This window comes from Microcebus murinus, chromosome 1 (genome assembly GCF_040939455.1).
Source record: "Microcebus murinus isolate Inina chromosome 1, M.murinus_Inina_mat1.0, whole genome shotgun sequence".
Lineage (NCBI taxonomy): Eukaryota > Metazoa > Chordata > Mammalia > Primates > Cheirogaleidae > Microcebus > Microcebus murinus.
Window position 1 is genome coordinate 44,723,882 of NC_134104.1, and position 1,153,433 is coordinate 45,877,314.

A 1,153,433-nucleotide genomic window follows, 5' to 3' on the forward strand; every position below is an offset into this window, starting at 1 on the left:
TGGAAAAATAATCTCTATACAAATTGATTCCTTAAATAGGAGGAAAAGCTGCCAATTTATTTTATGAGGCTAGGAAAACTTCAGTAATAAAACCCAAATGAAATAGCACAAGAAAAGAAAATTATGGAATAATCTCATTTTAACATAGCAATAGAGAAACTATTATTATATTCAATGCAACAGTTTACTAAAACCTGCATTATGACTAAAGAATGCCTTAAGAATGCCTTTAAAAGGCTCATCAGTCAACTTGACACAACTCAGGAAAGAATGAGTGATCTTGAAGGAAGATTAATAAAATTTACCTAAACTAAAGCACATATTATTCCTATTCACATGGAGCAGCTCTAATACAAAAGAAAAAATTATAAAAAGAAAAAAAGCACAAATTAAAAAGAAAGCTTTTTTTAAAAAAAAGGATTGAGGATGGGGAAAGCATCCCAGCATTGTGGTACAAATGAAAATATCTAAATAATTGTAACTGAAATCCCAGAAGGAGAAGAAAGAGAGAAACAAAATAAAAAAGAAATATTTAAAGATATTGTGCTAAAATCTGTCCAAAATTATTTGTAGCCTTCAAACTATATCCAAGAAGCTTGGAGAATACCAAAAAAAAATTGTTATAAAGAAATTGACATCATATAATCATGGCTGAAAATCAAACCCAAAGAAAACCCTTGAGGAAGTCAGAGAATAAAAGATATTACATAGAAGAGAATGGCAGCCAAAATTACAGCTGATATCTCAAAAAAAACTATGCAAGTCAGAAACAATGGAGTGATATCTTCAAAATGCAAGAGAAAAAAAACTGCCAACAAAGAATTTCATATCCAGGGAAAATATAAGCAAAATTTCAAAGTTCTCCTCAAAAGACACAGTGAACAGAATGAAACAGCTATATGCAAACTGGGAGACGTAATTATATGTAATATGTAACATTACATATGTAATTGTAATTTGCAAATTACATATCTGCCAAAGAATTTGTATCTAGATTATACAAAGAACTCTCAAAACTGAATATTAAGAAAATAAATAAGCTAATAAAAAATAAACAAAGCATACACAAGCAAAGGAAGATCATTTTGGCAAACAAGCACATGAAACTGTTTCCATAATCATTTGAGAAATGTAAACCACAATGAAATACCACTACATGTCTCCTAGAATAGCTAAATTTATTTTTAAAATCTGACAATATCAAGTGCTTATCAAGGGATTGAAGGCAACTAGAAAGCTCATATATTGTTAGTAGGAAGGCAAAATAGTTCATTCACTTTGAAAAACAGTTTGGAAGTTTGACATAAAGTTAAATATACAATTATCATATGACACAGAAATCTCTTCCTTATGTTCACCCAAAAACCTATATGTAAATAATTTTGTTAATAATCACCAATAATTTAAAACAACCCAATGTCCCCTATGATATATGTTCCCCAGTTTTCCTTTGATCTCTTTAGAACTTCTTTTCAGTCTTCTTGCAAGATCCTCTTTCTCTATAAAACCTTTGCATATTGACTTTCTTGAGAGATCAGTCCTAAGCCCATTTCTTCCACATCTACCCTCTCTAACTTGGGTGCTGATACTCATTCCTATTATTATTTTTTTAAATGAGGTCTCACTCTATCACCCTGGCTGGTGTACAGTGTCATAGCTCACTGCAGCCTTGAACTCCTGGGCTCAAGCAATCCTCCCACTGTGGCCTCCTAAAGCTGAGATTATAGGCATGAGCCACCATGCCCAGCCCAGTCTTTTGATTTTAAATGCTACCTATGTGCTAATGAGTCTTAAATTTATATCTCCATACCAGAAGTTTCCTCTGATCATATACTTGTGTGATTCAGTTATGTGATCCAACTTCATATTTGACATCATTTGAATATCTTAAAGGCATATAAACTCAACACCTCTGTCACCACTTGGGTTACCCTGGAAGCAGACACTGAAATGAAGTTTAGTATTCAGGATATTTATTAAAGTTTGCCCTTGGGACTAACACCTGTAAAAGAGAGGTAGGAAGCAGAAATGGATAGAAGAAGAAGTCAAACTGTGGTGTAAGGCCAACAATAGACCAATGATGCCTATGGGAAACTCTAGAGCTAGAAGACTCATCAGAGTTGTCCCCTGTGGGAAAGACCTTTGTATTCCCACATCTGTCAATCTTTGGATGTGGATCACTCTAGGAAATGATGTGATCTTCAATAAGGCATTCCCAGAAGATGAGTTCCTCACTATATGGGATGAAAGCTGAAGGATATTGGCTAAACAGCACTGTCAGAATCTGGGGCAAGAAGAAATTCTCTGAAGGAAGATCTGTGTCATCAGATCTAGTCCACCACATCAACTAGTGGACATCAACTGGTGGACATCAACTAGTCCACCACACTCTACCATTTACCTCTCAAATCTACTTGTTCTTATATGTTCTTGAAGCAGATTTTCCAGGATTTCAGCAGAGGTCTCTTTCTGGGGAAAACTTAGAAGAGGAGGGTTACTTAGATAAGTGACAGCCTCTACTACCACTACTGGGCTCATGATTGCAAACAATACTCATCATTTTCATCCTTTACAATCAATTCCAGATTCCCCTTCCCTTCAGCTAGTACTTCACCTGTTCTTGATGGCTTACCTCACAACATGATTCAGACTTCAGCCCTAAGATATCTGAGGCCATGGTTCCCATGTCTTTCTCAGACAAGGGTGCTGCGTTTATTCATTTACCACACCAACAGGTTATCGAATGGGTCACCTATGTCAAACATACCAACCATGATCTGTCTTTACTCACTAAACAACACTTCTGACACAAAATGAGTGGGGGCTTTCCTCACACCAACAACCAGTTCTCTGGACACTATCTGGGTGTCCTACAATTTAATTCATTCTGACACCAACTTCCTGGAGTTAGCATCATATCTCACAAGGTAAAGACTCGGTATCATAAGGCTATCCCCACTTCAAATGTCAGTGGTTTGGGACTTGTGACTGACTGGATATAAATCTAGGGAGCTCCCACATTTCCTTCTTCATGTTCAATAATGTTCCAGAATGCCTCACAGAGCTCAGCAAAACAGTTTAATTGCTATTCAAGTTTATCATAAAGGATACAACCTAGGAATAGCAAGTAGAGCATAGAGCATAGTATATGGGAAGGGATGCTGAGCTTCCATGCCTTCTCTGGGTGTGCCATGCTTGCAGCACTTTCATGTGTTCACCAACTTGGAAACTCTCCAAATCTGGTATTTTGGGGGAGTTTTGTGGAGATTTTATTACATAAAAGGCATGATTGAATCATTGGTATTGGCGATCAATTCAATCTCCAGCCCTCTCGTATCACTAGAGGTCAGGAGTGGGGCCAAAAGTTCCAATCTTCTTATCATGCTTTGGTTTTTTTGGTGACTAGCCCTTATCCTAAAGCTATTTAGAAACCCCCAACCACTAGTCACATCATTAGCATACAGAAAGACACTTATCACTCTGAAGATCCCAAGGGCCTTAGAAGCTCTCGTGTCAGAAACCAAGGACTAAGACCAAATATTACAGCAAAAGATGCCAAGTTCTCAATTTTTCTCTACCCTACCCCCACAGGTTAGAAGCTCCTTGTATGACTCCAAGAAGCTCTTTAACTCACTCTTAGTTTTTTGTTATCTGTATTCAGAGCATCAATTGAGTTTAGCAACAGCCACACACTTCTTTTGTTATTTTAATTTCTACTTTGCCCATATTTCTTAAATTCCTGACCTTGGAATCAACTAATAGATTCCATTACATTGCTATACCATCCCAACACAGCACCCATAAAACTTTTGACAATAGGATAACTGTGCCAGGGCTCTCAGTGCTTTACCTACCACCAGCGATGGGGTCCTCATTGTCAGCCAGGTAGCAAGTGATCTGGCTCCAAAACTCCATCTTAGCACCCATTTTCTTAAACCACTCCTAGTATCAAGTATAAAGGTTCTGTTTCTTGGAAAACATATTCTAAGACAGAGTTCAGTGTCAGGATGTTTACTAAAGAGTGAGTTTGAAATCAGTACTTCTGGAAAGCAGAAGTGAAAAGAGGGAGAACAACAATGTTGGCCAAGCCACGAGGAGCTCTCTAATGAGACACACCTTTAAGATTGTCCCCTGATGGAACAAGATGGCCAGGCCCTTATCCATTGTTGTGTCCACTCCCCACACCCGGAGGGAGCATGACCTTGTGTAAGGTTGGCTTTCTGAGGGCATCCCTGAAAGGGCTGATGCAGAGGCTTGTCTGCTGGCAAACTCCCATACCTGAAGTAACCAGCTCTTCATTTCTGATATCTTCCTTGGGGAGGCAGGATTCATAATGTGAGTATTACCCACATTTTTGTTATTTGGGTAATACTCACAGATCTGTGTGGGGAATCTCAGTACCTACTACAATGTTCCAAACCAAATTCTTGAAATCATCCAACATGATTTCTCCAAATAGGATCCTTTCCCAGTCTTCTCCATTTCAGAAATCCATCCACCAGTTTTGAAATTAGAAACCTTGAAGTCCTTCTTAATATCTCTTTTTTTTTTCCACCAGCTATTCACAATATAGACTAATATTAAATTCAGGCATTTTATCTCCAAATCATATGTCATATTTTGTCTCTATAGCTTGCCATCATCCTATCTAATTTCCAATCATATCTCATCTGGACAACACCATAGTCTTTTTGCTGGTCTCCATGTTTCCTTTCTTGCCCTTTTCCAATCTATTCTCCACACATGAGCCAGTATGAACCTTGTGAAGTATTAATTGGATTTCCTCAAATCCCTTGGCTTCAAACCCTTAAGGGCTTCCTACTATATTTAGAATTAAATACAAACTCCTTCTCATCTCCCACAAGGTTTTGAGTGATTGGTGCCCTCTCCAATCTCATCACAGACCCTTTTCTCTATCATTCACCACCCTGTAGCCATGGTGGAATTCTTTCAGTTCCTAGAAGCTACTAAGCATTTTCCTGACATGAGTAAAACATTCTCCATTTTCTTCTAATGACTGCTTTTTGCATGGTGAGGTCTTTATCATCTTTCAGATGTCAACCTTACGTCTTCTCAGAGAGCTATTTTTGTGACGTGCGGTGACCTTGGTTTTTTTCCTTTATGGAGGTTTAGCATCTATTTAATATTCTTTTATATTATAAAAGAATGTCATTAATACCCACATTATTAATCCTGCCTCCCCAAGGTAGATACCAGAACTCAACTTTCCAGTTTCAATGCAGCTGGAGTGCAAGTCTGTGATCCAGGGTCTATGGGTCAGCTGCACCCAAGTCAGCCTTCCACTGAGAAGGGACTAACTGGAAGAGCTAGTCTCACCAGTACTTACCGTTCATAAAGCAGGTGATGGGGGTGATGAGCTATTTTGGGCAGTAATGATGGAGATTCTGACAGCCCATCCAGAGCATCATTGGTGGAGTGGAGATTTGGGAAAGCTGTTGTTTTCGAGCCAAGTGGTGGTGGCTACACAGCTTTTGCTGGACCAGACCCTGGGGTGTGGTTGGCCATTGTTCCTGGCTCCCCAGTTTTCCCATAGACCCTGTGAGTCACCTTTCATATATTGATAAATTCATTTTCTTCTAGTGACAACCACAGTGGATTCCATTGTTTGTAATTGAAACCTAACATTTATAATCTCCCATCAAAGGCACATTCATTCATTATTCTCTATCTTAAAACTCTCTTTGTTTCTGTCACTGCATTAGCACAACTTATAATTATGGGGTGTGGGGCAGGGAGGGTTGTGTGTGTGCGCATGTGTGTGTTTTCTGTCTCTCTACTAGATTATACACTCCTTGGGGGCAGGGTCTCTGTATTTTACATTCAGCACTGCATATCAGTCCTCTAGTCCATTCATTTAGTAAACTTTATGGGACCCTTTCTATGTGGTAGACACTGACAGAGGTACTAAGAATAATATGGGATTCCTCCTCTCAAAGTGCTCATATCTTAGTTGGAGGGACAGACAGAAATTAATCATTAAACTCTCATACTGTAAATATGCTGATAAAAATTGCCAAGGGTTCTTATAAGCTTACTGAGGAGGCTCATCCAATGTAATCTGTGGGGAAAGAGAGGAGGTGAGCCTAAGAAGAGGCAGAAAACCAGGAAGGGGAGGAGTAGAAAACGTTCTAGGAAGAATTTTAGGAAATTATGCCAGCAGCAGCTTACCAGTGTGAGTAGGAGTCTGACAAGCTAAAGCAGGGGAAGTAGGGGATGAAAAAGACAATTTCAGGTAAAGAAGGAAGGTCCCACAGCAATGAGTAGCCTGGTGGAGGGAGGTGGAATTCCGTGAGAGGGAGGCAGGTGAGAAAGAGCAAGGTTCGGGGAGGCTGAGAAGGCAGGCAAACAGTGGATTGTGAATGAAGATTTCTAAAATTATGCCTGTATATGGAAAAGGCTTAGAAGAGAATATGAAAAAAAAAAGAAAGAGAATATGATAAAATGAAGAGATTAGTTTGAGTGGTTTTAATTTATTTTTTATTTCCTTCATAGATATTCACACATTCCTTGTACCATTATTTCATCAATTAACAAAAGTTTTAAAAATTCTTTTCCAATGATATCTTCACCACATACTCGCCATGCTTCTATTGTGTATTTCTCAAAATTGCTATATCATTATGTGATATTATTATTTTTCCATATTTATTTCTCCCTATAGACTATATTTCTCAAGTAGACATTGTGCAGTCTATCACTTCAAATCCCCATGATTTTTTAACTCCTTGGTAAGCATAGCACTAGCATTTTATAAATGGCTGTGGAAGGAATATGCAAGATCATACTTAGAAAACTTTAATGTAAAAGGAGACTTTTCTTTTTCTATGATTGATAATGTGTAATATTCACACAAGAAGTTTAAAATGTTTCACTGCAATCTATGCTATTTCATGGCCTATGGCTGCAAAGAATTGTTTTAAATAAGTTGTTTAGCTAGGTAATAATACACATCGACTCATATCTAGCTTTTGTAAATAATGAAGCAGAACTCAAACACTGATTAAAACATCAAGTTATGATTCATAATCCCACCAAGATTCACATACATTTTCTATATAGGATGCAGAACAATCACTTTTCTAAGTAACCTTTCAACCTGTTAATTCTCAATGAAAATGTCTCCAGAGTGTTGACTGAAGGGCCTCTGCTTCATACTCCAGGTAGAAGGAGACTTCTCACAAAATTGTTATCACAGGCATGCAAATAAAGAATGAAATGGGATACCACCCCCTATTCATTCTTTACTTTATATAGACTCTGGTCTAAAATGCTAAAATATAGACTAGTGAACAAGCTTTTGTAAATGTATCAGCAACAATGCCATCAGAGGCTGCATCTCTCTAACTCCTCTCTATCTTGTTTCTCAGGGCCACGTGGGCCTATTCTGCTTTCAATGGGTTAATTACCAAGGAAGCATTTTTCCTCTGTGGTCTAGACATAGAAATATCCAGATATTGTTTCCCTTGAAAGGCAGCCATCCTGCTGAATGTACTTGATCACAAATTCTTATGTTTTTCTTAGGCCAGATGGGGCTAAACACAATTTCTGAAGTCTTTTTTCCTTTTTTTTTTTTAAACCGATTAACAGCTTGTTTGTTTTCTATTGAGGATGCTGCCAGGCTAACAGAGGGAAGGAGAAGAAAATTCCTTAATTGTTAAGGTGGAGAAACTAAAGAACCATGGATTTGCTTTTGCCAAGAGGAAACAATCCTTGGACCTAACAAATAAGCATAGAAAAAAAGATTACTCAATATTATATAATTTTAGTAGTCAGTACATAATGGAGATTTTGAAAATTATATAATTGTCTTAACTGAAACTTGAAGGTGTATATGTGTGTATAATTACAGATAAGTAGAAAGTGAGAGAAAAACAGAAATTTCAACCTTTGGGAAAAAAACCTTAATCCTGACATTGCTAACTATCTCCATATCCTTGGATAAGTCACTTAACTTGTCTGAGGCTTTGTTTGTTCATATGTAAAATTTTATATCTAAAATTTTTTGACCTCCTATGATTCTCTGCCAAGAATATTCTACGTGGATGCAGCACTATTTCTCCTCTGTTGTCTGCCCCCCTCTCTGCTCCCTGTGTTTAGAGACACTATCTGCTTGCTTCTGAGGGAGTTACATAATAAGTGAGAAGTGAAGACAGCTGAGCCTGATGTAAAAACATGATAAATAGCCCAATGTCCCGAACGCACCTTCCCTGTGGAGGCTGAGGAGCTCCATACTCCATGCAGACGTGGGAAGGATTAACTGGTACTCCCGCCGAGCACGGACTGGCACAGGGGCCAGGCACATGCAGGCCACATGAGGTTACTCCAAGGCATCTTCTTTCCGAGAGGACTTGGACTTGCCCTCTCCCATCACAGTCTCAGATTCCTGAGTCCCAGAGGCCCCCAGTGCAGCCACAACGATCGGCCTTGCCAGGAACAGTGGTAAGTAGCAAGAGCGCAACCCTGACCGTAGCAGGACTCCCTCCAACTCCTAATGACTCGGGCAACTTGCTTGGCCACCACACTGTTTTCTCCCAACTTTGCTAAAATAGCCAAGTCTGCAATGGCTGATGTCCAGTAGTGACATTTCCATTTCAGGCCAGGAAACTAAAAAAAAAAATGTTTAAAAAATATAAAAGAGTTAATATGATTAATGTTCTTGAAAACTGAAAACTTTTTTTTAGTCTCAAAAACATCACTGAAGTGGCTGGAGGAACTGATCACTTTGGGTTGCTCTGTGACTAAAGGGACACATTACCCAAGTCCCCAGTGGATAGGAGGCCAAAATCTGTTCAGATACTGGTGAACCACGTGGCAATAATGAAGGCCAAATTGGAAAATGATAGGAACTTTGCCTCTCACAGGCCAAGTCCCTCAGTAGAGGCTCACGGCGCCCTCCGTGGCGTTACTGAGACTGGGCCTCTCATTTCTTCCTGAAATGCCTGTTCCAACAATATTAGACACACTCTGGAAGCAACTACACATTTCTGAATGATGAGTTCCGAGGTGAAGACTTGTCAGTAGTATGGTAATGTGGATGAAGGCAAAATATTTTATTTGGTGGTAGAATGGTCTGGCTCTTAAAACGACACTGCAAAATTTAGTTTGCAGATGAAGTTGCTCATCAAAGTTTTGTGTCAAATTCATTGTTGCAAAAGAAAACTAACCCTCCCTCACTATTTTTTCTTCTCATCGCATGTTAGGTGTCACATTAAAGCATACCAAAATGGCAAATTCAACCTGAGGGCTAGATTTTTAATGCAAAACTCCACACCAGATTGTTTTCTTTAGACATCTGTGGGTACATTTTCCAGCCCTATCTCCCCATCTCAAAAAAAAAAGAGGAAGAAGAAGACAACTTTCAAAATCTAAATATAGTTTAATTCTAATTCTATCCCGTTGTCTAAACACCACTAAAGTGGTTGAAGGCACTGATCGCTTTTAGTCACTCTGTAGCTGTGCATCCCAAGGGATGCATTAGCTGACACGAGGCCGACTGCTCAGACACTGGTGAGCCAGCCCCGTAGGAATAACGAAGGCTGACTCAGCAAGTGATAGGAACATTGCCTTTCACTGGCCAATCCCCTTACCAGAGGCACACAGAGCCCTTCATGGAGTCACCCCCACTGGGCCTTTTGTTTCTTTCTGAAGTGTGTGTTCCAACACACTTTAGAAACACTCTGGAAAGAGCAACACATTTCTCAACAGTGTGTTCTGAAGAGAAGATTTGTCCACAATGTGGTGCTATGCAGTATTCCATTTGTGACAACGCAACCATTTATTAATCCATTCTACTCTTAACAGGCACTTCCATAGTTTTCAGGTTTGTTTGGTTTTTTTTTTTTTTTTTTTTTTTTTTTGCTTTTATGAATAGTGCCACTAAGATCATGTCTTTTGATAAAGCAATGTACACATTTCTGTTGGTTATTTACCTAAGCATCATATTGCTTAGGAGACGTTGCCAGACTGTTTTCCAATGTGGTTGTACCAATGTAGACTACTACCAGCAGTACCTCACAGCCAATTCCTGTTGCTTCACATCCTCATTAGCACCCAATATTCTCTGTCCTTTCTGGTTTAACCATTCTTGTGGATGTGTAGTACTGTCATGTGGTGGCTTTTCGCTGCACTTTCCTGAAAACTGAGATTGAATATTCTTCATAAGTTTATCAGCCACCATTTGAGTATCTTCTTTTATAAACTCTCTACTCAAGTATTTATCTTTCTATTGGGTAATCTGCCCTTTAAAAAAAAACATGCAAGAAAGACTTTATCGAGGGCTACTATGATACATTAGAAGAGAGAACACCCAGTCAGAACTCAGTTTGAGCTCGGTTTAGCTGAGACAAAAGGCTGGAGATGTTTTAAGGGCCAGGGTGGAGTTTGGAAGATCCTAGGGCCATCAGTGTTTGCTAATTGGTGCCCATTAAAGTTAGGCTCCTATTCTTCACAAATGCTGGGAGATAGAGATGCTGTCCTTCTTGATGATTACATTTCAAAGAGATTGCTCCTAGGGACTTAACAAGTTAGTCCTGAGTTTTAAAGCAGGAGGGAATCTTCCCCCCGCCCCCCCCCCTGGCATATTATGGGGGTATGGGAGGGAATCTTTTAGAAATATTTACATCTCAAAGGAACAAAGGAAGAATTTACAATTTTGAGTTTTCTATAGTAAATGCTCTAAGAAAAGGGAGCCCTGGGGCATAGAGTCAGGAAGGAACCTGTCTAAATTTACTAAAGCTGAGAGGAACATTAAGGTTTTCTTGGTTAGTGGGAATGACCACAGATGATGGAAGCACACATTCTATTTTGCTCATTGTCTTAGTATACTTGCTTATATAGAGTGTAATTAGCTGTAGAGAGAATTAGAGCATCTGGATTCTAACCGGAAACCATGGGTGGCTCTGAAAAGCTGTCTCTAGTTCCTTCTCCATGGAACAAGATTGTGCTTTAGTCTCCTTTTGCTTAGCTGTACCCAAAAGATTGTAAGGCTCTGGATTAAGGAAGAATTCTTATCGTTAATATCTAAATAATTTTAACACTTCCTCTGTTTAATGTAATTCCTTTTATGTTTTTAATTCAGGATATTATGTGGGTAAAAATATTTTGGTTACATGAAATGCGTTTGCCTTGACCAAGCAAGGGCTATGAGCGTGTCCATCCCTCTTACAGTGTGCCCTGCTTCCATTAGCTGTGGGTTTCACCCACCACTCCCTCCACCCCCTACCCTCCCATACCTGACCGGCTCCCAGGGAGTATTGCTACCATGTGAGCACCTTAGTGTTGATCAATTAGTACCAATTTGATGGCAAGTATATGTGGTACATGTTTTTCCATCCTTGTGATACCTCACTTTGAAGGATGGGCTCAATCTCTATCCAGAATAATACAGGAGGTGCTAGATCACCATTGTTTTTTGTAGTTGAGTAGTATTCCGTGGTATATGTATACCACATTTTATTAATACACTTATGGAAATTGATGGGTACTTGGGTTGTTTCCACATCTTTGCAATAGTGAATTGTGCTGCCATAAACATTCTAGTGCAGATGTCTTTATTATAGAATATCTTTTTTTTCCTTTGGAAAGATTCCTAGTAGTGCTATTGCTGGATCAAATGGTATTTCTTATTGTGTCCTTTCCTGTCAGGGTCTGGCTTCATATAATGAGTTAGGAAGGATTCTCTCCCTGATGTTAAAGTACAGTTTTAGTAGGATAGGTGCCAGTTCTTCTTTGTTGATCTGATAGAATTTGGCTGTGAATCCATTTGGTCTGGGGATTTTTCTTATTGGAAGGTTTTTTATTACTATTTCAATCTTGCTATTCATTATTGATCTGGCCAGGATTTCTATTTCTTCCTGATTCATGCTTGGGAGGTTCTGGGTTTCCAAAAATTTATCCATTTCCTCTAGATTTTTTATTTAATAGTTTGTTTGCATAGTGCTTTTCATAGTAGGCTCTGATGATATTTTGTATTTCTGGGATATCAGTTGTAATGTCTCCTTCTCCTTTTTCCTTTCTGTTTGAGCTTATTTGAGTTCTTTCTCTTCTATTTCTGGTTAATATAGCTAGGCTTTTTTCCCATTTCTTTTAGCCTTATTTATTTATTTCTACTAGATTTGGGTTTAGTTTGTTCTTTTTCTAGTTCCTTGAAGTGTGACATTGGGTTGTTGTGATCCTTCTATCTTTTTGATTTAAGGCTACGAACTCCCCCCTTAGCACTGCTTTAACTATACTTCACAGATTTGGAAACTTGTGTCCTCTTTGTTGTTCAATTTAAAAAACCTTTTGACTTCCACCTTAGTTTTGTCATTGACCAAAGGATCATTCAGCGGCAGGTTGTTTAATTTCCATGACTTTGTATAGATTTGAGAGTTTCTCTTGGAATTGATTTCTAGTTTAATCTATTGTTGTCTGAAAAGATATGTGGTATGATTTCAATTTTTCTGAATTTGCTGAGACTTGTTTTGTGGCCTAACATAGTATCTTTCTTGGAAAATGTCCCATGTGCTCATGAGAAGAATGTATAGCCTATAATTTGGGGGTATAATGTTCTGTAAATATCTGTTAGGTCCATCTGTTCTTGAGTTCCATTTAAGTCCAGTATTTCTTTCTTAATTTGGAGTGTCAAAGTCCCAGGCCATTATAATCCTACTGTTTGTTTCTTTGCTTAGATCTAGTAGAATTTGTTTCATGAATCTGAGAGCTCCTGCTTTAGGTGCATATATAGCTAGAATTGTTATATTTTCTTCCTCCTATTATCATTAAATAATAATTATCTTTGTATTCTTTTTATGATTATTGATTTAAAGTCTAATTTACCTGATATGAGAATAGCTACACAGGCTCACTTTTGATTTCCATTTCAGTGGAATATTTTTTCCACCCTTTTAGCTTGAGTGTATGAAAATCCTTGTGAGTTAGATGGGTTTCTTAAAGATATTATATACTTGGGTTGTGTTTTTCATCCATTCAGTCAATCTGAATCTTTTAAGTGGAACATTAAGATTCTTTATGTTCAATGTTAGTATTGATATGTGAGATATTGTTCTGTTCATAATGTTGAATGATACCTAGTTTCTTTTTTTGCCCCTTGTGTTACTGTTTTATAATAGCTATGAACTTTAACTTTTGGACATTTTTATGCTGATGGGTATTGATTGTACTGTTCCATGTATAGAGCACTTTTAAGCACTTCCTGTAGGGCAAATTTAGCGGTGACAAATTCCCTTAGTGTTTGCTTGGCTGGGAAAGACTTCATTTCTCCTTCATTTGTGAAACTTGGTTTTGAAGTATACAAATTCTTGGCTGGCAGTTATTCTGTTTAAGAAGACTAAAAATAGGGCTTCAATCCCTTCTATCTTACAAGGTCTCTGCTGAGAAGTCTGCAGTTAGTCTGATGAGTTTTCCTTTATAAGTTAGTTGTTGCTTTCATCTCACTGCTTGTAGGATTTTCTCCTTCACTTTGACTGTGCCAGACTGATGACTCTTTGCCTTTGTGATGTCCTATTTGCTATGAATCTTCCTGTGCTTATGATTATCCACATATCTGGATATCTAAATATCTAGTGATACCAGGGAAGTTTTCCTCCATTACTTCCTTGAATAGGTTTTCCTTGGTTTTTGCTCTTTCCTCTTCTCCTTCAGGAATACCTATGATTCTATATTAGCTCACTTTACATAGTCCCATATTTCTCAGAATGATTGTTCATTTTTCTTTATTCTTATTTCTTCATCTTTTACTGATTGGGTTAATTTGAAAGGTTTGTCTTCAAGCTCGGAAATTCTTTCTTCTGATTGGTCTAATGTGTTGTTAAAATTTTCTGCTGTATTTTGAAATTCCCTAACTGACTCTTTATTTTTTTAAGTTATGTTATATATTTTCTTACATTATCTATCTCTTTAGTGGATTTTTCATTCATGTTCTTAATTATTTTTTTCATTTCTTTGAGTTGGTTTTCAATTTTCTCATCAATCCCATTAATCTTCCTTGACATCTGTATTCCAAATTCCTTGTCTGTCATTTCAACAATTAATTTCCTTTTGGTTGGAGTCTATTACTAGAGAACTACTATAATCCTTTAGGGTTATCAAAACAGCTGGTTGTTTTTTTTTTCACTATGGCCAAAGTTCTTACACCGGTTCCTTCTCATCTGAAACCTCTTCTCTCAGATCAAGACAGGTTTAAGGAGCATCTGTTCTCCTCTGCTTGGAACTCTCCAACTCAGTGGAGAGAGAGAGAGAGAGAGGTTCCTGGATTGCACACTTTAGTCCTACTCTGAAAAACTGAACTGACAAGAGAGGGGTAGATACACTGTGAGCATTTAACTCTGGTGCTCTGCTGCATCTCGCATCTTACTATTCTATTCTTATCAGAGGTGGTCCATGCACTCCAGAGTGATCAGCCCACCTAGTTCCATCAGCAGTGGCAATTGCACCCATGGCAGTGTGAGTGCTGCCCTACCCATGTTCACAGGTGGTGGTGAATTCAACCTGCATCAGCTTTAGTGCTGTCCCACTCAAGTCTATGGGCAGAGACACTTGTCAGCCTGTGGCAACCTGAGCATTCACTCCACCCAAGTCCTCCAGCAGTGGTGGCAGCATGCAGCTCCTGCCCAAGGGACCCATGAGAGCACCCAGCCTACCTGTTCCCTCTCTGGCCTGGGAGGAGAGATGGGAAGGCAGTAGGATGGATCTGACTCTTGATAGATGCAGTGCTCTGGGTCTTGAATCTCAAAACAGTGTTGGCTGAAGTACCCAGGGTTCACAAGCCAGTGGGTCTCCACTGTACTTTCTCTCTAGAGCGATACTGCTGCACAGTCTCCAATCTATTCCCTATGTCAGTCCTGTGGCGTGCTATGGTAGAGGATCCCTCCCCCATTTCAGATAGTAATGACCATGGGGGAAATGTGGAACCCTGGAATTCTTTCCTGTGTCCATTCCTCACATGCATTGCCTTCCCCAGATACCACTGATCCCACAGAGCAGTTGCCTCTCTTCCCTCTTTTTCACTTTGGGAACCTCCTATCACCTCTCTGTTGATTCCCAATGTTCTCTCTTAGATGATTGATCTGAATATGAATACCCACTTGCCACTTTCAGTCCTCTCCATAAGAGTGGCCTGTGCACTTCTAGTCTGCCATCTTGACCCCCCTCCCCTCTTGTTATAACTTTATCAATTTTATCAATCTTATCAAAGTATCAACCCTTAATTTTGTGGATTTTTCTCTTTTTTAATTTTATTTTTTATTTCTATTCTTTTTATTTATTTCCTTATGTTTTCCTTAGTTTTAATATGCTTTTTGTTCTCTAGTTTCTTGGATTGTTTTAATAATTGATTTTCAGTCTTTCTTCTTTCTAATATATGTACATATTCTCTGACCTCAATGGAATTAAAGTATAAATTAAAAATTTTTTGAACTGAATTAAAATAAAAACATAACATTTTAAAATTGTAGTATTGCAATTTCTCTCTAATCATTGCATTAGCTACAATTTTTGATATTTTCCATTATAATTCAGTTGTTTTTCATATATAATATATATTATATATAAGTATATGACATTACAATTCATATTTTATACATATAGTCAATAGTTATTTTTATTTATCCATATATTTACTCCCCTAGAGTTCAAAACTCCCTCCTATATTTCCATGTTTCATTTGGAATCCTTTTTCTACCTGAAGGAAGTCCGTTTAATTTTATAAAGATGAACCTCTTAGTGCCAAATTCTCTTATTTTTTCTTTAATTAAAACTATATTTATCTTCATTTTGAAGAATATAATAATTTTGTGTATAAAATATAGGTCTTTCAACATTTTAAAGATATCATTTCATTATCTGCTAGTTTCTATCATTTCTTTTGAGAATTTAGATTTTATTTTTAAGTGTTTTTAAAGTACCAAGTTTTTCTCTTTGTATTTGATTTTTGGAAGATGCTGTGATATACATTTTGTTTGTTTATCTTCATGTTGGGTTCCCAGAGCTTCTTGAATCCCTCAGTTAAGATCTTTCATAAGTTTAGAAAACAGAGTGATTCTACCTATTTTCTTTCCTTTTCCTTCTGTGACTCTTATTATTTGTATACTAGACTGTTGGATCAACCCATATATCTCTATTCATATTTTCATCTAATTTTTTCTATATTCTTAATTTTATGTGTTTTATTGAGTTGTTTTTCAACTCACTTGCCCTGTGTACTTCTCTTTCTAATCTACTCTTAAATCCATCTATTGAGTTCTTAATTTTAGAGATTGTATTTTTCAATTCTAGATTGTTTATTTCTTTTTATTTCACAGAATACAATTTTCTGAAGAATTTTTCCATACCTTCATTTATTCTTTCAATCTTTTTCTCTAATTTACTTAATATATTAATCATTGTTATTTCAAAGGCCTTGGTTGATAACTCTGCTATCTGAATCGTTTATTAGTCTTCTACTATTTTCCATCTTTTTTCTCTTGATCATTAAAAGTATTTCCTGTATTTTTGAATGTATAGTAATATTTTGTTGTGTGTCAGACATTAAGTATAAAAGAAATAAAGAGGATCTAAATGATGTTTATCTTCAACTAGAGAGGGTTTTCCCTTTCCTGTGTTATGTAGGTCAGGTAAGAGGCTGGTCATTTTATACAGTAAGAAATTGACCCAGGTTAGAGCTCAGCTGTAGATTGCTGGTCTCACTATACATCTGTTTGTGTTCTTCTTGGGAATAACCATCCAAAGCTTTTGACTGAGAGCCTGATTGGTCTCCTTCTCCACCGCTCTGAAAAACTTCAGAACTTCCAGCTCTGTCGTTCATACATTTCCAGCACAGCTCTTCAACCTGGCATTACAGGCACCCGAACAGTCTAACAAATGTCTTGATTTAGAGACTAATGGAGTGCCCTAAGGCAGGCCCACCCCCCTTGGTATGTTTTAGATTTCACTTTGCCTTTTTGAAGCTTTTAGACTACCTTTCCAATCTTCAGTGCTGCTACAGATGTCTAGAATTGTGCCAATGTCACATGTGGTAAATTAGCAATGTATTTGAGAATCCCCTAAAGTTTCCAATTTGCCTCACCAGCCTCCTACAATGGCTAAAACAAATAAACAAACAAACAAAGTTTTTGCTAATTTCTCTTTCTCCCTGGAAGTGGCTCAATGCATAAACCAAGCCCAATCTGTAGACCATGCCTTCACTTGGTTAAATTTTCCAAAAGGCAAAATTTCCAGGATTCAGCAAATGTCCCCATGGGAAAAACTCAACTCACCTCAGAAGTGCTCTCTCCTCACCTTAGAGTCTTTACCTGTTTTTCCCATGTCTGGGATTAGGGGGGTGGGGATGTGATGATTGAACTGACTAGCAAAGTTATTTTTCTAATCTATATGTCAACCAGAATTCAAGCCTTTTGAGTTTTAAATGCTAAGAATTAACCTCTTTACATTTCAGCTGTGGCCAGTAGAGACCAAAGTTTAATATGGACAGGGTAAAGGTGAAATAAACAAAAACCTTATAGAAATAAGAGAAAATTAGATTAATCCTTATGTTATCATCATGCAGCAGTATGATCTGGCTCTGGCCTGTATTCAACTAAAACTTCACTTTCAAGTGTTCCCTCTCTACTCACTAAATCAAGTTTTGCTTTTTATTTTATTTTATTTATTTTTTTTTTTTGAGACAGAGTCTCACTTTGTTGTCCAGGCTAGAGTGAGTGCTGTGGCGTCAGCCTAGCTCACAGCAACCTCAAACTCCTGGGCTCAAGCGATCCTCCTGCCTCAGCCTCCCGAGTAGCTGGGGCTACAGGCATGCGCCACCATGCCCGGCTAATTTTTTATATATATATCAGTTGGCCAATTAATTTCTTTCTATTTATAGTAGAGACGGGGTCTCGCTCTTGCTCAGGCTGGTTTTGAACTCCTGACCTTGAGCAATCCGCCCGCCTCGGCCTCCCAAGAGCTAGGATTACAGGCGTGAGCCACAGCGCCCGGCCAAGCTTTGCTTTTTATTTACCCTTCCATGGAACCTGGTGTAATATCCCAGAGACATTAGAATCCAAGGACGGTCATCAGATATTTCACTTAGAAGGCACTACCCATCTTAGTGGTCTTATTCATTTTTAATGAAAATAATAGAGTACATATTAAAAGTCTTAATCATATAGTCAATCAAGATTATGGTGCATGCCCAAATAAAATACCCAATACTATAGTTTATATTAAATTTAAATCTACCAGAAGCATATTCTAGTCTATAAAGCTGGCATAAATTTGTAAATCTTATGCTTACAGACAAGATTACATGTATTACTGAGTTTTATTTTAAAGCATCCAGCTACTATGAATAAAATGTTTCCAGCTTGCTAATACATCTGGATCATGATCATTAGTTTATGCTTACTTTTTCCCAAAGGTCTTTATTATCATAACTTGCAACAAAGTTGAACTGATTCTGAAAAGTTAAGGCCACAGAACCTTTGACTTTTTGACTATTAAAAATTAACTTGTTCAGCACTTAGGGCTATTGGCAAAACTTAGATTATATGGGAAAGAGAAAACAAATTTCAGCTTAATTCATTTTGAAAGCTTTTAGCACTGAGTTACACAATGGAAAAATCTCAAAGACATTCCCTGTGTTGATGTTTGTGGTGATTACATGAAAGTCAAGCATAATTCCAACAAATGAATTGCGCTCAAATGCTTTGGAGTTAAAATACTGTGTGCATAGACTAGGTTCCCTGAATATGACCAATATTGTTTATGAAGTTACTTGAAGATCAAGACAGGAGATTTTCTACTTTGTGAAGATAATCTGGATCATGTGGTTGAGCCAAAGTGAGGAGTTAATTTTAGATACCAACTCACAGATTAATATAGTAATTCACAAATTTGTGAACTTGAGAGGGAAAGTGTTTTTTCTATTTGCAGGTAATGTGGGCATTTAGTAAACAACACTATTAGCATCAGCCTATTTAAAGACCACTTGAGATATCCCACAAATTTGTTAGCCTACAAAGAACAACATGGTCAGATTTTGCCTATCTTTGTAATCTCTACTTGCCACAAATATCCTGTATTTTAACTACTTTAAATCACTTAATGTCCCAGATGCATAAGGCTCATCTTTGTGCTTTAGTACAAGCTGTTTTCTCTGTCTAGACATCCTCTTCCCGCCTTTTATGTGATCTAAACTAAAATGCCACCTTCTCTGTGAATCTTTTCCTAACTTCCCTAAGCAAAGTTACTTTCTTTTTCTTGCTCCTATAGATTTTTTTTTTTTTTTTTTTTTTGAGACAGAGACTCACTCAGCTGCCTGGGCTAGAGTGCCGTGGCATCAGCCTAGTTCACAGCAACCTCAATCTCCTGGGCTCAAGTGATCCTCCTGCCTCAGCCTCCTGCTCCTATAGCATTTTATTTATACTTGTATTACAGCCTCCACCTCATTACAATCTTTAGCTTCTGCATTGTTCTAGGGCAGGGAAAATATTCTAAGTACATTGATATTCCTAATATCAATACTCTACACAACACAGAGCAGCTGTACTTAATAAATGTAGAAAGAATAAAGAGGGTGAGGGAGAGAAAGAAGAAAGGAAAGGAAAACTTTCAGCTTTATAAATTATAAACATTTTCCAAAACCTAAATTTATAGTTACTAAGCTCATAATAATATTTTTTATGAGCTTTTAAGAACCCCTAAATATTCAAAATGTGTGATATAAGAAACAGAGGTTGCACATAGTGTATAGGCTTATAGTGTTATAACATCAGGTGTAAAGATACAGAAACTTACATATTGCTCTCACTTTTTTTGTCCTTTGCCTTCTTCGAAGGAGGCTTCATTTTCTATGTGTTTGTTTCTTATTCAGGATTTGTCTTGTGCTCCGTTATTTTATTATTCACCCAGTTTCTTTGGATCTTTTTATCTTTCAATGATGGCAGTTGATATGGGCTTTGGGTGTTATGGCGTGAAATAATTCTGGAAAGCATTATAAAATATCATTTTTATTAGTATTACATTTTATAGATTTAAAATTAGAGTTGCTGACTTATATAAAAATGATATGGTTTGGTACTATGCCAAATAGTAATTCCATTTTCTGAGACAGAACCAGGGATTCATTAAAATCTGGACAGAGCTCAGACATGCCCAGGGTTGAGAATAATATATTCTTGTTTTGTATGATAGTCATGTAGTGCTTATGAGACACAAAGTACTTTGTATATAAAATCCATTTGATTGTTTATCTTCCAGGTAGGAAAACTAAAGCTTCTAGAGAATCAACAATGTATACATTATTATTCATCCAGTTAATTTCAAAGTTAGAGATTAAAACTGGTCTGACTTCAACTCCTGTCTTCTTTTTTACTATCCTAGAGTGCTTTCTTATACTAGCTTTATTCCTTGGCCTCTTCTCAATATGCACCCTAAGGAGTGATACTCCATCTGGCTGGCTACTCATGTGCCCCTTTAAACTTTGCTGCTACATCTAAACTTATTTTCATGCCTATGAAGGGACCAATTTACCAGGAGTACAAGTCCAAGTCTAGATGTCTCTGTGAGACACAAGGACTTGACACATAAATTCTTAATTAAAATATACTTCAGCAACTATTGGGATTAGCATTAATTAAAGTTCAGTATAATGGTCATTAATGTTGTTCACCAAATATTTTTAGTTTTTCTTCTTGGACGTTGATAAGGTTACATTTCACTACCCCTTAAAGTTAGGCATAGCCATATAAGTATCTCTGGCCAATGAAATGAGAGCAGAAGTGATGTGTGTCACTTCTAAGAGAAAGCTTTAAGAATCACTCACTGTGTGATCACTGTGTGATCTTCCTTGTTCCTTTGATCCTTGTATTGTTTCTTCCCACCCACCTTTTTTCTTTTTTCATTTTGACTTGACATTCTGGTTGTGTGGACATGTAGCCAACCCTATCCTGGTTTTGGACAGAAGACAACATAGAATACATCCTCCTTTCCCACCCACCCACCCTACAAGCCAACCCACAACGGACATAGAATGGGAGCAAGAGTTTTAAACCTTTAAAATTTTAGAATTGTTTGTTACCAAGCACAACTTATCCTGTATTAACTGGCATACTTACTTTAAAATGTTATTCCAATCCAGTAGTAATGCTCAATGGAATAAGTCAATGGAAAATTTTTCAAATCTATAAAATTTTAGTGTGGAGTGCTCTTAAGAATTTTCCTTAAGGATATTGATGGCATTCAGGACATGCTACCCCAAAAGATGGCACCTCAGTATTTTAGAAAACAGCATAAGCAGAAAGGTCTCCCTGACAGTCTCTTGCCGTTCTCCTCTGAAGTAGGCCATAAAAGAATTCTCTGACCTTCCTCTAAAATAGGTAACAAGATCTTTGTATGAAAGGTGATCCCCCTATTCTTGGAGGAAAGGAATATCCTAAAGACACAGAAACATATAAAAAATCTGAACAAACAGGCCTTGCTAAGTCCCCTCCCCCAGTGTGTTACCATTAGATTCTACCACCTTTGTCCAATCATACTTCTGCATGACTGTCCACTCTTCATCAAACCTAACCATAAAAATACACAGGTTTCCCTGTTTCTCCAGGTCTTTATTTCTGAAGGTTCCATGTCACATAACACTTATTAATTGATAAATTTGTATACTTTTGTTAACCTGTGTTTTATTATAGGTACCTCACCCATAAACCTTGTGATGAAAGAGGAAAAGACATTACTTTTATTCCCCTGCACTATTTTTTAAACATTCAAAGACTAATTGGCAGCACACTGCTAATAAGTTTTTCAAACAAATATATCAATCTATGATGCTGAAAAATAAAACAGTGGAAGAAACAATCTCATGGATGGGCATCTATGTAAGGGAATCTAATAGGAGGAATAGGAATGGCTATATTCATGAGAACTTTCTAATTTTCTTTTCCTCCCTTAGCCTCAATTGCCTCCAAAGGTCACAGTTTCAAAACCAATTCTTCTACTGAGACAAACTAGACAGTCCTTCCTTCAGAGCCTTCAGACAAGTACTAATCTTGGCTAACTCTGAGAGGAACAGAGGTTGAGATATCTTCTATTATTGTACTTGATGCCTATCCAGCTTAAGTTGGGTGCTTCTCCTTAAGCTTAAAATCATTTCACAGATTCCAGAGTCCCTTTGGGCTTTCTTAGTCTCAACTGGCAGCTCCAAGCAAAAAGATACCTACACTGAGATATTTGAGAATTCATAATGAACTAAGCAATTTCCAGTTCTGTGTGTGATAGCAACTTAGATCCAGCTACCTCAGGCCAAATCTTGTCCAGCCATGTCCCTGCAAGCTTTCCTATCAAGACCATGAGAGCTGTTTGAACTCAGCTGAAAAGGGGTGTCTTGGTACATTTTGCATTGCTATAAAGAAATACCTGAGGCTCAGTAATTTATAAAGAAAAGAGCTTTATTTGGCACATGCTTCTCCAGGCTGTACAAAAAGCGTGGTGCCAGCATCTGCTTCTGGTGAGGGCTTCAGAAAGCTTACAATTATGACAGAAGGCAAAGAGGGAGTAGGTGTGTCATATGGTGAGAAGGGAGCAAGAGAGAGCGTGGAGAAGTGCCAAGCTTTTTAAACAATGGACTATCACATGAACTAATAGAGTGAGAACTCACTCATTAGCGCAAGGAGTGTGACAGGCCATTTATGAGGGATCAGCCTCATGACCCAAACACCTCCTACCCGGCCCTACCTCTAACATTGGAGAGCCAATTCCAACATGAGATTTGGAAGGGACAAAAATCCAAATTATATCAATAGAGTGCCCCAAATCTGTGTTTTAACTCAATATCTGTATTATAATTTTCTCCTGGATTTGACCCTAAAGAGTCAGAGTTGAATATCTACACATGAGATTTGAGTAAGTGAAGACTTGACACAGAAATGTACATTTGTATTTTCCAATTCATCATAAAGCAAGTGGTGAGCTTTTAGTAATAATAGAGAGGAAAGAACCCTACCACAGTAGTTGTGCTCAATATCACAATCGATATTGATTTATCGTATCTAATGGAAAATTAGATTCAATTGGAGTTTAGAATGTTACCTTTTCTTCGACTTCTAGTTATATTTTCTTCACTCAGATTAGAAATGTGAAGTTAGGATTTTGTACTAGAAATTAAGAAATGTAATTTAGTTAACAGGAGGCAGAAAAACCTTTAAAACTTATTAAATAGAGTAAGTTCAAATGAAATGAAGCTGACCAAATATTTCCATCTCTTGGATTAATAAGAATCACAAAGTTGAAGGTTATTTAAATAGGTTCTATTGACTTTCTGTCTATATTTGACTAGTGTAATGACATCAATACTTCTTAACAGCCAATGGCTTAGATATGGTGGCACACTCTAGCACTTCTTATCATTATCCCTGTTGTACAGTTAAAAAAAAGAAAGTAATAAAGGGTCAGAACTATCCTGGGAAGGTATGTTTTGATAATATATTGTAAAGACTCCATTTTTAGATTTGGACATATTTTTAAATGCTAATGTATTTTAGTTAATTAGTGTACAACATTTAACTATTACATTTTACAGTGTTTTTGAAATGTGGTAATAGGTTTCTAAATAAATGCTATGGAAAACTATATTAATCTATGATTATACCCAGTCAAATAAAAACCAAAATCATGTGTATATGGAGATTGTGACACAAATTCTGAAAGCCTCAGGGCTGGAGTATACTTGAGGAAAATGTGGCATGAAGATAGATGGCACACAAGCCCACAGAAACAATTTAAAGTACCTTTCAGGCACATTTCCTTTCTAAGTCATTTGAGATATCCTATTTTAATGCTCAGGGGGTGGGAGGAGACCAAACCACATTCATTATCCCTTGCCAGGAAATAGCTCTGCAGAGTCTCTGTGGCTGCATTGATTCTGCTGTAGCCTGGTGTGTGTGTGTGTGTGGGCGGCACACATCAGGTCTGCTAGTTTCCAGAGAGCATCACAGACCTCCTGAAGTGGTTATAATGCCTTATGCCTCTGTGGGGGGTCTGGGCTCCTGTGGATGCCACTTCCTCTCTTTTCACTGCTCTGTTCAGAGAGTTGGAGCCTTAGAATAAGGTTGGAGTGGGCTGGTGTGAAATGGGGGAAGTACCTGAGAACAAAAACCTGGAATCTGTAGAGACCACCAGAGTGCAAACCACTTATGTGGCAATACTAATTCTGAAGAGAAAGGAGTAGTTATTTCTTCCTTTTGGTTCCAACTGCTGAAACCCTCCACACATCTGCTATTCTGGATTTGGGAAAGAGAAAAAACAAGAGAAGTGGGAAACTCTGTAGTGGTTTGGCTGCTTAGAAGTGGGCAAAGTGCAAGGAAAGCCACCAAGAGAAGAGCAAAATTCTTACCTCCATGTATCTCTACTGTTCAGCATAGGCTGGATTATGCTGCTGTACTACACCACTCAATACCACAAAGATTTACTTCCTACACAAAAATCCTCTGCAGTTCAGGATACTCTCCATGGCAACTGTCCCCACCTGTGATGACTCTGCAATCCAGGCTTTCAGAGGCTCTTATCTCTCCTCCCCTCTACTCCTCACCCACTGTTACATGATCTGAAGCACATGGCCCCTTTAGAAGGCTTGGCAGTGAGAGAGAGCAGGAGATCCCACACCAATGACAGGAACTGTAAGAGACATGTGTCGCTCCTGCTCACATTTCATTAGCCATCTCTAGTCACATCTAGGCAATGCCTGACCTCGAGGAACAGGGGATCACAGTCCCTGTGTATCTGGAACTGGAGGGGAACTAGATATTGATGAACATTAACCCTTTGCACTCGGATGTCAAGTGTGACTCGACACGGTTAGCAAAAATTATAGAGATTAAAATTACTCTTTGAATGTATCGATAATTTGAAATGTAAAAAAATCCAAATAAATAAGTTCATATGAAAAGAAACTCCAGTTTTTTATTTTACTGCCACGCTTTGTAAAATCTGGGGTATTTAAAAAATTAAATCCCAAGTAGAATAAAGGAATTGAGAAAAAAGCAAGCGAGTGCAAAGGATTAAAGCCATGTGCACTTACCATCTGAAGCCCTAAAATGAAGTTCTAGGGCTATGTAGCTGCAGATTTCCAAGAGGGTGTGCCTTCCCATTCTGTGATGTCCTGTTGTCTCTGTTTTTGTCTCTGGATTCTAGGCTCCTTTCCAAAGGAAAGATAATGTTATCAAAAGCTCAGCACTTGTCCCCGAGACCATATTAGAAGAATGAGGACAAGTGGTTGAGGAAAAGGAAAAATTAGTTTATTAATTTGCTGGCAAATGCGGAGAATGGAGACTCCTATCTTAAAATGTCATTTTCCTAATCATAAGCAGAAACACAGAACTTTTAAAGGGAGGGTTTTCAGCTTTAGGGTATTTGTTGTTTAACTATAGTTAATGGTTTTGATCGATCTCATCTTGGCGAAGACAATCTCTCATGACCTCCACCTGCCCGGACCTCCTGTACCTCATCCTGGGCAATTCTGTTAAGTCGTCTCCTATGGTACAAAAAACAAATGATAGTCCTAATATGGAACAGAGGGAATGGCCTAGAAAAGGATAAAGATGTATTCTGCCTTTTTAAAACATCCCCCACTCTTTTTGAGAATTAAAGCCTACATCTCTGTCGCAGGCCAGTGGTCAGGAGGGTCAAGGGAGTGTTTTTGTTCTATGTACTGCAGGAAATGGCTCGATGGAATTGTACAAGTAGAGGTCACAAGAGATTTTCTTTGCCAAAGACAGGTTGGATCAGAACCGTCATCTATAGTTAAACAGAAATAGCCTGAAGCTGAAAACACTCCCTTTAAAAACTCTGTGTTTGTGCCTATAGTTAGGAAAATTGGTACTTTAAGGCATGAATCTGCCATTTTCCTCATTTGCTGGCAAATTAATAAACTCCTCTTTCATTTTCTTCAACAATTTGTCCTTGTTCTTCTGATACAGTCTTGGGGCAAGTGGTGAGTTTTCAGTAATAATAGAGAGGAAAGAAATATAACTATTTACCTTTAAATTCTGCAAGCAGAGTTGGTTCCCTAAACATCTGTAAAGGCAAAGGTAACCAAATGCATCACAGGCTAGCTATTTGAAGCAGCTCTGCCTCCACCCCACCCTAAATGTTAGTAATGCTTAAAAGGAAGTAGTGACATGTCCTTCTCTGAGCTCTGCCTTTCTGCTTTTTATTTTGTGACCTACTTTTCTTGTTTGCTTTTGGTTCCTAGGTAAAGATTCTAGTGCTTTACTAAATAAAAGAAAAAAAGTGATGTCAGCAAGATGGCAGAATAGGGCTTTCCAATGCTCATTCTCTCACAAAAACATCAATTTAAATAATTACTCATGCATGAAAATACCTTCACGTGAACTAAGGAAAACAGATCAGAGATTACAGCAGCTGAATGTAGCACAGAAATAAGGAAAGCATTAAACAGAGCAGGAAAGGACAGGTTCACCTTACCTGCATCACTCCTCCCTCAAGCCCATGCAGCACAGCACAAAGAGAGATACTCTCTGAATGGGGGAAGAGTGAAGAGCATGGGACAATGACTCAGACTCCAGCACTGGGCCCACCTTAGTAAAACCGAGCACCAGACAAGACTGGTGATGTTGGTCAAAGGATACAAAGTTTTAGTAAGGTTGAATAAGTTCCAGAGCATGGTGATTATAGTTGATAGCATATTGTTGGCTTGAAAATTGCTAAGAGAGTAGATCCTGAATGTTCTCACATTAAAAAATGCTAAGTATGTGAGGTTATGGATATATTAATAAGCTCAATTTAGTCATTTCACAATACACATATCAAAACATGCTGTATACTATAAACATATAATTTTTATTTGTCAACTATATCTTAATAAAAAATAAAAATAAGAAAAGAATGAAAAGAAAATTAAACTTGTGAGAAATAATACAGATTATAAAGTTCTTCTGAGGATATCGATTCATGTCAGTTTCAAAACAATCCTATGAGAAAAACTTATATATTTATCCCCCAGTTACCAGTGAAGAAACAGACTCAGTAAGATACACAAAGTTTAAGGCAGAGGCAGTAATGAGTGTCTGAGACAGTTTCCACTTATTTCAGGGCCTTTGTAAACCCAAAGACATGACCGCATTTTAACATATACCTAGTCTGTTCTGAATATCAGCTGTTACTTGTCTTTTATCCAAATGGTTATTTTCTTTATTGACATCTGCATGAGCCTCTTCTAAGCAATTTGCTTACAGTTCCTGGTCTCCTCACCTGCCTGGAATCCACCACAACTAAACCTGGGAACTCAAACTGTGCTTGTCCTTATTTTGGAACATAAACACAGCATCTTCATGGTTGCACTAAGGTTTCTTCTCCAGTCCTCAATGCCAACCTACACTCCATGGGCACCTAACTGAGCCTCCTCATCTCCCCACGAATGGGCCTCTAGTTTAAAGCAGCTCACTCTGTGGCTGTTTGTTTTGCATGCTGTGCCACACCTCATCGATTACAGGTAGACATGAGAGGAAGATGTGGAAGGGCTCCCTGAGGTCTGCGGGTTCCTAGGCACAAAGCTGAATGTTCTCTTCATCCAGCAATTAAAAGCCAGGCTCAGAACAGAGAAGCAAAGTCTCCTGTGTGCCAAGCTACTTAGAAGAGGAATGTAAATGCCAGCAGCCCCGGCAGCCAGCCCGACTGCTGGAAGGTATGGGGACTTGCAGAGCGAGGCTGCAGCGTCATGATCTCCTGGAGACAGGGCCAAGGCAGGCCAGGAACTGTGCAAGAGGGCGGGAGGGAGCAGGACTGTGTCTCCCAACAGCATGTTTGAGAACAAGCAGTTATTTTTCCCCAAAGCCATCTGTGAGATTCTCAACTTGTGCCCAAAAAAGAAAAGGGTGAGACAGGGAGAGAGAAGTGAATTACTGGAAAAAGCAGGTATCTCTTTGGGAGTTTGCGAGGGCAGCAAAAAGACTGTCTACCAGTCTGTTAGTCTTGGCAGCCACATATCTGTGAATCTGGCCATGGTCAGGGTTTCCAAGGCCCTGCTTCTGGAAAACACAGCACGGGTTTAACCTAAAATGTGGACTCTGTATGGCTCTGGCGTGATCTAAGTCAGAGGGAACCGTGAGTTCCTGACCGAGGTCCCTGAGCACACGAGGTCACTCGGGTGACGTTGTGACTGATTGTGTGGAACACTGTATGGGAATATGTCTCCAATTAAACTAAAATTTCTCAGGAGACAGGCTCATCCAAGTTTTGTTTTTCCCCTCTGGATTGTACCCTGAGTGTTCCAAACTGTAGGTGATGGATGAGAAATTCATTGCTGAATGGCTTTTTTTTTTTTTTTTTTTTTTTTATCTTTTTTTTTTTTATTTTTTTTTTTATTTTGGTATATTATGGGGGTACAGATTTTAAGGTTTCAATAAATGCCCATTTCCCCCCCTCCCCCCAAAAGTCTGAGTCTCCATCATGACCATCCCCCAGATGGTGCACATCTCACTCACTATGTATGCTGAATGGCTTTTTGCCCAACACTCTTCCCATCCACGAGAGGGCGGATTTTCTGGTTGTAGGGACTGCTTCCTCCCAGCTGCTTAGTATTATGGGAACAATATGACCCCTCTTCCTCCTGCCTATAGACATTTAGGAATCTCTTTGGTTGCAAGTAGCAGAAAACTTGCCTTATAGTAGCTCAAACAAATAAAGGTGTATTTTTCTCACATAACATGATTTTGGAGCTAGGAGCAGGTGGCATTGGTTCAGTAGCTCAGGGCATGAGAGCTAGCATCTCTGGAATTCTCTTACATTCTCCCTCATGCTCATCTCTCTCTTGATCACAAAATGGCTGCTGCATCCTTGAGCATTACACTCAGGTTCCAGACAGGGAAAACGCAGAAGGGCAGTGTCCCCTGGGATAATCCCCATTTATCAGGGCTACAACACTATTGGAATCCCCATCAGATCTCTGTGTGTGTGCCCTATTGGTCAGATCTCAGTCACACAGCCACACCTAGCATGAAGGGACCCTAGAGAGGGGAGAATTTAGCTGGACAACCTGCCAGACTAAACAAAGTCAGGGTTGGGTCAACTATAAAGAAGAGAAAACTATTATTAGGAAGACAATCAGCACTGCCTACCACCTGTACATAGCACTGATCAAATTGCATTGAAATATTCTGTTTCTGTCTCTGACCTTCCACTAGAATTAACAACACTTGGTAGACAGAGGCACCCAGTCATCCTTCTATTCCCAGCACTTAGCACACTGCCTGGCACAAAATACACTTAATAAACATATCTAGAGTTCAAAAATTATTGGCTAAACTGAATTCCAAATAGGGAAAAAATTGAATTTAGATTCATTTTTGCATTCATAACTCTCTAAAGATAATAGGAGCTATTACTGTAAAGAAAACATCAGTTTTCCAAAAGATAGGCACTCACAGGAATGAGTTTCTAACACACACAATAAGAGGTTTAATAATAATAGCTACTGTTGATTAAGTACCTATGAAAAATCTGATGCTCTGTGTATACTACCTTTTATCCCAAATATCTTTACAAGATCAGTATTATTTGCCTAATTTTAGAAATACTGGAAATGTGGCCCAAGGTATAAGAGTGGCAAATGGTAGAACCAGAATGTGAACCCAGGTGAGTCTGTCTTTCTCCACTCTCCATCCTGCCTCCTGCATGAGGGTGTCCAGCATTCTCATTTTACTGAAAGAAACTCCAGTGCTGGGAGTTTGCATACTGACTCCAACTAGGGATTAGGTTTCTTATATCCAAAGACACCCTTCCCTCTTTATAACAACTTACTAAGCACAGAGACAGCGTGCTGTGTTATTGGAGACACATGGTGTTGCCGAGTACAAGGAAAGACTTATTGACAACTGTCTTTCTTTCCTGATCCACTAAAAACTATAGAAACTTCTCAAAAGAAGACAGAATAATGGCTAACAAACATATGAAAAAATGCTCAACATCTCTAATCATCAGGGAAATGCAAATCAAAACCACAATGAGATATCACTTAACTCCAGTGAGAATGGCCTTTATAAAAAAGTCCCCAAACAATAAATATTGGTGTGGATGTGGAGAGATAGGAAGACTTGCTGGTGGGACTGCAAACTAGTTCAACCTCTGTGGAAAGCAATATGGAGATACCTCAAAATGATACAAGTAGATCTACCATTTGATCCAGCAATTCCACTACTTAGCATCTACCCAAAAGATCAAAAGTCACTTTAAGAAAAAGACACCTACACTCGAATGTTTATAGCAGCACAATTCACAATTGCAAAGTTGTGGAAACAACCCCAGTGTCCATCAATTCATGAGTGGATTAATAAAATGTGGTATATGTATACCATGGAGTACTATTCAGCTTTAAGAAACAATGGTGATATAGCACCTCTTGTATATTCCTGGATAGAGCTGGAACCCATTCTACTAAGTGAAGTATCTCAAGAATGGAAAAACAAGCACCACAGGTACTCACCAGCAAATTGGTATTAATAGAGAAACACCTCATTAGACATATAAGAATAATATTTATCGGGTGTCGGGCAGGTGGGAGCGGGGAGGAGGGGATGGGTATATACAAACACAATGAGTGAGATGTACAACATTTGGGGGATGGTCACGCCTGAGGCTCTGACTCGAGGTGGGAGGGAGGACATGGGCAATATATGTAACCTTAACACTTGTACCCCCATAATACGCTAAAATAAAAAAAATTTTAAAAAGAGATAAAAAAAACTATAGAGAATAAGAAGGAGTCAGAACAGTGCAGTCCCTCCTTTCTCTGAAGTCCATCTCATATAGCGGAATGTCCCAAATCTAGAGCCACTTGAAGAAACAGAAATTTGTTCTATTGACTCACCTTTCAAGCAGCTTTCTGATGTAATTAGGCAGAATATGAAGAATAGTTGAAGCAAGTGAATCTTATGAAGCATCTTATGAATTTCCCATAAACATGAAATTGTGAACAAGTGGCTGCATTTTGGCTGATGGCTTCAGGTTGCCCCACAATAGTCCACAAGTAATTGCAGTCCCCTAGACACCACCTCTCTCTCTAATTCACAAAACTGTGTGCCAAAAGCTTGGAATCGGGTATTCTTCAGTAGAGAAATGTGACATTTCAATCCTAATTTACCTAAGGCCAATATCACACAGCATATAGTCTGTGGTTGTGTTCAAAAAGTATCAGTTGCATTTCTTATTGCAAATACAATACAGATGAGGTTCTTCATCAAGAAATCAGAACCTAATTCAATAAAGCCTGCTCATATGATTAAAAAACAGACTTCTCTGAAGATTTCAGGATATCCATGGCCTGAAAGATAAACCTATCCAAGTAGTGTTCATGGCATTTGCACTCTCCTAAAACATTCAGTTCTGAGAATATAGTAGTGGAGTTGGATGTATTAAAAAACCTCACATAAGTTGCAACAAACAAAAACTGGCTTTTAAGTATCTTGAGCTCAGCAGCAAGATACACACTGAGGTCTTATAATCCTTTGGATGGAATAAGAGAATTCTCCTTTATACCAAAAAAAAAAAAAAAAAATTATTCTGAGCTATTCAGGCACAAACAGAGACTGTACATTTTGGCAGGGAACACTAATCTGGAATTTAAAGCCAGAATTATAAGCTCAAAATGAGAGAAAAGAAAACCAGGGTTGTCAGAAATAGAATAATTTTCTTCATATTTTCGTCAAAATAACAATTATACATTTTAACAGTGGGTTCTTTTTTGTACCGAATGGATTACTCAGAACTTCTCATTTTGGTTTACTGAGAACAAGTATGACAATTGTTCAAATTAGACTACAGACTTTACAATTAAGTAAATGCTGGGAAGGAATCAAACAGAAACCTATTTTTCAAAGAGCTGGGAATCTCTCGGGTTCTGAGTCCTGGTGTCACATGCAGACCAGCTCTAAATCAGGGGTAAATCCTGAGCTGGACCACCAGGGAAATGAAATGATTACCCCCAAATTCACTAGTCAGAATCTCTTCAATCTGGAGCTCTTGGCTGTGGCCAGAAAAGAGCAAGGCAGATGGGAGGATGGAAAGCTCTCCCATGAGCTCTGCCACTGGCTGCAAGCTATAGAATCAACATCACATAGAAGCCAAGTTATGGTTTCAGCATATACTCTTGCAGGGGCTACTAAAACCACCTTTATTGTGCCAAAAAACATGATTGGTTGTGGGAATAGAGCATGGATACTAGCCCAGCAATGCCTACAAGTGGGGAACTTCTAACCTGTCCCTTGGGAGATAATCTCAGTTCTGATGAAAGTGCTATAAGTGCAATGACAGAAGGTGTTGTGTTCATTGCAGGAACCACACAGAATTTATGGGGGAAAAAAAAAACCAAACCACTTCTTTTGGACTTTTTAATAGAAAAGCATTTGCTATTGCAATAATTAAGCACAAGCATCAGGAGTAGTATCTAAAGTTTTATATCAACACATGTAATAAAGGAACATTCTTGTCTATAGTAAGCTTGTTTTTTCCTTGTGCATTCATGTTCAAATTTAGGGCTAAATTCTCCTCTCCCTAAACATGAGGGGGGGGGGAAACTGAAACTAATTATTGAAACTAATTACAATAAAGTATATATCTTTAATACTTTTATATAATTTCATATACTAAAACCTGTTATAAATTAAAGGAGAAAGGCATATTAAATATTATTTTTAAAAGTATAACCTACTGCCTTTATATGACACACTCCACAGCTAACCTGGGTGCACTAAGCATCCCAGTCCTACATCCTTTGCTCTGAGAACTCTACTCTCTGACCTGATACCATCAGTGGCTAGGTGTCAACAGAGGAACTAAAGTGTTAGAAATGGAAATAGAAACTCCCAAGCAGTTGAAAGCTGAGAAAGGGAAACCACGATATGTACTTTACAGGCCAGACTTCTCTTCCCTAACTCAAAATTACAGCATAGGGAATGAAATTTGAGTAATCATCACTCACATTTCTATGGCTTCCATAGTGTACAAAGAGCCTTTTACATGTGTGATCTCATTGAAATAACAAAACATTCCACCCTCTGAACAATTTCTAGTACGGAAAAGTATATGTAAAACAGAAGATAGCTTGTTCTTAAATAAGGCTCTTCTTTATTGATAGGAGATCAACAAAAGCATACCTGGGTCTCTTGGGCTCGGGGCTCCTGAGGCAGACTCTGAGAGGAGGCTTCGCTCCCAAGCAGGGAGTTGGGAGAGGGAAGGAAAAGTAGACAAGCCAAGGTGGGATTTCAGGCAAAGCCCTAGCTTCAGCCCAAACCCCAAAGACAGCTCTGAAACACAAACCACATTTTGGAGTTTGTCTCAACCAGCAGTATGTAGGCTGAGCTTTCATATTCCTTGCCAGATAGTCGGGGGCTAAGAGCTGGGGGACTGGAGTGGACAGGAAACATAAAACCCCAGACCCTGCTGCCCGACTGCACCACGAGACTCCAGAAGAATCACAAGTGAGAACTGTTACAAGACAATCAAATGAACAGAAGAGGAGAAGCTCACAGACATAAATGAAAGGGATTTGAGGGAATCTGGACTAACAGCACACTGTGGGTTTAGCTTCTCAAACAATAGACCTTGAAAAACACGATATTAAAGCGAGCATTTCAAAGCCCAATACCAAAACGATTGAAATGTATCCAAAAAGCATGTCATGGTGTGAGTGTGGAAAGTATTTGAAGGAGAAGGACCAAATGGAGTCTTACTCTATGATTGTTTAAAGGTGGCTAAAAATATAAAATTCTATTGAGCAAATCCCAGGGCTCTGGTGAGGCCAACACTAAATTAATTCTCACTGTGACTGATTAGCCATAAGACCTTAGACAAGGCATTTCACATTGTTGAGTCCCAAATTATTGTTTTAAATGGAAGGATGGGAGCTGAGGTTATAATAATAATTAACATTTATTTGTACATACTGTGCCAGGTGCTAAGTGGCCTGCATGATCTAATCACACGTTAGGTGTTATAAATTCCTGCTTTCACAGGTCATACAGCTAGTAAGAGGTAGAGCGATGGTCCAAACCCAAGCATGTTGGTTTCAAAAGTTAAGCATTCAACTGTTCCACTACTGCTTCTCAGACGGATTCTAAGTCACTTACAGCTCTGGAATTCTGTTGTTTAACTTTATGCCCTATGAGTTCACATGATGGCAGATGCAAGGAAAGAGGGACCCAGAGTAAACGGAGACATTCATAGGGTACTGTCTGCACACCACACAACTCTTGGGAACACTGGTTACTACCTGCAACCCTCATCCAGAGTTTTACATTGCCAAGCTAATCCACAAGGCTCTGATGAAGAAAGGTACGATGACTCCTCCCATCTCAATTCTTGATGATGTGGTTGGCCCATATGTTGGAAGCTTAGTTGTATAGTTAAAGGAAGCAAAGAAGATTTGCTTAAAAGAAGATAATTGGAGAAGTCAAGGCCTAATGACCTTGTTAAGTGCTATCCCTTTGCTTTAAAAAAAAGATCTGCCTTTCTTTTCTTCTGCATATTACTGGGAAGTTGCTGGCTGACTTAATATCTTTAGAGCCCACAGTTTTCCCTAAGTTAGTATGTTACCTCTCTTCAGTAACAAAAGGCTTCAGACCAACCTAAACACAAATGTCACCTTAAAATCTTGTGCCATTTATGATGGCAGGAGTGGGGAGGTTTTCACCTCACATACTACATCCTGAAGGGAACTCTTCTGTTTTAAGCACAACCTCTAACTTTGGTCTAGAATTAGGGTCTGAAGAATAGCACAAAATTTGAGTTCCACTGGAGTACTTATCAGGTAGAATTGACATTGTCACAGAAGCTCAAAATACTGACATGAAGATTCATTCCCACATTGCTAGTATATATCTCCATTATAGAAATTATGAAGTCCTCGTTATCTGTTTATATGAATTTGTGAATCTCCCCTCTTAAAGGTAAGTTCTGTGAGGACAAAAGCCATGACTTGGGTATATTTCTTTCCCTGGGTCTCGTACATGGCAGCTACTCACTATGAAGGAATTAATAAGTGTGTGTGTGTGTGTGTGTGTGTGTGCGCGCGCGCGCATGTGCACATGTGACTACGAAGCCCTGAGCATGTGCTCTCATTTCCTTAAGTGGTAGAAGCAAGGGTCATGTGTGAAAAATCAAGGCACACTGTTTCCTGGGGACTCACCAAGACCACTCCATCCTGTGAAAAAAGATGACTTAACAGAACTGTTAAAAATAAAATGTCAAGGCACATGTATTAAATTGGGTTGGACCAGAAATGTGTATTTTGTGGAGCCCAGGCTATTCTTATTCAAACATGAGATGGAAATGTATCTACCTGCTAAGGTTTTCAGATTCTATGTGCCCTCCTATAAATTATCCCCCACTCACTTACCTCAAGAGCCATTCTCAGAGTTTTATTTCTTTAGAACAGAGTTTAGGGTAAAATGTAAATCCCTTTGGAATAGGAAATACTTTAAGTTTTTATCAATCATTTACACTTTAGTGTGAATAAATATTCCAGAACAAAATTGTTATTAAAAATCACTGGGTTTCTTTCCCATGTATGGTTCAGTGTAAAAAAAAGAAAACAAACAAAAAAAAAATCACTGGGGATATGAAGGGGTAGCTATACTTACTTACATCACAAGTTAAAAAAAAAGAGCACAGAGATTTTCTGAAGGCCCATTGCATCTCTTCCTTGACTTGCCTTGGGCTGGCTTTGACTGCAACCAGGTGGTCATTCACCTGGGGGCAGCAGAACCAACCCTCACTGCAGATGCAGAAACTTAAACACACTGCAGTCCTCTATGGCTCCTTCTGTGGGCCCAACACATGGGCTGCTGTTGCCTCCTCCTCAGTTTGGGGAATCAGCCAAAGACCATTAGATTCAGGAGAATGAGTTAGCAAACAACTCCGTAAGTGTGCAGTTGTGAGTCATGGTCAGAATACTTTACAAACCCCAGCAAGTTATGTAACAATCTGGAGCCTGAGAATTGTGAGATTGGGGGTGTACCACCCATTAGCTGTGTAACTTTAAGGCTTTGGTTTCCTTAAGTGTTTATTTTTAAAAAAAGAGGAGCAAGAGATACTGCGTAATCAAATAAAAGTGGGAAATGCTGTTTTCAAACGAAGCTGGTGGGTTTTTTTTTTTTGGTATTTTTTTTTTTCATTTTTGGACTTCTCAGAACCTATAATATGTTAATACAAACTGTGAATCTCCAGGAGGAGAAATAGTGTTCCATGCTTTCCAAACCTATTTGATTTTGGAGCCCTATTTTCAAATATCACTTCTTAGAACTAGCATCCTATTTGACACAGTTTGGGAAATGCTAGACTAATGGACTCCTAAAGCCCTTCCAAACAGTAACATTCTAAAATTTTACTCTATGATTCTTTCTTTATCCCCCTCTAATCCTAGTAAGACCCTCACTTGAGATTCTGCGTAGGCAAACCCCTTGCAAACTTCAAACTACTAAATAATTGTTAGCTATTAATAATACAGGGGCAGGTCCAAGGAGGTGAAGGGAAGCATATCCCCATGTCGACACACTTTCAAGAAACCCTGAGAACACAGGTAACAGTCTCTACTAGAAAATCCCTGACCTGCAAACTTGTTTTAAAAAAGAAAATGCTTAATAATATACTTAGAAAATAAATTCTAGGATTCCAGCACAATTTTTAAGAAAATAATAAAATCCTTTGTTTTGCATAAACAGTGTTGTAACTAATTAGGGGGAAATTAGCTGCCAGGTTACCTGAAAAGACAGGACCTGATTCCATGACATCTTTGCATTCACGAGAAGCAAGCTGATGGTCTGCTGCCTGTGTGGTGTTCAGCTCAGCCTCACCGACTGGGACTCATTAGCCAAGGGTTACAAAAATGTAACCAATGCTTTTTCCAGATATTCCACCGCAAACCAAGTACGGCGGTCTCCGTCCCCTGCCTTGAAGGCCTCGGTCTGAGCCACTCCCGATGTTCCCTCCAGCTCAGCCTGCAGCATGGGATTTATTAGATAGAGTTCCTTGTATCCAAGTGAGTCCTGCTGGGGTATAAATATCACTCCTTACTTTTTGGAGAGGTGGAGTGGGAGATGAACACGTTAATAAACAGCTTCTCTTTAACTTTTCAATAATTTTAATGTTTATTAATATACAACTTCTTGTTCTAGCTTTGTTTTTCCTAAAGATAAATCAACATATATTCCAAATAGCTTTGGGAATTGGCTAAATACTGCAAAAGCTTGTTTCCTTAATGGAAGTTCATCCCATTTTGTGACTTGAGAGGCTTATTCACAAGTAGCATTCACCAGAAGAGCCCCAGAACTGCTGATGCCATGGGAGGCCTGGGATAATGGGATGTGAGGTATAGACAGCAGAGGCCTGAGTGAACACGAAAACCATACGCAGCCCGACGGCAAGTTTAAGTTTCGCTGCTCTGCAACTGGCAATAGGCAGCCCCAAAGCCAGGCTCCCACCACGTGGGACGCCCTCCCCAGCTCTCCCTATTTTTGTCTTTGGAGACACTTCATTAGATTAGACAGCAATAGCAGAATCTCTGTCTCTAGACATCTGCTGTTGAAATCTATAAGAGTTCCTTACCTACACTCACTGTCCCTTTGGAAAGACTGAGAAAATGAGACCACATCTAAGGAACATCATCGTGGGGTGTGCGTTGGGACCTGACAGGACATGAGTGGCAGAGAATGGCAGGGACCAGACACCAGGGTGCTGCACAGGGCAATCCCATTTCATGGGGCCTTAGGCAATCAGAGCAGGAGTGAAGGAGTTACAGGAGTGTGTCAAAGAAAAATTGCAAAAGGGAGCTCTGAACAGGAAGGGGGCTAGCTTCACAGACTGCTGATAAAAAATATTCCTCCAGGAAGCCCTGCTCAGCCCCCATACAGGCTCCGATGAGCGTTTTCCTAGTCCAAACAGAAGTATATCCACACTGTTAAAATAAGGAGCAAGGGGAAAAAAAATAAAACAGTGAACCTCAATCACTTTAATAATTAAGCTCTTCCATGTACCCTTGGAGGCAAGAAGGGCAAGATTTCAGAAGGAATGACACAAAAAAATCACCTTTTCTCAACAACTAGGTCCCATACACCTGAACTTCTGCCAATTCAATTCAAATAGATATTCATGCCCCAGGGATAGTAACTTTGCTGGTCCCCAAAAGAGAGAGGGAGGGCAGCATGAACAGGATGAAGTCTTGCAATGGACTCTGTTAAGGGAGAGATGCAAATTAAATGCGACACTTTCATGTGTGGGAGATGTCATTGCAAGGATATTAATCAACAGGACAAATAAACTGAGGACCCAGAAGCTTCTTCCAGTAAAGTTGTTGAGAGAAAGGGAAATAAACAAATGAGCTGGGTAGCCTTGTTTTCCTCCAGCTGAGACTATCTTCTCAAATATCATCCACCCATCCTTAGTAGTGAGAACTCCAAACCTTAGAGGTTTTGTACTTTTGCCACAAACTTTATTCTTGAGAAGCCAAGACCAGCAGAAAACTTAATTTCACGTTTTACTTTTTGAGAGAGCCTTGAACTTCCTTCACAGAAATTTTCTAAGGATAAACAAGGTAAAGTAGCCTTGAAGGTAGGTGTTTTGTTTTGTTGTTTTTTTTAAAATCAGACTTCCCAGCATCCAGAGTAGTCAGCCTGAACTGCAGTTAAATGTCAATAAATAAATACATGAAATAAAATAGATCATCCAAAGTCCTTACTACTAGACCACCAGAAACCCTGGAGGAACCCAAATGTCTGACCTTAGGGGAAAACCCAAGGACTGCTTAAATAAGCTTCATGTTACTAAACCACAGCATAGCTGATTGCTGATGCACCCTCAGAAATGCATATTTATACTCCTGTCTGCTAATAGAATAGGTGGCTGGGCTTTTGTTTTGTTTTGCTTTATCCAAGTGGAATGCATTTCTCTAGGAGCACAGCGTATCTTGGACCTGGGTCTGGATGGAGCCCAAGGAATGCAAGATCAGAGAGTGCCTGAAGTTACCAGATAATGGCCAACAGGCAATGAAGCTTTTGATTCTGTAAAATGGAGAATTGGACCAGATGAACTCTTAGAGTCTTCCAGTTTGAACATTCTGTGACTCTATGATTCCACCCCACATTCCATATTCACCAACAAACAAGTAAAATATGATCTGAACTGGTGGTTTTTAAAACCTCACAATTCTATAAAGTACCAGGAAAATATGGTCATACCAGACATATTTAATATGTGTGTGTTTCATCACTGCTGAGCCCTTCCCAAATGTTAAACTGGGGCTAGGGTTCAAGGGCATTTGGAAATAAAAATCATAGAAAGATTCTGGCCATCAGGTTTGTGCTCTCTTAATCTATGGGGAAAACAGTAAAGACACTGAGTCATTCTTAATAGGGGACTGTGATCCCAAGTGCTACAATCAGATGTACACTGGCGAGGACTATGAGGAAAGAAAAGGCCTTTAGTGAAGAACTTGGAAAGGCGGATCAGATCAGTCAGGCTGAACAATGGGCTGAGTGTTTATGTCCCCCTAAAATTCATATGATGAAATCTTAATGCTCAAGATAATGACATTAGATGGCATTAGGAGGTGGGGCCTCTGGGAAGTGATTAGATCCTAAAGACAGAGACCTTATGAATAAGATTAGTCCTCTTATAAAACAGACCATGGAGAGATCCCTCACTTCTTCTATCATGTGAAGTTACAATGAGAAAATGGCTATATATGAAGAAGTAGACTCTCACCAGATACTGAATCTGCTGGTACCTTGATCTTAGACTTCACAGCCTCAAGAACTGTGAGAAATAAATTTCTGTTGTTTATAAGCCACCAATTCTATGAATATTTTGTTAGAGCATCCCAAACAGACTAAGACAGTCTGGAAGTTTTGTATAGCTATTACGGGAGATCTTTTTGGCTGAGGCTCACCGTATGTTAGGAAAATTAAAATGACTTTGTTTTCAATAAAAAAATATATTTGGATAACAAGAACAAAGAAGCTACTACATTCGTTTTTTTAAATTAAGATTTAACTTATATCCAGTAAAATTCGCCCTTCTTGGTGTTGATGAATGCATATGATCATGTGTAATTACCACCACAATCGAGACATAGAAAAGTTCCATCCAAAAATATCCTCCATACCCTTTTGTAGCCAATTGCTATCCCCCTACCCAGCCCCTGGCAGCCACCTACCTATTCTGTGCTCCTATAGTTATGCCTTGAAAGAATGTCATATACATGGGATAGTATTCAGCTTCTTAAGCCTGGATTCTTCCATAAGAATAATACATCTGATATTTATTGATGTTGTTGCATGTATCAATAGTTTGTTCTTTATTATTGTTGTATATTTTTCTATTGTGGGGCTATGGCACAATTGAGAGACATTGGGCTGTTTCTGGTTATTGACAATTGCAAATAAAGCCACTATGAACATATACATATGTAGGGTTTTGTGTGAATCTTAAGTTTTCATTTCTCTAGGATAAATACTTAGGGAGTGAGATTGCTAGGTTTGTATGTTAAGTATATGTGTAACTTCATAAAAAACTGTAAAACTGTTTTCCAGTGTAACCAAATCATTTGGCATTTCCACAAGCAATATTTAAGAATTCAAGTTCCTCTCCATCCTTGCCCACATGTGGTATGATCAATTTTTTTCTTTAAGCATTTCTTCTAAGTGTGGGCTGATATCTTGATTAGCTTTAATTTGCCTTTTCTTGCTGACTAATGACATTGAGCATCATTTCATATGCTTATTTGCCATCTATATATTCCTCTGGTGAAGTGTCTGTTCAGATCTTTTGCCTATTTTTATTGGGTTATTTATTTTCTTATTGCCTTCTCAGTGTTCTGTTGTATTTTATATATAAGTCCTTTATCAGATATGTGATTTGAAAATATTGTCTCCCAGCTTGTCTTTTCATTCTCCTGTGAATGTTGAAGAGTGAATGTTGGCAGTGAATGTTGAAGAGTTATAGATCACTTCTGAGCCCACTTTTGCCAGTTCATAGAAAATGGAGAGATGATGAAAACTCACATCTCTCATTTCATCCCCATCTTCTCTGTAGACAATGTTCTTCAGAATGAATATTTTGGCAAAAAACACAGCATGAGTGGATTAAATTTATTAAATGTATTAAAATTTGTATAAATGAACATCTATCTTCTCTAAGCAAGCTCTATAATTCTGTCAAGGGTAATTGTATCACCTGTGGCTAAGAGAAATGCAAATGTGATGTGTGCCAGTGAGGAAATGAGAAAACTAGTAAAGGAGCAGGGAGATTGCAGACTGACTAAGTGTCTTCCTTATTCTAAAACAAACAAGGAGAGGGAAATAGCACACACCAAAGGACAGCGAGCTGTACAGCAATGTTGAGAAGACTCCAAAAGAGGGAAACATTGTGAGGACACAGTTAACAGTTCCTATAAGGAGTTATCATGAGTTCATTAATAGGTCACATCAGATTGTGTTTCCTACTTTGGTAGGCCATGAAAATGTAGTAGATAAGGAACATGGGGCATCTGCATTTTACATAATCTCTCTAAATAGCTTAGTCAATAAGTCTCTCTTAGTCTCTCTAATCTCTAAATAGCTTAGTCAATACTACAGAGAAATGGAGTGATATGATGATTTGATTCATTGCATTTGTAATTTTTGAAGAACTATATAATATGCAATCGATATTTATCTGTGGCAACCTAAAGAGAAGTTGCCTTCTCTCAGACCACATAATTTTATCAATAATTCATATAAAAATATAGATGACAGCTATGCCAAATGTATAGATAGTAGAAAGCTGGACATGATTATGAATGATTTAGGGCACCCCCCCCCAAGGACAGAAAAACACCTTTCCAAGCCAAGCTATATACAATAAAATAAGATTTAAAGGAAATAAATTTAAAGTCCTGCACCGAAGTCCAAAAAACAGTTTGAGTTCTGGGTAGTAAAAGATACAGGGCCCAGCACGAAGAGGAGAAAACATGACTTATGGTTTAAACCAACAGTAAGTCTGAGATAAGTCAACAATGAAATATGATGTCCAAAGTGCTTAATATGCAATCATGGGATGTGTTGATTGAGGTTTATCATTTTAGAATGGGGAAGGATGACAGTTCTGTTTGGCCACACCTGGAGGTTTGTGTCCAGTTTGAGGCACTACACTCCAGGAAGGCTACAAACTGAGCATGTTCTGAGAACAATAGTCAGACATAAAATGTAAGCAGTGATCAAGGAAACAGGAAATGATGGACCTGTGAGGAAAGAGAAAAAGACTTGGGAGCCCATAGTTGTTGACATAAAACAATGAAAGGTTTGCATGTTGTTGAAGAATCAGATTTCTTCAAGATAACTCCAAAAATGTTATAACTCCAAGAAAACTCCAGAACTAAGACTGCAAGGAGAATGGTCCTGGGAAGAGAAAACTTCTGACATCGTTGTTCAAATATGATATATATTGTTTTGAAAGTTAATAATTCTTCTCTCTTAGGAGGAGCTCAAGAATAAGCCAGATTATCTCTATGAGGGGATGTATATATAAAGGAGATTTGAAACTGCAATAAGTGGATGAATAAAATAACCATGAAGGTCTTATCCAACCTAATGAGTATGTGATTCCATGATCATATGGTACTTGTTTGAACTCTCATTTTTCAAAAACTTGGAGGTGGAAAAGAAAATTAACAAATATATAGAGGAAAATGAGACACACAACTACAAAAGAATATTTGGAATCAATTCGGAAACGTTTCCAAGAAGTTATATTTTGGACAGTTTGAGTTGTTTTCGAATTTTCTGTCAAGCTGAAAATTAGATTTTTTATAATTTTATGAGTTGCAGAGATATTAAATTTTTCATATTATTTCTTCCACTTAACATTCATAAGAAATAATAAGCAACTGAAATAAAAGTAATAAACAAATACGGTGGTAAATAAGGCAAGAATTTTTCCTTAGATATAGTGGGAGCTATCTAGAATTTTGGTGAAATTTAAAAAGAGAAAATAAATTAACATGTAAAAGGGGGGAAAAGAGTGCACTGGATAGTTGGGCTCAATATTAATCAACATAGTAATAATTCTTCAGAATAATCAGTGAAGAATTAAGATGGACAAGAAATGTCTTAAATAGTGTAACAGGCTGCATATCATAAAAGATACTAAACTGAAATAACAAAGAAACATTTATAGAGTTTCTTAAAAACCATAGAACTGAGCAACAAAAACATGTTCAGAACTACATGGTAAAGAAACTAAAAACCATCAAAATCTTGCCAATAACTATTAATTGCATGCCTTCCCTAAAAAGGATCAGCAGTAAGTCTGCCAGGAAATCATCCCACAAGCAGATTGTTTTGGGCTCATAGAGCCTAACTGGTTAAATGGCTGAGAATAAACAAACAATCATTTCAGAAGCTAAAAAGTTCACATGCCCTGAGGGTAGAAAATGTCAGTGCCAGACACAAAGAGAATTGAATTAAAATTTTCCAGACTTTCTCTATGATTCTCGGATTCTCGGTGCCACAATCAACACCACTTAGAGCAATAACATGCTGTGTGACATGGCATACACACATATACATACATAAATACATACACACACACATATATGTATATGTAAACATATGTGCATACTTTTTCTGTCACTTTCTTTTTCTTTACCATCATCACCCAAATCTACGCCAGTTATAAAAATTTGAATTTGCACATATATAAGTCTCAAGTAATGGAATTCATTCCTGAGTTTGTAAAGTATAAATAATACCATGACTTCATTAGGATTTTGTAAGTCCCATGGGCTCCGTCCATCTTTACAGCTTAACTAAATCTCCTAAAACTCCTTCAGGGGAATATTTGCTCAGGGGCTGTAATCAGCACTAGCCAGCCAGGCAAAGAAGGTGGCATTTCTTTGAGCAATTTGGAAGGCCTCTTGGTAAAAACATATATTTTTACCATCCAAGTGTCTTCATATCAGAAATTTCATCATCATTTCTGGTTAAGCATTGTCTTCCTCCTATAATTTTTTTTTAAAAAATCAGAGTTCCCAGAGAAGTGGTAAGCCATTAAGTTCTAAAAGTTGAATGCCATTAAGTTCTAAAAGTTGAAAGCCATTAAGTTCTCAAAGTTGAATGCCTAAAAGTAAAAATGCCAATGAGATTATCAATTTCTTCCCTACCCAGCAAGGAGACAAAGGACAGGTGAACCCCAGATATAGACCATAGTGATCAAGGGAAAGAGAAGCGGCCAAGAACTGAAGGGCACAAGAAGGTGAAGGAGTTAGAAAACATCCCTGCCAAACTTCCCTTTCCTTTTCTCCTTTGCTTCAGTAGCCCCTGGCCTTCGTAATCATTAGTTCCTAGGTCATCAAGCACAATGCAACTTGGTAGAGCTGATTTTACCTCAGGAAAAACCAAAATAAATCAAATAAGCTATTAATAAATGGCTTGATCTCCTCATTTCAGGTTGTTTTAAGGACCATACTAAAGAAACTTGCTCCTGTTCATCAATTCACTTGGTTTTTAAGAACAACCCAAAAATGACCTATTTATCAACGCATCTTTTATGTTATATAGTGGATTCCATGTGGCTTTGTAGAAGAAATTTTCACAAATATCACCTCCTCCATGAAACCTTCTCTGATTCCCCAAATCCAGATCTCCAATCATCATTCTTCATGCTACTTTAGGGCCCAGTTAGCCATCCTCGTAGCACTTCCTTCACTGTATTGAATCATTGAAATTTATAACCCCAGTTAGATAACAAACTCTGACAGCCCCAGCGTCTAGCCCAGTACTGGGCTCAAGGATACTGTTTGTGATACATGAATGGCCTAATATCAAAATGCTCATTACATTATAAGTGCATGTTCCTTGACTGTCTCCTTAGACTATGAGGTCCTTGGCATATACCTTTAATTATAGGACGAGGCTGTTCAACAGAGATGCTTCCCCCAAAGCATCTCTGTTGGGTCATGTGGAATTATTTTCCCCTCATAACTAAAAATTTAAAGCCTATTCCCTAATCTTTGATAAATAATAGGTGGTGGTCCTGCACCACCAGAAAGATAGATTAGATGACCTATTTGGAATTTTCCTTTTTCACAGAACTATTTCAGAAGCATTAACAAGTAAATATTACACTACCTGGCAATTCAGGTGGCAGTTATAATGTCTTCTTTGTCGTCACTGCCTTCATTTCATTCCTGTGAAAATATCACTGTGTCTGGGGAGGTCCCAGGGAAATGAATCAAGCCTATTTAGTCAGAACAACTCAATCCTCCTTTCTTTTGAGTCTACATCCGCTTAGTCTGCAGACCAGCGTAGAAATCATTTCCCTCCTGCAAAGGACTATGCTTTTGCCAAAGCAAACAGCAGGCACAAAAGCAAATGGAGTGGGTGCCCTGGCTCTGCCTCCAGGCCCTACCTTGATTGGCAATAGGCGTTTTCTACCTCCTTCCTGCTAGTTCCACAGGATGCTCACTGACCTCGAGTGGAGCTTCCACGTTCTTTGACGAGTGCTCATGGAGGCCAGTTGGATTTCTCTGGAAGGTTTTATATTTCTTCACCCTACCACCTAGTCATGGAGAAATTCAGAAGTTATGAAATTCCTGGAATCAATGGCTCTCTCTCTCTCTCTCTCTCTCTCTCTCATTCTCTCTCTCCATATATATATATGAATAACTTACTATGCAACCTCTGACCAAAATAACACATATTTAAGTGCCAATAATTGTCAGTGTTCACTTTGAGATGCGACTAGATATTTTAAGTACTTGGAGTAGGGTTCAAATGTATTCACAACAACCCAGATAGATCCTACACTTTTTGCCATCATCCATAACTTATCTCATCTTTCTCTAGAAGCCCTATCAAGGCAGGAGAAAAAAAAAAAAGCTTTCTCTTCCAAATTAACATTTTTACTTTGGGTTAATTCAGTCAGTCAACTACAAGTTTCTTGCTTGTTTAGGAGTTTCTCCCTCCTGCTCCACCTTCCAAAAATGACATGTAGGGAATGAGGAGACTTGCACATCCTCCATTGCTGTTTCCGTCCCTCTCTACCACAGAGCAGTTGATCTGGCCTTGCCCTTAGGAATCCTTCCGTGGTGTCTGTTGAAATTAAACTGGTCTCTGGCATGGACAAGTTTAACAACTTCTGCTGCTTTCTTGTCCTGATTTAGTGCTTAGATGTCTAATTCCCAAGGCATACAGAAATATTTAGAGCCCCTAAAGGCAACACTTAGCCTATAGGTTACCAGTACATTAGCTCTAGCCTGTCTGCCTTAACGTGGAGCTACGGCATAGTACTCACCTGGTTGGCAACATATTGCTCCAACACAGGCAAAAAAAGGCAAATTCTGTAAGGGGTTGGCTTCAATACTTCCTGTTTGAAAAGTGAGAAGCATGTTCCCTTCACTGAGGATTTCTCAAAATTATCTGGGTGTTTCTGCCTCTCACTGCCACTTCTTGGGGTTTTGGCCAAGAGAGAAAAATCAGGACAATTACCTGCAAGTACTTATTCCCACTTCACCTGCAAGTACTTATTCCCTCTTCCTCCTACCTTTCTCTTTTTATGGGAAAACAAAACAAACCCTAACAATATCTGTACCCCCATAATATAATGAAATAATATAAAAAGTAAAATAAAAAAATCTAAGTACCCTGATGAGAAATTTCCTTAAAACAGACTCCAGTATTTCTATACAATGACTTCTAATAAAACTCTGTGAAAGAAGTCTGCCAGGCTTAGTTTTTAATATATAGAGAGGGAAGAATTAGAAATTTAATAAATCTTTTTCTTTCTCAAAATTAAGAAAAAAAACTAGATGTCATAACCGTTCTATTACTATGGGTGCAAAAGGTCATCTTTGAGACTAATTCTTAAGGCAAACTTCCATGGCTTATTCTTAGTGACAGGAAGGCGGAAGGAAAACATGATTTAAGAGAGAATGAAAAATACAATTGTTAAGTATTTTTAAAATAGATAAGTTTTTAGATTTCTTCCTTATAATATAAAAAATAGAAGTTTTGTATCAAAACACACTTTCATTCTCTATCATGTAGCCTACTCTAGAGAGTTAAGAAATAAAAATGAGATGGAGAAAGGCTAGACAAACTACAAAAAATAGAAATAATTTCCCTAAAAGTATTTGGATGTGATATTTTAAGGTAAAACTTGCTGTTAGAAACAAATGAAGTCCACCAAGATGTGTTGGGCCTGCCATAGGCTAGGCACTAGGGATAAAGAAATGAATAAATATCACAGTCATAATCATAATTCTTTTTCACACTTGTTCCTGATTATATTAATACTATTCTATTGTTATCTTTTATCCATCTGACAAACACACATACCTATACATAGATATATATCTACATCTATATCTTATATGAACAGAAGGTCAATCACATACCTTTCTCTTTTTTAAATTCTTATGACAAACACTGTGACAAGAAGAAAAAGAATTTATAATCTAATATATAGATAAAAAAATTGAGATTTAACAAGTTTAGTTGATTTTCCCAAGGTCACCCAAGTCATAACTACTAAGTCAAGACTTGAACACACCTCACTCTACAGTCTACTGCTTCTTCCACTGCACCATTCTTCATCTCCTTGTAACCAGAACCTCTCTGTGAAATAGTCTAATTTTCCCCCAAGAAGCAAGCGAACATGTGGTCGGAACCCTGTGTATGAAAGTGAGTTCTAGGAGAGTTATGAGATATAAAGGCACAAAGCCAGATGCCCTATCTAGTGTATTCTGCACACTGCTGCTTGCCAGGTTAATTATTAATATGTTTGACACTCGTTCCCCAGTGTTCTTTCTTATACTAATAGAATCCCTGTATTTTAGCTCAGCATCTGCCCTCTCTATGCTGCTTTTCTGTCACAATCATGTGAAAGTGGAGGCAAGCTGTCATGAGCCATGTGGACAAGAACAAGCCCTAGGAATGGTGAAGCAATAAGACAGAAATATCTTGAAGCCCCGACTCTGCAGAGCCAAGCTATTAGGTCATTAAATATGAAATGTCCAATTTTGAATCAAAGTGTAGTTTATTATATCTCAAACAAGAAGCAGTACAATTAATCAAAGTATGTGTCTAAACTATCCACACAGTTTTGCCATCTTAATGTACCTTGTTTATGCCAGCAGCGAAGAAGTCTGGAGAGCAAGTGGCAGTGAAATCACAAAAGGCATTTTCCACAGCTTGTTGAGAATTGAATATTTTTCCTTCCAAGAAGTGGTTCAAAGCCTGGAAGAAGTAGTAGTCAGCTTGTGCAAGGGCTGGTGAATATGGTAGATGACAGAGAGTTTCCAAGTCCAGCCTCTGTAGTTTGAGCAGTGTTGTTTGTGCAACATGTGGTTGAGCATTGTCTTGCAAGAGTATTGGCCTATCTCTATTGACCAGTCTCGGTTGCTTAGTCACAAGCATCCTCATAATTTCCTTCAACTGGTTGCAGTAGGCACCCACTGTAACTGACTGACCAGGTTTCATGAAGCTGTAGTGGATAATACCAGCTCTGGGTCACTAAACAGACACCATTAGTTTTTTTAATGAAGGTTCGGTTTTGGACTGTGTTTTGGCACTTCATCATTATCCAACCATTGTGCTGAACACTTGTGATTGTCAAAAAGAATCCATTTTTCATCACACATAATAATATGGTATAGAAATGGTTCACCCTTATGTCATGACAGTAAAGAAAGGCAAGCTTTGAGACAATTTGTGTGCTGACATTCTTTTAATTCATTCTTTTAATTCACATTCGTTTAATTCATCTATCCAGCTTCTTTACTTTGCTGATTTCTTTCAAATGGTCCAATATTGTTGGAATAATAACGTCAAAGCTTGCTGCTAATTCACACTAGGTTGAGATGGACTTGCTTCCACTACAGCTTTCAGCTCATCATTATCCACCTTGGTCTCAGGTCACCCACTTGGCTCATTTTCAAGATTAAAATCAATAGAACCGAACTTCTAAAACCAGCAGTGTATGGTGCATACATTAGCTACATCCTTCCCAAACACTTTGTTGATATTTCAAGCTGTATACACAGCATTGGTTCCACGATGTAACTCATATTTGGAAATAACTCCAATTTTTGACTTATCCACAGTTCCACAAAAGTTGCTCTAAAAAAGTTTGACAGATAATCACAAGCCAAACTGTGCATTTGAAAGAATGAAGATGTACCTTCACAATAAAAATAAAGCAAGAAGTGTCAAAGTGAAATGTCAGAGATATCAACTGTCAAACTTAATACTTGAGGAAATTGGACATTTCATGTTTAATAACCTAAATACCAGTCTAGACTGCTTAAGTCTAGACTGTTAATAAATTGCGAAATAAACTTTAATCTTATTTAAGGACTTCATTGTTGATTTCTGTTGGACCAGCTGAACCTACACTTTAATTAGTATGTTTATCTTCCCAAATCACTCTTTAGCATATGTTGGCATTTAGAAACCATTGACAGTTCTCCATTGCCTACAAAATGAAATCCAAATTCAGCATTCATGGGCTTTCAAAATCTGGCCAACGTTTACCTTCCTCTTGTTATTTCCACTACTTCTCTTCATTCTAGCTAGACTAATGTATTCATTGTTTCTTAAGCATTCCTCCACTATCCATCCTACCCAAAGACTCTCCACAATGAACTCTAATTTCTAAAAAACCCACTTTATTCTGTCAATGAAATGTTTACAGCCCAGCTTTGAACCCACAATATCTGATGCCCAGAAAATGCTTAACAAAGGTTCTTTTGTTGAAAAAGGAAGGCAGAGGAGGAGAGCAGAAAAAGGGAAAAGAAAGGAAAGAGGGGTAAAGGGGGATATAAGAAGAAAGAGTATGAGAATGAGAAAACAATTGGGAATGGGTGACTATTGTGTTTTGCTGATGTTGATAATGACAGAGCAATATATAGATGGGTTCAAAAATAAAACATAAAGCTATGAAAGCATAGGAGGAAGCCCTGTGGCCAGAAGAATGTTTTGTGTCTTCTATGAACTTTATATTTGAGTGTTTTTCATTTATTCTTTGGGAAAGCAATTAGGCAAATGAGAAACATTAAGAAATTGGTTTCCACTCATTTACTGAGCTATTTTCTCCTCATGTAGAGTAATTTGAATAAACTACAAATTAATTTTCTATAGATGGTGCCAAAATGTCGTTTAGCAATTTAAAATTCTCAGAGTGGCTATTCGAAACTGTATTTACTTTTCAGAGTAATCTTACTGAAAATAAAAATCCCAGCATATTGGCATATTTGGAAGGAGCTCCATTCTGTTTTCATTTAGGAATTTCTGTGTTGTTTTCCCCAACATGAAACAACAGCTGTGTCTAGGCAGCATACTAAATTATCTTCTTTCTCAGGAAAAGTTTTTTGGAATATTAAAAAAGGTAAGGTAGGGAGAATGAACAAAAGAATCCCATGAAAAATTGTACATTCATATAAAGGAAAATTTCACGAAGTGGTGGTTAACTAAATGTTATTAACTGCAACCTCTATGTAAATAAGACTGAACCACTGGAATTTTTCTTCTGACTTGAAGTTTCCATGGCTTTATCCCAAATCTATATTCCCAAGTATTCCCAATATTCTTGAAGAGTATAACCTTATGAGTGAGAAGATTTCTCCAGCCTCCCCAAATAGCAAAGGAAACAGGTGTTCCTCACGGTAGCTAACAGAGGTAAGTGTATCTGCCTCTACATACAAAGAATGGAGCAGCCCTTGTCAATCACTGGACCCAAGACAACTGCATGTACAGTCTCATTGGTACCAGATTTAGCCCGAGGATGAAGACAATATGAGCCAGCCTCAGGGATGGTCAGGGTGATTCTCTTGTTCTCTACAATTAGGAAAAGAGCAAGCCCTCTGGAGAGAAAGACTCAACCTGTATGTCTTATTGTGTAGATATTATGGTATGTTACAATATCTTAAACTGAGATGTTTGCATTCCACCCAAATGTAGCATCATTAAAAGCAGAACTCAAGTCTGCTTTGGATTTGTGTTTTCCAGGCCCACTACACTGAACCATGATTTACTGAGATATAAATCAAAGATACAAATACCTGACACTTGCTTTACAAGATTAAAATTATGATTTAATGCCAACAACTCTTGCTATGTTAACTCAAACTACTTTTACAATAACAACATCTTACATTTGTATTGCATTTTGTAGTTTCAAATTCATTATCTCATAATTGCATGTGTTGTTTCTGTGTGGTTATCTTGTTAAAATTTTGGGAAATGTGTCACTTCGTATTGCCAATATTTTTACTTAATACACATTTAATTCAACAAGCACTAATATTAATAGAGCACCTACTACCTTCCAAGCACATGTCACATTACATGGTAAATATGTCATTATATTCTCAAAGCTAACAAAAATGTTTTTCCATTGCAACCTTAGACAAATGAAACATTATATCATAAATTTTATGTCTATCATGTTAATAAACTATACTCCTCCATGTGTTATTTCCAGTAAAAGAAAGGAGGCTAAAAATATATTCAAATCAATTAAGATTTGGACAACTATCAAAGATGTTCCTTGGATATGGTTCTATAAACTAGGTTATGCTTACAAGCTTTTTCTGCTTAAACAGCTGCCCATTTCCAAGCACCAAATATGTCATAGGAAAGTTCTGATGTCATGTTGGAAAGAGATTAGATTAGCAAAACTGTACAGTAACAAGGGATAAGCAACATTGTCTTCTTTTACACAAGGGAATATTCTCCCGACACTTTGGGTTTGCATTAATCTTCTGACGGCTCCCACAGCCGGATGGTATCCTCATGTGCCCCCAGCTTTTGTAAGTTCTTGCTGCCCACTCTTCTTGTTCTATGGGCACGCCTTAAGGTCTTTTAGCCAACATTTACTTTTGTCTCTCAGTTGACCCTTCCCTGGAATACACCCTTGTCTCACATTTTCTCCCAGACAATCTGCTCTTCTCCATAGACAGTATGTCCAAACAACTCCAATTTGTATTCCATGACCTTTCCAACAACCCACACACCCTCCTAAATGGATGTTTTACTCATATAATCATTATGTTTTTCTTGTTTCCCTAGAATTCCCCATATTAGAGAGTTCAGAGAGCAGTGCCCGGGTTTTTTAATCATAGATTTAAGAGCTAAGATTTATTGGATGCTTGCAATATGCCAGGTGCCATGATAGAAATCTCTCACTTATGCTCCATTATAATTTTTGGAGGTCAGTATTAAACCTACTATATGAATGAGAAAACAATCTTGGACAGTTTAAATGATTTGCCTGAATGCCTTGCTCATGACGGGGCAAACACAGATCTTAACTTGGATCCATCCAACTCTGTATCATTCATGGTACAGCCAGGAACACAAAGCCTATAACTGGTAATTCAACAGAGCGAGTTTACCATGGGTATTAGTCACAAAGGCGTTAAAAGAGCTCAAAGAGCAAACATTGGAACGGGAGATAACCAGGAATTTCCACCTGAAGGAGGCTCCTACCATCCTCAGAGCTGGAGGGACACAGGGAGCAGGTGATGTCATCAGAGCTCAAGAGCTAGTCACAGTAGAAGCTGGAACCAAGCAGGCTCAGACAGTGGGAGTTGGAACCATTGGAAGAACAAGCTGTCTGGCAGGATTTGGAGATTCACAAGAGACACAGTCACTTATTAAAGTTATCCCAGAAACAAAAAAGAGGGAGGGGAAGCCCCCAGGATTATCTCTTCCTCCCACCCTCCTCCTATATCCTAATTGGCCAGGAAGTCTTGGAAATAATTCACAAGAGCAAGTTCTCTGCAATACAAAGAGGGGAGCAAGGGAAGGACAGGGAAGGGCTTGAGAATAAACAGGCAAGGCCCCACTTGACTCCAAAGCCCATGCTAACTTCACTAGTCCATGACTCCATTCTCCATCATTCACATTCAGCACTAATAAATGAGTGTAGTCTGTGTCTGTGACAGAGACTGGCTATCCACTTGCCAATTTAAAAATGCCTGTTTTCCCTCCTAAGTATTTTCAAGTACCTAACACAGCAACTAGAAGACAGTGGGTACTCAGGGAGTATTAGTCTGCTTTTTTTCCTCTCAGATGGTGACTAAGACAATCAAATCATCTATAACTAGGGTAATCATAAACATAAAGAATGAATTTCAGGTAACTAAAAACCAAGAGGAGGGATTATTCTTTTCTATGATACAAAAACGATATGAGAACAGCATACATTTTTTCCAATTGTGACCTTTATATGATGTCGTTTTCTGAATTTATTGCTAAATCGGTTCCATAGCTCAGATGACCAGGAGATTACCATGCAAGCCAAAATGCTGCTTAGGTAGCCTGAGAGGCATTTAGATAGCTAACCGTTACTTACTACCTAGCCGTCACTTCTCTCCTTCTGAAAAGAAGAAAATGCTGATACCACTTTAATGCTGTTGAAAAGTCACTTGCTTGGCCTTTTTGTTACAACAATTGATATTATTGTTGGAATTCATTACTTCTCAAGTGTCCTCTATTTAATCTATTTCACATTCATAAGGAGTATGAAATCCAAAACCAGCACAGACTCAATTATCCTGATCACTTGATCTTAAACGTAATCCCCTCGCATATGGAAGAGGGGACATCTTGGGAAAATGTCAATGGGTCTGAAGCATCAGGGTGACAAAGTTCCCAATGTTGGATACTCTTCCAAACATATTTAATCCCCTTCATTACAAAAATTACATGAGAAATTTCATAAGAACCATCTTACTAGCAGAATTCTAGGAATTTCCTGTTCCCAAGGGCAGAGAAATACTGCAAAATCAACATTTTTTTAATGACATTTCAGTACTGTCTCTCTTGGCTAAAAACAGAAAAAGCAACAGAAACATAAAAATGAAAAAGAAAAAAAAAGGTTAATTATACATTTTGAACCTTTAGAATAGTTGATTTTTATGGTAAACCTTTAATCCAATTTGTATTTTATCCAAACAAATTTGCCCATCCCTGGTGACAACATCATGAATAAATGTAAATAAACACATCTGCTTCCTCTAAATTTAATTATTTCATGATTACTATAATAGAAATGAGTATTACCGTTTCAGTGTAAAAATTGAGCACCACTTGATTCAAGTGTTTGGCTGTTTTCTACATTTTAGGATAAAATTCTATCTGCTACTACTTATTTGGAATACAGTCTTAGATAAGCTCATTTAAACTTGTGGCAGATTCTAATGTTTATTAAAGTCTGTGAAATGAATTTACATTGAATATGATCCCTTGGTCTGAAAGTTGAATATTAAGCCAGCATAAACTTTAACTCTTTTAGCAGTAAAATTGAGAATTTCTCTCAATTTCACACTCCTATCCCCCCAACCACTACCCATCACACACACACACATACACACACACACACACACACACACACACACACACACACACACACTTTTCCACCATCATGTTACCCAGAAGGCTACTGTGAAGAGCACTGGGCTGCTCCTTGGGGTGTTGGCTCTCAAATTTATTCCCCTCCAGCCCCCTAGTCTGCTCCGTAACAAGGAGGTACTGACCCCTGCAGGCTGCATTTCCCAAGTTCCCAGCAGACTTCTGGCTTTAGAGGAAATTTGTGGGAAGTTTGGAGACCAAGAGGAAAAGAAAATCTGGGTATTTCTACCTCTCTTTCTGCCTCAGGCTGTGTCTCCAGCATGGCTTCATGGCAGGAAAGGCCAGCTGCAGTTCCAAATTCCACTGGAAGACCCCCAACTCCTGGGATCACATAAAAGTGCCCCTCCCTTTGTCTTTCTTGGTATGGCTTCCTTTGTTGCTAATCTCTAGGTTGCCTCTCTGTCTCCTGTTTGGTTACTCAGATCTTCCATGATGTATATTACCAAGTCTTTCTATTAAGCCCCCACTATTTTAAATACTTTGAGTGGTTTCTGTGTTCCTGGTTGGATACTGACTAATACAAATAGTTTCAATCCAGAGCTGACAAGGATTATAACCCACTGTTTTCTATTGCCCTTCACATTGGCTTCAGAACAACCAAAACTATGAGAGAAAGTAAGAATTAAAAAGAAGAGAGGAAGAGAGAGGAGGGGAAGAGAGGACAGAGGAGGGAAAAGGTGAGAGGGGTAAGCATCTCTCTTCCCATGTGCCACCGAAGGGTTCATTGTTGCTCTCCATGGTGATACTATGTGTGATTTTTTTTTGTTTCTTCCCCATTTACTCCAAAATGGAATAGTTCTGACTAATATGGGCCATCAGCCCCACCCCCTACCCCCATGGCAGAGTCTCTCTGCTCTTCCTGTAATCAGGACAATCTAGCCCCCAACACAGTCCCTTCCAGAATGCCACTTCTCACAGCAAAGACGGGAATAGTCCGTGGCTGGTGTATCCATCCGGGGTTCTGTGTCAGCAGCTATTCTGCTCTGCCCGTCCTCATGGAGAAGTAAGAGCCTGGAGTGGCCGAGGACTTCACAGGAACTTCACAAAGAAGTTGCCTGTAGCTGCAGCATAATATACTGGGAAGCACATCATCAGGCCTAAGAAGCCTCACTTGTGGCACTGCTGGCCCTGAGAACTCGAATGTGTCTGCCAAGGGAGCTGCCTGCAGGAGCTCCCCAAACCCCTAGTCTGCAGGGCACAGAGCATTCCTCCTCAACACTGCACTTCACTTTCTACCTGGGCACCAAGGAACCTCTGTCAGCCAGGATCTCCATAACTCTCTTAAATGGCCAGTTGTTTGGTACTCACTTCTCTGACAATAGAAATAGAAAACAGTCCACTGAACCAAATTAGAGTGACCATCCTCAGTTCCCTGCTTCTCCCTTCCCTTGCTCAACCCTACGTCTTCTTCTCCTCACCCCAAAACAAAACGAAAGATGACAGGGAATATAGAGATATGTAAAAAGTTCCTTAGCAATAATGAGTAAAGTAACTGGAGAGAAAGGAGCCCTTGTGGGAAGTAATATAAGATTCTCCCTCAGACCTCCATACATTCCCACATTCTAGGAGAGATGAGTGTGTACATACAAGTGATATATGCAGATATAGCTCTGTGTACAAAGTGCCATGGGACAATAACAGGCGAGGTAGGAAGGACAGGCCTCTATTCACATTCATGCCCCAGCCAACAGGCCATGAACACAAAGGTTCAGAAGATATCAGCATGTCTGATATTCACTTTAAAAATCACATTTACTTTACCCATAGTACCTTAGTCGGTTTAGATTGCTATAACAAAGTGCCATACACCAGGTGGCTTATAAACAGCAAAATTACATTTCTCACATTTATGAAGACTGGAAGTCTGAGATCAAGGTGCCAGCATGGTCAGCTCCAGTAGGGCCCCTTTTCTGGGTTACAGACTGCCAATTTCTCCTTGTATTCTCACATGGCAGAGTGAGGACTAGGAACCCTCTCTGGGGTTCCTTTTAGAAGGTTACTAATCCTATCCATGAGGGCTCCACCTTCATGACCTAATCAATTCCCAAAGGCCACGCATCCTACTATCATTGCACTGGAGGTTAGGATTTCAACATGTCAATTTTGAGGAGGACACAAACATTCAGCCCATTGCACACAGGAATTAAAAGAATTCGATTACTCTTCTATTTTTCTCAATTTCACTTTGGGTTTTTACTGTCATTGTTACTTCTGTTCATTTTTCATAAAAATATGAGTTCTGTGAAAAAATTCTAAGTACATGTACTGTGAATAAATGCTCTTATTACCAAAAATTTTTCCTGTGAGTAGTACTACAAAGTAGAAGATGGATCTGGGAAAGGAGAAGTCAATTGAGTTTGTGGGCCTACTAATTGTTTTTATATTTTGCAAAGTTTTCATGAAATACTGATTTCATTTCTCCTAGTGGATTCTTCTGCTACTTTTTATTTTTAACTTTTATTTTTTGTTTGGAGCCAGAGTCTCTCTCTGTTGCCCAGGCTAGAGTGCCATGGTGGCAGCCTAGCTCACAGCAACCTCAAACTCCTGGGCTTAAGTAATCCTTCTGCCTCAGCCTACTGAGTAGCTAGGACTATAGGCATGTGTCACCATGCCCGGCTAATTTTTTCTATATATTTTTGGTTGTCCAGCTAATTTCTTTCTATTTTTAGTAGAGACGGGGTCTTGTTCCTGCTCAGGCTGGTCTCGAACTCCTGACCTCAAGCAATCCTTCCACCTCGGCCTCCCAGATTGCTAGGATTATAGGCGTGAGCCACTGCTCCCGGCCTCTGCTACTTTTTAAATGAAGGCATCAATATTTATAACTTACTCCTGGCTGTGTTGATTAAATAGAGGGGCATGAACATCTAGGCATTCAGGCCTTGTTACAGCAAGTCCTAGTTTTTGACTGGTCAGTTAATCTTAAGACTTAGGACTAACAGACTAGTATCTGTACTTTGATTCAATAATGTCTTTGGTTTGGTTGGGTTTGGGTTTTTTTGTTTGTTGTTGTTGTGTTGTGGTATTTTTCCCTCTCTCTTATTGATGTTATAAAATTCCAGTGCAGGTCTAATTTTTAACAAATACATAGCTAGAATGCTTTATTTCTTAGTTGCATGTACATTTAGCTTATGAGAAAGAATGATACTCATAGTAATGTGAAGAACTTCCGGAGGGGTCTCTAAGAGCCAAGATTTCCATATTAGTCCTTTTTTGGGGGGAAAAACAAGTCTAGGTTGCATACTTGAAATGTTTTCAATCGGCAGCTTCACATGCCAGGCTAAATCCGCTTTCTACTTCCCTGGTCAAATCTCCGAGATTTGTAAGGACAGTGGGCTGTTTCAACTGGTCAGCTCCTTTGTGGAGTCAGATGTTCCTATCCTAAGCTCTAAGTAAGTTCATTTGCACAAAATTAGCCACCCAAACTGTGGGCAGCTTTCTGTCAACGGGGTTTATATGGACCCAATCTGCAGCTTTCAGCTTAGATTGAGGAGTTTGAAAAATCACACCACGGCCACTTTGAAACTTGGAGTAAGCCCATTTGTCATTCACTTTAGTCCTTGGAAATTAATAAGTCACTCTGTTACACGAGCCCTCTGGTCTTAAACCATAGCACTGTATTAGAAATGCAAAAGAGAGCAATATCTGTTGCTACTTTTCCCATGTAATATTAATAAAAAATAAAGCTAAGCAGTATCATAGAATGGTATAGGGCAGATACTATGGCTTTTGGATTCAGACAAACTTAATTTTGAATCCTGGTACCATCAGATACTAACTGGAAGATCTTGTCTCTAAACCTTAGTTTCTCATCTGTGAAATGGAGATTTTAAGACCTATACTACTAACATTTTTATGAAAATTAGAAATGATAAATAAGTAAAGCAGTTGCTAATGTTATGAGTAGTATTGTGTTTTGAGTGAGAAAAAGAAAAAGAATTTTATTACATAATGGCACAACTGAGAAAAGAAAATATGCAGGTAGGAATGTAAAGCAGACAGAATCTCACTGCCCCAGGGCTTCACCCAGCACCAGCACAAATTCTAGGGCCACATAGCAGGAAGCCTACAGCCACCACTCCCTCCCCCGAAATGCAAAGAGCACACTGGGAAATGACATCCCAGGAAGGTTCTACAGTTAAGGAAATGTGACCATCACATAACTGTATGTCTTTAGCCTTCAGTTTGATCAAATGAGTCCAACGGCAGCCTTTCACTAAATAAGAGAGAAAAGGGTCTTTCCCGTGTGAGTGACAGAGGCTGTGATGGCCAGTGTGGAGTAATGTCACCGGGCAGCACTCATATTGCAGGCTGCATCCAAGACTGTGGGGTCAGGCCCCAAAGAACAACAGTATTCTAGAAGGCCTGACAGTTGTCATCTTGCTATTTAGCCAACTTCTTTTTTTATTTGTTCTGGCTGATTTTTAAAGCAACCCTCTTACTTGATCCCTGATTATTTTTCTTCTTGATCTCAATGAGCACTTCTGTAAATCATTTACAGCTATCTGCATAGTTGTGGCCTGGGTATATTAGACAGGATTGTAAAGGGGAAAACGTGTGAAGGACTTGAAAATGCTATGGTGTCCTTGATCTTTTGGCTCTTTTGACAACTCTGCATATCTTCAAATATTTTTCCCAGGCACATGGCCCTGAACTCAATATAAACTCAATATAAACTCAATAAATGTTTCTGGAATCTCTGCTGAAATTAAAGACTCATTCTGCCCTCCTCTAACTGACAGCATTACATTTTTTTGGAAAGGCGATTATAATACTTTCCAGTCATCAAAGCTTCCCATTATTACAAATTGGCATTTCTGGTGTAGATTAACAAATGCCAGAATTACCCTTCAGCTCCCAGCATAGATTCAGATTTGAACTCTGTATGTACAGCAGCTTTCAATGTACAGGCAGCAGAAATTACGCCATTGAAAAAAGTGGACATGCACCACAAACAAAAGATTAAATTTAATTAATTAATTAAATTTTCCCAGATGCAGCTTCTGAATTTTCAAGTTTTAAGTAAATCATTCACTCAATTAAAGTCTATTACAGCTGCAGAGGTTTCATCTATTAGTAAACAATCAAAAAATTCGTTACCTCTATCAAATTCTAGTTTTCTCCAGATGAACCTGAATCAAGTGTGTTTGAGCTTTCTGCTGCATGAAACATGGTATTTACTGGGTCAATCTCTGCCCTAAGTTGGAGAAGAGAGGAAAATTGAGATAGAGATGAGAAAGCTGTCAAATTGTTAAACCTAAAAATATACTGGTCAGAGTAAAAAGTATTCAGGTGGAATATTTTTAGCTATGTGGTAAAGCTCAGTTCAGTCTATTGGAGATCTACTAAGTAGTTCAAAGCTAAAAACTACGGATAGAAGTTAGGGGCTAATATCAAAAGGGAAGGGTAGAAGATGAGAAAAAATATTTTTTAAAGAAGTACCTGTTTAATTATACTGTCAACACAGAAAACCAGACATTGAGTTGTATCTTTTTGTCTTTTATAAATAATTCTGCATTAAGGAAAACAAAACTACGTTTAGAAAACTTGAGGCCAACTGGAAAAAGAGCTTAGTCTTGAGTAAATTGGTTATTTTAGGGAAAAAGGCGAACAAAACTGTTCCTACTGAGTCAATAGCCATAAACATTTTCACTGAACTGTTAGATAGTTTTTACATAGCAATATCACAAAACATTTTACAGTTTCTCTTTTTACATGAAGAATTAAGCAAAATTCCAACTGATGTTTATAACCTGGGGTCCAAATCTATATCCTAATAAGTCAGTGCAGAGTTGATGCTACTATTATATAAATAGCCTAGAGCTGGGGTTCTGGAAATGTGGTCTATAGTCAAGCAGCATCGGCATTACCTGGGAACTTGTAGATGTGCAAATTCTAGAGTCCTCCCCCAGATGCACTGAATCAGAAACTCTTGGGGGTGAGCCCAGCAGTCTATGCTACACGTCTGACAACCACCCGGCCTTCAGACTTGCAGTTAGAGCTTGCAAAGTAAAGGTGCTTCTACCTCTATTCTCTTCTCCGCAACTGGCTGGAAAGAACAATAAGGAACAAAAACAAGGAAATTCCATTTTAAATGATATTAGCCACTACAATACCAAACCAAAAACTATGAAGAATACAGTGAGATTTGGATTCAATTGAGCATAATAGATGCATACCTTAACAGACCTCAGGCAGAGCATGGAATTCTACAAAGGAAAGAGACACAGCCCTAAGGCGCCTGACCAGTGATTTCTTATTTGAAACAGCAAGTTGTAGAGTGACAGGCAATGTGGGGCCAAATGAGGAATGAGCCAGACACACCATCTTTCAAACTAGTAGGCTGGCAATATGGCCAGGAGAGATGGTGAGTAGCAATCAATTGTTGTTTTATGGTTGCTGCTCAGAATTGCTAAAGTAAAATTAATAAACATGAATTCCCAACACATAGCTCTATGGCAAAATAAGCAAACTGAAAGGGCAGAGAAGTGAACAAAACTCTGTCCCCTGGCAGAAACTTTACAAAGAGAACTGAAGCAGCATAACCATAATAAAGCCATCTGCTGTCCCAGCTTACTTCCTCAGTCCTTTCTCAGACTTTTGTTCAGCAAACAGCTAGCCCTGAAAGAATGGCCCTATTTAAAGATGAGAAAAATATTGGAAAAAAACTGGCATAAAACCAACATATAGAGACAGTACAAGAAAAAAATGGAAAAGTAACATAAAAGAGGCACACAAAAATCACCTGTAACAATTAGACAAGAAATATGTTTTCTTCAAATACTTTTCAGTGATATTGAAAAAAAATTAAAGAAAATAGAGCCTTTTTGAAAAAAAGTATTTAGAACAAGAGAGAATGGCTCAAAGAAGAAAAGACAAGCTAATAGGAGGATATTAAAAATGAGCTGGCAGAACTTAGCAAGGAAGTAGAAGAAATAAATATGACTCATTCAGAAATAAAATTCACTTTAGAAGCAGAAAATTTTTAATGAACACCACCAAAAATACAGGCTTAATTATGGAAGTTAGACTTGAGAACATCAAGTAAAATGAACAGAACAAGAATAAAGAATTAGAAATCATTAGAAAGAATAATTAAAGATAAACGTAAATGGACATAGAAGACAAACATAAGATTCAACATGTATATCCATGAAGAGAAGAAAATGAATTAGAAAAAAATCAAAGTTATGCTAAAGGAAAAATATTCCAGGTCATGTTAATAATTTCAAATCTAAGGCAAAAAGTACTAAGTTAATCAAAGAAGGGGATTTGATCATGATGAAGTGTATAGTCTGTAGTGAAGATCTAACTATCCTGAATCTCTATGTACCAAATAATATATTATCAAAATACATAAAGCAAAAACTGGAAAAAACAGACATAAATACATGAATGGTAACAGAAAACATATATATAGTCCTTGGCAAATGATAAAGATTAAAAATAAGTACCAACACAGAAAAAAATTAAGTAACATAATTAATAATGTGGACATATACATACACACACACACACACAATCAAATGAAGCGACTTTTAAAAGCACATGAAAAATGTGTTATAGTTGTTAGTGTAATAGTCCTGAAAGAAAATCTCAACAAATTTCCAAATGTGAAATAGCATAGATGATGTTTTGTAACCACAATACCATGACAGTAGAAATTCACAATAAAAATTGAGGCCAACACACCAAGAAGTGAAACATTCTCAAACAACTCTTGTGTCAAACAGGAAATCAAAACTGAATTAGCCAAATTAGGAGACTGAAGCCTTGAGGGTTCTTGGTTCCTATTTCCAGCCAAAGTCATCAGATCAGGTTAAGGCTTTAGATATAGCTTCAAAAAGAAGATAAGGAACTACATAATGTTACAAATAATAAAATTCACATATAAAATTAATTGCTGTCCTATATACAAATAATAACTTTTTCGAAAAAAAGTAAGAAAAGGAAAGATCTCGTTTTCAACAGCAACTGTATCATTTACGGCCTTGCCAACAAAACAGAACCCTGACATATAATTAAATATATAGAATTTAACATAGGAACTAGTTATGAAGGTGTTAGAATAGCTGAAAGAGCAAATATGGAAAGGTATTCCCCAAGAATTAGTAACAGCAGAAAGCTGCTAATATCCCTAGTCTGGAAGGATAAAAGGGGGGCGGGTATTCCTAGAGTCTAGAAGCTGAGCCCATCAAGATTGCTGGCACTCTGACAGGTCTGCCTGTCGGAAGCTGAAACTTTGGGGGGAGCTAGAGTTGTAGAGGTGACTCAACCATAGTGGCTAATGGGAGCAGAGGCCTGGGAGAACTACCCTAGCTTCCTTCCTGCCCCTTCCCTCCATCATCTCTCCAGTGCTTCCCATTGTCAAATTTAAACAGAAGCCAACTGACTAAAGAACTAGGGGATGCAGCTTACATGGTGTCTGTCCTACCTTATAAACTGCAGGAGAGAGGAGAGAAATGGATCTGAAAGCAAATAGACAAAAGATCATGAGCATAGCAGCAAAAAGAAAAAAATACAATTAAAAGAAAGAGAGGGAAAATTAACTCCACTTCCCATACTTCACTTAAAGACCTTCCCTTAATAGGAAATGTGTTATAGGCAATGAAGATGTTTATTGAATTATTTTAAAATATGGGAATGGGTCCCAGAGATACTGTATACAAATTATAGACAATAAGCAATGAATTCTCCCTCACACCATCCCCTCAGTCCCTCTCCACAGAGGTGACCACTGTTATTGACCACACTCAATTATTTTGAGTGTGTTTCTGGAAATTTTTCCTACATATACATGAATATTTTTGAATGCCCACAAACATAATATCCATATTATTCTATCTTTAGGGTTTTTTTCCACTTATGTATATATGCTGGAGAGCTTGTCATAATGTATTTTTAAAAGTCTCCAATTTCATGAATAAATAGGCCACCTCAAAGTTTTTGCTGCTATAGAGAATACATTACAAAAGTGAGGGAGTACTGATAACATTGCTTGGCTATTATTATCTTTACATGCCTGGTATTTCACGCAATTCAGTTAGCATATGTTAGGCCAAGGGCAATACAGCTAAAAGTAGAACCTAAGTAGGATATAGGGTTTAGAAGTAAGTTACTGAAACGTGGAGCTCATTTTATATATATATCTCACAATCATTGTTACTTACGATTCATACCCATATGTATGGGAATATTTAGAAGGACGTGCAGATGTAACCAATATGTGCATCTTTACCCTCAAGGCAATTGTACATACCAATGTTCTTATGCTCCCCAAACTAAATAAAACTTGATTCCCTCTGATTTAGCCAGGCCAATTCACTCGCCTCTGAAATTTTTCAAGTTTTGGAGATAGATTAACCGTATGGTTTTGGAAAGGCCTTAACCTTGTCCAAACTGTGGACTCAGTTTTCTCATTAAAATGAAGATGTCAGTTTAATCTATGCTGGTCTTAAAAACTCAGCAATTCTACTCTTCTCAGCTCTTGCTGTTATAGGAGCAGAGGCCTAGGGAGAACTACCCTAGCTTCCTCCTACTTTCCATCACCTTTCCAGTGTCTTCCAAGAGCAAAGCCAACTCTCCCCACCCCCGCCTTTTTTATATTCTTGTTGTTTGATGAGTTAAGTTTCAGAGTTCAGGGGAGGATATCTTGAAACTCATTCCTGAATACTTTAGAATTTTCATATTGATTTTTCTCTGTAATTCCTGTATTTTCCCCTTGATTCTTGTGAAGCATTAGAGGTTCACCAGTTTCCTCCCAGGAAGAAAATTAAAAGAATAAAATATTGGGGAGAGAGCATGAGGATGAAAGTATTGAACATTACCATAAAATTAGACTACGGTTGCCTTTTGCTGCCTTCAAAAAGAATAAATTATGATGCAGCCTTAAAATGAAAGTTCCATATGCAGTCAAAAGCTGTCACAAGACAGGCCATGCAATTAAGGCAATAAAAGTTTCCAAATTTGAGGAAAGATCATAGAATTTTTAAAGTTAAAAGAGTTTAGTGATAATATGGAGGTCCTGACAGACTATCAGGCAAACTCTGAACATTTGGCCATTTAAAACTTTCAGGAAGTACCTTAATTTTCAATGACATGTAACTCAGTTAAGGAAAAAATGAAACTAAAAGTTTAATCAAATAGGAAATGAACATGAAACCCTGGTATTTTTGAACACATATCAAGATTATTCTATTAATTCTAAAGATGAAACTATCTAAATTGCCAGCATGGATTGTGAAAAACAATGAGTCCTCACGTCCTCAAACATTACTGCCAAAGGCCAAAGGTAATCTTCAAGAATCTTTAAACAAGCAATGTGAAAAATTCACAGACTCAACTTTGGAATGTTGAAAAAAGTGGTAAGTAGATTTTGCATGCCACCACACCCAGCTAATTTTTCTATTTTTAGTTGAGGCAAGGTCTTGCTCTTGCTCAGGCTGGTCTCAAATTCCTGAGTTCAAGGGATCCTCCTGCCTCGGCCTCCCAGAGTGCTGGAATTACAGGTTTTAGCGACCACACCCAGTCAGATTTACTTTTAATAATAAGCTAGTCTTGATTTTAAAATTATTCATACATTAAATATATTATTTTGGAAAGATGACACTAAATAATGATTTACATTGAGAAAATATGACAATTAGCTGAGATATGTCCCAGTGGCATATTACTGAATTAGAAAAGCTAAAATACACTGTAAGCATATAGAATTGGCAATCCTAAAAAAGTGATTCATTAATTCAGCCCCAGAGAGTCAGGAAAGGTTCCATCCAAGAAGCAAAATTTTAAATAAATGGATGAGATGTAGATCCCAAGTCATAGAACAGGGGAAGGGCATTCCAGGAGGAGAGAATAGCAAGTACAAAGGCACCGAGGCAAGTTTGGAGAGAAAAGTTTAGTATGATTTCCGGAACAGTGTGTATATACACAGTGAGAGGAGATTGAGCAGGAATGTAGCTGGGGCCAGAATGTGCTGTCGAGTTTGAGGCATGCTCAAACACCCTGACTTCTTTAACAACAAGAAACTATGCTAAACTATACAGCCACACGTTCTATCACAGCACATTAATGATCACATATTAACAGAGGGGAAACTGGAAAATGATTCCCAGCTATGGTAATAACTCAAACATTTTCTGTTTCAGTTTTCAGAGCACCAGCATGCAAGATAACACTTGAGAGTATGCTTTCTTTAACTCACATTAAAATAAGCAGCAGAACAGCTATTATAGCATTTTAAAAATACTAGATCTTGGATGAACACTAATGAAATAAAAGTGGTGGAGATAAATTCACATCATGGAGAGTTTTACATCTTGATAATGCCAGTGCATCCGTGAAATATGTAGGTAACATGCTAGAGAGTGCTAGAGAATACAGAGCTCTCAAGGTTCCAGTGCTTGGGAGCTTCTGAAACCAAAAAGCAGATTTGGCTTCTTGAGAACCTGTGCAGAAAGTAACTGTCTTTTCCCCAGCTGTATCTCCTTCTTTGTCCACAGTGCTGGCGTATTTACTCTTACACATGGATGTCTTAACTTTTGCCATGGTCAGTGCTCATGCTATTTTCAACACCCTGTTTATTAAATGTGCCCATTCAAATTCCACCCACCCCTTTTCCTCCCAGTTTGAGCATCACTAGGCATGTATATGAAGCAAGGAATATGTTTGTGACATATAGTGGTGGTGAAACGAGGAATGGAGTAAATATATACTAAACACCTAGAACATATTGATCATTAGGGTTTAGTTTTAAATAATTAACTTGATGTAATCTTGTGTTAAGAACTATCTGTGTCCTAGAGTTGAGACCTAAATGCCCATCACTTTCCTCTCCACTGATTGCAGTCTCATGCAACCCGGGTCCCTGCCTCCCCTGTCCCTTCTACCATGCTTTTACGGATTTATTAAAAGCCATATGTTTCCTCATTTCCTTTATAATGATCCTTTCTTCAAATACTCCTTAACCCTCACTAACACCAAGGTTTCTTTCCTGATCATCTCAAAGTCCTAAAAAGTATATTTAAAATTAAATTTTTTAAAAAGCATATCATTGCCACCGTTATAAAAACCTCTTCTGGTTCAGCTTTCTTACCTATCAAAAGGAGAACTTTTCAGGATAATTTATCCAGTTCTCTCAAGATATTCAATAATAATAATTTCCCTAATGTTCAGTTATTAATACATTGCAGTCCTGATTTCTTAGAAGCGACAGTTCACTCATTTATCAATATATTCTGAAAGAGAACATTAGGTACCCAAGAGGTGAGAACACCCAAATCATGATAGTATACTCTCAAAAACAAGACAATTATTAGCTCAAATATTTCAGTCTCCAAGCCTTTTCCCTGCTGGGTAAGCTGACAAGCCACACAGATTCATTCAAATGATAAATGGGACCCCAAAGTATTAAAACTAACATCAAAGATCAGGGGCTAGGGTCAAGGGCCATTGAATACAAATTTCTGCATTTTGGAGCATAAAACTGGGTTGTTTTTAACTTTAAAAATGTGGTGAGTTATATCTATAGAGCATAAGTGTTTGTCAGATAAAATATGTTTCAAGGACTTGATTACAAAATCCTGACAGGACCTGGAATCTGGTCCCAGGGGAATTGTTAAATTCTGTTTATGCTAGTCACACAAAAGCACATTTAAGTGGAAAGAATTAATGTTAGTTAAATCAGATAACAAATGGTTCTTTGAAGACTCCTGGTGCGATTCTCACTGAGTCTTCAGTGTTTTTGCAAAGCATTCGCTGGTAGAGACACCCTGCCTCATTTTGGTCACTGTCATCATGTGCTCTCCACTTTCTGTCTTCCTTGAGACTGAAAGATAGATTTGAGAGATCTTCCATGCCAAAACCCCCAAAAGTGAAATTAGAAGTTTGACTGAATTTTGTCTCAAGTTTGAGCGTTGTCGGGCAGCACAAAAGGCAAAGCCGATAAAAAGCAAGCATTGGAATGGAAGCAAAAATGAAAAGCAAAGACACAGCCACGCTCTCCACAGTCTCAAGAAACGAAAGCAGCTGAAATGGGAACAACTCCCCTTGCTTACCCTTCAGAGACAAAGCGGCAGGAAATTGTGAGATTCCTCCCAGAGCCCCACTTGCGAGGAAGCCCATTTAGTAAATGGTATGAGTTGTGGGATCTGTTGTTATTGGTTTTCTTCCCTGGGAACACAGCACACTGGGGATTCAGCCGTACCACAAAACGGTCTTCTAAACCCTCAGACATGTCAAGTGCAGACTGAGAACTGCTCCTTCTGGGTTTGCAAAGAGCCATAACTCTCCTTCTTGGCCCACTTACTCTTGGCACTCTTGAATTGCTAGGGGAAAGTTTTTGAACCCATCAGTTAAGGAGCTCGGTGCTACGGGCTGCCATTAGCTCAGCTTCATAACATCTGTTCTGTGTTTTTGTTGCGTAGGTAACCTGAAGCTCACAGGACAAAAGTGACAGAACCAGAACCAAGCCATGGAGAGTCTTCAAGGAGAGAAGCCCCTAAAACACAGGGTCCTTCTTGCTATGTATCAAAATTGGGTCCTATTTATCATCCCTGATAAAGGTTCCACTCAACACCAAAAGGAAAAAGAAAACTCCAAAATAATTTACTCCAACAGAAATATAATGCAAATTATTCCCAAATTCATATATCTTAGGTGGGATTTTTTATTTATGCATAATAATATCTAGCATTTTTTGAGTGCCTACTATATGCCAAACACTACTATAAGTATTTTACATGTATGAATCCATGCAATCCTCACAATAAGCCACAATGTATCAGTCAGGTAATATCAGAACCATCTCTATCTTACAGGTGAGAGAAATGAGGTACATCACATCTGTAAGGTCCCAGAACTGGAAAATAGCAGAGCTAGGACTTGAACCCATGGAAGCTCATTCCAGTACTTAGATTCTTAGTCGTTAGGTCATACTGCCTTTCATGCTTACCAAAGCACAGAAAGTCAAACAGATAAATGAAAATCAAATTTGGAGGCTGAAAAATCTCTTGAATTTTAAGTACTAGCAATTACTCTCACAGGAATCTATAAATATCCAATTTCTCTCTCTGGGCTATATGGGTGGGTGCACAAGCCTCCATAAAAGGTACAAAAGTCATCTTTGGGTTTCTTCTCTTTCACAGACGGGGCCCTGCTCTGCTGCACCAGGCTGCAATCGCGCTTGCTGTGCTTCCTACGCTTGTGTGGATGAGAAGAAGCCAACGTGCAGCTACAGCAGCCATTTTCCTGTCAAAAATAAGCTATGTGAGTTAGGAAATGTGTCTCTTCGGTTCACTGCTGTACCTCCAGTGTCTAAAACAGAGCCTGACTATAGCAGACATTCCGTTGCTATTTGGTAAGGGAGTGAATTCTTTTGTGTGTCAGAGTGTCATATATGATCACTGTAACTGTATCATGCATATGTGCCCTTATTTATTATGGAGAGGATTTTCAAATAACTGTGAATTCCCAGAAAACAAACTTTATACTTGGTGAAACACCTAAATGAGTGCAGACAAGACTTTGAACATTACATTTTTAAAAGAAGAAGAAATTTCTGCTTCAATCTTACTGAAATTAGCCTGACAGAGACTGTAGATTTAATATAAAATGGTTGAATAAAATATAGATGATATCTCTTTAAAGCATTTTTAAGAAATTAAGGACTCAAAATAAATTAGAGGGTTTATTATATATAATTTATATCTGCCAACTATTTATTAGAAAGATTTACTTTGGTGGATATAATTTTTATGGTACCATCTTTTTACTGCCAACACAGTTTTGAAAAGTATAGTCTATTAAATAGGATAATGAGTCCTATTGAAGACTGCACCAAAATAGTAAAAAATATATCAGTTGTATTTCATCCAGAACAAAAAGAGATTAAATTTACCTCATCCCTGGATATGGTATTTGGCTTAAATTGCATTTTTGCAGCAGGGTGGAGTTTGAGATCAAAAACACCAGAAAAATTATGCATTTAATGAAAGCCAACCTTCTGGCAACTAGGCTAAGCACTGTTTTGTCCTATTTCTGTGGAATTTTGGTCATATCCCAGATATCAAAGAATATGCTTTATTCCTACAAAACAATAGCCTCAAGAAAAATGGACACTCTCTCTGTAATAGTGCTTAATTTAAATGTCAATTGTGTTTATTAATTCACTGAAATAAAAGTATATATGCATAAACCAATAGTAAATATTATACATTTAAACCTTCACGTTAAAAATGAACAACAAAGAAAAGAAGGAAGGTAATGTTCTCCTGTCAAAGCTAGCAGATCATTAACATTTTTAGAGCTAAAAGGAAACCTTGGAATTAATCTAGTCCTATCTACTGGTTTCACAAGCAAATAAATTGGGGTAGTAAAAAGTGCAATGATTTATCTATGATCTCATAGCCACTGAAGGAGAAAGCTAAGACTAAGATCCAGATATACCACGTGTAGTCCAGACATTTCATTGCCCCAACTGTCTAGCTGCAATGCTGCCTTGTGCCACCCACAGGAGATCGTGTTCAGTAGTTTGCTATACCCAGGCTCTGGTGATTGTTTTGAAACTGGCTTTAACTTGAAGATGCATTGCAGCCCCCTGAGAACCTGGCACCAGGTACCCTAGGGTCTGTTTACAGTTGTTAGTGGGACTACCTCCTGGATCTCGATGTGTGTGTGGGAACTTGGTTTCCTAACAACTGTGTCATTCACTCGTGGCAGCCTGGGTCAGACACATGTCATGACCATGTTTATTTTGTGCTGTTATATAATCAAAAAAGGTCTCTAACAAACTTACCCAAGAGCCACATTTTAATCATTTGTGTTATTTTTTTGTGAGTAGCCAAATGTACTATATTTTCCTATTGTCTGAAAAGAAATCTCCCATCCTTATCCTTTCTCTTCATCCTCCTTTCTTAAAAATAATGTCTCATCTAATTTTTCATGGAGCTTATCAATTCCATGATAGAGCAGCACCTCTGAGAGTCAGACAGACAAAACTCTAGTGTAACAAGAAAACCGTAAAGGTTGATTTCTATAGTGTACTCAATCCTGTGATCCAACTGAGCCATCAATCCCCCAACCCAGGAGAGTCAATCCTGTTGATGTCAGGCCACCAAGAAAAGCTTTCTTTATGCTGCTGTTCCAGTCGATTCAGCTGAAGTTTTACCCCAACCAGCAGATCCCTGGTTGTTCTCAGTGATGGCCTGATACCAGGCATGTCCATGTTCATGTGTATCACCCCACTGACACTCCCATTTAGAAAACAAATTCCTCCTAGAATAAATTATTTTGTACAATATACTTTATGTCCCTGATTCTGCAATAACCTGGAGATTAACAGACATTAAACTATGGACAACAGCATATGTCATCATAATGAGGAAGGACCTCCAAGAGTTACAAGTGATCCCAACACCGTTTTATAATTGTTCATTTTCATAGAGTTGATAGATGCACCATGTAGAAATGCAAGAAGCAAGGCAGTTGAGACAATCATAAACCGAATTGCCTTGGCTTTGTTTGAGCCCCAAAGATCCAAGTTTGGGAATTTAGGGATATAGATTACTATGCCAGTCTGGTTTCTTGCATACTTTCACTCCACAAGCCCCTCACAGTCACATGCATTTGATATTCACCAAGAGGACATAACATCTGCTTCCTCTCAAAAGTTCCATGTAAGTTGTGGAGATCAATGGGAAAAAGTCTCTGAAACATGTAGCCATCAAGATTATTATGGCAAATTTCTAGTTCTACCTATTGCATTTTGATAGAAATTCCAGTTTCATAAAATGGAAATTATTGGTAAGAGAGACTGGGGTGACATTTATAAGTCCTTTATGTAACATTTTACAGCTTTGCACATTATAATTTAGTGATAAGAGGAAAAGGAAAAAACATTGTATATTTGCTCTCAAAATTATTAAGTAGCATATTTTTTAACAGAATTTTTAAGAGAAACTACCAATTTCCATTTTTATGGAATGACCTGAGTCATGTCCATTCTATAAAGGTATTATTTAATTATATTATCATTTTAATATTATTATTATTATTGACAATAATGACAATAGTTCTCCAAAATATTCTAGCAGAAAACTATGGAAATTCCTTCTCTTTTTTCATACATTCAGATCATCATTCATTTATTATTGCTCTCATAACTTACAATCCAGAATAACCATTGTGATTCTGGTTGATTCTGTACTTTGCCTCAATCAAGATCTCATATAGCAACAGTTCCCAAATCTTTGAATTTTCAAATTTCTGAACTATTTATAAGAGGTAATCCATACAAGGTGAACAGATGAGGTACAGCAATGTCTTAGAAGGACCTGTAGCTAACTCAGCCCAACTCAATAGAAGCCCCAGAGTACCTATAGCTGGTGTGAACCCCAACCTGAGTTTGAGGTTGAAAAGCTAGCATCATACTGACACTGACTGGGGTGGAGGAATGGGGTTTTTCTTTATTATTAATAATCTGAAATTTGTTTTATTAAATACAATCGCAACCATTCATATAATGTGCCAAATCTTACACTAAGTCCTTTACATGGAATTTCCTCACTTAATTTTCACAATTGTTCTACGATGCTATCCCCATTTCACAGATCATGTGCTTGAAGCTCTAAGGGATAGATCAGACATAAGTAGTAGAGCTAAGAGTTGAACACAGGCTTTCTGAATCCAACGTCAAGATGTTAACCTCTCTGGGTAGACAAATAGGTAATATTTTAAAATAATTTTAAAATTATTAACTTTTTATTTTAATTTATTTAAATTTTTTTTAATTTTTAAAAGAAAAAAAGCACCATATTCTGTTGTTTGATAAAACCTAATAACCAGGACCTAACTGTTATATGAGAAACTAAATGGTCAATTTCAAATACGTAATTTCAAAAGAAATACCAATGACCCTGAAGATGAGAAAAGATGTTGAATCTCTACTCATCAGGAAAATACAAATTGAAATAGCAATGTTTCTGTTTTATCATCCATTACATTTGGATGCAAGAGTTAAAAGCACTAACAATCTCTGGTTTGGCCATTAGTCTGTCTTCTTTTGAAAAGTTTTTGTACATGTCCTTTGCTCACTTTTTAATGGGGTTGTTTGAGTTTTTCTTGCTGATTTTCCTGAGTTCTATGTAGATTCCAGTTATCAGCCCTTTATCGGATGTATAGCATGCAAATATTTTCTCCCATTGTCTATTTGCTCTCATGATAGTTTCCTTGGCTGTGAAGAAGGTTTTTAATTTGATCAGGTCCCAGTTATTTATTTTTGTTGTGGTTGTGATTGCCTTTAGGGTCTTCTTGGCTTGGGTGAAGATGCTGACCCTCCTGTTTTCTGTTATTTTCAGGAGATTTGGGAGAGATGCCTGCTACCCTTTGTCTTGGCAATCTGGGATGCTGTTATCACATTCCCCTCACCCTGCCAACACAGAGAATTCTGTGGCCAGCCCCTCCATGTGTGATCTAAGCCGAAGAAAGATACTCAATCTGAGTTCCTCTTCTACTGAATCAGGAGCCTCTAGCAATATCCACTCCTCTCTTATGGCAAAGCAGGGGCGGGATTTCAGGCTTCTGACTTACATGGCATCTATACAAGTCCTAGGACCACCCACATGCACCAGGGAGGAGCTCAGCTACCATCACAGCAGGCACCTGTGCTACCACCCTGCCTCTGAGGTCACCTCTTTTACACCTTCCCTCCTCTGGATTTTGCAAAGCCCATTCCTAGCTGCCTAATCTCACTTCCTCTGACTTTACCCATTTCCTGGCTAGTACCTGCTTGCTCCTCCCTTCCTCTGGCACCTGATGCCTTTGTCTGCCTTATTTATAGTGTCTGCAAGATCTTCCTTCTGGCTCAGGCTATCCTAGCCAGCTCTGTCCCCAAGGACCAGAACAGCCTGGGTTCGTGACTTTGGGAATTCAACAACCAGTATATATATTTTTGTAATGTAGAATTTTCAGAAAACTACCAAGTGCCAATTTTGGCAAGTTGAGCCATCAAAAACAAGAAATGTCATGTACCAACACCATGATTTTATGAAACAAAAGCATTTTAACACTAAAAATGGGGCAGTCATAATCTTGGAAAACAAAAGTGTTTCTCAAAGAATACCAATTAGGCAGCTTTGGGTTGGGGAAAATCTAATGTGGGGGAAGGACTCATGACTAGAAGTAGCTGACATAGTAGAAAACAGCCAAGCCTGTCTGTCGATCACAAGGGATCCTCTTGGAAGTGAGAGCTAAACCACTTTTCGCACCTCATGCCCTACCTTTCCTGCCACCTCAAGGTCACTTGAGTGAGTTCCTCATCTCCTTAAGCTAAGGGGTCACATTAGCTGCTTTTCTCTTTCTGAAAACTCTATCCATCAACAGCTGCCTGCAGGCCACCCTGGAAAGGCCTGCAAAATGAACCTCACCTATGTCTGGAGTTTACTGCCCCCATCCAAAGGCACTGCATGGACCCCTCCTTATGTTCTACAGCCTGGGCTACTTTAAGCTGCCCCCAAAGAGTATAGAGTTCTTGACATGCAGAGAGGCTGTGAAAATGTGGAGAAAAGCTCCAGCAGAAGTACTGGAGTCGAAATAGACAGTCATATTCTTATAAGTGCTCATTTTATTGTGGACATGTACCTGTCCATGGAAAGGTCTTTAGGGCAATCATGGACATGTATATCAGTGTAAGACCCTAAGTTCAAAATGTACTTATTATGGATGATTATTTTAGGTGAACATAGTTTTTGAAATGTACTTCTTTTCTTATATTCAATAAAGTCCATTTTATAATTCACCTTGATTACTATCACAAATTTGCTCCATAGTCAAAAGCCTAGGTACCTAAGAAACAAATGGCTTTTTTTAACTACATGCCTAGGTTCCAAAGTTACAACTATAGTCCAACCTCGGTATTGGTGAAGGATTGGTTCCAGGACCTCCCACAGATACCAAAATCTGTGGACACTCAAGTCCATGATATAAAATGGCATGATATTTGCATATAACCTATGCACATCCTCTCATATACTTTAAATTATCTCTAGATTACTTATAACACTGAATACAATGTAAATACTACATAAATAGTTGTTACAGTGTATTGTTTAGGAAATGATGACAAGAAAAAATCTGTACATATTCAGTACATATGCAACTTTCTCTCCAAATATTTTCAATCAGGAATTGGTTGGATCCATGGAAGTGGAACCCACTGATATGGAAGGCTAACTGTATTTTGACCTAGCTGTGCCAGCAGTATTTTGACCTAGATGTGCTAGCAGTAGAAATATCCTAACCCTCTGACTCTGGGCATCATATCACATACTTCTTATCAGGAAGCAGTGAAAGGAAATGGAAGAAACAGAGCTAGGCCCAGGGCCAAAGGGGCCTGAATCATGAGAGGAAATTGGTCAATTTTGGTCTACACAAGGGCATCTGGGAAGGACAAACTGTATAGATGCCCCCTATCCCTATGTGCCCAAAATGAATTAATGGTTAATTTCTACAGTGGTATGGTTTATTTGCTCCATTCATATTTCGTAGCAGAGGCAGTGTCTTGCCCCAGGCTTAATGCTAAATGAGACAGAAGCTAGAAGGAAATGTAAGAAGAAAGCTGGGAATGTGAAACATGTGGTGAGGTCAGGACACACACATCCACATGCCCACACAACACATGACTCTGTGGTTTCTTCTCTCACTGAGAACACAACTGCCATTTCTATCACCATCATTAATTAGAATAAAAATTCTTAAAACTTGCTGCACCATTCATCTGTAGAGCTAAGTAGGATTATTCTGGGCTTTCAGCCCAAGTTTTTGAAAAGCCTAGCTGATTAAAAGGCATTAACATTTGTGTTTTGCCAACACTGATTATACTGATTGCTGGCAAGTGTTTATGTGATAACCAAGACCCAACAAGAGAAATGAAGAAAAGCACAGCGGGAATAACACTTGTGTAGAAGGGATACCCACGAGCAACTGAAGGATCTGTTTCCTCCTTGGCAAAGGAAAGAAGTTAACTCGTGGTAGCTCTACCTTCTAGACCTAACATTTTATGACTTTAATTAGCAGACAATTTTTCAGAAGGCATGTGCTGAATACAGTGAGGTGGAAAATCCTTCAAAGGCTCATTATCAATTCTAAGCACTCCATATTCTATTTTTACCTCTATCCCTCCTGTTTCTTCTTTCTCATTAATACTGCTAGTCAAAGAGGAAAGAAAGAGAAGTTGTATTAAGTCAAATTTGATGGGATAGAAAGCTGAATCTCAAGATTATCCAGAGAATTTTCCCACATATTTGAATTCTCTGAAATATCTCTTTCTTCAGTGGCATCAAACCTCAGCAAACCTAAAGATTCATTGTGAAAGCACCTTTGAAGGAAAATGTTGGCAAATATAATGAACTTCTCCTATTAGGGACCCCAACACAGCTGGGAATCTGGAAATTTGTGCTGTTTGTGATAAGAGTTAAAGTAACCGAAAGTCTTTTGTTTTTTGAAAATAAAACAAAGCAAAACAAAACAAAAAGCAGTGACTTGCAAGTTTATAGGAAGCTTATCTCTTTCAGTTCAGGAGTATTTGTTTGCCGACTAAGTGTTACTTTTCACAAATATAAAGTTAAATCAACAACTTTCTTGGCATTCATGACACTATAGGTAAAAGAGCATGTGAAATGTGGAGTGAACATTTCAGGTTTTGAAATTAATACACCAAGGTTAGGAAAATAAACCATTTGATGAGTGCTTTACGGGCTCATTTCAACTCCATTCCCAATCATAACTCTTGATAGCCAAAGCAAGGAAACAAAGAAAAAGAAAACATAGTGTGTTCAGAACAGATCTGAGTGCTCTTTGAATTAAGAGTTAAATCCACATACAACATTAATGTTTACCACTACTTACGACTTCCATCATTACCATTATTAATGTACCTTAGAATTAAGTAGTTTGTAAAGTGCTTTCACATATTTTTCTCATTTTTACATAACCTCCCAATCCTGTGATTGAGATAGAATAGCAAGTATTCAGATATATTAAATAATTTAGCATCTACTACTGCTATCATCATCATTGTCATCACTACCACCATCATCATAATTTAATGAACACTTGTTATTTGTCAGACCTTGCACAAAATGTTTTCTGTGGATCATCTCATTTAATCTTCACAACTTTATGCAATTGGCATTATTATTATCTCTGTTTCACAGATCAGAAAACATGGTTGATTGGAAACTGGAATCTGGAGCTTATGAGTCCAATTTCTGTGTTCTTTCACATTGTTTTAATAACAGAGTTAAAAAAGAACAAAAAGAATGCTAAAGTTTCCAGTTCATTTCATATCAGTTTTCTTTAGACAGAAATAAGACAAGAAAGGCACCATGAAAAGAAAGTTAAATTTGCAGCCTCTTCCCAAAATAAATACTTACAAAAATGCAATAGGCAAAAATATTTGCCAAATCTTTTGGAGTTTTGTAAATTGCAATAAGATTGCAATTCCACTATACTTGCTGCTAAATGCAAAATTCTACTTGGAAACCAGCTACTGACCAAACAAACAAACAAAGCCATTTAAAAAAACAAAAAGAAAAACATTGTCAAAAGGCCTGACAGTTGTTGTGTAGTCTACCATGAATGATAAAACTCCTGAGATTCAAATCACCCTGGCTGCAGCTTGGTTGGTCTTTGACTACATTAGATTCAATTTCCACTCCGCAAGTCTTTAATGAGTGTCCACTGCATAACGGGTTCAGAGGATGTGGAGGTGAACAGAACAACTATTGTTCCTGCCCTTCTGAAGCTTATTTATGAGGCCAAGACAGACATAAGAGATTAATTATAATGTGGTAAGTTTTACAACAGAGGATTTATCCTGGTTTTGGGAATTAGAGGAGGCTTCCCTGAAAAAAAAATGTCATTTAGATGAAACCCAAAGGAATGCCGTTAGTTAGTCTTATGCAGAGATGGCATGAGGACTTAGGGGACATTCACAAACTTGGGTGAAATCTACATCCCATGAGATGAAAGTTTCTATGACCAACTGTAAGGTGGAAGTTTTGGAGGAGAGGATGTTATTATACAGAAAGCCTACCTTTAAAATATTTCTCTTACTCAACCAAGAATCCCCACACAATTAAGAAACTAATAACTCCTCACTTTGGAAGAAGTGTGAAAGAAACACACTGATACTATCTCAGCGAATTATAATAGTGGTTTCATCTGCATCAAGAATAAAAAAAGAGGGGCAATGGGGCAATATTCATTTAAAAGGAAGAGAAAGTAGGGATTGAAAAAGAAAGATGATTTGGGAAAGGATGAATTAATACCCTTTGCAACAATCTGCATGGAACTGGAGACCATTCTCCTAAGTGAAGTGTCTCAAGAATAGGAAGACAAACACCACATGTACTCGCTATAAATTGGACATCAAATCAATTAGCAGACATGTGCATAGAGGGAAGTAAAACTCAGTGGAAATCAACCAGGGGAGTGGTTAAAACATAACTAACAGGTACTATAAACACTATCTAGGTGATGGGCACACCTTTAGCCAGCCAGGACTCAAGCATCACAAAAATGATCCATGTAACTTAAAACATTTGTATCCCCTTATTATTTTGAAATTAAAAAAAAAAAAACCAGAAAAGAGAGGAATAGTCTAAGTGAAATAGAACCACAGTAACAAAAATAAAAATTTTTACTATGAAGAGCTCTCAATTACTAGTATCTGGCCTGAAGAATACACAGCATATTCATTTATACTGCACTTGGAACCACAAAGGAAAACCATATTAGTTCAGCAGATTTACTTTCCTATGTACTGCATAGGTTTGTTAAGCCCATGGATGAGAAACAAATACACTAGAATCCTTGAATTCCTTCCATTTTCTTTTTCTGTTAGTTCCTAATTTACTTTAACAATTACACAAGCATTAGTTTTGGATTGCTAAGAATACCAACTGACAGGATAAGAAAACAGCCCAAAGGGTAGTAGGAAAGGAGGAAACTGATAGTTTTCCAGAAGTAATCCATGTGCTGGCTATTCTCTATTGTCCATCCAGATACACACATCGACTTTTTCCACCTGCTCTATGCTGTGGAGGTTGACCTGCACCAAGGAGCTCCTTTAGCTTTCAACTGAGTGTGGTCAATGGGAAACACCATACATGATCAGAGGATGGGAGATCCTTGAGGCTGAAGAGTTGCTATACTAACCCTCCCCACGACCTTGAAAATAGCCCTTCACTTCTCTCTCTTTAATGACCTAAGTTGAATGTGCCATCTCTTTCCTCACCCTCCAAAATGGAAAATGACTGTCTAATCAAACAGAAGTGCAATGCAAGGTCAGGGCAAGCATGATAGACAAAAAAAAAAAAAAAAAAAAAGGTGTATTTATGAGATAATATGCTAGATTAAGAACCCCATTTGAAAACATCTTTGGGATATGTCCATTGATTTTCCTCTCATACCAAAAAGGCAGAGAATACCATATTGGGAGGAGGTAAGAAAAGAGACAGCCAGACCATTTTGGACAGTGACTCATAGTAAACACTGAGGATGGGGCATCTGGAGGAACTACGTAGGAGGAGTTAATGATAAGCACATTGGGCTTTTCTGCAGCCTACGAAAACAATAGAGCCTTCTCAGTACTCACCTATGCAAATCTCCAGTGCCCTCTTCCCTCTTGGCCCAGACCTACCATAATAAGCCAGTCAGGATAACTTCAGTGGCCTTATTTTAACCCTTCTTTCCAAAAGTGAATATTTTATAAGAATACCCACCAATATGGTAACAATTTCATTAAGTTACAGACCTCAGTCTGTTGATGGCATAGTGAGGAAAGAACGAATTCCTGTCTCTTTACAACTAGTGGGATACACTTCTATTGGCTTCCTCTCAGTTATATGCATTAAAGGAATACAAATTTAGCTAGATGGTAAGTACTAACCAACAAGTGAATATCTCTCTAATATGTATAAATCAATCATCCAATGTTTATTAACTATCTCTGCTTCATAGAGGAAAAAAAACTATATTATACTGCTTGAAGTAAAGTTGCTCATTTTCATTTCTGCCATCTTCCTGTGTTGCTCCTAAAGTAACAATGACAGCTAAATTATTTTTTCTCAGCCCAAGAGTAATGTGTTGGGCTTCCTTTTTAGTGACAACACTCTTTTTGTTGCCAAATGCTTCACGTCTTAAATAATGGCTTGAATCTTGGCTGCAATTACAAGATAAGCTTTTTCTCATAACCTTTTCACAATGGATTTTTCATCAGCTCCTTTATAAAGGAAATTAAAATTTGCATTTAACTTTAAGCTCATGTATCTGAAATTGGACACACCATTGGCACATTTTGATGTGGTATTTACAAAGGAATAAAATTTGTTTTAGAGGGTTTTTTAAAAATATATTTTATCTCTAAAGGAAAAGAGAAGGAAAAATCTCATTGAAATTAATAAAGAATCAACAGAGGTTGAATGGCAGAGTGGCAGGGTGGCAGAATGACTTGAAAGTAAAGACAACAAATATATTTCTTTAAGTGTAGTGTGCTAACTTCCCAATATGCCCAAAAGGAAATCCATTTACCTTCCAACATTTTTCAGTAACATCTGAGATCCAGATAATATGGCTATTCACGAATTTGATGTATAACATAATGTAAAATTGTATCCAGACAATAAAGGCCATAATATGTATGGATTCTATACAGTGAGTGACATCTTCATTGCTCAGGATAGACCACACAATAGCTATGGTCTAATAAAAGCAAGATGTACCCAGAAATTAGCAAGAAACTCCTTTCAGCCAAAGTTGTCAGCTTGGTTTTTCCAGAATTCAAGCTGGGACTTTGTATAACCTGAGAGTAAACATCCCTGAAGCCAGGACTTGAGAAATATCAAACTCCAAACTTATAAAGAAGTGTCTATCCCCGACCCTTGTATTCAGCTCCCTGGCTTTCTCCAAATGTCTCCTTCCTTCAATGTTGGGCAAGTACTGCCAGGTTTGATTGCAGGTGAGATTTGTCCATATTATGGTCTCAAATTGGAGAAAACAAAACTAAATGAGGCAATGGCTAATTCAAAGGCAACATCTGTGGGAAATATGATTGCAAACTAGGAAAGCGAGTTGTCTATCAGGAGACAAGTGATTCATAAATGTTTCTGGCAGAGGCTCACACAGATGGAGTCGTACACACATGCTGTTTTTTCCCACTAGGGTTTCTGCCTAACACAGAGTAAGTGATTGCAGACCTGAGCGAATATGCATTGTGATCTGAAGCAAATGTAATGAACTTTCTGATCAAAGCGCTATTGAATCTCTCCAAAAGTGGAATTCCACCTCCCACCCCCCCCCACCCCCGGCTTCTTCCTTCAGTAGGCAACTTGGGGAGATTCTCAACTGAAATGTTTGTGCAGATGCAAATGCTGTGACTTCCCTCCTGGCAGGGATCTCAACCCTGACAGGATACAGAGAAAAGAAAAGTCTTGTGTCTAGTTTCCAGCATCTCTAGAAAAAAAATGCCATCAGTCCTGTTTGGGCCAAACAAGGCACAGAGTTGGTCTCTAGTGTGAAGACACCACACACATAGAATTTGAGCATGGTGGGAGGGGGGTGGAGGGGATGGGTATATTCACACCTAATGGGTACAGTGTGCACTGTCTGGGGGATGGACACTCTTGATGCTCTGACTCGAGTGGGGCAAAGGCAATATATCTAACCTAAACATTTGTACCATTGTAATATGCTGAAATAAAAAAAATTAAAAGCATTTGAGCATGGTAGCATCGGGATCATAAAGCTCACATTCCAAACTCCTCATTGTACAGAAACTGAGACCCATCATGGTCAGAATGACTGACAAATGATTCATAACTAGTCAATTGTAGAACCAGAATTAGAACCCAGTTCTCTTGATGCCAAGGTTAGTGAGCTTTTTCCCAATTATGATATTTAAATTTCTTTCATTCCTTAATTCATTGTCCAAAATCTGGGTCCTGGGAAGAGAACAAGGAACAAAACAAACAAAATTTCTTACCTCTATAAGCTTATGTTCCAGTAGAAGAGATGAACAAAATTCAGATAAACAAATACATAGATAATATCATGTCAGGTAGGTAAACATGACAAAATAAATGAAGGTCAAGGGATAAAGAGTCATAAGGGCCAGCTATTTACCAGAGGTTGATCAAAAAAAAACTCTCTCTGGGTGATATTTAAGCAGAGTCTGAATAAAGTGAGGATACAAGCCACACAAACAGTGTGGAAATAACTTTCTAGGCTGAAAGAACAGTATGTACAAAGTCCAGGAAGCTGGAATGAGCTTAGTGTGTATGTGCTGGCAAAGAATAAATGAATGGGAGCAGTGAGGAGGAGGTCAGAGAGGCCACTAGAGGGCTTTCGGCAGAGAACAGCTTGACCTCACTTAGGTTTTTTAAAGATCATTCTGGCTGTTATATGGAGAATGAACTGGAGGGAGGGGAATGAATAAGAGAAGATCCGAGAGGCCAATAGGGAGGCATCTCGCTAAAGCAGAATTTAAGTTCCTTGAAGGCAGACGTTTTCGTTTGACTTGTTCATTGCTGCAAAATCATCACCAAGAATGGTGCCTGGCACACCGGCACCTTGTGGGTGTTTGCTGAATGAATGGATGGCTGAGAGGTGGGGCTAAGGAGAAAGTTGATAGTGCCTTGGAATAGGATATTAGCAGTTAAAATGGTGAGAAATGTTTGGATTGAGTGGCAGGGGGTGTTTTAAAAGCAGAAGTGACAAGAACAGGTTCAAGACTGAATGCGAATATTTTGTAAGGAAGAACTCAAGAATGACTCCTAGTTTTGTGGTCTAAGCCCCTCAGGTGACTTAGGGAGAAACATTCAGTGGAGGAAATCAAGAATTCTGTCTTGATCATGTTACATTTGAGCTACATATTCATATTTCAAATATAAATATTGAGCAAGCAGTTGAATAAAAGTGTCTAGAGCTCAGGGGAAAGATTAAAGTTGGAGATATAAATGGATAATGTTCCAATTCATTGAACACAATAAAATCACCCAAAACATAAGTATTATTCAGGTTCTAAGAGCCCTTTGGCATTCCTATATTTATAGGTCAGTAGTGGAATAAGAACCAGCAAGGGGTTTTTTTGGTTTTTTTTGTTTTTTTTTTTTAATTTCAGCATATTACAGGGGTACAAATGTTTAGGTTACATACATTTCCATTGCTCCACCCGAGTCAGAGCTTCAAGCATGTCCATCCCCCAAACAGTGCACACCGCACCCATTAGGTATGTGTATACCCATCTCTTCCTCCCCTTTCCCACCTGCCCAACACCCCAAGAATGTTACTACTATATGAGCACATAAATGTTGATCAGTTAATACCAATTTGATGGTGAGTACAAGTGGCGCTTGTTTTTCCATTCTTGTGATACTTCACTTAGTAAAATGGGCTCCAGCTCTATGCAGGATAATACAGGAGGTGCTAGATCACCATTGTTTTTTGTGGCTGAGTATACCTCCATGGTATACATATACCACATTTTATTAATCCACTCATGTATTGGTCAGCACTTGGGCTGTTTCTACATCTTTTCAATTGTAAATTGTGCTGCTATAAACATTCGAATGCAGATATCTTTATTATAAAATGTCTTTTTTTCCTTTGGGTAGATGCCTTGTACTGGGATTACTGGACCAAATGGTATTTCTATTTTTAGCTCTTTGAGGTATCTCCATACTACTTTCCACAGAGTTTGTGCTAGTTTGCAGTCCCACCTGCATGAGTGTTCCTTTCTCTCCACATCAATACCAACATTTATTGTTTGGGGACTTTTTGATAAAAGCCATTCTCACTAGAGTTAAGTGATATCTCTTTGCGGTTTTGATTTGCTTTTCTCTAATGATTAGAGATGCTGGGCATTTTTTCATATGTTTGTTGGCCATTAGCCTGTCTTCTTTTGAAAAGTTTATGTTCAGGTCTTTTGCCAACTCTTTTTTTTTTTTTTTTTTTTTTTTGAGACAGAGTCTCGCTTTGTTGTCCAGGCTAGAGTGAGTGCCGTGGCGTCAGCCTAGCTCACAGCAACCTCAAACTCCTGGGCTCGAGTGATCCTTCTGCCTCAGCCTCCCGAGTAGCTGGGACTACAGGCATGCGCCACCATGCCCGGCTAATTTTTTATATATATATCAGTTGGCCAATTGATTTCTTTCTATTTATAGTAGAGACGGGGTCTCGCTCTTGCTCAGGCTGGTTTTGAACTCCTGACCTTGAGCAATCCGCCCGCCTCGGCCTCCCAAGAGCTAGGATTACAGGCGTGAGCCACAGCGCCCGGCCCTTTTGCCAACTCTTTAATGGGGTTGTTTAACTTTTTTCTTGCTGATTTTCCTTTGTTCCATATAGATTCTAGTTATCAGCCCTTTATCAGATGTGTAGCATGTGAATATGTTCTCCCATTCTGTAGGTTGTCTGTTTGCCCCTGTGATAGTTTTCTTGGCTGTGCAGAAGCTTTTTAATATGGTCAGGTCCCATTTATTTATTTTTGTTGTTGCTATATTGCCTTTGGGGTCTTCTTCATAAATTCTTTCCCTATGCCAATGTCTACAAGAGTTTTTCCAACATTGTCTTCTAGAATTATTACAGTTTCATGTCTGTTACCCACCATGAGTTGATTTTTGTGACAGGTGAGAAGTACGGATCCTGTTTCAGTCTTCTACATGTGGCTATCCAGTTTTTCCAGCACCATTTATTGAATAAGTATTATTTTCCTCCAGTGTTTATGTTTTTGTCTGCTTTGTCAAAGACATAGCCAGCAAATGCTTTTTGCTTAACACAAAGTAATACAGGCAAAGAACCCTGAGGAAAGGAACACCAGAAATCATGTCCTAGAAGCCAAATGATAAAACTAGATTTCAAAAGGAAGGGGTGATGAACAGTTGTCATTGCTCCTGAAAGGTCAAGATGAAAACTAAGAATTGACCACAAAATTTGGGAATACCAAGGTCATTGGTGACACTAACAAGAGCAGTTTTAGTGGCATGATGAGGATAAAATGCTCACTGGAGTGAGTTCAAGAGGAAATTTTTTAAAAAGGGAAGAGACAGTAAGAATAGACAATCTTTCCAAGAAATTTACTTCCTATAAATGGAGTAAAGAAATGTGGAAATAGCTGAAAAAAGACAAAAGGATCAAAGGAGTGTTTTGTGTGTGATTTTTAATTCAAGTGAGAGATACACAGCATGTTTATATGCTGATAAGAAGATCCAGTAGAACTGGAGGAATTCACATTAGAGAGAAATGGGCAAGAGAAAAGTCTGTATTAGACAAGAGAAAATGGGACCCAATGCACAAATGGAAGGCTTAGCTTTAGAAAAGAGTAGGTAGAGTTAATCTGGAAGGGAGGAAAGGCAGAATATACTGGTGCAGATATAGTTTGATAGTAGAAAAGAGAAGTTCTCTTCTGATTGCTTCTTTTTCTCCAATGACAGGAGACTTCAAAAGGTTCATGTAAAATGAGATTGAAAGATAAAAATAAAAAATATAAGATTTATTTATCAACATAACTTCCATCAAATTCAAGACATTTTTGTAAGCAATAATACCAGCCATTTAGTCCATCCCTAAAGAACTGAGGGTCCTGGAAATTTAACCATATTAATGCATTCTTTTTGCATTATTCACTGAAGAATAATGAGTGCCCTTTACAGACTTTTTAAGATTAGGAAACAAAAAGAAGTTAGAAGGAGCCAAACCAGGACTGTAAAGTGCATGCCTAATGATTTCCCATTGAAACTCTCACAAAATTGCCCTTGTTTGATGAGAGAAATGAGAAGAAGCATTGTCATGGTGGAAAAGGGCTCTGTCCAAGTTTTCCTGGGAGTTTTTCTGCGAAAGCTTTGATTGACTCTCTCAAAACACTCTCATAATAAGTAGATGTTATTGTTCTTTGGCCCTCCAGAAAGTCAACAAGCAAAATGCCTTCAGCATCCCAAAAAACTGTTGCCATGACCTTTGCTCTTGGCCAGTCCACTTTTGCTTTGACTGCACCACTTCCACCCTTTGGTAACCATTGCTTTGAATGTGCTTTGTCTTCAGGATCATACTGGTAAAGACATGTTTCATCTTCTATTAAAGTTCTTTGAAGAAATGACTCTGTATCTTTATCCTACTTGTTCAAAATTTCTATTGAAAGCTCTGCTCTTGTCTGCAGCTGATTTGGATGCAATGGTTTTGGCACCCATTGAATGAAAAGTTTGGAAATTTTCTCAACTTAAAATTTTCAGTCAGAATTCTAAGAGTTGAACCAGTTGAGATGCCTATAGTGTTGGCTATTGTTTGTGCTTGGAATCATTGGTTGTCTTCAATTAGGGCATGAACAAGATTAATTTTTTCCTCACAAATTGATGTGGATGATCTGTTGATGAAGGTTTCATCTTCAACATAATCTGTTCCTTCTTAAAATAAGTAATCCATTTGCAAATTGATGATTTCTTTGGGGCATTATCACCATAAACTTTTTGTAAAGCATTAAGGATTTCACCATTTTCCCACCCAAGCTTCACCATAAATTTGATGTTTGTTCTTGCTTCAATTTTAGCAGAATTCATGTTGTCTGATAGGGGCTCTTTTCAAACAGATGCCTTATCCTTCTTAGTGCCTCACACTAGATCCTGTTAAAACATGTTATAAAAAATTAGTATGAGTTTATTTCAGTGTGAGAAATTTTGAAATTCATACATAGTTTTTTTCATAAAACCCATTTTTCATAAACTTTGGAAGAACCCTCATATAATAGGTGAGAACAACAGGAAGGAAGGAGTGTCTGAGATTTAAAGAGAGGGGAAAAGCTTGGGAAGTAGATATAGGAGATTGATTCCTGGCATGATGTTCTATGTAGCAGCAGTATAGAATCAAATAGCATCAGAAAACATCAAACACAGTCACCAGGTCACCAAAATAGGAGGGACACTCTGTGGAGTCAGGTGTGGGCAGTTAAGAGGAAGCGGTGGTTCCAAATAAGAAAAAAGTACAGAAAGAGGAGTCAGGCATTGTTTTAGACAATGTCCACCTACCTCAAAAATTCAAAAGAGAACATTAAGATGGAATAAATCAATGTTGCTCTTCACGAAGATGTAAATATTAAAAAGTAATAAAATATTTTTCTGAATAAAGGAAGAAAACATTTGTCACTTAAAATTATTGGTTCTTTCCTTTGAATAATTTAAAATGAAAATAAAATGAGTCTCGCTTTTAACTAGTAACCATGAAATGTAGGATCTGTAAATATATTATGACATTTAATCTTATTAAATTACAGAATGTAACACATCCTATATAGGACAGAAGATTAATAACTTGTTAAGTTAACGCAATTACCTAACAATAATAATAGTAACAATGAGTGCTTGAGAGTGCAGGAACCAGGAAGACTTACTCATTTAATCTGAAGAGTTCCATTATTTTTTGCCTATGGTATTTTTTTATTTTTAGCTGCTTGCTTCTTTTTTTAATGGACGGTTTTAATTAATTCCTTTTACTGTTTTGTAAATCTTTCCCTTGACTACAGTTTTAGATAACAGTGATGTTCAAATCTTTGAGTAGTTTAAGAGTTTCCTCTTTCCTTTAACACTTTTAAAGCACATAAGTTCCAACATGAGAGATCCAAAAAAAGCAATATAAAGAAATAGCTTCAGCAAGCTTGAAACTTCTTTGGGTTAAAGGAACCGTAACATTGCAATTTTCAAACTAATTTCTTGTTTTGTGGGGAAAGAGGTTATATAAAAGATGCACACACCACCACAAACACACACATACACAATCTTGTACCTTTTTTTCAAATTCAAATGGATTTAGGGCAAGTCTTTTTGGCCTTTAGATTTAATTGCAATGAAGTGTCCTCAAAATTAATTTTCTTTTGTTTTTATTCTGAATTTAAAATGAACTTTCTATTTGCAACATCTTACATTTTCTTAACTTGTGTCTTAACAAGATGTTTTCTAAGTGACTCAATATATTCTACTAAGTTACAACTCTTTTCTGAATTTCAAAAGAAAATATCTCCTTTATTTCCCCCATAAGTTCCTCTTACTTTTTTTCCAAGCCACATTCACATTGTATTTCTGGAAGAACATCATTGTGATCACAAAATAAACACCTGCATACACCCATTTTGGATTTGAATTTCTTTAGGGAAGGTAGAATCCTTCTTGCCCCACACAGTCAAGACCAGAGCTAGGTTAATACTTTTCTAAATGAGCTAAACTTGGTAGAAGAGAAAGATAAAAGGGTTATTGTTCTCCATTGTTCATTCTTGTTGTGGTCAATGCCTTTCATCTAGGCTGCTATACCTACCCAAGTAAATTGCATAATCTGAGGGCTGACCAGGAATCAGAGAGGCCCAGGGCTAGGTGCAATGAAAGCTTGGGAGCCCACCAAGTTGCAAAAAAGGGTCTGGTTTGGGACAATTAACTAATCCAAAGTTATATAATATAATGTTAAGAGTTGAATCTTTGATGTCAGGCCAACATTCAGGTCCTAGTGACACAATTTAGTGGATGTTTAATCTTCAAAAAGTTACTTAATTTCTCTGACCTGAACTATGAAATTGAGATAACAATGGCCCTATCTCAAAGATTGTAAGGATCAAAAGAGGTATAAACTGCTATGGTTGGAATGTTTTTGTTCCCTCCAAAACTCATGTTGAAATTTAATTGCCACTGTAATAGTATTAAGAGGTGGGACTTTTAGGAGATGATTAAGCCATGTGAGTTCCACCCTCATGGAGAGGATTGGTATCATTAGAAAAGGGCAAGTATAGCCCTCTCATGTCCTCACTTGCCCTTCCGCCTTCCACCATGGGATGATGCAGCAAGAAGGCTCTCACCTGATGCCAGTCTCTCTACCTTGGACTTGCCAGCCTCCAGAACCATGAGGGAACAATTTTTGTGTTGTTGTTCATTATAGACTAACAAGACTGTGGTATTTTGTTATAGCAGCACAAAACAGAATAAGACATAAGGCAACTTGCATATAAGTCATGAGTTATTCTTTCATTGGTCCAGTCATGGAGAATGGAATGGATCTTAGTTAATACTCAAAACAGTCCTGTGAGATGGGCTCTATTATAACCCTCTCTGTTTTATAGACAAAGAAATTGAAGTACCAAGAGTTTGAGTAACTTGCTTAAGGATACAGCTAGTAAGGGCCAGTGATAAAATCTGAACCCAGGGAATCTGGCCCTGGAATCTGTCTTGCTAACTACCACACAACACTGCCTTTTATCATTCTTTGTTCTTAAGGCTCTGTTAAAATGAGAGTTCAGATTGTGATTGAAATAAGTCAGAGGATGAAAAAGTTGAAGACATAGCAACAATGATGCCAGGCAGAAGTTAACACCAAGACTTAAACGAGCGGTATGTGCTGTTATGTTTGATGTGTCCACACAAAGATAGATATCAGGCCAAGAACATCAGGCATTAGGACAAATCTGGGGGTGACCAGTCTCTGTCTGGTGTCCACTGCTCATATAATGATGCTACAAAGCAGAATATAGAGATGCAAAGAGTGCTTTAACTACAGGATATGAGAGATCAGGTCTCCCTTTTATCACCCTAAATCCTAAGCCTGATTAGTGAGGAAACTGATTAAGTACACATAAGACAGCAACAGACTTTAAAGAATGAAAAATCAGTGCAAGGACTACCACCATCTATTCCAGGGCACCTTCCATAGAATGGCAGGATTTGTTAAGACCTTCTACATTGTCAGCAGAGGATTTTATACTTTTTTCCCACTGATGAACACTTGATGATGGTTACAGACTTAGGATATTCATCTGGATATACTTCGCTGATTTTCTTAACAGAAGCCTCACTCATGACTTCAGATGGAACAAAAAAGATTATGCCAGTCTGAGGCTTCTTTTATCTAGATTTCTGAATGGTCACACCATTTTGCATAACCTTGTACCCCCTCTCCTTAAACTGGACAGTAGCTCGAAGTTGTGGATTTGTAATTAAACTTGTTTTTATTATGGTTCTGACTTCTCAAAAATTTATTTCCTTCAATGAGTTATTGGATACATAGCAAAACAACCCAAAGATCAGGTTGTATCTGGCTTCTCTCATCTTGTCTCTAGAAGAGACTCAGCAAGATCACACTTCTTCCTCTTCCCTGTAGGACAAACAAGCTGTGGACAGTCAGCACCAAAACTGGGGACAGCTCCTTTCCCTGGGGCTTCCCAGCTGGGTTCCCAGTTATGGTTTTATTGCAGGGCTAACATAGGAGGTTCTCCAATCTTCTACCCTCACTATAGCTTTTCATACCAGAGTCTGGCTGAACTATTAAGTTTATCTAATATAATATTTTCTGAGCCCTCAAAGTCTAGTGGTAGATACATGAATACAGTACAGACTCACAGGAAGCATATTTAACCATAGTTCAGTCTTAAGTCAGCATTCACAAATCAAAGACTCTTCAAAGTCACCTGTTTAAGTCTCAGAAGAGTGCTTGGGCACGCTTGGAATCACAGATGGGGTGAGTAAGGAATGATAATCTCTGCATCAGCATTTCAGGGTCCATGCTGGACTGAGTTGAACTTGCTAGGCTGGGCTCCTGGAATACCTCCCTGCCTCTAAGGTCTCAGCAAGTTCTATCGATACTTCCACAAACTTTCAAGAGGACAGACTGTTTCAGCACTGTTCAGACAGATCTTATCAGCTCAAACTGGCAATTCTGGTATTATTTTATCACAGGTCATGACACAGTCCATGTTCTCTGGGATATTTTAGACAGTCTCTAAGAGTCCCATCCAAGGTTCATATGTTCTCATAGGCAGCCACAGAGGACTGAACTGGAATGTGGTTCAGGGGGAGCCAGTGTGCCTTGGGGAAAGCTAAGGAGCCAACTAAGTCTCTTCAGGTAGTTCTAAAAGGTACTCTGGTTTGGGAATGCTTGTTCCTGCAGACCTAACACAGAGTATTGAGTTATTGCAGAGCAGTCACTAGATTCTCCAACCTACCTGTTCTAACTTGCAGAGAAATGTATAGCCTATCTTAGTGGAATTTCAAGCATATAGTTTTTGCATGTGTTATCAGTAATAAAACATGTGAGGATTCTTTTCAGATTTCTCATGTTAGGGTCTAGCACCTCTTTACATATAATTTTAGGGAGAAATAAGCAAGAACACTGTTGATATGGGCTTCCCAGGCTAAGGAAACTTTTCACAAATAGCATTATCAGGTTCAGTGTACTCAGGTGAGACTATGTCAAAAAGTCCTAAGTAGGCATGTTGACATTCTGTTAAATGAATATGTTTAGAGGAATTCAGAAAATGAGAAGCCAAGTTCATCAACTTGAGAGAGTTAAGTGAGTTTGTGTTTATAGGCTTGACTCAGGGCTAGTAGTGGTTTGAGTCCAGGTGTAAGAGTGGACCTTGTCTGGCCATCTTCAGGTTGAGGTAGGAGACACAAACTCTAGAACTCTAAGGAACTACAGACCTGGATTCTCCTGATCCACATAAATGTGATTTTAGAAAGACCTACTGCGGCTGGTGGGTCAAGGCATTTTGCAAGACTCCTTGAGGGGAGCCCTTGTTTCATTTGTTCACTATCGAATCACTAAATCCTAGAACATGCTTGGTACATTACAAATGCTCATGAATATTTATTGGCTGATTGGTGTGGTAGTTTAGAACACAATTCAAAGGCCTCTTGAGCTTGACAGATATGACTGAAGGAGGCTTAAGGGGTCAGGAGAGCCGGATATGGCCTGTTACTCAGGATATTTTCTGAGCATTCAGATCATTCAGAAGCTTGTTAAAATGAATATTATAGGGCCTCTGCTTAAATATTTTTTTTTTTTTTTTTTTTATTTTGGCATATTATGGGGGTACAGATTTTAAGGTTTCAATAAATGCCCATTCCCCCCCTCCCCCCAAAAGTCTGAGTCTCCATCATGACCATCCCCCAGATGGTGCACATCTCACTCACTATGTATGTATATACCCGCCCCCCTCCCCCCTCCCACCTGCCCAATACCCTATTACTGTAGCACCTATGTGTCTACTTAGGTGCTACTCAGTTAATACCAGTTTGCTGGAGAATATATCTGGTGCTTGTTTTTCCATTCTTGGGATACTTCACTTAGTAGTATGGGTTCCAGCTCTAACCAGGAAAATATAAGGTGTGCTATATCACCATTGTTTCTTAGAGCTGAATAGTACTCCATGGTGGACATATACCACATTTTATTAATCCATTCTTTGATTGATGGGCACTTGGGCTGTTTCCACAGCCTTGCAATTATGAATTGTGCTGCTATAAACATTCGAGTGCAGGTGTCTTTTTTGTAGAGTGTCACTGGATCATTTGGGTAGATGCCCAGCAATGGGATTGCTGGATCAAATGGTAGATTCACTTGTATCGCTTTAAGGTATCTCCATATTGCTTTCCACAGAGGTTGAACTAGTTTGCAGTCCCACCAGCAGTGTAGGAGTGTTCCTCTCTCTCCGCAACCACGCCAGCATTTATTGTTTGGAGATTTTTTGATAAAGGCCATTCTCACTGGAGTTAAGTGATATCTCATTGTGGTTTTGATTTGCATTTCCCTGATGATTAGAGATGTTGAGCATTTCTTCATATGTTTGTTGGCCATTCTTCTGTCTTCTTTAGAAAAATTTCTGTTCAAGTCCTTTGCCCACTTTTTAATGGGGTTATTTGATTTTTTCTTCCTAATTTTCGTGAGTTCTAAGTATATTCTAGTTATCAGTCCCTTATCGGATGCATAGGATGCAAAAATTTTCTCCCATTCTGTAGGCTGTCTGTTTACTTTCATGACTATTTCTTTGGCTGTGCAGAAGCTTTGTAGTTTGATCATGTCCCATTTATTTATTTTTGTTGCTGCTGTGATTGCCTTTGGGGACTTCTTCATAAACTCTTTGCCCAGGCCGATGTCTAGGAGAGTGTTTCCAACTTTTTCTTCTAGAGTTCTAATAGTTTCATATCTTAGGTTTAAGTCTGTTATCCAGCGTGAGTTGGTTTTTGTGAGAGGTGAAAGGTGTGGGTCCTGTTTCAGCCTTCTACAGGTGGCTATCCAGTTTTCCCAGCACCATTTATTGAAGAGGGATTCTTTTCCCCAGCGTATGTTTTTGTCTGCTTTGTCAAAGATGAGATGGCTATATGAGGATGGTTTTATATCAGGATTCTCACATCTGTTCCACTGGTCAATATTCCTGTTCTTGTGCCAATACCATATTGTTTTAATTACTACAGCTTTGTAGTATAGTTTGATATCTGGCATATTAATGCCTCCCATTTTGTTTTTGTTGCCTAGAATTGCTCTTGATATTCGGGGTCTTCTTTGGTTCCATACGAAGCGTAAAATTATTTTTTCTATATCTGTGAAGAATGCTGATGGGATTTTAATAGGTATTGCATTGAATCTGTAGATCAGTTTGGGTAGTATAGACATTTTGATGATATTGAGTCTGCCGATCCACGAGCATGGTATGGATTTCCATCTGTTTACATCCTCTGCTATTTCCTTCCTCAGTGTTTCATAGTTCTCCCTGTAGAGGTCTTTTACCTCTTTGGTTAAATATATTCCTAGGTACTTTAATTTCTTTGTTGCTATTGTGAAGGGAATTGAGTCTTTGATTTGGTTCTCAATTAGATAGTTGTTGGCGTATATGAATGCCTCTGATTTCTGTGTATTAATTTTGTATCCTGAGACTTTACTAAATTCATTGATCAGTTCCAGGAGTTTCTTGGTTGAATCCTTGGGGTTTTCTAGATACAATATCATATCATCAGCAAACAGTGAAAGTTTGATCTCTTCTGCCCCTATTTGGATACCTTTGATTCCATTTTCTTGTCTGATTGCTGTAGCCAAGACTTCCAGCACTATGTTGAACAGAAGTGGAGATAGTGGGCAGCCTTGTCTGGTTCCAGTTCTAAGTGGGAATGATTTCAATCTTTCCCCATTCAGTATGATGTTGGCTATGGGTCTGTCATATATGGCTTGTATCATTTTTAGGTATGTCCCTTCTATGCCTATTTTCTTAAGTGTTCGTATCATGAAAGGGTGTTGAATTTTGTCAAAAGCTTTTTCTGCATCTATTGAAAGGATCATGTGATCTTTGTTTTTGCTTCTGTTTATGTGGTGAATTGCATTTATAGATTTACGTATGTTGAACCATCCCTGCATCCCTGGGATGAAGCCCACTTGGTCGTGGTGGATTATTTTTTTGATAAGTGTCTGTATTCGGTTAGCTAAGATTTTGTTGAAAATTTTTGCATCTATATTCATTAGGGATATTGGTCTGTAGTTTTCTTTTTTTGTTGCATCCTTTCCTGGTTTTGGTATCAGGGTAATATTCGCTTCATAAAAGGTGTCGGGGAGGTTTCCGTTCTTCTCGATGTTGTGGAATAGTTTCTGCAAGATAGGTACTAGTTCTTCTTTGTAAGTATGGTAAAATTCAGGTGTGAAGCCATCTGGACCGGGACTTTTCTTTTTAGGGAGATTTTTAATTGCTGTTTCTATTTCAGCTGTTGAGATTGGTCTGTTCAGGGAATCTATTTCTTCCTGGTTGAGCCTAGGGAGGCTGTGTGTTTCTAGAAATTTGTCCATTTCCTCCACATTTTCCAGTTTGTGTGCATAAAGATTTTTGTAGTATTCATAAATTGTATCTTGTATCTCTTTGGGATCAGTTGTGATATCTCCTTTTTTATTCCTGATGGAGCTTATTAGAGATTTCTCTTTTCTGCTTTTCGTTAGCTTAGCCAACGGCGTGTCAATCTTGTTTATTTTTTCAAAGAACCAACTTTTTGTTTTATTAATCTCCTGAATAGCTTTCCTGTTTTCAATTTCGTTTAGTTCTGATTTGATCTTGTTGATTTCACTTCTTCTGCTGGGTTTGGGGTTGGTCTGTTCTTCTTTTTCCAGCTCTTTGAGTCGTTTCATTAGATTGTCTATTTGTGATCTTCTTGCCTTTTGGTTATAGGCATTTATGGAGATAAACTTTCCTCTCAGCACTGCTTTAGCTGTGTCCCAGAGGAGTTGATAACTTGTCTCTCCATTGTCGTTTTCTTCATAGAAGTTTTTTATTTCCGTCTTGATTTCTTCATTTACGAAGTAATCATTTAGTAGGAGGTTGTTTAATTTCCACGTTTTTGTGTAGAAATGTGATTTTCTGTTAGGGTTGATTTCTAGTTTTATTCCACTGTGATCTGAGAAGGTACATGGTATGATTTCTATTTTTTTAAATTTCTTGAGATTTTCTTTGTGTCCTAGGATATGGTCAATCTTAGAGAATGTCCCGTGAGCTGATGAGAAGAACGTATATTCAGTGGATTTTGGGTAGAATGTTCTGTAGATGTCTGTCAGACCCAATTGTTCTAGAGTTTTGTTTAAGTCCATTATTTCTTTATTAATTTTCTGTTTGGAGGATCTGTCTCGTGCCGTCAGTGGGGTGTTGAAATCCCCGGCGATTATGGAGTTGCTATTAATCCATTTGCTTAGCTCCAGTAAGGTTTGCTTTATGAATCTGGGTGCACCTAAGTTGGGTGCATATATATTTAAAATTGTTATCTCTTCTTGTTGGACTGTGCCCTTCACCATTATATAATGACCCTTTTTGTCTTTTACTACTTTTGTTGGTTTAAAAACTAAATCGTCTGAAATTAGAACTGCCACACCAGCCTTCTTTTGGCTTCTGTTTGCTTGGAATATTGATCTCCACCCTTTTATTTTTAGTCTATGTGCATCCTTGCAGGTTAAATGTGTTTCCTGAAGACAGCATATACTTGGCCTGTATTTTCTTATCCATTCAGCCAGCCTATGTCTCTTGAGTGGAGAGTTTAAGCCATTCACATTTATTGAGAGAACTGATAGGTAAGGTAGATTACTGATCATTCTGTTGGGTTGGATGTTGTTGCTATGATTTGTGTCTTGAGCCATTGTAATATCTGGCCTTTAATATCTTCGGGTTTTGGTTGTTTTTATATCCGTGGATTATTATTATGATGTTCCGTGCATAACGCTGTTTTAAGTACTTCTTGTAGGGCTGGTCTTGTCTTGGTGAATTCTCTGAGCCTTTGCTTGTCTGAGAATGTTTTTATTTCTCCTTCATATATGAAGCTTAGTTTTGCAGGGAATAATATTCTAGGCTGGGCATTGTTTTGTTTCAAAAGAGTGAGAATGGGGCCCCAGTCTCTCCTTGCTTGTAAAGTCTCATTAGAGAAGTCTGATGTTATTCGAATTGGCTTTCCCTTGTATGTCACTTGCTTCTTTTGTCTTACAGCTCTTAGAAGGGCCTCTTTAGTTGATACTTTGGTCAGTCTGATGACTGCATGACGTGACGTCTTCCTGTTTGCATTGAATCTCCCAGGGGTCCTCTGGGCTTCTTGAACTTGTATATCGAGATTTTGAGCAAGACCTGGGAAATTTTCCTCTATTATATCTTCAAAAAGCTTGTCCAGCCCTTGAGTGCTGTCTTCCTCCCCTTCGGCTAAACCTATGACCCTCACGTTAGGTTTTTTCACATAATCCCACAGCTCTTGTAGACTTTGATCTTTTCTCTTGTTTCTCTGCTGTATTTCTGTGACTGATTTATTTAATTGGAAGGTGTTATCTTCAAGCTCTGAGATTCTTTCTTCTGCTTGATCCACCCTGTTCTTGAGACTTTCCACAGTATTTTGTAGTTCTCTGATTTGATTCTTCATCTCCAGGACTTCGGTTAAAGTTTTCTTCACTGTGTCAATCTCTTTGTTGAACCTTTGTTCCATTTCTTGGAGGTTTTTTGTGTTTTCTTGGTGTTGGTTATTGAGTTGTTGTTGCAGCTGGGTGAGTGTTCTTATGATCCACATACGAAATTCCTTGTCTGTCATATTGGTTGCCTGATTTTGGTCGGTGTCCGTTTCTAGGGGGCTGGTGCTCCTCCTTGGGGGTGTGTTTTCCGTTTGGTTCTTCATATTTCCTGAGTTCTTTCGCTGATTTCTTCCCATGTCGATCAGTTGTTGTTTCTTTCCTTAGGTTATTGTTTGGGTATTCACACACCTTGTTTAGTTTCTGAGGTGTTAGGTGGTGCCTGTGGGTGAAATTGGACCACTCCCTGTATATTGAGTCAGTGGGTGCCGTGGAAAGGCTGTGCAAGATGCCGTCCCTGTCAGTAGGTGGCGTTTGCTTGGAGGAACAGGCTATGGTGTTGATTTTGAGTCCTGTTATCAGCTCTCGTTCTGGGCGGAGCTGGGTTGGGTAAGCCTGCCCTCAGGCCGTTAGCAGGGGTCAAAGTTCTGTTCTCTGCTGTCAGGGCGGGGCTGGGATGGTCCCGCTCAGCCAGAAAGTCTGGGTGTGGGGGTGGGGCTGTCTGAGACCCACAGTCTGCAGCAGGCCTCGCTTCTTTCCACCCTCCCCAACTCCGCAGCTACTCCTGAGCCTCTGCCAGCAGGCCAGACCACAAGCCACCAGGCCTCCCCGGACTGTGATGCCGGCGGGGAGGTTCCCTGCACAGGAACGCCACCTGGGTTGGGCGCACGGCCTCCTCCTGGGACGTTCTGCCCGATCCGCCCCTGGAGGCACACAGACCTCTAGGACGCCGATCCGCCCCTGGAGGCACACAGACCTCAGTAGGCTGTTCACGTATAATCCTTCTGTGCCCCGGGCAATGCTAGCCCTCGGTGCAGGGGATCTGGTCTGCAGGTCCGACCTCTGGGTCCCAGAGTTCAAACTGTATTCCCACCAGGGAGAGGGTTTCCGGTCCTAATTCACCCACAGGGAGCCCAAGCTGGGTCTATGTCTCTCAGCCTCTGAGTCGGCACCGTTTTCCTGGGAACAAGGTGCCAGCAGCACCTGGGAGGGCGGGCGGGGTCCCAAACGGGAAGGTCCCGTTCCCTGGAGGTGCCTCCGGCTGGTGGCTGTATTGTCTCTCTGGGCAGCCGCGGGTAGGGTCGGCGGAGGGGGGGAGGAGGCAATATGGCGCCTGCCGCGCGGCTCTCCGTGCACACGGAGGTGCCCGGAGGAAGTTGGGAACCTGGTGCCACGTCTGTTACAGGCTCACCGTTGGCAGGCGGCGGCAGTCTCTGGGCTGATGTCCGCAGGTCTCTCCACCCGCTGGGGAGCCCACCAGCAGTCCCGAATGCAGGGGAGGGGAAATAGCAAATCCACCTACCCTTGCCGCTGGTCTCCGGGCTGCTCCGGTGGTCTCAGCCTCCAGTTCTCCTCCGCAGCCTCCTCCCGTGGAGTCTCCCGGGGTCTCAGGTACCCCTCCTTCCGGCCCTTGTCCGCTGTATGCTCGTCTTCTTGCTTCTTTTCTCTAGTTTCTGCTAGAATCGGTCTTTTCTGCAGAGACCCTCTGTCTGGCCGTGTTATTCGTCCGCCATCTTGCCTCTGCTTAAATATTTTAATTCAATATATCTCCTACAGTGAGGCTTTAAAAGTTATTTTTATTCAGCACCCTTTGAGGTGAATCTAAAGTGGTTTATAATTTTAGAATTATCGAATGAATCCCCCCAGAAACATGACTGAGCTGATTTCTAGAAGTAGGGGCATGATTGCATTGGTCTCCATAGGAAATGAGTACAGGGCACCGGCTTAGCTTTCTTTTAGCCATCTCTAGGATAACCTCTTCCCCTAGGAACTCCTAGATGACTGTGTGATTTCAAAAAAATACCTTAGAGAACCTCTGTTGAAGACAGTGCTTCAAATAGAGGTAGGAAATGTGAGTTTTTTTGAACATGTCAGTCTCAAAACAGTCATCTAGAATATGGAAGAGCTGGTGTCCTATTTCATCCTGAGTCTCAGAAACAAAAAGAATGTCCAGGTATCTGTAATGCTAAAACTATGCTAGTTTCATATCTATACATTATCTTGATTACGAGAGCTTGGTCTGGACTTCATTGTATCAAATCAAATTAATTGATACATAGATGTTGCACAAGTATTCAAGAGGTGCCATTGTAACAGTAATGCGCCATAGGACACATCCAACTCTACCACTAAACACACCCACTGCTTGGTGGGAGAGCAGAGGTGAAACATGTTCTGAAAAATGTCAGGAGCAGCCCATCATCTACAGAGGTCCCAGTAGATGAAGAAGAGCCTCTCTTTCTAGACACTTTCACTGAAGCATTATATCTTCTGTTGAACAAACTATGACATATTCACATATGTATTTCTCCTGTGAGAAATCATTAACTTATTATAAAGTAGGGACCATACAACCCAGTGATTGTGATCTTAGATTTTTACTTAAGATATCCCTAAATTATTTGGGGGAAAAAACACCTATGAAAATTAGTTTCTCTTGCAGGAATCTTACTAAGCATTTTAACATTTTCCACGTATGCATTGATAACTCCTATATATGTCAAACTTACTTGAGGAAATGGTGCCTTTGAATGCTTCTATAACTGAGCTGGGTTCCAGCATGATATCTCCTATAACCTCAGGTATGGTGAGGAAGAAAAAGAACTAGTGGAGGTATGATTTTTGTCACTCAACTAGCCAAAGAGAGGGTCTCGGAACAAGCAGCTGAACATATATATATATTTTTTTTGATGTGTGGTGTGTAGAGGTCAAATGATACTCTGCCATACTTGACCTCTGTTGGACTTTCTGGTGAACCCCAGAAAGAGTAAGTACATGGATCTAAAGCTCAAGAATAAAGCTGGAGCTCCAATTTAATTTCTTATGTAATCCACAAGACAAAGATCAGCTTTTAAAATCTGGCAAGGCCAAGAAATTTCCCGAAAATCACACATGTATTTGGAGGGTCTGTGCATCAACTATGGCTACAATAATGCTCCATAACAAACATCAGTGGCATATGACAGTAAGCATTTATTTAGCTCATGCAATGCAGATCTACTGCAGTTAGATAATCTGGCCTGGACTTGCCTGGGTGGTTCTCTTCCTCATGTCTCTCAACTGTCTCCTGAGTTTAGCAGACAAGCCTGGGAATGTTATTCTAATGGGTAGCAGAAACACAACAGAGCAAGCAGATACACACAAAGTCTCTAGGGCCTAGGTTTAGAACCGGCACCTGGATGTGAGTCTAATTCTGTTAGCCAAAATAAGCCTTGTGACCAAGCCCAAAGTCAGAGGTGGGGAGATGAACTCAATGGTCATATGGCACAGAAGATGAATACGGGGAAGAGAATTGTGATCTGCCATAGAAGTGGTCAACAAGCAGACCAAATGACAAGCAGACCACTTCTGCATAGATATGAAGATGACCAGCAGACTTGCTATGCTAGGCCAAAGCTGCTTCCACAAAGTATGTTCCCTTCATATGATACCTGGCCTCTGTTACAATTGACTCGGAGCAAGAAGAATGGATATTGAATCAAACCTCCTCTGGTCAATGCATACCTTCTGAAATAGCTCTACAAGACTAAAACTAATGCATGTCCTTCCCTTGAAAAATTATTCTTTAAATTCATTAGCATAACACTAATACCTGTGAATAAGTAAAACTATTCAAAACTTGTCACAAATTCTGTATTATTTGTACACAGAGTGAGATTCACTAGTTATTATACAATAAATACATGGGAAAGGAATAACAATCCTCTCAGTCTTTGCCAAGCTTTAATGATCTGACCATCTGGGTGTGGATAGCATGAACTTTGAAATTTCTCTTCAGACATTTCCAAATGCACTAAATTCTCAGTAGGTTTGGCAGTAATTGTAGAAATGATTGTGTTATGACTACCAAGTAAGAAAGCTAGGTCTATCAGTCAGCTACTTAAGAATTACTATAAAAATTAAAAAAAAAAAACCTCTATAGGGTCTTGGCAACTTATCTATGTCCTTGCATTTTGAACAGGGTATGAATCCATTCAAATTATCTTTTCCTAGTAACAGTAAATATATTTTTAGAATTAGAGGGATTAAGACAGCAGTTGCCATTTCTTTGATTTTTGGATCATACTTTTAAGATTGTCATGTGCCTTCACAATCTTGTTTTTCCTTTTCAAGCATCTTGCCAGAGTATTTTATCTCAGAATATCTAACCAAGTGCAAAGTAGCAGCTGTTCTTAGTTAATATCTTCAGGTTAAATCAGTACATACACTGCAAACTAAAACCTGCTCTGGGTGCTTGTTTTTAAAGTTAGCAAGTACATACACAGCTTTGAGACTTGTATTTCACCACCCTACCACCCCCAGCAGTCTCCAAATCAAGATGTTTCAAAGAGAGCAAATCAGTCATTGCACTTGGAAAAGTGAGCATATTTCTCAGAATATAAACACCATTAAGGAAAAATAAGGTGCCTATTTTGTTAGTTGCCTGGATTAGCAATGACTATTATTAGAAAATGTATCTTCCTATACAACCATAGTCTTACGAAGGCATATAAATAAATAAACACATCTACACATCATTAACTAAAACTTTGTTCACTCACTAATCTCCTTTATTTTTCTAAATAAGGTATGCCATCTAGCTTCCAGGGAAAGAAGTAATACTTCAAAAGACTTCGTCTAACATGGCTGCTAAACAAATGTAAGCTGGCCCTGTTTAGGAAAATCAAGTGAGGGCTCTTCAGATATTTTATTATTTGTTGATGTAAAGAGATAGACCAACAAAAGTTTCCACAGATAGATATTGTGACTGCCCAACCAGAATTCACAGTTATAACATAAATGTATCATCTGCATGTAGCCATTGCCCAGACCAGTGACTTTCAAACATTTTTGAACATGACACACAGTTAAAATATATATTTAACATAACAACTGAGTGTGCACATACTTGTACCATCAAACATATACACATAAGTGAAATAACAGTTTTAGGAAATGGTGCTTATCCCCACTCTTATATATAAGATGCACTCTGATATTTTGCTTCTGTTCTATTTTATTATGTCTTCAAATGCTGATGGCAATGCACTAAAGATGATTGCATAGACTAACAAGTTGTGACACACTGTTCGAATTTTGGAGAAGCTGAAACTTAGCAGGTGTCAAAGTCCAGGTTCCCTGGAAATCAGCCCCCAAGGCCAAGTGTTAGTGCTTTGGGGGCTTTTATCCCAGGAAAGCAAGTGTGGGAGGAAAAGGAGTGAGTGAGAAAAAAAGGGACGAACATGTACAAAATGTACAAAATGAGCTGGCCACAGCCTCACAAGAAAACACAGCTGGTTGTTCAGTCACAATGGAGGGACATCTCCAGAGTGGCCACACAGGGCCATTACATCTCAGAAGAGTCCTTTGTAGAGGATGGAGGAGGAAAGCAAGTTCCTTCACAGTCTCTCGTTGGTCAAAATTTGCCTCATTTCAATGCCCCTGCCCCATTTCTGGACTATATCATCCAGTTTTCCTCTGGGCAGAGCCTCCTCCAGTAAGGTCAGACTTATGCTGAGGCTGTTAGGACACGTGTCCATGGAAAAGATGCCAATGCCCAGATTTCACCCCCACAGGAGCCTGTGGCAACCTCAGATGAGGGGATGGTCATGAAGCTAGTACTCAAGACCATCGAAATGACAAAAGTTGTCACCATCCTCTAGTCAGGAAGTGGGACAAGCAGCCAAGGCCCGGGAGTCATGTAAGGTTGAGCACATCTGGGCAGGCCCCCAAATCAAGGCCACACTATCAGAAAAAACAAAGATCGTCGGATTGAACAGGCCTAGCTTCACATGCTTACATCTCTACTTCTAGCTATGATATCTATGTAAGCTGCTTTACCTCTCTGGTGGAGACATTAATATCCTTGCAAAGCTATTGTAAAAACAGGAGGTACCATATGGTTTCCTTCAGAAAGGTCTTTCACATATTTTACTAGACTTACTCCTAGTTTATCAAAGTTTATAATTTTGATGCTAGCATAAATGGTACGTTTTAAAAAACTTTTTCCTTTTGGATAATTAATTCAATTAAATGGGAACATTTTATTACAAATATTGAAAGTTTTTAGCATTTCACCATTAGGTATGATTTCTCCAATAGGTTTTTGTTAGCTGCTCTTTATCAAGTTAATGAATTATTTTTCATTCCTAGTATGCTAAGAGTTTTTATCCTGAATGGATGTTGAGTTTTATAAAATGACTTTTCAGCATCTATTGACACAATATTATTTCTTCCTTTGATCTATTAATGAGAAAAATAACAATTGATTTTTCCGATGTTTCTTAAAAACTGCAGTCCTATAATAAATGCGACTTAGGTGTGATATATTATTCTTTTTATATATTGCTGAATTAGCTTTCATAATGTTTTATTTAGGATCACCTTATCCATGTTCAAGAATGATATTTGCTTGCAATTTTCCTTTTCTGTATTGTCCACATCAGGTTTTTGGTATCAAGGTTACACTAGCCTCATAAAATGAATTCTTTTTTACTCTAAAATATTTCCTCTTTTACTCTTTTTTGTATAGTTTCTACAAAGTTGGAATCATTTGTTCTTTGAATGTTTAGTTGGCCTGCATGGTAAAATCATCTAGGCCTGGAGTTTTCTCTGTGGGAAGATCTTTAACTACCTGTTACGTTTCTTTAATGATTATGATTGTTCATATTTTCATTATTTCTTTTTGAATCACTTTTAGTAAGTAACATTTTTCTAGGAATTTGTGTATTCCATGTAAATTTTCAAAGTAAATGGCATGAAATTATTCATACTGTCTTTTTATTATATCCTTAATACTGGCAGTTGTATCTTCTTTTTTATTCCTCATATAGTTTACTTGGAATGATTCTTTTTTTCTTGAACAAAGATTTGTCAGTTTTATTAGTCTTTCCAAACAACCAAGTTTTGTTTTGGTTTATCCTTTCTATTCTATGCTTACTTTCTATTATATTAACTTCTACCCATATCTTTATTATTTCCTTTCTTCACAATTCTTTGGGATTATTTCATTGTTCTTTTCCTGTCCTCTTAAGATGGATGTATTACTCATTAATTTACAATGTTGGTTTTTATTTTAATAAAATCATTAAAAGCTAGACATCCTAATTGCTGCTTTATCTGCATCTTATAAACATTTTTTCTTTATTTATTTCAAAATATTAAGGTGTTACAAATGTTTTGATTACATGGATAGTTTTTATAATGCTTTAGTAAGAGCTATAAGTGTGCTTATCACATAAATAGTGATCATTGTACCTGTTAGGTAGATTTTTACCCCTTCTCGCTCCCTTCCCTTCTTGCATTTTAGAAATTGTAGTGGAAGTATTTGTACTGTCATTCTATTGTAATGTTTTCTAATTTCACTATGATTCTTTGACTTCTGGTTTACTTAGAAATGTATTTCCCAATTTCACTATCTGTGGAGATTCATTGGTTATCTGTAGGTAATTGATTGCTAGCTTAAGTGCACTGTGTTTAAAGAATGCCAGGGGACTTTCAAAATTATTGAGACTTGCTATATGGTCAATTTTTGCAAATATCCCTTGTATGCTTGAACAAAATTTATATTCTTCATTGTGGAAGTACATTGTTACACGTCTGTAGAACATAGTTGGTAAATCACATTGTTTAATTCTTCATTTTCCTTACTAATTTCTTATCTGCTCTATCACGCCACTTCTGAGAAGTATATTAAAACCCTTCTTTATAATTGTGGATGTATTTATTTCTCTTTAATTTCTGTCCACTTTTGTTTTATTAATTTTGAGATATGCTACTACTAGTTCTATTTATCCAGGCTTTTCCTGATTCCTTTGTCCTCTCATATCTTGCCTTTTCAAAATTGGTTATTTTTTTCTCACTCACGTTATTATTCCTCAACACGTTTCAAAGGTGTGTACACTATTTTTATTTTTAGTGGTCTTCCTAGAAATTATAAAATGCATACCATAAAAATATCTTTACTTCCTTCTCAAACAACATAATTTTTAACTTTATTCACTCTCTTCCCAATTTAAATTCTATGGTTTTCCAGTATTTTAATATTGCCTTTTCTTCTAGTATTTTAGTTTTGACCTATTCCATATTCTCATCTTTATTTAAATTTATCATTACCTTTGCTCATAATTTCTTTTTTGTTGTTATTTGTTTTTAATTTCAGAATATTAAGGTGGTGAGGTGATGCAAATGTTTTGGTTAAATGGATTGATTGCTTTGGTATTGCTTGAGTCAAAGTTATGTGTGCCCATCACACATAACTTTGTGATAATACATCACACATAACTTTGTGATAATATGTTATGTGTGATAACCCAGATAATATACACTGTACCCATTAGGTATGATTTCACCAATCCTCTTCTCCCTCTTCCCACTTGCATATCTATTGAGTTTTACTTCCATCTGTGCACATGAGTGATGATCAGTTAGTTGCAATTTAATAGTCAGTACATGTGGTGTTTGTTTTTCTATTCTTGCTGTACTTCACTTAGGAGGATGGTCTCCAGTTCCATCCAGATTGTTGCAAAGGTATTAATTCATTTTTATAGCTGAGTAGTACTCCATGGTATACATATATCACATTTTATTAATTCACTTATAACTTGATGGGCACTTGGATTGATTGCCACATCTTTGTGATTGTGAATTGTGCTGCTATAAACATTCTGGTGCAAGTATCTTTTTGATAAAATGACTTTTTTCCCTTTGGGTAAATATCCAGTAGTGGGATTACTGGATCAAATGGTAGATCTACTTTTAGTTCTTTGAGAAATATCCCTACTATTTTCCATAGGGGTTGCACTAGTTTGGAGTCCCACCAACAGTGTATACGTGTTCCTTTCTCACTGCATGCACGCTAGCATCTATTGTTTTGGGACTTTATGGTAAAAGCCATTTTCACTGGGGTTAGGTGATATCTCATTGTGGTTTTGATTTGTATTTCTCTGATGATTAGTGATAGTGAGCATTCTGTATATGTTTATTGGGCGTTACTTTATCTTCTTTTGAAAAGCTTCTGTTCATGTCTTTTGCCTACTTTTTAATGGAGTTGTTTGGGGTTTTTTCTTGCTGATTTGGTTTAGTTCTTTGTAGATTCTGGTTATCAGTCCTTTATTGGATGTTAGCCTTAATTACATGCAAATATTTTCTTCCATTCTGTAGGTTGTCTATTTGTTCTGTTAATTGTTTCCTTTTATATGTAGAAGTTTTTAATTTAATCAAGTCCAATTTATTTATTTTTGTTGTTGTTGTTGTGTGATTGCTCTTGGGGTGTTCTTCATAAATTCTTTTCCTAGACTGATATCTAGGAGAGTTTTTCCAACATTTTCTTTCAGCATTATTATGGTTTCATGTCTTAGATTAAAGGCTGTTATTCATCTTGAATTAATTTTTGTGAGTGGTGGGAGATATGGGTCCTGTTTCAATCTTTTACATATGGTTATCCAATTTTCCCAGTACCATTTATTAAATAGAGATTTTTTCCCCCAGTATATATTGCTGTCTACTTTGTCAAAGATCAGATGTCAATAGGTGGATAGTTTAATATTTGTGTTCTGTGTTCTGTTCCCTTGTTCTATGTCTCTATTATTGTGCTAGTACCATGATATTTTAGTTACTATAGCCTTGTAGTACAGCTTGAAGTCTGGTAAAGTGATGCGTCCATATTTGTTCCTTTGTTCAAGATTGCCTTGGTTATTTGGACTCTTTTTTGGTTCCAAAAAAAGTGTAGATTTATTTTTTTCTAGATTTGTGAAAAATGACATTGGTATTTTGATGGGCATTGCATTGAATCTGTAAATCACTTTGGGTAGTATAGACATTTTAACAATGTTTATTCTGCCAACCCATGAGCATGATATGTTTTCCCATTTGTTTACATCATCTATAATTTCCTTCCTCATGGATTCATAGTTCCCTTAATAGAGATCTTTCACCTCCTTGGTTAAATATATTCCTAGGTATTTTATTTTCTTTGTAGCTATTATGTAAGGCATTGAGACTTTGATTTGATTCTCAGCTTGACTGTTATTGGTGTATAGGAATGCTACTGATTTGTGTGCATTGATTTTGTAGCCTGAAACTTTGGTGAATTTATTTATCAATTCCAGGAGTCCCTTGGCAGAATCTTTGGGGTTTTCTAGATATAACATCATCTGCAAAGAGTGACTGTTTGGTCTCCTCTTTCCCCATATAGATAACCTTGATTTCCTTCTCTTGCCTAATTGCTCTGGTTATAACTTCCAGCACTTGCCAAATACAAGTGGTGACAGTGGGCATCCCTGTCTTGTTCTGAGTGGGAATGCTTTTAACTTTTCCCTGTTCATTATGATATCATAATGGCTTTTATAAGTTTGAGATAGGTTCCATCTATGCCTATTTTGTTAAGAGTTTTTATCATAAAATGGTGCTGAATTTTGTGTAATGCTTTTTCTGCATATGTTGAGATTACCGAGATGATCATACGATCTTTGTCTTTGCTTCTGTTTATGTTGTGAATCACATTTATGGTTTTACATATGTTGAACCATCCTTGCATTCCTAGTATGAAGCCAGACTACTAATCATTTCTTATTGCATCTAAGATTTCCCATCTAGGATCATTTTCATCGTTTCTGAAATATATCCTTTAGAAATATATTCTTTAGAAAGTACTTTATTGATGATCTGTTGGTGATAATTAATAACTGATACTCAGTTTCAGTTTAGGGTTGCCTGAAAGTGTTGTATTTTGCCTTTGATTTTATAAGATAGTTTTACTGGGTTAAGAATTTCCAATTGGTAATTATTTCCCCTTAGCATACAGATGATATCATTTCACTGATTCTGGCTTCCATCATTACTACAAGGAATTAGCTGTTAACCATTCCTTTGCAGGTGGTCAGTTTATTCCTTCTGACTGCTTTAAAAATACATTCTTTGTCTTTGGTGTTTTGTAGTTTCAAGCTAATGTATTTTGGTAAGGATTTCTTTTTTAATATCTGCTCTAAACTCACCAGAACTTATATACCTGAGGATTTATGTCTTCTAATAATTCTGGAAAACTCACAGCCATTATCTCGTTGGATATTACTTTTTCCCATTCTCTTTATTATCTCTTTATGAAACTCAAATTATACTTATGTTAGATATCTCACCCTCTTCTTTGTGTCTCTTAATCTCATTCATATCTCCCATCTATTCGTTTCTCTGAGAGGGGGGTATGGCATGTATAGTTCATCTTTATGCTGAAAGCAGAGTGCTTTTGTCTCAGCATCTTGTGGGTTTTGTTTCCTGTCTCATATCACTATGAAAAGACTGAATCTCAAAGTTACTAGATACAGCAAATGTCCTCTGGAGCAAAGTACAATTTGGAGGTACTTTAGCTTTCTGGATTTGCATTATCTACCTAGATTTTAGCCTGATGATTTCTTACTTTATTTCCTGCTTATGAATGCTTTTAAGAACCATTATATAGCACTTTTGGTAGTTTTCAGTTTTGTCTGAGTACCTGGCCCACTATATTATCAGAATTAGAAGGTGATGTTGTTTATATAAATTATCAGGCACAGACTAGGCATTCAATAAGCAGTAGTTATTAATATTATTATCACTTATTTTCCTATCCTAACAAATTTCTTTCCCTCATGAAAATATCATGTGTGGAAAAAAGTGATGATGAAGTCTTTAAATCAATAAGGAAATAATTCTTCATTTTTCTATTAATAGAATGCCAACGCTAAGTTCTGAATTCTAGTAATTTGAACCAGAAAAGTGAACCATGATCAATACATGTGTTCCAAGATTCTCTAATAATAAAACAGGAAAACAGAAACAGCTCCCTTTACTTTAGTTTTGAAAACAATAACTTTGATCATATAAAACACAGGGAAGAGTTGAAAAAACAAAAACACACACAGATCAAATTATACAGCTAACTTTGCCAGAAAAAGAAAATGAAATACCCATTTTCTGCATAAATCATAAATATCATTTAGTTAATATAAAATAAAATGAGATCATAGCTACACAGCTGTCTGTGATCTGATCAAAACTACAGTGTCTGATCAGTGTTGCTGCTTCTGTCTACAAGAATGGGAAAGAGGTATAACACTTGTAATTTCAAAACTTACAAACCAGACAGGGTTGCTGTAAGGATATCACCTATGAAAATTGTCATAATCCTAAATCATAAAAGTAATATGAACATGTTTAAATGCCAAAATCTGTTTACTATCATCTCTTGCCAATTTTGTATTGACAGAACTAATTAAAGGGAAAGTGACATTCACCACATTCATCTCATTGGTAAATTATCAACTACATGACTAGCTTTTGAACTGTCAAGATACTGGCAACATTTAATACTTCTCAAGGGAAGATGTCAAATATAGACCCAAATTGTTACCTAATGCTGTGAAGATGTGATTCTAAGGACAGCAACAAAGGCTTCGAGAACAACACATCTGTAGAACAGAGGAGATCATGATGGAATAGTCATTTTATTTGTTTGTTTGGTTTTGCCTGGATATTTTATATGGATCGAAGTTACCAAAACCCTAAACTCTCACAGCTCTGAGGTGCACAGTAGTCTTTAGCCATCCTATGGAAGGATATCAAAATGTAAGAGTATTTGAATATTTCCTTTCAAGTACAGGAATCATAAGGAAAGTGAACCTGGGGTCCCTTAAGGGGCAGCTCCACTCCCGACCCAGAGATAGGCAGTGAAAGAAGGGGAAGTAAGCTGGTCAGGAGGCAGGTTGGAGTGGAAATTACAGAGAACCAGTTGTTTGCAAGTCCCCAGAACAGGCATTGGGAGAGGAACTAATAACTAGGACTGGCAGAGATCAAAGAAGTAAGGGGAAGGGGGCAGATTTCAGACAACTGGCTGACAGGTAGAGAAGAACCAGGACACCCTGTGCAATCTGGAACAGTTCTAGGAGGACAAATAATGGTAACTAGATTGGACACTGATGCTAGCCATCAAGGGAAAAACATTAATTAAGCATAACCACATTAAATTTTTGAGAAGCAGATATAATTACTGAATTTGCTGCTGAATCTGCTCCAGGCGTTAAGCCTGAAATATGCTGATGGTTGTAGTGTTTAAACCATAAGCCATAAAGACTCACAATTAATCTTAGTAACAAATCAAAATAGAAATATCTGTGGAGAATAAGCATATCTATATTTTAGAGGGTAAGAAAACAGCCTAAGCACTTAAAGGATACATTTTCTTCCTCACATATCATATAAATTGAAGGCCAGAGCAAGACACCAGAAAGCATTCTCTAAAGCAGCAGACTCCAGCCTTTTCAGCACCAGGAACCATTCATGGAAGGCAATTTTTCCATGGACCAGTAGGGAAGATGATTTGGGGATGATTCAAGCATGTTACATTTATTGTGCAGTCAACCCTCTCTGCGAATGATAATCTGTATTGCAGCCGCTCCCCAGTGCTAGCATCACCGCCTCAGCTCCACCTCGGATCACTGGTCATTAGATTCTCATAAGGAGTGCACAACCTAGATCACTTGCATGCAGTTTACAGCAGGGTTTCCGCTTCTGTGAAAATCTAATGCCAGGGCTGATCTGACCGAGGTGGAGCTTATGTGGTGATGTGAGCAGTAGGGAGTAGCTATAAACACAGATGAAGCTTTGTTTGCTCACCCACCGCTCACTCCTGCTGTGCAGTCTGGTTCCTAACAGGCCACAGACCAGTCCTGGTCTGCGGCCCACAGGTTGAGGACTACAGCTCTAAAGCATAACACCCAACCCACACTAAAGTCTTTGTCTGTTTACTCCCTTAAGCCAACTATAGTGTGAAGCCATTTGATTTAGTGGGACAAATCAGAGTTGAGTGTCTATCATGTGCCAGAAGACAGAGAGATGAATAAGACATTGTTCTTGCCACTATACCAAACATCCTTTACCATCAGGATGAGGCCATAAGACCTCTAAGGGTAGCAGGACATGAGGCAGGGGCTCCATAAATCTTATTAGATGAAAAAGTACCACTTATTTGGCTCATGTATTAGTTTTCTATTGCTGCCATAACAAATAAACACAAACTTAGCAGCTTAAAACAACACCAATTTATTATCTCATAGTTCTGTGGCTCAGAAGTCCAGGCCCTCTACTTGGGGATCACAAAGCAGATATCAAGATGTCGGCTGGGATGAGCTCTTCTCTGGAGGCTTTGGATTCTGATTACAAGTAGAATTCAGTTCCTTGTAGTTATAGGAATAATACCTCTATTTCCTGGACACATGGTCCCTTCATCTGCAAGCCAATGACAGTACTTCAAATCCCTGTCTTCCCTTTCTGTTACTAGTCAGAGAAAAATCTCTGTTTTTCAGGGCTTCTGTGATTAGATTAGGCCTGCCCAGATAATCTGGGTTAATCTATTTATTTTAAGGTCAGCTGATTAATAACCTTAATTACACCTGCAAAGTCCCTTGTGCCATGTTACATAGCATATTCCCAGGAGTAACGTCAGGGAGACAAATTTCTGCCTATCACAGCCAATTTGATTGCAAGTGATAAAAAACTACCCTAAGTAATTTAATCAAAAAGGGTATCAAAAAGAAATTTATTGGGTAAACAGGAAGTAAAGGAGTCATGGCCCTTTAACATGGATGAAATCATGCCTAAAGAGATCATCATATCTCAGTCTCTATCTCTCTCTCTTTAGTACCTCAGCTCTGCTCCCCTATCTGTGTGGCTTCATTCTCTACTACTGCAGACCAGTTTCCTTCAATTCCAATTTTGTATATTCTCAGATTAGTAAGTCACACACACACAAAATAGATTTTCTATTCCAATGTCCAATCAGAGCTTCTCTGTCTAGCCTTTGAACTTAAGTAGAGTGTTCCAATAATGAGAAAATGGCTGGTGCTCACTCATTCCAGTACCATAATAACTCATTCTTGATACTGATACCCACGATATGCCCCAGAGGACTCTGAGTCTTGACCTTTCTGAACCTCACTTTCTTGCCTTTCTTCAGTAGACGCTGCTGTGATACCCCCCCCATATTCCCGTTACCAGCCAGTGCAATATTACCCAGCCACTGAGTGTACTGCACCTAGCAGTTCAAACTTGCAGCTCTCTCCAGAGCATTGCCCTTGGCTAACTGAGGACACCTCCCTAAGAGATATCTGGGAGGTTTCACTGTCCCCCAACCTGAGGTGGCCAATGTTGAACTGATAACAAGGTACAAGAATCTGCCCCCTTACCTTAAGAGAGTGCTCCCCAAGCTTTTTGGCACCAGGGACCAGTTTCATGGAAGATAGTTTTTCCACAGATGCGGCAGGGAGTAGGGGAAGGCAGAGCTCAGGCCACCATGCAAGCATGAGCGGCATGAGGGGAAGGCAAAGCTCAGGCCATCATGCAAGCATGAGCGGCATGAGGGGAAGGCAAAGCTCAGGCCATCATGCAAGCATAAGTGGCTTAAACACAGATGAAGCTTCACTCAGTCTCCTCTGCTTACCTCCTGCTGTGCGCCCCTCCCACAGACACACTTCCTAAGTTTCACGGAAGAGAATTTTTCCATGGGCAGAGGTGGTGGAGCTCTGCAGCCTGGTCCCTAATTTGTGATTGGGGACCACATACCTCCAAACCAAGGGCAGACTTTAACTGAGACCACATCCTTGCTTAGCTCTTTCCACTTACCTATACTGCTTCTCGCACTTCCACACAAGTTTTCCTAAAGAGTAAACTCTTAATAAACCATGGGCACCTCAGTCTCTGTCTCTCTGTCTCAGGCTATGCTTTTGGGGACCTACCTAAAACACTTCCTGTTAGCTCTGCTAGTTGTTTAATGTCCCATCCAAATTCCTGTTTTGGCTCAACTCAGCCAGAGTCCATTTCTGTTGCTTACAACCAAAGAACTCCAACTACCATTGTGAGACCCAGAAAAAGGAAGGAAAGGAAAGAGTGCTCTATGGTTACAACCTCACTAGGGCCACATGGAGTGGAGAAGGTTGTGTTGGGAAAGGCAGGAAAAACATAACAATGTCAGTCTATATCACTAGTAGTTATTTTTGAGAGTCTTAAATTTCTGACTAGTTTGTAGGATCTAAGAGAGTCAGGACCATGTGCTAGTCACCTTTATATCTTCCACAGCCTAGAACAAGGCCTTGCACAAAGCAGATGCTGAATAAATATGAATGGATCAATCGCACAGAGGTAAAATCCCCAAAGTGATTACTATCAAAAGACAACATGAAAACAAACTGAAAAAGCATTGAAGTGTTTTTATTATATGGGTCATGTTAATTGCAACTAATCTTCACACAGTATGTAAACCACAAAGTTTACAAAACATGTCTATATACATCATTTCATTTATGCAATGTAGTAATGATATAAGGTGAGTTTTAACAATAGCCTCATTTTACAGAGGCGCCTCAGAGAGGTAGAGACTTGGACAAAATAGCAAAGTTAGTAAGCATTGAAAAAGAATATCTGATCCATATCTTCTATTTCTTCTGCTAAATATGATCTCACTGACAAAGAGAGTTGCTCGCCACCCATGCCCACCCCCAACCTGGCCTTGTTGTCATCCAGAAGGGACCTTGTGCTCAACGTTCTTGGCACCTGAGATTAAAGAGAGTGGCTAGACTGTGATGACAAGGAAGTGTGGTCTGTGGCCTGCCAGTTTGTTCAAAAGGCAGATTGATAGTGGCATGACATAAAACCAGACAGGGTGCTCAACTGACCTGTAGAAGACAGGAGGCCAGGGGTATATGAAGAAACGAGGAAGACCCTGCTCTATTCAGAGCTGTCAGAGTTATTGTTACTCTCCTCTAATTTCTGGCATCTATTGTTTCAGTTGATGAGCGCTTTCAATTTTTTCCCCAAAAAGAAAGCAAAGCCAATGCAATTTCTCTTCAATAATCTAGTTTTACTCATATCCTTTAAAACATCATTAATTAGGATGGTGTGAGGCAACTCCCGAACCAGGAGCCAAAACTTTTCCTTTAACCATTAAGAAAACATCTTCCACCCAAAGACAGATTCCTCCTTGCTTACTCTCAATGCCGCAAAGCAGAGAGAGTGAGAACAGGTCATCTGTATCGAATCTTGTAGGTATCACATGGGCCTCACGTCTGGTCTTGGAAGTCAAAAAAACCACAGATTCCCATCTAAGTAGCTCTTGAAAAATCCTCCGCAAATCTGTTTGAAATTGTCTGCTGGCTAGAGCTTTCACATTCACACCGATGGTGTCTGATTTTCCATTCTTTCCTTTATTAACGTTTTTTCTACCTGGGGCCATCAATTTCAAGCTGTTTTACTTCAGGGAATTCACACCAGTCAGAAAAGCAGGAAACCCTCCCTGGACAACAGGTTTCCCTGCCTGCTCACCACCCTCGAAGGGCTCAGCGGGAGTCGCTGTGATCTTTCCTGTCACTGTCCTCAATTTTAGACAGGAGATTCTTCCAAGTAGAGCCCAACACACAGCAATGACAAAATCATCTGCCCTGATACATTTGTCCTTTGTCCAAGAATTTCAAAGCACCTTTCCAAGAACCAAAAAATGAACTATCCCTCCATAAACAATGTTTTTTGGGCCAGTATTGTTACAGCCAAAATGATCTCAGTCACACAATTGCCCACATTCTGATTTAAGGGTCAGAGAGGTTAGGGGACACACCCCAAATCACCCAGGGGTTCGGCAGTTAGTTAGGGTTGGAGTTTCTTGCCCACTCTTCTCCTTAGGTCTCAGTATGGCTATTTTCAAATACCATTTTCTTTGAAAGAGATTGGAAGTTTCTCTTAACTCAAACAAATTTTCTTGATGTTAGGTTTCAGATACAGGACTACTTCACTACCCCTTTTGTCTTTCTTGTTCCCTATTTTAAAGATCATTATTTCTAACATCTAATGGGCATTAATTTCATGGAGGGGGAGTGTAGGTTTGAAGAGAGGGAATCCAAATAGGAAAGTGAGGACATACTCAAAGCAGGACAATTCAGAGGGACCTATTCACAAATATGTGGGTTCAGGGAAACCACAAAGGCTAGTGCAATAATCTAGAGAGAATGACAGCTGTTTTTACCCCTAGTAAGCTGAAAGAGACAGAAGAAGCAATTATCAGAATCCAGAATGAAAGAGAGTTGGGTGGAGTCTGCTGTCTTGTGAAGAACAGTGACTTTTGGTAGAGGGACATAGGCAGTATCCCAAGGAAAGGACCAAGGGAATAATACATCCTTGATCTTACTGTCTTCCTCTCCCTTAGATTCCTGTAAGGTCTTCTCTTTGGCCAAACTCAAAACAAAGCCTGAGAACTTGGAAAGCCCAGTTTTATAGTGCATACAAGTCAGCCTTTCAGGATCAATAATTTTAGCATGTTCTTGCAATCCTTAGAAATGATAATAACGAGAGCCACGTATGGCATTTATGGTATGTACTAGACACTAATACCTTATTCCTTTAATCTCTCTGCCTCTCTGTATGAGGGGTATTTTCTTTCTGTCTTACAAAGGGGAAAACTGAGGTTCAGAGACTTTCGACAACTTGCCCAATTTGGTCACATTCCTAGTAGATGCCACATCTTGCTTTAAAATTGCATTCTGTCTGCCACGAAAGCCAGTAAGTTCCTAGTATGTTCCATTGCCTGTAAAGTGCCCATCACCATTCCTAATACATAATGAGGTTCAGTAAATGATAGCTAGGCAGGTGATATCATTAATGATGATAAGAAGGTGCCTTTTACTATGTAATCAGTGTGTGTTATGTGTTGTGCTAAGCCCTTAGTATATATTATCCCAGTTAATCTTTACAGCCTCCAGTAGATGTTTCCAAGAAGGAAAACTTCCCTTGTTGCTGAACAGAGGCACAAACTTTAACCTAGGACTGTGTAGCAGCCACAAGAATGCGCCTCTTGGATCTCCCTGTTCAGAGAGTGTCACCTACCAGCCCCAGTGGCAGTAGTCTCAAATCTCATCAATTCTCCTCAGTCACACTTTCCACCAGTTACTACCAGGCAGTGACTAAATGCAGCACGGATGCTAAGTCAGACCTTTTCCTGATAAAGAGTATATTCCTTTGATAAGCAACTTTGGCCAGCAGACTTCCCAGTGGCGTGGCTAAACTTTTCTTAGACCAGCAGTTCAGTCTAAGATGTTTCCACCACGCTTGCTTCCTTCCTTCTCTCTTTCATTTGCTGTCAGACCTGCATTTCAGTTTGATATCTCTCCCAGACTTTCCCAGCTCCCTCCCCATTTTTGCTCACAAGAAATTAAAAATTTCTGCTAAAAACTTCTTGCAAGCTTAAGCCTGTCTTGGTGCCTGCTTCTTGGCACACCTGCTTCTTGGGAGACCCAACTAACGCAGATTATAGCAGTCTCACTGACACTGCAAACTTAAATATAGTACTATTGACAATTATTATCTATTATTTACTAAGTTGCTACCAAAGATAAGATAAAAAGAAATTAATTAGGCAGCTATCCTCAAGTCACTTACAATCTAGCAACACATTTTATATGTACAAAGACATGCAGTTAGCTGATTACCTGATGTTCCAGAAAGAGAGACTGCACTGGGAGGTCAAACTCTATCCTTTTGTGTTTTATGCTATTATCAGTGGGAATTCCACGCATGTTCCCTGGCAATGTGTTTCTTTGAAATTTTGGTTCTAAATCCAATATCAAACTGTGGTGTTTTTTTTTTTAATCCTAAGTGGAAATGGCTTGGCAGGAAGGAAAAAATGAACCAGCTGTCTTTGTCCAACTGTTTAAAATATGTATTTTCCAAGCATCCCATTCTTTCCACTGTTTTTTTCTCAACAAAGACCTCACTTCTTCCCACAAAATATGTTTGCACTCAGGAAGTCCTCCTCTCCTCTGAGGCAGATGAAGTTAGCAACAAAGCCATTGGTCTAAAGAATCTTTTTTATTAATGTAACTGACCATTGTAGTACATCTCCCCAACCCACACACAACCCGCAAAAAGAAGAAATGTTTCCTGAAATTTTCTCATGTAGATATTTGACCAATTTTCCTTTCTTTCCTCATAATGGATTTTGGGATGTATGTGAGATACACAAAGAAACAGAGACACAAAGAGAGACAGAGAGATAATTCTCATTGCCTATATTATCGGGTATGAAACATATCTTGCCAAGTTAAAGAGTTAAGAAAAGAAAGCCAATTCCAATTTTCTTACTTAAAGGCAGTTATGGACTTTTATAAAAAACCATAAAGTCCTAAAAAATAAGAACCATTTTTTCAACATGCATGGCGCCTATAACAACTAATTAATCACTCAGGAGAGACGGCGAAAAATATAGAGATAGATAATTTTAGTAGCTTCCAGTTATGCTAAGTTAGCTTACTGAGTGACTCAAGCAATTTCTCACCTTTGGTGTGTCATTGAAAAACAAAGAAAACTTGACAAACTATTACCTGAAGGGAGCAAAGAGCCTCCAAAGCTTTAAGATGTCTTCCCTACTGATAGTGCACCCCTGCTTATACTAAAAACAGCCTTAAACATTTAAGCAAGAAGTTAATGGAGAAAGTCTCTGCTTCTCTAGGTGTCTCTAAATTATGTGGCCAGATGTCTTTAGCTATTATACTTGTAGCACCTAGCTAATTCTGATAATCCCAGCATGGATTCTGATAAGAACTCAATAAAATATCAGTTCTAAATCCTAGCTTCTCTACTGCAGGCACAGGTGGTAGCTCACCAAGCTTAACTTGTCAGAGGCCTCCATCAGCTAGTGCCTGGCAGAAACTCCCACTGGAAATCATTCAGGACACCAATTCCTCCAAGAGGCAGAATACTCTCTACCTTACATTTCAGATACCTCAAATAATTACTTTTATTTGAAAATAATTCTTGACAGAAAATAGAAGGTAAATAAGAGGGTGTCCAAGACTCCATAAAATGAGTAAAACAGGCATCTCTGGTCAATTTTATAAACTTTATTAAGGCTCAAATAGTGTATCTTTTTTAGAGAGCCCTTTGCCCCTTCCCTGTAGCCTTTAAAATTTCATAATCTTAGTGTGTAATTTAGCCCCAATTTGTTTTAAATGTGTTATTCTTGTCTTCCTTTAATGTAGTTCCTTGAAGGGGTGAATCAGTGCATTTCCTTCCTGTCCCTAAACCAACCCCACCCAGCACAATGCACACTGGTTTGCACTTAGTAGACTGACCAATAGATAATGAAAATTACATGTCCCAGAAAAATAAATCAATTACTTTATTTTACACTTTTTAGGTGTATTTTAACTTTCTAGACAACTGATTGATGATCAAATTATTAAGAGAAAGATTTCAAGAATCCATAAAGATATTTTCTATTAAAAATTATACACAGACATGTAAAGTGAACAATATTTGCCATTAAATTTGTGAGACCAAAAGTATCCATGTGACCACAGAATTGTTAACTGGTGACTAAATAGCTCTAAAGCTATTTAGAGCCATTTTTTTATTTCCTTCTTTTTGTGGCTCATTTTCCTTCCTTAAGTCTTCCTGGAAAATTTCCCTTTCCGATTGGATCAAGGGCTGTGAATTCTCTGGTTTCTGTGAGACGGATGACTGGAGGAAAACCCTAATTGACCGGAAAGGTAGAGATGAGATTCTTCTGAGGAATAGTTGGGCTTCCAGAGGCATGCCCCAAGATTATGTGAAATGGCATTTCAAGGTGATCAAGTCAAAATTGTCATTGGGAGAATTCAAGGTTATAGTCAGAAGATTAAATCATTTAAAAGCTGAAGTCATCTGGGAAGAAATTCTTACTCCACATGCAGCATTTGCCAGTCTACCTGTTTTGTTTCACACCCAGAGTACTTGGAGAGGAATGATAGGAGGAGAGTCAGGGCAAGAAGAGAGAAGGTGCTTGAAGAACTCTTTCCATGCCAACTGCTTTTCTCTTCCTTACATGTTCCCTTGATTAGGCAACAAACCATAATCCTTATTAAAGATTAATACAACCAGGGCTATTTTCACCTGAGAATCACACTCAATAACTTGAAGTTCTCATATGCTTTTCTTGGAACTTTTGATGTTATTAATGGCCTGGAAGATTGAAGGATTTTTCAGTCCCTCAGACAAAAACACAAGTGGCCACATCAGTAATCAGCACTAAAGAGAATTTTTAGTGTCTGGGTGTTTCAGTAATTAAGATGGCCAGAGCACTTCAGTCTGTTATTAAGCACAGACCATCAAAGAAGTAGTTTCCACAATTTGTAGATTCACTCCCTGCCTCATCTTACTTGAAGCCTGCAGAGGCTGAGCACTGGACTTCGAGTCCCAAGAACTGTATTTGAACATCAGCTACCATTAAGTTTCCTAGTCTCTCCAAACCTGAATTCTTCCACCTGTAAAATTGGATTATTTTATGTATCTTACTTAGACAAAAGGGTTTTTGTTGTGAGGCTCAAAAGGGGAAAAAGACATGAAATAATTTTGTAAATCATAAAGCACTGTGCAAGAGGTATTGAATGGATGAGCTGTCTGTGGAGGTCCTTTGATGATTTTTGCCTGAGTTCCACTAACCACACAACAGTTGGGTGGTCCTGACCTGACCATAATCCAGTTCTCAGGCAGAACTTTCATTGCTTGAATCCAGCATTGGATGGAGTGTGAATGAATCGAAACCAAATCAAATCTGTGACCACATTGTTCCTGACAGATGTCCTAGTAATTAGCATTCAGAACTGTTTTCAAAGATTAAAATTAGGAGATAAATCATAATTGCATTGGTTTAGGTCCTTAAGCTACAGGGAATTATCTGTTTCATATATTCTATTAAATTATTTTTGGAGAGACCACCTTAAATGATGTAACAGAGGTTTGTGTATTTCATAAGAATGTACATAAATATTAATGTTCTTTGCTCAAGTTCTAGAAAACTGTTGTGAAAGTATTCTTTTGCTCCTTGGATTTCAGTAAAGATATTTTATTCTTCCTGCTAAATCATTTCAAATTATGTTCCATGCCAGGGGTGCACATTATATATCCTGCCAGTCAATAGCTAGACTGCAATGGCATCCATCCACATTCTCATTTTTACATAAATGGTTTTAAAACACATTCTCTATATTACACCCTAATTTTATCCTGGCCCAGCAAAATATATATGCTTCAATATAATGCAAATAATATCATGATGAGAAAAAACTACTAAGGAGTCAAAATGGTGTCATAAAGACTTACTATAAAATCCATATGCTCACTCTGAAAATATTCCAAATAAGCACTAGAAACTGACAGTTTAATGTGGTACTGAGAAGGTCAGATCAAGAAGCAAGAAGGCTCATGAAACCAAAGCATAAGCATATGCAAAAGAAATAGCCAAAAGACTGTCATGACTCCTGCAAAGAATTCTATATAAGAAGAGGCCCAAATTTCCAGCCCTAAACTTCTGCTTATAACAGAGACAAAAATCTCCATATCAGAACCATCAGAAAAGTGAACTCATATAGGTATTGTGTTTGCACTTATCCAAATCAATGGAAATTTTAGCCGCAAAATGCTTTCCTTAGAATTAAAAAATGTGAATATTTAGATTTTACATTTGCCCACACACCAAGATGTTATATCCTCCATTTAATTCATCTAGTTCGATAATTGTCCATGTACATGATATTTGAACATGTCTTCTGTACAGTTTGCTGCTGACTTTTTAAGAATAATATTTCAGGCATGAATGTTGATTTATATATTCCCAGAGTACTTTTTCAGGGTGAAGTTCCTAAATAATTTTTGGTTAATTAAGTGTAGCTTCAAATGTGTATCTTTTTAAAAGGACATTGAAGAATTTGCCAAGGCCTTGTAATTATTTAAATGTATGGCCTAATATCACATTGTCCCTACATTGTACCGCATTTCCATATTTCAGAGGGAGAAATTGAGGCAGAAATTAGGGAAGGTTGATTCAAAATATTCAGTGATTGAGTCAAGCAATAGAACTCATATTTCTAAATTCGTTTCCCTATAGTACTCTTCTGGAGCTACCTTGAAAAACCTTGTTCTCGGCATGATTAGAATTCTGACAGCAACTAATCTCTTTTTAAGACAAGAAATTGACTGCTGGAACTCCCTCTAATTGGCATGAGTGAAATCAAAAGCCAATGGAACTAAATAACCTTGGCTCAGGCTGCATGACAATTCTGACAGTAAAACTCTGCATGCAAACATTCAACCATTCAGCAGGAAAAAATTAAAAGTTTCAATATGTCTCTTAAACCAACATAAATCAAAATAAACAATAATAGAGTCATGAGATGCTTGCAATCTGGCCTGAACAAAGCAAATATCTAAGCTATAGTATAAAATAATTGAGAAGCTCTATTTTTGAGATTGGGCAAGAAACCCTAGGTAACGTGTCCTTCCCTCTTCTAATTTTCCCACCAGGAGTGCAGCTACCTGACTCAGTCTGAAACAGGGGTTGCTATCTAGTGTACAGAGTCCTGTGGGAAGTGGTAGCCAACCCTCAACCTCCCTTCTTCTTTTTTTTTTTTTCCCGGAGAATCAGCCTTTATTCTGCCAGCGGGCTCAGAGGGGCATGCCACCAAATTCTGAGCACCACTTCCTTGTTCTCCTCCAGTTGTTTTTTTTTTAATGATTTTTTTTTATTTCAGCGTATTATGGGAGTACAAATGTTAAGGTTACATATATTGCCCTTGCCCTCCCCCCGCCCCCTTCGAGTCAGAGCTTCAAGCATGACCATCCTCTAAACGTTGCACATCTCACTCATTGCATCTGTATATACCCATCTCCTCCCCTCCCCTTTCACCTGCCCAACACCCGATAAATGTTATTCCTACATGTCCATAAGAATAAGAGTTAACAAAGTATTTAATCAGACATTTTCTATGTTGAGAAAAAGCACAACAAAACTGAAAAGGACCACAGAAATCATAAGCAGAAGGTAGGCTATCCAAATATTCCTCTACCCCAGAATGAGAAATTGGAACAAAAACAAGAAAATATTGAATTTTGAGGATTCTTTGGTTATGGCTACTGCCAAACATCCCTATATTTTGATTCAAAAGTTATCTATTAATTCTTTTAGCAACATTGGTCACAATATACACTCAGGAATTGAAAAATTTTTTAATTCCAAACTTGAGAGATTGTTTCTGTCTCAAAAATTATCCCATAAAGTGAGAATTAGAAAAAGATAAAAATAACCATCAGTTTTAAGTCAGCAAAAATAATAGCAATAGAAATAAAAATCCCAACCAGCCAGGCCAGAGACACTGACACTATGCCCTTCCCTTTCAACAATATTTGTTACCAGAAAAGTTTTTGCTGCTTTTTTGTTGAAAAAAAATTTTTTTTGAGACAGTAACTCACTTTGTCACCCAGGCTATATTGTTCAGTGGTGCAACCATAGCTCACTACATCCTCAAACTCTTGGGCTCAAGCAATCCTCCCACCTGCGCCTCTTGAGTAGCTGGGACTACAGGTGCATGCCACTATGCCCTACTAATTGTTTCATTTTTTGTGGAGACAATTTCACTATGTTGCCCAGGCTTATCTCCAGCGAACTCCTGCCCTCAAGTAATCCTCCTGCCTCAGCCTTCCAAATTGCTGGGATTATAAGTGTGAGCCACTGTACTCAGCCTGAAAACGTTTTGAATGTCTTTTGAATCATTTGTGAATTCATAGCAAATTAAATTATATAAAAACAAATTTTATACAGCTCTAAGATTTAAATCTAAATTGATAAATTCAGAAAATTTGTTTATGTATATACTAGTATTCTTTCTATTACAAGTGCATGATTTTTTGAAAGCAAACTGTCCATAATGATCACAGAATCATAAACCTGATAAGCTACAGGGCTTTAGGGATCATCTCTTACAATCCCTTGTAAGGGATATATGAGACTGGGTCAATGAGCCACATCCTAAACTTCAACATGACAGTTTCAAATAGAAAATAAATCTATTAACAAGTTGCTAAGACTTTTTAAAAATATAGTGCAGGATATTGCTCTTCTATTAAAGGCATGTTCCAATCCTTTCTCTAAATTCTTCCAATCCTTAACTCTAAAAGAAAAAAGAAATTAGATTTGACATCCTGTATATCATGTGTATACAGTAACGTCTTTATAATTATGATTTTTATACTTTTTTCTCTTTTCTTATACCTTGAGATATGTTTTTCAAATTTGTGTGTGGGAAATGTGTGTGTACGTATATATGTGTATATATATTTTTTCTCTTTTTTAAAAAAACTACCACAAGGCACAGAGGAAATAAGAGTAGATGCCTTCATGGCATTTGAAGAGAACAAGAATTAGTATTTGTGGCTACATGTAAAGAATTTTCACTGTTGAAATCATTGTGACATTTCAAGGAAAAAAAAAGTCCTAAAATTTCTGAGTGGTTAAATAATTCCAATTGGTTGGGTTTTTTTTTTCTTCTTGCGAAGAGAGTATACAGAATTCATGAATATTAGCCAATACGCTAGAACATGCCAACTCATGGATCTTTCCTTACCCAAAGAAGAGATTTCACTTAATAACTATTTCTTTATGCCAAATAAATACAATTATGAAAGCCCATAGTTTGGTAAAGTTGAAGGGTGAATATAAAATAGCATGATTCCCACAAATCTTTGGAAACAATATGGAGGCTTATCTGTCAAGGAACTGTAAAACCATAAAACTCAGGATCATGTCATTCAACATTCTCATTTCAAAGTGAGAAACTTCAGGCCTAGAGAGGTGAAGTGGCTTGCTCAATCCACAGATAGTGAAGTTCATAACTAGAACTCTGAAGGCCAGTCTCCTGGAGTGCTCTAGTGATTCTTCGGACTGATTAACTAATTCAAGGAGTAGACATAAGTGAAATGTATTATTACGGTCTTTCCTGAAATCAGAATGTGGCTTAGATGTTCACTCAAAATTCCTTTTTCACCTGTGATTCTTGGTTGCTACACAACTACCACATTCAGTTGGTATTCACATGTATATAAAATAAACCTAAATTCCAACCCCTCTAGACTATTACTATTTTAAATATATATTTTGTTCCCCTAAACTTTATATCCCTGCTTTTAAAACTTTGACATAAAAGTTTCATCTATAATTTAAAGCATATATTAAATGTCATCTCTCCATGATGATTTCCTGTAGGCTTCAGCCAAAAAGGAAGCCTTCCAAGGCCTACAGTATCTACTTTATACCTCTTATTCTGCATTTATTTGTTGCATATTTCCTTGCATTGATGTTTTTCATATATACATTTTACCTGTCTCACCATGTCTGAAACACCTAGAGTTTAAATCAGAACAGTGCCTCTTCGTGGGCTACACTTCTGAAATGCAACATTTGTCTTTTTAGAAAGCCTATCAGCACTTTGAGTTGACAGTCTGATTCATTATTTATGGATCTGAATCCTGCAACAAATTAGGATCATATTTGTTTGTTTATTTTTAAAAACTCCTATTGCACTCATTTATATTTGTATTCCCAAATATAATGTTTAGGGAAATTACACACTAAAAAAGCTTACTTCTCCATCAGCAGTTTCTATTAAAAAAAAAAAAAAAAAAAGCTTACCATCATGTTTGGCATATAGTCAGTGCTCAAAAAATATACAGCTACACCACATCATGGAAATCTCTCCAAGGTGTTATTATAACACTAATCCATTCTTCTTAAAACCTGTGCACTATTCAATGACATGAATTAGCTCACTTTATTTAATCATGTACATATTAAGGGCATTTACTTTGTTTCTGGTTTTTGGCCACTACAAACAAAGCAGCAACAAATAGTCTTATATACTCAGTTATGCTATAAGACAATATATGCCTCTCTAAAAGTCACTGTGCTATGCACAATTGTGCAATGAAAATCACAGAGCTTCTGGGAAAAAATGGAGCTGGGAGTATAACATTCAAAATCTTCTTCTTAAAAAAAAAAACAACATGCAAAAAAAAAATAGAAACCTAAAAAAACCCCACAGTTTTACATAAGATAAATATTAACATGTAAAACTGCACGATATGTAATACATATGTTAAATATATAGTAATAAATAAATAAATACTATAATAAATACGGCAGTCACCTTTAAAGAAGATCTGAAATTTGTGTGAAGGAGTGGGTATCTTATTTGTAAGTTATTGTGAAGCAGTGGAAGGAGGGCTTATCTGAAATCATATGGAACCTCCTAACACCAGATGTGGATGGGTGTGGCTCATGACACACATAGTGAACTTAAGTAACTGGAGACATTTGAGGTGTCTGTGTTTTGTGTTTTGCCAGGCAGTTTGGTTCAGCTGGATGCAGTTTCTTCCATTCCCTAGTATTTCTCACATAGGAAATTGTGGATAAGAGAAAGCAAAATTCGTTCTATGCTCAAAGTATTCCCTAATATATCAATTTCATTGGAACAAATGCACATTTTCGAAGTCAAGTGTTACGGCAGTATTGACTATATATGTACCTTTATATGCCAGTGTTTTCATTCCTATGGGTTAAATTTCCAGGATACCAATTGATGGATTGAAAGAGGTGTGCCTTTTCTTTTTTTTAAGATACTGTCAGATTACATCCCAAAAAGCTTTAACAATTTTCAGATATTTTCTATTTTCACAACCTTAAGAAAGGTAATTCAGTCCCACACCCTGCACCTAATTTTTTAACAAGTTTGAGACAACAATTTGTGAGACTCGGTGAGACTTCCAAGAAGGGCCACTGACCCTGCTTCACATTGGCCAAAGCGGCCAGATGGCTCTTTTCCAGGGACAAGCAGGGAAGGGAGGCTCCCCACTTTTCTGCCCTTCACCTCTATCTCTGTGCAGCTCAAGGCCAGAAAGACAAGATTCCTTGGATCACAAGGTACCTTTTAAAATAAAATTTTGCCAAATTATAAAATTCAAAATTCTCCCTTGGGAAATGGTCAAAATGTATTTATAAAAAGAGGGAAAATAATATATTAACTTATGACTTCACCAGGTGGAGATAGCCATTTTTAATACATGGGCAAAGTCTCTTTGTCTTTTGACCTCATATGATATTTAGTTTTATCTTGACTATTTTTATATCATAATTATCATTATGTTCTTCCTATTAACACTATAAACCTGCATAATCTATTTTTCAATATATTGTAATTTATCTAGACATTTTCTACTGTTAAAAATTAGATTGTTTTCAAATTTATTCTATTATAAATATCTCCTCCATTGACATTATATATATATGTATATATATATATATATATATACACACACATGTGTATATGTGTGTGTGTTGTAATTTCTTCAGAATAGTTTCTAAGAAGGAGAATTTATGGATCAACATAAGAATATGTTTAAAGTTACTGATTTATTTTCTATAATACCCTTTCAAAAAAAGTGACACCAACTTACAACTTCACAAATTCACCCTCAACCAAGTTTTAATACTACCTTTTATAAACCTCTGCTAATTTACTGTTTGAAATCCTGTAGCCTAGCAATTTCCTGGCTGGGTTATGTTGTAAATTAATTGATTATGTCTGGTGTTAAGGAATGGAGGTAAGAAAAGTTCCTGAAAGGAGTGTGTGTCATCTTCAAACAGGATTTAAAGTGTGGAATGGGCTACTGCTGTAGGCCCAGTGGATGCAAGGAAATCTGATTCAAGATTGTTGAGTACATTAACCCAGATGACCCCATTTCAAGTCTTGGATCCTCCTGCTTTTTACCTAGGACCCTGATCTTGCACAGTAGATTTGCCAAGGTTGAAAAGTTAACCTTCTCTGCAGTTCCAATGAAGTCCTGGAATTGAACCTCGATTTTTTTCTTCTTTCTAGTTATGGAAGATAAAATTCATTTTATATGCTGCCAGGAAATCCCTCTGGCTTTCATAGTTCACCTTAAAGTGCTGATTAATCATGCTTAGCCTTTCCTTGTCTTTCTCTAGTGCATTGCTAGCACCTAGTAAAAGCAATCTGATTTCCTCAGCGGGTAATTACTACTTCCCTAGAACCTCTCAAATGCCAGAGATATTGCCCCTGCCAGTGCAGTCCCTTCCACTTGTGTCAGACTCCAGTTCGCCACTCGTGAAAGCTCTAACAATGGTGGTGCCATGGCATGTCAGGGGCTGTCAGTTCCCCCACCCACACCAGGCATGGAGCTCTCATTGCCCTGCAGCCTGCAGGTAATGTAGCTTCAAATTTCCATTTTAGAAGCTGCTTCCTCAGACCACTCTCACTGGTATGTAAGTTGGGTTCCCTGGGAAACAGATTCTAAAATGGAGCAACAGCCATAAAGGAGTGGACTGGGCAGTGTGCAGTTGTAACAGGGGCTTTAGCCGGTCCTTCAAGAGGCCCTCAAGCAGCAATGGTCCTTCAGGGTTTTTTAGAATTAACACAAGCAGGCCATGTTTTTGTACACCCACATAGACCAGTTATTTGATGTGTGCTGGCTCCAGGGAGAAGGTATAACCTTGAGCAGAATGGCTCTCTTCATTCTAAAGCAATCTCCAGAGAAATCCTCAACTATGAGGTGTCTGCAGCCAGTACACCTTGCAGGTGTGTGAATGACACCTCAGACATGAAAGAACAATCTGGACGACACACCACAGCAGCCACCACGCAATTCAACAGCAACAAAAATACTTTGAAGATTACTTAGCTGAATAGCTGGAAAAGATGTTCATAAAAGTCAGTATAGTGATAAGGCAGGAGAACAATTGATGTTTTAAATGGGGAAATCGATAGTCTTGAGCAAAAATGCAGTTTGAACGTTAAAGCTAGGAAAGTTGGTCATAAACATCAACATAATGCACATATAAGACAATAAAATGTTGTAATATAAATGGAGAAATTATTATCACATAGCCACTAATAAATAAAAATAGGGAAGGAGCAAACTCTTTGGCTAAGGCATAAGCTTTCTTATAGCACAAGATGCGTTCGGTCAGCTGCACAACCTCGCTAGTCCTGCATTTGTCTCCACTTTTCAGTCAGTATGCTATCTATAAAACTTTTGTCCATACAAATTTTAACTGCCTGACTTCCATGCTACCACTCACTGTACCCAGTACTCATAGGCAGGGTACAGCAGTAATGGTGAGAGGTCATGGTTCTCAAAAGGGTTATCATTTTATGCAATCCCACCAACTACTGCTCAGTCAGCTCTGCTTTAACTAAAAAAGGAAAGAGGTTGAAATTATTTGAATTCTCCTCCATTCAATCTGAGGATCATTAATCAGCATAGTTATTACAGGAAGCATGAATTTCAAAATTCTGTGGTCTAGGTAATTCTGACCAGTTATCTGAATTAGTCTTCCTCATTCACTTTGGTTATAAACTATCCTGGTCAGAGACCCTTGAGACCCACCAGTTTGCCACACCAAAGAAAATTCTTAACCTCATTAATAGAAGGAATGGCACCATTTCAAATAAAGAGAGCCAAATGAAGTGTTTTCTGAACTTTATTAAAGTCATACATAAATTATCACACTATAAAAGTACAGAAATTATTCTATTATAAAAATAAATATTCTACTAACTAACCCAAGGCCAACTATCAGCTCTAACGAGAACTGGCAATACAGTCTACCATGATCTTTGGATTTCAATAAGCCCAAGTTCAAGTCCTGGCTCTGCTACCTGGTAACTTTGTTTTCACAGGAAAATTATTTAACTTTTCTAAGCCTTAGTTGCCTCTTACATAAAATAAATATATTAATGCTACCTATTTCACAGAGTTATAATAAAAACTATTTTGCAATAACATGAGCAAATAGCATTAATACTTGGCACTGAGAAAGTTCTACACTAATTACTATTATTTTTACGTAATCATAATAATTACTTGTATTAATGTCTTTCCCTGTGTAACCTATCTTTATCAGTGTTCTTAGGTTGTAAGAACACATCCTAACAGAAGCAAAACTTGGTTTTTTAGTGTTTTAAATTGTGGCACTCTGGAGGACCAGCAACCCAACTGTGCTTGTTTAACGTGGTCTGCTCTGCACCACATGTGTGTGGGCTTTTAATAAATGCTATTTGATGATGATGATGCGTTCCTGGAGACAGAGCTGTGTTCAGCAGAGTCACTACATTATGCTTGGCCTAGCTTTCTACTACTCGACTCCAGGAATGCTCTTGCGAGCAGTACAGAAACTTCTGAAATTTCCATTTGCGGCAAAGTACTGCTGCCAGCAAGCCTCATGAAGGGAGTCGTTAACCCTCACCCTTTTTCTTGTGGCTTCTTCCAAACTGACCCTCAGAAGGGGTTTCTCAGCAGGCTGCCCTGCAGTTCTCAGCAGCATGTTCCACAGCAGTGCTATCTGCCGTCCTTGCTGAGAAAGCAAGAGGAGAACAGCGCTGAGCTCAGTGGCCGACTCCTGAAGTACAAACTATAGGGAACAATTTATTGCAAGAGGAAAAACAAAAGCAAGGACTCAAAGTCCACAGTACCTAATCGATACAAAATGAGCTCACAACTTCAGGGACTCAAATGAGGTTTAAACTTTTTAGAAATGTTTGCATTAAAAGCAATGATATATTAAAGAACCACACCTGAAAACTAAGATCAAAAGCAAAGACTTGCTGTCCCTAAAACATACGTTAAAGGACATTCCATCCACTGGGGTTCAGGCTTTTCAAACGAGCCCAAGCTCTTTGTCATAGATATAGTTCACTTTCCAATCCAAGATGGCTCTTTCAGCTGAGTTTTGTCTTGGTGCATTTTCCCCACTGCTATAAAACAAAGCCAATTGTCTTTGAATTAAAAGTCTCTTTTGTTTCAAATGTGCTCCCCTATGTTTAGAAAATAAAATATTTCTTCTTGGGTGAAATGTTAACTTTCTTATCAACAAAACTTCCACCCTCCTGTCGAAGAATTGTTATTGGAAAGGGTCTAAAGACCCCTGGTACAATCTTTCCAAGGAAGACACTTTAAATGAACAGTGGAGAAAGTACTATAAATGAACAATGCTTCCCTTTAGGCAACCTGGGTTCTCCAAACACAGAGATAGCTGTGATGCTTTGCCAGGTCAAGATAGAGTCCCTTGTTTAACAGCAATGACCTGGATTTTCAGCAATGTTGTGAGCTTTGCAGACAGTCTGTCTATACAGGCTTAGACTTGGTTTCCAAGGTTTGTTGAGACTATTACCTTCAATAGCAAAGAAGAGTGAATAGAGATTCAAAAGAGCAGAAGGACATCAAATCACATTTGGGGCCAGAGGGGACACAGGGAAAGGCCTAAGGAAATTGTGCCTCTACCTGGAAAACAACAAGACTACAAGTTTAATATTGTAAAAATCACCTAAATGGGAAATCTTGCCTTATATTACTAAACTTATGTGTTTACTATTACACTCTAAGCTATTCTTTGCTCTTTGATCTATTTAATCATATTTTATAGCCATTTGATCAATCATTTCATCAAGTTTTAAATTCATCCATGGAGACTTTGCAACTATATTCCAAGGATTTTTTCTTTTTTTTGCATTGTGGACAAGTCTGTTGTTCCTGGCAAAGTGTGTAGGAACTAGTCCTGGTGACCTCTCTGTGAACCCACCAAAAAGTCAAAATTTGCAATTTCTTGTTCAGTGTAAAACTGAGCTTTGACCTTGAGGACTTTGTTGTGGTGGTTTTCCCCAGGAAATCAAAGAGACTGGTCATTTCCCAAGTCCCCAGAAGCAGTTCTGTTGTGAAAATCACTCAGGAGCCTTTGAGTAAGAATCTTTCAACTTAATTGTTCAAGTACAAGTTTTTATCAGACTGTAATCTCAATCGCAAGTCTCTTAAGAAGTGACAGGAAGACAAAAGGAAGAGGAAGAAGAGGAAGTTATTGAGAAAGAAAAGAAAAGATAATATAAAAAGTAATAGGAAGGAGTCGGAGCTGCATGATCGTATCTGACTTTCCATCTTTGTAAAATGTCTCATTTGCCAGGTCTCTTCCATTGTTCTTGCTGGCTCTTCTCATGTATAGAGCAAATATTATCTCTGCCAACTACAGTGGATTCTTTTACACCTCAGCTGAGAACATTCTGTAGGTTGGACCTTATTCCAATTTACTTGGATGTCCTTCCTGTTGCCTTAATTTCCTTGTGTCTCAGTTATAAGCCTTCCCTAAGAAGTTAGGTAGTGCTATTCTACACATCTCTCAGATGTTGACATAACTTTTGTTACCAGCAGTTCTATTTGTCAAAAGCAACTGTGTGTGCCATCACAGAGCCCAGCAGATCTTCTTTAGGACACAGTTCAGTGAGACACTCAGTTTGTAGGTTTATTCACCCATATCTTTCTCTTCTTGTTTGCCCAACCCATGAGACCACTCCGCTTTCTTAGAACCACATATCTTTGTGAGGGCCAAGGTCAGTAAGTATTTTTTGAATGAATCCTCATTATGTGCCAAAACTGTGTGTGAGACACAAAACAAAAACCATGAACAGAGCTGAAAAGGATCCTAAAGCTTTAGTCTAAAATTTTCATGTCTCAGACAATGAAATTGAGATCCACAGAGGCAAAATAATTTTTTCAAGTCATCCTACAATTCTGTGGTGGGACTAGAACAAGAAAACAGTTCTTATCACAACTCCTGAAACTTCACATGTTTATAAGTGTTCAAATTTAGTTGCAATGATAATTTAAATTCCACAATATCATAACCCCAAAACATTTCCATATACACTTACATATATACTTATTTGGTCACCTCTAGTTAGAAAATTTTATCTTGTTTGAAAATGCATATTGATGTCTCATCTTCCTAAGGTTTTGCACAAAAACTCTAAAGACAAAACTAATGGGCTCTTTCTGTTCTTTCCATTGTTCAAATTCTCACTGACCTCATAGGTCATGGAAAATATTCTTTATCAACAGTCCTGTAAGAGTTATAAAGTAACACACAAGTCAGCAGAGGCCTCAGTGAATACAGAACTGCATATACCAGGAAGCCTGTGAGAAGAATCATATGTAAGAATTAAAATGTGATAACTCTTATTCTGACCAGTAACAATTCTGATAAATTAGGCTAAGCAAAGTATATAACTTTGTCCAAATCTTTTATCTAAGCTAATCCATTAACTACTAAAGATGTCTCTCAAATGTGGACCAGAGTCCCTCCAAAGTCCAAAGTCCCTTCCAAAGTGCATATGTGCGCACCCACACACACATTTCATGTATACAACTTTCACTTAGTGAGAATTTGTGGAATAGCTACACTGTGTAGAACAAAGGAACTTAGAGAAGAAATGAGAGGCATAGAGGCTATATTATCAGCATCTTGCTGAGTTCACAAACCTGCCTTCATCCAGGTGTTCCAGCTTTTAACTTCGAATGGAACCCAGGTGTTGGGAAGGACACACATGAAGTTCAGCCCCTAGTTAAAATTTCTTCTTTCAGTACTTATTCTGTGCTGAGGTTCATTCTTGCTTCTGGTATGTAGTGCCACTTTTTAGATCTTTTGAGTCAGATTCTTAACCTCTTGTACAGACTCTGGGCTTGGACTACTGATGCTGAATTGTCTGATGCTGTCTGGACCCTTGAGTCCTTAAAGGTTTCTCAGATCACTGGCCTGAGTCCCCTGACCCTGCAGTCCACATTTCTTCCTGGCTTTAGCCCAAGACATCTACTTGCTCTCCCCTTGTCCTCTCTGACTTGACTTATGTTGCCCTCGATACAGTAATTGCTAGCACCTTTCTGACTTTCCAGTCAAATATTCTATTCCTGGTGTTTGAGAAAGAGGTTGATTCATCCTGACAAACAGAAGACGTGGGTGAAGCCAGAGAATATCTGACTGTGGATAAAACCCTCTGGGACACCACATGATCAAAAATCATTCATTAATATTTAGAACAACTCTTAAATTAGCAGAACCTACTTATCTCTGCCTTTGAAATAATACAAATTTTGTTAACATGTTCAATTTTTTGTTAGAAAAATTAAAAGGCATTAAAACAAAGTTACATAAGGAATTTGATCTAAAAAATATCTTCTTCTAAGCTTATCCTGGGGTCAGTACACATGCAATGCAATCTCTTGCATTCTACATATTTAATTCCAGATTAAATATGATCCTAGATGATGGATAGCTTTTATTCAATGATTAAAAATTAAAATAGCCCCATAGCCTCATGGAGGTTAATGTAGGAATAGACATTGATGTATGTTAGAATAATTTTCAGTACTAAGAGATTTATCCCTTAACTTAGCAGCAAAAACTAATTAACTAGAAAATACTAACTTCTAATATTCCAGTTAACTGAGATTTTAAAATATTGAATACAATAAAAATCCATTATAACCTGATTTGTTAAATGACTTTTGTATGTCTAAAAACTGAACATTGGTTCCCTAAAATATGTCTGCCTGAGATGACATCACTAATCCTACATTCACCAGTAACTATATTTAACCAAGTAATTTAAACTCTTTAAATCTCAGCTCTCTTATGTACAAAATACGGGCTGCTAGTGTTCAACTAAGTGATTTTTTAAAGTCCCTCCCAACTGTGAAAAGTTATTTGATTATGTGAATTCTATGACACTATTTGTTTATCACCCAAATATTAATCCTGTCCTCTGGCAATAAAAGAAAAAAATAAGCACAAAATAAAGTTTTATACAACCTTTCTAGTGTGCCTGTAATTCTCATTGACTCTAGAAGCAGTTCAACAGATGTGAGAGGAAGAACATAAATAGTGTGTGTCTCTGCGAAGTGAAACTGAACGACTGTGAATCAGCCAGCTGCACAACAGTGACTTCACTGGAGCTGTGAGTTGGTACCTGGTACTCAAACCAGCTGTGCCACAATCCCTGATCCAATTTTATTTGCAACAAGAATGTGTATGGAGATCCATGAGAGAATACTTATTTGCCTGCAAGAAATTAAAGACAGAGATACCACAATTAATTTGCAAGTCATTGTTGACTATAGGAAATTTCTCAAAATATTTGCTAGGTGTTCTGGTTTGGTTTGGTTTTGCTTTTATTTTAAAACAATACCCAATTGAGCATCTACAATGTACCAGAACATGTAATAAATGCTGTGGGGAAAGAAGACAAAGTGTAGCTCTTTACTTCCATTCTGTAGAGGAACTAAGACATACACAGATAGATACAGCACAATGCAGTATGGATTGACCCATAAATAACATATACAATATTGCTATTTGGATACTGTGTGGATGCAATATTTCTACTTAACTCCAAGTAGGTTTTCAGCTAGTCACCGTCAGGTCACTGTGACATATATCACATCAATATTAATGATATGCATACACACACACACACACACACACACACACACACCTGTTGCAAGCCAAGAAATGTGATCATTGCAATTAAATATTTTAAGAAAACAAAAATGATTTGGACAAACTTGGTGAAGCGTTAGTGAGGTATATAATTATAACTCTAGTGAATTAGTTTTACCTCATTAATGAAAGTGTTTGCATTCAGTGTTCTAACAGAGATTAGTAAATCTGATCAAAGTAGAAAGACATTTCGTATGTGTCACTCTATTAAATGAAATATTTTTTTGAAAATGCTAAACTAAAAGCACTGAACAGTGCTGGAATTTCTGAAAATCTTGTTTAATACTTTCAAATTTTCATTGCCTTTTCATCTAAATAGTTGTTAGTGGAATCCTTAGTATCTTTAGTGGAAATGGCGTATTTAGTAGAAAATACAGAATAAACCTGTATTTCTATATATAGACAGTTTAAGCTTCCTTACAAGATTAACCATAGGCATATAACTCTTCTCTCTCCAAAAAATGTACTACAATGTCAATAAAGGAATAAAATTGTATAGATTCTAAAAAACAAAAATAATGAGAAAGAAAACAGAGTATGAGATATTTCAGCAACTTTTTGGAAAACTGATGGAGCAATGGTAACTAACTTATCTTGTGAAGGAAGACAATCTCAAGTGCCTGAAGAGATCTTAGCTCAGGTACCTTAGAAGTAGACCCTGAAATGGAGATTCCTGCATAAATTACATATTGATGGAGTGCCCTCAGGAGAACCTTGTTGGAAAATGAGTGGTGTGGGCTAGAGTAGAAGAAAAGGCTGGGCAAAAATGTGATTTCAGATTTATCTGATCCCACAGAGAGAGCTGGAAGATAAATTGCACCAAAAGTTATCTCTTCCAGACAGAAGGAAGTTGGGCTGTTATACCCCTGCATCAGTTACCCAAGGGTCTGTCCCAGACAAAGAGAGAGAAGTGTAATCCCTCATGTATCTCTTGGGCAGGAGGCTCCTCTCAGCCAAAAATGAGCTTTCAAAGAAGTGTACAGGTGGGAGCCATTAGCACAGACAGTATCTCCAACAGCTGGAGGCTGGGTGTACACCCCAAGTAAAAGGGATCTGAGCAGGTTACCAATAGCATCTTCATTGTTTAGGATCTACACCATTTTGTTCCTCTACTGACATTGTAGCACATTTTTGTAGAGAGAAGAGTTATATGCCTATGGTCAATTTTGTAAGGAAGCTTAAACTGTATATATAAATATATATATAGGTTTATTCTGTATTTTCTACTAAATATGCCATTTCCACTAAATATACTATTCCATTAACAACTATTTAGATGAAAAGTCAATGAAAATTTGAAAGTATTAAACAAGATTTTCAGAAATGCCAAGCACTGTTCCATGCTTTCAATTTAGTGCTTTCAAAAAAAATCATTTAATAGAATGACATATATGAAATGTCTTTCTCCTTTCCTCGAATTTACTAATCTTGGTCCATCCCTTACACAGCTCATATTGCTGTGTCTACTTGGTTCTCATATTAAATTTACTTAATCTGGCCACTGCTTCTTCAGGACTCTGGTTGGTCACAATTTCCAGTAAAATTTCTAAGAGGAGAGTTAAGGTATAAGCCATTGCACCACTGCTGGAGTATGTCCCAAGGTTCCTTAACTGATATATAACATCTCCTTCTTCTGTCCTTTCTAGATTTCCTTCACCTTCTACTAGCACTTCTGATGATCTAGGTGACTCATTTAGTGGGATGACTCAGGTTTTCATCCTTGAGTAGTCAAAGTTCCTGGTTAGCAAGCCTTTGTTGCTCCACTTGCCAGTTAAAATTAAAATGGGCATGGGAATATCACAAAATGTTTCAGTGGATCATTTGATGCCAAACATATTTTTCCCTGCCCTAATTTATAGCAGCAACTTTACCATCTCAATGATGAACCTAGTCACAGGTACCCCTGTCAATATGGCAATTCCTTTCTTGGCATGCTGATGTGCTAGAATGGAGACCCCAGAATTCCAAGTGGCAGCTGTAGTTTTAAATTAGGTTAAACTCTTATTATTGTGTTGCCAGGTGAAATGATTTCCCTTCTGGGAACCAAGATCTCTAGACCCACAGAGCCTAGAGCTGTGCAGTGACAGTTAATTGGATCATCCTTACTTATATTCCTTAGTTCCCAGATCCATGTAGTCTACCTACTGAGGACAAAACAACATATAACAGTCACTGGTTGAGGGCAAATACAGTACAAGGCCCAACATTTAAGTGTCAATGGTTCCCTCAATTGCACCATCATTCCTATGCTCTATCAGACAAACTGTATCCAAAGAAGTGTGCAGGTATAAGCTATTAGTTAGTAATATTCCTAGAAGCCAGAGAATGTGTGCACCAATCTAGTAAAGGAAATTTGGCAGGGCACCAATAGCATCTGCTGCGGGAAGATCAACAAGAATTGAAATTTGAGCTGATTCATATTTCAGAACCCTCTAAAAGCTGAGGACTCCAAGGAACAGAGGTAATACAGGGCACAAAAAATCATCAAAAAGTTTAAATTTTCAAAAACATGAAAGACATAGTGTTAAACTAGAAACTGTACTTTTAAAAAGAAATAATCCAAAAATAATAAAGAACTATTAGAAAGTAGAAATGTGATAGACAAGGGAAAAATTCAGTGGAGGAATTAGAAGACAAATAAAGGATATTTCTCAAAGATAGAATAAAAAGATTGAAAAGTTGAAAAATAGAAGAGGTAGGATGATAAATTTAGGGTATTCCAACATTTGACAAGAGTTCCAGAAACAGAACAGAAGAAATTGGGGGAAGAAAATCATTAGTGAAATTATTCAAGAAAATTTCCCCAATCAGAACGTGCATGGCTCACTAGATTGAGAGAATCCACTAAATGCTTACACAATGAAAAGACCTATCAAGCACACATCATCATAAATATCCACAAGCACTCAGATACAGAGTGTAAAAGTTTCCAGAAAGGGAAAATTCACATACAAAGGAATTAGAATTGTATTAGAATTCTCAAGGACAACATCAGATGCCAAAAGATAGTGGAAAATGACTTCAAAGTTTTGACGGAAGATTATTTTCAACCTAGAATTCCATATGTAGCTAAACTATTAATCAAGTATTAGGTAAAAGTAAATTTTGCCTTCTTTTCATTCTTTATTGGGAAGCTGCTAAAATATGTGCTCAGTCAAAGAGGAAAAGACAAGATCTAGGACATGGAACATTTAACATTTAGTAGAAATACAACTATGAAAGATCTCTACAAGAAAAACTACAAAATACTGATGGAAGAAATTGTAGATAACATAAACAAATGGAAAATATCCCATGCTCATGGATTACAAGAAATAATATCATTAAAATGCCCAAACTACACAAAGCAATCTACAGATTCAATGTAATCCCCATCAAAATACCAAAGTCATTTTTCATAGAATTAAAAAAAAAATCCTAAAATTCATATGGCACCAAAAATGAGCCCAAATAGCCAAAGCAATCCTAAGGAAAAAGAAAAAAGCTAGAGGCATCACATTAGCTGACTTCAAATTATACCACAAAGCTATAGTAACCAAAATAGTATGGTACTGGCATAAAAACAGACATATAGATCAATGGAACAGAATAGAGAACCCTAAAATAAAGCCACATATTTACAGCCAAATTATCTTTGAAAAAGTTTACAAGAACATACACTGGGGAAAGAATACCCTTTTCAGTAAAGGGTTCTGGGAAAATTAGATTGCCATACACAGAAAAATACAGATAGGTGGATCCCTATTTCTCACCATATGCAAAAATCAACTAAAAGTGGATTAAAGACTTAAATGTAAGATCTTAAATTATAAAAATACTAGAAGAAAACCTAGAGAAAACGCTTCTGGACATTGGTCTAGGCAGAGTATTCTTAACTAAATGCTCCAAAGCTCAGGCAACAAAAACAGAAATAAACTAATGGTGCTTAATTAGTCTAAAAGGCTTCTGCACAGCAATAGAAATAATCAACAGAGTGAACAGACAACTTGCAGAATGGGAAAAAATATTTTCAAGCTATGTATCCAACAGGGGACTAATATCCAGAATTTACAATGAACTCAAACAACAAAAAATAATAATCCCATTACAAACTGGGCAAAGGACATGAATAGACATTTTTCAAAAGAAGAGATACAAATGCACAGCAAACATGTGAAAAAATGTCCAACATCACTAATTATCAGAGAAATGCAAATTAAAACCACAATGAGGTATCATCTTACACCAGACAGAATGGCTATTATTAAAAAGATAAGAAATAATAGACATTGGTGAAGATGCGAAGAAAGAGAACTCATACACTTTGGTGGGAATGTAAATTAGTACAATCTCTATGGAAGACAGAATGGAGATTTCTCAAAGAAGTGAAAATAGAACCACCATTTGATCTGGCAATCCCATAACTGTGTATCTAACCAAAGGAAAAGAAATCATTATATCAAAAAGATACCTCCTCTCATATGTTTACCACAACACTATCCACATGGCAAAGATATAGAATAAACCTAAGGATCCATCAATGTATGATTATATAAAGAAAATGTGGTATATATATATATTCACAGTGAAATACTATTTAGCCATTTAACAAAATGAAATCATGTCTTTTATAGTAACTTCGATGGAACTGAAGGCCATTATCTTAAGTGAAACACACAAAAAACAGGAAATTTTTAAAATAAATATAGGCAATGATTATCTCATATTATTCAGATATAGTTATTAATTCATTCAGTCAAAAACTACTGCATGGTTCTTATGTGCTAAGAATCATAATAGATGCTGAGAGCAGAAATATTTCTACATTATAACATACCTTCCCATGGACTTCACAGATTTGTGAAATAATAGACACACTACCATTTGGTAAGGTAAACTATGATATTTGTTTCCAAGATCGTGTTATTCCTTATATTTCTTTTATATCAAAATATTAATGAGGTATCACCTAACCCCAGTGAGATTGGGCTATATCAAGAAATCCCAAAACAACAAATGCTGGTGAGGATGTGGAGAGACAGGAACACTCTTACACTGCTGGTGGTACTGCAAATTACTGCAACCTTTGTGGAAAAAAATTTGGAGATACCTCAAAGAGCTAAAAATTCAACCATTCAACCCAGCAATAGCATTATTAGGCATCTACCCCAAAGAACATAAGACATTCTATTGTAAAGACATCCGCACCCAAATGTTTATGGCAGCACTATTTACTATTTCAGGGACGTGGAAACAACCCAAGTGCCCATCAATTCATGAATGGATTATTAAAATTTGGTATATGTTTACAATGGAATATTACTCAATTCTAAGAAATGACAGCAAGCTAGCACCATTATATTATCCTTAATTAAGCTTAAGCCCATTATCCAAAGTGAGGTGACACAAGTTCAGAAAAATGGGCTTCACATGTACTCGCCATCAAATTGGTACTGACTGATTAACACTATGGTGCTCAAATGGTGGCAGTGTTCACCAGGGATTCAGGGGTTGGGGGGGTAGACCCACATCTGAGGGATGTGGAGAGCATTGTGGAAGGGAAGAGTATACCTCTAACCCTTGTTAAGGAGAGGCAAAGATATAAAATGTAACCAAAATGTTCATACTTTCATATTTTCTTGAAATAAAAAAATATTAAATAAATATAATAAATGATGTTAGCAATCCTTGTTCATACAAATCCCTCTTTCATGAGTGGTTGTTTTTCTCATGTTCTTACTTTGTTAACCATATACTCTTCGGGTGGCAGTAATATCTTCCCTTTTCAATGCTAGTGTATTAATACTACAAAACCATCATTACTCATTAACAATCATTAATAATGTAGTCAACTCTTACTTTTGATAGTGGATTTTCCAGAAACCTTGGGTCCTTATACCCTCTGGCTACTTGTATTTGGGGGCATGTCATTGCCTGTTAGCCTCTCCCTTAAGGTTGTTCAGTAGGAAAAAGGAGGCAAAAATCAAATCCTTCTAATATTCTGTGAGAATTATAAAATCTTAAAATTGGAAGTAATCTCCAAGGTTATCTATTTCAACTCCCACTCAGTGCTGGAATCTCCTCTATCCTATCTCCAACAGATATTTACCCAAGCCAGATTCTGTTTGAACACTTATAGTAATAACAGATCCAATGCCTAGTAAATTTTACAGTCTTTTCCATGTTCATAGTTCAAATAGAAGCTCAGTTATAGCACACACACACACACACTATTTCTCTGGCAAAAAAAAAAAAAAAAAAGAAATTATTCCAAAATATTATGTTCTAAATCTTGCCCCCAATATTTGCTATAAGTCAGGCAGGAAAGATGGGAGGGAGGGAAGAAAGGGAAAAGGAAAATGTTAATCTGAAGAATGAATCCATTCGTGCACTTACCACCCTCTCTGCCCCACCACCATGCGAAGATGCAGCAAGAAGATAGCCATCTGCAAGCCAGGAGCAGGGCCCTTACCACAACCAGATCATACTGGAACCCTGATCTCGGACTATTAACCTCCAGACTATGAGAAAATAAATTTCTGTTGTTTGAGCCACCTAGTCTATGGTATTGTTTTTTATGACAGCTCTAGCTGACTACTACAACCAATCTGAGAGAGACTTTTTGAAGTATATCAAGGAATTTAACACAGCTCAAAACACTTTCTTGCCAAATCAACTTAATGCTCACAATTTAAATGCCCACAGATTCATTTTTGTTCAGACCACTTATTTAACCTGATTGATTTTTTTAAGAGAGCAAACAAAATACGGAAGAGGAAGAAAACCTGTTATGAGGATAACTGAATGCCTGCATTCTGGACTTGAATGGACTTGATCATTTCACATAACCGATGCTCAGTTCCTCTTCTATAAAATGAAGGGTTCGAATTTTAAGTGATCCCAAATTTCCCCTCCATAAATAGAATTCTCCAAATCTTTAAATCTAAAAGGACCTTCTAATTTTAAAGGAAAAGAAATGGATGTATAATCAATTCGGTTGAATGTGTAAAGAAATTTGGAACCAGGTAAAAGGGAGTGATAACTACCTCTTAATCAAGAACATTACAGAATTCTCATTGAGGAAGCTGAATTTTTCCCATTAATTATTAAATTGTCTGAAGAGTGGATATTCTTATTGGGGCTTAATTATGAAAGTGAAAATCATAGTTGAGGCCTCCAAAATGTAGTCTGTAATTTCCTCTTTTGTCTAAAAGCATTCATTCCTCCAACATACATTAGGACTGAGACACAAAGACCATAAAGCCTGGTCCCGATCCTTAGGGTCAAGAACTAGGGAGCATACGATTAGTCAGAGTTTTTCTAATTATCTCAATGAGCATATATAACTGTAGAGCTTTACATATTAATGAGCAATATAATCTCTCCATTTAATACAACAAAATGTGCATACTAAAAAGGCAGTGTATCATAGATTCAGGAAATTTTCATGTGAAAAGGCACTTCAAAAGCTGCTTCAGATGGCTTTGGGGACAGCAAGCTGCTCCCTTTTGGGAGCTCCCATCTTATTTAATTCTCTTCCCTGTGACTGTATCTTGTTATATTGTAATATAAATTTAAATGTGTCTCAATATCAAGAGGAATAAGGCAGAGGAATTAAGCCTTATTCATTTATGTTTCCCAGGACCTTGCACCACATCTGATCAATACTATGGTGCTCAATACTATGTTTCATAGACTAAAGATAATTTTAACTGAACTGGGTGAACTTGATGAGGAGACTGGGGTTTGTAGCTACTTGTCCAAAGTATCACAGGCAGACAGGTAAGGCTAACCCCCAGATCTCAGGCTCACAGTTCAGTGTTCTAACCTTCAATAACTTGCAATTAAAGAAGGTACCTCCGAGAATGGAAGAATAAGTTCTACATGTACTCACCATCAAATTGGCACTAACTGATCAACACTAACGTGCTCACACAGTAGTAATATTCTTTAGGGATTGGGGGCTTGGGAGTGGGTAAACTCACAATTAATGGATGCGGTGAGCATTGTAGAGGGGAAAGGGCATGCCTCAAATCATGGCTTGGGTGTGGCAAAGTCATAATATGTAACCAGAATGTTTGTACCCCTATAATATCCTGAAATAAATAAATAATAAAAATAAATAAATAGTTAAAAATACAATTAAAGAACTGGTCTTCACTCAAACCTCAATTATGTGTTCCCTTGGGAGTAATTCAAAAGCAGTATAAATAAAAAAAAAATTTAAAATAAGAGATGATGTAAAAGAAAAAAAAAAGGAAGCCAATTTGAAGACATTTATTCAAAGGGAAAAAAAAATATGTAGAAGGCCAACAGGCATAAGAAAAGATGTTCAACATCATTCATTAATCATGAGGGAAATATACATCAAAGCCACAATGAGATACCACTTCACACCCATAAGGATAGCTGTAATCAGAAAGATAGATAATATGGCTATAATCAAAATTATAGGCAATAACCAGTGTGGATAAGGATTTGGATAAATACAACTCTCATAAATTGCTGGTAGAAATGTAAAATGGTACAGCCACTTTAGGAAATACTGTGTCGGTTCCTCAAATAATTAATATGCAGTTACCATATGACCCAGAAACTCCACTCCTAGAATATACACATGAAAAATGAGAAATAGCCACACAAAACTTATGCATGAATGTTCAAACAAGCATTATTCATAATAGCCCAAAAGTGAAAAAACTCAAATGTCCATCAGCTGATGAATGGATAAATAAAATGGTGCTATATTAATGCATAGAAATATTATTCATCAATAAAAATGTATGAAGTGCTAATACATGCGACAACACAGGTGACCCTTGAGAACATTATGCTAAATGAAAGAATACAGAAACAAAATGCCACATATTGTTTGATTTCATTTGTATAAAATGTCCAGAATAGGCAAAACCATAGAAAGAAAGTAGATCAGAGGTTGGCAGGGACTGGGGATAGGAGGGAATGAGGAATGACTGCTAATGGGTAGGAGGTTTTTTGAGAGTATGAATAAATGTTATGAAGAAAGCTGATGGCACAACTTTGTTAATATCCTATAAATCACTAAATTGTGTGCATTAAAAGCATGAATTTTATGGCATATGAATTGTAACTCAATAAAAAATACTAAAAAAGAAAGAAAGATATAAAAAAAAGTCATGCTTTTACAAAATAAATGTCTTTATAGGATAATTTTTTAAATGGTGCTATGTAGAACCTGGTACAAAGTAAAATAAAATATCAGTATCTATTGTGTCCCAAAGGAAATCGAAAGAAACCAGGGTTTTGTAGAGCCTAGTGCAGGTTCCAGGATAAGAGCATTTTTTATACTTTCTCATTAATCTTTATGAATCTGTTATTCATTTTATAAATGAAGAAACCAAGTATCAGAGAGGTTAAGTAATTTTTCCTAGATCACACAGTAATGTAGGACAGATCTGGGAATTCAGTTCAGATGTGCCTAATTCCAAAGCATGTGTTCTTTTGAATCTAGCACTACATTTCTTTGGATAGTTTTAAAATTTCCTAAAATTTGATTTTTTGAAAGTGCCTCCAGGAATTGTGGAGTAAACTTGACAAACATATCTTCAAAAGCCTATGCAAATGCTGGATAAAATTGATAAGCCCAACACACTCTCTTATTCATCCCACCTGCATTCCTGACCACCTCCTTCATAACTGACAAATTGAGGACAGCAACTTTCCCGAAGCCCTGCCTACACCTAGTGGACACTATATCCCTGCAGCATGTCTGATTCATCATCATAGTTCCTAAAGCATTGGACTCTACTTTGCATTCAATAGGAGATCACTTTATGATTGTAGTGATTGAATGAAAAACATATTCTTTCCTTTAAAATGCTCATCATCCATTGGAAAAGAAAGATAAAGACACAGTAAAAATAACCATGTTACCATTTCATGATCAGGTGTACCCCAAAAAACATCTTTTGCAGGAGAGTATAGTTAGTACACCTATAGACAGACTTGGTAGATGTGAAGCTATTCACCCCCAATGCTTCTTATAGAAAGTCATATAGACTGATGGCAATAGCTGTCTTCCACATAATGATAGACTTATATGCCACAGTCCCCTTTGGTGGGGCCGTGTGGCTTGTTTTGAATAACGAGTGAGAACCAAAGGGACAGATGTTACTTCTGGGCCGAGTATAATTGCTGGTCTCATGCACGTCTCTCTTTTCTGCTGCATAGTGACCGGCAACTGCTGAGATAGTAGCTGCTCCATCAGGCACATGAGCCCTCAATTGAACCACATAGATACATTGTTTTTATTTCTACACCATAACCTAGGCTTTCCTGGCTGATTCAAGTCTCTAAAGTATAAGTTGTATGTGAAAATGGTGAGCAGTGCAATTTAACTGGAGCACGCTTGGCCAAGAGCAGCTAGAGGAGATAAGATCAGAAAGATAATTTGAGGTCAGATAATACAAATCCTTGAAATCCAACCTAGTCTGGAAGATACATTGAAGGACGAAAGTACTACAGGTGAAAAAAATAGTTAGGTCGTTAAGCCCAGAGAAATTGTGGCAGAAAAGAAACTAAAAGCAGGTGGTGAATGCTCAGTCAGTATCAGATATCAAGGCATGGTTAATGTCTTCATTTTGAGATCCAAGGGACAGAGTTGAAGGTAGACAAATGAGATAAAAATACAGCGTGTCCCAAAAGTCCCCATACAAAGGAAAAATGTTGTAATGAATATTTTATAAATATACATACACTTAGCTACCATTTTCAATTTTCCATATGTATGGTGACTTTGGGGACACCCTGTAGAGAGGCCACTAGGCAGGAGATGCCAAAAGGCGATCAGAGAGCTGCCAAAAGTCATGGCTGGGAGGGAAGTTGTATTAGTTTTCTATTGCTGCTGTCAAATTACCACAAACTTAGTGGCTTAGAATGGCATAAATTTATTATCTTTCAGAACTGTAAATTAGCAGTCTCACTGGCTAAAATAAAGGCATCAACAGGGCCATATTCTTTTCTGGAGGCTCTAGGGAGTAATCCATTTCCTTACCTTTTACAGTTTCTACAGGTTGCCTGAATTACTCAGCTCTTGGAGCCCTTTCTCCATCTTTATTTTTTTTCTTCCTGGTTCAATATAGTTAGGATTTATTTTCTTTCATTATATAATCGTCATTGTTTTTTTCTTTTAAGTATTTTTTTCATGCTCAAAGCTCTTTTTACTTTTAATTATTATGTGTACATAATAGTTGTATATCTTTATAGGGTACACATGATGTTTTGATACAGGCATACAATGTGAATTAATCAAATCAGGGTAATTAGGGTATCGATCACCTCAAGAATTTATCATTTCTTTGTGTTAGGAATATTCCAATTCCATTCTTTTATTTATTTTAAAGTATACCCTGACTTATTGCTATTAGTCACTTTGTTGTGCTATCACCTATTGTTCATTCTATCTAACTAACTATATTTTTGTACCTATTAACCATCCCCCACTTTATCCACCCCTTACCACTACCCTTCCCAGCCTCTGGTAACCATCATTCTACTGTCTCCATGAGATCAATTGTTTTTAATATTTAGCTCCCACATATGAGTGAGAACATGTGAGATTTGTCTTTCTAGGCTTAGTTTATTTCATTTAACATAATATTCTCCAGCTCCACCTATGTTGTTGCAAATAGCAGGATTTCATTCTTTTGTGGCTATATAAGATTCCACTGTGTATATGTATCACAATATCTTTATCCATTCATGTGTTGATGGACACTTAGGTTGATTCCAAATCTTACCTATTGTGAATAGTGCTGTGATAAACATAGGAATTCGGATATCTTTTCAATATACTGATTTCTTCTCCTTTGGATATTATACTTAGCAGTGGGGTTGCTGGGTCATACTGTAGTTCTATTTTCAGTTTTTTGAGGAACCACCATACTGTTCTCCATAGTAGTTGCACTAATGTACATTGCCATCAACAGTGTATGAGGGTTTCCCCCTTCTCCACATCCTCACCAGCATTCATAATTTCCTGCCTTTTTGATAAAAGCCATTTTAACTGGATAAGATGAAATTTTGTATTTGCATTTCTCCAATGACTAATGATGTTGAGCATTTTTTACATACCTGTTGGCCATTTGTAAGTCTTCTTTTGAGAAATGTTTATTCAGATCCTTTGCCCATTTTTTAATCAGATTATTTTATTTTTTCCTACTGAGTTATCGGAGCTCTTTATATACTCTAGCTATTGATCCCTTGCCAGACAGGTAGTTTGCAAATATTTTCTCCCATTCTGGGGGTTGTCTCTTCACTGTGTTTATTGTTTCCTTTGCTGTGCAGAAGTTTTTTAGCTTGATGTAATTCCATTTGCCCAGTTTTGCTTTGGTTGCTTGTGCTTTGAGGGTATTAGTCAAGAAGTCCTTGCCTAGACCAATGTCCTGAAGTATTTACCCAATGTTTTCTTTTAGTATTTTTATAGTTTGGGATCTGAGATTTAAGTTTTAAGTCCATTTTGATTTGATTTTTGTATATGGCAAGAGATAAGGGTCTAGTTTCATTCTTCTGCATATGGATATTCAGTTTTCACAGCACCATTTATTGAAGAGACTGTCCTTTCCCCATTGTATGTTCTTGGCAACTGTGTTAAAGATAAGTTCACTATAGATGTATAAATATATTTTTGGGATTCTCTATTCTGTTCCATCTTTTAAAGTCAGCAAGGTGATATCTCCCTGACCCTTGTTCATTTGTAACATCTTCTCTGACCACAGCTAGGAAAGGCTCTGCACTTTTAGGGAATCATGGTGATAAGATTGTGCCCATCTGGGTAATTTAGAATAATCTCCAACTTTAAGATCCGTAACTCAATCACATCTACAAAGTCCCTTCTGCCATACAAGGTAACATATTTATATTCACAGGATCTGAAGATTAGAATGTAGCCATCCTTGGGAGGCCACTATTCTGCCTATCACCACAGCCAAATATTAAGAATGAGGAAGACAGACAAAGTATCAAGAACAAAAGTGTGGTACTGAGTAGGAGAATGGATCCATTCTAATGTATTCAGAACTATAGCAGGCCAGTCCTAAAGCCTCTAAAGGACAAGTTCAGTGTTCTAAATGAGAATCATTTAGGCCTGAACTTTGCCAGTGAAGGAGAGTGGAGTAGCACACACAGAAATGCCATTATGCCCTGAGATTATTCCTTTGCATCAGTAAATGCAGACTGAATGAATGGATTGATGAGTGGATTGATGACAACCAAATAAACAGGACTTGACAGCAGTCTGGAAACAGAAGACTTTTAAAAAAGAGAAAAGAATTAAGACATTCAACAGCCAATGAAGCAGCTAGAAGAAGTACAAGGCTAGACACTGAAAAAAACATGGAAGAGAGAAGGATAGAATTTCTTTCTAACTGTGCTCTGAAAATCTCATTGTTTTTCAGAATTTAATTTCTTTTACAAAAATAGAGTGCATATACTGCCAACTAGATGTAAGCTATAGAGAAATGTAAAAAATATACTGATCGTGTATTTATTAATAGATAAGGTTTATTGGCCAGATGCTTTGCAGGAAACCAAAAACTAGACACAAAAAAGGATTGGAGGAACTTTTAATTGGGAGAACAGGATTGTTTTTAAATTAGTTTTTATCTGTAAAGAAATCTAAATATATAGGATCATGTTTTAATTATGAAACAATATTTTTGAAAGCATGTGCCTTAGATCTCTGCAGTGGAGGTATGCTGCCTCTGGGTCAATTGACTCAGTAAGACATAGTGAAAACTGAAAACTATAATAAATCTCAACTGCTATGAGCAACACCCGATTAAATTTCTTTCTGGCTTTTGCACAATGGTGGCAATGGCTGTAATCCAGAACATAAACAAAAACTCATATGGAAGCAACAAACACATTTTTTAAAAAAACTTATGTTATTTCTCAGTCCAAAGAACTTTTTGTAGAACTTTGTGACTTATTTATATTACTGAGTACCTCCACCCAGTGAACACCAAGCACAGATGAGCACAAAAGGCAGCATTTACATAGTCTAATGATTCCCATACACGGACGATAGATGTGCATGCCAAGAAGTCTGGCAATTCGTTTTTGGAAATGGACTTAATGAGATGGTGACAAGTGAAGTGTGTGCATGGTCAGTCCCATGATAACTCAGACATATTCTCATCTCTGGAAAATCAAGCCACTCATTCTCCATTACCAATATGCTTTTAACCAACAACATGTAAATAATGGGCAAACTGCCACAAGTTGGATTTTCAAAAAACAGTCCCATGGCACAAATAGAAGCCAGAGGTTTAACCACTACTAATGCAATGTGAAAGTTGATGAGAACGACACATCTTAAACCTCTTGCTTTCTTAAAGCTTACTCTAGGGACCTGACAAACAATGATAAACAAGGACCAGAAAGAATCAATTCAGCCTGCCACTTGAATTATGGGTTCTTCTGGATCTCTGCATTGATTATCTTACTACTGTAGATTGTCTCTGGTTAAACATAAAACTTAGCTGGCTTTCTCTGCCACTGGATACACCCTTGTTTATTGCATATCTGTGTATGAGTGTGCTGCTTACCTGGCTTATCCAGATGGGAGATGAAACCAGATTTGAAATCCCAATTGTGTCTTCCTACTTCTTTTCAAATATCTAGAGGAGTTTGCATCATGTGGATTTTAAAAAGACTAGACAAAAAGAACCAGTTCCATACTATGAAAAGTTAACAAGAATATGCCATTATACAACACATATAACATACAAGCTTGAGGGTATACATCAAAGTTTGCCACCAATCCGTCTATCCTAAGGTTAACTAGAGTAGTACTCTGCACACTCTTGGCTTTCTTCTGTTTCTGTTTCCAAACACTATGTCATTTTTCACCCACACACATCTGGTACAATAAGGTTTTATCTCTTCATCCTGATGCCCTCTCTGACTCTTAGCACCAAACTCTAATTTCCATCCTACCTGCCCCCATCAGACTTGGTGCCCCTGTCACCGTTATTCTCCCACCATCTTTTTCCATAAATATTTACTGAATACAACTTTGTGTTCCAGGTACCACAGCAGGCACTAAGGATGTATTGGAGAAAAGAGGCAGATGTTTGACTTGCAACTTTTCCTAACAGATCAAGTCTCAGTCTAATTTCTCCACTTATGCCCCCTGGGTCTTCCATAGTTCAGTGCTCCAAGAGGACCTCTGGGCCTACTCTGTGGCATTGATCATTAGGCAAATATCTCAGCAAAAATGACCCTGAACCTCCAGTGGGAGGACAGAGGAGATGTGTGCAATGTCAGAGCCTTTGTCCTAGTGTGGCCCTTCAGCACCCCCACCCTGCTGTCTCTTCTTGTGGTCAGGGAAAATGCTACAATGCACCTATAGCCTCTCAGCCTCCAATTACTTAAAGACCGATGACTAGATAATGGTTGACTATCTCTATTTATCTTACTTATTTTTTTACTTTGGGTTTTTTTTATTTCTGCACTTAATGACTTTATATAAATCTGTGTCACTCAAGGACATCAAGAAATAAATCTCTTTTGTGCCACTCACTCTGTCTCCATAAAAAACTGAGAACGGAGGGAAGTTTTCAAACCATCCTCAGTGAGTTGTCTATATGCAGAATTTCTAACATCTATACAAAATTCTTGGCTATAAATGAGATGCTTTGGCTGGATTTCAATAAAAACTTTTTTCTCCCAATTCCATTATGATCTAACATTGAGTTGAACTGCTTTACACAGGAAAATGTATTTGGCACATTGACTGTGAGTCCAAAACGCATCTCTATCCACGTGGGACATATCTGAAATCATGTGGATATCACCACACACATTAGCTAGAAAAGTTTCCTTTGGGGCAAAGTGCTGAAAGAGAGAGACATATTTGCAAAATAAAAAACAGAGAAAAACCCTACTCTTTATAATTACAAGGATTCTTCAGCCATGGATCTGTGGAACTCAGTAATTTTCCGAGTTTTCCCTATGGAATTCAGTACTTTTCCAACATACTAAGGCAGCAACTATCGATATAATGAGTCTCTTCTCTCATCGGCCAAGTTTAAAAATACTACTTGCCCTACACCAATCATAGTTAATGAAAATGAAATGAGATAACATACATATGGAAATGCTTTGAAAAGCCTCAAGTGCTACCTGTATTTAAGAGGGAGTAGTGATACCAGTATCGGTGGTAGTCCTAGTGGTGGAGGTGTGTAGCAAGTTTTCCCAGAGGGTCTCCCAATTTAGGGCCCACAGAGGACTAGTTCTGTGAGAAGTCCCTTGGAGACAAGACAGAGTGTGGAGTTGGTTTTGTAGTTAAATACCCTTAGAATGCACTACATATAATATATAACTATTCAAGGATCAGAATAACCCTACACTAAAGAAATCTGTTTTATTTTAATAACACAGAATCTTTGGAACATAAATAGATTTGAAATGTTTTTTCTACATAACAACTATTAATACTCCTAGGCACTGGAGTCCCATGGGGCATCATTATTATTCAGAGGGAACATAAAATTAAATGGTCACCTGAATCAAATGCTTATCATAACAGGCCAACTCATTTCCCTCATGAGACCTCAAACTCTTTCCTGTACTAGAAACATGATAAGTGGGATTCTTAATTCATGAATAAAACTACTGATACCAATATCTCCTTCAAAAAATTAAGACCCAGATTTGGGACCTAAAAAGAATGTCATAAACACCTTTCATTTACTATTTTTTATACCCATACCTATAATACTTTCATCATGAAAAATAATCAGAGGAAAATATAGCCATGTATTTTAAAGAGTGTAGCCCTCATAGTCTCAAAATGAAAATAAATAAACAAATGTTTATTAGTGTGATTAGCCCTATGCTAGCACTTTGAGCAACACAGACTTTCCTGCTTTCAAGGAGCTTACCATATTATTGACTTCTCAATTTGAGACACTTATGTTCTAGAAGGCAGAAGTAAGGATAAGATATCACAAATTAAACTAATAATATTCATTTGTTCAGATATGAACATGAGTTGCCTTAAGATATGTCACCACCTGTGAGAAACCCTTCTGGCAGTCACAGAGAGAGTGGGGTATAAAGAAGCCCATCTGATAATTTTTCTTTTTTAATTTTTTTATTTCAGCATATTACAGGGTACAAATGTTTAGGTTATATTGTCTTTGCCCCACCTGAGTCAGAGTTTCAAGCATGTGCATCCCCCAGACACTGTGCACCACACCCATTAGTGTGAATATACCCATCCCTTCCTCCTCCCTCCCACCACCCGACACCTGATGAATGCTACTACTACATGCACATATAAGTGTTGATCAGTTAATACCAATTTGATGGTAAGTACACGTGTTGCTTGTTTTTCCATTCTTGTGATACTTCACTTAGTAGAATGGGCTCCAGCTCTATCCAGGATAATATAAGAGGTGCTAGATCACCATTGTTTTTTGTGGCTGAGTAGAACTCCATGGTATACCTATACAACATTTTATTAATACACTCACGTATTGATGGGCACTTGGCAGACTTAAACCTAAGGCATGAAACTATAAGAATTCTAGAAGAAAATGTTGGAAAAACTCTTATATACATTGGCCTAGACAATGAATTTATGAAGAAGACCCCAAAGGCAATCACAGCAACAACAAAAATAAATAAATGGTACCTGATCAAATTAAAAAGCTTCTACACAGCCAAGGAAACTATCACGAGAGCAAACAGACAACCTACAGTATGGGAGAAAATATTCTCATGCTACACATTTGATAAAGGGCTGATAACTAGCCCCTCTGATCTGGAACAGTGCTCTTCATTTGCCACTAGGCCATATGAGATCCCAGTACCCATCAGCAACTCTATGATAATAAATCCAACATAGAAAGTCTAATAAAAAGGAAGTTTCCAGGCCAAGCATGGTGTTTTATGCCTGTAATCCTAGCACTCTGGGAGGTAGAGGTGAGAGGATCACTTGAGGTGGGGAGTTTAACACCAGCCTGAGCAAGAGCAAGATGCCATCACTACCAAAAATAGAAAAAATTAGCCAAGTATTATGGCATGCCCCTATAGTTCTAGCTAGTTGGAGGCTGAGGCAGAAGGATCATTTGAGCCCAGGAGTTTGAGGTTGCAGTGAGGTACGATGATGCCACTGCACTCTAGCCTGGGCAACAGAATGAGTCCCTATTAAAAAAAAAAAAAAAATTCAATTGGACCAAAACTAGGAGTTACAACTTACAGAGTTTCATGGGATCTGACCACTTTTTTGCACAAGAATTAAAGTCTCACTTCTTAACAGGCCATTTATCTTCCCATTCCCTTATCTAGTGATCTAAAGTCCATTTATTTTATTTTATTTTTTGTGGAGGGGTTAGAAACTGACATTTATTCTGTTAAGTAGACTGAATTATATAAAGCAAGTATAATCGCTAGGCCATGTTGCTTTTAGATAACAAACGAGCTAAGAGCAATATTCCAGTCAACTCTCTCACTTGACAGATCTCTATTAAAAGAAAGCCTTCCAGCTTCCTTTCAACAGAAGTGGCCAAAAACATTTCCGTACAGTAGTCTCCTCTTAGCCCCAGAAGATATCTTCCAAGACTCCCAGTGGATGTTTGAAACTTCAGACAGTACTGAACCTTATATATACTATGTTTTTTCCTATACATACATACTTTGATAAAGTTTAATTTATAAATTAGGCACAGTAAGAAATTAACAACAATAACTGATAATGAAATAAAATACGTATAACAATATGCCAGCATCCCTACTCTTGCACTTTGGGGCCATTATTAAATAAAATAAAAGTTCCTTGAACACAAGCATTAAATCCATTTAATCATACACAAGAGCTGTGATGTTTTTAAGATTACCTGGCAAAGAGACCTATTTCCTTATGCATAGAATGAAACTCTAAGAGTATGACTTTCCTCCTAGGAAAACAAGTAGGATGCCAGAAATGAAGAGACCTGGGATTGGCACACTGAGTGTATGCACAAAACCACATGGTGGTTCTCAGCAGAAATGACAAGGGCCAATCGTTATATTTCCACATTTAGGAAATAAATTCATAAATAATATAGAGGTCAAGGCAAGTGGGGCTTTACATTTTCCCCCTTGATGTCATGAAGACTCTCTAAGGATATCTTAGATATTTTCTCTTTAAAGGAAATAGATGGTAACCAGTACCATGAGATGGTGTCAAGTCATCACAGAAGGTCCAAAAACAAGTGGCTCCAGTTCTTGAGTGCATTCACCTTAGGTTAAACTTATTGTTCAGTCAGTCAATCAAAATTCTTAGTGTGTGATGCTGCACATACACAGGAGAGCAAATTCTGGCCCTTTTTTATTTCATTGCAGTGTTGAAACACATCTGCTCAAATATCTCACCAGGCAGAACGAGTTAGTTTGCAGGCCAACGTGCAGACTGAACCTCCTAATCCCCAATCAAAATATACAAAGCATACCATTGTCTTTTCATCCCGACAATTCCAGAGAAGCACTATGCTCTTTCTTTTGTGCATGTGTGTGTTTCTGGATGGTGTCCTCTGGCTTATACCTGGCATTCTGAGTACCCACCTCCAGCTCCCCCGGTGACCAAGTACCATTATAGCTCCTGTACAGCTTAGTTCTTCCCTGGCCCATAGAATTTACCTCACTGAATGAAAATTATCTGTCTATCTTTCTCTCTCCCTTAAAAGACTCTTTTAATTTCTCAAAAATGAGAACCAAGCCAGATTGGTCTTTGGAATCTCAGTTTCTATGACTATTCCAGAAATACATCAGAAAGCTCTAAATGTTTGCTTTTGTTTTGATTCAGTTTGGTTTTTTCAAGCTTAATGGGGTAAAAGGCATTGCGAATAGAGAAAGATAGAAGAGCATTTAGTGATTTATTTAAAAAAAAAAACAACTCTACTATCCACAAATATATTTGTGATTGACCACATACTCTATGATAGGCCTAGTGTCAGGAAAAGGAGTTAGGCCTTCAAGGAAAAAGGTGAACATATGTATGAGACAAGCTAGACTATAAATAATATCCTAAAAGAAGTATTAATTTCCTTGGGAAGTTCAGAAAAAGAATCAGAAAACATTTTCTGAAGAAGGTGGTATTGAAGTAATAAAGGATTTGAGCATGTATTTACAGGTGGACTGACAGCAAGAGCTCCACCAGTCAGCACGCAGAAGATGAAAAGTTCAGGGAATGTGAAAAGCAGATTCAGACGCGTAAGATATGTAAATGAGACTGGAAAAAATGACAGGGCCAGAACCTCGAAAAGCATTGAATGTCAGAATGAAAATTCAAGTTTTTCTATAAATAGTGTGGTGCCGTCAAAGGTGTCTGAACAAGGGCCTGACATAATCGTTGCTGAGTTTAGAGTGATTGTGCTGGGGGTGACATGCAAGGTGATTTGGGGATAGGACATGTGAGTCTAAGGCCAGGGAACCTGTTAGATAATCATTTTTGCCTTTCAAATCAGAGTTTTCAATTCATGAAAATCTTAGGTTGTATAAGATATAACTCTGAGCAGGAAATATTGGATTTATTAAAATTAAACATGAGATAAACATTAATAAAAACATGAGAAACTAAATCATGAGTAGAAGGAATGGAGGATAGAAGATAAAACAGAGGTAAAGAATGCTCCATCCAGGGAAGTCTAGGATTAAGACAATTCCCATATTGTAGCTAGAGTCTAAGACAGCACATATTAGGGGCAAACTATATTTCTCTACTACCCTGGAAGGCTTTCACTTTTCCACTCCTGGGTGAGGAAAAAAATCTCTGGGCTACATTATTCTCCCTCCATTCCACTGCCCCATGAGAGAATTTCTATCATAAAGTTTCTTAAGAAATAGGAAAAAGGTAGAAGTGACTTTAGGTGACATTGGTTATAGGTAGGGTAAAAGCTGGAAAACTATTCAGAGACCTGACTAGCAGCGGCTATGATAATGTGGCCCATAGCACAAAGGGCAACCAAGTTTTCCTAATTAAATAAATAAAGGCAAAAAGCATTGAGGAGAGAGAGAGTTTACAGTGGGAGACCTCCTTAAGAGATCAAACCAATGTATCTGTAGCAAGTAAATGTGGCACAACAGTGAGGATTTTCAGAAACCAGGAATCAGTGTGGTGTGGTTACATTTCCACCAGTCAAGAGGACAATTACTACTCAATTCAGAGCAAAAGAGTTTAAAGGCTGATGGCTGAATCTAGTAGATTTCTACCAAGTCCTGAAACTTAGAGAGACAATGGTTACAGTTAAGAGCTAGTGAAGTGGCCATGGTACACCCCACTTTTGGATATTCTGTACCTAGAATACAGGCAAGATTTGATGGTAGGGTGTAATCTCTTCATAACAAACAGTAGACTAACATATGATAAGCTATTATTCCCATGCCTAAAATTGAGCACGTGTATCATGGAATGTTGGATTGAACCTCGTGGGGATGTGAAGCAGTAAGTAGAGCAGCCACCAACTGGCACAGACCAGGCATCTGAAAGGTGGAAGGAACTTTAGAGAGTGTCTGCTTAAACCTTCTTATTTTACAAATACAGACGCTGAGTCCAAAAAGGATAAAACACCTGCCGCAAGTTTTCATGGGCAGTTAGTGGCAGAGCTGGGACTAAATTCCAGATTTCCTGAGTCTCTGTCCAGTGCCCCTTACAAAGCCAGTGGGAGCTGTGAGGCAGGCATCTGTGGGATCACCCACGTCAGTCAGCCGTACCATCTGGGCTAACAGGGAAACAATGACTCACAAAATCCAACCGTCCTTTGGAATGCATGAGAGGTGTGCCTTTCTTCTGTACTGTAAAGCATTTTCAGTTTCTGTAAATAAAACCCTATTTAAAGTGCCCTAGGAGAGTTGGCAATTTTAAGTGCCTTGTGGATCAGGATCATATTTGGTGATGCTTAGCTTAGCCTGACAAATTGGTCATTTGACAGATGGAAAGCAAATTTCTTTATACCAGACTTCAAATCATCAGATTTGCTCCAAGTGACCACACCTGTCTGTGATTTTTGCATTTTGAACCTCATAGGAATGACAGGAAGAATCAAATTTGAGACAGAACCACAACTAATATCATACCAAATGGGGAAAAACTGAAAAGCCTTTCCTCTAAGATCTGGACCAAGACAAAGATGCCCACTCTCACCACTGTTATGCAACATAGTACTGGAAGTTCTAGCTAGAGCAATCAGACAAGAGAAAGAAATAAAGAGCATCCAAATTGGAAAGGAAGAAGTCAAATTATCCTTGTTTGCAGACAATATGATCTTATATCTATAAAAACCTAAAGACTCCACAAAAACTATCAGAACTGATAAACAAATTCAATAAAGTTGTAGAATACAAAATCAACATACACAAACCAGTAGCATTTCTTATATGCTAACAGTAAACAATGTGAGAAAGAAACCAAGAAAGTAATTCCATTTACAACAGCTAAGAATAAAATACCTAGGAATGAACTTAACCAAAGAAGTGAAAAATCTATAATGAAAACTATAAAAGATTGATGAAATAAACTGAAGAGGACACATTAAAATGGAAAGATATTCCATGCTCATGGATTAGAAGAATCAATATTGTTAAAATGTCCATACTACTCAAAGCAATCTACAAATTCAATGCAATCCCCATCAAAATAGCAATGACAATCTTCACAGCAATAGAAAAAAACAATCCTAAAATGTACATGGAACCACAAAGACCCAGAATAGCCAAAGCTATCCAGAGCAAAAAGGACAACATTGAATCACATTAACTGATTTCAAATTGTACCAGAAAGTTATAGTAACCAAAACAGCATGGGACTGGCATAAAGACAGATATAATAGACCAATGGAACAGAACAGAGAATTCAGAAATAAATCCACACATCTATAGTGAATTTATCCTCAACAAAGGTGCCAAGAACATACAGTGAGGAAAGGACAGTCTCTTCGATAAATGGTGCTGGAAAAACTGAATATCCACATGCAGAAGAATGAAACTAGACCCTTAGCTCTTGCCATATACAAAAATCAAATCAAAATGGATCAAGGACTCAAATCTAAGACCTAAAATTGTGAAAGTACTAAAAAAAATTGGGTAAATGCTTCAGGACATTGGTCTAAGCAAAGAATTCTTGACTAATACCTCCAAAGCACAGGCAACCAAAGCAAAATTGAACAAATGGAATTATATCAAGCTAAAAAGCTTCTGCACAGCAAAGGAAACAATAAACACAGTGAAGAGACAACGCCCAGAATGGCAGAAAATATTTGCAAACTGCCCATCTGAAAAGGCATTAATAACTAGAATACATAAGGGGCTCCAACAACTCAATAGGAAAAAGTCAAATAATTTGATTAAAAAATGGGCAAAGGATCTATCTGAATAGACATTTCTCAAAAGAAGACATACAGATGGCCAACAGGTACATGAAAAAAATTCTCAACATCACTAGCCATCAGAGAAATGCAAATCAAAACTACATCTCACCCATTTAAAATGGCTTTTATCAAAAAGACAGGCAATAATGAATGCTGGTGAGGATGTGAGAAAAGGGAACCCTCATATACTGTTGGTAGGAATGTAAAAGCTGAAAATAGAACTACAGTATGATCCAACAATCCCATTGCTAGGTATATATCCAAAAGAAGGGAAATCAGTATATTGAAAAGATATCTGCATTCCCATGTTTATTGAAGCACTATTCACAATAGCCAAGATTTGAAATCAATCTACACATTCATCAATGGATGAATAGATAAAGTTTTGGTACACAAAAAATATTGTGGTACATATATACAATGGAATATTATATGGCCATAAAAAGAAAACCCTGCCATTTGCAATAATGTAGATGGAACTGAAGAATAATAAGTCAAGCACAGAAAAACAAATCTCGCATGTTCTCACTCATACGTTGGAGCTAAATATTAAAAACAATTGATCTGAGGGAGACAGAGAACAGAATAATGGTTACCAGAGTCTGGGAAGGGTATCAGGGAGCAGAGGGATAAACTGAGGATGATTAATGGGTGCAAAAATATAGTTAGTTAAATAGTTAGCTAGAATGAACAATATTTAATAACACAACAAAAGTGACTATAAGCAACAATAAATTAGGGTATACTTGAAAATAACTAAAAGAATAGAACTGAAAGGTTCCTAACACAAAGAAATGATAAATGCCTGAGGTGATGAATACCCCAGTTATGCTGATTTGATTAATTCACATCATATGCCTGTATTAAAACATCACATCTACCTTATAAATACATACAACTATTATATACCCATAATAATTAAAAATTAAAATTAAAAAAATCAAATTTGGAATTTGGCAATGGAAACATATACAAATAATTGTGAGTTAGCTGTTGGAGAATGTCGATGTGAATACACAGCTTTTAAAGCCAGGTCCCATTGTTTTCCAATCTAACAACCCTTGAAAACTCAAGGATCTTATGCATCAGGCATACTATCCAGGGATAACCTTAAAGTTACAACAGGTGAAGAAGAGACTGAGCACCTCTGACACACACAGCAGATACCACTGTTTGTGTGAATCCCATCTGTCATCCTGGCCACAGCCTCAGAGAGTCCTGCCTTCCTATCTATCTCCTTCTCACAACCACACAGGGCATTGTAGGGAAACCAGGCTAGAACCACCACTGTTTCTGACACCTTGCTCAAGGCTCCAAGTCTGCAGGACACAGACATTTTGCTTTCTCTAAGTATGCTAATGACCCAGGACATACCATTAAATGCAAGCATTTATCTCCAAAGCTACAAGAAAGACGCTATATTCAAAGACAAGTGCAATCTTGAAAATATGCCACTTCTATCATATCATTCTACTGCTCAAAAGTCTTCAATGATTCCTTACTGCCTATGGAATACAGTTCAGACTACTGAAGTGACATTTAAGGCCTTCCACAGGCTGACCTCACTTCTCCTTAATTATTCCTCTACCTCATTGTTCTACTACATGAACCCTTTTCTTCAGTCATGTTGGCCAATTCACCACCTACTGAACATTCTTATATCTTCCCCAGCTGCACACATTCCCTCCCTTGCTTGAAGTGCACTACTGTCTATCACTGGGCTATCCAAGTGCTACTTTCCATGGCTCCTTGCTGAAGTCTCTTTACTATTCAACTAATAAGATTTCATGCTTTTCTTTCTCCATGAGAATATATCTACATTACTTTCTTCCACCCCCACACAGTCAGGTATTCATTCTTAAGAAATATTTGTTAATTGATTAATTCTAAATAAGCCCCCCAAAAGGTTTACATTTGCAAAACTCTTGAAAGTAAGGTAAACGATCTGTAGCTGTTATTACAGCCACACAATCAATGGAAACTTCAGAGCATCTAGTATGTTGTCATTGGAATCCTTTCTTTCCACAGAAGACCAAAGTAGGTCATTTCAAACCTCAGTCACCTTCTTAGAGATTCTAGGAAGGGCATGCTAAGAGTCAGCAAAGAGATCACATTCCTGGATTCCTGACTTATTGTCCAGATCTGCTGCTGAACCAGATTCAGGCAAGTGTGAACTGGAGAAATGAACTAATCATTAGCACCATCCAAACAAAATGAAGGCAGCGCTTTTGTTATGTTAGCTGGATCTTCAGGTTAGAAAGCAGGGAGTGAAGGAGGAAAAAAGGAGAAGAAAAAGACAGCCTACAGCTATTAATTGCCATCTTTTCAAACGTGCTTTTCTTGACTTTTCAGGTTCTTTTTTGTGGGGTCCCATTTTATTTGCCCAGCACACATTTCTTTTGCTAAATCAAAAAGTTCCAAGGTGTTATCATGCCTATAAATTTGCATCTGATTTCAGGGTTAGGTCCCAGAATAGATAATGCAATCCTCTTTCTAGGTCCAGTATCAAGAGTTATTCATTTCATAGGCTTCACTTAATGGATTTAGCCATATCCTCAATAGACATACTATTTGGGAAGAGGAAACCTGAGTTATGGATGGTAAAAAGAGAGTAAAACAAAATAGTAAATGGGCAGAAAAGTTGATGTGTAAGTTTTAGCTTTCTAAGCCTTCACCAATTCATTTTTTCATTCATTAAAAGAACAAATACTGACCATTTGATAGTGTCATTTATTTAATTAGTCAGACTACATACATTTGCTGGATGTTTATTTTCTGCTAGCTAGTAAACAACTAGTTATAAATCCTTGCAGCCAGAAAGTTACCGAACATAATTTGAATAAGGAACATAGAGATTAAAAAATTACTAATATTAAGACAAATAATGTCATAAAACATCATTAGTAAATTTGAATAACTATTCAAATGTCAGATTTGTGTTTATGATAGACATATTAATTTTTTATTTCATATATCATTAATCTTTCTTCATATCCCAGGCACATGGGAGGCTACTTTGTTGACTCCTAGATATATCTAATTGAGAATGAACTTAGCTACAAAGGAAGTAATTGAGGCTTTAGGTTCTTGAGGCAAACAGATGGGAATATGTACGTAAAAAGCTAAGTCCAGTGTCAACTTAGCACATATGGAGGTATTATTATTATCCAAATGGCACTATTGGGTATTTTCTTAATAGATTCTTTTAAAGTCCTTTTTTATAGTTGTGGACCTTTTCTAGACCAATAGTTCTTAAGGAGAGGAGGGGACTTTGCCCCTCAGGGGCATTTGGCTAAATATAGAGACATTTTTTATTTTCACAGCTGGAGTGAGGGGTGAGAGTGGGTAGTTCTCCCAGCATCTGGTGGGTAGAGGCCAGCGATGCTACTCAACATTCTACACTGCTCAGGAGAGGTCCCCACAGTGAAGAATTATCCTCCCTGAAATGTCAGTAAATATCAAATTTGAGAAACCTTTCTCTTGACCATGACTTTTTCCTTCTCTTGGAGCCTGGTATTGCCCAAAGAAATTAGAATCTAACCTGAGACCCAGCTAGGTGTTCTATAGGGCAGCCTGGTGTGCTGAAGAGCACAGGAGGTCTGCAAGCTCACTAGCTGTGGTTCCCCCTCTTGTCAGCTTGAGCTAGTTGATTAACCCCATTGAGATTCCTTTAAAAAAATCTGCACAATATGGATCATACCTACCTCATAACGGTATGGTGAACACTGACTCACGTGTATATATATACACACACAAATATTCAGTAAAAGTCCCTTTATTCTTTTCAGCCTACCCATCTGTCCCCCTCCCCACGCTCCCAGCTCTCAGTACTTTATCCCCACCCCCAAGTCTCAGGTTCTCTCTTTTAAAATGCTTTCATTCCTTTGGTGGCAAAAACCAAGCTTGGGCCGGGAAGTGAGTCACCACTCAGCAGCGAAAGGAGCTTGTTTTTCTTTCTCTGAACGCATTTCTTAATAATTTCAGACTGATCCTTTAGCCGCGCTTGTTGGTTGAATCCTCTCTTAATATTTAAGACACACTGAGAGCTGTGGCACCAAGACATTTTCCAAATGTTAGGAATGAGAGTGCTTTAAATACCGAAAATAACCAGAGGGCAGAGAGCCCTGAAATCCTATGTTACATAAGCAGATGTTGGACGGCCGGCCGAGGCTGGTGCTGAGGCTCCTTTCTCCGCAAGCCAATCTCCGCTGATCCTCCCCGACCTTTGCTGGATTTACCTTAATGCAGCAGAAGTCTCCAGAGGGGCCTCTGGATGCTGCACACTACCGGCAGCACAGGGAGGACTTTCTTGTCACATAAGCCTTGCCTGGGCTGACGAGGGACGGGGCTGGGTCTACCAGCAGGCTGTGGGACCCGGGCTGCTGTGTCCGTCCCCTCGGGCTCCGGGTCGGGGTCCGGGACCCAGCGCTTGGGCTTTGCCCCTCGGACGCCCAGCTTCCTCTCCTCTGTCTGGCTTATGAACCCTTCCCTTCTCCTGAACCGTTATTCAGCTTTTCAAATTCACAGGAAACACCTTTAATAATAAGTCACCCATAACTCTCACCTTCCTCCCTCCCCCCAAAAATCAAGTCATGCAAAACCAGAAAACAATCCAACTCTCCTTTCCTCCTATGTCTTGCGCCTCTCTATGTCTCTCTCCCTCCCCTATTCATTACCCTCAACCTTTCCCCATCTGCAGTCTAGATCTCTTTCTCTATTTCTCTTGTTCTCTCTTTTTTCTCTCTTTCTCCCTCCCTCTCCCGTTTCCACTCCTTCCTCCGCTGTTACCCCCCTCCCTTGCCCCGTCTCTCCTCCCTCTAGCGGGCTCCCGGCTCTGCCCCCTCCGCCCCTCCCCAGAGAAGAGCGTCCAGCTCCTCCCGGGGCTGCCCGCCCGCCGCTCCTTCCCTGCCCACCTACTATGAGGAGCAGCTCCTCCCACCTGCCCATAAAAGCCAAGTGCATGTTACCAGCAGCGGATCAGAGCACTTCCCCGGTCCTCTCCGTGGGAGCCCGCGAGCCTGTCCCTCATCTTGCGCGCACAAGGTAAGATAACACTTCTGCAGGCAGCTGACCAGCTAGGGGTAGCTGCGGGGCAGTGAGTTGTGTCTGGTCAGCGCGCTTACTGTTTGGTTAGAACCGGTTCCTATGGATGCCCGATCAGCTGCTCATTTAACTAGCAACTGGTTTGAAAACAAACTTCTGTTTGAACGGTAAAATAAAAGCTCCTTTGAGACAGAAACAGCAGCATAAATATTGCGAAAACCTTTTCTCTTTTGAAATCACTCCCCCCCCCCATCCGTTTGCTGACTGTTGCTGAGGTTAAAACGTATCTGTTTGGGGCGTTTTACTGACCTTTTTCATTGCAAATATTTCGCATATCAGTGGGGGCAAGGAAAACTTTGTCCCATTGTCAAAAATGTACTTTAAAAGAACACAATTACCTTCCTAAAAATAGCACAGTCAAAAGGTCTGCTAACAATTTTGTGATGTTTTCCAAACCCCCCAGACAGCTTCTGTGAGTCCTTTAAAAAGTATCTTTCCAGGTTTAAGGGCTTGGAAAAAATGATGTGAACGGGTGCCCTTTGCACTGGGACGCTAATCAGGTGGCTGGGAGATAGGAAAGAACAGATCCAAATTTACAAGCTAGGGCAGAATACGCTCTCACAGAATATCTTTTCATGATACCCTAAAATGAGAATTGTTTCGGAACTAAGAAAGTGTATAAAAGAACTTCATGAATTTCTATACACACATCTAAACATAAAGCGTTTCAATATGTTTCACAGTAAGAAAAATACAGGCCAGATTACACTTCTGTGTACACCAGATGGTTATAAGGGAAGATCAGCTAGAAGGGCTTTGGGAGTTTTAATCCTACTTGCCACCCTCTTTTTGCTCATGTAGGAAATTAAAACCTATATGATTGGCACCCAACTCTCACAGAGATATCCAGTGTTTAAGCTACCCTCTTTAAAATATGTGTGTGTGTGTGTGTGTGTGTGTGTGTGTCTTCTTATTCCTGAGGTAGAATGAGTGCCGTGCACCTGTGAAAGGAAAAACATACTCCACAGACACTTCTCTAAAACCAGACACTTGGTCCATGAAGTTTGCCATGGCAGTCTGTGGGCTGTGTGGAATGAAACTCTCTCATGTGGGAGAAAAACCCTCTTCAAATGTTTCCTCTGGGGAATTGCACAAGACCACTTAGAAAAGGCAAACCAAAGCTGCCAATCAGTTAACCAAACCACCGTGTTAGCCCCTACGGTTCTCAAAGTAAAAGGAGAAATGTTTCACTTTTTCTTTCTTTCTTTCTTACCTTTTTTTAGTTTTTTAATATTGTTTCATGTTAAAAGGAAAAACTCATCGAAGCTATAAAAAAATTCTCCTCTATTAAAGAAATGACAATCATTAGAAATGTAACTTAGGTCTTCCAAACCATTTCTCCTCATCTTTTGCATATCAAAAGAAATAAAAATATTTCAAAGTTCTATTTGGGATGGAGGAGATTCAATGATATTATTATTCAAATGCAAGAGTTATATGTAAAGTTTTCTGTCAGGTTAATGTTTTTTTCCACTGGAAAAAATTATTGCAAGGAGTGTGGTTTCCTTTAAGCAAATGATATAAAGTTACTATTGGCCAAGATAATAGGTGACCTGAGCATATTTAAAACGCTAGAGTGTAGACTGGTTGTCTCATATCTGATGTGAGCAGGTAATCAACCATGACAAGAGCACAGGTATGGGACAAGGCCAAACCAAGTGTGTGGTACATCCAATTTCATTTTTCTTTTATGGTAGTTCCTGACTCACGCCCATCATCACAAGGATGAAAATACACTGCTTTATTCACCAAATCCCCTTCAGGGCAGTTATCTTTTCAGGGGGAAAAAATGCTCCCAGTTTAAAAGAGGTCTCTGTTATTCCTAAGTTTGGGGATGAAAAGTGTTCTCTAGGGGTTTACTTCTGCTTTTTCTGGCAATTAACCCACTGGACCAGCTATGAACAATTTAACAGTAACTGCCTCCCCTATGTGCCATCAATTCAACCCCCTAAATAACTGAGTGAGATCATCTGAGATTGCTCATGACCTAACTCCCCCACAATTTTTTCTCCAAAGGGTATATCAGGCAAGATAACACCACCTTTCTTAAGATTTCAGGAAAACCAGCATTGAGGTTTTATGTAGTTATCCCAGTGTCTCTCCTTCTGCTAGGATGTGCATACCCAAGACGAGTCTCCTCTTTTTGCCATTATATAGCTGCCCTTGGATCAGGTTCACGGCTATCCCTATCCAACACCATTGCTGAAGGCTTTGAAGGACTCCTTAATGTTTCCCAAAAAAGATAAGGTGAGAGGCTGCCCCTTTCACTAGAGACGCAAGGAAGGTGCTCTGCTATGTGAGGGCCTGCTATACCTAGGGAAACACGCACTTTAGATTTTCTACTATTATCAAAATTACAAAATAATATCCTTTCAACAGTCAGAAAGAATATGCCATTTTATTTCCATTTGTGTAATAAAAATCAAGGAAAAGAAGATGGATGAATAGAAAATTGAGAGGGAAGCTGATGGAATCACAAAAGTGCACTAGAAGAGAAAGATTAGGATCTCTGTTACGAAACACAGCTTCTCCTTACCCTCATTTATGTGGAATACGAAGGAATGGGAAAGAGCAAAAGTCTATGTCTGCTCTTGGGTTTTTTGTTTGCTTGCTGTTTTTTAATCAATAAGAATATTTCTACTAATAAGTTAAGATCCATCTCTACCATGCCCTTCTCCTTAATCCTCCTTCTCTAACAGAACAGAACAGCTCAGTTGTAAAGACCAAAATGATTTCAGGTTTGCCCCACATTAAAACCCACAGGAATTTGCCAGTTATAATTTTAAAAGCTGTATTATGAGTATAAAAACCTCAAAACATATTCTTAACTAATGGGGGGGGGGCACATCCACAAAACCAACCCTAAGTCTCTGGAAGGGTATAATGTTTAGTGCTCATTTGCAACAGCAGTTTACTCCTTCTTACCCAGGAAACTTACAGAGTGATTGACACAACCACATTTACCAACCTCTGGTCCTCCAAGTAATCTTCTGAGAACCAGGTCTTTCTGCTTCAACTTCATTCTCTTCACCCAGTCTCCCATAAACATACATGTGCATAATTTAAAGAAGGTACAGATCTTGAGATTTGAGCACAATCTTGTGAGAGGTGCACTATTCTAACTATTGAGTGAAAAAATCTAAAGGAGAGGAGAGAAGGAGGTTGAGGGGGAGAATGAATGCCCTTTGGAATTTAGAGAATCTTTCTCTTTAGCTTTGTGTGAAAAGGATCTCCCAATACCTAAAGCATCTAGGAATATACACTTTTTAAAAAGGATCTGCTCACAAAATGCTAAGGATAATGAAAAAGATCTTGCAGTGACCTGACAGTCATTAACAGCAGTTTACACTCCATAGTACTAAATTATAGCTCTGCTAGACTTCCTCTTGCTACAGAGATAAGGAGTGGGGAGTGAGAGAGAGTTAACACATTTCAGCACCAACAGAGACTAATCAGAGATTCCACTATTGCTTTAGGAATTGTGTTTGCTGTTTGAGGGAAGAAGGTCTTTACACCTTTCCTCAAGCAAATAGATTTGCAGGAAGGAGGTTAAAGGGAGTCACACAAGGTAAGAATGTCTATAATCTGGAGGCCCCGTGTATTCAAATTCACAAAGCCATTGAAATTGTATTGGATCAAGCGGAAGTGAATAAAACAAAAAATGTTCCCCAAAACTGATCACAGCGTAATCAACTAAAATCATAATAATGAATTCTAACTCCTCAAGGCAGGAGAAGAGCAAAAGCAACAACTGTAGCTGATTATGTAAAATATGAAAACACACCTGATGATTCACCCTCAGGATCTTTCTTTATTCTGGGCTCACTTCCATTATCCTTCCTGGAAAACAAAAACTGGTCCTTCTCTCCTTCAGCACAACCTTTTCAGGATTTGCACATGCAGCCATAGTCCCTCTGTGCCACCTCCTTCCTTCTTTCACTGAAAGAAATCTCTTTTCAATTCTTATGGATCACATTTCTGGAGTACCATTCATACTTGTGGCTTTTCTCGTTATCCAAAATCTCCTCATACTTCTCCTAAATGGGATATAAATTTTAACCCCATCAAATTAAAAGTTTCACATTTTTCTAAACCTTAATTTATATACTAAAAGAAAGGTAACTTAAAATTGCTACTTGCCTCCAATAGAATCTCTGAGATGAGGTTTCTAAGCTATTTTATTTATCCAGTACCTATTCTAACTTCTTGGGAATTAAAAAACCTATTTAGAGAATTACAAAGTATAAATGCTAGAAGAGACCTTAGAGCCAATTTTCTGAGAAAGTTCAGAAAGGTGAGTGTCTTTCCCAAGGCCACTCAGATGGGCATAGCACAACCAAGGCTGAAATTCGTGTGGCCAAAGTCCAGTCAGTGCTTGATCTTGAATAACTACACTGTGTCTCCCCATGGAATGTGAATCCAAGGTGTCTCTACCATGCTGAGCATTCTGTAAGAACCCAACATATAGGGTCTCAGTAACCATAGCTTGGTAGAGGTTTGGACTAGAGCTCTAGCTCTATTTCCAAATGGCTAGGAAACACTGATATAAACCTTTTTGAAGAGTGAAGTCTCTGGTCATCACCATCACAGGGATCTTGTATGTTTTTGTCCATTCCAGGACCTGGTACATAGTAGCTACTTGGTAACAGTGTTGAGTGAGTGAGTGAATCGGAGGGATAAAGCTGAGTAAAAAAATATCCATTTTTCTACACTCCTCTCATAAAAGGCCCTATAAGGAATCTATAGGGACTTTTAGGGACTCAGTTCTCAAATGTGTCCAGCAGGGGTGGGGGACCTGCAGCTTGGAGCCACATGTGGCCTTCTGGATCCTTGAGTGTGGCCTTTTGACTGAATCCAAATTTTACAAAACAAATTCCTTTATCAAAAGGACTTGTTCCATGAAGTTTGGATTTGGTCAAGGGGCTACCTTTGGGGATCTGGAAGGCCATATGTGGCCTTGAGACTGTAGGTTCCCAGCCCCTGCATGGAAGCAGGGATGTTTACCTGAGTTCTAGCAATTTTATTATTTTTTTACAGCAGGCTTAAGATCTAGTTCCAATATTCATGTGACAGAAAAAATGTATTAATGTATCACGTGACAATTTACAGCATAACCTTCCTCTTCTCCAACCCAAATGACAAGATATTGCCAATTTAACCACCTTGTACCTTCTCAGCGGGTACAAGGAAGGGACTCAAAAGGAGTCACACAAGGTGAGAATGTCTGTGATCGGGAGGTCCTGTGTATTCAAGCCCACACCAGGCATCCTCAAACTACAGCCCCAGGGCCTCATGCGGGTGTTTCTGCCTGTTTGTTTTTTATTTCAAAATAAGATATGTGCAGTGTGCATAGGAATTTGTTCATAGTTTTTTTAAAACTATAGTCCGGCCCTCCAACAGTCTGAAGGACAGTGAACTGGCCCCCTGTTTAAAAAGTTTGAGGACCCCTGCCACATGCCATTGAAATTGTATTGGAGCAAATGGAAGTGAATAAAATAAAAAATGATCCCAAAAACTTTAACCCCCTTAGATGAGAAAAAGGGCAAAATATGCATAATGGACAATCAGAGAATACCTTGAGGCATGAGATGTATTTGACAGGCTGGGGGTTGGGGGGACGGGGAGGATCAGGGGCCAAGAGTGTGTAGGCAGGGTGGGGCACCTAAGAGAGTTCATTCCTCTGAAACACAAGAGGGAGAGTCTTCAGAGAGTTTTGAGGTATTAGAAGATATTTTAGTATTGTCATCTGAACCCAGATCTTCTCAAATGTTTGACAGATAAATTCCTGTTTGAGTCAGGCTTCTTTTAAGTACAACACCATTTGAAGACTAGATCATACAGGTGAAAGCCTTATAAGCATTACATCTATTTAAACTCTTTTTACCCCTTGACTGGACTTTTACGGGGGAAAGAGCCTCATTTGACCTCCTTTTGGACTTGACTCTGACCCAGGATATGAACTCCGTGGATGTCAAGTCATTAAAATGTTCTCTGCTAAGATAACAACACAATAATTGGTTGGTAATACATAAAGTTATTCTAGCAGGGAAACTGATGAAGGTGGAAAAGAACATTCGCTTGTATCATTTCTGGAAACAATTTACCCTGAATAAGTGGACAGATGTTATTCCAGATGCTTCTTCACTTTCCTCTAAAGCATGCCTGACAATTGTTTGCATATCTTTGAAATAGTAATTGTGTTTCTAAAATTGATTTATTATAAGTTAAAATTAACATAGTCTATGGCTAAGCATCATTGTTAAAACATTCTTTTAAGTAAGTCTTTCTTGAAGACTGCTTCTCTTAAGCTTTCCATTGATGTGTTTACATCATAGGATATTTGGGCATTGGATCATTTCATGTGCTGAGACGAAAGACAATTAATCACTTCAAGTGCTACTTTTCCAACTCTAACTGAATAGGCCTGGGTGTGGGTGTCAGCTGTCAGCTTCTCAAGGAAATAGCATGTATCCAGCCTGCTAGGGAGCAGTCCCCTCAACTTCCATAAAACAGCTGTTTTTCTGGAAGTTTGAGCCAATGACCTCCGTAATCGAGGTTTGCTTGGTGTCCTAAGGCAACTATGGCTGATTTATGCAGGACTTTCACTGCTCGGCAGCAGAGGTGTTAAGCAGGCAGTTACATTCAGTTCAGTAGAAAGACTTGGAATCTTAAGGGTTGGCTCTAGAGCATTGTTTGTGATGAGGCAGGTGGAGCACATTTTCCAGCCATCATCCCTCCAACTATCATGCCATGTACACTCTGTGATAAACCTAAACTTGGTTCGTAAATTCAAAATGATAGCTATACATTATTCTATCTCTTTCACTATCTCTACTTAACGAATGCCCAGACTTAAAGTCCAAGAGTCACAGTGCTCATCAATGCTATCAATCCAAATAAGTGGCCTCTTGTTAAAAGGCAGACATAAGATAAGGCCAAGGGCACGAAGGGAGGCACTAGGTAAGGGCTAAGAATTTTTGAGTTAGGTGGCCAAGATTGTTGAGGTTGGAAGAATGAGGGAAGAAAGTGGATGTGCAGGGAAAACACACTATTGAACCCACAATTCTGGTTTAAGGCATGTCTAGTAGTTCTTCCAGCCCCCAGTTTATTCCAATCACCTGCTGCCTAAATGTGTGGGGAGGGAGTGCATTCACCAGTAGAGGGAGCCAGGGAGCTAAGTGTCTCTGTAGGAAATTGATCTTTTCCTAGAGGGGGCCTGCATATGTGCATTTTTCTCATTAAAAGCAGAGCAAAGTGTCCTTTGCAACCACCAGTGGCTGCTGAACTGTACCATTGTAGTACATCACATTGTTAGTTTTCCTTTTAAAAATATCCTAATTTAAACCTTTAAGAATAAATCACCCACATTTTAGCACTGCCAGAAATGTCCAGGCTTGTAGAAGTTTATTTGAAAGAAAACCAAAGCAATCGTAGAAAATGTTCTTTCCAGGGCCACCACCAGCCAAAACCAAAATCTAAATGCTCAATTCAGTAACAAACAAATCCTGGCAGATGAGGGTCAGCAAGAGACAAGTGCAAAGACTGAGGATGATCTGCTGCCACCAGACCCACCCTGTCAGCAGGAGAGGGAAAAGGGAGCTGGGAGAGAGAAAACAGAAATGGGCCAAACAGGCGTCTCCAACCCAAATGGCCCAAAACCTGCTCCCCTGTGTCTCTCCAGGGAGCGGCCAGGACCTTGTCTGGACCTAAGTGAATACCTTTCCATCGAACGTTTCCATTGCACAGCTGTGTGGGGATGGCTTGTTAAGACTTGAGATACTTGCATAATTCAGAACTCTTTGGGGGAGAGAGATCAATTAGGACCATAAAAAAAAAATCCTTGGCACACCAGAGAAGGGCTGCTTGCTTTGCAAAACTTAAAACATTCACAGCAAAACAGAACAATCCTTTCTCTAAGACTATTTCTTACGTCAATAGAGATGAAGCTATGGAGTTGGCATGCATATAACTCAGGAATCCACCAGAAAATCTTCAGTTTTTTAATCTGAAAAACACCTTGACTCTCTCTGGAGTGAGGGAGAAGGAGAACAATTCTCAATTAACCACTCTCTTTACCATTTAGAGACATAGGAGGTCCTGCCAAGCATTTTACAGAATGATACTACTTAAGCATGCATTGTTATGGTTAGTATGGTAAATGCATTATACTTACAACACCTGGCAATGGCTCATGGTATTTATACAGAACCAGTCAAAGTGGGCTAAAATTTCAAATAGGCACATAACCTTCCAAGATGTAGCAAGAGCATTCTTCTTTCTGAGAATGTAGGTCAATCCCACATGTCTCAAAAGGCCAGACAAGGTCAAGGGTAAGTGAAAAGGGAAAAAGAAACAATAATTAAATCATGGCTTAAAGAGTCTCAAAAGGCCTATATGCTTACCAATCCATATTTTGACACCAGCCAAAGGGGAATTTCTCACACACTAAAAATGGTTTGTAATCTAAAATTCTGTTTTAACTAGAAAAAGATGACTTTTAAATAATGACTATTGTGTAAAATCTCTTCATTCCCCTTTTTCAACATTTTCCAAAGTGCATTTTGAAACACTACTCCCTGGAATTAGTAGGTGTTTATACAGGAAAAGATTCTGTGGTCAAATAAGTTTTAGAAACACTCAATAAAACAATATTAAACAATTTTATTCACTGCAAGACTTCACAGAGACCTTAATAGGCTCTGTACATTTTCATTCTTCAAAGATGTCAAAATAAAGTTCCCTGAACCTATGTGGTGACAGATCTCTCCTACTTGGGATCATCTTTCAAGATTGGTATTCTATGGAACAGTTTGGGAACACTTTCTATTTCATTTTTTCAAGATTTCTTGGTATTTTCAGTGTTGCTAGTTATGTAATATGCACTGTCACTATAGAATATGTGCTGTGTCAAACCATAAAATAAGCCATTGTGGCATATTTCTAAATCCAGGTGAAAAAGAAACAAAAGAAACAGATAAACATGCCTTGTATCTATGGCTTGGCTCTCTCTAATAATAATAATAATAGTAGGAATGTCAGAATTATTATTTCTCTCACTCTCCCACTCTCACCTTCATTTCTCCCAAAAAGATCTTTAGAACATTGGACAGACTGAAATTATCTCTCTCTTCCCTCTTCCTCCCCATTCTCTGGATATTGTGTTATAAACAGAGAAGTGACCAATAACAAGCAATGAATTTAATAAACAAAGAGCCTAGATAATTCTGTGAACTAGCTCATCAATCTCTTAGCTGATAATTCTGCTTTATCTTTACCATAATTAACTAACAAAGATCATTGGCCAAGTGTCTTTGAGCATTTGCTTTCTCAACATCACCAGGGAGATGTTTTCTATAATAGGAACACACTCATCTTCCGGTATGACTTACTATATCAGATACATAGAATAGCTCATAGTCACGCAAGGGAGAAGTAAGAAACTCAAACACATCATTAGTAGTTATGATAATAGATAATATTTATTAAGTGTCTAACAGGAGCAGATACTGTGTGGGTCCCAATATCTCTATTCCTCATATCGATTCCTCATACTACAAGGAGGGTATTATCATTACAATTTAATGATAATAAAAACTGAGACTCCATTCATTCAAGCAACTTGCCTAGAGCCACACAGCTAGGAAGCAGCAGAGCCAGTATTTCCATACAGGTCAAACTCCAAAGTCCATCGTCTTCTGCTCCTCCGTGCTGCCTCTCGTGACATCTTGTCCTATCATAAAAGGAAGAAAAAACATCAGTTCCCTATGACAACGCCTCTGACTCATAAAGAAAGTGAGAGAATTCCAGTGGCTCTGTTCCTAGACACTGCTGACTGGCTCTGTTTCTTGTTTAATACTATGATTTTAATTTCTTTTGCTTTTTTGTATTTCTTTGTATTTCTTTTCTTTTTAGCTGTAATTTCAGAGCCAAAAAAGTAAGGCCTGTGTAATTAGAAAAGCAAAAAAAAAAAAAAAAAAAAAAAAAAAAAAAAAAAAAAGCCATCATTTATTTTCTCCCTGGAGTAATTTTTAAGGGCTAAGGTTTGTCCATAAACTCTCCCCAAGTGATGATCACAAGCTGCTTGGTGCCAATCTGGTAACACGAATGACAGCCAGCATGTCATTCTTAAAGCAGTAGAAATTCCCATGATTACAGGAGAAACAGGCTAGAACAAAGGCACTTTGGTACATTAAACAAACTTGCATCTGGCTCACCAGATCATTCTCTTTGGCTTTACTGTTGCTGTAATACATAGCCAGATGCTGAGAGTCAAGACAACTTAAACAATTCCTCCAAACCATGTGAGTCACCTACGCAGATGTCTATGTAGTCTACACCTGCTGCTTAGCCTGCAGTGAGTGTGTACATAGTGTACTTCAAGCCTTTTCTTTGTGATATGCCAAAGACAAAAGAGGAAAGAAGCAAAGTCTAGCTCTTTCCCCATGCTCACATTCTGCTATACTTTTTTGGTTTTGTGCTTGATCTTCCCACTCTGCATGTAGTATTTCCCACATAATCTCCTGGATTAATTTATACTCTTCTAAGATTCAGATCAAGTATTCAAGATTCAGATCCCATCTTCTCCTCTGGGAAGACACTCCGCAGCCAGTCTGCCCCAGGCTGCCTGCCCCACGCACCTCCTCTGGGCTCTCTCGTGCTCTGCGCACGGCCCTGTTGTGGTTGTCTCCACTCTGTAATGGTCTTGGCTCGATTCCTGTATCTATCTCCATACACGTCTCCATATAAGTCTGTGAGCTCCTGGCAGAAGATGTTTATCTCTGTATCCTCAACATTTGGCATATAATAGGAATTTAATAAATGTGAAAAGGAAGAAATAAAGAATAGGAATGGGGGAATAAAATGGGTTATGGTGAATAAGAAGGCTCCAAATACACTTTTATCTATCCCATACGTTGCTCTAAGAAGATGCAATTTGCCCTAAATTTATTCTTGAAGCCTTCATATAGTAAGGGCATTTCTAGACATGGTGGAATCTCCTTTCCATCCTGAAATGCTTCTTGATTAAAATAAACATTTTAGAAAGAAGAAAAGTTTGAATAAAATTTAGAATACCCTGATTTCTCTAGGGCTTCATGAAATGATCAACAACTGATCGCAATCTTCCCTATGGTTTTCTGAAAGGACCAAGAACTGAGCTTCTATATCTCCCCTCTTTCTCCCATAGCATAAATATAAATGCTCATGTTCTCTCTGTCTCTCTCTCTCACACATATGAACAGTGTTACTGGGCTTTGACTCAACTCTGGAGCTAACCATGGGGCACAAGATGAACTACCATTGGTGCGTTAATATCATTATAAATATTGACCTTCTATTACCAAATTGTACAAAGAAAAGTTATTTGTTGGGTGGCCATTGTTCTAGAAGTTTAGTACCCTGCTCAAAACTATTCAATGACATGAAATATAGAACAAACACCTGAACTTGACAGTCAACTTTCAATCAGTCTCACCCCAACCCTTTTTATCTTCAACTCCAACAGGAATTTCCCCAATGGGCTATTATTCCCCCAAGCATTTCTTTTTATTTCCCCAACTCTCCTTTTCACTTGCTCAAATAACCATAATTTTAAGGTTCTAGTAAAACCTTCCTAAATATTGCAACCTGCATTGATCTTTCCTTATTCTCAACTGACAAGCAGTTACTATGAATGTCAGTAACGAGTTGCCTATACACTGTGCTAAGTCAGGACTGTGCAATGGAACTTTCTGCAATGATGGAAATCTTCTACATCTGAGCTATTTAATATTAACATGATAGCCACCAACCACATATGGCTACTAAGCACTTTAAATGTGGCTAGTGCAACTGAGGTACTGAATTTTTTTAATTTTATTTTGATCTCTTTAAATTTAAGATTAAATAGTTACATGTGGCTAGCCAGTACTGTATTGGACCACACAGAATATTTAATTTGCTGTGCACCATGGCTTGTATGTCTTGGTGAGAAAATAAACTACTGAAAAATTGAATAAGATATGCTTTTTTATAACTCCAGCAAATTCTATGACCATAGTAATGTTCATTAAATGTTGTGATCAATGTATTCCTTGACTACTGGGTCTTCCTTTAAACTGTTAAATTAAATAGGTCCTCTCCCCTGTATCTATAATTTTAATATTTTACAAATGATATCTGCCTTATTTTTTTCTTTATTTTAATGGCTTAAAATCCCTCATAATAGTACCATATCACTAACTGAATTCTTTATCACCATATAAACAAAATGACATGAAGAATGATTTGAACTGAACCTCTGAAAGAGAAAGTTTCATTATTCATTACCATCTCATTTCTTTTCCCTTTGGGGGAAAAGCATGGTTTAAATACCTGGTGAGACATAGAGTTGCTTCAATCTTCATTATGACCATTTCTACAGAGAAAGACTATCCCTAGGTATCTGATACAAGTTCAGCACCCAGAGTTTTGCTTTTCTTTCCCCCTGAAACCTCACCACCTTCTGAAGGAAAGTAGTTCTTAATCATAGATTTTCCCAGAGCGTTTTTGTCTCTATTTCTGTGTTTTCTGTGTTCTCCGGTGAGCAACCCGAAGCACTGTGAAGAAGACTAAACCCTCTGCCAGCAGGTCAGGGGAGGTAGCATGTCTTTGGAATTTGGCAATGATGTGCCCCTGGCCCTTCCTGGCTTACTGACGGTCCTTCAGGAATCATCATGCCAACAGGCCAACCATACAAGAAAACCCTGTGCCTGGCAAAGCCAGGAGTAAAGTGATCAAACATTCTGGCTACACATTAGATTCTGACTTATTAGTAAGCCTTCAGAAAATAAACCAGAGTGAATCTCTAACAGCAACAGTTTACAGAGATGTTTAATGATTTCAGAGGTTGGCCACCCTACATGCCTTCCTTCTGACTCAGCGAAGAGCAGGACAAGGGCAGAAGAGCCACTCAAGGAGCCAGGGCAATCAGCTGTATCTTTTCCATTCACAGCTAAATTTATTTGGAGTGACTGGAAAAACCTTCAATGAAAACTTTTTCTAAAATAATAAAATAAAAGAATTTATTCTGCTGTCATGAGCCAGACAACATCGAGAAATAATTATGGGTGCGTCTTTTCCCCTGCCTTGTAAAATGTTTACAAATTGCAACATAAGCAAGCTCTAGAGTGAATGGTAAAGATAGCAATAACATTTTAACTTGTAAATTTTTTATATTTAGCCATAAAAGAATCACCATGTGTTGAAATCCTATTTGAATACATATAAATAAAATTCTCCTCTGCAGACATGAGCCAGTGACTAAAGAGAGAATTCATGACTCCTTTTCAACAGAGCAAGTACACTGGAGATATGCTTGGTGTCTTACATTTATGAAATAGAATTTATTGTCACCACATCAGCAAAAGAGTGTTAGTAAGGATCTTAACTTGAGAACTTTTAAACATGAAGATAATCTATAAATAGTGATGATAATAATTAACCTTTGTAAAGAAACTTACAGTTCACTACATTTATTTTATGTACATTTCTTCATTTGGACTAGTCTGGGAAGGATTTTTATCTACGTTTTACACATGAGGCAGTGGAGGCTTAGAGAGATTAAGTAGACTGCTTAACATCATTAAGTTAGTAAGCATTGGAGCTGGAATATAAACCTGGATCATCTCATCCCTGAAGTCCTCTTCTTTCTACTAATGCAGGCTGAGCCTTAACACCATCACATCCAGTAAAGGTTCTGAGCATCCTGGTAGCATAAAAGAGAAAGTGCAGCAGAGGAAAGCAGAACAATCTACAATGGGTAATTAGGGAACCAGATTTAGTGATTGAGAATGTGCCTTTCAAGAATAATAGAACCCAAACTCTCCTCAGTATTGTGGCAGATATCATGCATGGAAAGGTTAGCCAGCAGGAATGGTTTTATAGGTTGTCTTCTATATAATTTATGATTTTAAAGGACACCCAATTCATTTTAAACCTCTCTGTAATTTTTCAAAGAATATTTTTAAATCCCTCTCTTATTTGATGCCCAAATGCATGTCATTTATGGGGAGAAAATAAAATACCTTAAATTATCTATGGGAAGCTACTATAGTGTCATGAATAAAAAAGCACTGAATTTAGTACAAGAAGTCCTGGGATCAAGTCTCACTTCTACCACCTAACAATGCAGCCACCGTGTGCAAGACAGTGAGTCTTGACAACTCTTTCTTTCCTTTGCTCTAAAATAAGTCTATTTCCTAAGGATTGTTGTGAAGGGTTTAGTTTATTATCTTATTATCTCATTTATAAAATAACATATGAGAAATTATGCAGTACTCAGAAGGTGCTCAGTAAAGGTTATTTAATCCTAAAGAAAACCAATTATTGGATGCTTACTTAAGTGCCAGCATAGTGGGCATTTAGGAGAGTAGGAGCTTCAAGTGTTGCCTTCTCCATATTGCACATAAGGGCACTAAGGATCCCTTTGCCTTGTAGCTTATTTAATGAACTCTGGACTACGACTCCAGAGTCCTGCTATGAGCTGGTCATGATGGTTGTGTGAGTTATTTATGGGCTGATTTATGTTTCTCATCTTTTTTTGGTTTGGTTTTGGTTTGGAGTACACTGTTTTTTGTTTTGTTCTTTGTTTGCATGGCATATGTGCACTAAATAGCATACACACAATATATATATACATACATGTATGTATATATATGTGTGTATATATATATATATATATATATATATGCAGCTGTGGCATCATCAGGAAAAAGATGGCTGTTCTGGGTGTCTCATCTAAGATTTTAGCTCATCCCATGGGCTGCTGGAGTTTTATGCTGCTTTCCTCTACAGCACTCACATTGAGGCTGCTGACATTCCAAATGCATCCTGGTCCCTGCATTTTGATGCAGCAATATACCTTCTTAGGCCATGTGTATATTCCCTACAATGTTAACACATCAGAATTCAACCTTACATGAATTGAATTCCATTTTTCTGTCAAAAAGGTCCTAACCTTTTTATCCCTGTGTGTTATCAAGAAATCTTTCAACCCAGGTTCCCTTAAAAAAATGGCTCTAAAAAGCCCAATGTAGAAGAAGGAAAATTGTAAGTTATAGTAGAAGGCATTTTAGTTCATAAAGATAAAGGAAGAAGGACTATAGAATTTTAAAAGACATTTGCCCTCAAGTTCTAGTACCCCCATTTTGTTAGGTTAGGACTACAGTCTCAACCTCACTTATTCATTCACTCAACAAATAGTTATTTGGACCTACTATGTGCTGAGCTCTGTGCTAGACACCATCAGGGACTGTTTCTACTGCACCCATGGTTTGCAATTGAAAGGCATAGGAACCAGTTTTAAAAAATCACTTGGAGCACAAATGCACAAGTAATGTGAGAATCCCTTTTCTCCTTTTTCTTGAAAGGAAGGCCACTTTTTGTGCATTTCTCATGCTAGTCAAGTATAACGGAAGAGAAAAAGAAGCTATAAAAAAATAAGACTCTTAAAAGCAAAATGGCATTCATTGTGGAGACAAATTCAGCTTTAGGTAGTTCCTCAAGGAATCAGTGAATCACAGCTAAGTGTAAATTTATTCACATATTTAGTAGCTTCTTTTAAGAATTAAAGATATTATATATTTTAAACATATATCAAAACAAGCATATTTTGATCCTTAAATATGTAAAATGTCAGCTACTCAGAAATTTTTAATTGCCCAAAATGTGTGTCTATGCATGCACACATGTACATATGCATATAAATTCCATGAAATAGAATTTCTGTTAATCTAGAAAACCTCATCTCTCTAACATGCAGTATAACAGATTATTAACTTTTTGGTTGTCAACTTGACATGATCAAAGTGGTTACGTGGAATCCCAAACCTTAGATTCATGCTTTCTTTTCATCTTATGCAACTGAGACCAGGGAAATTACTTCACTGGTCAGTGACTCAATTTATCTATCTGTATAATGAGAAAAACAAAATTTGCCTCACAAGGGTCTGGTGGACTTTGTTCCTATTTCATAACTTGGACATGCTTAATACAAATCCCAATAATAGCCTGGTTTGCAGTTATTATTTTTTAAGCAAACACCCCTCAAGGAAAAGATGCAAAGGAAATCAGTCTTTCCCTGCTTTTCTTTCTTTATAATCTTTCTTTTCCAAAGAACACAATAAAGAAACAAAGAGCCAAACACACTGACTCACGTCTTTTCTTAATAGTGTTGTGGTCAATTTGCTCCTGCATAAAAAAGTAGTAGTGAAGCTTTGAACTCTGGGTTTTGGAAGACCAAGAGTGGAAAAACGTCTTTAGCAGAAAGAACAGCGCATTCCAAATCTGTCCAAATCTGTCCAGTGTTATGCATTTGTGAGAAAAGTCTACTTGGGCATGCCGTCCCCACTGAGGCCCTTTTCTGTTGTCAGAGCCTTCTGAAAAAGAAGTGGCTGAACTTTTTGCCTTCCAATGAAATATTGTTTTTTTCTGTATTTTTTTTTCATAACTTACTCATTCAAGCCTTAAAATGATTTCTCAGCTTGAACTTGCTTTTAGGACAAATAGGAAAATGGTATCCTAGAAAACTGGCTTTATTCTTCTTTGGAAGGAAAAACGTATGTGCTTCAGAAAGATGAAGTTGCACTAAGAGTCCCTTCTAAGAAATTTCTGATACTAAAATTGATTATTACATCCCAAGGTTGATCAGATGTCATGCCATTTGTTTTCTTAGATGTTGCTTTATATAAAGTCTGTCCCAATCTAACATAGTCATATGACTCTACAGTGTACAAAGGGCTTTCATGTACATTAGTTAATTCATCTGTTAGACCTAGTATGCCCTTGATTTCTTAATGTTTTATAGTTGTTTCTTGGGGTTTGTTTTAATTTTTAAAGACACTGACAGTCTGAAAAATAGTAGTGTTGGTACATTTCTAAATGGCTAGTGTCATTGTTTGGCTAATAAGACTGAGCAGCTGGCCTATCCTGCAGATCACTCAATTGAAGAATTTATCTCAGTACTAAAATCTCCTTACTTAAAATGCTCTACAGGACATTTCAAAAGTGACTTCATTCTTTTCTCCCTGGGAGGAAGAAACACTCTCAACTTACTGTTACCAAACACACATCTTACATGCAGAACCATTCTGTCTCTTGCTCCTTTCCTCCTGACACGGTGGAAGAGATACTTCTCTTCCTGGCTCCTCCCTCACCTCTTTTCTGAATGCTGCACATCCCACCCCTTCCACCTTCTGGAGACTTCACTTTGAATTATTTGCACCATCTACCACACATAGTGTTCTTTCTCAGCACACACTCAATAGTGACTCACCCCTGTTTAAAACCTCTCAGAGATATGTCACCATGCTCAAGTATAGTCCAAGTTCCATCTCAAGATTGACAAGGCCTTCATCATCTGGACCTGTCTACCTTCCCAGCCCTATTCCTTGCCATGCCACACTACAGTCACAACTCTCTTTGAAATTGCCAGACCTCTTGTCTTTTAGGGCTTTTATTCATGCTGTCCAGTTCATTCTGCCCAGAACATTGCCTTCTCATCAGCTCCCAACTCCCCAAGCATTCCCAGAAGCTTTCTTTGACCTTCTGGACCAAATTAAATGACCCTGCTATGTGCTCTCACATTGCTAACATCCCTCCATGGTATCTAATACTCTCACAGTTCCTTTTTAACTGCCTCCCCTGCTGGCCTGTAAACCCCATTCTGGCCTGCATTGAGTCTTTCTTATCAAGCGTAGACTCCACACACAGAGCATGAAGCCAAGTTCAGGTACTCCGTATTGGGTGGGTAAAAGAATGAAGGAAGGGTAACTAATGATAATCAAAGAAGCACAGGTGTCAGAGACAAAGTAGCAGATACAAAGGTTAACGAGGGGTCTAGGAAAAGTGAGTGGCCAAGAGTCTGGTCAGAGAAATCAAGAAATCATTAGCAACAAACAGCACAAGGCAGGAGGAAAAGGTCTAAGAGAGGCCCTTAGCAATAATGGTAATTATAACACTCAGCCACTGTCTCTCATTCTCATCCTGGGCAAAGTTTCCCAGAATGTTGTAAAATGTGGTCCACGGACTACCTGCATCATGATTCCACATCGCCAACTAACCCTACTGAATCAGAATCTCCTGGGTTGGGGCCAGAAATCTGAGTTTTTAAACCAGCGTTCCAGGTGATTCTTATCATCTTAAGGTCCTAAGGCTAAAACGTGAAAGCTGGTTGAGTAGGTAAAGCAAGAGCAGGAAGCAAACACCTGATGGTGGTTAGCTCAGCATCACAAGTTCTCAGTTGCTACACATGTAATATATGACTCATGAATAAGGAACCATGCCCTGGTTCCTCTGTGGTGAAGTATGCATAGCTAGCTCACCATTGGCCCTTAGAAGTTTCAACAAGGGTCATGTGGAAGTGGGGGAGGGGTATTTTCATGGCACTGTAGTTGCAACCCCCACTTAAATTCTCACCGCTGCCTCCGTTTTCCTGTCTGGGCCATGGCCCAGTAGAATCCATCTGTGCATTCTGTCTGGGCAGATGGATATTTAACCAGCGTTCAATAAAACAATATTCCCTTATCCAGGGCCTAATAATATTATTAGCACCTATAAATGCTATTATTAATAACAGATATTAATTCATGGCAAGCAATTACTCCTCTGGGGAAAACAAAATGTTTAGTCCCACTGAGTCTATGCTTTTAAAACCTTTTCCAATTTTGCATTATTGTCAAAGAAAAATAATTAGATGTAGCTGACTGACAAAAGCATCTAGAAAGTTCTAGGTGAGAAAAAAAGGTTTGCCTCAAACCAACATTTTCTGTTTTGATCTTGTGTTCCAAACAGTCTCATTTTTTCCTCTGGGTTTTACATATATTTTTGTCGTTTATGGTCATGCCCATAATCTGTCATGCTCACAATGAGTCCAGAATAAACACTCAATTTCTGTTGCTCTTCTATTATTTATGGCTTAAGATTATCCTTCACTTTCCTCCCAAGACTTTGTTCTATCATTGGCCCTTTGACGTCAGTGTGCTGCACCTTAAGTTCCCGATAAACTGGAACGTATATGACGTGGGCAAGGAAAACAATACATCTTGACATTCCCAAAGTAGTTTGAATCAAATGTTTTAAGCGTAATTGAAAACATATTTTTACAAGCAAACAGAGCCAACAAACTAGAAAAGCCATATGGAAGCACCAGGTCCAAATTCTCTGGTTTTTAATAAACTGCAATAGGAGAACTTAAGAACAGTAAGACATTTGTGTGCCAACCAGAATCACTTAGGACAAGTGATCATGGCGCATCACAAGCACTCTGTACAGAAAGTTCTAGAGGGAAAGAAGAGGAAATACCTCAGTTCTCTAAGTCAGTGTGGAGACTGCACATGCCCTTTCACAGGTGATGTGATTGAAGGGGGAAAGCATGTCATTTTCTCTTTCTGGTACCAAAATCTAAAAGCATAATTATCTTTCTATAATTATTTTTAAAAATATAACCATAAAGGAAATATCCTCCTAGGTCAGGTTCTTTTCTCAATTGCAGTGATATAACTTCCACCAAATCAATGGGATATCATCTCCCACCATTACTGTGACATCCATTCAGTCAGCCTAACTTCCAGCCCCTGAAGCTGGCAGTCTGTGGTGGCACAGTGGGGCTGTGAGGCTGAATCCTTGGCATACACTGAATCGTTCTGGCACACTGGCTTCTCCTACGATTTCTCTAGCTATGTATTGGAGTGGATTTATTTACTCAATTTATAAAGTGGCACCATTCATTAAAGTAAATCGCTTGAGGTAAAAAAAAAAAAAAACTAATTAGAGAGCTTTTAGGAAAAATAAAGTTAAAGCTTTTATTCTAGGGCTAGAAGCAGAACCCATTTCTGAGTTATAACTTTTTACTTTATTTACATGTTAAGTTCCAGGGAATATGATTTGACCCAAATTTGTTTAATAGCTAACTATGATGTAACAGGCTTTTACTGTTTGTAGAACAGAGTGGCGTGTGTAAAATTACTTTTTAAATGTCTATGTCAATTTTTAAAGTACATCTGTTATGCAGTACTGGCAAGGAAATGAAGAAGAAGGAAAAGGCATACACTATTGGTAAGACTCTAAATTGGTATGACTTTTGGAGAGCAAACTAGTAACTCCACCTTAAGAATCTATCCTACTCATATGTAGGATAGATTTGTAAATATTTACATGCATGTATGTCTTAGGATACAAGAATAATGATGGTCATTGAAGGACACAATCAACAGAATGAAAAGGCAAGAGTGGGAGGAAATTCTTACAAATAATATATTAGATAAGGAGTTAATATCCAGACAATTTAACAACAACAACAAAATAAGCAACCCAATTCAAAAATGGACAAAGGATTTAAATAGACATTTCCCCAAAGAAGATACACAATGGCCAACAAGCGTATGAAAAGATACTCAACATCACTGATCAGTAGGGAAATGTAAATCAAAACCACAATAGATACCACCTCACACACATTAGGATGGCTAATATAAAAGAAAATCCCAGGAAATAACAAGTGTTAGCACAATATGGAGAAACTGGACCCCTCTGCACTATTGGTGGGAATGACAAGTGTGAGCCACCATGCCCAGCCAGGAATCTAAAACAGTACAGCTGCTATGAAAAACAGTATGGCAGTTCCTAAAAAAATTAAAAATAAAATTACCATATGACTCAGCAATGGCAATTCCATTTCTGGTAGTAAATTCAAAGGAATTAAAATCAGGGTCTTAACAAGATATTTGTACACCCATGCTCATGGCAGGGTTATTCACAATAGCCAAAAGGTAGAAGCAACCCAAGTATCCATTGAAGAATGAGTAGATAAACAACATGTGGTGTTTATACATACAGTTAAATGTTATTCAGCCTTAAAAAGGAAGGAAATTCTGACATATGCTACAACATGGATGAACCTTGCAGACATTATGCTAAGTGAAATAAGACAGTCACAAAAAGATAAATACTGTAGGATTCCACTTGTATAAGATACCTAGAGTAGTCAAATTCATAGAGACAGAAAGTAGAATGGTAGTTGCCAGGCTTTGAGGGAGGAGGAAGAGAGAATGGGGAGTTATTGTTAAATGGGTATAGAGGTTTAGTTTTACAAGATGAAGAGTTCTGAAGCTTGGTTGCACAACCACGTGAATGTATTTATCACTACTCAATTGCACATTTTAACATGGTTAAGGTGGTAAGATTTTTTTTAGATTTATATATTTTATTTATTAGGCAATATAGATTTTTCATTCATTCTTTTCCATTTAATAGAATGTATTTTTAGAGCAATCCTAAGTTCACAACAAAATTGAGAGGAAGATACAGAGCCCCCAGTCCCCACACTTGCACAGCCTCTCCCATTTTCAACATCCCCCACCGAGTGGTACATCTGTTACAATTGGTAAACCTACACTGGCACATCATTATCACTCAGCGTTCCTAATTTACATTAGTGTTCACTCCTGGTAAGTTTTATGTTATATGTATTTTACCACTTTTTCTAAAAAAAAAAAGAAGAATGGTGTTAATGACAATAATAGTGAAAGGATGAGGAAACACACAAGTCCTTCAAATGAGAAATAGCTGTTGTATAGAATCCCATGCAACCATTGAAAAGATGCTGTGTATACACATGTATTAATTTAGAAGGATGTACTTAATCTATATTTTGACTTGAAAAGTAATTTTCAGAACAACATGCTAATAAAGACTATATGCCTTCGCTAGGGCTGATGTAACAAAATACCACAAACTAGATGGCTTAGAACACTTCTGGAGGCTAGAATCCAAGACCAAAGCATCAGAAGAGTTCATTTCTTTGGAGAGCTAAAGGAACTATCTGCTCCATGCTTCTCTATTAGCTTCTGACGGTTTGCTGGCTATCTTTGCTTGGCTTGTGGACAATGCATTACCCCAATCTCTGCCTTCCTCTTCGCATGATGTGTTTCTGTCCCCAGATTTCCCCTTTTTATAAGGACACCGGAGTTAGGGCCCATCCTACTCCCATATGACCTCATCTTAACTAATTACATCTACAACAACCTTATTTCCACATAGGGTCACATGCTAAGTTACAGGGTTAGGACTTCAACATATAAGTTTGGGAGGATGAAATTCAACCCATAACAATGATCTAATTTTTTATTATTAGAAAAGCAAATACATATGTATATACATATGTGTATATAAGTGAATGTGTACATGTATGAATATATAAAGAACACCAAACTGCTAATTGTGGTTACCCCCTGGAAAATGGTGGGAAGTGAGGAGGCTTTTGATCTCCTCACTTTTGATTTTTAAATGTCCAACAAACATGTATAATTATTACAAATTTAAGCAAGCAATTTAGAAGCTTTTAGTGCACATTCTAGGTATCCATCAAGGTAGATATAGGACTGCCTTGGAGAGAAGTGGAGACTACAAAAATTAAGTGATTTAAAATTATTGGAATACTTTACAGATATCAGTGTGCTAACTAGTAATATTTTACATGTTCCCCCCACTATACACACACACGAAGGGCTTTTGAGTCAGTGGCAGAGTGAAAATAGCACTGTACTTGAAGTCCAGAGAGCCAAATGGAGTTCCATTTTTTACATTAGCTGGTCATGTGACCTTAGATGCTTAACCACACTGGCATTTGCATTTTTATCTTTAAATATTTCTATAAATTTCAGAAATGTACTCTCTTCCTCTATGCTTAAATCTGACTCCTACATGTATGTTGCGCCTCACAAAAAAAATTGACTGAGCCTAAAAATAGCCAACCATTACTTCTAAACAAAGACCATGACCCAGAGGCCATCAGTCTGAGAGGAGTGTATCTGTGACCAGCACATCAATGTGATATGATCAGGCAGCCTGGTTCTTCCACTCTGGCTCTGCAAGGTGTTCACAGCACTCTCCACAATCTCTGTGGGAAGGACAACTCTCCCCCATAGACCCATACCCCAAAACAGAGTTGAACCCCACAAACTTGTGCAACTGCTCCAGAACTTCTCTTTACTCCTTCATTCAATCAGCAGATAATTATTAAGTGCCCACCATGAGCCAAAAGGCTACCAGGCCCTGAGGATTCATTTATCAGCAAGATAAACAAGGTTCCTTATTCAGTTCAAGGAGGTTAATCTCTTGAGTCAGACAGACAAGAAAAAAAGTAATTACAAGACAGCACAAAATGTTCTGGTAAAAGGATTTCAGGGTGCTTGGGGAGCCCAGCTCTCTGTGTTAGGAGTCCTTAACTCAGACTTGGAGGTTTTCTGAAGGCTTCTCTTCACAGAATTGTGTCAACTTAGCTTTGAAAGTCACAAGCTGGATAATTTGCCTGCTACCTGCTGGCTTTCTAAGAAGTCTTTTTTTCAGTTGTGTCTGTGGCTTGTGGGAAGGAGCATGGCTCAGGCAAGGATAACCAAGCTCATGTGGGTCAGTAGCTCAAAGACGAGAAACAACTCAGGTGCATTTCAACATTCTGCATGGTGCCATGTTTCCGTTCTAGGTAGGTCAGTCCACTCTGCCAAATCCAGATGTAAAAGAGTTTCAGATATTGGATCACAAGTCCTAAGAATAATAAGGAATTCTTATACGGAACAAATAAGCATTCGTCATCAGAGTTAACATCTATTGCGGAGCCCACTCCTCACTTTTGCCAACCATGTACATCAAACACGTTCCCTCTCAAGGTCCCCCAAGTGCATATTTGTTAGTTTCTTTGGGCACAGCATTTGCCAGGGTGACGGGGCTCACCACCCTTTGCTGTTTGCTCTAGATCCCCTCAGAATCCTTGTTTCCTGCTCATTTGGTCTGTAAAGTTCAAGCAAATATCAGTTTAGGGAGTTATTTTTTTTTTAAAGGAATTCTGGTCAAAGTAGTAGTGGCAGTGTTTTGTTTTGACTTTTTGATTCAATAAGTTCTATAAATTTACCAAATCCCAATGTAAGTTGATGTCTGACTCTTTGACCTTTAAATCTTATATCCCAACCATGCTCAATATAATTTTTCCCCTTTATTTATTTCTGAAATCATGGGAAATCTAGATGAAACAATAGTGGAAACAAATGTGGTAAGAAAGTGATGAAGAGGGTGAAATTTTTTTCTCCCACAGAGAGAGATCTAGATCCCTTATTAAAGTCAGGTTTTGTTTTTAAGGTAGAATTTTTTTAATCCATAATTTTTTAAAAATTTCCCCATGCAGCTAAGAAAAATGATTAGTGTAAGTTGTCTTCTAATCCATGCCATTCTTGCTTAACTAAGCTATGAGTTCCATCAAATTATGTCCTGCCTGGATTTTATAAACTCCTCTACTACAATTTGCTGCACACAGTGGAAGCTCCATCACTATTCATTGTCCTGACTCCAGTTCTGACACCTCTCTTTCCACTTCCCTCTGTGGAGACCTCGCTCCTCAAGTGTTTAGAGTTATGAGGGGGAAGAAGAAATGGGATAGAATTAATTTTACTTAACATGCTATAGTTGAAGTGATTTTTCCATTGACTGAAGCAACTTGATTGGGTGATACCAACTGGCTGTCAAATTTTCATGCATGGGCCATCCAGCCCTGGTGCTGTCTTTCTCATGGGACGTATGTGTGAGTTCTTTGGATGATGCTGGGGGAAGCAAGAAGAGGAATGCACCTCTCCACTGCACTCTTCCTTGAAGCAAAAACTTAATGTTCACCCTCCCTCAGACACCAGGATCTGCCTGCAGCTTCTTTATCTCTCCTGGGATTTTCAGCCCAGCTACCTTCTCTAAAGTCTACCTGACTCCCAAGAAACCCACACATCCTCAACAACTCCAAAAGTAGAGATGCAAGCTGCCCCATGCTCCTTTATTCTCCCCAGCATTGCATTTCTCAGACTAGGAGGCCAGGGAGCAGGTGCCAGTCCCTCCTTCTTGTAAGCATTTTCAACTTTCATGAGAGAGTTTCTTAGAGTCCCCCCACCTCTCTGCCTCTAGCTTTTCACTTGGCTTTGTGGAGTGGAGAGCATTCACCATCTCCCTCCCTTCAGAGAAAGCTTCTCACTGTGATCAATGACTTCTCTACAGGCAGATGTTCTCAGTCTCCAACTTTCCCCCATCTTTTTGTCCTCTCTCAGATAAAGGGAAGGGAAAGCATTATGTTTGGTTGCCACAGGGCTGGTTCTTCTGGGGCCTCTTAGTAAGTCTGTGTTGGGGTGTAAGGAGTGAAGCAATTGGTGAATTTTTTAGACTTACCACCTTTCTGTTTTCAACTGAGACCCTACACACCAATTTCAGTAAAACAGGAAAAGTCCCACCAACACCCTGTCATTTATGCTATATAAAATATTTTTATATTTTATATTTTCACTGGGCACAGTGGTACATGCCTCTAATTCCAACTACTCAGGGGGCTGAGGCATGAGGATTGCTTGAGCAACCAGGAGTTCAGGACCGGCCTGGGCAACATAGCAAGACTCTGTCTCAAAAAGAATTTTACCTTTTATCTTCACATCTCTCTCAGGGGCTACCATAGTGCCTTGTTCCGTAAGCAGTGATGCAGATACTTAGTAAATACTTGTTGAATTAACTCTTGATACAGGAATAGGTATTTTAGATGTTGATCAGAAAGTCTAGATTTCAAACTAAAATCTGCTGGAAGAAACTTGTGGGTATCATGTCCTGAATCTTAATGAAATTACAGAGACTTCAGACCGCTGTGGGAATTTCTAAACTCCTCCCTGAACCTTCAAGAGGTTCGGGGCTGGATGGTTCCCCAAATGCTCCAATAATCAGAAAATCTCCCTTGTGAGGGAACAATGGGGAAAATATTTTAAATATTAAATCTATGCTTGGGGGAAATTAAAAATCAAAACATTTATTAATGAGAGTCTTTCATCTCTGCTTGCTGCAAGCTCCTCGAGCTTCAAAATGTCTCATTAGCTCCTGGAATCTAATGCCATCAGAATCTCAAAATGGAAACATTTTGCCACAATTCACAAATGTTTAATAATCCTCCTTCTTGAGATTTCACTCATATCGTGGGCCATGTCACTGGATTGTCTTTCTGCCACACTCAGATAAAGTGGGATGGTCTGTGCTATTTCACTTTCACATTAGCAGTTTCACCAACTTTTCTGGATCCTCTTTGAACACAGTAGATACAGATCTCTCTGCAATATACACTCAGGGAACAGAAGTTTAGATTAGCGTGGAAATCTAATGGTGGGGGATGGGGGATTACTCTAATTTTGTTGTTTCAAACTTCCATTGAAATCTGTCTCACATCCTTACACAAACAAATTTCCTCTCTGTCCTTTCTTTGCTCCCTGAATAATAACGGACAACATCTACTTTTCTTAAACAAATGCTATAGGAATTAAATAGAAGAATATTTGTATAACAAAGTTTTAAGTTGATGGAAGAAATTCCCTTTGCTCCATCACTAATTCTCTAATTAAACACATGCCCTTGGCAAGCCCCAACCTATCGTGTCTTCATTTTCCTTATCTGTCAATACAGGACCAGCCTAATTTATTGTCCATTTACTAATTATTCTGCAGCAGATTCTGTGGAGAACATTTATCATAAGTTGTTTTATATTCATGATATTGGTATATGAGAGGAATACAATCTCCATTTTGTAGATGAAGAAACAAATTCGGGAATGTTAAGTAATTTGGACAGCATGTGCCTTGACTACTCAATAATGGAACTTGAATTCAAGCCCTCATAAATTAATATTTAGTTCCAAAGCCCTAATTCTTAACTGCTACGATTTGCTATCACCCTACATGAGCTCTGAGCTTCCAAAACTATTCCTTGGGGTTCTGTGTTCTGAGCAATGGAACTATTTTATTTTATTGCAAGAGGCATGCATGGGAAAGTATTATTCATGGTTTTATGCATAATAAAAAACAGTATACCTTAATTTTTTTGTAGCTACATTTGTGTTGTGAATAATGAAAATAAGAAATATCGGGGAGATTCATCTTCTCTGAAGTTTTCATTTAAAACTACTCTACCAAAACAAATGTTTTTTTTTTTTCTTTTAAAAATTCCCCAGGATACACATTACTCAGCCTTCCTCAGAAGACCATCTATTGCTTACTGTTTTGAGGAAGAATTTTTCTGTCTGACATGGTTCCCTTCTATTCTTAATTATTGTCCATATTTTAGAGTGAATTTGATCATTGTTTCCTATCCCTTTTTTATGATGGGAAATAATAGGACAGGACACGCTTAAGGGGAGATACAAAAATATTATATTGAGGCACCACAAGGAATGTTAATTCCTTTTTACAATTAGTGTTTCAGGGGTTGTCTGTTTGCACAGATTAAAAATAGAAGAAATGAAATGTCCATAGAGGGACAGATGAGGAGCTCAATTCTTACATAAAAAAAAACATGGTGTACTTCATCATCTACTCTTCTTTTAAATAATAAACAGTATTATCTATGCCTGGGTTGTTTTCTCTTAGAGAAATAACATACAAGGAAGAGGGTGGAGAGGAAGGAAAGGTAGCTCCAACTGGTAGATACAGTGATTTCATCAAGAATTATCTAATATGCTTATTAAGAATTATCTTCTCCATATGTGCTGGCCCAGAATGTGAAAAATGTCTTCACAATCAGTCTTTGTGGTAGTTAATCACGATTTTCCTATCAGCTAAACACTTGGTGAAAGGGGAAGAAACATTTGAAAAGATAATACAGCAAATTAAAATATAGAAATGAATGAGAATTTGTAGACCTCCTTTTTTTATTCTTTACTTTGGCAAAGCTATTATAAATAGCATTTTAAAAATCTGTCTGGCTAAAACAAAACAAATGTTTCCTGTCAGTATGGAAAAAGAAATTCCTATCTAAAATTGTGTTATCTGGTTTTTTAGTCTAGTTAATTAAGAAAGCTGTTAAATGTCATGCTACATGTCATCAAATGCCCTGTTTAAGACTGATTTCAATTTTTCATAAGTTTATTCCAACTTTTGTGTTCTCACTATTTAATCCTTTAGGGATTTCTTTTAAGTGAGTCATCATTTTTAAAAGTCAAAAATATACTATTCTTGCTATAACAACTTTTTGTACAACAGACTTAAAAAGATACCAAATTTAAAAAGAATATCAAAATATATTAAAGATCAAGTCATCTACTAAAAAATAACACAGTCTCACATATATCATTAATACTTACTTTTAAGGAGAAAACCTGAGATATGGAAACTGCTTGAGCTGAGTTGAACTATATTAAGTCCAACCCTCTAATTTTTCACATTAAAAAAAACCTGAGACTCAGAACTTGAATGAAATGAAGGTCATAAAGTTGGTGATAGCTGATTTCCATTCTACAAATCCAGTGAATTTGTTTTACTACCATACTGTTCAAAAAACATTTGTTAAGCAGCTACTATATATGTCAGTCACAGTGTTAGCTTCTGGTGATACAACGGTGAATCAGACAGGGTATCAGGTCTGAAGAAGTTATAATTCAAGGGAGAGTAAAAGAAACAAATTTCTGTGTAACAAATGAGTTACAAACTTGACAGATTAACACCAATACACATTTACCATCTAACAGCTTTAGCAAGTCAGGAATTGGGTGTGACTTAGCTGGGTCCCCTGCTTCAGGGTCTCTCACAAGGCTGTATCAGCCAAGGCTGAGGTCTCATCTGAAAGTTCAACTGGAGAAGGATTCACTTTCAAGCACACATGGTTGTTGGCAGGATTAAGTTCCTTGTGGCCTGTGAGACTGTGGTTCTCATTCTTTGCTGGCTGTTGTCTGCAGGCCACCCTGAATTCCTTCCCACATGGCCTTTCTAGCATGGCCACTTTCTGAATCAAAGTGTGCAAGTCAAAAATGCAACAGAGAGAATCTCCTAACAAAATGGATCAGGGATAATTAGTGGCTATTTTAGAGTTTATCTGCCACAGAATTTTATAGTAAAACATGGTGAATACTGTGAAAGAGAAAAACACAGGGGCAGTGGGAGCACAGGATAGAGGCTTTAAACCAGACTAAGGAAGGTGGGCTGTCATTTGAATTGAATTTTAAAGGATGGAAACTTATCAGATCAATGAAGAAGGAAAGGTCATTCCAGACAGAAGCAGGGTCTGTAAGTGCATAAAAGCCTTAAAAAGCCAGTATTAGTTAAGTTAGAATGATACAATATTAGATAATTGAGAAGAATGGTGTTTTCTTAGAATCAGCAAATTTTAGAGTTGAAGACTCTATATGGAGAAACTAAGGCTCAGAGACAGTAAGCCTAGCTTGTGAGAGAATAAATGATGAATGAACTAATGAAATGCCTTTGTAGCACTAGAAATGAAATTCCAGTCCCATATCCCATACAACAACCATATAAGTAAACCTCTATCTTTTTAAGAAAGAAAGGAGATCTTCGCCATCAAATTGATACTGACTGATTAAAACTATCGTGCTCAAATGGTGGTAGTACTCACCAGGTATTTGGGGTTGGGGGGAGACCCACATCCTAGGGATGTGGTGAGCATTGTTGGGGGGAAGGGAATGCCTCTAACCCTTCTTAGGGAGAGGCAAAGATATACAAGGTAATCACAATGCTAAAAAAAAGAAAAAACACTTTTATCGGGTGGTGGGCAGGCGGGGGGGGGGAGAAGGGGAAGGGTGTATACTTACATAATGAGTGTGGTACGCACCACCTAGGGGTTGGACATGCTTGAAGCTCTGGCATGGTGGGGGGGGAGGGATAGCAGGGGCAATATATGTAACCCTAACAATAACTGTACCCCCATAATATAATGAAATAAAAGAAAGAAAGGAGAGATAAAATTACAAGCATTAAGAGATAGAGGGAAGATATGTTTTATAGTGAAAAGAATTCTAAAGACAGCCTGCACCTGATGGAAAAGAAAGAGGAAGTTTAGATTTTAATTGCAATATCTATGGTGGATCCCTGCTCTTTAGGAGGAAAAATGCTTTACAGACATATAGTGTAATGATGAAATGTTTACAACTAGTTCTCTTACTTCATTCCAAGAAAAAAAAAAGTTTTCTAGAGGCACTTGTTTGTTTGGTTTGGTTTGGTTTGGTTTGGTTTGGTTTATTTATTTATTTGTTCATTCATTCATTCATTTTAGAGCCATGTTCTATCTCTGTTGCCCACACTGGTATTGAACTCCTGAGCTCAAGTGATCCTCCCACCTCAGCTTCCCCAAGTTACAGGAGTGAACCACCAGAGCCACCTTCTTGAGCTCACTAAAATCCTGCACAATCTATGACTCAGAAATATATGCATCTATTAAGAGGATCATATGGTTTTGGTTTTTGTTTCTATTTATGCAGTGAATTATATTTATAGATTTGTGTACATTCAACCATCCTTACATCTCTGGGATGAAGCCCACTTGGTCGTGAAGTGTTATTTTTTGATAAGCAACTGAATTCGGTTTGCTAGGATTTTGTTTAGAATTTTTGCATCTATATTCATAAGGGATATTAATCTGTAGTTTTCTTTTTTTGTTGCATCCTCCCTTAACATTCATTGGGTGTCGGGCAGATGGGAGGGGGGTGGAGGGGATTGTATATACACACCTAATGGTGTGTTGCGCACTGTATGGGGGATGGACAACTTAGAAGCTCTGACTCAGGTGGGGCAAAGACAATATACTTAACCTAAACATTTGTACCCCCATAATATGCTGAAATATATATATATATATATATATATATATACACACATATATATATAACAAGCCTGAGCAACATAGCGAGACCTCATCCCTACAAAAAAAATAGAAAAATTAGCCAGGTATGGTGGCTTATAGCTGTAGTTCTAGCTACTCTGGAGGCTGAAGCAGCAGGATTGCATGAGTCCAGGAGTTTGAGGTTGCAGTAAGCTATGAACATGCCACTGCACTCTAACCCAGGAAACAGAGCGAGACCCTGTCTCAAAATATATATACATATATATGTGTATATATGTATATATATGTGTATATACACATATATATGTATATATGTGCAATAAATAACTTCTAGAACCCCAGGAAAGAGATGGTTTATATTTCACATACTTAACATTTGACTTAGCATTTTGCCATGGTGTGAAATAGATACATATTCTTATATTTCAACTACAGAGCTTATTTTACAAATGAGGTACAAATGAGGTATATTGCTCTGACACTAGCAGTAATTACCAAAAAGACATATTTTTAAGTAAGAGCCATTATGAGAAATTTCTTGGACCAAAAATGAATTTGGGTGGTAATGACCATATCTCTAAAAATCATAATTGTATCCATTTATGGGGTACAATGTGATTTTTTTTAAGAGACACGGTCTCACTTTGTCACTCAGGCTGAAATGCAGTGGCATGATCATAGATCACTGCAACCTCAAACTCCTGGGCTCAAGCAATCCTCCAGGCTCAGCCTCCCAAGTAGCTAGGGCTACAGATGCATGCCACCGCATCCAGCTAATTTTTTATTTTTTATGGAGGCACGGTCTCATATGTTGCCCAGGCTGGTCTTGAGCTCCTGGCCTCAATTGATCCTTCTGCATTGGCCTCCCAAAGTGCTAGGATTACAGGTATGAGACTCCATGCCCGGCCAAGTGTGATGTTTTGATATATGTATACAATGTGGAATCACTAAATCAAGTTAATTAACATATCTGAACCTCACTTAACTATCATTTTTTATAGCAAGACATTTGAAATTTACTCTTAGTTATTTTGAAATAATCAATACATTATTATTGACTATAATCACCCTGCTGTGCAAACTATCTCAAATCCTATGCTTCCTATCTATCTAATACTTCATAACCTTTGATCAACGAGTCCCCATTCCCTTCTTCCCCATACCCCCAGGCTCTGCTAACCATCATTCTGCTGTCTACTTCTATGAGGTCAACTTTTTAAGATTCTACATATGAGGGAGATAATGCATTATTTGTCTTTCTGTGCCTGGCTTAAAATACCCCCTTTTCGTGCCTCTTGGGTCATTGGATTGTTTGCTGTCTTTCCTTCCCTAGTTTTGGCATCTGGGGTGTATGTGCATATGTGTGTGTGTACGTGTGTGTGAGAGAGAGAGACTGTGTGAAAGGGAAGTTATTTAAAAGTTTGATTCCTTTCTGACAATTCTCTACAAAACTGCAACAGAACCAAAATCCTCAAGGAAAACATTTTTAAAAGCATAAAGAGCATGAACTAGTGAGAAAGAATAGGAAAAGGAATACAATTATAAAAAGAAATATAAAAAAAATGAACTTAATAATTGAGATGCATGTGATTTCAAAACATTCTTAGAGAGGATTGTAGAGGAGACAATTCTTCATACGCTGTAAGCCTCAGAAACATTTTTTAATATCTTTGTTAAGAGTCTGTTCTGGCCGGTCGTGGTGGCTCACACCTGTAATCCTAGCACTCTGGGAGGCCAAGGCGGGCGGATTGCTCAAGGTCAGGAGTTTGAAACCAGCCTGAGCAAGAGCGAGACCCCGTCTCTACTATAGATAGAAAGAAATTAATTGGCCAACTAAAATAAATATATAGAAAAAAATTAGCCGGGCATGGTGGCACATGCCTGTGGTCCCAGCTACTTGGGAGGCTGAGGCAGCAGGATTGCTTGAGCCCAGGAGATTGAGGTTGCTGTGAGGTAGGCTAATGCCACAGCACTCACTCTAGCCTGGGCAACAAAGCGAGACTCTGTCTCAAAAAAAAAAAAAGAGTCTGTTCTAAGGTAGAAAACTTAAAGCCCTTGATATGGAAATCAGTTTTTTAATTGACAAGTAAAGATTGTATATATTTATGGGATACATCATGATGGTTTGATATTGGTTTACATTGTGAAATAACTAAATCAAGCTATTTACCATATGCATTACCCACATACTTACTTTTGTTTTTTGTAATGAGAACACTTAAAATCTACTATCAGCAACCTTCAAGTATTGTTATTAACTGTAGTCACTGTGATGTGTAATAGATCCCTTGTAGTTGCTTCTCCCGAATGACTGAAATGTTGTGGCCTTTGACCTACATCACCCCAATCTACTCACCTCACAGCCTCTGGTAACCACCCTTTTACTCTCTGTGTCTATGAATTCAACTTCTTTACATCCGCGTGGTAATGAGTGTTGGCAAGGACGTGGAGAAAAGGGAACCCTTGTACATTGTTGGTAGGAATGTAAATTAGTACAGCGATTCTGGAAAATAGTAAGGAGGCTCTTTAAAAAATTAAACATAGAACTACCATATGATCCAGTAATCCTACTACTGAGTATATATTCATAGAAAATAAAATCAGTATGTTGAGGAAATATCTGTTACTCCCATGTTCATTATAGCAAAACTCACAATAGCCAAGATATACACATCAAATTTTGAAGGAGGAAGATATTCAATTATCTAGAATATACCCAACCTGCTACAAGGGAAAAAAACAGGAGTTTGAGATCTTTATTCAGTTTGACTGTCTTCTACAGAATGCACTAATTGAATTATGCTGAGTTAACCACTTTAGAGTCTGAGAGCTTTTAAGCGAAAGCAGATACAAGTAATCCAGAACTAGTGAAGCCTGAAGGGCTCCACAGAGGCAAACACAAAATTAATCCGTAGGGGGTCTCCACAGCTCAGAGAAGTAAAAATTAATTAGAGCTATTGAAAAGAGAGGTAGACAACCTATTCTCTATTTTAGTATCTAAATATTGCATGCTACACATCCGATAGAGGGCTAATAACTAGAATCTATGTAGAACTCAGGAAAATCAGCAAGAAAAATATCAAACAACCCCATTAAAAGGTGGGCAAAGGACATGAATAGAAACGTTTTCAAACAAGGTAGACTAATGGCCAACAAACATATGAAAAAATGCTCAACATCTCTAATCATCAGGGAAATGCAAATCAAAACCACAATGAGATATCACTTAACTCTAGTGAGAGTGGCTTTTATCAAAAAGTCCCAAAACAACAAATGTTGGTGTGGATGTGGAGAGATAGGAACACTCATACAGTGCTGGTGGGACTGGAAACTAGTACAAACTCTTTGGAAAGTAATATGGAGATACCTCAAAGAACTGAAAGTAGAACTACCATTTGATTTAGCAATCCCATCACTGAACATCTACTCAAAGGAAAAAAAGACATTCTATAAAAAGTGGATTAATAAAATGTGGTATATGTATACCATGGAGTACTACTCAGCCACAAAAAACAATGGTGAACTAGCACCTCTTATATTATCCTTGATGGAGCTGGAGCCCATTCTACTAAGTGAAGTATCCCAAGAATGAAAAACTAAGCACCACATATACTCACCATCAAATTGATATTAAAGGATCAATACTTATGTGCACATAGAGTAGTGGCATTCATCAGGTGTTGGGCAGGTGGGAGGGGGAAGAAGGAGATGGGTATATTCACACCTAATGGGTGCAGTGCACACTGTCTGGGGGATGGACACACTTGAAGCTCTGATTTGGGAGGGTCAAAAGCAATATATGTAACCTAAACATTTGTACCCCTGTAATATGCTGAAATAAAAAAAATCTAAATTTCTTATATATAGCTGACATCTTTTCTTCTTTTATGGAAAAAATGTACATTACTTTGATTCTTAAGGAAAATTTTTGTACTTCCAATGTCATTGGAAGTACTAATTTTTCTTAAACTTATATTTTCCATCTTGTCAATCTTTGAATTACATTCTGAGTACTTTCCTTATGTCTTCAGCTTATCTAGTCCTTTGTTTATTCCATCTTTTTAGTTTTCCCTTTTAGTAACATTTTCTTTTTTAATGAACATATTTCATAACTAGAATTTATATTTGGTTCTTTTTTTTAAAAATGCCTTTTTTCGGTATGCCCTTTTTTTCTTACCAATGTTATTCATTCCATTATCATTGATCATTCTTAATACATCTATTTTTAAGATTTTTTAAGGTAATTATGCTATCAATAGTTTAATTTATCTAATAGAATTCTTTCATTAGTTGCAATAACTAACACTCTCTTAAGTGTGAGTTTCTGCTTATGCTTTGTAATTTTGGGTCTGTGAGCTCTTGTTCAGAGAAAGTTGCCTCCCATCTATATACTAATTATTCTGTGAGGTGTCAAGATTCCTTTTGGAATGTTTTTCTATTTTCTTTTGCTGGAACTCTATAAGTTTTACTAGTTCTAAACCAGTTTTACCTTAGACTTATGTTTATGTACCGCTTGGGTTATTCAAATTAAGATCCCATAAGCAGCCCAGATTTGGACTTTCAAGTTCCACAAGAGTTTGTCAATTCCTGCCTCAGGTAAGATCATCTGTTTCCATGCCATATCCCCATGCTATATCCCAAGACTCTCTCTGAACCAGCTCTTTTCATAAATTGGACAAAGTTTCCAGTTATATGTATCTATTTTACAAAGAGCTTTAGACATAAGCTTTAGACATGTTGATTCTCCCATTTTTTAACACTAAGAAATTCTTTGTAGGTAAAAATAATAAAAGGTCATAATTCCATCAAAATTACTGTATGTGGTTAGCCAATGGCCAAAGCACAGTTTAGTATCATTTACTTTGACATCAAAATGTGAGGGAAAAGGGTTTGGTTGCCTTCCTTGATTAAGGCTAAATGTTCTTACATTTTCTAGCCAAAAGGGATCTGAGTGACTTTTCAGACTCTGACATTAGGGACATCCTGCTCCCCTTCAGAATCCATTATGAGACTACCACCCATGAATTTGTCTAAATCATTTTATATGTCTTCATATATTAAAACAGTTTCTTGCCTTTGGTGTGAATAATATGTTTATTATTCACTGAGTTAAATAATATTAGTCTTTACCATTTATATGAAAGCAAATTTTGATGAACAATATTTTGAGGAGGAAATCCTTTTCCTTTTTTATTATTATTATTTTATTTTCCTGTCTTTCACTCTGATTCTTAGACAGTTGATGATTTGGAGGTATTTCCATTAAAATATCATATTATGTGCCATTTTTTAAAGAAGAAGCAGAACATAGGCATTAAGATTCACAGTTCAGAAATCTGACTGCCTGGATTTAAATTTAGCCTCCACCACTTACTACCAATTTTGTGACTTGGGCAAGCTTTTTAACCCCTATGTACCTCGGTTTCCACATCTGGGCAATAAGGATGGTGATGCTGATAGTAGCACTTGCCACACAAGGTTGAGATAAGGTCTGAGTTGTTACACGTAAAGCACTTAAAACAGTCCTCAATATATGTTAGGTATTATTATATCTCAATTTTCCATGAGGCTTTTTGCACAGATATCTATCTCTATAACATAGTCTAATGATTTCATGGTTTATGGGGAACTTTCAAGGCATACTAACTATCTTGAGGCATACAGAAAGAAATAATCCTATGCTATCACTTCTTATGATCTCATGCTTTTTCCATGAATGGATACCTTAAAATAAATGAACCCAAATAACCCTTCCTTTTTTCAATCAATACCCTTGTTGAGTCTGTTTATAGGAAATCTCTTAGGAATGAAGGAAGTTGAAGCAAAATAAGAGCCCTTCAGCTGTGAGGCCAGAGAGGGCCCTCACACACCCCTGCTGGACCTGTGGGCCAAGATAAACATGCTTGGCAGGGAATGCCTTGCTCACTCCACCCTGTCAACTAGGTGGTGAAGGTTTTGGACTGTAATATTGCTACTCCACCCAACTTCTGTTCCATTTTTAATATACCTTTGTGATAAAGTGTATTGTATCCATTTTTTAAAAGCCTTGAAGGTGTGGCTGACAAGAAGGAAAGCAATATCCTGCCTCTGCCTCAGACATGAAAAGTCTTTCAGCCCCGGCTCATGACGTGCCTCTCTGTTCTAGCTATACAGTGCAGGGTCTACATTTTAGGTCAGTAAAAGCAACATCCACATACCCTACCACCTGGAAAAATGCCAGAAATTGTCCCTGGCCAACACCCAGGTATGTGATTTAGCTCACAATGGCCAGTCACAGAAAGACTATCAGCACACCTTGCTTTCCTCAACAAATATTCTCTGCATGAAAACCAAATGTTTGCAAGTTGAATCACTTCTTAAATACATTGGGAATTTGCTACTTAATAAATGCCATGGACAATTATTTATTGAATAATAAAACTTCTTCATAAAGTAATAATGCTCCTTGAGCTTATTTGTCTTTCACATTTCGAATTTGGGGATCTGGGTTTCTTAAAGCAAGACACACCTATAGCTTTAGTTCCTCCACTATACACGTCACCTAGTCTTTGGGTGCTCAGTTTCATTTGGGGAATATTAGGGCATGAGACTTAACGACCTCTGCGTTTCCTTTCAGCTTGAAATTCACTATATCTTACTAAGGCAGTTTAGGAATAATTAGAGACATGCCCCTCTGATTTTCTCATTACATCCATAGTCTGATGGACTGTGCGAATCTAGTGTCCATGTGATGCCTCACAATGGGGCTAGCCTGACTGCAGTGGTAGATGTGACAGACAGCAAGAGCCACAATAACCATTTTGAATCCCCCTCAGAGATCTCTTTCTATGGCTATGTTTCCTGCTTGAAAAAAATTTTTGGCTATGAAAAAATTACTATAAAAGTAGTAGGTTATATCTTTTATAAACTATAAAAGATCAGGAATGCCTGTAACAATCAGGTTAGGACCTCTCTCTGGATGTTCCCTAGAGCACAAGGGACTACATACGATATTTGATTTTGTCATGAATGCCAGTAATGCCATACAGGGAAAAGCATATTACCTCTACTTAATATACTGGAAAAGAGTACTACAAGTTAGTTTGGTTACTTGCCAAAGTCAACCAGCAGATTACTGAAGAGGCCAAAGATGCTCAATTTTGTGACAGAATTACTAGGCTACACCACTTGAAGTTGAAATGTCTGACACCAGATATATTTTAGCTCATAACTTCCTTTATCATCTTCATTAAATATCACACTCTTTATCAGGGCATTCATACATTCACCAACTCACTTTTGGAATAATCTCAAGAACAAAAGGCAGCTGAAGGGTAATAATTCAAACACTAGTTAGATACCCAAGCCACAAGCCTCCAAATACAAATGTAAGAAATATTTTGACCCCCTCTGTGGCTGAATAAATATTTTCACATTAGTATAAGCATTTGAAGTCACACAGATTAAAAAAAAGAGTGTGTGACTCACATCAGCATTATTTCATCTCTTTAATTGCATAAATAAGTGTGATACTCTATTTGAAATGTCTTGAAATACTTCAAAGAATGAATAATCATATTTGATATTATTATTGCTTTTGGGAATAGTAGCATTGTAAACTATCTTTTGACATTAAGAAGATCATTTTAATATATTATAAAATACTTTACACCAGTAAATATGACAATTTATATGAAATTATTACCAAACTGATACAGAAAGAAATGGAAAATCAGAATAGTCCTATAGAATTAAAGAAATTGTATCTATTTTTATAAACCTTTCCACAAAGAAAACTCCATAGCCAGAGAGCTTCACCAGTGAATTTCCAGAATTGAAAGAAAAAATAACTTATCATACACAAATATTCCCAGAAAATAGAAAAAAGAGATAAGGGACACTTCACTATTACTTATCAGCCAAGAATAATCTTGATGACAAAACCTGACAAGTGCATTACAAGAAAGGAAAACAGCAGACACATGGATGCAAAAATCATAAGAAAATCAGCATGACTTTTTTTCCAGGAATGCAAGAGTGGCTTATGATTAAAAAATTGATTATTGTACTTTACCACATTAAACAAAAAGAAAATCACATAATAAATTCAACAGATTCAGAAAAAGCATCTGATAAAATTCAATACCTATTTGTAAAAAAAGTGCCTAACAAAAAATTCTGCAGCAAACATTATACTTAGCTGTAACTTTTGAAATAAGACAAAGTTGTCCACTATCACCAATTTTATTTAAATTATACTGGAGGTCCTATTATAGTATGCTTAATAAGGTAAGACATAGAAATAAAAGGCATAAAAATTGGAAAGGAAAAAATATAATTTGTATTATTCATTATTAGAATCAATAACTGTATTTATCAAGCCTACTGGATACAAGGCTGAATACAATATTCAAAAATCAATTCGCTTCACTATACAAACAATGAACAAATAGAAAATGAAGCTTTTTAAAAGATATTAATACCATTTACAATGACATTTAAAATATCAGTTTTACCAGGTATATGCACGGGAATTTAAATAATGAACATCAAGAAATGATTGTTTAAAGAGTTTTAACAATCTAATGGGATAAGTGCTTAAAAATACATCTGAAATCAATATTAATATAATTCATTTTTAATAATCATTTTCTAAAACCAATGTCTAAATCTTTCTTCTTCTTCCTCCTGTTTGTTAGCTGCTATATTTCTAAAAGGCAAGGTATCACAGCCATTTGAAAACTCACCAGTTAATTCCCTAATAACATCAGAAAATAGGTATGGCCTTCAGGAAACATTTTATGGAAGTCTTTGGTTTTTAAATGGTTTTATGTCTTAGAGAAAAAGTATAAAATGAGAATAAATTGATACATGATAGTCAAAAGTCTCTTAAAAGTATAATCTTACATCAAATCAGATAGCTTGTTCATGCATAACATCTTAAAGAATGTTATGTGAAAATCTACAATGTGTTTAGAGAAGCAATTTTGAACTAATAGAGGACTTCTAAATCCTACCTCAGGCAAGGTTGAGAGTACTGAAATATTGTGTGGCTTTATGATGAATTTGCTAGACCCCAGGGCCAACTTGAAATCCTCTTTTTACTCCTCCAGATTTTCCATACAGTTCCTCACTCAGAACAGCTCCAGATGTCTATGGGAAGAAGAGCTAGGACGTGGCCATTTACACACAGACCACAAATGAATTACCCAGAGTATTGCTGGCAGAGGGACTTAAATGTAAGGACATGGGAAAATCTGCACAGGTTGCCAATAGTTTGTGTAAATTGTGAGAAGACAAAAGGGAACTTTCAAAAAAAATGTTACTAGCGTAATTCACATTGGACAATATGAGCACATTCCAGTCAATACACTTCATAGACATGATCTCACTGGTCTCCCCAACATCCCTACAAGGAAATGAGGGGGACAAGCATGACTCCACCCTTTAGGTCAAAAACTTCATTCTTCCCTCCTACTTGTGGCCAGGAGTGGGTGGGACACATTTAAACATGGGAACAAATTACCATCTTCCTTGCTTTCTAAGCCCTCAACATGTGAGTGAGCAGGTTTGCCTTTTCACTGCTTGAGGCAATATAATTCCCAAAACAACTTGTCTGAAATGTTGGGGACTGAGTCATTGGCCAGCGATAATTCTTAAACAACTGCTGGTTTGTTTCTCAATCATTGCTTGGCCATGCTGACTTGGACACAATACAACATACAATGGAAGTGCCTAGGATGATATTTTCCTCACTGGCCTAAAGAAGACTTTTAAAAAGAGAAGACAACAGTGAATGCAGAAATAGGGTGAATGCACAAGGAGGATATGTTGCCAGCACTATAGGTTGAAAATCCGGAAATGGAAGCCCATTGGGCTTCCAGAAGTTCTCCCAGACAGTAAAGTAGATCTCCATTTTTCTGTTGTTTTTTTTTTTTTTCTGCAACTATATCTCAAGACTTGTTTCAGTCCTTCCTTATATGTGCTATACAAAATGTCCATAGCAGAAGTGTTCATAAAAATAGTTTCTCCATAAAAATAGTTACTAGCAATTAGAATGTTAAGGAGAAGTCATTAGAAAAGACAGAAGTATAATGGCAAAAATATATTGGATAGTGCTTTTCACATTAGGAAATACAAGATAATTTATTCAAAGACCAACTCCTTATGACTCATTTAATTATCCTATACTTAAAAATATGTTTAGATTTTTCTTTCTCACACTAGAAATAAAAATGACCCAAATATTGACAGATGAAAAGCACAGATCATTCTCAACATAAATGTTGACACACATATTCTGCCCACATGGCTATCTCTTGTGGATAAAGAACTCAGCAGCTTCTAGCAGACATCCGAGATGAGCACCATATGTGGTATAACAATGCGTTGTTTCACTAAAGCTTTCAAAGCTTGAGAAAAATAGCCTGAAGAATTAGATGGTCCCTTTCTGAGCCAAGGTTGCAATCTTCTGTATCCAAGATGTGCTTGAAAACACTCATTAGGTAATTGTCAAAGTCTAGGAAGATCAGTTGAAGCATGGAAATAATATTACTACTGATTTCCCTTTTCTGTGTTCAATCCAGATGGACACATGGGAAGTGACATGTCTAAAATAGCAAAGAAAAGGAGAATGAGGAAACAAAAATCTTCACATCTATGTTCTTTTTGTAGGATCTTATTATTATTTACTCTGTATAATCCCCAGAAAATGGAAAAATTATATCTGCTCAATAAATTCTGGAAAGTCTCCCTCTGTCTTCCAATAATATAGTTTCTAGTCATTATTGGACAATGATGTTTCATATATCAATATTGAAATCAACAACATGAAAGGCAGTTCTTAATATCAAATAAAGAGTCTTGAAATGCAAGTCAGAGTACTTCACTCTTTCACTGACTTTGTGTATGACCTTGAGCAAGTCACTTAACCTCCCTAAGCTCTACTTGCTTCATCTGTCAAACAAGAGAGATGAGATAAATTATCTCCACAGTTCTTTCTAGACTATTTCACTCTTTTTGCAAATTGGTTTATGTTTGCATAAAAGGCTCAATCTGTTTCTGGCATGGCAATGACCACATCAGAATCTCTATTTGGGATAGTGAGAAAAACAGGCCAACACATTTATAAGATTAATTATTGTGGCAAAAAAATACATAAATATGGATCAGGGTATATTTTATATCCACAAAAATTTCCATTCCTGAGTTACGTTATTAGTAACTGTTACTTCAACCATCCCTGGTGAGATTTTCCAGTAACTCTAGGTCAGCAACTGTGAACCCTATTTATTTTCTAAAAAAAAAAATCTCTTCTATTTTCCATCTGCAAAATTTTCACACCAGTGGCGTAGTTCCTCAGGGTCCAAAGGAGACTTAAAGATTTGAGAGGGGTGGGGGGAAAGATTTATGAAGAAGGTTTAAAGGAGGTAGAAAGAGTTTGAGTGGAGAGTGTATTTAGTCTAGAAACGAAAACCACAAAGTGTGGTTTAATAAAAGTCATCAAGACTGTGAAAGACCAGCTGCCCTCTATTTCCTCAAAGACTAGAATCTAAGGAAACCACCTTCAATTACAGCAGCAGAGAATGCTATGATTTAAACCCAAAGAAGAATTTCAGGGTTGGGTCCCTGAAACAAGTCACTAAGGGAGATTGTCACCACCTCTCAAAGATATCTTAAGACTTGGGACAGATATGAGACTAATATTAGCTCATGTGTAGGAAAGGTTTCTATATTCAGGCTTGTGCTAGGTATATTACAGTTATTATTGCCTTTCATTTCACAACAGCCCTATGAGAGAAGTGTTGTCTTTATTCTTATTTTATAAATGAGAAGACTAACATCCATCACACGGCTAGCAAGCAAAGGAGTGTGATATGAGCCCAGAGAGCTGGACTCCAGAGCAAGCTCATTTACCAGTAGGCTCTACCGCCACTCTGAGATGGATTGATTCTCACATAGTTAGTTGCAATTTAATTTGGAATAAGAAAGGGAAGCTATTGGGTTTGACCTTCAAATGTAGGAAGACCTTCTATATGAAGAAATATAACCTGAAGTTCTCCACCTCCACCAACTCTGCAATAATTAGAAATGGCTTAAGTGGTTTGGAGTTGTAGAAAGATCGTAGAACATATGAGAACTCATCAGCTTTGTGACCTCAGGCATCTCACTTAACCTCTCTGATGTTCGGTTTCCTTTTTAACCTATGCAACACTATTCACAGAACACATACATCAGAAACTCAATGGTGAATAAAATCTGAAAAATGAGAAAAATAACAACTATCACACAATGTTGTATTTAGCACTCAATGAGCATGTGTTCTCTTCTCTCTTCCCCTTCTGCATCAGAGATTTAGGTTGCAGAAGGAAGAACTCCCTGACATTAAGTGTTGTGAAATATGCTCCTAAGAATAGAAAAGAAGAATAGAGAATTGTTATCTCCTGAATGAACTTTCTGAAAGTCCAGAGAGAAAAATCATCAGCACGGTCATTATTTGCTTTCTCCTTTGTACTCTCATAGGCTTTTTTCATACCTCTATTACAGTGCTTATCATATTTTAATTATTTTTTACATGACTTTCTCCCGCATAAGACCCTGGATTCTAGAAAACAAAGTTTGTTCCTTTCTGTATTTACCAAAATTGTACCAAGCCTAAGCTTGGCACATCGTAGAGACTCATAAAATATTTGTTGAGTGAATGAATAAATTAAAAAATAAATGAATGAAACTTCTCAGCTGGAAAAGAAGGAGAAAAAAAATCACAGGAGAGAAAATACAAATTAAAACTTATTTCACTTACTAAGACTCATATGCTATTCATTGAAAATGGAAATAAGTTTTTGCTTCATTTAGATGCAGAAAGAGCTATAATTAGGCACAATATGTGAGTGTCTTTCATTATTGTTTAAAGCTTCCAGAACTCTCTTCTCTGCAGCTCTTGAGGGACAGGATAAATTCTGGCTATTGCAAGGGAGTGGATGGTCTTTCTGGGAAGCAGGTGGTTGAACCACATGATTTCTTCCAGCCGGAGGTTCAGCGACTCAATGATTCTAAACCCTTGGGATTCCTCCCAACCAAATGAGTCTTTCCAGTTACCCTGACTGTGCCATGAACAAGCTCACATTAAAATAAGACCCCAAGTATTCAACGCAGCGGTTGTCATATTGCAAATACTCTGTTTTTACATAAGTACATGATTTTAGCCCAGCCGAAGTATTGTGAATGTGGGCCAGTAGAGACTGGGACTTTGTCTCTATAAGACCAAATCAATAGGCTGGGAAAAAAAATGACCATTTTGTGAAATTAGGTCTGGCAGCCAAGAACTGAAATGAGCTTTTTTTGAAGTGACTTGACTACATAAACTGTTTAGAACAGTCCAATTGGTCCAGGTTCTTGAACACTACCTGGATGTTATCAGGTCTGAAATCTCATGACGTTCTGCCCTCGTTCAGGTTCATCATGTAGCAGGTAATGTAAGACCAATGTGCCACTGGACCACATTTAGGGCTACTAAATGAATTTACAAGAAAGGCTCTCTTCTCAGGTTTAATCACTGTATACTGACCTCCTCCTGCGTGCCGGGGACTGTACTAAATATTTTATATACATTCTTTATAATCCTAAAAACAATCCTGGAAGGCAGGGGTCATTATTCCCATTTCAAATGGATAGAAATGGGGCAAATTTCCCAAGCCTGTCCAACTACCAAGATAAACTCAGGATTCAGACTCCAATGCATCTCTCTGCTTGCCTTCCTGAAGTAGGAGGGTTGGGATACTGTTGGATCATTTAGAGGCATTTGAACCTGAAAGCTGTGAAAAGATAGACCTGTAGACATAAAGCAGTATTAAATGAGCAATTGGTATTCTTTAATAAGAGTTTGTTACTCAGTTCAATCCAGTTGCACATCTTTTTCCTACTAAAATGGAGAGTTGTCAGATCTTTGTAACCCATTTCCCATTGCTATTTGTGAATTGTCAGTATTTATTTTAATGATAGAATCATTTCTTAAGGTAGAGTTGTATGTTTTCTTTATAAAAATGTCTGAATTTGGCTCCTTGTAGAGTAATTTTCTGAACGGGAATTTTGCTTCCATTACCTAATTGCAAAAAGTTGCCAAAATTTAAAAGGCACTGGGAAGAGGAGGCAGTGTAAGAATTCAAGTGGACCTCAAGGTCTTGCTCTTAAAAGAAATGGAAATATTTTTGGACTGGATTATCATCCTATTTGCTGGTGTAGTTGCAGCTGGAAGAGGAGAATGAGAGGCATTGCTTCCCTTCCCACTTTCTCCAGTGATACCTAAAACTGAATTATGCTATTCATAAAGAAAATCTTTCTGACTAGTTCTCAGATTTTACTTTTTTATCTTTTACTTTTTTATCTTTAAAAACTGTTAATATGCCACTTTAATGCCTCACTCTGAGGAATAAATAAATTTATTCTTAATATCATAAAGACTCAGGGAAAAAATGATGTCAAACAACTAAAATGAAAGCTCAGGCAGTAAGAAAACAAGAGCAAATGATGCAAAATGCTGCATTAAAAGCTAATGGAAAGGAAAACTGCTTAATACTGTCTTACAGTCATCAAAAGTATTGAGAGAAGGAGTAAGAATTTGCATGCCTTTGGTGTGCCCAAAATCTAAATATCTTCCAAATGCCATACATATCGGCCTTTTATTTTGAAATTTATACATATATATAACTATGAAATAATATTAGTCACATTCTACTGGATAGTAAAATTAGTATATTATTTCCATCCTTGCTAATCTTCTGTCTTCATCATGATGATCTTAGAAATTTGCCAAATACAAATGTGTCAATGTGAAGTTAAAAAATGAGATTCACCCTTCCCTGCACACCATCCTCTATATTGATATGCACTTTTCTCCCTGTTCTCTGTCTCATGTTATAGAATTGTACAGTCATTTTATTAATTCTCCTACATTTGTTTTCCATTTATAATTCTTCTTCTTATGGCTTTTCACATAGAGTAAATGATTTTTTTCTTAATATAAACATATAGAATTTACCTCTGGATGCTAAAAGCTCATGGCTAAGTCATGTCGATTTTATTTACTTAAGTCTGTAATATGGAAATAAATAAAATAAGCTCTTAATGGAAGTGCTAATTCATCCACCATGGAAGTTTACTGTGATTTAAAAAGTATGGATATAATACCTTACCCATGTGAGGTACACGGCAGAGAATTTGGCAAACTTTTCAACCATATGAGGCTCTTTACTTTTATCTTTTTTGTTTTCAATATTACATAAAAATGTTGGCTCTAATATAACAATATCATTCTTCTTCAAGTAATGGGAAAGAAATCCCCCAAAAGTAGCTACTTTTGAAAAATCCAAATAAAACTAAAATCATTGATTACAGGCATCAACCTCACCTCAAGAAGTAACCATGTAGTCCCAAATAGGTCTTAAAATTTCCCAGACAAGGCAAAACAAATTTAAATATGTTGCATCCTCAAAATAATAATAGAGTCATGGGTTACATTTTTGACCAAAGACCTGAACACAACTTTTAATAGAATTTACCACAATACTATATAATATTAATTATACACATTATTCAATTTAGTATATTTTTACAACGTACGAAAATGAAGAAAAAAGAACAATAAAGTAGCTAGTCATTCATTTCACTTAATGTTGATTTATTTATTTCAGAAAAAGTAAATTCAGAGAAGTATCCACAAAGAATGACTTATAGAATTTATAGAAAACAATTTATAGAAAAAAAATTTATAGAAATTGTTTTAAAGACCTGGGGAGAGGGTTTTACTAAAATCAGAAGTCAAAGAAATACCTTCTTTATCCTATCTCAAGGAGAACAGTGAATTTTCAATAGGAGGTCTCCCAAGGCCCAGAGGCAGGGAAATAGTCTTCAGAGCAGAAGAACAGAACACTGGGAGCGAGTGGACTGGACAACACAGTGGGGCACTCAGGCTGCAGATGTTCAGTGTGATCTCCGCAATGACCCTGGCTGTGCTCTACAACTGTTAATCTCTGAAAGCCCAAAGGCAACGTGGACCCAACTAGCAGCAGGCAGACCAGTGGCTTCCCAGTCAAAGAATTCAAACTTGAGTCCTACTAATTTGGAGTAAAGATTTATCTTGTTATCAGTCATCCTAAAGGTTTTAAGTGGCCCTAAATGTCTCTTCCATATGTTTTAGAAATATGAACAGAAGTACTGGAAGTAATTTTGGAGTTCTCAATGCTTTGAATATCAAAAGAAAAAAATTAGTCCTGCCTCTCTCTACTACTTACTGCCTTTTTGACATTAGACAAGTCACTGAAACTCTTTGAGCCTCTATTTCCTAATTTATAAAATATTGATAATTACAGTGATTGCAGTAAGGTTTGTAAAACAATGGAGGGAAAAAGCACTTTGTGTGCTGTTAGGCACTATGCAAATGCTAGTTATCTTTATTCGTGTGTGTGTGTGTGTGTGTGTATGTGTGTGTGTGTGTGTGTAAAAGATTGAGGACTAAAAGATTCTAAAACTTTTCCACATCACAAATGGAGAGGGGTAGATAAGAGAACTGCATTCCATGTGATGAGCAATCTGGGGCAGGGGGGCTGCAGAGGAACACAGGGAACACACAGGAACACCAGGGAATATATACAGTAGGTGCTTACAGTTACAGAACCCCATGCTGGGCTCATAATGCCATCTGGTTACTTGCATTACACACCTACCTAATATGGACCAGGACAAACCTAGTACCATCTTTATTCAGGGTTCAAACTGAAAATCAGCATTGCAGTGAGTCTTTGGCGAAACTTAATAATAATAATCTTCTAATAACAGCTAACTAAGTGTAGTTGTTGCAAAAATTAATGAAGCAATTTGAGAGCATAACAAATGTTTGTAATTTTGGCAATTTTGCAAATAGTTGTTCAGCCACTGACACAATAGTTCCTGGTACTCTGCATCTTCCAACACACTTGATAAATTTTTTTTTACCTAGAATGTGTCTATAAAAGAAGCCAGCACAAGAAAGTTGGCTTATTTTAGATCCTATCAACCAGCTACTGATACACCCACCAGCACTTCACCAGTATAATCATCAATATTCATGCAAAACCCCAAAGTGCCTCCCAAACACTTAGGAGAATAAAAGTGTTTCAAATAGCTATAGATTCAACTGTATTTTGTGTTTTAATACAGTGAAAATATGAAATCTGTATACATGGATATATATACTCATTCTCAAACTATGTCAAATGATAGTGTATTCGTTTCTTACTGCTGCTGTAACAAACTATCACAAATTTAGTGACATAAAACAACATAAATTTAATATCTTACAGTTATGAGGTCAAAAATCAAAAAAATGCTTACAGAACTAAAATCAAGGTGTTGATGGTGCTGCCTTTATTCTGGAGGTTCCTGGGGAAAATCTGTTAAATTGTCTTTCAAACTTCGAGGGCTGCCTGCATTTCTTGGTTCATGGCCTCATCTTCCATCATCAAATTGCATCATTCAAACCTCTGTTTTTATCATTATGTCCCCTTTTCTGATTCTGACTCTTCTGCCCCTGTCTCATAAGGACCCTTGGTATTAGATTAAGCCCACACAAACAATCCATAGTAATCTCCCCATCTCAAGATCCTTAATCACTCCTGCAAAGTAACTTTTGCCATGGAAAATAACATAGTCGTAAATTCTGGGGATTGGAACACAACTGTTTCGGAGTGTCCACTATTCAGCATAGCAGAGGTAGTTTAATATGTTATCATTACTTCTTCTCAGAAGGAAAATAATGCATTGTGAGCATTAAAAGTTCTGTTTAAATATGCCCACTGATCCCGTGTAATAGAGCTCTGGGATCATTATGTCCAATTCTTCCTGCCTAAGTCAGTCTAACTCAGTTTCTTTCCTTCAGCATTGTTGATATTTGGGGCCAGATATTTCTTTGCTTTAGGGGGCTAACCTGTGCATTGTAGGAGTTTTAGGAACATGCCTAGCAATTCACTAGATGTTTATAGCAAAACCCCACCCCCAGTTGTGACCATCAAAATGTGTCGACACATAGCCAAATGTTCCCTGGATGGGAAAAAAAATTGCCCACAGTAGAAAACCACTGTTCCAAGCAGAAAGCAGCCAAATTACTGTAATGGCCTTTTTAAAGGCAACAACTATTAGAAGGCAAAAGATCCAGTGGTGTTAGTTAATGGCTAATCTTAAAGGGACAAATGTAAGTCCTTTATCTCAGCATTATAGGCTAAATTAACTAGTAATTCTATTTGTGCAAAGGACAAGAAAGTCAGAGTTGACTTTTATTCATTGACAGTAACTCACCATGTGACACGTTCAAGTGTGTGGCTATAGATGAGGCTTTCAATTCTTTGGGTATCAGGCTAAGAGCACAGCCTTAGAGTGCAACATTTCCAAAGGCTGTGAGCCTTTCACGACAGTAATCAAACCTTATTGTCTTTGTTTCCATAGACCATAATCTCCTCAATCTAAAGCCAGCATGATTTCCATTATACTATGATGATTCTCAAACACAGGAATGATATTGTTTCTGAAAGAATACAGGCCAGGCCCCTAAACTCACTTCTTGGTTAATCCCCAAGCTTTAGTCATTTGCACATCTCTTTTCATAATTTTTTGTCATTATTTATTTTGTTTTATTCCTTAAATCAACTTTTAAAAAATATACATACTACTTTATCAATAATATAATGAAATCATGTTTTAGAATGTTGTTGTAATTTTACTAAAGTACATTAAATTAAATATATGACTATAAAATTTTTAATGTTTGTCCATGTGCCATTTAAAAATATCTCACCGTTAGATGCACATATGATACTTTGAAAAATACTGCCCTAGGGACAACTAACATCAGCAAAAGCCTGAATTTTTAACTTTTAATTCTAAAAATGTCTTTCCCATTCATTCAACTTCCTCACAGATGAAGGAACAGCAAAATACAGTGAACCAAATGGCTCACAGAGAGGTGCTGAAAGTTCTTACAACTAGGGAGAAAACCAAAGGCTATTGTTTATACACTTTGCTAAATCTTCCTATTTATTTTTCTTTAAAACATATAATAGTTCAAAAGCATGCCCTTAAAAAATAGCATCACCAGTTTGTACTGATATGTTTAACATAAGACATCAGCCAGATAACCACAGACGAAGCAAACTAAAAAATTAGGGAAAATAATCTAGATCAGTGTTTCCCAAAGTGTATTGCACAAAATATTAGTTCTATAGGATCTTAATAGACATTATATGAAAAAAAGGTGGGAGGGTGGAGAATAAGAGGAAGATCTATGGTCAAACAATTTTGGAAAATGTTATTAAACCAAGCTAAAGAACTTTTTTATTGTAAGTCTTCTCAGATACTCTACTATTCTACTGGGCTTTGTGACACTTGAAGGGAAATATATATTAATCAATGAGCCTTAGATGACGAAAATATTTTGTTCTCTAACAGCATTTCATGGGACTGTTATTCTAAGGAACATATTTTGGGAAATGCTGATGTATCTAGTTTAGAAAAAAATTTTATTTTCCTCAGACGATTGAGAACAATCTCCAAGGTAATGGATATTTTTAAATGCATTTTATCTTATGTTTTAAAAGTACCTAGAGATGCAGTCTATCTCTTTCTGGGTTATCTTTGTTAATCACTGCCTTCTACCCCCAGGGACTCAAAAAAATATTATTGGATGTGGATGATAAATGAATACAAAAGGCAACGTAAAACTTATTTTACTGGCAGTAGCATGGTTTGTACTGGCTACCTCTTTGGTTTGAGAAGTAATTTCTTTTTATTAATATCGCAACTCATAATGCTCCGTGGATGTGCCTCCTTTTAATCTAAAAACAATCTTTGCTGAAGCTGATATCTCCTAAAGAGCATGAATGCACAACTGTTAAAATCCATGGAATCAGCAAACAGGATATTTTCCCTAGAGGATTCTTACTTATGTTCCAAGCATAGTACACAAACCTGCAAGGGGAATTCTAAATGGAGATTAAGTCCATGAATTGAAAACTAATTTGTCAAATTTAATTTTCCTAGTGACTACAGTTGACCTTCAAACAACATGGGTTTGAACTGTGAGGGTGCACTTACTCACAGATTTTTTTCAACCAAACAGAGGTCAAATATTCAGTATTCTCAGGATATGAAACTTGCCTATATGTAGACTGACTTTCATATATGAAGTCTCCATAGGACCAATGTGGGACTTGAGTATGCATGGATTTTGGAATATGTGAGGGCTCCTGGAACCTGGAAACAGTCGTCCATGTATACCAAGGGATGGCCGTACTGCATATGGTTTGAGATGAAATTGTGAAAGTGAATGAGATGGAGCCCAGAGTGCTTCCTAAGATAGATAAAACCACAAAATGTTATCAGAGTTTTAGCATGAGATATGAGAGATATAGCAAGTGGCACTATCATCAATCTGATAGTCATGATACCATTTTACAAGGTATTCTACTCAATGGTTGTAGGAGCTTGGGCAAAGCTTGGGCTTTTCTAAAACTCAGTTTCATCTATTGATGAGAAATTCGAAGGAGGTTCCATCTAGCACCTTGCTACTCAAAGTGTGGTCCATGGACCAGGAGCATCAGCATCACCTGGGATCTTGACAGAAATGTAGAAACTCAGACCTCATCCTGGACCTACTGAATCAGAATCTTCCTTTTTACAAGAGCTCTAGGTAAGGTAGGATACAGGCTTTCTAACTCTGTTCCTAGCACCTCAGACCACTACCCACTGCCACACAACTACCCTCATGGCGCCTCATTCTAAAGGCAAAATTAGCAATGAGGATTAATTTTTTTTTTATTTCAGCATATTATGGGGGCACAAACGTTAAGGTTACATACATTGCCCTTGTGAGGATTAATTTTTTAAAAAGCTCTGGTAATCCAAGCACTCTCTTTCGACAGATAAGGAAACTGAGGCCAAGATAGGTAAAGTATTAATGTATTTTCTGAAACCATATAGCTAATTAAGAACAGAACCCAGATTGTATTAGTAGTTTTCCAGTGCAGTTTATTGCACTGTTACAACAGAATGTTACCAAAGTAATGGGATTAAATTGTCAAGTGTTAATGTTACAACAAATGAATAGCAATGTTTTTTCTTCTTGTGGTAAAGCATTTTTTTTAAGTTTAAAAATGACTGCTTTTTAATCAAATTATGTTATTGCTGGAGGTACTTAGAGAAGAATCAAGTTACAGAGTGTCTCATTCCTCTTCCAAGTGATAGGAAAGCCTCTATACTTGGGCCAAATGAGCACTCTCCTCTCTTCTCCCTCTCTCACCATCAACACACACACCCCATCACACTCACACACACCTTCCTATCACCACCAAGCAAAATTCACTTATGAATAAGAGCAGAAACCACATGAGTCCATGGTGCAGGATTCTCACAAGCCTGGTTTTAGCCGGTAACTTCTTCAGCATGTACTTTGTCCAAACCACTGGAACTTTCTGTAGCTTGAAAACCAAGTATATCTCAAACAGCCACAGAAAAATTAGTGGATAATAGTTGAGAGAATAATATTATGGCCACGTTTACATAAATTTCACCAATGCTTACAATATTGAGTATAGTAAACATTTGTATATTCCCTGAGTGACAAGTGTCTCTTTTCATGTTGGGACAATCTTTTCTTTCTTTTCTATTTTGTTCCCACTTCTTTTTTCACTATTGTCACTGATGGTGGTCAAGAGACAAGAGTAGTTCTACCAAAGTCAGAAGGAGTAATGAAACCATTTGAATGAACAATTGAACATACTGTATTTGGCCTTAGCTAGTCAAATGCATTCTTCAATTTGTCTCAAGACTATTCTGGGTTTTGCCTGGAAAAAAGACTCAGGTACTACACAGTCATGGGACACATAACAACATTTGGGTCAACAGCAGACTGCATACACTACAGTGGCCCCATAAGGTTATGATGGAGCCAAAAAATTCCTATCACTTAGTGACCTCGTGGCCTTGTAACATTGCAGCCCAATGCATTACTCACCTTTTGTGGTGATGCTGATGTAAACAAACCTACTGCACTGCCAGTCACATAAAAGCATAGCACATGCAATGATGTATAGTACCTAATAATAATGATAAATGACTATGTTACTGATTTATGTGTTTACTATGCTATACCTTTAATTGTTATTTTACGGTGTACTCCTCCTACTTATTAAAAAAGTGTTAACTGTAAAACAGCCTCAGGCAGGTCCTTCAGGAGGTATTCCACAGGAGATGACAGCTCCATGCTGTTGTTGCCTCTGAAAACCCTCCACTGAGACAAGATCTGGTGGTAGAAGACAGTGATAGTAAGGATCCTGACCCTATGTAGGCCTAGGCTAATGTGAGTGTTTGTGTCTTAGTGTTTAACAATAAAGTTTAAAAAGTAAAAAAAATAAAATATAAAAATTTTTTAAAACAAGAAAAAGATCATAGAAGGCCAGGTGTGGTGGCTCACACATGTAATCCTGGCACTCTGGGAGGCTAAGGCAGGAGGAGACCTTGAGCTCAGGAGTTTGAGACCAGTCTGAGCAAGAGCAAGACCCCGTCTCTACAAAAAAATATAAAAATTAGCCAGGCACAGCTGAGACAGGGGATCACTTAAGCCCAGGAATATGAGGTTGCAGTTAGCTATGATGATGGCACTGCAGTCGGGGCAATAGAGCAAGACTGTCTCCAATAAATAAATAAATAAATAAATAAAATAAAAGGAAAAGATCATAGAATAAGAATATAAAGAAAAAATATTTTTGTGTAGCTCTATAATGTGTTTGCTTTAAACTGTTATTACAAAAGAGTCAAAAAGTTTTAAAAAATTAAAGTTCATAAAGCAAAAATGTTACAGTAAGCTAAGGTTAACTTATTATTGAAGAAAGAAAAATAGTTTGTATACATTTAGTGTAGCCTAAGTGTACAGTGCTTATCAAGTTTGCAGTAATGCTCAGTAATGTCGTAGGCCTTCACATTCACTCACACCACTCACTGACTCACCCGGAGCAACTTTTAGTCCTGCAAGCTCTATTCATGATAAGTGCCCTTTATGGATGTGCCATTTTTTATCATTTATACAGTATTTTTACTATGCCTTTTCTATGTTTAGATACACAAATACTTACCATTGTATTACAGCTGCATACAGTATTCAGCAGAGTCACATGCTACACAGGTCTGTAGCCAGGAGCTATAAGCTATCCCATATACCCTGGGGTATATTAGGCTATACCATCTAGGTTTGTATAAGTACAATGTATTTGCAGAAGGACAAAAATCACCTAATGATGTATTTCTCAGAGTTCATCCCTATCATTAAATGACATATGATTGTATTGAAAACAAAGAAAAAATAATAATTGCATGGTGCCATGCTTACCCTTTGAAAACGGTCTTTTTTTTCTCTTCTCCCGTGTAGCATTTAACATGATTATTATCAGAGAATTGTAAAGCCAAATGTGGCAAAGCAAAAGCTAATGTCAGTATTTATTTTATGCTTGATAAATCTAAATTATCTTCCTCATTCTTCAATTCTTTGCTACCTGTAAATCTTTGTAATTTTGCAGGATTCATTGTTCTTAATCTCTTCATCTTATACAAAGTTGCAGGGCTTTTTTGATAGATCAGCATTCTTCAGAATAATGAAATTAGGTGATTTACAAAGTTTAGTCAAATAATAAAAATATCTAGCACCTGATAGGAAGCTAAGAACTGAGCAAAATGCATACTTTCTTTGCTCAAGAAATTTTTCACTGCTGGCAGACAGAAAAACTGCTGTAAATCCTTATAAAACACAGCTGTTAAGGAATATAGCTAACATCTTCTCCAACCAAATTATATCTTTTCTTTTTTTTTAGTAATAGTTCTTAAGGATATTCATTTAAACCACAATCCAAATAATAAATATCAAAATAATAAATTAATTTGCATACCAAGATTTTATAGCAGTACTATTCAATAGAAATTTGAGAGCCATACAAATAATCATAAATTTTCTGTTTCATTTAATAGGTAAAATGAAACAAGTAAACTTAATTTTAATAATATATTTTATTTATCCAATAGTTCTGAAATATTATCATTTTTATATGTAATCAAAATAAAAATTATTCATGAGATATTTTAAGTTATCTTTACATTAGTCATAGTAGTCTCCATAAAGCATGTTAATTTTAAAAGATTAGACCAAAATGATTGAAATTTAAAAGGAAAGCATAAATGATTTTTAAACAATTACAAAATTCATTTTTTGATGATAAATCAACATAAGCCTAGATAATTGAATCATCGTGGTTGCTTTCTTTTGTTATCAAAAAAATCTCAAGAGAGAATTGAAGATTTTTTTCATCATCAATTACTATGAGATTCACAGTTAATGGTCAGGTTGTTCCATCAAAAATTAAAAATTAAAATGATCAAAAGTAAGAAAACTGGCTCCTTGCTCATTCACTCTCTCTCTCCCTGTTCCTCCCTCCTCTTTCCCTTTCCTACTTTTATTTGTTTCTATCATATTCATTTATTTGTTGGTTTCCTTCTTTTTTACATGCACCACATGGAATGTAAGTTCTGTAGGGCAGGAACTAAAGATCTTGGTCACTATTATATCCACAGTACCTGCCCCGCTGCCTGGTACATAAGAATCACTGAATATTTGTTAAAACAATTAACAAACAAAATAAGGAGTATCATCTAGGTCAGTGTAAAGATAAAGGTTTTTTAAATTAATAATGCACTCTAGAATTCTAAATATTATTTATCCTAACATCTGATAGAATAGACAGAGAGAATAAACATATAGAAAGTTTCAACTTCTGTAGCACTTCTTCCAAATGTTCTCAAGATTGACAAGATTTAGAATTTGTCCAGGTCCCACCCTCAGAGCTAGAAAGGATCTGCTAGGAGCCCCTACCAGGAGAAGCCTGGACCAAGGAGTACAAGTCTGAGATCTTTTCACTTGGAGCAGCCAACAGCAGATAAGTCAGAAGGACGGCTTGAAACAGTCAAAGAGGAAAACCAAAAATGGAAGAGCAGGTCTGAGGGGACAGGCAGAGGGCACAGCACCAAGGGGCTGGAGGTCTGATTGCATGTGGGCAGTAGCTGGTGGGAGACTAGATCCACCGGCAGTAGCTGGTGGGAGACTAGATCCACGGCTCCTGCATAGAGACCCTGAACAACCTTACATCAGTCCCCAGAGGCACACAGTTAATACGCCATGGTAACAGAAATTAGAAACAGCCATGCTCACTCCAGATTCTGGCTACCAGACCTTAGGTGATAACCAAGATTGCAGAAATAGGGGTATTTGTTTAGAATTCATGTGACAGATTTAGGCATAACTGACTCAGATCTATTTTGTCATAGTTTCGTCATCGCCCTCCTAACCCCACTTTTTTCTTGAGTTTTTACATTTTAAAAAAGTAGTATGTTTGTAATTTAGTCAGTTTGCTATAATCCCCACCTGAAATATACAAATATTTAAAATAATACACAAAAAACCCAAGTGTCTATTTGAGCTATGAAATGTTTCCCATTAACTGTATGAGACACTAGAGTAGCTGCTATAAAGAAACCTTGGGGATGATTAGATCTGCTAATAAACTTTATAGGTTTATGACTCAGAATTAAATTAGATTAGGAAGTTGAAAGGAAAACAACCAAATTGCTTAAAATGCTGGCATTCCCTAAAGAGATCGGGGAAGCTGAGATAAAAGCATGTTTTAGGGAGTTAACTGAAAACGCCTTGGCACTAGAGAGGTAGTTTTGAGAATCTTTCAGCACCCAGAACTGACTCTAGCTTGAAAAGCATACAGTTCTAACAATGAGTGTTATGAATTCTCACTGATAAAAGATAATCAAAGGACTTGAGATATTCAAGGTTAGTGCAGGTGCTTACATTTGGAAGGGCCATTTCTTTGGAAGGATTTGTGAATACATGTCTGAGCATTTCTTCTTTGCTTCCTGACTTATAACCCAGTTCCTACCACATTATATAGTTCTCCTTTACTGATAGCATTAGTGCTACCTGGCCAGCGGAGAATACAAATATTTGGGTAAGGAAAATACCAGAATTGATGTCAGAGAAGGAGCTAGTGTAAGAATTCAAGTTACTTAATGATTTAAAATAAAATTATGAAGGATGCCAAAGTAGCAGAGGCTGGATCTCTGACCTTGAGGAACTTACAATCTAGCTAGAGAGAGAAAACATACACAATTAGACACTAAACCATTCTATTACCAAATCGGTACAGTAGTAGCCCCCAGTCTCTACCACATTACTGTTCTACTTTCTCTATAGTATTTATCACCATCTGAAATTGCTTTGTGAGTTTATGTACTGTATGTATATTTATTGTTTATGATGTGTCTCCCATTAGCATGCATATTCCATGGGAGGAGAGCCTGGGTCTGTTGAACAGTGAACATCAGCACTAATAAGGAGTGAAATAGATCACCTACAGCTGTATGTCATTGAGCACTCAATGAGTGATCAGATTACGTGAGCTCCAAACATTAGGAAGAGGAGTAGAGTGAGGTTTTATAGTCAAGGAGAGCTCCACAGAAGAGGGGAAATCACTGAAGGTAAGTCAGATGTGAAGGAATGAAGAAGGACCATTGCCAAAGTGAAGTAGGATGTGAAAAGCAGAAACAAGTGCCACTGGCTGAATAGTTATAGGCTAGCTCCTGGATTTCTTCATGTGATAAATTCAAAACTAAAACTTCCCCTCACCACACCCCTCTCTTCCTTAAAAATGTCATCTTCTCCATCACATATGTCCAAATTCTACAGTCACCAAAGACTCTCCCTGCCTCCACCATTACTACCCTCTGAACAAGGAGTGTTCAGGTACTAAACACTCTACTTCATCCGTTTCTCTCTTATCTATACACTCTCCTCTACTCATACCACCACCATTTTGACCAAGCCCTCATTTAACAGTTACCTGAACTATTGCAGCAGTCTCTGAACTGATCTTCAGTGCCCCCAATCTACCTTCCAAGTTGTGATTTCTAGTCTCAGCTCTGCCTATAGGTTGTCTGTGTGACACTGGATGGATACATGACAACCTCTCTCTGCCTTCTTCATCTCATCTGTGCAGTGAGGACCTTGTACAGACTGAATCCTGTCCACATTCTCTTCCTACTCTCATATCCTAGTGTCCTAGGATGTTTTGATCCTGTGAAGAACCTAGCACTGTGCTTTGGACAGAAGGATGATCAAAGGTTACTGTATTTTAAATATAATTGAGTAGCACTTTCCAGATAATACTACTAAAAATCTGAGAGCTTCGATTTAAAGACCCTTTATAAATATTTCTTTCTTGGGCTTTATTTTACTTTCTCAAATACATTTGTACTCTAAACACAGGGCTTTATCCATTCTGACCAAAAATGTTGTTAATTTTACATTCTAAGGAAAAAAAACCTAGCCAAAAAAATTTTTTAAATCAAGTTCTTAAAAATCGAGTTAATTCTCCTTTCTGAGCAAATATCTCTGTCCTCTCACTCCCTCTCTCTCTCTCTCTCTGTGTTTCTTACTTTCTCTTTCCTTCTCTCCCACTCACACACACACACACACAGACACACATTTTTTCTCATGCCTTTTAGGTATAGATTAAACCATCTAGTAGTAATCAATACAGAGTCATGCTCATAATGTCTCTATCATGTTAAATTCCTAATTGTTGATGAAATAACCAGGTGAATGAAGAAGCAAATTAGAGCAGTGCCTCTCAAATGTTAATGTGCACACGACTCATTTGGGCATGTCATGACAAGGCAGATTCTGACGCAGTTAGTCTGGAATAAGGCCTGAGACTCTGCATTTCTTACAAACTCTCAAGTGACATATATAGAAACTGCTGCTCTGAGAACGAAAGTGCTTACCACAAGGTACAAGAACACAAGGGAACCTTGGAGATCATAGTGTTAAACTCCTTCATTTTTATAGAGAGAGAACGCTGAGACCCAGACTTGTGGAATAATAACATGTTCCAGCAGCCACAGCTGGTATCACAGAAGAGGGACAGGCACAAACATACAAACCCCCCAGCTCGGAATCACAGACTACTCAATGCCACGCTGCACTGGCACAGTGTAGACCCTCACTCTGTTCTGGCCCCACTTGGTGTGTTCATCTCACTTTTGGAAGAGGGGGAAATTTCCCTTCACCTTCTACTGTGGGAGGAGATAAGTCCTCAAATCTCATCTTCCTCACTTACTTTCTTCAGAAGACTTAACCTCCAACCTGACAAAGAGGAAAAGGGAGGAATCCTCCTAATTCTGCCAAACCAGTTTGACTGCCTTTTTTCCATTTTTACCACAGCTTTACTGAAACCTTGAGAGAAAAAGAGACTGTTTTCTAATTTTATTAAACCCACTGCTTATGAAATCTGAGAGGGCCAGACTTAGAGTCACTGTCACTACCAAAATATTGTGTTTATTTTGTGGAAGTTCCTTGTCTCTAAACATGAGGATTGTCTGACTTGCACTTAGAAAGTTCTAGTAGCTTCCCATGTATAGGCTTCTCACTCTTCCCACCAACAAGAGTTTCTTGATTTTGCATCAGGCTCCTAAGGTCAGAAGGACTTGTTTATAAGAAGAAAGGCAAAACAAGAGGAATATTCAGACAATAGTATGAATTTCTCTTCCTCTGGTAAGGGCCAGAGGTCATTCACAGCTCACTGAGAGAGCATCTAAAACCATAGAAAGGCCCCGACTGAGGGAACTGGGAAACAGAGCACTCTTTTATAGTTTAGTCTATTAAGAAAAATATCAGCCTTGAATTCATTTGGTTTCAATTTACTTTTCACAAAATATACACATATAGTGAAAGATCTTGGGTTGGTATCTTCCTTTCTGCTTGCAAATTTTACCCCATTTAAAACATGAAAAGAGAAACAATAATGGTGCTAACCAGAGCCAAACATAATATGGGTGGACACGGTGCAAACTTTCCCTTAGAAAACTTTACCCCTACACATAATGGGTGAGATTTCTCCTTAACAGAAAAAGAGAGGCATGTCTTTTGGCAATAGAGCATTTTCCTGTCAAGAGGACATGACACACGCCCAAGAGAATCTTCATACTCCTCCACTTTTTAAAACCTGCGATGTTATCCTCCTAACTTTGTCCTCTTGAAAGTGGTAGTTAATGATTTTTTAAAATTGTGGGTTCCTTCCTCAGTCTATTTCTGTATCCCATAGCACTGTAATCTGTGGTATTTAAGAAACTTATACCCACCCTCTCCTCTCCTAGAATAAAAACCTCTCAGCTACCATCTTTCACTCTAGAAATCATTAATTTTAGATCTGGAAGATCATTACAGATCATCCCCTATGTGTGTCTGACTAAGGCCTTTTGCAGGGAAATATTAATATTTCTTAATTTGAGAAAGGACCAGGACATCTAATTTACAATCCCATGTTCTTTTAACTACACCAATTTTACATGAAAGAATGAAAAAGTTAATTGAAAAGCACTTTGATGTTTTGGGGCCCATTATTGTCCTCGGACCTCTCATACTTTCATTGTTCATGAGCCTGTAATGAAGAATGAGATGATCCAAGCCACTAACTATGCATGAACCAAAGAAATAATCTCCCTCATAATATTATTTCAAAGGCAAAGGAAACTGCCCATGTCTGCCTCCCCAGCCCTACTATATATCAACAGCCTCCACCACTAGAGATTCTGAACCTCAGATTAAACATTACCCTCTGTCTAGTGTCCTACCATAAAATCCAAACGTTCTTGAGAAATGATACCTTAAGTCATTAACAGCTGGGACAAACAGGGCCTTTGTCTGAATTTCAGAAAGCCCAGGAAAGGGAGAAAAGTACAGAAAAGAGGGATGAAGTACGCTAAACTTAGTCTGCTTCACAGTTTTGCTTAAGCCAGGCTTTAAACATCATTGCCATGCCATAATATACAAGCAGCAAAATCCATGTAGAGTCTAGTTCTCTCTAGTACCTGTAGCTAAGGAATGACTAGTACCCACAGGAAATATAAATATAGTTACATTGTGATTTCCAATTGAATCAAGACTATTTTTTGGCTACCAATATTCCAGGGGCAATCCAGGGGAGATTTAGATTCATGTGAGTCATAATAAAGGTGATGATGATGATAGTGATGATGACAGCTAGTGTCAGGTGTGGTAGGTACTGTTGTAAGTGCTTTCACTCATTCATTCATTTATTCAAAAAATGCTTCCTATGGGTGAGGCAGTATTCTAGACTCTGGGGGTTCAGTAGTAAAAGGAAAAAAAAAAAAAAAAAAACCTCTTGCCCTCATGAAGCTGGCATTCCAGTGGAGAGGCAGAGATAGCAAGCAAACAAGAAAATGCATAATATGTCAGATGGTGCAAAGTGCTATGGAGAAAAGTAAAGTAAGCTAAAGAAGACAAGTGTTGTCAGGTGTAGGTACTTTTTATAGACATGGTCAAAGAAAGCCTCATTGTGGAGGTCACATTCAAACAAAGACCTAAAGGGAATGGGAAAGTGGACTATGAGGATTTCTGGGGAAGAGAGTTTTAGGCAGAAGGAACAGCCCATGCAAATCTTCCAAACAGGGAGCGCGTGTTTGGTGTGTTTGAAGAGAAGCGAGAGAGCCGGTGGAGGTAGAGCTTAGTAAGAAGGGTAAGAAAAGGTAGGAACTGAAGTCAGAGGGGTGTCAGGGATTTCTCAACATGCAAGACCTCTTAAAGCACCAGTAGAACCTTGGCTTTCACACTAATAGAGATGGGGAGCCCATGGGAAAGTTGAGTAGAAGGGTGATACAACCTGAGCCATGTTTTAAAAGAATAATTCTGGCTGCTCCACTTATATTAAACTTTAAGGAGGCAGGCACAGGTGCTGTAGTAACTCACTTAAGTCTCATGAGTTATGAGATTTGTGCTATTTCCCATTTTACAGATGACAAAACTGAGACAGAGAAGTCAAACAGATGGTAATAGTGGCCCAAGCAGCCGGCTCCAGAGGTTGGGCTTTTAACCTCTACCCTGTACCCCTTCTCAAGAAAGACGTCAAATGCCGAGGCAGGGAAAATTGATGCAAATATTACTAGATGGAGAACACTAGGGGTTGTCCTAATTGGGACAAAAAGCATTATTTTCCCTCATTCTATTTCCATAATTTCTCAGACCAGATTACGTTTTGTAGACAATGAGTCAGAAATGCCTGGCCTCGTCACATTACAAGTCAGAAATATAGCAGTTATTAGCAGAACCTGATAAAGTACCTTGTTTCAGTTACCAGAATGGTCAACTGCAATGCAGGAAGGGGGCCTTGCACACTCTTGCCAGGCCTGCCCAGCACAAAGTTAAGAGAAACGTGGAAAGAACTGAGATTTCCTTTCAGTGATCACTCTATCGATAGTGCTAATTAGTGGTTCCAAACCCTCAGTCCCAGACAACCTGGGTTTCCCCAGTTAATTAAAACTGGTAAAGAAATTCTCCACAGTAAATGTATTTCACTCACTTGGATTCTCCCTTATAATTCTTTTAAAAATTAAATGCCCGGTTGCCAAAAGTTCTAAGAAAAAGTTGTCATTAAAACTTTTCAACACCACCTTTGAACAAAAAGAAACGTAACTAAATTAGCTTCCTCTACAATGTGCCAGAGTTTTAGAACTCTCAATTTAGTGCAATAGTAGTGAAAAGCTATATTTTTACATAAGTAATGAGGTATAGATGTAACTACCCACACATAAATAATTATGTTCTAAAAGTTATACTTCAAGCATTGTTTTTTCTCATTCATTTTTTAGAGATTGTCTAAAAATTGAATGGATCGAATGAATCTGACCAGATGATAACCAAGAACCCAATTCAGCTCAAAGGGATCTACTGAGTGCCTTAACACTTCTAAGGGAAGCAAAACAAGTATTATAATAGGGTTTTCCTACGCTCAAGGGATTTACAACCTTGTCAGAAGGACAAGCTTATATACCTTAGATCCAAAATAAAACTATGCAAAGTGAGTAGTTAATACTAACAGGGCTGAATTACACAGGGCAGCAGGCTTGGGGTCACCTCCTGGCAGCACTGGCCTGGGTTCGTGCTCACTGCTTCCTGCCAGCCAGATTTCTTCTATTCTCCAAGCTCTCTGGACTACGAACAATCTGGGTTATTTTACTTTATATTACTACCCTTCCAAACTACCACTTTGAGTCTTAAAAAGTACATACACACACCCCTAAGAGTGTTGGGGGGCTTTCCTCCTCTCACCCATTCAGAGAGCCCCTACACTGACAAGCAGCAGTTTTCATAGATTTGAGGGAGGAAAGCCTGAGCCAGGTGATTTCGAACATGGATTCCATGAACGGGGTGACAGTCTGAGGAAAGGTAGTACCCAGTAGGCAGCTTGGGACAGCAAGAAGGTGCTAGATGTCTGGAAGTTTGGGAATGGAGATATTGAAAGGTGAAAGAGGAGCTCAGCAAGGAAGGTGGATGCATGCTACATTTCACATGTGACAGGCAGGACTCTGTACCTGAGAAACAGATGACAACTTTCTCTACACCCTTTCCTCCTGGCCTACGTGTTATTCTGCTTCCAGCCTCCATAAAACAAGATGATGGCAGAGTTATTTGCTTTAAAAATTCGGTTTCCCATTAGAATTCCTAGGCAGTTCTGATGCACAGCCAGGCTTGGGAACCACTGTGAGAGTTTATTTATTCATTTAACAAATTTATGGAGGCCTATGAGGACTAGCCTGGAGCCCAACTTCAATCCTAGCTCCTGATTTATGCCATTGGGAACTCTTCCCAGTGGTAAATAGAGAGTTCCTTACATGCTACCTTCTCCTTAATTTAAGGAAAGCATTAGAGTTCAGAAGAAGGGACTGTAGACCACTTGATTTTATTTATTTATCTTTCTTTCATTGTACTTGAATCATTTGCATGCTGAGAAAAATTTGTGCTATAGCATTTTTATAAAGGTCCTGAGGGAGATCTCTATCATAATTCTGCTTGAGAAGACTATAATACAAGACAGATCCTTGATTTACATAACAGTCTGCACAAAAAGAACATGGTTCATGTTCCTAAAATGAGAAGATGTCAAAAGTTCACTTACTTATAAGAAGCTTGTAGACTTTTCTTCTATTCCTATTTTGGGAATGAATAAACTCCTCATAATGAACACTGTAAAAGATGAATAATTATTTTACTTATTCAGTGCACTCAATTTTAACATTTTCTAGCATAGAGCAAATATGGTGATAATAATTAATAATACCTATTTTTAAGTGTCAATATATTTTTTCTTTGCATACCTTGCATTGTTGTATCTCTTTCTATTCTATACTTTCGTAAATATCTTAAATCCAAATCGTATGATCCTTAATTATAACTGCAGTGAACTAAGTGACTAAGTGTATGTCCCTGTATACACACTTTGGAAAGAAAAGGGCAACATAGACTTGCCCTTCCTGCAACCTCACCCTATCCCACCCCACCCTTCAGACAACCCACATAGGTTTGTGTTTGTACTTGCCCTTCTCAGCACTAGAAAAATACTGACAGTGTGAACTTTGGACAATTGGAAAGGATATTAATCTCCAGTTCAGGTCTTCTATTTCCCTAACATAATCTTATTTGAAAAAGCAGGGGAAATTTTCTCAATGAAAACCAGCTTTGTTTCCAGGGTAGTTTTTTTCCTCTTCTTTATTGCTTACTTAGAACCCAGCTAAGAAGAACTGAAAGTTCAGAGTCATGTTCTGAGACAGGAGGTGGTAAACCATATCTGATGTGGTCATTCTCCCAAGGAAAAACAGAGAAAATTTGCCAAACTTTGAATAAAGTTCCAGCATTAGAATTCCAAAACTTTAAACACATTTTCAGCCTGATAGTTTTGTGTTCTTACCAAAGGTCCCTTATGTTTGATCATAATAGACAGTGTGACTCCTTGGCTGGTTAGGACTGGTAGGTCTGCCTTCTCTACAGAGCCTGAATTACATCAGTTCTGTCATCTGTGCATATTTTCATATCATTTCTAAATAAATAATTCAACCTTGACCTTTACACTTCTGCAATAGTAGATTTAGTAACTACTTAAGAAAGGTATATAAACTCTGCTGTTCATGAGTAATATTGGGTTTTCTTGGAATCCCTGCAAAAGGAATATTCTAATATAAAATATGAAAGAAGAGAGCTAAATGTACGTAAAGGAGCTGCGCCAACCATTTTGGTGATCAATGCCTTGGATTGATTTATATATGTGTTTTTTAAATGTTTAACTTCTCTTATTCCAAAAAGATTTAGGTTAGCTTATAATGCTGCAGACAATGTAGTAAGATAAAATAGATTAAAGTAAGTGAAGAGTAAAGTAAATGAAGAAAGTTCAAGGGGAACTAAGGGTAGAAAAGTGAAATGGAGTATGGAGAAAGGAGATGAAGCAAACTCGCATCACAACATGCTGTACGTTTGTGAGATGCACACAGCTAAGGGCCCAGTCTTTCTAGCAGGCTATGTGAAAAGGAAAATATGATCAGTTATCAAAACACACACACACACTAAGGTATACTTCTGCTCAAGACTATTACTGACAATCTAAAAGAAAGAGCTGCTCTGATTGGAGGAGAGGGGTTACAACGCAGGAATTTCTGGGCAGAATAAAAAGGCCCTGGAGCCCTCCCTCCGAAGGCACCAGGTGTTGTTTGATTTCACATCCAACTGAAGAGCACTGTCTCTTTATGTTAGTGGTGACACCAGGGATCTTCAAAACTTCAGTTAGCTGCACATTGTCCTCCTTGCTTCTCCTGTAACTGGCCATCATCCCTCAGGGAGTGCAAGTGTTTAACTATCTCCCTGACAGACCTGGCAGGTGTGTTCAAGAAGAAGTCACTGTGCCGTCCCTTGCTTCCTGCTCATTTTGCTCCCAATTTGGTAGGCGGGGGTCTAGGGAAGTCAGAGGATCTCCATGAGTGGGCCCAGGTCCGCCAGAGAGAAAATTAGAGAAAGTGCTATCAAGTAAGAAAAGCATAAAATAAATAATAAAAACAAGTAATAAGTAAATAATAAAATTAAAAGTCTGCTAGGCTATATCCATGTATATATATTTAATAAAATAATAGTTAACATTAATTGAGCGCTTACTATATGCAGATACTGCTTTAAGAGCTTTACATTTCATACATGTAATCCTCCAAATAACCCTATGAGATAGATAGTATTGTAGAAACTGAGGCAGGGAGAAGTTAGGTGACCACCCCAAAATCACATAACTACTAAGTGGCAAAGTTGGGATTTGAACCCTAAGAGTCACACTCCAGAGCTCCTCACTTAGCAATGAACTCTAACACCTCCTTCACCCTACCCTTTACCCTGCAATGCACCTTCCTGGGACTGCTATGTCTGACTTCTTTTCTTCACCGTTTAGCCTGATTTCCCCTCCATTAAAAAAAAAGAAAAATCCCAGAGTGTTACTTGTGCTGCCTCTATATCCTCCTCAATCCTCTTCTCAAAGACATCGCTGTTTATGTGGTGAGCAGGCATCTGAGGGTGGATGCGCTGAGTGAGTTCTGTCCTAGAACTAGAAAATAAGGAAGATGCCAGATGCCTCAAGACAGTCTGTGGTCAGAGACATAACTCTGGAAGAGTGTCTACCCCTAATGCCTCATTTCTCCTTCATTGCTGGGTCTCCATTCCTCTCTGCCCCACATCAAAAGCTAAGATACTCAATTCTCTAACTTGGTCCATTGGCTTGCCTTGCCAGAAAATCACCAGCTTGAATTATTCTGATGATAAAACCTTCCACCCGAGTCTGGAGCCCACTTCCTCCGCCCCTCTTTGATCTCTGCAGAATTTTTCTTTTTTGGAAAAACCATACTGGCAAGCACACCAAACTCCTTCCACATACTTGAGATTTTACAGTGGCTTTTTTGGAACTCTTGTATTTTACATGTTAGTCGATCTCTGCTGGATAGAGCCCCACAAGGACCTGTTGACACCTCACAGCGGAATTTCACAAAATGTTCTAGGAAGAGATAATTTTCTAATTATAACACCAAATGCTGCTTAAAAAGGCATTTTCCAACCACTCCTGTGTCCAGTACTGAGAATAGTCTGAGGGTGAAATTAGACCTGGGGTGCACAGTTTCTTTTGCTTTCTCCCTGTCTAATTTTTACTTTCCTTTTCTGGTAGTAGGAAGTATTGCCTGGAAAATTAGGCCTTGCTTTCCAAATGCTCACCTGAAAATGCAATCCTAAAGCAATGTTATATTCTTCAGACTAACACTTGGAGCCAATGGCACTAGGGCTCTTCCCAGGGACCAGCGGGACTGAGGGGCCCCAGAAGTGCAGACTACCCCGCTGTCCCTCCTTGGCCCTTTGCTTCTTCTGCCTACCTGGACAGCTCCTCCTCCAAAAACCAGCTAGAAAGGCAACTCCTTCTCCTCCTTAAGACCTTTGTTGAGTTTCACTCTCAAGGCAGCCTTCCCTGACCCACTGTATCAGTGTTCCCAAAGTGTCGCCCATGGGCCACCTGCATCAGAATCACTGGGGCTCAGGGACCTGAACTTAAACAAACTCCCATGAGATTCACATGCAAACAGCATGTGAATGTTTGCTGTATACTGAGGTCAAGCCTGGCTCCAGCCTCCCATACCCCCTCTCCATTCCCTCACCATACTGCTGGCTGAGCTGTTTAAGGTCTGTCTTCCACATCAGATCACAAACAACTTTGGCAGTACAGGCATATGGTTGAGTATTTAGAGCTTGGCACTCAGGCTTGTCATAGGTGCTCAATAAGTATTTATTGACCCAAATTGAAGCAAATCAATTTTTCAGAGCTGTTTTTTTAATGGAAATCCTCAATTTCAGAAATTAATCGAATTATACTATTTTAAAAAGCAATAAAGCAATTATAAAACATTTATAGGAGGAATTTAGTCAAAAAATTAGTACCTACAGAAGGCTCACTTGTCTTTCCATATTGAATCTGACCTCATATTCATTTCATTTGACCTGCGTGATCACCATCAATATTCTAAAGAGCAACAGAGCCATTATTAGTGGTTAAAAATTAATTTTTGCCCAGAAAATAAATATTTCAGTATAATGGTTTTTGAAATATTTTCAAGAACAAAGCTTAAGACACAAAGAATTTTCATATCAAAATTCAGTTAAAGAAAGGCAGTGATGCATAAGGAAATCCCTGTTAATCACAGACCTAACTCCCATCTTCTCAAATGTAAGCAAAGCCTGGCTATGGAGCAGGAGGAGAGGGAGGAAGGGGAATCTCAGGACAGTGCCTGTTATTTATATAGCCAATACAGATTTCTAAAAACTATCCACTCATTAAAATGCCACTTAACTCTGCGTTTTGTCAAGAGTATGCATGTGTGTGTGTGCATGTGCACACACATTTAACTCACTAAAAATATTGTGTTACAGAAACAAAATTCTGGGTTATATATTAAACTAGAAGAAGACGACTAAACATCCCAGAGCAAAGCAGCAACACTCTCATCAGTGGAACTGGGATATTTCCCAGACTTTGGGCTACTCACCAAATATTCCCTCTCCTTACCTCACCCACAACAGAAGTGGAGTCCATGGGGCAGATCAGTTGTGATAGAATGAAGGCCACAGTGCATATAAAATAAACCCACAGCACTAACTCCATCCACTCAAAGCACCAATAGAAGCATTTAATATGGAACAATCATAAAATTCTGTTTATGTTAAGGAATGCCAAATTAAAAAAAAAAGTCATTGTTAAGCTAAGTTTCCAGTGCCCCATAAACAAAGTTCCAAATAATACTGAATGAACTGAAGCTAAGGAAATTTGAACATAAAGGAAAATGTTTTCACTGACCTTCCCTGAGTTTAATCTATTTGGTGAAGCTACAGTCAGGAGGAGTGGCCAGTCTGTTGACTTTTGATAATAATGTTTGTGCCAGGAATAGGTGTTATTATTATTATCAATATTGTCATTATTATTCCTAGTTTATAGGTGAGGCAGCATTAGAGGGTAATTAGCCCACATTCACACAAAGGGTTAAGTGTGGTAAAGTTAGCATTCAAGATCAGCCAATATGAGTCTGGGCCCATGCGCTATTAAGAATCTGGAAACTTCTGTTGTTAAGTCATAATTTCTTGATGAACTAGGCAAATGTGAGGTAGAAAAATAGTTTTATTTTCTTGATGGAATTGCTGGCTCTACTCTAGGGCCTTACCTATAGGAGATGAAATTCACCATTTGGCACTCTTCCTGGGTACCAAAAGGAAAATCTGTCCTCAAACTATAAATGGTGGAGAGAAGTGTCCTGAAAAAGTTTGATCACCATAGTCAATTTTTTGTGATAATTCTAAAACTCTTTTCTAATTTTTTTTTTCCAATTGCAAATCTTTGCGGTGATCAGGCTCTGCTTTTTCACCTCATTGTCTCACATATGAAATCACTTCCTTTTCTGGTTTAGAAGTAAGGAGACAATTTGAAAGGCTCCAACTTGGAGAAAGCACAACAAGAGAAAGCAAAAAGAAAAGATGTGATAGTTATTCAGTAGTTTCGTAAAAGGGAATTGAACTATAGTCTGAAAGTGCAGTGAAGGTAAGTCACTACTAGAAACAAGCGTAATAGTCTCCATATGATTAATTATTTTGTTTTTAGCCTTCTGAAAACCCTTTCTCTTCTCCTCTCAAAACCTGTTCCCCGCTTTCTTTTTTTCAAAACTCCTGGGATTCTTTTACACATCTGCAAAACCAATGTCAGTTCCAGGTTCCTATTCTGGTGTTGAACCAATCTGGCTTCCAGCCTTGGGAAAGGAAACCAGTTCTCACCAGACAAACAAATGGAGGTGACCTAATACCTGGGGGATGTGAGGATCAGGCTCCTGCCTGATAAACAGCAAAGGATTTCAGGCCTGTCTGGTCTTTAGACAACTGACAAACGAACCACATCAGAGCTTAGCAGCAAATTGATGCAATCATAGAAAAACAGGTGAATTTTACTTTCAGAGTAGAGAGAGAGAATGTGGGATAGAGAGAATTATAAGATCAAACTAAGCAATTTGATTCTTTTTTAACACAATTTTTTTAGAAAAATAATCAGCAATTTGGGGCTAATATTTTCTACCCATCTTTCTTCACAATGATAATTTACATCTCCAAACTAAAGCTAGTGGGGGGAAAACAAAGCAGTTTGATGCTATCAATAAATAGAAGTTATGCTCTTGGTTTGTGACTTTCTTTCCACTAATAAAAATACTTGAGACTTTCAGGGTTTTCTTGACCTCTATTAAATTCAGGTAAACTTGGACGTGAACAAAACAGAAAACTTGTGCACTTTGGAAAGGGATAAAGTCCTATTTTGCAACGAGAGATTTTAAAAAGTTAGGAGAGACTGCATTTAGGGCCATTTCGGGCAGAAACCAAAATCAGATATTATTATCCTCACCAAGAACCATGAAAAAAACTTAGCTATTTGTGACTATTCAAGTGGTCCTTTCTTTGAGGAAAAAGATTCCAAATAATTCCTGGAAACTCTACCGCTCTAAGAAGATGGCATTCTTGTGAATTGAGGATAAAGGCATCAACAACATATGGAGTACATTTCCCCTTATAACACTGATTTGTTTAAAATTGAGGGGAAAACCGCTTGGCAAGGTGTACTGGCCAAGCCAATGGCAAAAGTCATTCTAGTTTATCGTGATTCCCTTCCGTGGTCCACCTCCCAGCCCGTCGGACATCCGGCCCATGGTTTACAAGCTCTGAATTGAAAACCAACCAGCTAAGGATGCCTAAAGCATGTGGCTTTCTCTTGGCATATGAAACACAGCAGTTCCTTTTCTGCACCCTATCTGCAGAGATGACATAAGGGGAAAGGTCTAAAGATTTTCCAGAAACAAGATGAATTTCAAAGAGCCTCAGAAGTAGCTGTGTTTTAAAGAAATTCTTAGTCTAAGGAAGAATTCACAGAACTGGAAATCAGAAATGGAATCTTTCCAAAGGTAGATGACTCGTGACTCCTGTTAAACCCAGGTCTCTCCTGGTTTTCTTGCTGAAGTTCCTGCATCCCTGGAAACCCCTCAGTCCCAGGCAATCTGGGATAGTTGGCCACTGTATTAGGAGACTCTGGAGGCCTTTGTGGCTCAAATGTAGAGAAAGAAAGGTCCTCAGCAATACTGAGAACAACTTGTGCAACATGAGCAAGGCAGAAAAACAGTAATAAAAACTCTGATAATAGTAGCTAACATTTATGGAGTCTTTGTTTTGCAGCAAGCTTCTGCTATATGCTTTAATCTCAGTTAATATCACAGCCCTGAGAGTTACTTAGTATTGTCTCCAGTTTACAGATAAGGAGACTGAGGAACAGAGAAATTCAAGGAACTTGCCTGAGTTGATGCAAATAGTAAGGATAGAGCCAGAATAAATATCATGAAGTACATTGAACTTAACCGAGAGCAGCCCCTTCTACCTTCTACCACTTAATGTCTTCTCATAGCCCATAGGCAGCATCTTTAAGTTTTAAGGTGGAATTAGAAAAGGATGTATTTCTTCTTTTTTTTTTTTTGTCTACCCCAGAAACTTGCTAGATGCCAGATGCTCCCTCAAGAAACAGACTAAGAAAAAGAGAAACCAGTAAAGCTAACGCTTGTTAAATGGCACTCGATTTAGCACCTCCTAAAACAGAATCCACGAGCTTCTATGGAATAAAGCTATAAACTCTCAGAGCAAGGTTACTTGAAACCTGCATCAGTGAGACGTTCAGTGCCTTCTTGCTAAAGCATTCTTTCAGCTGTTGATCCTGGGCCCTGGACAACCTCCTGTGAGCTAAGCACCCTGCCAGACAGCTGCAGTGAGCCCTATTTAATCCTCCTCTCAAGGAGAAGTGGTATTGTTTGAATAAAGTTGCCACTGTAATTGCGTGGCTTACCCTTTAAGAGTATTACAGGCTCTGGGAGTGGATTTGTGAAAAAAATACAATTAAAAGAAATTTTAACAGTGTTCTATTGAGTATGTAATTGCACAAGAGGAGACAACTTGCCCCAGACTGGCCACTGGAGGATTTACCTTATGGAAAGAAGCTGTTTCACTTAATCTTATTTCCTATATAAAAACAGAATGCCAGGACCTTGTGGCTCTGAGAAGGTAGGAGGAAAAGGCAGTCTGGATATATCTCCAGGTTAACACTTAAAATGAGGGCAAATGGAAAACGCATCCAACTGTGAGTCTAACCATAGATACACTTGGATGACAAATTCAGACTTCCATGTTTTAAATGAGAGCCCCTTACAGACCTCTCCCTGGGCATGTGTGAAAACACATGTATTTATGATTAGTGACCCAGAGACCACCACCACACAATTGTGGGTGTAATGCAAGTAGCTCTATTTCTTTTTGTATCCAGACCATCTGTTTTCAACTTCATGCTCTACTGGAATTCCTAAAACTTGACCCACCTCAACATCACAACCAGAGTTATTACATGCCATTTCCCACAAAGGTGCCTTCCACAATGAAAGTAAAGCATAAGCATTGGACAAGCTAGTTGGAAAGAAGCAGTTTCTAGAGCCTATCCCATAAAGTTCCCAGATTCTCAAGGAAACAAGTGACTCACAGAGCTCTTGATTCAGGTAGCTAGTGCTTCCCAAGATTTTAACAGAAGTAATGATGAAATGAAATCTATCTGAGGAACTGACCTTTGTTCTGGGGCTGTTACAACTTAAATACCCTCTGCATCCTACTGGCCACCTGTGAGCAGCTCCCTTTCTGTTCATTGGCAAGAATCCCAGGGATCTGTCTCCATCTGTCTATCCATCATTCATCTATCCATCCCATCCTTCATTCATTTAACAAACATTTGGGCCATGATATTAGGCTGTGGGAATATAATAAAGAACAAGATAAGCAAAAGTCTTTCTCTAAAGGAGCTCATACTCTAGTGGACAGGCAGAAGATGAATATGAAAACAAATATTTTTAGATGGCAAGTGCCATAAAGGATAAATAAGGGATTGCCATCAAGAATGGTGTGGGGGAGAAGGAGCCACTTTACAAAGGGAAGACCCCTCTGAGAACATAACATTTTAGCTATTTTGGTTATTTAGGAATAATTTAAAATATAGAAGAATAATATTCCAGACCAGAGGAATTATAAATGCAAATTCCTTAGAGCAGCAACAACTGGTGTGTTTCAAGAACAGCAAGAAGGTTGCTGTGGTTGTAGGAAAATGAGTCCCACATAGTCACGTATAAGATGAGTGGGAGGTTCACATAGGACTTTCTTAGCTAAAGGGAATTTGTGTTTTATTCTAAATGCATCAAAGATCCATTGAAAAATTTTGACATAGAGGGTGATATGATCTGATTTACAATTTTAATGAATTCATATGGCTCCTTCATGGAAAGAATGTAAGATGTCCCATGTGATGGAGGGTACAAGAATGGTCATAAAAAGAACATTTTAAGAAATTGTTGGGTAAACAAATGTGAAATAATGGTGGCTTAGGATATCAGTGGAGACAGTAAGAGGTGAACATATTAGGAATATATTTTAAAGATAGAGCTGACAGGCCTTACAGATGGTTTAGATATGAGAAATGAGGGAATGAGGAGAATCAAGAATGATTTGAAGTACTGAGCTTATGCCGTTGGGAAGGTGGTAGTGCCATTTCCTGAGACAGGCTCCCCACGAATAACCTTAATCCAGGTAGGTAGAATGAGTTAGCTGTTCTCCAGCTCTAGGAGCTGTTTATGCTTCTAAAACTTGCATTTTTAGTGAGTCCCCAGCCTCCCAAATACAACTTTTCTCTGCATGTATCTCAAAATAAGCAAAAAATTGCTGGAGCCAGAGCTACATAAGCTGTCAGTAAAGAGAGAATAATTCTTTCTAGTATCTGAGATAATGAGAAAATAAGTAACGGCATGCCTTTGATGTTCCAGTCCTCCCCTTGAAAGGATCAATTTAATTGCGTTGTCACTAGTAGGTGGGAATGCCAAAAGTGGGGATGGGGTGGAGACCTGAAATGTTTACTCTCTAGACCAGGCGTCCTCAAACTACGGCCCACGGGCCACATGCGGTGTTTGGCCCGTTTATTTCTTTACTTCAAAATAAGATATATGCAGTGTGCGTAGGAATTTGTTTAGAGTTTTTTTTAAAATTATAGTCCAGCTCTCCAATGATCTGAGGGACAGTGAACTGGCCCCCTGTTTAAAAAGTTTGAGGACCCCTGCTCTAGACCAATCTGCAAAAACTAGTGAACTCCTGGAGATTGCATTTCTGAGGATTCTACTGGATTTCCATATTTCATGGAGTCTTTTAATTCTCTTTCACAGAGAATTAAAAGGCCTTACACATTCATTCTGAGGCACTTCTCAGACTGCATTTATTAAAATAATTACAGTTTACACTGGTATAACCCTTTTCATCTAAAAGTTGAAGAATTTGCAATCAGCAAACTACTTGCAATGTGATTTACATTTTAGTCCAAATTAAATTTTGGAGTACCCCATGTCCGTTTACCATACCCTGTTGCATAGGGTGGTAATTATAGGTCCAGAAGTAACCTAGTATAGAGTAGGATAATAGTTCTTTTAGTAGAATCATTAACTTTTACTGATTGGTGCATGAACATATGCAAAAGACTTTCCTGAGCATTCTAAAAACTTGCTGGGGAAGCAACACCCTGTTTATCTGAACTTTTGTAGCCTGTGAAAGTTCATCCATCAGACCAGCCTCTTAAGGACCCAGGGAGTTGTACTGGAAAAAATTACTTCTAAGACAAACATTCCATCAGAATGATTAGAACCAAAATGCAAATTCATTGACTCCCTAAAGATAATACATAGATCTATTTAATAATGGCAATGGAATTTTTGTATGCATGTTCAAAAATGTGCTACAAAAAAATAAATAGCTTATTAAATAATAAGAATTTCAATCAGCGCATTTTGTCAACAATGATGGACAAAATAGAAACCTAGACAGAAAACATCATAGGTGGCCTCCCTGTCATATCAGATAAATCATGACCCCCTCCCCAAAAGACCTATTAGTGGCACAAGCCACAAGTGCAGTCAATCCTCAGCATTTCTTTGCATGACATTTGAACTGAGGGGGAAAAAGCATTTTTCTAACCCCTTGGTGTTGAATGTTTGACCTTAAACTTTCCGTTTGCTCCTTTTTTGTCTCAATCCTCATGACTACAAATGCTATTATTCATCATAAGATTGATCAGTCCCTTTTAAATTCCAGGCATGGTATTTGAATCTCTGGCCTAAACATAATAGGGAGCTCAAAACCCTAATTATTTCCAAGGGGTAAAATTCTTGAGTATTTACTTCAAATTTTCCCAGCTTCATATAGAGCCAAGACCTATATCAAAGGTTAGCAATGTGATGCCCCTGAGTCCTTCACTGAGCAAGGAGGCAACATTTCCTAGTAGAAAGTGCCATGGGTTTGTGTGTGGACATCCCCAAAGTAAATCTCAGTCTTGCCACTGTTAAGCCAACTTAGGAGTCATCAAGCCCCTCTTTTGTACTACAAATAGAAGATGATATTTATATGAAATGTTATTATGTAAAAGATACATATTACATGTAAAAGTTTTGGCACAAAATAAGCATTCAGTAAATAATAAATATTATTCACTATCATCATCATCATCATTCCATTTATGTAAAGATAAGAACTAACTTAGCACTATTTTCCATTTCAGCCTATGCTTAGGCAAGGCTTATTTTAAAAATCAATCTGATGATTTGACTGTTCATGACCCCTCAAAGGCATGACATATGCAACACGCCACTTAGAACAACCCATTTAAGAGAAACTTAGGCTGTTAGTTTAATCTGAAAATCCATTCTAGTTTGTCCACTGTAAAAGATTACGTAGGTTCAAAAGCACCAAGGCAATTATTAAGTCATAAATCCTAGTGCTCAGAGTGCCATTAGAAATCAAATGGTTGAACCCTGTTATTTATAGATATGAAAACTAAGGCTCACCTAAACTAAGAAACTTTCACAAGGTCGTGCAACTTGGTGATGAGCTAACATCAGAAGAAGCTCAAATCCCAATCAGGTTTATAACCTAACACCTCTCTTACTCGAGTGATGGCTCTTACACTTTTTAATTAAAGGTGATCTTTCAGAAAGCTTGATTTGCTCAGTATTACAAACTGGGGCTAGATAAAGTTGGAGCTAGATTGTTTGTTGTCAATGGAATTGCTCAATTCAGATACTGAGGGCTCATCCAGCTCTAAATATTTTATTATTGTTCTACTTATTATTCGAGGATACCTTTTACTACATAAATACATATTGTTAATCAGTCTCCAAAATGTCCTTCTCTTCTAAACAAACCAGTGTCTTTATGATCCCACAAACATTCATTCCATTGCCAAATCTTTCTCCAAATGCCTGATGATCTCCCCTCTCCCCTCTGTTTATGCAACTCCTATTCACTCTGCAAGACCCAGTTTCCCATCTCTTTCATGATTACCTTCCCTCACCTTTCTGGTCTTAATGAAATTCCCTTTCTTTTGAACTCCTACAGTCCCCCAAATTAGAGCACACAACTGAGGATATAGTTATCTACTGTGTGTGCTATTCTTCCTGTTGTTTCTTGTGTATGTCTTATCTTCCCAATTAGTCAATTGGTCCTTGAAGACAAGTACCAGGGCTTAGGCTTACCTAATTGCTGTGGAGCAGAACATTGTGATGAATGAGCTCAGAGTGTGTATTCAATTAATTAATACTCAGTTGATTGGGCAGGCGGGCAGAGAGGAGAACAAACATTTTCTTGTTTCTCCAACTATTCTTCGGAATCCTCAGTGTTAATACAGAAACTGAAAATTGGCCAGTTTGATTGAGGTTTTGAACTAATTAAAACTAATTAGAAAGGGCAGGGAAGGACAACAGATAGGCTGCTTCTAATCCCATCCTACAATCCTTTCTTTGAAATGTAGAGAAAATCCACTTGAAACTGCTCAAGTGACTGATAGTTCTTTCTCAATGAGATTTCTACTTCTGTAGCATTGATTTCTGGCAAAGTCTTGTACCTAAAAATGAACCTTTTTTTTCTGGGGTAAGAACAGCTTTATTAAATCCATGTGGTGAAAAATAAATAATATGGGGCTTTATGGCACAAAAGTGGTAAAAAAAAACTCATTAGCATATTTATTTGTACCCCAATGCCACAGTATCATTATATAAGGAAATGGCACTGGGAACAGCTTAGGGAAAGATTTCTTATTCCGACTTCTTTTTATTTAGCATGTATTTACCGAGTACCCCATGGCAATAATGATGATGGTAATAATGATGATAATAGAATACTGAATATTAAATAAATATAATAAAAGGGATAAAGGCCCATGCTCAGAAACCAAACAGTCTAGGTTTGAAATCTGAGTCCATAACTCTGTAACTGCGGTGGTTGGCAAGTTACTTACCATTTCTCTGCCTCACTTTCGTTGCCTATTAAGTAGCGATAATAAACAGTACAGAGATTTGTTGTAAGGATTAAAATGAGATAATACATGAACAAACATTTAAATAAGTAGCACAGTAAGCACTCAGTAAATATTAGAAATCTATCATTACTATTATTATTATTAAAGACTTATAAAGACTTACCATATGTTAGGCTCCGTGTTAAGCAATTTATACATATATTTTAGGGGATATAAATTTTCTAAAAATTTGTGTAGGTATTCACTAATATATTTTAAACACCAAAGATGTTCAAAGGCCATAGCAGGCTCTGAGGAACTAATTGTTGAATGAATAAGCAGTTTCATTCCCTCCTCACAGCAGCCTCACAATGTGGCAGGCACTCAAAATATAACAGTGAGCAAGACAGAGTCCTAATTTTCACGTCTGGTGTAGGGGCCCACAGTACATGCAAGAGAACAGATAAGTCAATAGGCAATTCCTATCCAGGGTGACTGCTCTGATAAGGTAGGATATTTGGGAGCAGACAGGAGGAATACCTAATCTAAACTCAAGGAAACAGGCAAGACTTTCTGGAGGAAATGACATCCAGGCTGAGATACGGAAGATGAGAAAGTGTTAGCCTAGCAAATCAGAGGACAATGTATGGCAAATCCAGAAGTTAAGAAAGCATGGTGACTTCCTTTAAATGAACATGGTTCCATATAGGTGAAGTAAGAGGTAAAGAGAGGAAAAGGAAGATTTCCATTTCAGCCTATGCTTAGGCAAGGCTTATTTTAAAAATCAATCTGATGATTTGACTGTTCATGACCCCTCAAAGGCATGACTTATCCAAGCTATAGAAGTCAACAGGGCGATAAAAAGGGACCTGGATTTGATCCTAATGGCAATAGGGCCATTTAAATTATTTAAGCAAGTGAGTGATACAGGCTTTGGAATGATCACTCTGGTGGTTTCCTCCATCTCACTGGGTTCCCAGAATTCTAACATTGGCTTTGAACTAGATCAACTTTGGCATCCATTTACATATTTGTGCATTTGTTAGTCTGCATTCCTAGAATTATATTCATTTGTGGTCTTCAGACCCAGGCTTGTCTTTGACCATTTTGTGACAGTGGTCTCTAAGATCAAAACTATCCTGAAATTTAGGAACCCATATCCTGGGGTTAGACAGTTCTCACTGAGAGTAGAGCCAATTAGATATGTTATTTGTGTCATAGAATTTCTTAAGATTTCTCACTTGGCTACCTTTCCAATATCGTATAATAATTGAACCATTAGATCTCTCTCTCTTGGCTAAAGTTACAACAAAGGGGGCAAGTTAACTTTTGGTACGTGGCTAACCCAGCCTCTAAATGAGTATATTTTATATGATTTTCTAATATTGAATGACAGGTGGAGAATTTTCAGGGAAGGAGGTAGGTTGCAAGATGCTGAACCAAAAGGTCCAGATTCCTATAGACCTTCCATTTAACATGTTCTTAATGTGCACATACACTACATTACCATGGGTGACTTCCTATACAGTTAGAATTCTGCTAGCCTGAATTTTTCTTTCTCAGAATTCAAGGTGATGATCTTACTAAAGGATAATGATGATACATAGATCTTCAGCAGGGAATTTTAAGGGAATTATATTTACCAAAAAATAGCCTCTCATATAAATGTATCATGTAAACTGTCATAAATACCTGAGAGAGTCTAAATTAAAATAATCTTTTCTACCACTGTGAGCCCTGTGTGAATTAGTTCATCCTAGTAGAATGAGCTGCACTGTATTGGTTAGTGTGTCGATAAAATGAAAGAATAGGCCATGTGTTCAAAAGCTGGGACCAAGTACTGAACTATGGACAAAGAAAAGACAATCTTCCTTTTTGGAATCAAAAGTAAGGAAGCACATAAGTGGACATATAGGAATAACATTTATCGGATATTGGGCAGGTGGGAGGGGGAGGAGGGGATAGGTATATACAAACATAATGAGTGAGATGTGCAACGTCTGGGGGATGGTCATGCTTGAAGCTCTGACTTAAGGAGGACGGGTGTAAGGGCATTATACGTAACCTTAAAATTTTTACCCCCGTAATATGCTGGGGGAAAAAAGTAGGGAAAAAAATCATGTAAGTCAAAACCTTAGAAGGATGGTGAGGAGTTTCTCTGAGAACCAGGAAAAGGGAGGTGGGGAGACCTTCATAATGGTTCTCTCACCTTCAATTTCCCCTCCCTGCTTTGTTGGTGATTTTGGTGTGGTGTGAGGAATGAGAAGAGAAGCAGGAAGAATGGGCAGAAGAGGACTAGTGAACTGAAGGAAAGAAAGGGGTGAAAGATAAAAGGAGTGACAGAGAGCATTCTTGGAGCCACTCAGAATTTAGGGTGTAACCCTAAAGATCGGGAAGCACAAACATGCCTTCCCCGTTGCTCACCACCCACTCCAGCACCAAGTAGGGCGAGTGCCAGGCAGGCACACCTACCGGTGGAAAAGTGTAAATGTTACTCAGGGAACATGTAACGTGAGGTACATGATGTAAGATGGGACAAAAACCATGAAAAGAAGCATTTAAAATGTCAGCCGATGGCTCAGTAGTCAGGCAGCCGGTGAGTCCAGAACACTTGCTTAGTGCTCAGGAGGCACAGAAGCCACCACCGCGGCCTGGGTGTCGGGCTGGGGACGGGGGCAAGAGGGGAGCCTGGTAATGCCCATCGGGAAGGCAAAGGAAATGGCTGAAAACCCAAGTAGGTGTGTTGTTTGAGGCAGAAAATCAATCGCTGACAACCTTGTAATAGAAGAAGAATGGCTGAAATGTATGACAATTATTCATCCCATTTTGATATCTGGAGTATGATTAACTTCAGTCTTCCCTTGTTTAATTGGCCATTAGGTTTGATGAAGTACATTTTTCAAGTCAGGCAGAAAATGACTTTAAGGAAAGGTGTGTCTGCAAGAGAGGAGGCAAGGGAAGGTCAGGCTGGTGTAGGAAAAGGCGGAAGAACATAAGAGAATATCCACCTTTATTATAAAACCTCTGAGGACACTGCAGCAGGCCCTAGGTTTTTAATGCAGGAGGTGATGTGGCTAACTCTGATGTGCCCTTTGCTGCTTCATTCAAAGTTCAGCAAAAGTTTAAAAGGAAATGAAATGAAAATTGACACTTAATAGATAATCACGGGAGAAAAAAGATCAACCCAAAAATATTGCTGCCATGGACTTTTTTCAATGCCCTACTTTTGAAGATTCTTTCAATAATATACTTTTTTTTGATTCCATAGTACTTAAGTTTTTGAAATAAAGGAATTACCTTCTAAATGGAATTCTGTGTGTCATCATATCTTCAAAAGGCTTATTTCATTAGTATGTGCTTTAGAAGATTCCAGGCTATGAAAGACAGGAAGCACATCCATGTGAATAGAAGAGACTGAGAATTTCAGCCTCCTTTCCAGTGGTCTAAAAGCCGTGTAATAAAAACACTCATATATGATGTCAGTGGCCTTGCCAAAATACTCAGACAATAATAGACTGAAAAATGATTTAGCATATGCAAAAGTTCACCGAGCTGTAACCTTATCTCTTTAACATTAATGTATCATATAAGCAGGAGTAGGTACCTAAGAGGACTTATATTAAAATAGGTAAGATATACCTCAATTTAAAAATCAAAAATGCAATTTAGAGGTTTTTGCTTGAGAGGTCAGTGATAGGACAACACACATTGACCATTGTGGGTAAAATTAATGATACATAAGGAAAAATAGCTGTTCTTTTTTGCCAAAGGAATACTTAGAATATATTCATAGAATTGCTGAGTATTAAAGGTGAATAAAACCTTAAAATTATTTTGTCCCTCTCCTCATTTTATAGTTGCAAAAAACAAGGCATTCCTCCCATCAAGATATCTACAGGTAAATTGGCTTGCCCAAGGTGTTAAAAACTAGGAAGTAGCCATCAATAACTTGAGTCTATCAACCACTTCTCCCATTTCAAGGAGCATAAAGTATAAACCCCAATGTTCTTATAGATTATTATGATCTAAGAAAGTCTGATTGGAACTATAGAAGTGGGACATATTAACATGTCAATATTTGTAGGATAAACCTCATGAAATCAATTATGGACACTTACAATTTTAAAGGATCTTTAGCAGATTATCTTAAGAAAAAAGCTAGAAGCCAAAGTAAAATACATATAAATATATAACTAGATATGTATACATTTATATATATATGTATAAAAATAGATGACTTCTGAAATAGAAGTCATATGTGTCCAGGAAAGAAGCCTGAGGTATGTGTTTAACATTTGTATTTAAAGAAAAGGCTAATGGTGGGTAGTATTCTTTCTAATGAGGAAAGAAAAGGAAATGAATTTAAATTACAACCAAAGGAATTTAAGTTAGTTGGAAAGATCTTATTGGCAGTAAAGGTTTTATAAACCCTGGAAGAGATTCCTGGGGAAGTTTTCAAATTCCCTATCTGGATTTATTTAAAAGAAGAGAGATACCTATCAGCCCAGGGTCTTGAGGTAGAGACTTGCCTAGAATTTGCTTTCAGCTGAATTCTCTGCAAGTCCAAATTAATTCCTGACAATGTTTAGGATGTCAAAGACAGTAAATTCTAGACAATGGTAAGGAATGTTGCTCCTTAAAAAACAAAAAAACAAAAACAAGAGCAAAAAAACCTACCCAAAGTAATCATTTCCTTGGAAAATCAATTGGCATATGCTATTTGGTTATAAGTGGAATGTACAATTATAATACATTCTGGTTTCTATTTTCTTTGTAGCCTGGAAAGAAGGCTATGAAATCTGTCTGGCAGGTTATGCCTTCTTAATAATACATCTTTATTTTCCTTTTCTACATTGGTCAGAAAAATCTAGACCTAAGTAGCAATACATGTACTCAGAATAGATACCTGTAAAGGAAATATTCTCTCCCCTCGCTCTAAAGGAAAATTTCTTTTCCTCCCAAAAGAGCAGGATGATGCCACTACCACCATCACCCCTCTCCTTCCTTACCTCCACACAGAGTCCACACAAGTTCTCTGCAACCTACAGAATTTCCCTTCATTTATACACATGAACAGCACATGCACTTATATCTCATACCAAAATTCTCTGATTTGTTGTATTTCTCAGTTTATACAGCTGTGCATCTGTTCACACCATTGTGATGATCGCTACATTTATTGTCTGGTTTTTCTTGCGAGCTCCTGCAGGTGAGGGATGGAGCCTGTTTAACTAGTTTTGCAGAGCGCTGTGTGTGTACCCGCAAGTGGGCACTGTGAGACTGTGCTTGAAAGTTATGGTTCCTGGACTCTCAAAAAAAAAAAAAAAATCCCGTGGATTAACTGAAGTTGGAGAGAGAGGACTCAGTTTGCAGAGTCTGTGCCATCCCTTGGTTCTCCTATCTCCTAGTCACACCAAAGCATAATTGGTGGCAGGAGTCATCAGGGCAGTGAGCAATGCGCAAAGGGTCCAATCACCAACTGAAAAATCTAAATCAGGTCCTAAAATACACAGAAAACAAGGCTGCATTTATTTGGGAGCTTGCCCTCTACCATGACCCTCCTTTCTCTTATGCATAGGCCCAATCTTGCTGGGCTTCTCAGCTCAGAGCATTGTCTGTCAGCCCCCGTTGCCATAGAAGGTTGTTATATCTCACACACTCCACGGAAGGCTATCAAGTTCACAGGATCTTGGTTTTCTTATTTCTTTATATTTATAGCCTAGAGGAAACAAAAGTCATTTTTACCAGAATTAATATTTCTTCCTTCCCACCAATTCCCACATGACCCCCTTCAACCCTCCCTTACATCAGTCTTCCTCACTGACCCAAAAAGACAGAGATAAGTTAATACACATTTCTTAGTTGGATTAATATTTTCCTATGCCTGTTCATCTCTAAGGGTCTTCAAAGTTAGGTTTTCAAAGGACAAAATGATTGATGGAAACCCTTTCTTCCCTCAGGGAAAACACAAGAAATGACATTTCATTTAATGCAACAAATATTTTCCAGGTAGCACTGTGTGCTGGGAAAAGAGAGGGGAACAAAACACAGACTTTGGCTTCATATATTTGGAAGTGTGTGTGTGTGTGTGTGTGTGTGTGTGTGTGTGTGTGTAATGAGTTAATTTAAAATTTTACTAAATGATCTTAAATATAAGAAGATTGCTTTATTTTAGGATTGTGGTGAGCATTAAATGATATAAAATATATGTGAAGTATACTTAGCACAGAGCCTAGGACATAAGACACTCTCAATAAATAACAGCTGTTACTTTTACTACAGAATCATGGTATAATTTAGAACAATGTTTTTGACAGAGCTCTCTCTGGAAATCAAATTTTACCTTGTTACTAAAGAATTTTCTTGAGTTAAAAAAAATTTACCTTGGATGATGGGCAATATAGTTTGATTATTATGGATTGAAGAGGAACCATCACATTCAAATTTGAAAAAAAAATATTATCAAAAACATCAAAGTCAATGTCTTCCCAACAGAAGTAGATACCAGCCACATGCTGATGATGTCCTGACAGTTTGATTGTCGCCCTGCTCTTCCTACCAATGTCAGGAGTGTTTCAGAATCTAGATCACACCTCAAACACAGACAGCACACATTTTTCTCCTTCCTGCTTCCTCCTACTATGGTCTGGACAATGGTTATTCCACAGGATAAGGTGTACTACCAAAGTACACCTGAGGTTTTACACATTTATTTTTAAGGTACATAAAACAATTATCTCAGAGCATCATTTTAATAAGTTAACTGTTACTGACTCCATATGAACAATTAGTCTTAAACAGAAATAAATTAACTTTTAACCACAGGTAAAACTAAGTCAAATTTTAGTCAGCCAAGGCATTTTTTTAAACTTTATCCCCCCCAAAAATTGCTTCACAGGTCATCTTAGGTGAGGAATAGTATTTAATTAATCAATTATTCAATTAATTAATTGTGTGGTTGAATATATGAATGGATCATAATGTAAACGTCAAGACGATTGAATGCAAGAATGTCGGGCAGATGGGAGGGGGAGGAGGGGATGGGTATATACACACCTAATGGATGCAGTGCTCACTGTCTTGAAGGGATGGACACACTTGAAGCTCTGCCTTGGGTGGGGCAAGGGCAATACACATAACCTGAACATTTGTAACCCCCTAATATGCTGAAATAAAAAATTTAAAATAAATAAATTAGAATTGAAAAAAAAAATGTCATAATCTAGTTAGCCCAAACAAACGAATCCACTTACTTCACACCTTTTGGTTCAATTTAAGATTTCCTCTATAATCTCAAATACCTGGATAACTGAAAGGACACTTCATGCCATATTCTCCTTGAATATTTACTATTATAAATATATAGTGTCTGTCTTTCCTGAACTCTTGTTATTTAGAGGACTTCTCACCATGTCTTGAATCACCATTATATTATCAATATTTTATACTGTCTAAAGGTTCATCCAATTATTTCATTTGTAAAGGGCTAGAATTTCACCTTCCATATTTCCTCAACAAGGTTGAGGAACTTCTGTGGAATATTTTATATATTTCCATCTATTGCAAAAATATCAGAAGAATGCACCTAGAATGAAAATCTCATAGATATTTTCTGTCAAACATTGCCACTTAAATTTTAATATGAAGCCTTAATTTTAGATTCCAACCATGGAAGCTTCTGTTCTCCAGCTCTCCAAATGAAAGTCACTATTTCTCAAATTTATTTGCATACTGAAGTGTCAGTTAATTTCTCACTCCCACATTCCTTATTCCAAACTGATTGAATCCAAAGATTTCATAATATACTTCAGATGTTTAGATCTTTTCAGTCTTTTCTGTTATCAGATCATTTAGACGTGGCTACTTTAAACTTTGTAACCATTAAATATGGTCATAAGACCATTGCATGGGTTTTATAAACAAAGGACAATTAATGTCTCTCTAACTGTAATGTATTTAAAAGAAAGCCAATGATCCAGCAATCCATACCCTTAATGGTGGCATAGGATAACCTTAGGGAAATTATTTCCTCTTTTCTAATTTATCAGGATTTAGTTGTTAGTTCAAAAGTGATCCTGTTTCCATAGAAATGGATTTCATAATCCTAGAGTTTTATCTGAGACTGTACAACCTTAAGTTCTTGTAAAACTCAGCTGAAGTAAGGGAAATGGGCCCTCACTGCCCCTTCCACCAGCTCTCCAAACATTATAAGCAGTAAATGAAACCAAAGGAAATGTATTACTCCATGGGAAGGTAAAAATAGCTTCTAGGAACCATAAGGTGCCTCACCCAATTGTCTTTTTCTAAATCCTGGCATTTCTACACAACATAAATCTACAGTTCTTATGGAAATCTTATGCCCAATTTATCAGCAATGTTCATCAATGAACATTTGTTAAGCTTCAGACAATTGCCATGAATCAATAAAATAAAATATAGTGCCCTTTGAAAAACTTGAAATTAAACTCTGGGATGAACTCAATGGGATAAGAATAGCAGTTCTTTTGTTTTTCTGATTCCTGATTCATCACTCTTCTTCAAAATTGTGCGAAAGAACAAAATGTTTTTTTCATTGCCTTTACTCATTTATTCCACAGCTGTCAAGATTAAATGAGATTGCACAGATAACACTATTAGCAAAGACACTGGCCCAAAGGACATGTTTAACAAATATGTATTTCCTCTTCCTTCAGAAACCATAAGAATGTGGCTAGCCTGCTTTGTGGAGGAAATTCTAAGCTGTTGAAAGACCTATTAAAGTTTATGCCTGATCATCTGAGAGAATGTTATATACTTTTGAAATGTCATAGCATGTTTATAAATAGCAATTCAGATTTTTCTCATGGGTTTTATAGAAATAGATATTGTTACTGTAGTATCTTCTGATCATACCTAGCTAATGAGGTGCAACCACTAAGCTTCCTGCATCTCAGAATGAATGATACCAAGAAAAACAGCTTCAACTCCATCCGCCCAATGGAATAATTAAGACATCTCTTCACTCTAGAGGCTTATAGTAAGCCAGTCTCAAAAAATGAAACACTTTTTTCAACATTTTCAATGCTGAAAGGGAAGTCTTTTTACTAAGATTTATACCTTATCAAGTAAATAAATCATATGTTCAGCATTAAGAAAAATATTGGTGAGAGGTGAACATTCTTCATTTCAAAGCAAGGAGCCTGTTGAGTGGCAATACAGTTTTAAAAGTATTGGTTTGCCAGGGGAGCTCTCATCACACTCCTGAAATAATTTTATGCTGTTGTGATTTTGTTTGTGCATTTTTCTTTTTTTTCAAAATTGAAGCAATATACTTAACTCTAATCAGCTCATCAAAACCTTTTAAAATGTTCATACAGTTTACAATTTCTGTTCTTTTTAAAAATAATGTCAAGTGCTGGGGGTTTTTTGCACTGCTAAGTTCTGTGTTTCAGAAGTCCAAAAAAGTATTTATTTGCAGAGTCCAGCAAATATTTACGGAACACTTACGATGTGCCAGGCCTGGTTCTGGTTGCAAGGGATGTTACAGTAGACAAAGCAAATTCCCTGCTCTCAAGGAGTGTTTGAGGAGAAAGAAAGAGTTGGTGTTGGCTGGACTATAAATGAGCAAAATGTTTAATTACAGAAGACACATATAACTGCTACTACAGAATTAGAATTAGATTAAAAATCTATGAAAATGGTTAAGTTTCAATTGGGTGGTCAAAAAAGACCTTTATGAATAAGTGATATTCAAGTGGAGATTTAAATGAAGAAGGATTCAGCCATGCAGTGTTCTGAAGGAAAACCATTATAGGCAGAGGAACAGCAAAGTTCTAAGAGTGCGGGCTAGCACTATGTTTTTCATAAGAAAGTGGCCAGTGTGGCTGAAGGGGAGAAGACAAGAAGACAGGTGACAAGGTTGGAAGGTAGGCAGAACAGGAATCATATGGAGCATAAAAGCCAGGAAAGAGGCTTAGATTCTTTATAAGTGCAATGGGGAGCGAGGGGTGGGATATATAAGCAGGCGAATGATGTGATATGGCTTACATTTTTCAAAGTTCACCACATCTGTTGCATGGAAAGTACAGCAAGAGTAGATGCATGTTTAATGCAATTGGAAACATTGGAGTGTGTAAGGAAGAACACGGACTCATTTATTTTGGGTTTTGTTCTCAAGATCTCTCTGACTGTGGTGTAGGAACTGCACTATGGTAGGAAAGGACATATAGAGGGAGCCTGAATGGAAGAACTTTTAGTGCATCTGGAAACGCTGTGAATTTAGATACAGAGGTCAGATGGTGTGTTGGGTTGTAAGAAAAGAGATAACACATTGAGAAACTATTATGATTATTATTTATAAATATATCAGTATAAATGTAACACTAGGATGTATTATTATTCATAAATACATAAATTAATTTAATTGTCACTACATTTAATGAAATAGGTACTTAGTCCATTTTCCTTATATGAAAAATCAAAGTCAGAATGGTAAATCAAACTTTCAAACATCCAGCAAAAGTAAACAGCAAATCCAGGGATTCAAAGGTATAAGGTTCCAGATTTTTCTACTCTGCTATGGTGTCCCCAGGTCAGAATTATCAAATAAAATATATTGAAACTTTTATTCTAAATAATAAAACAAAACTGTAATATAAAAATAAAATATAACTGCATTGATATTTAGCTTGGTTCTATACTTGTGCTCCTCTAAATAGAACTGTAATAAACATTTTATATATTATTTTACCTTATTTTCAATTACTTCATTACCCAAATTCCTAGATTTTTAGAAGCATAAAATAATATGGATATTTAAAAAGCTCTGGGCATGGAGTATCAATTTATATGTAAGTGGCCATAAAGTTTGTGCCACTTACAACTCACTTAACCCAAACCAACATTACATATATTTTGATCTTTGCCAATTAGATCGCCAAAATTTTAATTTATTATTTTTTTATTGAGGTAAAAAGAAAACTTTATATCTTTATCATTTGATAACTAAAATTTTAATTCCATAGTTGAATTCACATTTCCTTTAATTAGTAATGAGGTTGAAGGCTTTTCTACATGTTTGTTAGCCTTTTTATTTCTTCTTTCATGAATTATCTGTTCATTTAATTGCCCATTTTCCTATATGGTGTTAGTGTTTTTTTCTTAATGATTTGTAAGGGCTCTTTTTATAAGAAGGACATTAACACTGCCAATTTTTGCAAATAACTTTTCCAGGAGTGTCTTTCACATTCAATTTTTAAATTTTTTATTGTAAAAGTATCATACATACAGGAGGGTATGCTCCAGCTATCTTTGCTACATAAAAAATCACATCAAAACTTAGCAGCTTAAACATTTTATTTGATCTCACAATTATATGGGTCAGGAATTCAGGTAGGTCTGAGAGTTTTTCTGCTCTCATGACTTACTCACCAGGCAAACTGGCTGATCTAAAGAGCCCGAAATGGTTTTACTCACATGTGTAGAACCCTGCAGAGATGGAAGCAAGACTGAGCTCTGCTGGCATTGTCAATGGTAGCACCTACATGTGACTTCTCCTGCATGGTGGTCTTTAGATAGTCAGACTTCTTATCTGGAGTCTTAAGGCTAGAAAAACAGTGTTCCATCAAACGAGGCAGCAGCTTCATGGCCTTTTATGACCCAGCTTCAGAAATTACATAATGCCTCCTCCCGTGCGTTCAATTGGTCAAAGCCATCATAAGCCCTTCCAGATTCAATGGGAGGGAACACAGAGGAGAACCAAAGAATTTGTGGCCATGTTTTAAAACCTCCATAGGATATAATGTTGTTTAAGGAATAAAAATACTCAACTTTAAATTTTGTCCATGAAGTTTTTTATATGCAAATGGTTTTCAAGCATTTATATAAATAAATTCTTTCGTTTTTCTTTAGTGTCTTCCATTGCTTTGTAATTCATTTTTAAAAATTATTTTCAAAGTATCTACAAAATCAAAGATATTATCAATTAATATACCTAGAGAAATAACTTTATGGTCTTCAGATGCTGTAAATACCAGGTACCGTAGTTACATTCATTTACTTTGATTCCTAGTCCTCTTCATCTTTAATTTTCCATCAGTGACACACTTGAAAATTGATCTAATAAATGCAGTTTGGACCATATATTTAATTATGTAGTTGCTATGTAGACAAGGAAAAAATCTGACTAAATAGTTCTTGCTTAGTACTTTGCCACATTTCTGGCTCATTCTTTCAAAATGAATTGAAATCCAATGATTTAACAGATTGCCTGTGTAGTTACTGGTTCCCTTCAGGTCTTGCAACGGTGCTTGCGTATTGAATAATTTGATTCATTTCACAAATGGTGATTATAGCACTCTTTCTTACAGTATTATGAAAGGCAAAGTAGAAAAATGTGGCATCACATTAACAACAACAAAAAAGTCTTTTAATTTTAATTAAAAATTATTTTAAAGGATATTCTTCTGGATCAGAGAGGAAAGAACCCTTTTTAGGTACATGTGGTAAACAATAAATGTTAAATGATGATGCTTATCTCATGGTCTAAAAATGGCAATTGAAATCTCTTCAGTTATTTTCTCTGCCTCCAATATTGCATTTCAACAAGCAGTTTCAACAGCTACCCAGGTGTGAATCCGTGAAACTTGTTCAGACAGCAGTAAATTGAGTAAGATGCATGATTCACACATAGTAGTGATCATCAGCATTTCTATTTATACTGTGTATTTTTCTTCTGTTTTATTTTTACCATAAACAGAAGGAAAAAATAAACTTTGGAAGAAGACATTGGAAAAAATCTTATTGTCTAGTGCAATTAATCACCATATGGGCAGGGATTGTATCTTTTTTTTTCAACATGCTATCTCTAACACTATGCATTGTATCTTGCACATAGTAGGTGCTCAATAAATATTTATTAAAGAATGATAAGAGGGGAGACAAAATGTATTTATAGGCCTATACCTGATATCCAAGCTGAATCTTTACGGTTCTTCATAGAGGCAGCTATATCTGTGGTGTATCTCCTTCACATCCACCTGTATTACCTGCCAGTCTTCTGTAAAGACTCATACAACATGAGAATGGACTGGAATTCCAGTCAAGCTCTTCAGTCCGTTGTTGCTAGAGATAATTTGAGATCGCATGGCTTTCCAGAGACAAAAGGTTCTCAAATCACCTACGGCTAACCCAAAGTTTATTTATGTCTGAATATCCACAAGTTGAGCCAAAGTTCAGGGTATGGCTGTATCTGCCCTTCAGGCCTGAGCACACATTACGTAGCCTCTGTAGCGAAGGCCACATGTCAGAACCTGGGCCTTGTGCTGTGGAGACGCCACTATTTTATAGACATTCAGCAACTGGAATACATGCAAATATTTCTTCTGTGTTCAGTACCAAATACAGAGAAACCCCAGAACTACACTGTCCAATGTGATAGCCACTAGCCACAGGGAGTTTAATTAACTCAAATTAATTAAATTAATTAACTCAAATTAATTTAAATAAAACTAAACATTCAGTTCCTCAATCACACTAGCTACACTTCAAGAGCTCAAGAGCCCCATGTGACTAGTGGCTACTACATTGAACAGTGCAAATATGGAACATTTCCATAATTACAGAAAGTTCTTTAGGATTGTTCTACTCTAGAATTTACCACTTATATCACATTGCAAACATTCTAAACTAGATACACAGTTCTGCACTTATTTCCTGGTTTAAAAATCCAGGCTTTCAAATATTTTTATCTAAATGTCTGAAGTTGTTCCTGTTAAATCTTTTTTGAACAGAAAATATAGATATGTCCTAAACAAGACTCTGTGAAACACACCAAAACAAAATAGAGAGTATCTATTACCCAAAACACAGAGTTCAATTTCCAAAATTCAGTTAAAGGGGAGAGAAGCCCCACATGACTTATAAGAAGTCTAGATTACAGAGAATTTATAAAATATATTCAACTAGTGAAATTTTACAAAAAGTACAAATGAAAGCCTAAAAGTGTTACCACATTAAAGCCCCATCAGACCTGATCTGATAAATAACTAAGAATAATTTCTAACTCCAATACTGTTGTATACAAATTGGATGGGAAATGTGTTTTCAAAAAGTTCACTTTTCCTAAATTAACCTAACTTTTCTTTTTGATGTATTATTTCTTCACAAATTTGCTTTCTCTATAGCATATGCCCAAATTCTTTCTAAATTATCCCAAATCTGTATTAATAAGAATTGAAATAATAGGACTTGGCACATAATATAACTAAGAAAAGCAATAAACATGTACAATACATTATTTGAACACAAACTATATATAGTATGTACATAAAATAAACAAATGCATATTTGACTATATAGAAAGAAACAAAAAACCTCTCCTAGTCAGCATACAAGAATCTCTAATATCTCCTTAAATTTTGGTAAATAATGGCATTTTTTAATTGAAATGTATATTATGTAATTTCTCCTGTGATCCCAAAACAATACACTTTGATAATAATTCTGCTTCTTATTGTCTTTCCAACTGAGTAAAAGTATCCTCTTTTCTTTCCACTTCAGAAGCTGTTCTGGAGGTAGAGCAACACCTGGTGAAGAGGCAGAAACCGGCCCCAGGGGTGCCACAGGAAGGCAGGAGCAAGGGCACTGGTCCTCAATTCCACAGGCCGGTCAAGTGTAAATGTAAGTGTGAGGAGCGACAGAGGGCGGGGAAGTAGAGGGGTGGCCCAGGTGAAGCATGGGTCTCAGGCAGTACAAGGACTGTCAGCAGACACTCCTCCCCTCTGTCTGCACGCGGTCTATCTCCCATCCCATCCCCACTGGGGCGCAAAAGCCTTGAGACCATAGCTACTAATATCAGGTTTTTAAATCCCCTATAGTAAAATACATGTGCAGAGTGTGATCCTCACTGATTTTTAAGTCCAGGCATGTTGAATAGAGTCTTAAAATAATCATTTCCATAGGACCTGACTAGGTATCCAAGTGTTCACCAGATGCTAGCAGCTAGATTCTGCAGAGGAAAATTGCTAACTTAAGCTTCTTTTCATGATTCAGCAGAGGGTTTTAAGTAATAAAAAAATCTGGAGATTTGTAAAATAAATAATTCCAGTGCAAATGGGAAAATTAAAATAATCTTATCATCTCCCAGTCATGCCTATATGTGTTTTTCTACCATTATCATATTTCTCTTAATTGGGCCAATTTTTTATGGCTGATATTTTATAGTCTTAAGTTATGAGCTATAATGAAGAAATGATGCCTTTCAGATGACTGAAGTGATAGGTACTAAATTTTCCTAAACACAATCTAGGATGTATGAAACAGAGCATGGTATAACAAATGTGGTTTTATTCACATGTGAATATATATTTGATATTCACATATCTGTGAATATTTATTCTATATATAGTCACATATATTTTTTACAGTGAAAAATAATAATAACAGCATGTCAGGATCCCTTTTATTCCTTAATTGATCTCTCAGTAGAAGCAATAAAAACATAAAGTACATCATTAACTTTCAAATTTTGATGGGAAAAAAAAACCACAACATACATACCATCCATTTCTGACAAGTAGACATTATCTCATAGTATCCAGAGCCACCCTATGCTTATTACTATTGCCTGGTCTTAAGTGTGACTTTTGGACACACGATTCAATATTTCCTAATACATAATAATACAATGGCTTTTTATAGTTTATTTAATGTTATTTCATAATTGAAAGAATGAATTGTTAAGATTCCTCAGAGTTTCTGCATTCTTAATGGGGGTGCACCTGAACAAAAGGAAAAGCACAGCATCTAGCCCTATAGTTAATGCCACATGACCCCATCCTGTCTAGAATGAATCTATTCACAGTTCCTGGAGAAATGCAAATACATTAATGATTTTACTAAGGTATTACATTTTTAGTATACATACCTCCACTGATTATTTTGGCTGGATTCCATCAAAGCCAGATGTTCTCCAAATGAAATACTTATAATGCAAAACCACTATATAAAAAATACACACTCACTTAAGCAGCAGGTTATAGGACTCAAGCTGATCACAGATTTTAGAGAAGCTGATGAAACAGGCATGAGATGGGTGACATTCATAATGTCAGGGGAAGCCTCTAAACTCAATCCAGAGAAATTTTATGATTATTGCAACCAATGACAGGCTCAGCTTCTGGATTTCTTACAACAAAATCTTGCTGCCAAGGGCATTGATGGGCTTGCCCAGTAAAAAATTACAATAATAATGTTAAACAAAATCATAAAAATGCAGAAGGTGGTTATTACAGGACAGAGGAGAGAACTTGCTTGTAAAGTTATGGTGGAAATATCAAAAATACATTTTTTAGACTTATAAGAAATTAAGCTCTTTTTATTAAACTAGGGTGCAAAAGCAACAAAACAAAGGTTACTCAATAAACTATTTCATTCAATGGTCAACAGCAGTGATTCATCAAGTGAAAATAAAAATTACATTTATTCAACATGATGATCAATTCAGGCAGGCCTGAAGTTTAAATATGATAGTTTTCTGATGAAAATAACCAGCTGAAATGGTTTTTTAAAGGAATTTCTACTGAAAAAAGAAACAGGAACTTTTTGAATATATGTCTTTTTCTCAGTGAAAATGAATATGGCTGTTTAATTTCACATCATGTGAAACTCTAAATATTTATGTAGTTTTTAAGGTCTATAAAGAAATTCATTTGAAACAAATGTAGAAAATGACCCCCTCAAAAATTAAATATGAATATTATGATAGGGAAATGGGACTAGATCATGATAATTAATCCTTTGTGTGCCCTCTCAAAGTGCAGAATGTAACTTTTAAAATTATTTTTGAATAATCTAGAATTTTCTTTCTGATCATCTTTTTACCTTCCAAAAATACAGATCTCTGAATCATTTATTATTGACATTTTGCTTAAAATATTTCCTATTTCCTTCAAATTATATAACATATATCAGTAAGTGACAATTATCATAGAAACAAATTCCTTTTGCTCATTAAAATGCCTACTGTGCCTAACACACAGTAAGCACTAAATAAATATGGGTCATACTGAATTATTCCCACTTTCTGTTCTGACATTAATATGTCTCTTGGATTCACACTAGAGAGGTGGTGTCTCACACATGGGAACTAATGAACTACATCTGTAACCAAAAATATCCATGGAAAACCTGCTGAATTGATCCCTATCTGTTTTATTAATCAAGCCCACTACGGAAGGGCTTTCTTGTGGTTGTACTATATTTTGGAGATAAATAGAGCAGGGAAACCACAGTTCAATTTAGAAGTTGTTTGAAACTTTGAAGAACATGGGGTTTTATATTATATGACAGAAATAAAGTCCAATCCTTGATGGCTATAATTCTGAGTATATAAGAATATAAATATCCTGTATGTATAATTTTACTGCAGAACATTATGACTGTGGCCAAGAAGACCCTAACTGTTCAATATGGAATTTACTTCTTATTGCCACTCTCCTCCTTTCTCAATTTTTTTCAAATAAAAAGGCTTTTTAAATAAAATAAAATAAAAAATTTAAAACTAGCTTGGTATGAACAGCCTTTAGCTGAAGCAGATACCGGGACCTTAGAAGCACCAGATTCTCTTCTTGATTCTCCTACCAACTTGGAATGTGGCCTTGGGCAAGTCATGAGAGTAAATCTATAATAAAAGAGGTAATAATGCCTTACATGTGTGTGGTGCTTTATGATCTAACAGAGCATACACATACAACATATTTCACACAGTATCTTATTTAAATCTTCCCCACAGCTTCCTAGAGGAGTATGGCAGTTATTAACAACCCCCATCATAAAAAGAAGGAATTTGAGACCCAGAGAAACTAAATCGCTTGTTCATAGTAATGTCAATATCAAATGTCAGAGCCAGAACAGACATATTCTAAGATTCTGGGCTGGTCTCTGTCTTTCCTCTACTCCACATTGCCACCCTCTGGCACCTCCAACTGTGGCAAAGCAGAAACGACTACAGCTGCACTGTTCAATATGGTAGCCACTGACCACATACAGTTATTGAGCATTTGAAATGTGGCTAGTCCCAACTGAGATGTGCTGTGAGGGTAAAATACACACCAAATTTCTCAGACTTGGAATGAAAAAAAGAAAGTAGACTATCTCATTAACTTTGTATGTCTGTTGCATATAGAAATAATATTTTTAATATCTTGAGCTAAATAAAAATACTAAATAAAAATAAATGTATTACTAAATATTGCTAAATATACTTCAATAAAATTAATTTCACCTGTTTCTCTTTACTTTTTTAATGTGGCTACTCAAAAATGTAAAGTTACATATGTGACTCACATCATGTTTCTATGGGGAAGTGCCAACAAGAGGATTCCATTGTTCAGAGCCCACACACTGATTTCACAGAAATGGACTTTTTCATGTACTTGTCTTGATGTGGCTGACACAAATTCCCTAAAATGCTGCCAAATGGAGTGCAGCATAGATTAGCAGCAGTGATTTAGGGATCCCCACACATCTTCCACATGCAGGGAAAATGGTAGGCTTCATTACTTGGTGCCTCAAATTGTTCATATGTTACAAGGGCATATTTTATTATTATTTAATAAAAATCCCAAACATTTATTTATATAGTAGCTTTTTTACTGAAGTAAAATATACATATATAATTAACCATCTAAAAGTGTTCATTTTGTGCTTGTTGAATGCTTGAGAGGCTTAGAAGTAAAAATGCCATGGAAAGAACTATAAATTATATTTATGGTTCTATAGCACTCCCTATTTTCAAATATGTTCCCATTAAACATTATGAATGAATAAGGTGTTGGACTGTTAGGTTAATATAGGTAATGTAAAATAATAATTATATATAAATTTGTTATGTAGTAAATTTTATTCCTCCTACCAAGTCTTTAAGATATTTACTACATAATCCCTAAAGAAGTAACTTATTCCTGTTTGAAAAGCTCTAACTGAAAGTCCTTAGAAAAAGTGAGTTCTTATTTATAAGAAGAAAACTATATATTTTTTTAGTCCAAATCACTAAAAGCTAACATCTATTTAGCATTTACTATGTGGGCTAAAGTATCATGCTAAAAGTTAGACCAAGCTTATCTCACTTAATCTTCACAGGGCTTTAAAAATCAGCATCAGGGAACAGAACCAAAGCTCTTAACCATTACTGCTTCTTATTTCAATACTATTTGAAATCATAATGCAACCTACCACAACAGTATTAGAATATTTGGAATTGATTCCCTTTTATTCATTTCAGCTCCACAAGTGTTTATGTATTAATAGCAACTACGATGGATCAGGAACAATTCTAGACAATGAGAGAATATTGAGCAATACGTTTGGAGCTCAACTGTCAAAGAATACACAGGTTGGCAGGCTTTTAAACATGTTTTAGAAAAATACATGCTTACAAACAACAGTAAAGAAAAGAGCAGTTACTATTTACATTCTAAAGGACTTCTTTATGTCACAACAGAAATCTTTATAGTACCCTTCTCTAGTGTGTTAAAACTTACCTATAGTTTATAAAACAAAGGTCTCATGTAAGAAAAAACTATATAGTATGAATTTTAGAGGTTTGCTTTCTTCTGTACATTTTACTCACTGGAATAAAATGGGCTGAAATTACCTTAAATCTCTTCTGGAACAAAGAGATATGAAAATAAAAATAAACAAAAGGGATCTAAATCAAAATGACACTAAAAATCACAAAGCAATGAAAACTAAAGAGTTTAACAACTTTTTATACAATAATAATATGTTACCTTTGAAAGTAGAGATTAAAAATTATGTATACAGACTAATTATATATTAATTTTTAAAGATGATTTCAAAATAGAATGTTTAACTTGTTGCCAATTTCATAATGTTCATGCTTACCTAGAATAAAGTAAAAGGAAAAATATTGACAATAGCCAACTCAGGGTTGTAGAATTTTAAACAGTTCTATGTCCTTATTTACATTTTTCTGTAAACTTTTTAAATAAACGTTTAAAAAATACGTTGTTTTTACAATTAATTGGTAAATAGAAAAATTACTGTAATTGACTCCATAACTGATGACAAATGATAAAGGCAATAATTGTCCGGAGAAAGTAAAATGCAAATTTTGTTCTCAATCACAAAATTTTTTAAAAATATGTTTTATAGGTTCTTCTTTCCAGGTGTCATTGCCCCTTGGTTTAATTCAAGATAAAGCAACCTGTAGGTTAGTCAACTTCTCTAGACAAGAAAGGTAAAAATTGGATTAGGTTTTCTAGTTGTACTTGAAAAAGCAGTTCACCTTCAGCTGTATACATGACTGTAAAGATCAAAATTGCAACATGAAGTCGTAAAGCTGAAAGGTGTTATTACAGCAATCAGAAAAGCAGAGAGAAACTTGCCGTCAATCACTTCTAATGGCTTCTGCTTAAAACTGGCCTTGTTATTGGGCCCTGAGATGTATAAAATGTCATGTGGAAATATACCACTTTATACATCTGCGAGCTATAATACATCTTTGAGCTGAAAAGGGGCTTAGTGATCCTAAAAAGTGAAATATAGAATTATTTTAGGGATCCCATTTAAAATTTCACAGAGAAATATTTGGTCCGATAAACTTCTTTTATGAAAACAATACTAAAATTTTACTACAAAGAAAATTCAGAAATGAGTTCTTCCCTTCATTTAATCATTAAATCACAAATCCATAAACCATTAGGGCTGAAAGGGGCCTTCTAGATTACCTCATGCTATACCAGTATTTTGTAGATGAGAAAACTAAGAGCAAAAAAATTATTTTCTTAGGAAAAAGTGAAATCACTCAAAAATATCCCAAAGAATCCAGAAACATCTAGAATCCTACCTAGGAAAAACAAGGCATTTTGAATCCTGCTAGAACTTTAATTATAATTCAGAGCTTTAGTTTGGTTGTGGGAACTCCTGTGCAATGAAGGAAAGATACTAAAATTGACAGTGAAAAGCAAAGCACATTCACAGTGAACAATAAAAAAGTAAAAACTAAAACTATAGCAAAGTCTATGATTTTAGATCAGGTCATTCACTCTTAACTCAGCTTCCTTTCTTTAGTGAGTCAAACAATTGAAATGAGCTTTTTTTTTGCCACTTTCAGACATAATTCTTCTACTATCATGAGAAATTGGCTACTTCCAAAGCTTCTGATAGATTGAAGAATAATGGGACATTCACTCCTTGATTTAAAAAAAAAAAACAGGATGTCAAAATCCTCCTGATTTTATGCATTTATGAAAAATATGCTTATAATAAAATTATATATTTTGCAAATATATTTCTCATCTCCCACAAATACATCTTTTCTTTGCGTTATAGACATTGTTCCAGAAGAAATAAACATTAAAGCTCTTTTCTAAGTGCAACTTTGGTCTAAGAAATGGACATAGTGACATTTGATTTTAAGGAAAATAGAACAGGGTATGCATGTCCATTGTCATCTGTAAAACAGGGATAAGAGTAGACTCTCAAAAAGTTGTTTAAGAATTAAATAAATTGATAATAGACGTAAAAGGCTTAGTACAGAGCTGGCACATAGGTAACATTCACTAATTGCCAGTAACAGTAGTAAGAGTAATATTATTATTATTTATAACATGGTAACTCCTCCATTACACCCTTCCCCTCAAACAAAGCTCTTGCAATTCCTCACACTGTTCTGTGGCTCCATGTCTTTGTACATGCTGATCCCTCTTTCCAAATGTCCTTTCCCTACTTCTTCATCTGGTGAACTCCTGCCCATCATACAAAGTTCAGCTCTGAAGTTTCTTCCTCTGGCCTGCCTTCCCAGTCCCTAGTTGCACTCACTTATTTCCCAAGGCCCTCTGCATATGTTCCCCTCCCAGCAAATGAGATGACTTTTGTTATTTGATTTCCCATCACTCCCACCACATGAGTGTGCACACACACGCCCCATGTGCGCGCGCGTGCACACACGTGCACACACACCAGACTGCCGGGAATGCATCATACTTAATTTTGTCTCCCCATAGAAATGTCTATTGAAACGAATGAACAAACTCCTGCATAAAAAAGTAATAATTTAAAGCAACCCGTATTTTGAAATATTCAAATATTTAATATTGAATATTAAAATATTCAAACTATTTTGAAATTTTTTAAAACGTGATGTTTTTTTCCTCCATAAGTAAGTGTCAGGCTAGAATGTGTACCTAGTAGCCTCAGTTTAGAAGGGGAAAAGGAGAGAAAGGCCTGGCGCAAAAAGCTGGGACATGCAGCCCTGGAGCCTGGCTCTGTCACAAGCCCACTGCTGTGACCTTCAGTGAGCCATTTAACTTCTCTGAACCTCTGTTTTCTTTCCTAGCAAAATGAGAGGGCTGGGCAAAATGTTCTCTGAGGACTCTTCCAGCACCAACATTTATATGATGCTAAACATTGTTTTATCTCAGTGGTTCTCAAACTGTAGCAGACATCAGAATCATCTGGAAGGCTTATGAAAACACTGATTTCCTGGTCTGCACATCTGATGGGGCCCAATAGTTTGCATTTTTAACAAGTTACCAACTGATGCCAAGGCTACTGGTGGGGGACTAAGAAACACTGATTAATCTTCTTAAATAGGATCCTGACACTGTCCTGTTGTTATCTGGCCAACTGCACTGCTGATGTACAAATTCATGATGTGATATAGACAGGTAAACCTAGGCTTCTGTGAGGCTGCTGTCAGAAGGACTGGGTGTCTGTGAGTGAGCCCCAAGACTGATCACAGAAGGCAAACTTTGCTGACCATAGTTTTGTTAAAAGCTCACCTTGTGGGGAGGGGACAGGCTGAGTTCACAATGCTGCAAGGCCCAGAAAACACTGATGGCAGGGTTTGACCCATCAGTTACAACCTGCTGCAGGTGAAGTCAAGTGGATCACAACTGCCATCTAGTGACGACATTGAATTACTGCAGAGAGAAACTACAAAACAAAATGATACTTTCATTTGGAAACTGCTTCTTTTAAACAAAATTATGCTCAAGATAAGAACCCATAATAATAAACTCCAATGTACTCTGGTCTTATCTACATTTGGATCTCAGTACTGTAAAAATAAATACATATATAGTACTTACCATGTGCTAGGTAGGCACTGTTTTATGCTTTATATATGTTCAATTACTCACAGCAACCCAATGAGATGCATACAATAATTTCTCCCATCTTGAAGACAAGAAATATAAATACAAAGCAATTAAGAGACTTGCCTGAGGTTGCTGAGCAAGTAAAACGGTAGAGCTTGGATTCAATCTAGATAGCACCTGAAGAGATACTAGCGAGCCTCTCTTATACCAGCAGTGTAGAACACAGTTGCTGAAACTATTGGTACCTGTAAATAGTTATCAGTTCAAGACATGGATCTGCAAAATTTTATAAAGTATACACTGAAGCAATGAATTTTTCCTGCTTCTTCCAAATGAAATCGGCTCATGTGCAAAAATTAAAGAAATGTTTGTTATTAAAGCCAAATGCAACAAAAAGAGCACCAACTTGAAATAAGCCCTGGAATCAATCTCCAACTTGCTATGCAAACTTTGACAAGTCACTTAAAACCCTCTGGGCTCCACTTTTTCATCTATAAAATAGAAAGAATAAGTTTACATAGTTCTGTAACTCCCAAAGATGTAGTTTGGGGGTTCCGTGAAGCCAGATTAAATTTTACAGTAACAGCTGCAGTTATCCACTGAAAGTGATCACAAGAGCACACAGGGAGATCATGGGCAGTACCCGTATGGGTTTTTTTTCAAATTGTTCAACACATGTGAAAGGAGCCAGGACAGCAGATTTTGATCTACGAGTCTATTACCCAAAAGTGCTAGCAGTAAATAACAACACTCATGATGTTTGTAGGAGAAGTAAAGAGCTCAATCAGGGAGACCCATGTTTCATTTCTCTTCCTGGATGCTGTACTTGGCCTGTGCCCTAAACTCTGCAGTGCTGCCCATTCACTGCCCCCGAGAATCCTCACCAAAGGACTGTGGCAGAAAAGTCACTTATTTGCCAGTGGATTGAACCTCACTCAGCCTTCTTTTATCAGAGATCTCCTCAGATTTAAAAACCAGGTCCCTGATAATCCTTTTAGCTCCTTCTCTAAGATGCCTCAGTTACCAAACCATTTCTTACCTCAATAGACCAAAGCAAAGTTATCAAACCAAAGCACTGGAAGGTTTTTTTGCACCTGTATATGTATAACATGCTAAGACTTGCTTGCATAAAGATTCATAATAATGAAGGAAAATAAAAATAGGCAGCGTTAGAAGAATAACAGGTAATAATTAAAATATAATCGGGGCCAGGCACGATGGCTCACACCTATAATCCCGGCCCTTTGGGAGGCCAAGACAGGAGGATTTCTTAAAGACAGGAGTTTGAGACCAGCCTAAGAAAGATAGTGAGACCCTGTGTCTACAAAAAATAAAAAAGTTAGCCAGGCATGGTAGCCCATGCCTGTAGTCCCAGCTATTCAGGGGGCTGAGGCTGGAAGATAGCTTGAACCCAGGAGTTCGAGGTTACAGTGAGCAATGATCAGTCCACCACACATCCAGCCTGAGCAACAGAATGAGACCTCATCTCTAAAAATATTTAAAAATACAATAAAATAAAATACAGTAGGGTAAAATATTAGTACCTCACTTTAGTAGATTTCTTTATATCATTTCAAGTATTTGCATGTATTTAATTACCAAAACAACCCCCAAATTAGGCTAGATATGTTTTATTATCAATCTCACTGAGAAACAAAGGAAATTGAAGCACAGAAATTTTAAACAACTTGAAAAATAAGTGAATGGTTGAGGGCCATAATTATTAAGACCATGCTTCCTCCACAATTATAGTTTATTTTAACTATCGAATCCTGATATAAAATGGCTGCCCTCTGATACTTGAGTTTTAAAAAAGTTCTTTATGCAAATATGAAAGTAAAACATTAATTGGACTTTAAGGTTAATAAAATCTCTTCATTAATTCACTCCATGAACATGGCTTGAGAATCTACATGCCTGATACTATTTTAGGTGTAGGGGGTTTAGCAGTGAATGAGGCCAAAAATGGCACCCCATCCTTAGGGCTCACATTTTCCCTAATTGGAGGGAAGATGATAAATGAGAAAATAAATAAATATGTAGCACGATGTCTGATACTGAAGAAAAACTAAGGTGAAGGGATGGAGAAGGACAGGTGAGGGGTGCTGCTAAGTGTCAGGGCAGGCCTCTCTGGGGAGGGGACATGTGATGACAGCTTTGAAGCAGGCAAGGCCATGCCCAGATCTGGAAGGCAGCTCAGGCAAATGCAAGGCCCAGGGCTGGGAGCCTGTTTGCTTGTTCCAGGAAGGCAAGGAGACCACTGGCCTGAGGGTAGTGACTAAAGACATGGTGTGAAAGAAGAGAGCTGGGCCAGATCATGCAGGTCTTGCAGGCTGTGGAGGGGATCTCAGAGCTCACATAAAGGGGAGGGAACTACAAGAGGGTTTTGAACAGAGAGTGACAGGATGTGCTCTCCTCTAAATTATCACTCTGGTTTCCCTGAGGAGACTGGACTCAGCACAAGAGTGGAGACAGGGAATTAAGAGCTACACGGTGATCCAGGCAAAACATGACTGTTGCCCTAGTGATAGTGACTCAGGATAGATACATTTTTATGGGAGAAATCATAAAACTCGCTGATGGATTGAATGAGTGAGAAAAAGAGTTAAGAGCATCTCCTGGACTTTGAGCCTGAGGAACCAGATAAGTGATACCATTTACCAAAAAATAGGGATCTTGAGGTAGAATCATTTTCCAAAACTTATAGCCCTCTAATTGTACCAGTTAACTTGATTTCTGAATGAATTTTTGAAGGTGGAAAGAATTCTTAGTTTCAAGACTCTTTAGAAAATGTCACCACCTTTTTAAGGATAAGCCGTGTACAGCAGCAATGACATTCTGCCACCAAGGAGTATTCCACTACAAAACAGAATGTCGAACCAGACCATGAGCCAGATCTGGTGTAATATTGGTAAGTGTTCTTTCATAAAATAGTTTCAAAGGCTCATGAGTAGAGAATTACAAAATTGTGCCTTTTGTTTAGAACATGTTTATAAACACAAATAGCTCTCAACTCTTTCAAGAAGTACAAAGTAAACGCCCACAGTTCTGTTAAAAGGAATGTTAAATACTGGCCTGAAAGGCATACTCTTGAGAAAGAAATGTTCCAATGGAAATGTGGAAGAAATGCACTTGGCGTGTGAGCCAGTGGCTCAGTGGCTCTTTTACAGGACCAGGGTCCTGAATTTCCAGGCAACTATGCTGCAGTGAAGTTGGCCTCAAAATTTGCAGGCAGTGCCATTGCACCACCTGTGCATGATTGATAAGAACAAGAAAACACTTTAAGGGTACAAAGACTTAGCCAATATCACCATGAAGGCCAGGCGCCGGTGGCTCACACCTGTAATCCTAGCCTAGCACTCTAGGAGGCCGAGGTGGGCGGATCGCTCAAGGTCAGGAGTTCGAAACCAGCCTGAGCAAGAGCGAGACACCGTCTCTACTATAAATAGAAAGAAATTAATTGGCCAACTAATATATATAGAAAAAATTAGCCGGGCATGGTGGCGCATGCCTGTAGTCCCAGCCACTCAGGAGGGTGAGGCAGCAGGATTGCTTAAGCCCAGGAGATTGAGGTTGCTGTGAGCTAGGCTGACGCCATGGCACTCACTCTAGCCTGGGCAACAAAGCGAGACTTTGTCTCAAAAAAAAAAAAAAAAAAAAAAAAAACACCATGAAATCTGGGATAGGACAAAAACTGTAAACAGTAGCTTAAGGATGGGCACAGCAATTATTTGATTCCTTTGCAGAGAAAACTGAAGTGTCAACAAGTTCCAAGAATATGCGTTTCCTTTATTAGTCCCCACTAGAGAATGACACCTTTTTAACAATTTAGCTTCTCTGATGGATATGAATTATCTGATTATCATTTCTATAGATGAAGAAGTGAATTTCTAATGGCGTATAATCTCTATAAAAACAGGAATTTTTCTTTCTTCCTTTTTTGTGTGTCTCCAGCAATTAGAACTATATCTGGCACACACTTAGCACTCAGCAGATTTTTGTTGGATGAATGAATAGCTTGAATACATTGCTAACTCATAAGGGGAAAAGTAGAAAGGAATCTTTTCTTTCTACTTGCTTTTATGCAAAAAGCCATGCTGTCAGGTGAAACCTAAAAAAAGTGTCAGGAGAAACTCTTCTTTCTGAGTGAGCAGCTCTTATCTAATACACTCTTTTTTCTGGTGTCATGATTAAGTTCTTGTTGCTGGACATATTTATAGCATTTATTGGCAATGACTAAGCATTCACAGACTTTTATCTTAGGTTCCACCAGTTTTTATGTGGTCTCCATTTCTCACCCATTCTTCTACTCTTTGTTGGGGTGCACTGTCAACCTGAAGAGTTAAACAAAAGATTAAATAATTAACAGGCTGGCGACCCCCAAAGTTGCTTGTTTCTGGACTATCTGCTCAATTTTATTTAATCTTCTAAGATCCAGGTCTAAGATTCCAACTTCCCTTAAACTTGTATCAGCTCATTCACTCTTATCAGTTCTGACCTCATGGCCAGGGATGGCCTTTCTTCAACACCATCATTGTACCTGGCCATAGTGATTTAGTACCTATGGATAGAAACTAATAAAGAGAGAAAAATGAGAAATGAGAAAGGAATTGAATGAGATACATTTGCTCCCAGACCAACCTGCTTTTAGGAAAGCATTGAATTAGAAAACAGAAGCCTTGCACTTCTACAGCATAGAATCTAGTCTGGATTTTAGAATCTGTTATCACTCAGTCTGATTGGCATGAATCTGTCCTGATATCCAGTGTTCTTTGAAATCCTTGAATCCAAGACCTTTTAAAAATGTGTGTGAAAGTCATACTAAAGAGAGAAAATAAGTAAAATACATTCTAGTAGAAAGTTAAGGCGAGATAATGAAATAAATCTTTCCTATCTCCTCTTTTGGTGACATCACGCTTCAAGAATAGGTATCTGGAGGAATCCAAGGAAAGAATTTCAGTCAGGCCAATCTACTTACAAGTAGAATGTCTTCCAGGATACAAGAGCCTTTGGCAAACATTGGTTGGCACATTCCTTCTAAAAGGTAAAAGCTTTTTTTCCTTTGGCAAGTTTTAAATGATACTTAAGCATGTCAGACAAACCTTCCAAACCATAGCCAAAAGCAGGTTAATCCAACATCCCCAGCCAGCTCAAGAACAATGAAAAAGTTAGGCCTGGAAAACTCGGGATATTAATTGTAAAACATAATTCCACAATATTTATGGCTCCATAAACTGGACGGAGCTGCTGTTGAGTATTGTGAAGTACTCCTTGCAGTGGGGGTTGCTTATACTTGATGCTGTCACAGGTATTATTTGGAAAAGAATCACAGCTTATTCATGATCTACTCATTAAGACTCAATCTTTAGTGGGCATAAGAAGCAACCAGAGCAAGCTTATAGAAAATAGAGATTTTTTAGTCTCTTGCCCAAGCCTTTCTAATCAGCATCCATGAAGGAGGAGATTGGAAATGAGGAAGGCCAGTGAGTAAGATGCAAATGGTCTGTAAACCACACATTCAGAAGCAATGCACTGAAGTCTGGCATGAGCTCCCTGAAGTCAGGACTCTCCGTATGTAACTCTTTCTTTTTTCCTAGGTACCTCTTAATTCCCCATACCTACCACTGACACTGAAATGGGTAGAGATTCAATGAATAGTCGGCAAATGCAGTATAGATGCCAGGCACTGTTCAAAGTACTCTACACATATTAACTCATTTAGATCTCACAATAAAGGACTGTGATTAGCTCTGACCCTTGCTGAGCACTCTGCCTGCACACTGTCCAGAGAGTGACATGGCTGGCTGCTTTTAGCTGCCACCAACTCAGGAAGACCCTTCTTGTCTGCCTATTTAAAGTTGCATCAATCCTACTCTCATCCCATCACAAGATCCTTTTCTTTTTAGCACTTACCTCTAACTAAAATTATCTTGTTTGGTTTAAATACAAGCTGCATGAGAACAGGAGTCTTCCAAATCTTATTTGTTACTGTATGGAGGCACAGTGCCTAACTCACAGTAGACACCAAAGAAATATTCGTTAAATGCATTCATTTAACAAATGCATAACAAATGAAAAGTAAAGAAGTTATATTTCTTAGTTCCCTCAGAGATTCTAATATTTAATATAAGTATAAAAAAATGAAAGAAAACATTTATAACCCCAAAATGTTCTCAAAATGATATCCTAATCTACCTTGTCCCAAGTTACAGCATGGCCATGAGAAAAAGGAAGAATGAAATAAAGGTTAAAATGGAAAGTCTGGGTAGATTTTTCATTCCGTGCTTCAATATTTTGTTTGAAATGAACTCTCCGGACATAAGATACATCTATGTTCAAACATAAGTAAAAACCACATTCCTAGATCAAATGTATATGATTTTTAGATTAACCAATGTTTTTGTTAGCCACACAATGACTCTGCTTTACTAGTTTAAAAAGCTGTATCTACATTACACCAAAAGAGCTAGTGAAATCAGTGAAACTCAAACCAATTACTTCAATAGTAAGAAGAATAAATAGACCAATTCACTCCTATAAATAGTGAATGTGTCAAAATTGATTACTGCTCTGTGTCAGAAAAAAAAATTATAAACAGGAGCTGATGAGCTGTATTTAGGAAAGAAATTTTCAATCTTACATGGATTTTATTTTATTTATTTATTTATTAGAGACTGGTCTTGATATGCCACCAGGTTGGAGTACAGTGGCATAATCATAGCTTGCTGCAACCTTGAACTCCTGGGCTCAACTGATCCTCCCACTTCAACTCCCTAATAGCTAGGACTACAGGCATGCACCACCATGCCTGGTTAATTTTTTTAATTTCTGGTACAGACATGGTCTCACTATGTTGCCCAGGCTGGTCTCAAACTCCCAGCCTTAAGCTATCCTCAGCTCCATAGTGCTGGGTTACAGATGTGAGTCACCACACCCAGCCTTAAATGGACTTTAAATAGGTTTCCTATCCAATATAACTCAAAACCATGGTTCTTTTGAAAGGGGCCACTTGGCTAGCACATCACTGCTAACTAAACCCCTGCAGTATTCCTACCATGGATGACCATATCACTCCCTTCCTTCTCTTCATTTACGGTTGTGGGTCTCAGGCAAAGGAGAATAGGGCCTACAAATTGCTGCTGAATGAAGCAATTTTTACCACTTCTACTAAAATGCCAGACAGTAAACGTTGTCAATGACACTGTTGGATTGAAAATATTCAAAATTAACTAGAAACTTAAAAAAATACCTTGTTTTATTCTGAGAATATCTTTTCACTGTTGTCACACAGGGAGTTGGCCAGACCTAGGTTGGCTTCATTAGTCATCTCAGAGCATGTGCATAGATCATGGAAAAATCTCTGGTCTCTAATCACATTAATTTTAGTCATTGAGGCTTAACATGAAACTTGGAAGTACCAAAATAGATGGGAGGAGAGGCAGAGGAAGGAGCACAAATATTAGTGAGGTTGCTCTAATTAATAGTGCAGGAAGGCAAAGATCTTCATCTAGGAAGAATTTGACTTCCCCTCCCCCATTGAGAAATGTTTAATCAGACTATTTCAAAAGATAGAGAGGCATTTTTTTCATTCTAAAAATTTCCAAGTGCAACAGTAAGTGTCAAGAACAAAGATAATTTCTATGTTCACTACCCAAGCCCTCAAAACCATTTGGGTTAACTCAAAGCCAGGTTTAGCACGTTTTGTTTTTCATTTTGTAAGCAAAACATGATTTGGATTACAAATCTCTCTGATATGCATGCATAGAGCTGAGAGACTCTGTCACTTCCTTATCAGAAACAACAGGAGAAATTCTAAATATGAAGAATCACAGAGATTTATTGCCCCTATTCTCGGCCTGACACTTGGCTCAGCATAGAGGCTAAGAAGCCAAAAAGAAGTCCTCTACTAAGGTATGAAGGGAACTGGCTGCTTGTGAAATCCAGACTTGGGAGTGACACAAACAGGGCTTTTACACAGCCAACAAAACCTCGTCTTTTTGAAGTCAGATCAATTGATTTCTTGAACATTTCAAATAAGCAAAATTCTGCAGGAAATGGGAGCCAGATGAATTTTTAACTCAGGAGTTCCTTGGAAAAGACATAGAAAATATGCAAAGAACATCCTTTAGTTTCATTCTGGCCTTCCCAATAGATTTGCTGTCTAGAACTATACCCATGCAATAGGTATATAGAGGCAATGATTGAATAAACTTGTGGAGGGGTAAAAAAATTTTTTATTCAAATAAAAAAAAAAAACACTATGCATCTGATGTAAATATATACCGATTTCTTTATATATATATAAAAAAAACTACACTGATTTGCAGGGAGATCCAAAATACTTAGGAAGGAGCATCTATTGTGAACTGGGCACTGTGCTGGCAATTTTTAAAAACCCTCTCAAGTAGGTTGTTATTATTTTCATTGTACATCTAAAGAAATTGAGGCTTACTGAGATTCAGTGATTTCACAGAGGCCACACTGCTTGTATAAGTGGAGAGACCGAGATGAGCTCACCAAAAGAGTCCCCAGTTGATCCTCAGGGTTGAAATGCAATGGAAACAATTCGATTTCTAATACTGTTTCTTCTATACTTGCTATTGTTAGTTTGCACCTCCCTGCATGTGGTGCGGGGGGAAAAACTGGCAGCCTGTGTAAAAGCTGTAACTAGCAGGTCAGGGGTAGTTAGCAGTTGTGTGCCTGTCAGGAACACCACCTCACCAAGCAGGAGCAGCCTATGCACAACTTTCCCCAGGAACTCTAAGGGGACAAAGAAGGGGTTCTCCCCTCTCTCCACAGCTCTCTAGCTTCAGGCATTTAAAGAAAATATAAGGAACATGAAAAGAAGAAAACAGACACCCTGCCATACCTAGCTGCTATCTTGTTGACACCTTATTCTTTGTACTTGTGACTTTTGCAGAAGATGAAATATTTCTTTCCTCTTAACTTCACATATGCCGCCCAGAAGCCCCCAGGTTTCCTGGAATTTTTATTAAGAATTCCAGATATTCCAGCAATAATTTTCAGACACCACAGCTTTGGCTGACAGAGAGCAGATACATACCATGTTTGCTACAAACGACCTCTAGGGATTTCCCCTCTGCTTTCTTCTGCTTTTTCTTCCAGTGAAACTGTCCCATTATTGGTTTTGATTTATTAATATGATCATATTTTTCCTTCCCAGAAATCTCATTTGCAAGATAAGGAAATAATAAAGTGATAATAGATAGTCATCCCTGGTATTTTGTTAGTTTTTCTCTGCTCTTGCATTTGAACTGACTGCTCTGTTTCTTGGGCACTTCTGTATCAGCAAAGAAAATCATGGACATTTTAGCATGTTTTTTTTATGTGTATCTATGTTAATCATGCTCACCCCTAACATTTGTGATACTTTGGGCAAAAGTACAAATGTACAGGCCCACATACTATGCATTTAAATATTTAAAAGTTATGAATCAAGCTAAAAAACTGTTCAACAAAACTTAGGTTCTATCCCTCTGCCTTAGAAAATATACCTTCATAACAACCTAAAAGGTTAAGTTCAAATTTAGAATTCTCAGATTCCTTGGAGTTCTGAATGCAGAGGTGCATGGAAATGAGCTTGCACTTCGGTTCTTTTGTTCCCACCCCCAGCTTTGCCATGTACTGCAACAGGTTTTACAGCTATGCATGTGAGTACCCCATTGGCACAAACGCCATTCATAACCTCTAGAGAGCAGCTTCTCCATGGCCCCATGTTGGTCCCAGGGGTGCACGCCCCAGTGTCCATCTCAAGTGGTTAGACCCTCAGAAAAAGTTTGTGCAGGGACTGAAAATGGCTCAAGATCATCTGGACAGATAATTCTAGGGTTCTGTATTTCCAGAGTATTGTCTAGAAAAGTGTGAACTCTAGACAGCACAGTCCTTTGGCTTCTCGCCCTAGGGAAGTCGCAGGAAACATGCCTGGGGGAAAATCAGAGCAGAAGCCCCTCTTGGCCCCACCTGGGTGATACTTGGAATTAATGCCCCCTTTGTTATAATGGGTAAAAGGAAATTAACCTCATTTACTGCACACATTTCATCCATAACTTCTAGGTAGCAGTGGAAGGTATCTCAAAAAAAGATTTAGAACTAGAGACTCAAGAACTATAGCTTCACATTAAGGCAAGGCATCCGTACCTCAATATCACTGAGGATTATGCAACTTGCTCTTTGAGTTGCAAGTGCAGTCATCTGATTTCCTGTCCCAGTTTCCAATGGCCCAAAGCCAATGAATAAGTAGAACCTGTTATGTATTCCAAAGGAGATATAATTAACAATGAATTATTATTTAACACAGAAATAACTCTAATTAAGAGGAGGAAATACAAACACATATTTCATTGTCATAAATATCTTTGGAAGCTAAAACAAGCAGAAGGCAGATAAATGTACTCCATGAGATGAGAGGGAGGGACGGGCTCTTTGGGTTTGTATTTGTTCCAAGTGAGACAGGCTGTGTTTCTCCTCCCTGTCTTAACCTATGGATCTACTCCTGCCTCTATCAGTGATGACAACAATAATAATAACAGCTAATACCCACATCATATTTACTCTATGCTAGACATCATTGTAAGCACATACATTTACTTACTTAATCTGTACAAAAGCCATATGAGGTAGGTATTATCATTAGACTTATCTTTTAGAAGATGAAAGTGAGGCATAAAAAGACTTTTGGGGAAAAAACAACAACAACCCTGTCCTAATGTCTTGTAGATAATAAAGTTCAGAGCTGCAATTTTAACCCAGGCAATGTGGCTCTAGAGTCTGCGCACCCAGCAACATATTCTTCAGCTCCTTGAAGTGCTACCATACCAGGTCGAACCAATTTAGCCAACTGGTCACCCTCTATTCTGCCAAGCCTCCCCAGGTAACCATGCTTTTGGCCCCAGTAGTTGTTCAACCTGAAAGAGTTGTCTCTTCGATGGACCTGAGATTTTTTTGCTTTCTTTGTGATAAGAAGGCCTCCTCCTTCTAAGCCCAATGGCCACCACCCACTAGAACCCTAGAAGACCATAACGACCCCAAATTCTTTCAACACCTAGCTGGACTTTTTAAAGAGAAGCTTTATGCATGAGAATTGTCTTATCCTATTGTCTTTAAGTTTCACAAAACTTTAGGGACTAGGCTGTATTTTTCTTTATTTCCAATTCCTAGTAGCATTCTTTGCATATAAGAAATTTTTAAATAAATGAAGTTCTGCTGTGTTATTCAATAACTCTGAGTTTTAATCTGGCAACTCATTGAATATAAAAAGCAGAACAATATTTGTATGAAAGTTTCAAATTCAATTGTTGTGGGTGGTACAAATATAGAAAGAGTATGTGTGTGTGTCTGTGTGTGCATGTACATATATATGCCACTATCCTATTTTATATTCAAAGTTTTCATCCAAACAGGTGATATGTTGTAGTAGTTAAAAGTGCTTAGAACTTGGAGGTAGCCTCCTTGAGTTCAAACTAATCCTGTTACTTACTGGCTGTGAGACTTTCAACATGTTATTTAAACCCTCTGTGCCTCAGTTTCCTCATAGGTAAGTAGGAATGATTATGACAATAGTTTCCATGTCAGGGGTATTTTTCTAAGGATTAAGTGAGTTAATCAATATAAGTGCTTAAATGAATTAACCAATGTAAAGTGCTTTCAATAGTGTCTGGCAAATCATAAGTTCTACATGAATATTAGCTGTCATGCCAAACTATCCCATAAATTATGTTCAAATATGGTATCTTTCAACACACAAAATAGTTGCATTTCTTAAGGGATTGATGAAGTAGCTAACTATATTTTCTCCATATGGTTATTAAAAGAATAGTTATGAATAATAGTTAACAGAAAAAAAATAATTAACAGAATACAACCAGGAATAACAGAACATAATATGTGCTGCATTAGCCAGCAGGTGTAGGCAATGTAACAAGCTACAGCATGAAAATACAGCTCACAGAGACATGACCTTGGCTGTCTAGTGTCAGCTGATTTCACTATCCTCCCCTCTCCCCTTAGCAGGCTTCATCCTTCTGAGAATAACAGGGAGCAGAGACATCAATCTTAGCTCCAGTCTGCTGTAATTGCTGCAATTGCTCAAACTTATACCAACCAATACCAAGAAAATAAACTCCACAATTCCCAGCCAACATCCCATCCATTCAGCAAAGGGTATCTACTAGAACAAGTAAATCCACAATCATGTATCTTTTGTTTGTTTGCTTACACTCACTACAATGAAGCTGGAGGTAATTACAGGAGGACTGCAGTATCCAAGATGTTTCAAAGCATACACACCAGTTTAAATGCTTTTTGGAGCCCAGATTCCTTCCCTCAATATCTTCCCATTTGCTTTACAAACCCTTCCCAAATTCCTCCCCAGGCCATTCTTCCAGGTAAAGCTTGGAACACTTATTATGCTACATCTAATTACTGTTTACTTCATTGGAATGTGGTATTTTCTCAATATCATTAGCATAAAGCAGGGCTCCCAGTAGGTAAGGTAACCAGAGTGATGTTCAGTTTAGTCCTTCTTAATTCCTTTTGGTCAAATGTATGTTCTTGGTAGCCAGTCTAAGGATGTTAACATTTTATGGCTTCCTTCTACTTCCTTTGTATATTTCCCCATACAGTTTCCTTGGCCTGTTACATGTATTTTTTTCTAAATTAATTAACATCTCATTTTTTTCTAGATATATTTAATATCTTTCTCTTCTGTCCAACAAAACATATTTCTCTTCTGAGGCCTACTCAAAATCATCAAAATTACATTTTAATTTCAGGAAAGTGTCCTAAACACCATTCCATGCAACTTAAAGTGACTATTATCACAGATATTTTCTTTCTGAAGCTAATATGTAGTTTTATATATCAGATGCTAGCTCAACAAACCCAGGAGATACTTCTTTTAAAGATGATTTTGAGGCCGGGCGCGGTGGCTCACGCCTATAATCCTAGCACTCCAGGAGGCCTAGGCGGGTGGATTGCTCAAGGTTAAGAGTTCGAAACCAGCCTGAGCAAGAGCAAGACTCAGTCTCTACTATGAATAGGAAGAAATTAATTGGCCAAATAATATATATATAGAAAAAATTAGCCGGGCATGGTGGTGCATGCCTGTAGTCCCAATTACTTGGGAGGCTGAGGCAGGAGGATTGCTTGAGCCCAGGAGTCTGAGATTGCTGTGAGCTAGGCTGATGCCACGGCACTCACTTTAGCCTGGACAACAAAGCGAGACTCTGTCTCAAAAAAAAAAAAAAAAAAAGAAGCAAACAAACAAAAAAGATGATTTTGTTCATAGATGTGCTTAAGGAAACAGAATTGGTTAGTAAAAAGAACATTAATATCCTACTGGATCCTGGAACCACAGTAATAACAAGACGGTGGAGCTACATGGTCGGTATTAAAATAGCGCCTTTGTTGAGTGTCTACTGTTGCCAGGCAACAACAGACATTTGTTACCAAATGATCCCCTTAAGAATTATTATTCCCATTTTCCAGGCTAAGAAATGGAGGTTCCTAAGCTTACACAGCTGGACTCTGCAGCCATCAGGCTCTTACCACCTTGCAGGCTGCCTCTCAGCACATGGCCCCCAATCACTGCAGCACACTTGAGAAGGAAGAACTGAAACTCAAACAGTTCATCCAATCCATGCATTTAAGGCTGGGAAGCAAATTTTCACTACAATTATCTGGCAAAGGAAAACTAAACTTTTATATTTGTGGTTCATTGTATAATCCTTCGACAATACTTCATTTTCCCCTAGTGTTTTCCGTGAGAAAAAAATACAATAAACCTCGAGGAAAAGTATGGCACTATTAAAATTAATACCTACCATCAAAATTGGTCTTGAACTTTCAGAGGCCAGTGCTACTGGCAGTTAAAAATGATGTTCTCCAGGGAAGGGAGACTCTCTTAAGTTATTGTGTCATAACGTATTGAGTAAAGCATTAACTCCTTTTGGCTCCTTCAAATTTATCTTTGAGTTCTACCTTAACAATAATAAATGTAGTGGAATGATACCTTCAGAGAGATGGTATTCAGGATCCTCCAAGCCTGAAATACTCCATAGTCTGTCTTTTCCCTGTGGGTTTGATCCTACAGCTCAGAAGATGATACTGTTCATAATATGACTCCATTCCGCTAGAGATTTCTTTCTCTGAAGATTTGGGATCTTATCTATTTTGCCACCATTTATTAATCCTAGAACTTCTCAGACACAAGGTTTTCATTTAAATATTTAACTTTGGCACAGAGACATTTTTTAAGTTTCTCCAGCCCAAAGCTTGGAAAAGAGCTAAGGAATTGTAGCCAGGAGAACTCTACAACAATATTTTTTAAACATTCATATGTCCAGATTTTAAAATACATACATTTGTCTTTTCTTCAGGAACAGCAATAACTCTAAGCTGACAAGATTTTTATTAATATTCTTGCTAACAGATGGTGGACCCAACATGTTTTTTTGGGAAAAAAAGAAAGAAAGAAAGAAACCTCAAATATCTCCCATTTACCCGTGATGACCTGGCTCAGTCCTTGAGAGGATTAGGAGTGTTTCTTTCATAAAGTCACATTTCATTAGGATGAATGTTTTGCTCCAACCCAAATATATTACAGCCCATCATCACCGTTTCAGTTGATTATCAAAAAGCAGATCAACATATAATGCATCCTGCCACTGAGCTTCTGAATCACAATGTGCAGGCAAAGTAAGGAGGTGCAAGATATTATAAAAGACAAAATGGATACCTGAAAAGAAAGGAGTGAGAAGTAGAGATAATATTAATGACAATAAAAAGTCATATTTTCATATTTTTCAGAATGAGTTAGCATAAGAAACCAACAATAGAATTACTTCAAATTCCTGGGCCTGGGAAAAGAATGTTGCCCCATTTTCCTTTTGATTGTGATAAAAAGAGATTGTCATAAATTATAAAATACAATGGAAGCTCGTCTACACATAACTAAAATTTGATTGAGATTGGCCCATAACTAATCCCATTTCAAATTCAAAATAAAAGTGTAATTGGTGACATTAAGGCAATTAATAGCAAAGTCATCAGAGCAGAATAAATGTTCCTTTTAGCCAAAAAGATCCTACATGCCTGGATATGGGAGCCCCATAAACGTTCGAAATTTTGAAAGCTTTTGAACTGTTGAAAGCTAAGGAACACCAAAAGACACCATTTTGGGTTTTTGTTGTTGTTGTTGTTGTTGTTGTTGTTTTTGTACAATTGCTCCCACAATCAAGCACCAAATTTTACACATACTAAAATGACCATGTGAGACTCACAGCTTGTAACCAATCCACTGTTGACAGAATGGGACCTATAGGTAGTGTGGGCATTTGCACACTAAGGGTTAACATTTATGCATCACGAGCTACCAGGCACTGTTCAAAGCACTGCATATAGAGAAGTCTCATTTACTCCTCACAGCACCCAACTGGAATAGGTCTTACTAAGTATGACCATTTTGTAGGTGAAGAATGTAAGGTGCAGACCGATAAGTAACTTGCCCAAGGTCACACAGACCATGAGGGACAGAGGTGGCATTAAGGGTCTGGTTTAGATCCCATGCACATAACTGTCCTGCTATGCTGCCTCACACACTTACCATCCTGCCAGTCAGAATTCCCAGTAAACAGCCTTCTGCATACCTGATACAAAATGTTAGTGTAGACCCAGGTTGATGCAGCCCTCAGACTACCACCCTCACTGCTCCCAATCTCTCGCTCTACCCCAGCCCTTCCTCCCCAAGAGCTACACTCTCAGACACTCTCCAACTGCCCAGCCCTTCATTCCAATTGTACCTTCTCACTGAGATCGTGATCTCCATTGGAGAATAGGTAAATGTTAATCTTATCAAAGTTATTTACACATGAGTGTGAATGATTTAATGGGATAACTCTACCAGACGGTACTTGCATTTCAGAAGAGGGTTTTGTTAACCCAAATGAATTATGCAGGAGAGGATTTTGTTCTTATCTGGTTGCTTTTGCAGAGCCTGTGGTATGAAGAGCACTGAGTTTGGAGTCAGATAGAAGCTGAAATCCTAACTCTGTTGATATCAGCTATGTAAAGTTGTGCAAGTAACTCAATATTCTGAGTATCTGGTTCTTCATCTGTTTAAAAAAAAGTTGGCAAATCTTCACTGGAGTGCTGTCACAATTGACTAAGATGGTATCTCTCTGGCACCAAACACATCACCTGGCATATCATGGTCATTTAATGTCAGGGGTTTTTTTTTTAATTTAAAGAGATTTATTCCAAGCCAAATTTGAGGATGATGGCCCAGAGCCACACTCAAGAAGCCTTGCGTAAATGTCAGTTCTTATCCTATTTTCCTAGCATTTCCCAAAAGACAAGCACCATGGGGTTAACCCCTGACATAGACTGCCATCATTTACCAGGGAAACTGGATTGACAAACTTCTACTTGTTAATAAGGCAGACATCTGCTATCTGCCTCCTTGGCAGCCTGCATCTATTCATGTGCTCCTTGAAAAGGGGGAATGAGTCAGCAGGGACTTTGGAAGGCTGGTGAGACCAGCGTCCTGTCACTGCAGCTTCACTAAAACCCACCAGTAATGATGGTGGCATTATGCTGTTATATGCCACAGGGGAGAAAAAGTCAGATCTTTTTCTCACCCATCACAAGGTTCATGGCTGGGACCCCTATCCCAAAAGACAGATTAACAAGAGAAAAACACACAAATTTATAAGCATACAAAGTTATATGGGACATGGAAGCCTTCAGAAATGAAGACCCAAAGACCCAGGAAATATTATACTTTTTATGGACAGTTGTACAAAAGTATGATTGGTGATTGGAGGACAAAGGGGTGTGAATAATGGTAATGAACTGGGGAGGACTTAGCTAGGCCTAAAATTTGTTCAGATTCTGGTCGGACACCTCTGGAATGAGGGTCTTATGGCCTACTTTCAGGAGAGGTAGGTCAATTAATTCTTTTACGGCCCTCTTCAGGGGAGAAAGGCAGAAGGTCATAGAGTGACCTTCCTGCTTCTGAGGTTTTCTCAGTTTCCTTCGGCTTAAAATACTCAACATGCCAAAGTGTTATATTTTGGGCTAACATGTCTTATACCCTGTCAATGCCAAAATGGTATAGCCTATTTTTTAAAAAGATTCATCAGCACTGCCTAAAAACGTATCCATTCACTCAACAACATGAATTCACCAATTATGATGTACCAAATGTTCTACTAAGACCTGGGAAATGCAGAAATAAAAGATGGCCAATGAGCTACCATGTGTTACCTGGTAGCAGAGGTGACAACAAAAGAGAGAACAGAAAAGAGGTGCCCCCCGCCCCCGCCCAGAGGTGCATGCATATATACTTACAGTACATAGAGTTATATTCAGAAAACAAGATTACCATTCATGGTGCCATCCATTGAATCATTTATTTTCCACATTTTTGTTGAGCATCTACTATGTGCCACCCACAAGGAAATAGCATAGAGAATAAGACAGGCCAGGTCTCTTTTCTCACGGAGTTTACAGACATAGCAGGAGAGATGGACAATGAATAAATTAAATAAGCAGGATAATTTCAGCTATTAGAAATGGTATGGATCAGGAAATGTGATAAAGAATAACTGTGTTTGGGCACTGCCTTTGACCAGAGTGGTCAGGGAAGTTTTCTCTGAGGTGATAGCATTTAACTGAGACCTGCATGACATGACAAGGAGCCAGACATGTACAGAGCTGAGAAAATACCATGTGAGTAGAAAGAACAGCATGCCCCAAAGCCCTGGCAGGACCAAATTGGTGATTTCAAAGAACAGAGGGAAGATCAGTACAGCTGGTATTTAGTCAACAGGTGGAGGTAGAATTAGGGACCGGCAAGGACCAGACGAGATAGGATCTGTAAGTCATAGTGGGGAATCTGGATTTTATTCAAAGACATTGGTGGGTTTTCGGCAGAAGAATGCTCTGACCTGATTTCATTTGTTAAATGATAAAGAACATTTACATAATCACACTCTAACAAAGTTAAATGGATAATTATTTTATCACATTATATATACACATACAATGATCAATTTTTAAATACTTATATACTAATTCTAACTAGAAGTATAGTTTCAGCATCACTGGGCTAATGTAATGATTGAGGGATCATTTGGGGATATTTTAGTACCTTGGAGGTCCATAATGACCATAATTACTCAGGTGAGGCAAAAAGGTATCCTTTAACAAATTCTGATGAAGAAGATGGCAGAAAAGTAAGCTCTATTGAAATTAATACTCATCAAGCCCAGTGTGCTTTCTATTAAGATTCCAGCATCTTTGAGCTGGAATCTTTCTAGCTCATCAAACCGGCTTTCCAATTGTTTATTCTGCATAGCTGAGAACAAGCCTGGGTCTTTTCTGTGGTTTTCATTCATGAAAATCCCAGCCTGTTGACTGTGAAGATGACAATGAACCCAAATTGTAGAACTAGGCAGGTGCTCAAGGAATATTGGCTCACTCCTGTGTGGGGATGAGGTGCCCATGTGGCGTCATCCACCTGGGGGTATCAAAAGGCCACCTTCCTTCAAAGATCCTCTGAATGGTCCTCATGCTTCTGGGTTTTCTCATCACAAACTTCTCCTCTGGTGACCAGAACTCTATTAAAAGACAAATGTTTTATCTTGGAGGAGTAACCCAATGATACCATTGTCAGTCATGAATACCTTCCAATGTCGGTTTGGTAAATTACCTGGTTACTACCAGCAGAGCCCATACGCATTTTTTCTTAAGTTCAAGAAGCCCAAATGTGGCTTTAAAAAGATCATGCCCATCAATAAGCTGTAGTACATTCAGACAATGGAATATTCAGTGCTAAAAAGAAGTGAACTATCAAGCCATGAAAAGACATGGAGGAACCTTAAATGCACATTACTAGGTAAAGAAGCCAACCTGAAAAAGCTACATACTATCTGATTGCAGAAAAGGCAAAACTATGAAGACAGTAAAAAGACTAGTGGTTGCCAGGAGTTGGGGGGTGGGGAGGTGACATGCATGGGGAGGGACAAACAGGTGGAGCACAAAGGATTCCTAGGGCAGTGAAACTACCGGGTGTGATACTATAATGGTGGATACATGTCATTATTTATTTGTCAAAATCCATAGAATACGCAGTGCCAAGAATGAACCCTAACGTGAAATGGACTCTGTGATAACAAAGTGTTGGTGTAGGTTCATCCTTTGCAGCAAATGTACCTCTCTGGTGCGGGATGTTGACACGTATCGGTGTAGGGGGAATGTACGGGAACTCTGTGCTTTCTACCCAAGTTTGCTGTAACCTAAAATGGCCCTAAAAAATAAAGTCTATTTTTAAAAACAAAATAATACAAGGCAGGATCAAATGAAATTAGATCGTATAAAGGGAGGGCAGGTTTATGTAGAAAGTCTCAATGAGTCATCCTGGGCAGCCTGATGGGAGTGCAAAGGGGATCCAGGGATTGCAGAACAATGGCCAGGAGAAATCATGTCAGCATGGTCGGTGGCCTCCTCGACATCTCTGTGTGGGGCGGGGCTTGGGGATGTGGAGAGGAGTGTTGCTAGCTTTCTTTGCAATATTTGTACTAAAGGGAACAAACAACCCAAACATAACAATCATTTGGAGGATACTTTTTAACTTGGTTGAACTGCCCTCTTGAGGCACTGATGCTGTGGACTCCTCCAGTGGCTTTAATCCAGAGTAGCCTTGAAGAATGAGGCCTCTGAAGATAGACCAGCAGATCCAAACCCTACCATGCTACCCACTAGCTGTGTGATGACCTTGAGCAAGTGATTTGACCTCTTTGGGCCATCATTTCCTTGCAGGCAAAATGATTATAATGATTGCACCTGCATCCCAGGGTTACTGGGACTATATTAAATGAGATAATTTATGTGAAGCACCTAGCACAGTATCTGGAACTTGGTGAACTTCCATTCAAAGTTTGTGACTCGTAATAGTCATTACTGATAGAGTCTAGCAGTGTTTAAAATATTCTAAGCCCACATAAAATATGTGTTCAATGAATTTTTAATAAATAACAAGACTTCAAGTGACCCCTGGTGGTTCCAGTGCTAATGCCTGGCTTCCATGTCACAGTGAGCAGACTATTCCAGATTTTTAAGGGCAATGGTAGCCAGGTGTGAACCAAACCCTCTTCTAACAAGTTATCGTTGCACGTTAGTATGATGCTTCTCCTCCAATTGTTATCTATACCTATATGTTTCATGAATTGGACAAGACAAAATAAATTAAAAGTCAAGCTATTATGATTTCTATTCATATAGGACCTTTATTTTTAAAAGTAACTGTACCAACTTGAGCTCTTCGAAGGAAAAGCTTCAGGTAAATTATAATACGCAATTACATTTATGTGCTTAATCCAAAAGATACTTTGACAAATGCTGGAAATATCCATTTCTACACCCAGTCAGAATTCAGGACCAAGCAAATAGCTTACCTTTGTGTCCCTGTACCACTGCGCTTACATTGATAACTATGAGTAGACAGGGAGAGAAATGATAGGTTGGAAAATGAATAAGTAAGTTGGTAGATGACAGACATATTTTTTAAAAAGGAATTTTCCTCACAACTTATGATGCTATTTGATTTTGTTCAAAGCTAGAACAAGTAAAGTTCAATAATAAGAATCTAGTTTGGTTCATCTAAAAAAATCCAGAATATTATGATATGCCAAATAATATGTAGGTTTAGTAAGTCTTTGCTTTACTCAGAGTTCTTATGAATAACTCATTTTTTTCCAACATGCTCCCATATAAGGCCAGATACTCACAGAGATAATTCAAAAGCTATTTATGTTTGCTATGCAATGTCTTTTATTTTCATTCTTTGCAAGTCTTGTGCAGACTGATATTAAAATAAGTTTATTTTTTATGGATACGTATCAAGGACTGTAGAGCAGAAGAAGCCTAATCACACACTGGGAGATGGAGGGAAGCCAGCATGAGACTGTAAAAATGTTGGCAATTATCATCCAAGTGAGTTGGTCAGCCCGACACACACGAATAGGAGTCGAATGTTTCCCTGTGACTAATTTCACAGAGATGGAAACTGATGCAGGGAATGAGTCTGAGCATTCGACTCCTTAGCCAGCCAACCCCTCTAGACTGCGAGTCAGTCATTCCAGGACAGGGACCTCATTCTCCATCACTTGGCATCTGCTAAGTACTGAATCAGTTGAATGAATAGATAAATTAATTAATTAATGGGTGGAAGCACATCTTTGCATTCTTCTTATCTTAGAACTTCAATCTCCAAACAGAGTACTAGTGTAGGATCTGGAGGTTGTTGTGCAAACAAAGGCAAATGGCCAAGCAGTGTTTATTAGGGAAAATTTATAGAGAGAGAAACAGTAGTGGGTGTGATGATCCCTGTTATTTTTGGCACATTCTAGGCTGGGGTCATGCACTGAGATCCAGCAGGCCTGCAAGTCAGACTCCAGGAGTGGGCTCCTGCCCCTTGGACTATAAGGCATTTAAACTGTATGATTAGAGAAGCAACAGCCCTTCCACTGCTGTGATCAGAGGCTAAAATAAAATGGCTATGTGACATGGCAGCACCTTGGCTCCAGCCCTCTCCTGGTCATTCATCAACCATGACTGAGGGAAGCACCAGCCTCTCTCTTTTCTGGGAGGTGGGATCCAAGCCTTGCAGCCCTAGCTATATGGCAGGATTTGCCCCATCCATGTGCATGTTGGGAAATACCAGCCTCTCCCCGAGCATGATGTGGGAAAAGAGGGCTGGGATCCAAGCTTTGCAAATTACTAGGATTGTTTGTCTTAAGCACAAACTGTAACCAGTTTCCCCAGAGCTTTGCTGGAGGTCAATACCTTCTCTGGGAGGCCAGTCTGTTAACTCTTGCCTCTTGGTGAAGATGTAGAAGACACAAATTAATCATGCCATTGTGACCATCACTTCTCCCCAGGAGCTGCTAGAGTGGCTTCATGGCAAGGCCAGGCCTCATGCCTCTACCTCATGCATCCGGGCTCCCTAAGGTTTTTGTCACCTTGTACCTCCACGTTACTCTCTACCCACTCACAGCCAGGGCAACCCACCCAGACCCCTAGAGCCTAGGAGGACCTAGACTGCCCCCGGCCCAGTATTTCTAATAGGTCAATCATCTGTCATACAAATCTTGGGACTGTATTAGTTTTCCCAGATTCTGGAATGTTAATAGAAATTTCAGGCACACAGCAGACCTATGGGAGAGGTATTTTGGTTTTTAATGCCACCTTAATCATATCACGCTGGCATTTCCTTCTTGCTTACAAGAAATCCGCCCTTGAATCCAGTAAGGAGGGAAGAGGATCTTGATTCATGAGTCCCTCTGTGGCCTCTGAAGGACATTAGTCTTCATTCTGGCTCAGCTTCAAAGTGGGCTGATGAAATTGTAAACACAAGATGGGAATCAGAAACCTGGGAAAGAGCAAAGGAATCATGGATAGGGATGAAAAAGACCAGTGAAGAGAATTAGCAAGTAGAAGAGAAAAGGGGGAAAACAGAAAGCCTGACAAGGAAAAGAAGCAGGACTGGTTTCTTTATATATATTTTTTCTACATATGTCCATCTTTGCCTTGGATTGCCTTTGAGGCAGAAGCTACATCTTAGTTCTCCATAGTTCCTAGCACGGTGGTTCAGAAGATGCGTGTTGAATGGGACAAACATGAAAACTAATTGGAATGTGGTCATGGGCTCAGAGGGATGGGGCGTGGACGCCACCTCAGCCCTGACTGCATGTCCTCTGGTGAGCTTCACTTTGCAAGCAAACAAAATAAGGAATACAAGGAAATAGTTCATTCTAGTGGTGATTTCTATGACAGTAGCACCTCTCTTTGGGGAATTTTTTCTTCAATACCCAGATTCTATTCCTATTTTAGAGCAGAGAAGCCAGAAGCCTAGAGAAGCTGAGTGACTGACGACCACACAGAGCCCAGGGGCAAGCTCAGGACAGACATACAGACACTTACATTTCCCAGATCTCGGGTTAGTACTGTGAGAAGAGGAAACTGAACCTCATAGGATGGTCTGTCTCAGAGGAGACATATGAAATACAAGATTGAGATGAATTAATAAAATATAAAAGGTGGGGAATGCAAAAATAAATTGCAGACTACACAAAGTTGAAATGGGATCATGACAACGAATCCTTAATCTGTTTGCTATTAGGGTGGAGAACAAGATCACATTCTGCTCTTCTGGAATTCAGACGCATTTTCTGGTATTTAAAGGAATACAAGGGAAGCTCACACAGGCTGAGCTGGGTCTCTTTATAATGTAAATACCTTTCCAATGGGAAAAAATAATACTGAAAGATGGTAAGTTTGTCTTCTGACAATATTTCCCAGACATTTTTTTAGTGTTAACAACGCTCTCTTGGAGTGTAACTAAGTATTTCTGAGGAGTGGTAACTTTAAAGCAAAAGGAAGGAAAATTTCAATAAGAACCAAGCTGCCCCAATTCTCCCTTTATTTTTAAACAGAACTATCAAAGGGCGGCTAACGGAAATATACTTAAGTGGCATTAATTCATCCCTAAGAGGACTCTCCAAGAGTTTTATTGCTACATAAGGGAAAGCTATAAACCAGCAGGAGAGGAAAGCAAAGAAAATAAGTCTGAGGAGTCGCCTTGTGTAAGAAAGTGAGCAGGTGGTCAATAATGTATCCTTGGCTGGTTTCCACAGCAAGAAGACAGAAATTTGTGGCAGGGATGTGGCCCACAAAACAGACAATCACAGGGAAAAGAATTATGGAACCATGCAAAGTGCTGTCAAAGAGTTTGCATGAATATGAAATAATAAACTGTTCATCTTTCCTCCTGTTTCTCAACATCCTTTCAATTTCATGTTAATACTCGACTTCACAACCTATTGCCTCTTTCCAGTCCCTGGCATGATTGGAAGAGAACATAAAAGACTGGGATGGGTAGAGCCTAGGACAGTGAGCTTTGAAACCTGAAAATAACATTAGGGATCACTTGGTCCAACACTCTCGGTTTTACAAATGAGGAAACGGTGTCTCAGAGATTACTTTTGTAGAGAGAGAACTTCAGAGATTTTCACCTGTGATGTGAAGTCCTAAATTGAATATTCAGACTGAGAATTTAGAAAAATGCCTCCACGATCCTGTCATTCACCTCAAGCTCAGTCTAAGACCTTTATTATAGCTATAAAGAGAATCTTATAAGCATCCTGTAAATGAATAAAAATTATCACCTGTATCAAGATTATTTTACCATCAGTAACTCTTCTCTGTTCTTCACAGGGTTCTTAAAATAAAAAACAGCACTCTTTATTAATTTCTAAGAAGAATAGCTGTTATGTAGGATTTTCCATTCTAGCAGGCCAGTGGCAGCCCCCAGGACACAAAATCAGGAGAGCGAGAATGAAAATAGCAGGCAGAGGAGGGAGGAGTAACACTGATCCAGTGTTCGGGACCCTTGATGCTCTCTCAGCATCACACCATCAAGATCTTATTTTAACAGTCAGAAAAGGGGGGCAGAAGAGGATGAAAATGAGGCCATTCATATATTCATTGGACAAGCATTTATCAAGCCTACTTTGTGCACAGTTATGAACTAGGCATAAAGAGAATTTTCAAAGATAAAGGTCTGATTCTATTCCTCCAGACATTTCAGCAAGCTGTTAGATAGAGTGTTCCTCCCCATAACCAGTTCTTAAAATTTATGACTAAGAATTCAGTCTTCTAAATAAAATACATTATAGATTTGCTTCATTTTTGGAGAAATTAACTTTTGTATTTAAACTTACCTTGCAGTGTATTAGTAAGCTCATGAAACAGCGAGACCTTTGTTCCTGCTAAGCCCTCACAATCAACTGCTTTACTACAGAGCTGCCTCTAGATTTTAGATCTTCAGTCTATCTTACAAGTACATATCATGATAAAGAAGTTTCCAGAAAAGACTATACCCTGACCCTCCCTTCTCTAGTTCAGTGTCCTATTCACACTCTAAGTCCTAAGAAATGACATCTGTGATGCATGTTTATCCATGAAATTCCATGTTGTTTCTGTCTTATACCTTGTAATGAGTTTTGCTCGTAACAAGCAAAGTGCCTTTAAACTCCCAGCCGCCTTACCTGATATATCCTCAAGACCCGGCATCTATTACATAATTCTCTGCCCTTTCCTTTCTCCACTTCCATTTTCTCTGAAAAATGTTCAGTGGATTAGCTGTGAAAACCTTACGATTTTTCCTCCCAGACAGCACATCCATCTCTCTATCCCTCAAAATAAATTCCACCCCTTAAGTAAACGGAACTTCCAATACCAAGATAGCTGTGGTTTGGTTGCTCTCCCCGGGCTTTGCCTTTGTTCAAAGGGCAGGATGTTACCAAGCAGGCTAATTATCTAGATGGAGCTGTGGTTGAAAAGTCGTGGGTTTTAGAGACTGCCCTCTCTGTGGCTTACTATTTATCACAATTTAGTATGTTAGGCTTAGCTCCAGCTTTAGAACTAAATTTTTTTTAAATCTAAATTCATTGTTTGGAATAGTCCTTTGGAATGATTTCTGCTACTCTTGAACCATGCAAAAGGGGAAGAACAAATCCACATTTTCACTCACCAAGAAATTGTTGAAATTTTTTTCTTTTAGTTCTTGTATAATTCAGAAATTGCCAGGGCTAAATATTGCAACTTTAGTAAGATTGCTGTTCTGGTTGAAGAGTATCTGTGTGTGTAGTGGTGGGTAGGAAGTAGGAGGAACCAATTTTAGAAGCAATTTATTAATGATTGTTATTTTTCAAGTGCTATTGAATTGATTTAATGTCTTGCCCATGTATGATAGAAACCCTAGGGTTTGACTTTTAATATCAAGTCATTCAGGGTTAAGTGGCTTAAAATAATCTTAGTTAAATAAGACCTCAACACTTGGACTCCCCCAAAACGATGAGCTCAAAAGTGAAAATAATAAAAATAAAAACCAGCAATTAGCTGTCTTATGCCCTCTACCTCCTGCCTCTAAATTCACAAAGATACATATGCACACACCCAGCAATTTAATTAATAAATATGTTAGTATTATGGAGAGATGGATTAGGCTAGGATTTATTCCTTGGTTGAGGGAATTTTTGTTTGTTTCAGTTTTCTATAAAAATACCAAACTGAACAGTATACTGCCATAATAGCCTGCTAATAAAAAGAGAATGCTAGCACAGGAAGTTGGCTTGCTCATCTAATCTTCCGAATATATTGAATAAAATACAAAGTGCCAAACAGTGGGGGAGAGAAAAGAGACCTTCTTGTGCTCTTTAGCCCTTCCTTGCAACCATCCTAAGAAAGCACTGAAAGAAACATCCCTACTGGAAAGGGCCCTCCCTTCTGCTTCCAGGAAGTGCCCATGCTGACCCGGAAATGAGTTCGCTGTACTTTATAGTTCAACTTTCAAAACCTCACCAGAACTTCCAATGGTGGAAAACACCATTGACTCATTTGAGTTTCACCTAATCTCTCAGCCTTCTTGAGTAAGGAGCTGTGCAATAATAAAGCATCTGAAGGCAAACAGATTTACAGAAAAGGAGAATGAAAAGTTGGTGTCTTAAGCCAACTATCTCTTCCTCTCTGTCCCTCCCTCACACAAGTAGAGGCTGTTCCAGGACTCCTAACTCCTCAAAGTTCAGGACCCAGATGAAGGTCATTCAGGAAATAAGTTATCTGCCTAGCGTGATTTAAACTTTCTATGACCTTAGACACTTTCAGAATGAGCCTGTTTATCATTTTACTTTATTCAATTCATCCATGTTGTTCATAAAGGACCACTTTGATCACAAGTTTTAACTATGCATATGACAAGGATGTTGCTCAGTTCTGTTTAGTTGAAATTCACTTGGAATTGTATTGGTCTGAACAAGAGTTCAAGATGAAATAAAAGCACTTGTGGTGAACAAATGTTCTATGAAATTTACACAATACTTCACATAACACATTTTAGTTATTTGCTCTAAATAAATATTTTTCTAATGTCCAGTTTAATGGATCACATTTTTATATGAAATTTCCCCACAAATCTCTCCCTTGCAAAGGCCTGAAAACACCTTTATTTCACATTGTACTGTTTACACAAACTGTACTAGCGCGGAGAAGGTAGAAAGATGCTCACATACACAGCAGAGTGTCCTATAGTCCTCAAGCTACACCAAGAAAGATTTTACCTTGCAGTGTATTAGTAGGCTCATGAAACAGTGAGACCTTGGTACCTGCTAAGCCCTTCACAGTCAACTGCTTTACTATAGAGCTGCCTCTAGATTTTAGATCTTCAGTTTAACTTACAAAATGGAAATTGTTGTAGCTTCTGAAATATGACTATGCCACACCCATTTACTACCCATTTCCTCTTTGCAAGATGCTTTTTTTTTTATTATTCATTTGTCATTCTTACAACAGGAGGCATATGTCAATACTTGCTGGCTGTCTGCAAAAATTTTTTAGTACATTTATGTGTCATTTATGTTCACTTTTTAAAGATTTTTCCACAAGCTTCGCATGTTTATTTAACCTTTGAAAGTGGTCCAAAAAAAAAAAAAAAAGTTGCATATCAGTTTGTTGTTGTTGTTCCTAAACCTTGTTTCTTATTTAGGTTCTTCCTTTGGTTTCTGGTCAAGCATGGCTTATTTTACCAGAGGAATATTTACAGGGGGGTTGTATAAACTCTCCTTGTTCCATCTCCAACTGTTAAGAAGGGAGAGTGAAATATTGAAAAGCAACTGGAAGTATGAGATTGGTCTAACTTCCTGACATACAAGGACTGGAGCACCTAAACTCATAAAATCATTATCTGTGAAATCTGGACATGTTCTTCATGTTCATGGTTACCAGAAAACTTTAGAACACAAAGGGACCTTGAAATCATCTAGTCAATGTCTCCGTTCTGCAAATGAGGGAATTGATGTCCAGTCAGTTTAGGTGACTTACTTAGGTCAGAACTAGAACTTAAGTACTCCATGGTCTCAGAACAGTGTTTTCATATTATAGAAAAAAAAATTCCACTTTAGAATTTTCTTTTAGGGGTTCTCTCAAGTGTTTTATAAACTATTTAGCAGCTGACACTATTCCAGTTAGGGAAACAAAAGAAGTTAATTGCAGACTTCAAATATGTGAGCTATTGTTTTAAGAAAAATATTCTCCAGATGCTTCCCACCTCCTTGGAGAATGGAAAAAAGGGCAATGAGCTTAATGTTCAGCAGAAGAGATTTAGATTAGATACTAGGAAATCTAATTTTGAAATCCTGCAATTGGTTACAAGGGAATGTTGTGAAATCTCTTCCTCTGGAGAACGTTTGGAATGTGGTAGTTGGCCATTCATTTCAGGGGGGTTATGTGTGTGGCCCATATCTAGAGCTGGGGGTACAACCTGATTGACTCTCACATTCTGTAAGTCTGTGAGGTCATGCTCTGCCTATAGCTAGTAGGTGGGATGGTTGGATGCTATTAATTATAGCAGAATTCAGGATTCATTGGTGAAGCATACAATCTAGGCTCAGTTTTTTATTTATATCAGTTCTGATAGGTGCAAATGGGCAGATCAACCAAAAGTAACAAACATTTATTGGATGTTCTTGCCCACAGCCTCCACTGGCTTGATTGACAAGCACTGATAGGCTTATTCACGTGGGCTCTGTCTCAGCATTTACCTCACCAGTGGCTTTCTGACTTTATGAATACTTTAGGCTTGTATCCCCAGTCCAAAAAGCAAAGAGTAAGGAATTTAGTTCAAGATCTTGTCCTATGTAATGGAATAATTATTTCAACCAAAAAGAAGGCTTTGCTATTTGAAGGACAAGATGGAGAAAATTGACAGTAAAATTAGATCTGTACCTTGTAAAACAAAGTAGACCTTGTTAGCTAATATGTTGGATGGTGGCTCCTAAAAGTAATTAAATAAGAATTTCTAATTTCTGACTTGGAATGTAATAGGTATAAGTATATAGTTCTTGAATTTCAGTAAAATAATCATACCATATAAATACAGGATTAGGGATATTATCAATTAAAAAAGTAAATGTCAAGAAGAGAACCTAAAAAACAGAAGGATTAATAATATAATGTATTTGAAGTATAGTCACGCATCACTTAACAATAGGGATACATTCTAAGAAATACATTGTTAGGGGATTTTGTCATTGTGTGAGCATCATAGAGTGTATTTGCGCACACCTAGATGGTGTCACCTGCCACACAGCTAGGATATATGGGATAGCCTATTGCTCGTAGGGTACAAACCTGTACAGTACATTACTGCACTGAATACTGTAGGCAATTGTAACACAATGGTAAGTATTTATCTAAATACAGAAAAGGTAACACGTTGTACCACAGAGACTATGATGGCTAGTATGTCTTCCTCTCTTTCCAAAGACCTGAGACACAAGTACAACGTTCAAGCCATGCCCATCCAAAAGGATGCTGAAATTCAGGTTGTGTGAGGACACTATAGAGGTCAGCACATTGGCAAAGCAGTCCAGATTTACAGGAAGCAGTATGTCATCTACATTGAACGAGTGCAGCAGGAGAAGGCTAATGGCACAATTGTCCATGTGGGCACTCACTCCAGCAAGGTGTTTTATCACCAGGCTAAAACTGGACAAGGACCACAAAAAGACCTTTGAACAGAAACCCAAATCTCACCAAGTAGGAAAGGTAAAGGGCAAATACAAAGAAGAAACAACTGAGAAGATGCAGGAATAAAGTTATCTTATATGTAACTTTAATTAAAAACTACTAATATTTTTTAAAAAGGTAAGTCTTTCCTACAAGTTGTTGGGATAATTAAAAAAGCAACAAAGCTGTACAAGATAATGGGTTGCCTTACGAACGTTCCTATCATTATTAACATGCAAGTAGAAAATATGTGGGCTTAATGTTAACAATTGTCGTAGGCAGAATTCTAAATGGAGTGAGGCTAACAAAAAAAAACAATGGGAAAAAAAATCTTGGTTACAATTTTATTCAACTTTGTGTTAAACTTTTAACAGGACTAGGAAAATGATGACGGTTGAGAAGGTAGGGAAGCCTTCACAGAAGAGGCATAAATTGAGTTTGTCTAGAGGAAGGTAGGTGTTATAGACTGAGCTGTGACCCCCAAAATGCATATGTTGAAGTCCTAACACCCAGTACCTCAGAATAGAACTGTATTTGAAGATAGGGCCTTTAAAGAGGCAATTATGTTAAAATGAGATCACTAGGCTGACCAACGTGACTGGGACATAGTAAGAGGACATTAGGACACAGAGGGGAGACCATGTGAAGACACAGGGAGGTGACAGCCACTTGCAAGCAAAGGAGAGAGGCCTGAGAAGAAAATAACCCTGCTGACACCTTGATCTTGGACTTCTAAATCTTCAGAACTGTGAGAAAATAAATTTCTGTTGTTTGAGCCACTCAGTCTGAGGTACTTTGTTATGGCAGCCCTAGTAAACTAATACAGTAGAGCTGAAATTCAGAGAAGGATAAAAAGATAATAATTACTCCCCAGGAAAAAAGAACATGGTAAATAAATCAAAATGAAGAGGACAGGCATAGATGAGGAACATACTTTTGAAACAGGGTTTTATGTTAGTGAAAAGTATCTACAACTACAATTGTAATAAATAGGACTCTTTTTCCTCCATATGGCATCTTAAGGGAGAGAAAATGAACCTCTCAACCATCACATCTCTACCCAGAATGTTCTTCCTCAGAAATGTCTCCCCCTATCAATCTTTCCAAAACAGTTTCTTCCACTCCCAGTCATTCTTGAGCCCTTTACCCTGCTTCTATACACTGAATGTTTGTTTCTCCCTAAAAATTCATATGTTGAACTCCTAACCCCAAATGCAATGGTATTAGGAGGTGGGGCCTAGAGCAGAGCCCTCATGAATGGTATCAGTACTGTCATAAAAGAGACGCCAGAGAGCTCCCTCCCCCTTTCACTATGTAGGGACACAGCAAAAAGGTGTTGTCTATGAGCCTGGAAGTGGGCCTTCACCAAACACCCTAATCTTGGACTTGCCAGCCTCAAGAACAGTGACAAATAAATTCCTATTGTTTATAAACCACTCAGTTGTGATACCACTCATTATAGCAGCCTTAATAGACTAAGACAATTACTTTTTTCCTTCATAGCACTCCAATCTGAAATTATAAAATTTATTTTTAACTTGTTTATCACCTGTCTCCCCACACTGGAGTGTGAGTTCAATAATATAAGACTTCAGCTCTCTAGTTCACCACAGCATGTCCAGTACCCAGAACATTTCCTAACAATTTGTAGCTGTTCAGTAAGGATCTATATCTAATGAATTGCCCTGAGAAATGCAATCAAAAGAGACTTTTCTTTGAGAGGCATGGAAAAGCTAGGAAGGCAATTCCAGTGAACACTGGAAGAGAGTTCTACCTGACTTTCCCTTGCTTTAGGAGTGGCAAATCTGAGGCTCCAGAGAAAATACAAATCCTGCGCAAAGGACAAGCAGGGGGCACGGAGGACCAGCCCAGGAGCAGACCAGCACACCACACACGACATAGACACATATGCTCACACATACAGACACACAGGCATGCTGTGTTAGCCCTATGTGAAAGGAAAAATTGGATTTGGGGCAAATATTTAAACATTCTTTTGCAGAGCAAGCCAAAATCTCAGGAGGATAAATGTATGAATACAATGCTGAGAAGTGTCTAAAATAATATATAACATATTATTCTGTTATATACATTACAGGTCACATGAGGAAACTGAAACTCTCTGCAGCCCTGCCTAAATATAAGGAACCATTTAGGGGTATTTAAAATGTTAGGGTTGGTGGCTCAGACACCAGAATGAATGACTGCCTTGGTCCAGCTGTTCTTTTTCACCATTTTTAACAAGTACTTTTTAATGGCCATTATTGTATTATTCATGTTAGGTTTATCATTATTGCTGTTAACCTCACATTTACTTTGGCTAGTATCCTTCTCTGAAAGTCTATGACATTTTGTTGGTTTTGGTCACACTCCATTAAAAATACCTGAAATTTGAATAGCGTTTTTCAGCTTACAAAGAATTCATATTATCATTTATACCCTTGAACATCTCTGAGGGATAGGGAGAGATTATCATTTCTATTTTATAGGTGAGGAAACTGAGGCTTAGTGAAGATAAGGGACTTGCCCAAGGTCATAGGTATGGAGAATGGAAAAGCCAAAATTCAAATACAAGTCTTTGACTTCTACAGTGTTTTTCTCATATGACATGACACCCACTACTAAGCCATCCTAGCTGGCAAGGATTCAGTGCCTACACACATTAGGTATGCTTATGTTAATGTACACACACACACACACACACGTCTATTGTCAAACAAACAGAAATCAAAGGCAACACCAAGTAGAACTCACAATATTACTGTGCTCCATATTGTCAGAAAAAGAAGACAGGCAAGAAAATCCACTATCACCATTGCTTCCCAGCAGGAATTTCAAGGCTCTTTCTTCCCCACCAGGTGTTTGTACAATGTTACACAAATTTGATGTTCTTTTGATTGATTTAGGAGAACTACCACACCACTAGGACCACCAAAAATATCCTCAGGTACAAGAGAGAAATTAGTAGAAATACATAAAGCAGTAAATTCTCACCAGGGTCCCTACATAAGTATTCAAGTTAAAATTGAACAAAGTTCATTTAAATAAAGAGCCAAAGAAATGGCAGATGGAAGACTTAAGGAGGTGGTTTTAGGGAGAGAAAGGCCAAGCTGTGAAAGGAAATAATTGTAGTAAAGCAGGATCCCAATGAGTCTTTGGTATTCAACTGGTCTTTTTTCAGGCATTTCATCTCTTTCCAGTTTTCCAGTATTCCCTTAGATTGTCCTGGTTTAAAGATTATTAAGTATAATCCAACATATCCACTGAATTGATGAAAGGGTGAAGGGCCAAGCATGCTAGCTTATTATTAAAGACATCATCACAAGTCTAGGGTTCAATAATTAAATTCATTCATCTCCAAAGGTAGAATTAAGTCCCAGATTATACATTACCAGGTATTACTTCATATCTCTGGTATAGATTAACACTTTCAGCTTTCTAGTGACTGCTTTAGCGATGTTGAATGTTAGAGCTCAATAGGAATTAAGATAACATCCAAGTCTCATTTTTAACAAATGAAGAACTTAAAGGGAATTGCTTAGATATGTATAACTAGGCAACAAGTAAGTATTGATCTTTGGGAAAAAAAACAAGAAGAAATAGAAGTGTGCATAGTATGCTATTGTTTATGTTGTAAAGAAATATATATTACATATTATATGTATACTCTATGTACATATTCATTGAATATCTCAAAAATATGGGAGGAAATGAGATAAGTTGTTGCTTCAAACAGAAGGGGTTTTAGATACTAGAGAACAGAAATAGGAGAAAAATTTACTTTTTGCTGGATGTCCTTGCTACTCATTAATAGTTTATACATCTGTCACATTTACCAACAGAATATAAGTTTCTTGATGGCATGACCAATTTGTCCACATCATATTCATCTTTGTAATCCCTGGGTGGGCCTAGCATTGTTTCCAGTAAGAATTCAATAAATTACTGTTAGTGTTTATGGCAGATGTTCTTTTGCCACCTAAAATAAATTTGCCTATTAATAAGTATAAATCAAAATTAATTTTGTGGCTCTATCTAAATGGTTTATAACAATCATTCATACAGCTATTTCTCCCATTTTATCAATGCATATATTATTAACAGTACATTTGAAATAAACAGTTCTTGAGAGTACTCTGATTTACGAAATGGAGAAAATATTATAATAAATTCGCTGACAAATGTTTCTTCATTTTTTCCCCAAAGATAAAAAAAAAAAAGATTAGTTAGCATATTTAGCAAAATTGTAAAGCAGAGAATTTTGTGGTAGGGATTCATATTAAATATTTTGTTAGGTGCTTTTTATTAACCAATCCTTCTGTAGCCTGTTTACACTCTTGGCATTACTCTTAAATAGGATATTGCAGAGTCAATGCACATTTTCTAAGAAGTGGAAAACTATGATCCAGAATTAAGTAAGGCAGAAGCAAAGAAAACAAACTCCCATGAGGATGGAAATTAAATTATTTATAGACACAGGGTTTTTCAGAGTTTTCCAGAAGATACTTACATTAAAAATTGTGAGAAATAGGCCATTTCTCTCTCTTTCTCTTCAGCATTATGATGACCGATTTAGGATTCAGATTTTCATTAAGTCCTTTGATAAGGTGTGTGAGTACAGTGGGTATCTGCCCAGTGTTAGTACGGGAGGGGGGAAGGGCGCGGACTGAATAGACTTGGGTGTGTACCACACCTGCCCTCTAGTGTGCATTTGCCGACACTGCATTTCCCCGGGCTGTTTGGTCTTTAGGGCGTTTCCAGAGGTCTCTTCAAGCTCGTTTTTATAAACAGAAACACCCCATTTATATTTACTCCATTAAATGCCAATTTCCAAAAAGTGTTATTAAAGGACTTATAAACAGTTTATTCTTGTCAATAATTAAACATCTCCGTCTATCTTATTTATACAACAAATTTGCTTTGTAAAGTCCTTTCTTTCATAAAAGTACAAAGATAGACTTTAATGGACTCCAGGTCCAATTAGCCAAATTCTAAACTAATGACTTCATAGTATTTAAATAGAAGAAATAAATGTGCATAAGGATGATAGTGATTTTCTAAATGACATCTGTCTGATTCAGAAGACTTCTGCAGTTTTTGTTGTTGCCTGCTCTTTACATGCATTTGTGACTAATACATCAAAGCAGCCAAAAGGCATCTGGCAGATAAAAAAATCTCTGTGCCGGCATACAGCCTATAAATTGTTTACTATTTCCTTTTAGAATAGAAATTTTGGCACTTATTAACAAAGCCTAACTTGCCACCAGGTTTGCCTCCTTTTATTGGAATCCATTCTGGTAGGATTTGTTTTCATGCAAATATGGAACAACCAAAATAACAGTGGCTTAAAAACAGAAAACTTTACTTCTCTCTCTTTGATAAGCAATTTCCAAATTTAAGGTTGGGAATGGCACCTCCATTTTTAACCAGGGCTGAGGTCTCTTCTAGCTTGTTGTTCCACCATCCTCAGTGACCAGCTTTCACCTCATGGTCCAAAGTGTCTGCTCCATTTCCAGGCAACATGTCAGCATTCCAGCCAGCAGGAAGGAGGAAGGAGAGGACATGCCAACTCCCTTTCAGGATTCTTCCTGGAAGGCGCACCCATTACATCTATTAATACATACAATTGGCCAGAACTTTGTCACAAGTCCTGCCTGGATGAAATGACTTCATTCTGGGCTGCTCTGTTCCCAGCTGAAAATCAGGAGGTCCAGTACTGTAGAGGAAGGGCAGAATTGATAGAATTGGAGAGGACTAGCAATCTCTCCCATAATGTATATTCCCACCAAGTGCATTTATTTGATGGATCCTATGCTTCTGGTTTTTGTTTGTTAGATTTTTGGTTGGCTGTTGTCTATAGAAAGGTAGCATCTTCCTTTTCCTTTGCCTTCTACCATGAAGTTCTGATGATAAAGACTGTTTCTCTTTTTTTTTTCCTTCTGTCTCTAAATAAAGTCACTTGGCCCACAGGTTTTCACCATGTTGGTGCATCCCTTCCTTCCACAGGTGATGGCTGTGCCGCCTGGCCCTCTGCAGCTGCTGGGAGTGCTGCTTACCATTTCCCTAAGCTCCATCAGGCTCATTCAGGCTGGGGCCTACTATGGAATCAAGCCGCTGCCACCTCAAATTCCTCCTCAGATGCCACCACAAATTCCGCAATACCAGCCCTTGGGTCAGCAAGTACCTCACATGCCTATGGGCAAAGATGGCCTTGCCATGGGCAAGGAGCTGCCTCATTTGCAGTATGGCAAAGAGTATCCACACTTACCCCAATATATGAAGGAAATTCAACCTGTGCCAAGAATGGGCAAGGAAGCAGTACCCAAGAAAGGCAAAGGTAACATCATATTCCCACACTGTTATTATTCCAAACTCCTAAATTATGGGATCTGGGGGAAAAGCTAAATTTTAGAAACTTTTCTTTGTTTTTGACATTTATTAAATGTCTACTGAGTTCGAATCCCCATTCTTGAAAAGTTCAAGTCTTAAAAAAAAAGATAAAATTTCCATTTTGTTTTGTTTTATTATTCTAACAAGCATCAGATGAAACACAACATACTTAACCACAAATAGTCTATCCCCTTATTATTTCTTTATTGAAACATTCAGCAACTATCTAATGTGTGCCTATTTTGTGTCAGGCTCTGGACCAGATACTGGGGAGATAAAGCAGTGAAAAAACAAAAACAAGAGAGAGGTGACAAGTCAGTGTTCTGAACTATGAGAACAATGTCCTAAGAACCTGCTGTGTTAAAAGAAAAGTCACATGAAAACATTTTGTAAACTAGGTATTGCATAAATGCAAGTGTTTTTAATACTGCTCTAATTAAGCTTGACATGTCAATCATTAGAAGGAAACTATGAATGCAGAATGCATTTAGGGATGATAGCTGAAAATCTCTCCCATTACCTTCTAGGCATATTTATTAGTCATTCAGCACCTATAAAATACCCCTCACTGTGATAGACACTTAATTATACATTTAGTTGGTTTATCTGGAGTTCTCAGAAACCTAGCATTTGTAGGAAAAAATCTGCATCAAAATAGTAATTACCTTTGAGGAAGTGGAGGCCATTCCCACTAGGAAGCTCCACCTCTGGAGAACTACCCAATTTGGCATTAAGAGGCCTCGGATGCCTGGATGCCGGAAATGAGAGAGACCTGGTCATTTCACCTCTCTAAGCCTATTTTTCCTTATCTGTAAAATGAGATTGTTGAGAGATTCAATGACATAAAATGTAAGTAAAAAGCTGAGTAAATGCCAAAGCACCATAGGAACTTTGTGTTGCTACAACTGGTTGTTCAAAAAATGCTCAGTAAGGATATAGTATGTTCTAGGCACTGTGCTAGGCACCAGGGATTTCTGACAAATAAGATGTGACACTTCCCCAAACACTCCCTTGATACAGTAACTACACAATTCATTGCTTAGAAATAATATGCCTTAATAGTACCATAATCATATCTATTATGATAAGAGAAACATTCTCCAATTTTCTGTAGGAGCTAGTGTTCTGTTTAGATTATCTCTGCCATTTGTTTTCCTATCTTTCTTGAGTGGCTTGCCTGGCCTTTGGTAGTTCTTATACTTACTCAGGTGGGTACTCATATTTAAAAAGAATATGAATTCTGGCCGGGCGTGGTGGTTCACACCTGTAATCCCAGCACTCTGGGAGGCCCGAAGCAGGTGGATCATTTGAGCTCAGGATTTTGAGACCAGCCTGAGCAAGAGCTCTACTAAAAATAGAAAGAAAGTACTTGGACACTTAAAAATATATAGAGAAAAAAAAATTAGCCGTGCATGGTGGCGCATGCCTGTAGTCCCAGCTACTTGGGAGACTGAGGCAGAAGTATCTCTTGAGCCCAGGAGTTTGAGGTTGCTGTGAGCTAGGCTGATGCCACAACACTCTAGCCTGGGCAACAGAGTGAGACTCTGTCTCAAAAAAATAAAAATAAAAAGAATATGAATTCTCTGTTTCTATTTTGTTCCTTCACAGTAGCTCAGTGAAAAGTACAATGGTACAAAAACTCAGTAATATTACTGATGATTAAAATAAAATATTGGGATCATACATTTCATTTATTCATGTAATCCATTAGTCCCAGCAGCATGAGACAGCCAACGTTGTGTTTATTTGCAAGGCATAGCATAATCATTGTAACCACACGTGCTTCGTATTTCAATAACAATTTAGGAAACCTTTCGCATCTATTCTCTAACCCTGTAGAGAGGCTGTATTCATGCTGTACAGATAGGCAAGCAGATTCTCATAGCTTGAGAGACCAATTCATGACCTCATGCCAAGGCCAGAAAGATAAGCAGAACTTCCTGCTTCTAAATCAAGCTCTCTTCCTTATCCATGCTGCTTATCATTCTAAAATATCATTTTTCACCTCTCGTATTGAAAAACCAGATTTGCCTATCAGAAATAATATGTTAAAGAACGAATACTTGAGGCTTAGGAAATCCTACAGCACATTCAAGAAGAAATTAAGCAAATCTATTGACTCTAAAGGACAAATGTGAAAAGATGTTATTCAACCACATATAAAATACTTCTATTGTTTCCTGAGTCCACATAATAATGACTTTCATCATCCACATCATATCATATTTCAGTACAAAAGATAATATTATTTAGCTATAAATTATTATATTTAAAAAATCAGCTAGGCACCAAAAAACAAATAAAGTATGTTCTCACTAATATGTGGAATCTAAAATAGTCAAACTTATAGGAGCACCGAGGATAATAGTGGTTACCAGAGGTTGGGGTGGGGCGAGAGAGAATGGGGAGATGATGGTCAATGGATACAAAGCCTCAGGGAAAATAAGTTGTTTTTTGGAGATCTATTGCAGAGCATGGTAAATACAGTTGATAATAATGTCCTGTACATTTCAAAACTGCTAAGAGTAAATTTCAAATGTTCTCACCACAAAAAAAATGGTATGTATTTGAGGTGATGGATATGTTTAGCTTGATTTAATTATTCCACATTGTATTTGTAAATCTTAACATTGCTGTGTACCCCATAAATAATATATAACTATAATTTTTCAGTTTACAATAAAAATATTTTTAAATAAAATAAAAACAAATCAAGGTCAGGGAAAAATACAGTATTACTTTATATAGAAAAAAATAGAAAAAATAAAAATGGATGATTCCAACATTGATGTGAAGGATAAACAGTATTAACCAATCTCCCTCTCTCTCTCTCTCTCTCCCTCTTTCTCTCTCCCTTTTTCTCCTCCTCCCTTTCTTTCCCAGTAGAAATACCATTAGCCAGTTTACGAGGGGAACAAGGTCCCCGTGGAGAGCCTGGCCCAAGAGGACCACCTGGGCCCCCTGGTTTGCCAGGGCATGGAATACCTGGAATCAAAGGAAAACCAGGGCCACAGGGATATCCAGGAGTTGGAAAGCCAGGTATGCCTGGAATGCCAGGGAAGCCCGGAGCCATGGGAATGCCTGGGGCAAAAGGTGAAATTGGACCTAAAGGGGAGGTGGGGCCTATGGGGATCCCAGGACCCCAAGGACCTCCAGGGCCTCATGGACTTCCTGGCATTGGGAAGCCAGGTGGGCCAGGGATACCAGGACAACCAGGAGCAAAGGGTGATCGGGGACCCAAAGGACCACCAGGACCTCCAGGCCTTCAGGGTCCTAAAGGAGAGAAGGGCTTTGGGATGCCAGGTTTGCCAGGCCTGAAGGGTCCTCCAGGAATGCACGGCCCTCCTGGCCCTGTTGGACTGCCCGGAGTGGGCAAACCTGGAGTGACAGGCTTCCCTGGCCCCCAGGGCCCCCTGGGGAAGCCAGGGCCTCCAGGAGAACCTGGACCACAAGGTCCTATTGGTATACCAGGGGTTCAAGGACCTCCTGGGATACCTGGAGTTGGAAAGCCAGGTCAGGATGGGATCCCTGGCCAGCCAGGATTTCCAGGTGGCAAAGGAGAGCAAGGACTGCCAGGGCTGCCAGGACCCCCAGGCCTTCCAGGGGTCGGGAAGCCAGGCTTCCCAGGACCTAAAGGTGACCGAGGCGTAGGGGGTATTCCTGGGGCTATTGGACCAAGAGGGGAGAAAGGACCAGCAGGTGCACCTGGAGTTGGGGGTCCCCCAGGAGAGCCAGGCCTGCCTGGAATCCCAGGTCCTATGGGTCCTCCAGGTGCTATTGGTTTTCCTGGACCCAAGGGAGAAGGTGGGGTTGTGGGGCCACAGGGGCCACCAGGTCCCAAAGGTGAGCCAGGGCTTCAAGGCTTCCCAGGAAAGCCAGGTTTCCTTGGTGAAGTAGGGCCTCCTGGCATGAGGGGTTTGCCAGGTCCCATAGGGCCCAAGGGGGAAGGTGGGCTCAAAGGTTTGCCAGGGCTTCCTGGTGTTCCAGGGCTTCTTGGGCCGAAGGGAGAACCAGGAATCCCAGGGGATCAGGGTTTACAGGGCCCTCCAGGTATCCCAGGGATTGCAGGCCCTAGTGGCCCCATTGGACCACCTGGGATTCCAGGCCCCAAAGGAGAACCAGGCCTCCCTGGGCCCCCTGGGTTCCCTGGTGTAGGGAAGCCTGGAGTGGCAGGACTTCATGGCCCACCAGGGAAGCCTGGTGCCCTTGGCCCTCAAGGCCAGCCTGGCCTTCCAGGGCCCCCAGGCCCTCCAGGACCCCCAGGAGCCCCAGCTGTGATGCCCCCTACACCACCACCCCATGGAGAGTATCTGCCAGATATGGGGCCAGGAATTGATGGCGTGAAACCCCCCCATGCCTATGGGGCTAAGAAAGGCAAGAATGGAGGGCCAGCCTACGAGATGCCTGCATTTACCGCCGAGCTCACCGCACCTTTCCCACCGGTGGGGGCCCCGGTGAAGTTTGACAAACTGCTCTATAACGGCAGACAGAACTACAACCCGCAGACGGGCATCTTCACCTGTGAGGTCCCTGGTGTCTACTACTTTGCATACCACGTTCACTGCAAGGGGGGCAACGTGTGGGTTGCTCTGTTCAAGAACAACGAGCCCATGATGTACACATATGACGAGTACAAAAAGGGCTTCCTGGACCAGGCATCTGGGAGTGCGGTGCTGCTGCTCAGGCCCGGGGACCGGGTGTTCCTCCAGATGCCCTCAGAACAGGCTGCGGGACTGTATGCTGGGCAGTACGTGCACTCCTCCTTTTCAGGATATTTATTGTATCCCATGTAAAAAAAAAAAAAAGAAAAAAGAGAGATTTAATAGAAGAAAAGAAAATGATGCACCAAAAAATCCAAATGAAAAACATACTTGCTTCAAAACACTTATATAGTTGGAAAGTTATATTTAAGTGAAAATTTGGACCATCATGTACAAATAAAAACTAAGATGCATGTTTAATACACTGCACAGCAGCTTGTAATTGAAAAATGATGGGATAGATTTATGTATCAAGTACTGACACTTGTGTTGTACCCACTGGACTCATATTAGCTGTTGTATGATATATGCTTCCACAATAACCTGCTTATTCAGATCAGTCAAAATATTTCAGTATGAAAGATCATAGCTAATGAAAGTCACTCATATTGTTTACTTTAAAATATTTATAAATATGCCTTAAAGAAATGTCAATGATAACGATTACATACCATATTTACTTGCATAATTTCCTCTACATTTGTGCAGATACTTTGCCATGGAATGTGGTGGGGAGAGGTCTGCAGAGTCACAGCCCCAGTGGGAGGGGGCCATGGACCATGGTAATACGTTAGTAGAAGGGTTATTTTATTCATGTCAGAGGCTGTGTCTTTTAGCAGCAGGAGTCCTAGTCAGAATTGCGTGTCTGGTGTTTCTAAAAGAACAGGTGAACAAATCAACTATCTTCTATTTATTCAGTGTCTTCTCTGTACCTAGCACCGGGTGAGACACTTGTGGAGTGCTCCACAAGGAGCTAACAAACCAGCTGGGAAACATGAGCAGTAATTAACTCATTTGTTCTTCAAGCATTTCTATTCTGTTTTTTCCTGGGACTTATTTTTCTTTTTTCTTCCCTCTATGCAATTTTTACTATGGTCCATCTAATATACACACCTGGAAGTGACAAGGGAAAAAAAAAAAACCCTTCCTCCAATAAATTTCCAGTTTTGTGGAATATTTTTAATAGCAGTTATCAATTGTGTTTACTTGCATTAAACATTTCCCTCCTTTGCCTACACACACAAACAACCACAGTGAGGTTTCAAAAAGATATCAGTATTTTTCAGTAGCTGTGAATTTTTCAGAAAATTCTCTTTGTCGTATGTACACAAATTGATGTGTCACTTGAGGTTCCAAAGTCAATTTACAAAATCCCAGCTATTCTTTATTGGTGGGGAAGAGGAGGAAGTTTCAGAATTATATAGGAAAACTAATTTTTTTTGCCTTTTTTTAATTTTAGCATATTATAAGGGTACAAATTTTAGGTTAACTATAGGAAAATTAATTTTTATTCAAAAAAATATTTCTGCAATTATTTTTCAGAAAAATAATTTCGAAGTTTGAAATTTAAAAACAGCTATGCTGCTTCCAGGTGTAGGTACTAAAATTGTAGGAAAAGGACTGTTTCTTCAGAAGCAACCTTCACAAGAGCTATCTAAATTGTCCAAAAGCAAAAACAGCCCATGTTCTCAATGTCACAAGTCAAGGACCAATACAAGTTAGAAAAGGAGAAATAAATATTTTTCCAGGTTTTCACTTAGCCACATACTAACTGCTTTAAGCATTCCAATCTGTTTCAAAACACAGAAAAACTATTTCAAGCCTGCCATTAGCCTGCTGCTGACACAATTAGCCACTTGAGGCAATGATGTGGGGTTAGGGTGGTAAAATCTTATATCTTTTTCTCACAATTAAAAGAATGAGGAGTTAAGGGGATAGATATAGATTGAAAAATACATAAATAAATATGGTATAAAAGCACATGGAAATATGTCTTTGTCAAATCTGAATCATTTTACCATCACAAAAAATATCTTCTCCTGGATCAATCTCTCCTTTCCCTATGCAGTCTACAAGCACCATTTTTTCTCAATTTTTAAGATGAGAAATTAGTTCATTACCACAGGGTTTCTTATTCACTGATAATTATATAATGCACTTTTCCCATCAAAAAGAGGTCCAACCTTTGTTTTCAAAGCAGACAGTATTTATGTGGCCAAATATCCTCTGTGTTGGTCTTGAGGATGGTGGTTTTTGGCTGATGACTAGGGGAGCAACGTGGACCCGCTGGGCTCCTTCTGCTAAATAGCTGCATTGAAATGGCTTGCAAGAAAGTCAGATCAGGTGATTTGTAAAATTGTATTTATCTGTACATGTATGGGCTTTTAATTGCCACCAAGCAAGAGAGAAATTATCTCTTTAGTTAAAACCAAATTTCACTTTTCAAGATATCTTCCAACTTATTTATTGGTTGTTACTCAATTGCCTATATATGTGTGTGTGTGTATGTGTATTATCAGGCATAGGCTTCTAACTTTTAGATGGAGGAGGAGCAAAATCTATGCCAAATACTGTGTATTCTACAATGGTGCTAATCTCAGACCTAAATGATACTCCACTTAATTTAAAAAAGAGTTTTAAATAATTATATATGCCTGTGTTTCCCTTTTGAGTGCCACATATTATGTTAACACACTAGTGTAAAAGCAGATGAAACAACCACATGTTCTAAAGTCTTGGGATAGTGTTATGATCCCTATTTACTTCAAAATTAACTAAAACTTTTCCATGTGAAATGGACCAAACTGGCATTATTGTTATTTAAATACAGAGTTCTAATGCAGTATGACATCCCACAGGGGAAAAGAATGTCTGTAGTGGGTAACTGTTCTCAAATATTTTACAGAATACAATGAATGGTGAACAGACTGGTAACTTGTTTGAGTTTCCATGATAAATTTGAGACTTGTCAATAGCAAATCATTTTTGTATTTAAATTTTTGTACTGATTTGAAAAAAAGTCATTAAATATCTTTAAAAGTGTGTTTCTCATCTTGTTCGTATCACTCAGCTGACATGAGATTTTTTTTTTATTCCCCATTGTATTAATTAGCTGCTGAAATAGAGACCTAAAACAAGTATAGCTTAAGCAGGATAATTTATTCCTCTCTGACATAGGAGCTCCCAGCATAAACAGTCAAGGGCTCATGTGATAGCTCCAATCAGGGACCCAGTTTCCTTCCACCTTGTTGCTCTTTTACCCCAAGGGTGTTGCCCTCATCTCCATGGTCCAGAATATCAACCATCAGTCATATTCCATCCAGTGGAAAGGTGAACAAAGCAAGAAGACTAAAGCATGCTTTTCATCCTAAAGGACTCAACCCAGAAGCTGTTTTGATCATTCTCTCCCACATCCCATGGCCTCTAAATTTAGTCATATTACCACAACGAGCTGCAAGGAAGTGTGGGAAAATGAATCTTTATTCTGGTAACCTTATGCCCAGCTAAAAATCAGGGGTTCTATTAATATGAAAGAAGGGAGAATAGATATTAGGGGATAATTAGCTGCTGTATCTGCCACATCCATCATAAAAGCAAAAACCGCCACAGACCTCACTTCTCCCATAGGAAACCAATCTTTATATACTCTTTTCTATTTCACTGTGCCACACTAAAGCCAAATATTTTGAGGGGAGATAGTGGTGAGGGGAGCTACAAGGCACAAGCTGGCCTGTTTGAAGAACCTGAGGGTATTAATAAGCATCACTGATAAAGAAAGAATTCTTTTGTGATGACTTAGCAAGCCCAGAATGATCATAAATATCTATGGGAAGAGCCTTAGAGTTATCATTCTTTTAACAGAGAGTTGCACGGAAGTTTTGATGTTTTCTTTCATTTTCAAAACCAATACTTGTGTCAGGATAAGTTTTGTTCTCAAACAAGTTATACTTTATGTCAAAACAGCTGTTAATGAGCCTTATTATTGGAATAAAATGTTTTTGCTAATTACTGGTGATAAGTGTAATAGAAATTAAATCAAAGAGTCGCACATCATCCCAGTTTAAAAAATTATTCAGAAGCTTCTCTTGTGTGTTACTGAAACAAAGTACCATCTAATCAAATTTTCCTTTGAGGCAACCAGAACTTTCCTGAGACTTTTTTCTTTATTATCTTACTGGAAGTAAAAATAGATTTTTATTAGAATCGAAAACACTTCTAAATTAAAGTTTATAAATCTTGTGGAGATCTATATTTCACATGCCTTGTTAAAACCTCCAAGACTTAAAACTTAATTTTGTAACGAACACATCCAAGTCAGTTCTCATCTGAGGAGTGAGTGGCTGGCAGCAATTTTCACATCTGCTCTTCATTCATTGGATGAGAGACACAATGGGAAAAGTTGATGGAATGTTTACAATTCTCCACTTGCCTACTACTACTAATAGGTGTTGTTCCTCCCCCAAGATGATGCTGTCCTTGTCATTTATTCTGTCAAACAAGAGTCACTGATGTAAAAAAGGTTAGGAGAAGGTTCTGGGTCAAATTGCCAGAGAACAAATCTCAGCTCCTCTATTTACCAGCTGTAACACCTTTAGCCAATTACTTAACCTCACTGAAATTCAGTTTTTGCACCTGTGAAATAGTAAATAATAACAGTAGCTATTTTCTATAGTAGTTAGAAGGGTAAAGCAGTAGGCTGTGGTATGGAGGGGTAACAATTGCTACCATTTACTGAGTGCCAACCATGTACCAGAAACTACTTTAAGTGTCTTTAACTACTTTAACTACTTTAATTGTTAAGATGATAAATTTTATATTTTGTACATTTTAATGCACTTTAAAAAATAGTTTTAAAAATTAACAGAAAAACTAAAGGGAAAACTACTTCATAGGAATAGCCCACAGGAGGTCATTGGAAATGACTTTCAGCAGCTTACCTCCAAGTTCAACCACAGTGTTCACCAAATGGGTGACGAGTCTAAGTAGCACCATATGGTGGTCCAGAAACCACAAGTCCCAACCTCTCCTAGGAAAGTTTCTGCAGAACTCTATGTGGCAGTTTGTTTGATCTTCTTTCCTCATAGAGACTGAACACATTGCCCAGATCAAAATCACATATCAAGTTACCTTCTAGGGACCTTAAGACCTGGCTGCTGGAGTCACTGCTCCACTGTCACCCAGTGACTCCAAAGTACAAACTAAAATGATTGGGTTTCCTTTTTCCTTCAAGCCTAAATATGGAATCTCCATGCCAATTTTCTATTTCCAAAGGTGAAGTTAAAGTTCAGGTTTTTCTTCCTCTAAATGAAGGGATTTTAAAAGGGCCCATACATTCTCAAGAATAGACATAAACAAAAATAAGCTTTAATTCAGCCATCTGACCTCAGGAGGCCCTGTGGGAAGGATGAAAAATTAATTGCCATTCTAGGCAGGGAACAAGGAAGGGATGTGAGCATGGTTTCAACAACTTGCAGGTCCCCAAGGATCAAGGTCTCCCTCTTGTGGCCATCAAACAAATAGTAGTTCAACAAGCAGGTTTTTTTCTTACATGAATTCTGTGGATCAGAAATTCAGAGAGGACATAGTGGGGATGGCTTGCCCCTGTTCCATGATGCCTGGGACCACAGCTTGGGGCCAGTCAACATCTGGTGCCTGGAATCATCTGGAGGCATCCTTATGCACAGGTCTGGCTGTGAATGCTGCCTGTCAGCAGGGTACTCAGCTGGGCTGTGAACCAGAATACCTACATTTTTTCCATGTGATTTCTCTGTGTGGGCTATTTTGGGCTTTCTCACAGAGTTATGCCTGGGTTCCAAGTGAGCACACCAAGGGAGCAAGGCAGAAATGCACAGAATGGTAAAGATCTAGCCTCAGAAGTCATAGAACACCATTTCTACCATGTTCTATTGGTTGAGGTGATAAAGATCTGCCCAGGTTCAAGGAAAGGGAACACAGACCCCACCACTCAATAGGAGGATGGTCAAGGATTCATATTGTAAGAAGAGTATGTAGGATGGGAGATACTGTGGCCATCTTTGGCAAATACAATCTGCCACATTGTGCACTTGGTTATTCTGTGTCTCATCTGTGGTGGATGATACCCTAGTGGGTATACACATAGGACACAAAAGATCCACACACTTTGTGCCCACTCCTGTGGGTCCTTTCCCATGCCTTTTCCCCAGATCTCTTTGATATTGAACTTCAAATATTCTATTTTCTAGACCCTTCACCCACTCAACCATACCATTCATCATTACTCAAGACCCTATATTTTACACTTAGACTACTCTCTCCATTCAACGGAGATGAATAAATGCAAGTATTGAAGCTCTCCCCACTAGCAGGATTCTGTTCACCTCTGTCCTTTAGGACCTCTCCCTGAGTGGGACCATAGTGCAGTAGCAATCCATTTTCAGTTCTAATAACATACTGAGCTTGAACCAGTCTTACGTATTTTACTCCAGTATCATCAGCTGTTCATAGGGAACAACCCATGAGGACATAGGTGTAAGCTGAAGAATACAAAAGACAAGGAGATCTGGGCCACCTGTTAACATAATTTACTTGTGATTTCTGGACTTGGTAGATGTGCTCCCATGTATACCATTTCTATCATTCCGTAGATTGTTGCTGTGAGCACCCAACCTTACAATACCCAGGTCCTTCAGGGCAAGCCTGGTCACATAATCCTTTGATGTTCCATAGTCAACTGTTCTGTTTCTACTAGGGCTCAGTCTCATGCCCATAGCTGCTTTTCAAATGGTTTGGCTGCAGAAGGCAAGGCCTTACTCAAAAACCCTAGGAGCTTGCACTGTGATTCTCTTTTGGATCTGCAATGTCATTATGACATAAGTGGCAGGGCAGCTTGTATCATGGCCTGGACTTGCTGCCAAGCCCTTTTCTTCTCTTGAACCTACTAAAAAAATGGCAGCATTTTGCGTAACCTGATAAATTAGTTAAAGCAGTATTTCCAAGTGTGGAATAGGCTACCTGCAAAATACAAACAAGTGCACCAAATACTGTTTCTCTTTCTTAGTGGAGGATGAAAGTTACAAAAACTTTTTTCCTTTACTTCAAAGATCACCAGAATCCTAAAAATATAATCAACATAGTGGGCCTCTCAAAGTCCTTTTGAACTATATTATAACAGAGAGCAGGAAAATTAACCAGCCCTGAGAATTTTCATAGAAAATTATTCACAGCCTTGAGTTAATATGAACTCAATCTTCCCGAGTGAATGCAAATCGCTTTTGATTATCTTTCCTCATAGAGACTGACTAAACACATTTGCCAGATCAAAATCACATATCAAGTGCTAGGGGCTGTGTTAATTGGTTCAACCAAAGATACAACACCTGGTATAGTGTCTATGATTGGGGCTACCATTTGATTAAGTTTACAGTAGTCCACCATCATTTGCCATGGTCCACCATCATTTACCACTGGCTTTGAATGGACCATACTGGTAAAATGAACTCCTTAGACAACATTAAGTCTTTTAGGTTGGCATTAATCGCCACAATTCCACTGGAATGAAATATTGCTTCTGATTGACTATTTTTGCCAAGGAGTGGATAGAGGGATGCAGTTTCAGGGGCTTTCACTTGGCCCTTCCTACTCTAATTGTTGATACTTCATAGGTCAGAGGACCGATATGATGGTTCTACCAGCTGGTAAGTATATCCATCTCAACTATGCACACAGTAACTGGTGAATGACCACAAGTTTATGGACCCATTAGAGCCACTGTGAAACAGACTAGAGAAAGGACTCTATCAACTGCTCGCTGCATGCTCCATTCTAATGGGGGAGGGGGGAGGGATTATGGTGCTGTTTAGATTCTCTCATATCAGTGTAGTTAACCTGTACCCAAAAGCCCTTGAAAGAGCTGGGTATTCCCCATTTCCATTTCCCCAGTGTATGGTTACTCTGAAAAATGGCCATAGATTCCTTTGGGGAAAGTATGGGTAAATACTGTATATAATTGGGGTGTTACAGGGGACTTCCTCAAAGGGATCCAGATTCTTTTTAATTGATAGGCTCTGGGTTTCTGAACTGGCTCATACCTGGAAATAGATCCAGATATCATGCTTTTCCATCTCAGCAGTTGACATATGCTTTCTGCTCACCAGCTCGAGTTTGTCTTTGTTGTCATTGTATAATTCAATCAATACCCTCATTAGTTTCCTATATATCTTGTCCCTAGGAATATCAGAGTCTGTGAACACCACAGATATCCTGCATTTCAAGGATCTCTGACTGGTAATTACATCCATTTTGCTTCTAATGGTTAAGTGCTGCCAACTGTCTTTGCTATTCTGGGATTCTATTATATGCTAGGTTATCTCCTACTGTCATTTCTAGCCTGCATAGGACAGTCACCATTGAGTCTCTCACCTAAGTGAGAACACAATCACTACTGCATCTTATCACTTTAGTGAAAGGATTGTCCTCTGGCCCTCCCATGGAACACAGCTTATAAGTCCTTTGGTCTTACAAAATAAATCCATTCTAACAAGCCCACTGCTCTGAGTCTCCTGATCCTTTCCTTAAGGATTCTGCCAAGGCAATTCTAATGTCTCCATCTCATACATGTCACAATTGTGCCCAAGCTTCCAGTTATTAATACCATCCCCACAGTGTGTTAGGATTTGCTAGGACATTAAATCATTAACCATTGGAAAATGTCCTCATATCAATAACATCTATTCATCTTTACACACTGCTGCTCCAATACCCTCAAGATCCATTACCTCTCAAAATTCTTGGTTCTTACTGACACATGTTAACCAGAAGCTTATCTTGTGAATGAGTAATTTTCTCCTATAGTAGGTACTATATTTTCCACTCTGTCTATGCTGAGATCTAACCCTAGCTATTGGTGAAGAAGAAATGAAAGCAGATCCTAAGATGACAAAAACATCATCTTTGTGGGGTGCTCAGGGAGGGAAGCCATCAGCACAATAGAAATGGTCTACCACAGCTGCAGGGAAGCTCAGACATGGGTCAAGGGAAAATGGAGTAGGGTATCAACATTATCACTTTAAAGTCATAATGAAAGAAGAGGGCAGTATAACAAAAAGGACATGAGGATTTTTAAAGGCCAAAGTATATATTATATATGTATAAACATATGTATGTAAAATATTTACACACATATGTAAATCTTTATATACACATATAAATCTTTCAAGAAAATTCTACCAAGCAGCCAGAACTAGGAACCATTGTCCTAAATAATTATTGGGTCTCAGAATTCATAAGTCACAAGACAGGAACAGTTTCATCATTCTGCCATCTCAGGAATCTTGTTACAATGAAGTGACCTTGCTCCTACCATATGGCAACTCCTCCACATGGGTATGGATCTCCAGCAGTTTCCTCTCCACAAGAGCCTGACTCCTGTGATTATCCTCTCTTCCTTGACTGTCAGCAATGCACTTTTGTCTAGGGACCCCTCTCTCTTTTGCTTCCATGACATCACATTTGCCTGGCTCTGATATTTCCACTGTAGCTTTTTCTCCTGGACTTTTGAGCCTCTCCTCTTACACCTGACATCTAAATAGTAGAGACCCAGGAACCCTTTTCTCTTTTTTACACTGTTTCCCCAAGTAATCTCAACCAGTCCCACTTCTCTTCATTTCCATTGTTACTATCAGATTCCAAACCACTGCTATCTCAGTTGGATGACTACAATAGCCCGCAACCCAGTCTTCCTGCTTCAACTATTCATACACATCAGCCAGCTTTAAAAATGTAAGCAGATAAGCCTGGTGGAGATGCTTTCTGTGCCCCCTAACCCACTTCAAAATTGGCCTAGCTTTCCTCCCAGAAAGTTCTGGGCAAGCTGCCATCATCTCACCTCAAGCATGCTGAGGTGTGCTGCTCTATTCTTCTGCCTCAGTAGTTTCTCCAAAGATAGCACAGTTGGGGATCTCTGCATATTCATATCAATGGGAACAGCCCCTACCCAGTGGTGGATGGTAGTCAGTGGATAAATGCCCTAGTCTCCTGTCCTTCATGAGGATAATTTTGAGGCACATCCTACATTATTTTTCAGAGTGTCTCCAACAGGATAAAGAACCAGTTATTGCCCAGGTCAATATTCATCCTTCCACTCCTTTCTCATTATCCATGCCTTTATTTCTGCCTCCTGGGATCACCTCCCAAATACATTACTTGCACCCACATCCTTGTTACAGGCTCTGCTTTGAGGAAAACCCCAAAGTAAGACAGTTACTGTACCACTTAGTATCCTAGCAGGAAAAAAATAATGACCCCTTTCAGCTGGATAACTAAAAGTCATTTAGTAAAGGGAGTATTTATGAACATGAGGTAGTTAGGGGAATGAGGGATGGTGTAGAACCCCGGGGACTTTAATGGTGGAGAGCAGTTACCACCTGCAAGTCTGAGTGGGCAAAGGCAATAAGTAGTAGACTCAGAAGAAAGAATTATGAAGAGAGAGTTGCTGAACTGGAGCTGTGGTCTTCAGTAAATGGACCAGGGACAGGAATAGGGTGAGGCAAGCAAGTTTTTTGAATACATTTAAGGAGGCACTCTTAGATTTGTGCCAATGCCAACCTGAGAATGAGTGTCTCCTTAAATGTGGAGCCTCAGGCCTGTGCTTTCCTCACCCTAGTCCCAGCACAGTACCTCATGGAGTAATAACTAGATGAATTAAGATATAAAATTCTTAGAGAGGTACCTAGAACATGCAATTGCTGCTATTGTTACTATTATTATTGTGCACATGATGCAAAAGTTTGAATATATTACCACGGCTCACAGACTCCCTGAAGTACATTTATACACTGGGTTTATGGACTAAGAACCTCTGATTAGGTCCTTTCTGTGGTGAGCATTCACAAAACAGCCTTCAGACTTTTTCCCCTTCCCACTAATTCAGTCCTTGCCAAACTTTTCACATAAAGGCATCCATAGAAAGTGATAATATTTGTACAATACTAGAGTGAAGAAATGAGGCTATAACATGAAGCTCTGCTTACCCCAAAGACTGAGGGGGTCACTATCTTGGCATACCTGTTCCAGGTGGGAAGCTCTGCTTAAATCTATCTATCCTGTAGAGTAACACTAAGTTAGCTTTTCTAAAACAATACTTTCACCATGTCCTTTGCCACTAATTTAAAAAAATCCAGAATTCTTGATCTGATACTCAAGATTAAGGCACAGAGTTGGAAGAGACCCTCAGGGTCATCTAATTTATTCCCTTAACTTACAGAATCACAAAGTGAAGCCCAACAAAGTTAAATGTCTTATCCAAGGCAACATGCCAAACTTTCTGCCAGAGAACTATCATTCACCTCATCCATTTTTGCCCACTGACAAGGTCAAGTTCAAGTGCCACCTTTTTTTTACGAAGGCTTCTCAGTTCACCCTATTAGGAAGTGAATGCTTCTTCTTCTAAACTGTAATAATACTCATTCAGATAATATACAGTGAGAGGAAGCAGAAAAAGACCCACTATTTCAGCCTCAGCTTCCCTGTGTCACATGAGGTGATCAGATACAGCGGTACAGGATTTTACAATAGACTGATTTATAAACCGGGATGCCAATTCACTGATAACAGAACAGTTAAATGGATGCTACAACTCAGGCTAGCTACTCAATATAATCTTGAGTCACTAAACTTTTCTCTGTAAAGGACCAGATAGTAAATATATGAGGACCATATGTAGTCTCTACTGCATATTTTTCTTTTCCTTCTTCTTCCTTTTTTTTTTTTTCCTTTTGATTAGTTTGTTCTATTTTGTTTCTTATGGTGCTTTAAAAATGTAAAAACCATTCATAGTTCACAGTACAAAACAGGCCCAAGGCCTTAGTTTACTGACCTCTGCTGTTGTCAGAGAAAAGCTGCCTTGGGAAACAAAATTGGTCAGGCTCACGCCTGTAACCCTAGCACTTTGGGAGGCCGAGGTGGGTGGATCGCTTGAGGTCAGGAGTTCAAGACTAGCCTGAGCAAGAGTGAGACCCCATCTCTACTAAAAATAGAAAGAAATTAGCCAGAAAAATAAAAATATATAGAAAAAATTAACTGGGCATAGTGGCACATACCTGTAGTCCTAACTACTTGGGAGCCTGAGGTAGAAGGATTGATTGAGCCCAGGAGTTTGAGGTTGCTGTGAGCTAGGCTGATGCCACGGCACTCTAGCCCAGGCAACAGAGTGAGACTCTGTCTCAAAAAAAAAAAAATTAACTATCATAAGGTTGCTTGGTGAATAAAACAATCAAAGAGAGTTTGAATTCAGTCAGGCTGTCAACATGTTTTAGTGTCAACTTTGTGCCAGGTACTGTCCTTGGTCCTGGGGCCACAGTGGTGAATGAGAGATACAATCCCAGTTCCCAAGGAGCGAGTATATGATGAGAGATCATTGAAACATTTTAAACAGGAAGTAACATAATGATTCTGACTGCTATATGGAAGCAAGACTAAAGTAGGATAAGGAGGGAGACTGATTAGAACGCTAACACAGTGGCCCAAGAGAGATGATGGTGTCTCAGATCAAGGCTGTAGTGGTGGAAGTGGCAAGAATGGTTAAATGGTCAGATCTGGGATATATTTGGAGATAGATCCAATCAGTGTTACCAGTGACTCAAATGAGAAAGTAACCAGGTGATAGCGCTGCCATTTTTTAATACTGAAGTGGAGGCAGCTAGGAGGCAAAAGGGGTTGGGACTCAGGGCACAAGAGGAAGACTGATCCTTTGATTATATCTAGGACAATGAGAAAGTAAACTGACATGGGAAGGGTAGTAGGTCTGTCTGGCAGCTTTGAATAGTCTTTGAGATGTAGGGTCATGCACTGGAATTTTTAGTGAGTTCCTGAGACAAACAATACCCAATTTAATTCTCTTTACTGAAAATTTCTTTTGCATAAGTAAATGGATCTTTTCCCTTATCTTTAAATATATACATAAGTAAATATACTACAAAAATTATGTAACATATTGTAAGTAATAAAGCAAAATAATTTAATGCATATCTGTGAACTCTCCACCCTACCCGAGAATTGGATCTTTGTCAATAACTTACATTTGCCTTTGTTCTCCTTCCTAATCTCACCTCCCTGATCACCCTCCTCCCCCACCAACCCAAATCCTAGATGTTGTGCTTATCATTATCTTACCTTAAAATTTAAAAAATTGGCTTTTTGCCTAAACAATTTTTTTTCTATTTGTTCCTATACTTGAGCTTTATAAAAATGGCATCTGGAACTTGGCTTTTTAAAAGTCAGCATTATGTTTCCAGGTTATATCCATGTTATGATGTGTGTTCATTCTTTGCTCTGCTTGTTCATGTGATTATACTACAATGTAGTTATCCATTTTCCTCTAAAAGCACATTTGGGTTGCTTCCAGTTTTTTGCTATCATTAGCAGCATGATATGATATATGCTATCCCCTGGTTGCATTCTCATTTGAGTCATTGGTAACACTGATTGGATCTATCTCCAAAATATATCCCAAATCTGACCATTTAACCATTCTTGCCACTTCCACCACTACAGCCTTGATCTGAGACACCATCATCTCTCTTGGGCCACTGTGTTAGCCTTCTAATCAGTCTCCCTCCTTATCCTACTTTAGTCTTGCTTCCATATAGCAGTCAGAATCATTATGTTACTTCCTGTTTAAAATGTTTCAACGATCTCTCATCATATACCCGCTCCTTGGGAACTGGGATTGTATCTCTCATTCACCACTGTGGCCCCAGGACCAAGGACAGTATCTGGCACAAAGTTGCTATGAATATTCTTGTATAGTTTCCTAGGACACATATACAACAGTTTCCCAAATGTACATATTTAGAAGTAAAATTTCTGGATCATAAGGTATATAAATGTTTACCTTTACAAGATTGTGCCAACTTTATTTTCCAAGTGGTTATACCAATTTATACTCACACCTGTAGTGTGTTAGAATTCCTACTGATACACATACTCTCCATTAATTTGGTATTGCCAGACTTGTGTTTTTAAATTTTTTCCAGCATATTATGGGGGTACAAATGTTAAGGTTACATATATTCCCTTGCCCCCTCCCCACCCCTGCTAGAATTCTTAATTTTGTCATTTATTGCACGAAAAACAGTATCTCATTGTGGTCTTTTTTGGTATTTCTCAGATAAATGAGAAATACAAGAGCATCTTTTCATGTCTATTGGCCACAGCACTTCCTCTTCCACACTGATATTTATCTAACATTCCTTTTCAATAATTTATTACCATCAAAATCTCCTGTCATCTACATTTCCTCACAAAAGACATTACTTTTGATGATTACGAGTTATTTTACATTTGTCACGTTTATACCTAATATCTTCCCTTTTAAGGCATTTAGAATATACTGATAACGTCTAGTCAGTAATACATTCATAAACCACCTATTAATTGGGTGGGCGTTGGGTAATTTTCCACATATGGCTAATCCTATCCCCATCAGATTAAGGTTCCCTGGTCTTGGTGGGCTTTGGGTAATTTTCCACATATGGCTAATCCTATCTTCATCAGATTAAGTTTCTCTGGTCTTGTCATTTCCGAAAATATATCCTATTAAAAATCTAGACTTTTATTCTTACAAATTCTATCTTCCCTCCTCTAGTTGGTAACATCTGGAAGGCAGAATCATACTCTTTTTTTCTTTCCCTAAAATGGCATCTTGCTGTGTCGCCCAGGCTAGAATGCAGTGGCACCACCACAGGTCACTGCAGCATCCAACTCCTGGGCTCGAATGATCCTCCTGAGCACCTGGGACTACAGATGCGCACCACCGTGCCAGGGTCTACTCATCTTTAAAACGTATTCTGTGCACGGAGTCAAGCACACTACGCGCGTTTAATATATTTTGTACGGTTTCTACCTCTGTGTTCGAAGGCCATCCTGAAAAATACCGTCCACAATTACTTTGTAGCTGGCGGAGGGGGGGCTTCCTAGTCCATCCCTGCCACTTTGAGAACAAGACAAGAGGCACCGTAAGTCTCTTACTTATAGTTAGGAGGCAACAGACTCCCTGCTTTCTTCCTTTCATAAATTGGGAAAGTGGGGGCACAACCCAGGGAGGATGGGGAAAGCGACTCTCAAGTCTGGGCCACTTGCGTCTTCCCGAGCCCTTCCAGATCAATCACATTTTCTTTACTCATATTGTATAAAAGGAGTAGACCACACATCTACAACAAAGGCTCGATGAACTCTTGTGCACGTTTTCTAAGAGCAAACTGTACAAACACATAACCGCCCGAGCACTGACACACAAGCCAAAACACACCCACGTGTTCGGGTCTGCTCCCGCGGCGCAAGTTCTTTGAAACTGAAGAGAGAAAAGTTGTCTTCGCATTGTTATCTCGCACTTTCGGCACAACATTATCGGTAGGGGAAAAAACAAATTAAACAAAAATTGTTGAAATAAGTTACGAAGAAAGATGATAATCTCTTTGGCTTATGCTTTTTCTTGTCTTTATGCTTTGAAGGGATTTATTTTGCGTTTCTAGACTGATCCTGCCTGTCGGAGCCTCTGTGGAAACTGCCACAAGTCTGGAAGCCGCTGTCGGAGAGGCGGGGCGGAGGCGTGACGTCATCGCCGCGGGGCGGAGGCGACAGCGACTACCGGAGGCTCAGCGTGCGGCAAAGTGGCAGCGGGCTTCACAGGCGGCGTGATTCCTTGTAGCCATCGGTCTTCCCCAGGTGGTCCGCCCACGTCGAGTCCTGAGTGGAGATGGCAGACGATCTTGGAGACGAGTGGTGGGAGAACCAGCCGGCTGGAGCAGCCAGCAGCCCAGGTACCCTCTCTGCTCGCGCTTCTAAGGGGCCTCTCCCCTAGCCTTTCCGAGCGCCTCAGCCTCGGCCCGCTTCTGGCAGTCACAGTGTTGCACCCCGAGGGGCCGCGCACAGCTGTAGGAGCGCCCCACCTTCGCGGGGGAAGTGGTGTGGGAGACTTTTTAACACGTGAAACAGACAAGTGTGAAATTAACTCAGATCTGCCTGCCAGTCAGGAAGGAGCCTTTTCCAAGCTGATTTTCTTTTCCATATTTCTTAAGAATGAATAAGAAAACTTAACGGTTTTGTTAAGAGAGACGATTTTGCGTAGTGGTTAAGGGTAACCCCTGAACTAGGTTCAGACTGCTTCAATTCAAATCGTGGCTCCAGTATTCTACTCTTTGGTCTCCTTTTCCTTCCTTACCTGTGAAATAAGGATAACAATAATGGCCATTTCGTAAAGTTGTGAGGATTAAATGAAGATAATACAGTGCTGCACTTTAGCACTGTACTTGGCATATAATATATGCACAGTAACTATAAGTTATTGTATTTCTTGTTATCCTCTAGTTTGGAGCTGGAAGGGGACTTCAGTAGAGGCCATCCCTTTGAACTCACTTATTTTACAGATGAGGAACATGGCCTAAACATGTCAGGTAACCTGACTAGTTCACAAAGCTAGCTCTTATCAGAAACAAGACTGAAACTCAATTAATAACACACAATTAGAACACTTTTTACTATGCTGTGCAGTGTTTACCCACTCCTGATGCAGTGGACATTTTATCCCTAAGTAAGTAACGTTAAGTAACTCCCTACCTCAGTCTGACCTTGAGCTTTTCAAGTTCCATCAGGTTTAATATGCAGTTGTTTTGTTTTTGTTTTTTTTAAAAATCATTCTTCAAGGTCTGCTTCTCTTCTCTGCTAGATTGTATGATTTTTGCGGACAGGGGCAAAGTTGGATTCACATTTGTGTCATCCACAGGGCCCCTGCACTTAATAGACACTTGATACATACTTGCTGTAAATAATCTTGAAATACTAGTTGTGAAACATTCATTAAAAATAACAAACTTCGGAAGCGTGTCCCCCGTCAGGGCCTGCCCCTCTCCTCTCGCCACCTCCTCCCAGCCCCGCCACCCCTTTGCCTGCCTCCCGCTCTCTGCCCAGGGTGAAGAAAGCGCCCTCGGTGGTGATGGCGCCAGCAGTGGTGACACTGACTCTCTTGAGAAGAAATGAATGTCTAGCTATTTATTTACACACAGGTGCACACGCACGGCAAGCAAGCGCCCCATAGACACCGCTTATTCTCATTTTGGCCATCTTTCTTCACTGATCTCCACAGAGTCCAGTAGCCCACAAAGTAAATAAGGTCCCCAGAATCACACTCACATCCTCATGGTACTATCCGTTTCTCTCTCTCTCTCTCTCTCTCTCTCTCTCTCTCTCTGTATATATATATATATATAAGAATTTCTTTTTAAATATAATTTCTCTCTTTGAACACCATAGTTTTAGGCAAAAAAAAATTTTCTCTCTCTATATAAATTTCTCTATATGTAATTTCTCTATATATGTAAATATATATATAAATAAAGTCCTCTAAAAAAAAAAATCAAAAAAAAAATAACAAACTTCGGGCCCAGTGAGGTGGCTCACACCTGTAATCTTAGCATTCTGGGAAGCCAAGGCAGGAGGATCTCTGAAGGTCAGGAGTTCGAGACCAGACTGAGCAAGTGCGAAACCTATTTTCTATTAAAAATAGAAAAAAATTAGTGGGGCATGGTGGTAGGTGCCTGTAGTCCCAGCTACTTGGGAAACTGAAGCAGGAGTATCACTTGAGACCAGGAGTTTGGGGTTGCTATGAGTTAGGCTGGTGCTCCGGCCTAAAACAAATCCAAAAAACAAACAAACAACAACAACAAAAAACTTCAGTTGTGTTGTTTCCAGAAGGGCAGCCTTCAGGTGCAAACTAAGTAGATGTAATTTTTAGAAAGGTAGCCAATATAATACTTCCTCGATTAAACTTCTTGACGCCTGTAGTCTTGCTTCTCACAAATGTATTTCTATGCCTGAAGGCACAAATATTAGGTCATTAAATATGAAATGTCTGATTTCAAATCAAAAGTTTAGTTTATTGTATCTGAAACAAGAAATAGTAAAATTAATCAAAGTATATGCCTAAACTATCAATACAGTTTTGCCATCCTAACAGCAGCTTACTTAAGCCAGCAGCAAAGAAGCATGAGAGCAAGTGGCATTGAAATAGCGAAAGTCATTTTTCACAGCTTTTTGAGAATTTAATATTTTCCCTCGCAAGAAGTGGTCCAAAGCCTGGAAGGAATGGTAGTCAGTTGATGCAAGGTCTGGTGAACACAGCTTGTGACAGAGAGTTTCCAAATCCAACTTCTGTGGCATTGTTTTTTGTAACATCTGGTCTTGCAAGAGGATTGGTCTGGCTCTGTTGACCAGTCTCAGCTGCTTTATCGCAAGCATCCTCATCATTTCATTCAATTGGTTGTAGCAGACATCTGCTGTAATGGACTGACCAGGTTTCATGAAGCTGTAGTAGATAATATTAGCACTGGACCACCAAACAGACACCATTACTTTTTCTTGATGATTATTCCATTTTGGACTATGTTTTAGCACTTCATGTTTATCCAACCATTGTACCAAACACTTGTAATTGTCAAAAACAATCCGTTTTTCATCACATGTAATAATACAATGTAGAAATAGTTCACTTTTATGTCATGACAGCAAAGAAAGGCAAGCTTAGGCACAATTTCTCTTCTGATGCTTGTTTAATTCATGTGGCACCCATCTATCCAGCTTCTTTACCTTGCCCATTTGTTTCAAGTGGTCCAATATTGTTGGAATAGTACTGTCAAACCTTGTTGTGAATTCACACACAGGTTGAGATGGATTTGCTTCCATTACAGCTTTCAGTTCATCATTATCCACCTTGGTCTCAGGTTACCCATGTGGCTCATTTTCCAGATTAAAATCACCAGCACAGAACTTTTCAAACCACTGATGTGTTCATTAGTCACATCCATCCTAAACACTTGGTTGATATTTCAAGCTGTCTGTGCTGCATTGGTTCCATGATGGAACTCATATTAAAAAATAACACAAATTTTTTACTTATTCATGGCTTCACAAAAATTGCTTTAAAAAATAATTTGAAAGATAATCACAAGCCACAATGTGCGTTCGAAAGAATGAGGATGTACCTACACACACAAACCAAGACGTGTCAAAGCAAAATGTCAGAGATATCAACTGTTAAACTTGGCATTATTAATGCTTAAGGAAATCAGGCATTCCATTCTTAATAACCTAATATATTTCTTTACAGTTCTATGGTGTTCCACATTTACTTTATTTTATTTTTTATTTCGGCATATTATGGGGGTACAGATTTTAAGGTTTCAATAAATGGCCATTCCCCCCCCCCCCACAAGTCTGAGTCTCCAGCATGACCATACACATTTACTATAATAACTGTCTCCTTAACTCAGATGTTAGAAGCTATATTTTATGGTATGATTCAAGGATAGAGACTATTTAAGAAACTGAATTCTTTTGAGTGATGAAGGGGATCCTAATTCTTTGTTCTAGTCCCATCTCTGTCTCTTACCAGCTATGTTACTCTAAAGTTAGTTGTCCCTTGGAAGAAATGAAATCAACATGTATTGAGTATCTCTTCTGTGCCAGATCTTTCATAAATACAAATTCATTTAATCCTCATAACATTCTTAAATGGTAAGTGTTACTTTTGTTTTTATAGATGAAGAAACTGAGAAAAGTTAAATAATGTTCTTAGAAACACACATTGAAGAAGAGATCTGGGAAGAGTTTTGTCAAGTGTGATTGATTTTCAAAGTCACACATTTCCCACTGTTACTATGTGGCTTCTCTGGGCCTCAGTATTGTGTATTTGGAGGGATCAAAATGAGGGATCCTTAGAGATAATCTTTGTTAGGGTTTTACTAACTGACGGTTTTAAACATTGAATCTAGTAGAACTTTTAATTGCTACAGCCACCTTCAGCCAAGTTGCCAGAATTCCTATCAAGACAGTGTATTGGAGTCCCCAGTATCACCCTATTTCTTACTCCTTCTAGCTGTAAGACTAAGCTTTGAAAATTGCTGACATTAAATTTATCAGAGGCCTTTGCTTTGTTAATTGCTTTTAAGCAAAGTAAGCATAGAAGTTTCTTTGACATCTGCTTGATTGCCTACTGGCAATTTGCCTAACTGCAACATTTATAATATTTCTAATTCAGAAGAAATCATAGCTGAACCAATTCAGATTTCCTGATTCTTCCTATGTTAACAGGGAAAGATCAGCCTAAAATATGTGAATTATGTTTTGTTTTGAAGGTCAAAGTAGAAAAAGCACCTCGAGTCAGAGAAAGGAGAGGTATTAATAGTTGTAATGATGCATTTATTCCTGTTAAGGATTATGCTACTTGCCTGTAAAGATAAACATATTTCCCTGTCACCTGTTCCCAATTCACATTCACGGTAGTAAGGTGATGGAACATTTTAGTCACTTATCCAACAAATATTTATTGATTGTACACAATTTGTAACACTTGTGTAATGTGTCTAGCTATCTGCTTATTGTCTGACCATCTGAGAAACTGTACTGTGTTTTGGCTGTTCTCATATCTTAGGTGTGGTGTGTAACTCAGAGATTTTTTTTTGGCTCTTTAAAACTTATCATTTTTGTACTGAGTCATGCATTGCACTGGAGCTCAACATGGGACCTGGCACTTGGTGTTTGGTAGATGTTAGTGGAATGAATGCATGTATGCTAGCTGCTGCAGAGTCTTGGTGATCATATATGTAGGTAGACATATAATTTCTCATATTACCTAGATATTTTTGAGAGTGGAAGGCCATGCAATTCAAATTTTGTAGGGACTATCTTGGTCCACCTGGGGTGTCCGGTCGCCCTATTAATGACATCATTGATGGTGATTGGAGTCATGGCCCAGGATTAGATAGCTGGGAGTTGCCAGTGCTAAGGAACGTGCAGTCTGCCCCAGGCATAAGAGCCCAAGAATCATCTGATGGCATCAAATATTTCGTTTCACTTATTTCCTTATTCCCTACCTCCCTTCAGAAACTATTTGAAGTGACTTAGAGTAAGCAATACATGCAGTAGAACTGTAATTTCAAAACATTAATGCTAATGTGAGTAGATACAATGCCTGAGACTTTAATATAGTTGACTTTCTCCCAGCACTAGAATTTACATTCTCCATGTGATCAGGGAGTTTATCTTGTTCTTTGCTTTGTCCTTAGGGCCTAGAGTAGTGTCTGAGTATGTAAAAGGCACTCATTTATTATTTGTTGGCTAACTAATTAATTGTTAATATTAATTGTTAGTATATTTTAGCCACAATTTGGAGACCTCAACCTAGGAGTTCTATATTCAAAGAACCTTGATTTGTTGGAAGAACTGTCAAAATCCTGTCCAGGCTTTTGACAGATTTGGCAAATGCTGCTTTTCTTTTTTTAAAATTACATTAGCAAACCTTATATAGCTATGGCTTACTAACATCTTGTTCTAACCATATTTGGAGTTTTTATAAATTATGTTTTTAAAGGGTACAACAGACTCTTGCTGTGTCAATGAGCCTATAATTTTTACAGGTGACAGCTTTTGTTACCTAGAATCAATGTGCTTATTCTTTTTGTTTGAGATTGCTGAAATGAGCAATTTAAGTATTTTTGTTGTTGTAATATCATTTTATTGGTGTCTCCTTCAAATTGTGTTGTTTTGTCTATGCTGAATTCCTTCTGGAAGTGATGAAGTTGGGGAGCACCTTGGATCTTTTCTTTAAACCCAAATAACCAGGTTTGTTTTTTTTTTTGTTTTTTTTTTACTTTTTCACATCAAATTTAGACCTTTACAGTATTAATTTTGTATGTAGGCAGTCATGCACTGTAGATATTGTAAAGCATTGCCTCTGCATATAAAATTCAAACTTGGAATATTTACAGTAGATGTTGATAACACAACAGAGAATCAACTTCAGAGTATGTTTTCAAAATCATTTATTGGCCCTGTAACACTGTTACAGAATTGGAACAAACATAATCAGCTTACATTATAGTATTTATAAATTGATGTCATTCAGTTAAAATGCAACTAATATTAAGACAGATTTTCAAGAGCAAAAACAGGCAGGATGAATTTAAAAAGGCAAGAGGAAAGAAAGAGGGAGAAAGACAGTTACATTATTAGCCATTGTTTTGTGCTTCAAGACTATAACTGATGGACTCTCAGATAACCTTCATGGGCTAATTTTACTGCATATAATTTTTTGATTCTTTCAAATGATTAAATGAATAGTTCTTGACAATAAATAAAGTTTTTAAAGGTACAAATTTACACCTCTTTCTCAAAATCATATGTACAGTAGTTCCTGCTGTAATTCCATTTCTCCTCTCAGATTCAATAATAATACATTACAGTGTTTTGTGGCCCAAATCCTTTGATCTGTTCTTAATCTGACATTCTTTGGTTTAATGCTTTGATTCATTCAGAGAATTATACATTTTACTAAATATATCACAGTTTGAAATATAGTTTCCCGATTTTCATCAGCTTTCATAGAATTCTTAATTGAATTCTTAAATCGCTAGTATTACTTTTAAAAATTAGTTTATTGAGCTCTTAAACACTTATCCTGAGTTCCTTGTAAGTCTAGTTCGTACTAGACCAGGGATCAGCAAACTATCTTTGTAAAGGTCCAGATGGTAAATATTTTAGGCCTTGCATATCCAGTGGTCACAGTTGTAACTACTCAGCTCTGCTGTTGCATTATAAAAGCAGTCATAGAAAATAAATATGTAAACAAATGAAGGTAGTGTTCTAATACAACTTTATTTATTGACAGTGAAATTTGAATTTTATATAATTTTCACATCACAAAATGGTCTTTTGATTTTTTTTCAACACTTAGAAATGTAAAACATATTCTTAGTTTGCAGGCCCTGCAAAAACAGACAGTGGGCTGAATTTGGCCAGTGGACCACAGTTTGCATACCCTGCCCCAGACTCAAAGTTGGACCCTGAGTTGTATGTCACATGTCTCCAGAAGAAGGAATTTGAAACATACCCCAGAGAGAATCATGTTTTACATTAGTTAGTCCATTACTCAGTCCATAATTATCAATCATATATTAGAACAGATGCATTGCTGGTAAAATCAGATACTGAATTCCAAAAACATTACATGGAGATTAGTTCAGAAATCATTGATACCAAATAAATGAAGGGCTGGGAAAAGAATCCTGCATAAAAGTATCAAGTTTTTAAAGTTTTTGCTACAACTTAGATTTGTTTTCATTCAATTGGATTTTTATCAGCTTTTAAAAATTGAATAAACTGAAGTCACTCTAGAATTATTAGGACAGCATTTTTTATTTTCTTTGTTCCTCAGTGGGACCACACTTCTGTAGAAACAGGATTATGCTCAGGAGGCAGAATTCTTTATATTTCAGTTGTGTTATATATAGGTCCAATACCATTTTGTTGAACTCCAAATAGTATACCAAGTTTTTAGTTGCATTTGCATTTTTGTTATGTTACATATTGCTTGAAATAAGTTGTTTGGTTGATAATCCTTTTGTTAAAATAGAACTTTATTTTAAAGACCTTTGTCTTAATGGGATTAGAACTGTATTACCATTTAAATATGAGTTTCTGGTGGTTGCCATAAAAGTGTTGATAGTTTCCTACCCTTTTTTTGTTCTTTATACAATATCTTGCACCTCTTTTCTTGCCTGCTCTCTAACTTATGCCAGGTTGGCATAAAAATACTTTAGGAAATCTGACATCAGAGAAAAGTATTTTGAAATCTCTAATATACACTATATTTTGTACTTCTTCTTAAAGTAAAACTTTCCCCTGGTACTTTGTTTTTCTGGGACTATTGTTGGTGCAAACTGTTTTTCCTATTTTATGCTGCTTTTCAATTTGTTTAGTGTTCACTACAGGAGTTCCAATGGGTTTTTTTCCCCATTAGCATTATTACCAATGTTGAATGTACCTGGGCATAACTGCTTTTCCTAACCCTGTCATATACTGTTGCCATTTCTTAGCATATTTTCTCACTTAAGTCTTTACTGAATGTCCCTTCTCTTCCTTATTCTCTCATCTTCTACTCACTCAAGATTTACCAAATACCTGCTTTATAGCACTAAGCACCCCACACATACCGTGTATTATTTTTGGTGTCAGAGCTTCATCACTTTCTTTTGTAGTCCATTCCCTTCCACTATTCTCTTACCACTTTCCTTTAACTTAGACTTTTCCATTTCCAGCTTTTAATTCACTTGACCTCCTTACTTTCTTTCTCTGCCACTTGCCTACTAGGACTGCTGCACATCATTTCTCTCTCTGCTGCCCAGGCCTCTAGCTCCTTATCTTCCTCCTTGAAATTGGATGGGCCCGGGGGTATTTGTACAGTAGCATCAATGCATTGAAGCAGGCTTAGCTAAGTGAATACAGGGAAAAGCAGTTCCTTTACTCTCACTCTGCTGGCTCCATTACAGGACTGCCAGCTGAAGTAGTCCTTAGCCATGAGGATGTCTTCTAAGATCATGCCTCCAGTTTTTGGTGAAGGATCACAGAAAATATTGGGTCACGCTCTTCATTGATTCCCCCTCTCCCCACCTTGATTGAGGATTTTTGAAATGTAACTATCTTCTATGTCAAAAATCCCTTATTTGTCTTAAAATATCTTGTGTTACACTGTCTACACTGAATTATAGGCATATCTTTCTCTTAATTCAATGAGAGAGTTTTCATTGTGATGAAAAGAATTACTTTAATTATAGTCAGGGGACTGTGTCCAGCCTTATAGATGGCTGTTTGCATTCAGCCTCCTGTAGTTGTGTAGCCTCATAGGTTATCAGAACTGGAAGGGACCTGAAAAACTATTTTGCTTTCCTGTTTTGCATATTGGAAAGTCAAGGCTTAACCTGATGAATGCCAACATCTGTGTCACACTGGTGAAAAGCTAGGATTGGTATTTGAGTCTCCTGATCCCAAGCTTTCATTGAATCAACTGGTTTTTCTATAGTGTTCATTCAGAAAAGAGATGTGAATAAAGAATGTCCTGTGAAGGCCAGGTATGTGGCTCCCACCTGTGATCCCAGTACTTTGGGAGGCGGAGACGGGAGGATTGCTTGAGGCCAGGAGTTCTAGACCAGTTTGGGCAACATAGTGAGAGCCTGTCTTTACAAAAATAAAATAAGAAAAATTAGCCAGGCATGGTGGCTCATGCCTGTAGTCTCATCTACTCATGAGCTGAGGCAGGAGGATTGCTTGAATCCTGGAGTTTGAGGATGTAGTGAGCTATGAACGTGCCACTGTACTCCAGCCTGGGTGACAGAGCCAGACCCCGTCTCTATAAAAAAAAAAAAAAAGAGAGTTCTATGAGATGATAAATTATTGTCTTTTTTTTTAAACACCTGGAACAGTGATTCCTATCTCCTCAGAAGATCTCAGTATTGGCTTTTGATTCACAAATGCCAAGATTGCTATAGAAAGCAGTAATACCAATCTAAAATGGTTTGTCTTACAAACCTAGCAATATCATTCTGAGGCCTGGCATATGCAGGAGGGGCAACCTACCTGAAAAATGGGATAGGAGACTAAGTGCCAGCGGTCAAGTGTGCATACTACACCAGTAATCATCAGGTATGCCACAAAATGGATATATTAAGCTAAATTGCTTACTTTTGTCGTTCCTTTCTTCCTTGTATCTAAGATTACCACTTTTTTTTTCTCACCATAAAGAAATCATAGTTTTAATGATTTTAATTCAAATCACACTTTTAATTGTCCTGCCATTTTGATGAAAATAATCTGACTTTCTTGAAGCAGAGTAGGAATTTTTGCTAGCACAGTTTCTTAGCAAAATATGATTAATCAGTAAAGTTTATAGAAGGAAGGATTACTTCTCTTTTCACCAGAAAACTTTTGAAGTGTCTTAGTAATTCAATCCTATCCCAGGCTAATGACAGATAGTCCATCTTTAGGTTAGATAATAAGTAGAATGAAGAATTGGATGGATTTGGTATGTGGGTCTAGACCTAGGATTGTATGTATATGCATATACACATGTAGAGGTAGAATAATTGTAGATGCAATGCTCTTTCAGGATGATCTTTGCCAGGTCCACCAACCTATAAATGAACCATCTGTCAGTTTGCCGCTTTACCATTTCCTGGAGAAGTGGCCCTTCCTCTTTGGCCTTTAATAGTGGTAATTTTAGCTTTCCAGATATTTTTGTAGATTAATATATCCAGGTGTATGACTTACCTTTTCCCTCCCATGTGGAGGAAAGTGTTGGAGGTGACAGTTTTTGTGATGTGTAGCTTCCCACAGCCATTTTGGTAAACAGGCTTATCCATAAGTCCTGGGGGAGCTTTAGCAGAAATTTTAGTGATGCCTGTAGATTTTGGCTTAGGGATCCGTGTTGGGATTCTCTGCTTGTGTAGCTCCTTGATCTTGAATTAAACAAAAGAACAAAAAGTAGTTAAGGGTACAGTTGGAGAAGCAGACATTGTTCAGGACATGGAGTCAGTTTGGGGGATTTGGCTTTAAAAGCATTAGGTTCTGGGAACACATCCGATTAACGATTGTCAGGTTGAAGAGAAAAACTTGGCAAAGCAGTTCTGCCAACAAGTATTGAACATGTGCTGTGTATAGGCCCTTGATAGTAGATAGTGGTAGATATGAAAATGAATAGGTTATGTTTCTTGCTTTTTGGCAATCACAGTTTAGTGGGAGACAAACAAGTAGTATCTCAAATTAATCTCAACAAGAGCCACGAGATTGCCAGAGAAAGGTTAATTTCAACTGAGATTGTCTAAGAGAGAAAGGGAGAAAGTGCTTAATGAAAAAAGTAGAATTTGGCTTGGGCTTTTCAAGACTTAGGATTTTTAACAGCAAGGATGAGGGAGTACTTTTGGTAACAGGACGAGAGAATGCTTTGGGCAATGGCCCTGAGGTAGGAAAGTATCAGACATTTGAGAAATGGAGTGACTTCAGATTAGGTTGTATTTGTAAGGTAGGATGGAAATGTAGCCTGGAGCCAAATAGGAGAAATTGCACCTGATTCTATGGACAGGGGTGGAGACGGAGAGGTAAAAGCAGGAAAGTGGGGTAGAGGTTGGAGGGAAGTACATTGTAGAGGTAGAATTGTATTAATATTTATTCACTGATCAATATATGCGGGGTGAGAGAAGAGTCACAGGTTGAATGATCAGGACTAGTGAGTTTAGTGGAGTGTAAACAGTGAAGGATTGATTGAATTCATACTTGCTTAGAAAGATATTCTTGTTTTCATTTGCTAAGGAAAAACTCTTGGATAAGAATGTTTGCTGGTAAAGAGATGGGCAGAGGGTCTCAGCTAACTATAGATCCCCCATTATAATAATAATAAATTTCCCTTTGGTTGCATCATTCTTTCTTTGCTATGAGTTCATACATATAAATCTTTTAAAATAAATCTTAAAAATGCATTGTATTAATAGTTTTCATAGATTTCTAATACTGGTTTTATAGGAGGCCATCTTGTTTTTCATTCTATAGAAATTTGTTTCCATATTTTTATTGTAGTGATAAAGTGCAGTGCCTTTACCTTTTCCTGTACACATTCACTTTTTTATGTGTATATAAGATTTTAATTTTATTTCAGTGTCTCAGAAATATAGTCTGATGTTATTGGGTTTCAGTACTGACTTCACTTGAATACAGATTTTTAACTCTTAACCATTGAACATTTAGTCAAAATGTATATTAGATATTTAAAGAAAATGAAATAGAACGCCCTATTCTATTCATTTTAGAATAGACTAGAATGAAAAACATCAGAATGCATTACATGTAGTAAGTAAGGCTAAGTACTGTTTTGTGAATATTGCTTCAGTTGATACATGTGTGTGTAGGCATACACACCCACACGCCAGGTTATATGATACCATATATTTATTATTGAGGGCCATAGGTGATAGCAAAGAGTTTGAAATCCACTGAACTAGAAGAAAGGGAGGTGCTTGGTATGAAGTTAGGTATTTACTGCTGGAATTGCTAACAAGATAATATAAAGTTTCGGAAATGTTCTTTTGTAAGGGACTACAAATATATTCATACTTAATGAAAGATGCAATAGCAATTAGAACTTTGTCACATTCACCTATTTAAAATGCCTCTGAACTTTTATAGCAACTTAAAAATGATTTTCAAATAAACACTACATAAACGTAGCTAAAAATATGGATCTTTCAGTTAAGGCTAAGCTACATATGGAATATGCTTTCTTTTGGTACATTTAGTTAATATTCTCAATGCCTAGGTACTAGAAGAGTGTCTTTGGCTTTAGTATTCTTACTGACTTTTTTTGTGCTTAATCCTAAACATGGCAAATGAGATGTTGATACTCTGATAGCAGTGTCCTCTTTATCTAAATGGTGTTACTACCTTTCAACTTGACCTCATGGTCTCATCTTCAGTACTAAAGTGTTTCTTCAACATTTTGCCTCTCAAATACATAAAGGGTTTGTTTGTTTGTTTGTTTGTTTGTTTGTTTGTTTAAGTAATGAAACTCAGTGCCTCAGTAAGGGTTTGGTAAGATGGACAGCTTTGGTGATGATTATGGGAGCAGTTTGTTAGTGTGTATCAAGAACCTGAAAACACACTCTGACTTAGTTTATTGTTAGGGATCCTTTCTAGGAAATATTCAGAGAGGCAGGCAAGGATATCTGATTTAGCATTATTTATAACAGTGAAAAATAGATAGTCTAAAACTCTAGCAATCAGGGTGCTATAACTGAATTACAGTATAATCATATGAAAATATTATGCTATCTTTAATTAATGATGCTTTTGAAGATAAAGGAAAGTGCTTACTTAGAAGTGTTAAAAGCAGGATTAAAAACTATATACGTGCTTTAAATGTTTATGTGTGAAGAGAAAATACTACATTTTGTATTCTCCACATTTTCTGTGGTAAGTATACAATTAGAAAAAGCAACATTAGATTATATTAAGAGATAGAAAATGAAGGGAACACCTCAGAGATCAGAACATTTCTATGGGCATCAACTATATTATCCAAACCATGAGTGGTAGAAGCTGCAGTTGAAATCAGTGGTGGACTGACTTAATCAAGTCTGCTGATATTGTGACCATTACATTAATAATAGCCTTTACAAGATAGGTTTCTGTGATATCCTGTAACTTCATCAAGATTAAAGTGGTTCTCCAATTTGGTGTACAAAAATCTATGTTGGATGTTGGGATCCTATTTAAATTGTAGATTCCTGGACTTTACCCTGAGACATTGTAATTCATTTGTCTATAGATGTGCCCAGGAATCCACATTTTTAACAAATACTCTCAGGGTGCTTTACTGTGATGCAGGTGGTCGGCCTACTACACTTTGAGAAATGCTGCCATAGTTGAAATTCCTTTAGATATAAGTTTTAAGTTTTCTTTCACCTGGAACTCTGGCCTACCTACCTGGGTATGCATAGTTAAGCACTGTGAAAGGCCAGGGCATTATGGCCTAGTGGTGACCTAAAAGAATGTTCATGAGAATCATCTGTAGGATTTTTAAAACACAACAGATGCCCAGACCCCATCTCAGAACCTGTAGATTGTCTAGGAATGGGTGAGAGGCATGTGAATTTTTAATAAGCATCACAGGTTATTAAGTTTGTCTGATTAACCAATTGGCAGAAACATGGTATTGGTGGAGCTTATTTCTTTTAAGCAACACTGGTATGTTTTGGTGAAGACAATGTGGCTTGGTATGGTGGTCACTGATAGGGCCAGCTGCCAGAAAGTTCTTGGGTTCCTACTGTTTCTATACCATTGGTGTACAAATTTTTCATGTTTTCTTGGTAATTCTGATTTCACTACATAGTTTTTATCTCTAGATGGCAGCAAAGGCTAGTTATTTTAGTAAGACAACCCTAAATGTCATTCCCAAATCTTAAAAGAAAAAATGATGTTTTTTTCTTGCATGAATTTTATACTTGGACATGTTTCAGTAAATGAACTATGGAGCATTAAAATGTGTCATCTCTTGGATCATTTTTATAGAGCATTATGTCAAATAGCCCCAAGAAAGTTTTATCCAAATTTGGAATGCATATTGCAAGAGGAATCCATGCATAAGGCTCTTTTAAGACCACACAGTGAATGTTCTGTTCAGAGTTGGAGGCTCCTGGGTTTCATCAAAAAGCAGATGTCTTGGAGGAGATTAAGTAAGTTGGAAAGCTCATTCATAGAAAAAAAAAAAACAACTTAAACAAATGCTAACTTAATTCAACATGGAGTTTGGGATTTGGAATGAATTACAAATCTAAAGGATGCTGAGCTCAATGAGGCAGAAGCAGTGGTTCTATTAGGGAGCAGTGGAAAGAAGAGGAGTATATTTGTGGAATATATTCATTAAATTCTAAAAGTGTCGGTTTGTTTTGTCCATAAGTTCTAAAAAGAAACCTAGCAGTCTGCAGACTCCCTGGTTATGGTAAGTCATTAGATAGCATTGAGCCATAGTGCTCAAAAGAAGTTTAGAAAGGTGAAATGTTTTCAGTTTTATTCAAAGTGTCTGTTCTATAGCCCAGTTTCTACATGACCCTTGTGTGCTTCACATTATCATGAAAGCAGACATCTAAAAATATACCAGAACAAAATCAGCATTTATGGGGAAGCTGTCAGATCCTAGTTAGACAGCTGGAGTCAGGATGTTTCCTTTTCTCAAAATGAAATTAATTTTGTAAGTGCTTTGAACTTTTTGGAGATGTATTCGCAACATACTGTGTAAGAAAGTAGTGTACCCTCAGGAGTGGTCGTGACTTTAGGGACGGCAGGGCCCGTCATCACACCTTAGCTCTAGAAGTTGAGAAGTTCAAGACTCCCAAAACCTTTGGTCATTTTGATTTGTGGTAATTGATGTGGAGTGGGAGCAGGGGGGTGTGGATTCAGAGCTGCCTAACTCTCCCAGGGACTCAGCTGTGGAATGCTTGGTCAAGGCCATGTATTATCAGAATGACAGTCTTTTTGTTTTTATCTCAGTGTTTAATGGGAAAGTACATAAGTAATGATGATTGATATGGTGATGAAAAGGAGGAAATGGAGAAAAATATCTAAACTGGAGAAAAATATCTTTGAAATATTTTTTTTTTTCTTTTGTCTTTTATATTGTTTGGCAAATCACTACTAATTTGTTGTGGGGGGGGAATGGAAATAATAGATAATGAATATGGCACATAGCCCAAAATTTCATATGCTTTTTCTCTTGATTTTCTCAGAACTTCCCTATTACCAGCTTTGTCACTAAAAGTTTTATAGTTTTATATGGCAATGCGTCCTTCAAAGGGAAACCTGTTTGATCAGCTTGTCCCATTCGCCTCCTGAGAGAACATTTGGTTTTACAGTGTTCCACTGCTGTGACTGACATTAAAGAGTTGTCTGGTTCCTGAGATGTAGGTTAGAGTAAACTGGTGTCTTTATTCTATAATGTAGCATGGTTTGTGGTTGAACCTAGTCACCTCCCAATCTCTGTTTTTGTGGAAATTACACAATAGGCAGTAAGGGCAATCCATGAATAAACATTGAAATACAGTTTGCAAAATCCTCCCTAACCCACTTGTTTCCATTTTGTGCTAGACACATAGCATCCCATGTAGAATTATTATGTTAAAATAAAATACACTAACCTTTAATAGTTATCTTCCTTGTTTATTATATTTCTTTTTATTCATCTGCCAAGTTTTTGTTTCTTTTTCCTTTTTTTGGAGGCAGAGTCTTGCTCTGTTGCCTGGGCTAGAATGCCATGGCGTCAGCCTAGTTCACAGCAACCTCAAACTCCTGGGCTTAAGCAATCCTCTTGCCTCAACCTCCAGGGTAGCTGGGACTACAGGCATGTGCCACCATGCCCAGCTAATTTTTTCTATATATTTTTAGTTGTCTAGCTAATTTCTTTCTATTTTTAGTAGAGACAGGGTATTGCTCTTGCTCAGGCTAGTCTTGAACTCCTGACCTCGAATGATCCTCCTGCCTCAGCCTCCTAGAATGCTAGGATTACAGATATGAGCCACTGTGCCCTCCGCCCAGCCTGTCTAGTTTTTCTTTCACCTAAGTTTTTTTTTTTTTTGACACCTTTTCTCCTCACTGTTCTCCCCACCCCACTCCCCATTTCTTCATTTGCACCTGCCTAATTTTTTACTCTCAGGCTTACATCTTGGGTTAGTAGCTAGAGCACAGGATGTGCAGCTTGTATGGATTATACCTTTTAGTTTTGGCACTAAATAAGCTGTGTATCCTTGAGCAACTATTTAGCCAGTGCAAACCTCAGTGTCCTCATCTATAACTTTCATCTGGGGTTTAAAATACCTACTTGCAAGTGTTCTTTGGGAAGTGCAGATAGTGTGTAGGAAAGTCCATGGCCCATCTAAAGTGTTGGGTGTTAGTTGTTACTATTTTTATCATTATTATCATCTTTGTCCTTATATTTTCCTTAAGAAACCTGTTTCTTGATCATAATACTAAATTCTTTGATTGTTTTACTTTTCTTGTTTTTTTGCTTTAACACTTGTTTTACCATCTCTCCAATTAGTTATTGGAGATGAACTTCCAAGTATAAGAGTTGAGGCATCTGAATAAGCAGTGCTGATTCTGGGCTGTCTCTCTAACCACTTTTGGGCCAGAAAAGGCCCCCCCCTTCACACACCCTTTCCCCCTCCTTATACTACTTGGTCTTGTCATTGAGAATCTTTCGTTTTTAGAGTTCACCTGGTTAGGATAGAGTTATCCTTTCCTATGTTTTCATATCGTTTAATTGTTTGAAAAATGAAGTAGTTCTGCCATATCACCTGTAAAGTCCTTTGGCCCTGACATTCTGGGGTTCTATGAAAAGAACAAATACAAGCCAGCTCTGGCCCCCAGGTGTGTTGTTAACCATGTGAGCCTTTGTTGAACACCTACTATGAACAATATCTAAGTCCTGGGTAGTGTAGGGCAGTGGTTCTTAAGCTTTATATGCTCAGGGAGCTTGTTAAGATGCAGAATCCCTGTATTGGGATTTAAAGGTCTGAGAATGTGAAAGGCTGTAGAGTCAGTCCCAGGTGATTCTGATGACTGCATTTTCAGAAACATTGATATAAGAGTTTCAAAAAGAAATGACAGTGTGGTATATGTATACTATGGAATACTATTCAATTACAAAAAAAAAAATGATGATCTAACACCTCTTGTATTAACCTGGGTAGAGCTTGAGCCCATCCTTCAAAGCAAGATATCACAAAAATGGAAAAATAAGCACCAAATGTATTCACCATCGAATTGGTGCTAACTGATCAACACTAAGGTGCTCACATGGTAGTAATATTCCTTGGGTGTTGGGAGGGTGGGGGTGGGTAAACTCACAACTAATGGATGTGGTGGGCACTGTATGGGGAAGGGCATGCTTGTAGCCCTGGCTTGGGTGAGACAAAGTCATTACTTGTAACCAAAATGTTTGTACCCCCATAATATCCTGAAATAAAAATAAATAAATAAATGACAGTTGATTCTTGCTCTCAAGGTTATAGTATAGGAAGGGTAACAAATAATTGTAACATGAGGCAGAATGAAGTGGTAGCATAGAAGTACAAACAGAAGTGTTTTAGAAACCCAAAGGAAGACCAAAAAATAAGGAAGGCTATCCAAAGGAAGTGACACATGAAGAATGAGTAGGATTTCAATATGAGGAACAAAGGGAGAAGAACATTCTAGCCCAAGAAACAGCATGAGCAAAGGTGAGAAGGCCCAGTGGTATGTGGGAGGGTAATTAATACTGTGTTCTGGTGAGGGTGCAGGGTATGCCCAGAGTTTCAAAGGGAAATGAGGTAAGAGATGAAGGCCATTGTAGAAGTTTTGAACTTTGGGCTCTAAATCATGTTAAGTGCTGTTTTTGGGATGCCAGAGAATAGCCATCATCATAATGGTTTTTAAAGTGAAGGTTGTCTTAGAGCAGTGAGTTAGTTAAATGTAGTCGATTAACTATCTTATGTTACTGTCTATACTAAGGTCTGGACTTGGGGAGTAGTAGCACAAATAAGGACAGAGGACAGAAAAAGAAATAACAGGGCAGAGTGACTGATTGAATCTGGAGGACAAGCAGAGAAGTGAGAAGGGCTCCCAGATGTTAAGTCTGGGTGAGGGAATGGTGATAGACCATGACCAGAAGTGGGACAAAGAACAATTCAAGAGAGAGAGTGTATTGGTTTGTGGGCACATGCTAAGTTTGAAGTGTAGGTGGACCTTCTATGTGGAACTGTTTGGTAGGATTGAAATTGTGGAGATGTTGTTTGAGGATCATCATAGAGAAACTGTTCATACCATTTAAGTGGCTGAGGCAGCCCAGGAAGAAAGTGTAATATTCAGCCTCACCTGCCACTCATTTTCTCTTCCACCGTAAGTACTTCCACATCCCTTTTCCAGAGCCTGAGTGGTGAATTTTGTTGGGCCTTACCATGTACCCACATCTCTGCACAGGGCCACCCGATCTTACTAATAAGTTAGTGTAGCTAGTTCTGAGAACAGCTCTCTAAGGAGGCATTTCTTCCCATTACTTGAACAATGCATAGTGACTGAACCATTGTCCAGACACTGATTGACCTGCTGGGGGAAAGGAAATCCTGCCCCTCTCCTCCAGTGACCTGGCTGGCCCCTCAGCCATTGTGTCTGAACCAAGCAGACAAATTACATAAACTTGCACTCTTGGGGGGGATTTGCTACTTCTTGGCACAGGGGCATGCAGTAAGGACAGGATGGCCTCCCCCAAAGCATATTTCCTTCCTCATTGGCAGTCTGAGAAAAAACTGGAATAGGGCCACAGTTGATAGGTTTGCCTAAAAAAATAATAAAATTTGTCCATTGTTCTCCCTGGTCCTCTTAGAAGGTAAACTCAGTGGCCTCAGGAGCATTTATATTTTTCAAAGTTTCTATAATAAATACATATTATCTATAACCAGAAAAAAGTTTTATATAAAATAAATGGGCTGCTTATGTATGTTACTATGAGAAATGTCCTTCTCAGCATGATCCCTACTCCTGTTGCCCTATAGGAATTATCTGTCTGTTATAGACCCTTTGAGTATCTGTTGCAGTTTTTAGTTAACTCCTTTTTCTGTAAAACTGTGTTTTTTTTTAAGGCTTCAAAAGTGACTGATATCAATGAATTCAGGCAAGAACACCATTAAAAGGGAAAGAACAGAAAAAAATAGCCTTTTTTTTAAAAGAGAAGAAAATTAAAACCCAGCCAAACCCACTACTAGTGAAGGATAGTAGTGCATTCCTGAGGAATTACTTTGAGTTGTTTGAAGAGTGGCTGTATTAAAGCAGGTTTTCATATGCCTTTAATTATTACAAGCAGGAACATAGGGGAACTTTCCTTTGAATTGACAATTTTTACTTAGGATACTTCCCTGGTTTGCAGTTATAATCTTTCTTGTGAGCAGAATTTGGAGACTGATAAGGTTGTACCCTAACACTTCTCCCTCTGAGCTAGGAAAATACATGGTGCTTATTTTAAAAAATTATTGTGGGAGCATCAGTCTTTCCTTATCAGGTTATGACATTGTTTGAGAAATAGAGGTCCAAAATTAGTGTATACCATCCAGGTAAATTTACTAGGCTTTCTCATAGTCAAAAGTCACATCATATGTGACCTGAGTTGGTGGTGCTTGTCCTTATAGTAGCTAGACCTTGATTGCCTTTCTGAAGGTCTTGGGCCATTACCAGGACTATCAAGGCAGCCACCTACTGGTAAGCTTTGATTTGCATGATTGTGATGCTCCTCACGTAGATCACTTTCACTCACTTGTGTTGCTTTTCTCTCCAGTCATCTCTGAGGCCCATCACATACTTCCTGCTTTGCACATACTGATGGCCTGTCCAAGCTCATTCTTTGTGCTTGGCATTTGTGCCCTTCACTTACAGAATCCTGTCTTAAAATAGAGTGGACACTGGCTGCAACTTCAGGGTTCTCTGAGAACAGTCTCCTGATGATAATGCAAGCTTCTCCATGGTCTTGCTTTCTCCCTTCTCCTATCCTCAGCATAATCACCAGGTCAGTCTTCTGCCTGCTCATTTGTGTGGGGCTTGGCCTCTCACATTTATTATCTCTTGTTACCATGACAATGACTTTAGGGAGGCAGGGAGAGTTGGAAGGAGAGGCAAATCACTATTGGCTATGGTGATCATGGAAGGTTTCAGAAGAGGTGAACTTTTTTCAGTGTATCTTATTTCACTTGATGAGAGATGAGAATTCTATCCAGGCAGAGCCATGGGGAGGAAAAAGGGGAAAGCCCTGCGTATGTTTCAGGCATTCCCAGTATTCTGGATGAAGTGGCAGACTTGTGAGGTGGAGCACAAGGAGGTAACATTAGGCAACCTGTCTATCACCATAGGTAGTGGAAAGGATCAAAGGCAATTTATAATGCTTCCCCTTGCACTGAGGTAGCTTCTCAGTATGTTGCCATGGAAAGAGAACAGGACAACAGAGTCAGACCTTTGTTCAAATCTCAGTTTTGTCACGTATTAACAGAATGACCTGGAGCAACTTTCCTTACGTCTCAGAGTTTTAATTTATTTACCTCTGAAATTGTGATAATACCCACTTTATAAGGGTGTTGTAAAATGAAATAATACTGTATAAAGAATTAGTTTTTTCCCCCTCTGTTGTGTTACCTCACTACCCAGAAGCCTTCTGTGAGGAATGACACAGGCTCCCTAGCACTGTATTCATGGTTCTTCACAGTCTGACTAGACTGTGCCCTTCAAGCCGTACCCTGCTCCAACCATCTCAATTCCAGCCGCATTGCACTGCTTATTTTTCCTTGAACCTTGGTTGTCAGCCCTCCTGCCTGCCCCCACACCTCTGCTTGTGGGGACCTTTTTGGAACACCTTTTTGTCTTCTTTCTATTCCAGTCTTCCTTACCCTCCAGGCCCTGCTCAGTTCTCATCTGTTTCTGAAACCTGACCCCAAAGTAACCTGCTCCTCCTCCAAACTCCTATGGTATTTACTTACTGTCTATATACAATTCCTTCTCTGTGTTATGCTCATTGTTACCTTTTAAGGTAGTCCTTAACTCCTGCCTTAGATTTCAAACCTTAACACCTGCATAGCTGCCTATCACAACAATAAGCAATTTCAGGTGCTTCGTAAATATATTCGATAATTCATTTTTGTAGGTGATTCTTTGAAGAATGAAGAAAGTCTGTATCCTAATCGAGTCTAATCATGACTGTGTTGGCTATAAGCTAATACAGAGGAAATTGAAACTTCTTAGAGAGGAGGACTCTTTAGAAAACTCTAAAGTGTAAACAGAAAGTTTTCCCTAAAGTTCTTGGGATTCCTGCTGAAACCCATTTAAACCAAAGTAGTTGGCGGTCCAGGCTCTTTATATCTCCCAAATGCACATGAGAAATGGAAAGCTCTAGTTCATCTGAAAACTCTAGTTTATAATATGGTATCTTAGACACAGGTGCAAGGTACTAATACAAATATAAATGTCCAAATATGTGTATGCTGGGACAATCTGTCCAGGGAGTGGAAACAATCCTTGTGCAACAGAACTCTTCAGAGCAGATTTTATAAGTGGCTTTGGGGCTTACGTTTAGTCAGATTCAAGATTCTGCTCTCTACACATCAGACATAAGAGCTTTCAAATGAGTTGTCAAATTTTTCCTGTAGCAAGTTATGTAAAAGTGGAATCGACTTATAGAGTCAGTTGATCTCTCTCTCTCTAATGCAGTGGTTTTCAATTGGAAGAGGGGTGAGTTTGCATCCAGGGAACCTTTAGCTATATCTGGAAACATTTTTGTCATAGTTTGGGGATGCTCCTAAACGTCCTATAGTGCATAGAACACCTCCACCCTTTCCTTTCCGCCAACAAAGAATTATTGGGTCCAAACTGTCAATAGTCCTGCAGTTCAAAAATTGTTCTAATTGGCGGGGGGGGGCTGGTATGAAAGTTAAAAGAAATTAATTCATAGAATCTTAGAGAAGGTAACATGTTTAGAGACCATCTAGTAGATATGACACCTACAAGTGAGAAAATGAGAAAAAAGTTTAATTTCTAAAGGGAAAGAAACTCATGTAGGTTGTTGGTTTATTTATGTTCCAACTTTATTTCCCCAAAATAATTTTAAATGATTAAAGTAGGATGGAGATACTTAGAATTCAGAAATCATTGGAAGTTAGAACCAGGCTTGATCTTAGAGATCACTAAGTCCAATTCTCTTATTTAACAAAAGTTAAATGATTTGTCCAGGTCCTCACAACTGACTAGAAAAGGAATGAACTAGACCTGGTTTTCTGTTTGCCTGTCCTTAATCACTCCACCTACCTGTATCGTTCTCTATGAAGCCATGTTAATTTAGTGTAATCCTCCTTAATATCCAGTTTATTAGTAGAAATGTACAGTTTCCCACTTGATTAAATGTTGCCTGATACTCTTGTTTCTTGTTTCATTTCCTGGCCAAGGTTAATAAGCTTTTCAAGGGTAGTGAATCTTGGATCTCTGCAGTAACTGCCCCAGTGTTGGGTAGGAGGTAGGCAATTCAGTATGTCACGATCAGTGGATTGATCGATTATGTCCATGTGTTGCTTTGAAGAAAACATTGCATGCCGGGATACTGTGCATGTCACTGAGACACACGAGTTTCATTACATAAGGATTGTTTGCTCACTGAACAGATTGGCCCAGAGCATATGCATATTTGAACATTTATATTTGTATTAGTACATTGTACCTTTATCTCTTTCAAAGATACCACAGTATAAACTACTAGAGTTATTGTTTCTCTCTCTTTTTTTGACCCTTGCCACATCTGTATGAGGTACCACAGTATAAACTAGAGATTTCAGATATGGTCCAGATAAACCATTTTCCATGTGCCTTTGGGAAAAATAAAGGGTCTAGACAATCAACTACCTTTGCCTTGATGGGAGAAAACAATGGTTTCAGTAAGAATTCTAAGAATTTATGAGATAACTCCCTCTACTGTTTAGACCTTTCTAAAGAGTCCTCTCTGAAGAGTCTCAGCTTCCTATTTATTAGCTAATAATCATTACAGGCATGAATGTCCATTAGTAAACCCACCTCTACATATCCAGAGGCCTCAGGAAGGGCTGAGGATGAGGCAGGCTTTGTAGGGTTGTAGGGCCTATATTTTTGTACATTGTTAGTTATCCAAACATGACTAGCCTTTAAAAAGTGAAACAAAACACATGCTGAAAAAAAGAAAGAAAAAGACTATTTTAGGTATAATAACTTCAAAAATATAACAGGACCATTTAGCTATGGGGGGACCTCACTAAAATAAGAAAACTAGTTTTAGGCTTTCAAAAAATTACCTCAAATCAGATCAATTTTATTTCTCTTGACCAATAATTTTGATAATGAAATTTTGAAATGAGTCCATGAGTAAAGAGGATTATCCCTGGGATGTCTGACTGCAATGCCAATAGTTAGCCCAGAGTATATTTTTATAGCAACATTCTAAATGTAAAACCTGGTGTCCTGATGGAATGGTGACAGATTTGTAAGTGCTGCCATGTGAGTGGTGTTAATTTATTATCAAATTATAAAGCACTTAGAGGTGTTCATTTAACTAGCTGGACTCCCTAAGGATTCCTTATTCTGCAGTGCTGCATTTGGGAGATGCCTGCTCTGATGTATTTGACTGCACAAAAGCTTTACCCTTCTTGAAGTAGCTTGAAAAGTGGAAAGGGTCCATCACTTGGAAAGGAAAGGGCTTAGAGTTTAATCTAAATCAAAATGAATTTAAAGGGGGTTTCAGGTTTGGGAACTTCAGCAAACTACTTGTCATCCTTGCTCTTTCTCGAATTTGTTTACTATGCCCTAAGGTGAATGGAGAGCTTTGTTTTGGTTCATCTAACTGCCCTCTTTAATGTATATTCTGGACCATTCCCAAGAAATGCTACAGAGTTAAGTTGAGGGCCTGAGATCTGAGGGGGAAACAGACCTTGTAGGTGTCAGACAGCCTGCTAGAGCTCAGCCAAAGATTCAGGCATCTATGATTTGCTACAGTTATAAAACTGGGAATCTTCCCACCCAATAAAATTGGTAGTTTTTATTGAGCTTTCCTTTTAAATAAAAAGAAAAACCTAGACAGACAATAAGCCTTCTGTTTGTCATGCCAACCACTAGAGGGCAGAATAGTCACATTTCCTGGCACAGGTGTAATTCATTCTAAGAGTGACGCTATAGTCAGAACACATTTGCCAATGCTTATCAATACAGATGTTCCTCAATTTATGATAGGAGTAAATCCAGATAAACCCATTGGAAATTGAAAGTATATTTAATAATACACCTAACCTACAAAAATCATAGCTTTGCCTAGCCTTCCTTAAATGTGCTCAGAACACTTACATTAGTCTACAGTTGGGCAAAATCATCTGCCAGCACAATCCACTGTAGAGCATCAGTTGTTTACCCCCATGATGGTGTGGCTGACTGGGAGCTGCGGTTTGCTGCCTCTGCCCAACATCGTGAGAGAGTATTGGACAGTGTATTGCTAGCCTGAGAAAAGATCAAAATTCAAATACAGTTTCTATGGAATGGGTATCGCTTTTGCACCATCTTAAAGTCGAAAAATCTAAGTCGAACCATATTAAACGGGGACACTTATATGGGAATTTCTAAAACAATGGAATTCCAACATTTTAGGGTGCATACTAATCAGCAGAGGACCTTGCAAAAATGCAGCTTCCTGGGCCCTCCCCCCAGAGATTCTGATTTGATAGCTGTGGGTGGCACTTAATTTTTTTTCTTTTTTTTGAGACAGTCTCACTCTCTTGCCTGAGCTAGAGTGTCGTGGCATCAGCCTAGCTCACAGCAACTTCAAACTCCTGGGCTCAAGCAATCTTCCTGCCTCAGCCTCCCAAGTAGCCGGGACTACATGCGCATGCCACCGTGCCCGGCTAATTTTTTCTATTTTTTTAGTTGTTTGGCTAATTTCTTTCTATTTATAGTAGAGACAGGGTCTCGCTTTTGCTCAGGCTGGTCTCGAACTCCTGAGCTCAAGGGGATCCTCCCGCCTTGGCCTCCCAGAGTGCTAGGATTACAGGCATGAGCTACCGCACCCGGCTGGAACTTGATGTTAATATGAAGAGATTCTCAAACAGGTGTCTTGGATTTTACTTTGAGAAATGTTGCTCTATAAGAGTGTTTGGGGCATGCATTTCTGTCTTTTTAGCTTTTCTCTTGGGATTTCAAAGCAAAATGATTATTTTGGAGGAAAAAACAAAAGAAACTCAAGGTATAGGGAAACTAGAGTGTTGGTTAAAGGTTTTTCCTTGCCTTTGTCTAACATTTTTCAAAGGAAACTCACTTTGTAAATATTCAGAATCAAAGAAGCTACTAAAACATGTTTTTATTTAGAGTTATACTTCAATCAATGAAGATCATAGGTTCCTCAGGCTATAAAATTTGTAATAAAATATCCCTTCTATGAACATCTCACAGTGCCTGTAATTTTATCCTTTGGATATTAGGAAGACATCACGCCAAATGTCTTGGCATTGTTAAGGTATAATTTTGGAGACCTTCTGAGTATATTTTACGTAATCCTGTCATGATCTTGAACAAGTATGGAGATCCTCTTTTATATGCAAAGATTGAACTGTAGCAATGTACAATTTTCTTTTAGTAAGGATGACAATTTTATTTTTGCTAGTGCCCCTAGAGAGCAGCAGGATCCTCTTGGGGAAAGTTTTGCCATTGCTTTTAGGTGGAAAAAGGAATGTGGTAAAATCATTCACTTCTGTGTTAGGTTCCCACAGTTTTCAAAGAGTTAGAGAAATAGTGGGACTGTGAGTCAAATGAAACTGGGTTCTGAAATTGGGACCAATTAGTAAAAGGAAAATATGAGTTTTTCAGCTATACATAAAAATGGTCTATCTTCTATGAGTTTATCATGGACCTCTACCCTCACATATTTCAAGTGAAGATTTTCCAGGGTCTCTTCCTCTCACCTTGGTTTTTAGGGGTGTTTTGTGATTATATGTCAATGAAAAAGGAACTGTAATCTTCTAATCTCTATCTCCCTTCCCCCCACCCCACCTTTTGCACACACAAAGGATATAAGAAATTATTAAAGGCCAAAAATCTAGAATGTGTCATTTTATCTATAATTTTATAGGAAAAAAGATGTTTTGCAGAAATTATGCTGTCTTTATGATGAACTTTAATTAGTGGCACTTTTAGTAATCTATATGTAAATTTTTAATCTGACAGTCTCCTAAAGTTTATTTTGATGCTGATATGAATTTTTTTTTTCTTTTTCTTTTTTTTTTTTTTTGAGGCAGAGTCTCACCTCTTACCTGGGCTAGCGTGCTACGGGGTCAGCCTAGCTCACAGCAGCCTCAAACTCCTGGGCTCAAGGGATCTTCCTGCCTCAGCCTCCCGGGTAGCTGGGACTACAGGCATACGCCACCATGCCCGGCTAATTTTTTCTACTTTTAGTTGTTTGGCTATTTCTTTCTATTTTTATTAGAGACAAGGTCTTGCTCTTGCTCAGGCTGGTCTCGAACTCCTGAGCTCAAGAAATCCTCCTGCCTCGCCTTCCCAGAGTGCTAGGATTACAGGCATGAGCCACCACGCTTGGCCAATGGTGATATGAATTATGCTAAAAGAATCCTCCAAGTAAAGGAACCTCTAAAAGAGAGGTAATCCTTGAAGGTCTGGTAAATTTCCAGTTATGTTAGATTAAGTATTCAGGAAGCCTATTTATAGTTAAAATCTGGAGCAGATGGTGAAATGAGAATTTGTGCATCATAATCATGGAGCACAGGACTTGTAGTGTTTACTCTAGAGAATGGCTGTGGCTAGTATAAGATAAAAAATTGAATCTTTACAAAATGGGTGGGCTGATGAATAGCACGAAGCTACCAAACTCTATTAGTTACAAGTGTGGCAAGAATGGATTTCCCTCCTCCCTCCATCACTTGGGGCAGCTTGGTTGGAACTGGGGTGATGGGAATCCCTTGGCTAGTTATTTATCTGTTTCACCCAGCACCACACAAATATGTTTTCTATTTGTGCCATTATGTGACAAAGTGGGGAAGACTTTGTCCTTTAATTCCAATTTCTGTCGTTTATAATTTTATCATCAGTTGATCAGTGCCTTCCAAAACATTACACAGACCCACTCTTGATTATTAACTAGAAAAAGATCTCAGGCTACAGCAGCAGGAGCAGCAGCATCATTGCCTACTTTGAAAAAGCTAAAATGAGGTATGTTGTGCCTTCCAAAGTTCTAGGCCAAGGTGACTTAAAAATAAAAATAGTTTTGAACAACATTTAGACCATCATGTATTTTGTAATACAGTTGGGTCACAGCCGATTCCCAAGATAAATGTGTTTAAACAGAAGCTTTCTCATTCATCAGTAGCCTCAGCTTTCATCCAGATTTATTTAATGATGATGCAAGCCCACAGTGTTGGTGTTGCAGTTCATCACCATGGAAGTGTTTCTGTCAACAAATCCTGACTTTGCTATCATGAAATTGATTTTGCAGGGAAAAGAAGGATAATTGTGAAAGATTCCTTTTATTCTTAGAGATCTTCATGGTTTGCCTGGATGACTAAATGAATTGTGTTTAAAATCAGTAACTTAGATTTGAAAGAAGTACAATTGACCACACTAAATTAACAGTTATGGGGTTAGAAAAAAGAAAATGGCAGTAAGGTAGTTTGTCCTTTAAAATGTGACTTGGGGACCAGACATAAAATTTAAAATGTTCCTCTGAAAACTTATTCTCTGCTCAGAAGTATAGATTATACTTAGAGTCCCATGAGCCAGGCACCAAACTTTCTAGGATGCTTTCGCTGAATTTTTTTCACCTGCCTTGTAAATTGCATAATAATCACCAAAGAAATTCACAGTGTATTACTTTCTTCAACTATCATACTGTGTGATTTTTTAAAAAATATGCCTTTTCTATAACTTGTGTTCATAACTGTCTTTGGCTTTTATTTGCTTGTTGAGAGGTAAAAAGAACAATTGAAAGTTTCTGAATGCAGTCTCCTTTTAAGCAGGATAGGTAGCACCTACATTAAGTAATCCAAACTGTTTTAAGATCCATATAGGAAAAAGGAATAAGAATGACATTTTTGCTTTGAAGCACTGTGTTCAAGAACTTGTGTCATAGTGGCTGATTCCAGACTTGGTTGTAGACATAAATGTTTTGTGGGGATTTTGGTCTATGGTAGAAATACAGTCAACTCTTGATTGTCATCATAACTTGTATTTCCAAATGTGCTTTCTCTGGCTTCCTATCACATTTCAAAATGTTTTACTTTTACCATCAGCTTATATGTGCTCAAAAAAAGCTAATTATTTAATATCATTTCATTATTATTAGTAAACATTTAGTAAGTTCCTAATATATACTAAGCACTGTGCTGGTCACGAGGGATACTAAGATACATGAAAACATGTGGTTACGTTTGCTCTTGAAAAATCTTACAATTCACTTTGAAATCAAAGAGATGTAAAATTTTTATTTATTTGAACCACTTTCTCCTCTTCTAATATGTGATCAGAAGTTAACTGTAAATGGAGAGTAGGTCCTGTTTGTTTTTGAGGAAGGATTAATAGACATTATAAATAGGAAATAAAATTCTATTGTACATGCAGAACTATAATACAGAATGACCAAAAGAAAATTCAGCAAGCAATGGTAAAAACAACAAATTATTTACTGCTTTATAATGTTAAAGTATTTCACCAAGACAAGTTGCAGTCAAATTAAAGTGAGTTATGGAAAATGAAATACATAAAGATGTATTTTTATAGGTGCAGACTAAATATTTTCCATACTGGTATGTAAATGAAAAGATATACAGTAAGTGCACACTTGATATGACTATGCAGGCAACAGTTAGTTTCAGATCACTCTTGTATAATTCATGCACAAACCTTCCCAAAGTACAAGTTCAGTCAGTCTTTTTGGGGATATGGAGGGATGATTAAAAAAGAATTGGCGTTCCTTGCAAGAATATCAGTATGGACTGGATCAGGGTGAGCGTGGTCAGTTATATATATTACTTACTGTAATTTGTGATTGTCGAGGAAGGGGTGTGGCTGTTGGTGTGATAGTAATACTGCTGGTGACTTTATTGGTTGTTTTGTTTAGTGCCCCGTTAGTTAAGCCTTGAGTTCGGTTATCCTGCAGTGGTGTTGAGGGGCTGGCAGGTCTCACAGGGCTGGCCACAGCTTGCATGTAAGGACTTCCTAAGTGAATGTGGATTTTATTATCCTCAGTAGTTATCACACTTGAACTATTACTGTTTGAACGTTGAAACTGCCATGATGACTGCCGGTCTGGGGAGACTCTGAAAATCGCATGCTTGGCACTAATTTCAATTGGCTCTGGAGAGCGTCCCTGCTCAGGAGAGCTGGCTGAACCAGTCACAGCCAAAACCTGAATAGGTGACATTGTCCTTTCTGGAGTTAAAGAACCACAAGACTCTGGGGTCTGTGCTCTGGCAAAGGTTGCCATAGTAATCGGAGACATGCCTTGCTCTAAATTAATGAGGCCTTCCGTAGAGGGTTTGGATTTCACTGATGTTATGGAGGCATTTTGGAGGATAGTTATCCTTTGCTTTGGGGTGCCACAGTTCGGTATCACTGCAGTGCTCGTGTAAGAGTGAGGGCTCTCTGTGGTCGGACTTGTGATTTCAAGAGTAGCTGTGTTTTGGACATGGTCTGGAGTAACCTTTATATGAAGTGGCTGTCCAGGCGTGTGGCTTAGGACTAGATCTCCAGGTTGCACAAAGTTGCCATTGGGTTTAGTTTGTATTTTTCCATTCTGAGGATGGCTGTCCTTGGATTTCATCCAAGGAATCCATAGCTTCCTGTTAACGGGACAGGGAGTAGATGGGTTGCATTTGAAGGACAGCACAGATTCTTCGTCATTAGGGTCCTCGTCCTGGTCCTCACTCTCCTCATATAACTGACCATTGATGACTGCTCGTTCCAAAGGAATGAGGCTCTTGTAATCAGGTGGTTCATTGTCTGCTGCTTCTGTCTGAACTTCTTTAGAAAATACTTGAGGGTCAGAGATTCTTCTTCCATTGAGATTAGGCCGGAGGCTCTTACTAAAATGTCGGTACCTCTCTAATTCTTTAGTGAGGTTTTCAATCTCTCTTCCTAAATCTCTGTTTCTGTTTTCCTGTTGATTTAGTTTCTTTTGCAGAACTGAGTGATCTCCCTGGAGGTGACATATTAGGTCTTCAGTTGCCATGTATTCATGAATTTTCTCTTTTAATGCATCCACTTCTCTTGAGAGGTGCCCTGACTTAGCTTCTTCTTCTTGAAGCCTCTTGAAAAGCCATTGTTCATGGCTGGACTCTGTCTTTTCTGCTAACTTGTATTTAGCAAGTTCCATTTTTACTTGTTCTAGCTCTTCAGATAAAAATTGTGCTTTGTCTCGTTCATTAGCGTACCTTCGTTCTAGAGTCTCATACTCATCTTCTGTTTTCATGAGGTCATCCTCGATGGCTTTCATATCCTTTAGCTTCAGTTTCAGTCTTTCCACTTCTTGAGAGAGTTCTTTAATCTTATTGTTTTCTTGGTGTAATGCTGTTGTGGATTTACCAGAATCTTGATTTAATTTGTTTTTTAGGAAATCTTTCTCAATTGCTTCTAATGATTGGAGCCTATTTTTCAACATATTAACTTTTGACAGGAGATCATTTCCTTTCTCTTCCTCTGCTTTCAGTTTGTTTTTTAGATCATCTCTCTCCTTGGTTACACTGTACATCTTTTCTTCCACATCAGTTTTAGATTTGAGTGCCCTTTTAGTTTCCTCAATTAACTTCTCAGTAACTGCTGTTACTTTATTTTGCTCCACTTGAAGCTGAGAAGAAGCAGCTTGTAACTTATCTTCAGTTTGCTTTAATTTTTCACTCATTGTTTTCCGCTCATCTACAAGCATTACAGTTAATGTTTTCAGTTTAGTTAAATCCTCTTTTAGGGTGAATTCTGTCTTTTCCAGCCGATTTTCAATAGCTTCAAGCTCTTTGATCCTTACTTTTAAACTCTCCAATTCTTGAGACAACTGCTTTGTGGTCATCCTTTCTTTTTCTAAATTGCATTTCAGAGAATAGCATTCTTGTTTGCTTTTGTTGAAAGCATCTTCTAATTTTTCCAGAGCCATAATTCTTTTACTGAGTTTTTCAACCTCTAGTTTAAAGTCTTTACTTTGTGATGTTTCCTTTTCAAGCCTCTTATTGAGATCTCTGCACTGCTCCTCCATTTTTATAAGCTCTTCATCTTTCCCTTCCATATCTAGTACACGTTTCCTAAGCTCTTCTACTTCCGCCATGATACCAGCATTTCCATATTCTCCCTTGTTGATTTTTTCTTTTATATCTTGCAGCTCCTCTTCTGCTTTTCGTAAAGTCCTGTTTGTCTCTTCCAGCTCATCAATTTGCCGGCTAAGTGCTGCCAGCTTTTGTCGAAGCTGGCGATTTTGACTGTCCTCATTGGTGAGCTTTGCCATAATTGCGTCTTGGTCCTGGTTAAACTTTGTGGTCTGCGTTTGCAGTTCCTTCTCTAGTCTGTTTGCCTTCTGCTCTTCTTCCTGAACTCTGGCTTTAGCAAGGGCTAGTTTGGCATGTGTTTCCTTTGCATTTGTGGTCAGGTCTTGGATTTTCTGTCTTTGAAGGGTGAGCTGTGCCGTCAGTCTTTGTTGTTCATCCACCACCATCAAAGCAAAAGACTTCAACTTGGTCAGCTCCTCTTTCAGGGTGGTGACCCTCTTCTCTTTTTCTTGATCCTTCTTCTCCTGGGACTTGGTTTCTTGATCAATCAGCTTCTTTAATCTGAAAAATACAGGAGTACATTCTAGTTTGCAATTGGTGCTTTAGTAACTTATCAGATTAAACATTTATGTAATTTAGAAAGATCGTATCAGTTTATACAAAATATGCAAAGGAGTTCCTGAATTTGAAGAGGGAGGAGAATCTTGATAAATGGATAACTTACTTTCTTATTTGACTACCATTGATTAGTAATAGTTGCAGGAGCCTTAGAAAAGTAAGGGCAAGAATATTTGGTTTAAATTGCTTGTGCAACATATAATTAGTACATAGTCTAGCCTGAAGGCTGTGAAAATAGGCACAAGCTTGAGATGCAGTTAGACCTGGCTTCAAGACTGACTGGACCTACTCTTACCAGCTAATTAGCCCGAGCAGTTATTTAACATCTGTGAGCCTAAGTTTCCTCATAAGAAAAATGGGACAATAATTATGTTTACCTCAGGGGTTCTTATGAAAACTAAATGAGGTAATTCATCTAAGATTCTCACAGTCCAAGCACACGGTAAGCAACTGATGTTAGTTGTTGCTGTTGTTCTTTTGTTATTCATCTGATTATTATATTTATCAAATGGTTTGCTTGAACCAAAATATGCAGTATATTAATGTTTAATGCTCAACACCCTGATTCTTAATTAAGATAAAATTTTATTCGCGTTGCTTAGAAATTATGTACTTCACTGATGCACCTTTTCTGCAAATTAAAACTTGGTTTGTACTAGCATGACATTATTCTAGAAACCATTCACGTATATCTTATACTAAGTGGATGGCAGTTAAATGAGAGGAATTGAGAAGCAGCATCTGAATGAGTTTGGAGTTTTCACAGCATATGGGAAGAACATGGGATTTTGTAGTGAAGCGCATATTGATGAGAGTCTGATACTAGACACAATGGAGGAGAAATTTTATTATCAGGAGTATAATAATTCCCACTTAAATGGTGAGATTATAACATGCCATTTGTTTCTTTATGTTTTAAATTTGTCAGCATAACAGAAGGGCATTTTACGTGCAGTATAAACTATTTCTTCTACCTCAGTAGTGAGGTCGCAGTTTTAAATTTGTGGAACTCTTAATTATACTGGAATGAGCTGATTATAGAGCATATAATTATAGCCTTGCTGTATTGTTATACAGAAGCTAAAATAGGATGGAATCCCTGAAGAATTGAACTAAAGGACTTGTCATGAATGAAAAGTTATAAATATTTGCTTTCATAATACTTTAATAAATCTTTTCTGTTAGGAATGAATTAATTATCCAATGAATGTCCGTAGTCTTTGTCACATAACTTTCTTTTTGAAAGTTTTTAAGGATTTGAGAGGACATTTGAAAAGGAAACTAATTTGGGACAGTGTTCTTAGAAATAGAGTCCTTTTTGAGATCCTAATCTGTTCTTTTATGTAATTACACTACAGAGGAGGAACATGTTTTATATAATTGTATAATGTAATAATTCCCAAACTTTTTTGTGGGAATCTTTTAGTTTTTTTCTGTTTTGAGAACATAACAGGAGGCTGACTCAAGAGCTGTGGCCTGTGAAATTCAGAAGAGGCAAGATGCTGGGGTGGGGTTGATGATGATCTCATCCATGGCCTTGGCTAGAGGCTTGCCCCGTGGCTTCTGGCTATGCCCCACTCCCTATTTGAGACCCTGGAAGCCTGAGTAGGTAAACATGGCAGCTTCTTTCTAAATGGTCATGAGACTTCTCAACCAAGTGGCAGAGTCCACAGGTAAGCTGCTTTGGTGGTGAAATAGTTAACAGAAACTTTGGTGAAGTACTTTTTCATTGTGCCTTAGCATTAGAATTCAATTTAATGATTTTGACAATGCGTTGAGCATAATTGCAGTGAAATATTTTCCCTTCTCTACACCACAGTTCTTATTACAGTTTTATTAAAGAACAGTTTCACAAAAACTTGTAAGGACTTCTTTTCCACTTATTAAATAATAACATGTGCTATTTCATTTTTATGAGAAGTGGGTGTGTTTTCTTAAGATATAAGGGAGGGAAGATTATTTTGTAGTATAATGAAAGAGCATTAAAGTGGAATGGTGATTAGTGAATATTGGCAGTGCAGTAACTTGCAAAAAGTGTTTTGAAAAAGTTTCAATTGCTTCCATTTTGTTCAATGATTTCAAGCAGCAAACGTGATGCATCTGTTTCACATGATGCAGATGTGATGCATTTTTTTCATGGTTATTGTAAATTGGCTGACACCCGCATCTGCTCCCCAAGCTCCATCTTATAAGGCAGGCACATAAAACTGACTATTTGAATACATTTGCTCGAAGCATTTCTTTACTACTTGTTTCCCAATAACCTGCTACTTCCCTGGGCCACTCCCATGAGGACAGCATAGGACAGTTAGCTGCCTAGTTTGGTAAAGCCTGTCAGGAAGGGAGATAGGAGTTTATATGCAGAAAACCTATACCCCCCACCATCATTTAGAAGCTCAGGACCATGAACTAGGGAGAACTGAGAGCAGGAGGCCTTGATGGAACCTTTTCAGAACCATTTGGGTGCATGTAATGTGTGTGTGTGTGTGTGTGTGTGTGTGTGTGTGTGTGTGTGTGTGTGTGAGAGAGAGAGAGAGAGAGAGAGAGAGAGAGAGAGAGAGAGAGAGAGAGGTGGGTGGGGAGGGAGAGAGATATTGGTTATGCAACTGAATTTGGAGGAACTAGCACTCTGAATGATAGTAATGAATGGGCTTACCCTAAACCACTATTTCTTGCATTATATCCAGGAACATTTGAAGGTTGAAGTGTGAAGTTCGAGGCTGGTGGTTGATGATCTTCAAGAAAGTATAGAGTAAGGAGGGTACAGAGTTGAGGCTCCTAAGCCTGCTTCTTTCTTTAAGTAGGATTGATTGGGTTTTAGACAAAATAATAACTTAATTTGCTTTCTCCATTATTTTTCTTTGCACATTTAACAGGTTTTAGGCGTTGATACTGATGGACTCTATATGCTAATACACACTAGCATGGATTCTAGGTTTGCTAGCTAAAGCAGATTTTGATAGCTTTTAACCAGAATTCTCATTACTTTGAAAGTAGTGTAGACCTTGAGATGCATAACTCTCCATATCTGAAATTCATCCCATCAGAGTTATGTAGTCAAATTATGACTCCTTTTTCCATTAATAATTCCAATTAATGTGCCCTTAGGTGAGGATATTGTATAATCTATGCCAGGGTTTCTCCAACCACAGCACTATTAATATTTTGGGCCAGATAATTTTTTGTTGTGGAGGTCATGTGCAATATAAGATGTTTAGCAGTATCCTCCAGACATTAAAAATGTCTCCAGACATTGTCATATGTCTCCTGGGGGGAAAAATCACCTCCATTTGAGAACCACTGGTCTATGTATGTGTAGGTATGTGTGTGGGTCTTTATGGGCATGTACATATGTTAGTCTATCGTTAGAAGTTAGAGTCCATAGTTCTGCCTTACTCAGCTTTAAGTAGGTGCAACAGAAAGTTGCTACCTGAATGACATGTACACCTGGTGATTGTATCTTCCCTGTTGAAGGTCTTTATCAGTGTTTCTCACAGTTTAATGTGCATTTGAATCACCTGGGAATCTTGTTAAACTGCAAATTCCAATTCAGTAGGTCTGGGGTTAAGCCTCACAGTTAGCATTGTAACAAGCCCCCAGATGATACCAAGTCTGCTGGCCCTTGGACTGATTATGGATAGCAAGGCTTTACTATTTACATGTCAGATGTTTCCTGGAAATGGAATTCTGGCTGAATATTAACTCAGGCAATTGTTGTTCATTATTGATTATATCCCAGTCTGAGGTATATATAGCCTGTATTCCTGACCTATGTGGCCACCTACTTTTTACCTGAGGACATCAGGTAGGAGAAGAGGACTAAATTAACTGAACTATGTCCATATTTCTGGAAAAATATGACTTAAAATGCACACCATAGGTGGTGGGTCAGTAGCTACTCTTTCACATAAAATGGACAGTAAATAATTTTAGTTCCAATTTGTGATTTTCCTCACATAGCCCAAAGACTAAAATATAGGAGATTATATATTAGCTACCATTCTTGATTTAGTACCAATGATGTTGTGTTGCCAAGCACTGAGCTAAGTCTGGGTTCTAATTCTCACGATAAGTTTACAGGGTTTGGGATTATTTCCATTTTATAGCTGTGAAAACTGAGTCTCAGAAAGGTCAGGAGAGAACAAAGCCTGTGCTATTTCCTCACATCACATTGCAGAGAACACAAATCATTGCATGGGATTGTCCACATACAAGAGTCTTTATTAAGAAGACTCTCTGGAGAAACTATCAACTTAATGAAAAATCCTTATTTATCATTGAGTTTGTGTTCTTTTTACTTTATATCTCTTACAGCAGTGGTTTTCAAATGTTTGTTCTTATATTTCCTAAAAGAATTTTTAAAAATTAAGTACCCCTTTATACATTTTAAAACTGGCATCTAGATTTTTTTATTCAAGGTTTAAATAGTTGCAAAAGATATATTTTAATATCTGCCATATAATCTAAAAGTCTTCATTAACAAATCAAACAGCCAAACCAGTCATTCTTTCAGGAAAAGTCTGACTTCATTTTTCAACTTTAGTAAATTTAAATACACATCCCTCTGGCACCCATCTCATTTCTGAAAGTGATAAGGCACAGGGACTTCCCCTAGTTGTCCCCAGATGAAGAAACAAGGCATTGCTCCATGCAGTGGTAGTTCTGAGCCTACTGCTCTGCTATCTTGGAACTGTCAGGAGTAAGGCTTTCTATAGTTGTCCCTTTGGTGATCAGCTTTGAAAAAAGTATATGTATTAATACGAATTATAGATGTAGACATTGATTCCCTTAAAGCTCTTCATGCCTGTACCCCTGGAAAGGTTTTGTGTACCCTCTGGGGTACATGGACCCCAGTTTGAAGACTACTGTCTTAAAGTACTCATATTTGTGTTCAAGTACTGACACCACAGGATTATAGGAACATACACTGAATCCTGTCCAACAAAAACAGGTTGTGGAAGCTGGTTTTATGGACGTAAATGTGAGGTAATTAAATCCAAACTGGCTTAAAGCAATATCTTATTATAGCTTTTCTTTAGAGTTTCTATTATAGCTCAGAATTGTTATAACTTACTATGGTTTATCACTATTATTATGTGCAATACCGGTTTTTTCAAAATATCACATCTGTCATCTTGAGTGTTCCTTAGTACTAACCATAATGCTAGTTCTTCATTACAAATTATATATTCAGAAGGTCTTTTCAGTTTTTATTTACACACACATGTCAGCACACATTTGTGCCTATATTTTATCTCCTGTATGTGAGACACTGAGTGTTATAATATGCATCATATAATATACATATGAAACAGATTATAAATGCTATAATGCCATTCATACCCATAAGAATTTGTATTATAGTTCTTACCACTTTTGATTTTGTCTTATGTACATTACAGTCAACTCAACTAAAATATAAACTTCTTGAGAACAGGAAGAGTATCTGAGTGTCTGATTCATTTATGTCTTCTACAGTGTCTACATAAAGTCCTTACAAGTAGAGGGAGCCAAGTGAATGTTTTTTGAATGAATGAAAGAATGAGCAATTACACCCTCCAGTGGAAAATACTGTATACCATTGTCCTAAGTAGTTTTACTAATATTTTAAGAGGATGCTCTAGTGTTTACCATGTGTATGGTTTGGGGCATTTAAGAAAATAAGATGTCAAAACTCATTGAAGTATATACTTGAAATGGATACATTTTATTATATGTAAATTACATTTCAATAAAGTTGATTTAAAAGTGAGGGGTAAAAAAGAAAATGAAGTTTGAGTGGGCTTCTTATCAGTGTTCCCCAAGAACATTATTGTCTCTATTTTATAGCTTCAGAGCCTCTAGAAAAAAATCAAGACTGTTGGAATAGCTCCAGCTCCTTTTCTTCCTTCTTCCAATCCCTGCATTAGAACTATATGTGCTTGCTTATTTGAGAAGAACAGGGATGGGTGATAAATGTCCATATCCTACGTAGCCTATCATTTTTCTTGGCTATTTCAACTCTGCTAAACAAAGGAGTAAGTCTTTTATTTTTTCCTCAGTGTCCAGAGCTTTACTGGACAATATTTTTTTTCATTACATGAGCAACATTACATCAGCAGCAAATGACATTGGAAAGGAAATATTCATCTATAATCTGACCACCTTAACACGTTATATTTCTACTTTTGCAGATTCTTTTCCAGTTTTTCAGATAGCTGGCCCATATAAACTTAGGCTGATTATTAAGCAATAAAACCAATTCCACAAGCCATTAATGACCCTGTATTGTACCTATTAGCTGCAGAAATCAGCCTGTAAACAGCGAACAACTTCAGTCAGCTTCTCAACTATCATTTTTAGGAGACAAATACTCCACTGTATTCACAATATGGATCTTGAATTTAAAGTTTTTGATGTTTTGAATATGGCAAGACTTTTGTCCATTTAATTTACAAACAACAAATAACTACAGTTAGTACTAGGGTTATACTGAGATGAACAGGAGAGTTTTCAAAGACTTTGTAGGCTGTTAGGGAAGAATGAGAAGATATTTCTAACACAATTCAGTGAAAGCTCCAGAGCAGCAGTTCTCAACCTTTCAGGTCTCAAGACCACTTTACACTCTTGAAAAATTGAGGATCCTAAAGAGGATTTGAGTGTGGGTTATACCTATTAATATGAGAAATTCAAACTAAGATTTTTAAATATATTCATTCATTAAAAATAGTAAACCCACTATATGTTAACATAAATAAGATACTTTTATGACAAATAACTTTTTCAAACAAAAACATTTAGTGAGAAGAGTTGCATTGTTTTACATTTCTGCAAACTCTAATGTCTGGCTTACTCAAAGATAGCTGGATCCTCAGATCTGTTTCACACATTACACTAGCTATCTGAAAATGACATCATCACACCTCATGCAGCCTCTGGAAAACTTGTACCCTTCTGAGAGAATGAGAATGAAAAAGATTGTATTATTGTGAAGATAGCTTTGGCCTTGAAGACCTCTTGGAAGGGGCCACGCTTTGAGAACCATTGCTCAGGATAGACAGTTGAAACGTCTTTCTCTAGAAAAGCCCCCAGCTTGGGCCATTACCCTGGGCTTTTTCAGGCTAATACTGGTCAGCCCTTTACTTCATCTTGATGAAGTCCCCAAATTCACTGACTTATAGTCATTGCTTTGATATTTCCATCATTAATAAAGCCAGTTGTTCACTGTCAACTGTACACAGATGGAAGATACTCTGCCTTCAAATTTTTTTCTCTCCCAGTCCTTAGAAAAATCCTGAATGACTAAACTGTCTCCATAAAACCCTGTGTTTTATTGAAACCACAATTTGAAATATGGGCATGGAAACCACTGAGTTGCCAGGTTTTTAAAATAAGTCCTTCCATAGTCCCATGCAGTTCAGCTGACATTTAATTCATTTCAGAACTTTATGAGACAAGCACAATGAGCACCTACTATGTGCAAGGCACTGTACTTGTTATTTGTCAGTTTACCATTTTTTCTCCCCAAAATCTGCACAGATCAATCTGGTCATAGCTTATAATTGTCTCCCATCAATAACCAAATGTTGTAATTACAGCAAAGCCTATTTGGTCTTTCTTAAGATGTTTAAAATAGTGTAACTCTCATCCTAGTCTTAAGTATGTAACTTCACTTTGATGAAGGCTTAAATTCCTATATTTGTTTTCATTATTCCAGAGCTAGTTTAATACATAATTTTTTCTTCCTGAATTAACATGTTGATTACTAAGCAAAAAGCTACATAAATCACACTGCTTTATTCATTTTTATATCTGTTCCTACATGGCTAGACTTTGATAATCTGGTTATGATTATATACCATTTTATCTTTTTATCTCTTAGCAATTCTTATCTGTCATTTTAATTATTGCATTGCATTGATAGCAGCTGTGTTCATGGTTAAATAGCCATGGAGTTCTAGCAGTTTGCAGAATAATTACATGGAATTTATTGGAAAGCTTCCTTAATTTGAGATAGGTTTTGGTAATCAGGCCTATAATTTATATTTCCTTGCTCTGCTCCCTGCTTTTTCAATGAGACTTTTCACTGTTTAGTCTAATTTTTAGAAGCACTCATAAAAATAGCTATGGCCAGTCTTTTTATTCTGTGTATGCTGCTTCCTTTTATTTCTCTCACAAGTCAAAAGGTTTTTTGTTTTTTTTTTAAATTACAGCTACAGCATACCATAGACATAATGTAATGGTCGATTCATTTCACTTGGTCAGCAAGATCTAGAAGAACAGTAACACTTTTTTCAGCATCTGCTAGCCAAGTATGAGTGTACATTTGTGTCTGCTTTATGTCCTTGTTACTGAAGATCCTATCATCTCATTGAGATCATTTAGAGACACCATAAATGGGTTGAGAGCCAGCAAGCTAGGTTATTACTCTTTTCTTTCATTGTGAAACAAGAATTAGGGCATAAAGTGATGAAGGAGGCTTTAGCTTGATATCAGAGGAATATATGGATTTTTATGGAACACTGTGAGTTAGGAGGCGTCATCACCTGAACAATGTTTGGCTCCCCAGAGGTGAGGAGAAGTGAAATAATAATATGCAAATAGTGAAATGACCTATTAATTATAAAGACCTTTCTCTTAGCAGAGAAACAGGATTCTGAAAAGAGCTTATGAAATTCTCAAATTGAGCAGAGAGACTGGGATTGGGGCAAATCTCTCTCTCTCTCTTGAGATCTGAGAAAAGAGCAAAGTAATTGATTGAAACAAAAAGACTGCTGAAAAGTGAGGTTTCAGGACCAAAAAAAGGCCAGCCTGAGAGTCCACAGGCACAGAGCTTGAGGAGTCAGGCAGCCACAAGGAGAATATTTTCATCTTGAGAACAAACGAGGTTCCCACGGATTCCAGGTTAGGAAAGACACTCTCCACACCCTTATTAAAGGGCCAGTGGAGATGTGAAAAGGTGCTCTGGCTAGGCTTGGGAAAGTAAAATGGGAACTAACAAGGGAGTGATAGTAAGGATAGCATTTGTAAATCTGTACCAGGATAATTATTTAGAGCTTGAATTATATGTTGTTGACTTCTTCAGTGCTGTGTTCTCAGGGAGTTTTCTAGTAAGAACCTTTAGATAATGGATGTTCATGTAATACCACTAATGTGCCTCTCCTATCCCCCATTTTAATTTTTCTTATTTAAAAAAAACTCAGATGAATTTTTCTTTATGCCATTTACTCAGATGATTTTTGCCTTGTTTTGCATATATTATAGTTATCAAGAAGGTACTTTTAAAAAAATCAATTACCATGAATAAAATACTGTGCTAAACAGAGAGCCTACTCATTTCTGTTGTTTTTCTCCCCACCCCCAGAATTGGAGGTCTTAATTTTTTTGGAAAAGATTCCACAGATCAAAGTTTTTTCTTTTCCAGACTTTTCATTTTGATTGCTACTACACAAGGAAAGCCAGCCTGTCTTTTTAACAGATTGAGACTTTATTAGGTCCTTGTCAAACTGAAAGTTTCAGGTAGATGTCTCCCTTATCCTTCAAGGCCTACCTGGGCCTACTACAGTCATGATGCCTTCCCCTGGCTGCCTTGTCCCTCAAGGGAGAAGTATTCAAAAAGCCACTCAGCATGTGATACCTTGGCTTATCACATGTGTACGTATTCCTGTGTTCCTGACAGTGCCTCCAGGTACACGGCATGCAGAGCCAACTTTAAATGTGGTATGGTGATGGTGCTGTTGGGCTTGTCCTCAGGTTCCTAACACTTTCACCGTTTATCATCCTCTCCATGTTTTCCTCCCTCTTTCTGTAGTTGACGTTATACTCTCTGTGATCTGTGTTCCTCCATATTTTATCTAGATGTTTGCCCCAAGGTAGCCTTCTTTAGGATAGGGCTTGTGTCTTCCTTAGTGCCCCAGCAGAAAATGGCAGTAAACAGGTGGCTGAGTGGCAGGGGGCAGTGGGGATGACTGACAGCATGTACACTCACCAGCACCGAAGCCCCAATGGGAACAAGGCAGTGGAATACTGTGGGGGGCAGGGTAGTACAGAGTGAGAAATTCAGACTCTGGAGTTTGAGTTTTGGAGTTGAATCCTAGCTTTTCAACTTCTATCTAAGTGACTTGAACAAGCCATTTAACCTCTGTAAGTCTCATTTTCTTCATTTGTAGAATGGAGATAATACTAGAACTTCCCTTACAATAGGGTTGTTCTGAAAATTAAGTAAAAAACAATCTATACAAAAGCCCTTATCATACTGCCCGTTATAATACATGTCAGTTCTCATTAGAAGTAGGATGGTGAGTACTAAGAGAATAGGTTTTAAATGTTCTCACCACAAAAAAAAATGATATTAGTATGTAAGGTAATGGATATGTTAATTAATTTGATTTAGCCATTTTACTATGTAGAGCTATATCAAGACATCATGTCGTAAACCATAAATATATACAATTTTTATTTTCAATTTAAAAATAAATAAATAATAAAAGTGCTGATTGCTCACCACGTTGAAAACAAAAAGAGAAGCAGGTGGTGAGGCAACACAGAAGAGCACCTTTCCACAATGGGCAGGCCTAAGTAAGGATCATCTGGGAAGAATCCAAATTGGAATGAAAGATATGACTACATAATCTATTTCCTGCAATCAACCTTCAGGCTGTTCATGGATCTCTTCAGCTATGCACATGGTTAGTCATACTGACTGTCATTATAGGTCAGGGTTTCTCAGTCTCAGCACTGTTGACACTTCAGTTCAATAATTCTTTGTTGTGGGGGCTGTTCTGTGCATTGTAGCATGTTTAGCAGCATCTCCGGTGTCTACCTACTAAGTGTTACAAGTAATCCAATACCCCTAACTCAATTGGGACAACCGAAAAATGTCTCCAGACACTGCAGATAAATCAAGTCTGGTTGAGAATTACTATTTTAGGGCATAATTTTGGGGAAGACTTTTAGATCTGGTGTTAGTTATCTGACATTCCTAACTCTTCTTCAGTATCTGGTGCTCAAGCATATTTGGGATCAGCCACTGTTTTCCGTTTCTCTTTTGTTCACAGATCTGCTCCACAGCTCTTCTTCTCTCTTCCTGGAAGTGAATGAGGCTTTGAATGTGCGATAACCAGTGAAATGCCAGCATATCAAAATGGATGCTAAGGGCTGACCTTCCCAAAGCCTTGTTGATGTTCTGCTCATCCTACCCCCGCTCTTCGTTCTTTGAATGTAAACCTGCATTTTCTCTGCCAAGTTCAGATACTCATAGACTTGGTCTACTTGGGGACTCAAAGGCAGTGTGGTTGACTAAGTTGACACAGACCTGAAGGGAATAGTCTTTCTTTATATACCGTTTCTCCTCTTTGTTTCCTTAGTCAAAAATGTTGAGAAGAGTATTGAGGATATTTTATAATTTTTTTGAGTTCTTCAGAAAAAAATACAAAGCAACAGGTTGAAGGATAACCAAATTGAGAAACAGGGCATTGGGATTTCCATATTGTATAATTATTTTGCATACTTTTAACTTTTAAAGGAATCTGAATTTCAGTCTTGGATTTTAAATTAGTATTTCTAAATATATTTCAAAATATGTATGTTAAAAGGTAACTGCAATTACCTTTTAAAAGGTAAAAGGTAATTGTAACTACTGATATTAATTTCTTATATATATTTTTAGAGTCTATGAATAAATAAGCCAATAAAAATAAGGATTCTTATGCTCGCCCTCTTTTACACACAAAAAGTAGCTTACTACACTGTTCAGCACCTTGCTTTTTGTAGTTAAACATTTCTTGGAGATATTTCTATTGGATCAATGTTCTTAAGCAGGGGCAGGAAAAGGGAAGTCAAATCAACATTTTTGATAAATAAATCATTACAGTTTCATGTTAGAAAAATTAAAATGTGTAGGATGTGTTTTTAATGGAATAACGTATAGAGGTATGGGAGTCATAAACTTTTCCTGTTTTGAAATTTTTATTATTAAGATAAATTGTAATAGTAAAAGTATTTGATTTATAACAAACCTTGAGTGTTATATACCTGTCTTTGCAATGCTTGTGTGTAGCATCTGCATTTCTTTTCTTAGTTGAGAAACTGAGGCCCAGGCAGATTAAATAACATGCAAGGCCACAGTTACGGTAGCTCTGGAACAGGAATGGAATGTAGATTCCAATTCCCAGTTGTGAGACTTGGCTTATAGAGAGAAGGAAACAAGCATATGGAGGGTCTACTCTGTGCCACTTGATCTCACTTAATCCTTATAACAACCTTATGAGGTAAGTATTATTATTCTCATTTTGCAGATGGAAGAAAACCAAAAAACTAAAATTTAGAGAGGTTAAATAACTTATCGAGCAGCACAGGTAACCAAACCAGAATAAAAGTTCACTGACTGCAAAGCCTGTGTTATTTCCACCTACTCACGCTACATGCTAGAAAACCCAGAAATAGAATGATCTCAGAAAAGTTTCCTCTTTCTCCCATCTTGTGTTTTTGGTGCTCTTTTGTTCATTCCTGCACTTTCTGCCCCACACACTTGGTTCCTGAACCTGTCTACTGTTCTCCCTTTTGCTCGCTCTGCTCCAGCCACACCAGCCTCACTGCCATTCCACAAATAGAACAGGGCCTGTGTGCTTTTGTACTGGTTGTCTCCCCGGGGAGCTACTGGACTCTCCTCTGGTACCATCTAGCATACTGTATTTTACATATTTATTTGATTACTGGCTATCTCTCCTACTAGAATGTAAACTTCATGCAGGTGGGGTGTGTGCATGTGTTTTATTCCTTGATTGGTTTGTTTTTTTCAATGCTGGATTTCTAGCTCATGAACAGTACCAGGTAATTAATTGATATTCAATAAATATTTGCTAAATATTTAAAAATTCCTGTTCCACTTTTGAACTACGTACCATATTTGGGAGAAAAGGTGTAACCGTAAGCAGCAGAAACATAGTAATCCCTCCTTTCTATAGTCTAGGAATAACCAGAGTTGGTTGAGTGATTTTTATATTCCATGTATCATGTTAACCCTTGAAACATGTTAATAATAATACCTGCAGGTGTTACTGTCTTCATTTTACAAATGAGAACTGATGCTCAGAAAAGTTATTAATAATTTGCCACACGTCCTGCTAGTAATTGACAGAGCCTGAATGCCAATGTAGTTTTTACTCCCAATCCTTTTTCTCACCTCCACGACATACATCTACACCTCCTATCTCATATGTCTCATGCACCATCCTCTACAGTGATTTTGTGTTGTAATCTTCTGCCTGTCAAAGACACAGAAAATTACTACCACTAGCAATCCACTGTCTTGTCACGATATTTTCTGTAGATTCATGGTTACTTTGAGCCTTGATCATAAGACATTAGCAAAAGTCTCTTAATCACTGGAATAATATAGTAAGTTTAGTCATTTGGCATAAATTCATAATTATTTTTGGATGGTTTAAAAAACTGTGACTTTGCCAGTAATAACATCTCACATTCCCCAGAGGAGGTAGGTTTGTCATAAATACCATTTCCGTAGAACATTTCAAGGAACTTAAAGTTCTCGGAAAATATTTTTAACAGGGAGGCTTTTCTCAGACAGACTTCAAAGGCATAATACTATATATACTTAGAAATGTGTGTGTATTATGTGTTTTATTAAGAATATATGTATTTTATTGCTCAAAATGTATCTTCATTTAGATATTCCTTTTATATTTTAGCAGATTGAGGAAGCAGAAATGGATTCTTTAGAAAGGCATTATGATGTAGCTGTTAAATTTTCCTTATTTTATATTCTCCATTAGTCCTTTTTTCTCCTCCCAGATCATAAGTTATTTTCATTCAGATATTACACATGGATATTTTGGAGGATTAGTATAATTCCTGTCTCTCAACACTTATTCTTTGGTGGGTTGCTTTTCTTTCTTTTATTCTCTGCTTTTTAAAAAGGAGATTGCAAAGAGTGTATCCTTTTCCAGCTCTTATTCTGAGCAACAAATTACAATAAAACAAAACTTTTTTTAAACCCCTGGTTTCTGTCCTTTTTTTGAAACTTGCCTCTTTTACTTGGCTTTCCTAATATAATTATTTGGTGTTCAGTTCATCATATTTAACATAAGAGGCCAATGGAGGGACCAGTCATATGCCAGAGTGGATGAGTTCACTGGTTTTCACCTCCTTGTAGTCTGGCTGACTGCACAGAGGCAGTGGCTAAAGTGGTATGCTTGGGAAACCAAACGTTTCCTAACTTGTTAGTAGGAAATTCAAACTTCAGAAATTTAGAAACCACAACAACAGAGGCTTATGTTTTACTGTGACTACTGAAGTCACATGGTTTGCCACAGAAACAGGGTAGATAAGAGCCTGAAGAGTGTAAAATATGACACATTTTGATCCTTAGAGGATTTTTTTTTATTCTCCAATTTTGCCGTAGTAAAGCAGTAAACAAGGGACAAGAGAAATAAGGAAATTTAATAAATTTAATAGTATTTAGAGGTTCTGGAAGTTTACAATAAAGGTTGATGTATGGCTTGGCTTCTGGCTGAGCAGTTAGATCTTGAGCCACAATGAATATCTTCATCTACCCTTACTTACTTTACTTAGTTCCTGAGGATGACTGGTTTATGTCTCTTCCATGATTTTTGGAGAACTAGTTTGGGCCATATGTAAAGTCTAATAACAGGTGGAAAAGTTTTATTCTGGAATCTGTTGGTATATAAATGACCATTTCTCTTGTGGTCTGTGTTTTGCATGTCCTTTTGCATGCTTTGTAAAAATTATTTTGATAATCTGAGCCTTGTTTAATTGTTCTTTGACAGTTCAGAGCATTTAGGTTACATTTTCCTTTTCTGTAATTTCTGAACACTGAGAAGAAAGTTGAAATAAACATAAACACAGAGTTTGATCCTACTTCCTCTTTTCTAAATTGGGTTCTTTTAAGATGAATGATATTCTAAAGCAGCAGTCCCCAACCTTTTTGGCACCAGGGACTGGTTTCATGGAAGACCATTTTTCCACAGACTGGGGGAGGGATGATTTTGGGATGATTCAAGCATGTTACATTTATTGTGCAGTCGAACCTCCCTGCTAATGATAATCTGTATTTGCAGCCGCTCCCCAGTGCTAGCATCACCGCCTCAGCTCCACCTCAGATCATCAGGCATTAGATTCTCATAAGGAGCATGCAATCTAGATCCCTCCTATGTTGCAGTTTATAGTAGGGTTTGCACTCCTACTAGAATCTAATGCCGCTGCTGATCCGACAGGAGGCAGAGCTCAGGTGGTGATGCGACCGTTGGGAAGCAGCCATAAATACAGATGAAGCTTTGCTCACTGGCCTGCTGTGCAGCCCAGTTCCTAAGAGGCCACAGACCAGCACCCTTCCCTGGTCTGGGGGCTGGGGACTGCAGTCATAGAGAATATTAAGCTTGTGTAGCAAGGAGCAACTCCATGAAAATATCATAGTGGTCAGCAACAGATCTGTTAGAGGTGAGAGCAATGAATGACTTTATACCCCACTTCTCTTGGCTCTGAGCCTGCTGCTGATTTTGTCCCTGAGCAGTAGTTTCACCCATTTAGTTATGCTTATCTCTGTGAGAAATGTTCTGTGTGTGGTAAAGTTAAAGAAAAAGCTATAGTGTGCTTCATGTATGTGCTGTTTGAATACTCATCTATTTTTGCTCTGACCATATCTTGCCTTGTGATTTGAATTTTAAGAGAGGGCAAATCATTTCAGGTTTTGGGTAGCTGAAATATGTGTTTTTGAAAAAAGCTCTGACTTCACTGTCACTTTTATAGTTCACCCATTCATAGCTAAAAACAGAAAAAAAAACAAAGCCCAGTTCTTAAACAACTGAAAAGCTACTTTTAGAAAAGCCATGTATCTGATGATGGACAGGAAATACTGAACCAGAATCTGCTACTGACTCACTATTTAACCTTGCTTAATTTGCCTGTCACTTCAGCTATGACATGGGGAAAGCAGTACAGGTTCATCAGTAAGGTTTACAAAGCCTTTGGCAGTCCTCAAATCTCAGTTCCACAAAATAAACCCCCAGTGACCTTTAGAATCCTTTCTTCCCTTCTTTCCTGTATAATACTGTATACAAATTCACATGTTCATAAGATTTTATGGCTCATCAAGTCTTGGTGGTTCACAGGATGGAAAACCTTAATTAGAATTTCATGGGAATCAGATTTATTTTTGATTCCTTATATGGCAAGCATTTGTTATATAGTTCAGGTTTATATGTGTGCTGTAAAATTAAAGAAGAAATCTTTTTAGTGTTCTGACACTTAAAATGTTATACTAAATTGAAAGTACAATTAAACTAAAACAGTAACACCTAGGGAGAAATATTTAGACTCTTAATTTCCAAAAGGGAAACTCTATTGTCTGTGCCTAGGGTCTGATCTAAGCCACTTAGCCCAAGTTATAAGATTTGCCTTAAAAATTTGTTTGTTTGTGTGTGTGTGTGTTTGTGTGCCTCTGAGGCATAGTAGATTTTTCAAGGTAAAACAGGGAGATCCCAGACTGGCTTTTAAGTCTTTTGCAGTCACCTCTTCTCTTTGGTTGTTTAACTTCTAAATAACCTGTTTCTTACTTCAAGTGATTAAGACATCTTTAGGAAAGCTCAGGTGGGTTTCTCATGGGAAGCATTGTCTTCTAGCAGGGGAATTAGGATAAAGAATAACCTCTCTTTTCAGAGTAGCTAAGGTTAGGCACTAGAGACACGGATTTTCTCCAACGAGCCTAATATTTTACTCTACTTTATAGCTGAGTATACAAGAACATGAGCTCTTCATGATTGCATCCTACAAAGCACCTCCTCCTCTTTGGCCCTGAGGCAACCCCCTATACGATAGCTTGGCAGAACCTTACTGTAGCACCAGGTTATACAGGGAGCATCACCCTTGTGGGAAGACAGGCATAAATAGAAGAGTAATAGGTACCATTTACTGAGTATCTGCTATAGGTCATTATTTGCTAAAGGCCAAATAATGGATTTAAAAAGTAGAGTTTGGGTGTTCTGATCCTGGTCCGAGCCTTTTATTTTCTTTTTACCTCAGGTCTCTTTACAGAGTAGACTTCCAAGGAATAAATCTGCCATCCTTTTTGGAATGTTCCATTCCATTGCCCCATTTACCCTTCAGTTCCCATCTTTTCCATGAGTGTTCCTTAACTTGTCTAATTCTGGCTGGTTTTCCTATTCTGAGTTCTCACAGCTCTTACAGTTTTATGACAAATATTCTATATTGTTTTGTAGCACTTTCTAATTTTAGTATATTAGTTTTTTTCTTAAACCAACTATAAGCTCCTGAAAAGATTGATACTTCTATATCACTCATAGGTTTGAGCTCTGTACATACTTGATGACCAAATGATTTAGAGGTAAGAAGAACCATTTCTTAGGGGAGTATAACCCTTTCTTAGGCTGGACAGTGCCTAAAGTTCTCAGAATTACTCTTGTTATTAGGGCAGAGGACAAGCAGAGTTTTGTTTCTCTTATTCCTGTCACTTCAATGAAGGGAAATCATTCAGTGAAGTGAAGAATTCACTTAGAAACTGGCCAGAGAATCTTAACTTTCCCTGTGATTCTTTGCATCTTTGGTCAGCCTAATAAACTTTAGGAAGCTGTAAGAAGAATTTTATGGGGCATAATTTTGGAGGAGATGAATAGGATCCCAAATTCCTTGACAAAGTTGTTCTCACCTTTATTTGAAAGGCCCCTGTATAACCAGTTGTATGAAAGCCTCAAGCATAATGTGCAACCTCAAACAATATATTTCTTTTAATATTATGAGTGTTTATAATAAATGAATTGATATTTTCAAGAGAAGATAATCTTCCCTTTAGCAGCAGTGGATTTGTTTTCACAAAATTCCACAGTGAGATTCACCTCTTCTGTCATTCCTAACAGACTAACAAGTTAAGACTAAGGGACTTCCACAGTATCTCACTGCATGGGCCTTTGTCTTCAAGAAACCAAGAACATTTTTGTGTTCTCCCCAGGCTCCTAGGCTCCTTCCTTTTCTTCAAATTTAACAGCAGCAGACATTTAAGTCTTCTCAGCCCAAATGTGATGAATGTTTTACATTCCTCTTATGATCTCTGCTCAGAGATTTGTTTTTGTTTTGATTCACTTAAAAAAGAATTTTAAAAAGAAAAAGAGAAAACTTAGTTCACCTTTAAACTTTTGTTCCAGGACTAGTGGGCCATGAGACATGATAAATCTGGTATATTTGCTCCTGTCCGAATGTCCCATCTTGGAGGGCTGACCTCATCTTTGAGGCAGTTCTAGATACAGTGATTTGGAATGCTCACAGGCTCAAGGGCTACAGTTATGTTAATCTTTCCTGCACTTACATGTGGACTCTTTTCTTCACATTACTCCCATTTTCTCTACTTGAATTATCTCTGTAAAGATACAATCAGTGGCTTGTATTTTTATATAGTCTCTGCTCTACTTGATCAGAGTTCTCTTGGGTATTATTCCCCACTATTTGATCCTTACTTAGTATTGAGAGAATCTTAGAGTGGATAGCACTGTTCTCTTTTTTGAGGTTTGTGGAAACCAGTGGACAATAGGAGACTAATCCAAAAATGGATGGCAGAAGCCAAGAAGAGTAGAAATCAGATTTATTGACCCATTATTCTTACTCTTTAGCCTCACCATTGAGACAACACTGTTTGTCCTTGTCAGTTCAGTGTCACGAGTAAGCAAGCTTGACAATTGGCTATATTCTGTTGTGGTTTTTAAAAATACTCCCATATTGCTTGTCTTTACTTAATTTTTATGTACAGCTGACCTGTCCTTTCTACATTGCTTTATCAGTCCATTAAAAAAAGAAGTGGGATGGGACCATTATTGAAGCCATTGTGCAAGAGCTGCTGGTGATCTTAGTCCTGGTTAACATGCTGCCAGTCAATGCTAGTGGGTGTAGCTAGGTTGGTTACATGGTATGGAATGTGGTGAACTTAGTTGCTGGGCTTGTCATCCCACCTTGTGCTTAACACCATGTCTGGCAGACACACAGTAAACACTTGCTACTGCTGAGGAGAGTTACAAGCCCTAGGTGGCTTCACAGATTGTCATTGGAATTACCTAACTTTGAAATTAAAGAAAAATCACTCATCTGTAAAACCTGGCAGATACACTGGACTACTGTACAAATTTTGGGAATCAAAGTGTGTGCTTGGGAAGAGGCAATCTGTTGGTTTTTAGTTCCTGTAAGGATAAGCTGTTTGGCCCCATAACTGCATCTTCCAGACTCTCAGCTAAGGCACAGAGATAGGGAAATTCAGATAAATCCACCCTTCATTAATGACTAAACCACTGCACCCTGTGCTCTTCCATATTTTGCTTTGAGTCCATTCCATCCCCCTAGGCGATTCACCTGGTACTCCTTCACCACCATCAATCTCATCATTTTGGAGCAGGATCTAAAATGAGGTAGATAGAGGTAGGCAGAGAGCAGAGAAACATCTGACTTAGTCTGCCTACACAACACACACTATACAGTACAAAGCAGATTTCACTGCCTTGATTAACCGGAGCCTAACTTGTTTTCTGGTTTTTGTTTGCAAGTCACTTCCATGTGGTTACTTTAAGTAGCAGCTGAGATTTGTTTAGCACTCTTGAACAAAATCTAGAAGAACAGTCTCTCCCTAGCTCACTGTTTTTAGAAATACTTTTTCTTACCAAATAAGGAGCTTCTAGGTTGTAATTTATTTGTTTGTACATTTATCTAACACCTTTCTTGTCCCAGTGACTGTAGCTAAGTACTTTCGTAGACACTGGGGATAAAGCTGGTTTCAAAACTGATCCTGAAAGAGTTTATAGTCCAGGAGACAGATAATAAGCCAATAAGTAGTTAATGTGTAATTTAATGTCACAGTATCTAGTGTGAAGGAAAATAAAGCAGAGTAAGTACCTCCAACAGCTTACAGCCTTCATAGGTGACTTCCTCTGTAGTTTTTGGGGAGGTTGTTTTGAAGTCATTAAGTCACTTTGAATTTTAATAGGGACCCTGCTAGCTGGGAAGGTCTGGAATGTACAAAATGCTTAACTAAAAGATATTGAGAGGAGGTCATTTGTCAAGTTAGTGGCTCAGACCTAAATGTCTTTGACCACAGAGCACAAACTCTTTCCAGGCTACCTCCCATCTTCCTAGAAGAGAGTGGGCTTTGCCACCCAAAGGACCTTTAAGTACATTTATTAATTTTCTTTGTCCTCCCTTTATCATCTCCCTTCTATTGTTATAGTCTGATTAAATTGTATTGATTTTCACCTCCCTCCTTTCCCTTTGCCTTCTTAGTTATTAATAAGAACTTTGAACCTTCCCACTTTCTTTTTTTAATAGGTTTTGTATCTAAATTACCAGCTATAGTGCCAAGGCTTTTTTGGGATTCTGTTCTCCTCTCTTCCTTGTGCTAATTAAAGGAAAAACCAATGGCAGGCTGTACCCCAAGAATGCAGGGGACCCTGGCTCTGCCTCTGAGTAGCTCTGTGTCTTTGGGATAAGCCACAGTTTGGACATCAGTTTCTTCTGTAAAGTGAGGCATTTGGATTAAATAACCTCTTTGGCTTCTTTCAGCTGTAAAGTTCTGTGGATATTCTGTGCCAGGGTGGTTTTTTTGGGGGGTGGGGGGGATATACACACTCCCTGGGACCTACCATTGTCCATATAGTAGAACTTACCAAGAAACTTTTCAAACTCATATCTGTGGAGTTGAGTGTTTATTATTCTGATGTAATATATGCTTTCTTTTGCTGATAATAACTGCCCTTTAGGCTAGAATCAGTACTTAGAAACAAGGAATTGAGAGTATGTCTGCACCCCTATCTGTCACAATGATACACTTACCTCCTCCTCTACATATCCTCCCTACCCTCCATACACAAACATATCATTCCCAAGCTTGTTAAAAAATAATAATTGTATATTTTATAGTTAATCATAATTTAGAACCAGCACAGCATAAGACCGTGAGGATGGTCATATTGGAGAAAGAATACTGCTAATATGTTCTTCTCTGTTTGGGGGCTCAGAATTAAAACTGGTGCTGTACTGTCTTTATCTGCTAAGGCATCTGAAAGAACAAGCATGAAGAGGGAGTGTTTCTCTTATATCTGAAAAAGAACCAAGGGACTTTCCTTGGCAAGCCTTCCCTCCTTTTTTGCCCAGCTTTCTCAGTCAGAGACAGTGTTAGTGCAGATGAAGGTCAGGGAGAGAGAATCTCAATTCTGTTTTTAAGAAAAAGGATGTAGAAGGGCTTACAACAGCATTGGTGATGATCTGCCAGGAATTGGTGCACCTAATAAAATGATTCAAGACATGAATGTCCCACCTTACTTTGAAGTAGAAAATGACCAGCCAGAGGAGGTTCTAAAGGTCATTACAGCACACATTAAGCATAAATGACTGGGTTGGTGGCTCAGAAATACTGTGGTGATGGCAGAAGCAGCCATAGAAATATTTCTTTGAAGGTTTGTGATGCAGGGTCTCTTCATCTTTATATCCTTATTTAGCATAATATACAGAAATTAAATCAAAGCTAAATCTATAGTCAAATACAAATTCAGTAACTCCTAAAAATCATTTAAAATTAACGATATTCCCAAGAGATAAGGTAGGATGTGTTAGATTTTTCAAAGGTAATGACTGGCTATGTGAACGACAGATGGGGCATTTCAGTTCCTGAAGCAGGTTGATACCAATATTGCTTTACATCCTCTGATTATTACTCCACAATATCCAGTCTTTTATAAACAGTTCTCTTCCTGCCCTCCTTCCTTTTTCCTTTAAATAGGAGGCTGTATATTTTTTCTATTTACCCTATAAAATGTTCACTTTGCCCTGAAGCACTAGATATGTACAGAACATGACCTAAGAAGAATTATTGGAATTTTATTCTTCCTTCCCCATTTGCACTTTTTTTTTTTAACCTCAAAATGCATTTATTACCGAAGCACTTTTATGGAGAGGAAGGGGCAGCAGAGAATTAATGGGAATTGCAAGAGGACTGGAAAATTAAGACAATCAAGGCTTGATGCATGTTTTCATATTGGCTATTTACTACAGACTCCACCACAGCATTAGGAAAATAGCACAAACATACCAGTGCTTAACAGTTAAGGCTAATCTCCACAAAGGGGCAAATGAACTTACTAAGCATGAAATTATTATATGCTTTATTTGGAAGTGTAAAAATTGACATTGTATCAAAGCCATTTTTCTATCATATAGATTGTCCCAAGGACTAAGAAATGCTCTCCCAGACAGCCCATTGTGAGATAACGTAGTATCCACGATAAATCTTGTTTAACTTTCAGTTTTAAAAGAGGTCTTAATGTGTAATTGAAGTTAATAAATAGGAAAAAGTGTGGAATATTAAAATCTGTCATTTAAAAAATTGTTTTAAATTGATGCTCCCTTTAAATAACAGGCAGACTTTGGGAAACACAGCTGTTAGAGCTTTGATGGAAGTTATGATTTTCAACAGTTGAGCTATAGTTTATGGTACAGATGGTACTTTGGGTATAGCTGAAACAATAATTGATGGTTTCTATTTCTCTCTACCTCTGTTAGATTCAAAAGAGCAGAATGCCTTTTTCCCAGGGCAGGAATTTTTCAGTTTCCAATTACTGCCTATATCAAATAAACAACTCTTCTATTGCATATTCCGTACTTCTCCACAGTGACCTGGGTGTTGGCTTTTCTCATTATGGTAGGCTTCCCTAGGTTTGAAATAATAGTTTTGTGGAAATCCTACTTCTCAGTACTAACCTGCAGTTTATATAGCCTATCTTCAGGCCAAATAACATATAATTTTTCTTTTAAAATATGAAAACCAAAGTCTTGCATTGCTTCAAACAAAATTAGCAAAAACAACAGCAACAAAATGAAAACAAACTCCTAAGAAACAAAAAATGATAGGTACTAATGTCATATACTTTAAAAAACTAAAATACAGGAATTACTAGAAAGACACAGATATAACCCAAATTTTAAGCATAGTTTTAAAATGCTATGTTTCAAATGATAAATCTAGGATCTGATTTTTTCTTCTCACTGATAAAATGTTAAATTTGTAACACACACATACACCTCAGATGGTTATAGTACTCTGCTCCTCTTAAATTTTCACTGTATGTTCAAACAGTTATGGTCATTTCACTGTCAACAATATTAAACATTTTTCAGTCTTTTAGAGTGAATCAATATAAATGGCAGCCTATGAATTCTGAATTTGTATTATGTATACTTATAAAATATAGGGGCTATTTAAAAAGTGAAATAATTTACTCACAAAGTTCTTAAAGTTTTGTTTTACAATATATGTTTAGGCCAGATAAAGTTTGACTGATAAACCATTTTTCCTTCTCCTATTCCAGTGTTCTGAACTTGACATAGCATCTTTTATTTTTAGTTCCTCTGCATTTTCTTATTTTGAAAAGTAAATTAAAATATTATGTAGATATGCAGTATCCCCGAAGTGTTCAGTTATCATACTGTAAGGGTTCACTTAGCAATAACCTGTTCAGGATTTAGATGTAAGTAATTACAGTTAAAAATGACACTGATTAATAAAATTATTGTGTGGGCTTTACCTTTTAAATTAGTATTTTTACGTAATATACTATTATCCAAAATATTACTCTAGAAAGGACAGCTTTAAGTGTGGATTGTCATTTATCCAATGACTGGAATTGAAGTAGAGTTAGAACTCAAAACTGTGATAGTTACTTCCCTGTACAAATTGACATAATGCTTTTAAGACAGAATAGTGTTTCTGAGATTTTTTTTGAAGCTTAAAAAGGTTTTTAGTTTTTAAATTAGATCCATCCTAACACCAAGATGTATTCCTAATAATGTTTTTCTAGTTTTTTTATATTAAGATTTACACAAAGTGGGGGAGAATAAAACACGCTAACAAATCTACTACCATGTGGCAGTGTTTTGCACTCTGCTCCTGTAAGACAAGCGCGTTTAAGAGAGGAGAGATAAAATCAGGAGATAGAGTTGTTACATTACAATATAATTTCCCCACTTTTCCCCAGAGGTTTCTCAATACAGGCAGGATTCAATGTGTAGCTCACTTGGAAAACGTATGTAATACACAGTCCCCAGCTCTCAGCATTTAAAATTAAATCCCAAATCTGTTTTCTCCGCCGGAGAAAACTTTTACTTTCAAGTTTTGTGTGAGTGGTTTAGAACCTAGAATTCATTGGACGCGCTTTGCGAAACCTGTCTGCAGTTTGTGATGCTGAGACAACTTTAAACGCGACCTACAGACATGCTCCCTGGCTCTCTGACAGCAGTGCCCCTTGGCGGAGCAGAGCTGCTCTCCTCGGCTTACCTGAGCCGCCTGCACCGGGGCCGGGCGGGGGCCGGCGGGGCCGCTGTCGCGCCGCGCTGCGAGCGGGCTGTGCGCGCTCCGGGAGTCGCCCGAACAATGCGAGCGGGGCGCCGAGCGCGCCCGGCTATGGGCGTTACGTCACCGCGCTGCCTTATAAGGCGCTCCGCGTGTGCGGCGCGGGCGGCGGGGGCGCCGGGACCGCCAGACCCTCGGCGGCGGCGGCGCGGCGACGCGACCCGGCTCCGGCCGACGTCCCAGCCGTGCGAACCGAGCGTGGGTCCCCGGCCCCCAGCGGAGGGAACGGGCTGTGGGCCGGGGCCTCAGGCGCCCTCCTGCCGGGCTAACCGAGTCATTGAGGGTCACTGTGGATCGCTTGTAACTTTTCTCCCTCTGGGTCTCTAAAGTTTCTGTTATTGCTTCGGAGACTTAAATACACATCCTGTTATTCTTATGTAAACTTTTGTAAATGCATTTTTGTTACATTTGTTTTTTGGTTGCTGTGGGGGGAGGCGGGAGAGGGAAAGGAGAAGTTTTTTTGGAGACATCTGGTGGGGGTGTGATTTAGACTTCAAACCTCTTTCCTCTTTGTAAAGAGTAGGGGGTCCTCAGAGGATAGTATTTTATTTCCTGATGATGTAACTACCAAACAATTCTTCAAGTGATGATGGGAAGGCCAGATGAAATCTTATTTTTTTTTTCAGTGTTTTTCCTGAAAGAACCTCCTCGTTCCCCATTTCTGCATGCCTGTGTTTTAACAAAAGCAGTTAAAACTAATCAGATTATTTGGCAGGGAAAATATTTTTAAAGAAATTAAATGTTTTGTGCTGTACTTTCAAGACAACATATAAAAATAGAATTTTAGAACCAGTTTTAATCTATTCTCTTCTAACAGCAAACGAAATAAAGCAAAAATAAAGACATGAAAAGAAAAAAGAAACTGGCCAAATATGATTGAATTAAGCCTATTATCTTCAAATTTATTTGTATAAGTCCTATTTCTTGTAAATGAGAAATAGCCTTCTAATTATCTTGCACGTCAATAAAAAAGTAATCTCTAAAGTTCTAGCTCAACTCTATGAATCTGCTAAATAAATTAGGGACGTGGCAGCCTTATTTGCAAGCTTCAGATGAGTAGTTTTAGTAGATTGAGTCCATTTAAAACCTCTTTTTAAATTACATTAAAATAGGATTGCTTCCTATTATGATGTACGTATGTCTATAGAATTATTGCTTCCATATGTTTTGTCAAACAGGAATAATGAAAATAGTCTGCTTGCTTCATTTTCTTCATGTGGAGTGGGGAAAGGATGGTTGCAGAGTTGTGTAGTTAGTGGAAGTGGTGTGGAATAAAGCTGCAGGGCACAAAATGAAATGTGTGTCCTCTTTGCTATACTGGGAGCTCACGTTTCCACTTCTAGATCACTTTACTTACCTCCTGAGAAGCCGAAACTAAACTTACTCCTGCTTTTCATATACAGTATACCATTTTAGGAGAAGTGAATGACCACACTCTTAAGCTAAACTTAAAATTTAATATGTGATTTGCAGTTTGATATTAACATTTTAGATGTTTGTTTTGCTACTCTGCCCTATACTTGTGAAACGCATGTAATCTTTTTAGTCCCCTATGCTTGCCTTGTACTTATTAAACATCCTTTTTGAGATGTTTATGCTAGTTTGTTTTTATTACAAATGCGATAAAATACTGTTAAGAAAGTTGCACAAAGCAGAAAAACCGGAATGTCAATCCCAAACTGATAGCATAAAGTACTTTTACCCCAAAGCTAGCATTTTTTGCAGCTTGTTTTGCTTCCTTTTTCCTCTGATGGGCAAAGAAGTTTCTTAACATTTGACACTACCATTTATTCTTTTCTCATGGTTCTGTACTTACGGTTTGCATTTATTTTCACTCTTTTGACTTCCCAGTTCCCATTGAAATATATTAGCATTATTTCCTCCTTTTCTTTATTTCTATTCTGAAGAATGGAGAAGTTGAGGGGATAGAAAACTTGTCTAATGCTCTCGAAGCAAGAGAAAAGAGGATTTGGAATCCTACTTTTCGTATGCCTTGCCTGGTGCATTACTTACCTGGTTACATTACTAGTGTGTTATTCTTCAAACACTGGTCTCTGACCCAGCTCTGACTCAGCTTTCCACCTGAGGTCATGGTATGTGACCACTCTCTCCACGAACCAATAATAACTCTCATTTATTGAGTTTTTAGATTATGCTAGTCACTGTACTTAGTGCTCTATATCCATTCCATCATTTAATCTTCACAACACATTTTGAGGTGGTATTATCTTTTCAGATGAAGAAACGCATTTAGAAGGGTAAAGTTGTCGCGCCCGCCTCGCCAGCAAGGAAGACGCGGCAACTGGAGTTCTTCTGACAGTGCTTTAATGGGGTTCCCTTTAGACTTACATGATGCGGAAGACCCTGAGCACAAGCTCTCACACACTTATATACTCTAAGGAAGGGGGGAAGTGATGGGGATAGGTTAAAAGCGCGCGAGGGTTGTTACTGATAGGCCAAGCTAAGATCCTTCATATGCATACTTGATGAGACAGGAAAAGCCCCTACACCTGTGCGGTTCACCCTGTTTATCAGTCTTGTAGTATGGGCGTGACCAGAAAGCCGGCGCCATCTTGAAATGGCGTTAACACCGCGCCCCACATAAAGTGGCTTGACTAATTAGGTCACACATCTGGTAAAGTAGTGATGCAGGGATTTAAAACAATGTTTACATATATAGTAGTCTTGGCTTCTGATGGTTTGCTAATGTCTTCTTAAATGGTTTGTTCAGAATCTCTCACAGGTGTTGGTAAAGGAGTGTTCTGATTTAATTGAGAAGTTTGTATCTTTACTTTGCATACTGAATACTGAACTAGGAAAGTCAAGACTTGTCCTCTTTGCAGGCCACACACCAGAGTAATCCTGATTGTACACTGAATAATCCTAGGGGGTATCATTAACATTGGGGACCTGATGGATTTGTGTATTTACTGACAATACACTGTGTTTTACTGAAAATACATTCACTGTGTATTTTCTGGAAAGTGGCAACAATGTGTCTTATTCTACTAATATAAAAATATCATAACACTTTTCATAAAGATGAAAGTCGAGGGTTTTGAGGGAGCAGGACCTTTATCTGACACAAGAGCACACTGGCTTGTGTATCACAAACTTCAGCCTCTGTGGACATTGTGCTCTATTAGCCATGTGAGTAGGTGAGTAGACTTTTATTTCCTTCCCTCTTTCTACCAAAATTCTCTTTGAGATGTTATTTTTGTTCTCTTAGTTTCTGACATATATTTATTAGCAAAATACTTTTATGATCCAATTACTACATGACTCTTCATTTTATAATCACGAATTTCCTACAATTAAGCATGCCTACAAATTAAGATTCTTTCTACAATTAGTAATCTGAATTTCTGATCTAAATCAGCATTAGCTTTAAGCTGTGATTTAGATATGATATAAAGGAATTTTTCTACCAAGCTAATTACTTTCTAATGTGGGAAACAGAGTTTGTAGGTGACACGGCTGGAAACCAGGAGTTATTGGCTAGATTTAGCCATATAGAATTACTTCTTTATCTGGTCAAAAACAGCTCAATATCATCAGTTTCCCATGGTTTAAGCGAATGCCAGGTGGTTATTACGATGACCACAGCAACTGGCATTATTAAAGTTAGTCGCTACTGACCATAATAACATCATCATTATTTAACTGTTTTAAAATACCATTAATGTGCTGCTAAGCATGTCAAGTCAGTTCCTCTTTGTGAAGTGCTCTTATTTTCTTTCACATCCTCTCCCACTCCCTTTGTTTCTTCCTGTGACTGGTGAAGTCTTTCAGTCATCCAAATGCAGTGAGTACCAGAGAAGAAGCAGGAATTAACTCAATCTTTCCCGAACCTGCCCACAGCTTTCACTGCTGGTTCTTTCATCAGCTATGGGGAGATGTGATCTGCTCCCTAGAGTGTGCTTTGAGCTATGAGATGGTAAACGCTAACTATGAATGTGACACATTTGCTCCTTTGCCTCTATGAGGTAGTATATATGGAAACACTGTAATGTACAAAGGAAACGAGCAATTCTTATTATGGACCTGCCTGTGTGAGAAGCTGAGCAGAATAGGAATAGAGGCAGGATGGCATGGGAAGAGGCAGAACTCCAGGGTCCTGTGTTGCTTTAGGCTGCAGTTGGCTTGACTAGAATATGAGCCTTTGGTGCTAATATATTCCACTCCAGGGTACCTTCTGACACCTCATCTGCAGCCTTCTTGCAAGGCAGCTTTGCCACTGAGCACTGGGTAACCTTGCCACGGATCCCAGGTTCTGGCCCCTTTTCTGTTGCTATATAACTTAAGATGAAGGCTGAAGGGACTGAGTGCCACACATAGGCAGCTGTAGAACATGAAGCCAAAGGGGACGTCTGAGGGTAAAAGCACCTTCTCTCCATGCCTGGGACAATCATTTTTCTAACCATCCTCTTTTTTCACTCTTTATGTTTCTTGGATTTTACTTGCCTGGCTCTGTACACACATATGCCCACATAAAATAAGCCACGTCCTTGGTCAGTACAGCACTTACCTTGTACTCTGAGAGCCTTTAACTCGCAGTTGACTGGTTAAATCTGGGTATACATATAGAGCGTCTCACGTTTTTTTTTAAATAGATGAATCTTTTTTTAAAATTTCAGAATAATATGGGGGTACAAACCCTTTGATCACATAAATTGCCTTTGCACTGCCCAAAGCTACAAGTGTGCCCATCCCCTAGACAGTGTGAATTGCACCCATTACGTGTGAATTTACTCATCCTTTCCTTCCCCCTCCTACCTGCCCAATCCTCATGATCATTATTTCCATATATGCACATAAGTGTTGGTCAGTTAGTACCAATTTAATGGTGAGTACATGTGGTGTTTGTTTTTCCATTATTGTGATACTTTATCTGCTGCCTAAATCTTTGGTCCTAGGCCTTTATAGTCCTTGAAGGTTCCTGAGCCCTCCACCTATTCCACTGATACTTAAGCTGACTTTGATTTTAGAACAGTGACCTATACACTTGAGAGCTATCTGGGGCTGATTACAGCGACTGTGTCAGTGTGATACTAGGGAATAGGAAGCCTTTGATTAACATTAAAACAAGTAACATCTTGTAATTTTTAAAAATTAATTTTAAAATAGTTCTCTTTTTTTCATTTTAAAAGTAATAGGTACCCATCATAATTTGGAAAATGCAGAAACGTAAAAAATGAAATTTTATATATATAATATATATAAATTTTATATATATACATGAATACTGCCAACTATTAACAATTCAATGTATTGTATTTCCTTTTAGTCTTTTTCTAAGCATTTGTAAAACATGATTGCTTTCATAGTGTAGACCCTGTGTGCCTGTCCGTGTGTGTGGTGTGTATTATGTGTCTTTTACCTTTATTATATATATTTTAATCATGTTGGTAGCTTTTCTGTAGACATTGGGTCATTAAACAGCATATATTTATATATTCTCCCTAGAAATGGCAGTCACAAAGCCAATCATTACCTTTTGGCCTCCTAACATTGCCATGGTTTTGTTCTTTGCTAAATGAAGCAAGGAAGTCTGTATTTAATAAGAAATCTTTTGTTGATCAAAATCCTCCTAGTCTTGGTTTTCATGGGATGCTATGAGTTGGCTATGGACTCTAATGAGCATGCCAGTAGGTGAGCAAAATGACTTAGGGAGAATGAGGAATTGATAATGTGACACCACCATAAGATTATTAAATGGAGGCAGGAAAAGCCTGTTATTTAGGTCCAGTCCGTTTGCTTATTTATTCTTGCAAACATTTTGTGTTTCCTTGGTAACTAATAATAGTTTTGAGAAAATGTTGAACTCACAAGTATTATTGCAGGAGTTAAAAAAAAACCAAAAAACATCAAATCACAGAAATTAGAGATGGAAAAGACCTATTAGGTCATCTTCCCTGTCCCTTGCCAGTACAGATTGTTCTCAGTGCTTTGTCCAGTCCATTTTTTAAAGGGACCCTGTCAAATAGTTTATACCCCATATCTTTTTTATTACATTTTTACAGAAACCACTCTAACAGATTTTTTCATATAGATGAGGAGCTGGATTTTAGGGTAAATATTTGTTGTAAAAGACCTATGGATTCAAAGTACGATTGAGCAGGATTTATTAGTTGGAAGTCATTGGAATGGTTTAGGATATCTTGAGGACAGTTGACCAACTAAGAGTAAAACAGGTGGGTAAATCGAATTTGTATGTTTTCTTTTATCATTGGAAACTCAAATAGAACAATTCATGAACATAAACTTTTAATGATATAAACTCATTGAAATGGGTCTAGAAGGCCTGAGACTATATACATCTAGGAAGTAAAAAAAGTAAGAGTAAAATGATTGCTTCTAACGTTATTGTTATGAAGACATTTTATAATAGCCCTTCCTCTTCCCAATTCTACTTTATCCACTATTTACATAGCCAATTGCTTGATATGAAGGTGGCTTCTAATGGCAAAATCCTTTTCTTTTGTCTGGCATCTTCCAAACTCCCGAAGAACAGAATAAAACTGTCTCATAGAAGCAATCAATGGTGGTGTTAAAACCCTATACTTCCTTCCCTGTGTTATGGCTGGAGATGTCTTCACTAGAAAAATAATGAACAAATTAAGAAGAAATATGCTTAGAGTTGTATTATGAAAAATGATCCTTTCATAAAATCACATTTTAGATTGTAAAAGTTCTTAGAAAACATCTATTCTACTTATTATCATCCCTATTTTCCCTTTTTTAAATAGATGAGATAATTGGAGCTCAGATAGATTAAGGAACTTATTAACCTATGTTTCAATGTCACACAGTAAAGTGGTGATCTAGTCACTATGTTTTTTGGGTCCATATGTTTCTTTTGGAAACACGAAAAATGGCATAATTAAATAATATGATTAAAATTGTCAAAAAGAATATATCTGAAATCTTAGTATTAGAGTAATTTACCTAGTTAATACTAATTACAAAACTAATTTGGAACATTGATGAGCTAGTTATCCACTTCATGGATTAGAAATGCAATCTTTGGTTTCAGTTTTTATAAACTGGAGATCTACAGATTGCTAGTTATCAATTCAGGCCACTAAAATTGGTCATATGTTAGCAATTCTAGTAAAAATTTAATGGAACAGTCTGAACTTTTAGTATAGATTTCTATGTTATTTAACACCATTATCCTGCATGCTTGCCACTGGTCATTCTGTACATAAGAAATTATAATTTATGTTACCAGGTATTCAGTGTGCATCATAAAATACAGGTTTGTAACATATGTCAAAAGACTTGTGTCCTCTTAGATTGAATTCTCTCTATAATGAGAACTTCAGTGTTTTGTCCAAGAATTGGTGCATTCACAGTCCAGTTGTCATTAGTCAGTGCAGAACAGCTCCAGAGAATTTTTAGTTCCCCAAAAAGTCCATTCCATTCCAAACTGAAAACTGGCTTCTTCTAATTTCTACTGATTGTTCCTGGTCTTTCCATAAGCCATGTTTAATAAATGCACTGCTTTAAATTAATGGCCTTTCAAATATTTGAAAACAGTTTGTCCTAAATCTTCAGTTGTTCCTATATTTTATATAACCGTGTATCCAAAAGTTTGGTGCTTAAAATGAACAAATTATATTACAGATTCAGAAGTTGGAAATAAATGAAAATAGCTTAAAACATGGTATGGTAGTATTTTCATTGTTACCAGTTATCCTCTCCTTTTATAGATCATGTGTGCATGTGTGCGTGTGTATGTGTGTGTGTGTGTTTGTGTAAACTTAGATTTTCTTACCACTCTAGACAACCACATCACCCTGTTAAGTCATTGAATTTACTGATCACCAGTCTAGTGAATGATACACCTAAGTATTTTCATCATGTACTGTTTCTATGATAATCTAGGATAATCACTTCTATCTTATACTGGTTTTATTTGTTTTACATCTTTGTTATAATAATAACAAAAATAGATAACACATTTAATGTTTAATGGATGCCAGGCACTACATGCTTTCCATATGATGATAACTTTGATCTACATAATGACTGTGTGATAGATAACTGACAGAGAGGTTACATAACTTGTCCAAGATCACAGAGCTAGTAAATGGTGCCACCAGGGTTTGAATTATAGACTGAATCCAGCGACTTCTGGGAGAAATCACACTTGGTGTGTTATAGTAGGATTTGGACTTAGGGGATAAACAGTGCTAACATGGAGTCATAGAACTTTGTACCTCTCTTATCTGCCACTTGGTTCATTGGGCTTGTACCATGGGATGGTAGAGTGAAAATGGATCTTGGAGATCATCTAGTCTGCTCCCCTCATCTTATGATTCATGGAACTAAGAACCAAGTTGTGCAATAGCCTGTTAGGGGATATGCAGATGGGAAGAGCTCAGGCCAGGATGCAGTGCTTTTTCTACTGCAGCATTCTCAAGTGTTTCTGCTTCATATAATTTCCTGTCTATGTCTTTTCTCCTCCTTTCTCCCTGTCTTCTTTCGCTTTCTAGTTACCTATGGCACTCTCAGTGGTAAAACAACAATTAATAGAAATCACATGAAAAGGATCACTTAAAATCCTACCATACCATGTTTTAAACTATTTTCATTTATTGCCAACTTCTGAATCTGTAAAGTTAACTTTTATCTTTTTAGATGATATAGATTTAAGAATCTAATGAAATTAATGATGAATCTCATCCATTGCATTGATTTAAGTTTCACAGCTCAAATATGCCACTTCTGTTAAGAAGATTTAGAAAGTGGAATGGACGGAGGGAAAGGAATTGTTGTCATTTATTGAGAACCTATTGTATGTCGGTCATTATGCCCACCTCTCTAAAGTCTTAACTCTCCTTCCCACTTTTTTCACTTTATTAGGACCAGCACAATACACTACACAGAGTGGGAATTCCACAAACGTGATAAATGAGGAAATGAACTGAAAAAGGTGCTTTGAATCCAGCAGGAGAAAGTAATGACAATCATATACATATTACTCCCACCCATTGACTATTAGCTTTTGGTTCATTTTTATGCAATTTATTTTACAGCCTTTGAAGCAAATGCATATGTAGGATGGCATGGGATGCTACTTACAGTTAAAGATTTTAGCTCTGTACTTTTGAATCAGCTGAATACTGAGAAGACTTGGATTCAGACACTATTCATTTTTCCATTTAATCAAGTTTCTTTACTTTCCTTGACCACCATTATTATTTGCTATGGAAATTTCCCCTTTGGGGTGGTATTTAACCATGCAAGTGGGGGAAATTGTATCATGATACTGCTCTGACCGCCTGCGAATTTGAGGAATAAAAATTGCAGAAGCAGAGTTTCCTTTCAGCAGTCAGCTGTGGACTCACAGTGACTTCTTGGCAAAACATACTTTAAAATAGTGCTGATTTATTTTTAAACATAATCAATTCTAATGAAAACTGTTCCAACTGAGTTTTGAAACACAGAAGCAACTTTCAGTTACCATTAATGGCTATTGCCCCAGTGATGCCAGAAGAGCCTGTCCCCTCCACCTTAAACTGCACTGGAAGGGCATTTGGTAGGGACCTAGTGTTGACTCTCAGTGACTTCCAGTTTGGACTCTGAGATTTATTTCCCAATGCCAATGTACTCTAAAGATTGACAGAAGAAGTTTAGCATATCATTGCTAATTTGTCTTATTACTAGACTATATCATGCCACTTAGAGTATGCTAAAATTAACTTTTAAATAAATCGTATGAATAACCTAATTATATTTTATTTTCTTCCCTTTTTGGCAAAAAATAAAATTTCTTTGTTACATGCAAAGATTTAAAATTTAACACAAGTTCATAAACTAAAACTTGGGTGTTTCTTCATTTCCCTTTTTCAATACATCTGTAGACTGAAAATATAAAAGTGGCTTAGGTTTCGCTTGACCTGAGAGGGGCTAACTGACTTTTGGTTAAAAACAATCTCTTGCTTTCTGTCTACAATTCAAATATGCCATTTCTGTAAAGAAGATTTCTGTCTGTCTTTATCATGACACAATTTCCTCCACTTGCATGGTTAAATACCACCTCAAAGGGGACATTTCCTTAGCAAATAACAGTTGTGGTCAATTCCAGGAAGGAGAATGGCAGAGGAAAGGGACCCTGGTTAGACTGTAGCCACTGATTGGCCTCATGGAGCAGAGCTGGGCCTCTGCAGGCAGTTGTGCATATGGTGGATATTACAGGCCTAAGAGGTTGGTCCCATAAGGTGGGACCAGACTGTGAATGGGTCTTAAAATTCAGTTAGTGAGTTGAGTTTTAACTTCATTTCGTAGATAGTAGGGTGCCGTCAGCAGCTTTTGAGCAGGTATATAATATATTGAAAACAGTTTTTAAATAATTATGACTTTGTTAGCTCCTTTTTGATTACATGTTAAGTGCAATATAGTCATATGAACTAGAACTAGGAGTACCCTAACCATGTTATATATTAATGCTTCTCTTAGGTAAATCTTTGGACAAGTGGAGGTATAGAGCAGCATCTATTGAAAAACTTTAAAGGTCTGCTCTGAGAATCAAAATAAAATAAGTCTATGATGTAATTAAATAGGAGAATTTCTTATAGACTTATTAAATATTAGAATGACTGCTAAAGAATGGTTCTCTCGAGCCATTTACTTGACAAATAATTATGATTTGCCAACGGTTCTCTCTCCATAAAAAAAGTTGGTAGCTAGGTAAAGATCTCTCAAGGCTGCAAAAAACAACAACAGAAACCACATCTGAATATGATTAAATTGGTTTGTTTGTTTTGCTGAGTTACCTGTTTGATTAATTATTGAAAATAGAGGGAGGCTTTTTATATTTCAAGGTACACTTTCTTAACTAGACCTGTCTGCAATTTTATTTATTGTCTATGGGAGATAAAGTAGAGAAGAGAATCTTCTTAGAATGCCTTTTGTTGAGATATAGACACTTTATCTTCATTTTTCCCTCTTCCAGGGAGAGAAACTATGACTGTCTTCATTTGGTCTATTTTCATATTTTGTAAATTTTGTTGCAAATAAAATAACTCTGCTAAGAATTTTACCTTGTTTCTTTTCCCCCTATAATCTTATTGGACTTTCATCTATTCATTTGGTTCATTAGTTATTTAGAATTGTGAGGCTTAAGTTTTAAACACATATTTTGAGGTAGAGGAAGAGTCTCTTTTTTTGTCCCTGATAGAGGAAGAGTCTCTTTTTTTGTCCCTGATTATGTTATAGTCAAAGAATGTGATCAGTGTGTTATCTATCCTTTGAAATTTGTTTTATGGCCCCACTATGTGTTTACTGTTTGTATAAATCCTCTATCTGCTTACAGAGAATTTATATTATGTAGGAGTTAAGAACAGTGCTCTCTATACAGATAAAGCTTGCTAATTGTATTGTGAAAATCTGCTGTAACCTTACTGATTTTTGTCTGCTTCCATTGTTAATGACTAAGAGAGGTGTGCCGGAATCTTCTACTGTGATGGTGGTTTAGTCTGTTTTTCTGTCTCTGTCAATTCTTGCTTTATATATTTGAGACCATATTTTTAGATGTATGCAAATTCAAACTGTTCCTAGGAAATGGAATCTCTTTACATTGTATAATGACTCTTTATAATTGCTTTTTACCTTGAAGTTCATTTTGTCTGATATTAACATAGCTACATAATCTTTCTCTTGATTAGTAGTTACCTGACATGTCTTTTTTCCCATCTTCTACTTACTGCTTTACTATATCCTTATGTTCTAATGAGTCTCATATAGACAGCTTGTTTTAATTCAGTTTTATAATCTTTATCTTTTAGCAGGATCATTTAGACTATATTTATAGTAATTATTGATATATTTGGATTTGCCATCTTGATAATTCTATTTGTACCACCTTATTGTTGTTTTTATCTCATTTCTTGGCTTCTTGTTTTAATTATTCATTTCCTTTCTACTTTGGAATACACACTGTATTGCTTTTCAGTTAGGGATTAATCACCTGATAAATTCTGTCTCACAAGTTAAATTCTCAAAGCCTAAAGCTGGTCAGTATCTTAAGCCTCCTCCATAAACATTTAAAAACTTCAGAACATTTTAACTCTGAGCATACCGTCCCAGTTTTTACATTGTTATTGTCATATATTTTAGTTCTATCTTTTTTTTAATTCCGTAAGACATTATCATCTATTATTATTGTTTTGGTCACTGTTAGTTTAGATATACCAACATACTTACCACTTTCTTTGCTTCTTATTCCATCATTTATTCCAGACTTCCATCTGGGATCACTTTCCTTCAATCTAAATGCATCCTTTTGAAGTTCCTTTAGTGGAAGTCTGCTCTTTGCACACTATTTATTTGAACATGTCTTTATTTCACCCTTGTTCTTGGGAAGATTTTTCTTGGGCATAGACCTCTAGGTTAATACTTGTTTTCTGCCAGCACATTGAAAATATTCCATGACTTCTGGCTTCCCATGTTACCATTGAAAAGTCATCAGTCTAATTGTCATTCCTTTTTCCTCTGGCTGCTTTTATGATCTTCCCTTTGTCTTTGATATTCTGCAGTTTCATTATTATGTACTTAAGTTCAGATTTCTTTTATTTATTTTATCCTTATTGGGTTAATTGAGATTCCTTAGTTTATGGATTGGTCTTTCTGCGGTTCTAGAAAATTCTTAGTTAATATTAACTTTTCAAATATGGCTTCTGAACAATTTTTCTCTCCTTAATCTTTTATAACTTAGATTAGACGTGTTAGACTTTCTCACTCTTGTCTTCATGTCCCTGAACTCCTCTTTTAGTTATTCCATCTGTTTGGCCTTTGGACTACAATCCATATTATTTCTTCAGATTTCTCTTCCAGTTCACTAATTCTCATTGCTTGATCTGCAATTATTACAGATTTCATTTCTAAAAGTGTCTCTTCTTTTCTAGTTTGGCCATTTTTCCGTAGTCCTTTACTTTTGTAATGAGAAATATCAATCTCCTTGTTTTTCTTTTACATATAAATTTATGTCTTACATGCTGTCTTATCGTTGAAATTTCTGAGGTCTTTGCAGCTCTGATTCTGCTGTCATATATATGACTTTCAATCATTGTATTTTATTTGCTAGTGTGCTTTTGGATTTTTTATATGAACTCATATATCTTAGAATTTTATATCTGGGAATTCTTTTACCTCTGAATTGAAGAAAGCTTTCTTCAGAGAGGATTTACATTTTATACCAGGTGCCAGGGGGTATTTTCAGCCTAGAATTTCTTTAAACTAAATTTTTTGGCTCAGGGATCTTTGGGGGTTTTGTTGTTGTTTTGTTTCCTTTGATTTTTTTGACCACCCAGTTAGTGTGATTCTGGGCTGCAAATTCTCATATGGGCTAACTTGTTATTATAGATTTTCAGTGGAGTTTATTTCTCCCTTACTCCAAATGCCATAGTTCAAGACAAGCAGTTTTCCTTGCAGTCCCCTGGAGTTTGGTTCTGCTTCTAAGTCACCCTTACTTTGACAGTTTAGCTCTTTGCAGTCTCAGCCTTATATGGGGCTAGGATGACCCTGGGCTTTGTCCTCTGTCTATGTGCCCTCTGATGCCATGAAAACTAAAATTTAAGTTTATCAGTTTCAAAAAAATGCTCTCAAAGCAAAAGCCACCATTTTTGGTGCTTTGTTTACCTTGCTAGGTGTTCACTTTTTTTTTTTTTTGAGACAGAGTCTCACTTTGTTGCCCAGGCTAGAGTGAGTGCCATGGCATCAGCCTAGCTCCCAGCAACCTCAAACTCCTGGGCTCAAGCAATCCTACTGCCTCAGCCTCCCGAGTAGCTGGGACTACAGGCATGCACCACCATGCCTGGCTAAGTTTTTCTATATATATTAGTTGGCCAATTAATTTTTTTCTATTTATGGTAGAGTCGGGGGTGTCTCACTCTTGCTCAGGCTGGTTTCGAACTCCTGAACTTGAGCAATCTGCCTGCCTCGGCCTCCCAGAGTGCTAGGATTACAGGCGTGAGCCACCGTGCCTGACCAGGTGTTCACTTTTATTCAGTCTTTGGCCTTGAATATTCCTTAATAACTTGCCATCTCATGAATGTATTTTTTAAAAATATTTTATAGGCCGGGCGCTGTGGCTCACGCCTGTAATCCTAGCTCTTGGGAGGCCGAGGAGGCGGGCGGATTGCTCAAGGTCAGGAGTTCAAAACCAGCCTGAGCAAGAGCGAGACCCTGTCTCTACTATAAATAGAAAGAAATTAATTGGCCAACTGATATATATATAAAAAAAAATTAGCCGGGCATGGTGGCGCATACCTGTAGTCCCAGCTACCCGGGAGGCTGAGGCAGAAGGATCACTCGAGCCCAGGAGTTTGAGGTTGCTGTGAGCTAGGCTGACGCCACGGCACTCACTCTAGCCTGGGCAACAAAGCGAGACTCTGTCTCAAAAAAAAAAAAATATATATATATATATATATATATTTTATATATTTTACTTTGCATATGAATGTTAGGATTTTTTTTCTTTTTGTATTTTGGGTTTTATATTTTAATGAGAATAGCTTAGGGTAGCTAATCCATTTCACCATCATAGACATTAGAAAAATGGACATTAGAATAATATAATCTAATACCGAAAATAGACCTGAAAACTACATGAGAAATATATAAAAGGAAATGTTTCAAATTAATATGTTGGAGCCAATTGTATGGTCCTTTATGCTAAGAAATGGAGTTTTAGCTTAACCTCTTAAGGGTTTACATTTCAGCATTTCCATTCATTGTTCACCCTACTAATAGGCCACTAGTGACTTTCCAGCTGCCTAATCATATAAAAGTGGTCTCAAATATAAGCTCAATTATTAGCAAAACTTCAACTTTTTAAGTTTTAGTCTTTCTTAGGTGCACATATTAACAGGAAATTTAGTATGCTGTCTAGAATAGCTATGATCCACTAACACTGGTTAGTTAAAATCCTATTAAATATTTTTCTGTTTTTTCACAGTTGTTACTTCTTAGTTTAAGCAAGCACACATTAGTGAGAGCCTGGTGTAAAGACAGATAGATGGTCTAAGAGAGGTCAGAAAGCATCCTCTATGCTTTCACTGAATCATTGTATGAAATAGGATATCATTGAACTCTTATTCCAGGTGTTTCAAAGAAAAGCTGTTTTCATGTGAATGTTGCTACTTTGAGGACGGCATCTTGAACTAGATGGTTTTTAATAAAGTATTTTACAAGTCTCTAATTTTGTATAGACTACCATGTAATATTAATATAAGATAGTTTCACATCTTTGAAGAGTTGCCAGGATATGGTGACTTTAACCTGTTTTCCTTCACTGAGAACTGTCCTGAAAATAGTGCCACAGGTCCTCCAAGTGGTCTGGACTATGAATAACCAAAAGAAAATGATACATTGGCTAGGGTATATCCACCTGTAGTCAGCAGAAAATTCCCATTGGCTCAAACACTAGTGAAATCACCTCACAACAAAAATCCAACCTTGGGGCAGGATCCAGACATGCATGTGCCTGGTTCTCTGGTTTTTGTATCTTTGGCCTCTTCCCCTTGATAGCTTCATTGTCACGCTGGTGGCAAGATTTCCTCTGCAGTTCCAGACATCACATCTAAACACGCAACACCCAAAGCTAGAAAAGGGACCATCTCTTCTCTTGAGCCAGGAAACATTTCTTATAATCTCTCTTCCCACTTCCCACCCCCACTCAACTAACCCCAAAGACTTGCCTTTATGGCTTATTTTCTGGAACTTTCAGAGGGAAACAGAATAACATGACTGGCTTATAAATCAATCAGATTTTATTCCTCACCTGGACATAGTCACGCTCATGTGAATTATGTGGGCTCAATGATTGTAAGTCCTCTTTTATGTAAATTCTGAGTATACTATTGTCCTGTAATTCTCTTTAAGAATATGGAAACTCATGTTGATACTGATTGCCACAAAAAGAGCTGCATTAGAAGCCATCGGGTCTGTGACTGTGGACAAGGAGTGGCAATGCCTTGCTTAGGTGAAAGCTGGATGCTCTGTATGTCTGTTTTCTCATGTGTTCCTGGGAGAAAGTCCGGGGACTGTTAGGAGACATCCTTTTCCTTTCAGGGATCTCTATATCTAGTAACAAAACTGACATCTAGGTATTTTTTAACAGTAAGCTAAATATATCACTGCCTATTTTATAGAATGTCAAGTCTTCTCCTCAATCTAAGACTAGATCCTGGCTGCTTTTTTTTTTTTTTTTTTTTTTTTTTTTTTTTTTTTGCATAAACAGATGCTGACAGAGATCCTGTCTTTTTAAGGTGTGAGGTTTTATGGATTTTTTTTTTCTGTCATAGCGGATGTCTAAGAATTATGTTATTAGTTTGATGAAAGTAGATAGTTAATTCCTGTAGTATAAGTTATCAGAGGTGGCTGACTTCATAAAGTACTCTCTAATTGCTTAAATCTCCAGAACCATTTATGCTCTATAGATAATTGATCTTTCTGTGTAGAAGTGGAGTTCTATGCTAATTGAGAATGATTTTTGTTTACTAGCATCTCTTTATCAAATATTAATACATAGATATTTTTAAATATCATTAAGTTTTATCCCCAACCTTACCCAAGGAATTTTGGAGGTAAAAACTCTGGCTCCCTCCTTGCTGAATCTACAAATGTTTCTGTTAGTTGCTTTACAGTTTTCTTGTTATTGAAGCTGGGTGACTAGACATTCAACATTCATTTATTAAGCACCTACTATGTTAAATATGAGACATATTTTTTGGGGGGAAGCCAGTTAACATAGAACCAGCATATAATAGGTGTCAGTAAACTTAGTTCCTCTTTGCTATTATATTCAAAGATTTTTGCATTGTGGTTGAAAGTAAGATAAATCCCCTGCTTTAAGAAATTTATAGCTAGGAGTTGGTTAAATAGGTATTAATAGAAGAGAAGACAGACTGGTTAAAAAGTAAATGGATTACACAAGGTACATAAATAAAGTGCTCTTTTTGTGCAGAGGGAGATGTTCTGTACCTGAGAAGGTATGAGAGAAAGTGGCACTCAGGAATTCAGGTAAAGGTCAAGCCCATTTGTTCATCTGTTGTAGATGCATAAGAGGAGTTAGTCTGGTGCCAGATCTGGTCAAAGGGGGAGTCACTGGCCCGTTAGTTTTGTGTGCTGGTGTGCTAGTCCCTTCTTTGTATTTATAATTATTATCTTTTTTTGTTTGTTTTTTTGATACTTCTAAAGACTATATCTTCATGGTTTCCTTTGCTCATGGAAGAAACATGGGATAATACTGACTTTAGTCTGAATTTAGATCTTAGAAGCAGTTTGCTTTCTTACAAGGAAGAAAGTGAATAATTTAATCTTCAATGTATAGGAAGTTCCCCATCTTGCAAAAATTGTTTCAGAGAGTAATTTGTAAGACTTTTCCCCCATAAAAACAGTGTTATTAAGCAGGGAGTTGATTCCCTGACTAGCACAAGAAGTCTTACTAAACCCATAATAAAATTGAAAACCTCTATTTAGGGTAACTGCAATAGTATGGTGATTTTGTAGCACAGCAATAACATAGCTCACAAGGGTTATACATAGTGTGATTATTACAGCATGGAGTAGAGGACAGTATTCTTGCACATATATAAACTTCAGGTCAGCCAGCTTTTTGTGGACTAACTGGGAACCTGTGTGTTACATAAAGCATGATATTTATTAGCAAATGTATTCCAGGTTCTCACTTTGGATTCCAGGTGAATACCTCCGTCTCATATCCATGGCAGCCTCAGGCCAACTAGCCTGAAGAAAATTAAGTAGCTCTGGAAATACTTTTGCTCTCCAGGTATCATCCTTTTGAGCAGGGTATAGCCTGGCTTTTTATAGAGAGAGAATGTTTGCAAGTCAGGTGTTCATAACCTAGAGAATGCTTATATATATTTTATATGGCCAGGATAGCTAAACTTTATATATATATTTTTTTAGGGGGGGCAACTTCTTTTTTCTTTTTTCCTTTTTTTATTTTTATTTCAGAGTATTACAGGGATGCAAATACTTTGGTTACATAAATTGCCTTTGTACCACCCAAGTCAGCTACAAGCGTGCCCGTCCCCCGGACAGCGCACACCACACCCGTTAAGAGTGTGAACTTACCTATCCCTCCTCTGCCCTCTCACCTGCCCGACACCCTATGAATATTACTTCTTATATGTGCACATAAGTGTTGATCAGTTAGTATCAATTTAATGGTGAGTGCATGTGGTGTTCGGCCTGGATGTGGAGAGATAGGAACACTCATACACTGCTGGTGGGACTGCAAACTAGTACACCTTTATGGAAAGTGATATGGAGATACCTCAAAGAACTAAAAGTAGAACTAACATTTGATCCAGCAATCCTACTACTGGGCATCTACCCAAAGGAAAAATTGACATTCTATAAAAAAGACATCTGCACTCAAATGTTTATAATAGCACAATTCACAATTGCAAAGATGTGGAAACAACCCAAGTGTCCATCAATATGTGAGTGGATTAATAAATTGTATATGTATACCACGGAGTACTACTCCACCATGAAAAAATATGGTGAATTACTTATTGTATTATCCTGGATGGAGCTGGAGCCCATTGTTCTAAGTGAAGCATCACAAGAATGGAAAAACTTAACTATATTTTATTCTTAGCTATCCCAGGTTTACACATGGCAGCATGTTCTTTTAGGCAACTTGCAGTCATCCAGGTTCACTGTTGGAAAAGCTGAAAGCATCCTCCTTTAAAAGATGAAGATTCAACTAACTTTGTAGTTGGTCTCATAGATTTAGTGGACTGTCACTCAGCAGGATTGTTTTTTATTTTTTTACTATATCCCCTAACACATGAATGGTAATATTTGTGGGTCATTCAAGGTACTGTATTTTCTTTCTGCTAATGGGCAAGTGCTTATTTTTTGGCTGGTCTTCTTTTCCAGAAGAGGCCAGGTTCCTGGTAGTATCTGCTGGGTATAGTTTAAGGAACTTAGCTCAATAACATAGCTATTAACCAATGGCAATGTTTCTTGACCTGTACATTGGTTTCAGTAAGCCAAAAGAGGATAATCAATGCAAACTGAAAGAAACATTCATTTCTTGTTACTGTACATAAAACACCAGACTTCCACATTTTAGATCCTTTAAATCCTCTTCATCTATGGTGAAAAAACCCTTCCTCTTATTCAATCTCTATTGTGTTTTCTCCTCTTGGCTCAGGGCAATCCCTTAGGAGCCTGAACTCAAGAAACAGGTGCCTTGCTAAAAGACTATGGTTAAATGGTGGGTAAACTCTAACAGTGATTGCTAGAAAAAAAATAGTGTTAATGTTTGGTGAAGGTAGGACAAAGGAGCCCCCATCAATGTTTGATAAAGCTTTGAGCTCTAAAGATGGTCTCTCTGTAGAGGAGGCATGTAGCTCACTGGAGGAGGGGACATTTGCTTTTGCAGGGAATTGCCATGGTTCCATATTCTAAAGCATGAGTCATGGATGTCTTTGTGATTACATATCCCTCCTAACATATGAAGAATGAACTTTAGAGAAAAGGAAGTTAAGAGAAAACAGAAGTGTGAATAACCACTAATGGTGCTCTCTCTGGCTCCTTTCGGTCTGCCATTTCATCATACGTAAAGGGGGGTAGGTCAGAGATTCCTTTCCTGGCAAATAAGTGGCAACATATGTTTGAAACAGTGAGTGGAAACTATAGGGGGAAAATGACAGGCATATGGCAATAAGAAGGTAAGGGAAATTTTGTTGCCCTAGTGTTAGCCACATAATTGGTACACTCTTCTATAGAGGAGCTGTTTAAATAGTCTGCATGTCCCATTAGTACAGCGTTTGTGTGTGTGGAATGTATATATTTTCTAGGTTTTTGTTTTTGTTTTTTTTTTCATGAGTGACAGACACCTTAAGCATATAGAGTCCTTGATAGAAAGGTTCCCAAAAGACAGGACTTAGGAAATAGGACCCTTAAAGTAGTAAAAACAAAAAGTGAGAAAACACTTAAGAACAATTATTTTGATTGCCTGAGAACAGAGGAATGGGCCCCAAATTACTGTACTCAGGAATGCTCTTCATTTAAATGATAATTCTACAATGACAGTGTTTATGATTTATTTGTTGCCATAGCATCTAAACCCTTGCTCAGTAGAGCTTGAGATCCTACAAGGTTCCTAAGGACTAGGGTTTGATGTTTTTTTGTTCTGCAATCTATTCATTAATCAGTGTTCACCTTCCAACAAATTGAAAGCACAATGATTTACTTTGAAAAAAATTTTTTAACTATAAAGAAAAAAAATCAATGTATGCAAAACCGTGCCGAAGTCCATTTCCAATTATCTGTCATACATGGCTAATAGAAAATATGCTCTAAGTCTCAAAATTTAATTATAGCCTGTTGGAGAAAAGAGCTAGAGAGAAACATAATTTGTTTCTCAGAACAAATTTCTTTTGCTCAGACATGATTGTGATAAAGAATATTGTTTATGTTTATGTTTCTAAAATTAATAAGACTTAGTTTTTGTCTTGGTAAAATTAACTGCTTAATAACACTTGTCAGGTTGTGGGGAAAAACCAGTTGGTATTATTGATTAGGGCCTTGACAATGAATAATATTAGAATGAATGAAGAATTTATTTATATACATGTAAATATTACACACATATCAGTGCTGTGGAACACAAACACTCTGTACCTCCACTGCTCTCTTCTATATCCTACTTTCTTATGATTAGCATAAATGGTGGTTTTTTTGGGGGGAGGGTGTAGATTTAGGTGTACAAGTGCAGTTTTGTTAAATGGATATATTATGTAGTTGTTTAGTCTGGGCTTTTAGTGTAGCCATTACCCAAATTGTATACACTGTACCCATTAAGTAGTTTCTCATCCCTTACCACCCTCCCACTCTTCCAAGTCACCAGTGTCTGCTATTGCACTTCTCTGTGTCCATGAGTAATGGTGTGATTTTTATGTCCAATCTTATGCTTTAGAAATGAATACTTAAGAAGGTAATCTAAGTGATATTTTTTATTTATAGTCACAAATTTCTATATATATTTACCTGTATAATAAGACATAGCAGAAAGAAGGCATCACTAAGTTCTATAGCCAGCCCACTGCCAATTTTTGTGTGGCCCACAAGCTATATATACCTTTTATATTTTTAAATAGTTGGAAAAAAATCAAAAGATTATTTCATAGTATGTGAACATTATATGAAATTCAAATTTTAGTGTCCATAAGTAAAGTTTTATTGGAACAGAGCCACACCCATTTGTTTCCATATTATCTGTGGCTACTTTCCCGCTACAACAGCAAAGTTGTGAAGTTGCAACAAATACCATCTGGCCCACAAAGCCTTAAATATTTATTACAGATCTCTTTACAGAAAAAGTGTGCTGACCTAGCTATAGCTTTGGAAATAAATACAGTTCAGAACAAAACAAAGAAAAACAACTAAAAGTTTGGCTTTATATATCTCAACTAATTTGTGCTCATTTGCCCGACACCAAATTTTTGAATTTTCAGCACTTATTCTTTTTGTAGATCTTGAATAGTCTATGTTCTCAAAGGATTGACATTATTGCCAAGACAATGGGTGGAGTACTAAGCCTTTTGGTGGAGTATTGGGGTGATGTGGTATATTTGTGGGGAAATCTAGAATAATGAAAATAGAAAACCAAAGTTGTGTTTCTGAGATTTGTGGGAAGCAAGAGGTTCTGAACTGGTTACTTCGGTTTCCCATTTTTCTGTCATATCACTGTCTTTTATTTTATCTTGGCTAGAATAGGAGTGTCCAGGATGGATGACGGGCATTATAGAGGGATTCTATAAGAGAGCCCCACTACAGAGAGCCCCCTATAGTGTGTCAAAGCTTTCTGGTAAGCAGGTGTGGCAAAACAACCAATCATGAAAATGCCCAGTGCTCATAGTGAAATGATGTTTTCCTTGTTTCTAATCAACATGAATTATTGGGGGCTGACTGTATTAAGAAAAGATATCTTGCTTCCAATTCTAATTCCTTATACTAATGTTAGGTTTAATATTCTAATATTGGATTTTAATTTCTCAAGTTAGTCATCAAAATGTATTTCTAAGTAGACTTATCTAAGTTATCAAACTCTCAAAAAAGAAGGAAACATTCAAAAGCATGGTTGGCTTACATGTAGCTTATTAGAGGATTTAGATATGATACATTATATTTTGTTGCCTATTTTGACATTTTCAAAAAGTTGTTAGGAAAAAGAAGTGTATTTCTATAGTGTAGGTAGATTATTTTTAGAGGTGTGTTGTGGGTATATGGAATGAAAGACTTCAAACAAATTGTACTGCATGGAATTACACAATGCTCAGGGGCTGTGTTTGCCCTCACTTTATGTCTAATTTCATCCTTTCCAATCTCTTCCTTTATAAATAGAAACCTAGGAAGATTAGCTAAATAAAAATTTTCTTTTGTAGTGACAAATTTCCATCTAGATTTTTGACACACACATATGTATTAAAATGTATATGCATTTTTCACATCATCCTAATAATTTTGCTTTGCTTTGCAAATAATTTTGCTTTGCTTTGTCTTGGACTGTCACACAAGATATTTCATGTAGATGCATATTAATTCATTTCATCTTTACAGCAACCTTATAAGGTAAATACTATTATTATCTCCATTGAACAGATGAAGAAATAGCATCTCTGAGAAGTCATAAATAACTAGGATTCAAACCCAGGAAGTTTGGCTCCAGAATCTGTTTTGAACCCCATGTCATAAATAAGTTATGATTTCTAAGCAGTTATTTAGTCCAGCCTTTTCTTCTCACACTTAATATTCATCAGAACTTTCATAAAGTACCGAGTGGGCTGACCTATCTACCTACCTGCCTAACCTACCTCTTTCTGCTCTCCTACACAAGTCTAAACACTGTTATTCAAACTGGACTGCATATTGAAATTACCTGGTGCACTTTCAGCACAATTGATGCTAACTCTCAGAGACTCTGACCTAATTGGTGTGCCCTGGGCACCAGGAGTTTTTAAAACTCCTCTGGTGATTCTAATATGCAGAAAGTTTTAGAACCACTGGTCTATGGGAAAATGAAATTGGCTTTGGCCCTAGAGCAAGCCTGAGAAGGTGAGGCATGAAAGTAGTGGAATCTGGACTCTGGAGCATCCGGGAGTTGAAACTCAAGCCAGTTTGCTTTGCTTCTTGTTGATAATTGTGAAAGCATGAAGAACACTGGGTGGAAATACTGAGTGACATTGGGTTTGGAATTTACCGAAGGATTAAACTGTGTATGGTATTCAAATTGTGTATAGTCTTTTTGTAGCTTGTTTTAAAAAAAAAATCAAGTAAGTTTTAGCATTGTTTTGCATTGATTGGGCCTTAGATGGTCATTAAAAATGTTCAGGAAAGTGTTATTTGGAAAAACAAAATTTCTGCAAGTTGAATGGGATAACACCTTCCTTTAGGGATACCAACTTCTTGCTTCAATAAGAAGAGTAGCCTGGCTTTACTAAACTGTTTAGGAAAATTGATATTTATTTTAAATGTTTATGGTTTATTGTCTTAGAAGATTAATGCCAAATCCTCAAAAATGTAGTGACGAGCAATGACTCATTTTAGCTCATGTCAAAACAATGCGCTTTTGTAATTTTCCTGTCCCTGGAGAAGCTATTAAACACTAAACAAAATGCCTCAGAATGGAACTGATTGAGTCTTTTAAATTATGTATTTTTGCTTGGCTATTAGCCAGATGTTTGTCGGGAAAGCTCACCATACATCAAGACCCATGATTTACGCTGACAGTGATACTACACAGTTTACGCTGCTTAAATATCAGCAATGTGTATTCTAAGGCTAAATAGTCAAACAAAACTCAATCTCTTTACATAATCAAGTTGTGTAATTCTACTCTCAGCCAAGTGACTTTTCCTTTGTTAAACTCTATCTAGACGGATGTACTTAATGAATAAGGTATTTTTCTCTGCATTTTCTTGTTGATAAATAGCACAGATTCCAACAACCGTGAGAAGTTTTACACACACACATTTTTAAAATGTATACATTTGTTTCTATGTAAGTAGTACTACCTGTCTTATCCTCAGTAGAGCTCAGCATGATGTTTTGCATGTAGTAGATACACAAAATATATGTGTTCCTGGTAATGATGCCAATAAGTGAAACAAAACACAGAGTGGCCTTTTCATTAATTCCCTATGGTCTTTTGGCCAGTACTATTAATATATATGAGGTCTTACAAGAATCATTGTTAATCCAACTACATTTTATTTTTTAGGAGCAAAATATTTAAATGATTGGCTTGCTTTCACTGACCTTCTAAGTATTGGGGATATTTATGATGTTAGATTAAACATTTTTAAAAGACATTTTTATCAGCCTACTTGACTCTTAATAGTATTCGAGACATTCTTAGTACTATCTGGCATTTTTTTAGTAGAAATTTGGGGGCATGATCTTCTGACAACCAAAAGTATGGGATTACTTATGACAGTTTATATGACACCCAGCACCTAGGAGAGAGTAGGTGCTCAATAGATATTTGTTGAATTGAATTGAACAGATGTTCAACTCATACTCATTGCTCATTTCTTATAAGAATCCATTTCTCAGATGTAGTTCCATGAGAGGACATGGAAACAGTAGTGAAAATGAAATACCTTTGAGTGATACTGTAGCATGGTGATAGGAAGTTATCTTGATGCATAAGGATATTTAGCTGTCAGCCCATTCATTGTAAGATAGAAAGTAGTGTAAACAGTAGTAATTCAAGCCATATCTGAATACCATAGTTTTGATCCAAGAAGAAACCTTGGATTATGGTTAGCTGTTACCAAAAGACACGGGACAACCAGACAACCAAGAGGGTTAACTAGTCAATAAAATGCCTGTCAGGAAGAGACTCACAGTAAATCAGTAGCATGATCTTATTTTTTTATTAATGGAGCATTTCTACATGTCATATTTTCTACTATTGTAGTTTTACCTGTCCTGAAAAAAGGTTTAGCAGAGTTTGGAGATTTTACACAAGTCTAAACAGAAGGTAGACTAAAATGTTGGTAGTAAACTGGAAAAATTAAAGTGAAAAAAGGGTATGATTAAAATCTACAAAATCACAAGCAATGTGGCAGGGCAAACATAGTCTTGTTCACCCAAACCTAGAACTATTAGAATTAGAAGTGTGAAGGATTTTACTCAAAAGATCAGTATTGCATGATCTTTATTTATGTTAGGGATATAAATAAATAGTCAGGCTGCTGGTTTCAATTCCTTTCCCTGCCCATTTCTAGTTATGTGTTCCTAGGCACCTTATTTATCGGCTCAAGCCTCAGTTTCTTTCTATGTAAAATACTGCTAATAATAGTACCTATCTCATAAGGTTGTTATGAGGATTAAGGGTTAAGTGAAAAGCACTCAAAACAGTAGCTAGCATATAGTAAGCACTGTGTGTGTTTGTGTATGTATACATATGTATGCACACACAGATGCATGTTTTAAAGAAGTTGCCTTATTGTTTGGGTGAACTAAAAAAGAAGTAGGTTTAGAAGAATGTTATGGATAGACTTATAGATAAATCCAAAATCGGCTATTATGAGTAATTCATCTTTTAAGCTTACGTCTTCACAAGACCCTACACATCATCTTTTGCAATCACCAGGAGAAACATGGACCGTGGACTGATTAGATCAATGACCTGACCCCAAAAAGTATGTTTCTGCTTTTAATAAAATGCTTCACACAGAAAACCACATTGCTCTTTTCTTATTTCCCAGGATGAAGTAATGATAAAGCTATTGTCCCCTGCTGCTTCATTTACTTGTACTAATTTGTCCTAAAATGAGAAACTGTTCATTTACTAATAGAAAAATATGGCTTCAAGTAATAGAAACAAGCCCAAGCTAATTGAGTTAAGCAAGATCTTTGGCCAGAAAAGTAACTATTGAGATATGCATCTTGTTTTTCCAAGCAACTGCTCCTACTTCAGAATCTGAGCCTTAATCTGCTTACCTGCTTTAAGCTGCCCAGTTTTCAGACAAACACTTTACATTTCTGGCAACAGTGAGTGTGATGAATGTTTTTGTTATTATTGCTCTTAATGATAAGTATGTGGTTTTTATTACTATAAACAAAGGTCTGTAAGGGCCATAGACCAGATTGTTTTACCATTAGAATGTGCTTATTTTATTTCTATCATTTGCTAGTATTTTTGTTCCTAATCTTGGAATAGATCTTTCAGTAGGGAGAGAAAAACATTGCTTTCCAATCAAGTATTTTGTAACCACTTTAAGTAGTAGAACCTGCCTGGTGAAAATTTATTTGGTTTCCATCAAGGCAGTCTATTTAGCACTGGCATTTTTGAATGACCAAATTAAAATAGGTCTTTTAAAAAATGTATTTAACATGCTCCTTTAGAACTGGATATTCAATTTAAAAGGAGGTCAAAAAACCTTCCAAACATTAATTCTTGTTAGTTTCACATCTTCTAATTACATACCTAGTAAGTAAGCCTTAAGGTTTTCTCACTTTTCTCTTATAGTTTTCTTTTCTTAATAACTGCTTATTGCTCCACAGTCAAACTTAGATTCAGGCTTATTTTAACTCCTCATCACTGTGGTGACTACCTCCTCCTTAACCTCTCATACCCACTTCTCTGCTCTGGGACTTGGTTCTATTCATCCTCTTTTGTCCCAGCCTCTTCAGTCTCAGTTGGCTTTTTTCCCTCAATTTTACCATTTCTACGACTGACTAGCCTCTCTCTTCCCTTCCAGTCCCTGGCAACCTCTCGAAAGAGTGTTACTACTCTCTACATCTGCATCCTCACCACCCTCTTTGGGTCTTTGAGGTCTTGTTTCAGCACCTGCCGTTCTGATGACATTTTCTCTCTGAGGTCATTGGTGACTTCATAGTCAGATCCAACAGGCTTTACTCTGCCTTCATCCTCTGCTACTTCTCTATGGCAGTTAACCTAGTTGACTGCCTTCCCACTCCTTGAAATTCTCCCTTTGGTTTCCAAGGCACTGGTCTCTCCAAGTTCTCTTTCTGTATCATAATCTGCTTTTCTACCTTCCTTGATACCTTATCCCCCTCTTCTTACTCTCTTAATGTATACTTTTGCCAGGATGGTCCAGCCCTTTGCTTTCTACACGATTCTCTTGGTACTCTTATCTACCACTGTTTCAATTTCACCTACATGCTGAAATCTGAATCCTTATATTTAACCTCGCCTGCCTGAGTTCTATCTAGTCCCACATGTGTACTTAACTCCTAGATGTCTCACCAATTCCTAAAGCAGAACATTCTGAAGCCAAACTTGTCTGTCCTCTCCCAGTCTCCAGTTGCTATTATTAGGACCACTCTGCTTGACACTATGGCTTACAACACTTGCTGAGTCCAGTCATTTTATGTCTTGTATCTTCAGAATACATAACATACTCCATTTTACAGCTTATAACATAATCATCATCTGTCCACTTTTCTTTCATTTGGAGGTATAATTTATATTTAGTAAAGTACACAAATATTAAGTGTACAAATGGATTCATTTTTACATATATATACACACACTTATGTAACCTCTACCCAGATCAAGATATCGAATATTTCCAACTCTGCAGCAGACCTCCTTTGTGCCATCTTCCAGTTGATATCCACTTTTTTACCTAGAAGTAACCACCATTTTGACCTCTATTACTATAGATTAATTTTATCTGTTTTGGACTTTATATAAATAGACTCTCATATTAATAGAAATGCAGCTTAATATAAATGGAGTTTACATTGCCATCAAAAAATGTATGTGAGTTCTAGTTGCTCTACTTCCTCATCAACACTTGATAATTTTAGTTTGCATTTCCCTGATGATTAATAATGTTGAACCCCCTTTCAAATGCTTATTTGGATAACCTCTTTCATGAAGTGCCTCTTCAATTCTGCCTTTTCTATGTTGGGTTGTCTTATTTTTTATTATCATTGCTTTGTTAGAGTTCTTTAGTTATTCTGGATATGAGTCTTTTGTTGGTTTATACATATGCATATATGTTTTCCAGATCTGTAGCTTTCTTTTTTATCCTATTGTATTTTCATTAAGAGAACTTATTAATTTTATAGACAATAGAATTGAAGCTTTCAGTGAAAAAAAATAGAAAATTTAATAATTAAATTAAAAAAAGAGAACTTATTAATTTTAATAAAATTTTGATGTTTCAACCTTTTATGATAGGTGATTTTTGTGTTCCTTTCAAGAAATCTTCACCTTCTTCAAGGTTATGAAGATAAAACTAAGACATAGAAAGGTTAAGTGATTAGCACTAAGATTGTGGCAAACTTGGTTGTCCTCAAAACATCAGTTGTCCCTCTCCTCCTGAGTATATGTTTGCTCAACCAGACATTTCTAGCTTTTCCTGTACTGAGAGTGGCTATATGAGTTTGGATAGGATCAATGAAGTGTGAGTAGAAGAGATGATCATTTCTAACTTGAAAGCAAGATATTTTTTATATATTTTGCCCTTCCTCCCCTGCACTCTCCATGCACTGTAACAGATATGATAGAGTTTTATTTAGTGTTTATCATGTAGATGAAGACAACTCTGAATCATCTCATGGAGCAGAGCTCCTTTAAGTTTATTTAAATAATATTTAAGATTATTTAAGGTTTTGATAATTTAAAACTTATTTAAATAATTAGACTATATTTAAATTTACATAAACATACTTCGGGGACTCTGTTACAGTCATTTAGACTTTACTGTAACAAATATGTAGGCATAGGTAGTTTTATAGCAGAAGCTGCCCTTCAACTCAGATCTTCTAACTTCTTGTGCTTGTATTACTTTGTCATATTATCATTATGCTGCTGAAATATATCTTAGCTACTTATTACCCCTTTAGTTTGACATCCACAACCCTTTGTTGTCTGAACCTAACATTGCAACCATAGCATCTCCTTTTTTTCCACATTACCTATTCTTAAGCCAAAGCATGTTCCTTGCGCTTTCCTGAATTTGCTTGCACTTTTTGTCCTAATCTCCTTTCCTTATGCTATTAAGTCTGCCTATAATTCTTTCTGTTTTCTCATCTCTCTTTCTGCCTGTCTGATCTATGCCTATCTTTCAAATTGCAGCTTAAATGCTATCTTTTCCATGAAGCCATTCCTGACCCCCAATCAGTGATTACCTCTTTTTCTATCACCCGAATTCTTTTTGGCTCCTGAGGGCAGGGGTTATGTGTGTGGTCTAATGCCTTGCACATGGAAAGAACTCAGTTAAGTATTTTGAAATGAATGAATAAATGAACTAGAAAGTAAGTAGATTTTTTAGAAATTAAAACTATATTTTGAATATTAACAAACATTAATCTGATCATACAATAAATGTAGCCAATAATTTTTTTTTTTTTTTTTTTTTTTGAGACAGAGTCTCGCTTTGTTGTCCAGGCTAGAGTGAGTGCCGTGGCGTCAGCCTAGCTCACAGCAACCTCAAACTCCTGGGCTCGAGCGATCCTTCTGCCTCAGCCTCCCAAGTAGCTGGGACTACAGGCATGCGCCACCATGCCCGGCTAATTTTTTATATATATATCAGTTGGCCAATTAATATCTTTCTATTTATAGTAGAGACGGGGTCTCGCTCTTGCTCAGGCTGGTTTTTGAACTCCTGACCTTGAGCAATCCGCCCACCTCGGCCTCCCAAGAGCTAGGATTACAGGCGTGAGCCACCGCGCCCGGCTGTAGCCAATAATTTTTAAACTGTCTACATTGATTCTCTACCAGTGAAGTTCTGACTCAGCAATTCTGAATCAGCAGATTTGCTGTGCTGTATCACTTTCATCTTCCATAACACAACCCATGTAGCTAGGTATCTTGGTACTAATTGCTGACATGGTATGACGATGACCTCATTTGATCTGTTAGCAAACAAGACCTTTCTGACTGCTATACAGTGAGAAGAGGTTTATGTGGAAAAAGGGATGCTATTTTCTATTCAAGGCAGATGATTTGACTCAGACAACTATGTGACAACTGGCTTCACTCCTGTTCTCTTGGCATCTTAAAAGAACATTTGAACCATATTTTGGATGCCATTGTGTCGCTATCTCCAAATGCCACAGTTGAAGATTCTGATTCAGTGTGTTTGGGTTGAGCCCAGAATTCTGTACTTTGAAATATCTCCCCTGGCAACTATGATGATCACTTACTTAGGTTTAGGAACCACTGGCAGAGAAGGGTTAAGAGCTCAGATTTGGGAGTCCCTGAGTCCTAATTCTCCTCTACAGTTACCAGCAGTGTGACTTTGGGAAAGTTAGTTAAGGTCTTTGAGCTTCTTCGGTGATTATCTAAATATTGTGTGGACAATTATAGTACCTACTTTAAAAGATTGTTATGAGGATTAAATAAGAGAATCCATCTCAGATGCTTAGCACAGTGTTTCACAATAAACAGAGTTAGTAAAATATAACTATTGCTATTACTATTATCACGAATTATCAAGTTCTTTATAAGAGACCTTTCTTCATATTGTTTTTATATGGAACATACAAAACAGAATCTGCCATCTCTACAAAAAAGCATTCATGTCCTCTGTGTGTATAAATAAATGTGTGTGGTCTTTCTCTTAATGGGAATCTTAATTAGCTTCGGGGGTTAGTTAAAGTTCTATGTGAGATTACTCTGACCCCAGTTACTTGTCATGAATAACTTACCAATTATCCACTCTATAATTTAAAAAAAATTATTGGAGAACTATTATTGTGCGTGCGTGTGTGTGTGTGTGTGTGTGTGTGTGTGTGTGTGTGTGTGTGTGTGTGGACTATTACAAAGAAAGCCTTACCTGGAAAATTTAGGAATCAAATGTTCTAATGCAGCATTTCTTAAACAAGTAGATGGTTCGAGTGTCATAATTTAGGTGCTAGAAGTTGAGTGGGTGAAAGAAATGGGAAAATCCACCTATTTTAAGTTCTGTTCTCTCCTCATAGAGTTAATTCTCTGTCTGATCCAACACCAAACAGAGAATGGAACAGAGATACTCTGAGCTAGGGTTTGATGGTGCTACCTACAAAATAAATTGAGTTTTGATGTGTGTGTTCACATTCATGTACACAAGCATATGTGTGTTTTATATATCCATGGAGAAGTGAGGTGGAACCCTTGGGGCAGGATAGAAGACTGGAGGGTACAGAGAGTCACCATATCAACAAGTTTTAGAGCCACTCTCTTGTACCTTAGTTATTTGTTATGAATTTACTCCCAAGAGTAACAGTGAATAATGAAAAGTCAAATTTTGGAACAGAAATGCTCATTCATGGCAGGGGCCAGATTTCTTTTAGTTGAAGCAGAAACTCTCTAGGGCATGAGAACGAGTGGATTCACCTGAAAAGTCTTTTTGTTTTTGGGGTTTTTTTTTTGCATAAAGAAGTAATAATATAGCTAATAATACGTGTCAAGAGGAATTTATAATCTTTGGATCCATGTGTCATACTTTTCATCTGTATAGATTAAAAACTCCATCACACTGCAAATTTTGGTTAACTCATAATAACTTCAGTTGCTATCAGTTCTAGTTAATTTAGATAAATTCAATGTATATTTTCCCACATTTTTATTCCATTTGCATTCAACTGCCTATTGAATTCTCAGATTGCCTGCAGAGTAAGTGATGAGAGTTGTGGCCTACAGCTCCCTTCCTATTCTTTCACTTGAGTGAACCCTTCACATTTAGAGTTCATTTATCATTGTCAACAAGAGCTGTCGTCATCCAACCAGAATCTATGAGAAATTCAGTTCTTGGGGCAAGAAGTATATTTAGAGCTGAAATTTTAATTCAGAATAAGGCTGATTAGTTAACATTTAAAGGCTTGAATTTGGGGTCAGCTCACCGTCATTGCTCTTTAAAGTACAGTAATAGATATTAGTTATCCAGAACTCATGAAATCCTTAATAAAATTGGTTTATATATATAATTTCTACTCTTTGACTCATAAGAAGTTAAATCTTGTCTAAAAACCTATATGGATTTCAAAGGCTTAGAGAGGATTAAAAGGCTATAAAAATTTAAATAACTTCATCCAGTGAGTATGTTTACCTAAATGTGTCATCAAACTTCTCAATTTTCTGGTTAGAAAACCGGTTTGGGACAGACTGACTCACACTGTCGACTGATAGAATGCAAACACATTCAGAATTCTCCTGGCAAGACTAATGCAACAAAAACAGGGGTTTGTGAGCTTTAAGAGGTGAAATGTTTCATTTCTCTAATAAATCTTACTATCACTAGGAGCTTTTAAAGTAAACAAACATGTCTTCACAGTTGTCAGGTGCTGGGTAAGGTGGCAGATGTATAGTATTACATTCAGTTCTCTTTGCCACTGTTTAAGGAAATCATGTTTAAAGGTAATCTGGGGAGTATTAGTAGTTGGATTGATAAAGTAATAGCCTGTAATTCTAAACATTATCTCCATATTTAAATAAATATTTTACTGGGTTTATATTTTACCTTTGATCTATAGATCTCAAATTCTTTGCCCAAATAGTTACTTATATTCTTCTCAGCCCTCATGCAAGGAAGAAGATAGCAAGAATCTTTATGCCCATTTTGCAGATGGAAACATCAACACAAAACTTGTGTAATTTTTTTCTCAATGTTGCCTAAAAATCTTGGGGCCAAACTCAAAGGATGGCCAAAGACAGTGATAGTCTCTATGTAAGATTAGCTGAGTAGTTCTTTTCAAGGATGAAGAGATGGAGATTGGAACGTCTTTTTGGCAGAGCTCAGGGTACAGTTAAGATAAATAGACACTCCTGTTCCTTTATTTTTTCCAGTTGGTTATATCTCATTGCCATTTGTTCACATGTTGCTATAACTGGCCAATTTTAGGCCAGGCAATAGGGATTAGGTAACATATTACACATCCATACTTCCCTTTCTGGGATTTAGGATGAAATGAGATTTTTCCATTTGTTTCAGCCAAATAGAAATATATTTCTCCAATCCCATTTTGCTGTAAAGTAAGTCTTTACCAGAAGTTATACAGTAATGGATAATGTGAAATCCATTTCTAAAGAACCTTGTCCTCTTTGGTGTTTTGCTTAAAATAGTTTTCTGGTTGTTGTTGTTGTCATTATTGTTGTTATTATTAAATTCTTTCCGAATTTGACTCTAGATACACCTAACACAATGCCATGTATATACTGTACCTTCTCTGACAAATTACCAGTGGCTGGTTAATATTTTTCTGCATGACAGATGTCTTACGGGCTCAGTATGAAGGAGAAATCCAAGGTCGTGGCATACACATATATCCTCAACAGAGACTTAATTCCACAAACCTGTCTTTTTCATTCCTTCGTACCTGTGGGTTCATTTCTCTGTCTGCTAAGTCTACTCAGCCTTCAAGCTAATTGCTGCCTTTCCCCATGCAGGACTAATCCATCTTTCATTCGGGTCCTCCAGCACTCTTGTACATGTCTCCGTCACAGCTCACAATTAATTACCTTATGCTACTTATGTTTTATCTACCTGGGCCTCAAAGACAAGTCCATGTCTTCATTATTTTTTCCCTAGTGCCTACTTCCATACATAGTGTTAAGTTACATGAATGTGGAATGAATGAATGGATAACAAATCACCAAAATGTTTTTTCTCCTTTTCCCCCCAGCAAATAATCATTTGCCTTTGGTTATTTCCTTTTGGGATATCCCCATTTACCTATTCCCAAGTCCCTATCTTTTGGTTCCTGATGACATTAAAAGTTCTGATTTGTGAAGTTTTAAGAAAATAGCATACCTGCATCTCCTGAGAAATGTACATTATTATTAATAGTTTCATATCTATCATATTGATCACTTAAATCAATCAGGTTTTGTCCATAAGGACCCTTTCAGTTTTATTCAGCTACAAAAAGGAGTGAAGTGCTGATACATGTTGCAACATGGACGAACTTTGAGAACATTATGTTAAATGAAAGAGGCCAGATATAAAAAGCCACATATTGTATGTTTTCTTTTATGTAAAATGTACAGAATAGGCAAATCCATAGAGACAGAAAGGAGATTAATGGTTTCAAGTAGATTACGGTGACCGCTTAATGGGCACAGGGTTTCTTTTTAATTGACGAATAGCATTCCATCACTTGGATGTTCCACAACTTTGTTTATTTATGCATCAGTTCATGGAGATTTGCGTTGTTTCCACTTCTTGACCATTATGAATAATGCTCCTATGAACATTTATGTATAAGGTTTTGTATCGACACATTTTCATTTTTCTTAGGTTTATACATACCTAGGAGTGGAATTGCTGAGTCTTATGGTAACTGCAATGGACTGAATATTTATGTTCCTCAAAATTCTAATGGTGAAATAATAACCTCTAATGTGATGGTATTAGGAAGTGGAGCCTTTGGGAGATAATTAGGTACTGAAGGTAGAGTAATCCATGAATGGAATTAGCGCTCATATAAAAATTTTTTTCTTGGCCAGGAAATTTGGGCGGCCAAGGCAGGAGGATCACTTGAGGCCAGGAGTTCGAGACCAGCCTGGGCAGCATAGTGAGACCCCTGTCTCTACAAAAAAATTTTTTTTTTTAAATTAGGCAGGTATGGTGGCATGCACACATAGTTCTAGCTACTTGGGAGGCCAAGGCAGGAGGTTACCATGAAGTACACCACTGCACTTCAGCCTGGACAACAGAGAAAGACCTCGTTTCTTAAAAGGAAAAAAAAAAACTTTTTCTCCCACTTTGTGCCATGTGAGAATACACAGACAAAGGAGAAAGACAGGAGTCTGCAACTGGGAAGAGGGCAATCACCAGAAACCAACCATGCTAGCACCCTGATCTCAGACTTCTAGTTTCCAGAACTATGAAAAATAAATTTCTTGTTTGTAAGCCACTATGGTATTTTGTTATAGAAGCCTGAATTAACACAGTAACTCTACATCTAACTGTATAAGGAACTGCCGGACTGTTTTCCAATGCACCATTTCCCAGCAGTGTGTGAGAGTTCCAGTTTCTCCACATCCATGTCAACACTTCTTATCATCTGTTGTTTTTATTAAAGTTATCCTAGTGTATGTACAGTGGTATCTCTCTATTACCAATGATTAACCTGTTTCTAATGGAAAGTTGAAATTAAGAGGCATTTGAAGTCATTAAGAGTCAACTCACTGAACAATGTTTAATAGAAAAAAAGGATAAAATCTAAAACTAATAAGGAGGCTGGGTAATGTGGCTCACACCCGTAATCATAGCACTCTGGGAGGCCAAGGTGGGAGGAACACTTGAGGTCAGGAGTTCAAGACCAGCCTGAGCAAAAGCAAGACCCTGTCTCTACTAAAAGTAGAAAAAATTAGCCAAGCGTTATGGAGGCTGAGGTAGGAGGATCACTTGAGCCCAGGAATCTGAGGTTGCCGTGAGCTAGGCTGACACCATGGCATTCTAGCCCATGCAACAGAGAGAGACTTTGTCTCAAAAAAAAAAACCAAAAAACAAAATTAAAAATAAAATAAAACTAATAAGGCGGCCTGGCTAAATGATTTGCATCTATGAAATGGAATAATATGCAATCACTTAAAAAAAGAATAGGAAAAGTATTGTATGTCATGAATTGCTGATTCATGCTAACATTAATTTTTTAGAAAAATATACAAGAAACTATTCATTGTGGGTTACCTTTGGGGAGAAGGAAGTAAGAGGAAGGGTATTTGTAGGACCCTGAAGCCTATATGCCCTGAAGCCTTCTTTTTCACATATGATTCTCTTTTTCCATATTTTTCCTTTACTTAAATATATTCTCATGTTTGTTATGGCATGAAATGCATTGAATATCATATTTATCAGAATAAAAGATATAAGATATAAAGTAGTAAAACTGTGAGTTAGAAATTGCTTATTTTTAAGAAAAGAAGCCAGGCGTAGTGGCTTACACCTATGGTCTCAGCTACCCAGGAGGGAGGTTCACTTGAGGCCAGGAGTTTGAGGCTAGCCTGGGTGACATAACAAGACTCTATCACACACACAAAAAAAAAAAAGAGAAAGAAAAAGAAAAAGTATATTTGGCCTCATAAATCTTACTAATATGTTTCTTCTAAAACATCTTCTGAAGCTATAAGTTACCTATCTGTCAGGCATCTCAGATATTTCAGGCCATTATTGAGAAATTAACAGAAATGAATGGGAAAATACCATGGCTAATATATGTACATGATAAATAGAGAGGAAATGTAAGGAAGTGAGAGTTGATGAGTAGAAATTGATACAGAATTCTCACACACTGTAAACTATTAGAGAGAGAATTTGGCAAAGTTCCTTAGATTACACAATTTTAGACAAATGAGACTTGTCAGGGCCATGTAAGGCAGTACTAGGTGTTGTGAACTATTGCCAGATATGTCTTGTGGTGAGAGAAGTGAGCCAGGATTCTGGATTTGGACTCTCAGGATTGGTGTAGGGTATGAGGAAGGAGGAGGTGTCAGACCTTTCAGAGAAGGAGCTATAAAAGTTGTCCTTGAGAAACCAATGATGCTAGGCCATGAAAACTTGAATTTGATGAAGAAAAGGAAATACATTGAAATTTATATTGACATGGTCAAAATACTCTTTTAAAAAAGTGTTATAATCTTTAAGTGTGTTTTTGATGATATGTTAGATTTTTTTCCCCCTAGAAGTAACACACATCTCTAAAATCAAATTCCAAGTCAGTGGAAAAGTCTGATTCATGTTATTAACATTCACGCTACACTCTTTATAACATTGTGTCATATTTAAAATGAGGTCAGATTCAAAAATAGTCCCAGGTAAAGTTATAAAGTAAAAAACAGGTACTCTCCTTCAATGTGAATAATGGTAAAAATATCTTTTACAGAGAGCAGTTTAACTGTAAGTTTCAAAATCCTTAAATAGGTTAATAACTTTTGATTCAGCAATTCTACATCTAAGAATTCTAAGGCAACAATCAAGAAGGCATAATAGTTAATTGGCATATGAGGCTATTTGTCATAGTGTTCTTTATAATAATAAAAAATTGGGAGGTGTCTAGATGCCCACAATAGGGATTTTTGTTAAATAAATTGTGATACATCTGTATTATATAGTAGTAGTCATCTACTTAAAAATTATGGTTTAGATTATTGGTAGGAATGTAAAATAGTACAACCTCTATGGAAAATGGTATTTGCAAGGAACTGAAAATAGATCTACCATTTGATCGAGCAATCCTACTATTGGGTATCTACCCAAAGGGAAAAAAATCATTATATCAAGAAGATTCCTACAATTGTATGTGTATTGCCGCACAATTCAGAACTGCAAAGATATGGAATCAACCTAAGTGTCCATCAACTGATGAATAGATAAAGAAAATGTGGTATATATACACCATAGAATACTACTTAGCCATAAAAAAGAATGAAATAATGTCTTTTGCAGCAACTTGAATGGAATTAGAGGCCACTATCCTAAGTGAAGTAACTCAGGAATAGAAAAACCAAATACTGCATGTTTTCACTTACAAGTGAGAGCTAAGCTACAGGTACATGTGAACATACAGAGTTGTATAATGGACATTGGAGAGTTAGAAGGTAGAAGGGTGGCAGGGAAATGAGGGAGGAAAAATTACCTATTAGGTACAATGTACACTATTCGGGTGACAGGTACACTAAAAGCCCAGACATCGCTATTATGCAATTCATCCATGTAACCAAAACCCACTTATAACCCTAAATGTATTGAGATAAAAAAAATTATGGTATACAGCAGTGGTCCCCAATCTTTTTGTCACCAGGGACTGGTTTCATGGAAGACAATTTTTCCACGGACTTGGGGTGGGGGGATGGTTTTGGGATCATTCAAGCATATTACATTTATTATGTACTTTATTTCTATTATTAATAATTATATACTATAAGCCTACCACCAGTTACAGCATAATTGTCACTTGCCACTCACCAGTAGAGTTTTGATATGAGTCTGCAAGCAATTGATTTATTATGGTCAAACCTCTGTGCTAGTGATAATCTGTATTTGTAGCTGCTCCCGAACACTAGCATCACTGCCTCAGCTCCACCCCAGATCATCAGGCATTAGATTCTCATAAGGAGCATGCAACCTAGATCCCTCCAATGCACAGTTTATGATAGGGTTCACACTCCTATGAGAATCTAATGCTCCTGCTGCTCTGACAGGAGATGGAGCTCAGGTGGTGATGTGAGCATTGGGGAGTGGCTGTAAATATAGACGAAGTTTCATTCACTAGCCCACTGCTCACCTTGTGCTGTGCATCCTGGTTCCTAACAAACCATGAACTTATACCAGTCTGCAGCCAGGAGTTGGGGACCTTGGGTGTAGAGGAATAGTTGATAATTTAGGAAAATGTTCATGATATTTTTGTTAGTAAAAAAATATAGGATATAAAAATTGTGCATAGTGTGAATTGAGAGAGTTCTTTTTAGTTATTTGGTAGTTAATGTTTCTGATATGTTTACCTTTAAATTTCCCTTTTTCTTTTTTCCAGTGCCATGATAAATAAAGGACCTGCCTTCTCTTCTGCCTTCATTGGGACAGTCCCAAAGCTTTCAAGCTCATTCTGCTTTCTCATCAAAATTGACTTGTCTTATATCCTATTCTCCCATGACCATGCTAACCAATGGAAACTAATCCAGAAGCAAATATATAATGAGAGATTAATTGAAAATAGTAAATTAAAATGTAGCAACTTTTACTACATTTCATTAAGTCATTCAAAAAATACTTATTATACTTCTCCCATGTTCTTGGCCCTGTGGAAGGAGCTATATAATAAAACAAATTGAAAGTAAGCCCACTTACCTAAGAATGGAGATATCTGATTGTTCACAATAACTTTAGTCAAGAAGATGCGATTGGTGTGGGGATCCTGTAACAGTAGCAGGCCAGAGAAACAGTAGAGTATTTTGGTGTACTTTGGTGCCATCACTTTGGTTGAGTGATTGATTTTGCATATATGGTAGGCTATGTTCCTCATACCACTGCACTAACATTTCTGCTTATGTAGGTAGAATGATTTCCAAAAAGGAGAAAATAGGTCTCGATGGTTTAAGAAAAGAGAAAAAAGCTCATTGAGCACTATCATGCCCAGGTCATTATGACATTCATTAATACTCTTACACTGAAGGAAATATGTACTTTGAGAATGATCCAGAATTTGTGCCTCCTCTGCATCCTTTGTTGTAATTGACTATAGCTTCACACTGCACTTATTTGTTTTTGTGTCTATCTCCCCCATACTGAAATATATGCCCCTTGAAAGCTTCTATTGATTGTCACATCCTTAGTACCCAGTATGGGGTCTAATTAAATGCTTTCTTGGCAATGTCTAGTGGTATCACATGGAATACATAAACTACCTTGAAGAAAGACAAATTTGAAAAAAGATGCTTGTAATGGTCAATTTTATATGTCAACTTGACTGGGCCACAGGATGCCCAGATAGCTAGTTAAACATTATTTCTGGGTATATCTATGAGGGTGTTTCTAGAGGAGGTTAGCATTTGAACTAATAGACTGGGTAAAACAGAGGGCCCTCCCCAGTGGGGGACGGGGGGATCATCCATTCTGTGGAAGTCCAGAATGGAACAAAAATGTGGAGGAAGGTAGAATTAACTATGCCTGAGTGATTGAACTAGGACATCAGTCTTCTGCCGATGGCACTCCTTATTTTCAGGCCTTTATATTGAAACTGGAATCTTTACCATCTACTCTCCAGCTCTCTGGCCTTTGAATTACATCACTGGCTTTCTTGAGTGTCCACTTTGTAGAAAGCAGATCACAGGACTGCTCAGCCTCCATAATCATGTGGGCCAACCTTGTAATAACTGTTTTCATATGTGTGTGTGTATGTGTGTATGTAAATAAAATGTTCTGTATCTCTGGAGAGTCCTGATTAATATAGTGCTAATGCTTTCTGAGTGCTTTCTCTATGCCAGACACCATACATAGCACTTTCTATGTATTATATAATTTAGTAATCACAAAAACCTATGAGATTCATATCTTTTTTTGTTGTTCTTAACAGAGTATGAAGCTGAGATTTAAAGAGATTAAGTGCTTTGCTCAAGGTCAGATAGCTAGTGGGATCAGATGAGAGGACAGGACCATGCTGCAAACCTTGTTGTTTCAACTCAAGTCTATATTTTTAATTCTGATACCCTACGTCTTTCCGTAAGACTTTTCTGTGTAGTGCTGTTTATTCATCACTTGTGCCACTCAACATCCTCCTGGCTGGCCAAAGGTATTTAGCCTCATCTTCTCATATGAGGAATTAATATACTTGCCAGGAAAGTTTATCTGTGAATTACAATTTCAGGATACAGTTAATTCTAATATTCTACCTCAATTTCCATTTATGAGGCAAAAATTTCCATTTTGATATGATTTAATGACTCATCTTCCTCTTTATAGTCCAGATGGAAGAGAAGTTTGAGGTTGCCTTTCCACATTCAGTCTTTGGCTTCCTGTTTTACAGGGCTATTAAGCTAGTAGCCTGAGCCAGTTAGTAGATGTATTTATAGAGTATTTACTATATGTCCTATATTTTCACTAGGGCTGTGTCAGCTGTTGGATAATTATAGTCCTGAATCTCCTTTTTGCCTGACCTTCTATAGTATTGCAAAAGTGGTACCTGTGCCACAGAATGAACACCTGAGTTCTTCCTGAATTATCTACACATTATTTTATGAGTGTCTTATCAACTGTACTATAATTATATCTAAAATTTCTTCTTGACCTCCCATAACACCAAGCACAAGGTTTTTGTACCTAGTAATGATTCTAGGGAGAATAGTATCAAATATATAATCAGGAAAGCTAGCTTCTGGTCTGGCTCTGTAACTATTTAACAGCAAGATTTTGGAATATCTTAGCTGGAACTTGGTATACTTCATTTTTCTCAATTCAGATATCAAAGGGTTGGTCTTGATTACTAGGTCTTTCTAGCTTAAATTCTGGGATTCTGAGATTTCTGTAATTTTTTATAGTTGTCTGTTAGATTGATTCGTTGTGGTAGTAATTAATAGGAACAGAAAGGTTGTGAGTCGACCTAGATTTACAAAAATGATATTAGGTTCAGTTTTGAATATGTGACTGTTTAGGAACAGTAGGACATACCAAAACCTAGATGTCCTTTGAGAATGGAAATACCGATTTGGCTTTGAAGTTGGTGGTAGAGGCACTGTCATTCCCATTGACCTCTTTCAATAATGTGGCTTATAATCGTAGCCTTGAAGTAAAAGGTACTTATTCATAACAATCACATAATCATATATTTTTAGATCTGATATAATATACAAATTATATATCCTGCCTTTGTTTTATATACAAGAAAACTAAAGATTTTAGAAGTGGAATTTGCCCAAAGTTATACACTAGCTGCAAATCTAATCTGCAGACCAGAGTCCCTTTATATCTAAGTTCCTGATTCATCCTTCGCTGGGCTTGTTATGTTTTCTTTCAGACTGCTTTTTAACATTTATAGTATTCTTTTGTAAATAGTAAATTCACTAATCATACACATCCAAATACACACCCCAAATTATTTGTAAAATATAACTCTGCTTTCTGGGAAGGAAAAAGCAATCAAATAACATTGTCACTGTATGAATTTTGACCTCTGTAATTAAATGGTGTTGTATGGAAACCACTGAATTCTGCGATTATAATGGTATGGTTTTGTGACATCTGCAGACTGTTAAGTTATGGTGTACAGTCCTAAATGGTTTTTTGGTACCCACGTGAGGAGGTAATTAATCTCTCTGCATCCTTGCAGATACTGTGTTAGTTCTGCGATGTATGAGCACAAGGCTGATCACATTGTAATTCTGTATAGAATTATGATACCAAAATATGTGTTTGTGGTGGGTCTCCATTTTGTTCTGGCAAACAATTGGATATCCATGACAAAGGTTAAATAGAGATCTGGCATCCATTTCCCTCCTTGTAAGACATAGTCTCAAGAATATGTAATACAAATAACTCCTTGCCAGAAAACTGAAAGGAAATGATTCCATTTGAGTACAATCTATTCTACAGCAATAGTTTAGTGTGCATGAAATTTAAAACTGCTGGCTTTCCACATATTTTTTTAAATAGACTTTATTTATTTATTTTTTAAAGCATTATACCCACTGTGTTGCTTTGTCAGATATTCTTAAAAGTTGAGATTTAAAGCCCAAGAAACTGAAAATCCTAATGGCATGATAGTGAATTCTCTAGTAAAGTAGTTTAGCTTAGTGTGCTTATTGATTTCTCCTGAATATTCTGTCTTTCTGAGCATTACATGTTATCATTTTACCATAGCGTTGCCTTTTTTCTACCCATCATGATCTCGTAATGCCTTAGAAGAATCAGTAGCAAGTCTCAAAGTCTGCAGTGGTATCCCTGTTTCACATAGTGAACAAATTAGTCAGGGTTTTATGTAGATGAAGACAATATCTACCTCTTTCACCTAGTATCTAGCACAGGACCTGACTTACAGCAGACATTTAATTAATTGGTTATCTTTTAAAAAAAATTAATGAATGGCAAGCAGCACAAGCTAGCAAACTAGTTAAACTAAAATACTAGATAAATTAACATACTCATTAATTTATGTATTTCAAAGGAGTATCCAAAGCCTCTAGAAAGAAGATTTGATGTTTTTGAGAGAAATCTTTGAAAGAAGCCTACTTAGTTAACAGTGGGATCAAATATGGCTGAAGCAGTGTCTGATGCCAGTCTGGAAAATAGGCCTGTCATAGTAGAGAAGGATCCATGACAGAAATCTCTGCTTATAAAGTTGTTTCAGCCAAAGGGAGAAGTGGAAGTATTTTGTTTTTGTCTAAAATACCTAAAAGGAAGAACTTGCTCAGGGTGTGGTCAAAGCAACAACTCTTGAAGTTAGACCCCAGGTGACATCCCTCCAGAGGTTCCTATGTCCCCTCCACCACTGTTCTTAACTGGTCAAACCTGGACAGGACAGGAACAAGAAACTAATTCTACTTGTGACTCCTTTCTCACTATGTAGCTTTTGAGAAGCTACCATTTGACCTCCTGATTTATAAAATTGGAATATCATGCTAACCTACTTGGCCAAGAGATTATAAAAAGTAATTTAAGGCTTTTAAAAAAATCCATGGTTGAAGCCACATTTTTAGAAAGAGAATTGCTATAACAGTTCTGTTTCCTGCTTTAGTGGTATTTCAAGGCCAAAAATTCAGTAATATGTATGGTTAGTATACATGGTTTGTTTTAGTAGTCTAAAAAGAATGCTTTTTTTGTTTGTTTGTTTTGTTTCACAGCCCTTTTCTCCATTGAAACTGAAAAGGAAAAAAAATATGCAAGGTTTTTGAAAGTCAGACAAAATTGGCATTTCACTTATGGGAAAATTTTGCAAAATTACACTGACTAAAAGTGATTTTTGTTTTGGCTTTCCTGTGAGGCCATCTAGAAAGGCCAAAAATTACTGGCATTGCTTTTGTGTAAAACCTTTCACATAGACTGCACTTGTAATTCAGCCAAGTACATAATTCAGGTCATCGGTGACACATATCCACACTTTGGAGCTGGTCAGTGAACAGAAAGTTGTCATGAGATGTGGATATAATATTGCCATATACAGACCAAACCACACAGGTTATATAGCTAAGGAAACTTTGCATTAACATGCTTGGGAACAGGCTTTCCTGAGCTGATCCCTACCCCCACCCGCACTCAGTGGGAAAGCCAATTGCTTACTGATTACGACAGCGACATCATTTGGCAAACATTTTGGCCTGAACTCAATGCGTGACATCAGTCTCCTTTAGGGTTTTCCACATAAAATGAATGCTCCAAAGAAAACACAGAAATTGTGCCTTAATTTGAAATCCATTATTATATCCTCTAAGGTCTCATTAATTACCTCAATCATGTATTTCTTAATTTTTGTTTTATTTCCAAGTAGATATTAACCAACACTTAAAATATGAGTGCTAAACCTTCACAGTGTTTTTTCAGAGTTTCAGTCAGATAGTCCTTTGTAGCTATCCTCACCCAGCCCCCAGTTTATGGAGGTTATGATATCTTTGTTTCACTGTATTGTACTGAAGGTCACTAATTTGGGAGTGGTTTACATCATTTTGTTTGAGGAAGGAAGTAAACATTGTTTTTTGACCCTTTAGGATTAGTCTTTTGTGAGCTGTGGCTGTGTGCTTGAGAGAAAGTACTCTCACTAAAGATTGAAGGACTCAGTGTGTGTTTTGTTTAAAAATGAGACACATTACTGGTTTTTCACACTCTTGTGTGTAAGCAGCTCTTCTCAGTGTATTTACCTGAAGTCATTAGAGTTTCCCTCACTTCTCGTTTTGTTAGATGCTGTTCATTTACTATTATTTGATGCACTTGACCTGAAAGCAGTTATGCCTCATGAGACCTGTAGTCTCCCAGCAGAAGGCAGGGAAGCAGGAGGGTGAAGGCTAATGTCCTGACAGTACCAAATTGTGTTATGATACAGGCAAAGCAAGGGGAAAATAATCTGTGCCTCATATGAGTTGAGAATAGGTTTAAGATTCTCACACCAAAAAAAAAAAAAAATCTATCTGGAAGCTGTTCTTAGGCAAAAAGCAATAGGTAAATATTCTCCTCGCTTCTGGAATGGCTAAAGAGGGAATGAGAGATACTCTTTAGTCACTTTTTTCTATCTCTTGGTAATACTATGTTCAGTTTAATTATTCTTCAAGACAAAAAGCTTAGTATCCTGTGAAGCTAAAAAAGTATAATCTCTTAAATTCTTCCTCTTAAATTCATTTGATACATGTAGAAATACTATTCTTCATATATCATTTGCAGGGTGTGCAGTGTCCATTTATCCCACTGTTTTTCTTTTTCTCCAGCCCATAGCCTTTATTCCCACTGATCTTTTGTTCCCATTTCAAGTGTTGTTCCTCCTTACTCTCTTGGTTTAAATATTCTTCCCCATCTGCCTCTGAGCATTACAGTGTTACTTCTGGATCACCTTCCCCAGCCTTCCTCCAGAAGATAGTAGAGATACATGGTGAATATTAGAACATCTCATGTTGGGGCCATCCCCCAACAGCCCTTCACATTCCCACCCTAAGTCTGTGTCACCTTGCCTTCTCCATTAATGTGGTAAGCCCCCTAGGCAAGGATAGCCTGTACCTCTTTGTTCTACGGCAAGCAGCACTCCGAACGTGGTCAGTAAATGTTCAGAATAATGAAAGATGAAAGAAACTGTCTGTGTTCAGCAGGTTAGTGCCAAATACGTATGGAGGCCAAATGAGGCCACCACAGGGCCAAACCACAGGGGTTCAAAATAATATTTAATATAACATTGTCTCATTGAATAACACATATTGTATTGTAATGTCTGAGTCAAATCTTTCCTTGGTGCCAGATTTTTTGTGTTCCTTTAATCTGCTCCTGTAGATATTTCAGAGTTCATGAGGGGCAAGTTAACAAGACCTCTCCCCATCCCCCACCCTAGCTCCCACCCCTGCCACCATGTAGTAAAAAATAATCCTCCTAGAAAAAATAGATAGGATGTGAGGGCCATGGATTCACTAGCACCCTGAACAAGTGTCTACCATGAAGTACACTAAAAAGAAAAAAAGTTTGCCATTAGCTAGGGGTAACTTCAGTTAGGTTACCTAGATAAAATATGAATTGGTTCCATCTTAGTGTTCAGGATCTAAAAAATGAAATGAAATGAAAAAATTTAAAATAAGAATTAGAAGTAGTTGAATAAAGCAGTTGAGATTACCAGTATTTGGGAAGGGGGAACTCACAGGTAATTATTTTTTTTTACATTTTTCTGTGATTATTAGAATCTAGCATCATTAGCTCTTTAACTCATAAAAGTACACAGGGAAATAACAAAAGTGAGATAAATACCAGGTAAAAATTTGACATTGCAAACATTGCTTATTTTCTATCTTTTCAGTATCAGCAGAAAGAGTTGATTGTCCTTTCAATTTAACATAGATGTTTATTCTTTCTAAGGTGATTCAGAATAGAGGATCAAAGTGAAACAAAATAACCTATCTTACATATGATTATAAAATATTTACCAAACAAAGTCTCCTATTTTTGCAGCCAAGCTTCTCAAAATACAAGTTCACATTTTAAGCTTTTACACTATTATTTCTTATTTATTCTTCAAAACATTGCAATTTGGCTTTTGCCCTTACTGCTTTCTTAAAATGGCTCATTAAGTTCCCCAGGATCTTCCTCATTGCCAAATCCTGGGACATTTCTCATTCCATTCTTCATTATTTGGTACTGTTTGACTGTTCACTCTTTTTTGAAAATCTTTTTTTATTTCATTTCATTGCCTTCTTTCTCTTTTGGTTCTTCTAACCTTTCACGATCCTTTTTCATCTTCCTTTTTTGACTCCTTTTTCTCTGGAAAACCACCAAGCATTGATGTATTCTAGGGTTCCCTTCTCAGCATTCTCTCTCCTCACCACATCAACACCCATAGCTTTGGCTGTTGCCCTTTGCAAATCCACATCACCAGCCCATCCTTTTCCAGACCTGTATTGCTGATTGTGGGTTGTCTTTATATGTATCATTCTTCTCACTGAATATTGGAATACACCAAGGTACCTCTTACTCAACATGTCTAAAACAAGACTCATCTCCTATCTACCCTCCAGTTGTAAACAATCCTTCCCAATCAAAATTCTACAGCAACAAGAAGTATGCCTCATTCCCATACTCCATATTTTGGTGAATAACCAAGAGTGATTCTCCATAACTTCTTATTTCCCTTGCTCTGTTCTCCAATCTCACCAGTCTCCAATTCATATTAACTACATCGTAAATTGTTCCTGCTTACACCTCCCCTCTCTGACCCCATGGCCACTGGAACACATCCCCTCATCTCTCTCATCTGAGTATTTACCTCCTACATGAGTTTCCTGCCCCCAGTCTAAAGCTCCTCCAGTCTTTTCTCCATATTGCCTCAGTGGTTCTTTAAGAAAGCATAGCTAATCATCTCATTCTCCCTTTCACAATTTTCGTTTTCTCCTCTTGGCAATGGTATAAAGTCCAGCTGCTCATGGCAAGCCTTTCCTTTTCTCATCCTGCAATAACACCCTGTGCTGTAGCCACATTGAAAGCTTGAGTTCCCTCAGCACCCACATTCTTTTCTCACCTCTATACTCTTCTGCTTATTTCTCCCCTTGCCTTGAATGTAGTTTGCATCCTTGCTTGCCTGTGGACTAGACCACTGTTGCCTCTTCTGTGCAGCTCTCACAGGGTTTTGCCCAATGTTTATGTTTCAATAGTCCTTATCACACCCAGTTAGTTATTCTTGCATTGTATTGATAACATCTTTAAACATATCCTTTTCCTCACCTCAAAGACCTTGGGATCTTTGAGAACAGAGGCTGTGTCCTATTCATTCTTGTATCCCTGACACCTGGGACAGTGCCCAGCCCATAGTGAGAGGTTAGTAATAGGTTGCAGAATGGGCCATTGTTTAACACAAAGCAGCCTTACCTTTCACATTCCTGTTCTAGTAAACTTGTGAATTCATCACTCTTCTCCATGTATTCTTTATGTTTTCTCTTTTCTTCCTCCAACTCCAATATGGTTTGCCTATGAGATTTTTCTGCCATTAAAAGCTGTTCCAGAATTCGTCTGTGAGATTCTTTATGTTTTTCTATGACTTTGTCCAACTACAAAAGAAAAAAAAAAAAAGATTATAGTCCAATACCTACAAATTATTTGTAATATTGCCATCTTTCACTCTTTTAGAAATGTCCCTGTTTACCAATTTGATGGTGAGTACGTGTTGTGGTGGGGCAAAGGCAATATATGTAACCTAAACAGTTGTACCCCTGTAATATGCTGAAATTAAAAAAAAAAAAAAAAAAGAAATGTCCCTCTTTTGATGAATTAATTCCACGATGGGTTTTTTTATGTCCTTGTTTAGGATTTATCATTACTCTTGTCAATTGATACTTTTGGGTAGTCTTTTATTGTTATCAAATTTTTCCACAGAGAATAATCTGTGCTCCTGTGGGTATCAGAACAATTTCTACGTATCTCCTTTCTGACACTCTTATTTCTCTCTCCAGAGAAACTGTATTAAAGGAATGATAAGAAGTGAGATCCTTGTACAATGTTTGATTCTGCAGCTGCCCTAGCTGACCTCTTCTGTCTCCTGCCCACCCTGTAATGCTCTCTACCAGCATATGCTTCTTGGGTCCCCTGGTCTGTTTTGTGTTTTATTATACATCAAGTTTTTTCCATTAAAATAGATAGGTAAGTGGGATGATCCTGTAATCTCAGCACCTTGCGGGGTCCAGGCAGGAGGATTGTTTGAGGATAGGAGTTTGAGAGCAGCCTGGGCAATATAGCAAGACTCTGTCCCTACAAGAAATAAGAAAAATTATCCAGGTATGGTGGCACGTGCCTATAATCCTAGTTACTTGGGAGGCTGAAGCGAAAGGATTGCTTAAGCCCAAGAATTCAAGGCTGCCATGAGCTATGATCGTGCCACTTTACTCTGGCCTGGGTAACACAGCAAGACCTTATCTCAGAAAAAGAAAAAATTGATAGATGATAGATAGATAATCAATTCTGTGTTGGTATGTAGAGTGAATGTGACCAAATATAAGCACCAACTCCTTTCTGGTTTTCACAGCACCATTCTTATAGCCTTATTATAAAGTGATCACTCTGTGCCTAATATATGTGTTTGTCTCCCCTTCTAGACTATGAACTCCCTTAGGGCAGGGACTGCCCACATCCTATTTTTCTTAAATTCTTGACGTTTAATGAAGTACCTTACTTATAATAGGTACTCAGTATATTTCCAGATTTGAAAACAAAGCAAGCAAGCAAGAAATCAAGAAAAAAAGGAGGGAGGGAGACCAATTAAAGCAAAAGTGGCTCAAAATCTTTTTGTTTTTTTTTTTTTTTTTTTTTTTAGGTCACATATCTGTCTTTATTGTGAATAGTAGGTGGCATGCTTCCAGTAATAGTAAAATAATTAATTTTCAAAAGTAAGGACCCAGTGAAGCTAACTAATTGTTCCCCTTTGGAGATCACATATAGATGCCCACCACGGGCAGCCGGAAGAGGACTCCAAAGCCCATGAAGAGTGAGGCCACCAAGGAAATGAGGAGCTCTTTGTAGATATCATGAGGGAAACAAGTTAGATGGTCATGCCTCACCTCCTTCCAGTCTGTCCTCATCACTAACAGCATGATCCTTCATCAGTGGGATTACTCCACTTTTCTGCACAGGGCCGAAGGCCCTTCACCAACTCTACCTACAGCCCTCCAGCCCCATGTCCAGTCCCTACCTTCCCCCCTTTCTTACCCAACGTTTAGCCACACTGGACTTCAGGCAGTTCTTAGAACTCACTGTGGTGCTTCCAGACTACTTTTTTTCAGTGTTGAGAAATAGAAACCTTTTCCCGCTTTCACCAAAGCTTTTCCTTTGATCTCTTTCTCTGATCACTTCTGGGAAGAACTATTTGCTTCTTCATATCAGTGAGATGCCTGATTCTCTGAGTTTTCCTTCTGTTACGTTCCAAGACTCTTAAAGGATGATTAAGATTTACTGTGAGCTATTCGGTATAGCCACCAAGGACAGCTCATGTGACAGCTCATGTTTGTCACAATGGTAATTCAAAAGCTGTTGAATAGTAGGTTATGTTGCAGAGGGAATGCTCCCCCCAAAAGACTTACAGATTGTTGATATGTTTTAGCTTATACTTGAAGCTTTTTTGTGTGACTTTGTTTCTATATGCCCAGAATACCTCTTAGAACATATACCAGTTGTTCTCACTTCAGTCTCTTACTAATTCCTGACAGATCAAGTGATGGATCTGGTTCTCCCTGATCTGTCATGTGAGTGTGGCCCAGCAGCTTGACCATTCTATAGTTCAGGTTCTTCATTTATAAATTAAGTGTCTAGACTTGATGATTTCTAAGATCAATTGTAGCACCACAGTTTTCTCAAGGCAATAAGTATTTATTAAGCATAGCCTATTCTGCTATATGTACCTAGCACAATAGTAGTTGCCATGGTGAATACAAGAGAAGTTTGAAGTCCAAGTGCTTATACTCTCTTACTAGGAAGAGAGTATAAACACATGTGCAACACTGAGGAGCAGTGTAAGGTGGTATAGCATTAAGTCCTACGGGATTGTCAGAGAATAACTGCTACTTTTTTTTTTTTTTTTATCAATCCTCACTTTGCAAATTGAAGCCTAGGGAAGAAAACAGGATAACCCATTGGTCATTTCAGGGGGCATCGAGGGCAGAAAGATTGAAAAATAGCTTCCTAATGTCTCCTGTGCAGTGATAAGCTTCCTACTTATCAATTCAACCTCATTGATACCTGCCCTATGCTCATCCCCTAACACAATTCAATGCCTTGCCTAGGATTGAGGAAGCATAGTGTGTCCCATTAGGTTGGATTTTTGGTGATTTTTCCATGGTCAGAGGGAATGAAGAACAAAGAAGTTTTTCATCTTTTTGCTTTTGGTTGCTTAACATTTGTTTAGAAAAGGTTGATCTTTGTTTTAATACACCCCAAGTCAGAGACCACTCTGATTTAGGTTTGATCTTCTTTCTGCACTATGGCTTTGGTTATTCTTTTCCATTGGCATTTTGTAAATTGTCCTTTTCTTTGATTGTCTTTCTTTTGGTTACCCTGAATATACTGGTAGGGATAAATTAATCCAGAGAGCAAAGAAATTGTTTGGCCGTTTTAATAGGTCAAAGGTAACGAAATATGCTATTATAAAGTGTCCCTTATTCCTTGTCTGTACAATAACTTGATTTTCCATGGTAGCACTGGAATCCTGAGATAGAAACTGCTTGTTTTCTCATGGTCTCAGCACCTCAGACTCTGGAAACAGGGGCAAGGTTCTCATTGCTCCTTATTGCCACTGCTGGACCCTTCTGAAAGCCCTTCCTTGTTTGATCCTCACTCTCAGTGGTGATATAGTCTTCTTCCATTCTTAATTTGGTCATCTGCTGAGCTTCAGAGCAATCTTCCAATTGTCTTCATTTCCACATTCATTCTTGGTAGCATTCTGGGTGATTTTCTGATTTTGCTAGACCTTTTTAGCTATGTGATTCTTTTCCTTATTCTTTTCATTCCTACTCAGCATCCCTTCTCTTTCCTCAAGGTACCTGTTTGAAGCTCATGCTATTCTCTTATGTACTAGGCCTGGACACATCCTTACCTTCTTATTCTTGTCTCCTATTGGACTGAGAGGAGTCTGTCAAATGTGAATGCTCTTTTTTCTTCTACTTCTGCTACTTAAATTTTCCTATATCCTTCTATATTCTTAACCTCTTTACTTGTATATACTTTTTTTGCTCCATTCCCCTTTTGTTTCCTTAAAGCCCTTATTCTACCTATGATCCTCTCTTTCTTATGTCTTTGATCCTACCTCTGTCCCTTCAAACTGTGCCTACAAACATTGCCAAGTTTTCCCCTTCTAAGAATGCACACATGTGCTCACACAGAAAGAGAGAGGAGGAGGATTTGCCATGAAGCTAATGAACCTTAAGTTTCACGGTTTTTCACTTACAAAGGCATGTTCCAAAGCCTTGTGAGGACCCCAGCAATGTGTTCACCTCCTCAAAAGATTTATAAAATTTGCAAAAGTGAAATATTTTAATTATAATCAGATTTAACTTTTATCTTTTTTCTATTTTTTCCATTTTGACTTACATTCTTTTCATGTTAGGTAGTTTGGGAAAGGCTATGAACATTTTGGGAGTCCTAGTAAAGTTCAGCGGATCTTTAGAGCAATATATTATGTGGTTCACAGTCACTTCCATGTATAGTTAAGTAACTTCTGGCCATCTTGGTAAAGAAAAGTTTTCTAGTATTACCTTTACTGGCCACTGTGCCATATCACCCAGCCATTGTCAAATAAAGGTGAAAAGTCAGAGGCTATATTGCAAAATGAATATGTCCGTTGGTTCCCAGCACTGGAAATTTGCATTGTAGAGAAAAAACAATCAAAATATATGAAGGCAAAAATTAATTAGTCTATGAAAATTTCTCTTTTAGTTCCTGGTTCCAGGATTTCTCTTTCTTCCATGTAAGCTCATCCATGCATTTGAAGAGTGTTTCTTATATTTCATTTAACATTTTAATGTATTTTTTAGTGATATGATTTTATAATATGTAGTCCACAATATTGCTAAAAATGGAATTCCTTTATGTTCTACCTAACCAATCTGGATCTTGGCTTTCCTGATTTGTCTATCTAAATTTGATCCCTTGGTGTCTGTCACTCTCTTAGACATTAAACACCCTGATGGCAGGAACCACAGCTATTTGTATACATGAGCTCTTTGATAAATATTAATTAACTAAATTGGTAAAATCAAAATTAGCAGTTAAATTATACAATTGCTTAAAATAAGTACTTCAAGAATTGCTCTAAGGTTATGCTAATAAGAAACTGAGATTCTTTTATTATAGTACCTTGATAAATCCAAAATGTTGTTATATTTTCTATATTTTTTGAAAGAATTAAAAATACCTTGTACCAGTTGTCCTCAACCTTTTTGGTACCAGAGACCAGTTTCACAGAAGACAATTTCTGGCTGGGAAGGGGGAAGACAGAGTTCAGGCAGTGAGTGATGTGAGCCATAGGGACCAGTTGTAAATACAGATGGAGATTCCCTCACTGGCCCACCACTCACCTCTTGCTGTGAGGCCCAGTTCCTAACAGGACAAGACCTGGTATTCCATCCATGGCCCAGGGGTTGGGAACTGTAGCCTTAGACCATTAACTCAAGTATGTTTTTTCAGGTAAGTTCTAATTTAGAACCCTAGGTTGGAAAGGACTGGAGGTTGAAACTGGGAGTTCTTGCTTCTTTCCTCCCTCTTGACCACACCTCCAGCCCCAGCCCCAGTCCCAGCCCCAGCCCCAGCCTTTGTTCCAGCTCACAGGCCCTCCACTAGTTTTTCATCTTAATTCAGTGTTCCTACCAAGTCAAGTAACTGAGAGCAGTTTGTTCTAACTTATTTTGCCTTAAGAATTAGATAAATTCCCTCTAGTTTACCCTAGACATGATTGAGATTTTTGAGATTTTTTTCAATTTTTTTCAAAAAAAAATTATGAGGAAAATAAAAGGGAGGAGATGCTGCTAACACTCCAAGATGGGGGAAGGCAAAAGAAGAATAGCTTTTTAGCGTACAGATGCTGATCCTAATGTGATTAGGGTACAGCCAAGGCTGGTCTAAGGGGGAACACTTGACTGCTCTCATTCACTTTTCTGCAGCCTAGTCTAGGGACTCCTAATCAGAATTCCCCTTTACTTTTTATTTTCTGAGTGTCCCCCTCTCATGTATTATTTCCTAGATAGAGGAAAAGGATAGACAACTGAGTTGTGTTGGTAAAGTTTTGTGGCCTTCAAGGAACTGGATAGACAGCTGAGAAGAGAGAAACCTATAAGGGAAAAGTAGAGAGAAAGAGGAAAATTGGCAAATCATGGAGGTAGAAATTTGAGGGGGTGGGAAGGGTTTTAAGGGCATCTGTTGGAGGAGAAATCAAAGAAGGTTAGATTTGTAAAGCAGAGCCAGATTATGGGTAACTTTCAGGGCCACTTTGCAGATTTAGGATTACAAGCATTTGCAAAGAGTCAGGGTATTTCCAAATTTGCATGTGCACAATAGAATCGTTTTATAACTAAAATTTTCCTACTGATTTCAACATAAGTTTGGAATCATTCTGTTTCATTTCCCTCTGAAGTGTTAAGGGGTTATGCCATCTGTGAAGTTTTGTTAGGGGTATGTTCAGTGATCATTAATTTGCATTTGAGCTCACAGGGCCTGGAGAATTTGTGCTTGATGCTGTTTCACAGTTAATATGTTGGAGGCCAGGATATAATTTTAACACTATTAACTTGAATGCAGCTTCGGCTCTTTTTGTTTAAAATTTGGATTAAAGTGCAAGTCAACAGACTTTGGGTGGTCTCATCCTCACCCCTCAGAGAGCAGATCCACATGACCAAACTACTTCACAATTTGGCAAGACAGTAGTCTTCTCTCATGAGGCACCAAAGTCGAGAATAGCAAGGACATTAGAGGTCAGACCTGAGATTGGTTGCCAGAGCTTATGTGGGAGAAATTTGTGTGAAACTTGCTTTCATTCTCCATCCTTAACTCATATTCCTAGTTGTTTCCCTTTTATAAAAATGAAAAACTTATGAAATTTTCCACTGAGGTCTCAGAGGAAAATAGAAGAATAAAATAAGGATGCCAAAGAGTTTCAGAAATGTCAGCAAATAAAACAGCAAGTCGTACCGCATCTTTGTGCAGTGGTGACCATGTTGGGACTGCTCACCTCTGCCATTGTAATTGCCGGGCACACTGAGTGGGGGAAGGTCTTTGCTGTCATTAAACTTGTGAAGGAAAAAGAGGGTATGCACTCATCTAAAATATATGCTTCTTAAAACTCTATTTTTTAAACAGTTCTTCAGATCACTTTCATTCATCCTCAAAATTTCTATGACATAATACCTCAGCATTTTCAAAGAAGTTAACCTCTATGGTAAACTTTATCTGTTTTTTATTATAGCTTGGCTAGTCTTCAAGTCCCCAAAAGTAAAGACCCTTTTGTGTGTGAAGGGGGGATTCTCTTGCATTTGGTTGATTTCAGTCTGATGTCAAGAAATAAACCTAGTGGAAGTACCCTATCTATGATTAATTCTCTTTTTCTTTCCTATAGAACTTGTAGTATTTATCTACTTTGGGTAAGTCTTAAATGCAGTGGAAAGTAAAGAATCAAAAAGGAGTTACAGCTCATGCTCATTTGCCAGGCGTAGTGCTTGGCTGGCTGGTGAGCTTCTTCAGCCTCCCAGGTGCACACGCCTGATGTGGTACATACCTCATTCATTGGTTTCTCATAGATGTCCTCCTGCCAAGGGGCAGATTTCACTTGAAAAGCATCTCTCTGAAGAGCTTCTAACACCTTTTTTGGAGTGACAAACCCATACTGAGCTTCCAGCAAAGCCAAGTCCATTTTTTCAGCCTTTAAAATACCTATGACTTCATCTCGAGCCTGTAGGAACAAAAGGTATCTTAGTAAGCCTGCTTTATCTACCAGCAGTCTCAGCATGTGATTTTTGTGATAGTTGACAGTGTTTTCTCTTCTCTTTCAAATATAAATTAATCATATTTGGTTATAGCACCTCTGGAAAAGGTATTAAAGCTATGTTCCTTCACCCTTCTTACAATCTAATTACACATTAATAGTGTTTTAAAAAGTGATTGCTATACAACTTGGGGGAATACATTTTTTATTGTATTTGACAAGCCAATAACATGATACCCCTCAATGTACTGGCATTTTGGTTTTCAGGGGGTAGGAAATAAGATTCTTCTACATGTGTAGCAGCTGTTTTTAGATTTTTATATAGGTTAATAATATCAGAACAAGTCTAGGAGCCAGTCCACATGAGGTACAAAAGCACCTACTGTTGTTTAAACCAATCCAGAAGTCGTCTGGCATTGATATTACAGACATGTGCCTATGCACTGAAGCTCCTGAGCAGCATGGCAGAGGAAGTGACCTTTCACAACATGCATGCTAGTCGTATGTCATAATGGCAGCCCTTTCAGATGTGATTAATTGAGCTTTGAGTTGGGAGAAGGGAATTCTGTGTACGTATACTGATGCTTTGCTTTCATGTACACACAAGTATGAACCACAGATGCTTATTTCTGTGGCAACAGGCACACCAAATTCACAAACAGCCTTCCCCTTGAAGCATAATGGGAATAACCCCAACCCAACTGACCTGCAGTTCTCCCTCCAGAATGCTGAGAAGAAATAACAGGTCATCTCTTGAGAGGTCTTCTGCTTGGTGGCCGTTACCACCGTGTAGCTTCTCTGACTTGGGACATGGAAGGATTTCATCTGACTTGCTGGTAGGGTATTTGTCTTGCTGTCTGTGCTTCATGTCCTCAGACTCTTGGAAACTGTAGTCTTTCATATGTCTTAGAAATTGCTTTTGGGCTGAGCCCTCGGTTTCACTACTTCTGGAACGCATTCTTTAAGGCCTGGAAGAAGGGAAGACAATTTGTAACTTTTAATGGAAGTGGAGTTTTAATAAGAGTACCTATTACTGCTTTAACAAGTCTACATTCTTGTTGTATTTACCACAGTCCAAAACTCGATCTTTTTTGATGTCTACAGCAGAGAAGGGTATTAGTAGATTCATAAATCACAGTCTTATTTACATTTCTGCTTTTAAAGTCAACATTTTAAAAAATGTGTTCTGCTTTGATTAAGGCCACTTATGTCCACGGGTAAACAGACTGTGTTTGAACTTCATCCACCAAGCATTCCACCTCAGGGACCCAGGTCATACCTCCAGCCAAGACCTAAGTGCTTACTTAAATTAAGACTCACTTAAAGTAATTATAAAATGGCAGATTTGCTAATTGTTCTTTCTTTCTTCACATTCACATTATAGTATTTCTTTTGAAAGTTGTTGGGATTTTTTTTATGGTTGTTTTGTTTTATTTTAATATTTTAGCCTTTGGTGCATTAGGCTAGAAGTGTCAGAATTACTGTTTCAAAGTACTTTGGGTTATTTTGTTTTGAAGGCAAAGTCTAGTATTAAAGGAATGAAGGCTTGGTCCTGGCTGTATTCCTGACATTCTACAAAAACTCTAGATCTATCCTTGGATGAATTAAGGAATTATATTTAGGACCCTCATCTTCAAAGCAGAGACACTATTGCCTAAAGTAGTTGGCCATTATGGAAACAATATACAATAAACTAATATTTTAGGCACACATTAACTCCATATCTTATTGTATAATTATCCAAATTAATTTATAATAAGAAGAAAAATTGTTTGGCTTTTGTGGTTTCTAACTAACAGAGAAAATATCAGTTGAGCTTATAGTTGACTCTAATAACATACAAGCATATTATTAATTTTACTCTCTGTCACTACAAATCATAAACTTTTATCATCACTGGTGCCTTTTAGTTTATATTGGGTCATTAAATATGAAATGTCTGATTTCAAATCAAAAGTGTAGCGGTACAATTAAAGTATGCACCTAAATTGTCAACACAGCTTTGCCATCTTAACGGTAGCTTGTTTATGCCAGCAGCCTGGAGAGTCAGCAGTGATGAAATCTCAAAAGGCATTTTGCACAGCTTGTTGAGAATTGAGTATTTTCCTTGTAAGAAGTGGTCTAAAGCCTGAAAGAAGTGATAGTCAATGGGTGCAAGGTCTGGTACATATGGGAGATGACAGAAAGTTTCCAAGTCCAGCTGCTGTCATTTGAGTAGCATTGTTTGTATGACGTGGTTGAGCATTGTCTTGCAAGAGGATTGGCCTGTCTCTGTTGACCAATTTTGGCCACTTAATCACAAGCATCCTCATTATTTCATTCAATTGGTTGCAGTAGATGTCCACATTAATCGATTGACCAGGTTTCATGAAGCTGTAGTAGATAATACTAGTGTTGAACCACCAAACAGACATATTAGCTTTTTTCTGATAACCCCAGTATTAACTTTCAGCTGAGAATTTTTTTATAGCCTCACCTTTATCAGGCTATAACAGCAGAACTTGAAGATATTTACTGTCTTAGATGTTTATTATTTTTATGTTTTATTTGTCAGTAACAAACTAACTGTCAACTTACACTACTGAGATACCTTGCCTTAAAGATACAGTATCCTTCTGGAAAAATTTAAAACATTTACTTTCAAAATACTAACAAGTCACATAATGTATTTCTTTCTCACTTCTGTCCATCACACATTTATTTACTTCATTAGATATTGGGAAGAAAGGTGGTAGTAGTAGTAACCATGATGACAGCTAATAATTACTGAGTACTTACATCATACCAAGCATTCTTGTAAGTATTTTATATCTATTAACTCATTCAAGTCTCACAATAACCCTGTGAGGTAGGGAATCTTATTATCTCCACTTTACAGAAGAAATGGAAGCGCAGGTAAGTTACTGAAGGTTGCACAGCTAGTAAGTGGCAAAACTGGGATTTGAGTCCATCTAGGTAACCTGGCTCCAGAACCCATATTCTTAAAAACCATACCATAATGCCATTGTGCCATACTGCTTAAGACAAATCCATATACTGGTAAAGACACTGCATCTGAAAAATACTCATAGCTTTGCTGAAGGCTATTTATAAATAAATACAGTACAGATAAATAATGATCTGTGATAGTAGTTCTCACTGGCTCTTCCCTATGTAGCCAGGAAAGTACATTTATCTGAGAAAAGCAAAGACATAGAAGGTACGTTTTTGTGTAGGGATGGGAGGTTGGAGATGTGTGGGAGATAAAATTGGGAAATAGCCCATTATTTTTATATTTATTTATTTATAAAAAAAAGTTCTTATAGACCACATTAATATATTATGTGCCTTATGAAAACATTGAAAAAGAAAAAGAAAAAGATGATAAATAGGATTTCTAATTATCTTCCCCCTGCCCCATTGTATTTTCTTAAATACCCAGGAATACCCTTGCTCTGGGCTATGTAAATAATAGAAAGTTATTACATAAATTAGGTATATTTAAAATAGGTGTTATTTATATGCTGCTTCATTTATTTTCACACATAAGTGACAGGGCCATCCATGTCTTCTAATATTTTTAATCTCCATTCATGTTTTGCATGATGTATCTGAGCTGGTCTTCTATATATAGTGGGTGCTCAATAGGGTGACTGATTTCTTCCTTTTACCTGGTGTGTGGACTGTCTTGGGTATGTATTACTGTTTAACAAACCACCCTAAAACTTAGATGGAGGCTAAACACCAATGGTTCAGAGTTCTGTGGATTACTACACAGCATCAGTCTTCTTATAACCATGCTAAGGTTGGATGTTCTAAGATAGACTCTTTCACATATTTGGCTGTTGGCTAGTTGGGCTGGGAGAGAGCCTCAACTGAGTGATCTGGTCTGCTCTATGTGGATGCCTCTTCTCCAGTAGGTTAGACTGGGCTTCCCCACATGGTAGTCTCAGGACAACATTCCAAGAGTGTGAGATTTGAAACTCGGAGTCTCATTTTATTCGTACAAGAACATCACAAGGCTAACGCAGATTCTAGACTGGAGAAATAGATTCCACCTTGAGATGTTGCAAAGTCACATTACAAAGGAATGGGAAGCCGTCTTTGAAAAAGTCCACCACACCACAGAGTCACATTTCTACGAAAAGCTAATAAAAATCTAGTTAAAAAGGGGTAAAATATATTCATTGCTTAACTTTTTTTAGTATCCTAGATGTATATAATATGTTTTGGTTTTTTAATGGTATCTATGATGCATTCCTATGCTTTCCTCTTACCCACATATTCTTATGTGGAGCAATAGCTTACTGATAAGAAACAACTTGTATTCTGCTGCTAATCAATAAGGATTCCTCTGCCCTCATCAACTTTATCTAAGGTATGCCTTCCAGAATACCAAGATAAAGTTTCTATTTACCAGGGTAGTTTGCTAAGCATTGCTCATAAGTAGTGCCCTGTTAGCTTAGGGCAGCCCTGAGCTACAGCAGAAGACTGATTGAAGCTCACACCCAACTTTCCTCACCTCATTGTTAAATTGGGTTAGGTAAAATCTGAGAGGAGAGCATAGGTCATTTGCCATTTGATGATATTTATAAGTGTACAAAAGGAGTGACTTAAAACATTTTTATACTGTGTTTGTTATTCTTTTTAAAGTGAGACTACCAATTCTCTTTGGGGGCTGGAGGTAGAGTAGCATCAACATTCTTGCTGATTAATGAAGCAGCGTTCACATTGGATTTGTGAACAGGCCAGTCGTGTGCAGACTTCTGGTCTGCTGAAGAGTGTGTGTCTCCACATGTTTACAGTGGTGGAGTTTCCTTGCCCTTCTGCCAACAACCACAAAATGATCAGTAATGAGAAGTAATTAAGTATCGAGAGGAAGAAAACAAAGACATGAATTTCATGATATGCTCATGCTTTGTATTATCAGTGACTTCATTGTTTCTCTTGGCAAATTTTTAATGCATCTGTGCTTGGCCCAGAGGTGCATACTTGGGTAAAGAAAAATTTTTAATAGCAACAGTGGTTTGGGATTTTTAGGTTACAAAAAAAAAAAAAAAAAAGGCATAGAAAGTTGCTTTTGTTTATACCAACCAATGATGCCTTACTGTTTTCATAAAGTGCTGGCATAATACCTGATGGGTTTGCAAGGAGAAAACATGCTTAGTCGTCAGTTTAACACAGCCTAATGCATTGTTGTCTGTGACTGTCAGAGCCATGGAATGATGGCATCCAGGAGTGTACACTGGGAATCAGGAAACCTGACTTCTGATCCCAGCTCTGCCTTTAATTAGCCAGGCACTGGGTTGTCGCTTATAAAATGAGGATGTTGGGCTAGGTTAGCCCCATTAGGTCATTTGGGATGGAACAAGGACCAGTGATTCTTTCCCTTGACCTCTACCCTGTTCTTCACCCCCTAACGGATCCCCTGACAGCAGAGTTGGGGCCAGAAACTAGATGATCTCTGAGGTCCCGGGATTTCCCACTTTAGAATTCTATGATTCTCTGTTGTCTTGTATCTATGGATACAAATACAGTGCAGTTGGCGATGAGAAGTGGATTCTGCTTTGTTTTCCAATGGAGTGATCTCAGTCAGTTTATCTTGGGTTTAAAGCTGGTTAAAACTATGGTAGATCTTGGTAAGGATGTGTTCATGCAAGAGAAGAACTAGAAGATAATTTACAATTATTTGCTTAATTTAGTTACAGGAAATGGACAATTGTAAATAGAGGCCTATTATACTCATCATCACCCCCCAACACACACACCCCTAGCCAATTCCTTATTATAAAAGTTAAATTTTTTAAATCATTTTTATTAATCTTATATATCAAAAATTGCTTATTCTACAAAATTTTGTACTGTTTAAACTAATTTTAGTCTTCATATACCTATTTATTTTTGTATTTTAATTGTGGAAAGGATATGTAACAAGACGATATTTTGTTTGTATTAGGTAATTTGGAAAAGCCTCAATAAAAGAAATAATTTTTCGCCTTGGTCATTTAATGTGATATTGAGGTAGCCAATCAAAATGACTCCAATTTAGAGAAGAAAATAATAGTAATAATGATAGCTAACATTTGTTATTTACTATATATAAATCCGTTCTAAATGCTTTCCTTTGATTAATCATTTAATCCTTACAAAAAATGTTCAATAATTATCTCCCCTTTTGCAGAGGAGGAAACTGAGGCTTGGGGCCTCAGTTAAATAACTTCCCAAAGGTTGTACTAGTAAAAAGTAGAGTCAGGTCCTAACTTGGGCAGTCTGGCTCTAGAGCCCACTAAATCACGATGCTGTATTTATTAATGCTTAGGTCTTTTAAGAAGACATATTATTACATAGTAAAGGAAAAATCCTGGTTTAACATTAATTTGTTCAACAAATGTTTGTGAAGCATCTACTGTGTCAGATATTGTGCAAGACGATTTTGTTTTAACTAGCTTATTTTCTTATTTGGACCAATGTTCCATTTGCTGAATTCTGAGTACCCAGAATTGTACAAAAATCTGAATAACAAAAATTCACAAACCCCTGGCCTTTAGGCAATTGGTCTTTTCAGTAAAGATGTTTTGTTTTCTTATACTACGTATGTAAAGAAACTCTATTTGAATTCCTAGTTATTCTTAAACTTTAATGTGCTTTTCTCAACCATTTTGCTGGCAGCTTGAAGTGGCAGGAGACTTGTCCTAATAGAAAGAGTGTGAGATTACAGAATCAGAAAGCACTGGGCTTAAATCACAATGCCATCATGTTAGATCTGTGGCCTTGGACCTTGCGAGCCTTCAGATGTGAAATGGAGATAGTGGTACTTGCTAATGGGCTTATTGCTCACACTCTGAGCACAGGACCCCTGTTATTCTTGCCTGTATCCCCATGTCCAACAGAGCTGGACCTCAGCAGGGATTTATTAAGTGATTGAATCATGCAGTCCTCAGCAGAGCTGGTTGGCTCTGAATAGAAGCTACCTCATGGTAAAGATGATTCATCTGTGAACCACTGGCTAGAAATTTTTTAAAAAGGTATTGAGAATCTACTGAAGTAACTGTGTATAGACCTCTTACCACATGCCAGACATTGTTTTAAGTGCTTCATGTATATTGTCTTAAAGAGTTTTAGCCTGAAGTAAATGAAAAAACTGTAGGAAAGGGCTTAGTTAAAGATGAATTAAGGGTGGAGATGCTCATAGAGATTTATAAAAAAAAATTAATATCAATTTCAGGGCAGCACTGTGCCTACAAAAAAGTTCAGAGAATGTATGTGTTTGTATGTGGGTGCGTGTGTGCACTCATGTGTGCTGGGTAGGGAAGAGATTTTAGATCCACACAACTTACTAGAAATCTCCGTTTAATTTCACTGAATGTTGAAAACTTTTGATCATATATAACCTGACCTGCTATCCCTCACCCTCAGCCTCTTCCACACACACTCTTATGTGCATAAAATGAGCTGAATTGAATATCCACTACACTCCTATTTTATTTGACAGCACCCATAACCATCTTTAGTCCTGTTTTTAAGCAAGTGAGTTTTTATTAAGGCTGTGTCATTTAAACTTGGTTTGGTGGGAGAGTTTAGGCGTGCATTGTTTGTTTTGAAAGCCAGAAGACTACATAATGCAGAGTGCTTCTGTGCTAACTGTAGGACACTCACTGCCACGAGACAAAGCTGGGAGTGATCCAAGGCTTTAAGTTTTTATATATTTAACATCCCATACTTTGCTGAGTTTAAGGAGTAGGCTGTCTACTAGCTTTACATTTCCATTGCATTTTCCCCTATCTTTACATGGAACCATGTAAGCTAAACTTAGTTCCCTGAAGGGGGAATGGAAAGAGATGTAGTAAGATTATGGGGTTCTCAGCAGAGCTGGTTGGGCCCTTTAATATTAACTGACTTATGGTAAATGTGATTCATCTATGAAAATACTAGCTATAAATAGATGTTAATAGTGCTCAGTTGCAGAACAGCCAGGTTGTGCTTGCATGGCCAGATTAGGGAAAAAAATCCTGTTGGGTATTTAATTTGGTCTCTCAAAAAAAAAAAAGTTTCCTTCTATTGCCCTAGTCACCCACATTTGAGAACACTAAATTCAGCCAGCTGCAGTAAAGCTATCTGATGGCTAAAAAAAGACAAATTGAAAGCCAGATAACCTAATTTAGCAATTCGCCCCCTTTATCTTTTTCTCCCATTTTCAGTAAAATTACTGAAACATTTCCTTAATAGTGTTTTTCCTTGTAGGGCCTAAACATGGCTTAAGAGGAGGGAATGGAAAGTGGAGAATGTGTGATTCAGGTCCATATGTCGAAAGAGTCTGAATCCTAAAAGTCAAAGTCACAGGAAGAAAAGAATCAAATGTGAGCTTTCAAAGGCCACGCCATAGTCATCTCATCCAGCCCCCACAGTACCAGGCACTCAATATTTTCCATCATCACCTGCTCAGTTGTTATACAGCCGAAGTGTCCGAAAGTGCTTCCTTGTTGTGAGCTAAAATCCAGCTCCCGGGAACTTCAGTTCATTTATCGTGTTTCTGCTTCCAGAGCTAAATCACACAAAAGCTATCTTCCTTGCCACAATGTAGTGCTTTAACAGAAAGTACTCTATTCTTCTTTATTCCAATTAAAACATTCGATTTCTTCACTCATTCCTCACGCCACCTAGTTTCAGTCTCCCTCACCCAACGCACAAACTCACACACACACTAGACCCACTCTTCCTTAGGCCAGGATCTGTCTTAAAGAAATGCAAACAGTTGAGCACAATTTCTCAGATGATAAATACAACTAAATCAGTGAATTGTGAGAGTATATACTCTGGGAAGGTCTTAGCAGTTCGTCTGTTGTTGGATCTCAGATGGAATTTTAAGTATAGATTCAGGAATTTGATAGCAAGCATTTAATGAAGGCTTCTTCCAGTTTAGCTTATCAGGTGAATGACTGTAATGATACCTTTTGCTTGATGCATCAGTAGACGGGTAATTATTCCCCTTGTTTTGCAGATGAGGAATTTGAGATTCAGGAAGCTTAAATAACTCTAGCTAATAAACAAACATTGGACTAGAAATGAAAATCTCATTACTCTGACTTCTTTTTCTCCATGTTCATGCTAAACTAATGGACATTCACACTCTCTTTAGTTTGAAAGTGTTCTTTGGTTTTTTGTTCCCTAAGTGCTACAGAGAAGCTGCTGGGCTGTAGATACAGAATAAACAGCCTGCTGATGAAGTCTAATAGAACAGACTTACATCATGGCTTTTCTTAGCTATGTGTTGTAAAGAAAGGACAAAAAGAAATATAAAAATCTCAGAGTATAAATAGTTGATTTATCCAAGTTTTCCATTACAAATCAGTGGCTCTTTAAAGATTCTTTTCTCATTTAAGGTTGAAACAGGACTGAGAATGTTTTCCAGATCTTTGTGGAATAGAGCAAAAAAATAAAATTATTTTCATATAGTCCAAGTTAGTTTTAAATGCATTTTTAAATGCCACACTCCCAGCCCTAGATCAGAGCTCTTGAAAATCATATGACTCTTTTAACAGTTTTCAACTACATCACTTTCCATATTTCTTCCAACTTTACTCTCTGGTTTTTCTTAGATGTACAGTGATATTGAGCCAGTCACTTAACCTTTCTATTCTCTTTGAACTTTTGTTCATTCAGGCTTAGAGCCAGTTTTGTCTAATCCCCTTATACTGTAACCAAGGCCCAGTGAGGTGAACTGATGTGTCTATGGTTGGACCCTGAGCCAGCACCAGAAGGCAGGTCTCTTGCCTACAGCTCTGTTGCTTTTCCATTGCAGCACTCCTTGTTCATAGGTCAACCCCTACTTCTTCCAGCTTTAGAAAGACCTAAGACCTAAAAGATAAAAATGTACTTTTCAGAGTACCCAAAGTGTCCTACATATTTTTATTATCTTTCTCAACCATCTTCTTCACCCTTCAGTAACAACAGGTCACCCTACGTGCCTTTCCAGCCTCCTCTTAGCTAGGCCTACCCAGCATAATAAAGAGCTCACTACCCTAAAGAGAATAACTTGAAAAAAAGAAAAAAGAAAAAAAAAAAAAAAAAAGAGCTCAGAGGTGAACAGGACATTCAGAGGAGGTCAAGAGTTCCTATCTTTAGATTCCAACATGACATCTTTCCTTTTTCATCTTTTATCTAAGGAACTGTGACTAGAATAGACAGATTGTGTGCTACAGAAAAAATGTTGCAGACCATAAAGCCCCTGGGCAACCCTCAACTTCTGAGCCATTTGGCTTCCCCGTTTCTGGTATCTCATATATACTCGGTTTATCTTCCTCTGACTAAGGAAGGTCTAAACTTGCATGGGGGCAAGTTTAATAGCTCCTTGCCCCCCAGGCATATAAGTTTAGTCTGAGACATTCACTCTTTCTCTTTTTTAGGGGACGAGAAGGAAACTAACTTTTTGTAAAGCTTCTGTTATGTGCAAATAATACAATTGATGCTTTCTATTTTTTGTCTTTTTTTTTTAATTTAGACACATAGAGTTGGTGTGATTCTTCCTCATTTTACAGATGAAAAAACTGAGGTGTTGGGAAACTCACAGCTTAGAGTGGATCAAATTAGAGTTTGGGTCAGCTAATACTGTGTTTGATCAAAAGAACCGATTATGACCTTAAAATAATGAGATTGGCTTTTGTGTATGGCCGTGGAAGGAATTTTGAAGACATTTCTAAAATGTGTCAGCCATGACACCTTTCAGAATAAGCTTCATAAAGTAAAACCTTTGACAAAATTATATATTTGAATATATATAGGACCTTTGTTTTTAATATTCCATCTACTTTGGTTACATGTCAAATTTCTGGTGTCCTGGAACTTCAGTCTGTTTTCTAGAATCCAAAGGTAAGCAAAGCAGTAAGAAACGGCATGGTATACAGCAAGGAAAAGAGCACAGGCTCTGGAGCTAGCCTGGCTGAGTTACAGTCCTGCCTCTCTCACTTTGCTGTCCAGTGTGGGTCAAGTTACTTCGTTTCTTCAAGGCTCAGTGTCTTACAGAGTTGTTGGGAGGATTAGAGATCATATGTATGAAGCGCCGTGCCCAGTACCTGGCACATAATAGGAACTCATAGCTCATCTTGGTGGAGATGTCATAATGATATAACTTTATCTCTTAGTTCAGCAGACATACCTTCCCTCTTGGGACATCAAATGAAATAAAAAAAATAACTAATGGATTTTTAGCATCATGAGGAGAGTACATTACTCTGCCTTACCTCATCAAAGGGAATTCTTTTAGTCAGTGCTAAACAAGTATTTTAAGAGTGTGTGTTACTTTGTGCCTGAGATGGTGATTGGCAAACTGAAGAAATTGGGATTCGGCCAAGAACTGGTGCCTGTTGTTTCACAGAGAGGTGATAGGGAACTATGATCCTGCCAGTTTGGAGGGACTTGACATGAAGTGACTTCTTGGTCCAAACTGGCTAGAACTGTTCCAAACAATTGCATTCCAAACGAATGTTGCTGATTCAGAGGGGTATACTCATCCAGGCTCTCACCGGCCTGTCTCTTCCACCAAACAAGACTTTAAAAATCTTTCTGTAACACAACAGCAACACAAAACTTACTATCTGCAGGCACTGTGCTAAGGGACTTCACATGCACTATTTCCTTTGGTACTGAAAACAACTAAGAGACAGATTATCACAATTAATCTGCCCTTTATGAGTTAAAATAACCTAAACCTAAAGAGGTTAAGTCAGTCTGCCTCAAGCCAAAGAGCTGGTAAATGGCAGAGCAGGAATTCCAACAGGCTTCAGAGCCCACCCAGTCTTTGCAAACCTTCTAATGCCCGAATCCCTTCTCATTGGGAGTAATAATCTGTGTACAGTAGGGTGAGACATCTCCTCAGCAGTTATGGCATAGCTTTGGCCACATCAGCCAAGTCGAGGTGGCCAGTGCTATTTCAACCCAAAGACCTAAATCATGAAGTGGTGAAAAGAGACTAGCACACAGAGAGATCACCAGGAAGAAAGAAAAAAATGCCTAGGTTTGGTCAAATCTGAAATTAAGGCACTGTGCAAATTAAATTCAGGCTCCTTCACTGCTCTCCATTATTCAGCCCAGAGGCAGTAGGGAAGAAGTTGTTAAAAAGCAGGTCTGTTATTAAGCAGGTAAGTCAAAAAGCATCAAGGAAACCACACACAGAAGGATGAACTCTTGTCTTAGCCAGTGTGGCTCTAGCTAGATACTGTGAATTTGGGTCAAATCCTGGGTTCTTCAAAATGATACAAGTTTTCTCCTCATGTCTTCCTATCAGAAGGGCTAACCAGGCCTTTTCCAAAGTCCCATTCATCTCTACAAAGGCATACTTTCCCTGTGCTCTTAAAAGAGGGGAGGTGGCTTACCCAGACCACTTCCCAGCTCTGGACCTCAGGTCCATAGATCTGGACCTCAGACACTCGGGAGTCTGTGAACTGAGAATAGACTGAGCATGGGGGTTGTGCCCTCTGTGTGGTTCCATGCAGCCCTTTGTTAGAAAGCACCCAGGGCAGCCAAGAGCTGGTGTTGACCAAGGAGGGTGGCTGCTGCTAGGAGCTATAAGTAAATAAATGGATGTCAGAAGTTTACAATTAAGGGGGGAAACAAAGAATCATTACCCTCCCATAAGCATGTTGCTTTGGATGTTTTGGTAATGATTGTGAAGCCTTTACAGGCAGACTAGACTAAGCTCTTTGTGTTCTTTGCAAGGTAGAGAGCTTGCCAAGTCAATTTCAGCATGCAAAACCCAGACAATTATTCTTTTGGCATTTAGGGGCTGCCACTGTTTTTGCTGGGAGTGGGGGCAGGCAGCTTCTTGACACTGGAAGGCTTTATAAGGAAAGAGAAGGCAACTTTACTCCATATATTTTTTTAAAAGGACACCCCCCCCATTAGGGGGCTCATATCCCTACTTCTTATGCTAACCCTCTTGTCACAGAGCCAACAGGAGAAACCCCTCAGCCCAGAAGTGCCACACACGCTTTGGTGCCCACAATGTGTGACTCATTCGTGGCTGTTTTCATATCCTCTGCCTAGCAGCTTACCATAAAATTGAGTATTTCTTTTGTGTGTGAATGCAGATGGTTCATAAATGTATTTCTAGTGATGACCAATGAAAAGATAAACTTTTTGAGATTATGGTCTTGGCCTCTTACAGAGTATATGCTTTATGATAGTGGTTCTCATCCTGGGAGCCCAGAATCCCTGGGAGCTTTCAGAGTTGTTAAAGGAGCCCTCCGATCCATATACCAAAAGCGTGAGAAATTGAGTATGTGATGTGTCTTCAGAACAGCATTGGGCACTATTGTGATTAGTAACATGCAAGCTATTTGAAAGTTTTCTGAATTTGTTACAGGCTTTTGTGGTTGTCTTCTCTCAACAATGAATAGGAAAAGGTACAACTATCAATGGAGAATTAGGAAAGTTTTTGTTATAGAAAAGGAGTTCTCATCTTAAGAAGGGTGCATAAACAATGTCCAAAGGTCTTTGTAGCAGCCCAACACGAGACTCCTGTTTTTGTATTTTTTATTATTGAACCTTTCAGTAGGATGTTTCCTGATCCAGATGGTCTCATGTCCAGATCAGAATTGCCCTGTTGAAGCAGTTGCACCTAAAGAATGGGCTGAAGGCATTTGGCCTAATAGTCTGTTGATCTAAAAATATAAAGGATGCATTTTTTATTAGTGTTATTAGAGACTTTATGCATCTAACCCACTCTCTTTAGTAATATAGACAGCATAATTAATATCAAGTATAAGAAATTATTATGGTTTAACTTGGTAGTAGCTACATGTTGAGGCCAAGATCCAGAGTATTCTTATTTTTAGCCTTTAGGAGAGGCTGCTGCTTCCAGTGTGTTGGCTATAGTTTTCAAAGTAGAGATCTGCTGGTTTTCTGTAAAACAAAGCACCAATTGCCAAGCATAGGCATTTTCTCCATCAGAAGGGTACAAGCATTCATTGCACAGGTTCTAACATTTTCCTGCCTTCTGCTATGAGTACTTTATTAGTATTGTTATTCTTTTCTTTCCTTCTCCATTTTCTGTCAACATTTCCCTTTTTTAAACAATAAAAATTTTTTCCAAATTTTGTTCAGCATTGAAAACGGGGAAGCAAGCACAAAGAATAAAAAAAACTAAAAAAAAAATTACCTTTAATTCAATCATGCTGAGATTTCTACCTTTGACCTTTTTGCATAGTTTCTTATAGACTTTCTTTTCCCTTTGTATCTGTTATATTGTGCATATTTTGGGGGGGATATTATCCATTGTCATTATTCTTCCATATCATGATTTTTAATGGCTGCATAGTGTTTCATTGCATGGAGGTGCCATTATTTATGGAACCATTCTCCTATTATTGGGTATTTAGTTAGTCGCTCTCTTTTGGGTCCTTCCTGCCTCCCTGCCCCCCTCACCTTAGCAGCCTTCACTATGGAACCAGAAGGGACCCAAAGCTAACAAAGAACCTTGGACACTTGTCTGGACTTTACAAAACTGGCAGGAAGCCATGAGAACTGTCCTTGGCTCAGGAAAAAATATCTATTTATAGTCTTAAAGTCATGATGTGGCCTCTGCATTTTTTAATCACAGCTCACAATTATTCTACCTCCCCTGTAAATTCTTTTCCCTTTACTAAATTAAAAACATAAAATCATAAAATTGTTTTGAACATTTTTAAGAAGGTAAAAAGAAAAATAGAAGGCATTGGAAACTACTGAGGTAGACCACTATACACCACCTTACTAGGCCCTGAAAGTTCAGAATTTAGAAATGAAATAAGAATTAGAATATGTGTCCAAGTAATTAATCTTTAACAGTGGAAGGACAATCATTTGCATGGCTTTTTCCCTTCATGGAAGAGGCTGGTATGATATAGACAGATTACTTCATCATGTAGACTTGAATTCAAAAGATGAGAATCCGACCTGGGGAGTATATTTCAAACACAATGAAAAGCAGAGCTGTGTAGACAATAGTGGTGATAAGATAAGAAATATTTTTCCTTCTAAAGCAATAGCATTTAATTTCTGATCTCTAGAATGAATGTGTGGTCATTTCAATACTTTCTTGTTACTAAAAAAACAGTATTTTATGTGTTAAAAACATGATTACCAAACAGTGTACCAAAAAGTAAAATGGTGCAGGGTTTAGGACATGAAGAGAAGAACGAAATTTGTTTAGAAAAGAGAGTCTTAGAATCACAGAACATTATTAGGGTTGGGAGAGCCTTCAGATGGCTTTGCCCAGCTTCCCAACAGGCAGATAGAGACTAGACACCCTCCTTGTACAGCCTCTCTGACAAGCACACAACCATTCTATGATGGCCCTTTTTTTCATAGGTGTTTAGTCTTTAAAATGTGGCCAGTTCTTTCACGATATGCTCAAAATTCTATAGCCATTTTATTTTCTTAGCACACTGCTGTTAGTTGAATGCCACCTGATATTTTAAGTTTGGTGAGTAAATTTCAAAAAAGTTAGATTTCCTAAATGTGAAAGCTGGGGAGAGTTCCCAAAAAACTTTAAGCAAGTAGCCAGAGTGATTTATGCTTAGGTTGTAACTAAAGAAAAATTTGCCCTTGTAACTTCCTGGTTCTAAAAACGCTGAGGCTAGGCCCACAAAGAATCTTGTTTGCCCAAATTTTATTTTGATATATTTGTATGATTTGGTTTGTTTTTAATAAGCTAAATTTAAATAAAACCCCTCATAGTAGGCAAATAGCTTCTTTCTTAAATGTGTAAATATACTTTAGATTTTTGTTTTTCAGCTCTGTCTAATAGGTCAGCTGTATAGCATGGTTCGATTCTTCACTTGGGGAAGCCAGGTGCCTATGTTTCCACCTCTAGTGCCACCTTCAACAGGAGACTTCAATCTCAGTACCTTTTATCAGTTGAAAGAAGGAAAAACAAACAAACCTTTAGCAACCTTGGGCTCCTTTTCAGAGCACTAACAGTGCTGTATTTCAGAGTACTTTAATGTTTTCCTAAGAGGTACAAAGAAGTGCATGATACGTACCTTATAATTTCCTAATTAAAAAGGTATAACACACTTCAAAGGTAATTAGAGTGGCATAGTAAAACATTTGTAGTGGTTCTTTTATCCATTCTCTGTCTAAAATATAATATTATTCTTTAGTCTTCTAAATTCTGAGATTCAGAATGAGACTTCTCTGTAGAGAGGATTCTTTTCATTGATATTGCTAATCTTTCCCTTAAAATCAGTCACAATGATTACCAGAGACACTCTTAATCAGGTGTGTGTGTGTGTGCGTGTGTGTGTGTATTAGGGAGGTATCAGGCCAAGCTGTTGTATTGCTGCTGTTTTTTAATTTATAAATATTATCAGGTGTCATTAATTATTATCCAGAATAAGCTTTGATTCCATAATCAAAGATACATCTCTACCTTTGATCTTATGTATTTTTGCTACCTGCTTGGGAGTGGGGATAAGTTCATTTTAAGGTGTTAGTGACTTTGAACCATTAGGTTAGAGAACAAAAGTCAATAAAGTTTACAAAGTACCAGGAGCCACCTACTATAACTTCAGATAAGACATTTTCTACATTTACTTCCTTATCTATATCTTCTCTTGACTTTCCCTAGTTTCTCTGTGTCCATGCTTATACATCAGAAATAGACCATATTATTGGAAAAGGAAGAAAATTATATCAAGTCTCCTACAGATCTTAGAATCTTTGATAGCATCTCATTTATTCCTCATAATAACTCTGTGATGGATGCCTAATTATTCTCATTTTTATAGGTAGGGGAAAAAGAACTCAGAAAAGCTAAGTAACTTGCCAAAGTTCACAAAATTAGTAAGTGGCCGGGCCAGGATTCACATGTCCTATTCTTGGGATTTTTTTTCACTTCTCTATATTACCTTCTGTTTTCATTAGTCTCTCCTGATGACTTTCCTTCACTTTTAGCTTCAAAACAGTATTCATCAGATAGTATAATTGAAGTTTTAAAGTGTGCTATTCCCAGCAGGAAGTGGCCCATGGGTGTGTGAATATTCCTCCCCACTCACCATTCCCAATATTCACCTCTCCAGACAGAAAGAGATATGGAGGCAGCCACTTGATTGTTTTTATATATGTTTAATATGTTGAGAAAAAGCTACATGGTAAATTTTTTGTTCATTGAATATGATAATGAAGACTTAGTGACTATTCAAAACAGCTGTGTATTTGGCTCAGGCTAAGAAAGAAAAAAGGAAAGAGGCCAGACGTGGTGGCTCGTGCTTGTAATCCTAGCACTCTGGGAGGCTGAGGCTGGAGGATTGCTTGAGCTCAGGAGTTTGAGACCAGCATGAGCAAGAGAGAGACTCATTCTCTACTAAAAATAGAAAAGAAATTAGCCAAACAACTAAAAATATAAAAAATTAGCCGGGCATGGTGGTACATGCCTGTAGTCCCAGCTACCTGGGAGGTTGAGGCAGGAGGATCACTTGAGCCCAGGAGTTTGAGGTTGCTGTGAGCTAGGCTGACGCCGTGGCACTCTAGCCCAGGCAAGAGAGTGAGACTCTGTCTCAAAAAAAAAAAAGAAAAAAGAAAAAGAAAAAAGCAGAAGAGAGGAGGGGAGGGGAGAGGAGGAGAAAGAAAGCAGAGGGGAGTGGAGGGGAGGGAAAAAAAAAAGAAAGAAAAACCTATCCTGGAGACAGTAGTGGTTGGAAGGGGAAATACTGTCACCCAGGGATTACTGGGTTTAACTATACCCTTAGAATAACTCAAAACTCATTAAGAGGAATCCAAGGCCCTGCTTGGTTTGGCCCACAATTTTACCTTATGCCTCTCCCTTCTACATTCTTTCTGTTCCAAATAGCCTTATATTAATCACTTACACTCACCATCTCCCTCTCCCCCCCTAGGCCTTCTCCTGTGCTGTGCTCTCTGAGTGGGCCTTTTCCCTCTGCTCTTCCCTCAGTGAACCCCTCCCATTCAGCCCATAGCTTTAGTGACACTTCCTTGAGTAGTCCTCCCAGACTTCATAACCGTATTATATACTCTCTCAGCACTGCAAGCTCCTTCTTACACCAGTGATTACAGTAGCAATTTTACTTAGGTCTATATTATTATCTAAAGAATTTCTGCCTCCCCCACTGAACGTCAGATCTGTGAGTGCAGTAGGAAGTCTGTTCACCATTATATCCCTGGTGCCTTGTACATAGTACATACTCTATCAAATGAATGAATTTGTTTTGAATGCCACTAACTGATCAGATTTTGTTTTAGTCTGATCTCCTGGGTAAAATCACATGGACTTGACCTGGCAGAGTTCATGTATTTACAAAGTTGTCAGATAATTAGAGAAAAATGGGAAATAGAGATGAAGCGAGCGCTTGCGTGGCACCATTGCTGTCCAGCCACCTCCCCCAACACACACACACACTGCCCCCACCATACTGAGCGTGGTGGCCACATGACATCTCTTCCCTAATGACAACCTATGACTAATTGGCCCAACAGGTACCATTAGCTAGGGGTCAGCACACATTTTCAGTAAAGGGCCAAACAGTAAATATTTTAGGTTTTGTAGGCCATATATTATAGTTTCTGCTGTAACTACTCAACTCTGTCTTGCCAGAAAGCAGCCATAGAATGATATACACATAAATGGCTATGGCTGTGTTCCAAAAAGACTTTATTTGCAAAATTGCCATATTTTGTTGACCGCTGCCTTAGATGGTGTTATGAAGTAATAGTGAGAAACCTATAAATAACTCAATCTGAAAGAACGTTTGCCCATAGCCCTCTAGGTGAAATCTGTTCATAAAATCACTATTTATTCCAGTGGGATATGTGTAACTCTGCATTTAACCTAGGAGTGACTTTGAAGCTGTTAAATAGAATATATAGATTTGGAACAGGCATCACCAGGGGTTATAAGAGCCCTGATATCACATAGTCCACAGTTGCCAATGGATGTGATTTCTTCATTTATTTAATAAAAGGAATAAGGGTCCATTGCTATTTGAGAGCTGATGTAGTCTCTGGTCACAAAATTTGTGTCCTAAATCAAACTAGGGCAGTTTCAGTGGGCTAATTTTGGCTTTGACTTGATGTCTAAAGTATTTTTATAATGAGCAAATTATGGCATTGCACTGTAGAATTCAAACATTTTCCTCAGCTGTTCTTCAGCAGTCATTTTGTCTATTCATGTTCAGGAAACAAACGAATTTTCTGGCTGATCCTACACCCAGCCCAGAAGTTTCCAACTCTGAGAACCAGTGTAAAGAATTCAGGATCTGTGTAGAGTTCATTCATGATTGGCTTAGTCATTGTGGAATAGAAGCCGCATGGAATGGATCATGTACATTCTCAGTTTATTAAACTTCTGGTGCTAGAAAACACTTCCATTCTTATAGCTGTAGATACATAGTTTTTAAACATGATGAGAGAGAGAGAGAATGCACACTATAGAGGGAGCATTAGTTTCCCCTTCCTACCCCAGATTTCCTTATAATATCTGTGGTTTAGTAGTTTGGCATGAAGAATGGATAAAACAGAAACACTTAGGGTTATTATTAAATTGCCTGTGAATGTTCCTAAGAAGAAACACACAAAAATTTGTCTTATGGATTTTATTTGAATTAGTTAAGGATAATTTTAATCTTTATATTTTAGATTATTTTTCTGCTGCATATTAAAAAACAGAATGTTATAGAAATATATCCCAAAAATGAGCAATAAACAGTTTGGGGAAGAGTCCAGAAGAGCATCTGATTGATTTGGTTTTTATAACTGAACTGAGCAGTCTGAGGAGGTGAATTTTCCAACGACCACTGGTCGCGCTCTGTTAGCTGGCCAGAGTGCAGTAGCGTCATCACAGCTCCCTGTAACCTCAAACTCCTGGGCTCAAATGATCCTCCTGCCTCAGCCTCCCAAGTAGCTGGGACTACAGGTACCCGCCACCACAAATGGCCGATTTTTAAAACTTTTTTGTAGAAATGAGGATCTTGCTATTGCCCACACTGGTCTCAAACTCCTGGCCTCAGCTTCCCAAAGTGCTAGGATTACAGGTGTGAGCCACCATGCCTGGCCTTTTTTTAAATAGCTATTTCAATGAAGATATGTATAAAATAATCCATATTTACCTGTATATTTATATAAATAGCATTTGCAGTATTAAATAATAATATCTTTTTGTATTTTGTTTTCTGCCTCCTCTGTGTCAAGTTATAAACAGTCATTTATTTGCTCCTCTCGCCTGCTTCTACACAGCTTCTACCCAATTTCTAGTTTTTGCTTCTAATCTACCATAGCCTGAGAGATCAGGTAACCAGTGAGGTTCTAAGGAGTGAAGTAGTATTTTCGGTGCAGAGGCTTTGAGAGTGCTAGTTGAGGTGTACACGTGTTTACATCCTTTTGTCTGGATTGGAGTTGTATGAAAATTGTGTTCCAGAAAGGTGGCAGTTGATCTGTCTTAATTTCATGACACAGTAGACCATTATAATTTTGAGTAGGGTCCTAAATCTTTGTATTTTTAAAAAACTAAATCAAATCTAACCACTATTATCTAAGATGACTTTATTGGTATCTTTGTAGGGACTGTCCTCATTATCCTGCTCATAGAAAGATGCTATAAATACCTTTGAAATACTTCTTAATCATCATTTCTACTGGAAGGTGCTTTTTATAGTTATGAAACCACAGTGATGGCCTTTTCTAGGATCTCAGTTTATGCTGATACTGCCTGAAGCAATTCACTAGTTTATTCAGTTGCTGGAAGAGAGGCAACAAGGCATACCTCCCATACTGACCTGCTCTGTGGTTGACCAGTGCCTTCTTCCCCACATAATACTAGGTCCCTTAAACCTCCCCTGCAGTATTCAAGTAGGGTTGCTTATTTTTGTGTACCCTTAAGAGAGTTACCCTTAGATTTACCCTTAAGAGAGTACGTCCCCCAAAGAAGAAAAGGAGATGGCATCTCAGTTTGTAGCAGCCTTAGGCTAAGCAAGCTCTTTATGAAGGCTCATCTCACTTAGTCCTCTCTGTAACTGTGAGGTCCAAGTATTCATCTTCACATTTTAAGGGTAAGGAAATTGAGGCTCAGGAGGCATGTGGCCAACATCACATAGCTGACAAGCAGTAGAGCTGGGCTTTGAGCCCAGGTCATCTAATTCCATAGCCCAGGTTCTCTGCAGTACCCCACACTGTCTCCAGGAGGGAATAACATATTCATGGTAAATACACTTTGGGCCAGTATCTCACATAATAATCCAGCCACCCTGTGACATAGGTATCATAATTGTTCCCAGCTGACACACAGACAAGTGACATAAAGTAACCCAATGATAGTCACCCATCAGTTAATGGCAAAATCAGAACAGGAACTCAACCTCTATTTGGCTCTCAGCTTTTCTAAGCCTCAATTTCCTTGTCATAAAATAAGAATAGTAATGGCAACAATCTCTAGGATTATTGTTAGGACAAAATGAGATAATTCTCATAAAGTGCTTAGCACCGTTCTTGGCATATAATAAGCCCTCAATAAATGTTAGCTATGGTTAGTACATCACAGCAAAGGCAAAATCTCTTTGAATAGAAAAGTCCTTCTATTCCACAGTCATCTATTTGACTCTTACAGAAATTCTGTTATATTAATGGTAAAGGAAAGGGTGTCTTCTCTCACTTAAAACAGAAAGTTAGATCAAGTGCTGGGTAATTTATCCTTCATCACCTAAGTGATTACGCAAGTGATTTTGAGGCCCCTTCCAATTCTGTGACTGTATCATTCTAGCGATGGAGTGCTGTTTTTCCTATTAAGAAATCTTAGATCAGAATGCAAGTCCTTTCTCCAGTAATAAAGTTGTATGCTCACAGGGTGGAAGGGTGGAACAGAGCCCATTAGCAAAGCTAGTCAAGATTGATTTTCAGAGTTGTAAATGGCATGGAGTATAAACAAAGAGGCCTTTAGATTATTTGTTTCTCATGGAAAGATAAGATACCTACAATATTTTTAAAAGATGGAAACAAAGCCCAAATAATTGATTTTTTTTTTTGCAAAGGCATTTAAGAAAATATTTGTTTTGTGCCTGGTGCTGTAGGATAATAAAATACAGGTAATTATTAAACCGAAATTTAGTGACCCAAGTTGAATCAGGAAGCCAGTTCCACAGACTAGTTCCCAACAATGCTTGAGAACTCTAACGTTAAAGATATACAGCCACAGCCAGACACTTTGTTGCTTGTGAAAGACTGACAATTTTTGTTTAAATCGTATTCTGGTGGAGCTGTGTTAGTCTTGCCTAACTCATTGGTGATAATGAAATTACATCATGCGCCATGATGGTCAGGAGCCCTCAGTACCAGTGTGTGGGATTGCTTGCTTTTACATAGAATATGGTTATGTGCCTTCCTTATTAGTGCTTCCTGGAAGGTAGTGAGATGGAGTTTCCATTTTCACAGTTTACAGATAGGCTTTGGCAACTCCCCCTCTAGGAAACTACATCCTACCCCACCCTCAGATTAAATGCATCTTTGTTCTCCCATATATCCTGTGTAGACCTCTAACAAAGTGCTTACCACAGTGTGTTGTGGCATATTTACTTCCCTGACTCCTGACAGGATGCCAGAGTCCTTCTTGGCTGGGCTGTAAGGTACCTGGCACTTCAGAATTGCTAAATAAATGTTCAGTGACTGACTGACTAACTGACTGACTTAAAGAACATATTTTTAAGCTTCCAGCTTCAAATTGGCCCTTTCTATCAATAATGGTTTCATTCATTCCTTATGGCCTCTGTCTCGTTCCTAAACCATGGTTCCACACCTTTTCCACTGTTTTCATGCCCTCTCTTCCACTCATTCCCTAACCGCTCTCACCCTTCACAAGTAACCATTCTTCTTTGTTCCCCGTTCTCTGCCCCCAACACGTCTTCCCTTCTTGACACATCTTCTCCTCTTCCTGTCTTAGCAGAGTGTTCCTCTTGGTTTCCAAGTCTGTCCCATCTAAGCCCTGGATCATAGGCATCTCCCCTGGCATCTTGCCCATCAAATACCCCCTTTCTTTCTGTAGCTGTAGTTTCTTTCCCACTGCTGGTTCTTTTTCCATAACTTCATAATATACCCAGTTGTCCTATTTTCTAATAAAACTTTCACTCTCACTGTTCCCCCTTCCCACCAGTTTCTCTCCCATCCACACATTGCTCAAACTTGTTCTACACATCTCCTCACTTCCCACTCCCTACTTACAGGCCAACTTCTGCCCTTACCAATGGCTCCCTAATTTCCAAATCCAAGAACCTCATCTTAAGAAGTCCTCATACTTCTATCCAGGCCTCTAACTGGATTTATTAATAATAATGCTATCCTTTTCCCAGTTTCCCAGGCTAGAAATCCTGGTGCCATTTTCTACTTCCCCCTCCCCTTTCCCCCTTTAGCATACTCCCCTCTATAGAATAAAAATACTTTTTATATTTGTAAGTTTATTTTTTATTTGGCATACAACAAAAAATATTGTATAAAGCAAAGGAGTGTCTTGAAAACATGCATCAGGGTATTGTGATTTGGCAATGAAACATTGGTAGGAGCAAAGGGCCAAGCCAGTGAAAAAGTATGGAAAGTAGTAAAAGTAGTGAATGAACTACATGCATTGTTTGCATAGCAGCTATTCTTAAGAGTTCTGAATTCTACACATTTAAAACCCTAACAGAAAGTATGTAGTTGAAGAAAGGCCAGCCCGACCAAGACTTGGAGCCAGAATGTTCTGGTTTTTCACAAATAGTTGTAAGATTTTTGGAAATGCTAACATAAAATTTGTGTGTATGTGTCTGTATATATAGAGAGAGACACACACATACACATATGCAAGATCCGCATTATGTTTTTCTGCGTGATAATACCATCAGAAGTCTAAGGAACAAAACAATGCTTTTAATCACTTCTTTAATACTATCTATAATTGAAATTTTCCCCTCTGGGGCCTCCTATGAACCTCTGCAGAGTAATTCAGCCCTCAGAGTGAAGTTAAGCTACCCATAGTCAGTTTGCTTGTTACCCCCCCTCTTTTTTATTTTTTTACAAAACTGCCCCTTGATCTTGTTTGTCCCATGACTCTGAGTTTGGCTTTTTCTTTTTCTCTTTCTTTCTTTCCTTTCTTTCAAAGTAAAATGTAGGTTTGGTTTGAATTTAAGAGAATAGTAACAAAAGGAGGAAAAAACCCTGCACCTGGTATCTATTTTACTGCCACGCTTGGGCAGAGCCATGAAGAGAGTGAACTAGGGCTTGGTGGGCCAACCATGAAGAAGCTGCTGCAGTGGGCAGTGTGTGACCGACACTCAGCAGCAAAGTGCTTACATAGCACTCGGGCTTACCTTTCAGGGAACCTGCAGAGAAGGGAGACGTTTGTGAGCCAACAAGAACTGTAACGTGTTATATGTGCCACAGGAGGGATCCGAGGGAGCAGTGCTCATGGGGGTCTACAGTTCGCAGATTAGATAGCATTTCAGAATATTCTTCAAATGAAGCTTGATATGAATTTGCTCATGCAGAGAAAGAAGAGGCCTGGGGGCAGAGCAGGCAGTGTGAGGTGTGGAAGAAGCATGAGCCAGGGAACTGCAGCAGAGATCATGGAGCTAGACCCTGAAGTTGTAGGGAGGCTTGTGATGTGGTGGAAGAGGAAGAGGAGGAATTGGAGTGGGGAGGGAGCATGTCAGAATGAACTAGAAACAGCCATACTGGGTCTCATGGCTTCTTAAGGAATTTAGATTTTAAGCTGAGGCTGTGGGAAGCCATTAGTTCTTTCTAAGCAAGTTTTCTTACATGTAAAGTGAAGATAATGAGCTCTGTGTTACTGGATTCTTGTGAAAAACAGAGCAAATTGTCTTGCCTTGATAAATATTTGTTCATTTTTTTACTCAGATAAATGATTAAAATAGATTACAAATCTAACAGAATTAGAAAGCATATTAGGATATGATGTAATTTTTTAAAAAATATCATTGTATAAATGTTCAGGTAATTTCCATTTTCCCCAGACCGTCAATATTCTATGATCTATATATATATCAAAAAGATGAAGAGGAATTAAGTCATTTAGTTTGTATCTAGTTTTAATTTATTATATGATTTTCATCTATTTTCTGGACTTTTCTGAGCCTTGGTTTTCTACATGTAAAACTTCTTTTGCAGTCTGACACATTTAATTAAGTAATCTGTAGATTAAAACACTATAGCTCTTTAGAGATAGAAGGAACAAAATTCATTGTAATAAAGACACTTTCTAACAGACTCTGATAGAGCAATGGTGAGTCTCCAATGAATTATCAAATTAGCTCCCAGAGGGTACAGGAAATAGAAAACAAAGGAAAAGATTGTACTAATGTAATTTTTTTTAAGAATTGCCCAACAATAAGATTAGGAGTGTGGTCTTCTGGCTGCAAATGGTAGGAATAAGACTCAGACCATTTCCAGGAGGTACAGTGAGTTTGGCATTGAGAGTGCTCATCTGTCACTTGCAGAAAGAAACGTGGGGGCTATGCCTCATGTTTTCTTTCACCTTTTCTCCTTTTCTGCCTTCCTCCTTTATTCATAAATTAATTATCTACAGTGTGTACAGCATCGTGCCTCTCAGTGTTATTGTGATTGGCTCCACCACAACCTGGTTTAAGATCAAAATTGGAAAAAATAGTTGTAGCTCTACCTACCAAGTACCAGAGAGTGGTTCTTTTCTCTCCAAAATCAACGAAGGTTTCTGTATGTTTTTCTAGCTAGTCACCTTTGCACACCTGCTTTTAGTTATTCCTTTAACAACTCTGTGAGGTAGGTTTTAGGATCCCCATCTTACTGATGAGGAAACGAAGGCTCCGGGAAGTTAAGTGGCAGAACCTGGATGTCAGTCCAAAGACTGTAACTCTCAGCTCAGCCCTCTTTCCACAGCTGCTCCTGAGTCGGTCGGCCCAGGTGTTTGTCCGCTCCCAAAGGGGAAATGTCAAGGATTTCAAACACTTGCAGAAGCAGCATTCCTGTTTAAAGATATAAAAGCCCATAGGGCTTAGCCCTAGGTTACTGTGTGAAGTGAAATCATCTCCCTCCTCTCTACCTCCTGCAGGTCTTGCTCAAATCCTTCTTACCCCTTGTCTACCCCTCCCTCCTGCCATCACTTTGCCTGCCTCCTAATCATTTGCTTGCCTTCTCAAGGTTAGGGAGTCAGCAGTTAGGGTACTGGGATGAGGGAATCACTTTCAGTTTCAGGGCTATTGTTCTTGCTTCCTTTTGGATGATGTAGTATTTTCTGTTACTCGTTTTATGTTTACTTACTGTCTGACTTCATGTCAATTTATCTACCCTTGGCTCTAAACCGCCGTTTATATATTTTCATGTTGTTAATATTTTTAATTGGTGTTTTTAAAGCGAATGTACTCTGTGTGTTTGGCAGACCAACAAAGTGAAATGTAAAACGAGTCAATTTTTAAAAGTAACCATATAAGGTGAAAAGTCCCTTTTTGTGTGGGTGCGTGCGTGTGTGCAGATTACAGGTTTTATCAGGCATGATATTCGTTAATATTTATTGTAACAGTTTATAGTGTGGCCCCCTTGAGTCCCTCTGGATTATGCACAGCCCAAATGACGTAACCTTGGAAAATACAATAAATCTAAAGTTGAAACCACTTCTAATGGGAAGTTTCTTGAAAGTTGTAAAGTTAAATTGCCTCCTCCAGGATGAGGGAGGTGGTGTGGAGAATGCCCGAGGGGAACCAGGCTTGCCTCTTGTGTTGCCTCTTATGGGAGTTGTCCCTGCATTGACATGCTGGGTTTGTGGCTTGGATTATTTTTTGTTTATTTCCTTGACCCAATACTCCTTGAGGTGGCAGGCTCATATATATATATGTATAAAACCTTTTATCTTTTTTATGTATTCAGAATGACTCTTACCCTACGTATGAATACCCAGGTGCCCAGAAGTAGAATTTAATTAGTCACAGAATCTTAACTTTGCAAGGAGACTAGGCATTACCCAGTCCATTTTTGCCAGCCAGTATAGGAACCCATCCAGTGACAGGCAGCTGAATACCAGCCAAAGTATCCCACGCTCTACATTTTAGGAAGTTCTTTGTTGCATTGTTTTGAGAAAAAGACTCCTCAGAACCACACTTTTGGTCCCAGTGCCTCTTTCTGAAGTTACATCGAATAAACGTTCTTCTCCTTCTAAGATATTTGAAGACAATGACGGGAATCTTGCCTTGTCTTCTTTCTAGATGTCAAACATCTCCAGGTCTATCAACCTGTTTTCTTTTGTCATAGTTCATTTGTTCATTTGTAGAGTACAAACATTGTACATGTTAGACACAGCTAGAAACTAGGGAAGCAGTGAAGACAAAGTAGGCTGTCACCCCTGCTGTAGGTGAACTTCTGGTCTGATAACAGTAGAGTGTCAAGAGCTATAGTGGGGACACCAATTTTAGGCTTGGCAGTTGGGGGTGTCAAGGAAATTTTTCTGGAGGATGCATCATCTAAGCAAAATCTTGAAGAGTATTGTGAGTTAACCAAGGGAGCAACATAAATGAGGAAAGGAGAGTATTCCAGGAAGAAGGACCAGCTTGCTGGAAAGGCTGACAGTGAGGGGGTGCATGGTGAGTACAATAATGTGAAGGTGGTGCAATCTGGTTAAGGCACTAAATGAGAGGTGGGAGTGAAGAGAAAGATGCAAAAGTGCCACAGCAGAAAGCAAAGATGCCAGATTGGGAGATGAGGTCAAGCCTAACCCAAGAGTAGAGAATGATGGGCAGTCCTGAGTAGGAAGGAGGTTTATTGTTCTCTTGATTACACAGTAACTATGGGCAACATAAAGTTCTATGTGAGGTCACTTAGGTTTGGAAACATTTTGCATATTCTGTTTTGTTGTTAGAGAAAGAATGTATTCAGTCATTAGGGTTAGACAGATATGGCTCATTCAGTAGCATGACCATTTCCTCAGCAACAACATATTTGGAGAAACAAGAGGAAGAGATAGTACTGTTTTAACATTCTTATGACTGTGAGAAAGTTTTACACGCAAGATGATGATGATGATAACAACAACAACAAACACATACAGCACTGTAGGCTTGGCCCTGATTTACTAAGAAATTTAATTCCCGTGTTAACTCTATGCGGTAGGTGTTATCCGCAGATACAGAGAGTTTAAATAACTTACCAGAGGTTAAAAAGCTAAGTGGAGGAACTAGGATTTGATTCCAGAACCTAAGAACCACTGGGGAAAGATTTAAGTTATATATAAAGGCAATATACACTGAGCCTGCAAAATTCCAAACATCTTGAGATATGGCTATTGCCTGCTGTTTATGGTCACAACCACATACTCACTGGTATTGTCATGACCAGCATAAATAAAGTATTCATCCACACTTCACATCTTACCCGTAGGCACTACTACATGGAGGAGATCACTCTGTTGATGGCTTTCAGGTGTTGGCCTGGATTTTACTAGCAGTTGAGGTTGCCTGCAGCCTCAGTTGCTCTCCTTGCCTCCTGCCACTGTCAAAGAGGGTTTAGCCTGCCCACAGAAGGTAGACTAATTAGGATAACAGTGCACCAGAGAGAGTTTGAAATACTCTTAATTCTAGGGAAACCTTTCCAGACCAGGCCAGTTAATGCTGACAACCATGATTGTATAGTTGCCCCAGAAAAATGTGTGAATTTTTCCCTAGTGTTAACTAACTGATCCTGTGTCAAGTGTGTGCAGGTAAGTGCTTCTTAGGAACAGTAAGAGAATAGTTGAAGTAATGATCCACGGGGCCTGTACTGAATAGAAAAAGAAGTGAAAATAAGAGAGGGCTGATATATAAGGATACTAGCAGAGGAGTAAAAGGATGAGGGTCGCTGTAAATCCAAAAAGAAATAAAGTGGAAGCAACCTCTTGAAAGCATTGGAAGGATAGCAAAGGATGTCCCTCCTTTCCTTGGTGGTGTTATCTGAATATACATTGGTTTGTTAATGACTTAAAGTATGTCAAAATGAAAATGTTCAATAGGCCAGGCCAGAGTTCCTAAGTACAACCAAGGTGAAATTGATTTATTAATTTCACATTGCCTTATAATCTTCAAGCCCATGTTTGAATATTAGAACATAATTATTAGTTACTTAAATGATTAAATAAAAACAGAGGTTGTAGACTAGTTCTGTGATATAAATTTATACTACAGATTTAGTATGAAGTAGGAAGTACCATTGGGGTATTATAAGTAATCATAATTGTTAGTCCTCCAAGCCTATTACAATTCAGTTATATTTCATTTTTACTTATTAATATCTATCTTCGTTAATGATTTTACCTTTAGCTAGCATACTGGTTCCTTGAGAAGAGGGACAGTGTCTGTGTTCCATTTTCCCCACATCCCCTAGCCCAGCACAAGACATATAGTATCAGAGATGTAGGGGTTTCAAGTTGGATAAGCTCTTAAAGGGGAGCAAGGCCAATCCACTTGTTTTGCAGTAAGGCAGTCAAGGTCCTGACAGGTGAAGTGATCCGCTGAGGACTCAGAGGTAGGGAGTGAGAAAGCCTGAATCAGGATCCAAATCTAATTCCTAACTCTGCTTTTTGCACAATATCTTGCTGACATTGAATCAAGTTCTTGTGATCTTTTCTGTGTGTGTTTAGAACCAAAAGAAAGTTTCTTCTCTAAGCTAGTGCTTCCCAACTTGTGTTTCTCAATGTGCCTCACAGAGAAAATGGTGTTATTTGCCTAGGACATTCGGATAAATGCAGGAGGCTTTTGGAGGGCAGCTGAAGTAAGCAATTTCCAGGGACGCTGACTGGCCCAAGTAGTGCCAGGCTGCCCAGGAGAGATCATTTCTTCACATACTTCTCATCTACTGTGTTTCCAACAACTGTCAGAACTCTCTTTCCTAAGTTAATATTAGATCACTTGAATACCAACCCTATAGTACACAAACACAGTAACTTCCCAGGGTTGAAGAGACTTTATATATGAAAATTGTTCTTCAAACAAAAAAGGAACATGATCCTTTCCATTGTATTTATCAAAGTGCCTAATATATTTAGGTACCATTGTATCTGTAAATAAATTATTGTAAATTACAAATTTATAAAGTAAATTTGTAAATAAATGTATTTTCTAGTAATTACCTTGAAAGATTACATTGGTCCGGGAGAGTGTGTTTACTGAAGACATTTTAATCCTACTAGCCAAACAGATCACTTAGTCTCCACTATGAAAGAAAGGACATGAGCTTAATTTGTAAAACAACAAATATGTGAGTCAGGTATTTTTCTTTTGAGTCTAAGCGGTTTATGACCTTCTTTCTTATGTTTTTCAGATATGTGGAGATTTTATAATGTCTTATCAAGGATGAAAGGTGGAGAATACTTCTTATCAGTGCAGGCTGTTGTGTTTATCTCTATTGCCCAGTCAGGTGCCATGGCGTGTGCTGCTTCCTGCATCATGTGTTCTGTGGATATAGCAGCATGTTCTTTCAAGATCATGACTAGGGCTGGGTGCAGTGGCTCACGCCTGTAATCCTAGCACTCTGGGAGGCCGAGGCGGGCGGATTGCTCAAGCTCAGGAGTTCGAAACCAGCCTGAGCAAGAGCAAGACCCTGTCTCTACTAAAAATAGAAAGAAATTAATTGGCCAACTAAAAATATATAGAAAAATAAAAATAAACAAAAAAAGATCATGACTAACTTTCCAGACCCTTAGAATTGAGATAAATATTGAACTTATAGTATTCTCTGAATTTCTTCCAGATACTTCTCTACATTTGTTTGTGTTTTAACAGAGAAATTTATATTTACAAGGGTATCTCTCATAATATCTCTTAGATAAATAAAATGTTCACAACTTCTAGATGAATAAGTTTTTATGGAAATCGTTTTTTAACCTGAGACCACGTGGGGAAGGCCCCTCAGCAGGCTGCATGGGCTGGGCTTGAGAGCTTGAAATGGCTGGAAGTTGGAAAGGTCTACTCTAGGCAGATCTCTTGGGGTGAAGATCCTCCCCCACCAGTGGCCCTTCCTCCCTTCCTTTCTACACCTCCCACCTGCCCAGCCTTAAAATCTGCCGATACTAAGGAAAGTTTAAAACTTGAAAATGGGCAGGGTGTGGTAGCTCACACCTGTAATCCCAGCACTCTGAGAGTCCAAGGTGGGAGGATCACTTGAGGTTAGGAGTTCGAGACTAGCCAGAACAAAAAAGAGACCCTGTCTCCACCAAAAATAAAAAAAATGAGCTGGACGTGGTGGCATATGCCTGTAGTCCTAGCTGCTCAGGAGGCTGAGGCAGGAGGATTGCTTGAGCCCAGGAATTTAAGGTTGCAGTGAGCTATGATGGCACCACTGCACTCTACATTTAAATGTGGCATCTTGAATCAAACTATAGATATAGAGGGGAGGGCCCTGAGTGACAGTAATAATAGTAGCCAAATGTATCTAATGTATCTAAATGTATTAGGTACTTCAATAAATACAATGGAAAGGATCATGATCCTTTTTTTGTTTGAAGAACAATTTGTTGAATGTTTATGAAGTTAATATTAATAGTTAGTGAACAGCAAACCTATTCTGTTGGACTTCAGTACCAAGCTGGGCAGTCTCTCTTCCTGGAGGAGGGCTGGTATGAGTTACTGAGGGTCATTGGAGGCGGAGAAGAGAGCAAAAGGAGGGACACAACTAACCTGGGTTAGTTGTTTCTGATCTTGGCCTGGAGTAGATGAAGAAAAGACAGCAGGATATAAGGAACAGCTTTTTGATAAACTTGGGTCAAGATTTCTACCTGTGGCCCATGGCATTCTTAGGTGTGAGTCCAGTATATATTGGAGCTGGCCTTACTAGCTCATGACTGTTAAATTTTCAGAGACTTTGTGAACTGGTTGTTAAAATTAAATTATTTCAACTTGCAGTTAAATAAACTATTTTTAAAACAAAGATAACAAGTTCTCAAAACTCATCACTTTCCAATTATTTTACTATATTTTGTGTTTATCTGTCCTCTTAAAGTTATTTATGTCTGTACTCTTCCCAGGTCCATGTTCACTTAGGTCATGTTCATGGTTGAAGTCAACCATTATGGAAATATTTGCTCCATGGAAATCAGGAAATGCTATAAATAAGTATTTTTTTTTCCAGAGAGCCAGTTGTTAACCATTTTCCAGCACACTACTGGGTGTTATGACTATGTGTCAACCGGTGGGAAAGAGGGATGTGGTCTTTGTGTCAATGAAATCCAGTGTGTCATCTCTAGGTTATAAATCTTCATTCTAGACTGTGCTGTCTACCTGAACTGAGGTCAAGAAAGGCAAAATAAAGTCCTAACGACTTTTCAAGTTCCTTCTCCATTTCCATTGCATATATACCTACTAACAATTAAAGTGATTACTTCACTGAATTATGATTATTTATATCTCAGTTCATCTTTATATCCCCAGTGCCTGGTACATAATTAGTTCTTAAACAATTGTTGAATAAATGATGTATTGTGCCCCTCCCACGGGACCTAAACATGTCAGTTACCAGCTGTAGCACCTTAACAAACCTTTGCACCTCTCCTTAAATGTAGGAGACAAGTTGCTGGTTTTTTTCCACAAAGATAAGTTTTATTCCTTCCTCTTTTTCCTTTTTCTCTTTCTCTTCTTTTCTTTACTTTCTCATTCCCTTCTCACTTCCCTTTCCTATTGTTTTTCTCAACTTAAAGCCTGAATCATTCTAGATAATTGTAATTTTGCGGGGGGGGGGGGGTTTGTGCTATGTAACGTTTTAGGGCTTGGGACTGGATAATAATGCAGTCTAGCAGATTCTCTTTCTCCATAAATGATTGCTATTGTGCAGGGCCCCTTCAAAATAGTTTTTAGACTTAGTCAGAGCTGTCCTAATAAATGTAATGTTTCAAAGTTGAAAAACTATTTGGAAAGCAGGATCTCTATGAAGTTATATGGGCCACCTGTACTAGATGTAACTGCAGATAATTAATTCAACAGAGCATGCCATACTTGGACAACACAGCGATTTACTTGAACTGAATTAACTCAGGCTGGCAGAGCCCTGAGCTGCCTTGATTGAAAGCCCTGGGTGAAAATCAGTGGAGCATGCCTGACTGAGCCTCTGAGCTGCCCCAGATGCTACACAGGCTGGGGGGCTGCATGGCTACTAAGTGACCATTGCATTCTCTTTTGGGTTCTCTATTGAGAAGAAATGGTAAGAGAAAGAAAGAGAGATGGGGACAAGAACAGTCCAAAAAAGAAAAAGGATAAAGTTCTCAGACTCTCTTCACACTCTAAGAAGGACTTTTTGAAAAGCTTGGATTAGATCTGGCAATGGATATAATAAGCACAAGGCTCTTGGAGTGTGTTCCTGGTTCTTACCACCACCTCTGACTTTGAGCAAATCAGCTGACTTCTCTGCCTGTAAAATAATATTCCCTCTAACATTCATACTTACCTCATGAGGTTATCTAGAGGATAATGTTGGTAATACTGTCTTGTGTTTATACCATCCCTTTCACAGAGAGCTCAATGCACTTCACATACATTGAGAGTGAAGCTTCTTATGAGGAGTGAATGGAAATGTTCACTCTTTGGAAGTGAGTTTAGGCCATAGGAGCCTGAATTTAATGCATTGCAGGAGGAAATGTGGTACACAGTGATCCAGTTCATCAAATGAATTTTTTATTCTGCTAAGAGTCCCATCATGCCTCCTTGTTTTACTAATTAAGGAAATATGGTGAGTCCATATACCTGGATGGGAGATCCCACATATACAATTAGAGTGATCTCTTGTGACACATCCAGAGCTTGAGGAACAGTCAGGACATTTTCTGATAACACTCTTTTGGACATTGGTAATCACTGAAAGACACCTGAGAAATCTTAGCTCTGAACTACAGAACCACACTAAAGAATCCCAGGGACAGAAGATGTAGATATAGGAGTGTTTTGTCTGTTCATTTCAGCTCAGTTCAACCAGTATTTCTAGAGTGCATTTTATGTACATGATTTTGAGGGATATGGAGAGTGAAAGAGACATAGCATGCTCAGGAAAATTAACCTGGTTTTAGCAAGGAGAAGGAGTGGGATTTACAAATAGGTAGGTACAGTAGTGCTTGGGTGAGGCAGAAAAGCACCTCAGTATTTCAGTACATCTAGCTGGGCAATCCTAAACATTTATTACCCATGTACCAAGCAGTATGCTGTTCATTGGATAGATATACTCTGTAACTTGGAGATCCTTGGAGAAGACACATGCAAATAGATAATTTTAGCACATTCTTGTAAATGCAGTAATAAAGGGCACCTAGCCTTGCATGGGAATTTAGGGATGAGACTTCTCCTAAAGTCTTAAGAATTGAAAAGAACATTAGAAGGGAATTCCAGGCTGGGATATTAGCATGTTCAAAGGCCCCCACTGTTTAGCCTTCTTCGAACAGAAAATGGCAAACTAAAGAAAGTTTTTATTATTGTGGCCTAAATTGTAACTGGGAGGAGGAATGAGAAATGGGGCTTGAGATAAAGTGCCTCTCTGGCTATCTTATTTGCTGCTGAATAGCAGTATGAAGTAAGTAAGTCATCAAGATATATTTTTGGTACACATTGATGATTGATAATCACTTTGGGGGGAAAAATATTTTTGGGGAAAAAATGACTGAATGATATGTTTTTTGAGTTTGAGTCCTTGTGGGCTATCCAACTAAATAAACGTGGCAGGGGATGAGAGAGAATCTGGGCTGGAATTACAGATTTGAGAGTCACTCCATATCAGTGGTGTTTAAAATCAAAAGCAAATGAAATTACACAAGGAAGTGTTTAGAAAGATCAAAATATCAAGGGTGAAGACTTGAAGAATACAAACATTTAAAGGCAAACAAAAAAAGAGAAACCCATTAGGGAGACTGGAAAGGAAAATACCAGAGAAATAAGAAAAAACTAGAAGAGAAATTTGGTACATGTCCTTCAGGTAGGGCTTTATGAGTTCATTGGTGATCAGAGAAGTTTTCAGTGCAATGGCCAGGGCAGAAATAAGATTGTGGCTTGTTGTAAAGTAAGTGGGAAAGGTGAGAAAGTCGAAAGAGTGAACACAGACCTCTCTTTCAGGTCACTTAGCTTGGAAAAGAAGGAAAGGGATGGTTTCTAGGGGGTAAACCAGGTTGAAGAAGCAAAAAAATATATATATAATTTGATGAAAGATTTAAATGGGTTTCTAGGTTCAGGGGAAAGAGTTAATAGGCTGTGAGAAGTTGAAGATTTAGGAAATAAAGGAGCAAGGTCCTGGGAGTGCTAGAAGAAGATGAGGACCATGTGTGGGGGCAAGACCTTGAATTGGAAGAAGAAAGTGCCCAAGGATCGTTCCAGAAGCATCTAAGGAGGGGAGGGGAGCAAAGTATGTGTAATTATCTCACTGAAGTAGAAAATGATCTCATCTGCAAAGAAGGGTGTGGCTTTGGTTGGGGTCTTGAGAATGATGATGGTTTGGAAATGTTGCTGAATAAAATAAGAGCAAGCAAAGCAAGAACAAGTAGGAGGTTGAGCAGAGTTGATGGCCTACTTGAGATTGAGGACTGCAGATTTATAGTGGCACTAGTCTGAAAGCTGACTTTTTCCAACTGAGTTCAACACCTGGGTCACAGAATGTATGTTTGAATTGATCCTATAATGGGGGGGCGGTTATTAAACAAGGGAAGCAAAAGGACAGAGGTCCAATATAGTTGAAGATACTGGTGAGGGAATGTTTCAGTGATGAGTCATGCTGTCTCCTCTGAGTAAAGCAATGAGGCCAGGAGAGGGGTCAAGGAGCTGTAGCTTTCCTGGGATTGAAGAGCAGAAGTAGTGAGGGCAAAGGCATGGGAGTACTGGAAGGATCAGAGACTGTGGTCATCTTCAGCTATTGAATGAGAAGCAGCCTCATTGGTGATTGATTTCAGGAAATTACCTTGGGTGTCTGACCATGGATAAAGACAGTGAGGAATTTATGGACTATTGGATGGGTTGTCTTAATGGATACTGAAGTCACCCAGGATGATGAGAAGACAAGGGATATTTTAGAGATTTTCACCAAGTGCCCAGTCACAAATAACTCTTCTAGAGGAACCAGGAGATTAGTAAGGGGGCATCAATGAGAAAAGATACTTGAGTACTATGAAATTTAACAAAAGAGGCTGTTACACAAGAGGCATGAGGGATAATGACTTAGAAGCATCTATGAGAAGGAATAATAATAACTTTTTAAGTGTATGCTGTAAGGTATTGTTTCAAATATTTGGTTGAACTATATGAACTTGCTGGTATTTGAGCATTTTGACCTATAAAAATGATAATTTCATATGATTCAACCTTATACTTTGCATGTATTAAACCTTTCATGCTCACAGCTACATTCTGAATTGGGCTACCATTTGCAGCTGAGGAAGTGGAGGAATGGAAGTAATAAGTAACTTGCCCAAGGTCATCCACTAAGTTATGGAGCCCAATTTCAGACGCAGGCAGTCTGACTCCAGTAGACATTGTACATACAGGATCACAAGGGTTTAAAAAAACAAGAAATAGGCCGGGCGCGGTGGCTCACGCCTGTAATCCTAGCTCTCTGGGAGGCCGAGGCGGGCGGATCCTTTGAGTTCAGGAGTTCGAAACCAACCTGAGCAAGAGCGAGACCCCGTCTCTACTATAAATAGAAACAAATTAATTGGCCAACTAATATATATACAAAAAAATTAGCCTGGCGTGGTGGTGCATGCCTGTAGTCCCAGCTACTCGGGAGGCTGAGGCAGAAGGATCGCTTGAGCCCAGGAGTTTGAGGTTGCTGTGAGCTAGGCTGACGCCACGGCACTCACTCTAGCCTGGACAACAAAGTGAGACTCTGTCTCAAAAAAAAAAAAAAAACAAAAACAAAAACAAAAAAAACAAGAAATACACTTCATTCAGTAAATGACAAGACATTCTGTATATGGGATAGAAACTGGGAAAGAGAAAGGCAGAATAGGTAAGAGAGTAATAGAGGTAAAGTCAGAAGCTGGGGCAGATCTTGAAGGACTTTTTACCATTTTAAAGACCTTAAACATTATCCTGTTTATTACAGCCAGCCATTGAAAGATTTTGAGAAGCAAAATGCCACTAGTGGATCATAGATAAATGTTGGTGAGAATGCAATTAAAGGGGGAAAGACCAGAGGCAGGAAGATGAGTTAGGAAGTGGTTGTAGTCATCTGTATGAAGGAATAGGGCTTGGAAATGTTCCCAGCTGTGTGATTTAAGGGGCGGAAATGTATTCACAGGGTATTTAAAGCAAGAATCGGCAGATTTTAGTGTGAGATGCTGGAACCCATAACTGACACAAAAGGAAAGAAGTCAGTTTGGAAGGAGAGATGAAGAGTGTCCTTTCATATATGTTGAGTGTGAGATGTATGTAGAATTCAGGTGGAAATATAGCTCTGAGGCTCAGGAAAGAAATTTCACAGGTCATGCAGATGAAGACATGTTAGCATCACTTAACCTCTGTGTCTCACTTTCAACTTTGCCATGTCCCTTGTCAATTTCTGTCCCGTAGTTACTCCCTGGTCTAAGTTGGTACCAGAGTATAGGGACAGAGATCTGGGTGAGCTGTGGCTTTGGACCAGGTGCTTTTATTATGGCTTCACCCTGTGGAATCATGGGAAAGTCTGTGGTAGGGTCTGAGATACCCACTGGCCCTCCAACTGCTGAGAGCAGCCCTCTCTCTGCAACATCATTCCCATTAAGGGAGTACAGTAGCTTCCTAGCATGAATGAGTGAATAATCATATTGGAGTCAATAATCGTATTGACCTATCTGGATATAGGTCATCCTAAAAAGGACCTTTTCACTCGTTTGGTGGCCTTGTGCAGGTAGAATTATGTAGATCTAGTTCCTGGCCTAGATATAGGTAGTCTTGGTGGAAACATGAATTGGTCATATAATGAGCACCCTGACAAGGAGTATAGTCAACAAATGGGTAAAATAGTTAAATATTGATAATATGATCTGGCGAAGCAGTAAGTGACTCCGTGCAAATTTTATTGAGAGGAACCCAGTGCTGACAGGAACAGGATAGTGATATTGCAGAGACATAAAAAATATAGACTGATATGCAGGGTATGGGAAAAGATGTCATTCAAATAAGTCTTTTCATGGATTTGATAAGGGAATATAGGAAGACAACCAGTCTTTGCTCTCCCTTAGGTTGAAATAAACTTGACCCAATGGGGTACCTAAGTTTTGTTCATGTGCTGAGTTTACTTAGATGCCAGGGATTTGCACATGGAAAACTAATGCTATAGCATTAATTTACATAGACTGTAAATCCATTAAGGAGTCTGATGATATCATAAGGTGTGAGAAGCCAATGTCCTGCAGCAGCATCAGAAACCTCCCAGTTTGAGTAAGCACTGGTAGTCCATTTTATTTCCCTCCATTAGTTATTATAATAATAACAGATTGGCAACACAGTGCCATTTTCTGCCTCTAGTGCTGTCTACTGCTGGGCACGGCTGCTCCTATCATTCTTTCCAGGGTAAATAGCAGTTCATATTTCCATGGGCTGTCACAAGATCTTTCTGTGCTTATGAAATGAGCCCACGTCACCACCCTGTTGGGAAAGACTGAAGGTATGGGGGAAGCCAAGGAACTGCATGAAAAAGCCAGAGCTTTATGCCTTCCCTAAGATATGTTTTTTTGCTCTTAAGGATATTTAGATTGGGTGTTAATGATGTAAACCTCCATGAGAGTGGGGCAAGAAAATTCCATCACTTGCATCTGTCTGATGCAGGCTTTTTACTTTGGAACTTTTTCTTTCATGTTAGATGTAAATAATGAACTTCTTTGTTGTGAGAGGGTTTGTTACAAGGAAGTAAACACTTCAGCAAAGAGCATCTTTTGATCTTCACGCCTTTGGCAATAAAAGCTGAAAGCAGAAAAAGGCCAGAGAATTTGGGACAGAAACCACTAAAAGCTTCCCTTTTATCTATTTACAAAATTAGGTGCAGAACTATAGGAGTAATGGGTGGAATGACAATTTTTAAGAAAGATGAAGGGCAAAATGAGGCCACCTGAATAATAAAAGCTGAAGTTTGGATTTCAAGATTTGTTTTAGAACTCAATGAATTCTCTGAAAAATTAGGAGCATTTGCATTATGCTATTTCTTTATAAATAGCATAAACAAAATGAATAAAAATATGTTTTTCTTTCTCTCTTCCTATGATCTCTCTAAGGAATTAGTGGATGTTTAAAAATTTGTAAATACTGGTTTGAGGATATTTTTAATAAGAAGTCAACAGATAAACACTGATATTTATGTGTGTGTACAAAATTTCAAAAACTAGTCTGTTTTAATACCTTAATCAATGAATCCCATCTCAATATGATTGTTAATTCATTCTCCTTCTAAATATTAAATTATATATTTATATAAAATAAAAATCTACAATATGTAGTTACAAATATGTATGCAAATTCTTCTCTTTTTTTCTTATTTTGAAAGTTTACATTGTATTGCCGGGTTTTATTGGTAGATATCTAATACCTGTTTTATCATATGAAACTGATCAACATGCCCCCTTCAGATCTTACAGAAGACTGAGGGGACAAAACCACCCAGGTAAGTGGAATAATAAACACACTTCACACTTGATGAAAGATAAGTGGATCTGCACTTTAAACTTCTCTTTCCAGTTTGAGTACCAATAATGAAGGTACCAATTAGGATCTGGGTGTTAGGTCAGATATTAAATACCTCTTTTCCTGGGACTGGGGTTTGTTGGGTGGGCAGGGGGGATGGGAGGGTTGATCTGTATTTGAGCTGTACTTGATCAATACTGTGTAATAGATAAATAACTTTTAAAAGATCTTGCATAGTTTTCTATTTTATTTTATTCCACTGTTTCTTACAGTCTACAGTTCCAAATAGCTGGCTGAATTGCTTTGTGATAAAAGGAAATCTGAGACTATGTACCATATTCCTTCCAAGTTTAAGACCAAGAAGTTTCTCTCTGAATATATTTCAGAGACAGACTTGTGGGACTGTGCTCCATCTTAATGGTCTTTTAATTTGAAAGTTAAACTCAATCCTTCTAATTGCTTGTAGGTATTGGACAATATGAATATTTCCATTGGATAATATGGAGAGTACAATTTATCATTGAAGGACTTGTCATTTTTATCTTAGCTGAATTGCGTGCCAGTATATACAGTTTTTACTTTCAAGCACAGGTTGATTTATTATGGCTTGGACCTGCAGTTTTTAGAAGGGCTTACAAACATAATTTTTGTTTGAAATTTTAGCAGAGCCTATTTTTTACCTGATTAACTTTAAGGCTATCGTTGTTGGGTCAAACAACTTAGAAAGTAAGAATAAAACCCAGATTTAAAGGGAAAAAAAACTATCATTTTATGACATAATTAAAATTCATTTAGTTTTATTCTACTAAAGATAATAATTTAACCCTCAGGAGGCAAAATGAACTAATAATGAGTAGATGAAGTACGCTTCAAGGAGATAGACGATGAACGTTTCAGTTTTCTCTTTCCTGCCATACCTGGGTGGATTCAGCTTCACCACTTCTAACTCTGTAAACATGGGCATGTCATTTGACCTTTTTGAATTTGCAAAACTGGAAAATAATACCGTTTTCATGGGTTTATTAAGAGAAATTCATAAGATACGAATAACAGCTATTAATTACAGGCAATAATGTTGAGTGTCTGCTAATATTCCAAGGACTATGCTGAACATCTTCAGTGATCTAGGTTAAGCCCAGTAAAGTGCCGTTCACATAGCAGGCATTCAACTGCTACCTGCTTTTGCTCCTCCCCATCCCAGCCCCAGTCTACCAGATTCCTCAGATGAAAGGAATGTCTCTTATTTGCTCTTGCATTGCTTTGTCCCTTCTTCGTGCATTTTCTCAACAAATACGTAATGAACTCCTTCTTGTCTCAGGACCTATTTTAAGCTCTGGAGATAGCAGTGACCACGGGAGACAAAGTCCTGACTGTCATACATTCTAATCCAGGAGACTGACAACAGACAGGCAAAGAAATATATAATATGATACTAAATGCGGAAATAAGTGCTATGAAAAAAAAAAAGAAAGAAAGAAACTAGGGTAAGCAATAGAAAGTGACCACAGAACTGGGAGACATGGAGGAAGAGAGGATTCTATTTTATATAGAGCAGTCTAGGAAATCGACCTCTTAGCAGAGTCTTGAGTATATACTAATGTCAGGGTCATTCCAAAAGTGACATTTGGGATTGGGTATGGTGGCTCACATCTGTAATCCTAGCACTTTGGGAGACTGAGGCAGGAGGATCTTTTGAGGTCAGGAGTTCAAGAGTAGCCTAGGCAGCATAACAAGACCTCATCTCTGCAAAAAAATGTTTTTTAAATTATCTGGGCATGGTGGTGCATACCTGTAGTCCAGGTACTTGGAAGGCTGAGGAGGGAAGATTGCTTGACCCCAGGAGTTGGAGGTTGCAGTGAACTATGAGGGCACCACTGCACTCTAGCCTGGGTGACAGAACAAGACCATGTCTCAAAAGACAAAACAAAACAAAAGTAGCATTCTTACTCAAATGTAGAAGTAAAATATACAATGAATTATAGAAAGAAAGCTTAGAAAAATTAACGACATCCATTATTGCTTATTTTCTTTGGTCTAGCAAGCAAACAGTTTAATACAGTGTGTCTTTTACAGGTATAAAGCACTTAGAAAGTGGAACATAGTAAGGCTATGTAAGTGTGCTATTATTAGTCTACCTGAGGAGAGTAAAAAGATATTATGGACTACATCTACTACTCATTCTTGCTTATAACTAAACAACAATGATATAGAAACCATGTGTAAAGAATAGAATTGGATAGTAATATCTATTTTTATTGAATGTTATAGGTAAGTTATTAAACTGTGTCTAAAACATATATATAGATACCATGAACTTAGGAATGGTACCCACAAGGGAAGTGCAAACTACAGTAGGACCCATGCTAGACTTGGTATTTACTCCAATAACTAGCTGTTTAGTCCAATGGGGTTTTTTCAGCACTTTAAAGATGTCACTTTATTATTTTCTGGCTCACATAATTTGCAGCAAGAAGTTTGCTATATCTTACCTTTGTTCCTATGTATATATTGAGTCTTTTTTTTTTTTTCAGGCTGCCTTCAAGATTTCCTCTTTATTTTTAGTTTTCAGTAGTTAGAATATGGTATGATATTATTGTTGTTATTTATTCTACTCAAGGTTCTCTGGATTTCTTGGACCTGTGGTTTGATGTCTTTGATTATTTTTTAGAAAATGTTTGAACCATTATCCCTTCAAATGTTTCTTCTGCCCTGTTCTCTCCTCCTGCTCAACTGTTTTCTCTGGTTTCTCACCCTGCCTCCAGTCTTTTTCAGGAGCACCTGATCTGGGTCCCAGGAGAAGAGTCTGTGAGTGCGTTTGAAGTCCCCTTGTGATTGCAGCTCACAGGATTCCTGTACTCTCATTCTAGCCTGTGATCATGCTATAGCAAGTCCTTAATTATATAGCAGAATCCTTAACTGATGGTAGCACCCTGTATCTTTATGTTGGAATTTGCTGCTGTTTCTTCTGAGTAGAACACCATGGACACTGGCATGCACTGAACACAGTTCCATTTGTAAGGGGTGGAGGGCTGGAGGAACAGGCAGGTAGCAGAGCATGGAAAGAAAACCTGTAACACACTGGAGCCCAGGCTTCATTGCAGAGACAATGGAAGCCAGTATAGAGATTTAGACTAGAAATTAACATTATAAAGGCTTTACATTTTAAAAAGGTCAATCTAGCAGCTGAGTGGAAGACAAATTAGGAGGATATAATGATCTGAAGCAGCATTCAGATTAAGAGTATTACAGTGATTCAGCAAGACATGTATGATGAGGGCCTGTGGACAATAGAAGTGGAGTCAGAGAGTTGGATAGATTGGATATAAGAGATGTTAAGGAAGATAGTAAATATACCTGAATTATTCTTTACATGGGATTTTTGCCTCTAATAGAAATAAAATTCTTCTTTTGGTGTCTCCACAACATAAATTTAACAAAAAAGTTGATTTTAGCATAGAGACTCTAACATGTAATAGAAAAAATAGCATAATGTCTTAACCAAGCTTATTTAATTTCTAATTTTTATCTGAAAAATAAAAGAATGGTATCTTTTAGAAGGGAGCATGACTCTGCTGAGATCAGGACTGTTGGATGGGTTCCTTTATGGACTAGTTAACTTTGTTTAACAGCTACACCTAGCCAGTCATTTACAAATATGTATGGAATAAGAGGAATTACTAGAAAGCCAGTTGAAAGCACATAGTATGCATATATACATCATTAACCTAAAAGAAAAAAACTGCAAGAAAAATAGAAACAGCCCAAAATTTCCATGTGCAAATTATTATGCCAGATGGTCCTCTTTAAGATTAATATTCTGTTTTGAAGTTCCTCATAATTCTACCTAAAGTCATTCTTTGCATAAAACAAGAAATGGACATTTCAAAAGAAAACATTGCTTAAGCCATACCTCTGGAAAATATTATAAATAAATTTTTAATAGTAAAATATTTAGAATTTATAGACTCAGAATAATATATAAAAATAAAATGTCTCTTCAGTAATTCCCTGTGGAAACAAAATTTAAAAAATCTCAAATCCAATCATTTCCAAGAAACCACTTAAGATTTTATTGATTGATTGTAGAGACTGGGCCTTGCTATGTTGTCCAGGCTGGTCTCGAACTTCTGGCCTCAAGCAATCCTACCACCTAGTCTCCCAAAGTGCTGAGATTACAGGCATAAGCCAGGGTGCCTGGCCCCATTTTAGATTTTTAAAAAATGAATCCAGTAATCTTACTACTGGGTGTATATCCAAAGGAAAGAAAATCAGTATGCCAAAGAGATATCTGCATTCCCATGTTTACTGCAGCACTATTCACAAAACCCAGATATGAAATCAACCTAAATGTCCATAGACAGATGAATGGATAAAGAAAATGTGGTATATAAACACAATAGAATATTGTACAAACACATAAAAGAATGAACTCTTGCCATTCATGGCAATATGGATGAGCCTGGAGGATATTTTGTTAAGTGAAATAAGCCTACAGAAAGATAAATACCACATATTTTCACTCATATGTGGGGGCTAAAAAAGTTGATTTCATAGTGGAGTATAGAATCATGATTACTAGAGTTTGGGAAGGGGAGGAAAGATAGAGAAAAGTTGGTTATAGATACAAAATTGCAGCTAGTTAGGAAGAATAAGTTCTATAATAGTTTTCTATAGCATTGTAGGGTGACTATATTTAACAATTTATTGTATATTTTCAAAGAGCTAGAAAAGAGAATGTTCCCAACACAAAGGAATGATAAGGTTTGAGGTGATGGACATGTTTATTACCCTGATTTGATCATTACATGTGGTATACATGTATCAAAATATCACACTGTATCCCATAAATATGTAAAATTATTATATATCAATTAAAATGATAATTTTTTATAAAAGACAGATTTTTAAAAATGAGACTCTACCTAAAATTTCATTATGTTCTCTCTTTATGGCCATCTTTTGGGCAACACTAAAAAGATACGCTTATTTGGATAGATGGCTCAAAGTTAGGAACTGCTAATCAAATTTATCATAGTGTAATGATTCTAAGGATGTTATATCATGTTCACTTTTCTAATGGAGTAATTTCTGTATGGGAACTAAATTTTTAGGGTAACAAGCTAGCGTTGGAGTGTGGTTGTTCGTCAGTGGAAATGGTTTGTTTTTCTTTCCCCATTTTTTTTAAAGACAGTCTCATGAGAAACAGAATAAAATCCCTTCTTTATGAAAATCCTACTTGAAAATGCTTCTTTTTGAGGGTAAAAAAATTAAATCTATTATTGCATGAGTGTTAAACATCACCTCTATATATCAGTATAAAAATTGTTAATTAAAATTTTGTTAGCTTTTTATTTTTGCAACCAACTTTTATGGAACAATGATAACATTCACAGCACAGCTCTCATGTTGTGAAGATATAAAGAGGAATGGGACATGGTCCCTCCTGGCCCTGAAAGATGGCACAAATTTATAATAGTTGAGAGACAAGATGAGTTCACAAATAACTATAATATGAGGTTGAATTTTGTCTAGTGCCCTAAAATAAAGAAATACAAATTGCTATGAAGGATGAGATAGAAGAACTCACTTGTGGTTGAGGAAATCAGGAACACTATTTTGAAGGAAGTAGTATTTAAGATGAGCCTCCAAGGATGGGTAGACATTATTAAAACAACATTGAGGGAAAGGAATTCTGAGCAAACATTACTTAGAAATTGGTAAGTAGAGGGTGTATCTTAGAAGTGATGAGAAGCCTAATTTGGGCAAGTGCAGAAAGTAGAATAAAGTGAGATTCACAGTACCTTAGAGCTGTCTTTGGAGTTTATTGGATACACAGAGCTAGTTTAGCTAAATGGTTAAGAGTCTAGGAGCTAGTGCCAAATTGCCTGGGTTTGAGACTTGTGCCTACTAAATCTTAGTTGTGTGACTTTGAACAAGTTACTTAACCTCTCTCTGTCTCAGTTTGCTCATCCATGATCTATCTCTGAAGTCTTACATTCAGAATTTTTCAGTTTTTGGAAAGATGATATGGTATAGTACATTATATATGCTGAATAACCATCCCACCATGGCAAGCCATATGGGCATTTACAAAAAGTGGAATAAAAATGATACATATCTTTATATGCATTCAGTTCAGGTTTTATTTAAATGAGTTTGCTACAAACTTAAAAAAAAAAAAAAACACTGGCTTTCAGTATTTTTTAGATTTCAGATTCAGATTGTGGATAAGGGATTGAGGACCTATAATAGAACCATTCCTGTAAGAGTATTGTGAAGAATCAAATAGGACAATATATGTGCAGGGCTTACACTCTGCCTGGCACTTGATAAGTGCTCACTATTATTCTTTCTGCATTGTTTTTAGTTACTTGTCTAAAAAGCTAGAGAGAGTGAGTGACATGTCCCAGGTCTCTAGCTATTCCCCAGCAGAACGTCCCAGGACCCTGCTTCTTCCCTGACACTATGCTAGCTTGGTGTCGCGTTTGCTGGACAGTTGGGACCCATTCAACCAAATGAGACATAATGAAGATGTGATTGCTAGGCATCTACCCAAAAGATCCAATGACACTCTACAAAAAAGACACCTGCACTCGAATGTTTATAGCAGTATAATTCATAATTGCAAGGCTGTGGAAACAGCCCAAGTGCCTATCAATCCAAGAATGGATTAATAAAATGTGGTATATGTATACCATGGAGTACTATTCAGCTCTAAGAAACAATGGTGATATAGTGCATCTTATATTTTCCTGGTTAGAGCTGGAACCCATACTACTAAGTGAAGTATCCCAAGAATGGAAAAACAAGCACCACATATATTCACCAGCAAACTGGTATTAACTGAGCAGCACCTGGGCAGGTGGGAGGGGGGAGGGGGGCGGGTATATACATACATAATGAGTGAGATGTGCACCATCTGGGGGATGGTCATGCTGGAAACTCAGACTTGTGGGGGGAGGGGGGAAAGGGCATTTATTGAAACCTTAAAATCTGTACCCCCATAATATGCCGAAATGAAAAAAAAAAAAAAAAAAGATGATGTGAACTTTGGTGGAACAGTGAAAATGAAGAGATAATTTGGCTTGCTAATGCAACATAGGAGTGAGGGAAGAGGTAAAGATGATCCTAAGGCTTTGGGAACAAAGGACCTCTGGCATTTGTATGGAGTTGCATACTCTATACACTGTCAGAGCATATTCCCATGCATTTTGTCACTAAGCCTCATGAGCATCCTATGCTGCAAGGTGATGCATGTAATTCTTTGACACCTGATTCTGGTTCTTTTACACCTTCATGAATTTAACCATGCTGCTTCTGCTGCCCAGGCATAACCTTGTCTCTGGCCTCCTGGCAAACTCCTACTTAATCCTCAGGACTAAGTTCGAATGTCACATCTTTAGTGAAGCCGTCCTAGAATGATTTAGGATGAAGCTGCTGTGGCACCCATATCTGTCATAGGATTCAGGACATTGCTGTAGTTCCTCATCTGCAAGTCCTGTCTCCCAGCCATTCTTATTAGTGTTTCCAGCTCCCACAATGATACTTAATCAACATTTACTACAGATTTAATGGATGTATAAATCCCTATTTTACCAGGAAAAATTGAGAGTTTCAATAACTTGTCCAGCATCATTGTAGAGTTTAGTTGGAATTGGGGTTTAAGCCATATCTGCCTGATTCCATGTTGCATGTTATTTTCTTATCTTCACCCAAAAGAAAGAAATGTGTATAGGTATTTATTCATACATGCACAGGTATAAATATTACTGAAGGTACATGAGAGGACATTACAAAGCCTAGCATGATGATTTTTGTATTTTGTTTTTCTAACAAATACAGTATGCTCTTATAGTTATTTACAAATATGCATAAATAGAAGTTTACACTTTGGTGATAATTCATCTTGTTTCTGTAAATATAATGTGATCATTAGTTTAAAACCTAAAAAACATAGAAATGGAATATATTTTGCATATTTACCTTAGTAAATATTCTTTACTAAATGTTCTTTAATAGTATTACATATAAATATACATTTTTCCATGTTTTTGTACTGTGATATATTTTTTATGCCTGTTGTGCTTATACATTTTGCATCCATCAGTTTAATCTTGGGCTGTATATTTATAAATGAAGTGTACAATTTCATTCAGCTGCTTTTAAAACTATTTTTGAATGACTGAAGTGTTTAATCATGGAAGTAACCAGACCACCATTCATTTGCATGACTGTTAGTATTTCATAGAATGATCCTTCCTCATTTTTCAAAAATGTGCTTATAAAAATTGTGATGACAATTGAACAGCCCAACCCTATGAAATGATAATTTATGCAGCAATAAAAAGTAAATAAATCCATATAATGTGGGCTTGCAGCTGAAGACAGCTGTGTTAAACATGTTTTTTAGTCTCTTACATCAAAGTAATATATACAGTGCTGTATGAGAATGTGTAGGATGGGCATCTTTGAAGTACCCACATATTAGCTGTGCTTTTCAGCCCACTGTATAAATATGAGGGAAGTCATTGTTCTGTGTCCATCAGGAATAATAAATACAATAATGGACTTATAAAAAAGTGCCTTTTTTTCAGTTGACGCAAAGCCTTTTTATAGCCATTATTTCACTTGCCTTCAGCACAATTTGAAAAAAATTTCTCAGGGATGTTTTTCTCTGACTTCTCTGAATTATTGAAGTAGCCAGGAAACATATCTCTAGCATTGACATAGAGGAATTGAAGCACTACATTATTCATCTAGAATCTCCATTCCGAACTATTCAAACCGATATTCCATATGGCTCTACTGTAGTTACCAAGAAAGGTAAAAATGAGAGGATGGAAGCAAGCAGAATGGATCATCTGATGGAATAATATCAGCATGTAGAATGACTTGCCAAGAAAAGTGAGAGCACAGATTTAGTCAGAAAATAGGCTAGAAGAAGACCAAGCAAGGAAAATATATCCTATACTACAAAGTATGTCAGTTCCCTAATAATGATACCGGTGTACCCCACTGCTCATGCCAGCAGAGAGGGTTAGAGGATTCTTGAACTCCATGCAAGAAAGAATTTGAATGTAAGGTCAAATGCGAAACAAAAAAATTATTAAAGACACAGTATGGAAATTTTGTACACTCTGAGAGGAGACTGCTTTAATAAGGAATAGTGCCACCCCAGGGTGAGGGGCTATCGTTTATGCTAATCCCTAATAATATGCTAAGCTGAGGGTGGGATATTCATGAATTTTCTGGGAATGGGTTGGAGAGTTCCTAAAACCAGGAACTCTCTCATTTGACATTATAGTATAACTTCAGGAAGTTGCTATGGCATTTGTAAACTATCATGGTGTTGGTGGGTGTGATTTTTACTATGTTAATGAGGATAGTTCATTTAGGGACACTGTCGCCTCTACTGTGCACATGCCACAATTAAAGGAATTCCCCCTTTATCTTAGATAAAGATGTTATGGCTAAAGTAAAATAACTGTAGGGTCCCTATTGGTTACATTTATCTTAGCTAAGCATATTCACATTCTTGTGACTTTCTTATCTTGTTGTCCTTCTCCTTCTGACCCCTGCCCTAACTGCCTGCAGGCTGTCTGACTCCTGTCTCAATAATAGATTTTTATTGTTTTATTTTGTTGGTTAATCTCAATTTCTGTGATAAGTTAATCAGCATGACAAAAGGATGTGTATGTGTATATGTGTGTGTATGTGTGTGTGCAGGTATAAAGTCCAGGGTAGAAGAATACCAAGTGTTCAGATATGAAATAATGGACCTATAGTTCTGGAAGTAGATCACAAATTGGCTTAAACAGACTTTTTACGTGAAATTGGAATGTGATTGTTTGGGAGCCAAAAATGCATTCTTCGAGTATAATTTTACTGGTAGCAATTCATTTATTTATCATGTAGAGTGTCCTGTCAAACCAAATTAAAGGTTATGTTTTGTCTTCTCCACATGTAATCTAGAGCCAAGAAAGAAAACCACATAATATATTTTTAGGATTAAACCATGTATTACTGATAGATAATGACAGAGCAGAAGCAGGAGGCACCAGTTAGTCTGCATTAGCTCATGAGCCCTGGATAACTTTTTTGTGAACTCTAAAGATTTGTGAAATTCTATCATTTGCATTAACTTTCTGATAAATTTCTGATGTGGTCAGTTGTCCTGTATTCCTGGTCACTGCACGTCATTCTGTACATTGCAAACCGGCTTCTCTCCGTAGACAATCTCTGCCAAGAATTTCCCCCTTCAAGTGCTTTTTAGAAAGAATGAGCACCTTTGCCAAATACACTAAGTGTCCTCCCTGGCCAGCTACTTTAGCAACTATGGGGGAGGGGATCCAGCATCTAAAAAGGAGAGAGTTGTGCAGTGGGAATAGAAAAATTTATTTTTTACTCAGAATTCTGCCTGAGAGGGAAGGTAAGATAAATAAAGATAAAATCAAGGATCAAATTCAGCTAATATTTATTGAGTACATTCTATGTTGCCAAACACCACTATATAGAACAAAAGTTGAAATAGTCCCATAATTCTGTGCACATGAAGAATAATGCATTTTTATCTGAGTGTTATATTTTAAGAGGAATATGAAACACATGATCACAGTGGTAAAGAATTTGAACAACTAGAATTCCAACATTAAGTAAACTGAAGACATTGCTCTTAGAAGAAAAGATTTCATGGAAATAAGATAACTCTTGTTAAATATTTGAAGGGTTGCCATGAGGAAGGTATTAATAAAATGTGTGGGATACAGGGCATATGTAGTTAGAAACTGCATATTCAGTATGTCTTTTTCTTTATAAAACACAGACTACCAAAAGTAAAGTTCCCGAGTTAATTGGAGTAGAGAAAAGATTGAGTGAAAAATCATCCCAGGAGTTCATAGTTTATTAAAAAAAAAAGGTTGAGAAAAATGGAGTTGGTTGTCTAATAAGATAATAAGTCATAAGAAAGTAAACCAGCCGAACCATAACTTGTAAAAATAAAGTCTGACATTGCTCATCAACCTGAATTTATTTTATAATCTCAAGAAAAGCTTTATTTTAAGGATAGTTCTAAAGTCCTATTGAACATATCCACGGAGCACATTGGAGGTTAAAGCCAGTGTGACCACAGGACACATGTGTATCACAATGCTTTGATACTGATAAGACCTTGTGAGATGCAGTTTGCATATGGATCGAAGTCAACAGCAAGAAGTATATTCACAGATGAATTAATGGCTATAACATATTAAAATTCATTTCACCTGTGTTTTTAAGTTTTAAAAGCAGACAGAAGATAGAAAATTTAAATTGTTTTTATTTTAATAAGAACCAGATATCCCAAATGGGTTCAAATGATAAGATGTACAGATAGCTTGCACCAGCAGAGCGGTTGGTAGATGTTGCCCATACATCAATACGTAAACAGAACGGGATGTGTTTCAGAAACAGGTTCTCTCTCATGAAGCTTGCTGCCTTAAATACATTGCCCTCCATTCCATGGCCATAAAGACATATCATTGTAAAATAAGGAGAATAATTTATGTGTGCTTGGTGGGTTTTGTACACTTTTTTTTCCCTGTTTGTTTGTATTTTGCTTTTGTTTTTTTTATTTCATAATATTAAGGGGTATAAATGTTTTTGTTAACATGAATTTCTTTTGTACTGCTTGAGTCACAGCTATAAGTGTGCCCATTACCTGAATAGTGTTCATTGTACCAGTGAGGTAGGTTTTTGCCCCTCCCCCTCCCCCATTCTTGATTTCTAATGAGTTTTACTTCTCTCCATGTACACGTGTGCCATCGGTTAGTTCCAATTTAATAGAGAGTACATGTGGTGTTTTTTTTTTTTCCCATTCTTGAGATGCTTCACTTAGGATAATGGTCTCCAGTTCCATCCAAATTGTTTAAAGGTCATTAATTGGTCCTTTTTATGGCTGAGTAGTACTCCATGGTGTATGTATACCACATTTTGTTAATCCACTCATGAATTGATTTTTTAAAAATAAAGAAAAGGTATATCACTGGCAGATATATATAGATATATAGATATATATCTATATATATATTATTTTTAACAACACAGTTTGAGAAGTGCTAATGAAGGTTAGTCTTTATGAAAGTTCGTAGTAAAAGAAAACAGAAAGGACAGTAGCTGCATGAGCTACATGGCTTACATCAGGGTGGTCAGTTATTATAGTTATAGTTTTTAATGGAGAGAATTAAGATGTTAGTTTGTCAATTAAATTATAGCTTGCAGATGGAAAAGAGAGAGAGAGAGACTTGCTAAAATTAAATGAAGTGGTGATGAGTATGGGTCCAAGAACTCTAGTAGTGGAGGGAGAACAGATCTTCCTCTAGTCCAGTGGTTCTTAGTAGAAGATACTTCCCCCCAACCCTGAAGGACATTTAGCAATGTCCCACAACTAGGGGTGGGAAGTGTTATGGCATCTGGTGAGTAGAAGCCAGGATTGCTGCTAAACATCCTACAATGCACAGGGCAAGCTTCCACAACAAAGAATTATCCAGTCTATAGTGCCAAGGTAGAGAAAGCATGATCTAGTTAGAGGACAAGAAAATATTGGGAAACTATACAAAGAAATGTTTAGATGCAAGAGATTTAAGCTAAGGAGCTTAAATCCTGTGGTCTTAACCTTATTAAAATAGAAAGCCACATGTCTGACAAGACTAACAATTCTGTTATTAACATGACCCAAAAGTCAGAATTAGTTTAACACAGTCCTGAGACCTCAGTTATTTTCTTCACAGGTGCATATAATAAAAGTATTTTGAAATTCCATTTCAAATTGCATGCGTATGTCCAGTGAGCAAGTCAGCAAAAATGCTTTTGTTAACTTAAAAATAACACTCTAGCAGTAAACATTTCATTAACTTGATCTGGCAAACAATAGTGCACATAGTTCTAAAACTGAACTGCCAGTCTCTAATCCTGTTGGATTCTCAAAAGAGGTTGAGGGCTGTGTTCTTCCAGGATATTATTCCATTTCTGAGGAATAGCTATATTTTCCTAATCAAATAAAAGTTAAGAAAAAAAAAGAGCTTGTACACTAGAATGTAAGGATGAGCCATAATTTCATTGCTTGTCAATACATGCTTATTTTTACTGTTCTTCTGTTTCAATGATTTTTTAATTCTATAAAAAACTAAAAGAAATCGTTGTGGGATCTTTTATTTTAATCCAAGCCATACTTTTTTTTTTTTTTTTTTTTTTGAGAGTCTTTTGTAGGAATGGTCTCAGCCAAAAAAAAAAAAAAAAAAAAGAAGAAGAAGAAAGAGAGAGCAAAAGAGGAAAGAACAGTATATTTGAGAGTCTGAAATTTCTCTTCAATTTTCTGCATGTCTCATATACATATAAGAAAAGCTTTGTTTAAAAGACCATTTCTAAAGTCCTATTGTATTTTTAGTTTGATTCTGGCTGGCAGTTCTATGGCATAAACAACAACAAAAATTAACCCTTTCTGTTTGCTTCCTTTAAACATGGAAAAGTGGAGTTGTCTGGATTGCCTCTATAGTGTTAACAGAAACACCAGTTATGATAACACATTAACTCCACCATTGGCCAGCTGTTCTTGGGATCAGTTCTTACATTTTTTAATTTTGGTCTCAAATCTGTCAGGTGCCTTCATTCTGCTGGCTTCTACACTGGTTTCTGTTACAATAAAACTTGTTTCAGAGTTCCAAGTAACTGGGAACTTTCTGTGTTTCCAAATTTCTGAATGGAATTGTTAGAAATGTGGTGTGACTGCTAATACCTTTAGAGCAGGTACTTGTTTTCATGCACTGCAAGGAAAAAAATAGGAGTGATTTTTCTCAACAAATCCCTCTAATACTAAGAGTAAACAATAATAGCATTTTTCTAATGATCCACAGTTCATAGAGCACATACATGTACATTATATTGTTTAACCTAACAACAACTGTATGAAGTAGGCATTATTATTATATTCTTAATTGAAAATAAATTAAGTGTAAATTTAAGTGAAGCTTATGACTCTGAAGCTCACAAAGTGCACCTCTGTTGTGATTCTCGTTTTATGCACTCAGTTCTGAGTTCTGCTCTACCTTCTCAGGGACTAGGCCATGTGTCTAGGACTCTATCTAAGTAATAACATGGTGACGGGGGTAAAGGCAGAGAGGTCAAATAGGGGGAAATCCACCAGACAGGACAACTTCCCATCTGATATCTACTTACCCAGCTAGCATGTCCTCAGCTTTTTCTGGAGCCCTAAAGCTGCAGCACATCTGTATGAGTGGTTTTCCCAGTTGATTCCAGCCCTCATCTCCATTCCTCGGGTGGAGCTCTGACTTTGTTATCTTAGTCTTTCCTCTCCTGCATTTCACTGCTCCCACAATCTACTCTGCCTTTGTTATAAAAGATTTTCAGTGGTGGAAGTGTTACATTCAAAGTAGTTTGTAAAATAATATTCATCAATTTAGTCTCTTCCCTAATAACTTTTTTTACAGAAAAATATCTAAGGGACAAAGAGTAAGGTAACCATATTTTAATATGCTAATATGTTATTGGTATGTTAATATTAAAAGTTAGACATTGATGTGATAGAAAGAAAAGTGGAAATAACAAACGTCTATTTATTCTGACCAGTTTCACAAAAGCTCATTACGGTACGTAGTCAATCTTAAAGTGGATAAAAATACTGGAATAGGTCTTCCCTTATTCTAAAGCACTTTGTACTTGCTTCATAGTGGAAGAGGGATTATACCTACCAAGAGTAATAATGCTAGTGTTTTATTTTTGAATGTAATACTAAGAAGAAGGCTGTCTTAAAATCCTGTAAGTGACTATTTTTTCAACTCTCTATTTGCGTGTATGTGTTTGAGAAAGAGAAATATATTGAGCTCATATTTGCTGAGTAGCAGTTGTATGCTAGATACTGCCTAAGCCCTAGAAATACAATGATGAGCAAAACAGAAAGTGCCAGTTCTAATAGAATTTCTACTGGGTGGTAGAGAGGGCAGTCAAGAAAGGAGAGAAAAGAGAAAGAGAGATCCTGTTTCCATATCAGGACTTGAACCAGAAATCACAGATGGCCAACTGAACCACAGCACCCCATCAGCAGAGAACTTACCATTGATCCAGTTACCCCAATCACAGTCCCACTAGGTTTACACTGAGAGCCTCATACTATCAGGCACTTGCTAAGTGCTGGGACATAACAAAGTGAGCACAGAATGTTCAACTCCCTAAGCCTGATTACACCTCCTCTCAACTTACAATCAAATTAACAAAGATTTATTAAATGAATGTATATTATATGCTGCAATATTTTCAATTCTGGCTGCAATTACTGGAGAGCCTTTAAAAAGTACCAGTGCTTGTGCTCCACTTAAAACCAATTAAATCAGAATCTTGGGGATATCCTGGCATCAGTATTGTTCCAAATCTCCCTGGTATGATTCTGATATGCAGCCAGAGTTGAAAACCCATTTCCCATCAGGTACCCAAGGAGGGAGGTGGGGAGAAAAGGTAAGTAAAACAACAACACGGGCGCGGTAGCTCACGCCTGTAATCCTAGCTCTCTGGGAGGCCGAGACAGGCGGATTGCTCAAGGTCAGGAGTTCGAAACCAGCCTGAGCAAGAGCGAGACCTCGTCTCTACTAAAAATAGAAAGAAATTAATTGGCCAACTAATATATATAGAAAAAATTAGCCGGGCATGGTGGCGCATGCCTGTAGTCCCAGCTACTCGGGAGGCTGAGGCAGGAGGATTGCTTGAGCCCAGGAGTTTGAGGTTGCTGTGAGCTAGGCTGACGCCATGGCACTCACTCTAGCCTGGGCAACAAAGTGAGACTCTGTCTCAAAAAAAAAAAAAAACAACAACAACAACAACAATAAAACACCCACATGTATTTGTAAAAGATAATACCTTTCTAAAGAGAAGAATTTCCCTTCATATTTTTATACAACAAATAAATATTTGTTGACTCCATCTATGTAGAGAGCAAATGCCCTAAGCCAGGCATGGCAGCTCACATTTGTAATCCCAGCACTTTGGGAGGCTGAGGTGGGAGGATCACTTGAGGCCAGGAGTTCAAAACTAGCCTGGGCAACATATCAAGACCCCCATCTCTACAAAAAATTTAAATATTAGCCAGGCATGGTGGCGTGCACCTATAATCCTAGGTACTTGGGAGACAGAGACAGGAGGATCAGCTGAGCCCAGGAGTTCAAAGCTACAATGAGCTATGATTGCACCAGTGCACTCCAGCCTGGGTGACAGAGGCAGACATTGTCCACCCCATCCAAAAAAGAAAAAGTATGTTTTTTCTCTCATGGAGCTTAAACTTTGGGAATAAAAGGCAGTCTTGGGAATTAAATAAAAATGTGAGTGCTCAAGAAACATCCCCAAATGACAAGACACATAATCTGGTCTGTGAGCTCCCGTAAAGACAAACGTCACTGAGAGTCAGGAGCTTTTCCTAATATAAGGCTAAGGAAATTCCTCCCACCTATCCCCAGAACTGAATTAAAAAGTTAATGCTGGCCGGGCGCGGTGGCTCAAGCCTGTAATCCTAGCACTTTGGGAGGCCGAGGCGGGCGGATTGCTCGAGGTCAGGAGTTCGAAACCAGCCTGAGCAAGAGCAAGACCCCGTCTCTACTATAAATAGAAAGAAATTAATTGGCCAACTAATATATATATATATAAATTAGCCGGGCGTGGTGGCACATGCCTGTAGTCCCAGCTACTTGGGAGGCTGAGGCAGCAGGATTGCTTGAGCCCAGGAGTTGGAGGTTGCTGTGAGCGAGGCTGACGCCAAGACACTCACTCTAGCCTGGGCAGGAAAGCGAGACTCTGTCTCAAAAAAAAAAAAAAAAAAAAAAAAAAAAAAAAAAAAAAGTTAATGCTCATTAGTTTTACATCAGAAAATTCTCACTCGCTTTACAAATAAGCAGTCTATGTGTTATTTAAGGAAAAGATGTTCTCATTAGTAATAAATGTGACCATTTCAAATGGCTGATCTGCCTATTTGTAAATTGTACAACCCACTCACAAGGGTACACACCTTTCCAAAGGTTTTAGAATAGTCAGTGAATGTCCCCCGTGATGTTATTTAGAAATAATAATAGCAATTATTCTAAGAAATATTCCTGTTGAAAATATATGAAGTGATTTTATCTGTTATTTTTAACCCTGTTATTGAGAAATATTGAGCATAGTATTGAACAAATGAATTGCATTTCACAATTAAATGACAAATATAGGTTTTGAGCCTAAGTCCTCCAAGTCCATTGTTCTTTCTAATACCCCAGTGGTATTAGAAATCATGGCTACACATTGGAATACTAGCGATTTCTTTCAAAATTGCCAGGACCTAACTAACAATAGATGGAGGGTGGGCAGGGAGGGCAGCAGGGAAACAGTATAAGTTCTTCAAGAAAAAAATAAAAAGAATGTTTCAGTGATCTTTACTGTCACCTACTCTGAAGCAAAAAATAGGTTTGTTAATAGTTTAAAACTTTGTACACAGAGCTATGAAACTGGAGAATATTTATGAAATGATAAAATAAGAATAGCATGAAGTAACAGAGTTTCTATTTCCCCTAAATACCAAGTATCTGGCAATCTAACTTATAAGTCACTCTCTTATGACACAAACCTTATTAAAATATAAATCAAAATATGATGTATCTGAAGATAATCCACTTTAAAAATGTGGGCTCAGGATTTCCACATCAAGAGTCAAGATCCAAGTTGAATAAAATTTGTCGGAAGAATCATCCCAGGCATTCGCTAGACCATAGAGTTAAAACCAGTTAGTTGTCTGTGGACATTTAGAATCATAGTGCACTATTGAAAGAGTACTTAATCTCAGATCTATTGCCATCTGAAAAATTACTTAGTTCCATAAAACAATACATATTTGTAAAGGACAAATCTATCCTAAAATATCTCTATGTTAGATCTGAAAGTGTTTTCTCATGACATTTTCTAACTACAGGGTAACCCATTGAAAACTTCTTTAAATAAGGTGAGCACCGCGCGTGGTGGTTTACACCTGTAATCCCAGCACTACACAAGGCAGAGGCAGGCGGATCACGTAAAGCCTGGAGTTTGAGACCAGCCAGGGCAACATAGAGACCAGACAACTTCATCTCTACAAAAAAACATTTAAAAATTAGCCCAGTATAGTGATGTGTGCCTATAGTTGTAGCTACTTGGGAGGCTGAAGTGGGAGTATCATTTGAGTCCAGGAGTTCAAGGTTACAGTGAGCTATAATTAAACCACTGCACTCCAGCCTGGGCAACAGAGGGAGACCCTGTCTCTTTAAAAAAAATAGGGTCAGTTTTAATCCATTTTCCATGTGTTTAAATGTCTGTGTGCCAAAACATTCTCTGAATAGGGAGAGCTATATTTATGTATGCACTCAAAGAATGTTCATTTTTGAAATTAGACATTTACCAAACACTGTAAGTTACCAAGGGAAGTAGGACTTGTGTGTTGTACCCCTTTTCTAGAAGTGGCCCTTAGTTGTTCTGTAGCTTTTGTAGACCTTTAGTCATCATCTTATTTGTCTTCTTATCTCCTGGCTACCTTTTAATCATAAAACTTTTTGATATTTTTGAGCTAATTAAAGAAAGATTAACCGCAAAACTATCAGTCTTCCTAATAACCACTTGGTATTCCATTTTGAGAGAAAGAACTGTTCCTTCTCCTACCCAGGGTGAATTCACTTCATCTGTAATGTGCATTCTTTCTTAATGCCATGACTGCTGCTTTCTTCTAGGACAGACACCTGCAAATGGGCCCTCGCACCCGTGTATCTTCAGCCTCTTCGTTTCTCTCCACCATCTCCTTCCCCTTAACCTAAAAAATCCTCAGACTTTTTCTTCTTAAAAGAGGGTGGGGGTGAGAGGTGAGCCTCCATCCAATTTCTCTCTAGCCCTTCCCTGAACCTGCCTTTCCATTCCTCCAACAGGCTCTGCCCCCTGTCCACCTCCCATTCATTCCTCGCCAACACTCGGGCTCCCAGCACTCCACTGACACCACAGAGGTCATCGCAGCATGCTCCTAGTCACACCTGTGGATACTTCTCTACCCTCATTTATCTCACTTCACCTTTTAACCACGTATAATACCATGGCCACTTTATCCATCTTGAAATTTTTTTCTTTCCTGGGCTTCTATGACTCCTTTTGCTCCGTATTCTTATGACCGTTTTTCCTCAAGCTCCCTTTCCTGGCTCATATTCTCTCCCCATCTCTTAAATGTCCACACTTCCCAGGGTTTTATTCCCAGCTCTCTTGCTCTTCATTTTGTCCTTTGGCTTCAGCCAGCAGTGTGTTGGAGCCAGCTCCTAAGAACCAGTTGTGTACATCTCTTTTCAACGCTTTATTCAATGGGTAGCTTGAGATTGGCCAAGGTGGGGGTATTTACACCATGGAAATCAGTTGACGCTATAGATCAGGGCTTGCTTTATGTATTTATTCATTTTTTCTGAGAGCTAGTTTAACAGCACACCCATGGCTTCAGCAGTGACATATATATCACCAATTCCTGAAGCTGCGTTTCATGCTTTCTGAGCTCCAGCCATTATTTCCAGCTGATTTCTAGCAGGCTCCTCTTGAATGCCCAAATGGAACTCATTATCTTCTCCCAAAGCAGCCCTCTTCTGTACTTGTCCATGGTTTGGCTAATGGCCCCACCATTCTCCTGTCATCCTTGCAGAAAACCAAAACTTTTCTCTCTCTTTCCCACTGTATCTAATTGACTGGTATGTATATGTCTCCACCTTGTTTCACAAAAGATTTAAGTTAGCACAACACTACATATAATGGGACAGGACAGAATAATTTCTCTCACAGCGATAGTAAAGGAGGGTATCTGAGCAAAGGAGAAACAGCTCAAGAAGAATAGATGAACTCAGAAGTGTTCACAAAACACTTGCTATGAAGTCCAGCCAGCCACATGCTGCCAGTTAATTCAACATCCTGAAGTGCTCTGAATCCATCTTTGCTGGCAACTGCAATATCACAGCCCCCCTGCCCCCAGACTGACTGACTCTTTCCCCACACTCACAATTCATTTTCCACAGTGCTTCCAGAGAGATGATTCTTAAACTCAAGCCTGATTTTTACCCCCAGCTTAGAAACTTTCAGTAGCTTTCCACTACCTTTGGAACAAAGTCCAAGTACACACCCAGAGTAAACCTCTACCACGAGATTTTTCATTCATCCCTTAAGGCTCAGCTTTGATGTTGCCACTCTGTGAAGCCTTCTGTAGCTCCCAGAGGCACTACTTCTGCTGTCTACCTATATTCCTCATATGAGGAATATATATATATATTCCTCATATATATATTCCTATATTCCTATATTCCATATATATATATTCCATATATATTCCTACCTATATTCCATATATATTCCTACCTATATTCCATATATATTCCTACCTATATTCCATATATATATATTTATATATATATATATGGCTGTTACTGATTCAATTTACAGTTGTTCAATGCCAGCTTTATGCCATGAATTATATTTGATATTGAGGATACAGAGAAAAACAGTCCTTGTTTTTTAAGAATCTCTAGTTGGAAAAACATATTTAAGCAAATTATAGAAAGTATGATAAGCTCCACACTATAGAAGAAAGTTCAAGGTATAGAAATAGCAGGGCTAACGAAGAGGGCCAGTGTCTCATAGCACATATCACATTCTATTGTGATTATTACTGTATTTGTCTCCCACTGGAATAGGAGACTTGCATATCCTCTGAACCATAATAGTGAGTATATAGTCAGTATTCAGTAGTATCTGTATGTTGGATGGATGGGTGGATGGGCAAACAAAAGGAAATTGCAACAACTGCCTGAAATTATTTAGAGGATTACTAGCAAATTCCAGTGATCCTTGTCATTTGTTTAATAGTTGGGTGAGGGGGGCATATGAATATGTGAACATGTGTATCCTTACACCATATTGGCTAAATCCTTGCCTTGGAACTTCTTGTCTTCACTGAGTCTTGTTAGCCTTCTGGGAGGAGCTCAGTGCCTAGCCTTTTCAATCAGCCCTTTGCTAAACACATCAAAGAAGTCTGTCACTTGATGGTTCATTTGCTTTACAACTTGCCAGCGGCTCAGGCAAAAGGTCTCAATTAAAAGATCTGTGTTGTTTCTCATGGTCTCTTGCTCAGTGGTAAGGGGAGAATCCTCAAGGCTTTAGCACATCACCAAACAATGCATCAAGTTAATCTGCTAGATGAAAAAAAACACATGCCATGCTAAAACTTTATAGTACAGTTTCACACATAGTTCAATTCCGTTCTGCTCTCTGAAGACCTCTGTTCATGTTGATATAAAGATGTCTCTAGACTCTAGAACAGTGGTTCTCAGTCCTGGCTTAAAAAATGAAAAGAAAAGAAATATCAGACTCCACCTCCAGAGAGTTAATGGCCTGCAACAGGGCTTTTTGAAAGTGCTTCACTGGATTCTAATGTGTAATCAGAATTGAAAACACTGGCCTAGAGTCAAGACCAAAAAACTTTACAGTTAGCTTGGAATTTGCTTCATGCCAATTCCTTCCTACCTCCTTATCCCTCGGGTATCTGCCTAATTATCACCTTCTCAGGTGATATTCTCAGGTGACTTTGCTTTTCACAGGGAAAAAAGTATAGGAGGCCAGCAGGGCCACCCCATCACCCTGTTGCCCAGAGCATTCACCACAATCTGAAAATAACTTGTGTATTTATTTGTTTTCTTGTTTTATCTGTCCCTCCTATTAAGTTAGGAGAGTCATATATTAATGTTTAATGGCACTGTGGTTAAATGATTGTAAGTTATAGATCTAGGAATATGTGTGACTGCTGCTAGGCTGAATCAAGGGAAGGGAGAAGCTGAAGAAAGAGTAAAAGCAAGTAAAATTTTGAAGAAAAGAGAAGCCATGCCTAGAAAAGAATCACAGAATGCCTTCAGTGGATGATTTAAGTCAAGAAATAGTGATAAATTGCAGTGCCAAAGATTGCCTACCCCTACCACTTCTTTACAAAAGAAAAATAAAATTCACAAAATAATATATCCTTATGAAAATTGACATAATATTGCTAAAAGTGATAGTTCTAACCCTTATCCCCCAGAAGTCACCATTAAGTTTGGTGTTTATCATTTGAATTGTTTTATAATGTGTACACAAATAACATACAAGTTGATGAAAAAAGAATTTACTGGGTAACTATTATATATAAATGTGTACTTAAAGCCTGTAGTTGCCCTATGGCAACACACTTGTAAGGGTAGCTCAATGATTTAGTGCAAGCTACATTTTCATAAGATAACCTAGCTAAATCATTGAGTGATAGATTTTTTTGTTGTTGTTCAGTTCCCTTTGAATTACCCCATATTTCTCTCTGATGCACATACACACTCTCATATATTCTTCCTGAAAAGGGGGTCTTATTGTACCTACTATTAATGAAGATTACTTATTTTAGAGGTTAGTTCTCCTCCCCAAAAGTGGAGCTTAGATTTAAATTGTGTTAAGTAGTGGATAAACTTGGTACTACTGGCCATACCCTTTCTCTTTATCCAGTTCAGCTACTTGGGAACATACTGTGGCCAGCAGACCAAATCACAGTCTTCATATCTTTTTATAAATAAAATTTTATTGGAACACAGCTATGCTTATTCATTTGGATATTGTCTATTGCTTCTGTGCTGTAATGGCAGAGTTAAGTAGTTGCAACAAACCATGTAGCACACAAAATCTAAAATACTTACAATCTGGCTCTTTAGGGAAAAAATTGATCCCTGCCTTAGTTGATCAAAATGATTATACCATCAATAATCAGTCAGAACCAACTGAGCCTAGTGTATGAGAATGTGTTGGTGGTTCTGGAATTTTACATCTCTAGGACTGTACCTGTCTTATTGCTTTTTGTAGGAACAAAGTTGGCCAAAACATTGGTAAGTGGTGGGGTGGGGAAGGAGTGGGGAGGCATGTTCCATCTAGTTGGGTCCTGTCTTCCTGTCAGGCAGGTCACGTCTTCTCCCTTTCTATTCTATCCCCTCCCAAAAGGAGCAATGCTAGTTGCAGATGTGGCCAAGGTTTTCAAAATAACTGTAGGTTGGATCCTTTGAATTTAAACCAGTCTGCCCTGTCTTTGCTGCCAAGCTTCATAAATCATTTGGCTGAACAATTAAAGGGCTGGGCGCCTTGTTGATTGCTGCTCCAGGTGTGGTGGGGTGACCTCCCCTCCCCCTAGCCATTCAGCATGCAAGGTAGAGATCCCACACAGTGTTTGCTGTGAGGAGCAAACCATGAGGCACTTAGTTTTCATCTCCAGTGGGTTTGTCTGTTTTCCCCCAATCCTAAATTTTGTTGGAAACATCCCTGTCTGGAGATGCCATTGCAAATCTTCCAGTGATACATGTCTGAATGTTTGCATTGGCCAGCTCTGAAAAGGTGTGGTGCTACTGCAGATGGAAAACATGACAGAAGCTCACAGGGGCTAACCACCTCCTCCTTGCTCTGTACAAGCCTATGTCTCTAATGAGTTCTGCATTGTATGGGGCTTATTGTATTGTATTCAAAACCTGCTATCTTTTGGGTAAATCATGCACAGATTGATCTGGATTTCAGTTTAGAGTTAGGGTTAGAGCATCCCTTTTAAGTTATAAATTATAATGAATTATTTTTTTCATTCCTCACAACTCCTTGTTGTTAAATCATTGCCCCTACAGAGGGTAAGCATTACTACATTATATCCCCTGATGAGCATTTGCTTTTAAGCATCTGTGGTTTAGGTTAGCATATCCCTAGAATGTCAGGTGTGAACATTCACATTTTTTAGAACCACCAGTTCTACCTGCCACATTTTACTTGCTTTCACGAGATTTATACACAGCCTCACACTCTCAGTAATTCAGGGTGGGATGGAGGTAGTCTAAAATGTGAGTGACCTTGATAGCTGAGAAGAAACAAAGCTGATTTTGTACCTTACTTGTACAACTGAACATTTATCTGCCCATCATATGGGCATGACTGACCTGAATTTTTAATGATAAAATTGCACAGTTGAAGGGATCTTGAAGATCATTTAATTGTACAGACATGGAAATGGGGCCCATAGGCCTAGAGTGACTTGTCCAAAATAATGAAGCCTAGTCCTGTAGGCCTTTACACCAGATGGCTTCATCTCTAGTTACACATCCCACCAAAAGACTTCCCGTCTAAAGCATTATTTAAACAAAAGGAAACACCAGAAACTTCACTTTGGGTTCATGTTGCTTTCTCTGATGAGTATGTATGTGTGTGTTCTGAAGCTGTCTGTTGTCTGCAAATCGGACATTCTTGCTGGGTTGCATCAGAGGCCTGGCGACATGATTGATGAAGAAAGGGCAGAGGAGGGTGATGTAATGACTCGTGCAGCGTTTACCTGTGAATTATCTCTATCTGTGTACTGCTCGGTGTTTGTGTGACTCATGTATGAGGTACTGCCATCCCTGCTATTCAGCACTGTAGCCTCACACTTACCTCACCCTGTGTTTCTCTCCTTTTCTTGCCAAATCTGATTAGAAGCACTTTTGTTTTAAGCTCGTGTTTATGAAGCCATAAGTGGACTCTGTACCAATGACCATGTGGCAAAAATAAAAGAATGTTAGAACAGGCAAATTACATATTTACTTGGTCAAGTCAGCTTGATGTCTGCCTCAATTTAGTTCAGTAAATACTTAGCACCTGCTATGTGCTCTGCACTGTCAAAGTTTTCTTCCCTTATATGGCTGCTTTGTCTCTCAGCTTCAGTTTGACAAAGTCATATTGAACAAACCTGTAGCAAGTACCTACCATGTGCCAGTGATTGTGATAGATGCTTTGACATGCATTTTTCCTTCTAAACCTTGAAACAACTCTGTGAAGCAGTTACTCTCTGTAATCATTTTATAGGTGAGGACACTGCTCCTGTTCGCTTAGTGTCAGAATTAGGATTAGAATCCTTTGAATCCCTTGACACCAAGTATAGTATTTTTTCTACTGTATCACAAATGTCTTTGATATATGTACTCAAGGAGTTTTTGCAAGGAAAATGTCCAGTCCTCTTAAGGTGATCTTCATGCTTAATCTGTGATCTTCGTACTTGATCTAGTGTCTGCCTCTGTTGTTTGTTTCTCCTTGGGGTGCTAAAAGTCACGAGCATGTGCATATGTATATTTATTGAATGATAACCACTCAAGTTCCACAGTGAAGTTATGTCATACAAACACTAAATTTGCATGAAATTCAACTGCACATACTCAGCAAATTAATATTAAAAGAGAGAGAATAAAAATTTACATAGTGTAGATAGGTTTTCTCACATTATACTCAATGAGCCTATGCCCGGAAGTGAACCTGAAATGGAAGATGTGTATTGATTTTCGTCGGTCCACATCTGTTCCCACATGCCTTTCTCAAAGTCAGCATCTCACCTTACTCAGTGTGGTGCTGTTTTGTACAACATGCATCCTAAACATAAGGCAGCTATTCCATCTGTATTCAGCCCAAAATATAGCAATCTGCGCAAAAGCTGGAGGCAAAATCCACTTGGCTTGGGCTTACTGAGAAACAGTATATTGGCTTCCTAGAGGCCTTCCTAGGGGATTTGTAAGGTAATTTTGACACAAATTCACAAACTGAGAGGTTTTTTTTTCCCCCTTACATATTCTCCAAAAAATCTAAACTCCAAGTAAAACATAGCTCCTGTAGGATCCTATTGGGTTGCATAATAAAGCAGGGTGAACTGAAACTGTCTTGGGCTTAAGAACATTATATATATTGGTGGCTAAACATATCTTCCATTTTTTGTGTTGTGCCAGGTTGTAAAGATTAATACTCAGCAGATCAAATATTCATTGTGTCTATAAAGGAATTATGTTACCACTGAAACCAAGGGAAGAACCAACAGAAGGAAAAGTGCAGTGGGGTCACCCATCAGAATGATTAAGTAGGGAAAGAAGATTAAGAAAATCACATTAAGTTTGGCTACTACTAACCTTTGAAAGAATAGTTGTGGTCAATTGTAAGGTCAAAGCAAGACATAAGGAATTAAGAGACATCATCTAATATCCGAACAGAGTAGTCAGCAGAATATTTTGAGACCAAAAAAGGGATTACAGGATGAGAGGGCATTAGAAGGTGGGGGTTGAGGACCTAGGACCCAGACTAGGTGGTGATAGTACCTAAAAGACTAGGAGTTAGGGGTTTAAATGCAGAAGTACACAGTGTCATCACAAGGAATTCTGGTTTCTGAGTTTGTCCAAGATTCTTGGTGTTTTGAGTTTCCCCTTATGGTACAGGTGGGGAAGATCTGGCTGCTGAGAGAGTAGAGGCAGGAGAATTATTGGTGTCTATTGGTAAGCAGATTCTCATAGCCATGGGATACTAGATTTCACTTTTACAGCTTTTCTAACTAGTTAGGTTTTAATTTTCTTATAATTTGAGAAATCGAGGCTGGCTCTGCAAGGTTGTCATCAGGCTGGGGGAGGGGGGCCAGATTGCAGCATACAGGACATAACCAGAAAGCCTGTAAAGGTTCAACTCTCATGAATAGGAAAGCCAACTATAATAGCTCATTCATAATACCAGACCTTGTCTTATTCAAGGAAATGGAGTTACAACTAGGGCGCCTCCCTTTCTTTCCTGTATTTGTATAGCACCTTGCATTGTTGAAAGTACAATCTTGGTGAAATCTTTTTCAGACTGCTCGCTTTGTATTTTTGTTTCAGTATTCAGCATGAACTACCGGAAACTGTTAGACTACTGTCACTAGGAAACACATTGTCTTGGAGAAGGTGAAGCTGGGAGGTTAGGGGACTCAGATTACTATAGGGTCTCTGAGTGGGGTCCCTATGCCACTGTATGTTTATAAGAGTCCCCTTGGGTGCTTGTTAAAAATGTGGATTCCAGGACCCCACTGTAGATCTACTAAATATGAATCCATATTAATAGCATCCCTGAGGATTCTTATGAAACCCAAATGTTAAGAACTGCTGATTTAGGAAATGTGAGTGTAGTATGATAAACCAAATTTTAGAAAAGTAATCTTATAACCTAATTCTCATAATTCTAAAGTTAAATTTTGTTTACAAAATATGAGCAAGAATATTTGTTTTAATGAAAATTTATAAAGTTCTTTGGAACTCTTAGGAGAAAAATTTAAATACAATTTACATGCAAAATGTTAGCAGTAGTAATAAACACACTTAAGTATGAAGAAGATTGTTGTGAACTCAGAAAGTTTTTGAGTTTTGCAAGATTTCTGTCATTTCCCAAGAAGTTGAAGGACTGAAAGGAGGGAAGAATGCAGAAGCAACTTTCCTTGGTTTTGAAGATCTTAATCCTTTGTTCTACTTGCTGCAAAATGCAGTTATGTCTTACCCACCATCCCTTTGCCCCAGGCCAGCTGTGTCTGCACCTCCACTACTGCTTTTCCAACCCATGTGTACCAGAATCGGAATGAAGAATGGTAGAAAAGAGAAAAGCAAATAGGAAACAGAATTGAAGTTTTATAAAAAAGAGAAATGCAAGGTCCTGAAAAACCATAAAGAATTAGATTGGATAGCCCTTAGCCATAGATCTCTGGGTAAAATCTGTTGTAGTTATAAGACTGTGTAGGATGTAGGTGCAGTTGGGGGTCAGGACAGGAAGAGAGGTCGACTCCAGTTCTACCGCCCCTATTAAGATAACCTCAGAAACTAACCCAAACTGATGTTTCCCCCAGCCCTCATCTGGTCTTTGGCTCTAGTTTAGATTTTGTGTTTTGTTGTCTTTTAATTATTTCCTTTGTGTGAATCATTTCCCTACATAATCTCTAAATTTCTTCATGAATACCTTTGCCAACACCCTTTTTTCTTCCTTCCCCATAATTATCATAACTACTACCCACAGATGGATAAATTTGAGTCCTATCTTTCACCCCTTTTTATGAGGTGATCGTCTATAATTTTCTGCCCCAAAGTCTCCTTTTAAAAGAAAATATTTCTTCTATATAGTCATGAAACCCATTATTCAAATCCCAGAAGTTTTAGTTTTACCCTTTTTTTATTTTGTGTTATTAAACTCAGCTTTGGAATGATGAGAATCCAGCTTGTTTATCTTATATCTTTTCTTCCCGTAAGAAGATTCCAACTTGGGTTGCACTTGGCCCTTAGCATAGTGACTCCTAGAATTTGCTACTTAAGAAATTAAAGCTAAGGGCAAATGTTCCTGACTCTGTTTTAAATCAGATAATCAAATTAATAATTGCAGCATATCAGCCAAAGTAAACAAGCATTCTTGATGAGTAGAACCATGCATTGTCTTGAGCTGTTTGATTACTAAACCACTGCAACCTTTTTAAATTGAACTTCACTAACGTGCATTGTGATGGGAAAAAATAACTTGTTTTAAAGTATTTGTTGCTTGGTCTTATTTTATGCACTCTTTGTCCAAAACCTGAGTATATGTGTCTTCATAACTCTTTCAATATTTATCAGCTTTCTTGGTGTCTTAACTGGTGATTTCCACATAAAGCCTACACCGTCATGTGTGTCATTTTTTTCTGACTCACTATGTTTCTTGCATCCTTGTCATTCATTAGCCTCATTGGCAGATGTTTAGAATGGGAAGAAAAGAAGAAATCACCTGTCATTTTTCTGCTCTTAAGGCTTTTATTACTTTTCCTATTTTCTCTTTGTGACCATGAGAGTCAATAATTTGAGTCTCTCAGATTTACCCTCTGACTTTTATTCCTTGAGATGAAAATTGCATGCAATTTTTATTTGACTAGAAGACCATTCCATGTAGTGGAAAACCTTAGTGACATGTCCACAAAACTGACTTTTGCCATTGTTGACTGATGCCTTTTGTGTGAAATATTAACTTCTGGAAATCTATGCTTGTCTATCTCCTACCACAAAAAATAAGATGATGTAATAAGAGAAGCCAAATCATGAAAGATGCAAAAGTCCTGTCAGGAGAAACCAATAATAGATTTATTATGTAATGAAGAAGAGAGTTAGGGACAAAATTCACTCTCACTTGGGTGGCTAAGACACAGAGAGGCCCAGGTTTGGCCTGATTTGTTCTAATTGCAATTGAAGGCCAACCTCCAAAGTGCTTTTAAATCAGACAGACAAGTGCTTCACTGTTGGAAGCTAGAGTGTTGTATAGGTAAAATGGGCCTTGTTGCTTTGACTTCCACTGTTAGGAATGTGATATAGTACTGACAGGTATCTTGGGGAGAGATATATTTGTTGTCTAGTGGCAATAGGGAATATTCACTGAGGGAATAGAGACAGGTATCTGTTGGTGTCTGTTGGTGAGCAGATTCTTGTAGCTTCCATGCATTAGGTATCACACTGCATGTAGTTACTAGTTTTCTAAGTAGTTAGGTCTTAATTTTCTTGCAATTTGGGAAACCAAGGCCTCCCTTGGAATTATGGGTTAGGGTTGGTTTCCCTAGCAGATCTTGCCTAGGACCTATACACAGGGTGTTGCCCTCCTCTACTAAGTTGGCATAACATTTTCCACTTTCCTGATGTTTGTACTAACATAATTACAATAAATTGCTGCTGCTCTTGGAGATAATCTCCTTTCTCATATCTGGGTTTAAAGCTTTCAATAAGGCTGTTTAAGCAGTGGGTAGGAAGGAGCTTTTCCATAACATTAAGGTCATTCCTGATAAAGGTAACTACTCCACCCCTTCTTCCCAATTAGATCCCCTGCCAGCAATAGCATAGACTTGAGCCAGTGCCAGATGTTTTAATACCATAAGGACTTGCTTGATAAAGGCTACACATGGCAAAGAAAAAAACAGTCAAAGGTTCCCAAATTAAAATTTTCCAAGATTCTCATACGACATGTAGCCAGGGCACCCTTCATCTAAATGTTACCATGCATTTGCTGTAGTCATTGGTATCCTGCAATTCTCATTCTCCAGCCCTTCTAGAGATTAGAAATTACAGGAAATGCTAGTCATGTCAAGATGAAAATCTGTTCTAGCTGTAGAAAATGTGGTCTTTGACAAAAAGGAGAACAATGGCAGATAGGGAACAACTGTGGGATTAATACTGTGATCTTACCAAATAATTATTTAGTAATTATTCGTTTTACTCAGTACATTCAGTATCGATCTTCATTGTTCCATTTATTAATCTTCATTGTTCCATTAATGTTTTATGTATGGTCACTAGCCTTACTTCCCTTACTATTATAAACTCTCGACTAGAAGGATTATTGTCTAGTGGTCCTCATATTTTGCATGAAAAACTAGCATAGCGTCAATAATAAATAGTTATTTGGTATCTGACTAATTGGAGCAAAGTGATTTCATAGATCACTGGCATAAGAGGGATTAATTTGTAATTAAAAAGTTCCCAGACAGTTCAGAAACTTGGAACACCTATAAATACAGGGAAGAGATGTTTTTCTCTACTTGACAGTGATTTTCAGATTTCATATGTGATAATAGTTTTTACCTCAACATCCACCAAACCTTTACCATAGTTGCTAATGAATAATATAATAAAATTGACTGGTTTGCTATAGAAACAAAAGGAAAAACAAAAGATCTATGGTGTTAAGTATTAGAATGTCCCTGAATAAGAATTTAAATTGAGTGTGGGTGACAGAGTTTAGTAAGGCCTGTTTCAACTTGACCATTCAAAGCTTCGCCTTCTGTTTGAAGAAATTCATGGATTTTAATCTACAATATTACCAAGAGTATAAGATCTGTCTTCAGTTTAATTTATTTTTCTGATGTCCTGAAACAAAATGGCAGGTAATATAAATTTCCCCATAGTTTTACTGAGGGAGTTAGAGCTCACAGAAGTAGTAATAATAATGATAGCATTAGAAGCAGGAACAAGATTGCCCCTGTTAGCAATCTGGAGAGTGAAAGACATTAATGGACCATGAAGACGCGAGGGCTGGGGTGATTGTGGGTCAGAGCTAACGTACATAGGCAGGCACAGTATAGGGGAAACTTTCATCACCTTCACTACACTGAGACTTTTCTCTCAATAGAGCAAGAGCTCTTACTTTCCCCATGCTGTTAATCTGGCACCTTTCATGAACATCAGCGTTCACTTTGGAAAATAAAAAAAGAAATGGCAAAAACATTTAAGTGTTAAGGGGAAAGAAAATCAACAGAGGAAATTACAGTAGCACTTGATACACTGGCACCTTTTTCTTGAGTCATAGGAGGCAAAGATATTTGAAAGTTCACAGCTTTGAAAGTCTCTCTTTAAGACAGTAACCAGAGGTCTTGAGAGAGAAGGTGCCATGTATAAGCTGCCGCAGTTTAGCTGTGGCCTTTATATGCATATGTGTCCACCTTTTCAAAACTGGCCTCTTAAAATATATATGAGCGCCAAGTGATTTGAAAGTAAATACCACTTTCTTTCGCTAGTGCTTTTGCTCCCTGTTTACCATTTCCTTTCTAACATTAGTTGCTGTTTCTAAAGGAATCGGTGTTTCCTGATCTGGTATAGTTTCTGTTTGTTTTGGATTGTCCATCAGTTGTTAAGATATCTACCATATGTTTTAGAAGCCTAGTATATCGAGGGTTGAGTACCATACCAAGTTCTCACTTTTTTCTTTCTGTCTCTCTTATTTTTAGGTAAGTCAACTGGTTGGAGTGACATTTTATTTGATGGAATTTTCCATTTGGTAAAGTATTACTATTTTTATCAAATGATGTAAACTGTCATTTTTGTGATTTCTCAGTCTGTATTTTCCCACAGTGTTGAACTTAGTAGTGTACTAATGTACTATATCTGGAAAACCAAAAAAAAAATAGGGAGAGTGATTCGGAAACAAGAGAAAAAGCATATAACTGAGTATATTTACATGTAAAAAATGCTATTAAAAGAAACCTACCTCTTTATAGCTGTTGTCACCAATTTTGCCTTTTAGAATTTCAGGAAGTAGAAGAGTCATTATATCTAATTGTATTTAGAAAGTACTGGGCTTCCTTCAGAGAATCTAACAAAGTTTAGAGCAGTGACTTCTGATTGTATTTGGTGAAAATCTGGCATTCCTCAACATGTTGCTATCTATGTTGGGTGAAGCAATCTGAGAGGTTTTCTTTTGAATCATAGTTTAATTCTACAAGTATTTGTTCATTTTTAAAATACAATTATTGAATACAGGAAATAGAAAAACACATAATTTCAGAAATACAAACCCAGGATTCTGTGACACAGGATGGCATCAGGGATTGTGGTCCCTAATAATAGAAACTTGAAGGCTCTGACAGTGAACATAATGGTAGGGACAAAGGAGATACTCATGACACCAAATGACTTTTCCCTGATGGTTCTGGATCTTTTCACTAGTAAGAATGATGTCTGTTTTTGGTACACTTTCTACAAAAGTAGGTAGGTTATAATGTTCTAGTGGTTGAAGTAAAGTTCCTTCTTGGACAGAGGGCTGTCTCATCTCTATCCAGAGATAGTCTGCTCCACAGATCCAAGAGCACATAGGCTAGGGACCATCTTTGCTCTGCAAAGCACTGTGCTTTTGGTTGAATTAATGAATAGAATAATGAGTGATTGAATGGATTAATGCATATATATTCACATTAGACTTTTAAAATTAGAGTTTTAATATTGTAATATTAGGTACTTAAAAATGGAGAATTTCCAATTTTAGTCATAGTTACCTTGTGTTTGGCAACATGATATTGTGTGGCTGCTTTCTCAAATTGAGATTCTGATAATTCCCATATCAATTATCATGTACCTAAATTAGATTTATTTTTAAAACCTTAGTAAGGAGCATGGTATGGGGGAAGCAAGGGATGAATGATATCCTTTAACTCAAAGTATTCAAAAAGCAACCCCCAAAATACAAAAGAGACATTGGTTGATACTACATGTTAAGTAGGATTTTTAATATCTTCATCTGTCTTTTATATCCCAAAAGAATAAAATACCTAAAAATTCCTTCTGATTCTTTTATATTTTTACACTAGAAAGGAGATTGGTGTAATTAATATCTTGTCAACCAGAAGGCCTGCCAAATAGAGTTCTATAAAAATAATTTCAATGCTGTTTTCCCATATTCTTTTCTAATTTCTCTAGTTGTCCCACTGTCATTAAAAGCCCCAAACCAAAAGCAAACAAAACATTCTTTGTATTTTCTATGAAATTGATCATCCAGAGAAAACTCCAGCTTTGCAGTACAGTATTTTCTAACTTCCTTTTATTCTTTTTTTTGTTTTTTTGTTTTGTTTTGTTTTGAGACGGAGTCTTACTCTGTAGCCCTGGCTACTATAGTGGCATCATCGTAGTTTACAGAAACCTCAAACTCCTGGACTCAAGGGATCTTCCTGCCTCAGTGCCTCAGCCTCCCAAGTACGTGGGGCTACAGATGAATGCCATGTTACCTGCCTGGCTAATTTTCTATTTTTAGTAGAAACGGAGTCTCACTCTTGCTCAGGCTGGTGTCGAACTCCTGAGCTCAAGCAATCCTCCCACCTCAGCCTCTCAGAGTGCTAGGATTACAGGCATGAGCCACCCTGCCTGGCCAAGTATTTTCTAACTTTGGAGAAAATCACGAGCCTTATAAGGAATACATATCACTTAGTAAAAGATAGAAAAACTTCTGGGAATAAGAATATTCCCTAATATTAGGAAGACTGGGAGAAGTTCCAATGCTTTAGGGGGAATTTGGATTTCCCCTATTCCCAGCCTAAGTATTTCCTTTTTTTTTCTTTTTCTTTTTTTAATTTTTTTAATTTCTTCACTTTTGAAGGGCTAATTATTTCAGTAGTTCAGCTAAACTACCCTTAGGAGACACAAGTGGTGGCCCCACTTATAAAATGAGTTCATATCAAGTTTTCCAGACTAAATCACCAGTGATGGATTAGTTTCTGGATCCACTAAGCATATTGTGACAGCAGCCTATTTCAAGACCAATGAGTTATGTTAGATAAAATATGCAGAGAATGCTTGAAATTATATTTAACAGAAATGGAATGACCATATTCATTTTGTTTGTTTCTAAAGTAAGCTCCTTCTAAGCAGTTGAACAATTTTTTTCCTAGCTCTATCAGGGTATAATTAACAAATTAAAATTGTATGTATTAATTGTGTACAATGTGATGTCTGATATATGCATACTTTGTGAATTATTAAATTAAGCTAATTAACATATCTGTCACTTCACATGTTTATTGTTTTTTTGCAGTGAGAACATTTAAGATCTAGTCTCTTAGTAATTTTCAAGTATATAATACATTATTATTAACTTATAATCATATAACAGATCTCCAGAATTTTGTCTACCCTTTGTACAATCTCTTCTCATATTCTCCCAATGGCATTCCAGCCCCTGGCAACGACCATTCTACTTTCTGCTACTGTGAGTTCAACTTCTTTAGGCTCCACATATGAGATCATGCAGTATTTGTCTTTCTATACCTGGCTTATTTCACTTAGCATAACATTCTCCAGGTTTATCCATGTTGTTGCAAATGACAGGATTTCCTTTTTATTTTAAGGCTGAATAGTATTACATCGTGTGTGTGTGTGTGTGTGTGTGTGTGTGTGTGTGTGTGTGTGTGTGTGTGTTTTCTTTATTCATCTGTCATTGGACACTTAGGTTGATTCCATATCTTTGCTATTATGAATAACACTGCAATGAACTTGGGAATGCATATATCTTTTCAAAGTACTGATTTCATTTCATTTGGATATATATCCAGAAACAGGATTGCTGTAACATGGTAGTTCTATTTTTTATCTTTGTAGTAGTTCCATACTGTTTTCCATAAGGGCTATCCTAATTTACATTCCCACCAACAATATACAAAGAATCTTTCTTGTCCACATCCTCGCCAAAATTCATCTTTTATCTATTTGATGATAACCATCCTAACAGGTATCATTGTGATTTTAAATTCCATTTCCCAGAAGTTTAGTGATGTTGAGCATTTTTTTATATACCTGTTGGCCATTTGGATGTCTTCTTTTGAGAAATGTCTTTTTAGCTCCTTTGTCCATTTTTAACTGGGTTATTGGTTTTCTTGCTATTAAGTTGTTTGAGTTCCCTGTATATTTTAGATATTAACTTTTTCAGATATTTGATTTGCAAATATTTTCTCTCATTCATAGGTTGTCCTTTCATTCTGTTGATTGTTTCCTTTGCCATGTAGTATCTTTTTAGTTTTGATGCAATTCCATTTGTCTAATTTTTTGCATTTGTTAACAATATTTGGGGGATCATATCCATAAAATATCATTGCCATTGTCAAGAAGCTTTTTCCCTAGTTGTTCATCTAGTAGTTTTATAATTTCAGGTCTACAAATTTATGTCTTTACTCCATTTTGAGTTTATTTTTGTATATGGTGTGAGAAAGGGGTTCAATTTCATTCTTTTGCACATGGTTATACGCTTTCCCCACCACCACTTACAAAAGACGTTGTCCTTTCCTTGTTGTGTGTTGAAGATCAATGGACCATAAAAGTGTGGATTAATTTCTGACTTTCTATTCCGTTCCCTTGGTCTATATGTCTCTTTTTATGCCAGCACTATGCTGTTATGATTACCATAGCTTTATAGTATATTTTAAAATTACCTAGTGTGATATTTCTAACTTTGTTCTTTTTGCTCAAGATTGTTTGGGCTATTTGAGGTCTTTTGCGCATATGAATTTTGAGATTATTTTTTCTATTTCTTTGAAAAATGCCATTGAAATTTTGATAGGTATTTCATTCATTCTGTAAACTGTTTTGGGCAGTATGGACATTTTAACAATATTAATTCTTCTAATGCATGAACATGAGATATCTTTCTATTTATTTGTGGAACAATATTTTTAAAACATTCTCATTCTCAAGTTCATTGCTTCTAGAATTCTTATGGCCCTTGAAACTGAATGCTCATATTATTAAAGTAAAAGTTGCTACAGCTATGATTGAGATTATGGAAGAAAAAATTAATCTTAAATTCTGTGTGCCTCAGTATCTTCATCTTTTTTGTTTTATTGAGTGAAAGTTCCCTGAAGTTAGGGACTGTGTCTGCTTTTTTTTTTTTTTTTTTTTTTTTTTTTTTTTTTTTTGAGACAGAGTCTCGCTTTCTTGCCTAGGCTAGAGTGAGTGCCATGGCGTCAGCCTAGCTCACAGCAACCTCAAACTCCTGGGCTCAAGTGATCCTCCTGCCTCAGCCTCCCGAGTAGCTGGGACTACAGGCACGAGCCACCATGCCCGGCTGATTTTTATATTATATATATTAGTTGGCCAATTAATTTCTTTCTATTTTTATGGTAGAGACGGGGTCTCGCTCAGGCTGGTTTTGAACTCCTGACCTTGAGCAATCCACCCGCCTCGGCCTCCCAGAGTGCTAGGATTACAGGCGTGAGCCACCGCGCCCGGCCTGTGTCTGCTTTTGATCATTTTTATACCTGTAGCAGTTGTCACACTGCCTGGTACACAGAAGGCCCTCATTGACTATCTGATAAATGAGGGGAGGGACTATTAAATGTAAATGATCTTGACTACATATGTCAATTGTGAAGAATAATGAGGTGATGTATATGTTTGAAGGACATAAAAATAAGTTCTCAAAAATAGTTTTCTTTAAAAATCTGATTCATGGTAATCAAATTCACAAAAAGCAGACTGCCTTTCAAACCAGGGTGCCCTTATTAATGTACAGTAGATGGATGACATCTTATACCTGGTTTGAGAGCCTGAGTTGCTTGTATCCCTTAGTATTTCCCTGTTATTATTATTAGCTCTAGGTAGGATAAACAATTACAACTAAGAAATTGTTTGATGATATATGATGAGAAAATAAAGGGAATTTTAAAAACAAACTAATGAATTCCCCTTCTTCATTTTAAGGTTTCTATCTAAAATATAGACCATACCACCCTTGGATTGTGTTTGATAAATTGACAGGTTTTATAATCTAGTTTGCTTTCTGTTAATCTCTGAAAGCCCTAATGCCTCATCCCAGTCATTATCTGATTTTTTGAACATATTTTTCTCCAAATATACCACACTTATTACTTTAATTACATTTGGAAGTACAGCCTGTACTCATCTTTTTAATGTATCAACAACCTTCCAACCAGCTTCAGGTTTGATTTGTAGCTTTTTCCTGGTCTTGTTCCCTGCTTTGATCTTGGTGTCCACTTTGCAGTTTCTACCTGTGTGTCTTGTTTTATGGAATCCAGTACATGGGTGATCAGGAATCACCAATATGTGGGCTAATGTGACACTTTTTCAAATAATGTCCATATAAATAAATATATATTAAATGCCTAGACATACATATTTTAACTTATTTAGATGAAAAATGTCTCAAATATTTGAATTTCTTTGCCTTAAAATAACATATACTGCCCATAATTTAAACTTTTTTTGATAGCCTAAGATTATCATTCTGTTGGCTTCATTTCAATAAGCGTAATAATCCTTTCAGGCCTTTTTGGATGTATGTCTGTTTATCACCGTACTAGATAGTTTCTAAATGCTAGGTGTTGGGGGTATTGGGTCAACTTTTTATAGCTTTGTTGATTTCCTGGCTATGAAGACTGGTAGACTTCTGTGAGGGTGCCTTGTAGAACCTCCCTCCCTGATGTGAACGCTTCTAATGCTTCTAATCTTCTGTGAGCTTAAAGCTAAAATAACTAGCCATATGAATATGCATATAAAATAAGAACACACTAGAAAGCTCTTTGACATGTAAAGTCCATGAAATTCATAAATTTTGGCTGCCCATGAGTCCTTTTAAATTTTTCACTTGTGTAGATCTCTGATTTGTTCTAGCATTTCAGATATTGAAATGTTGCTATAAATTTATAGAGCAGGTATTTCCTTTATCTGTTTTCTTAGTAGTATTTCTAAGGACGGATGCAGATTTTATGTGTCTCAGTCTATGTTATCTAATGACTAAGTAAGAATTAGTTGTATCTAAAATACTAATCAGAATATTTTCATCTAAGTATAGTTCACAGCTTCCTTATGAATTATGACGTATTTTCCTGAGATTTGGTTTAATTTTATTGAATGGTAATGGAGACCTTTAAATGGATTTTTATAAGTTTTTTAGGTTCACCAGTTTGTGACATACATATATATAATTCTCAATAAAGACTTTTATAACAGGCTCATTTTGATACCCACCCTTGTCAAAATGATGTCTCCTGAAAATGTCTACTATTAAAAAATGGGTATTTACAAAATATTTAGCAAATTATATGGTTCTATCTGATTATCAATTAAGCTAAATATGAATTGAGTGCTGGAGATAAGTTTGACCCAGTCAGTCCATTATACAGAGTAAAAAAAACTAAAGTGTTACATCAGCAAAGGTTTCTGAGGGCTCCCATGTAGATTGGAGCAGGGAAGCTAGATGAGATTTTTAGCACCTCCCAATGACCATGTTAATCACACCTCTACTGCAGTTACCTCTCCTGTTATTAGTAACAATTAGTTCATCACATTCCTTCAACCCTGTTTTATCCTCTTTAGCCCTCTGTCCTATTTATACACTCAAATATACCTGGCACCAACTTTCAATCAGAGCAAGAAAGAAGCACCATAGTAACCAAAGATTGGAATTCCTCTGTATGTATTTTGTACTGTCAGCAACATGTATCCTGAAATCTTTTTGAAGAGTCAGTTAATGAAAGTTGAGAATCCTTGGATTCTCTGACATTTAAAGTTAAATTTAGCAGATACTTTTTTTCTCCAAAATTATTCCTAGAGTTCTTAAGTATTTCTATTGACTGTCTTTCCATTTAAAAGTCTTCCCTTTTTGAGCATTTTAAATGTAAGCTGATGTATCTTTGTGTAATAGTATGATTGACCTTCTACAGGACTATCATTTGCCTTCCAAGTTGTTATAGCAAAATTAAGGAGTAAGAGAATTTTTCATCATATTGTCATCCAACTTCATGGCTTATTTTTATTAGTAGTATTTTTTTAAATCACTTAGGATTTATGGAAGAGAATTCCAGAAAGCTACAGTGGCTCTTTTTTTTAGTAAGTGGAAATGGCTAGCGTGAGACTGAGGGCAGTGGGGGAGTATGGCACAAGGAAACTGGCTTGAAAGTTCTACATATTATATGCAATTTAATTTTCTAAGCAATATCCCTGATTCAGTAATCACCCTGGGTAGTAGCCATACAAGTTTTCTTATTCCCTGGAAAGCCTGACCATAATCAAGAACTTTGCTAGCATATCATGTACCTTGTAATTTCATTTTCTAAAGTTAAGTGGCATTTAATGTCTTCATTTCCTCATGTAACCTTTTAAAAGCCTGTATCTTCATTTATTTTATTGCCCCCACACCCTCTTTCTTTTTCACATAATTCCTTGCTTTTCACTTCACTGTTCTGCAAATAAATCATTTGCAGATTTTCTAAAAGCTGGATTCTCTCACTTAGGACCTAATATTGTGGTTTCTTAGCAAAAGACAAGTTTATAACTGGAAGCCGTAAGTTCCCTAAATCTGTACAAGTTTACACTAGAAAGCCAAAATATTCCCAGTAATCACTGAACTTTTTAAAAGAAAATAGATGCCATCAGCCTAAAAACAGAATCCATTCATTAGGCTCTGGGCATTTTGAAGGCCTAAGATAAGTAGGGCATGTAAGACTCAGCATTACTTTGGCCATTCTCTTTTGATGACTACCGTTGGGGTAGCATCTTTTGCCAAAACCTAAAAGACATAAAAATGTGAATTAGCAAGAGGATAACCTCTCTCACCTTACTCTTACCTAAAGGAAAAGCAGCAGTTTGAAAATTAAGAATAATTTATGACATTTTTTAAATAGTCTTAAAATTCTTTAAAAGTATTGATTTTTAGTGATTTAATTTAAAAATTGCCAAGCTGGTCTCCATGTTACTATTTATTTACTAAGAGCTATTGTATTAGAAAATAGTGAATAATTTTGTGTGCCAGTATGCTCCACTTTTCCAGGCCTTTCTATTGCCTTGACCTCACATCTCCAGGCAAAATTCCACAGCTTACTCTCACATATAACACAGGACAGACACCCTTGTCCTGATGTCACTGCTTTTCCAGGCAACAAACAAAACTGTTGAAAGTACTTGAATATCTGGTTACACATTATAGAGCTCTCCTTATACATAATAAGCTCATTCTTCTTTGGAGTTGATAAAAAGTGAGGCTCAAGTTTTTTGCTCTTAACTATATTCCCTTCCAAGTTAAGCATCTTTAGCACCTTTACTCCGAAAAATAAGCTCATGATCCACACCATTAGGCAATAGGCTTCTGGAGAGAAGGAGCCCTTCCCAGAATTTCAGAATTGTCTCAGTGGAGAGAAAAATCCCTATAATGTTTTGTTTTACATGGAGAATGTGAGCGTCAGAACAAAGAAGCATGAGCTCTTGGATTTGAAGTAAGATCTGCATTGTGACCCCATTTTAGAAAAGTACTGGCCCTCTATAAGACAGTGCTTTAAACAAATCAGTGAATTTTAAATCAACTATATTGGTTCCTTCTATTTTTAAAATCTCAGAATAGACAGAGAGATCTAAATTCAATATGCCAGGGAAAGCTTTGTTAAGGGAACTTCCTCTGCCTACCTTTCCATGCATTCTAGGAGCATCTGGGAGTTTTAGGGATTCCCTAGATATTTAATGAGGAGATTATAATCAATAGAAATAGTGATTTATAGGTTAAAGGAAAAATATCTGGCACTTTATGAAACTGTTCTTTTTAATGGAAAAGGAAGAATAGCTTGGATTCTAGGTCCTATTTTGTGTATGTTTCTGGGTGTGTGTGTGTGAGAGAGAGAGAGAGAGAGGGAGGGGGGAGAGAGAGAGAGAGAGAGAGAGAGAGAGAGAGAGAGAGAGAGAGAGAGAGAGAGAGGGAGAGAGAGAGAGAGAAGGCACAGAGATCAACATATATAGCTATATTCATTTCCTTTTTCCACAAAGGATTTGCAGTAGCTTATAAACAAAACACAAAATACAAAATAAAATTGACATAGGGATTTTCAAACTTTGAATAAAAATAGAGAAGACCATGGAAAAACAATAGTATTAGAATAACCTTGAGTCTCTCAGGAATCCTACAGATTTTTTGCTTGATCTACACTAGCAATAGCATTAAGAGAGGAGTCAAGACACAGTTCTGTACTGAAGAGGAGCTGATTTTCTTTGGTCCTCTTCTCCATTGCCACCAAAGTTGAGCCAGTGCCAAGTGCACTATCAGCGCTTTGGCTTCACCTGGCTTGTGCATTCATTCTAGTTCCTCTGGCACTGCTCATTATGGCACAGCTCTGGCAGAGTATTTATTCCATTGCTTTAGAAAGACCTGCAGTCTCAACAGTTGCACATCCATTACAGAAACAGCATTGAGTGTGATTTTGGAAAAATTGCACATGCATCTTATATTGAGCCTAAGTATTTAAGAAGGCTTCAAACATAATAATAAACTCTCAGTTTATTCTGTTGGCTTCACAAGTGCTTTCATGGGATGAACTTAAATGAGGGACACCCAGAAACTGGCCAACCACAGGGGAAAAGAAAGTAAGGGAAGATTCCATTCTGCCTGACTCAGCTGAGATAGGTAGAAAACCTAAGGATCTTTTTCTCTAGCAGTCATCATGTGTTTCCATCATTTGTTCCCATGGTTATTTTCCGCTGCCCAGTTTTTATTTGCACTTCTTTAAAAATACATCAGTGAATGAGCCTCAAGAGGCAAAGAGAATTGAGGTGCTATACCAAAGTCTGAGATTATTCAAAGTTTTGGACTGAGGTCCCACCTCTGAGCTCATGCTTTTCTATTACTCTATATTTGGCTGAAGATCTGACACTAGATGCACCATAACTATTGCAAAGGCCGTGCAATCTCTTGCTTTTTAGATTTCCACTGACATTTTTGCCTTTTGTTAGAGTAGCCACACCTTCCCATGAGTTTCAGGTGTTTTAACCATTTAGGAAAAAGAGGAGAGGGAGAAAGAAAGGAATCAGCGGTAAATAAATGGTGCCTGAGAATGGAAAGGTCACAGATGAAAGTGGAGTATGTGCTACCTTCTGGCCCAGGCCAGGTGGTTGGGTGTGGATATCACGTATGTCCCCAGTGCAGTCGCTCTTGCAGTGGTAATTCTCTCAGTTTAGCCACCACGAAGTATTGTTCTTTGTTTTTCTATAGTGCTTGTCAAAATGCTATGACAACTGGTTGGTTTTATGCAAACAGAGCCTGGCTCTCAAGAGACAGTGTGTCTGAAAGTCAAACATGGATGGCAGCCATTGGCACGCAGAAGAGTCAGAAACCACAGATTGTTTTCTCGTTGGATGAACAGCTTAAAGCAACGTAAAGTTAATTGAAGAATTCCTTGAAAGTGAAGTCAGACTAAAAGAAATGCTCTGAGTCTATAATTTACTAAATGTGAAAGATCTGTATGTGGTAGTGAGACTAAGAGTTTAGGGGGGGAAAAAGAACATTTTTGTAAACAGATCTGGCTTGTATTATTGCCTAGGCTGTTTTAATTATTTGCTCTAATAATGTAGATCTGCAGAAGAATCTCTAATTAGGTAAGGCTTGATTTATGGAGTTGGCCTCATATAAACCATGATGTCATGGTGTGCTGCAGAAAATTACAGGCCTGGTCTTGCCATTGAAAACTATTATTTCTACCTAGAACTGCTCACACTCTACATGTCTTACTCTTAGGAAACTAAGGCATTCTGTGTTCTTGTTTGCAATATGCTTTCCTCAGGTAAATTCAACGTATATTATTATTCATCAAGTAATTTTATCAAATGTAAAAAAAAAAAAAAAAAAAAAACTAGGGACAGGAGAGGCAGAGGAAAATCTCTAGAAGTTAAAGAAACCTTTACTTCCTGGGAAGTTAGTAGAGACTAACCTATGATTTGCTACATTCATTGTACCTTCAGCTGATAGACTGGGAAGGATATACCAGACTGTCAAAAGTAGTATCTGTCTGTCAGTCCCTCCCTCCCACAACCCTAACCCCATCGCCCCACTCCCTCCCCAGCTACTTCCTATAAAGCTGCTTTAGTGTCACCAGCACCTATTTCATCTGGTTTGAAATAAGAGCATGGGGCCTCTTTAACATTTCACCATGGTCCTTATTACCTCTCCCATTGTAGTAGAAGCCTTGATGTAGGGCCAAGGCCTTTTCTTTGATTATAGGTCTGCTGATTACAATTTCCTGACATTTTTCTTACATTAATTATACCTTAATGATTGCATTTTCTATGGTTTCCCATTTCAATTTTGTTGAATTTTTGCCTTTGTAGAGCAAGACTGTAGAAGGAACCCTTCTAGATTTTTACAAGTTGTGTTTCTGTCTTTTATAATTATGTAACTTACATCTTCTACCTTGATAGCCATTTTAAGTCATTTGCTTTTATCAGGGCTTCTCAAACTAGTCAATGTACTTTTTCATAGGAACAATTCTTTTCCTTCACTGTTATATTGCATCAGATTACATAATATTTCATCAAATTATGTGATAACAATAACAAACGCAATGGGCATAAGCATATTTGGGCACAAACACAACTCTAAACAGTTGGAAGAAGTGCATGGGGTGGAGTAGAGGGTTGCCTTCTAGCCTCCAGCATTTAATCTGTGTGGGCTCAGTCCTGGCTGAAACACAGGAATAGAATGGGTAGGCAGAGCTCAGTACGAAAGCTTCTGCCTCTGTGCCCTCCACACTCTTCATTATACAGATGGGACCCAGGGTGGTTACATAGCTTGTCCAAGTTCAGAAACTAGTCCATGGTGAAGCTGGGTATCCTGATTCCCTAGCCAGCATTCTCTCAGGGCACCACAGGAGGACCGATAGATATCCTGGCCCTTTATCATGCTTGTCCGACTGCAGGCCAAAGGTGAAAAGTGCAGGTTTATAGAGTATACTTTGATTTATTACTCCAAAATGTGTATCTTGATGCTTACTCTACCCATTGTTTTTGTGTTGCTAATAAACACATATTTTTCTTCGAATTTTTTCTGGTATTAAAACTGATCCTTCTTTATTATAAGGAGGTAATCAAGACTATGAGATTTATCAATTCTGTCTGTAAATGACCATACTCAGATAAGAGAGAGAGAGGCTGCATAGAAGAATTTTCCTGTGCTCTGGTAGGGCTTGTCCTTCTTCCCATCCACAGACCCATTCTGTTTGTGGCTTCTTGTGTCAGTCTAGAGGGAATTTTTAAAGAGCACAGGCCTCTGAGACAAACCTGCTTTGCAGTTGAGTCAGGGCAATAAGGTTCATATTTATTTGATCACTTTCACAAAGCATATTTGTTAACTTTCCTAATACTAACTTGGGAAGGCTTTTTAAAAAAATCACTTTCTTTCCCTCCCTTCCTTCTAGTGCTTCCCCCTTCCCACCCACTTTCAGAAAGGATTTGATGTTGCCTAGAGTCAAAATATACCTTCAGCTGGGCAGTTTAAAATAAAATCAAAACCATTAGGATGAATATGAAGGAAGGAGAAAGATATTGTACTCAAATCCCTGAGGTAATACAGCTTTGCTATTACTTAACAGTGCATTTAGCTCTGAGCTTCCTGGTAGAGAAAGTGAAACAAGACATTTGGGTTCACATTATTTTTATTTGCTGAAAGAAAACATTAATTCTCCCACAGAGACATTGGTACCAGGTACATTATTCTAAGCCAATAATTTTCATGTAAGTGAAGCTAAATAACCATAGAGCAGGGGATTCATATATACATTCGTTTGAGAAGTCCTGCTATAGTCCATCTCCATTTTTTGTAGCTAAAGAACAGAAGCACAGAGAAGATAAATAATTTGCTAGTCACCAGGTTTGTTGGCCTAGAGCCAGTGTCCCTTGGTGCCAACCTGGGCCTCAAAGCTCCTTTGTTTAGAAACGACAAGTATAGTGAAATATGGTGCTGGACATAGTCTGTGTCCCAAGTGTCCAGCACCTTCCCCCACTCCTGGGCACTTGGGACACAGTCTGTAAAATGAGTCTTGGGATTTAGACTTGATGAAGTCAGAATACATAGAGGAGTTTCTTCAAGGAGCTTCTCTTTTAACCATGAGGCTGGACCTCTATACCAGAGTGCTGTCAAATTGCAGTGGAGGAGAAAACTAGAATAATAATGCATAGTAGGTACACCTTTTATGCCATGTTTTTAAATATTTTGTTAAAAATTGCCCTTTGTGGCCGGGCGCTGTGGCTCACGCCTGTAATCCTAGCTCTTGGGAGGCCGAGGCGGGTGGATTGCTCAAGGTCAGGAGTTCAAAACCAGCCTGAGCAAGAGCGAGACCCCGTCTCTACTATAAATAGAAAGAAATTAATTGGCCAACTGATATATATATAAAAAATTAGCCGGGCATGGTGGCGCATGCCTGTAGTCCCAGCTACTCGGGAGGCTGAGGCAGAAGGATCACTCAAGCCCAGGAGTTTGAGGTTGCTGTGAGCTAGGCTGACGCCACGGCACTCACTCTAGCCTGGACAACAAAGCGAGACTCTGTCTCAAAAAAAAAAAAAAATTGCCCTTTGTTTAGTCAAAATTGTAGGCAAATTTTTGTTACATTTTTGCTACAACGGGTATGTGAGAGACTTTAGGCAAGGGTCCTAAACTCAAGCTGCCAGCCAGGTACAAACAGCTGTTTATTATTCAGAAGGCCCAACATAAGACAATGAGGAGCAGGGTCTGTAGTGAACCACAAGGCCAGTGTCCTATCTCAGTGGGGCAACTGCTTCTCAGCTCCAGTGCATTTTTGTCATGTGAAAAATGTATTTATGCGGTTGACCAGATCTTCCAGTACTTTCAGAGAAGCTGGAAGTCTGGATTATTAAGTTAAATCTCCTGATTTTAAATCTTGGCAACTCCTTTCTTCCATTTGCTCAAGCCAGAAACCTTGGAGTTGTCCTTGACTCCGGTCTTCCTTTCAAAACCCACATCTAATCCATCAGGAAATCCTGTTGGCTCTACCCTCAAAATATATTCAGAATCTGATCACCTCTTACGGATCTCAGCTACACAACTGTTGTCCAAACTACCCAATCTCTCTCTAGAATTATTGCAGTGGCCTCTTAACTGGTCTCTATGCTTCCATTCTTTCTTTCCTACAAAGGGATCTTACTGGAGCATAAGTCAGATCATGTTTCCCCTCTGCTCACAATCCTCCAAAGTCTTCCCATTTCATCAGCATGTAAGTCAAAGTCTTCCCAATGACCCTTGAGACTCTCTGACCTCACCTCTGCAGCCACAGTAGCCTCCTGTCTGTTCCTCAAATATACCAGCTCATTTCCCCCTCATGATGTTTGCCCTTGCTGTGGTTCCCTTTTCCCTAGGTATCTCCAGGGCCCATTCATCTCCTTCATCCCTTTGCATAAATGTCATCTTCTCAGTGAGGCCTGCTTGGACACACCATCTAAACTTAGGACCACACATACAAATACACACATCCTTCTTCTCCTCTTCTCTGCTTAGTTTTTCCTTTTAATGCATATCATGATCTAGTATACTACATAATTTTCTTCTCTATTACCTGTCTTCTGTATTAGAAAATAGCTTCCACAAGAATTGGGACTTTGTATGATTTTGTGTATTTGTTCCCTGCTGTATACTTTGCATCTAGAAATGTGCCTCATGCATAGTAGGTGCTCAAAAAGTGCTTGATGAATGAATGAATCTTAAAAGATTTTTTTTTCAACTGTGGGCCAAACAAAACCCTTCAATGGGCCAAACCCAGCCTATACTCCCTTTGGCCTAGTCAAATAGAAGAGTGAGTACTTCCCCAGTGGCACTGAGTAGCTTGTGGACAGACTTTACAAATGCATCATGATGTCTTCCCTGTTCAGGAAATCATAGAAGAGTTCTTCCACTACCGCACGTTGTCTTCCCTACTTCCACCCTGCTCAACTGTAATGCGTGCCTATTGTTTTATGCCTCAACATTGTGTCTCCCAGTGCATTGCTATTTAGAATATGGAGACTGTTGTGTGAATTATTTTAGCCTCCTAAGTGAACTTCCAAATCTCTGAAAATAGGAAACATCTGAACAATTTGATTCTCTTTCTACAGCACAAAGTTTAGAGTTGAGCAAGCAATGAGTGAAAGGAAGAACATTACAGAGGGAAAATTATATGTAAAGACAATCATGTGGGAAAACCTTAACACTTTGGAAGAGAACAAGTGATACTGGAGTGGAAGGTGAGGGGGAAAGTGGTTAGGAAAGATGTTGGAGCATAGCCTTGGACAAATCTTTCAGGCCAGGTTAGGAGTTTGGATGTCACCGTTAAGACCAATGGGAACCTATTAAAAAGTTTTTAAGTACTGGAATGATGGGGTTAGATTTATATTGATTAAATCTCACTCTAGGTTTTCTGAGAATTTAGGAGGCCAATAATAATAACAACAACAAAACAAATTGAGCTAATATTTATTGAACACTAGTGCCAGGGAGTCCGCTAAGTGCTTCATACAGATTATTTTACTTAATTCTCACATCACTTTGAGTTATATACCATTATCCCCATTTTGCAGATGAGGAAACTGAGACACACTAAAGTTAAGTAATTGTGCCTAAAGTCACATAACTAACATGTAGAACACAGGCCATCACTTTTCAGCCTTTGCTTTTAGCCATTAAGCTTTTCTTCTTCCACTTCTCCTCCAATCTTGGATTCAAGATTAGCATTTAGGAGGTTATTGGTAAGTTCCAGGCAAGAGATCCTTCTCTAATCCTAGTTTCATGGTGAGCATTTAGGAGGTTATTGTTATATTCCAGGCAAAGGTGCTTGGGCTTTCTATTAAGATGTTTTTTCTATTGTTCCTTACAATAATATTCATTCTAGTAAAATAGAGTAGGATTTAATTCATGTATGTCTTAGTAATACATTTTAGAAAGCTAAATATATTTTAGTATTAACTATAAAATTTTTCATTGAATGTTAAATGTCTTTTAAAATACTATGCATTTACCTAGGAGACACTCAATAAATAGTTTTCAATTATAAAATATAAAGCTAAAAGATACTATGATGGAATAGGGTTTATTTCCAGTGATAAAGTATTTATGATATTTATCCAATTAGAAAATAATCTCTAGATTATCCTTGTCAATGATAAGAGCACATCTCTGAGAGTCAGTTCTTATATCCTTAAGAAGAATTCACTCTGGTAAGGTATCACACCAACGTGGATTCATTACTGTGGATTCATTACTGTGAATTATTCACAGTGACAATTTTTTTAAAATACATCTCTTTACTAAAATATAACATACACACGCACACAAACACACACATAACATATATCCTGATGATGTTTTACAAACAAGTCAGTCAGTTAATAGCAGTTATTTCAGCACATAGACTTACTCCCTTTTGTTCAAAAAAAATTTTAGATTTATTTGGCTAAGAAAAAATATTTTATATTTTCACATTTATAAGTAAAATATTTAAATCAATTTTTAAATATCTTATAAAAATAAGTGTATTCATTTGTACAGAAAATAAGCTTTTGTTTTAGACACATAACACTATTGATTTTGGTTATGATGATTGTTCAATAAAGTAAGGTCCTCTAGGCACATTTGGTCTTTTTAATTGTATCCACTTTAGTTACATAAATAAAGTGCTAAATGGTCTTTCATTTTACTATTGCATTTGCAGCCCTTGCCAAGTTATTGTCACATTAAATAATAGTTTTGCTTCTAAAAATATAGTCTATGTATACTTAGACTATACCAATATGCATTAATTGGAGTTCATAAAAGATATAGCTTTTCCCTGAGCTCAAGTTTTATTCTGTCCTATGTATTCTAATCATAAAATGGAATCAAATATTGAACAGTTTATTGACATTCCGTAGAAGATAGAACAAAACTTAGCTCAGTGTATGAGAACAGTACACTGTTGTTTGTTTTTAACTTCAAAATTCTGCTAGACAGACTACCACTTAGAGAGAGCTTTTATAACTTAGCCTGTCACTAAGCTATGTAATGACCAAAAGGGAAGATTCTGAGTCATGATAACATTTGAGATATTAACAGTCAAAACAAAGTCAAGCTATAGGTCATCTGGAAAACTGAGATAAAACCAAGTTTAGAAAGTCTCAGAACATTTAGAGGCAGCCCAGGTGTGACATGAGTGAGAACTATAAGAATGAAAACTTAACCACTCTTTGTAGCTTTCTCATAACTGCTTTTCATTTCTGTAGCATGGAATGGAAAGTATAGAAGAAATTTGGAACTGGAAAGGACCCATAGAGACCCCATTATAGAGATAAGGAAAGTGAGGCGCACAGAGGGCCGAAGACTTGCTCGAAGTCACACGGCTACAGTTGATGATAGACTGAAATCGGAATTTGGAACTCCTATTTTCTAGCTCCATATTCTTTTCTCTACTCTTTTGAGCATTTTGACTATATAATTATTAGAGATTGTACCAAAATGAAAAGAGCTGGTATGAGAAAAGGATCTTTCTGCCACTAGAAGTGAGTGATTGGGCCAAAGCTGGACAATGGCAACCTGACATGCATGTTGATTTTCCATGAAGGAAAGTTGAACTCAATGTCTTCTAAGAGCTTTTCCAACTCTAATTTTAATGGATGTTGATAATTTTTATGATATTTGTAATAGGGTAATTATTTGTCCTCCCTACTTAAAAAATTATCGTTCATTCTCACTCATACATGTCTCATTCCACTCTAGATTTTTCTCAGAAACTGTTTTCCTGTTGAGAGCACCTGTTCCAAAGTTGCTTAGTGATGCAGTGTAGCCAAAAGGCAGGCCAACTCCAAGCTCTGTTTGCCATTTGGAATGATGAGTAATCATTGTACCCATAATTAATTTAACCTGCTACATTAGATCAGTATCCAGTAACTGCTATTTTTCCTCTACCATACAAATACAAATCAAGTATATATTAATAGTTAGTAAAAGAGAGATTCATGACAATGAAATCAATAATCTTTCCTTCCCTGCAGCAAGGACTTGGTATGGTAAAAGATTTGGTCAATTATACTCAATGAGGTATAAATGATTTTTAAAGTGAATTGTGGTAAAAATTTCATTACTGTGCAACTACATAGCTATTCTTGTTTAAGGAATAAAAATGTATAGATTTGGATTACAATATAAAGTCCATGAGATATGAAGTTGATTAGAAATATGTTTGCCAATTGATAATGTCTGTGTGAATATAAACATCTCTGTTACTCTCTTCCTAACATAAAATTATCTCTGCCTATCCTGCCTCTACTCCTTTGTTCAGCTCTTAGATCTTATTTTTTTCTGCTATAATTTAGATGGTATTTTCACAGACAACTATATATTTAGACTATGTACTTAACTATCATATTTATACTAGGGAATTTCCAGAAAACAAGTGATTCAATCTCATGCCTACAGTACCCCATTCTCCAGTGGAGACCAAAATGAGTTATCTGTTGTAGTAGTTATATGGTTGCATGGGGCGGGGGAGGAGTTGGTGGTAGGATTTCAGATATCATGGTAATCCCATAAGTGAGTAAAGGACTCCTTTTTTCACACAAAAAGGAAATTGAGAGCCCAATAAGGGAGAAGCCAAGTTACAGGACTAGAAAAGTAATTTGTCCACAGTCAACATAAAAATTCAACATTAAAACAAGACCTGAGACGCCCATGTCTTGGCTCCTATGTTAGTTCTTTTTTTTACTATCCCATTCTGGCTCCAAGGAAAAGTTAAGCTAGTCCATGTTTCCTTGTCAAGTCTGAGTTTCTAGGACAGGAGGGCAAAGACAGGGAGGGCGGAAGTATATCTTACTTGTATTTGCCTCACTTTCTTCCAAGAGAAACGCTGTCCTAGGGCATTGTCAACAAAATTCTTCTATAATAGGTCAAATAGTAGATATTTTAGGCCTTACTGGCTATATGGTTTCTTTAGCAATTCTTAACTCTAGCATTGTAGCACAAGAGCAGCCATCAACAGTATATAAACAAAATAAGCATGGCTGCCTTTATTTATGGCCACTGAAATTTGAATTTTATGTATTTTTCATAAGTCATGAAAAATTATTCTAATTGTTTTCAACTATTTAAAAATGTAAAAATTATTCTTCTTGCAGACTGTACACAAACAGGCTGCAGACCAGATTTGACTCACTGGCCATAGTTAACCCCTTCCCTAGAGGAATAAATAATAAAATATGAGGAATATTATAAGTGTTGGAACATGGAGGGACAAAATATGATACTTGAAGGACAGATGATTTAAATGTGGTAGGGGAAATTAGTGCTGTGTATGCCTGTACAGGGAGCATGAATGGATGCCCTGACCCTTGGTTCTATTTTTAGGTAATCCTGGTAAGTCTAGATTAATTATATCGATTTATTCTCTCAAAATTTATGAAAGACAAGTTTTAGCTGGTCTTAGAGAAGAAAAGCATAAATAAGAAGAGGACTTGTGACTTAGAGCTTGCCATAAGGTATGCAGAGCCAACAGAACATTTTATCAGGAATTGCAGCTGATGGAATTTGTTATCAGTGAATCATTGTGAAGTCTGTCTGTGAGGCAGGGAGAAGGCAGCTAGCCATATTCCTCTTTAGCAAAAACTACTTCATGATGATATAAAGCTCTCACAGAAAATGTCTTCTGCCATATCGAAAGAACCCATAAAAATCTCTATTTTTATGACATAAGGCCTATATTGACAAAATTTAAATTAAAGGAACATGTAAACTCAAAATCATAAAGAAACATTTTTTAAAATTGTGTGAATGATTTATGAGCAGTTGAATACAGCTTTTGTTGCTCTACAGATAACTTACCTATAACAATTACATAAATGGTAGTACAATTGTTTATAACAACAGAGCATTAATTATGACACTAATGACAATGATAATATAATAAATCATTTTTTGATTAGCTACTATCTGCTGCCACGTAACATACATTACTGCAGTTATTCCCTACAACAACCCCGCAAGGTAGGTATTACTCTCCTGTTGAAGATAAAACTGAAGTTGAGTCATACAAATACAAAGTAGCAGGGCCAAATTCGAATTCTTGTCCCCCTGACGTGAAAGTTTATGCTCTTTCCACTGTACCTTTACCAATGATGAGAAACGGTGACCCAAAAAAAAACCAGAATTTGGAAAAACTGTCTTCAACTATATTGCTGGATAGCATTACTTTACAGATATTATTTTTACTCTGTGTTTATTGTACAGTAATAGAATGATTTTAGCCACTTAAAACCTTGAAAAAAAAATCCAAATAGTTGTGCCTTGTAACAATTGGGGTTTGTTTGTCCATTCACTGCTTGTATAACAGTTTCTAGGCAGGCTGCAACCTTGAACTATTCACTGTCTGAACTTGCCCTCAAAGAATTCTTCCTCCTGCCTTACCTCTATCAAGTAGCAGCCAATGAAAAACCCACAGGCTCGGCAGCTGCAGCTCTGGAAAGCTTCCAGCAAAACCCTCATTCCCAGATCCCGTTTGAAAATCACAGTTCCTAGAGTCTGCTGTTATCTTCTTGAAGGTCATGACTAATGTTTGTAACATTGTAAAATTTCCACAGCAAACACTGTCTGCAAGACCAGGATTCCTAACTGGGCTCTGTGTTAACTTGCCTACACCAAGACACTTATCGCCCCTCAACTGCACTATCCTAAATTCTCACCCAGTGGCCTGGAAAGCACAATTTAGGATGGGAGCTTTTTAAATAATCAGTAGGAAATTGGAAAACTTAACGAATTTCAGAAAGTGTCTCTTTGACAGATCAGAGTTGAATTTAAAAGTTAAAAAAAAAAAAACTGGTACATTGAGAATATGAGGTGACTCAGCTCTGTTCTTGTTCCTCTAAATTTTATTCTTTCCATAAATTTTTTTCTAGGATTCTGAGGTTGAGTATCTAGTATACCTGTCTCAGAGGAAACAATTTCATTTTTCCTAAATTTGGAAATGTAGTGCAAAAGTGGCTGTTTTATGTATGACTGAATGGTACCAAAATCTAGTTTTTAGCCAGCCTTTATATATGAATCATGTTATTTAATCCAGATTTCTTTGAAACCACAACCAGACACACAGTATGGATATTTGATTAAAGAAACATGGTTGCTATTATTCATCCCGCCATGCTTTATTTTGCTTACATTTAGTGACCCATTAATACACTTAAGAAAAAAAGTAAATTCTCATCATCATCCATTGAAATTGGCAAGACTGGATGCTGGTGATTAAAGACGTAAGATTCCATCAAGAGAGAATTTCCTGATCTGTATGTATCACAACATTGGTGTTTTAGACTATCCAAAAAGTATATCCAGGAACTCAGAAGAGGGAGGGGGAAAAAAGCTGCAGCCAGGAGACAAATATGTGCTAATGTACCACTTATTGTCTGGAGAAAATGTATACTCATGGCAGCAGTAAGATGTTATTTGGTTTATATTTATTTATAATGTGCAAGCTGTAGAATGTTAGTATTCTGATTATGCCCAGATGTAATAGAAGGAATTCACTACTATTTTCACACTGGCTTTAGTAAGGAATGTACTTTTTGAATGAACATTAGTTAAAAGGTAGCCATTTAGTTCCAATAACCCCAAAAGGTTCTTTTCTATTGCCTAAATAATAGAGGAAATTATTTGGGGTCTCAAATCCCATCTGAATTGTCTGCTTTTGGTCACTTGAGCATGTTTTCTTATCAGTAAAACTGAGCAGACACATATTTTTTAAAATTTGACAGAAAATGTCTACTATTTAGGTAAAACAGTGAGCTCAAATTTATGGTTGGGAAACCCTCATAATTCAAAATAGACTTTCTGAAATAATGTTGATAAAGAATACCAGTGTCAATTTTCCTAATAAGAAGGAGGGACATACTTTAAGCCAAGTCTGTCTGTTAAATGTGCAGCCTCAGAAGAATATCCACTCTTGTCAGTGCATGGTATATACATATAAATAATATATTTGAGGTGGGTTTTTTTGGAGTAGGGTATCTCGATTACTGCAGTTTTCTACTTTTCTGTTTCTATATTTTGACTATTACTTATTTAGGTATCTGAAAACAATTTGGAATATTAAGAAAAAGCCACCTTCTTATTTAGCAAAATGGGGGTGGGGAAGGGGCTTCCAGATAGCTCAAAGTCTTATATTATTTTTTAGAAGTTGATCTGATATCATAAATATATATTCAAAATTCTTATCCAGACTGTTTGTGTTTCAAGTTTGTGCTTTCTGGGATGATAAGACTAGTCATTTGATGGTGAAACCAATGGACATTTTCAAGTTCCTTAGGCCAAATGTATTGAAAAAATTAAATTCATAAATAAATGACCAGATTGTAAGCAATATTTTTCTTAAATTATTTTAAATAAAGAGACATTTACATGAACCTTATACTGCTTTTTGGTTCCTGATAATCCAAATGCCTTGACAGTTTTTCACCCACAAAACTGATAAAGAAATTGAACCATAGAATAGGCAGAAGCTTTTGTCATTTAGGTGAGGGAGTATTTCTTGATTACCTTCAAATTTATTTTATTATTATGGAAAATTTCAAATTTAGAAAAAAAGAGGAAGAAAAAGAACCCCCATGTGCTACAGCAGTCTTCAACTTATGGCCATGTTTGTTATATCTATACTTCTTTCCCCCACACTAGATTCTTTGGAAGGAAATCTCATACAAATACTTTCTATGGATTGTATGTTATGTGATTTGAACTTTGTTGGGTTTTGAGGATAAATAGGTGAATGGGACATGGTCCTTGTTCTTAGGGGTCTCATCAGATCTATTTGGGGAAATAATGTTTAGTAGTCAATGTAATTTTAAGTCCATTATAATATAGAACCAAAACTAAAACCCCTATACCATCTCTACACATAGCATAAACCTAATATAAAAGGAATTCTTTTATAGTATGAGACCTTGAATCCAATTTTATGAGAATGTTTTCAACCATGAAAAATGTCCTAGCTCTGTCCAATAAAAGAGCCTAGAAGCAGTGACACCTGGTAGCACTGAACACACATAACACCTAGATGTTGCTTCTAAATCTCATTTCCCACTGAAAGGAACCAGGGCTTCTTGGAGAAGTAGCTGACTCCAGGGTTGCTAGAGAAAAAATGAGTCTGGAACATCTTTTCATGGCAGGATGTTAGGAAGTCTCAAAAAATGATAGGGATATGTCAATAGGACTCAGGAACCAGCTTGAAAGGGCTCCCACTGGCTGAATCTGAAACAACTTGAGCAGCAAAATGACTAATTATAATAATGGACTATAATTCATTGAATAAAGTAAGAAACCATGAGTGAATTCATAATGATAATTATTATAGATACTACATGTGTATGAAGGAAAAGCTCTTTACAGTTTCAATGGCTACTAATAAATGTAGAAGAAATGACAAATTACAAAAATCACCATTTTATAATACAACCATCATAGTTACATGAGTCAGGCAAGAGATATCAAGGGATGCTAAAATTAATAAGGAAAGTTTTATAAGGAACACAATATTTACATGTCTCAAACAATCTCTCCACAAATTAGTAATAGCCATGGAAAATAGTAGCTTTAGAGTAGAGAAGCCTGGTAGTGACATCTTAACCAAGTGATCAAAGTTACCATCACCAATAATAGAATGAACCAACATCATGTGCTTCTTAATGTTATGCACTGAGAAAGACACGTTACTTCTGTGATATTCCTGTCTCAAAACTGCATAATTAATTTAATATTAAGTAGATATTAGATAAACCCAAACTAAAAGATACTTTTCAAAAATGTCAGTGTCCTGAAATACAAAGAACAGCTCAAGAGCCCTTTCAGATTAAAGGAAACCAAAGAGATGTGAAAACTAAATGTATGTAAGATTCTGGATTGGATCCTGGGCCAGGGGAATAAAGTGCAAAAAGAACATTATTAGAGCAATTGGTCAAATTTGAATAAGGTGTATGTATTAAATAATAATGTGTTTATATAAGTCTCCTGCTTCTGATCATTGTATCACCATTAGGTAAGTGATTGTTCTTAAGAAATGCATTGAAATATGTAGGGGCAAAGAGACATGGTGTTTACAACTTACTCAGATGGTTTAGAAAAGCAAATAATGTGTGTATATGTAGAGAGTAAGATGCAAAAGTGGAAAAATTTAACAATTGGTTAAATATCTTAAGATAAACTAAAGAATGCAAAATTTTTTTCTCCCAGCAAAATTGCTACAAAAATTCTTTTAGCAATCTTCATATTCAAATTATAAAGTTTATAAATATATAATAAACATAGAAACACAGTTTCTCAAACCCCCATCTGTAAATTAAGGCACACCTGCATTTGTTTTATCTCTGTCCTAGTAACAGTTTCTCTATCCATCTGGCTTGCTTTGGAAAGCTCATTGCATAGAGCTATGGATAAGTATGTGCTTAAATGTTTTTGAAGAAAATGATGGTGATGATGACTCACCCTAAAATACAGATTAAGACCTTTGAAGAAGTGAAGCTCTACTCATAATTCTTTCTCAAAATTACCTGAGTAGTTTTACAGCCAGGTGCAGCCAGGTTTTAGGAAATCTGCTCCTTCCACTTACTGACTCTGAACATCTTAGGTGTTCCCTTTTATCTCTTTTCTTATTAAAATATAACTCTTACAGAAATAATGAGAAGAGCAACAAAGTAATGAGTCTATTATTGTGAGCCTATCAAAAAAATTGATTTATTAATGACAAAGAAGAATAAGATATTCAGTTATCCAAAGCTGGTTAGCTAAATCCTCTTTCTTCTTTTTTTTTTTTGAGACAGACTCTCACTTGTTGCCCAGGCTATAGTGAATGCCGTGGCGTCAGCCTAGCTCACAGCAACCTCAAACTCCTGGGCTCAAGTAATCCTGCCTCAGCCTCCTGAGTAGCTGGGACTACAGGCATGCGCCACCATGCCCAGCTAATTTTTTTCATATACATATATATTAGGTGGCCAATTAATTTCTTTCTATTTATAGTAGAGACGGGGTCTCGCTCTTGCTCAGGCTAGTTTCGAACTCCTGACCTTGAGCAATCCGCCCGCCTCGGCCTCCCAACTCTTTCTTCTTTTTTCACCATTTTGTTAACCAATTCTTGTAGAGAATTGGAGTAGGAAGTAGAATTGTGCTTTTCACCAGCGTTTTATTGCTAGAGAAATTATTGTCCTATAATGAGGGTTCATCTAACAGAGAGACACTCCCAGACTTTCACTGTAATGATGAAAACCATTATCATTCTATCTAATTCAGTTAGTCTGGTTTGCTTATTTACTTGACCTTGAAAACTCTTCAACTGTATGAATCATTACAAGACTCACCAGCTACAGGAATTTTAAAGAGCTACAAAGGACAAAAATTTCGGTGGATTTCTACCAAAATACCAATTTGGTTTAGTACCCAATGAGAAATAAAAGAGTAAATCTGATTTCAAATAGGTAGTGTAAGATTTAGTCTTCTTATAACATGTGGACTGCCAGGAGTATCTCAGGAAAGCCAGAAACCAAATAAGACCCAGAAAATTTTTAGGAATCTAATAGAATCTAGAAGGGATATTTTAGTATATCACCAAATCATTTTTTCATCCAAGACCTCAGTTCTTCCCTGTAGGATATTAAATAACACAAGGTAATTTCCCCTCAGTGTTTCTCTTTGCAGTTAACAACTTTATCAGTCCACTAGCATTTTATATTATTAATTAGATAAATGAGTAATTCTAAGCTGCCTGAATATTTCTTTTTCTGTACCCACCAAAGTCAGTAAGAAGTAGGAACCTAAATCTGGAACAGGTAACAATCTGTTATCACTGTTATCATTTACAAAATTAAACAAAGAAATGTTCTTTTCTTGTGGCTTATCAGCGTATTTCATGGTTCTCCTATTTAACTTCCTCTTTAAAAAAAAACCTATTAATATTCAAATAAAGACTACTTATCCAGCCCATAAACCATATACCAAAGCCCTCTCTCTTGAGAATCATTTGTATAGTTCCAGTTAACAGGACTCCATTTTAATATGGAGGATTACACAGATGTGACAGTGGTTTTGGAAACAGTTTAGGTATCATCCAGAAACATCTGCATGTTTTTTCAGCAGCCTGAGTAACTAGTAGTGATTTGTACAGCCTTCTCTGCATCTGCTCTTTCCCCCTTCCTTTTTTTCAGCACATCTAGATGATTAACAGACTGAACACTCCCTTGTATATGCATTCTGACAGCCACGGGGACTGTCTGGGTTGACAGTACATACATAAGCCAATGTTGTTATCATGAAACACCTCATTTGGATGTCTGTTACCGGCTGAACAGGATGTCCTATACCAGAGGGCTGTGACATTTTGAGAGGGTGGTTGTGTAAGCCATGTGGGACCCTTTTCCCATCACAGCCAAGATGATATTTTCTCAGGTTGTAGAACTATTAGGCTACAAAGAGAGAAACTTTGAGTCAGTAGCTGGGTAGATGTCCCCCTGAGTTTGGACTATGCATTTTTTTAAAAATGATTTCTTTGCCTTAGGGAAAGGAGTGCAGTCTTATTTCAAAAAGAAAAAAGACAGTTTTCATAACCAGTTCATTCGTTCCACTATGAATTTTGCTGAAAGACCTGTCCTAAAGTATGTCTCTGCTGCCAAATCCCAAGCTTCACAGTTACCAAAGTTGACTGTGTATGACCTGTACATTTTCCTTAGACGGTTGGATGTGATCACAGAAGCATGCTTGCCAAAGTTTTATTTCAGCTCAGATATAGCTAAATGCAGGAAATCACCTCCTGACACCTTTCTTCTGCCTGCCCCACCCTAAATCATCATTTTCAAACAAGTTATGGGATCCACAAAATGGTCTGCCTAATGTTCCAAGTGAATTTTGAGAGTGGCTTTTTATGCCTGGTAACAGTCTCTTTAGAAAAGCAGAATTATGATGGAAATGCTGTGACATGCTAAGCTGTAACAAATGAGCTGCTCTTGAAGATAAATGTAACTTTATGTCTGTGAAGCTAAATATTTACTTTCCAGATGATTTAGTGTATCTTTGTTCCTTTTCACACTGAGCTTTTTCTTTATATGCATCCCTTCATCTCCAAGCTACTTTTTGTAACCCCCTTATATCAGTGTTTTGTGATGTTACAAAAAGGCAAAAAGTGTGAGGTCAAATTTTCCATTACATACCTCAACAGGAATGCCAGGGAACTTAGCCAAGCTAAGGCTACAAAAAATAAAAATTACAGGAAAGATGATTCATTAATCAACAATTGCCTTACCAAGAAACTAGTATATTATATATATATATATATTGTTTAGGGAAGGGAGATGAGTGCCGACAGCTTGGCTGCGGGTGAAATGGGGTTATTTTATGCCTATAAAGCATGGTTTTAGACCTACTGGGGATCTTTTAAACTGTAAAATTTGGGAGAAAGAATAACTCACTTTGTGCCTTGATTTCTTTCAACTTCTTCTTTCAAGATGAAAGTATATCCCATGCTGACCCCAACTACAATTTGAGCTAAAAAATAATGACAGCTGAAACATAGGCTAGAAAGGCATAGCCTGAAGCTCAGGAACCGTGAGAACAGGAGCTGATGCTGTCCCCTCCTCTCTGTCCTCAATTATATGATCTGTGTCACTTCTTCCTTTAATATAGGTCTCCTTCTACTCTCTTTTTCTTTTGCAATAAGCTCATGATCTTCGTCCCTCCTTAAAACATTGTCAGATTCATAGAAATGCTGAAATTTTGCTTTAAATATAGTTATTATTGAACATTAGAAGAGCTGAAAAGGGCAAAAATCTGTGGCACTAAAGGAAAACAATAGCCACTGAAATTCGAAAAAGCCCACAAGCTCTGAAAATTCCTCTTAAACAGAATTATCTCATCACATAACTTAGTACCATAAATGTCAAACTCAATATAAAGTTTCATTTTTTTATATTCTAATAAGAAAACCAGCCAGTAACAAGAAAGCATTGGCTCTGTGACTGGCCAATAACAGATAGGGCGAGCTGTGTTATCTAATGTTTCATTAGCTGGCACCATTATACAGTAAAATGCTCAAAACTGTGAGATCCTTGTGCATCTTCTGACTCATCAAGAAAAAAAAAAAAGGCCTGTATCATTTTACTACTAAATATGTTTTATTTTAATTCTTTGGAAATTGGTAATCTGTGGATATGGTTCTAACAGTGTTAACCAGAGTACATAATTAATCAGAACAATTCCAACTATGTTGGACAATGCTAAATTTACTGAAGACTTTTATTGCCTTTTATGGAGAACATGAGGGAGAAATGGAGAACAGGTTTTGTGGGTTTTTTTGATTTACCAAATAGCTGATAACCAGTTGCTATAACCGTTTCTTCCACACAAAGGGACAGCAACATGAGAAATAAACTTTTTTAAGTTTCTGATAATTGAGTGCTTCTTGTGAGAAGCTGAGACAGTTCAAGAAAAGAAATGAATCCAAGGAGAGGAACAGAGCCAAAGTTCCAGAACTTGACAACTAGAGCAAATGTAATAAGTCTACATTCATCATGGAAACATGTGAAGTCCTGTACCTTTGTAGAAGAAAACTTGACTGCCTGAACAGAACAAGGGTGGTTAGGGCCTAACTGAGACAACCTATGCTGGTTACACCCTTCTGTGCCCATCTCTCTTCACCTCCATCCAAGGGGTCAATGACAGACTACCCAGCAGAGAATATTTTTGGAATTATAATTATGGAGGCAAGCATCCACGTTTCAAATTGAAAAGAATTACTTCCCAGTCCTCAAAGTTCAGAGAGTTTTTTTTTTTAAAAAAAACTATTTCCTATAGTTCATTCTTTACCCTATTCTGTCTTATCTGCCCCCTCCCCCATACGCACAACACACACACATACACACACACACACATACACATATACACAGAAGGAAAAGAAAGGAGTTATATGTAGAAAACCACATCCAGTAAGTTCCCATTTAGAAGATTATGTTTCACCTTTTCAAAATCCCTCTGCTTTTGTTCTTTTCAGCTATGTTAAAGATTTGTTTTCTTGGTTCTTGAATCTCACGTAGTTTAGGCTTATGACAGCTCAGCAGTCTCTGAGTTCTCCTTTCTCTGATGTGTATTCTCATTTCTCTATTTTGACTACTTGTTCAGGCCACTAGATGTTTGTTTTATTTTGTTTTGTTTTTCGACAGAGGTCACACTGTGTTGCTCAGGCTAGGGTGCAGTGTTTATTCACAGGTGTGATCATAGCTCACTACAGCCTTGAACTCCTGGCTTTAAGCAATCCTCCCACCTCAGCATCCTGAGTAGCCGGGACTTCAGGCACGTGCCACCGTGCCTGGCTCCAGTAGTTGTTTGTTATATCGCATATGGTATGGGTGACAGGCTCCTCCCCATCCCTCCATATTCTCAGAATCCATTCCTTTCATTTAACTAGCCAGCCAACCAGCCATTTAACTCAGTAAGGACTTGAGTTTTGAGAAATTTGCATTCCTGAAAGGTGATTATGATATGTTGAAATTATAAAGAGCTCTTTTCTTATTTTTTAAATTGACAAATAATTGTGTATGTTTATGGGATACAATGTGATGTTTTCACTTATGTATACATTATAGAAAGATTCAAACAAGCTAACTATCACCTCACCAGTTTATTTTCTTTGTAGTAAGAACATTAAAAATCTGTTCTTTTAGGCCGGGCGCGGTGGCTCACGCCTGTAATCCTAGCACTCTGGGAGGCCGAGGCGGGCAGATTGCTCGAGGTCAGGAGTTCGAAACCACCCTGAGCAAGAGCGAGACCCCGTCTCTACTATAAATAGAAAGAAATTAATTGGCCAACTAATACATATATAGAAAAAATTAGCTGGGCATGGTGGCACATGCCTGTAGTCCCAGCTACTTGGGAGGCTGAGGCAGGAGGATTGCTTGAGCCCAGGAGTTTGAGGTTGCTGTGAGCTAGGCTGACGCCCCGGCACTCATTCTAGCCTGGGCAACAAAGTGAGACTCTGTCTCAAAAAAAAAAAAAAAAATCTGTTCTTTTAGCAATTTTGAAATATGCAGTACATTATTATTAATTGTGGTCACCATTGTAGTGCAATAGATCATGAAAACTTATTCCTTCAGTCTAACTGACAATTTCAGTTAGACTGAAGGAATAAGTTTTCATGATTGTGTACCTTTTGATCAACATCTTCCCTTTTCCCTTCCCTCCCTATTACTCTAGCTTCTAGTAACTACCTTTCTACTCTGTATCTATACAACCTACATTTTTAGATACCACATATAATTGAGATCATAAAGTATTTGTCTGTACCTAGCTTATTTCACTTAACATAACGTCCTCCAGTTCCATCCATGTTGTTGTGAATGACAGAGTTTCCTTCTGTCTTAGGCTGGATAGTATTTCATTGTGTGTATATATATACCATATTTTCTGTAAAGGACTCCTCTGCTTTATAATATTTTAAAAGAGAATGTGCATTAGTACAAGCCTCATTGAGATTTGTTTCAAATCCTGTGACATTGAGCCAATTAGTTGCCTAAATTAGTCATTTAACAAATATTGATTGAATATCTTCTATAATATGTGCTAGGCACAATGGATACAGTAGTTTGTAAGACAGATACGGTCTTTGCCTTCTTCCAGTTTATACCCCAGTTGGGGAATCAATGAAAATTAAACATTAAATAAGTATTTCAATCAAGTAAGTATAAGGAAGAAACACAGGAGGAATCTCAGTCAAAAGAGCAGAGAAAACTTTTGTGAAATAATAGTTAATCTAAGGCTTGAAGAGTGGGTAGAAGTTAGCTAAACAAAGAGAATATAAGACCATTACAGGCTGAAGGACAGCCTGTTCCAAGATCCAAAGTCAACAAAGAATTTGGGACAAAAGAGGAACTGAAAGAAGACAAGCTAAAATGGAGCCCAGTGAATGAGAGGAAAGTGGTAGTACGCAAAGGTCGTGGAGCCAGATTATGCTGAACCTCATAGGCACTGTGCAGATTCTTCGTCTTTTCTGATAGCAGTGAATAGCCCTTAGTTGAAAGGTTTGTGTTTTTGTTTTTTGAGACAGAATCTTGCACTGTCACTCTGGCTAGAGTGCAGTGGTGTCATTGTAGCTCACAGCAACCTCAAACTCCTGGGCTTAATCAATCCTTCTGCCTCAGCCTCCTGAGTAGCTGGGACTACAGGCATGCACCACCACGACTGGCTATTTTTTCTATTATTTTGTAGAGACAGGGTCTCACTCTTATTCAACCGGGTCTCAAACTCCTGACTTCAAGCAGTCTTTCCATGTTGACCTCCCAAAGTGCTGAGATTCCAGGCGTGAGCCACCCTGCCCAGCCTGAAAGGTTTTTTATGGAGCAAAAACTTGATTATATTTGTCTTTAAATCATTCTGTTGTATCTCATCACACAGTAGATGAGAGGAGAACAAGAAAGAAACCAATGAGAAGGCTGTTGCCATTTTCCAGGTGAGAAATAATGGTGGCAATCAATGGAGAAGTGGATGGATTTAGGAGGTAGAGTTGACAGTACTTGATGGCTCTCTGGGCTGATGGATTGCAGAATAGGGGTGCCAGTGATGACTTCCAGTTTTCTGACATTAAAGTCTTTATCCTGGAGAACTTTTGGAGGGGAACCTAGGCTGGGGATGGGGGAAGTAGATCCTAAGCTCAGTTTTGGACATGTTTGATCTGAGATGCTTGTGATTTATCCAAGTGGAGATGGTATGTGGGTAATGTATAAACAGATCTAGAACTTAGAAGAGATGTCTAGGCTATAATTAAAACTGAGTAACAACATATACATGATATTTAAAGCCATGAATATGGATGAAAGAGAGCATGACTCTCAGATGTTATTATCTATAACATGGAAGTAACCATCTAGCTCTGCAGAGGTTGATAGGCATGCATATAGCACATAGCCCAGTATCCAGTTCATAGAAGGCACTGAGTGTATGGTAATTGCTATTATTACTGTCTCTGTTAAAAAAAATCTAACAGCCTCATTCTCTGAGTTGGCACTAATTGACAGAGAGGACAGTGGAGAAGAGAGAATGAATGCTTGAAGGAATGAACATGAATCCATAAGAATATTTCTGTAAAAATTGAGATAAAAGCATTAGATTTCATTGTGCTAGTGTGTTAGAAAAAATTTTTTTCTAAGTTTTAATTTCCAGGCAGTCTTTTTCTTGCAAACAACTACCATAATTCTCCCCCTGAAAAATCAGGGGTTTTCATTTTTCCTAAATGGAACATTTGGACCCAAATGACTTCTGAGGCTGCCACCAGGTTCATCATCTTGGTGGGTTCTCATCATTGCTGCTGCAGTGACTGATTGAATTGTTAAGAAATATCTAAATGTTCTTTTGGTTACATTATTTTTAGGAAGGCAAAGCCTTTACATTTCCAGACAGCAGCTTTGCTGTGAATGTGGGAGACCACAGAAAGCTGTAACACGTTGCACATGTCTGCAAGGCGGTCTGGGCTTCTTGGCATTACTAATGATGATAATGATCCCGCTTGGTGGAGGCAGACTCTCCCTGCAGCTGGTGTCTTTTCTGTGCAGGGATGAGGTCATTGGGGGCTGGGGAGCAGCCAGGGCTGAAGAGGATGAGAGAAGAGAAGGGGAAGAAGCAGTCATGTCTGCTTCTTGGTGGAAAAATAGAAACATGTTTGCCACATGCTTGCCTTGTTTACTTATTTTTTAAGAAAAAGGATTGGAGAGACAAGGGGATAGTGAGGAACTGTAACATGGTGACGGCTTGGTTTTCCCCAAGGCTGCACAACTATCAGTATTCACAGTAACAGGCTAATCAAATCTTTCAGAGCACTGATAACCCTGTGAATCTAATCTCTACAATATTTGAAACTGCTCAAAGCAGGACATCCCAGCTATTTAGATCCCATATTATACAACCTTAGAGTTGTATAATATCCTAATTCTAGACGGCCCATTTCCCCTTTGCCTTAGATGTGTCTATAAGGGAGATTTAGAATTATTTTTCCTTTGGCAATATAGTTAAAGGTATCAGATTGTTCATCATCTTTTCTCAAAGTTGTCACTGAAAACAAATACACAACAACCTTTTTTTAGTTTACTAGTAGTCCAGCTGATGCACCATGGTATTTTTTCTAGAGCCTGTGTATACAAAGACTACAAGTCTAGAATTCTCTGTATGCCTCAGGGTTTGAGTTGTTATAGATGGCGGTTGTTGAGCATTTTGTGGGGAGAAGAGTTAGTGGAAGGAAAGTCACTTTGGCATAACAGGGAAACGCCTGGACACAATTAGACAGGCATAATCAACAATTTGGCCATCTCAGCTCTAGTTAATAGAAATGAGCCAACACTGCCAGAATTGGGGAAAATACCAAAAATGTTCACAATTTATTTCCTTCCTTCCTTCCTTCCTTCCTTCCTTCCTTCCTTCCTTCCTCCCTCCCTCCCTCCCTCCCTCCCTCCCTCCCTCCCTCTCTCTCTCTCTCCCTCTCTCTCTCTCTTTCTTTCTTTCTTTCATTTTTTCTTTTTCTTTTTTTTTATGGGGTCTCACTCTGTTACCCGGGCTAGAGTGCAGTGGTGTCATCATAGTTCACAGCAACCTCAAACTCCTGGACTCAAGGGAGCCTCTTGCCTCAGCCTCTCAAGTAGCTGGGACTACAGGTGTGTGTGTCACCACACTCAGCTAATTTTTCTATTTTTTTGTAGGGACAGGGTCTCATTCTTCAGGCTGGTCTCCAGCTCCTGGCTTAAGCAATCCTACCCCCTCAGCCTCTCAAAGTACTAGGATTACAGGCTTGAGCCACCACACCCAACCTTTTAAGATATTTTTGAATCTTTCCAGTGTAAGGCCACATCTGATGAGCCTTTGTATCCTCAGTGCATCAGGCAGGACCTGACACATTCTAAGTGCCCAATGAGTGGTGAGGGGGCAAGTAATCCAGTTTTCCCATTTTCCATGGTTCAGGACTACTGTTGATAGCCAGGATAAGTGACCATGAGTAATTAGATGGTGGAAAAAAATATTTTCTCTTAAATGCTGGAGAAAGAAGATGTTATTTAGTAAATGTAATAGTTGACTCTCAACAGTGCTCCTGACATGAGTTTTTAAGATATAATGTAGAGTACTGTTCTTGAGTTTTTAAAGGTCCAAAACCTTACTGCTAATTATTTATTTATTTTTCATTTTTAATTATTATGGGTACATAATATTTGCATATATTTATAGGGTACATGTGATATTTTGATACAGGCATATAATGTGTACTAATCAAATCTGGGTATTAGGACATCCATCACCTCAGGCAATTATCATTACTTTATGTTAGGAATATTCCAATTCCACATGTTTAGTTACTAATATTTTAAAGTATGCCCTAACTCATTGTTGATTATAGTCACTTTGTTGTGCTGTCAAATATTGTTCATTCTATCTAACTATATTTTTGTACCACTTAACCATTCCCACTCTTTCCCCCTCCCCACTACCCATTCCAGCCTCTGGTAACCATCATTCTAGTCTCTGCCTCCATGAGATCAATTGTTTTAGTATTTCATTCCCACATATGAATGAGAACACCAGATTTGTCTTTCTGTGCTTGAGTTATTTCACTTAACATAATGTTCTTTTGTTCCATCCATGTTGTTGCAAATGGCAGAATGTCATTCTTACTGCTAAATTTTTTAGCCACTAAAAATATTTAACCTCAATTTCCTTGTTGGTAAAATGGGGATAATAATACTTTCTCCGCCTACCTTTCTAGGATGATTTTCAGGATTAAATCTTTTCAAGGAAATGAAATTAAGAACTCTACAGGAAGTAAAGTATTGTAATTGGCTTCTTTTTAAAATAAACATTTCTAGAAGTAAAAAATGGTTTTGAATTTCTTAAAGAAAAGGTGCTTCTGAAGCATATTTATTGGCGTTATTAATTGTTGTTAATCCCTCTTTAAGATTCATTTATTTAAAAACTAATTATAGCTCTCCTCTCCCTTTCTGGAAAGCTTTTATGACTTAACCCTACATTTTATGTGTTTAAAAAAGCCTAAAATATCAGGTGTTACTCAAAAAATACCATTATTATTAATAATCTCTGAAACCAGCAAGGGTTATAAAACTACTAACTGCAAATGATTAAGTGGCCACAAATAAAACACTGATATTACCCACATGTAAATTTTATCCCTGCAGTTGGTGCCTCTACAAACAGTGATTCAACTGCAGGTGTCTGTCATCAGACAGTAGAGTTCTGTCCTTCTGGAAAGAACGCTGTATGTGAAGTCAAAAAACAATGCCTCAGCCACCTTCTAGCTATGACCTTAGTCAAATCAACTCACCTCTCTTAGCCTCAGCTAGCTTGATTCTTAACTGAGAGAGCATTCAGTGGCTTTGCATCAGGAACTTACTGCTCTCCCCAGAAGGCATTTTAAAAAAGAGAAGGCATTTTGGGTTGTCAAAATGACAGGGAGGGCGAAAAATGATAGGGTGGAGGTATGCTTCTGGCATGTAGTGGGCAGGGGTAGGTCTGCTAAATTTTCTATGGTGAGCTGAGCAGACTCATGAAAGGAAGAATTGTCTCCCGTACCATGTAAATACACCCTCCTAAGAAACACTGGGTCATAGCTTTTGAGAACAAAAGGGTCACAATTAGTAATAAGAGACTGTCTCAGGCAAACTGGAGGATATGAACCAACTGGCCAAAATCCAAGTCCATTTGTGCACGCATCATCTTCCTACATTCTTGCCCTGTCCTCCCCGCAAATGACAAGATCCCCCAGCTGTGATGGGCAGCCCTCATGGGAGAGGACAGACAGGTCCAGACCACATACCTTCCATTGTCTTTATTTTACTAGGAAAACTAGGGGTAGAGTTAAAGCTAGCTCACTTACTCATCTCTTAATGTGGTTATGCTTTAGTCCCAGAGTCCCCCTCATTCCTCCCCTTCACTCACTCCCAGCCTGGGCTCTGCCAGCAGTCAAGTGTGGCAGCTGCCTGAAGCATTTGTTTGGGGTGGGTGGGGAAGAGGAGGAGGAGTAGAGCCAGCTCTTCCCTGCAGGTGTAGCTAACTGTGGCAAGCTGTGACGGCTCACTCCATTTCAATAAGGGCCCACTCTGAAGCCATATTTGTGGGTGCAAAGTTATTGTGACACATCCTACCAAGGGGTATCTGGGGACAAGCTGCTCATTGTAATGGAGGTGCCAGATGATTCTTATACCACTTTTTGGACTGCCATTTAGAGAGGGAAAACAAAACCCAAATTAGGAATCCTTTCCACTCTATTGACACCTCAGCTGAAGGAATCAGTCAAGTCCAAGTGGGTTTTATGTTTCTCAGCTCCTGTGTATGAACAAAGACTGGGATTCCAGAATTTTTTGTCTAGCCTCAGGATTTTCTCCTAGTTAAATTTACTTTCAGCTTCTTAAATTGTAATTTACTCTTTAAAGAAAACCTGTTGATGGCCGGGCACGGTGGCTCAGACCTGTAATCCTAGCACTCTGGGAGGCCGAGGAGGGAGGATCGTTCAAGGTCAGGAGTTCGAAACCAGCCTGAGCAAGAGCGAGACCCCGTCTCTACTATAAATAGAAAGAAATTAATTGACCAACTAAAATATATATATAAAAAATTATCCGGACATGGTGGTGCATGCCTGTAGTCCCAGCTACTCAGGAGGCTGAGGCAGAAGGATTGCTTGAGCCCAGGAGTTGGAGGTTGCTGTGAGCTAAGCTGATGCCATGGCACTCTAGCCCAGGCAACAGAGTGAGACTGAGACTCTGTCTCAAAAAAAAAAAAAAAATCCTGTTGTGCTGAGTTATAGAAGTCTGAACATGATGGTCTAGACTAATTGCTTAAATATGAACTTAGACAATTGCAGAAAAGCACTTTGGTTTGTGTTTGTGTCATGGAATAAAAGTTACCATGTACACAATAGTCTATTTTCAAACCTAAATGGATTACATCTTACAGGGAATAAAAGAGCATAGCAAAAAAGACATACATTTTTTATGCCAGAACCAGAGTTGATGTCTAAATTCAACTGGAAAGAACTGCAGAAATTTGCCTCTGATACTCGCAGACAGTTCTCTTTCCTTTTTTGTTTCTTTTATCCTCTTGCCTTAGTATTTGAAGTTATGCCTCAGTGAACACATGGTTTCTCTACATTATAGAAAAGTGACAAGTATAAATCAGGGTAGCAAACAGACTATTCTCTTCTTTCATTTAGTATATCACCTCTTTTGAGGTTTGAGCATACTCAAAAAAGATCAGGGCCTTCTTTCTCCCGGCTGGTGCATGATCACCTATCTTAGCTTTCAACAGAGTTTGAGCAGTACTTCCCAAACACGAAGACCCCCAAACTGGGAAGGAATGAATGGATCCACTACCAATTTGTGAAAAAGCCAGGTAAATGGACTTTTTCTGTGCTAGAAGAGGATCAACTGCTTGAAATCACAAATGACAGTGGCCTTAAAAGTATGTTTGAGACAACTTGAAATCTCCATACATTCTGGATTAAAGTCTAGGCAGAATATGCTGAGATTGCCACAAAAGCCCTGAAAAGCCTGCTTTCATTTCTAATATCCTAACTTTGTGAAGCAAGGTTTTCTGCAGTGACAGCAATCAAAACGAGATTATAGAGTAGACTGGACATAAGCAACACACTTCAGATCTAGTTTCAGGAAAACAAGCTAAGGACTCCCACTGATTCTGCATTATGGTGAGTTGTATAATTATTTCATTGTATATTACAGTGTAATAATAATGGAAATAAAATGCACAATAAGTTTAATACACTGGAATCATCCCCAAACCACCCCTCTGCCCCCACTCCAGTCCGTGAAAAAATTGTCTTCCATGAAATCAGTCTCTGGTGCCAAAAGGTTGGGGACTACTGCCTAAGAACATATATTTTGTTATGTATATTTTATATATTACAAATATGATTTAATATATTTTCTATATAATTATTATTTTATTAAGTTATATATTCATACTATAAAATATTTTATGAATTTACACATAAATATATTATGCATATGACATGTATTAAATAAGAAGTGCATAAATTTACTAATTTATCCTTAAATTATTGATAATATTATCATGACATATATGTTATTTGCCACATGTTATTTAAGCTACCAATGAGCATAATTTGTGGTCTGAGAGTTCAACTCCCTCAGAACTGACCAAGACTCGTGATACACACTTGGAATGAGCAGATATATTCAAGCTTTTCTTGCCATGTAATAGACTATGGTACATGTGGTCTGTAGTAATGTACTTTCCTGGAATTTTACATGAGCAAATATGGCACAGTCCAGAAATCAACCAAAGAGTGATGCAGAGCCATAGCCTTCCCAGTGAATGGCACATGTATGAGAGATTCACTTCTGTGTACTAAAATTGAGGGAAGCTCTTGTTCCAAGGTCTAGGTGGTGGTGGTGGTGATGGTAGTAGCATATGTGTGTGTCCTGCTAGAGCTAAGTATACTCAATTGGAGGATAGGTCTTACAGAATCACTTGTGTTATTATTGTGGTTATTATTATGACTGAACCTAATGTGAAACTGATGAAGCCTTTCCTTTGTTTTCTTGGGCACAGATTAGACATTCTAGGCTGATATTAGAAGGAGGGTCTGAGAAATAAAGATAGAAAGCCAAGGAGAAAGTATTAACAGTGAGAATGCCTGGGTGAGTTAATATTTCTTTCTATAAACAAATTAAAAAAAATAACACCTCTGGAGTTGTTCTGCTCTCCATTTAGTTACCAATTGTCATTCCTTATTTCCATTCTCTCTTGAAACAAGAGTGTTCGTGCTCTGCTGACAGTATGCTTCCTGTGCCTTTATGTCTTATACCCTACATATTGTTCCAATTTGGGGCATTATTAGAAGTCATTGCATAATTCACCATAGCAAGCCTTCTACCCCAGTAGTGGCTTGAAAAGACATAGTTTCCTAGGGCTGCCATAACAAATTGCTACAAATCAGGTGACTTACAACAACAGAAATTTATTCTCTCACATTCTGGAGGCTGGAAGTTCAGAATCAAAGTGTTAGTAGTCCTATGCTTCCTCCAAAGGCTCTAGGGAAGACTACTTCCTTGCCTTTGGTAGCTTCTGGTGGCTGTCAGCAGCCCTTGACTTTCCTTGGCTTGTGGCGACCTAACACTTAAATCTGCCTCTGTCTTGACATAGTTGTCTTCCCTCAGTGTCTATCTGTGTCCAAAGTTCCCTCTTCTTAAAAAGATGCCAGTCATTGGATTGGGGCCCACACTAACCCAGAATGACCTCCTCTTAGCTTGAACACATCTGCAAAGACCCTACTTCCAAATAAATTACGTTCACAGGTTTCAGGTGCATAAATGTGGGGTGGGGGGGGAACTGGTACAAGGAGTAAGAATCTTGCCACATTCTCCCACTTGCCTGGGTATTTAAAAGTCTGAACTTGAGGCCGGGCGTGGTGGCTCACGCCTGTAATCCTAGCACTTTGGGAGGCCGAGGCGGGCGGATTGCTCAAGGTCAGGAGTTTGAAACCAGCCTGAGCGAGACCCCGTCTCTACCAAAAATAGAAATAAATTAATTGACCAACTAAAAATATATATACAAAAAATTAGCCGGGCATGGTGGCACATGCCTGTAGTCCCAGCTACTCGGGAGGCTGAGGCAATAGGATCGCTGAGCCCCGGAGATTGAGGTTGCTGTGAGCCAGGCTGATGCCACGGCACTCACTCTAGCCTGGGCAACAAAGTGAGACTCTGTCTCAAAAAAAAAAAAAAAAAGTCTGAACTTGAGCATTCTATTTGTCTGTCCTCAACAAAGCATCCTTGAGATTGCCATCCAGTTAGAGTGTGGATATTTGTTTTTACTGTATCTATCCAAAGCCACAGAAACCCTGATTAATCGATTCTTTATTCACTACCATAGCACATGCTGAGTCTGTATCATTTTATAAAATTACCCCTCAGGGCCAGGTTTTGTTCTCCAATATTCATATATAGGTTATTATTAGAGTAAAAGTAAATTGCATCCAAGTGTTTTCAAGCATTGACTGTGACTCACACTTAACTTCTTCCCAAATTCTATACTTCATTCTTTGTATACTCAGACATTAGGCTTACTTAAACATGTATAATATTCTCCCCACAGTACTAGCTGTGAAGAGCTATGTTATCCCAGATTCTTTTACCACTCGTGCTTCCCCAGTGTTGTAAAGGCTGGCCCAAGGTCGGACATTTGTGTGCTTTGTAGCATATGTGATGTTTAAATCCCTTCTTTAACCAAAGTTGCAATTGTACTGAGAAGGGGGTTTAGAGGAAGGGTCAAAAACTAGTTCAGGCACCACATTCCTCCCCAGATATATTTTCTTTGACTTGCATGATGGTTTTTTAAAGAAAATGAATTAGTTGCTAATAATAGATTTCACAAAGAAATCCAGGTGTCTGGCTTTTCTTGGAAATTCAGAAGATCTGGCAACCCTGGGTCCACATTCTTGCAGTTGGCCAGACCTACAGAGTGACTCTTCCTTTAGACAAAGCATGTGCTCTTGCCTGCACTGTGGGCCACTCTGAATCTCTCCATTATGTTACTTGCCTGGCCCTTGTTGGCATTTGAGCTGTCCACTCATGGCCCAGGACTTAGGAATACAACCTGAATGTTCTTGCCGGTGTGGCTCAGAGAAACCATACTGAACATATTGGAGCAATGGAAGGTAGATCACTGGTTTCCCTTCCTTCTGGTTTGCACTGTCTTCTGTCAGTTTCCACCAGTACCCTCAAGGTCAGAGGTGAGATGCATACCTTTGATCATAATGTCCCTGGATTTCATGGTCTTTCTCCCATTCTTTCACCATCTCTGGTGTTACCGTTAAGTTTAAATGCAAGAACTGAAATGTTTGAAAGTGTAAGGTAATTTCAAATTCAGTCTGATGTTACTCTCTTAAGCTTGGGTTTCATTAATCATAGCACAAGCCCTTGCATAGGCTTTTGAATGCCCTTTCCTAGCCTGTGAAGCCCCTTGTGGCCCCTCTTGCTAGTCATCTTGCTTCCATGCTCCACCTTTTACCCCTTAGCCCATAGTATTTTGACTTCAGGTTAGAACTACCTTTCTGGAGGTTTCCTGCTTCAGACTTTTACCAGCATCCTTATGGTCTGCCCTTCAGAACATCTCTGAGCAGCCCCTATCCCAATTCAGAGTCTCCCGGTTCTTTCTGTCTTGTTCTTGTCAATTTCTTCTTTTACTCATAGGGTTTCAGTAGACTATCACCTCAAGCACTGACCTCAGGATCCTGAACAATGCCTCTCTAGCCTTGCTCAGAATCTTCAGTATCACTAAACTCCCTCTTAGTTCTACGTTATTCTCAACCCGTTGGCACACTCAGTCCATCCAGCCCATAGAAAATCACGTTCACTGGGTAATCCATATGACCACATTCTCTTCTCAGGAATTCACGGGACACATCACCATGTTATGGCAATCACCATCTGAGGCTAGAAGAAACCTAATTTGTCTCCCCTCATATTTGTAAATACTAAAGATCTCATCTTTACCTTTATTTTAAAGTTTGTTGGAGCTTCTTCTAGATTATAAAAGTAATTTATTTTCATTGCAGAGAATGTGAAAAATACAAAAAGATGCAAAGATAAAAATTAAAATTACTCAAGTGTACCACCTAAATATAACACAGCCAGCATTTTGATATGTTTATTTTCATATTTATATTTTTTAATCTCTTCTTTCCTAGTTCTTTAGTCCTCAAACACTCCTAAAAAAAGGGTATTTTTGTGATTATCCCAATAATTTAGAAAAGAGAGATAGTTACATAATTCAAGAAAATTCTAGCCTTAACAATTCAGAATGTTTAAATATTATACACATTATTTTTGTTTATGTTAAGTTACTTTACCTTTCCACAATATGAGGAATATTAGGTTTTTCATAACTACCCTCAAGAAGTCCAAAGATTATGTGTACAGTCCCCTAATTTTTCTAATAGGATAGATTATGTCATGGACAACTCCAGTGTGCAGAGACATTTTAGCCCTAGGCATTCAGAGAAGCGTACCTTCATTAATCTGGTTGAGGATATAAGACCAGACAAAAGAAGGGTTGTTGGTCTTGAATGCTGGATAAGGTGTACCAAGATCTTAAACTGAAGCTTCAAGGGGCTAAAAGACAGGGAGTAGAGAAGAAAGTTATTTAGGTATATTTTACAATAGAAAAATAGTAGGGTATCAAGAATTATTACTAGCTGAGTGTGGCAAGACCCTAGCTAGGAACCAAGCCTGACTCTTAGCTCCGGGATTTCCCCACATTTCCAGCTGAAAAAGTGAGAGTTCTCCAAGGCATCCTTCCATAAGTATTGTTTAATATTCTAGACCTCACGTCTACTTTTTACATTTTTGTGGGAGGCTTTTTAGAAATTTATTTTATAACCTAGAAATATCTATTTTAAACAAAAGTACCTCTGCAAAATAAATAAATCACAGTGACTGAACACTTATTACCTGGTGATACAAAGATAACAAAAGTTCATCATCTATTCTAGTTGAGCTACATAGAGATATTAATAACATTTTAGCATCTAGGTGAGAAGTTCTTCTAGCACTTACTGGCTTTATATGCTTATAGTTAACAAGCTTGCCGTAATACAATTAACGCAGCTAATGTTGAGTTTATGGACAACTGTAAACAAATGTCTTGTTGCTTTGGATTGTCATACAACCAGGTGGCAGCTCCAGACTATTACAAAAAAAAAAAAAAGGGCAAGTGGTTTGTCCCACAACTTTGGAGTATCTCTATAAGAGAACTTGATGATTGGGCTAGCTCAGGGAGGCAGACTGTTATGGAAAGCTCTTGACATGGAGCCAGAGAAGCTCTGGGGCTGGCAGAGACAACATTTAGCTGTATAATCTTTACATATCACATGGCTTCTCTGCCCCTGCAGTGGAGTAGATAACTCTAAAGACCCTTCCAGTTGTAATATTCTGTGACTCTGTGTTCTCTAAGTATCTAATCTTTGTACAGGAAACCAAGAATGCAGTGAGGTATTACTTTAAGGAAAGATGACGTGATCTCTAGTTCTGAGCTCACCCAGCCTTAGGTGTGTCAGTTTCAGCTATTCATCACATCATCAAGGAAAAAGGCCAATAAAAGCCCAATCCTCTCAGGCTGTAGAATCTGCTAATAAATTGGAGTGGACAGAGTAGTTGTGGTTTCTCCAAACTCTGAAACATTACATGTTCTTGGGTAATATTAAAATGCATTTTGTATTCTGCAACTTGTTAAAGTTCTCGTGACATGACCCTGTAAAAGTCTGCTGGCCTCCTGTGAGCAAGGAATGTGCCTTTGGTTATCTGTTATTAGTTAGCTCAGTTGGCTGAAATCCAGGGCTGTGGGATCGAGCCCCATATGGGACACTTGGCTTCATGCAGAGCAGCCTCTGCTTGCCTGACTGTTTGATAAATGCATGCATTTGATCACAAAGGACATAGGTGTGAGCATAGCTGGCTCAGCGTAACCTATCCCTGCTACTGGAAAAATCACTCAAACCCCATGTTCTTTTGACAGGATCACTGACCTCATCCTTGTTTAGAATTAAGAACTGTGAGCACAATGCCAGGCCAACTTTTTTGTATTCCTCAAAGATCCTGATGACCTGTCACCCAACTGACCATCTAAATCTTTCTACATGGTAAATGACTTTGATGAAAACAGATATTGAAGGCTGACTCTCTGCAAGGTGCTGTGCTAAGTGTTCTGTGTTTATTCTCTCACTCATGCCTCAAGGTAATCTCAGGCAATATGTACCATTTTTATTCTCTTTTTGCAGGTGAGGAAACCGGCAGGGGAAGTTACCTGACTTTCCTTGGGTCCCACATCCACTGACTGGCAGAACCAGGACTACAGTCCCTGTATGTCTGACCATAAAGCCCCTGCCGTTACCCACTGTACCCTCCTGCCTCTCGGCACAGGACACTGAATCTTAGACTTGGGGAATCTTAAAAACTGTGATAGGTTCCTACTTGTGAAATGAAACTTTGCACAGTCGGATGCTTATAAGTGGGTATGATTTTAAGTTGTAATTCTTTGAAATGAAAAACGAGATCACTTCTGCAGGTAGGCAGAGAAAACTTGACACATAGTCACGTGAGGCAGATGTCTATTCTTGGAAGCCGAGTGACCTCATCTCTGTCCTAGCAGCTGAAGATACTCACGTCCCAAATCTAAAGCTTTACTCAGCTTTGGTTCCTCAAACTTGCAGTTCAAACACAGATTCCCATAGTAGACAAGTTGAAAAGTTTCTCTCACTTCTTGTCTCCTCTGAATTCCCAAGGGCTTCACCACCAACTCGCTTCACCTGACACCTTTTAAATCAGAGGCAGTGACAATCAGCGAGTCCCACTTTTCCTGACTCTTATGCTCAGCAGTAACATTGCAGAGGCCTTTCAGTAGCAGGAGGAAGCTGTATCGCCTCCTTTGTTAGAACTTGAGTCAAGGCTTGACTTCTCCTCTGGAGCCACAGTGTCATCTGTGAAGTTTCACTTAAGGTTGAGTCATCAAGCAATGTGTTTAGTATTCTGGAACCCCATTCTTCTTGACCTTCTAACTTCACTTGAATCTGAGTTCCGAGAGGCGGCTTGGAGAGCATGAAGAAGGCATTTGGTTCAAGTTCAGGAAAAGGTCCTTGGTAACATGCATTTCTTCCAGTGTTTCTCTTTTGAGATTTTGTATGCAGCATGAAATGAAGACTGCTGCCTTTAGGGTAATTCCTCTTTTACCTAGTCAGCACTACAAAGCAAGGATTAAAGCTTTATGGTTTTTCTTAAAAAAAAAAAAAAAAAAGGACAGACTGACTCACTTCACTGTTTGACACAGTTAAGTATGCTAAGTTGAAAAGCCTCATTAGATAATCTACGTTGTTTCTGCTATCTAGCTTCTGGGAAGCTATCATTTTAAAAATGCATTATCTCTTTTAATTTTCTCTTGTTACTTAAAGGACTTTACAAATCAATGACATTTGAATCTGTAACAGCACAAGGTCTTCCACGTCACAACCTTTTTGAGGCAACAAAAAAGGCTTCATTTGTGTGTTCTTACTCATGGCTTCCTGTAGCCTCATCTCCTGGATCATTACTTGTTTCATCTGTTTCTTGGTTTCTGTCCTTTCTTCCTTCCATTCAGGAAGTAGTTTTCAGCATCTGTTATGTAAATAACAGTGTGCTAGGCTCTGGGGAGGTGAGGAAGCAAAGACAAAAGCTCTGTCCTCCAAAGACATAGGGTGTAGTTTGTAATTCAGAGGTCGTAGGTTTAAACTGCTTTCAGGGGCAGGCACAGGACAGAGGAGTGATTGGGACTGTCCTAAAGTGGAATCATGTCAGAAAGAGTCAGTGATTAACACAGCTCCAGCCAATTGAAACCATCCTGGAATGCTGGCCTGGCATTGTCAGAGCTTCCAGTTGTCAAGAGAAATCAGAAATCCAGATCTGTGTTTGTGCCATCTCCTGATTTTTTAAAAACGCTGGCAACTAATTCAGATTCTTCAAAAACATTCTGTGGGCCAAACAAAACATGCATGTGGGCTGAATTCAACCCATGAGCCTCCAATTTGGGGCATTCTAGCCTGGTTAGTGAGGTAACACATGTATGAAATCATTAATTTAAAATGTGGCCCACATGACTAACAGTCCTAATGAATGGCACAGACAGTTCCTGCTGGAGGAGTTCACAGAAAGGAGGAGGAGGACCAGGGAGATGGGAGGAAGATGGGCTCCAGGTGCATGTGGCTTCAACTGTGCATGGTGAGAAAATAGGAGGAAACCGAAGGGGTGTGTTATGTGGTAGGCGGGCTCCAGTGCCAGACTGCAGACGCTGGGCTTTACCTTTATGTCATGGGAAGCCACTAAAGACTTTTTTTTAGTCTATTTTAGAAAATAAAATCTGTTGAGAGGTGAAGGGTAAAGTATCATGCAAGGAAAAACCATGAGGAGAGTCTCACTATCATGTTTTTTCCTGTTTCCCACTCTACTTCGTCCACCTCTTTATATCACACTGAAAAACCTTCCTCCTGATGCACTTCTAAGAGAAGAAACCTCCCTGGCCTAGCAAGGTAGCTTTAAAGTATGCCAATGCCCTAAACCAAAACAAGAAAATGAAATCAGAACAAATTAGAATGGCACCCCCAACCAAGAAAAGAAAAAAACAGACTACTTCACCACCACCGCTCACTGAGTAAAAACCACTGCTTAAAAAATAAATAAGACATCTCTTTGTGCCATACAGATCTATCAGTAGTCTATGAGGCTCTAAAATGGGGTGGAAGCCGCAGAACTACATTCTCATTAAGCTCACAAGGTAATTAGCAGGAGCTCAGCTAGCCACACTCAGAAACCACACCCTGTCCTAAGATTTATTAGCAGGACTTTCTCTAAATGGCCAATAAATGTGCACATAGAAGATGGCCCTTCTTTTCAATCAAAGTAGACAAGCACTGTTTAAAAAAAGGAAGAAAGGGTACATATATTAGATATTAGAAACTATAGCGAAGCTGGGTGTGGTGGCTCAGGCCTGTGATCTCAGCACTTTGGGAGGCTGAGGTGGGAGGATCACTTAAGGCCAGGAGTTCGAGATCAACTTGGGCAAGACGCTGCCTCTACAAAAAAAAATTTTTAATTAGCCAGGTATGGTGACACCTGTAGTCATAACTACTACGGAGGCTGAGACAGAAGGATCACTTGAGCCCAGGAGTTCAAGGCTGCAGTGAGCTAAGATCACTGTAGCACTCTTCTAAATAAAGGACCAAAAATTAGTTGGCCCTAAGTACACAGTGTGTGTGATGACTGGCTCCAGTGGTACATCGGAGAACAGTTACCTGGGTGCCATCTCTGGATAGTCAGAGTCAGTCAGTCTAAGCTGAGGCCAAACATGTGGACTTTTGAAAATCTCCACAGGTGCTCAAGGACCCTACATAATTTTGCTTAGAAATTGGAACTTAAATAGTCAGTTGATGTAGGACAATTCTTGGTTATTCCAGACCTGATTATACAGGGTACTAATTTTCCTGGGCCCTTGTTTTACTTATTCTTCCTCTTTCTACGCACATTTTCACCATTTTATTTCTTATTAGAACCTCTACCAGAGAATGAAAAGAAGAAGGGAAAGAAACTGGAACTTTAAAGGAAAAACAAAATGGTTTTACCTCATAATAAGAACAGTAGTAATAATTACACCACCAATAACAACCACTTATCATTTCTTGAACCTTCATTATGTGCCAGGTACTATTCTAAACACTTAACACATATTAATTATTTTAATCCTCACCCCCTCTGTGAGGTCTATGTCATTAACCTCCCCATTTTTAGATGAGAAAACTGAAGCACAGAGAAGTTAATACAATACCTAAGGGCTCACAGTTAGGAAGTGTCAGAGGCAAGATTTGAACTCAACAAGACTGACTCCAGAGGCTTTACCATTTATTTATTTACTTATTTATTGTTGGAAATATATGTAATAACAAAATCTATCATTTTAACCATTTTTACCAGTGCAGTTCAGTGGCATTAAGAACATTCACATCGTTGTGCGACCAGTGCTACTATCCATCTCCACACAGTTTCTCATTTGCCCAAATTAAGAGCCTTCATTTTTAACCAGCACTCTGTATTACTTTCCCAATAATACTTACAGATCTGTAAATGGCCACTCTTTGTGGTGATCCTGTCATCTTTTACCACAGGTGATTTAGTACCCTTTAAGTCTTTGTTTTCTTACCTCTCCATTAGTCCCCTGCGCCACTGCATGCCTTGCAGCCAGCTCCCTGTTACAGAACTTGGTCACACCAGCCACTCCAGACTCTAAAATGCTACTCTCTCTCCCAAGAGATGTATGTGTTGGCACATGCATGTTCAATGACAGCTATATCACCTTTTCTGCTTCTCTTTTGACATTGATTCTAAGCTGTGCCCTGATTTCAAAAACCTCAAAACTGTAAAAGAAATGTAAAACCCATGTATCTTAGGCTAAGAGAAACCAAGTTTTCTTTCAGGCTGAGAAGTCACTATGAAAAAGCTTTGTCCTGGTTCCTCAGTATTCACCCTACACCACTCTAGTCCAAGCCGCCACCCCTCCAGCCTGGATTAGTGTCATAACTGGTCTCCCAATTTTCAACTGCTTGTACAAACTGGGCATCATGCTGCCTGGTTCCAGTCCTAAAACCTTGAGCAGCTCATTTAATCTCTCTGAGCTGGCAGACCTTTTGTTTAACAAGAAGCATAGAAATAGAGGTTTCCTTTTAACACATACAGACTAAATTTCTAAGAGTTCTCAGGCATCCTCATGGTAGAATTTGGAGGTCATTGCTGCCAAAGTCAGAAGAACTTGAAGCTATATTAACTGTTTCTTTGTCATTATTTTACCATTTGACACCTTGTTTTCTTTACTGCTGGGATACCAGTGCCCTCACCCACTACTTGTTGACCACCTAAAACCTTCTTACCCTAACATTTCACTCCTGTCTCATCTGTTCCCAAATAACCCCTGGTATTCCTTTTTGTTTTCCCTTTCTCCCCAGTTGAAAAAAATTTTTTTAACAAAAAATTTAAAACTTGGGTCCATCTTCAACGTAATAATGATATTCAATCAACCATTAAAGATCTTAATGGCTTATTATTATATATCTGAATTGCTATATTACTAGTGTAATTGCTAGCATTATTAATTATTATATTATCTAAATAGTTTTTTACTGTAATTCAAAGAATGACGGCCTTAATTTTCTCTAAGTGAACTTACTTTTTTTAAAGAAAAAGAAAAACAAGAAACTTCATAAACCAAATTTAAAGAGTCCTAAGCCTCCGTCCTACCCTGAAGATGCAGCAACTAATGTACAGATGTGAACACTTTCTTATGCAGAGTTTGACAGTCTTTTAGAAGCTATTTTAAGGATTATTTTAATTTGGGGGCTTTACTTTATTAAAAATATTTTTTTAACTGGTTAGCTAGTTTTTTTTTTTCTTTTCCAATTTGCAAGGTCATAAGAAAAAAAAGTCTACCTGCATAAAACTTCATCAAAACTCTGAACTTCAGGGCACAGAGGAAAACTAATTTTCAAAAGCATCTCATTTTTTCTCTCTGTAAAGATACTTCTATCAAAGAGGTAAACTAATTTGTTCTGTTATTTGAAGTGTAGAGAAAAGCCTAATCAAATGTTAAAATCTCTTCACATGTTTACCCCCAAGACTATCACTAATAAATACTGCCAACCAAAACCATTGCTGCCAGTACTGATTCACGCTAACAGTTAGAAAAGTTACGTCAAGTCCTTCTCTCAAACCTCCACTTTCTAGAGCCTCTAGAAGCAGGTGGAAGAACTCTTGTTTTGTCTTTGTTTCATTGCTTCTGACTTCAGAGATCCCAGAAGCATGGAGACTTCGAAAGTGAATTTGAAGTCTGCTGTAAACCTTCAAGGGCTCTCTTTCCTTCTAGGGTTACTGGATTGTCTTCTGGGAATGTATCTGGGATGTGGTGAACTGGGAAGGAACTGGGAGGATGTATCAAAGTAAACATTTCATGAGCTTCTGCTTTGCAGTTTAACTTACTAAATAGACAAAACCTCTAAGTATTTCCTGTGTATCTTAAAGGACCGATTTGTCACAAGTTCCCCAGTCTTTTTTTCCAACTAATCTCTCCCCAACACACACACACTTTTTTGTTGTTGTTGTTACGTTAAAGCCACTCATTCGGTGGTATGGGACTATGTGTGTGTTTCAGAGCACCATGCTAGATTAAGTGTGCTGTGACTTACTGGCTTAATTTGTAGTGTAGCCAGTTTTCATTCTTTATGTTTTGACAAATGCCACCCAATATTAGATGCAGAGAACTTAAAAGACATTTTGGCTCTCCAGAGGATAGAAGCCCCTGGAGTAGAGGAAGGGAGACTGGCAAAGGACTTGGAAAATGTTTACAGTTCTAATGGAACTCGTAATTTCCACTTGATGATTTTCTTTTGCCTGAGATTCACTGAGGGCATGGTGGCAAATCATACTTATATGTAAGAACACTTTTAATAAGTTCTGTATTGCTGTCTATCACATAACACTTAGTTTGACAAACAGCTAATTTTTGAAGAAATTCAGCAGGTGGATTTTCACACATGAAATAGATTGGTAGAGGTCAGAGATTTGAGGAAAAAGAAACCTAAATAAATAAACAAATATGTTCCTGTTGCTGTCTATGCAGTTTATTTCTATTATTATGTATTAATACCAACATATGTTATGCATACACACACACATATGCATAGCAAAACACTTTGCCAGGCATTATGTGTGGTATAAGGAGGAACAAAACACCATTCTTGCTTTAGGGTTGGTTGGTAAGGTTGAAAACCATGAGCCCAGATGACTACAACATAAGACCGAGTATGGAAAGTGATGTACTTGATATATACATTGAGCAGTCTACTTGGTGCAATGTTTTAGTGGCAACTGGATGTGGATTGCTGCCCTGCTGCTATTCAAAGTGCAGTCTGAGAATTGGCTCCATCAGAAATGCAGATCTGCAGGTCCCATCCCAGACTTACAGAATCTCTGGGAGTGCAATCCAGCAATCTGTTTTTTAGTAAGCTCCTATGTTTTAACAAGAACATCTAGATGATTTTTCTGACCATGATAGTTTGAGAACCATTGCTCTAAACCACAGTTTCCAGGCCACTCTAATCTTCATAATAGACATTATTATTCGAGTCACGGGTGAGGAAATGGAGAATGAGGGAGAATAAGTAACTTTGCCAAAAGTCATACTGCTAACATTATTGCAGTCTAGATTCAATCTCGGTTCTGTTGAACCATATATAACCTATATCCTCCATCTACCACCTGCTGTCTCGTCCTAGAAATTATTGCCAACCATACAAGCCATTTACTTAAGATTTCTTTCTTGATTTTCCACTTTTCACCTTTCTCTTTCTGCCTAACTAAAAAGTACTCACTTGAGTCATTTTTACCACTGTCATAGTGTCCATCACTGTCACCATTATAATGCTGAGGTGCAAATGACACTTTTGGTTTATTTTCCTTGCGGTGTCACCATCAGATAATTGATATTACCAACTATATTCTTTCATCTAATTAGTCTACCAGCATATCAGTTCATATTCAGATTTAGGGTGGGGAAGAAAACATTTCAATGTGAATTAAGTTTAATCAACAAATGTTTATTGGCCAGGTCTATTTTGCCTAATTCTGTGTTCTGTGCTGTAAGGCATTGGTGCTCAAAATGTGGTTCGTGATCAGCATTTAAGGGATTGTTAGATATGTGAATTATGGGGCCCCACCCTGGACCTTTTGAATCAGAAACTCTGGGAGTGGGGACCAGCAATTTGTGTTTTTCAAAGTCCTCCAGATGATTTTAATGCACACTAAAGTTTTAGGGCCACTGCTATAAGGGATACGAGAAGTTAGAGGCACAGTCTTTACTCTTAAAGAGTTTATCATCTGTTTTACCTGTGCACTTGTCAGAGGCTTGACTTCAAACTGGGGTTTCTGATAGCTAAAAGCTGACAGGGGTATCATGACTTTGCTTTACAATGTATGCAAGATTCAGAAAGGCCTCCTACAACTCTTTGTGGGGTTTTTTTCCTTCCTCTTTTAACAAGAGTCAGTCATTCATTTATAAAACCACTTAAAGAAATTAAAGTATGTTTCAGATGGCAATTACACTTTTTTTCTCTCTCCAGGGGTCTCAGTTGCAAAGAATTCTTACAGAACTGAATTGTTTTGTTTATATAGGCAGTCATTTGCCATATGGTGAGCTTGAAAACAGACTAAATAAATGGTTTGGATTGTGATGTCATGGATAGTGGTGATTAAAGCAAGGATAATGCAGAAGGCTGTGCTTCATAAACCACCCAGGGACCAGACCAACTCCTGAAATCCTGGGTCACAGTTTAAAGATTTTTGTATGACTATATTTATAGCCAGTCATTTCTTGTTTTTCTCCAAAAATATTCTGTTTCAAGAAAGTATTTGTCTTCTTCAGAGAGGCAGCTGAAAATGAGTGTCCCGTACAGATTTCTTACTCAAGTGTGCTTTGTATACAAAAGAGCAAGCATGTACTGTGATTATGTTAACTGTCACAGGGCCACTGAGATGCACACTCCTGGGGCACCAGTCACATAGAATACAGGAGCTTTGCAACACTGAAGCCTTGCCTACATTTTCAAGTCTCAGGTGTTTTTTTTTTAATAGAGAAATTTCCAGTTCTTGCAGTTGATCTAAACTAGGGTATCCCTATTTAGAATGAATTATCCTGACCCTTTCTCTCTCTCCTTGCCCTTTTTTTTGCCATTTTCACTAGTTATTCTGCCCTGTCCTGTGGGGTAGGTGAAAGTATAGAAACTCATATCTTGAAAGCAAGTAACTAAGCACCCCGGTGAGCATTTAATGTGTAAGAAAGGTGAAGGCTTTTGGAATGTGTGTTGAAGCCCTGGGTCTGCTTGGTCCCATTCCCACATTAGTATACATAATTGCTATACTAGTGAGTATCACTAGTGAGTGATTTTCAGATGAAGTCTGACCTAAAGGCACTTTATCTAAAAATGCCATCAGATCATCTGAATTTTGCAGATTTGATATTTGAATGTTGGTTTATTTAATGTCAGTGTAAACTCTTATTAGAATTTACAAGATTATGTAGACTATCCAATTTTCAGTAGTATACTGGTTTTGGTAATGAACTAATTAATGATTAACTAGTTTAAAAATTGTGTACTACACACTGAGTATGTGATGGATAATTTAAAATAGTCACTGTGGTCTCTACGAAAGCCTTGAGCCATGTGGGCTGACATTTCAAAGAGGCTTTGGTGGCTACCTAGGACTCTAGGTGTGGTACAATAGAGAAGTATAAAAACACAAAATGGGAAACAGATACAAAGCTGTCCCCACCCTACTGCACTGACAAGTTATTTGTGCCCTTATGTCACTCCATAGCTCAAAGACCCAAGGTACCTCCAAAACCCTTTCATGATCCTCCACAACATAAAACTCTGAAGTCAAACAGACTTGGATCCACCACAAATGGTGGAAATTTGGAAATACTTCATAAACTTGTGAAAGATTACATGAAACATATGTAAAAATCTGAGGAAATCAGAGAAATGCACAATTTAATCAATGAAATACCATTTTATACATATCAAATTGGCAGATTTTGTTGATGGTCATGCTTGGTATTGACAGGGGTACATGGAATTTGGCCTTTAAGGCAATTTTGCAATGTTATAAACCTGGGTGGATGAATGTATAGAAAGCTAAAGCTGGATGACAATAGGTAGGTAGGTAGGTAGGTAGGTAGGTAGGTAGGTAGGTAGGTAGGTAGGTAGATAGAGTATGTGTATGAGAGTTTTATTTATATATATGTGTGTGTGTGTGTATGTATATATATGTATATATACATCTACAGTGCTTTTTGACCCAGCAATTACAGTTTAAGGTATTTATCCCAAAGAAATCATAAGAGACATGTACAGAGATTTAACTATTAGGCTGTTTATCACACTATTTTTTATAATATTGAAAAACTAGAGGCACTTGACATAGGTTGCAACTCTGTAGGGACAAGATGAATACTGGTTTCCTCCCACTCACCCTGGTATCCCCACTCTCACCATCATCTCCACCCCAATGTACCTAAGAAAACTTAGGCTAAAAATGTTAAGTAACTTACACAAAATCAAACAACCCAAATAAGCAAAGTGTTTCAGTCTTTTAAATAATTTTATGCAAATCACTGCTTTGTCCTTTTTCTTTAAAATTAAGACCAATTTGTGTAGGCCATAATCCCTTTTCCTTGATCCTGAGTTCCAAAAATCTCCTAACAGCACAAGTTTGTTAAGAAGTTTTATACAAACTCAATTAACAACAAAACCTGGTCTGAATGGACATGAGTCTGTTTAAAGTCTTTAACCACTTAATGAGACTATGCTTATGTCTTACTGCAGGAATATTAATGTTTGATGAGTGGGTACTGCCCAAGAATGCTTGGGAGTGTTATATAATACACAATATATGTGCCAGTTTGCCTTTCTACGATATGAAAAATCTTGAAACAGTTTCTGATGAGGCATTTTGGACCTATATGTTCTTTAGTAAGGAGAATCAGCATTTCTGTTAAAGATTAAATGAACAGTGCTTAGGATATGAATTAATTTATTTTTAATGTTCCAGATGGAAACTAGTACTTTATGTGTTAGCGAATTTTTATTTGACCACAATTTCTTCTTAACTGCTTAAGAGTTTGGGCGTTGTGTTGGGGCTGATTATTAAATGATCTCCTGAAGGAGATTAATTATGAGAATAGAATTAACTTCATCTAGAAGGGATATTTGCAACTCTTTTAAAGATAATGAGGAAACCATACAGCTCTTAAAGCTCATGGTTCAGATGATCAGGCCATGATGAAGGGCATGCAGTAGTTAGCATGCAAGGATCATATATTATGTTCTTGGTTTTAATGCTCCTATTTCCTGTTTGGACATGTCAAAGGACACACTCATCTCTAGACTGTGGGTGGCAAGGACAGCAGCAAAGATAAACAGCACTGCCCCTTCTCTGTGAGCATGCCACCACAAATAACACTGCTTCTCAGTATTCTGTGTACAATAGAAATAGTCAAGACATTTCCTCTTTTTATGAATTCATAGGTGATTTTGTGAATTCACAGGTATCAAGCCAGGAAAGTTCAGCTCACTCTCACCATCCCCCAGCAGGTGGCACTGTGAAATAGAGGGATACCACAGCCCAGGGAGCTGCCTTTCTGTTCCACAAACCCAGTTAGAATGTAAGCAAGAACCCGCATGATTGGGGCACTTAATAATTCAGTTGACATACTTGAAGGTCTCCTTCAGGTCCAGTGCCTCAAACAAGTTTTGTTCAATTTAGTTTCACATCTTCCATAAAGCACCTTCTTCCTTTAGGTCAGGTCACAGTGAGCATTAGCAGAATGTTCTTCCACCGTTAGCAGAATCACTGAGGTCCTTTCAAAAGGTGCAATGCTATTTCTGCACTGGATGTTGGAGTGCATTCTTTCTGTCATCTGTGGGAAAGGGCACGCTTTCCTTGTCCAGGTGTAGGCCTTAATACACCTCCTGCTTGGGAAAGGATCATTAACTTTTTGAATGAATTACCTAATTCGTGCAACAGCCTTAACCAAGCCAGCAGCCATCAGCTACCCAAGTAATGCCCGGCTACTCTGCTCAGGGCAAGCAAGTGGTTAAGAGAAAGGGAGGAAATAGCCAGTTGTGTGTTCCTTTCTTTTGGGAAAGACGTTTTTCTCTTCTCCTGCGATAGTGGTGTTTTGGAGTTCTGATAACAGCAGCCAGTTGAATCAGTGTCATAGTCTAAAGACCAGTGGTTCCTTCAGGCTTCGTCTCCTGGGGCACCAGACAGTTTATACTCATAAGAACTTTCACTGCTTTTTCACAGACATTAATAGTTTCCTGGCACTGCCTATCAGGAAATGTCGTCATGGTCTGGAGGAACCAATAAAAATACAAGTAACCTGTTTTGACAGATCTCTTTTCTGCCAGAAATTTCAGAATTTTGGGTAGGGGTGGCAGAGCAGAGAGCCAGTCCATTTGTGAGAGCATAAGCAGAAATAGTGGATTTACCTGCACTAGACAGGACATATAGAGGACTCTAAAGTTATCCAGCTCATTTTGGAAACTTAAAAAAAAATCTAGTTTGATAGAGCAATTAAAGTCTTTGGTACATTAGAAGATTTTTCTTTTTTTTCCACTCTCATTTCAAACATAATATTTATGATCCTCAAATAGAAAACTCACACATTAAAAATTAACAGCATTTGGTTATGGATGCACACATGGCATTGCCATAAGGTATGCAAAAAAGATGCCATGGATTTGGACAATTATTGCCAAATGGCTAACTCTAAATACTCTTTGCACACTCTTGTTATGGCCAGAGCATGGTTCTGAAATTCACTATTGTAAGAAACATTGAATGCTGCCCTTGGAAATGTTGATTGAAATTAGATTTTGACGGGGAGGTCAGTTGTTTCTTCCTTGCAAGTTTTTGGGGAAAGTTGATCACCATATTACTAAAGAGTGTGATTACTGTAAGTGATAGAAATGTCTGAAATGATTGGTCTCTTCTAACCAATGAATTAAAAATGTTTTGTACACTAGTGCTGATTTTGATTATTCTGCTTTTTCTTAGGACCTGAATTTTAAATAATGTTGCTTTACTCTCCTAATCAGTTTAGTTTTCAACCTAAGTACATTGCAAGTATAAAGCTTACCAGATTAACCTTGTGCCAATTTAAGAGAATGTATGGGGTTGCAATAAGTTGCTGCCCCAACCAAGTCCATCAAAAGTTGTCTACAAGTAAAGACTTGTGGTTTTCTTTATGTATGATTTTCCTAACTAAGTTCTCTCCTATGTAATGCTTTTTCTGTTTGTTTTGCTTTTAAGCTATTTGGTTATACAGGAAAAAAGTAAGCAAAGTTCTTTTTATAAAAGAAAAGAATTTTGTTTTTAAAAAGAGGCTACTCTTTTTATTGGATGAACTGCCATTTGCAAACTTCCTTTCTATGTCAAGTCCTTATAATTAACCTCCATTCCAAACATATCACTATCAATTTATGCTAGGGATGTGGAGAAAAGGAATTAGAATTTATCCTGATTATTTTCTCACCCATTCCATATATTAAGAGCCTGTATTTACTACACAACTATTCTATATCACAGAGATACTTTTAGGTCAAGAAGATAGTAAAGGACATGACCATGATCGTCTGTTCCCGCTTAGTTCCCTGATAAAACTGTCAGCTTCTCCTATTTGCTATAGCCTGGCCTTCACCTGAAAAAGGCAATTAAAGTGCATATTGTCTCCTCTCCCTGAGCCTGCTGGGTTTCAAAGCATTTACTAAAATTTACATGAAAGAAGGCATGGAGGAAGTTCACAAAAGCCCAAAGTTGTGGGTCTTCCATACTACTGGTTCCAGTGATAGCTAAGCCCTATCTTTGATATCCTGGGGCCAGTTCTGGAAGCCAACTTCTAGACAGATCTTTCCTGGTCCATACTAAAGTGTTTCTCTTACTACTCCAAAATTGCCCTTTTCTGGCCAAGACTGTGCCTCCCCAAATGCTTTGTCTGGCTTTCCCTCTTGACTTCAACTCTTGTCATTTTCTTCTTTCTGCCCTGGTTCTTTTCCTGTCAGCTGCCACTGGCTCTTGGTTTCCTCCTGAAGGGAATCTCTGTAACAACATTCAATCTGAAGAGGTAATTAAAGTTCTCAAGCTTCACACTTACTGGGCACCCAGCTTCATTATTTCCCAGGTGTGAACCAGTGACCCATCAACCAGGCATCCTCAGGGGGACTTTGCCATACCACCTAATTACATTTTTATAATTTAGTGTCTTGATCCACAAACAAACTGAAATATAGAGAACTCTTACCTCAGAGGTTTGTAGGACAATTCTTCTATATGGCAAATTAATTAGCACATTAGGATAAAACTATCATATTCCATGGCCTTAGGAATGCCATTCTTCCAGCTGAGCATGTTGGACTCATCACTCACCCTCTTGAGTCTTGCATGGACCATATTTTAGGACAGAACACTAAGTAGGAGGCTCTGAACTAAAGGTCCACTGATCTTGGCCACTACAAATCTCATGTGCCAAGATCTTTCAGGTGTATCTCCCCGAGCCCATGGATTCAGCTAAAAATGGAATGTGCCTAAAATTTATGGAAGACTATTTTGTCAATAGCCACCTGCCCCATTTGGTTCCCTGAATTTCCAAATCTGGACTCAAACTTGAGCGTGGTTCTGAGAGCTCTCATTAACTCAAGCTTGGGACTCCAGTAACTGAGTTGTCTCTGGCTAACTTCCTGGCTTCCCCCATGCCCCTGATCCTAACTAACTGGCTTCTGATTTTTCTCCTGTGATTGACTGCACCACTCAGTGTTTACAATGACACACATTCTTTGCAGTGCTTTGTAAAACTGTGACACCTTCTCTGGCATCCAGTTCCAAACTCTCAACTGTCAACCAACCAGCCATTCCACTACCACCACCCACCATTCCTTGGTTGGTACAGTCTTCTTTGCAACAATTAGGAAGTATTTGTTGCCTTCCAGAAATATGGGATTGCATGAGCACAGCTGAAATACAGAATATGTACTGGACAGAGGTGGTGAAAACTTACCACCTGACCCCACTTGATAATGTGTAGTTATTTATTTTTGACAGCTTGCCAAAGAATAGAGATTATCAAAGTCTAGGGACCCATGAGCCATTTCAGTCCAAGAAATAATCCTCTCCTTCTCCATAAACTACCAACCCACTTCCTCTAACATGTTGCTAAAAACCTCACCAGAATGAGTGAACATTGAGGCTGCTTTTGTCTGAAGGTAGGGAAAATAATGATGATAGCATATGTTTGAAGAACACTTTTAGAAGTATTATACATCTATTTAATTAACACATATCTTGAGCCCTATCAGAGGCAAAATATAATTCATTTCAAGTATGTTCATTAAAAAAAAAATGGAAACCATCTGCCTGCCCCTTTTTAAGAACTCTGTTATAGAATTGGGGAGAACTAATACCAAAAATCACAAATTATAACCTGTGGGCCCATTTATAATCTGGTCCACCACCTGTTTTTATAAATAAAGTTTTATTGGAACTCCAACACACCCACTTGTTTATGTATTGTCTGTGACTACTCTCATGCTGCAACCTAAAAGCTGAGTTCTTGTGCCGGAGACTGTGTGGCCTGCAGAGGCTGAAATATTTACTATCAAGCCCTTAACAGAAAAAGTTGGCTGGCCCATGACAGCAAAATGAAGGAAGCTTTCACATCACTGAAGTGTACATTTAAATACAAATGAGATAACATCTGTCTGCAGCTTCCCAGCAAATATTGGAGTAGAGGAGACTGGGGGGAGAAGAGGAGGATTTACAGGCTCAGGTCAAGAAAACAGAGATCTTGAGATCTTCTCTTCAGTTCTTTGGTCCAAAACCAAATAAGGAACTTTGGCTCAGGGTACAAGAGACAGAATTCTATGAGTAAATATCTTAATTTAGCACATTTTCTAAGAGTTTCTCAAAGAAGGCCAAGAAGTTTTCAGTACCAGTACTATACTTCAAGGGATCCTAGGAAATAGCCTACTGGTGTCTGTTAAAGTGACAACCTGTGTTCACTTCAACATTCAAGTAGCGAGCTGGGCCTGAGCTGGGCAAGACCTCCTGTTTGATACTTCTGTGGGTCTTGGCACCAGAAAGACTTTATTAAGAACCCTTTCTGCTCCACTTGCTCTTTTTAAGCTTGTATCCCTTTCCTTTTAAAACCCTAGAGGTCTGCATTCATTACCTTTTTTCTCTTTGATTGCCCACTTATGTTCTCACAGAGGAAGTAATGGTTTTCCTGTTTCCTTTCTGGGGACATTTTGCATACTGGTTCTCCTTCCCTTTTTTCAGTCTTGCATGCAAGTAAAAGCAAGTCTTCTTCCACAGTTAACTTCAGGGAAAGGTTTGTGGGGGCCTTTTTTCCCCCTTCCCTCCTCCACAACTGGAAAATATGAGGCAGATCCTGTTTATGTATGCTGTAACCTCAAAAGGAGCTGATATGCTGTTGTCATTAAAGAAGAATCCGGAGCTGTTTATCCTACAGTGGAGTACCAGAGCTCTAAATCTAAAAGCCCCCCTGGGCCCTCCAGGCACAGACAGTTCCATGCTTTCCTAAGCCTGCTCTGAAACTGAAGGCAAAGGTTTCTGCTACTGAATCCCTGCACTCTGGGAACAGACAAGATGTCAGTGTTGTGACTTTATAAAAAATTAGGGGCTTTCTTCCCTTGTATTAACTTGTTCTGTGAAATCTGTTTTCCAGAGGCTTTTTCCAATCTAAAATGTAACTTGGATGCATATCTTCCTGCTACTACTTTCTCTATGGTATGGATCTCTCATCATGTTCCAGAAATCCTTTTGCAAATTCATTCTATAGTCAGTATGTTTGACAAATTGTAATAAAACAAGCTTTTTCTTTTTCTGAAAACTAGTAAAAACTATGCTGTGAGAATACATCTTTCTTTTGAAGTTTGGTCCCTGGTTTTTTCTTTTTTTTATTTCATTTTCTGTGCATGTCAAACATTTGATTTTTTTTATAATAATGATTTTTTTATAAAGCTGTATTTATATAAAGGTACATTTTTCATGATTTATTTTATGGGTCTATGTTAGTTCTCTTTGTTTTGGTTTGTCTTGGAGCAAACCCAGATTCCCCTTACAGGGATTTAATTAAATAGGAACTATCAAACTGGAAATAGCCGACCTGAAACACTGCCTGGACAGTTTTTGCTAAAAGAGGCCATATCAATGCAATGTGGTTGCTTTTCAAACAACAGACTCCTAATGAGACAAGAAAACAATCTAGAACAATTGCTGCCATAGAAATGGGTACAGAGACAAGCCACAATCTGGTTTTCATCCCTGCGTCCTTCACCCTACAAAAGTGAAAGTTTTATGATAATGAGGCAGAGATTTCACTTTTTTTTAGGAAGCTTGGACATTAGGAAGGACCATAATTTGTTCTTTGAACTTCTCTTGCTTTTATAAGTTCTCTTTCCTTGGAAGCTTTTTAAAATTGTTTCTTTTTCTCATGGCCAAAAGTTAAAGAAGACAGTAGTTAGAAGCCATTATAAATCAGGGAATCTAAAAGGTGATGGGATTCTAAAACTGTCACCCAATTATGAGGATAGGAAGATGAGAGGTTTGGTTTAATTTCTTTAATATTCTGGCCAGAAATTCTTGGATTATTGAAACAATAAGTCTGTGAGAGTTAGGGAACTATAAGAAAGACCTTTGAATATATATAGAACATCATGTGGTTCTTTACTTCATACAGCACTTTGTATTTAGAAATGATGTAGGAACTGGGGAGTGTATCCCTACACTGCCATCCTTGCATGATGTCCCAGAGAAGACATTTCCATTTACCCATCTCATGTCCATCTCTGCCAAGATAGCAGATTCAGAATTAGTCCCAAGGGAGGAAAGTCTTTCCTAAAACCCCCAGCTCCTCTTTCAAGAACTTGGGCAAGGCCCATAGGGTTAAGCCAAACCTGTTTATTAACCTCAGGTTACTTTCAGGGTCAGTTTCTCTCAAACCTTTTCTTCTAAAGTGTATGCTTTGGAGTGGGGAATGGAATGGACTGAAGGGCCTTTTTGTTCACAGACTGAGATTTAACTTCATGCATGTAGATATGACGTCATACTAACCAGCAGCTCATTACTCATTTCTTACTTCTGCACCTGGTCTGACTTTTTGCTATCTACTTCCTACTCCAGTCTTTGTTCTGTATTTTCTTTCATCTTCCCTCCTTATTACACAAGAATTAAAATGAAACAGCATTTAGAATATGAATTAAATTCTCAGAAAAATCACACAATATGGTAATAAACTAATCTGTAAAGGCAGTTTATAGATTGGGGGAAAGTTTCATCCCATACTGGTAATAACAGCCTTGGACCAGAAATCAGGACCTCTGGGTGCCTGATCTTGGGCAATTTGTCTCTCTGAGCCTCTGGCTTTCCTTATCTATAAATTTATCTTAAACTTTGCAAGCTTCTTAGGCTAATCCCTTTTGGGTAGTAGCATTCAGGAGGGCTGAGTGGGAGCCTGGAAACGTTTATTTCTAATAAGCTCTCCAGGTAATTTCAAGTTAGGTGGCCCTCAGACCTCACCTTAAAGACACAAAATGCATCGTCTCTAAGACCCTTCCCTCTCAAAAATTCTGTGATCCTGAGTCTTCTCTCAGTTACAGAGCTTCATAGGGGGCTGATGCTTCCTAGAAACTCACTGTTTCATCTGCCATATGTATAACTAAGAAATATATTTGTTAATTATCTTGCCTGGAAATCCCTTAAAGTATAAACAATAATTTTGATCAAAGTTAAATACCTCTTTTTGTCTTTGCTCAGCAGAGGTTTGTTTCATTCCTTTAATCTCTCAACATACACTTATCTCTGTAAATATGTTTTCCCTCTAAAGAACTCGCAAGGTGCTTTTCATCTTTTTGAAAGAATGTTTAAAGGCAAAGCAGAAGTCCAGGTGCTTTCACTCTTAGACCCAAGGACTGAGCTGTTTTCACTTTTTTTTTTTTTTTACCATCATCAGCATTTGCTGAGGCCTTCTGATAGGCAGCTTCACATAGACTTTATGTTTTGCTATTTCTGTTACATTGCAAAATCCTATCTCATCTGTGGGTTGCAATATCCATCCATTTGCTTTTGACATGCTTTCGAGGTTTCATTCACCCACTGAATGTCAGTCTTCTGAGTTATTTTTTCCTGGATGCTTGTACTTCATTGTATTTTGCCAGACTGAATTCATGGTGTACTTTACTGTCCATTTTTCTAATCTCCACGGATACATTAATATTGCTTGGCCTCACCTCTGTCTCTCCTACCATCTCTACTTTTAGTACCATCTGAGGAACTTATTAATGTAATATCTACTCAAATTTCCAAGTCACTAATAAAGCTGTTTAACAAGACGTTTTTTGCAGCCTGGGAATTATCCAGACTTAGTGTTTTACAGCTCTGCTCTCATTTCTTGCCCAGCATTGTGTTCTATGTAGTTAAGGATACAATACAGAGAAAGCTTACTTTTCAAATTACAGTTCAGACAAGAGTAACCTCTTCCCAGAAGACCCTTTACCAAACTCTTATTTAGTTAGAGAGGCCTTTTGGAACAAGGCTGGCCAAGGAACACTTACATAAGCTTGTTTGCAGATACTATTAATAGTTAGGTCTCCCAAGGTCACAGACAGCTGTGTTTTGCATTTAGCATCATTTGAGAAAAGAATGGATGCTTGGATAGTTTTTACTTGACATGCAAAGACCTTAGGAACAACAGATGTTCACACCACTTCGTTCATAGGTTCTAGCAAATGGCAACCCAATCATATAAAAACTTTCTCTCTGCCATTGTCCATGTGAGCTCCCAAAACAGTGATGCATGGTGTTTTTAAGAAGTAGACTCAGGAAACAAAGTCATTTCTCTCTTACAATCTGAGAAGCAGAAATGTTTACACTTCACTTAGAGTGTTTCAGGGCAGAGACCAGATTTAAAAATAAGAATAAACAAAAAGGTGTTTAACTAGTAGTGCCATGGCTGAATTCAGCTTTAAGGAATTTATAGCCTAAAAAGTTAATGCAAAGAGGTGTGTATTTAAGATAAGGAGGATTTAAGCAAATGAAGAGGGGAGAAGAGTAACATTCCAGGTAGAGGAATTACAAGATAAACTTCATCCCATCCCCAAAGGAATTAACTTAGAAAGTAAATAACACAGAATGAGGTAAATTCAATAAAACAATAAGGAATTGTTAAAATAGTAATTGTGGACACCTAGTTTCATTTATTCAAACTCTGAAATAGAATGTCAGTAATATAATGGCCAGCTAAATTATTAACTGTACTAATATATTGAGTTATTATATTTATAATTTAGAGTTGGCTTGCTTTTATTTTTAAAAAATAACAATACATGCTAGTTGGATGAAAATTTTATCTCATCCTTTTAGGATATACAAACACCATATTGGTGATATTATAATATATTTAGTTCCACTCCTCAGTTGGAACAACTAAAGAAAAAGAAAATAAATTAAGAGAAAATAAAGTCTCTAAGTACATTGGAAAGAAAGTAACAGTTCTTATTAAAATGAAATGCACACCAGAAATACAACCTTTACTATCAACCTACTTGTATTTTAACCAATAGTTAATTAATCCATAGCAAATAGAGAAACTTTGCCTAAATTTTTCTCTGTTTTAGTTCTAAGACTTAGAACAGTGACTAATATAATAAGAGTGGCCGTTTTAGTTCTCTATTGCTGCATAAGAAACCAATCCAAAATGTAATGGTTTAAGACAACAATTTATTTTATATTGACTGGGTTTGACTAGGTGGCTCTTCTCCACATGGGGTGGCCAGGATCTCTCTGCAATAGCATTTAGCTGAGAGTTCAGCTGAGGCTGAAACATACAAAATGACTCCTCATCATCTAAGTCCTCTCTCCTTAGTCCATTCAGCATTAGCAATCTAGTGCAGACTTCTTTACAGCATGATGACCGGCTCTCAAGAGTGCAAAAGTGGAAGTGCCAGGCTATTTTAAGGCTCACTGACACCCAGAAGTAGTAAAGGGGTATTTTTGATGTTTTCTATTCATCAAAGTAGTCACAAGGCCAGCCTAGACTCAGGTAGGGGAAATGGTCTCCACCTCTTGACAGGATGAATGGCAAAGAATTTGTGGCCATCTTTAATTTACTATATAGTTGCTTAGTAAATATTTGTTAACTAATTGTATGAATATTGCATTTGAAGTTCCTTATGTCCTTGATTGTCATTGATGTGATATTTATGTTATCATTTTGTAGAGGAATTGACTTTATAGTTCATGAAAAATCAAAAGAGAGATTTTATCAGATCAGCAAAGAAGTAGTATACTATACTAAGTTAGTATACTTAGTTTTACATACTTAGTATACTAAGTATACTTAGTGTTCATATAACTCCTAGGCAAGGATTCACAAATACTGTATGGCAAAAACTTAAAGGAACTCCTCTGTACTGTTGAGGAATGGGGTCAAAATTTTTTATCATTACAGATGAGAAAACTCACTCTAATTCTCATAGCTTAAGACAGATAACTAGTTAATGGTTTTTATTTACTTCTATTGGTGAGAAGTTATTCATTTCCAGGAATATCCTAAAGAAGGTGGCACGTAACTTCTGAATGAGACATGAGCCAGCTTTTAAGGCCTAAACAACATCATGTCATTCATATTTGTGGTCAGAAGAATGCCGCTCTAGGAAACAGGGTTTAACAGGGGAGCTGTTTGTTGGCTATAGTCAAGCTCCAACAAATTTTCTTTAGGGAGCTTTTACAGACACCACACAAACCCACTTTTTATTCCCTTGCTTAAATTTATTGTTACATGTTTCTGTTTCTGTGAGGTCCATAAATGTCACAAAATCTGCCTGTCAGCATGATAGTCAAAAAGTTACCCTTGTTGACTTAAGACACCACCTAGTTTGAAGAGATATAATTCACCGCTTGGGTTTATTTTGTGAGAATGACCTATTATTGTACATTCCACAATCTGTAGAATTAGCTCGTCTGTGGTTTTGAAAAAAGAAAAAATTGAGAACTCTTGCCTTTGTGGTTTTATTTAATGTTTAGAAAAGTTCAAGTTTAATCTAGTAGTTTGGAATGTACACGTATGGCTGGATTTGTGAAATTATAATTCTTTAGCAGCAATTTTAAACTCTAAAAAATTATATCTGGATTTTATTGTTTAGGACCAGACATATTGGCAGTCAGTACCTGACAAGGTCAAAATAAGAGGTTTTACTTAATATTGAAGATATTTAACTTAAGACTCTTCAGAATATTTGACATAAGAATTAACTAAGTAGTTTTCTTTGTCTCCGGTGTGCTTGAACCTGTAGCTACTTCATTTTTTTTACCTTGACCAACTACTTAATTGCCAAAGGATTATTTTAGATGAGCCGTTCTCAAAGTACATGTTTTCAAAGTATGTTGCCTAGAGCAGCAGCAGCAGCATCATCTGGAAACTTGTTAGAAATGAAAATTCCTGGACCCAGCCCCAGACCTACTGAGTCAAAAACTCTAGGGGTAAGGCCCAGCAGCCTATATTTTAACAACCTCTCCAGGTGATTCTGATGCACTCCAAGAGTTGAGAGGCATTGTTTTAGACTATCATAATCATTGTGACATTTTTTCCCCTGTTGTCCCTGGTACCATAAAAAGCAAATGATTTTTGCTGAGAAGGAAATATTATTTGCTTAAAAGCATGTTTCTTTATCTCCTTTGACATATAAGGCCAACAATTACTGTCACTTTTTTTACATTTTTTTAATTTCAAAATATTAAGGGGGTACAAATGTTTTTGTTACATGAATACCTTTTATTATGCTTAAGTTGGGGCTTTTAGTGTGCCCATCACCTGAATAGAGTTCATTGTACCTGATAGGTAGATTTTTACCCCTCCCCTTCTCCCCCTCCCCCCCTTGATTTCCTATGACCTTTATATCTCTTTGTAACCATGTGTGCCCATCAATTACTTCCCAATTATAAGAGTACATATGGTGTTTGGTTTTCCATTCCTGAGGTACCTCACTTAGGATAATGGTTTCCAGTTCCATCCAAGTTGCTGCAAAAGGCATTATTTCATTCCTTTTTATGGTAGTACTCCATGGTATGTGTGTGTGTGTGTGTGTGTGTGTGTGTGTGTGTGTCACATTTTCTTAATCCACTTATGAATTGATGGGCACTTAGATGGATTCCACATCTTTGTGACTGTGAGTTGTGTGGCAGTAAATATATGAGTGCAGGTGTCTTTTTGATAAAATGACTTATTTTCCTTTGGGTAGATACCCAGTAGTAGGATTGATGAGTTAAATGGTAAGCCTACATTTATTTTTTTGAGGATTCTCCATACTGTTTTCCATAGAGGTTGTATTAATTTGAAGTCCTACCAACAGTGTATAAACATTCCTTTCTCTTTGCATCCATGCCAGCATCTATTGTTTTTTGACCCTTTAATAGTGGCCATTCTGACAGGGATAAGGTGATATCTCATTGTGGTTTTAATGACTAGTGATGTTGAACATTTCTTCATATGTTTGTTGTCCATTTGTCTGTCTTCTTTTGAAAAGCTTTGGTTAATGTCTTTTGACCACTTTTTAATGGAGTTGTTTGTTTTTTTTCTTGCTGATTTGTTTGAGTTCTTTGTAGATTCTAGATATTAGCCCTTTATCTGATGTATAGTTTGCATATGTTTTCTCCCATTCTGTAGGTTGTCCATTTGTTCTGTTGGTTATTTCCTTTGCTATGCAGAAGCTTTTTAATTTAATCAAGTTCCATTCCTTTGCTTTTGTTGTTGATTTATTTGTCTTTGAGGTCTTAGTCATAAATTCTTTGCATAGGCCAATGTCTAGAAGAGTTTTATATATGGTGAGAGATAAGGGTCCTGTTTCATTCTTCTGCATGTGACTATTCAGTATTCCCAGCACCATTTATTGAATAGGGCCTCCTTTCCCAGTGTATGTTCTTGTCTTCTCTGTCAAAGCCATATATGACAAACTCACAGCCAACATCATACTGAATAGGGACAAGTTGAAAGTATTCCCCCTAAAAACTGGCACAAGACAAGGGTGCCCACTGTCACCGCTTTTATTCAACATACTACTGGAAGTCTTTGCTATAGCAGTCAGGCAAGAGAAAGAAAGAAAGAGTATCCAAATTGGAAAAGAAGAGGTCATACTATCATGTTTCACTGATGATATGATCTTATATCTTAGAAAATCCCAAACATTTCACCAAGAGACTCCTGGAATTGATAAATAAATTCATCAAAGTCTCATGTTACAAAATCAGTGTACACAAATCAGTAGCATTCCTGTACACTAATAACAGTCAAGCTGAGAGTCAAATCAAAGACTCAATACCATTCACAACAGCTACAAAGAAAATAAAATACTTAGGAATATACTTAACCAAGGAGGTGAAAGATCTCTACAAGGAGAACTATGAAACACTAAGCAAAAAAATCACAGATGACACAAACAAATGAAAAGGCACATCAGGCTCATGGATCAGTAGAATCAAAATTGTTAAAATGTCCATACTGTCCAAAGTGATTTACAGATTCAATGCAATCCCCATCAAAAAACCAACATCATATTTCACATATCTGGAAAAAATAATTCTATGCTTCATTTGGAACCAAAAAGGAGCCCAAATAGCTGAAGCAATCTTAAGCAAAAAGAACAAATCTGGAGGCATCATATTACCAGACTTTAAACTATACTATTAATACAAGGCTATAGTAGCCAAAACAGCATGGGTACTGGTATAAAAGTAGAGACATAGACCAATGGAGCAAAATAGAGAACCCAGATATAAACACATCTCCAACTGATCTTCGATAAAAGCACACAACAACATACTCTCACATTTTAAAAAGTACTAGAATCAATCTTAACTGATTATTAAATTATTAACAAAATTTTTCATCATCATTTCTTTAGTGTCTTCAACTTAAAAAATTTTTAATATCACCATTTCTTTGATTCTTTCCATAGAAATTCTATAGTAGCTTTTGACCAAAAGTAGTAAGGTTGTGAGCATAATTATAAAAATGAAAATTATGTGTCCTGAAGTTGATGACTGAATTACAAAGAACATTTCTCCAAGTCATAGTTTTTTGTGTTATTTCTTTCTTTCATAAAACAATAAAAATAATAATAGTGCTTATATTAAAACTCTAGTTACCCCTATGCCAGCAGAAAGGAGCTCATTTTTAACATAAAGCACTGGGCCATGAGACCCACCTGATTTGTTGCATATCTAAGGCTTCTAGATTCTACATTTTTACCTCAGTTAACCAGAAGCCCCATATTCTTATTTTGTGTACATGTGTAAATAGTTTTAACACAACCTCTTGAATGGCTTGTTTAAAAAGGCCCTGTTAGTCTCCTATCTGCTATTTTTCACTAGCCCATTGGGTAGAGGTTTTTTTCATGCTACACATATAAAAGTATGCAAATTTTTATAAGCTCAAGTCAACGTTAATTTAGGCCTATATATGAATTGTGATCAAGGTTGCTTGCAAATTCACATTACCACTTTCAGATATATGGTATAATAAAACTCAGAATGAATAAAACTTTTCAAAGCTTCAAAAATGTGTTTAAAAAGGAGCAATCATTAAAAACTGCAAGACAATATGATATTATGGAAAGTAAGAACTTTATGGTGCCATGTCTCTTTTATAAACAGGAACTGATGTAGTTTTACTATATACACACAAGGGATTTGACCATAGAGCCATGAATTAGAGAAATCATCACTTATGTATAAACACAAGCATATGAATATTACAGGTAGACGCTACTTTTTCCACTTATTTGTGTTCCTAAAATGTCAAATGAAAACATTATGTTTATAAGTCAAATCATAGTTTTCAGTTGGTTCATATCATCTCAGAGCCGTATCTTCCTTTTTGTTTGTGAAGGTAAAATTTGGCAAATACCTATCCCCAATCAATCTCAGCCAACCATCAAGTTAGGGAATTATAAATAAAGTAGCCACTGTTTAAAGGACCACTTTTAAAGGATACATCCAAGAATTATTTCATAATTTAGAAACACATTCTCTGTCCATTTCTTTAGTTTCAGATTTTTCTATCCAGTTTATTAAATTATGTGCATACTTTTTTTTTTTTTATAGAGGCAGGGTCTCACTCTGTCGCCCAGGCTGGAGTACAGTGACAGCAGCCTCAAACTCCTGGGCTCAAGTGATCCTCCTGCCTCAGCTTCTTGAGTGGCTAGGGCTACAGATATGTGCCAGCATGCCCAGCTAATTATATTATGGCTAATAATTATTTTATTTTTGTAGAGGGCCAGGGGGGGTGGGGGCAGGGGGTGGTGTCTCAGTATGTCTCCCAGGCTGGTCTCAAACTCTTGGCCTCAAGCGATCCTCTCTCTTGGGCTTCCCATAGTGCTGGGATTACAGGCAGGAGGCATTGTGCTTGGCCTGTGGCACACTTTTAAATATGTATGTATGGTGAAGGTCTCAGCTGATTCTCCTTAACTAAGCCATATGCCCTAAAGTGGTGATTCAGAGTCCTGACTGCTCAATAGAATCACAAGAAAAACAACCCTAATCAATTGAATTAGAATCACTGGGGGATGGAATTGTTTTAAAAGTGTTTAAGGTGATTCTGCCATGCAGCCAGAGTTGATAACTTGAAGTTAGCCTGAAGAGAACATTAATGTTTTAGAATAGCTTATTATATGTGATTATAAATTAGTAAAAAGTATTTCACACCAAGACAGCTGATGTTCTGTATCTTTCCTCTTTCTTTAAGAATTCATTTCTTACTGTTTCTTCATTTAGGGAAAAATGACTGAGTTTTACTATCACAGTAAGATCTTTTTATACATGTTGCCCATGTATTTGTAATCTCTCAAAACTATATGTCAGTCCATAGTTTCTTTCCTCTTTGGTCTCAGAAGCAAAAAATGTTCCCATTCCTTCCTCCCTTAGCACCAACGTCCCTCTATGGTCCTCTTTCATCTCAGCACAGCTCTAAGATGTGGGCAAATAACATCCTCACACTTACAGACTTTCCAACCCTCCTGAGGGAACTAAGTGCTTTTCCTCCAACTGACATGTTTCTGAAGTATTCTTCAGGAGCTTCGGTGTTCTGTCATTTTTTCTGTCACCTGGAAATCAGAGCTATGTGTGTTGATGACCCCTTCCTAAGTGGCCAAATAAAAGAAGTTACATCTGTCTTTTATTCACGCAGTGTTTCTCAGGAGGCCTCCACTAGCAGGAAAGGAGGTGGTTACTTTTGCATGAAGAGTAATATACTCCCAAGTTAGATTTTAATGCATAACTTAGCTCTGAGTTGGATTCTTTGGCATAAAGGTTACCACTTTTAATATAGAGGGTCATGAGTTTAGTCATCGGACAAGTTAATCAAATGGCTGCTGTAGTTCAAAGGTACATCTGCATTTGAATAAAATATGATTCGTGTTAGAGAGCTAAACTTGACATTTGGTTTCCCCCAGGTAATAAAATAGCTTTTAATGAAATAAACGTGTACCTTCCTGCAGCAAACCTGCAGAAAGCACACAGCACAGTTGCATTTCCTTTCTGGCAGTGGTAAGGAATCTTTGACCTGCCACAGGCTGCTTTATTTTATTCAGTCTCAAGAAGTTAACCTATTGAGCTGATGAGCAGAACAACTCAGAGTCATTCAGTACCACAGATGAAAGGGACAGAAAAGCCACAAAGTTAGTTGTAGTTGTTTAGATGTCATCATTGATTATGTCATTTCAAGTGTTACTGGTAAGAAATACCTTTGATCCAACCTCCACATTTGCACAGTCCCTTCTAGTTCATACACCATATAGGACAAAAAACAGGTTCTACTCTTCTTATCTGTTCTTTATCACTTATAACAGTGTCCGACTCCTAGTCAACATTCAAATACTTTTTTAAAAATTAAAGTGATATGTATTGGCCACCAACCTAAAGTTCAAAAGTGATGTCTCTTCCTATAGATCATTGCAGACATTAGTGTAGAGCCTCTTAAATTTTTCAATAAAAATCATTAGAGATTTTTTTTTTACTTTAAAAATTTGCATACAGTAAAATTCACTTTTTATGCATAGTTCTCTGATTCATACAGTGGTGTACCTGTTACATTCGAGATTCACAAGGCCTCAGGACAGAGAGACAGAGTCACCCAGGCTATAATTATCAAAAGGAGTTTTATTGTCTAGCTCGAGCTAGGGTCCAAGCCCCCAGAGTGCCAGCGCAGTGGCCTCTTCTCTGGGCAGGGACCCTCCTTTGTGTGTTAGTCCCCTTTTTATAACTTAGTTGTTTACACACTGGTCATGCATCCGCCCCCACAGTGATTTTTACTTCATTCTGCCCCTGATAGGCTCTAACCTGTTCCGGGTCCTAGCTGAGAGACTCGGGTTTCCGCGCTCTTTGTCTTTTTCCTCTGCATCCCATAATATACTCATAATGCCTTGTGGTTAGCAAACAAGCAGTAAACAGAAGCTGGAAGGTGTCTATCTCCTTGTAGCCCAGTATCTTACATACTCACCACCATAATCAAAATGCAGACTACTTCCATCACCCCAGAAAATTCTCTCACACTGTTGTCTTTCATGGTCAATCTCCATTCTCAACCCCTAGCAACCACTGATTTGTTTTCTGTTCCCCTAATTTCACCTTTTCCTGAATATCATGTAAATAGACTCATAGCATTTTCCATCTGGTTTCTTTCACTTAGCATAATGTACTTGAGATACATCCAAGTTGTCGTGTGTACCATAGTTTGTTCCTTTTTGCTGCTGTGTAATATTCCAACATATAGATGCACCTTAGTTTGCTTATCTACTCACCAGTTGAAGAATATTTGGATTGGTTCCTCTTTGGGCCAATTATGAATACAACCACTATTAATGTTCATGAACAAGTGTTAAGTGAACATAACTTTTTTTCTCATGGGTATTTCTCAAGGAGTTGGATGACTGAGCTTTAGTGTAAATGAATGTTTAACATTTTATAAGGAACTGTTTTCCAAAGTGACTATACTATTTTGCATTCCCAGCAACAGTGTATAAGAAATTCCAGTAGCTCATCAATCTCACCAGCACTTAGTATTGTCAATGGGTTTGGGGTTTTTTTGTTTTTGTTGTTTTTTGGGTTGGAGGGTTGTTTGTTTTCATTTTGTTTTGGACCATTCTGATTGTAGTATCTCCTTGTGGTTTTAATTTGCATTTCCCTAATGACTAATGGTGCTGAGCATCTTTTCATGGACTTATTTGCCATCAATGTATAGTCTTTTATGAAACACCTATTCAAATCTTTTGCCCATTTTTTAAATTCAATTATTTTCTTATTATTAAGATTATACATTTCTTTATATATTCTGAATACAAGTCTTTTTCAGATACATGATTTCCAAGATTTTTTCTCCTAGTCTGTGGGGTAAGAATTTTCATTTTCTTAAAAGTATCTTTTGCAGAAAAGTTTTTAATTTTGATGAAGTCCTATTTATCTATGTTTTCTCTTATGGATTAATTGTGTTTTTGGTATCATACCTAGAGAACCTTTGCCTAACACAAGATCACAAAGATTGTCTTCTGTGTTCTCAACCATAATTTTTTTTTAAGTATTCTTATGGGTTTTTAAAGTGAAATTTAAACTGTTGGGATAGAGGAGGCAAAGAAGAGGAAACGTTCTCATTACATATGTGTTCCCTGAGCATCTCTAAATCAAAGGCTTGACATGATATGGAAAAAATAGTTTCATATCGAAAATTAATATAGTTTCCAGTATACCCTCAGACATTATGGAATAAATGTCTGAGGGTTACACCTTCATCCCCCCAAATTAAAAATAATGCAATGGAGTAAGTTCTTACTGCCAAAGGGAATAATATATGAAGGCACATCTAATACATGGGCAGATACCTTTCTGCTTGCAAATAAATCTCTAAAACCTAAATTATTCCAAAATGTTTATACTTATAGAAAATATTTTACACATTGATAATTCATAATAAATTACTGAGAAAATGATTGCATTTTCAAAACTTAGAACATACCAGTTTTCCCAAAGTCCTACATAGACATCAAGTTCTTGCTCTTTCCTGTCTCTCGTTCTCTATAGTTTTCTTTCCTTTCTTTTATTCTTCATTGCTCCCACTGGTTTCCCATTTTTCTTTCTAATCCTGACTTATGTTTTCATGTCCTTTGAGTCTGGAATTTCTTTTACTTTCTATTTCCCCTCTCTTATCTACCTGCCTCACTTTTTGGTATCCTTTAATTCACTACAATATGAAATGGGTTTCTTTTCTCTAGGTATTAATAGTATTCATTAAATGAAGCCTTTTCTCCCCTTCGGTGATTCAAACATTTAAATTTTTTTTTGTTATTTTATTTTTTGGCCTTCTGACTCAGAAATTTTTTAGAGGCACCAATTATCTCTGTTTACATATATAGGAATCAATCTTGGTTTATAACCTACTGAAAGAAAAGTATCCTTTGATGAAATAAAGATGTTTCCCACTTCTGCTCTGTAAAGCACCAGTATTAGAAAGCAACATTGAGGATCATTTTATCTATTTCCCTACCAGTAAAGTATCTCAGATTAAAAAGTTATCTAATATAGTTAACATTAAGTGTCTAGACATAGCTACTTTGCTCATACATTCCAGTGTCTAGCCCTTGTTTTAATGGCTCAAAGAAATTTGGTAATCTATTGGTCTGCTTTATTTTATTAGGGTTCAGTTGCATTTTCTGAATGCTGCTGCATAACATATTCACAAGCTCAACCATCCAGAGAGATTTATGTGGCCTTCCCATTCTTTCCTGCTGGCCAATATTCTTCAAAATTAAATTTCTTCTTTAGTTTTACTAACTTTATACAAGTAATGGATTAACTGAATTAAGGGCCCAGCAGAATAAATAGAGATGAAGATATGAAGATTTTTCTGTATTCACCTATAGGTGAATGCCTCATGTCAGGCAAAAAATATAGGAAGCAGAAGCATGTCTAAAATAAATGTTTTCATTTAACAGACTGGAATTATGCATTCCTCATTATAGTTCTTTATATGATATTGATGACAGAATCATTTTACTGATGTCTTAGTCTTAAGGGAAAAGGTACCTCTAATGTATTTATATTACATTACATTGAAGTAATGTAATATAAATACAAATCTCATTAGGCATATTTATAAAATAAGAATTCATTATTCCTTAATAATCTGAGAAAGAACACACCCAGTGGGTAACTGAGGAAGATTTGAATGGGCTCTTCAATTTTTAATTTAATTTTTTTTTTTTTTTTATTGAGATAGGATCTCACTTTGTACAGGCTGGAGTACAGTGGCATCATCATAGCTCACTACAGCCTTGAACTCCCAGGCTCCAGTGATCCTCCTGTCTCAGCCTCCTGAGTAGCTTAAACTACAGGCATGCACCACCATGCCCAGCTAATTTTTTTTATTTTTTGTAGAGACAGGGCCTTTTTCCCAGGCTAGTCTCAAACTCCTGATCTCAAGCAGTCTTCCTGCCTCAGCCTCCCAAAATGCTGAGGTTACAGGCATGAGCCACTCTGCCCAGCCTTGGCCGGGCTTTTTAAGTAGCATGTTGTAGTAGGAACAACTGGGTTCTAGTCTCCATTTGGCCAGCTACTAGTTGAGTGGCCTGGGGCAAGTCATCTCGTCTTTCATTTCCTAGGCTGTGAAATGCAGGAATTGAATCAAATGATCTCTAAGGTGTCTGCCAGTTCTAAACAAAATTAGAGGTGGGTAGAAGTCATACACTGTTTTCCCTACTCCACTCCCCCACCCCCAAAGCCTGCCAGCTTTTCTTACAATAGAAGTAGGGGTGCGTTTAGCCACAGGAAACCTCGTTTACATTTTCTCAAAGCTCCTTTCTCCACTGTTCTTTGTGGTTGTCCCATTTGAGCTCCTTCCACAAAAGGCTTACTCCAGGGCAATTAATTGCTCCCTGGACTGGGAAGCACTCTATGAGTGCCACTCCCTGTAAAGCCCTGGGTGTCTTTGTCCGCTTGGGGACATCTTGCAGCTGTTGGCTATTGTTTTCTTCAAGATTCAAATTTAATTGTACTGCTCTTCTAAGTCTTTAAGATAGTCAAGGGAACATTAGCTCACTGAAAATAATTGAAAACACCTTTTGGAAAAGTGCAGCTGGGAATGCAAGCATAGTCATGGTTTTTCAGGAAGAGGTTATTCCTCTGCCTTATAACATTTTCTAACAAATTTAGAGAAAGCAGTTCCACCTCAGATTTTCTGAGTCATAGATTTTGAGATTAAGACAAGGCCATAGAGATGCATGACTTGCCCAGGACCTCCTGATGGTAGGTTGTGAGGCTGCTCCATGGTCCCGTCTGAGCTCTTTCTCTGCACCACTGGCCTCAGCCTTTCCAAGGTGAGGCAGACCAGCCTGGAGTTGCAGACATGTTCTCGCTAGCATCTCTCATTGCCTTTGACCTTCCTTTGCTCTGAGCATGAAATAAGTCAAAGGGAAGAGCAGCCTGTGCATAATTAGCCTACCCAGATGCTAAGGGAAACCTCTCCAATGGAACTGTACAAGATGTCTCACGCCACTGTCCTGGGAGCTCTTTGCAGGTATGCCAGTGCTGACAGGCCGGCTTACCCCAGGAATGTGGTATATCTGATCCTCCCCAGAGCTTGCCTGCTTCATTCCGCCCCATGTAGTCTAAAGTATATTTTAAGAAAACTTGAACTCAGTGAAGAGGTTAAACATTTGCAAAGCAACTTGGGCTTACAAGTAATTTTAACCCAAGGTCATTTAGAAAATGTCATTCTTGAAACTCTAAGGAGTGTGTGTGTGTGTGTGTGTGTGTGTCCATGTCTATCTTTTTCCCACAAAACAAAATGCTTTAATAAATGAACTTTGTGGAATTTGATTGGAAAGACTTCGTGTTTTGTAAGGGAAGAAGCAGTGTGAAAAATGATGTAACAAGGGAATAGTATCCAGTTTAAAAGATACTATTTAAATGCTTAGCAGCACATGGCTTCTACAGTGTTACCAGCTGTAAGCATCATAAGTTATTCTGTCACTAGGAGTGTAGCCCTGTTCTAATTTATGTGCCTTGCTTATGTTTAAAAAACACAGTAGCTCCTCTGTTTTCCAGATACTCCTTGTATTTGAACCCACTTGAGCGTTCCAAATTCCTGTTTCTGCTATCTCTGGAAGAGAATAAAGATAATATTGGAAAACTAACCATTTTCTACTAGTGTCACTACACACAAGTAAAACTCTTCTTTCTAGACATTTTCCTTAGGACAGAATTCTTTGCTCAGCATCTCCTTTCATGATTCAGAGGTACATTGTTGTTGTGATTCCATGTCAGGCTTAAGTGAATATTAATTGAAACTTTAAAGGCAATATAGCACATGGTGGTTAAGAACTCAGGTTCTGGGGCCACATTCTTCAGATTAGAATCTTAACCCTCATCTTTACCAGCTGTGTGTTCTAAGGAAATTTGCTTGACCTCTCTGGACCTTATTTGTGTCACATTTGTGAAAAAGGGATGAAGATATTAATGTCTTTCTCCTAGGGTTGTTTCATAATTTTTGAGCAGTAGTCCTTAAAAATGTACTCTCAGAAGAACTTAGAAAAACTGCATACTACTTCACCCACTTTTAATTTGGATCTAAAACTTTACACCATGGTTTACAAAGGTGGTTTTTGTTAATAGGAGGTAAAAAAGAGTAAATACTTTTGTAACATGATTAAATAAGATAAGAATTGATTGTGATTGAAATAGTTGACATGCTGGCTGAAGATGTCCTGATTAAAGCATATGTCCCTGCAGCCAGTAGTATTTTCAATCATAACATGTTTTAGATTCAAGAACGTACGTACCCCAGAGACAATGGTGTACAAGACAATGAACCATGTTAAGATTTGTGTTAGGTGAGGAGTTTGCTTTTTTTTTTTTTTTTTTTTTTTTTTTTTGAGACAGAGTCTCGCTTTGTTGCCCAGGCTAGAGTGAGTGCCGTGGCGTCAGCCTAGCTCACAGCAACCTCAAACTCCTGGGCTCCAGTGATCCTTCTGCCTCAGCCTCCCGGGTAGCTGGGACTACAGGCATGCGCCACCATGCCCGGCTAATTTTTTTTTATATATATATCAGTTGGCCAATTAATTTCTTTCTATTTATAGTAGAGACAGGGTCTCGCTCTTGCTCAGGCTGGTTTTGAACTCCTGACCTTGAGCAATCCGCCCGCCTCGGCCTCCCAAGAGCTAGGATTACAGGCGTGAGCCACAGCGCCCGGCCAGAGTTTGCTTTTTAGTAAAGTAGAAAAACCAATATGAATGTAGGAAGATTCTCAGGCAGCTAAAACATAAAGTACAAGTGAAAGTTAAGGTCTGAAGACTAAGTTCTTTAAAATACCCTTGCATGTACACATCTTGCAAAGCATTTGCATGCCCAATACAGGTACCATGGTTTGGAGACCACTAGATTTGAGGGTTAAATGGGTTAATTCACGTTAAGGTCCTACTAACAATGCCTGGTGTATAGTAAGCACTGAGCAAAAGCATTAACATGACATTATTATTTTAGCGTCCCCCTTCAGAAAGAGTTCCTACTTTGTCCTCAGGACTTATCTGCCTGCATTCAGCATCCTTTAGAATTAAGTGACAAAGGATCAGAAAAATTTGTTACCTGTGTAGCAGAATCACAGTTCCATTCTTCTCATGAGACAGACTCACTCCAGGAGTAACTGCTGGGACTTTGTGATCAAATTCCATTCAGTTTGGCTACCCATAAATGTGGTACTCTCCTGGATACACATAACTTTCTCTGTGTGTGGATCCAGCCTCATGCCAAAGGTACCATGAATGGGAGTCTGGGGGGTTTCCCAAGTACCTGGAGAGATTCAAGGTTACTGGATAACTGAAGATACAAAATACAAAATGGAAAAATTGAAATGTGAAGTTTAAAAAGAAAAGGGTAGCTCATTTTAAATACACTTTATGCACTAGCCATTGGACCCTTAGAAATCTCAAGATCAAAACAGGGACTCCTGGCTTAACATATTCCCTATTATTCTGAGTTGGACAGCTTATGTCATTAGAGCTTAGTTTTGTGTTTATACCTGATGTCTTAACTTTTTAATTAACAAAACAATGTATTTTCATTTTAGAAAAAGTGAGGTAATCCAGCAGTACCCAAGGGAATGGTTGTTTTTTTTTTTTTTGGCACCAGAGAAGATTTTCATGGAAGATAATTTTTCCATGGACCAGGGAGGAGGGTGTGTGGATGTTTTCAGGATGATTCAAGTACATTACATTTATTGTATACTTTATTTCTATTATTATTACATTGTAATATATAACGAAATAATTATACAATTCACCATAGGTTGGAGACCGCTGACATAATGCAAAAGAAGAAAAGTCACTGATTTACTATTGCCTAAGGGTAAATAAAGATTCTGATATATATCTTCTCATTCTTTTTCTTATACAAAAAATAGACTTAATTTTTTAAATTAAACTTTTCTCTTTGATATAACTGTAGACTCACATGTAATTGTAAGAAATAATACAGAGAGATTCCACGTACGCTTTACCCAGTTTCCCCCAATGGTGACATCTTGCAAAACTATAATAGAATTTTATCACCAGCATATTGACATTGATACAGCTAAGATATAGAACACGCCTGTCACCACAAAGATCCCTCATGTTGACCTTTTGTAGCCACAACCATTTTCCTCCCACAGCCACTCCCTCCTTAAACCCTGACAACCACTACCCTGTTGCCTATTTCTATAATTTTATCATTTCAAGAATGGTATATAAATCGAATCATATAGTATGTAACACTTTTTTTTTTTTTTTTGAGACAGAGTCTCGCTTGTTGCCCAGGCTAGAGTGAGTGCCGTGGTGTCAGCCTAGCTCACAGCAACCTCCAACTCCTGGGCTCAAGCAATCCTTCTGCCTCAGCCTCCCAAGTAGCTGGGACTACAGGCATGCGCCACCATGCCCGGCTAATTTTATATATATATATTAGTTGGCCAATTAATTTCTTTCTATTTTTAGTAGAGACGAGGTCTCGCTCTTGCTCAGGCTGGTTTCGAACTCCTATCCTCGAGCAATCCGCCCGCATCGGCCTCCCAGAGTGCTAGGATTACAGGCGTGAGCCACCACGCCTGGCCATATGTAACACTTTTTAAGATTGGCCTTTTTCACTCAGCATAATTTTCTGAAGATTCATCTAGGTTGTTACTTTTATCAGTAGTTCCTTTTCTTTGCTGAGTAATATTCTACACGTTACATCTGAATTATTTCCAGTTTTGGGCTATTACAAATAAAACTGCCATAAAGATTAGCATATGGGGGTGGTTGTATGAACATAAGTTTTCATTTCTCTGGAATAAATGCCCCCAGGCACAATTGTTGGATCAAATGGTAGCTGCATGTTTAGTTTTTTGAGAAACTGCCAAACTGTAACATAAGTGATCTGGTTTCTCTCCATCCTCACCAGCATTTGGTGGCATCACTATTTTTTTATGTTAGCTATTCTGACAAGTGCATAGTGATCTCATTTTGATTTTCATTTTCATTCCCCTAATGGTTAATTATGTGGAACATCTTTTCATATGCTTATCATCTGTATATCTACTTTGATGAAGTGCTGGCTCATGTCTTTCACCCATTTTCTAATTGATTTTTTTCTAATTTGATGTTTTTATTAAGTTTTTTTTTTTTTTTTTTTTTTTTTTGAGACAGAGTCTCGCTTTGTTGTCCAGGCTAGAGTGAGTGCCGTGGCGTCAGCCTAGCTCACAGCAACCTCAAACTCCTGGGCTTGAGTGATCCTCCTGCCTCAGCCTCCCGAGTAGCTGGGACTACAGGCATGCGCCACCATGCCCGGCTAATTTATATATATATATATATATCAGTTGGCCAATTAATTTCTTTCTATTTATAGTAGAGACGGGGTCTCGCTCTTGCTCAGGCTGGTTTTGAACTCCTGACCTTGAGCAATCCGCCCGCCTCGGCCTCCCAAGAGCTAGGATTACAGGCGTGAGCCACAGCACCCGGCCTGATGTTTTTATTAAGTTTTGAGAGTTCTTTATGTAGTCTAGATAGTTGTCCTTTGTCAGACACGTGGTTTGGAAATATTTTCTCCCAGTCTCAAAATTTTGTTTTTATTCCCTTTACAGCGTCTTTCACAAAGCAAAAGTATTTTTTTTATGCAATCTAATTTATCAATTTATTTATTGATTACACTTCTGGTGTTAAGTATGTGTAAGGTAGTAGATTTGGGTTGAGGTTCATTCTTTTTCTTATTGATGTCCAGTTGTTCTAGCACCTTTACATTGACTGTGTTGGGTTTTTTAAATTATTGTTTCATCAACAATGGCATATCTGGCAAGGTAAGAGTAATTTTTGATGTTTAGCCAGGCAGAGTAGTGGTGCATGTTACATTGCTATTTGAAAAATCTAGTAAAATCAGAATAGCAACAGACCATAGGTCAATGACTACTTTGACTCTTGGCTGTGCTGTAATTTGTTATTGCCAACCCATTGGACTCTGTACTGGTTGCAGCACAGCCAGCTGAAAGCCTCCCTATGATTCTCTCAGCAGTTTGCAGATTCACACTGATGATAGGTAAGAAAAACAAAGCACGTAATGCCTGTGTTAGTGACGATATGCTTCAGTAGAAGGAGATCATAACACAGAAAGGAAAAAAACACTGTTTTTCAGAGTCCAAAATTCCATATTTGAATCTATTTCTACCACTTAACAAGCTTTTTGACCCTAGGCAAGTGAACCTCTCTCGGGCTAAACTTCCTCATCTGTAACATTATAATCACTTATAATGCCTAATCCATAGGATTCTTGGAATTAAATAAGTTAGTGTGTTAAAGTTATGTGTTAGTACCTGGCACACAGCAAGCATTTAGTAAATGTCAGCTGTCATTGACTCTAAAAATTTTATTTTTGTTAATCATAATTGAACTTTGGCTGTTGCTGCCAATAAATATCAATACATGCAAGGAAGTTATCTTGTAATAAAGATATTTTTGTGCATATCTTTCTTCCCTATTAGAGTATAAGCACCTACAACCCTGAAAAATTTCCCTCAGTGTCTAGCAAAGCAGTACCTTCCTAATGCATGTTGAAAATCATTGCCATGTACAGACAGTGTAAACTCAACATGAAAGCAATTGTGAATGTCATTCTGTGGGCCTAATCAGGAAGTTTAAATCCAAGATTGAATTAATCAGAGAACACAAGATTGGGTTTCTGCATTTTCCAGTTTTGAAATCTACTTAATATGGGTAATAGACTGAACATTTGTCATCTTAGTGCACACACCAGGGGCAATGAAATAGAACGTTACACAGTTTCTTTAAGAAGATACTGAGAGTCTCCTGGCAGAAGACCCTTGGGACAACAGAGATGCATAATCCTCTTCAAACTATTCATGTGTGCATAAAATGAGTAAGCTAACATCTTCTCAAATTTTCTTATAAGTTTTCATATAAACAACTATACAAGGGTAATCAAGGTAGAGGAAGAAGGAGGCTGCTCTTGTAGCTAGGGTAGTAGGAAGAGCCCTAGCTGGCCTCTAGGTGATATAAAACACAGCTGTTTGTTATGGCCTAACTATGTAACTTAATTAAGTCACTTGACTTTTCTGAACCTCATTTGCGTATTTATCCAAGAAAATTGTTTCCACTTTCCTATGGTGATGATCAAATACGATTATTTCTAGAAAACTACACAAATATACCATGTTATTCATTCCATGAGTATTTATTAAACACCTATTGTGTACAAGACAGTGTCCTAGGGAAAAGGATAAAAAGTCAAGTAAGATATGGTCTCTAGCAGTGGGGACCTAATAGTTCACCTAAGAGAAAGAGACATGTTGAACCACTTAAGTACAGTAAAATATCATAAGTGTGCAGAGATAGAACATTCCAGGTGTCACTATGGATCTGGGTTGCTGAGAAAGAGTGGGCAGAGTGTTTTGGAGTTGAGAAATTCTGAAGCCACAATACTGTAAAGATCATCCATGTTCAAGTTCAGGCTACATGCTACAGCTGCGGTCCCCAACCTTTGGCTGCAGCCCAGTACCGGTCTGTGGCCTGTTAGGAACCGGGCTGCGGTATCACCTCCTGAGCTCCGCCTGCCTGGCTCCCCTGCCTGCCCCATCCGTGGAAAAATTGTCTTCCATGAAACTGGTTTCTGGTGCCAAAAGACTGGGGGCCGCTACACTATAGGGAGAGAATTAGGAGGGGAAAAAGTTTGACCCAGTTGCCAAAAATCCTTGTTAAATAAGGTGCAATGATGAAGAGCAGTCAGTAGGTGGCAGAACTGAGGAGCGGGCAAGTGCAGCATGGGTAGATGGCCCGGGGAGGGATTTTGATATGAGAATGGAAAGGAATGGCCTGGAAGCAGCGTGATGGGCCAGGAAAATGCTGACACCTTGGGCTCTGGGAGCACAAGTAACCTCCTTGAGAGACTCAAGGGTTTGTACGCCCTGGAGAAAGGATTGGACAGGAGATGGAACAGAAGGTGGAAGGAGGAGTCTGTGAGAAGGCTAAAATTGTAGGGGTTCCAATAATAGCAATGTTTGTCATTTATTGAGCACCTAGAATGTGCTATGTACTGTACTTGGCTGTTTTATACATTTAATTCTCACAAGACCCTACAAAGTAATTACTGTCATCTGGATTTTACAGATAAAGTCATAAGCCACAAAGAGGCCATGCACATTATTTAAGGTCACATAGCCAGTCCACATTAGAATCACAGAACCCAGTTCTGTCTGACCGCAAAGCTGTGCTTTTGCGTAGTTTCACGTGTCTTCAGAGAAATTCAGAGAGCACCCTGGGAAAGACTTGAAGGGAAGTCAGAGAGGAAGAGAAGAATCAAAGAGGAATGCAAAGTTATAACAGGACTGAAAATACAGCAGGTGAGAGGACTGTTGACCCCGGATGCTTGCATTCTTGCTGGTAGGAGAGAATTTCAAAGCTATGAGAACTAGCATCACTGAGATCTCTGGTGGAGTACAAGGCCTTATGAGGTTAGTGATTGCCTTGCAGTGTGTTCAGGTGGAATGCTATGGAGAGGGTACCCTGGTGCCTTTTGAAGAAAAGTCTCCCAGACAGTTTGTGAGGAGGATCAGCCGTTCCTGAGTCTTCTATTCCTGGCAGAGTGATTGGCCAAGGCTTAGCTTCCTTAGGTATTAATATCAGTGGTCAGTTATTTAGCCCAGGTATATGGAGAACAGAGAAGAAAGTGTGGAATGACGCTGGCATCTCACTTGCACGTAGGGTAGGAGCCCATCAGATTTGGGGGTGCCTTGGCCACTTTGTACCCAGGGGCCTCTGGAGCAGGTGGTATACCTTGAAATGCTCATTAGACTGTGGTGAAAAGCAAGCATATGTATCACCCTCTCCTGAGTGGTAGCGACTGGTTATTATCTGACATTGGGAAGGAAACACAACCAGTGTCCTACTTTCCTTTACTGAGGGACAGTTAATACTACAGCTGAAACAGGAGCTCCCCACTGCCCAGAGGGGAGGGAGCACATTGACTTACGGCCACAGGCCAGGACCAGAGTCTTTTCTGGGAAGAAGTTTTGATACTTGGGGGAAGGAGCAGCACAGCTCTGCAGCCAGGTAAGAGTGGCCTCAGGTAAGGTGGATCAGGTTAAAAGAAGCAAAGAAAAGGCAGAGAGTGAGCAACTGAAGACAGGTTATGACTCTCGACCTTGCTTTCAATGAAGTGCTTTGGTTGGAATTCTTGATTGTCATGGAAATAAATATGGACTTCAAAGTAACACATGTGCTGTCTGATCCAGTCCATAAAAGGCGGGGTTGGGGTAGGGTAGGATAAATAAATATCTTTGGAAAGAGGATAATAAGGAAAGAGAAGTGAACGTAGCCGTAAAAGCCTTCACTTACATAGGATGCTCGCAGAAGAAATTGGATGCTTGTTGTAAATGTGATTTCTACTTCTCCACAGGTGTGAGATCTCTTTTCCCTTTGAATCACCCCTGTACTTTATCTGTATCTCTTTTATGACACTTTTTATGTTCTATATTTTATAGTCCTTATGTTTTCCCTGTTACTTTACTAAACTGCTAATTCTTTGAAGGCAAGGATAATGCTGGATTTCCTTCTGTGTCCCCCACAATGCTTTGCATTCAGTGGCTACTCAGTATTTGGAGGACACTGTGATCCCTGTGGATTTGTTAGCTCTTTACTTGGCTACTGAAAACAACAATTTTTAAAGCCAGCTTTCTCCTTTTTCTGGGCTTAAGGACTAAATTATATTAAAAGTGTTCTGCAGTGCTTTGTGCGTGTAGGAGAGAAACTTTCTGTTTAGGGAATGTTGCTAAGCCTTCTCATCAAAAATAGCCTTTCCATCTACCACCAAGGTCTGCCAGGGCGGAGCAGATTGGCAAGAGCAGTTCAAAGGAAAAAGCAATGTAATGCCCTCTGCTCACGGCCCTACAGGTGCCAGTGGAGAAGGAAAAATGTGTGTGGTTGAGGCTTGGGATGCTAATTGCTGTAAAATGCAGTAGTAGATCAACTCATTGTGGGTGCACAGATCTAGTCATTGTGAAATACCTTACCCAACTTTTATTTATTCCTATGTACCCTGTGATCTTAGGCCTGGAATCTTTAAAAGGAAACTGGTGATTTGAAGTCCACCACATAAGCAGAATAAATGGCCTTTTAAAGAGGAGCCCACTCAGACCATGGTGAAGGCAGCAGCTCAGTGTGGCAGCAGAGCGGTGGGAATGGCAAGAGTCAGCCGGAAATACACGCATGGATCCCTAAGTCCTGAGCAGAGCACGAGGTTGGGCCGAGCTGCTCCACTCTGAAGGCTGCTGTGGCTCCTCTGGGGAACATGGAACCAAACCAGTGATAGGATAGCCATTTTAATTTTTGCAAAATGCACTATAAGTGTGAGTCCCTTTGTGTGACTAAAGATCTAGAGTCTTCGGGAGTTCCTCAAATCTTAAATCAGGTTTTTTTGTAGGCAAGCTGGAAGCACTGATTGAGCAGGTTAATAGCAACCATTCTTAACGTTGAGCGAAAAGGAGGTGTGGGCAGGGAAGGGCCAGAGCTGGGATGGGGAAGGGCATATTGGTTGCCAGCATGTGCAGTATTAGAAATCCGAGGCTATTACAAACTGCCCCCTGGAAAATGCAAACAGGAAAACATTTGCGTTTGGCCTGACTGGTCTTGCAATAAACATGTTTGTTCAAACAGCAAATTGTTGCATTAAGATGGATCTGTGTTATCCTAAAGAGTTCACACCCTTTGTGTTGGCAGCATAATCAATGAACAGCTGATCTTTATGTAAAGATCAACCCCCCTTAATAAGAAACATGATCACAGCTTGCAAAGTTTCCTGATTCAGCCTCATGACTGCAGAGGTTTTTCAACCTCTGCAGTATTAATATTCTAGTATTAATAGAATTAATAGAATTAATATTCTAGTATTAATAGAAGCACCTACTTATACCCGTTATTCGCTTAAAGACCCAGAGGCCACGTCATGAAATTGGGGCTTCCAGCCATCCTGAGGAAAGGTGTCTTCTCATTCCTGAAATGAAGACAACTGCTGACTGTGTGTGTTTGGGTTGGAGAGGGCAGGCTGTAATGAGAGCAGCCCTCCCTCGCCCCCCCCCCCCACTGCCATGCCAGATTGCAGGGTGGGGGCTGCAAAGAAGCTTGCTCAGGCGAAGCATCTAGATGGACTGACTAGCTGGAGGCTGCTTCTTGGGATGGCTCACCCTGACCTTCGCCCAAAGCAAGAAACAAGACAAGATGACATAGCTGTGGTCACACAAAGCTCGTTAACTATATCAGTTGTCTTTATTTGTTTATTCAAGAACTCTGAGCTGCACTTTTTTTTAACAGAAATTTGAACCACATTTTGTTTAAGATATTCCAGAGAGATGTAGCAATGTGGTTACCATTTTATAAACTTTTAAATGAAACTCTTAGCAGTTCACAACTTTTGTTTAAAGAACAATGGCTTAGAGCACAGGCCTGTGTTTTCAAGACCCAGAGGACAGCGACCAAGCCAGAAGCCAGAGTAGAATCCAGTATGGAGCCAGCTGACCCAGGCCTGCTTTGTGTGCCCAGGAATCCCCAAGTTAGGGTTGAAGCCTCTTCCCATTTTGCAGGAGCAGCAGTGAATTGGACCCTGGTGCTTTGGCATTTGCACAATGCCCTAGGCTTGTTGGCTTTTATCGGGTGGAAGAGAAACCCAGGACATGTAGGGTGAAAGCAGACACCTCTGTTATTTTTCCTTACCCCCAAGACTGGCTGAAAGTCACTATTTACAGCTTAGCTAGTTCACTGTCTAATCATTGCATCCTTGTTTCTTCACTTCCATATTTTCCTACCTCAATAGTTTCTTCTCCCTGCAACAGCCAAAATCTTGCCTGCACTTTCTTTGTAATCTTTCTTTTAAAATGTCTGCCTTTATTTAATTTGCTCTTTTTTTTCAACTTGCTCTTTTTGATACAATTTATGCTTATAGGAATATTCATTTACAAGTTGTTTCCTTTACTGTAGTTAGCTATAGCTGTTGTTCTCTTAGCCTTGTCTTAAGAGTGTTCAGTGTTGCTGAAGTCTCATAAACATTCCTCTAAGATCATACAAATATTTATGCCTATCTAGATTTTTCTAGCCTATTTACAAGGCTGATTTAGTAGATAATGTATCCTCCTACCAGAAATTAAAATTGAAATAGTTTATAATTGAAGCTGACCATTAATATTGATTTTGGGATGGCAACATTTAGTTCCCAAGTACATGAAACACATATGCATTATAGTAATTTAGACTAGTAATACACTTTTTGCTTTTGAAAATTCTGTTTACCTCCCAAGAAGGCATTTCATTTGAATTGAATAATTCATATCTAACAATTTCATAGCTTACAAATAAGACTGTGATTAAAATGTTAACTAATTGTGTTGCAAAAAGGACTTCCAGAAAGGCTCAGTAATCATTGAACAGGGTAGTTAAATGGCTATAAAATTAACCAGCTCTAACCTAAAACACAGCATTTTTCATGTACCCTTTAAGCAGAAGTGACAAGGTATTTCCTGGAGATTAATGACAGTCTAATGGGCTGAGAGAGAGTCATTAATCCTTACGCAAAGGGAGTTTGGAAAGTAGAAATGAAAAACAAATGCAAGGTCAAGGTGATGCAATCCCAGGAGACATTTTAGAAGATTAGTTACCTTTTCAAAAGCCCATAGTTACTACTGTTCTCACTCTCCCTTCTCCACCTGGCATACTCAGACTAAAGTTTTCAACCTCCTGGGATGCAATTAGTTTTTTGAAAGTGACTTTGTAAGCTCGCCTTTTATCAAACAAAATCCTTTTTATTGATTAACTTCCTCTTCTCATTTAAAACTTAGAAGACCACTTAAAGCTTAGAGACATTATCATTATGGAAGTCATTCATTTCACATAGTTTCTCAGGATCAGATGGTGGGACAGAGAGTTATGTTTGGGAGTCTAGAAATTAAGGCAGTCAGAATACACCTTAGAGGGATTTCCATTAGATAAAATATCCACGTGTACTGTGCATACAGAAAATACGAAGTTACTATCATTAGTAGGCTGGGATTGATGGAACAATCAAACAGTACCACATCAGTAAATCAGAAGAGGTTGACTCATCAAAAGGATACAGAAACAGGTCAGTACAGTCAGGATACACTTATAAGCAGAGGTGTAAGCTTCCAGATTGTGGAATACTCTCCAGGGATCTACAATTGCAGATAATAATGTCAGACTTTGTAGAAGCTCAGTCCTCTTCCAGGCCAGCCTAGGCTTGCCCAATTCTGCATGTAGGCTAATCTGGTCTGTTCAAGGACCCTCCCATCTGGCCAGATACATTAACCTCAGGATTATGCAAGATATATTCATAGTATGACCTCCAGGGCAAGAAAGACTCCAGTGGAGATGGGGAAATGGTGGCAGAGGATCTGGAGCCACCTGTCAGATGACTGGACCAAGAAACCCCACTGTGACTCTTTACCCAAAGAACAGTTGAAAGCTGGAGAATGATATCTTACTTGGAAAAGATCTGTCTTTACACATGGGCATCTTCTGTAAATCTATGTCCCTAACAGATTTGGGGATCCATAAGCTTGCACCCTTACTTGGGCTAGAGCATATTGCTCATCTTTCTGCTATGAATATAAGCTTCACTTTGAATCTTTTAGATCAGGGGTCCCCAGCCTATGGCAAGTTGTATAATTATTACATTATATCTTACAATGTAAATAATAATAGAAATAAAGTGCACAATGAATGTAATGTGCTTGAAACATCCCAAAACCATCCTCCCACTCCCCAGTCCATAGAGAAATTGTCTTCCATGGAAAATCATCCCTGGTGTCAAAAAGGTTGGGGACTGCTGCTTTAGATGAGTTAAACCCCATCTGATTCGCTCAAATGGTGTCTAACTGGTTGTTCTACTAATCCCAGCCTAATACTCTGATCCCTGTTGTATGTTTTCATATGTTTGAAAAATTTAAGATGCCAGAGGTTATTTTGCTACTTTAAAAAGTGCTGAAAATTAATATGATAACAGAAGTGTGCTAAAGTAAACTATAAAAAGAATGTTTTCTAGTCAGGGTAAAGGGTAGAAATGCAAAAAACCCCATTAAAATGGTGACTGGCATTTTGCCACCAACATGTATCTGATCTAACTCTGAAAGCATAAATCCTTGTGGATTTTGTGACACAGCCAAGAGATATAAATTTGTAGCTATTAGTTCAAACCGAACTACTGTTTTAGTGCCACAAGTACAGGTGAAAATCTTTATGTTCTTCCATATTGTTTTTTAAAAATCCTTGTTTTATATACAGATTAGTTCCACTAGACCTAGGTGGACCTTTCAGGTTCTCTTTTCAACTGAATATTACCTTGTACAAATGAACTATCCAGATGTACACAGGGATATAATAATAGAATTCGGTGCCTAAAAAACTAGATTATTTAGGTCATGATTGCAGTTTTATGATACCATCTGGGAAAATGACTAAGTGCATGTGGATTTTAAGTAAACTGAAGTTTTTCTTTCTTTGGTGGGCATTATGGCCTCTTTTGACATTTTGTTGGTAGTAGAGTTTCTGGTCACTTTGCTCACTTGGAAAGCAATGGATCCACAACTGTGTCATGATATGAACTGAAGCTTTCCTTCCACACATTTGGCAGGTATTTAATGCATTGGTATCGTCTTTCTGAAACCTGAGCTAACCTCTGAACGATAGGCTATAGTAAAACTTACTATTTTCTGTGTATAAATGCTGTCTTTCCAAATTAGGAAAGAACAAATGAAATCCTGTTGGAAGTTCACTGTTTTAAAAGTAGTAATTTAATGCTCTACTGTTAACATTCTCCCTAGGTAGTGTTACATAAATAATTACTGCTAGACAGGAAGAGGCATTTCCCATTCTGGAATAATTTGCACATGTTTAGGAATTTCATTGTCTCCTCAGAATCCTCAGGGCTGTGGGGCAATAAATTATCACTTGTTTTAGAGTATGGAACTTCCATTATATGATTTAAATTTTATAGTAGAAGAGAGCAAGAGAATGGCAAAAAAAAAAATAAATAGTTACTTAGGGCCGGAGACCTTCAGAGAAGGGAAAAGGATATTTCTACTTCTTTAACATCAGTTAAGGAAATTTCTGGTTTACTTTTTTTTTTTTTTTTGAGACAGAGTCTCGCTTTGTTGTCCAGGCTAGAGTGAGTGCCGTGGCGTCAGCCTAGCTCACAGCAACCTCAAACTCCTAGGCTCGAGTGATCCTTCTGCCTCAGCCTCCCGGGTAGCTGGGACTACAGGCATGCACCACCATGCCCGGCTAATTTTTTTTTAATATATATATCAGTTGGCCAATTAATTTCTTTCTATTTATAGTAGAGACGGGGTCTCGCTCTTGCTCAGGCTGGTTTTGAACTCCTGACCTTGAGCAATCCGCCCGCCTCGGCCTCCCAAGAGCTAGGATTACAGGCGTGAGCCACAGCGCCTGGCCTCTGGTTTACTTTTAATAATCAGCTTTCTGGGGGTTTTCTTAATGCCCAAACTATGAAATTTGGCATCTTAAATTTATACCTGTCTGTGAGTATGTAGTGTCTAGAGCAGTGATTCTTAACTTAGACTCCCAGACAAAACACATCACTTAAATTCCAGTTCCTTTGATTTGTAGATGACATTTCTAGCTCAAGCCTTCTTAATTTGGTTCAGGGAATCCAAGGTTTTGTGTTCGTGTATATTCTATGTCTTGTAGTGCTATCAACTTCTCAGAAGAGACTGGCATATCATGCTTTTAAGACTAATTTTTTTAGACCCAATCTGTACCACCATGGTGGAAGTTTTCTGTATTAATAATAATAGCTCCTGACTGTTGAACACCTTGTGCCACTAACTGTGCTTAATACCTTATATTTCTCATTTATTGCTCCCATCAAAGGGAAGTACAATTATTATCTCCATTTTATGTTTGAGGAAACCTGAAACTTTAAGAGGTTAAGTAACTTGTGGAAAAACAGAGAGAACTGGAATTAGAAGCCAGTGATGCCATCTGAAAAAGTCCATGCCCTGAGGTATTATGCATTATGGTGACAAACACAATCATTTGCTGATTTAGTTCTGACTTTTATTTTGTTTGGAATTCAAACAGCCCTCTCTCTGTTCTAATGATTGGCTTTGCTTCATATCTAGATGCTACTGTGTTATAATTACAAGATCAACATAAGATTGTAGGACTCAGGACAGTGCCTAGCACATCATTTGTCTGTTACATAAATAAGTAAACAAATGAACACATGTATGCCCCTTCAAACATGGCCTGAGTCTTCTTTTTTTGTGATATACCCCTATACTTAGCACAGTGGATAGTGGTGGTGGCTGTTGTTTTTGACAGACAGTGTGCATGCAAAAATGTCTGACTACTAAAATCAGATCATATTCCCCTGTAATTGTATATTTGTCAGAAGCCAACAACCTCTGGCTAATTTCTCAACATGACATTTGGAAAGCAGGTACTTGGAGTTTTTTTACATAGTTTTTTGCCTGATAGCTTTTTCATTAGACAATATAATTTTGACACTATTGCACAAGAACAGAGAGTTGAATTTCCTGGAGTAGGGCAGGTTGATTATTTTTAAATACCTTTAAAACAACAGGATATTTCTCTGTCTGCCCCTAACTTCCTCAGGACTCAATTCTTCATCTGTAAAACAAGGTGGGTAGACTATATCAATCATTTTTCAAGGGTTCTTTTTCCTTTGTATGTTTTAATATCCTAAAAAAAATTTTTTAATGAAAACCTGTGCAAAAACTCCACTACATTAACACGAAGCCAGAATAGGCTGCTTGAAGTTTGAAGTGGGAGGCTGTCAATACAGAGCCACACACAGGTTTAAGATATGTTTTACATACAATAAAATTCGCCCTTTGTATAATGCGTAATTCTGCAGATTTTGACAAACTCATACAGTCATGGAACCACCTTTATAATCAAGACATAAAGCAGTTCCATCACCCCAAAACATTCCCTCTCACAACTTTGTAGTCCCTCCCTCCCACAGCCCCAGCTGCTGGCAACCACTGCAGTGTTTTCTGTCCCTGTGGTCTTTCATTTTCCACAATGTCATATAAATGGACTCATTTAGTGTGTAGATTTTTGAGTCTGGGTTCTTTCATTTAGCATAATACAGTTGTGGTTCATCCATATTATGTGTGTGTCATTAGTATTGCTGAGTAATTCATTGTGTGTATATAGTTGGATTATCCATTCACCAGTTGAAGGGCATTTGGGTTGTTTACAGTTTTCGGCAATTATGAATGAAGCCACTATAAATATCATTATCCAATATTTACATCAGCTGTTAAATTAGATCAAAGAGCATCAAATTCAAGAGTCATTGAGGGAAGAGATAGGCACTGCAATCTATATCTGCAAATATGTTTCCTTTGTACACCGCCCACCCCAATCCAGGATGCAATTTTTAGTAACTTCTCTACCCGTACACTCTCTTCAAAATGTTGGTAACCATTTTTACTCTTGCTTAGAAGAGAAAGAGCCAGCCCCAAGATAAATCAAGTCATGGTAGGTTTGGGAAAATAATATTTTTGCATTAGTTGGAAGGAAATGCATTGGTTAGAAGGAAATGCAGTAAGTTTTGAAAATTTGAACTACTAACTGCACCTGCTTAGGATCTAAAACTGAAGTAGAAAACATAAGGCTAAACCCCACATGCTCCCTGATCAAATGCAAAGGTTCTTAAAATAGCCTTGTTTAAAGATGTTGGAGCAGCTGAAACATGGAGCTTCTATCCCTAGTCACAACCTGTCAGTTTAATATCATGGCTCAGAGGCAGCTGCCTCTCTTTCTGTTTCAGAGCCAGAAGCAGCAGCTCTAAGGAAAAGCAAGGAAGCAGCTTTATCCACTTTGCTATCCTCCCATGAATTCCAAGTCCTAGTTAGATAATTGTCCCTAGAGCCATCATGAAGTCCATGTCATCCATTTCAAACCACAAACAGGAGAGAAAAGTGGCTAAAAGCCTCCAAAAAGTTATAACAAACTTTAAATAGGTACATAAATTCCAAGGAGAATGTAAAAAAAGAAGTGAAGTTTTGTGTATTTGATTGGTCATAGCTAAAAATAGAATTAGATATGTGTGAGTTTGCTCTCAAAATCCATCAGAAAGCCCCTCTTCATTCACTCAAGACTGTTTTGCTCAGCTCTGTGTAGCTCTTGGTTAGCTATGCTTGCCATTTTTCCATGTATAGTAGTTTTTCTCCCTTACCCATGATAAACGGCTTTTCCACAAGGGCCCACTATGCTTCCACCAGAAGCAAGATCACTTGGTCTGATCTGATGTGACAGTGTTTTATGTTGCTAGCTAGTGACACTAGTCAGGAGTTTAAAATTCCAATTGCATTTACATGTAGGTGATTATACTAATATACTATATAGTGTTCCTGGCCTAAACAGCCACCAAAATTTTTAAAATCATGAAAGAAGTAATAATGTTTTCTTTTTTATTCTTACCACTCAGAATATTTTTTTTATTTCATTACAGTGGTATTAAGAGTAAGTTCAGAGTTCATCAGCCTAGTTCCCCATATTCTACTTCATTATTCTACCCAAAAGAAGGGGGAAAGGCAATAGCTTATATTTCTTTTAGCAACTAAACTGATTTTTGAAGGTCCAGAGGGAAGAACAGGAAGGGACCTAGAAGGGAAATGGAGGCAGGAAGAGGACTGAGGAGAACCTGTATCAGCATGGTTTCCAGTTGGCTAATTCCACTTTCAAATTTCCACTTTCAGAATTTTTCTAGTCCTTTATTTAAGAAATTACTCTATGAGGTTGTATATTAGAAAATTAGCTGGGCTAGTCCTTTTAACTTCTAGAACTTAGTTTGTCCATCTGCTGAACAGAGAATGATGATACCTGCCTTTCCTAGTACATAAGATCAAGAGATTGATATGCAAGTTCTGTGAACAATGTAAAACACCTCCTAGGAGTAAAATGACACTGTTGTGATTAATGCCATTATAAAAAGTGTTCTCAAATAAGATGAGAAGTACAGAACTGATGTTCTTTCAATGTGGGCCCCAGTGATTGTATCAGACAGATTAGACAGAAACATCTTGAACCTCTGTCAGATTTGAACCCTAGATTTCTAAGAGGCTATAGTACAGATTTTCCTCTAATGTCTTCCTTAGGGACATCCTGTGTGGCCCAATCCAGAATATGCAGGCAGTATCAGTATGTGAGCTTTTTGTTTAACATCTATCTGTAGCTTGCACCGAAATGTCAGCATCCCTCAAAGAAGGCTCAGGTATTTGCACTAGAATGTATATGATGTTGAATTCGTCTCTGGAAGTATTCCCATATCTTGCAGACACTGCATAACCCTTTTTAAAGTAGGATAAAAATGTCCTAGTTCTTAATTCTTCCCTTAATCAGGAATGAGGGAGAAAATACTTACTATGGCAAATAACATGCACAATACCCAGGTTCAAATCACTAGTAATTGGACTTTCTGTGCAGATTCCTATACCCAAGGCATATGGAGACCTTATTTGTCTCATTCCACTGTTATATTCCCAGTAACCTGCACAGGGCTTAGCATAGAGCAGGCACTCTAAAATAGCTGATGAATGAATGAACAAATGAGAAAACTAAAGCTCTTTACTGTAAAAGTGTTCCCCCTGATTATAATGAAATAAAAATTTATTCTGTGCTTGGCAATAAAATGGTTATTAAATGCTTATAGTCACCAGTCCTGTCCTAAGGAAATAAAAGCAACTAACATTTTTCCTTTAAATGTTTTTTAATGCAACATAGTAGGGAGATGAAGCATGTTTTTCTTTGGTAACGAAAATTTTCTTTTACGTTAAGACAAAGAATAATATGGACTGTATTCTGAAGGAAAAAATACAGGCCCATTACTTTTGCTTTTTCCCCATTGTTGGACCAGCACAACTCTTGGCAAATTACAATGTCAATCTCCCACAGTAGTGCTCTATCAAAGGCACCACCATCTGAAGCCACAATAAAATATCTTCATCTCCAGTGACCGTGCTACCACCTCTTCTTGACTAAATTTTTTTACTTCAATAAAGTTAAAGCAAAAAAGAAAAGTACACATAAACTTCAATAGAAACTATAAATTCTAAAAATAAATTTGCCCTCCCTTTCTTAATAATGAGTACTTTCTTTTGCTCCGGGGTTTTTACAGAGGATTTTTACTTTGGCTATCTTAAGAACTCAAACCCCACATTGGAAAACTATGTAGAAAATTCTCATCAGAGTAGAATCATCTTAATTACTCTTACTACTTAATTAAGTAGAAATAGCCCATGAAAATTATGATTGTCTTTAGAAATCTTCAATAACAATCAGCTCTTACAGTATTTATGCTAATTTTTAATTAAGCATGATGAGGGTTTCATAAAAGCGTCTACTGATAACTGTAGGGAAATATTTACCAGGAATATTTGTTTTGGGGATACAGCAGCTTGATAAATTGGAAAGTGTCATCATAGAAAATGCATTTTTAGCTGTAGCTAGAGGAACATTGTCATAATACAAATGAGTGTTCTCCAGTATTACACTGCACCAGCCCTCCTTTGTGCCAATCTAATGTACATGTGGAATATGGTGTGTAGCTAAACAGTGTATACATTGCACCCCTTCTAATCCTTCCTGATACTCGCACACATGTTGAAAAACAAAGATGTGATCATCAGTTGTTATGAAGAGAAAAAAAGATGAATGAATATATCATGAACATTTTAACTAAACACACATCTATACAAAACCAGGTAGCCACCTTAAACATTAAATAATACGCCCATTGAGCAAGTACAGGGAGCAGAACTTTCCGTGGTATTGTTTGGCTTCAGTCTGGCATTATTTCCCAATTACAAGATATAATGTGTCCACAGATATACAGTTGTATGTTCTTTCGGGTGAGTTACATAACAAGCTCTTGACAGGTATCTCCCAAGACCTTCCAAAAACCCTACCTCAAAAACCTGCTTCTAAAAAAAAAAAAACTGCTCTGTTTCCTAGCCCCCATTCATCGAATCTTAACATCAAAGAAATGTGAACAAAGTAAAGAAAAAAGAATACAATTTAATCACCATTTTAAGATGCTGGTTTCTTCTACTAATCTTTCCATGAAAAGAAAATTCCCAGTCTCCAATCTAACCTCTCCAGTATACATCTCCATTTTCATCACATTGTGATGATTTTGAAACTATATATTGATCATTAACATTAGCTTACAAAACAGGCTATTAACAAGGAAAGTCATTTGTCCAAAACTACTTTTTTTTATTTTTGGCCATTTGTTTTATTCTTAAGAGGATAATAATTTAAAATTTCATTTCGGTTTTCTTTCATGCCTGCCAAGTTAACAAAATTTACCTGTCAGGATAGTTCTTCTATTTTGCAAGCAACTGTTACACCTTTTAGTCTAAAAGTCATCATCTGCCATAATCTCTTAATCACACCTGAGATTTACTGCATTCCCTTGCATTATTAACATCCAGAAGATCCTACCTCTGGAGAGCAGTGTTGGCAGTTCCCAGCAGTTAGATACCTAAAGTCTCGTCTCAGTGAGGATAGGGATGCTTAGCTTACCGTTCAGGTACCTTTGTTGATCACACCTGGTAGTCCTCTCTTCTCATCCCAGCCAAAATCCAACAGTGAAATCCAGGGACCAACAAAAATGTTTTCTTCTTCTCTTTTTGGACACCCTCTCAGTTTTTGTTTTGTGGGCTTCAAAGCCACGGACAGTTCTGCAAAGGAGAGGCAATGGGGAGCCCAACACTGACTGGGCCCAAACACTAAATATAACCCTCTTCCCTCTCCGGGCAGCGTCCTTCATACTCTGAAGACAGGTAACCTTGCCGAAACCCTTACCCCACAGCTTGCCAGTCTCCACGGAATAAAGGTTCTAACTGAACTGGGCTGCAGGATGAGGCGACCCAAAAGCCAGGAGCCATCTGCCCAGAGCAGACAAGTAGCGACAGGTACAGGCTCTGTGAGCACGTCTGTGTGTGTGTCTGTGTGTGTTTGCATGCCTGTGCCCAGCAGCTGCTCTCCAGATTAGAAGACACCACTCTTTGGCAGGCAACTCTGAAACACCCTCTTGGGTAATTTCAAATTCATGTGCACATCTTGGCTAAGAGCAGAAACCTCCGGGGCACAACCTGGGTCCCCTTCTATGCCGTGTTGCTACCCTAGATATGCTATGAACCACAACAGCAGCAGCAGCATCTTATGAACAGATGCCCAGATGGACATTAAATTGCACCTCATTTTGTACCCTGCAGCCACAAACTGATGCAAGCCTTGTTTGAGATTTAAGTAAGAAGGGCATGACCCCTTCTTTGACAGCCATAACCCACAGCACTGTAGACATTTGCTATTATTAACGCTGTGTTGAACTTTAACTTGAATGCCTGCCTGTTCCATTTATTATCACTGGAGACATAAAGGCAAAGTGCTGAGGAAACTCTAGAGCAACATCTAAATGTATGATGGTGTGTTTTTGTTATTGTTATTATTATTACTAAAGGTTTTGTTTTATATTATTCTAGTGTTAAGAGAAACCTTATAATTTAGATTGCTAAAATTTGAAGAATCTAATTTTCTCTAAGTGGTATCACTTGTTCATAGTGGGAGGTTGGGCAGGAGGGAGGAGTTTGTTCATTTATTCAACAAGTATGTATTTTGGCAACAATTAGGTACCAGGTCCTCTACCAGACATGCCTACCACTTGCCAAGTGCTCAATTTGTGCATTATGTTATTTAATCTTCACAGCATCCTTTTAAATTAGTCCTATTCCTGGTGATCAGATGAGAAAACCAAAGATAGAATAACTACAGACTCACAAATAATAGATACCAAACAGGGGATTCAAAATTGGATCTGAGTGACTCCAAAATCCATGCTCCTTATTTTTAATGTTTAACATCAAAATAATTTAAAACTTAGAAGATACAAGAATAATAAAGAATCCTCATATACTCTTCACTCAGGTTCTCCAATTTTTAACATTTCACTACCATTTGTTTTATCTGTCTGTTTCTCTCTCTCCCTCTGTGCACCTCTGTGTGTTTATTTGTGTGTGTATATATTTTTTCTGAATCAATTTATGTACAAACCTTTTATTTTGGTCCACAATTACATTTTGCATTTAGTTGCTGTGTCTGTACTCTCCTTCAGTCTTGAACTTATGTCATTGACATTTGTTCCTCAATTTAGGTTTGCATAATGTTTCCTCATTATAAGATTGAATTTGTGCATTTTTTGACAGGAATGACTCAAAAACAATGCTGTATTCTTCTTCATTACTGATATCAGGAGACACGTAAATAGAGTTGGTCTTATAACCAGCCGCACTTGGTTAAAGTGGAATTTGCCAGATTTGTCCACTATAAAGTTAGGGATTTTTCCCTTTGCAATAAATATTGGGGAAGGGTGGGGATACTTTGAGACTATGTAAATATATTGCTCCAAAATAAACTTTCTATTGAGGAAGAGCTTTCCCTTGTCCCAATTGTTTTTTTTTTTTAGACAAAGTCTTGATCTGTTGCCTGGGCTCGAGTGCCATGGCGTCAGCCCAGCTCACAGCTACCTCAAACTTCTGGGTTCAAGCGATCCTCCTGCCTCAGCCTTCCAAGTAGCTGGGACTATAGGCATGCGCCACCATGCCCGGCTAATTTTTTCTATATAAATGTTTAGTTGTCTGGCTAATTTCTTTCTATTTTTAGTAGAGACGGGGTCTCTCGCTCTGGCTCAAGCTGGTCTCGAACTCCTGACCTCTAGCAGTCCTCCTGCCTTGGCCTCTAAGAGTGCTAGGATTAACAGGCCTGAGCCACCATGCCCAGCCCCCATTTATTTTTGTATTATTTATTTATATCAATATGAACTCATAGATTCCTATTTTATTCAATGAATTGTTATCCATTAATATTATTATTTATTTTGATGCTCAAATGATCTCCAGTTTGATCAGTGGGGACCCCTTCAAGCTGGTTCTTGTCTCCTTTTGACAGGTCCTCATTGTTTTCTAAGGACTTTCTTATATTTTGGCACAAGAAATTGTTCCATGAGCATTCTGTACTTTCTCTACCCATGTCTGTAATTGGCCACATCTTCAAGAAGACCTGGACTCATTATGGAAAATGGTATTTAGAAACCAAGATCTAGCCAGGCATGATGGCTCACACCTATAATCCTAGGACTTTGGGAGGCTGATGCAGGAGGATTGCTGGAGGCCAGGAGTTCAAGACCAGCCTGAGCAAGAGGGAGACACCATCTCTACAAAAATAGAAAAATCAGCTGGATGTAGTGGCGTGCACCTCTACTTCCAGCTACTCGGGAGTCTGAGGCAGGAGCATCCCTTGAGCCCAGGAATTTGAGGTTGCAGTGAGCTATGATGATGCCACTGCACACTAGCCTAAGCAACAGGCTCAAAAAAAAAGAAAGAAACCAAGATCTAGGGATTGGTTTTGCCCATGGTACCAGGTGTGCTCATTGCTTCTTGGCCCTCTCAGACAGCAGGCTTGGAAACATACACACACACATACATGGAGCTATATCTATGTGTCTATGCATATTAAATATCAGTATATCATATCAGTATGATATGATATCTCCAGTTCTGATGTAACACCATAGAGGCAATGATTGCTTCTACCCTTTCTATAAATCTGAAACTTCCTTCTGCAGCTTTATCCTCAAACTGGGTAATTGATTTGTTCATTATGTATAACCCTTACTGATTGCCCTGTGTATAACCAATCTTCTGACCCTGCTGGCTGCTCCATTGTCCTTTAATCTTTTTGACCCCATCAGCCCTGGTCCCTCAAGGAAAAGGAAAGGATGTAACTAATATTTTTTAAATAAAAAAGAAAGAGAAAGGATGAGGATAAGAGTTCTGTGCTCTTTCTATACCACAAGGTATCTGTATCTTCAAGGCAAGGTAGGTATTGGAAATCATCATGCAATCTCTGCAAAGATGTCATGCAATGTCTGTGATGATGTCTTAAGAAACAATTTAAAAGTTTATAATGACTGAGGGAAGAATGCAAATATTCACTTACATAATTAATTGAGTGTTTACTATGTGTGAGGCACATTGTGAAAGACAGATATGGCCCTTGCCCTTGTGAATTTTTAATCTAGTGGATTATTTGTATTATAGTTACTATTTATTACATCACATTTGGTGGCAGCACTAAATTAAGCATTATTAAGCTCTTTATTTGCATTATTTAATTTTAATTGAGACAGAAACATTATTTAATTTTAATTGAGACAGAAACTCTCTCAGAGAAATTGAATTTTTTTCTCACTTTACAAATGAAGGAACTGAGGCTTTGAAAGATTAAATAACCTTTCCAACATCACAGAGCTAGTTACTGGGAGAACTGGGATTTGCATTTAGTTTGGTTTGGTTTCAGAGGTCCAGCTCTAAACACAGGGCTGTATGAGAACTGATAGGGTGGAATTATCATGGGGGATTCCAGAAGGAATCTTGATTTATCAGATCTTCAATGTAAACTCTTCTATAGAACTGTGCTATCCAGTACATTAACTGCTAGCCACATATGGCTATTAAGTCCATAAAATATGGCTACTTTGAATTGAAATATGCTGTAATTGTGAAATACACAGATTTTAAAGATCTTAGAAAACAATGTAAAATATCTCATTAATAATTTTTTTCCAGCATATTGTGAGGGTATAAATGTTAAGGTTATGTGTTTTGCCCTTGCCTCCCCTCCCCCCTCGAATCAGAGGTTCAAGCATGTCCAGCCCCCAGTTGGTGTGCATAGCATTCATTATGTATGTATATACCCATCCCCTCCCCCCCCACATGGCCAACACCCTATAAATGTTATTCCTATATGTCCACTTATGTGTTGATCAGTTAATACCAATTTGGTGAATACATGTGGTGCTTATTTTTCCATTCTTGAGACAATTCACTTAATAGAATGGGTTCCAGCTCTATCTCATTAGTAATTTTTATATTGATTACAGGTTGAAATGATAATACTTTGGATATATTGGGTTAAATAGATACACTATTTTTTTTTTACCTTCTCAATAGCCAAAATCTGGAAACAACCCAAATGTCTATTGGTGGATAGATAAGCAAAATGCAGTATATACATACAATGGAGTATTACTCAGGCTTAAAAAGGAATAAAATTCTGATACATGCTACAATAGGGATGAACCATGAAGGCATGTTAAGTGAAATGAGTTAGGCAAAGGACAAATACTGTTATGATTCCACTTACGCGAGGTACCTAGAATTGCCAACTTCATAAAAACAGAGAATAGGGTTATCAAGGGCTGTGGGGAGGGAAGAATGAGGAGTATTGTTTAATGGGTACAGAGTTTCATTTGAGGATGATGGAAAAGTTCTGGGTATCAATAGTGGTGATGGTTGCAATACCAATGTAATTGTACTTAATGCCTCTGAATGATACACTCAAAAAGGGTTAGACTATGTTCTGTATTTGTACCACAATTTTTAAAAATTTTACCATTTCTTTTTGCTTTTTAATGTGGCTACTAGAAACTTTAACATAACATGCATGGCTATACTGTATCTGTAGATAATATTGCTATAATATTGTATTAATATAGAAAACTAAATTATATATCAAACTCTTCCCTTTTCAATGGCATATTTAAGATATTCTAAAATATGGGATGGGCCTAAATTAGACTTTTCACATCCTGATCAGTCAGCTTTGAAAAAGTTAAAGAAGGACAGCTTTTTACTTAAAATTATATTGCTTACATGGACTTTCAAAATATAATTAACTTTATAAAACAATAGCCACTTATTGTTTTAATAGTTCTTCATTTTGTAGTTGCACAGTATCCGTGGAGCCTCTATTCAAGCACTAACATAATTGTCTCTGCTTGTGTATATCCCAAAATATAATTATCATAAAATGCCATCTCGGTTTAAGCTTCCTTGGGCCCTGAATTGATATTAGTCCATCAATTAAATTTCAAAAATTGAGCTCCAAGGACAGATACTTTTCCCCTTCCTGTGGCCTTCCTGTCACCATATCTTCTGAAAATGGGTATCTGGATGGGGAGGAATGAGGGAATGTATTGGGCTGACTTGTAGGTATGTTCCTACTGAATTCTGAAGGAATTGGGAGTCCATGTTACATAAGCCGAACAGATTCCCTAAAGATGTCATAGTCCCTCCTACTCAGCTAACCAGGCAACCAAGTAAAGAAGGGAAATAATCAAGAAAGTTACTTCTAATCTTTTGGTGCTCATTTTTTCATTGACTCTCTGCGGTTCAGTTTCTTCCTTTGTGAAGGTTTGATGCTGAAAAAGATAATATCTTAGTTCCCTTTTAGCACTAACATTCTGAGCCTGCAAATTGATGACTTCAATATAATACAGGAAAGCCTAATCCTGTGCTTTTTCTCTAGATTTTTACAAATAGTTATTATTACCACGGATGTCTGCAAAGTGTTGAGAGAGGTATATAGTGCTAATTCTGGAAAACATGGTGTGGTTTCAATTAATTTGTCCATTTTTTTGTTTCTATGAATTGTAAAAAAAAAGTGGGTTCTTGGTAGCAGAGCTGCATCATAGGACATCAGTGTCCCGCAGGTGTGCCTTCTTTTTCTTGCCCCAGATCACATCCTTCCCACTGTCCCCTCTGTAGCCCAGGTGGATTGTGTGACCTTTATAGAGCCCCCCAGGCACCCAGAGCTTAACTGCACTTTACCCTCAGTCCCACATTATTCCAGTTGCCAAGCATGCGTGTCTCTCCCCCACTGGATGGGAAGTTCATGGAGGGAGATTACACCTACCAATTTTGTAGCCCCAGCCCTAGCCCCAGTCAGTGCGCAGTACATGTGTATTGAAGGGATGAAGCGTCACAGACCTCTAACCAAGCGAACAAAGCATGAGGATAGCAACCCCAGAGTAAAGCAACTGCAGATCAGCATCTCAGTGAACTAGAAGATAAAGAAATAAGAAAATGAAACATTTTAAACCCATCATTCATCTTTAAAATCCAGGGTTTTAAACTTTTGTCCTAACAGACATTTTACCAACAGTAAAACTGACAGGTTTAAATTTCAGCTATTATCCTCTCCTTGATGTTCCCTAAGGGTGGGATTAATAACTTATATATAAAAATGAAAGGCCTTGGTAATCTACAAAAGATAAAAATATCTCCAAGTAAACAAGTCGATGTAGAAACTGGTTTAATGAGGGAAACCTCTCTCTTCCATTGAAATCTACCTGTGGGCAGTGATTTGTTATTATACATATTTTAGAGCTTCATAGTTTTCTAAAGTGAAAATGATAATAACAGGTTAACTTTTTAAAAGTGAGGAAAACATGTTCTTGACCTCTGAAAATTTGTTGTTGCAAATAATCTGTACTCTGCAGTTTCCAGTTTCTTCATATACTTCAAGAATGCCAAAATACCAGGTGACAGCTGTTTTAGCTCTAAGACATTCCTCAAGTGTCCTATTTTGATGTCATTAGGTAATGTTTTTCTCTTGGCATAGCTATCATCGCTCAATAGCCTTGTTGATACATATCACTGCATAGTCTCTTCACTTGTGTGTCCGTATTACTTTTCCAAATGGGCACTAATTCTCTGAAAACTAGAGAAAAAGTAGGGAAGGAATAATTCCAGCAACATCTCAAATTGGACTAGTGTTTTCTCCTTGGCTAGAAAGTTCCTTTGTCAACAGAAAAATACATGAGTTAGAAGTCTTCCTCTCTACTCAGCACTCCTTCTTTTTGAAAATATTGTTTCATTCTAGTCTTGTTTTCCTTATTAATTGCACATCTTATAAAGAAGTGTTATGTCAGCTGAGAGCTTCTTTAATTTTTCTGTTCATATCCTGCCTTAGTAACTGTTGTCTCAGATGCCCTAAGGACAGGTGTGCAGATCCATAAGTATAATGTTCAATTCACAGGTATTTACTAGGTGCCCACAATATGCCATGCACTGTTCTAGACCTTGGTGCTATAAAGACAAAATAAAATGTCCTGTCTCTGCCTCTCAAGAACTCGCAGTCGTAGGAGAGGCAGATATAAAGATTCTAATTTTAACTGGGCAAGCAGTGTAAAGTAGGGCTGCATATAAGGCTGTATGAGTCTTTCTGAGGTAGAGGTCAGGGAGGCTTCACAGGGTGGGGGTGTGACTATTTGAACTGGACACCTTGGGGGAGGAGCAGTAGGTTTCTGCCAGGAGAAGGGTAAAAAGCAGGGCATTCCAGGCAGAGGACACAGGGTGAGCTCAGGCACGCTGGCAGGAAAGTGCATGATGTCTTCAGCCATGGCAACTGCCCTTGTGCCTCAAGGACAGGCTGTGGCATCCAGCTTTGTGCTAGGGAAAGTGGAATGTTTGCTTGGGCCTAGACTGTTAAGGGCCTTGAATGCTTTGATGCTAGAACTTTTAACAATACTCTGTGGAGAGTATTATTAGTGGAGAGCAACCAGAGGCATTTTAGAAGTAAGTTATAGTCAGGGAGCTGTAGTGGGAAACCTGCAAGGTTTAGAACCAGAAGGCCTTTTGCTGGGACTCTGGAATGTTTCACCTGAAAAGGAACTCAGAGTTCATCTAATTCTAGCCTCATGTTTTACTCATGAAAATTGCATGGCCCAGTATTAACTTGCATACTACTGGGTGCCTTGTATTTGACATAAAGCCTTAAAGAAACCACATATGTCATAGCTTCCCCAAAGTGATCCTCTGATTCAGGCAATGTTATCCCTATGCTCTGGGAGGCCGCTGCTGTCACCTCTCTGCAGTCTTGCTGATAGAAGATGCTGGGACGTCAGAGGCTGGCCTCAGGGAGGGATGAGGAATGGGTGAGGCTGCCCCCAGCAAGGGGACCAGTAGCATACATTACAAAAGGGGTATTTCAACAATACAAGAAGAATCTGGGCAGGTAGCTGCAGCATGATTCCAGGTGAGCTGCCTAGGTTAGAGCCTGAACCCAAGTAGAAGTAGGGAATGGGGAACATGGAAAGAAAAGAATTATACAAGAAAGCAGAACCCCATCCATATAAACTGGGTGCTGAGCAGAGCTATAGTCCTAGCAAGTAAATATATTTTCTTTTTCTATTTTAATAGATTTAGGGGGTACAAATTGAATTCCAGTACATGTATATATTATATAGCAGTGAAATCTTGGACTTTTAGTGCACCCATCACCCAAATAGTGTACATTGTACCCCATAGGTAATTTTTCATCCTGCACCACATCCTACCCTCCCTTCTTTGAGTTTCCAGTGTCTATCATACCACTGTGTGTCCCTGTATAGCCATAGTTTAGCTCCCACTTGTGAGAATATGCAGCATTTAATTTCTCTGTTCCTCTCTTACACTGCTGGTGGGACTGCAAATTAGTGCAACCTCTGTGGAAAATAATCTGGAGATACTTCAAACAGCTAGATATAGAAATACCATTCGACCCAGCAATAGCATTGTTGGGCATCTACCCAAAAGAGCATAAGACATTCTATTATAAAGACATCTGTACCCGAATGTTTATGGCAGCACAATTCACTATTGAAAGATCATGGAAACAACCCAAGTTTCTGTCAATTCATGAGTGGATAATTAAAATTTGGTATATGCTCACAATGGAATACTACTCCATTCTAAGAAATGACAGTGAGGTAGCACCGTTTATGCTATCCTGCATTAAGCTTAAGCCCGTTATCCAAAGTGAGGCGACACAAGATCAAGAAAATGGGCTCCACATCTACTCACCATCAAATTGGTACTGACTGATTAAAACTATGGTGCTCAAATGGTGGTGGTGCTCACCAGGGTTTGGGGAGGGAGAGATACACATCTTAGGGTTGTGGCGAGCATTGTTGTGGTAGGGGGGAAAGGCAAAGATATACAATGTAACCCAAAGGTCAAAAAAAGGAAAAAAAAAATAAACCTTTTATCGGGTGGTGGGCAGATGGCAGGGGGGAGGAGGGGAAGGATATATACTTACAAAATAGGTGTGATGTGCACTACCTGGGGGTAGGACACGCTTGATGTTTTGGTAAGGCGGGGAGGGGAGGAATGGCAGGGGCAATATATGTAACCCTAACAATATTTATACCTCCATAATATGATAAAATAAAAGAAAACAAAACATTTCTCTGTTCCTGAGTTACTTCACTTAGGATAATGACCTCCAGTTCTATCCAAGTTACTGCAAAAAGCCATTATTTCATTCTTTCTTATTGCTGAGTAGTAGTACTCCATGATGTGTGTGTGTGTGTATACACACACACACCCCACATTTTCTTTATCCACTTATCAGTTGATACGTATTTAGGTTGTTTACATATCTTTGTGATTGTGAATTATACTGCGATAAACATACAAGTGCAGGTATCGTTTTGATATAATGATTTATTTTCCTTTGGATAGATACCCAGTAGTGGGATTGCAGAATCAAATGGTAGAATCTACTTTTAATCTCCTTTTAGTTATTTGAAAAATCTCCATACTGACTTTCATAGAGGTTTATTAATTTACATTCCTACCAACAGTGTATACATAATCAAATACTCTCGATTATTTCTTTAACTGTGCAGAAGCCTTCTAGTTTAATTAAATCCCATTTGTCTATTTTTGCTTTTGCTCCATTTGCTTTTAGGGTCTTAGTCATAAATTCTTTTTTTTTTATTTCAGCATATTATGGGGGTACAAATTTTAAGGTTTCAAATAATGCCTTTACCCCCATCCTCCCACAAGTCTGAGCTTCAAGCGTGACCATCCCACAGACGGTGCACATTTCACTCATTATGTTTGTATATACCCGCCCCCTTCTCCCCCCTCCCACCTGCCCAATACCCAATTAATGTAATTCCTATGTGTCCTCTTAGGTGCCGATCAGTTAATACCAATTTGCTGGTGAGTATATGTGGTGCTTGTTTTTCCATTCTTGGGATACTTCACTTAGTAGTATGGCAGGGGTCCTCAAACTTTTTAAACAGGGGACCAGTTCACTGTCCCTCAGACTGTTGGAGGGCTAAACTATAGTTTTAAAAAAGCTATGAACACATTCCTATGCACACTGCACATATCTTATTTTGAAGTAAAAAAACAAACGGGCAAAAACACCCACATGTGGCACGCGGGTCATAGTTTGAGGACACCTGGTAGTATGGGTTCTAGCTCTATCCAAGAAAATACAAGATGTGCTATATCATCATTGTTTGTTAGAGCTGAATAGTACTCCATGGTATACATGTACCACATTTTATTGATCCACTTATGATTTGATGGGCACTTGGGTTGTTTCCACAACTTTGCAATTGTGAATTGTGCTGCTATAAACATTCGAGTGCAGGTGTCTTTTTTGTACAGTGTCATTGGATCTTTTGGGTAGATGCCCAGTAATGGGATTGCTGGATCGAATGGTAGATCTACTTGTATCGCTTTAAGGTATCTCTATATTGCTTTCCATAGAGTTGAACTAGTTTGCAGTCCCACCAGCAGTATAGGAGTGTTCCTCTCTCTCCGTATCCACGCCAACATCTATTGTTTTGGGACATTTTGATAAAGGCCATTTGTACTGGAAATAAGTGATATCTCATTATAGTTTTGATTTGCATTTCCCTGTTGATTAGAGATGCTGAGCATTTTTTCATGTTTGTTAGCCATTATTCTGTTTTCTTTAGAAAAGTTTCTGTTCATGTCCTTTGTCCACTTTTTGATAGGGTTGTTTGATTTTTTTCTTGCTGATTTTCGTGAGTTCTAAGTAGATTATACTTATCAGCCGCTTATCAGATGTGTATGATGGGAAAATTTTCTCCCATTCTCTAGGTTGTCTGTTTTCTTTCATGACTGTTTCTTTGGCTGTGCAGAAGCTTTTTAGTTTGATCATGTCCCATTTATTTTTGTTGCTGCTGTGATTGCATTTGGGGTCTTCTTCATAAATTCTTTGCCTAGGCCAATGTCTAGGAGAGTATTTCCAACATTTTCCTCTAGAATTCTAATAGTTTCATACCTTAGGTTTAAGTCTGTTATCCAGCATGAGTTAAATTTTGTGAGAGGTGAAAGGTGTGAATCCTGCTTCAGCCTTCTACAAGTGGCTATCCAGTTTTCCCAGCACCATTTATTGAAAAGGGATTCTTTTCCCCAGCATATGTTTTTGTCTGCTTTGTCAAAGATTAGATGGCTATATGAGGATGGTCTTATATCAGGGTTCTCAGTTCTGTTCCACTGGTCAATATTCCTATTTTTGTGCCAATACCAAGTGGATTTAACTACTACAGCTTTGTAGTATAGTTTGATATCTGGCATATTCATACCTCTCATTTTGTTTTTATTGCCTAGAATTTCTTTTGATATGTGGGGTCTTCTCTGGTTCCAAACAAAGCGTAAAATTATTTTTTCTATATCTGTGAAGAATGCTGATGGGATTTTAATAGGTATTGCATTGAATCTGTAGATCAGTTTGGGTAATATAGACATTTTAACGATTTGAGTCTGCCAACCCATGAGCATGGTATGGATTTCCATCTGTTTACATCCTCTGCTGTTTCCTTCCTCGGTGTTTCATATTTCTCCCTGTAGAGGTCTTTTACCTCCTTAGTTAAGTATATTCCTAGGTACTTTATTTTCTTTGTTGCTATTGTGAAGGGTATTGAGTCTTTAATTGGTTCTCAATTTGATTGTTCTTGGCATATATGAATGCCTCTGATTTCTGTGTATTGATTTTGTATCCTGAGACTTTACTAAATTCATTGATCAATTCCAGGAGTCTCTTGGTTGAATCCTTGGAATTTTCTAAATATAATATCATATCATCAGCAAACAGTGAAAGTTTGATCTCTTCTACCCCCATTTGGATACCTTTAATTCCACTTTCCTGTCTGATTACAATAACCAGGACTTCCAACACTATGTTGAATAGAAGTGGAGATAGTGGGCAGCCTTGTCTGGTTCCAGTTCTAAGTGGGAATGCTTTCAATTTTTCCCCATTCAGTATGATGTTGGCTATGGGTCTGTCATATGTGGCTTGTATCATTTTTAGATATGTCCCTTCTATGCCTATTTTATTAAGTGTTCTTATCATGAAAGGGTGTTGAATTTTGTCAAAAGCTTTTTCTGCATCTATTGAAAGAATCATATGGTCTTTGTTTTTGCTTCTGTTTATGTGGTGAATTATATTTATAGATTTACGTATGTTGAACCATCCCTGCATCCCTGGGATGAAGACTACTTGGTCATTATGGATTATTTTCTTGATAAACATCTGGATTCGGTTAGCTAGGATTTTGTTGAAAATTTTTACATCTATATTCATAAGGGATATTGATCTGTAGTTTTCTTTTTTTGCATCCTTTCCTGGTTTTGGTATCAGGGTTATGTTCACTTCATAAAAGGTATTGGGGAGGTTTCCATTCTTCTCAATGTTATGGAATAATTTCTGCAGGATAGGCACCAGTTCTTCTTGTAAGTATGGTAAAATTTGGGTGTGAAACCATCTGGGCCAGGACTTCTCTTCTTAGAAAGATTTTTAATTGCTGTTTCTATTTTGGCTCTTGATATTAGTCTGTTCAGGTCTAATTCTTCCTGGTTGAGCCTAGGGAGGCGGTGTGTTTCTAGAAATTTGTTCATTTCCTCCTCATTTTCGTTTGTATGCATAAAGGTTTTTGTAGTATTTGTAAATTATATCTGGTATCACCTTGGGATTGGTTGTGATATCTCCTTTTTTGTTCCTCATGGAGCTTATTAGAGATTTCTCTTTTCTGCTTTTCATTAGTCTAGCCAAAGGCGTGTCGATTTTGTTTATTTTTTCAAAGAACCAACTTTTTGTTTTATTAATCTTCTGTATAGACTCCCTGTTGTCAATTTTGTTTAGTTCTGATTTGATCTTGTTAATTTCACTTCTTCTGCTGGGTTTTGGGTTGGTCTGTTCTTCCTTTTCCAGCTCTTTGAGTCGATTCATTAGATTGTCTATTTGTGATCTCTTTGACTTTTGGTTATAGGCATTTATGGAAATAAACTTTCCTCTCAGTACTGCTTTAGCTGTGTCCCAGAGGATTTGAAAGTTTGTCTCTCCATTGTCATTGAGTTCAAAGAATTTTTTTATTTCCATCTTGATTTCTTCATTTATGAAGTAATCATTTAGTAGAAGGTTGTTTAATTGCCGTATCTTTGTGTAGAAATGTGAGTTTCTGTTAGGGTTGATTTCCACTTTTATTCCACTGTGATTTGAGAAGATACATTGTATGATTTCTATTTTTTTTAATTTTTTGAGACTTGCTTTGTGTCCTAGGATATGGTCTATCTTAGAAAATGTCTCGTGAGCTGATGAGAAGAACATACATTCAGTGGATTTGGGGTAGAATGTCCTGTAAATGTCAGACCCAATTGTTCTAGAGTTTTGTTTAAGTCCATTATTTCTTTATTCATTTTCTGTTTGGAGGATCTTCCTGTGCAGTTAGTGGGGTATTAAAATCTCCAGTTATTACGGGGTTGCTGTTAATCAATTTGCTTAGATCCAGTAAGGTTTGCTTTATGAATCTGGGTACACGTAAGTTGGGTGCATATATATTTAAAATTATTATATCTTCTTGTTGAACTTTACCCTTCACCATTATATAATGACCATCTTTGTCTTTCACTACTTTAGTTGTTTTAAAAACTAAGTTATCTGAGATCAGAACTGACAGACCAGTCTTCTTTTGACTTCTACTTGCTTGAAATACTGAAATACTGAAATATTGAAATACTTTACTTTTAGTCTATATGCATCCTTGCAGGTTAGGTGTGTTTCCTGAAGACAGCAGATACTTGGCCTGTATTTTTTTATCCATTCAGCCAGCCTGCATCTCTTGAGTGGGGAGTTTAAGCTGTTCACATTTATCGAGAGAACTGATGGGTGAGGCAGATTACTGTTCATTCTTTTGGGTTGGACATTGTTGCTTTGTTTTCTCTCTTGAGCTGTTGTGATATCTGGCCTTTAATCTTTAGGTTTGGGGTGTTTTTACGTTCATGAGTATTTATTATGCTATTCCGTATGTAACATTGTTTTGAGTACTTCTTGTAGGGCTGGTCTTGTCTTGGTGAATTCCCTCAGTCTTTGCTTATCTGAGAATGTCTTAATTTCTCCTTCATATATAAAGCATAGTTTTTCAGGGTACAAGATTCTAGGCTGGGCATTATTTTGTTTCAAAAGAGTGAGAATGGGGCTCCAGTCTCTCCTTGCTCATAATGTTTCAGTTGAGAAGGCTGGTGTTATTCCGATCGGTTTTCCTTTGTATGTAACTTGCTTCCTTCACCTTACAGCTTGTAGGAGGGTCTCTTTTGTTGATAATTTGATCAGTCTGATGACTACGTGTTGTGGTGTTTTCCTGTTTGCATTGTATCTCTCAGGGGTCCTTTGTGCCTCTTGGATTTGAAGGTTTAAGTTATTGGCCAGACCTGGGAAATTTTCCTCAATTATATCTTCAAATAGCTTATCCAACCCTTGCATTATTTCTTCCTCCTTCTCTGGAATCCAGAGGAGCCGCAGGTTATTTTTCTTCATATAATCCTACAATTCACGTAAGCTTTGCTCATGTCTCTCATTTTTCTGCTCTATCTCTGTGATTAACTTATTTGATTTGAAAGTGTTATCTTCAATCTCTGAGATTCTTTCTTCTGTTTGGTCCACCCTATTTTGGAGGCTTTCCACTGTGTTTTGTATTTCCATGAATAAATTCTTCATTTCTAGGAGATCATTTTGATTTTTTTTTAAGATCTCGATTTCCTTAGTGAGTTTTTGTTCCAAGTCCTGAATTTTCTTTGTAGTTTCTTTGTGTTGGTTATCCATTTTTTCTTGCATATTGTCGAGCATTCTTACAATCCAATTTTGGAATTCTTCTCCTATCATTTTAGTGTTTTGGGTTTGGTTAGTATCCATTTCTTGAGATCTGGTGTATCTCTTTGGGGGAATGTTTTCAGTTTGATTCTTCATAGTTCCAGAATTCTTTCACTGAGCCCCCCCAATCTTGATCAGCTTTTTTTTTTCGTATGGTACACAGGGGTCTTCTCCTCTATGGTTTCTTAATCTGCCACTTAGGGGAGCTCTTCCACTACACTTGGGAGGCTACCCCTGATGGAAGGGGTTACTTGTGGAGCCTATTGTGGCCATTTGCAGGGGATTTGTTCCTTGACCATGGTCCTGACTGTTGGCCACTGACGGGGGAAGGAGAGACAGCCCCTGTGTTTTGATCAACAGGGTGACCTAAACTGTTCTGGAAAGCAAAGTCATTTGGCTGCCCACTTTTGATCTGTGCACAGGCCCAGTGGATTCACCCTAGATCTGGGGGAGAGTGGCTTTTCTTGTCTCACCCCACCTCCAGGGGTGGAGCTTACCACTTTTGGCATGAGAGATGTACGCTAGGGGGAGGAAGTAGCTCCCCAGTCTGCCCTGCGCCCCAGTGCCCCAATGGGTGTAACTCCAGGGGTGGAGTCCTACCACTTTTGGCATGAGAGATGTACACTAGGGGGAGGAAGTAGCTCCCCAGCCCTGCACCCCAGTGCCCCAGTGGGTGTAACTCCAGGGGTGGAGCCTACCACTTTTGGCATGAGAGATGTACGCTATGGGGAGGAAGTAGCTCCCCAGTCTGCCCTGCACCCCAGTGCCCCAGTGGGTGTAACTCCCCTTGGCATTAGTCTTCTCAATAGATTGTTGATAGTGCCAGGCCTGGCCAGCCGATTGCAGATTGTGTAAGGGCAGAATTTGTCAGGAGAATCTGTAGGCTGGGGGAGGAGATCTGCCTGCCACACCGTATCACACCACGGTGGCTGGGCTGTGGACCCCCTCAATGGTGACCGCTTGCCTACTCGCAGGGTACCAGCACTGGGGGCGACTGTTAAGGAGGTGGCAGGTGCCAGGTTGGGGGTCTGGGTCATCAGGATGCCCCGTTGCCTCCTCTATGCCACCTTCCCAGCAACTCACACCTGTTCAGCAATAGTTCTCACTCTTACTGACCCACCCTAAGTGGGCATATTCACCCTGAGGCAGTTCCAGCTTAGAGTCCCCGACTTAGTGAACAGTTCTGTAGGACTGGCCCTGCTGGTTACCAGAGGCAAGGTATCTAACTGCCTCCCTTATCAGCTCAGTCCAGTTTCCTCACTACTTGGTGCTGTCCTAGCATGGAGTTCTGGGGGAGTTCACAGTGCTTTACACTAATGACCACACTCTACAGCACCCACTTCTCCTGTCTCAATTTTGCACCAACTTCAGGCGGGTCCCTGGCTGGGTGGGTGTGGAGGTCAGTGCAGAAGCAAGAAGTTCTCCTGTGGATCTGATCCCACTTCACCTCCTTGCCCAGAGGGCCAGCACCCTCCCACGCTCTATGCCCTATTGTTTGGTTTGCACTCTCTCTCAGAAGAACATGATCTTATCTCCCAGTCACCTTGTTTTTTCCATTTTTGAAAGTCCTGTGCTGAACCTCTGCCAATTCACGATGCTGTTCTTGTGGGGAGAGATACACTCACATGTAGGAGACCAAGATCTAGGTCTCTTTCTCTGGGAGCAGGAATCGGGGGGGGGGGGTACCTTTACTATGTCATTTTCGTCCCTCTTAGTCATAAATTCTTTGCCTAAGCCAATGTCCAAAAGAGTTTTTCCTATCTTTTCTTTTAGGATTTTTATTGTTTCAGGTCTTACATTTAAGTCTTTGATCCATCTTTAGTTAATTTTTGCGTGTGTTATGAGATAGGGATCCAGTTTTCTTTCTTCTGCATATGGCTATCCAATTTTCCCAGTGCCATTCATTAGAGAGCATGTCCTTTCCCCAGTGTATATTTTTGTCTGTTTTGTTGAATATCAGTTGGTTGTAAGTATATGGCTTTATTTCTGGATGATTTGGTTCTCAGCTTGGTCATTGTTGGTGAATAGAAATGCTATTATTTTTGTACATTGACTTTATAACCTGAGACTTTGCTAAAATTCATTTATCAACTCTAGGAGTCTTTTGGAGAAGTACTTAAGATTTTCTAGGTATAAGATCATATCATCAACTAACAGATATAATTTGACTTCCTCTTTTCCAATTCGGATGCCCTTTATTTCTTTTTCTTGCCTTATTGCTCTAGCTAAGACTTTTAGTACTATATTGAATAGAAGTAGTGAAAGTGGGCATCTTTCTCTTGTTCCAGTTCTTAGGGTGAATGCTTTCAGCTTTCCCACATACACTATGATGGTGGCTATGGATTTGTCACATATGGCTTTTATTATTTTGTGGTATGTTCCTTCTATGCCTCATTTGTTGGGGGGGGGATTATCATGAAGGGATACTAGATTTTTTTGAATGTTTTTTCTGCATCTATTGAGATGATCATATGTTTTTTGTCTTCAATTCTGTTTATATGGTGATTTGCCTGTGTTGAACTACCGTTTCATCCCTGGGATGAAATCCATGGTGAATTATCCTTTTGATGTGTTATTGGATTTGATTTAGGATTTTTGCATCTGTGTTCATAAGAGATATTGGTCTGTAGTTTTCTCTTTTTAGTGCATCTTTTACTGGCTTTGTAGAATGAATTAGGGATCTTTTTGAACACTTTCAGTATGGTTGGCACCAGTTCTTCTTTGTACATCTGATAGAATTCAGCTATGAATCCACCTACTCCAGAGCTTTTATTTTGTTGGGAGATTTTTTAAATTACTGATTTAATCTCACTACTCATTATTGGTCCATTCACAAGTTTCTGTTTCTTTTTCAATCTTGGGAAGTTTTATGTTTTCAGAAATTCATCTATTTCCTTTGGATTTTTTTAGTTTGTGAGCATACAGTTGTTCATGATAGTCCCTGATGATCTTTTAATATTTCTGTGGTATCAGTTGTAATGTCTCCATTTTTATTTCTCTTTATATTTGTTTGGATCTTCTCTCTTCTTTTTTTGGTTAGTCTAGCTACTGATTTATCAATTTTATATTTTCAAAGAGCCAATTTTTTGTTTCGTTGATCCTTTTTTTTTTCTTTTTTGTCTCTATTACATTTGGTTCTGCTCTGATCTTTGTTATTTATTTTCTTCTCCTAGCAGAGAAATTAAATGCATGAGGAAACCAAGGGAAAAGTTTGGTCCTACAGGCTGAGCAGATCAGGAGGTGATTGGAGAAAGACTGCTGTTCATCCAGTATACAAGTACCCAGGGTCCACCCCTTAGGCAGAGAGCATCCTTAGGTAGTAAGACAATTCTAGACCTCCCTTTCTGCTGTTGCTTGGCTCCTGGTAGCCTGCTGGATTTGGATATACTGGCTGCAGAACCAGACAGGACATAGTCTGAAGACTCAAGATTTTCCATCTTAGCTACTGGACAGGGTTGGGGAGGCAGGGACTGACACCAAGGGTACTTCTGAGTTTTCAGGCAACTCCATGATTTGGCAGCCTAGATCAGAGCCAAATGGCAGGTGACAAGGATATTCCCCCTTGAGCCAGCTTCACAATAGCTTCCCAGGAATAGTTTGTACTATTCATTCTTAGTGTTCTGGTACTTGACTTTAAGGTTCTTTACAAGTTTTCTTAAGTTAAGGAACACTGTGCCACATCTATAATAGGAACTCTGCTTTCAACCACAAATGTCTTCAATTGGGAACTCCTTCTGCCCCCTTTATTCTAAAGGCATTGTGTGCCAAACCTGATGTTTCAAAGCGATCATTTTGAAATTTTCTAATTGCAGCCATAAGTCAGATCTCCATTCTCTCAGCCTCTCAAGTACATTCAGGGTGGTCCTGGTTAAAATGAATAAATAACAGACCTCTAGTAGACATCCAGATTTATAGTAGTATAATAGTATTTATGGTCATAAAAACATAAGAAAAAATTAAAAGATGCCCCTATTTTTTGTTTTTTCTTAATTTATTATTTGTAGTTATGTCCACTTCATTCATCTATTTAATAATTATGTATTGCATGTCTGCTATGTCTAGGCACTACCCTGAACACTATGGATATGATATTTTAAAAGCGTATATTATTAGACCCTCCCATTTTAGAATTTAAAGTTATGGGAGGGACCAGATAAAAACAAGGTAGCAAATAAATCAGATAATTACAACTTGGGATAGTGCTTTGATAGAAAGGAAGTCATGACAGAAGGGAGAGAAGGGAAACTTCAGGTGTCAGAGAGCTCTCTGAAGAAGTGACATTTAAGCCAAGACCAGGGTGATGTGAAGGAGCAAGATGAAGAAGAGCAGTTCAGGTCCAAGAACAATAAGTATGAAGCCTCTGAGGCAAGAAAGGAATTGGCATGTTCTAGGCATGAAGAGGTTAGCTTGCTGGGGTGTAATGGGCCAAGAAGGAGGGCAGTGGGAGATTGAAGGGGGAAGTGGAGACCCACTCATGGGGAGCTTTGTTTTGCTTGCTGGGGGGATGGGTATTATTTTAAGTATAAAGGCAAATTGCTGTGAACTTTTAACCTGGGTCCATGATCCTGTTTATATTTTAAAAAGATCTTTTTGGGCTCGGTGCAATGGCTCACGCCTGTAATCCTAGCACTCTGGGTGCCCAGCTGGTAGGATCTCCTGAGGGGAGGAGTTCAAGACCAACCTGAGCAAAAGCAAGACCCCATCTCTACCAAAAAACAGAAAAAAATTATCTGGGCATGTTGATGCATCTGTCAGGAGGGTAAGGCATGAGGATTGCTTGAGCCTGGGAGTTTGAGGTTGCTATGAGCTATTAATATGATAATGCCACTGCACTCTAGCCTGGGCAACAGAGCTGAGACCCTGTCTCAGAAAAAACCAGAACAACTAAAAATATCTTTTTGGCTCTCATGTGGAAAATGGAAAGGATCAAAATGGTTGCTAGGGGACCAAATACTACCTGAGCAAGGTATTGCCAGGTCGCACTTTGGGGTTGTCCCAAGGATAGTGACCTGAGAACTCATGGACTGTAGGCAAACTGTCTTTAATTTTTCTCCATACTACATTTACTTTAAATGCCCAGAGTATCTCTTTCTTTGCCTGGTGGTTAACAGAAGAAAAGGTGACAAAAGCACTGTCTTCAGATTAGCCATTCAGGTAGGTCCTGCCTGGCCCTAGAACTGTGTACAGGCATTCTAGACCTGATATCATTTTCATTTTGCAGCTTGATTAAATTCATGCTAACTTCCCACTGTTCTTCGGCTTTATTCCTGGTACAAAGAAGGTATTTAATAAATGTTTTATTATGTTGATTTCACTCGGACTCTCAGTGGTCTGGGTAGAGAGACTGGTTGGATCCTCTTGACCTCCTCTCTGGAGATCATATTTGTCAGGGGGTTACCATGGCTCTTACAGCATTATATTTTCAGTCTATGGTGAATACAGTTCAAGGGTGAATAAAATGACTCTCCACTAGAATAAAAGGTTCTGTGTACATACAAAAAGTTTTTTAAGAACATCTGGTTAGAGTTTAATGTGGCTGAAAACATTACATTTTTTAATGTTTCAGTTACTCAAAAGTGGCTAAAAGTGTGCTTTGGCGATTTTCCAAAATAAAAACTCAGAGGTGAGAGAGCTTTCAGCCCCAATAATAACTTGAAAATTAGAAGTTGGAATAGCAGCTGTTTTTACAACTGTCTTAACTCTGTCACCAACGCTATGATGATTCGATGACATGTGACAAGTCTAGTTTCTGGCCATTAAACCGCACTTGAGCTACAGGCATCAGTCTTTCCCTTCTTTTCTTTCTAGTGAGTACATTTGGGGGCAGAAATGAGAATGATGAGAGAAAGCAAGAGGCTGGAGAGCCTTTCTGGTGACCTCAAGTCACAGCTGGTGATGCTGACCTTCTCAGTAGCCTCATGTGATTCTAAGCCTGTAGCAAACCAGTCACTGGGTGGGTCACCCCCGGACCTCCAAGTCCTCACCAGCCAGTATTGTTATATAGACACCAACAGGCTTGCTTGAACATGAAGGACATCCTAGAAGGGGAAATGCATCCCCAAATGCCAAAGTATCACCTAGACCAATGTGGAAAGGCAGGGGACAGCACTCCTTAGTGAGGTAGTGGACATAAGGTCCTGGCATAGAGCAGTCACTCAACATATAGTAGCAGCAGCTACTGCTGCTGTTCTTTTTATTATTGATGGCAGTGGTTCATAAATTGATTAGTTGAGTGAGTTCACATTGTCAAGTACTAGCTTTCAGATCTACCTGTAGACTCTGTTCCTCACCCCCACCTTCACTCCATCAGGCACTGCTTGATACCACCTTTAAACAAGGGCCATTGTTCCTGATTTACTCCCTGTGTTTAAGAGCTGCCCCCGTTCACAGTACTTGTATTATTCCAACATCTCCATCCAGCCATTGCCATTCCTTCTTAGTGCCACTCCAAATCTCTTTACGGGGGAGAGGTCAGTCTTCAGAAGTCAAAGAAATGTATACCTTACACCATTCTAGCCATACCATTTATGCGTGGCCTCTTCATCTTCCCATATGGAGGGTGGTTTTGTTATCATCTCACTTCAGTGTCTCCTGACAGAACATCACACAGCTTCTTCAGTTATCTTTTGCACTTTGCTGAAGAGCTCTGTGATCTCAGGTGCCTGATTTTGCTGGAAAGGGAGGAGTGTGACACATCTGATCCCTCACCTAGAGAGGCAGAAAATAATCATTTCAGTTAGGGGCCTGGGAGACACCTCTGTTTGCAAAAGAAAGGGTTTTGCTGTTTCTCCGGCTATCTGCTCCTTCTTTCTGCCCAAAGCCCACCCTAGAAAATCATAACTGAGCATCTCTCAATGAAACAAATGTTGTCATGGGCCAAGTAATTTGCAGGCAGAATTATGTTTAGGCTGTAACCTGACTCTAATCACTGACCTCAGAGAATTAATTTCATATGACATAGCACCTTAGCTGTGTGCTGGCTTAGAAGTTTTCACTTTCTCTCCCTTCCAGCTAGATTGCTTTTTCTATTTCTGGATTTGTCGTGTCAATTAGTCAGGTGGCCCCAGACTCTTCCTGTGGATGAAAGGGGCATCCTGACTTGGACATATTTTCTACATATGTAAATTATAAAACAGAAAAGTGCTGTGTCCGTTCTTTGGCATAAAAATAAGGGAAACTGGAGAGTTGAGTGAGGAAGGTATAAACTAGCCAATATAAATATACTCTAGCCCCAGGGCTTGAATGCAGCAATATGTACAACATAGAAAATGGCACTCAAGAATAATGCTTTTCTATATTCAAAACAGTCATCATAAGGAATTTATGATACAGAGGGTCAGGTTAATATTTGCCACCAAGTCCTAATCACAAGGTTAAAATAATTTACAAAATAAGATAAAACATCTCTATGAAGATCTATTTGTTCCTGTGCTGTGGTGGAGGGTAGGTTTTTATCTATTCCCCTGTAGGAAGTAAGGAAATAGTCACCCTGCCCATCTCCCTAAGTCCTGGAACTGTTTCTATGAATAGTGAGTTCAATGGGGTCTCATGTACTTTGATTCCCATAAATGGAATTTTCTTTGTGAGTTCAGAAAGGTGGTGTACTTTTCATGTCTTTTAAAACATGACATGGCAGATTCTCTTATATACTGGAATGACAGTGTAGAAGCCAAAATCACCTTTGAAGGCCTAGTTCAAAGCTGTTAAATAATCAAAGGAAGTTACTGTGCATTATGACTAGAATTATAATTATTAGGAACCTAAAACAGTTGTACTTCTCCTGAGTAATTGACTGTTTTGTTATTGTAGTTGTTGTTTTAGCCTATAGACACTATGTATAGTGACCAGGTTTCCTTTTCCACATTGGCTCCTACAAACTTAGAATCAAAGTCGTGCCCCATCAATAGCAAATACATAAGTCATTATAATATCTTTATCATAACTCTTGGATTGGTTTCAGATCCACTTCTTATTTTTCTTTAATATTCACTCCCACTTTTAATTTATACTTACTTTTTTATAACCTCGTAAGCTGTCTTAAATCTTTTCTAGATAGAATAAGATCACCCATAGTTAACTAAAAGTTAGATATTGAAAAAAATGAAAGAAAGTTGGGTAGAGAATGAGGGAAGGAACTAAAGAAAGAAAGCAGGTATTTGGGCAAACTGTACAAGTCTCAGTAACTTAACTTCACTAAGTCTCAGTTTCAAATCTGTGAATTACTGACCTCCAGCATATTTGTGGGGCTCAAAACCATTTTTAGATAGTGAATGTGAACACACTTTATACATTACAGAGCTCTGTGCAGCTTTGTTATGATTATCTTAAAGCCATTATCAATTGAGGGAATTCTCCATTGCCAAGCCCTTGGCCTAATCCTCCTTCATCTCTGTCCAGTAGAAGGGACTTTCCTAGGAAGTTTCTGTTCTGAGAACAGGCTCTGGGCTCTTCTGAGAGCCTTCCTGTAGCTAGCTGAAAACCAAAATCCTGAGAGCACCATGGAAGCAATGTCCTCTTTTTAAGGATGGCTCCAAAACCTCCAAGCCTGATAGAGTTCTGTACCTTAGCTGATCCAGGGGCCAGAAAATCTAGATCATCACCAAGACCTGAAAATAGCTGGCCAGCAAATCCTGTTACCTCAGTGTCTTAGAATTCTCTGGGAGAGCTGGCAAGGACATCTGCTCAAAATTCACCCATAAGGGCCTGTCCACTCTGTACACACTCCCATTTAGATTTGGGGACCCCAAGAGTATCCAGTCTCCCACTTAGAAACTTATTGGATCATCATCTCATTGCTGACTCAATCCCAAAATTAGAGCCTCTTGTCAGGGGAAGTCTTTGTGGAAGGGGGCTGGAGTATATGTAGAGATAACCCTTGGTGATCACTGCTTAGCCACTGTTACCTAACGATCTTATTAGAAATAGTTCTGCTCTTGGGTGAATTAAGGCAAAAAGAAAAGCTAGTACCTACAGCTCAAATGATCCCTTCTGCTCAGAATCTAGTTGTCTTCTCAAAGCAGATGGTGGTCAGGTAAAAGTCCATAGGTCCCATCAGCACCATGGTCTAGGCCAGACTCCACAGTGTAGCAGGAGGCGGCAGCACACCTGGAGGAAAGAGCGAGCGCCGGAGCTCTCTGTGTAGGATGCTCACACCACCTACAAGAGGGAAAGTGGGCCAGGCCCTGCACCTTGCCAAGCCTTGGCTCTGAAAAATGGAGAATAATAATGAGGACTAAACTATCCAGATAAAATATCTTAGCACCATGCCAGTCCTTCTCACATCTCACATTCACATATTCTGGAATGCTCTTCTTTTCCTGGTCTGTGCATTGAACTTCTATTCTTCACCATGCACACGACATTCACCTCTCTCTGGATGCCTTCGCTGATAGGCAGCAACAGAATATATAGTTCTGCCCTTCTTGTCCCCTGCTGCTACAAACTCTGCACATTGCATTTTAATTATTTTTGTCATAAGATTTATTATTGGATGTTTATATTTATTTCACTGAGAAACCAAAAGAAATTCCTATTAATCTTAAAAATAAAATAATAAATAACATGTGGTAGAAAGGTTGTAAATGTTTTTTACAGTTTTAAACACCATTAGAAATTCTATGCTATGAAAGACAAGCCAACAGCTAAATGCACATATTTTTAATTGAGGTAGAATATACATTTATTAAGGTACTCAGATCTTAAGTGTTCAATCTGTTCAACTGTTGAACTGTTCACTGTTCAATCTGTTTTGAGCAAGACCTAGAACATTTCCATCACACCTGAAGATTCCCTAACATCCCTTCTCAGGCAGTCCTGACACCCTTACTCCCCCCAACAGAAGCAACAAATGATCTGATTTCTGTCATTGTATGTGTAATGTTTCCTACCCTAGAAGTTCCTATAAACAAAATCATATAGGATGTACTTCAATGTGTCTGCTTCTTGAGTTCAGCATTCATTTAGTAATGCTTTTGAGATTCATCCATGTTGTTGCATTTATCAGTAATCCATTCCTTTTATTGCTCTGCGGTATTCTAATGTATGAATATACCATTGTCCGTATGTTCTGTTGATCAGCATCTGTCATATTTTTTATTTTAATTTTTAAATTATCAAACAGTAAAATTGACCTTGTTTCTTTTGACATACAGATCTATGAATTTGAATACATGTACGGATTGGTGTGAGCACCACCACAGTCCATATGCAGATAGTTCTATCATCTTAGATTCTTAGATAACTCCCTGGTGCTTCCCTTTGTAGCCACATTCCCCACACCCCAAACCTGGACCACCACATATCTGTTTCCATCACTGTAGTGTCACACCGCATTTTAATTGCTTATGCATGTTTGCCTTTCCCACTGTATTGTCAGCTTCTCAGAGCAAGGACTACATTTCATTCATTTTTTCCTCCTCAGGGCTTAGCACAGTACCTGGTACATAGCAGGTACTCATTAAATATTTGAAGGATGAATTAATGAATGGTCCATGTGGCCATACAAGGGATCCTCCCATGATTCCTAGGAGGGAAAGGGAAGGATAAGGTTAAAGGAAACCAACATTAGTTATTCTTTTAAAGAAAATTTCAGGTCTTTTTTTCAAAGCTATAATGATTTTATGGTTTTAAGAAATTCTAAAGAGTGTTTTCTGGTCATTGCCACTTGAGAGAATATGTTGAGTCACCCAAAATGAGTGATCTCTCCATAACAGGAATTCAGCAAGTGTTTATACTAAAAAAATATTACTGCTGGTTAAGTTTGAACTTGAAAATTAAAAGGAAAAATTTAAACATGCTTCTTTGTCTATTACCTATTTCTAAGTATATTCCAGAAGTCTAAAATTCTTCCCCAGAGTCTTTAATATATTTTTCAGGCATTTTTAGCTCTATAAAGATCCTCTACACTGTAGAGCAGGGTACTCAAACTTTTTAAACAGGGGGCCAGTTCACTGTCCCTCAGACCATTGGAGAGTGCAGCACACATTCCACACATGCGCACTGTGGGCCTTGGGTGAGTCGGCTGCTAAGCAGGACAGGCAGCAGTGGCAAAAAACACCCAGAGAGCCAGATAAGTGTGCTAAGCGGCCCACATGTAACCTGCAGTCCATAGTTTGAGGATGCCTGCTGTAGAGAAACTCAGTATTCACAGTGTTACTTTTGACTGAGGCTTCGGTTTCCATATTTTTCCCTCAACCAGTGTCATCTTTATCTAAAATTTGTTTTACTAAAGTCATTATGACTACAAGTGATACTTGGTTCTTATAGCTAGTGTCTTCCCTAGAGTATATTCAGTTCTTTTCACCTTCGACTTTACTTTTCTGTTTTTCCTCTTCAGTGTGTATTACTGTTTCCTTTTTCATTAATCACAGTGCTGAAGTGACTCAGTATATATCGTTCTTATCCTCTTAATTTCACCCTCCAGGACATTATCTCTTACAAACCGAGCCCTTTGCCAGCTCCATGTCACATTTCTTTAAGCAAATAAATTTTCTCCATATGCTTAAATTAACATATACCCCTGAGCCCTATAGCCTATTTCCCCTCTTAAAACAGAAATGGGGAAACAGCTGTTCCTCAGTTCCCATAAAGTGTGTCCTGTTTTATAGATCACGCTGGACAGCTCTATTTTGATGTCTGCAATATTACTTGGTCCTTGAAATTGTGAATTTCCTGAACCTGAATTTCCCTTTCACATTTGGAAAAAAAGATTAATTCTATGGATGTTTCAGTGCACTATATAAGCCATGAGGTCTTCTCTATAGTTTTATTTTTGTAGCTACTGAAGGGCTCATTTCTTCCCTATAGCACAACAAACTTTTTAACTGTTAAGACTCATATTATATGGTCATCGGATTCAGTGTTTCAGCAGATGTTTATCAAATATATCTGGTAGATCATCTGCTACATGCAGAACATACACAGATGAAAGGGCACCCGGCTTTCAGGTAGCCCACAGTCCAATAGGGAGGACAGATGCTATGTGAACACCTGAGGTGTGACAACTGCCTAGCAGAGGAGCTGGCAAACTGTGTCTTGTGGGCTGCCTGCCTGTTTTTGTATATAAAATCTTGTTGTAACAAACTATACCCACTTATTTACATATTATTAATGGTTTACACATTTTATACTGTGTAGTTGTGATAGAGATCATATGGCCAATAAGCATAAATTATACACTATCTAGTCCTTTGATAATAAAAAATTGTTACCTTCCATCTTAGAAGAAGGAACACTATGAAGGTATATGGTCACCAAAGAATAGGTAGTGGAGAACATCTTGAAGGATGCCAACATTTTAATGTGTGAGTGAGAGAAGAAAGCACATAAAGTGATAAGTTAAAAACTAAACCATAGTGTTCCAGAAATCAAAGGAGGAGAGAGTGTCAAAAAGTTGACAGTAGATGTCAGTGACAAATGCCCCCCCAGGGCAATCAAGTGAGGTGAAGGCTATGGTGACCATTTTGTGAGAATTTACTTATATGCCAGACTGTGTGTTAAGTAACTTACATTCATTATGTAACAACCCTATGAAGTAAGCACCATTAATATCCCCATTTTATAGATAAGGTAACTGAGACACAAAAAGAGTAAGTAACTTTTCCAATATCATACAACTTATAAATGGCAGAGGTAGGCTTCCAATCTAGGCAACCTGTTTCTAGAGAGCCTGAATTTTAATCCCTGTGCTATACTGCTTTGACAATGAGGGGATCATTGGTGTCCTGAGCAAGAGTAATTTCAGTGGCATGATGAGTGTGGAAGATAACTTCAAATGAACAATAATGATGTTTACCACGGGCCATACACCATTCTAAGTGTTTTACCCTAATTCATTTAATTTTCTCAACAACCTCATTTTATATTTGAGGAAACCAAGGCACAGAAAGATGAAGTAGCTTGCCCAAAGCCAAACAGCTATTGAGTGGTAGAGGTGTGATGTAAACCAGGGCATTCTGGAAGGAAACAGCTTTGTGCCTAACTTAGCCTGATCTGCCTCCCTATATCACTACTGACCCCCATGTGTTCTCAGCCCTTCCCCAGTTCTCTTGGAGATTTTGGCCTAAATCTGGCTTTCTCTTGCTACTCCTTGCACCCTAGTGTGATAGGCATTTAGGAAAATAAAAAAGAGAAAGCTCAATCTGGTAACATTAAATTGTGGTACCAATAGAACACTCAGGCAGATCAATAGAACTATACCCTAGCATATGTATAATTTGTGTTTTGATTAAATGAAAGTGCCATCAAAAGACAGGAAGGGAGGAATCACTTGGCAAGATGTTGGGACAGTTGATTAAATATTTGAAAAAGTAATAAAGTTAGAGCTTCACTTTATACTAAACAACAAAATCTACTCCATATGGATTTAAGTTAAATTTAAAAAAAAAAAAGATTAAACTCTAACAAACTGATAAAAGTATCTACTTTTGGGTGGGGAGACCTTTTCTAAGCATAATTGCAATGAAAATACGACACATATGATCTCATTACAATTTAAAACATCTGTAGATCAAAAGTGACTTTAAAATTAAAAGATAAAAGCAACTTTTAAAATGAACCGTAACATTAAAAGAGTTATACAGATTAATAAGGAAAACATTAAAACCTCCCTTGAATAATGAACAAAGGTTAAGAACATTCTGTTCATATAACAAATTCACATGGCTAACATAGAGTAATATATTTAGTATCACTCATAATAAAATGAATGCAAATTAAAATTTTAATACTATTTTTACCTATTAGCAATGTTAACAAGATAATATTCAGTGTTCGCTGGGGTATGATAAAACAAGCATTTTTATACAGTGTTGATGACTTATAAATTGACCCAAAACCTTCTGGAAAACAGTTTAGAAGTTGTTAAGACCCTTTAAAAACATGCATACCTTTTGACAATGCATTTTCCCTTCTGGAAATCTATTCTAAACAGAAATATATAAAATATATAAAGATGTCTATTATGCTATATTTATAAAGCCAAATTTTGGAAATAATCTAATAATAGAAGAACAAGTAAATATAGTGTAGACAAACAGTGATTTGTTTTATAGCCATTAAAAAATGTTTTTCAAGACTAATGACATGGGGAAATGCTCATATTATAATATTAAAGGATAAAGAATTTGCATATGATATATAATTCCAGATATGTAAAATATATGTGGAAATATATAAATGTACTCATATACACACAGAGACAGAACAAAAGATGGAAGTAAATATGTCAAAATTACAATATGGATGTCTTTTATAGTAGGACCAAATTTTTTTTGTTTCTTTTTACTTTTCTATATTTTCTGAAATCTCCATAATTAGTATATATTATTTTTATATTAGGGAAAAGGGTAAAAGTGGACTTTTAAAAATGGTGACCTCATCAAATTGGTGGTATAGTATTGACAAATCAAGTCTTATTTTAGTCTCTGTTCATTCACTCATTAGACTTACATCTCAGTTTTATCCCACCCCATCATGTAAGACCTCAGAGTTGTGCTTCTTGAAGATCATTCCAAACACAAAGTCTTCTCTGTATACTTTCCATATAGTTGATAATTAGCTAATAGGCTAATATTCATCCTTAAGCCTAGTTCACAAATAGAAAACTTTAAGGATATAGCAAGGAAGTACCTTGTCATAAACTATGCAAAAAAGCTGTTTAGGAAAAGACTTTTTCCATTGAGAAGCTGGGTAAGAAAATTGAGCTTTCTGAAGCAGGGCAGGTGAACATTATACCCACCTTTAATGATTTATAAGATGTACATTAGGGGAATACATTAAGTAATCTAAATGGGTAGTTGAAGTCTATGAAAGCCAAAGGGTAGTCTTAACAGAAATGGTGTGTTTTTCCATTGTAATATTTCTCTTCCTTGGCATTGCATTTTATAACAAGGGTGAGTAGATAGCAGGTCTAGCTGTAGCCTCTTTGGCTTTTTTCTTGTGAGATTTCTGTTCAGGGGAAATTATAGAACTCACATGCTCACATAATGGGCCATGTTCACCTATACTTTTCTAAATGTTACCCTTTCCCTCTGTACTTCAGCATTCCACCTCACGCTGGAAATTTTGACACGTTCAGGGTATGTGGCATTCTTAATAGAAATTGGCCTGAACTAAAAGAGAAACATAAATCACGGCTTTATGACTTCATCAGTCTACAATGGAGAAAACTATGGCATGAAGTGGCTTGCCCAAGATCACAACAGTTTCAGCTAAAATTTAGGGCTTCTAGGATCTCCTCTGTACTGGCACTTCCCAAAAAAAGTACACAGAGTACTGTTCCATTAACAGGTGTTCTGCTAAGAGGGGTTCTAGGATCAAATAAGCCTGAGGATGGCCTCATCTCCATTTCATGGAGTAGTCACCCATATTAATATAGTAAAGAAGCCCTGCACTAAGACAGACACGAACCCAAAGAAGATTTAGGGACAACAAGCATAAACCAGGACTAGCCTAGGCAAACCAGGATAGATTTTCTCCCTAGCTAAAATACAGAATGGGGGGTGGGGGGTGAATGGAGAGTTACTGACAGATATCTAAACTAATTGGTTTGGGATTTTTTTGAAGGAGGGAGGCTACCTGCCACAGGCAACAGCTTCTGCCCAGTTAGATGAGTGTTAGTCAAATATAGCATACATTATATTAAACTGAGCTCTACCCATAAAGCCCCATGAATTCTAATACCCTGCTTAGAGACCAGTACCACCAGAGAGCTACTGAATTTACTTTTTTAAGTTTGAGGGGCAACGTTACTTAATGGTTCCTAGCAGACTTGGAATCAAGACGTGCCTAGATCCAAATCTTAGTTCTCTTGTGCATTAACCTTGGGCAGGTGCCTCAGTTTCTCCCTCTGTAAAACAGATTATAACAACACTACCCATCTCATAAGATTGATGTGGGAGTTCAATGAGTTATTATGTAGAGCATTTAGAACAGTGTCTTACATAAAGTGAGGACTATATGACTTATTATCATCATTATTAGTTTCTATTCCAAGAATGGAGAATTTATATAGCAGTGCTTCCAAGTGTACGAAGTATGCTCATCTGGTAAATATAACAAATATATCAAGGCCCATAATGCCACTGCCAACATCCATAGCTCTATTCATTTAACTACGCCAAAGTTAGCCAGCAAAGACTGAATTGAAATTACTCATAGCTTGAAAACTTCCCCCAATTATGTAAATGTTCCAACATTTAAAACAAACTAGAAAATAAGGGTGGAGTTTTAACTAAAACTCAAGACTGAAAGTGAGGTCGTGTCACTCCAGCTGACTTAATTTTTTTCTTTAAGCGAAAAAGAAAAAAAAGAAAAGAAAACAATGCCTTATTGCAAGATAGACAGCAAGCAGGTAGCTGTTTTGCCTGCCAAGCTGTCCCCAGATATCCGTATAACCACTGCATTTTTGTAACTTAAAGGTAAGGCAGGTTCTGCGGCATCTGTCTTTTGGCATTCCCGTCCCTTTCCACTGCCACTGTGGCAGACATGCATGTGGGCGTTCACACGAGAGGTCAGGCTCCTGTGACCCTGGTGCTTGTCTTTGTGTGGGCTGGTGGTTCTTGAGGATCCTTTCCTGTGTGCATTTTTAAAAATAAATGAATATAGCATTACTAACCTAGAGCCAACTTTTAGAAGATAACCTGTAAGATTTAGTTCTACTGATTTGTAGCTGGCAACAGGAATTTTGTAGTATTTAACTGTCCCACAAAAAGAAGGTGAAGCATTTTCCTTCAGTCCTGTGTTTTTCAGGTGATCTTGGTCATAGTATTTTACCTTCAGTCAGAATGTCAGGACCCATAAAGTGACCGCTGTTCAGTGTTTTGCCATCCTATTCCAAATTTTCTAAACTTTAAAGTTTTCTGTGGGAATCGGCAACATATTTTGTAAGCAAACTCTGGATCTCTTGCCAGGGACTTCCTTAGCTATGAAAATAGGAGCATTATTGGAATGTACATCAGGCCTTGTCACTAGAAATAGCAAAATGAAAGGGAGAAAGGAATCACTGTACGCCCCATTTCAGTACAGAGTGACAAGAAAACTTCTGATAGACACATCCAACTCACAGGGACTTATATCCAAAAGCATTTGTTTTGTCAAATCTTTTGGAGAGAGGGAGAAGAAGAAATCTGAAGGCGCTAGAGAGATAGAGACGGTAGTATTTTGCTGTATAAAAGAGAGTGAAAAAGCCAAAAGGAAAAGTTGATAGGTAGGAAAAACTAAACACCACAGTTAGGGTGGCTCTAACATAAAGCCTGACCTACCACCACAGGCCTGCAGAAGACTTTGTGTGGTCCAATGTCCCAGCACGTGAACCCCGGGACTGTGGGGCCAGAAGAGGCCAGGAGACTGAGGGCCAACCCGGCCTTCCTGAGCTCCACCAAATGGCCCCCTCAAAGCCACCAGATGCCCTGCACTGTGCCTGACAGGCCTCACCTTGGGTTTGCTGCTCCTGCTGCCCTCTCTTTTGCTGAATTCTTCATTTTCATATAGGCCCTATTTCCTTTTCTCCCCATTTTCTTTTCTCAGTGAAAGTTGCAACTGCTTGCTATATTGCAGCCCTAAGATAGTCTTGTTTCTGTTTTGGAAGGTCTTAACATAGGAGGCAAAGCTTGAATTGAATTTTGGAGGGTAGGGGTAAGACTTTTATGAAAAAGTAGAGACAACAAGGATTAAGGGAGAACAGGCATTCTGAACAATTAGAGTAAATGAGAGATACACTTACAGACAGTATGATTCTTTTGTTGTGTGGCCAAATACATTGTAAACTCTTCTTTTTAGTCATAGCATATCTTAAGAAATTATTGTGAAAAGTGTACAGAAGCAATAAAAATGGAACCCCCCCCCTTCACTGCACAACCTTTGTTAGTATAGGTGGAGTCAGAATTCAGAGTCCCTTCCTTGGCGAGGCTTCTCACTGCCTGTCCCGTCCCTTCCCTCCCCTGTGATCTGTATTGCTCATGTGGCCTTAAGGCCTTCACAGAGTTCAGACTCAGGGTCCTGTTCCTTGGGTGTGGGAATTGTATTCTTTCTCAGTGATGCCGGTGGGAGTCTCTTAATGAGCTGGGAACATGGTTCTTGAAGAGTAGTTCCCGGCCCTGGTTCTCCTGGCCAAATAAAACATTCTGGCTTCTCGGGATGAGTAATTTTAGTAAGACACTTTAGACTGTTTAAGTACAGCTGTGTATCCAGCATTTGTTTTCAGTGTGTGTAGTGTAGCTTTCCCAGAGAACAGCTGACCACTTCTAGAAATATGGAAGAACCAACCCCCCAAAGTGAAATTGAACAAGATGGATTTTTTAAAATAGTCACAACATAATGATGAAAGGAACAATTCAACAGGAAGTCATAACAGTTCTAAACTTGCATGCATTTAATATACTTATGAAATACGTAAATAAAAATTGGTAGAATTACTAGAAAATATGGGCAAAATCAAAATGAGAGGGGAAATGTTAATACACACTTCAGTGATTGATAGATAAAACATAATTTGGAAACATGTAACAGATTTGAAAAACATAAAATATCTATGATCATCTATAGAAATCTGTACCTAATAATTAGAAACTATTCCTTTTTTAAAAAAAAATTAAAACATTTTAAAAAATTGATTATGGGCTGGCAAGTGATGGCCCATGGTTTATATACAACTATTTCAGAGGATTTAAAGAAGATAAGATGTTTCCCAGATCTTTTATGAAAGTAATATAACATTAATACCTAAATCAGACAAGGATAGTACTAGAAAGGAATATTATATGAATCTGACTTCTGAACATTGATCAAAAAAATCTACAAGAGAGAAATATATCATGACCAGTTTGGGTTTATCCTAGGAATAACAAGAATGGTTTAACATTAGAAAATCTATTTTTACAGTTCACCACATTAACAGATTCTAAGAGAAAATCCATATAATCATGTCAATAAATGCAAAAACAAAAAGCATTGCATTACATTTAACACTTAGTCATAATTTAAAAATAAAAGCAACAGACACCTCTTAGCAAAAGAATAAAGGAATAGAAGAAAACTTCATTAAGCTGTAAGCAGCATCTTTTGATGCAAGGAAAGCATAGGGGATAAGATTATGAACTCTGGGATTAGAATATCTGGTGTTCAAATCTTAGCTGTGCCAATTATTAGTTGTGTGATATTAGACAAGTATTACAAATTAATGAACATTGGCTTAAGTCAGGTTTCTTGAGGAATAATTCCAATAGTAAACTTAACTTTTTTACTGAACAGCTCTGTGAATTATTATTAATGCACAAAATTGTGTAGCCACCATCACAATTAAAATAGAACATTTCCATCAATCTCAAGAAGTCCTCCACCTCCAGTCCCTGGTAACTACTGATCTATAGTTTTGCCCTTTCCATAATATTAAATAGATGAAATCATATGTTAATGTAGCCTCTTGAGTCTATCCTCTTTTGCTTAGCATCATGCTTTTGAAATTCTTCCCTATTGTTATGTGTTTCAGTAGTTTGTTTCTCAACTATGAAAACTAATAAGAGAGGAGCAAAGTTGTTAGCCAAAGCAAATCTAGGTTTTTTTTGAGGCCTGAAACTTACATAATTTGGTGGGCCCTCTCTTAGAAAAAGAATGCAAAATTACTGGTATAAAATAGGTATGAAAGAAGCTATTAATCTTTTAAATAAGAAAAAAAATAACAAATAATAACAGCTATAAACACAGGAATTCTGAAAATTTTTATTTTACTCACCTTCATCAACAAAAAAGAAAAAATACAGTTTCTTTGCAATTATATAACAATATATCATCTACTGTATATATTCCTACAGCAGAGACCTTGCATTTTCAATAGACCAAAATGAGAACCTAATTCTCTGCTCATAGTTTTATATCTTTGATGATTGGAAGAATTTTCTATGACTAGTTTAAGGTTTCATACATTCCAAACTTGGTTTCTCCCTCACTTCCCATGTCATTAGAGGGACAGGCACTACAGGCATATTCATGTCATCATTTATACCCTCTAGCCCTACCCACCTTGTGTCAGAATGTCTGGTGAATTAGCACAGGGTGGTAGGTGGTAGTATTCTTGGCAGCATTCCAGCTTTAGAACAGCTAGCAAAAATCTAAATATAGACAGATGTGATTGCAAACTACATAAATATCCCATTAAGCTCAAACTAAATGTATGTACAACCCGCTTACTCTAACTAGGCCCCCCAAATTCTCCCAGAATGTGACAGAGGAGAATTCAGAGTGGAAACAGACAGTAGTCTTAATATGCTGTGGTTAAATCTTTCTTTTGCAATTTTGTAAAGAACAATTTTATAATCCCTTTGCCAGGGTCTCTCCCAGGGCCTAGAAGGGATTTTTGTAGGCAAGTACCTGGAAGTTTAAGGAAAATGCTGGGAAATTGGACTTCAGATACTTCTCATAAAGAGGAGGAAGGTGGGGATTGAGAGAGGGAGGATGTGCAGCCTTCTGTTTTCACTTGACGTTGTTGCCATGAGTTGAAAAAGGAAGTGTACTTGACTCCCCTTTTGGAAGAATGTAACCAATCCCATCTGGAAGTGTCTGTTTTTAAGTAGTCTTCGGGGAGTTAGGGAAGAGGCAGTGCTGTCTTGGTGACTCCACTTCATGGGCTGAATTGGCCACTGGGACTAAGTGGCACAAGCCCAGCTTAACCTCCTCAGATCCCAGCAGCCCTAGAGAAACCTGGGTACTGGAGCCAGGCTGGCTAAGTTGGAGCCCCATGCTTCTCTTTCAATATTCTGTTAATGAAAATCACAGAACTAACATCCTTACTTCAGAAAAGCAGTTTTCACTTTGGGACCAAAAAACATCATAGTGTAAGAAAACAACTAATTTATTCAACCTCCAGTGATATGAGATGATCTCATTTTACATGTTAAAAGGTTTCAGATGAAATAATTTTTTGGAACAAGAAATAACTCAGATTTAGAGCATTTGATTAAGAAGGTATTTTAAATATTTCTCATGGGTTTTTGGTGCGTAAGAGTCACATACCTTTAAAAAATATGTTACAGTTGGCCTTCTGTATCCATGGGTTCCACATCTGTTGATTCAACCAACTGGGGATTGAAAATACTTTTTAAAGTACTGAGTATTTCAGACTTTTTTCTCTTGACATTTTTCCATAAACAATATAGTATAACAACTATTTATATAGCATTTACATTGTGTTAGGTATTATAAGTAATCTAGAGATGATTTAAAATATACAGGAGGATATGCATAGGTTATATACCAATACTATGTCATTTTATATCAGAGACTTGAGCATCTCTGGATTTTGGCATGTGAAGGAGGTCCTGGAACAAATTCCCCATGCATATCGAAGGATGAATGTTTTTATTTTCAACTAGACTGCTTAAATACAGACTGTGTTCTTCAGTTAGCAAATTTTAGGGAATGGAGGAATACAGAGTTTAGAATTTTTTCTCTCTGGAAGGCCAAGGCAGGAGGATCACTTGAGCTCAGGAGTTTGAGACCAGCCTGAGCAAGAACAAGACCTCATCTCTACTAAAAATAGAAAAAAATTAGGTGGGCATGGTGGCATGTGCCTATAGTCCCAGCTACTCAAGAGGCTGAGGCAGGAGGATCACTTGAGCCCAGGAGTTTGAGGTTTCTGTGAGGTAGGCTGACACCATGGCACTTTAGCCTCAGCGACAGAACAAGACTATATCTCAAAAAAAAGAATTTTTTTCTAAGATTACTTGATTTTTAAATATTAATGGGATTAATCTTGGCATTTATTTATTTGTAGGTCCTTCTTTTTATTTTAATGTGATTTTTTAAAGCTAATAAAATGATATGAGGAAATTTGTATAAGGGAGTTAATATCTTACATAGAGAACATATATTACTTTATAATGAAAATGTAAATAAAGCAGTAAGTATGGGCATGCCATTTACCGCCAATCAACACTAGACCAAGTACTTTGGGCATTCATGGATACTCTCAAGGAGTTTCTGGTTCAGATGGAGAGAAAACCTAACATTTATGCAATACCAGCACATATGAGGCAAGGTAAAATTATGTGCTAATTTACAAGGTACAAGAACCTATAGTATAGAAAGACATGCAGAGAGAGGCAAGAGGAAGAAGGAGAGGTGTGTAGTTAGCCAAGGTTTTCATGAAGGATCCCAGATGAACATGGGTTTGAGAATATTAAGTGAAAAGAGGCCCCACTGATAGAAGCCAACATAAGAATTTTCACAGGACTAAAGGTAGCCTTCAGAGTCCTCGGGATTTATGTAAACAATTATGTCATCTGCAAGTGGACGCAGTTAAATTTTTTCCTTCCTAATGGATATATCTTTTATTTCCTTTTCTTGCCATATTGCAGTGGTTAAAAGTTCTAGCACTATATTCAGTAAGGCTAGTGAGAGTTGACATCTCTGCCTTGTTCTCAATCAGGGGGAAGGCATTCAGTCTTTCACTATTGACTATAATGTTTGCTGTAAGTTTTTGTACCTACTATTTATCAATTTCAATTCCTTTTAAATTTGTTGATGCTTTACGGCCTAGAATATGATCTATCTTGGTATATGTACCGTGACATTTGGAAAAAATATGTATTCTGCTGTTGTTGATTGCAGTGTTCTACAAATGTTGATAAGATCCTATTTGCTTGATGGTGTGACTAAATTCTTTTATATCTTCACTGATTTTCTGTCTAGTCATTTTCTCAATTTTTGAGAGAGGACTTAAAGTTTGTAACTTGATTGTTTTATCTATTTCTCCTTTCATTTCAGTCAGTTTTTGCAGCCCATATTTTATAGCTCTATTACTTGGTGCATACACATTTAGGATTGCTATGTCTTCTTAATAGATTCACCCTGTTGCCATTATATAATGTCCCTCTTGTTCTCTGATAATTTTCTTTGCTCTGAAGTCTACTTTCTCTGATATTAATAACACCACTCCTGCTTTCCTTTGACCAATATTTGCATCTCTTTGCTTTCAGTTGGCTTATATAATTATATTTGAAGTAAGTTTCTTATATACAGCATATAATTAGGTCATATTTTAATCTATTCTGTTAATCTCTGTCTTTAAATTTGTATGTTTATACCATTTACATTTAATGTATTAACTGATATGTTGGGGGTTAAATCTGCCATTTTTTGGTTTGTTCTTGTTTTTCATATCTGTCTTATTTTTTCTTCCTTCTTTTGGGTTACTTGAACATTTTTTAGAATCCTACTTTATCTTAGTGCTTTTGAGTATATCTCTTTGTATAGCTTCACCTCTTTAAACAGCAGTTTCCTTATCTGAAAATGGAGAGTTTTATATCTATTAAATCTGTGGTTATATTGTAAAAATTAAATAAGATGATATATATGAAGCCCAGTGTTAAACATGTAGTAAATGCAATGGTAGTTCTGACCACTAATTATCATTATCAGATGGTTTTTTGTCACTGTAAACTCTTAATTTTTTAAAGGCTGTAAAAAGTCTTGCTGTAGGAATGTTCCATAATTAAACATTCCCTAATTTTAGACATCTAGGTAATCTTCACTTTTTCAGTTTTATAAATAAGACAGGTCTCTTGGTGCTTAAATCTGTCTTCATTGTGGATCATTTCCTTTCATTCAGCTTCTTAGAGGTAGAATTACAAAGTTAAGAGATAGAACCTTCTAAAAAGGTGATGCCACAGTTGCATTAGCAATGGGAGAAAGAGAGAGAGACTTTTCTAATTTTCAAACTTTATATGTCCTAGAAGCATCAGAAGGTGGAGGAGAAGACACAGAAGTTATGCAGCAGGAAACAGTTCCAGTTCCTGTACCAGCAAAGAAAACCAAACAGGTAATAGTCACTGTGGGAGAGTCACAGCTGTTGGATTCTGAAACCAGCTTCTTCCACCCCTCTATAGCATTTCCTGAGTCCTAGTATCAGTTGTTTGTGGGATTTAAGAGAAGCTTTTATCTTTTCTGCCTCTGAAAGGGCCAGGCTTCCTTAATTATGAACCAGCAAGGTCTGTTTTAGCCCTAATTTTTTTAACTATATAAATGTATTTCACAGTAATGATATGTTAGATTTTTATATCACATTTTCACTGAAGATCCAGCCCTATTCTTTTGGGTCCTGTTCCTAAAAGGAGACAAATAGCATAAAGACATAGAAGATTGCTCTGCACACAAATGCATGATTACAGTAGCATGCCATGCTGCCAGCTTGCTGTTAGGACCTTATTTCTGCCCAGCCTTATGGTCTGTCATATGCATTATCAGGGGATTTACTGCCTTTGTATTGCCACAAGTGGACATTTGGATAAACTTTGCTTCTTGGACCTGTGACTTTTTATTGTCTTTTTAATCATCCTACTGACTTTTAAAATGCCACTCACATCCATTTGTAGCTATTTCCCATTATATGTTAAAATATATTTTGTCTTTTTATTTTGTTCATTATTTTTTCTTTGGGGAAAGAAGACTGTAGAAAGGTATACATACATACATACATTATATACATTTACTATATAATGTTGATTTTAACTATTCTTTCAAAACCTATAGATTAACATATCCTTAGCTTTTCAATTTATTCCCTCAAATTGGGGTTTAATTTTACCTTATCCCACTGACCACACCTAGTCAGACCTTCTCTGACTTTTCCCTCTAATGAGTGCCTACTTGCAGAACTTATTTCCAAATATTCTTCTTCATGCCCCATTGGCTTTCTTATTTCCTACTTTATCCCTTAATTTTCTTCTTGCTTGTTCCTTAATCTTTCTTTCTTCCTTTTGAGACAGAGTCTCACTCTGTTGCCCAGGCTAGAGTGCCATGGCATCAGCCTAGCTCACAGTAACCGCAAACTCCTGGGCTCAAGCAGTCCTTCTGCCTTAGCCTCCCGAGTAGCTGGGACTACAGGCATGTGCCACCATGCTCAGCTAATTTTTTCTATATATATATTTTTAGTTGGCCAATTAATTTCTTTCTGTTTTTAGTAGAGACGGGGTCTCGCTCTTGCTCAGGCTGGTTTCAAACCCCTGACCTTTAGCGATCCTCCCACCTCGGCCTCGCAAAGTGCTAGCATTACAGGTGTGAGCCACCATGCCCGGCTGCTCCTTAATCTTTCTTGATCCATTGGTAAAAGAATAAACTTGAGTAAGTAATTTTACCCAAGCCTGCATCATTACTTCTTTTTGTTGGTGGAACCATCAGCATTGCTACCTTTCTGCCTGTTCTATAGCTTGGCTTTTCTCTTCCCACAATCATCAAATTAGATAAATGGAAGGTAGCTATAGAAAGAAAAGAAAAAATAAGAAAGGAGAAAGTACTTTCCTCAGTTCTGTGAGCATTCACTTATCTTTCTGCCCAGATTTCACCAATAATGAAGACCTTTCACTGAGCAGTTACCACAGGCACTGCACAAGGCACACCATAACTCACATAATGTTCACAGCCTCCCTGTGAGGGGCGTGGGACCCCTGTTACAAAGAACCTGAGGCTCAGAGAGACAGGTTCCAGGAGTCAGGCCCACCGGCTATCTGTGAGCCAGACTCTGAGGATGCTGCTGCTTGGGCTTCCCTTTTTACCTGCCCTTTCTCTTTCAACTCTGGAAAATTGGATTAACCATATTCTCCTGTGCTTCTTGGTCACATGCCATTGCTGTGTTTCTGCTGAAAAACAAAAAATTACAAAAGCTTAAGATTTACTGCCCATTCTGATCACCTTTCTCTTGCTCTAATTTCTTTTACTACTAAATTACTTTGAAGAGTCCAAATCCTAGGTAGACCAAATGCCCTAACACCATTTTCCTGCTTCTAGCTTCAATTCCTAGGCCAGAGAATTGTCCTCTGACTGTTTACATGGGAATCCATTTGTGCCCCTCTGCCTTATGTGAGTATTTGTCCTTTCAGGGCCCTGGTCTTCCCAGGGCCCTGGCCAGGCTGTACCACCTCAAGAATAGATTTTATCTGTGCATCTCCAGCCCCTGACACAGAACCTTGCCCCAAATTGACACTCATTTTTTGTGAAATGAAGGAACCAATGACCATACCAGTATCCCAGTTTTCTCATCACTCTTTCCATCTCACCCCTTTGTGTCCCAGCTTGTGAGCCATCAGCTCCCTGCCACTGCTGCCTGCAGATGTCTCATGTCCCTCCTCCAGCCCCATCCTTGATCTTCCCACTACAGCTTCCTCCCTGAAAGGTTCCCCCACCTTGACATTCAGAACTGGGGTCTGTCCTCTTCCACCCCTACCGGCCTACACGGTCCCTCGGCTTCCTTTGTGAGCCCCCTGGTCCTGTCCCTCCTGCTGCTCTTCTCTCTGGAACTCCTCCCACCACCACAAGGACGACTCTCTTGTTAGGCAGACTGTCCTTCTCTAGCTGTTCACACAGGAAGAACTTGAACCTCCCTTCAAGTGGTTCATACATACCTGAAGGCCAGGTTTTCTTTTGTGTCCACTATAGTACCTAGCACAGTTTGGGGCACTTATTTGGCAGATGTGACAAGATATATGTTTTCTAAATATAATTATATTTTTTCTGGATCAAAAGACAAAATAAATTATTTTGTGCAATATTTAAATATTGAATTTGTTTCAAATTTGATTAGTTACTTTGCTGGTTTTTATTGTGCTCATAAAGGAACTGCCTGGCATTATGCTGTCAGCTGTAATATATATTTAGGCTTTAACGTCACCAGGTGAGAGCATCTGTCAGGCTAGATGGTGTTCCCTCCTTTGCCATAGCTGGGCCTCACATTTGTCCTGAGTCCACACCTCCAATCTGTCTAGTACTTCAAACAGCAGATTTATAACTTTATAAAATGTTTTAAAGCCATATGACTACATCATCTCTAGCAACCATTTCACATCTAAGTAATCATCGTTGACCTGCTTAATAATGTGAGTATAAAGATTTGCCAACAGTTCTTTTTCCTTCCCAGTTACTCCTTCCAAAATAAATGATGAATTCCCCTACTCCTAGAGATTGCATCACCCTCTTCCCTCCTCAACATCAGTCATTTCAGAGCCCGTCCTAGTGACTTTGTAATTATGGTTCCCAGAATATAAACGCTTACGAAGGATTTGTGACTTTTCATTGATGCCTCCATGATGTCAGTAGCCTCTCAGTGGTTCCATGACCCATCCTCTCCTCCTCAGAGACCACACTGGACTCCTTTTCTCTCCAGCTAGTCTTTTGTTTATCTCCTTGGATCACAAAGGAATCTTCAGCAAGAGTGCTTATCCCTTCTCCTCCTTACTCTATTTTCTCTACTATTGTATTTACCTACTATTTCTTTATTTAAGCATTGACTATTTCATATTCCTTCCTCTCTTTATCACCAAGATTATTCTTGACTATTGTTGAAAGAAAACAATATTTCTTCCACTGTCTGATTCACCTTCTTCTTTTCCATGATAGTTTCTCAGTCCTACAATTTGTATTAATCTATTGTTGCATAACAAATTGCCCAAAATTAGTGGCTTAAAACAAACAAATAAAAAAATGAGTATTTCAGTCTGTGTTATCTCACAGGCATGGCTTAGCTCAGTTCGCCTGGCTCTGCATCTCTCATCAGGCTCCAGCCAAGCTGTGGGGTTAGGGGTGGGGAGCTCGACACGGGGGAGTCCACCTCGAAGCTCACTTGTGTGGTTGTTGGCAGGGCTCAGTCCCTCACTGTGTTAGCCTCTCTACAGGGTTGCCTCCCAACACTGCAGCTGGCTTTCCCCAGGCTGAGTGATCCAAGAGGGAATGAGCGAGCATACCCAAGACAGAAACCACATCTTTTTATAAGCTATTCTCAGAGTTGACATCTCTTCACTTCTGCCATATTCTATTAGAAGCAAGTCAGTAAATGTTAGGAGTTTCTTATTAAGTCTCAAGGCCTAGGAATAATTCTCCATGGTTCTTGGCTCTTAGGTACTTTGTTCTCTCCTCTACATCATCTTTCTTCTGTTTGTTCCCCCCCCCCATGAAAAGTAGCATGTGTTTGCAACTGAGCAGCTCATTCAGCTTGCTTCTTGACAGAATTCTGAGGGTCCAAATGTCACACTTCATGTTCTCTGACTCTCTCAGCCCAAACTAGTGGTGTTTTTGCATATATAACTCTTTTAAAAGCTGTGTGGGTCACCTGTGATTCATTTGGGGATTTACTTGATAAGGCAGAAGTCACACCCACAGATCTTTTCTGATAAACACTTCTCAACCTTGGGCCCCTGCTGAGACAACTGAGGGACAACACCCCTAAGCTTTCTACAGGCATACTGTTTGAGAAAATCTGTGAGGCATAAGCCTAATTTCCTGAAAGAGCTCCTAAGTGACTGAATAGTATTCTGAGGCACCATCTTTGTTCTTTCTGAGGTCTTAACCAAATAGTCTTGCAGTCACACCCTTGACTTCATTTTTAATAATCCTTCTCTCCATTTAACTGTCTCCTTTTGCATTTTACTATAAGCCCCAAAAAGAAACCAGGTGGCACTTTCAACACTATTTGGAAATCTCCTTTAAGATTTTCCTCACTTTCTTCAACCTGTCGCCTCAATGTCTTCAAGGTCGAAAATTTTATGAACAGTAGGTTCAGGCACACTTTCCATCAATCACCTTTTGACACATTTCAAAGTAATTTGCAAAATCAGTACTTACCCCCCCCACATTTCAACATGTATATCATTAACTAAAGTTCAATCTGTGTTTTAAAGTTCTTTTACTTTCTTTTGAGATAAAGTTAATATACAATAAATGCTCAAATGCACCTTCGATGAGACTTGATAAATATATATAACTGTGTAACACAAAGCCCTATCAGGACAAAAAACAATATTGTCATCCCAGAATCCTTGCATGCCACCTCCGGGTCAGTCACCATTCTAAACTGCTTGCCCCAGGGGCAACAGCTGTTCTGATATTTTTCCTAAAAAAATTACTTTTACCTGTTCTAAAATGTTATGTAAATGAATCATACAGTATGCACTCTTGTGTTCAACACTTCTTTCACTCAGCACAATATTATTTAGATTTGTCCATGTTGATGTACAGTGTTTCATTCCCTTTTATTGTTGAGCATATCAGTCTGCTAGAGCTGCCATAACAAACTACCGCAGAGAAGGTGGCTTACACAACAGTAATTTATTTCTTACAGTTCTGGAGGCTGGAAATTCAAGATCACGATGTCTACAGGTTTGGGTTCTTTCTAAGCCTCTTTCCTCGGCTTGCAGATGGCTGCTTTCTCGCTCTGTCCTCCACGGAAATCTTTAGTAAAAGGCGAAAGATTTATGCGATCTGAAGAGAAACCAGAGTATGTCTCGCTCTGTCCTAACACGGCCTCTTCTCTATGTATGTACATCCCTGCTGTCTCTTCCTCTTCTTGTAAGGACACCAGACATATTGGATTCAAGCCCTACCCTTATGACCTCATTGAACCTTAATTACCTCTTTAAAGGTGCTGTCTCCAAATACTGTCACACTTGAGGTTAGGTTTTCAACATATAAATTTTAGGGAGACACAATTCAGTCCATAACACTAAGCAATATTCAATTATATGAATATACCATTTTGTTTATCAAGCTATTTCCTGTTTGGGACTACTATGAATAAATCTGCCATGACCATTCACATAACAAATGTTTTTGTACACATATATTTTTATTTCTGTTCAGTAAAAACATGAATCTTGGCCAGTCATATTTAGTTTTATAAAAACTGCCAAATCTTTTTCCAAAATGTACCATGTTGCACTCCCACCATCAGTGTATGAGGGTTTTGGTTGCTTTATATCCTTGTTAACATTTGTAGTAATTAGTCTTTTAATTTTAGACATTTTGGTGGATATGTATTGAATAGCTTTTGGCCAAGCACAGAAGAAACTAAACGCCAGTTCTAAATTGTTTTGTCTTTATAATGAACATAACGAAACTGTTATAAAATGGCAATTTAAATGTTTTATTTTTGCAATGTAATAATCATACATATCTTTTTTAAATAATCAAACACCATTGAAGATTGTAAAGGAAAAAATAGCAATCTCCTTTCCCACCTTCATCCTAATCCTTTCTTCAGATAAAACCTCAACTTTTCTAGCTTTTTTCCTTATTTGCTACCTTGTAGTTTATATTGCTATCTCTTAATTTATCACTTTCTAATGTAATCTGCTGACCTCCTGATATAGTATATGAGGACATAGCTCTCCCATCACCCTCCTAGTCCCCCTCCAACTGCTGTTTCCCCTGCCAACACAATATCACATTTTGGTTAAAACAGTTGTCACTATACATTATTATAGTGATGGAAGTATTCTTCAATGCTGAGAAAAAGAGAAGCTATAATCATCCCTCCTTTCTTATACAACTCTTTGTTTTCATGGCATTAATAATTGTCTCATTTCTTTATTTGCCTGGGTTGCTTTGCTCCTATTGTTAATTGTTTCCATATGTTCCAACATCTCTTCCACATGCCCATGAATAATATTTTCCATATGGTCAAGCAGATCAATTGTTTTTCTTTCCTGCAGACCTCCATATTCTTCTTCCATTCTTAATTAGTTATTCTTTAGGACCACTGAGCAATTGAGGCCTCTTAACAGTCATCCTGGGATGCCGCTTAAACACTGTCCTGGATTGGACTCCCTTTTTTCTGAATCATATATCTTCCTTTTTCTTATTTTAGCTTTTGAGTATATTTTGCTAGAATATAGCCTTCACTATCTGTGAAAAGGGAGTAAATTTTTTGAGACTTTATATATCTGAATGTGACTTTATTCTTACACTTGATTGATAGTATGGTTGGGTATAAAAGTCTCATTTGCAAATAAACTCTACTTATAATTTTGAAGGCATCATTTCATTGAGTTCTAGCGTCCATTATTGCTGTTGAGAGGTATTGATACTATTCCTGTTTACTGATCCTTTGTATTTTGTATGTTGTTGTTTTAATTTTTAGAAATTTTTAGAAACTTTGTCCATGATTTTCTGAACTTTTACAATGATGCTTCTTGGTGTGGGTATTTTTTATTGTCTTCTACTATATAAATAATGGGCTTTCAATTTGGAGTTTCATGTTCTAGAAAGTTTCCTTCTGTTCTGAAAAGATTTTCTTGTATTATTTCTTTGATGACTCCTTCCCTGCTATTTTATATGACCTCTTTTTCTATAATACCTTTTCTTGAAATATTGAATCTCTTGGGCTGATCCTCTAATTTTCTCACCATTTTTTCTTCCTACTTTTCTTCTCTTTCTCAGAGATTGCCTCCTTTATCTTCAAGCCTTCCTCTTATATTTTTATTTCAACTTTCTTATTTGTTTTAATGTTTAAATGTTTTCAGATTGTTCCTTTTTTTACATTATTTTGTTCTTGTTTCATGGCTGCAAAATCTTCCCTTATCTCTCTGAGGATATTAACTGCAATTGTTTTGAAGTACCGTAGCTTTTTCTTCTGAGTTTATTTTTCTTTTTTGTTTGTTTGTTTGCTCTCATGTTGGAGAATTTCCTTAGATGTCTGATGAACCTTAGTTATCTATTCATACTGAAGAGAGATACACTAAAAAATTGATGGGAAATTTTTATGCATGAGGGAGTCTTGATTAGAGTACTTCCTGGTAGGGTGATAGGATAACAAGCTGGATTTTTAGTATAGGAGTTCCAAATGTCACTGTCATGAGGCATTTCTCTTATGTCTTTCCATTTTTCTAGAGAATTTAGTAGTCTCCTGCCTATAATATGTAACTGGAACAGGAGCAGAAAACAAAGGTGAGCCTCAGCCTCTGCCTTCTCTTCCCTGTCCCAGACTTGATCCTCTTGACATCTTCAGAGGATAAACCTCCAGTCTGCTGCCAGAAAGGGCAAGGTGAAAGAAAGCAGTAATGAGATAATTGCTTGTATGCTAAGATAGGAGATAAATCCTAGTGGAGGATAAGGGGCCAAGCATTCTAAATATAAACTCTAACCAATCCCTTTCTTTTCAAACCTTTACTCTCTGTAGTACATTTTGCCTCCAAGTACTAGACCTTTTCAGAGTTCAATAGGTGTCAAACAGACTTATTGTTAGCTTCCACTGCTTCAGAAACCCAGGTGCTAGCTTTCTCTCTCCGCTAAGTCACTTCTACCCAGTTCAACCAGTTTCCTATTTTCCAAAATAATGTTGAAATATCTCTACTACTGTTGTTCTCTCTCCTGGTTTCTTGGTCCTTAATAGATTCATACCTTTTCAATGCCCTTTATTTTCAATTCAGTGGCATTTTGAGGCTGATTTGCCATGTTTAACCAATTTTTGATACATTATGGAATTGAAAACATGCCCCACTTGCTTCTCTTAAAGGCTGTTTTTTCCCATAAATTTTTAGGGGAGTATGATTCTTCAGATTACATATTTAAAATTGCTACATTTCATATAAAGAAATGACATTACTTATCAACTATTACAGTCACATATTATTGGAATTGGTTTTCAGAAACAGTTAGCGGCCTGGCCAGGTTCTTCCACATCTTCTTACCCAGTCTCTCTGAGGGTAAACATCAACATTCATAAGGCAGCTGACTAAACTTAGGAATTTTCAATACTGTGGATTTAGATTTCTCCATAAAGCCATCTCCCCGTCATGGAAATTGACCCTATAAAATTGGCCTCATCATTAGCACCCTACCCCAGCCAACTAAGATTACTAGTCCCAAAACACAAATATTATATTGCATTTCCTTAGGGATGATCTAAGAATTTGAACCAAACATTTAAATCTGATGCAGTATCTTGGCTAAAGCAATTCATCAAGTATGTTTCATTTTTCCTATGCATGACTCAGAATTACGTTTTGATTTTTTCTTCCAGAATTGAAGAGTCCATTTCCTTATAACTGAGCTCATTTCTAAATTTAATTTATATCATGTTGGAGTTAATTGGCTTTGTAAACCTGGCATAAATACAACCAGCACGTTGAACATACTTCCAGAGAATACCCGCATATGCTAAGTATGAAAATGCAACAGGTTTCTAAATATGCTTCCGAAAAACCTTCTTACTGGTGTAGAGATACTGCAGTGTGCCTTAAGGGATCTGCTAATGGTATCCAGGCCTTTGCCTTAGGAACATGAGCTGAATGTTGGCCTGGTCTATAATTGGACTCTTATGACCATCTGGCAGCTTCTGTGACATATTAGTGGCCTTGGCCCAGTTTCTAATTGGCATGTACCAGCATCAAATTGGCATGTGTCTATAGCCACAAAATAGCTTAACTTTCTAAATAAGAGAGGTCATAATGTCTTTCTTTTCTTCAGCTATGATGCAATTGCTCTTTGCAGATTTTTTGTTTTAACTGAAAGGAAGCTAAAATTTCAAGATTCCCATGTTACTTTAATCCTAAACCTTTTGAATCTACTTCTCTACTAACTGAAAGAAAGTCTAAAAACTGCTGGTGTTTGGCCCCATGTTTCAAAGAAATTGTTATGTAGCATTGTATCTTTCTCTCTGATTTTAGGCCATAGATGTTCTTAATCTGCAGGCTGTCTACAAACTTTCATAGAAAGATTCACCTGTACTCATTTTAAACAGAGCCAGTGGACATAAATTGCTTTAGTTAGTAGCTTACCAGCTTAAACTGAAGACTCTATAGTTGGAATGGAAACTTAATCAAGGGAAAACTCAAAATAAGTTTTCACTTACATTTTATATCTTTCTTGGCAACTTGTTTGAAAATGCTGCATAAAAGGTCCAGCACAGGAAACATTTTATACTCCTACTTATGATTAATAAATATGGAATCTGGGGCATTCTATTTTATAAATCAAGGTCTTAGTCCAAATTTCCTGTTTTTCCACATTAAAAAAAACACTTAGGGTAAAAATAGCACTAAACTGTATAGGGTACTTGGGGGTCAAGGCAACAGGCAAAACAGATGACTCTGGATGCTGTGGTGCACGAGACTGTTGTCAGACTGTAGTCACTATAGAAAAGGCATTTGGTGCAGCTGATTTTATAAAAACATAAGTAAATATATCCTACTTTGGATTTTCTATCCTTATTGAAAAGAGGAAAGGAATGGATAATACAAAATAATAAACCAGTGACTTTGAAATGCAGGCTCACACACAGCTAGTTCATGGAAGACCCTAGTCACTCTAGTCAAAGACTGTCTTACCACATCTTATTTTAATCATATGTATTTCTCACTATATTTTATAAACCCAGCCACTGTCTTCAATCTTTAGTACCCTGCACCACCACCCCAAATATACATACACACTCACTCACATGTTTGATCTTCGTTCAAAGATTTTCCAGTCTTAAGTCATCTGCACTTTCTGACTTTCTTAGAAATGCTCTCAGCCCAGCCCCTGCATAATAACCTAAAGTGGGTCTCTCAGCATCCCTCTTCCTGTAGAGTATTACCAAGATACTCTGAAGAATACATGCATGGCAGAAAAGTACTTTGGAATTCATACCATTAATTGACACTTCATCATACAAAGATGAAAGTTTTCTCATTTGTATTTTTTATAGCCTAAAGAGTGTTTCTTGATACAACCAAGGAAAACAAAAGAGGATTCCACCAAGACCAGGAAAAGGAGAAAGGTAATATTAATAATTTCTTACAGTGGTATGACTCCATATGGTTTCCATCACATTTGTATATATCATACTTTGATGAGGCAACTATTGTAATCCCCATGTTAGAGATGCAGAAATCGTAAGATTCAATGAAGTTTGATGACTTTCCTAAGGTCACTAGTAATAAGTGTTTCTGTTGGAGCTAGAAATAAATTCTTCCGACTCCTATTTCAGTCTTGTGGAGGACCAAACATCTTTGTTCCCCACCCTGTGTTTTTACTGTGGTTAGATGTCAGACATGGGTTTCTAATTCTAGAAGGAGCCCAGAGCTATTCTCCTTCCTGGCCTCTCTGCCTCTATCTAAGAAAAGAAGTATATCAACCAACATTCTTTTCTTACTCATTTCAGTTTTTAAGACATTATACCTTAGTGTATTAATAAAAAGAAAAGAATAAACAGATGAAGGTAGAATAAGGCATTTCTGAGTCTAATTTGGAACCATAATTTAAGGCAAAAAGGTCCCCTTGCATAGGGATGACTGTGTTGCTCCTATGCAAACGTTTTCACTGCTCAGCCTTGGAGAAAGTATGGTTAGCTTTGACCTTCCATCACAGTTGTGAAAACATCAGTGTAATTCTCTCCCTGCCAAGAAGGGTCTGCTGCTGAAGTCAGCAGAAGAAATATGATTGGGATTAGAAGAAAGAAGATGGACTCAAACCAATTACTTAACAGCAAGCTTTTAGAAAACTGAGAGTGTGTGTGCACAAATGTTTTCTTTTCTTGCAAATAGCCAAATAGGAAGATGGGAGATGCCAAATTGGCTGAGGTTTGGCAAGTCCTTAAAGAAGTAACTTTAACTTCTCTTTGATAGTTTGTACACTAATGGCCTTCAGGAGTGTTAAGTTCTTGGTGGCTCAAGGTCAGAACTCTGGCTAGACAGTTTAGCCTTGACTGAGGTCATGCTAATATGTGCCCACTGATGACATATTTTTAAAAGTTAATTCTTTTGACAGAACTGGCCCATTCTTGGCAGTGGTATAGAAATGAGGATATTGTGGAAGGAGGGAAAAAGGCTGGGGTTGGGAGTGGGGAATGGCTCTTTCCTGGATCTTTGATAGAACATTAGAAGGAAATATGCAGGAAAGTTTATGAGAAATTAATGAATGATTGTGTGTTTCCAGTACATTGGAGGCATTCAATAAATGCTACACAAATGAGTCCAAGTCAAAATAGATATTAGAAAGTTTTTCCTATAGTACCTTTTCTACTTTCTATAGGGCCACTTTAAGACTGTCAGTCGAGAAGACTTGGGAATGGAAGGTGTAAAGTTCCCCTTTCAGTAGGTTCCTGTGCTCAGATTACTTCTGCAGGTTTTACTCTAATGCCAGAAATCCAAACTGAGGCTCACCACCTCAGAAACCAGGGTAAGCAAGAAATCCTCAAAATTCCCCTCTTCCAGGAACACAAATCATTTAGGACTAAAAGTGAGCTTTCCATAACAACAAGATTTCTTGACTTTTAAAAGAAAATAATACCCTATTATGAAGACTACTGCAAAAATATCAGGTCTCCTGGAAGTCATAGACCAAGAGTTACAAGGAGCCTTTTAGATCATCTGTTCGTTTTTTAAAAACAATAGTTATGTCCAAGAAGTACTCAATAAGTTTTCTCAAGTGTATTTATTAGAACTCACATTCACACTTGGCTATCACCAAAAGCTAAGTGTAGTTTAAATGCCAGAGGACTCGACCTGTTATTCTAAGCCAAATGCCATTTTAAACTTTTTTATTTTGCTTCCTTCTCATATCTTAGAAGAAAATTACTGATGTTCTTGCAAAATCGGAGCCCAAACCAGGGACACCTGCAGACCTACAGCAGCTGATGAAGGACTATTATAGCAGCAGTCGTTCAGTGATCGAATTAGAAGAACTGAACTTGCCAGGTACAAACAGGCTTCAGTTTTCCTAACGATGAAGAGCAGAACAGGCTCATCTTTCCTCCACTGAATGCCATGGTTGGGTATCTCTGTCAGTAAATTAATATATTTTCCATGTGCTAATATTCCTTTTCTCAACCTAATAGTTTTAATGATTTGCTTATTAGGATGCTAAGCAGTATTTTTTTGAATCTAATAATAAGATTTGAGATTGTATTTTCTTTTTTATTCAAAAGGCTAATTGTTGGATGTGTATTTTTTTAAGTGGACTATTCAAGAAAAATTCCTAATGAGGACAAAAGTTAAAGTATACATTTATAAAAGTATAGATATGAAACATTATTTTGTTCATCCTTTATAGACAAGAACTTTAGCCTTAATAAGCATCTTAGTTTTGTTGTCCTTCTCACGGATTTCCAGTCATGGTTTTGCTTTTAGGGTAGTGTTTCAGGTTGCAGCCCAGACTTTTTCAAGCAGACTATCTAACAGTAGGAACAAAATTCTACATTTCTAGCAAGGCCAACACCTCACCTCAGGTGATGCTTAAGCTTACTGAAGTTGAGATCTACTGCCTTAGTGTATTTATAATTAAGAGAGAAGATATTGCAAAATTATAATAACTAATTTTAATTAATCAAAATTATGATGCATGCTGTATAACTCTTTTTGGTAGCGATGGAAGAAAATAGATGTTGTCATAAAATCAAACCATAAAAGTTTGGGTGCCACTACTTAAGATGCACTATTTATAGACTACTAGGGATATCTAATACTGCTTTTGGAAAAAGTCGAGGGTAGCTTGATTTCCTTTTTCCATTACAACTTATGCTTTCTAGAAGCTTGAGAAGCTGAGAAACAGTCTGTTCCCTGGATTTTTATAATTCTTTTGTGATATGCTTTTTTTACAAACGCACATTGAGTTTGGAGACATGAGTGCCCCTGTCTGTTTCTTTTCCAAGAAGATTACCCTTTAGGGAATTGAAGGAGTGTGTTTGCACATGAGCAAAATCTGGAGTTTTAGACTTACTGACCCCAGACGGCTCCCACAGCAATTGAAAACCACTCTTCTCAGCACACTGGTGCCTCTCGAGTGAGAGCTATGTCCTGACTGCTCTATCACACGAACCAAGTGTTATACAAAACCACTTTTTAAGCTTTAACTAAAGTTTGGTTTTTCCTATGATTCATGGTCAGTTTTAGTTCTTTGTTAGAACATAACTTGAACTTGGAAAGTTAATGGGGCTGCTACTATTCTGTAACTTCTTGGGATATCACAAACCTTGATTCTCTCTAGAATTCTAGAGTCAAAGGTCAGAAAAAACCTTTAAGAAGTCATATGAGTTCCATAGTGAATTTGCATTACATTGTTATTTTATTAGAGTTCAGTATAGTTAGGCAAGAATGTGTGGACATGGGTTGGTTTAGAGAAGAAGGAAATTATGTTAGAAATAATGTTATAGCCAGAAAGAACAGGTTTTCATTTTCATTTAAGAAATTAGGCCATTCTGAGACACAGTAAACTGAGACATCATAGGAAGGTTTAGGAAAAAAGGCCTTGGTTGCTACACTATTGAGACTAAGGACAGAGAGAAGTCTATGGTAGGTGAGAGGAGGGAGATACCGTGGGTTATTTGGGACAGGCTCAAAAAAGGGATAAATATAAGGTAGATATAAATAATAAAATGTTGTTCCTATTTAGTTTGTCAAGTCACTAACTTGGGTTTGATTTGAAGTTGTTTGTGTCTGTAGGACAGGAACATGTCTTTTCAATTAATGTTGTACACTGTACATTGTTAATGTCATACACATGAGGACTTAATTAGGGTTTGAGCCTGGAGTCACCTGGAGCTAATTAACTTCTCTGTTGTCTCCTAAGAGCTGGAGTATAGTTTAGATCAGTGATTCCTAAATGCCTGTACGCTAGCTGCAACCAAATCACCCAGGAACCTCTCAAAGGAGATTCCCAGGCCCTCCAAGGGGTTCTGACTCACTATGCAAAAGGGAGACCAGGAATCTGTATCTTTTGTAAAGCTTTCCAGGTGAGTCTGATCATATCCAAACTTGGGAAATTACAATTTTAAAGACCATAAAAGACTCCACAACAATAAAGGAGGCAACAGCTTGGAAGTTAGTTACTCACATAAGGTGAGTTGTATGTGCTGGGTCACAATATACATTTCCTTTAATTTAGTAATAGTTTACTCCCTAACACTATGCTGGATTTATAGACAAACTTTTTCTTATAGAAAGAATTAGAATGATAACCATGATGTTGCTTTGTTATTCCTATCAGGTATAGAGTTAATACTACATAATTGCTAGTCCATGATTATCATTGGTTGGGCAAGGCCCCTGTTTTACTTTAATGTGTTATGTTGTCTTTTATTGTGTTGTGTTGTATTTTGATGCATTATTCCCATTCTTTCCCAATCCACACTCTATTTTCCTTTCCTTATAGGCATTCACTTTAATGTGTTGATGTACATTTTTAAATATGTATATATTCTTATGAAATTCTTATAAAATATGTCATGTTGTATATGTAGGTACATATTAAAATTTATCTAGATGACTTTGTGCTGATCCTCTCGTTTCTTTCTTCACTTGACACTTTTTCAAGATATGCCTCTATGGCTATATGCATATCTAGCTCATTCCTTCTGTTAATGCTACATTATATTCCAATATTTTTATCTACCACATATTCTCATCCGTTTTCCCCAATATGGACATCTAGGTTGCTTTAAGCCTCTAGTATCACAAATAATGCCAGAATGAATATCCTTTTGTATGTGCCTTTATAGACCACACAAGAATTTCTTCCTATTATTTATGCAGAAATGAAATATTGGGGTCATAGTGTTATACATCTTAATATTACTACTTTTCAGAATAGATATACCAATTTATGCTTCCACCTACCGTTCCCAAGAGTTGCCATCAACCTACATTCTCGACAACACTTAGCATTATACATCTTTCTAACATTTGCCATTCTAATGAGTGTGTATTTGCTCTTCTCTGATGACTAATGGGTTTGAGCATCTCTACATAGATTTGTTAGCCACTTCATTTTGTCATTATGTAGTGCCTGTTTTATGGATTTGAAAAATAAATGTGCTTCATTAGTCTGAAACGATAAAACAACCTTCTTTTTCACTGCTCTAATAACTGATGGGTTATTGGAAGGTTAAAATTTTACTTGTTGAGGGTTAAAATTTTACTTGTTGGCCCAGCACAGTGGCTAATGCCTGTGATCTTAACACTTAGGGAGGCTAAAGCAGAGGATCACTTGAGTCCAGGAGTTGGAGGTTGCAGTTGAGCTATGATGATGCCACTGCCCTCTAGCCTGGGTAACAGAGTGAGAACCTGTCCTCTCAAAAAAGTTATTGTTGGTGCTGCTGTTATTTTAAATACTGGATAGTCGGCCGGGCGCTGTGGCTCACGCCTGTAATCCTAGCTCTTGGGAGGCCGAGGCGGGCGGATTGCTCAAGGTCAGGAGTTCAAAACCAGCCTGAGCGAGACCCCGTCTCTACTATAAATAGAAAGAAATTAATTGGCCAACTGATATATATATAAAAAATTAGCTGGGCATGGTGGCGCATGCCTGTAGTCCCAGCTACTCGGGAGGCTGAGGCAGAAGGATCACTCGAGCCCAGGAGTTTGAGGTTGCTGTGAGCTAGGCTGACGCCATGGCACTCACTCTAGCCTGGGCAACGAAGCGAGACTCTGTCTCAAAAAAAAAAAAAAAAAAAAAAAAGAGTTAAATACTGGATAGTACTTTAATATAATGAAACCCCAATCCTCTAATGTTTTACAGCCTATTCAAGAATACCTCATTTACATTTCATCTCTTTTGATTGTGTGTATGTTTGTAAAATTCTCTACAAACCATGTTTCTCATATTTCTAGATTCCTGTTTCCTCAAAGCCAATGATTTGACTCATAGTCTTTCATCATACCTAAAAGAAAGTAAGTAAACTCTGATTTTAATCTATTTATATTTATTCTTGTTTTACTTCAGTTTGAGAATTTGGGTTTGGGTCTCGTTTTTGTTTTATATTACATTAGAAATATTGGTCTAAGGACTCCAGAGAATAGTGTTCTAGTCCCAGGTCCCCTGTTGATTTGCTACTTGACCTGGGACAAGTCACTGAGTACTCTCCCAGACCTGAGTTTGTTATATGAAAGATAGGGAAGAGGAACCATGTGATCTGTATTCCAGCTGTGAGATTCTGAAATTCTGTTCGCATGTTCAGAACTCAGATCATGGCCAGGCACCATGGCTCACACCTATAATCCTAGCACTTGGGAGGCTGAGGCAGGAAGATCACTTGAGGCCAGGAGTTCGAGACCAGGCTGAGCAACATAGCAAGACTCTGTCTCTACAAAAAGTAGAAAAATTAGCCAAGTATGGTGTTACATACCTGTAGTCTTAGCTACTCAGGAGGATGCGGTGGGAGGATCACTTGAATCTAGGAGCCTAAGTTGTAGTGAGCCATGATGATGCCACTGCACTCCAGTGAGACCCTGTTTCAAAAAAATAAAAAATTCAGATCATGACTATTGTGAAGACAATCTAATTAGATCTTTTCAACATGTATTGTGTGTAGCCAGGGATAACTAGATTATTCATATCAAGTGGTCATTTATGTGTGGCCAGCAATGAAAGTTAGATGTAGAGATTTACCATTCCTCCTTCAAACTGTAAGCAATTCTGATGACACTCAACTTGAAACCATAAACCTTTCTCAGCATCCAATTCAGCAAATGTAAATCTAGATAATAATAGAATCAACTTCACTATCTTATGAGAACTAGAAAATAAAATGTATATAAAGGGCTTAGTATAGTGTCAATGTTTAATAAATGTTTACTATTATTTAAAGGTTCTAATATCTATGTTGAGTGTCCCTTTAAAATTTAACATTATTGAACAAGAATTTTTTCCCTATTTAGTCAATTATTTTAAAGCATGAACCAGAAAATATTAAAAATATTATTCTAAACTGTTTTACTTAGTTCTAAAACTATTCATTCACATTTAGGTACTTGTCATATTATATGTTTTGTGTTGTAAATGAATGATATTTTCTTTGAATCTAATATCTACCATAACCAGAAAATAGAATTATAATTAATTATAATGAACAGTGGTCATTACATTTTATGATGCTTAAACACTAACAAAGAATTAATTGGGGAATATTCAACTTTAGGGGCCCAATTTTGCTATATTTAGAATAACTTTTTGTGGTCTTTTTTCAAGTCTGTCCTAAGTGGGTAAAACTTCGGAAAAACCACAGCGAGAAGAAATCAGTCTTGATGCTGATCATCTGCAGCTCTGCCATCCGAGCCCTGGAGCTCATTAGGTTGGAAGCTTCACCTATTCTATTTCATAAATGTGCTCTGAGTAACTGATATGGCCAAGCTAATATGTTCTATTTGCTAGAGATACACCAATGAACAAAACAGTTTCTGCCTTCATGGAATTTATGTTGCAGTTGGCAAGACAGACAATAAACAAAAAAAGATACAGTATAATGTCAGGTATAAGTTATCTAAAGAATAATATCTAAAGAATGATATATTATCTAAAGAATGATAAGTTATCTAAAGAAAAAATAAAGCATAACAAAGGGATAGAAGTAGACAGGGACTACTTCAAAAAAGGTAGTCACAGAAAGCTTCTCTAAGGAGATGAGATTTCAACAGAGACTCAAATGAAGTGAAGGACAGAGCTAAGCAGCTATCTGGGAGAAGAGCATGCCAGGTAGAAGGGAGGGGAAGTAGAAAAGACTCTGAGATAGGATGCCACTGGAGGATTTTGAGGAGTCACATGATCCGTATCATCATTATAAAGGATCACTTTGGCTGCTGTGTAGAGAACACACATGGTGGAGGGCAAAGGTAAAAGCAGGGAGATCATACCAGCAACAACCAGTTAGAAGAAAAAAATGGAAGAAAACATCTGACTTAAAATAGTAACAAAAAAAGATAGAAAACCAAGGAATAAACTTAACCAAAATCTATATACAGAAAACATCATATAATGGATATGGACAATCTTGAACAACAACAAAAAAGGTACACTGTATTCTTGAATAGGTAGACTCAGTGTTGTAAAGTTGTGTGTTTAACTTAGGATCATCTACAAATTTCACAGATTCCTAAAAAAACTGCAAAAGAATTGTGTTTTAAACTGGATGAACTAGTTCTAAATTCATGTGGGAAAATACACAACTAAAAATAGGTGGGGAAATTCTGAAAAAGAGGTCTGTCTGGAAAGTATCCAGCCATTGTTAATAAAATATATATTACATGGCTGCATACTTTCTGGACAGACCTTTTATATATATATGTGTGTGTGTGTGTGTATGTATATATATATATATATAAAGTGAAGTCTCAATAATTAAAACAGTATGGAACTGGCACATGCATGACAAATCAGATTAGTGAAACAGAATTGAAAGTTCAGAAATAGACCCAAATGCATATGAAAATGTAGCATATGCCTAAGGTGACAAATCAGAAATCAGTAGGGAAAGATGTGTTATATAATAAGTGCTGTTGGAACAACTGAGTAGCCATCTGGAAAAATAAAGTTGGATTCATGTCTCACTTCTTATACCAGATAAATTCCAAATGGACCAAAAATTTAGATGTAAAAATTATGTTTTAAAGTTATGTTGTCAGTGTTTTACTAAATACTTTCGCATACCCTTTTATTTACTGTAGTTTTTGTAGAATAAACAAAAAGGCTTCGACTAGGTCAGTGGTAATATTCAGCTTTCAGTAAGGAGCCATCAGAGTAAGTGGACTTACTGGGACCAGCTCTCTCTTACTGGGGCCAGGCTTTGAGAGGAGACAAAACAAAGGAAAATCCAAGTTATGAAGAAAAATGAACCTGGTCAAACAGACTAAGGTGCAAATGTAGACATTCAGTAGTTATTTAGCATCTATTTTTCTCAATGAACTAATCTAATCATGAATTTAGGAAATAATGATTGTTAAATTTGTCTTTCAAGCGCTCCTTTCCCCACCTAAGTACACACATTAAATTGTGTCACATACCCTCCTAGTAAAACAAAGAGTTTCCTTCAACTTTCTGCTCCACACATAATTGATCTCCAAGACTCCAACTGTTTCTTGGAATCTCTACTTGCTGGTCCTAAAATCACAGGAGTTCACATTGACTTTTCAGTGCTTTAAAAACTACTACAGAACTCATTTCAGGTTCAAACACTGATGCCAAAGAGGTTGGCCTGGAGGTAGCCTCTTAAATTCAAGTTGTCAAATTGATTTGAGCTTCTACTATACATAAATTTCTTTCTGAGGGGCATAAAAGCACTGTGTTGTCATACCCCATTTACCAATTCTCAGCATTTTTCTGTGTCCCCAGTAATATTATGATCCATTTCAAGGTTAGGTGATTTGCAAAAAGTGATTTCTGAGCAGGCACAACAAGCCCTATTCATAAAGACTAATATTTAATAATTCTAACTTTTGTAAGAACATCTGTTCTCTTGAGAACCTTGAGTTTTTAAATTATCTTCCTAATTAACCTTGCCATGGAGAAAGCTTATGTGTAAGTAAAAATTGAATGCAACAAAGCATATACAGCATGATTTACTATTTTGCAAACTCATATGTTCCCACTGATCAATAATATTTCTCAAAACATAATAATGATATGTAAAGGAAAGTAGTTATTTCCAGTTTAGTTTTGTCCCCAAATATCAGTTAAAAGATCATTCATTAATACCCACTTTTTATCAAAACAAAATTTTAGTTCATATATGGAAATACCTATGGCAAATAAAAACAGGTAGTGAAAATGGAAGCAAAGAAAAAAGACCACAAAATCAAGTGAAGCCACTTAGAATGATGCTCAAGATCACTTCTGTAAAGCTCTGTTTAGTTGCAAAGGTGGCCCCACCTGTGGGCCTGAACTTTCCAGCAGCCAGGATGAGCTGGGAGACATCAGTTGCCAGATTTGTGACATTCTCTGGATTTAAGAAAAGAAAAAGTTCCCTAAGAAATATAGCTTTTCCCACGGTGACATAGTGGCAGCATCCTTAGTATCATCTCTACAAGAAAAACGTTGGACAGAAGATGTGATATGGCTCTTTATAGAGCAGCACTGGTGCAGGCTGCGGGCCAGCTGCCAAGGCAGAGGTAGGAAAGGCAGGTGTGTAAGGCCACAGCCAGCATGGTCTGACCCTAGAGCTGGCAGTCTGGATTGATGTAGGTAGATCCAGATTGTTGAATACCTAGAAACTAAATGGACTGCCTGTCCTACGTGTAGGCTACAGCTTATAAATCGACCATCTAAGAGCTCAGTTTACCCCACAAGTATTTGTATCTAAAAAAATTTGAATGCATTGCTCATATATAAAATCTGGTTGCACATATAAAAACCCAGATTTCTGGCTTCTCGAAAAATCGGGTCTTGTAACACTGGGCCCATGATCTCACATCGTAATAGCTGGCTGAGCTGAGCACCAGTTGACCCTTTTACAACGGCACACACTTTACAGAGCATGAGCGCTCCAGTGCCCTCACACCTGCCTCCCAGAGCGCCTCACTCATTTATAACACCCACCTGTTCTCGTAGCTCTAACTCAGCCAGTCCTTTGCATCACTGGTTTCCTTTCTTTTTTTTTTTTTATTCTTCCTTCCTTGCTTCCTCCCTCCCTCCCTTCCTTCCTTCTTTTCTTTCTTTATGGCTAAAGCATTTCCACATATAAAATTTTACAGAGAAGCTCAGTAGACAAAGTAGATAAAAGTAGCACTTCTCTGATACAAGGATATAAGCCCTCTGTCTTCCTCCTGTCTACTCATGCCCCGTTTCCCCTCACAGCAGCCACAGACCTTTGTAGATGCCCTTGGGCTTGGTAGAGCACAGGCTGACATCATCGCTCTAAGATATCTCTTGCAACCAAATTTTGTATGAGAACTACACTGCAGAGGTGGAAGAGAAATTCTCTGCCAGGAACCTGACATGCAGGTATTGTGTATTACAAGTGAAGGGCAGATCCAGTGTTTCAATAATGAAGGAAGCCTAAGTATGGTTAACATTGTATATGAAAGTTAGAAGCCAGCCCAGATGTGTGAATGAATAAAAGGCCACCCCACTGTCATTGCAAGGCTAACCTGAAAATCTCAGAACTTGTGTGTGTGTGTGTGTACACATATGCGCAAATATATACACATCCATCTGCATACATTCTTTGAATAAAGCTAGACATAATACTTACGTAGTCAACATGGCCCAGAATGAGTGAGTTTCCTTAAGCATTAATCTGTTTCTTTTCATTAGATCAATGACAGCATTCCGAGGAGACAGCAAAGTTATGAAATTATTTGCAAAACACATAAAGGTAAGCAAGGGCCCGAGGTTTCTGATGGGAGATAAAAGTGACCCCCAACGGCTACTCCCAGACCTTAGTCTTTTCCCTTCAACCTCTTCTAGTCTCCTCAGCAAGTGTTTTCCTTGGTGCCTTCCTTACATGACATATTTAACAACCATTCTGGTTTTCTTTGAATTTCCTGCCTCCACATACCTACCCCCCTCCCCTGACAACAGTCACTCCGCCTGCTCCATTCCTGTATAGAAGCTGAGGTTTGACCCCTGGATTCTTTGAGGGTTTACTGATTTTCTAGGGAGATGTTCTTCTTTGCCCTGGAAGTTGACCCTAAACGAGGGTAGCTCCATTTTGCTTCTTACTTTCTTAATTTTGAAATAAAATGCTCTAAATTGGCCTATGATTGCACTTTCTTAATGACTCTTTTCTTTCTTCTCTTCCATCTTGGAATAGGTCCAGGAGCAGGTAAAATTGCTGGAGAAGCGTGTGGTGCACCTGGGTGTAGGAACTCCAGGGAGAATTAAAGAACTTATTAAACAAGGTATGAAAAGAAGGCAGCAATACTCTTACCCAGAGCTGGGAGTTTGCCTCACCCCCATGTGAGTCTCAAAAACCGCATTTGGGCTATGAAGAAACCAGACCTCTGTGTTCATTCAGGAATTGGGAACAGCCTTTAGTCTGAAGCTAAGCCGCAAGTATAATGCAGTAGGGGATGATAAGGACTGTGGCAAACTGAAGTACATACGCCACCTAAACACATTCAAATTGCGATTGCTATGAGCAGGTTAGTAGATGCGTATAGCCCTCATTCCACCAATTTGCAGCCTCTGGAATTTATAAAGCTGGATGTGTTGAGCGTTTCCCTCTCACTTAATGGAGTTTTGGTTCCCCAGGACTCCCATTCTGGTTGAGGGCTGATACATAAAACATACTGAAACAAAAATGCCATTTCTATGGATGTAAAACAGATATTCGGGAATATTTCTCCCCAAATGCAGATCTCTTTTAGTGTTTTTATCCAGAAAGTATTCCAGACAAAAAATCCACCGGTGGATTTTTATAGTTTGTTGACTTTCTCAAAGCCATTAGTCTAAGAACCTGCTAACCTGCTGCCAGTGATCCGTTCTACCTACCAGACAGATTTAATGATGTGTTTTTAATACTCATTCCCAAATTACTTATTTAATATAGTAATAGAACTTTCTTTTATAACTGTCTGGAACTATTCCTGGATTATTTTATATATCTAAAGGTAATTTATTTATCAATATAGTAACTCAGTATAGAGATGGTCATTTGCCAGGAAACAAGCAAAAGCTAATGCCGGTGTTTTTCTCTAGATGAAAATCATCCGGGGTTAGTTGAACCGATTATATGCAGAGTTTCGTGCAAATACAAAAAAGTGACAAATTTAGCAGCCCCTGACAGGGAAGGGAAACAAGCATTTTTAAGTTTCTACTTGTACGTAGTGCTATGCTAGACAACCTTACATATGTTTTCTCATTTACAGCATCCTTATAGGCTAACATTCCTACTTCTTGAGAGAAAACTGAAGCTCAGAGGGTTAAGTGGCTTCTCCCAAAGTCTGTCAGTCCAGGCCTTCCTGGTTCCAGAGCCTTTTCCACCTCAAGGAGCTCCTGCTCCAGTCAAAGAGCTAAATGTACATAGACTGAGATTGACAACGTGAGGCAGTAAAGACCAAGAGCCAAATGAGCACTAGGAAGTGCTAAAGGAGTTGCAGTGAGAGAGAGATTGTTATGGTGGCCTGAATCTGCAGGGAAGGGTCTTTAACTGATCTTTGAAGTATGGGGCAGATTGAATAGGCCTGGAGAGTCAGAGGAAGCATCCATGAATGGGAGAGGAGAGAAGGCAGAGAGACATGTGGCACATCAAGAGGAGTCAATGAGTAGGCAATACAGTGTGGAGGCTAAGTGCCCCTGTTGCAGACTCAGACCCCCAGATTTAAATCGCAGCTCCAGCAACTTAATAGCTTTGTGGCCTTGGCAAATTATTTAACCTTTCTCAGCCTGTTTCTATATCTGAGTGATGCGGATAGTAATGGTACCTACCTCAAAAACTGTAATGCAAAAAAGATGCCAATAAAGAGCTCAGCACAGAGAGTGTCATAGTCTTAGCACTCAACAAATACTAGTTATTATTTTTATTAAATAGTCCAACTTTCTTGCTTAGAGACTTTGTGGGCTACAGTAGCAGGTGATTCAATTAGAAAGAAAGGCAGATTGTGGAGGGAGCACCTTGAGCAATAACCTGAGGAGTTTGGATTTTTGTCTTGGGGACATAGGAAGGCATTGAAAGTTAATGAACAGGGCTGGGCACAGTGGCTAATGCTTGTAATCCTATGACTCTGGGAGGCCAAGGCAGGAGGATTGCTTGAGCTCAGGAGTTTGAGGTTGCAGTGAGCTATGATGACACCACTGCTCTCTACCCAGGGTGACAAAGCAAGACTCTGTCTCAAAAAAAGAAGAAGAAGAAAAAGAAAGTTAAGGAACAGAAGACAGGCACCCATAGTCCTGTGGGATAAGATTTGGGAGAGATTGGCTGGGCATCAGCAGAGGCCAGGGATGGACTCTCAGGTTGGCCCCTGCCCCTCCTACAGCTTTTAGTGAAAGGATTCACCTCTTTCCTTTATTTAAGACTCTGTCTTAAATAAATAAATAAATAATTTTTTTAAAAAGACATTTTAATTATATGAAGCCTGAAAAAATATTTGGGGCAGAGAGGAAGATATTTAATAGCCATGGGGGAAAGCTGACAGGAAGTGCTTTAGGTAGAGGAAGCCTTCAGGGACTGTTTCCAAGTGTGACAGGTGACAGCTTGAAGCAGAGGAAGAACTGACTGTGTACCCAACTCTGAGACCTTTGAGGATTAATCAGACAATCCCTGAGGTCCTCTCAAGCTTGCACATTCCATAATTGTCTTCTAGACAGATAGGAAAACAGTACGAATGGAGTCCATAAGTGACTTACCAGCCTCATCAAAGGACAGCTGAAATTGAATAGAGTCCATTCATCTTAACTTCCTTTTCTGCCTAAAACAAACCACCCAACCCTGTCCTCACCCTTCTCTCCACTCATCTCCTCAGAGTCTTTCAGACTTGGTGGACTCAACTCCCCTGAAGGACCACTACCCCACACTGCGGGATACAGCCTATCAAATCCCTGTCAGAAATGAAACTGCACCTTCTGGGCTTCATGAAAGCTGGAGCTTTGGCCAGCGGGTGAGCGTTTGAGGAGCTTAGCAAGAGCGCTTCTCTGTTTTCCTCAGAAGCAGTAATGAGATTAGAAGAAGAGCAAGACTCTGAGTGCTGCATTTGTTTTCCATCAGGGAAGAGCAGGCCTTAACGTGCAGACATTAGTTGCCAGGGGAGAGGACATCAAATGAGACAAAGAGCAAGCAGGAGAATAAAAAATCATTTTAATAAGCTTATGTCATAAGGTCTTTACTGCATCAACGCTCTTCCTGTCTCTTTCAGGTGGCCTTAATTTGAACCCCTTAAAGTTTCTGGTTTTCGACTGGAACTGGAGAGATCAGAAGTTGAGGAGAATGATGGACATTCCCGAGGTACCATGTAACCAGCAATTGCCTTTAATCATTTTTTTTTTCAATTTGAACTTGAGTTCAAACACAGTAGTAAAAGTCTTTAACAATGGGGCGCCAGCACATTCTAGCTTTTGAAGTGATTTCTATCTTTTAACTCTGAGGTAACACAATTGTGGAGGCCACCTCATCCTTTTACATGTAACTGTATCCTTTCCTACATTTTACAGGAGTTAGCTTGATTGCTCATTAAATGACCAATGTCCTCTCCCCTCTGGGGACCACATGTATACTTGACCGTTGAGTCAAGTATAGGATCTGAAGGACCTAGCACTTTTCTGGTGCCTTTCTTTATGAACACACTCATTTTTGCCTTTTATCCTTATGTGGCACTTTTGGCTGGGGTGGGGGGAGCCCAGGCACAGACTTGCCTCATTGCCAACATCTCCACATTCCCCAAAACCCACTTATTTAGTTCAGAAAGATATTTTGTTTTTGTGTGGTAGGGAAATTTTTTGGTGTCTCAGTGAATTAGAATTGAATGATTAAATGCCTTTATGGGTACAACATTAGCTCATTATATATTTATGAAAGCAATCCATTATCTTCATAATGTGAAAAATTGATTTTGCCTCCCACCATGTTATCATGGGGCTACTTTTTCAATCTGTCCTGATATTTCATAGAAGCTGTTAGGGAAAAAAAGGTTGCCAGTCACCAACCAGGAATAAATCATGCAGTAACTATCAAACATGCTTGGAATTACTTCTCCAAACATACTCAATCTATTCATTTACCACATAAAGCTATGTACCCAGAATGACCAAACCGGATTATAATTGATCAGTGAGTTATATCAGATATCAGTTCAGGTTAAAAGACAGTTTGCTCAGTTTCCTAAACACACATGCACACTCACACACAGAGTCATTCACTCTGTCCCCTGAATTAATAGCTTTTTAAAAAACTGGTTTAATCAATTTGATGTCAGGTACATGAGGCCATATTTGATGACTTCAGTTATTATTTGTTAAATCTGACTAATCTACTAGTTTTCTAATTATAATAATGAGAAATAGTGTCCAAAAAAATCTAGTCACCCATAGTTATTTTTATTATGTTGATGTCATTATCAGCAGTTATACTAAGGCAATAAAATCCTATATTGAAATATTATATATGATCTGGGTTACAGAAAGCATACATTAAAGTCGTTTAAAATAAATAAATTTGCATGGCATTTTATTTTGAATTGCTGCAACAAAAGTGGCATTTTAATGAGACTGATATTTTATATAGTACCTCTTCCTTTAATTATATAAATATTTCAACTCTGAATCAAATGTGGATTAGGACTTCTGCCCTCTCTGATTTGGGCCATAACAGCTGTATAAATACCAGGGAGTCCAGATGGTTGAATTTATTTACTAAGACCATCTTTGCTTGATCTTAACCTTTTTTTTCCTTATTCTTTTCTTTTCTCTCATTTAGATAAGAAAGGAGGTATTTGAACTTCTGGAAATGGGAGTACTCAGTCTGTGCAAATCAGAATCTTTGAAGATGGGCCTGTTCTGAGTCCTAATGAAGATTCAATTTCACAATAGAATTTGCATCTTATTTAGTGACTCTGTCACATTGCAAGCAGTCAGTAAATATCAGTTTTTAGCTTATTATGTTAACTCCGTTACCAGATGCATCACCGGAAATGTTTGATGGGAATTCATTAACAGAAGTTAATTTATCCTTTTGCCAACTCTCTAACATAATAAAGTATCACTGGCTTCCATGTGATGTCTGTTGAGCAGAGTGAGTTCTTCTCTCTGGCCTTCCACCTGGCCTCCCATGTGATTGTGCAAGAGAAGGGAAAGAGTAGCTGGGTGACCTTAGGCCAGCCTCTTACCTCTCTAAGCCTCAGGCTCACCAGCCGTGAAAGGGGACTATCTCACAGAATTGTGAAGGATTCCCTGAGATGGTACACGTGGAGCAGATTTGTAAACTGCGAAGCCTGGTCCCAGCAGGAAGGGGGCAGTGATAGTGGTGGAAAGAGCTGCAAGTGTATGTGGCACTTTGTAAACATATAAAAGACAACAATATAACTACAGCTGTCTTACTCGTTTGCTTTTTGTTAATTTTTTATTTTGAAATAATTTCAGACTTTCAGAAAAGTTGCAAAAATAGTATAGAGAATTCCCATATCCCTTTCCCCTTTCGTCCCCAATGTTAACATCTTGTATAACCATAATACAGTTATCAGCACTAATGGATCAACATTGGTACAATACAATTAACTACAGACGATATTTGGATTTCACCAGTTTTCTCAGCAATGTCTTTTTCTATTCCAGGATCCCACATTGCACTTAGTTGTCATGTCTCTGGTTTCCTCAAAATGGTGACAATTCCTCAGTCTTTCCTTGTCTTTCACGACCTCATACTTTTGAAGAGTAGTCATCGGGTATTTTGTAGAATGACCCTCCATTTGTATTTGTCTGTTGTTTTCTCATTTGATTGAAGTTACACATTTTTCGCGAGACTACCACAGAAGTCGTATTTCCTTCTAGATCTATCATATCAGGGCATATATAATGTTAATGTGTCTTAGTACTGGTGATGTCAACCTTGATCACCTGGGTACGGTGGTGTCTGCCAATTTTCTCCACTATAGAGTTACTGTGTTTCCCTTTGTAATTTAATTTCCTTTATCTTCGGGGAGAGTCTTTGAAGCTATGCAAATATCTGTTTTTCCTCAAACTTTTGCCCACTAATTTTAGCAACCATTGGTAGTTCTTGCCTGCAACAGTTATTACTGTAGTGATTTTTCTATTTCCCTCATTCCATCAACAATTATTAATTGGAAGTCCTCTGTAAGAAAGACCTGTCCCTTTTCCCCACTTACTTTTTTATTCAATTAGTTATTAATATTTAAATCAGTATAGATTCATTGATATTTACTTTACTCTGAGTTATAATGCAATAATATTATTTTTTATTATGTTGCTCAAATTCACTTTTTAAACTCATTTTTAAAATGTTGATCAGCTACCTACTCTGTGCCTAGCACTGTGTTTACAGTTTTCATTTATATAAAGTCTGTCATGTTTAATCATTGAAATAGTCCTTAAGAAACTACAAAGAAACTGAATCTCAGAAGGGACATACCCTAGTTTAAGTAGCAAAACCAAAAGTCAAACTGTCTATTTGGAGACTCAGGCAAACATCTGTACAACAAACAGATGCCATTACTGATATATAAAATTCCACATTCGAATTTTCTGAAATTTTAAATGAGCCTGGCAGGCTGGCAAACCAAAATCCAGCAAATCACACAGTCTTGCACACCACAGACTTGCTGCTCATGCACTACGTGGGCTGAAAGTCACACACACGGACTCACAGAGGAAAGAGGAATGGATTCCATCCTCCAGGGTCTGAACTAGAACCCAACAAGTTAAAGGAAAAAGAAAAAGAGCCCCTGCAAAATGAAAATTTATTCAAGCTGTAGCTAAAAACCCTATTATTTTCATCCCTTTAACCCTAAAAAGTGAGATGTTCTTGGCCAGTGGTAAGGAAATGGATCACATACTTTCCCAATGCAGGCATTAACCTCCTGTCAAGTGACGTGTCTTAGATTAATGTGGGACATCAAGCATGATTGTATAAGAGGACTGATTTGCAAATTAAGACATTGTAATCTGTGCTGTCAGAATTCAAACCAGTCCACCAAGCTGCTATTGACTTGCCAAAACCAAAAAATGAGACCATCATGAACATTGTGTGTGTATATAACTATGTGTGTGTGATTGTACCCCCCACAAATATAACCACTTCCTGATTCTACGCTCAGATTTAGTATATTTTCATGCCAACAGTTAATAGAAAAGACCATGAAATATAAGGCAACCCCAAATATATACAAAATGTCTGATAATCCCTGAGAAGGTTATCTACATAGTGGTTAAAGAAAAATGAAGGCAAGCACATAAAAGAAATCACACTGAAATTTCTAACGATAACACAATGCAACAGCTGTTAACAAACTATCATATTGATACCAATCTGGAATAGTAGTTCCCAAACACGGGCAATAGAGGTCAGGGATGAGGATAAATTGTCTACAATGCTATAGGAGAGCCTTCACAGCAAAGAAATATCTGGCCCAAAATGTCAGTAGCGCTGAGGTTGAGGAACCCTGTTCTAGAAATATTGAAAAGCAAAGCAGATGAAGTATATTTACTTAAAGTAGATTTATTTATAAAAGAGAAATAAGTGAATATAAAGATACCTATATTATCCAAAATAAATAAATTTGTACCTATGAAATGTGTATCTGGCTCTCTCTCAAGAATATTGCTCTAGAAATATTTTTACTTACTACCTGTGATGGCTAATTTTAATGCATCAACTTGACTGGCCACAGGATACCCAGATAGTTGGGCAAACATTATTCTGGGTGTTTCTGTGAGAGTGTTTTTGGATGAGATTAACATATTTTTTTTTTGCTTTATTAAATTGGGGCTTTTAATTAATGAGCTTTTTATCATACTGATTTCACATATGACACAGTAAGATGTAGGGTTTTTTTTGTTTTTTATTTCAGCATATTATGGAGGTACAAATTTTAAGGTTTCAAATAATGCCCTTACCCTCCCTCCTCCCACAAGTCTTAGCTTCAAGCGTGACCATCCCCCAGACGGTGCACATCTCACTCATTATGTGTGTGTATACCCATCCCCTCCTTCCCCCTCCCACCCACCCAATACCCAATTAATGTAGTTCCTATGTGTCCACTTAGGTGCTGCTCAGTTAATACCAGTTTGCTGGTGAGTATATGTGGTGCTTGTTTTTCCATTCTTGGGAAACTTCACTTAATAGTATGGATTCCAGCTCTAACCAGGAAAATACAAGATGTGCTATATCACCATTGTTTCTTAGAGCTGAATAGTATATTAGCTGAATACTCCATGGTATACATATACCACATTTTATTAATCCACTCATGAATTGATGGGCACTTGGGTTGTTTCCACAGCTTTGCAATTGTGAATTGTGCTGCTATAAACATTCAAGTGCAAGTGTCTTTTTTGTAGAGTATCATTTGATCTTTTGGGTAGATGCCCAGTAATGGGATTGCTGGATCAAATGGTAGATCCACTTGTATCGCTTTAAGGTATCTCCATATTGCTTTCCAAAGGTATCTCCATATTGTTTTCCAAAGGTGTAGGAGTGTTCCTATCTCTCTGCATCCACGCCAACATCTATTGTTTTAGGAAGTTTTGATAAAGGCCATTCTTACTGGAAATAAGTGATATCTCATTGTAGTTTTGATTTGCATTTCCCTGATGATTAGAGATGTTGAGCATTTTTTCATATGGAGATTAACATTTAAATTGGTGCCCTCCACAATGTGAGTGGGCCTCACTCTATCAGATGAAGGCTGAATAGAACAAAAGGATGACCCTCCCCCTCCAACCCTACCCTACAGAATTCTGCCTTCTAACAGAAACATCAGCTCTTCCTGGTTCTGTGTTAGCCTGTTGGCCTTCAGACTTGAACTGGGACATCAGCTCAGCAGATTTTGGACTTGTCAGTCTCCATATTTATGGAGCCAATTCCTTATTTTTTTTTATATATGTGTATGTGTGTATACACATATATGTATACATATACACATACATCTATATAATCACATAATCTCCTATTGGTTGTTTCTCTGAAGACCCCTACTTTGAATCCCTTTTAGGTTGGGATTTTGATTCGTTTGGTTTTGTTCTATAAAAAGCCTAAGAAATACTGTTCTTACTGGTTTGTTACTATAATGACCCTTTTTCTAGGCATTATCTACATAGTATGATCCTACCCAATGTTGGAACAAATACCTCAATCATAAACATACCTGATATTTTGTAGGCCAACCCTGTACATATAAATCTCATCTCATAGCCTATTACTGACTTTTAAGTCTAAGCTCTCAACCATGTTTATTTAGTAAAACAAACAGTAGATGATAACAGAAAGTGTTTGCTGCCATCTTCTTAAGGCTGTCTGATAGCAGCAGCCATACTAGTCACCACCTCCCAACAGCATGCTGAAAATTTCCCACTGATATTTTACTTGTTTTCTAATTTTGCAAGTGGGAAGCGTTGACTCTGAATTTAGAACACGGTAGTAGAAGTATTTGCTTTTGTTTTGTATTCTTCTAAACTAGGTATATTTGCCAGTCATTGCCACCTTTGATACAAAAATAGTCCAGCATGCCTTAAAGTTAATAAATGAAAAGGGATGATTAGAAATCTCACACACTGCCTTCTTTTAAAAATCCTAATTCCACATCCTAAATGTCAGCTTTTAAATACGTAATTATGAAGTATTAACAGCATAAAGAAAATGTTAGTGGATTTCTAACAAGTGAAAGCACTCAAAACCAGACCTAATACTATATTGCAGTGTTGAACATCTAATTGATTATCTTCCTCTTCCTTTTTCTTGCCTCATTTGTGTTACTCCAAAGCATGCAGTTGGGAGAGGTTAGGAGGAGATGTTTTTAATCCACATTTTCTACTAGAATCTTATGGGTGAAAAAAAAATTGGAAGCTGCTGAGATTGGACATCTGTGTTCTGCAATTCCCTGTTTGCTTCTCCCTTCCTCATTATCACACATAGCAAAGTTAGCTGTAAGCTGAGAGCATCTCTCAACTTAGTTTATATTCATTTTAGGCAACAGCCACATTTGAAAAAAAGCTGACAGCCCTAACTTTTATTTTTTGTATTAATCTCAAAGGATTTAGGCAAGTTCCTAAAGATAAATCTATTTTCCCCTCTTCAGGAAGGGCTTGCCTTGAATTAGTCACCAGATCCCAGAAATAGCCCATCATGACTTCCTAGTGTCACCAGATGTTGTTTTTTGCAGACCTTGCTGGAGACTATTCCTCCTAGGCATGGCATTGAGTACAACAGGCTTTTTGAGCATAAATAAAATATACCTAGCAATGACTGATTCAAGAGAGCTGAGCTCCTGCTGAATATCAGGTCTGCTTAAGGAATAATTTTCAGGAAGCAGAAAAGATTTTTCAACTTCAAAGGAGCATTCATGTAATTCTTCATTTAACATTACCATTAAGTGGTATTACCATGAGTAGGAATGTTTTAAATGTCCCCCAAAGTATATCTGAGTCACCTGCAGAACCAAAATGGAACATCACCTGTCCAGATTGCCAGACAACACTGCCCTGAGGCAGCAGGAATTGCTCGCTGACTGGCTACACTTCTCGGCCAAGGAAGTCCTCTTTATCTTTTTTGCCACAGGAGTATTCTGCCTCTGCATGGGCATCATCCTTCTACTGTCTGCAAAGAGCACCCGGGAAATGGAGGTTTGTTCCATCTTACATTTTTATGCAGCTTCTAAGACTTCGGCTTTGGCACTATAAGTAAGAGTGGTCAGTTTGAGAAAACAGCCCCTCAAAAAGGAACTAGACATGACTGGAACATCTCTCTTTCAGCTGGCAAGGGCAGATGGTGACAGAGCCCATGTGTGCTGGCTTTATTCATTCCTACTCCCTCTTAAGCACAGTCACTCTCACACTGATCAGCTCAGCCATATTTGTGTACAGGGGCCTGGCAAAGTTAGAAACTTGTTAGGCTGGCAGAGGAGTGAGCAAACAATCGATAGAGGCAGGAGACAGAGAAGCAAATGACTACCACAAGCCATGAATAATATTGATAAGAACAGTGTAGAGCCAAAGACACAGGTCTTCAGTTTTACCCCACTTTCGAGCATTGTGTCTTTCCCATTGCAATAAACTCCTTCTGAGATCCAGGAAAGGCAAAAGGCCAAGTCTTTCTGGCATCTTAAGGATGCTTAGCAAAATAAACCAAGTTCTACTCAGAGTGAGAAAAGCTGATGCTAAGGGCAACCGCTCAGACATAAGCCCTTTGCCAACTTGATTAACAAGCTGTTGGAGGATGAGAATCCCAGAAGCTGATCTGGAGAGGGGAGATAAGAGCTGGTCTAAGGCTGGATGAGCCATGGCCATACTCAATCTAATGAATTAAGTACATGTTTCATCCAGCTCAGCTCTGAGCAGATCTCTAGATACCCCAAGACCACATGTCCTCCACTCTGAAAGTAACCACAGAAAGCTGATCTAGTCCCTCTCCCCACAAGGCTACTGGCAAAATTATGATGAAGGCCAAGTCTGTCAACATTGATTTAACATTTATGAGTATCTGAAGGTGCCTAAGGATTCTGTTGGGCACGCACATAAGTGAGATGAGTAAGATTTGATTCCTGCCCTTAACAAACTAATGATAGAGTAGGTAAAATACTATGTTGTAAGAGCAGAGAGCTTGGCCAGGGCTGGCTGCTCACCATCCCCGAACCCTTCCTTGCACATTGCCCAGTACATGATAGGCAAACACTTACTGACAGAATGAATTAGGACAGATAGTGCAGATTTCAAAGAGAGAAATGTCAGTTTAGGCACTACTCTTCCTCCCAAGGCACACTGCTCTATTGCCTCTCCATTTATATATTCTGCTCCAAGCTCCCAGCACCTAATCTCCCCAGGAAGAGCCCCAAAATCCCTTGAGTCCTCCAGTGTGATATGTAAACCCCCACCAGGCCTCACCATGTGGCAGGAGGAGGAAATGGAACTTGCCTTGCTGAAGGGGAGAACAAAGTAATGGGCTTACAGGGTTGAGGTCATTTCCACAAACAGCTCATCCAATATACTTTCTATTTTCTGCTTCACCAACCTCTTTCTTTCTGGTTCTTCGTCCCCTCCCATGTCATCCTTGATTCCTCCCTTCCAGTTATCTGTCTCACCCATTGAGCAGTACAGCCTTCATTGAGAGGTAGCCATTGTGGCATGAGGTTACCTCATGCCTGAGAGGGTGACCTCACTCCATCCCCGGGTATTGGCTAAGGCCACTCTGCAAAGGAGCATCACCTGAATGCTTTTATCTCATGGAATCTATGGGTATTTTCCAACTAACTTTTTTTTTAGTTGCTTCAGCTAGGATTGCTTCTAATTCTTTATTTTTATATGAGACAACCAGAAACCGCCCAGAGAGAATAATTTCCTTTGCACATGGAAGTGTTTCATTATATTGGGTAATAAGATAAACTGCACACTCCAGGCCAGTGTGATCAAGCACAGACCTACTAGAAAAGAGTTCTGAGTTGTTCTTTTCTCTTCTCACTCAGCCCTGGGGCATAAGGAAGCGCCCTCACTGCAGTTCACTTTAAACATGAATGGTAATTCCTGCCTCTCCAAAAATCTGTGAGGCACAGAATGTGATCTTTGCTCCATTTTATAGCTATAGATTTATAAGTCCACTTGAGCAGCAAATTGAGGATAATGTTATTAAGCAGATGGCAGATCAGGGATATGTTTTCCTCATCAAAATTTTTAGAGCTAGAAAGCAACATAGAAATCATCTACTCAAAAATTATGTGATCATGAAACATTTTTTCTAATTCTACGTCGACAGAACTCACAACAAGAATTCATGATGTAGAGTGTATACAACAACTACAATGACCTCACAGATCAATAAATTCCTCTGAAATGATGCTGATGAACAAAATGTGGCTCTGGAGGTTCAGTATTTAACTCAAGGTTGGAGACTGGCTGAACTAGAGCCCCAGTTTCCTCGCAGGCCAGCGAGTTCTCTCTGTTAGGGCACAGCCCTGTTCTTTAATCCTTTTTATACATTGCAATACAGTCTACAAACAGAAAAGGCATAAATATTTTCAAAATAATGCTTCATGCTTTGCTGTGTATTTAAAGAATTATTTAACTAAATATAAGCATCTAAGTACCATAGAGTGTAGCCTTTTCACTAATCTTTAATTTAGTGTTGCCACTTTACCTTTGGGCTTCAGAACCTTCCATGGTTTTGCAAGGATCTGAAATTCCTTCTGTCTTTCTTATTAGTCCTCTCTCCCAAAGAATCCTACATCTTATTGGCATCTTACCAAGGAAAGTGCTGCTCCCTTGCTTCCCTGCTCAGTACTCCCATAATCTTCTAATTACTCATCAACGCAGGGAGGGCAAGAAGCAATGGCCCACGACAGCCCAGGCCCCTGACAAGCATTCTTGCAGATAGGGGAGCTGCCCTGCCCTGAGCCTGCTCCCAGGACCCCTCCTTACTCCTCTGGTGGCCTCTCCACAGAACTGGAGTGCCTCAGCCAGAGCTCACGGGAGGCGCCCAATTGGGACAAACTATCCTCTTTTACAAGAGTCAATTATATCATTTTCACAGAATTGAACTTTTAAAAAACAGTGCAATGACATTTTAAAACCAGAATTATTCCACATACGTCAATAATACATTTTGGAAACACTTCTGTGTTTGGTGATTTTTTAATAACTTCCTCTGGGCGCCATGTAGAATAATTCATTAGTATAAATATTTTCCATACGATAGAATGGAAAAGCAGTGAAGTGCCTTCCCTATAAAATTGATTAGACTCAGGCTGTAAGCCCACTTGTGCTGAGTCATTCCCTAATACCTTCCTGGTGACACCTCTTTGTGATTGAGGGGCAAAGCTTCATCACACCAGGTTATGTAAGTATGCAGGAGAAACGCTGAACTCCAGGCCTAGGGCAAAATGCTGCCAGGCACCCACATAAAAGACTGCAGGAAGGCCCACTCTTCCTGCCCACCCAGAAACACCTCCCCTCCACAGTGGGCTGCCCTCTTCATATCCCAGAAACCGCCACGCACTGACCCAGACCCCAGACAGGCTGAAGACTTTGGTAGACTCCAGACTTGAATTTTAAAACATGTATTCATACAACATAACTTTTTAATTAATAATTATTTTTTCCCTGCCTGACAGATTAATTACACAAAAATATGTGCAAATTGTGCAAAAGTACAGGAAAATGTCTTTAATTTTGACAAAGAATGCACCTGTTCCAATCCCTTTTCCCTTACAAAGAAAATGAAGGTAAGTGAAATTCAGGAGACTTCAATTGACTTTATGCTGATCTACTTCTATGTAACACTAGGCAGTAAGTTCACAAGTTCCATCAAATGCTTCCCCAAACTGAAAATATGAAAAATAAAGCGAGGTGAGGGTGGTGAATCCTACAAATTGTTGAGTTCATGTCCCCCTCTTTCCCTTTTGGGGGTATTATTATTCTCCTGCTTCTTTGTTTCAAAGCTGCAAGATTCTTTATATATCCAACTTGTAATATAAATCTTATCAGTCAAGCTGGTTTTACTGCAAATGTCAACACAGGAAGGGACTGTAGAGATCATTGAACTTAACCACTTATTTTGTAGTGAGAAAATTAATGGGCTGAGAGGTTAAGTGATTTGGCCACGGTCACACAGTGAGTTAGTGTCAGGGGTCACACACCTGGTGGGACCCTCCTTGGATTCCCTGCAAGTCATTCTATATACGCAATTGCCTAATCCCTAAGGAGACTCAGCCTGGCCACCAGACACTGTGAGAAATGCCAAAGAATGATTAAGATAAGTCCCTACTCCTTATTTTTTTTATTTTTTTTATTTTGGCATATTATGGGGGTACAGATTTTAAGGTTTCAATAAATGCCTCCCCCCACACACACACACACACGTCTGAGTTAGTCCAGTCCTCTGAGAAGCAGACGCCAAGACAGGGTTAGACATCCATGAGATTTGTTGGGGGAAACCTGTGAGGGAAAATGGAGAGGGAGCAGGAGGCGGCTGGGAGAGCTGTCAGACCACAAAACAGCTCTGACCCTTGGGAAGGAGAGGGCAGAGGGAAGGAAGGTGGGGGAGAAGGCAGGAGGGAAGAAGTAAGGAGTATTTTTCAGGAGATGATGAGTCTGGTTGGGACCGGCTGAGTCTGAGGTGGAAGCAGGGCCTCGAGGTAGGATGCTCAGAGGGCAGCCCAAGAGAAAGCCTGCCTTGCCTAGATTCACCCGTGCAGAGTCATTTAAGAAGGGGAAGGTGGGGTACTGGGCCAGTGTGGAAGATGCTGAGGGGGGAGAGGTGCAGAGTCCAGAGGACAGAACAGGACCTTGAAGTACATTTGAGGAGATAAAGGAAATACATTTTTCATTGATTAAGTCTTGACTACCAGGTAAGACTACGGAGGCTATGAAAAGGCTCCTCTTGGATCTACTGCAGGGAGTATTATTGAGCGATGGTCCCACCTGCTGCACTGTGGAATCACCATGGGTTTACACCAAGGCCATGCTTCCCATGGCCATCCCAGCCAGTGGCTGGGCACAACAAGGACACTGAGGTAGGCTCCTTCCTGGGAGGGGGGATTCCGCTGAGGGGCGTCTTTAGAGACGTCCCATCTGCCTTGCTGACACTTTAAAAATGCATTACACTCTAAGACCTTCCTTCCTCCTTCTCTCCCTTCCCCCTCTTTTCTACGCTCCTGTCCTAACTTCCTTTCTTCTTTCCTTCCTCCTTCCCTCCTCCTTTCTCAAGTGAGGGCTCAGAATGCTTAAATTCTTGAAGAAAAAAGTCTAAACAATCAAACCTTAAAGGGCTTCAATTCCCATCTGTCTGTGTCCTTCAAAACCCTGACAGCAAATGAAGTGTTACCAGCTGCTAACCATTCCTTTCAGGCAGAGGCTTCTCATAAAAACCCAACCAAACTACTTAGGGCGATCCCAGGGCCTTCAGCTCACCAGTTACCACACATTACACGCGCTGGAACCTAGGCGATGAATCCACACGAGACTATCTTAAAGGAACCTGCACAAAGTGCCACTGAATTTAAAGGAGGAAAAGCCATAAAGTGAATCGTGCCTCCAGGAGTAATCAAAAAGATGATGATCTTGGAGGCCTTGTTAAGCTAAATCTTGGACAAAGGATCATTTAAAAGAGGTTATTAAAACACCCTGGTCCCTAGTGTGGCAAGTGTTCTGCCTGTTTATGTTGTCATTTATGTGAACATATAACTCTGGCTAAATAGAATTCTCTTTTTAGCTTCCAAGAAATGGTATGGCAAATTCCATTCTGTGGACTTCACATTTTCTACAGTTGAGGGTCATCAATAGAGGTTCCCTCTTTGGGTGAGGAAATGGCTTGTTTGCCTTCACACCAATGCTCTCTGGTTTATGCTGCAGCCTGCCTCTTTGTCACGGCCCCGCATCTCCCTTTGTCCGTGTTCCAGAGATTACTCTTCTACAAGTGAAAAAGCTCTTCAGCCTTTCTTGTTTGCTGTAACTGGCCACATTTGCCATGGCTTTTCTTCCCAGCTTATTGAGAGTACCAGCTCCTGTTTTTCTATACTCCTACTCTTTAAGATCCTCTAGGTGCTGTTAGTAAAATCTATGCATATGGTTGGTTAAATCCATGTGGATATTTCCATATATGCTGTTAGTAAAATCTGTATCAAGTCTGCCTAGAGAATTTCCAGGGCTTTGGTGTGTCACCAAAAAGGTACAACCACGATGGTAGCTTTGAACTGGGCAGCCTCACATGGCAACATATGTGAAAGGCATCTCTCTCATGACAACAAGGCTATTTATTGCTAGGGTGAAAATCACCTTCTTTCTTTTGGGTCAGTGAATTATTCCATCTTTTTTGCCTGTAATAAATGGTTCACCATTTCTTGAGCAAGTGTTATGTGCCAGGTACTGTGTCAGATCCTAGAGATAAAAAGACAAAAACACTTGGAGCTTGACTACAAGGAGCTTCTGGTCTAATGCCTTTTATATGCCCAGTATGCACATGCACCTAAATATGCTCAATGCTCCAATTTCAAACTATGCTTCACGGATTTGCTTTGAAATCACGTGAATTTTGGTGCCTACCACAACCCCTAGGCAATGCATTTTTCTTTTATTTCTGGGAAATGACAGTATTAAAAAACCATATTTTATGTACTGGAAATACAAAGGCTGGTTATGAAAAAATGTTAAGGCAAGAACACAGTAGCCCTTATGAAAACATTAAAAATAGATTGAGTTATTTCAATAATTCTATAAAGATTTCCCAACACTGATTTTTATGATTTTTTTGGTGTTTCTATTAATATTCTCCCTAAAGAAACTTTCAGTTCCCATTAATTTTTTCTATACTACTTATTATTTTAAAAATTCCTATCCATATTTTTAAATATTCCAACTAATTTTCCTTACTCTCCTCTTATTTCTTGCTTTCTCCCATACAGGGTAATGTTTATATGTATTACAAATTGCATGGCTTCTGTCAGAACCTCTATCGATATATTTATTCCAGAAGTAATAGGCAACTGGTGGGCAAAGATGTGAAAGTAAGGCCTTATTTAATTTGGTATAATACTTTTTCTTTTTTTTAAACCAGGTGGATCTTCTAGTTTAAAAGAGGGGATGGATCATGCAATGATTCTGAGTTTTAATAAGTTCAAAAGCTAAGGTTTTACAAAACAGAAATGCTTATTTCATTCTTGCATAAATTGAAGGAATATCTAGGATAACTGTTACCCAAGAAGAAGCACTTTCCCTCTGTAGAAGAGTAATGTGAATTTTGTCCAACTAAATGGTTATCCTTTCATAGTTACCTTAAGTGGCTGGTCTCAGTCTTGCTCACTCTGTATTTACCATTGTCCTTCCTATATTTGGGACTTTGGTCCAGCCTACTTGAAGGAAATTGGGCTCTATTTGATTGAATAAAAACATTTGATTATCTTTTCAGAAATAAGATTACAAATTTTTACTCTTGGTAGATGATATTCAACCTGCTATCAAGAAAAGCTAGAAGGAAACCTTTACTTACTGACATTATTATATGAAAGTGATAACCAAATGATTTTTAACAACCACTCATTTATTTATTTATTTATTTATTTTAGCGTATTATGGGGGTACAAGTGTTAAGGTTATATATATTGCCCATGCCCCCCCCCTCCCTCGAGTAGCAACCACTCTTTTAAAAATGTATTCTGGTAGTTGCATGAATGAATTCCCCATAAGTCATCAAGCTGTAGACTCAAGATTTATGTGCTTTTCTGAATATAGGTTATACTTCAATGAAAGGAGGGTTTACAGATGTATTCCAGGCCAGGCACAGTGGCTTACGCCTGTAATCCTAGCACTTTAGGAGGCTGAGGCAGGAGGAGGCCAGGAGTTTGAGGTTGCAGAGAGCTATGTTGATGCCACTGCACTCTAGCCCAGGCAACAGAGCAAGACCCTGTCCCTCCCCCCACCTCCCCCCAAAATGTATTCCAATGTAGGCTTAGTGTGATATATACCATAGCCAGCAAGGTAAAGTTTCTTGTCTGCAAAAAATGTAGGCATTTTTGGTATGCTATGTATTGTTAATGAGGAAAAAACACACACAGACACATATACACATACATACGTTATCTCCAAAATACAAAAATTTCCTAGTCAAAGTGAGTCAGAAGCCTGGGAAAAACAGGTAGCAGTCTGTAATTTTGGTCCATATCAATAAATCAGTGTGGATTGATTTATGTTGCCAGTGTTCTCACTTTTAACATTCTAAGAGAGGTCACCAAAAGCACTAATCATTGCTGTATCATCTTGCATCCAGGCTGTTGAGGGCTGTGCTCCATTCAAAATGTCACACAATGAGACCCCCATTGTTCCTTGTGGTGCTATCGACAACAGCATATTCAATGGTGGGTGACTTTTCCTATCTCACTGATGTACCCTTTCGTAACTGTGTAACAACCTAAATGTCCAGAAGATAGCCTCTGCCGTTGAGTGGTAGTTTTTTTTTTTTTTTTTTTTTTTTTTTAAAGTTCTGTAAATATTATCTTGGTTAAACCAGAGCACAGACTTATGGAATTTCATTTGCAAATAAGTTCTTCCTTGCCAAAAATCTGAGGAATAGTCAGGGAACATGCGTTAAATGGAGCTTAAGAGTATTTTTCAATAATTGGCTCAAGCCTTGGCACAAAAAAGAATGGTCTTGTGATTCCAGCATCTATGGCATGTAGGCGTGTTGATAGTCTGCAAAAACCCTGATTTATTTTCCAGCTGTGTCTGGCTCTGTATATCAAAAGGTGGCAAAATTGCTAACTTGCATTTTTAACACAATTTTTAATTTCTTTTCAGACACCATAATTCTTTCATACAATGTTAATTCATCACTACAAATCAAAGTCCCAATGCTAAAGACTGGACTTACATGGTGGACAGATGAGTATGTCAAATTTCAGAATCCAAACACTGATAATCTTTTTTTTTCCTTTTATTTTATCATATTATGGGGGTACAAATATTGTTAGGGTTACATATACTGCCCTTGCCATTTCTCCCTCCCGCCCCCCACCTTGCCAAAACATAAAGCGTGTCCAACCCCCAGGTGGTGTGCATCACACCTATTTTGTAAGTATATATCCTTCCCTTCCTCCCCTCTCCCATCTGCCCACCACCCGATAAAAGTTGTTTTTTTCCTTTTTTGACCTTTTGGTTACATTGTATATCTCTGCCTTTCCCTACAAAGGGTTAGAGGTATTCCCTTCCTCCCCCCCACAATTCCCTCCCCTCCCCCAATGCTCGTCACAACCCTAAGATGTGTATTTCCCCCTCCCCCAAACCCTGGTGAACACTACCACCATTTGAGCACCATAGTTTTAATCAGTCAGTACCAATTTGATGGCAAGTAGATGTGGAGCCCATTTTCTTGATCTTTTGTCGCCTCACTTTGGATAACGGGCTTAAGCTTAATGCAGGATAGCATAAACAGTGCTAGCTCACTGTCATTTCTTAGAATTGAGTAGTATTCCATTGTGAGCATATACCAAATTTTAATTATCTATTCATGAATTGACGGACACCTGGGTTGTTTCCATGATCTTTCAATAGTGAATTGTGCTGCCATAAACATTCGGGTGCAGATGTCTTTATAATAGAATGTCTTATGCTCTTTTGGGTAGATGCCCAACAATGCCATTGCTGGGTCAAATGGTATTTCTATATCTAGCTCAAACACCAATAATCTTGCTAATGCATTTGAAGGTAAGATCCACACAGTAGCTCAATATTCCTATCTCTTCACAAAAACTTTGTTTTTTATGTGTGGGGAGATATTTATGAGTGTTCCTTCCTTATCTCTTTGTTGACTCCTTTTTGCTCTAATTTCCCAACTATGAGCATCTCCATTGTATACCTGTCAAAAACATGAAATGATTGGTGCCCTGGTTCCTTCTGGTTTACCATTAGGAAAAAGACAATGTTTTAAGAAACTTGTTGCTTCCTCTAGAATTAGGATGACCATGTAATTTGTCATCCAAACTGGTACACTTGTGAAAGTGAAAGAGTGCACTAGTGATTCTATATTTATTTGAAAATTTTACTTATTGATCAATAAATTGACATCATATTGGTGGACCTATAAAATGAGTCTGTTAAAAACTATTTTCAAAAATGCAGTTCTTTCAAAAATTAAGATAGTATATGTATGTGCAATAAATTCACTTTTTTTTCATAGAGATGAAGGTCTTGTTATGTTGCCCAGGCTGGTCTGGTTCATGGGTATGAGCCACTGTGACTGAAACCAACTTTTTAAAAAAACTTCTTTACTTATCTAAACACTAAAAAATAATGTAAGCATAATAATTATTCTGGATATATAATGATATACTTTAATTAGTTTCTTGGCCATATCTGTCTTGATTACAAACCTCTGTATTTTTCTAATGAATTTATTCTTTTTACTGTGGACTTATTTTTAATTTTTTCACAAAATTGTCCACAATCTTAAAGATTGTGGTTATGGTTAATCAATTTGAAATTGTTGACACATTTACATGATTTTTTTTCTTTTGACCCTAATGTCTTTTGACTAAGAAAATATTCTGTAGGTGCTGAGATACTATAACACTCACAACCCAATTTACTAAATGGTGTTATATTCTTAATTTCAATTTTTTTATCATGAAATATGCTAGTATTTTAACCCAAACATTTTCATAGTCACTGTCTTTTTGACTTCACATGAGTTTTTTTTCTATTTTTGGTTCTTCTGAATGGTACCACTAACTTTAGATGGTACAAAGTCCTAAACCTCGATTATTATTTCATTATGATACAGAAAATTTTATCCAATTAAAAATAGAAGCACTAGCCAGCTGTGGTGGCTCATGCCTGTAATCCTAGCAGTTTGGAAGGCCCAGGTAAGAGGATCACTTGAGCCCAGGAGTTTGAGGTTGCACTATGATTTGGCCACTGCACTCTAGCTTGGGCAATAGAATAAGACCCTGTCTCAAAAAAAAAAAAAAAAAAAAAATAGGAGAACTATCAAAAGAATCTTCACATAAGTCAAGATACTCCAAAATATAATTATAGAATTTAAAAATTAAATCTTGTACACATTTTGAACTCCCATTAAATGTAGTATGTTAAATTATTCCCTTGTTCTTACAGTAATAAATTTCATTTGTCTTCTTGTTTATAAGCTTGGTTTTTTGTTTTTTTGTTTTTTTTATTTTGGCATATTATGGGGGTACAGATTTTAAGGTGTCAATAAATGCCCATTTCCCCCCCTCCCCCCAAAAGTCTGAGTCTCCATCATGACCATCCCCCAGATGGTGCACATCTCACTCATTATGTATGTATATACCCGCCCCCCTCCCCCTTCCCACCTCCCCAATACCCTATTACTGTAGCACCTATGTGTCCACTTAGGTGCTACTCAGTTAATGCCAGTTTGCTGGAGAATATATCTGGTGCTTGTTTTTCCATTCTTGGGATACTTCACTTAGTAGTATGGGTTCCAGCTCTAACCAGGAAAACACAAGATGTGCTATATCACCGTTGTTTCTTAGAGCTGAATAGTACTCCATGGTATACATATACCACATTTTATTAATCCATTCTTGGATTGATGGGCACTTGGGCTGTTTCCACAGCCTTGCAATTATGAATTGTGCTGCTATAAACATTCGAGTGCAGGTGTCTTTTTTGTAGAGTGTCACTGGATCATTTGGGTAGATGCCCAGCAATGGGATTGCTGGATCAAATGGTAGATTCACTTGTATCGCTTTAAGGTATCTCCATATTGCTTTCCACAGAGGTTGAACTAGTTTGCATAAGCTTGGTTTTTAATAATTAACATTCACTAAATCTTCAAAAACTAAAGTTTGTAGGCATTCCATATTTCAAATTATTTGTTTAAAGATTTTCAACTATTTTGAACAAAATGCAACCAATCTCAGAAAGTTCATTTATAGAAAAAGTTCAGGCTCATAGCTAGGCTCAGTGGCTCATGCCTGTAATCCTAATACTTTGGGAGGCAAAGGCAGGAGGATTGCTTGAGGCCAGGAGTTCAAGACCAGCCTGAGCAAGAGCAAGACCTGTCTCTACAAAAAATAGAAAAATTAGCCAGTCATAGTGGCATGTGCCTATAGTCCCAGCTACTCAGGAGGCTGAGGTAGGAGGATCCCTTGAGCACAGAAGTTTGAGGTTGCAGTGAGCTACGATGATGTCACTACACTCTAGTCCAGGCAACAGAGTGAGACCTGTCTCAAAAAGAAGAGAAAAAAAAAGTTCAGGATCATTGTAGGCCACATTGTTTGATATATAAAAAAGTTCTTTAAAGGCTCAAACCTTTCTGAAATTCTGGTTGATAAATGTATAGCAAGATACTACCATGTTGAAATATTTGTTTAACCCCTGTGTCATTATAAAATTTTGCAGTTGAAAATTCAATTTCTCTGTGACAATACAAGAATGTTAAAATTTGTACAAGTATGGCTCTTCTTTGGATTAATAAATTCTTGTAGCTTGTTTGGATACAATTGTGAATTATGGGTGTACCACAACCAATTTTAAGTACATTTCTTTCTCTATCAATTTTTCAATTTACTGAGATCATTATCTTTACTCTCATGCACACCACCAAATTTGCAGTTATGTTATCACCTCAAAACCAATTTAAACTTGATTGTTGAATTTTATAACTAAATTTATAGTAACATTTATAATATTGTCAGAGATTTCAAATTCAAAGATTGAACTTCTAAAAGCTTGCTTTGATTCTATGAAGAATCAACCCCATAAAAACCATTATTATAGTTAACCTACCTGATTTTTCTATTAGAAACATCTCAAGACATTCATGTAAAACTGGCCTCATTTAACTATCTACAAAGATCTTTTTGTGCTAATGGAGCCAACACATTAAAAGCTTTTCTTTGGTTACAAAAAAAAGACTGCAATAAAAAAAGTGAAACTAGAAGGAAATCCATTTGATCTTAATGAAAAGTCAAGCTCATAGAATGTTACATAAATGGACCTACTCATGTAGCTACATGACTTAACACACTGTCTTTGGATACACTCTTTTAAAAATCACCATAAACTTTTGAAGTAGATTCTGATATTCTTCAGCAAATTTATATTTTTTTATTTTCACATGGTCATATGATATCATTATGGTTCCCAGGGTGGAGGGCAAATGTCAACCAACAATGCAAGTATCACATTCATCATCTTTCTTGAGAAACTACTTAATTTTACATTAGTATTTATTTGTTTATTTATTTTTGAGAGACAGTCTCACTCTGTTGCCTGGGTGAGTGCTGTGACATCAGCCTAGCTCACAGCAACCTCAAATTCCTAGGCTTAAGCGATCCTCCTGCCTCAGCCTCCCTAGTAGCTGGGACTACAGGCATGTGCCACCACACTGGCTAATTTTTGCTATTTTTAGTAAAGATGGGGTCTCACTCTTGTTCAGGCTGGTCCCAAACTCCTGAGCAATGCTCCCACCTCGGCCTCCCAGAGTGCTAGTTTTACAGGCATGAGCCACAGCTGTCCAACCTCTTAATTTTACATTAAACATGCACATTCCATTTTTTAGCTCTTCACTGCTTAAATGATTTATTAGCAAATTAAAAGACTGATACCAAACAATAGTTAGCAGGGCTGTTCAGCATCTCTTTCCCACACATACACCAAATATGTATAACCTAACCTGTAATTTCTCACACTTCTCACTGATCTCACTGATTTGTAGCCTGGCAGCTTCATACATCTCACTGGCCAAGAAAGAAACTATGGCCTGACTGGCTGGAATGTTAAGTAGCTGGCAGGGGTCACAGGGATATATTTTATTATGTTTTGATTAAAAGGGTCTCTGGTTGTCTTTCACATATAATCACACATAGAAGTAAGCACTCCATTCACTGCATGTGGGTAGCTCACACACTACTAGCTAAGATCATGGCTGGACGCTGGAAGGATTAAATTACATGTACATTATTTGGGATAAATGCTAAATCAGATGGGATAACAAACAACATAAACTGGGACTGTTTAGGCAAACTGGTATGTATGGTCATTATATCTATAATTGAATTGCTGATTTTTGAAAGGAACATGGCAACATTCTTTTGTTTTGTCTTACCATATAACCACAAGTCTATGACACAAAGGGGCCTTGGCTTTCCCCCATCTCCTGCTATACTTTCTTCCTACCTCTATATTAAAGGTCACCACACTACATTCCAATTATCTGTTTGCATACCTGTTTTGTGCCACTTCGGTCTATGATTTCTTAAGGAAAGAGTTTGGGTCTTATGTAGTTTTGTATCCCTGTTGCTAGTGACAATCAAGAAAATGCTTATTGTTGAAGGAATGGATGAATACAAATGAATCAACTGAGCTTGGAAAATAAAGGAAGTGTCTTAGCATGTTTCTTAGACGATGCATCTCATATCCTCTGGAGATATGGATAGGGTGGGGTTAAGAGTTGATAGGGAAGGGCATGCTTGAACCTCCCCTTTTAACAAGTCCCTGGGTGATTCTGATGTCAGTGGCCAATAGGACCACTAACTTGGACCATGAGCTCAGGCCAAAGTAGAGAGAAGGTGAATTCCACAGTGTAGGCACTGAAGGCAATTTCAATTTTGATCCAAATTCTTCTAGTAATAGTGACTGAAGTCTCGGGAAGGGCCAAAATGGACAGGCTCCACAACATTTGCAGAGGAAGATTCTCCAGCAAAGGATTATTTCCAAAGGAAGTACAAGTGTACAAACATACTTCAGCAGATTAATCCAACAAAACTTAGCGTATGGTTTTATAAGCACCATTTCCCATGTTTAGAAAACAGGTCTGAGTTTCTTTTATGAGAAAGTTGTTTAGTCAGTAGTCTTTGTTGAAAAAAAGTGGCTCCCTATTTAGCATTTTGGCATCTTGATGTAAAAAGTTCATTAAATAATTTACTCTTTTGACCAGCTCTTTATAGTTCAGCATGGTTTTTATTATCAACTCTGTCTGCCAGATTTAATTAGAGTATTTCACCCCTTCATCAAGCAGTTATTGAACAGCTACCATGGACCAGGTACTGGACTAATGCCAGTGAAAACACAGATGAGGACAGCACTGTTCTGAAGAGTGTCCTGTAGAGTGGGAGAGACAGACATGGCCTCCATTGTAAAGTGGGAGCTTCCAGCATTCCTACAGCTCCCAAACCTACCAAGGCTTTAGAACAGGCCGGCAATTCCTTTGCTGTCCACCTCCTTCCACTTACAATTCCTCCTCCTTGCTTCCAGCTGTAGGGGCAGTGCTGTGGTGGCCATCTATGTAAACCAATCTTAAGCACTTCCATGATCATTTCCTAGAATACATTTTTAGAAGTCGAATTTCTGGACCAAAATGTATACAAAATATTAAAGCTTTCAATGCATGTTCCTAAATTGCCAGAGATGATGTTAATCTATATATCTGCTCTGTACAAGAGTTCCCATTTCTGCTGTCTCATCAGTGGTTGTCATTCTTTTTTCCTTTAAATATTAGCCAATGTTTATATGAAAATGGTCTCTTGTTATAATTTGCTCCCCTTAGATTACTAGTGAAACCAAAGAAAAAAAAGCTTATTTCCCATGCTATTATCAGTGAATAAAACCACCATAATCATTTTGTTCTACCTATTTTTTCAATGCTTTTTGTGCATTGAATAAAGTTGAAGACACAGTATACATAGCATATCATATTCAGCCCTTTTTTAACACTATGAAAATATGAGATTTTCATAGTGAAAATATGAAATTTTCTTAGAATCTTTAAAAGTATATTTTTAATGGTTGCATACTCAGGTAACTTACACACACACACACACTTTTATAAAAAATCTAATTTCTATTTCCTCAAAAATGCAGTTCTTTAATTCTCTAAATTCTAAAGAAAACTGAAGAGTATATATGATTTTTCTCCATCATATCTCTTATTTTATTACCCCAGGAACCACAAAGCCCCCAAACTGGCATAAGCCTCTCTATGAATTGGATAAAAAGGGATCCAAGAAACAATGCTTCCTCAATGATGACTTCATTGCGTGGATTTGGACAGCCGCCATTCCCACTTTCAAAAAACCATACCAACATCTCAATCGAACACGCCATTTTACAGAAGGCTTGCCTGCTGGTAATTACAGTTTCAGCATAACCTACAGTATCCTTTTATACTCCTTTTCTTTGTGGGTATGAAGGAAAACCTGGCTACTCATTGTTGAATTATTTCATTCTACACTTTTCTACTTTCCAACTAAATCTGCATACAAAAGAAAAAAAGAGAAGAAATGTGTAGCGGAGTAAAAAATTCTCCTGCCTCCTCCTAGGTGCTCTAGCAGGGACTGATTAACAGGAAAAAAGCATATAAATTTTATTTGCATGTAATGGGGAGCTCTCACAAGGAAAATGAAAACCCCCAAAAATGACTAAGCCTAAGTGCTTACATACTAGGTAGAATAAAGAATAGCAAATTATGGGCCGGGCGCTGTGGCTCACGCCTGTAATCCTAGCTCTTGGGAGGCCGAGGCGGGTGGATTGCTCAAGGTCAGGAGTTCAAAACCAGCCTGAGCAAGAGCGAGACCCCATCTCTACTATAAATAGAAAGAAATTAATTGGCCAACTGATATATATATAAAAAAATTAGCCGGGCATGGTGGCGCATGCCTGTAGTCCCAGCTACTCGGGAGGCTGAGGCAGAAGGATCACTCAAGCCCAGGAGATTGAGGTTGCTGTGAGCTAGGCTGACGCCACGGCACTCACTCTAGCCTGGACAACAAAGTGAGATTCTGTCTCAAAAAAAAAAAAAAAAAAAAAAAAGAATAGCAAATTATGGAAAAGTAGAAAGATAAGGGTAAGTTTAACAAGGTGTGTTTGTACAAATTTCTCTCAGACTTGACTACCTGTCTCTGGTGATAAGAATATTTCTTTTCTCCTGATACAGGGAGGGCATCTTTAACATGGGATTTTTATCTCCTGCTTTCAAGAAGAAAAGAGGAGGTCAGAGTGCCCTTTGTGCACCTCCTGTTTTGCAAGTGCCTGTGGCTCAAAATAATCAATATGCCAAAGCGGCATATTTTGAAGTGGCCTGCTCTGAATCCCTCAACTGTCTTCTATCACCACATAGCTGTTATATACTTAAATGTCTACTTTTATTTTTTAAAGAGTAACAGTTAATAGCAGTATCAGGTAAGGAGGTATGGATAAGTAAGGAATGACTATTTCTGTCCCCTAAGAAAGATTAAGTAACACTTGGCCTAGAGATCTAAAGCAGTGAGGAGAAGCATGCCAGATAGGATGAGATGAGACAAAGGACTATAAAGGAAAATAAGGAGAGAGGAGTTTGATAAGAAACAAATTTGGAATATGAAAATAACTAAAACTGAGAGAGATTGTGGAATCTTTTATTCTAGGCAAAAGTATCGTAGACCATGGGAGCTTTGGGCTCAAGGGACAGGTTCAGTTAATCCAGCCCACGTGAGGCATGCTATAAGCTCTGCATTGAAGATGCTGTGTTCCTCCCTCCCTTAGGTACAAAGCCAGCATGTGGGAGTTGGTGCCTTGATTATGGACACATGGTCCAAGTTAGGAGACATATGCTTTAATATGAGATTCTGAATTTTTTTACTTAATTTAAAAATACAAGTGTAAGTCTTGATTTAAAAAACATAAAGGATTTAATCTTAAAATGGTACCAAACACTATCTTTAAGAAATTATGTATTTAGACACAATTTACACTAACTCTGATCTTTAGACTTAATTTTTTTTCTTATTATTATTATTTTAATACAGGGTCTTGCTCTGTCACCTAGGCTGGAGTGCAGTGGCAAGATCACAGCTTACTGCAACCTCCAACTTGTGGGCTCAAGCAATCCTCCTGCCTCAGCCTCATGAGTAGCTGGGATTACAGGTGTATGCCATCACACCCAGCTAATTTTTTTTCATTTTTTGTAAAGATGGGGTCTCATTATGTTGAATTCCTGGCCTCAAGTGATCCTCCTGCATCAGCCTCCCATGGTTCTGGGATTACAGGTGTGAGCCACCACAAGGCCTAGACTTAATTTTAAAGCCTCTTTCTGATCTCTGTTAAGCAGAATTCTCTTGAAGGCAGAATCTTTCTAGGGCTTGTACACAGCTTTGAAGCTTCAGCCTGATTAGGCATCAGCACCCCTGTATCATCTCAGGGATACTGGCTAGGAGTTGTTTAATGGGACCCCCCACTAGGCCAGACAATCTTAGCACAAAATTGTTCACCTCCATAGTTTCTTAACCTGTCAGGGAGGTTGAATAAGAAATTCTTGGGCAAAAGTGAATAGTCACATGTGCTTCAGTTCCCTGCTCCATCTTTTCTTTTTTTCATCCCAGAGTAGGTGTGTGGACATCTCCATTCTGACAGGGGAATAGGAACATCACTCAGTCAGCAATGTCCCCACTGATGTGACGCCATCTCTGCCACTCAGCCTTTTGTCTCTTTCTGTTTACTGACCAGGAGTAGGTTTGCCTTTAGATAGTGCATTTAGCAGGGTCTCTAATGCCGTTCTATGAAAATGAAAGCCACAGATTTGTCTCTCTTGTGGAGCATTAAAGATACAGATCAAAGATTAACCTTTTGAATAGCAATTTCAGCAAACCCTTCTCTCCCTCAAAAAAATTATTTATTTATTTCAGAATATTACGGGGATACAAATGTTTTGGTTCCATGAATTACTTTTGTCTAGTTTGAGTCAAATTTTTAAGTGTGTCCATCACCTAGATAGTGTGCATTTTACCCATTAGGTATGAATTTACCAATCCTCCCTTCCCCCTGCTTGACTTCCATTGAAATTTACTACCATATGTATGCATGAGTATTGATCATTTAGTTCCAATTTAATAATGAGTACATGTGGTGTTTGTTTTTCCATTCTTGTGATACTTCATTTAGGAGGATGGTCTCCAGTTCCACCCAGGTTGTTACAAAAGGTATTAGTTCACCATTTTTTTTATGGCTGAGTAATATCCATGGTATATGTATACCACATTTTATTAATCCAGTCATGTATTGATGGACCCTTAAAAAAATTTAAGTAGAGACTGAAAGTTGCTTGACAATGGTCTCTCAAGTCAGACTTCTGATCCTGCCAATCCTGTGGCTGCCTTACCATTAAAGCAGTTGTAGTTGCATTCAAGGAACAGGAAGAAAACATCACAGCACTGCCGGCCTCACAATGCATTACAATGAATTTGGGGTTGGAAGGGGTGAGGAAGGGAAGCCGTGTTCCCAATAAGGGACGGCACTCTATTTCCTCTCCCTGAACATGCTTTCCTTGGATGACTTGATTTACAGCTAAGTTTTAATGCTGATCACTCTCAAATATAAATCTTCCATACAGAACCTCAATCCTGAGCTTCAGTCCTGTATTTGCACTACCTGTGTAAAGTCCTGGTGTGAGTATTACCCAACCGGCCTAATGGCCTGCCTAATATGCAAGAGCAACTAAGCCTGTGCTGCAGAAAATGCCTACAACTTCTAAGGGAAAAAAAGATGTTTTGTGTGTGAGGAAAAGACCCTCTCAAATGAGAACTGAGGAAGAGAGAAAACAGTCAGACAGATGGGTTAAGGTGGCACCCAAGGACCTGATGACAATAAGGAATTCTGATGTAAAAGAGAACTAGTTTTCTAACAGGTTTCCTTGTGCCTTTAAATAGCATGTTGCCAAGTGATTTGAGGCCTTTTTAATAGCTTTGCTGGGAAATGCCTCTGTCCTGTGCCGTTGCTATGAGAAGCCTTTGTTTGTTTATTAGTTTGGTTTACAAAAGGCACCAGATGTTTAAAAACCTCAGGCCACATACATAATCAAAATGACATCATTAAAATGCTAACGATAGCAAACCCACTTCAAACACTTTCTCCTTAGCAATGGGGGGATACTGGCCTTTTCAAAACCCAAATGAATACACCACCTTTAGTTTTCCCACCAAAAATGTTTTGCCATCTATCTCTTGTGTGTGTGTGTGTGTGTGTGTGTGTGTGTGTGTGTGTGTGTGTGTGTTCTTCACTTCCCTTGTAGAATTTTCCCTGAGGAAGGAATTCAAACCTTAGCCTACTAAAAGACTATAGCCTACCCTGGGTCTCCTAATTCATAAATAAAAATTGAGGTTTGCTGTAAAACCTATCTGTATTCTTTTAATTTCCTTGGGTTTGCTAGGGGGAATGAAATATATTTATTCATTATTCAGTTGTCTGTAAGTCATTCAGATCTGTGTCAGAATCTCTTTTGTAGATTACCATTATGTAGAGAAAGGCTTGCTTTTATTAATTTCATTCTGTCAACATACAGAGTACTGCTTGGTAAAGATTAGGTTGAACCATATGACATTAAGTATTCAACCATTTTTTGCCTACAAAAAGAGCAATTTTATATGGTTCAACTTAATATATTTAGCATGTGAAATAGTAAAGATGAGAAGTGTTGAAACAGACCCTTAACGCATCTTCTTAGACTTCCTGGTAACCAGGTTCCACAGAAAAAAATCAGTCATTCTTTGTACCACAGCATGGAGTGGGGTAGTAGCCTTTTCATAGGTCTTGGCTATACAGTGACAGGAGCCATGACATGGTTGGCCACCTTTTCCATGTTGGCAGTTCACATGGGGCTGAAAAACAAGAAATGCCCATTTTCTATCAGTCAAATGAAGCAGAAAACAGAAACAGACAGTGAAGTAACAGCCAAAGATCTCTCACAAGGCTTGGCATGACTGGAATAGTTCAACAAGGTGAACTGGATTGACTGAACCAAATACAATCCCTGATAGATACGTAATAAGAATTTTAGAGTTAAAAAGAAGAGGGAAAGAAAGACATAATTATATGTAGTAAATCACCCTTGGAATGGAGACAATAAATCATCCTTGAGCTCTAGACCAAGTCTTGGGTACTTATTTGAAGTCCTTGTGCCTGAAGGCAGGTAAATGCCCTAAGAGAGTGCCATCACTAGATGAGAGTAAGGAAGCCTGGGGGACCCAGTTAGGTGAATCCTTTTAACCATGAGAGCAGGCATAGACCATGCATCTTCAGCAGCTAGTTGAAATTATTATAGACTTCAAAACAATTGCTGAATTGAGCATCAGGATAATTTTTGATAATTGATTTATTTTATGTTCTCCCCTTTCTATGGAGTCAAAACTAAGTTTTCTCTGCTAAGAATAGGCCAAGCAAAGGTTATGGCAGTGTCTTGAGCAACCAAAATAAAGCAATACACCCAAAAGAAAGGCTACAGTTTCCCTGAAGGTATCCATGTGGCCAAGAAGGAAGCATTGAAAATGACTGATTCTTAAAAACTGTACTCAGCATGTTGAGGGCACAATTCTAGAACTTATATTGGGATGACATATTCTAGAATAGAAATGGTGACATGGATTTATGATACTTGAATTAAATGTGTTGAGGAAGTTTCTCAGGGTCCATCTTAAAAGGTTTTAATTTCTGCCAAAGGTAGCTTATAGGAGACTGGACAGAGTGCTTGCTGAAGCTGCCAGTACATGAAGCCCCACACATTTCTGTACCTAGATGACCACAATATTATACTTTAAAATATATTTTTAATTTTTTGAGGTGGGGGAAGCTTTACTCTGATGATTCTAGAAGCAGAATTGTCATTGTTAAAGAAAAATATAGCACCAACATGTTTGTCTCTTTAGGAGCCAATAAAGCATTTCTTTGTTGCAACTTTCTGCATTCACCATGTAATTGAGTACTTTTCCAAAAAATAAAATGGTGTCAATTCCAAATCTTCTGAAAGAATTCTTTCAGAATTCTTTCCAATTCTGAAATCTTAGAATCCTCCCCCATCTCACCTTCCATCTGTAACCAATTACTTCTGAGCAGGCGTGGTAGGTAGAATGATGTCCCCATCACCATCACCAATAACACATCCACATCCTAATCTCTTAAACCTGTAAATGTTATTTTACAGGTCAAAAGAGACTTTGCAGATGTGGTTAAGGATACTGACATGAGGAGGAAATGATCCTTGGTTATCCAGGTGGGCCCAGTGTAATCACAAGCATGCTTGTAAGAGGGAAGCAGCAGGTGAGAGGAGTAGTAGATGTGACAACAGAAGCAGGAGGTTGGAGTGATGCAAGGAAGGGGCCATGATCCAAAGAATGCAAGTGGCCTCTAGGAGCTGAAAAAAGCAAGAAACAGATTTTCCCCTGAAACTTTCAGAAGCTTAAAACAACATAAATTTATTCTTATACATTTCTGCAAGTCAAATTTATGTTGCTTTAAACATGGAAAGTGTGGTAATTTGTTACAGTGGCAATAGAAAATGAATACATCAGTGGTTGGCAGTGCACTAATCATGTGGGTAATTGTTGCTTCTGGAGCTTAGGTGACCTATCCAGGGCAGAGCTCTTGGAAGGGGCAGAGCGTACACATAACCAGGCCACTTAAGATTCTGGGCTCTCAGCCCTTTAGTCCACACTCCTCAGTTATGGTGCTGATTAGGAGAGGCACTAACATATTTGTTACATCCCAACCTTGTTTGTCAGCTTATAGAATGCTGTATTAAGGTTCTACTGAGAAACAGAATCAATAAGGTGTACATGTGTGTTTGTCTGGATAGATACATCGATTTTAAGGAACTGTGGGGGCTGGCAAGTCCAAAATCTGATGGGAGAGGCCTGCTCAGGAAAGAGTTACAATTCAAGTCCAAAGGCAGTCTACTGGACAACCAAGAAGAGCTGATGTTGCAGATAAGGTCTAAAGGCAGTCTGTTGGAGAATACCCTCTTGCTCTGGGAAGGTCAGCCTTTTGTTTTATCTAGGCTGTCAGCTGACAGGACAAGGCCTACCCACATTATGAAGGGCAATCTGCTTTACTCAAAGTCCACTGATTTAAGCATAAATCTCATCCAAAAACACCCTCACAGAAACATCCAGAATAATGTTTGACCAAACATCTGGGCATCCCACGGCCCAGCCAAGTTGACATACAAAATCAACCATCACAGTTGCCAAGAAGGCATCTGTGTTCACCAAGTAGTCAAGTACTTTTCCAAAAAAGTACTCCTCATTTCACTTTGTGCAAGAGTCAGTTTGATGGAAGGGACCTATACAAAAACAAAAGTCATATCCATAAGAAACTAAACTATTCATGAAAAACAAATGGCCAGAATTTATGACAGAATGGAAGTTGCATAGTTCCCTTTTTCTGTTTCTCCACAAGTCAATGTGCCCAAAGCAGTTTATCTTTACAGGACTCTCAACTTGCTATAAAATGTGGGAGTATCCTCCTCAACCCTGCTAGGAGAAGAGCATTAACATTCACAGTTAATTCCCTATCTACAATGGGAAGCTTGACTTTTCTGGTTTTCTTTCTTTCCTAGTCTTCCCTCCACCATCATCTTGCTCTTGTCTTCTTCCTCTACTTTTTTTTAATTCTTCATCCTTGTGTTTTTGTGAACTGGTTGGTGAAAGCTTGGAAAAACTGGGTATTACTCTCTTCTTTTTTCAACTCCTGGCAACAATGCTGGTGAGAGAGGAGAGAAAAGGAGAGCATGAGATTAAAAAAAAAAAAAGAATGAAAACAAGAATCAATGAGAGATTATCAGTATGTGAGTGCAGGAGTGTGTGAGTTTTTAGAGACTGTGTGTCTGTTTAAAGACTCATCAGGGTTTGGAGGTGATTTTATTTTGGTGTATATGTTAAGTGCCTGGGCAGAGGCAGTAAGGTGTAAAATTGGGTAGGATGAAATGATGGGTGAATAAAAGTGTAGAGCTGATCTTTATTTGGAATTTACTTATTAAGTCCCTACCTTGTGTGACAAGATCACAGTGCTGAAGATACCAAAATGAGCCAGCTGGGGCCCCTGCTCTGAAGGGATTCATCTCACACTATTCCTCATGTCCTCTCCATCCCACTGGGACTCACCCCACACAGTTGAGCATGATCCCATGCTCTCTTTACAGAGGTTACCCTCAGTTTCCTGTATGTCAGCCTGGCTTCCATAACGATGGAGGAGAGGAAGGCTTCCAACTCCCTCTGTGTAATGCCAGAGCACCTAAATCCATGAGGTGTCCAAGTTGATAAAAACATACCAACTTGGACAAAGCAATATCTTTCCCAGCCTGCAGTAAGGCATTCCTAATGAAGGCTGGTTTTTCATCTCGTTTGTTTCTTGGTACAGGCTTTATTAACCAAATGTTAATATAAAAGAAAACCAGCTTCAGACAGCTGCTGGTGGTTTTCCTTTGCAATGTGTCCAACAGAATCCCACAGTGCCACAGCCTGTGGTTGTCAACATTTTTGTCTTTGGATATTCATAAATGATAGGGCTGCAGAGCATATTTCTGCTGGCTTCTCTACTGGGTGAGAGACAGGGAAGCCCATGTCTGAGAAAGGGGCTTCTCAGAGCCAAGGAGTCACTGGGGCACTCAGCCCTGCATCCCTTTCATCAGCACTGGCTCAAGATTCCATTACTAAGTCAGCTTTGGTTTGGCAAATAGAACGTGGCCCTTTGAAGTCTTTATTGCTAACAAGTACATTCCTAAAAATTTTATTCTCCTTTTACCTGGTTACAGTGTCAATATTTCATTGGCTTGTCCTAATTAAATTCATTTCAGGATAAGTCATGGCCTCTTTTTTAAAATATCCACTCGTGCTCCCCTACCTCCTTAAAATGGCTATCTGGTAAAATGATTAGAAAAGAAGGAGGTGAAATTATAAGATTTGGATTGCAGTGACTCAGAGAACAGCAAGAGCAACTCATTTAGAAAGAGGAAAAAAAAACTTTCCTGCAAAGGGTTAGGCTTGTACAATATCCCCATTCTAATCTTGCGGCAGTCATGAAATGATTCAGAGCTACTCTGACAAATGTAGGAACTCTTCAAAGTCTGGGGAATGAAATATTGTCTAATAATGAATCTTCCTTTTTTGATTAGTGTGGAGCCTGTATCCTGCTTCCAGAGGCAGGATTCAATTTTCTTATTCATTTTCACCACGGTTGGAATGGAAAAACTGAAGTCATTGCTCTAATGGCAAGAAACAACTTGTGGCGCTCAGAGCCAGCAGTCGGAACAGACAGCACAGGCGGGGGCGCCTTTTGCTCCTCCTTTTCTGTATGGAAAGAGCTTCACTATACTGAAATAGGTGATTTTTAGTGCAAGCTAACATTGTAATAATAACATACTTTGTTGATTCTTTTCTTTTTTTATTTATAAGGATTGCTTAGTGTCTTGTTTACAATCGACATCTATGTACTGGGCATAAAAACGTATCCTTTGTCTAAGGTCGGACCCAAGGACTTTCTTGAGAAATTGAGGAAATTGCAAATGGTTTGTGGAAACTAGAGCTTATCTGCAGAACTCCAAAAAGTAGGTTGAGGTAGAAGAGACAAACAGGGTGTTTATATAGGGAGGGTGAGCAAGACTTTTAGACGTCTTGCTTCTAAAGCTAAAAAATGAAGAAGAAAAACTAAAGAGAAGGGAGAAATAAAACAAAACAAAAAAAATTAATGAGATCTCAGCCTTTTATGTGCTCAGCCCAACTATAGATACTTCAACCACATTACTGCATTTAATCCTTACAACAATGGGTAAGGCAGATCTGTTATCCTCCGATATTCTGGTTTCTCATCAGATTGTATAAATCTTTTGCCTTTTACTAAAGATCCGTTATCCTCTTGTCTCGGCCCACTTTACATGATCAATATTAAAATGCAAGATACCTACTTCGCCTTCATGTTGGAAAATGACTAAGGGACCCAGTTCTGACTATGAGACATAAGAGCAAGTCTATTAGGGGGGATTCACGAAACGATTTCCCTTTGAGGATTTTCTTCCCTTTTTTCCTCCAAAAAAAAAAAAACCCCACATGAGAAGAGCGTATCACATTAGCTGCTCCAGCCTTCCTACTACATATGAATGCAATTGTAGGAGGATATGATAACTGGAGCTGCTATTCTTTAGGTTTTAGCTTAATACATTTTCTCCTCACTGTCCTTCATGTGTAAATAACACATGGTGGTCCATGAAATGACCATGTCCCACAGATGGTAACCTTACTTGCTATTAATTCTTGATGCACATGTGCTAAAAGTTTAATCCCAATCCCAACATACAGCCTTAGAATTTGGCCAACACCCTTCCCCACTGATAAGAGAGGGACCAACAGAGGTTCAGAGGCTGGTGCTCTGAGGCCAGTACAACATATATACCTACAACTATGATCTCCTACCATGATGATAACACCAGGCTCACAGTTTGGAACAATTCTGCAGAACAAGAAGAATGTTGCTCAAAATGGCTCCTCACTTCAGTCACACTTAAGCTTCTAGTCACAGACATAAGATGCTACATACTGTATAACATTCTCAAAAAAGACAGAAAACTATGATAATGAAGATCAGTGGTTGCCAGGGATTCTAGGGGAAAGTGTGACAATAAAGGGGATAGCAAGGAGTTTTAAGGAGTGATGGAACTGTTCTGCATCCTAATTGTGATGGTAGTTACATGAACCTATGTATATGTTTATTCACTGAACTGTATACCAAAAGGAAATCAATTTTCCTATATGATAATATAAACAATAAAATAAAAATAAATTCATTCCATGAAAAAAGGCTCCTAGCCATTTGTTGATTAGTCCAAATTGATTTATTTTTGTCCTTCAATTATTGGCAAGAAAGAAGGGAATCCTATAGTTTAGCTACTGCTGGGCTTAAGAAAACAGTAACCAGGTTGGGAAAGGAAAATATCTAAGACTGATTGCTACAATTGACAACAGTGTTCGGCTTCACCAAAAGGTATGGAAAAGAATAGGGTTTCATGAAACAGAACTATACTTTCTAAATTGCTGAGGCCTCTTCTAATATCTTTTAGGGTGGGAAACACAGCCATTTTCCTCGTTACAAAATCTCAAGGTATATGGTCATCTCAACTGCTGCAGAAAAAGCACTTGACAAAATTCACCCCCTTTCATGTTTAAAAATAAAAACAAACTAGGAATGGAAGGAAACTACCTCCATATAATAAAGACCGTATATGAAAAACCCACAGCTAATATCACACTCAATGATGAAAGACAGATGGTGTTTCCTCTTCTAGGATCAGGAACAAGACAAGGATATTTACTTTCACCACTTCTATTCAACATAGTACTGGAAGTCCTAGCCAGAGCAAGTCAGCAAAAAAAAAAGGAATCCAAATTGAAAAAGAAGTAAAATTATCTCTGTTTGCAGACAAGATCTTATATGTAGAAAGCCTAAAGATTTCCCCAAAAAAACTGTTATTTGAATAAGCAAATTCAGTAGAGTTACAAGATACAAAATCAATAAACAAAAATCAGTTGTAAGCCGGGCGCGGTGGCTCACGCCTGTAATCCTAGCACTTTGGGAGGCCGAGGCGGGCGGATTGCTCAAGGTCAGGAGTTCGAAACCAGCCTGAGCGAGACCCCGTCTCTACCAAAAATAGAAACAAATTAATTGACCAACTAAAAATATATAGAGAAAAAATTAGCCGGGCATGGTGGCGCATGCCTGTAGTCCCAGCTACTCGGGAGGCTGAGGCAGTAGGATCGCTGAGCCCGGGAGATTGAGGTTGCTGTGAGCCAGGCTGACGCCACGGCACTCACTCTAGCCTGGGCAACAAAGTGAGACTCTGTCTCAAAAAAAAAAAAAAAAAAAATCAGTTGTATTCCAAACATGAACAATGAACAATCCAAAAAGATAATTAAGAAAACAATTCAATTTACAATAGCATAAAAAACTTGGGAATAAACTTAACCAAAAAGATAAAAGACTATTACACTGAAAACTACAAAATGTTGCTGAAAGAAATTAAAGAAGATACCAATAAGTGGAAAGAAATTCCATGTTTATGGATTGAAAGGCTTAATGTGGTTTAAGATGTCAATACTACCCAAAGTGATCTATAGCTTCACTGCAATCTCTATCAACATCTCAATAACTCTTTTGCAGAAATGGAAAAATCCATCCTAAAATTCATATGGAATCTCAAGGAACCCTAAATAACCAAACAATCTGGAAAAAGAAGAACAAAGTTGCAAGTCTCACATTCCTGATTCCAAAATTTACTAAGAAGCTATGGTAATTAAGCCATTGTGGTACTGGAATAAAGACAAACATATAGACCAATTAAATTTAATACAGAACATTATAAATAAATTTTTACATGTATGGTCAACTGATTTGCAACAAAAGCCAAGACCATTCAATGGTGAAAGAACAGTCTTTTCAACAAATGATTTTGAGAAAAATTGGATCTTTGCATGCACAAATACAAACTGGATCCTTACCTTATACCATATATAACAATTACGTCACAATTGGACTAAATATAAGACCTAAAACTAAAAAACTTTTAGAAAACATACGGCAAAAGCTTCACGATACTAGATTTGGCAATGATTGCTTAGATACGACACTAAAAGCAGAAGCCACAAAAGAAAAAATAAACAAACTGGACGTCATTAAAATTTTTAAATTGTGCACTGAATGACACTATCATCACTCAGAAAAAAAGTGGATTTCATGCACTGCACAGGTTCAATGAAACAAGATGTACACTCAAGCCTGAGTCCCTGCGGTAAGCATGCAAGATGGTGTCATCCTCTTGTGGGTAACAGCTAAAAGACCACTTCCTTTATTATGCTCCAAAATGCCAGAGTTTCAAAATAAAAGACTACAAGCAACCCTTAAACAAACAAAACCATTAATGACTTCCAAAAGAATGAAAAAAATAGATGAAATGTGTAGTATTTCTTAAGGACAAAATAATATAGCACTGATTATGCTAATACTTTAATTTTCAATAACCCCTATAATCTGATTACTTTCACTTTTAAGAATTTATATTCTTCTTGAAAAAAAGATTTGAAAATTTGTGTATTATTCAATTAAACACATTCTTTCTACAGAGATATAAGAAACTGAAACTTTAAGTACTTTTCAGCTACTGAGGCAAGATAAAATCTCCAGAGGACACAAAAGATGTTACCTGTACTGTCTACATTTATGGAGACCCTCATCTTTCAATGCTTGTGAAATGGTGGTTGGGTCAACAGCAGAGAGTTCTTGACGCAAACGCTACAACTCTATATGATGTAATTAAAATGTATCCATTTGTCAACATCAACTGTCTACATTTTCAGACAAAATTCAGCTAATGTCAAATTGAGGCAACAAGTGATAAGCCTCAGAAAAACCTCAGACATTTAAATTTAAAAAAATACTCCAGTGTTGAGAAATCAGGATGAGGCAGGAGACCACAGTGATTAAGCTCTTGGGTTCTGAGCACAGACTGCCTGAGTTCAAATCTCAACCTGCCCTATCATTACAAACCATGTGACCTTGAACAATTTATTTCTCACTAAACCAGTTTCAAAAGGAAACAACAGTATGTAGTCTAATAGTCACCCCTTATCCACATGGGATACAAAGTCCAAAATCCCCAGTAGATACCTGAAACCACAGGTAGTACTGAACCCAACTACTGTCAACTGGAACACATTTCATGTCTTCGTGAATTTGATGAATTCCACCCACAAATTTGATGCCTCTTCCATCTTAACTAAACACTTATCACACACTGTGGCCATAACTTTTACAGTCTGAGGTGTAACACTAAAATGCTGCAAATTTCTTTTTCCTTCTTCATAATTTTCACAGGTAGAAACCGTTCCTACTGTGGATCTTAGCAATCTCAGCATATAACTTTTTTCGTTTCCATATTAAACCAAGAACTTTCACCTTTTCACTTAAAGGAGGTACTGGATGGCTTCTCTTTGGTATATCTGAAATGCCGGCATCACCACTCTTGCACTTTGAGGCCATTTTTAAGTAAAATAAGGGTTACTTGAACACAATCACTGCTATACCATAACTGATTTGATAACTGAGATGGCTCCTACTTGACTTGCAGGTGGGTAGTGTAGACAGTACGGAGATTTAGTGTAGACAATATGGAGATGCTGGACAAAAGGATGATTCACGTCCTGAGTGGAATGGCCTGAGATTTCATCATACTGCTCGGGACAGTGCCCAATTTAAAATTTATGCATTCTTTATTTCCGGAATTTTTCATTTAGTATTTTCAGGCCACAGTTGAACTCAGGTAACTGAAACCATGTAAAGCAAGGGGGAACTACGATACCTATTTCACAGAATTGCTGGAAAACTGAGAAATGTACCTGAAGCATTTAGTGTCAGAATACACGACATCTAGAAAGGGCCCAGTGCATACTAGCAATTGTTATTTCTTATCTAGGTACTTCTCTGTAACCTTTTATAAACAGTATTGCTTATAAATTGCACCGAAGGTACATATTCCATTACCTTCATGATTTCAGTTGCTACTCAAATCCACAAACATCCCATAATGACAAACAAAAAGTTCAATTTTCTTTAAATAAAATCATATTACAAAAGCAGAATTATTACCAAAACAAAGAACTCAGCCTCTGGTTTGATATTCCAGAGGTTTTTATAGGGTTTTGTGGTAAATTGGTCAGTCTCCATCATAAAAGTATCACCACTGTAGCAATATTCCGAAAGACTCTTGCATGACTAAAAAAGAGGCCTTTAAAATAAAATAACAAACAGCAACAATTGAAAAAAACCTAGCCCCCTATTAATGGCAAATTTCAGGTCCACTTTATGAATACTTCTATTCAAATGAATCCTTTTTCTCTAAAATATGACCAATGTGCAAAAAAAAAAGACGCTATCAACAGAGTGAGAAGGCAACCCACAGAATAGGAGAAAATATTCACAAATCATGTATCTGATAAAGGATGAATATCCAGAATACATTTTTTTTTTTTTGAGACAGAGTCTCATTCTGTTGCCCGGGCTAGAGTGGCATGGCGTTAGCCTAGCTCACAGCAACCTCAAACTCCTGGGCTCAAGCAATCCTTCTGCCTCAGCCTCCCAAGTAGCTGGGACTACGGGCATGCGCCACCATGCTCGGCTAATTTTTTCTATATATTTTTAGTTGTCCGGCTAACTTCTTTCTATTTTTTTAGTATAGACAGGGTCTTGCTCTTGCTCAGGCTGGTCTCAGACTCCTGAGCTCAAACGATCTGCCCACCTCGGCCTCCCAGAGTGCTAGGATTACAGGCGTGAGTCGCCACACCCAGCCCAGAATACATTTTTTAAAATGCCTACACCTCAACAACAAAAAACCTGAACAACCCAATTAAAAATGGGCAAAGGGGTGGGGCACAGTTGCTCACACTTGTAATCCCAGCACTTTGGGAGGCCGAGGTATGAGGATTGCTTGAGGTCAGCAGTTCGAGACCAGCCTAACAACACAGCCAGACCCTATCTCTACAAAAAATTAGCTGGGCATGGGGGTGCACACCTGTAGTGCCAGCTATTTGGGAGGCTGAAGCAGAAGGATCACTGGAGCCCAGGAATTTGAGATTGCAGTGAGCTATGATGACACCACTGTACTCTCTTGCCTGGGCAATAGAATGAGACCCTGACTCAAAAAGAGAAAGATATATGCACACTCATGTTCACAGAAGCATTATTCAAGATAGCCAAAAGGTGGAAGTAACCCAAATGCCCATCGAGGGATGAATGGACAAACAAAATGGGGTATATGCATATCTGTCATAAAAAGGAATGACATTCTGATACATGCTACAAAATGAACGAACTTTGGAGGCATTTTACTAAGTGAAATAACACAGACACAAAAGGACAAATATTGTATGATTCTACCTATATGAGGTACCTAAATAATCAAATCATAGAGATAGAAAGTAGAATAGTAGTTGCCAGGGGCTAGTGGGAGAGGGGAGTGGGGAGTTACTGTTTAATAGGTACTGAGTTTCAGTTTTGCAAGATGAAAAAGTTCTGGAGATGTACAGTGGTGATGGTTGTATAAAAATGTGAATGTACTTAATGCCACTGTACTCCACACTTAAAAATGGTTAAAATGGTAAATTTTATGTATTTTTCACCATACACTCTCTCTCTCTTAAGATCAACAAGCCATGCCTGGAATTTGGAATGGCAGATACCAAAAGCTTTTTTGAGTCGGTAATTACAAGTACACTAAGCATTTGAACAAGGCAAGCATCAGTGAAGAAGATGGAGTGATGATGGCTGTAGTTTTCAGCTGCAACATCTTCTAACAAGTAAGGGCAGCATACATGTTTGTGTGAGGTTCCTGTCTTGCTAGTTTCATTGTAAATGAATAGTCTCCATTTTCATGGAGAGTTTCATTAACTAGGGTTTATTGGAGTCACTAAAACAGTCCCATTATTTAAGCACTGAAAAAGTTCTTTAGCCACAGACATTTTATGTCACTACATCACCAAACAGAACTCTGTCAAGGATGCTCTGTAGATAATTTCCTAGCACAAGGAATTCATTCTCCTGAGAACACACTGGAGCCTCCACATGGCCCTTAAAAAGACACTGACCTCTTTGAAACTAGGACTGCAAGATCCAGTGAATTGGGGGTGAATCCCAGTTACACAAATTCTTCTGAACTTTGGTTCTCAGAAAGACTAAAGGAAGAAATCATTGGAAGACTCAAAATAGTCTGTCACATACCGATCCTATGAGATAATGCATCATCTTGCAGAGGCATTAAGAAGAAGGAAGACAGATAATCTGGGGCTCTGTTTAATGTGATTTATTGGCTTCTAGAGACTCAAAGACCATGGAAACAATTCTCTTCTTCTATAAGAATTTATTTTTAAAATGTATATATATGATTCTGTTAAATTGAAAATAATAGTTAAATCCTAGGGTCAGGAGTAGCACTAGCAGAAAGGAGTTTCCGACTCCCTGACTACCTTCCAGCCAGATCAGATACCATCAGTCTCTCAGCCAAGGCACAGAGTCTGCATTTCAAAATTTTCATCTTGGAGTTCTTTTTGTCTAAAATATAAAATAGCATTGTCAGGGCTTTTTTTAGATGGCCTAAAACTTTATGCAGGCTTCTTTGGTTCACACCCGTGAGAGTTTCCCATGTGGACTGAGGTCAGTTCTTGACCTCTGGGATCCTCAATATGTTATCCTCAAGGCAGCTGCCTTCTTCCTAGTCTCTTATAAATTAGCTGTGTGTTTTCTGGGATCAGCCACATCCTTGAAAAACTAACTGCAGCTCATCCAAGAAACTTGGCTCCCATTCTTCTCTCTCCAGAGACAGCTGTGTGAAGGTTTCAGGAGCCATAACTCAGACAGAGGGTCCTCTGTGGTCAGTAGAACCCCAAATTTGGATAATGTTTCACTTGAATATTCACTAGCTTTAGCAATTTGGCAAAAGTAGGAAAGTACTCCTAATTCCATGGGGTCAAATATCCTCCCTGAAACTAAAATGGAAAAGATTAACTGACTCATGGAAAGGATTTTGTGATAAACTTAATGTCCTGGGGCCACTTGCATAATAGCTCCTCCTCTTCTCATCACTCATCTCACTTGTGTGTCTCTTGAATAATATCATTTTCAAGGATTTAATAAAGATTTCTCTGTCAGCAGCCAAAGTCAAAGCCTCTAGAGAAACTGGTACATTGTTTGAAAAATCCTGGCCCCTCAGTCCCAAGGATGTATAGGAATAAGGAGAATGTAAAGAAAAAGACTATCTACTGGAGACAGCCTGAAGCCAACAGCACTCTGAGTTGAGAAAGGATTAAGAGACATCAGACCAATGGAGATATTTAAATAGACTAGGAGTTAGATGATATTTAGTAGCAATTATTCTAAATTTGGTGTGATAATCATATTGTGATTACGGTTGTGTTTTTGCTTTTTTGAGTTAGAAATAAATATAGGCATAACTCATTTTATTGCATTTTGCTTTACTTTGCAGATATGCACTTTTTACAAATTGAAGGTTAGTGGGAAACCTATGTTGAGCAAGTCTATCAGTGCCATTTTTCCAACAGTGGGTGCTCACTTCATGTCTCTGTATTGCATTTTGGTAATTCTTGCAATATTTCAAACTTTTCATTATTATTATATCTGTTATGATTTGTGATCAGTGATCTTTGATGTTACTATTGTAATTGCTTTAGAGCACCACAAATCACACTCATATAAGATAACAAACTTAACTGATAAATGTTGTATGTGTTCTGACTGCTCCACTGAGCGGCCATTTCTCTCTCTCTCTCTCTCTCTCTCTCTCTCTCTCTCTCCCCCCCCCCTTGGGGTTCCTATTCCCTGAGACACAACAATATTGAAATTAGGCAAGGTAATAACCCTACACTGTCCTCTAAGTGTTTAAGTGAAAAGAAGGGTCACATGTCTCTTACTTTAAATCAAAAGCTAGAAATAATTAAGCTTAGTGAAAGTATGTCAAAAGCCGAGATATGCTAAAAACGAGGTCTCTTGAGCCAAAGAGTTAGTCAAGAGGCGAATGCAAAGGGAAAGTTCTTGACAGAAATTGAAAGTGCTACTCCAGTGATCACATGAATGATAAGAAAGAGAAAAGCCTTATTGCTGATATGGAGAAAGTTTTACTGGTCTAGATAGATCAAACTAGCCACAATATTCCCTTAAGGCAAAACCTAATCCAGAGCAAGGCCCCAACTCTCTTCAATTCTATGAAGTCTGAGAGAGGAGAAGAAGCTGCAGAGGAAAAATTAGAAGCTATCAGAGGTAAGTTCATGGGATTTAAGAAAAGAGCCATCTCCAGAACATAAAAGTGCAAGGTGAAGCAGCAAGTGATAGTGGATTAAGCTACAATAAGTCATCTAGAAGCTCTAGCTAAGATTATTGATGAAGGTGGTTACACTAAACAGATTTTCACTATAGATAAAACAGCCTTCTACTGGAAGAAGATGCCATCTGGGATTTCATAGCTAGAGAGGAAAAGTCAATGCCTGGCTTCAAAGCTTCAAAGGACAAGCAGATTCTCTTGTTAGGGCCTAATGCAGCTGGTGGCTTTAAGTTGAAGCCAATACTCATTTACCATTCTGAAAATCCTAACTCTTAAGAATTATGTTAAATCTACCCTGCCTGTGATCTATAAATAGAACAAAGCCTGTATGATAGCACAACATGGTTTACTGAATCTTTTAAGTCCACTGTTGAGACCTACTGATCAGAAAAAATTCCTTTCAAAAAATTACTCATCATTGACAATGTGCCAGGTCACCAAGAGCTCTGATGGAAATGTACAAAGAGATTAATGTTGTTTTCATACCTGCAAACACAACATTTGTTCTGCAGCTGATGGATCAAGTAATAATTTTGACTTTCAAGTCTTACTATTTAAGAAATACATTTTATAAGTCTATAGCTGCCAAAAGTAGTAATTCTTCTAATGAATCCTGGCAAAGTAAATTAAAACCTTCTGGAAAATTCATCATTCTAGATGTTATTAAGAACATTCATGATTTATGGGAGGAGGTTAAAATATCAACATTAACATGAATTTGAAATGAGTTGATTCCAACACTCATGGATGACTTTGAGGGGGTTCAAGACTTTAGTGGAAGAAGTAACTGCAGACATGGTAGAAATATGAAGAAAACTAGAATTAGAAATAGAGTCCAAAGATGGGAATGAATTGCTGCAACCTCATGATAAAATTTTAATGGATGAGGAGTTGCTTCTTAAGGATGAACAGAGAAAGTGGTTTCTAGAGATGGAATCAACTCCCGGTGAAAATGCTGTGAACACTGTTGAAATGACAACAAAGGATTTATAATATTACATAAACTTAGTTGATAGAGCAGTGGCAGGATTTGAGAAGACTGACTCCTATTCTGAAAAAAGTTCTTCTGTGGGTAAAATGCTATCAAATAGCACCATATGCAACAGAGAAAACTTTTGTGAAAGAAAGGATCTACTGATGTGGCAAACTTCCCTGCTGTCTTATTTTAAGAAATTGCCACACCCACTCCAACCTTCAACAACCACCACCCTGCTCGGTCAATAGTCATCATCGGGGTAAGACCCTCCACCAGCAAAAAGACTGTAACTGGGTAAAGGCTCACATGATCATTAGCATTTTTTAGCAATAAAGTATTCTTAATTTTTAATTAAAGTATGTATTTTTTTAAAACATAATGCTATCGCACACCTAATAGACTACAGTATAGTATAAACATAACTTTTATATGCAATGAGAAACCAAAAAATTTGTTATTTACTTTATTGCAATATTTGCTTTATTACAGTGGTCTGGAACTGAACCTGTAATATCTCCAAGGTATGCCTGTACTAAAGTGTTTATGTGTAAAATGATGATGTCTAGAATTTATTTTTTAAAACTCCAGCAAAAATAAACAAATAAATAAACAAAAGGTGGTAGGGTGTTAGAAGAAATAAAATTGGTAAAATGTTGATACTTGTTGAGGATGGACTATTGCTACCTGGAGATTCATTATACTTTTTTTCTCCTATTTTTGTATGTGTTTGAAATTTTTTATAGCAAAAAGCATGTGAGAAAAAGAAGGAGGAAGAGGGGGTGCCATGAATGCTAGAGTCAGTCAGTATTTCACTTTGAATAGAACTGCTTCACAAAAATTAACTTAAAATGGACTGTAGACCTAAATGTAAAATGCAAAACTATGAAACTCCTAGAAGATAACATAGGAGAAAATCTAGGTGACCTTGGATATGGTGGCAATAATTTTTTAGATACATCAGAAGCATGATCCATGAAAGAAAAAATGATAAGTTGGACCTCATTAAAATTAAAACCTGCTATGTGAAAGATACTATTAAGAGAATGAAAAGACACCCACAGATAGGGAGAAAATCTTTGTAAAACATAATCTGATAAAGGACTGGTATCCAAAATATGCAAAGAACTCTTAAAACTCAACAATAAGAAAATAAGAAACCGCATTAATAGATGGGTAGAATATCTGAACAGACACCAAAGAAGATATCCAGATGGCAAATAAGCATATGAAATGATGCTCAACATCGTATGTCTTTAGGGAATTTCAAATTGTTTAATAAAACAACGAGAATGGCTAAACCAAAACACTAACAAAAATGCTGGGGAGAATATGTAGCAACAGGAACTCTCATTCACTGTTGGTGGGAATGCAAAATGTTACAGCCACTTTGGAAGACAGTTTGACAATTTCTTACAAAACTAATCATACCTTTAACATATGATCCAGCAGTTGTGCTCCTAGATATTTACCCAAATGATTTGAAAACTTATGTTTACACAAAAACCTGTACATGAATATTTATAGCAGCTTTATTCACAATTGCCAGAACCTGGGAGCACTAAGATGTCCTTCAACAGGTAAATGGATTAATAAACTGTGGCACATTCATATAATGGAATATTATTCATTCCATTTGTTCCAATTCAGTAATAAAAAGAAATGATCTATAAAGCCATGGAATAACTTTAAATACACATTGCTAAATGAAAGAAGCCAATCTGAAAAGGCTGCATACTGTATGATTCCCTGTGACATTCTGGAAAAAAACAAAACTATGGAGATAGTAAAAAAAAAATCAGTGGTTGCCAGGGCCTTGAGGGAGGGAAGGAGAGACGAACAGGTATAGCATAGGGGATTTCTAGGAAGTCTATAGAAACTATCTGTACTTTCCACCAAAAAAACTTTTTCCTGCAAATCCACAACTTCTCCAAAACATAACGACTATTAAAAAAAAAAAAAAAAAAAGCTGCTGATGAGAGGACCAGTAATGCCTATCTGCATAAAGACAGGGGCCAGGTACAGATTTATATCCTCTCAATTGTGTAGATTATCTGTATGGCTGTTAAATAGAAATACCTTAAAGAATTTATACCAAAATGTAGTTTCTCAAAATGAGATCCAAGAACCACCTCCATCAAAATCAACTGGGCCAATGTTAAATGCAGATTCCTGGGTCCTAGGCCAGACCTACTGAATCCAAGTCTCTAGGAATGAAACCTGGAAATCTGCATTTAGAACAACCCAGTGATTCCTACACACTTTAATGTTTGGGACTCATTACTATGCATACTGCCAATCTGCTAAACTATTGGTTTTCTATTTTATTTTTTGCACATATGGAGGAATAAAGAGAAAATATCTACTAAATTTTTATCAAATGTATGTAAAACAACTATGAATAGAGGATCTGGAGATGGAAAGAGTGGGACAGACAGACACAAGGTGAGGCTGATGAAAACTCTGTTTGGAGAAGCTTCTGTGCCTGAGAGGGACGGGAATTAGAGGTGAGCTGCTCACTCTCCACGCCACATGAGGGCCGGGTTCATGTGAAACAGGAATTAAGCAATAAAGAGGATCAGACAACACTGACTAAGTTGAAAACTAAATGTATGTTTATGGAAATTTCCCAGAAAATAAGTACAAGGTGCTAGAAGTCAACTAGACTGAAGACAGAAAAAGTGGCAAGAAATACCATTTCAACTAATTCTTGGGAAGGACGTTCTGCAGAAGCAAAACCAACAAACAAACAAAAGGGAAAATATAAAAAGAAAATATAAAAAGAAAAAAACTGGAGGATATACCCTGAGAAAAGGCAAAAGCTGAGCCTGACGGAAATATGTGTCACTCAGAGGTAACCAAGGAGAGATAACTCATGAGCTTTTGAGTCAAGGAATCATAAGTGATTTCCAGTAAAAACCAAGAAAGCAGGCCAAAAAAATCCCTAAAGACTAAAATAAATACCCAAAACAAAGAAACAAGCATATAAAAGATGAACATTTTCCATCATAGATACTACACTCATATATTTGGGATTTTCCTTTCTCCTAAATAAATTAGTATAATTGTAACCCAAGACTGAAGTAACAAAATAAAATGAAACTGCAGTAGATGGGAGAATAAAATATCTTTCTCCTCATTGTGCTGTATCCACTTGTGTAACCAAGTAAAGTCCTTTAATATTTACATGTTTTTATTGCTATTTTAGCACTTATAGCCAGATATGTACCTATCTGTCTCCTTCACTTGACTGTGAACCATTTAAAGGCAGACCCTGACTCTTCGTTACCTCTGGGTTTGCACTGTCAAGCACATAGAAAGTATTCTGTAAGTATATTTTGTTAATTAATTAATTAAAACAGGACCTCAGAGTGACATTCTCTGATAGAAGTAGGATTGTATAAATGAGGGTAACTGAGCAAAACCACATGGATTTAAAGCAAGTGAAGGAGGAGACCAAGGTAGAAAGGAAGGTCAGAGTTAGCAACTACAGAAAGTGATGAAGATGATGACTGGTCATTAGAATTCCCAGCACATCATAATTTTTGTCAGATCACAGAACAGACCCATAATTGTGCTTGGTCTGCTAATAACCACAGCAACTGTTAGTATAGACTTTTCCTTTCCCCTTTTCTATCCAACATTTCTTATTCAAAAAACAAAACAAAACAAAAACAAACTCTAGTGAAAGTACTCACAAGAGCCCAGAAAGTCAGAAGTAGATCCAATTAGGCAGTAGACATAAAAGAAGTAGGATGAATTCTGTTCCAAGTGTTTAGTTACTAACTTTGCATAGGAAATTAGATTTACATTTCAAGTGAGTGTACTTGCTGTGTGCTATGTTTTCCTGGCCGGTGGTACAGAGCAGAGCTTCTCCAGGTTCTACACATTGGGAGGAATTTGTCTCTGCTAAGGGCATAATTAACATTTCTTAAAAACACTCTAGGAAAATGTAATGCAGTCTGGTTATCAGGCTTACTTTTATTTGGATTAAGAGAGATTAATTAAAGCCACCTCGGAGGGCAACAGCAGTCTGAAGACAAGCTGCAAGTAATGGCAATCACAATGTTAACTTCGAGTCACTTTAAATTACTCTGAACAACACAAATAAAGTAGTAAAATAAAATTTGGAAATGCCTTACATCTGAAGATTTATGGTTAATGAAATTATTGTATGTATGTTAAATCTCAACAGAGAAAATATCAGGTGTTGGCAAAGTGTGTGGCAACCAGATGTCTCATTCATTACTTGTGGGAGTTTTAATGGGATCAACTATTTTGAACAATCGTTTCACAATATCTACTAAAGCCAAACAAATGTACAAGCTATGACTGAGCAATCTCACTTCTAGGTATACATCCAACAGAAATGCATATATTCGTCCTCTAATTCATAAAGATAGAAGGGAAAACTATCCAAATGCCCATCATCAGAGAAACTGATAAACCAATTCTTGCATTTCCATAAATTTGAATACTATACAGCAAGGAAAAGGAGCAATCTATAACTGCACACAACAATATAGATGAATCTCACAAACACAGTGTTCAGTGAAAAGTCAGGCAAAAAACAGTACATACTGTGGGAGTCCACTTAGACAAAGTTCAAACACAGGCACAATCTATGGCATTAGGGATCAGAATAGTGAATACTCCTTTGGCAGAGGAGTAGAAGGGGTACAAGGCAGGTTTCTAGGGTTTGGTGACATTCTGCTTCTTGTCCTGCATGTTCATTACATGTGCATGTTCCACTCGTAAAAATTCATCAAACTGGGCACTGCTGATAGGTACACTTTTCTCCATAGTAGTATATGCCAATAATATCTTGTTTATATCTCAATTGATAACACAAATCCTAGGAGGTTGTCAAGAAAGCTATTATTATGTCTTCATTTTATAAATGGAAAAAAGAGGTAAAGAGAAGATAAATGATTTTTTCAAAGTACTTAAGTTACTTTTCTCATTGTTGCCCAGCTCTAGAACAGATCTTTATCCACTGAAGATGAAATGCTGTATCTTGTATTAATTGTGCTTTTTGCAGCAAGTAGTGCTTTAGAATCATAAATTCAATAAGTAAAATCTTATCAAGATATTTTTTTAAAAAATTTAAGCAACTATAATCCCATTTTTAACATAGTAACCATTTTCATATTTTATTCCAGGTGAATAAGTACTTTTATGTCATAGTAATCCTAGAGTACATTCTTTTGTGGTGACATCTTATTTATTTTTAAATGACAATAGCATAATTATGCATGTTGAAGTATTTTTAAGCAATAGAAGTATATAAAGTAAAAGGAAAAATTCTATACCTTTGTCCTCCCACTCATGAGTAACCAGTGTTAACACATCCACCTTTTTCCTTGTGTACTCACACATACGCACCCACTATCTTGCCTTGTATTACTTCCATTTAATATTTTGTTGTAAACATTTTTCCATGTTTTCACATAGTTACTATTTTAAAGGCTACATAGCATTCCTTTCTGCAGAGTTAGTAATCAAGACTCTTACTTGTAAGTGACGGGACTCAGACTAGCTTAAGAAAATCAGAGACTTGGTGACTGGTATAACTGAGGTGAGCATAGGTGGAAGAGATGTTAGGTGTGACAGGATCCAGGGCTCAAATGATGTCTCCAGGAATGTGCCAGCTGAGTCTCTGTCACTCTTATCTCTTGCCTCTGCTTCTGTATAGGCCTTACTTGGCTTATAGGTTTTCCACAGGCTAACAATGTTAGGGTTATATCTTTCCAGTTCTAGACCCTAGAGGCAAGAGCAAGAGGTCTTCCTAACTAACTCTTAGGAAAGGACTTCTATTGACTCATCTCTAAACCAATCACTGTGGGCTGTGAAGATGGGACAATGTGACTGATCACTCTAGGTCATGTGCCTACCCTGATGTTTAGGAGGGGTAAAGGAAATAGTAGAGAAAAAACAGCTGAGCAGTACCTTTCATAGATATAAATCCTGGACTTTGAGATTGTTTCAGTACTTGGGCTATGACTGATAATGCTGGGAACGTCTTCAAGGATATACCTCTTACTCCCATAGGATTACAGTTGGCCTTTGTATGTGTGGGTTACACATCTGCAGATTCAACAACGGCAGATCAAAAATACTAGAAAAAAGAAAAACAACAATACAAAAAAGATAAAACAATACAGTATAATACATATTTACATTATATTAGGTATTATAAGTAATCTAGAGATGATATCAAAGTATACAAGAGGATGTGTGTAGGTTATATACAAATACTACACTATTTTATAAAAGGGCCATGAGCATCTGTAGATTTTGGTATTCATCAGGGATCCTGGAACCAATCCCCCTCAGATACTGAGGGATAACTATATTTCCTTATGAAAAATTCCTTGGAGTGGAATTCCTAGATCAAAGAGTATCACACATTTTTGTGGTTCTTGCTACATGTTGCCCTTATTGTTTTCCAAAAAGACTGTGCCAAAGAAATGGCTTATAAAAAATGAAGCCATATTAAAATTTTAAAGTCCATTTATTAATTCAACAAATATTTGTTCAGCTCCTACTATGCACCAGGCACTATATCCACCCATACATGACACATAGGTAGGGAGTCAGCAGAGTCTAAATCCAACCCATATGAGTGATCTATCTATAGCAAGAAGAGTACATGTCAAGAAACGTTAGGTTCTGTTTAAAACGCATTGTGGATCCTTGTGGGTGGGCCAACAGTATTGACATGGATCTATGAATTATAAACTTTCTTAAAATGACTTCAGCTTTTCTCAGTTACCCAAATGAATCCCTTTCACTCAAAAACATTATTTAAATTAACTATACACCCACAATCTAAATTGTAATCAGAGGCATCTGTACCCACCAGCTAGTTTCTTCATTTTTCTGAGCTTCAGTCTGCTCATTTCTGAATGAGAATGCATGCCAAGCTCTCAGCTCAGGGCCACTCAGGGGATCAAAGATGGTGAACAGGGGACAAGGAGACTAGGTGCTTAGAGTGATGAGAAGGTTTAGAAAGGCCAATGTAGTGAATATGACAGGAAGTCAAAAAACTGAAAAAATAATTTCTTAAACTGTAAAGCATGATATGAATAAGATATTATTATAATCAGAAGAGGTGCCAGCCAGCTCTGGGTTTGTTTGGTTTTTTTATATAAATATGGTACAAAAATATAAAGATGGAATATAAAGCTGGGTTTTGAAATTCTGTCATCATCTTTGCAAAAACAAATAAGGAAATAAATAAGGAAAAATCATTTCTGAAAATGCCTCTCCCTTTAATGAGAAGGTCTTATTAGATTATGACCATTTTATTAAACATGTAGATGGAATGATGAGTTAATAAAACAAATGCATGAATTCACATAGAGTTGCTACCTTCCTTCCCTCCAGATTTGAGTTACACTAATGAGCAAGAATTTTATTATGTCAGGTATGAATAATAGGGCATATGAATTGTATTTAGGTTTTAACATTGGCTAAACTTTTTCAGGATTAGACACATAGATATTTTCCCCCACCATAACTGAACAACTTTTGAGATAATTTAGTTCAATTCCCTCATTTTACAGACTGTTTTGGTTTCATTGCTTAAGCAGAAACTTTCAATCTATGCTTCCATTTAGTTAATATCCATCTATTTAAAAAAGACATAATTGTTTAATTCTCTTTGGCAATCCTGTGGCTATTTTTGAAAGATACATAAATAGGGAAACCATTAGAACTATTTTTGAGTGGTCCAACTTGTTTGTGAATACATTTATACATTTTCTTCATGTAATCATAAGATTTAAGAATAGCTGGCATTTACTCTGAAAGGTTCATAAAATGCTTTATGAATGAAGCCCTCATTGATCTCTAAAATGTGTTCATGGTTATTTGGTTCCAATATAAGTAGTAATGGGAATGGAAATTTTGGAATCTCAACTCTATTGTTCAATTTTCAACATATGGCTTAAAGATCTGCATACTATTGGGACCCATGAGCTGTCTAGAAGCTTCTTTCTGGTGCTTTCCACATCATTTACACTATTATCAAATGGTTTCAGTGACTAAAAGCCAAATTCCAGCAGAAAGAAAAATTAAAAACTTAATTATAATTTTCTATTAAATGGCATTTTGTTTAACTCATGCTTTATAATTCTGTCACCAGTGTTAGCATATGCAAATATTAGCTAATCTTGTACTTGTAGTCAGAAATAAAAGGCTTATGGAATTCAAGTAGCTCCTGAATGATAACTAAACACAGTACTATTTATTAAGAGTCACCAATGACATAAAATCAAGGTAAAAAAAAATTTGAGTTAAGGAACAATTACAATCAGATGTTTGAAGAGGAAACAGAAAATTAATGAACTCGCTAATTATCCTTCCTATGATATTAAGTGCACTCACTAGAAGTAAATAAAGCAATTACAGCTATAATTTCTGTCATCATTTTGATTGAATTATGGCATAGAAGATCTTTTTCTTCTCATTCAAATTTGATCATGAAATTACTGTGAGGCCGTGGGTAGTTGACAACACTTAATTCAGACAAAGCCACAATGCACAGCACAAAGTGTAAGGCTTTGGAGATGAACAAACCTGGGTTTCAGTCTTGACACTGCCCCTTTACTGTTGAGGTTCTGTCATTTATTTGATACCTCATCTGATTTTTAAAGAACATTATCTATGTGTCAGGCATTGCCTGGAAAGTGGATAGTAAGCTACAGAAATGAATCAGACATGATATTTTTCCTCTAAGGAAGCAATATTTAGTAACAAGAGATAGGCAACAGATAAATCTATAAAATAGGACTATCAAAACCTACGAGATGACAGTGCTGTGAGGATTAAGGATTAAGTGAGATGACATACATAAAATACTTGATTGTCTCTAGCCTTCAATAGACATAAAAAGAATTTAGTTTTTCTTTATTCGGCTAACAATTTTTTTCAGTGCTAAATCAGTTCATGCACCATACTGGGTATTGAACAAGACTAAAGTAGTACAAGTCATACCCCAGCCCTCAAGAATTATCATATAAAAGTTGGAGGGAGAAGAGTGGAAGCAGGTGTTTCAAGTATATGGACATCTCCGGCACAGGTAGTATTGGGATAAATGTTAATGATCTCTTACAAGTTGAATGTCATCTAATTGGAATAGGGACACAATAAGAACTGGATAAAAAAAAAAAAAAAGAACTGGATAAAAAGGATTGCAACAGTAAAAGACTTGATGAAATTGGCTATCATGGACGTATAGTTTACTATTCAGAAGATTTACATGAATTTCTCTAGTAAGGCTTGCTCACCCAAATGTCAGAGAAAAGAAAGCACACTAGGGTGACCTAGAATTGGAAGTCAGTCTGACAGGCATGAGAACCTGTCAAAAGATCAAGAGGAGCAATAGAGGGCAACAGTAAAATGACAGATGCTTGAGTTCAAACTGGTGAACCTTGCTGGAGAGATAAGAGAAATCAGAAGAAGGTGGCAGATTGTCAAGAGAGAAAAGGACAGAAGGATTGGGTCATGGAGGGATGGAGGAGCATGTTTAATACTCAGGTGGAAGGTGACAATATCAAAGAGGAGAAGTTTTCAGTTGGAGAAAAGAAACTCATGATCTTGATATACAACCTATAATTGTCTCAAGTGGCCCCAGGTAGAGCTGTATTAGTGGCCAGCTGTGGAAGACATGAGATGTGCCATTCAGGAATCCCCTTTGCAAGAAAGGACTTTAAGAAGTATGGTTAGCTGACAGCCTCTGGCTGTTAGCTCCTTTAAAATCTGCTCTATATTGGAGACAAGGTTGCACTCTTCATGGGGCTGCCCCTAACTGAGCAAGGCAACTAGCCATTCCCATCCAACAGGAAAATGCTCAAACTGGCCACCTCTGTTCTGGTTCTCCCTATTGCATTAGCAGAGGGAGCATCATAGTCTGACAATCCCCTGCTCAATCCTGCTCACTCCCCTTTTCTTTTACAGATGTAAATCTCCCCAAAACCTTTTGCATTTCCAACTCTATCTCACCATTTGCTTCCTGGAGAACTCGCCTATAGAATTTCAAGCCCTGTCACATACATTATCTCATTTTATTCTTTTTTTTTTTATTCTTTATTTTTGGCACTCATGGCATCTGGATCATTTTATTCTTATAATAATCCAGGTGGTAGAGATAGTAAGAGCACCCATGCTTGGCTTTACAAATGGAAAAACAGAAACCCACATCTAATTTGTGCCAAAGCTGGATTAGAACCTTCCTCCAAATCTTTTCCGAGACCAGAGTTCTTTACCTTGGGGATGTTAAAAGGAATAATGAGTGACAGCAAAAAGTGCTAAAGGAAGCCACAATTGGGTATCTGCCAAGCTTTGTAGAATTGGCATGAAGTTGAAAAGTAACAAACTGTAGTAGAGAAAAGCAATTCCATACTTGAAGTATTCCATTTTGATTAAATAAGAGGAGAATCATAAGTGATAAAAAATTGTTTGTATCCGACTCTCATTTTAAGAGTTCATTTTGTGTATGTTTAGGACAATCTTAATGTTAATAAAAGTCTTTCAGGTGTTCCTTTGCCATCAGTGGATCAGACCAGAGTCAAGTACTTTCCACATCTAAGGGAAATACCACAATCCCCTTTTAAAATCACACTAGCTATCTTACCATAAACAAGGCAATTTACAAATAACTATTTCTTTGTTGAAATCTACTGATCACTTATTTTTCTTTCTCTTTTTCCTCCTTTTTTCTTTTGAAATAATTCACAAAACAAATTCATGGTCTTTAAATAAAATTTGAAAAATATAGAAAAGTATATAGATGATAATGAACATCACCTAGTATGCTACTGCTGTCAGTATCTTTGCTTTAGGTCTTTCTAGTCTTTTATGTGTGATTATACACATTACCTTACCCTAACCCTAACACCACACTATACCCCATACCTAGGTCTGGAAGTCGTGACTTCAACCCAGAAAATTCATACAACTCATAAGCTCCTGATATTACAGGTGGCGAAGTCACTAAAATCACCTCTTACTCTCAAAATGCATTAGCAATATGAAACTTCTTAAATGTCTTCTCAGATCTCACAGGATTAATTCTTTCGTGTTTACTTTTGTTGCTAAATTGTTAGCTGCAACACTTATGGACCTTGATTGAAGGAAAAGCACCTAACAGATGACTTAAATGACTTTTGCCAATGAAAAAAGGGTCGTCTTTGGGATAATATCTGATCATGGATATTCCCAAGTCCCCTATATCTTAGTTGAGTTCTGAAGCCAGAATGAGCCAGCTTGGATTTCTGAAATGAACCTGGGCCAGAATGAACCTCCCTGTGAACATCAATCACTAGGACAAACCAACTTCAGGGAGCAAGGCTTTTAACAAGAACCATCTGATGCCCTCCAGTGGCAGGCAACTCATTGCAGGGAAAAATCCCATTTGCTTGAAGTTCAGTGTTGAGACAGTAGCTCTTTCGCCTCTTAGAAGTTACTGATGCAGTGGCATGTGACTGGGAGAGTTTCATCCTTGCTAAGAAAATACCACAGGCTTTTGTATCACACAAACATGCATATGGACAATGTTACAAATGTAGCTAGCCATAGAAATAGTTTCTTATATAATATTTTCAAATTTGAGATGGTAAAAAGGATAGGAATATAATACCATATGTATATAATTAATGAAATTAATTATGCTGGTAAAATACAGATGTCCACAGACTTCACAGATTCAAAAGTTCTTTTTGGCCGGGCGCGGCGGCTCACACCTGTAATCCTAGCACTCTGGGAGGCCGAGGTGGGCGGATTGCTCGAGGTCAGGAGTTCGAAACCAGCCTGAGCAAGACCCCGTCTCTTCCAAAAATAGAAAGAAATTAATTGACCAACTAATACATATAGAAAAAATTAGCCGGGCATGGTGGCACATGCCTGTAGTCCCGGCTACTCGGGAGGCTGAGGCAGCAGGATTGCTTGAGCTCAGGAGTTTGAGGTTGCTGTGAGCTAGGCTGACGCCATGGCACTCACTCTAGCCTGGGCAACAAAGCGAGACTCTGTCTCAAAAAAAAAAAAAAAAAAAAGTTCTTTTTGATAAAAGGAGTCCCAACATTCTTCCTAAAACTGCGTTATTTCCCAAGCTGGCCCTGGCAGGTCCCTGGGTCGTTTAAGAGAGAAAAAAGGAGCATGGCAGCCAATTTTCTCCAATGGCTCCCCACTGGAGCTACGTGAGTGCCACCTAGTGTCACTTGTTAACACTGAAGGTGGCACGGATAGACCATCTAGCTCAGTTTACCTCATCTGAGCAAACTGAGGCCTTGGGAGCAGAGGTGACTTTAACAGGGCCACACTCTGAGCCCTGTAGCTGAGCCAGGACTAGGAATCAGGTGTCTTGCTTCATAGGCTCCTCAACTGGAGATAACCTCTGGACTTGGGGAGTCAGGAGTCCTGGCTGCTGGTCTGTGCCAAAAAAAAATAAAACCTAAACCTCTAGGGCCTCATTAAACTCCTAAAATAATATCTGCTTGTTCTTAAAAGCTCTGAGACAGAGGAGAGATAGACAAAAGAACCTGAAAGTTGGTGTAGGTGCCCACGGGCACTTAGTCTGCTCCACTCTGCCATGAATGATGGTCCCTAAAGCAGCCGTACAGATAATCAAAGTATTTCCTGCAACCAAGTGAGCTCTGGTCCACAGTCATCAGCCTTAATTCAGGTGCAGTGCCTCAGCTATAGCCATTTAGGGCTTTCTGCAGGTCTGACACCACTTTAGAGATCAGTCATAAGGAAAGTATCTTTGGAACCAGTCAAGTTTTGATTTCCAGAAGTCAGGTGTTCGCCAGTTCTCTAGTTCAAGTTTCTGTTTGAAGATTAATCTACGCCAGTGGTTCTCAATACTGCCTGCACATTAGTATTGCCTAAGACCTTTTAAAACACACCTGCGCTTGGATCTCACCCTAGATCAGCAGAATCAGAAGCCCTGGAAGTGAGGTTCCCACGTCGTTTTTTTTTTTTTTTGGTGTGTGTTTTTAAGCTCATTGGATTATTTTGATGCTCAGAGGATTAAAAAACACAGTGGTAGGCTGAGTTTGTACTGAATAAGAGAGTAAAGAGGTAAAAGTAGGAAAGGTGGGAGGTAGATGAGATGGTTCACCCTAACGCCTGGAATAGAACTTGGTCTGTATTAAAGTGCTCAATAAATGATTGTTGAAAGAAACTTGTCCGAAGTGAGATGGTATAATGATACTGAAGGAGTTGCAATCTACTCATGATTGCAGGATTCTCTTATAGCCCCACATGAGAAACATCTATGAAGAACCACAAGTAAACTTAAAAATAGGAGAAGCAGGTAGACAAGTCCATATAGATCAAGAGGAAATGTTTTGTTTTGTTTGAGAAAGAGTCTCACTCTGTTGCCAGCGCTAGAGTTCTATGGCATCAGCCTAGCTCACAGCAACCTCAAACTCCTAGGCTCAAGTGATCTTCCTGCCTCAGCCTCCCAAGTAGCTGGGCCTACAGGTGCATGCCACCATGCCCAGCTAATTTTTTCTATTTTTTGTAGAGAATTTTTTCTATTTTTAGTAGAGACCGGTTCTCACTCTTGCTCAGGCTGGTCTCGAACTCCTGAGCTCAAGCAATTCTCCCACCTCAGCCTCCCAGAGTGGAAGGAATACTGCGTGAGCTACTGTACCTGGCCAAGAAGAAATGTTTTTAAACATGAATACCATTCAAATATACATCATTCTCTGCTTCCCTGTCTTTTTCCATTTTAATTTCATGATTCCTCCATTCAAATCACAAGTATTCTATCTAGAGACATATACACTAAAGGGACCTGCCATGTTCTGAAAGGCTTCCCTGTCATTTTCTGAGGAAGTGACAATTGACCTGTGATCTGAAGTAAGAGTAGGGGCTAACTAGATGCTAGGTGTATATATGTGGGGGTTTGTGTGTGCGCAGGGGTCAGGGATCTTTCAAGGCAGAGAAGACAGCATGTGCAAAGGCCATGTATTGGGAGAGAATATGGCTTATTCAAGGAACACAAGGGAGGCCAGTGTAAGAGGGAGGAGAACATGGTGTGAGAAGGTAATAGAATGTTCAGGTGTCAAACAAGGCAGGGTCTTGTCCATTTGCTTTCATATACATACATACCATGTACTACTCCCTCTCGCAATTAAATCAAACACATGTTTTTCTGCCTTGTTTTGACCTATTATTACTATCTCACCTTTAATATCAGTGACTACTGACCTCCTCAATAAAATCTACCATGCTTATGGATCAGCAGAATCAATATTGTTAAAATGTCCATACTACCTAAAGTCATGTACAGAATTAATGCAATCCCTATCAAAATACTATCATCATTCTTTACAGATCTAGAAAAAATAATTCTACACTTCATATGGAACCAGAGAAGACCTCGTATAGCCAAAGCAATCTTAAGCAAAAAGAACAAATCAGGGCCGGGGGCAGTGGCTCACACCTGTAATCCTAGCACTGTGGGAGGCCGAGGCGGGCAGATTGCAAAGGTCAGGAGTTCGAAACCAGCCTGAGCAAGAGCAAGACCCCGTCTCCACTATAAATAGAAAGAAATTAATTGGCCAGCTAATATATATATAGAGAAAAAATTAGCTGGGCATGGTGGTGCATGCCTGTAGTCCCAGCTACTCGGGAGGCTGAGGCAGTAGGATTGCTTGAGCCCAGGAGTTTGAGGTTGCTGTGAGCTAGGCTGATGCCATGGCACTCACTCTAGCCTGGGCAAGAAAGCAAGACTCTGTCTCAAAAAAAAAAAAGAACAAATCAGAAGGCATCTGTCTATCAGACTTCAGGCTTTACTACAAAGCTATAGTAACCAAAATAGCATGGTAATGGCACAAGAACAGAAATATAGACCTTTGGAACAGGATTGAGAACCCAGATATAAAACCATCCTCATATTGTCATTTAATCTTTGACAATGCAAACAACAATGTAAATTGGGGAACAGAATCTCTATTCAATAAATGGTGCTGGGAGAACTGTATAACCATATGTAGAAGACTACAACTAGATCCCCACCTCTCACTTCACAAAAATCAACTCATGGTAGATAACAGACTTACACTTAAGGTGTCAAATCTTAAGAATTCTAGAAGAAAATGTTGAGAAAACTCTTATAGACATCAGCCTAGACAAAGAATTTATGAAGAAGATCCCAAAGCAATCACAGCAGCAACAAAAATAAACAAGTGGGACCTAATCAAATTAAAAAGCTTCTACGCAGCCAAGGAAACTATCATTAGAGTGAATAGACAATCTACAGGATGTGAGAAAATATTTGTGTACTACACATCCAATAAAGGGCTGATAACAAGAGTCTATATAGAACTTAAGAAAATTAACAAAAAATAATCAAACAACCCCATTAAAAAATGGGCAAAGGACATGAACCAAAGCTTTTCAAAAGAAGACAGAATAATGGCCAGCAAAAATACAAAAAAATTGCTCAACATCTCTAATCATTAGGAAAATACAAATCAAAACCACAATGAGATATCACTTAACTGCAGTGAAAATGGCCTTTATCAAAAATTCCCAAAACATGAGCGGGGTGGAGCAAGATGGCACATGAATAACACCGCCAGACAGAGTGTCTCTGCAGAAAAGAGAGATTCTAGCAGAAATTAGAGGAAAGAAGCAAGAAGACGAGCATACAGCGGACGAGGGCCGGAAGGAGGGGTACCTGAGACCCCGTGAGACTCCACGGGAGGAGGCTGCGGAGGAGAACTGGAGGCTGAGACCACTGGAGCAGCCCGGAGACCAGCGGCAAGGGTAGGTGGATTTGCTGTTTCCCCTCCCCTGCATTTGGGACTGCTGGTGGGCTCCCCAGTGGGTGGAGAGACCTGCAGATATCAGCCCAGAGATGGCCGCCGCCAGCCAGCGGTGAACCTGTAGCAGACGTGGCACCAGGTTCCCAACTTCCTCCGGGCACCTCCATGTGCACAGACCAGAGCTGCGCAGCAGGCGCCATATTGCCTCCTCCTCCCCTCCGCCGACCCCACCCGCGGCTGCCCAGAGAGACAATATAGCCACCAGCCAGAGGAACCTCCAGGGAACGGGACCTTCCCTTCTGGGACCCTACAGCTGACTCAGGGGAACTCAGACTGTGAGCTCCCTACCCGCCCGCCCTTCCAGGTGCTGCTGGCACGGTGTTCCCGGAGAACGGTGCCGACTCAGAGGCTGAGAGACATAGACCCAGCTTGGGCTCCCTGTGGGTGAATTGGGACGGGAAATCCTCTCCCTGGTGGAGATACAGTTTGAACTCTGGGACCCAGAGGTCAGACCTGCAGACCAGATCCCCTGCACCGAGGGCTAGCATTGCCTGGGGCACAGAAGGGTTATACGTGAACAGCCTACTGAGGTGTGTGTGCCTCCAGGGGCAGATCGGCATCCTAGAGGGCAACCCTCCTCCCAGGAGGAGGCCGTGCGCCCAACCCAGGTGGCGTTCCTGTGCAGGGAACCTCCCCGCCGGCATCACAGTCCGGGGAGGCCTGGTGGCTTGTGATCTGGCCTGCTGGCAGAGGCCCAGGAGTAGCCCCGGAGTTGGGGAGGGTGGAAAGAAGCGAGGCCTGCTCCAGACTGCGGGTCTCAGACAGCCCCACCCCCACACCCAGACTTTCTGGCTGAGCGGGACCATTCCAGCCCCACCCTGACAGCTTTCCCGAAGCAGAGAACAGAACTTTGACCCCTGCTAACAGCCTGAGGGCAGGCTTACCCAACCCAGCTCCGCCCAGAACAAGAGCTGATAACAGGACACAAAATCAACAGCATAGCCTGTTCCTCCAAGCAAATGCCACCTACTGACAGGGACGGCATCTTGCACAGCCTTTCCACGGCACCCACTGACTCAATATACAGAGAGTGGTCCAATTTCACCCACAGACACCACCTAATGCCTCAGAAACTAAACAAGGTGTGTGAATACCCAAACAATAACTTAAGGAAAGAAACAACAACTGATCGACATGGGAAGAAATCAGCGAAAGAACTCAGGAAATATGAAGAACCAAATGGAAAACACACCCCCAAAGAGGAGCACCAGCCCCCTAGAAACAGACACCAACCAAAATCAGGCAACCAATATGACAGAAGAGGAATTTCGTATGTGGATAATAAGAACACTCACCCAGCTGCAACAACAACTCAATAACCAACACAAAGAAACCACAAAAAGCCTCCAGGATATGGAAAAAGAAATAGACACAATGAAGAAAAGTTTAACCGAACTCCTGTAAATGAAGAATCAATTCAAGGAACTACAAAATACAGTGGAAAGTCTCAAGAACAGGGTAGATCAAACAGAAGAAAGAATCTCAGAGCTTGAAGATAACACCCTCCAATTAAATAAATCAGTCACAGAAATAGAGCTGAGAAACAGGAGAAAAGAGCAAAGCCTACAAGAGCTGTGGGATTATGTGAAGAAACCTAATGTGAGGGTCATAGGGTTACCAGAAGGGGAAGAAGAAAACACTCAAGGGTTGGACAAGCTGTTTGAAGATATAATAGAGGAAAATTTCCCAGGCCTTGCTCAAAATCTTGATATACAAGTTCAAGAAGCTCAGAGGACCCCTGGGAGATTCAATGCAAACAGAAAGACGTCACAACATGCAGTCATCAGACTGACCAAAGTATCAACTAAAGAGGCCCTTCTAAGAGCTGTAAGAAGAAAGAAGCAAGTAACATACAAGGGAAAGCCAATTCAAATAACATCAGACTTCTCTAATGAGACTTTACAAGCAAAGAGAGACTGGGGCCCCATTCTCACTCTTTTGAAACAAAACAATTCCCAGCCTAGAATATTATTCCCTGCAAAACTAAGCTTCGTATATGAAGGAGAAATAAAAACATTCTCAGACAAGCAGAGGCTCAGAGAATTCACCAAGACAAGACCAGCCCTACAAGAAGTACTTAAAACAGCGTTACGAACGGAACATCATAATAATAACCCACGAATATAAAAACAACCAAAACCCAAAGATATTAAAGGCCAGATATTACAATGGCTCAAGACAGAAATCATAGCAACAACATCCAACCCAACAGAATGATCAGTAATCTACCTTACCTATCAGTTCTCTCAATAAATGTGAATGGCTTAAACTCTCCACTCAAGAGACATAGGCTAGCTGAATGGATAAGAAAATACAGGCCAAGTATATGCTGTCTTCAGGAAACACATCTAACCTGCAAGGATGCATATAGACTAAAAATAAAAGGGTGGAGATCAATATTCCAAGCAAATAGAAGCCAAAAGAAGGCTGCTGTGGTAGTTCTAATTTCAGACGATTTAGTTTTTAAACCAACAAAAGTAGTGAAAGACAAAGAGGGTCATTATATAATGGTGAAGGGCACAGTCCAACAAGAAGAGATAACAATTTTAAATATATATGCACCCAACTTAGGTGCACCCAGATTCATAAAGCAAACCTTACTGGAGCTAAGCAAATGGATTAATAGCAACTCCATAATCGCCGGAGATTTCAACACCCCACTGACGGCACGAGACAGATCCTCCAAACAGAAAATTAATAAAGAAATAATGGACTTAAACAAAACTCTAGAACAATTGGGTCTGACTGACATTTACAGAACATTCTACCCAAAATCCACTGAATATACGTTCTTCTCATCAGTTCACCGGACATTCTCTAAGATTGACCATATCCTTGGACACAAAGAAAATCTCAAGAAATTTAAAAAAATAGAAATCATATCATGTACCTTCTCAGATCACAGTGGAATAAAACTAGAAATCAACCCTAACAGAAACTCACATTTCTACACAAAAACGTGGAAATTAAACAACCTCCTACTAAATGATTACTTCATAAATGAAGAAATCAAGACGGAAATAAAAAAATTCTATGAAGAAAATGACAATGGAGAGACAAGTTATCAACTCCTCTGGGACACAGCTAAAGCAGTTCTGAGAGGAAAGTTTATCTCCATAAATGCCTATAACCAAAAGACAAGAAGATCACAAATAGACAATCTAATGAAACGACTCAAAGAGCTGGAAAAAGAAGAACAGACCAACCCCAAACCCAGCAGAAGAAGTGAAATCAACAAGATCAAATCAGAACTAAATGAAATTGAAAACAGGGAAGCTATTCAGGAGATTAATAATACAAAAAGTTGGTTCTTTGAAAAAATAAACAAAATTGACACACCATTGGCTAAGCTAACGAAAAGCAGAAAAGAGAAATCTCTAATAAGCTCCATCAGGAATAAAAAAGGAGATATCACAACTGATCCCAAAGAGATACAAGATACAATTTATGAATACTACAAAAATCTTTATGCACACAAACTGGAAAATGTGGAGGAAATGGACAAATTTCTAGAAACACACAGCCTCCCTAGGCTCAACCAGGAAGAAATAGATTCCCTGAACAGACCAATCTCAACAGCTGAAATACAAACAGCAATTAAAAATCTCCCTAAAAAGAAAAGTCCCAGTCCAGATGGCTTCACACTGAATTTTACCACACTTACAAAGAAGAACTAGTACCTATCTTGCAGAAACTATTCCACAACATCGAGAAGAACGGAAACCTCCCCAACACCTTTTATGAAGCGAATATGACTCTGATACCCAAACCAGGAAAGATGCAACAAAAAAAGAAAACTACAGACCAATATCCCTAATGAATATAGATGCAAAAATTTTCAACAAAATCTTAGCTAACGGAATCCAGACGCTTATCAAAAAAATAATCCACCACGACTAAGTGGGCTTCATCCCAGGGATGCAGGGATGGTTCAACATACGCAAATCTATAAATGCAATTCACCACATAAACAGAAGCAAAAACAAAGACCACATGATTCTTTCAATAGATGCAGAGAAAGCTTTTGACAAAATTCAACACCCTTTCATGATACGAAAACACTTAAGAAAATAGGCATACTAGGGACATACCTAAAAATGATACAAGCCATATATGGCAGACCCATAGCCAACATCATACTGAATGGGGAAAAATTGAAATCATTCCCACTTAGAACTGGAACCAGACAAGGCTGCCCACTATCTCCACTTCTGTTCAACATAGTGCTAGAAATCTTGGCTACAGCAATCAGACAGGAAAATGGAATCAAAGGTATCCAAAGAGGGGCAGAAGAGATCAAACTTTCACTGTTTGCTGATGATATGATATTGTATCTAGAAAACCCCACGGATTCAACCAAGAAACTCCTGGAACTGATCAATGAATTTAGTAAAGTCTCAGGATACAAAATCAATACACAGAAATCAGAGGCATTCATATACGCCAACAACAATCTAATTGAGAACCAAATCAAAGACTCAATTCCCTTCACAATAGCAACAAAGAAATTAAAGTACCTAGGAATATACTTAACCAAGGACGTAAAAGACCTCTACAGGGAGAACTATGAAACACTGAGGAAGGAAATAGCAGAGGATGTAAACAGATGGAAATCCATACCATGCTCGTGGATCGGCAGACTCAATATCATCAAAATGTCTATACTACCCAAACTGATCTACAGATTCAATGCAATACCTATTAAAATCCCATCAGCATTCTTCACAGATATAGAAAAAATAATTTTACGCTTCGTATGGAACCAAAGAAGACCCCGAATATCAAGAGCAATTCTAGGCAAGAAAAACAAAATGGGAGGCGTCAATATGCCAGATATCAAACTATACTACAAAGCTGTAGTAATTAAATCAATCTGGTATTGGCACAAAAATAGGAATATTGACCAGTGGAACAGATGTGAGAATCCTGATATAAAACCATCCTCATATAGCCATCTAATCTTTGACAAAGCAGACAAAAACATACGCTGGGGAAAAGAATCCCTTTTCAATAAATGGTGCTGGGAAAACTGGATAGCCACCTGTAGAAGGCTAAAACAGGACCCACACCTTTCTCCTCTCACAAAAACCAACTCACGCTGGATAACAGACTTAAACCTAAGGTATGAAACTATTAGAACTCTAGAGGAAAAAGTTGGAAACACTCTCCTAGACATTGGCCTGGGCAAAGAGTTTATGAAGAAGTCCCCAAAGGCAATCACAGCAGCAACGAAAATAAATAAATGGGACATGATCAAACTACAAAGCTTCTGCACAGCCAAAGAAATAGTCATGAAAGTAAACAGACAACCTACAGAATGGGAGAAAATTTTTGCATCCTATGCATCCGATAAGGGACTGATAACTAGAATATACTTAGAACTCACGAAAATCAGGAAGAAAAAATCAAATAACCCCATTAAAAAGTGGGCAAAGGACTTGACAGAAACTTTTCTAAAGAAGACAGAAGAATGGCCAACAAACATATGAAAAAATGCTCAACATCTCTAATCATCAGGGAAATGCAAATCAAAACCACAATGAGATATCACTTAACCCCAGTGAGAATGGCCTTTATCAAAAAATCTCCAAACAATAAATGCTGGCATGGTTGCGGAGAGAGAGGAACACTCCTACACTGCTGGTGGGACTGCAAACTAGTTCAACCTCTGTGGAAAGCAATATGGAGATACCTTAAAGCGATACAAGTGAATCTACCATTTGATCCAGCAATCCCATTGCTGGGCATCTACCCAAATGATCCAGTGACACTCTACAAAAAAGACACCTGCACTCGAATGTTTATAGCAGCACAATTCATAATTGCAAGGCTGTGGAAACAGCCCAAGTGCCCATCAATCCAAGAATGGATTAATAAAATGTGGTATATGTATACCATGGAGTACTATTCAGCTCTAAGAAACAACGGTGATATAGCACATCTTGTGTTTTCCTGGTTAGAGCTGGAACCCATACTACTAAGTGAAGTATCCCAAGAATGGAAAAACAAGCACCAGATATATTCTCCAGCAAACTGGTATTAACTGAGTAGCACCTAAGTGGACACATAGGTACTACAGTAATAAGGTATTCGGCAGGTGGGAGGGGGGAGGGGGGGCGGGTATATACATATATAATGAGTGAGATGTGCACCATCTGGGGGATGGTCATGATGGAGACTCAGACTTTTGGGGAGAGGGGGGGAAATGGGCATTTATTGAAACCTTAAAATCTGTACCCCCATAATATGCCAAAAAAAAACCAAAAAAAAAACCCATTAGCACCAAAAAAAAAAAAAAAAAAAAAGTCCCAAAACAACAAATGCTGGTGTGGATGTGGAGAGATTGGAACACTCTTACACTACTGGTGGGATTGCAAATTAGTACAATCCGTATGGAAAGCAATTTGGAGATATCTCAAAGAGCTAAAAATAGAAATACCATTTGATCCAGCAATCCCACTACCAGGTATCTACCCAAAGGAAAAAAAGACATTGTATAATAAAGACATCTGCACTTGAATGTTTATAGCAGCACAATTCACAATTGCAAAGATGTGGAAGCAACCCAAGTGCCCATCAATACATGAGTGGATTAATAAAATGTGGTGTGTGTGTGTGTGTGTGTGTGTGTGTGTGCGTGTGTGTATGGAATGGAATACTACTCAACCACAAAAAACAATAGTGAACTAGCACCTCTTATATTATCCTGGATAGATCTTGAGCCCATCCTTCAAAGTGAGGTATCACAAGAATGGAAAAACAAGCACCACATGTACTCGCCATCAAATTGGCACTAACTGATTAACACTAAGGTGCTCACATGGTAGTAATAGTCACTAGGTACTGGTCAGGTGGGAGGGGTGTGGTGGGGGTGCGTAAACTCACAACAAATGGATATGGAGCACACTGTATAGGGGAAGGGCTCGCTTGTAGTACTGGCTCAGGCAAGGATAAGGCATTATATGTAACCAAAATGTTTGTACTCCCATAATAATCTGAAATGAAAAAAAAAATCTACAAGTGGTTTTCTAAAATTCTAACCTTTTATTTTTATTGCAAACAAAATACATGCTCATTGGAAAAAATTCCAACAACTTATAGATATATAAAGTGAAAGCCACCCCCCTCAAATCCTACCTATCCAAAATTACCACAGTTAACAGTTCCACATATATTTTTTTTAGATCTTTCTATGTGCATGTCCAATATTATCTCAATTTTTTGGAAAAATAGGATCAGATTAGACACACTGTTCTACAACTTGCTTTTTTAAACTTAATACATCATAAACATCTTCCCATGTCAGTATACATTGCTTTACCTCATTCTATTTTAGCATCAACATGGTATTTAATCATATAAATGAACTATATTCAATGATAAATTAAGCTGACTCTACTATTTTTGCATTATAAGCCAAATGATAACCAAGGAGTATCCTTGTATACATTTTTCCTCAATTATGCAAATATTTCTGTAAGATAAATTCCTAGAAGAGAATGTTTCAAAGGGTGTACATATTTTAAATGTTGATAAATATTTCCAAATTCCCATCCAAAAATGTACCAACTCACCTCCATAAACAGCATATGAGAGTGTCTTTTCCCATTCTCTGCCTCCTGGTTAGCAACCTCTTATCTTACAGAAATAACCAGAGTCAGAATTTATTAGGGTTTGTATCCTTAGACCTAATCTATTTTGTGGCCTATGGCCCTGTTACCTGCTGCCTAATGTAACCCATTTCCATCAAATCTCTGTCCCCAACAGATCTTTCTCCTGAAGGCTCTGGTCCTGTTGTGGCCACTATTATCTGGACCACTCTCCCATCCCTGTCTCGTCTCTCACACCTAATAAGAAACTATGTCTCTCATAACCTTTCTCTTTTCACAATCTTTCTCACTTTCTCTACTTTTCTTCTAGCTCTGTGATCAACATCCCAGTTTTGGATCTTATTGCTTCCTACTTGACCTCTCTGTCTTTGATCACTTTTACTTTAAATCAAACCTAAACTCATTTCACATTCATCTTTGGAAAACTCTCCTTGGATCATATGATCCTCTCCTATTCGTGAACCTTCAGTGGCTCTCCATTTCCTGCCAAATCGTGGCTAAGCTGTGTCTCCCATAACCCCTATGTAGGAACTCTCCTTTCCAGACAGATGGGCCTACTCTCCCAACCACCGCATGCCTCATGCTTTTCTGCATTTGATCACGTCAATCTCCCCCCGAAGTCCTTTCCCTTATCTCTGCCTACTGAATACTTATCTATCCAAGTAAGGCATAAAGATATCTGGGGAAAGAGTTTTCCAGATGAAAGGAATATTAGAGTTCAGATTACATGGGGCAGATTACATGGGGCATCATGGGACACTGTAAAGACTATGCCTAGGCAAAATTTAAGCATTATCACTACATATAAATATAGGCCTTGTCTCTGCTGACAGATTATCACAGAGGGCTTTGAACAAATTAATAATTTTTAAACTAGGAATGTTTTTTATGGAAGAAGAAATTTTGTTTTGCTTCAGGCTAAACATGGCACAAGATTTTGTGTCTCCCAAGAAGGATTTCATTAAGCAAAGCAGAAATGTCCATCAGGATTTCTGAGCAATTGCACCTTCTTGTGATAATTTCATAAGGACTCTAAAGTAACTCCCACCCTCTTCTTCATTTGTGTGTTGTCATTAACTTACTTTACTTATTTAATATAAATATGATAATCATTTCTGCTTCTAAAGAGGGGCTTCTTAAATCAGGAAGATAGAAAACTATTTGCAATTTGGTTTACTTGAATTTGGATTTCCTATTCATTGCTAATTTATAGAGTTATTGGAGGATTAAATGAGTTAGTAGTAGTGCTTAGAACAATGTCTGGCACTTAGTAACTACTCTGTGTTTGTACTAATGATGTTATATTATACATATATATATATTATCCATTTGTTCATTTATTCATTTACAATTACAAATATGTATCAGGTACTATGCCAGACACATACTATATATCTTTACATTAGAAATGTAAAGATCTCATGTCTAGTGGACAAAACAAATATATAAACATATAATAAAAAATAGGGCTGGGCACAGTGACTCATTCCTATAATCCCAGTACTGTGGGAGGCCAAGATGGGAAGGTCACTTAAGGCTGGGAGTTTGAGAACAGCCTGGGCAACACAGCGAGACCTTGGCTCTAAAGAAAAAAAAATTAAAAATTAGCCTGGCATGGTGGCATGTGCCTGTAGTTCTGGCTGCCTGGGATAGTGAGGCAGGAGGATCGCTTAAGCCCAGCTCAGGAATTCGAGGTTACAGTGAGCTAAGATCACAGCACTGTGCTCTAGCCTGGGTGACAGAGGGAGGGAGGGAGAGAAGGAGGGAGGAAGGGAGGAAAGGAGGAAGGGAGGAAGGGAGGAAGGAAGGGTGATAAAAGCAATAATTGAGCTATATTTAAGGAGCAGTAACAGCAAAAGGTAGAAATGAATAATTATGTTTGGGAGAGAAGGTCACAGAGAAAAATGCTGCTCAAGCCAGTTGAGGGATGTTAGTAGAATACAATAAAGCAGAGGAAATAGCTTTAGCAAAGACACAAAGTCACGGAGCAGGGTATTTTGGGAGCCTAAATGCAAAAGACTGAAGTGTATGTTACAAGAAAAGATGGGAAAGTATTTGACAAGCCAGATTACTAGAGTAATGTATCAGTGATAGAGAATTTGGACATTCTTTATAGGTGATGGCAAGTCATTAAAGCTCTTTAGGTAGATTTGTAGATTTTCATTTTAGAAAATGTGTGGCAAGAGGCACAAATTCATATACCCTCTGCAGACCAAGCAAGTAAAAATTGTGTAAGTTAGGGTTTTCTCTAAAGTAATGGGGAGTGTTAGGAGAGACAAACTGAAAAGTGTGTAAAGACATTCAAGTAGTTTGAAAACCACAACAAAATAAATATTGCTACATAAATTCAGTCTGAGAACTGCCAGTTTGAACCCCTGGGGTACAGGCTGTGTTGACTGCATGGGGAAGAGAGTAGGAGAAGATAGAGACTAATTAAGGAATCCTTTTGTGTGAAACATAATGAGGAGCAAAAACAAAATAAAAGCTGCAGGGGTAGGGAAGAAGCCAAACTTGAAAAATATTTAGGGAGGGAAAAATTCATAGGCCCTCATGACCTATGGGAAGGAAGACAAAAGAAGTTAGAGTAATTCCTGTTTCTGACTGACATGACTGGACATATGATGAAACTTTCAACTCTACAAATGGCAAGAAAACATTTTAGTTTTACAAATGTTGAGCTTGGAGTACTTGTGGATCATCCAAGTGCAAGCTCCCAGTAGATGGCCGGATTTATAGATGCAAAGTGCAAAAGACAGGGTTGGAAATACAGAAATAGGAGTTAGCAGATTGTAGGTGGGAATTAACAACAGAGAAGTAGTTGTTATTGCCCAGAAAAAAAAAGTGTGAGCAAATCAATCAAAGAATGGATTAATAAAATGTGGTATATGTACACCATGGAGTACTATTCAGCTCTAAGAAACAATGGTGATATAGCACACCTTATATTTTCCTGGTTAGAGCTGGAACCCATACTACTAAGTGAAGTATCCCAAGAATGGAAAAACAAGCACCAGATATATTCTCCAGCAAACTGGTATTAACTGAGTAGCACCTAAGTGGACACATAGGTGCTACAGTAATAGGGTATTGGGCAGGTGGGAGGGGGGAGGGGGGCGGGTATATACATACATAGTGAGTGAGATGTGCACCATCTGGGGGATGGTCATGCTGGAGACTCAGACTTTTGGGGGGAGGGGGGGAAATGGGCATTTATTGAAACCTTAAAATCTGTACCCCCATAATATGCCAAAATAAAAAAAAAAAAATTAAAATAAAAAAAAAAAAAAAAAAAAAAAAAAAAAAAGTGTGAGCAAAATTATAGGGCACCTAAACTTTTGGGTGCTTTCATACCTGTGGTCTTTTCATTTTGATGATATCCTAAGAATTCTTTTTATTTAATTTTGTATTTTTCTCATGTAAATTTGTTATGTGGAAATGACAATGATAAGCTATACAATTTAGCATGGATATTCAAGAAATCAGCTTGTAAATAATGTATTCATAGAAACTGTAACACATACCTATATTTTCAAAACACCTTGTTAAAAACATATATCAGCATGTAATTCCATCCAATTTACCTTAGATGATTCCTTGCTAACTATTTTATTTGGAAAGACATATGCCTAAAAGGAAGGGCGAATATAAGCACAGGAAGCGAATGGAGACAGATTATACATAAAGAATAGCACTGCCATTGTTCTAAAGGATTCTACTTTAAGATTTTGTGTGTATGTGTGTGTGTCCTTAGAGGTTTTAATTCACAAAAAAAAGCAAGAAGTGAAGTTTTAAAAACTAAGGCTAGTTACAGCTAGCATACTGTTTACTATCCCTGTTTCCAACCAGGAGTGATTCAACCCCAATAATTGCCCTTCGCCTGGAATATTTGGGAATAAATTTGGTATGAGGAAAGGGCGAAACAGGCCCCTACATTAAAGCACAAACATTCCAAACCCAGGAATGGGTCAATCCCTATCCAAATGTTTACTTTGGGTCTATCTACATAACCTATTAAGTAAGCTTCAGCTTCAATTAGCAAAGACAACTACTAGAAGAATAATGGAGAAATATTATAGTTTTCAGCTCTTTTTATAACTGTTTGCTTAACACTTTTAAATGAATTAAAAGCAGATGTTGAAATTGCTGCCAACTGTTCACTTGCCATCTGTGAATGGGAATTAACTTGGTTTTGTTCATCATTAAACTAAATGTTAGGCTTCTGTAGTTTAAAGAGTCTTGGAATGCAGGTCCTGATGGGATTTTAAAATTACAAATAACTGAAGTAATTTTGACAATTATGAAAACATTTGTCCTCATAAAATAAAAAGGGAAATTCTTGGGAAAGTGTAGAATTCTGAAACTCATACACAGTATCTTCATAAATAAAAATCAATATTTTTATTGTCAATACTTAATTGTTGGCAATATAATAGATAAGAAAAATTATCTAGAAAAAGTATCTCAGGATAGTATTAATTTGTACTTATTCAAAGATAAAGTTGACTTTTATGGCTTGTGAATTATCTGTTCATGTCTTTTGTTTTTACATGAAGTTTTGGGTTCTTTTCCCCCTCAAATATTAAAAGTGTTTTATATATTGTAAAAAAAAAATCAATATTTTGTTATTTAACAAGAACTTTGGGGCACCATCTATACGTTCAGCCCTGCGTTTGGTGTAGTGGAGTTTGCAAAATAACTTTAAAAGGGATTCTCAGAGTTAAAGAATCCTAGAGCTGTGTGATTTGGTGCCCAGACAAGAGTGTCTACTCATGGACCTACAGAAGTTCAAAAGAGGTACAATGTCTGGAGGGCTGGGATGATATAAGCAGGAATCTCAGGGACATGTTAGATTGAACAATGAAGATTGTGCAGGATTTGATATTACTTCACGTGGCAGCCAACCTCTGAGATGGCCCCCAGTGAGGTCTGTCTTTGGGTATTCAAGCTTTTGTGTAGTTCTCACCCACAATGAATAGAGCTGACCAATAAGATATTGTAGAAATGATAGAGTATGACTTCTGAGGCTAGGTCATAAAAAATATTGTGGCCTCAATCTTGGTGTCTGTTGAACTCTTACTCTGGGAAAAGTCAGACACTATGTCAAGAGGACATTCAAGCAGCCCATGGAGCTACTGCCAACAGCCAACACCAACTCACCAGGCATGTGAGTGAGCCACTATGGAACTAGATCTGTTAGCCCTAGTGAAGCCTCCATATGACAACAAATCTGGCCAATATCTTGACTGTGACCTCAATGGACTCTAAGCCAGAACATTCAGCTAAGCTGCTTCTAAATTCCTGATGCACAGAAATTGTGAGATAATAAAAGTGTTTATTGTTTTAAGACATTGAGTTTTGGGGTAATTTGTTATGCGGCAATAGATTAATACATCTTTATTTATTTATTTGTTTATTGTAGAGACATGATCTTGCTATATTGCTCAGGCTAGTCTCAAACTCCTGGCCTCAAGTGATCCTCCCACCTCAGCCTCCCAAAGTGCTGGGATTACAAGTATAAGTCACTGTGCCCGGTTTAGATTAATACATCTTATAAGGTCTTCATCTCTACCTAAGAATGCACAAAAGTCAAGAAAAGATAGACTATTCTATGAACATAAAATAAATGATCAAGGGTTATGATCATTTCTTTCTTTTTAACAAATGTTATAATATTATAATGAAATATAAAGTAAATTCTACTACCATAGCAACTATGATGACACAGTTGAGTTCATAATCCCCATCTGTCCTTCATCCCAACCAGCCATTTCTATATAGGTGAATGGCTTTATCCATTCCAAAAATACTTTTAAAATCCCTTAGTTCATTTAATAAATATTTATTGAGAATCTACTATGTATAATAGGCACAGTATGAATTAACTACATATACACAATATAATTTACATAATTATACAGCACAGAACACCAAATAACAGATGAAAAATATTTTTATGTTTTGTACAATTTTATTCAAAAGACACTTTAATTTTCCCTCTGTAAAAGATACAATTTGATTTTATACAAGGTTAATATGAAATAATACCACATTTTTCCATTTAGGTGTGAGAACTACAATTAGAGGTACAAATACAGACAGGACACATGCTGTGTGGATGGTGTGGTGATTGGATGTTACTTTCTTAGGGACACATCTTGGAATGGCTGCATTGTGCACAGACCCAATGATCACCACTATTAGCATCACCTTAGCACAGCACCGAGTCTATGAAAAAAAGAGTTTCTAAATTCTCTGCTCCAGAGGAATATAAAAAAATACAAAAACAGAGGGAGCACCTAGTATCATTGATGAGATCTTCTTACAATTAGGATAGAATAATGTAAGAAAATACAGGTGGATGATTTTATAATGAAATCTTTTCTACCTCCTGAAAAGGGTTTTTTTTTCTGAGTTAAGCAGAGATCCATTACTAGAATTTAACAATTCTACTTGAAATCCCATATTGATTTTTTTTAAGCACACAACAAGCCAGGTAAATGCCAGGACCTAGTGATTTTTTTGAAAGTACAAAAATACTCAGAAAGTTACACCCATAAAAATGTGTAGGCAGGTAGAAAATTTTCTGTGGACAGAACATTTTCAGAACATCAGAACTGTCATCTCAGGAAGTGAGGCATGTTGGGGAAAATGCGGACAAACCAGATCCAGAGTAAAAGGAAGGACTTATAATCAGAAGACTCACCAACCAGGGAGATCTGTACTAACTCAGAAACCTGGATCTCAACAATCCAGTGTGCTTTTTGTACTTTCAGAAGACAAGGCAAGGTGAGGGGAAGGTGTGGATGAATCTTCCACAAAAGAAAGAGGAGAAAAGACTGACTTACTTACCAATGAGGTCTGCAGTAACAAAGTGATGGCCTGGATATTAATGACGGAAACCCAAACAAACACTGTAGGGAGTGAACCAACAGAACCTGTTTAAGAAAGAGGAATCAAAGATTTACCAAGTCTCAAGTACTACTTGACTTCACAGCTAGATTCCTAGAATTATCACTGGGAGAAAGGATGTCCTCATGGTCATTAATATGTGATCTCAGAGTGAACACTCAGAAGAACTTACAACAGGTCGATGAGTAAAGAACTAATGATACAAATACTTTAGAAGACATGATCACTCACCAGTTTCAATTGAAATCTTGTCCCTGGTGGGTCCCCATCAATACGATATCGAACCTATCTAGGACTGGCTATCTAATTTGTGAAGCCTAGCACAAAATGAAAAGTAGGGGCTCCTTATTGCAAAATTATTAAGAATTTCAAGACAGCAGAGCATTAAACCAAGCACAGGGTCCTTCTAAGTGTAGGGTCTTATTCTATTGCATAGACTGCATGCCCATGAAGCTGACTCTAGCTCTATTAAAGAGAATGCAAGTCAGAAGTTTCAACTTTAATTGTATATAATGAAGAACTGCTTAAAAATGTCAAGTGATATATTTTCAGTGGAATATAATTTTTACCAGAGACTATAAAGCAGTCACTGATTTAATCATATTCAAAATGAATTACAACTGAGGATTAGAATCACCTTAACCAGTGAACAACTGCTTGTCTTGTAAATGACAGAACAGTTTTTAAAACCATTTTTTAAAAGTTTCTGAAAACCTACTGGCAAAAATTGAAGGGACACATGGGAGGTCTTGAATATTAGGATGGTAATTTGACCTAGATTCATGCCTTTTATTCTTTTTGGTAGAGGGCATCTAAAACCTCATTCTATGTTAAAAGAAATTTTCCCCAATGAAGGACTGAACATCACACAGAAATCCTGAGCTTAGAAGTGGGTGCAGTAACATGCAGCTTTGTGTTATTTCCCTTTTGGGAAGATAGTGAACATGCTTTTGGTTGTAAATGAGATACGTGTACTATATTTTGTGTTTATTTTAATCAAATAGTCTTTTTAAATTATGAAAAATTTTAGATACCAAACTATGGACTCTATAAAGAATACTGGAGACCTATGTAGCCACCTCTCAGCTCTTAAGAAATAAAATATTAAAAATTTAATTGAAATGATTTCTTCCCCTTCTCCAAATGTAATTGCCATTCCGATTTTTTTTTTTTTTTTTTTTTTGAGACAGAGTCTCACTTTGTTGTCCAGGCTAGAGTGAGTGCCATGGCGTCAGCCTAGCTCACAGCAACCTCAAACTCCTGGGCTCAAGCGATCCTCCTGCCTCAGCCTCCCGAGTAGCTGGGACTACAGGCATGCGCCACCATGCCCGGCTACTTTTTTTTTTATATATATATCAGTTGGCCAATTAATTTGTTTCTATTTATAGTAGAGACGGGGTCTCGCTCTTGCTCAGGCTGGTTTTGAACTCCTGACCTTGAGCAATCCGCCCGCCTCGGCCTCCCAAGAGCTAGGATTACAGGCGTGAGCCACAGCGCCCGGCCCCGATTTTTCTATATATCATTCCCCTGCACTTTCTAGCACATAATGCATCTATTCTTATTAATACATTCTTAATGATATACATATATTTTTTTAGACAGACTCCCGCTCTGTCACCTGAGCTAGAGTGCCATGCCATGGCATCAGCCTAGCTCACAGCAACCTCAAACTCCTGGGCTTAGACAATCCTCCTGCCTCAGCCTCCCAAGCAGCTGGGACTACAGGTGCATGACCACGCCCAGCTAATTTTTTCTATTTTTAGTAGACACCAGGTATTTTTATTTTTTTTTAAGACAGAGACTTACTCTGGCTTGAGTGCCGTAGCATCAGCCTAGCTCACAGCAACCTCAAACTCCTGGGCTCAAGCAATCCTTCTGCCCTCAGCCTCCCTAGTAGCTGGGACTACAGGCATGTGCCACCATGCCCAGCTAACTTTTTCTATATATTTTTAGTTGTCCAGCTAATTTCTTTCTATTTTTAGTAGAAACGGTGTCTCACTCTTGCTCAGACTGGTCTCCAACTCCTGAGCTCAAACAATCCGCTTGCCTCAGCCTCCCAGAGGGCTGGGATTACAGGCATGAACCACCACACCGGCCAGACATCAGGTCTAGTTCTTGCTCAGGCTGCTTTGGAACTCCTGGCCTCAAGCTATCCTCCCGCCTTGGCCTCCCAGAGTGCTAGGATTGATTACAGGTGTGAGACACTGCGCCTGGCCAATATATTATCTTTTTAACACCAAATATAAATGACACTGTACTTTACCAATCTGTCTGCCATGTTTTGCTCATTCAAAATCATATTTTTCAGATTTATCCATATTGTTACATGTAGGTAGTTATACTTCATCACTGATGTTTCCAGAACTTGCAGATGTATTTCCTTAGGTCCATCCTCCTAACAAGTGACTGCCCCAAGGTCCCAGGAGTAGTCAGTGGCAGCCAAGGGGCCGGCTGTTTTGGTGGTACTGGTGGTGTGGGCAGTTTGCACGTGGAGGTCAGGCGTTCACTCGTGTGGGGTGAAGGGGAAGTGGAATGGGAGAAGGATCTTGGCAGCTCTCCCTGGCCGAATTCCCTTACTAGAATTTTAAATTTGGACTTCCAGGCTGTTAAGGTAGGAGGCTGGAATATATTTCCTTCACTATTTATTGCGATTTACAACTTTTAAATATTCAGATTTAAGTATGTGTACTTTCGTTTATACTTTTGACTGGCCCCACAAGTAGAGGTGGTCTGCCCTTCCCTTATATCCTGCTTTCTTCAGGTCGTATTCTTATAGTAGGAAATTACTGAAATGTGGCTCTCCTTCTAGGTCCACTTGTATTATTTGTATTAATTACCACCGCCCCTCCTCTCTCCACTAGCTAGGACTCTCAGCTGTGTGCTTGCTGAGCTCGACGCCAAGTTGGAAGGAAGACGCTAACCCGACGCCAAGAAGCGACGCTTGAGGCACGCTTCCACCAAGCTCCGCCCAGCCCGGGCCCCGCGGCATCCTGGGACGTGTAGTCTTTAGGGGCACAGCAGCTTCCGCCAAGTCTCCTCCCCCAAGCGCTGGACGCTGCCTTTCGCCCTCCGGGACGTCGTGACGTTGCGTTCCTCCGGTCCCTTACCACTTCCCTTTCTTTCCTTCTGGAGAAGCTCAGTCCCGGACTTCCGAAGACTTTACGACATTGGGTCTCAGAGTCGGTCTCAGCGCCAGGTCCACTTTTCGGCAAAGTGACGTGGACGTCAACAGCAATGGCGGAAGGAGAAGAGGTCCTGCCACCGCCAACGTCGAGCGGCGACGGCTGGTGAGTGAAAGCCGAGGCTAAATCCCACTGGCCTCTTTTTCTTATTTCTCACCATTCTGGGGTTCCCTGAGGCACCGTCAGGCGCCGGCATGAACGGGAAGACCCGTCCTTGGCAAAGTCCGGCGCCCTGCCCCGCCCCCTCTGCCTGCCGAGTCCCCTCTGCCTGCGGGGTCCCCCCTGCCTGCCGGGTCCTGCCCAAGGGGCTGGGGCGGGACTCGAAGGAAGAGGAGTGTTGTCCAGGTGCTGGGCCTCAGTTTGGGCCTCTCGCTTCGTCCACTGCTCTCCAAGATGTGCTGGAGAGGGTGGCTCCAGGGCTGAGTTTGGCTGAAGTCCCTGGAGTAGACTGGTTAAGACGAAGTTTCTTGGATGCAGATCTGGGGAACTAAAATATGATTTGAAGAAAAGACCTTGTGAAATTACTACTGTGATCTCTGCCTGAGGGTTCAGAGGTTGAGAGATACACCCAGGGAGGATCCCTTCCACATAGTTGAGATGTTTTTTATATTGATTTTTAATCTGGTTTCGCGTTCCAACAGTTTTTACCATTCGTCTCTTCCACGCAAGCCGTCTTCTTCCTTCCTATCACTTCTCTCGCAGCTTGATATCACAGCTTCGGATGCAGCATGGGACTTCGCTGTTGCCGCTCCCAAGCCTTTACGTGCTTACCTGATTTGTACTCAGGCTTGTGGGGAGGCCCTCGAATAATTTTTTGGTACACTACTCGGTGTTGTTAATCTTTGGGAAATGCTTCTGCTTTTGAAATAGTTGATCTTCACAATAGTTAGGGAAAACATCATTTTAAAAAAACCTTTTGAGGTTTGTCTGATTTTCACAATTGATTTAAGTGTATTAACCCACATGTATTTGGATTTGCTTGTTTTTCTTTTGTGAACAGCTCACTAGCACTTTGTTTACCTAAAAATAATACGAGACATTTGTAAGTATCGAGTTTAGTCCCTGAGAAAAAAATGGAAATTATTGAAACGGGTAGATAATAGAGTAATTGAGAAATTCAACTCTCAATTAGCAGACATCAAACATTTTCTTAGTGGTCTCCAAGGTGTAGGAGAAAAACTTATGAGAACCTAGGTGTAGTTTCCTTCCTCAGTTTGCTTATTTTGGAGTTGGGATCTGTAACAGGTACACTCAGTAGCAAGGTAAAATTAATCTTATTCTTTGGGAGTGTGATTAAAAGTGTTACGGGAGTTGGAGGAGTGCAGAAACCACTTCCACTTGGAATCATTAGGGAAAGCTTCATGAAAGCAGTGGTGTTTGAATTAGACCTTGAAGAATGAGTAGTATTTAGACCAGCACTGTCAAATAGAAGTATAACATGACCCACATAAGTAATTTAACATTTCCTAGTAGCCACATTAAAGACTAAAAAGAAACAGGTAATATTAGTTTTAATAATCTATAATACTTTAATATATTCAACGTATTATTTCAACATGTAATCATTTTTAAAAAACAATTAGATAATTTTACATTTTTTTTTGTACCAAGTCTTATCTAATGTACATTTTACATATACCCTACATCTCAATTTGGTCTAGCCACATTTCAAATATTAAATATTCACACACGGCTAGTGGCTAACATATTGGATAGTAGTCAGATTAAGAGATGGGAAAGGCCTTTGACTGCAGTAACAGCATAAGCAAGGGCATAGGCAAGAAAACTAATGGTTTGTTTGGAGAGTGATAACTAGAACTGCCTGGTTGAACACAAGTTGTTGAAAAATAGGTCTGGAAAAACATTTTAAAAGATTTTAACCAGTTAAAGGGACCTTTTAAAAGTCATTGACAAGGACATTGCAATACTTTTCAGAAAGTGACTTAGCTGGTTATAACCTGAAGTCTCTAACTCCTGGCCTCAGGTGATCCTCCCATCTTAACCCGCAAAAGTGCTGGGATTACAGGCATGAGCCACTGCACCTGGTCAGGTTGTAACCTGAAGTTTGCTGTTTTGGAAGGGTGAGTTGTTGTTTCACAAACTGGACGTAATCAGCTGATTGAGGGCCATGAGGGGAATGTTTCTAGAGTTAAGGTATCTTGGGGAGTTCTTAGGTTAGGAGGATTGTGAGCATGTGTCTAGTTCACAGGCAAGGCACATGGAGTAAATGGTTGCTAGAGAGATGGCATTTGTTCTCTTGTAAGGTTGCTGTGTCTTCCCATTTTTGTTCATTTTATTTTCATGAATGGAGGAACCATGAGATATTCTGTGATTTCTATTCTTTCTCCATCCTCTTCTAATCTTTGTCCTTTTTTTTGAATCCTTACTCTCCTCAACAGTCACTCAGGAGTGAGTTTGAATAGAGTCAGGAAAGACCTTGGGAAAGACCAGGAGAGCACTCTTGGAGTGCTTGGTGAATGAGCTGTTACCGAACGAGGTTGCTTTTTTGTAAAAAAATAAATAAATAAATAAATAAAGAGTAGATGTTTTTATTTATTTTAATTTTGTCAGATACAGATTTTTCTAAAATATATCATGTATCTCACTTCCTAACCCAGATTCATCTTAACTACTCCGGGTCTTTCAGTTTACAAATATAAGTGTATAAGAATAAAACTAGGTCCTTGTCCTCAAGGAATTTATGGTCTAGTTACAGGAGTTGCATTTAAGAACGTTGATTAATTTTGTGCTGCTGTAATTTGCTGAGACCATTAGAACCTATCAAGACAGATAGTGTAGATTGTTGCTATGTTAAATGGCTCCACACAGCCATCCCTTTTTGGGACTGCTTTTTACAAGTTTTTCCTGTTTTCTTTCTTGTCAGTGGTATCTCAATTTGTTCCTACTCTGTGAAACTAAGTAATTGAACTTGTTAAAATTATGTATACATTCCTAAAAAGGCTCAGGATGGAGCTTTAAAACCTTAAAAGTACATGGGCTCAATGATACCATTTATTACTTATTTACTAGTTTTCAGTTATGGTCTAGATCAGTGGTTCTCAATTTTAAATGTGCATTGAAATTAGCTGGGGAGCTTGTTTAAATTCTGACTCAGATTTTGGGGGCGACTTGAGAGTCTTTATTTCTGACTAGCTCCTAAGTGATTCCAATTCTGCTAGTTCATGGACCACACTTTAGTTAGTAAGGTGCTAGGTGATGTGTATCTCAGAATGAGTAGGTCAGTGGAATTTATCTCTCTCTATATGTTATATTGTATCACCTTACAAGTTATACTATAATTTATCTAAATACGTAACTTGTCATTGCTCTTTAGATAGTGAACATCTCAAGAGCAGTGGCAGATAGCAGGTAGCTCAGTAAATGTTTGTTGAATGAATGTATGCATGAATGAATACAGACTTTTGTATAATCATGTGCAATGGCATACCAAGCTGTCATTTCATATAAGTTTCCTGACTCCAATGTTTTTGTGAGCTGTGTAATTGTCTGCTGGCATAATGCTCATTCTTTATGGAAAGCCAAGTGGATCAGAAACTGCATCAGCTCTCAAGCTTTCTGAGACTTCAGCCATGTAAGCTCAAAGGGTGTGGTGAAATCCTTGTAAAAATAGTTAATTTGAATTGATACAAACTTAATTTTAAAAATTAATGTATGCTGTGAGAATCTGGATTTGTAAAATCAATGTTAAATTGTTACAATTCAAAGATTGACAGTTATTCTTCTTGGTGTTGAAGAAGCCAGCACTGGATTTGAACAGATGTTCTCATTTTCTGAGGCTTTCTTCCTGACATAATTCCTAAAGATCTAAATTCATAGTTTAAAAAAAAATTATATAAACTTTAATTATACAACAACTGATATTCCGAGCTTGTGTAATTTAAAATGTTTACTCACAATTTTTACTTTTGATTCGTGGTTCTAATTTATTGCTAAGCTTTTCTTAAATTATCGTTAAACTGTTCTTAAAATATAAAGTTTTAGTTCCATAAAGAAGCTTCTATTGTTAATTTGAGATGTGAATAGGTATTGTTTTGAGAATAATGAGGTATTTTTACAAGTTTTGTGCACTCTATAAATAGCCCTGTGTCAGTGCTTCTTACTTTATAAACATTAAAACATGAGGAAAGATTTAAAATGTCACTTAAGGACTGGATGATTGCAATTTCAGATATGATATAGTCAGTAAAGAAATATGTTAAATATGAAAGAGAAAGGAACTCTTTGTTTAAGAACAACACTGGCCGCTTGTGGGACTAGGAAGACCAGATATCACCTTAGAAAAAATGAAGAGAAAACAAGCTTTATTATTTCAATTAGGGGTTATTAAGTGACAGCTGTTTGATTTTATAAACTATAATTAGAGGGCAGGCAAAGATGAGAAATTAAGATGACTTATTTTTTTATATTATTTATGTTGAAGTCTTTATTATAATTATAATTCAGATTTTACAGTTTTTGGAGGAAATTCCTAGTTCACTTCTAGGATTTTGTTTCCTGTAGATGTTTTAATATCCACATATTAGAGTAAGTAATTGATTTTGCATGCTAAAGAAATGCATTTCAGTTAATTCATTTTATCTATATGTACTCATTATAGAGAGAGTACAAGTGTGTTCCCTATATTAGTGAAGCAATTCAAGTAATTCTGGATCACTAAGTTAAATGTATTGCAATATACAGCCAATTTATCAGTAGGAGTCTTTTGAGCAGAATAGATAAAATATACTTGACAAAGCATTTCTGCAGCATAGTGCTGAAATGTGGATTCTATTTGGTATAAACTAAAGACAGTGCCCTCCCTCCTTGTATCAAAAAGCAAAACAGAGTTTAGCAAAGCATTCATAGTTCAGCAAACAGTCACTGAATACTGTTTGAAGGGTTTTAGGAAAAATTTGAAATGATTTTAGAACTAGAAATGTGTGTTGTGGTTCCTTGCTTGGGCACGTTAGCTTTTCGTCATTTTATTTCTATGAATAATATGAAGATACCTTCTGAAGATATCTAAATACTAGTGTTTTGGGAAATTACATGCTCTAGCAGGGTAGAATAAGATTATATACTTGGAAAAGGACAGTGCTTGAAATGACTTATATAGATACTGCAAATTACAGATGGAAAGCAAATAAGTCCCTTATGTTAAGCTCATTAGATCAGACTGTTTCTTGTGGAAATAAAAGATCAGTAAGTTAAGAGCTACTTAAAGGAAGCCTATTTCCTGAAATTTAATGTATATTTGCTTTTAAGAGTCTGCTTAACTTTTTAACCTAAGCTAAGAAAATGACTAATTAAATCATTTGTTTCAAGTCTTCATCTTTTTGTTATCCTTTAGCTGACATAGCATTTCATAGTTGGGTAGGAATGTTGTAGTGTGTGCTTCTTTTTTAAATTTGAAAGTAGTTGCATAAAACTAGTTGTTATGGTGGTGTTTAATTTTAACAAGGAAATACAGATTGAGAATTCCTTATTCTAAATGCTTGGGACAGATTTTGGATTTTTTTGGATTTTGTAATATTTGCATTATACTTAACTGGCGAGTATCCTTAACCCAAAAATCTGAAATCCAAAATGCTCCAATGAGCATATCCTTTGAATATCATCATGTTGGTGCTCAAAAAGTTTCAAATTTAGGAGCATTTCAGATTTTGGATTTTTTTTTTTTTTGATAGAAAAATTCTTTAATTGAAACAAGTTTACACGTTGACACTTATGGCCTAACTAGAATAAATCTGTTCAAGTTAAAATTGTATTAAGGACCAAACAAATAATGACTGGTATATAGGGGGGTTCTCTCAAAACAGTGGGTCCTAGTCCCACTTTTTACTCTAGAGATGAAAACAATTATCCTAGAGGTCAAACCATGCAGTGTTACACACAAAGTGTTATTTTGTCATACTCATACAGTTTCAAAACATGAGAAGTATCCTTTTCTATCAAAAACCACCAAATGGGCCGGGCGCTGTGGCTCACGCCTGTAATCCTAGCTCTTGGGAGGCCGAGGCGGGCGGATTGCTCAAGGTCAGGAGTTCAAAACCAGCCTGAGCAAGAGCGAGACCCCGTCTCTACTATAAATAGAAAGAAATCAATTGGCCAACTGATATATATATAAAAAATTAGCCGGGCATGGTGGCACATGCCTGTAGTCCCAGCTACCAGGGAGGCTGAGGCAGAAGGATCGCTCGAGCCCAGGAGTTTGAGGTTACTGTGAGCTAGGCTGACGCCACGGCACTCACTCTAGCCTGGACAACAAAGCGAGACTCTGTCTCAAAAAAAAAAAAAAAAAAAAAACCACCAAATGACCTAATATTTAAAATATCTTAGAAATACTTTAGTAAATACACCCTTAATTTTTGTTAACATTGGTTTCACCCTGATTTAGTCTATATACGTAAATATACAGACTATCTCAAAGTACTAAGCTGGAGCAACTAATGTTGTATGATATAGAAATGAAAATAAAAATTCCCCTCAATATAGCCATGTTTTCAAATAGGTTAGTTTCCTTATATAGCATTTACTTATATTTACTGCATAAGCATCATGGATTGACTTTTTTCCAATTAAAAAAATACTTATGACTTCCTTAATGAGTATTAAGAAAACTTAGAAATGAGACCTGTATAAGAAAATACTATACATTTGCACAGATCTTTATCCTTTATATATAATGTTTTTATATACCATTTAATTTGGATCTTAAAACAGCTCTGTGAGGCCGGGCGCGGTGGGTCACGCCTGTAATCCTAGCACTCTGGGAGGCCGAGGCGAGTGGATTGCTCGAGGTCAGGAGTTCAAAACCAGCCTGAGCAAGAGCGAGACCCCGTCTCCACCATAAATAGAAAGAAATTAATTGGCCAACTAATGTATAATAGAAAAAATTAGCCGGGCATGGTGGCGCATGCCTGTAGTCCCAACTACTCAGGAGGTTGAGGCAGCAGGATTGCTTGAGTCCAGGAGTTTGAGGTTGCTGTGAGCTTGGCTGATGCCAGGGCACTCACCCTAGCCTGGACAACAAAGTGAGACTCTGTCTCAAAAAAAACCAAAAAAAGAAAAAAATAGCTCTGTGAGATACAGGTTGTGAATTATTGTTATTGCCTTGTTAAGAGATGAGAGGACAGTTTTAGAGTGGTCATATGACAAACACAGGTAGTGGAAGATCTGGGACTTAAATTCATGTCTCCTTATTCTTAGCCCTGTGCTTTTTCTAAAGTTGATTGTGTATAGTATATTTCACATATACTTAATGGACACTTAGAGCACATGTAAAAATATGCTAACTATATAAAAACATGCTAATCACATACTCAGTCAACCATGTGTTTTAAAAAACACAATATTCAAACATGTGCATTGCTGAGCATATGTGTGTATTGGTTATCTGTGGTGTCTGTTAGGCTATAAGGGTATGTATAAGATGTATACCACCTTGTCTCTTGTATCCCTGAGAAGGGGCAATTCATGATTAATACGGTGGGATATGATAGAGATAGCATTATATACTATAGCATTATACCCCTTTCATTTTATAATGCATTTTCATTCCTTGCCAGAAATCACATAGATTAGTTTTTAACCTTTAGATATTATGGTTACATAATCTAGAAAAAATATTTAACATTATATATTTAATAGATGTAGTTCTATTAATATAATAAATTCTATAAACATATTTTCACACATAACCAGCAGTATAATTGTATTATACTGTATGTACCATATACATTAAAATAAGATTGGCTGGGCTCGGTGGCTCATGCTTATAATGCTAGCATTCCGTGAGGCCAAGGTGGGAGGATTGCTTGAGCTCGGGAGTTTGAGACCAGCCTGAGCAAGAGCTAGACATCTTCTCTACTAAAAATAGAAAAATTAGCCGGATATCTTGGCTGTGCCTGTAGTGCCAGCTACTTGGGAGGCTCAGCAAGAGAATCCTTGAGCCTTGGAGTTTGAGGTTGCAGTGAGCTGTGATGATGCCACCGCACTCTAGCCAGGGTGACAGAGTGAGAGTCTGTCTCAAAAGAAAAGAAAAAGATTATTTTATTTTGATTTGCAGTAATATTTAGAACATATAAGCAATTGTATACTGTTTTAATGACTTTATCAGTTCAATATTCTTTGGTTTTATTCAGTGATGTTGGAGAAATAGGAAACTTGCTTTAAAAATATTTCCCTTCCATGGCTTTGCTATTTAAAAAAAAACAAAAAACAAAACAAAACAAAAAAAATATTTCCCATGTGTTATTTTCTCCTTTAAGGAGTTTCTAGCCTTTGGCCAGGCGTGGTGGCTTCCGCCTGTAATCCTAGCATTCTGGGAGGCCAAGGCGGTCGGATTGCTCAAGGTCAGGAGTTCGAAAGCAGCGTGAGCAAGAGCAAGACCCAGTCTCTACTATAAATAGAAATAAATTAATTGACCAACTAATATATATAGAAAAAATTAGCCGGGCATGGTGGCGCATGCCTGTAGTCCCAGCTACTCGGGAGGCTAAGGCAGTAGGATTGCTTGAGCCCAGGAGTTCGAGGTTGCTGTGAGCTAGGCTGACGCCATGGCACTCACTCTAGCCTGGGCAACAAAGTGAGACTCTGTCTCAAAAAAAAAAAAAGAGTTTCTAGCCTTTGTTGTGAAATATAAAAGAGAAATATATCCATCTCATATATGTGTTATTGAATACCATAAATTCTTGAACTTGATTTTGCAAATTTGATTTAGATTAATCAAATCAGATTTGATTTAGATTAATCAAATGAAGGAAAATGAGATCCTCTTTTATCAAATACATCTTCACTGATGGTTGGAATCCACATTAAAAATGTAAATCCCATATGTATTTCTTTGCCAAGCTATAACCCCTTGAAAAGAATTGCCCACATGTTGCAAAGTCTTGTCACTTCATTTGCAATAGCAGTTTATTTTCCAAAATTATGGTTTCAAGAAAAGGAATATTGGTGATATTTCTTTTATCATTGCACTTTGGATAACGTCAAAATTTGTAATAGACACAGGTAATGTGTCTCTCTGACTTTTGCTGTTTTAATACCATTCTTTGTTTTAGGCAAAAGATACATCCTGTTTTTAGTTTCAAAATGAACTGTTCTAGTGGAAGAAAACGCAAAGATACATTTCTTTGTGCCTTAAAAGTGCTGGAAAGTTACCCCATAAGTATAGAAAGGAAGAGTGTTGAGGACTTTTATTTTGAGAAAGTGTGGTATAGGAAAGGATTTAGAGCACCCTCTGAAGTTAACTGCTCATTAGAGAAATTATTCTTCAATTTTTAGGTAAAATCTTACACCAAATGCATTGCAACATTACAAGTTGCAAGTTACAAGAAACTTTATTTTTGCTTGTGTTTTGTTCTGTTTTCTTTACTTAGGCAACCACTCCTGAGTTTTTTTCTTAGCAGAGGAAGGAACACCATTAGTACCATTTGTGCAATTTGATCTCAATGGATTATGGATCAAAAATAAATCTGTGAAAAATATTTAAAGCATCTGTTCCATTTGTAGTTAATTGTAGTAGTTTATGGCAAAACATTTTTGTGATCTCTGTCTCTTCTGCCTATTGCACAGTGATGAAATACTGTAGCTATCAAGTTTATTTGTCTTGGCAAGCCAAGAGGACTGGATTTAACCCCTTCTTTACTTGGGACAAGATCCTGGTTAAAACACCAGTTCTGGAGAGGATTACATTATTTGATGAGGGAATCTCTCAAAGCTTCTTTTGTGGATCTGATCCTAATACAAAGTTTTACTAATTTTTTTTTTATTTCAGCATATTATGGGGGTACAGATTTTAAGGTTTCAATAAATGCCCATTTCCCCCCTCCCCCCACAAGTCTGAGTCTCCAGCATGACCATCCCCCAGATGGTGCACATCTCACTCATTATATATGTAATACCCACCCCCCTCCCACCTGCCCAATACCCTATTACTGTAGTACTTATGTGACCACTTAGGTGCTGTTCAGTTAATACCAATTTGCTGGTGAGTATATGTGATGCTTGTTTTTCCATTCTTGGGAAACTTCACTTAATAGTATGGGTTCCAGCTCTAACCAGGAAAATATAAGATGTGCTATATCACCATTTTTCTTAGAGCTGAATAGTACTCCATGGTATACATGGAGTACTAATTTTTTAAGCTGTTTTTTCCCTTGGCATAGAAATATAAAACTTGTTAAAATGCTTATAGCAAGCATGTGTGATTCCAACACAAATCCAGATAATTTCAGGATTTCATAATTATCAACTTGTGCTCTCACAAGACTATAAGTTGTCAAGGTCTTTTCTGAATGTGCTATCAAACTATTTGTGAAATACTTAAAAAGTTTTGATGGTTTGAAACTGGTATTTAAAAATAAGTTGCACAGTACATATTTATGGTCATTGAACTGGACACCTACTGTATGAGTGAATTTGTAACAAAGTTATCCTGTTTCCATTTCTACCAAATGTTGCACAAAATATTCAGGAACAAATTAAGGAGTTTTGGTACGGTAGTAATTTGTAACCAAGGTACCAACAATAATAGCAAAATAAGTTTAGAGAAAGCTTTGGTACTGATGTCTCATGACTTGGACATTAAGAAATACCCAGATATGTGGCACAAATTAAGCCATGAAACTACAATTTGACATGTGTCCCTTGCCACTGCTTGCTCACAGTTACACAGCTTGCTAGTGCATACGACTAATTAGCTGGTCATTTTAGAGTTTTAAATAATTGGTCAGAGGCTTGTGCCTGGTTATGATGTATACATGGGCAAACTTGGCTGTCATGGTTATTTAATTTGTGCTCACATTGGTTTACATTCTAAATAAATCTGAATGAACTGCATCCCAGAAAGAGCTGCTCCCACCTCTGTTCAATAGAGTTTAGATCAGGGGTCCTTAAACTAGGGCCCGAGGGCCACATGCGGGTTTTTTTGCCCGTTTGTTTTTTTACTTCAAAATAAGATATGTGCAGTGTGCATAGGAATTTGTTCATAGTTTTTTTTAAACTGTAGTCTGGCCCTCTCACGGTCTGAGAGACAGTGAACTGGCCCCCTGTTTAAAAAGTTTGAGGACCCCTGGTTTATATAATAGGACTTGGGCTAGAACCTTGGAATAGCTAGCTAGAATGTAAGCTATGTGAGAGCATGGACTTTTTGCTTAGTGCCACATCTCCAGTGCCTCACACAGTGGGTAGTGTGTAGTATGTGCTAAACACATATTTATTGAAGGTTTGAATAAAAGAATACTTATATCAGGGAAGGAAAGAATTCAGAGTGTGGCTTGGGAAGGTAGAGAAGAATCTGAAGTATTTTAAGAAGTGTCCAACTTTGCAGATTATGTAAAGAGGACGAGGACTGAGAAAAATGACTACTGACTTCTTGGGGCAGTTTTAATAATAGAGTGATGGAGGTTTTGAGTGAATGAGGAGAAAGTAAGCAGAGATGATTGGAGACTACTGATTTTAGGGAGTTGTACTGTATAGGGAAGGAAAGATGACTTTTTGAAAGGGAGTAGGTAGATCATGTGTAGGACTCTTTGAATAAGTAAATGTGGGAATATTTGAGGAAAGGAGATCATCACAGGCTATTTTTTAAAAAATATTTTTGAATGCTAAAAATACTTTCAGTGAAGATTTCTGAGTCCATTTTTTTCTCTTGGCTCTTTTTAATACTGTTAGCAGACTTACGCTTTAAACAATGTCCTGTGCAATAGAAATAACATATTTAAGATGTTATACATCAGGCTTTTGGCTTTTATTTATTTCCCAGTATTGCAACTTTTGTATTTTTATTTTAAGAAAACAATAATGTATCTTGGACCCTGACCATCTGGGCACTGTGGCTCACACCTGAATCCTGGCACTCTGGGAGGCCAACGCAGGATTGCTTGAGTTCAGGAATTCGAGATCCCATCTCTACAAAAAAGAAAAAAAAATAGAAAAAATTATCTGGGTGGTACACACTGTAGTCCCAGCTACTCGGGAGGCTGAGGCAGGAGAATCGCTTGAGCCCAGGAGTTTGAGGTTGCAGTGAGCTATAATGATGCCACTGCACTCTAGCCTGGGCAACAGAGCTGAGACCCTGTCTCAGAAAAAAAAAAAAAGGTAGTTCTTTTCCCCCCTGTAATTTCTGTGTACTCTGCATTTAAGTGTAGAGTCATTTGATTACATATGTACTAAGTAATAATTGGTCTTTTCAAACTACAGTCTTTCATTGTTTGTATAATTACAGAAAAGGGTTAGATTTTAAGAATTTTAAAAATGAATGAAGTTGGCTTAGCTTAGTTGATAAAACTGAGATGTTTCATGAATTTAAAACAATTTTTTCCAATCCCGAAAACATCCTATCTTAAGTGATTTAGATTTGGTTATTAAGAAGGCAGTGGGGATGATAGGGAGAGTGGTCCCTATGGAGTGGTGGGGGTCAAAGAGATGAAAAATGAAGGGGGTAGGCAAGAGAAGGGGGAGATAGGTGTAAGATGAAGGAAAAATGGTGATACATACTGTCAAGAATTCTTTCTAAAAGTTCTGCTATGAAAGGAAGGGCCAATAGTTTGATAGCTAGACGGAAGGGGAAACTTGGAAGGAGTTTGTTGATGTTGTTTTCTAATGGTGATACTTGAGAATATTGGCTCCAAGGAAAGAGCCAGGAGAGAAAGAAGTGGAAGATAGGATATAGGAAATAATTGATGGCACATGGCTCTGGAAGGATTGGGAGACGATAAGACCCAGGTGAAGGTACCAGTCTTACACTATAGAAGAGATACATATTCTCCTGTAAATGTAGGAAAGAAGGAAATGATGTTTGGAATAATAAGTTGTTTATGCTTGTTTGTTTTTGGAAAGGGGATTGAAATCAAAGAGAAGAGAAGCCTGCTGACTGGTATTTTCTCTTTGGAGTCATAAGTAAAGTCACCTGACATTGCTGGGCAAGGAGGCTGAAGAAAGTGGTGAATAGAAGATTTTCAAGCAGTATTGATACCCAGCAGATATAGAAGATGATGAATTTAGGGTTATTTTCCTCAGAAGTCTGCACTGAACAGAATATAGGAACAAAGAAAGCAGACTGATTAGATTAACCCAGTGTTGGGAATTTGCAGCTTTATGAATGTGGCAAGAAAGACCAGGAAGTGACAAGACCAAGGATGTGCTACTTGTAACTAATCCATGCCATCTTTCCATCCTTTGCCTTTTATCCACAGTATGGGGAGGGCACCTCCTCCTCCAAATTAATTTTCTTCCACAATCAAAAATTGAACCAAATATTTTTACATCTTTTACCTTATTGCCAAGTTTACCAGAATACAGTGTGTTTTCAGCTATAGGTTGGATTTGTTTATCCTTTTTATATTTCAAGTATTCAGTATTGGAGAACTAAAATGAAATATATAAAGTAGTACACATGCCACATTGTTTCCTTTTTAATGATTATGTAAAACATCCTTTTTTTTTATTTCAGCATATTATGGGGGTACAAATTTTAATGTTTCAAAAACTGCCTTTCCCCCCTCCCCCTAAAAGTCTGAGTTTCTAGTGTGACCATCCCCGAGATGGTACACATCTCACTCATTATGTATGTATACACCCGCCCCCCCCTCCCCTCCACCCAATACCCTATTACTGTAGTTCCTATGTGTCTACTTAGGTGCTGTTCAGTTAATACCAGCTTGCTGGTGAGTATATGTGGTGCTTGTTTTTCCATTCTTGGGATACTTCAAGATATCCATACTTCAAGTATGTGTTCCAGCTCTAACCAGGAAAATATAAGATGTGCTATATCACCGTTGTTTCTTAGAGCTGAATAGTACTCCATGGTATACATATACCACATTTTATTAATCCACTCTTGGATTGATGGGCACTTGGGCTGTTTCCACAGCCTTGCAATTATGAATTGTGCTGCTGTAAACATTCGAGTGGAGGTGTCTTTTTGATAGAGTGTCATTGGATCTTTTGGGTAGATGCCCAGTGGTGGGATTGCTGGATCAAATGGTAGATTCACTGTATCGCTTTAAGGTATCTCCATATTGCTTTCCACAGAGGTTGAACTAGTTTGCAGTCCCACCAGCAGTGTAGGAGTGTTCCTCTCTCTCCGCATCCAAGCCAGCATTTATTGTTTGGGGACTTTTTGATAAAGGCTATTCTCACTGGAGTTAAGTGATATCTCATTGTGGTTTTGATTTGCATTTCCCTGATGATTAGAGATGTTGAGCATTTTTTCATATGTTTGTTGGCCATTCTTCTGTCTTCTTTAGAAAAGTTTCTGTTCAAGTCCTTTGCCCACTTTTTGATAGGGTTATTTGATTTTTTCTTCCTGATTTTTTTGAGTTCTAAGTATATTCCAGTTATCAGCCCCTTATCGGATGCGTAGGATGCAAAAATTTTCTCCCATTCTGTAGGTTGTCTGTTTACTTTCATGACTATTTCTTTGGCTGTGCAGAAGCTTTTTAGTTTGATCATGTCCCATTTATTTATTTTTGTTGCTGCTTTGATTGCCTTTGGGGTCTTCTTCATAAATCTTTGCCTAGGCCAATGTCTAGGAGAGTGTTTCCAACATTTTCCTCTAGAATTCTAATCGTTTCATACCTTAGGTTTAAGTCTGTTATCCAGCATGAGTTGATTTTTGTGAGAGGTGAAAGGTGTGGGTCCTGCTTCAGCCTTCTACAAGAGGCTATCCAGTTTTCCCAGCACCATTTATTGAAAAGGGATTCTTTTCCCCAGCGTATGTTTTTATCTGCTTTGTCAAAGATTAGATGGCTATATGAGGATGGTTTTATATCAGGATTCTCGGATTTGTTCCACTGGTCAATATTCCTATTTTTATGCCAATACCAGATTGATTTAATTACTACAGCTTTGTAGTATAGTTTGATATCTGGCATATTAATATCTCCCATTTTGTTTTTGTTGCCTAGAATTGCTTTTGATATTCGGGGTCGTCTTTGCTTCCATACGAAGCGTAAAATTATTTTTTCTATATCTGTGAAGAATGCTGATGGGATTTTAATAGGTATTGCATTGAATCTGTAGATCAGTTTGGGTAGTATAGACATTTTAATGATGTTGAGTCTGCCGTCCCATGAGCATGGTATGGATTTCTATCTGTTTATATCCTCTGCTATTTCCTTCCTCAGTAAAACATCCTTTCTTAAAATAGCTGTTAATACTCTACATCAAGAAATGATATATTTGAGATGAGAATTTTTATCACTCTTAACATATTTTTTCTCTTAGCAAATTTACTGTGTTTGCTCATTTTAGAGAATACAGATAATCCCCCCTCCACCAAAGACATGAAATTAAAACTTTCTTGTAAGCATACCACTAGAAATAAATGTTTTAAAAAATATGCTTTCCAGTGTATATGGGAAAGAGTGGATGGGGATATATGTTTAGACATACATGTTTGTACATTAATTTTAAAGGTATTTAATATTTTTTCACTTAATATATGTCCTTAATGTCATAAACATCTTTCCATGTCATCATTTTCAGCACTCAGAATTATTACTTAGAATTTCATCCCTGATTGGAATCAGTTTTTATTTTGGATAGTTACATTGTTTGTAGTTTTTCATAGTTATGATAAGCACTGCCTTGAACATACTTGTAGCTGGATTATTGTTACCAAAAGCTTGGCACTTGTCCTCAAGGCTGCATCAGAAAAATGAGGACAAGTGGTTTGGGGAGACAGAGATTTATTAATTTGCCCAGTAAATGAGGAGGATGGAGTCTCCTGTTTGAAATGCTGTTGTCCAGAAATACAGAGCTTTTAAAGGAAGACCTTTAACCTTCAGGCAATTGCTGTTCAACTACAGTTGATGATTCTGATGGTCCCCCCTCATGACCTCCTCCTAGGACCTCTGTCCACCTGCAGGCTGTTTCCCTGAGCCATCTGTAGCACAAAGAACAAAAGAAATTCCTCTGCCCCTCCCAACCTCTTGAGACACAGATACAGGTCCTAGTTCTTCAAAAGGAGTGGGGGTTGTTTTAAAGAGACATAAAACACTTTTGTTGTTTTTTTCAGGCCACTTCTTATATTACATCATTTTACCCTTTCTCAATTATTGCTGGGTGAAAAGGTATAAACGTTAAAAAGGAATCCATAAGTATTTAAATTACTTCAGTACATTCAAATATAATATATAAATATACTCAAGCTATACTGATGAATGCTATGTGAGAAGTGGAAGTCTCCTTCCCATCTCATTTCTCTGAAGTAGCCACCTTTCACAATTTTGTTTTTTGTTCTGATGGATACTATCATAATTCTAAATAATACTTTTTGCCTTTATTACTCAGCTTATTTAATTAACACATTAACTGCCATGTGAGTTGTATTTAACTCAGGCTGGTTTTGAGCCAAGGGCTCATGAAGCATATGTAACTCACACGTCTCTTCACCTTGAGAGCTGTGTGAACTATTTTTCAAGTTGCATGTAACTCATGTACAGAAAATAATAAAAAGTAACACATTTTTCATTAAATTAGAAAGGATCATTTTGTTTTCAAAGTCTTTATTTTTGTAATAAAACACTGTGGCCCCAAGGAAAATTTGTTTTTCTAGTGTGGTAGTCAATGTGTTAAGTAGTATATATTGATTATTGAATAACTCTTGAGGGAATGTATACTAAGGAGAAATGGGACAGGTTAATGCAAAGAAAATTTACAAAGTACCAAAATACCAAGCAGTAGAAGAATAGCCAAATGAATTATTTAGTTCTTGAAAATCCTATTTTTTAAGTATATTGTGTGATTAGAGAAACGTTCATGACTTTTTTTGAGAAATATAAATAAGTGAAACCTACAGTGTACAAATTATATTTTCAGTATAATTGAGTTTCATTTCATATATATATGTCTGTGTACACATATATACATATGAAAAACTAAAAAGTAATTCACAGAATGTTAATAATTATCTCATGGTAATAGAATTGTGGTTGGTTTTTTTTTTTTTGAGACAGATTCTCACTTTGTTGCCCAGGCTAGAGTGAGTGCCGTGGCGTTAGCCTGGCTCACAGCAACCTCAGTCTCCGGGGCTCAGCGATCCTACTGCCTCAGCCTCCTGAGTAGCTGGGACTACAGGCATGTGCCACCATGCCCGGCTAATTTTTTGTATATATATTTTTAGTTGGCCAATTAATTTATTTCTATTTTTGGTAGAGACGGGGTCTCACTCAGGCTGGTTTCGAACTCCTGACCTTGAGCAATCCGCCCGTCTCTGCCTCCCAAAGTGCTAGGATTACAGGCGTGAGCCACCACGCCTGGCTGGTTTTTTAATTTTTATTATACATTGGCTAAATTTTCTAAGATGATTATGATAAGGAAAAAAATCACTTTTGTTCATAGTCAGCTATTGTTCAGTACTAATAACAAGAGTAATAGTATTCATGGATTCCATTTATAGAAGAATTATGTGGCCAAGTACTGCACTGAATGCTTTATGTTCGGAAGTTTATTTGAGCATTAATTGACCCTATAAAGTAAACACTGTGTTTCTGTATATATTCCTTATGTAAGATCACATGACTATTGAGTTGGCCAACATTGGATCCTACATCTGACTCTAAAGCCCAAATTTATGAATTTTTATGATATAGTGAATAGAGTTGATTTTAAAAAATTGTGGTAAAATCCACATAGTGTAAAAAATCTATCTTAACCTTTTTTTACTGTACTATCAGTAGTATTAAGTACATTTGTATTGTTGTACAGTAATCCCCAGAACTCTTTCATCTTGTAAAACTGAAACATTAAACAACTCCTCATTCTCCACTTCCTCTGCCCCTGGTAACCTCTGTTCTGCTTTCTGTCTCTATGAATTTAACTACTCTAGGTATCTCATAGGAGTGGAATTTTATACTGGTCTTTTTGTGACTGGCTTATTTCACTTAGCAAATATCCTCAGGGTTTATCCATGTTGTAGCATGTGTCAGAATTTCCTTCCTTTTTAAGGCTGAATAATAATCCATTGTATGTATATAACTCATTTTGTTTATTCATCCGTTGATGAACACTTGGATTGGTTCCATCTTTTGGCTATTGTGAAGAATGTAGCTATGAACATAGGTGTATAAATATCTCTTCCAGTTCCTGCATTGAGATCTTACGGATATGTACTCAGAAGTGAAATTGTTCGGTCATGTGGTAATTCTATTTTTAACTTTTTGAGGAATTGCCATACTGTTTGTTACAGTGGCCACCTCATTTTACATTCCTACCAACAGTGTACAAGGGTTCTAGTTTCTCCATATCTTCACCAACACTTGTTATTTATCATTTTTGGTAGTAGTCATCCTAATGAGGGTGAGGTTTGTTTTGTTTTTTGAGTGTGAGGTTTTAACAGACTTGATTTTTAAATTCTTCAGACCTTTTTAGGATGAATAAATAATAAATATCATATATGTATCATACACTTAATCAGTTGAACTAATATTTGTGTTCAAAATTAAGAGAGTTATAATAAGTTGAAAGTTGAAAGAACTCAAATGTCCATTATCTGATAGATGAATAAATAAAATATGGTATATTTTATTTATACATATTTATTTACTCCATACAATGGAGTAAATAAAAAGCATGCATTGATACATGCTAAACATGAATAGATCTTGAAAACATTATGATAAATGAAAGAAACCAGACACAAAGGCCATATATTATATGATTCCATTTATGTAAAATATCCAAAATAGATAAATGTGAAGAGACACAAAGTTTTTGCCAGGGGCCCAGAGCAGAGTGGGGATGAATGATGAGGGACTACTAGTGGGTATGGGGTTTCTTTAAGTACAGGAAGATATATGTAAAAAAAATTAGGAGAAAAACTAGGTCTTTTCATCTCCTGTTTGGAGCTAGAGTGTGTACAATTAAACAGTTTTCATAAATTTTGGAATTATGGAGAAAAGTTTACAGAACATGAATGAAAAGAAAACAATTTAGAGAAAAGTTTAACATATAGTTGGTTTTTCCTAGTGGGAGATTTTCTGTAGCATTTTAAATTTTAGGAACACTACATATATAATATAGTTGCTTTTAAGAATCATAATTTTTAATATGATTCAATGTATGTTTTATTCAGAAAATAATTACAAAAATATTAATTGTATTTATTAATGCAGAAGCATTTAGATATGCATAGTGCTTGAAAATTCATGCTTCTTCTCCCTTAACATTGTGCAAATACTTCCAAATGTTAGAAGGTAATCACCATGTGGTAAAGAAGAAAAATCTAATTCAGTTGCTAATTTCAATATAAACATAGATCTAGTCATATTGTTTGCCTAGCTGTAATTCTAAAGCAACTTAGATTACAATGCTTAGATTAGCTGATTTTTCCATGAAACATTAGATGAGGGAAAATTCTGTTGTTTTATTTAGGTTTTAACAGGAACCTGTAGTATTATACTTAATATGTGTTATAGTTTCAAATTCACAGAGCCAGGAGGAGGTGGTTCTCTCCTCCTTTGCAACCCTAAAGCTTGGATTTCCTCTCCTCTGCCCTGAAGTTTCTGAACACAGGAGACTATAATTTATTTTTCATACTTTCTAGAATAAATGGGCAAGGCATGTATTTTCCTTTTTTTTTTTTTATTTTTTTTTTTTAGAGATTCCGGGAGGTGTGTATGTATTTTCCTATTGTAAGACCTGTCTGAATGTCCATTGCAACTGTACCAACCTTTGCTTGTAAGATCAGTGAAAAGCTCCCCATGTTCAAACAAGACTCAGAAAAAAAATCACAGCCCACCCCCTTATATTCCACCAGACCCAAGTCTTGCTTTTGTATATTAGAATTGTATTACTGTTAGAATTAACAGTATACAATTAGAATTGTATAAACTTGGTTTTGGGGGAAGAAAAATTCTCTTTGAATACCATAGAGTTCCTATCTATGCCTGATCCCTCTATGAATTATTTAACTTAACAATTTTTAGCTCTCTTCTACTTTTCAAGCACATTTGTAATGTCAAAAATCTAATAACTGAACCTTTGGATGCCTTTTTATAAGATAATGTTAGTTTTAATTATTTACGTTTGTGAGAAGTATCTTTTACTACTGAAGATGTAGCATCCTCTGGTATCCAAAGAAGTTCTTGCTCATGGTTGTACTGCTGGAGAACATGTTTTTGGTTCCCTGGGGATAGCATCAAAGAGTCAGCAGCTGTGTCAACAGAAGTGTGCCTGTACATTATTGTGATTTAAAAAGTACTTTGAAGATTGGGCATTTTGCACCAAAATAGTAGCTTTGTTGTCTGGAATAGTGAGAGATTTGGCAAAGCTACTTCAAAAAGAAAAATAGTGTTTTCAGTTCCTCAATTCATTTACACATCTGACCATTTAAATATATGGTATTTATTCACCATAAATGCCTTTAAGTTTTCTTTGTTTCATGGTTAGAAACAGTCAAATTCTTACAGGTTGTCTTGTACACTTTGACTAGAATAGAATAGATAAGCCCCAGTCTTTATCAACTGGAGGCTTGAACTGTCTCTCAGCAATACCCTTGAAATCTTTTTTCCTTGTTTTTCTTCTAATACTTTGGGAACCATATAGCAAAAGAACAAAATGTTTTTTGTGCGGTTTCTAGTTATCTTCCTGTTCATATGAATTGGTAGTAGGTTTGTTAAGGAACCTTTCAATCAGTGCTTTTCTGTTGAATATAATCCTAAGTGATTACATTTTCATTTAATTTCTTTCCCTTAAGAAGGCAACACTTTATGAAATTTATATATGTAAACTAATATTCTTAGAATCCTATCAATAGGGAGGTTTACAATATCTTATTGAGAAAATTAAGAATGAGAGTAATTATTTTCTTCAAAACCACTAGAGACAAAAATCCTGATTTCCTGATCCTAGTGAGATGATTTGTGTATTAGGTTGCTTCAAAGAATTTTAGAAATTGGCTGGGTTCTGAAATTTTAAATAATTTATACAGATTTTTTAATATATTCTTTGTCAAAATTATAAACACTGAAACCTCAGCTTTTGAAAATTCCTAAGGAATTAATTTAACCAGTTATTTTCTGGCTAAAGAACAATTTATACCTTTGTGAAAGTTTTCTTTTAATTATTCTAACCAGGTACAAATGAAAATAAATTTCATATCTACTTTTCTCCTTATACATAATTGACTGAACATAACTGCTTAATGATTTGGTAATTTACCTGAAAATGTGGTATTGTTATTTTGCTTTAATATATAATGCCAGTTGAGCCTTTTTTCTTCCTCTAATATTTTTTTTTTTTTTTTTTTTTTTTTTTGAGACAGAGTCTCGCTTTGTTGCCCAGGCTAGAGTGAGTGCCGTGGCGTCAGCCTAGCTCACAGCAACCTCAAACTCCTGGGCTCAAGTGATCCTTCTGCCTCAGCCTCCCGGGTAGCTGGGACTACAGGCATGCGCCACCATGCCCGGCTAATTTTTTTTTTATATATATATCAGTTGGCCAATTAATTTCTTTCTATTTATAGTAGAGACGGGTCTCGCTCTTGCTCAGGCTGGTTTTGAACTCCTGACCTTGAGCAATCCGCCCGCCTCGGCCTCCCAAGAGCTAGGATTACAGGCGTGAGCCACAGCGCCCGGCCTTCTTCCTCTAATATTTATTGAATACTTATTGTAAGGTAGGCATTGCTCTAGACATGATATTGATATAGTTATGGACTAAATAGTCTTAGACTGCAGGGCTTTGAATTCTTGGCTGAATCTATGGTTTCTCCTTCTTGTCATTATTTAGCATAATGTTAGGAGCATGAGTTCTGGAACAAAGCTATTAAAATTTGTATCCTGAGGCCGGGCAGGCCGGGCGTGGTGGCTCACGCCTGTAATCCTAGCACTCTGGGAGGCCGAGGCAGGCGGATTGCTCTAGGTCAAGAGTTCGGAACCAGCCTGGGCAAGAGTGAGACCCCGTCTCTACCATAAATAGAAAGAAATTAATTGGCCAACTAATATATATATATATATATATATATATATATATTTATATATTATCTGGGCATGGTGGCACATGCCTATAGTCCCAGCTACTTGGGAGGCTGAGGCAGAAGGATTGCTTGGGCCGAGGAGTTTGAGGTTGCTGTGAGCTAGGCTGATGCCATGGCACTCACTCTAGCCTGGGCAACAAAAGCGAGACTCTGTCTCAAAAAAAAAAAAAAAAAATTTGTATCCTGGCTCTACTACATGTGGTTAGATGTGTGACCATAACCACAATACCATTAAACACTTGAAAGAATAGTAACTTCCAATGCCATAAAATGATTTCTTCGATTGTCTCATGAATGTATAACCCTTCTTTGCCTCAATTTTTCCATCTCTAACCGGGGTCAGTGATGTAACCTGCCTCATAGGGTTGTTGTAAGGATTAAAAAGAACACATGTAGAATGTTTGGAATAGGCCTGGCCCATAGTGCTATAGAAAGTGTTAGTCATTACTACTACAATGAATACTGTCATTACTATGACTCCAAATGCTGTGAGACTTCTTGCCCTATCTTCTTTTTAAATTTCTTTAATTTGGGAAAACAGATAACCAAACTTCTTAGAACTAAGCACAAAACAAAATAAAAGTAAAATGACTGTATGAAACCTGAGATTTCCTTCCAAAAAAAAAAAAAAAGAATGTATGATGTATGCTTTGGCATTACATTTTGGATTTTGGTTGCTGAGAACCTTTTTTTCTTAGACATAGCCTTTATTAGGCCATGTTTATAAATGAAACTTGAATAAGAAAAAAATATGAAGTAAAGTTTATCTTAATATGACTTATTTTTTTAGGGAAAAAGATCTTGAAGAAGCTCTGGAAGCAGGAGGTTGTGATCTTGAAACTTTGAGAAATATAATTCAAGGGAGACCACTACCTGCTGATCTGAGAGCCAAAGTTTGGAAGGTAACTAGAAACTAAAATGAATAAAATATAATCACTTAAGAATATTTTAAAAAATTTATCGTTTCATCTCTATTAGTTGCAGAAGACTTTATCTTATGAGCATGCCACATCTAGAAAATTTGTCAGACAGCAACTAATTAAAATGTATATTTCTATAGTGTTTAGTATATCTAATAATAAGATTTAGGTTTGAGAAGGTAATGTTTTTTTTCTCTCATGCTTCATTTTAATTATAAGTAACATTTTCTTTTGTAGATGTTAGAAATGGTATTTATGAAAATTATTTAATGAAAAGGGGAAATATAATACAACCAATGAGTAAAATCAGATACACAGTGTGAGATATGCAATGATCTCAGCTATGTTTAAAAAAAAAAAAAAGAAGAAAGGAAATATGCCTCTTGGTGTTGGCATTGTAGGAGATTTTCTTGTGCTTTATTTTCATCTTTTCAGCTGTTCTCCAGTGCATATGTATTATTATTTTTTTAAATTTTGAATTAAGATTGTTATGATTCCTTAATATAATAAAATAATTTATTCACTTGTCTCATACGTGTATTTTTATATGTGATTTGTTTAAATTTGAATTCTAGTAGGCCCACCCATTGCATTTGGTTGATATGCCACTTTAGGTTCTTTTAATCAATACAGTGATGTTTTACATACTAAATAAACCTTGTATAATATCAAGAACATTTTCTGAATTTATTAAGTAATCTTCTGTATCATTTTTAATTGTACATAGCACAGATGTACTTTTTCTTTGCCAATATCACATTCTGTATTGTTTTTACATTTAAAAAAAACAGAAAAGAGGGTTGTTTGAAATTTATATATGCAAATATATTAATGTTTTATGTAATTTATTTTATTCACTAAGTCAGCATGAAATAGTAATATCTAATGTAGGAGGATTTAAAGTAATACTGTTGATTCATTGTGATGTGGCCAGGGGCTCAGCATATGGTGGAGTATAGATATCTTAATTTATAATCTTTGTATTATTCCTAAACTCAGGCCTTTAATTATTATAGCATATTTTCCACGAATGAGAAATGACATGTAATGCTAGTTGCTTTTTTAATCTTTCTTGCAGATTGCTCTGAATGTTGCAGGAAAAGGTGATAGTTTGGCATCATGGGATGGTATTTTAGACCTCCCAGAACAGGATACCATTCACAAAGATTGCCTACAGTTTATTGGTAAGTTTAATAATTATTTTCAAACAGCAGAAAATCTTGGAAATAAATTTTGGGTGGAAGAACCACTCTTTAGTAGAATTATCTTGTTATAATTTGGGACTTTGTAAAGGGCTTGCAAATAGTGCTAAAACTTTTCTTTTGAAATTCTTATGAAATAATGTCTAATAACTTTAAGAAAGAAACTAGTTTTTACTGTTTCTTTTGCATTATATGTTCAATTTTTCATGTACATTTACAGTTTTTTGCAGTCTTAAACTTGGATTTTGTATAATTAAAAATCTGTATGAGTGTATATGGTCCTCAAATTAAAGGAGTCTGTTTTCCAAAAGTTTATCTAAAAGTCATAGTTCATGATCTGCTATAGAAAAACTGTTGTAAGTCATGGGTGAGTAGGCTTCCAATCACCCCACAAAGTCTATTTCAATTCACAATAAAGATTACATTAATTTATACTTCTTTTTAATTTAGCTCTAGTCCATTGGTATCTTTTTGTTTCTTTTTCTGTCATATTTTAGTTAAATTATTGGTCAAATCGGCTTTTCTGTAATAACCACAACAGAAACATTATTGCTGATATGGGCAAAAGGAAGGGAATTTGGTGGTGGGAAATGAATCTTTTCCCTTCCCTTGCCAAAGTTATGTTGTCAGTTGTCCATCATTGGTAGATGATAATCTGTTCAGAAAACAATTTGCTTTCCAAGAATATGGGTTATGCCTATGTTTGCCTGCCCCTCTACTTCAGATTGACCATCCTTATGTTTAACATGTATATAGGCCAAACATCATTTAGTGCTGATGTTTAGTAAATACTGATTATATAGAAAGTCTTCTGTTTCTTTCCCTTCTTTCTCAAGGAACTAGATAATGAAATATTCTTAAGGGAAAGTGATTGCTATTATTACTTTTCTTTTCTTTAAACAACTATTTTGCTTAAAGTTAAAAACAAGAATATTATAAAGTGCTTTGGCTATGTTTTTTCTTGGGTTTTAGGTCTGTGAACCAATTATTGTTAAATATAAGGGAAAATTTGCTTTTATGTAGTTTTACTTAGTCTTTGTAATACTCTAAATGTGCCAATATATATTGTACATTTGTAAAGAAGTGTTATGTCAAATAACTGAGCCTCTAACATGCCTGTGGTAACTTTTTATTTGGACACTTATTTTCTAGACCAGCTTTCAGTACCAGAGGAAAAGGCAGCAGAATTACTTTTGGATATTGAATCTGTAATCACCTTTTATTGTAAATCACGTAACATTAAATATAGCACATCACTTAGCTGGATACATCTACTCAAACCATTGGTGCATCTTCAACTGCCACGCAGCGATTTATACAACTGCTTTTATGCAATCATGAATAAGTACATTCCCAGGTAAAATATAAATTAGTTATTATAGTTTTTAAAGTGAATAGAGGTCTGGTTTGCTTTGAAATACAGTTGTTAGATTTACTTTGGTAGTAAAGTAAAATGTTCAAATAATTTTTAAGATTGTTTGAGCCATAGTTATTTGACTTTATTTTTGCTATTATAAACATTTTTTAAAAGGATTCTTTAGTTAAGAATTTATACTTCTAAAACAGTGCTTACCAGGGTTGGTGTCAGGGGAGGAAATGGGGAGGTGTAGGTCAAAGGATACAAAGTAGCAAACAGAATGAACAAGTCAAAAGATCTAATATACAACATGAGAATGATAGTTAATAATAGTGTATTGTATTAGAGATTTTTCTAAGAGTGAGTTATAGCTGCTTTTGCCACAGGGGGAAAAAGGAGTAACATGTGAGATGATAGGTGTGTTATTTTGTTCCACTATAGTTAACCATTTTATTATATATGTTTCTTATAGCATCATGTTATGTATACTTTAAATATACACAAGAAATTTATTTTTAAAAAAGAATTTATGCTTCTAGAGTTGATATACGAAACTCTCTAAGCTTATTTGGTGGTATACCTCTTCAATTTCTTTACACATAAAAATAGCATTACCATGTCTAAGTGAAAAGTAAAATTTTTGGAGTGCTACCTTATGTGAGGTGCTGGTGTTACAGCCTCGACTATATAGCCCTAAATACAGACATTGAACAAGTGAATTAAAAAAAAAATTGTTTTCCTTTTTCATTTTCTTTTGCTAACAGACTACAGGGATGAACAAGTAAAGTGTGCTGAGTGATAGGAAGGTGAGATATAGAGTACTGTGGGAATGTATAATGGAAGTGACTTAACTTACCCTGGAGGTCAGGGGTGGATTCCCTGGGCAAGTGGCACTTAAGTTGAGACCAGACAGATGTGTAGGTGGTTGTGGTGAGTGGTCATGGTGGTGAGGGGCACATGTGAGGCCAGCAAGAATTATTGTAGTTCTCAATGCTATGGATCAGATAGTCAGAATTTTAGTGGTGTGGGTGCACGTTAGAATCATTGTAGAAGCTCTTCAAAAGCCTAATGCCTATTGTATACCTGATTAATTATATAAAAATTATATAATTTTTATTATAGATAGAGCCCAGGCATCAGTTTATTTAGAGCTTCCCAATTAATTTCAGTGTGCAGCCAAGATGGAAAGCTGCTATTCTGGACCTTGATAGTTAACTGACTGCCATTTTTTATTATTTCCTATGTGATACCCCACTATACTAGGTATAAGCATTTTGTATTTTTTCTCATTTAAACAGTGACCACTATAACATAGCTGATTTATAGCTATAGAAACTGAAGCAAAGAAAGAGAGAGATTAAATTACTTTTCTAGGATTACACTTCTGGTGTGTGACTGAATCAGGATTTGAGCTTAAGTTTGGATGGATAATCAGTGCTTAACTAATATGGTTCTCCACCCTGGTTGTTTGTTAGAATCAACTGAAGTACTTTTTCTTTTTAAAAATAACAACTTGATTGAGATATCATTCACATACCATAAAATTCACCCACTTAATGCACACAATTCAGTGGTTTTTAATATAGTCGCAGAGTTGTGCAACCATAACCATGATCAATTTTAGAACATTTTTTCACCCCAAAAAGAAACTTCATACCCATCAGTAGTCATCTCTCCATTTTCCCCCCAACATTCCTAGCCCTAGACAGCCACCGATCTACCTTCTATTTCTATGGATCTGCCTGTTCTGGACATTTCATTTGAATGGAATCATATCATATATGTTTTTTGTCACTGCCTTCTTTCCAGTTTCATTCATATTGTAGGAATATCAGTATTTCTTTTTTTTTTTTTGCCGAATAATATTTCATTATATGCATATACCACATTTTATTTATTCATTGATCAGCTGATGGACATTTGGGTTTTCACTTTTTGGCTGTTATGAATATGCTGCTATGAACATTCATATACTAGTTTTTGTGTAGACATATACTTTCATTTTTCTGGGATATGTGTCTAGGTGTGGAATTGCTGGATCATATGATAACTCTAACTTTTTGAGGAATTGCCAAACTTTTCCAAAGTGGCTGCATTTTCCATTCTCACCAATAGTGATTGGAGATCCCATTTTCTTCACATTCTCATCAGCATTTGTCTTTTGATTATAACCATCCTAGTAGGTGTGAAGTGGTATCTCATTGTGGTTTTTGACTTGCATTTCCCTGATGTCTAATGATGTTGAGCGTCTTTTCACATGTTTATTGGCAATTTTTATCTCTTCTTTGGAGAAATATCTCTTTAGCCAAAGAACTTTTGAAACATACTGATCCCTAGAGTTTCAAATCTAAGTGGATGAGGTAGAGCCTGGACATAGGCATTTTTTTCAAAGCTCCCCAGGTGATTCTAATGTGTACCATGATTGAGAACCTCTGCTACCTTGAAGCCATACTGCTTTTATGTAAGAAAAAGAGACCCAAAGGTGCCAGAAGACAAGGCTAAGATCATGGCAAAGTCAAGACTGGAATTCGTATTTAGTAGTCATTTTGTTATAGTAGGTCTCTCAATGGCCTATATTTTAGTGCTTCTCATGGTCACTTCTCACTGTAACATAGCTTGCAATTGCAAGGGACATGGTGTCCCAGGTTTGTCGCTAGAGAACAGTGGTAGTGGTAGTTAGGAGGAAAGAGGGGATTTTACATTGACCTGTGTAACATATTGTCTTGTCAGGTTCCTCCTGTTACTGTTTCCATGAGTTCCACATGTAACACAGCACTCCAGCTAGGGTCAGCATTAAAGCCCCTCGAAAGAACACTGGGCTCCACAGAATGTTTCTAGAAGAACTTCATTTTAAAATATCTTATTACATGGCCAGGCGTGGTGGCTCACGCCTATAATCCTAGCACTCTGGGAGGCCGAGGCGGGCGGATTGCTTGAGGTCAGGAGTTCAAAACCAGCCTGAGGGCCAGGCGCAGTGGCTCACGCCTGTAATCCTAGCTCTCTGGGAGGCCGAGGTGGGCGGATCACTCGAGGTCGGGAGTTCGAAACCAGCCTGAGCAAGAGCGAGACCCCGTCTCTACTATAAATAGAAAGAAACTAATTGGCCAACTAATATATATATAGAAAAAATTAGCCGGGCATGGTGGCTCATGCCTGTAGTCCCAGCTACTTGGGAGGCTGAGACAGAAGGATTGCTTGAGCCCAGGAGTTTGAGGTTGCTGTGAGCTAGGCTGACGCCACGGCACTCACTCTAGCCTAGGCAACAAAGCAAGACTCTGTCTCAAAAAAAAAATCAAAAAAAAAAAAACCAGCCTGAGCAAGAGCAAGACCTCGGCTCCACTATAAATAGAAAGAAATTAATTGACCAACTAAAAATATATATACAAAAATTAGCCAGGCATGGTGGCGCATGCCTGTAGTCCCAGCTACTCGGGAGGCTGAGGCAGTAGGATCGCTTGAGCCCAGGAGATTGAGGTTGCTGTGAGCTAGGCTGATGCCACGGCACTCACTCTAGCCTGGGCAACAAGGTGAGACTCTGTCTCAAAATAAATAAATAAATAAATAAATAAATAAATAAATAAATAATAAATAATAAATAAATAAATAAATAAATAATCTTATTACATATTTAAATATAATATGGGTAGAATCCTTTCAAGCACAGTGCCTTGCAGTTGAGAGTAACTTTGTAGTATACATTTATTAAGTGAATAGATGCTGTTGTAATGGTTGACTCCCAGAGATACCCTACTTTTTCTGAAGATGAGACCATGAACTAGGTAATTGTTTTCATAGATTATGCCACGATTCACTACCTATTCTGCCTTAGCATTCTATTGCCTTGATTTATACAGTGGGGAAAGTATCAGACTAAGAAGGAGGTAATCTTGCCAATATGAATCCAGTTCTGTCTCTGGGCACCTGGATTGCCAACCTGGGGCCTTCTCTACAAAACTCCCTTGCCATTTGCAGTGTCAAAAAGTGGTAGATTGAGAGTCATACCAAATCCTAGCATTGGTTTCAGATCTTAGATTTATAGAAATTATTTTTCATTATTCTCCTTGAATAACATTTTAAAGCATTTTTATCAGTTTCAGTGTTAAAACTGTGACATGCATCTCAGTAACTTTTTTACATGAAGCACTTTACCTTATTGCATTTTTTGTACAGTTTACTGTTTTAGAGATTGTACCCCTACAAAAATACCACTAATTGAAATATCAAATTATATATGTGAAAGGGGGCAGTATGGTATAATGCCTTCATGCCCAGTGTCTGTGTATAAGTCTTAGGTTCATTATCTTTTAGCTGTGTGACCTTTGGTGAGCTACTTGATCTCAATTAAGCCTCAGTTTTCTCATCTATAAAATATATATATATATATATATATATATATATATATATTTCATAGGGTTGTTTGTGAAGATAGAATGGAACAACTTTTATAAAATATAGTTATTACAGTGTCTGACACATGATATTTCCTCAGTTAATAATGACTTTTATTATGATGGTCTGTGCTTTGAGCAATTATAAGTTTTTGCTGATTCATTACACATTATTGCCTCCTTCCCGAGTGACTAGTAGAATGCATCTCAGTACAAAAGCTGCATGGAGTAAAATTTATAATTAGTGGCTGAAAAAGTAGTGAAGCCTACTGGTCCAAATGAAGATTGGATTAGTCATCACCTTGTTCACAGCAATACCATACTTTAACCAACCAAACTGTATGGAAGTAACTATGCAATATTGCCTTTTGTTTTTATTATAACTATAGTCGTTAAAAAGTAACAATTTCTCTGTGTCCAATAGGATTCATACTATGAAAAATCTGATATCTTTTGAGAGATTCTTTTTCCATGAAGTAACTCAGTTAAGTTTTGAGGTATTACAAACATGGACACACTAAAATGAATTAATGTTAATGTAATAGTATTTGACAAATCCTCTCAGCTCAACAGATTTTCTGAGAATGCTGCTTATGTGGGAGTTAGGAGGTAAATCTTCTGAGTTCAAGGTCAGGGACTGACTGAGCATGGGAAGGAGGAAGCAGCTGTGTTTCCTAAGGAGTGAGCCTAGTGTATGCACCATGTCTGGACCTGCTCCAAGGGATTGTCTTCTTTGGGCTCATGTGATTAGGTACCTGGGTGTGGGGACTGTGCCTTACAGATCAGGGCTGTGAGTAGCTACTGTGACCCTTGGCAGAGGAACCTTAAAGCTGAGCAGGCTGAGATACTTCATAAGATAATGACTAGAAACTGCAGGGCATCTGTGACACAGATGCATCTCTAAGCCTTTTATAATTATTTATACTTCTGAAGTATCTGCAGTGAAATGTAATGCTTGTTTTTAGAAAAAGGCGTTGGGTGGGTGTGGTGGCTTATACCTATAATCCCAGCACTTTAGGAGGCCGAGGCAGAAGGATCGCTTGAGGTCAGGAATTTGATACCAGGTTGGGCAATGTAGTGAGACCCCATTTCTACCAAAAAAAAAAAAAAATTTTACCTGGGTCTGGTGGCACACACTTATATTCCTAGCTAGTAGGAAGTCTTGCTTGAGCCCAGGAATTTGAGGCTGCAGTGAACTATAATCTTGCCACTGCACTCCAGCCTGGGTGACAGAGCAAGACCCTGTCTCTAAATAAATAAATAAATAAATATTGTAAAAAGGCATCAAGATATAAATGGTAGAGTATATATTTGGTGCCCTTTACTTTAAAATAATATTCATGTTCAGCTTTCCCATTTTACTTTCATAATAACCCTTTGAAGTAGGACAGTTATTCAACAAGGTTAGTATTTGGCACCTTTTAGTATTCAGAGCACCTGGTACTCAGGGCACTTCCACAGTTTCTGAGACCACTATTCTGAAATGTTCATCTGTGGCCATTTTAGACTTGTACGTTTGCTAAAGGATATTCCTAATTGAGTATATAGACTGTGGCGTTAACCAGAAGCCTTCCTAGGAGTTTCCTCTTATTTGGCAGAATCCTGTAGAGGCTCTCCAGCTCTCCTTTTGGGATCCCAACCCTATGAAAGTAACCTAAATGCTATTTTCAGTGATCCCTGTAGTCCTCTTGCTTGAATTCTGCCTGGGTTCACCTGGAGAGAGTCTTCCTAGAGTGGCTGTGGACCTGCTGTTCCTACTAACTTTTGTCAAGTCAGGGATATTGAAAGGTGTTAGAAAGAGAGCTCTGCCTAGTACTATAGGTAGACTTGCTGTGAATGCTGTGGTTTTCAGGTGTTTGGGGGTTGGGGAGAGAAGGTGGGTATAACAGGAGGATTGATAACTTAGATGATCATTCCTGACCTATTAATGCAGAAGCCTTTCCTTCTCTTGTCTTCTAGGGATTGTTCCCTGAAGGGGAGACCATTTCATCTCTTCCGATTACTCATCCAGTACCATGAGCCTGAGCTTTGTTCTTTTCTTGATACAAAGAAAATTACTCCAGACTCCTATGCACTCAACTGGGTAATAAAGTGAAAGTAGGAACATTTAATGAAAAATAGATTTATATAAAACTATAGTTAGATATGTTTTTTTCTAAGGGAGAGAAAGAAAAGTACTAAATTACAGACCATTACTACTTAAACCTAAGGAGTAAAATTATTGGCATTTCAAAATAACTTTTTGCTCATCACTTAGATTAGTCAATTCAGATTATTTGATATGAAGTTTAGCCTTTTTTATATATGTATAATGTATTATATAAGTAATATATACTTAATATTAGTTATAACTATATTATATTTATAGTAATATATAGTTAATATTATAGTTATAACTATATTATGTTATAGCTAATATATTTATAACTGATGTTTTTAGTTATATAGTTAATATTAATTATATATGTTAATATATTATAGCTAATATAAAGTATAAACTAGCTATATTTACATATATGTAATTTTCAATATATGCATGTAATATATGTAAATATAAAATACATATCCGTTCAATTTAGAGCTTTCTGTTTAAATTGTTGATGGCATGTGTAAGTAAGAATTGGTATATAATCATGAGCAAAAGGACTTAAGATTATCAAATGGTTAATAAAATAATATAAAGTACAACTCAATGCTCTGTCATTCTCTATTTGTATTTTCAGTGGAAAGCCTTATTGTACGTGAGTAGTTCTCAATTTTGGTCTCAGGAGCCCTTACACTTTTAAAATTTATTGATGATTCATTGTTTATGTGGATTATGTTGATGAGAAATTAAAACTAAGAAATCTAAAATATTCATTTTTTTTTTAATTTATAAGTAATGGTAAATCCATTGCATGTTAACATAAATAGCCTATTTTAAAATGAAAGACAACTATATTTTCCAAAAGAAAATTAGTGAGAATAGTGGCATTGTTTTACATTTTTGCAAATCTCATTAATGTTTGGCTAAATCAAAGACAGGTAGATTCTCTTATCTCCTTCTTTATTCAATTTGTGATATCACAGGTCATGTAGCCTTTGGAAAATGCTATTCATTTATAAGGAATGAGTGTGAAAAAGGCAGGTAAAATCTAAGTATTATGAAAATAATTTTGACCTCACAAACTCCTATAAATGGGGGCCCTCAGACTACACTTTGAGAACTGCTCTTTTAGGTTAACTTGAAAATCTTTCTAAAACAATGATTGGGTGTTAGACAACTTTATATTCAAAAATTAAACATATTCTTTGATCATAACTTGCAAGATATGCAAGTTGCATAACTTTTGCATAACTTTTCTTGCATAACTTTTCTTCAGTAAGAATCCCATTTTTGCCAGTTATTAACTGTGTGATCTAGACAGTCTCTGAGCTTCAATTTCCTCATCTATAAAAGGGTAATAATAATAGCACCGTACCTATCTCATAGGATGATGGGATGAGTTAGCAATCAGGAAGTGTAATTAGAGAATTCTAACTTATTTCACTTCTGGGCTCATTTCAAACTCAGTAGCCTATTTAGTTTCCTCTTGGCCACAGTCTTATCACTTTGAGTTAAAAAAATGAAATACAAATATAAAATTGTAGCTTCTCTGAGATTTATATGGCGTCACTAGATCCACTTATTTATGTTAAAGTAATAAACTAATTCCCTTAAGCATTTTAATAATTAATAGAGGCCTTTCAGCCTAAGAAATGCCTTGTTAGTTGCCAGAACTCTGAGTTAGTACTGGGAGATGGGAGCAGAAAGTTTAAACTGAGTACTAAAACAAATGTTTCTCTTCAGCTCCTGTGCCAGATATTAATAGTTCATTCTTCATATTAGTATCATGTTGATAAAATGCAGTTTTTTTTCAATAAGGACATGAAACAAAAACGAATTTCTAAACCTTAAGAACCCATAACTGTGAGCAATGCAGTGGCAGCTTTTGATACCTTTGGTTTAGCTAAGTGAGTTTAAAAATGGCTGTATATTACTATTCTGTTTGTATTTACCTCTTCTAATCTGAATTGGTAATAGTAATTTTTCAAACAACAACAAAAAACATTAGTAGCATTATATACTCTAAAAGCCTTGTGGCCAAGTTTGTAATGGTGATTATGTGGGTTGTGGAGTCTCAGGACTTTTTCTTTCTTTCTTTCTTTTTTTTTTTTTTTTGAGACAAAGTCTCACTCTGTTGCTCCTGGGTAGAGTGCAGTGGTGTCATCATAGCTCACTGCAACCTCAAACTCCTGGGCAGTCCTCCTGCCTCAGTCTTCGAGTAGCTGGGACAACAGGTGCCCATGACCATGCCTGGCTAATTTTTTCTATTTTTTTAGTTAGAGATGGGATCTTGCCCTCCTCAGGCTCTTCTTGAACTCCTGATCTCAAGCGATCCTCCTGCCTTGGCACCTACATTGCCAGGATTACAGGCACAAGCCACTCATCCAGCCCTTTTTTTTCTCTTTTCTTCTCCTTCTCTTCTCTTCTCTTCTCTCTCTTCCCTCCTCTCTCCTCTCTCCCTCTCCTCTTCTCTCCTCTCTCTTCCCTCCTCTCTCCTCTCTCCCTCTCCTCTCTCCCCTCTCCTCTCTCTCTCCTCTCTTCCCCTCCCTTCCCCTCCCCTCCCCTCCCTTCCCCTCCCCTCCCCTCCCCTCCCTTCCCCTTCCCTCCCCTCCCTTCCCCTTCCCTCCCCTCCCCCTCCCCTCCCCTCCCCTCCCCTCCCCTCACTTCCCCTCCTCTCCTCTCCTCTCCTCTCCTCTCCTCTCCTCTTTTTTTTTTTTTTTTTTTTTTGAGATGAAGTCTCATTCTGTTGCCCAGGCTGGAGTGCAGTGGCATGATCATAGCTCACTGCAGCATTGAACTCCTGGGCTTAAGTGATCCTCCTGCCTCAGCCTCATGAGTAGCTGGGACTAAAGGCATGCACCACCACCCCCAGCTATTTTTTTTTTTTTTTAATTTAGAGATGGGGGTCTCACTAGGTTGCCCAGGCTGGTGCAGGCTTTTTTTCTACTCCCAACACCACCACTCATTAGCTCTGTGAGCTTGAAAAAGTAATTTAATCCAAGTCTATCTCCTCACCTGTAAAATAGGGAGAAAAATGTCTACTGCAGGCCCATTGTGAGAATTAAAATAAGAGATAATTATTAAACAATATGTGACAGTAGTACCTAGCACCAAATGTGCACAAAATGTGTGTTCCCATTATCTCTCTTTAGCCATTAAAAATGTTTTAAATGTCAACTTCTAGATGGAATTGTTTCTGTATTTAATGAAAATTGAATGATATAAAAATTTCGTTGAATTCATGCAATCTAAAACAATCTGGCTATAGAGGAAATGAATTAACTCTTTTATTTGAAGTATAAAGCCATAGAACTCTTGAAATCTATTAAAAGATATGAATGTTTAATCTTTTTCAAATGATGTACAAGTAAGCTTCAGGGAGCAATTCACATTTATATTATCATTAAATTTTTATTAGGTGCTCTTAAATTACCATGTTTGTTCCTCACAGTTACCTTGTAAGTTAAACACTATGCTATCATTATTAATAATTATTCTAGTTACTCGTATAGAGCTCTGTCAGTAATTATGGTAGTTATTTTGCTATGGCAGAGATATGTGCTGGTTACTTTAGATATTCTAGGTTATTGTCTCTCTTTTCACAACAGTAGTAGAAGATGGGTTGTAGCATTGCTTTTTTTTTTTTTCTTTTACAGAAGTAAAAATGGAACTTTAAAGAGGTTAAGCGATGTGTTCTAGATCACACAGTTAGTAGTTGGCTCTGTTGTCCCTTGAATCTATGTTTTGCCTTTGGATTTTATACACTAAAATTAAGGTACACATTAAATATCAAATACAGATAATTTGATGTAATGTTACTTATTCAATTGCTTTAATATTTTTAAGAGAACAAATCAGCTCCAATGGTTTATTTCTCTTATTTCATTTCCTGATTACAGCTTGGAAGCCTTTTTGCATGTTACTGTTCCATTGAAGTCACTCAAGCAATATGGGATGGATATTTACAACAAGCAGATCCATTTTTTATTTATTTCTTAATGTTAATTATCCTTGTTAATGCAAAGTAAGTATCAAGTTGGTTAGACTTTTTTTCCTCTTTTTTCTTAGGGTGCTTTGTTAATGTTTAACCCCAATGTATTTGATTCCTTTTTACAGAGAAGTTATTTTAACACAAGAATCAGACAGCAAAGAAGAAGTCATCCGTAAGTACCATTTAATGTGGAGAAAACATTTCAGGTCACTTTATCTCTCTAAAACTTAGTTTCCTCATCCATAAATTTAGGAAATTAATCTAGAAGAGCTCTGAGGTCCCATTCAACCCTGAAATTATATAAACACTTTCCAAGTACAGACCTTAAAAGACTATTTTCTCTGATTTTGCCATCCTCATTCATTCCTTTGTATTTTTTTTCACTCTTTCATTCCTTTCCATCTACCTTTTCTTTGATTTCAGTGTTCAAATAAAATGCCCTCCTCTCTTTCTCTCTCCCTACTCCTTTCTTAATTTGCCTTTCAGTACTCAGCTTACATAATATCTCCATTGTGAAACTTTGGTTTTCCTTTTGGCTTCTGCCCACTGTAGCCCCCACACAGAGATATTACAGTTACTTCTCTCTGTATTGCCTTGCACTTTGTATTATCTGTGTAATGATATAATTATTTTTATTTCCTCACATAAGACAAAAGTTCCTTAGGTCAGGGACTCTTTCTTAGACATTTTTGATATTCTGGGACCCTGGCACTTCATATATGTTTATTGAATAAATACATAAGAGAATTCTGATTAAGGCTAATGAATTTGATTTGATTACCTGACACCTTCCTTCACTAACAGGAGAATTGTGTTAGTAGTTGCAGCACATTTGGGGAAATCTACTTCTCCACAAGCAGCTTTAAAAGTATCACTGTTGGCCGGGCGCGGTGGCTCACGCCTGTAATCCTAGCTCTCTGGGAGGCCGAGGCGGGCGGATTGCTCGAGGTCAGGAGTTCAAAACCAGCCTGAGCAAGAGCGAGACCCCGTCTCTACTATAAATAGAAAGAAATTAATTGGCCAACTAATATATACAAAAAATTAGCCGGGCATGGTGGCACATGCCTGTAGTCCCAGCTACTTGGGAGGCTGAGGCAGGAGGATCCCTTGAGCCCAGGAGTTTGAGGTTGCTGTGAGCTAGGCTGACGCCACGGCACTCACTCTAGCCTGGGCAACAAAGCAAGACTCTGTCTCAAAAAAAAAAAAAAAAAAAAAAAAAAAAAAAAAATAAAAGTATCACTGTTGAGATTCCATTTACATAGTTTTTATTATGTTGAAGATATTTCAGCTTTGATACATAATGTTAATTGTTTTTCATAATTTATTAAATATCATTTATAATCATATTTCAGAGTTCTTGGAAAATACTCCATCAAGTTTGAATCTAGAAGATATAGAAGACCTTTTCTCTCTGGCTCAGTATTATTGCAGTAAAACACCAGCTTCTTTTAGGAAGGTATAAGACTAGAAATGATCAGTGATTCTGTATTTCACATTTTATACATTGCTTTATTATTTATTTTGTGTCTACCTTAGTTAAAATACTCTAGGTTGTCACTCTTCTTTGTTTTTTTATGTGTTACAGTTTTGTGTGGTTTTTTTCACTGTAAATACTCTCTATAGTGGAGGAGCAGGTTAAAAAAATAGTAGTAACCGTCTTCTGTTCTGATTATTGTTATTTCTGATCATGAAAAACTTATGAGATATTTCCTAGATATTTGCTTTCTTGACTTTAAAAATTGTATTACAAAAATCTAACACAGGATGTATAGTAACATTTCCTTTATCTGGAGTTCAGCCTTGTACAACCTTAATGATGCAGAGCTGTCTTGCAAACAAAGAAGGGTCACTTAGTCCCATAGAGATCTATACCCTTAGGGACAGGTGCTTTCAGTAAAGGACACCAGACTAGAAGTATTTATAAAGCAAACAGGTTTGTCTGCGACCTCAGGTGCCCATGAGAGCATTTATTATCTTTTTTTAAAAACATTCTGCCATAATAATTTCTAGTTGGTAGTCATCATGTCACTGAAATGTCAAGATAAGGTTAAATTATATTCAGTATAGTTTGTTTCAGAAAGCAGGCAAGGGAAACCTTTTAAGAACATTTCCCTCAAAAAAAATTTTAAAAGATTTGTTTCTTAGGGACTAATTTCAGCTGTTTTCCTCATATACATCACTTCAGTTCCCAACAATGTTGAGAAGTCAGACAATAGGATAACAGTTTAGGATCCTGGCTGAAAAAGAAGACTTACCCTTTTCTTTTTCAGGAGGAGTACTTTTTATTCTTCAGACATAGTAAATAATCTGCACTAGCAGCTGTATATTAGAACAGGCTGTAGATCAGTATGTTACATAATTTATGCAATTCATTTCTGCCACATTTTTGTTTTTTATTACATTGATATATGAAAAACTATGAGTAACTATTTTAAAAATTTAATATTTAACTATAGGTGATAGTTTGGAAAAATAACTGTGTAGAATGTGTTATTTGTCTTAGTCTGTCATTTTGTGTGAACTCTGACAGGAGCTTGTATATGGACTTTTTGTAGCTTTTAGGTATTTGAAATTATGTAATATTAAGTTTTAAAAATCACATGACTCAAGGATATTATGTAATTTTACTTTTTATCATGGTTTAGTAAGAATATTTTTAGGAAAAAAGTTAGATTTTGTATTTTTTTCATAATGTTTAAACATTTCTCTTTAAATAGGATAATCATCACCTCTTTGGTAGTACTTTGTTGGGAATTAAGGATGATGATGCAGATCTGAGTCAGGCTCTTTGTCTGGCCATCTCAGTATCAGAGATCCTTCAAGCAAATCAGCTGCAAGGGGTAAGTAAAGGAAACCCAGTTTGTCAGGGGAATGTATTTTTTAAATACAAGGAAGCAACATTTCCCCGATTCTTGATTTCCATAAAATCGATTTATTGCAACCATGTAGCTGTTTTGCCTTTTTGAATGATTAATGTGTTAAATCTTCTGCCCAGATAGTTGGTTTTTAAACTTGCCAGCTTGTGTGTTATTTTAATTGTCAACAATTATTTTTGTCATCTTGACCCCAGTTTCTGTAAATTGCGTTATCTTTTTGGACATTTCAGCAAAGGGACTGAATGTGATGTTGTATAAAGTACTGAAAAGGGTGAATTCAGCATTTAACAGTTAAATTCTGAGTTGTTTATAGCTAATTAAATTACATGGTTTAATGCCATAAAGCATAAATCAAAGGAGAATTTTTTAAATATGCCATAATTTTCTATTATGATCTTCATGAAAATCTAATGTGGCAGTTTGACAAGTGCTATATTTTAATATATATTCTTTATTATTAGTAGTGCAACAGTTAACGATGGTGTATATTTGGAAGGTGGGTTGTTTTTCCAAAGTTGAGGGTGGGAGAGGAATGGACATGGAACACAGGCCTTTTATGATAGATCAATTGAATGAGAAGTTTCAGTTGGACTTCTGACTTTATCTGTTCTGGTTATTCATAATTTTCAAAGTATATGTATCTCACCTTTTTTTTAATTTGAACTAAAATTAAAAAAATAAATGAGAACATACAAGTCAGCTTAAAAGACAGCCATGTGAACTTCTCAAGTTAAAACTGGCATTGTAGAACCTTCCCCCTCATCCCTTCACGTAAGAAGGACCTTTTAGTTCTTATATGAATTGAGCTATTGATAAATTTGTGAACTTATTTACAAAAATAGGAACAGTGTATCTAAACAGTGTAACTATGTAGTATTTACATGATCGCACCTTTAAATATTGTCAGATTCTAATATAATTAGTTTTACAGCTCAAATTGACATTCTTCTGCTATATATTTTAAGACTTTCTAGTCAAGAACAATATGTAAAAAATGTTTTAACTATTTAAAATGAATGAAAGTATTTAGGACCTTGAGCTTATTTTCCTGTACCTATACTTACTGGATCCTCCTAATTCTATGCTAGATATATTTTTTAATAAACTTCTTTCCTTATTTGGTTAATTGTCAGTATTGTGTCTCATGAACCTCATGGCAAATTCCAGTATGTTAAATGTCGTTTCCCTTTTAGGAAGGAGTCCGGTTCTTTGTGGTGGATTGCCGTCCTGCAGAACAATACAATGCTGGGCATTTATCAACTGCTTTCCACTTAGATTCAGATCTGGTTAGTATAAGTACTGATTAATTTTTTTGTGAAAAGTAAGAGAGGAAGTAATTTTTTTTCTTTAGTTCAAAAATAAATATTCATGTCCCCAGTTGGAGACATTTTTCTTTCTGCTTAAGGAAGGAGTCTTTGCTCTTGTAAGAAAAGTGTCACTGTCAGGTTTGCTTTTCACCTAGGACACCCTTTTGGCATCATAAGTGGTAGATGAAAACACTGCTAACTATGGCTTACTATGCTTACCATTGTTATGTCAGTAAATTCTAAACTTACTATAAGCTCCCTGATAGAGCACTTAGCATAATGCCTTGTACCCGGTAAGTTCTCTATAAACATCAGCTTTTACTGTAATTGGGTAAGAATTCTACAAATAGCCAGGCACGGTAGCTCACGCCTGTAATCCCAGCACTTTGGGAGGCTGAAACAGGAGGGTCACTTGAGGCCAGGAGTTTGAGACCAGCCTGGGCATCACAGACCCTATCTCTACAAAAAAAATTTGTCTTTTTTTGTAGAGATGGGTGCGGGGATCACTTAAACCCAGAAATTCAAGGTTACAATGAACTATGTTCACACCACTGCATAGTGGGTATCAGAGTGAGACCCTGTCTCAAAAAAAAAAAAAAATTCTACAAGCTTTTACTATAAGCCATTTTAAAAATCATGAGTATTGATACAGTATAATAAACTAATACTTAATAAGGGTAGTATCTGGCATATAGATACACAGTTGTTAAAATTACTATTGTAGAGTAAGTTGAAGGAATGGGTAAAGCGAATAATTAAATATTGTCAAAGATGGGTAAAGCCATTGGTAGAATTGAGACTGTCGACATTTAAGCTGTTCTGGGGTTTTATAGTGACGAGGATGGGGAAAATAGAAAGGAGTGGGATAGAAACCCCTTTTACTAGATATGCATTCTACCCTTCGCCCCAACTTGTCTGGAAAAGTTGATGCTGAGGCAGAAATGGTGTGTAGAAGGACTTAGGAGGTGTCATGGAAAATGGAGGTAGAAGAACTCAGAGAGTTTGGGATACAATAGGTGGCAAAGGTCATCTTGTTCATATTTCTGTACCTTTCTTTTCCTTGATTCAACTCTTATTCCTATTTTTAAAATTTATGCAAATGATTTATGAATACCTGAATTAAAAATAAATTTCAAAGAATATCCCAAGTTAACCACTATTAACAGCTTGCTTAATCTTCCAGACCTTTAATATATACTTAGATATTTGTTCTGCTACTTTTTCACTTAATGGTTTCTTCCAGACCTTTCTATTTGAGTACATGCTTATTGATGGTGCATGGTGGTCCATGGTATAGACATACCATGATTTATTGTGTGATAAATGTACATTTGGGTTATTTTCTATTTTCTTGAAATAAGCAGTGCTGCAGTTGATATCTTTATACATATTTTGTGAACTTATCCAAACATTTCTGTAAAGTGGATTCCGATAAGAATTGTTGGGTTGAGGTGTATGGGCATGTAAATTTTACTAGAGGCCACCATATTGTCCTTTTAAAAAAAAGCTGAACCACCTTACATTTTACAACTGTAAAGAGCCTTATTGGATACTCTCAATCTTTTTTTATTTTACCAGAATAGTGAGTAAAAAATTATAATTACTAATGAAGTTAAATATCTTTTTTTGTAGTGTGCTGTTTATTTATATTTGTTTTTGTTTTGTTTTTACAAGTTGCTTTTCCATATGGTCTGTTCATTTTTCTATTGAATTTTCACTGTACTTTTTATGTAACCCCATTATAACATTTAAAAAAAAATTGTGGCTTTTTTTGTACTTGTTTCATTGAGGGTAAGAAATGAATTTTTCACCCTTGTATTTACTGTCCTTAGATTAGTGCTAATAAATAAATGGCTCCTACTATTTCTGACAATCCTCTAAGAAATACATGGTTTGCCATGTAAGTGGAAACTAAAAAATAGAGCTTATTTTGATCTATTATTTTTTACTCCTTTTGTCATGATACCCTACCTGGTTGTTTGCTATATAAGAAACAAAAAAAAACAAAAAATGTTTCTCTAGTAGAGAAATATCTTCTTTAAGTAAGTTAATCTTTCTGTGAATTTTTAACTTTTATTCTAATGTATTATAAATACATTTATAAACATTTCTAATATCCCAGGGATTTTATTTATAAGAGCCTTTTCATTTTCCTTCATTTTCATGGTGGCTCTTTAAGTGTTGGTTTTTTTCCTAGAAAAATATTTCAAGTTTTGAAAATGTATATGAAACATAGGCTTGCCAAGTTTTTAATTTTTTTTCTTTAAATTGTCTAGATGCTCCAGAACCCTTCTGAGTTTGCACAATCCGTAAAATCCTTGCTGGAAGCACAGAAGCAGTCCATTGAGTCTGGCTCCATAGCTGGTGGGGAGCACCTCTGTTTTATGGGTAGTGGCAGGGAAGAAGAAGACATGTATATGAACATGGTCCTGGCACACTTTTTACAGGTATACTGACATAGATTATTTCAATTTTTTTGGTTATTGCTATCACCTTTAAGAATTCACAGATAATTTTTAGCTTTCTGTTGGGAAAAGATGATTGAGGAATTAATGAAATGTGGCTCATAAGACCATTATTTTATTGTATAACCCAATATTACTATGTTAAAGACAGAAATAGGAGTTTGAAGGGTTTTGCCCTGAAGGAATGTGTGGACTCAGTGGTTCACTTATTAGAGGCTGCTATCATGAGAGAGCTCTCAAATCTCCAGTGGGGATGTTTACCAGGAGGGCTTCCCGGTATCTCAAAATCTGTGAGCTTCTCTGTGTCTTGAAAGACAAGGCATGGCAAATATGGCCCACAGGATGGGAGCCAGAGACAGTGAGTGCACTTTGCCCAGAGAAGTGCCCCGGTGGTTATAAAAACCTGTTTTATTAGAAATGGGTTTCCTGCTCTCTCCTATCTGTCTACCTTTAGTTTAGTTCACCATAACTAATCAAAGATATATTGAATCACTATTCCTCTTTTGTTCCACCTTTGTGAATTGACAACTACTTCTTAGAACTTAGAAACTAGCCCCTAAAAGACTTTGTACCTGTTTGTTCACCTAGATAAATTAGAAGCCCCTTGAGAGGACTTTTGACCCTAATCCAATACCTGTATCCTCTAGCAACTGTATTCCCTGATATGCAAATATGTTACCCTGACGACTGGTAATTGATGTCTGTGATTATAAAAACCTGTATGAATCTAACCATTTGGCTGGCGGTTGTCGAGATCTGCCAGTCCCCTAGGAAGCTCCCGCTGTGTTTTATCTGATCTTTTCATATATATATACCTTAGTCTCTGTGTATTCTTTTATTTCTCTCTGTTGCCTATCAATTTCCTTACCCTCTGTGGTAACCTCTATCTTAGGGACCTGGCTCCATGGGGAGAAATAGCTAATCTCCTCACGGGCCTGCCTCAACTACTCTTACCCCGCAGTTTGGCATAGTCGGCAGGATACCCTCAGCTTTCATGTACACTGTCAGATTTATCTGTATTTTTCTTTACAGCATTTTGGGTTTGTGTCATGCCAAAAATGTCATCCTCTACAGATTTTGCTCAAACATTTATGAATTTTATTTTTTATGTTTAAGCCTTGAACCGTCTGGAATTTAATTTTGTATAAGAAATGAGTTAGGAATTAAAAAAAAATTTTCCAGTTACCTAACCAATTGCTACCAATTTGAAATACCACCTTTTTAATATACTGAATTCTTCTATGCATGAGGATCTATTTTGTTGCATTGGTCTTTTTGCCTGCTCATACTGTGGTACTTTTTATATTAAATAGTAGCTATATAATTCATTATAATATCTTCATTTTAAAAGTGAATAAATATACATGCATATTTATTTCTTACTCATAGCTTTCTTTCTTTTTTGTGTTTGAATGTTGTCTTCAGCACATCTAACTTGTATTAGTGGTTTTTTGAAACCTGTCCCTCTGCTTTCTTTCAAAACTTCACTCAGTGATGGCTTTCTTTATAAAAAAAATAGTTGTTTATTAGGCATTCTTTGGTACTTTATACATTAAAGGCCTTTGATTGTGAACTATGGAATCAGGAAGACAGTAGGCATCGTATTACACAAGCCACTCAATTTGTATTCGGTTCTGTTCATCTTATATTTTAATGGGAATCTGATTTGAGAAAATCAGGCTAAAGACAAAATCTTTGGAAGGCAAAATCACAGAAGGAACAAAGTATTTAGGATAATTTTAAACCTTATTGAAGGAAAGAGTTTAGAAATTTATACAGAATAATAAAAATAGGAACCCAAACTTATTTTACTCATAAATTTACCTAGCCTATTCTAAAGATGCGTTAATATAAACTGTATGTTGTGAGAGCTGTCATATAGCAAGAGTTTAGAATATTGTGAACTTTTTTTATTATTCAAAGTTCTTGATGCGGTTTTAGAAATTTTTTGCCAATTTTTATTATGCAAAATTTCAAAGAAATTGGAAAATAGGGAGAATTCAACACTACAAATTCTTTATAAAGACATACCTACATTATCATCATACTTTATTATAAAAACACTAACTAGTGTTCGTTTCTCTGAGTTTCCTAAGATCTGAAACCAGACATCACATTTAATTGATGTCTTTTAAGCCTCTCTTAATTTATAGTTCCTTTTTCTAATTTTTTTCCTTGTATGTATTTGTTAGAAAAAACCCAGTTAATTTGTCTTAAAGAATTTGTCACATACTGGGTCTTGCTGATTACATTCACACGGTATCATTTGTTAGGTTCTATCCCTGGTATTTCCTGTAAGCGGGTAATTAATCTAAAGACATGATTTGATTGCCTTTTGTGGGGAATGGGGGGGGGGTGTAGATGGTCCTGGGGAGGCAGTGTGTGCTTCTGTCAGGTGGCAAATACTGTCCAGATGTCTCTCTTTTTTTGTCTTTCTTTTTCATTGTTTATATTACTTAAAGATCCATTATATTTTTAGTAGTTTGCAAAACCGTAACATTCTGTTATCTGTTCTTTATAATTAGGTATAATATTTCCCTTACTGTTTTATAAAGGACACAAAATATTTTGAAAGCTTTTAAAACGACTCTGATTATACACTAAAATACCATTTAACTTATTTAGGTTTGACTACTGCATTATCGGTACTATAATACAAGTAAAATCACAGTCTTGTTAACAGCCATGAAGTTGTCCCCTTCTTCCTACCCAAGCACTATACCTTACAGTGCATAAGGTAAAGTGCCAAACTCCAAAATGTCAAGGAAAAAAGAAAGTCCAGGAATTTAAAATATAACCATACATTGTATTTGTCAATGCTTTAGAACTATCAGAAGTTTTATTTAAATTGAATTTTTGGAATAATTAAATTTTATTTTCCATTACAGAAAAACAAAGAATATGTGAGCATTGCCAGTGGAGGATTTATGGGTAAGGTTTTAATGTATTAATTTCTTTGCCTCTACTTTTTCTGATTTGGAGCGACCAAAGTAATGAGTGGATTCTCTTCAATCATTCAATATTTTTAGAAAAGGCAAGGCCAGGAGGACATATAAGTAGCAGACAAACATAATAGACAATTGAAATGAGTGAAAATTTAAGGCTATTAAAATAGATGTGTTTAATAAGATCGTGTTTTAAAAAAATATTTCTGTAAAGATGCATTAAAAAGTGCCCCTATTATTTGCCTCTATGCAGAGAAGGAATAGAAGATGGGACTGGGAAGCAAGATTTGGAGGAATACTTTTTATAGCATATACCTTGTACTATTTGGGTGTTTTGTTATTTTGTTTTTGAACTAGAAAGTATTAGCTGTTAAAAAAATATTGTCTGAATGGAATAAATTAAACTGATGTTTAATTTTCAAATCTGCAGATTAACTTTCTGGTAATCTAGGATAGTAAAATAATTGGCAAGTTCTTTACAGTCAAGTATTTGAATATTTACGAAGTATTAGGTCAGTGGAATAAGATTTAAAAAGAGTTATAAAAATACTCAACTGTAAATGCTAGAAAAAGTAATGACAAAATCAAATCAGTCTATAAATACTTTGTGATAACTGATTACACAACTGGAGCTCTGAAAATCAAATCAATATATGTTGAAGGTAACAGAATCTTGTGTTTTAGCCATGGGAGTAAGTTCTGAGCTTATATAATTTTCTTATGCTATAACTTAGAATTTTTGCAACATTAGGATCTATTTCCTCTTGCTCTATGTTAATATTAGCATGGATTATGATTATCTCCTGTATAGATATATCATGGCTTGATAACTAACTACCTGTGAGGGTCATACTCAGAGTGATCTACAAAAGAGATAATTTTAATAAATAATGTTAAACAAGTACTGGCCCTAGGCCTGGTGTTATTTGTTAGGAATCCTGATAACATGATATAAAACTTGGCTGTTAAGCTTGTAATTCTCAAAAGTGTCTGAACAGCATTCTTTTATAGTATAATCTAGATTTTAGCAACTTTTTAAAATCTATGAATTATTTCTTTTACCAAGAATAATCTTTCGTTCCATAACTGTTAATGCCTAAGAGTGGTTCTTTATTATGGGAAAGATTGATTTCTCTTTATGGTATCACAAAAGCCACCATCGATTTTCTGTTAATCCTTTGTCATAAAAATGTTGCAGAGATTATCTGTTAATACTTGAAATATTACCTTCCAAAGGGGAAAACATAAAGCCTATAAAGTTATCATCACCCTTAGGGTCAGTTAAGAAAAGTTATTGGTGTACAGAGGGCTTTAGAAGGAAGAAGAGGGAGGTTGCTGTCAATTGGAGTTGTTTGCTTCTTTATAGGATTTTGATTGTGTCCTTGGATCCTTTTTTCTCAGCTATGTCGTGTTTATTTTACTTCTCTGGTAATGAATCTTTCCAGAGGGGGTTGCTATTTCAGATTCTGTTTTATTTTTCTTGTTTATCTTAAGCACTGCAGCAGCACCTGGCTGACATTAATGTGGATGGCCCAGAAAATGGATATGGCCATTGGATTGCTAGTACCTCAGGCTCAAGGGGCAGTATCATTTCTTCTGTTGATGTAAGTGTATGTGTAGAATATGTCTCCAGATTTGGATAAATTCCTAGAAAAGATGATTAACTACTAACTTCCTACCATAATAGAAATGGAGTCAAAATACTTCAAATACCTACAATGAGCAGTTTTTTAGTCTTAAAATGGTTTCACGTAATGAATTAGTTTGTTAGGGCTGCTATAACAAAATACCACAGACTGGGTGACTTAACAGAAATTTATTTTCTTACTGTTCCGGAGGCTGAAAGTCCAAGAACAAGGTGCTGACAAGTTTGGTTTTTCCTTAGGCCTCTCTCCTTGACTTGTAGATGGCCATCTTTCCTCCACCTCCCCTTTCCGCACATGTTTTTTTTTTCTCTGTGTGCATATGCCCATGTGTCTCCCTCTTATAAGAATGTCAGTCAGATTGGATTAGGGGCTGCTGGTATGACCTCATTTAACCTTAATTACCTCTTTAAAGGCCTTGTCTTCAGATATAGTCACATTCTGAGGTATATTGGGAATTAGGACTTCAACATATGAATTTTTTTTTTTTTTTTTTTTTGAGACAGAGTCTCACTTTGTTGTCCAGGCTAGAGTGAGTGCCGTGGCGTCAGCCTAGCTCACAGCAACCTCAAACTCCTGGGCTCAAGCGATCCTACTGCCTCAGCCTCCCAAGTAGCTGGGACTACAGGCATGTGCCACCATGCCCGGCTAATTTTTTACATATATATATCAGTTGGCCAATTAATTTCTTTCTATTTATAGTAGAGACGGGGTCTTGCTCTTGCTCAGGCTGGTTTTGAACTCCTGACCTCGAGCAATCCGCCCGCCTCGGCCTCCCAGAGAGCTAGGATTACAGGCGTGAGCCACCGCACCCGGCCCAACATATGAATTTGGTGTCGGCACAATTCAGTTCATAACACATAGATAATCTTTAGCAGTAGTATGTTTGCTAATCATTTGGAGAGCAGTCAATACATCTATGTTCTACTTTTCAGGGTGAATCTTCTAATGGCTCAAATGATAGAGGAATGAAATCACTAGTAAATAAAATGACTGTGGCTTTGAAGACAAAATCCGTTAATGTCAGGGAAAAAGTCATCAGTTTTATTGAGAATACATCAACTCCTGTCGACCGGTGAGTTGTTTATACCGTATGAGTTTAGGATGAGTAATTAAAACTAATGACACATGTCTTACATTAAGTTAATGTTAGCTGAGTTCAATGTGTTCCAGAAAAGGATCATAAAGTATATTTTCTATTAGATGATTTCATAATTTTTATTATAACTGCAGGGATTGTACTTTATTGCTATAAAATGTGGCTGTATACTTTCCTCTCCTGTCCCACTCCTCTGAATAAGATGCAAATAATGGATCTACCCCTTCATATCATTCATTACAAAAATTTGTGTCCCCTGTGTGTATTATGTTTCATATAGTAACTGCTTCCCAAATGTCAAATGGGTGGAGAGTGATCCACTAAATTCAGTGATCTCATAGCAGGATCTTTTCCCTCTGCATCAGGAATTTAAAACCTAGAAAATTTGGTCACAGAAACCTACTTTCTGACATTTAAGAGTTCTGGTATTCATAGAATTTTGTTTACAGAATATTGTTTACAAAATCCATTTTTCTGTGAATTACAAATGAGGGGCATGGCTAAAAATTGATAAGCAAGTTTAAGAATGTCTGTTATATTGTTTCATATTATACCTATGAATGTATAATATATTTTTCCCATATTATCCTTAATCTTTCTTGTTCTTGGAGTTCAACCTTATATTTTCAACAGATAATTTATTTCTAAGCAAGCTTTATCTTGGAAATGTGTTACAGTATTTGATTTCACTTACTTGCAGTCTCCTGGGAAAGTTGAAATATTTGACTTTGAATATTTGAATGTCAGGAATTTGTTGTTGTTACTTTATTAAGTATGGTACATAGGCATACAAACATACATTTTTCCCTTTTCGTAAACAGCAAAGAAGATAATAGGTTATTTTCATTAATCCAAAAAATTGTACTTTATCTAAAATGGTCGGCTAATAATTATTAAGGAATTTTATCAAGCCTGAAAGATTTGTTTGCTCAGTAAAATAATACCTGCTCTCAAAAGATAACCTGTTTACTTTTAGTTAATGCTTCTGAATTGGAGAACTATTATCTCTACATTTTGTAGCATGAACATTTAAAATTTTATTTTAAAATGCATTCATTTTTTTTTCAAATGGACTGGTGATAACTGTAAGTCAAAAAAACTGTCTTTGTTAAAGTATCACTTGAAACTGGCTTTTCTTCATTTTTCTTTGTACTTGGAATGATTGAAACATTTTCTTGATAATGTACGTTACTCTGAGTTAGAAAAACTGATTATACTGTACTATATTTTTGTTTTAAAGCCATTGCATTTTTTATAATCATTTTGTTCTGTCCTCTGCCTTGATTTGCTATAGAATGTCTTTCAATCTTCCTTGGCCAGACAGATCATGTACAGAGCGGTAAGCCAAAGCCAATGAATAGAGCAGCTTTATTGAACCATCCTTTTCCTTTCCTTTAGCATGCCTCATGCATCTCATGCTGTCTTGGCTAAAATTTCATGCAGCTGTTTTAGATGCTAAACTTTTCTCATTCTGCTTTTAGGAGTGTATCGTGTTGATTGATAGGTTCTTTTCGATTTTTTTGTTTGATCATTTTAATTTTTTTCCTTGCATGCTTCTTTATATCTCCCATTCCTCGATGAAAATCAAGTTCATTCAAACCTAAGAAGTTCATAAAACCTGAAGGTTTTATTTTCTGTTACAGGGGAAGATGAAACAAAGAAAGTGTGAATATAGTCAAGAGTTGGCAGGTTATTGGCTTTGGAGATCATTTGGTTTTATCTCCTGCCCACCAGTGAGAAAAATTACAGCACCAAAAAATAGGCATAGTTCATGGTTCAAAATTTGTTAATTCATGTATATTATATAATTTTATATTTTTAGATTTTCTTAATAAGATAAATATATTTAGGTTGGCAAGTTAACATTTATAAATCTGTTCCCAAAAAACAGTTCTAGGGTTTTACTTTTGGTTTTCCTTGAGCAAAGTTAGGTTGTGGTGGATATTTTAATGTATAACCCATCACTTGTCAGCCCCAAATAAGATGAAGTGTTTGTCATTTAAAAACATAAAGAATCCTTAAGTTTAAGGTTTAAAAATCTATGGATCTTCAGTTAGGATTGAACAAAAGAACTTCACTAACTTAATTCAAAATGGCTTTGCATTTTTATACTCACAGAAATTTTCTGCAATTTAATTTAGAATATTAATTATAGCAATACCTGTGAACATTGAGAAAGAAATTCTGGTCATATTTTGAATGTAAGTTAAGCTTTGGAATAATGTAGTTGACTTTTTCTCAGGCCATTTTAATTTTTTCAGTAACTAGAAGTAGCATTTTTTAAAATAGTAGTTTACTTTCTAATGACTTACCTGATAAGTCTGTATTTATTGTGACTTGTTCCTATACAATACCAATTATAGGCCTTCAATTATAATTTTATCAAAAACTATTTTAAAGGAAATTGCTTTTTTAAAACTTATAATCTATTTGTGAATCATCTGTTTTTTCCTGTTATTGGACCATTGAATTAGTCTAATTTTATTTAACTCCCAAGTTTTCTCTCAAAGTTTTAATTTCATTTTTTTTAACTTTTCTCTGGTCCACTGGCAGATATATTTATTCTGACAGAGTTAGAATGAATTGGGGTTTTTTCTGAGCTCAGAAAATCAAGTTAAAACCTGGTCAAACTATTTTGTTGATGTTTCTGTTATTTGGCAAAAAAGTATAGATACACTGTTCTTTAAAAATAGTCCAGCTATTCAGTTTCATTAATTTTTAACCAGTCTTTCAAGAACTATCTCAGTAATCTTTCGCATTCAGGTTCATAAAAATTTTGCATTGTATTATAAATCTAGGTCAATAACGAATAACTTGTTTTTAGGATTGTTTACTAATACTTGCTTTCTGGTTCAAGCATTTGCTATAAATGTTATATTTTTTATTTTCTGTGTTATAGCAGTTCAATTATGCTTTAATATCAGGAAAGAACCTATAATTTTTATTTATTTATTTATTTTTTGAGACAGAGTCTCACTTTGTTGCCCAGGCTAGAGTGAGTGCCTAGCTCACAGCAACCTCAAACTCCTGGGCTCAAGCGATCCTCCTGCCTCAGCCTCCCAAGTAGCTGGGAATACAGGCATGCGCCACCATGCCTGGCTAATTTTTTCCCTATATATTAGTTAGCCAATTAATTTCTTTCTATTTATAGTAGAGACGGGGTCTCGCCCTTGCTCAGGCTGGTTTCGAACTCCTGACCTCGAGCAATCCGCCCGCCTCGGCCTCCCAGAGTGCTAGGATTACAGGCGTGAGCCACCGCGCCCGGCCGAACCTATAATTTATTCTCATAAAATTTTATAATCTAGATGGCACTAAAGCATTTTTAGATAAAGCTATTTATTACCTTTGTCTTTGCCTTGTATAAGAAGCTCAATCTGAGTTTCAAAGATGTTTGAATTATTTCTTTCATTTTTATCTCTCTCTAATGAGCATAGTTTGATAATTTACAGGATAATTTTACATTAGATATGTTTTAATATAAAATCAAATCATTTTGTGACTTTTAATCAACTTTAAGCTATGTATTGATTGACTTGTAATTTCCAAAGAGTATCTGTTATAAACTCTCATTAGTTTTTATTGAGGAATGTTGTTTTGCAAGAAGTAAAAGATTTAAGTTTATTTCAACAAAATTAGGCTACAGTAAGATTTTTATTGATGATATATATTAAAAATTATTTAAAATATAGATTTGATCTCTATGTTCTGAGAAAATTGAATTCTAAAACTAAGACACGTAACGTGATTCTTTTTTTCCACATTGGAATATCTCTTCAAAATAGAAGATTTTGCATGTCTTCATATATCACATGCCCATAAAAAATGCTAGCATTTTCCTTTGTAGTAAATAATTTTAACTGAACCTTATCGTACTAGAAAACAATGCTCCCCCCCCAAAACTTGTAGTATTTTGTTGAGATATCTTAATTTAACTCTTAGTTTATTTGGGGTTACCTGAAAAGTACTCAGGTATTAATTTTTATATTAAAAAGAGAGAGAACACACTTACTGTAGAAGTAATCAAGTTCAATTTACATGTTTATGTTCTGCCTCTTTTTTCTTTCTTTCTTTTTGTTTTTTTTTTTTTTTTTGAGACAGGGTCTCTCTCTGTCACCTAGGCTAGAGTACAGTGTCGTCATCATAGCTCACTGCAACCTCAAACTCCTGGGCTCAAGTGATCCTCCTGCCTTAGCCTCCTGAGTAGCTGGTACTATAGGCGCGCATCACCCCACCTGCCTAATTTTTGTATTTTTTGTAGAGATGTGGTCTCGCTCTTGCTCAGACTGGTCTGGAACTCCTGGCCTCAAACAATCTTCCTCCCTTGGAGTACAGTTGTGAGTAATAAGGCCTGGCCCTATGATCTGCCTTTTGAAAAAGAAAAATTCATTTTTATGGTTTGTTTATACTTATTCAATAGAAGTAGAATCTTAGTTTCAATTAAAACAAAAGTAAGCTGGACATGGTTGCTCACACCTGTAATTCTAGCACTTTGGTAGGCTGAGGTGAGAGGATCGCTAGAGTTCAGGAGTTCCAGACCAGCCTGAGCAACATAGTGAGACCCCATCTTTACAAAAAAATTAAAAAAATTATCCAGGCATGGTGGTGCACACCTGGCATCTTAGCTACTCAGGAGGATCGTTTGAGCCCAGGAGTGTGAGGTTACAGTGAGCTATGATGATGCCACTGCATTTCTTTATTTTCTTTTAATTTCCTTAAATTAGCTATCTTAAAACTATGATTACATTGTAGGGGGAGGTAAAAAACATTTACATTTTGTTTGAATATTCAAATGTTGCTTGGTAAAAATCTTTGAATAACATCATAAGTGATAATTTCCCCCTGAAATTCTTTGAATTTAGGCATGTGAGCAGCAGTGACAGAGTGGGCAAGCCTTACCGTGGTGTAAAGCCTGTTTTCAGCATTGGGGATGAAGAAGAATACGACACAGGTGTAGTAATACACTTATGTACAGACTGCTTTGCTCAGTCACTAGGAGTGATTTATAGAGGTCATTCTGTTACTAGGCAAACAACTACATTAAAAAGAGAGAGAGATTCTGTAGAGAGAATTGGAGAATCTGGGGCTTTCTATTAAGAATCAGTTTTTAGATATCTGAAATTATGCCTATTAGAAATCCAAGCAGAAATGTTGAGTAGGAATAGGAGTCCAGCTGAGGAGAGAGGTCTAAGCTGATGAGGATTTGGGCCTATCAGTGTAGAAATAGTATTTAAATCCCTGGGATTGGATTTAATTCCCTTTGATCACCCACTTAAGAGATTAAGAGTCATGGCAATAAAGTTAAGAGAATTCCAAAATTGAGACATCTGAAGAGAGCGGTTTTTAACGAGGCAATATCCTAAAGGGCCACAAGATGGGGATATTGTGTCAGAGAAATTTGTTATCTTCTGTTTGGATGTCTTTAGGTTTTAAAAAATAATTTAGTCTTTGGTTTATAATCCTACTGCCCAAATTATCCTAATTAAGCAATCATAATTAATATTGGTTAATATGTGTATTGAGTTTTAAATATATATATAAATGTATAGAATGAAAAACAAAGACTCCTAAATCTCACCTTGCTTTTTCCAGTTAGTAATACATGTTGCATATTTTCCATTTCAGCCCATATACCTCCTCATTCTCCTTCTGTCATATAAACATACAATAATTTATTTAACCAGTCTTTTTCCAGTTGATATAGGTGGTTTTCCAGTTTTTTTCTGTTTCAAATAGCAATGGATATTTTTATACATATGCCTAGATTAGCTTTTGAGAGTATATCTAGAGGGTAAATTCTTAGCAGTAAGTTTGCTAGATTATAGGGAATCATATTTGACATAGGTATTATATTAATATATCTATATTTTAATAGATATTATAAAATCATTTTCCAGAACACTTGCTTAGAGGTAAATGTGCTATTTCTAATTACTTCTTTTTCTTCTTTTTTTCCTGTTATCTATCAGTCTACCTCCCTGAATATCTCAGCTCCTTTCATTAACAAAAAAGAGAAGCGAATGGATGAATAAATTGTATATTTACATTTATCATGTAAACACACCCATGTATTTAGACTATGAAATATTGGACCATAATGAAAATGAGAAAACTGAACTATGGGTATCAACATACATAAATTTCACAATGTTGTAAGTAGGGTAGCAGTTGCCGAAGAATGCCACTTAGTAGTCTACTTTTTATGTACATTTTGTTTAAACTGCAAAACACTTCTCTATATTATTTAGCAATATTTGTATAAGGTTAAAGACATGTATGAAACTGATAAAGCCAAATTCAGATAGTCGGTTCTTGGTGGGAAAGGGAGGGGAATATGAATAGGGAGAGACACATGAGGGCTTCACTTTTTTTTTTCTTTTTAGACAGTCTCACTTGTTGCGTGCAGTGGCATCCGCATAATTCACTGCCACCTCAAACTCCTAGGCTGAAGTGATTCTCCTGCCTCAGCCTCCTGAGTAGCTGAGACTATAGGCACATTCCACCATGCCCTGCTAATTTTTTTCTTTTCCTTTTTTTTGTAGAGATGGGGTCTTGTTCTTGCTCAGGCTGGTCTCGAACTCACCCAGGAGATCCTCCTTCCCAGCCTGGGCCTCCCAGAGTGCTAGGATTCCAGGCATGAACCATCGTGCCCAGACAGGGCTTCACATTTATTTAAACTGGCATGTAGATAAATGGAGTTTCCTTTTTAATTATGGCTCTTTATATTTTGAAGTATTTATTTAGAAACAAAGGGAAGAACATTTATAATTACCCGAGACTATAATTCCCCTTTCTTAAATTAGAAAAACAAAATAATTAAAATATTTTATTTTTATCTTATTTTTAAAAACTAGATTTTTACTTATTTATTCCAGGACTGACTTTATTATTTTCCTTAAAATCAGAAACCAGTGAAATAAGAAGAACTCCACCATCTTTACCCTCAAGATAGGTGCTTATTACTGGATAACCCAGCCATCTCTTTACAGACTAGGCAGATAATGGTTATGTTACCTGTATCAAAAGAGTTGAAATTTCCCAAATAGTTTAATCTATAAAAGTGTATTCTTTATATTTTCACCTGGCTTTTTTACCACATAAAGTGATTTTTCATAATAATATTCCTATATTAGTATCAGTGGCATAAGGGATTAGAGTGGCGGAATTAGAATGTTTTTTTCAATACATATGTTCAAAATACTGCTGAAAATTTTTTTAGGCTCTTAAGAAATATATCATTTTAAAAGTTAGTAACAACCACATTTAACATTTAAATTCTTTATAGATTTCAAAACACTACTGTAATTTTTAGGCTGTTAAAAAATGCATCATTTTAAAAGTTAGTAATATCCATATTTAACACTTTAAATTTTTTATAGATGAAATTGACAGTTCTTCAATGTCAGATGATGATAGAAAAGAGGTTGTAAACATTCAGACTTGGATAAACAAACCAGACATCAAGCATCATTTTCCTTGTAAAGAAGTGAAAGAGAGTGGACACATGTTTCCTAGGTACTTTTTAAAATGTCTTCTTTAGAAATAAAATTGAATTTGGGGAAGTTAATAACTTTTATTTATCCAAGTACAATAAGATAAAATTTCTCTCTGTTGACTTATATTATGTTTTGATTTTTAAAATATGTCTTATGTAATTTTTATTCTGAAAAATTTTAATTAGAGATGTTAAAGAAATAGTACATTGAACACCCTTATGATCTTCTCCTAGATTCACTAGTTAACAATTTTTATACCACCCCATCTGTGTATGTATGTACACACACGTCTACATACACTTCCCTTTCGTGAAAACATTCAAAAGCTTATAGATGTGACACTTCACCCCTAAATGTGTGATCGTAAATCTCCCAAGTAGATGAGCATTCTCATACATATCTCCAGTGCCATTACCCCACCTAAAAAAATTTAAAACATTAATATCATTCAACATATAGACCCTACTCAGAATTTTCAGTGTCCCCAAAGTATCTTGTATAAATCTGTTTTTTGCTTCCTGATCCAGGATCTAGTCATGGTTCACATGTTACATGTGTCTGTTATATCTCTTTAGTCTTAAACCAATGTACAACCGTACTCTCCTCTTCCCCCTTGCTTCGTTTTTTTTTCTTCATGATGAATGAATCAAAGTTTGAGTCCAGGCCAATTGTCCTGCAGAATGTTCCACCTGCTCGACTTGTTTGATATTCGTCTTAACTGTAGTACTATACATAAAAAAATGTAAAAATATTATCACTGTAAAGTGAGCTGAGGTACAAAAGGGGGTGTTAATTCTGTGCTCATTTTGCCTTAAGAATCCAATTGCAGAATATTATAAAATATGTAAGGAAGCCCAGTTATTGCCTAGTGATCTTTGATTGTTAGGGACCGACCTTTTACAGCCCCACCGGACAGAAAAGCAGAGACATCGAGGATGTAATTACACAAGAGGAGGTTTATTTTCTGGCTAGCCAGGGTCCAAGCCCTAGAGCACCAACGCAGTGGCCACTCTTGCAGGCAAGGACCCTGACTGGGGTTGCAGCGTGCCTTTTATCCCTATGGTGCATACGCTATGTAGTGGCTGATCACGCGTGGATCATGCATTGACCTTTAACATGATTGGTTGGCTGGTAGCCCCACTATACACGGGTTTAAACAATGCAAAGTTGGCGCAAACAAGCAAGCAAGCAACGGTTTCCATGGCAAGCAAGCAACAGTTTTCAGAAGCCGGATGTTGGTTCCGGCTTCACTGGGGGTGTGGGCCTTGCAGGTATGCAATGTCTCGACCCCTCACATGATATTAAATATTAGGCTGTGGTATATTGAATAAGAATAGTTTATGAATATAGATAATACTGTTAAAAGTCTGAAGGTAGTATATTCCATTTCCATAGAAAATATAATATTTAATGATTTCTATGTTGAATTTTTATTATAAAATATTATATACTTTTTGTCTTAAATAATTTCAGGATAATCTGTTAATAAAACATTAATTTTGCATACAATTAGAGGAAAATTAAAAACTTCTATTATTCAGCTTACTTATAGATTATCCTCTGTATATGTTTTTAAATTCAAAAGTAATTTCATTTACAGTTGAACTTTTTTAATAATTGGGACTGTTGAAACAGCACCTATTTTGAATTACATATATTTAAAATTCTTGTTTTCTTGTCATGCTTTTTTTTCTCTCAAGTCATCTGTTGGTTACTGCAACACATATGTACTGTTTAAGGGAGATTCTTTCACGGAAAGGATTGGCTTATATACAGTCTCGACAAGCACTAAATTCTGTAGTTAAAATTACATCCAAAAAGAAACATCCTGAACTAATTACCTTCAAGTACGGAAATAGCAGTGCTGCAGGAATAGAAATCTTGGCAATTGAAAGGTAAGATTTTTCTTAGGATGATATTATCTGAATTACTGTATTTCATTATTAAACACAGTTTGTTTCTCTATCTGGGGGAGTGGTTGGTGGAATAAGATAGTTGAGCCACTTTTGTTAGTATTCTTTATCTTTTTCTCCCCAGTCCTTGTTCATACATGGGTTGCCATTAGTATGTGATTTCAGTTAAGTGCCAATCTAATTTCATAAACTTTCTGACCCAAGGGTCTTTAAGAATAATCTACACTAGTGCTGCACTAAATGCTGGTTTGTAGTGAAATAAGAAACTTGTCTCAGAATGTAAGTCACTGCATTTATTTTCCTTCATCAAAAAATTCTCGTTTCAACAAACTCTCAGTAAACTAAACAGTGTGCTGAATGATGTTGTTAATTTATAATCTGGTATAAAGTCCTTCTTATCTCATTGTAGATCAGTAACAAACCATTCATTTCGCAGACTGGCACAGCTACAGACCATGCTAATGTTGATTCTAAACCATTTTTATAAATAAAAATATGAAGCCCTAAGGGTTGAATGACTTCCCAGATCTTGGCACCTACTTTGTGATAGAACCAAATATTGCCCTCCTGATCTGTAGTTTATTCCACCTTACGTGAGTTTGAGTTGTTCTTCTCCTGAGATTTGGTATTACACTTATTAATTTACAAGAGTGTTTAGTAAGCTGAAAGTAATGTCTGAACACTCTACAATTAGGTAACAGATATATGAATCTGAACTGTTTTATATACCTCATTAAAAGAAAATAATACCTACTTTTTAAAAAATAAAAATCACTTTATTGTTTTATGTAATAATATATTCACAGTATGAAAATATTCAAATAATAAAGGAAAATGTAAAGAATTTGTTTCCCAAATTCTACCCTGTTAACACTTTGGTGAATATCTTTTCAGATATCTTTCTGTGCATATGTATTCATATATTAAAAACCAGATAAATTTGATACAAGGCTTTTTTATAACCTGGTTTTAAAAAAAAACTTATTAGTTTAGAGGGGGGGAAATGGGCATTTATTGAAACCTTAAAATCTGTGCCCCCATAATATGCCGAAATAAAAATAAATAAATAAATAAATAAAAACTTATTAGTTTAATGTGAATATGTTTGCATCTTAATTTAAATTCTTAACATTATAATGATTATATGGATATTCTCAGGGAAATTGATTTAATCAGTCCCATGCTGATTGGTGTTTTGATTGTTTCCAGTGTTTCACTATTAACATTCTTTTAATTGATTTTTAAAAATCTGTATTTACAAACTTGTCCAATTAGTATTCCCAGGATAAATTCATACATGTAGTGGATCACAGGGTACACACATTTTAATATCTACTTATAAGTTAATCCTAATGAAAAGACATTTGAATTATGACTCTCATGTATGATAGTAGTTGAGAATTATGTTTTAAAGTGTTTTTCGTACATTTTGCTCAAGAAATTGAAGTTTATGAACACTTTTAAATCCAAAGTTTTGGAAGATTGTCATAATAGTTGAAGATAAATTAGCCAGATTTCCCTCTCTCCTTGTTCTAAGATACTTATAGTTTTCTATACTGCCTTGCATATGAAACACTTACACATGATTTATACAGTGGAATTTTTTGTTAGGTTTTATAGAAAAATATTTTTTAAAAAGCTATATTTTTATGCTCCTGGAAAAGAATAAGGATATTTAATCTGTGGTGTTGATATTTTGTGTAATTACTATGAATTTCATCTTTTCTAGTATTTCAGATCCTATGACATCATTTTATTTATTGTACATAACCCTTTGTAAAATTGGGGTAATTATACCTATTTTTTATATAGGAATCTGTTTTAGTGACCTTAAATTACTTGCTCAAGGTTAAACTATTAAGTGTTGGAGTTGCATTATCTTTGAAATTATTTATAGATACTATCAAATTATGACTTTGTAGCTGATTGAATTCTATTTGTACTGGGCAGGAGGATATTGGTTTTTTTTTATCTTCTGTTTTATTATCTATTATATAATTTAATAATGGTAGAAAGAATTTTAGTTCTACACTATATGAAAAATCACATTGCCTTTATGCTTATGTTTTCTTTCTTTCAAACTACGCTTCTGAGTATATGTTGAAATAAACTATGAGGAGTACACAGGAGGCATCTTGCTGGCTTTGTGGGTTAGGGAAATCTTCCCATCGGAGTTGATACCTCAACTGAGTCTCAAAAGGAAAACACTGTATTAATATATATATTTTTTCCCATAGGTATTTGATTCCAAATGCAGGGGATGCTACCAAAGCCATAAAACAACAGATCATGAAAGTTTTGGATGCTTTGGAAAGTTAATATAAAAGAAAATTATTTAAAAAGAAGTTAAAGCAACCAAGAGAAACATGGACATGGACTTCCTGACTGAATACTAACTGGAGACCTTTCATTTGGTCATGGGTGGTGCTTGAATAGCAGGTCTAAGAAAGTGTAAATTATTATAATCAATCTCTGGACAGTTAAACTTTTTAAAAAATTTTTTCTTTTGCATTTTCAGTTTTATAAAATGATTTATTACAAAAGTCAGTTACTAAATAACTTTGAAGTGACTGACCCTGTGCCCTTGTGGACACTAAGTAAGGGTACAGAATGCAGTTCTGTTTTGAAGAGCTGTTTTAAGGGAACATGTATCACTTTCAGTTTAAAAACAACCATACACATACATATTTGCAATGTCTTCACTAAAAATTAGAGATAGAATTAGTTGAAGAGACTTCCTTAACTGCTACATTTAGTTTTACCCACTAAGCAATATCAGAAAGTAAAAGCACAGGTTAATAATTAGCTCACTGTTTCTGTTCCTCTTAAGAGTAAAGTCATTTTAATGAAATGGGTAAAGATTCCTGCCAACTCAAAGTACAATCCAGCTAGTGAAATGTGGAAGCATCAGTTTCTAAATTACCTTTGCTCCATTAGCTAATTATTTGGACACTAAGTGCTTCAGAAATACTAATAAAGTTTATACTAATGGTTTCTAAGGAGCAGTTAAAAGCATTATAATAAATAGTTAGGCATGTTAAGATGAAAAAATTAACATTTTGGGGCAGATTGCATTTTAAAAATTGTAAAAATGTCATTGGTTTTTATTACAAGTGGATTATTTGATTTATATTTCAAAACAAGTGTTAAGCACATATTGGCTTATTCTCATTGAGATTATGGTCTGTGACCACACTAATACCCACTTAAATAAAAGCCAAATAATCAGAGAGCTATATGAACTATACTTGTTTTAATCATCACTTTCAGAAATTTCTTTCTCTTCTTCAGGTTTTGTCATCTTATTAAAGTTCCAGTGGTTCAAAACTATTTTTATTCTCTTAACATGACAAAACTGAAAATTGTTCTGCTTTATTGTGCAGCTTTCTCAATTTATAATGGTCCATATTAGACACATTTGGTGAGAGAAATCCAGGAACAGATTTGGGGCTGTGGAATGATTTTTTTTTTTGTAAAATCTATTTGGGAAGTAGCAAATACAGTCTGCCATATCCTAAAAAGTAATGGATTATCTCTAAGGGGTTGATAGGAGAAATATTTAGATGTACCCTGTTAACAGCTGGTTATTTTGATTTACTTCATGGAAATCAAGTGAATAAAAGGCAACATAATTCAAGAAGGTTTATAGTATTTAATAAAACAGTTTGAGTGGTTGAAGACATTTGCATGAAATTGCACCTGGTGCAATACTTGATATAATTCTCCCCTAAAATTGTTGTATTGCATTTTTTCCTCTTTTTTGGCACTCCTTTAGAAATGTCCTGAAGTCTCAGTTTTTACCCATTTCAGCCTTGGGAAGTTTTTCATAATATTAATGTAAAGATGTTTGTGTTATTGTTTATAAATTACAATTGTAAATAAATCAGTACAGTTTGCTCAAAACTTTGTTCTTAAAGGCAGTGTCTCTGTCTCATTTTTTTCCCTATTTGTAAATCTCTTGATGCCACAAAATTAGAAAATTTAAAGGCTGTTCTTTTAGTAGAATTTAAATGCTCATATTTCAGGTGTGTATTTCTGTTCAGCTAGATGGGGAGGGTTAAAGAGGTAGTTTAAACTAATTTAAATCTAATGACACTAAATTCCACATGTAGTGAATTACTTAATATTTCGAACTACTCAGCCTCTGTGAACTTCGATTTCCTCATCTGATAACACTACAGTTATAAAATTATTCTTGACTGTTATATGAAAATATACTTCATTGAATGTATTAAGCCCTTCAGTAGCTCATCCTCTCTTTACTGGCATACTGACCACAGAACTGGGATTCACTCTTCGGTATCCACTTCTCATGGACTCTCAAGGATTGTAGAGGTTGCAACATTATAAAGTTGTTATTTTCTTTGTTTTAAACATGAGAAAACCAAGGCTCAAAGAAACTGAATGAGTGAGGAGCAAAAGTATCTCCTCTTCTCTGCAACACTCTCTGAGAATTATTTTTGCCTAATAAGGTATAAAATTCTCTATATAGGATTGATGCCACTTGCCCACCATTAATAAAACATGCTTTCTGGCAGGGATGATAAATTTGTACTGAGACACGTAACCATTTTTGCCACTGGTATGTTTCACATAGGACCTTTAACTCCTTAGCATGATATTCTAACATATTAAATCAACTAGCCGTAAACTGGAAGTTCTAGTTAAAACTGACAGTTTGATATGGGGGATATCCAATTCTATAGGTTGAATGAGTAATAAAACTAATATCTTACTTTTATCATTAACAACTTGAACTTTAAAAAAATAATGTTGGCCGGGCGCGGTGGCTCACGCCTGTAATCCTAGCACTCTGGGAGGCTGAGGCAGGTGAATCGCTCAAGGTCAGGAGTTCGAAACCAGCCTGAGCAAGTGTGAGACCCCATCTCTACTAAAAATAGAAAAATTAATTGGCTAACTAAAAATATATAAGAAAAAATTAGCCGGGCATGGTGGCCCATGCCTATAGTCCCAAGCTACTTGGGAGGCTGAAGCAGAAGGATTGCTTGAGCTCAGGAGTTTGAGGTTGCTGTGAGCTAGGCTGATGCCATGGCACTCACTCTAGCCTGGGCAACAAAGTGAGACTCTGTCTCAAAAAAAAAATGATTTCATAAAAAAATTAAATAAATATGTCTTCATTGAGATATGATTCATATGCCATAGACCTTTTATTAATAAATGTCTATAATCCAGTGGTTTTTAGTATATTCACAGAGTTGCACAACCTTCACCACTATTTAATTCTAGAACATTTCATCACCTCAAAAAGAAACCCAACTATTTCTATTAGCAATCACTTTCCCTCTTCCCTATAGCCCTTGGCAACCACTGATGTACTTTCTATCTCTATGGATTTGCCTATTCTGGACATTTTGTTGTAAAAGGAATCATACAATATCTTTTTGTGTCTGGCTTCTTTCACTTAGCATATATTTTTAAGCTTCACTTGTGCATGTATCCAGATTTTTGTGGCTGAATAATATTTCATTGTATGGATATATCATATTCATCAGTTGATGAACATTTGGATTGCTTCCGCTTTTTGGCTATTATGAATAATGCTCTGTAATCATTTGTATACAAGTTTTTGTGTTGACATGTTTTCAGTTTTCTTAGCTATCTACATAGAAGTGGAATTACTGGATCTGGGTTTATCTTTTTGAGGAACTTCCAAATGGTTTTCCAGAAGGGCTTTACTATTTTACATTCCCACTGGCAATGTGTGAGAATCTCTCTACTTTCTTTTTAACACTTGTTATTGTCTTTTTGATTATAGCCATTCTAATCGGTATGAAGTGATATCTCGTCGTTTTGATTTGCATTTCCCTAATTAATGATGTTGAGTATCTTTTCATATGCTTACTGGATATTTGTGTATCTTATTTGGATCAGATCCTTTATCCATTTTTGAAATTGGCTTATCTTTTTGTTGGGTTGTAAGAGTTCTTTACAAGTTCTAGATAAATGTCTTTTATTAGATATATGATTTGCTAATATTTTCTCTCATTCTCTGGGTTGTATTTTCACATTCTTCATGGTGTTATTTGAACTATCAAAGTTTTTATAGTAATTTTGATGACATCCAGCTTAATTATTTTTTCTTTTGTCACTTGGGTTTTTGGTGTTACATTTAAGGAACCATTGCCTAATTGAAAGTAATGAAGATTCACTACTATATTTTCTTTTAAGAATTTTATGGTTTTAATTTTTATAATTACATCACTGATCCATTTTGAATTAAGTTTTTTATATATGTGGTAGAGGTCCAACTTCATTCTTTTACATATGGATATCCAGTTGTGCCAGCACCAACTATTAAAAAGATTATTTTTTCCACATTAAATGATCTGGGCACCATTGTTGAAAAATCATTTGACCATACTATGAGATTCTATTTCTGTGCTCTAAATTCTATTCAATTTATCTGTATGTCTGTCCTTGTGGAAGGAACACACTGTCTTAATTACTGTAACTTTTGAAATTGGCAAGTATGAATCATCAAACTTTGATCTTGCTTTTCAAGATTATTTTCTGAGTTCCTTATTCTTAGTCCCTTGCATTTCCATGTGAATATTTAGATCAGCTGGTCAGTTTGCAACAAAGGCAGCTGGAATTTTGACAGGGATTGCATTGAATCTGTACATCAGTTTGGGAACTATTGCCTTCTTAACAATATGTGAATATTCCAATCTGCGAATGAGATGTCTTTTCCTTTATTTGGGTTTTTAATTTTTTTCAATGTTGCTTTTTGGCTTTTCATTATCTTTTTTAAAAACTCTTACACATCTCTAGTTAAATTTATTCTTTAGTATTTTATTGGTTTTTATGCTATCGTAAAGTGGAATTGTTCTCTTTATTTTTAGGTTGCTCATTGCTTCTGTATAGAAATATAATTGATTTTTGTGTATGGATTTTAAATCTTTTAAATTTTTTTTAATTTTTATTGATACATAATGTGTATATTTTCAGGGTACATGTGATAACTTAGTACATTCACATAATTTGTAAAGATCAAATCTGTGTAATTGAGATATCCATCACCTTAAATAAATTATTTTCTGTTTCTTTATGCCAGAAACAAATTATTCTCTTTGATCTATTTTGAAATATACAATCAATTATTATAAACTGTAGTCACCCTACTGATCTATCAAACACTAGGTCTTATTTATTCTATCTAACTCTATAGCCATTAATCAACCTCTTTTCATCCATTTCTCCCCTCTAATCTTCCTGGCCTCTGATAATCACTAATCTATTTTACTTAGGTCTATTAATATTAATGTTTGCTCTGTGTATTTGGGAGCTCCAGTATTGGGTGCATAGACACTTATAATTGTTATATCCTCTTACTGAATTGACCCCTTTGTCTCCTTTTATAGTCTTAGTAGTCTATTTTATTTAAGTGTAGCTACTCCTGCTCTTCTTTGGTTTCCAGTTGCATAGGATATCTTTTTCCATCCCTTTCAATCTATCTGTGTCTTTGTAGGTGAAGTGGGTTGTTTTTTTTTAGGTAGTAATTCAAAAGTTTAATTTGCTATTTCTTGTCACATTGACTTTTAAAAGCATTTAACCTTATAGATTGTCTATAAAATGTGAGAAGTGTTAAATATTCTTTATTTGATATTACACATAAACCACACTAAAATGCCTTTCAATAAATAAAAGGCAGCATTTTAGTAGACGTAGGGAAATTGGATTGGCATAGCGAAGACCAAAAATATATAAAGTAAACATTGCTACCTTATCTCCAGCCCTAGCCTTTAACAGGCTAATAAACACTAAACACCAGTGAGTCTTGCTTGGTTCTAAAACAGTGAAGGGATTTCCCTAGTATTTAATATATTCATATAACCAGTTGTATAAATCTAAATATAAAACCAGTCTTCAACAGGTTTTGAAATGGCAATTTACCATCCTTGTGAAAACTTGAACACCATTAATTAATCCAATCATGTCTTCAGAAGGTGGGAAACAGTGATAGCATTTACTGTTTTGGAATTACTATCAAAATTCAAAAAACCGAATTAACCACAAGCCAGTCTTAGTTAAATCAGGACTGTCCAACAAAAATATTCTTGTCACTCTTTCATGATCTGAATTCTGGTGTATGAGACCAATGAAATTATAGTACACATAAAAACAGTTATGAGAGATTTCTGGTTTGTAATAAATAAGGCAGTGGCTGATTATTACTCATTAGTGGCTTTTTTGAGATAAGCTATCAAGTCTGCCCTTTCTCCCTTCTTCTTAATGCCGGCGAAGATCATTTTTGTTCCAGGGATGTACTTCTTGGGATTCTCCAAATACTCCATCAGTGTATCCTCTCCCCAGGTGATGCCTTTGTTCTTATTGGCGTCTGTGTAAGAGAATCCAGCAGCCTGACCTGTCTTTCTCCCAAAGAGACCATGGAGATTTGGCCCAGTCTTGTGCTTGCCTCCCTTTTCCACAGTGTGGCACTGGGCACACTTATGAACAAAAATCTTCTTGCCTTTCTCAACATCACCCATATTTAATTCTGTCTTTGGTTGCTGACGGCATGAAGGTTCCCAGTCAGAAGCCGGACGTCCCGCTCTCTAAGTCGAGTGGGTTTCTTATACACAGTATAGTTGGGTCTTGTTTATTCATTCAGCCACTCTATGTCTTTTAATTGGAGAATTGAGTCTATTTATATTCAGTGTTATTATTGATAGGTAAGGGCTTAGTACTACCATTTTGTTGCTTGTGTTCTGGTTGCTTTGTAACTCCTCTTTCTTGCTGTCTTTTGTGGTTAAGTGATTTTCTCTGGTAGTATGTCTTAATACATTGCTTTTTTTAAGAGACAGGGTCTCACTTTGTTGCCCCAGCTGGGGTATAGTGGTGCAAATCATAGCTTATTATAACTTCAAATTCCCAGGCTCAAGCAGTCCTCCTGCCTCAGCCTTCTGTGTAGCTGGGACTGCAGACATGCACCACCACACCTGGTTACTTTTTTTAAAGAAATTTGTAGAGACAAGGTCTTGCTGTGTTGCTCAGGCTGGTCTCAACTCCCTGGCTTCAAGTGATCCTCTCACCTCAGCCTCCCAAAGTGCTGGGATTACAGGTGTGAGCCACCATGCCATCCTGTTACTTTTTATTGTTAGTGAATCTATTATAGGTTTTTGCATTATGGTTACTATGAGGCTTACAAAAAATGTAAATATAACAAGTTATTTTAAAGAAACAACAGCTTACCTTAAATCACAAAGAATAGAAGCAAAACATGAAAAAGAAAACCTCTGTACTTTAACTTCATCCCCTCCACAGTTAGATTTTATGTAATCAATTTACATACTTTCATAATGCATATCTCTTAATAGGTTGCTGAAGGTATTATTGTTTTTGATAGATTGTCTTTTGGGCTTTGTACTGAAGTTATGAGTGAATTGCACACACAGTTACTATGTAGGGTATTCTGGGTTTGTCCATGTTCTTAATTTTACCAATGGGTTTTATACTTTCAAATGTTTTCTTGTTGCATGTTAGTGTATTTTACTTTCACATTGAAGAACTCCCTTTAGCATTTCTTGTAAGACAGGTTTGGTGGTGGTAAATTGTCTCAGCTTTTGTTTATCTTGGAAAAACTTTTATTTCTATGTGAAGGATAGCTCTGCTGGATAGACTATTCTTCAATGGCAGGTTTTTTTCTGTTAGCACTTCGAAGGTGTCATCCATTCCCTCCTGGCCTGTATGGTTTCTGTTCAGAATTCTGTTGCCAAATGAATTGGAGCTCCCTTTATATATTATTTGCTGCTTTTCTTTTGCTGTTCTTATGATACTCTCTTTGACTTTTGAGAGTTTGACTATTACATGCCTTGGGGTAGTCTTATTTGGTTAAATCTGTTTGTCGTTCTCTGACTTTCTTGTACCTTGGATATTTATCTATTTTTCAAGTTTTGAAGTTTTCTGTTATTTCTTTGAATCAGGTTTCTACTCCTCTCTCTTGCTCAGCTCCCTCTTGAACACCCATAATTCTTAGATTTGGTCTCGAGGTTATTTTCTACATCTTATAGGTGATCTTTGTTCTTTTTCATTCTTTTTTCTTTTTCCTCTTCTGTGTATTTTCAGATAGCCTGTCCTCAAGCTCACTGATTGTTTCTTATGCTTGATCCATTGTGTTGCTGAGAGCCTCTAATGGATTTTTCAGTTCAGCAATTCTATTTCTTAGTTCCAATATTTCTGGTTAATTTAAAAAAATTTTTTTAATCTGTTTGGTAAATTTTTCTGATATATTTATGAATTGCTTTTCTGTGTTATCTTGGAGGTCACTGAGCGTTCTTGAAACTATTATTTTTAATTCTTGGTCAGAGAGTTCACATATTGCCATCTTGTTAGGGTCAGTCACTGACTCCTTGCTTTGTGTTTTTGGGGAGGTCATGCTTTTCTGTTTGCTGTTTCTTGTGGATATATATCTTTGCATTGAAGAACTAGTTATTTATTCAAGTATTCTCTATCTGGCTTGTTTGGATTTTTATTGGATATATTTGCTTAGAGATTCTTTGTAATTTACCTGTTCATTTTCTTATCTTTTTTCCTACTAGGTTGTTGCCTCCTTTTCAGCACTAGATAGTGCCTTAAGCCCAGGTTTACCTTGGTTCTAGTATACAGAGCTGCCTGTCCTGAATGGAGGAGGTCCAAAGGGGATTTTGTGGTACATAGTATGGGAAGGCTAGCGAGGGGTTTGTGCTCAGGGAACTTTTAGAATGAACCTCCTACAGCTTGGTGCCACTGAACAACCACTCTGATTTGGCATCTCCATTGGCCAAGTTACAGAGCAGAGTTTCCAGGGCTAGGGATGGTAGACCTGCCTCTCTGACTTTGTCTCTGGCTGTCCTCAGGGATATGTCTCCTTTCATGCACTCCTGATGCTTCCTGTGGGTTGAGGCTGGGACAGATTTCCTGCCAGGGAACCCAAGATGGTGGGGAAGTTAGTGTTCCACCTTGATCTTACTTTTTCTAATGTAGAAATTCTGAGTGTGTGTGTGGGGGGAGGTGAATTTTCTGCATGCTTGGTGCTGGGCAGATTGGGTGGAAGAGCATTGCTTATATGGAAGTCCTGATTCTTTTACAATTTGCTTGGTGTTTTTTCACTTCTCTGTGGCCCAAGGAACTGTTTCATCCTCCTATTCAAGTTCTGGGATATTGCTGGTGATATCTCAGAGCTGTATATTTGCTTTTGGTTTGTGTTGGGAGTAAAGCCATAGCATGTTTCTATGCTGCCATTTGGAACTGGAAATTTACATAATCTTCTTTGTATATGGATCTTAACATCCTCCAACCTTGCTGAATTTTTTTTTTTTTTTTTTTTTTTTTTTTTTTTTTTGAGACAGAATCTTACTCTGTTGCCTGGGCTAGAGTGCCGTGGCGTCAGCCTAGTTCACAGCAACCTTAAACTCCTGGGCTCAAGCAATCCTGCCTCACACTCCCGAGTAGCTGGGACTATAGGCATGCGCCACCATGCCCGGCTGATTTTTTTCTATATATTTTTTTTAGTTGGCCAATTAATTTCTTTCTATTTTTAGTAGAGATGGGGTCTTGCTCTTGCTCAGGCTGGTTTCGAACTCCTGATCTTGAGTGATCTGCCTGCCTCAGCCTCCCAGAGTGCTAGGATTACAGGTGTGAGCCACCGCGCCCAGCCCCTTGCTAAACTTATTAGTTCTAACCATTTTTTGTGGACTCATTAGGACTTTCTATATACAAGATCCTATCATCTGATGAATTGAGATAGTTTTACTTCTTTCCAATCTGGATGCGTTTTATTTTTTTTTTCTTACCTAATGCCCCTGACTAAAGCTTCCAGTACAATGTTGAATAGAAATGATGAGAGCAGACATCTTGTCTCAGTCTTAGAGGGAAAGCATCTACAATGTCACCAGTAAGTGTGATGTTAGCTTTGAGTGGTTCACAGATGGCCTTTTTCAGATTGATGAAGTTCTTTTCTATTTCTGGTTTGTTGAGTGTTTGTATTAGCTTGGGCTGCCATAACAAAATACCATAGGCTTGGTGGCTTAAACAGCAAAAACTTATTTTTCCACAGTTCTGGACACTGGAAGTCCAAGATGAGGTGCCAGCATGGTTGGATTCTGGTGAGGGCTCTATTCCTGGCTTGCATGCAGCTGCCTTCTCGATGTGTCTGCACATGGCCTTTTCTCTGTGCTTTTGTGAAAAGAGAGAATTCTGTCTTCTTATAAGGGCACTAATCTCATCATTAGAGCCCTACCTTCATGATCTAATCTAACTCTGATTACTTTTCAAAGGCTCCATCTCCAAATACTATTATATTGGGTGTTAGGGTTTCAACATATACATTTGGGAGGGAGAAAAACATTTAGTCTGTAACAGTGTTTTTATCATAAAACAGTGTTGATTTGATCAATTTTTTTTGCATCTATTGAGATGATCGTGTTTTTCTTCTTTATTAATATGGTATATTACATTGATTGGTTTTCATATATTACACCAACCTTCCATTCCTGGAATAAATCACACTTGGTTATGGTATATAATCATTTTTATGTGTGGCTGTATTCTGTTCATTTGTTTTGTTTTTTTTAAGAGATAGTCTTAAGAGAGAGAGCCTAGACTGCCCTTGAACTCTTGGGCTCAAGCGATCCTCCAGCCTGCCTCAGCCTCCCAAGTAGTTGGGACTACTGGTGTGTACTACCGTGTCCAGCTTGTTTGTTAGTATTTTATTAAGGGCTTTTGCATTTGTAAACATGGGTAATATTGGTCTATAGTTTTCTTTCTGTGTGATATCTTTGGTTTTGGTATCAAGGTAATATGTGCCTCATAGAATGAGTTGGAAAGTGTTCCCATCTCTTTTATTTTTTGGAACAGTTTGTTCAGGTGTTAATTCATGATAAAAACACTTTATAAACTAGGAGTAGAAGGGAACTCAACCTGATATAGAGGGCATCTACAGAAAATCCTCATATTGGAAAGGAAGACATTGTTGCTATTAACAGATGACATTACTATCTGAGTTTAATAGGATCCCAAGATTTAAGTTCAACATACTTTTAAAAATCATTCATATATCCATGTACTAGCAGTGAACAATTGGAAACCAAAAGCATTTTTAAAAAAAAATACCATTTACAGTACCCAAAACATGAAATAGCTCTGTAGAAATCTAACAAAATATACAGGATCTATGTGCCAAAAACTAAAAAATGTTTGTGGAAGAAATCAAAGACCTAAATAAACAGAGACCATATTGTGTTTATGCATTGGAAGATAACATGATTAAGCTCTTTCCAATTGAACTACAGATATAATTTAATTCCAACAAGAATCTCAGGAGGATTTTTTGCTAATATATAAGCTTATTCTAATTTTTTTTTAACACATTAACTGCTATGGGAGTTGTATTTAACTCACTCTAGTTTCGACCCTGCGGCCACATGAAGCATATATAAAATCTTGTTGATGTTCTATTGTTACAATTAATATTGACAACTCAATTCTAAAAATGTGAATTAAATGAATAGAAGTCGATACATTTCATTTTTCTATTCATGTTTACTTGTAAATTACACTTGAAGTTTTTATTCTATTTTTGTAATAAAACACTGTGGCCCCAAGGAAAAGTTTCTGGGGTTTTTTTGTGTGGCAGTCAATGTGTTAAAAGAGAAATAGGGTCTCTGTCACCTAGGCTGGAGTGCAGTGGCACAGTCAGAGCTCAATTCAGCCTCAAACTGCTGTACTCAGCAATCTTCCTACTTCAGCCTCCTGAGTAGCTGGGACTACAGGTGCACATCACCATGGCTGGCTAATTTTTAGATTTTTTGTAGAGACAGGAGTCTCACTATGTTGCCCAAGACTGGTCTTGAACTCTGGGCCTCAAGCGATTCTCCTTTCTCAGCCTCCCAGAGTGCTTGGATTAAAGACACAACCCACCACACCCAGCCCCAAAATTTACATGGAAAAGTAAAGGAAATAAAATATCCAAAACAATTTTGAAAAGTTAGAACAAAATCAGAGGACTCATGCTACCCAATTTGTGACTTACATAAAACTACAATAATCAAGACAGTGAGATATTGGCAAAAGGACAGACATAAATCAACGCACAAAATATGGAGTTCAAAAACAGACCCACACAAATAATGGCAATTGGTTTCTGGCATAGTTTCAAAGGCAATTCAAATGAGAAAGGGTAGTGTTTTCAACATACAGTGTTGGAACAATTGGATAGCTGTATGAATGAAGAAATGAACCTCAACCTATAACTCATACCTTATACAAAAATAAACTCAAAATGGATCATATAGGCTGGGCGCGGTTGCTCACGCCTGTAATCCTAGCACTCTGGGAGGCCGAGGTGGGAGGATTGCTCAAGGTCAGGGGTTCAAAACCAGCAAGAGCGAGACCCCGTCTCTAGTAAAAATAGAAACAAATTAATTGTCCAACTAAAAATATATAGAAAAAATCAGCTGGGCATGGTGGTGCATGCCTGTAATCCCAGCTACTTGGGAGTGTGAGGCAGGAGGATCGCCTGAGCCCAGGAGTTTGAGGTTGCTGTGAGCTAAGCTGACACCATGGCACTCTAGCCCAGGCAAAAGATTGAGACTCTGTCTCAAAAAAAAAAAAAAAAAAAAAAAGAGTAAAAACCAGGACCCATTTCAAGATAATCTAAACTATTCCGGAGCATTGAAAAAGACAGCAAGTTTTAAAATTCATTTAATTATTTTTGATCCACAAATCTGACACGGCACAAAAACACAAAAATTAAAAAGCAATCTAATAAATGTAAATGCAAAAATCCTAAAATAGTATATTAGTAATCAGACTGCAGTGTATTGAGAACTGACTCATTGCTGAGAACATTGTGTTTGAACCCCCAGAATCTCTTTTGGGGGTTCCTAAATCTCTGCGCTTTAGGAAGCAGCCTTGTGGTCAGATGCTACCCACGTCCTGCGTGCCTAAACCAGCCAGGGTCGCGGCATGCCGTGCCCCTCCCCGCGCCTTGTTCAAACGGCTCCAGCCAATCAGCCTGCGCTGGCTGGCTACAGAGGTTGCGCAGCCAGCTCGGCGCGCAGTCCTTTTACTGGGACTCGGCCAACGCTGCAAATGAGGGCTTCTTCCGCTCTGGAGAGTCCGGTTGTTTTTTTTTTTTTTTTTTTTTTGAGACAGAGTCTCGCTTTGTTGCCCAGGCTAGAGTGAGAGTCCGGTTGTTAAACATTGACCAGCACACCATCTCGACTCAGGACCCTCCCTCTTTGCCCCACCTATGGAAGCATTCTTTTTTCAGGACTGTGTCGTAATTAACCGTTTCTCCTGGGTCTATCCTAGGCAAGCAGCTGGCGGCTAACAGGTGCTTGGGGCGCGCAGGAACGCAGACACCTCCCCTCCCGGAGGCGGGCCGGGCGGGGCCTCGCCGCCCGGCCCCGCCCCTCGTAGCGCAGGCGCCATCCTCTCCCTCTCGCTCTGCCGATGGTACTTCCCGCGAGAGCCATGGCCAGTAAGTGGCGCGGCCCGACGAGGCAGCCGGAGCCGGGGCCGGAGGGGAGGCGTTGCGGTGGCTGTGGTGGAGCGTCGGCGGGCTTACCCCCCAGGTCCCCGCCGCGCTCGCGGGCTCCCTGACGCGGGCGTGCGTGGGCCTCGGGCTTCGCCTGGCGGCGACGGCGGGCGGCGCGGCGCGCTCCCGGGATCCCAGGCGCCGGGCCCGCGCCCTGCGCTGCGTCTGCCCGTACGGGGACTGCTTGACTGGCGGTTCTCCACGGCGTGTGGTGTGGAGCTGCGTCCCTTGAGTGTGTGCAAGTTCCGTGACCTCCCCCAGCGCCGCGCCACACAGGGTGGCCAGGTGGTTGTGCCTCCCCATCTCACTTTACAGGCCGCATTTGACTTGGATCGTTGCCGTGCCACTCACTCTGTTCAGCGACATTGTGCAGCTTTCCCCCAGCAAGTCTCCGGTTTCCTCGTCTATAAAATGGAGTTAATGCTACCTCATAGAAGTTTATGTGTGTATAGGACCTGTCACATTCCTTTAAATGCTATGCCCATATTGATCCCTTCAAAGTTTATTTTTTTTCCCTTAGTAAAGCCTCATTGTTAGATTATGATGAATATTAGGGCAGCCTTAAAAGTCATTGTGTCTTCACTTTGCAGAGGAGGAGATAAAGTGACTAGTGTCTCACTCTCAGCATAGAGGAACTCCCCAATGGTGGGATTCCCCTGCTTTAGCACCTCAGTGGAGTGGATGATTTGCAGAATGACAGGCAGTCCCCAGCCTGGTTCAGGACCCCTGCCCTTGTGGGTGGGATGGGGAAGAGAAGATTGTAGCCATGATTATAGCCATGATTATAGCCATACTGAGCCTTATCTTTCTCTCCTTCAGAAGCAAAGACAAAGCCCAGCTTCTGAGTTACAGGCGAGATCTTTAGTGAGCTTGTACGCTGTTCTAGTGACAGGTCAGGGTAACCGTTTGTCCCATAGTAATCCCAGCTTTTGTTTTCTGTTTTAGTTTCCTTTGTTTTCCTCCAGATTTTGAAACTGTTTAACAAGCTGCATCGAGGCTTAAATTTAGCCCTTCTCCCTATGTTTAAGATAGACAAGCAGTGGGATATCTGAATTTCCTACTTCTGGAGCTAACCCTGAGCCAAAGGCCCAAGATGGCGTAGGGGAGTTAGGGCAGGCTATTACCAATTACTGACGTTTTGCAGAGCTCAATAGGTTATGATGTGCTTTGGATCCTTTACTGCAGCCTCCCATGGAACTATGAGCAGGAACTATGTACCCGTCAGAGTCCAGGCAATACATGGAAACCACACTAGTAACTTGAACAAGGAAAATTTTATATAAAGAATTATTAGCCAATAAAAGATAATTACTGTAAGAGCTAAAAGAGAGCTCTAAAGAATATAGGAAAAGCAAAGAAAGTATGTAACTATTATCTCAAGGTAGCAATAATGCTTGGAAGAGCCCCTGCTCTGCTTGCTGCAAGGCTGAAAGCAGACCTTGTTGGCAGGGCAGGCTACATATTTTGTGGGCCTAGTCCCCTTATTCAAATAGCAGGAAAAAATGCTGTTAGCTTTTCTTTCTGCAGTGTCTCTGTCAACCTCTCATGGTGTTATTTTGTATTGAATGTTGTGTGCCCTTGGGCACAGGAATATTTATGGGATGAGTACAGGTGTTTGGGACCCCTGCCCTGTGACCAGGCACCTGTGCAGCCCAGCGACTACTGGGTTGGACCCATGTCCCATCTGGTGGTGGGGAAATTGAGAGAAGTATTTCCCCTTCCCATGAGCCTACTGCCCCAATTTGCAGTGAGTGAGCAACTTCCAAGGGATTGTACTTTCTGTGCTAGGACATGCTCAGGATCTGGATTGGGGGTAGGCAGGAGGCACAAGATTATATAGTAAGGATAGGACCAAATTCATACCCTGTCTTCTTACTTCAAGCCATGTTCTCATTTCATTCCCCACAGTACCTAGTAAGAAGCTGATTCACTTCAGATTTTTGTGCCTGGTACGGAGCTTTGCCCATGGATCTTGCTCTGTCTCAACATTTCTCAACTTCAGCACTATTACTATTTTGAGCAGAATAATTCTTTGTTGTGGGGGACTGTCCTGTGCATTGTAGGGTGTGTAGCAGCATCCTTGGCCTCTATCCATTGGATGCCAGTGGTGCTCCATCAGCTGTGGTGATCAAAAATATCTCCAGACATTTGCCAGATGTCCCCCAGGGGACAAAATAGCCCTCTATTTGAGAACCATAGCTCTATCTGAATTTAGCAGTCACAGCTGACAACTGTTTTCTTTTGTCTGTGTCTTCAGCTTTCCGCTTGGCCCTCATCCAGCTTCAAGTTTCTTCCATCAAATCAGACAACATCACTCGAGCTTGTAGCCTTGTCCGGGAGGCAGCGGCACAAGGAGCCAATATAGTGTCTCTGCCGGTCAGTATGGAGGCAGCCATCCTGTTCCAGACACTGTAGACCCAGCAGAACAGTGCTTGCTAGCTCTGGTTGTCGTCTCTTATCCTGGGGGTCCAGCAGTGTCCCTTGGAGCCCCAGGCTTGTTCTCTGTTTGACTGGAAGGTGACCTTAGCGAGGGTCTTTGTGAGATAGGATGTGCAGCATGGTTACGGGTCTTTAACCTTAGGATCATCTACTCTGTTCAGATGAGGAAAGCAAAATCCTGGTATGTGGAGGCACTTACCTAAAGTTAAACTACTCAGTATTGAGTTAAAATACTCAATATATATTACTCAATTAATTAGTTTTTTTGTAGGATTAGAATATGTTGGTTTTAGTACTAAGCCTCTAACATTTTTTTTTAATGACTAAAAACTATTTAGAGACATTTTAGAAGCCTATGGTGTCTTTTTAAAAACTATTTTATTTTTTATTTTGATAGATTTAGGGGTACAAGTGATTTTTAGTTAAATAGATCGTCTTGTGGCCTGTGTCATCTTAAAGCCAGTATGACTCTGCATCTCTTTGGTAGGTGGTTTCTTTAACAGCAGAACCAGTTGAAAGTCATACTACATTTGTTTGTCAGCGAGTACAGGATTAGCCCGAGAGGGGGGTCCCCAGATGTCAGGACATACATCTCCTGGCATCTTCTATTCTCTAAAGGCCTTATGGGGATGGGTGGGTGGATCAATTCTCGACAGCACCTTTCCCCTACCTAGCTATGAGGAGGAGGCAGCCTTTTACAAAGCCTGGCTAAATTGGCTGAAGAATTTGCAGGGTCACATTGTGTTTTACTCAGGCTCCAGCCCATCACAAAAGTGGACAGTGAACAGGAATCTTTAACAAGGGAGCTTGAGATTTTAATGTTAATCCAATCTTCCTTATGGTGCCAGTCATGGGACTCATTTGTACTTGTTACCTAATCATGGTCTCTTGTTGGTTAATGTTCCAGAGGGTAGGGTACAAACTCCAGGAGTGAAAGCATTTGAATTCTGCACATGCCCACTTCCCTGACTAACATGTGTCTTGTATAAGCTGGCAGTCTCTGGGCTTGAGGTTCCTAGCGCAGTGCCTGGTACCTAGGCGAGCTCATTAAATGCAAAATAAATGAATTAGAGTTGAAGTGTAGTATTTTTTGCCTTTTGTCTTCTGACATGTCACAGAGCTGTTAAAGACACACAATACCCTACATGGATGACAGACTTTGTAGGATCAGAATGATAGTGCTGGAAGGGAACTTAGAAAAAGCTATTTTACAGATGAGGAAACCTCTTAACCTCTGTGACTTTCGAAGCTTTTGTATTTTTTCATACACAGGTTTTATTGCTTTACACAGTGATATAATTTCGAGTTTATGGAGTCATCCTAGCACCCAAAGTCATGTGATTGAGCCTGATTTATAGTAGGGCCTGGGTGCTCAAGGTTGGGAACTTCTTTTCCCACAGACTCAAGGCAGAGACAGTCTAGCTTCTGCCAGGGTGACCAGGACCTGATAAAACTCATATGATTTGTCTTTCTGTCCCCTCCTGTGCTAGCTGCCTAGTCTTGCCTGTGGCCACAGGCTCTTCAGCCCTGTGCTGTCAGTATTTTTCTTATTAGCTGTGTTTTATCCCTTTAAGTGAGAGCAGAGCTAGATGTAGCAGCTTTGTTCTCTTGGAGCAAAACTTTAAAATGGGTTGGGTGTTTTGGTATTTTTTTTCCCCCTTTTTCTCTGCCAACATTATTCTAGGAATGCTTTAATTCTCCATATGGCACGAACTATTTTCCTGAATATGCAGAGGAAATTCCTGGTGAATCCACACAGAAGCTTTCTGAAGTAGCAAAGGAATGCAGCATTTATCTCATTGGAGGTAACTTCCTACCTACAGGGAATAATGGCCTGAACATTAAAAACATCTGAATGAGCCGGGCATGGTGGTGCGCACCTGTAATCCTAGCTACTCAGGAGGCTGAAGTGGGAGAATAGCTTGGGCCTAGGAGTTCGATCCTAGCTGAGGAAATATAGTGAGACCCTGTCTCCAAAAACAAACAAAAAACATCTGCATGATTTATGTTGTTACATTTAAAGTGTGGAACACAATTCCCCCATTGAAAAGAACGAGGTAGAGAATGTGTAGTAATATGGAAAGATTTTCAAGACATATTATTTAGTGGAAAAAACCAAAATTCAACATGATATAAACAAAGTATTCTCATTCAGATCAAGCCCCGACACAAGAAGACTATCTATTTTTATATGTAGTTATGTATATAAAGGCATAGTAAACATTGGAGAAGGACCTACAACAAATTGATAATGAGTATTTTCCCTGGAAAAGGAGTTGGGAGTACAGGAGCAGGTAGAAATGTGGAAGGAGAAATCATATCTATGTGTTTTTTATTATACTAATACGGAATTGAGAAAACTTTTTTTTCCTTGAGGCCACATTCATAAAGGTAGCTTTATTTGTATGGTTTGGGAATAAATTTTAAAATGTTCTATTTGCTTAAATAAAAAATAAGCACAGCAAAACTCAGTTCAATAAACACAGCAAATAAAATAATTGCTACATTATGATATGTTAAGGATTAGAAATGAATAAGAGGTGGGGAAATGAAGGCAAAGCAAGAACCGCATTCAGCGATGAAGAGACTTGTGACTTCGCATTCTTATCTCGAAGCCTTTTGGGATACTGTTTTGGTGCAGGACCTGGTGAATTTAAGTTGAGCAATAGGAAATTCTTCGTTTTACTCTAATGCTACAGATTTAAGTGTTACTCAAGATCATGACTGAATTTCAGGAACATTTTTTGTTTGTTTATTTTGGTTTTTTTTTTGAGACAGAATCTCACTCTGTTGCATGGGCTAGAGTGCTGTGGCATCAGCCTAGCTCATAGCAACCTCAAACTCCTGAGTTCAAGCAATTCTTCTGCCTCAGCCTCCTGAGTAGCTGGGACTACAGGCATGTGCCACCATGCCCGGCTAATTTTTTCTATATATTTTTAGTTGGCCAATTAATTTCTTTCTATTTTTAGTAGAGACGGGGTCTCATTCTTGCTCAGGCTGGTTTAGAACTCCTGACCTTGAGCAATCCACCTGCCTCAGCCTCCCAGAGTGCTAGGATTACAGGCATGAGCCACCCCGCCCGGCGACATTTTGGTTATTTTTTTAAGCCTGTCTTTGGCATCTGACCTAATTATACTTCATCTACACTATAGAGTTTATCTCTGGAAGATCATAGTCAAGAAGAAAAAAAACCACATGAAATCATAACCCTTATAAGATAGTAAAGTTTATTGTTGGCCCCAAGTGACAAATTTATCAGGCCTTGGCTGTTATCACAAAGGAATTGCTCTATTCTTTTTAAGATTCTTTGTCTTATTGTTTTGTATGCCTGTATATTTCTTCTCTCAATTAAAGGTTCCATCCCTGAAGAGGATGCTGGGAAATTTTATAACACCTGTGCTGTGTTTGGGCCTGACGGAACTTTACTAGTAAAGTACAGAAAGGTAAGTTGGGAATGTGGCATTTTAAGAGTTTGCTATGAAGTCCCCTAGTCCCTCTCATTATATTGTATACGTGTCAGGCTTTTGACTGATTGGCAAAGGTGGCTATTCTTGGCCATTTCCATATTTCTATACATTCTAGACTCAACCTGTCAATTTCTGCAAAGGAACAACCTATAGGAATCTTTATTAGGATTTCATTGAATATATAAAAACCAATTTAGGAAGAGTTGACATCTTTGCAGTATTAAATGCATATACATTTAGTATTGGTAAGTCTTCCTGATGAATTGATCCTTTTATCATTACTTTTTATTTTTCTTGTAACACCCTTGAAGTCTGTTTATCTCTGCTGTCACTGTAGCCCCTCTAGCCTTCTTACTTGTACTCTGCCTGGTATGTGGTTTTCTCATCTTCTACTTTCAACCTATATATGTTTTTATATTTTAAATCGTTCTCTTATAGACAGTGTATAGTTAGGTCTTACTTTTTTATTTGTTCTGACAATCCACCTTTTAACAGGAGTGGTTAGTCTGGTTTTTTTCTTTGTTCCTTTTTTCTGCATTCTTTTGGATTAATTGCGTATTTTTTAGAATTCCATTTTAATTTATCTGTTGTCTTTTTATTAATAGTTCTACTTCTTTGCTTTTTTCCCCCTAGTTGTTGCCTTGAGAAATATATTATGTATCTTTAACTTGTCACAGTCTACTTAGTGTTAATATTGTGTCACTTCATGTGAAATTTAAGAGCCTTGCAATGGTGGAGGGCCATTTCCTACCCTCCTGCACCTATTCTTTTATGCTTTAGTTGTCATTTGTAGCCCATGTACATATTTTATAAATCCCATAAAACAATAATTTTTTTTTTTCTTTTTACCAAAGCAGCTCGAGCTCAGAATTTTTTTTTTTATATATAAAATTTTTTTTTTGAGACAGAGTCTCACTCTGTCACCTGGGCTAGAGTGCCACGGCTGCATCCTAGCTCACAGCAACCTCAAACTCCTGGGCTCAAGCATTCCTCCTGCCTCAGCCTCCCGAGTAGCTAGGACTACAGGTGTGTGCCACCATGCCAGGCTAATTTTTTCGATTTTTAGTAGAGACAGGGTCTCACTCTTGCTCAGGCTGGTCTTGAATTCCTGAGCTCAAGAAATTCCTCATCTCTGTGCCTGTAATCCTAGCACTCTGGGAGGCCAAGGCAGGCAGATTGCTCGAGGTCCGGAGTTCAAAACCAGCCTGAGCAAGAGCAAAACCCCATCTTTACTAAAAATAGAAAAAAAGTAATTGGCCAACTAAAAATATATAGAAAAAAAATTAGCCGGGCATGGCAGCGCATGCCTGTATTCCCAGCTACTCGGGAGGCTGAGGCAGAAGGATCGCTTGAGCATTTGAGGTTGCCGTGAGCTAGGCTGATGCCACGGCACTCTAGCCCGGGCAACAGAATGAGACTCTGTCTCAAAAAAAAAGAAAGAAAGAAAGAAATCCCCCATCTCAGCCTCACAGAATGTTAGGATTATAGGTGTGAGCCGCTACGCCTGGCCTCAAACACCAAACTCTTAACTTCTTTGCAAGGTGGGCAGCAACTTTAGCTTCTCTGTTCTGTATGAAGTTTTTAGCCTTAACTATGCTGCTTGTAGGCTACCCCATTTGTATTTAATTCATTGGTCAGCCGGAAATTTGGACAGATTTTATATGTAGAATTTAGGGCTCTCTCTCTTTGGCTTTCTCCTTTTTAGGATTTCCTCTCTCACTTTCCAGCTGCTATGAAACTCCATCCTGTGCTTCTTCAAGCCAGTATGATTATGGGTAGTTTTCATAACTACTCATAATAGCGACTGGGTCCTTACTTATCAGCTGTAAACAAATGGGAAACTCACCTAGTGCTATTCCCTTCTTCCATGTGTTTGTTGCCTTCCCTTTAGATATTGTATTGTCGTGCTTTACGTACTTGTGCCTTGCCTTTTATTTTGTCCTGTGTTCGTAGTTAAGAGAGCTGGTCTGATAGGAGCTATTCTCAGTGCAGGAAGAACAGCCAGCATTAGACTATGAACCCAACTCTTTGAAGTGTATCTTTTCAGTATTGAGTTCTCCAGTCGATGAATGCAGTATCTATCTTGACATTTATTAGGCTTTCTTTAATTTCTCTCAATTTATTTTTATAGTTTTTTATAGATAGCCTTATGTATCATTTGTCAGATTTATTCCTTGGTGTTTTTTGATGCCCTTTCATTTTCTGTTTCTTGCTTATATATACAAGTAAAATAAGTATTTAAAATATTGACCTTGTATATAGCAACCTTGCTAAACTCATTCATTAATTCTGATAATATATCTGTAGTTTTCTTCTTCTTTTTTTAGTTCCTAGGTACACAGTTATATCATCTGAGAATAGTGACATATTCCATTTTTTTCTTTCTAATCATATTTTTTTACTCCTTTGTTTTCCTTGTGCTTTGTTTAGGATCTCTGGTACAATGTTAAGTAGCAGGTATCCTTGTCTTGTTCCCAATCTCAGAGGGAAGGTTTTCAATATTTCACCATTAAGTATGATGTTTGTATAAAGTTTTTATAGAACTCTTTATCAGATTAAAAAGTTCCCTTCCTAGAAGAGTCCTTTTGTTTTGTCTTTTGAATCATAAATGGCTGTAGAAGTTTACCAAATGCTCATTCTGCATCTCTTGAGATGATCATATGATTTCTCTTCATTATTTTGTTAGTGTGGTAAATTACATAGATTGATGTTCTAATGTTAAACCACATTTGCTTCCTTGAATAAGTCCAATTTTGAAGTGATGTATTACTCTTTTTATATATTGCTGAATTTGGCTCACAAAATTTTCACCTGTTTTTAAATGGTTACTCTTTTCTTCCAGTTTGTCAGTTTGATTATGAGAGTTAGCATTTATATTGAGTAAAATGCTACATATTTATTACCCCCCAAGAGAAATCTGGATATTGATTTGGATACCACATGGATATAGGAGTTGTGAAAACTACAGTATCATTGTTGCAGCTTCCTGTGATAGAATTCATTTTGATAAGATGTCGGCCAGGTTGTGGGATGGATCTTGTGCAGGTCGTGGGTGCTGTTTGTATAGTTGATATTAGAGCATCTCGGGTATCTCCCCATGGAAAGATAACTGTCATTACTGTCATGAACCCTGCTGGAAAAGAGGTAACCAAATCAGTTATTTGTGATGCAGATCCATCTATTTGACATTGATGTTCCTGGGAAGATTACATTTCAAGAATCTAAAACATTAAGTCCGGGTGATAGCTTCTCCACATTTGATACTCGTACGTACCAGATAAGTTCGCCTCTTCTAGCAGTCTCAGTAGAAGACGATCAGGTATTCCTTTCTTTCTTTTCATTTCTTTCTTCAACCCAACCCTCCCTTCCCCTTCCCTCCCCTCCCCTTTCTCCTCTTTCATTCTTTTGTTCTTTCTCTCTTTCTCTCTTTTCTTAATGCCTTTATTTTTTTTACATAACCTGACTAAAGGATCAGAAATGAGAAGGAGAATAATCAGAGATCTGGGAAGTTCAGTCTTAATCAAGAACTAAGGATTTGGCATAATTTTGCTATTTCATTTGATCATAATCTCCTATTATTGTTTCCAGAGTATAGTTACTAGGCCATGATGGAACATCTCCCACCTATCTAGGAACACCTAGATAATAAGCATTCAATTAGAATGAATTTCTCATCTCTACTCTGCTAACACGAATGATGAGAAATCAAGTAGGAATGAGCTTATAAATTGTCTCTATCTTTAGGTCCTGTGTTAATTTATCCCGTCAGTGTTTTATGATCATTATGTCATAGATGCTTTTCCTTGCCACTCCATGCTTTAGGAAGTTAACTTTGCATTTGTGTATTTTCTGTTTGGAAACAGCTTACTGCAGAGTGGGTCTGGGCATCTGCTACGACATGCGGTTTGCAGAGCTTGCACAAATCTATGCACAGAAAGGTGAGACAGCTCAGCAGTTGTGTTATGTGAGTGCTTGGAGGTTTGGTTCTGGACTGGTCTCTGTAGGCTTGGGGGAGCCCTTAGTCAAGGAAGCCAGGAGAGGGGTCTTAATCCCTTCATCTTTAGCCCTTCCACTCCCATGTGGCTTTTCATACTTTTGCTGGATATGGATGGTAGGGTTCTTTAGTTGTAGCTAAGGTAGGAGACATGCTCCTAAATATCTACTCTACCCTTTAAATACTTCCTGTTACTGTGTTGAAAAGAATCACTGGGAGCCCAGTAGAAATGAAGATATGGTCTACACTCTCATGGATTTCACTACTCGGTGCCTGCACAGGGGGTGGGGTGGGGTGGGGAACCTGCGGCCTTGGGGTCACATGTGGCCTTTTAACTAAATCCAAATTTTGCAGAAAAAATCCTTTTAATAAAACAAAGCAAAAGATGTGGTTTCTGGTTCCAACTCTTCCCCTTAATTGGTGCAATACTTTCATCAAATCATTTACCCAGCAGTGTGGTTCTCAATTTAATCATAGGAATGGTTTGAGGATTAAGGATAAAGCCCCTCGTGTGATACTCAACAAATATTAACATTCTTACTAGACTACTTGAAACTACATCCAATTCAACTGTCCCTTATAGTGAAGTAGGTGGAAATGGTTTGATTGCCTGCCCAGCACAAGGTGCAGGTTCATGCGCTCTGAGGTGAACAGTCTCTGTAGAGCCTTATCAATAAGCATTAAGGCAACTACTCTGCCCCTAATTTTAGTTGAAAATAATTACAAAACATGGTCCTTGACCATGCACAACTGACATTATGGTGCAGAGAGAAATTTGAATGACAGTTCTCTGCTTTTTTCAAGTGAGATCACATGTTGTGATTTTGTTTATCAATACCACTTTTCTTCTGTGTCTAAATTCAGAGCCACATCTTAATGCTGCTGGCACTGCCTGACTTGGCTGTCATGTTTTTATGCTTGGGAAAATTTGAGTTTGGTCCCTTCTGAGTAAGGAACAATGGAAGGGGCTGGTGTCAATGGATTTTCACCTGTACCCACTGCCCTTTGGCTTTTCTCTCCCCAAGGCTGCCAGCTGTTGGTTTATCCTGGAGCTTTCAATTTGACCACTGGACCAGCCCACTGGGAGTTGCTTCAGAGAGGCCGGTAAGAAAGGAACCATATATTTAAGCATCTCAGTGTTTTTTCTTTGTGGAAAGATTTCCAGTTTAGAGGAAGCACAATGCAGCTGAAAAGGATGAATCCACAAAGAGGGTTTCTGCTGCTGGGCACCTTCTTCTTAGAAGCCACTGCCCCGTGCAGTCCTGCCAGGTGCATTGCCCTGACAAGGCCAGTCTGTTCTCTCTGCCTCCTTAACTTGCTGTAACCAGAGAAGCACTTTTCTCCCACAGTACAGCTTGTCATATGCCAGGGTTTCTCAACAGCAGCATTGTTGACATTTTGGACTAGATACTTCTTTGTTGTAGGGGGCCATCCTGTGCATTGTAGGGTGTTTAGCAGCATCCCTGGCCTCTACCTACTGGATGCCAGCAGCAACCCCTTAGTCGTGACAATCAAAAAGATCACCAGGCCGGGCGCGGTGGCTCACGCCTGTAATCCTAGCACTCTGGGAGGCCGAGGCGGGTGGATTGCTCAAGGTCAGGAGTTCGAAACTACCCTGAGCAAGAGCGAGACCCCGTCTCTACTATAAATAGAAACAAATTAATTGGCCAACTAATATATATAGAAAAAAAAAATTAGCCGGGCATGGTGGCACATGCCTGTAGTCCCAGCTACTCGGGAGGCTGAGGCAGGAGGATTGCTTGAGCCCAGGAGTTTGAGGTTGCTATGAGCTAGGCTGACGCCACGGCACTCACTCTAGCCTGGGCAACAAAGCGAGACTCTGTCTCAAAAAAAAAAAAATCACCAGACATTGGCAAAGCTGGTAGGCAAAATCATCCCTGGTTGAGAGCCACTGGTGTATACAATAAGATACTTTTTTTAAAATTTTATTTTTATTTATTTATTTTAAGACTAGTCAAGTATAGTAGTGATAAGGGGAGAAAGTAGTAGAACAAAGAGTTCAGTCTGTAACTGACTGAACAATTAAGTGAGATAACTCACTACCTTAGGACCAGCCACAATAAGATACTTTTTGAAGGCCGGGCACGGTGGCTCAAGCCTGTAATCCTAACACTCTGGGAGGCTGAGACGGGTGGATTGCTCAAGGTCAGGAGTTCAAAACCAGCCTGAGCAAGAGCGAAACACTGTCTCTACTTTAAATAGAAAGAAATTAATTGGCCAACTAATATATATAGAAAAAATTAGCCGGGCAAGGTGGCACATGCCTGTAGTCCCAGCTACTCGGGAGGCTGAGGCAGGAAGATTGCTTGAGCCCAGGAGTTTGAGGTTGCTGTGAGCTAGGCTGACGCCATGGCACTCACTCTAGCCTGGGCAACAAAGCAAGACTCTGTCTCAAAAAAAAAAAGAAAAAGAAAAAGATACTTTTTGAAGAAAATGTTTTATGCTTTGGCTTCCTTCTACATCTGAGTCAGCCTGTACTGTCTTATTTTTTAAAAGAAGGATCTATCCCCTTGAGATAGAAAAATGTTGCAGATCTATAGTATATGATCTACCTCTTTTCTCTCCATTGACTACAGGGCTGTTGATAATCAGGTGTATGTGGCCACAGCCTCTCCTGCCCGGGATGACAAAGCCTCCTATGTTGCTTGGGGACACAGCACCGTCGTGAACCCTTGGTGAGTGAGGACAGGCTCAGTGGGAGCTTGAGAGATGTCAAGTGGGCTGGTGGGTGGTCTGGTTCCTGAGCACCCAAGTGCTCACCCCACTCCCATTTCCCCTCATGTCCTGCCAGGTTTCTACCTATCTCTGTGAGAGAAGCTTCCACTTGAAAACTATATGAGAAAGAAATCTTCCTGCTCTTAGTTCAGTCTTCTGCCTTAGCCCTCTTCTGAGTTTCTAGGTGACCTTCTTTGTCAGTCAGACTTAGATCACATGGGGAAACAAAGAAACTGTGACAGGCAGGTGGTTTTAGTAAAAGAATCTCCCAAACTCTTGGCTTTTCGTTACAATTCAGGCTGGCTGGCTGGTCCTAGAGCAAGAATGAGTTATAGCGTGAGAACTTTGCTCCCAGCATAATAAGCAGAGGAGCAGGGAGGAATTCCATAAGGGAAACTAGAATCCTGTCCCCTGTGAAAGGGTAAAGCATTTTACTACTCAGTGAAACTAGCATGTAAATCTGCCCAGATGCACGTACCGTCATATGCTAACATGTGTACCTCACAGTCTGCTTTTGTGTAGTTTACATTGTACTTTCACACATGTGATCTCAGCTGGAACTCTCAGGGACTTGTCCTTATTTAGCTCAGTTTATAGATAGTAGAATTGCAATTCACAGAGGAAGTGGCTGGAACTGGTATATGGATCCAGGACTTTTGCCTTTACAGCTTGGACTTATTCCACACTACTTCCCTGTACAAATACATACACACACTGATATGTATTTCTACAGCTTCAGGATAAGTATACCAGTGACCAGACTGAGAAGAGTTAACGTCACTCTGGAGTCCCTAAAGCTTCTGCCTGACTTTATAGGACACAGGGCTCAGTGTGTGTGGTGGGGAGGCCTTGGAAGATGAGTGAGAGATTCTCAGTGTCCTCCTGACTGTTACAGTCAGTGGGCACTGGAGGACTGTAGGGATTAAGTTGGCTTGAAAGTTTTCTTGAACTTGCTTCAAGTTCTACTGTCCAGTTGTCGGTGCTAGTCCTGGCCTCTGCCTTCCGCACAGCTCTGCTCCACGGCGATCCTGTGGGTCTCCTGATCAAGCTGGCTGCTTCTGACATGTAGTGGTTGTATATGACTTATCTTTATTTCCTCTGTCTGCAGGGTTGGGGGCCCTCGCCCTCTGCTTATAATAACATTGGGGTGGGTATCTGAGGTTAACATAGAGATCTTTGAATGCCAGGGCACATAGGGAAGAATTAGAAAAGAGCAGAAAAAGGATTCAATTAGATGGCATTAATGGTGGCATTTGTGCCAAAAATCTATTGTGGCTATATGGTAAATGGAACCAGTTATTATGTCAGCTTAGTTTGGAGAACTTTTATTTCTCTATTTAAGTGTCTGAACTCCTGCTCTGGGCCAAGAGACTAAGCACTGGAGATAGTTCTCCAGGTCAGCCTTCCCCTGGACTTGTGAAAGAGTGTTGCTGTTCCCTAGTGGGGGCTCCTGCAGTGTATGGTCCCCTGCCACTGCCACTCGGACCCACAGGTGGAAGTCTTCCCCTCAAATCTGAAGCTGAAGACGTGGTAGGGTAGCAGCCCGGCAGGTGTGAAGGGCAGATCTCCACTGCCCTTGTGAAGGGTCTCGCTAAAATACGCTGCCAAGGGCATGGGGTGGAGCTTCCTGTTGACTGTAGATAGCTCTATTCCCAGATCTCTGCAATAATAGAATAACTACCATGTCCTAGCAGTTTGCAGTTTATAAAACGTACTCAATAGTTTTCTCACTAAGCCCTCATAGAGCTTATATTTCCACTTTATAGATTAGGAAATGGAGAATGTGAAAGGTCAAAATGACCTTTCACAAAGTCATGGAGTTACTTAAATAATAGAACGGGAATTTATACCTCTATCTTCTTGTTTTAAATCTCAGATTCTTTCCCCTTTGGCCTACAAGATAGGTAGGAAAAACATAGAGATTTTGAATATCACCAAAATCAGGGAATACATTAATTCTCCCCTGCCTCTTTTTTAGGGGCGAGGTCCTAGCCAAAGCTGGCACCGAAGAAATGATCGTGTATTCAGACATAGGTAAGACTTGCCCAGGCACAATTTCTAGGTCTCTGGTGTCCCCATTGCTCTGAGGCCAGATTCCTCAGCTGTGCAGTGCCTGTCACTTGGAAGGGCTCCTTTATTCCCCTTCCTTATTTATCCTTGAGGGTATTCTAGGGTCTGGCTTCTCTGGCCAAGCCCTGCGTTTTCTTGGTTTGGTTTGAAATGGTGCCAGTGCCAGGCCGTCTATGCATCTGGACAAGCCTGTTTGTTACTAAGTTACTTGCTGAGACTCTGGTGGTTTTTACAGTCTGGGGAAAAAAAATCTCCTTGGTTAGTGAGGAGTTGCAAATTATTAACAGTGCACTTTCCTGTTTTTGCAGACCTGAAGAAGTTGGCTGAAATACGCCAGCAAATCCCCATTTTGAGGCAGAAGCGATCAGACCTTTATGCAGTAGAGACGAAAAAATCCTAAAGTTTATGTTTTTAACATGTTGTGAAAAAGGAAGATATGATTCTGCAACATGATCGACTCCCTGTTTAATTCCTAATGAAGATCCTTTTTATTTCTTTTTAATTTTAGCCTTTTCTTTCCCAGGGAGCTCTCTTTTGAGACAACAGAGCCTCAGCACATTGATATTCTCCATACCACATTAAGTAGTTAAAAAGGATGGAGGCCAGAGCCTATGAGCTAGAAGAAGAGGCTGGCCCTGAAGCTTCTTCCATACTTAAGTTGCCTCAAAGCAGTTGATAAAAGTGTCAGATCTTGGTGTCCTGATAGTTGATTCACCTAATACAAATATGTTTGTGTCACGGCTCTCTTATCCCACTTGTTGGAGTTGGAATGCATTATCTAGTGAACTTGGTCTGGTGCTATTCGTTTCCAAGCAGTACCTTAAAGTTCATTTTTGGTCCATGAGTAGCTATGGGAGCAAGGTGGTAGATCTTTGGTGTTTGTCAGAGGAGGTGGGAGCCCCTTCCTTCTTAGCAGTTTTTAGGCTCCTCAAATTCTAGAAGGGGTTAATCATTCAACCCCAGACCCTCCTGGTCTTGGGGCAAAGACTGGGTCAACAGTGAGCCCTATGGGAGAATGGCAGTGGTGGCATTTGGTGAAGACAACTTATCAATCTCTGCAAAAGATTTTTTTGATAATGTTTAGTATCTGAAAGTCTTACCTTTTTCTTTTTGCTTTATTCCCTAGTAACGCTTTCTAGCTCCATAAAGAACCACTTAGCCTAGTGGTTATTAGACTTTTTGATCTTAGAATCCTTTTTGCACAATTAAAAATTAAGGACTGAGCTAGGTGTGGTGGTACATACCTATAGTCCCAGCTACTTGGGAGGCTGAGGCAGGAGGATTGCTTAAGCCCAGGAGTTGGAGTCCAGCCTGAGCAATGTAGTGAGATCCTACCTCTTAAGAAAAATAAAAATTAAGGACTTCAATGAGTTTTTGTTTATTTTGTTATAGGTAATGGTGGGCTGGTAATTGTTTAACAACTAGCTGTCTGAAAAAAAGCCTTGATTTTGCTGATTTCTATGGTATAAATACTTTACCATGGCTGAGTTCAAGCTATCAACATGATACCTCTAAACACAGAGTTGGGAGTAGATGTGCACAATCAGCTCTTACAAGCTGGTGCAATCCTGCTCTAGCATGACACTGGTTGTAGATAGATATTTACCATATTGGAAAATAAAACAGAAGAATTTAAAACAAGATACATGAGCACACATTCTATTAGCTATAAAAAATGCAGACATCGTGTCATTTAACCTTTGGAAAACAGCACTGTAGACTCAGAAAAAGAGTGAAAAAGATCAATGAGTCTTAAAATCAATTTTTAAATTTATAATCGATTGGAGTTTGAGGTTGCTGTGAGCTAGGCTGATGCCACGGCACTCACTCTATCCTGGGCAACAAAGTGAAACTATGTCTCAAAAAAAAAAAAAAAAAGAAAAGAAAAAGAAAAAGAAAAAAAATTATAATTGACAAATAATTGTATTGACTTTTTTTAAAAAAGTACAATTTGTTAAAATTTGACGTAGAGAGCCATAAGCCACTCCAATCAAGATAATGAACATATTTGCACCCCCACAAGTGTCCTTCTGCTGTTTTATAATCTCTCTGGCTACTCCTCTATCCTCAATCACTGATAAGCTTTATCACTACAGATTAGTTGCATTTTCTAGATTATGTAAAAATGGAATCATGCCATATGTACTATATATTTTCTCTCATCATAGTTATTTGGAGATTCATCTGCGTGTGCGACAGTAATTCACTCCTTTTTCGTTACTGAGTAGTATTCCACTGTAAAGGTATACCACAATTTGTTTATCCGTTTACCTGCTGATGGACCTTTGGGCTGTTTCCAGGTTTTGGCCATTATCAATAAAACAGTCTCACAGATCCATTTAAAGGATGTCAGGAACTTTCAGGTAACTCTAGACTGTACTTAGAGTACGACTGCTCTTTACCCTAGCAGGCCCACGGACAAATCAGTATGCTTTATAAATTTAGCATAAACCATTTTTTAAAAGTAGAAAATCTTACAGTAAAGTCTACATACGTAAGAATGATGAAAGAAAGATCTGGTTGATGGGGATATGTGGAACCTAGGAAACCTCCCCTCTTGGATTTCCTCTTATTCTCCAGAGAAATCCTTAAGAATTTCCTCCAAAGAGCTCGGAATAGTTTGAAAACAGTGGACAAGCCATCCTAGCTATCTTGATGCTATGGAAGTAAAGACACTTTCACTTGATGTAGCATTCCTATGACAGATAAGGCTGTATGCCAAAGTTTGTGGTTTTATTTCATTAAATGAATTGTTTTCTTATTCTCTTAGTGTTGTATCAGGTGATCTTGCCTTTGAGTACACTCAAAGAATACAAAAAAGAAATGAATAAAGTAATTATCTCCTGTAATTAGTATATAACATTTTATTCTTGGAAAGTGTGTGGTAACCTGGCCCTTGATTTTACCTTTTGGGAAGTGGAAACTGATCAAAATAAACCCTGGATTCCCACCTAGAGTGGGAGAACATTGCAATCTAAGGCCATGAAAAAGATCTGATTAACTGCCATTCCCCTGTACTCCCTGACTTTCTAACGAATTATGCAATGTTAGTTTGGGGTTTGTTTTTGTTTCTGTTTTGCATAATACTTTGAAGTCTGCTATCATAATACTTTGAAGTCTGCTATTTGAAGTCTCTATCTCTTGCAGTGTACATAAAGCAACACATTCACAAGGATGATGACTTATGTCATCATGGCCTATGTCATCGTGACCTATGTTGAAATAGGTCAGGATGTACACTTAGTCATCAAAGTGTTTGACCTCCAACTAGCTTTTTGGAGCTGAGCTAACAGATAATGGGTGCTGCCTTGGTTACAAATGAATAACTTAGTAACATTGCAGGGTTTTAAATGAGCAAATAGTAGTTAGATGATGACATCAAGTGGGTATTTAGGGAAGGACTCCTTGCTGATACCAAAAGTTAGGTCTGTGCAAAGTATACCAAGTGAAAAAAAGTTTAGATAAGAGTTCAGGTTTCAAGGCCAATGTTCTGCTCTGTTGGCAGACCAGTTTTAAGTTTCTTGTGCTTTTTTTTTAAGCACTGCTGGGTAAGATTTGGTGTTGAGTGGGTACAATGAAGCCAGAGGATGGAAATGGACAAGATGTGTTCTGTGGCATCTGCAGTAACCAACATGTTGCCAGTGCAGCACGACCAATATGTGCTCTTCTTCCTCATGCCTCTTAACCACCTTTGTGTTGCAGTTTCATATTTGTTACATTATCTTCATTCAGTTCTGTTTCTTTTTGGGTGAAGGTCGGAGGATAAGGAAAAGCCAGTTGTTGGAAGAGAAAGTACTTTAGGATAAAATAGTCTTGTTAATACCCGGAATTAACATGTTAAGCCCCTGATACACAGTCAAATTTAAGGCACATATATACAAGGATACTACTTCTTGTTCAATGATTTACTTCATAGCTGATTCATAATCCACCAAATGAACAAGAATGTGCAAAAATAGAGCACAGTGGGCAAGGTGCAGTAATATTGCAAGTGTTGTGACCCTAGCTCTTCCTGAAATATTTTGAACCCTTTAAATACATCTTTTTTTGTTCAACTACCCTTTGACTCTTGTGTCTATAAATTCATTCTTAAAGTTCTCCCACAAAACATAAAGCATGCCATACTGTAAACTTTCATTTTTTCTAAACTTTCCTTTTTTCACCCATTTTTTTAAGACTCATATCTGCTCCCTAGAAAATTCTTGTCTTTCAGTTATTTTTCAGACCCCTACAGCCAGATTGTACCCTCACCATTCTGATGACACTTCTCTGGCAGAAATTACTAATGGTCCATCTGTGGACCTGTCCATTTGGCCTCTTTCAAACCTAACACCATCCATGTGAGGTTGTTCTTACTGTATCTCTGATCACTTTTTCATTAACACCTTTGTCCCTTAGATGTTGATGTTTTATTTTTAGCTGCTTTATATCTTACATTTCGTCCTGCAGTAGTCTCATCTACGTGCATGGTCTTAAATATATGCTGACAGTTCTCATACATGTAGCTTCACTATTGGCATCTCCCCAGTAGTTTAAAAACCACTTTACTTTGCTGGACTCTGACTTGCATGGCTCATTTCCAGCTCAGACTCACAATGTCCCTTCACCTAAATATTTTGTTGTGATGGTTTCTCCACCTTCTAGAAAGCTCCTTACCTAAATTTTATTTATAATTTAAGGCCTAGCAGAATTTATTGCTCTTGTGTTTCCTTGACACATTGTACTTAACTTTGATTATGGCACCAAAACTGTCTAGTTTTTGAGTTCCTTTATGTTCATCTTTGAGGGCTTTATATTCATCTTTGAGGACTTTATGTTCATCTTTTTATGACTAATCCTTGCCTTGATGGGTGCTGTTGGAGTGAATTTGTTCCTATAGTTTGCACTTGTTCTCTTGCAAGTTTTCTGGCTTAATAACTTCTGTATATTCTGGAATGATTCCTTTACCCTAAGGAATTATAATCTGGCAAGATCCTAAGACATGAAGTAACTTCATATACTGTAGTATTGGATGGGATCTTCATTTATGTAAGATCATATGCCCTGTGGAAAGCAGTGTTTAGTTAGAACTAAGGTCACCTGCAGCTCAGGCCAGTAATGCTTTTCCATAAAACATGCTATTGTCCAAAAGAGACACTGTAATCCTCTGAACTGGTGAAAGATTAAGCTTGAGATGAATTAACCACTTAGGTATCGCGCTCACCGGCCGCGCAACCTTGCCCACAGCCGGCACTCATAGTCCGCACGATAGCTTGTGCTGTACGTTAACGACGAATCCGTTTTGCTCTTGTGTGATGAGGAAAGCTTGAAAGCACTGAAAGCTTGTTTTACTTTACAGGCAGCTTTACTTGTAATGTAAATCAGGATAGGTAACATATACATATATGTTTTCATTACGTTATTTGTAAAAGTTCACAATTTAATTTTGATAAATGAAAAATTAGAAAAGTCATATCACGGCTGTTGGCTAAAGTTGCTGTGCGCGTTCATCTGTGGCTGTCAACTACAGTCGACGCTGGTCCCGAAGTGGTTAATAAAAGGTAAAAACACACACAGATGGGGAGTCAATTCTCTATGCTTCTCCACATATCTTGAGAGCAGGGGCATTGGTAATTTTTGTTCCAGACTGTTCAAGGATGTTTGCATAATGAACAGCTTTGGAAGATAGAGACTGTCTCTCTCTGGAGCATAGGGCAGATTTACTATCCAACATAATAAAAATAGTTTCCCTCTGATTCAGGCAGGTTTACTTGTAGCCAGCTCATTAAAGACCTGGGCTGTGAGGCAATTCCATTGCATGTGCAGTATCCACCTAGATCACTTAAGCCACTCCCGTGGGATCTGGGGTGCAAGTTCATATCGCCTGCTATACTCTAAATAATTAAGTCCATTGTCTGACCTAGGAATCTCATGTCTTCTGCCAGCATTCAGTAAACTACAGTTTGCAAGAAGAGTAAAATCTTAGATTCTTTAGAGTTCTTGACACAGAGTAGATACTGAGAAATAAAATAAGGTAAAATTTATTTAACACAGCAGTTCCTAAATAATTTAAGCCATGGGTCATCTCTGCAGAGAATCCCACCATGTTCCATTCTGGTCCCTCTTTTTTTTTTTTTTTTTTTTTGAGACAGAGTCTCGCTTTGTTGCCCAGGCTAGAGTGAGTGCCGTGGCGTCAGCCTAGCTCACAGCAACCTCAAACTCCTGGGCTCGAGTGATCCTTCTGCCTCAGCCTCCCGGGTAGCTGGGACTACAGGCATGCGCCACCATGCCCGGCTAATTTTTTTTTATATATATATCAGTTGGCCAATTAATTTCTTTCTATTTATAGTAGAGACGGGGTCTCGCTCTTGCTCAGGCTGGTTTTGAACTCCTGACCTTGAGCAATCCGCCCGCCTCGGCCTCCCAAGAGCTAGGATTACAGGCGTGAGCCACAGCGCCCGGCCTGGTCCCTCTTGCTTTAAACCTTTCACCCTCTAAAGTGATGCCCAGGAGTCAGTGTTAGTCATATATATATATATATATATATATATTTTTTTCAACAAAAGCCTTTATTCATTCAAAAATTAACCACTGGGTTAATTTGCAGATATTAAAAAAGGGAGGGGCAGGGCTCCCCGTCACAGTGCCCTTATGATTCACCTCCTGTCCTGGATGGTCCAGCAGAGGGGCGTCTGGGAACAAAATGCCAAGAATGTGGCGACCCGTGGCCTCCGTGGACTCACAGGCCCTCATGGCCTCCCACCTCCTGCCTCCCTCTGGGCCACCTGTTGGACGGGATCGGATGCCTTCGAGGATCACTAGCACCAAGGGGCACCCCCACGCTTCCTTGGATTCCTTCAATGCTCAAACCGTTGGGAACAGGGTGGCTTTCCACTTGGTGGGTGGCAGTGGTGGCTTTCTCTGGATGAGGCCGCCCCTCCTGGGAGGGATTCCCAAGCATCCTGACCCCCCCCAGCCCTCCTCCCACAAGAGACAATGTCCCTGAAAGCCCAAGTGCATGGTCTAAGAAATCAGCTGTCAAACTGGAAAGCATTTCACGGGAAGAGATGTTGTACAGAGAATGACACATATGCTGGCCTTGATGTCATTTTAAATGTTGCCTGGTTAAATAATGGAAAATGGTAATGTTCTCCTAAGTCACCAGAAGCACAAAGTGAGGAGCAGACGCTTTGAGGAAGAGGCCAGGCTGTGGCAGGCCGGGCACCCAAGGCTGGCCCCTACCCTGGCCCCAGCGTGAGGCTCTGCAGAGGGACCGAGGGATGGGCCTCTGGGCTGGAAGCCCCAAAGAGGGCAGCATGGGGTGGGGCAGGGCCTCAGGTGGAAAACACTATAATGGGGAGGCCCCAGGGCTGCGCAGGAGGGATCTGGCCCAAGGTTCCCAGGGTGCCGACACAGGCAGAGGCCCAGTGAAAGGAGGGGTCAGAAATTGGTCCCTGCCTGGCAACCTTGAGCGAAATGGCCCGTGTCCAGCACTCCTCCAGGAAGAAGAAGAGCAGCACTTCTGGTAGCCCTGAGCTGTCCTAGGTCATGGGACACAGGTGTGCCTGAAGCATGGGCCCACAGGTCCCCAAGGTCACTGCCTACTAAGGCCAAAAGCCACACTGTGGCTCCAAACCCAAAGGGCAGTATGATGGGAGGAAGGCCAGGCTCAGGGGCTCAATGAATGTCTAGGAATAGGACACCTCAGCTGAAGGGGTCCACTCAACCCTGGCAATCCTCAGTCACAAGTCACTTTGTTGTGATGCCTTCAGGACAGGAGGCACAACAGCATCATTCCCACTTGACCAGAGAGGCAAACTGAGGCTCAGGCAGAAGCCAAAGAGAAGTAATATGACCTGGGAAAGACCCCACTGTCATTCTCTCAACCCCCAATCACCAAGTTCGTCCCTGGCCCTGGGACCCCAGGTCAGAGCAGGCTGAGGAACTGCAGTGATTAGCGGTGAGTCCCAGCCTCCTGGGCCAGTGGCTGAGCAGGAAGCTGACCTGTAGGGTCCTCAGAGTCCACCCTTCCAAGTTGCCTGTGAAGGTAGAACCACTACTCCCCACCCCTGCAGGATCTGAGGGGCTTACAGTGGGACCAGAGCACAGCCAAAGGGGCTGCCAATGCCAGAGGGGAGACTACTGGAGCTGGCTGAGTGCTCCAGCCATGGGGAATGGACATGAAAAAGCCGCTTGGAAGAGGGCTTCCTCTGCCTGGAGGCTGCCTTCCTGAGGGCAAATCAGCTGGAGGGGTTCTGGCCTCCTGGAAGTGCAAAGTGGAGACCAAGGACAACTCAGAGTGGGAACCCAAGGCCAAGTTGCCCCTCTAGGGATGGGATGATAGGATGTTGACTTTGCAAAGCAGCAAAAATCTTAGCCTCAGGCCTGGCCCCAAACAGTTGGAAGGCTGCTTCTTATCCCAGAATCCTTCCCTTTGGTGAGCACTAGTTCTAGGCCAAAAAATCAGCTCAAGGGTCCAGATGGGACCACGAAATGCTGCCGCCTATATTTGTTCTAGGTAAACTCTCCCATGGCCTTCTAGGACAACACTTGCAAAGAGTCATGTTATCTGGAGAAATTTGACCCTGTGTCCCTGAGCTCCCAATCACAGCAATCACAGCAATCACATTGGCCTTTAGCCTACCCTCACCTTTAACTTCCTTCCCTCCTTGGTTGGGGCAGGCACCACAGGTATCCCTGCCCCAGTGGTCAGCAGGCCTCTTGCCATGAAGACTATCTAGAAGGGTCTCTAAGATTACTAGCTCTCAACTCCCAATATAATATGTGCACTACCACCTTAAAATAAACCAGACTAGTTATCATCATGCTGCCTAATTCTAAGAGTTTCAAAATATTTGAAAATGGTATCTTCCTTTTGATGCCTCTTCCAGTGTGCTGACAGAGGGATCTCAACTTTCACCTTATACCCAAAGGGCAGCCTTTTGACCTGGTGATTATACTATGATCCTATGTATTTCTAAATCACAACTACCCCCAGCTCTTGACTAAAACTCCAGTCTGGTCTAGATGTGCATTTACTGCCTAAACCACCTTTGGCCAATATTTATGCGTAATGAAGTCATTCTATTTTGGGATACTCCAAAGAATTCCTTTAAACTATGTATCTCCTTGTATACAATAGCCAAAGGAGTATGTATATTAGTTTCCTATGGCTGCTGTAACAAACTACCACAAATTTAGTGGCTTAAAACAGAAAGTTATTTTCTTATTACTTCTGGAGTCTGAATTCACTGGGTCAAAATCAAGATATGGGCAGGTCTGTGCTCTGCCCCAGGATAGAATCTGTTTCTTGCCTTTTTCAGCTTCTGGTGGCAGCCAACATTCCTTGGCTTGTGACCACATCACTCCAATCTCTCTCTGTGGTCACATTGTGTTCTCTTCTGTCTGAAATCTTCCTCTTATTTGGACACTTGAAATTGTCTTTTGGGGTCACCCAGATAATATAGAATAACCCCCACCCTTAAAATCCTTAACTTAATCATATCCACAAAACCCATTCTTGCCAACTAAGGTAACATTCACAGGTTCCAGGAATAAGGATGTGGATATCTTTTGGGAACCACTATTCATCCTATCTGTGTTAAAGTTTACAAATGATCAAATTAAAATTCTGTCACTTTGTTCACAAATCAATTTAGCAAAGGACTGGGGATAGGATTAATTATTACCCATCTCTTTGTAACCACTCCAAAGTTATTTCCTTATAAATATAAAAACCATACAACCCAGTTTACCCAGAACAGTCTTAGGTAATTATTACTTTTATACTCAAATGTTTCTTGGATTGGTTAAATTATATAGATAGTCCTTCTGTTTATAAACAGTCTTAAGATGAAAACTAGTTAATTTCTACAGATACAAAGCACTATTTAAACTCCAATTTGAGTTCCCAGAGGGCAGAAAGTTGTTTGTGTTGTTTTAAAACCAAAGTTTCTTACTACTATTTTGGGATGTATTCCCTATTTATACCACAATTATCAAGGTTAGTAGAGATTATTTCAGACATGCTTTCTGAAAGACACCATGTGGCTGAGAACTCTAATCAAACTCACTGGTAAAACCAGCTTGAAGATAAACTTATCCACAGGGCCCCAGTCCCACTGGCAACCTTCCAGGCTGCCCTGTAAGTCTGGGTAAGGTATAGGTAAGGAATGAAGTCTGCTGGTTCTACCAGCTCTCTGTGGGGCCTTATCTCATGGTAGAGGGGTATAAATGCACTCAGGAAACTTCACCATTCACACCAAGAAACTTATTTTGCTTCATATACTAACATGTCCAGTATGTAACTATTTTCAAAGTTAGTTTGAGCTCACAAGAGGATGACTGTGAATTTACCCAATACCATAATAAATGAATAAACTACCTATTTTCTATTTAAAGAATAGATAGAAAAGCTTGAATGTAATATTTATTTGGTGAATTTACATGTGAGGTCATTTACAAAAGAAAAGATACAGACAGATGCAGCTTTCAGTGCAGTTTCAAATATTTTCACAACAGGCAAGAGTCCGAGAGAATTTGGAATGATAGTACTGAATGGTACATGCTTCAGTTTCCTTTGTGTTTTTCTACCCAATCCCAAGGGGAAAGAAGGGAGAAGAGTAGAAGTCAGTATTAATGTGAATATAGCCATGCAAATAAAAACTTTTTTAAGTCAGAGGACATTCAGAGATGTAGAACATTTCTGTATTCAGGGGTTACCATAATAGGTGCAAATTTAAGAACAAAATGCAGAGTTCTCAAACTTTCCATTATCCAAATTATCTTAAATTATGTTAACTGCTCCCACTAATTAGTTAGAGGTCTCCTCTGTATTTTCCAAATACTGACTTTGGAAGGAGTCCTTTCTAATAGATTCTAAAAGATAGCATTTGTAGACAAAATCTTTTTGGTTTCAACAGGATAAAGCACCCTTTTAAAGAGGGATAAAAATGCTCCTTTACTCTCAACAATGTAAACTATAATTAGATTTTCAGAAAGTATAACTGAAAGCTTGCTCTTTTATTAAGTCTTAAACCTCTCCCCATCTTGAATATCTCAAAATAAGACACCCCTTAACCACTTTGGTATGGCGCTCACCAGCCGCGAAACCTTGCCCACAGCTGGCACTCATAGTCCACCTGAGAGTTTGTGCTGTACATTAACAATGAATCCATTTTGCTCTTGTGTGATGAGGAAAGCTTTAAAGCACTGAAAGCTTGTTTTACTTTATAGGCAGCTTTACTTGTAATGTAAACCAGAATAGGTAACATGTACATATATGTTTTCATTACATTATTTTTAAATGTTCATAATTTTATTTTGATACATGACAAGTTAGAAAAGTCATATCACGGCTGTTGGCTGAAGTCGATGCTTGGCTGTGCACCTTCATATCACGGCTGTCGGCTAAAGTCGCTGTGCGTGTTCATCTGTGGCTATCAACTACAGTTGACACTGGTCCCGACGTGGTTAAGAACACAACCCTTCCCCCACCAGAAAAATCCAGCATGTAAGCACAATGATGGTTTATAAAACTGACAATTGGAAATAAATCCTAAAGTTATTTTTAAGTAAAGAGGTGGAATAAAGATAAAATCAACAAAACAAAAATCTGTTGTCACTATCCCTAATGAAGACCTGGACATAGGCAACTAGTCCTTAGAGATCAAGGTTAGCTCGGTACTAAAAAGCACTCTACACGTCCTCAGTATCTTGGAAAGTACTGGTTCAAAATTCCTTAAGCACATGTAGCTGTAGCTGAAACACTGAACTTGTTATATCAGGAAATACTATGTTCTTGCTCCAAGACCTACATCCTTTTTGAACATTTAGCCACATTTTCTTCATTAGAAATTTTAAGCTAATTAAATACTCCTATATATCACACATCTTTATTTGGGTTATACAACAACCTGTACTTCCTTTAAAAAGTACACTATTAAATAGTTGTACTTATTACAGTCATGGACATTTATAAACGCACTTGTGTTTCACCTTACCTCTTTGCTGGGTCCACTCCCCCATCAATACTCAGTCTTCCAGCACATATATCAATCCAAATATTTTACTTCTGCATAATTTACCATATGAAAACCAGCTGTTGTGGACTTGAAGAATGACATACATTATCCATTAGAATGGAAAGGGGTCAAGAGGATTAACAGTTGCCACTAAGTTTCTAAAGTTCTGCAGAATCAGAGGCATTGTGCATGCTGACAATGGTTTAAAGGGTCACTCAATTTTACTTCAATCCCCATTTAAGCTGTTTTCTTCAAAAAATCAACTAAAACAGATTGAATATAAAAGACATCTATTTTACAGCACTTACTGTGTTAATTTAAAAACCAACATGCTGTAAAATACTAATATTATACACACATATATAAAGACAAAATCATCCAGAACATAATCAAGCCCCAGCCCCCCGTAAAAAAAAAAAACCAATCAACAAATCAAAGTTTTTATTTGCATGGTCAATTATCATTTGTACTCTTTGCAACTTTATTTTAATATCCCTTTAACAGGTTCTAAGCTTTTGTTGCACAGGGAATAAAAGCTGCAAGACACAAACTTCCTTCAACAGCCACGCCCACAACACCTAAACATGAAACAGATGTAACAAATGACAACACCACAAACGGAAATACTAAGCTCCACCATTCAACACAGTTCATGACAGTGTCTTTAGGGTTCAGTTGAAGAGGGGGTAAACTTCTTTTAAAAATAGGGTCAGTCTCCTTTCCTCCTGTTTTATAATGTTGGCGGTTTTAATCCATATTTCTTTGCAACTTCTGTCTGGGCGTGGGCAGCATCGCAAAGTGAATACAGATGGGCCATCTCCATTTCTGATTTGGCCAGATTAATAGCTTTGTTGAACATGTCAATGGCTTTCTCCATGTTTCCTCTAAAAGAACAAATGTTTACAAGTTTCAGATTTAACACGCACTTCATAGTATCCAATGAAGTTTGCAAGTGATGCTACATAAAACCTAGCCACTAAGTTTCAGTGATGATCCCACTAAAATGCATCTTTTATAATGAACAAAAGAGGGCTTAGCACATTGAAAGTACTCAGTGAATGTTCACTACTGTTAAAAATACTATGTGCTTTCATTGTGCCTCCTGTATTCTTTTTTTATAGATAGGGACAATGAGACTAGGAAAATTAATTGGCTTATTTAAAATCATAATTCTGATTCCTAAAATTCTACATGTTTCTGCTATAACTTAAAGCTTCTTTAGAAAGCAGTGACACAACCTCAGAGAACACTAATGGTGTTCAAAGTCCTCACTTCACTGATTTGTGTGATCCCACTTTATTTCCACCCCATCCATTACCACCACACCCCCAACTCCATGCACCCCTACTTGTCACAAGATCTATCTGAGTTCCTTGACTGTGCCACTCAAATCTGTACGTAACACTCAGATTATTTACTCTGCCTAATTCTAGTCAAGTCCTCACCTTTCTAAGACTCAGTTCAAATAAAATATCCTCATGAAAAATATCTTTACCTTCTCTCTACAGGGGAATTAGCTGTTCTATCTCCAGTATTCCCAAAGTTCCACTGATATTCTATGCATAGTCAGATGAATACATATTTGTTCACACCACATTCTTACTAGCTCCATGCTGGACACTATTCAATTCCTAAAACCTAGTACAATGGCTGGTAATTATTATCTGCTTTTTTAAGCAAATAGATGAATATGCTTTGTCAGCAAGATATAATTTACCTCTTATGGTCTAAGTGGCTAAGCTTTATATACTTACCAAAAACCATTTTACATAACTAGTATTAGCTATGTATGTATGCATATATGTATGTAATCCTATGGTAAATATTAAGTCCTTAATATATTTGTGCCAGTTAGACACTGAGAAATAAGTTACCTCCAGGGTATTTATATTTAACCTCCTACTACAATTTATGGCTATGTGATAGACTTAAAGAAAACTTTTTTAAGTGTTCATGTTCAAATATTAGGTCAACAGCTGGCAGATCTGCTAAATCTTAGAATAATTTGCAATTTCATTCATTCATTCCCATTCATTTATTTAATTGTAAGGTAAGATTTAGAATGGTTTTGTTAAAGTGTAATTAATACACAAACAGAATTGTATCAAACCCCTAAATTTAAGGTCCTTAAACCAGGATCTATGGATGCCTTACATTAAAAGTTAAGTGTTTTTTTTATGTGCATTGTTCTAAGAAGAATCCATAGCTTGGCTCAGAAAAGATTAATAACAACTACTCTATTCTATTCTAGTATGAGAATATCCTATCATCCTAACAAAATCAATTAAGAAATAATTTAATATTTACATGAAACTGTTAATACAGAATGGTTCAAAAGAGCCACAACATTTTTCATCAGCCTTTACATATTCAGTCTACTCTAGAACAGGGAGAGGGCCACAGGAGGGGCTGAATGACAGGGAATCAGGAAAACTCATCCTGGCTTCTGACAAGTGATAGTGGCAAGATCCGTTACTTTGGCGTCAGTGAAATATGGGCTCACATCCTTTCTCTACTGGCTTACTGTGCAACGTTAAACTAATCAGTCTGGGTATTAATTAAACTGGGAATCATATAATCTCCACCTTTATAAAGATGGGGGTAAAGATCAATTGAAATGGAATGTGGAAAACACTTGAAGTTCAGTTTAGCACCTGGCCTAGAGTAGGTACTCAAACGGACAGCAATGCCAACATTAAGATGGTATATACTATGATAATTTCCATGCATAAACAGTTGTCACCTGTTAACGGTGGATCTTAAGTGCAACTCTGGATAAACATTTACACAAAACAAGAAATCATGGAAAGTAAGAGTTGTAAAAAAATCTTCATATCCAGTCCTAATTTTAAATAAAACTCAGGTGCTCAGAGATGATGTTGCAATTTGCCCAGTCACTTGGGTGGTTGCTTGTAGCAGGATCCAGATCTTCTGGCAACTTGACTACCAATCCTTATGTCACTGCCTAAGCACATTACGGGTATTTTTTTCCTTCTAACAGGAATAATACAAGTGAAAAGAAGAAAGAACATGTAACACACATTAGAGAAAGACCTAGTTTCCCTTTCTTTTTTTTTTTTGAGACAGAGTCTCACTCTGTTGCCCAGGCTCGAGTGAGTGCCATGGCGTCAGCCTCGCTCACAGCAACCTCAAACTCCTGGGCTCAAGTGATCCTACTGCCTCAGCCTCCCGAGTAGCTGGGACTACAGGCATGCGCCACCATGCCCGGCTAATGTTGTCTATATATATTAGTTGGCCAATTAATTTCTTTCTATTTGTGGTAGAGATGGGGTCTCGCTCTTGCTCAGGCTGGTTTTGAACTCCTGACCTCAAGCAATCTGCCTGCCTCGGCCTCCCAGAGTGCTAGGATCACAAGCGTGAGCCACCGCGCCCAGCCTAGTTTCCCTTTCTAATGCATATACTTGACTTAAGCAACTTTTATAAGTGTAACTTTTAATTTGGAAAAATAATGAAACAAAGTCAAAGTTGTATAGTTTTGAGGGAAGCTTGTATCAAAATGCCTAATAGATTTCAAAAATATAATATTAGGCTGGGCATGGGTGTTCATGCCTGTAACCGTAGCACTCTGGGAGGCCTAGACAGGAGGATTGCTTGAGCTCAGGAGTTCGAGACCAGCTTGAGCAAGAGTGAGACCCCATCTCTGCTAAAAATAGAAAAAACTAGCCAGGCATGGTGGTGAGTGCCTGTAGTCCTAGCTACTCATGAGGCTGAGGCAGGAGGATCACTTAAACCCAGGAGTTTGAGGTTGCTGCGAGCTACAATGACACCATGGCACTCTAGCCTGGGCAACAGAACAAGACTCTGACTCAAAAAAAAAAAAAAAAAAAAAAAAAAGCAACAATAACACGTATATAATGAGAAGGAAAGATAAATATTTATGGAGCTGCCATAAATTCCTTAAGAACAGACTCTAGAAGTTACCTTTGTACTTCAATAGTTCCCATGGTTTCATATGCAAAATCACATTTATTATCAATTTCAATAGCTTTGCTGATAAGTTCCAAACCTCTATCCAGATCTTGCTTCCACTGAAGTTGAAGTAAACTGCAAATGCAAAATGGCAGTGAGATGTGACCATGGCCCAGTTATCAACAGGACTCAATTTCTGCCCTCAATGAGTTAATAATTTAATTTATGAGGAAAAACAAAAACTAAAGCAGTATATAATCAGCATCAAATTGTGTTTATTTCCCTCTTCAACTTATACTGGTTTTGTAGTCTCTGTATTTTTTATTTTATATAAATTTAAGTGAAATTTCTTATGATAGTTCAAATACATAAAGACAGGAAAAACATTTGTATGTTTCCTATTTTGATATAAGTAACATCTGACAGGATGTTCAGAACTGAAATTAAAACATTTAACTTAGAGTGAAAATAGTACATTCACTAATTTCTATACAAGAATAAAACAGCATCTATAAGCATTAAGAAATTTTGTCAATTAATTTCTCTACCACAGTCCCCTTCCCTCAATGGTTAAAAGAAATCTATTAGTATATAAGAAATTTAGTATCTTGTTGGAACAAACAGAACCACAAAAATACGTACCCTTTATGAACATATGTTGTGGCATTATCTGGTTCCAAATCAATACATTTATCATACATTTCATCAGCTTTACCAAACTGTTGTTGATCTGTTAATGCCTATGTGAAGAGACACTTCAGTTATATTAAGGTAATTGTCAACCTAAGCAATTAAAAGCATATTACTTATTAATTATTAAAATTCACTTCATTTATTCATTCTTTACCATGTTATCATGTTTTGGGGATACAAACAAATTTAAATATTATAACTGAATTACTGGAGTTTGTAGTTGGCATTGTTATCAATACGCAATCCTATCTATCTTTTCTTTATGGTAAGTGGTTAGTTATATACAATGGCAGATAATCTAGTAAACTATACAATACAGAAAATCCCATTGTTAGTGACAGTTCCAGTATCACATTCTCATAGGTATACTCATGTTACTCAATAATTTATCATAATACATCCTAAGGGAATTACTTTAAAGGCAATACTCATTGGAAGGATAAGTTAAGGTACATGTGTTAACTGTTATCAGAGTCATTCCTTAAAAATGATTGCTTAGGAAAAAAGCATCCACAATCAACTATTTTAAGGCAAATCCCATAGCTGAAATGGAAGGCATGGTTCTGTGGATACCAGATCATGCTCAAGGTGTAACTCTGAAAGCTGGCCAGTATCTAAGCCCATGCTGGAAGAGTTAAAAGAAAAAAGTTATACTGTATAACTCTCTTTATATAGGTATTCTATGTATACATAAAATTACATTATATATACTATAAAGGAAAAATTAGAAGAGGGACCAAAGAACAGAAATTTTAGTACAGACTGTAATAATGCTAGTGCAAATGAGAAAACAGTTCATATAAACCAAACCTATCCTGAAGGCACAACAGTAATAGGGAAATGAGCAATTAAGAAAGCTCTGCAGAAGAGTTGTTCCTAGTATTGTTTTCTTTAAATGATGTTCAGTGGCCTTTGCTCTCTTAGCTGCTTATAAAAATCTGCACCAAAAAAACCCCTATCATTCTATAACAACGATGAGGATGGTGCTCTCACTTTCAGGTTTGTTACTAATTTAGTATAAGGCATAAACCCAAGTGTACTTATTCAATACAAAGGTCACATGATTAAAATGTGCATTTATTTTAGCTTTTATACATTCTATAAAACCTTATATAATACATGCTTTTATAATTAATTAGAGTGTATAGTCAGCAACCAATATCTCATATTTTGTTATCACTATCCTGTCTATGAATTATAAAGGACAAAGACTGAATATATAAGATTATTTCAAACTGAGGTTAAAGAACTTCTGGGTTACATTTCATACCCCAGAATTTCAATCTCTAATAATGCAGTGATGTACAAGACCTACCTTTAAAGAACAGATACAACACAAATCACTGTTCTCATAGTTAATCCCTCAATAAACCCTCAAAGTCTCTGTAAAATTTTTCTTATAACCTTACTAAAAATAGCATGAAGGAAATTAAAAACAAAATAAGCAACCTGAAGAGTGGTTTAGGGAGAGGAGTTTACCAGTCCTGGTAAATTTTCAAATGATTCCTATTTCTGTGATGTTTGTGGGAGAAAAAACCCAACATTTCTTTTGTAATAAGAAGAATAAGACAGAAAAATATATTATCTAGACAGCTAGTGTATGTAAATACCAACTTTCAACTTAAAGAATAAGAGAGAAAACACTCACTTGGAGATCATTTATGTGAAAGGAAGAAGTATACCTGTGGCTAGAAGTAGTTAATCATTTTCAGGTAAATGGATGATTTAAAATTAATAAGTTTTCAAGAATTCAGACTACAATCAAAAAGTTAAAATAATTCAAATTTAAATCCTACTTTTCATAGCTTCAATCCTAAACCAAGAAAACTTTAAGAATTTTATTTTATTTTATTTTATTTTATTTATTTATTCTTTTTTGGAGACAGAGCCTCACTTTGTTGCCCAGACTAGAGTGAGTGCCATGGCGTCAGCCTAGCTCACAGCAACCTCAGACTCCTGGGCTCAAGCAATCCTGCTGCCTCAGCCTCCCGAGTAGCTGGGACTACAGGCATGCACCACCATGCCCGGCTAATATTTTCCATAAATATTAGCTGGCCAATTAATTTGTTTCTATTTATAGTAGAGACGGGTCTTGCTCTTGCTCAGGCTGGTTTCAAACTCTTAACCTCAAGCAATCAGCCCTCCTCGGCCTCCCAGAGTGCTAGGATTATAGGCATGAGCCATCGCGCCCAGTCAAAACTTCAAGAATTTTAGACAAAGCAAAGGGAAATTAAAATAAGCTGTTATACCCTATCTAACCATTTAAAAGAGCAGTGATCAAATTGAAAGAAAATCCTCTCCATTGACATTTTCCCCACCAACTGCATATAGTAAATTTTCCTGGGGTAATTACTTTTTGTAAAACCAATCCAAATGAAAACATAAGAGAAATGCTTGCTTTAAGCTTCCCCACATTATGAGTTTAAGGCCAAGATTTCTAAATTGCTTAACAAAGGAGCCTCTGCTGAGGTGATTCAGCACCATCCTAAGGGCCATGAGAAAGAATCAAAGCAGGAACAAAGCTACCTGCTCCCACAGAAGCTTCAAGCAGGATAGCACTGTTTTCTCATTTCCATACTGAGATTTAGCATATAAATGCAGTTCTTTAAAAAAAACACTGAAAAATCACATTTACCTGGGCATATAGTGCATAGCCTTCAGCACACTTTGGAAACTTCTTTATGACCTCTTCGAAACCTTTCATAGCTGCTTGGATTTGTGAAGAATTGTTTCCCGTATATGCCTGGCGATACTATTTAAAAAATCAAAATGGGCCTATCAAATCAAGAACTCAAAAACTAATGGAATGTTAACATATTATAAAAAACACACATAAAATTACATAAATATTTCCAAAAAAGCAGGGGATTTGCTAACATAATTTGCTGCATCCAAAGGAGTTCAAAGTATCTCTGCAACAGAGATCCAAAGCTTAAGTATAGCTAGGACTTTAGGGCCACCATACAATTTCAAGATGGTGGATACTCTGGAAGAGGGTATACTACCTTGTAGGAAGTTAACTTTGCATATGAATGGGGAATTTTAAATCTAATAATTTTTTGGTCATTTTTTTCACCTATAAAATAGATGTGGTTATGTTTGTGACCCAATTTCTTTCTTTAAAAGGCAAATCCTTTTAGGACTCCAGCTACAAGGCTAATGGAAAAGAAATGGACTTTTTCTTTAAACTTTTTGAGCTTTGCGTTTCTTTTTTTTTTTTTTGTGAGACAGAGTCTCACTCGGTTGCCCGGGCTAGAGTACCGTGGCGTCAACCTAGCTCACAGCAACCTCAAATTCCTGGGCTCAAGCAATCCTTCTGCCTCAGCCTCCCGAGTAGCTAGGACTACAGGCATGTGCCACCATGCCCGGCTAATTTTTTCTGTATATTTTTAGTTGGCCAATTAATTTCTTTCTATTTTTAGTAGAGACAGGGTCTCGCTATTGCTCAGGCTGGTTTTGAACTCCTGACCTTGAGCGATCCGCCCGTCTTGGCCTCCCAGAATGCTAGGATTACAGGCGTGAGCCACCACGCCCGGCCCGTTTCTGAATATTAAGAAATAGCGCTATAAAGGAGAGATGAGAGCAGTTACATGATCTCTTGACTGCAGAAAATTTCCTCATAATGCTTTTGTTCTTTGTACGGGTTTATGGTAGAGAAACAAGGAGACCAGCTCTGTTTAGGAGAGCATAAAATCAGGGACAAATATCTATCAAGATTAAGTCAAACAAACCTACAGAGAAAAATAGGAGCTATATATATCAATCAGCATATATGCTTACTAATTTTTTTCCCTCTAGTCATCCTTTGGAGGAAAAAATAAATGATTTTGTAGATAATGAGATACTTATATTTTTTGACAATGGGAAATAAAAGTGATATTTAGGAAAATACAAAAGAAAGCAGTAGTACCTACCAATGCAAAACATTTCTGAGCTTGTGCCAGAGCAGACTCAGGTCTTAACCTAATACATTCATCAAAATCTGCCACTGCTTCTTCAACTTGATCAAGCAGTATTTTCAGCTAAGGAAAATGATACATAAATAAATGCAATTCAAATTAATAGGTGTGCCAGTTGAGTGTGTACTGTGTCTCTATTATCACACAGCATAATGTTCAGCATGTAGTATTCAATATACAATTACTTTGTACAAATGGTGAACTAAAAAATCTTGTAATTTTAAAGATTCTAAAACTTAAAACCAGTATCTAATTTTTTTAAAAAAGGACTATAAGCCCACCATTTCTACACTGCAATTTTGATCACCATTAAGCAAGAAACCCCTTCTAGAAAACTAAACATCTCTGTACTTTCTAATTTCAAAGCAGGTTAGATACTAAATAATTACCTTTTAAATTAATCTTAAGACATGCCAATAAGGATCAAAATGTCAAGAATTTTAAGAGTTATCTCAATACTACTTAACACAGTTCAGAAAGAAATACAGTCATGTGCTGTATTATGACATTTTGATCAATGTTGGACTGCATATATGATGGTGGTCCCATAAGATTAAAATAACATATTCTTAACATGCCTTCCCTATGTATAGATATGTTCACATACACAAATACTTAGACTGTGTTACAAATGCCTACAATGTGTAGTCCAGTAACATGCTACATAGGTTTATAACCTAGGAGCTACAAACACAGCCTAGGTGTTATACCACATAGCCTAGGTGTGTAGTAGGCTGTATCATCTAGGATTGTGTAAGTACAGTCTATGTTTGCACCATGAAATCACCTAAGAATGCATTTCTCAGGATGTGTGACCACACTAGGTAAAATTCTCCATTAGAAAGAACTTAGCTTTTCTGTTACTATAATGGATAGCCCATACTTTCCACCATAATACATTCCAAGAAGTTATGTTAAGCAGATTATAAAGCCATGTTTTCCCCACATGAAGCTTATAATTGGGAACTGCGTTCTTCACTATATTTTTACTAACAACTAATATGCCCGTTATAAAACTCCAAGAGATTTTTTGGTACTGTTTGGGCAGTCCAGACTATTTCCTTATAAGCAAGAAGGCCACAAAAATCATCTTGTTGATTCTAGCATTAACTCAAAATGCTAACTAAATGTTATTAATGTTTTACTAATTGAAAACCTACAAACCAAAAACACATGAAAAACAAACTTGAACTGGCAAGCCAACATTGTTTGCCTTCCTTTTTTTTCATAAGTAAATACCAAAACTATAAAGACAAATGTTCAAGACAGAACTAAATAAAGGCCAATCCAAACTGTAAACCAATGATACTTTGTTCACAGTTAAAAGAAAACTTCTAGGTAATTCTCAAAAATGGTATCAAATAACTCAATCCAAAGGTCAGAACTCAGATAAAAAAATAGATTTACCTGCCCTCGGTGGTGATAAACATCTGCATTCTGAGGATCAATGTCAGCAGCCATGTTAAAATCCTGAGTAGACAGCAAAGGCTGCTGCTGCTGCATGTACATGCTGCCTCTTTTGATGAGAGCATTTGCTCGGAGCTATAGACCCCAAATAAGAAAAGTTTCATTACTACATTTTTTTCCAGTTAAGTTTTTAAAAATAACAGCTTTTTGATACACTCCACATACCATAAAGAGCACCCTTTTAAAGTATGCACGTCAGCAATTTTTAATATATTCACTAGGCTGTGCATTGATCACCACTATATAATTCCAGAATAGTTTCATAACCCCAGAAAGAAACCCCCTATACACAGTCATTCTCCATTCCCACCACCACTTCCCCTCTCTAGTCCCTAGAACCACCAATTTGCTTTCTATTTCTATGGATTTATATATTCTTCATATAATATGTTGTATAATATGATGTTTCACATAAATGGAATCATACATTATATGATCTTTTGTGTCTGGCTTCTTTCACTTAACATAATGTTTTCAAGGTTCATCCACATCATAGCATATATCAGTACATCATTCTTTTTTACGGTTGAATACTGTTTCATCGCATATGTATCCCTTTTAGTTATCCATTCATCAGTTGATGAACATTTGGGTTGCTTCTGCTTTTTAGCTATCATAAATAATGCTGCTATGAACATTCAGGTACATGTCTATGTGTTAAGAATATGTACTTGGTTCTCGTGGGTATACATGTAGGAGTGGAACTGCTGGATCATATGTTTAACTTTTTGAGGAACTACCAAACTAATTTCCAAAGGTGCTTTATAATTCTACATTCCCACCAGTGATGTATGAGGGTTTCAATTTCTCCACATCCCCAAAAACATCTATTATTGTCTGTGTGTTTGGTTACTCACTATGGTTTTGATTTGCCTTTCCCTAATGGCTAATGATACTGAGCATCTTTTCATGCTATTTATTGGTCATTTGTATATATTCTTTGAAGAAATGCCTATTTGGATTCTTTGCCCATTTTTAACTTAGGTTATCTTTTTTTTGTTGAGTTCTAAGAGTTCTTTATTCTAGATACAATTCCCTTATGAACTAAATGATTTGTGAATATTTTTCCCTACTTTGTGGTGTGTGTTTTCTCTCTCTCTTTCTTTTTTCGAAGATAGAGTCTTACTGTTGCCCAGGCTGGAGTGCAGTAGTGCAATCAGAGCTCACAGCAGCTTCTATTCATGGGCTCAAGGCATCCTCCCACCTCAGCTTTCTGAGTAGCTGGGACTACAAGGTGCATGCCACCATGCCTGGCTGATTATTTTCCTTTGATTTTTTTTTTGTAGAGACAAGATTTTGTTATGTTGCCAGGCTGTGTTTTCTTTCTTTAGGGTGTTCTTTCAAGAACAAAAGTTTTTTAATTTTGATAAAGTCTAATTTATTTTTTTATGGTTGCTTGTGCTTTTGGTATCATATCTAAGAAACCACTGTTTATCCAAAGTAATGAACATTTATTTACTCCTCTGTTCTCTTCTAAGAGTTTTATCATTTCAGCTCTTACATTTAGGTTTCTGAGCCATTTTGAGTTAATTTTTGTACATGTTTTTTGGTAGGCATGATTACTACTTGCCACTTAAAGTCATAATCATGAAAACAAATAGGTTTCTTCTTAAAATTTTGTTCAAAGCCATATTACATGTATATGAAACAAATACCCTCCATAATTACAACAAAACACATAATATATGTTATGACTATAAAAGAATATAATAGTTATAATCATCAGGAGAATCAGTAGAAAATAAAATTAAAGACACTATTACAAAGCTATCTTCGATTTGAAAATCTCATTTTGAAAGGAAATTTTAACAAATATTTAGGCCTTAAAAACAACTTTTATATCCCCCTCAAATATAGAAATGATTCATTTGGAGGTGAAAGAGGCTACACAGTTCATGTAATTCAATGAGGAACTAGGTCACAGAGATATTAACAAACTAATGAGGAATATAATTACTTGGTGGCTAAGTTCTGTCTTGTTATAATAAGAAGATTCTCAAAATTTATTAGATCCCCCTAAAATCTTAATTATGAAAATTACTTGCAACAGGGTGAGACTCTGTCTCAAAAAGAAAAGAAAAGAAAAGTATTACATACAAATTAAGAATACCTGGAAAATGAAAAGCTGTTTCAACCACATCACTGCAGAAACATTTGGTATATTTTATAAACCATATTTTTAGAACCTGTTTTTTTTTCACATAACATAAAATCTTTCTGACTGTATTACTGTATGTGTTTATTATTAATATATTTTTATTAAACATACTTTATATCCTGGTACTACATATTATATGCTACTTAACAGCATTATCTACAGCATTGCTATATCACCTTTACCACCTTGCCCCTATGTAGTCCAACATGGTGGGCAGTGGCTATAAGGGGAAGCGAAACTACCAGATGCTATAGGAAAAAAACATTTCCTTTCCCAGCTAAATATAAATATCATTGATATTTATGTTTCAGATTCATGTACCAATTAAATCATCATTAGGTATAGTTTCTACCCACTGCTGCCCCTCCCCCCAAAAAAGCCTTTTGGAGAATGGCAGTTGAAATGCAAAAAATCTGGCAAAACAGACCTAAAAGTATCACTTCTTACTAATTTCTTCATATGCACACACATTCACACACATTTTAAAATGTACCTTTACATTAGCTTCTTTCAAACTGATGACTTTATCTAAATCTGGTTTGGCCGCATTGGCATTGCCAATAAGCAGGTAGAAGGTAGCTCGCAGTAATAATGCTTCTGCCATGTATTTGCCTTGGGCATCGATTTCTTTTGAGCATTCACTTATGATTTTATCATAGTTTTCTTCTTCCATATACTGTTTGGCCTTTAAATATCCAGAACTGACAATAAAAACAAACATAGGAAATTATTTACTAAAAAGGGATCAAATACTGAAACTTGCCACATTTAGCACACCTGAGTTAAGCCTAAGTCTATTCCCCCATAACAAGTTAATCAGCCAGTGAGGGGCTGAAGTTGGGGGTGTTAAAGAGATCAGGACTTTTGATGCAGATTAGGATTTTCTTGATGTATTGGATAAAGACTTTTAAAGAGGAAACAGGAATCAATGGCAGAAACCTGGAAATAATGCCCTGGCTTAGACATTCAGATAGTGAAAAGATGAGCTAAGGAAAGAGACAGACTAATCTGCAACATGAGTAAGGATCCTGTCTTATTCACCTTCATATCTGTGGCACATCGATGGCACTCAACAGCTATTTAATAACTAGGACATAGGAAATAGTGAAGTCAGTTTAGAGTTACAGAAGCCAAGGCAAGCGGTGTGATCAGAGCTATGCTTGTTAAAGATCACTCTGGCTGTTCCATGAGGAAGTAAGACTAGAAATAGAGAAATATCTGAAGGACTCTCATGCAGAAATATTATTGTTACATTTAAAAGAACAGAATTAGAATAAGTGGACTATCAAAGAGGGAAATTTAAAGGAAGATTCAAAGTCCATCAAATAGAACTTTGAAAAATACCCTTAACTACTTTTTTACCCTTCTCTATTTTTAAAAATGCAGTGAGCACAATATCACTTATTCTTCTAAAATTATGATTTTTACCGGGGGTGCTTGTAGAGGGGATTTTTCTGAATTGAAAAGAAATTTACACTAGATGACATTTGAGGCATCTTCCGAACATAAGGCATTGTAAAAAAAAAAAGTCATTTTCTCATTTCAGTTATATTCTGAATAGAGAAACTGGCAAGTGACTTAAAAGTTATGTCAGTCAAAATCTTGCTAACCTTTCCTATAACTACATCCTAATGTTCCCTACACTCTAGTTTTGTTTCTTAGGTCACCAGGCTAAGAAAATATAAACAATTATTGAATCAGATTGGAAGGTACAATTTCCCACTTGTAGGAAACATAAGTGCTACATATTTATAAACATGATTTCTAAACCTCACAATAATCCTTTATGAGATATTATTAGCTTCATTTAAAAGATGATAAATCTAATGTTTAGAGTAAAACAGAATTTAAAAACCCAGGTCCAATTTCAGTGTTCTGATGAGAGCTAGCTATGTCCTGCCATTTCTCAACATAGTTTTTAAAATAATGGTATTAAGTTCACTGCAGTTCTTCTGGGACAAGAACTATTTTTCCCAGCCAGTAGAGGAAGTTATTCACATCACTGTCACAAGAGCTATATGACATCTTGAACATTTACTTCCCAACTACAATTTTCCAAAAGAGCATGTACCAACTAAAATTTGTACATCTTGGTACAATTGTGCACAGTACCTTCTCTTAAAACATGGCCAACACTAGCAGAAAAATTGGGAGATAAAGATCAAAAGCAATCTGTTCCCTCAAACCTTCCAATATGCTACAGATGCAAAACTCAGTTACACTTTGCTACTGGAAAAAAATTTCCTTTTCTTCACACTAATTTTAAAAATGTCATTTTGGCAATAATAACATTGTACCCTTTTTTTTTGAGACAGAGTCTTGCTTTGTTGCCTAGGCTAGAGTGAGTGCCGTGGCGTCAGCTCACAGCAACCTCAAACTCCTAGGCTCAAGCAATCCTGCTGCCTCAGCCTCCTGAGTAGCTGGGACTACAGGCATGTCCCAATGCCCAGCTAATTTTTTTCTGTATATATTAGTTGGCCAATTAATTTCTTTCTATTTATAGTAGAGATGGGGTCTCGCTCTTGCTCAAACTGGTTTTGAACTCCAGACCTCAAGCAATCCACCTGCCTCGGCCTCCCAGAGTGCTAGGATTACAGGCGTGAGCCACTGCTCCCTGCCTACATCGTACCTTTTCTTACAGAAGAGAGCTAGTCTTAACAGCAAAACAAGTATTAATAAATATGAATGGATAAGCATGGCTTATATGGCTTATATATGACATTATATCACTGGATCTCCATCTGTAAAGATAGTATCGTATACTGTGGTATCAGCTCTCTATAGGATAAACACAAGAAGCCCAAAGAATGGCATTTTCCTAGGCAAATAGAAAAAACCTTGAAGCAGTTCACTTTTTGGGCATGCCTAAGCACCTCATAGTTTATAATTAAAAATTTCTCTGCACTAAAACACTGGCATGTTGAACTACACAATAATTTTCAAGTTAGTGCCTCTATTCAAATACAGTCAACATTTAACTCAATAAAAGTCATCTAGAGCAGCAGTCCCCAACCTTTTTGGCACCAGGGACGTTTCATGGAAGACAATTTTTCCATGGACTCACATTATATTTATTGGGCAGTCAAACCTCTCTGCTAATGATAACTTGTATTTGCAGCTGCTCCCCAGTGCTAGCATCACCACCTCAGCTCCACCTCAGATCATCAGGCATTAGATTCTCATAAGGAGTATGCAACATAGATCCCTCGCATGCTTTCCTATGAGGATGTAATGCCACTACAGATCTAACAGGGAGCGGAGCTTATGCGGTGATGCAAGGGATGGGGAGTGGCTATAAATACAGCTTCTCTCCCTAGCAAGGTGCTGACCTCCTATTGTGTGGCCTGGTTCCTAACAGGCCACAGATGGGTAGTGCGTCATGGCCTATGGATTGAGGACCGTAGATCTAGAGAATATTAAGCTTGTGTAGCAAGGCGCAAGTCCATCAAAATATTATAGTGGTCAGCAACAGATCTGCTAGAGGTGAGAGTAATAATTATATCCCACGTCTCCTGGCTAGAGAATCACAAAGGAGTTTGTAAAAGCAGGGTAGATTCCTGGTAGTAAAACTGGAGTAACCAAAAATGTAACAGATATATGCTATAAAAAGAAGTATTTTTATTATAATAATATTTTATAAGTTTTATACTTATACCTACCTATATCTATGTAAAGATACCTGTTTATCTGAGATGATTCAGAATTGATGTGGGCTCTGCCAAGTTCATGGTAGCAAAAAACCCATTAAGCAGACAGCATGCCTGACATACTTACTTTTCTTTCACTTCTAAAGCCTCTCCTTCCTTGTCTTTATCTTCATCAGACTTTTCTCCTTTAAGCATGGGCTGAGAAATGATATCATCCGTGAAAGAACTGAAGTATGATTTGATAAACTGTGGAGATGGCATCAGAGGTTCACGATTCTGAAATTTAATCATGTTTAAATATAACAAAATGAGAAAACAGTAACCGAAGAAGTAGGTACATTATAGAATTCTAAAAATGACTACTGTAAAAATTGGAATCTCATTTTCAAATAACTAAGGAATATTAAGCTCTAAGCTACAGGACAAAAGATAGTAGTAATGGTAAAGCTGCCAGTCACATCTGCTGAAAAGTTTTATTTTTTAAATTTTTATTTTATTTTTTTATGAAGCAAGGGGCATTGAGGAGGGGTGTTCAATTTCCTTTTTTTAGGAAAAGGAAATTGAGACAGAATCTCATTTTATCCCCCCATGTAGAGTGCAGTGGTATCATCATAGCTCACTGCAACCTTCAACTCCTGGGCTCAAGCAATCCTCCTGCCTCAGCCTCCCAAAGAGCTGGGACTACAGGACCACACCACAATGCCCAGCTAATTTTTCTTTTTTTAGTAGAGACGGGGTCTCACTCTTGCTCAGGCTGATCTCAAACTCCTGAGCTCAAGCGATCCTCCCACCTCAGTCTCCTACAGTGCTGGGATATCAGATGTGAGCCACCACACCCAGGCTGAAAGCAGGTTTAAACGAGAACCTTTCCCCTCTCCAAAGATGTAAGACCATGTCTTACACAGGTGCTGAAAATGTTAAATCCATTTTACCATGGACTTTCCCCCGCAAGATCTCCATTACAGTGCTGTTGAAAGCCATACTGAAATCACATTTCCTGTTTTGATTATTTCTTTTTGGTATGGCAACCTGATTCATAATTATAGGAGTATTTTATTTCTCCTTAAATGAGAATATAAATATAAAAATATATTATGAGAGGCCTTTGGCTGTGTTATTTCCTCTTCATTTAAAACATAATAAAACTCGGCCGGGCGCGGTGGCTCACGCCTGTAATCCTAGCACTCTGGGAGGCCTAGGAGGGCAGATTGCTCGAGGTCAGGGGTTCGAAACCAGCCTGAGCAAGAGTGAGACCCTGTCTCTACTATAAATAGAAACAAATTAATTGGCCAACTACTATATATAGAAAAAATTAGCCGGGCATGGTGGCGCATGCCTATAGTCCCAGCTACTCGGGAGGCTGAGGCAGGAGGATTGCTTGAGCCCAGGAGTTTAAGGTTGCTGTGAGCCAGGCTGATGCCACAGCACTCACTCTAGCCTGGGCAACAAAGGGACTCTGTCTCAAAAAACAAAACAAAACAAAAACAAAAACCCATAATGAAACTTTATTTATTATAATATTATTTATTATAAGTATGTAATATATAATATTTATATCTATATTTTATAATAAAATATAATAAAACCTTATGTTCTAAATGTTTTATTATAAAATATAGATATAATAAAGTTTTACTATGTTTTAAATGAAGAGGAAATAACACAGCCAAAGGGTTCTTCTCATAATATATTTTGGATCCTTTATCTACAAAATTCAACCCAAAGAGTTTAAAAGAAAACATAAATGTTTTATGTATACCAAATATTATTACAGTTATTTTGGTAGATTTAATGTCTTTGGATTTCAAGGAGGAAAAAAGGAATCTGGCTTTGTAAGCAAATGATCTAATCTAGGATAGATGAAAGGGGCATAAAAAAATTAAAAAAGAAATCTGAGGAAAAATCCACATTTATCTTTGTGCACTCTCTGGGGGAAAGATTTAATTTGTCTAGACTTACAATAATATAAATAAACATTTTTAATCAAATGGTCACTCATCAAATGATAAGTATGCCTAACTTTAGTATTTTAATAAAGACATTCTGAGAAGGAATACTTAGTGGCAATTATTTACCATTTTGGGGGGAAAGCTTAACTAGAAATTTAAATAGCACTGATTTGAAGCTGGGTATATCATTACTATCTTTCAGTTTCCTATTTCAGCTTAGAAATGAAGCTATCACCATCCTGCCTTCCACACAGGGTTATAAATTTAAAATGAAAATAATATATTACAAGTAATGGACTTAAGTATCGAAGGAACAGGATATAAAAATTCTAGTTCTGTCACTTATTAGCTATGTGACATTACTCAAGTCATTACTCATGTCATTAAACATCTACTCTAATCACTAAAGTGGCAATAGAAATACTTGCCTTATTTATCTTACAAAGTTGTTATAAAAATCAAAACAATAATATGAAAATTATTTTATGATTTACAAAGTGGCATACAGATTAGAAAATATAAATGGAAATGACTTTGTAGCCTATGCATATATAGGTTATTTTATATTTTCTTACCACCTTGCAATACAACCAATCTAATTACTCAACAATATGTATAAGGAAACTAGGTTCCTTTCAAGCTCTAATATGATGTTTCACAAAGTGTTTTTGAGGAACAACAGTCTTATGAGACACCCGAGGAAAAAAAAATTCCATAGTTTAAAGAGACTGACAACCATGACAGCTACATTACTCTTGGAAATTCACAACACATCTTAGTACATTAAAGTCCTGTAGTGAAGAAAACTGTTTCAATTCTGTTTAACTCAGCTAATATTCAGAAATGTAAAATTATAAATACAGATTATTAAAATCAATTTAAAAGAAAAGCAAGTTAAAAAAGTAACATTTGCCTCAATATTACTGAAATTTAGCAGCAAATCTTCAGTAAAGGTTAGTGATGCCTGTGGTACTCTCATGGCACTCCACTTACACATTTCCTGAGACACTTAACCATAGCATGCCTTTTTATATATTTAGTAACATTCTCTCTCACTACATTGTAATTCTAGATGAGCAAGGACCACATCTCCGTACCCACCCCTCCAAAATGCCCAGCATGGAGCTTTGTTTTTTAAATGTTTATTGAATTAAACCATCTGTTACTAACAGCCTAAAACCAATGCCCACTTATACAGTACACCTTTAAAAACTTTAATGATACAAAATAGGAGATGGCAAATATTTTTCTGTAAAAGGACAGATAGTAAATATTTTAGGCTTTGCAGTCTACACAGTCTCTGTTACAACTACTCAACTCTAATGGTATAGCTCAAAAGCAGCCAAAACCAAAGTCAGTTACTGAACATTATTTACAACAACAGGTAGCAGACTGGATTTGACCTGTGGGTCATACTGTGGCAACCCCTAATATAAATGCTTTCCAATATTCTCCAGGTACAGTACTGGACACACTTATAATCTTATTGAAAAAGGATAAGTCATAAAAGCCCAAGATTACAGAAGAAAGAAATATAACCCAGTTCTAATTTCACTCATTACCATTACTTACTATGTCCAAGTTTAAGCAGCATAAATTAGAAATGACTCTTTCCAATGTATAAAGTACTACCCCTCTATTACCCAACACAGATTCATTTACCTTGTATTTTTCTTTGGCTTTCTCTTTTCCAAGAAGTTTAAGAACTTTATCAGCTAATAGCATGCTTTGTTGATTTTGGAACCCTTCTAATATACACACAGCAGTGACATCTAGAAATGATGGTGAACACAAAAGTAAATATGAAATTACTGTAAAGATGGTCAGCAGCATCAGATAGGCACAATGTAGTTACAAGAAAGCCAAATAAATTCATGGCCTGATGGGGCTGTTTCATTTCCAATAAATTATTGGTTTTTTTGAGACAGGGTTTTGCTCTGTTGCCTGGGTTACAGTGCAATGGCATCATCATAGCTCACTGCAGCCTCAAACTCCTGAGCTCAAGCGATCTTCCTGCCTCAGCCTCTCAAGTAGCTGGGACTACAGGTGTGTACACCATGCCTGGCTAATTTTCCTATTTTTTGTAGAGACACAGTCTTGTGTCTTGCTCAGGCTGGTCCTGAATTCCTGGCCTCAAGCACCTACCACCTCAGCCCCCCAAAGTGCTAGGATTATAGGCGTTAGCCACCATGCCTGGGGCTAAACTAGTTCTTAATACTTTAATTTTATATACTGTGTGACCAAATAAATTGAAAGCTCAAAAAGTTACTCCATTTCTATGGGGTTCCCTTTCCTCACCTGTGAAATGAAAGGGGCTGTAGTGCATGATTTCTAATGTTTCTTACTGCTCTAATGTTCTAGATATAGCAAATAAAACAAGGAATTCAGCAATAGTCTCTTCTGGCCAGTAACTCTAAGGCAAATCAACATAGTGTGGCTCTCTCATGTCTGGTCTTTTTTACAGGCCTCAGAATTATTCCTTGTCTCTAAAGTAATCTTGCCACAGAGCTCTCAAATAAATCTGCCACAAAAATACCCCTTTCATCTGGTAATGCCACAACTCAAGATACAGTGATTTGAATTAAAAAGATCAGTGGTTCCTTAACCTCTCAATCTTGCATTCAAACTACTCAAACAATGGCTATCCCCTTTCTTTCTAAATTGAATTTCTTACAATTCCACATCCTTGCTCCTCCAAACAAGTATCTGCTGTAACATTCCCTTTTGATAACCTTGGCTAATGCCAATGTCTTTTTTTAAAATCACATTTCTTCTATCTAAAACCCCAATCAATCTTTTCTCTGCTAAGTATTACCTGTTAGTAATGTCAAGGTCTGGCTTAAAACTTGGGATTCCCTTTTGTAAAGCAACTCTCCTTCCACCAGTACCAAAGTATGTGCCACCACAAAACATCAAATTTTGTTAAAATGTTCTCTAAAACATCCTCATGTGGCAATCTAGATTTAAAAAAAAAATACTATTTTAAAAAACAATAATTATGGGTAAATCTTATTATAGATGCTTTTAAAGCAGATTTAAATATGTAGTGGAAAGAACTTTTAGACTGTAGAAATTAGATTTGGTTTTGCTCCATGTCATCTAGAAGGATGTACTTTCAAAGACAGTGGTGGCTCACACCTGTAACCCCAGTACTTGGGGAGGCTGAGGGACAGGGATGGCTGATTGCTTGAGGCCAGGATTTCGAGACTAGCCTAGGCAATGTAGTGAGACCCTCTCTCTATAAAAAAAATTTAAAAATTAGCCAGGTGTAATGGCATGTGCCTGTAGGGGAGGATAAGTCCAGAAGATCACTTGAGCCCAGGAGTTCAAAATTGCAGTGAGCTACAATCACAGCCCAACACTCCAGCCTCGGTGACACAATGAGATCCTGTCTCTAAAAAAAGAGAGAGAGAGAGAGAAAGAGAGAGAGAGAGAAAGCCAGCAGTCTAGGAAGCCGACATGGCCAATTAGAGGCTGTAGAATATTTACAGCATTTACTGAGAATGACAAATTCACTTTGATGCTTTGTACCAATTACATAATTTCCAACTGGATAAAAAATAATATTTGAAAATACCAAGGGCAAAAACATTTTCTTTAATGATTCATCTCAGTTATTTCATATTTATAGATGATAGTAACTAAAAACATGTAGAATCTTAGAAACACTATTACTTGCTAAAACTTCTTTTCTGATATTCTTATTCATGGAATTATACTAATGCCCATCAGTTGCCAAGTTTATGTGTAATATATAAGCTCCAAATCTTAATATTCTATTAAGGCCTAGTTGAGAGCAGAGACAATACTTAAGTACAGCAATCTCAATTTAAACTATTCATAGAAGACAAAGTCTCAATTGCAGGAGTCCAACTTTTAAAGACAACTTGATTATTATACTTACAAGACAGAATTATATATGTATTTACCAATAACTACAAAGACTTTAGTAATCTTCACATGTAAACACAAAATTACTCTCACCTTCTAAACATTCCTTCTTATTGTCTAGCTTTTCATGGGCTTTTGCACGTCTAAAGAGAGCTTTCACATACTTGGGATTAAGTTCAACAGCCTTTGTACAATCTTGTGCCACCTCTTTCCATTTTTGCTGTAATTGAAAGTATTTTTAAAAAGTCACACTTAAGGAAGCACTGTTCAACAGAAATCAGTTTTCTAAATTTAATAGGCTGAGTATTAAGAGTCCCACAACAGAAAAAGTATTTACAATACAAAGAGTTAATATCAACAATTCATTGCATCTGTAATAAAGACCAGCAACCAGATTTTTTAAAATAAGCAACAGACATACTTAGGCCATCTTTCTACCACCAAATCTACAAACCTACCTGCAGCTATGTACTCACACCATCTCCTTCTTCCCTCCTGTTAAAACTGGGAAAGCACCCATTTTCATCAAAGGCCAACCCTTCGCTGGTGATCGGATCCATACCCTCTCCACGTCATGGGCTTCACTCCTTCAGCTATCTTTCTCTGCATCAATCTGCTGCTTTTCTACTGAATCATTCACATAAATATAAAAATACTTACTCTAATATTTTCCATCTTTTAAAAACCTTCCTTTGATTCCACAACTCCCTATGGGTACTACCCTACTTCTCAGCTCCTCTTTATTGCCAAACCTGCAAAGAGTTGCCACTCTACCTTGATTTCCACCTACTTCACTGGATGCTCCTTCTCAATTTCCTTTGCTGAATTCTCCTCCCGTACCTAATCTCTATGTTAAAATCCTCAAGGCGTCATATCATCTCTCTCCCTAGGTGATCACATTTATTGTCTGGCTTTATATAATATCCAAAATTAGATGACTCCTCAAATATAAACATTTCCCAATTCAACTGTCTACTTACTTGTCTCACTCCTTCTCCACCTGACCTTCTCTACTCACTGGTGTTGAAATTCCTGCCTCTCTACCCTTTACATCCAATGCAATAGCAAGTTCTGTTGGTCTTCAGCTTTCCTTTATGTCACACATAGGCTACTGCAAAAACATCCTTACTTGGTCTCCCTGTCTCTAGTCTTGCGTCCCTCCAATATATTATTGACAGAACACTGAGAGCAATGTTAGATGATGTTCCTGTCCTGTTTAAAACCCTTAAATATTTACCATTATACTCAGAATCAAATCCACACTCTACCACTGCCTACAAGGCTTTGCCTGATCTGGTCCCTGTCTATCTTTCCAACCTCATCTCTCTATATTCCAGGAACTTTTATACTTCTTTAAACACATGAAACTCTTTCTTGCCTCAGAAAAATGACATAGTTTCTTCTATTTGTAATACTCTCTTCTCCACTGTTTTATGCATTAATCCACTACACAACCATATGATGGCTACTACATACATAATTTAAAAAGAATAAAACAGATCTGCATGTGCTGAAAAACTGTATTAGATATGGTGGCAACTGAAAAAATACATCCCAAACAATATCTATAATAGGAACTCATCTTTGATCTTTTTTCTCCTGCATATGCAACTATTACATATATAGAGACAAAAATTTGAAGAAATAGCTTCAGACTACTGAGGAAGAGAGGGTCACCTGAAACTTTAATTTTCTATACTAACTAATTTTATAAAATCTAAAACATATTTAACTTTGGAGTATATTTGTAACTAGCAAAACTAAAATTTGTTCTTAAAAAAATAAAAACAACAAAAATCCTGTAATTTCAAAACAGCTTAAACAAGTATTAGGTGTATTGAGTAGCATTAACTAAAACTTTAAGCAAAAAAAGAAACAAAAGGAAAAGAAAAGACAACCTAAGGTACATACCAACTGTTCAAAGGCAGCAGCTCTGTTTTGATAAAATGTGGAAAGGTCAACATTCTTCTCTGTAGGGCACAAACTAATAGCCTCGGTATAGCACTGAATAGCTTGTTCATATTTTCCTGCTTTAAAATATTTATTGCCTTTGTTCTTGGCTGCTTGAGCTCTATCAAGAGAGTTCTGAAATGAGAAGAAACAATTATTAAATGCTAATCAACATTCAAAAAGACTCAGACTACCGTAATAAACTGATAAACTGATAAAAGAAAAAGGGGTGCATAGATTGGCTTTTTGCAGTGTAAGTTGCATCATATAAATACCTTCATGAGACAGAGTCTTAGTAATAGAGTTGCTGAGTCAAAAGATATATATATATTTATTTATTTTATATTTTTTTGAGATGGGGTCTCACTATGTTGCCCAGACTGGTCTCCAACTACTGGGCTCAAGTGATTCCCCCTCCCCCTTGTCTCCCAAGTAGCTGAGATTACAGGTATATACCACTGCACCCAGCTAAAGGCTTACATATTTTTAACTTCAAGAACACTCAGACTTTTCCAAAAAAGGTTGTAGTGCTTTATGTACCACATTCCCATCATTTCTGCCAACATTAGATATAATAACTGATTTTAATTTTATGCTCATCTAATGAGTATAAGACAGTGGTTCTCAAATGTCTAGGGTGGGGGAGGGGTGGCAAGGGCAATATATGTAACCTTAACAATATTTGTACCCCCATAATATGAAGAAATAAAAAAAAATTAAATTTCAAAAAAATGTCTAGGGGACATTTGACAACATCTTGAAATATTTTTGATTGTCATAACTGGGGTCGGAGCACTGAGGAAAGGAGGGAAGGTGCTACTAACACCTAGTGGTTAAAGATCAGGGATGCTGCTAACATCCTACAATGCACAGAACAGCCCAAAATGTCAATAGTGCCAAGGTTAAGAAACCCTGGTATAAAGTTATTTTCTAGTATTATTTTAATTTGTACTTTCTTCACTACTAAAGAATTTGAAAATCTTTTCATATTTATTGGCCATTTGGGTTTCTTATTCTGAATATCACTTATTCATATGCTTTGCTATTTTTTTCTATTAGGCTGTTTGTCAACAGTGTAAAATAGATATTGGCATATTCATTACAATCTTCCTTCAAGTTTATTTTTTGCTCATCAATAAACCTGTTGCCCTCCTATAATCTGCCTCAGTGGCTCCTTTTTGGAAGACCCAACTCACACACTTTATGTGTACAATATATTAATAGAAAAGTTGGTAGTTAATACCTACTGAGGACAGTTGTGAACACTTCCATCAATATTTGGGAAGCAATTAATCTAGTTATCCAGGTCCCAGCCACTAGGTCCAAGAGCTTTGTGACATGTCTTTGCATAAAACTTGATTATTGTTTGTCAGCATGAGACTTTAACAGATATGGTACTACGAAATAATCCATATACCTCTAACAGGTAAGCACTGACAAAGTAAAACCACAAGTATCTGCCTCCATGAATAATTTAAAGCCAACTATGAAAGCCAGTTGCTTGGGGCCCAGAGTATCTTTTAGTCACAAAGAGTAGATGAGATAGCAACCCTTTCTTGTACCCGTTCTTTCCTCCTCTACTCTTGCTTCATTTTTCTTTCCTGCTTTTTCTCCTCTGCTTACTTTTGTTTCCCTTCTTTACCCTTACTACAGCTATGGGTTTTTTAAAAAAACCTATATTGTGCAAAGGATTTACAGGAAACTGAGTGTTTAAGTTCAGAATATTACATAGCTAGTCTAAGCTACTTAGTGTCAACAAGAAATATGTATATTTTAAAACAGATGTGGATGAAAGGAACTAAGAAAAGCACATATAAATTAATAGATAAATTTAACATTTTCCATTTGTCAATAGCCTTAGTCATCTTCCATACACTTTGAAATATAAGTTAAATAGCAAACTTGAAACACACTTCAAGGATACATTTTAGGACTATGAATATATGCCAGGACTACACTAACAGAGAAACACCCACAAAACACCCACAATAGAAGACAACTAGGAATCCCTTAAGTAGCTGTGAGCTCTAGGAGGCAACCATCAGGGTGATTGCTGGAAAATTTGTATTTGAGACAACTTCAACAATCCTCCTACTCCACTGGAGAGAAGCTGAAGCCAGACTGAAGTAGGGCTGTGTCACTTAGAAGAAATGAGGATCCCCTACACTCAAAAGACAAGTGCCTCTGTCTTTTAAGAGATGACACAATTAAGAATTACTAACACCAAAGGAAAATCAATACATAAAAGAGAGGCACCCAACTCAAACAGAAAACTATTATCTGAGAAAGCAGGGTAAACCAAGCAAATAGAAAATTTATTAGCAGAGAAATAAGAGGCTATCTTGCAGTTAAAAAAAAAAGGCTGCTTTTAAAGAGTACCAATCGGAAATCTTGAAAATGAAAAAGATTATTATAATTAACTCAATAAATGGGCTGTATATTAGAAAAGGCATAGCTGAGGAGCAAATTAACAAGTAGAAGGTGGAGTCAAGGAAATCTGCCGGAATGCCATGAAAATAGAGGACAAGGAAACGGGAAGTTTGAAGTTCCAACATTTGCCCATCTGAAGTTCTACAAGGAAAGCCATAGAAAGGAGGGTCTAAGGATATTATTTTAAAAATTCCTGGAAATAAAAGAAAAATTATACACATTTTAAGACATTTTATGGTAAAATTTCACAACAAAAATCCTGACAGTGTTTAGGAAGAAAAAATAGATTAACTACAACAGAAAAAGAACTATGCCTATCTCCAACATTAAGTATTAAAAACCAAGTAAGTAATGATTTCAAAGTTCTGAGGAAAGTACTTAAAATCTTACGTCTAGTATAAAATCTTATACCTAGCCAAACTAGCATTTGAGGTTGAACACAATAGAAATAGAAATGCACAACTTCTTTATCTCTAAAAATAAACCCCCAAGTGGGAAAATGACCAATTCAAAAAAAAAAAGGCAGGAGGCAAAGGAAGAAACAAAAAAGCTGCATAAATATGGCAATAATCACTAAGCATGTCAATAATAATAAATGTGAATGCGTTAGATGCCCATATTAAAAGACAGATTTTCAAACTGTTTAAAACCAAAAATAACTTCATGTTACCTATACAACATGACCTAAAACAAAACGACAGAGAGGCAAAAACATTAAAAATTAAAAAAGTAGGCCGGGCGTGGTGGCTCACGCCTGTAATCCTAGCACTCTGGGAGGCCAAGGGGCGGATTGCTCAAGGTCAGGAGTTCGAAACCAGCCTAGTGAGACCTTGTCTCTACTAAAAATAGAAAGAAATTAATTGACCAACTAAAATATATATATATATACAAAAAATTAGCCGGGCATGACGCATGCCTATAGTCCCAGCTACTTGGGAGGCTGAGGCAGTATGATCGCCTGAGCCCAGGAGACTGACATTGCTTGTGAGCTAGGCTGATGCCACGGTACTCTCTCTAGCCTGGGCGACAACAAAGTGAGACTCTGTCTCAAAAATAAATAAATAAATAAAAAATAAAAGTAAAAGTTATAGAAGGCAAACAAAAGAAGACAGTATCAGACAAAGCACCACTCAAAAGCATCAGATGAAGCACAGGCTAGTTTTATTGATAAAAGATACAATCTGCCAAAAAGATACAATAATCATGAATCTTTATGTATCTAATAAAGCTTTAAAATAAACTCAATTACCTTTGATATTAAATAGAAATAAGAGAAAAACATTACACTTTAACTCCTTGCAATAAGTTTTTAATGTTTCTAAGTCATTGAGAACCTGTCTAATATACACCCTAAGACACTAGGGACTATGTATGTAGAAAATAATGTGGCATATTAAAATGCATATGAGAAGTATGTTTGACTACAAACATACTTCAGATTTATTTAGTACTTTAAAGACTTGCAGATTAAATAAAAAGAACATTCTCTGGGCAGAGTAAATAACCTTGTTTCATTACCACAAACAAGCAATAAACTCTTTCCTGTCTACCAGAAATCTAAGCCTAAATCATATCATAAGAATACATGTAGATACAGTCATACCTAAACTTGACACATTGAGAGGTACATTCCTCTCCTTAGAAAGATGGATATTTCTTATTTTTATTTAGCAAAATCCAAACAACCTAAAACCAACCAACTGAATCTTTCAAGTAGCTATTTACTTCCTATTAGTCAAGTTTTATTAAGTTTCCTTCTAAAAATTATTAAAAATTCTTAAACCCCAAAGGCAAAAACCAAAGCCCACTTAATTTCCTTATTGTACTAAAGAAAAATGGTGCCCTGAATAACACTGAGTCCAAAAAGCATCAGATTACATAGGCAAATCACCACACTGCAAATTTTCTTCTATTGTGTCTCCACTGCCATTCCAGAAAGTAACCAAACTATGTTTGCAGACAACACAATCTTGGTAAAAATCCCCTATCACCTTCTGCTCACTCCTATCCCCATTCCTTTTTGTCCATTCCCTTCATCAATAAAAATGCAAAGAACTAATGGCAATACAATGGGAAAGTCCAGAAAAATGACTTATTTTGGCCTGATAGAATTTAGGACAAAAAGCTGGTTAGTATAGTGCTTGTTCATCAAGCAACACCAGTCTTCTGCTCTGCCAGGAACTAGATCCTATTTTCACAACAATAGACCCAAAAATCAGGCAAAAATTAAAATAAATGTACTGTAGGAAAAGGTCTAAATTATAAATATACAACTACTGATTTTTTATACTAGAAGGGATTTTAATTCCATCCCACAGAAATCTTTTGCACTGCTTTAAGTCACTTTCTCCATCTACTTTCTCGAGCTATACTAAGAACTTTCAGAATTAAAAGTTAAAGATTGAAAATTAAACCCAAAGATAATTTTGAAAGTATGTTTTTATAAATGAGAAGTGAAGACATAGAGATCTAAAACATAATGGGAACATCCTGAAACACTAGTATCTTTTCATGTGGTCTATTTGCCTATCCAAAAGCTGCTAAAACGATCTTAAAGACTATAAAGCCATTTAATGTTACTGGAAATCTTTTCAAAGTTCCATAATATTAATATTTTACAGTAAAATTCTGTGAGAATGGATCTTTCCCCTGCATTTCTAACAACAAATTAGTTTCTAATTGATCTGAAAGCTCCTTTTAAGAAGTTAGCTGGATCATATCATTCTATCCCTACTCCCTCCAAAACCCTCCAGTGACTTCTCAATACATAGCCTACATACAAGACTCTAAATTCCTCTATTTTCCCACTCTAGCCATTCTGGGCTCCTACATGTAACTTTGGTTGGTTCAAAAAACACTAATTCTTTGTAAAAGAAAAGAGTTTGAAAAGATTAGGTACTATATATTCAATTTCCATGGAGAAGATAACACATGGGCATAAATTTAAACTGTGTGAATGCTATAATAGTAAGAACACAGATAAATTACAAAAAAGGAAAGACATTCACTTCTGCCTGCTATGTCACAAGATCTAAGTATTACTTAAAATAATCTACTAGAAAATTTTGCTTTTTCCAAGTTTCATCTCATAATGAGTTACTGTCAGCAGAGTAAACTCCATTGTGACAAATTCAACAAATATGTGGAGCCAAATCTTATAGGGAATCCTGAAGCTAATGCATGAAGTAAAAATCATTGACTGTCAGAACTACTTTTGAAAAATTCTTTGGAAGAACATGATACTGGAGATATGAAGTGCGTGCCATTATTACTCCCATTTTACACATTAAACTATGGAAGCCTGGACTGAGAAAATTTTCCCCAAGCAGGATTTGAACTCAAGCAATCAGACCCCAGACTGCCTAAACTTTACTTCTATACTTCATGGATGACATAGTTGGTTTATATTCAGGGGCCATGTTTTATAAAGAATATGAATCTTTATCATTAGAATCATGCTCAGACTTACACTGTAACGGTAGCCCCATAACATAAGGCAACTGATTTGCGCAGTGATGTTGCAGCCGTTGCAATGCATTACTCAAACTTTTGCGGTAATCCTGATGTAATAAACAAACCTACTGTTGTGCTGCTGCCAGTCACATAAAAGTATAGCACATACAATCATGTACAGTACATACTACTTGATAATGACAATAAACCATGGTTACTGGCTTATGTGATTACTATACATATACTATAATTTTAAACATTATTTAAAGAGTGCCTTCTATTTATTAAAAAAAAAAGTTAACTGTAAAACAGTCTCAGGCGGGTCCCTCAGGAGGTATTCCAGAAGAAGGCATTCTTATCATAGGAGATGACAGCTCCACGTATGTTACTGTCCCTGAAGACCTTCCAGTGGGACAAGACGTAGAGATGGAAGACAGTGATGACTCTGACCTTGCATAGGCCTAGGCTAGTGTGTGTTTGTGTCTTAGTGTTTAACAAAAAAATTTAAAGTAAAAAAAATTAAAAATTAAAAAATAAGAAAAAGCTTGTAGAATAAGGATATAAAGAATATATTTTTGGCCAGGCTCGGTGGCTCATGCCTGTAATCCTAGCTCTCTGGGAGGCCGAGGCAGGTGGATTGCTCGAGGTCAGGAGTTTGAAACCACCCTGAGCAAGAGTGAGGCCCCATCTCTACTATAAATAGAAACTAGAAATAGAAATAAATAGAAATTAATTGGCCAACTAATATATAGAGAGAAAAAATTAGCCAGACATGGTGGCACATGCCTGTAGTCCCAGCTACTTGGGAGGCTGAGGCAGGAGGATTGCTTGAGTCCAGGAGTCTGAGGTTGCTATGAGCTAGGTTGACACCACGGCACTCACTCTAGCCTGGGCAACACAGTGAGACTCTGTCTCAAAAAAACAAACAAACAAAAAAAAGAATATGTTTTTGTAAAGCTGTACCATGTGTTTATGTTTCAAGCTAAGTGTTATTACAAAAGTTGAAAATAGGCTGGGCGCTGTGGCTCACGCCTGTAATCCTAGCTCTTGGGAGGCCGAGGCGGGCGGATTGCTCAAGGTCAGGAGTTCAAAACCAGCCTGAGCAAGAGCGAGACCCCGTCTCTACTATAAATAGAAAGAAATTAATTGGCCAACTGATACATATATATATAAAAAATTAGCCGGGCATGGTGGCGCATGCCTGTAGTCCCAGCTACCCGGGAGGCTGAGGCAGAAGGATCACTCGAGCCCAGGAGTTTGAGGTTGCTGTGAGCTAGGCTGACGCCACGGCACTCACTCTAGCCTGGGCAACAAAGCGAGACTCTGTCTCCAATAATTAAAAAAAAAAAAGTTTAAAAAAATTAAAAAGTTTATTAAGTAAAAAGTTACAGTAAGCTAAAATTAATTTGTTATTGAAGAAACAAAAATATGTTTTATAAATTTTGTGTAGCCTAAGTGTACAGTGTTTATACAGTCTATAGCAGTGTACAGTAATGTCTTAGGCCCTCACATTCAATACCACTTACTGACTCACCCAGGGCAACTTCCAGTCCTACAAGGTTTACAGTAAGTGCCCTATACAGACAGGTATACCTTTTGTTTTTTAATCTGTTTTGTCATATTTTTACTGTACCTTTTCTATGTTTAGATAGATACATAAATACTTACCATTTTGTTAAAGTTGCCTACAGAATTCAGTATAGAAACATGCTATATAGGTCTGCAGCCTACTAACAATAGGCTATGCCATCTAGCCTAGGTGTGGAGTAAGCTGTGCTGTCTAGGTTTATGTAAGTATACTCTATGATGGTCTCATGATGAAATCGTCTAAGGATGCATTTCTCAGAACATATTTCCATTGTTAAGCCACACATGACTGACTGTACATTAGGTGATTAGTAAATTGTGCAGCTGACAAGCAGAAAATTATTAGTTCAATGAGTAGCAAGTGTATATACACAAACATATAAATCCAAAACTATATGGGTAAGACTATATGGGTAAGATCAAAAGCAAAGAACTCAGGTAATAAATCTAAGAAAATAATGAGAAACAGTAACTGTGTTTTTTCTGTCTTCAGCAAACATTTATGTGTACTGAAACTTGTCAAAGAGGCAAAACCTAGCAACCTGACCCCCAGCTCTTGAAGCGGCAAAATCTACTCTGGAAAACAAGTTACATTTTGAAAGGAAAGCTACAGATATCAAGGGGTAATTCAAGTAAATTTGGTGAAATACAAAGGAAGAAAACAATCAGGGTTTGCTTAAAATACTCAGTGAAGGTTATTCATGACAATCTCTACTGAAACAAAAATGACTGACAAAACAATCAGGAAAGTACTCCATAGAGGAAGAACAACCCTAAAAAGATTAGCATAGGCAGAGAAGTTGGGGGTGGGGGAGGTGGAGAACAGCCTCTAAAAATCTAAAAGAAAAAACAAAAACAAAAACACAGCATCTAAAAACAAGTGCTGTGACATAACTACATGACAGAAAGCTTTCACTGATATAATTTGTCAATAAGGAACCACTGAATATTCTCCCAAGTGTTTATGAAAATGTTAGTCTGATGATCATGTACAGTCAATGTGAAAGAAAATGAGCTATAATTAGGCACATTAATCCACGTGAGAAAATGAAATGGTTATTAACTTGTCACCATAATGACACATTTATATCCAGCTATAATATACAAGAGGTGGTTTGATAATGTTTCTCTTAAAATAATTTTAGCCCTTAAATTTGCCAAATTCAAAAAACATTTTTATTATATCTGAATCACAGCTTTGCAGAAGTAGCAATCAACTCTGCGACACTTTCTACATGAGAAACAATCTTTCAATATGTACTGAGCAATTGTTACTTTTATATGAATCAAACCTAGGATAAGAAAATACCTAAGATAATAATGAATCAAATCTAAGAAATCAAACCTAATAAGACAGTCCTTTCTCATCTCATGTCCTGAAATTTTAAAAGTCCACAACCAACTCCATCTACTAAATCAAAATACAGAGCATTCTTTACCTGAGAAGAACCTACATGTAAGAATGCTGCTTCTGGATGATTATAGTTGTAGGTCATACAAAGTCAAGTGATTTGTAATGAATGCCTAAATGAGATTTAAGATTGTTATAATGACTCCAAGATCAATTGGGAGAATAAAAATGAAAAGCTAAAAAACTCGAAAAAATATACAATTTGAACAATTTTATATATATGTAAATAAACTTAATAGTTATCAAAGGAGCCCTTAATCATTAGTCACAGAATTAAGCTACATTCATTCAACACCTACTATGTGCCAGGCATTTTATTAAGTTCTCAGAATATGGTGGTAAACAAGACACAGCCAGTCTCAGCCTTCACAGATTCAAGAATATAGTAGGAAAAAAGAATGAGCAATTCTACCACGTGGTAAGAGCTGTGGAAGGGAAAAATGCAGGGTGTGTGCTTAGGAAGAGAGGGGTTTGACAAAAGGTGGAATAACCTCTACCGCGTTTCCTGGAAAATAAAACCTACCCATACAATAAGCCCTAGCAGGATTTCTAAGTATTTGCACAATATAAACCCTAACCAGAAAATAAGACCTAGTGATGGGAGTGGCTACGCAGCGAGTCTGCACAACCCATGCATTTCGTGGCAGAGCGGTAAAGAAAATGAATAGCCACCTTCTCATCTGCCACATAGTGACAGCTACTATCCCTGAAGTGACCGGAAAGGTGTGGGCAGCCCCACCAACAAGGTCGGCTCTCCCTGTGAGGTCATCCTGTGCGTGCTGCAAGCTGAGGCTTTGAGGGGAAAATAACACATCCCCTGAAAATAAGCCCTGGGGTGTCTTGAGGAAAAATAAATATAAGACCCTGTCTTATTTTCGGGGGAAACACGGTATGTTGTGACTTAAAGGATGAGAAGGCAGAGTAGGAGGCAGTGTTCGCAGAACATCTGAAGGCCAAAATCAAGAGGAAGTGGCAAGAGATGAATCTGAAGAGGTAAGCAGAATCAAGGCCTAAACTGTAAGAAGTTTGAACATTATCTTGTGGGCAATAATCATAAAACCACCTAATGTTATTTTAAGCATGGGACTGATGCGATTTACTCTAGTAGTGACAAAATGGATTGAAGGAAAATGAGAAAGCAGTTCGTTATTCAGTTAGGAAATGATAGCAGCGGGAATGGAGCAATCATCTATTGAAGATGTTTATGATGTGGAATTTTCTGCATGTGTTTATAGATTAGATATGAAAAATACAAGAAGAGTAAAAGTTAGAGATGACATCCAAGTTTCTGGCCTGGAAAATTAAATGGGGCACATTAATTAATTAACCAGGGGCATTCTTAGGAGAAAGAGGAGCCTGAATGTGAAATACTTGTGAGATAATGAAGATTCCCGTTAAGTTGGGCCTCATGAAAGGTCTGGGCTAGAGACAAGAAATTAAGGAGCCAAAGACAAGAAATTAGGGTGCCACCAGTATTTAAGTGCTAAGTGAAGCTGCTGAAAGGCAAACAAGTATTCAGGGAATATGTGGAATACAAGACAAGAATGCTTATGATAGAAATGTGATTTTCACTAAAAGGAAGCAGAAAAAGAGCCTGGGTAGGAGACAAAGGATCAGTGAGGGAGGTAACAGGATACTAGGGCGGGGGGGGGGGGTTAAGAAAATGTGGTATCTCAGAAGCAACAGGGACAGTTATGATATTAAGAGCACAATGTCAGCTGGGCACGGTGGCTCATGCCTGTAATCCCAGCACTTTGGGAGGCTGAGGTAGGAGGATAGCTTGAGGTCAGGAGTTTCAGACCAGCCTGGGCAATAGAGCGAGACCCTGTCTCTACAAAAAATTAAAACAGAAAAATTAGCTAGGCATGGTAGTGGGTACCTGTAGTCCCAGGTACTTGGGAGGCTGAGATAGGAAGAGCACTTTGAGCCCAGGAGTTTGAGGCTGCAGTGAGGCAGTGACCTACGATCATGCCACTGCACTCTAGTCTGGGTGACAGAGAGAACCATCTCTTAAAAAAAAAAAAAAAAGAAAGAAAACCATGATATGGCTGGGCATGGTGGCCCACGCCTGTAATATCAGTGCTTTGAGGCCAGGAGTTTGAGACTGGCTTGGGCACATAGCAAGACCCCCGTCCACAAAAAATTTAAAAATTAGCCAGGCATGGTGGTGCACAGCTGTACTCCTAGCTACTCTGGAGGCCAAAGTGGGAGGACCACTCTTAACCCAAGAGGCTGTGGTTACAGTGATCTCTATTAAGGGGTGAGGGGGCAGAGGAAGAACACTATGAAGTAATTCTAAGGATCAAGTAAGATAAAGAGTGAAAGATGTTCACTAGATTTAATTAGATGGGAATGTCATTGTTGACCCTGATTTTTTAAAAAAATGACTAGAAACAGATCATTTGGGCAAGTTTGATTTCATTTCAAAAAAGATGACTAATGACAGCAGGTTACTCAGTCCTTGATTTCTTTACTAAAATGTTCAGGTACGTCTTCCTCTTCCTATTCTAGACGACTGGCTTAGATTAGTGGTTCCTAACCATTTCATGTGGGATAACCCCTCTGTTATGTTAAAAAACCTTGAACACTAGAATGACTGTTATTTTTTAATCACTAGATTAAAAAATAATTGGATAAAAAGTTTCTATAGAGTCAATAATACTTTTAAATAGATGCCTTTTTATTTTTTAAATCACAGGTTGTTTGAAAAAAGAAGTATCTAAGACATTTGTGCAGCCAGGATACCATGCCTGGTGTATATGTGCCAGGGTCCCTTGTGATAACTAAAGCCCACAGACTAAGAAGCACTATGAATTAAACAGGGGTCCTCAAACTTTTTAAACGGGGCCAGTTCACTGTCCCTCAGACCATTGGAGGGCCCAGCTATAGTTTAAAAAAAAAACTATGAACAAATTCCTATGCACACTGCACATATTTTATTTTGAAGTAAAAAAATAAATGGGCAAAAACACCTGCATGTGGCCCAAGGGCCATAGTTTGAGGACACTTGGACTAAGATCTTCAAAGAACTCTTTCAATTAGAAAAAAAAAAAAACTATAATTCAAGTTTAAAACCAAATTGCTGAAGCAATATGGCACATCACAGATTTTATAATGGTTCAAAATAGAATATGATTTAATATTTTAAGTACCTCAAGCACAGATGCCATCCACTGACTAGATGCTTTTCTTTAGTCATACCCTAAAACTCGCATTAATTAAAACAAATATGAATATTCTTTGCATTTACTCTACAAGTTTTGCTGTCTCAGAAAAAAGATAATTGGATACAGTCTACGTTGTACATGAAAATCTCAAACCCGATAGACAAAAGGCTAGTAATTCTATTAGTTCATTTTACATTGAGGTAAACATAAGCTAAAAGACAAAACACACTGATTTTCCATTCTATTTGCTAACATGAAACCCTGAACAGACAATATTTGTCCTTTCTTCATTCCCTTAAAAATTATAGCTATTGCTCAGGTGAAGAAAGAACAGTTATAGGACATCCGGATTTTGCCAGTTTTTCCATCACATGCTTCCCTACTTACAAAACCCACTGAGGTTGCCAACTCAAAGGGTCTATTTAAATATACAGCAATTTCTCCAGCCACAGATAATAAATTACAATTAGTGATCATTTATTTTTAGATCATGTAATAATAACTCTAAAGACTAGACTACAAAAAAGGGACAAAATAGTCTTTTAATATTTACTGGTCATCAACAGTTAAGAAATACTTTCCATTAAAAAAATGGAAAAGACATTCGTATTGTGGCTTTCTTAAAGAACAATCTTGTCATTCAAAGTTTACAGGTGTAAGCCCACAAATTCCACAAGATGAGCAATGGTATGTGCATGTGCCTTGCCCAGTTTTATTTTGGGTCAAAAATAAATCATTTTAAAGCAGTTCAAGTTACAAAAAGAATTCAATCTTAAAGTCTAATTTTTAACTGCAGTGAATAAACACCGTGAAATCTAAAAATCATCAGTATTGATCCAGACAATGTTGAAAAACTGAAAAAAGGAATTAGGGAAATCTAAAATCTGAAAGGGACTTTGCAAAATTCTATCAAATACTAGTGGTACACAATCCCTGGGATGAGGTGGGGTGGTTGAAACTACAATGAAATGTTAAAATCTAGTTTCATGTATAGAAATTATCTTCATTTTTAATGATTATAGAACTGAGAACTTTTATGTATCTTTCATTCACCCACTATTCTTCAATGATTAAAATTAACAAATGAAATAGGAAATGACCAGAGAATTTCAGATATACGAAAATGACATAACACATGTGATAACTAATTCCAGAATCCTTTTGATGGCCACTCTCATAAGCAGCACTCAGAATCATCAGTTTTTAGTGCTAGAAGAAATAAAAGGGATCTAATATTTTAATCCTCTTATTCTACAGGGATGATGCTGAGGTCAGGAGATAAAATGACTTTCCCAAAGTGATAATTCTAGAAAGCCCAATATAAAGCATACACATCCTAGTTCTCAATCCACAGGTTCTTCTGCCATTCTGTAACGTGTATTTTCTATATTGAGAAAATAGATGATGTTTCACCCTCCCACAGGAAAGATCCTATGGCTTTCTCATGGCCTAGCACAGCAACTCACACACTGTAGGCACTAAACTACAGTAGCTCATTTCTACAACACCACTCCCTCTAAAACCAATTTGACTACCCAACAAAAATGTCTTCAACCTGAATAGTATAAAGTAGAAATGACTTACATATGTATAGAAGTGTATATAAACTTGCAACTGTATAAAAACACATGCAAGTTTGTATATACACATATACATACATACAAACTTGTATACAACTGGGAGTTACCTGACCAACTATAAATACGTATGTATATAACTGGGAGTTATTTGACCAAAGGTTCCCCTGAACTCTGAACTCCACTGTACAACTCCAGACCCAAATAAAATCCTCCACACCACTCAAGCTCAGTATTGTTAAATGCAGCCAAGCCATTCTCTGCACAGCTGTCAGATACCAAAAGGATTTAATAGTCACTTCAACAAAACCATACAAAGCAGTTTACCAGATACTCCAATGCTTGGCCTGAGATCAGAGAAGCTTTCATGCACGTTGAGCTTGGTCATGCATATTTCCAAGTGAAACAGAAAAATGAATTTAAGATGCTAGCCCAAAAGTTTAAGAACTCACTCCCATAGATGAAAAAAACAAACGCCACTCCATACCATTTTACACTGTAGAACATATCTAGATTTTTTTCTTTTTTGCTTTTGTCAGCCAACCGTCACTATAGTTGCCCATGCCCCCCCTACTCCAAAAAGGGGGAGTGGCTCGTTATTAAAAGGTTCTTACCGATCAAGTTGTAGGCCTTGGAAATCGCAAAAGCAATTCATTATCACCACTTACCAATCGTTAATGGAATTTGGCCTTCCTTCACTTGTTAATTAAATACAATCATGACATCTGCAAATGTACCTACAACATTAGGAATAAATGCTGTGTCACTCAGAAAAAAAGCAAGATTTTTCTGCATCCTAAAGGAAACTGTCAAGGAATGTCGCTAACCTGTCCCCTTGGGCTACCACACTCCCTACAAAGGCAGCCAGAAGGGAGTCTCCCTAAACTCCAGTGCTTGGCAGCTTCCGTCTGATGGGAAGCCCCCTCACTGGCACAACGCATCAAGGGAAAGCTGCACCCGCCAGTTTCCACATCTATGGCCCGGACTGCTTCTCACCATTTCCAGGTGAGCACCAGGACCTTCGGGGTGTCCGCTGCCCGGGGCCGGACTGGCCCTACCCTCTGGGGTCTTCCGCTCGCTGTTGCGCTTCAAGCCGCCGGCATCGCCCCGGCCTCCGGTCTCCCGGCGCCGCCGCTGTCGGTTCCACAGGTACACGGCACCCGCGCCCAGCAGCAGGGGAGCCCCGACAGCCAGCGCCAGCTGCCATCGCGGCAGGCCCCCTGTTCCCGGGCCCGCAGTCCCCCCGCCGCCGCCCACCCCACTCCCAGGGCTGGGTGCAGCCGCTGCGACCACCGCCGCCTCCACAGGCTTAGAGGCGGCCATGACGAGTGTCCTCCGCCACCGCCTCCCTGCCAGTCACGGGCGCCACAGTCACCAGGCAGCGTGCGAAAGGAGACCAGATGGAGGGAAGGAAGGCAATGAGCGAGTGAACACGTTAGGTAGCGAGAGCGGACGACAGAAAAGGGCCAGAGGTCACCGGAAGCCCAGGGCATGCCGGGCCAGACTCGACCGTCCTTCTCCTCCCCTCTCAACCGTAGAAGGAGAGGAGGAGGAAGGTAATCACTTCCGGGTTAAGGGAAAATGTGGGTGTGAGGTGGGAGTCCTGGGAAGCTGTTTCTCTTTCCTTTCGCCCAGCTGCTGCTTGGGAGAATCACTCCTGGAGTCTTGGGCGTCCCGTGGTAGCCAATGTTGTTCCCTCCACCTTCAGGAAAGAAGGGCAGACGGCCCTCTTGCCTAATGAAGTGGAGGAGGGGCGCGTACACAGCCGGTTTGTGGTGCGCAGGCGACCAGAACCAAGGAAAAAGCTTCGCAGCGACAGTATGAATGGGCGGGAGTGGCAGAAGAGTTGTGAAGGTTATTGGCTGGCAGGAACGGTGGGCGGGGCATAAGCAGAGCTGCCCAGTTTATTGGTAGATTCGGGACCCTGTTTTCTCGTTACAGCCACGTTGGGGCTTCTCCGACCTGGGCGGCCGTTAGCTCGGTTCTCTGTCCGCGTGTCGGGGAAACCAACGGACTGGAAGGACTTTTGTGAGGAAAGAGCTCAGAGCTGAAGATAACCTGCTGTGTCACCGAACTTGTTGTCACTACCACAGCCAGATTTTAGTTCGGACGAGTTTGAGGTTATGGGGGAGATAGCAGATGTCGAGACTAGGTGGAAGTATCGCCAAGTCTAAACGGCTTGAAACGGTCCCTGCGGCTCCCCGTCTGCACCGGTTGCGAAAGCGGTGACGTCTGTGTTGTTATGAGCTTCTTGAACTGAATTGGTAGAAATGCGAAGCCCCAGGGTTCCCACCTGCTTGGAGCCCGCCTTAACGTATCTTGAGGTGGTTTCCGCCTGACACCCCAGGCCACATCTTGCTCCTTGGAGCACCCGCGCCTTCCCCAGCCCTCTGGCCCTCACACCCCCCATGTTTTGCAGTAGCTGTCTCAGCCCTCGTCTCGTCTTATTCGCAAATCATAATTTCAGTTCGCAGATTTCATATGTCTAATAGTTTTCTCAAGTCTATTTCCCAGGCTCTGCACCAGATCTCTTAGAATGTAAAAATTACCCTTGCGAAACGTTGTTGGGAATTCACGGTATTTTCAAGAAGAAAATTGAAAGCACCAAAATGGACTGATTAGAATAGAATGGCCTAATTTGAAAGAATTTCAGGATCATTGCTCTTCTCTTTGCTTCATGTAGGTTCCTATTAGTAACTGCTTTCAGGCAATAGGGTTTCCTAGCAACAGACTGAAAAAAAGGACTAAAAATAATAGCAATGGAATTGAGTTAATCGTTACAGACAATCGGCTTCTCTCCACTCCTGATCCCCCAACCCCAAAAGGCAAGTCTGCTCCTTGTGATCTCTGCTTTGACTTTTAAGGACAGAAAGTTAGGATTTTTGTTTCCTGAAATTTCAGTTTTTCTGTGATCTCATGGAGAATTGTAGAATGCTAGTAATTGCAAACTAGTAATAGGAACTAAAACATACTTGACTTTTTTTTTTTTAAAAAAAAACCTTTTATTTATTCAAATAGGTAGTCGATTGTTATGGTTAAAATCCAAAACTTACAAAAGGTTTACTGAAAAATTTCCCTCCAATCTGTCTCCAGCAGAGCAATTTCCTCTCCAAAGGGAATCAATATTAGAGTTTCTTGAAACATTTTTAAAATTAACTAATATTTATCAAAAGGGCTAATTTTGTTTGGTTTATTTTTAAGATTGTCACTAATAAATGAATTCATTCTTGTTACTTTTATGCATTGTTAAACATCTCATTTCCATTCCCTATCCTAAGTATCTCTTTTCTCCCATATTCTCCTCCATTTTCTCACTGATAGTAGTGTAATTGAAAGTGTCACTTACTGGCTTTGGGATCTTACTGACCTGTTGCATATTTTCTAACCTGTGAAATGGTGAGAACACATACTTACCAGGTAACAGTAAAGATTTAGATAGCATTTGAAGTTCTTTTGATGTTTGTTACAAAATAGTAGACATTTGATGCTTAGTTGTTTTTCCAAATTTCAAAAGAAATAAGTAAAATACTCTGTTTCCTTTCTAAAAAATTGAAGTTTTATATATGTGAACACAGACATTTTCTTGGTAGATTAATAGAATTCAACAGAAGAAGCTTTCTTCTCCTCTTCTCTGATCTGTATCTTAGGAGGCAGTTGAATGAGGTAGAAAGTCTAGTGGACTGGGATTTGGAAGACCTGAGTTCTGATTCTAGATTTTATACTACTGAGCAATGTGTGCAACTGTGGGCAACTCTGCTTTCTATAAAATGTGAGGCATGGATTTGATTTCTGAGTCTCCTTGTTGTTTTAAAATTATATGATTCTGTCCCCTCAACTATCATTGCTATATGATTGGTAGAGCTGGTAGGTAGCTGGTTGATGGGTGTCCAAACCTTCTAGTGAGTACACAAACATGTTTATATTAAGCGCTTAGTATACACAACTCTATTCTCTTTCAACTCTCTTGGGTTTTCATTCTGGTTTTCTTCACTGAAAAATTACTGGAGAGAACTGTCTATATCTGTTAACTCTACTTATTTATTACTCATTTCTCCCAAAATCTGTTGTAATGTAGTTTGTGATTTTATAATTAGTTTGAAAGTGCTTTACAATTCATTAAATTCATTGTTCCTTTTTGGCGATCATATATTTTACTGGATACATTGTTTCCTTTGGCTTTCAGGAAACTAGAGTCTTCCTGGTTCTTCTACTCCCTAACCAATCTCTATTGATCATTGCTGTCCAACATAGCTTTCTATGATGTTGGAAATGCTTTATATTTATGATGTCCAATATGGTAGCCATTAGCCACATGTGGCTATTGAGCACTTGAAATGTATTATAGCTTGTATAACTAAGTAACTATATTTTTCATTATTTAATTTTAATTGATTTACATAGCTTCATGTGGCTAATGGCTACCATACTGGACAGCACAGCTCTAGATCTTCCTCAAGTACAGGAATTTGTAAGAATTTTTCTTTTTTGTCTGTAATCTCTCCATTAGTAACCAAAATAAATCTCTTCACTTCAGGTACTATTTCTCTGCAGATAATCACTGTCTACATATCTCTTGGCATACCTTCTCTCTTTACCTCTAGCCCTGTATTTCCTACTATTTACTGAGCTGCTTTGCTTAGATGCCTAATTTTTGTCAAAGATATAATTCATCATCTTCCCTCCTCATTCTTTCTCTTTGTGTAATCTGTTTTTCTCATAATACCACTGTAACCTTAGTGGTCACTCATACTTAAAACCTTAGACCTTTTCAGACCTTTCTGTTTTTCAACCCTACCTACCCAAGCACATGTGATTATGCTGATCTATACACATGTAAATACAAAAATCAAGCTGTGAAATCTTCAACAAGATCAACTTCTTTGTAATATCTTTTTTTTTGTATTTAGCTTCTTTTTCATGTCCTCTGCCACTTCCCTAGTTCAGATATGTGAAAACATCTAAAAGTATGTATAACACATAGCAGATGCTCAATAAATAGTTTCTTCCTATCTTAAGTTCAGACTAACAAAAATATCATATACTGGTAAGCTTATAAACTACAGAAATTTATTTCTTATAGTTCTGTAGGGCAGAAGTTTGAAATCAGGGTGCCAGCATGGTCAAGTTCTGTGACGGCCCTCTTATGGGTTGCAGACTGCCAATTTACCATTGTGTCCTCAAATAATGAAAAGGGAAAAGAAAGCTCTCTGAAGTCTCTTTTATAAGGGCATTAATCTCATTTTAAAGGTTTCATCCTTATGACCTAATCACTCCCCAAAGGCCCTCTCTCCTAATACTGTCACAATGGTGCTTAGGATTTCAACATACGAATTTAGGGAAAGGGGGGACACAAACATTTAGTCTATAACACTTCCCTTCTTTTTTCTCTTTTACCTATTTCTTTCATCTTTCCTAAACCCTATATTTGTTTCCCAGATAGTTTCCTTGCTTCTCTTTTAAGTGTCACCCTGCCCTTTGATATCAGATTACTCTTCCTGCAGCATAACTGCAATTTCATTCTTGAGTTCAAAGACTTTTTAGACCCTCTCCACTTTCACTATAAGGTTTAATGTCTACTCCTACCCATACCTCCCCTCATGCACTTCGTCTCTCTCCTTGATTCACATTATAAACATCCAACAGTGTTTAAAATTACTTATGTGACCCCCTCAATTGGATGAAAGCCCCGTGAGGACAGAAACTTGTTCATTTTGTATTCTGAGTGCCCAGAAAATAGTCAATATGATGATTAAATTTTATGTGTCAATTTGACTGGGCCACAGAGTGCCCAGATAGATGGTCAGACATTATTCTGGGTGTGTCTGTGAGAATGTTTCTAATTCCTTCCTTTTTATTTTTAGTGTATCATGATAGATACACTAAAATCATAATAGATACAGGAGCAGCCCTGGTTTCTCCTGTGTTTCAAAGCATGGGCCTGACCCTCCAGTTTTGGTAGGCCTAGATGCCCTACCTAGTACCTCAGGGGCAGGGCTTCCCTGGCAGAGAGCTTGTAGCCCCCTCAAGCTAAGGGGGCAGGACTGCCTTGCAGAGCCACGAGAGTGATGTTGCCACCCCAGTGGGCATGGAGGGCAGAGGATTGAACTAAAGAGGATTCTTCTCTAGCCTTAAGAACTAATGGAATTTTCCTTACTAGGTTTTGGACTTGCTTAGGACCCATCACCTCTTCCTTCTTTGCTATTTCTTCCTTTTGGAATGGGAATGTCTATTCTATACCTGTCCCATTATTGTATTTTAGAAGCCCACAACTGTCTAGTTTCACATTACAGCTGGAGAGGAGTTTGGCCTCAGGATGAAACATACCTCAAGTCTTACCTGTATCTGACTTAGATGATATTTAAGTGAGAGTTTGGACCTTAGACTTTGGAGTTGTTGTAATGCATTAAGACTTTTGGTGCCGTCGGGATGGGATGAATGCATTTGCATGTGAGAAGGACATGAATTTTGGAGGCCAGGTGCTCCACTCTCAGTACCAAAGTGTGAATGGTATGTATGGATCTCTTTAGCAAAATACCACAGACTAGGTGGCATAAACAACAGAAATTTATTTTTTACATTTCTGGAGGCTGAGAAGTGCCAGATCAAGGTTCTGATCTATTTGATGTCTGGTCAGGGCTTTCTTCCTGGTTTACAGTTAGCCAGTTTCTCTCTGTTTCTCACATGATCTCTTCTTCACATGCATGCAGAGAGAGAGAGAGTAAACTCTCTGCAGTTTCTTATAAGGGCACAGATTCCATCAGACCAGGGCCCCATCCTCATATAACCCTAATTATCTGCCCAAAGCCACATCTCCAAACACCCTCACATTTGGGGTTAGGTCTTTAACATATGTATTTTTGAGGAAATATTTGGACAAAAATATTTAGTCCATAACAGCATATAGTAAGCACTCAATACTGTTTTAAATAAATGAATATTCTACTAAGAGTATCAAAGATGGAAAAAGATTGTCTTAGTTCATTTTGTGTTGCTATATCAGAATACCTGAGGCTGGGTAATTTATAAAGAAAAGAGGTTTATTTAGCTTATGATTTTGCAGGCTGAGAAGTATGAGAAACATGATACCAGCATCTGCTTGGTTTCTGGTGGGGGCCCATGTGCTACATCAAAACATAGCAGAGAAGTTCAGAGGGGAAGTAGATATATGCAAAGAGGAACCAAACAGGAGAAACGTCACTTTATAACAACCCATAGTCTAAGGAACTAATACATTTCTGGAGAACTAATCCAGTTTCGAGAGAGAGAGAACTCACTACCACAAGAACAGCCACTCAAGCTGTTCATGAGAGATCCACCCTCATGGCCCAAACAACTCCCCCTGGGCCCTGTCTCTCAACACCACCACATTGGGGGTCAAATTTCAATTTGAGTTTTGGTGGGGACAAATAAACCATATGCAAACAATAGTATATATGGAATAGGCAGGATTTTTATTTACTTAAAAAATGTTTACTGAGCTTCTACTTTAATATACTTCCTCTAAACTCCTAAAATACTTTTTTCTTGGACTTTCTTAAAACATACCACTTTCATACCTTGTTTTATAGAATTACACTTATTCTAACTCATCTACTGAATTATAAGCATCTCAAAATCAGAAGTTATATCTGATTTATTGTGTATCCCATACAGTATTTATAATGCCTTCTTTAATAATATATGTCAGAGGAAAGTGATATGTTTTCTCTTTTAGCATTGAACTATATATCAGTTTATATTTCTTCCTCACAATTATCACATTGCCATAATTATTTGTTCTCATGTCTGCTACCTATGCTCAATTCTGAGTCCCTGAAGGGCGGGGGGCCACGTTCTAGTCATCTTTGTACTCCTGCATCTATTACAGGGCTGGGCATATGATATGTGATTGTTACCTTATTTATCTATCCAACACAATACCTGAAACATGGTCAGTGCCAAATAAAGTGTTGATAAAGTATTTGTTGAACAATTTTCTGACTTCTGCTTCATCCTCATTACTGTTGACAATATTAACAATCTGGTGCTGACACTGCTGTCTAACACCACTGGTATCAGCTTGGAAACCAACTCAAATACTATTGCTGCTGCAGCTGCCACCACCAGACATTATGTGCTTCCATCACAACCACGAGCTGCTTAGTTCCCAGTCTATATCATGCCATAATAACTGCTACCACGTCACCACTGCAGCTGCTTCCAGGGGGACGTGACTGGTTTGTGTATTATATTCCATGTATGCTATATAGAAGCCCCTAGTTCCTTTGAAACCTAACGTGGTTATTTTTTCCCCAATCCTGATGGTTTCTGCATTATTCAACTTCCATCAAAGCATCAGTTGAGTGGGTGGTACTTCTTAGCTTTTCATGGGAAATGTCACCTTATGATTCAATCAAGTGGTTGCTCTTTTTGCTGTCAGGAGGAACCACTGCATTTGTCTTCAGGGAACAATCTATAGTAACATGTTTCCTCTCCTTAGCTGTGACTGATGGCTCATATGAATACTTTACGCACTCATTTGCTGCCTTTCTGCCCACTCACACAGATTTATAAGATCTTTCCATCCTCATCAACTTAGTTCATTGCCACCCACAAGAATTTGTGTCATTCGCAAGTGCAGAATTGTTGCCCTGCACTTTAACTTATGAAGATATTAATACAGATTATATAATATTGTGTCCTGCACACGGATGCTGGGGAAGTGGGGGCTGAGGTCCAGCGTGCACTTTGCTCATCTGAGCCTGGTGTCAGGCTGGCTCTGCCTGGAGAAATGTGCTTCTTTTTATTATTTGCATGAAAATGCTGGTCTGTCACTAAGTGATGGGCCTATAGTGGGGCATCCACCAATAAAGGGCACTACTTTCTAATTTACTCATATTAGACTAATATCCTTGGTTATGCAGTGCTGATCTTATCATTGGTCTAATGCTGAACCTGAGAGCCTCTAGACTGTGCTCTCTTATCTTTACCTTTTTCTATTTTCTAATGAAAAATAGCCTCTACTCCAACACTAAGGAGGAAACTCGATTTTCTTAAATTTTGAAAAAAATTTAAAGCCACAAAAAATAGTTTCTGTACCTATGTTCTAATTATCTATTGCTGCTTCACAAACTGTCCCAACACTTGGTGGCTATCTTAGTCCATTTTGCATTGCTATAAAGAAATAACCTGAATCTGAGTAATTTATAAAGAAAAGAGGTTTATCTGGCTCACAGTTATGCAGTCTACACAAGAAGCATGGCACCAGTATCTGCTTCTGGTAAGGGAGGGCCTCAGAAAGCTTTCAGTCATGACAGAAGGTGAAAGGGGAGCAGGTATGTCACATGGCAAGAGAGGGAACAAGAGAGAGGAGGGGGGTGTGAGACCCTTTTAAACAACCAGCTCTCATTTTGACTATAATAATAAACTGAGCTATATAATAAAGTGAGAACTCACTTATTACCATGGGGAGGGCACAAAGCCATTCATGAAGGATCTGCCCCCATGACCTAAACACCTGCCACTTGGTGCCACCTTCAACAGTGGAGATCAAATTTCAGCATGAGATTTGGAAGGGACAAACATCTAAATTATATCAGTGGCTTAAAACAATTATTACATCTCACAATTTTGTTGCTCAGGAATTTGGGCAGAGTTTGGTAGACTCTTCTTCTCTGCTGATATCAATAGATCTCAGTGGTATTCAGCTTGTGACTAGGTTGGTCTGGAGGGTTCAAGATGACTTAATCAATGTTAATCAAAGCACAGATTACCCTCAGTATACCTGATTTCATCAGTTGAGCCCTTAAAAGAGGTCAAAGAGATTGGAAGTGAGGGAGATCCTTCCTGTTAGCTGTGAAGAATAAAATTGCCTATGAAGGGTCCACGTGGCAAGGAACTTTTGCAGCTTAGTGGTCCCTGGCCAGCAGCCAGGAAAAAAATCTCCTACAACTATAAGAAACCGATTTCTTCTAACAGCTGGTGAACTTGGAATGCAACTATGAGCCTCAAATACCTTGATTCTGGTCTAATGATACCCTTAATAGAGGATTCAGCCAACCTGTGTTCAGCCAACATTAAGTCATGGAGACTGTAAGATAATAAATTTGTATGACTTTAAGCTACTAAGTTTGTTATAATTTATACACAGCAAGAGGAAACTAATAAAGCTACCTATATAACAAAAATTGATGGAGAATCCTACCTCACATCATACACAAAATGGTAAGTATATTAAAAGCCTAAACATAGACAACCAAAACTTTAAACTTTTAGAAGAAAATGTAAGAGAATATCTTAACTTTGTGATAGGATAAAGAGCATGTTTATAAAGAAAAAGATAAATTTAGCTACATTAAAATTTTTTTAACTTATGTGTAACAAACAAGCTTGTAAGACAAGATACATACTGATAAAAGATATTTGCAATATATAAAACTTACAGAACACTAACATACAGACTATACATAGATATTCTATAGGTCAAAAAAGACACAACTCTGAAGGAAAGTGAGCAAAGAGTACAAATAAGCTATTCATAGAATAAATGGCCAAGAAACATAATAAACCACCCTTAACCTCACCAATAAGTAGGAGAATACAAATAAAAACAACAATGATATATCATTTTGCACCTAAAATATTGGTAACAATTTTTATCTAGCAATGCCAGTGAGGGAAGGATGTCAAGAAATGGAATTGTAAATCTATTGAACTATTTTAGAGAGCAACTAGTATGACTATGTTTTGTGTATCTGGGGCTCTTTTGCTCAACTGTCAATCTATTTTTTTTTTTTTGGGACAGAGTCTTGCTCTGTTGCCCAGGCTAGAGTGAGTACCATGGCGTCAGCCTCGCTCACAGCAACCTCAGATTCCTGGGCTGAAGCAATCCTTCTGCCTCAGCCTTCCGAGTAGCTGGGACTAAAGGCATGCACCACCATGACCGGCTAATTTTTTTTTTTCTATGTATTTTTAGCTGGCCAATTAATTTATTTCTATTTCTGAGGGAGAGATAGGATCTTGCTCTTGGTCAGGCTGGTTTTGAACTCCTGACATTGGGCAATCCTCCTGCCTCGGCCTCCCAGAGTGCTAGGATTACAGGTGTGAGCCACCACACCAGTCCTATACCATTTTTTTTTAAATTTAAATTTTGGAATATTATGGGGGTACAAACACTTTGGTTACATATATTGCCTTTGCACTGCCCAAGTCAGAGCTACATTTTTTATTCCCACCAGCAATGCATGAGTGATCCAGCTTCTCTGCCTCCTCTTCAGCATTTAGTGTTAAGTCCTTTTTTATTTCAGCCATTCCAACAGGTATGTAGTGATACTGCATTGTAGTTTCAATTTGCCTTTACCTAATGGCTAATGATGTTGAATATCTTTTCATGTACTTATTTGCCATTTGTATACCCTACTCAGTGAAATGTGTTTAGTGTCTTTTGCTTGTTTTCTAATTAGATTGTTTATTCTTTTAATGTTGAATTTTAAGAGTTATTTATGTATTCTAGATACTAGTTCTTTGTCAGATACATGGTTTGTAAGTGTTTTCTCCCAGTCTTTATGTTGTCTTTTCATCCTCTTAACAGGGTCCTTAGTAGAACGAAAGTTTTTAATTTGATGATGTCTAATTTATCAATTTTTTCCTTTTATGGATTATGTTTTTGGAGTCAACTCTAAGAATTCTTTACCTAGTTCTTGATCTCAAAAATTTTATCCTATACTTTTTTTCCTAAATGTTTTATAGCTTTATAATTATATTTAAGTCTTTGAGCCATTTGAGTTAATTTTTGTGTGAGGTGTGAGACTTAGGTCAAGGTTCATTTTTTAAACTGTGGATGTCCAATTGCTTCAGTACCATTTGTTGAAAGCCACTGCTTCCTTCATTGAATTGCTTTTACACCCTTTTCAAAATTCATTTGTGCACGTACATGTAGCTCTATTTCTGGATTCCCCATTCTGTTCCATTGGTTTACGTGTCTGTCTCTCTACCAGCACTGCACTGTCTTCTTGATTATTTTAGCTATATAATAAGATTTAACATTGTGTAGCATGATTCTCCCCCTTTATTATTATTTTTTCAGGATTGTTTTTTTTTTTTTTAGCTATTTAGGGCCCTTTACATTTTCAAATAAATTTTTGAGTAAGTTTGTCTGTATTTACAAAACACCTTTGTAAGAACTATGTTAAACCTACAGATCAATATGGGGAGAATTGACATCTTTACTCTCTGGGGTGTTCTAATCCATGAATATAAAAGCTTTCCAATTATTTAGTTTTCTTTGACTTCTTTTTTAAAAAACAGCTTTATTGAGATATAATTCACATAACATACAATATATTCATTTAAAGTGTGCAATCCAACAGTTTTTAGTAGGTTCACAGAGTTGTGCAGCCATCACCATAATCAATTATAGAGCATTTTCATCACCCAAGAAAGTAACTCCATAAACATTACCAATCATTCTCAATTTTACTTTCCATCTCACTACCCCTCCTTCCCAATAATTCCCTAACCTCAGGCAAGCATTGATGTACTTTCTGTCTCTATATAATTGTCTATTTTGGAATTTCCACCCACTTCCTATCTAACTATAACTATATATCCTTTGTCCTACATCTCTACATTCCCCCACTCCCCTAATCACCCAAGCAATCATTCTACTCTGCCCTTCTATGAGATCAGCTCTTTTAGATTCTACATATGAGTGAAATCATGCAGTATTTGTGTTTCTGTGCCTGACTTGTTTCACTTAACATAATGTTCACCAGGCTCATCCATGTTGTCAAAAATGATAGAATTTTGTTCTTTTTTGTGGCCAAATAGTATTCCATTGTATATGTTATTCATATTTTCTTTATTCATCTGTTGCTGGACACTTAGGTTAATTTTATATCTTAGCTATTGTGAATAATGCTGCAATGAACATAGGAGTGCAAGTATCTTTTCAACATACTGATTTCATTTCCTTTGAATATATACCCAGTAGTGGGATTGCTGGATCTTTGATTTCTTTCATCAGCATTGTCACTTTCAGCATACAGATCCTATACATATTTTGTAAGATTTATATCTAAGTGTTTTAATTCTTTGGAGAAATTATAAATGGTATCATGTTTTAAATATTGGTTTCCAAATATTCATTGTTAGTATGTGTGTGTTGATCTTATATCTTTTTTTAAAATTTTTTTTAGCGTATTATGGGGGTACAAGTGTTAAAGTTACGTATATTGCCCATGCTCCCCTACCCCCTCAAGTAAGAGCTTCTAGCGTGTCCATCCCCCGAATATTGCACATCTCACTCATTATGTTTGTATATACCCATCCCCTCCTCCCCCCTCCCACCTGCCCCAAACCCGATAAATGTTATTCTTATATGTCCACTTAGGTGTTGATCCGTTAATACCAATTTGCTGGTGAGTACATGTGGTGCTTGTTTTTCCATTCTTGAGATACTTCGCTTAGTAGAATGGGTTCCAGCTCTATCCAAGAATATACAAGAGGTGCTATATCACCATTGTTTCTTAAAGCTGAGTAGTACTCCATGGTATACATATGCCACATTTTATTAATCCACTCATGAATTGATGGGCACTTGGGTTGTTTCCACAGTTTTGCAATTATGAATTCTGCTGCTATAAACATTCAAGTGCAGGTGTCTTTTTTATAAAGTGACTTTTGATCTTTTGGGTAGATGGCCAGTAGTGGAATTGCTGGATCAAATGGTAGATCTACTTGTATCGCTTTGAGATATCTCCATATTGCTTTCCACAGAGGTTGCACTAGTTTGCAGTCCTACCAGCAGTGTAGGAGTGTTCCTCTCTCTCCGCATCCACACCAGCATTTATTGTTTGGGGACTTTTTGATAAAGGCCATTCTCACTGGAGTTAAGTGATATCTCATTGTAGTTTTGATTTGCATTTCCCTGATCTTGTAACTTTTTGTGATCTTGCTGAACTCACTTATAGGTTCTAGGAGTATTTGTGTAGATTCTTTGGAGATTTATACATAGAGAATTATTATCTGCAAATAGAGACATTTTTATTTCTTTCTTTACAATCTTTATGTGTTCTCCTCTCCCCCTCCAATTTTTACCCCTTATTGCACTGGCTAGAACTTCTAGTACTATGTTGAATAGGATTGGTGAAAGTGGACATTCTTGCCTTGTTCTTGATCTGCAGGGGAAAGCTTTCAGTCTTTCATCATTAAATATGACCTGTACTGGTCATTTTAAAATGACATATTTTCATGATTATGAAAATCACATATGATCATTTATGAATTTAGAAAATAGAAACGGTATAAAGAAGAAAATAAAATTGTCTGAAATCTCATGATTCATAGCCTACATCTGGGATCATACCAATAAACTATATGTCTTAGGGTTCTCCAGAGTAACAGAACCAATAGAATATGTATATACATATATAAAGAGATTTATTTTAAGGAAGTGGCTCACATAATTACAGAGGCTGGCAAGTCTAAAATCTACAGGATGGGCCAGCAGGCTGGAGACTCAGGAAGAGCTGATGTTGCAGATGAGTTTGAAGGCTGTCTGCGGGCAGACTTCCCTCTTGCTGGGGGAGGTCAGTCTTTATTCTATTCAGGCCATCAGGGGATTGGATGAGGCCCACCCACATTATGGAGAGCAATCTGCTTTTCTCAAAGTTCACCAATTTAAATGTAAATCTCATCAAAAACACCTTCATATAGGCTAGGCGTGGTGGCTCATGCCTGTAATCCTAGCACTCTGGGAGGCCGAGGTGGGCAGATTGCTCTAGGTTGGGCGTTCAAAACCAGCCTGAGAGAGACCCCATCTCTACTAAAAATAGAAAGAAATTAATTGACCAACTAAAAATATATATACAAAAAAATTAGCCGGGCATGGTGGTGCATGCCTGTAGTCCCAGCTACTCGGGAGGGACTACCTGTAGTCCCAGCTACTTGTGAGATGCCACGGCACTCACTCTAGCCTGGGCAACAAAGTTAGACTCTGTCTCAAAAAAAATCCAAAAAAACACCTTCATAGAAACATCCAGAATAACTTTTGACCAAATATATGGGCGCCATGGTTTAGCCAAGTTGACACATAAAATTAAACATCACCTTACATTATATTTTATTTTTTGTCACTATATATATATATATATATATATATATATATATATATATATATGTAGAGAGAGAGACACAGAGAGACAGAGAGAGAGAGAAAGAGAGAGAGAGTGTCACTCTGTTGCCCAGGCTAGAGTGCTGTGGCTTCAAGCCTAGCTCACAGCAACCTAAAACTCCTGGGCTCAGGCGATCCTCCCATCATGCCAGGCTAATTTCTTTCTATTTTTTAAAATAGAGACAGGATCTTGCTCTTGCTCAGGCTGGCCTTGAACTCCTGAACTCAAATGATCCGCCTGCCTTGGCCTCCCGGATTGCTAGGATTACAGGCATGAGCCACCTTGACTGGCCTGATATTTTATTTTGAGAAGTTCTGTGTCATTAAATCCTACAACTTTTTTTTTTTCCAGACAGAGTCTCACTTTGTTGCCCAGGCTAGAGTGCGTGCCATGGTGTCAGCCCAACTCACAGCAACCTCAAACTCCTGGGCTGAAGCGATCCTCCTGCCTCAGCCTCCCGAGTAGCTGGGACTACAGGCATTCGCCACCATGCCTGGCTAATTTTTTCTATATATATTAGTTGGCCAATTAATTTCTTTCTATTTTTAGTAGAGATGGGGTCTCACTCTTGCTCAGGCTGGTTTTGAACTACTGACCTCGAGCAATCCACCAGCCTCAGCCTCTCAGAGTGCTAGGATTACAGGCATGAGCCACTGCGCCCAGCCAAATCCTACCACTATTGATGATTGCAGAGAATTCTATTGTATAAACGTATCACAATTTATTAACCTGATCTTTAATTATACTTTTAAAATGTTTTCACATTTTTGCTATTTTAAATAATGTAATGATAAAAAAACATCCTTTGTATATACATCCCTTGTATGTTCATCCTTTGTATGAACAAACATCCTATATATGTACTTGTATGCAGTATTTTTCTACTTATGAAAAATACTTAGAAGAGCAATTTCTGGGCCAAAGGGTATGAATATGTTTTACAGCTTTTAAATACATCTTGCCATATTTATTTCCAGAAAGGCCTTATTCATGCTAATAGTATTTGACATTTGATCCTCAGAAAATATTTTTCTGGAGCTTCATTAATGGTTTCTTGTTTTAAGAGTCTGAAGACTTCACATTGTTTCTCAACTTAAATTTTAATCTGCAATTGCTTTTCCTAAATGTCAAGTATTTTGTGGCATTTGATAATCCACTCCTTTATTATAAATTGCAACATTTTGTCCCTCTCAGATATGAGACAATGGGACTTAATTCTCCCAGTTCTTCTCTGAAGCACTTCTTATGGAGAGGCTTGTAGACTCAGAAGAAAGTGCTGAGACATTACGTTTATGTTCTTTCACATTGCAGTAAATAATTGTAGGAAGCCCTTTCTGAAGTATAACACACGGACGGGCTGGTCTGATGAAGTTTTTACATAGCAGTAAATTTTAGCAGTAGTAGTTCAATCTGTTTTAGAGTCATAGGTGCCCAGGGATTGAAGAGATCTTGAGAGGTCAACCAATTAATAACACTTCTGGAGACAAAGCAGCACAGATGGCATCTTTGGCAGATGAGAATCAGTTTTATATTTGAAGGTCTCCCGTGGAAGAGATAATATATTAGCTCTTCAAAACCTGTTCTAACATCTAACAACTTTAACTATTATGAAGCGCATTATTAACCAAAATCCTGCAGATTTAATGATGCTTAATGTCAAGGTAAATGTATATTTATATAACCAATATTTTTTAGGTAAATCTCTGAAAACATATCTTTCTTTCAGTCATCTTTTTTACACCAACAGTGGTATATTTTAAAAAATAGTTTTCATAGCTTTTTTTTTTACTTTTTTTTTTATTTCAGCATATTATGGGGGTACAGATTTTAAGGTTTCAATAAATGCCCATTCCCCCCCTCCCCCAAGACTCAAGTCTGAGTCTCCAGCATGACCATCCCCCAGATGGTGCACATCTCACTCATTATGTATGTATATACCCTTCCCCCTCCCCCCTCCCACCTGCCCAATACCCTATTACTGTAGTACCTATGTGTCCACTTAGGTGCTGCTCAGTTAATACCAATTTGCTGGTGAGTATATGTGGTGCTTGTTTTTCCATTCTTGGGAAACTTCACTTAGTAGTATGGGTTCCAGCTCTAACCAGGAAAATATAAGATGTGCTATATCACCGTTGTTTCTTAGAGCTGAATAGTACTCCATGGTATACATATACCACATTTTATTAATCCATTCTTGGATTGATGGGCACTTGGGCTGTTTCCACAGCCTTGCAATTATGAATTGTGCTGCCATAAACATTCGAGTGCAGGTGTCTTTTTTGTAGAGTGTCATTGGATCTTTTGGGTAGATGCCCAGCAATGGGATTGCTGGATCAAATGGTAGATTCACTTGTATCGCTTTAAGGTATCTCCATATTGCTTTCCACAGAGGTTGAACTAGTTTGCAGTCCCACCAGCAGTGTAGGAGTGTTCCTCTCTCTCCGCATCCACGCCAGCATTTATTGTTTGGAGACTTTTTGATAAAGGCCATTCTCACTGGAGTTAAGTAATATCTCATTGTGGTTTTGGTTTGCATTTCCCTGATAATTAGAGCTGTTGAGCATTTTTTCATGTTTGTTGGCCATTCTTCTGTCTTCTTTAGAAAAGTTTCTGTTCAAGTCCTTTGCCCACTTTTTTTTTTATTTCGGCATATTATGGGGGTACAGATTTTAAGGTTTCAATAAATGCCCATTTCCCCCCTCCCCCCACAAGTCTGAGTCTCCAGCATGACCATCCCCCAGATGGTGCACATCTCACTCATTATGTATGTATATACCCTCCCCCCTCCCCCCTCCCACCTGCCCAATACCCTATTACTGTAGTACCTATGTGACCACTTAGGTGCTGTTCAGTTAATACCAATTTGCTGGTGAGTATATGTGGTGCTTGTTTTTCCATTCTTGGGAAACTTCACATTATGAAATAATGTCTTACAACAATAGGAGCCATGACATTGGGGGAATGAACTCAATAAAGGGAAAATCTTTTCGTCATTGCATAGTCTCCTTGAATGTGGAGAGAGAATGTGAATGTGGAAGAAAGCACTGAAAAGCCATTTTTTTTTTCACATAGCTCAAGGATCATTGTCACTGATTACTTGGGCACTCATGATGTCTGGCTGCTTTATGAGAACACATGCACTACAAACGTGTATCTTCTAAGAGGAAGTCTTCCTTTCACATTAAACATGATAAGAAAACAGACTCAAACTCTGGAAAACTACAGCTATCTCAGCCTCTTGAGAGCTTTAGGGTATATGCTGTGGGCTTGAAAAAGTAGAGCCTTAGTGCAGGGTCAAAAGGCCAGCTCACTTTGGTTCCATGCCCCTGGCAGCGTCTCCTCAAGGCAGATGTCCAGGGCCCCTGCTGGGGAAGGCAGGTGGCTGGGCTCCAAGAGTGGGGTGGGGCTCCTCTTGGGCCAGGCCAGAAGAGCAGTTCTTCTGGTGCTGAGACTTGATACTTGCTGCTGCTGGTCTTTTGCTGCCCCTGGTTTGTTACAAGAATCTTTGCCCAGGCAGAGCAGGGAGCCATCATTTCCTCATATTTTTAAAGAAATGGGCTTAACTAGGAAACAAATTGGAGTTGGAACACAATGGAGTTCTAATTTTCTGTAACGTAGACCAAATCCTTTTTCCTTCTGGGGTAAATCTATATCTTGCTGCTTTGGGAGAAGTTTTGGTCAAAGATTTGAAGAGTTCCCTTTCCTTCCTGTATTGGGGTTCCCTAAGACCACCCCTAGGTTTGGTGACTTGATAAAAGGACTCACAGGGCTTAGCATAGAGTTGTACACTTAGCTAAGATTTATTACAGTGAAAGGATACAGACCAAAACCAGCAAAGAGAAAAGGTGCATAGGCAAGTTTAGAGGAAACCTGCCTCAAGTTTCCAAGAGTCCTTTCCCAATAGAGTCACACAGGACATGCTAGTTCCTCCAGCAATGAGTTGTGACAATATGCACGAAGACGAAGCAAGTGTTTACAATGAAGGCCCAATAAAGACTCAGTACTCAAGGTTTTTATTGGGTGCTGTTCATGTAGGCACACTCAGGCTAGCATGTGCTAAAATTCTGAACTCACAGAAGAAAATCCGTTGTTCAGTATAAACCACAGTGATTGTACAAACAGTTTAGGCCACTCTTACAATTTAGGGAAAGAAAGTTTTACATTACTGCAAAAACTGTTTGCCAGCTGAATTCCCAGATGCCTGCCAAAGCCAGCCAATAAGCAGGACTTTCATAGGATAAGCAGTTGCAGGCCTGCTACGTTAATCCTTTTTGCAGTCTGTCCCCTTGGCCAAAGCATTTTATAACAAAATTAATATCAGTAGGGCCCTATGATGCAGGGTGTAGACAACCTGCAGTATTGACTTTATTTGAAATCCAGGGTTCCTGGATTTAGCCAATTAAAACAAATTCCCTTAACTCTACAGGTCAATCTTAGGAAGCCAGCTGGCTTTCTCCTTAAGTGTTTGTGTTAACCTTTTTTTTAACCTGGCCTGAGGCATCAATTGAAGCACAGCACAACTCTGGCTAGCAAGTGAAAGCCAACCTGCATGCCTTGCAGGGCTGAAGCAGTCCATGCCAGTCAAGGTACACACACAAGTCCAACCCCAGAGTACCCTTAGAAACAAAGAGCTTGTAACTGTTAAGTCACCCCAATATGGATATACAGTAGGCAGGTAATACAGGTTAATAGAGCTCCCAGTCTAGCTTCCCACTATGGGGCCTCCTGCCCTGGAGTTCCTTCTCCAGTGCAAATAATTCAGTGGAGTCCTTGTTTTAGAAGGACTGCCCCATCCGTTTTGCTTGCCTATGGCATCGGTTCATTTGCCTCATGAGTGTGGACAACATCATGAATGTGGAAGTGTTCTGGCAAAGTGTAGGAACTGCACCACCCCCTACTCATAGTCAGAACTGTCAGATGTGATCATAGGCTCAGCAATGAGGTTGAATTCAAGACCTAACAGCATCTTGGAAAGGCAACACTGGCGTTCAGGAGCAGTTATGAAAAGCAGATCATTAATGCCCTGTTTCCCCTCATCTCCCCAGATGCTGGGTTTTTTTTTTTTTTTGTCTCTGTTATTACAAAATCAGTGTGACTGATTCAGAAATCATAACTTTACATTTTTTCCCAGTCATTTTTTGTTCTCATCTAGACCTTTTATCAGGAAGGATTAGGTGCGAGAGGGACTAAAGAATTTACATAGAAAATAATTTTTTATGTAACTTTATGTAACTTTTATTGAAAAACAATAGCAAAAAACACATTATGTTCAGAAAAAGGTTAGGACAAAATCCTGAATTTTCAAAAATTTTCAGAATATGTTTACATAACCCCATTCTTTTTGTCCTGATCGTTTATTCAGGAAGCATCCCAGAAAAGTTAAATCTCTGTCTGGAGATAGCTGTATTTAGTAATCAAACTACCTAACTAAGGAGAGAGGTAAGCAAAGCAGAGTCAGACTATCAGTCCATTGTTGCAAATTTCAAATAATCTGGCAAAATGAACACAAGTTAACATCAGTGAGACCCTGAGAAGGGGCCAAGAGTCCCATCTGTCAGGAGTGGATGGGGAGTCCTACTCCCCATGATGTGGACATGTAGGTTTCTAGTGATCAATCATTTCTGGTGCAACTGGTCCCAACAGCAGCTAGGGTTAAAATGGTCAAGTGATCCAATGTCATTCAGCGTCCATGATGTTTTGTAGTTTATGGGCCCACAGAGGGGTGTCGTAAGCTAACCTACTATATAGTCCTGGGGTCTGAATTCCGTTCATTGAGCCTATACCCACTTTTGAAGCTTGGAACCATCCATCACAGATAGTATCAGGTTTTAGTTCAGCATCAGTTCCAGGTAGTTAGGATCTATGAATTTAGGATTCCAAAAAAGCTAGCAACTTTTCTTCTTTAGCAGCAGCAAAGCCAAGAGGCTGCAGGGCCAAACAGCTGTGTTCTAAGTCAAAGTGACAAGCACAGCTTTTTAAAGACCTTTTTATATTGTCAGCTTTAGAATCCAAATGGACCTACTCAAAAATATGCATATTAGGCTTGAAAATCATCAACATTCAAGGGTCAGACATCTGATTTCACAAGAACTTATTAGCAAACTAAACACTGCTTTTTATTTGTTTTTATTTGCAAGTCATATATTCTGATAAGGGCCTATTATTATATAAATAACTCAAAACTCAACCACAAAAAGATAAATAACCCAATTTAAAAATGGACAAAGGACCTGAAGAGAAATTTCTCTAAAGAAAATATACAAATGACCATAAAGACATGAAAAGAAGTTCAACATCATTAGTAATTATGGAAACACAAATCAAAACCACAATGAGATAACACTTTACAGCCATGAGCATGGCTATAATAACAACAACAAAAATACGAGGTAATATGGTACAACTACCGTGGAAAACAATTTGGTGGTTCCTTAAAAAGTTAAACATAGAATTATCATATGACCCACCAATTCTACTCCTAGGTATATAGCCAAGAGAAAATTGCTTTTTAAAGCTCAAAAAGTATATTTTTTGGTGAAGATTTTCTCTCCTTCTATGTTGTCTACCTTTTCCCATAGGCTTCAACAAGCAAAAAGCATCGCAAACATCATCAGTTATGGAGATCTCAGTATTCAAATACTCAATGAGTTTAAGTTGTAGCTCATCCAATCAGCAGCAAAAATGAGAAGGTTATGTTTTCTACTAACACTTTTTATTGGGCAGCTTTCCCTAATTAGGATAATCCCTCTAACATTTATGAAATTACAAGCATATAATATTTTACATCAGTTTTTATCATATATTCAGGTGCAATAGCCACAAAATAAAAGCCATTAAAAAAAACTTTCTTTTTTTCATTGTAAGTTTACTCAAACCCCTAATAGTAAACTTAACATTTATGGGATTAACATATAGCAGAGTTTCTCAGCTGAGAAACTCTCAGCAGCCGGAATGTAAGGTGCTCCTGTTTAACTGTTACTCCTAGCGTGAGGATTTGCTAGAACTCAGTGTATAGTTGTACCCATGCATATGATTTATTACATTGAAAGGATATAAAGCAAAACTGGAAACACAAAATCGAAAAGGCATACAGGGCGAAGTCTGGAGGAAACTAGGCACAACCTTCTAAACCTCTTTTCCAGTAAAGTCCCATAGGATGTGTTTAATTCCTCCATTATTCCTCCATGTAACAAACTGTGTGAAGTGTTATGTATCTGTTCATTAGAGACTTAGTGTCCAGGGTTTTTATTGAGTGCTGGTCATGTAGGGTATGGACCGCATGCTATAGACCGAATATTTGTGTCCCCCAAAATTCATATGTTTAAGCCTAATCTCCAATGTGTTTGTATTTAGAGGTGGAGTTTTGGTGAGAGAAATAGACCATGAGGGTGGAGCTCTCATGAGTGGGATTAGTGCCTATGATGGTTAATTTTATGTGTCAATTTGACTGGCCACAGGGTGCCCAGATTAAACATTATTTCTGGATGTCTCTGTGTGGGTATTTCTAGATGAGATTAGCATTTGGATCGGTGAACTCAGTAAAGTATAATAGATGGCTCTCCCCAGAGTGGGTGGGCATCATTCAATCTGTTTGTGGTCCTGGATAGAATAAAAGGGTGAAGGAAGGAGAAATTTGCCCCTTTTCCCCTTACCTCACTGCTTCAGCTGGGACATCTCATCTCATCTTCTCTTGCCCAGAGAGAATATAGTATATTCTGGGATTTATACTACTGGATCCCTAGTTTTCATGCCTTCAGACTCAGACTGAATTATATCACTGGCTTTCCTGGTTCTCCAGCTTGCAGATGGTAGATTGTGGGATTTCTCAACCTCCATAATTGCATGAGTCAATTCCTCATGTATCATATATATATCCTACTTTGGAGAACCCTGACTAATACAGAGCCCTTGTAAGAAGAGACATGAAAGAGATAACCTCTCTTGGCCATGTGAGGATACAGTGAGAAGGTGACTGTCTACGAAGCCAGGAAACAGGTCCTCACCCATCACTGATTCTGCCAGCGCCTTGATCTTCCGCTTTCCAGTCTCCTGAACTGTGAGAAATAAATGTTTGTTATTTAAGCTACATAGTCTATAGTTTTTTGTTTAGTAGCCTGAATTGACTAAGACACACCCTCTGCTTAGCACATACCAAAATTCTAGACTCCCAGAAAGAAAACAGGTGCTCGGCATGAGCTACATTGTGTGTACAGTCTAGGCATAAGAGCCACTTTTATCATATAGAGGAAGTTTTATATCATTGTAGGAAACTGTTTACCAGACATTTCTAGATGCTAGCCAAGGGCCAACCTTGTAAGCAAATCATTCTAAAGATTAACAGCCTCAGGCATGCTATGTGCTTTTTTCCTGCACATTTGCCAATACCTTAACTGGTTCTGTCTATAAGACATTAAGGGAAGGGTTCCAAACTTCAAGAGATGACCATTACTCAAAGATATTCTGAAATAGAGTCCCACTAATTTTCCTCTAAGTGCTTTAAAGTAATAATTAGATATTATCTGCTTTGGCTTCTCCATCCCCTCCCCATAAGATTAATTTATTTTTACTTCAGAAATTGGAAGAAAGGACACTCCTGTCTTAGAAGGAATAGAAAAGAAAAGGTTTATCCGTAGTCATGTTTTGTGGACAGACCTAGTCCTTGCTTCCTCAAGAGAACAGTAGTGACATGCAGTTTTAACTCTTCCTTTCTCATCTGCGTTATTGAGAGGCAGGCTTCCTCCATTCTTTAATAAAAATATTACAAAGTAGCAAGAACACATTTCTCACTATTTAAAGCAAGAGACCAAAATGTTGCAAGCGACTTTATACTTCGGTTACTTTTTCTTAGTAACATAGTAGTCGTGATACCATGCTGTACAAACATTGGTCATAGTCATCCAGCCTATCTTTTTGCAGCTCAAGGAAGCATTTTCATATGGCAAATGGCCAAGAATCCCTGTTTTAAAATGCAAGATTTCCCAAAGGTCTCTTGGGATACTAGCAGAGTGGTGGAAAGACTTTGGATGTTGTTTTTCTATTCTTTGGCTTTACTGCTTAGTATTATTTTCACCTTGGCAAGGGTTGATCTATTTGAAACCCAATTTCCTCATCCATAATTGGGATACAAATCTCCCAGTCACCGAGTAGTTATAACGAAATTAGCATATGTGAAATACTTGGCTCTATACTTGATGCAAATATGAGCTCCATAAATGTAATATTCTATTTACCTTGAAAACTTCCCAGTAGAAGACAGAGACTCTACTGTTCATAGAGTTCATATTTATGAACTCTAACGTTCATAAATAAACGTTATTTATAATAGTCCCAACTAGAAATAACCCAAATGGCAGCACAAAAGGGCCATCAGTAGTAGACTAAATTGAAAAAAACATCATGGGACATTCATACAATGCAATGTTAATGCAACAGTGTAAACTAATGTTACTACAAAAGCATGAATGTATCTTCTCACTGATGTAAAGTTGAATGACACAAGGTACTCCATACTGTATAACACCATTGTGAGAAAGTCCAAAAACAGGCAAAATTGATTTATAGTGACAGAGGTCAGAAATGGTAACCTTTGGAAGGGAGTATGGATTGGAAGTGGGCTAGACAGAGCCTGCTGGGGTGCTGGAAATGTTCCATGCCTTCACCTGCATGGTGGTATACATATGTAAAAATTCATCAAGCTGTGCACTTAAGATCTGTAAATTTTACATGCACTTGTACATTATTTATATTTGGAGCTGGCCACATTGCAAGCTGCAGTTAGTCTATTCCTTCTATGTGGCCCCATTTCAGAGCTAGCCTGGAGCTGACAGGCATATTGCGAGGGTCATGCTCCATCATCATTGACAGCTGGAGATGCCATCACATGCCACTGGCAGCAAAGCACAGGGAAAACCAGGCGGTGGACTGTGCTTCCCACCCTGAGGCTGTGAGGCACGAGCCCTGGCAATGGAAGGATTAGAAAGCCTCTCAATTTAAAAAGACAAGGGGGAGGGGAATGTGGGCTGCACAATTTATAAATAGAAATTGCCTAAGGCTGCCTGATGATGAGGTGGTTGTTTAGTAAATCTTTCTTCAAGGATGCCATTATCGGAGACCATTTTAAAATATCAGTTTCCTTTTGTCTTTTGGGGGAGATCCTGGTTTTCATCCAGTCAGCCTTGTTGAGTGATATTTCCCTCTGTCAGATCTAGGGTCAGGCCTTCAGTATTTTGAGTCACCTGTACATGGAGCACAGAGATGATGACGACGACGATGTGTCTTTTGCCAAATGGATGAGCAGCTTCTGGGGTCACAGCTGGAGAGAGGAGGATGAGAGGGGACTCCGGGAACGCCACCACCGACCACAAGCCACCATTCACAGGAAAACCTCTCTGCCCTGCCCAGTGAGTTATTGTCATGGGAGCAGGGGAGAGCTGGAAGAGGGGAGGGGGTTTTTCTTAGAGAATTATTTGAAGAGTCTTTTGGTATAAAGTTTTCTTTGGTTTAAAACCAGTACTTCCAAACCTTTTTTTTTTTTTTTACCCACAAAAAAAAAAAAAATCCTTTTATTATTTTACCATATCTTTAAAGGGACCTGATTTTCATCTAATAGGTAGTGATTTCTTCATTTTTAGTTATCTATGATATCTTTAACTGCTATTTAGAGCTCCTGGTAAACCTGAGATAATCCCACTGAGTGATAGAATTCAAGCCAAAGGAAAGAAACTTGATGCCATGCTCAGTCTGCGTAGCATTGGGGATCAATGTGTGATTTCCATTTGGAATGCTGAAAATTGCTAAGGAATCGGGGATTCCATAGGACAAATTGATACCTTTGATAAATTTGGTATACTTGTTCTTCGGGGAACCAGTTTGATTTTCTCATGGGAGCCAAAATTCTCCTGCCCTCAGCACTGTTTTCCTCTGGCTAGGCAGAGCATTCAGTGTCTGGGGAGCAAGAAGCTCCAGGAAAGCTCTCAAGAGGGGCCTGACCAGGTGTGGACTCAGCAGCAGGTACAGGCAGCAGTTTTCATGGCTCAAGTGTGGTGCTAGAAGGTTGCACAGTAGACACATATGTCTTCTGCTTCACAGTTACCCAGCAATAATACAGCTGTTCTTTTTTTATAAATCATGTAGAATTCCAGTGACCAGAGAATACTTCCCCAATCCCCTGCTTCTACCAACCCAGAACCAAGTAAGTTTTAGGGCAATGATTTTTTATTTTTAGCTCCAGGCTTCCCACATGCATAATGCCTATGAGGTATATTAAAGTGTGTAAGGCAATTTCTTTTACTCCTGGTGATCAGCAAGTTTGAGGAATGAGAGTTCTCTGTGACACAAATATTTCAAAATAGATCTCTTGCCAACTGGATACTTGGGGACAAAGGGGAAGTTTCAACACCTCTTTGAGCTTCAAGTCCCTTAATTGAAAAAGAAGGGGTGTTGGACTGGATGATCTCCAAGAACCTTTCTTACTCTAACTTTACATGTTCTGTTATAAAATAAATACCGGCTTATCACTTCTCATTTTAATCTTTTATGTTCCACATTAAGTAAGGTATTCATACTGTGTGAACCAGGAGTATGATTAGTATCCAGTTTCTAGATGTGAGAACAAGGCATAAACAAAGAGAAAAACTGAGTTACTATTTATTACAAAAGCCCCTTAGAGCCTTAGAAAATGTGAAAACAAAGGCAGAAAAATGGCTTATAAAATATAGTTTCTTGAATAAACTTCAGCATCTTTCAGGCTTTTAAAACTGAGATAGTCCATCCTATTTAGAGGATTCACTTTTAGGTTGTAATGTTATTTGTCTTAAACTGATGGGGAATCACAGAAAGTGTTTTGTATAAAATTCTAAATGGCAACTTTATGACATCTTTTTCTGCTCATCTCTGCTTTGGGCATTTGCCAGAATTAACCTGTTTAGATTCTCTAAGTCTGTAATGAATTTCATTATCAGACTAACATGAAGAAAGCATGTGTTTATTCAGGGAGACAAAACATGGTATAAAACTTTCAATCTTGAACTGGATGCAATGACTCCTGCCTATAGTCCCAGCTACTTGGGAGGCTGAGGTGGAAGGATCGCTTGAGCCCAGGAGTTTGAGGCCAGCCTGAGCAACATAGCAAGACCCCATCTCTAAAAAAACAAAAAAAAAAAAAGTAAAATAATTTTAAAAAGCCTAAAAATATTACAGTCTGACTGAAGAGAGTAGAAAGACTATAGGCCTAGAACATAAATAGAGGACCTAGAGGTGATGTGGGCAGAGTCTTGGAAAATAGTTAGGAAATTTAATTCTTCATTCTCCATTTATATAGTGCTATATATTTATAAAATGAATCTGTACTTGGATTCGTAACTTTCCTATCTAAAAATGTGCTCAAATTTTTCAAGGTTTCTTTTTCAAAATTACCTTTTCCGACTTCCTATTCTCTCTCCATACTCTCAATTTAAAGCAGTGAAAGATATTTTAAATTTTAATTTTTATCGTTTATCAACTTCAGGATGGCTACTCTAAGAATGAGAATTCTTTCCTACAGTATCTCATTCACTACGGGGCTGGTGGCATGGCTCCCCTGGGGACTTTCACACAAATCTGGGGGGAGAAGGAGTGCCATAAAGTTTCATGATTGGTAGTGGCTTCTTGTATTACAGGTGACATTTGTACTTAATTTTAATAGGTAGCAATTCCTTAATCCAAAGGAATGAAACTAATGATAGAGTTTTAGCCACTAGTGAGAACTCTGTAGGGGAGCTTTTAGCAAAATGTTCTATGGACTTTTCTCTCTTCTACTAGGTGCTAAGGTGGAGGAGATGCTAAAAGGCAGCAGAGTGAAGTGGTTAGGAGCGAGGGCTCTGGAGCTGGCCTCCTGAGTCCTTAACGCACTGCTCAACTTCTCCCTGCCTCAAATCCCCCATGCGTAAATGGGATAGATGATAATAGTATGTATCTCAGAAAGGGGTTGCGAAGATTCAATAAGTAGTGTATATATAGTGCTTAGGACAGTGCCTGGTACCTAGTATCAACAATAATTTCTCCTCCTCCTTCTTCCTCCTCTTTTTCTTCTCCTCCTCCTTCTTCTTTCTCTCCTCCAATTCCTTCTTTACTTGTCTTCCTTCATTTTCTTTTTTGTCCACAGTTTTGAAACTTGGAAATTTTTTCCAGATGCCGTCAGTTAATTTTTACAGAAAGTTCTGGAGTTTACAGAAAGTTCTAAAGTTCTAAAATTTTCATTTTCCCTTTCCTTCATTGTCTTTAATGTTTCTCTTTTATATTACAATGGAAAACTAGTTGGTATTTTCATATTGAAGATTGGCAGATGGCGTAAGTTCTGTCATGGCCTGAACGTTTGTGTTCCCCCATCCCCAATTCATATGTTGAAATCACTAATCTCCAATATGATAGTATTTGGAGATGGGCCTTTGGGAAATAGGGTTAAATGAGGTCATGAGGGTGGGGTCCTGGTGTGTTAGAATTAAAAGCCTTTCAAGGACAGACACCAGGCTGGGTGAGATGGCTCACACCTGTAAACCTAGCACTCTGGAAGCCGAGGTGGGAGGATCACTTGAGGTCAGGAGCTCAAGACCAGCCTGAGAAAGAGTGAGACCCCATCTGTACCAGCTAGTTGGGAGGTGGAGGCAGGAGGATCCCTTGAGCACAGGAGTTTGAGATTGCAGTGAGCTATGATAAGGCCACTGCACTCCAGTCAGAGGCAATGGAGTGAGACTCTGTCTCAAAAAAATGTAAAAATAAGTAAATAAATAAAAAATAAAATAGACACCAGAGAGCTTGCTCTTTTTCTTTCTCCCCACATGAGCACAAAGAAGAAGTCATGTGACGATACAGTGAGAAGGCAGCCAGCCATCTGCATGCCAGGAAGAGATTCCTCACCAGGAGCCCAATTAGCAAGAAACTTGAACCTTGATCTTGGATTTGCCAGCCTCCAAAACTGTGAAAAATAAATTTCTTTTTTTTCTTTTTTGAGACAAAGTCTTATTCTGTTGCCTAGGCCCTACCACCTTGGCCTCCCAGAGTGCTAGGGTTCTAGGTGTGAGCCATCTCACCCAGCCTGGTGTCTGTCCTTGTAAGGGTATTAATCCTGTCACACCAGGAGCCCACCCTCATGATCTCATGTAACCCCAATGATCTCCCAAAGGCCCCATCATATTGGAGATTAGGGCTTCCACATATGAATTGGGGAAGGGGAAACACAAACATTCAGTCCATGACAGAATTTATGCCACAGAGTGCTGTGGTGTCAGCCTAGCTCACAGCCACATCAAACTCCTGGGCTCAAGCAATCCTCCTGTCTCAACCTCCCAAGTAGCTGGGACTACATACACACACACCACCAAGCCTGTATAATTTTCTTTTTTTCTATTTTTTCTAGAGACTGGGTCTTGTTCTTGTTCAGGCTGGTCTTGAACTCCTGACTTCAAGCAATCCTCCTGCTTTGGCCTCCCAAAGTGCTAAAATTACAAGCATGAGGCACCATGTCCAACCATAGACTAAGATAAAAATACTCCTCACAAAATTCTTTTAGACGAATTCCTAAAGACCTTTAGATTATTTATTACTTTTGTAATAGAATTCAATTAAAATTGGCACATTGTTACAAGTCATATTTACAGGCTATTGCTGCTGTTGAAGACAAAGGATTTAGGATTGCAAATCTAGGAACCAGGTGTCTCATATTTAGGCTCTCAAAGTCACTAGCCATGTAAAGTCTTAGGCAAGGCTTAGCCTCACTAGAATTCATTTTCCTTATCTATAAAAGAAGAAGAATTACTTCCTTACAGAATTTATTCTGAGTTTAGCAATCAAGGACATGGGCCCCAGAGTGCCTTGTACCCCAGAGCGCCTGGTACATACTGTGCACGAAGACTCGATATGGGTTTTATTATCCTAGCACCTGGATCTTTCTCCTTATCATGTCTCATCTTGCTGTTAACCATTTGCTCCAGGGCAAGAGGGATGCAACTGAAGGGTGATTGCAATTAAAGCCAGAATAAATAACATCAAGTAGTTAAGCTGTTGAAGTGAAAATATTACATAACCAACTCACCCTGCCCCCTTCCTTTTAAGTTCATTGGCACTTTTAAAAAAGAGAATTTCTTTTTTTAGAGCATTTTAAGTACAAAGCAATACTGAGCAGAAGGTACAGAGATTTCCCATGTCCCCCATACTCCCACACATGCACAGCCTCCCCCGTCATTAACATTCCCTCTAGAGTGGTGCCTTTGTTGCAATTGATCAACCTACCTTGACACATCATCGCCCAGAGTGCACAGTGTACATCAGGGTGCACTCTTCGTGTTGTACGGTTTAGAGGTTTGGACAAATGTGTAATGACATGTATCCACCATGACAGCTTCCAGATTAGTTTCGTTGCCATAAAAACCCAATTTCTTTTTAAATGAGGACTTATGATTTGGGGTCAGGGAGTGATAGGATTTTTCTTTGACAGAGATTGTTGTTCTGGGACCATAGTGGAGACAGCTGTGCTGTCCAGAGCACTCTCTTTGGGCCAGGGTGGGTGCACTGGGGCGTCATTGTCCCCACAGGCAGTGCCTGCTGCACACCGTGTAGCCCAGGAGCCCAGGCTGGCTCAGTGTGAGAAGATCCCACGTCACAGTGTGGGAGATTGATGGGTAAGCTGATTTTAAGCTATTTAGGACATTGTTTCATGTCTTTTTGAGGGAAATGACATTAGAAGGGCATGTAAAATTCCAAAAATAGTTTTTCTAGCAAGTAAACATTTTTAAAGGGGGAAGCTTCTCCCTGTAACCAATCAGAATTCTCTTTTAAGTGCATTCCCCACAAAGTCACACACACCAAAGCGAAGAGACAAGCTAGAAAACCTATCTGACATAAGGAGTTTTCAATATACACTTTATTTTCTTGTGATCAAAACTATTGCCATTCTTTTTAGGCTCCTTAATGGAAAAGGACATTTGTACAAAGCCACATTTTATTCCCACTCTCACGTTTTTAGGGCATAATTATTATTTTTTCCTGATCTATTATACATAATCACTAGAGATAACTATGAAAATACTAAAAAGAGAAAGAAAAAAACAAGAGCACATCACAGAGAAAACCTCTCATAGCAGTTTGGCCAAACTTGTGAAGCTGCCCTCCTTGAATCCCTCAGGGTCTCCTCATTGAAGCCCTCCTGGCTCCTCTCAGGCCCTCTGCACTCCCCATCCCCACCAAGCCAAGCGCTTCCTTTCATGCCAGCAAGCTCCTCCAGAGGCGGTGCCTCTGCCCTCTGCCGCCTCTGCCTTGTGGTGCTCATCCTCCCGCTGAAAAGCAGTCCCTGTCTCTTGATTAACCCTTGCTCCTCCTTCAGATTGTGGCTCAATCCTTAAGCAGTCACAGAAGTCCTCTGATCTCCTTCCCCCAGCTCCCCACACCCACCCACTATATACATAGTTTGACTCTGTTCTAACTTCTCGTTACACCTTGAACTTTCCCTTTATAGCATTTAGCTAAGGATGTAGGCATATGCCCTGTTTGCTCAGCATGTCTCCCATGTAGACACAAGCTCCAAGAGGGAGGCACTGTGCCTGCTGTGCTCCCCACCTTATCCACAGCACCTAGGCCCATGACTAACCTGCAGTAAACAGACTAAAACATACATATTTATCTTAGGTATCTTAGCAGCTTTGCAAATCTTTAACCATATTTCTGATTATTTTTTGAGAGTAAGTTTCTAGACCCATGTATTCATTTGCTAGGGCTGCCACATCAAAGCACCACAGACTGGGTGGCTTAAGAATTTATTTTCTTATAGTTCTGGAAGCTTGAAGTCCCAGATCAAGTTTCCTTCTGAGGCCTCTGTCTTTTGATTGCAGATGGCCACCTTCTCACCGTGTCCCCATCTGGTCTTTTTTCTGCGAGTGAGCACTCTGGTGTCACTCTGTGTGCCCAAATTTCCTCTTCTTATAATACACCAGTCAGATTAGATTGAGGCTCACCATAATGATCTCATTTCAACGTAATCAGCTTTTAAAAGGCTCTATTGCCAAATGCAGTCACATTCTGAGCTACTAAGGGCTAGGGCTTCAACATATGAATTTTGGGGGGTGCACAATCAGCCCATAGCAATTTGCAATGGCTGCATCTAAGGAAGGGGATATTTTAAGCTCTTTGACACATATTGCCAAAGCCTTTCCAGGAAGGCTGTACACAGGAGGAGCATTCTGACTAATGGAGAAGAGAGGCATTGAACAAAATTACCCAAATTACTGATTATAGTTGTAATAAGTATATCAAAGGAGAAATCTGAGATCCCAGGAGAGCATCTAACAGGGACTTGAACCAATCAGAGAGGTAGGAAAGGCTTTCTGGGGAAATGCAGTTTCTGCTGTGCCTTAGGGAGGTGAAAGGGTAGGGGGTGGATGAGGTCAAGGGCAGGGAGGCCTGCCTGTGCCAGCGCCTGTGCTGTGCAGGAGTAGGTGGACTGGAGGAACTGACCAAAGACCAGTGAGGCTGTGTCACTGAAGAGGTGCGGTGGTGCAAGACGAGGTACAAAGTGAAAAGATGAGCAGGTATGAATTTGCTGCTTTTTAACCATTCTGGCTGCTGAGGGCACAATGAACTAAAGGCAGTGGGAGTGAATACACAATATCCACTATTCGGAGGCAATTGCTATAATCTGGGTAAGAGATAAGGATGACTTGGACTAGGGCAGTAATAGTGGTGCTGGAAAGAAGCATATAGTTTTGAGAGACTCATGAGCGGTAGAATCTGGTGATGCAGCAATTGGGTGTGTTCCTGAGTTACCGGCCTGAGTAACCAGGCAAATGGTGGGGCCATTTTCTGAATTAGGGGACACTGGAGGAGCAGGTTGGGGAGGAGAGATGATCAGTTCAGATTTGGACAAGCTGAGTTGGGTGCCCATGGGACACCAACAGAAGACACTGAATGAGCAGAATCTCAGGGGAAAAGCCTGGGTTAATGATATAAATTAGGAAATAAAATTATAGCTAGCAATTGAAGCCTAGGGATGAGTATTTAGGAAAAGAGTACAAATTGAGAAAGGAAAGGTGGGGAAAGAAGACTAGTCTAGAACCTTGGGGTACTTCAACAGTTATCAGCTGATAGAAGGAAAAAGTAAACACAAATGTCTAAATCACAGTGACAGGAAGATCAAAGGGAAGCAAGAGTTGCAGTGGTAGAAGACAAGGAAAAATTATTTCCAGAAAGGTCCTGTGGGCTACTCGAGTTGAATGCTACTGAATGATTAAGATAAAGACCAAAAAACACACAGAATTTGGCAACATGGAAACTAATATCCTGACCAAAATTAGCTGTGAGTGCAAAAGCTAGATTGGAGTGGTTTGGAGAGTGAGAGAAACTGAGACAGCAAGTGTCATAATTCTTTTAAGAAGTTTGGCTTCTCTAGACTGTCCTTTGCTCATTTTCTAACTGAAATTTTAACATTGATGTCATTGTATTCTATGGCTTCTTTGTATGTGTGTGTGAGATAGATATTTATTAAACATTAATATGTAGCACTTTTTTTAGTTTCTTTATGGTTGAATTTTGTTCATGTTGTTTTGGATACACATTGGCTTTATTTTTATATAAATTAATTTTTTCCTTATGACTACTTCTTCCATTGTTCTTTTGCTTAGAGATTCTCTCTCCATATCGAAATTGTATAAATATTCACATTTATATTATTTCTTAAAATTCATGGCTTTCTTAGAAGATTTTAAAGAAGCATTTTGGAAATTATTTTTGTATATCAATTTAAGGCAGGGGTCCTCAAACTACAGCCCTTGGGCCACATGCGGGTGTTTTAGCCTGTTTGATTTTTACTTCAAAATAAGATATGTGCAGTGTGCATAGGAATTTGTTCATAGTTGTTTTTAAACTGTAGTCTGGCCCTCCAATGGTTTGAGGGACAGTGAACTGTTTAAAAAACAGGGACATCCCCCTGTTTAAAAAGTTTGAGGACACCTGATTTAAGGCTTGGAGTGCCTCATTTTCGTGTTCTAATGGTAGAGTAGCAAACAACAAAGCTAGTCTTGGGATAGTCTACTTAATCTTTAACCAGTTGACTCTGCTGCCTCTTTATATGAGACAGATCTTATTGATCAAGAAGATAATATTTCATTTCAACATGAGATTTGTTTATAAACATTCTGCCTCTGTGCTGACATTGTATAGTCTCTTTATACTGTACATTTTTATATTCTGTATTCCCAGAATATGCTTTCCAGAATTACATCATCTGACCACCATCCTAGAAGGCATTCTCATGAGGACCAGGAATTGCGATGCTGTACCTATATGCGGGATTACAGAAAATACTCAGGGGATGGGTCATTCAAGGAGCCACTGGCATCAAAAGGAAGATCCCATTCCAGAGTTCAGGAATTTTCAGATTCCTTTGAACAGCAACTGTGCTTTAGAACCAAACGTTCTGCATCTTTGGTATGTAACAGAGCTATTGACTATTTAAGCCACTTTAGAAAAGGAAATCCAAAGAGTTTGTCCTCCTCAAGTTTGAGGAGAACAAATCTAACTCCTCCTTCATTTACAGCGTAGGGATGAGATCTTTGAAAAATGACAGTTTAAGATAGCTCAGAGGAACAAAATTTTGTAATTATTATTTTTATTCAAGACATCTGATGTAGGAAGAATTCCAAGGTCCTCTAATTCTTTGAGCCTGCTTTCATCAACCTAATTATAAGTAATTGTGACTCATTCTCCTTTTATTACTTGAAAAAGAGAAAACCTTCTAAGACTCCTCTCCTTTCAAATTTAATTCACTAGCAAATAGTCTATGATGGGGTTGGTTTCACTTGTACTTTTAAAAAATCACACACAGAAGGAACTCTCTGGACAGTTGAGCAAGTATCCAAGAGTAGGAGTGGTCTGGTGCTCACAATGAACCCCCTGAGAGTCTAAGGAAAACACAAAGGAGAGATGGACTTGAAATGGGCAAAAGAAAAGAAACTCCGTGGATGATACCAAACTTGATGCATAAAGTAGTATACTAGAGACCAATTATTTTGGGGGTTGTTTCAACTCTGCAACATGCTCACTGAATGGCCTTGAGAAAAATACTTCCTTGTTGTGGGTCTTTGTTTTTTTGTTGTATGTTGCAAAACAGGAATAATAATAGGTTGCTGCCATGTAGTAGGCAAAGCAAGTAATTAAACCTAGGAGTATTGGCTCCTGGTTCTTGAGCCAGACTCTGAATGCACAGGTGAAAACACCTGGGTGCTTCCTACTTCTTTGTCCATCTGAGCACAGTGAGTGCTATCTACCTAGCAGCCTGGCTGTTGGGACTCCCACTGTGCATCTTTGCCTTGCAGAGTGGCCCTATATATCTATGATTCACTTTCGAAGAGGAATAAGGAAGGCAGAATAGTGAACAGTTGTCATTTACTGTATCTAAACCTTATTATTAAGAATTCCTATTTTGTCTTTTCTTTATATTGTTTGTTCTGATAAGGTTTCAGACTTAGAGAATGTTGCAAGAATAGGACAAAGAATTCCCATATACCCTCCACCTAGATTCCCTTCAAATGTTAACATGTTATCATATTTGCCTATGCCTCTCTCCTTCCCATCTCCAAAGGCACAAGAACGTTCTCTTACATTAACAAAATACAATAATTGAACTCAGGATTTTAATACAATTAAATTACTATTAAATTTATTACTTAAATTTTATCACTTAAATTAAATTGTATTAAATTTAATACAATTAAATTACTATTAAATTTTTAATACAAATTAATTACTATTAAATCTACTCTATAAACCTTATTTATATTTTTTTGTCAGTTGTCCCAATAACATTTTTTATAGTGAAATTCCAGATCATGTGTTGTGACCAATTTTCATGTCCCTAAAATCTATTGTATTCTGGAGCAGTTTCTTAGTCTACCTTGTCTTTCAGAGCATTGGCATTTTCTGAAGACTATAGGTCAGTTATTTTTTAGGATGACTTTTAATTTGGGATATTTCCCCATGATTAGATTCAGATTATGAACTTATAGCAGGAATAAAACAGAAGTGAAAGAATTCCTGTTTTAAAATTGACATGTTAAAATGTATATCAATTCAGGAGATGTATCTGCTTTAAATCCTTCCTTAAACAAGGTAGGGCATAAATATCTCTTGAAAAAAATTTTAATCTGAGCTGTTCTTTACTGATTCTGATGGCTTCAAAAAATTTTTATATAATAACTCATACTCATATAATTGCTTATTTGAAATTCATTTGCTAATATTATAAGCCCCAAATGTATGTAAACATAAAGTCAGTTTGCTTAATTAAAGACATATACATCACATTATCTCTAAAATATAAACTATGTTTGTTCCATTTATTTTCCAAGTTCTTCTTTTGAGGTCCAAGATAATCAAGGGAGGTTTTTCAACTTTTTTGATTCAACAATTCTTTCCACAATTGTATGTAATATTGAGAAACCTGTTAGGAATTTATAAAATCATTAAAAAATTTATATATTATAACTGATTTAAAGTTAAATATTTTATACCAGTTTTTAAAGAGATATTATCAAATTTAAAGCAAAATTAAAAATTCAGAACATATACAGATACTTTTAAACTTTTTGCAGTCTACATATTTTTCTAAAGTTAACTACATTAAAAAGTGTAATTTGTCAGCAAATTTAAAAAATGGTATATGTTATCTTTTGTTTGGGGACCAAATGTATACTAATATCTAGACTTAAATTTTACAGGTTTTGGCATCAAAAAGAACCAGAAACTGCTTTTATGGCCTGATAATGACCAACAACAATAAGTTCTTTCATTTTGATATTGAAAAACTCAGCTGGCTTATTTTGAAAATTTTCACATTTTGTTTCTAAGTGATGTGATAAGAAAATATATTTTAGATAATCATTTATGAGCATTTCTCAAAAAGTCTTTCTTCTCAATAAGGGAAAAGCCAAATTGGAAATGATCATCACGATATTTTCTTTTTTATACTGTTCTGACAAGTGTTAGAGACATACATGACTGCAAAATATGAATTTTGATCAAACGAGCGTAAGCAATGGATCTGATGGAAATCATCTGGAGACAGGCTTACAGAGCTAGTACAAATTTTAAGTTCCTCTTAACTTGTATCTCTGCTTCATTGTTTGTTTTGTTTCTGACTTTAATCAATGAACTACTAAGACTAGAAATGAAACAGTCGAGGTATAAAAACAATTTAACATTGTAGAGTAGCTGACACCACTACAGTGACCAGACATCTCCGTCACTGTCAACTTGCGTGGCTGCGTGCTGACCTTGCTCATGTGACTGCCATAGTCCTTTATCATATCACCCAGTTTATAGTTATCATTGCACTTACCGCTATTAATTATTTTCTGATTTCCTTTTAGGTTTGTTTAGGAAACAGGGTCTATTTAGTGTCATCTCTCCTGATCCTAGAACTATAATACGCATTCAATAAATCAGGGAAAAAATATGGAAAACCCCAGGGCAACCTGTTTTGGAAGGTTCATCTGGTTGAATGCCATTCCTGAACATTTCATTCTTCACACAATCCTCACATTAAAATCTAGTGCGAACCCTACTATTACCGTAATTTTACGGAGTTAACACGGGGATTAGAACCATTCCATGTGTGGTCTCACGTGCCACTTTCCTTTCCAAAAAGCACCAGGAGACTATTAATTTCATCATGCTAGGAAATCACATCCCTCAGTTTGTCAGAAGCAAAGAGTCACAGTCATGTGCAGGTTGAGTTTCCTTCCCAGGTTGTCTGCTGATGCTCAAGCCCTCTATTCCTTTTCTTTGTGACTAAAACCGTTAGCAACACTCTTAGGCTTATGCTGATTTATTTCTAGAACCGAAGATGTGGACGTCTGCTAAATGATCGGGGCTTTCTTCATGTCTTATTGTTTAAGAGAAATGTGAAGTGTTGTCAGCAGCTGGTGCATTTCTACCCTTTGCTGATCCTCTTTTTCAGGGACCTGAGAGCAGGAAGGAGAGAAATGAAAGGGAACGCCTGAGGATGGAGATAAGATCCCAAAAGAAAGTAGAGGAAGGAAGGAGCTCCAGGAAAGAAGAACCCAGAGAAGCATGCATGGCTCCCCTGCTTGAAAAGGGGCCTGAATAATACTTTGCTTCCACATCATGGCACCAAATGCTACTCTGTTTTTGTGACCCCTAACACACCATTTCAGCACGTTGGTGGGGGGGAGGGGACAGCTGTGGGGGGAGGGGACAGCTGTGAAGAGCGTCTGCAGAGCCTGAGAGACTGAAGTGGGGGGGTATGAGGCTGCTCCACGGGGCGACTTGCGTCATACCGACTGCTGCTGGCATGTTAGTTGACAGTGTCATCCGCTTTGTGGGCCTTTTATGGGAATAAAGAGAATAAAAGGCATTTTAATAGAATAAAGAAAATTTTGAAAATGTAAGAAAGATATTTAAAGAGCCACCCACATATCTTCACTAACCCTTCTTCCACGTCAACCTCACAAATCATCTTAAATATAATAAAAGTCATTGGCGTGACTCTACGTTTACTTTCTTATTAGAAATAATTATGTAAGTATGTCTAATGGCCATCATTTCAGGAGAACTGGTAATTAACGTGCCAAGTACTATGTGGAATGCTTTAATGCATTACTTAAAATAATCCTCACTGCTCTGAGGTGGGCCTTGTATTAGTCAGGGTTCTCCAGAGAGACAGAACCAATAAGAGACACCAGGGCTGTCTGGGAAGTATCCAGCTATGTATTATGAAAAATAGAGATGTTTATTATACTAACAAGGTCTGGATACTTTCTGGACAGCCCTCGTATATACAGACATAGATACACGAGAGGAGATTTATGAGGGGAATTGGCTCACGAGATTATGGAGACTGAGAAGTCCCCCAAGAGGTTGTCTGCAAGCTGGAGGAGCAAGGAAGCTGATAGGTGTGGCTCAGTCCAAGTCCAAAGGCCTCAAAACCAGGGAAGCTGATGGTCTAACTCTCAGTCTGAGGCTGAAGTGGCACTGGTGCTAGTCTCTGAGTTTAAAGGCCAGATACAAGTCCTTGAGTTTAAAGGCCAGATAACCTTGAGGCCAAGAGAGGAAGGGTGTTCCAGCTCTGGAAGAGAGAGAGCTAATTCACCTTTCCTCTGCCTTTTTGTTCTATCTAGGCCTATTGGATGGTGCCTATTCACATTGAGTGAGGGAGGATCTTCCTTCCTCAGTCCACAGATTCAAATGCCGACCTCTTCCAGAAATGCCTGCACAGACACACCCAGAAATAATGCTTTACCAGTTATCTGTGTATACTTTAATCTAGTCAAGGGGACATCTAACGTAGTCATCACTGACCTATTCTTCACTTCACTTTCTGGTTGAGGAAACTGACATTTAGAAAAGTTCTGTAGCTGCTGGTGTGGTGGCAGAGTTAGGGCTAGAGTCAAGTTCATTCTGATACCAGAGCTCATGCTCCTAACATGAGGCAGAATCTTTAATTCCCTCTAGAAGCACTTCCCAACTTAGCATCTGTGTGACGTGCATGTGAATGAGCAGATGTAAGTGAGAACAGCAGGAGTCCTGTAGGTTAAAATTTTGATTGCATGGGGGAATACTGATTCTCTGAGCTCAGCTTTATACTTTGGGTTTTAACTTTATGGGATCACATTATATTACTAGTTTTTTCCCTCAAAGAAAAGATACTGCAATTCTCTAATGCTCTCCCTGTTTATTCTTCATCTCTGCCTTGGATCTTCAGATGCCCAAAGGCAGCTAGATTCTTCATTTTGTAAAGAAGAATATCTCCCCAAACTACTACTTATAACTAATACTGTAATTTGTTGCTTATGCCAGACACTAACTTGGACATAGACAGTAGAAAGAAGAAAAAAAGGGGAATGAAAAAAAATAAGAGAAAAACAGTAGAAGTAAAATATCCATGATCTTTACTGGCATTCCTTCAACTTTGAAATAACCACTACTTTCATACATTCTGGCTTGATACTTCTACATGCTCTTTCTAACACAGCAATATGTTCTTGAACTATCACATGGTGACTTTTGTCTGTTAATTGCCACCACTGAGGGGGGGTGGAGGGGACCTGCCATGTACTGCACTCTGCTTTGTACATGCCTGCTTTGTACTGCAGCCATGGGTAGGACGGTTATTTCCTTGCCCTCACTTTGGCTACTTTTTAGTCTTGCCAACCAAGTTCCAGATTTGGAGATGGTTGATTTGCCTACTCTGGCTTCTATAGAAAGGTCTGGGGAGATGTGGCCCACTCATGGGGAAGGGAATGAACCGGGATGGATTTTCCTTACCACGTGGATGGCTGGCTGAGTCAGTAGTTGGCTCCTACACCAGTCGCCATACCTGTGAAGTTTCTTCCTCTCCCTAGACTCAAATATGGCAGTATGAGAAAAAAATCATGATCGCAAATTTTTTAAATTTTTTTAAATTTTAGCATATTATGGGGGTACAAGTGTTAAAGTTACGTATATTACCCATGTCCTCTCCCCCTTCGAGTAAGAGCTTCTAGTGTGTCCATCTCCCAAACGTTGCACATCTCACTCATTATGTTTGTATATACCCATCCCCTCCTCCCCCCTCCCACCTGCCCGACACCCAATAAATGTTATTCCTATATGTCCACTTACGTGTTTATCCGTTAATACCAATTTGCTGGTGAGTACATGTGGTGCTTGTTTTTCGATTCTTGAGATACATCACTTAGTAGAATGGGTTCCAGCTCTATCCAGGAATATACAAGAGGTGCTATATCACCATTGTTTCTTAAAACTGAATAGTACTCCATGGTATACATATGCCACATTTTATTAATCCACTCATGAATTGATGAGCACTTGGGTTGTTTCCACAGTTTTGCAATTGTGAATTCTGCTGCTATAAACATTCGAGTGCAGGTGTCTTTTTTATAAAGTGACTTTTGATCTTTTGGGTAGATGCCCAGTAGTGGAATTGCTGAATCAAATGGTAGATCTACTTGTATAGCTTTAAGGTATCTCCATATTGCTTTCCACAGAGGTTGAACTAGTTTGCAGTCCCACCAGCAGTGTAGGAGTGTTCCTGTCTCTCTGCATCCACACCAGCATTTATTGTTTGGGGACTTTTTGATAAAGGCCATTCTCACTGGAGTTAAGTGATATCTCATTGTAGTTTTGATTTGCATTTCCCTGATGATTAGAGATGTTAAGCATTTTTTTTCATATGTTTATATGAAATATGTTGGCCATTATTTTGTCTTCTTTTGAAAAGTTTCTGTTCATGTCCTTTGCCCATTTTTTGATGGGGTTATTTGATTTTTCTGGCTGATTTTTCTGAATTCTAAATAGATTCCAGTTATAAGCCCTTTATCAGATGTGTAGCTTGCGAAAATTTTCTCCCCTTCTGTGGGTTGTCTGTTTGCTCTCTTGACAGTTTCTTTTTTTTTTTTTTTTTTTTTTTGAGACAGAGTCTCACTTTGTTGCCCGGGCTAGAGTGAGTGCCGTGGCGTCAGCCTAGCTCACAGCAACCTCAAACTCCTGGGCTCGAGTGATCCTTCTGCCTCAGCCTCCCGGGTAGCTGGGACTACAGGCATGCGCCACCATGCCCGGCTAATTTTTTATATATATATCAGTTGGCCAATTAATTTCTTTCTATTTATAGTAGAGACGGGGTCTCGCTCAGGCTGGTTTTGAACTCCTGACCTTGAGCAATCCGCCCGCCTCGGCCTCCCAAGAGCTAGGATTACAGGCGTGAGCCACAGCGCCCGGCCTCTTGACAGTTTCTTTGGCTGTACAGAAGCTTTTTAATTTGATCAGGTCCCATTTGTTTATTTTTGTTGCTGCTGTGATTGCCTTTGGGGTCTTCTTCGTAAATTCTTTGCCTAGGCCAATGACTACAAGAGTATTTACAACATTTTCCTCTAGAATTCCAATAGTTTCACACCTAAGGTTCAAGTCTGTTACCCATCGTGAGATGATTTTTGTGAGAGGTGAAAGGTGTGGGTCTTATTTCAGCCTTCTACACATGGCTATCCAGTTTTCCCAGCACCATTTATTGAATAAGGATTTTCCCCCCCAGTGTATGTTTTTGTCTGCCTTGTTCAAGATTAGTTGGCTATATTAAGACGGTTTTATATCTGGGTTATCTGTTCTGTTCCACTGGTCAATGTTCCTGTTCTTGTGCCAGTTACAAGCTGTTTTAATTACTATAGCCTTGTAGTGTAGTTTGAAGTCTGGTAAATTGATACCTCCTATTTTATTTTTATTGCCTAGGATTGATTTTGCTATATGGGGTATTCTTTGGTTCCATACAAAGCGTAAATTATTTTTTTTATATCTGTGAAAAATGATGATGGTATTTTGATAGGGATTGCATTGACTCTGTAGGTCACTTTGGCTAGTATAGACATTTTAACAATGTTGATTCTGCTGACCCATGAGCATGGTATATTCTTCCATCTGTTCACGTCCTCTGCTATTTCCTTCTTCACTGTTTCATAGTTCTCCCTGTAGAGATCTTTTACCTCCTTAGTTAAATATATTCCAAGGTACTTTATTTTCTTTGTTGATATTTTGAAGGGAATTGAGTCTTTGATTTGGTTCTCTTTTACTGTTGTTGGCGTATATGAATACCTCTGATTTCTGTGTATTGATTTTGTATCCTGAGACTTTACCAAATTCATTTATCAATTCCAGGAATCTCTTGGTTGAATCCTTGGGGTTTTCTAGGTATAATATCATGTCATCAGCAAAGAGTGAGAGTTTGATCTCTTTTGCTCCCATTTGGACGCCCTTAATTCTGCTCTCTTGTCTGATTGCTGTAGCAAGGATTTCCAGCACTATGTTGAATAGAAGTGGAGATAGTGGGCCACCTTGTCTTGTTATAGTTCTAAGTGGGAATGCTTTCAATTTTTCCTCATTCAGTATGATATTGGTGTGGGTTTGTCATATATGGTTATATAATTTTTAGGTAAGCCCCATCTATGCCTACTTTGTTGAGCGTTCTTATCATAAAAGGGTGTTGAATTTTGTCGAATGCTTTTTCTGCATCTATTGAGAGGATCATATGGTCTTTGTTTTTGCTTCTGTTTATGTGATGAATTAGATTTATAGATTTGTGTATGTTAAACCATCCATGCATCCCTGGGATGAAGCCCACTTGGTTGTGATGGATTATTTTCTTGGCAAGCACCTGGATTGCCAATTGACTAGGATTTTTTTGCGAACTTTTGCATCTATATTCATAAGGGATATTGGTCTGTAGTTTTCTTTTTTTGTTGCATCCTTTCCTGATTTTGGTATCAGGTTATGTTCACTTCATAAAATTTGTTGGGGATGTTTCCATCCTTCTCAATGTTGTGGAATAATTTCTGCAGGATAGGTACCAGTTCTTCTTTGTAGGTTTGGTAAAATTCAGGTGTGAAACCATCTGGTCCAGGACTTTTCTTTTTAGGAAGGTTTTTTATTGCTGTTTCAATTTCAGTACTTGATATTGGTCTGTTCAGGAATTCTATTTCTTCCTGGTTGAGCCTAGGGAGGCTGTGTGTTTCTAAGAAATTGTCCATTTCCTCCACAGTTTGTGTGCATAGAGGTTTTTGTAGTATTCATGTATTATAACTTATATCTCTGTGGTATCCATTGTAATTTCTCCCTTATTATTCCTGATGGAGCTTATTAGAGATTTTTCTTTTCTGCTTTTCATTAGTCTAGTCAAATGTGTGTCAATTTTGTTTATTTTTTCAAAGAACCAACTTTTTGTTTTGTTAATCTTCTGTATGGTTTCTCATTTGTCAATTTCATTTAGTTCTGATTTGATCTTAATGATTTCACTTCTTCTGCGGGTTTGGGATTGGTCTTTTCTTCTTTTTCTAGCTCTTTGAGATGATTCATTAGGTTGTCTATTTGTTATCTTTTCAACTTTTGGATGTAGGCATTTATGGAAATGAACTTTCCTCTCAGGACTGCTTTAGCTGTGTCCCACAGGTTTTGATAACTTGTGTCTCCTTTGTAATTTATTCAAAGAATCTTTTGATTTCCATCTTGATTTACTTGTTTATGAAGTGGTCATTCAGCAGAAGGTTGTTTAGTCTCCATGACTTTGTGTAGAAATGAGAGTTCCTGTTAAGGTTGATTTCTACTTTTATTCCATTGTGATCTGAAAAGATAGATGGTATATTTTCTATTTTTTAAAAATTGTTTGAGACATGCTTTGTGTCCTAGGATATGGTCAGTCTTAGAGAATGACTCATGAACTGATGAGAAGAATGTATATTCAGTGGTTTTTGGGTAGAATGTCTTGTAAATGTCAGTCAGGCCCATTTGTTCTAGAGTTCTGCTTAAGTCTATTATTTCTTTGTTGATTTTTTGTTTGGAGGACCTGTCCTGTGCTGTCAGTGGGGTGTTGAAGTCTCCAACTATTATGTTGTTGTTGTTTATCCATTTGTTTAGATCAAGTAGAGTTTGCTTATGAATCTGGGTGCACCAAGGTTGGGTGCATATATATTTAGAGTTGTTATATCTTCTTGTTGAACTGTACCCTTCACTGTTATATAGTGACATTCTTTGTCTTTGATTACTTTTGTTGATTTAAAAACTAAGTTATCTGTAATCAGCACCACCATGCCAGCTTTCTTTTGGCTTCCGTTTGCTTGAAATATTTTTCTCCACCCCTTTACCTTTAGTCTAACTGTATCCTTGCAGGTTAGATGTGCTTCCTGAAGGCAGCAGACACTTGGCTTATATTTTTTTTATCCATTTGGCCAGCCTATGTCTCTTGAGTGGGGAGTTCAAGCCATTCACATTTATTGAGATAACTGATAGGTGGGGCAGATTTCTGTTCATTATGTTGGGTTGAACTTTGTTGCTTTGGGTTCTCTCTTGAGTCATTGTGGTTTATGGGCTTTGATCTTTAGCTTTTGAGTAGATTTACATTCGTGAGTGTTTATTGTGCTGATCCATGTGTAACACTGTTTTGAGTACTTCTTGAAAGGCTGGTCTTGTCTTGGTGAATTCCCTCAGTCTTTGCTTATACAAAACTTAGTTTTTCAGGGTACAAGATTCTAGGCTGGGCATTATTGTGTTTCAGAAGAGTGAGAATGAAGCCCCAGTCTCTCCTTGCTTATAAAGTTTCAGTAGAGAAGTCTGGTGTTATTTGGATTGGCTTTCCTTTGTATGTAACTTGCTTCTTTTGCCTTACGGCTTGTAGAAGGCCCTCTTTAGTTGAGATTTTGGTCAGTCTGATGACTGCATGTCGTGACGTCTTCCTATTTGCATTGAATCTCCCAGGGGTCCTCTGAGCTTCTTGAACTTGTATACCAAGATTTTGAGCAAGGCCTGGGAAATTTTCCTGTATTATATCTTTGAATAGTTTATCCATCCCTTGAGTGTTTTCTTCTTCTCCTTGGGGTAACCCTATAACCCTCACATTAGGTTTCTTCACATAATCCCACATCTCTTGTAGGCTTTGCTCTTTTCTCTTGTTTCTCTGTTCTATGTCAGTGACTGATTTATTTAATTGGAAGGTGTTATCTTCAATTTCTGAGATTCTTTCTTCTGTTTGATTTATCCTGTTCTTAAGGCTCTCCACTGTGTTTTGTAGTTCCCTGAATTGATTCTTCATTTCCAGCAGTTAGACTATTCTTCATTGTTTCAATTTCTCTTGTGAATTTTTGTTCCAGGTCCTGGAATCTTTTTGGGTTTTCTTTGTTTTTCTTGCAACTGGTTGAATTTTCTTATAATCCACGCTTGAAATTCTTCTTCTGTCATTTTAGTGGTCTGATTTTGGTTGGTGTCCATTTCTAAGGCTTGGTGTTCCTCTTTGGGGGTGTGTTTTCCATTTGAGTTTTCATATTTCCAGAGTTCCTTCACTGATTTCTTCCCATCTGGATCAGTTGCTGCTTCTTTCCTTTAGGTTTTCATTTGGGTAATGACACACCCTGTTTAGTCTGAGCCAGTAGGTGGTGTTTGTGGGTGAGATTCGACCACACCCTGTATGATGAATCAGTAGGTGCTGTGAAAAGGGTGTGCAGAATGTTCTCCCTGTCAGTAGGTGGCGATTGCTTGGAGGAGCAGGCTACACTGTTGTTTTTGTGTCCTGTAACCAGCTCTTGTTCCTCTGATGAGGCATTCTAGAACCTCAGGTGGTTGGTGGGGCTCTGGGACTTCCTGGTGTGTCCTTATTCTCCACCTCAGTAAGAGCTGATCTTGGATTGAGTCTGGGCAGAGCTGGTTTGGTTAAGCCTGCCCTCAGGCACCACAAATGCTGTTAGCAGGGGTCAAAGTTCTGTTCTCTGCTTCTGGGAAAATCTGTCAGGGAGGGGCTGGAATGGCCCCGCTCAGTCAGTGAGTCTGCGTGTTGGGGTGGGGCTGTCTGTGACCTGCAGTCTGGAGCAGGCCTTGCTCCTTTCTACCCTCCCCAACTCCATGGCTTCTCCTGGGGCTCTGCCAGCAGGCCAGACCTCATGCCACTGGGTCTCCCCTGGGTGTAGTGGGAGCCGGGAGGTTCCCTGCGCAGGGTCGCCACCTGGGCTGGGCACAGGGCCCTGCCTTGGGAGGAGGGTTGCCCTCCAGCATGCTGATCTGCCCTTAAAGGCACACACACCTCAGTAGGCTGTTCACGTATATCCCTTCTGTGCCCTGGGCAATGCGAGACCTGGGTGCACAGGATCTGATCTGCAGGTCTGACCTCTGGGCCCCGGAATTCAATCCCCAATCCCACCAGGGAGAGGAGTGCCAGTCCCAATTCACCCACAGGAGCCCAAACTGGGTCGATGTCTCTCAGCCTCAGGGTCTGCCCCACTCTCCTGAAGTCACTGGACCAGCAGCACCTGGGAGGGCTGGTGGGTAGGGAGCTCACAGTCTGAGTACCCCTCAGCCAGCTGAAAGGGCCCAAAAGGGAAGGTCCCGTTTCCTGGCGATGCCTCTGGTTGGTGGCTATATTGTCTCTCTCAGCAGCCACGGTTAGGGTCAGGGGAGGGGAAAGTATAGCAATTTGGTGCCTGCCACGTGGCTCGGGTCTGTGCACACCAAGGTGCCCTCAGGGGTTGGGAGCCTGGTGCTGCATCCGCTCCAGGCTTACTGTTCACTGGTGGTGGCTGTCTCTGGGCTGGTGTCCGCAGGTCTCTCCACCTGCTGGGGAGCCCACCAGCAGTCCGAGATGCAAGGGAGGGGAAAGTTAACTGCTCCACCTACCCTTGCCGTTGGTCTCCAGGCTACTCGGGAGGTCTCTGCTTCCAGTTCTCCTCCACAACCTCCTCCTGTGGAGTCTCCCATAGTCTCCGGCACCCCTCCTTCTGATTCTAAGCCGATGTATGCTTATCTATTTGCTTCTTTCTTCTAATTTCTTCTAGAAACTGTCTTTTTTGCAGAGATACTCTGTCTGGCGGTGTTTCTTGTCTGCCAACTTGCTCCGCCCTCTCGATCGCAAATTTTATAATATATTTTCATCAAACTGGAATAAAGTTTATTGTCAACATACTTTCAGGACCATAGTATGTAAAGGCAGGGGGACTCTTTGAAAATGCAGTCTTTAGTTTATTGCATTACAAAACAATATGTTTTATAATAAAAAATTCAGATTAAGAAAAAGAATAAAAAATAACAATATGTTAGTCTACCTACTCAGAGATAAACATGGTTAATACCTTCCAGAATGTTATCTATGTGTACATGTGCACATAAATATGCATATATAAAACACTTTTTTCAGTCATGATCTCATTTCAGTTAACAATATATATCATTAACCTTTTTTCAGATCAACAAAATAGTCAATTGTACAGTTTTAATAGCTCCTTTCCAATAGCCTTTAAATTGGATGGTCTAATGTCTTCATGATGGTCTAGTGTCTTCCATCATGGAAACCTTCCCTCATAATATATCAATAGATATCATCCTTGATATCCCATAGTTACCACTTAGCTATCTTTCCTTTCACAGAAAACTTCTCGAAGAGTTATCTACATTTCCCCCTCAACTCAGTCTGCTGCAATGTGACTTCTGTCCTTACCCTGCATAGAAACTGTTCTCTTCAAAGTCATACATGACCTCCCTACTGTCAAATCCTGTAAAGACATTGTTCTCATTACCTGCAGTCCTCAATCCCCAGCTGTGGACCAGTACCGATGTGTGGCCTGTTAGAGGCCCAGGCTGCACGGCGGGAGGTGAGCCAGTGAAGCTTCGGCTGTGTGTACAGCCACTCCCCAGTGCTTGCATCACTGCACAAGCTTCGCCTCCTGTCGGATCAGCCAGGCCATTGATTCTCATAGGAGCATGAACCCTACTGTAAACTGCATGCAAGGGATCTAGGTTGTGTACTCTTTATGAGAATCTAATGCCTGATGATCTGAGGTGGTGATGCTAGCACTGGGGAGCAGGTGCAGATATAGATTATCATTAGCAGAGAAGGTTGAATGAGCAATAAATGTAATGTGCTTGAATCATCCCAAAACCAGCACCCTTACCCCAGTCCATGGAAAAATTGTGTTCCATGAAACCAGTCCCTGGTGTCAAAAAGGTTGGGGACCGATGCTTGTTATTTTGTGTGACTTCCTGGCAGCACCTGACAGTGCTAATCCCTATCCTTCTTTGTTGAGATTTACATTCTCCTGGGTTTCCTTGTACCCCTCTGATTGCTCCTGGCTAGTCTTTGGTGAGGGATCCTTATACTTTAATATTGTTTTTTCTCTGGGCCCTTCCCAAGCACTTGTCTCAGTCATCTTGTTCTCTCTGGGCAATCTCAGACATTCCCATGGTGTCAGCCACCTATGTGCTGAGGGCTCTCAACGCTATCCCCTGGTGCATGCTCTCTCCCGAGCACCAGACACATACATACAACTGTGCCTTGGATGTATACACAGTTGAAGGTTTATAGGTACCTCAAGCTCACCTTTTAAAAGTAAACTATTCTTTCTTACACTGGCTGCTTTCCATCTGCCCCTCCTCCTATGTTCCCTGACTCAGTGAATGGTAGTATCATTTACCAGTTGCTCAAGCAAGAACCTGCATGGGTTTGAAGACACCAGCATTCCTCTTCTCTCATTTTACATCCAGTTAATCATAAACTTCTGCCTATTTTAAGTCACTTGGAGCTACCCAATTTCCTCCATTCTCATTGCCAGAACCTGATTCTAGGCTCTGTATTATCTCCTATTGTTTTTGACAAAAGAAATGATAATATTTTAGATATATTTAGTTAAATCAAATATATTATTAAAATTGACTTCTCCATTTCCCTTTTTAAAATGTGGCTATTAGAAAATTAAAAATGTGCCTCAAATTATATTTCTATTAGGCAGCACTGATCTATACCCTATCAAGCCTCTTTTGTATTATTTGAATTTTATTCTTTTCAGTTTTATGGAGCTTAAAATGTATTGAAATTTAATTAATCCAAGGTGTTATTTAGGGTTAATTGGCCTAATACTAGTTACAACATTTTAAGTAAAGTTTATTATACCTGAATATCCTTCCTTCCTTCCTTCCTTCCTTCCTTCCTTCCTTCCTTCCTTCCTTCCTTCCTTCCTTCCTTCCTTCCTTCCTTCCTTCCTTCCGTCTTTCCTTCCTTCCTTCCTTCCTTCCTTCCTTCCTTCCTTCCTTCCTTCCTTCCTTCCTTCCTTCTTTCCTTCCTTCCTTCCCTTTCTTTCACTATCTTCCTTATTTCCATCTTTTTCTAAGTACAAATGTCCCTGTCTGTTCATATTCTCTCCTGTGCTATAGTATTCCTCATGTAAGTTTTATCATGTAAGGTAATGGTTTCCTTATGTGTTTGTCTTCCCATCTAGACTGTGAACACTTAGTGGCAGAAATCATATCTTAATCATCTTTGCATTCCCAAAACCCAATAGGTGCCTGTCACATAGCAGTGGCTCAATATATGGTTGCCCCTCCATATTCACATTCCGTCCACATCTGTGGATTCAACCAACCATGGATCAAAAGTATTTTTAAAATTACCCCAAAAATATACAAAATTAAAATACATTTTACTAAGTGAAGTATCCCAAGATTGGAAAAACAAGCACCACATGTACTCACCAGCAAATTGGTTTCACTGATCAACACCTAAGTGGACATACAGGAATAACATTTATTGGGTGTCGGGCAGGTGTGGGGAGAAGAGGATGGGTATATACAAACATAATGAGTGTAATGCGCACCAACTGGGTGATGGACACGCTTGAAGCTCTGACTCGAGGGCGTGGGGGGCCAAGGGCAATATACGTAACCTTAACATTTGTACTTGCATAATATGCTGAAATAAAAACAAATAAAAACAAAAAAATAAATAAAATACAAATTAAAACCACAGTATAACCACTATTTACATTGTATTATCTATTATAAGTAATCTAGAGATGATTTTAAAGAACATAGGAGGATCTGGATAGGTTATATACAAATGTTGTGCTGGGCCGGGCGCGGTGGCTCACGCCTGTAATCCTAGCTCTCTGGGAGGCCGAGGTGGGCGGATTGCTCAAGGTCAGGAGTTCGAAACCAGCCTGAGCAAGAGTGAGACCTCGTCTCTACTATAAATAGAAAGCAATTAATTGGCCAACTAATATATATAGAAAAAATTAGCCGGGCATGGTGGTGCATGCCTGTAGTCCCAGCTACTCGGGAGGCTGAGGCAGGAGGATTGCTTGAGCCCAGGAGATTGAGGTTGCTGTGAGCTAGGCTGATGCCACGGCACTCACTCTAGCTTGGGCAACAAGTGAGACTCTGTCTCAAAAAAAAAAAAAAAAAAAAAAAAACAAACAAAAAAAAACAAATGTTGTGCCGTTCTATGTAAGGGACTTGAGCATCGTTGGACTTTGCTATCTGTGGGGATCCTGGAAGCAATCTTTCATGGATACCAGGGACCACTGTACATAGTTTGAGGCTGGATGTGACTCTAAACAAAAAGGGCCCTAAAACTTGAAGTAATTCTGCCTATCTTAGTCAAGACATTGTCATATATTACTCTCTCAAAATGAAAAATTGTATTCATAGTTAATATTTTCTCTCCTAAAATGGAAACTTTTTTTGCAGTAGTATCAGACACATTTTTCAAAGAATGTAGAAGCAGGCTGGGGCGTGGTGGCTCACACCTGTAATCCTAGCACTCTGGGAGGCTGAGATGGGTGGATCTTTTGAGCTCAGGAGTTCGAGACCAGCCAGAGCAAGAGTGAGACACCATCTCTACTATAAATAGAAAGAAAATTAGCTGGACAACTAAAAATATATATAGAAGAAATTAGCCAGGCATGGTGGTACATGCCTGTAGTCCCAGCTACTCAGGAGGCTGAAGCAGGAGGATTGCTTGAGTCCAGGAGTTTGAGGTTGCTGTAAGCTAGGCTGACACCATAGCATTGTAGCCCAGGCAAAGGCAAGAGAGTGAGACTCTGTCTCAAAAAAAAAAAAAAAAAAGAATGTAGAAGCATGTAAAAGAGAATGTGATAGTACCCCAGAAAAGGCAGGTGTCAGAATTATGAACGAGTTCAGCATTTCTGCCAAGGCACTTTGGTTACTCTACTCTAGAGGGCAGACTTGAACAACATTTGGACGAGTAATGCTGGACACAAGCCTCAGTGTTTGGCCAATGACAAAATCACTATCATTACTTTCAAGTAGAAAGGAGAAAACTGCAGCATTTCCTATTAAAATCCTCAGAGGCTGGACTAAACAAATTAAATGTTGGGTACTTTTTATGACTTGATAATGGATTTAAGGGTGCACATGACACATGACAGATGATGACAAGCTGGTTATCTCCATGGGAACACAAAAAGACAAAGAGGGCTTTAAATACTGTGCAGATGATTTACGTTTGGTACAATGAGAAATTTTAGACTGGCAAAGTGAAGGATAAATTCCAATCTTCTGTGTCTGGAGTTTTAAGTATCCTATTCTAACGCTGGATTATGTAATTCTGTTTTGGCTGAATTCCTGCTGTAGCTTTGGAGGCAGTTATCACATTAATTGGTTGAACACAATTCTACCACATCTGCATGTATTTATGGAGATGTGAGGGGAAAAACCTCATAGTGGATTGGGAAACTCCTTTATTTTACCCAGCTTGTGCATGTATCTGTGCCCAGCAGCTATTGAGGGGATTAGACCCTAGCACCTTCCCACAGCTTGCTGGAATAGAATCTGCCTTGGTCTGTGAACTCTGAATCTTTCTCTTGCTTAGTAACTGCCAGAATTCATTCGTTTATTCAACAACGATTTTTTTGGCTGCTTGCAATGTGCTAGGGATACAACAATAAGCAAAACAGACAAAAGCCCTTGTCTTCAAGGGACTCACATTCCACTGATGAAGATAGATAGTAAACAAAAATTCAAGAAACATGTAGCATAAGGTCATGAAGAATAAAAACCATCTAGGAGGATACAGATGTTGGGAATGCTTTTTCTAAGGTAAGGTTTCAAGAAAAGCCTATCTGATGAGGAGCATTTGAGCTGAGGTATGAATGAAATGAAGGAAAAGGGTCCCAGGCAGAGGTACAGCAGCATAACAGCAGTGAAGTGACAGCTTGCCTGGCTTCATTTACAAATAGCAAGGTGTTCCTGGAAAGGAGGGCATGACAGGGGTACACTGGGAAATGAGACTGGAGAGTGCCAAGACCAGATAATCTACAGCCTAGTTGGCAGATATTCCAAGTGGCATGGGATGCTATCAAAGGTTTTGAGCAGGAGACTTAATTTTGTCTTCTGACTCACTTTTGTGGAAAGAGGCATCACAGGGACAACTTCAGGTATATTACCATGCTGCTTTTCCAAAGTTCCATGCTTAGTCACTGTTAGCTCTGAGGCTGGGAGCTAAAGAAGAGTTTTTTGAAGTGGGAAAAATCTGAAGGTGCTCTGCTTCCAAGTTGAGAATTTCCTTTTAGCAAGCCTAGCATGAGTAGGCTTATTGAAAGAATAGATGAATGAATCAATAACTGGTAAACAGAAAATAGAATGCATTGATTCTACATGAAACCCATATGTCCTCATCAGTGGGCACTGATGATCAGTGAAGCCATTTCTTAAGTATTATTATTATAAACACCTTGAAACATAGTTTTCTATCTACTTCACTAATCCATGGATATTAATGGCTGCATGTACTGCAGTATAATATGTGCTATAGGGACACCAGGAAGGGTGAGACACAGTCCTTGCCCTCAAGGAACTTCAATTTTAGTTGGAAAAATAGCAATATACACAAAATAAAATGCTTAAATTGACATTTTGACTGAGGCACCAAGATGCACAGTTGTCCCTCACTATCCATGGGGGATTGGTTCCAGGACCTCTTATGGATAACAAAATCCACAGATGCTCAACTTCCTTATATAAAATGGCATAATATTTGCCTATAACCTATGCACATACCTAATATTTGCCTATAACCTATGCACATAACCTATGCATATACCTTCCTTATATAAAATGGCATAGTATTTGCCTATGACCTATGCACATACCTAATATTTGCCTATAACCTATGCACATACCTTCCTTATATAAAATGGCATAGTATTTGCCTATAACCTATGCACATACCTGTATAGCTAAGGGTATACAGTTGACCCTTGAACAATGTGGGCTTGAATTGTACAAGTTCATTTATAAGTGAATTTTTTCCAACTAAACATGGATGGAAAATACAGTGTGGAGGAATGTGAAACCTGAGTAAATGGAGGACCAACTTTTCATCTCTGTGGGTTCCACTGGACAGATGGGGGGACTTGAGTATGCATGGATTTTGGTACACACAGGGGTCCTGGAACCACATGCCAAGGGACAACTGTATTATAAATCATCTCTAGATTACTTATAGTACCTAATACAATACAATGTAAATGCTGTGTAAATAGTAATTATACTGTATTATTTAGGAAATAATAAGAAAACAATTTGTACACATTCAGTACAGACTCAACCATTCATTTGTTTTTCCAATATTTTCACTTACAGTTGGTTTAATCCATGTTTGTGGAACCTGCGGCTACAGAAGACTGATGGTAAGGTACTGCATGCCAAAATTAGGAGTTTGGAAAAATAGATAAAAGACCTCAATGTAAGAACTGAAACTATAAAACTCCTGGAAAATAACAGAGGGAAAAAGCTCCTGGACATTGGTCTTGGGAAAGTTTTTGGGAATTATACCAAAAGCTCAGGCTATAAAAGCAAAACATAATAAATGGGACTACATCAAAGTGAAAAGCCTCTGCACAGCAAAGGAAACAATCAACAAAATGAAACAGCAGCCTACAGATGGGGAAAAAATATTTGCAAACCATATATCTGATAAGAGGTTAATTAAGTTGCCCTATAGAGAAGCCCATGAGGAAGGAATTGAGGGTGACCTCTTACCAATGGTCATCAAGGAACTGAGGTTCTCATTCCAACAACCTACAAAGAACTAAATCCTGTCAATAGCCATGTGAACTTGGAAATGGCTCCTTTCCCAATCAAGCTTCAGATGAGACCTCAGCCATGACTGACAATTTTTTTTTTTTTTTTTTTTTTTGAGACAGAGTCTCGCTTGTTGACCAGGCTAGAGTGAGTGCCGTGGCGTCAGCCTAGCTCACAGCAACCTCAAACTCCTGGGCTCAAGCAATCCTCCTGCCTCAGCCTCCCGAGTAGCTGGGACTACAGGCATGCGCCACCATGCCCGGCTAATTTTTTATATATATATATATTAGTTGGCCAATTAATTTCTTTCTATTTATAGTAGAGACGGGGTCTTGCTCTTGCTCAGGCTGGTTTCGAACTCCTGACCTCGAGCAATCCGCCCGCCTCAGCCTCCCAGAGTGCTAGGATTACAGGCGTGAGCCACCGCGCCCGGCTCATGACTGACAATTTGATTGTAGCCTTGTAAGAGACATTGAAGCAGCAGACCCAGCTAAGCAAGCCAAGATTTCTGACCCACAGAAATTATGAACTAATAAATGTGTGTGGTTTAAGGCTTAAAGAAAGGGGTTAATATTCAAAATTTATAAGGAAGTCATACAACTCAACAGTAGAAAAACAAATAACCCAATTTAAAAAATAAGCAAAGAATAAACATTTCTTCCAAAAAGACATAAAATGACCAACCAGTATATGGAAAGATGCTCAATACCATTACTCATCAGGGAAATGCAAAGCAAAATCACTATGAGATATAACCTCACACCCGATAGGATGGCTATTATCAAAAAGTCAAAATATAACAAATGTTGCAGAGGGTATGGAGAAAATGGAACCCTGTACATTGTTGGTAGGAATGTATTACTAGATTGGTGCAACCACTGTGGAAAACAGTATGGAGGTTCCTAAAGAAATTTAAAATAGAACTATTATATCATACGATCCAGCAACCCCTCTTCTGGGTGTCTACCCAAAGGAAATGAAATCAGCACCTGTAAAGAAATATGCACTCCTATGTTCATTGCAGCATTATTCACAACAGCCAAGATATGAAAACAACTATACAGACACACACACACTCACTAGAATACTATTTAGCCTTAAAAAAGAAGGAAATCTTGCCATTTGCCATAACATGGATGAACCTAAAGGACATTATACTAAGCAAAATGAGCCAGGCACAGAAAGAAAAATATTGCGTGATCTCACTTAAATGTGGAAACTCAAAACAAAACTAAAAGGTCAAGTACTGTACACAAATATTGAGAATAAAACATGGTTACCCGGAGTACAGGTAGGGGGAGGTTATGGGGACACGTAGAGCAGAGAATTCAAAGCAGCAGATACGTAGTGTAAACAAGTCCAGAGATCTAATGTACAACATGAGGACTACAGGTCATACAATTGTACTGTATTTGGGATTCCTGCCGAATGAGTAGACTTTAATTGCTTTTGCCACAAAAACAAAACAAAAATAAATTGGATAACTATGTGAGATGATGGATATGTTAATTTGCTTCACTGTAGTAACCATTTTATCATCTATAAGTATCTTAAAACATCATGTTATATACATTAAATATACACAATACAATTTATTTTTTAAAAAATTAGAAGTTTTGGTATGGAAGTCAGAAAGACTATTTTCTGTGAAGGGAGATTTATACTAACACATAAAAGTAGGGAGGAAGGAAATGGAAAGAAAGAGAGCAAGGAAAATTTGATAAAGTGTTTTTTTTTTCTATTAAGGAACAAAACCCAGGATCTCTTAAATAGATGAATTTCAATGAATGACATTAAATTAAATTGACAGTAAAGGCAAAAATGGAAGGAAAAGAAGGCTGCCACACAGTAGTATGTAAATGTCAAATGGAAGATCACCACTGTTATGGACATAATACCGCAAGGTCAGATGTCACCATATCCTCTGCCAGGAGGACTGTACCTACATCTCTATGTACAGTGTCTTGCTTTCCTTAGTGCTAACCTAGCTGTAGAATTCTACATGTCTTCTATTTTACTTATGCATCGAAACACTAGTGAACAATGAGTTTTTGCTGAAGAATTTATGGAGAAGATGAAAAGAGAGTTTAAATCACCTCCCCTTAAACAAACTATACTTAAAACACTTAAAATCTACTCTTTTAGCAATTTTCAAGAATACAATACATTGTTATTATAACAACTGTAGTCACTATACAATAGATCTCTTGAATTTACTCCTCCTATCTAACTGAAACTTTGTATCCTTGGACCAATATCTCCCCAACCCCTCAACCCTGCACCTCCCCTCTCCCCCAAGCCCGTGGTAACCCCGGGCTCTCTACTTCTATGAGGTCAATTTTTTTATGCTCCACATATAAGTGAGATCACGTGGTGCTTGTCTTTCTTTGCCTGGCTTATTGCACTTAACATAATGTCCTCCAGGTTTGTCCATGTTGTTGTAAATGACAGGATTTCCCACCTTTTTAGTACTCCATTGTGTATATGTATCACGTTTTCTTTACCCATTCCTCGGTTAATGAATCAACTCAGGCTGATTCTATCTTGGCTATTGTGAATAGTGATGCAATAAACATGGGGGTGCAGATATCTCTTTGATATTCTGATTTCATTTCCTTCAGATAAATATCCAGCAGTGGGATTGGTAGATTGTATGGCAGTTTTATTTTTAATTTTTTGAGGAACTTCCATACTGTTTTCCGTAATGGCTGTTCTAGTTTATGTTAATGTAAATTAGGGATGTAAATTAGAAACTTTGTAATTCCTATTCATGTTTGTATCCCCAATGTCTGGCACCCAGAAGTCAGTGAATCTTTAGTTACAGAATGAATGATTGAGGAGAAGGAATTTGGTGTCTTTTTATTGTTATACTTTTGGGATCTCACTCTCAATATCCAGTGGCTTATTAAAGCATTTCTTTCAAATTCCCATGATATTTTACCTCCTAAGAGAAGTTCTGGTAAATGCAATTTAACCTTAAATGAGAAAAGTAAAGTGTGGGCCAGGATGATGTGGAAGGGACAGGTTTTAAGGGAAGATTAGGAGCCTACACTAACAATTGTGAAATGATTTAAGCTTGCAGTTTTAAGTACCTTGGCAATTGTCACAGCCACCAGATGAGTTAATCTTATCTCTTATTTCAACTATTTCAACAGCCTTTTAGCTTGTCTTCCCACCATTAGTTTTTTTCTACTCCCTTTCACCCTACACATCACTTCCTCAGAGATAACCCATTAAAAAAAAAGATTGCATTGCCAGCTAGCTTGAAGACTTTGGCGGGCTCCTCATTGTTTATAGAATTAAATAAAAACCTTTTAGCATGGTATCAAACACCCCATGTAGCTGGTTTTCAAACCTTAGTGAAGAGGACATTGTTTTAAACTCTTCTTTCTTCCAGGTCTCTCCCCTTCTCACTGTTCTGTGTAGTGTTTACAGTGTTTTTCTTCACAGCACATGTTTTCAGTGCTATTGTGTAAATTGTCTTTGAGTGTTTTGGTGAAGGGATAAGTGCAAACAAATGAAATCTTCATAATGACTGTTGCGTCTCTTTATTTAGGCTCTCCAGTTGGGACAGGCACTGGCTAGCCATTCATTAAAGCGGTAATAACATTTTTGTACTGGTCATGAACCATTTTAACATGCTTAAGGTGCCAACCAAGTACTCTCCCAGGAATCTCTCCTGTCATATCTGAAATACTTCTGTCACCTGTGGTTAATGTGTGTTTAAACCCTGCTTACTATGTTCTTTTAAACAAGTGGTTGTATTTCTCACCCTTTGATTTGCAGACATAGTGACATGATGACAAGTTACAACTCCCAGAGAAGTACAAGAGCAAATAGAAGAAAAATATATGAAGGAAAGGGAATGAGAGAAACAGATCAGAGGATTTTCAAAGGTCATTTGATTCAAGATTGTCTAGTCTAAACTTCTACCTGGGGCAGGAGTTTCCCCTTCGATACATCTGCCAGGTGTGTTCCAGATTTTTCTTGATTACTTTAAGGGCTAGGAAGACAGCCTAGTCTTCACTGTATAATAATTAATAATATTTCTTTCACTGTATTGATGTTGTTGTTATCTTGGCCACTTCCTCCACACCCAAAGTGTCCTTTCTCATCCTGAGCTGAAATCTTGCTCTTATAGAAGAGTTCCATCCACATAGAACTTGACCTTTTTATTTCCCTCTGATACCCCCAAGCAAAGGTCTAATTCCTCTCCTGAGTGACATCTACAGTTCCTAAAAGAGAGCTGTCATGCCCATCTCTGCCTCTCTGGTCCATAGGGTCTCCTCAGTTGAACATCCTGTGCCATCCATCATTCCTCACAAAACCTGAATTCCACAAGCTTCATTGCCCTAAATTGCTTCCTTTGAATTTCTCTAGCTTGTCAATCATCTCTTTAAAATATGGTGACCATAGTAACAAAAATATAAATAAAAACAAGAGGCCTTTTTAAATTATCAAATTGGCAAATGTTTTAAAAAATTAATTTTCAGAGCTTGGGAGAGTGAGATGAGATATTAACAGAACAAATTTGTTCAACATTTCTTGAAAGTAATTTGTGTTTCAAGAGCATTAAAAATATCATTACTATTTGACCCCATAAACTTCTTTATAGGAATCCATCCTTAAGAAATAATAGTTATGAGATCAAAGATTTTTGTGTAATGATTTTTTTTACAATATCATTTTATTTAAAAACACTATTTTTAAAACAGCTTTATTAAGGTATAATTGGCATAAAAGAAACTGCATACATATTTAAAGTGTATAATATAATAATTTTATTTTTATTGTGTTTAAATATACATAAAATTTACCAACTTGGTAAATTTTGACATATCTATATGCTTGTGCCCCTTTGCAAACCCTCCCTTTTTCTCCTCCCTCCCACCCTGCTCCAGACAACCACTGATCTACTCTGTCACTGTAGATTACTTTGCGTTGTCTAGAAATGTGAATAAATGGAATCATACAGAATGTATTTGGTTTTGGTCTTCTTTTACTCTACCAATTTATTTTTATATTCATCCAAGTTGATTATTGCTGAGTAATATTCCACTGCATGCATGTACCACAGTCTGTATATCTATTCACCTGTTAATGACTAGGCTTTTTCAGGTTTTGGCTGTTACAAATAAAGTTGCTATATACATCTGTATACCAGTCTTTATGTGGACTTAAGCTTTTTTTGGGGGGGGGATAGAATGTCTAGGTCATAGGGTAAGTGCATATTTTTTTTTTTAAACAAGAATTTATTTAAACAACAAGACACTTGACTTGAAGGGAAAACTATCTAGGATTCATTTTCTTTTTAGAGTAATTTATCCCTACTTAAAGACAGATTACCCTACATGTAACAGCTACATACAAAAAAGTTATAAAATTGTCCTTGTTTTTACAATGATAAATGAAAAACATTAAAATTCTCCAATTGAACAAGGTATGCAAGGATTTTTATGTTGTTGTTTTTTGTTAAAACAATGAGAGCAGGCCAGGCACGGTGGCTCACGCCTGTAATCCTAGCACTCTGTGAGGCCGAGGCGGGCGGATTGCTCGAGGTCAGGAGTTCAAAACCAGCCTGAGCAAGAGCGAGACCCCGTCTCTACTATAAATAGAAACAAATTAATTGGCCAACTAATATATATAGAAAAAATTAGCCGGGCATGGTGGCGCATGCCTGTAGTCCCAGCTACTCGGGAGGCTGAGGCAGCAGGATTGCTTGAGCCCAGGAGTGTAAGGTTGCTGTGAGCTAGGCTGACGCCACGGCACTCACTGTAGCCTTGGCAACAAAGCTAGACTCTGACTCAAAAAAAAAAAAAATGAAAACAATGAGAGCAAAATAACTTACTGGAATATAAAGATAAGAGCTGAATGAGCATGCCACTAATGGAGAAAGGGGGTATTTTCACAGAACCAGTATTTTTCCCCATCCCATCTCCACTTGATGTCAATCAAAACATACCATTGGCCATTTAGTTAAAAAAAATGCAATATGCTTGTGCACATACACCAGTTACTTTATGTACAATAAAGGAATGGGGAAGGGGAAAATGAAAGAATAGAGAAAACTATACTGTAGTAGTCAGGATGTGGTGGAACCAAATTGCAGTTTTCTAATTGAGAATGTAATCTTGGTCTGTAACAACAGAGTTCTGGAGTATAGTAGCAGGTTCCCTTTTTAGTAGACACCTCCTGTCTGCTGTTGGAACACATCAATTGTATCTTCGTCCTCCATTTCCAACTGTGCAGGTGTATCTGTTTCATTGATTGGCTGCCCATCAAATCGGAATCTGATCTGCCTCATTGACAAACCCTGTCGTTCACAATAAGCTTTCATTAGTTTACTAAGTGGTGTATGCCTCTTAATCTTAAACTGCACCACAGAACCATCCTGTCCTGCCACCTTCAAATTAATGTGATCGTTGTTCTCAGTCTTGACTCCTTCCTTAGGCTTTTCGTCGGCCAGGGCGAGCGCCGGAGTCTCCTCAGCTGCCGCTTCACAAAAGAGGTACCAGGTCCGCACCAAACGAGCACACAAGCACCACCAGGAGCGGCAGAAGAAGGTAAGTGCATATTTTATGTTTAACTTTCTAAGATACTTTCAAACTATTTTCCAAAGTGGTTGTACTATTTTGCATTCCCACCAGCAGTGTATGAGAATCCTAGTTGTTTTACATCCTCACCAGCACTTGATGTGGCCAGTCTTTTAAATTTTAGCCATTCTACTCGGTACGTAGTGGTCTCTGTGATTTTAATGCCCTATTTCCCAAATGAGTAATTATATTTGACATATTTTCTGGTTCTTATTTGCTATCATTATACCTTTGTTCATGAATTCTCTGCTCAAATATTTTATCTATTAAAAAAGCTAGGTATTTAATACCTTGTTTTCAAAAAATTATTATTGATTTTTAAGAGTGCTAACATATGTGTGTATATATAAATGTATATATACATCAATATGTCAGTTATATATTCTGAAAACAAGTCCTTCTCGATATGTGAAGTGCAAATATTTTCTCCCAGTACATGTCCTGTATTTTCATTCTTTTTTTTTTTTTTTTGAGAGAGTCTTGCTCTGTTCCAAGATGGAGTGGAGTGACATCATTGGAGTTCACTGTTACAGCCTCCAAGTCCCAGGATCTTCTCGCCTCAGACTCCTGAGTAGCTAGGATTATAGGCACATGTCATCACACCTGGCTAATTTTTAAACAATTTTTTGAAGAAATGGGGTCTCACTGGGTTGCCTGGTCTGGTCACAAATTCCTTGCATCAAGTGATCCTCCTGCCTTAGCCTCCCAAAGTGCTGGGAGTGGCATGAGCCACTGCATCTAGCCTTCATTCTTTTAATAGTGCTTTTTTTTTTTTTTTTTTTTTGTATATATATTTTTAGTTGGTCAATTAATTTCTTTCTATTTTTGGTAGAGACGGGGTCTCGCTCAGGCTGGTTTCGAACTCCTGACCTTGAGCAATCCGCCCGCCTCGGCCTCCCAAAGTGCTAGGATTACAGGCGTGAGCCACCGCGCCCGGCCTTAATAGTGCTTTTTTAAGAGAAGAAGTTCTTAATGTTGGTGAAGTCCAACTATATTAGTCTGTTTTCTGTTTCTTTTAACAGAATATCTGAAACTGGGTAATTGATAAAGAAAAGGAATTTATTTCTTACAGTTGTGGAAACTGAGAAGTCTAAGGTCAAAAGTCTGCAGCTGGTGAGGGTTTCTTGCTGATGGGGACTCTCTGCACAATACTGAGTTGGTACAGAGTATCACATGGTGAGTAGGCTGAGCGTGCTAGTGTGTTAGCTCAGGTCTTTTTTCCTCTTCTTAGGAAACCACCAGTATCTCTCCCATGATAATCCATTAACGCATGAATGTATTTATCCGTTTAGGAGGGCAGAGCCCTTATGATCCAATAACTTTTCAATACTGCCACATTAGGGCAGTTTAAGTTTCAACACAAGTTTTAGAGGGGACATTTAAACCATAACACCAACTTATCATTTTTTTAAATTTATAGATTGTTCTTTTAGAGCAGGCATCCTCAAACTACGGCCCACGGGCCACATGGGGGTGTTTTTGCCCATTTGGTTTTTTACTTCAAAATAAGATATGTGCAGTGTGCGTAGGAATTTGTTCATAGTTTTTTTTTTAAACTATAGTCCGGCCCTCAAACAGTCTGAGGGACGGTGAACTGGCCCCCTGTTTAAAAAGTTTGAGGACCCTTGTTTTAGAGTATTTAAGAATCTTTGCCTAACTCAAGGTTACAAAAGATTTTTTTCTTTGTATTCCAGAAGTGTTATAGATTTAGATTTTACATTTAGATCTATGATCAATTTTGAGTTATTTTTTTTTTGGTATGTGTTTGAAAGTATGGACAGAGGTGCAGTTAAAGAACATATTTTTTTGCACATGGATACTCAATTGTCTCAACAATTTTTTCAATACTCTGTCCTTTCTCCATTGAATGTTCTTTGCACTTTTATTGAAGATCGATTGAGCATATATACATGTGAATTTATTTCTTGACTTTCTATTCTATTCCATTGATATATTCCATTATTTTATTTTGAAACATCATTTCCCCCCCAAAATATAACATAGAACATGTTGATTATTGAAAATTTGAGAAGACAAACAAGAAGCAGGCAAAAACCAACCAAAATCCAACTACCTAGGCACAAGTGTGGTTAATATTTTGGCAATGTTTTTCCAGTCTTTTTGTTTTTCTAGATATCTTTTTCATATTTATTTTTGGAAGTAATCTTAAATCCCTTAAAAATTGTATAGTAATCTGTCATATCTCCAATCTTCCTCTTTCCCTTCCTTGCATATTTCCTTCCTTCCCTCCTTCCCTCCTTCCTTCCCTCCTCTCATAATAGGTAATAATAATTCAGTCAAATATTCATTAGATAACATTTCTCCTCCTCTTTTCTCATTTTTCCTTTTCTCTTCCTTTTCATCCTCTTCCCTTTTTCCTCCTTTCTTTAGGGCTGAAGGTTAGACCAATTGTAGTTGTTTTGCATGCATGCATGGGTGTGTGTAGGTGTGTATGTGTGCGTACTTGTCTGCATGTCTTAGGGCTAAGGATCCAACTGAGTGCAATTGGAAGACTGATAACATTCAGAAGGATTGAGTCAATAAGCAAATATGTTGAGGTTAATGAGAGCCAGGTTTCTCATTGTCAGGGAAAGCCATTTACGTATACAGAAAATGTATGTGTGTGTGTGTGAAAGAGAGAGAGAGAGAGAGAGAGAGAGAGAGAGGATGTTGAATATGCTCTTTGATTTTGAATTGAAAACTGAAAAATTTAAATATATACAAATAGATATAATAAATGCATATGTGTATACATATATAAAAATTTCTTTTTATGTATAATCTATATATAATTTGTACATTGCTATGTCTTTGAACTATTTGAGAGTAAGTTACAGACATAATGCCCTATCACAACTCGACAGTTGAGTGTGTATTTCCTAAAAAATATGACACTTTTCCTACATAACCATAGTATAACAATCAAGATCAGGAAATTAATGTTGATTAAATATTATATACACTCTGTCCACTAAGAGGGCCTAGAAGCCATGGTATCTCAATAACAATGAACACACCTACCTTCTACATCTTGGTTTCTAAGTATCATTTTCTACTAAAAGGAATCAGGGATACTTGGAGGGATGTCTGACTCCAGGGATTAGGCAGGAAAAATATCATTTAGCCTGGAAATCTTCTTGTAACAGAAAGTAAGGAAGATGTCCAAAGAATGATGGATACATGTCAAAAGGACACATAAGTCCAGTTGAAGGGACTCTTATTTGCCAAGTATGGGACAATTTCTTTATCTCTCCCCCCCCCACACAAAGTTTGGGACAATTTGAGAATCAAAAAAAATAATTTCAAAATGTTACTTGTTAAAAAATAGGAATTTAGAATCTATACAGATAATAAATAAGAGGGAGGAGGAAAAGATTATCCTATAATAGAATGACAATTAACAAAAGTAGACATAGTTTCAACACACAAAATACTTATTAATTACTTAAGTAAGAAGTATAGAACATTTATAATTAACTTTACAGTAGAAAACCTGCCAGACATCATCTTACCAAGGAATAAAAATTAGCACCAACAGTAATGGAACAAATCAGCATCATATGCCTCCTGATATGATGCCCTGAGAAGAGCACAGCATCACTTCTGTGGTATTGCTGCCCCAAACACACAAGTCGCAAGGAGATATCAGGCAAACCACAGTTGAGAGATGTTTTACAAAGTGACTGGCCTGGCCTCTTCAAAAAAGATCTAGGTCATGGAAGACAGGGAAAGTCTGAAGAACTCTTTCAGATTGAAGAAGATCAAAAACATGAAAAGGTCACACATAATCTTGTATTGGATCCTGACCTATAAAATTTATTATTGGAACAATCCCTGAAATTTGAATGGAGTATTTAGATTATATGGTAACATTGTCATGTTAATTTTCTGATCTTGATGGCTTTATTGAGACTATGCAAAAGACTATATTCGGTTTTAGGAAATACACACTGAAGTATCAATGGAAACAGAACATCTGTAGATACTCTGTTTAGCTTTAATTATTGATTTCTGGATTCATTTCATTGTGTTCAGAAAACATATTCTGTATAATTTCAAATTCGTTGAAATTTATTTCATGGTCTAACATTTGGTCAACTTTTGTAAATGCTTCATGTATATTTGAAAAAAATGTATTCTCCAGTTGTTTGGTATAGTCCCATGTTCTATATGTTCTATAGTGCCTATTAGGTCATTTGTTAGTTGCACATTTAAATTTTCTACACTTTTAGAATATTTTTGCCTATTTATTTTATCTGCAACTGAGAGAGGTTATTGAAATGTGCCACTATGATTGTATATTTGTCTATATATCCTTGTATTTCTGCCAATTTTTCATTTATATAGTTTGAGGCTCTGTTATTAGGTGTGTATAACTTTAGAATTGTTATATCTTCCTGGTGCATTGAACATTTTAAAGCTATGAAATATCTGTATTTCTACTAATATTTTTGAAATTAAGGCCTATTTTATTTGGTATTAATTTAAGTATGTTAGCTTTATTTTTAGTTCATATGATTCATATTTATTTTTTCATTCTTTTACACACAATCTTTCCTTTTCCCTATATTTTAGGTGCTTTTTTTTATAAATAGCATATAGTTGCATATACATTTGTGTGGATGTGTGTGTTTTGTCTACTCTGATAATCTGTCATTTTTGACGTGTTTGGTTTATTTGCATTTAGTGTAATTACTGATACATTGCTGCTTAAATTTATTATATTACTATTTACTTTGCCTATTCTGTTCCCCTTTCTCTCTTTCATTGACTTATTTTAAATTTAGTATTTTCTCCTATACCATTTCCTTCTTTAATTAGCTTGGTAGTTCCCAGCTGACACTTCTGGTGCCTTGTGTCACCTCTTATCCCACTTCAGATTTCTGCTGCAACTCTAGTAGACAGATCCTTATGAGCACAGCTGTACCTCAAGTGAACAGCATCTTACCTCAAGCACTCAATGTGTATTTTTCACTTTTGGCCCCAGGGAATTCTCTGATGCCAAAGGGAGCAAGTGCAGTCCCAAAAAGCAGGGAATAAGTCCATTCTGGTGAGGTTTAGCTGGAAATGAGAAATAAGGAATGAAATTCGAGTAAAGGTCACCCTCATTAGACAATTGCAAAGAACTTGGCAGAATTGTATCTGTGTCCTAAGACTTTGTGGAATAAAGAACTTAAGAGGGATGAACTAGAATATCTGGTGGAAGAAAAAATCAGGCTATTGTATGGTTACTTATAACTGCATACAGTGAGATGTGAGAGGAAAAATATAACTTAAAGATGGAATTTATAATTAGAGATAGAGCAGAGCCAGTGATTTGGAAAATTTATAGCCTGGTCATGGAAAGAGTGGAAAACCATGTTCAGGAGAGAATACTAAGGGTGTTGTCAAGTGTCCATTTGCTAAAGAAATTAAAATGGATAGAAGGAAGTCAGGGGATATTCATCAAGACAATGAGAAAAAGGCCATGAAGGCATTTCAGAGGCTTTTGAGGCTGCCTCTCCCATGACAAGCCAGCGGTCTAGGAGAGCAGAACAGTTTTGGTGGATGGGCTGAGGGCACCTTCCACAAGCTCATTTGTCTAGCTTCCTCAGGACTCTGTGTCCTGAATTATAGTAAAGTGCCCCTAGCCACCCTAGCCATGAATCAAGCAGGTTCAGATGCTGCTAGATGCACTGCTTCTGAAGGTACAAGTGGTGAGCCTTGGTGGTGTCCATGTGGTGTAATAGTAACTCTGCAGACATGAAGAATGCAAGAATCAATGGAGACATGGCATCCTCCACCTAGATTTCAGTGAATGTCCTGGATAGCCATCGGAGTAGAACCACTGCAGAGAGCCCCTACTAGGGCAATGCTGAGTGGAAATGTGGGGTGGGAGGTGCCATGGAGAATCTCCACTAGGGCAATGCTTATTAGTGCCATGGGAGAGGGGCAGTCCCTGAGACCCCAGAACTGTAGGGCCACCAACATGCAACTCCAATCTGAGAGAGCCAAAGCATTAACAAAGCCCAACAAAGCTAGGGGCTAGGAGGCTGTGGGGGCTCAACTTCCCTGCTGTGCCCAGGTTGTGGAATAGGGAGTCAAAGAAGATTATTCTCCAGCTTTAAGAGTTAATGTTGTTTAACTCTTAAACTCTTAAACATACTTAGGGCCAGTTACCCCTTTCTTCCTGCTTATTTCTGCCTTTTGGAATGGGAATGTCTGTCTAATACCTGACACATCATTGTATTTTGGAAGTAAATAAATGGTTTTAATTTCATAGGCTAACAGCTAAAAGAATTTGCCTGAAGATAAATTGTACTTTGAGTCTTACCCATTACATATCTGATTTAGATGAGATTCTGGACTTTGGACATTTCAACTGATGATGGAGTGAGTTTTTCAGAACTATTGGGGTGAAATGAATGTATTTGACATTGTGAGAAGAACAGGACTTTTGAGGGCTAGAGGCAGAATGCTGTGGTTTGAATATGTCCCCCAAAGTAAACTGCCATTGTAACAGTATTAAGAGGTGGGGCCTTTAAGAAGTGATTAAGTCACAAGGGCTTTGACCTCATAAACAGATTGATGCCTTTATTGCAGAGATGGGTAAGTTATCCTGGGAGTGGGATTTTGATAAAGGATTAAGTTTGGCCTCCATCTTGACTCCCTATCTTGTGAACTTCCTTCTGCCTTTTGCCTTCCACTATGGGATGATTCTTGCCAGATGTGGACAGCATACTCTTGGATTTCTCACCCTCCAGAAACGTGAGCCAAATCAATTTCCATTCTTTATAAATTACTCATTCTGTGGTATTCTGTTATAGCAGCAGAAAACAGACTAAGACAATGGGCTTTTGTTAATTGCTTTGAAAGCCTTGAAGAAGAGAATGACAGGCTCAGTTCAGCCATCTATAAACTCAGTCCAGGCTATGAAAGCCAGAAGGCCTCAATGGCAGTGTTTAAGGAGACTCTTATTCCTTTAAGGGATCAGCAGGTGGTGACAAACCTCAAACCCAAGATTTAATTGAAAACAGCAGAGCTGTAAGGGAAACTGAATAAAGTAGCCTTGATATATATTCTCTGCTAAAGTCAGAGCCCAAGAAGTGGGACTCACATCTGGGACGGAGATATTTGGGTGGATGTGCAGAGAATCTTGAGCTTCCAGATTTCCCTAAACCCATAAGGTTGGCAGAAGCAGTTGGCTCTCCTTTTCTAGAGGAGAGTCTCACTTTTCTTGATAACCATGAAAGACTCCCAAGGTGGCTGCTTCATAGGGCAATGTTCACCCTTCTTGAGATTAGCTCATGCTATACTTCACTTCCTCTAAACCAACAGCTTAAGAGAAGAAATACAGTTCCTTCACCAAGATGAAATATCTTGCTTTCCAAAAGAATGCAGGACCAGATAATATGAATCAGCAGGAACCAGGAGAACATATGTGAATGTTGGAGTACATGGGGTGAAATATAAGACCAAATAGGGAGGAGTTTATGAACATGATAGCACTTTCCTGTGACTCAGAATTTAACAACATGCAAAGGACACTTGGAGACTGTGTAGACTGCTGGAATGACTTCTTTAAGCTTGGGCATGATTAGGATTTATAATATAAGATTTGGAAATGCCAGAACTGCCTTGGCAGAGTATTGAGGGAGGGATGAGAGGGCTCAGGATGGTGTTAATGTCAGAATGGATTTATTATATGAGACTAGAGAAGTTATCCCTTGGTCATGTTGCCCAAGAGAATCCAGAGGATATTCCATTCATCACAGTAATAAGGAACTCACTAGTAAGGGGTAGGATACTTCATGTTTTGAGCATTGGTGACCATCTGCTGCAGGCTAATATTCAGGGTAGGAGATACTGATATAGTACTGGGCTTCCTAAAAGCAATGATAAGACTTCAGAATAAGAGAGTGCAGATGGGGACAAGGTGAACTTAATTATTGTAGTGAGAAACAGAATCAGAGTACCAGCCACAGTTCCTTGACTGGCAAGGATCTGTGCTGATGGCTAATAGACCATGGTGTTCAGTTAAGAACTTTAATGGTTCTGAGGTTTTACCCTACATATAAGCTAACATACTAGTCTGCCACAGTGTCATAGATGATGATAAAGGTCACAAGACACTTGAGTCAGAGACAAAGGATGGTTTATTCTTCACAGTCATAGTAGTAGCCAGAGTTTCAGCATTTGAACTGGTTTCCAGAACTCCAATCCTACAGGATGCCATGCTAAGGGCTAGTTGATGCCTAAACATGTAGTGGGTTCCTGAGGTTAGCAAACTCCAATATTATACAATGATTATAAGCAAACCTTTCTAACCTCTTCCCTGGAAGGAAAGAGATTATTATTTGGAAAATAAATTATCTTTATTTTCCAAAACTCTTTGGTCTACATTCTTGAGATAATAGTCTGAAACAAAGATTATCAGTGCCTCTGTTGATAAGATGTGCAGAAACCTGAGACATTAATGGAGAATTGTCTCCTAACAACATTCACCCCTGTTTCTATACCATCTTCACTTGGGGAAAATTTTCCCAGGAGTATGCCACTCCATCAGTCAATCTGATTAATCTGACTGACAGGGGCCAGGATCAAATCTCTTTAATTTGTATCACACAGCTTTTAAGTAAGGCTACCATCAACAGGACTCCTAATAATAGGAGTCCTGCAATATTGACTTCAAACCCACCTTCCTCCCTGCCTAGGTTCCTGGATTAAACCAGCTGAACAAATGCCATAAGCCATCAGAATCTACCTTTGAAAGCAAGTGGCTTTCACCTTATGTTTCTGTGTTGACATTTCCACTTGGCCCAAGGCATTAATTTAGATTTGGCAGGATGTATTAGTAATGGTACAGATTCTGCCTTGGTCTGTAAGGAGGAAGTCTATTATTTATAACAACCCTGGCTAGTGAGTTGAGACTGAATGCCTTTGAGGACCAAAGTGGTGTCATTGATGATATCATTTAAAGTAAGGTGTAAACTTTGCACCATCTTTTCTAATTAGATGATCCTCATTGTAGAAAAAACTGCCAGATGGATGAACATAAGTAATAAGTTACCCTCTGAGAAGTGTCTCCAAGTAACCAAGGGTAGTCTCATTTTTTAAAGAGATCTCCTCAGTTGTCTGAGAGTTACACAATTCACTAGTAATGTTTATTCAAACACTGGCCAGTCTCTTATGACCACTCCTAAGATGTAACTCACTATGTTTTGGGAAGGGAGGCAAGTTAATGCTTGGCTTACATTCAAGAAGTACAGTCTTGGGGGGAAGCACATGGTTCTCCTAGAAAGACCAGGGTCACTGACAATTGTTGGAACTCTTAGTGGAACCTATATCAGTGGGGGCTGGGGAAGGGATACAAATAACAGTACTTCTAATGTGGACTCCTGGCTAGTTGGTATGTCTGAGGGTTCCCAGTTAAGTTAGAATAATTGAAGTTAGCACTTGTTTTTGGAAATACTGTTTGAAGGTAGCCAGTCCAATCTGTCCTTTTTGTCCATGACACTCAGCTAGTGGCATTTCTTCACCCCACCAAGTGACTGAGAGTGGGAGTGATAAAACCATTCACAGGTGTTGACAGGTATTTTGTGGGGGAGGCATTGGAGCTGGGGTTGTCCTTTGATGTTTCTAATAGACTTCTTGGTAAGGTTAAGGAAATGGCTCCCAAACTGTGGTTAGAGCTATCTGACAGGGGATGGCAGTACTACAGTCAGTTAAATTTAAGGTGCTTGCAAAAGTTTGGGAGAGTGGCATCAAGATGTCTTCCTTGGGCGGACAGGCTCCAAGGGCAGTTCTGAAAGTCAAAGGATCACTAATGTCCCTCCCTCTTCCACATATCCTAGAGTCTAAGGCATGGGTCCTGAAATTTTTAAAACAGGGGGCCAGTTCACTGTCCCTCAGACTGTTGGAAGGCCGGACTATAGTTTAAAAAAACTATGAAAAAATTCCTATGCACACTGCACATATCTTATTCTGAAGTAAAAAAACAGATGGGCAAAAACACCCGCATGTGGCCCGCGGGCCATAGTTTCAGGATGCCTGGTCTAAGGTGTTCCCTCCTCAGGTGCCAGTGTTTTTGCTTTCTTTTCATTTCTACAGACTCAGCATGTCTATTCCAATAGCTACAGCCTCACCTTTCTTCCAAATATCCTCTATACTCACCAAGCCCCTTGTCCAGAGAGCCAGATGCCAGAGGGACAACACATTTTAATAAAGTTTACAGAAATCCCTTATGTCCTCTTCCTTGAGCTGGTACAGGCTACTTTGGGAGGACTTGGTGAGTACGGTACCCAACCCTTAAGCGTTCATTATCCTTGTGATCTAGGACCATGTCAATCCAACAAGAGATTGCAGGTGGTCAGGTTGCCACCTGGAGGGTGAGCCAACACAGCTAGCCTAGTGCTGTAACATTAAGAGAAAGAATGAAACATCATGTCCAAGAACGGTCAGGACAGAGTCCCAAATTTTCAAAAAACTTCAGTATAATCCTCCACAACTTTCATCCAGAACATACCCAGGAAGTGGCTGAGAAGAAATGATCCCTTTCTGGGGAGAGTTGCATTTAGTGACCAAACTGCCTCACTAAATTGTGTGGACTCAAAGGAGGTGATAGGGTCAGAAAATTTTTTAATTGAACTTTTTATTCTTTAATTATAGATGCACATGCAGTTGTAAGAAATAATACAGAGAAATCATGTGCACTTATTATCCAGTTTCCCTCAATGGTAACAGTCTGCTGAATTATAGTACAATATCCCAAGAGCATCCCACAGATACAGTCAAGCTAGAAAACACTTTCATTGCCACAAGGATTCCTCAAGTTGCCCTTTTACAGCCACATCCACTTTCCTTCTGCTCCATCTTCTTCTTAACCCCTGGCAACCATTAATCTGTTCTCCATTTGTATAATTTTGTCATTTCAGGGATATTACATAAATAGATCACAAAATATGTATGGAAAAAATCCAGTCTTTCACATTAAACATAATGTTAGCTATAGGATTTTTGTAGGTGCTCTTTATCAAAGTGTGGAAATTCCCCTCTATTCCTATTTTTCTCAGCATTTTTATGGTGTTAAATTTTGTGAAGTGCTTGTTCTATGCCAATTGATACGTTGATGTGATTTTTCTTTGCTAGAGTGTTAATATCATGGATTACATTGATTGATTTTTGAATATTGAACAAGCCTTGCATTTCTGGGGAAAAAACCCACTTGGTCATGGTATGTAATTATTTTTATGCATTGCTGAATTCTGTTTGCTAATACTTTGTTAAGGAATTTTGCATCTTCACCTTGTTATAGTGAAAATCTGGAAAGTGTGGACATCTGGGATTCCCACTTGGTCTTTTTTGGTGTGAGCATGAGTGTGAGCGGGGCCAGAGTTTTTTCTGTGGTGTTTGGCTAGAGTAGAGCTATTACTGATTGGAAGTTTTTTTTCTTCCAGTCTTTTTTTTCTTCCAGAAAAGAAAGGCTGCTCCTTTCTTTTCTCTTGACTAGAAAGAGCAGGCTTTGTTGAGACTTCCTTTTCTTTTGTCTGTGCCTATTAGCATTTTTTGGTTATTGGCTTCTTTCCCTCCAAGACTAGGACAATAAAACAAAGAAAACCTAGGGAACTCAGTATCATGTTATTCCTTGAGTTCCTAGGTTTCTCATTGGTCTGCCTTCTTCTTTTAACTTTTTAGAGTTTTCTTAGTTAATATATAAAGAACAGGAGTTTTAGTTGCACCTATTAGGAGAAAGGGAAAACTTTTGTCTACTTCATCTTCCTGTAAGCAGAAGGAATCTCTTTTTTTGGTAGATTTTCTAATAGTCAATAATGCCAGATGCTTGTTGATAGTAACGTGTGTGGAAGGTTTCTCAATATCTTGACTATTAGCCCATTGTTGAATAGCTTCTATGATAAAAAGTGCACCACTGTGATATTACAAATGCATCAGAAAGCTGAACACTTGACATGGATTACTTTTCAAGAGCCACATTCAAAGGATGCTCCTTTTGGGAGTTCCTTGACTACCAGAGGGTTCACAGTGTTGTGATTCCATTCACATAGTCCTACTTTACTTTGCGAACAGGCCCCTGAATTTTTCCAGGGGTTTGTGGAGTTATGAGAACATTGCAGCCAGGTCCATGGAAACTGAGTTGTCTGAATACTCAAATGTGGCAAAGAGACTCTAACATGGCTCCCGGTGATCTCCACCTCCTGGCTTTTAGGAACTGTAGGAGTGTGAGAGCAGACTCTAATTTAGGAGCTAAGGGCAGCCTCTAGCTGACCTTTAGAAAGAAACTGAGGGCTTAGTCCTATAGTTGCAAAGAAATGAATTCTGCCAATGACCTGAGAAAGTATAGATGCAGATTTTCCTGCAGTAGAGCCTGCAGATGAGAACACAGCCTGATACCTTGTGAGATCCTGAGCAGAGGATCCAGTTAAGCCATACCTGGACTTCTGACCCTCAGAAACTGTGTGATGTGTGTGTTGATTCCGTCACTAAGTTTGTGGCAATCTGTTGCACAGCAATATATAATGAATGCACCAACAAACATCATCTTTGTAGTGAAAGCTTTGGACATCAGAAAGTAGAGGCACTCACAATAAATTCTGACCCTCACACTGGTGGCAAATGGCAGGCGAGTTTATGTGCTCATGATGGAGTACTACACACATATGTTTGGACACATCTGTGGCATGCTGGGTTAGGCTCTGGGTCTTGATATCCTCATCTGAAAGTGGAGATAATTCTAACATCTATTTTATCAATGGGTTGTAAGAATTAAATATGATAGTGCAGGTCAAAGCTGTTTAGTACAGGCCTGGCACTTTCCATGGTGTGCAGCCCAGTGAGTGTGGTTCTTGCCACTTTAATATTTCAATGAGGTCATGTTTCTTAAAAAATCCACAAATCATAATGCCAATTGATTTGCAGATCTCTTCTCCCCTCCTCCCCTCCCAACCAGCTAATCAGCCAACCAGCTATCCCTTCACCCATTTTTTTCTAGGATCAAAGCCTTGTTTGGTATAGTCCTTTTTCAATTCTCACAGAACAAAGCAACATTTCTTTTCCTATAACTACCATCACTCAACAAAAAACGCAAACCAACTAAATCTGCCAAACCATATCTGTACCCACCCCTGGGATTCTTGGCAGAAGTCACCACATTTTTGGCTAATAAGGACACCAATGAAGGGTTCATTAAGGTTTTCCCTCCAACAAAAGCACACTGTCCCCCAAGGAGCAAGCACTTGAACCTTATTACAATATTTATTCCCAGGAGAAAGAGGGCAGAGTGAAGCTCCAGGGCGCGGCCTGAACGCCCTCTGGGGGCGTGGGCAGCCCCTAGCCCCAGCCTCTTCCACTCGGAAATGCAGTGGGCTTGAGCGAGCGCCGGGCGCGCCTTAATTTCAGCCCCCAAACGGACAGGAATCATCCTATTAAAACGAGCCAGCCTAAACTGCCTAAACGGAGGGGCATCATAGGGGCCCGAGCAGGGGCAAGACTTGTGTGTGCAGCAACTCCCCTCTCGGCCCCGGGCCCCTCCCGGGCCCGCCGCCGCCGCGGCCGCCGAGTGCCACATCAGCGACGGCGCCGCACTTCCATGTTCCTTTCGAGGATGCAGCGAGCTGGCCCGGCGGCTGGGGGCGGGATCGAAGTCCGCGGGAGTGGCGGGCCGTCTGGCCAATCCGTGGCAAGCGAGAAGCCGCGGCCACCAATGAGCTGGGGCTTCTGCCCGCCGCGGCCGGCAATGCTCGTGCCTCGCGGGGGGAACCAGATGAAGCACATCTGGACAGCTGTGTGTGCTAAGAAACTGTGCGGCCCCTTGGCGGGCCAGACGTCCTCTGCGCACGTCCCCCACGTCCTCTCCTGCTAGCCATTTATTTATTCACTTTCCCAAACAAGCAACCAGGGACCCAAGTTCAAAACTTTTTTTCCCCCTAATGAGAGACGGGGCCAGATCCCATCCAACACACAGTTTAACTTTCATGGGGCTCTGGGATCAAAAGAACAGAAAAAGCAACAACAAAAGCCCAGCCGCTGTTTGATTTTAAGCTGGCAAAGTGGGGAAAATAAAGTGTTGAGTAAACAGATCAAGTTGGGTAAGTTTTGGATACGTGCTGGATATCTCTTTTGCTGTGATCTCTGTGCTGTGTCTTTTTGCTGTTCTCATCAGCCTTCTCTTCGTCAAGGGGAGAAAAAATATCGCTTGCTGCCACAAACTAGACCCTCGGCTTCCTTCTCTTGTGCTTTGCTGACATCTTAATTTCATTTAATATTTTGGTTTGCTATTAATTTTTTTTTTTTTGCATGCTGTTTTAAAATTCCCTGGGAACAGAAATTTACTTGGTATCCTGTTGTAATCCTCTCCTAACTCCAAAGTTGACTTTACTGGTAAATTTATTTTTCTATTTTCTTTTTGTGAGAACACTGTGTACATTTGTAAAGCCAAAATCTTTACTCATCCCCCATTCCCTAACTATTTTGATGGAAGATTGAGGAAATTATCTGGCTTATTCAGAATTAACACAGCTTTTGCTTCTGTTACTAGTATGTTTAATATGAATTATTTAAAACCTTAATGATGCAGGTAATTGCTGGAATTTTCACTTAAACTTGAATGTAGTTGTAATCCAAATATATGTCTTATCTATATTCTCTTATCTATAGTGGGAGACCCAAATTCCTTTGATTATTAAAAAAACAAACAAACCACATTAAAAACATATGTCAGCAATATTGTGTATCTATAGGCTTCCAATTGTATATTAAATCCATAATTCTTTTTTTAACACTCTCTTGTCTCTCCTCCCTAAACCTAATTCTATTAAATCCCTAATTCTATTAAAATAATTTTGATTGTTATATGTACGTGCCTGCAGATAGTTCTGGTATATATTTCAGGATTTAGAAATAGGATGATGAAAAATATTGAGCTAAGTGAGTGGCCCTGAGGCCCATTTTGTCTGAAACATCTATAATTCCCTCTGTTTAAGCAATGTTTTGGATTTGAGACTTTCATCATATGCTATTTACTATCATGGGAAATCTGGCCAGAATTCATCTGTAATTTCTGGTTCAGAAAGCAGAGGTGGGAATTTGGTGTAATAATTTTAAGTTGCAGAGTGTGTTTTTGATTCTGAGTGATCATGCACACAGTAGGTGGAATAACTGAAGTGGTTTTCAGGGATGCAGGGTTAAAAGGAACAGTGTTGCAGAGTAGCAATATAAAGAGCCAGCTGGAGTGGTTCAGTTCACAACCCCACGGTGTGGTGACGTTGGGCAAATTACTCAACCCATCTGTGGCTCAGTTTCTTCCTATGTAACTCAGTTTCCTCCTCTGTAATGTGCTAATTACAATAGCACCTACTGTAAGGCTGTCTTGAGGACTGAGTTAACATATGTGAAACACTCAGAATAGTTCTGGCACGCAGTAAGTCTTTGCTATCGTACTCACTCTTCATTGCCCTCCTTCCCAGCTTGCCCTGCAGAACCTGCGATTCCCCAGCTTCCATTCTGGACTCTGGTATAGCAACTGGTATTTATTGAGTGCTGACCACTTGCTAGCCAGGTGCTGTGTGAGGATGTAAAGGAAGAGAGAGTCTTGAAGGGGGCGTGAGGTAGAATTAATGAAATGTCTTAGAAAGATCTAGAAGGTTCTTGGAGTGCAGGAGATGGAAAAAGACCATCTAATTAGAACATGGCTTCATGGAAGGGTTGGCATTTCTGGGAAAGGATTTTACCAAACAGTTTTGGTTTGGGAGGGAGGGATAGGATTATAGAACAGCAGCAGCATTTTAGGAGGAAGGGGAAACAGAGGCAAAGGCACTGTGGCTGGAAAGTGTGGCGCTATCCTGGGGACTCTGGGACATTGGGATAATCCATGGGGGGGTTAGTGGAGGAAAGGTTGGAAAAGCAGAGAAAAAGGAGAGAATTGCATGAGTCACCTGATAAGGAAGGAGGCTTGGTGGGGGGACTGCGAGCTGAACTGGCCGTACTTACACAGTACAGGTGTTTCTGGAATCCATCTCTGGAGTCCAGTCTCCCCTCTTGCCCAGCATACCCTCCCCATCTGTTCACTGCTTCTGTAACCTCCATTCAGGGCCTGCAGGTGGGGAGACAGGGTTGGGTAGTGAGTCTGGGCCCTGTGTCCTGGACTCAATTCTCTGGGGGCTGCCTTGGACCTCTGCTTAAGTGGTCTGGTGCTCTGGGCCATTACCCGGACTACTTTTGGTTAACAGGCCACGCCCTAAAGTCTTTGACATGGATGTGATTGTTGCAACCCTTCCCAAACCCCACCCCACACCCTGTGTGCAGAGTAGCCCTTTCTCATCCTGCTGATAGAATCAGCTCTTCCCATTTTAATACATATAACTTTATAATTTACAATTATTGAAGTAGTTAAGACTGGTAATGTGCACCTAAGTGGAGGGTCAGTTTGGAGTTCTCTTGCTTTCTTTTCCTTGAGGGTATTATTCTGTGGCAGGGAGCTATGCCCCGGCACTGCTGTTGACCACCTGTGTGACCTCAGGCAAGACTTTGAGCCCATACGGCCCTCTGTGCCATCATCTGTGAAATGATCGCTAAGGGCCTTTTTCCCTTGGATGATCATTCATCTTCTCCCCGCATCTCTGGAACAATCTGTTACTCACAGATGGCTCTTTCCTACATCTTCGACTAATATTTTCTGAATACATAATTACATGGCAGACCTCGTTCTGAGTGCTTTACATGTTTTAGTAGGTGTCATCCTCGGCAGCAACCATGTGGGAGTTGGTACCTATTTGTGTCCTGTTTTTATATTAATAGTTGAGGAGACAGAGGCGCAGGCAGGTTACAAAACTTGCCAAAGATTCCACAGTGAACAAATGGCAGGTGCAGACCCAGACAGTTTAATTCCAGAGCCCAAGCCTTAACCACCAACCTTAACCACTACTTTAGGGGTAATAAACCCAAGACTGCTCTTCTTGTCTGTGGTGGCGGCGTCAGCCTAGCTCACAGCAACCTCAAACTCCTGGGCTCAAGCGATTCTCCTGCCTCAGTCTCCTGAGAAGCTGGGGCTACAGGTGCCCACCACCATGCCTGGCTACTTTTTCCTGTTTTTAGCAGAGACAGGTCTTGCTTTTGCTCAGGCTGGTCTTGAACTCCTGACCTCAAGCAATCCTTGGCCACCCAGATTGCTAGGATTACAGGCCTGAGCCACTGTGCCCGGCCCAGAATATCAACATAAATTTTGTCTATGGGGTGTGGTCCATGTGGACACAGGAGACATTTTACTTATTTGATGGATCTCATTGCAGGCAAGCACTCTGTCTTTTCAATTTGTTTGAACAAAACCCACCTGGTCTTCTAGTAGATACTCAATAAATGTCAGTTGCTGTCTTGCTGCTGTTTTCCCTTGGAAAAAGGAACTTGTGACCACAGTATTTTTATTTTTTAAAAATAGAGAAACTATAAAATGTCCCAAGACTTGTGGAAAAATGGAGCAGATGCCAGGTAAACAATCTGCTCCTGCTTCTGGGGCATTCTGGTTTCTCATCATATTTCTGGAGATGCTGTGGTCTGGGGATAAGGACTTCTCATGGTGAAGGTTGATGTAGGGCTATTTTAGGTGTACAGTTAATAATTATACCCAGTCTTGTTTTGACATTTTTTTGGAAATTAATTTCTTACATTTTTTAAGTATTGAATCAACTTAAAAATATTATTTGAGGCTGGGCACAGTGGCTCATGCCTGTAATACTAGTACTTTGGGAGGCCAAGACAGGTTCACTTGAGACCACGAGTTGGAAACCAGCCTGAGCAACATAGCTCTAGACCCCATTTCTACAAAAAATACAAAAATTAGGCAGGTGTGGTGTTGCATGCCTGTAGTTCCAGTCACTCGGGAGGCTGAGGCAGGAGGATCGCTTGAGCCCAGGAGATTGAGGCTGCAGTGAGCTATGATGACACCACTGCAGTCTATCCTGGGCAATCGATCTTGTCTCGAAAAAATATAATATTTGAAAAATATTTTAATTTGCTCTTTATCTCATTACCTTAATGTAGTCACTCTTTTCCATGTAGCATAGTGACTAAGCACACAGGCATTGGAGTTAGACTGTGAGAGTTTGAATCCCAGATCTGAGTCTTACTAGTGTGACCTTGAGCAAGTTACTCTTTCTAGGAGGCTTTATAATCCATAAAATGGGGATACTAATATACATTACATGAGAAAATCCATGTATAGCATTTAGCATATTGTTTGGCTCATGGTAAAGTGTATTCATTTTTTTATTGTGGTAAAATCGATATAAGATTTACTATTTTAAGAATTTTTAAGTATGCGTTCAACGGCATTAAGTACATTGACGTTGTTGTGCAAACATCACCACCATCCCTGTCCAGAATGTTTTCATCTTTCCAAGCTGAAACTCCTTATCCATTAAGCAATAACTCCCCAAATGCTACCCCCTCTGCCTCTGGCAACTATCAGTCTACTTTCCGTCTTTATAAATTTGATTATTCTAGTACCTCACATAAGTGGAATTATGTGTTTGTTCTTTATATTTGGATTATTTAGCAATATATTTTGCTATATTTCATTTAGCAAAATATCTTTAAGTTTCATCCATGTTGTAGCATGTGCCAGAATTTCCTTCCTTTTTAAGGATGAATAATAATCCATTGTATGTATGTACCACCTTTTTGTTTATCCATTCATTTGTTGAGAGCGTGATTTAGGTTGTTTTTTATCTGTGATGGCTAATTTTATGTGTCAATTTGGCTAGGCCACACATAGTACCCAGATAGTTGGCCAGACATTATTCTACATGTTTCTATGGAATTATTTTTTAGATGAGGTTAACATTTAAATCAGGAGACTTTGATATGCTTTTCATTATGTACATGGGCCTCCTCCAATTGGTTGTAGGCCTTCATAGGAAAAGACTGACTTACTTCCACTGAAGAAGAGAGAATTTTACTTCCTTACTGCCTTTGGACTTGAGACTACATCAAGTCTTCCTTGAGCCTCCAGCCTGCCAACCTACCCTATAGATGTAATCTCTCTCTCTCTCTCTCTCTTTCTCTCTCTCTCTCTCTCTCTCTCTCTCTCTTTCTCTCTCTCTCTCTCTCTCTCTCTCTCTATATATATATATATATATATATATATATATATTTATTCTATTGGTCCTGTTTCTCTGGGGAATCCTGACCACTGATGAATACACCATCTTTTAGCTATTGCAAATAATGCTGCTATGAACCTTGGTGTACAAAAATTCAAGTCCATGCTTTCAATTCTTTTGAGTATATACACAGAAGTGGAATTACTGATTCATATGGAATTACTGGATTATATGGTAATATTTTGAGGAACCGCCTTACTGTTTTCCATAGCAGCTACACCATTTTATTGTACATTCCCACCAGCAATTCACAAAGGTCCTGATTTCTCCACTTCCTCACCAACACTTGTAATTTTCTACTTTTTGTTTTTAATCTTTAATAATAGACATCATAATGGGTGTGAAGTGGTATTTTATTGTGGTTTTAATTTGCATTTCCCTAATGATTGGTGATGTTGAGCATCATTTCATGTGCTTATTGACTATTTGTAAATCTTTTGCCCATTTTTTTTTTTTTTTTTTTGAGACAGAGTCTCACTTTGTTAAAATTAGGTTTTTGTTGTTGTAGTGTAGAAATTCTTCAAATATTCTGGATATTAACTCTTTATTAGGTGTATGATTTGCAGATGTTTTCTTCCATTCTTTGCATTACTTTTTCACTTAGTTTTCAGTGTCTTTTGATGCACAAAAGTTTTAAATTTTGATGTAGGCTAACTTACTTTTTCTTTTGTTGCTTATACTTTTGGTGTCAAATCCAATGTCCTGAAACTTTTCCATATGTTTTTTGCTGAAAATTTTATAGTTTTAGCTCAAACATTTTTATTTGATTCATTTTGACTTAATTTTTGTAAATGGCTTAAGGTAAGGATCCATCTTCATTCTTTTGCATATGAATATTTAAACAATTCATTAGTAATTTTTATCAACCATAATAATGTTCATCTCTATATAGACACCACTGGCATAGCCTTAGTATGAAAATGTTGATTCATTCTTGACATTTTTCTTTTTTTTATTTCAGAATATTATGAGGGTACAAAATGTTTCAGTTACAAGAATTGCTTTTGTACAGTTTGAGTCAAAGTTCTGTATGTCCATCACATAGACAGTGCATTGTACCCATTAAGTGTGAATTTACTCATCCTTGACATTTTCCTGATTGTATCTAAAATACTGATTTTTTTTCTCATAGAATACTCAAAATTTCTGTTCTTTATAGCTTTTAATGTTTCCAAGGAAGAAAAATTATTCCTGTGGTGAAAGTCATTTGGTTCCTAATAACTATCTTTTTTTTTTAAAAGCATCTTTACCTTTTGGGGGTATTTAGAATACAAAAAAAATGTTGAAAAAATTGAAATCGAGTCAAAAGTAATGGTTTCCCCTTTATTTACCTGCTTTCTTCCTATACTACTGTTCTTGGAAGGTGACCTTTGTAAATAGTATGTTCTGGATCCTTCCACATCTTCTCCAAGAGTCAATTCACAAATATAGATTTAGCATAAATATAATTTAAAAATATAAATGGGACCCTATTATCTACATCATTCTGCCTTTGCTTTTGTAAAAATCTCAAAAATATATAATATACATATATCAGCCTGTCAGTCGAGATATACAAAATTCAGTGGCCATATTTTGTCTTGGAGAACAGACAATGGCACTCAAATGAAAGAATGTTCTTTTTTGATAGAATAGAAGTCCTAGTCACATAGAGTAATGGCGGACTGCGCTAAGCCTGTTGAAACAGGTGCATTTGGACTGTTACCTCTCTCTGGACTGTTGGCTTCTCTCTGTGAGCATCTGATTGACTGTTTCCAGTCTCCTCTGACTTTCAAAGCTCCCTCCAAGGACTCTGACATTCAGCTGTCTCAGTGAAACCCTGGAAGACAGTGGGTCCTTTCCCCCTGACCCCACCACCGCTTCTGACCAGCTGTGCCCCTCTTGTGCCATCAGCAATGCTGACGTAGAAAAGATCCAGAGACAAATGCATCTTTCTTCCTTGCTTGTCCTGAGAAAAGGTTGCTTTCCTCTGTGGCTTAGTTTATTTCTCCCTCACGAAAAATAGGAAAAAAGAAAGTGACCGGCAAGAACCAGGTGGCACCCTCCATGGCAAGGAAGTGGGTGGTATGTCTGCATCTTTCTCTATGCTGCCTGAAATTCTATAGGTTTTAAAACAAATATACTTTTTTTTAAAATTGAATTCCTTTTAGTAGAATGAAAAAATTGATTTTCATTATGATTTGCTCAAGGAAATTGATGTTCAGAAAAGGTAGATTGTGTTCCTTGTCTAGCAAGTAAGGAATGTGAAATTTTCTCTAATTTTAGTTGACTTTTCATTAAACATCCCTGATGCCTCCAAAAGATAGCACACTGCACTTGAGAATTCTACAGTTTCATCTCATGGTGCTTTACCTCTATGCAGTGGAATACTTTGTGGAGTTTTTTTTTTTTTTTTTTTTAATACCCATGCTTGTCCTGTTCCTGGAGATTCTCTTTCAGAGGGTGTGGAGTGAGTCCAGGCATCTGGTGGTTGGCCTGGACTGAGAACCACTGGTCCAGTGGGGGGAGTTTCCCAGCCCAAGGTCAGAATCCTCAGGTAGGCTGATGTCCTTCCTTCCCAGTACTTAGAACTGGCCTCAAGCAGTCCTACTTGGACGAAAGCTCTACCTAAGGTCCTAATTAAAAAGCAAATAAATTGGATGGTAACTCCTTCTTCCTGGGATGTTTATAGAGGTTACCTTTTTATCCTGCTGTCTCATTCCCATGAAAACTTACTTCTCTAACTAAGTTAAAACGTGGACCCTTTCTTACCAAGTTATGCAGAACTCCCATTAACTTCACCTTTTTCAGAGCCAAAGTTCCCTCAGTTCTGTAGTTATTTTCTGGTAGTAACTTAGGTATTTAGGGTGCATCTGAATTCCCTCTTAATAACCTAAAAATATAATTAGTCCATTTTTTGACTTGAGTCAACAATTAGGGTTGTCAAATAGCCCCGGTTCCTTGTACATGCAGATGGTGTCTATCTCTGGCCCAGAGTCTACCACCAATTACATTTTCAGTAAAAAGTATTACATTTAATTTATCTTAAATTTAATAGAAGAAAAAAAATACAAAGTGAAATGTAAGGAATTTCTGATCTTCAGACAGATTTTTCTTTAAAACGAGATATATTATTTACTAGTTCCTAAAAGATTCCTCTAAAGTTAAAACAATAGATTGAAATATCAATTGTTGGGATTATTACCTACTCTGATTAAATTCAGAAGACATCTCTCATATCCAAATAAACCTACATTTTAAATTACTGCTCTCACTAAAAAAAGAATTAAGTTTCATTTTACTTTGATATGTCAAGGTATGTATCTTTTGTTTGGTTTTTTAAACATCTATTCTCTTGATATGACCTTTTTAGTTTGAAGACCCAAATATTTCTTCAGTTCAGGGATTTTTTCTTCAATTATTTAATTCTTTCTTCCTCTCCCTACAAGCCAGGCTTCATTCAGACTAATGAGCATGGCAAACTGTTAAAGGCAGCTTAAAAAACAAGAACAAAAACAAAATAGAGACATGTCTGATGGTAAGGAGTACCTTTACTACAACTTTGGGAATCCTTATATTTAATAAATAATAAAATTTAATAATATTAATAATGTTAGTGAGGAAGAAAAAATTATATAAAATGTTCACACCAAAATCATATCATAGTGAAACTTTGGGGATAAAGGCCAGAGGAAGACAGGGTGAAGAGGGAGAAAAAGAAAAGCTGTGTTGAGGGAGAATGAATGGGGGGAAATGGGGCAGAGTCCTTCCAGGCATCTTACCTTTGTTTTTTTTTTTTTTTTTTTTGAGACAGGGTCTCACTTTGTTGCCCAGGCTGAAGTATAGTGTCATGATCATAGCTCACTGTAACCTCAAACTCCTGGGCTCAAGCGATCCTCCAACCTCAGCCTCCCTAGTAGCTGGGACTACAGGCATGTGCCACTATGCCCAGCTAATTTTTCTATTTTTTTTTATAGAGGGGAGGGTCTCACTCTGTCTCACTCTGTTGCCCAGGCTGACCTCAAACTGCTGGACTTGAGCGATCCTCCTGCCTTGGCCTCCCAAAGTGCTGAGATTACAGGCGTGAGCCGCCGCACCTGGTCCTAGGCATCTTACTTTTAAGCAGGGACTAAGGAGTACTGGCGCCCAGCATCTGCATCCCAGGTGTTGCTCTTTCTGGCCTTGGTTTGTGTGCACTCCGGGCATGCAGATGGACTGCCGAAGAGCGGGGCGACCGTGTTTTCTCCTTACTGCTTGTATGACTTCTTGGGCCGGTTGTTTCCAGTGGGGGAGCAAATGAATCAATACCTCATCCACCTGGGGCAGGTTTGGGAACCTCTCTATGGACATTGAGCTTCATGCATGTTCTTCATCAAGAAAATCAGACCTTTCCCTTCCTACTTGTAAGTACCACTGCAGGAGGATTAATGAAGTAATGTCTGTGATGGGGCTTTGTCAAATGTAAAGTACCTCGCAGACGTTAGAGATCATGTGACCACAATCATGCCGGGAAGCTTTTCCTTTACAGAAAGATGCATGAACAACTAATGGCTAAGTGAGTGATTGTTTATTAGGTGTCAGCCTCTTCTCAGGGTTCTTCTCATTTTACCCTCATGGACACCTTATGGGGTAGAGGCTATTATTATTCCCATTTTATTGATGAGGTAGCTGAGGCCCAGAGAGGTTAAGTGCCTCATCCAGGGTCACACAGTGGTGAAATCAGGATTTATACGCGGGGTAGCTTTACAGCAGCGTCTGAACTCTTAACGTTTATGCCATCTGTAACGTTCTCCTCCGGAATGAAACAACAGTTGTTGGCTGCCACTTTACAGAGCGTTGGTACATGCGCAGGTCTAATGCAGGTCAGAAGAGGCAGAGGTGTCACTGGGTGCTCCAGCCTCCTTATCCTGACCTTATAGCTTCTCTTACTGTCCTTTGTGATCCCGGGAGAGTGAAACACTATGTCTCATCTGTGCCTGGTCCACCCTGTTGAAGCATCCATCATCCCTTGCCTGAATTGCTGCAGTGGCGTCTAGAGTTATCTGTAGTAAAGGACCAGGGTTTTCTCCCCCAGTCCATTGCAGCCTTATATTTTTGTAAAAAAAAAGAATAAAAATCCTGCTTGGATGTTGCCATGATGTTAAATTGCTTGAAAATGTGTAAAAGCTTCTAAACTTTCCCTCTCCATTTCTGTCCTTGTAGATGATAGCAAACAGTTTGCAGATGGACGCTGATCCACAGACCATGGTTTAGATAGTGCTGCCCCAGGACCTCGTTACCTTCACTCCTGCCCCCGATAAATCATGCACCACAAGGCAGCCAGAGCAGTTTTTGAAAAGTGCAAATAAACGTCACATCACTCCCCTGCTTAAATCATCCAATGGCTTCCCATTGCATTTAAAATAAAATCCAGATATTTGCCAACAGCCCAAAAGGCCATAGGTCTTCTGGCCCTGCCTGTATCCACCCACTTCCATCTCCTCCCTTGCTCATGGTTTTCCTCGGTGATAATGAAACACAATCAGCAATGAAATCACGTGATGATTTGGGATGTGAGATACACCTTGTTTTATCCTTTCGTCTATTTTAGATCGAGCATGGGCAAGTGCTTCTGTCACTTTCTCTCTCTCAGCGAGAGCCTTTCCACTAGTGCTGGAATGAGCAAGATGACCAAAACCCAGTCCCACAAGAGCTCTGTGGGCAACTCTGCTTCTGTAGTGAAGCCTGTCGCCCCTCTGTCGAGCTCATCCCGAAGGTGCTTGTGTTCTGCTCATGTCTCATACCTGCTTTTTAGGCTGTTTGGTTCCTTCCCCAGAAAATGTGTCTGTTGTGAGCCAAGATGGTGGAGGGGTGATTCTAAATGCTCCTGAGATTGGGGGATTAAAGGTTGGCAGTGTGTTGTTGCCATTGCTGAGGATTTGTTGGTACGGAGCGTGGCTACCATTGCTGTATTAATTATTTAATGAACGGAGGGGGAAGCATACATCCTGGCAAAACAATTTCCTGGCTGGTTTGGCTTTGGCCTTTGGGGACTGCTGCCCAGAGAGCCTCTTGTGTGGAGGCCATGGGGGTTCTCTCCCTGTCTCACCCTCGTGCACTGCTGCGGCCATGAATGAGAGGGAAGTAGCTATATCAATATGCTTCGTTCAGCCATGGGAGCCGTGGTTTCTAGGAAGCTGACCTCTCCTTGTCCTTAACTCCCTCCCCTTGACTTTTTAATCTATCACCTATTTCAATGATTTTCAGACTTTCTGAAGAGGATTTCATTGTCTTTTTTAAATTGCCATGGAAATGGCAGCGGTAAATAATAAGAAATTTATATTTAATAGATCTGGGGGCCAGGCACTGTGGTTTACACCTGTAATCCCAGCAATTTGGGAGGCTGAGGTGGGATGATCACTTGAGGCCAGGATTTTAAGACTAGCCTGGGCAACAGGGCAAGGCCGAGGCTCTACAAGAAATAAAAAAAATTAGCCAAGTGTGTTGGCGTGTGTCGCCAGTCCCACCTACTGGGGAAGCTGAGGCAGGGGGATTGCCCAGGAGTTCGAGGCTGCAGTGAGCTATGATGAAGCTACTGTACTCCAGGTTGGGTGACAAAGCAAGACAAAACCCTGTCTCTTAAAAAAATAGATATGGGAATGTGATGTAGCAACATGCATTTTTCTCATCCTAGGTGATTCCAAGGTGAGTGGTTCAAGGACCTTACTTTGAAAAACATCCATTAAAGTGGCATCTTTTCTGTGTAATATTGATAATTAGGTACAAAGTAAACTGAGTTTTAAAGAAATTCTGTTTCTGCCCAAGATGGTTTAACAGGACCAAATTTACCCTTTTGCCTGAAACCACCAAAAAGATCAGATAAAATATATGAGACGATGATTTTTGGAACACTGGCCGTCAATGTGTCTGCTTTCTTAGAGAAAAGGAGATGCTGCAGCTACTGCCTGGAGAGAGTTTCCAGGCTGAGACGCTGGGAGGGGAACTCAGGTGGAATTTGGATTCCCTGAGTTGAGGAGAGATTGTGAAGAGCCTGGAGGAAACCAAGGTGGTTAGATTTCACAGGACACAGTACCGGAATGTGGAAGTTGCCCAGAGAAAGAGGAACCTGGATAGTGCTGGCCCCTTGAGGGTTCAGCACCCTACTGATCAGCACGTGCGTGTGAGGAAACTACTAGAGACGGGAGGTAGGCTTGTGGGGAGACAAGAACAGAGCCCGGTGATCACAGAGGGCTGGGAATATTGCCTATTCCTTCCAGACAGACTGGAAAACCCATAATTCACAGGGTATTGGGTAGAACAGTCAGGGAGGTCTTGCCTCAGTAGTGGGGAATAATTAGCTCAAGACTGGGCAGTGCTCCAAATGTGCCTAACAAATCATAAAAAAGCAATTCCCGAAAGTGTTAAACTGCATCTAGGTCACTTAACCTCATCCCAGAACAGAGGTGAGGAATATTTATAGGAATAAAAAAATATCCAGTGCCCCAAAAGGTCTCTGGCACTCCAAAATAGTAAATCAGTTCTGTTCAAGATGGAAATACACTCTCCCTGACTGTCCTGGAGGACAATTTTATGCCAAGGCCTTCAGGGTAAAATTTTATACATAACAAGCCAGAGACTGCCAAACCATGGTCTGTGTTGATATTTATCTTGGCTTCTGAGACAGCAGCTCCTCTTTGATGTCTATTATTGTTTTTAAAAATATTTTTCCTGTTTGATACCCCCAAACTCCCCACTGGATTGTGGCAGGGTGAATTCAGCTAAGATATTGGCCAAGTACATAATGTATCCTAAGGGATTGGAGCTAGGAGCAGGGGTAATGGGGGTGGGTGGGTAAGGTGGGACTGATTTTCTCAGGCCAATGGATGACTCAGATTCAAAGGCATTAGAGAGTAGTAAGGGCCAAACCAGGCAGGCCGAGATCTCTGACAGGTCTAAGCGGGCTGGCTAAGCCAAGGCCCCAGAACCAGAAGCCTTTGAAACCCAGCAAGAACATAAGGGAGTGAGGTGAACAAAGTTCTGTCAGTGCTGTAGTGAAGGCTGAAGAGTCGGGGCTTGCTCATAGCAGAGGGTGGAGGCTGGGTCAGAGAGGGTATGCTGGAACCATGTGTGGGCTTCCTGCTCTGGAGGTCCATAACTGAGCTCCATACTGCATCTGGGCTGTGTATTCTCTCTCTGAGATTTGAGCAGTTTTAAATTTGGTTTCCAGGCTTATTTCTCTGGTCCTGCCCCACCCCCACCACCCAAATCCGGCCTGACACGCTGTCTTCTGGGTGTTTCTATTGATAGTTAGACACTTGGCTGCCAGAACTAACATGTTTTCTTCGGATTGGTTGCTGCTTAGCACCTTGGCATTCCTTCCCCACTCTGCCGGATCAGAAATGTGGCTTTTCTTCATACAATTTATAAATCTCTTGGCTTCTGGAAAACAATCAGTTTCTTGAAATATTGTAGTCCGGATTAACTTGTAGGAAAGCTCCTACCCAAAGATTATGACAAGAGATCACTACCATTATTTGACAGAATTTTTACTTCTTTGGGAGATGGGATGGAGACTAATGGATCAGTATTTGGGAAAATTAGGAGCCGGTTTGCCTTTTAAAGGAGGGGGTCTTAAAATCACTTTTTCACCTAGAAACAAGGTTTTTGATTGGTGGTCTTGGAACACTTTACTTCCATTCCCACTGGTGACTGTTTTGTGGACTAACTGCAGCTAGGATACAGGGATGGAGGGGTGTAGGATGGATGTTAGTCGGCATTCCTGTGGTCACCAAGGTGGTCTTCATGGCCAGAACAATTCACTTATAGTATTTAATAATCAAAGCACCAACACTAAATAGTAGATGGAGTAAGTTCATCACTTTAGTTTCCTTCCAGGTAGCATGGGTTAGAAGGTTCTGTTCCTCTCTCTGTTTTCCAATGAGAGAGAGATATACGGGAGACATTGAGAGAGCATAAGAGGCTTTGAGATGGTTGACCAGAAGCACTGGCACTCATCTCCTCCACAGAGAAGGACCCAAACAGTGGTGAGTAGATAATCACAGCCTGAATAGAGTGTCTAAGAGACAGCACTGGAACTCAGCAGGGAAGTGGCAGGGAGCCTCTGAGGCAGGGAGCCTCTGGGAGGGAAGACACTTGCTTGTCTGCTGTCATTAATTGCAGGGTACTGGGCCAGGTTTCTGTGAGTTGGGTGGAGGTGGAGGCCACTGGCAGTGAGTACAACGCCCAGGGAGAAGAATGTGAGTAGGAGGAAGAAAGGAGATTTCTCTGGAGCTGTTGCAAGGTTGATACTGGTGAAATATACTTGCCTTCCTCTAGCGTTAAGCAGCGGATGCTAGGAGTGATAGCTCTTCAGTACTCATGATCCTTGGGGCACTTGGGCAAAGGTAAAAGTGTGGTAAGTTTCATACTGTGTTTTCTTACTAGTTGATTTGGACATGAGTATGTGTGTGTAAAACTGACTGTAAGGTGTCAAGTTTCAGCCTACTGGTGTTTTTATTCCAGATAATTTTCAGCATTACCTAAGAAACAAAGGCTCAATTTGGGCTGCTTCTTTCTTATCCCTTCTCCTGCAATTTTAAGGTGCTTGATCTACTGAGACCACAGATGATGAATGACTCAGAAGGGAGAATTGGTCTGAAACAGCCAAAGATTAGTTTACCCATTTCTGAAGTAACCTTTGATATGATAATGTGGAAAAGAGCAAGAACCTTTGGTTTATACAGGCCTAATTTGAATCATGTCTCTATTGTGTATTTGTGACATTGTGCAAGTAACTTATTGTGGGTTATAGCTGACTGAGGCAGAGCTAAGCCTAGCCTAATTCTAATGATTCTGTGGAAATTTAATTTCATTTTATGTTAGGATCTAGCATTGTGGTTGGATAGGCAGAGTAGATGTTGAAGGTATATATATCTTAAAAGCTTTACTTGATTTCTGTAGCATTTTCCCTCTCTGGGACCATCAGAAATATGGAAACTAAAGCATGAGGCCTGCCATCTACTCTTTCTATCCATCCTTTCCATCTGTTGATCCATCTGTTCATCCATCCATCCACTTATCTATCTGTTATATAGGTACTAAACAACTTACTATATACAAGGTACAGTTCCAAGAGCTAGGGCTTAAGCAATGAAGAAAGATAGAAAAAATAATTCCTGCATTTATGCAGCTTTCATTCTAGTGAAAGGAGGAAGTACAATAAACAAAATAAGTTAGTAAATCATGCAGTATATTAAAAAAAGATATAGGGAAAAACGAAGCAGGAAAAGGTGGTGGGGTATTGAGGCAGTTTTAAATAGGTGATGAGAGAAAGTCTCATTGAGAATGAACTCCCCTGAAGTGCTCTGAACACAAGTGGCAGACTGTGTCTTCTTGTTAGTACCAACCAGCAGTGTCTATTGCCCCCTTGTCTTCCTCTTTTTATTCACTGAGGCCTCACCATTTTTGGCTCATTAAAACAACAAATTTTGGGGGCACAGAATATGACCTTAGGGTTTTCCTTTAGGACTGTGTTACTAGGCTAGTAGATGCCAGATGAAGGATTGGTGGGCCCCATCTTTGCTGCCCCTACTCGGTTCTGGAGAGTGATACCTTCTGCTCTATTATCTGTGTCGCCTTATACACTGGGCTTCTACCGCCAGACTTTTTGCATACATCTCTATCCCTGCCCTACACAGCCCACAGGGACCTCTGCCTGTACAGCTAGATATGGCCCCTTGTGGAGCTGGGCCTCTGCTTGTAGTCTTTTCCTGCTCCCTTGAAGGAGCAAGTGGGCACAGGCTGCCAACCTAACTTCACCCCTTTGGGCAACAGCAGCCTCTGCCTTCACCATTTCCTGTCCCAAGATAGTGGGAGCAGAGTGTCTCATCACCAAGAAAAGCCACTCTCTTTCTCTGCCTTGGTCCAGGAGCTATGGGAACAGGAGGAAGCAAGTCAAGGACACTGTGGCGTCCCAGCCAGGGTGTGACCTGGAAGCAGCCTTTGCAGTATGAGGATGGGATCCGCATCCAGGAGATACCTAGTCTCCCTTGGCCCATGGTGGATGATGAGTGGGTGAACATTTCATTAGCTTCCATGAAGGGTGATATCTGCTTTCCAGTCACTTTCAGAATGTTAAAGAACCATTTTAGAAGCTGGGAGCAAAGTTTAGTGAGTGCAGCTGTGTAGAAGCCTTGGATACCATTTAATTGTGGTGCAGTAGAGCTTAAGTTTCTTTTGCAACATGCTGAGCTCCCCGCTGTCAATCTGATGGACGGGGCCCAGGCTGAATCTCTGGCTGAGGTTGGGTGTGGGTGGAATTAGCTTTAGTTTCCCCTTTCTGGATTTAGATCTCACAGGTTCCTCCTTCTTGGCTAGGACTATGGGAATGCCATAACCAACTTCAGCACATCTACACATGTCCACACCATGTCACTCTGTGCCAGTTGTGTGGACCTTCTCTTGCCCACTCAGCTATAGTAATACAATGATGCCATCCAGAGCTGTGGTGACAGGTAGGGCTGGTCTGGCACCTGTTTGGGTGGGAAAAACCTCCTTACAATATTTTGATATTTATTTATTTTTGATGGTGCAAAGTCCTACCATTCCATCTTCCATCTGAAACATCAGAAACACCCACACAAATAGACTGGCCTTGGCTGGTGCTCACATTTGAGAGATCCCAATCCTGCAAGGCTTGCCTCATCCAATCGTGGCTAATGCCACATCCACTACCCTCTATCTACTTGGCCCTGTGCAAATGAAATCCTTCTTAGAAGTCTTAAGTCCCTGGTGCTGCTCACTCATCCTCTGTAGTTTAACTCTATGCTTCCCAATCTTTTCATGTCACAGTATACATAGACATAGTACCATTTATGTAGACAGGAGGGCTCATTCCCAGGGCAACAGGCCAGTGGAGTCTGGCTACTACAGCCCTTGCCAGTGTCACCCTCACCTGGCTGTTCCAGGGCCTTAGGGTATTTGTTCCCTCTAATACACTTGTACTCACCAGGGCTGCACAAGGGTGCTGCAGCAAAAGTTAGAAGCTCTGGCCCAAGATCTAGCACAGACCACGATCTCAAGTGCATCAAATAATTCCATCCATAAATATCTTTTAAAGTGTACCCAGAGGGTGGAAATTCTTGCCCAGAATATTGTATTTGAGAGATGTAAGTTCCTGTGGTCATGTCCATGACTTGGTGCAGTTTGGCACCAGCTCTCCTTCTGGAAAAGGGGGTAGAAGGACATTGCCAACACTGCATGTCCCTTGTCCCCTCCAGGCCAGCATGATCAGACTCCTTGGTTTTGTGGCCACATCCTAATTCTTAACCCTGCTTCTCTCTACACTACCATATTCCAAGGTATTTCACTTGACTTCTACATATTCCTGACCTACCAGCTTTGCTACATCCTCTGCATGGCATAGAAAAATCACTTGTTATGCAGTGGTTGGAGGCATCATGGGTGCCCTGTTGAGAAAGTCTGCTCATGGTCCCATGATCCACACCAAGATACCTGGTCTGGGTGAAGGGCAGATATTGCAGAGGACACTGTAGTCCTCTTTTCACCCTTTGGACTGTGTGGTACCAGGTGGTGCTTCTTACATTAAAACAGGTCTATGGGCCGTGCATGGCGGCTCACGCCTGTAATCCTAGCACTCTGGGAGGCTGAGGTGGGAGGATTGTTGGAGCTCAGGAGTTCGAAACCAGCCTAAGCAAGAGTGAGACCCCGTCTCTACTATAAATAGAAAGAAATTAATTGGCCAACTAAAAATATATAGAAAAAATTAACCGGGCATGGTGGCGTATGCCTGTAGTCCCAACTACTTGGGAGGCTGAGGCAGAAGGATTGCTTGAACCCAGGAGTCTGAGGTTGCTGTGAGCTAGGCTGATGCCACGACACTCTAGCCCGGGCAACAGAGTAAGACTATATCTCAAAAAAAAATTAAAAATAAAAATAAAAAAAATAACCAGGGCTATGGGCTCATCAGTCTATTCATTCATTAATTTACTTGTTTAACTGTTTGAAAACCCTATTCAGTAAATGCTGTGTACCAGGAATATAAAGATGAAAGGCATAGTCTTTGCCTTCTGGGAACTCACAGTCCATTGAGGGAGATCCTAGAAGTAAACAATTATGGTATTATGCATGAAAATTCCAGGATGGTGTCTTGGGAACAGAGAAAAGGGGAGATTCTTTTACTTGGAGAGTGGATCAGAGGAGGTTCCCTTTCTGAGATAAGATGACTATTGTATTATGGGTTTTGTTTTATTTTATTTTTTTAATATTTCAGAAGATTATGGGAGTAGAAATGCTTTGGTTACATATATTGACTTTGCAATGCCCAAGTAGGAGCTACAAGCATGCCAACCCCCCACATCACACACTGTACCCATTAGGTGTGAATTTACCCATCTCCTCCACACCCCTCCCACCTTCCCAATGCCCTGTGAATGTAACTTCCATATGTGCACATAAGTGTTGATTAATTAGTACCAATTTAATGGTGAGTACATGTGGTGCATGTTTTTCCATTCTTGTGATACTTCACTTAAAACAAATGGCTCCAGCTCCATCAAGTATAGTACAAGGGATATTCATCATTTTTTTATGGCTGAGTAGTACTCCATGGTATACATATGCCATATTTTATTAATCTACTCATGTATTGATGGACACTTGGGTTGTTTCCACATCTTTGCAATTGTGAATTGTGCTGCTATAAACATTTGAATGCAGGTATTTTTTTTTTTTTGTAGAATGTCTTTTTTTCCTCTGGGTAGATGTCCAGTAATGGGATTGCTGTATCAAATGGTAGTTCTACTTGTAGTTGTTTTAGGTATCTGCATATTACTTTCTATAGAGGTTGTACTAGTTTGCAGTTCCACTAGCAGTGTAAGAGTATTCTCATCTCTCTGCTTCCTTGCCATCATTTGTTATTTTGGGACTTTTTGATAAAAACCATTCTCACTGGAGTTAAGTGATATCTCATTGTGGTTTTGATTTGCATTTCCCTGATGGTTAGAGATGTTGGGCATATTTTTCATATGTTTGTTGGCCATTAATTTTTGTTGTTGCTGTGATCACTTTTGGGGTCTTCTTCATAAATTCTTTGCCTAGGCCAATGTCTATAAGATTTTTCCAACATTTTCTTCTATAATTCTTATGGTTTCATGACTTAAGTTTAAGTCTGTTATCCATTGTCAGTTGATTTTTGTGAGAGGTGAGGGGTGTGGATCCTGTTTCAGTCATCTACATGTGGCTATCCAATTTTCCCAGCACCATTTATTGACTAAGGATTCTTTTCCCCAGTGTATATTTCTGTCTGTTTTGTCAAAAATAAAGATGGCTATAAGAGGATGGTTTTATATCTGGCTTCTCAGTTCTATTGCATTGGTTTCTGTGTGTTCTTGTGTCAGTACATGATGTTTTGGTTACTATAGCCTTGTATTATAGCTTGAAGTCTGGTAATTTGATCCCTCCCAATTTGTTCTTTTTGCTTAAGGTTGTGTTTGCTATATGGGATCTTCTCTGGTTCCATACAAAGCATGGAATTATTTTTTCTAGATTTGTGAAAAATGATGTTGGTATTTTAATAGGGATTGCATTGAATCCATAGATCACTTTGGGTAGTATAGACATTTTAACAATGTTGATTCTGCCAATCTGTGAGCATGGTGAGGTTTTCCATCTGTTTATGTACTCTATTTCTTTACTCAGTGTTTCCTAGTTCTCTCTGAAGAGGTCTTTCACCTCCTTAGTTAAATATATTCCTAGGTATTTTATTTTCTTTGTTGCTATTGTGAAGGCATTGAGTCTTTGACTTGGTTCTCAGTTATACCGTTGTTGGCGTATTGGAATGCTACTGATTTGTGTACATTGATTTTGTAACCTCAGATTTTGCTGAATTTGTTTATCAATTCCAGTAGTCTTATGACAGAATCCATGGGGGTTTCTAGATATAACATCATATTGTCAGCCAAGAGAAATAGTTTGACCTCTTCTGTCCCCATTTGGATGCCCTTGATTTCCTTCTCTTGTCTGATTGATCTGGCTAGCACTTCCAGCACTATGGTGAATAGAAGTGGTGATAGAGACCAACCTTTTTTGGTTTTAGTTCAATTTTTCCCTGTTCAGCATGATGTTGTCTGTGGATTTGTCATATATGGCTTTTATCATTTTGATGTAAGATCTATCTATGCCTATTTTGTTAAGTGTTCTTATCATAAAAGGGTGCTGAATTTTGTGAAATGTCCTTTTCCTCTCTTGAGAGGATCATATGGTCTTTGATTTTATATCTATTAATGTGGTGAATTATGTTTATAGATTTGCTTATGTTGAACCATCCCTGCATCTCTGATGTGACGCCCATTTGGTTGTGATGGATTATTTTTTTTGATAAGCACCTGAATTGTTTGCTAGGATTTTATTGAAAATGTTTGCATCTATATTCATAAGGGATATTGGTGTGTAGATGTGTCCTTTTCTGGTTTTGGTATCAGGGTAATGTTGGATTCCTTTCTTCTTAATTTTGTGGAAAAATTTCTTCAGGATAAGCACTAGTTGTTTTTAGGTCTGGTAAAATTTGGGGGTAAAGCCATCTGGACCAGGACTTTATTTTTTAGGAAGATTTTTATTGCTGCTTCAATTTTGGTACTTGATATTGGTATGTTCAGGAATTCTATTTCTTCTTGAAGGAGCCTATGGATGCTGTGTGTTTCTAAGAATTTGCGCATTTCCTCCATGTTTTCAAGTTTATGTGTGTAGAGATTTTTATAGTATTCATAGATGGTACTTTGTATTTCCATGTTATTGTAATTTCTCCTTCTTCATTTGTGATTAGGCTTATTAGAGTCCTCTTTTTTCTGCTTCTGGTTAATCTAGCAAGAGGCATGTCAATTTTGTTTATCTTTTCAAAGAACCACCTTTTTGTTTTATTAGTGTTCCATATAGCTTTTTTTGTTACAATTTCGTTTGGTTCTGTTTTGATCTTGGTTATTTCTTTTCTTCTGCTGCATTTGGACTGGGTTTCCTCATCCTTTTTCAGCTATTTGAGACAATTAATTAGATTGTTGATTTGTGATGTCTTTGTCCTTTGGATGTAGGCTTTTATGACTATATTTTCCTTTCAAGACTGCTTTAGCTGTGTCCCACGGATTCTGATAACTTGTGTCCTCTAAATCATTAAACTAAACCTTTAAACTAAATCATTTAGTTTAAAGAAACTTTTCATTTCCATCTTAATTTCCTCCTTGACCCAATAATCATTCAGCAGTACCTTGTATAGTATCCATGTCTTTGTGTAGAGATGAGTGTTTCTGTTAGAGTTGATTTCTAATTTTATTCCACTGTGGTCTGAAAAGATGCATGTTATAATTTCTATTTTTTAAAGTTTGTTGAGATATGTTTTGTGGCCTAAGGTATAGTCAATCTTAGAGACTGTTCCATGAGCTAATGAGAAAAACATATATTCAATGGTTTTGGGGTACAATGTGCTGTAAATGTCAGTAAGACCCATTTGTTCTAGAGTTATGTTATATCCATTGTTTCTTTGTTTATTTTCTGTTTGGAGAATCTGTTCTGTTCTGTCAGAGAGGGGTTGAAATTTCTGGCTATTATGGTAGTGCTGTTTATTATTTTGTTTAGATCAAGTAGAATTTGCTTTAGGAATCTGGGCATACCTGAGTTAGGTGCATACATATTTAGAATTGTTATGTCTTCTTGTTGAATTTTTTCCTTTACCAAGATAATGACCATCTTTGTCTTTCATTATTTTTGTTTATTTGAAGTCTATGTTATCTGAAATGAGAACTGCTACACCAGCTTTCTTTTGGTTTCCATTTGTGTGGAAAAGTATCTTCCATTCCTACATCTTGAATCTGAATGAATCCTTGTGGGTTCAATGTATTTCCTAAAGAGAGCAGATACTTGGCTTGTGTATATTTATGCATTCGGTCAGCTTATGTCTCTTCAGTTGGCAGTTCAAGCCATTCACATTTATTTAAGGAATTGATAAGTAGGGTGTATTTCTGTTCATCTTGTGGGGTTAAAGTTTGTTACCTTGTTTTCTCTCTTGAGCCATTGTGATATTTGGCCGTTGACCTTTAGCTTTTGGATGACTTTATCCTGGTGAGTATCTATTGTGCTTATGTGTGTGTAACGCTGTTCTGAGTACTTCCTGGAAGGCAGATCTTAACTTGAGGAATTGCCTCAGTGTTTGCTTCTTTGAGAAGATCTTTATTTTTCCTTGATAGAAGAAACTTAGTTTTGCAAGACACAAAATTCCATACTGGGCATTATTCTGTTTCAAAAAACTAAGAATGGGGCCCCAGTGCCTTCTGGTTTGTAAAGTCTCAGTTGAAAATTCTGTAGTTAGTCTGTTGAGTTTTCTTTTGTAGGTTACCTGCAGCTTTTGCCTTATGGCTTGTAGGGGGGCCTCTTTTGTGTTTATTTTAGCCAGTATGATAATGATCCTTTTTGGAAAACTGAGTTATCTGCGTTGTGTATTAATTGCATGAAGGAGAGAAGGTTCCAGGCAGTAGGAAAACTGTACAGAGCTAGGGAGGCATGGTAGGGAGCTTGGCAAGTTAGGGGAACTTCAAGTGCCTCCATTTGGTTTGGTCACAGCAACACCCTATTGGGCAGCAGCAACAGATGAGATAAGGATCACTTGAGGAGAGGAGATTCTCACAGTAGCCTGTAATGGTCAGACCATACTTTTGCAAGAAGAGTGTCTGTGGGATTTGAAATAATATATTATAGGAGCCCTGGAAAGTTCCACCTGGAGGAGAGTGAAATCTCGATGGCAGTCTGGCTTGACTAAGCTTGTTATGTATGGCTTCTGTGAGTTCAGGAGGATGGTGGGGGATATCACATTCTGTATCCTACATTTTGCATTTGGAAGATGGTGTGATCTTGGGCAACTGACATGATATCTTCAAACCAGTGTCCTCATTTATAAAGGTGACTCTAATAATACCTACTTCCCCAGGGTTGATATGAGATTTAAATTATATAATATATTGATAGATGGAAGAGTCTAACATAGTAAGTACTCAGCACATATTTGTCTTTCCTCCTCATCTGTCTTTTTTCTCTTTCCCTTTTTCTTCTTTTGTCCCTTCCCCTATTCCTTTTTCTTTCATCAGCTCTTTATTAGGTGAATAATATATGTCAGGCACTCTGAAAGATCTACTTGGTCCAATATGGTAGCCACCAACCACTTGTGGCCATTGAACACTTGAAATGTGGCTAGTCCTGAGTTGTGTTATGAGTGTAAAATACACACAGCAGTTGGGGTAGTTAACACTCTGCCTTGTTCCCACCCCATTCCAGGGCATAAGATAGCAGATTAGAGGTTTTTTGAGTCTGTGGAGGCTTTGCTTATAGAGAGGCAGTCTTTGATGGGTTTCTGAGGTGGTCTTTAGATGCTGACTGGTGAGCGCTCCTCCCTGCCTGAAGTGTTGTAAATGATGAAGTCTTGCTTTGAAATTCCTAGTCTGTGTTCTTATTTTCCATAGAAGTTTGGAAATGTTGACTCAGAACCAAAAGAAAAAAAGGTGGAGAACCCAAACTGTTTCATTAATAATTTTTTGCCATTGAGCACATGTTTAAATAATATTTTGGGTATATATGGTCAAATAAAACATATTATCAAGCTTAATTTCATTGTTTTCTTCTTAACTTTCAAAACTGTGACTACTGAACATTTAAGATTAAATAGATGGTTTGCCTTCTATTTCTGTTAGGCAGCACTTTGTGGAACTGGGGGAAGACAGAAAAACAACAACAACAACAGAAGGAAATTTAAAAAGTAAATTTGAAAACAACAAATATAAAATTATACAGTATAATACATATTGTGAAGACAAGTTGCTATGCAGGGGACAACAGGACGGCCTAATTAGATTACCTGGCCAAGAAAGGCCTCTCCAAAGAAGGGACATTTGTGTTGAGTCCTGAGGGAGGCTCTTTCTACACAAGTTTTCAGCCGGAGGTGGGGACAGAGTATTCTAGGCAGATGAAACAGCCTGCGGTGAATATTTATTGAGTCTCCCAAACACAAGTTCTATACTCTGGAAAACTGGGGAAAACTGTGGGTATGACACACTCATGAAAGTTCCCTAACTTCTTGGAGGTTGTGGTGTAGGAAGACAGGCAAGACAAGCAGGAGCTGAGGATGCAGGGATGTGACAATTGCTAGATATAGAAACACCTTTCTCCTTTCTTCTTCCTGTCTCAGAACCATCATTGACCACAGCCTTGACCGTGCAGGTCCCCAGGGCTAATCTGTTATTTCTTCATGGTGGGTAGTGATTAACACTCACATTGTCCCTTTATTCCCTGTTCCCACCACCCTGCACTGACTGAGTCATCATCTCAGAAATGAGTGTCTGCAATAGCTTCTTAACTAGTTTCCTTGCTCGCAGCCCCTTCCTTCCATATATTCTGTGCATGGCTGCCAAATTCGTTTTTTTGAAATACCATTTAGTCCATGTTAACTTATTTACTCCAAAACTTTTACTAACACCTTGCTCCTGGCAGAGGAGCTGTTTGCTGGGAGCTGCTGTACCTCTCTTACTTTCCCCCCTCAACTTTTCCTTCTACAGGTAATGAGGCCATTTGCAAAGGAGAATGGCCTACAGCCAACCCCTTTTGCTGAGCCTGAGGACCTTCTAAAAGCTCCCCTCCAGCCATCTTCCCATATGTCTACTCCTTTCCTGCATCACTCAGTGGGCCAGGCATGCTCTACTGTCCTTCAAATGCTAAGGAGCCCTGTCTCCCAGGGAAGGGTGGGAGTACATTAGCCAGGAGCACAGGTTCTGGAGTCATTCTGGCAGCTTCAATCACAGCTCTGCCATTAAACTAGCTGTGGGAACCTTTTCCATGAGTTATTTATCTTGTCTAAACTTAGTTTCCTAATTATTTAATAGCAGGATGCTAATAGTTTTGTACCCTTTGGGGTAGGGTGGATAAGATAAGACACTCTGTATAAAGCATTTAATAAATGCCTAGGCCATAAATCATAAGTGCTGTGTACTAGGGACTCATGCAAAGGGCCATGGGGTCCTTAATCCATGGCCATTGTTCCAATAATGGTAAGCCCTGGTGTATTGATTAACAGAGTTGCCTCCAGGGATCTCTGACCCTGCTTTCTTTTTGCATCCTTAGTATCAATTAGCAACTTCCTTAAATCTGGTAATGGGCTGTGGTCTGACTTTTGTGTAGTGGTAGTGCTGGCCGGAAACCCTGGACAGGGGCACTGAATTGTAGTGTCACGGAGCAGGATGGGACCTCAAGAGACCATCCAGTGTAGGGTCCTGAGGTCCCTCAGAGGGTCCAAAGCAGATCCAAAAGAGTTAGTTGAAAAGCCCCTGTGGACCCTGTGGAGTCTTATTTTTCCTGCACAGCAGTCCCTAGTTAGCTCCCTGCTTCCCACACCAAAGTCATATTATTGCTGGTTTATCACTTGCTTTTACCACTCTTAATTAAATGTGGTTTTTGCTTTACTTCTGTCCACAAGAAACAGTGAGAAAGTCTTGAAGCCAGGGATACAGGAGACTGGGGGTCTAGTTACACCTTAGCTTCTCTCTCTTTTTCTTATTTCAGCATAATAAGGGGGTACAAATATGGGGGTACATACATTGCTCTTGCCTTCCCTCCCCCCTCGAGTCAGAGCTTCAAGCATGTCCATGCCCCCAACAATGCACAATGCACTTAAAATGTATATATATAAACCCATCCCCTCCTCCTCTCCTGCCTGACACCCGATAAATGTTTTTTTTCTTTTTAATTTATAACATTTTGGTTATATTTTATAATTTTGCCTCTACTTAGCAAGGTTAGAGGTATGCCCTTCCCCTCCACACTGTTTGGCGTGTCTCTCAGATGTGGATCTATCCTCCCACCCCCTGAATCTTTGGTGAACACCACCCCTCTTTGAGCACCATATTGAATGTGACCGCGAGTACATATGGAGCCCATCTCTCTGATCTTGTGTCACCTCACTTTGGATAATGGGCTCAAGCTCAATCCAGGATAATATAAGCGGTGTTAGCTCGCTGTCATTTCTTAGAATTGAGTAATATTCTATTGTAAACATATACCAAATTTTAATTATCCAGTCGTGAATTGACAGGCACTTGGGTTGTTTCCACGTCCTTGCAATAGTGAATTGTGCTGCTAAAAACATTCAAATGCAGATGTCTTTATAATAGAATGATTTATGCTCTTTTGGGTAGATGCCTAATAATGCTATTGCTGGGTCTAATGGTATTTCTATTTTTAGCTGTTTGAGGTATCTCCAAATTATTTTCCACAATGGTTGCACTAATTTGCAGTCCCACCAGCAGTGTAAGAGTGTTCCTGTCTCTCCACATCCTTGCCACCATTTATTGCTTTGGGATTTCTTGATACAGGCCAATCTCACTGCTGGGGTTAGATGATATCTCATTGTGGTTTTGATTTGCATTTCTCTAATGATTAGAGATGTTGAGCATTTTTTTTTTATGTTTGCAGGCCATTATTCTGTCTTCTTTGGAAAGGTTTCTGTTCATTTCTGTTGCCCATTTCTTGATGGGGTTGTTTGATTTTTTCTTGAGTTCTAGATAGATTCTTGTCAGACCTTTATCGGAGGAATAGAGAACAAATATTTTCCCCCATTCTGTAGGTTGTCTATTCGCTCTAATGATAGTTTCTTTGGCTGAACAAACACTTCTTAATTTGATCAGATCCCATTTGTTTATTTTTGTTGCTGCAGTGATTGCTTTGGGGGTCTTCTTCAAAAATTCTTTGCTAGACCAATGTCTGAGAGGGTTTTTCCCAACATCTTCTTCTAGAATTCTTAGGGTTTCATGCCTTAGGTTTAAGTCTGTTTTCCATCTTGAGTGAATTTTCGTTCTCTTCATATAGGAATTTTCATATTTCATAAAAGGAATTTTCATATTCCTTCCTAATCACACCTGCAAGTTCCTCTGCAGGCTAAACAGGTCATGGACTTCAAGTGTTAAAAGTCTCACACAGGTTTAAGGTGCTATTATAAGCCAGTCTCTCCCCAGTTTTTTTTGCTAAGACTTGGTATAAAGCCCATTGTTAGAATGAGGAGGCAACTTGAGCTCTTCTCATAGGGAACAGTCTTTTAGACAGTCCTGCTGGTAGACTTAAGGCAAGTTAGCCATAAAGAACTCTGTTATTTTCAATGGAAAAAAATAAAGAAAGCATCTGCCAAAAATTCTAGATTTTTATTTTGTTTTCAAAAATAAGAAGTCCATTGCTTTTGAATTGCAACAGACTAGTCACAACTCCAAAAAATTAAGCTACAAAGAACAGACTGTGTTTGAGTCCCCTAAGTAATTAAGCAAGGTCTTTTTCAAACTGAGAAGCATTAAGTGAAAGCAAGGCTTTTATTCAAGGTTAACTTTTATATTTGCAGTCACAGGCAGAAAGTGAGTTAATGTTGCCATAATATTTTTTCTACATTTTCTTAAAACCAAGACATATAAATCTTACATCATCTATTTATATAAGTATTTTAAAATAGGTATTTAAAATACATAAATATAATTTAAAATCATGATATATATGCTTTTTGGGGCACGATCTACATCAGGAATCAAGAGCAAGAGGGCATTTTTCCTTCCATTTATCTCTGTGGATAATAGCAGTTAGTTGACAAGAGAGGAATATAATACCTGGCTCTCAGTTAGTGCACAAGAGCTATTTATAAAGTGAGGGTAAATGAATATCAATAAAAAAGTAGTGTTTTGACAACTCCTTTAGGGAGACAGAAATGTATATAAATTACTATAGTATTTGATGATAGGAAAAGAAACAAAACACAAATAGGAATTTAGAAGGTATCTTGTACACTAGGTCTTCAATCTATATTTTAAAGTTTCTTGAAATGAACAACAATGCTAATATAGTGCCATCACTCTTGACCACCCTTATGACAGTCCTTCTTACTCTGGGCCTCAAGACTTTGGTCTTTTATTACATTTGCTCACAACCAATAAAAAGCTCTGCTAAATATCAGCCTAGGCAAAGAATTTATGACTGACCCCAATGGCAATCACAGCAACAACAAATATTCACAAGCTATATATCCGATAAAGGGTTGTAATATCCAGAATCTACAAAGAACTCAAACAAATCAGCAAGAAAAAACAAACAACCCCATTAAAAAGTGGGCAAAAACATGAACAGTAAATTTCAAAATAAGATAGACAATGGCCAATAAACATATGAAAAAATGCTCAACATCCCTAATCATCAGGCAAATGCACATTAAAACCACAATAAGGTATCAGTGTACCCCTGTTAGAATTGCTTTTAACAAGTCCAAAAACAATAGATACTGGCATGGATGCAGAGATAAAGGAACACTTATACACTGTTAGTGGGACTGCAAATTAGTACATCCTGTACGGAAAATAGTATGGAGATTCCTTGAAGATCTAAAAGTAGACCTACCATTAGATCCAGCAATCCCACTACTGGATATCTACCCAAAAGAAAAGAAGTCATTTTATCAAAAGGACACGTGCACTCAAATGTTTATTGCAGCACAATTCACAATTGCAAAGATGTGGTATAAACCCAATTGCCCATCAATACATGAGTGGATTAACAAAATGTGGTATATGTATACCATGGAGTACTACTCAGCTATAAAAAGGATGAATTAATGCCTTTTGCAACAATTTAAATGGAGCAGGAGACCATTATCCTAAGTGAAGTATCATAAGAGTGGGAAAACAAACACCACATGGAGTTGCTATTAAACTGAAACTAACTGATGAGCATACATGTGCCCAGAGAAATGTAAAACTTAGTGGAAATCAAGCAGGGGGAGGCAGGAGAAGGGGAGGGGAAAAAAAACCTACTCAATATGGATACAATGAACACTATTAGGGTGATGGGCACACTTATAGCCATGACTCAAGCCTTACAAAAGTGATTCGTGTAACCAAAAACATTTGTAGCCCCTTAATACTTTGAAATAAATAAAAAAAGAACTAATGATTCAGTAGCTCTGGTGTAGTGTCAGAATGCTGGAAATTATGATGAAGTTGGAAGAAGCATTGGAAATCATCCTTGAGCAATGGTTCCAAGCTCATCAAATATGAAGTAGACTTATATTTAACATCAGAAGATTTTTAGGATCCCTGTCCATCTCATTCTGCAATTTGATTGTGGCTGTACTTTTAGTATTTGTTCTTTTTTTTCTTTCTTTTTTTTGAGACAGAGTCTCGCTTTGTTGCCCAGGCTAGAGTGAGTGCCACGGTGTCAGTCTAGCTCACAGCAACCTCAAACTCCTGGGCTCAAGCAATTCTACTGCCTCAGCCTCCCAAGTAGCTGGGACTACAGGCATGTGCCACCATGCCCGGCTAATTTTTTCTATATATATTAGTTGGACAATTAATTTCTTTCTATTTATAGTACAGACGGGGTCTCGCTCTTGCTCAGGCTGGTTTTGAACTCCTGACCTCAAGCAATCTGCCCGCCTTGGCCTCCCAGAGTGCTAGTAGTATTTGTTGATTGAGAAAAAAAGATATACACATACGGACTCATGTGGCCTTTTGTGATGAAACCTTGCCCTGGAATCCTCAGCTCAGCTGATGGAAATATCAGCATTTTAGACCAAATTTCTAATTGTATAAACAAGGCATAGGAACACTTTGGTTAAAAATTAGCCTGTGTATAATTCAGAAAAGCAGAGGATGTTCAAATAGAGATTTGAAAATATTCAGAAGTTACAACCAAGTCAACTCAGGACACCAAGTAAGAGACATTGGGGACTGCTTGAGAAATCTCCACCCTGAGCTGTTGCAATGTTCATTACCCCACAGAAATCCCTTCATAGATTGCCAGATAAAATACAGAATGCTTAGTGAATTTAAATCTCAAATAAACAACCTGTGCAATATGTGGAACATACTGATGCTAAAAATTTATTAGTTGCTTATGTGAAATTTAAGTTTCACTGAGTGTTCTGAATTTCCGTTGTTGTTATTGGTAACTGTGCCCACTCTACCTTTAGATGTCCATGCTGGTGCCTGGTGCTAAAGGACTGAACTGAAAACATAGGTGACAGTCCTGCACAGCCGTTAACACAGATTACTGACATAGTTTTCTGGGGATCTTTCAGATCTTTGTTTAAGGATGTAGGGCTGTGTGTTTGGTTTTCTCGGGGAGTCTTGCTCTTTTTCATGGGTGAGTTAGCCCAACTTGGGCAGTGGCAGCGCAGAGGCAGTTACTCATTTATTCCCTTTGTTCATTCTCATTTGCGTTGAAGTTTTGTCATGAACTTGTATACCTGACCTGTGAAGTCGGAGCAGTATCAAAAGGTGGGATTTTATTGGACTGAAGTAATGACTTTAAGGGTCAAATCATGGGATGGGGGAGGAGGCAGGAGGGAAGGAGACTTTAACTCATTTAGACACCCCTCATTTTCCTGTACAGGAGTCAGAGCATTTTCCATGGAGCACATAGGGCTATAAAACTCTCCACCTTTTCTTATCTGAACTTGAATTTAAGAGACTGAAGTTTAGATGCTTGTCTCAGTGTCATTTTCTTTTTCACATACACACATATATATAAAGAAGGAATTAGCTCATGCAATATTGGGGGCTGGCAAGTCTGAAATCTGTAGGCTGGCAGGTTGGGGACCGAGGGAGGAGTTGTTGCAGTCTCAAGTGCACAGGCAGAGGAGAGGGAGAATTCTCTCCTCCTTGAGGAGACCTCAGTCTTTTCTCCTAAGGCCTTCAACTGATTCAGTGATTCCTGCTCCTCTCACTTCCATCCCCAGTATGGAGGTTGGTCTGCCTCGCTCAAAATATGCTGATTTAAATGTTGATCACATGTAAAAAATACCTTCATGGTAGCATCTAGTCTGGTCTTTGAGGAAAAAATTGGGTCATGGGCCGGGCGCGGTGGCTCATGCCTGTAATCCTAGCTCTCTGGGAGGCCGAGGCGGGCGGATTGCTCGAGGTCAGGAGTTCGAAACCAGCCTGAGCAAGAGCGAGACCCCGTCTCTACTATAAAATAGAAAGAAATTAATTGGCCAACTAATATATATACAAAAAATTAGCCGGGCATGGTGGCGAATGCCTGTAGTCCCAGCTACTCGGGAGGCTGAGGCAGGAGGATTGCTTGAGCCAGGAGTTTGAGGTTGCTATGAGCTAGGCTGACGCCATGGCACTCACTGTAGCCTGGGCAACAAAGCGAGACTCTGTCTCAAAAAAAAAAAAAAAAAAAAAAAAAAAATTGGGTCATGATTTAGCCAAGTTGACACATAAAATAAATGATCACAATTTTGAAGTTAATCAAAATCATCACATTATTTGATCCATAATATTTTAGTTTGTATCTCTCCAAAGTAGAAATTCTTTTAAAAAGCTGAAGCACAAATATTACCATCACCTTAATGAAATTTTAAAAATTCTGAATTATTTTTGTTTGAATTAGGATCCAAATAAAACCCATACATTGCAATTATAGATATGACTCTGAAGTCTTTTTTCCTCTTTAAAGGTTATGCACATTGCTCGAAATGGGAAATATTGCTTATCTCATGCTTGCCTTCATAGGGTTATTAGCTAGTCTCACATTCAGTACAATTTGTCTTGTTAAGGAGGGATCTCCACTCAGTGTATTTAGAGTCTAATACTTGTACCTAGAGACAAACACTCTGGAACACTCAAAGAAAAAGATCTGTATCCACAAAAGTGTATTTGAGGGCCTCCTCCCCTCCCTGACATCATCTCAAACCACAGAACAGAGGCAGTTGCCTCCTTCTGTATCTTTTACTGGTGACTCCTAAGATCTCGTAAGTGGAGAATCTTAGGCCAACCCTACACATTACCAAAACAACTCTTTGGAAAGATAAAAAGCAAACCAAAAATCATCTATGTCAGGCTTCTCCAACTTTAATCCCAGGAGTTACCTGGGATCTTTTAAAATATAGATTCTGAGATCTAACCCTCCCAGGTGAAGCTGCTGGTCCATACACCATACGCTGAGTAACCTGTGTCTAAACAACTGACTGTTTTGTCTTTATGCCACAATCATTTTTCTTGATTTTTCCTTGGATAATACATAGAAAGCTGTCAGTACAGTGTTTGATACAGAGTCCGCATTTGGTAATCATTCGTTGTTCTTGTTAGGGTTCTTACTATATTAGTTTTTGGGGAATGAAGAAGAGTGGCAATTACAGGAAAGAAGACAGGACTTTGGAAGTGGAGAGGCCTGAAATTCAGACCCCAGCTTTGCCAATTATAAGCTATTTGACCTGAGCAAGGTTTTTAACCTTTCTAAGTCTCCATCCTTTCAAATGTAAAATGGGGAGAAAAACACTCCTCATGGAATTGAGAGCATTCTGTACAGCTCTTTAGAGGAGTAGATGCTCAATAAATGTCATTTTCCTTCCTTTTTCCCTTTTGGATATAGACTTAGGGTTGAATCTTGGTTCTGTCACAACACTATTGTGAGTGTCATTATAATCGCTATGAAATGCAGCTCTTTATCATTATATTTAAAATGGGGGTAATAATTATGAGGATTAAATTAATTGGTGCATGTAAAATGTCTTGATACAGTCCTCTGTCCCCTCCCTTCCTTCACAAAGTGATGCAGTTGGCAAGGCCAACCACGCTCAGACACCAGCTGCGAGAGGGCCCAGTGCTTTCAGTTCCTGTTGACTAGGATCGCCAGGAGGGCTTACGAGAGAAACAAAAATACTCCCAGGCCTCACACCCGGAGATTCCGATTTCATAGGGCTGGGGAGCAGACAGCAGGATTATATTTTATGGTTCCCCAGATGTTCACATAGGCAGCCAGGCTGAGAGTCACTGCTCTAGAAGACAGCAAAGACTTGATCGCTATCAGGTGGCTCTTAGCATTCCTCACATCCGCATAGCACACCACACCTTTTCTACCCCCAGCTACAATCTTTCCGATCATTTCCTCGCACACCCTGCTCTATTTCTGTGCACCCCAGCATGAGGAGACGTGCAGCTTCCACCAGAACGCTACCCTTTTCTTGGCATGTTGCAGTTAGCACTTCCGGAGCGCGTCACAGAGGGCAGGCGGGGCAGGCCATGCTCAGAGCAGCTCCACTCCCGCCCTTCCTGCCCTGGACACAGGATCCCTTTGGGCTCCTGCCTGGGAATGAATGAGACACCTCTCTGGAGACCTTTGTGACATTTGAAGCAAGGACAATCTGTGACATTAGGCAATGTCTACTGTGTGGCAAGAACTTTACTTGTACTATGTCTGCTTTCCTCAGCTCTATAAGGTAGCTTTATTATTAGTAATATCATCATTCCCATTTTTAGAAGAAACTGAGGCAAAGTTAAATAAAATGCCCCAGGTCAAGCACATAGTAGTCTTTGTATTCGAGTAGTCTGATTCTAGAATCTGGACTCTCTCAACCATCTCCTAGGAGGAATTTCAAAATGATGCCCGGCCCACCCATACTAATTGCAGCAGGAGCTCTAAGGGCCAGGTCTGGACATTGGGCATGGGCATGGGCATGGACATTGTTATGGGCTCTTCAAGGGATTCTAATGTGCAGCCAGGCTTGAGAACTGCACGGCGCTATGCCGTTCTGTCTCTCACAGTGACTCCGAACCCGAGAGTCTGTAGAGGCTTAGTTTGTTCCTGTTCCCTTCTTCTCCCTATCTGTTTGCAAGTTTTAAATTCCTTATTTTCATGATGTCAGAGGTCCTGCTTCTGAGTGGTATTCCTGAGGGTGTGGTGGTAAGCTGAATCATGGCACTAAAAGATATCCATGTTCTAATTTCTGGAAATCAAGAATATGTTGTCTTACATGGTCAAAAGGATTTTGCAGGCATGTTTAAGTTCTGGGTTTTGGGATATGGAGATTAACCTGAATTATTCAGGGAGGCCCAGTGTAATCCCAAAGGTCCTCATAACAGCGGGTCAGGAGGATCAGACTTGGGAGAATGGGGGTTGGAGCCAGGGAGAGAGACTGGGAGATGCTGTGCTGCTGGTCTTGAAGGTGCAGGAAGGGGCCTGTTGCCCAGGACACAGGAAGTTTCTAGAAGCTGGAAAAGGGAAGGACAAGAATCATTCCCTGGAGTCTGTAGAAGGAGATGGCCCTGCCAACACCTTGATTTCATGTCAGTGGGACCCATTTCAGACTTCTGATCTCCAGAAGTTTAAGATAATAAATTTGAGTTGTAATTAGTGGTGATTTGTTAGTCCAGCAATAGGAAACTAAACCAGGGGTATTTGGTGTTGTAGAAAATACACTGTCCTCCAGTACAGAGAGTTGGGTTTCTGTTCTGCTTTCTGTCACTTATTGGCTGTGACTATTCTCACAAGTCACCAAATGTCTCTAAGCTCAGCTACCTGTTCTGGGAATTAAAGCCAGTACAACCAGATGTCCTAGAGGGCAACCCCTGGCCAGTGACTCACCTCACAGATGCACTTGCTGCCATAGCCTTGATTCTTCTGCTCAGCTCAGCTCAGCTCAGCACTGAGTTCTCTTCCATATTGCACTGGGTCATTTTGTCACTAGCAGTAATTATCTTGTTTGTTTACTTGTCATAGGCACTTGCTAAAATCAGGAGTCACAATTTCATAGGTTGGGCCTATTTGTTAAAAATTAATTAAAAATAAACAATGAAATGTAAATTTACTGATACTAACAGACTGAGAAATCAGTGTTATTCTGATGACTTTTCTTCCTTTACTGCAATCAGAATTGCAGAATGTTCAGCTATCACCACACTGGTGTCAGACTCTGCTTATGTGATACATTTGTTTTTCACAAGCTGGATTTGAACATCACCCCCATTTTTCCCCCAACTCCCCTTCTGCTATTTGAGGGTGGGCACAGAGCATTGTGTCAAAAAAAGGACCTTTATATGACTGTACCTAGGGTAAATATAATAGTCAGAGATGATATCCATCCCTAAGTGATCTCATGTCTGCATATTTAATGCCAGGTCCGTTTATCCTTAGTAGCAATATTAAACAGCAAAGTTGAATAATTTTTGTGTGAAAGGTTTCTCATGGAACTTGTGCAAACATTTTTTTTCCAAACGATGCTTTGTTTGTTGTATTAGTTGCTGTAATATGTGCTTGATCTTTCTTTAAAGAGTGCACATAATCTTGATTGGACTTACTTTGATACAATAGTTTTGATGTTAAGGGATTTGACCAAGGATCTCCTAGACCAATATTTCTTAACTGGGGAAGGGAGTGTGGTTGTCACAGCTGGGGAAAGGTACTGCTGGCATCTAGTGGACAGAAGCCAGGGATGCTGCTAAACACCTTGCAATGCGTAGAAAAGCCCACCCCTCATTCCCAGCCAAACAAAGAATTATCTGGTCTGAAATGCAGTGATGTTGCTGTTAAGACATTCTGTCCTAGAACAATGTTTCATGAACTTTAATGTACATACGAATCAACTGAGGATTCGGTTAAAATGAGTCTGATTTCGTAAGTCTAGGGTGAGGCATGAGATTTTGCATTCGTAAGTCTAGGGTGAGGCATGAGATTCTGCATTTCCAACAAGCTTCCACTTGATGCAGACACTGCTGGAGGGAGCACCACACTGTGAGTATCAGTGTCCTAGAATTCTTGTTTGTGGTCTGTTTTCTTACTCTGAAAGATAAATTCCATGAGAGCAGGAAATTGTCTGTCTGTCTCATTTCCCCAGTGGCTAAGACTGTACCTGGCACATCATAGTTGTTTAGCAGACGTTTATTGAAAGCATGGATGGGTAGATCGTGGAAAGAGGGAATGAATGAACAAGCAGACAGGCAAGAGCACTAGTTGCTCCCATGCATATCTCTTAGAGGCATTTATTCTAAGGAAAACTGAATTTCCCCTCAATGAGGCCAGAAATTTGCAAAAAGCCTCTCCCAGGGCATGCCAACCTTCCTTAGGTTAAAAATGACCCCTTTTTCTGATGTCTCCCACTGTCCCTTCTGATGCAAGGTGAGGGCCTGTGGTTAATTGTGCTGGGAGTTCTCCAGCACTAGATGTGAATTGGACTGATAATCGGGGGGAAAAAAACAGAGGTCAAACCCTGGCCCCACACCTGAGTTTACCTGGAGGCAAAAGGGCCTAGATCAAATCGTATTTATGTGTGTTTTGTCAGCTGGTGTGGGCGGGGTGAGGAGGAAGTGGGGAACCAGAATAATTTCTTAGAGGATAATCAGGTTAGAATGAATTTTATGGTGTAGCCCCATGGGGGAAAGATGTCCTCTATTGGGCAGCAGGAAGCTGAGGGGCGGGGAGCACTGGGTGCTTGTGTAGTTTGTACACCTGTGAGCTTCAGGAACTCAGAGATTTATTAGCCCCAGCTGGCAAAGCATTTCCTTCTTATTCTTGGCTCCCTGGGCTTTTGTTTATTACCCCTTGTCTTCCACCTTTTTTCATATATGGACATCCAAACCGAAACAAAGTTTGGAATCCGATCTAGGAGTGGCTTTCCTTCTCAAGGTGGTGCCTGTGCTCTTGCAGGGAATTTGCTTAGAATCCCAAGTCCTCCCTGCTGCCCTTGTGAGAATTGGTTGTGGTGGGAAGAAGAGAGAAGGAAAGAGCAGGATGACAGGAAGGGGAGTGAGGAAGAGGCAAGGAAGGCGAGGCCACGAGAACAAGAATACAGGGTGTTCTCTGTGAATAGCCCGAGGATATCCAAAGGTTCATCCAGGTGTCATTGTCACAGAGCTCTTTGGAACAGGCACTCTCCCTTAGTAGCAATGATGCAAACAGACGTGTCAGCATTGTTGATTCAGGTGTGGTCGCAGCATTTGGGCTGAATATTGCTTAGCAAGCTAGTCTGGGCCACTGAGTGCCTGGGGGGCGGGGGTCTGCCTTGAACCAGAGTGAAGTAGCTTTCTTTTCTGGATTGGGAGTGGGTAGAACATACTGGGTCTGGGAGTCATGTCTAAATGGAAGCAGTTCTTCAAGACTGATGCAAGTTCTGCATCTTTGCTGGGCTCTGCAAGGGATTCAGGTTGCCTATAAGGCAAGGTTATCAGAAAGTGAAATTTGTTTGTCACCAGAATGGGTTATTGAGGCACTTGGTGGAATTTCTTTTTCTGGATGTCTTTAAAGAGAAACTAGATTGTTTTCTTATGGGATGTCTTAATGGCTCTGATGCACATCTCTGTCACATCTCTTCTTTGCTCAGAAACATCCAGTTGCTTCTTATTGTCCATAGAATAAAATGTAAACTTCTTAACCTGGCATTCAAGGTCATTTTTATCCTGACTCTAAACCAAGTTTCAGGTCTCTCTCTCTTTTTCTTTTAGAGAAATTACAAAAAACAACAAAACAAATGAAAAGCAGGAGAGTAGGAATATGGAATTTCCTCAATTTGATAATAACTACACAAAACCTACAGTTAACATCATACTTTAATGGTGAGAACCTAGGTACCTTCCTGTTCATACTGGAAACAAGGCAAGGATACCACTGTCATCACTCCTGTTCAACATCACACTGCATTTCTTAGCTAAGGCAGAAAGTCAAGAAAAGGAAATTAAAAATATACAGACTGGGAAGGAAGAAATAAAACTGTTTTTGCTCACAGATTACATAATTAACTGTGTAGGAAATCTCAAAGAATCAAAGAGAAACAAACAAACAAAAAACCCTCCTGGAACTAATAAATAATTATAACAAGTTTGTAAGATACAAAATTAATATATAAAATTCAACTGTTTTTCTACACAGCAGCAATGAACAATTGGAGTTTGAAATTAAGAACACATCATTTACATTAACACCAAAAAAAGAAAGAAAAGAAAGGAAATACTGTATTATAAATCTAACAAAATATGTACAAAATCTATGTGAGGAAAACTACAAACCTCTTATGCAGGAAATCTACGATCTAAATAAATGGAGAACTATTCCATGTTTATGCATAGGAAGAATCAACATTGTTAGGATGTCAGTTCTTCCCAGGAAAGCTGGTGATGTAAATCAGTCCAAGTTTGAAGGCCTGAGAACTTCAAGCCCTGCTGGTGTAAGCCTTAGAGTCCAAAGGCCCAGGAACCTGGAGGAACTATAAACTCTGAGGGCAAGAGAAATTGGATGTCTCAGCTCAAGAAGAAAGCAAATTTGCCCTTCCTCCACCTTTTTGTTCTATCTGGCATCTAAGTGGTTTAAAGATGCCCACCAATGCAGTCTTCTTTACTTAGTCCACAGATTCAAATGCCAATCTCGTCTGGAAATGCCCTCACAGACATGCCCAGAAATAATGTTTTCCCTGCTATCTGGGCATCCCTTAACCCAGTCAAGCTGATGCATAAAATTAACCATCACATTCACATGCAAAGAAATGAATCTAGACATAGACATCTTTTATAAAAATTAACTCAAAATGGATCATAGACCTAAATGTAAGACACAAAACTATTAAACTTCTAGAAGATAACAGAAGAAAAATCTAGAAAACCTTGGCTATGACTGGCAAAGAGTTTTAAAATACAATATCAAGAGCATAATTCATGAGAAAATAAATATATAAGTTAGACTTCATTAAAATTAAAAGCTTCTGGTCTTTGAAAAATATCGTTAAGGGAATGAAATGATAAACCATAGACTGGGGGAAATAAAAGACTTGTATATAAAAAATATAAAGAATTCTTAAAACTCAACAACTAGAAAACAACTGAATTAAAAAGTAAGCAAAAGATCTGAACAGACACCTTACCAAAGAAGGTATACAGAAGATAAATAAGTGTATAAAAGGATGGTCACCTTCATATGTCATCAGGGAATTGCAAATTAAAAAAACAATGAGATAACAGTATACGCCAATTAGCAATGCTAAAATTGAAATACTGACAGTGCGAAATACTGGTGAAGATGTGGAGCACCAAGTACTCTCATTCATTACTAGTGGGAATGTAAGATGGCACAGCTAGTTTGGAAGACAGTTTGGCAGTGTCTTACAAAGCTGAACATTGTATTACCCTATGATTCAGAATTGTACTGCTTGATATTTACTCAAATGATTTGAGAACTTATGTCCACTCTTCATAATTCCAAAACATGGAGGCAACCAAGATGTCCTTTAGTAGGTGAGTGGATTAAAAAAACTGTGGTACATCAATACAGTGGAACATTATTCCATGATAAAAAGAAATGAGCTCTCAAGTTACAAAAAGACATGGACAAAACTTAAAAGCATATTGCTAAGTGAAAGGAGCCAATGTGCAAAAGCTGTATACTGTATGATTCCAAGTATATGACATTTTGGAAAAGGCAAAACTATCGAGATAGTAAAAAGATCAGTGATTTCCAGGCGCGCAGGGGAGGGAGGGAGGGATAAATAGGTAGAACACAGGGATTTTGATGGCATATTGTGTATGATATAGTGTAATTATGGATAAATGACATTATGCATTTGTTAAAACCCATAGAACTATAAAACTCTAAAGTTATCTCTGATATAAATTATGGTCTTTAGTTAACAATCTATAAATATTGGTTCATCAGTTGTAACAAATGTACCGTACTAATGCAAGATATTAATAATTAGGAAACTGTGAGGGATGGACAGAAATGACACATGGAACTCTGAAATTTCCACTCAATTTTCTGTAAATTTAAAACTACCCTAAAAAATAAAGTCTATTACTTTTTAAAAATAGTGAGAAGCACAAAAAATAATATGGCAAATGCCTGTATTCCAACTGTGCAGAACTCACATTTTGTATTATTTGCTTTTCAAGTTTGTCTTTCATTTTGTATTATTTTCTTCAAGTTTGTCTTTCTTTTAAATAAAAAGAAATAAAATATTACAGTTTAAGTATTCCTTGACACCCCTCAGTCTGTTCCCCTTTATCTTCCCTAAAAAACCACCTTCCTTAGTGTGTATCGCTACAATGTCTCTTTTGTACTCTTGTATTCATGTATGTAGGTGAGCAATCAATAGTATTACTTTTCAAGTGTTTAAAAATAGTACCTAAATTGCATCAAAGTTTATCAGAATTTCACAATGTACATTTTCCACTCAACCTAATGCTTTAAACATCTATCCATGTTGTGAAGTACAGATCTACCTCTTTTATTTTAAAAAAATATTTTAACTGTAGTGTCATATTCTGCCGTATGTATGTTATATCATGCTACTTATTCATTTTTCTATTGATAGATGTTCAGATTAATTCCAATTTTATGCTACTATGACCAATGTAGAAATTAGCTTCTTTTTTTTTTTTTTTTAAACATATACTAGAGAATTTGTATAATAGTTTTTCTGGGGTACATAGTACAAATTGAATTTCTGGATTACAGGGCAAGTGCACTTTCAACTATCTTAGCTACTACCAAAATCTTGCCAGAGTAGCAATGCCAATTTAAACTTTTCTGAGTGTATGAGTGTTCCTGTTTCCTTATACCTTCACCAACACTTGATATAATAGATCTTTTTAATTTTTCCTGTTAAATAGGTAATAATTACCTTTTTAATTTTTTTAAATTTTTTAAAATTTCAGCATATTAGGGGTGTACAAATATTTAGATGATATAATTGCATTTGCCCCACTTGTGGCAGACTTCAAGCGTGTCCATCCCGAGACAGAGCACACCACACCCATTAGGTGATATAATAGATGAAAATGACAATTATCTGTTTTTAACTTAGTTTTCTTTGATTTCTAGCGAATTGAGCATCTTTTCATATAATTGTTGGACATTAGAGTTTTGTCTGTGTTGAATTGTCTATTATACTTCCCCCACTAATAGGGGGAGCAGTTTTTCTTTTTCTTTCATTTTCTTTTTATTTAAATAGATTTATGGAGTACAAGTGGGTTTTTTTGTTACATGGCTGAATTACATAGAGGAGAAATCTATGCTTTTAATATATCCATCACCCGAATAGTGTACATTGTACCCAATAGGGAATTTTTCATCCTGCATCCCCCTCCTAATCTCTGAGTCTCCAATGTCCATTAAATCACTCTGTATGACCATGCATACTCACTGCTTAGCTCCCACTTCTAAGTGAGAACATGAGGTATTTTGTTTTTTGTGCCTGGGTTACTTCACTTTGAATAATGGGTTGCAATTCTATCCACGTTGCTGCAAAAGACATTATTTCATTCTTTTTGATGGCTTGGTAGTAGTCAATGGTACACATATACCACATTACCTTTATCCACTCCTCACTGGGTAGGCACTTATGCTGGTTCCATATCTTTGCAATTGTGAATTCTGCTACGATAAACATGGGTGCAGGTGTCTTTTTTATAAAATGATTTCTTTTCCTCTGGGTAGATAGATCTCCAGTAGTGGGATTGCTGGATCAAATGGTAGGTCTACTTTTAGTTCTTTGAGAAATCTACATACTGTCTTCCATAGAGGTTATAATAATTTACATTCCCACCAACAGAGTATTAGTGTTCACTTTCAGAGCATCCAGGCCCCATCTATTGTTTTTTGACTTTTCTACAATGGCCATTCTGACAGGGTAAGGTGGTATCTCATGGTGGTTTTAATATGCATTCCCCTAATGATTAGTGAGGTTCAGCATTTTTTCATATTTTTTTTTGACATTTGTTTCTCTTCTTTTGAAAAATGTCTGTTCATTTCTTTTCCCACTTTTTAATGGGGTTATTTATTTTTTTCCTTGCTGATTTGTTTGAGTTCCTTAAAAATTCTAGATATTAGGCCTTTCTCAGATGTATAGCTTATGAATATTTCCTACCAGTTTGTAGGTTGTCTGTTTACCCTGTTGATTATTTCTTTTGCTGTGCAGAAGCTTCTTAGTGTAATTAAGCCCCATTTATATATTTTTGTTTTTGTTGTATTTGCTTTTGTGGTACTAGTCATAAGTTCTTTACCTAGACCAATGTCAAGGATAGGTTTTCCTAAATTTTCTTCTAATATTTTTATAGTTTTAAGTCTTTAGTTTCTTTAGTCTTTAGTCTATAGTTTCAAGTCTTTAGTTTATAGTTTTAAGTCTTTAATCCATCTTGGCTTAATTTTAGTATATAATGAGAGATAGGGATCCAGTTTCATTCTTCTGCATGAGGCTATCCAATTCTCTCAGCACCATTTACTGAATAGGGTGTCCTTTCCCCACTGTATACTTTTGTTGGTTTAGGTATTTGGGTTTATCTCCGGGTTCTCTATTCTATTCCATTGGTCTGTGTGTCTACTTTTAAAGCAGTATTATGCTGTTTTATTTACTATAACCTTGTAGTATAATTTGAAGTCAGGTAATCTGACTCCTCTAGATTTGTTCTTTTTGTTCAGCATTGCTTTGCCTATTCATGCTCTTTTTGGGTTCCATATAAATTTTAGGGTTGTTTTGATAGGAATTGCATTGAATTTGTAGATTATTTTGGACAGTATGGACATTTTAACAATATTTTCTTCTAATCCATGAGCATGGAATGCTTTTCCATTTGTTTCTGTCATTTACACTTTCTTCATCAGTGTTTTCTAGTTCCCTTGTAGAGATCCTTTACCTCATTAGTTAAGTATATTCCAAAGTATTTCATTTTTTTGCAGCTATTATAAATAGGAGTGAGTTCTTGATTTGATTCTTAATTTTTTTTTTTTTGAGACAGAGTCTCACTTTGTTGCCCCAGGCTAGAGTGATTGCCCTGGGGTGAGCGTCAGCCTGGCTCACAGCAACCTCAATCTCCTGGGCTCAGCGATCCTACTGCCTCAGCCTCCCGAGTAGCTGGGACTACAGGCATGTGCCACCATGCCCGGCTAATTTTTTTTTTGTATATATATTTTTAGTTGGTCAATTAATTTCTTTCTATTTTTGGTAGAGACGGGGTCTCGCTCAGGCTGGTTTCGAACTCCTGACCTTGAGCAATCCGCCCGCCTCGGCCTCCCAAAGTGCTAGGATTACAGGCGTGAGCCACCGCGCCTGGCCTTAATTTTTTAAAATTATCTTTTTAGTGAATTTTTCATTCATATCCTCATTTTTTTTTTTTTTTTGGTTTCTTTGTTGGTTTTCAACTTTCTCTTTGATCCCATTGAGCTTACTTGTGATCCATACTTAGAATTCCATATCTGACATATCAAAATTTCCTTTTGGTTGAAATCTATAGCTAGAGAGTTAGTGTGATCCTTTGGGAGTCTATAGCTAGTGTGATCCTTTTGAAGTCTATAGCTAGAGAGTTAGTGTGATCCTTAGTGTCAAAGGAGCCTGTGTTTTTTTCATATTGCCAGAGGTCTTATGCTGATTCCTTATAATCTGGAACCTCTTCCCTGAACTTAAAATAGCTTTGTGGTTCACCTATTCTTCTCTGCCTGGAACTCTGCTGCTCAATGTAGAGAGGGATAGATAGGTATACTGCCTTTCAGCTTGTGCAAGAAGGTGTCCACTGTGTTGCTGCCGGTGATTTCGGTCATTTGGACCTCAGACCCCTGGGAGGCTGTTCAGGTGCCAGCAGTGGTGGTCTGTGTTAGGTAATCCCCAGATCCAAGGCCCCTGGATTGCCTTGTGTCCTGGAGGGGACCAGATGGAGACCAAGCTGGAAAACTTGCTCTCAAGCTTCCCTGAGATCAGGGGCTGGCTGCGGTAGTGATGGGTGGGGTGACCTGCTCTGGAAGAATGCTTAGGCAGGAGAAGGGGTTGATACACTGTGAGCCTACAACAGGAGGGGCTCCTCTTGATGAGATTGGTAGAAGCAGGCAGCTGTGGAGCACATGCTGTTCACATCTCCCTCTGTCAGCCATGATATTGGTCTCTATTTTTCAGAGGCACAAAAGTGTCCAGATTCCCAGCACCCACCCTAACCAAGCTGCAGCAGAGGTGATGGGGACAGCTCAATCCACTGCATGCAAAGCTACCAGACTAGCTGTGGACTATAGCTGAAATGCTCTTGCAGGGGAGGTGTGGTTGTGGCAGGGACTTGCCTCCAGGAAGGGTAGGCTCCTTCCAGAAGAGATAGGCAGCTTGGAGAGAAGACTGCTAGCCCTGACCTCACTCAGGGGAGCTGGTAGTTTTAGTTCTTGAGGAACACCAAAGTGCTCGCTGTGGCTTTTTAGAGGGAAGGGAGTGCACCTCAGTTTCTGTGGAATCCTGGGTATGACAGGTGCTCTGTTAGAGGCAGAGCACAGTGATCAGTGTACTAGTGGGAGTGTACCCCCATGCAAGCCTAGATCTGGCCATCTTGCAGCATACCTGTTCCAAAAGCTTGTGTCTTGGTTATAGAGGTGGCTATTTCTGCAGCACTGGGTAGTTTGAGATGGGGAGGTCCTTGTCCCCAGGTCCCTTCCTGGGCTGTCCGGCTTTAAACTCCCAAAATGGTACCTTAGGCCTGTGACTGGAGAGGGTGGAGCCTCTTCCAGACAAACAGTGTGCAGGGAGTGCCATCCACTTGCATCTATCTCAGTCTCACTGCAGCTTGTAGCGAGTGGTGGGGATTGTTCTAGGAATAGGTAGGAGAGCTTGGGCTTCCCTGTTCCTCTTCAGCTGGGCCAGGCTGCACTTGCACCAATCTGAACTGAGCCTGAGGGCAAAGAGTTGCCCAGCTTTAAACTCCCAAACTGGCTCCTTGAGTCTGTCACCAGAGAGGGTGGGGCCCCTTCCAGGGGGCGAGATGCTGGTGAATACTGTTCATTTCTGTCTTGGTCTTACTGCAGCTTGTAGCAGAGTCGTGGTAATTGTCCACGACTTCCCTCCTCCCTTCTCAGCTGGGTAGGACTGTGTCAGCCTGAATTTAGGCCAAGGACAGGTTTCTGTCTGGCTTCAAACTCCTGAAATGGTGCCTTATGGCCGGAGAGGGCAGGTGCCTTCTCAGGCAGGCTGTTTGAACCAGAATCTATGGGGAGTGTTGTCTGCTCAAGGCTGGGTCCACAGCAGGATGGTGAGCACCATCCAAGATATGTGCTGGAAAGGTTCGTTTCCATGCCTCTCCCCAAGCAGGCCGGGGCTGCAACTGTATGAAGCCCAACTCAGTGCAAGGACGGGCATGTCCAGTGTCAAACTAACAAAATGACACCTTGGACCTACAACGAGAATGTCTGAAACACCACCCAGACAGGCAGAATCAGTGAGAAACTGTGGAGAATGCTGCCCACTCACTCTCAGTCTTGACTGCAGCCCACGGTGGGGCAGTGGACACCTTCTCAGGGCTGTGTGGGAGCACCTGGCTTCTCTGTCCCTCCTCAGAGCCTTGCAGTGGCTACAGGTGTGTCCCTGGTTCCCTGATGTCTGGCTCTCAGAATGGCATCTGGCTCAAGCTCTCTAGGTCAGATGCCTGTGTAATTCCTCGCGAGTTCCCTTTAGGGAACAATGTCTCTGTGTAATCCCCAAGCATCTCCTGTGTAAGACCTGAGAAATGTGTGGGTCAGGGGTTCTCTTGTAACCAAGGCTGTAAAAGCTCCTCTGAGAAAGTGGAGTCCTGGTGGCTCCTCTCTTAGTGTTTCACAACATCCAGGATCTTCTCCCAGCTGTTAGCCGGCCCCAGCTGGAAAGCTGCCCTGATCCCTCTGCTTACCCCCTTTTGTTGCTTCCCGTTGCTCCCCTGGTGGATCCTAGCATCCTCTCCTGGCAATAGGTTTGAAACATGAGAGTTGCTTACTGTTCTGCTTCTCTCTGAGGAGGAGGCACATACCACCTGTGTCTAGTTGGCCATTGTGATCCTAATCCTAGTTTTTCTTTATTCTACACTGATTCCTAATTTAAAAGTTACATTTTGGCCACTCACCCTTTGTCAGTTATAGTTATTTCAAATACCTTTTCTGTCTGTCGTGTGTTTTTTTAACTCTGTGCTACCATTATGGGAGAGGTATAAGCTCAAGAATGGGTATGAAACCCAGTTCCAATACTTTACATCAGATGATTTTAGATATTTTACTTAATCTCTGATTGCATCTCAGTCTCTTCATCTGTAAATGGGGGTAATAATAGTATCTATCAGAGGCTTTTTGTGAGGATTAAATGAGTTAAAATGCAGAGAGTTACATGAGTTGAGAGTGGTACACAGAGAGCTAGCTAATATTTTGACATATAGGAGTCTTAAGGGTTTTTGGGGGCTGTTATTCAAGGTAGATTTGAATATTTTTTGCTTTTATACAAGATAAAATTTTAATTCCATCTCACATGAAATTAGATATTCAGGGTTTGAATGGTAGATCTGCAAAGTCTTTAGAAATAAGCCTCTTTCAAGTTCACTATTCCTACTCCTTGGATATGGGCCTTATCCTTATAATCTGAGATAGTTGTTAAAGCATTAATCATCACAACCATATTTCAGGCTTCAGGAGAGAAGAAGGGCAGAAGTAGTGTCTGTTCCCTTCTTTTCAGATCAGCTTTATTAAAGTATAATTTACATGCAATAAATCTTACCCCTTTTAACTGTCTAATTTGATATGTAATTTTTGTCACAATCAATATATAGAATATTCCTATCATCTAATAACCTTTGTAGTTACCCCTTCCTTTTACCTTCAGGCAACCACTGATCTGCTGTTACGACAGTTTTGTCTTTTCTAGTATTTGATATAAATGGAAGTATGCAATAGGTACTCTTTTGTGTCTGGTTTGTTTGACTAAGCATAATGCTTTTGAGATTTGTCTAGGTTTTTGCATGTATCAGTAGTTTGCTCCTTTTTATTGCCGAGATGTATCACACAGTTTGTTCATTCATTCACTAGTTGATGGGCATTGGGTTATTTCCAGGTTTTGGTTATTATGAATAAAAGCTACTATGAGTATCCATGTATAAATCTTTGTGTGGGCATAATTTTCATTTCTCTTGGGTAGATACTTAGGAGTGAATTTACTAGGTCGAATGGTGAGTGTATGTTTAATGTTATGAAAAATGACAAGCGGCTTTCCAATGGGGCTGTATCATTTTGTGTTCCCACATGCAGTGTATAAGAGTTCTAGTTGGTCCACATCCTTACCAATACTTGGTATTGTCAGCCTTTTAAAATTTAGCCATTCTAGTGAGTATATATTGGTATTTATTATTTTAATTAGTATTTCCTAAATGACTAATGATATTGAACATCTTTTAATGTGACTATTTGCCATTTGTATGTATAAGTTTTAAGTTTTGATCTGGTCAGACTTCTCAGTCTTCATTATTCTGCATTTTGTATTTTGTTTAAATATTTCTTTCTTATCTCATGGTCATAAGGACATTTTCAAATATTTTCTTTGAAAAATTTTAAAATTGGATTTTCACAATTAGATCTTTAATCCACCTGGAATTTATTTTTGAATCTGGTATGAATAGGGAATCTCATCTAATTTGCATTCATGCATAGAAACTTAGTTGTAGTAACACTATTGTTACTACATGGATTTTTAATTTGTATTGTCATTTCTATCACTTACCAACTTCTTATATATATAAGGGCTCTAGCTGTATTTTCTAGTTCTCCCTTTTAGCTACACCTTTCAAATCCTACTCATTGGTCAAAGTCCAGCTCAAATGGTCTTTAAAATCTTCCAGAATCCTATTGTATATCTCTCTCCCTCTCTTGAATTAAATGAAGAGGCTCAGTGCACTTATAGCATTTTCATGCTTTACTGTCAACCTTAACTCATCTTTTTGGGATCACAGTCACTACTGTGTCTGTCTTCTTTATCCTGCCAGACTGTAAGCCCTTGTCAGTATATTAGCTTACAAGGTAAAAGGGCCTTTGCAGATGTGATTAAATCAGCAACCTCCTGATAAAGAGATTATCGGGGATTATCCAGATAGGCCCCATCTAATCACATGGGTCCTTAAATTTGGAGAACCTGCAGAACTGCAAGAGAATAAATTTGTTTTGTTTTAATGTACTAACTTTGCAGTAATTTGTTACAGTAGCAATTGAAAAGTGATGCATTTTGTCCCTATGGTACTCAGTCATTGTTCATTGACTTGGACTATGAAACAACATGAACCTTGAAGTAATGGAATGACATCTACAAGTTTCTACCACATCACTCACATTCAGTCTGATGCTCATCACTAGCATCTAGACATTTGTCAATCTGCAGCAAATGAAGTCATTGTAGCTACTCAGCCCAGCCTTCCTTGTTATTGGCAGCCATGTATACTACAACTTTGCTGTAGTAGTAAATATTAGTAAATATTCTTGGTGATGTGCAAAACGTCACCTGTTTTACATATGTGCTGACAGCTCAATGGTAGAAAGGACCAGAAAGAGATGCCTTTTCCCTATGGTATTTAACTTACTCAAAGATACTTGATTGAAACTGTTCAATAGGGCCGTTGGGAAAACTTTTCTAGTCTTTGTCCTTATCTAGGGGAACAGTGTGGGATTTGGAGTCTGGAATCCTGGCTCTGGTCTTTATTATAAACTCTGTAACTTAGAGTAGGTCACTAAATCTCTTGGAGCCTCAGTTTCCTCATAGTTATGGTGGAGACACTAATATGGTTGACTCTTGAAAATGGGGGAGTTGGGGTGCTGACCCCCTCATGCAGTTGAAAATCCAATAACTTGGCTTCCAGAAACTAAACTACTAGCAGCCTTATCTTGACTGGAAGCCTTACCTGTAACATAAACAGTTGATTAACATATAGTTTGTATGTTATATGTGTTATATACTATAATTTTACAATAAAGTAAGCTACAGAAAAGAAAATGTTACTAAGAAAATCACCATGTCGAGCAGGCTGAGGAGGAGGAAGGAGAGAAGTGGTTAGTCTTGCTGTCTCAGGGGTTGCAGAGATGGAAGAAATTTTATGTATAAGTGGACTCATGCAGTTCGAACTCATACTGTTCAAGGGTCAGTTTTACTTCCTTGAGTTGTCTCAAAGACAAAATAAACAGATGTATGAAAAGTTATTAGCACACAGTAGGTATTTAATGAATGCCTTCCTTCCCATGTCAAGATCACTACTAACAGAAACAGTCCAGATTTCTACTTACTTTGAAGAGCTCCTTACAGGCAGGTGATGCAACATAACATTTGTTCTTACCTTTTTTATTTTTTTAAGATAAAAGTCTTTGGATTGCCTCATCTTGTCTTGTATTTTGAAGTTTAGAGTTGTGTTTGTCATTTTAGATGTTTGGTTAAGAATAGCTCATGTGCCATGAATGGTTTTAGCTATTTAAAGATTGAAAGGGGTTGCTGGTGGGAACAAGGGGCAGAGGTATGGACTAGATCAAAAGAAGATAAAGCAAAACATTAATATATAGAGTCATAGCACTTTAGAGTGGTTCTTTTCTTTCTGACAGGGCCAGATGGTCATGCTGGCCTTGGGAGCAGCAGTTGCTGATCCATCCCTCTCTGCCCACATAGTAGGTCCAGTGTAAGTGATCACATTAAGGATTATTACTCTGACAGGAGGATAAATGGCCTCTTGGCTATGGAGATAGGTAAGTCGTATTTAAATCTAAGGGTCCTTGTACCACTATACTTGTCTCTACATACCCATTCAAATAGAATTCCTGCATCTTGGCAGCATTGTCTACAAAAAGAAGGGGCACTCATTCTCTTATTGTTGGGAGGCTGGGCTGGCTGGGCTGAGAGAGACTGAGAAACCCTCTGACAGACCAAAGCTCCCGTTTCTGCTTTCTTGCCTCCACTGAAGCCACTCTCCACTGTTGAGATGCTTCCTTCCCACTGCCCCTGGCCTCAGTGGGCCCTCCTCCACTACACTGCTTTAGAACGACCCCTCCACCATGCACCCATCTCAGATGGAGCCCCCCTCCCACTCTTAGGCATGCCAGTCATCTTAACAACTCTCGTAGAATTGTAACTAGTTTATTAGTTAAGATCTAGTATAGATTTCCATTTTTTGGGTTTCTTGAATCAATTGTAAGCTTTCTATTGTGAGCAAGGGCTGTATTCATTCTGCAATGGGTGCCTCAGGTGCCTGAGGGGCTGCTGTGCAAGGCACGTAGATGAGGCTACCTTCCAGATTCTTTGTGCTGTGTGGCGGACCTACAGCAGTGTTTTTTTCACCATCTTTTCTTATTCCTGTGACTCTGGCTTTGGCCATGCCTTCAACCCCAGCACCTTTAGCAATCTCTTGCTTAAGGCACAGCATGTTAGAAAATGGATTATCTTCTTAAGACTTAGAGAACATGATCTATTATGTTAGTGCTGCTGGAATCATTCCCTTCCTCTTCTGTCCTCAGGGACAGAAGAGGTAACATGCTTCTCTGGCTGTGGTTCTCAAAGCAGTTGGTGCATGGCTGAGGCTGGTGGCCTAGTAGGTGAGATGACAAGGTGAGTCTTACCTGGAGCTGCTCTGTGACACAATGTTTGGATAGGGAGGCCGGAGGTTAAAAGGGTGTATCCCCTGGATTTAAATGCATTGTGACATAGTGTGAAGGTTTATTTGCTCATGCTGGAAAGACAAACTCAGTGATTTAGTCTGAAAGGAGGAAGAGTAGGCAGTTTTAGACCTAGGGCCAGTCAGCATCTGCTTTTCCCTCTGGAGTCTGGAACCATTATAAGTTGTTGAGAGAAGACAATTGAATTGGACTTTACATTGAACAACGTGTGAAGGTAAGGATAATTTAACTAAGAAAACCCATTCAAAACAGTTGAATTTGGGGAGAGAAAGTGCTGGTGCAGAATGATGGAGAATCAAGAAATATGAAGGGTACATATAAATGCTTGTGTAGCTTTGCTCTGAGTGTTAAGGCAAATTGTAAAGTGAAGCTCAAGAAATATTTCAAATTTGTTTGGTGTATTAGAATTTACATACATATCTTAAAATACGAGTCACTAAGACTTAAGAATGCTTTATTTTGGTGGTGGCTCTAGATGAAATTTTAGTTTAGGTTTTTTTTTCTTTTTGTAATAGTGGTATTCATTTTATATTGAAGTTAGGTATTTGGTTGAGATTCCACCAAGAAAATTGTTGAATCCCTTTATCTGGGGTGCTTTGAATTCTCTCCTCTTTCTGTGTATAGACCTGATTCTGATTTCCACGGCTGTAATGCCTGGAAATTGACACCTAGCACCTGTGTTTAGATCTTAGGCTCTGCCCAATGTTATTTCTAATTCCTAGAGTTTTAAAATATTTCCCTTTTGTGTGGTAAGTGAGTTTATGTTTTTCTTGTCTTCACTCCAGAGGATAATGTATGGTGTCCTTATGAGTGGAGGGCATCTTTGGATGGGGTCGAAATAAGAATTTTTTTTTTTTTTTTAAGACAGAGTCTCACTTTGTTGCCCAGGCTAGAGTGAGTGCCGTGGCGTCAGCCTGGCTCACAGCAACCTCAATCTCCGGGGCTCAGCGATCCTACTGCCTCAGCCTCCCGAGTAGCTGGGACTACAGGCATGCGCCACCATGCCCGGCTAATTTTTTGTATATATATTTTTAGTTGGTCAATTAATTTATTTCTATTTTTGGTAGAGACAGGGTCTCGCTCAGGCTGGTTTCGAACTCCTGACCTTGAGCAATCCGCCCGCCTCGGCCTCCCAAAGTGCTAGGATTTACAGGCGTGAGCCACCACGCCCGGCCCGAAATAAGAATTTTTAGGATGAATCACATCTGGAAGCCAGCGATTCAGTCTTGTAGCCAATCATGTTAGGTCTGGGTGAGCCACTTTCCCCAGGAGGTTTCAGTGGTGGATCAGGCAGGGAGGATGCTGAGGAAGGGCCTTCTTGTTTCCTACCTTGGTGCTTTCCCTGGTTTCTATCGGCTGCCCACAAGTATGTTCTACTTTGTGGGTGAGGAAAGCCCTGCGCTCTCCTTCAGAGGAGAATGTGTCTGCCCTTTGGGTTTAGCTCTAATCAAACTCCATGCTACCGTCCTAGTCTTTTCCAAGCAGTAAGCTGCACCTGCAGGCAGTAATAGAGCAGGGAAATGCAGGTGGATGTATGGGTAATGGCTCTAGCAGACAAGAGTGAGTGATGGTTGGGAAGCTGGGCAGTTTTTTTTTCTCACAATGAAAGTGAGGTAAAATGAATGCCATTTTCATTACTAGGGATAATTGGGTCTGTTTGCTCCCTTAGACAGGCAAATATAGCAAGCCTGCTTTGACTTTCTGTTGTTTGAATCTTTTAAACACAGAAAGATTGGAAACATCAGATTGTTTCTGATTAAAAGGTTGAAGATACAGAAGTTTTATAATTAAAGTAGGAAGAAGGACTCATTTTTTTCCCCCACTCTGATCAACTCTTATCCTTCTTTGACTACTCCCGATTGCCACCTTATGACATCCCAGTGCAGAGAGATACTGATCCTTTCAGCTTTTGGGGCAGCAGGAGCCTCTTAGCTGGTCATGGGGGTGGGTCAGAAGGACCATTTGGCCTAGAGCTGAATATTCAGGCAGGGCCAAGATTTTAAAATTTCATGCTGTCTACAACATAGGTAATATGTTCATATGTATAGTAAAAATATTTATTAGGTAATTCTAAACATTTAAAAACAAACGCAATTTTTGCTTACTCTATTTTGGCATTTTCTCCCTTTTTTAATATACCAGGGTCCTTGAAAAAAATGGAAATGATCCAGGTCCCTAACCCCTGTGAGGCCCTAATTGCCTGCTGCGAAGGCTCTCACAATACAATAATGGTCATAGAGGCTCATGAGGAGGGCAGACCTCAGTGACTGAAAACATGAAGAATTTACTAAAGTGAATACTAAGTGTTTTGGGGAGGTGTAACAGGCCCCTCCCAAGCAGGTGAAATGAAGGGGCTGGGGGAGATCAGCCCCTTCTACTAGGGGAGGAGGGGGTCGGGAGGGTTGATGTTAGGCAGTAGACATGATATGTCCTAATAACCAATTAGTTTTAGGGAAATAGCCAAACTCTATGATGATTTTCATATTTTAAGGTTGTGCAAGGGGTGAATGGCAGTGTTGTCAACCAAAATATGTACTTGGGAAAATTTATTTTCTAGCAGTGGGTGTGTAGATAAGATGACTGATTTGGAAGCATGTTGTGTATGAATGGCCTTTGAAACATCAGAGTAGAGATATTTTATAAATATATGATCTTGTATTACAAAAGCACTTAGTTACTCTTGTCAATTTAGAACCTCATAGAATATAAGGCACTATATAGGCCCAATGGGGAATAGAAAGAATAGATTTTATGACTCCTCCTTTCAAGTTTATTGTCTAATTGCAGTCAAGGTTTTGATAACCACACAAGATGCCAGTAACCCTCCAGACAACAGCAAGAGAAATGTTATAGGCAGTACATGAATGATTGCCAAATGAATTGTATAGATGCATCTTGCTTTTCTATAGTTACTATCCAAGTGGAATTGTTCATTTGGTTTTACTTCTGTTTTACTCTGGTAGTGTGAGATGGTTTGAGGATGGCATGAGCTTATTTAATAGTACTGTGAGTTATTAATACCTGATTTGGAGTAATAATTTTATTAATAATTTTGTTAGGATGGGGACAGTTATTTGTCACATTTTACAGAAGAGGAAACTGTGGCACTGAGAGGTTAACCTTCCTAGAGTCTTATAAACAATAAATGATAAAGACACTTTCCCTTATTTTGTCATCCTAATTTTTGTCACTAAATATGTCCCCTATCATTTAAGTAAATATATCCCCTATCATTTAAGTTATTTGGAAAGCTTATTTATATGGGTTGCATTATTTATTTAATCATTATCCTAATACATATATTTCCAATTGTGTCTTCAGGATAAATCCTACAAGTGGGCTTCCTGTACTAAGAAATAGAAAATATTTAAGACTCTTTAAATCATATAAAATTATTTTCCACGAAAGTTAAAAAAACTTTACAGATTGGATGCATTTTTCAATCCCATGTAGAAGTGTTTTGCAATCCTATATGGTTGTCTAAACCAAAACAAATAGGAGAACTCAAAAACACTGGTCAAAGGTTGTGATTAGAATAATAAATCAGAGATTGTCAGAGGAGGAAGGAACTCCAGGTACCTTCTAGTCCCAAGCCCTCCTTTTATTAACTAAGAACTAAGGTTAGAGAGCTTAGGGGACATGCCTCAAACTACACCACTAAAGGCAGTTAGGACAAGAACCTGAGCTTAGCATTATGTGAAATATTGAGTCTGAATCTCTTAGACAGTTTGGATGATTCAAGGGTGTCCTGAAATGTCCATCTGGGGTCTTGAGTAGAGGTCTAAGGGACTTTTAGTGTTTGGGTCAGCTTCACAGTTTACCCCTAAGCTTCAGTGTGTCAGAGGGGTAGGGAAGTAATGCAGAGGGGTCTGTCCTGAACTGAGAAGCCCCATATTCACCCACAGAGATAAAGGCGTCTGCTGGGTCAGGGGCGATTCTGAAATTCCCTCTTATGTGTTTTCTTGGATCTGCCTGGTGTCACATCCACAAGGGTGATCTGGATTCTCTCTTCATTATTCTGTTGATGCCACAAAACATTTGAACAAAAGGCTGCTCACATAATTAAAAACTCATGTAATTCAAGACTAATTTTTTATAGCACTGACCAAAAATGGAGCATATTTCCATTTATAAGCCAGAGGTGACTCCACCATACGACAATACTGTAAACAAAATTGGTAATTTGATTTGGCTTGGTATCTGGCAAGGTGGGGTTAAGCTAAGTTTTACCAATAAACCTCAAAGTTTCAGTGAGTTATTGTTTCTTAGAAAATGAGAAGCAAGCTGGTTGATCATCCTCTGTGTTATAGAGATGTCATGGCACAGTTGCCAAGGCAGGGGAAGAGAGAGATAAAGGAGTCATGTAGACTCTTAAGTGACCCAGCCTGTAAGTGACATGTGCCAGTTCTGTTCACAGTCCATTAGCCAGAATTAAAACATTGTTCTAATCCAACTGGAGGAGAGGCTGGGGAAAGTGGGGAGCAGCTCACAGATACTGGATGAACACTAATGGGTACCTTCATGCACTTTATGCTTAAGACACTTAATTAATTGGCCAACTAAAAATATATAGAAAAAATTAGCCAAGCACAGTGGCGCATGCCTGTAATCCAAGCTACTCAGGATGCTGAGGCAGAAGGATTGCTTGAGCCTAGGAGTTTGAGGTTGCTGTGAGCTTGGCTGACACCACAGCACTATAGCCTGGGCAACAGAGTGAGACTCTGTCTCAAAAAAACAAAAATCAAAAAACAAACAAAAAGAGAGAGGAACACTCCTACACTGCTGGTGGGACTGCAAACTAGTTCAACCTCTGTGGAAAGCAATATGGAGATACCTTAAAGCGATACAAGTGAATCTACCATTTGATCCAGCAATCCCATTGCTGGGCATCTACCCAAATGATCCAATGACACTCTACAAAAAAGACACCTGCACTCGAATGTTTATAGCAGCACAATTCATAATTGCAAGGCTGTGGAAACAGCCCAAGTGCCCATCAATCCAAGAATGGATTAATAAAATGTGGCATATGTATACCATGGAGTACTATTCAGCTCTAAGAAACAATGGTGATATAGCACATCTTATATCTTCCTGGTTAGAGCTGGAACCCATACTACTAAGTGAAGTATCCCAAGAATGGAAAAACAAGCACCAGATATATTCTCCAGCAAACTGGTATTAACTGAGTAGCACCTAAGTGGACACATAGTTACTACAGTAATAGGGTATTGGGCAGGTGGGAGGGGGGAGGGGGGCGGATATATACATACATAATGAGTGATATGCGCACCATCTGGGGGATGGTCATGATGGAGACTCAGACTTTTGGGGGGAGGGGGGGAAATGGGCATTTATTGAAACCTTAAAATCTGTACCCCCATAATATGCCGAAATAAAAAAAAAAAAAAAAAAACAGCCCCAGAGACCCATGGGCTATAGTTTGCTAACCCCCGAGCCAGTTCCCTGTTGATAGATATTGGGTTTATTTGCAGACTTTTGCTGTAATAAATTGTGTTGCCACAAAAAAAAACAAAAAACTTTGTAGGCCATTTCAATAATTTCAGTTTTAAACATAAAGGTAAACCTTTCTTATTACTTTTCTTTTAATATGCTGGAAGGGCAACTGTATGGTGAAGTACATGCTGTCATTTAAAGAAATCCTTTTGATCTCTGTGTTAAAAACAACAGAACCTTTGCTCAATAGTTGTGCTACCTGGTCAAGGATTTAACTTTTGAAAACCTCTATCCCTCTAGAAAATGGCATAATAATCCCTCATTCATGGGTATGTTACAAAAATTAGGTTGGAGGTTGCATGTAAAACATTTGACATAGTGAGCAGTGCATAGTTAAGTGCTTATCAAATGTGAATTTTTTTATTTTTATTGGTATTTTTGATATTGTAGTGGGATCTACTATTGTCCACATTGATACAGGATCCTCTGAATCGGTGATATATTCATAATCATTGGAAGATGGTGTACTTTAGGGGGACAAGTAATGTTTTGTCCAGGTTCCAGAAATAAAATGCTTTCATATTCTGTATATTCTTATTTTTCTAGATCATGGGGAGTTTCCAAGGTCATGCCCTCCCTGGAACCTTCTTTTTTGTTATGGGTCTTTGGTGGAGTATAAAGAGTATTCTGAAATATGTCTGCAGAAAGCAAAAGCGAACCTGCTACCTTGGATCCAAAGCATTATTCCATCGAGTAGAAATTTTGGAAGGATCTGTATTAGTTGGCATGGCTTTGACTGGTGAGTGGACCATTTCTGTGTTCTGTTTTCTCCTTTTGGATATTTTTACATACAAAGAAAATATCCAATATAATGTCAAGAAATTGCCAAATGAATTTTTAAATAAAAAATCTCTTAACACATTCTGATTGTAATTTCTCTCTGACATATTAATAATTTGTTAGGAAGGTGATACTCATGTTTATACAAAGGCCTATTTATGAATTAGTGATAGTAATTAACTTGTCTACACAGTTAAGGTAAATTTCCTTTATAGAATTTTTTGGAGCTTCTGAAATCATTTTATATCTATTGTTCTGATCCCTGAAAGAATGAACCCATTCAAAATCAAAAACCATTTTGCAAACAATAGCAAAATAATAAAGTGATTATGGAAAAACTTCAATAATAAATCATTGCTGAGAGGCTGTAGAAGATCTTGCCTCGTGCACTCATCCTTCCTTGGTTCTTAAATTGGAGCAAGAGGTTAGGCCACATGACTTATTGAGGCCTTTCCACTGACTATGAATATTCTATGAAAATGTGCTGTGTTTTTAAGAGTTTCACTGCTGCCTCTCCTTTATAAAATGTAACCCTTCCCATTTTCCCATTAGATTTCTTTATGCTTTATTCATGGCAATATGTCTTTGCTATGACCATCAAATTACGGAGTGGTGTTTCCAAAGAGAGAAATTTCCTTGCCAAATTCTATAGACTAACAAAGAATGGAGCAACACTAAGAAAGTTTAACTGCTTGCATAACTGACTAGATCATATGCTTATCCCTCTGGGCTCTCTCAGTTATCCTCAACTGAGGAAAAGCTGAACTCTTTAGAGTTTTTGTCTGGGACCAAGCGCAACCGCCTACTTCATGGCAGCTACCCAAACATGCATAATTGTATCTAAGAAGGAAGTAATCAGCCTCCATAGGACTAATCGCAAATCCATACCCCCAAATTATTCAGGATTTATCTTAGTCATTAGATTGGAATAATCAGTGGAACAAAGATCATCAGCACTGAAGATCTGAAAGAGCTGTTTGACTCAACTGGTTATCTTTGACTAAAACTGATTATTTGAACCAGCATCTGAACCTCTAAAACAACCCTAAAGCACCAGTGCTCAGCTGTTGGGGAACAGCCTAAATAGAGGAATTGATGTCATAAGACGACAGTAGATTGAAATGAGCTATGAGCTGATCTTCCTGCATCTTCTTGCATTCTAGGTAAATTATGGAAAGGGTTGCTAAAAGTGTGAAATGTTCTTCTACAGGCATGGCTGTGGAGCAGTTTATTCCTGGAGGGCCCCGCCTGACCTTATATAAAGAGGGCCAGTGGAACGCGCTCACGAGCTGGCATCATTCCACCATGTATTTCTTCTTTGGATTGTTGGGCGTGGCAGACATCCTATGTGTCACCATCAGTTCACTTCCCTCCTCCTTACCCAAGTTAATGTTTTCAAATGCCTTACTTGTGGAGGGTAAGTATGAATGAGTATTTTTCCTGTACCTTTCTTTATTAGTGGGCATTTGTGTAGGCCTTTATAATAATATAACTTTGGTGTCTTGGTGCAGCCTTGATTGACAGGGCCATTTTTCTGGGCCACAATGGGTGTCCTAGGCAGATGACAAAGATCGTCCCTCCCTACTGCCTCATATAGTAGAATTGGGCAAGCATACTCATTAAAAGTGGTTTCTTCACACTTCACATCTGTATTAAAGAACCACTTTCGATAGTTACTTATGTCTACATTGTCCTGAAGATTAACATTCTTTTCACTTTCAAAAAATGAAAACTGAACTCAGTTAGTGAAGCATGAATATCCCGAAATGAGGCAAACACTCACAACAGAACAGCTTCCACCATCTACTAACTAGCCCTTTTCATATTGATATAGCCAAACCCTGCCATTATGTAATAAGTAGGATCCAAAAAATTCAGCCACATAAAAATATGAGGTCATAATTTTGAGAGGTTAATTCAAACAGTATTTTTAGTTCAATTTCCAGTGCCCGTAGAAGGGAAAAAGAAAACAAATGTTTAATGATTTGTTGTCATTTATTACAGGTATTAGAAATAGATCATGAAATTTAAAAAGGCACAAATTAATCAGAAGGCAGTCACTCCCTGCTCACGTTGCTTCTGGCATCTGAAATAAAACTGTTGCCCATTCCTCTTTGGGAACAAGGGCTAGATAAAAGATGGGTGCCAACAACTAATAGCCTGATTCTTGTTATCTCAGGGAGTTGCTATATTTTGAATGAATATCCTTTTCTGTTTATACAAATGAAAAGGATTAAGATGAAGGTGAAATCTTTCTATGGGAGGAGAAAATGTAGTTAGTTTCTACTTCCTGGGAGTTGCTCAGAGCATCTTGTCATACCTGTCAGAGTCCGCCCTTATGATCTGGGAGTGGACTGAGTTCCTTAAGGCGAGGCTTCAGCTTATCCATCTGTGTGTCATCTTAATTCTTGCTCCCCTGCTTCTTTGTGCTTATTATTTCTCATCTTTCATACAGGATGCTTTGAAATATAGTTAGTTGAAAATGTCAAAATGTGTTAGAGGAAAGAATAAAGGTTGGGAAGAGAAAAGCAGGGTTATATTTCAACGATTCCACTCCAAAGAGGCATGATGACTTCAAAACTGCTGCAGAGTTGCAGTTCTCTGGGAATCTTTGACACTTGTGCTTTGTGTATATACAATTCTCTGGAAAGAAGGAGAGAGAGAAACAGTTGGTGGCCTTTGTGTCATTGAAAAAGACAAACTGTTTTTTACCCCCTTTATTAGGTTTTATCTTCCACAACCACACTCATGGCCGGGAAATGCTGGACATCTTTGTGCACCGGCTGCTGGTTTTGGTCATCTTTTTGACTGGCCTGGTCACCTTCATGGAGTTCCTCTTACGAAACAATGTACTTCTGGAACTTCTGCGTTCAAGCCTCATCCTGCTTCAGGGGAGCTGGTTCTGGCAGGTGAGTTGGGGCCTCCAGTAAATGGACCTGCTGTCTCTGCCTGTAGTTGCTCCTTATCTGATGGGGCATTTTGCTAGAGACTTCCCTCCAACATGCTGCATGTCGTGAGAACATGGGAATCTGACGGGTGCTGTTTCTTAGAGTAGCCCAGTGGCCCTGGTGGGAACATTGTCAGAGCAGCTGGGAAGGAAGTGGAATGTGCACATCTTCATCTCACACCTGAATAACCATTATGTAGCAACTCCGAGCTGATGCTTTTAGTTAGAAGCAATTCCTGTTGTTAAAGCAGCTTACAGCCTAATGGGTGATAAGTTGGAGAAATACCTGGAAGGTGGGAAAGAGAGGAAATTATTATTCATTGAGAAACTACTATATGTTGGCCATTATATTGAACGTTTACATTCACATTGTTTTAGTTTGTCCTCACAACAATCGGGAGGTTAGGTATTATTATCCCTAATTTATTCAGAGGAAGACACATAGAGACCCAGTTACTTTCCCAAGCTCACACAATAGTGGAACTAGGATCTAAGTCTTAATATGTCTGACCACAAATCCCAGACGCTTTCTGTTTTATAGTGTCAACTTTAGAAACTTGGTATGTTGTTGAAAGCATGAATTCCAATCAGTGAACACATACTTTGTAGAGACTAATCAATCATAATCTGATATACATACATAGATGTAAAGAAAGTCTGAGATGGAAGGCGAATGTGGTTTAATTAGGGAAGACTTCTTAGAAGAGGTTTTTAGTTACCAGACAATAGGGATTAAGGATGATGAGGTTATCAGGGATTTGCATTGCACATGAGAAGTGAGAAGGAAGCCTTGGTAGGTGAGGGAGAGAGAAACATCATAGTTAAGGAGGGGCTGGGAAAGATGTGATACTCATGCATGTGGGGGTGAGGAAAAGCTGTTGGAACAGAGGCTAGTAAGGAGGGGCTGGATTGAAGGGTTATTTTAATGGAAATATTTTATAGGCAAAATACCTTAACAAAAACCCTAATAATTGGTGAATTTAACTCCAGTTTATACACAGAAGTTGTTTTGTTAGATTATTTATGATCTGTCAGGAAATGAAATAGAGTAACTAAAATAGTGTGGAAATCACTATTATGTGCTCTGTACCTTTTGATTGGCATGTTTTTCTATGTGCATGTATTACCTATCCAAAAATAAATACAAATTTTAAACATTTTTAAAAAGGTAGATTCTGAACAAGATGACACAGTTTATACCTCTTTGCTCTAAACACATAACAATAACAGATAAAATAGAAAAAAACCCCTAGAAAATAGAAATTAAATAAGTGAATAAGAAAGTAAAAAATATCTGACTGCAAATGAACAAAACAGGCAAAAACAGAGCAAAGACCCTTGTGGGCAGGACATGGATAGAAATGCACACGCCAGAGCAAAGCTGATGTGTAGGCTTGCTGGTTCCAGGTACAGAGAAGACAATGATGGTTGAGTTTTGGGCTCCATTGGAACTAAAAGGGAGTAAAAGGCCTCTTCTCAAGGTGGGGGATGAAGCCAGGTTCTTGGAACTCTTTTTTTTCCCCAGGCCCTCTTTTTATTTATAATAATATCAAACCATCTACTTGCAAATTTTCTGGTCTCCATCAGCTCGAATTAACTAAGTATTGTGTATCTTTGGGATTATGTAGTCAGGGACAAGAAAGGAGCAAGCAAACCACTGAACAGCAGGGTGTCACACTGCTTCAGCTGGAAAGCAGGAATCCAGCAGGAACGTCTGAACATGCCACACCCGAACACTTACAGGAGGGAAAAAGAGAGCTGCTCTTCATTTGTTTTCAAAGCAAATTCATTTGAAAGATGGTGAATAAATGGTTGTCATTAAGTCAAATTTATTAATCAAGTATGCCTTCAGCCTAGAAAACAAAGGCTTTCTTTTTCTGATATACTACACTGAAAAAAATTTATCAACAAACCCCAAAGATTTGGTACAATATAGTATAATTTATATTTGCTTTCCTCTTTCCTTTCTTTAGACAAGCACCAAATAACATCCAGGTGAGGGAGATGCAACACAGTAGAGGCTGACTTAGGAGCTCAGAGTAACTCTCTAAAGCAGGGGTCCTCAAACTACAGCCCACGGGCCACATGCGACCCACTGAGGACATTTATCCCGCCTGCTTAGCAGCCGACTTGTCCCGGGCCCACAGTGCGCATGTGTGGAATGTGCGCCACACTCTCCAACGGCCCTCCAACGGTCTGAGGGACAGTGAACTGGCCCCCTGTTTACAAAGTTTGAGGACCCCTGCTGAGTCTAAAGTATCTAAAATATTATGTTGGTTAATGTGTAGAATAAAACATTTGAGTACTGCTTTTCATACTGATAGAAAGTCCCTGCTGGTGATGGTGGTTGGGGGGGTGGGGAAGATTGTTAAAAAGTGTAATAACCTTTTCAGAACTCACAAGGCAGTTTACTTGTCCTTTATTTAGTTGCAGTCATGGAGACTATCCCAATTTCCAATAAAATACTCTGTCAATACTGCAGCAATATCATGGCATAAAAGGACTCCAAGTGCCCCTAGATATAAGGACTAGAGTTTCTGTTTGTAAACCATGATGCAGGGTAATGTCTGAATGAGAATTTTGATATGCATGGTCAGATGAAAGAGATCAAAATGTCGACTGGGAACTCTCCAAGTGTGTGTGTGTTAAAAAATATATTCTGTATTCCTAATTGGTTTTCATCTGATTGATCTCTCACTTTCTAATAGAAGTCTTTTAAAGTTTTGTATTTATGAGTTATATAGGAGTATACTTTTAAGTTTCCAAAAATATTTTATCTTGTTATTTATAACTAATTTAATTGCTTTATGGTCAGAGAATGCTTTCTCTTTAAAATGTATTGAAACTTCCCTGGGACATAGCACAATGTCAGTGGTTATAAATGTTCCATGCATTTGGAAAGATAGTATATCCTTTCTTTGTTGGGTTCAGGATTTTATATATATTTACTAAATCAAGTTTGTTAGAGAGCTAATATTCAGATAAAGAAAGTTGGACAGTAAGAACAAGAGGGGAAACCCAATAAGAGTTGAGGGAAAGAATTATAAAGAGCAGAATTAATGAAAGTTATTAGTATTCAGTCAATAATGATTAGTTAACATTTAGGATTTGAAGGAGGAAGCTGTGGGCTATGTCGAACTGGGAATAGGTCGTTTAAATGTTGCCCTTTTTGAAATAATGTTTTCATATTTCCCCAAATGTTTTTCTAAGGAAGAAGTTAAAATCTTTGGGCAAACATGTGTGATTATTTAGAAATTTTTTCATCTACCAGTATGTTTAGATTAGTTTCATTTTTTTACCTGGTGGCCAGTCTAAATAATGTCTGCAGCCTTAAATTAAAATGAACATTTCATACCAATGTAAACATACACACTGGCAGTAAATGAAGGTTTAGCCATAGTGACTTTCCCATTCTTGCATTCCTCTGAAATAAAAATATCTAGAAACTTAGGTGAATTTATTATGCTTCCATGTTTTGTGTGTGGTATATGAATGCTTATGGCCCAAACTGTCTTAAGCTAACAAAATTACATCATGATTTGTTTTTCACAATATTTTTTCCTCTCACTACTTCTCTGTATATGGTTGGTACTAGTACAAAAACTATGTATAGACAAATTGCAGAAAACACCCACCTAGATTTTTGGAACCATATGTATGCAGATGTGAACTGCAGGAAGCAAATGCTGAGATTGGCCACTTTTTAATAAGTGGTATATAAATGACTGGTTAATATGCAAACAGAGGGGGAATTTCCCTCCCAATCTATTAAAAAATACTTTCAATTGCAAAGATGTGGAAAAAACCCAAGTACCCATCAATACATGAGTAGATTAATAAAATGTGGTATATGTATAACAATGGTGTTCTACTCAACCTCAAAAAACAATGGTGATCTAGCACTTCTTGTATTATCCTGGATAGAGCTGGAACCCATTTTACTAAGTGAAGTATCACAAGAATTGAAAAAAAGTACCACATGTACTCACCATCAAATTGCTACTAATTGATCAACACTTTTATGTGCACATATGGAAGTAACATTCATCACGTGTCAGGCAGGTGGGAGGGAGCGGGAGGGGATGGGCATATTCATACCTAACGGGTGCGGTGCGCATTGTCTGAGGGATGAGTACACTTGTATCAGTAGCTCTGACTCAGGTGGTACGAAGGCAATATATGTAACCTAAACCCTTGCACTCCTGTAGTATTCTGAAATTTAAAAAAAAAGTATCTTTCCTGAGCCACATTACAGGCAAAAATGTTTTCTCAATAACCTAGCCACATCATGCAATTTAAAAAAGAAGCAAAAATCCTTCAGGTCCCTTCATTCCATGAATCATGTTTTCCTGTGACTATGTTTGCTCTTTCTCACTGCAAACTCCCTCCCATCATTGTTAGAGCCCAGGCACAGGAACAGTCCCATGGTGAGGAAGATGCTCCCGATATCTTGCTTCTTGTTACTTAGCACAGTTGCTTCCGCGGCCTCTCCCCCCAGGCACTCCTCCCAGGACTGGCAGATTCCAAGCCCATGCTAAAACTCAGCCTTGTCTTGCCTTTAAGAAGGACAAAAGTTCATCCTAAAATGGCAAAAAATCCCTACTAGGCAGTAGTGGTCTGAGATCTGAAATGATAGATCAAGTACTTGCTTAGGCTTATAGTATTGAAATAAATGATTGGGTGATCCAGATATTAAACAACAGGAAATTCAGATTCTAAATTATAGGAAATGGATGCCAGGCTTGTTGTCTATTACAGAAGATAATTATTTACATTTGAAATGTGATGCTAATGAAGCTGAAACTAGTCCAAAACAGATGTTCAGGAGTGGCATACAAGATATTAGCAAGAAAAAAATTTCATTTGTAGGTCTTTTTATGTCTTAGAATTTTATGTTAGGAAGCAAATTAGGACCAGCAGTGGCTGGTCTTTGTATTTAAAGGAGGATATAATAAATTGTGGCAGTTTCTGGCCCTAAGTTTGGGGTTTCAGTTTTCCTAATTTATTTGCTTTTAGCCTAAAATGCCTATGGAATATTTCTGTGGCTTTCAGTGTAGTCACACCACTTAACATTGTTCAGAGGCTTCATGGAGAAGTCAGTCAAATCTTTAGCTTTCAATATCAGGCACTGAAGTTCCCATTGAGATTGGCAGGAAGAGGTGCTCAAAGTTGTTTGTCTCCTGATGTAAAACAGTGCAAAGTTTGACTGATAGAATTGATGATGACCAATGGAGGTGACATGAAAGATTTTATTTTGGAAGCTCCATAAAGCAATTGTGAATATAGCATTTAGTGACAAGTCTCTTGCCATACAGGTCAGGCCGACCTGGATCTGTGTGCTAGTTTTACCATGTTGGTCACATGCATCTCTGTAGACAAACTATTCTGTGCTGTTAGGCTAACTATACAATAGAAATAATATCACGAGATTACTGGGAGAATTAGACGTTATGATTTGAAAGCACATGCTGCCCTGAGGAGCTGGCTGGTAAATCAGAGGAAGAGGGCAAGGAAATCTTCTGGGAAAAAGTGAAGTCAAGTTGGGAGTTGAAAGATGGGTGGGGAACCTATGGCCTTAAAGTCACGTGTGGCCTTTTAGGTCCTTAAGTGAGGCCTTTTGACTGAATCCAAATTTTACAGAAGAAATCCTTTCATTGAAAGGGATGTAGCAGAGAAAGATGAGCTTTTCTTGCCTCTCGAAATCAGAAGGCTGCAGGTTCCCCACCCCTGTGGGATGACTCCAGGCTTGAGGTTTAGGGTGAGTCATGTTCTTCTGCTAATTTTGGTCTTGACCACATTGTATTAGTTTCCTAGGGCTGCAATAACAAATTTCTGGAAAGTGGATGACTTAAGCAACAGAAATTTATTCTTTTACTATTTTGAAGGCCAGAAATCTGAAATCAAGGTATTGGGTAGAGTTGGCTTCTTCTCAGGGGTCCAGAGGGAGAATGTCCCACGCCGCTCTCCTAGATGGTTGTGGGCAATCCTGGGCATTCCTGCTGCGGCAGCTAAGTCCAGTCTCAGCCTCTGCTGTCACAGGGTGTTCTCCCTGTGTGTCTTTGTGCTCCTTTGTCTTCACATGGCCTTCCTATAAAGACACTACTCTTTGGATTTAAAGCCAGGTCTGATCCAGTAGGACCTCACCTTCCCTTGATCACATCTGCAAAGACCCTATGTACAAATAAGGTCACATTCAGAGGTACTGAGAGTTAGGACTTCAACATGTGAGAGGACACAGTTTACCCCCTACAACTGCTAACCCTTTCCTCTGGCAGCTGGAGCACATCACTTCCCAAGCAGGGGTGGATGGGGCCCTCTCTTGACACAGAATTTCTTTGTCAACTTTCATGAATTTGCTGTGAGAGGAGGGCGTGAGAAGAACACTCCGGAGGTCCCCACACTACAGCTGAAATAGCTAGGCCCTTCAAATGGCAGTTAACTATATGACTTGAGTTTCCTTCGTGTCATTTCAAACTGAGCACAGAGGACCTAGAAAATTTTTCTTCCTTCCAGGGGCTTCAGGGACCTGGGCTCTGACTGCTTTGGCCTCCACAGTGAGCTTTCCTAGCAGTATACAAAGGCATATTGCAAAACGCTCACATAGCCTAAGCAGCAGGCAAACCAGCTGGGTGGCATTCTCCACCTGCAGTTTGTGAGTTTCCCAGACTTTTTAACTTAGTGACAGATGTGTCTTCTTCCAGAGGGGTTGACGCCTCATTCCTTTAGAATGTAGCCCTGTTCTAAGGCAGAGGCCCCAGCCCTTGGTGGGTGAGGCACAGCAGCAGTTATGTAAACATCTTTGCAACTGTCTGGGAATGGAGCGTTCAGGGCATGCATCATTTAATTTTCCTGTCTCTAAAATAGACAACAAATGCATCTGTCTCTTGGGAAGTAGAGAAGTGCAGGAAGAATTTATTATAAAGTACCATATTAGTTTAACTAATAAGATATTTTAGGAAAAATTATGATTCTGACATTGGTTGATGAATAAAATGCACAGGGCCGGACAAAAATAGAAAATCTTGGTTTACATTGCTCCACTTGGTCAGGAAGGTAATGGGAATGCAGAATCAATGTAGAGTGCATGCTTCCACTCATGTTTGCCACCTGGCAATACAGGCCTAATCTTGCCAGATAGTTCTATTTTTACAAGAAAGTCGAGAATGAAAACTTTTGTGTGACATTCCTTAATTTTTTGAGTGTCGGCAACGAATTCAAATTATTCTTAAAAACAAGCAGGCCGGACAAGGCATGTCTATGAATTAGATGTGGCTCAAGGGCTGCCAGTTTGTAACATGTGTTTTGAGGGTAACATAGTGCCATGTCTCCATGGGACAAACTTCTGTCTCAGTAGGAGATTGTTCGAGCCATATCAGAGCTGCTGAGATGACTCAAACTGACCTTGTCATCGAGGACACTGTCTTCACGTTGCCCCCTGTGGAAAGGCTCTGTGGTGAAAGTGACTGGGGAGTAAGAAAGAGCAAAAAGTTTCTGGAGCCAGACACTCCTGGTTTAGAATCCTCCTTTATTCATCCTGATTTTGTAACATTGGGGAAGTTACTGCAGTCTCTGAGTTCCAGTCTTCCCCTGTGTAATAAGGGATAATGATGTTTTCTTCCTGAGATTGTTTGAAGACTAAGGATCGTTGTGAAGTTTATGTGCACCAGTGAGGATGAAGTGCCTGGCACATGGTGGTACATGTCAGATGGTGCACAGGGTAATTCTCTTTCCAACTAAGGGAATCCAGACATGGGGACACACGATTAACGCAGAAATCTTAGTTTTCCTTGATTTATTCAGATTCTTTGAAATTTCTAACAGAATGGAATTAATGTTTCACTCAATATTATAGACTAAGTGCTTTTTTTCCTGTAAGATTCTGTCATTAGATGTGTGATCATGGACAAGTCACTAAACTACCGAATTTTATTATCTGGATAATGAGGATAATAATACATTAAAATGAGGGTAACAATACATCTCTGAAGGGCCTTTGTAAGGAAACTCCTAAGCACTGTAACTGCCCTAGTCAACCAATATATGGTAGACATTTGTACAATTATCCATAATGAAATCTTGGTTTTGAATCTCATTTAGTTAAGAGATCTGAAATAAATACATTTATCTATCTATCTATCTATCTGTAATTTAATTATTTTTTATTGGGGTACCATTTACATAACATAAAATTAACCATTTTAAAGTGCACAATTTAGTGGTATTTAGTATATTCACAGTGTTGTGCACCCAACATCTCTATCTAGTTCCAGAACATTTTCATCACCCCAAAGGGAAACCTTGGAATAACTAATGTCAGGGCTTCTGTTCACTGTCCCTCAGACCGTTGGAGAGTGTGCACTGTGGGCCCGGGATGAGTCGGCTGCTAAGTAGGACAGGCAGTGGTGGCAAAAACACCTGGAGGGCTGGATAAATGTTCTAGGTGGTCCGTATGTGGCCCGCAGGCCGTAGTTTGAGGACGCCTGACTAATGTGTTTTCTGTCTTTGAATATTTACTTATTCTGAATATTTTATGTAAACAGAGTCATACCATATGTGAACTTTTGTGTCTGGCTTCTCTCACTTGGCATATTTTCAAGTTTCATAGATGTTGTAGCATGTCACTAGTACTTCATTCCTTTTTATGGTCTAATAATATTCCATTGTGTGGATATACCACATTTTGCTTATCTATCATCTGCTGATGGATATTTGGGTTGTTTTCAACTTTTGATTGTTAAGAATAGTGCTGCTATAAACATTTGTGTACAAATTTTTGTTTGAATGCCTATTTTCACTTCTTTTGGGTGTATACCTAGGAGTGGAATTGGTAGGTCATATGGTAATTCTATATTTAACTTTCTTAGGAATCGCCAAATTGCTTTCCATGGTGGCTGCACCATTTTACACCATCAGAAATGTACAAGGATTCCAAATTCTCCATATCCTTGCCAACATTTGCAATTTTTTGTTATTGTTATTGCTATTCTAGTGGATACAAAGTGGTATCATTGTGGTTGTGATTTGCATTTCCCTAATGGCTAATGATATTGATCATCTTTGCATAAGCTTATTGAACATTTGCATACTTTTTTTTTTTTTTTTTGAGACAGAGTTTCGCTTTGTTGCCCAGGCTAGAGTGAGTGCCATGGCGTCAGCCTGGCTCACAGCAACCTCAAACTCCTGGGCTCAAGCAATCCTGCTGCCTCAGCCTCCTGAATATCTGGGACTACAGGCATGCGCCACCATGCCCAGCTAATTTTTTGTATATGTATTAGTTGGCCAATTAATTTCTTTCTATTTATAGTAGAGACGGGGTCTCATTCTTGCTCAGGCTGGTCTCGAACTCCTGAGCTCAAACAATCCGCCTGCCTCGGCCTCCCAGAGTGCTAGGATTACAGGCGTGAGCCACCGCGCCCGGCCCATTTGCATACTTTTTGAAGTCCCTTTCCCATTTAAAAATTTTTTATTGTTTTTTAGGTATTCTTTTTAAATATTCTTGATATTAATCTGTTATGAGATATATGATTGGAAAATATTTTTCTCACTTGCTATGAGTTGTCTTATCATTTTCTTGATATTGTACTTTGAAATACCAAAGGTTTTAATTTTGATGAAGTCCAATTTATTATTATTTCTATTGGTTTATTATTATTTCTATTATTTCTTTGGTTTATTGTGTTTTTGGTGTTACAGCTAAGAAACCATCACCAAATCCCAGGCCATGAAGCTTTCTCCCTATGTTTTCTAGGAGTTTTATAATTTTAGCTTTCATTGTAGGTCTTTGATCCATTTTGAGTTAATTTTATATAGAACATGAGGTAGGGGTCTAAATCATTTTTTCACTTGAATAATATCCAGTTATTCCAGCACCATTTATGTTTTTTTAAACAATTTTTTGTCATGCTTTATTTTTTCATTTCTTTTAACAGCATGACCAAAGACACAGTCAGTAGTCAGTAAACACATGTCTAAGAAAATGCCAGCACCATTTGTTGGAGAGACTGCTCTTTCTCCTATTGAATGGCTTTGGCATCCTTGTCAAAATCCAGTTGACCATAGATATATGGATTTATATTTGGACTCTCAATTTTATTTCATTAATCTATATATTTGTCATTATGTCAATACAACACTAACTTGATTACTATAGTTTTGTATGAAGAATTGAGATCAGGAGGTCTGAGTCCTCTAACTTTATTTTTCTTCTTCAAGTTTATTTTGGTTATTCTGTATCCCTTGCAATTCCATGTGAATTTTATAATCAGCTTTTTCCATTTCTGCAAAAAGTCCATTGGACTTTTGATAGAAGTTGCATTGAATCTGTAGATTTCTTTGGGTGCTATTGCCATCACAATAATATTAAGCCTTCCAGCCTACGAAAATGAGATTGCTTTCTATTTATTGAAGTTTTCTTCAATGTCTTTCAACAATGATGTGCAAATTTTGGTCTCAAAGTCTTGAATCTTCTGATTAAATTTATTCCTAAGTATTTTATTCTTTTCAATGCTATTGTAAGTCTAGTTGTTTTCTTAATTTGGGGGATTGTGCATTGCTTGATTGTAGAAATACAATTGTTATTTGTGTGTTTATTTTGTGTCCTTCAACTTTGTTGAACTCATTTATTAGCTGTAATAGTTTTTTTTTTTGGTCGAATTTCTATATATAAGATCAGGTCAACTGTGAATATAGATAGTCTTACTTCTTTCTTTTTAATATGGATGTCTTTATTTTTCTAGCTTAATTGCTATAGCTAAAGTTTCCAGTATAATGTTGAATAGAAGTGCTGAAAGCAGTCATCTGTGTCTTCTTCCTGACCTTAATGGGAAAGCTTTCAGTATTGAGCATAATGTTTATGTGGGCATTTATTTATTTTAAAGTATTTTTGTGCTCTGAATTTGAAATAAGAAGTAAAACTGTGCAGGTAGGCCACCTAGGACAATCTCTGAAAGTCCATCCTTTCTCACAGATGATCACTGTTCATATTTTTCAAATTGATTATTAAATGTCCCTTAAAACTTTTTTAGAAAAATGACCTAGTAGATACTGTTTTTATTGCTAAAACAGGCAGCAAAACCTGATGTTTCATGTTACATTGGATAATGGAAGTTATCTTAGGTATTATAAATTTTTATTTTGGAACAAAGCATTTTGCAGTACCCCATTTTTGGGAATGTGATTGGTTATTTTGATATGCAGTTTTTGTTTTAAATTACAGATTGGTTTTGTCCTGTATCCTCCCAGTGGGGCTCCTGCATGGAATCTGATGGATCATGACAACATTATGTTTCTCACCATATGCTTTTGTTGGCATTATGCATTAAGCTTTATCATCATTGGAGTGAATTATGCTTTTGTCACCAGGTAAGTTAGTTATTTCTGTTCGTGGAAGTTCTGTTCCTTGGTATATGATCATCAAGACTCAACAATGTTGAATTTAAAATTCAAAAGGGGATTTCATTCCTTACCATCCCACCAGATAGGGTAACATAGCAGAAAATTATCTGCAAACAGAAATTTGCAGTAAAAAGAATACATGCTGGTTTAATGTTGGAATAGCTCAATAGTATCTATGCTGTGCCTCTGACCCATGCATTACCCATCAATGCAGTGTTCTATGCCTGGCTGTCTTTGTATATGCCACTTGCTCTTCTGAATGGTCTCTCCACCCACCACCTGCAGTGAGGCCTCCGGTTACTCAGGTGTGCATACTTCAATTATAGTAGTTCTTAAGCTTGGAGTTAGTTTTTGACCAACATGTGAGTGTCTCATTAAATTCAAGTGCCTGATTAATTTGACATTTACTCTAATACGTCTAAAAATAAGATTCACTTGAATAATACATTTTTTTTGCAAAGATATAATATAATATTTCATGAATGGGTGAGGAGCAATATAATAGATTGATAAGAACACATATTCTAAGCTCCACTGTCTATCATATGTATGACCCTGGGCTAGTTACTTAACCATGTTAAATTTCAGCTTTGTTTTTGATTAATGGAAGTAAGTTGATTTTTGTGAGTGAAAGGTGTGAAAGGTGTGGGTCCTGCTTTAGCCTTCTACAGGTGGCTATCCAGTTTTCCCAGCACCATTTATTGAAAAGGGATTCTTTTCCCCAGCGTATGTTTTTGTCTGTTTTGTCAATGATTAGATGGCTATATGAGGATGGTTTTATGTCAGGATTCTCACATCTGTTCCACTGGTAAATAATCCTATTTTTTTGCCAATACAAGATTGTTTTAATTACTACAGCTTTGTAGTATAGTTTGATATCTGGCATATTAATACCTGCCATTTTGTTTTTGTTGCCTAGAATTGCTCTTGATATTCGGGGTCTTCTTTGGTTCCATACGAAGTGTAAAATTATTTTTTCTATATCTGTGAAGAATGCTGATGGGATTTTAATAGGTATTGCATTGAATCTGTAGATCAGTTTGGGTAGTATAGACATTTTAATGATGTTGAGTCTGCTGATCCATGAGCATGGTATGGATTTCCATCTGTTTACATCCTCTGCTATTTCCTTCCTCAGTGTTTCATAGTTCTCCTTGTAGAGGTCTTTTACCTCCTTGGTTAAGTATATTCTTGGTACTTTAATTTCTTTGTTGTTATTATGAAGGGAATTGAGTCTTTAATTTGGTTCTCAATTTGATTGTTGTTGGTGTATATGAATGCCTCTGATTTCTGTGTATTGATTTTGTATCCTAAGACTTTACTAAATTCATTTATTAGTTCCAGGAGTTTCTTGGTTGAATCTTTGGGGTTTTATAAATATAATATCATATCATCAGCAAACAGTGAAAGTTTGATCTCTTCTGCCCCTATTTGGATACCTTTAATTCCACTTTCCTGTCTGATTGCTGTAGCCAGGACTTCCAGCACTATGTTAAATAGAAGTGGAGATAATGGGCAGCCTTGTCTGGTTCCAGTTCTAAGTGGGAATGCTTTCAGTTTTTCCCCATTCAGTATGATATTGGCTATGGGTCTGTCATATATGGCTTGTATCATTTTTAGGTATGTCCCTTCTATGCCTATTTTCTTAAGTGTTCATATCATGAAAGGGTGTTGAATTTTGTCAAAAGCGTTTTCTGCATCTATTGAAAGAATCATGTGGTCTTTGTTTTTGCTTCTGTTTATGTGGTGAATTGCATTTATAGATTTACGTATGTTGAACCATCCCTGGGATGAAGCCCACTTGGTTGTGATGGATTATTTTTTGATAAGCATCTGGATTTGGTTAGCTAAGATTTTGTTGAAAATTTTTGCATCTATATTCATTAGGGATATTGGTCTGTAGTTTTCTTTTTTTGTTGTATCCTTTCCTTGTTTTGGTATCAGTGTCATAATCGCTTCATAAAAACTGTCTGGGAGGTTTCCGTTCTTCTCGATGTTGTGGAATAGTTTCTGCAAGATAGGTACTAGTTCTTCTTTGTAAGTGTGGTAAAATTCGGGTGTGAAACCATCTGGACCGGGACTTTTATTTTTAGGGAGATTTTGAATTGCTGTTTCTATTTCAGCTGTTGAGATTGGTCTGTTCAGGGAATCTATTTCTTCCTGGTTGAGCCTAGGGAGGCTGTGTGTTTCTAGAAATTTGTCTATTTCCTCCACATTTTCCAGTTTGTGTGAATAAAGATTTTTGTTGTACTCATAAATTATATCTTGTATCTCTTTGGGATCAGTTGTGATATCTCCTTTTTTGTTCCTGAATAGAGCTTATTAGAGATTTCTCTTTTCTCCTTTTCATTAGTTTAGCCAGTGGTGTGTCAATTTTGTTTATTTTTTCAAAGAACCAACTTTTTGTTTTATTAATCTCCTGAATAGCTTCCCTGTTTTCAATTTCGTTTAGTTCTGATTTGATCTTGTTGATTTCATTGCTTCTGCTGAGTTTGGGGCTGGTCTGTTCTTCTTTTTCCAGCTCTTTGAGTCTTTTCATTAGATTGTCTATTTGTGATGTTTTTGACTTTGGGTTATAGGCATTTATGGAGATAAACTTTCCTCTCAGAACTGCTTTAGCTGTGTCCCAGAGGATTTGATAACTTGTCTTTCCATTGTTATTTTCTTCATAGAATTTGCATCTTGATTTCTTCATTTATGAAGTAATCATTTAGTAGAAGGTTGTTTAATTTCCACGTTTTTGTGTAGAAATGTGAGTTTCTGTTAGAGTTGATTTCTAGTTTTATTCCAGTGTGATCTGAGAAGATACATGGTATGATTTCTATTTTTTTAAATTTCTTGAGGTTTACTTTGTGTCCTAGGATATGGTCAATCTTAGAGAATGTCCCGTGAGCTGATGAGAAGAACGTATATTCAGTGGATTTGGGGTAGAATATCCTGTAAATGTCAGTCAGACCCAATTGTTCTAGAGTTTTGTTTAAGTCCATTATTTCTTTATTAATTTTCTGTTTGGAGGATCTGTCTTGTGTCGTCAGTGGGGTGTTGAAATCTCCGGTGATTATGGAGTTGCTATTAATCCATTTGCTTAGCTCCAGTAAGGTTTGCTTTATGAATCTGGGTGCACCTAAGTTGGGTGTATATATATTTAAAATTGTTATCTCTTCTCTTTGAAGTGTGCCCTTCACCATCATATAATGACCCTCTTTGTCTTTCACTACTTTTGTTCGTTTAAAAACTAAATCATCTGAAATTAGGACTGTTATGCCAGCCTTCTTTTGGCTTCCATTTGCTTGGAATACTGATCTCCACCCTTTTATTTTTATTCTATGTGCATCCTTGGAGGTTAGATGTGTTTCCTAAAGACAGCATATACTTGGCCTGTATTTTCTTATCCATTCAGCCAGCCTATGTCTCTTGAGTGGAGAGTTTAAGCCATTCACATTTATTGGGAGAACTGATAGGTAAGGTAGATTATTGTTCATTCTGTTGGGTTGGATGTTGTTGCTTTGATTTATCTCTTGAGCCATTGTATTATCTGGCCTTTAATCTTTGGGTTTTGGTTGTTTTTATATTCGTGAGTTTTTATTATGGTGTTCTGTGCATAACTCTGTTTTGAGTTCTTCTTGTAGGGCTGGTCTTGTCTAGGTGAATTCTCGGAGACTTTGCTTGTCTGGGAATGTCTTTATTTCTCCTTCATATATGAAGCTTAGTTTTGCAGTGAATAAGATTCTAGGCTGGGCATTGTTTTGTTTCAGCAGAGTGAGAATGGGGTCCCAGTCTCTCCTTGCTTGTAAAGTCTCAGTAGAGAAGTCTGGTGTTATTCGAATTGGCTTTCCCTTGTATGTTACTTGCTTCTTCTGTCTTACAGCTCATAGAAGGGCCTCATTAGTTGATATTTTGGTCAGTCTGATGACTGACTGCATGTCGTGACGTCTTCCTGTTTTGCATTGAATCTCCCAGGGGTCCTCTGGGCTTCTTGAACTTGTATATCAAGATTTTGAGCGAGGCCTGGGAAATTTTCCTCTATTATATCTTCAAATAGCTTGTCCAACCCTTGGGTGTTGTCTTCTTCCCCTTCTGGTACCTCTATGACCCTCACATTAGGTTTCTTCACATAATCCCACATCTCTTGTAGGCTTTGCTCTTTTCTCTTGTTTCTCTGCTCTATCTCTGTGACTGTTTTATTTAGTTGGAAGGTGTTATCTTCAATCTCTGAGATTCTTTTTTCTGTTTGATCTACCCTGTTCTTGAGACTTTCCACTGTATTTTATAAATTCCCAGAATTGATTCTTCATTTCCAGGAGTTCAGTTAAACTTTTCTTCATTGTGTCTATTTCTTTAGTGAACTTTTGTTCTAGGTCCTGGAGGCTTTTTGTGGTTTCATTGTGTTGGTTATTGAGTTGTTCTTGCAGGTCAGTGAGTGTTCTTATGATCCACATATGAAATTCCTCTTCTGTCATTTTGGTTGCCTGGTTTTGGTTGGTGTCTGTTTCTAGGGGGCTGGTGCTCCTCCTTGGGGGTGTGTTTTCCATTTGGTTCTTCATATTTCCGGAGTTCCTTTGGTGATTTCTTCCCATGTCTATCAGTTGTTGTTTCTTTTCTTTATGTTTTTGTTTGGGTATACACACACCTTGTTTAGTTTATGAGCCTACGGTAGGTGGTGTCTGTGGGTTAGATTTGACCACTGCCTGTATAATGAGTCAGTAGGTGCTGTGAAAATGATGTGCAGGATGTCCTCCCTGTCAGTAGGTGGCGCTTGCTTGCAGGAATAGGCTATGCTGTTGTTTTTGTGTCCTCTTATCAGCTCTTGTTCTTGTAGATAGGCACCCTAGTGCCTCAGGTGGGTCAGTGGGGCCCTGGGACTTCCAGGTGTGTCCTTTTCTCCCCCTCAGTGACGGCTGGTCTAGGAGAGAGTCTTGGTGGAGCTGGCTTGGGTAAGCCTGCCCTCAGGCACCACCAATGTCGTTTGCAGGGGTCAAAGTTCTGTTCTCTGCTTCCAGGAAAAGCTGTCAGGGAGGGGCTGGAATGGCCCCGAGCAGTCACAGAGTCTGCGTATGGGGGTAGGGCTGTCTGAGACCCTCAGTCTGGAGCAGGCTTCACTTCTTTCCACCCTCCCCAACTCCACGGCTACTCCTGGGCCTCTGCCAGCAGGCCAGACCACACACCACCAGGCCTCCCTGGACCCTGATGCCGACGGGGAGGTTCCCTGCGCAGAAATGCCACCTCGGCTGGGGGCACGGCCTCCTTTTGGGAGGAGGGTTACCCTCTAGAATGCTGATCTGCCCCTGAAGACACACACACCTCAGTAGGCTGTTCCCGAATATCCCTTCTGTACCCCAGGCAATGTGAGACCTTGGTGCACGGGATCTGGTCTGCAGGTCCGACCTCTGGGTCCCAGAATTTAAACTATATCCCCACCACGGAGAGGAGTGCCAGTCCCAATTCACCCACAGGGAGCCCAATCTGGGTCTATGTCTCTCAGCCTCAGGGTCTGCCCCGTTCTCCTGGGATCACCATGCCAGCAGCACCTGGGAGGCCTGGCGGGTAGAGAGCTCACAGTATGAGTTCCCCTTAGTTAGCTGTAGGGCCCCAAAAGGGAAGGTCCTGTTCCCTGGCTGTGCCTCTGGTTGGTGGCTGTATTGTCTCTCTGGGAAGCCGCGGGTAGGGTCGGGGGAGGGGAGAAGGAGGCAATATGGCGCCTGCTGTGCGGCTCGGGTCTGTGCACACGGAGGTGCCCCGAGGTAGTTGGGAGCCTGGTTCCATGTCCGCTACTGGCTTACCGCTCGCTGGCGGCGGCTGTCTCTGGGCTGGTGCCCGCAGGTCTCTCCACCCGCTGGGGAGCCCACCAACAGTCCCAAATGCAGGGGAGGGGATAGGTGACTTATCCACCTACCCTTCCCGCTGGTCTCTGGGCTACTCCGGTGGTCTCAGCTTCCAGTTCCAGCTTCCGCAGCCTCCTTCCTTGGAGTCTCCCAGGGTCTCAGGTACCCCTCCCTCCGGCCCTCATCCACTGTATGCTCGTCTTCTTGCTTCTTTCTTCTAATTTCTGCTAGAATCTGTCTTTTCTGCAGAGACACTCTGGCGGTGTTTCTCGTCCGCCATCTTGATTCCCCTGAAAAGTCTGTTGGTCAGGATTTCACTGCAGAGTGGTTTGCAACTTACCCACAAGTGATGTACTGTCAGGACATTGTATCATAATTTGTTTGACATAGCACAAAAATCACCATGGAAGCACAACTGTGTTAAGTATTCTGTCATTGAGTATGAATTGTTTGATTTCCTTAAGTACTAAGTTTGACAGTTTATATGTCTAATATTTAACTTTAACACTTCTTAGTTTTTTCTTTTTCCCCCAATGTGAGGGTATATCCTCAATCTTTCAAATGCACATTTTGGCTTGTGATTATCTTTCACATTTTTTTAAGAGTGATTTTTGTGAAATTTGTGTTATTTTTGAATATGAGTTCCATCATGGAACCAATATAGTACAGACAGCTTGAAATATCAATGAAGTGTTTGGGAAGGATGTGGCTGATGAATATAAAGTACATTCATGGTTTGAGAAGTTTCATTCTGGGGATTTTAAGCTTTAAAATGAGCCATGTGGGTGACCTAAGACCAAGGTGAATAATGATGAGCTGAAAGCAGTAGTAGAAGTGAATCTATCTCAACCTATGTGTGAATTAGCAGCAAGGTTTGACATTACTGTCCTAACAACATTGGGCCATTTGAAACAAATTGGCAAGGTAGAGGAGCTTGGACATGTGGTAACCAAGGACAGATGGGTACCACATGAATTAAATGTGCATCAGAAGAGAAATCGTCTCAATGCTTGCCTTTCTTTGCTGTCACAACCATTTCTACACTGTATTGCTACTGAGATGAAAAATAGATTCTTTTTGACAATTGTAAGCATTCAGCACAATGGTTGGATAAAGATGATGTGCCAAAACACAGTTAAAAACCAAATATTTATCAGAAATAGCTTATGGTGGACCCTCGCAGCTGTCGCCGCCAAAATGTCTACAGGTGCACCTGCAGGTTCAAGTGCTGCCGCTGGCAGTAGTTGAAGACTTCAACAGACTCAAAATGAAGTAGATGAGGTGGTGGACATAATGAGAGTTAACGTGGATAAGGTGTTCGAAAGAGACCAGAAGCTCTCCAAATTATATGACTGTGCAGATGCACTGCAGGCAGGAACTTCTCAATTTGAGACAAATGCTGCCACGTTGAAGAGAAAATATTGGTGGAAGAATTCCAAGTGTGGCGTGTCTCTTCGTGAAGAACCAGTGAAACTAAAGCCTGCTATTCAAGAAACTTCTTCAAGACTTTTAACTTAAAACCTGCTATATTATCAAGCTTATCTACTGTTTTATCTAAAATGTTTATTTTTTGTTAGTTAACGTAAAGTTCAATTTCTAGGAAATGTGCCTTTGTTTTTTAATACACACTTCACATTAGAAGTATGGCCAGCCCCATCCACATTTTGCACAGTGCCTTTACAGATTTACATATGGGCCAATGAAGAGGACTTCTTAAGTTCCAGAGTACTATAATCTAGATGTAATGTTGTCACTAATTAAATGCCATTTATCCCCGTTAAGGGAATTTGTGCCAGGTTAGTTATCCTTGTCATATGGCATTGTCTTCAGAACCACATTTTAAACCCCTGGGTAATTAAATTTCCAACTTGTGCCTTCCAGAAAGAACACTACTGCCTAACAGAAAGAACAGTACCACCTAACGCAAATCTGTGACAGTAACAGGCTGTGCCTTATTTTGATATTTTTCTGATTCCCTTTAAGAGAATCCTCTGTGTTTTTGTAAGCACTACTGACTTTTTCGCTATACTTAAAATAAGATGTTAGTAAAGAGTTTTTGCTCTTACATTAGATATGAAGATGTTTACTTTCTTATGTTTTGTATTACTTGTTAAAAATACTACTGTAATCAGAAACAATAACCCTTTAAAAAAGATTTTTTAGAGCTATGGCTATGACCAAAGTTTCAATTTTTCAGTATTTATCAATACTGATAAAATATCATTAAGTCTGTTCCTAACAGATAAATTCAGAAAAGTGCCAAATGGAACTCGAGGTGCCTTTTGGAATTAAAATTGTAATATTGTGTGTGAAAACAAAATAGCTAATGGTTTCTATTTGGTGGTCCAGCACTCGTATTATCCACTACAGCTTCATGAAACCTGGTCAGTTGATTACAGCAGATGTCTACTGCAACAAATTGGATGAAATGCTGAGCTGCTTGTGACTAAACAGCTGAGACTGGTCAATAGAGACAGGCTAATCCTCTTGCAGGATTACATGTGGCAAAAAAACAATGCTGCTCAAACTACAGAGGCTAGACTTGGAAACTTTCTGTCATCTACCATATTCACCAGACCTTACGCCAACTAACACTTCTTCCAGACTTTGACCCAATTCATGCAAGGAAAAATATTCAATTCTCAACAAGCTTTGGAAAATGCCTTTTGTGATTTCATCATGATGTGATTTCATCACGACTCAGGCTTCTTTGCTGCTGGCATAAACAAGCTACCATTAAGATGTCAAACCTGAGTTGATAGTTTAGGCATATACTTTGATTAATTGTACTGATTCTTGTGTCAGATATAATAAAATAAACTTTTGATTTGAAATCAGACATTTCACATTTACTGACCTAATAACTCTGAAAAATGAAGCTGTACTTCCCAGCTTTCCAGAAAATGGTTTAAAGATTGCCTCATCCAATTCCATGCCTGCAGCCTTGATTATGATAGCTTATAGGTAAGGACTATCTGTTTGGAAATCTTATTGCATATTTTACTGTATCTCTCATGTAAACCCCATTGTTGCACAGTATTATTTCAAAAACCTCTCTCTGCAAGTAGGGAAATACTACCCAATTGCAGCTTGGTTTTCCAAGCAGTAATTCATGTGAATAATTTTGAAGAACAAAATAGGGATGCCCAAATTTCAGGCATGTGATAGTTTTGTGGAAGTACACCTATTATCTCAGTTATGCACTTTCTCATATTAATTGAAGAGAACATATGGGAGTAAAAGCATAGGCATACTCTGACACTACTTTCCTGGATCTGTGCCATTCCAGTAACTGGCAATTATTTGTACATCCTCTTTATTACCCCATTGGTCAATCTGCCTCAGGTGGCCATTTCTGCATGTGTACATACCTATAGCTACAAGTGGCAGATAGGGTCTAATTAAAGGACATGTCTGAACGTGTCCCAGCCTGGCGGCTTGTAGCAACAGCACATACAACCCAGAAAAAAGAAATGAGGAACAGTAAATCAGATGAGGTCCCTGCTTTTATGAAGCCTATATTCTAGTGAGATCCAGGGCACAAGTAAAGGCATTACATATTGATTTTGACAGGCGAATCCTTCATCAGAAGAAGAAAAGGATGTTAGAAAATAAGGGTAAAGATGCAGGTGGCTTATGTTTTTCATAAAAAGAGTATGATATTGGTGATTTGGTTTATCAAGTTTATTTGCAGATTCCTATGTATTTCTGGAAGTTAACTATGTTTTCTTGACATGATCACAGTATAATGTGTTTATAATAATCGTGCATAGGCAAATCTTTGTCTAGTTCTTATGACACACTCTTTTTCTCACATCAGAAAAGTGGAGTGCCAGCTGAGCTTCTGCTACTAAGAAGTGTCACATCTTTCAATTTCAAAAATTATAATTGCTGCTTTCCCCAAAACTACACATTCTTTTAAGCTGTGAAAACAGTCACAAAGGTGGAGGTCACCTCTTTGCACTTCTTAATTTATCATGGACAGGGCCAATCACATGCAGCGGAATATCCTGTGCTGTGTACAAAAGCACCCACTGAAGAGGCTAGTAGAGGGCTGAAGTTTAGCCCAGACTTGACATGGGGCTAGACTTGGGTTGCCAACCCTAGGGAAGGAGAGGACTTCATGCACTTCCTTTATAGGAAAGGGCACCTTTTTGCAATACACAGCCAGGTGTGGCTTTGATGGAGAAGATTGACTGAGCTTGGTTTCATCTGGACTTCATTTTGTTTTAGAAATGATTAAAGTTATCTTCTGATGCCTGATTAAACAATCATGCAATGTATGCAAATGCCTTACTTATATCCTACTTTCATTCACAACAAATTTCAGGTCATTCCAAAGCCAAATAAAAGTGATTTTCCCTTTTGAGTTGCACCCCTCATTTGACCAAACAATCTGAACAATCTGGAGGTTGTTGTATTACAGATGCATATTGCTCTGGGTTTCTATTTTAAACACCAGCTAACTATGGATGCTTTTCTTTCTCTTCAGGTTGGTTAAATCTAGACTTAAGAGGCTCTGCCCCTCAGAAGCTGGACTCCTGAAAAATGTTGAACGAGAACAAGAATCAGAAGAAGAGATGTGATTTGGATGGGCATCCATTCTTCCTAGATAAATCTTTTCTTTTTTGCATTGATGTTTCTGGTTTTGTTTCTTGACCTTTTGTTTGGAAAACTGGCTAAGGATGACTCTCAGTGTACTGTTTGTATTTCCAATTTTGTTGAAGTATTTGAATTTAAATGTTTTATTTTTAGCTCTCAAAATACATTGGGTGATAAGTTCACTTTGCACATGATGCACATCATAGTATTAGGGGCTTATGTGACTTTTTCCAGGTCGTCTACAGTTTGATGCTCACACTACAAAACATATTTGTTTTATTTGCCTTATAGACATGCTCAAGATTCCTGGGCTTGTTGAACATGGAGTTACACTTGTTTTTCTTGTTGCTAGAATGAGAAATAAATGAATACATGCACATTGGTGCAGATGCCTAAAATCTTTTTTTTTTATTTTTATTTAACTACATTCCACCCTTACATCATGCAGAAGAAGCTGCAGACACCAAAAATCCTTTTTGTGAGAGTGTTCTCTCTGTAGCACCTGAGTTCTCCCTGGGAAAAGTAGCCCAGGAGAGTCCTGCTAAGGAGGTGTGTGATCTTTCAGAGAAGATAAAAGGATGATCCCCAGGACATGTGGTTGCAAAGCCATTTGAGACATGGAGAGGAGAGTTGTAGTGTTACCTGTAAGAGTAAAAAGTCATCACAAACCATAACATGGCCACCATGCCATACATTGTGTTAAAACAGGTCAAGTGGTAAAATGAGTAAAAGCTTTTTATGGAGTACCTGGGTAAGAAGTCAGGATCCTTACCTAGTCTGTGGGCTAGGCAGTCCCTAATGGAGCGTTAAGTACTCTTGTTTCTAATTATGACTCTACCATTAACCAGCCTTATGTCTGTAGTAATCACCATGTCCTTCTCTCTAAAGTAAAGAAATTGAATGGAGTGAATCATGGGTCCTTTTTGGCTATCACATTTTATGAATCTAGAAATGGAAGCATGTGGACAGCTAATGAAGTACAATGCTAGTCAGAAAGACCAGTGTCTGCTGTGACAGAAAAGGAAGGAGGACTACAGGAATCCTTGAGGGATGGCCCAGATATGGAGGAAAGGAGACAGCCTCATGGGCAGCTGGTGCTGAGATATAGACAACTAAATCCTGGAGGCTCCCTGGCATTCCAGAAGCACTGACAAGTCCAGAAGACTGCCCAGTCTGATGCATGTCACAGTGACACTGAAGAGTCAGGTGGATTTTTCAGAGTGGATTCTTCGGGTTCCAGAACTAGACACACTGATCTTGTTACATAAATATGAAAAGAGCACATGGGGGTGCCTAAAGGTTTATCTTGAATAATGCAATTAACTTTTGAACATTTCTAGCTTATGAAAATGCCCATATGCCACAGTCCTCAGGGCATCATGGCATTCTGTCCCATGTGTGTCCTATTTCTCAGGGCTCTTTTCTACACCTGCAAGATTCTATGACTTTGGCAAGTTTGGGTTTCAAAGGTGTGAGCAAGTGGTCAGCTGCTGTTACTTGAAACTGGTGTTACTGGTATGTAGGCCTGAGCAGGGACTCCCAGCATCAGATAATTAGCATGAACCAGAGTAACCCTAGACTTTTGAAAACTGGTAAGTACAAATATTCTACACTGTTCATGAAAGAGAAGAAGTGTCTACTCTTCCAGTCTCTGCTTATACAAATGAGATGCAACCTGGTAAGTTCTCAGAGGAGGACCATTTGTTTCAGGTCTAGCCCACAGTCTGGGGCTAACTGCTCTAGTTCCTGAAATCAGCAATAAATTTGAACATCATTATTGTAACTTTATGGTTGTGTTATTGGATTTATGTTTGATGACTACCATTTTTATGGAAGGACATGAAAATCAGCAAGTTGTGAGCTTGAGCCAAAATGGGAGAGTCTTGTATTTTCTTTATATTGTGCTTGGAAGTCTTAGGGAAATAAGTTGAATTTGTAAGTATTTTGATTTATAAAGAACTATATCTCAGTAAATTTTCTGAAACCATGAAATATATTTTATAAGAAAACTATAAAAAGTTTTGAAGTCTATAACATGAGATAAGGAAAATCAGTTCCAGGCTACACTTACCAATCTGTGGGAACCAATGGAGTGTTTCATTTAATGAATGTTGACTCAGAAGTTACCATGTGCCAAGCAGTGTGCAATAAAGTGGGAATACAGTGTTAATCAAGCCGAAGTTTGTCCTCATCAAACTTACATTCCCACAGGAGAAACAGACAATAACAAAGTCAACAAGTAAGTTGTATAATTTGAGGCAGTAATAGGTGATATAAAGGAAAGCAAAGCTGGGAAGGAGAATAAAGAACAGTGGAGTGAGGCAGGGCTAGTTTCCTGGGGTGATTCTTTCCTAGAGGTGCTTCTTTTACCACCTTGGGAAAATAGCCCCACTGCCCATCCCTTTCTCTCATTATTTGAAATTACAGTGTTTACTTGTTTCCAAAGCTTTTAGCTCTGAAGGAGAAACTTTAATTAAAGAAGTATCAGAAGAAAGGAAAAACAAACACCATGTGTACTTACCATTAAATTGGAACTAATCAAACAACACTTATGCGCACATATCGAAATAAAACTCATTATAAGTCAAACAGGGGAGGAGGGAATGAGTAGATTCATACCTTACAGGTACAATGCACACTATCTGGGTGATGGGCATACTTATAACTTTGATTCAAACTGTACCGAAGCAATTTATGAAGCCATAACATTTGTACCCCCATAGTACTCTGAAATAAAATTTAAAAAAATAAAGAAGGAGTAGGGATGGATGTTTACACCCTTTCTTTATATTTGATTTTGTCTCAAGTCTTCCAAAAATATGGGGTTTCAATTCTTGAACTTTTGCTGAAGTTTCTTTGTGACTACCCCATGCTTCATTTGCCATAGCCAAAGTGGAGAAACCCTTTAAATAAGTCAGTGCATGATATCTAGTGCAATTGTCAGTATAGGAAGGACTGAGGGACATTTTACAAAGCAGACAAAGCCTGTGGATAGAAAGGCTCTGTGGTCACGTACATATGAACATGAGGGGTGGGGTCTGATTATTAAGCGATATCAACTGTGGGTGTTGCTGTGATACCAACTCCTCAGTGATTTCTATAATCTCCAATCTCCTTTGCTTGGGAAACTGCAATCTCTGATTGCACAAATGCCTAGCACATTGTTGAAAGGGAGGCTAGCTCATGACTACAATGGTATACCCTTTCTCACCATTTCTTCACTATAGGAGCTCATTAATCAAAGCTATATTGATTATATCTTGGATGTGGATTACTAAGGTGGAGTAGGAGTCACTAGGTGCTGTGAGAACAATGAAAATAAAGCTGAGAAGTGGGGAATTCTTCCAAAATACAAGGAAACAATAGATGAAAATTATGAAAGTCCAGGTGCAATGGCTCATGCCTGCCATTCTAGCATGTTGGGAGGTGGGGGCAGGAGGATCGCTTGAGACCAGGAGTTAGAGACCAGCTCAGGCAATAGCAAGACCCTATCTCTACAAAAAAAAATTTTTTTAAAGTATGAAGGAAAAGTTAATACATATGAAGAATATATCCAGAAATTCTATATTCTGTCTCATGTGAATGCCAGAGAGAGAAAATTGATAGAATAGAGGACAGGCGCAAAATTTAATATAAAAGAGTTTCCCGAAATAAATGACAATGAAGGAGGATCTTTGCTTTAAGCTTGGAGGGGCACTTTCAAGAGATGTGCAGTGGAGAGAGTGATTAGATTTCTGAAGTAAATCAGTAAAAATTTAAGAATGTAGTCCTTTATTATGCTTTTAAGCTCAATTTATGAATATTTTATCTTATTTTTAAGTCTAGCAATTTTAACACCCATTTTTTTAAAAAAATTCAAAATATTAAGGGGGTACAAATGTTTTTGTTACATGAATACATTGTATAATGCTTAAGTCAGGGTTTTTAGCATGCACATCACCTGAATAGTGCTCATTGCACCCCATAGATAGGTTTTTACCCCTCCCCTCCATTGCCCCCCTCTTTTGATTTCCAGTGACCATCATATCTCTCTGTGCCCATGTGTGCCCATTGGTTATAATCAATTTTAAGGAGTCTTTAATGTTTGGGCACAAACTTAAACTTAAGCAATTAGATTTCCCTTTAAACATTTTAATACATTGGCTGCCATGAAAAAAAACCAGAAATTTTCTATGGGGCCACAGTGTTTTATTAAAAAAATAGAATAAAAACTTCAAGTGTAATTTAAAAATAAACATAAATAGAAAAACAAAATTTATTGACTTCTATTCATTTAATCCACATTTTTAGAATTAAATTGTCAATATTAATTGTAACAATATGAACTTCAACAAGTAAGATTTTATATATGCTTCATGCAGCCCCAGGGTCAAAACTAGAGTGAGTTAAATACAACTCTCATGGCAGTTAATGTGTTAAATTGTATTTATGAGTTAAATATTTTTAATATCCTCCATAAGTACTTAAATTAACTGAAGTTAATTAATTCCCAAGTTCTTAAGTTATTCTTACAAATCTTATTTATTAAACTTATAAATACATTAATTTATTAATCTTATAAATGTGGTGCAACCTAAATTTTCTTACATATTCCAATACTGTGTATAAACTTAGTGGAAGGACATGAAAATCAGCAAGTTGTGAGCTTGAGCCAAAATGGGAGAGTCTTGTATAATATAGTATATATAGTAAAATATAATAAAACCATAAGCCTAGAGTTGCTACTCAATTGCACATTTATAAATTAGGCTTATAAGAATAGACAAAATAATTTTGAAAATTACAAATACTTAAAATACTAAACATGCACAATTCCCTAAAGTATTGGTATTGTGGTCTTGAATCTCTTAAATGATTCTGTACTTAATTTTTAAATCTTTTCATGTTGAAATGTCTTGTTATTAAGGAAGTGATTTGTTTCTGGCAGGCAATGTTGGCGAATACCTAGTCAGCTGATGAGGTATTAAACCCAGGGTTGTCAAATGGGATGGGATTCTTAACAGTGACTATAATGACACACCTGAATCCTATTTATAGTCACATATCAAACCCTACACACGGTTGGGTTCCAGGCTTTCAGGCACAGGAAGTGCACCTTCTTGAGTTGAGTCATAATTACTTGTCTTTTATGCCTACTCATGAAAATCTGCAACTCCCACCGGGATGTCATGTCATTTGATGAGATTTCTTTACTCTTTAGGTCTTAAGAAATTTAAATAGATTTCCTTATACGTGTAAAGACTTGTCAACTTGATGTAAATCTTGTAATTTTTCCACGTTTCCTATTTGATAGGACTATTTAATTTTTACAGATATTAAGGTGATAGCCTAATGAATTCTAGGTTGCACTCTTTTAAGGGTAATTGAACTCCTGGCTATAAGGTAGCGTGTCAGTATTTCTTAACCTTTAATGCCTTAAAGAAGGGACCACATATATTTATTGAGTGCATACATGAGTTGTGGGAGAAATGACTATGATTAAGGAAATGTTAAAATGGAGAAGAGAAAGTGCCTCTTCTCTGGGTCCTCTCATGGACCTGGGTTGTTCTGCTTGTTTTCAAATGTCTTGAAGGGAAGACTAAGGATTTTAAGTGAAAATCTGGCAATGTAGCTCAAATAATCCCCCATTTGCTGATGTATGCTTGAAGTCCAAATATATAGCCTTTAAAATACACAGGAATAAGTTTACCCAAATAATCAGAGGGCTTAGCAATTTAGCACGAAACAACCTTGTCTCATCTGATTAGAAACTGACCAAGGTTTCCTTTGTCTCTGGATCAAGTCTAAATTGAATAACATTATACTCAAAGCTTACACTCTTTGAGTATCAAACTAAATCAAGTTGCTTCAGTTTAATATAATTCAATGTATAGTTCTGCTGTCCTATTAGGCTTTCAACACAACCCCTGTAACCACCAATCTGGCTGATTTGTTCTCTGTTCTCCAAAACATTTTCTTTTAATTTCCCTATGCATGTTGTATTAACCACTCTTCCCTTGACCTGTCAGCTTAATTCCAAAGATTCTTTAAGGTCAAGTTCCAAACCTTTCCCTCTTACTCTTTCATATTGCTTTCTTCTGTCTATAAATTTCTATAGCACAGAGGCTACAGTTGCATTGGATCATATGCTGTTCAGTCCTCTAATTATCTCTATACATAAGTTCTCCCTTCTCACTATATTAGAATTCCCTAAAGAGGACCGTATGTCTTTTGTAATGTAGCACCTAAGGAATCTTTCTCAACCTGTAGCATTGGATAGTGAGCTATGGATGCAGAAAGAAAAATGAAAATCTAAGGAAGATATTGTTTAGAGAAAATATGTCCTATGAGGTCTGTAGGTGAAGACACTGAGACTAGAAAATTGGTGACTTGTTGAAGATCATGCAGTCACTTAGTGGTTGAGCCCATGATGAGATGTAGTCTCCAGACACAGAACTGAGGGCTCTTTCCACTTCGGAGGTTACACTACTGCATAGGGAATGACTCAGTTCCTTCTTAGATGGGCCTGCCTTACTCTAAAGACCATCCATCTCCAACCTCCCAATCCCATCTGCCATGTCCCATTCAGAGGAAAGGGTGCCAGCTTCTGTTCCAATCGCTCTGATGATTTGATTCTGATCAGAGATTCAGGACAGGGATCCATGGCTGGGACCGAGATGGCCAGGACATATGATACCTTCTCCACTTCCCACCCCTCTTCTCTACACCTGTCAGCTTCCCTCCACCTTCCTGAAATTTATTCCATATCCAATGTGCCTGCATTAAGGGTGACTGGCTGAGGACTGAAGCTATTGTAGAATAGGCTTAACAGCAGAAAAGACAACAATGATGCTGCTGCTCTCTAGTGGCAGAGCATAGAATCGCAACTCACAAGCAAACATACCAAGCTCACATCCTGACAGAATTTTTCTTAAGTCAAATAGCAAGTAAGTCCACAAGAATAGTTACAGATAGAGTTTGGGTTATTTAACAAATACCTTAGCCTTTAATTTACTACTACTGTAATCCATTGTTATGGGTTGAATTGTGTACCCCTCCCCAAGAAATTCATATGAATGTGAACTTACTTGGAAATAAGATCATTCCAGATGTAATTAGTTAAGATGTGGTCATACTGTATGTAGTAGGGTAGGTCGCAATTTAATATGACATATCCTATAAAAAAAGGAAATTTGGACATAGACATATAAACAAGGGAAACACCATGTGAACATAAAAGCAGAGATCGGGGTGGTGTGTCTGCAAGTCAAGGAACACCAAAGATGGCAGCAACCATCAGAAGCCAGGAGAGAGGGATGGAACAGAGCCTTCCCTAGCTCCTTCACAGGGAGGGTCTGCCCACACCTTGATCTTGAATTTCCAGTGTCCAGAACTGTGAGACAATAAATTTTTCTTTTTTCAACCACTCAGCTTATGGTAGGCACTTTGCTTTAACAGCCTTAGCAAACCAACATAATCCCACTACTTTAACTTTAGTTTTAAATATAATGTTTTAGACGTCAAAATAAGGCACGTATTTGAGCTTGCAAATGGTATGCTGAAGGCAATACAGCCAATGCCAGGGATGGAGATATTATGTCTCCCAAGTTTTATTACCAGTTGTAAAAGGTGTTATTTTTGTTGGGGAACTTGCTGATGATCTGCTTTGGTTATACATTTATACTGTTGTACAGCCCCACTAGATTGGCAAGTTTCCTTCACTAATCTTTTTATCATTCTAACATTCCTCTGGTAGGTAGTGTTTACACTTGTACAGTAAATCATTTATCAACTAGTGACTTCTACATTGTTATCTTTGGCGTCCTCTAATGTTTTATGTGCCTGTTCTCTAACTAGATCACAAACTCGTTGAGTATCCTCAAATATCGTACACTATTGTTAAGCTTTTTGGGGATTAGGGGCCTTCATACCTTGTAAAATGCACAGTGCTTGTTGCAAAATGGCCACTATATTAGTTCTCCAGAGAAACAGAACTAATAGGAAATATGCATATTTACATATTAATATATAAACTCACATATATATTTATTATATATAAATGTAAGTGTACATATATGGAGGAGATATTATCCTTAATATTGTAGAGGCCGGCAAGTCCAAAATCTGCCGAGTTAGGGCAGCAGGCTGGGAAGAGTTGATGCTACAGTTCAAATTCAAAGGCAGGGCGGACCGCTCTTCTGTGGCCCAGGTGGTAGCCCACAGCTCCAGGTAGGGGCTGGCTGGGGTCTGTGGAGAGAGGGCAAGAATCTGCACCCTCCAGGGAAGGGTGCCTGCTTTGGTGGGAACCCTGCAGATTCCCGCCCCGCCCCGAGGTGGGGAGGGCTGCCTCCTCTGCCCAGCACAGCGTGGTCCCACTCTGGCCGGCCCTCGCTAGCTGCTCATACTTTGCATTTTATCCACTACCGTCCCGGGCCTTGTCTCCTGAGTCTGTGGCCTCCTGGTTCCAAAGAAATGGAAAAAAAGGAACGATGAGACCCATGCCGTTCGGTCCCCTTGCGTCGAGACCCGGTTGGCATTTGAAAAGAGGAAAAACACGTCAGGAAAATCGTGGTTTTTTTGGAAGGGGGGTGACCTGGGAAGGGTCAGGGTGAGGGGGAAACAAGTTCTTACATTTTATGATTTAAAACAAACAAACAAACAAACAAACAAACAAACAAACAAACAAACTCTGCTCTTTGTCAGGGTGAAGTAAGCCAATCTAAAAGTTATTTATGGAGAGGAGAGAGGAGGTGGGTTATTCTCTTTTTGGACTCCAACATTTTCTCCCAGGGACAAAGCATAAATTATGGACAGCAGAGAATAAAGTGGACCTCAGGACTTTGGGAAAGACTGAGAAACTTACATTCTTCCTCAGGAGGGAAGAATGGGGTGTTTTTAACCCTCTCTGGAACCTAAAACGAAAAACATGAGTTGTGTGCCATGGAAAGGAGACAAGGCCAAATCAGAATCACCGGAGCTGCCCCAGGCAACACCCCTGCAACTCTACCATGGGAAACAGTGAGCTTTGTGGCCGCCATGCCCTCCATAACGTCTTCCAGGACAACAATATCTTCACCCGGAAACACTTCGTGAGATATTCCGGAGGTCGTCTCCAGACACCATGGTGAAACCTCTCAAGAAGAGCATGCTGGGAAATAGAAACTATGAGGTGAAGGCCATTACGGCAGCGCTTCAAACCAAAGGCTACAAAGCTGTTTGATGGGACAAGTGCAGGGACGTCAGTGTCATTGCTTATTAACGTCATGGGCTTCGTCATGAATCTGCCCTCCCGTCTGTGCGGGGGTCCGCTGAAGTTACCCCTCAAAAGGTGGCCCTGAGCCTGCGTTCGAGAGGTGGGAGGCGCTTACCTAACCTCGACTCGGAACTCAAGATGGCCGAGTGGATTGGAGGCGAGAGTGAGCTCAGGAAACTTCTAAAACATCATTTACCAGGAAAGAACTGTGAACTCCTGCTGGTGGTACCGGAAGCAGCGGAGGCCCATCAGAGTTGGAGGACTGATGTGTAACATGGTTCTGCCCAAAGTTGCCCTCACCTCATCCCCTTTAGTCCTCTGTGATGGGCTGTGACCTCTGCTGTAGGTCTGCTCTTGCCAGTTCCCCAAACATCCTATTGGGTTTTTCCCCTTCAGATTTGATAGTGCAATAGGACAGATGCGTGGACTGTTACAAGAACCACCCAATGTTTTGTTCCTGGGAAAGGAAGGTAAGAGCTCTGTACACTTTTAAGATCACAAACCTTTGTTGTAAGAGAGAGGAGAAAGCTGGCTGGGGTGGGGGGCGTTCCTAGCTTGTTTCCCTTTTCTGTGAGGACTTGATTCATCTTCTGCTGGAGTGTCATGTCACTGCTGCTCCTGACTCACCTGGAGATGCTGCCTCCACTTCCCTCCTGTCATATGAGGGGGCTTGAAGACACAATCCACACAGAGCCCATGTGACTGGCTTGAAGGACCCAGAGCATAAGGGTCTCTCAGGAAATCATCTCCAAGCCATAGCAGTGGTACATACTATCTCCTCTTACCTCCAGTTTTAAGGGTGGTTTATGGCCAGACTGGGAGTTTTATTTTTTTATTTATTTATTTTTTATTTCAGCATATTAAAGGGGTACAAATGTTTACGTTACATATATTGCCTTTACTCCCTCCAAGTCAGAGCTTCAAGCATGTCTATCCCTCAGACGGTTTGTACCGCACCCATTAGATGTGACTATACCCATCTCTTCCTCCCCACTCCCACCTGCCTGACAGTCAGTGAATGTTACTACTATATGTGCACACAAGTGTTGATCAATTAATACCAATTTGATGGTGAGTACATGTGATGCTTGTTTTTCCATTTTTGGGATACTTCTCTTAGTAGAATGGGTTCCAGCTCTATTCAGGATGATACAAGAGGTGCTAGATCACCATTGTTTTTTGTGTTTCCATGGCATACCTATACTACATTTTATTAATTCACTCATGTATTAATGGGCAGTTGGGTTGTTTTCACATCTTTGCAATTGTGAATTGTGCTACTATAAACATTCGAGTGCAGGTGTCTTTTTTATAGAATGTCTTTTGTTCTTTTGGGTAGATGCCCATTTTTTTTTTTTTTTGATTGCTGGATCAAATGGTAGTTCTACTTTTAGCTCTTTGAGTTATCTTAGTATTACTTTCCATAGAGGTTGTGCTAGTGGGCAGTCCCACCAGCAGTGTATGAGTGTTTTTATCTCTCTGCATCCATGCCAACATTTATTGTTTTGGGACTTTTTGATAAAAGCCATTCTCACTGGAGTTAAGTGATATCACATTGTAGTTTTGATGATTAGAATTTGATGATTTGCAATTTGCAATTTGATGATTAGAAATGTTGAGCAATTTTTAATGTTTGTTGGCTATGGGTCTGTCTTCTTTTGAAAAGTTCCTGTTTATGTCCTTTGCCCACTTTATAATGGGATTGTTTGAGTTTTTTCCTTTCTGATTTTCCTGAGTTCTAGATAGATCCTAGTTATTAGCACTTTATCGGATATGTGGCATGTGAATATTTTCTCCCATTCTGTAGGTTGTCTATTTGCACTTGCGATAGTTTCCTTGGCTTTGCAGAAGCTTTTTAATTTGATGAGGTCCTATTTATTTATTTTTGTTGTTGCTATGATTGCCTTTTGGGTCTTCATAAATTCTTTGCCTCAGTTGGTATCTATAAGAGTTTTTCCAACATTTTCTTCTAGAATTCTTACAGTTTCATGCATTAGGTTTAAGTCTGTTATTCATCATGGGTTGATTTTTGTGAGAGGTGAGAGGTGTGGATCCTGTTTCAGTCTTCTACATGTGGCTATCCAATTTCCTAGCACCATTTATTGAATAGGGATTCTTTTTCCCAGTGTATGTTTTTGTCTGCTTTGTCAAAGATCAAATGGTTATATGAGGATGGTTTTTTATCTGGGTTCTCAGTTCTGTTACATTGATTTATGTCACTGTTCTTGTGCCAGTCCCATGCTGTTTTAGTTACTATAGCCTTGTAGTATAGCTTGAAGTCTAGTAAATTGATGCCTCCAAATTTATTCTTTTTGCTTAAGATTGCTTTTGTTATACAGGGTCTTCTCCAATTCCATACAAAGTGTAAAATTATTTTTTCTAGATCTGTGAAAAATGATATTTGTATTTTAATAGGGATTGCATCAAATCTGTAGATCTCTTTGGGTAGTATAGTCATTTTAACAATGTTGATTCTGCTGACCCATGAGCATGGTATGGTTTTCCATCTGTTCATGTCCTCTGCTATTTCCTTCCTCAGTGTTTTGTAGAGATCTTTCACCTCCCTGTAGAGATCTTTCACCTCTCCCTGTAGAGATCTTTCACCTCTTTAGTTAAATATATTCCTAGGTATTTAATTTTCTTTATTGCTATTGTGAAGGGTATTGAGTCTTTGATTTGTTTCTCAGACTGTAGTTGGTGTATGGGAATGCTACTGATTTGCGTACATTGATTTTGTAACCTGAGACTTTGCTTAATTTGTTTATCAATTCCAGTAGTCTCATGGCAGAATTTCTAGATATAGGATCATATCATCAGCAAAGAGTGATTGTTCAGCCTGGTAGTTTTATAATGAAAAATTCTCTCATACTCCAACCCATGTAGTTGAATTCCACAAGAGCATATGGCTAAAGCCAAACTGGGACAGGCCTGGGTGGCTTGCTTTCTTCACTCCAGTTTGTCTTTACCATTTCACTACATTGATTTGAGAGGCTCTGGGGCAAAAGACAAGGCAAAAGAGCACTTTTCCCAGTTGACCCACTCTGGCAAAATAAGAAAAAATAATTCTGCCTTTGATATGAAACTTCACTAGTTTGGGACAGAGTTGGGTAAGGAAAGTATTGTGAAGATAGGCTTCTCAGAGTTTAAGAACACCCAGAATCAGTAGATATCCTAGGCTCAGAGTCCGAGAGGGTGTTGGTGGTATAGTGGTGAGCATAGTTGCCTTCCTAGGCTCAGAGTCCGGGCCACTGTAGTGACAAACAGAGCCTTCCAATTGGGAGGTTATGTGCATTGTTACAAGACCTAAGTTTGTCATCTTCATGTAGTTTCCTTTACAGATCAGTTGAGGATTGACCTATTCCCTATCTCTTGAAATAGTTGTAGGCCACTTTTCTCCTGTAACTTTGGAAAAGAAGAGAAAGAGGGGAAATAAATATCATACCTCACATGTGTCACCAACGTGGTTGTGGTTGCCTCAAGACAGGTGGGCAGACAGGGATGATCCACTAGCCCATAGAGTTCAATGGTCTTGGCAGGTCTGGCAGCTGCTCCACTGGCCAGACATCTCTCTAGCAACAAAGTCGGCCTGGGGCTTGCATGTCAATCCTGAGCAAGTTTAATGGGGTGAAGCTGTGGCTTTCTACCCACTGTGGAGTACATGTTACACCAGCACTTTTCTGCACATGTATGTTCAGTCCAACAAGGCCATTTTTTATGCTAAATAACAGAAACCACCAAGCTGCTCCTGCATAATTCCCTCTCAGCAACTGGCTGCAGTTTCTTCTGGACCACTTTCTACACTAGACCTGCTTGGCACCAGAGGGAGCTCTTTACTCCTACACAGTGACATTCCAACCACCACCAGCCAGAAGGTACCGCTAACATTGCTGATTGGCACAGCAGGACCTTGCTTGCATTGGCACAGTCTGGTATCAAGCCATTTCCTGGGAAGGGGAGGAAACTCCTCTCCACATATCTGCTTGGGCCTATGCAAATGGCACTTCAAAAGGAGTCCCCATCCACTTGGAGTCCATGAGCCAATGGGATATGCAAAGATGCTTAAACATGTCAGGGCTGGTTTCTCTGTTCATATCCAATCCCAGTGCTTAGCAGCAGGAGTCTGTGCTGATGCCCAAGGGCAGAAAGCCCCACTTTCTTTAGGAAGGGAGCACCCCTGACCCTGATGCCCAGGAAGGGGCAAACCTAGGCTTTTTGTTTCTCTTGTGTTTATTTTCTTTTTTTGCTTGGCCTTGTGCTGGGTTTGTTTACAAGAGATGTGTTTTGTTTAACCAAATACTAAAAATGGAAAACTGTGCATTAAAAAGAAATTCAAAGGCAGTCTCTTAGAAGAACTCCTTCTTTGAAAAAAGTTAGTTATTTCCTATTAAGGTCTTCAACTGATTGGATGAGGCCCACTCACATTATGCTTAACTCAAAGTCTACTGATTTAAATGTTAAATATTAACTCTCATCTAAAAAATACCTTCACAGAAACATATAGAATAATGTTGACCAAACATCTGAAGCCAAGTTAACACCTAAAATTAATCATCACAGCTCCCAGTGAATCCTGCCCATGAATTCATGCTTTTTGTAGTCTCGCCATCATTGAATCCAGACTAGCCTTGTGACTTTTTGCTTTTTTCAACTTTTTTTTTTTTTTGGTACCATTTGTTTTTTATTTAAAGTCATCATAAATTTATATTTTAAAAACATTTCACATTTTTTAAGATTTACCATATTAGACCTTTTTATATACATTATATAATATTTTTGTATCTTTTTCTTTTTTTTTAATTTCAGCGTATTATGGGGGTACAAATGTTAAGGTTATATATATTGCCCTTGCTCCCCTCTCTCCCTTGAGTCAGAGCTTCATGTGTGTTCATCCCCCAGATGGTCTTAAAGCTTTCCTCATCACACAAGATGAAAACGGATTCGTCGTCAATGCACAGCACAAACTATCGTGCGGACTATGAGTGCCAGCTGTGGGCAAGGTTTCACGGCTAGTGAGCGCTATACCGAAGTGGTTAAACTTTATGGATACATAATACTTGTACATATTTATGGGGTACATGTGATATTTTGAGTCAAACAATGTGTAATAATCAAATCTGAGTAATTGGGACATCTGATCACCTAAAGTATTCATCATTTCCTTGTGTTGGGATCATTCCAAAACAACTCTTCTAGTTATTTTGAAATGTACAATAAATTATTATTAACTATAGTCATCATATTGTGCACCTAACACTAGATCTTATTTTAATTGTATTTTTACACCCATTAACCAGCCTCTTTATTCCTCCCCTCCCCATTTCCCTTCCCAGCCTCCAGTAACCACTATTCTATTCTGTCTCTCCATGAGATTAATTTTTTTAGTTTCCACGTGTGAGTGAGAAAGTGCAAAATTTGTCTTTCTGTGTCTGGCTTATTTCACTTAACATAATGGCCTCCCTTTCCATCCATGTTGCTGCAAATGACAGGATGTCATTACTTTTTACAGATGAATAGTATTCCATTGTCTATATGTACCACAATTTCCTTATTGCTTCATTCATTGATGGACACTTAAGTTGATTCTGTATTTTGGCTATTGTGAATAGTGCTACACTAAACACACGTGACTTTCTTTGACCCATAGAATGTGGTAGTAGTGACATTGAACAAGTTCTGGTCCTAGACCTTAAGAAATCTTGTTTTCCACTGCTATTGTCCTGGAATCCAGCCTCTATGTGAAGAAGCAAGGCCATTCTGTTGGGAAGGCTTCAGGGAGGAAGAGGCCTTGGAAAAGAAAAGACCATGAGTAGAGACAGGTCCAGCCAATGTGGCCTTTCTAATCATCTAGCTAAGACCCCAGGCATGTGAGAAAGACCATTTTGGATCCTCCAGCCTTAGGTGAGATCCCAGATGACTCAACTAAATAAACATGTGGAGCAAAGCATCTCTGCTGAGTCCTATCCAAATTGCATGATTCTGAGCAAATAAGTGGTGGTTGTCTTTTAAGTCATTATGTTTTGTGGTAACCTGCTGTGCAGCAATAGATAACACCAAGGATTTCATTAAAATAATTATGCTGTGATGAATGGAAAGATTGAGGATCTAGAATATTATTTTGTCAAAGTAGAAATGATAGTGCTAAGTACACAGGATGTTGAAAATGTCAACTCATCTTGCCTGGTATCAATTTAGGATTAGTGTTTGCAGGGGAGTATTTCTCAGCTAACACTCTTTATTAGTTACTATAAATTTTGGGTTTGCCTTCACCTGTTTTGGGCTTTCTAGAAGGAAAAGAAGGAACTCAGATCATTTGACACTATGTCCCTCAACATAACCATGGCTGACCGTTTCTCTGCTCTTTCACTCTTGACTATACACCTGTCCCAGCCAGCTCAGACTTTGGAGATGTAAAAGGGAAGAAATAAAAGAGGAGAAAACAGGGGAAAAGAAAGATGAAAGAATCAAGTCAGAAGAGAGAGAGGGGATCGAGGTTCTCTGGGAAAAAATGCAGAAGGAAATTTAAAATGAAACAATTTGAGGGTTCCTTTCTTCATCTTCTGGCGCACAGGTTGATTCAAGGATACATGAATCAGAATGCAGTATTTTCCATGGACACATATATCAGTTTCATAGACAACCTTTTCCTAGTGGCAAATAAGTTACTTTCCATAAAATGATGCTGGTTTTCCTTCCATGAAGCACTCAGCCCTTGAGATCCTGTCTGGAACACCTGGCTCTGGGAGACCAGGAGGCACTTGCAGAACCAAGGGCTACTGAACAAAGTGAGAAGATACAAAGCAAGGTGAGTTCATTTTAGCCTGAAGAAGCCTTTTTGATCCCTTTCTCCCTGCCCTTCTTTAACTACCAAGTAGAAACAGATGTGCTGGGTTGTATAGATATACAAGCAGGTGAATTTAAGGATTTCTCTTTTAGCAGTAGCTTAGAGTCTTCATCAGAGAAGGGGCAGCAAATACCACTGACAGTCTCCCAAAGGAGAAACACAGAGGCTCAGCTCTCAGGTGTCACAGGTGGGTAAATTAAGACTATCCTTCTTCATTAATACTGTGGCATGTACAGCAAGCAGGTTTCTGTGTTTTCAACTCTTCCCTGGGGTCACAGTGCAGATGGTCAGGAAACAAAAGGGATTTCAGAATTTCTTGACACTTCTGGAGATAAGCTTATTAAAAACCTACCAAAAGATAATGAATAGGCAGGTGCGGTGGCTCACGCCTATAATTCTAGCACTTTGGGAGGCCAAGGCAGAAGGATAGCTTGAGGTCAGGAGTTTGAGACCAGCCTAAGCAAGAGTGAGACCCCATCTCTACAAAAAATACTGGGCTTGGTAGCACGCACCCATAGTCCCAACTGCTTGAGAGGCTGAGGCAGGAAGATTCCTGGAGCCCAGAAATGTAAGGTTGCAATGAGCTATGATGCCCCCCCTACACTGTAATCTGGGCAACAGAGTGAGACCCTGTCTCAAAAACAAAATAAAATAAAATGAAATGAAACAGAAGAGTGTTTTCACAGATGACAGAAATACAGGCTTTGATGAATTTTAGCAGCCTTATCTGATAATCGGGCAATCTTTAAAGCCATGACAATTCTCATAAATTAACAAAGGAATGTCCTAGTAAACAAAATGCCACTTAATCTCTTGCAATTGCTACTTTTCTATAAAATTGATTTTGGGGGAAGAATTACCTCAGAATAGTGGTTACCAAATTTCAGTGGGCCTGAAATTACATGGAAGAGTTGTTAAAATGCAGATTGCTAGGCACTACCTCGAGGATTTCAGATTCGGTGACTTTCCTATTTTATTTAATGGATTGTAATCTGTTATATGTATTATTTGTTATTTATAATAACAAATAATGTACTAAATTCAATAAATTTTGAATTTAGTACATTATGTACTAAATTCAATAAATTAATGTTATTAATTATAACCATTATTATTTAAAATAATGCTTATTTATAAACATCATTTTGATGCTCAAATTGTCCCTCATCTGGTAACAGTGAGTCTATTCCACCTGGATTCTGTATCCATTTGATATGTCCCTGTCATATCTTGCCTTCTGCACAAGATATTCGTGGGTCACCCTGGACTTTGTCTGATGCTATCCTGGAATTAGCCATTTTTCCAAGGATCTGTATCTTTTTAGTGGAAAATTTATAAATCAGAATCTGGGCTTTATGTATGCTCATTGCTGAAGGCAAAAGATTTATGTGACTTGAAGAGAAACTAGAGCATAGTGTGCTCATTGTTAATGGGTTGTCACCACATCCAGACCTGGTAATGGGCCAGAGTTAGAGAATATATGTATGTAAATGTGTAATGTATATAATAAACATGCACAGAAACACATTTGTATGTTTATATATACACACTTTTGCACCTATATTTTTATATTGTTTAAATATATATTGGATATATATTGAAATATATAACAGTATGTATTATATAAACCATATTATATATGATATAGATATATTTAATATATAAAAATCACAAGTTCATGTGAAACATTCCAATCTAACACTATGTGCTTTCTTTCTAAAGGACAATGGAAATTATTTAGTTCAAGTATTGGAAATAAGAGGTAATATTACATCCCTTCATTTGAAATACTTGGCTGTTGTAGTAGTCCTAACAGCTTTCCTCTTTTGGATGAGAAGTTGCTGACTTCATTTTCGCATTTGTCTGACAGTCATTTTTTCTGGAGGGTATTGCTTCCTTCATAATTAACAGCACATAGATTTTCTTTCTCTTTATTTCTGATTACTTGTTTGGAAATTCTTATGGAATCCAAGTTCTCCCCTTTCCATATTTGTGACTTCCTTCTCCCAGAGTGAGAACTTGGCTCCCATTATGCTTATATGCTCACCTGTTTGATCCATCATCCTGTATATTACCAATTCCTGACCTGCAGCACCACTTTCCACCCATGCGTGGATACCTTTCTCTCCCCTCTTGGGCTCTGACTTACTACTCCAGGCTGCCACTCCACGTGGACACCCTCCTCACTCAATTCTGGCACTGACCTCCCATGCAGAGTTGCCCACCTGTGTAGATGCCCTCCTGATAAAAGCCATTCTCATTGGAGTTAAGCAACATCTCATTGTGGTTTTGATTTGCATTCCTTGATGATTAGAGATATTGAACATTTTTTCATATGTTTCTTGGCCATTAGTCTGTCTTCTTTTGAAAAGTTCCTATTCATGTCCTTTGACTACTTTACAATGGGATTGTTTGATTTTTTACTTGTTGATTTTCCCGAGTTCTAGATAGATTCTATTTATCAACCCTTTATTGGATGTGTGGCATTTGATTATTTTCTTGCATTCTGTAGGTTGTCTATTTGCTCTAGTTTCCTTGGCTCTGTACAAGCTTTTTAGCTTGATCAGTAGCCATTTATTTATTTTTGTTGTTGCCATGATTGCCTTTGGGGTCTTCTTCATCTTCTTAATAAATTCTTTGCCTAGGCTGATGTCTATAAGAGTGTTTCCAACGTTTTCTTCTAGAGTTCTTATGGTTTCATGTGTTAAGTTTAAGTCTGTTAGCCATAGTGAATTGATTTTTTGTGAGAGGTGAGAGGTGAAAGGTGCAGATCCTGTTTCAGTCTTCTACATATGGCTATTCAATTTTACAAGCACCATTTATTGAATAGGGATTCTTTTTCCCAGCATATGTCTGCTTTTTCAAATATCAGATGGCTACATGAGGATGGTTTTATATCTGGGTTCTAAGTTCTGTTCCATTGGTCTATGTCTCTGTTCTTCTGTCAGTCCCATGTGTTTTGGTTACTATAGCCTTGCAATATAGCTTAAAGTCTGGTAAATTGATGCTTCGCAATTTGTTCTTTTTGCTTAAGGTTACTTTGGCTGTATGGGGTCTTCTCTAATTCCATATGAATCATAGAATTATTTTTTCTAGATCTGTGAAAAATGATATTGGTGTTTTAATAGGGATTGTATTTAATCTGTAGATCACTTTTGGGTAGTATAGACATTTTAACAATGTTGATTCTGCCTCCATGAACATGATATGGTTTTCCACCTGTTTACGTCCTTTGCTATTTCCTTCCTCAGTGTTTCATAGTTTTTCCTGTAGAGGTCTTTCACCTATGTAGTTAAATATTTTCCTAGGTATTTTATATTCTTTGTTGCTATTGTCAAAGAATATTTTATATTCTTTGTTGCTATTGAGTCTATTGGTTCTCAGTTAGACTGTTGTTGGTGTATAGGAATGCTACTAATTTGTGTACATCAATTTTGTTACCTGAGACTTTGCTGAATTTGTTTATCAATTCCAGTATTCCCATGGCAGAATCTTTGGGCTTTTCTAGATGTAAGATCATATCGTCAGTAAGGAGTGACAGTTTGACCTCTCTGTCCACATGTGGATCCCTTTTATTTCTTTCTCTTGTATGATGCTCTGGCTAGGTCTTCCAGCACTATATTGAATAAAAATGGTGATAGAGTGGCAACCAGGTTGCAGTTATTAGCAGGAATGCTTTTAAATTTTCCCCATTCAGTATGATGTCGCTGTGGGTTTGTTGTATATGGCTTGTATCATTTTGAGGTAAGTTCCATCTATGCCTATTTTATTAAGTGTTCTTATCATAAGAGGTCGCTGAATTTTGTCAAATGCTTTTTCTGCATCTATTGAGAGGTTCATGTGGTCTTTGTTTTTACTTCTTTTTATGTGGTGATTTACATTTATAGACTTGCATATGTTTAACCATACCTCATCTCTGGGTTATAGCCCCCTGGTCGTGATGGATTATTTTTTGATAAGCAGATAAATTTGAGTTGCTAGAATTTAATTGAGAATTTTTGCATCTATATTCATAAGGCATATTGTTCTATATTTTTCTTTTTTTTTGTTGAGTACTTTCCTAGCTTTGGTATCAGGGTGATGTTGACGTTTTGAAATGGTGGGGGGGGGGTTCTTCTTTTTTGAGGTCGTATAATAATTTCTGCAGGACAGGCCGCAGTTGTTTTTAGGACTGGTAAAATTCAGGTGTGAAACCATCTGGTCTGGGACTTTTCTTTTTAGGAAGTTTTTTTTTTTTTATTGCTGCTTCAGTTTTGGTACTTGATACTAGTCTGTTCAGGAATTCTGTTTCTTCCTGATGGAGCATAGGGAGGCTATATGTTTCTAAGAATTTGTGCATTTCTTCCACGTTTTCAAATCTACATTGTGCATTTCCTTCACGTTTATGTGTGTAGAGATTTTTGTATTATTCATAGATGGTATTTTGTATTTCTGTGTTTTCAATTATAATTTCTCCTTTTTCATTCCTGATTGAGATTATTAGCATCCTTTCTTTTCTGCTCTGGTTAATCTAGTGAGTGGCATGTCACGTTTGTTTTTCTTTTTGAAGAACCAACTTTTTGTTTTGTTAATCTTCCATATAGTTTTTTTATTATTGATTCAGTTATGCTACAATCTTCGTTATTTCTTTCTTCAGTTGGGTTTGGGCTTGGTTTGTTCATCCTTCTCTAGTTTTTTAGTGAAATCATTAGATTGTTGATTTGTGATCTTTCTGTCTTTTGGATGTAGGCATTTATCACTGTGAATTTTCCTCTCAGGACTGCTTTAGTAGATTTAGGTAACTTGTGTCCCCTTTTCAATTTAGTTCAAAGAATCTTTTGATTTCCATCTTAATGTCTTCCTTGACCTATCACTCAGTAGGTTATTTAGTTTTCATGACTTTGTATAGAGATGAGTATTTCTGTTGGAGTTGATTTCTAATTTTATTCCACTGTGGCCTGAGAAGATGCATGGTATAATTTCTGTTTTTTAAATTTGTTGAGACATGTTTTGTGGCCTAGGATGTGGCCAATCTTACAGAACGTCCCATGAGCTGATGAGAAGAATGTATATTCAGTGGGTTTTGGATATAATGTTCTGTAAGTATCTGTCAGGCCAATTTGTTCTATATTTCTGTTTCAATCCATTGCTCCTTTGTTTATTTTATGTTTGGAAGATCTTTCCTTTTCTGTCAAAGGGGTGTTGAGTCCCTGGCCATTACATGGCTAGAGTTTATCATTTTGTTTAGATCAGGAACAGTTGCTTTATGAATAGGGGTGAACCTGTGGTGGATGTGTAAATATTTAGAATTGTTATGTCTTCCTATTGATTTTTTTCCCTTTACCATTATATAATGACTATCTTTATCATTCATCACTTTTGTGAATGTGAAGACTAAGTTATCTGATATGAGAACTGCTGTACCATCTTTCTTTCGGTTTCCATTTGCATGGAATATTGTTTTCCATCCCTTTACCTTGAGTCTGAATGAGTCCTTGTGGGTTAGGTATGTTTCCTGAAGACAGCAGATACTTGGATTGTGTGTATTTATCATTTGACCAGCCTATGTCTCTTCAGTGGGCAGTTCAAGCCATTCACATTTATTGAAAGAATTGATAAATGGGGTGGATTTCTCTTCATCCTGTTGAGTAGAACTTTGTTGCTTTGTTTTTTCTCTCAAGCCATTTGGTATCTGGCCTTTGACCATTAGCTTTGGGTGATTTTACACTGTCAAGTGTCTATTGTGCTGATCCATGTATAACCCAGTTCTGAGTACTTCCTGGAGGGCAGATCTTGTCTTGACAGATTCCCTCAGTGTTGCTTGTCTTAGAGATACTTTATTTCTCCCTCATATATTGAACTTCGTTTTGCAGGTTATAAAATTATAGGCTGGGCATTATTCTGTTTGAGAAGACTGAGAATGGGGCTCTAATCCCTTCTGGCTTGTAAGGTCTCAGTTGAAAAGTCTAGAGTTAGTTAGTCTGATGGGTTTTCCTTTATAAGTTACCTGCTGCTTTCGCCTATGGCTAATAGGAGTGTCTCTTTCTTGTTTACTTTGGCCAGTTGGATGACTATGTGTTGTGGTATTTCCCTCTTTGGGGTGAATCTCCCAGGAATCCTTTGAGCTTCTTATACTTGGATATCTAGATTTCTAGCAAGGCCAGGAAAATTTTCCTTAAGTATTCTCTCAAATAAATTATTCAACCCTCCTGTATTTTCTTCTTCACCATCATGGATATCTATGATTCTTATGTTAGGCCTCTTCCCATAATACCATATTTCTTGTAGGCTTTGCTCATTCTTCTTATTTCTCTGCTCTGTCTCTGTGACTGACTTGTTTAATTGAAAGATGTTTTCTTCCAGCTCTGAGATTCTTTCTTGTATTTAATCTAACTTATTCTTAATGCTTTCCACTCTGTTTTGTAATTCCTTGAATGAATTTTTCATTTCCAGAAAGTCTATTGATTTTTATTTAAATTTAAATTTCATTAGTGAATTTTTCATTTTCTGCCTTCTTGTGGTTTCTTTGTGTCTGGTTTCCATTTTATCTTGCATTTCATTGAGCTTCCTTACAATCCATGTTTGAAATTCTTCATCTGTCATTTCAGTATTCATATTTTGGTTGGTATCCATTGCTAGAGAGTTGGCGTTCCCTTTTGAGGGTGTCCTTTTACTTTGACTCTCCATACTTCTGGAGTTATTTTACTGATTCCTTCTCACCCTTGTATTTTCTTTGTTTATAAAATGATATGCCCAATTTAATCTCTGAGCCAGTAGGTGGTGTTTGCAGGTGAGAATCAACTACACTTTGTATGATGAGTCAGTCAACACAGTAAAAAGTCTGAAAATTGGCCTGTCTGTCAGTAGGTGGCAGTTGCTGAGAGGAACAAGCTGCAATGTTGTTTTTGAGCCTGTGACCAGCTCTAGTTCCTCTGAAGAAGCACTCTAGTTCCCCAGCTGGTGGGTGGGGCCTTGGAATTTCCAGGTTTGTCCTTATTGTTTACCTCCACAGGGGCAGGTTGGGGAGTTAGCCTGGGCAGGGCTGGGTTGGGTGAGCCTGCCCTCAAGACCCACAAATGCTTTTAGCAGGGCCAAATATCTGTTCCCTGCTTCTGGGCAAAACTGCCATAGAGGAACTGAAGTGGCCTCACTCAACAAGAAAGTCTGTGTGTGGTGGTGGGGCCATTGAGACCCTTAATCAGACAGTCTAGAGCAGGCCTCACTCCTTTCCACCTTCCCCTATTCTTTGGTTTCTCCTGGATCTCTGCTTGCAGGGAGAACCTCAAGCCAGCCAATCTCCCAAATGACTGTGCTGCAGACTGGGAGGTTCCCTGCCCAGTATCCTGGACTGAGTTGGGAGTATGGCCCTCCTGTGGGAGGAGGGGTGCCCAATAAGAATGCCGCAGCTAGGAGCCACACTGCATTCCCCGCCCCCCACCCTTCTGATCTGCCTCTGCAGGCACTCACACCTCTCAAGACTAATTCACAAATATCCCCTTTGTGCTCCTGGGTGATACAATCCAGACCTGGATGTATGGAATCTGGACTGCAGGCCCATCCCCCATCCCTGAGCATGCCAGGGAGAAAGATCCTGGCTCCAAGTCACCCACAGGGCACCCAAGCTGGTTCAATGTGCCTTTGCTTCAGGGTGTGTTCCACTCTGCTGGAGTTGCTGGGCAAGCAGCACCAGGGAGGGCCAGCAGGCAGGGAGCTCATAGTCCAATCACCCATCAGTCTGCTGTAGAACCCCAAAAGGAAAAGTCTGAGCTGATTCCTGTGAAAGCCTCTGTGTGGTGGCTTAATTGTCTCTTGGCAGCTGCAGCTGCAGGAGGAGAAGGGGAGAAAAAGAGTCTGAGTGGAGGAAGGTTGCCCTTTGGTCATCTCCATCCATATCTCCTAAGGCAGTCCGCCCAGAGTGACACAGCTCTGGAGTTATGCAGGTCTCTCGGTACCACTGGACCCCTGTGGCTCCTGCAGTCTTGGCTGGAGTTGGGAAATATCCATGTAAGGATGAGCAAGACAGATCCTGAGGGGTTGAGGCACCCTGGGCAGGACAAAGGTACCTAGTGGGTAGGGAAGCAATATGGTGCCTGCCGTCCAGCTTGGGTCTGTGGTATGGGAAGTGCCCCATGGGGGTTGGGAGCCTTGTGGCCTGTATGCAGGAAGATATAGCAGTAGTCTCTGGGCTGTTTTTGATAGAAGGTCTCTCGAGCAGTTCAGTAGCCCACCAACAGTCCAAGGTGTGAGGGAGGGGAAATGTAACTGTTCCACCTACCCATCTCAGTGGTCTCCAAGCCTCTTGGGGCTTAATTCCTACCGATGATTTTCTCCTTCCAGATCTCTTCCACACCCTCTTCCTGTGGAGTCTCTTGTAGATTTAGGCACCTTTCCTTAAGACCTACTTCGGATCTATGCTTGTCTATCTGTTTTTTTCACTTTAATCTAAAACTTTTTCTTATAGGGAAGCTCTGGCTGATGGTATCTATGGTCTTCCATCTTGCTCTTAGCTTTCAATTCTGTTTTTTAACATTAATAGTGCTAATTCAGATTTCATTTGATTTTGTTAGCATTTGCCTAGAATTGGCTTTGTCATCGTTTTTTTTCACCTTTTATGTGTCACTAAATGTTCAGTATTTCTTATAAACATCATGAGCTAACTTCTGTTTTGCTTCAAAGATATACAACATGGCAGTGTCTTTCTTTAAACAGATGAATTTAAACTACTCACATTTATTGTGTTTATTATTTCTACTATGTTATTTTGTGTCTGCCCCTATTTTACTGCCTTCTGTGGCATTGCTTTCCTTTTTTATTGTTTTTCAGCATTTTAGTATCATCTTGTTTTTAAATCTCCTGCAATGCTAGCCTCTTAAAACGTCTATGTCTATAGACGTATGAACAGTCTATGTTTATTTAAATTTACCAAATAGCCCATAAGTTTCTTTGCTTGTCATCATATCTTATGGACCATACCCCAGAGATATTGGGGCTTCGATTTCAGACCACAGCAATAAAGTAAATATTGAAATTCAGTAAGTCACACAAGTTTTTTGGTTTCCCAGTGCATATAAAAATTGTATTTACAGAATACTGTAATCTGATTTCTAATTGTGTGATAGCATTGTATCTTAAAAAAGTGCATACCTTAATTAAAAATACTTTATTGCTGAAAAATGCTAATAATCATCTTAGTCTTTAGCAAGTTGTAATCTTTTGCTGGTGTAGGGTCTTGCCCCAGTGTTAATGGCTACTGACTGATCAGGATGGTGATTTCTGGAGATTGGGGTGGCTGTGGTAATTTTTTTTTTTTTTTTTAGTCTCCTCAAGTTTATTAGAATGGTGGATGTGGTAATTTCTTAACGTAAGACAATGATGAAGCTTGCTACATCGATTGACTCTTCCATTCACAAAAGATTTCTCTGTACCATGTGATGCTGTTTGATAGCAATTAAAAATTTTTTTTTTTCTGGAAATAAAGTCTTGCTCTACTGCCTAGGTTGGTGTTGAACTCCTGGCCTCAAGCAACCTGCCCTCCTCAGCCTGCCAAATAGATGGGACTACAGGCATGCAACACCATGCCAGCTCTTGGTAGCATTTTATTCACATTAGATCTGCTGTCAAAATTGGAATCAATCCTCTCAAACCCTGCTGTTCCTTTATCAACTAAGTTTATGTAATCTTCTAAGGCCTTTGTTGTCATTTCAATAATGTTCACAGCATCTTCACTAGGAGTAGTTCCATCTCAAGCAACTACTTTCTTTTCTTTTCTTTTTTTTTTTTATTTTGACAGTATTTTATTGTGTAGCTTTTAATTTTTTTATTTTGGCATATTATGGGGGTATAGATTTTAAGATTTCAATAAATGCCCATTCCCCCCACCCCCCACAAGTCTGAGTTTCCAGCATGACCATCCCCCAGATGGTGCACATCTCACTCATTATGTATGTATATACCCGACCCCCTCCCCCCTGCCCAATACCCTATTACTGTAGTACTTATGTGTCCACTTAGGTGCTGCTCAGTTAATACCAACTGAAGCAACTACTTTCTTTGTTCATCCACAAGAAGCAACTCCTCATTCAAGTTTTACTAAGGGATTGTTGCAATTCAGTCATATCTTCAGGCTCTACCTCTAATTCTGGTTCTTTTACCATTTCTGCCACATCTGTAATACTTCCTTCATTAAAGTATAGAACCCTTACAAGTCAACCATCAGGTTTGGAATCAGCTTATTTCAAACTATTGTTCATGTTGATATTTTGACCACCTCTGTAAATTATGTAAATTATGAATATTCTTAATGACATCTACAGTGATTAATCCATTCCAGAATGTTTTTGATTTACTTTGCCCAGATTCATCAGAGAAATCATTCTGTATGGCAGCTATAGACTTACAAAATGTATTCCTTAATTAATAAGTCTTGAAAGTCAAAATTATTCCTTGATCCATAGGGTACAGAATGGATGCTGTGTGAGCAGGCATGAAAACATTAAGATTCTTATATGTCTCCATCAGATATCTTGGGCAACTAGGTGCATTGTCAATGAGATATAATATTTAGAAAGAAATCTTCTTTTCTGAGTAATTGGCCCCAACAGTGGGCTTAAAATATTCAGTAACCAAACTGTAAACAGATTTGCTGTCATCCAGGCTTTGTTACTCCATTTATAAGGCATAAGCAGAGTAGATTTAGCCTAAATCTTAGAGCCATAGGATTTTCAGATCAATAAATAAGCACTGACTTCAGCTTAAGGTCACCAGCTGCATGAGCTCCTAACAAAAGAGCCTGTCTCTCAAAGCTTTAAAGCCAGGCATTGACTTCTCCTATCTAGCTATGATAGTCCCACATGGCATTTTCTTTCAGTTGAAGGCTATTTCATCTATATTGAAAATCTGTTGTTTAGTGTAGACATCTTCAGCAATTCTTTTAGCTAGATCTTCTGGATAACTTGCTGCAGCTTCTACATCAGTACTTCCTGCTTCATCTTGCACTTTCATGTTATAAAGATGGCTTCTTTATAACCCTGAACCAACCTCTGCTAGCTTCCAATTTTTCTACTGCAGCTTCCTAACCTCTCATAGCCTTTAAAGAATTGAAGAAAGTTAGAGCCTTCCTCTGAATTAGGTTTTGGCTTAAGGGAATGTTGTAGCTGGTTTGATCTTCTATTAAGACCTGTAAAACTTTCTCCATATCAACAGTAAGGCTGTTTTGCTTTCTTATCATTTGTGTGCTCACTGGAACAGATTTTTAATTGACTTCAGTAACTTTTCCTTTACATTTACAACTTGGCTATTTGGTGTAAGAGGCCTAGCTTTGTGCCTATCTTGGCTTTTAACATTCCTTCTTCACTAAGCTTAATCATTTTTAGCTCTTGATTAAAAGTGAGAGACACTCGACTCTTCCTTTCACTTGAACATTTAGAGGACATTTTAGTGTTATTAATTGGCCTATTTCAATATTATTGTGTCTCAAAGAATAGGGTGTCCAGAGGAGGCCCAGGCATGAAAGGAGGAACTAATTAGCCAGTTCACATACTATTCTGTTATTTATTGTTTCCTTAGGAATGTTTGCCCTCCCATCAAGCTCCCCAGATAGTTCTGCAGGAATGGTGGAACCTGGGAAAATGGCAGATGTGTTTGTACATCTGCCATTGTAAAGAGTGGAAGGACTGAGTGGAAAGGACTGAGACATACAATTGGTAAGTTACTGGAGTGTGAGGTTTAGGTGACTCTTATGTTAAAAAGAAGAACAGCAAGGCTTCTGGCAGCTTCAGTTAATGATTAGAAAAACACTAGGCATAATAATGATGGCTTAAGATGTGTTATCAATTCAATCTAAAAGCTGAGTTTTCTTCTGGGGCTATTTACCTATACATTCACTGTTCCTTGTCTGTTTTCTGACTATCCAGTTTCTCTGCAAACTCACAGTTGTGTTTTCTTCTGGTTGCAATGTCTAATCCAGGGCAATGGTGATATTCTCTCAGGTTCTTTCAATTGGTGATATGCCATATTACCCTATTTCAAATATCACTATTTAAATTTTCTTAAATTAAGATCATCTTCCTATGCAAGTATATAATTATATTAAGTGTTTGTCTTTTCTTCCTTTTCCTTGAAAAGTTGTTACTAAATTAGTCATATGATCTCAATCAGTGCCGTCTCAGAACCAAAGTTCAAGGGCATTTCTTGATCTGAAGTGTGCTTCACAACACTCTGCACAATTCATACCTTCTACTTAGGACCCAGAGCCTTGCAAGCCCATTCCTGTCATTTCCTAGACTCCTACCAGCCAGTATATTGTATACACCCCATGACTTTAGCCTTTTAGCTTTGACCCATATTCTCTGGACACCACTGTAGGCTCTATATTTTTAATTCTCAAGATTCCACCTAGTCTGGATACACTCTCCTTGCTGATGTGTTAATGATCACATTCTACCCCTACGCAGATACATATTATGCACATTTTAACTGGAGAGTGTTCTCTAACATACTAGTTATTCTAATGGCAGTAACTTAACCAGAGAGGAAAGTATTGAAGTTCCTCACAGGCCAGTGTGTTCTATTAGCCTTCTATTACCCTTCCAGTTACACTGCAGAGATTCAGAACTTTGACTTTTTTCTGGTTTCAACTTGGAAAAAGAAAAGTATAATTTGTAATGAAAAAATATATTTTTCTTTTCATTACAGCTAATTTCTGTGAAAATAGTATCTATATGAGTTTGACTTTTGCCAGAATTCCAGTGGACAGATATGGACCTTCCTTGCAAACATGTGGCTAGGATATACAATGTGCTATGTGTTTTTCCAAACATCTTTTATATTTAGGCATAAGAATCTCTATGCTCTGTTATATCTATCATCTCTCCAACTGGTGTGATATCTCTAGAAGAGTCATCAGGGACTTGGCTCCCTTTCATGATGCTAATGTTTAAAGTTTAGGGTGGTGCTCACCATAAATTTCCTAAACATTTCATAAATTTCCTAAAAACCTCAGTATGGATCAGTTGTTTGTGAATTCTTCTTAATTTTTTCTCAATTGTTTTATTTTTTCAGATTACTGTGTCTCCTAGAGTTTGATCAGGTTAACATTTGCACTTTGAGTTATATAATTTGTTTCAATTTTTATAATTAGTCTGGATTATAGACTTAGACCATATCTACTTTTAGACTCTATCTTTCCAGGTAGAGATGCACAGTAAATCTGTCCATAGTTGGTACTCCTTCATCTCCTTTTTGGTCATTTTATGGTCTATGGGCTAGGTTTCTGTAAGTTGGGTGGAGGTGGAGGCCATTGGCAGTGAGTACAATGCCTAGGGAGAGGCATGTGTGGGAGAGGAAGAAAGATTCCTTTGGAGCCATTGCAAGGCTGATTCTGGTGAAATATACTTGCCTTCTTCTAGGTTTAGGCAGTATCTACTAGGAGTGTTAGCTCTTAAGTACTCATAATCCTTGGGGAACTTGGGCAAAGGTAAAAGTGTGTTAAGATTCATGTTGTGTTTTCTTACTAGTTGGTTTTGGTATGAGTATGGGTGCGTGCACATGTGTGTCTGTGTGTGTTGAAACTGACTATAAGATGGCAAGTTTCAGCCTATTGATTTTTTTTTTTAATTTCAGAATTTTTTCAGCATTATCTAAGAATCAAAGACCCAATTTTGGCTGCTGCTTTCTTATTCCTTCTGCCACGATTCTAAGGTGCTTGATCTACTGCGAACAAGGATGATGAATGGCTTGGAAGGGAGAATTGAACTGAAACAGCCAAAGGTTAGTTTATGCATTTCAGAAGTAACCTTTGGTATAACAATGTGGAAAGAACAAGAACTTATGGTTCATACAGACCCTATTTGAATCCTTTCTCTATTTTGTATTTGTGACATTGTACAAAAAGTTATTGTGGATTGTAGCTGATTGAGGCAAAGCTAAGCCTCACCTGATTCTAATGATTCTGTGGAAATTTCATTTCATTTTATGTTAGGGTCTAGCATTGTGGTTGTATAGGCAGAGTAGATATCGAAGGTATGTGTTCTAAAAGCTTCACTTGATTTCTGTAGCATTTCCTCCCTCCGGGACCTTCAGAAATATGGAAACTAAAGCATAAGGCCTGCCATCTACTCTTTCTATCCATCCTTTCCATCAATCCATCCATCCATCCATTTGTCCATGTCTCCATCCATCTATCTATCCTTTGCATCCATCCATTCTTCTGTCCATCCATCCATCTGTCCATCCGTCCATCCATCTATCCATCCTATCCATCCATCCATCTGTCCATCCCTGCATCCATCTATCCATCTATTCATCCATCACTTATTTACTGTACCATTTACTATATACAAGTTATAGTTCTAAGGAGTTAAGGCTTAAGCAGTTAAGAAAAATAGAAAAAAAATTCTTGCATTTATGGAGCTTTCATTCTAGTGAAAGGAAGAAGTGCAATAAACAAAATAAGTCAGTAAATCATGCAGTATATTAAAAGACTATATATTATAGGGAAAAGTGAAGCAGGAAAAAGGGGTGAGGTATTGAGAGAGTTTTAAATACTCAATGAGAAAAAGTCTCATTGAGAATGAGCTCCCCTGAAATGTTCTGAACACAAGTGGCAGACAATGTCTTCTTGTTACTACCATGTTTCCCTGAAAATAAGACAGAGTCTTATATTTATTTTTCTTCAAGAAGACACCCTAGGGCTTATTTTCAGGGGATATCTTATTTTCCCCTCAAAGCCTCAACTTGCAGCAAGCACAGGGTGGCTGGGACCTGACAGGGGGAGCCAACCTTGTTGGTGGGGCTGCCGACACCTTTCTGGTCACCTCTGGGATAGTAGCTGTCATGATGGGGCAGATGAGCAGGGCTGCTGTTCTTTACTGCTGTGTGATGAAATGCATGGGTTGTGCAGATACGCTGCGTAGCCACGGCCATCACTAGGTCTTATTTTCGGGGTAGGGCTTATGTTGTGCAAATGCTTAGAAATCCTGCTAGGGCTTATTATATGGGTAGGTCTTATTTTGGGGGAAACACGGTACCAACCAGCAGTGCCTGTTGCTCCCTTGTCCTCCCTTATGTTTATTCACTGAGCCGTCTCTTTTTTTGATTCAAGAAAATAACTTTTTGGTAGCACAGAATATGACCTTAGGGTTTTCCTTTAGGACTGTGTTAATATGCTAGTAGATGTCAGATGAAGGATATATTGGTGGGTCCCCTCTTTGCTGCCCCTACTGGTTTCTAGAAAGTGATATCTTCTGCTCTATTAGCTGTGTGGCCTCATACATTGGGCATCTACCTCCAAAGCCTTTTATTAATAACGTCTCTAGCCCTGCGCTGCACAGCCCACGGGGACCTCTGACTGTACAGCTAGATATGGCTCCTTGTGGAGCTGGGCCTCTGCTTCTAATCTTTTCCTGCTCCCTTGGAGGAACAAGTGGTTCCTCCAAGGCTGCCAATCTACCTTCACCCCTTTGGACAACAGCAGCCTCTGCCATTTCCTGTCTCAAGATAGTGGGAGCAGAGTGTCTCATCCCCAAGAAAAGCCACTCACTTTGTGTGCCTTGGTCCAGGAGCTATGGGAACAGGAGGAAGCAAGTCAAGGACACCATGGTGTCCCAGCCAGGGTGGGACCTGGAATCAGCCTTTGCAGTATGAGGATGGGATCCGGAGATACCTAGTCACCCTTGGCCCATGGTGGCTGATGAGTGGATAAACATTTCGTTAGCTTCCATTAAGGGTGATATCTGCTTTCCAGTCATTTTCAGAGTGTTAAAGAACAATTGTAGAAGCTGGGAGCAAAATTTAGTGAGCGCAGCTCTGCAGAGGCCTTGGATATCTTTTAATTGGTGCTTAAGTTTCTTTTGCAACATTCTGAGCTCCCTGCTGGCAATCTGATGGTTGGCACCCAGGTTTAATCTCTGGCTGAGGCAGGGTCTGGCGGGCATTAGCTTTCTGGTTTTGGATCCTAGAGGTAGGTTCTCTTTGGCTAGGACTGTGGGAGTGCCACACCAGCTTCAGCACATCAACACACATCCACACCATGTCATTGTATGCCAACTGGGTGGGCCTTCTCCTGCCCATTCAGGGATAGGAAGACAGTGATATCAGCCAGAGCTTCGGTGACAGGTAGGGCTGGTCTGGAACCTGTTTGGGTGGCCAGAGCCTCCTTACAGTATTTTGCTATTTATTTATTTTTAATGGTATAAGGCCCTAACATTCCATCTTCCATATGAAACATCAGAAACACTCACACACATAGACTGGCCTTGGCTTGTGCTCACATTTGAGAGACCTCAGTACTGTGAGTTTTGACTCACCCAATCGTGGCTGCTGTCACATCTACTACCCTCTATCTACTTGGCCCTGTGCAAATGAAATCCTTTTTAGAAGTCCTAAGTCTCTGGTGCTGCTCACTCATCCCCTGTAGTTTAACTCCATGCTTCCCAATCTTTTCATGTCACAGTATACATAGACCTGGTACCATTTATGTAGACAGGAGGGCTCATTCCCAGGGCAACAGGCCAGTAGGGTCTGGCTACTACAGTCTGTGCTAGCCTCACCCTCACCTGGCTGTTCCTTGGCCTTCGTGGGTTTGTTTCCCTCTAGTACACTTGTATTCACCATGGGTGCACAAGGGTGCTGCAGCAAAAGTTAAAAGCTCTGGCCAAGTAATTGTACCCCTGGGAGTTGGGTAGATAAGATGAGCCATTGTATAAAGCATTTCATAAGTGCCTAGTGCACAAATCATCAGTACTATGGACTAGAAAGAAAGGGAGAGACAGAGAGAGAGAGAGGTCTGTAAACTTTCTAATAGTCTAACTCTGCATTTACCTCAACAATGATTGAGAAATATTATAAACATATCTGGATCATCTAGATGAGCATCTTGTATCAAGGTTCAACCAATGATCTCAGGGCTGGAGTTTGTATCTGTATTTAGGATCACGATGGTGGCAGTAGCATCGCTTTATTAATAATTATCAAGGGTTAATAAAGAAGGTGGTCTTAATATGCCAAATGACCTTTCAGTGGATTTTGGTTTAAGCAGAGAATTTAATCAATTTTGGTCACACGACAATACACATACTTTGGACAAAAGAAAAACATTGTAGCCTTCAGTGCCATAGTCATGCTGTGAAAGGCAATTTATTTTAGCAAAAAATCATCTTCTATTAATATTATATTTGATTTGCATTAGTTTATTGATTTGTGTTGGTTTATACTTTTGCTTATTAATTTGTAAATTTGTTTCATTGTTATAGTTTTCTAAATAAATATTTTTACTGTTTAAGAAAGTTTATAGCACAAGCAATTGAAGTCAACATACTGACTCTGAAAGAATTTTTTCTTCTTTAAAAGTTCTGCATGTTGCTTGAATTTGGGAAATATTGCTTATCTCATGCTTGTTTTCATAGGGCTATTAACTTAGTCTCACATTTAGTATAACTCAACTTGTTAAGGAGTGGCCTTCACTCAGTGTATTTAGAGTCTAATACTTGTGCCTACAGACAAACACCCTGGAACACTCAAAGAAAAAGATTTGTATCCACAAAAGTGTATTTGGGGGCCTCCTTTCCTCCCTGACATCATCTCAAACCATAGAACAGAGGCAGTTGCCTCCTTCTGTATCTTTTAATGGTGTTTTATAAGGTCTGGTAAGTGGAGAATCTTAGGCCAACCCTACACATTTCCAAAACATCTCTTTGGAAAGATAAAAAGCAAACCACAAATCATCTACATCAGGCTTCTCCACCTTTAAAGTGCTTAGGAGTTACTTGGGATATTTTTAAATATAGATTCTGAAATCTAACCCTCCCAGGTGAAGCTACTGGCCTGTACACCATACGCTGAGTAACCTGTATCTAAATAACTAACTGTTTTATCTTTATGCCACAATCATTTTTCTTGATTTTTCCTTGGATAATGCATAGAAAGCTGTCAGTACAGTGTTTGATACAGAGTCCGCATTCATTGTTCTTGTTAGGGTTCTTACTATATTAGTTTTGGGGGAATGAAGAAGAGTGGCAATTACAGGAAAGAAGACAGGACTTTGGAAGTGGAGAGGCCTGAAATTCAGACCCCAGCTTTGCCAATTATAAGCTATTTGACCTGAGCAAGGTTTTTAACCTTTCTAAGTCTCCATCCTTTTAAATGTAAAATGGAAAGAAAAACACTCCTCATGGAATTGAGAGCATTCTGTACAGCTTTTTAGAGGAGTAGATGCTCAATAAATGTCATTTTCCTTTCTTTTCCCCTTTTGGATATAGACTTAGGGTTGAATCTTGGTTCTGTCACAACACTATTGTGAGTGTCATTATAATCGCTATGAAATGCAGCTCTTTATCATTACATTTAAAATGGGGGTAATAATTATGAGGATTAAATTAATTGGTGCATGTAAAATGTCTTGATACAGTCCTCTGTCCCCTCCCTTCCTTCACAAAGTGATGCAGTGGCAAGGCCAACCACGCTCAGACACCAGCTGCGAGAGGGCCCAGTGCTTTCAGTTCCAGTTGACTAGGATCACCAGGAGGGCTTACGAGAGAAACAAAAATACTCCCAGGCCTCACACCCAGAGATTCCGATTTCATAGGGCTGGGGAGCAGACAGCAGGATTATATTTTATGGTTCCCCAGATGTTCATGTAGGCAGCCAGGCTGAGAGTCACTGCTCTAGAAGACAGCAAAGACTTGATCGCTATCAGGTGGCTCTTAGCATTCCTCACATCCGCATAGCACACCACACCTTTTCTACCCGCAGCTCCAGTCTTTCTCATCATTTCCTCACACACCCTGCTCTGTTTCTGTGCACCCCAGCATGAGGAGACGTGCAGCTCCGACCAGAACGCTACCCTTTTCTTGGCATGTTGCAGTGAGCACTTCCGGAGCGCGTCACGGAGGGCAGGCGGGGCAGGCCGTGCTCAGAGCAGCTCCACTCCCGCCCTTCCCGCCCTGGACACAGGATCCCTTTGGGCTCCTGCTTGAGGAATAATAAGACACCTCTCTGGAGACCTTTGTGACATTTGAAGCAAAGACAATCTGTGACATTAGGCAATGTCTACTGTGTGGCAAGAACTTTACTTGTACTATGTCTGCTTTCCTCAGCTCTATAAGGTAGCTTTATTATTAGTAATATCATCATTCCCATTTTTAGAAGAAACTGAGGCAAAATTAAATAAAATGCCCCAGGTCAAGCACATAGTAGTCTTTGTATTCAAGTAGTATGATTCTAGAATCTGGGCTCTCTCAACCATCTCCTAGGAGGAATTTCAAAATGATGCCCGGCCCACCCATACTAATTGCAGCAGGAGCTCTAAGGGCCAGGTCTGGACACTGGTAGTTTTTCTGAGCTCTTCGAGGGATTCTAGTGTGTAGCCAGGCTTGAGAACTGCACGACGCTGTGCTCTTCTGTCTCCCATAGTGACTTGGAACCCGAGAGTCTGTAGAGGCTTAGTTTGTTCCTGTTCCTTTCTTCTCCCTATCTGTTTGCAAGTTTTATTTATTTATTTATTTATTGATTGATTGATTGATTGATTGATTGATTGAGATAGAGTCTCGCTTTGTTTCCCAGGCTAGAGTGAGTGCCGTGGCATCAGCCTAGCTCACAGCAACCTCAATCTCCTGGGCTCAAGCAATCCTTCTGCATCAGCCTCCTGAGTAGATGGGACTACAGGCATGTGCCACCATGCCCAGCTAATTTTTTCTATATATATTAGTTGTTCAATTAATTTCTTTCTATTTATAATAGAGATGGCTCTCGCTCTTGCTCAGGCTGGTTTTGAAGTCCTGACTTCGAGCAATCTGCCCGCCTCGGCCTCCCACGGTTCTAGGATTACAGGTGTGAGCCACCAGGCCTGGCCTGTTTGCAAGTTTTAAATTTCTTATTTTCATGATGTCAGAGGTCCTGCTTCTGAGTGGTATTCCTGAGGGGGTTGTGGTAAGCTGAATAATGGCCCTGAAAGATGTCCATGTCCTAATTTCTGGAAATCAAGAATATGTTGTTTTACATGGTCAAAAGGATTTTGCAGGCATGTTTAAGTTCTGGGTTTTGGGATATGGAGATTAACCTGGATTATTCAGGGAGACTCAGTGTAATCCCAAGGGTCCTCATAAGAGCGACTCGGGTTGATCAGACTTGGGAGAATGGGGGTTGGAGCCAGGGAGAGAGACTTGGAGGTGCTGTGCTGCTGGCCTTGAAGGACCAGGAAAGGGCCTGGAGCCCAGGACACAGGAAGCTTCTAGAAGCTGGAAAAGACAAGGACAGGGATCATCCCCTGGAGCCTGTAGAAGGAGATGGCCCTGCCAACACCTTGATTTCATCATTAAGATTTCTCTCATTAAGAGACCCATTTCATTGTGGGGGGAGGGGGGAAAGGGCATTTATTGAAACCTTAAAATCTGTACCCCCATAATATGCCAGAAAAAAAAATTAAAAAGAAAAAAAAAGAGACCCATTTCAGACTTTGATCTCCAGAACATAAGATAATAAATTTGAGGTGTATTTAGTAGTGGTTTGTTAGACCAGCAATCGGAAACTAAAGCAGGTGTATTTGGTGTTGTAGAAAATACACTGTCCTCCAGTACATAGAGTTGGGTTTCTTATTGGCTGTGATTATTCTCACACGTCACCAAATGTCTCTAAGCTCAGCTACCTCTTCTGGGAATTAAAGCCAATACAACCACATGTCCTGGAGGGCAACCCCTGGCCAGTGACTTACCTCACAGACGCACTTGCCTTGATCCTTCTGCTCTGCTCAGTTCTGCACTTTCCAGGTGGAACCACTGTCCTGCTCCCTCAAGCTGAGTCTGAGCTCTCTTCCATATTGCGCTGGGTTATTTTGTCACTAGCTGACATTATCTTGTTTGTTTGTTTGGCAATTGCCAAAATCGGGAGTCAGAATTTCCTAGGTTGGGCTCATTTTTTAAAAGATTAATTAAAAATAAACAATGAAACATAAATTTTCTGACACCAAGAGACTTAAGGACCAGAGTTACTCTCCCGACTCTTCTTCTTCTACCCTAATCAGAATTGCACAATGTTCAGCTATCGCCACACTGGTGTCAGACTCTGCTTATGTGATTTCTTTATTTTTCACAAGCTGGATTTGAAGAGGACCCCATCTTCCCCCAGCTCCACTTCTATTTGAGGGTGGGCACAGACCATTATGTCAAAAGGGGGAGGTGTTTAGACTTTTATATGATTGTACCTAGGGCAAATATTATTGGCAGTGATGACATCCATTCCTAAGTGATCTCATGTCTGCATATTTAATGCCAGATCCCTTTATTCTTCATAGTAATATTAAACAGCAAACTTGAACGATCTTTGTGTGAAAGGTTTCTCATAGGAATTGGGGAAATATCTTTTTCCAAATGATGCTTTGTTCTGTTAGTTGCTATCATGTGTGCTTGATCTTTCTTTAAAATGTGCACATAATCTTTCATGGTTTTCTTGATTGGCTTTTTAGTAAATCCTATGACATCATGCACATCATCTGGACACAGTTTTCTCTAGCAGGAATTTGTTGTTAGGGCTTGATGGTTCCATGGCTTTTTACTATAACAACAGTGGCATCTTCAATGTAATTGTCATTCTTCCAGACTTTCATGATGTTCTCTATGTTGGGGTTCTCTTCCATAGCATTGACAATCTTTATATGGACCCTTCTCTGATATGGGCACTGAAACTCAAGCAAATGGTGGAAGAAGGATTGGTACTGAGTAAAAACATTTTTAGAAAAATGATAAAGCAAAAAAGTCAGAAGTTACAATGCATTTCCATTGGTCTTCACTGACTGTGCCTGCCTCTCCTGCCTCCGCTTCAACCTCCTCCACTCCGCAGACAGCAGGACCAACCTCTCCTCTTCCTCAGCCTACTGAACATTAAGTCGAGGAGGATGAGGACTGTTATGATGATGCACTTCTACTTAATGAGTAGTAAATACATTTTCTCTTCCTTATGAGTCTCTTAATTACAGTTTCTTTCCTGTAGATTATTTTATTGTAAGCATATGGTATAATACACATAAAAAAAGTGCACATAATCTTGATTGAACTTACTTTGATACAATAGTTAATAGCCGCATTTGTTATAGTTTTCTTTTTCTTAAGAGAAAAGAAAAAAATGTTTTGATGTTAAGGGATTTGACCAAGAGTGTGCTAGACCAATGTTTCTTAATTAGGGAAGGGACTTTGGTTGTGCCCCACAGGGGACATTTATCAATATCTGTAGATATTTTCAGTTGTCACAGCTGGGGAAAGGTACTGCCAGCATCTAGTGGACAGAAGCCAGGGATGCTGCTAAGCATTGTAGATTTCTTGTTTGTGGTCTGTTTCTTACTGTAAAAGATAAATTCCACGAGAGCAGGAAATTATCTGTCTCATGTCCCCAGTGGCTAGACTGTACATTTACTAGACATTTATTGAAAGCATCGATGGATAGATGAAGGAAAGAGGGAATGAATGAACAAACAGGCAAGAGCACTAATTACTCCCATGCATATCTCCTGGAGGCATTTACTCTAAGGAAAACTGAATTTCTCCTCAATGAAGCTAGACATTTGCCAAAATCCTCTCTCAGGGCATGCCAACCTTCATTATGTTAAAAATGACTCCCTTTCTCCGATGTCTCCCACTGTCCCTTCTGACGCAAGGTGAGGGCCTGTGTGGTTAATTATACTGGGGGTTCGCCAGCACTAGTTGTGAGTTGGACTGATAATAATCGTGGGGAAAAAACAGGTCAAACCCTGATGCCACACCTGAGTCTGCCTGGAGGCAAAAGGGCCTAGATCAAATCATATTTATGTGTGTTTTGGCAGCTGGTGTGGGCGGGGTGAGGAGGAAGTGGGGAACCAGTATAATTTTTTAAAGGATAATCCAGTTAGAATGAATTTCATGGTGTAGCCCCATGGAGAAATGACGTCTTCTATAGGACAACAGGAAGCTGAGGGGCGGGGAGCACTGGGTGCTTGTGTAGTTTGTACACCTGTGAGCTTCAGGAACTCAGAGATTTGCACATGGACATCCAAACCAAGACAAAGTTTGGAATCTGATCTAGGAGTGGCTTTCCTTCTCAAGGTGGTGCCTGTGCTCTTGCAGGAATTTGCTTAGAATCCCAAGTCCTCCCTGCCGCCCTTCTGAGAATTGGTTGTGGTGGGCAGAAGAGAGAAGGAAAGAGCAGGATGACAGGAAGGAGAGTGGAGAAGAGGCAAGGAAGGCGAGGCCATGAGAACAGGGATACAGGATGTTCTCTTTGAATAGCCCAAGGATAGCCAAAAGTTCATCCAGGTGTCATTGTCACAGAACTCTTTGGAACAGCCACTCTCCCTTAGCAGTTGTGATTCAAACAAATGTGTCAGCATTGTTGATTCGGGTGTGGTGGCAGGATTTTGGCTGTATATTCCTTAGCAAGCTAGTCTGGGCCCCTGGGTGCCTGTGGGTCTGCCCTGAACCAGGGTGAAGTAGCTTTCTCTTCCAGATTGGGAGTGGGTAGAACAATACTGAGTCTGGGAGTCATGTCTAAATGGAGGCAGTTCCTCAAGACTGATGAAAGTTCTGCGTCTTTGCTGGGCTCTGCAAGGGATTCAGGTTGCCTATAAGGCGAGGTTATCAGAAAGTGAAATTCGTTTGTTACCAGACTGGGTTATTGAGGCACTTGATGGAATTTCTCTTTCTGGATGTTTTTAAACAGAAACTAGATTCATGTATTAGGGGATGGCTTAATGGCTCTGATGCACATCTCTTTGCTCAAAAACATCCAGTTGCTTCTTATTGTCCCTAGAATAAAATGTAAACTTCTTCACTTGGCATTCAAGGTCATTTATTATCCTGGCTCTAAAACGACCTTCCAGGTCTTTGGGTTTGTTTTAATTTCTAAAAAAACAAAAAGAAAGAAAGAGGAGAGGAAAAATGGCGGAGTAGGGGTGCCCTCCTGGCTCTCTGCTCCCAGAGCAAATAGTGAAGAAAGCGGATAGCCACACTCCAGCGATCTACACTTCCAGGAGACCAGCTTTGCCAGCCTGCAGACACTCAACAGGAAATAAGACCATCTACAGCCTAAAGCAAAGGTGAACCGACCATTCTTCCGCAAAACTCGGGGATTCGGAGGCACACATCAGGGAGGGAGCGAGGCGCGGCTTAAGCCGCTGCCGGCGGGCAGTGGCGCCAGCCTCTAACCGGCGCTGAGAAACACCCCTTCCCACACCGAGCTCCACTCCCACGTAGGCCGGGAGGTGCCTGAAGCTGGTGAGAAGTGGCAGCGCGGGATTAAGCTGTGTGGAGAAGAGACTAGAGTAGGGAACGCGCTGAGTTCGCCAGAGCACACAACGGCCGCGGTTTAAGGTGGGGGAGGGTCCGCGCGCAGCAACCGCTCTCCGCGCAGCAGGAACCAGAGCCCGCTGGGGCATTTCCCTGCCGAACACTCCCAGGTCAAGAGTAAGGGGAGTTTACACAGCAGGAGGCTTTGACTCTGGATTTGGAGGAGGTTTGGGATAGCACTGAGAGGTCAGAGTGCACAAAGTTAGACTCCTTGATCCATTAGGACCCCCCTCCCTCTGCCCCTCCGGCACCACCGCTCCGCCCCTGCATTCCAGCGCTGACTCGGCATTCCAGCGCGGACTTGCGCTCGGGGTTTGGAGAGGCTGCGCAGAGAAAGCGCCGGTACGCGCCGCTGCTCCACCAATTTGATATTGGACCGTCACTTGCTGCACAAGCGGCACTGACTCTGTGCTCAGAGAGTAGACCCTGCCTGGATGGGGCAGAGCTACAGGGGAGATTGATTGCCCTTGGCGAATTTAAGGCAGAGAAAGGGTGCCTTCCACACTCTCCTGCGACCCGGTGCCCCGCCCTGGGCTCCAAAGTCTCTGCCCCAGCCTTGGGGGCGGAGCTGAGATAGAAACTGTTCTCATTCCTGCCGCTTATCTCCACCTGGGTAATTCAAGAGACAAAAGGCAGGGACAGGTGGGTCCCATTGACTGCCTGCCAGCTTTTGATCAGTCTCACCCTGCACAGGTCTCCTGCACGCTGCGCCCAGAGTGTGGAGCGCTGGGCCTTGCAGGAGGCAGCCGTCAGTGGCTATAAGGCAGAGATATTTTACGGACCCCCACACCCGGGGATTTGGGGCTAGGCCTTTGGCTCCAAAGTTTGTATCCCCGCCTTGGGGGTGGAGCCGAGATAGAAACTGCTCCGGTTCCTGCCGCTTATCTCCACCTGTGGAATTAAAGAGACAGAACAAGGGGCCTGGTGGGTCTGGCTTCAGGACAATCTCTCACTGCACAGGTCTCCTGCGCTCTGTGTCCAGAGTGCAGAACCTGCCTGGCAGGAGACACCCACGAAGGAAGTTATCCTTAGCTGCTATAAGGCAGAGCGTCTTTACATCTACCACCGTCCTGTTGCTTGTGGCTGAGCCTCGGCTCTAAAGTTTCTGTCCCTGCCTTGGGGGCAAAGCTGAGATAGGAACTGTTCCCATTCCTACCGCTTATCTCCACCCGTGCAATTAAAGAGACAGAAGACGGGGTTCCCTGGGTTTGGCTACGGGCCTGCCGGCTTCTGGCCAATCTCTGTCTGCACAGGTTTTCTGTGCTCGGTGTCCAGGCCCTGGAGTTTGCCTGAGCAGAGCCGAGCCTTGTAGGAAGCAGGCTTCAGCGAATACAAGACAGAGAGACGTTACTACCCACACACTCTGGTGACTTGGAGCTGGGCCTTCGGTTCCAAAGTCTCTAGCCCCACCTTGGGGGTGGAGCTGAGAGAGGAACTGCTCCAGTTCCTGCCATCTATTCCCACCTGTGTAATTAAGGAGACCAGCAGGAGGGGTAGGGTAATTAGCTGTTTCCCCTCCTCTACATCTCGGACTGCTGGATCCCCAGCGGGTTGAGAGACCTGCAGACACCACCCCAGCGAAGGCTGCTGACAGAGAGCAACTCCAACTACTGGCTCAGAAAATAAACAAGACGTGTGAATACCCAAACGAAAACCTAAAGGAAAGAAACAACAACTGAGCAAAATGGGAAGAAATCAGCGAAGGAACTCCGGAAATATGAAGAAACAAACAGAAAACACACCCCCAAAGAGGAGCACCAGCCCCTTAGAAACAGACAACAACCAAAACCTGGCAACTAAAATGACAGAAGAGGAATTTCGAATGTGGATCATAAGAACACTAACTGACCTGCAACAACAACTCAATAACCAACACCAAGAAAACAGAAAAAACCTCCAGGAAATGGAACAAAGGTACAACAAAGAGATTGACATAGTGAAGAAAACTTTAACCGAAGTCCTGGAGATGAAGAATCAACTCAGGGAACTACAAAATACTGTGGAAAGTCTCAAGAACAGGGTGGATCAAGCAGAAGAAAGAATCTCAGAGCTTGAAGATAACACCTTCCAATTAAATAAATCAGTCACAGAAATACAGCAGAGAAACAAGAGAAAAGAGCAAAGTCTACAAGAGGTGTGGGATTATGTGAAAAAACCTAACGTGAGGGTCATAGGGTTGGCCGAAGGGGAGGAAGACAACACTCAGGGGCTGGACAAGCTTTTTGAAGATATAATAGAGGAAAATTTCCCAGGCCTTGCTCAAAATCTCGATATACAAGTTCAAGAAGCCCAGAGGACCCCTGGGAGATTCAATGCAAACAGGAGGACGTCTCGTCATGCAGTCATCAGACTGACCAAAGTATCAACTAAAGAGGCCCTTCTAAAAGCTGTAAGACAAAAGAAGCAAGTAACATATAAAGGAAAGCCAATTCGAATAACATCAGACTTCTCTAATGAGACTTTACAAGCAAGGAGAGACTGGGGCCCCATTCTCACTCTTCTGAAACAAAACAATGCCCAGCCTAGAATCCTATTCCCTGCAAAACTAAGCTTCATATATGAAGGAGAAATAAAGACATTCCCAGACAAGCAAAGCCTCAGAGAATTCACCAAGACAAGACCAGCCCTACAAGAAGTTCTCAAAACAGTGTTACACATCGAACACCATAATAGAAACTCACGAATATAAAAAAACAAACAAACAAACAACAAAAAAAAAAACCAACACCCAATGATTAAAGGCCAGATATCTCTATGGCTCAACAGAGAAATCAAAGCAACAACATCCAACCCAAGAGAATGAACAGTAATTTACCTTACCTATCAGTTCTCTCAATAAATGTGAATGGCTTAAACTCTCCACTCAAGAGACATAGGCTGGCTGAATGGATAAGAAAATACAGGCCAAGTATATGCTGTCTTCAGGAAACACATCTAACCTGCAAGGATGCATATAGACTAAAAGTAAAAGGGTGGAGATCAGTATTCCAGGCAAGTGGAAGCCAAAAGAAGGCTGGTGTGGCTGTTCTAATTTCAGACGATTTAGTTTTTAAACCAACAAAAGTAGTGAAAGACAAAGAGGGTCATTACATAATGGTGAAGGGCACAGTTCAACAAGAAGAGATAACAATTTTAAATATTTATGCACCCAACTTAGGTGCACCCAGTTTCATAAAGCAAACCTTACTAGATCTAAGCAAATGGATTAATACCAACTCCATAATCACTGGAGATTTCAATACCCCACTGACGGCTCAAGACAGATCCTCCAAACAGAAAATTAATAAAGAAATAATGGACTTAAACAAAACTCTAGAACAATTGGGTCTGACTGACATCTACAGGACATTCTACCCCAAATCCACTGAATACACGTTCTTCTCATCAGCTCACGGGACATTCTCTAAGATTGACCATATCCTAGGACACAAAGTAAATCTCAAGAAATTTAAAAAAATAGAAATCATACCATGTATCTTCTCAGATCACAATGGAATAAAACTAGAAATCAACCCTAACAGAAACTCACATTTCTACACAAAAACGTGGAAATTAAACAACCTCCTACTAAATGATTACTTCGTAAATGAAGAAATCAAGACGGAAATAAAAAACTTCTATGAAGAAAACGACAATGGAGAGACAAGTTATCAACTCCTCTGGGACACAGCTAAAGCTGTTCTGAGAGGAAAGTTTATCTCCATAAGTGCCTATAATCAAAAGTCAAAAAGATCACAAATAGACAATCTAATGAAACGACTCAAAGAGCTGGAAAAAGAACAGACCAGCCCCAAACCCAGCAGAAGGAGTGAAATCAACAAGATCAAATCAGAACTAAATGAAATTGAAAACAGGAAAGCTATTCAGGAGATTAACAAAACAAAAAGTTGGTTCTTTGAAAAAATAAACAAAATTGACATGCCACTGGCTAAGCTAACGAAAAGCAGAAAAGAGAAATCTCTAATAAGCTCCATCAGGAATAAAAAAGGAGATATCACAACTGATCCCAAAGAGATACAAGATATAATTTATGAGTACTACAAAGATATTTATTCACACAAACTGGAAAATGTGGAGGAAATGGACAAATTTCTAGAAACACACAGCCTCCCTAGGCTCAACCAGGAAGAAATAGATTCCCTGAACAGACCAATCTCAACAGCTGAAATAGAAACAGCAATTAAAAATCTCCCTAAAAAGAAAAGTCCCGGTCCAGATGGCTTCACACCCGAATTTTACCACACTTACAAAGAAGAACTAATACCTATCTTGCAGAAACTATTCCACAACATCGAGAAGAATGGAAACCTCCCTGACACCTTTTATGAAGCGAATATTGCTCTGATACCAAAACCAGGAAAGAATCCAACAAAAAAAGAAAACTACAGACCAATATCCCTAATGAATATAGATGCAAAAATTTTCAACAAAATCTTAGCTAACCGAATCCAGACGCTTATCAAAAAAATAATCCATCATGACCAAGTGGGCTTCATCCCAGGAATGCAGGGATGGTTCAACATACGCAAATCTATAAATGCAATTCACCACATAAACAGAAGCAAAAACAAAGACCACATGATTCTCTCAATAGATGCAGAAAAAGCTTTTGACAAAATTCAACACCCTTTCATGATACGATCACTCAAGAAAATAGGCATAGAAGGGACATATCTAAAAATGATACAAGCCATTTATGACAGACCCATAGCTAACATCATACTGAATGGGGAAAAACTGAAAGCATTCCCACTTAGAACCGGAACCAGACAAGGCTGCCCACTATCTCCACTTCTATTCAACATAGTACTGGAAGTCCTGGCTACAGCAATCAGACAGGAAAGTGGAATTAAAGGTATCCAAATAGGGGCAGAAGAGATCAAACTTTCACTGTTTGCTGATGATATGATATTATATCTAGAAAACCCCAAAGATTCAACCAGGAAACTTCTGGAACTGATCAATGAATTTAGCAAAGTCTCAGGATACAAAATCAATACACAGAAATCAGAGGCATTCGTATATGCCAACAACAATCAAATCGAAATCCAAATTAAAGACTCAATACCCTTCACAATAGCAACAAAGAAATTAAAGTACCTAGGAGTATACTTAACCAAGGAGGTAAAAGACCTCTACAGGGAGAACTATGAAACACTGAGGAAGGAAATAGCAGAGGATGTAAACAGATGGAAATCCATTCCATGCTCGTGGATCGGCAGACTCAACATCATTAAAATGTCTATACTACCCAAACTGATCTACAGATTCAATGCAATACCTATTAAAATCCCATCAGCATTCTTCACAGATATAGAAAAAATAATTTTACGCTTTGTATGGAACCAAAGAAGACCCCGAATATCAAGAGCAATTCTAGGCAACAAAAACAAATTGGGAGGCATTAATATGCCAGATATCAAACTATACTACAAAGCTGTAGTAATTAAAACAATCTGGTATTGGCACAAAAATAGGATTATTGACCAGTGGAACAGATGTGAGAATCCTGATATAAAACCATCCTCATATAGCCATCTAATCTTTGACAAAGTAGACAAAAACATACGCTGGGGAAAAGAATCCCTTTTCAATAAATGGTGCTGGGAAAACTGGATAGCCACTTGTAGAAGGTTAAAACAGGACCCACACCTTTCACCTCTCACAAAAATCAACTCACGCTGGATAACAGACTTAAATCTCAGGTATGAAACCATTAGAATTCTAGAGGAAAATGTTGGAAACACTCTCCTAGACATCGGCCTAGGCAAAGAGTTTATGAAGAAATCCCCAAAGGCAATCAAAGCAGCAACAAAAATAAATAAATGGGACATGATGAAACTACAAAGCTTCTGCACAGCCAAAGAAACAGTCATGAAAGTAAACAGACAACCTACAGAATGGGAGAAAATTTTTGCATCCTATGTATCCGATAAAGGACTGATAACTAGAATATACTTAGAACTCACGAAAATCAGCAAGAAAAAATCAAATAACCCTATTAAAAAGTGGGCAAAGGACATGAACAGAAACTTTTCTAAAGAAGACAGAAGAATGGCCAACAAACATATGAAAAAATGCTCACCATCCCTAATCATCAGGGAAATGCAAATCAAAACTACAATGAGATATCACTTAACTCCAGTGAGAATGGCCTTTATCAAAAAGTCTCCAAATAACAAATGCTGGCGTGGTTGTGGAGAGAGAGGAACACTCCTACACTGCTGGTGGAACTGCAAACTAGTTCAACCTCTGTGGAAAGCAATATGGAGATACCTTAAAGCGATACAAGTGAATATACCATTTGATCCAGCAATCCCATTGCTGGGCATCTACCCAAATGATCCAGTGACACTCTTCAAAAAAGACACCTGCACTCGAATGTTTATAGCAGCACAATTCATAATTGCAAGGCTGTGGAAACAGCCCAAGTGCCCATCAATCCAAGAATGGATTAATAAAATGTGGTATATGTATACCATGGAGTACTATTCAGCTCTAAGAAACAACGGTGATATAGCACATCTTATATTTTCCTGGTTAGAGCTGGAACCCATACTACTAAGTGAAGTATCCCAAGAATGGAAAAACAAGCACCAGATATATTCTCCAGCAAACTGGTATTAACTGAGTAGCACCTAAGTGGACACACAGGTGCTACAGTAATAGGGTATTGGGGAGGTGGGAGGGGGGAGGGGGGCGGGTATATACATACATAACGAGTGAGATGTGCACCATCTGGGGGATGGTCATGATGGAGACTCAGACTTTTGGGGGGAGGGGGGGAAATGGGCATTTATTGAAACCTTAAAATCTGTACCCCCATAATATACCAAAATAAAAAAAATAAAAAAAAAAAAAAGAAAGAAAGAAAAGCAGGACAGTAGGAATAGAGATCGTCCTCAACTTGAGAATAACTACACAAAACCTGCAGCTAACCACATACTTTAATGGTGAGAACCTAGGTGCCTTCCTCTTAAGACTGGAAACAAGGCAAGGATGGCCCCTCTCATCACTCCTGTTCAACATCACACTGCATGTCTTAGCTAATGCAGAAAGTTAAGAAAGGAAATAAAAAATATACAGACAGGGAAAGAAGAAATAAAACTTTGTTCACAGATTACATAATTAACTGTGTAGGAAATGCCAAAGGATGGACAACAACAGCAACAAAAACCCCTCCTGGAACTAATAAATGATAACAAAGTTGCAAGGTATAAGATGAATATATAACAGTCAACTACTTTTCTATGTACTAATATGAATAATCAGAGTTTGAAATTTTAAAAAACACAACATCATTGACATTAACATCTAAAAAAGAAAACTAATTCTTCATTATAAATCTAAGAAAATAGTACTAAATCTATATGAGGAAAACTACAAACCTATTATGCAAGAAATCTACAATCTAAATAAATGGAGAACTACTCCATGTTAATGCATAGGAAGAATCAACATTGTGAGATGTTAATTCATCCCAGGAAAGCTGGTGATGTAATTCAGTCCAAATCTGAAGGCCTGAGAACTGTGAGCCCTGCTGGTGCCTTAGAGTCCAAAGGCCCAAGAACCTTGAGGAACTTTAAACTCTGAGGGCAGGAGAAATTGGATGTCCCAGCTCATGAAGAAAGAGCAAATTTGCACTTCCTCCACCTTTTTGTTCTATCTGGCCTCTCGATGGATTAAATGATGCCCACCAATCCAATCTTCTTTATGTAGTCTACAGATCCAAATGCCATTCTTGTCTGGAAATGCTCTCACAGACACGCCCAGAAATAATGTTTTCCCTGCTATCTGGGCATTCCTTAACCCAGTCAAGCTGACAAATAAAATTAACCATCACATTCACATGCAAAAAATGAATCTAGACATAGACCTTACATCCTTTATAAAAATTAACTCAAAGTGGATCATGGACCTAAATGTAAGACACAAAACTGTCAAACTTCTAGAAGATAAAAGAAGAAAATCCAGGCAACCTTTGCTATGGCTGGCAAAGAGTTTTAAAATACAATATCAAGAGCATAATTCATGAAAGAATAAGTGAATGTATAAGTTAGACTTCATGAAAATTAAAAGCTTCTGTTCTGCAAAAGATATCTTTAAGGGAATGAGAAGACAAACCACAGACTGGGGGAAATATTTGCAAAACCTAAATCTGATAAAAGACTTGTATCTAAAAAGTTAATATGTACAGAACTGTTAAAACTCAACAAGATAACAAGTGAATTGAAAAATAATCAAAAGATCCGAACATACACCTTACCAAAGAAGGTATACAGAAGATGAATAAGCATATAAAAGGATGATTAACTTTACATGTCATTAGGGAATTGCAAATTAAAAAAGCAACAAAGTAATAGTATATGCCAATTAACAATGCCAGAATCAGAATATTGACAATGCAAAATACTGGTGAGGATGTGGAGCACCAAGTACCCACATTCATTACTAGTGGGAATGTAACATGGTACAGCCAGTGTGGAAGACAGTTTGGCAGTGTCTTTCAAAGCTGAACATAATATTACTATATAATTCAAACTTGTGCTCCTGGATATTTACTCAAATGATCTAGAACTTATGTCCACTAAAAGTCTGTACAGGAATATTAATAGCTTATTCATAATTCCAAAACATGGAAGCAACCAAGATGTCCTTCAATAGGTGAATGGATAAAAAGAACTGTGGTACATCAATACAGTGGAATATTACTCTCTGATAAAAAGAAATGAGCTTTCAAGTTACAAAAGACATGGATGAAACTTAAAAGCATATTGCTAAGTGAAAGGAGCCAGTGTGCAAAAGCTACATACTGTATGATTCCAACTATACGACATTTTGGAAAAGGCAAAACTATCGAGATAGTAAAAAGATCAGTGGTTGCCAGGAGCTCAGGGGAAGGAGGGAGGGATAAATAGGTGGAACACAGATTTTCATGGCATATTGTGTATGATATAGTGTAATTATGGATAAATGACATTATGCATTTGTTAAAACCCACAGAACTATAAAACACTAAAGTTAACTCTGATATAAATTATAGTCTTTAGTTAATAATCTATTAATATAAATATTGGTTCATCAATTAAAACAAATGGACCATATGAATGCAAGATATTAATAACTGGGACACTGTGAGGGGTAGACAGAGATGACACATGAACTCTGAAATTTCTGCTCAATTTTCTGTTAATTTAAAATAGTCTATTTTTAAAAATAATGAAAAGCACAAAAAATAATATTGTATTCCAGCTAAGCTGAACTGATATTTTGTATCATTTGCTTCAAGTTTTGTTTTAAATAAATAAAATATTACAGTTTAAGTATCCCTTGACTTACTTCATTTCTGTTCCACCTCATCTTCTGCAGAAAACTACTATTATTAGTGTTTATCCTTGCAGTGTGTCATTTATACTTTTATATTCATGTATGTACATGAGCAATGAATAGTATTATTTTTCAGGTATTTAAAAAAGTACATAAATTGCATCAATTGTATATCAGCTTTTTGCAATGTACGTTTTTCACTCAACCTAAGCTTTAAAAATCTATCCATGTTGTGAAATATAAATCTACCTCTTTAATTAAAAAATTCTCTTAAATGTAGTGTCATATTCTGCTGTATGTATGTTAACATCGTGTTATTTACTCATCTCTCTATTAATAGATGTTCAGATTATCAAATTTTATGCTACTACAACCAATGTAGAAATGAACTTTTTTTTTTATATATGTACTAGAGGATGTATATAAGAGTTTTTCAGGGGTAAATAGTACAACCTGAATTTCTGAATTATGGGGTAAGTGCGCTTTCAACTTTCCTAGCTATTGGCAAATTCTTGGAAGAGTAGCAATGCCAATTTAAACTTTTAAGAATGTAGGAGTGTTCCTATTTCCTTATACCCTCACCACCACTTGATATAATAGATCTTTTTAATTTTTTCAATTAAATAGCTAAAAAGTACCTGTTTTTAATATTTTTATTTCTAGTGAATTGAGCATCTTTTCATATAATTATTGATCATTAGGGTTTTGTCTTGTATTGGATTGTCTATTCTTATTCTTTCCAATAGAGGGGATAATTTTTCTCTTCCTTTTTTCTTTCTTTTTCTTTTTATTTAAATAGATTTAGGGAGTACAAGTGTTTTTTTTGTCACATGGCTGCATTGCATAGTGGAGAAGTATGCGCTTTTAATATACCTGTCACCCGAATAGTGTACATTGTCCCCAATAGGTAATTTTTCATCCTGCACCCCAACCTCCCCCTCTGAATCTCCAGTGTCCACTAAATCACTCTGTATGACCGTGCTTACCCATTGCTTAGCTCCCACTTGTAAGTGAGAACATGTGGTAATTGGTTGTGTGTTCCTAGGCTTCTTCACTTAGAATAATGGCTTTCAATTCTATCCAAATTGCTGCAAAAGACATTATTTCATTCTTTTTGATGGCTTAGTAGTAGTCCATGATGTATATATACCTCATTGCCTCTATCCACTTCTCAGTGGGTGGGGACTTATGCTGGTTCCGTATCTTTGCAATTGTGAATTCTGCTATGATAAACATATGGGTACAGGTGTCCGTTTTATAAAATGACTTGTTTTCCTCTGGATAGATCCACAGTAGTGGAATTGCTGGATCGAATAGTAGATATACTTTTAGTTCTTTGAGAAATACATACTGTTTTCTGTAGAGGTACTAATTTATATTCCCACCAATGGTGTCTAAGTGTTCCTTTCTCTCTGTAACCAGGCCAGCATCTATTGTTTTTTGACTTTTTTTATAATGGCCATTCTGACGGGTACGGTGGTATCTCATGGTGGTTTTAATTTGCATTCCCCTAATGATTAGTGAGGTTCAGCATTTTTTCATATCCTTCTTGGCCATTTGTTTCTCTTTTGAAAAATGTCTATTCATTTCTTTTCCCACTTTTTAATGGGATTATTTATTTTTCCTTGCTGATTTGTTTGAATTCCTTATAGATTCTAGATATTAGGCCTTTATCAGATGTATAGCTTGTGAATATTTCCTACCATTCTGTAGGTTGTCTGTTTATGCTGTTGATTATTTCTTTTGCTGTGCAGAAGCTTTTTAGTATAATTAAGCCCCATTTATTTATTTTTGTTTTTGTTGTATTTGCTTTGGGGTCTTAGTCATAAATTCTTTACCTATGCCAATGTTGAGGATAGTTTTCCCTAAATTTTCTTGTAATATTTTTATAGTTTCAGGTCTTACATTTGAGTCTTCAATCCACCTTGAGTTAATTTTAGTATATAGTGAGAGATAGGGACCCAGTTTCATTCTTCTGCATAAGGCTAACCAATTTTCTCACCACCATTTATTGAATAGGGTGTCCTTTCTCCAGTATATGCTTTTGTCTGTTTAGGTATTCGGCTTTATTTCTGGGTCCTCTATTCTATTCTATTGGTGTGTGTGTTTACTTTTATACCAGGACCATGCTTTTTTAGTTACTATCACGTGATAGTATAATTTAAGTCAGGTAATGTGATGCCTCCAGATTTTTTTCTTTTTACTTAGGATTCTATTAGTGCTCCTTTATCATTCCATATGAATTTTAGGGTTGTTTTTTTCTAATTCTGTGTAAAATTTCATTTGTGTTTTGATAAGAATTGCATTGAATCTATAGATTGCTTTGGGTAGTGTGAACATTTTTTTTACTCAGCATAATATGGGGGTACAAATGTTAAGGTTACATACATTGCTCTTGCCTTCCCTCCCCCCCTTGAGTCAGAGCTTCATGCGTGTTAGTGTAGACATTTTAACAGCTTTGATTTTTCTAATCCATGAACATGGAATACTTTACATTTGCTCATGTCATCTATAATTTTTTAAATCAGTGTTTTCTAGTTCTCCTGTAGAGATCTTTCACCTCCTTGGTTAAGTATATTCCAAGGTATTTGTATTTTTTCTTTTCTTTTGTTATTGCAGCTATTGTAAATAGGATTAAGTTCTTGATTTTGGTCTTAGATTTTTTTTAAAAAATTATCTTTTTAGTAAATTTTTCATTCATATCCTGAATTTTTTTTTTTGGTTGTCATGGTTTTCAACCAAGCTTGATCCCGTTGAGCTTACTTGTGATCCATATTTGAATTCAACTTCAATCCCATTGAGTTTACTTATGATCCATATTTTGAATTCCATATCTGACACTTCAAAATTTCCTGGCCGGGCGTGGTGGCCTGGAAATTACATGCCTGTAATCCTAGCACTGGGAAGATGAGGTGGGCGGATCGTTTGGGCTCAGGAGTTTGAGACCAGCCTGAGCAAGAGCGAGACCCCGTCTCTACTAAAAAAATAGAAAGAAATTAGCTGGACAACTAAAAATCTACATATAAAAAATTAGCTGGGCATGATGGCACATGCCTGTAGTCTCAGCTACTCAGGAGGCTGAGGCATTAGGATTTCTTAAGCCCAGGAATTTGAGGTTGCTGTGAGCTAGGATGACTCCACGGCACACTAGCCTGGGCAACAGAATGAGACTCTGTCTCAAAAAAAAAAAAAAAACCAAACCCCAAAACCCACAAAAAGTAAAATAAAACAACAAATTTCCTTTTGGTTGAAGTCTGTAGCTAGAGAGTTAGTGTGATCTTTTGGGGATGTCAGAGAGCCTGATTTTTCCATATTGCTAGAGATCTTATGCTGATTCCTTATCATCTGAAACCTCTTCCCTGAACTCAAAATAGATAGCTTTGTGGTTCACCTGTTCTTCTCTGCTGGGAACTCTGCTGCTCATTGTAGAGAGGGATCTATAGTTAAACTGCCTTTCAGCTTGTGCAGGAAGGTGCCCACTGTGGTATTATTGGTGATTTGGGTCATTTGGACCTCAGACCTCCGGAAGTGAGTTCAGGTGTCAGCAGTGGTGGACGTTAGATGATCCCCAGATCCCAGGCCCCTGGATTGCCTTGTGTTCTGGAGGGGACCAGATGGAGACCAAGCTGGAAAATTTGCTCTTAAGCTTCCCTGAGATCAGGGGCTGGCTGTGGTAGTGATGGGTGGGTTACCTGCTCTGGAAGAATGCTTAGGCAGGAGAAGGGTGGATACACTGTGAGCTACAGCTGGAGGGGCCCCTCATGGTGAGATTAGAGGCAGGCAGCTGTGGGATGCACACGATGTTCACACATCCCTCTCTCAGCCATGATAGTGGTCTCTGTCCTTCAAAGGCACAAAAGTATCCAGATTGCCAGCACCCACCCTGACACAGCTGCAGCAGAGGTAGAGGGGGCAGCTTAATGCTGTGTGCAAAGCTACCACATTAGCTGTGGGCTGTAGCTGAAATGCTCGTGCAGGGGAGGTGTGGTTGTGGCTGGGACTTACCTCCAGGGAGGGTAGGCTCCTTCTAAAAGAGACAGGCAGCTTGGAGAGAGGACAGCCAGCCCTGACCTCCCTCGGGGCAGCTGGTAGCTTTAGTCCTTGGGGAACACCATAGTGCTTGCTATGGCTTTTTGGAGGGAAGGGAGTGCATCTCAAGCTCTGTGTATATGACAGGTGCTGTTAGAGGCAGGGCAGCTACTCCTATGCACCCTGGCTTAATTGTTACTTGTGGAACTCTAGAGGAACTGGGGGAGGGGGGAAGGTGAGGAAGAGGAGGTGTTCTCAGATATTTAGGGACTTGTACCCTGGTCCCATTTGTCCTAAGGAGCCCTCTTGCATATCCTACTCTCCTTTGAGCTGGAAGTGGCCCGCCCTGAATGCCCAAGCTTCAGGATATGCACCATTCCCCTGGGACCCACTGTTCCCCTGGGACCCACTGGGCCTCCAAGGCTGCTATGGTCTGAGTGGGTGCTGAGGAGCATTGGCTGTGGATCCAGGGATACAGAGACCCAGGGGCTGAGATTCCCATGTTGGACAGCTGCAGAAACACTTTCTGTCCATGAAGGAAGGCAAATGAACCACACCCCCTGTGCAGAACCTGGGCACAGTGATCAGAGTACTAGTGGGAGTGTACCCCCATGCAAGCCTAGATCTGGCCATCCTGCAGCATGCCTGCACCAATAGCTTGTAGCCTGGGAGTCGAGGTGGCTGTGTCTGCAATTTTGGATAGTTGGAGGAAGGGAGATTCTGATCCCCAGGTTCCTTCCTGGGCTGCCCAGCTTTAAACTCCCAAAATGGCACCTTAGGCTTGTGACTGGAGAGGGTGGAGCCTCTTCCAGGCAAACAGTGTGCAGGAGGTTGCTGGGTGGAGTGTCATGAGCTCGCATCTTGCCCTCACTGCAGATTGCACCCACTGTAGCAGGGCGATTGGAATTTTCCCAGGAATAGGTAGGAGAGCTTGGGCTCTCCTGCTCCTCTTCAGCTGGGCCAGGCTGCACTTGCACCAGCCTGAACTCAGCCTGAGGGTGAGGTGTTGCCCTGCTTTGAACTTGAAAACTGGCTCCTTGAGTCTGTGACCAGAGAGGGTGGGGCCCGTTCCAGGTAAATTGTGTGGGTGAGATGCTGGGGGATACTGTCCACTTTGTCATGGTCTTCTTTTATTTTATTTTTTTTTATTTTTGAGACAGAGTCTCACTCTGTCATCCTGGTTAGAGTGCGGTGGCATCATAGTAGCTCATTGCAACCTCAAACTGCTGGGTTCAAGCAATCCTCCTACCTCAGTCTCCCAGGTAGCTGAAACTACAGGCACACGCCACCATGCCTGGCTAATTTTTTCTATTTTTTGTAGAGAATGGGTCTCAGTCTTTCTCAGGCTGGTCTCGAACTCCTGAGTTCAAGCAGTCCTTCAGCTTCAGCCTCTAGGAGTGCTAAGATTACAGGTGTGAGCCACCGCACAGCCTGCGTCTTGGATTTATCGCAGTTTGTAGCAGGGTGTTAGGAATTGTCCTGTGTATGTGTAGGACAGCCTGGGCTCCCTTGTCCCTCTTCAGCTGGGCAGGGCTGTGTCAGCCCAAATTCATTCAAGAGCAGGTCACTGCCTGGCTTCAAAACTCCTGAAATGGCATCCTGTGGCCAGAGAGGGCGGCTCCCTTCTCAGGCAGGCTGTGTGGACAGGAAGCTATGGGGAGAGTCGTTTGCTCTAAGCTGGGTCCCACAGTAGCCAGCAGCAGGGTGGTGAGCACCATCCAAGGTAGGTGCTGGAAAGCTTCATTTCCCTGCCTCTCCCCAAGCAGGCTGGGGGTGTAACTGTGTGAAACTCAAACTCAGCCCATGTGCGAGGCACTGTCCAGTGTCAACCTAACAAAATGGACCTGCAACCAGAATGGCTGAAGCCCCAACCAGACAGGCAGAATGGGCAAGAAACTATGGAGAATGCTGCCCACTCACTCTCAGTCTTGCCCATGGTGGAGCAGTGGACACCTTCCCAGGGCTTTGTGGGAGCACCTGGGTCCTCTATCCCTCCTCAGAGCCTTGTAGTGGCTACAGGCGTGTCCCTGGTTCCCTGGTATCTGGCTCTCAGAATGGCATCTGGCTCAAGCTGCTCTAGGTCAGATGCCTGTGGAATTCCTTGCGAGTTCCCTTTAGGAAACAATGTATCTGTGTAATCTCCAAGCATCTCCTGTGTAAGTCCCAAGAACTGTGTGGGTCAGGGGTTCTCTTGTAACCAAGATTGTAAAAGCTCCTCCGAGAAAGTGGAGTCTGGTGGCTCCTCTCTTAGTGTTTCACAGCATCCAGGATCTTCTCCCAGCTGTTAGCCGGCCCTAGCTGGAAAGTTGCCCTGATCCCTCTGCTTACCCCCTTTTGTTGCTTCCTGTTGTTTCCCTGGTGAATCCTAGCATCCTTTCCTGGCAATCGGTTTGAAACTTGAGAGTCTGCTTACTCTTCTGCTTCCTCTCTGAGGAGGAGGCACACACTACCTGTGTCTAGTTGGCCATTGTGATGCTAATCCTAGTTTTTCTTTATTCTAAACTGATTCCTAATTAAAAAGTTACATTCTGGCCACTCATTCTTTGTCAGTTATATTTATTTCAAATACATTGTCTGTCTGTCACGTGTTTTTTTTAACTCTATGGTACCATTGTGGGAGAGATATAGGCTCAAGAACAGGTATGAAGCCCAGTTCCAATACTTATCACCAGCATGACCTTGGATATTTTACTTAATCTCTGATTGCATGTTATTGTCTTCATCTGTAAATGTGAGTGATAATAGTATCTATTTCAGAGGCTTTTTGTGAGGATTAAATGAGTTAAAATGCAGAGAGGTACATGAGTGGAGAGTGGTACACAGAAAGCAGGCTAATATTTTGACATATAGAACATGACCAATTATATTACTTGTTGCTAGAATAATTCACTTCAACTTCTGTCCTTGGTTCTCACAGTAGGTAGCACATGACTGAGGCTAGTGGCTTGGTAGGTGGGAATGGCAAGGTGAGTCTTACCTGAAACTGCTCTGTGTCACAATGTTTGGATAGGGAGGCAGGAGGTTAAAAGGGTGTGTACCCTGGATTTAAAAGCATTGTGACATAGTCTGAAGGTTTATCTGCTCATGCTGGAAATATGAGCTAGGTGCTTTAGTCTGAAAGGAGGAAGAGTAGACAGTTTTAGACTTAAGACCATTCAGCACCTGCTTTTCCCTCTGGAGTCTGGAACATTATAAATTGTTGAGAGAAGACAATTGAATTGGACTTCACATTGAGGAAAGTATGAAGGTAAGGATAATTTAACTAAGAAAACCCATTCAAAACAGTTGAATTTGGGGAGAGAAAGTGCTGGTACAGAATGATGGAGAACCAAGAAATATGAAGGGTACATATTTTGTGATTGTGTAGTTTTGCTTTGAGTGTTAAGGCAAATTATAAAGTGAAGCTCAAGAAATATTTCAAATTTGTTTGGTGTATTAGAATTTACACATGTGTCTCGAAATATGAGTCACTAATTAAGACTTTTGAATGCTTTATATTGGTGGTGGCTCCAGATGAAATTTTAGTTTAAGTTTTTTACCATAATGGTATTCATTTTATGTTGAAGTTAGCTATTTGGTTGCAATTCCACCAAGAAAATTGTTGAATCTCTTTTTCTGGGATATTTTGACTTCTCTCTTCTTTCAGAGTGTAGACCTGGTCTGTGGTTTATGTGGCTGTAACAGCTGGGAATTAATGTTGAACACCTGAGTTAGGACTTGGGCTTTGCCCAATATTATCTCTACTTGCGAGAGTTTTGGTGTCATTATGAGTGGAGGGCTTCTTTGGATGGGATTGGAGTAAGAATATTTAGGATGACCCACATCTGGAAGCCAGTGATTCAGTCTTGAAGCCAATCATGTTAGGTCTGGGTGAGCCACTTTCCCCAGGAGGTTTCAGTGGTGGATCAGGCAGGGAGGATGCTGAGGAAGGGCCTTCTTGTTTCCTACCTTGGTGCTTTCCCTGGTTTCTATCGGCTGCCCACAAGTATGTTCTACTTTGTGGGTGAGGAAAGCCCTGTGTTCTCCTTCAGAGGAGAATGTGTCTGCCCTTTGGGTTTAGCTCTAATCAAACTCCGTGCTACCGTCCTAGTCTTTTCCAAGCAGTAAGCTGCACCTGCAGGCAGTAGTAAAGCAGGGAAATGCAGGCAGATGTATGGGTAATGGCTCTAGCAGACAGGAGTGAGTGATGTTTGTGGAGCTGAGCAGTTTTTTTTCTCTCACAACGAAAGTGAGGTAAATTGAATGCCATTTCCATTACCAGGGATAATTGGGTCTGTTTGCTCCCTTACACAGGCAAATATAGCAAGCCTGCTTTGACTTTGTGTTGTTTGGATCTTTTAAACACAGAAAGATTGGAAACATCAGATTGTTTCTGTTTAAAGGGTTGAAGATACAGCATTCTATAACCGAAGTAGGAAAAAGGACTGATTTCCTCCCCCACTCTGATCAACTCTTATCCTTCTTCGACAACTCCCCATTGCCACCTTATTACATCCCACTGCAGAGTGATACTGATCCTTTCAGCTTTTGAGGCAGCAGGAGCCTCTTAGCTGGTCATGGGGGTGGGTCAGAAGGACCATTTGGCCTAGAGCTTAATATTTAGGGTGGGCCCAGATATTAAAATTTTATGTTGTCTACAACATAGGTAATATGTTCACATGTATATTAAAAGTATTCATTAGGTAATTCTAAACATTTAAAAGCAAACACAATTTTGGTTACTTTATTTGGCATTTTCTCCCTTTTTAATATACCAGGATCTCTAAAAAAAATGGCCTCTAGGCTGGGCGCTGTGGCTCACGCCTGTAATCCTAGCTCTTGGGAGGCCGAGCCGGGCAGATTGCTCAAGGTCAGGAGTTCAAAACCAGCCTGAGCAAGAGTGAGACCCCGTCTCTACTATAAATACAAAGAAATTAATTGGCCAACTGATATATATATAAAAAATTAGCCGGGCATGGTGGCGCATGCCTGTAGTCCCAGCTACCCGGGAGGCTGAGGCAGAAGGATCACTCGAGCCCAGGAGTTTGAGGTTGCTGTGAGCTAGGCTGACGCCACGGCACTCACTCTAGCCTGGGCAACAAAGTGAGACTCTGTCTCAAAAAAAAAAAAAAAAAAAACAAAAAATGGCCTCTAACCTCTGTGAGGCCCTAATTGCCTGCTGCAAAGGCTCTCACAATACAGTAATGGTCATAGAGGTTAATGAGGACAGACCTCAATGACTAAAACATGAAGAATTCACTAAAGTGACGACTGAGTACCTTTAAGAAGGTGTAACAGGGCCTTCCCAAGCAGGTGAAATTGAAGAGGATCGGGGAGATCAGCCCCTTCTCCTAGGGGAGGGAGAGGGCCGGGAGGGTTGATGCTAGGCAGCAAGCATGATATGTCTTCATAACCAATTAGTTTTAGGGAAATAACCAAACTCTAGGATGATTTTCATATTTTAAAATTGTGCAAGGGGTGAATGGCAGTGTTATCAACCAAAATAGGTAACTTGGAAAATTTTTTTCTAGCCGCGAGTGTGTAGATAAGATGATTAATTTGGTTTGGGGGTATGTTGAGTATGAATGGCCTTTGAGACATCAGAGTAGAAATGTTTTGTAAATATATGATATTGTAGTATAAGAAATGCTTAGTTACTCTTGTCAGTTTATAACCTCACAGTATGTAAGGCACTATCCAGGCCCAATGGAGAGTAGAAAGAAGAATAGATTTTATGGCTCCTGATTTCAAGTGTATTGTCTCATTGCAGTTGAGGTGTTGAATAATCACAGAAGATCCCAGTAACCCTCCAGACAACAGAAAGAGAAGTGCATGAGTGATTGCCAGATGAATTGTATAGATGCATCTTGCTTTTCTGTAGTTACTATCCAAGTAGAATTGTTCATTTGGTGCTACTGGTTTTATTTACTCTGGTAGTTTTGGATGGTTTGAGAATGGCATGAGCTTATTTAATAGCACTGTGAGTTATTAATACTTGGTTTGGAGTACTCATTTTATTCTTATCAGGTAGGCACTGTTATTTGTCGCATTTTACAGAAGAGGAAAATGGCACTGATTGGTTAAATAACTTTCCTAGAGTCATATAAACAATAAATGATAAAGTGGGTATTCAGACCTAGTGGGTCTGAATCCAAAGACCCATCCCCTCATTTTTTTTTATCCTATTCTTGTCACTAAATATATCCTCTATCATTTAAGTTATTTGAAAACCTTGTTTATAGTAATTGCATAATTTATTTAATCATTCACCTAATGTGTATATTTTTAATTATGTCTTCAGGATAAATCCTGCAAGTGGGCTTCCTGTTCTACGAAAAAATTTTTTTTTGAGGTTCCTTAAACAATATAAAATTCTTTTCCAGGAAAGTTAAAAAATTTTACAATTTGAATGTATTTTTCCATCCCATCTAGAAGTGTTTTTCAATCCTATATGGTTGCCTAAACCAAAACAAACAGGAGAACTCAAAAATACTGTCAAAGGTGGTGGTTAGAATAATAAATCAGGGGCTGTCCGAGGAGGAAGGAACTCCAGGTACCATCTAGGCCCAACCCCTCCTTTTATTAACTAAGAACTAAGGTTAGAGAGCTTAGTGGACATAGTTCAAATTGTAACACTAAAGTCAGTTAGGACAAAAATATAAGCTTAGCACTATGTGAAATATTGACTCTGAATCTCTTGGACAGTTTGGATGTTTTGAAGATGTCCTGAAATGTCCATCTGAGGTCTTGAGTGGAGCTTTAAGAGACTTAGTGTTTGGGTCAGCTTCACAGTTTCCCCGAAAGCTTCAGTGTGTCAGAGGGGTAGGGAAGTAATCCAAAGGGGTCTGTCCTGAACTGAGAGGCCCCATATTCACCCACAGAGATAAAGATGTCTGCTAGGTCAGGGGCATTCTGAAATCCCCTCTTAATAGTTTTCTTAGATCTGGCCTGGTGTCAGATCCACAAGGATGATCTGGATTCTCTCTTCATTATTCTGTTGATAGTACAAAACATTGAACAAAGGGCTGCTCATGTAATTCCAAACTCACAATTCAAGACTAATTTTTTTATAGCACTGACCAAAAATGGAGTGTGTTTCTGTTTATTAGGCAGAGGTGATTCCACCATATGGCAATAGTGTAAACAAAATTGCAATTTGTTTTGGCCTAGTATCTGGCAAGGTGGGATTAAGCTGTATTCTCAAAAAAAATCACAAAGTTTAATGTGATAGCACAATAAATGTTCTTTCTTGGAAAATGAGAAGCAAGCTGGTTGTTCATCCTCTGTATTATAAATATGCCATGCCACAGTTGCCAAGGCAGGGGGAGAGAGAGATAAAAGAGTCATGTAGGCCGGGCGCTGTGGCTCACGCCTGTAATCCTAGCTCTTGGGAGGCCAAGGCGGGCGGATTGCTCAAGGTCAGGAGTTCAAAACCAGCCTGAGCAAGAGCGAGACCCCGTCTCTACTATAAATAGAAAGAAATTAATTGGCCAACTGATATATATATAAAAAATTAGCCGGGCATGGTGGCGCATGCCTGTAGTCCCAGCTACCCGGGAGGCTGAGGCAGAAGGATCACTCGAGCCCAGGAGTTTGAGGTTGCTGTGAGCTAGGCTGACGCCACGGCACTCACTCTAGCCTGGGCAACAAAGCGAGACTCTGTCTCAAAAAAAAAAAAAAAAAAAGAGTCATGTAGACTCCTAACTGTCACAACCTGTAAGTGACATGTGCCAGTTCTGCTCATAGTCCATTAGCCAGAATTTAAACATGGTCCCAATTCAACTGGAGGACAGGCTGGGAAAAGTGGGGAGCAACTCAGACATTAGATGAACACTAATGGGTACCTCTATGCACTTTGAAATTATCTACATTAAAAACTTTGTAGGCCATTTCACATGATTTTAAGTTTTAAATATAAAGGTAATACTTATTACTTTCCTTTTAATATGCTTGAAGGGCAACTATATGGCGAAGTGCATACTGTCATTTAAAGAAATCCTTTTGATCTCTGTGTTAAAAACAACACAATTTTGCTGAATAGTTGTGCTATCTGGGCAAGCATTTAACTTTTTAAAACCTTTGTATCCCTATAGGAAATGGCATAATAATCCCTCATTCATGGGTATATTGCAAAAATAAGAGTGGAGATCATATATAAAACACTTGACATAGTGACCTGTGCATGGTTAAGTGCTTATCAAATGTGAATTTTTATTTTCAATGGTATTTTTGATATTGTAGTGGGATCTACTATTGTCTAGAGTGATACAGGATCCTCTGAATCAGTGATATATCCATAATCATTGGAAGATAGTGTACTTTATGGGGACAAGTGATGTTTTGTCTAGGTTCCAGAAATAAATGTTTTTATCATCTGTATGTTCTTGTAGGTTGTAGGGAATTTCAGAGGTCATGCTCTCCCTGGAACCTTCTTTATTATTTTGAGCCTTTGGTGGAGCACACAGAGTATTCTGAAATATGTCTGTAAAAAGCAAAAGCAGACCTTCTACCTTGGTTCCAAAGCAGTATTCCATCTAGCAGAAATTTTGGAAGGAACTGCATTAATTGGCATGGCTTTAACCGGTGAGTGGACAATTTCTGTGTTCTGTTTTCTCCTTTTGGATATTTTTACATACAAAGAAAATATCCAATATAATGTCAAGGAATTGCCAAATGAATTATTAAATGAAAAATCTCTTAACACGTTCTAATTGTAATTTCTCTCTGACATATTAATAATTTGTTAGGAATGTGATACTTATGTTTATACAAAGGCCTATTTATGAATTAGTCATAGTAATTAACTTGCCTACACAGTTAAGGTAAATTTCCTTTATAGAATTTTTTGGAGGTTCTGAGATCATTTTATATCTATTGTTCTGATCCCTGAAAGAAAGATACCATTCAAAATCAAACACCATTTTGCGAACAAAAGCAAAATAATAAAGTGATTATGGAAACACTTCAATAATAAATCATTGCTGAGAAGCTGTAGAAGATCTTGCCTCATGCATTCATCCTTCCTTGGTTCCTAAATTAGACCAAGAGGTTAGGCCACATGACTTATTGAGGCCTTTCCACTAACTATGAATATTCTATGAAAATGTGCTGTGTTTTTAAGAGTTCCACTGCAGCCTGTCTTTTATAAAAGGTAAAACTTTTTCCCATTAGATTTCTTTATGCTTTATTCATGGCGATATGTCCTTGCTATGACCATCAAATTACAGAGTGATGTTTCCAAAGAGAGAAATTTCCTTGTCAAATTCTATAGACTAACAAGAAAGCAGCATCACTAAAAAGTTTAACTGTTTCCATAAATGACTAGATCACATGCTTATCCCTCGGGGCTTTCTCAGTTTTCCTTAACTGAGGAAAAGCTGAACTCTTTAATGTTTTTCTTCGGGACCAAGTGTAACCCCCTACTTCATGGCAGCTACCCAAACATGCATAATAATATCTAAGAAGGAAGTAATCAGCCTTTGTAAGATTAATCACAAAATCATACCCCCAAATTATTCAGGATTTATCTTAGTCATTAGATTGGAATAATCAGTGGAACAAAGATCATCAGCACTGAAGATCTGAAAGAGCTATTTGACTCAACTGGTTATCTTTGACTAAAACTGGTTATTTGAACCAGCATCTGAACCTCTAAAACAACCCTAAAGCACCAGTGCTCAGCTCTTGGGGAACAATCTAGATAAAGGAATTGATGTCACAAGACGACAGTAGATCAAAATGAGCAATGAGCTGATCTTCCTGCATCTTCTTGCATTTTAGGTAAAATTATGGAAAGGGTTGCTAAAACTGTGAAATGTTCTTCTACAGGCATGGCTGCGGAGCAGTTTATTCCTGGAGGGCCCCACCTGATCTTATTTAAAGAGGGCCAGTGGAACCACCTCCTTAACTGGCATCATTTCACTATGTATTTCTTCTTTGGGCTGGTGGGTGTGGCAGACATCCTATGTGTCACCATCCGTTCACTTCCCTCCTCCTTACCCAAGTTAATGTTGTCAAATGCCTTATTTGTGGAGGGTAAGTATAAGTGAGTATTTTCAGTACCTTTCTTTATTAGTGGGCATTTGTGTAGGCCTTTATAATAATAAAACTTTGGTGTCTTGGTGCAGCCATGATTGATAGGGCCATTTTTCTGGCCATAATGGGTGTCCTAGGCAGGATGAGAAAGATCTTCTCTGCCTACTGACTCATATAGTAGAATTAGGCAAACACAATGATTCAAAGTGGTTTCTTCAAACTTCACATCTATATTAAAAAACCACTTTCTATGGTTATTTATGTCTACGTTGTCCTAAACATTAACATTCTTTCCACTTTTAACAAGTGAAGAGTGAACTCAGTGAAGCATGAATATCCTGAAATGAGGCAACCACTCACAACAGAACAGCTTCCTCCATCTACTAACTAGCCCTTTTCATATTGATATGGCAAAAGCCTGTGATAAGTAGGGTTGGAAAAATTCAGCCACCTAAAAATATGAGCTCAGGATTTTGAGAGGTTAATTAAAACAGTATTTTTAGTTCAATTCCTAGTTCCTGTAGGAGGGAAGTGTTTAATGATTTGTTGTCATTTATTACAGGTATTAGAAATAGATCATGAAATTTAAAAAGGCACAAATTAATCAGAAGGCAGTCACTCCCTGCTCATGTTGCTTCTGGCATCTGAAATAAAACTGCTGCCCATTCCTCTTTGGGAACAAGGGCTAGATAAAAGATGGGTGCCAACAACTAATAGCCTGATTCTTGTTATCTCAGGGTGTTGCTATATTTTGAATGAACATCCTTTTCTGTTATACAAATGAAAAGGATTAAGATGAAGGTGGCATCTCTCCAGTGGATGCAAAAGGCAGTTAGTTTCTATTTCTTGGCAGCTTCTCAGAGTATCTTGTCATACCCGTCAAAAGTTCGCCCTTATGATCTGTGAGTGGACTGAGTTCCTTAAGGCGAGGCTTTGGCTTATCCATCTGTGTGTCATCTTAATTTTTGCTCCCCTCCTTCTTTGTGCTTATTATTCCTCATCTTGCATACAGGATGCTTTGAAATATAGTTAGTTGAAAATGTTGAAATGTGTTAGAGGAAAGAATAAAGGTTGGGGAAAGAGAAAAGCAGGGTTATATTTCAATGATTCTACTCCAAAGAGGCATGATGACTTCAAAAATGCTGCAGAGTTGCAGTTCTCTGGGAATCTTTGACACCTGTACTTTGTGTGTATACAATTCTGTGCAAAGAGGGAGAGAGAGAAACAGTTGGTGGCCTTTGTTTTTTTGAAAAAGACAAATTGTGTTTTCTACCCTCTATCAGCTTTTATCTTCCACAACCACACTCATGGCCGGGAATTGCTGGAAATCTTTGTGCACCAGCTGCTGGTTTTGGTCATCTTTTTGACAGGCCTGGTCACCTTTATGGAGTTCCTCCTGCAGAACAATGTACTTCTGGAACTTCTGCGTTCAAGCCTTATCATGCTTCAGGGGAGCTGGTTCTTTCAGGTGAGTTGGGCTCTCCAGTAAATGCACCTGGTGTCTCTGCCTGTAATTGCTCCTTATCTGATGGGGAATTTTGCTCTGGACACTAGAGACTTCTGTCCAACATGATGCGTGTCGTGAGAACATGGGAATCTTAGGGATGCTGTCTTAGAGTAGCCCGGTGGCCCTGGAGGAAACATTGTCAGAGCAGCTGGGAAGGAAGTGGAATGTGCACATCTTCATCTCACACCTGAATAACAATTATGTAGGAACTCTGAGCTGGTACTTTTAGTTAGAAGCAATTCCTGTTGGTAAAGCAGGTTACAGCCTAATGAGTGATAAGGTGGACAAATACATGGAAGGCGGGAAAGAGAGGAAATTATTATTTTTTGAGAAACAGCTATATGTCGGCCAGTATACTCAACTTTTACATTCATATTCAATGGAGATGTAACAGAAGTATAGGCTGACTTAGGAATTCAGAGTAACTCTCTAAAGAATCTAAATTATTATGTTGGTTAATGTGCATGTATTTATAATAAAGCATTTGAGTACTGCTTTTCATATTGTTAGAAAGTTCCTGGTTGTGGGGAAAGACTGTTAAAGAGTATAATAATAACCTTTTCAAAACTCATAAGGCAGGTTACTTGTTTTTATTTATTTAGTTGTGGTCATGGAAACCCTCTCATTCCCATAGAATGCTCTGTCAATGCTGCTGCAATATCAGGGCATAAAGGACAGTAAGTGCCACTAGACATAAGGACCAGAGTTTCTGGTCGTAAATGATGGCGCTGGATAATGTCTGAATGAGAACATTTGATGTGATGGTCAGATGAATGATACCAAAATCTTAACTTGGAACTATTTAATTGTGTTGTCTTTTAAAAAATATATTCTATATTCCTAACTGGTTTTCATCTGATTGATCTCTCATTTTCTAATAGAAGTCTTTTAAAGTTTTATTTATTGATTTATCAATTTCTCTTTACTTTCAGTTTTTTCTTTACTGCAAGTCTAAGCTCTGCCTCTTTTTCTAGTTTTTTGAGTTGGATGCTGATCTCATTTATTTTCAATCTTTCTTGTTTAAAAATAAATACATATAATTATATGCATATCTCTATACACTGTGATAGCTACCTCCCATAAGATTTGATATGTAGTAATTTTCACTGTTGGGCAGTTTTGAAAGCACATACTGCCCTGAGGAGCAGGTTGCTTAACCCTGAGGAAGAGGACAAAGAAAGCTTCCAGGAAAAGGTGAAGTCAAGTTGGGATTTGAGAGATGTGTGGGGAGCCTGCAGCCTTTTGACTGAATGCAAATTTTCTGAAACAAATCCTTTTATTAAAAGTGATGCAGCAGAGAAAGATGAAGCTTTTCTTGCCTTCTCTGGTGCTTAAAAAGAACAATCTTGAAATCCCAGAAGGCCGTGGGATGTGCCTAGGCTTGAGGTTCAGGTTTTGCTAATTTTGGTCTTGATCATTATATTAGTTTCCTGGGCTGCAATAACAAATTTCCATAAGTTGGATGACTCAACAGAAATTTATTCTTTTTCCCTTCTAAAGGCCCAAAATCCAAAATCAAGGTGTTGGCAGGGTTGGCTGCTTCTTGGGGGTCCAGAGGGAGAATGTCCCACGCCGCTCTCCTAGATGGTTGCAGGCAATCCTGGGCATTCCTGCTGCGGCAGCTAAGTCCAGTCTCAGCCTCTGCTGTCACATGATGTTCTTCTTGTGTGCCTTTGTGTTCATTTGTTTTCACATGGCCTTCCTATAAAGACTCTCCTCATTGGATTTAAAGCCAGTTCTAATCCAGTAGGACCTCACCTTCACTTCATCACATCTGCAAAGATGCTATTTCCAAATAAGGTCACATTCAGAGGCACTGAGAGTTAGGACTTCAACATGGGGAAGACCCAGTTTACCCACTTACAACTGCTAACCCCTACCTCTAGAAGCCTGAGGACATTAGTTCCCAAGCATGGTGGATAGATAGTGCGGATGGCATTGGAGGAACATGACAGGACTGATAGATGGGAACGAGGGAGCTGTCCATAGTTTTTTACACTCAGCCACACCTCAAAGGGCCCTTACTTGACACAGAATTTCTCTGTCAACTTCCATGAATTTGCTATGAGAGGAGGATATGAGAAGAACAATCTTGTGGTCCTGACACCCCAGCTGAAACAGCTAAGCCCTTGAACTTGGAGTTTACCATGTGACTTGAGTTTCCTTCTTTCATTCCAAACAGTGAGCGCAGAGAACCCAGAAATTTTTGCTTCCTTCTGGGGCTTCAGAGACCTGGGCTCTGACCAGTTGGCCCACAGTGAGCTTTCCTAGCAGTATACAAAGGCTTATTGCAAGACACTCGCATATCCAAAGCAGCAGTGAAACCAGCTGGGTGGCATTCTCTGCCTGTAGTTTCTGAGTATTCCAGACTGTTTAACGTAATGACAGATGTGTCTTCTGTCAGAGGTGTTGACATGTCATTCGTTTAGAGTGTAGCTGTGTTCAAGGCTCTTGGTGGGTGAGGCACAGCAGCAGTTATGCAAGTATCTTTGCAACTCTTTGGGGATGGAGTGGCAAGGGCCATGCATCATTTAATTTTCCTGTCTCTAAAATAGACAACAAATGCATTCTGTCTTTTGGGATGTAGAGAAGGTCAGGAAGAATGTATTATAAAGTATCGCATGTTAATTTAAACGAATATGATATTTTAGGAAAAATTCTGACATTAGTTGATGAATAAAATGCACAGGGCCAGCACAAAAGTAGAAAACCTTGGTCACCATTGCTCCACTTGGTCAGCAAGGTAACATGAATGCAGAATCAATGTAGAGTGCATGCTTCCATTCATGTTTGCCACCTGGGAATACAGGCCTAACTTTGCCAGATAGTTCTATTTTTACAACAGAGCGAAGAATGCAAAATTTGTGTGATGTTCTGTAATTTTTTTAAGTGTTGGCAACTAATTCAAATTATTCTTAAAAACATGCAGGCCAGACAATCAGATGTGGCTCCAGGGCTGCTGGTGTGTAATGTGCGTTATGAGGGCAACATAATACCATGTCTTTGTGGGAAAAACTTCTATCTCAGTAGGAGATTGTTCAAGCCATATCAGAGCTGCTGAGATGACTCAAACTGACCTTGTCATCGAGGACACTGTCTTCACATTGCCCCCTATGGAAAGGCTCTGTGGTAAAAGGGACTGGGTAATAAAGAAAGAACAAAAAGTTTCTGGAGCCAGACAGTCCTGGTTTAGAATCCTCCTTTATTCATCCTGACATTTTGTAACATTGGGGAAGTTACTGCAGTCTCTGAGTTCCAGTCTTCCCCTGTGTAATAAGGGATAACGATGTTTTCTTCCTGTGATTGTTTGAAGACTAAGGATCATTGTGAAGTTTATGTGCACGAGTGAGGATGAAGTGCCTGGCACATGGTGGTACATGTCAGATGGTGCACAGGGTAATTCTCTTTCCAAAGAAAGGGAATCCAAACATGGGAACACATGACTAAGGCACAAATCTTAGTTTTCTTTGATTTATTCAGATTCTTTGACATTTCAAACAAAATGAAATTAATGTTTCACTCAATGTTATAGACTAAGTGCTTTTTTTCCTGTAAGATTTCAGTCATTAGATGTGTGATCATGGACAAGTCACTAACCACCCAATTTTCTTATCTGGATAATGAGGGTAATAATACATTAAAATGAAGGTAACAATACATCTCTGAAGGGCCTTTGTAAGGAAACTTCTAAGCACTGTAACTGCCCTAGTCAACCAATATATGGTAGATATTTGTACAATTATCCATAATAAAATCTTGGTTTTGAATCTCATTTAGTTAAGAGACCTAAAATAAATACATTTATTTATCTGTCTACTTTTAATGATTTTTTATTGGGATAAAATTTTCATAACATTCACCCTTTTAAAGCAAACAATTTAGTGGTATATAGTATATACACACTGTTGTACACCCAACATCTCTATCTAGTTCCAAAACATTTTTATCATCCCAAAGGAAACTTTGGACTCATTAAGTAGTCACTGTCCTTTTGTCTTTCTTCCTAGCCCCTGTCAATCACTAATCTGTTTTCTGTCTCTGAATATTTATTTATTCTGAATATTTTATGTAAACAGAGTCATACCATATGTGAACTTTTGTGTCTGGCTTCTCTCACTTATTTCAAGTATATTTTCAAGTTTCATACATGTTGTGGCATGCAAGTGGGACTCTATTCCTTTTCATGGTTGAGTAATATTCCATTGTATGGATATACCACCTCTGCTTATCTATCATCTACTGATGGATATTTGGGGTATTTTCATCTTTTGCTTGTTAAGAATAGTGCTGCTATAAATTTATGTGTTCCAGTTTTTTTGTGAATGCCTATTTTCAACTCTTTTGGGTATATACCTAGGAGTGTAATTAGCAGGTCATACGGTAATTCTACATTTAACTTTCTGAGGAATTGCCAAATTATTTTCCAATGTATAAAACAGTGGCTGCACCATTTCACACCATCAGCAATGTACAAGGATTCCAATTTCTCCATATCCTTGCCAACATATGCAATTTTTTATTGTTATTGCTCTTCTAGAGGATACAAACTGGTATCATTGTGGTTTTGATTTGCATTTCCCTAATGGCTAATGACGTTGATCATCTTTTCATGTACTTATTGACAATTTGCATACTTTCTTTGGGGAAATATTTCTTGAACTCCTTTGCCCACTGAAAAAATTTTTTGTAGAGTTTTAGGAATTCTTTATAAATTCTAGATATTAATCCCATATCAGATATATGATTTACAAATAGTTTTCTTACTTGCTATGAGTTATCTTTTTTTGACATTGTCCTTTGAAGCACTAAAAGTTTTAATTTTGGTGAAGTCCCATTTATCTGTTTTTATTTTTGTTGATTGTGCTTTTGCTGTTATAGCTAAGAAACCATCACCAAATCCCAGGTCATGAATCTTTCTCCCTATGTTTTCTTCTAGGAGATATATGATTTTAGCTTTCATATTTAGGTTTGTGATCCATTTTGAGTTAATTTTATATAGAACATGAGGTAGGGGTCTAAATTCATTTTTTCACATGTGAGTATCCCGTTATCCCAGGACCATTTGTTTAGTTTTTAAACAGTTTTATTGTCGTGCTTTAATTTTCCATTAAAAATTTTTTTTTATTTTAGCATATTATGGGGGTACAAGTGTTAAAGTTACGTATATTGCCCATGGCCCCCCTTCCCCCTTGAGTAAGAGCTTCAAGTGTGTCCATCCCCAAACATTGCATATCTTACTCGTTGTATTTGTATATACCCATCTCCTCCTCCCCCTCCGACCTGCCCGACACCCGATAATTGTTATTCCTATATGTCCACTTAGGTGTTGATATAACACCTCTTGTATATTCCTGGATAGAGCTGGAACCCATTCTACTAAGTGAAGTATCTCAAGAAGGGAAAAACAAGCACCACATGTACTCACCAGCAAATTGGTATTAACAGATCAACACCTAAGTGGACATATAGGAATTTTCCATTTCTTTTAACAGGATGACCAAAGACACAGTCAGTAGTCAGTAAACACATGTCTACAAAACTGCCAGCACCATTTGTTAGAGAGACTACTCTTTCTCCTATTGAATGGCTTTGGCACCCTTGTCAAAAACCAGTTGACCATACATATATGGGTTTATATTTGAACTCTCAATTTGATTTCATTGATCTATATGTTTGTCATTATGCCAATCCCACCTGATTTGATTACTGTAGTTTTGTATTAAGTATTGCAATCAGGAAGTCTGAGTCCTCTAACTTTGTTTTTATTTTTCAAGTTTATTTTGGTTATTCTGTATCCCTTGCAATTCCATGTGAATTTTATAATCAGCTGTTTCCATTTCTGCAAAAAAGGCAATTGGGATTTTGATAGGGATTGCATTGAATCTGTACATTGCTTTGAGTGCTGTTGCCATCACAACAATATTAAGCCTTCCAGCCTATGAAAATGAGATTGCTTTCTATTTATTAAAGTTTTCTTCAACACCTCTCAGGAATGCTGTGCAGATTTTGGTGTAAAAGTCTCCAATATTCTTGATTAAATTTATTCCTAAGTATTTTATGTTTTTCGATGCTATTGTAAGTGGAATTGTTTTCTTAATGTTGGAGGGGAGGGTTGGTTGTTCATTGCTTGAGCAAAGAAATACAACTGATTTTTATGTGTTAATTTTTTATCCTTCAACTTTTCTGAAGTCATTTATTAAGTGTAATAGATTGTTTGGTGGATTCTTTAGGAATTTCTGTATATATGACCAGGTAATCTGTGAATATAGGTAGTTTTACTTCTTTCTTTTCAATATGGTTGCCTTTTATTTATTTTTTAGCTTAATTGCTATAGCTAAAATTTGCAGGATAATGTTGAATAGATGTGGTGAAAGCAGACAGCCATGTCTTGTTTTTTATCTTAGGGGGGAAAGCTTTCAGTCTTTCACTATTGAACATAATGTTAATTGTGGACATTTATTTATTTTAAAACCTTTTTGTTCTTTAAATTTGAAATAACACAGTGAAACTGCACATGTAGATACCTACGACATTCTTTGAAGGTCCATCCACTCTCAGAGATGATTACTGTTTATATTTTGTAAATTTATTATTAAATGTCCTTTAAAATTCTTTTTCAAAACTATGATGTAGTAGATACTGTCTTATTAATAAAGCAGGCAGCAAATCCTGATGTTTTTATCTGTTATATCTTGGATAATGAGGGTTATCTTAGTTATTATTCATCTTGGAATGAAGCATTTTGAAAGGTACCAGTTTTGAGAATGTGATTGGTTATTTTAATATGTGCTTTTTGTTTTAAATTATAGATTGGTTTTGTCCTGTTTCCCCCCAGTGGGGCTCCTGCATGGAATCTGATGGATCATGACAACATTATGTTTCTCACCATATGCTTTTGCTGGCATTATGCAGTAAGCTTTATCATCATTGGAGTGAATTACGCTTTTGTCACCTGGTAAGTTAGTGATTTCTGTTAATGGAAATTCTGCTTCTCGGTTTATGATTATCAAGACTCAATAACATTGAATTTAAAATTCAAGTGTGGATTTCATTCCTCACCATCCCACAAGACAGGATAGCAAAACAGAAAATTTTCTGTAAACACAGAAATTCGCAGTAAAAGGAATAAATGCATTTATAATGTTGGAATATCTCAACAGTATCTATGTTGTTCTTTTGACCCATGCGTTACTTGTCAACACACTCTTGTATGTCTCTCTCTCTTTGTATATGCTACTTGCTCTTATGAATGGTCTCCTCACCCACCGCCTGCCGTGAGGCCTCCAGTTCCCCAGGTGTACACCATGCAATTATAGCACTTCTTAAGCTTGGAGTCAGTTTTTGACCAACATGCATGTGTCTCACTGAATTTGAGTGCCTGATTAAGTTGGCATTGATTCTAATATGTTTAAAAGTAACAGTCAGTTGAGTAATACATATTTTACAGGGATCTCAATGTAATGTTTCATGAGTGGGTGAGGAACAGAATGATAGATTGATAAGAACACATATTCCTAGCTCCACTGTCTATCAGCTGAATGACTTTGGACCATTTACTTAAACACATTAAATTTAATTTTTGTTTTTGTCTAATGGAGGTAATAATAGTACCTAAAGGAGTTCATGTATTTGAACTGCTTAGGACATATTGAGAGCTCAATAAATGTTATTGTCTTGCTATTCTTGTTGCTCTTGTTTTTTTTTTTTCAATTTTTTTATTTCACCATATTATGGTATCAAAAATGAATGAAGTAATAGAATCTGAGCTTGAGGAATTTTTATTCCTATAATTAGGACTAAATTAGAGAGACAGACATTCAAAATATAGTGCAATAAATGGAAATAGTAGGAGAATAAAGACACTATTAGAGCTCAGGGGAGGTGTCCTTACAACTGAAAATGAAGCTGCAGTTTGAAGAATGAGCAGGAATACTAAGGGGTGGTCACAGTTCCTCTCCCTAAGGAGGTGGATAAACCACAGTGGGCTTGGCTGATCCCAGTTACTAGGCAGAAAGGCTCTAGTGCCTAATCCTTTAGACTTCAGCACTGATTAATATGTTCTATGCCTGCATGTTCTCTATTGACAGTATTCAATATGGTAGCCACTAGCTATTGAGCAATTAAAATGTGGTTAGTGCCACATTCATTTTAATTAATTTAAATATCCATATGTGAATACTGGCTACTATATTGGATACTACCCACTAGTAGGTTCTTTAGATTCCTGAAATGCAATAGCTACTTCTAGGCCCAGTGAGGTCTCAGCCTCTGTGGGCGCCAACTTTCCACTCTTCTCTCCAGACATGGGCCCCAGGTCAGCCCTCCTGCTTTCTGCTTACCTGCTAAGGCAGCTCTGGTGCTGAGGCTCTGAGTGAAGAAACTGCTTCCTTGTCTCTTCCTTGTTTGGCTATGCACATTTCTGTGTAACCTTCCATGACTCTTGGAGCCCTTGCTCATATCCCTTCAACATTTTATAGCACTTAGTCTACACCATACATTTTAATAATTGTGATCTCTTTCATGATGTTTACTATTAGTTCATGTGTCTTAGTCTTATCTGCTGGCTAGATTATGTCTCTTTGAGATAAAGACCCTTTACATCTGTCCCACACCTTTTGGCACACTGCCAAACATATAGTAGGTTCTCAATAAACACTTGTTTGCTGGTTTAATAGACCCATGTAGCCACGTAAATATAGGTTTCATTTGTTAGGAAATCATGTTTTATATGCTTTTCTGTTTTGCTTTCATATTGCTCTTGGAACAATAAGACCAAGAATTTTTCAGACATATTTTAATATAAACTTAAGCAAAAGCACAAAAATATCATGGAGATTCAGCACTGTCTTTGATGAGGTCACATGGCAGGCTGATCCAGTCCTGTAATCTTAAGGTGCCTTAAAAAGTCTGTTGGTCAGGATTTCACTCCAGAGTGGTTTGAGCTTATCTACAAGTTATGTATTGTCAGAATATTGTCTTAGAATATGTTTGACATAGCACAGAGATCACCCTAGAAGCACAGCTGGATTAAGGAACTCTGAAAAATTAAGCTGTACTTCCAGCCTTCCAGAATAATGGTTTAGGATTGCCTCATCCTATTCCATGCCTGCAGCCTTGATTATGATAGCTCATAGGTAAGAACTGTTTGGAAACCTCATTGCATATTTTACTGTATCTCTCATGTAAACCCCATTGTTGCACAGAATTATTTCAAAAACCTCTCTCTGCAAGTAGGGAAATACTATCCAATTGCAGCTTGGTTTTCTAAGCAATAAATCATGTGAATAATTTTGAAGAACAAAATAGGGATGTCCAAATTTCAGGCATGTGATGGTTTCGTGGAAATACACCTATTATCTTAGTTATGCACTTTCTCATACTAATTGAAAACATATGGGAGTAAAAGCATAGGCATACTCTGACACTAGTTTTCTGGATTTGTGCTATTCCAGTAAATGGCAATTATTTGTACATCCTCTTTATTTCCCCATTGGTCAATGTGCTCCACGTGGCCATTTCTGCATATTGCTACTGGTGGCAGATAGAGCCTGGGTAAGATATCTGAACATATCCCAGGATGGTGGCTTGTAGCAACAGGACATACAACCCAGACAGGGGAAATGAGGGGCAGGAAGAGTCACTAGGGTCTGTGTTAACAATTAATTTGTAATAAGCAGCCATGTCTTTATTTTCCATAAGAGTCATCAGGAATGAAACTAATCAATAGATTAATCCATTTCATTGAGCGTATATTAAAGTTGTACAATGTGGAAATAATGTGTGGTTTTAAGAAAATGACAAAACACTGTCCTGACTTTAACTTTCTTAAGAGTATTAGCTTTTCATGAGAACAGTGGCTGGCAGAGATGAGGATATTGGGAACCAAGTTGACCAAGAGTCAACTAAAATAATCAAGGCAAATGATTTCCAGTAGTTTTCCTTGGCTCTTGAGTCAACAGATGCTACTGATACTACTCTGTTGTTGTTATTTACTGGAGAATTTAATGCTGAGTTGGAAGTGACTGAACAATTAGCCTCTATGAATAGGTGAGTGATATGTACTCTTGGCAGATTGCTCCAAAGGTCATTTATTTATCAAATTTGTATTGAGCTACTGTTAATTGCAGACATTGTTCCAGACTCTGGTGGGGGTCAGGGCAGTAATTAAGATGAGATCCCTGCTTATAATGAAGCTTATATTCTAGTGAGAGCCAGAGCACAAGTAAAGGCATTACATATCAATTGTGACAGACTAGCCTTCATCAGAAGAAGGTTGTTAGAAAATAAGGTTAAAGATGCAGGTGGGATGGTAAAGTTTTCATAAAAGGAGTGTGATATTGGTGATTTGGTTTATCAAGTTAGTTTGCAGATTCCTATGTATTTCTAGAAATTAAGTTTTCTTGACATGATCACAGTATAATGTGTTTATAATAATCGTGCATAGGAAAATCTTTGCATAGTTCTTATGACACACAATTTTTCTCACATCAGAGAAGTGGAGCACTTGCTGAGCTTTTGCTACTAAGAAGCTTCACACCTTCCAATTTCACAATTGTAATTGCTGCTTTCCTACACATTCTTTTCTACACATTCTTTTAAGCTGTGAAAATAGTCACAAGGGTGGAGTTCACCTCTTTTAACTTCTTAATTTATGATGGACAGAGCCAGTCACATGCAGCGGAACATCCTGTGCTCTGTACAAAAGCACCCACTGAAGAGGCTAGTAGGGAGCTGAAGTTTAGCCCAGACTTGACATGGGGCTTGACTTGGGTTGCCAACCCTAGGGAAGGAGAGGACTTTATGCCCTTCCTTTACAGGAAAGGGCACCTTTTTGCAATACACAGCCAGGTGTGGCTTTGATGGAGAAGATTGACTGAGCTTGGTTTCATCTGGACTTCATTTTGTTTTAGAAATGATTAAAGTTATCTTCTGATGTCTAATTAAATAATCATGCTGGCCGGGCATGGTGGCTCAGGCCTGTAATCCTAGCACTCTGGGAGGGTGAGGCGGGAGGATTGCTTGAGCTCAGGAGTTCGAGACCAGCCCGAGCAAGAACAAGACCCCATCTCTACCATAAATAGAAAGAAATTAGCCAAACAACTAAAAATAGAAAAAATTAGCCGGGCATGGTGGCACACGTTCCTGTAGTCCCAGCTACTCGGGAAGCTGAGGCAGAAGGATTGCTTGAGCCCAGGAGTTTGAGATTGCTGTGAACTAGGCTGATGCCACTCACTCTTGCCCAGGCAACACAGTGAGACTCTGTCTCAAAGAAAAAAAAAAAAATGAAAAACAATTATGCAATGTATGCAAAAGCCACCATGTATCTGTTTACTTATACCCTGCTTTCACCCAGAAAATTTTCAGGTGGCTCCAAAGTCAAATAAAAGTGATTTTCCTTTTTGAATTTCCTCCCTCATTTGCCCCCAAAATATGAATAATCTGGTGTTTCTTGTATTGTATATGCATATTGCTCTGGGTTTTTTATTTTAAACATTGGCTAACTAGGAATGCTTTTCTTTCTCTTTAGGTTGGTTAAATCTAAACTTAAGACACTCTGCCCCTCAGAAGTTAGACTCCTAAAAAATGTTGAACGAGAACAAGAATCAGAAGAAGAGATGTGATTTGGATGGACATCCAGTCTTCCTAGATAAACCTTTGTTTTTTGTATTGTTCATGGTTTTGTTTCTTCATCTTTTGTTTGGAGAACTGGCTAAGGATGACCCTCAGTGAAGTGTTTGTATTTCCAATTTTATTGAATTATTTGAATTTAAATGTTTCATATTTGGCTCTGAAAATATGTTGGGTGATAAGTTTATTTTGCACATGTGCACATCATAGTATTCAGGGGTTATAGCGACTTTCCCCAGGTCATCTACAGTTTAATTTCCACACTATAAAAAGTATTTGTTTTATTTCACTTATAGATACACTCAAGGTTCCTGGGCTTGCTACCATCTGTAACTTATTGAACATGTAGTTACGCTTGTTTGTCTTGTTGCTAGAATGAGAAATAAATGAATACATGCACCTTGGTGCAGATGCCTCTAGTTTTTGTTTTTGTTATTTAACTATACCCCACCCTTACATCATACAGAAGTGCTAGAGGACACAGAAAATCCTTTTTGTGGGAGTGTTCTCTCTGTTGTACCTGAGTTCTCCCTGGGAAAGGTAGGCCAGGAGAGTCCTCCTAAAGTGTGTGATTTTTCAGAGAAGATGAAAGGATGATACCCAGGACATGTGGTTGCAAAGCCATTTGAGACCTGGAAAGGAGAGTTGTAGTGTTACCTGTAAGAGTAAAAAGTCACCACACACCATAACATGGCCACCATGCCACCCACTCTGTTAAAATGAGGAAAAGCCTTTTATGGAATACCTGGGTAAGAAATCAGGACCCTTATTAAGTCTGTAGGCTAAGCAGCCCCAAGTCAATGGTGAGTTAGGAAGTTTTGTTTGCAATTCTGGGTCTACCATTAACCAGCCTCTAGGTCTCTAGTAATCACCATGTCTTTCTCTGTAAAGCAAAGGAATTGAGAAGAATGAATCATGGATCCCTTTTGGCTATCACATTTTATGAATCTAGAAATGGAAGCATGTGGACAGCTAATGTAGAACAATGCTAGTCAGCAAGGCCAGTCTCTGCTGTGACAGAAAAGGAAGGTGGACTGCAGGAATCCTTGAAAGATGACCCAGGTATGGAGAAAAGGAGGCGGCCTCATGGGCAGCTGGAGTTGAGACATGGACAACTAAATCCTGGAGGTTCCCTGGTATTTCAGAAGCACTGACAAGTCCAGAAGACTGTGCAGTCTGATGCCTGTCACAGTGACACTGAAGAGTCAGGTGAGTAGATTCTTTGGGTTCCAGAACTAGACATACTGATCTTGTTACATAAATATGAAAAGAGCACATGGGGGTGCCTAAAGGTTTATCTTGAATAATGAAATTGACTTTAGAACATTTCTAGCATATGAAAATGCCCATATGCCACAGACTTCAGGGCCTCATGGAATTCTGTTCCATGTGTATCCTATTTCTCAGGGCTCTTTTCCACACCTGCAAGAGTCTATGACTTTGGCAAGTTTGGGTTTCAAAGGTGTGAGCAAGTGGTCAGCTGCTATTACTTGAAACTGGCATTACTGGTATCTAGGCGTGAGCAGGGACTCCTAGCATCAGATAAATAGCATGAATTGGATTAAGACTGAAATTTTGAAAACTGATAATTATAAATATTCTACACTGTTATGAGAGAGAAGAAGTGTTCACTCTTCTAGTCTCTGCTTATACAAGAGAGATGCAGCCTAGAGAGTTCTCAGAGGAGGACCATTTGTTTCAGGTCTAAGTCCACAGTCTGGGGCTAAACTGCCTGTAGTTCCTGAAATGAGCAATAAATTTGAACATCATTATTGTATCCTTATAGTTGTGTTGTTGGATTTATGTTTGATGACTACCATTTTTATGGAAGGATATGAACATTAACAAATTGTGAGCTTGAGCCAAAATGGAAAAGTCTTTTCTCTACATTGTGCTGGGAAGTCTTAAGGCATAAAGTTGAATGTGTAAGTATTTTGATTTGTAAAGAAGTACATAGCAGTAAATTTTCTGAAACCATGAAATATATTTTATAAGAAAACTATAAAAAGTTTTGAAGTTTAGAACATAGGATGAGGAAAATCAGTTCCAGACTATGCTTACCAATCTGTGGAAACCAATGGAATATTTCATTTAATGAATGTTGATTCAGAAGTTACCATGTGCCAAGCAGCGTGCAAAAAACTGGGAATAGTGTTACTCAAGCCAAAGTTTGTCCTCATCAAACTTAACATTCCCACAGGAGAAACACAGTAACAAGGTCAACAAGTAAGTTCTATAATTTGAGGCAGTAATAGATGATATGAAGAAAAACAAAGCTGGGAAGGAGAATAACAAACAGTGTTGGGGGAGTAGGGCCACTTTTCCTATGGTGATTTCTTCCTAGAGGTGCTTCTGTGAGTACCTTGGAAAATAACCCACCACCCCTCCCTTTCTCTCAGTATTTGAAATTACAGTGTTTACATGTTTCCAAAACCTTTAGCATTGAAGAGGAAACCATTTTTAAAGGAGTGAGGATGGGGTTACTCTGTTACTTTATATTTGATTTTGTCTCAACTCATCGAAACACCTGAGGTCTCAATTCTTGAACTTTTGCCAAAGTTTCTTTGTGAGTACCACATGCTTCATTTGTCATAGCCAAAGAGGAGAAACCCTTTACATAAGTCAATGCATGCCAGCATAGGAATGATTGAGGGACATTTTGCTATGCAGACAAAGCCTGTGGATGAAAAGGCTATGTGGTCACGTACTTATGAACATGAGGGGTGTGGACTGAGTATTAGGCAGTATCAATAATGGGTGTGGTTGTGATAACAACTCTTCAGTGATTTCTGTAACCTCCAGTCTCCTTTGCTTGGGAAACTGTAATCTCTGATTGCAGAAACTTCCATCCCATTGTTGAACTGGGAAGCTATGCTATGACCACATTGTTATACCCTTTCTCATCATTTCTTCACTATGGAAGCTCATTTGTTAAGTCTCTATTGATTATATCAATATCTTGCATGTGGATTAATGAGGTGAATAGGAGTCACTGGATGGTAAGTGAACAACGAAAATGAAACTGAGAAGTGGGGAATTCTTCCAAAATACAAGGAAACAATAGATAAATGGTAGATAAAAATTATGAAAAGTCAGGTATAGTTACTCGTGCCTATATTCCTAGTGCTTTGGAGTGTTAGGGTAGAAAGCCTAGTAGGTTTTCATGGCATGGGTGGACAAAGATTTCTCAGGCAGAGATTAGGATACATAAAAGTTAAAAATGTTTATTTTCTTAGAGGAGAGAGAGTGAGAGAGAGAAGAAAGAGAGGGAGAGCAGGGAGTTGGCATGGCATCCCAAAGAAATAGAAGATTTACATTTCCTATTTGTCTGTTGGGCTCCTTTGATGTTTGTGAAGACAGAGTCCATGCAGGGTGCCTGTAGGCTAGAGGGAGAGAGAGCTGGGAGAGCCTATAATTGATGTTTAGCTATTATTAGAAAACTGTGGGTTTAGATATTTTCCTGTAATTTCAGCAAAGGTGCCCCTTTCAGGGAGGCAGAGGCAGGAGGATCACTTGAGACCAGTAGTTCAAGACCATCTCGGGCAATAACAAGACCCTGTGTCTACAAAAGTTTTTTTTAAAAAATATAAGGAAATGTTAACACACATGAAGAAGATATCAAGAAATTCTACATTCTGTCTCAAGTGAATTCTAGAGAGAGAAAAGTTATAGAATAGAGGACAGGCATGAAATAATATAAAATGATTTCCCTAAATAGCAATGAAGGGAGAGTTTTCTGTAAGCTTGAAGGGCGGTTTCAAGAGATGTGTAGTAGATAGAGTCATTGGATTTTAGTACTAAATCAGTAAAAATTCAAAAAACTTAGTTCTTTAGTGTACTTCTACTTTCAATTCATGAATATTTTAATTCTATTTTTTAGCCTAGCAAATTTTAACACCCAATTTTAAAATTTCAAAATATTAAGGGAGTACAAAAGTTTTTGTTACATGGATACCTTGTATAATGCTTAAGTGAGGGTTTTTAGTGTGCCCATCACCTGAATAGTGTTCATTGTACCCAACAAGTAGGTTTTTACCCCTCCCTTCCAACACCCCTCTCTTATTGATTTCCAGTGACCATCATATCGCTGTGTGCCCATGTATGCCCATTGGTCAGTTCCCAGTTATTGGAGAGTACATGCTAGCACCCAGTTTTAAAGAGTCTTTAATGTTTGAGCACAATCCTAAACTTAATTAGATTAAGCAAACAATTTAAATTGTATATGGAAGGCAGCTTTGCTCACCACTCTAAAACCAACATACTTTAAATTGTATTTATGAATTAAATATTTTTAATGTCCTTCTTAAGTACTTCAATTAACTAATGAACCTTCCCAGGTTCTGAAGTTATTCTTACAAATTTTATTATTTATTAAACATTTATTAAACTTATAAATACATTAATTTATTAAACTTATAAATGTGGTGAAACTTAAGTTTTCTTACATATTCCAATACTGTGTATAAACTTAGTGAAAATGAAATAGAATCATAAGGCTAGATTCATTATTCAATTGCACATTTATAAATTGGTTTTATAAGACTAATCTTATTACCAAAAACTTGGCACTTGTCCATGAAGCCAAATTGGAAGAACAAGGACAAGTATTTTGGGGAGGAGGACAGAGATTACTTTGCCAGCAAAAGAAGAAAAATGACAGAATTTGTCATCTCAAAATCCAAATTTCCTGAACATAGAAATACAGAGCTTTTAAAGGGAGGGCCCCTCAGTTCTAGCATATTGTGGTTAATTAATCTCCCATCTCTGCAATAAATGAAGCCTTTGAACTTCACCAGCCACCCACCTGTGGGGCTGGCACCACCTGAGAGTTATTTAACAAAAGACTTAACCTGCCTCAGAGATGCAGGCTAGGCTGCAGTTCCCAAAAAGATTGGGGGAAGTTTTACAGAGATAGAAAATTTTTTTCCCTCCTTCTTCTTCTCTCCCCCATCCTTTTGTTACATATTCCCCACTGTCAATTTTAGGCTTTCATATTTGGTAGGAGGGGCAACATAGTTATTAGGCTACTTCCTGCTGAAATGGGAGCAATAAAGATTCATACTTATGTGTGTCATTGCAAAGCTTTGGCTTTGCAATTTACAACAACAGAGGAATAAACAATAACTATAGCAGTGAGTATTGACAAGGCACAAGTGGACTGTCTTCTTGTAGACAATGTTGGATACAGGGCTGGGCAGCAAACCACTCTATGGGTGATCTGAGAGATCAGCTACTGCAAATTCAGAAAGTATATACAGAAGACAAATACAGATCAATAGAAGAGGCAACAGCCCAGGGAAATCCTCACTAAGGAGTTGTCTTTCCATCCAATAGATAGAACAAATAATCAATGAAAGGTTAGCAAAAAAAAAAAAAAAAAAAATTAACATTTTCATTTTTCCATTTTTCCCCTTCCTTAAGCAGTTACTTTAGATTGCCTAAAGCTGGCCCACCCATAATTAATATGATGATATTAATAATATCATCATTCTCATTTTTAGAAGAAACTGAGACAAAGTTAAATAAAGTGCACCAGGTCAAGCACATAGTAGTCTTTGATTTCAAGTAGTCTGATTCTAGAATCTGGGCTCTGTTAACAATCCCCTAGGAGGAATTTCAAAATGATGCCCAGCCCACCCATTCTAATTGCAGCAGCATCTCTAGGGGTCAGGCCCGGACACTGGTAGTTGTTATGAGCCTTTTGAGGGATTCTAATGTGTAGCCAGGCTTGAGAACTGGATGACGCTATGCTGTTCTGTCTCTCACAGTGACTCAGAACCTGAGAGTCTGTAGGCTTTGTTTGTTCCTGTTCCCTTCTTCTCCCTATCTGTTTGCAATTTTTAAATTTCTTATTTTTATGATTGTCAGAGGTCCTGCTTCTGAGTGGTATTCCTGAGGGGGTGGTGGTAAGCTGAATAATGGCACTAAAAGATGTCTATGTCCTAATTTCTGGAAACGAAGAACATGTTATCTTATGTGGTCAAAAGGATTCTGTAGGCATGATTAAGTTCTGGGTTTTGGGATATGGAGATTAACCTGGATTATTCAGGGAGGCCAAGTGTAATCCCAGGGGTCCTCATAAGAGTGAGGCAGGAGGATCAGACTTGGGAGAATGGGGGTTGGGAGCCAGGGAGAGAGACTTGGAGAAACTTGGAGAAACTTGGAGATGCTGTGCTGCTGGCCTTGAAGGTACAGGAAGGGGCCTGTTGCCCAGGACACAGGAAGCTTCTAGAAGCTGGAAAAGACAAGGACAGGGATCATCTCCTGGAACCTCTAGAAGGAGATGGCCCTGCCAGCACCTCGATTTCATCTCAATGAGACCCATTTCAGACTTGTGACCTCCAGAAGTTTAAGATAATAAATTTGAGTTGTATTTAGTCATGATTTGTTAGACCAGCAATAGGAAACTAAAGCAGGGGTATTTGGTGTTATAGAAAATACACTGTCCTCCAGTACAGAGAGTTGGGTTTCTGTTCTGCCCTTTGTCACTTATTGGCTGTGACTATTCTATCAAGTCACCAAATGTTTCTAAGCTCAGCTACCTATTCTGGAAATTAAAGCCAGTACAAACCAGATGTCCTGGAGGGCAACCCCTGGCCAGTGACTAACCTCACAGATGCACTTGCTGCCATAGCCTTGATCCTTCTGCTGAGATCAACTCAGCACTTTCAAGGTGGAACCACTGTCCTGCTCCCTCAAGCTGAGCCTGAGCTCTCTCCCATATTGTGCTGGGTCATTTTGTCACTAGCTGACATTATCTTGTTTGTTTACTTGTCATAGGCACTTGCTAAAATTGGAAGTCACAATTTCCTAGGTTGGGCCTATTTTTAAAAAATTAATTAAAAATAAGCAATGAAACATAAATTTCCTGACACCAAGAGACTTAGGGACCAGAGTTACTCTCCCGACTCTTCTTCTTCTACCCTAATCAGAATTGCACAGTGTTCAGCTATCGCCACACTGGTGTCAGACTCTGCTTATGTGATTCATTTATTTTTCACAAGCTGGATTTGAACATTACCCCACCTTCCCCCAGCCCCACTTTTATTTGAGGGTGGTCACAGACCATTATGTTAAAAGGGGGAGGTGTTTAGACCTTTATATGATTGTATCTAGGGCAAATATAATTGGTAGCAATGACATCCATTCCTAAGTGATCTCATGTCTGCATATTTAATGCCAGGTCCCTTTATCCTTCGTAGTAATATTAAACAGCAAACTTGAACGATCTTTGTGTAAAGGTTTCTTATGGGAATTATGCAAACATCATTTTTTTCCCAAACGATGTTTTGTTTTATTAGTTGCTATAGTATGTGCTAGGTCATTCTATAAAAGGTGCACATAATCTTGATTGGACTTACTTTGATACAATAGTTAATAGCTGCATTTGGTATAGTTTTCTTTTCATTAAGAGAAAAGAATAAAAATGTTTTGATGTTAAGGGATTTGACCAAGGGTCTCCTAGACCAATGTTTCTTAATTAGGGAAGGGAGTGTGGTTGTGCCCCATAGGGGACATTTACCAAATCTGTAGATATTTTTAGTTGTCACAGCTGGAGAAAGGTACTGCTGGCATCTAGTGGACAGAAGCCAGGCATGCTGCTAAGCATCGCAGAATTCTTGTTTGTGGTCTGTTTCTCACTGTAAAAGATAAATTCCATGAGAGCAAGAAATTGTCTCATATCCCCAGTGGCTAGACTGTATGCGTCATATCATAGTTGTTTAGTAGACATTTATTGAAAGCATTGATGGATAGATGGAGGAAAGAGGGAATGAATGAACAAGCAGACAAGCAAGAGCACTAGTTACTCCCATGCATATCTCTTAGAGGCATTTATTCTAAGGAAAACTGAATTTTCCCTCAATGAAGCTAGACATTTGCTAAAATCCTCTCCCAGGGCATACCAACCTTCCTTCGGTTAAAAATGATTCTCTTTCTCTGATGTCTCCCACTGTCCCTTCTGACACAAGGTGAGGCCCTGTGTGGTTTTCTGGGAGTTTATCAGCACTAGTTGTGAGTTGGACTGAGAATTGTGAGAAAAAAACAGGTTAAACCCTGGCCCCACAACCGAGTCTGCCTGGAGGCAAAAGGGCCTAGATTACATCATATTAATGTGTGTTTTGGCAGCTGGTGTGGGCAGGGTGAGGAGGAAGTGGGGAACCAGTATAATTTTTTAAAGGATAATCCAGTTAGAATGAATTTCATGGTGTAGCCCCATGGGGAAACGACGTCTTCTATAGGACAACAGGAAGCTGAGGGGCGGGGAGCACTGGCTGCTTGTGTAGTTTGTACACCTGTGAGCTTCAGGAACTCAGAGATTTACACATGGACATCCAAACCAAGACAAAGTTTGGAATCTGATCTAGGAGTGGCTGTCCTTCTCAAGGTGGTGCCTGTGCTCTTGCAGGAATTTGCTTAGAATCCCAAGTCCTCCCTGCCGCCCTTCTGAGAATTGGTTGTGGTGGGCAGAAGAGAAAAGGAAAGAGCAGGATGACAGGAAGGGGAGTGGGGAAGAGGCAAGGAAGGCGAGGCCATGAGAACAGGGATACAGGATGTTCTCTTTGAATAGCCCAAGGATAGCCAAAAGTTCATCCAGGTGTCATTGTCACAGAACTCTTTGGAACAGCCACTCTCCCTTAGCAGTTGTGATTCAAACAAATGTGTCAGCATTGTTGATTCAGGTGTGGTGGCAGGATTTTGGCTGTATATTGCTTAGCAAGCTAGTCTGGGCCCCTGGGTGCCTGTGGGTCTGCCCTGAACCAGGGTGAAGTAGCTTTCTCTTCCAGATTGGGAGTGGGTAGAACAATACTGAGTCTGGGAGTCATGTCTAAATGGAGGCAGTTCCTCAAGACTGATGAAAGTTCTGCATCTTTGCTGGGCTCTGCAAGGGATTCAGGTTGACTATAAGGCGAGGTTATCAGAAAGTGAAATTCATTTGTTACCAGACTGGGTTATTGAGGCACTTGATGGAATTCTCTTTCTGGATGTTTTTAAACAGAAACTAGATTCATGTATTAGGGGATGTCTTAATGGCTCTGATGTATATCTTTGTCTAATCCCTTCTATTCTCAAAAACATCCAGTTGCTTCTTATTGTCCCTAGAATAAAATGTAACTTCTTAACTTAAGCATTCAAGGTCATTTATTTTCCTGGCTCTAAACTGCCTTCCAGGTCTTTTTTGTTTTCTTGGGTTTGTTTTTGAAAAATTAAAACAAAACCAATGAAAATCAAGAGAGTAGCAATAGACATGGTCTTCAACTTGAGAATAACCACACCAAAACTAGAGCTAACACATATTTCATTGGTGAGACCCTAGGTGCCTTCCTCTTTAGACTAGGAACAAAGAAAGCATAGATGTCCTCTGTCATCACTCCTGTTCAACATCACACTGCATGTCTTAGCTAATGCAGGAAGTCAGGAAAAGGAAATAAATATATACAGACAGGGAAGGAAGAAATAAAACTGTCTTTGTTCACAGATTGCATAATTTATTCTTTAGGCAATCCCAAAGAATCAATAACAACAACAACAACAACAACAAAAACCTCTCCTGGAACTAATAAATGATGATAAGGAAGTTGCAAGGTACAAGACAAATATATAAATGTCAACTGCTTTTCTATATACTAATAATGAACAATTAGAGTTTGAAACAAAAAACACAACATCATTGACATTGGCACCAAAAAAAGAAAAGTAATTCTTCATTATAAATCTAACAAAATAGTACTAAATCTATATGAGGAAAACTATAAACCTCTTATGCAAGAAATCTACAATCTAAATAAATGGAGAACTACTCCATGTTTATGCATAAGAAGAGTCAACAGTATTAAGATGTCAGTTCTTCCCAGGAAAGCCAGTGATGTAATTCAGTCCAAGTCTGAAGGCCTGAGAACTGTGAGCCCTGCAGGTGTAAGCCTTAGAGTCCAAAGGCCCAAGAACCTTGAAGAACTTTAAACTCTGAGGGCAAGAGAAATTGGATGTCCCAGCTGAAGAGGAAGAGCAAATTTGCCCTTCCTCTACCTTTTTGTTCTATCTGGCCTCTCAGTTGTTTAAATGATGCCAACCAATCCAATCTTCTTTATGTAGTCTATAGATCCAAATGGCAATCTTGTCTGGAAATGCCCTCACAGACATGCCCAGAAATGTTTTCCCTGCTATCTGGGCATCCCTTAACCTAGTCAAACTGATGCATAAAATTAACCATCACATTCACATGCAAAAAAAATGAATCTAGATACAGACCTTACATCTTTTATAAAAATTAACTCAAAGTAGATCATAGACCTAAATGTAAGACACAAAACTATCAAACTTCTAGAAGATAACAGAAGAAAATCTAGGCAACCTTTCCTATGGCTGGCAAAGAGTTTTTTTTTTTTTTTTTTTTTTTTTTTTTTTTTTTGGAGACAGAGTCTCGCTTTGTTGCCCAGGCTAGAGTGAGTGCCGTGGCGTCAGCCTAGCTCACAGCAACCTCAAACTCCTGGGCTTGAGTGATCCTTCTGCCTCAGCCTCCCAAGTAGCTGGGACTACAGGCATGCGCCACCATGCCCGGCTAATTTTTTATATATATATCAGTTGGCCAATTAATTTCTTTCTATTTATAGTAGAGACGGGGTCTCGCTCTTGCTCAGGCTGGTTTTGAACTCCTGACCTTGAGCAATCCGCCCGCCTCGGCCTCCCAAGAGCTAGGATTACAGGCGTGAGCCACAGCGCCCGGCCTGGCAAAGAGTTTTAAAATACAATATCAAGAGCATAATTCATGAAAGAATAAATGAATGTATAAGTTAGACTTCATGAAAAGTAAAAGCTTCTGTTCTGCAAAATACATCTTTAAGAGAATGAGAAGACAAAGCACAGACTGGGGGAAATATTAGCAAAACCTAAATCTGATAAAAGACTTGTATGTAAAAAATTAATATGTACAGAACTCTTAAAGCTCAAAAACAAGAAAACAACTGAATTAGAAAGTAAGAAAAAGATCTGAACAGACGTCTTACAAAAGAAGGTATACAGAAGATGAATGAGCATATAAAAGGATGCTCAACTTCATATGTCATCAGGGAATTGTAAATTTAAAAAACAATGAAATAACAGTATATGCCAATTAACAATGCCAAAATCAAAATATTGACAGTGCAAAATACTGGTGAGGATGTGGAGCACCAAGTACTCTCATTCATTACTAGTGGCAATGTAACAAGGTACGGCTAGTGTGGAAAGCAGTTTGGCAGTGTCTCAAAAGCTGAACATAGTATTACCTACGATTCATAATTGTGCTCCTGGATATTTACTGAAATGAACTGAGAACTTATGTACACTAAAAGTCTGTACAGATATATTAATAGCAGTTTTATTCATAATTCTAAAACATGGAAGCAACCAAGATGTTCTTCTTGGTTGGATAGATGGGTGGATAAGAAAAACTGTGTTAAATCAATACAGTGGAATATTACTCTGTGATAAAAAGAAATGAACTTTTAAGTTACGAAACACATAGATGAAACTTAAAAGAATATTGCTAAGTGAAAGGAGCCAGTGTGCAAAAGCTACATACTGTATGATTCCAACTATACGACATTTTGGAAAAGGCAAAACTATCGAGATAGTAAAAAGATCAGTGGTTGCCAGGAGCTCAGGGTAGGGTGGGAGGGATAAATAGGTGGAACACAGATTTTGATGGCATATTTTGTATGATATAGTGTAATTATGGATAAATGACATTATGCATTTGTTAAAACCCAGAGAACTATTTACACTAAAGTTAACTCTGATATAAATTATGGTGTTTAGTTAATAATCTATTAATATAAATATTAGCTCATCAATTAAATATATGTATCATACAAGTGCAAGATATTAATAATTGGGACACTGTGAGGGGTGGACAGAGATGACACATGGAACTCTGTGTCATCTCTGAAATTTCTGCTTAATTTTCTGTTAATTTAAAACACTCAAAAATAAAGTCTATTACTTTTTTTAAAACAGTGAAAAGCACAAAGAATAATATTGTATTCCAACTATGCTGAACTGATATTTTGTATCATTTGCTTCAAGTTTTTCTTTCTTTAAATAAAAGAAATAAAATATTGTAGTTTAAGTAGTCCTTGACATACCTCATTTTTATTCCCCCTTCTGCAGAAAACTACTATTATTAGTGTTTATTCTTACAGTGTCTCTTTTATACTTTCATATTCATGTATGTACATGAGCAATGAATAGTATTATTTTTCAGGTGTTTAAAAATAGTACATAAATTGCATCAAAGTTTATCAGCACTTTGCAATGTGCATTTTTAACTCAACTTAATGCTTTAAAAATCTATCCATGTTGTGAAATATAGATCTACCTCGTTAATTAAAAAAAAAATCTCTTAACTGTAGTGTCATATTCTGCTGTATGTATGTTATATCATGCTATTCATTCTTCTATTGATAGATGTTCATATTGTTTCCAATTTTATGCTACTTCTAGCAATGTATAAATGAACTTTTTCTTTTCACATGTACTAGAATAGGGGTTCTCAAACTTTTTAAACAGGAGGCCAGTTCACTGTCCCTCAGACCATTGGAGAGTGTGCACTGTGGGCCCAGGACGAGTTGACTGCTAAGCAGGACAGGCAGCAGCGGCAGAAACACCTGGAGGGCCAGATCTAGGCGGCCCGCATGTGGCCCACGGGCCATAGTTGAGGATGCCTGCACTAGAGGATGTATATAAGAGTTTTTCAGGAATAAATAGTACAAACTGAATTCCTGGATTATGGGGTAAGTGCACTTTCGGTTATCCTAGCTACTGCCAAATTCTTGGCAGAGTAGTAATGCCAATTTAAACTTTTAGGAATGTATGAGTGTCCCTATTTCCTTATACCCTCACCACCACTTGATATAATAGATCCTTTTAATTTTATCAATCAAATAGGTGAAAAATACGTGTTTTTAATTAGTTTGTTTTTTATTTCTAGTGAATTGAGCATCTTTCCATATAATTATTGGTCATAGGGTTTTGTCTTTTGTTGGATTGTCTATTCTTATTCTTTCCCAATAGAGGGAACAATTTTTCTCTTCCTTTTTCTTTTTTCTTTATTTTTCTTTTTAATTAAATAGATTTAGGGAGTGCAAGTGGTTTTTTGTCACATGGCTGAATTGCATAGTGGAGAAGTATGCACTTTTAATATACCTGTCACCCGAATAGTGTACATTGTACCCAATAGGTAATTTTTCATCCTGCACCCCAACCTCCCCCTCTGAATCTCCAGTGTCCACTAAATCACTCTGTATGACCATGCATACCCATTGCTTAGCTCCCACTTATAAGTGAGAACAAGTGGTAATTAGTTGTGTGTTCCTAGGCTTCTTCACTTAGAATAATGGCTTCCAATTCTATCCAAATTGCTGCAAAAGACATTATTTTATTCTTTTTGATGACTTAGTAATAGTCCATGGTGTATGTATACCACATTGCTTTTATCCACTTCTCAGTGGGTGGGCACTTATGCTGGTTCCATATCTTTGCAGTTGTGAATTCTGCTATGATAAACATATGGGTGCAAGCTTCTTTCATAAAATGACTTCTTTTCCTTTGGGTACCTTTGCAGTAGTAGGATTGCTGGATCAAATACTAATATACTTTTAGTTCTTTGAGAAATCTATATATCATTTTCCATAGAGGTTGTACTAATTTACATTCCAACCAACCGTGTATAAGTGTTCTTTTCTCTCTGTATCGATGCCAGCATCTGTTGTTTTTTGACTTTTTTATGATGGCCATTCTGACAGGTAAGGTGGTATCTCATGGTGGTTTTACTTTGCATTCCCCTAAGATTAATGAGGTTGAGCATGTTTATTGGCCATTTTTGTTTCTCTTCTTTTGAAAGTTGTCTGTTCATTTCTTTTCCTACTTTTTAATGGGATTATTTATTTTATCCTTGCTGATTTGTTCAAGTTCCTTATAGATTCTGGATATTAGGCCTTTATCAGATGTATAGCTTGTGAATATTTCCTACCATTCTGTAGGTTGTCTATTACCCTGTTGACTATTTCTTTTGCTATGCAGAAGCTTTTCAGTGTAATTAAACACATTTATTTATTTTTGTTTTTGTTGTATTTGCTTTTGGGGTCTTAGTCATAAATTCTTTACCTAGGCCAATGTCGAGGATAGTTTTCCCTAAATTTTCTTCTAATATTTTTATAATTTCAAGCCTTATATTTAAGTCTTTAATGCATCTTGAATTAATTTTAGTTTATTGTGAGAGATAGGGATCCAGTTTCATTCTTCTGCATGAGGCTATCCAGTTTTCTCACCACCATTTATTGAATAGGGTGTCCTTTCCCCAGTGTATGGTTTTGTCTCTGTAGGTATTTGGCTTTATTTCTGGTTCTCTATTCTGTTCTATTGGTGTATGTGTCTACTTTTATACCAGAACCATGCTTTTTTAGTTACTATCACCTGGTAGGATAATTTGAAGTCAGGTAATGTGATGCCTCTAGATTTGTTCTTTTTGCTTAGGATTCTATTCGTGCTCTTTTTTTGGTTCTATATGAATTTTAGGGCTGTTTTTTTCTAATTCTGTGTAAAATGACATTGGTATTTTGAGGAATTGCATTGAATCTGTGGATTACTCTGGGCAGTGTGGACATTTTAACAACATTGATTCTTCTAATCCATGAACAAGGAATGCTTTATATTTGTTTGCGTCATCTACAATTTCTTTCATCAGTGTTTTCTAGTTCTCCTTGTAGAAATCTTTCACCTCCTTGGTTAATTATATTTCAAGGTATTCCTTTGTTTTTCTTTTTGCAGCTATTGTAAGTAGGATTAAGTTCTTGATTTGATTCTTAGCTTGATTTTTTTAAAAAATTATCTTTTTACTGAATTTTTCATTCATATCCTGACATTTTTTTGTTTGTCTTGGTTTTCAACCAAGGTCGATCCCATTGAGTAATTGTGATCCCATTGATCACAATTACTTGTGATCCATATTTTGAATTCCATATCTGACATTTCAAAATGTTCTTTTGGTTGAAGTCTATAGGTAGACTGCAGGGGTCCTTAAACTATGGCTGTGGCCCGCGGAGGACATTTATCCAGCCCGCTGGGTGTTTTTGCCGCCATTGCCTGTCCTACGTAGCAGCCTATTAGTCCCGGGCCCATAGTGCCCATGTGTGGAATGTGTGCCGCACTCTCCAACAGCCCTCCAAGGTCTGAGGGACAGTGAACTGGCCCCCTGTTTAAAAAGTTTGAGGACCCCTGAGCTAGAGTGTTAGTGTGATCCTTTGGGGGCGTCAAGAGAGTCTGTGGTTTTCATATTGCTAGAGATCTTATGCTGATTCCTTATTACCTGAAACCTTTTTCCTGAGCTTAAAATAGGCGGCTTTGTGGTTCACCTGTTCTTCTCTGCTGGCAACTCTGCTGCTCAATGTAGTGAGGGACAGGTAAGTACACTGCCTTTAAGCTTGTGCAGGTAGGTGCCCACTGTGTTGTTTTGGTGATTTCAGTCATTTGGATCTCAGACCCCTGGAAGGGAGTTCAGGTGCCAGCAGTGGTGGATGTTAGATGATCCCCAGATCCCAGGCCCCTGGATTGCCTTGTGTTCTGGAGGGGACCAGATGGAGACCAAGCTGGAAAACTTGCTCTCAAGCTTCCCTGAGATCAGGGGCTGGCTGTGGTAGTGATGGGTGGGTTACCTGCTCTGGAAGAATGCTTAGGCAGGAGAAGGGTGGATACACTGTGAGCTACAGCTGGAGGGGCCCCTCATGGTGAGATTAGAGGCAGGCAGCTGTGGGATGCACACGATGTTCACACATCCCTCTCTCAGCCATGATAGTGGTCTCTGTCCTTCAAAGGCACAAAAGTATCCAGATTGCCAGCACCCACCCTGACACAGCTGCAGCAGAGGTAGAGGGGGCAGCTTAATGCTGTGTGCAAAGCTACCACATTAGCCGTGGGCTGTAGCTGAAATGCTCCTGCCGGAGAGGTGTGGTTGTGGCAGGGACTTACCTCCAGGGAGGGTAGGCTCCTTCTAAAAGAGACAGGCAGCTTGGAGAGAGGATGGCCAGCCCTAACCTCCCTGAGGGGAGTTGGTAGCTTTATTCCAACACCAAAGTGCTTGCTATGGCTTTTTGGAGGGAAGGGAGTGCATCTCAAGCTCTGTGTATATGACAGGTGCTGTTAGAGGCAGGGCAGCTACTCCTATGCACCCTGGCTTAATTGTTACTTGTGGAACTCTAGAGGAACGGGGGGGGGGGGGGGGGGAGGCGGGGGAAGGTGAGGAAGAGGAGGTGTTCTCAGATATTTAGGTACTTGTACCCTGGTCCCATTTGTCCTAAGGAGCCCTCTTGCATATCCTACTCTCCTTTGAGCTGGAAGTGGCCCACCCTGAATGCCCAAGTTTCAGGATATGCACCATTCCCCTGGGACTCACTGTTCCCCTGGGACCCAGTGGTCCTCCAAGGCTGCTATGGTCTGAGTGGGTGCTCAGGAGCACTAAGGTGCCATTTTGGGATCCATCTCTGTGGATCCAGAGATACAGAGACCCAGGGGCTGAGATTCCCATGTTGGACAGCTGCAGAAACACTTTCTGTCCATGAAGGAAGGCAAATGAACCACACCCCCTGTGCAGAACCTGGGCACAGTGATCTGAGTACTAGTGGGAGTGTACCCCCATGCAAGCCTAGATCTGGCCATCCTGCAGCATACCTGCACCAATAGCTTGTAGCCTGGGAGTCGAGGTGGCTGTGTCTGCAGCATTGGATAGTTGGAGGAAGGGAGGTCCCGATCCCCAGGTTCCTTCCTGGGCTGTCCAGCTTTAAACTCCCAAAATGGCACCTTAGGCCTGTGACTGGAGAGGGTGGAGCCTCTTCCAGGCAAACAGTGTGCAGGGAGTTTGCTGGGTGGAGTGTTACAAGCTCGCATCTCAGTCTCACCACAGCTTGTAGTGGGCGATTGGAATTTTCCCAGGAATAGGTAGGAGAGCTTGGCCTCCCATGCTCCTTTCAACTGGGCAAGGCTGAAGTTGCATCAGCCTGAACTTAGGCTGAGGGTGAGGTGTTGCCCAGCTTACTTGCAAACTGGCTCCTTGAATCTGTGACCAGAGAGGGTGGGGCCCCTTCCAGGTAAACAGTGTGGGTAAGATGGTGGGGGATACTGTGCACTTTCTCTTGGTCTGTTTTTTTCTTTTTTGAGACAGAGTCTCACTCTGTCACCCTGGCTAGAGTGCAGTGGCATCATAGTAGCTCACTGAAACCTCAAACTGGGGTCAAGCGATCCTCCTACCTCATTCTCCCAGGTAGCTGAAACTACAGGCACGTGCCACCATGCCTGGCTAATTTTTTCTATTTTTTGTAGAGAATGGGTCTCACTCTTTCTCAGGCTGGTCTCGAACTCCTGAGTTCAAACAATCCTTCCGCTTCAGCCTCTCGGAGTGCTAGGATTACAGGTGTGAGCTACTGCATGGCCTGCATCTTGGTCTTATTACAGCTTGTAGCAGGGTGTTGGGAATTGTCCTGTGTATGTGTAGGATGCCTGGGTTCCCTTGTCCCTCCTTAGCTTGGCTGGGCTGTATCAGCCCCAAATCATTCAAGAGCAGGTCACTGCCTGGCTTCAAAACTCCTGAAATGGCATCCTGTGGCCAGAGAGGGTGGCTCCCTTCTCAGGCAGGCTGCCTGGACAGGAAACTACGGGGAGAGTCATTTGCTCAAAGCTGGGTCCCACAGCAGCCAGCAGCAGGATGGTGAGCACCATCCAAGATATGTGCTGGAAAGCTTCGTTTCCCTGCCTCTCCCCGAGCAGGCTGCGTCTGCAACTGTGTCGAGCCCAAACTCATCCCAAGGACAGGGTGAGTTTGTGCAGTGTCAAACTAACAAAAGGGCACCTTGGACATGCAACCAGAATGGCTGAAGCACCACCCAGACAGGCAGAATGGGCAAGAAACTGTGGAGAATGCTGCCCACTCAGTCTTAGTCTTGACTGCAGCCCACAGTGGATCAGTGGAGACCTTCCCAGGGTTTTGTGGGAGCACCTGGGCTCCTCTATCCCTCCTCAGAGCCTTGCAGTGGCAATAGGTATGTCCCTGGTTCCCTGGTGTCTGGCTCTCAGAATGGCACCTGGCTCAAGCTGCTCTAGGCTCAGATGCCTGTGGAATTCCCTTTAGGGAACAATGTATCTGTGTAATCTCCAAGTATCTCCTGTGTAAGACCTGAGAAATGTGTGGGTCAGGGTTTCTCTTGTAGCCAAGACTGTAAAAGCTCCGCTTGGAAAGAGGAGTCCTGGTGGCTCGTCTGTTACTGTTTCACAGCATTTAGGATCTTCTCCCAGCTTTTAGCCGGCCCCAGCTGGGCCAGTTGCCCTGATCCCCCTGCTTACCACCCTTTTGTTGCTTCCTTGGTGAATCCTAACATCCTCTCCTTGACAGTCTGTTTGAAACGTGAGGGTCTGCTTACTCTTCTGTTTCCTTTCTGTGGAGGAGGCACACACCACCTGTGTCGAGTTGGCCATCGTGATCCTAATCCTAGTTTTTCTCTTTCTAAATTGATTCCTATTTAAGAAGTTACTTTCTGGCCACTCATTCTTTGTCAATTTTATTTATTTTAAATACCTTTTCTGTCTCTCACATGTTTTTTTAACTCTATAGTACCATTGTGCGAGAGGTATAGGCTCAAGAATGGGTATGAAATGCAGTTCCAATACTTTACACCAGATGACCTTAGATATTTTACTTAATCTCTAATTGCATCTCAGTCGCTTTATCTGTGAATGGGGGTAATAATAGTATCTATTTTTTTATGTGAGGATTAAATGAGTGAAAATTCAGAGAGTTACAAGAGTGGAGAGTGGTACACAGAAAGCTAGCTAATATTTTGGCATATAGAACATGACCTATTACATTACTGCCACTGGAGTCATTTCATTTGTCTTCTTCCTGAAGGACAGAAGAGGTATTATGCTTCTCTGTCCTTGGTTCTCAGGGCAGCTGGCACATGACTGAGGCTAGTGCCTTGGAGGTGGGATGGCAAGGTGAGTCTTATCTGAAACTGCTCTGTGACACAATGCTTGGACAGGGAGGCAGGAGGTTAAAAGAGTGTGTACCCTGGATTTAAAAGCATTGTGACATAGTCTGAAGGTTTATCTGCTCATGCTGGAAATATGAGCTAGGTGCTTTAGTCTGAAAGGAAGAAGAGTAGACAGCTTTAGACTTAAGGCCATTCAGCACCTGCTTTTCCCTCTGGAGTCTGGAACATTATAAATTGTTGAGAGAAGACAATTGAATTGAACTTCACATTGAGGAAAGTATGAAGGTAAGGATAATTTAACTAAGAAAACCCATTCAAAACAGTTGAATTTGAGGAGATAAAGTGCTGGTACAGAATGACGGAGAACCAAGAAATATGAAGGGTACATATTTTGTGATTGTGTAGTTTTGCTTTGAGTGTTAAGGCAAATTGTAAAGCGAAGCTCAAGAAATATTTCAAATTTGTTTGATGTATTAGAATTTACACAGGTGTCTCGAAATATGAGTCACTAATTAAGACTTAGGAATGCTTTATCTTGGTGGTGGCTCTAAATGAAATTTTAGTTTAGGTTTTTTACCATAATGGTATTCATTTTATGTTGAAGTTAGCCATTTGGTTGCAATTTCACCAAGACAATTGTTGAATCATTTTTTCTGGGGTACTTTGACTTCTCTCTTCTTTCAGTGTGTAGACCTGGTCTGTGGTTTGTGTGGCTGTAACCCCTGGGAATTAATGCTGAACACCTGAGTTATGACTTGGACTTTGCCCAATATTATCTCTAATTGTGAGAGTTTTGGTGTCATTATGAGTGGAGGGCTTCTTTCGATGGGATTGGAGTAAGAATATTTAGGATGACCACATCTGGAAGCCAGTGATTCAGTCTTGAAGGCAATCATGTTAGGTCTGGGTGAGCCACTTTTCCCAGGAAGTTTCAGTGGTGGATCAGGCAGGGAGGATGCTGAGGAAGGGCCTTCTTGTTTCCTACCTTGGTGCTTTCCCTGGGGTTCTATCGGCTGCCCACAAGTATGTTCTACTTTGTGGGTGAGGAAATCCCTGTGCTCTCCTTCAGAGGAGAATGTGTCTGCCCTTTGGGTTTAGCTCTAATCAAACTCCGTGCTACCGTCCTAGTCTTTTCCAAGCAGTAAGCTGCAGCTGCAGGCAGTAGTAAAGCAGGGAAATGCAGGCAGATGTATGGGTAATGGCTCTAGCAGACAGGAGTGAGTGATGTTTGAGGAGCTGAGCAGTTTTTTTCTCTCACAACGAAAGTGAGGTAAATTGAATGCCATTTCCATTATCAGGGATAACTGGGTCTGTTTGCTCCCTTAGACAGGCAAATATAGCAAGCCTGCTTTGACTTTGTGTTGTTTGGATCTTTTAAATACAGAATAATGGAACTATTGGATTGTTTCTGATTAAAGGATTAAAGATACAGTATTCTATAACTGAAGTAGGAAAAAGGACTGATTTCTTCCCCCACTCTGATTAACTCTTATCCTTCTTTGACTACTCCCCATTGCCACCTTATTACATCCCACTGCAGAGAGATACTGATCCTTTCAGCTTTTGAGGCAGCAGGAGCCTCTTAGCTGGTCATGGGGGTGGGTCAGAAGGACCATTTGGCCTAGAGCTTAATATTTAGGGTGGGCCCAGATATTAAAATTGTATGTTGTCTACAACATAGGCAATATATTTGCATGTATAGTAAAAATATTTATCAGGTAATTCTAAACATTTAAAAGCAAACACAATTTTTGCTTACTCTATTTTGGCATTTTCTTCCTTTTTTTAATGCACTAGAATCCTCAAATAAATAAATAAATAAATAAAAATAAAAAAGAAAAGAAAATAGTCCAGGTCCCTAACCTTAGTGATGCCTCAACTCCAGCTACAAAGGCTCTCACAATACAGTAATGGTCATAGAAGCTAAGGAGGAGGACAGACCTCAATGACTAAAACATGAAGAATTCACTAAAGTGAGGACTGAGTGTCTTGAGAAGGTGTAACAGGCCCCTCCCAAGCAGGTGAAATGAAGGGACTGGGGGAGATCAGCCCCTTCTCCTATGGGAGGAGGGGGTCGGGGAGGGTTGATGTTAGGCAGCAGGCATGATATGTCTTCATAACCAATTAATTTTAGGGAAATAGCCAAACTCTAGGATGATTTTCATACTTTAAGGTTGTGCAAGGGATGAATAGCAGTGTTGTCAACCAAAATAGGTAGTTCGGAAAATTTATTTTCTAGCAGTGGGTATGTAGATAAGATGATTAATTTGCTTTGGGAGCATGAGTATGAATGGCCTTTGTGATATTAGAGTAGAAATGTTTTGTAAATATATAATCTTGTATGATAAGAAACACTTAGTTACTCTTGTCAATTTAGAACCTTACAGTATATAAGGCACTATCCAGGCCCAATGTGGAACAGAAACAAAAATAGGTTTTATGGCTTCTCATTTCAAGCTTATTGTCTAATTGCAGTCGAGATATTGATAACCACAGAAGACCCCAGTAACCCTCCAGACAACAGCAGGAGAAATGTCATAGGCAGTACATCAATGATTGCCAGATGAATTGTATAGATGCATCTTGCTTTTCTGTAGTTACTATCCAAGTAGAATTGTTCATTTGGTGTTACTGGTTTTACTCTGGTAGTTTTGGATGGTTTGAGGATGGCATGAGCTTATTTAATAGCACTGTGAGTTATTAATACTTGCTTTGGAGTACTCATTTTAATCTTGTGAGGTAGGGACTGTTATTTGTCCCATTTTATAGAATAGGAATCTGTAGCACCCAGAGGTTAAATAACTTTCCTAGAGTCATATAAACAATAAATGACAAAGTCATATAAGCAATACATGATAAAGTTGCTATTCAGACCTAGTGGGTCTAATTCAAAATACCTAAACCCTCATTTCCTTATCCTATTCTTGTCACTGAATATATCCCCTATCGGTTAAGTTATTTGAAAAACTTATTCATAGCGGTTGCATAATTTTTTTAATCATTCTCCTAATGCCTATATTAGTAATTATGTCTTCAGGATAAATCCTGCAAGTGGGCTTCCTGTACTAAGAAAAAAAAAATTAAGGTTCCTTAAATAATATAAAATTCTTTTCCAAGAAAATTAAAAAACTGTACAACTTAGATGCATTTTTCCATCCCATGTAGAAGTGTTTTTCAGTCCTATATGGTTGCCTAAGCCAAAACAAACAGGAGAATTCAAAAACACTAGTCAAACGTGGTGGTTAGGATAATAAATCAGAGGCTGTTAGAGGAGGAAGGAACTCCAGGTACCATCTAGGCCCAACCCCTCCTTTTATTAATTAAGAACTAAGGTTAGAGAGCTTAGAGGACATGCTTCAAACTATAACACTAAAATCAGTTAGGACAAGAATCTCAACTTAGCACTATGTGAAATATTGACTCTGAATCTCTTGGACAGTTTGGATGATTTAAAGGAGTCCTGATGTGTCCATCTGGGGTCTTGAGTGGAGCTTTAAGAGACTTAATGTTTGGGTCAGCTTCACAGTTTCCCCCTAAGCTTCAGTGTGTCAGAGGGGTAAGGAAGTAACGCAGAGGGATCTGTCCTGAACTGAGAGGCCCCGTATTCACCCACAGAGATAAACACATCTGCTGGGTCAGGGGCCATTCTGAAATTCCTTTTTATGAGTTTTCTTAGATCTGGCCTGGTATCAGATCCACAAAAATGATCTGGATTCTCTCTTCACTATTCTGTTGATGGTACAAAATGTCGAACAAAGGGCTGCTCATATAAGTAAAAACTCACATAATTCAAGACTAATTTTGTATGGCATGACCAAAAATGGAGTGTGTTTCTGTTTATTAGGCAGAGGTGACTCCACCATATAGCAATAGTATACATAAAATTTGCAATTTGTTTTGGCTTGGTATATGGCAAGGTGAGATTAAGCTGTATTCTCAAAAACCCACAAAGTTTCAATGGGGTAGCGCAATAAATGTTCTTTCTTGCAAAATGAGAAGCAAGCTGGTTGTTCATCCTCTGTATTATAGATATGCCACGCCACAATTGCCAAGGCAGGGGGAGAGAGAGATAAAAGAGTCATGTAGATACTTAATTGATGCAGCCTGTAAGTGACATATGCTAATTCTGCTCACAGTCCATTAGCCAGAATTAAAACAGGGTTCCAATCCAACTGGAGGACAGGCTGGGAAAAGTGGGGAGCAGCTCACAGATATTGCATGAACACTAATGGTCGCCTCCATGCACTTGATGATTGATACTTTGAAATTATTTACATTAAAAACTTTGTAGGCTATTCACATGATTTCAAGTTTTAAACACAAAGGTAATATTTTCTTATTACTTTCCTTTTAATATGCTTGAAGAGCAACTGTATGGTGAATTACATATTGTCATTTAAAGAAATCTTTTTGATCTCTGTGTTAAAAACAACATAATTTTGCTTCATAGTTGTGCTATCTTGGCAAGCATTTAACTTTTAAAACCTGTATCCCTATAGAAAATGGCATAATAATCCCTCATTCATGGATATGTTGCGAAAATAAGAGTGGAGATCGTATGTAAAACACTTGACATAGTGACCTGAGCACGGTTAAGTACTTATCAAATGTGAATATTTATTTCATTTTTGTTGGTATTTTTGGTATTGTAATGGATCTACTATTGTCCAGAGTGATACAGGATCCTCTGAATCAGTGATATATCCATAATCATTGGAAGATAGTATACTTTATGAGGACAAGTGATGTTTTGTCCAGGTTCCAGAAATAAAATGTTTTCAACTTCTGTATATTCTTGTAGGTCGTAGGGAATTTCAGAGGTCATGCTCTCCCTGGAATCTTCTTTTTTGTTATGGGTCTTTGGTGCAGTACAAGGAGTATTCTGAAATATGTCTGTAAAAAGCAAAAACAGACTTTGTACCTTGGTTCCAAAGCAGTATTCCATCTAGTAGAAATTTTGGAAGGAACTGCATTAGTTGGCATGGCTTTGACCGGTGAGTGGACCATTTCTGTATTCTGTTTTCTCCTTTTGGGTATTTTCACATATAAAGAAAAGATCCAATATAAAGTCAAGAAATTGCTAAAATGAATTTTTTAATAAAGATATTAACACATTGTAATTATAATTTCTCTCTGATATATTAATAATTTGTTAGGAAGGTGATACTCATGTTTATACAAAGGCCTATTTGTGAATTAGTCGTAGTAGTTAACTTGCTTACACAGTTAAAGTATACTTCCTTTATAGAATTTTTTGGAGCTTCTGAAATCTTTTTATATGTATTTTTCTGATATGTGAAAGAAAGATACCATTCAAAATCAAAAACCATTTTACAAACAACAGCAAAATAATGAAGTGATTATGGAAACGCTTCAATACTAAATCATTGCTGAGAGGCTGTAGAAGATCTAGTCTCATGCACTCATCCTTCCTTGGTTCCTAAATTGGACCAAGAGGTTGGGCCACATGATTTATTGAGGTCTTTCCACTGACTATGAAGATTCTGTGAAAATGTGCTGTGTTTTTATTAGTTCCATTGTAGTCTCTCCTTTAGAAAAGGTAAAACTTCCCATTTTCCCATTAGATTTCTTTATGCTTTATTCATGGCGATATGTCTTTGCTATAACCATCAAATTACAGAGTGGTGTTTCCAAAGAGAGAAATTTCCTTGCCAAATTCTATAGACTAACAAGAAGGCAGCATCACTAAAAGTTTTACTGTTTCCATAACTGACTAGATCACATGCTTATCCCTCTGGGCTGTTTTTCTCCCAGACCAAGTGTAACCCCCTACTTCATGGCAGCTACCCAAACATGCATAATAATATCTAAGAAGGAAGTAATCAGCCTTTGTAAGATTAATCACAAAATCATACCCCCAAATTATTCAGGATTTATCTTAGTCATTAGAATGGAATAGTTAATGGAACTTAGTCAGTGGAGCTAAGATCACCGGCAATGAAGATCTGAAAGAGCTGTTTGACTCAACTGGTTATCTTTGACTCAAACTGGTTATTTGAACCAGCATCTGAACCTCTAAAACAACCCTAAAGCACCAGTGCTCAGCTGTTGGGGAACAATCTAGATAAAGGAATTGATGTCACAAGATGACAGTAGGTTTAAATGAGCAATGAGCTGATCTTCCTGCATCTTCTTGCATTCTAGGTAAACTTATGGAGAGGGTTGCTAAAACTGTGAAATGTTCTTCTACAGGCATGGCTGCGGAGCAGTTTATTCCTGGAGGGCCCCACCTGATCTTATTTAAAGAGGGCCAGTGGAACCACCTCCTTAACTGGCATCATTTCACTATGTATTTCTTCTTTGGGCTGGTGGGTGTGGCAGACATCCTATGTGTCACCATCCGTTCACTTCCCTCCTCCTTACCCAAGTTAATGTTGTCAAATGCCTTATTTGTGGAGGGTAAGTGTAAGTGAGTATTTTCAGTACCTTTCTTTATTAGTGGGCATTTGTGTAGTCCTTTATAATAATATAACTTTGGTGTCTTGGTGCAGCCTTGATTGATAGGGCCATTTTTCTGGGCCGTAATGGGTGTCCTAGGCAGGATGACAAAGATCTTCCTTCCCTACTGACTCATGTAGTAGAATTGGGCAAGCACAATGATTCAAAGTGGTTGCTCCACACTTCACATCTGTCTTAAAGAACCACTTTCTATGGTTATTTATGTCTACATTGTCCTGAACATTAACATTCTTTCCACTTTTTTTTTTTTTTTTTTTTTTTTTTTTTTTTTTTTGAGACAGAGTCTCGCTTTGTTGCCCAGGCTAGAGTGAGTGCCGTGGCGTCAGCCTAGCTCACAGCAACCTCAAACTCCTGGGCTCGAGTGATCCTTCTGCCTCAGCCTCCCGAGTAGCTGGGACTACAGGCATGCGCCACCATGCCCGGCTAATTTTTTTTTATATATATATCAGTTGGCCAATTAATTTCTTTCTATTTTATAGTAGAGACGGGGTCTCGCTCTTGCTCAGGCTGGTTTTGAACTCCTGACCTTGAGCAATCCGCCCGCCTCGGCCTCCCAAGAGCTAGGATTACAGGCGTGAGCCACAGCGCCCGGCCTCTTTCCACTTTTAACAAGTGAAAACTGAACTCAGTTAGTGAAGCATGATTATCCTAAAATTAGGCAACCACTCACAGCAGAACAGCTTCCGCCATCTGCTAACTAGCCCTTTTCATATTGATATAGCCAAACTCTGCCATTATGTGATAAGTAGGGTCCAAAAAATTCAGCCACATAAAAAAATGAGGTGGTAATTTTGAGAGGTTAGTTAAAACAATATTTTTAGTTCACTTCCCAGTTCCTATAGGAGGGAAAGAGAAAACAAGTGTTTAATGATTTGTTGTCATTTATTACAGGTATTAGAAATAGATCATGAAATTTAAAAAGGCACAAATTAATCAGAAGGCAGTCACTCCCTGCTCACGTTGCTTCTGGCATCTGAAAATAAAACTGCTGCCCATTCCTCTTTGGGAACAAGGGCTAGATAAAAGATGGATGCCAACAACTAAGAGCCTGATTCTTGATATCTCAGGGTGTTGCTATATTTTGAATGAATATCCTTTTCTGTTTATACAAATGAAAAGGATTAAGATGAAGGTGGCATCTCTCCAGTGGATGCAAAAGGCAGTTAGTTTCTATTTCTTGGCAGCTTCTAAGAGCATCTTGTCATACCCGTCAAAAGTTCGCCCTTATGATCTGTGAGTGGACTGAGTTCCTTAAGTGGGGAGGCTTCGGCTTATTCATCTGTGTGTCATCTTAATTTTTGCTCCGCTGCTTCTTTGTGCTTATTATTCCTCATCCTGCATACAGGATGCTTTGAAATATAGTTAGTTGAAAATGTTGAAATGTGTTAGAGGAAAGAATAAAGGTTGGGGAAGAGAAAAGCAGGGTTATATTTCAATGATTCGACTCCAAAGAGGCATGATGACTTCAAAAATGCTGCAGAGTTGCAGTTTTATGAGAATCAGTGATACCTGTGCTTTGTGTGTATACAATTCTATGGAAAGAGGGAGAGAGAGAAACAGTGATGATGGCCTTTGTTTTATTGAGAAAGACGAACTGTGTTTTCTCCCCTTTATCAGCTTTTATCTTCCACAACCACACTCATGGCCGGGAATTGCTGGAAATCTTTGTGCACCAGCTGCTGGTTTTGGTCATCTTTTTGACAGGCCTGGTCACCTTCATGGAGTTCCTCTTATGGAAAAATGTACTTCTTGAACTTCTGCGTTCAAGCCTTATGCTTCAGGGGAGCTGGTTCTTTCAGGTGAGTTGGGGCCTCCCGTAAAATGCACCTGGTGTCTCTGCCTGTAATTGCTCCTTATCTGATGGGGCATTTTGCTCTGGACACTAGAGACTTCCCTCCAACATGCTGCATGTCATGACAGCATGGGATCTGAGGGGTGCTGTTTCTTAGAGTAGCCTGGTAGCCCTGGTGGGAGCATTGTCAGAGCAGCTGGGAAGGAAGTGGAATGTGCACATCTTCATGTCACACCTGAATACCCGTTACATAGGAACTCTGATCTGATGCTTTTAGTTAGAAGCAGCAGCTTACAGCCTAATGGGTAGTAAGTTGGAGAAAAACATGGAAGGTGGGAAAGAGCAAATTATTATTTTTTGAGAAACAGCTATATGTCGGCCAGGATACTCAACTTTTACATTCATATGCAAGGGAGATGTAACAGAAGTAGAGGCTGACCTAGGAATTAAGACTAACTCTCTAAAGAATCTAAATTATTATGTTGGTTAATGTGCATGTATTTAGAATAAAGCATTGGAGTACTGCTTTTCATATTGCTAGAAGGTTCCTCGTTGTGGGGAAAGATTGTTAAAGAGTATAATAATAACCTTTTCAAAGCTCATAAGGCAGGTTACTTGTTTTTATTTATTTAGTTGTGGTCATGGAAACTCAATTTCCCATAGAATGCTTTGTCAATGCTGCTGCAATATCAGGGCATAAAAGACAGTAAGTGCCACTAAAATAAGGACCAGAGTTTCTGATCTTAAATTATGATGCTGGATAATGTCTAAATGAGGACATTTGATATGATGGTCGCATGAATGATACCAAAATGTTAACTCGGAACACTTTAATTCTGTTGTCTTTTAAAAAAATATATTCTATATTCCTAATTGGTTTTCCTCTGACTGATCTCTCACTTTCTAATAGAAGTCTTTTAAAGTTTTATTTATTGATTTATCAATTTCTCTTTACTTTCAGTTTTTGCTTTACTGGGAGGCTAAACTCTGCCTCTCTTTTTCTAGTTTTTTGAGTTGGATGCTGATCTCACTTATTTTCAATCTTTCTTGTTTAAAAATAAATACATATAATTATATGCATATCTCTATACACTGTGATAGCTGCCTCCCATAAGATTTGATATGTAGTAATTTTCACTGTTGGGCAGTTTTGAAAGCACATGCTGCCCTGAGGAGCAGGTTGCTTAACCCTGAGGAAGAGGACAAAGAAAGCTTCCAGGAAAAGGTGAAGTCAAGTTGGGATTTGAGAGATGTGTGGGGAGCCTGCAGCCTTTTGACTGAATGCAAATTTTCTGAAACAAGTCCTTTTATTAAAAGTGATGCAGCAGAGAAAGATGAAGTTTTCTTGCCTCCTCTGGTGCTTAAAAAGAACAATCTTGAAATCCCAGAAGGCCGTGGGATGTGCCTAGGCTTGAGGTTCAGGTTTTGCTAATTTTGGTCTTGATCATTATATTAGTTTCCTGGGCTGCAATAACAAATTTCCATAAGTTGGATGACTTAAACAACAGAAATTTATTCTTTTTCCCTTCTGAAGGCCCAAAATCCAAAATCAAGGTGTTGGCAGGGTTGGCTGTTTCTTGGGGCTCCAGAGGGAGAATCTGTCTCATGCAGCTCTCCATATGGTTGCAGGCAGTCTTGGGCATTCCTACTGTGGCAGCTAAGTCTAGTCTCAGCCTCTGCTGTCACGTGATGTTCTCCCTGTGTGTATTTGTGTTCATTTGTCTTCACATGGCCTTTCTTTTTTTTTTTTTTTTTTTTTTTGAGACAGAGTCTCGCTTTGTTGCCCAGGCTAGAGTGAGTGCCGTGGCGTCAGCCTGGCTCACAGCAACCTCACACTCCTGGGCTCAAGGGATCCTCCTGCCTCAGCCTCCCAAGTAGCTGGGACTACAGGCATGCGCCACCATGCCCGGCTAATTTTTTGTATATATTAGTTGGCCAATTAATTTCTTTCTATTTATAGTAGAGACGGGGTCTCGCTCTTGCTCAGGCTGGTTTCGAACTCCTGACCTCGAGCAATCCGCCCGCCTCGGCCTCCCAGAGAGCTAGGATTACAGGCGTGAGCCACCGCGCCCGGCCTTCACATGGCCTTTCTATAAGGACTCTCCTCATTGGATTTAAAGCCAGGTCTAATGCAGTCGACCTCACCTTCACTTGATCACATCTGCAAAGACCCTATTTCCAAATAAGGTCACATTCAGAGGTACTGAGAGTTAGGACTTCAACATGTGGGAGGACACAGTTTACTCCCCTGCAACTTCTAACCCTTACCTCTGGCAGCTTGGGGCACATCACTTCCTGTGCAGAGGTGGATAGATAGTGCGGATGGCATTGGAGGAACATGGCAGGACTGATAGATGGGAACAGGGGAGCTGTCCATAGTTTTTTATACTCAGCCACACCTCGAAGTGCCCTTTCTTGACACAGAATTTCTCTGTCAACTTCCATGAATTTGCTGTGAGAGGAGGATGTGAGAAGGACTATCTTGTGGTCCTGACACCCCAGCTGAAACAGCTAAGGCCTTGAAACTGGAGTTGACTATGTGACTTGAGTTTCATTCTTGTCATTCAAAGAGTGAGCGCAGAAGACTCAGAAAATTTTGCATGCTTCTGGGGCTTCAGAGACCTGGGCTCTGACCAGTTGCCCTCCACAGTGAGCTTTCCTAGCAGTATACAAAGGCTTATTGCAAGACACTCACATATCCAGTGCAGTGGGCAAACCAGCTGGGTGGCATTCTCTGTCTGCAGTTTCTAAGCAGACTCTTTAACTTAATGACAGATGTGTCTTCTGCCAGAGGTGTTGACATGTCATCCCTTTAGAATGTAGCTGTGTTAAAGACAGAGGCCCCAGCCCTTGATGGGTGAGGCACAACAGCAGTGATACAGAGATCTTTGCAACTGTTGGGGATGCAGTGGCCAGGGCCATGCATTATTTAATTTTCCTGTCTCTAAAATAGACAACAAATACATTCTGTCTTTGGGAATGTAGAGAAGGACAGGAAGAATGTATTATAAAGTACCCCATATTAGTTTCAACTAATATGATATTTTAGGAAAAATTATGATTCTGGCATTGGTTCATGAATAAAATACACAGGGCCAGACAAAAGTAGAAAACCTTGGTCAACATTACTTCACTTGGTCAGGAAGTTTTGCAGAGTTAATATAGAGTGCATGCTTCCACTCATGTTTGCCACCTGGGAATACAGGCCTAATCTTGCCAGATAGTTCTATTTTTACAAAATTTTGAGAATAAAAACTTTTGTCCAATTTTCCGTGATTTTTTAAAAATGTTGGCAACTAATTCAAATTATTCTTAAAACATGCAGGGCAGACAATCAGATGTGGTTCTGGGGCTGCTAATCTCTAATGTGTATTTTGAGGGTAACATAGTACCATGTCTTAATGGGAATGACTTCTACCTCAGTAACAGATTGTTCAAACCATATCAGAGCTGCTAAGATGACTCAAACTGACCTTGTCATCGAGGACACTATCTTCATGTTGCCCCATATACAAAGGCTCTGTGGTGAAAGAGATTGTAGAGTAGAAGAAAGAACAAAAAGTTTCTGGAGCCAGACACTCCTGGATTAGAATCCTCCTTTATTCATCCTGACATTTTGTAACACTGGGGAAGTTACTGCAGTTTCTGAGTTCCAGTCTTCCCCTGTGTAATAAGGGATAACGATGTTTTCTTCCTGAGATTGTTTGAAGACTAAGGATCGTTGTGAAGTTTATATGCACCAGTGAGGATGAAGTGACTGGCACATGGTGGTACATGTCAGATGGTGCACAGGGTAATTCTCTTTCCAAAGAAAGGGAATTCAAACATGGGAACACATGACTAAGACACAAATCTTCCTTGATCAAGGAAGGCACAAATTTTCCTTGATTTATTCAGATTCTTTGACATTTCAAACAAAATGGAATTAATGTTTCACTCAATGTTATAGACTAAGTGCTTTTTTTCCTGTAAGATTTCAGTCATTAGATGTGTGATCATGGACAAGTCACTAAACCACCCAATTTTCTTATCTGGATAATGAGGATAATAATACATTAAAATGAGGGTAACAATACATCTCTGAGGGGCCTTTGTAAGGAAACTTCTAAGCACTGTAACTGCCCTAGTCAACCAATATATGGTAGACATTTGTACAATTATCCATAATAAAATCTTGGTTTTGAATCTCATTTAGTTAAGAGACCTAAAATAAATACATTTATTTATCTGTCTACTTTTAATGATTTTTTATTGGGATAAAATTTACGTAACATAACATTCACCCTTTTAAAGCAAACAATTTAGTAGTATTTAGTATATTCACACTGTTGTGTACCCAACACTTCTATCTAGTTCCAAAACATTTTTATCATCCCAAAGGAAACCTTGGACTCATTAAGCAGTCACTGTCCTTTTGTCTTTCTTCCTAGCACCTGGAAATCACTAATCTGTTTTCTGTCCCTGAATATTTATTTATTCTGAATATTTTATGTAAGCAGAGTCATACCATATGTGAACTTTTGTGTCTGGCTTCTCTCACTTATTTCAAATATATTTTCAAGTTTCATACATGTTGTAGCATGCAAGGGACTCTGTTCCTTTTTGTGGTTGAGTAATATTCCATTGTATGGATATACCACCTTTGCTTATCTATCATCTGTTGATAGATATTTGGGGTATTTTCATCTTTTGCTTGTTAAGAATAGTGCTGCTATAAATTTCTGTGTTCCAGTTTTTGTATGAATGCCTATTTTCAATTCTTTTGGGTGTATACCTAGGAGTGCAGTTAGCAGGTCATACAGTAATTCTACATTTAACTTTCTGAGGAATTGCCAAATTATTTTCCAATGTGTAAAACAGTGGCTGCACCATTTCACACCATCAGCAATGTACAAGGATTCCAATTTCTCCATATCCTTGCCAACATATGCAATTTTTTATTGTTATTGCTCTTCTAGAGGATACAAACTGGTATCATTGTGGTTTTGATTTGCATTTCCTTAATGGCTAATGACGTTGATCATCTTTTCATGTGCTTATTGAAAATTTACATACTTTCTTTGGGGAAATATTTCTTGAGCTCCTTTGCCTGTTTAAAAATTTTTTGTTGAGTTTTAGGAATTGTTTATAAATTCTAGATATTAATCCCATATCAGATATATGATTTACAAATAGTTTTCTTACTTGCTATGAGTTATCTTTTCTTGACATTGTCCTTTGAAGCACCAAAGGTTTTAATTTTGGTGAAGTCCCATTTATCTGTTTTCATTTTGGTTGATTATGCTTTTGTTGTTATAGCTAAGAAACCACCACCAAATCCCAGCTCATAAAGCTTTCTCCCTATGTTTTCTTCTAGGAGTTACATGATTTTAGTTTTCATATTTAGGTCTGTGATCCATTTTGAGTTAATTTTATATAGAACATGAGGTAGGCGTCTAAATAAATTCATTTTTTCACATGAGTATCCTGTTTTCCCAGGACAATTTGTTTATTTTTTAAATAATGTTTTTGTCATACTTTATTTCTCCATTTCTTTTAATAGGATGACCAAAGACACAGTCAGTAGTCAGTAAACACATGTCTACAAAACTGCCAGCACCATTTCTTGGAGAGACTACTCTTTATCTATTGAATGGCTTTGGCACCCTTGTCAAAAACCAGTTGACCATACATATATGGGTTTATATTTGAACTCTCAATTTGATTTCATTGATCTATATGTTTATCATTATGCCAATACCACCTGATTTGATTACTGTAGTTTTATACTGAGTATTGCAATCAGGAAGTCTGAGTCCTCTAACTTTGTTTTTATTTTTCAAGTTTATTTTGGTTATTCTGTATCCCTTACAATTCCATGTGAATTTTATAATCAGCTGTTTCCATTTCTGCAAAAAAGGCAATTGGGATTTTGATAGGGATTGCATTGAATCTGTAGATTGCTTTGAGTGCTGTTGCCATCACAACAATATTAAGCCTTCCAGCCGATGAAAATGAGATTGCTTTCTATTTATTAAAGTTTTCTTCAACACCTCTCAACAATGCTGTGCAGATTTTGGTGTAAAAGTCTCCAATATTCTTGATTAAATTTATTCCTAAGTATTTTATCTTTTTCAATGCTATTGTAAGTGGAATTGTTTTCTTAATGTTGGAGGGGAGGGTTGGTTGTTCATTGCTTGAGCAAAGAAATACAACTGATTTTTATGTATTAATTTTTTATCCTTCAACTTTTTCTGAAGTCATTTATTAGGTGTAATAGATTGTTTTGTGGATTCTTTAGGAATTTCTCTATGTAAGACCAGGTAATCTGTGAATATAGGTAGTTTTACTTCTTTCTTTTCAATATGGTTGCCTTTTATTTATTTTTTAGCTTAATTGCTATAGCTAAGATTTCGAGGATAATGTTGAATAGCATAGTGAAAGCATATAGCTTTCAGTCTTTCACTATTGAACATACTGTTAATTATGGACATTTATGTATTTTAAAATCTTTTTCCTTTAAATTTGAAATAACAGAGTGAAACTGCACATGTAGACACCTACAACATTCTCTGAAGGTCCATACACTCTCAGAGATGATCATTGTTTATATTTTATAAATTTATTATTAAATGTTCTTTAATTTTTTTCAAAACTATGATGTAGTAGATACTGTCTTTATTAATCAAACAGGCAGCAAAACCTGATGCTTATATGTAACATCTTAGATAATGAGAGTTATCGTACTTATTATTCATCTTGGAATGAAGCACTTTGAAAGGTACCATTTTTGAGAATGTGATTGGTTATTTTAATATGTGCTTTTTGTTTTAAATTACAGATTGGTTTTGTCCTGTTTCCCCCCAGTGGGGCTCCTGCATGGAATCTGATGGATCATGAGAACATTATGTTTCTCACCATATGCTTTTGGTGGCATTATGCAGTAAACTTTGTTATCATTGGAGCGAATTACGCTTTTGTCACCTGGTAAGTTAGTGATTTCTGTTAATGGAAATTCTGTTTCTTGGTATATGATTATCAAGACTCAATAACATTGAATTTAAAATTCAAGTGTGGATTTCATTCCTCACCATTCCACAAGACAGGATAGCAAAACAGAAAATTTTCTGTAAACACAGAAATTCGCAGTAAAAGGATAAACATGTTTATAATGTTGGAATATCTCAACAGTATCTGTGCTGTTCTTTTGACCCATGGGTTACTTGTCAACACACTCTTCTATGTCTCTCTCTCTTTGTATATGCTACTTGCTCTTATCAATGGTCTCCCCACCCACCGCCTGCAGTGAGGCCTCCAGTTCCCCAGGTGTACACCCTGCAATTATAGCACTTCTTAAACTTGGAGTCAGTTTTTGACCAACATGCATGTGTCTCACTGAATTTGAGTGCCTGATTAAGTTGGCATTGACTCTAATATGTTTAAAAGTAACAGTCAGTTGAGTAATACATTTTTTACAAGGACCCCAGTATAATGTTTCATGAGTGGGTGAGGAGCAGAATGATAGATTGATAAGAACATATATTCCTAGCTCCACTGTCTATCAGCTGAATGACTTTGGACCATTTACTTAAACACATTAAATTTCAATTTTGTTTTTGTCTAATAGAAGAAATAATAGTACCTAAAGGAGATCATGTATTTAAACTACTTAGGACATACTGAGAGCTCAATAAATATTATTGTCTTTCTATTTTTATTGCTCTTGTTCTTTATTTTCCATGTTTTTTATTTCAGCATATTATGATATCAAAAATGAATGAAGTATAGAATCTGAGCATGAGGAATTTTTATTCCTATGATTAGGACTAAATTAGAGAGACAGACAGTCAAAATATAGTGCAATAAATGGATATAGTAGGAGAATAAAGTCACTATTGGAGCTCAGAGGAGGTGTCCTCACAACTGAAAATGAAGCTGCAGTGCTGTGGCCCATTTGCAGGACGGGGGATGAACACAGAACAAAGAGACAGAAAAAGAAAGACATAGACACACACAAAGATGGTACAAGACTGCAGTGCCCAACGCACCAGTTGCTTTATTTTTATACCCTAAAAAATCGAAGTTACTTCCTTGTACGTGACCACCCAGGCACTGCAGCAATGGCCATACATTCTGGAACTCATAGCCTAAGGACACAGATGTCCCCTAAGTCAAGGTTTCTAGGCAGTTGCTTGAGGCGCCAGGCATAGTTCACAGGCTGAGATAAGCAAAGGTTAAGCAAGGCAGCCACAAGGGGCACTTTCTGTTGCCAGTTCCTCCTGGCTGGCCCCCAGCAGCTGTGTCTGTCTTAGGTTATTCCTCCTTGAGGAATCTTACCCGTCTTTGACTATCCAGCAGGTCCAAGGTCCAAGCAGCAATCGTAGGAACAATGTGCTTATTGTGTAGCCTCCAGGCCTCCACTTATCCTGAGGCTGGGTAGCTCTTGCCTCAATGCAGAAACTCAGGCCTATTGTTATGCCTCTAGCAACCTTGTCCGGAGAACATTACTCTTAAACATTATGGGCAGGGCATGTACATTACTCACTAAATTTAATTCTTAAACCAGGAAAGTATAATGTAGGTCCCCAACTTGGACTGCAGTTGGAAGAATGAGCAGGAATAGTAAGGGGTGGTCACAGTTCCTCTCTCTAGAAGGGGGTAATGCTAAACCACAGTGGCCTTGGCTGATCCCAATTACTACTGCCTAATTCTTCTGACTTTGTGCTGAGCAATAGTTCTATGCTTGCATGTTCTGTATTTACAGTGTTCAATATGGTAGCCACTAGCTATTAAGCAATTAAAATGCAGCTAGTGCCACATTTATTTTAATTAATTTAAATATCCATATGTGAATACTGGCTACTATATTGGATACTACCCACTGACAGGTTCTTTAGATTCCTGAAATGCAGTGTCTGCTTCTAGGCCCAGTGGGGTCCCAGCCTCTGTGGGTGCCAACTTTCCACTCTTCTCTCCAGACATGGGCCCTCCTGCTTTGTGCTTACTTGCTAAGGCAGCTCTGGTGCTGAGGCCCTGAGTGAAGAAACTCCTTCCTTGTCTCTGTTTGGCTTTGGGTCAGCCCACTTTGATTTGTAGTTTCCTTCTAGAGGTCCAAGTGCTTTGGGTGCTAGGAAATTTTTCCTTCTCACTGACTGATTTCTATGAGTCCTGTTCCATTCCTTGAAAGCATGTGCATGAACTCATTGACAAGGTTGGCTCTGCAATTGTGTGAAACTTGGCTTCTTCCCTGTTGTTCTAGGTTGATATCTTAGCATCATCTACTTAGGGGCTGGGCAGCCTCCAAGAACAGTGCCAGCATTCAAGGAAATGCTCTACTTCATGTCAGCTCCCCTCCGGGGCCCAAACAAGACTACTGTCCCTTCCTGTTTCAAAAACCTTCTGACCCCTAATAACCTCCTATCCACTTAGAGTTCTCCAAATACTGGAAGCTCTGTTTCTTATTTTTTATCCTCCCTACCCCTATGTGTACTCTCATCTTTTTGACCACACCGTTCTCTCTACATGACATGTCCACATTAAATGCACATTTCTATGAAACCTTCCAAGATTTTTGGAGCCCTTGCTCATTTCCCTTCAAGACATTTTATAGCACTTAGTCTACAACATATATTTTAACAATTGTGATCTCTTTCATGATATTTACTGTCACCTCATGTGTCTTAGTCTTATCTGCTGGCTAGATTGTGTTTCATTGAGAAAAAGACCCTTTTCATCTGTCTCACACCTTTTGGAACACTGCCAAACATATAGTAGGTTCTCAATAAACATTTGTTTGCCGTTTTAAAAGACCTATGTAGCCTACATAAATATAGGCTTCTTTGTTAGGGAATCATGTTTTGTATGCTTTTCCATTTTGCTCTCATATTGCAAACTCTTGGAACGATAAGACCAAGAGTTCAAGTTTTTGGACATATTTTAATACAAACTTAAGCAAAAGCACAAAAATATCATGGAGATTCAGCACTGTCTTTGATGAGATCACATGGCAGGCTGATCCAGTCCTGTAATCATAAGGTGCCTTGAAGAATCTGTTGGTGAGGATTTCACTGCAGAGTGGTTTGCAACTTATCCACAAGTGATGTATTGTCAGAATATTATCTCAGCATTTGTTTGACATAGCACAGAGATCACCCTGGAAGCACAGCTGGATTAAGGAACTCTGAAAAATTAAGCTGTGCTTCCCATCCTTCCAGAATAATGGTTTAGGATTGCTTCATCCAATTCCATGCCTGCAGCCTTGATTATGATAGCTCATAGGTGAGAACTGTTTGGAAATCTTATTGCATATTTTACTATATCTCTCATGTAAACCCCATTGTTGCACAGAATTATTTCAAAAACCTCTCTATACAAGTAGGGAAATACTACCCAATTGCAGCTTGGTTTTCTAAGCAATAAATCATGTGAATAATTTTGAAGAACAAAATAGGGATGTCCAAATTTCAGGCATGTGCTGGTTTCATGGAAGTACACTTATTATCTCAGTTATGCACTTCCTCATACTAATTGAGAACATATGGGAGTAAAAGCATAGACATACTCTGACACTAGTTTCCTGGATTTCTGCCATTCTAGTAAATGGCAATTATTTGCACATCCACATTTTTACCCAAGTGGTCAATCTGCCCCAGGTAGTCATTTCTGCATGTGTACATACCTATAGCTAAAGGTGGAAGATACTGGCAAAGGTGCCTGAACATGTCCCAGCTTGGTGGCTTATAGCAACAGCACATACAACCCAGAGAGGAGAAATGAGGGACAGGAAGAGTCACTAGGGTCTATGTTAAAAATTAAATTGTAATAAGCAGCCATGTCTTTATTTTCCATGAGAGTCATCAGGAATGAAACTAATCAATTAATCCATTTCATTGAGCATATATTAAAGTTGTACAATGTGAAAATAATGTGTGGTTTTAAGAAAATGATGCAAACACTGCCCTGCCTTTAACTTGTTTAAGAGTATTAGCCTTTCACAAAAATAGTGGCTGGCTGTTGAGGACATTGGGAACCAAGTTGACCAAGAGTCAACTAAAATAAGGCAAATGATTTCCAGTAGTTTTCCTTGGTTCTTGAGTCAACAGCTGCTACTGATACTGCTCAGTTGTTGTTATTTACTGGAGAATTTAATGCTGAGTTGGAAGTGACTGAAGAATTAGCCTCTATGAATAGGTGAGTGATATGAACTCTTGGCAGATTGCTCCAAAGGTTATTTATCAAATTAGTATTAAGCTACTACTATTTCCAGACATTGTTCCAGACTCAAGCGGGGGTCAGGGCAGTAATTAAGATGAGATTCCTGCTCTTATGAAGCTTATATTCTAGCAAGAGCCAGAGCACTAGTAAAGGCATTACATATCGATTGTGACAGACTAGCCTTCATCAGAAGAAGGATGTTAGAAAATAAGGGTAAATTAGGGCTGAAATGTGGATGCTAAAAAAAAAAAAAAAAAAAAAAGAAAATAAGGGTAAAGATGCAGGTGGATGGTGAAGTTTTCATAAAAGGAGTGTGATATTGGTGATTTGGTTTATCAAGTTAGTTTGCAAATTCCTATGTATTTCTAGAAATTAACTAAGTTTTCTTGACATGATCACAGTGTAATGTGTTTATAATAATCGTGCATAGGAAAATCTTTGCCTAGTTCTTATGGCACACTCTTTTTCTCACATTATTGAAGCAGAGCACTTAATGAACTTCTGCTACTAAGAAGTTTCACACTTTCCAATTTCAAAATTATAACTGCTGCTTCCCTCCAACCTACACATTCTTTTCAGCTATGAAAATAGTCACAAGGGTAGAGTTAACCTCTTTTAACTTTTAATTTATCATGGACAGGGCCAATCACATGCAGTGGAACATCCTGTGCTCTGTACAAAAGTATCCACTGAAGAGGCTAGCAGGGAGTTGAGGTTTAGCCCAGACTTGACATGGGGCTAGACTTGGGCTGCCAACCCTAGGGAAGGAGAGGACTTCATGTACTTCCTTTATAGGAAAGAGCACCTTTTTGCAATACACAGCCAGGTGTGGCTTTGATGGAGAAGATTGAGCTTGGTTTCATCTGGACTTGATTTTGTTTCAGAAATGATTAAAGTTATCTTGTGATGTCTAACTAAACAATTATGCAATGTATGCAAAAAACCACCATGTATCTGTTTAGTGATACCCTGCTTTCATCCAGAAAAATTTCAGTTGGCTCCAAAGCCAAATAAAAGTGATTATTCTTTTTAAGTTCCTCCCCTCATTTGCCCAAACAATCTCAATAATCTGGAGGTGGTTGTATTACAGATGCATATTGCTCTGTGTTTCTATTTTAAACACCAGCTAATTAGGGATGCTTTTCTTTTTCCTCAGGTTGGTTAAGTCTAAACTTAAGAGTTTCTGCCCCTCCGAAGTGGGACTCCTAAAAAGTGTTGCAGAAGAATCAGAAGAAGAGATGTGATTTGAATGGTCATCCAGTTTTCCTAGATAAACCTTTTCTTTTTTGTACTGTTGTTCGTGGTTTTGTTTCTTCATCTTTTGTTTGGAGAACTGGCTAAGGGTAACTCTCAGTGTAGTGTTTGTATTTCCAGTTTTATTGAATTATTTGAATTTAAATGTTTTATTTTTAGCTCTGAAAATACGTTGGGTGATAAGTTCATTTTCCACATCATACATAACATATTATTCAAGGGCTAGAGGGAGTTTTTCCAGGTCATATACAGTTTGATACCCATACTATAAAAAATATTTGTTTTACTTGCCCTATAGATACCCTCAATGTTCCTGGGCTTGGTGCCATCCATAACATGTTGAACATGGAGTTACACTGTTTGTCTTGTTGCTACAGTGAGAAATAAATGAATACATGTTCCTTGGTGCATATGTCTCAAATCTTTGTTTTTGTTATTTAACTATACCATACCCCTACATCATGCAGAAGAAGCTGGCGGATACAGAAAATCCTTTTTGTGTGACAGTTCTCTCTGTAGCACCTGAGTTCTCCCTAGGAAAAATAGGCCAGGAGAATCCTCCTAAGGTATGTGATCTTTCAGAGAAGATAAAAGGATGATCCCAAAAAAGAATGATCCCCAGGACATGTGGTTGCAAAGCCATTTGAGACCTGGAAAGGAGAATTGTAGTGTTATCTGTAAGAATAAAAAGTCACCACACACCATAACATGGCCACCATGCCATCCATTCTGTTAAAGCGGGCCAAGGGTTAAAATGCAGAAAAGGCTTTTATGGAGTACCTGGGTAAGAAGTCAGGACCCTTACCTAGTCTGTGGTCTAGGCATTCCCTAGTGGAGAGTTAAAACTCTTGTTTCTTCTGGCTCTGCCATAACCACCCTGATGTCTGTAGTAATCAACATGTCTTTCTCTCTAAAATAATTGAACAGAATGAATCATTTATACTCTTGGCTGTCACATTTTGTGAATCTAGAAATGGAAGCATGTAGACAGCTAATATAGTACAATGCTAGTCAGAAAGGCCAGTCTCTGCTGTGATAGAAAAGGAAGGTGGACTGCAGGAATCCTTGAGGGATGTCCCAGATATGGAGAAATGGAAGCAGCCTCATGGGCATCTGTAGCTGAGACATGGACAACTGAATCCTGGAGGCTCCCTGTCATTCCAGAAACATTGACAAGTCCAGAAGACTGCCCAGTCTGATGCATGTCACAGTGACACTGAAGAGGCAGGTGAGTGGATTCTTTGGGTTCCAGAAGTAGACACACTGATCTTATTACATAAATATGAAAGGAGAACATGGGGGTGCCTAAAGGTTTATCTTGAATAATGGATTAACTTTAAAACATTTCTAGCATATGAAAATGCCTATATTCCACAGTCCTAGGGCATCATGGCATTCTGTCCCATGTGTGTCCTACTTCTCAGGGCTCTTTTCCACACCTGCAAGAGTCTATGACTTTGGCAAGTTTGGGTTTCAAAGGTGTGAGTAGCTGGTCAACTGCTGTTACTTGAAACTGGCATTACTGGTATGTAGGCTTTAGCAGGGACTCCTATTATTAGATAATTAGCATGAACCAGATTAAGCCTGGAATTTTGAAAACAGATAAGTACAAATATTCTGTACTATTTATGAGAGAGTGGTTTATGTCCATTCTTCTAGTGTCTGCTTATACAAGTGAGATGCAACCTGGTGAGTTCTCAGAGGAGGACCATTTGTTTCAGGTCTAAGTCCACAGTCGGGCTAACTGCCCCTAGTTCCTGAAATGAGGAATAAATTTGAACATCATTATTGTAACTTTATAGTTATGTTATTGGAATTATGTTTGATGACTACCATTTTTATGGAAGGACATGAACATTAGCAAATTTTGAGCTGGAGCCAAAATTGGAGAGTTGTATTGTCACTACCTTGTGCTGGGAAATCTGAAGGCAATAAGTTGAATTTGTAAGTATTTTGATTTATAAAGAACTACATCTCAGTAAATTTTCTGAAACCATGAAATATATTTTATAAGAAAACTATAAAAAGTTTTGAAGTCTAGAACATGGGATGAGGAAAATCAGTTCCAGACTATGCTTACCAATCTGTGGGAACCAATGGAATATTTCATTTAATGAATGTTGATTCAGAAGTCACCATGTGTCAAGTGGCATGCAGTAAACTGAGAATACAGTGTTACCCAAGCCAAAGTTTGTCCTCATCAAGCTTACATTGCCACAGGAGAAATACAGTAACAAAGTCAACAAGTAAGTTCTATAATTTGAGGCAGTAATAGGTGAAATGAAGAACAACGAAGGTTGGAAGGAGAATAAAGAAGGGTGCAGTGGGCTAGGGCCACTTTTCCTATGGTGATTCTTTCCTAGAGGTGCTTCTATGAGCATCTTGGGAAAATAGCTCCACTGCCCATCCCTTTTCTCTCAGTATTTGAAATTACATTGTTTACATGTTTCCAAAGCCTTTGGCATTGAAGGGAAAACCTTTTTTAAATAAGGAATGAGGATGGGCTTTACTCCCTTACTTTATATTTGATTTTGTCTCAACTCATCTAAACACCTGAGGTCTCAATTCTTGAACTTTTGCCAAAGTTTCCATTTGTCATAGCCAAAGAGGAGAAACCCTTTAAATAAGTCAGTGCATGACAGCGTAGGAATGACTGAGGGACATTTTGCTATGCAGACAAAGCCTGTAGATGAAAAAGCTCTGTGGTCATGTACTCATACACATGAGGGGTGTGGACTTAGTATTCGACAGTATCAATAATGGGTGTGGTTTCGATAATAACACTTCAGTGATTTCTGTAACCTCCAGTCTCCTTTGCTTGGGAAGCTGCAATCTCTGATTGCAGAAATTTCCATCCCATTGTTGAACTGGGAGGCTATGCTATGACCACATTGTTATACCCTTTCTCATCATTTCTTCACTATGGAAGCTTTAGTGTTAAGTCTCTATTGATTATATAAATATCTTGCATGTGGATTAATGAGATGAATAGAAGTCACTGGATAGTAAGTGAACAACGAAAATGAAACTGAGAAGTGGGGAATTCTTCCAAAATAAAAGGAAATGATAGATAAACAGTAGATAAAAATTATGAAAAGTCAGCTGCAGTTGCTCATGCACATAATCCTAGTACTTTGGGAGTGTTAGGCTAGAAAGCCTAGTAGGTTTTCATGGCATGGGTGGACAAAGATTTCTCATGCAGAGATTAGGATACATAAAAGTTAAAAATGTTTATCTTCTTAGAGGAGAGAGAGAATGAGGGAGTGAGAGAGAGAAGAAAGAGAGGTAGAGCAGGGAAGTGGTATGGCATCCAAAAGATATAGAAGGAGATACCAGCAGGGAGGCCAATTGGCTTGTTGATTTTATGAGGACAAAGAGAATAAAAATAACAGTTATTGTTGTCAGTTGAAACAGAAGTGTCTGTAGAGTAAATAATAGGCAGTTGCAAGAAGTCAAGTTGTCTGTCTTTCCAGTTTTCTCTGTTCCTGGATGCAGAGAGTTAGCTACTCTCCCAGCAAAATAGGTCCCAGGCAGGATCGTTGGAAGAGACTTAGAAATGATAGAGACAAAGAAATAACAGAGACAAAGTGCAGTTTAAAGTGACAAGGGAGTCAGGAGTCCTCTAGCATTCTTTTGAGCTGTGAGGCACCAAGTGAAATCCCTCATCAGTATATATTGTTACAGCAAATAGTTGTCCTTGGTTAAAAAATTAAGTGTGCAGCTCATTTGTTGAGGTTTCTAGGCTCCCAAAGGTTTCAAAGGACACTTATCTAAATCTGTCTACAAGAAGAGACAGTTGCAAAATTTTTCTAAGATAAACATGTTAAGCCCTAAGTTAGAAACAGATTTAGCTGAGCATACAAATTAAACATAAAAATGTGTAAGTAGGAACACTGAGTCTGTATACTAATCTATCTATTTATCTAAATACAGAGACATGTGGTCAGGAGTGAAGCAGGAAGAGCCTTGAAGTTTAAGATAGTTCCAGCTGCATGTTATCTGCTGGGCAGGCATTTTAATCAGCTTCTCAGCCAGGACCCAAACTGAGCTTTTGCTGTGCAAAAAAGCTCAAGGTGATGGCCTGCAGCATTGAAGAAACACTTGCTTGCAAATGTCCTCTGACATCGCCTTTATTGTTGGGAGCAACTTTCAATCTGTAAACTAACACACCAACACATTCCTTCAAGGCAGAGCCCTGGAAAATTCCTGAAACCTTTCTTGTCTCTAGCCTATCTCCAACACCTGGAGTCTTGGTTATCTTTGAAATATAGTCAGGCTTACTTCAGGGGATGTGATTTTGCCCCTGAGATATGGTTTGGGGCAGGAAACCAAAGGCCTGGAGTTT

At 38.2% G+C, this 1,153,433-nt stretch overlaps 11 protein-coding genes, 2 long non-coding RNA genes and 3 pseudogenes across 22 annotated transcripts; 10 read left to right on the plus strand and 6 right to left on the minus strand.

The window, feature by feature from the left end:
- Positions 1-6,489: 6,489 nt before the first annotated feature.
- On the minus strand, positions 6,490-26,789 carry LOC105859362 (uncharacterized). Its single transcript, XR_012918655.1, has 3 exons — positions 25,067-26,789; positions 19,792-19,977; positions 6,490-8,625 (listed from the first exon to the last, which is right to left on the minus strand). It is a non-coding gene; the product is annotated as an uncharacterized LOC105859362 (long non-coding RNA).
- Positions 26,790-161,738: 134,949 nt separating this feature from the next.
- Positions 161,739-305,720, plus strand: COL8A1 (collagen type VIII alpha 1 chain). 2 transcript variants are annotated; one of them, XM_012743093.3, is made up of 4 exons: positions 161,739-161,897; positions 253,532-253,651; positions 297,745-298,075; positions 301,012-305,720. In XM_012743093.3, the coding sequence occupies exons 3-4, from the start codon at positions 297,748-297,750 to the stop codon at positions 302,919-302,921; spliced, it is 2,238 nt and encodes a 745-aa protein (XP_012598547.1). In that variant the 5' UTR covers positions 161,739-161,897; positions 253,532-253,651; positions 297,745-297,747; the 3' UTR covers positions 302,922-305,720. The 2 variants fall into 2 exon arrangements, with proteins under 2 accessions (XP_012598547.1, XP_012598548.1); XM_012743094.3 differs by having other exon boundaries at positions 161,744-161,897; positions 301,015-305,720.
- Positions 305,721-318,247: 12,527 nt separating this feature from the next.
- Positions 318,248-664,203, plus strand: CMSS1 (cms1 ribosomal small subunit homolog). Of its 2 annotated transcripts, none has more exons than XM_012743075.2 (10): positions 318,248-318,466; positions 636,782-636,867; positions 647,500-647,571; positions 649,360-649,489; positions 653,396-653,455; positions 654,753-654,855; positions 658,809-658,869; positions 659,308-659,395; positions 662,348-662,436; positions 663,904-664,203. In XM_012743075.2, exons 1-10 carry the CDS (start codon positions 318,403-318,405, stop codon positions 663,985-663,987), a joined length of 837 nt encoding a protein of 278 aa, XP_012598529.1. In that variant the 5' UTR covers positions 318,248-318,402; the 3' UTR covers positions 663,988-664,203. The 2 variants fall into 2 exon arrangements, with proteins under 2 accessions (XP_012598529.1, XP_012598530.1); XM_012743076.2 differs by having other exon boundaries at positions 636,785-636,867.
- FILIP1L (filamin A interacting protein 1 like) lies at positions 328,796-598,168 on the minus strand. 2 transcript variants are annotated; one of them, XM_012743068.2, is made up of 6 exons: positions 597,786-598,168; positions 430,645-430,906; positions 429,732-429,905; positions 422,354-422,532; positions 347,623-350,398; positions 328,796-328,987 (listed from the first exon to the last, which is right to left on the minus strand). In XM_012743068.2, exons 2-6 carry the CDS (start codon positions 430,894-430,896, stop codon positions 328,796-328,798), a joined length of 3,573 nt encoding a protein of 1,190 aa, XP_012598522.2. In that variant the 5' UTR covers positions 430,897-430,906; positions 597,786-598,168. The 2 variants fall into 2 exon arrangements, with proteins under 2 accessions (XP_012598522.2, XP_012598527.2); XM_012743073.3 differs by lacking the exons at positions 328,796-328,987; positions 422,354-422,532; positions 429,732-429,905; positions 430,645-430,906; positions 597,786-598,168 and adding an exon at positions 374,787-375,072 and having other exon boundaries at positions 345,869-350,398.
- Positions 642,251-642,300, minus strand: LOC142874899 (uncharacterized; annotated as a pseudogene).
- A 5,328-nt stretch (positions 664,204-669,531) lies between the features above and the next one.
- LOC105859345 (cell cycle control protein 50C-like) lies at positions 669,532-690,389 on the plus strand. Its single transcript, XM_076006412.1, is given in 8 exon segments — positions 669,532-669,779; positions 673,256-673,366; positions 676,544-676,645; positions 677,905-677,992; positions 678,432-678,569; positions 685,558-685,770; positions 690,091-690,150; positions 690,153-690,389. Coding segments are annotated over 8 exon segments (1,086 nt in total). The 5' UTR covers positions 669,532-669,599; the 3' UTR covers positions 690,347-690,389.
- Positions 690,390-692,918: 2,529 nt separating this feature from the next.
- On the minus strand, positions 692,919-738,564 carry LOC105859356 (uncharacterized). The gene is made up of 3 exons (XR_012921007.1): positions 737,884-738,564; positions 711,209-711,377; positions 692,919-693,119 (listed from the first exon to the last, which is right to left on the minus strand). It is a non-coding gene; the product is annotated as an uncharacterized LOC105859356 (long non-coding RNA).
- A 138-nt stretch (positions 738,565-738,702) lies between these two features.
- TBC1D23 (TBC1 domain family member 23) lies at positions 738,703-800,372 on the plus strand. 2 transcript variants are annotated; one of them, XM_076001209.1, is made up of 19 exons: positions 738,703-738,907; positions 761,575-761,686; positions 762,783-762,888; positions 764,059-764,263; positions 770,611-770,734; positions 774,637-774,761; positions 774,854-774,900; positions 776,081-776,184; positions 777,446-777,568; positions 778,798-778,890; positions 781,188-781,358; positions 784,265-784,307; positions 785,816-785,925; positions 786,900-787,039; positions 788,358-788,402; positions 791,923-792,011; positions 794,440-794,575; positions 796,257-796,451; positions 798,707-800,372. In XM_076001209.1, the coding sequence occupies exons 1-19, from the start codon at positions 738,855-738,857 to the stop codon at positions 798,786-798,788; spliced, it is 2,103 nt and encodes a 700-aa protein (XP_075857324.1). In that variant the 5' UTR covers positions 738,703-738,854; the 3' UTR covers positions 798,789-800,372. The 2 variants fall into 2 exon arrangements, with proteins under 2 accessions (XP_075857324.1, XP_075857326.1); XM_076001211.1 differs by lacking the exon at positions 788,358-788,402.
- Positions 800,373-804,658: 4,286 nt separating this feature from the next.
- On the minus strand, positions 804,659-805,036 carry LOC105859348 (cytochrome c, somatic pseudogene; annotated as a pseudogene).
- Positions 805,037-811,720: 6,684 nt separating this feature from the next.
- Positions 811,721-828,080, plus strand: NIT2 (nitrilase family member 2). The gene is made up of 10 exons (XM_012743096.3): positions 811,721-811,950; positions 814,265-814,383; positions 816,131-816,251; positions 817,801-817,889; positions 821,086-821,179; positions 821,777-821,851; positions 822,933-823,011; positions 824,505-824,603; positions 826,622-826,677; positions 827,022-828,080. Exons 1-10 carry the CDS (start codon positions 811,923-811,925, stop codon positions 827,111-827,113), a joined length of 852 nt encoding a protein of 283 aa, XP_012598550.1. The 5' UTR covers positions 811,721-811,922; the 3' UTR covers positions 827,114-828,080.
- Positions 828,081-839,139: 11,059 nt separating this feature from the next.
- Positions 839,140-877,754, minus strand: TOMM70 (translocase of outer mitochondrial membrane 70). The gene is made up of 12 exons (XM_012743097.3): positions 876,981-877,754; positions 862,321-862,494; positions 860,503-860,629; positions 858,181-858,290; positions 854,697-854,845; positions 851,416-851,623; positions 848,705-848,839; positions 847,253-847,360; positions 845,974-846,090; positions 843,288-843,385; positions 842,658-842,780; positions 839,140-839,599 (listed from the first exon to the last, which is right to left on the minus strand). Exons 1-12 carry the CDS (start codon positions 877,305-877,307, stop codon positions 839,446-839,448), a joined length of 1,830 nt encoding a protein of 609 aa, XP_012598551.1. The 5' UTR covers positions 877,308-877,754; the 3' UTR covers positions 839,140-839,445.
- Positions 877,515-914,352, plus strand: LNP1 (leukemia NUP98 fusion partner 1). The gene is made up of 4 exons (XM_020287861.2): positions 877,515-877,540; positions 901,339-901,536; positions 910,358-910,585; positions 914,115-914,352. Exons 2-4 carry the CDS (start codon positions 901,378-901,380, stop codon positions 914,262-914,264), a joined length of 537 nt encoding a protein of 178 aa, XP_020143450.1. The 5' UTR covers positions 877,515-877,540; positions 901,339-901,377; the 3' UTR covers positions 914,265-914,352.
- A 29,342-nt stretch (positions 914,353-943,694) lies between these two features.
- LOC105859377 (transmembrane protein 45A-like) lies at positions 943,695-1,032,532 on the plus strand. Of its 5 annotated transcripts, XM_076001212.1 has the most exons (7): positions 950,853-951,182; positions 1,001,277-1,001,367; positions 1,007,499-1,007,691; positions 1,008,943-1,009,149; positions 1,010,457-1,010,641; positions 1,021,895-1,022,040; positions 1,032,388-1,032,532. In XM_076001212.1, exons 3-7 carry the CDS (start codon positions 1,007,502-1,007,504, stop codon positions 1,032,479-1,032,481), a joined length of 822 nt encoding a protein of 273 aa, XP_075857327.1. In that variant the 5' UTR covers positions 950,853-951,182; positions 1,001,277-1,001,367; positions 1,007,499-1,007,501; the 3' UTR covers positions 1,032,482-1,032,532. The 5 variants fall into 5 exon arrangements, with proteins under 5 accessions (XP_012598585.1, XP_075857327.1, XP_012598587.1 ...); XM_012743131.2 differs by lacking the exons at positions 950,853-951,182; positions 1,001,277-1,001,367 and adding an exon at positions 943,695-943,848; XM_012743133.3 differs by lacking the exon at positions 1,001,277-1,001,367.
- An 8,820-nt stretch (positions 1,032,533-1,041,352) lies between these two features.
- Positions 1,041,353-1,042,194, plus strand: LOC109730944 (josephin-1 pseudogene; annotated as a pseudogene).
- A 47,095-nt stretch (positions 1,042,195-1,089,289) lies between these two features.
- LOC105859374 (transmembrane protein 45A-like) lies at positions 1,089,290-1,109,765 on the plus strand. 2 transcript variants are annotated; one of them, XM_012743127.2, is made up of 6 exons: positions 1,089,290-1,089,454; positions 1,094,577-1,094,769; positions 1,096,015-1,096,221; positions 1,097,505-1,097,689; positions 1,104,538-1,104,683; positions 1,109,256-1,109,765. In XM_012743127.2, the coding sequence occupies exons 1-6, from the start codon at positions 1,089,449-1,089,451 to the stop codon at positions 1,109,347-1,109,349; spliced, it is 831 nt and encodes a 276-aa protein (XP_012598581.1). In that variant the 5' UTR covers positions 1,089,290-1,089,448; the 3' UTR covers positions 1,109,350-1,109,765. The 2 variants fall into 2 exon arrangements, with proteins under 2 accessions (XP_012598581.1, XP_075862625.1); XM_076006510.1 differs by having other exon boundaries at positions 1,097,592-1,097,689.
- A 17,322-nt stretch (positions 1,109,766-1,127,087) lies between these two features.
- Positions 1,127,088-1,149,212, plus strand: LOC142861897 (transmembrane protein 45A-like). The gene is made up of 6 exons (XM_075994179.1): positions 1,127,088-1,127,195; positions 1,133,171-1,133,363; positions 1,134,583-1,134,789; positions 1,136,467-1,136,648; positions 1,143,462-1,143,607; positions 1,148,991-1,149,212. Exons 1-6 carry the CDS (start codon positions 1,127,088-1,127,090, stop codon positions 1,149,076-1,149,078), a joined length of 924 nt encoding a protein of 307 aa, XP_075850294.1. The 3' UTR covers positions 1,149,079-1,149,212.
- Positions 1,149,213-1,153,433: the final 4,221 nt, after the last annotated feature.

Coding starts and splice junctions, on each gene's coding strand:
- COL8A1 (XM_012743093.3), top strand. CDS start 297,748: ATGGCTGTGCCGCCTGGCCCTCTGCAGCTGCTGGGAGTGCTGCTTACC. Junction 298,076..301,011: donor AGTACCCAAGAAAGGCAAAG/GTAACATCATAT, acceptor TTTCTTTCCCAG/TAGAAATACCATTAGCCAGT.
- CMSS1 (XM_012743075.2), top strand. CDS start 318,403: ATGGCAGACGATCTTGGAGACGAGTGGTGGGAGAACCAGCCGGCTGGA. Junction 649,490..653,395: donor AGAAGAACTGAACTTGCCAG/GTACAAACAGGC, acceptor TCATATTTCTAG/ATTCCTGTTTCCTCAAAGCC. Junction 662,437..663,903: donor GAATGATGGACATTCCCGAG/GTACCATGTAAC, acceptor TCTCTCATTTAG/ATAAGAAAGGAGGTATTTGA.
- FILIP1L (XM_012743068.2), bottom strand. CDS start 430,896: ATGCGTTCCAGAAGTAGTGAAACCGAGGGCTCAGCCCAAAAGCAATTT. Junction 429,906..430,644: donor TTCTGGAGGGAGAACTGCAG/GTCAGTTGGGTT, acceptor TTGTTCCTACAG/GCTCGAGATGAAGTCATAGG. Junction 328,988..347,622: donor CTCGACAATCACAAATTACA/GTAAGTAATATA, acceptor GTTTAATTCAAG/ATCAAGGAGCTACACAAGCA.
- TBC1D23 (XM_076001209.1), top strand. CDS start 738,855: ATGGCGGAAGGAGAAGAGGTCCTGCCACCGCCAACGTCGAGCGGCGAC. Junction 781,359..784,264: donor TCCTGGCACACTTTTTACAG/GTATACTGACAT, acceptor TTTCCATTACAG/AAAAACAAAGAATATGTGAG. Junction 784,308..785,815: donor TGCCAGTGGAGGATTTATGG/GTAAGGTTTTAA, acceptor GTTTATCTTAAG/CACTGCAGCAGCACCTGGCT.
- NIT2 (XM_012743096.3), top strand. CDS start 811,923: ATGGTACTTCCCGCGAGAGCCATGGCCA. Junction 811,951..814,264: donor TCCCGCGAGAGCCATGGCCA/GTAAGTGGCGCG, acceptor CTGTGTCTTCAG/CTTTCCGCTTGGCCCTCATC. Junction 814,384..816,130: donor CCAATATAGTGTCTCTGCCG/GTCAGTATGGAG, acceptor ACATTATTCTAG/GAATGCTTTAATTCTCCATA.
- TOMM70 (XM_012743097.3), bottom strand. CDS start 877,307: ATGGCCGCCTCTAAGCCTGTGGAGGCGGCGGTGGTCGCAGCGGCTGCA. Junction 851,624..854,696: donor GCTTTAGAAGTGAAAGAAAA/GTAAGTATGTCA, acceptor TTTTATTGTCAG/TTCTGGATATTTAAAGGCCA. Junction 846,091..847,252: donor CTCAGAAATGTTTTGCATTG/GTAGGTACTACT, acceptor TTTTTTAAATAG/TATCGCCAGGCATATACGGG.
- LNP1 (XM_020287861.2), top strand. CDS start 901,378: ATGGAGCACAGAGATGATGACGACGACGATGTGTCTTTTGCCAAATGG. Junction 901,537..910,357: donor AAACCTCTCTGCCCTGCCCA/GTGAGTTATTGT, acceptor CTGTATTCCCAG/AATATGCTTTCCAGAATTAC. Junction 910,586..914,114: donor CCAAACGTTCTGCATCTTTG/GTATGTAACAGA, acceptor CCTCTTTTTCAG/GGACCTGAGAGCAGGAAGGA.
- LOC105859377 (XM_012743131.2), top strand. CDS start 1,007,502: ATGGGGAGTTTCCAAGGTCATGCCCTCCCTGGAACCTTCTTTTTTGTT. Junction 1,009,150..1,010,456: donor AAATGCCTTACTTGTGGAGG/GTAAGTATGAAT, acceptor CCCCTTTATTAG/GTTTTATCTTCCACAACCAC. Junction 1,022,041..1,032,387: donor AATTATGCTTTTGTCACCAG/GTAAGTTAGTTA, acceptor CTTTCTCTTCAG/GTTGGTTAAATCTAGACTTA.
- LOC105859374 (XM_012743127.2), top strand. Junction 1,097,690..1,104,537: donor AGGGGAGCTGGTTCTTTCAG/GTGAGTTGGGCT, acceptor TTTAAATTATAG/ATTGGTTTTGTCCTGTTTCC. Junction 1,104,684..1,109,255: donor AATTACGCTTTTGTCACCTG/GTAAGTTAGTGA, acceptor CTTTCTCTTTAG/GTTGGTTAAATCTAAACTTA.
- LOC142861897 (XM_075994179.1), top strand. CDS start 1,127,088: ATGGTGAGCACCATCCAAGATATGTGCTGGAAAGCTTCGTTTCCCTGC. Junction 1,133,364..1,134,582: donor AGTTGGCATGGCTTTGACCG/GTGAGTGGACCA, acceptor GTTCTTCTACAG/GCATGGCTGCGGAGCAGTTT. Junction 1,136,649..1,143,461: donor AGGGGAGCTGGTTCTTTCAG/GTGAGTTGGGGC, acceptor TTTAAATTACAG/ATTGGTTTTGTCCTGTTTCC.